A 1,121,222-nucleotide genomic window follows, 5' to 3' on the forward strand; every position below is an offset into this window, starting at 1 on the left:
TCTCTCCATTCTCCAAGTGGAATTATAGCAGAAACAAGGTGGAGGAAATTTTCCAATGTGACAGCGATCTGAATATATATATATATATATATTTTTTTTTTTCCCTGTGTCTGTGCTTCTCTGCAATTTAACTAACAAAATACTTGCAATGAAATATGCTTCTTCTCAACAATACCTCCCACCTCCCCGGATTTGCACATCGTTACTCAATTGAATCTTTCCCTTAAAAATAAAAAGGTTTCTTTTAAGAGGAAAAATTAATTTAAGTAAGGGTGGAATGCACAGAGGAGATGACCTCAGTGACCAAACACTCTGCTGTTCTATTAGCTAACTTCAGCAGAAAGTGCTTAGCAAAATGGCTGCCCATCCCATCAGATTTATTACGTTGCACATATGTTATTTTATTATCATTAGCTTAACTTTAAATGATCCTTTCCAACCTTTCCTGTCTCTTGATTTTGCTGTCCTCACTCCAGAATTAAGCAACATGGTTGCAAACAAACATTTTCCATGCCTTACCATACAAGGTTCCTTATGCTATTCCAGGACTGCTTCCTATAACTCCTCCCTGACATCCTGATTCTGCCATCAAGTCTGTGCACAGATCCCCTGAAATTAATGAGGCTCCAGCTACAACATCAAAGATCTGGTGACCTCTAAATTTAGCTCAGTAAACCTTTTTGTCCAACGTGGCTCAAAAAATGCTTGGTCTAATAGCCCAAGATTAGGATGAAGTTTTATAGAAACAAGAGCAATAATTGCTATGATTCAAACATATGGTTTCCTGCATTTGTATTTTTATTCAGTGGATGAGGATTTTCATTTAAATAAGCTCTGCAATGTTTCAATCTGGATACAAAAGCAACGAGCCAACATGAATCTTAAGATACCGCAATAAACGCCACAAGGACTGGGTGTCCTATTGTTACAGCTTTATTAGCCCTGCCTCTTTTCCCATAAATTTGACACTGTTGATCAGCAGATCCTTCCAGAAATCCCCCTTAGAACAAGGAGGGGGGGTGGGGTGGAGGGGGGAGATTTCTACATTGCAATGCCCTGAAATATCTCAGGATTTCTCCTGAGACCAAACACAGGAAGAATACAGAGGTCAAGGAGATTTCAGGGCTCAGTCCTTTGCTTTTTTCCTGATGCTGAAGGGCTACATCAGTGTCATTGCTGTAATAAGCTTCCTCAGTCTCATTAGTCCCCATTTACACAACCAACCTGTTAATCTTCAAGTACAACCAGGACCCTCTGTGAGACGGGGCTCTGCTCTCTATCAGAGGTTTCACTGTCATATGTGATGCTGCAAGACTTTAGAGCTTTTGCTCTGCTTGGACCACCAGCCTGGACTGTAAATCCTCCTGCAATGTGGCCTGCTGCCTCTCTTCCTACTCTAAAGGAGCTCTTTAATACTCCTGGAGTGTGTACAGGCGTTGTGTTTGTGTGTTTAATTGCAACCATGGCTATTTTATTGCTATTTTAGTGTGCTTTTTCCTTTTTGTCCCTTTGTAATCTTGTTGTGTGGCTAGGCTGGTCTTACTTGATGAGAGATGGTTTCATTAACGCTCTGCAGCTTCCCACTCTCCTCCCAACCTGTGTGCTTTTGCAGAAGGATAGCTATTTACAAAGAAAGTGGTGTACACCATTAATATAACTCCACACTTCTGCACTGATGTTGGAAGAGCCGGTGAGCTAGCACAGGCTGAAGCATCCACAGTATGGAGACCTCACCTGGTTCCATATCTCTTTGCTGATAAGACAAGATAAATGCATGGCAGTGGAAGGGGTGGGCTGCCACGGACCACAGGGGTTCTGTAGGTAGATTTATGCTGGGGCTGCAGAGAGCCTGGATCAAGCCTCTCTCCTGCATGTGGTTAAGAAAAAAGCAAGGGAAGGAGAGAGGAAATGAATACAATAGAGAACTTGAAATAAAAGCATTTTATATCATCTCCTATAAAACAACCCATAAATCCCTGCCCTCCTGCTCCACCCCTCACATGTTTTTCATTTTACTGGCTGGCTGAAAAGCAGAGAAGTGTAGGGTACAAAGCACATATTCTTGGTGGGAGAGGCTCCCCCCTTCCCTACACACTTCCCACTGACACCTTGTGCCTATGCCTACAGCACGGCATTCTCTTCTGGTGAGTAATCAAAACATAGAGGAATCCAACATCTCTCTGCCATCTGCATTTCTCTAATTCCTCCTGCTTGGGGACCTCTGTCCCTGCACCAGCATCCTCAGCAGCCTTTGCGCAGTGCAGGGGAAAGGCACTCGCTTGGGCAGAGCTGCTGGGACTTCTCAGCCACCAGGGTAAACCCCACGGGGCCAGCGGGAAGTCCCCAGGCACGCAGATCTGTCACTGCAGCGATGTTGTGCAAGGTTCCTACAGAACACAGAGGGGGTTAGCCAGGGTCTTCCACAAACCGCCCCTACGCTCAGGGTACTCACAGCGCTTTGCAGGCGTTCATCTCCCCAGGTGATGCAGCAGCCACTAAGGTTTTTGGCAGAGAGCAGCAGAGAATTTACTTCTTTCCTGGAATCTGCTGACTTATTTAAGTAGATATTCTGGGTAGGTCTCTAATGCCTGAACAGAACCTGAACATCCACAGTGCTGTATAAATGCTATTCATTACTTCCAGCGGAGTTGGATAAACAAAGATGCTGATAGTTTACATCCAGCATTTCTAGCTATGAGAATTCTGCTGTTAAAGAGAAATTAGAGAGGAACCCACTAGAGAAACGTGCAGCTCAAGATCCCCATGCTCCACAGGGTCCCAGAGCCCTGAAGCTCTCGAGGGGGTGCAATGCTGTCACTGCTAGCACGGTGGCTTGCAGGGAGGCTTTCCTTGCTAACAAGAGAAGTCACAGGCAAACAACTTCCAAGATCAGCCAGGTTTCGTTCCACTCTTCCCACCTCCACCCCAAGCACTCCTCACCAGAAACAATGATCCAGTGTAATTCCAGGAGCCATCCAAACAGAGAGGGAGTGAAAACACCTGCCTGATTTACACAGAAATGTAAGTTGCTGTTTTTTTTTAACATCTGGTAGGACAAGCTCCAGTGAGAACATCTTGTTCAGAGTCAGAAGTCTGGATCAGGTTTATCCCAGTGTCCTCCACCTCACTGGGTGGGGACCCACACCAGCTGATACCCATCTTCTCCAACCTGCTGGTGAGCTACACCATCAGCCCTGGACTGTGTCAGACCTCAGCTCCAGCCCTCCTGGGATGAGAGCTGGGGTTTGTTACCATGGCTGTTTGGCATGCAACAAACCTGGGGATGACTCTGTGTGTCTGTAAGAGCCACGCAGACGACTACAGTTCAGATCAAGGCTGGGTGCGGGTGGAGGGAATGTGCTTTAGCAGCTCACTATACAATGGCTGTTGCATTTTCCACTTCTCCCAGCACTGATGGGTGTCAGTCTGGCTTTGGCACGGGTATCCAGACCAAACCATCTGTCCACTACACTGTGCAAGCTACCACCCTAACACTCAGCTTTTCCTGGCCTAGCAGGTAGCAGTCTGTTGGTGTTTCCCCTCAGAACCACTTACACATTTTTTAACTTTAGACCTTGCCGCAAATGGATTCTGCACCTGGACCTGCTGGCAAACTGGGAAGTTCTCTAGGCTTTTCTTGAAACTCATGTCACTTCCAGACGTGGTCCTTCAGCCCATACTCTTTTTTTCTATTGTGCTGGTCAAGCCAATCCATAAGGGAAACGCTGGAGAGGCTCTAGATGCCACCACAGATGTCATAACTTTTTATCTGATCCTCAGGTTGCCACTGCAATTTTGATCCCGTGGTGCAGGGTACCCTTCTGGCACCCAGCCCATGACCTACATGGTTCACAGTCCAAGGGGATGAGGCAAGTAAAAGAAGGATAATTATTCCTGTTTTATAGCTGGGAAGAAGTGCCTGGAGGAGCTGGCAAGCTGCTGACTGCAGGGTGAGGCACTGCCTGATCTCATGGTGTGCTGGCTGCTGTGAGGAACATGCCCACTGGCAAACTGTGACCCCGTGCCAAACGTTATCATTTGATGTAGTTCGTGCTTTTCTTGTCTCTGACTGAAACCATGAGGAAAGGCAAAGGATGAGAATGAGTTAACAGGGAAGGGGCAGCAGCATAAGCAGATTTAAAAAAGAAATTAGTCACTGCGTTCAAGGCAAATGGCAGCCTGTTGATATATCCCACCCAAAGGGGACTGAAAGAAAGTGACCTCATGCTGCTTGTCAAACACAATCCCATCCCTCCCATGACTACCTAATGCTACAGCTCCATCTGTCTGGAAGCAAGTCCCCGCTGCACCAGGGCCAGCTTTACTGTAGAGAAAGAACAGTGCTGGTAATTTTTAATGACCATAATATTATACAATCTACCCTGGTCTAGGCATTTTCCAGTAAATCTAGGAACAGCAAACAAATACAAACGTCCTGTGCTGTAACATGTCTGTGATGCAGAATGGCTGAGTGCTTAGGAACAAGTTTGTGATGTGATTTCTATACACCCTGTGCAGAACAACTTATTTCATCAGGACATTGCTATTGCGCCTACAGACCTAGTCAGGGACCTGGATCCTCAGCGTATTATGTGCTACACAACCAGACAAACAGGACGATCTCTGCCTTGGATTTGCTGTTTGGCTTGTGTGTAATGCCTTCAGTGAGCACAGTCCAGACAGGCAGGGCAAATTGCAGCCGTGATCCCAGCAGTACCTGCTGCATCCTGTGCATCTGATGAACCCTACGAGAGCTCACCACAGATCATCACCTGGGCAAGGAAGGCAGAGCTGCAGAAAGTGTCAACCCCTCTTATCCAGGAGCACGGACACAGAAGAAAGGCTGCCACTTCTCCACAGCCTCCTGCTCTTCCCTTCTCCCTCCCATTTCTCCAGCATCTAAAAATCCAGGGGCTGCCTTCTGCTTCTCCTCTGAGCCAAACTTGTCACAGCAAAGCAAGACGCAAGCCATGGCTGAGCCATGCATGTCGTACCCAGGCTATTTTCACGCAGAAGGCCATCCTCTGTCCCCAGTTACTAGCATTCAGACCCACCTACCTGACCACAGTCCTGGACCAACGTGGCAGAGTTGCAGCTTGCCCTAGAGCTTTCCATTTCTTTTGCTGTTAGTTTCAAGGCAGAACTCAAAAAGTAACCTGTCATTGACTAAAGTCTAGCAAAGCTCTTGGATGCAAGGCACACAGATTACTGCTCAGAGACTGTAAGCAGCGTGCCAGGAGACTGTACCACCACCAGGACACTTGGGAAGCAGTCTGTGTGCAAACCTTTCCTCTTGTATATGTTTAACGGAGCCATCCAGAGCCTGGTTAAGGGCACAGATAACTCCGAGAGCTGGCCGGCAGTAGCAGGTGGCTGGGTGTGATGAAGCAGGAGGCCATCTGAAAGGCCCAGGGCACCACGGTGCCTCTGCCTGGGTGTAGTTTGTCAAGAGCTCTGAGCGCAGGTTGAGCTTCAGCCAATTTGGCTTGTACAAGTAGCTTTTCACTGAGGATTTTATGGGGCTCCCTGGGACAATGGGCAGTGGCAGCCCCCTTTCCCCCGCCTCATCTCCCTGACGCTAAGTTATTTTGCAATTATTATTTGAAGTCAATGTTTAGCTGTTGCCCAGGTAACAGCTCAAACATGCCTCACCTCATGGCCTCCCTGCAGCTTCGCGTGGCTGCTGGAGAGCTGGGAAGCAGACTTAGTGCCAGGCGCAGAGGAAATGAGCTCTGCAGCCTCCCCAGGACATCCCAAAACATTGGAGAGCTTGGAGGAGAAACATCCCCAGCCAGATTCCTGGGCAGGCACCTCATTCAGCGCACAGCGCCTGACACAAAGCCCACAGCACCCCCCACACCCTTCAGGATCTCCAAACACACGCAAGTCCACGAGGCAAACCCAGCCCAGCTCATGCCGCTCCCATTGCTACCTCTCTCCTACCTGCAAAGGCAGCCCCCACGACATATCCTCTAGAAAGTACACGTCCTTTGACATACGCTAGTATTACTTACAGCCAAGTGTGTAATCCTGCAGTACGTACTCTGTCCTCCTGAGCCACAGCCTGAATCGAGGTGGGTGAACTCAAACACACAGCCTTTCAGACCATGCGAGGGGTTAAGAAGCTGGAATGAAGACCGTGGCAGGCACTCAGCAATCCCGTACTGCTAACGCAGGCAGCTCACTCGCTGAAGCCACAAGGAACATCCTCTACGTAAAGTAGGTAACGCCAAGGCTGATGTCCCTTCTGCAGCCTTCGTATCAAATGTGCTCAGCTTCCCAGTCAAAACACAGCTCTTGTAGTGTCGCAAGCTCAACCTGCTATCAGGAAATGAAATAAACACATCCACATGTTGCTTTGAACATCATGAGCGAATGAGGGTGAACAGGACTTGAAGTGCTGGGGCCTTGCATGTGTTTCTAGCTGAGTGCACAAGGAAGCAAAGAGCAATCAGGTTACCAGCAACAGCATGCAGGAGGCTCTTAAGTGCTGTGCCCCTGGTGTTGCCAGTCCTTGCTGGAATGGGGGGCAGGGAACAGGCCAAACAGGGAAACCAAAGCCATTTTAGCAGTTTCAATTCCTCCATGCTCATAAATCCACAGAGGTATGTTTTTGTGTGTGTGTTATCTCCGTGGCAGCAGTTGCACTGTAGCTCACACTTTAGCTTGTGTCTGCAAACTGAGATGCTTCCTGCCCAAGCGTGTTGTTGCAGTTTAGTTAAGTGCTGGCTGTGCACTTCCAGCACCCCAAAGAACTTCTTTTCTTTCTTTTCCTATTCCTCCTCCCCTGTTCCCCAAATCAGTAAGTGCGGGATCAGTCCCTGAGAAACTCAGAACATTCCTTCTTGGCACCCTACAGACTCCAGTGCAGATGTACAAGATGAGGATTTACCACCCAGCCACACTGAGACCTGAGACTTTAAGTGTGGTAGCACTTCTGCACCAGATCACGTCTGATATGTGCCAGATCTCACGCCTTCTGGGCATCAAAAGCTCCCGTCAGCTATTTGGAAGAAAAGTACAAAGGAATCCAAGGTGAGGCCTCTTGTACTGAATAGATGGAAATCTTTCCCCACCAGAAATAATCGCTGCTTGGATGCTTGTTCCCAGTCAGGCACTGGCAAAGCAATCCCTGGGAATTCTTCGATAGTTTTAAATACCGTGAGATGATGGTGGGGTTCCAAAATATATTGTTTTTGAACTGTTATTCAATTCATTTTACTGTCCCCCTGCTGGGAGCCTTGCTATGAGGGAATGTTTAACTCCATGAATGGGAGCAGATTTCAGATTACTGAAGAGCTGAGTGATTTTTGCCAGCACAACTGCAACTTAAGTTTGCTTCAGATTTTTCTTTGCTTTTTAAGACTAATCTCAGAGTGGTCACGCAAGTTGTCTGGGCACTGTCACAGTTGGGGGAGCAAAGTACCAGCATCTACTGTGATTTTCCATGAAAGAGGAGATTTCTCATGCGTGTCTTTGCCTTTTCTTCCCCCTTGCAAGCAAGAGAAGCATTGCAAAAAGACTTCTGGAATATTTGCAGCTCAATAATACAAAAGGAGACAGCGTTGTCAGAAAACTCAATTGCTGGGGCCGAAAAGTAAATTAAGTCTCCCACAATCTTCTCTATGCATCATGGCAGGGAAGAATCTGCTCCTGTGTCCTTCTGACAATAACCAAAAGCCCATCTCTCATGGCTAAAACAACTCCATTGCCATCTCCTTGCAGCAGCATGGAGAACCCTCTGGTGTGGCAAGGTACAAGCTGATTTTGCTTGGATCCACATAAGAGGCCAGCTAGATGTGATATGGCATAAAAGCAAAGGAGCTGCAGTGCTCCCCTGGATGGGAACATGCTCACTTTATCTTCCTAAGGTTTGTAAAAGGTTCACTGTTTCCAATGCATTACCAGGGATTTTTCAGGGACTAATTGACAGTCCTGCTGTCCGTGCTGTTGGGAGCGCTGTTTGCCCACATGGCACACAGATTAAGGTGTAGCATGGGGCATCCAGGTGATGTTTGTCCCATGTGCTCAGTAGTAACCCACGAAGGGGGGCGAGCAACAGAAAGGAGAGTCTTTGGTTCTTTGCAGCTTGGGAGGGTGCAGCACACGAGCTGCCAGGAAGGGTGCTGATGTAGTTGTTCCTCTCTTCGTGCAGGAGAATAAACCAGGTGACCTCTCAAAGGCTTATTCTGGGATGCGATGATTCAGCACCCCCACGCTGACACTTCCCCCTCACAGCTGCATTTATGGCTCTCAGATGAGGGATTTGGCCCACTGAGATAATGCGTTGGCTCACTGCACTACCCACTTCTTTCTCTGTCTAAATGCGGTTCGGTTGCCTGGGATGACATTTCCCGCAGGTCAGATGGACAGGAGATAGGAACCCGTCTCTGCTGAGTCCCCCCTTCGCATTACAGAGAAAGCAGCAGACACTGAAAAGCAGAGGGCCCTGGCGTGTGTACCAGTGTGAAATGGGACTCAGCACAGGGAGATGGCATGTTCTTGCAACACAGAATTTTGTCTTGCTGAACCTCCTTCCACTGCACATAATGGAAGATGGTCTCTTGCTGTGGACCCTTGCAAAGTCACCAGACATAACTACAGCTGTAAGTAGGAGGTGTTTGCCCCCCACTTTACCTGTGTTGGACTGCAGAGAATCAGAGGCCCAAGTTTATAGCTAGAGAGAAACTGAGTAAGGCTAATCTCTTGGATTAGGAAAACAGCCTCCTTAAAAGCGTGCTGGGGAGAAGGGACATTCTCCTAGCAAAAGCACTAAGGATTCAGTCCTTTGACCTTTCTCTGACTTCTAGGTTGAGCTAACATTTGGGCAGTATACTTTCTGCTTGGATAATCCATCTCCACCTATGAGTGACAGTGACATCTCTGTGTCGAGGGCAGAGGTTTGTAGGACTCGACAGATGTTTGTCCGGTGCGTGGGATTCTCAGGGGAAAGTACTGTGTTTGTGCAAGCTATTATTAAAGCCAATTATGTCTGTAAAAGTTTCTTTCCGGGATGGAAGGTTGAGGTGTCTCATGACATGCAAGTCACACAAAGGACACAGATGGATATTTATTGCCACACGAGTCCAACCTCACTCTTCCCTTTCTGCTCCCCTACCGTCCCCTGCAGAACCGGTTCCCCCCACCTCGAGGCAGTAACCTAAAACCCTCTGTAACAAGATGAAGAAAGAAGAGGGAAGAACTGTCATGTCCAGCTCTTGATGCGACACTCCTTTCCCTGAAGGGCAGTACCCGAGGAAGACTTGACATGGAGACTTCCTTCACCCTGTTGTCATTGATCCTGTCACTTTGCCTGGCTCTCTCAGCCAGCCTGTCTCATGAGGTCTCCATGTTCTAAGAGGTTTGGGTCATGAAGAGCCACCAGACATGACTGGGCCACAGTACGGTAACATAAGAGAGCTGCTGTCTGGTGAAGTGTGTAAGAGTTAAACCCCTATCTGATTCCTGCATCACGGCCAAGCTGGAATCAAAATCATATTATGAACTTGCTGTAAGGGTACAGTTTTCAAAGGAAGCCAGAGAGCTGGCTGAAAGCTCAGACTTCCAGGCAAATAATAACACAACGTGCTACCATCCCATTTCAGACCAAGAGCTCAAAGAGGTCCATAGATATTAACCCTCCAGTCAATCAATTTTATACTTAAATAGACCAGAATTCTGGAACACATCATTCTGTCACTCTTCTGTCTCCTCAGTTAGATCTTTAGGTGACATTGTCAGCTCAGGGCAACGTCACTCAAACCTCGCTTAACAGTGGACTGGATCTATGAGGCATGAAATTGAAGTAATTGCAAGGGGCTGCTAAGGTTGTATGTTCATAATGACTTCCTCAAAACCTGACCAGCCTACAGGCTTTATGTTCTTCTGTTTTCCAGGTGCAATACAGATTCCGAGTTCTGATACTGTCATGAATTTGCCAGTTCTTAGGCTTGTGAGAGAGCTGCTGTCACTCAATTCACTGGACAGGGTCAAGCTATCAGTAGAGTATCCTTGTGAGTGTTACCTGCTGAATATGGACATTCTTGCTGTTGTGATTGAACGGATATTTGCCTAAATCTCAGGCTCTGGCTGAGCCATTCAGCTGTTCCTCATTCTTTTAATCTCTTACAGCAACAGGATTTATTCTTTAAGAAAAACCTACTGCAGCTCAAAGTTATCAGTGAGCTGTAGTCAGTCTGTGCCTTGCTAGAGTATATGTATGGGGTTAGACAGCAATCTCAACTCCTGTTATGTACCATTCCCAAAAACACTACTCCCACCGTTTGGATAACTTCTTCCTATCTCCAGTCAGTTGTGACCTCTGCCCTTGGGTCTGTGGTACCCTACATTCAGCACGCTGATGTATAAATAACTTCGCTTCTCATCGTGTCTGAATGCTGTTTATACCCCACTGCCTGCCACGTCATGTGCCAAGGTTATAAATACACCACTGCGTCTAGACTGTATCTAAACTTGGCATTGAGTACCCAAGTTCATGAGAGGAGCAGTTTCATCTGTTAGCACAAAGGGGTGCCCCAATGTGTTTGATCAGGGGTCCAGAGGGGACTTGGCAGGGGAACTCTCTCCTCCTGCCATGCCAGAGCAGCACTGGCCCTGCTTTCTGAAGGGGCCTTGGAAACTCTCTTCCTCTCCTGCTCCAAAGCTACCGGGCACCCAGCCCAAAGGAAATACCTGACCTTATCCTTTCCTGATGTGCTTCAATGCACCATTGAGTGCAAGAGGCCCGAAACATCACAGACTCACCTTCACTAGCACGGACAGATCCAAGCTGAGGCTGGACTTGGGCTGGCAAGGCAGACTGAGGCACGGGTGCAGGGAATGCTGTAAGACGCTGGAAAGGAAGAACAAACAGGCATTAGCTGCCTGTTAAAGCCAAGCTGATACAGCTGCAGCAGTAGCCTCTGTGACAAGACAGTGTCACAAGCAAAACCAATGTCTTTCACCATGCAATGTGTGAGTAGTAACATGTATTTTTGGCTAAAGGACAGTGAAACCTTACAGCCAGATTACCTGTACCTGTGCAAGGGACGCTGCATGAAATCCTTCCCACTTCTGTGTTTTATTTGGAGGATAGGAGTGCTCTTGGCATATTATGGAGCTGTTATGTGATGGTTGAATGACAGATGAAAGGATCACATATCACATCAGGGCACTGGCTGTAAATATATTTTGTGCCAACATTGGCCAGACCCATGTGAAAACTCACTGGACCATGACCTTAGGAAGTAGCAAGCTAAAGCCTGGTTGACTCCACAGGCTGGCTCTGTGCTGTACAGCCCAGCTCCTATCTAACTCACAAAGGCCACAGCAATCCCTGAAGGAAAAGGGAATCAGGACAGACTTTTGTTGCCTGACTGTGAACATGAAGCAACTCGTTGTGGTTAAATCTTTTATGATGGGACAGGTAGACTAACAAAGAGAGACATTTCTCCTAGTTATATTCAATCACTGGTGAAAGAAAGAAAAGGAAAGACAATCAGAAAGGAAGGATGGGAGACTTTTTTCTTACTTGCTTATTACAGAGCAGATGATTAAAATGAATACATCAATAAATAAACAGAAGATCAGTCATTTCAACTTTTTTTTTTTTGATTTAAGGATGCCCTAAAAATTTCCCAGTGGAAATGCTGTCTCCTGACAAGTGAAAAGTAATCCTTCTAACTGTTAACTTTTCTTCTTAGCTACTTTGGCAGATGCCTCAGAAGTAGATAGCAGATTTATGGGTTTCAGGCTAAAAAATACTGGCGTATGACTTAAATTCATCAGCTTGGATGACATTTTACATACTGTCTAAAACTAAAACCCCCATCTTACAGCTCCAGATCTTATTTCATCTGCATCTATGAGGCCAGATGTATTTGTGAATATTTCCCCCACTCTAAATCAGCAATTTGTTGTGTGTTTGTACAATACTATCATCAGGTAGGGGAGAGAATGAGCCCACTGTGTTCAATGTGTCCAGTTTCCAGCACCGCAAAGCTCTAAGCAGATGCAAACATCTCAGAGAAGCTACAACCCATCTGCACTTTTACATGTGAAGGCCAGAAAGTGCTGTTGCCTTTGTCTGGGCCAACCATCTGTGTGGCACAGATCATTGCTTTTTTGACTTCTAGCATAACATCAACCAAAGTGCTGAAACTTTGCAGGCATGAAAAATAGGAAAGAAAAAAATGGGTGAGAGAGACAGAGGTAGGGAGAAATAATAAAAGAGATCAATCTTCCTCATGCCCCCTCTTCTTCCTCCCCTTCCCCTTTTCTATCCTTGTCAAGCAGCTGCAGGGCATTACTTGGTTTGTGCTGGACTGAGAGGATGCTGCCAGGTCAGCAGGATATATTGTCCATTGAGACACAAGGAGTATTATTTAGTCTAGAGACTCTCAAAGGAAATATCCATTTGCACGTGAAAAATCTCTGGAATTCCGTTTGCTCTCTCCAGTGTCCCTGTATCTCTGCAACCTCCAAACGCAATTGCTGCTTTCTCCATCCTCTGCTGGTTCTGGGCTTCAGCAGCTCTTTGTTCAGCTGAACTAACAATGGGTTTTTGCCTGCACCAGGCATGTTAAATAGCAGGTTGAAATAGATTTTTCTATTTCTGTAATTTCTAAAACCTCTTTTTCCTGTTTCTTTTTGGATTCACTTCTGGGTTCAGCTAGAGCTGTACTCTAGTCCTGCTCTGTTTTCATTTCCTTCATTGCAAAAATAGCTTAAAACTGTCTAAGAAACTGGAGTGGCCTGCAATACCATAGCAGCTGAGTGTCCAAGTACTATAAGAGCATTATATTTGTAGTGCCTCTGCGAGGTGGGACACTGCATTGTCCCTTGGCATGTGTAGAGAGAAAGGGCGTTTGTCTAAGGTCAGACATAACATCTGTGAAGGTGAAAGGGGCTGAATATGCATCTCTCAAATTGCAGAGAAAAAACAACCAAGGAGGGGGCAGACGGGGAAATATTCCAACAAGCAAGGCACATTGCTCATTGTAATATCTCTAGGTGTCAGCTAGCTAAAAAAGCTAACCCACACTTTTGCTTTTATTTTTTAAGAGGACTAAACGGACTAAATTAGGACTAAAAGGACTGAAAACAAGCTATTTCTCAGAGTACCTGATTTTCAATCACCCCCAAAGATTCCATGTTCCAATCTCACCCTCACCCCTGCACCCACAGTAACCTGCTGGGTGATTGAGTGTAATGCCAAGGAAATGAACGTCATCCCACAGTGATCTTCCTCTACTCAGTTTTTCACCGTCAGGGTGGAGCTCAGTGGCACCCAGAAATACAAGGCAGTAGGGCTACGTGGATAGCCAGTGAAAGTTCCTGCTAAGGTTCTCTCCTTTGTGGTTTCCTTCCCTCACAGCAGTGAGGAGGGGAAGGTAGCTGTGTGAATGTTGTACTTTACTTCTAGAGGCTGCACATCTGGGAGAAGCAGGCAGTCCTGCTAGAAAGGTGATTTCCCTCTAGACCAGCCTGTAGCTTTGACTCCTCTCACAGCTCAGGGATAGAGGGTCCTCTGAAAGCCAGGAGGCAGACAGTTAAAGAACAGTGGCATAAAGGATATGAAGGCAAAGCTGCAGCAGCCTTCCTCCAGGTGTCCATTACACAAACTTTCCAGCCAGACAGCTGGCTCTGGTCTCTCCCTTTCTCTATAACTTGGGCATCCTTCGGCCCAAGTTTTCTCTGGAAACCCGGAGTAATGGACACCTGCTTCTATGCTGCTTCCACTCTGCCATCAATACCAAATGAACAGCTCAGTGCAAAAAGGTCTGGGAAGTCTGACAGCATGCTAAACAGATTTTCTCTGTCCAGCAAACCGGGCGAGTTGGTAAACAGGTAGAGCTGAGAGCACCTAAGCTCCTTGATGAATGCAGACCACAGCTATATGAACACAATTCAGGCCTCCACGGACTTGGATAAAGTGAGAGACGTATCATAGGAAATCAGGGGAAGAGAGAGGATCTTGGACACTAAAGCAGCCTTCAAAGGCTTCTTCCCCTTCCAACCAGGAAGGGAAGTGGGAAGGGCATCTTAAAAGAGCCAGTAACCTAGCAGCGATTGTGTAGAAAAAGAATGGCCGAAAGGCAGCCTCCCACTTTGATGTGCAGTTAGGGTGCAGCAGCAGTGTTCCCACGCTGCCCTGTACGACCAGCTGCAGTGCATCTGGCATGTCTGGGCCTTGTTTCTCTCTCTGTACGTCTCCTTTATTTCTGCAGAGAGGACCGGGTGGGGTGCCCTAAACCACTAACGTCTGGCTTCCTCCCCACAGCCCTTTCCTGCAGGCCTAAGAGACCTGCGAAACCCGAGCATGAGTACGTGGAAATGAGGAGGAGAAACGACAGGCACCCAGGACAAGCTGAGGAAGCCTGTATATGCAATGCCCAAGGCTTGTGTTCAGTACTCCCAATCCCCAAGACTCCTTCCTGGTGAGCAGAAGAGGCACTCATCAAAACCTGAAACTCTGAGGGCTGAGGTTTTCCCCCCACTGCTCCTTCCAGCTCCCTGAGCAGCAGGACGGCAGCTGGCCTCAAGGCTTTAAAGATGACAAAAGCACCCAGCCGCTTTGCAGGGAGGTGACAGTCCTAGCAGCTGCAGCAAGACCACGATGCCATGTTCAGCTAGATTTCAGAGAGCTCCGCACTGAACTCTCCAGGCTCCCCGCAGCTGTCCCTGCAGCTGTGCTCAGGTTTCCCTTATTCCCCTTCCAGGAATATCAGTGACACACCCGGCTCTTTCAAGGCTATATAATGCCCTTTCACCATCTCCTGCAGTGGCCCGCCCTTACCTGGAGAGGAATGAGATCTCCCTGCAGGGCCATCCATCCCTGGCACGAGTCCCTCAGCTCAGGTGAGGGAAATGCCGAAAGGTGTGGCCCACGCTTGCCCAAGGACACCAGAGCCAGAACCTCGCTGTACCCACGCACGCTTTCCCTTCATCCCTTCCCAAAGCCCTCGCGCTTCCCCAGGCTCGTTGCTGGAGATCTGTATCATTGTATTCCCTGTCTTATTATTAAGATTTATCTTTTAACGAGCCCACTGAGATCACTGCAGTGACGCACTTGCCCACTGATGTCATCACCCTCACCACAGCTTCCAAGGCATTTTTGAGTCATTCTCTTGCCATACAAGCAGAGCCGTGTGGCTTAATAATAAAAACACCTTCCCCTCCCACAGCAGCAGCCACTCAAGGACTGGGAGTGAGCAAGCTCACAGGCATGGAGCTGGTGCTGGGAAAGAGAGAGCCCAGAGAGGAGATTTGCAGCCATCTCTTACCCATTCTGGGCTGGCAAAGCTTGGCTGAGGCCTTTCCTTCAATTCTTTGCTGTAGGACTTCTCTCTTTTAACTCGTCATTTTCATTTCTTTTATTTTCCTTTCTTTTCAACTCCCTTTTTCATTCTTCCTTGAGAACAAACCCCGGTGAATCCAAATCCATCTTTTCAAACTGTGACAGAAGGAGACAGAGGTTAATCAAGAACACGAGCGCCCATCCCTACCTTCAACAGCCACCCTTAGCCATGAGCAAGAGGGGCACTCTGGATCCTGTGACAATTTAGATAAATAACACCTGCCAAGGCGTTATTTACACCAGAGCAGCTCCCCGAAGCAAGCTACAAATGGTTAAAGCAGCAGTGGGACACTGCAGGGCTGGGTGGCACCGCGGCCGGTCTGCCTGCTGTGCAGGATCTCAGCTCCTCTGCTACGGCTCCAGCCGAGCTGATGGGATCACATCAGCCATGAGGTAAATAGTGACGGACCAAACCCAACCTTTGTTCCTCTCGGGGTGGAAACAGCCCCGGCATTTCCAGTGCTGCAAAGCTGCCAACAGGATTTTGGCTGACCCAGAACCTTTGCCTCTTCTCAGAACCAACCAAGCAGAGGACATGAAGTTTTTTCCACTCAACCTCACTGGTCATTTAATGTAAAGACATCAGTTTCTTAGCGTGCCCATTTCATTAGTAGCGGAGCAGAGAAATAGAAATGACAAAAACAAAAAAATCTGCAATTCAAGCTTCGGATTTTTTTCTGACCCAAAAAACACAGCAAATTCAGAGTGATGCTGGGTGTTGTGATTCTCACTGCATTTCTCCCTTGCCTGCCAGAGAGCAGATTCCTCCCCTCTGCATGCTACTCTCCTGAGAGCTGGGCTAGGGAAGACTCTTGCTTAACTGTTGCCATCAGTAGATTTATTACACAGCAGATCAACAGCTCCAAATATATATGAGTTAGGAAGCAGCTAATCCTTTGCAGGAAACAATTAGCATGTTACATTGCGTGCCTTGCCCTGGTCTTTCTTTAGAAGATTGCTGTTGGTCACTACCTCTGAAGCTAGACTTCAATATCCACTGGATCTCAACACCTGTTACCACAACCCTTTTTTATGACCTTTCACACAACCTCACCACCACAGGTGGGTCCCGATCTCTATATAGATGTAAATAGCTAACAGCAAAGTAGAGCCTACATGGATAACTGCACAGCAGTTTTCAGGTTTCTAAGTACATTCCACTTGTTTCACAATCAGGAACTTCCAGGGCATTGTACTAACGTACATCGACCTCACAGCACCTTGGAGGAGTAACTCAGGTGTAAGGTGTACCTCAGGAACAAGGAGGAAACATCACGTTTACATAAGGCTGTCACGTAAAGCAGCAACACTTCAGCAGCATGCAAATATTGCTAGGAAATTCTTAGGACTGGATAGAAAGGAAATGATACAAAGCATCTAGATCCAACACACTTTCTGTTTTTAAAGATTCCTGAGAAGTTAATACTTGCACACAAGGAAGACAGGGCTAATTCTGCTTTACACAACCCCTTTTTTCTCCTGTAATCTTCCTAGGAATTTTACGTCAATGCTTTGTACATTGCTCATTTTCAGTGCTAAAGGTTATCTGATTCCGTAGATAGACAGTAAATGGCACTGTAAAGCAAGGACATCTTTCAACACTATGGATCATTTACCTATTTAGGGAGCCCTTGTGAACGTCAAACCATATACAACGGAACAGCAATGTCCTGTTGAGATATTCGCTGGCTACCTTATCACCTCATGCTCTGCTCCCGTAATTAGGGACAGCTTCCCAGAAGGTGCAGTCGTGGATCCATGTGCTTTGGTGAAGAGCCATGATAGCTTGCATTTCATTCCTTCGATCTGCACGCTATGTGGTTACCATGAGGGTCCTCTCAGTGATTCTGAGTGCATTTATTTGGCTGGACCACGGCCTCACTTGCAAAGGAGAAGAGAGGAGAGTTCTTGGCAATTTGCTTATTCTTGTTGCAAAAACACAACTTCTGACCTGGTTTCTCCCCCCGCTTGGTGTGCAGACACTGACCGTAGCCTCGTGATAAGGAAATCATTGTTGAGAAGTTATAAATAGCTATCAGACTGGGGTCACTGAGTCTGTGTTACTCACAGCAGATGTGTCAGCCAACATTCTTCCATCAGGAAACTGCATTTCCCACTCTTGGTCTGTCTCACTCTCTCCTCCCTTCCTAAAGGTGTCTGCACCACAGGGTATTAACACCTCTCTTTCCAAGTTCTCTTCCTTTCCTGTTCCCATTCTCTTTCTTTACCTCAGCGTGGCAGGGTGTGAGATGCACAGACACTCACTACAGGGATGACACCGCCCATCAGGATCCTCTCCTGTCCGGACACTATGGTTTGGAAAGTGCATTCTGCCATAAAACAGGGAGATTTCTAACCAGTGCTGCTCTCGTGACAGTAATTAAGGTAATTAAAGCACCGTGTTCAGTAAAGAATCTACAGTCAGGTCATAGCAGTGAGTCAGAGTAGAGAGAAATGAATAAGGGATGGCAAGTCACAAGGCTGAACTGCCCCCAGACAAACTCCCCCGGGCTGGGTAACATATATCAGAATTATCAGTGAATCCGTCGAGGAAAGGGCAGTGCTGCACGTGTCAAGTTGTCCCTTTGTCACAGCCCATGGGGCCAGGAAACTGAAATTGAGATTAGGTCATTCTAAGGAAGAAAAGAAAAAGCTGAGAGGGTAATGGTGCTGGTTCCAAGGACTCAGCTGATATTACAGGGAAATTAGCATTACATAATTGCATTTTATGGAGACCGAGGGGCAGACGGAAGGGAGGACAATGTGCTGTTTTCCCCTGAAGTATCTGTACCAGCTATTCTCAGAAGTCACTGAGCAGAAGATTCAATTGCAAGAGTTCCTAATATAGCAACTTATACGATCACGGGGCTATTTTATTTTTATTTTTTTAAATTTTGACTCACCCATTTGTACACTTCTAATGGTAAAGGTCCTTTCTCTGTGGAAACTCTTCCTACCAGAACTTGAACTGACTCAAGGGAACATTTATTTTGGGAGACTGTCGTTTAAAAAGAAAACAGAAAAATCAAACCCTGAGCACTTTTCACGTTTATTCATGACTTGAGTAAACTGCTTCCTGTGCAGACAGGGTAACATAAAATCTAGGCAACACCCAAACCCAGAAGCACCGTGTCCCTGTGAAGAGAGCTCTGGGCTGGAATTCAAGAGTCTGTGGCTCTGTTCCTAACTCCACGCTGTCCTTTTGGCTGCTGTTCAATGAGTCCGTTCACTGATCCGTGCCTCAGTTTCCCTACTTCTGTAGCAGGCAACGATACTGACACCCTTGGGTGTCTGCTCCCGAACTGTTCAGTAAGCGTTAAATGTTGCAGCTAGTGAGCCAGCCTAGTTCAGCCTCGGTGTGAGCTCTGTTCCTAATGTGCCTACTAGACTTCATTCTTTCTAAACGATCCTGTACTTCAAACACTTCTTCTTAGAATAAAAGGCAAAAAATATATACAAATAAGTAAACAAACCACAACTCCACCAGCCAGGAAGCCAAAACAAAACAAAATGCTTTTCAGACAGAGACTCATTTGGCTAGGTGACATCCTGCCCAGGCAAATTCCTAATTGCCCAAAAATCATGTTGTGAACGGAGCTGCTATTGTGTCAGTGAGAGCGTGTTCAATCTGGGGAGCAGAGGCTAATGGAAATGGCACAGAAATGAGCTCCTTTAGCTGGGGAGAAGGTGAAGCAGCATGTGAGGATGACCTTCACGAGGTCACGCCAGGAGTCAGCCCTCCCTTTCTCAATGACGGCTTCACGAAGGCGCAGCAGAAGCTGTGCTAACCCCAGCGTCTGTCTCCTCCGGCACCTCGAGGTATGTGGTTTCAAATCCTGTCTGCCTCCGGGTCCTACTGAACAGCAACGAAAGCCAACAGAGAGGGAGAAAAAAAAAGAAAACAACCTAAACCCAAATCTCTTTAAAGGAAGTCAAAGGCCAGATGTTCCTTGCTTCCTGTCCGCCGCTGCCACAGTTGCCACTGCCTGTGGTTGTGGTTAGTCTAGAGCTCATATGTGAGAGACTGAAACTGTGTTTACTGGAAACTGCCCCGACTCTGTGGCTGATCATCCACGGCATCACCTGACGGCAGATGGCCCGGCCAAACCCAAGGTTTATCGCAAAATGAGAGGTTTTGTTTCTGCCGGGCTCAGCTTGAGGATGCTAGCACTGAGAAAGCTGTTTCTCCCTCAAAATCTAGGATACTTGGGCATGGTGTTAGAAAAAAATGAAGGCGTATTTTGGACAAGTTTTAAAAAAAACCTATGGCAGAAAATAGTTTATATCTTTCTGCAGGAGCACAGTAAAGCAGTTGCTGTATTGCATTTGAGGTTGTAATATGGCAATTCCTTCTGTATGCACTGCGTGAGGAGCTGTGCACAGCAGCTTTCTGAAAGAGTGGGGATAAATGGGCTAGTACGGACATCACTGGGAACAAATGAGATCAGATAAACACTCTCTTGCAGGTGTATACCAGAGTAGTTCTGTAATGGACAGTAATAAGGTCATTCTACACTTTTTGCAAAAGCAAAGGTTGACCCCCTAATGAAAATTAACCATTTACAGCAGGAAAATATGAAGCAAAGTGTCTGCTATAGCTACAGTTAATTCCATCGGCTACTTTCTCCTTCTGAAATTACAGAAACTCTTCCTTGACATCAGTGGGAGTTTGGACTGGAAATTGTCTTTTGGATGGATTCCTTTAAAAACTACTATTTAAGTACAGCAAGGAGAAGAATAAAATACAGTCTATTTCCAACAAGTAAAGAGGACGGAACAAAGGGAGCTGTAGAAAAATTCCGCTTGTTAAGCACCACCTACCGCTCTTCCTAATCCTCCTAAGGAAGCATGGGCGAAGTAAGGCCAAGAGGGAACATTAATATAGGATCTGCACAGCCTTTTTATTCTTGTTCTTCAGTTTGTATGACCAGTCTGGACAGTGACAAATGGTGAGCCTATACCAGGTGATGGCATGGTGGAATCCGGAGGAAACATTTCTAATTTGCAAGCAAAGAGAGATCACGGATCACCGGATTTTTACAATGGCTACATGGAGGCTCACTGGGCTCAAAGAATCTGCCCGGGTGTTGTGGTGGGGGTAAAATCAGAGCCTGACAGTCTGGAGAGCCACACTTCTGGTCTGAGCGCTCCCTGCCTAGTTAGAGCAGAGCACAGAGAAGATTCAGATACCAGACATGCAGGATGCTATGAAATCACAAAAGGCAGCGCAGGGCTCTATCTGCATTTGTAGCAATTAACGAGCACATTCTTCCCTGACAGTAAGTTACGGAAAACTCTCCCACACAATCCAGGAAGTGCCAGGAATGGACACCAGCCCTGTTTGCTAGTATCCGCTGTGGGTGCCAACACTGCGTAATAGCTGCGGATATAATGTGTCTGGCAGCTCTACCAGCTGGCCAGCCCCACGCTCGCTGCTAGAGAACGCTAGCACAGAAGATGGTGATGGCAAGCCTCACATTGGCTCTTTACTCCGAGGAACTGGGAGGATTTAAAGACATTATGTAACAGAAAGGTGCCTTTTGGGCTTTGCCTTTGTGGGTGGCCAACGGATTTCACACAGAAGTGATACCCCCCCACACACAAATGAAATATTCCTGGCAGTACAAGAATTGAGATCACTCCTGCTCCCTCCCCAGCAAGCTCCTTTCTGTCTTGTTTTACTACACACAAATGTTTTTGCTCCCTTGTGTGATGCAGGTGAATGCAGGCACTATTTTCCAGTGACAGAAAATAGAAGTGCATCTGCTTTGGTGCAGTGTAGAGCAGTGAGGATGCGTTTCTTTAAACAGCTGGGAGGCTTTCTCCTGGCACTACATCCCGTGCTATGGAGCACTCCAGAAACTATCAGGATATACAGTGTCAGGCACAGCATGTTGGTGCGCTCAACAAACACCCTTATATTGGGTTACGTTTCTTCCCATTGCTTCTCTGTAACTGGCTGCACATGAACCAAACACAAAAAATAAATACAACTGTCTCTAATACTGAAAAGAAATTGTAAGCAGGCAGAGCACGGAAAGCAATGCAAACAAGCTACTTTGGGTATTTTGGCCACTACTGAGTAGGCAGAGTGTGTAAGATGGGCTTGAACGTATACAAACTGCTAAGAGAGAGCAGCAATAATGGTCTTACTGAAAATATGTGCAATGCCCGGGGGTAAAAGGCGCTGTAGAATATTATAACAGCATTTCTCCGTGCAGATTAGGGCCTCAGGGAGCTTGTGGCCATTTTTTCCCTTCCTTACACAGGACACTGTCTCCATCTCCTTGCCTTTTATTTAATTGTGGTGTAATGCTGATTAGTTAAAACGCATTTCTGGTGTCTCCACAAAGCCATGTGGGCTGCACCACTCGCACAATGCTGTCTGCTGAGCGCCAGGGCAGGACTGAAGCAGCGACCTGTCTGGCCCCTGCTGCTTCCAGCACAGACTGAGCCCTTCAAAGTGGCTGCAGGAGGATGTTGTCCTCCCTGTGTGCAATGGAAAAAAAAGAGGAGGCAGAGAGGAGGGCAGAGGGGAGACCTCCACTGGGAGGAGGAGGATGAAGTGGGAAATAGAGGCAAGGAAGAACAAAACCGAGGGTGCAGGGCAGTAAAAAATGAATCCAGCTGTTAGTATAAATCACTGCATAAATGAGCGTAAATCACTTCAGTGATGCTGAGATGAAGCTGTCCAAGGAGCTGGATCAGCTCCATCTGTGGTATTGATCCACCGATGTCAGCAGACAGACATGCCCTGCAGTTGGATTTGATCACACTTTATGCCCTCTCTTACACCAGGAACCATGGCTGCTTGTCCCTCTGGAAACATATTCTGCTCCAGAGCAATGTGTACGCCTAAGGGCAGAGACAACCTCATCTAAAAGAGAGCAAGGGATAGCTGTACCCCAGCCCGGCTATCACTTAGTTCAAGCATAGGAAGCCTGTCTACAAGAACAAATTCACAGTTCTAAGAATAATTTCTAGTACAAACCCTAGATTATCTCCAGTGGGGGACTGTCCCAAGAAGGGAGGATGTGGTCAGAGAAGGGTGGTGGATGTCTGTTCACTATAAATTTAGCCAGCTGGCTTTCCATAAGGACCCAGAGCTAGATAAATTCCTACAGACAAACCAGTTACGCTCCCCTGACATTTCCAGTGTCACCTCTACTCTTGCAAGTCTCTTTTCTGCCCAAATCTAGAGCACCAGCTGCTACAGGGCCCCTAAGACAACATAACTTCACTGAGGTTCCTGCACATCCAGCTTGGTTCCAGGAACCTTGACTTACACCTCTTGCTGTGGCCGTATGTTGTGTTTTATACCACTCTGTCTGTATGACTCTGAGAAAGTGATTTGCTAATTAAACGTGACATTTTCAACCTACGAAGTCTGCCTAACCAGTATAAACTGTTCTGCTTTCAAGTGGTTTTGGCTGCAATTTGCTATAATTAGGGGGATTTTCCATGCTCGTCCTTCTCTCTTGAAGCAGAGCTGATTTTTCTGCCTCTGATCTTTAGCTTGGGTGGCATTTGGCCACCAGCTATGTACAGGTATCATATGTACATCCAGCGGTCTTACCCTGGCAGAAAACAAGGAGCAGATGTAGGGGTTTGAACTCTGCTGATTCTCTCCATCACTCAGCTCACTTCCCTGGTGATTTATTCATACCCAAAAAAAGCCAGTTGTACTTCTGTAATTACCAGGAAGGAACCAGTAGCTTTATACCAGCATGCACAAGAGCAGCACTGCATTCAAAATATCCCTAGATAGTGCTTTGGGTCACAGTCCCCTAACACGTTGAATCATGTATCCTCATGGTCACAAGCAAAAGAGCACATTCTTTGGGGTCTGTGTCTTTTGGAAACCTCCCACTACTCTGGCTGACTTGTCACCTGACTTGTCTCACACATAGTAAACTGGCTATGTAGGGAAAAAAGCCCATAATAGACATTTCCTCCAGCAGCAGCAAATAAATCCTGCTCAAATTCCATGCCATTAGCAAGCAGGGGGTGATCCAATGAGACAAGGAGCCCCTCTATGCAAGTGGTATTGTCACTGTTCAGAAATTAGCCTGGGGCAGAGCTGAAAACCCTATCATTCAGGACATTTACAGATGAAAATGTTTTCTCTTGTCCAAAACCTTCTAATAAGCTAAGGAAAGAGCTCGTTCTACAGACAGCCCTCATCACCCTCATATCCTTTGTATCTAGGACTGAACAGGGCATCTCCAGGCCACATGTATTTATGCTGAGAAAGAGATTGCTATGTTGTAGCTTGGCCTTGAGTTTACTGATAATGGGACGTAGCTGTTGTTACAATCAGCCATCACCACTATCAATCAAGCCCTCCCCACCCTTGCCTGGATGTGTACATTGCGAATAAAGTCCTCACTACAAATAAAAGCTTGGTGGTACCCTTGGCAGAAGACACAAGCACTCAAGAGAGTTCTGATAACAACTTGTGTAAATCCCAGCCTGAGCTGGATAGGACTGAGCTGAGCCAGATGGTTTCATCTCAGAACAGATTTTCTTTCCATGAGCAGCCTGTTTCCACTTACAGCAAGGCACGGGCAATGCAGAGTTTCCCCTCATGAAGGGCAGGAAGGACAGAAGCTGATTTCTGTTTTTTTTTTTTTGTTTTTTTTTTTTCCTGCTCCAGGATTCATACAGACACAAAGAATGCCACGCTGAGACCTAACAGCCAACTGATATGTGTGTTAGCCTAGAAGTCAAATCTATTTCTCTATGTAATAAGCAGCAAGCAATTCCTTGTATTTACAGAAACCAGGCGTGAAAGATCCTGTACTACAGCTAGACATATCTGTACTAGCAGAGGAACTAATTGAAGCCTGGTTTCTTGTGGATGTCTTGTGATTGGATTCTCTCATGTCTACTGAAGTGCAGCTCTTCCTGTGTTGAGGTAAAATCTGAATCCTTGGGTTTCTGGTGAGAACCGAATTAACTTCTTCCCAGTAGAGAATTTCACAAAAGGGACCTCTGTCCTTGACCAGGACATTTCAATGAAACTTGCAAGAATTGGATGACTTAGCAACCTCTTACTCTCTGTTAGACTCATTTGCAATGGGCTAGTAGTTGCTTGGGCAAACAGATGGTCAAAGGGCCTAAATCATGGCTAAAACAAACAAGGTGGTAAAAGTTATGAAAATGACTCTCTCTGCAATCAACACAGTTCATCACTGCACTTCTGGGTCACACATAGTCTTTAGAGGGACATCCATATTTCACAGCTGATGCTATCAGCTCTTCATTCATAACCATGATTTGTGTTCTGCATCTGCATTTCTAATTGTCTGGAGCCAGTGCCCTATCTCCGTGTCTCATCTTTAATCAGGAATCCACCCCCTGGTCCATGCCTCTGGCTTTCTGCTCCCTTCTGCCATGAGTCATTATTTCAGTCTTCTGCAGCACCGTGGGTGGCAGCTGATCCAACAGGTCAAAAGCATTCCATGGAGAGGAAGTTGCACAGCAATTGCATTTCCTGTGCTGGGAATTTTCTCCTCTACGTTTTGCAAAAGAGTGAAGAATCTGGGAATTATCTGTGTTGTGAAGGCCCATGAATTGAGAGGAAGGACAGGAAAGGTTCTTACTCAAAAGTCTCTGCAATCTTTCAGTATGAGGTTTGGATTATGACCCAAAGCCCTCTAAAGCCCATGGAAACACTCACAGTTCTTTCATTTTTCTTTGGACTGAACTGCAGGTGAGCTGAAATGACTGAGCAGGTGATACTTCCAAAGCCAGGGGGAACAATTCAGTACTGCCCTTACACTGAACAGCTCTACCAGAACTGGTGCTAAGCGTGAGATCATCTGTCAATAAGTAGTTCTTCTGCATGGGCCTAGCAAGCAGAAAATAGGAGAGCAAAGGCGCTGTATGGAGAGTGGTGTGAAACATAAACATGCCAGAGGGCTCTTGTGATGCTCTGATGAAGATCTGAACTAATCTCTCAGGAAGTGGCAGTTACAAAGCTCCTTTCCATCAAAAAGGAAATAGTAAGGTAGTCCAGTGAGTAGGTCTCCCCAGGACTGGCTGGGATAGCAGAGAGGGGATGGGAAGATGTTATTTCTGCAATCACAACTTGTAAAGCCACCAGACTGAGTGACAGGAAGAGTTGCAGTCTGAGTGTAAGAGGGAAGGGTGGGCGTAAAAACAGAATGAATGTGAGCAGGTTAAAGCACCAGGAAGGGAGTCAGCCCATATCAGGGTAGAATTGAGTTGCTGTGTGCCCAGGCAAACGTTTTTGCTTCTCTGCACCTCAGTTTCCCCAGCTGTGAAACAGAGATGACAGCCCTTGCCTCCTACACAGGGACACTGTGAGGCTGAACTCATTAATGTTTGCCAAGCTGCTTAGAAATCCTCTGACGGAAGTTGCTGCACAGCATGAGCACACAGTTGTTTTGGTTTGGTGTTTTTTTTTTTGAAACACTGAAGAGATGAGCAAATGAAAGAGTAACCAGCATAGTTCGCTGCCTCTTTAGAAATTCCTGGTGAAATCCTAGCTAGCAAGGGAAGAGGGTTTGCAAGGGAGATGAGAAGAAAGCAGATGCCAAGTGAGAGAGTTCTGGCACAAGGAGGGTGAAAGCATCCATCCTCTCTCACACTTGCCTGGGGACAAAGAAAAAAAAAAAAAGAAAATGAAGGTGAAGGGGGGGAGAGGGAGAAGGAGGGAGGGAGGGAAGGAGCAGTAATTCCAATGCGGTTGGAATAACTCTGCTCACTGTAGCCTGTCCAACAACAGCCCTGGCGGATCATAAAACAGCCTCTCACATCCATGTGGTTTTTGCTGCTAGGAGACAAGGTGCAAAACACACAACCTCACGCCGGGCTCTGTAAAACCTTATATCCCCCTCAGACCCAGAGTTCATCTGAAGAATTTGCATCACCTAATTAGAACCAAGCCAAGTTTTACAAAAAAAAAAAAGAAAAGTAAAATATAGAAAAATGAAAAGCCCCTTTCCCTTCTTTGTGACTTCAGTTACCATAAAATTTGAAAGCTACCTTTCAGGCCTCTTCCCAGGAGAATTTCCACGAAGAGGCTGTGCTGGCAGGTCTCAGCCATGAAGAACAGTTGAAAGCTCAAGTCACTTCCTTGCAGCAGTGCCCAGAGGCAGGTGTACCCCGTTCTCCTGCCTCCGTGGTGGGAACTGCTGACAGACAACATCAGGAAGCACAACGGGACCGTGAAACAGCTCTCATTTTGGCTGCTGTTGGCATTCTCAGGGTTGTTTTTCTGCACAGAGAACGAGAAGAAAATCTTTGCTTTTATAGACATTGTGACGAGTCTTTTTTTTTTTTCCTCCTCCTCTCTGCATTTTCATTCTTTTTGTATCTTTAAAGCAGAATAAGGCATACTATGGTACAGGTGCTTAGGCTGGTGTTGCCCCTCCCTGTAACAAAGACCCTCACAACCTACCTGACAAACTTTACTACAGTGTGTAAAAGCACAATCTCTACCACCCATGATTTGCAAGGCAGCTTTATCTACATATCCTCCCAGTCACCCCACCTGGGGCCTCTCACGGCTGCAGGCCACCAGGTGTATGAAATTTCATGGCAATTGTGTGGAAGGTTTGGCAAGTGCCAGGTCGTGGTGGCCCTCAGCTCCCTCTGCTCCCAGCAGTGGCCAGTCCTGGGCTGGGAAGCCATGGCAGATACACTGCACAGAGCGGCCTGTCAGTCACAGTGTGAAAGCAAGGAGTTTTCGGGAGGAGGCTGATGATTTGTGAAGCCATGTCCAGGCACTTTAACCAGCAGGGACCATGGAGGTGTCTTGCCTGCCCTCACACAATGCGGGCTGAACCTGCACCTCTCCCTCAGACCTCTCTTTGAGGGGGCCACCAGGAAGCTGCTCCAGCGGTGATTTAGCCTCACAGCTAAACCCACACACCTTCTTTTTGAACATACCCATCTCCCATGCTATGGGAAAGGCGAGCACCGAGGTTTGCCCACCTTGTCTACAGCCCCTCACCCATCTGTGCTGGGCATGGCTCCCCCAGCACTCAGTGGCCAGGGTGGGCCTTTGAGGGGACCCAGCATGGCGGCAGCACCAGGCTGCAGCTGTGGGCGGGCAGGGAAATGTCCTTCTCCCTCAGGCAGCTGGCAGAGACGAGCAGGGCCTGCCAAGGAGGCTGTGAGGGCAGGAGGGAGCTACTCGGGTGATGGAGGATGTGAGGAGGCGAGTACCACATCAGCCCTTCCCTTGAGGGCATCCTGTCCACACAGCCGTGCTGTGGTGGCCGATGTCGCCAAGCTGTGAAGAGCAGCACTGAGACTCTGGACTTGGTCCCTTTGGCACATCTACGGGGTGTAACAACATCATGTTGATGTGGCAGTGGCTACTATGCTGGTAGGACTCATGAAATGGAGTGCTACTGCAGCTTTAATCCGACAGCCCAGGCTAGCAGCCAGCAGACTGGCCTGTAGGATCCCAACCTGACAGACTGAAATCCCACAGCAGTGATAGACTGCTGTTGTGTGCTCTGTGGGACCCAGCAGGCACATCCACGCTGTGAGGCTGGAGGCAGACGTGCGGTGGATGCCACAATGGTAGGCACAGCAACAGGACCTTTCTCAGAACCATATGTGCGAACAGCAGGGCCTGAGGCCTGTCCTTGTCATGCTCCCTTCCATCTACCCACGCTTTATTGCTTTGTCTGGGATTTCAGCGCAGGGGCTGTGGGTAGGGGACATGCTGTTACTGTGGGTTCAGATCATATTTTGATTACAGAGGCTGTGAGGAACATTCATTCCTAGTGGGTGTATCACAGCTACGGCTTCCGGAGAAAGCAGCCAGTGGAACAGCAACAGGTCCCTGACAGGGAGGGCCGTATCCGCTACAGCCTGTACACTCAAGAGGATGCAGCTGTATCCTCCCCGCCAGGCTTGCACTTGCATTTTCCTTCTCCACAACCCAAGCAAGTGTTGCACCTCCACTCCTTGCAGCAGCAGCAGCAGCGACAATTGACCTCCCAAGTGCGCATGCCCTGCAGAAAGTGCTCAGGAGGAATTTGTCTGCCCTCACATAGCCACTGTATCTGCCCAAAACCTTGAGTTGTCCGCAAGAGGAGGCAGCTGGAGCACTAGTTTTAAGAGAGAAGTTACTCTAACCTGGCCTATGCAACCAGAGTGCACCGTCACGGTCTTTCAACACCCAAAGAGACACCAGCAAGGACCTAGCCTAGAGGTGTTGACGTCAGGGAGACCTGATGAACACCGTGTGCGTCACTGCTTCGAGTGAGAGGAAAGAGTCCTCTCAGGGAGGGAGGGCAGACAGAAAACAAGGACCCCGAGGATCACTTGCTCAGAGGATGAGAGGGGAAAGAGGTCAGTTCCTGACAAGCAGCTCAAAACAAACTCATTGTTCTGAGTGAGACTCTGTCGTCCCTCTTTCACCAGGTGTTACCTGGAAAATCCATCTGCCCGTTCCCCCTCCCTTCCCCATTCCTCTGCCCTGGCTGCTCAGGGAATGGGGAAATTCCTGAGACAGCTGTAATGGCACCAGCTTCCTGGCCAGTCTCGCCTCACCTTCCTAGAGGAAAATCAGCAGATCTCATCCGATGCCTGGAGGAGGAAGCACCCGGCAGCCCTGAGACAGGCTATCTTTTTGGCAGAACCTTCACATCCCATGGTAGGACACGTATTTCATTACATATGCATTCTTTCCTGGCCTACAGAAATCTGCTTTGTGGGTTTACCAGCCAGATGTTGCCCTGTAGTAATGGTCTAAAAACCAGACCAGCTCACAGAAATACCCCTGTCTTCCTCACTACCATACCTTTTGCACTACCTTGCACTACCTACCGGCACCTTCTGGAAAGGCTGAGGGCCTGACAATTACCTACAAGAAAGCAAGAAATACCAAGGCCTTCCATGCCTTTTCTATAGGTGGAAAAAGAAGTCCAAATCTTTTCCCTGCCCCACCTCCAGCAACTCCAGTGTAAACATCCCTTCCAAGTCTTCTCACATAAATTCCAGGGTTTATCCATAGGACAGTCCAGTTCAGAGCAAAGCTCTAGACCTGGTTTTTGCATCCTAATAAAGGCCATCAGCAAAATGATGCTAAAAAGTAGTTCCCTGTCATGTCCATCACTGCCCTCACATCACAGCACCACTTCCCTAAGCAGAGCCAGAGCAGGCTCCATGGGTACACATGGAGTATGTAAGCCTTTTCCATAGAACGGTTGTTTAAAAAAACTCCTTGGGATCATAGCCCCGAAGAAAGGACCCTGCAGAGACCAGCAGTGTACATACAATGACAACATTATGCTCCCCAAAATGCTGTCATGGGCAAGAAACACAGAGGAGAAGGGAACTTCTTGTCATGGTTGATTGATGGTTGCTTTGGCCCACAGCCAGCTTGGAATACCCCACGCCTGTGGAGAACCTTTGGAAACGAAATGCTGAGGAAGTTGTAGATCCTCTTGAAGAGTCAACTAAAAACAGAGTGCAGGTTTTGTAAACATAGTGTGCATACACTATTAAAAGACACTCTTTCTGCTGGGTTTTGGCATTGTGTCTAATACTGCTGGCCAGAAAGGCTGGTCGGGAGCAGGAATTTGGGGATTTCTTAAAAACGGCAGTATTGGAAAAAATGTTGAAATGTTGACATTTCCCACAAAATGCAAGTTTTGAATTTGTTTTTGGCCAGGAACCATCAAACAGTATCACTTTGCTTCTTTTGAAATAATATCCATGTTCAATACAATTGTATGAGCATGATTCTTCAGATATAAACAGAAGAGAACATGGACATTTTAACCTTTATTTTTTTCCCTGTACTATATAACTGCCCATATGTTTGCCAAGAGAAAAGCAAACCACTGAAAGTTTTTTAAGCTTTGTGATTCTCCTCCTTTTTTTCTGCCCATACTCTCTCTTCAGGGACACTGGCTTGAAACTGGTGATAACAACAGACAAAGTTAACGCAGGTGTTCTTTAAAGAGGTCACTTATGTGAGTGTCTAAATCGAAGAATATAATAAATCCGAATGTACCGTGCTCTGGAGCTAAGGCCAAAGAAAGGTCAAGACCGGGATCGCTAAATCAAGCTTTGCCACTGACATCAAAAGGATTTAGCATAAACCCATTCCAAACTAAAATGGTCCTTACAGTTGAAAGGCAAGTCCTTGTTTTCCTGGTACCTAGGCCCGATTGTACATCATTCATCACTTGTTTATGTGAGTGCACAGGCCCTTGACCGTAGCTTTGTTCATCTGGTTTTTATAAAGGACAACTACTATTTCAGATCAGAGGAGAATGTGTGCTACGCACAAGTATCTTGTCTACTTCAGAGCACGGCAGTTTCCAAGCGGATGCCACTCTGGCTCCTAGCCTGGTCTCCCTTCAGTCGTCCGGTCTTCCAGAGTCAAGCAATAAATTCCATCCCTTCTGCACAGTTTAGCAAAGGCCATATGAGTCATTACTGGGTGTGAGGACAATGATGGATGTTCCCTTAAAATGGTTTCTGTTCTGCTGTTCCTGCTGCAAGAGGCCTTTTAGGAAGCTCTGGTCAGGTCCCTGGAAAAAAGTGCTGCTTGGGGTCCTGACGAGCTGTGTAATGCCTTCTGCTGTGAAAATCTGTAAAGATCCTTCTTCAGATAAAGATATTGTCCTGCTCCACAGGGGTATCTGCTCTTCACAGCCATTTTCTATGCTAGAAAGACTTCCTGCAGCTAGGCTGTTCGTTTTATGGGCTGCTTATGGCTCAGCTGTGACCGTGATAGTGTGAATCCAGTCGGACATCTGGCTGTTTCTGCCCCCATCAGTAAGACTGGGGTGCAAACAGCAAGATAATTCTCAGTGGATACAGCCATCACTGTCTTAGGAATGTTTGCTCTTTCAATTCATAAATGTTTCTATGAAACTTTTGGGTAGAAGGAGATACTACTGACAGTTTGGACATGATTGCTTTCTTTGTATTTTAATACAGAGGTTTGGGGGGAGCAAGTGAGCAGTTATTTTCAATGCCTATGTAATACCTACTTGCACAGTGTGTTTATCTGGAAGATGAGGGATTATTTTAGATATGACTGATAAGTCTGTTGACAATGATGAGAAAGATGTAGAAATATGTAGAATTCACAGCTAATTATACTTCTTTTGTGGCAATTGCACTTTTCTTCCCTTCCAATTCTACCCCCTTCACATGAAGTAAAGGTAATCGCTTAGGGCACAGAGCCCAGCACGGGGAGGTGCTGCAGGTGGTACTGAAACATGTCGAAGAAACATGCAATGTTGTGTTTTTCATTCCCTTAATCATACAGACAGAAGTGAAGCTCTCCTGTTTGAGCAGATGGAAAGGGAATCAGTTCTGTGCACCTCTCGTAGTGTGGTTTCAGGATTTGGGCTGGCGGTTAGACTGGTCTCTGCCACAAAGCTGGTAGGTGTGTGTCACTGCTGCTGCAGAGAGACCTTCATGAGGCATAAGCAGTGTCCAGGATTGTCAAGGAGAAATATAAGCAGGTGGGCAGGATCCTTCCAACTCTGAGAGAGCAGTTCTGAGTGGCATTAGAGCCGATACCTTCTGCAAGGAAGCGTGGGTGGTCACTACTGAGCCTTGTGTATAACTTCTAGAAAGTAGAGCCAAGTAAAGAAAAGATAAGGACCTTAATGGAGTGACCACTTCTCACCCATAGCCTTATGCATATCTCCACAGTTTGAAACAAAGAACATAAATCAGCTCTGTTGCCAAGCAGCTAGAGAATATAATTTCTTAATGTTGAACAGCTGAGAGTGAACACGTATGTATGCTTGTAAAAGATATGTCACATACATAGCTGTTTTCTTGCCAGGAATCTGGGTTTGCTACTTGAAACTTAGAGTTTTCACCTTGAATTTCCCATAATCAGGACATGTGTACTCCTAGTTTCTTTTTTCCTCGTTCTTTTTAAGTGCTGTCATTCTTAAATGTGCAGGCAGCGCTTCAGTGGGAGCTGTTACTGTAGATGACTGTTCTGTGATAATATTTATGTAGCATGTTCTCCTACAGGCTTAGCTCTTGCCAGCTCTGCATCTTTGTTCCAGGCAGCCCTCCTGTTGACTGTTAACACTGAACTCTCACATCAGATGTCCCGAGAACATGTTTTTTGCTGTGATCTGTTCCTAGCAGCACAAGAGTCATTGCTGTACCAAAGCCCTGCCTGATCCCTCCGGGAGACATTTACCAAGGCTTCCTAGCAGGTAACACGCAAAAAGTGGGACACATGGGGACAGCTCCAAATGTTTGCCTTTTCCTAAAAATAGAATCCCTACAATTAAGAGGAAAAAAACAGGATTTTCTTCTGCAACAAGATACTGGCAACACTGGCATGTGGCAGCAAGTGCAGTACAGGCTAACAGGCCATCAGGCAGTTCTGCTAGTGCATCTCCATTCTTAAAAGTCCCCTCCTTTCCCTCCTCCTTCCTTTCTTATGCATTTTGGTAATAAGAAGGTAGGCCAAGCACCTAAAAGCTGACTGGGCATGCGCATGTCCCCATCCATCCGTGACAGGCTGTGTGTGGCCCGCAGAGAAGCCATAGGCAGGCATCCTAGGAGCATGTGAAGGAATGTTATTAACAGCTGCAGCAGCGCTGCAGGGATAAATGATCTGTTTCTTCAGCCCAGGGTGCACTTTGGCAACAGCTCAGCCAGTAGAAAAAAGCTCAGTGCATGCTTAGGTAAGTGGGTGTCAACTCCTCCTTAAATAGTGTCAGAAGAGGAAATTTAACAAGACAACTATTGATGTCAGGGAGATCATCTCTGCAAAGGGAGAGCAGTCCAGAATTCCTTGGACATACTCATCTCTCCGTCACAGACTCTGAGATTTTGTTTAGATTAGTCAGTGAATTTGTTCTCTTCCACAGTTTTCCTGCTCCATGAAAGACAGATCTTAGTAACAATCTTGTGAGACTGGACAGTAAAACTGGAGAATAATTATTTACTGACCACAACCTGCTTTGAAAAACTCCATGAAAGAAGCTGCTGGCAATTAATACTGCTCAGTAGGATGAATAAAGGTCTGCAGGCACACGGAAAAGGCTGACAAAAAGGGAGAAATGCATCATTTCCCTTGATGATCTGAGCGACATGTCCACATGTTATAAAGGCTGTTGATTTTCACAATTAATAAATGTGGCTCTTAGCACACTGTTCTCTCTTGCATCCTCCCAAAGCTTGGGGCTGCTGGGCTCTGGAGCATGCTGCACAGGGGCTCTGCACAGCTGTAACGAACAGAAGCTGTAAGAAACCTTCCCCTTCCTGCAGGACAAGCCAACTGAGGACCTGTATAGGCATGAAAACATCTCCAGTGCTCCCCTGTGAAACCTGGGAGCTGTGCTGTGTGACTGTGAGCTCCAGCCCCTGCTTCCTTACGTGGAAACTATTTACATCTAGAGATACAGAACACTTCTGAGACGCCAGGCACCCCTTGGCATAGCCCCAGCCAACACCAGCCCCCTCCAAGAGATGGCCAGGGAGGTGAGAACAGTGCTGTGTCTGCCCTCACACAGCCAGCCTCTCCTTCCACGCCGTGTCTGCAAGCTAGTTTGTCAAGAGAAGGAAGAAAAAACCCCAAAGCCCCAAGACTATTTTTATTTATGATCATGTCCGTGGGCTGCTCTTTGTCTAGACAGCTGGTATTAGTATCTGAAGCTGTCCTGGAATTTGAAATACCATTTATTTACAGGGGAAATAAAAGCCATGAGATTAAACAGTTCGTAAAAATAATCTGGGAACTGACACGAGGCCCAAAGAGACCAAAGGTAACAAGATCTAGAGCAGGCATCTTCATTTGTCTTGGCTGTGGTGATGTTTTCTCAGAAAACAAAACAAAACAACTTCCCTCTCCCAGATGCACCCCCCTCCAAAAAAACAAAACAAAACAATTTGGTTTTAGGAAAGCATTTCCTTTTGTGTTTTTCTCCTCCCACCTTTGTTTGGTTGCTTTAAGCCTGCCCCCAACAAGGAACCTTCCAAGCACACCGGTCACCCAACTGAAAAGAGTGTTTGGACGGGCAGCTCTTACCCATCCAAGACAACCCTGGGACCTGGGCGCTGCTATATGTTCATGCAGAGAGACTCTTGGGGGGGGGGTCACAATTGCAGCAAAATGCCATGTGGACATCTCTGACAATGTTTTTGTTTCTGCTTGCAGCACAGAAGTAAAAGCAGGAGGGTGGATAGCTGTCCTTCTGCTGCTGGGGAGGCTGCGCCAGGTCGCGATCAGTGCCTACTGCGCTCGCCGTGGCTGCGTTGCAGACCACCTCATCTGTTTGGCCTTCACACCGCACTCATTTTTCACTGCCAGTTGACAGACTTTAGGAGGTTTCCAGACATGGAGCTGAGCAGGAAAAGAGCAAAACAAACTTCTGGGCTCCATCTGCTCCCTTCCCTTGAATGAGCAGTGCGCCATCACCCAGGGGAGTGTGTAAAGGAGTTTGAGCGAGTCACCCTGTAATTCTACACAGCAGCTGGTGAACTTTAAAGACCAACTGCACTAAGGTGCGGGACCTCCCCCTTTTACAAAGAGCCACTGGCTCCTTGTTGAGGCATAAAGTTCATATTAATTTAAGTGAGCCGTTAGACCTCGTGCATAACTGCTTGGCTAGAGAAGTGTGATATTGCTCATACTACGCGGGGACAGCTCAGTCAATAAGGCAGCAGCTGCAGGACAGCATAGCGGTACCAGGCTGGGCACGGGCTGTCTTTGTGCAGTGTTGGCAGGGGTAAGAGTTGGGCTAAGGAGGACTGGCAGAAGTTCTGAGCAGTTTGAAGGTATTTTGGCTCAGGGGTCTACGAGGGGAGAAGCAACTCTGGGTTCTGTGATCCTGAAGTTGAAAACAAGAGCTAAGACCTTTTAATTTGCTTCACTAGCGTCTCATGTGGTTTTTTCTCATGCAGCCATTCTGGCACAAATGCAGAGCAGGGGGCATTTTTAGCAAAACTACCAATTAATGTTGGTAGCCTCATTTTTAAATGCAATCCAAGGAAATCCTCCATTTTAATCCAATGCATGCAGTAAAGAGGGAAACAAAAAGCTTTAGGCTCAAGGCTTAAATCAAGACACAGCAAAAACATCACTCTATTCAGGTGCCAGGTTCTTGAAAAATCAGCCCCTTCAGGTATACGGCACAGCCTGCAAGGGAAGATGGTTACAGAGCACACCTGGGGCACGTGCTTGGTTTCCAGCTGTGACACAGAGCTCACGTGCTTGGAGTTATAAAATCCACCGATTAAACTAGTTAGTCATGAAACTAAACTACCCTGTAATATTGTTTACTCTGTGTAGAGGCAGAGACTGCGTTTTATAGTGCAAAGAAACAACTAGCACAAGAGCCCACGCATATTACAAAATACTCATCTGCTCCCTCTCTTTTTGCATGCCCCCTGCAGTCTTGAAGCATCTGCCACATGACCGAGAGGGCCACATTTGGTGGAGAACAGTTGAGTTTTGGCTACTGTTGCAGGACTCAATTTGCTGGACCATGGTCCTGGCCCAAGATGACCAAACTTGTCATAGTATGGAAACGCTGCTAATGAGATCAGAGTCTGAAGAGGCAAATTCCAAAGCACAGAGAGAAAAGGATGTTTTCTTTTCCGCTGGACAAAACACAACTTTTCTGGCAGGCACAAGTAGGACAGTCTGTCCACTTTGGCAATACCCTGCATGCCTGGACGTACACAAGTGTGTTTTTACATGCAACCCGCTTTGATTACACAATCTGCCTCCAAGAGAACTTGGCAAGGAAGATATCTGAGAGGCTTTAGAAACTCGGAGCAGTCTGCAGCATGCTGCATCTCTCACTCTATTTCTAGCACCGTGTGGAGCAGCTGCCCGCTGGGAAAACAACCAAAGAAAGCCACCATAACCGTTGATCAGGTACCCAGGCTGCCACTTCACAGATCCTACAAGGTCACAGGTTTAGTTCCAGTTGCCAGCTAACACCTACCAGCCCTCATCAAATAGCTGGGCTCATAAGCACTGAACTGGCCCTTAGGCCAAATATTTTCCCCTTCTTCATTTCCCCAAGGGTGAGCCTGAACCTTTGCCAAATGCATCTGGTAACAGGTTAACATGTCATAGGCTTTTCCTGACCAAGACTCTTCTTGCCTCGTTTTATTTTCTGAAGTTGGACCTGCTCTTTCAGTATTCACCTCCAGAAAGGACAATTTAACACTCATCTGGGGAGAGAGCATTTAATGCTGAAGCCTGATTCTCCTAGACTCAAGTTAAACTTTCTGGGGAATGTCCCATAGCTTGCCCAGGGATTCTCATGCTCATTTAGGTTGCAGGCATCCTATCTGTATGACCATAATATTACTTAATTTGCATTTATTCTGGGTAGAGAAGCATCCATGTCTTGTGCTTATTGAAATGCAATTGAGATCAGTGCTAGTGCCAGGCAACCTTAAAGAGCAAAACATTCTAGTTAAGGCCAGGGTCACAGTCTTGATTACAAGGTTTGAAACATATTTAGCAAACACAGGCATAAAAACAAGAAAAGGCAGACCTAGAGTGTGTGTTTCACGGGTCTCTTGCTCTGAACGTTAGGCATCCTCTAGGGCATTGCTTGCCTGTGGATCTGCACGCCCATCTCATGAAGTGTCCTAATTCCAGGATGCATCTGCTGAGAGTGGGTATCCCGAAATGTCTATCTCCCATTTAATCTCTAGATTTATTTGCTTTTTTTTCCTGACTATTTTTAACGCAAATAGAAGTGTCAGAGTGTGTATGAAGAGTCACCTTCTTTTCTTTCTGATAGAGGATCTTATCACACCGCACTTCACTTTGGAATAGATACTTGGCATTTGTGAGAACAGCTAAGAACAATTGAAAACCTATATTTATCTAAGAAGGATGCTTCATAAAGACTCAGAGTGCTCACCCTTCTAGCTTTTCTTTACTAAATCAATTAAAAACTTCATTTTTAGCATTCTCTAAATCTCATTTTCATTGCTGCAATTTCCTATTGTGCTGCACCATTTCATTCATCTTCTCATTTAACAGCATTTCACAGAGCCCACGTCATGCATCAATACGTCTTCCTGTTTTAAGGGTTTACTGTGTCAGAGTATCGTTATCAAACACGACAGCTAATAACTTCTGAAATCCTGAAATTTGGGCACTGTCTACACCAGGTGAGAATGAAGAATGTCAAAATCTCAGCCGTAGCGATCAGATTTCCCCACTTGTCTGCGGGAGTCACTGTCTTCCCCTGGGTTTCTCTATAGCTCATTAAACAAAACAAAACAAAAAAGGGCCTCTATAGACAGAAAAAGGTTGACATGATTAACTAGCTCTGCTGCTAATGTGTGCAACCCACCCAGGTGTCTAGACAGTTTGAAAAATACAGGTCGTATTCAGGAGGAACAGCTGCTACTCCTCAAGTCCCCCCTGTGCTGGACCTCAAATTAAGTAGGTACAGACCCTATCGATATTAGGTGGTCCTCTTCCAAAGGAAACATCCAGCATGTGGCAGGAAATTAAGTTATTGATTCAGTAGGTGGCACTTTACCTTTCGGGTCAGTGAATCGCTTGCTCAGCCTGCAAGGAAGTCCTGAGCTCCCAAAGGCGCCTGCTCTGGGAAAAGTATGCGAGCAAGGTTTTTCAGAGCCTGATGTGGGAAACCCACAGTATTTTGTCATAAATGGAAAGGGGGGAAAAAAAAAAGCAACACCTGTGTCCTGGCCAGATGCCAGTTTAGGCAGGTGTTTCTTGACTGCCTGTGTGCCCTGCAAAGTAATAAGCTGGGGAGTGTGTTTTCTTATGCAGGGTTCGGACAGTGAAATTCGGCTAGGCCCCTCGAAATAATGGTTAATGGCTTTGTAAGAGGTTGTGAGAGGGGAAATGGACAGATGCCTGTAAGAATAGGTGTGCTGGAACCCCCCAGGACAACCTAGGAGGTTATCCAGAATTAGCATCTATTTCTTGGCCTGTGGCCCCGAAGTACCACGCACCACAAGGCTTCCCTGGGCCGTAAGGGAAGACGGCAGAGCAACCATACAAGATGTTAGAGGAAAGCACAGGGCTAGTTGCCTAAGAAGCCCCCGACTCCTAAAAGCTGCAAGCCTGAGCAAAGTGAGAAACTGCAGGTTAAACCCATTTAACAAAGCCTTAAGATACCGTCCTCGTGCCTGTGAGGGTCTGGAGGAACACGTGCGTGGTGCAGAAGCACAGAGAGCCAGGAATGTGTGCTCCTAAACCTGCAGGCACTTGGGACTGCTCCCAGCTGAGCCACTTGACACGAACAGCACGCTGCTGGAGCAGGTTGAACACCAGGGAAATGTGAGGCATCCCTCCCGGGCTGGTGCATCCTTCACTTGACTCACATCTGTCACAGCCCTGAAAAAAACACAGAGGGCTTTGCCCTGCTTCGCCACGTTTGGGAATTGTTGTCCATTTTACTCATAGTGGAAAAAAACAGTTTATAGCTCAGCTAAGTTACAGCCAGTGAAAAAGGCCTCCCAAGCCGTGCAGCGTGGCTGGTTAGCGTTGGGTTATTTAGGATGCTGAAATTCAGAGGGCTGTTTGTGTGGCCATCGCTGCTTTTTTAGGAGCCTGCAAACCACCTTAACTTCTGTACGCTGCGGCAACATGTGAGCAGAGGAATGCGGCTGCTCCGTGCTAGTCCCAGAAAAGGTCCCAGATGAGGCCAGCAGATTGGGCAGCAGACGTGCAACACCGAGCCTTTGAATAAAACCCGCAGGCTTGCATCTCCCCTGCGCTACGTGCGTATGTGACCGGGGCGAAGGGCAGGAAACCGGCACGGAGATGCCACAGGAACAGAATGCACAAGGGCAGCTTGGACGCCCGGTGGGAAGAGCATTGCTAAGCAGTAAGCAAGTTGTAAAACACAAGTCAGACAAAACATCTGGCAGCTGCTTCAAATAGTTCTCTGTCTGAAGGGCAGACAAGCCTGCAACAGTCTCAAATCAAAACATGTGCAAGGACAGGATCAATGCTCCAATGTGCTTTGTGCAAGCGCTGAATGAATTTTGCTCCCTTCAGCACTGCTTTGTATGCCAAGAAAGGCTGTGCTTTGGGTTAGGTTTTTAATTTTAATAAACTTTGCTAAATAAATCACTATGTATTTCCCTCTCCAGTCAAATGCAACTTAGTCTTTGGCACGAGATCAACAGCATTAGCTCTGCATAGGAAGCATATGGGCGAGGAGGGGGGAGCACGCTAGCAAATGTTTTTCATGATTGTCTTAACTTAATCAGGCAAGAAAGCACAACTGCCAAAGTAGGTTCTTGAAAGTATAACACAAATCCTTCTAGTCTGTACATCTCAGGCACAGGGAACGGGATGACAGCCTTGAAAAATATGGGGTAAGAACAGGACAGGTACAGACCGATGGCTGCATCCAGTTGGGGAGGTTGCTTGCGCGGAGAGAAATCATTTCATCAGCAACGTGCCAGTGCTGCAGACAAAGGCGAGAATCAACAACTGTCCTCCCCCTCCTCAGGTTTTTCTGTCTCGTTGACGTTGTCATAGCTTTGGTCAAGACCCACAGCAGGAACGCCGGCACCGACGTGTTGCACGAGGGCGTAACCTGCACCCAAGACGGGCTTTCCTTTTGGAAGGTATTTCGACAAGACTGCTAAAGGAATGACAGACTTCCTAATCAGCTGCTAAAGGCATCCAGTGAAAGCTTCCCCTCTTCACACTTTCCTTTCGACTCAGAGCACTTTTACCAAAGCCTCAAATCTCAGGAAAACCCAAAAGCTATGCCCACGGAGCATCAGGACACCAGGTTCTCTGCAGGTTTGTCGCAGCACTTCTGTCCCACCAGCAAGGCAACAGCAAACTACAAAGGCCAGGAGCCTCCTGTAAAATGGGGCAGAGCAGTCCCACGTGCACGAACGTGCTGCGCCAGCAACAGCAGGAAGATGAGAGATGCCGGCCAGCCTAAGAGCGTTGGCTTTCAAGGCGGCCGTGGTACGAGCAGGGCTTGTAATTTTCAGCGCTGCTCGGAAAAAGGAGCCGGTCTGCCTGCCACATGCCTGTGCCTGAAAGCAGGCAAGAGCAGGGGAAGCAGCCACTGATTCATTAGGCCTTGCTAATCTGTGATATCATTTGTTGATTCCACCAGCTCCGATCCCCATCCCATGACTTCCTCCGCCGTCGCCATGGCGCCGTACATAAACACGGCGAACTCCCAGCCCCGAGCAGGTCATTTATTTCAAATATTCCATGCAGCTGGAACACAAGCCTGTTTGGGTGTCTGGAGCGGAGCATGAACTAATTTCTCAGTCTTCTGCACCCGCCCCACCTTGTGGGCCCTCCCCAGCCCGCTGTGCTCCCAGCACCCCTCCAGCCCCACTCCCAGCAAGGCAGGGGCAGCCTTCCCCCGAAGCTGGCAAGAAATAAGTTTCACCCCCAGCCCCGAAACCTGCTGCAGCAGAACACAGCCGTGCTGATAACTAAACACACCGACTGTTCAGCTTCAGATGTACAGAGTCGTCTTCTACATGTGGGAAAACAAACAGGATGAAGGCTTCCAAAACTCAAAAATCTTTGCTGTGATTGGAGAGGGAAAGAAAGCACTTGCCTTTTCTTTTTTTTTTTTTAAAGAAAAAAGTTCTCCTCACCCAGTACCCTTATAAGGTAGTTCATAAGCATACCTCTGAGCTTCGGTTGAGCCTCACATTTTGTAGTGTTTATGTGAACTGATGAAGTGATTTGCTTTTCACGCACAAGGCAGTAGCTGCAGGAAAGACAGAAGCATGTGGACAGGAGGCAGAAGTAAAACCTCTGTCATAACTGGCAAAAGCACCCGGTCGCTTTGGGGAACCTTAACCCACCTGCTGATAGCATTTGAGAGCACCGCTGTGTCACACAGGTGGGAAGCAGAGGAGACTGAAGGCACTACACCAGCAAGCAAGAAAGTCTGTACTCCACAAAAGACAATCGACATCTCTTGTGCAAATAGAGCTCTCAGAAGCAGACCAGGAGGTAGGGAGTGACTGAAAACCCACATTCAGTGACTTCAGCTAAATCAAGCTGGTGATGGAGTTGTTCAGAACACATGGAAATCAGATATTTTTCCAAGCACATGTGATACAGAAATGATTTCCACCACTCAGCTTGGCCTGCTACAGCCCCTTCTGTGCTTAGTGCACTGTGCTATGGCCAGGGGTTCCTTTAGCCCCTACCACTTTATTTTGCTTTCTTTAGCTCCTACCATTTTTTTTTGCTTTCTTCTGTCTGTCACCTCTCTGCCTAAGAAGGACAGAAAGTCAGGTGTCAACATGAAGTGGTAGGTTGGAGCCTTGTTTTCACAAGATGCTTTTCTGGAAGAACAAGAGGTTGTCTGCTGTAATCTAGGAGATGCTTGCAAACCCCCCCAACATATCAAGTTTCAAAAGATAGGTAAAGCCCTGGTCTATTGAATCTACTTGAAGAAAAAATAGTATAGTGTAATGAGTTGTGTAGAACAAGTTGTATGAGTTGTAAGTCAAGGCAGCTTTAGCTTCCTCCTTTGACTTCACAGATTTAATTCAGCTCTACCAGGAATAGCTATCTTTAGGTATGAATGGCAGATGTACAACATCACAGGTTCCAACAGCCTACCCATAGCTGAAGCTCGCCCTCCACCTACACACAGCTTTTAGGTGCCAGCTTTAAATTTTTATTCTTCAAAGCAAGGGCCCAACAGCCCTTGCTTTACCTACTTGGGTTGAGTTCCTGAAAGTATGCTCAGCCTTCACGCAGAAGCTAGATATGGAAAAGTCTGATCATCTCATGCAAATAAAACTCAGCATCAAGCAATATTTAATAAAGTTTATTAGGTTACCAAGTATTATCTACAGCCATAAAATAGGAAGTGAGAGTTTTAAAACTGTACAAAATGTACTGGGGAAGTGAGAAGAGATGGAGACAAGGGAGCATGAAGAGCGTTAGAAGTGAGGAGAACACAGGCTTCCCTGGAGTTAAGGAAGACACTGGTTCAAGTCGAAGGCAACCAAGTAGGGCTCCATACACACTATTTTTTGTGCAATTTGTGTCCCACCCTGTAACAGAAACTAGTACAAACCTCTATGTTAAAAAATCATACAATATTAGATTAAAAAAGAAAGGGGCACATCATACCCCACCCAGTCTTGGCACCAATTCTGTGCTTTAAAAAATATACTATGTAAGTAGTTTATTTTTAAAAAGGTACCCTACAGCAGCTGTTTAGAACATGTTCTTATACATACACCACAAATATATATATTAACATTTTCAACAACTAAACTCATTTGTACCTACACAGAACTGAAGGAATAACTCAAGAGCAAAAAAAAACCAACCACACAAACATTTTTTCAAGACAAAGAAATGTGCAAAATAACCCCAGAAAGGCAGCATAGTAACCTGTGGAGAGGTCAAGAGAGCAGCTCCTGCTAGTAAAGGAGTGTCATCCTCTTTACTTGGCTACTGAGGCAAGAATCTATTTGGGATGTGCTGATTTTGCCTGAATTGCTTGTCCTGTTTATTGCAGTTCTCCCCTGCCAACCCCCCAGCTCTGGAGAGGTTTATTTTCTTGCTGTGCTTGAAGATCAACCCCGTTGGGCTCCGGTAAAGTCTCTCAAGTTACATTCTGCAGCAACCACCTTCTGGATTTCTGGTCTGCTTATGGCACTTCCGCAGCTACACCGCCACCACCTTCCCTGGGACAGCTTCCCACCCTCAAGCAACAGACAGAACTATCCAGCTGCATAGCTAAACGGAGATTATGCTGATGGTCTATGGCAGAGCAAAGCCTGGTTTGGGTGACTAAGCAGCTTATTCAAGAAGAGAATTCCCTGCAATAGCCCTTAGAGAATTACCGTGTTTCTCTAAAACCTTAACGTGGAACAGGCTATACAGAAAGCAGACTTAAGATGGCAGGACCTACAGCTGAGTAACAAGTCTGAGGACATCCAGTCTGTCTCACCAGGGACCTGATTGCAGAAGTTTGTCCCTTCCCTGTCCCTAAATCAGCAAGAAACCCTTCAGTCCCAGACTAAAACCTACAGTTTTAAGTCAAGAGGAAGAGGGCAGATGAAGACATGGGGTGACTGTTCAACTAACTGAGTCACACCCACTAAGAGGAGGCAGGACAGAATGGAACAGGAGAACTGAGTGTGATGGTGATAAACAAGAAAGCAAGGTTTACTGTCTGTGAAACATTGTAAGGAGTCCTAGCAGAGAGACAGATATCAGCAACATAACCACCTCCTCCAATTTAAGTGTCCTGGTGGAAGGGTTCTTGGTTTTGGTGTTTCAGGGTTTGGGTTTTTTTGGTTTTCAAAACTCAGCAATGAATTCCTCTTGGTATTCCAGACTCTTCCCAACTCTGCTGGCCACCCCATGCCTTTCCATTCTTAGCACCTGGTCTTAAGATGACCACTCCTAGTGCCTTCCCTTCCCCTTAACTATGTTCTTCCCTTCAGCTGGTACAGGAGGGCTCACTCCCAGGCTCTACAACCCAAAGGATGCAGGACAGCCTTTTGTCAGGAGAAGCAGGGAGGAACAGAGCTTCTAAGTGTTCCTTTTTTTTTTTCTTGAAGTGTGCAGGGGAAGTGACTTCCAAAGAACAAAAACACTCGGTTCTGAAACAAGGACTACTTGAGAGCTTGCCAGTAAGGGCACATGGAGGCTGTATCAGTGACAGAAGTACTTTGGCCAAGGAGTTCCAACAGTAGCGATGACACAAGGGTGGCAAACCCATCTCCCAGGGGGTCAGCTCCAGATATTTTGCCTTGGTTCCAACTCTCAATCCCGGAACATGAAGGTCATTGGTAGAGCAGGTAGCTCTTGAGGGAGGCTGGCAGTGGCAGCGTAGGGATCTCATTCAGTCTTTCCTTGCCCAGAGCAAGCCTCACAGCTCGCCGACACAAGTCCATCAGAGGCAGTGGTTCAGCTGGAAAGAGAGAGACCCAAGACGTTAAACATCCCAAGCCACAAGCTACACATTCATCTTGTTTGTTCTAGAAATCCCCCAGAAAAAAGATTGAGCAAGAAAAGTGGATGCCTGGCTTGTTCACAAAACCCAAACCATTCAGCATCCACAAGTCAGCAGCTTCGGCTCAAACACACGGGCAGGGCACGACATTTCTGTGGAAGTTACTTAAGTTAATCAGTTGCGTGTGAAGGAAGAGAGAAACTAAAATCCCTAAAAGATGTTTCTTCTCTGCAACAACATTCAAGTAAGAACACGACTTCTAGCTTGTGCCTCTCGCTGCACTATCCAAAAACCTTTGGAAGAGATTTATTGAAGTAAGAGACAGCAGCAGACAGTTCGGTAGCATCATATGGTACGGGCACCCAGAAAGTACTCTGATTTGTTTTTATCCACTAGAAACAGAACAGTCACCCCTTTCATTTCTGCTGCTACTTCTCATGAAAAAAGCAAAGCCATCTGTCAAAGCTTCGTGTCACTACTCGTATTGTGACATTTCCCATCAGAGGATTTTTTCCTACATTACAAACCTGGGAAAAATACGCGTCTTCTGCTACTATTTTTGCACCTTGTACTTACAAACAAGGAACAAGATAATACTAGTTTTTTCAGGCAAGGCATATGGGGACCTTTGATGCTGAACAGTCATTGACAGCATACAGGGGACTGAGGTCAAAGCCAGAGCGAACACATCACAGCTGCACAGAAGGAACACAGATTAGTTTCTCACGGCTCCTGTTGCTGAGTCTGTCCAAGCTCACCTGCACAAGCCCAAGGGGTTCCTCTGCCCCAAAGAGACAGCTAAAACAAAGGCATCCCAAATTCAGTAGGTAACTGGACATCCTCCTAATAATCTGGATGCTCAGCACACACTGTTAGAAAGCTTTCTTTAGAGACATCTCAGGCTGAACACAGACACCTAAAAACAACCCCAAAAATAGAAGAGCTTGGCTGAGAAGCTGCAGTTTTCAGGAACTCTGACAGATGCCAACAGCTCTAGCTTCCACTGCTACAAGCCAAATTAATCTGATTGTTCATACAGCTGTTTTAAACAGCTGAGAGACTGGGAAAGCTTAATTTCTAAGCACGATCATGTTACTGTATTTCTTACCAGAAGCCTCTCCATCAATAGGTGGACACAAATCCCTTCCTTCCAAGTTCAAAGATAACAGCTAACATTGAAAAGCTCAGACAGAGGAGATCAGTCATCTCTGCTCAGGCCACTCCTGATTCTACTTTGGAAAAAGTAACAGTCCACGTAAAAAAACGTCTCTAATGAAAAGCAGAGAAAGCAGTTTATCTGTTTTTTGGCAAAAAGGCTGGGAAGGAGAGTTTGTTAGCTGAAGATACTTGGTAACAGTCAGAAATTGCATTCTAATTGGTCTGTCTCCTCCTTAAGTTAGTAGCCAGAGCTGAACTAATGCCTTATTTCCCCCCCCCAGTCAATCCCTGCTAAGCATCCCAAGCTATTACCTGCTGCAGGGGAATGTTTTCTAGCACCAGAACTTCGGAGAACTGCTTCGAGCATCGTTACTGAGATATCACACCTCTAAGTACACCTCTTCCGCGGGGAGAGATGGGTGGAGAACAACCAGACAGCTGTCAGGGCAGTGCTGTTCCTACCATCTGTCACCACGTCCTGTGCCAGAAAGCAGCCCCCGGGTTGCTCAGCCCCCCAGCACTGCCCGTCTTGCTGCTCACGACCTACTTCAGGATCCACGCCGCCTCTCCTGCAGGGACAGGTCTCTGTACAGCAGGACTGCACGTCTTGGCTCTGGCTGCGACACAACTGGAGAAACCTATTACTGGCAGCACTCCTCTGGCACTTCCCAACGTAGCTTAAACAAAAATTTGTACCCTCTCTGGGGTACAAGCATGCTGTATTCCAAGTCTGTCCCAACTCCTCTTGCTCCATATGGAAGTAGCTTGGGCAGAGGCCTTGTCTAGCCAGAGGACGAGGGGCCTGGGCTTCCAAAGCCTCTAGCATTAACATAATATATTCTGATTTAATGGCCTTAAAAGCAGAGAGGATCTTCTTCCCACAGAGCAGAACTTTGTCCTCAGCTATTCTGCCCTGATAACCCCCTCTTACTAAAGATAGACCAGAAGAGAAAGCACACACATCTGACCTCCTTCCATTCACAAGCACTACAATCACTGGACACAGTGCTGCTATTGAATGCTCAGAAGGGGTTAGAGCCAGACACCTTCTTTCTGTCCGTGCCAAAATAGCGTCCTGTCATTCCTGGCCTCGTGCCCATGATTCACTCCTATGCTGAGAGCACACTACAACCAAATCCAATACAGGAGGTGGCTGTTTCCCTGCTAAGAGCAGTTCTGTGCAGACAGCCCCACAGACTCGCTGGCTCTGAAGGGAGCTGCAAGCTTTGGCCTTGACCCTTCCAAAAACCTGGTTGCTGGAGCCGCTGCCATTCTATAAGCTGCTGTGGCAGGATAAGCTCGGTTCCTCTCTGTTGGTGAGAAAAGGCTTTGCCAAAAGCTCTCACTTCAAAAGATTTTGATTCTCCACGGTTATTCAGCCTTTCCTGCTCTGAGCTCATCTGCTAAAAAGCTGATGGGAAGAAGGCTGACTATAGGAAAAACCAGAATAGTTACAGGAATACACCTATGCTGAGCGCTGAGATCGTGCCTCAACAGCCACTGAAATGCTCGCCAGCTGCAAAGCAAATAGTGGCGCTACTGTCTGAGTAACACACCGCTTGAGGGACAGTCCCCAGTTTATTTTTTCTGAGCTAAGCCTTCCCTTGGAAAAGATCAATTATGTTGTGGCTCATGGTAGAAATAGGTTATGAGGCAACAGTCTCAGTGGATAGATCAGCTGCTTTGCAAAGAATTTAGTCCCGCTCCATGACAGAATAAGCTGAACGCCCAGACCATCCAACCAGCCTCGTTTCTAAACCAGTTTAAAGAATCAAGAGCTGAAGAATCCAGTAACTGTTTTTCAATAAGAGGCAGCAAGCAGTTGTTCTGCAGACTTTCACCTGGGTCCAGCGTGTCTCAGGCTTTATTATTACACTGGGAGGTCCCTGCCGTATGCAGGTGTTTGCTTCCAAAGTCAAGCAGGACTTCTCTAACCTAAAAGAGGCTTCCTTGGAAGTGTCATTGGTTACCTATGAACCCAGTGAATAAGAGAGGAGTTTACCAGAGGTGCTTAAGCAGCAGGAGATGCTATCTGGCCCTCTCTCTCTGCTCTGAGCAGCACGCCTTGCTTTCTGCCCGCACTAACACAAGGCATATCAGGTCTGCAAGCACTGGTATAGGCACCTGTCTTGCCAAATTGAGGCATATTTCTCAAAGCACTTGTGGATTTTACACCCATCCCCTCACAAGGCTCTCCTGGTTGTTCTGACAGCTCGGTTTTCAGGTGCCAGCGCTGCTTTCCATACCCCACGTCACCAGTGCCAGGGGTTTGACATGGCTGGCCCAGCGTCATAACAAACATGTTCTAAGCACAAATAAAAGTCTAGTATGCTACAGGCTTTGGGCAGACACCGTTCTGGAATGCAGGGGAAACACTACCCTTTTCATATCAATATTGCCAAATTTATTTCAGTAACAACATAAATCCAGATATTAATCCACTTCCTTCACCTCTCTCCTCCACCCTACCCAGAGGACTGAGTCACAGTCTGGCCCAGTGGGAACCTCTGACTACGAGAGATAAGACTTTAGCACATTTGGACAGCCAAATTTATTACTAAGCTTAGCTAGGGATTGAGGTCCCTATTAGTAAAAGGCCTGGCATGCAAGTTGGGCTGGCTGCAATATCCAGCCCCACACTGAAAATCAGCACAGCCTGCCCTGAAAGAAACAAAGCAAGCTACTTTCTTCACAGATGGGACATTCCCCTTTCCTCAGACAGGGACAGCTCTTCCCACTCCTTCCTGCAGGGGATTTTAATGAGTCCCTTCATCGGGCACTGCAGGAAGGTGATTGTCCCTCAGGGACCGTTCCCTGCAGAAGGCACCAGGATTACACTGCAAAGAACAACTGGCCAAAAAGGCCATTCCTGCTGAGACCTTGGTAGCAGTATAGGAAGGCTTGTCATCGCTCCAGACAAACTGGCACCTCCTTCTCCCACTATACCTCCCCAAACTTCACTTGCTCCCTGCAGCACCTTATTAACAACATGTTACCCAGCCAGACAAGCTGTTTTAATTGCCACTAAGGATTCAGAGATTTCTCTAAATCCCACTGCTGCCATGAAATCCTCACCTCTGCAGGAAAGTGAAAACCCTCCAGGATGGTGTACTAAGCCCGCACGTAAGCGGCACGCAGATTTTTATTTGTGCTGCTAAAACAAATAGAGCTATACTCACGGTCGAGTCCATTCAAGTAGCGCATCCGAATTTCACAGTGTCCCCACACTGCGCTCACCACGGGGTACAGCTTTTTCCCTTTGAGTCCCCGAAAGGCAACACCCATGTACTGCCCATCCACAATGAAGCTCAGCGTCCCATCGTCCATGTCCAGAACCACCAGGAAGGAATCCGGCACAATGAAAGTTTCATCTGGTTCTAGGAAGGCAGGGTAGGTTTTACTTGGCTGGTTCTTGCCGTCGTGGTACAATCTGTTGCGCCCGAGGTCCCATCCCCACGACTCATGGTTGTTTCCTACGAGCGTGGTGTACCCTACAGAGTGCAGAGGGGCGTCTGCTGTTGCCACCCCTACCACGGCATGCGTGCCTCGCTGCCGCATCGCCCACGTGATCTGCCACACGTGCAGTCCTCGCGTGTATCCCACTTTGCCTCTGATAGCGTCTGTGCTCTGAGCCACCGGATGCCGGTGAAATATCAGTTTGTCATCCTCCTTCACGAATACATTCAGCGAGCGATCGTCGTTGTTCCATGAATGCAGTAGCTGGACTTCGTACGACACCGGAGGCATGTCCAGTAGCAAGTCCAGACGTGTGGGTTTGCTGTAGTCAAGTCCCTGGAGCTCCTGTTTCAAAGGCCTGTATACCGGGTCCCTCATATCCACAGTCTTTATCCCACCTGTGACCTTCTGACCCATCGTGCGTTCGGGTTTTGCCTACTTGTAGGCTCCCAAAGCAAGCTCATCAATTTGCCCGGCTGCTTCTGCTGTCATTCAGCCCTGCAGGAAATGTTGCTTGGAGACCTTGTCGAGATGTACACTAGTCAGTATTGCCTAATGGATGGAAAGAAAAACAAGAGACAAGTTAAACATTACCACATACAGCCTTGTATGCAACATTTACAGAGCAGTTTCAATCCATTTATCTTGACAATTCATCCTTCCTTTCCACCAGCACGGGGAATGCATGCCACCTATGCAGCGTACCCTGCATAGCAGAGAGTATATAGATCAAACAGACAGGTACCGAGTCTGTCCTCTTCAGAGAGGCACTCAAATTCCTCCTCTTGTCTAAAGAAGGTGTGGGTTCAGCCACCAGAGCTCATCTCTTTACAACGTACCGTTCCTTATTCCTGCACTACTAAACCCTGAGAGCTGGCCTATGGTCAGACTGACTCCAGCTGTCCTTTGCCTTAAGTCATGGACAACATGCAAGTCAGGCTGGATAAATTGAGGAGAGAGTTTCTTTTACACAGAAGACTCAGTACACAGTAATAATGCCCGATATTTCAGTGCTCCAGGACTACCTTTGCCCAGCCTACCAGCTCTACGTGGTGCCACAAGACCAGGCTGAGCAGGACACCCACCCAGAGAAGGCCCAGGCTGATCACCGGTGTTCGTTACTCCAGCTCCTTCCACCCACCTTGGGGTTCTCCAGCCAAGGCCATCTGAACAGCTATCCGCAGAGGAGCCAGCCAAAACACACAAGGCATTTTTAATACCCAGAGAGAGTCCACACAGCTTCAGTGAATTTTAAAACACACCAAGATTAGCAGGTTTGGGCCCTGTAGCAGCCTGCTACAGCTGACCGGTAGCAAAGGCTTGGTTTGTACAGAGAGCTGCTGTGCAAAGCCCTAATCTGAGCTATCCCTACAGGAAAGGGCGGCACTGCTGAATTAACTTCTCCCTCTGCTGCTATAGAGGGATGCAAAGCATTCATAAGTACAGCTTCCATTCCAGGGAAAGGAAAGCAGGCTGCATTTCGGGAGGGCTACATTCGTGCTCCATTTCAGGGAGGGGATCACAGGCTGGCAAGCAGAGCAGGCACTGCAAGCAAGCCCGGTACCCGCAATATTTTTCCAGGGTCCAAAACAGCTTATTCACAAACACGCTAGGTGAACACTCGGTGTTCCTCTAGCTGGTACTTGAGTGCTTCCTCCACAGTGCTCCCAGAGCAGACCTAAGATGAGGAAGCCTGAACTGCAGCCTTTTTTTGGCAGACGGCTGTAGGAGTTCTTGGAGAACCCCCTTCAAGGCAACCATCCCCTGGAGTAAAGGCCGCATACCACAGAGACACGCACACCCAGGGATTGCCTGGTGGCATTACCCAGCCATAAATAGTTTGCTTCCCTCAACATTTCAACAGTTCCAAGAGAGAAATAGAAACAGCACTGAGCGCAAGCCATCTCCCCCCAGCAGCGATCAAGCAAGGTAGGAACCAGGCAGTAAGATGAAAGCTGCTCCATCTGGAGCCTTACAGACCTTCCCGGATCAGCTGGCAAGGCAGCCAGCAGCCATCGACACCGGTTTCAGGACACAGCTCAGCCCCTCTCCAGCTCTGGAAAGTACCTCGAAGGCCTGACTGTGCAAGCCCAGAACAGCAGATAAAGCAGCTGGGTCCAGCCTCAGGAGGCACCCGTTGGCACTACGGGCTGCAGGGGATCGCTGCCGTCAGGAGAGCAGCTACACCTCCCAGATGGCTCGGCTCAAGTGAGCAGCTTCAGCTGGGGCAGCTCCTCTTCTCCAGGAGGAAAAAAATTCCCAGCTTCAGATGCAGAGTCCAGGGGGAGGAGTGAGATCCTTCTCCGTTTAGCAGTTCTCCTTCCAAATTTCAGAGAACCCTCTAAAAAGCTGAAGCCAGCTTGCCTGAAGGGACGAGCTCGCTGTGCGCGCCTCTCCTCCAGCTCCGCATCCACCGAAGTGGCTCTGCTCTCGCTCAGCAACACAAACAGCCCTCTGTGAGGCAGCTGCCAAACTGGGGGCAGCTATTAGGAGAATTAAAAGTGGGAGGGGAGTGAACTGGCTTTCTAAGAAAAAAAGTGTTATTTTAACATTTCCTGAAGTGAGGCAATCAGTCGGGGCTCCTGCCAGCTACAGTCACAACACTTACTCACAAGCAGGACCTCATCTGGCATAGAAAATGAGCGTGAATCAGGTCTGGTTTAAAAATAAGGTTACTGGACATTAGCAGCAAGGCTTCAGCTAGAAGGTGACAGGGAAGGTTCGCATATGCCCTGGGTTACGGATCAATTCACCAGCTTCCCTACAACTTATTCCTACTCCATGGTATGCCATGGGAACACTCAGCTGAAATCTGGTAGTTCTTAAGAGATGACTCCTTTTCTTGCCCCTTCTTTTTATTTGTTAAGTGCAGAAGGGAAAAATCCTTGACATTCTTTAAGAGTCACATCCCAGTGCACATTACTAAGCAGCAGGATGGCTATTTCCTAACCATTTAGGGACCTCGGACGTATGGCACGGAAGGACAGAAGGCTCATTAAACAAATACCATTTAAATGAGATTCAATCACGTTACAAGCTGACAAGATGACTGAAAAGCGTATATGTTAAGCACATACCATCCACAGCATCAAAACAAGTCCTCTGTTATTGAAGCCAGTGAGTCAACAGCTGAGAAGCAGCAAGAAGCCACACAACAACTTGAGCAATGGCACAGTGACTGGGTGCCAGCACACCCCGGCACAATACCTGTGTTATTTATTTCTGCCCCAAAGCTCAGAGTGCCACCACCACCTAGCACAGGCACTTGGGACCAAGTGCCTCGGTGGCAGAGGCTCTCCCAGCCTCCGAAGGCAAAGCCTCTCTCACCCTGGGAGCCTGCAGCATCAAACCAAGGGACCCCAAGAGCAAGCTGCTACAGACACAAGCCAGGCTGCTGGTGTGAAAGCACCCGCATTGTCACAACATCACAAGTCATGCAAACTCACCCAGGGAGCTGCCTGGCAGTACTTAAACTCAGCACACGTATCCCATGGAGTTATTTGAGGATTTAACAGCAGTTTTTCCCAGTGGTCCCCACTCTCCCATCTTCAAACCCTCATGCCTGAGGTACAAAACGGAGGGCTTCAGCGCTCACAAAGCCGACACCAGCTCTGTTAAGATGAGATTTCTCAAGTTGCTCCAGCAGGAGCCTTCCCTTTCCTGGGAGATGCACATTAATGCTGGCTGGAAGGTAGGTTTAAGAAGCCTCAGTGCAAGCCACTTGCTCAGGCTGGGAGCAGGACCATCAGGCTGCTGAGGCTGAGCCGTGTTGCTCTGCAGAAAGCACCAGATGAGCTACCTGGCATTCCCAAGGCTTATGGCACATGGACAAGGGCTGTCAACGAGGCACTGGCTACAGCCCACTTGGAAGCCTCCAGGCGAGTTCAGCTGTTGGAACATTGATTAGGATAAAGGAACAAAACATTGGCAGGAGGGAGAGAGGCAGATTTCCTGAGAGCTGTACAGTACATGTGAGAACACTGCATAGGAAGCAACAACCAAAACAAAGCAGCCTGCCAGACTGCAGGAGTACCGATGCCGACTGTTCTGAAGTGCAATGCTTGAGAGAAGTAGGAACACAACTCTGCGCTCCCCATTAGCGAAACAACGCCTCGTTCGTTATAACTTTCCCTCCTGCCAACGTCAGCTTTTATCTAGAGGCTTTTTCTTCTCCCTCTCTTCACCAGAAAGGGGATCACCCCAGTTCAAGACAGGGACTTCTGAAATTTGATAGGATGTGGTAGGACACTGTCTCACTGCCTGCTCCACAAAGAAAGCAGCCTTTCCTCAACACAAGTGCCAGTCGCCACTTGCCTTAGTTGTGACTCTTTCCCCAGGCAGACTAACACCATAAGATGAAGGACTATAGCCAGAATAAACAGAAATAAAGGGGGAAAAGATCGCAACAAAAGGGTCAATTAGACTGAGAGCAGGTCAGACACTGAGCGCCATATGCCAAGATTCAAGCACAACATGGCTCGTTATTAGGGCAAGGCAGTGATTTCAGCTCAGAGCTGGCTCCACCGTCCCTTGCCTGGTCTAAAACTGCGGAGTAGCACCTCGCCCTACGATCAGGAGGTACAATTATGCCCCTTTTAAAAAAGCTTTGCCATGCACAAGACAATACAGGCACTTTCCCTTCAGCAGGACAGAGCGAGAAGCTTACTCTCCTAAACGAACAAATTAATGCTCTGGATAGCTTTATGAGATGCACACAGCCATAAATGAAAGGATATGCTAGGGAGCCAGCTACTCCAAAACCTTTGAGAAGTTAGAGGATTAAGTACAAGTGGTAGAAGTGCTTTTACCTATTGCATCAACAGCTCAGGCTTGCTGGAATACTGCTTTACTTTATCAACATAATGCTCCATTTTGCTCCCATGCTATTTTCTGTTTTTATTGGTAATCTTCTAGACTTAAAAGCTTCAGAACAAAGTTATAAGCGTGTCTCAGAGCAAAACGCTCACTGCCATTTTCAGGGAGTTAGACCTCTCCTTGGTTTAACTGTTCAGAGCAAGGAGATCTGCCATACTAGAAAGAAATGGCAGCCTTCAAAACTACTGCTGGATGGAAATAGATCAAGGTAGGAGATAGCAAAGACATTTCAATGGATGGTGTCAAAGTTCCAGCTGCTAACTGGAAAACAGCTTTTTTTTTCCTTTTTAAACAAGGCTTTGCAAAGAAAAGAATGCGTACAGCAGTCAGAGCAGAGTTGGTCTCCAACTTCTATTTAGGAAAATCATTTGCCTATCACAGGCCTCTCCCGAAGCAGTCACTATAATTTAGTTCACCACCATGCTGTGTACAACTGAGCAGGACCATCCTGTGCCCGTGGCGCCTCCAGCTCGTAGCCAGCCTGTCAGAACACAACCAAGAGCCCAAGCAGGCCCATGCCACGCAGACAGCAGCCTCGACTACCCCCAGCAGGATATTTTGTTTCCTGGTGTGAATCAAGTAACTAGAATTTGGTTTCAGTCACTTCCCTCCTGTCACCCAGAACATGGGGAACACCTTGCATGCATTAGGCTAAGCAGTGCCTTGGCACACACAGATCAGTTTAAAAAGTCACCCAAATCTAAAACGCTGTCTATCGTTCCAAGACAATTCGCCTCATTCTTATCCATGCCAGCATTCAAACCCATTCACCTCATCCGAGCACACAAATGCAATCCCAGCTATCAATGCAGCGCATGCGAGCCAAGGAACACTCACCCAAGAAGCCCTCATTGTTTCATCTGAAGCCAAAGAGCTGTTCCCATGCAAGTTTTTTCACACAGCGGGAGGTTGTGTCAGGTAGCTCCGTCTCAAAGTGACCCAGGAATTTTAACAGGCTCTGTACAGATTTTCAGCTCCATTTGGAAGCAGCTTGCACAGCAGTGAGAGCCCTCAAAGTCGCAATTATGCCTCCACACAAGGCAAAGCATTTGTAGCAGCCATGCAGAAAGTCACTGCTGGTTCCATTAACATTCCCCCGAGCCAGCTCCTGAGCTGCCAGAGCGCTGCCAAAGCCTCTGCACAGCACGGATGGCTCAGCCCAAAATGCAAAGGGCATCGAGTTCTAGGAGCAGCCTATCCAAAACAATGAAAAGCAAAGAACACTTACTGGAAAATGCATGCACCTGTGAGGCACTCAGCCACCAAAAACAGATGTTTGCATTAGGTCAAGTACTGGCAAGTCATTCTCCTTCAGTTACAAGCTTTACCAGAAGGAAGGACCAGAAGCACTTCAGTCAGTCACAGAAAGTTGTGTGAATCTGACTGCAAAAATCACTTAGATCCTCACGGGTCTTCCCTTGCTCTGCAGCTCAACAGCTCCAGAACACCTGTCTGGGACATCAGTTACACCATTACATGAAAGCCCTGAAACTCCTTGATCTCCCATCCAGTCTTACTTCAAGCCTATTTCTTCTAGTTTACTGTGGCTTATGTTTCCCCCCATATTTGTAAGACTACTTCTATAGGTAAGAGTCCAAGCCTTCAAACACACACAGCGTACTCTGCAGACAGTGAATCAAAGCCCTACCCCACAGATTTCCCGTCCGGAAAACCTCAGGGTAACGACAGAAAATATTCTACACACTTACTTGCTTACTCCTTTGGAAAGCTGAACTCAAGGACACAGCTCTAGTAAATGAGACCACAGAAAAAGCACATGTACTTTTGCTTAGGTTTCCATGATTTTAACAGAAGAACATTAAGTAAACTTGGTGCATTTTGGTAAAATCCTTAGGCTGAATGCTCATCCTACAAGCTAGTAGATAAAGCAGCTAAACTGACAGGAGCTGCACTATTGCTGCTTTTATTAGTTGGCTGTCAGCAGCTTACCTGGAGAACGTGCAAGGTGGTTCCAGGTATCTGACATGCTAGTTTTGTACACAACCCCCGAAGGCCCTTCACACAGAGCTACCCCCTTTCTTTGACGTGAACTCTAGAATCTGCTTCAACACCACAGTTTCTCCTCAGTTTTAAGAGCAGATCCCTTGACCACATAGGCCTTCTGTAAAACCAAGCGAAAAAGCAAAGAATGAACATTGATGCCACAAAGCCATCCTAAAAGCACGGGGAAAAAAGGAACTTGCAAGCCTCAAGTGTAAACAGCATCCAAGCCTTAGTCCTAGAGAATCAGGACCCCCTGTTTTATTTAGCCTTAATTCTTAGCATCAAGATTGTGGTGCTTCACTTGCAGCGTGCATTTCTGCCTCCTGCAGAAGGTGATCACAGCAAGGCTGTGACATCCCCTCATCCAGCCCTGGTGCAACCATTTCACCAGCACTCTAGCTTTAACACCCTTCCCACCCCATTAAATACTGAACAAAGCCTTGCAGGGGGAGTAAGCTTACCTACTCTGAAGTTCCCAAGCGCTGCATTAGCAGAGAACGAGCAGCTACGAAGCAGATGACAGGAACGATCGCACCAAACGTGGCTGGAGCTGGTTTCAGAGTGTTGCAATTGTGCAATTGTTCTTAGATCAGGGCTGGGCAGGCAACATTTATTAGCTAGCATTGGTTTTGGCAGCACTGGCGAGCCTCCTTGCTATCTCACTCTACATGCAGAAGGCTGCCGCAGTGCCACGGGGGCAGCTTCCCCAGCCCCACCTAGCGAGGAGCAGCAGCAGCAGCTTGGCTCAGCAGGTTTAGCTGCTGGCAGGGCTGCGTGGCCTCTGCAGAAAGTGAAACTGCAGTCACTGAGATCATCAGAGGTAGGGCAAGAACGTTTCAGATGGCACGTGTCCCAGCAACGAGCAGAAAGGAACATCCTTGAGCAGAATGAGGCCCCTGACATGAACTGCATAAGCACATCAGGGATGGGGAGAACAAGAAGTTTAGCGTTTGGCAGTGACCTCCCCAGGCCACAAAGCTAACGAACCACCTTGCTAAGCCAACAGCCTCGTTCTCCTAAGCAGCACGTTTCATGGTCTTAGATACCAAGAGCTTTGCTCTCCTGGACGTTAGGCAGCTGGCATAAGCACGTCCACCCTGAGACAACCCAGGAGAGGCTTCTGAGGAAGCCAAGAGCTTGCCACTGTACGATACTGCTGGGATTTGTAGCCACTGAACCAGCTTGTCCATATGAATACAATACTCTAACGAACCTCTCCTTGGGATAAGAAGGCTTCTGCAGAATTTTCTAGCTATTTTTGCAGTGTTGAAAGGCAGTGCGATGAGGACAGTATGCCTTCTTACACCCTGAATGGAGGGGCTGGTTCTCCAGCACAACACTGAAGTTACTCAGAAGTCAGCACATCCGAGTAAGCTAAATCTGGAACAACCCATCCTCAAGTAAGCCACTGACTAGAAACCGACATGAACAAGTCTCCTCTGTCCCCCTACCTAGCCTGCTCCCGCTAAGTGCAGTGCTGCATATCCTAGCAGAAAGGACTTCTGAGCAGCAGGAGAGGTAGCTCTGCAAAGTATTTGCAATAATGGAAGGAACTCGGGCAGAAAGAGTCCTGCAGCTCTTGCCAGAGACTTTCTGCTATTGAATACTGGTTACTTGGTTACAAATGGCAATTTTGGTTACACAAAAACTAAGATTTTCTTGAAATGAAAGAGTGAACTCAAGCAGATTTCCCTTGCAAAGGAAGTTCAGGGGATATGTCAGAAAGGTCGTTAGATTCTTTGCAGCTCTGTTTAAGGTAGTTCCCAGAGAATGCACAAATGCCAACTAATGCAAGTTAAAGAGCCTTGAAGAGATACCATGCTCGGTGTTTAAAAGAGCTTCTCAGAAGTAGGCTGCACCTATGTGCTCCGGCAATGCCATCTTTGGTGGGCATCAAGCCCTAAAACAGACGAGATTTGCAGTGCTAAGCTCTCCCTTGCACTCGAGCCCTGTGCTTAGGGACAGGCTCATCCTTAACGAGCCTTCAGAACCACAACAGCACATGTGTTCTTCCCCAGCCTCTCCCACTTATGACTAACGTGTGCTCACAGGCGCAGCACTAAGATCAGCGCGCCACACTGACATAAGGGCCCGTCCAGCAGCACAATCCATGACCTTTCATCCAGCCCACGTGCCTGAGCATACCCCACGGACTGCAGACAGCCTTGTTTCATAACACATTGGGCTGGAGACTTCCCTTCCCGAAAGGACAAGTGGTAGCAAGGCATCTCATCAGGGCCTCTGTTTCCCTGCCTCCCTCTCAAGTAGAGGAGGCCAGCCGGAGCACCGTAATCTGTATCCATAGAGGCTGGGATCAGCTCTAAGAGGCTCTCAGTCCCTGCAAGACGATACATTTTTGGCATGAGAGCTGTTAGCCCATCTTCCTATATAGAGTCTACTTACTCTAATACTCTCAAGCAATTCTTTCGTAGTTTTTCCTGAAGCTGCTTCAAGGATGCATTGCCCTCAGTATCCCAGCAGGATCAGAAGGACACATAGCTTAAACCAGTCCTACAGCTGGCTTCAGACCTCTGCCTTGCAGACAGCACTGCTTCTCATCTCCTTGCCCTGTGATGTGTCCATTTCCTTTCCACTCTTACTCACAGACCAGGGCTGTTACACAGCAAACGCTGCTGAACTCAGGACAGCGAGACTCTGGCTAGAAGTGGTTCATTTATTGGTGTTGTAACAGACAGATGCGAAAAGGAGTTGAGCAATTCGCTGTGGTTTCCCTGTGCATGCTCCTTGTACAACAGAAAGCCTGACTCCAACCAGATCCTTACCACTACGGAGCACCGCCACAGAGGCACATCGGTACCTGCACAGCAGGGCAGGCGGCATCGGATGGCACAAGGAGCATGGTTAAGTTCACCCTGGGGCCTGAGAGAAGCCACAGGGAGCGGGGGCTGAGCGAACAGGCCAGAGAGCTAGCGACTAAAGCTCTTTCCCCAAAGGCAGGATAGTCCCAAGTTTACCATCCCACACAACTGACAGCTCCGCATCTTAGCCAAGGGCTGAGAAACATAGCCAGCGTCCCTTCCCATGTCCCACATCTGCAGCTGCAGCAGTGACCTTCCTTACACCTCTCCCCTTTGCTCTTCTCCAACATCCTGCTGGTCTAGAATAGCACTTCGTAGCCAACTGGCAAAATGCTATTTTCCAGAAGCAACTGAACTATAGTTTCTAGCAAGTTATTTCCTGGCAACTGCTACAAGCCTAGGGAACTGATTTGATCAACTCCAGTGCCAGGTGGAACTCAGCATCTGCATCGTGCTTGGTGCCGCAGGACAGACTGCCGCATGCTCAGACACCAGCCCAGCTATGTTCTCCCCGTGGCTCAAGTTAGCAATACATACGAATGGATTGCAGACATTCCTTGATTTTCCAACACAGAGGCTGTGGACAGGCTGGAGTGGGGACATGCTGTAGCTGATGAAGATCAGATGCGGGGAGTTGAGCTTTGAGCCACAGCTCTGCGCTCCAGATAGATTCTTTCGGAGGAAATAGAAAGAAGCTGTGCCTTGGCAGTTGTGCCTGAGCCAAGACAGGACCTGTCTATGGTTTTATAGCAGTAGGAAGACCCAGACAACTCCCTTCTTCCTCTGAGGGAAGGGCAAGGAAACACTGCAGCAAGGTCACAAAGCAATGCAGCTACTGCAGATAGAAACCGAGTTAGTGCAGTTGCTATACTTTTATCTACAGCCCTACTCCTGCTCAAAGCGCTCTGCAGACGTTAGTCATCAGCAGGGCCATTCTGCAGAGCAAGCTGTTTCCAGCCGATGCACTGAGACACTTGTTTGAGCAACTTACGGGAGGCTACAGTGCTCCAGCTACAACACGCTCCGCCAGCGCAACAAGTCCTCCATGTGCTTCAGCACGCAGATACCCATTTAGAGGACACAGAAGCACTGGCTCAAATGCTTTACCAGACCAAGCGAGACATACTTGCTGCATACCAGGTTGCAGTCTCACTGGTCACATTTGGTAAAGTCACTTTTTTAAGCTCCTGGTACCATTTCCAATCTTGAAGCATCCGACAAGTGATTCTTTTCCTCATTGTTTGTGTCAATAACACACTTTCTGGGGATAGGGTTTGCTTATATTGAAATTAAGGCCATTTGGAAGCTGTTTCCAGGTTGATTGAACAAAGTCTCTGCCTTAAGAAAAAGGCACTGATGTCCTGGAGACTTGGGAGAGCTTATTTCAAGGAGAAAAACTACGCTAGCATAGATCCCAACAGAAGTCACCTGCAAGAGGCACAGGCTTTTCACCATTATGATTTCTTCGCATGGTCTCAAGGGACAGCTCTGCTCTGCCTGCAGACTACAGAAATAAGTCATACAGGGAGCAGGAAGGCAGGCCACATGCAACTTTTCCACCTTGCCCCATGTATCACCTTTTGTACACTTTTGAACCTGTCTGACCACCTCAATTGCCTTTTCCTTATGTTATTGAGATTTGGCATATCAACTAGCGGTGTTGCCAGAGAATGCCTCCCATCCCAGCAAGGCTGAAGTCTCCACTTGGCACGCTGCAAACACAGAACCCCCAGTTTAACAAACAAGCTGCACTTGAAAGACTAGTTTGTGGGACTAACCACCAAGCACACGAACAGTGCTTGCCTTACAGCTTCCCCGTCCTTTAGCAGCCACCTCCATGCTGCTTTTCTGCTGCCACACAAGTTAATCAGCCCAGTTTCTAAAAAGTTTTCTATAACCAAGGATTACATTGAGGCTTCTGCTCAGGTACCATATAGCACTACCCTCATAAGGGCTCCTTCAGGGCAAGGGGCTGACTTGAGCTCTGCAAAGATCTTAGAAACTCTAAGACAAGTGGAAGCTCCAAGTGCTAATGCAACCAGCAGGGAAGCATCTCTGATGAGCTCCTCAGGACCTGTAGGTTAGAAGGCTACACAGGAAGAAGTGCCAGTGTCTTCCAGAGCTCTTTGCAGTCCATCTTCACAGAAATTCACGAGAAGAGTAAGCCATTTAGACCACACCTCAAAATGTAAGTTAGAGTTATAGACAAAGGACAGCCGGAGCAGAGTCAGGGAAATGAACAGGAAGGGCAGAGGACTCGAAGGTACCTGCCCTGACAAGGCTGAGTTACAACACTGCAATGCTTCAGTTTCCCTTTCAAAAGGGTTTCAAACTGACTAGGCTGGTCGGCTACTCTGGAGCCTTTGTCGAAAGCCAGTCTGATTAAAAAAGGGAAGCAGGAACACACACATACCTTCACTGTAGTTACTAATGGACCAGAGGATTGCCGTCCAGTCACAGGTCATTCCAGTGCATTGAAAGCCACAACGAGCAGTGCTGCATTAGTCAGTTCCTCTCCTCCAGCCCTTCCCATCCCATTCCTCACCCTGCTTGCAAAAGCGTCAATGCAAGCACGCTAAGACTGAACTGGGAACCCATCCAGGAAGGTGCTGCTCCCCAGGCTGGTTCACGGCCTGGCACTGCAAGCCTTTGTCCCAGCTCAAAAGAGGGGACAAAGCAAGCAACAGTATTTTGGCTAGCACTACTCTCCAGAAGCCATTCCACAGATGGAGTAAAACTGTATAGTTTAATACCAGTGCTAAAAAGGAGTCAGCACCTGGCCAAGTTGCCACATCAGCCTCATGTTTCTCCCTCCTTCCCTCCAGCACTGAAGCTGGAACATCCTAAGACAGGCTGCATTTAGAAAGGCATTCCCTCCACAATTAGGCCACCAGAAGTTTTAAATGTCAGCGTTTATGCCCAAAGCTATTTGCATTAAATGCTACATAATCCATAATGAGCCACCCTCTTATACAAGAGCTCTATTCTTTCAGTTATTTCCTCATTTACTAATTTGCACTTTACCTAGCACACCGTCCAGCCCTCACATCCAAGTAGCTTTATTCATTAGTGTTGCCTTGTAATCAGTAGATGTGGAAGAAAGCAGTGAGCAGCAAGAATGAAGCTTGTTTCTACCTCTGTCCAGAGTTTCTGTTCCTGTATTGGAAGCTCTTTTTGGCTAAGACTGCAAGAGTGGACAAAACAAGCCATCAGGAAAAAGGTTTTGGTAACAAAGCACTCCTTCCCCTCTGAAGTGAGTTAACGATGAATCACTGTGGTTTAATGCTAGCAGCAGCAGCTGTGTTAGAAGAAATCCATGCTAAAGTTCTCAGCCATCACCTACCAGAGCTCCCCATCTGTCTCCTTCCTAGGTGACAGCTGGGAAGAACAAAGGCACTTCTCACAGCTGCATCTTGTGCTATCCACTCCCAGTCCAGAGTGGGAGCCTCCCATTTTAGCTATCCTCAGCCTGGACAGATTTTTAGAAAGCCTCTCTCAAATATGCTGTGTTTGTAGGAATGAAGGGAGCAACGTGATTGCTATCTTGCTTGGGCTTGTCAGTCAGGCTGAAGAGTAAACCCATGGTCTAGACCAGCGCTTCCTGCAGTTGGAAGAAGCCTTCTTCTCCAGGAGAGCTGCTGTGCAGCTTTCAGTGGGCAGCGCAAGGCAAAGCACAGCACCTCCCTATGCACAGGGAGCCCAGCAAGAGCTGATGGAAGTTGCCTAGTACTCACCAAGTACAATACCTGCACGAGGACAGGAACTGAGCTCTTACTGTATTAGCATTACATAGACTTAGGTATCCCATGCTCAAAAGCAGCATTTTCTCAAGGAAGTGACTTCAAAATGTAAGGTACGCAGAAGGTTATTAGGATATCAGCCCCTGCTCCTAAAAGCAATACCATTTATTCTGTCTGCAGACATACAGAATCCAGCAGGATCTCTTACCTCAGGAAAACCATTTGCAGTTTAAGCTACTTTAATGAGGGCTGCCCAGCTACAGCCTCCTCCTTCCTCTTTTCATTTAAAGATGTCACAAGCACTGCTAACAGCAAAGCGAAAATCCCCACAGCAGAGCAGCTGCCAAGCACTAGATTACTCAGCCTGCTGCCCTCAAATAGGTTTATTTTGTCTGAAGCTTCAGTACACATATCTACATCAAATACATCTATGCCAAAGGGGAAGTTGTGCAAGTGTCTGGTGCTGATGAGCAGCACTACAGAACAAGCTGAAATCTGGGCCACGCGCTGGTAACACAACCTCAGTCCATTACAAGAGTGGATCTCTGCTCCCTCTGAGCAAAGCACTGAGCTTCTGTGGCACCAAAACCAGAATGTTGTCCTCTGTAAAATTATGGGGACAGAGCAGCACATCCAGGAGCAGCAAAGCCAGCTCTTTCTGGTGAGGAACCGAAGTCACATTCCATCCCTGTGTCATTGCAGCACAGCCTGGGGAGCCTCAGCACAGCACTTCCTCACTTGCTTTTCTTCCCCTTGGATGGGCAGCGATGCTGCTACCAACCTACCAGGTAACCAGAAGGAGAAAGTGCTCTGAGTGAGCAGAAGGGCACACCTACTGCATGACAGGGAGAGAGCTAGGGCAAGAGGTGAAGGCAAACAGGAGCACAGAGGATGTCCCAAACTGAGTAAGCTACAGACATAACTCCAAGGCTCAGCACACGATACCCAGTAGGACAGCATTCTGCTCCTCCCCACCAAAACCTGCTTTATCCCTGACAACGAAGGCAGTTAGATTTTCCTTCTTTTCCAGTTTCAGTTTCTTTGCATTACCAACCTCATCAACACAGCTGGCATCTTTCTTCACATTCAGCAGCCTACTTCCAAGTTCATCCCTGTTTTCCTCCCTTTTCCAGTCTGCATTCAGTCTGTAGTGGGCTTTCTGACTGAGGATTTCACAAGTTTTTCAGAAGTTTCAGAGTTTTTCTAACCCTATCAGACACTATAACAATGAAAACGCAAGAATGAAGTTCTGTAACTGAGACTAACGTACACAATGAAGGATCTCTGCACAGCTGCTGCCTGCATCCTTTTACAAGTGACCAGCGCTACAGCACAACATCATCCAGAGAGCTTTAAGCAAAAGGAAGGCAGAGAGAGGATGCAGGGCAATGAGCACAACTTCTCCCCGAACTCCTTCCTTCAGCCAGCAGTGCATTGCCACCAGCAGCCTGCCTCAGCACGTGGAGCAGCTTCTCTTCCATCCTTTCACCAGCAGGTCAAGGGCCGAAGCTAGCCATGCTCCTCTGACCTATGATAGTCACAAGGTCACAGCCAAACCAAGTAACCAGCCAAGAAGCCCTGCAGTTTAGCAGCAGTCATTTCACATTATCTTAACGTCATGTAACAAACCTGCAAGGCAGACAGGACAGCTGTTAAGCCCTTGAGCAGGATTGCTTGGGAGAAGAAATGCCTTCCAAAGGTACACCTGACATTAATCTCTGCTGTATCCTGCAATTCAGATCTGTCATCCTCTGGATTCAAGAAACAGGAGCTTTTTCTACTATACTGAGTAGAAAGCATCTCCCTAAGGATCTGTTCTGCCTCTCGTACCATATTTTTCCAGCATTCCAGAGGTGACAGAACAGCTGGCAAGAGCTGGCTGCATTGTTCAGCCCACAGCACTGCAGTGAGCTTCTAAAGGAGTCTGAGACATGGCACTGTACCAACACTTGCAGTGACAATGCAAACCCTACATGATGGCTATAGAAATCCTCCTGACACTATGGATGGACTCAGAGGGAGAAACAGCAAGCTTGTGGCTGTTTTGAGAGCCTAGAAACACTGCTATCCTTCCAAGGACAGCCTGCTCCAAAGGGAACAACACTACTGTCAAGCAAAAAGGGCTCACCACTACTGTGTGTGCAGCAATACCAGTAGTTAAGAAGTGAAATCAGCAAGTTTTGTAGCTTACTTGTGACATTAAGAGAAGACTGGAAGAAAGCTTTTTACACATATTTTAAATCACAGTTTAGAAATGGTAGTGGCGATGCTGAGATTTGAAAAAAACTAACTTGTCTGTATCTCAGTGTGATTTATAGGACAGAAATGTATGGTAAGAGGTTCTCAGACCAACTTCCCCAGGAAATAAACAATCAAAACCCCCAGGTTACAGCCTGGCTGTACGTATAAGCCTTGTCTATCAACTAAGTAAAGAGCCTAAAGAGCCTACCCACTTCCAAAAGTTAACTTTCTTATAGTGGTATCACCCAGTGAGAGGACTCCGCAAACTCATTTCAGGACCTCAGGAGGTCTCCAGTCCCATCTCCTCCTCCAAGCAGGATCAGAGCTTTATCCAGTTGACTGTGGTCAGCCTTCAAAACTAGAGACTGCCCAGCCTCTGGGCAACCTGCTCCAATGTTTGACTCTCTTCATGATGAAGAAAACTCTTCCTTACACTTCGAGCTATACATCCTCTTCCCTGTCCAGGTCTTTCCAGTTCAATCAGCCAGTTTCATGCTGAACTTAGTGTTAATCCTCTGGTCGTGAACAAGTACATGTAGTACAGCCTTTAATTGACAGTGAATCATTAAGCAATTTAAACAGAGATTTGAAGAGTTCACAGATCATTGTCTTACCTTGCCACATGGAGAAAAATAACTCAGCCTTCCACAATATTTACCCAGATTCCTTTACCCTGGGCTTGTTCAGTGTTGAAAAAGAAGAAAGAAGGTACATCCTGATGTATGAAGACCCTGTAGATCTTTCACAGCTTACTCAAGCTATAAATTCAGGTCTTTCCTGTCCTGAGGTGTGTGGAGACTGAGGGTGTCACTGTTGAAGACAAACCTCACAAGAGGAGACAGTTGAGTCACTGAGGAAGTGATTTTTTTATACTGTTTAGAAAACTGTTCTGTTCACTTAGCAAAAGGATGTTTTCAGAAGTCAACACCCCTGCATGTGCATCCAAAACAAGAGTTCACACAATTTATCACAGGTTCTTTAAATCAAGTTGATGGGCTTTCAGGTTAGGAAGCCTCAAATTCTTCAATACCATCAGCACCTGTATCTGCAAAAAAGCTTTTTTGGTCCAGGCAGACAAAAAGCATAATCACTTTCAAAAAGTTAATTCTACAATTCCTCTCCAAAAATGCCTGGCTTCTGCTATTTTCTAGGAGGTATTTTCTCCAGCCTCTACTCTCAAATTCAGTCTTGAAACCACAACCTGTATATTAGATGTGCCTCTGCTGCATCAGATAGCTCTTATAACACGGTAAATGACATCAGAAGCATCGTTTCTTGCGTCCTGACTGCTAGCCAAGCCATCCAGGCTTAAATTTAGGAGTTCTCCATTTCCCAGAGTCACCGGCTCCATGAGCAATGCTGCGGCTCAGCCTTACCCACCAGCACCCTCCCTGTGCGGGGCCAAGGTGCCCCTTGGAAACAATGCTCCCAAAGCACACAGCTTAGCCACACCACCCTTTAGGAAGTGCTCCACCTTACAGGAACAGAGCTCATCTTTTTAAGTGGAAAAGATGAAAGCCCGAAGCTGGATGTTCACACAAACCTCACGCTCAATGCAAGTCTTTGAAGGCAGGAAGGCTAGGGAGGGCAGGGTGGACTGGGAAGAAGGCTGTCTGGCTAGAGGCTACGGATTGCTTCCCTGCCACAAGAAGTGTCTGCAGACTTGTGTTCTCCTCTGCTCCTTCCCCCTGCTGTGCTCTACCTTCAGCTACGTGGTCGGCAACCTTGTGACAGCATCAGCCACGCACTGCAGCTTGTGAATAGCCGGGAGGAAAACAATCTGGGGAAGAACCCTCCACATCCCATCAGCTCTTCCCCAGGCACAGCCTCATCCCGAGGAGCTCAGCTTCACCTGCACCTCCCTCCCCAGCAGGAGGGTCACTGGTGTTCCCAGGCAAGGAGGGATCCGCACGCTGAGCAAACTGGGTTCAGGAGCTTCCAGCTCCCAGATCTGTTTCAAAGGGACGCAGAATTACCTTCAAAATACAAACAGTTTTATTAAAGTTCACTAGGTACTTTGCTTTGAAATACAGTTTTTTTCCCCCTGCATCAGAGGGCTGTTAATTTCAGTCTTGTAGCAAGAAAGTCGAAGAAATGAAAGCAGCATCTGCTTGGAAGAGATGAATGCAAGATAAAAGGTGTCTGTGACAGAAAGCTGGCAGCAGCCTTATGTTTTCTATTCAAGTTTGATCTGGGAACAACAACAAGCCGTAAAACATAATAAAAGCTATGGAAAAACCCTTCCCAAATCCAGCAGCATAGCCGGAAGATGCAATTTTTTGTCTCCAACTGCTGCAACAGCCAGTTGATACAAAGAGCCCAGAGAAACCCAAACTCGCTACCCCGTGTAATCAAGCACCTTGGCTTGCTCAAGTCCACAACATCCCCGTCACAGCCTTCAATTCCCTCTTCCCCTCAAAGCCTCCAGAGGGAAAGCAGTTTCCTAGGGATCTCCCTCAGCAGAAAGGAAGCAGAGTCACACCATGGCAGAACGCCTCCCGAATGTTTTGGCATAAATGGTCTGCAAGCCAGCCAGTAAAGAAAGGAAAAAAGCCTTGGCATTTCTTGTCTGCCTAGAACGGTCTGTTCCTTGCAGAGAGTCAAGTCAGGATCGTCATGAGTTTGTTATATAATACGAATTTTTAGACATTGTGCTCAAGTCCAGTCCTGTACGGCAACACAGAGGCACTGAGGTTTGTCACAGAAGTGCATCAAGGGTATGTCAACCGTGCTCCGCATCTCCACAAGCTTTAATTGGATTTATTGGCACTTCATGCAGCAGGGCAGGGGATGGCAGCCTTTTCCTCCTCGTGTTTTTCCATGCTGTAAAGCCATGCTGTGTTGTATGGGCTTCCACTGGGAAGAAGCTTGACAGAGAGCACTTGGGTTCTGCTCACACCATCTAAACAGGGAGAGGAACATACAAGCATCTTGGCTCTTCTGTCGTCTTCTCAGTACCTCTGAGACAAGTCCCTCCAAACATCTTATGCAGACTCATCCTTTCTGAGAGCCACTTTGATCTGCCATCCTGAGGTTTTGGGTGGGAAAGGACTGTTTGCTGCCTTCTTCCTCTGCTGTTTTGTAGCAAAAGGCTTCACTTAAAGCTATCTATGAAATGCAGAGCCAACACACAAGCTGCAGAATCTAAGTGCTGCGTGTGTGCTTTGGCTACCTACACTGCCTACCACATGCACACAGTTGTGTTACTTCAGCTCAGGATTTCTGCAAGGAAAGGATGGATCTTTATCCATTCCCTGATCAGCTTACAGCTAACGTGGAAACCTTTAACCTAACCTTTAAATTGCTTGAAACTATCAGGCCAAGAGAAGCCAACACAGTGCACTCAGCCTGACCCAACTCACTGCCAGTCTCTAGAAAGATGCGTTCGCCTCGTTCCCGAAGCAGCTGCCAGGAGCTATGCAGCTCAAACAGGGGTTATGTGAGCAGAAATTCAAAGAGATAGCCAGATAAATATGCAACAAGCTAGTGCTGAGACATTTGTCAACATTTAGCAAACCACTCCAGCGGCACGCTCAGGAAGACAACCGTACACACAAGCAAAAGCCATCCCGCAGCAGCTCTCAGTAAAGTGCTGAACTAAGAGGATATTCCTGGCAGACGGATTACACAAGAGACAGCTCACACTGCCAGCTTTACTGGAACAGACACAGCAACTCCCCACAGCAGAGCACTCTGGGATGATGCCTCGCTAGATTTCTGCCTTGTCATTAGCCAAAAAAATTTAATGACATGGTTGGACTCTGTGTTTAAATATAATTGACCTGGGACATACCATAATTAGGAAGAGAGACACCGCACATCTGAATGAAGGCTGCAGCTGGGCACGGTCTCAACATGATGCAATGTTTTGCTTTCACCATTACCTGAAAGGGTCCTTGGAAATTGCTATGGGTGTTTTGAGATAAGCAGGGTTACCAAAAGCTTCATCTGGCGTTTTACATCACTCTGAATTGCGAAAGGCCTCACGTAACAGAGCAACTTTCGAAAGCTCTTCTAGCCTGGCTGCCTGAAGATTTGTCCCTGTGTGACTGGAACTAGACAAGTCTGATCTGAAAGCAGAGAACCAAAGCGAAACGGAATAAAGCACATTGTGAAAGCAGAGAACTAAACTGAAATGAAATAAAGCACATGGTGCAAACGGTGGCTGCAGGAACACAAATGCTGCCTTCAGAGGACATCTGCACCATAGGGTGGCCAGATATCCAAGAACAACTTTTTCCTGGAAATAACAGGCATGGTAATAAAGAACAAATTGCTTTTTTCTTTGGTCAAAACTAGCAACGTGTACCTACAACACCACACAGTTGCTTCTCTTTTGGTTAGCGTCCACAGTAGCCTGCAGTGGAATTTGTCCCTTAATTTGTCTTACTGGGCCACACTCCGAAACGCATTCCTAAACAGTTCGACTCGCTCAGGCTCCGTAAATCAAGTCATATTTTAAGTAGCTTCCTCATCACCTCCGTGCCAACATTAAGCTGCACCTTGATCATTTATATTGGAGCAGCGAAGCAAATCCATGGGAGCAGGTCCAACGCTGCTGGCTTACGCAGTGGTGGTACCTCTCCGTGGGTAAAAGCAGGCATGAACTAACAGTCCACACCAGTTGCTTCACCACATGCGACTGGAACAACTGGTTAAGCACTCATGCTCTGAGCCATACAGAGGATATATTACTACAGAGACAGATACATTGTCTGAAGAGAGATTTGGACAGGTTTTTTGATTATGAACAGCTTTAAATGTCACCCTTTAAGATAATATCTGAAAACAGATGAAATTTTTACTCTGGGCCATTTTAGTTTCGTCACCCAGACTCACAAGATTAAGTCCTGTACAGAGCAGCCCATCTTCAGCCCCAGCCACAAGAACAGATCTCCTAAATCATCTTTTTCCAAAAAAACCTCCTAGCTCAGCATCGTCGACGGTTACATCAAACATGACGCTGGAACACATAAAGGCTGCAATTAGCAGCCATGACAACTCTTAAAGTATCAGTTTCACAAAAGATACCATAAAGAAAGTTCATGTAAAGGGAATGTAATCTCCTCCTTCAGGCAGGAAGCAGCTACCCTGTTTTCATGGCCAAGCAACAACCCTGAGAAGATTCTGCCCACCACTGAGCTCAATTCCAGATATTAAAGCCATGCATCAAGCCTTGCTCTTCCTGCGGTTTAGGTACAAACATGAAGGTTTTTAAAGGTATTCTGCCCTCTGCAAAGGGAAGGGCAGAATTTGGGGAAGAAGGGGAAGTTTTCCACAAAGCCCATCTCAGAAGCACAGACTGGACTTGCTCATTCCACAGGGAGAAGTCTTGCAAAGCTGACTGATGGGCATGTTACAGGTTTTGTTTAGCTAGACGCTAAGACAATCTACTGCTAAGAAGGTAGCTACTAGCACATGACGTTTAAGGAAAGTTCCCTAACACCCCAAGCACCTCTGTGCTTCTTCCTAATCTAAAGGAAAGACCTTTACAATCTCCTCCAGGGAAGGACAGAGGTGGCCACTCTTCAGCATCTGAGGTCTGGTCACGGGGGGCGCTAAGACAGTATTTATCCTTTCTGTTCCCAGCTTCCAAGCACCCTGACCCCACCACAGAAGCCTGAGTAAGCAGCCTGAAGATCACACATGTTCACCATCTCTTCCTTCCCTCCCTAGGGCTTCTCAGCAGACTAAACTGTGGATTTCCTCTCAAAAACAGAAATTCCAGTACCTGTAATTAAGCTAGCTTTCTGCTCGGACTATTCCAGACATGGCTGTCTGAGCCCTTTCCATTAAGGTTAACCATTCAAAAAAAGCCTCTCCAGTGCCAGAGATAGGAAACAGCACAGGAGCCGGTGATGGGGCAGGTTGATTAGATGTAAGCACGCCTGAGTTGTCTTATCTGGGCATTAAACAGCTGCCAGAACTTTTATAGTTCAAAGGCAACACAAAAGCCTGCACAGTCAACCTATCCTTCCAACATACCAAAGTCATCATAGGTCCTCATAAATCAGCATGCCTTCTAAATAAGTGTTTAATATAAACATTTGTACAGTCACTTAATTCCTGGTGAACCGAACTATTTGATGTGGGCCACAGAAAGCTCCCATGACATCAATGGAAAGTTTCCAATTAGGAAACCAAGTTTGAAGCACATTAAAAGAGCTTAAGAAGTATATATAGAGAGGAAGAAACCTTACAGGAACAATCAAGAGATCTGTTCTCAAGATGCGGCATACCTAGGAACAAGCAGAAATGAAAAGCTGCCTTGCATTTTCAGAGTTCAGCAAGTAAGAACTCCAGAGACGAGCAGTTGTGTTAGCTGCTAGATCCCTTCAACATCTAAGCTTGTCTTTTGGCAGAGGCCGACCAGCCCTAGCAAGCACGTTCACCTGTTTTTCAGCTGCCACTGAAGTCCTTGCTCCTTTTAACGAGCCTGGATGGCTCCTACAGCTTCGCCTTGATCTGCTGTGCACAAGCACCAATTTAAGAGTAATAAGGTGGCCACTGCCACCCACTGTTCAGTGCACCACAGCCACCCAAACATGGAATAAATGCATGCTCTCTAGGATATCCAATGCTTAGAAATTCAACTGCAGCCACCACGCCCAGCGCTTTGCCTTAAAAGCCTCCCACCACGCCAAGCTCACCTTGCAGCTTCATTTCTACAATCGGTTTGTTACACTCACCACCACTTCCTATGCTCAGCGAGAACACGAGCTGACTTCACCTTCCAGCCACCCCCTGCAGATGACCCCACTGCTCTGGTGATACTGTCCTACAGCTCAAAATAGCTGGCTACAGAAACCCCAGCTAAATGCACGCGGGCATGTACGAATTAGACCGCCCAGCTGCTCTGTCAGGCTTGCAGACAAACAGGGCAACATTCAGCCACCTGCAAAGCCACCTCTTTCACCACTGCCACCTGCTGGGCCGCTTGCTTTGTCCACTCGGGGACAATGACAGCTTCCACTCGATGCCCATTCAGCAGCACAGCCGTGGGTCAGACAGGATTTCCAGGACCAGCTTGCTTTGTGGGTGGCTGAGAGATGCCGAAACGAGATTAACACGGTATGGAAAGCTTCATTAGCACAAAGGCTGTGTCAGTAAAGCCAGTGGTGGGCCTCCTGCTGTGCTGTTTGACACCTTGGCATGAGGATCCCCACGAGGCCAAGAGCTCTTTCAAGAGTGGTCCGGACCAGGAACTGGCTGGTTTTTTTTTTTGGTGAAGGTCTGAAGAGAGTCTAATGCCAGTAACGTTTGGAGCAATGCACTCATACATGTACTGGGGTACGAAACTATCCTTCCTGCACACCTTAATGACTGTTAGATTGACAGCAATTCTCCTACCTCAAACACACAGGGGGTATTTGCCATCTGTCTTAATAGATGGTCTACAGCACATCCAGTGCCCCCTGAGGTCTCACCTGCATCAAGAAGCCTCTTCCCACTCCCACTTAAAACTAAGAGCCCTTCAATTCTGTTTCTTCCCAGCAACAGCGAAACCATTGCCAGTCATCCTGCTCCCATTTCGCCGAAGAGTGCTGTAGCACTTATCCCACAAAAACACAGTTCAGCTGAGCTTAAGCCATGCACTCCGCTCTTGTGTGTTCCTTGACGCATACCAGAAGCCACGCCACCCCCCTGGCACAGAGCCCAAACCTGTTTCTACCTGCTGAGTTTAGTCGAGGGGCACTGCATGTGTCCCACCTGTCAACAGAAGTCCTGTTTACCCCCACTGGTAGCGTGCTGCCATACGATAGTGCCCACAGCAGCAAGCTGAGCTCTTCTACCCAGAGCCATCTGGCTGGGAAGGAAACACTGGATACTGACAACTGCATCCCTACAGCAAAGGGCAAAGGCTGAAGGCACATCACAAGTCACCACTAAATCAATCAAGAGCAGAAACCCCTTCTAGAAAGCACCACCAAGCGACTACACAAGTACACCTAGCAGCGAAATTCTCTTCTGAGACCAACCACCTTGCTAACCCTGCAGATTCACTCGAACTCCTTGCAGGTAAACATCTGGGCCTCTCTGCCACCCAGGAGAGGCACAGCACACTTGGCAAGCCTCCCCCCGTGGAGCAGCACTGCCCTGGCTGTGGAACAAGCACGAGGGGAGTTGCACAACCGCAGCCTGCTTGCAGATGTGGGTTACGGCCCCTTCCAGGCTCACTCTAGTCAGGTGTCCCCTCCCATTTAACGTGTTGACACAGAGCTGTGCCTCTTGCAGATCCAGTTCAGGGTCCACAAGCTGGGCACCAGCCCGATTACTCAGCTATCGGGCCTGGAGTTTTGATGTGATTCATGCCAGAAGTGCAGATCCAGGCCTGTGTGGGCACATACGACCTGCTCCTCCACAAGTCTCTCCGGAAGGCAACATCTTTCATCTTCTGATCCCCAGGGGACCAGAAGCACGTGAGGAACCCCAGTACCTCAGTAAGACCGGAGAGATTCGGCTGTGGAAGCATGCAGAATCAACCTTCCAGGGGAGCTCCGTTCCTCCGACATCTGCTTCTTGCAAACAGGTCAGGAAGTCTAACTATTTCGCAGCACGCTGGTCCTTGAGTGTATCTTGAAGCTGATAAACCGAGGCATATACGAAGAACACAGCGTCTCCAGATTCCAGGATGATCCTCGGCCACTGAAGTACGCTCATATTAATAAACGTAAGACACAAACTTTGTCCCTTTTTTTCTCCCAAACGCCAACATACAGCAAGTCAAGCCCACAGCCTGGACAACCAGTAGCACACCACGTTGTTGCTCTGCCTCTGCTCCCCTGGCTTTTCACCGTTCCCCACGCTCGCAGCCACTACCCAGCAGATTAACAGCCCCTTTTTAACTCGTACAAATGCAAGCAGCAGCTGAACATTGGCAAGACAGCGTGCCACATACCTAACCTTACAGCAATATCCTGCCGGAATCAGTGCCATGTGTGCAGCCCTTCTGCCCTTTTCCTCCTCGGCTGCAAGCTAAGCTATGCTAGCAAGATCTAAGAGATGCATGTGCCTGAATCAATCCCAGAGCCAAGTCTGAGGCTGAAACCACTTATAAATGTCTGTCTGATCCTTGTTGCAAGAGGGACACGGCACTCCAAGAAAGCTGCTATGTAGTAGGGAGGAAAGCAACGCGCTGGCTCACAGAAAAGAAACATTCATTAGGTTGATTCACTCCCACCCCCCAGCTCCATTTTGTTCCAGCTGGAAGCGCACAACACGCCGCGTGGAAAACCCCAGCCCATTGAGACTGCGTGGGACATCAGGAGAGGAAGCCAAGCCCTCAAGTCATGACCACGGAGCTGTGACAGCAAGCTGTCGGTAAGAGCAGCACACATCAACCTGCGGCAGCTCCTGCCCACCGCGTAACCCCAGAACAGATAGCTATGCTCCGTGCCCATACAAGCGAGCCTTACATTGATAAGCCAGGTGCTTTCTGTATTCATACAGACCCCAAACCTCCTTTCAGCTGAAATGCCAGCAGGCTTCTTCTAGGAACTGCCATACAGAGCTGGTGCATCAGTGCTAACTGTCGAAGTTCAGCTTAAGTTACAGGGAATTATTGACACGGGCACCACCCGAAACTTCAAGTCCCAAACGCACCAGTGCCCTGGCATTGAAATGGGACAAGGCAATCCCTCTCTTGACACCCAGGTTCAATAAGATGACATGTTTGGTCTTTAAATAGCTATGGAAAATTGGCCATCAAAGACAGCCCCAGGCAGAACTGCTGACAACACAGCACCAGCCCCTCCATACCACATACCCGGCGTCCCGATTCCTCTACGGACCAAGACTGGAAGCATTTCAGGGGTTATCATTGCCTTCACTAAGAAGCTTTGCTTGCTTCCCTGCAGCACAGCTCACCAGGCTACATCCCTACCAACCCGGGGCTCCCGAAGCCCAACACGACGATGAATTAGGGTGTCTAGGAAAGAACTGCGCTTGGGCAAACTCCAGGACTTCCTTCAAGCCTCAGGACACCATAGCTGGAATCCAGGCATTTTTCACATCCCTGCTTAATGTAGAGTTTAACTTCCAACAGGCCATTCAAACCAGAAGTTATCCACAGCGAAGTTGCCAAAAGCTTAAACTAAGGATTTCTAAACATCTGAGACCAATGTAGCCTGCTCATGTAGAGAACAGCTTGGCCTTAGCCCTTGCTTGCTTTTCTTGGCTGCTTACCATCAGTGGCTCACGTTCTTTAGAACTAAGTTGTTTCTGTAGTTTTTGTGCAACCGAGTGCCTTTGTACATTTATGGTGTCAAGGCCCCATCCGGGATCTCCTCAGGACAGATTCCTGACATGATAACATACCAGCTATCCAAAGAAAGCAGCTTGAAACTAACATCTACACAGCTGCTCCAACTTACAAGCTTCATCAAATTCCCCTCCCAGCCTAAAAGAAAAAAGCCCATGTTTGGTAACCCCATATTCAGACATTACCACCTTCCGCCCCCAAGCTCTCATGTCAAGAGTTGTTGCTCTCACTTTGAAATCAGGCAGATGTTTGTGTGTTTTCCTTTCTGTAAGAGTAAAAAGCTTCCAGCTCCCAGGGGAAGTTTTGCAGGTTAAGAGCTTTAGCGTTATACAGTAGTAGCACTGCTCTGGTTCGAAGTCTGTCTTCACATTTCCTAGCAGAGAAAAACCAGCGGAGCCAGAAGTAGACAAGCATTAGTGAAAAAGATTCCAGGGTTAAGGATAGGTAAGGCAAGGACAGGTGACTGTTCTAGTAAGGTCAGATGTTCATCCAAAAATCTTCCTTAAAGCTGAAGTTGAACCCTGCTTAAACACAACACAGAAAAACAGAAGGGAGGCAAGGCCCCGTCACCAGGGGACGAACAGAAAGCCTGCAGCATGCTAAGCACCCTGCTCCCAGCTGGGGCACTTCTGCACTGTGGATAAGGAAGACATTTCCCACCTTCCCCACCCCAGCACCGTAAATCCACCCAATACCAACCGCTTGCATAAGCCACGGGGCAGAAACCATTAAATAAAGCCTGGTATTAGCATCCATCCCTGCCAAAGGTAATCATGTAAGAAAAACGTTACTTTTTCTCCCTTTCTAAAGAACCCTCAAGCCGAACATTCAGTGACTGAAGCAAGGCCACACATCAAGCCAGATGTATAGAAAGGATTAGCCCACAGCTGTCCCTGGCTCGCAGCCCTGTGCTCATCCCTCTAAACCACACTCCCTGGGGCACCCGTAACCCTGTCAGACTGCTACGAGCACCAGCTGGAAAGCTCTGGATCCCAGGCAGGGCAGCACAGAACTGAGGACCATCCCCAGCAGTCATGGAACAGCACCAAGACCCATCTCACCAGCCTGCAGCTGCTCGTACCAGCAGTCCATGCCCAGAGCACAAACAACGAACAGGCTAAGAAACCGCTCCTCTCTCCATCCTCTGCCCAAAGAAGGGGCATCTGCAAAGGCTGCCCGCACTAGGACAGTTTTACTCAGTCACAACTCGAGAGCAGGATGTTATCCAGCTCAGCTGATGTCCTGCAGGATCCTTGTTCACCCCCCAAGGGGGGTGGACACCATGACAGCATCCAGCTCACACCACATCTATCTTATCAGGGAGAGTCTGCCTGCATTTCCATCCCTGAAACGCTACACAAAGAGTTGAGGCAGCTTGTGTCACCCACAGCTGCCAGAGAGTAGCTCCCATACCCAATTAAGGCCCAGAATTAAATTTTAAACCACAGTCTCAGTATAAAAAACATGCCTCAGCCATACGCTCTTTCCAGATGGGCAGCTCCGGAGCACCAGTCACTCCTGAGCCTCTCCGGGATCAAAGCTCTGCCCGCTTCCAGAGCTCAGAGCAGGTTTGTTTCAAGCTCCCGCTGCAGCCTTGTTTCAGGGGGATGGGGACGGATTGTTTAGCGACTAGCTAAGAAGCCAGGACTCAGAGTCGCTGGCTTTTAAATCCCTAATAATGGGATGCATCTGCAACAGATGCTTTGGTTGACATGAAGACGCCTTCGCATTTTAAGAAGGAAAAGCGGCATCCAGCTGGACTGACTGCAAGGGAGGGAAGTCGGGCCTTGCCTGTAAGGCACACAGGGATTTGTTGGCACTTCAGCACTCGGTCAGTTATTCCAATCACTGACCAGCAGCAAGGTTTCACTGCCCCCAAGAATATCAATGCCTTAAACTAAGCCAGGAAAGAATTGCTAAGCAAACACCTCACCAACACATGCATCAGTGTTTACTACAGCACTGCAAGTTTGTCAGGAAAGACAACCTGGACAGAGCAAGGTCAGTGAAACAGCGAGACTGACAGCCACCCATCCGCTCGCTCTCAAGCATCTTCCCTGAGACATTTATGCGAAGCTGTTTCTGCAGAGACACAGCAGAAGCTCAGTGCTGCAGCCTGTCCTTCGGGGGGAGGGCAGGACCAGAGCAGGTAACACTGTTCTTGACCTCCCAGCTATGAGGCCCGCAAAAGCAGCAGCAGACATGCAAGAACATGGGATGAGTTCCCCCCGTGGTACGCACCAAGCCAGACATCCTGCTTTCCAGCAGCACGCGTGCAGCCTTCGGACGGCTTGGTTTACACTCCTCCCAGGTGCAAAGCCATGTGTATATAACAAGGCTACATCTCCATCACACATCACTGCAAGCATCCCTGAGTTTCCCCTTGTTCTGCTGAGCTAGAAGGGTTTTCGCCGGGTGACTGGCCCCGTTTCCAGAAGCCACGCTCCATACAGACCTGCAGGCAAGAGCAGAGTCTAGACAATGGAGGGGATTTTTCCTAGCAGTAAGAAGGGAAACCTTAGCCTTTAATAAGATTTTAGATCAACTCTGAACTAGCTCAGAAGCCATATCACTAACCGTGTGTCTTTTCACAGCTGAGGTACTTTATCCACTTCAAATGTGGTTCTGTGAAGCTCAGAAACAGCAGACACAGATGGTTCATACCCATATCCCCAGACCAGCAAGAAGGGAAGAGTTATACTGTACCCAGGGAAGTAAGCAAGAACCCTTAGCTGGATTTCTCTCATCTTTTTTTAAAGCTATTCCCAACCCTCAATCCCACCCAAAACACAGCACTTGTGTACCAAGAGTTCAAATAAATCAACAGCATGCTGAGCAGACAGCACAAACCCATCCGAGCCAGGCACTTCTCACACTTCTCTAAGCAAAGTCTGGCAGTTGCCAAAGTGGAAGTCAGAAGAGCTCTGAAACTATCAGCTGCAGCCTGGGCAAAGCAGCCAGCATCTCCCCTGTCACTGGACATGTGTGCAAGTTTTAGTTCTGCAAAAAGTCTTTAAAAAGGTCTTTAAAAGACATTTAGATGTAGCCCTTAGTGATATGGTTTAGTGGAGGACTTGTTAGTGTTAGGACAGAGGTTGGACTAGATGATCTTGGAGGTCTCTTCCAACCTAGACGATTCTGTGATTCTGTGAAAAAGATCAGCAAGCCATTAGGATCTCATGTTTGAGAATCCATACGGACAAGGACTAAGTTCAGTGGGTGACTGAACAAGATCAGACTCCGCTTGATTTAGAGTTGATCCACACCCCCTTTGATCCCCTAGTCTAAGAAAAAGGCGTGCCTAGTCCGACACGCACAGCTGTCAATAACCTGAACAGCTTGAGTCAGAGGTAATTTCAGATGTCTCAATATCTGTGCTTGTTTTTAAAGCTTTTTCTTGGATGCTGCAGCAATACCAAGCAGTTCTGTTGCCTCCCAAATGTTACAACACTTTTTCCCCTGAGCCACAATAAACAGTCCACAGCACTAGACAGGTATGTGCATTTACTAAACAGAAAGTCAATAGCTCCCAGCCTGGGAGTGCCGAGAACAAATCAACAAGCTCAACTGCTGAAAGCCACCCTTTACCCATAAGCCAGAAACAGGTGTTCTTTTTTGGCCCAGCACAGCACTACGACAGACTGAAGCTCTGAAGATCACTGCTGCACCTCTCATCTAGACTTGACAGGACTTCACTTTATGTTCTTAAAAAAAAAAGCAAGCCCCCAAGCTTCCTGTCCTGTTTTGAGCTTTAATACAGTATACTTAAGTTTTACAGCTCACTAATTCCCTCACAAGGGCATCCCCTGGGAGGGAAATTCACAAGAGCAAATTTCCTTCAGTCTCCTATCATACTCAGCTGCCCAACAAGAGTGCTGGATAACCCCACCTCACCCAGAAGTATGATTGGGGGAAGAAAGTTTCCTGATCAACCCAGCAGGCTGACTTACTGTAGCTCAGGAGCTCCTAAACCTACAAGGTTCAAGTGGTGCAGAGCTGCTAGTGAATCTATGCCTCTTCCCCTTTTCTTTTTTAAAAAAAGGTGATGCTGCTTTAGTAGTCCATGAGGAAACCCTGTTAACTGTGGTCTCCCCAGCCTGCACCCGTGAGCTTGGAAACCAGAACTTTGAAGCTAGGCTTTCCTCAGCCTTGCACTTCACCAAGTGTTTGGCCATCTCCTGTAACACATACCCCATCTCTGCCAAGGACAACTGCACTCCCCTCCCCTCCACCCCAGCAGTTATTTATTGAAACAGAGGCAGCTGTAGCAATTACTCACATGGAAGAGTAACTCAAGGGAAGATCTTTGCTGCTCAGAGCTGTGTAGTGACTGGAAGTGAGTCAACACCTTGACATCAACCCAATCGATGGTGACCACCAGCAAAGCATCCAGCGACCACAGTTTGGTAACCTTGGTTCTCAGACACTTACTCACTTTTATTCTGCAGGCATTACACAGCTTTGCCTGGAAGCAACTGATGTCTAACTCCTATCTTGTACTAGCAGATGAGTTTGCTAGCTCGTGTCACATGCCCGCAAACGCAGAGGAGGAGGGCAGCAGGTTTCACAGCTAGCCACATATACCAGCCTTCAGCACGGTCAAGGTTCAGGCAACTCATACCACAACAGGCCTCGTTAGTATAATTCACTCAGGTCTATAAGATGTTTCTTTATTGCTATAATGCTACCATCACTCTACTAGTTAACAGAAGCCTCCCTGCATAGGACGGCAAGATAAGCTGTGCCAGTGGAGCATCACTGTACATCCCAGCTGATGTCATCTCATTGATGCTCCCTGCCAACACCAGTTAATCCTCACTCCCCTTGTCAGCACAAGCCCTGACTCCAGACTGAGTCAGAACATGTACATTTCCGCCCAAAACTGTAAGTACAACCTCACACTGGTGTATCAGAGCCAGCCAGTCTGTACTGGCTATCAGGTGCCAGTTCCAGTGTATTCAGTGGCACCAGCCACAAAATCTGACAGAGACAGACCTCAGCCACAGGGCATGCTCTCTTCCACATCTTACGATCTTCAGAAACACTGAAACGTGAAGACTAACCATCAGCAGTCTGCACTCAAATCACAAAGATTGGCATAGCATGCAGACTGGCTCACTATCTACAGATTTATAATTCAGGTGACTTCATGAATTTAATTATCCCTCACAAGAGGGACTCGAGGAGACAAGCAGCCCTTGCAGACTGCTTTCACTTTGAGGAAAGGAAATATAGGAGGCCAGGACGAGACAAGAGAGCAGCAAGCAGAGCACATTTTCCACATCCCGGACCCAGCTGCAGCGATCCGACTCCACACAGACACCGCACATCTCAGCTAGCCAGTTCCTGGAACACAAAACCACATCTCTAACGTAAGTTTACAAACAAACTTCAGTCACATTATAGTGCGATTCAGTAACCTCCCCAGCCGGAGAGCGGCTGCGAAAGCCTGCTGCTGATGTACTGCAACAACACAATGCCCCCCAGAGGACTGCTCAAGCTCATCCCTTGTCTTCAGCAAAACTAAGGGCGGGGGGGGGGAAGAATAAATTACAGCTTTACGAAACCATCATCACAACGCCCCAGAGCCATGACAGGGCCGGAGGCCAGGCACACTGACGGAGCAGGGAGGAGACGGGCGCACCAGCAGCCGGTTGGCCGGGGAGGGCTCCTCCAGAAGCCAGTGAAGTGCCTCTCAGCGCTGCCATTCACTTGGTAAACAGTAGCACAGCCCCACCACGCTCCCAGTAGCTTCCCTATCAACTCACCACAGAAATTGCCTTCTTCCTAGGCTGAGATAGGTACTTTGACCCCATCCAGGTCTCTTGCTGAGGAAAGATTGCTTCTGGGACAAAAGGGTCATAAACTCTTCCTGCATCGCTATCAGAAAAAGAAAGGCCAATCTATCTCCAAGGCAGCAACTTCCATCTTTATAATCATTTTGTAAACTTCCTTATCTTGAGCAATGGCTCACTTCATAGATTTCTGCCCAGGCATGGCCACCGCCGCTCACCAGCCGCACTGACTGCCCACGTCCATCCTGCAGCAGCGGGAGCAGACGGCGTGCTTCTGTTGTTCTTCGAGCAACGCTAGGCACTTCGGATGGAGGATTACACAGGCTCCTATCACACTGGCACGGGTTTATGTCGGAAAAAGGCCGATATCCATTAGGCCCGTGCTCCAGAGACCACCAAAGCAGCACCGCAACCCCCGAGCAAACAACCCGACCTCCTTACCGAGCTGAGCCTCGCTCACCACCTCCACCCCCGGCTGCACCTCCGGGTCACAAAGCCGGGCTTGAGCCCAGCGCTTGCTTTTTTTTTTTTTTTTTTTTAATTCTTATTTTATCTTTCGGGAAGCTGGCACCGGTTCCACGCAGCCCGCGCTGGCCGGGGAGCGGGGAGCAGCGCCCCGCTGCGAGGGATGGGAAGGGGAAGGAGGGGAAGGAAGCGGGGGAGAGGCCTCGGCAGCCCGGTGGCCGCCACCCCCAGGGAAGAAACACCCCCGCCGCCGCCGCCGGCTCCTACCGTCCGCAGGCCGCCCCATGGCAGCGGCCGCGCCGGGTCCCGCCGGAGCCTGCTCCCGGGGCCGCGCCGCGCAGCGCCCGTGGCTGGGCGGGCTGCGGGCAGGCTGCAGCCGCGGCTCCTCCCGCCGTCACATGGCACAAATAACGCCCGCAGCCCGCCCCGATCCGCCCCGAGACCGCCCCGGCCCCGGGACCGGCCCCCGGGGTCCGCTTGGGCCCGGCCCCGGGCCTGGCCCCGGCCGGCTGCGGGCCCGTGAGGAGCCCCCGGGCCTGGGCGCGGCGAGGCGGCGGCCTCTCGGCGGGCAGGAGGGGGACCGGCGGCTCTCTGAGGGGGGTTCGGCCCTCGGTTGACGCCGAGCTGTAATATTTGCATGGCAGAGGCTTCGGGCAACGCGTGTCTGCTGTGTGTGGTTTTTTTAAAAAAAACTGATCGATTTGTTTACAGAAGTAAATCAAGGAAGTACAACCCCGTTGGGTCTCTTCGCAACGCACAACTCCGTTCGTCGGAGACTTTGTGCACAAAGAGAGTTTGGGGACAAATTTGAGTCAGCGATGTCCCTTTGAGATGATTCATTTTCGGTATTCCCAGACAAAAAGAGTGTGTAGCAATACAGCTGGCAGCTACACGCTGGTGACTCGGTGCAAATTAGGCGAGAGCTCCAGGGACCACCCGAGAGCTGCAGGAAGCGGCGAGAATGATTTGGGGGGCGGCCTTGTGGCATCTGAGCCGGGACACACCGAGTGCCCCTGCCAGTGACCGAGGTTATTGTCTGGGGGATTGGACATGAACAACGGGCCTTGGCCACTTCTCATCACTAGTGGTCTTGGGGCACACCTGAAAAAGGGAGCGGGGTTCATTTGTGCGTCCTCATTTGTATGTCCCTGCTTCCAGAGGGCTTTGCTTTCATCTCTGCTGGAGCTCCGCTGCAGCACAGGGCCTTAATTCAAGGTTTAACTGTAAATGTGCAAGTGTGTCCTCCCTACCTACCTTCTAATTAGGATAATGAGCCACTCTTCCCCTTGCAGTGCTCCTTCTTAGGGGCTGCAGGAGGCGAGCAGTGAGGAAGGCGATTCCCAGGTATACAGAGGTGCTGGATCTCTGCGGAGGCTGCAGGCTTTTTGCCACAGCTCGGGGGCCATGCATCGATGAACAACTTGCAACATAACAGCAGTGCTTACAAGGAAGAGATCGAGTAGCTGCAGATGGGTGGAGATGAAATTGCATGGCCCCAGGGACTGTATGCTCCCCACTGCTAGCTTCCTTCTTCAGCAAGGTGCTCACAGCAGGGCATTCAGTGACCTATAATGGCGTCGGGAACGGTGCTGAACCCACCGAACTGTCAGGAGAAATAAGGCTGCATCTTCCCTAGGACCTTGCAATGCCAAGGCCGAGGTGTGGTAACTCGCTGAACAACCCCCTCCTCACCCCTTTCTGGCCATGCAGTCAAAAACACCCCTGCCGTTGCAAGGCAATAATCCCGTTGTGCTCCATGGGGCAATGCACGCAGGGGAAGTAGTTCATGTGTGCATTCGTGTCATTGCAGGATGGAGGCACTAATTTGTTAAGCATATTTTGAACTCCTTGGGGAATTGTCGCTCTGTGCCAGCTATTGTGGTTCATTAAATAACACATTCACATTGCATTAAATTTATTACTCCAGCTGACCAGAAACACCAGGGAGCTGGTAGATACAGCACAAATAGGTCCTTTCACACCCTGCAAGATAGAAATAGGAGAAGTTTCCTGGTAAACAGATAGGTGTTTGAGTAGCTTTTTCAAAACTGTTTTGCTTTGACGTATACCTGCTGCCATTTCAGTCAATTTTCTCCAATAAATTCAGCAGAAGTTACTGAGCAATGGTCCCCCAAGCGTATTGTGCAAATCTCCCCCTTTTCCTGCAGGTTACTGTCCTGATCTCTGGCAGTTGGGCCTGTACTCACCGCAGACCCTGTAAGTATTTTTTGGAGCGTGCGGAGGAAGGATTTTGACGCTGCAAACTGGCTCCGGTGGTTTCTGTGGGCACACCTGCAGCTTTCTTTGTACATCCATCCCCGTCTGTGGAGAGTTTTCCCAGTTATCACCACTGTTTAGAAGTCTCTCCTATCTCCCCTGGCTGTGCCAAAAATGTTAGAGGAATGTATCGCCTAGGCATAAAATGGAGAGCAAGACAAACTGGAGTGTTGTCTAGGGAAACTCCAAAGCTCCTCAGAATCAGAGCTCTGTGGGCCAGATTCTCCCCTAAGGTAAATCAATCTACTACACCTACTAAAGTACACCTACTTTGAAGGCTTTGTTTCCTTACTGCCAAGGTGGGAGGCTGCTGTAACGTGAGAACCTGACTGGTGGAAGTGGGGCAAAGGCTAAGGTGGATTCGTCATCTAGGAAGGCAGTTGCTAATTAGCCGGCTGACAGTAACTCTTGATGCCTAGACATGTGGATGGGGAAATTTCCTCTTGCCCCAAGACCTTTCCTGCCCATCTGCTGTGCTCCAGGGGATAACAGAGCAAAGGCCGGGGCCAAGGTCTTGAGGGCAGCCCAAGATCTCGCTCGTGGTGACTCTGAAAGCAGGTTCTCCTTGGCCCACCTCGCCGCAGCTCCCCAGGGCATATTAAATGGTCAGCACAGCATGAGCACCTTCAGCAGCAGCACAGACATGTCATCACTGAGTCCGAGAAAGATGTTAACGAGGTCTGAGAACTGTACAGGAAACTCGGCAGGCTGTAGTCTGCCTGTGAATTCAGCTGCTGCGCTGACTCCACCGCAGCGGTGCTAGCTGCCTCCCAGCACCGCGCGTATCGCTTTCTCGAGGCCCGAACGGTGAAAGCGAGGTAAGAAAGGTTAGGCCCCTGCCAAGACAGAAGGAAAAGCGGAGAGCGAGGACAAAAGCATTAGGTGTGACATGATTCCTTCAGCCTGGGTGTTGGCTCCCCTAACCTTTCCGTGTTCAGGGTGGAGAGAAAGAAGCCTGAAGGAGCTAAAATTTGGGCCAGCTTCTTGTGGTAGCTGAGGTGGGAACAATTATGTTCAGCTAAATCCATACAGGGCTACTCGGGACAAAAAGGAAGGATCTATGAGCTGTCATACGTTTCTTCTGCAGGAAGAGATCGGGATCAGATGAGCTGGAAAAGGCACAATGCGATTTCACTCCACCTCTTCCTCACAGACAGCGAGTTTTGTGTTTGAAATGTCAAAAAAAAACCCAACTAGTGATTTTGGGTGTCCAAGCGTCTTTCAAAGGGCAAAAGTATCTCAGTGTTGCACGAAAAGCAAGGTCTTCTAAGGCATCTAAGGCTTAAATTATTAAAGCTGCCCATAAAACATAGGCCAGTATCAACCAAAAAGGGACGGGCATGGCAGGGCCGGGCCTGTTCTGCTTAGTCCACTGGCTTTCAGTGACCTCCGACAATTGCTTTTTCCAACTGTGAGATTACAGTATGGCTCTGCACTCCATGTGAAACTTCTTTAAATATCTTCAGAAACAAAATGTGGTGCATTATGCACTCACTTATCTTGCCAAGAGCACATTACATCCCTCGCGAGTAGAGGAGTATTATTGTTTTCGAACTGAGAGGCCTGTGTCCAAGGTCACAGGCAGGGGACCTGTGACAGCCTAAGGAATGGGAGACAGCTCTCCCGGGACTCAGGCTGGTTTTGTAATACCCGTTAACCCATCCAGGCCTCGGCAGACAGCCTCCTCCAGACACCAGAGCGAGCCTGAAAAGGAAATATTGCAGCAATTTAGGCCCTTTTCCCAAGAGGAATGTTAAACCAAGGGGAGAAAAACTAAGCTGCCCTTCCAGGTGAGTCTGCAGCTCCTCTCCCACGAGAAGCAATCATCTTGTCACTTCCAAGGCGGTGAGTGCTGCTTTGCTCAGGATTATCTTATCCTCTTTTCTTTATGTGACTTCCAATTATGGACACAAGCGCATGAGAACAAACCCATGGCAACAGAGTATTTTGTTCCACAGCTAACACTGCTTAAGTTCATCTCCCGTTCATACTGAGGCAACCACATCGAAGCTTGGCAAAACAGCAGGTTTACAAGTGCCATATGGCTGCACGGATCCTTTATTGACCCATCCTGTAAATAGAAGCCAGTTTTAGTTTACCCAAAGCTGCTGTGTCCACTCCGCTGAATCACTGTGGAAGTACAGCCTGTTAGCACCAGCATCACGTAAATCCTGTGGACAAATCAAAGGAGAAGGTGGCTTTCCAAGAAATCTTGTTTGAAACACATCTCGGCACCAAAAAGAGTCAGATTTGACAGCCCACACTGCGGCTTTACCCTCAGCAAGTGAGGATGTCCCCTGACTGCTGGCAAGAAGATCGGACGTGGTATTTTAAGATGCGGGGGCAGATGACCCCAAAGGGGCATTACCCCACCCCGAGCACCTTGCCACTGCCAGCTTGATCTTTGGCTGAGGGCTATCTCGCACTCTTACATTTGCTTGTGCAAAGGTGTCCTCCCCTACCAGAGATCCCTGTCCTTTAAAGAAGGAAGGGTAGGTGGGGTGGTGAAGGGGGATAACGGCAGCAGGGAGGTCGGAGGAAACCAGATGTGACAAGTGCTGAAGCAGAACTTTTCAGCTATGTGGTGGCTCCTGGCCAGATGAGATCACAGCTCCTGCAGAATCTTGTCTCCCTTTATTTCCTTAATATTTGACTCCTGCTTCCTTAAGAAGCAGGAATTGCTAATCTTCGCGTGCTTGCTTTGAATACCCTCTACGTTTCAAACAGCAGTGCAAACAGTGGCGGAGTGGGGTAGCTGACAAACGCTGGTGTTTATGGCCTGCAAATGGAATCCCTCTAAGCCTGTTTGGAAAACTAACTGGGGATGAAGTCTGGATTAGAAGAGACTTTTCCAGCTCTCATCCCTGTGAATTTATGCTAAGATTATTTAAAGGGGAGGTGTGGGGAAGACATGACTTGGCGTGTCTCCTTTTTGGTGCTCAGCCTTCACTGTCGTAGGTTAGCCATGGGGTCTGGAAATGGGCGAGCACCCGCCTCCCAGTAAAGGGAACCCTTTGAAGGTCTGAAGTTAAGCATCAAAATCCTTCTTAAGAGCAGAGACCCGGGCTGGTGCAGGCTTTGTAGGCATGCTTTATGCCTGACTGATATTAACCTTGCAGCAGCAGGCTGGCAGACTGCATCAAAAAAAGGGGATCCAATTGCTTTGCATTTTGGGGTGAGTATAAAGACAGGCAGGCAGCAAACATGCAGCTTTCTGTGCCCTGGAGAGACAGAGAGAGACTAAACATTGCCCGGAAACATGTACGTGCTGCATGCAGGCTCTGCCTGTGGGAATTAAGGGAGACAATGCGACAGATAGGGAACAATGAGTGTCTGTAATGTAGAGCAACAAAGCCAAAGTAACCCAGTGTGCTGCAGAACAGAGGAGACTGTGAAAACAGCAACCCCATGAGGTAGAAATCCTGCCAAGCCTGCTGAGAGGACAATCAACGGGCCCTCCTCAGCTGGAAGATGGCTCAGTGCGGTGGAAAAAGGAGTAAAAGAGTGGGATGGAGGAGGGAAAAAGAGGCATCCCCAAGGGGCCCTTTTACAGAAGAAGAAAAAAAAAAGTTATCTTCCTTTTCATTAATCTCTTCTTGTGAGTGCATATCTCAGTCAACACAACACTTTGCCCACTATAACACAAGTAAATGAGGCTGTGGAAAGAAAGGAAACCCTTTCTCAAAAACAGACCAGAATCCAGGTATTTTGCAGAAAGCCTACAGAGTGTTTCACGTTCACCGGGTGAGCAGGGGCCTGCTGTGATGTCTCCTGTCACTGCCCCTCTGCCTTTCAGCTTCAGCACGGGGTGCTGGGTGCGAAGTGCCTGCCTTAAAGAACAGGATACGTACGGCTCTGGAGCACTTGGCTGCAGAAGATGCTCTGCAAACATCCCAGTTCTCCAAACCTCCAGTTTTATTTGGAGCAACCCTTACAACAGCAGCTGGCTGCCTGGCTCTGGGGTACCTGTCCTACAGACGTGGCTCTACCTCTTAATGAGAACACGTGCCCCGAGCTCACTCCCAAAATCGCAGGAACTTCATGGGCTGACACAACTGCTAGCAGTAAAAAGGGCACGGCATAGTGCTCCTTCTGCTTACTGCGCTGCAGCCTCCTGCATGTGGGAGGCTGTGCACAAGAAGCCAGTGGGAGCGGGGAAGCAGAAAAATGAGTGCCTGGCCAATTTGATGGGGAAAAGAAAGGGAGCCACAAACCAAAACTGGAAGCACCTGGGATAAGAGAGGAGCAGGAGCTGTGGAGCAGCTTGGGGGGGGTGAGCAGGCTGCCAGAGCTGGCTGTGCCCCAGCTCAGAGGTCTCCTCTGGGTGCTTGTGCCCTGCAGCAGCTCCAGGGCTGGAGCCCCAGTGCCTGCAGCTCCGCAGCCTGAGCGAGCAGCACCCTCTGCTGCTGGCACGCTTACCTCCAAACCACCCTTCTTTTTTTTTTTTATTTTTTTCCCGACACTTACTTGCTTCCAGAGGGGAGCTCAAGAAAAGCATCCACAGAAATATCCTCCTGCAAGTCAAAACACTGCAGCATGTGGGTGGTTTGTTTGTCAGACGCTTTGGTCATGCTGCTGTTGGGAAAGGCGATGCCAGGCAGCATCTGCTTGCAGCAGATAATAGCGATGAGGACAGGCCCTGGCTTCGTGCTGAAAAGATTTTGACTGCTGCTGCTCCCTGGCAAGTACTCTGCCTGATATTATTTGATGAACGTGACCCGACACGCACAACAGGGACCCTGTCAGCTCTCCGTTCCTCCAGTAGCCTTCCTCCAGCCTCTTCCAAACCTCTCGTATCCCCACGGGGCAGCTGATTTACTACTGCTGCACAGCGAGAGGGAAGGGGAACTCGGGCAAGCGAGGTGACTCACCCGCAGTGAGTCAGGGCAGAGTGCTGCCCGCGGCTCCCTGCTGCCAACCGTGGACCAGCGGGACCACGCAGGAGCCACGCAGTCACGAGAATCCTAGTCACCTACGGTTTTTCCTTCCTTTTTGCTTTTTGTTTTTCCCAGCTCAAGCTGCTTAACATCAGCTCCATTCCGCAGGCACGATCCCAGGTGGGATGCGCACGCCCCAGGCAGACTGAGAGCACTGGGGCTCGTCCTCGTATTTCCTCCCTCTCCCTGCATGCCTGCTGCCCTTTTCCCTAGCATCTGACCCCACATTTCCCTCCTTCAGGGAAGGTAAGCTGCGTGGTGCCAGCTGCAGCCCCAGTCCCCCATGTCCATGTCCCCTGGCTCAGCAAGGGACATAAATCTGACCTCCCACATCCCCTCCATCTCACAATCCTTTTCCTTTCTGCAGGCAGCAGGGGGGAGCTTCCCCAAATCTTCAAGCACACAGTACTGCGTCAGCTCGTAAAATCCGCCCGATGTAAGAAAAGCAATGTACAAAAAAAAATTGCCCGAACCCTGTTAAAAATAGGCTGGGATCCACCGAAGAGAACCTGCTCGACAGTTTGTCTCTGTGTGCGCAGGTCTCATTTCAGCAACACCGCTCAGAGCCAAACACCATTCACACAAGCCCCAGATTGTTTTGTGGATAAGGAGATGCCTATACAAAAAGGGAGCCCTGTTTAAGGAAAAAATGAGGCGATGTCTGCTCGGAGCGCCACCAGGACATAGTTTCTGCGGGAAATTCCTCTCGGTAGAGCAATTTGTCAAACAGAGCCAGCGTGTCCCACCGCAGGGAGCAGCGTGAGGGCACGGCCGGGCGCAGTCTGCAGCGATGCTCGCGGGAGAGCCCAGTGCTGCATTGCTACAGGACGGCGTGCCAGCCCTCTGCAGGGGAGCGGCTGGAGCGAGCTGCATCGATTCACATTACCCACAGACATCTCACGAGGCAGCTTGCCTCAGGATTGCTCTGCCTACTGAAATGTACTGGTTTTCACTCCCCGCCGTCTCCCTTACTGCCCCTTTTAAGGTCACCTGTTTGGTGTAAGGAAGGCAATAAAACAAGTCCCTGCTAAGGCAGGCACAAATCCTTCTAAGGGTTGCCCTTAACTGTGGCCAAAGGAGAAGTCAAGCACAGCACCGAAAATTTTGTTTTGAAAAGCATTAAAACCCCTGCCCGTACTTGCTGTGTCTGGGGAGGATTCAGTGATGCTGTAACTGCTCTGTGAGTCTCTCTCTTCAGTGACGTGCACGGATCTCTGAACTAGAACAAAACTCTCTCTAAACTAGAATTAAAACATTTCTGACCTGGGTAGGAAAACATTGTCACAGCCCTATGACATGACTGGTAAGCCTCCTCACCTGCACGTCATCTCCAGATGCATGGGCTGCTTAGGCAGTTCAGCATCACTCCCTAAGAACATCTCGCAGCACCATACATATGCCATAGCAATGCACCCAGATACCCCTGAGAGCACTGGAGAGGATTTGGACAATGAAAACACCGCCATGGCTTGGTGCTTCAGAAATCCTGCTACGTTAGCAGCCCAGAGACTCCACTGAAAACCCACAGGAGTCTGCAAACAGCAGCACATTTCAACTGCAGTCGGAGGAAGGAGCCTTTGTGCATCAGCAGGAAAACATCTCATTTAAATCCTCTTGTCAGGGAAGGGGAATGAGGCCTCACCTACTGCCCCAGGGCAGTGGGACAGAATTGCTAGCTTCCCTTGCCCAGGGCACACACCGTGCCTGCATGTTTCGTGTCGGGGTGGCGCCAGGTGAGATTTCCTTTCCCTGGGGAGTGGGATGGATCTGGCCAAACAGGAGACGTGGCCCCGCCTGTGACGCCAGCATCGTGCTGGAGTTCAGCAGCATCACTGCAGCTGCCAGATCTGGAGTCGATTAGTTCAAACTATGGCTTTACAAAGTTTATGTTATTAAGCAGCTCTGTACTACGGTGATAGTATCTACGGAAACGCAACGGAGACCTCCCCAAGGCGCCATCGGGGCGGCCATTCCAGCATCCAGCGTTGTGCTGGGCGATTCCACCTGGAAAGGGCTTTGGCTGCTCTGAAAAGCCCTGGTGTTCAGGTGACGCATACACCAAAAAGACTCAGTGACCAGTACAAATGAACATTTTAGGCTCCTGGTTTTAAACTACAGAAAATTCAACATGGTCATCTTTGTACCACTAGAGCTTCACTCACCCAAAGGAAGCGGGGGGGGAACGAACCCACAGAATAACCACCAATCTTTGAAAGAAATTAAAACACACTATTGTTAAAAAATATTTTTATAAATATAATTCTCTATTCATTACACAAAACAAAAGGAATCACAAAATTTACTCATGGAAAAATAAGATTTTACAGCTCGATTTATAAAAGTGAGAAAAAGTGAATTCCAGTGTTAGTTTTCTGTAAAACAGTAAATATCAAACCGTTGAATTACAGGAATGCAATGAAGAAATTATTTGCCATTTCAAAAAAAATAAAATAAATTTGTTATCAATAATCACTTATGGGAAACAAACAATAAGTAGTTACTCCATGGACCTGCTTCTGCAAAGAAAGGTTAATACTCAAGCTCTCAAGAAGGTGCACATCTCCTATTAATAGCTTTTAGAAAATAAAAATAGCACTGCTTCCCTGGCCTACAGCCCAGCGGATTTCTACCATTCTTCTCCAACAGATTTGTTAATAATTTCACCCTTCTTCCCATCCGCAGTCTCTCCCTGTACCAGTCACAATTTTTATACATTACAAAATAGTTATTTCTCATTTGGCAAGTGCTAAGTAATAAAGAGTTTAAAAGGAATGTCTGAGGAAAAAAAAATAAATATACAGTGCTAGAAAAACACAAACAACCCAGTCAGCTATGTTCACTGAGGAAAACATGTAAGTTTTAACTGGGTTTTCATAAAATCCAGGATGAATTTGGGGGTGATCTATTAGAGACTTCCCAAACGAACCCTATTTTTTCCTGTAAAGAACAGCTGCTCTCTGAGGAAAAAAGAAAAAGCTTATTTAAGAGTGCAAATAACCCCCTTCTAAAAAAAAAAAGTGTTTATTTCAAAAGGTGCTGGACAATTATTAAAAATAGTGTGCAGAAACAAGAAAAAACCAATGCCACAGTTATCTGTAAGGTAGGAACAAGCTGTCATGTGTAACAATAAGCTTATTCTCACGTAGGTCAGTTTTTCCTTAAAACTTGTTCCCTCACCCCAAACACCCAAGAACCAGATTAAAGTTTACATGGCTACTTTTGTTTAAAGAAGAAAAATGCTGTTTAAATTTATGGACATACCAGACCTAAAACATCTTCCTCTGCACAGCTGTTTCAGCCACTGTGGTATATTTTGGAGCCAGTGTCTGCTAGCACTCGTCTACAAAAAGAGTTATTCCAGAAGAGTTATTGCAGTTAACTCCTCAGGCGCGGGCTCTTATTCCAGACTCCACTTATCCAGCAAGTCCCGCACCAAGGAGCCTGCAGTGCTCGCCTTCCTCCTGCTTTTCCATGCCACCTTCTTCCCCTGCTATTTATTTTCACCCTTGGGTGTTTGTGCTGGTAATTAAGCCTGCCTGCAACTGAGAAACAGGCAGCAATGAACTTATCCATAAGCACACACGTAAAAATGGATAACCAACTGTCCCCGTCTGCCAGACCAGACCAGTTCAGGCACTCGTGTCTCCTCTCTATGTGAGCTTTTGCGGCAGCCACGCCACCACAAGTCCCATTTCTTCCCATGCAAAGCGATGTGCATCAGTGCAACTCAGCTCAGCTCAGTCAGATACAGCGTGCAAAATGCAGTTTTGCTAGACCATCTGAACCTTGTGGGGCTGGGGGCGGCCAGAAATCGCAGCTAGTCCCTGAGAACCTGGCCTTTTCCTGCTGCCCGTAGCTTCTGTCAGCTTGTATCTCCTTGGCCCTGCTTTCCTAGGGACTGCTGACAAGCAGCAGGCTCTCTGGGGCTTGCTCACTGCACTTTTATCTGCGCAATTAGTAGAGAATAAAAATTCTGAATTCTCTGCATTAAACAGAAAGGCAAGGACTCGAGAACCTGGGAGGAGCACAGGTTGGATGGACCTGTCCGCCTTGCTTCATGTGCTGCCAGGCCACAGCAGCTATTTGCACCTTGATTTGCATCCTCATCACTAGGATTCAGCAGATCCCCCGTGTGGGGGATTTGAGGCCAATGCCCAGCTGTCTAAAGCAAAGTCCCCTTCCTTCCCCATCCTGCAGACTTGCAGGTCCATGAAGGGTCACCAGGCCCGCAGGCCCAGCTCCTGAGGACCCTACTTTACCTCAGGGGCCTGGAAGGGCGGCCAGGCCTGGCACCAGCCCAGACCACACAGCTTACTGCTGCTCCTTGGGGTCGGGGCGCCATCTCGTGTCAGCATCCAAGTCCCTGAGTCACCCCCAACCCATCCAGCAGCTCCTTCTCTGTGGAAGCTGATCCAGCATTCACAGGAGGAAGGCAAAGATCCCTTTGGAAGTGGCCTCTGCTCCTATGCCGCATCCTCGCTGCTGGGAGCCAGGACCACATCCACGCTCCAGCTTCCTCCTGGGGCCACTCCGTGTGAGCAGGTTTGTCTCCAAGCCTCCACATGGATCATCAGCCCACGTCCTCCCATCTTGACTTCCTTTCTACAAGCTGCACTCGGGCATGCTGCAGCAACTTACCCATTAGAGAAGGTCACGGAGTACTTGGGGATATCATGAAAGCAGAGACAGCCTTTGTTTGTGGCAGCATTCTGGGAAAGTAAAAATTAGGACGAAAAGAGCAGGGTCTCTAGGTAGGACTGGATGTCTCCAACCCTCCTTCCCGTGAGCAGCTGCACTACACATTTCTATAATCACTTAACCTTGTCCTGTCTACACAGAGATGCAGCATGTTAGTTCTGTGTGCCCAAAATAGATGTTCGGAGAAAATTCCCTCTCCTTGTAAGTCAGCGTCCTTGAGCTGAAACCCCAAGACCACCATCCCCAAACACCATAACTACCTTAATGTGTGCTGTAATGAGGGACATATGGGTAGTTTTTAAAGCTGCCTCCCACAGAAATTTTATAAGCCTCTGAATGGCACTGCAAGCTTCAATTCTGTGGACAGAGAAAAATTGTTTCAGAGAATGAAACAACGACAGAGGACAATTAAGGAAAAGACCATTCCTTTGCTGGCTAAACACAAACAACTACCCTGAACAACAAGCTTTTCCCCCAGTAATTATTGCACTGCAGGCAACTAACAGCTTTGTGAACTGCCATGTTCCTCAGCCTGCCCCCATTATTCTAACAGCCTAAAAAGCAGTGTGGTTTCCTTCTCCATCCCCCACGATACCAGCTATCCACTTAAGGAAAGCAGCAAATTACTGTGTATAGACTCAGCCCCTGCTGCTTGGCAATTGGTGAAGACCCAGGACTACAGCGAGCTCACAAATCGGTGTCAGCATTTAGGGGCCACAAGCCACAAAAGCTCCAAAAAAGCCCAGCCAAGGCCAGTCAACACGACAGGCTGCATGGACAAGACTGCAGACCCACATTCACATGAGACTCATTTTGCCGAGGCCATGAGTGTCCCAGGCAGAGCCGGGCAGAGGACGGAGATGTCATTACTGTCTTCAAACCTGAGAATCAAAAAACAACAAAAAAAGAATTGGCAGGTACTTAATTTAACAAGTCTCCCATTGTGCCTGCGAGGTAGTTCAATGTTAATAACCATAAAGTCCTGAGAGGGGAAACTGAGGCACTTCAAGGTGAGGTAACGTGTCCAAAGTCACAGTCAGAGTCTGGCAGAGCCAGCAATGCTGCCTGGGCTCCTGCTTAGCTCTGCACACTGAGCCGAGCTCAAGTGTCAGAGGCACCACAGGCCACCCGTTTCCCAGAAGGTTACAGGAGCCCGTCAGAGATGAAGCTGCTGCTGGCAACAGGAAAACATGGACGTTGTGTAGGAAAATCCAGGCAGACGAGGGAGGAGGGACACGGAGGACATCACCCAAGCAGAGCTTCATAATCCACATACCACACCAGCTGGCCAGAGCTGGGGCTGACACCCGAGATAGGCCACTTCCTTGGCTGATGGCCCACCCTGCTGATCTGGGTGGTGATATCATGCTTGCCCTTCCCCACAACCAGCACGAACACCTGCCTGGCCTTGTTGATGAGGAATAGGCTGAAGCTCATCCTTTGGTGAGGTTTGACGGGGCTTTCGGTCAGCACCACGGCCCGAGTCCCTTCCAGGCCGTTTTCAGAGTCGGGGAAGAGCGAGGCAGTGTGCCCGTCAGTGCCCAGCCCCAGCAGCACCAGGTCAAAGCTGGAATTGGCCACCAGGGCCGCGATCTCCTTGGCATACAGCTCCGTGCCTCCGTCCTCTTCCACGCAGAGCCGCTGGTTCAGGTGCACGGACATGGGGTGGACGTTGAAGTAGGGCACCCTGATGCTCTGCAGGAGGTGGTTGTGCAGGCTGAAGAAGTTGGACTCCGGGTCAGTGAGCGGGACGCACCGCTCATCCACCAGCCAGACGTGGGTGTGCCTCCACGGGAAGGCATAATGGTGTCTTGCCAGCCGCTGGAATAGGGCCACGGGGCTTGAGCCACCGGACAGGGCCAGGTGGAACTGCCCAGAGCCTGCCACAGCCCTGTTTGCTGCCTTCTCAACATCAGAAGCCAGCTGGGAAATCAGGTCCTCGGACCACGCTGACACCAGGGGGCTTTGCCGAAATTTGGACTGGATTGTCTTGAAATCACTTGGCATCGACCTGTCGGGGTTCAGCAGTTCCACCGGCTCTGCCGCTGTGAACGCCAGCTCCCCGCTCACCATCTCAAAGTCCAAGAGGTTCTGGTTCTCCACCCCACCAGGGTAGAGGCGCGGGGGCTGGTGAGAAATGCTGTTGAGCAGCGGTGTCCAGAAGGCCCAGGAGGCCAGCAAGTTCTCAGTGGTGATGAAGAAGTCCTTCCTGCCATGGTATATGTTGGAAATGAGGACAGAATAAGCATCTCTCTCCTTCACAGGGCTGTACACGTAGTAATCAGACAGCGGTTGTCCAAAAACATGCAGGTCTGGCTGACCTACAACTTCTCTCCAACTGCTTTTTGGCATGACAGGCCTGAAAAGGTTCCTGCTCACAAGCACTGCAGGGGTGTTGAGTGCGCCATGTCCGATGTAGAAGATGATCTGCTTGGCTTTACACTGGCTGTGCCCTGCATCCCGCAGCGTCTCGCTCTGTGTGCAGTAGGCCCGGTTCTTGAAGAGAACACGGACGTAACCTACCCGTTCATCCAGGGCTTTTCCAGAAGTGAGGAGGAAAGGGACCCCTTCCCAACGCAGGCTGTCACTCTGAACGAGCACACCTGAAATGACAAAGTGATCTCGGCTACCAAATTCAACCTGGAGCCTGAACAGCAAGCAGATTTGAGGGGAACTGTCATCTAGCCATCACTCTCCTTCTTTAGAAATCTTGGCATTCGCTGTGTCTCTTGCTCCACATTTTGCTCTTTCATGACAGCACAGGACTAACTGCTCTTTAGCTACCCTGCTGTGCTTCCTCCCAGGTATCCTACTTGCTTAACCGCCTTTCGTCTCGCAAGAAACCAGTTTCTAAGCATGAATATCATTCAGACAAAACCTTTGATGTTCAGAAAACACAGCAGGGCCAGAGATCACCTTGTCATCTATCAACCACAGAGAGCTCCCCATGCTTTATTCTCCAGATACAGAGAGCAACTCAACTTTATGAAAAGGTGAAGGGGTTTACAGGCCACTCCTGAAAATAGTGCACAGGCCTTAGCAAGAATAATGGGGCTTAAATCTTATGCAATGCTCTACATCTATAGGATCATTAATTACCAGACATGACACCAGTATTATTTTGTTACAGCTCCCAGCTACCGTGCTGATGGACGCCTGGGAACATCCCTGTGTCAGCAGTGACGTCCAGCATCACGGCGTGAGGACTCCCATCTCCTGCTCTCCTTGGCTGTAGTCTACTCCCCCTCACCAGGGCCCAGACCCAAAATCTCACCTGCGAAGGTTGGTGTTGTGCTGACGTAGTCCTGTCCCTTCTTCAGTTCCTCCTGCACGTGGCTGGCATATGCCTGATACTGACCCAACACAGCACTGTGTTTCTCCAGGCCCCGCAAGGACCGGAGGGCCTGCAGCTTGCACCGCAAGACTTCTTCGGTCCTGCTCAGGTTGGCTGGGAGCTCCATGGTCAGGAACATCAGGGCCTCGGTGAGGTGGTTCTGCAGCACATCCCGGATGACTCCGTACTGCTCGTAGAAGCTGGTGCGGCCTGCAGACAAAGAGGAGGTGAGAGACTGATAAACTGATGCGGTGTCCTTGCAGCCCTCTCTTCTGCTTGTGTAATGCATGTGCCAAGAAGACCAAATTGGTTTGCACTGCTCTTCCCTTCTCCTGGCCCAACAGTTACTGTGAACCTATCAAGCCTCTCCCCGCCCTCCAGAAGGGCTTCTGAAATGTCTCTGCTCCTAAAATGAACACTTAGCCCCGGCAGCGAGCACTGCTCTTCTCTGCCTCTTTTCCCCCAGTTTTCTGTTCTTGGGAGGCTCTGGCTGGGCCATGCCCTTGAGAGACAAAATTTTGTGCACAGAGCCCTGCTGCTCTGCTTGCCTGACTTCTCACGCAGGGGTGTGTGTGTGGGAGGTGGACAATCCACTTATTAAGAAAGTGACTCAAACAGATGCCTTTCCGTAGTCCAGCAGCAGCAGGCTGCACACTGCAGACTACATCATGGCCGTAGGCTTCCCCTATCGATTGATACATTTATCTCCTTTGCTCTAATCCAAAGGCACATTCATTAGTGTAATCAATGCTGCAGACTTGCTGGGAGCCAGGCTGCAGCTGAAGCCGCACAGGGGAAGGAAGATGTCAAATGAAAAATGACAAAGTTTTTCAGAGAGGGAAGGGCACAGGGAGCGGCTGGGACTACGCACAGACAGCACCGTTCTCCCCAGACCTCTCTGCAGTAACTCCCTCTCCCAAAATCAGGTCCAGCTGAGGTCTGGGCTGCCAAACCAAGAATTACACAAAGCTTGGTAAAATTGCATTAATTGAGTTTGTGGTAGCTGGGGGCAGGAGTGGGAGGGAGGGAGAAGAGGAGGTTAAGGGAGTAGAGCAGCAGCCCTGATGTTGCAGAACTGAGGGCGCCTGACATCCCGAGAACTGCTGTGGGTGGCAGTCCAGCCCAAGTGCTTTATGCTGAGCACTGCAGAGCGGATGCTGCAGCATTGCAGGGAGAGATTGCAGCCGTGTCCTTCAGCAGGAGACCCATGCTAGCAACTCTGGGCTTGGGTTTTTCTCTCTGCAAGGCTTTTAGTACTGAGAGGAAGGGAATGAAACTGGCCAACACAGACTCACCTGGGTACCTGGACAGACACTGACTGGCCAGTTTGAGTCATGTCCAAGCAAAAGATACAAGAGCATCTTCCAAAGAATACCTCAAATGTATACTCATTGCAAGCTTGGTAGCTAACAGGACAGGAATAAAAAGGGGACTCCAATAAAATGGCCAGATTGTCACAGCACTGAAGCAAGGTGGCCTTAGATTGCATCAACTCCAAATGCAGTGTCTCTTACCAAGACCTGGCATCTCTGAACTCCAAAAAGCTTAACGAAATGCCTCCAAAGCTCTATAGCAGAAGAAGGTGGGGCTTCTACCCCCACTCCCTGTTGAATCCAACTGGAGTCTTTTCTTGGAAGCAGTAACACTACCTGGAAGGTAATTCAGTCCCCAGCATGGGAAGTATAAGACAGTCCCTCTCCATTTCCAGGGAGCAGCATACCATCCACCTGCACTTTTTTGTTTCCATACCAGCACCGGCTCAAGGGCCACTTTCTCATAATTACCAAGCCTGCCAGTTCTCCCTCTCACCTATTCACCCCAGTTCTGTACACTTGCTTCACCAACCTTTAGCATCCACAGTCTCCTTCAGGACAATCTCCACTCTTTCCACATGATGTCGGTTCCAGATTGGATCCAGAAACTGCTGGTTCTGGTCTCGAAAAGGCAGGATATGGGCTACAGCCTGTGAAGGGAAAGTTCAAAAGATCCAAGAAAAACCTCACCATATTTCTACCGTATCTTCTCCTCACTTCCCCACCCAGCACTGGGATGTGGCCAGTGAGTGGCCACACTGGAGTGCTAGCAGGCATGCCACATAGCAGAGAGCAGAGTAGGTAAGAGAAGAGAAAAAACTGCAGGAGCCCGTTATGATACACAGTGGAGTCTCCACTGACTGTACATTAAAGGCCTTGCTGAAGCACCTTGAGGTTTCATATGAAAAAGGCTGAAATGCAAACTACAAGGCACTCAGTTTATGTCCCTCAAAAGACAAAGGTCTGAGTCAGACCGTCCTGGGATTAACATACAGCTCTGAAGTGCTTAAACAGATCAGATCAGATGCTTACACTACTAAAGCCATCTGCTTTTGGGGAGGGAAAAAAGGCAAGGAAGAAATCCCCCCCTCTTGGCAGAGATGCTCTCCTTACAGCTGGACATGCACCTTTCTGAGTAAAACCTGGCCACGGTGCCATGGCTGGTACAGGCTGCTCTCAAAATGTGGTATTACATTGCTCTAAGGCAAGGATGGCACGTCCTTGAATGCATTCCCTCTGGGACAATGCAGCTGCTGCATGTCCCGAGCTGCCCCTGCAGCAGCCAGGCCCCACACCCTGCCTGCGGTGCAGGGCAGGAGGAAACCTTCTCCCCAGCATCCCACAAATCTAACTTCTCATCAGCTCTGTATCGTATCGCATTGAAAACCAGTTCTAGAAGCCACTGCTATCAGAAAGGCCTGCGTGTAATGAGAGGGGAGAACAGTGAGAGGGAAAGGGCATTGCTTACTCCGTGAAATCAGAGCCCTGACCTTGGCAGGAAGACCAGATGAATCTGCACCTCTCCCTTGTGCAAGCACACCACCCACCCCTACACCCTGGCTTCCCTCGAGAGAGGGGACCCTCGTCACCAGCAGAAGGTCCAGCTGCACATCTCCCCTGCTCTGCAAGAGGACGGACACCAGCACAGCACAGGGCATGAACAGCACAAGGGCCCCGTAAGCAAATGGAGGCTTGGGACACAACCAGGAGCACTGCCTGAATTTGGAAACAACACCCCCATCAGATGCAGGGCTGACACCCAGCGCTCTCCCAGCCACCGAGTCCCTCAACCTGGCAGGAGGCTGCGCACTGCAAGCTGCTCACCTGCTTGCCCAGGTAGTGGTCCACCCGGTACATCTCCTCTTCCCTGAAGAAGCTCGTCAGCTCTGCAGCCAGCTGCTGGGCCGACTCCAGGTCGTGGCCAAAAGGTTTCTCCAGCACCACACGCAGCCAGGCGCCCAGAGGGGGTCTGCAGCTGCTGTTGATGTGGCGGGCGATCTCTGTGTAGGCAAACGGTGGTACCGAGAAGTAGAAGATCCTTCCAGCCTCCTTCAGGCCCTCCTGGTGAAGCAGCGCCTCAATCTCCCTGTTGAGCACGGTGTAGTTCTCGGCGGTCTTCAGCTGGTGGTATTGGCTCAGCTTCAAGAATTGGTCCTTCAGCACAGCACACCTGTCTGGAGCCTCATCTGGGGGACAGGCCAGCTTCTTCAGCACGTCAAACATCAGCTTCTGCCCTGGTTCCAGAGCTGTCAGCGCAGCCCCGTGGAAAGTGAAGCTGTGGCCGCTGCTCACTTGGTCCATGTAGAGCTGGAATAGGCCCTGCCACAAATACTTCTTGGCCAAATCACCTGTGGCTCCCAGCAAGACCACGGAGATGTGGCCCTGGGACATCTCGGCTGGTGATGGGAAGGCTCCCATGAACAACATGGTACACAAGACTCTTCTCAGCATCTTGGGAGAGAGGAGGCAGACCCAGGAACACTTCAGAAGGCAGGATTAAGAAAGAAAATCTGTCAACCCATGTTGTAATACTGCAAAACACGGCCCAAGGTGCCTGCTCTGCCATGACTCAAACCTGAGATTTCTGCCTGGATCCTCCATCCAACCACGATCCCTCTCCCCTCCATGATTTGAGTCATGGTAGGAACTAGGGCTTCTCTTTCTGGAGAAGACTGCAGCTGCCTTGTGCAAACCAGGAACTGGAAGACAGCTCGCGTAAGGTCTTTCAGTAGCACAGGAATTGCTCCCAAGGCTGAGTTAATGAGTGGATGTCAATGTCTTTAGATTGTGAAACTGAAATCCATTTTAATGCAAATTTCAGAGCTGGCTACAATCGAACACGTGCTGGCAAATTCAGGCTGCTGCTTTCAGCAACCTCCCGTTTGGGACTTTGCTCAAGTGGTATTATGCTGTCTTGGCACCGCTTCATGTCAATATTGTCACAGCAGCTCAGAGACAAGCACGACCACTGGCAGTTCCAGCTCACAGGCTCTTCTTTAATACACTGCACTTTAATGACTCATGTGCACCACCACTCTCATGAACACAGCTGAATTAGGTTCTAACAAGCTACCGGGAGACAAATGGTCTGATAAAACAACACAGGGGAAGAAGTAGTTTAGTCCTTAAAATCAAGCCCAGACATAAGCCAGTCGAGATGCTGTCTCATGATGGTTGTGTACGCGGCCAGGAGACAATGCGGGGCTTGTGCTCTGCCGACTGCAGCTTTCCATCAGTGAGGAGAGCGTGTGGGCACCCACTCACTGCTGCAGCCAGCAACAGCTGGTCTCCTTAGCCAAAAAAACCCTCTCCTTGTTCTTATTTAGCCTTGTTTCGCTAATCTGAAAGAAGGCTGTTTTTAAGGGTAATAACACACCTGGTTCTTATATCTAGAAACAGGGCAAAGATCTTAGATCACGAAAAATAATCCAGAATCTCTAGAATGCAGAAAGGGTGCTGCCCGAGCTCTGACTGGTTCTCCCACTGGAAAGCTCCCAAAAAGTCACTACTCCATCATCAACACTGAATCTAAACCAGCTAAAGGATGAAGATAACTAAAAACAAGGAACTCCTGAACATCTCTCCCTACCTGCAGCTTGAACTGGTTGTAATAACTTGTACGTTTCTCTCCCCAGCACCCACCTGAGTAACACAGAAGCTTTACAAAGGCTGCAGAGGCAAAAGTAGCTGGAAAGTTGTCTTCTTCACAGCCCCCTGGGTTCAGATCTCTCTCCTCCTGTGACTGAGCACACTGCAGAGTCGCTGATCAATGGTCAGGTGAGCAAGATTTTGCAACCAAGATAAGGCAGGTTGTTCCCTTTCTGTAAATGAGAGGAAAGACCAAATAACAGCAGAGAAAAAATGACTGCCTGTGCCAGCAACATCCCGGCTCTCGGCCCATCCATACCGCCTGTGCTAAAAGTTCTGGCTGTTGTTTGCGAGCAGACAAAACGTGGGCGCTTTGTGGCAACTCCTGAGTCCTCTGCCACACACCCCAGCGCAGCTCCGTGATGGAGTTTGGCCACCAAGACCCTGGTGCACGTCCCTCGCAGCAGCCCGGACCCCAGTCCCCAGCTTCCCAAGCCTACAGCGAGCAGGGGGTGGTTTTAATGAGCCCCCTAGGGCAGCAGGATGGCACTCGCATGCTGCAGCTCTTGAAGGCTGGTTTGCACTGGTGCTCCCTGCCTTTTCCTTCCCCTTTTCCTGCATGGGGACAGGGATGATGCCACAACAGCTGAGCACACCTGCAGCTCGCCCTGCCCTGCTGTTGGGTGAGAGGGCCTGGGTGCTCCTACAGGGCACTTCACCCTCTCAGGAGAATCCAGGATCTACTGCTTCCTCTGCAAAGCTCCACATCGTAGCTTGTCAATCTAATGCTCATCTCTGCCCAGCCTTCCCTCCCTGCCTCTTTGCTTTATTTAACCTCCAAGCACCCACTTACCAAACCCAGAAAAAAGCACTGGCAATTGCACAGGAGCAGCAGCGGGGCTCCCAAGTTTTACCCGCACTAGAAATAATTATCATCTCAAGCACAGGTTTGATTTTCTTTCCCCCACTGTGGCACTATGGCGCAGATGACAGCTCCTCAGCATAATAAGGTAATATTTACACTTGCTTAAGCAACCTTTGTTCCAGGAACCCGGGAGGTTGGGCACGCTGCCCGCTGGGCACGGGGGGCTGCAGGTACCAAGATGCTGCAGAGAGCCCAGCTGAGAGCAGGAGTCTCCCAGGGCAGGGAAGGGTTTGGGCGGGCCGTTCTTTTCCACCTAACCAAGGAAATGAGCGAATTAGCCAAGCGGCTTGCTGGCGAATTCAGCTACAGTCACACGCATTTCCAAGCCAACTCGAAACTGGTTTCACAACGCCCCCAGTTGCAAAACAGAGTGCCCAGGAGAAGCACAGCAAAGCCAGGGCTGTTTGTTTGCTGCTCTTATAGCCCCTAATCACCAGGATTCCTGTTAAAAAGGATTATTCTTTACGAGTTTCCCAACCAAAGAGAACTCCATCAGCTTTCCCCGTTCCTACCAAACGCGGGGAGAGCTTCACCCAGGGCATCCCCTGCAGCTGGCCAGGAGCAACTTTCAGCCCCTGCTGCACGGAAAAGGGGAAAAAGTTCTTTTTTTGGTCCTGCTGCACCCCCCCCTTATAAAAAAAAACAACAACAAGAGATGCACAGCCAAACCTGGGGACCTCCTCGGCACCTTACCGGGGACCTGACGGTGGTAGCGGTGCTGGGGGCAGCACCGGGGTGCTCCCCCCGGGGATGTGAGACCCTGGGGTACGGGGGCACGGGCACCCCGAGCCCCACGGAGGGGGGGTCTCCAATCCACCCAGTGACCCTACAACCCCGCTGCCAGCCCCAGGCTCACCCCCCGCTGTCACCCCCGTGCTTTCTGGGGCACCCCACATCCACAACCCCGGATCCGGAGGGGTTACACGGGGGGGGGGGTCGGAGCCAGGCTCGCAGCCCCCCCCAGCCAGCGGAGGGCTCCCTCCGGTACCGGAGGGTGGATCCAACCCGGTACCAACACCGACGCCCCCCCGGTGCCCGGGGAAGCCCAGCAAGGGCCGCCTGTTGCCGCCCCCCCCCCCTCCCCGGGGCCGCCCCCCCGGGGCCGCCCCCCACTCACCTCCCGCCCCCCCCAACCCGGGCAGCGAACGGGGCGCGGCGGCGGCGGCGGCAAAGCGGCTGCGGGCGGGCCCGGCACAGCGCCCCGCCTCGGAGCCGCCCCCGGAGCTTGTGGTTGGCGGACGCTCTCGCCGCGTTGTATCGCGAGGGAGGGAGGGAAATCGTGGCGCTGAGAGCGGTCGGGGTGCGGGGGTGGCGGCCTAGAGAGGGTTTTGGGGGTGCAGGCGATCCTTGGGGAGATTCCTGATGTACCCTGAGACCAGGGCTTTTACTGAGGGCAGGAGCCTCAGGAACCAAAGGAAAACTCGTCTGTTTTCTCCAGTTGTGCTGGCCGGTCTAGTTACACGCGTACGCATACCTACGTGTATCTGGATTTCATACAATAGAATCCTAAAGTCATTAAGGTTAGAAAAGATCTCCAAGATCATCTGGTCCAACCATCACCCTACAACCCCTGTCACCCACTAAACCATATCCCCAAGCACCACATCCAGCCTCTCCTTGAACACCCCCAGGTTCGGTGACTCCACCACCTCCCTGGGCAACCCGTCCCAACGCCTGACTGCTCTTCCTGAGAAGAAATGTCTCCTCATTTCCAACCTGAACCTCCCCTGGCACAACTTGAGGACCCTCAAGTCCTATCATGGGTTACCTGTGAGAAGAGGCCGACCCCCAGCTCCCCACACCTCCCTTTCAGGCAGTTGCAGAGAGCAATGAGGTCTGCCCTGAGCCCCCTCTTCTCCAGACCAAACACCCCCGGTGCCCTCAGCCACTCCTCACAGGACTTGTGTCCCAGGCCCTTCACCAGCTCCGTAGCCCTTCTCTGGACATGCTCCAGGGCCTCGATGTCCTTCTTGTAGTGAGGGGCCCAAAGCTGAACACAGCACTCGAGGTGCAGCCTCACCAGAACTGAGTACAGGGGGACGATCACCTCCCTGCTCCTGTTGGCTGAACTATTCCTGATACCAGCCAGGGTGCCGTTGGCCTTCTTGGCCACCTGGACACACTGCCAGACACATGTTTACCTAAAGACTACATTACGTTTTGTCCTGAAACGCTCGTGACTGCAGTGTCCCTCCTTCTAACCACAAGTGCACCCACACCTCCAGTCCCGTGTTTTCTGAACAAAGTCTGTTGTGGACCTCCTGGGGTATATTGCAGCTCAGCTTGGCCGTGCTTTTGGACACATCAGGTTTTGGGAAGGAGGAGAGGCAAGCGAAGAGGAGCAAAACTCTGCAAACTCGATGCTCTTGGAGGTCTTTCCCAACCCTAATGATTCTATGATTAATGGTTCTGTGAAGTGCCCCACCCGACGGGTCACACAGCAGAGAGCTCTTACAAACTGTCCTGGTGCAATGCCAAGCTTGCACTGGAGCTCAGCTGTTGTCTTCAGATTCACGAGGGTGAACGATGTTCTAGGGATCATTTCCCTAGTTGGCTCCACTAAGCACACAATTTTTCCTATTGCCTTTTTCACTCAAAGGTCTCAAATTATGTTATGCAAGTAGACACACTTTACCACAACTAATTTACAGGTGGGGAAACATAGTCACATTGGCAGAACTGAGAACAGATCTTGGAGATGTTGCTGCTCAGGCCAACAATCTGGCAGTTGTGTTACATATAAGACAAACCTTGCTTTCTATTTGTGATACAACTCTGAATTATGCTTACATTATAACTTCTTGGTGCCATAGCCTGCTTTATCATCGTGTTCTGGAGGTTTGTCCATCCTTCTGCATGCCTGCCTGTTCCCATAAAGACCCTTTATAGTATTGCAAAGGTGTTGGAGTGACAGAGTTAGCACCTAGGTTTGTCTGGAAGATGCAGGTCCAAATTGTGGGTGAGGGAGACAGCAGTCTGCCCTGCTTCATGTTGCGTATTGCTTTATGATTCCCTCCACATCACTGATGCAGCTTTGGACTGGGTAGAGCCTGAACGCCTTTAGCAGTGGCCCTATTTCTGAAATCCAGCACAGGGTGGATCACAGGCATAACTCAAGTGGTGGAATTTCACAAATTAAACTTGGTGAGGGGGTAAATAACTCATCCAAAAGAGCCAGCTAGACAAAATAATCCAGCTCCAGAGATCTCCCCTTACCACTCTGTGCAATGTTACTACACGGAGCATTTAGCAAGAAGCTTGGGGGAATCAGTGCTATATCCCATAGCTGTGTGTTTAACCCATCGATGGCCTGACAACAAAGCTTGCTTAGCTTGCAGAAGCTAATCTGAACCTGGGTATAGCAGATGGTGGGAAGAGGCAAATGGGAGTCCCCTTTACAGTCTGCTCTCTGCCCTGGAAGAATAAAGAGGGGTTGCTACGTACTCTGGCAGAAATGATTGAAGTGCAAATCTCCCTGCTGCATGTTTCTGGCACACTGAATGAGATGAACAGCTGAGGCCTTGGTCACTTGAGCCTGTTATTATAGACAGAGCTGGAAGTTGGGAGTAGTGACAGTTGTTTAACATCCTCTGTTGAGAGACCCTGTCTCTAACTAGTTACATGATGCCAAACTTTAAGTATTGAAGCTGAAATTGTATGTGGGGGGTCTGCTTTATACAGCCACTTTTTTTTCTTTTTTTTTTAATCTGAAAAAAAAAATGGCGAAGCTATTTCTGAGCTGGAGGGCAAGATAAAATAGGTTTTTTGACCACGTTAAAAATATCTCAGCTGTTTCATTAAGGAGCTCTAACATCTCATAATTTGGGGCAAGGAAGATTTTATCAGGATGATGGTTTGGATCAGAATGTACTTTTGTCAGAAAAAGTGTGCTTTTGTCAGTGCCTTTTCAGATGTGCTCAGCTGCATGCTCCTTGAAGGGAAGTAGGTCCAGTGTGACAGCTGAGACATGTGATGCCAATAAAGAAATAAAAGGTTGTTAGCAAGGGATGAAGTATTAAGGAGCCGGATGTTGTACAAGCAAATAACAGTTCTGTAGGGAAGGAGGCGTTGTGGAGGAGGAACCATTAAGCTGAAAGGAGTGGCCTTTCAGTTGAGAAGGTCATACCTATGCGCTGTAGGTAAAGGCTGTGTTTTGGTATAGCATTTGAAAGTGCCTTTTATTTAGGAGCAGGGAAAATAATATAAAATGAGAGTTTGATATACTGGGACTTTGCCTTTTGGTGTTGTGTTCACAGGCCAGTTTCAAGATGCAGAGAAGCAAACCTGGTCTAGCGTGGTGTGGGTACTGCTTTGTAAAGCTAAGGCATGCTTCAGCACAACAAGCTTGTGGTGCTGTCGTCTGGAAATAGACTTGAAATTTGCCCCATTGATTAACTTCTGCAAAGATGCCTACTGCTACTGACCTACTGATGTGGCTATAAATGATTGAGTAATTTCTGTGGATGCTTTATCCTCCATCGGTTCTTCTTCCCAAGCCAGGAGCCCTGCTTGGTCATGCTGCTGCAGAGCCTGGTGCAGCCTCATCCCCCTTTGGGCTGGGGGTGCTAAGCTTCAGGAAAGCTCCAAAGTTCTGGACCATCGAGCTCCTATGATTTTAAGAAAGGCGGTTAGCTGCTGCTGTGAAGCAATAAAGAACAGCTGTATAGCAGCTGGGGTTCTTATTAGAAAATAAAATTAAACTGGCTTCTGGAAAACCAGATTTAAGGTAAAAATCATAACAGCAGTTCCCTAACTGGTGTGGGAAAGAGTAAGAAAAAAGAGGTTTGTTATGGCTACAGGGGCAGGTCAGTGACTTCCCTGCTTCACGAGTCCTGGCGCTGCACTTGCTCTTGGAGTCGGCATGTGATTAAACGTGCTGACTTAAAGCCTTGGATATCCCTGAGAAAGAGAAGTCCCCAAATTCTGCTTTAAGAAGAAGTTTGGATGGAAATGTTTGATATTAATCAAAGCTATGCTGAGAGGCTGGAGGGCTGCTCTAGCGATGCTCCCAGGAGCCCCGTTGCAGTGAGGGCAGGTGATGTTCCCAAAGGCCTCACTGCTCTGCTGTCCTGCCTGGAGAGCTTGGCTCCTAAAGAGCTTATAATCAAATAAAGCTGAGACACTCCAAGGTGAAAGAGCATTAGAGTAATACTGCCCCCTAAAAGCTCCTGTTTCTATTGCTTGTCTGCTTTCCTTTTTTAACTGTGGCTTTTAAGCCACAGAAATCATGTCCAGTGTATGGCTCACAGGTGTGCTGCTTGAGTGGGGCAGGGAAGTGCCTTAACACTGCTGACTTGCTGTGAGGCTTGAGTAAATGGCATTACTAGCTAATGCAATTACCTCGCTGCTGCTGTCCCCGAGCAGTCGTGGGGATAAAATACGATTTAATGCCCCTCTGTAAGCCTCTGTCACAGAGACTGGCGAGTCCTCCGGCAGCGATGCAGCACTGCTGCAGCGAAGATGCGGTCTGCATCCCTCAGCAGCCAGGATGTAACTGCAATAGGAGTGCTCCACAGTAGCCGAGGCAAGGGGAAAAGAGTCAGGGGTGGGGATGGGGAGAGCTCATCTCCACCAAATGCTCTAAGTGAGTTGGAACCGAGCTGATCGATCAGTCAAGCTGTGCCTACTTGCTGCCTTTTGTTCTGACAAAGTGATGCTCTCATCACCTTGGCCATCAGATGAAAAAGTGCTGGCAGCTTCCCCAGGAATCCCTGCGCTGGGACAAGCTGCCTTCAGTCCCCTGTTTGGTCTTGAGCTAAATGAGGAGGGAAATGGAGATCTGAATTTATAGCCTAAACTTTTTTTTTTTTTTCATTGTAACGTAGGCGGGTATTAACTTCCTCTTGTGCATGAGGACAGAGGAAGTGAGGCAGTTTCACTTAGAGCTTTCGGTAGTAGACAACTTCCTCCGTGGCTCCCAAGGATGTGTTTGTGCTTTAACTAAAGGACTACCTTTCAATCTGCTGTCTGAGTCCCAAAAAATATCTTACAATCACTACAGATTCCTATTGTTGCAGGCATCAGAGGGGAAGATGGACTAAAGTCTGTCTGCTAAAATGAACAAAGGAAGCTTACTGATGAAATGATTCCCTCCTTTCTGTGCTAGGTGGTGAGAGTAAACATCTTTCCTTGTGATTCAGAGCCCTAGTGGTTTTGGGTCTGTATCCTAATGGGTGAATGTACTTCAGAAAGAAGCACTGGGTGTCTGCTGTCCCTGAGAGATTCTGGGGTGCTTCCTGAAACTCCGAACATCTGAAGACCTGGCTGTGCTGTGGCAATGCTTTGTCCGCTGTCTGCTGGTGTTCTCCAGACTCGTCAGGGCTGAGTGGCAGAGAAATGACACTTTGTGGCTTGTGATGTAAAACACGGACAGATGAGAGCACTGTAATCGTTGGGCTGCCAAAGATCCCCAAAATGTACATGGTTAGGGTTTAATAGTTAATGTAACTGAAGTAAATATTGAATGGTTGATAAAGACTTAGACACTGACCTTCTGAAATCAGTAATGGATATAATTGTGCTGGTAATCAGTTTCCTGACTAATTAGTATTCAACATTGTGTCAGATTAAAAATAAAATAAAAATCGCAAAAGGAGTATTATAAAAGTAGCTCATCTCTTATGAGAAGAAACCTCTACCCGCATGGAGGCTTCCTAGTCTAGGCAGAGCTTAGCACAGCCCAACACTTACACCAGTGTCCCCTCTTGTATCGATTTCTTACTGAGTGACACAGGCCTAACCATAGCAGTAGGGATATTTCTCCCACCCAGGAGGCTTTGGAAGCAGTTTAATCAAGGCAAGAAAACCCTGCTATCTATGAACTACTTTTACAGTCTAATACGAGTAGTGGCCCAGGCAGCATCTGATAGCACAGTACAGCAGGGGAGCTGTGCTGCACTGCATGTCAAAATGCTGATCAGCCCAGCACTGCTGCACTCAGAACAGCTGAGCTGCAGGAATACGGCTGAGGAAAGCCAAAGGTTGTCTCTGAGTATCTGAAAGCTGCATGGGAAAGCAAAGTCTAAAAGATACCCCTATGCTCTTATCTGAATGCAACGTTACGAGTAGATTAGGATTGATAAAGTTTAACAGCGAAATCCTTCTTGATTATGACATCTTTGTCCTCCCGTACCGAAGTGAAATGCACCAAAATGCACAACCATGGTTCTATTAATGGGCTGTGTTGCAGCAGAAAATTGGTGCAGGGTTTGGGATGATGTATGCTGTTTGGTGCATTCCTTGGCATCTCGCAATTGGAGCTTTATTTCATTAGAGCTGTGCTTTCTCTCATCTTATCCACTACAGATTAACTATGTGTTTCTGGCTTGCAGAGTGAGTGGCCTTGAAGTATTGTGAAATGCTTCAGTAAATCAATACTTTCAAAGCCTTGGCAGTGCCATGTAAAATTTCAGTAAAAGAGTTGGACAGTCAGGGGAGGCTCTTGCTGCTGGTTTTAGCTTTCCCTTGGGTCTCTCTGAAGGCCTTCCTTGGGCTTCTTTACACTCAGGATCTCCTCCCTGTTAATGCCAACTCCGCCATGCAGTAGTAAATACTGATAGCAAGGCATGAGTAACTACGAATACCAGGCTGAGCAGCCAGCTTTGTCTCTTTGCCCTTCTGCTGTAAACCCAGGAGTACTGAGCATGTTGCTTTACGCTGGCGGTATAAGAAGTGGAATGGGACCCAGTCCCCTGAATCCTAGGGCTCAATGACTCTTAGCGTGCTGGATGCGAATCTCCATCTGCGTGCAGTACGTCTCACCTGGCAAAGCACAGGTACCCCTGTGCTTTTGGGTTATGCAACTGATAGGCAGGTGTAAGTGGCCCAGTCCAAAACTAATCTCCAAATGGAAGAGCAGTGATGGTGAAAGGGAAGGGAAAGGCTTTTCAGTCAGTGCCAGGACTCTTTTGGATGCAAATAATCAGCGTATCTGAAAACTTGATCCAAAAGCTTTCAAGGGTGGTATCAAAAGGCAACAATATATTTAGTTTGACCCTGATGTACACTTGGCATTCTGCTGTGGTACATTGGAGTATGTGGATGAAAAATTAACATGTTTCAAAACTATCAGTCTGCAACTGTTGGTTCCAGGGCCAGCTTGATGTAGGGCTCGTGCCCACGTATTACAAACGCCTCCTGGTTTAGTTGTGTCCCCCAGCAAAATCCTGCAATAACCTTGAGCTTGGATTTTCTCTGTCTCACCAAACACTGGAGCCTGGAATAGCAGAACCAGAAGTCACTATAACTGGTACCTCCAGGATGCAAAGTGAAGTCTCTTCTCTGGACGCTGTTTCTTTTGAGCTACAGGGCTGACTTTCCCATCCAAGCAACAGAGGAGAATGGAGCAGTGCGTCTTGTCTCTGCAATGAAAGCAGGGGGCTGGATCCGCTGTGAAGCAGGGGTCTGCGCAGCTCCATTGGATGTACCCCTCTGCTGGCTTCATCAGGGGAGTAGTTGAGGGAGGAACTGCAATCTGTCAAAGCAGTAAGAGGCAGGAATTAAATGCCCCTTGTACACAGGGCAAAAACCTTTCCTGGGCCTGAGCTGGCTGAAGGCAGCGTGGCTTTGCCGAAGTTAGCGGTAGGTCTTCGGATCAGGCTTTGCACTGTCCTGTGTCTCAGGAAGAAAATCAGACTAGTTTAATGTTTGTGTAAGGTGTGTGCTTTTTTCCAATGCAATACCATGGAGAGTGAGATTTCTCCCTGTGTTTTGACATCTCCTGTCCTTACTCATCCCAGTTCAGGTGTGTTCTCCCTGCATCTCTCCAGCTTGTGTTTGCCTGAGCAGGTGTGCTGACTTGTGAGCAAGTTCCAGCCTGCCCCCCAAATTTAGGCTGGCTTAGGTGGGAGCAGAGCCTGTTAGAGAGGCTTCTGCAGATGTCTGACTTGCTTTTCATTTCTTCCCTTGCTAAGAGCAACATCACCAGGTGAGAAAACCCAGCAGGCAATCAAACGGCTCAGCCTCCACCTTGTCGGGAAACAAGGCTGCGCCGAGAGCGAGCGCTTGCTTTTCAGACACGATCCTATAGGATCAGGGTTCTTGCAGTGTCAGGGATTTAAGATTTTTGAACTCCCCATCCCCCCCCCCTTTTTTTTCCCTGCCTGTCTGAGCAGCTCTGGGCTCCCCCCGGCATCACTTCAGCGCAAGGACCCGTCTGACACTACTTATGCCAGGTCCTGCCTCCCGCGCAGGAGAAGCAGTCTGCAACTTTTGCTGCTCCAGGCAGCACTTCATCTCTGAGCAAGCAGAGCTCTGCAGAGTGGATTTGGGGTAAGAGAGGCAACTTCTGAGGGAGGGAGGGTTTCCTAGCCTGCTTTAATGGAAGCTTGTTCTCTGCATGCTTTTTTTAGGAAGGAAGCATTTTAAAGGGAGGCTGTGGTCCTTCCCCCCACCCCCCCCCCGCAGGGCTGTCTTTTATAATTGATAAAAGATGAAAAGAAGTCCAACTTCTGGTGGGTGATTTGCTAATTAAACTTCATCCAGTTTGTGTCCTTTCTGCCTTTTTAATTCTCCCTGGGACCTGCATGAGGAGGGAGGCTGAATCAGAACCAAGTCTTTTTTGATCCGTTTTTTTAAATGATAACGAGAACGGGGGGGTGCAAAAAAGGCAAACAGACCCCCCTGAAATACCTCGCCGGGAGCTGCGTTTTTGCATCCTCTCTCCTGAAAGCTGTTCCAGGCAGGTGCTGGGCTCTCGTGCCGCCGGGCTGGTGCAGTTGTGCTGCAGTCCGAGCCCTGTGCTGAGCTGCAGAGCCTTTGCAGGAGCGCATCAGGACGCGCCGACCTGCTGCTGCTGGTGGTGCTGGTGCAGTGCCTCGGCAAGGGAAACTTCTGCAGCCCCCCTCCAGCACCCCCCACCCCTCTCAGCGCTCCCCAAACCACCCCAGCACCCCACCGCCACCCCCCTCCCCCCCAAGACCTTTGGGGGAGCCTCCCGGGGAGGCCGGCGGAGAAATGAAACCCTGCGGCTTTAAGGGCGCTGCGCTCTCCGCTTTTAGCCTCCTGCGGAGCCCGGCCTCGACCGCGGCCTCCCCCGGCCTCCTGGGGGGGGGTTTGGGGGTGTCCGAGCTCGGGCCTCGCCTCCCCGCAGCCTCCCCCCCTCCCCCCAGCTCCCCCTGCGCGCCCCCGGGATGCGCGCTCCCGAGCCCGCGGGCGCTATCGCCTTCCCACGGCCTCCCGGAGTCCGACGGGGGAGGCTCGGTGCAGCCTTTACTCTCCCTACCCGAGCACAACTTGTGTTTTTATTTTTTTGATTTTTATTTTTTGGAGGCCCCGACACCGCTCGTTAGCGGTGCGGGCTGTGATTGTGCAGCCGTGAGGCACGAAAATTCACCTGGATGCAAACGTTTGGTGGCAACTTGGCTTTTCCTTGTATGAAAACACACGTCTTTAACCGAAATGTGCCTTCCTGCCCACTCCGCAGGCTTGGTAACTGAATGAATGAATGGGGCAAGGGGGAAAGACTGCAGTTTGTGCAATTGCCGAATCTGTCGAAATAGCAGTGAAGTCAGCGGGGCTGAAGTCCCTGTAGGTCCGGATTTCAGCTCGTGCCCCGCACTGGGGGGAAGCTGCTCAGCCCGTGTCAGATCCTTCATGCTGCTGGATGACATTAGCTGGGTCTGGAATGGCCAAATATTTGACTTCCCCCTTTTTTTAGCGATGTCTCCTGACAACAGGAGGGGTGTTCTTGTCCCCACTGGGGCAGAGGCAATTACTGGTGTCTGCGGTTCTGTTTGAGTAGTCGTGTATGTTTATGTTGATTAGATCTATAACTGGGGTGGGTTTTTTATCTTGTGCTTGCACAAGGACTGGGAAAAGTCAGACAGGTCAGTAGGAAAGGTGAGCGTTGCCCTCGTCGCAGAGGAGGGAAGCTGGGACCAGAGCTCGATCTCTCAAGGTCACGCAACGCAAGGTGGTGGTAGAGGCGAGCCCCTCGCCACCCTCAGCTGCAGAGGCTTTTTTATATTCAATGAAACCTGCAGATCTTCTGTCAGAGCTCTCTGGCCTCGGTCCTGAAGACCCAAGAAGAGTCACAGATGACGTAAGGACCAAGCCTTTAACTTTGCATGATGTAAATCAAGCTCTAAAGTAACTGAAAGCCTCAAGTGGCTGCGATGCAGGGACTTTTTGCACCCTGCTAAGGCTGTTGCTTGTTTTCCTTATGTCATCACATTAATGAGCAAAGAGACTTCACTTCATTTTCAAAGTACTTATGCATAAGTTTGGCATTTATAAAGGACCACTCAAATTGGTAGAATGGGACCAAAACCAAAATAGCTGAGCTAACATCAGGCTTGGTGTAAATTGCCAAGGGATAATGAGTGATGGGGTGTTCCAAAATATGGGCACTGTGAGGGCAGATGGCAAAAAATCAAATCATTCTCTGCCTTTAAAACTGCTGCTTAAAAAACAGTCAAGTGCTCTGGAACTGAACAGGAGAACAGGCTTCACCAGGGCTGGTACAAGTGACAAAAGCATGAGAACTGCAGGCACGCACCTAAATTTTCTGGAGTTTGGCTTTCTGGAAGTCAAGAAAGACTGCCAGGCACAAGAGCCTATTGGAAGGGCTTGCATTGATTCCTTGCAAACTTAGCACGATAACTGTACCAGATATAGAAAATAAGAGTGATCATAGGGGACAAAAATGAGCCAAATTGAGGCTTGTGCCTTTCAAGTAGGAGTCCCTGTCCTGAAGTGCCATCCTACCGGTGCTTCTATTCAGGTGAAGTGTAACTGATTGCATGCTGCCAAAAGCAAGTTAAGGGCAAAGAACCTTCGGTGCTGAGCAATGGGAGGAGAAGTTGCAAAAGATGAACCAAGAGGAGGGGAAAGGAAGGGGGATGTGCTTGATGCTCTGTCCTACTACATCCTATGCTGCTCCAGCAGCTTTTGCTTTATGTGCCTGGGGAGGGATCCTCAGCACACAGTAAGTCTTGTCTGGAGCTCACAGCACCTCGAGCACCACCCTAGACTTATGCTGGGTTGCTATTGGCATAGCACAGGATAGATACCTAAAAAGAATGACTATAACAAGTCAATGTAGTGAAAAGCCTGACTCAGTGTCTAGATTGTGCTTCTGGAAATCTGAACTCAGCTGCAGCTAGTGAAAGACTGCCTTGGTTGCTTTCCTCCTTTAATGCTGGTCTCTCTTCTGGAAAGCAGCTCAATTTTTTTTGACTGCCATGTTGATGCTGGAATGGGTTTTCACATTTTGGGCTGCCTGGGGTATTTGCCACTGCTAGAGGTGTCTTTATAGTAGCATGAAGTGTTTTGAGAAAGTACTGGCATTATAAAATGTAAGGAAGATTATTCCCAGTGCTTGCTCTTAGGGCTCATGAGCTTGCATAAAGATCTGTCATACCAAATTCTTTGTGGTTAAGGGCAGCTTTGCTACTGGAGCATCGGATTGCTCTGCTCTACTACATGCTTAATGAGTGGGACTTAAATGATAGTTTGCTTGTGGATAGCAATTCCCCACTATCTATTTGCAGTGGCTGGTATCACAATAGTTAAAGGCTGAGTCAAATGACAGCAGGTATTTTTGGAGGAGATGGTCATGGGTTCTGAGTGGTGCCCCACTGCAGAAAGCACACATCATTTAAATAATTGGAAATGTCTACTTTTTAACTCTCGCTCTTGATGGTGCCTTAAGTTAAATGCAGTATAGTACAAATGTTGCTTATTTCCAAGCTGTATGTGCTTCTTCCCCCGGGCCCCCTAATTAATGATATACTTCCCGGGTATTGTGTGGCACTGCAGCAAACTTGCTGTAAATTATTGCCTTCCAAGAGGTCTGGGTTGGAGCGAAGAAACAGAAGTGTTGTGAGGAAGGGCCCGCTGTATTTTACTAAGGGGGATTTAATAATTGCTGCAGGACCCCAGCTGGAGAGCCACTGGTGATGCTGGTTTCGGTGAGGAATGTGGGAGATACACTTGCCCTTCCCAAATAACTGTGTCAAGCACTTCTGCCCATTTTCCCACTGACCTGAAAGGCTTGGAGTGGGGCAAGGGAGAGAGGCTGCTGCTTGCAAAACCTCTGCAGATTCTTCCAGTTGGCTCTTGCACTGCAGAACCCGGAGCGATGGGGAATGCAGGGGGCGGAGGGAAGTGTTGGCTGTCTCCGTTGTGCAATGTGATGCACCAGTGTATTAAAAAGCCTTACCAGCTGCTGTAAATTGCTTTCTGCCCATCCCCAGCTGACATGTGAACACAAGAATTCCCATGTGCCAGGAATCTTAATGGTTTTTCCTCTACTTCTGTGCCTGGGCATAAATGTCCTTAAGATGCAATTTTTCCAGCTAAACCCTTAGAATTTCTAATTATGCTACGAGATCAGAGCTGCAGCAGGCTTGCCATTCGGCTGCCCTCCTTGTGCCTTTCCCCTGCTTTTCAGACAACTGATCTTTTGAGAAGGAAGAGTCCCTGCTGCTGAGTGAGCAAGAACTGAAATTTGGCAAATCTAAATGGGTTTTAATTTGCATCAATATTCTGCTGCAAGTAACTGTTTATAAACTGAGGGCAAAGCTTACCTCATCTTAAAAGCTTACGTGTGATGAACAGAAAGTACTCTGTCCTTGTATTAAGATCAAAATCGAGAAAGGTTGTACTTATTGAAGATGCCCTTCATTTGGCTCAGCAGTGTTTGTATTGAATCCTGTGGAAAAAAATAAGGTCCCTGCCCCATAAAACTCAGTTGAGAGCATATTATATTCAAGAGAAGCATGGAATTGGCCTTGAATGAGCTGTTGACCTTGAATTGTTGGTGAAAAATTTGAGGCCTAAAATACATGGATTGTAATTTAGCACCAGTCATAACTTGTCAATACCTTTGTTAAAAGATGGGGAGTCAGCTGATTAAATACACTTTGATTAAAAGGGGGGGGAGTAAGTGGAGAGACATCTTCAGCTTTGAAGGTCACTGTCAGAACAGGGGGAAAGTTCCTGGCTGGGGTCGTCCCCAAAGTGCTGCTTTGGCTCCTGTGGAGCTCCCAGGCTCAGAAATGCTTCCTCACACATCCCTGCTCCCAGGGGATGCCCGGCTGCAACTTTACAGATAGTGATGAACACACTTTTTTTGGTAGAAGTCACTGCTGTGCTACTGCAGCAGTGCTGTCAGCGGCAGGGCATGCAGCATGAGCCTGTGTCTCCTTTGAGCAGTTTCTGGAGGAGCTTGAGAGTGCTTGCTGTGCTTCAGAGCAACGTTTGCGTGGCTCCAGGCAAAGAGGGGCTTGGAGCAAATGTCCTTGAGCTGGAGGGCAGGAGGAGGCTGGGCACTGAGACCTCTCTCTGGATTAACCTGGGCTGTGGACAAGCTTGTAAGTTAGAACAGCGGGTCACAGCCTTGAGGGGATGGACCTCGGGGTGCGTAACAGGACATGCTCCTAGCTTGAGGCCTTCTTACAGAGCCAGTAAGATCAGCATCCCTCAGGGCAAAAGTGCTCTGCAGAGAAGCTGCGTAAATGAGGTTACGGCATACCGAGGGTAAAACCGAGCAGGATCCTTGTGTACACCTGGTTTAAAGGAGGGGTGGTGCAAATGAGACCAGCTCCTCCTTGGAGGCTCGGTCCTATGGACAGGCGAGGCAGTCTGTCAGTCTCCAGTTACTGAGGATCAGCTCCAGGGCCCTGGGTAGCTGGGGGAGAAGCGGAGAGGAGGGAGCACTTGGTGGTTTGCTGGCAAGTCACCCGCTCTTTGATGCACTGCAGCAAAAGCCCTATCTGAAAACTCTTCAGCGAAGGACATTGCAGGGAAGGGGGGGTGGGAGGACTGAAAGATGCTGCTGCCAGCACTGTGACAGCCAACCCCTGTCCTCTGCTCCCCTCGCAGTCATTTAGCAATTGAGTTGGCCAAGTCCGTTGCCCTGTGTCTGAGCAGGATGCAGTGTCCTTTCCCTGGATGTCCTTCAATTGCAACGAGGGATGGTCCTGCCTGTAGGCATGTCCCGGGGCTTTTATTTTCACAATTCGGGTAACAGCCGGGATGAGGGAGCAGCAAGGCTCCAGTAGGTGAACTGAACTTGGGTGATGAGCCACCACTGCAGCATCTGCTCTGCGACTGCCTGAGCCAGGCTGTTACAAGGTTCTGGGGACCGAAGTGACGGATGTGGCGTGTTACGTAGCAGCAGTGCTGATGGAGAATGAGTGTGGAGCAGGGGAACGGATAACTGCTGATGCAGTGCAGGTGATATCTGGACTAGTGTTGCTGCAGCATGCGCAGGGTGTCTGGACTGCACCGAGACAAACAGCAAGATAAATGGCAATTCATGCGTCGTATCTGCTAGGGACTGAATCTCTTCAAGTGAATCTCTTCAATAGCTTTTTTCAGACCCACCCCACCCCACCCCAACAAATATATGGCTGCTGCAGGGGAGGTGGGAGCCTGCAGGCCATGCTACCAGATGATCTGTTCTGCCCCTCTTAGGAGAACTGCACCCGGAGCAGCAACCCAAGGGTGGAAGAAGACCCCAACGCTCTGTTGGCTGGCTGCTGTCTGACGAGGGCTCTGAAGTGCTCCCGAAGGAGATGTGAGATGTCCTACGGTGCTGCTTCCACGCTGGACCCCTCGGCAGCATAACCTGCTAGCTGAGCAGTGTTCGGCCACCTTGCTCTGGAAGGAGTTGCAAGAGAGTGCGGTAAGGGCTTAACTCCTTATACTATGCTCATAATACGGTAGAGGCGGGGGGACATTTGCTTAGATGACCTTGTGTGGAGTTTCTGGCAGTGCAAGTGAACTTTTTTATCATGGGAAAAGCAAAGCTTGGAGGGGACCCGAGCTGTGAGAAAACTTGCCGTGGTAAATTTTGCTAAATCTGATTGTTCCTGTACAACACCCGAGTTGAACACATCACAGGATGAATGTGTTTCTGCTAGTAGGTAGCATTCACGATATTAACGCTTAGCTGATGTTTATTTTCAGGCTCTTTATTTTAAGACACTTACTCAGCTTTACATGTGATGAGTGCTTCTGGTAACAAAGCTATTAATGCAGAGCCCGGTTACTGGCAGTGTTGGTGTGTTTGTTGTCTAAACAACTTGCGTGGCACGATATCTAAAAACAGCCACTTGAACTGTGAACATGGCAGTGGCATTCGTGTGCCTGTGCAGCTTGATTTAAAGCAGGGCTCTTTATGTCCTGAGGGGCTGCAGCAGCAGCCGGGAGGATGGGGAGACCTCTGCTTGCATGCTTTCCAAAGCTTTGCTGCAGTTCTGGTCTCGATGACTGCTGTGTGCAGTGCTGTCTGAATGGGTTCAGAGCTGCTTTTCACTCGGCAGGAATGGGAGGGGAATTTGGAGCAGGATTGATTAGGAAAAGCATTTCTTCTGTGGCAGTTGTGTCAAGAGGAATCACAGGGCTGCAGCAGCGATAGAGGAAGTGTGGCGAGGCTGAAGAGCTGTCTGTTTTCACTGTGCTGTTTGAACCTGTGCTGTTTGTTCCCTGTGTGCGAAGGCAGATCCTTGCTGCTGCTGCTGCATGGGCTTCCCTCCTTAGGCAGCTGTGTGTGCCAGGCACCTGAACTGGACCCTTCCTGGCTGGAAGCTTCATTGGCTCTACAGTTCTGAGGCATGCAAGAAAATAATGAATACCCGCGATCTGGTTATCTTAAAAAGGGGGAGAAAAGAAAAACTGATGGCAAAAAGCCCACTGTTGAACTGCTTGGGATAAGTGACCCATTGTCTCTACCTGTGTACTGATAGGAAAGAAGTGGTGAGCTTCTCCCCGCTGCCTCTGAAGGACTTTTGCATCTGCACCCATCCTGCTGCAGCCCTGTGCCCCTGGTGCCTGCAGGGACCCTGCTGGAGGACACTGCTGGAGGAGGGCAGGGCGCCCTGTCCCCAGGACGTGGTGACACCTCGGGGGCTGCTGGCTGCCTGTCCCCCGGCAGAGGGAGGCAGCAGCACACCGAGTCACAGGCATGCAGCCATCAGCTGCTCTGTGCTCAGTCAGCCTTCGTCTAATTAAAAAAGAAAAAAAAAATCACTCACTGAGAAAGGCATTTCTCTTGCTGCTTAACGATAAAGCCTTTGAATAGCAGGGATTTGCTACCTGTAATTGCTCCGGCTAATCCTACCAGCAAGCTCCGTCCTTCACCTCAGCTACTGCTCTTAATTCAGTCCCTGTAGGATGTTTGACAGAGCAAAAGCTCAGGCTTGGTCTGTGCCTTTGGAAAGATTAATTGAATGAGTGAATTTGGAAGCATCTTCCATCTCTTTAAGAGGCAAAGGCACGCAGGAGATTGATGGAGACCCTACTCTCCTCCTTTTCTGAGGGAGGTAAGTCAGATATCGATGTGTACGCTGAGAAAGTGGAGGAAATACTAATGAACTCAGCGGCCTGCAGTTAGCTCTAACCCTGTCCAAGGGAGCTGATCAAATAACTTAGGTTTCTTGCAACTCTGCTCTCATGACTTTAGGACAAAAGTCTGCCTTTTGGCATCCTGCATTTTTTTTATTCTATTGCTGCGACCCTGGCTTGCTGCTCTTCATGTGCTCCATCAGCTATCGTGCAGGATCCCTGAGCCATCCAGGCCCTGCCCTTGTGCGTGGGTGCAACACTGGGGAGGGGAGATGGTCCTGGAGGAGATTAGAGGCTGTTTGAAGAGGTGTCTGCTTCTCAGAGGAGTAACGTGGCTGCGTCCTCTGTAGCTTTCTCTTCTGAGTCTGCAGGGACAGGATTTTGCATTGCAGAAAAGTAGATTATGTCAAAGTGCTTCAACACTGGTCTTTTGCCTGGCTGGGAGCTTCAGCGTCTCAGTCCATCTGGTACAAGTCCTTTCTAACAGGGAAGATGCAAACCATGTCAGTGCGTTGAGGTGTACCTGCACCTGGCACTTATTTCTGCATGCCTTGCCATGTGCAGCATATGGCGAGCTGGTGTGTGCGTGTGTCCTTGCTTTAGTTCGGGAGGGAGAGAAAGAATCTTAGAGGAAAATGCTTATCTTGCAGCTGGTACATGTCTGAGCAAGGCCAATGAGACTGCCGGGGTGGATGGGGAGCTTGAGAGGTCAGATGCTTCAGTCGTCACTGGGAATGCTCAGTGGCCCGGAACTTCATCCCTTGCTCTGTGCTTGAATTAGTACAGTTCCTTCTGCTAATCGCTCTGCCTCCGTTTCCTGTTTCTGCCAAAAAAGGGAAATGTTCACAGGCTGTTGCGAGGCCTAATTACCCACAAAATGTGCTGGGGGAGAGTTTACCGGCATCCTTGGAGACCAGGAGCCTCTGGGAGATGATGCTCCTGGTGATGTCTAAATAGGTTTTTAGCTATATAATGAGACAGTGCATGGCTGGAATGGGCCTGAGCTGCTGCACACTGATGGGGAAGGCTAATTGGCACGTGGCTTGCAGTGGTGGTTGGTATTAGACTATCTGCGAGGTGTTTATTCAAAAAGAAATCTCAAATATTATCTTTCTCCCCTCTTAGGCAAAATATGCCTGCACAAATGAATGCTGAGATATCTGTAGATATATTTCTCTCCACCACCTTCATTGGCTGCTCGTCTCTTCAAACCCAGCGCCTCTGGCAATTGTGGAACCATGAGCACAGCCAGAGTGCTGCCAGCCAGGACACCCCGCCAGCCATGCAGGGCTTGGGAAGGCTCGCTGAGCTCTGCAGGCTCCTGCCTCCTCATGGCTTTTCTGTTCTTCTTGCCAGAGCTCCAGCAGCTTGTTTTGTTACTTTCTCCTTAAATGTGAGGCAAGAGAAAACCCAGAGTTAGCAGGTGTATTTGTTCTGTGTGACTTTTTTCCTCTGCTCTGAAGACTTAAGTTGTTTCACGATGGCTTTGTTCCAGGGCAGTAGCTGGAAGTTGTGTTCGTTTTCTGCATAACTTAGTCTTTTAAGAAAATACTTACTAGCCCTGAAAGTACTGAGAACTCGACAGTTGCTGGCATGTTTTTGTCTGTTGGTATACAGCTAAAACTTGCAGAGACCTGGAACGTGAACTTAAAACTTACAGCAAAACTGTGGCTGGACGTGATGCTCTCAGGGTGACAGAAAAGCAGGGATGGCCTGAGTGCTAGAAGGGGGAAAAGCAGAGCACTGACCTCTTTAGGGGCTGCCCTTCTCCACTCAGTAACCAGCTGACTGAGGTGTTTGCTTCTTATGTCAGACTCACTGTTAGCTCCCCAAGCTTTTCATCTGGTTTGTTTTCCACTCCATTCTTCAATGAATGGCAAATAAGAATGTGTTTTTGTGCACAGGACATGGGAATGTATCCAGTCTGTAGGTACATGTGATCCCCACTGGAGACTTCTAAGCGTTCCTTAAACTGCACCAAGTTCTCCCAGCCTTGCTTTATCTCCAAACCCTTGTAAAATGCAGTCTCTGGTCACCTACTTTATCCTCTTTTCTGTCTTTGCACCTGTAAGCAGTGATTGGGTTGCTAAACTATTGCTTTTTCCATGCAGTTATTCATATTGTAAATCTGAATTAGCAATTCTGCAGCCACAGGAAGGACCCAGGTCTTCCTAATCCTGAATGTAGCTTCTGTAGTGTTGTTTTGTTTTGTTTTGTTTTAGCTGTCATTCTGCAAGAAGGTATAAAGGTATGGGGATGGGAAGTATATGTGATGGCTTGTGGGAAAGGTTTCTTTAAGCCTGCAGGAAATGTGATGGTCTAAGTAGAACCGATCATTGTGCTACCCCCATGCTTTTTCTGCCATGCTAGCTTAGCTTTGTGCTGCAGTGTAGCAGACAGCTTCACTTTGAACAGACCTCTAACATCCCCAACAGATGCTCTTTGTAGATTGAAAGGGTTACTAAATGTTTCCTCAGCTTAAAGTAGACTTCACATTCGCAGTGTTTCAAGGGTAGTGGTGGGGGCTGTGCCTGCAGCACGCTTGCTGAGTGGCAGCATGCTCACTGATGCCACTCACTTCGCTCTGGATTTATGCCTATGCAACTGAAGGGACTTTGTCCCCATCTCATTAGCTATAATTAGCCTCTACAAAGTATGCATATACAGGCGTGTGCGTCTGTGGCAGCCTTACTAGAAGACAGCTTACGGAGAAGTTATCTGCAAAGGAGCTGAGGAGAGCTGGACTTCTGAGTTTTCAAGACAGTGAGTCCATGACAGCTTGCATTGCTCTGGCAGCCTGAGAACTGCTTTGGCTTGTGTTCAAGTTCCAGGTGGTTAATGTGTCTTAGTCTCCAGCCCTTATCCATCTAGCTGCCTAGGTAATAACTTTAGCAGTGAGATCACTGCAAGAGTGAAGTAATGACATGCTTAGACTCTAGTTGTCTCACTTCAAGTTCAGATGATAGACGAAAAGTGCCTTTGTACTTGCAGACTATGGCAAATAAGAGGCACCTGACTCAGGCTCGCACTCCCTCTCTGAGCTGCCACTCATTGGTAACTCCTGTGAACGCAGGCTTGGAGCCTGTGCACACAGGCAGCTAACGCAGCTCTGAAGCGTGGCGAGCTAAGCTGAGGGAACTTGTTCAAACATATGACTCTAGTTAGATGCCTTCCACACTTACTTGCTGCTGAAGGCTCCTGACTTAGACTCCAACCAAGCTATTTCCCCAAAGTAAGATGTAAAACAGGTTATTGAGGTTTGTCAGGTTTGTATGAAGACCTCTGGCTATGCTTAGCCATGTTTCACTTAGCCTCTGGGAAATGCTCATGAGATGAGGCCAAAGGGCTTGTTGAGTAGGCACAAACTCTTTATGTAACAAATACAGCTGTGAATACAATAAATGCTGCTTTATATAGACTATTTATGTCCATTCCCAGGCCTCTGCTGCAATTAAGGAAGCTGGTTTCTCTGCTTGGCACAAGTGGACAGCTGCACTCGCCCGCACTGCTCAGCTGCTCTTGCAAAGGAGACCTGGAAACACATAATCTGGGGAAAGTCTGGATTCTTTTATCTCTTTCTCAAGGAATTTGCCACCTATATGTTAGTGATGTTTATTTAAGGGGAAAGAAATCGCATATTAGTGACTTGTGACAGACAATTTGCGTCAGTGTCTGTGGATCTGTCTCCATAGTGGTACTGTTGGTGGGAATGGATGGGGAGTGGTTGGGACTTTAAAGGATACACTGAAATTGCTGTAATCCTCCACACTATCTGATGATATTGTTTTACCCTTGGTAGGTGAAGTGGTAATATGGTGCACTATGATGTCTCGGATGTAGGACGGAGATCAACAAGCTGGCACTCAGCAGAGAGGGTAAGTAACTTCCCTGTACATGTATATTTTTCTCACCTGGCGTTAAAACCTACTGCCAACGTCTGTACACAATACCAGTTTTTAATTAATGCATGATACTGTGATCAAGGATAACTGAAGGCAAAATATGAGTTTAAACAAATCCACGTTCAGATCATACTTCCCTGGAGTTTGAGGATGGAAGGGATCCACTCTCAACAAGAATAAGCAGGGCTGAAACTGCAGCAAGAATAGCTCAGCTGTTAGTTGCTTTTCCTGTGCTCTGGAGAGCTTTCATCAGCGAGACCCATCCTTAATGAACTTTAGGTGTAATCACGGTTCTGAAGTGGTGACGGCTCACGTGGTGTAGAGGCAGCAGTCGCCCCTTGTGTGGCAGGGTGCCAGTCTGTCTTCAAAAACTGTTCAGTCATGGTGCCAGCATGCCTGTGGGAAGCCTTGGATTGTTGGCTTCCAGATATGTGCCCTTTAATGAGGTTGTTCAGTTTAATTTTTCCATTCAACTATCAAGTCTCAACTGTCTGGGCAGTGCCCAGAATTCCCTTGTCCCTGCAGTAGTTGTGAATAGGTGTGTATTTACAGCCAGTAATCTCCTTGGGGTATGTCAGAGGAATACCCACCCGTGCTTGCCAAATCTTAAGCATTTGGCTCAAACCTCATGTTTAGAGAGAATTTCCAGGCCTGCCCTAACCTGTGGTGTTACCATAAGACCAACCCAAAGGAATTGATGTGCAGTGTGGAGCTGGCACAGCCACAGACGTGCACCTGGGGATGCTCCTCTCGAGCTGCAGCCTGCATGCTGGGGAGTGTCCCGAGTCAGGCGAGCAGCTGTGCGTTGTGCTGCAGGGGTGTACGGCTGCTCTGAAGGGATGGGGGTATCAGAATGAATGGGGAAAAGTCACTTCATGCACACAAGGGTAGAAATTCGTCCAGGCTGTCTCTGTGCAGCACGGCTCCCTCAGGCCACTTTTCATTTTCCTAGTTATTGCTCCCTTCTTTAAACCTTTGGTTGGTTGGGTTATCAAAACCAGCCCTGGCTGGACTCTCTTGCTGAGTGGGGGCCCTTGATATCTGGTGGAAGCTTAGGAGTTTGTAGTACTTCGTAAGTTGGGGATACAGTCAATTGCTGTTTGTGAATATGCCAGCAAGTAATGACAGACTTTTCATGCTTTGGCAAACCATAGCCTTGGTAAAAATGAGACACTGGTTGTTTCTGGTAATCCAGGCAGAAGCCTCCTTTTCCTTCTACATTCATCCTTTTTCCTGCACCCAGAACAGAAGTGTTTTCCCATCCTTGTCACTCCAGCTAAGAGGGCTCTGATGAATCTAAGGGACAGTAGTAAATGTCTAGGCTGCAGCCTGTTTTCTAAACTTTATTCCTGCTTCTGTTCTCAGAGTAAGCAACTTCCCATCTTTTTTCCTAACTTTCAGATACAGACAAGGAGGCTGGGCAGCATTGTATTCTCTAGTGTTGGGGAAGTAGTAGCTCAGTTAAGCTTGATGAAGTTTTAGTTTAGCTTGCTAAGGACACTGCACACTGTTTCTCTGAATGCTTCTGAGATCTCAAAGCCTTTGCATTTTTTTGAGCAACTACAATCATGTCTACAGCTTCTTCAAAACTACAGCAAATTTTGAATCTCCTGACAAAAGCTCAGACTTCAAATGGCTGCATGACACATCTCAGAGATAATTGCTCCATTTGTCATTAGATCTAATTACAATCAAATTTGCATCATGAGTGATCTCTGTAGGCATCACTTGGATATCAAAGTTATATCCCAGCTGGGTCAGACACTGAAATTCCCCTAGATCATCTTAAATCTAAAATAGTTCTATGTTTTTAGTGTTCAAAACACTTCTCCAAACCAAGAAGCTCCACTAATGTTATAGTGAGCACAGTAATTGTGTGGCCTTTTAAGACTTTCTTTTTTGTGGTCATGAAATGTTTTTTTCCCCCCTGCTCATCTCCCTTTCCAAGTCTGCCTTGTCACCCTAGTGCTTTGACTTATTAGATCTATTCTTTGTGGCCTGGCTTTTCTCTTTGAAAGCTGAACAATTCCCTTCTTCATCTTGGTAGCGTTTATAGACTCATAAAACATCCTTCTTGCTCCTGTCATTTTCTTTGACCTAGAATGTATGTTGAAGGTAAATTTCTCCAGACCCTCTAATTACAATTTCAAGTTATACCTATTTTTTATACTGTATATCATATTATAAACTGTATTTCTAGTGACTGAGCTCTTTCTAATTTGATTTTTGTTTCCAGTAGCTCTGTCTTAGTGAGTTACAGCTGAGGGAGTTGAACTATTTTTATAGGATGTGGCTGGGGGGGGAATCTTGGACTGGAGACTTGAAATATTGCTAAATTGTACTAAATGAGCCCACCTTTGTATCGCTCTGAATATCAGGAAGTGGGAGAATGTGAGTGCCTCTGAGCAGTGTTTAGCAGGATAAAATCAACAAGGTAGTGTTCTTTTCAATATATAGTTATATACATCTTGGTAAAGCTATTATGCGTTGCATGGAGATTTATTAGCCTCCCTGGAAAATCACGCTGAAGATCTCCCTCTGCAGAAGAATAAAGCTGTGGTTGTGAGGGGTGGTGGGTGGAAAAGCAATGTTATTTCCTGGGCTGAAAAGAGCTCTCCTCTCTCACCTTCTAAGGAAAAGAGGCTGTTCAGTTGTTTCTTATTTGAGAGTGCTCACCTTGGTAGTTTGAGTAAGGTGGGAATAAGTGACGGAGTCGCTCGCAGCAGCCCTGCTGCCTTCCTGGGCTTGTGCTGCCCTGAAATCAGGATCTGGCCCTGCAGCTTCACTAATACAGAAAAATAAATGTGATCACCCACTGATATGAAGGAGAGTTTAAAAAAAAAAAAATCTGCATTATGTGAGAGGGGAGGAGGCTGCTGCGGTTGTCTCTGAAGGGCTCGTTATTAATTAGGTGTGTGCACAGCACGGGCTTCTCTGGAGAGGGAGCGAGGTACCCGGGCCTCCTTCCACAGCCTCCCTGCTGGTGCCCAAATCGGTGCTGGGGGTGAGGGGACACATTTTGGGGTGGGCGGGCTGGCATGAGGAAAGCCTCCAGACCCCGACAGCTGGGTTTGCGTGCTTCAGACCTGACTTTCTGGTGTCGCTGCCGCAGCACGCATCTCAGTGTTTTTTCCCCAAATACTGGAGCCTCCGACGTGACTGAAGTTGTGGGTTACATTCCTTTGCCAGGGAGAATCCCGGAGAAATCCTGCGTTCTTCCTCCAGAGAGAGATGAAATGCAGCCCTCGCAGCGCTGCCGACGGGCGCGATTCGTGTTGGCGGCGATGGACGATGCTGCGATGGGGGATCCAGGCCCCACCTGGTCCCATGGAGCCCTGCCGCAGCGTGTGGGGCTGCTGAGGCTGGGCAGGCTCGGGGAGAGGCTTCCTTGGGGCTTGTCTGGGCTTGTCCAGGCCTGAGCCTGCCTCTAGCTGTGTGATCACAGGATCCCAGATCACGGATCTGCCCCCAAAGCTTGCAGCAGGCCCGGAGAGCAGTGCCCTGCTACATCTCGGCCCTCCTGGCCGTCTCCTTTCCTCAGGTGAGCGCAGCCCGATGTCTGTTTGTGCGTTGTGTCTGTCTGTCCTGCGGTGCTGGCTGCCTGCTGTTGTGTGCAGCCTGCCTGTGGCTGTGTGGGGTGGTGGGGAGGTGGTGGTGGTGGTCTGCGCAAAAATAATCTGAGTTTAGTGTCCAGAGGTCCTCGGGCTATGTGGGAGCACCTTCAGGAAATGCCCTCGCTGCTTTGTTATCGGGGTGTGGGGGTGTTTCCTTTAACTTCTCCCGTTTCCCCTTCCGTAGCCCCTTTCCTTCCTGCAGGCATGTAGGTTGGAGCTGGGGATGCTGGTGAGTGCCTGGGGTCTGAGGGATCCCACAGGAAGATCCAGCACCCCAAAAAGCAGCCGTGTGCTCGCGCTGCCTGCGTGCTGCGGCTGTGCAGGGGAAGCCGAGGATGCTTCATAGCAACCAGGGGACTGGACGTGAGGCATGAGCACGCAGGGGGTCTGGGAAGTTGCCTGGCCTCTGCATCCAGGTGGCAAGGTAGCTGAGTTTGTGGGGGACGAGCTGCTTGAGCTGCCTGTGGTTTGCCCAGCACTTACATGGGGGAACAAGGAAGCCGAGTGCTTTATGCAAGTGATTTTTGCTGTCTGCAAGGTGCTGGCAGCTGTGTCCCTTCCACTTAGCACAAACTGTCCTCTCCGTCCTATTTCCAGCGCTGTTACCTGGCTCAAAAGGTTGTCTCCATTCATTTTGTAACGGAAAGGATAAATATGTGGGGGAAGAAAGCTCCGTTCTGCTGTCTAATTTCGTTCCTCCCCGTTCATGCCTCCTGAACACTGACAAAGCGAAGCTGGGCTGTACCTGTGCCTGGGTGCCCTGTGCATCCCTCACCTGCTCACCGTGAGGTTTCAGGTGTCTGTGCGAACTGCCAGGGTGTTGTCCAGTATCCAGGTAGCGATTATGTTACACGGAAGGTGAATGTATGTCTGAAAGTGCTAGCTCAGGTAAGAGGTGAAGAAGACACGGAGTCATTTCAGATCAGAGGTAAGCCAGTACCGGTCCATTAGAGCTAATTCAAAGCACACCCGTCTGCACCAGCCCAGACCTGGGCTCCAGGGTTTGGTGTTTTCCCCTTCTGCCTGCCAGGGGCACCTTAGGTGGGGTGGATGGGTATGAAGTTTTCCTCTGTATTTTGAAGACAGGATCATGCTTTCCTTTTTCATCTATGATATAAAATTTATTAATTTGTAAATGACTTAGCCCCTCATACGTACTTACGGTCTGTTTTGATATTTTATGCTGTAAATGCCAGTGTTTTGGAGTTTCTACTTACTGAGGGAGAGTGTTACTGAGGGTGATTATTGACTTCAAAACTTTTATGTTAGGTGCTTTTTAATTTTTTTCCTAAGTAGACTAGAGATAAGGATTATTTTTCAGGACCTGAAAGTAAACACGCAATATTTGGTTATGATTGCCATTCTTTTCTAGTGACTGCTCTGCTTCTTACACTGGCAACCAGTAATGTTAAAGATGAATCATCCCAGCAAAGTTAGTTTGCGTGCAGACTAACATACGCAGGCAGGCAACTGCAGGGAGCTTCAGATTGGTCCCTGTAACCCCCTGACACTGGCAGTACTGGTGGGGATGTTGGTGAGACATAATCCATGCAGCTCTCCTGTTTCTTGAGGAGCTTGTGGTTGAGCAGTATAATATATCTCGGGAGGGGGGAATCTAGGGCTCTGCTTCAAGCCTAGCAAAGCCACATGCACTGTGAAACTGTGTTGGCTTTGTGAATTGACCTACTCAGCCTAAATCCCAAATGGGGCAGTGGCAAAGGACTCTTAAATAGTAGGAGGCTCCTTTTCTCTCGGCCACTTGCTGCCTCTGCACCTGACCCAAGGATGCTGAGTGCAGAGAGCTCTAGTGGCTACGCTTCACTCTAGTCATTTCAGTGGCTTGTCAGCAAGAGAAAGCTGGTTCACTTATTTCAAGTAGCTTCAGAAAGCTGAGGCACCAAGGAAAAGAACAATTGAGGGATGAATGATGTTGGAGCAGTAACATGAGGTTAAAAGCACTGCCTGGGAAACTGCACTGACTTCGATGGAGAAATGCGAGGGATGCTTATTGCTTTGTCCTTTTGACTTCAGATGGAGATTCTCTAGAACTAGTTTTGTGGGTTTGGGGACTCTTTACCATTCTTCACTTAGTCTGACAGAGATATCTGTGTAGACACAGAACTACAGATAGGCTTTAGGTAGGGAGTTTGAAACTATGAAAAATCTCTCCTTATCTATTCTGATAAAACTCATTTGGAAACAATAGCTTATGAATTGTCTATTGCTGCTAACTGACCAGTTGTGTTCTCCAGTACTCTGTTCTGTTTTGAACTCTTTTGTATCATGGAGGATGGACAAGCTTGTAATGCAAGTGACAGGATCATACTGTCAATGAGAAGAGAATGGGATGTCAACAGGCCAGGCCAGAAAAACAGCACATATTTTCTTGTTTTGAAGCATGGGGGAACTAGAGAATTTGCTTTTAGTATAGATTTTGAAAAATCTTTTCCTTGCACTCACTCTTGCATTGGTTAAATGAGAAATAAAACTGCTTTCTTGGTGAGATTTCAACCCTCCTTTGTATTAAAACAAAGTTATTTCTATCTGCTCTCTACAGCTGGATGGAGAAGACTTCTCAGCAGGATTCCTTGTGTGACTGGGGATCTTTTTGAGTATATGAAGAAACTTGCTAGTCCATTATATAGGCACATCACTGTTTTCTTGCGTTTGGAAGGTAGAATACCAGTAATCTTCCAGTGACTGGTACAGGCCATCTCTTACTGGAAACAAATTAATAACACACGAGCCATTGTCTGTTTCCAGAGAGACTCAGCTGAAGGGGCTTACACAACTGTGGGGCTCTAATCCCAGCCTTTAGTTTATGTGCTTTTTTTCTATTTGCGTTTGAATGTGTTGTAGGAGCAGTGACCAGACATCAAAACTAAACCCAGTCTATCTGAAGCCATTTTCTGCCTGAAACAAGATTCCTTTACCCAGATAACAAGACAAGGCTTTGGTAAGAATTACTGTACACAATTTTGCTGCTGAACAACAATAACGACAATATATTGCTGAAAAGTGAGTCTGAATCTTTCACTGGAGTCTTTCTGTAGGTGTTCTCTGTTAGTGATATGTGTCTGGTGTTATTTCCTTTACAAGGGAAGCAGCTGAGATGCAAGACTCATACCTTGCACAGAACATTGCAGTGCATTCATGATTGACATGCGTCTTACAAGGGATGATGGTCTTTAGTGCAACTGTGTTAATTCCAGATAGTCCATGCCAAGTGCTGCTAAATGCAGGCTATATTTATCTCAGAAGCCACCTGAGGATGAAGCTCGATGCAGGAGCAGTGTCTGGCACTGCTTCAGTGCCTTTAAGCCCTGGGTGGAGGAAATGTGGGGTGGGAGGATGTGCTGCTGGGGAGCATGCTGAGAGTAACTGCCCTTTCACCAGCCTTGGTGTCAGCATGCATCTCATCTGCTTGTGCAGATGGGAGGGCCAGAAAATGTGCTGAATATAATCCTGAAATTCACGTCTTCCTCCCCTCTGCCCCCCATGCTTTGGCGGTGCGTGGGGAACACCTCTCAGCACAGAGGATGATGGCAAAAGCAGCCAGTGCGTGGGACTCTTCTGGAGTCCTCTGGCTGTTGTGGTGAGAAGCTGACTGGCCATGCTCATCAAAATCTGAATTTCCCTAATGTGGCTGGGCAAGGTGAGAAGCAGTGCGGGCAGCAGACCTTGTTCTGACACTCAGCATCTTGCCCTGAGGCAAAGATACACAAATCCCTGCCTAGACCTGAAGAAAGTAAAAAGGCAAGTCCAGAAGGAGTTTCTTTAAAGATCCATCAAAATCCTGATAGAGGAGGAGCTTAACAAGCAAGAAAGGCAGAACTGCTGTGACAGTAAAATCTGCTATGAATCATGCTGGCAGTGTCCCCTCTGTCCCAGCAGATTGAATTGCAGAGGAGGGGCAGGTCAGGAAGTTCTTGGGTTCAATAACCTCGTCTTTCCCAGGCCCATCTGGGCTGTAAAGCCACAGGCTTTTTTGCGTGGCAGTGCTGGGGTAGACATGGGGCTGCAGATGGCTGTTGACTCCAGGTTTATGATCTATGGCTAATGTTTGTGCACTGCTTGGTTAATGACTCATACATACATGCTTAGGTGTGGCGTACAGTCCTGAGAGCTGCGGTGCACTGGACTCTGCCCAGGTTTCTCCTGCGGTACTGAATCAGCAAGACCCCTGAACAGCCTGCTATGCTTAGCTGCTGCAGAATGGAGCCAGTTAGGGAAAGGAATAACCTCGCTTCCAGGAGCTATGGCAGCGTTGGACAGAGCTATTTTGTCCAAGTCACCATCGAACACCTTCTGTGGCATGTCTCCACAGAGATTAATGCGGCTCATGTAGATGTGGGAGCTGACACAGCTGCTAGCAGAGCTGTGAACTGTTTGTGTAAGCTCCAGAATGACAACTTCTTAAAGCCCTTCTCGAAGATGCTAGACAGGGAGAACCGATGTTAATTGCATTTGACAAATGACTGCAGAGCAGGTTTAACAGAACACTTCTGCCGTTAACAGTGCTTCTGCTTAAGCCTTTGGGTGATGAGGTTCAATTTGTAAGGGTTTTGTTTAAGTTAGATAAGCTTTGGGGGGAGCATTGTTTAAAGGAAAGCAGTCAGATAATATGCAGAAAGTTTAATGAGTGAAACACGAAGGTGCATCTGCTCTTCTCGTAACAATTGCTAGCTGCTCTTCTGACCGGTGAGGCTGGACTGCCTTGAAGAGGTTGCAGTCAAAGCTAAGCTGTGGCTGTTGCTCATCTCTGAGCTTGTTTGGGAAAGAGGAGGTGGGGAAAAAAGGTAATGAAAGCTTCATTAAACATTATTTGCGGGGGGAAGAACAGGATATACTAGAAGGCAGAAATCAGTGAGCTTTTTTGCTTCATGTAAAGATTGAAATCAAAGGGAAGCTGTAATCAGTCACAGAGTGGTTTGGCTTGGAAGGAACCTTAAAGCCCATCCAGTCCCATGGGCAGGGACCCCTCCAACTAAACCAGGTTCCTCAAAGCACCGTCCAGCCTGGCCTTGGGCACTGCCAGGGACGGGGCACCCACAGCTTCTCTGGGTAACCTGTTCTAGTGCTTCACCACCCTCTGAGTGAATAATTTCTTCCTAATATTTAACCTAAATTTACCTGTTACGAGATTAAAACTGTTACCCTTTGCCCCATCACTACACTCCCTGATAAAGGGTCCCTCTCCAACTTCCTTGTAGGCCCCCTTTAGGTACCAGAAGGCTGCTATAAGGTCTGTCTTTAAGCAAAGAATGAATTGTTTGCCTCTGTTGTGAAGGAAGGCACAAGTCTACGGTATTGCGTGCGGATAGGGTGAGAGGGGTTCCACTGCACAGTATGTAGAAAAATTCAGTAAGTGAGGTATGTGTTAATTCCACGGCTTTATCTTGTTTTGATGTGAAGGTTTAATATTGCATGAGCCAGTGGGATTAGCCAGGCCCGGTGAGAACTGCAAATAAAGATTCATTTGGGTGAGATGTGGTAGATTTTAAATGTCATGTTTCTTAAGGTGTGGGAGGAGATGGTTACTACTAGATTTTCTTCAGTTAAGTATCCTTAACTGCACTGTGTTTTACAGCATTTGTGTCTGTATTTCTTGATGGATGAGGTGATTTTGGCCGACAGACACAGCTGTCCTGTAGGTCTTGGTAATGTAATAACCTGGACTGCTGCCTCAATTTTCCCTGCTATATGTGAGAGTTTTCGCACTTCTTGGAGTGCAGAGAGGTTTGTGGAAAGGAGATGCTGAGAGCAGATCTGGCTTCTGTCTGCAACGTGATCCCGGGGCTACAAAGCTACTGCTTTTCCACTTGTCATCTGCAGTAAGGCCAAGCCTGCAACCCTAAAAACTGTTCCTCTGAGCTGAAATTAGGAGGGTCAGGCATGCAGCAGGCTCGGACTACTTTATTCCTGTCACTTTATCTGCTGCTTACCTATCTTGTGCAATTTTTGCCCGTCCTATTGTGTTTTACAGAAGGGAGCTGGTAGTGTTTGCCTCTTCTTTTTCCCTTAGTTCTGCTTTCTTTCAGACAGCTCGTGACTCACTGCAGAGGTATTGTCCCATGTCTTTATTAGCAGCGAGGCTGGCCTGCAGGAGTGGTGGCAGGAGGTGGGGTGGAGTCGCAGCTATATCAGAGAGCCGGAACTGTCGGAGTTTGCAGCGAGTCGGAATTATGAAGCAGGTGCTTGCACCTCCCTGGGACCCGTGCTCACCATGCCTGCGGTGTACCAGCCCCGGCATCGGGAAGCTGGGGTCACTCGGGAGCTCGGATGGACTGTGGGTGCCACTGCCAGCTGGACCACCTACTGCAGCACTGCAAGGAGTCGGTAAATCTCTCTCCTACCTAGGGTCCTATCAGTGCATTTCATAAGGAAAGTTTTTGCTCTGTGTTGTTTTTTTTTTAAAGGCAAATGGTGGTTGTTAAGCAGTTTTTGTACTTGGGAGATTAGCTTCCTATGGGGTGTTTGAGGATGGGAGGAGAAGGAAGTGACAGGAAATGTATGATAATGCTGAATAAGCATTGTGCGGACTCCGTCTAGAACCCTTTTCTGGCCAACTTGTTGGCATACCCCAGGTGTTGCAGTAGGAGATAAGATAATCAACAGTAGTTTGGAAAATTTGACACTAACCCAAAAGCCAGGATCTGCATATTGTAGGACACAAATCAGACTGAATTTATCAAATGTGTTATCTTAAAAAGGGAAAACCTTTAGGTTACGAGTCAGGAAAGCTACTTGGAGAAGCAAGATACTTCCTCCCGTACCTGAAGATTCGTAGTAAGAAATCCAAACAGCTTTGGGAGAAAGGAGAGAAATTGTTTTTGTTCTGCAGCCACTGCTATAGTGCTTTATATATAGCTTTAAGATTTTTCTCTGGCATGCCAGTTCACCCGAGTAAGCAGAGCAGACTCAGCTAGACATAACTTATGATTCTGTGGTGTAGAAACGGGCAAGGTTGATTAGAAGAGCCTGCACAAAAGTGAGCATCCTGATCTAGTTTTAACTTAGCCTTTCTTTAAATAGGCAGCTGAACTGGCTGATATCCAGGAGTGTCTTCTAACCTAAATCTTTTTGAAGTTTGGAAACTGTCATTTAATCTTTATTTTTTTTTTCCTGTTGCTGGGTTTCACCCACCAATTTCGCAGACGAAGCTTCAGCTGTGCTTTGCCTTAAAACAAGAAGCACTTGAATCGCCCAGTGATAGGATCTGCTTGCATCAGGCTTCCAGCAGGAGAGGTTTCAAACTTCAGAGAAACCTTGTGTAATTCTTCACGTAGTAGCTCAAGGCTTGTGAGTGGGTCAGTTGCTGCTTAGAACTCCCCTTGACAAAAGGATGACAATGCTGGGAGTGAACGTGAAATAAATGTGCCTGGTGAAACGCAGCTTATGGTATCACATAGTTCAGTGATGACAATGATTTCTGCAGATCTTACCTGACAGGACTCTTTACCTTTCTTGGAATGCAGTATTTCCGTAACAGGAGAGAATTTCTGTCCTCCCCACCCATCAGCTTGTTTTTATAGCAGAGCTTTCTGTGTGGGCTAACTCCGTGTACTGTTATGTGATCCACCAAACTCATTTCCTGCTGCTTTGTCACCCGCATGGTGACAGTGAGATCACTGTGAACTGAAACAGGTCTTGTTTTATCTTCTCTAAAGGGAAAAACCGCTTAGGAGAAGCTGGAGATAGCAGGACAACCCCCGGCTGAGATCTCTGGGTGCAAGGAGCAGGACTCAGTGGGTTAGACCTGAGAAATTTGTGTCTAAGATGCTGGCCCCAAAGCGTCTTTCACTGGCCCTGTTGTGCTTAATTTTTAGCGGCTGAAAAGGGTTTTACAGTCCCCGGATCAGGTAATTCTGCAGTCTCATTTCTCCCTGGAGGAGGATGAGATGTGGTATCTTCCTCTTCTGTACCTGATTGCTTTGGTCTCCTGTAGCTGTGCTTGTCCCTGACCTGGTAATTGCCTTTGAGATAGTCTGGTTTGTTCTGATCCTGGTGGGAAATGTTGGAGGGACGATTAGGTTATTGTTTAAACAAGATAGCTAGTTCCAGAGTGGGACGGATGTGTTTTCAGGGCAAGAAGGTAGGGACTGCTGTCAACTCTTGATTTTGATGTTTTAGAATTGTTTGCTTTTTTCCTCAGGGTTAAAAGGTTTACAGTCAAGAAGTGATTTGTTAATTAATCGTTGCCATCTCCTGGGAAGCAGGGAACGGAGCCCTTGTTCTGTTATCACGATGCCTGGTGGGTATCTGTTCTCTGCCGTGGTGTTTGATTGGTGTGCAGTTACTGCACTTCATTTCACCTTTGTTGGTCATCTCTGATAGCATATAGAGGGCTTGAGCTCTCCGTTACCTCCACTGCTGTACTCTACAACAGAAGCCACTGAACTTCATCCAGCGACTCTTGCAATAAACCCAACTGGTCTGTCCTGAGTTACTGTATGCTTTCCTGGAAGACCATGTGCTGCAAATGCTGGCCATTCTGGAGACTCAGTAATAGCCAGGAGTTCAGGGTTTTAACGTCTGTTTCTCACTTGGAAGCATTTCTGATCCTTGCCTTTCAGCTGATGCTGCCTCCCTTTGCAAGATGGCAGCTTTGTGATAGCTGTTGGAAGATGAAATGAGAACAAGACAGAATTTAGTTTCTTGGTGCTCTATCTTGCTATCCAAACACAAACCTGTCCTGTTTGAATTTCTGGTGTTCCTAACCAGATACATTAGGAAGGAGGGAAGGCTTAGATGTCTTGGACCATGTTAGAGGCTGATGAAAGCCAGTGAGCTTCTAGTCATGCAGCATGCTTTACCTTTATATTGCAGTGTTGCACAAGAGACCCTAGGAGTAATAACGTGCTTTTGAGGCTATGATGCAAGAGTTGAGGAATTGCTTTGCCCTGAAGGCTGCCTTCCAACATGTTCACATGTTTCCAGGAACTGAGGACTGCAGGAATGCTAGATAACACCACGTCTGGTGCATCTCAGGCTGTTCCACATGTATAATAGGAAAGTCAAATGGCTTTAATACAAGTGAGTATTGGTTCCCTTTTTTCTTTTGTTTTGCAGATGGTTGTGTTTCCAGAGAATTCTTCCCCTAATACCATGCATGACCTAAGAGCAGAGCTGTGCATTCAGGTGAACCCACCTAGAGTTTAAGCAGTCCTGTGTCCCTAAACTATTAAGCATCTGGAAACACTCTAGTGGTCCATTGTCTTGCCTGAACAGTGTTGTGTCAAACTTGGGAATTATTTGAGATAAAGAGCGCAGACACGTAAGCTGGGTTTATCTTGTTAATATTTGTAATGCTCAGAGGTTTTAATCGAGACTGTGGTTAAAGAACAGGGTATCTGTCAATTCATGGTTTTGAGACTCTTCTCCCTGGAGAGCTGTTTCCTTTAGTACTGCTGCAGTTACCTCATTGACTCCTTGTTTGTCCCCAGACTCTTGCCTTCTGTGAATGAGAAGAAAGGAGGAGACGGAACAGCCCACCCTAACTTCTCTCCTTGTGTGATGCCAGCTGTGAGTGTTTCTTTGGCAGTGTCTTAGCTGGTTGTTGTGAGCAATAGTTAAGGAAGCAATCAGCAAGTATACTGCCCTAGAAGTGCTACACATTGTTGGGCCTGCTTCATATCTCCCTGGCTTGCGAGGTGGATGGGGATCCGGGCTGGGATGCTGCCCAGATGTACTGTGTTGCATTGGAGCTTGGGTTGCCTGATGGAGCAAAGAGCTAACATGAAAAACGCTGCGGGATGCTTAATGTGGTGACTGCATCAGAGATGAGATGAAGAAAAGAAGACGAACATGTTGCAAGTTGCTTTTTTCTTCCTTTGTCCTTTCCACATGTATTTTCTTTAAATAAAATTCCAACTGTCATTAGTAATGCTGCAGAAATACAACATTAGGTACTGGGAGAAGAGCCTGCTTATAGGAAGAACTCATCTGAGTAATGACAAGCTGGCTTTAAGCCCAGCTTGGGGAAAACTCACCTGTCGTCACTTTCTCCTGGCTGCTGGTCGGCAGCTGTGTTGCAAGTACATGCATTCAGGAGCCCAGAAATGTAGCTGATCTTTCTGGGGAAGAGTTAATTAGGTTTTAATGATGCAATGAGACATTTGATCTTGCATCCTCTGAGTAGGAGGGAGAGAAGGAGGATTTATGAGGGGAGGAAAAAGCGAATCTAGAATATCTGATCAGTTCTGTAGAAGGGAATGTAAGAGCACATCCACCTTGGAAGAGGGAAAGATCTCACCCAAACCTTGTTTTAAAATTCCAGTATTCATGTAGAGGATAAGCTTTCATTAGTTTTGATTAAATTAGGTTGGCTTTGTTTTATGCTCTGTGGCCCTCACTGACTTGCCTGAGTGTCGTGATCCAGGGGCATCGCAACTACAGCCCTTCTTAAAACACTAACTTTGCCCACGCTTCTGTATACCTTTTTTTTTTTTTCCAGACACAAACATAATTGCACCAGTTGCAGGGAGTTATGGAAATCTATGAACTGTCTGGCAAAGCTCTGCACTCAGAAGATAATGGATGGCCAGAAGGGAGCAGAGCATCCTTCTGTTGCAAGTCTTCTGAAACTTCATCTCAGGCCTTTGTAGGGTATTTGTCATGAGACAAATGTTTTGTGCAAGTACATCAGCTTTCCTGATTAAACTACTATTTTTGATGGCTTTTCACTTCTAGGTTTATTCTTCATAGAGCAAAGGTAGCCATCAGCCCTAGGATTTTTGGGAGAATAAGAGGGTTGTTTTGCTTTTTAACTTAACTCATTACAGGTAATAAGAGCAGCTTAAAAAAAATATTAAAAAAAAAATAAAAAAAAAAACAAGTACTGAAGGATTGCGATGAAGGTTGCTGCAAAGAGTTCCTCTCAGTACCCTGCTCAAGTGCCCTGTCCCAAAGTGTCACTGCTCCTTATTGTCTGAGCTGGGTGTTGGCTGGGTGGGAGTGATGCAATGAGTGGCTGGAATGTGGCTGGGTCAAATACATGGTCCTCGACCTGTCTCACCGTATAATTCCTGAGCAACTTCGCTCGTGTTAATAAAGTCAGCGGGCTTGAATTCCTGTCTATTGCAATGTTCTGTATATAACCTTGGTGTGCCAGGGCTAAAACCAGGATGGGTAGCAGTGATTGTCAGAAAATGTGGGCCTTGTATTTCAAATAGTTCTGTTAAATGTGCTCTTTGCTACCTGGGAAAGAACCATATGACGCAAACAACGCAACGCCAAGTGACACCAGCGGGGATGTGGCCCTGGCTGACCCCTTGGTTGGGCAAATTGTAGTAGCTGTGCACAAGTCTGCTGGGACCTGAGCAGTCAGCATCTGCACGTGGAGAGAGAATTCGTGAATTGTTTAAATGCAGACATTTTGTCTGTACTCACTGAGGGAGGGTGAAGTGTATGGCATGGTGTTTTACTGCACGTTTTCAGGGTGATCTTTGGTTTCTGGATATTAGGGGTTAAGTGTCCTCATATCAATGAAAGAATTAATCTCTTGGGCTCTGTTACACCCTTTCCAGGAAGGAGAATTGTCTCTGCTGCTTTGCACTTCATCTGTTTCAAATGACTTGTGTGAAAACGTGAGGTTTCTGGCTCAGTGACCAGGGAAGCCAGCAAACTTCATGACTTCTCCTGCTCGAGGGGTCTCATTATTAGCTTTTATGTTCCTGTCTCATCTGCGTTAAAACTGTGGGATGTAGGCAGAGCTTTCTGTTGCAAAGTACAGTGTAAAAGCTGCACCCCAAAATACAATTATTTGGCCTATTTTACTAACTGTAAGAGATGCAGTCCCTACATTTTTCTTAGACCAGATCTTAAATGTAGTATTGTTTGCAGCATACTGTTCAACTGTGAACGTATAATATTAATACCTTTATTTTAATCTGTGCAACCACAGCATGAAGGAACATCCCATATTAATCTCCTAATTTAAATTTGAAATGAAAAAAACTATCCCAACGCTGGGAACATAATTCATTGATTGTGCTGGCTGGATTCCAGCAGTGTAACTAATTACATTCTGTCTGCATTACATTCTCCTTGCTGCTGGTGGCTTTTTTTTTGTGGGTTGTTGGCTCGAATTCTTGTGCGGTCTCCGCAGCCTGACTACGCGTTTTTAATGCAAGTGGAAAACTGCTGGAAATGACTAAGCATCTCTCCCCGATGAAAGGAAAGCCGTGGGGTTGCTGGTTAGACCCAGTACAGCATGATGTGGGTGGGTAACAGGTGTGCCCTGGTTCAGCAGTTGTGTGCACGCTCCTTGCTATCTCCTCTCCCAGCTGCAGGGCTGTTTTTGGGGTGCGGGTGGCAGCCTGCTGGGGCTGGAGCCCCAGAGCTGCAGCCATGGGGGGAGCATCTGTTAGATGGTGGCGATAGGAAAACTTCTCTGCCTGGACCAGCAGTGACCTCTTGTGGGTGGCAGGGCTGCCTGGGTGTCAGCAGCCAGTTCTCTGTTGTAATGAATGCAAAGGTGAGGAAGGGAGTTTGGATTTTGTTGTCTGGGTGTTGGAAACGCACAGCTATACCTGGTGTCAGGCTCTTGCCGTGCTGAAGCTGTGATGTGGTGGTGTCCGAATGGTTGTGGAGCAATTCAGACTGTTCTCTCCCCTTGGTGAACCCACAGCTGGCTTCTGAACCCACCAGAGGAGCAGGAAGGAGTGAGAGCAGGACTTGTGCGCAGGTACCTTTTCCATGACAGCTCCTTGTTTCTGCCAAAAGCTGTCTCACTGCTCTGGCACAAAATTGAGAGTTATGAAGTACTATGCCAGCATCGTGGTTGTGGTATGCAAGAAGGGCTGGGGGGTCTCAGCCCCTAGTAATCACTTAAAAACCCTGAGGCATAAAACAGGTTCCCAGTTAATAGAGGACTATGCCTCAGCCCACCTTCCTGGCCAGCTGCAAAGGCAAAGTTAAAACAAAAACTAAAATCTTGTTGAAGCCTTTTTTGCAAATGTCAGTACACTACGTCTTGGTTAGTGGAAGTGAATTTGTCATTACAGCTCAACTGATGTTTTATAAGATGCAGGGGGCAGCCTGCGTGTCAGAAAGCTTTCTAAGTAGCTAAAAAAAAAAAAAAAGAAATTGCCCTTCCACCAAGTAGCAGATTACTTCACCACCCTGTGACTTTGACTTCTCCCTGCTCTGAGCTACACACAATACTTTCTTAGAATTGTCATGTATTTTTAGGCAGTTTGCAAATCTTTCTGTTCTCTGGACAGCTGCGGATTCCCTGAGACTGACAGGCAGACAGCTGCACCGCTGCCCTGCGATTAAAGGTAACGACACCAAGATTACAGGAATGCCACAGAGGTGCTGGCGGTGGATGGATGCCTTGCACATGCAGAAGTCAAAAAATAGAAGGTAGTCCAAGTCTTGAAGTTATCTGCCTTTTATTACTCAGTTTTGCAGCATTATCTCTGCATGACCTGCTGCTGAATGATGACTTGTGTGTGCAAATTAACCATATTCCTATTTTCAGGAAGCAGGAAGAGATCCTGTGCCTGTCCTATTAATTTCTGATTGCCAAGGGCAAAATACATCTCTGTAAAACTGGACAACACCAAAATTTGCAGCTCTGCTAACTTGTGGTTGCAAGTCAGGTATTCCCTGCTATCCAATTCTAAACGAGTTTAAGTCAGGCCGTAAGCTGTGGAAATAAATTGTCTTGCAAGGCTTCAGAATTGAGCTGTATTGTAGAGCTACATCAGTCACACACACACACCCTCCCTCCCTCCTTCCCTCCCAAAAAGCAACTTTCAGGATCCAGGGCTGGAGATGAAGTGGTTTGTCCGGATGTTTGTGCTAGGTGGGTGAGCCTGTCTCCTTTCTTTTGTGCTATAAAAGTGGGGGAAGGGAAACCAAGGAACAAGGAAGAAGCCAAGAGCAGAAGAGCGAGCACTGGGAATGCAGCCTTGACCCAAAAAAAAAAAAAATTTTTTTTTTTGGAAGGTCAGATGGTAGCTAAAGCAGGCCTGGAATAATGATTAGTTAGTGCTATTAGTGTCAGATTGTGTGCAGGGGAAACACAAGTTGCTGCAGCTTCCTTTTTCTATAAAGAACATACAGAAGGCATCAGGCGCCACAATAAACTTCTAAATGTACTTCTAAATGTAGAAGCCTGCTTGATGGAAGTTAACTGAGTGTTAAAGGTCAGAAAGGTACGTAGAAAGATCTTGTTTCTAAACAGTGACTTTTAACACAGAGCAAATGACAGATGCATCAAGGTGACCAAGAAGTATGCCAAGCCTGTATATTGCAGGAGAATCAGCAAATTGAATTTTAAAATGTGCTGAAGTTCCATCCAGTAACTCCTTGGAAAGTGCTGGTGTGGCTTGTACTTGGATGTGGATCTGGGGCAGAAGGGATGGGTTTGGACAGCACAGGAGAAGCAGCTCCGAGATGGTTTCCAGTAAAATGGTAATAGTGGAAAAAAACAGAGTTAAGTACTGGTTATCCTGAAAAACTTGGTTGTAAACTGGTGTGTTCTTAGAGTAAGGTGGCAAAAATACGTGATTTAAAATGTTGAGGACCCCCTTCTCCATTTGGAAGATGGGGATGTAAAACTGAAACAGCATCGTGGCAAAAAGCACTGTGTAAATAGAAGACGTTTGTTAGAAATGGGGTTTCTGGGGTGTTGGATGGCTTCAGGTTCCTAGGAGAAGGTAAGGTGTGGGATAAGGCACCTGGCTTTGTGGGTCAGATAAACCTTGCTAAAATCTGAGCTCAGCTGGGATCCTCTGTTGCTCCTGCTGGGGGAAGGATTAAGCTCTTTTAGGGTGAACAAGAAGGATTAAGCTGTTTTAGGGAATGAGACACCTGAACCAACAACAAACTCCACTGGAAACTGAGCACATCGGTACCGGAATCAAAGCTGAGAGATACGAGTTACCTGCGGGGAGGCCAAGGAAGTATCAGCAAAGCGAACAAGGACACCGTTCATTAACGACAGAAATACGAAATGTGCTTAACGTGGTAGTGAACCCCCTTTTAGTGCCTGCTTAGGGGTGTCTGCCTTGCAGATCCACAAGCTACGGTGTGAGTCGAGGGTGCTGTGGAGCGAGGAAAAGGTAAAGATGGGGAAAGCAAAAAGGGGTCGGGGGGCTCCCGCTGAGTTTGGGGGGCTCTGCCTGGGCTGCGGGCGAGCTGCGCGCTCTGCTTGCAGAGGAAAGGAAGCAAGCATGGCTTCGGGACGACGGTTTAAAATAAAAAAAAAAATAGAGAAAATAAATCGAAGGGCATCGAGCCGGCCCTTCCCCTTCCCTGCCGGCAGCTGTGCTCCTCTCCCTGCGAGCAGAGCCGGCTGCGGGCTGGGGGGGCGCCGCCGGGGTGTCCGGGGCGGGGCGGCGGCAGCGGGGCTGCGGAGGGAGCTCCGCCGCTCCCGGCCCTTCCCTTCCCTTCTTTTCCCGTCCCTTCCCTTCCCCTCCGACCCTTTGCCGGCTCGGTGCTCGCCTGGCTCCCCGCAATGCCCCGGCCGCTGCCCCCCACGGAGCTGTACGCGGCGGAGCGGGCGGTGGTGCTGGCCTCCTGCCTGCTGTCCTGCCTGGGCTCCAGCCTCCTGCTCTGCACCCATGCCCTGTGGCCGGAGCTGCGGACTCGTCCCAGGCAGCTCCTGCTCTACCTCTCCTTGGCCGACCTCCTCTCAGCCCTCTCCTACTTCTACGGGGTGCTGCAGGACTTCGACAGGACGTCGTGGGACTGCGTGCTGCAGGGTGCCCTGTCCACCTTCGCCAACACCAGCTCCTTCTTCTGGACCATGGCCATTGCCCTCTACCTCTACCTCACCATCGTGAGGGGCTCGCCCACGGGGGCCGGCTTGCTCTGCTGCTTCCACGCGGTGAGGTGGGTGCCGCCGGCCGCCCCGGCGAGGCGCGGAGCCCGTGGGTGCCCCCCGTGCGGCACGCTGCGCTCACGGTGCCCGCTCGCTCCTTGGGGATGCCGTGCCCTTCTCGAGTTGCTTGAGACCAGGGGTTTTGCTGCTTTGGGACTAACCAGCCCTGCTTGTTCCCCCCCCCCCCCCTCGCCGCGCCCTTGAGAAGAAATAGAGACGTGGAAAAGTTAAAACGGGTTGCTTAAGTTGCAAAAAAAAATGTGCCGGTGACTCAAAATCCTGCCTTCTCCCCCTCCGCAGCCTGCTCTGACATCCTAGCAATAATAACCCGAAAACTTGCGTTTGCACTCCCTGCCTGCTGCTGCCCAAGCTCCCGTGTTTGGGATCCGTTTCCCGGATTTCCCGTGTCAGCCGGGTCTGTTTGTCCTACCGTTTCTTAGCAGGTTGCTGTAACCCAGCGCTCCTAGGGGAACCCAGACCACAAGCGAGGAGGCTGCGAGAAAAGCGCTCTGAAGGTTGTTTTGGCATGTTTGACTGAAAGCGAGACAAAGCAGCCCACAGTGTAGCTCGATGTCTTGGTTGCTGCTGGTTAGTGAGCTGATTTTCCACATCATGTTTAGTAAAAGCCTTCATTATGCAATTTGAGCTTGTGTGATCATGTGCTACCTCCACGCCGAGCAAAACAGTGATCCCTTAGTGCTCTGGGCTGCCAGGCTTTTGTGCTAAATTATATGCGGAATGATTTCTTAAAAAAAAAAAAAAAAAAAAGCATTAGGGCAAGCAAAGGAATGGTTTTTATTCGGTCTCTTTCTCAGTGAAATATTTGTCACCTCTTATTGTCAACAGCGTGACTTGGGAGATGATTGAATTAGAGCTAAGTAAAGATTGGGGCAGTGAAAGACATTAAAGTTAAGAGGGAATCAGGGAGGACAGGAATCCTGCCCCACCTCTTTTAATTGCTGCTCGATGGCCAGGTCTGCCTGCGAGCAAGCCCGAGGTGCCTGCACATGTGGCTGGCTGCACCAGCACCGCGTGCGGGAGATGAAGTGAAATGCAATGAGACAGGAGGCAGCTTGTTTTCTTTTTTTTCCTTTCAGTTGAGGATGATGTTGCACTGGGTGACTTGTGAAGAGGAATCGCTGGTGAAGAGCTGCGTGGGGCTGAGGGAACAGAGACAAGGAGCCCGACTTCTTCACGGGCATGCTGTTTGCATCAGGCTGCATCAAAGAGCTGCTGCAAACCTGCCCCACTTGTAATTTCCCTGTCTGCTAATTGCTCTGAGCGTGAGCTGGGTCTGTACTTAAACATCTCTGCCTGGTTTAACGCTGCTCAGCCTCATCAGATACAGGGTGCAGAAGGAAGCTCGGGGAGGCTCAGCGAACTGCTGCTGGCCCTAATCTGTGCGCTCCTTCACAGCAGTCAAATCCCGAGAGCACCGTGGCGCTGCGAGAGAGGAAGGGAGTGTTCAAACTCAACTTCCTCCGGGTGAATTTGCTAGGTTTATTTGCAGGGCTCTGCAGTCAAAATCAAATGCCATCTTCTGCTCTAGGTGTTGCTCAGCTCTGCTTGCCCTGTTTAAAGGGCAGCGTAGATAGCTTTCATCCAAGTCCTGTTTCCAGGTTCTGCTTCATAAGTGGTGACTCCCATTCTGTGCTCAAAGCGTCTTCTTGCTTTACAACCTGTGTGCAAAGCAGGGAAAACAAGTGAGGACCTGTCCTCCGCCCAGCCCCTCCTGACACGTCCTCCTTCCCTGCATTTCTGTCGCTACCTGAGAACTCCATCATAAGCACAAGTTCTGGACCTTGTGCTTGGCAGGGGCTCCTCCCAACGCTTTTCAGTGCTTCAGAGTCCTTCTGGCTGTCTGCTGTGCTTTGGCCAGAAAAATCTTGTGCCATACATGTAGGAATTTTTGCAACTAGTATGGAAAGATCCCAGTGTGTGCGTTAACTGCAGGGGATGGGTGAAGGAGAGCAGCCGGGGCAAAATAAAAGGGGGCAAAAGACAGGTAATGCTCTAAGGATTTAGAGATAAGTTTACGTATTTTTGTCTAGGCAAGAACCTGGGGCTTCTTTTTTTTCCTTTTATCACTTCGCAGGTTGCTGACACGGTCATGCAGTGACCGCCATGCGAAGAGCTGTGCTGAGATGCGCGTCTGGCAGGGATGGAAGGCAGGACGGGGTTTGGTCGTGCACGAGTTTTCCAGCCCTCTCAAGCAGCTGCTCATCCGGGGCGAGTGTTTGTAGCAACGCATACTCCTTTAACATTGAGCATAACCAGAGACTCTGTTCCTTAGCTGAGCAGAGCTGGCTAAGCCCATGTTGCAAGTTACTACCTGGAATTTTGTTTTTAGGGAAATCAGGACGTTGCAGGGGATGAAACCTGATGAACGGGTTTGTTCCTCATCAAGTTGAGTCATGGTAACACATGCACCTCTTTTAGAGCTAGACTGGGCAACTGCGGGCCCTGGTTTGTTTCTAAATGTTTGTTGAGCTCAGATGTGCTTTGAAAAGAAGCTTGCAGCTAGCTTCGAAAATATTTGTAGTACTTGTAAGCTGCAAGTTCTGGCATGGGGAGTGTACGTTTCCAGGCTACCTCACTTGTTCTGGGTTTCTAAATGTCAAGCATCGTTTGGTCAGGCAATGGCTTCTTTGCTCTGAGAGCAGCTGATCCAAACTCAGGGCAAGAAGTGGGCCAGATCCCACCAAGGGGTTGCTTCTTGCTTTGTATTTGATAGTGGTTGATGTTGACCTCTGAAGCGTTTTCATTTCATGAAAGGGCTGTGCAGATGTTTATAAGCATATATACATATGTATATATATGGAATATAAGCATATATATATGGAATACTTGAGACCCTTTCATGTACTACTTATTGTATTGTGCATCTGAGACTGAAGTACATCTGTACTGTCACGACTGTGCCAGTGATGCACTTCAGAACTGGACAGTCGAAGTCCCTAAGCCTTGCCTGTGAGGTGCAGGGATCTCTTGGATGTTGCTGTGGCTTTACCTCTCTGTTCAGAAAAGGCTGTAGGTCAGGCCAAGCCAAGGGAAACTGCCTGGCTGCTGGCGTCTCAGCTTTTAAATTCTCTGGGAGGAATCTCTGTGTGGTACCAGCAGCTTGGTGCTTGGGTACTGCAGACTCGGTTAATGTTTGGGTAAGAAAATGCAGAAATTAAACTGGGAGTAGATTTGGTCTGGAGTTCTGCTTACGGCGTGTGCTTGAAACAAGTTGGCTTGGATCTCCAGAAGCCTGATATTTCTCTTGAAGAGTAAAAATTCCAGTTCCCATCAGGAAGCAGCCGCAGGTTGCTGTAGGATGGCTGCTTGTCTGACCTGCGCAGGCCAACAACTGCGAATCTTCCCTGCTCGCAGGAGCCAGTGGGGGAGGAAGCACCTGTCCAGAGTAAATCAAAGTGTGGTGGTAAGCAATCCGACCTCAGGCACACTGAGGACAAGAAAACCAGCACAGCATGAGTCCTCGCCTCACCTCATATAAATGCAGAACTTGTGTTAATCTGGAGCGATGTGCTGGATTGGATAAATTTGTATTAATGGATTGCTGGGTGCTCTATTAGGGAAATAAGTGCAGTTGTATCTGCCTGAGGGATGGGATTGCCTCCTTTTATCTCCTGCACTGATGGCATTTAGATCTGAGAGGCCCAACCTACATAATTACACTGTGGGGCTCAAAGGAGAATTTCTGCCTCTTCGTGCTATCTTGGATCCCTTTTATTCCAGTCTTCAAACTTGCTTTGGGTGTGTATAATGTATTATTTTCTGGCTCTTCTAGATAAGTATGAAGCATTGGTATTTTCCAGTCCTTGGTAATCTGTTCTCTAGGGGGTTCTTAAAAATAATTTAATCATAAGTCTCAGTTCTCCTTTCCCCTTTTCTAAAACATTTTCAAATAAGCTGGAACTGATGAAGTTCCTTGAAATGTCTGATTATTTTCTAGATTGTTTCCAATTTCACTTTGGTTTTGTAATCCTTTGTGCTTAACGTTAGTTGTGATAACCTTCTGATCGCAATACACTCTTTCTGTGAAAATTGAAGCATAAATTAGGCTCCTGATGAGTGGCAGTTTTCTTCCCCATTCTTTCTTTTATTGGTTAGGTACTGGAAGATTTCTTTTTTTTCTGTCCCTTGCTAGTGAGCTGTTAGTTCATACTGTAGCCTCTCCTTGTGTGTCTGTATGTCCTCACACTGTTCTTTTATATTTATAACTAGTAATTTGACCCAGTTTGATCTTCTCGTATCATTCTCTTTCAGTTTCAGGTCACCATGGAGATCATTATTTAGGCAAATTAGTTCCTTAATACACTTCCTTTGTCCTGCTGCTGGACTCATTTGTGCTTATGTCCTTTAATATGGTTTCTTAAGGAAGGGCCAGTTCTCTTGAGCGCTTATCCTTACCTTAGTGGTCAGTTCTTCCAGGCATTGAAATATGAACCTCTGAGCCTAAAATCCTTGTTCTTGGGCCACTTCGCCATTTTTACCAGAATGAGAAGGTTTTGAGAGGCGTAGTAGGAATGTTCATGGTGGCGGTGATGCCTGGTGTGTGTTCAGAAGGCTCTGATAACAGCACAAGGAGGACTCCCTGCAGCAGAACTGCCCTTAAACACCACCGCCAGCTTGGGTTAGCACCAGCCATTCTGAACACAAGAGGGCAACAGGATGTTCCAGGTGAAAAAGCTGGAAAAAAAAGCTGAAAATTTGACTCCGAATTTCTTATACCCTTCCATTTACATTCGTTTTGTGTATGTGTAACTGATGTTAGGAGCACGATCCTGTCCATGTTCCCTGCAGCTCCTCCAGGCCACCAGCAATATAAGTATGAACCAGGAAGGTGATGAGACCAATACAGTAGCAGCTTTGTTTTCTTCGCATCTGGAGAGAGCAGGGCGTTCATGCTGGAAGCTCAATCTCGGCTCCCTGAGGCATTTGTCATTTTTAGAGGAACTGTCCCTTGTAAGCTTCCTCAGAAACATTTTCTGAGGGTGGATGTGGGAAGGGCAGGTGATGTGTTTAGCTCCAGTGTTTCAGCCACGGAGTGACGTGTGAGCTGTACAGCGTGGGCTGGGGCAGCTCTGTGAAGTCCTGGGTATTCACAGCCAACGGGAAGGGGCTGGGTGTTTTTACATCTGGGTTGGGGGAATCTTTCGGTTCTTGCTCATGGCTTTTTGTGGGCAGCCCGAGCTGCTGAGTGACTTAGTCCATGTGTGTCACCGCAGTTATTTTTCTGCTAGGTGCTTCCCTATATCTGCCTCTGCTGCAGGACAGAAGCTGAAGTCAAAACGCAGCTCCAAATGATGTGAAACTGGCTCCTCTTTGCTTCCCCAGTTTTAATGCTGTTACCACCAGTGCTTTTCCTTGGGAAGAAACTTTCCCTTGGTCCTTGAGAAATGACTCTTGCTCCCCAAATATTGACTACATCTCCATCAAAACAACAAAAAAAGCAAACCACCACTACTACTAGCACCACCTTCAACTACAAAAACAGAAATGATGCAATGAAATTACGGATTTCTTTGTGTCACCTGTGCAAAGTGTCACGTAGGAATCAGTGTGAGGGTTTGGCTGCGTGTGTTTTGAAAGCTGTGAACGGGCCAGCCTGCTCTCGAATGGCTGGCTCCTGCAGGATGGGCACGTTGTACCCTGCTTTTCCTGCCAAATCCTGGACCTCTCCTGCTAGGTGTGCAGGCCAGGTTCCAGTTCTGTGCTCAGGCTGGCGCATCATTATGTGTCTGTCCTTTGTGTGTCCTCCAGGCCTGAGGTCCCAAGTTCCTAGAGTGGATCCCTGGGAATTGAAGCGGGGTCTGCCTGGGTTTGTGTTCCCCACGGGATGCTGTCAGAGGCCTGCCTGTCACAGCCGCTTCCCTTAGGGCTGGTACAGGAGTGCTGGCATCCTGCAGGAGGAATTGGCATCCTGTGTAATGAAGGATCCCTTCATCCGTCACACATTTCTCCCAGGGAGTTTGGAGGGACTAAACTGAGCGTGTTCTCAGCTTAAACTTGCTTCTTCCGTTCTTTCCTCAGCTGGGGAGTCCCCCTTTGCATTACGGTTGCGGCTGTTGCTCTGAAGAAGATTGGCTACGATGCCTCCAATGTTTCTGTGGGCTGGTGCTGGGTCAACTTGGATGCAGAGGATCGGCTCTTGTGGATGCTGCTAACGGGGAAAGTTTGGGAGATCCTGGCCTATGTGACTTTGCCGGTGCTCTACATCCTCATCAAGAAGCACATTAACAGAGCGGTGAGTACTTTGCTGCTTTCAGATCACATTACAGGCTTGCTGTGTGATTGTATCCTCCCACTCTCTGAAGATTTCGCTGTGTATTAGCAGCTACACAGGCAAGAATTGCTTCATAAACTGCTGAAATACATCCAACTGCTGGGAGAAGCAGTACCGCTGAGTCAGCAGCCCGTAGCATCATTGCACAATGACTTAGCACCAGAAGAATGTGAAAGCCTCTTGAAAACTTAAGGGGTTACGAGATGAAATGTGAGTCCTGCACTAGGAATTGAGACAGTGTGTGAAGGACAGAATTCAGCTTTTATTAGTCATCCATACAGTTCCACTTGTACCAAGCCTGAATTTGGCCTCTGGTCTGACTTACCTAACCACAGTCATTTTAGGATCGCTAATGACAGCTTGTGTCTGAGTCCCTATTTGTACTTGCAGGCTTCAGAGGTTTCTTTGCTGCTGTTTATGGTGAACACAAAGAATCCAGACGTATTGGACAATACTTGCATAATAGAAATGAAATCTAAGTTATGAGATTGGCAGAAAGAACAACACCTAGTTAAGTTGCATTAGAAAAAGAAATCCGGATAAATGTCCTTCTGGAAAGTGTTGCCGTGCACACCTGCTTGCTGTGGTGAAGCTATGGCAGTAGTAGTAGTGGATAAACACAACTCTGGTGAGGGCAAGGTTTCCCAGATGAGCTGGAAGAACAGCACAGTCCGTACAAGTCCCAAGGGACCTGGGGAAGGGAAGCTGGGAAGGGTTTGCTCGTGCCAGTCACCACTACGGACACAAGGCAGACAGGACTCAATGTTCCAGCAGCTGTTGAAGATAGCAACGTGACTGCCTGGAAAGCCGATCCCCCTCCTGCTCTGCCAGGGACACGTGGCTGCTCTGCTCTCCCGTCCTGCTGAGAGCCACTCGATGCTCGTAGCAGGGTCGGAGGAGCGGCATGTGGGGCTGGGTGCATGCGAGGGTCTTCCTAAATGAGAGCTGAGGAGTCAGGGCTGGGAGTACCGGAGCACAGGAGGACACTGCATGAAAGCTGTGTGTGCTCAGTAGCCCTGATGGCAGGAGAAATAGTTTTCAGCAGGTCAGCTGTCCTGAGTTTTAATCTCTTCACCTACATTGCCATCCTGGTATTCATGATCATGGGTCCCCGCAGGTGCTCCATGGGTTGTGGTGACCTGCTCTCCCCCATCCAGGCTGCTGCGTCCATCCAGCAGCTTCCAGCATGGAAAGGTCCCGGGGCCTTGTACCTCCAACCACCCTTATCCAGGGCATAGATCCCAGAAACTTTTTTCTGCCTGTAGTGTTACAGAGGCTCGCCGGCTTGTTAAACCTATGGAAGCCCATTGCTAACAGTATGCTGTCAGAACTCAAGCACCAGGTCCCTCACAGGGACTGCTGGAGGCTGGTGGGATTGCTGGATCTGTAAAAGTGCCCAGCCAGGCACCGGGAGAGCAGGTTCCTGCAGCAGTGATATGTTTGTCTGACCCAGCAATGTAGGGCATAATAAAGCTCTAAGAAGGGCTGGATCTCCTTTATTCGCAACTCCTTGGCTTTAGCAGGAATGTTTGCAATAGTGAGGGCAGAATGTGTCTCAAGACCAGCGCTGTGTAAGTGTGCCCATCAACTGCCCACAGGATGCAAAAACTGGGTTGGCTTTGGAAAGAATCCCCAGAGCTCAATGTCCGGAGTGTGTAGCCTTTTTGTTCACATTTTTGTCTCTCCTCCATCTCCATGGAAGCATGCAGCGCTCTCAGAGTATCGCCCCATTCTCTCAAGAACACCGCTTCAGCCCCGGACTTCCATAGCAGATAAAAAGCTGATTCTCATCCCTGTCATCTTCATCATCCTCCGCATCTGGAGCACTGTGCGATTCATTCTGACGCTCTGCAACTCCCCTGCAGTGCAAAACTCAGTCCTGGTTGTCCTGCATGTAAGTATTGGCCAGGCAGTGTGTTAGAAGGAAGGTCTGGAAGGGAGACGGAGCCTTGTTGCTCTCAACATCACTTTCTGTGCCAGGATGCAGCTCAGGCTGGCACAGTACATGCGCCTTGCAAGAGCATCGGCTCCCTGGGATGCTCAGCAGTGCTGTTCCAGCATCATCTAGCGGACACTGAGAATAACTGCAGTGGGAGTGCTGGCTACAGGCAAGCTGCTTGTAGGAGAAGCTGGGTGCCTGTCCTGGAGCAGGGTCAGCCTGCTGCACACCCAGACCAGGCTGCAGGAGTGGCACAACAGCAGCCTGTGCCGTTTTGGGGTGTGAGACTGGTTTTTCCTCTGTTTTCCTCACTTAGGTGGGAGCTGCTGACAGCACTCCCTGACTTGATGTGACTTGGTCTGACTTGATGTTTGCTGGTTTGGGTGTGGGGGGTGTCGGTACAAACAGCACTGGTTAATTCCTTTCTTGCCCCCTTGCAGGGAATCGGTAACACGTTCCAAGGAGGTGCCAACTGCATTATGTTTGTCCTCTGTACGCGCGTGGTCCGTGCTCGGCTGCTCTCCTCTCTGTGCTGTTACCGCTATGATGACTCGGGTTGGCCTTCACCAAGGTCGAGCAGCAACCGGCAGCGCCCAGACCCCGCTGAGAGCGAGAACGTGCCAGACCCCGAGCGGACGAAACCTCTGCTTTCCAGCACCTGAGCCTGCGCTGCCCACGGCTCTGCACTGACTTCATCTCTCTGGGTAAACTGCCTGGCTTCGTGACCCACTGCCAGAACTGGGGAGCTGCAGCTGGGGAGGACTGGGGGGGAAGGGCTCCCCTATGGGGTAGGGTTCTGCTCCTGCTGTGTGTGTTCCCTGCCTGACTGCAGGGATGACATGTACATCTCTTCGGTACTGCACAGTTCAGATGCATTTAGTGCCCAAAGTGTTCCTCGTATCGTAATGCAGCCCCTGCTGCCATTTGTCACAACAGGCGCCTGGGGGTTGGTGACTCCTGCAGGTTTATGTAGGAAATCTGCAGGAGGCCAAGCTTGGCATCAGCTCTTTGTGGCTTCAGGTACAAGGTTTGACACTGGATGATGTACTTGATTTCATCTGTGTAAGTGTCTTGATTCCTTGGGCTTGACCTAATGAGTGATAATTGCAGAACGTGCAGGAGTTTTGGATTTCATCCATGCAGGAGCCCCTGGGGCTGGGGCTCTGTGTGGGCTTCTGCCTGCAGATTCTGATAGCGCTCTTGTGTAGCTGAAGGTAGTCAAAGCCCAGCTGTCCTGGCAGCTTAGGTTAATGTAAATGTGCTGGGAACTGCAGCCTCTCCAGGAAGGGTATGAAGCCCTGTGTCCTCCCACAGTTGTGCTTAGCCTGCAGGCCATGCTGAGTGAAAGGGCCAAGCCTGGGAGGCAGCGAGCTGCTCTGGGGCGTGGGCTGCAGCAGGGGCTGAACAGCTTGGAGAGGAGGCTTAGGGGGATGTACTGCAGGTCTTTGTGCCTCTCTCACGTACTTCTGGTTTGGTCTTCCCAGATCACAAAGCCTGAAGGGGGAAAAAAAAAAAAGGCAGATTTTTTTTAAATCAATAAACAATTCTTTTTAATCTGTATAACAAGCTTTTGCAGAAAGAGCAGAAGGCTCAGGAATTGCTCGGGGAGAGAGGGCAGCTGTCAGGCTCCCACTGCTCCAGGCACCCAGCTGTTGCAAACCTGCTCGTACTACTTTAATTTTAGTCACCTTAACAACACGCAGAACAAACTGCATGGTACGGTGACCTCATGGGACTAGGCAGAGGCGAGTCCTCTTAATGCCAAGTCTTCACTTCAGGGAATAACTTTATTAGGATATTAATACATCTAAGCCCTCTTGTACAAGAGCTGTGTAGGCTTGGGAAGGTGGAGTCCTCAAGGGCTCATTAACCCGTTTCATGGGGCTGGAAAGGGGCTCAGTTCTTTAGCATCCCCAGAGCCTTTGAAGGATAGATGCAAGCATCTTTTATCTCTGGTATAGATGACTTCAAGAAGTTTTGCCTGCTTTCAGAAGTTGTTTTTTTTTCTCTTTTAAAACTTCTAACAGCTAAGTAGCAACCTTGGTAGCTCAACCTTGTGTTAACCCCACGTGGCTTTAAAAGAGGAGCTATATTAAAAACTGTTCTTGCAGAAAGGCAGGATAGTAAATCTTAAATGTTACAAGACTTAGAATTGTGCTGTGTTCATTTTTTTAGAGCCAGCCCTGAAGAGACAGTAGAATTGTCACCAACTTGGCTAAAGGAGCAGGGGAAAGCAAAGCAAACAAAATCAAAAAAGACTCCTTGTTCTCAATTTCCCTTTTTCCATAACAGCAGAGTGCTGAGAAATGCTTTTGGAACAATGTGCAGCTTGACAGAATAACATTCCCTGCTCCTCGGGGTTCAGGGAAGCATGCTGGTTCGTGAAGATCAGCTATTGGCAACAGCACCTGTGCTGATACAAGTGGAAAATCTCTGATGACAGAAGCCTTCATGCAGGCAAGGCCAGGGAAGTAAAAACGGCCAACAGAGAAGTCCCTAGAAGTGTCTTTAGTTTCTAACGCTGCAGCTGATCACAGCCTAAGCAGTCGCAGGGATGGGATAATGGGAGAGGAAGGGTCTGTGATGGGCTGCAGAAATGTGTGGCTGCTCCCGGCAGGTCCCCTTCAGTCTCTGGCACAAAGTGCAGGAGCACAGTGCTCCCTGCAGCATCAGCTGTCTGTGAAGATGTCTGAAGTCTTCCGTGTCAGGCACGGGCTGGAGCAGTTGGACTCTGAGCCTGTTTTCCCCCCCATGCCTCTTTCCAGCTTCTGCAGGGTGATGCCCCCTGCAGCTCAGGCTTCAGCAGGCCTCTTGTCCTGTCCCAGAGCAAACCGGGGCGCCCTGGTGCAGGAAGAGGGGACGGTTCGGGATTTTTAACTGTGCTTCATGTTGTGCAGGTGCAGGATCATCCCAGAGTCCCACAGAGGGAGCTAAAGGCCGGGGAGAAGCACCGCTGGAGTGGCCGAGGAAAATGAAGATGTCCCAGTCCTGGGCGTGCAGATCCCAGCTGCGGTGGTCATGAACTTTGCTCAGGACCTTCTGGAAGATACTGTTTGGCTGCGCTCCAGCCTCTTGGGTTTCTTCCCTCCTTCTCCTCTCCTTCCACCATAAATTTTAAAATTGTTTGGGGTTTTGCTTTTCTGTCTGACAGGGCAAAGATGTTGTTGTGAGTTCTGGGGTCAACAAATACGGGGATAGGGAAATTTTAGTAGCAGCTGGACAGGACTGTCCTGGGCATGGGTTTCAGTCCTGAGGTGTGAGGTCTCCCGGGGAGCTCTGGCCTGGCTCCCGTTCTTCACTGGAATACGGACAACAGTGTGCAGACACACTTGTTTGGTGGCGAGGGATGGTTCCTCTTCACGTTTTATTCCTCCTTGGTGGTCAGGGGTCATCATCATCCTCAGGGTGCGTGGTGGCTGCATGCTTATTGCCTCCTGGGGATATCTCAACTCCGCAGACTCCCGGTGCTGAGGGGCACCTGGGCTCACCAGCCCGGCCTTTAGCAAGGACAGCCCTTGCCGTCCGCAGGAGGATGCCTGGCACGTGCTGGCCTCGTGCTGGCCTCCAGCCAGCCTCTGCCAAAGCACAGCCCATGGCCTGCTCCTGTCCTGGGAGTGTTTGTCCCGGGAGTGTTGTATCAGGGCTGGGGAGGGGACAGTTTGTTGGCTGGAGATACTGTGTTAATTTATTTACAGCTCCTCACTTGCTTGTGTTTTTTTTTTAATATTTTCTCCAACTTCTACAAAATAAAGTTCCGTTTCTTTACCGAGATGTTGTTCAAGCATGTTGTGATGGACCCGTTGGCACCTTGAAGAATTTGGATGGGGAACTGTTGCGAGGTCAGTCTTCAGGTTTCTTGTGTGTCTGGCGTAAAGACTGGCCAAGGCATGTGCCAGAAGACAAATCTCTTCTACTGATACGTAGATGAATATCTCTTCCTATCATTTTATATATATAGAAATGTAAACTTTTGATGAGTTCGAGCAAATCTGTGCACCGGTTTGCGTTATTATGTCCAGTTCCCCTGGCCTATTGCTATGATCTGTGAAAAGAACAGTGTGTGGGGCTTGTTCCTCATAGGTTCTGTTGACCTTATGGACTGTGGTGCCTCAGCTGTGTGAGATTACAAATGTTGCCTAATCATGAGATTACCAATTGAATTTTCTCCAGATGAGGCCACGCTGTAAGGTAGGTGGGACTAATTCTGGGCAGAGCTGGAGCTTTCCCAGGGCTTGCCCAAATAGAGAAAATTCAAGTCTTTATGGAAAAAATGGGCAGGGTGACAACAGAGTAGTGCTGTGTAAGGTGCCGTGCATTCACAGTTGTGAATGAACTTTACTCAAATTAAAACTTTGGCCATTTTATAGGGCTAGAAGCAGCCGGGGCCCTGGAGCAAGAAGTGGTGCTGGCCTATGGTTATATTCAGAACTGATTGAGCAACAGTGTCTGTTACTGATTGCACAAGGCTTCCCATGTGAGATATCTGCTTTTCTGTGGCTTACAACTGTGCCCCATATTTAAGTGGTTGATCCTAAAATGTTCTCTGCTGGAGGCCAGCTGCACCGCAGGCGAGGAAATGAGCCTGGATGCTGCAGAGAGCAAGCAGAGGGAAAGGTGTTTGTTCTGCAGTGTTAGAAGTGACTGAAAGCCCCTTGAGGTATTTTGGCTGCTCTGTCAGGGGGGTTTGCATCAATGCCCTGCCTTGTGTCTGCATTACAAGCCTTTGAAAAAAAGTTATCTTGTATGTCAAGGGTTGTCTTTTAGTTTATCCTATATACTGCGATGTCTTTTTGCACCTTGGAGCTCCTGTGCTCAGTGTGCTCCCGTGCATGGACCTGGGGTTGTGGCAGAATGAAGGGCAGGAGCTGTGTGCTGGCTTCCAGCAACCATCCTGGGGGGTCTTTGAAGCTCACAGAGGTTCGAAGGATATCAAGATGGAAAGAGCTGTGCTCAAGATGGGTGCTGGCTGCCTGTTACGGACTGTAAGAGGGGAGCCAGAGGAGGGGAAGAAAGAAAAGTTGGGGCTGCAAAGAGCAGAGCTTGTTAGACCGACAGAGCTGAAGGGCAACCAGGCAGGAAAGATGAAAGTGACTTGAGGTGGTTGGAAGGGGAGGACAAAAAGCTCTTAACAAAACGTTAAGACTAACTGGTTAGAAAAGGACTAGCCTGCAATGAACCCTCAGTGTGGAGGAGAGTGGTCTGTGTGGAGGAGGCAGGCGTGGGATGCAGGGACAGATCGGGTGGAATGAGAGAGCAAGCTTTGAAATGAGGGCAATAAAGAGCAAAAGGCTGTAGTGGCTGCAGGGTGCTTGCCCACACTGTTTCCTGAGGCAGGAGTGAGTTAGAACTTGGTGAATTCACCCCTCACCGTTACATTCATCTGCTGATACTGGTTTGGTCATTGCAAAATACCATTCCTCCTTTTATTTTTCTTCTTTTCGCGAGACTTGAGTCTATCAGCGCAAGGTGATCCCTGGCTCCAGGAGTGACACAGGGCTCTGTAGTGTGGGAGGATTTAGGCAGTCTTTTACTTTGTGAAACGTGGAGCTTGTGGGTTTAACGAACCATCTGCTTGCAAGAAGAGGATGAATCCTCTTGTTGCCGAAAGCAGAAGAGCTTGGAAAACTAATTTCTGGCTGTGTCACTATTATCTCCTCTCCTCAAGAGGAAGAACTGTTCTGGAGATGAGACCAGAGTGCTCTAATGCTGCCAAACCGAACATTTGTATTGTACAAATCACTTCTGCTACTCAAAGCAGCAAGAATGTCTCTTGTGCTGTGCTGTATTCCCCAAGTCTTGTAGCCCGTGCAAACACAGAGGGAACCACAGAAAAGGATGCAGGGTGGCATGAGCTGGTAAAAGTCAGGTCTTGGCTGGCATAGTCAGTACTTCTGGATGGAAAAGTGAACCCAGTGAGGTCCAAGAGGGCAGTGTGGGTATTTTGAATGGTCGGGTGCTTCTGCTGAACAAAGTGCAGATGGAGCTTTAATGTCCGAGCATTCCAACGCTTCCCGAAGCACCTGCTGCATCACACAACCATGCCAATGGAGAAAGGACCGGACAGTTCCCGGCCCAACTTATCAGGGCGCGATATGGTAAGTTTACAGACCTGCCTGCTCCTCTGTGCTTATCTGGGGGATGTGTGTGTGACTGCAGCTTTTCTGGGATGGTCTTTGACAGTAGCTGTGGAAAAGGAAGAAGGATGCTACCCAGTATTGCCTTTGTGCAGCAAAACCAGGGTCTTGATGACCTCTGAGTAGCAGAGCTTCTTGTGTGTCCATGTTTATCTGCAAGATGTGCCTGTTTAATCCAGCACCCCCGTCTACTCTGGGTAGGCATTCAGGCTGCCATGTCTGCCTCTTGCTTAATTGCCTGGAAGCCACTGATGCAGCTAATAAAGCAGTGCCTGTATACATCTCGTTTGCAGGCAAATCACTTGTTACCTAAATTACGGTCTCACCAGTGGTAGCTCAGGGCTGCGTTTGGTATTGATTTAGCCTTGCTACACATGCAGTTCCTTCCCAAGTTGCAGGTGAAAAGGCTGCCAGTGTCAGTCCCTGGACGTGTTGTGCTGCGGGGTGTCTGCTAATGAGTCTCCTTACCGCAGGCATTGCCACCAGCATCACCGCCAGCCCCTAACCTAACCACAGCTTTTCCACTGCTCGCTGCTGATGATCTCAGCTGCATCTGTCTCCAGCAGATTTACTCTCCTGGAAACAAAGCCTCACCTCTAAATTATCCTTGCCCCCTCTTGCCAGAGATGGTAGGGCTCTGTAGGATCCAGGTTTGAGCACAGACAGTTGAGCTGGTCGTAAATACTTCTCTGCGTACTTGCATGGGAACTCATCATGCAGTGGACAAGTGCAGAGGAGAGAAGATAACAAAGCTGGGTTAATGCCTCCAGGCAAACACACTCCGTGCTCTAGCAGATGTAAGAAGCTTAATATGTGCTGCAGCTGAAATGAGAAAAGTGCCTGTAAAATTCCTGTGAAGTTGGCTCTGCTCTTTGCTCAAGTCCAACGGGATCTGAGCAATTGGAGGCAATAGTTATTCCCCTGCAATTACTGCGAAAGTTCAAGGAGAAGTTTGTTCACAGTCCTGTCATCCTTCATTGATATCTCCCAAGCTCAGGGCCAATTACCACCTTAGGGAGGTTGTTGCCAGACTCTTGCTGCGATTGGCAAATATTCAAAGTGTTCTACTGTCATAAGCAAATATTTGTTCTCTGATGAAGGATTTCTGATGGCAAATATGTGTCCTGTTTGATTTCTGTCTATAACAAGGTTATTTCTTCAAACTCAGGGAAAGAGTTTATAAACCGTGACAGATGTCTTCTTTCTTATGATTACTGAATATTGGAGTGGCTGCCTGCCTGCCAAGAGCTCCCGGAAGAATGACACTGGCTTCAAAAAGCAGGGATTTTTCATGAGAAGCTTGTCCTTTAGAATTCCCCACCTGTGGGGCAGAGCAAGTCACGTATGAAGCTTTTTCCCTCTTCTGACCCAAGATCTATGAGTGAGCTATAACCTGTCCCATTTATTTTGGGGTACTTTGAAGGGTTTTGAAGGCAACGTGAAAAGCTGAGTTAGCTCCAAGTGCCTCTGTTGGTGCCAGCTAGCTGCAATCCCTCAACGGGAATGCTGAGGTAGGGTGAGGGTTTTTGAGCTAATGAATATTCTGGTTTGCATCTCTGTTCAGTTAAGACCCCAAGGGATATGTAGGGCCATGATGCAGGAGCAACCTTTTGGGAGACACGGGATGTGAGCCACTGAAATAGTTTCCACGAGAAAACTACTGAGTGGGTTGTGTGAGTCCTGTAGGTTCCAATTCGTCACAATATCCAAGCAAACAGTGTCTTTGAGGTGGTTGGCTTACACCAAATCCAGGAAGGGACAAATGACGAGACTAGGGACCAAGTCGCACTGCCCTGAAGCAGCAGGGCTCTGTTCCCCTTCCTATTTTTAGGGCAGGCTCTCTTCCCATTTTGTCTTATGACAGGCTTTGCAAGCTGTGCTTGCAGTTTGAGCTGGCACCTAGTTAGTGTGTCCGCCCCTGCAAATGGCTGCACAGATCAATTCCTGCTGCCAACAGCATCGTAGCTTTCACATAAGTAGCTGTAGCAAGTAGCTGTGGAAGCCCGCAGTGGGAACCTGGCCAGCATCATCTGAGCAGCTGGACCATTCCTGACCAGCGCTTTCTGCTCTGATTCATCTCATCTTTTACAACACCTCATATAAAAAAAGTGAAAGACATTCAAGGACTTAAAAAAAAAAAAAACAACAAAATGCTGAGCGCAGGATGACTTCACCACACAGGAGGGAGGCTGCGGCCACTCGAGGCATGCATGCAGGTCGCGTGAACACCTCTGACTCAAGGGGTGCGTTTTTTAAGCTGGGTGCTGAAGACAGACCAATAACAATGCGGTTTCGTTCTAGTTGTTCCTGCTGCCAGAGGTATCTCTGAACTTTGCATTTTGCTGATAAACTCTAGGAATTGTAGTTAATTGTTAACTAAGTCCTGTGCTGTTCGAAGTAGCCTCCTCGTGTAGGTGGTTAATACTTAGCTGGCAGCACGGTACACCGTGTGTGGAAAGAAAACTAATATCATTTGCTGTAAAAATGACATGTTCTGTGCACTGTCAGAAATAAACCTGAGAAGGAAGAACCTGCAATCTGCTCTTTTGGCCATAGGGAGAGGGAAAAAAAAGAAGAAAAAGTATGTGTTTAGCTGCCTTTGATTTCTCTTGCCCCAGCAAAAAAAATATGAAATAATATATGTAAATAGCAGCCAGTACTATTCAGCCACTGTTCGGTGGTAATGGGTTGTTCTGTTTTTATAAGGGCTATGTGTGATTTTAACTGGAATCAGTCAAGGTTTGTGTAAAACTGAATGTTCCTGATGTCAGTGCCTGGCGGCGTCCTTAGCCCTCACTGAGCGGGCGTTGCCCTGGCTGCCTTGCTGGGTGCGGAGCTCCTGGAAGACAAAACTTTTGGGCTCGAGGCAGGGCAGTGGATGGCCTGGTGGCAGGCCACATAACTTGGTGTAACTGCAAAAACGGGACATCTGCGTGAGCCTGTCAGGGCAGACATCCTTCCCATAGGGACCTCCTGTGTAATCCAGTAGTGCGGAGAAGAAGCCCTTGTGCTCTCCTCTCATATACACGGTGCCCACAAATCCAGGTTTTAATGTGGAATTCTTCAATGTTTTCTCTCGTCTTGTTCTCTAATGAGCCAAAGCAATTACCAGCCCTGGCCAACCTCGATGTTATTCACCGGGGTGCTTTATTATGCTCACTCTGGCTCAGTGAGCAGTGTTTGCACTTTCAAAATCGCACGCTTAAAGGTGTTCCTTAAAGGTGTTCTGGTTTTGGTCCTGACCAGGATTCCTCTGGCGGAGGTGGATGTGAGCTGCAGGTTCTTGTGATGCTCAACGAGAACCTGCAGCATTTTTCTCTCTGAATCCATTCCTGCTCTCCACTCTGGTCTCTGCATTAATCAGTTGCTGAAGGTATCTTTTTCCATCTCTCCTTCAATCCTTGTTTCTCCCTGATTTATTTTTATTTTTTTTTAAATATTATTTGCATTGTGGCTCATAAATTGGATTACTTTACTGAATTTCACCTGTCAGTGTTATAGCTGATCAACACTAAAAGCATTTGATAGAACTGCTTGTGAAGCACTTGGCTTTTGGGTGTTAAGCTCTTACTGCATTTACTTGCTTTGAGGCCATGACTTAGATTAATTGGGAAGAATTTCGGAGTAAATAATAACAAAGGGATTTTGAAAGCAAAAGATGATCCCCTGAGGTTAGGGGGGGAGGATGTGGAACAAGCAAAATCTATCAGCAGCTGTCACCTTGCTGTTCTATTTCTATCGAATGGTCTTTGTCCTGCAAAACTTCTTCCTGGGTAAAATTACTAATGGGTGCAAAAAGACATTCAAGGACACACAAAAGAGGAAAAAAAATGCTGAGTGTAGGTTCTGTGTGTGATGACTTCACCGCACAGGAGGGAGGCTGCAGCCACACGAGGCATGCATGCAGGTCGCATGAACACCATGGACTCAAGAGATGCATTATTTTTTTTAAGCTGGGTGCTGAAGACAGCCAGGCCAATAACAGTGCAGTTTGGTTCCAGTTGCTCTGGCTGCCAGGGGTATCTGTGAACTTTGCATTTTGCTGATCAACTATAGAAACTGTAGTTAATCATTAATTAAGTCCTGTGCTGTTCGAAGTAGCCTCCTCGTGTAGGTGGTTAATACTAAGCCGGCAGCGTGTACACCTTGTGTTTAGAAAGAAAACTGATAGGCTTTGCTATACAAACAGCGTTTTCTGTACACAGTCAGAAATAAACCCAAGAAACAAGATCCTGCAACCTGCAGGAGTGCCCCGAGGGAGCTGGGCTGGGTGGGGTGGGACCAGGCGTGGTGTTTCTGCTCAGGGGTAGATGTGCAATTGTGGCTGCAGGAGGGCTCGTGCAGTCCAGGTTTATCACTGTCCTATGGCAAAAGCCCTCTCTGGGGGCCCTGCTCCCATGGAACACCGATTTTTTTTTATGGAACACACTGGTCACCAGGCAGTGGTGTGGCTACAACAGTGCTGGAGCTGTAGCGTGGAGCAGCAGTGGCTCTCCTGCCACAGCCCCATCTGTTCCACATACCTGCGCTGCAGCGAACAGCTCCTCTAGCAGCTTTGGCGATAAGCCTGCTCCTCCTCATTGGGCAGATGAGGATGTTTCCCCTGTAGCTGGGCTCTATTTTGAGTCTGGAGTTGGCACAGGAGCACCTGAGAGTGGTGACAGACTTGAACGAGGGAAGGGAGAGGAGACAGAAAGGAGACGCGCAGGATTGGAAACCCAGCAGTCAGCTCGGACTTGGGCTGGTGTTGCTGGCCGTGGATTGGATACTTCCTTGAAAGTCACGGGAGCGATTTTCTGTCCAGGCAGGGCGTTTCCATCCCGTGTCATCTGTTTTGACTATAAAAGTCCGTACTCAGCATCTGTGGTTCAAAGCCCAACATGGAGCCGAGCAAAGATAAGCAGGAGAGCTCCGACTCGGAGGGAGGCTCGAAGGGGGTAAGTGAGCGGACTCTGCTTCCACTGCTGCCTCCCCTGGAGATGCAGAGCGGGTTTGGAGAAGTGAGGGTTTGTGGTGGAAGGAGAAGATCGGGATCTGTTGGGCTACATATCCACAGCTGGTCTCAGAGGGAGAGCAGGGATGTTTGTGTTCCCGAACCCAGTTAGTCTGCAGCGTAGCACTGCTCCCCTGACTCGCTCCTTGCAGCTGACCTACTGTGCAACTTCGGGGTGAAATTCCCTTTCTGTGTGCAACTTTTCTATCCTACTTTTGCAAGTTTTCTATCCTACTTTCCGATCGCTTTCAGGCTGCGGATGTTTCTGCGTAGGGCTGCCTCCCGCAGCAGCGTGTCTGTGGGTTCTTGCACAACACGGTGCTCCTGCGTGCCAGGGGCTTTCCTAAAAGTGCTGCATGTGTATAATTAACACCAGTGGCTCTTCCAAGCTCTGGGGATTTGTTTAACGACAGCAAGGCAGTCTGCTTTTCATTGCTGTTGCAAGAGTGTCAACAGTCTGGTACTAGAAAGTGTTGCTGGAAGCCTCAGCTTTCTCCTGATCCTGACTTGAATTTCGGTCTCCTGCAGTCCCTTAACATGCAGATCTCTGCAGGGGAGCTGCTAGAGCTTCTGGAGAATTTGGGGGCTATAAGGAGTACCGGCAGCTATTTGGACATAGCTGTCATGGTTAGAGCCATGTCAGATCCCCCATGTCGGAGCCGGGCTGAGTGCTGGGACATTTAAAAACCTGCAAGTGTTGCCAGAAAATTGTATGCGTCTGAACGAAAAGCAGTTTTATTGCTGCAGCAGATATGAGACACATTAGTGAGCTATAAAACAAAAAAAACCAGCTTAGTCAATAAGGTAGGGCCAGCTCCAGCCCAAGGATGGAATTACAACTAAATTGCTGCAGAAAGCTCGCACGGCTTGTAACCCTGAGGACTGTGTGTCTACAGACGTGACTGGTGTGCAATTCTGCTCGGGGTGGCGATTTCGTCCTTCTGTTTGGCTGCCAAGCCCTCACCGAGCTACTTGGCCAAGTTGTCATTGGCTTCAGTGGCGGCTGGATAACCAGCTCGATCCTGACACATGGCAGGCAGAGCAATCCAGCGCGTGAAAGCAGAGCAAATGACCAGGAAAGGGATTTTTGCCACTCCATGCGAAACCCCACCTTTTTAAAGCTTTCCTGAGCCAGCATCCTGCTTTATGTCACTAACCAATTTGCATGTTGCAAACAAGAATAATTGCATGCAATTTCTTTTTTTTCCCTGCGGGGTGGTATTTTAAGCACGATAACGTCAAAATTATTTATCATCCAAATGATCCATCAATGCCGGGAAAGAGCGGTAGAATGAATTACTGTAATGACTATGTGCAAATCAAGCAGAACAAAGTGAGTTATAACAAAAACAACCCATTGGGCTTTCTTTGAATGGTAACACGAAGCCAAAAACACAGAAGGCGGGTCTGAAGGTATTGCTGTATGTTTACAGGGGGACATTTATGCCTGAAAGCCAAATCTGATTCTGAGGTGCTGTGCGTGCGTTCTCTTGTCTCTCTGCAGAAAATGACACTTTCACTTGCGCTGGTAACGCTGATCTCTGCCTTCGGATCATCTTTCCAGTACGGCTACAACGTGTCTGTGATCAATTCTCCAGCCCCGGTAGGTTGGACTGCGGACCATGGCCTAGGAGGTTTATAAACAGCGAAGTGGAAGAGGAACTAGATTACAGGTGTTTTGTGGGCAAATGCCCAATGTCTAAGGTGCTCACGCTTCTCCACATGTTGAACCACCTGGAGGTGGGTGTGTTAAGGCTGTAACGTGGCTGGTAGGGCTCCGTGCCCAGCAGTGATGGGGCATGAGGAGTGTCTTCCCTTCTAGGAAGCAGACAAATCCAATCAGGCAGGTTAATTTGTCTAAAATCTAATAAGGCAGGATAACTTGCGTTAACTTTTATCTAATCTAGGCTTCTCCGTTGCAACACTCTCTTGCATTTGTTTTCCAGCTCAGCCTTTCTGGTTTTATCAAGACATTTGTTTAAGGCTTTATGGCATTGATTGTTTGACATTGATTGATCTGTGCTTTTACAACACGGATGTTTTGCATACTGCTAAATATGCTCTGTATTTCGTTCCAGTACATGCAAGATTTCTACAACAAAACGTACACAGACAGGCATGGCGTCTTTATGGACAAGAACTTCCAGACGCTGCTCTGGTCTCTCACCGTGTCCATGTTCCCTCTGGGTGGCTTCTTCGGGTCCCTCATGGTGGGGCCTCTGGTCAACAACTGCGGCCGGTACGTGACGGAGCTGGGGAACGTCCTCCCCGGGCAGCACGCTGGGTTCAGATAAGGCTCGCCTCACCGGTCACTCCAGCTCGCTGAGCTCATCAGAAGCTCAGCTGCATCACGCCACTCCGGTCCTAAAGCAGATGGGCTGGTGATTAGCAGCTTGGGAACGTGCTGTCTCACGTGTAGAAGAACTGATATGGTTTGGGGATGGTCAAGGCCACGCTGGGACCTGAGCCAGGTGGACAGCCACAGGGAAAGCCCTGGGAGCTGGGTGCAGCTGGGTGCAAGTCCAGCCCCGGCTGCTCAGGTTTCCTGAGCTTGTTCTTCATTCCCTGCAGGGCAAATGAGACAATCCCCATTTTCCTCTTGCCTACTCTTTAGGATGGCAACGTAACCCAGGGGAGGGTCTATATGCTATTGGCCCGGCAGCTTCCATAGAAAAATAAACTGATTTCTGTCTCTGTCTCCATGACTTTGCAGAAAGGGCACCCTGCTGATAAACAACCTCTTCTCCATTGTCGCTGCAGTCCTTATGGGAACCTCAGAGATAGCGAAAACCTTTGAAGTAATCATCCTTTCACGTGTTATCATGGGGATTTATGCTGGTAAGTGAGAGGTTGGACAGTGAAAGGAGAGCAACAAGTATGATATTCTTGGCTATGTAAAGGGTTTTTTCCCAACAGATGGCTTCACAGGTAGCATATTTTAGCCATACAGTTGCATAGCAGTTCTGTACTTGCTTGAATAATGGTCCTCATCTGCGTGTTGCAGAAGTATCAGAGATCTCTAATAGGCAAGGGCAGTGGGACTGGGGTTTGGGCTGCACAGAGGAGGTGTCTGTAGCTGCAGCTGCCCTCCACAGTCAGCGTCTGCTTGGCTCCGGGGCACCATCAGCCAGGAAACCTGCTGCTGATAATCTGTTTTCCCAGACATCTTAAAGCAGATAGGCTGGCACTTTTTTTTCTTTTCAAACATAATAGAAAACAGAGTAATCCTTCCAAGCCCAAGTCATTGAAGACAATGCCAGATCCATTCCTGGAACTGGTTGTCCTTCCTGCAGGAGAAAAGAAATATTTGGGGGAGGGTAAAGGGTGCAGGGCCACAGGATTTACTGCAAGGCTCCTGGGGAGCCAAGAGGAGGGCTGTGAGGTGCTGGAGCTGCGGTAACGTGGACCAAAGAAGTGCCGAAGGCCTGGTGCCCCACACGCTGCTGTGCTGGGCTCCTGCCAAGGCAGGCTGATAAGTGTCCTGACAACATTCAGACCCGAGTAATTGGCTTTGGCTTAGCAAGACTGACGTGCTCCATGATTTATTAGTGAGTTCGGATATCCTGTGTGGATAAAGTGAGAAAACAAACTGGCACAGGAAAACAATGCTATCTATAACACGCGATTGCAACCGGTGAGGTAAGGCAGGAAATGTCTGGTCTGGTTGGTTTTGTTTTGACTTCTTGCTCTCGTAAGCCGGACAGCTGCTTTTAGCATTGCTTTTCCAAGTTGCTACAGAGGGATCTGCAAAGAGGGATCCCTCCTTTCAGCTATTTATTGCTGACAGAAGAGTTAGGACTGGCTGTCCTGATCTGGGCTTTGCAGCCTTGCACTGTGGAGGATGCACATGGAGAGGGAAGGGAAGCTGCTGGGCCAAGCCAGCTTCGGGCTCTGTCAGGATCCAGGCACGGTTCCTCCCAGCAAAAGGTGCAGCTCTGGTGCTGGGAGCACCACCGAGAGCCCCTCTGTGGCAGGGCTTGATCAGCATAGGTCTGAACACTTAGAAAGCCACCATTAATTGAATGCACCAGACTACAAGTCACTGCTAGCATGTTTTATTTTATTATTTTTTTTAGGGAATTTAAAAGGATGGTTGTAGTGCCAACATCAAACACTACACCTCGTGAAGTCAGTTTTACAATGTTTTCTACCTGCATTAATATTTCTTTCTATGACTTTTGGCCTTCAGATAACATCTTGATCTCCTTTATAACCCAAAGTGTGTGAATGCTAGGAACTTTGTTAGCAATGTAAGATAAGAGTGGTTTGGTCATTTGACTTCTGGAGTTTGGGGTTTGCATGCCAAGATTTACAGCCTAAGTATGGGAACTGGCAGCTTGCAGGGTTACTGCAGCTAACAGTGCTGTGTTCCATAAAACAACCGGTCCTCAGTGTGCTGGTAGACTAGAAATACTCCAACATGCTACCGGTAAGAGAAATCTCAGCCCATCAATGCTCTCTGCAAACTGATACAGAGCGATTAATGGAGTAGTGAATTTCTAGGAGCAAGTGAGAGTCCCATCCCTCTACGCTTGCATCAGCTTGTTTGAGTACTGATTTCTTACTGAAAGGAAGTAGAAATTCCTCCCTTAGCTTTTGACTTTGTTTCCAAATGGGAAGCAGCACACACAGTTTCTCTGCATGTCTTCTATGGAAGTCCTTTGCACCCCGTGTTGGGAGGGTGCTGCTTTGAGGAAGGTGAAGAATGGACACTGAGAGCCCACAAATTGTCTGCCAGCTCTGCAGGCGAGCTCCTGCCAGCCTTCTCAGGCTCCTAAAAACACTTTGCTCAGTGTGCTGAGGTCGGGCAGCTGCATGACTAACATTGCTCTCTAACTACCAGGTCTGGCCTCCAACGTGGTTCCCATGTTCCTGGGAGAAATGGCCCCCAAAAATCTGAGAGGTGCCATTGGGGTAGTGCCCCAGCTTTTCATCACCATTGGGATCCTCATAGCTCAGATCCTTGGTCTCAACAGCATCCTTGGGAATGTTGAAGGTAAAGCCCTGGCTTGGGAAGTTTTCTGTGGGCTCCGCTGGGGAAAGATTTCTCCCAGTCATCGTCATCTTGTCACCTTTGTTGCAGGCTGGCCTGTGCTACTGGGGCTCACTGGGATCCCATCAGTAATTCAGCTCCTCACATTGCCATTTTTCCCTGAAAGTCCCAGATATCTGCTGATACAGAAGGGCAATGAAGATCAAGCACGACAAGGTATAGCACCATCCTTTCCTGGAAGGGGAGGTGGAATGGGATAGGTCTGGCTGTGGGATGTGGCTGGCAGCAGCCAACAATGAAGCAAGAGAGTGTGAAATTATTCACTGACGTGTTGCTGGTGGATGGGATTCTTGCTCCTTTCTCTGCTTGTGTGAATCCCTGACTTCCTATCCTGGGAGCACTGCTACTGCCCATGGTTTGCATGGTAGTGTGTCTTGCTTGGAAGCAGGAGAGCTTTCTGGGGGTCCGTAACTCACCTTCCTCTCCCTACTAGCTCTGCAGAGACTGAGAGGCTGGGATGATGTGGATGATGAGATAGAAGAAATGCGCCTAGAAGACCAGTCAGAAAAGGAAGAAGGACAGCTGTCTGTACTCACCCTCTGCACCTTCAGGGGCTTGCGGTGGCAGCTCATCTCTATTGTCGTCATGATGATGGGCCAGCAGCTCTCGGGGGTTAATGCGGTGAGTGGGAAGGCAGTGGGGTGAGCAGTAACGGGATGGGGCATGGATGACGTGGGACAGCACTGACATGGGAGCTAGAACCTGGGAGACACGAGTCTCCCTTCATCAGGGACATTGGTTCTGTAAGATGTTACGGGAAGTTCACCCTGGCCAGTACCAAACCAAGTACACACATGGTCCAGAGTCCAGCATCCTGCAAGGATGGTTTGGACATTTTTGGAGTAAGATGCATGTGCCTGGATCTAAACACCAACATCTTCAGTACTGAAATAATGTGGAAGTTCCTGTGCACCAGTTCCAGGAGGTAGAAGCAGCCAAAATGGGGTTCCTGTGCTCTGCCTTTGGCCACATACAAACACAGCTGTGGTTTTGCTGCAGGTCTTCTACTACGCGGACAGGATCTTCCAGTCAGCAGGTGTGGAAACCAATAACGTGCAGTACGTCACCGTGTCGATAGGTGCCATCAACGTCGTCATGACTTGCCTCGCTGTAAGTTGCTGTTGGGGCTCTTTGAGTTCTCACTTGTCTGTTCTCACTACGTGTGACCCAGGTTGTCACTTACACCGCGAGATGCTTTGGGCAGTACATGTTCTGCACTGTCCCTTGCTAAATACCACCTTAATAGAATTTGCTGGAATGAAGTGCTGTGCCCCGGGGATCTGGTCTCTCACCCCCTTCTGTCTCTTTCAGGTTTTCATCGTGGAATCCTTAGGGAGGAGAATCCTGCTCCTCGCCGGCTTTGGCTTGTGCTGTGGTTCCTGTGCGGTGCTGACCTTGGCCCTCAACCTCCAGGTGTGTGGCTGGGTGTCTCGGTTGGCCTGGCCAGGGACTTTCTGGGGAACAGGCCCTTGGTGTGTTTTGAACTGGTTTCTGCACTCTGGGAGGGGGGCAGTACGGAAGATCTCAGTACTTGAAGATCTACCTAAAGTAAACCCAGCAAGAACTACAGTCCTGCTTGGCTGGATACCTCTCCCAGCACGTTGTGTTCGTACCTGTTGCACCCATTTGTTGGAAGCAAATATTCTACACAGACTATGTGCTATGTGGCTAGGTACGTCTGCCTGGACGTAGCTGGGAACAGAGGAGGACACTGCTTTAGAAAATCCCTCAAATCTTACTGTGAATAGTGCCTTGAGTGTGTTGCTGACTTCCAGGCAGGAACCAGTTCTAACCTGTGATTAAATTCTTTGCAGAACACCGTCTCCTGGATGTCTTACCTCAGCATAGTGTGTGTCATTCTTTACATCATCGGACATGCTATTGGAGCCAGTAAGTACACATAATTTTGTCCGGTCTCCTCCGCAAGTTGGGTAAAGCCAAGTATTATGCTGAACTTCTCATCAAAAGCTTTGTGGGGCTGATCCAAGGAGATTGCATTTCCCCTGTGCAGCCATGCACCTTCCTGTCAGCTAGGTTTATGCTCCAGTGGGCCCTGTCCATAGGCAGGGGAGCATCCAGCTTTCAAGAGGAAAAACCAAAAGCACGATTGTGCTCATCATACCTGGGATGCACCCGGTAAGACCTGGAGCAAAGCTGTGCTGAGATGCTGAGCCCTAGCGGCTGGGCAGAGATTCTGCATGCTTGCATTTATGGGCAACAAATCAAATTAGGAACGACTCGAAGTACATGTGTGGCACTACAGATCACTTTGCAGACAGGAGTTGGTATTGCAGATAGATGAGGATATTGGAAAGGCTGTTGCCTGACCCGGCAGCTTCTTAGAGCGATTGAATTGCCTGCTTAGTGTGGAAAGCCCAGCCAAACCCTTGGTGGATGCAGCAATGCAGTTTTGAGACTCCTGTCAAGGTTTCACTGGCAGATGGAATTACATTTAACCTCTTTTTTCTCCATGTATGCCGTCAGGCAGACTGAAGTGCCCACAGGAGGGATGTTGCTGGAGGGAGAACACCAGGCCAGCTGGAAATGTGGCCTGACCCCTGTTGTGATAACGTTTTCTGTATCTGCTTCATCACCCCACAGAGGGGGCAGTGCTGTGAAGGAGCCTGGTGGCTTGGTCCACCAGCACCTGTTTTCCCAGCACCTGCATATGTTGTATTTTTTTCTATTTTTAAGAAGCGATGCTTTGCTTAGATGCTGCTTGTAGGATGCTCTCTGGAGATGCATTTCACATTTATCAGTCTTGACAATCTTTTCGTGGTTAAAGTACAGCCATAGGAGAGGGAAGAGGCTGATTGCTGTGTGTGAGCTTAGGCAAGTCAGTCAGTTGCCCAGTTTTTTGTTTCATTTCCCTCTTGGATTTATCAGACGTTTCTAAACACAAGTTGTTTAATAAGCTACTGAAATAAGCGATGTAATCTAGGAATTCAGAGTGAGGGATTGCCTTTGGGGTTTACAAACGTGTGACTCTCTTCCAGGCCCGATCCCCTTTGTGATGATCACCGAGATGTTCCTGCAGTCGTCCCGGCCTGCTGCCTTCATGGTCGGTGGGTCCGTGCACTGGCTGTGCAACTTCGCCGTGGGGCTTCTGTTCCTCTACATGGAGGTAAGAGCAGGGGATGTGGCAGGCCTTCAGCTTAAAATCAGTATCTTCACCCCTGTGTTCCTACAGAGAGCCTTTTTAAGCCTGGTCACTGTACCTGCCCAGGTTGGTTGCCGGTACCTGCGAGCAGGATTACAGATATTACAGATAAAGGGCAACAAACTGATGTTAATCAGCAGTTCTCTGATCACATCTGTTGTGCAATAGTTTAAAATAGTTATTTTTCCATATGAACGTCTGATTCTCAATTCAGGGCCATAGCAAAGACAGCAAATTCCCCATCTTCCATAGTGGGGTGGATGTCTCAGGGAGCCAGCTTTAGCTTTTGACCGACAGGTCACCAGTTCAAACTGATCCCAAGTAGTAGTGACCCATAAATTGATAGAGTTTAGCCTGAGCAGGGGGAGCTGGTGAGTTTACTTTGACTCATGTAACAGACCCTCATGCACCTTTTCCATTAAATCCATGGTGGTGATATCAGAAGACAGAATCTAGAAGCACCCCTGGCTTCCAATTGCTCAACTTAAAGTACATGCACACCACTGTGGTCGCCTTTCATAGATGATATAGGGTTCAGCATGTCCAAATCATATAATGTATATATCTGGGGTATTGCCCTGGCCTTTGCTCACTCTTCTTTTCTTGCTCCAGGCTGGACTGGGAGCCTACAGCTTCCTCATTTTCTGTGCCATATGCCTCATCACCATGGTTTACATCTTCTTTGTTGTTCCTGAGACGAAGAACAAAACCTTCATGGAAATCAACAGGATCATGGCCAAGAGGAACAAGGTGGAGATTCAGACAGAGAAAGAAGAGCTCATGGATATCCACACTATCCCAGCTGGGCAGGCAGAGAAGAAGAAAGAAATCTCCAACAGCGATCTGTGAACACAAACTAACGTTTGGCCTGGCCCAGGCACTTTTCGGGATCTGCTCAGTGGGAGAACGTGGCTTGATACTGATCTTTCATCCAGACTTTCTGCACACTTCCCACAGCAAGAGTTTCTAAATAAGCCATTATTGTGTCTTAAGAGTGTTCTCATTGTGAGTGATTAGCAGGACCGCTCTGCTTCACGGCCCAGCACTGCTGAGGAAAATTCCCCATTCCTGGTTATTTGTCACAAGGAAAGGGCAATGCCCGCAGCCAGCTCAGTTCCTGCCATCAAGGAACTGATGTCACAGTGTGATGCATGTCCCTCACGTCCTGACACATCTCAGCTGACACAAACCAGCACCGGGGCTGGGTTTTGGTCAGTCACGTGCAAGGAGTGCGCCATATTCCTCCTTCACGTAGCCGAGGGTCCAGCATGAGTGATGGCAGCTCTTCGGTGCTTGGTGTTCTCTGAGTGGAGAGGAGCAGTTGTGCTGAGATGCCTTGTTAGATGGGTTGATAGCAGTGTTTATCCTGTCCCCTACTGTCCTTCTGTGTGCTTCAAAGGACCGTAAAAGTGGAAATACACATCACTCAATCTCACCCCTGCCCTGCTTACCAGACTCTCCCTTACATCTCAGCCCTCAGCTGTTGCTGATGAGTCCTTCCAGAGCCTTATTCTTGAGGTTAGGAGTCCTCCAGCGGTCTCGTGCTTATTCACGGATGGTTGATAACCATTTGTTCCAGCGGCACTCCAGTCTTTGGAAATAGCTCACTTCACTCTCTGGTGCTTACACTTCAGTTGCCCAAGGGTGGCAGTCTCTCTCTTAATCCTTTAATAATCCCCAGATCCATGCTGTGTATGCATGAGCCAGGTGAACCTTGTTTACTCCCCAGAGGTGGTCCTGAGCTCAGTGAGAACCTCGGTGCTGTGCTCCTGGGGTCAGACTCAGGCCGATGGATGCCTGCGCAATGACTGTAGGGCAGGGTCTGCTTCCAAGCACGGCCAAACCTGTCTTTAAGAAACTCAATGCGAGAAGCTAAAGTTAGTTTTCCAAAAAAATTCATCTCTCGGGTACCTGAACCTTCTTGAAGAAGTCTTCAAAGGGTTTAGAGCTTGGTCCTACTACTGGTTTCTTTCTGTTGTTTTCCCTAAGGGCACAGCTCCACCTGAAGGCTAAAATGGTTTGCAAAAAGCTGAGTCTGAAGGACTGGTGCTGGCCCACAGAAGAAAGCAAATTGCACGCTGATAAAAATGGAGGATTTCTTAAGGTGTTTATTTAAGGGGTTTAACGGTTAATTGCTGCATAACTTAACATGTGGAAATTCACACAATTGTTGTGCAAGGTTGCTGCCCTCCGTATGGAAAAAAACAGAATTGTTCAGCAGCCTGGCACGGACTTGGTGTTGATGCTGGCAATAGTCCTTCACGTGACGTACGTCTTTAACCCCAGGAGACGAGTGTCCTACATGCCCTCAGTCTTGTCTTGTGATGCATACGTGTCAAAAAAGAAGCTGCTTCCAAGCTCAGTCTCACCATCCATTTACAGAAAGGACACGTCACCGAGCAAAGCGCAACGACTGCGTAGGAGCCGCGCTGTCCTTTGTGTACCCTTTACTGTCTGATACATCTGCAGCGGAAGGGGTGGTGATTTGACGGTGAAAATAGGAATAAAGGATGCATGCAGGGAAGATGGCGAGACATGGAGGTGAGGTGAAGGATGTGAGAATAGTTTTACCTGAGAAAGGGGTTCTTTTCACCAAAGAGTGGCACTTTGGCATATGAGAAGAAAGTCTGTGTATGGGGACCTAAACCAAACTCCTAGGAGGGATGTGAAGATGCAAGGCATTGGACTGCCCTGAGTTGTTCTCTGGTTTTTTGCCTCTATCCGAGCGATTGATAGAGGCTTTGCCCCTATACGCCTACTTGGAAAAACTAAGCAAGGTGCCTAGTGAACCTATAGCAAGCAGGAGAAACAAGCAATCTAAAACAATAAATGGAGCAAACTTCCTTTCTCATTTTCCCCAGAAAGTGGTTTGGATTCTTTTGTTTGTTTGTTTTTTAAAAAGGGGGGGGGGTGTGGGGGGGTCACTGACAGCTGGTGTCAGACTCCAGAACCACCCCTCCCAAGAGGGTCATGGAGGTTTCTCCCCATGCTACGATATCTCCCTTGGGGTGCCCTGCTCTGCACAGCGCAAGTGCCCGAATGTCTGCGGGACTGAGGACTTGGCTCCACAGGTTCACGTGCGTCATCCACCCTGCAAATCCATTGGAGAAGGCCCCGAGAAGAGTGTCTCTGTCTTTCCCAAGGACAAGCGTCCCTCCAGCCTGGCTCACGTACCCTTTCTGGATGCTCTTTGCTTTACCGGCGGCTCCATTGAGCCATAAATTTGCCATTCCAGACTGGGAGGCCCACGTCATGCAGAAGTGCAGCCAGTCCTGTGCCTTGTGGTACAGGGGGAAGCTGATGAAGTGGCCTCCTATCCACAGCCCCACATCTGTGCCCACGGTCAGCACTAGCTCGTTATCCCTCTCCTGCGTGGAGTAGGAGAGAACGGTCTGACTGCCAGCGTGCTGGGCTTTTGTCCAGAAGCATAAGGTGAAGGCTTGGAGAGACATATCATGGAGGGGATGAACAGTCACAAAGCTCTCAATGTTTTCCACGGGGAAGTAGAAAGCTGGGAAAGAGCTGGATTTAATACCTGAAATAACCAAAAAGCCAGCTGTTACGTTTTTTACTTGTTTATAAATCAGCCCAAACCCTACAGAGTGCACCCATGGGAGCTGGCAGGGCTGTAGCAGCTTTGGCTGTCTCGAGCCACAGTTACTGGCACATTGTACCAACAGCAGAGGGGCTTGAACTGATGAAAAGCTCAGCTCCCACACCAAACTGTTTTGGGAAAACCACTTTTTCCCCCCTTTCTTTTTTCTCGTCTTTTGTAAAATGGAGACATTTATCCTGGGGGAACAGTGAGCTTGAAATCCTCCCTGTTTTTAAAAACGTGCTTACATGTTGCAGGACAAAAATGCGGTTGCTGTGAGAGTAAATAGATTTGGGCTGGATGTAATGATATTGTAGCTCATGGAACTTCTCCAGTTGGCCTTGATATGGAACAAAATTCTACTTTTATACATCAGCAGCAAACCTGTTAATGATTTAGGCCATGGAGAACAGCAGGCATGGGCTCTTCATCCTTGGAAGGTAAGCTGGACCTGGGAATAGACGTTTTTCTTACCCATGTGGCTCACTCCATTCAGCAACTCTTTCTTCATGTCCTGGAGCTGCGTCTGGATCTGTTCCAGTCTGAGGCTGAGCTCTTCTGGCTGGCATTGTTCTAGAGCAATCAGACAGCTGGACTTACCGAAGGCCAGGACCTGCACGTGGCAGCTCCCCTGCTTTCTGGTTTGTAGGAGGTTTGGGGAAAAGCATTGTTTTAAAACGTGGTGTATCTCAGTACACCAACACAGGGGGCTGGTGCATGACCTACAGCCACCGTGCTCCATGAGAAGCAGGATGTGTTGGCAGGATACGGATCTCCTGCCCCCTGGGGAAGGTTTTGGGGGTCCTGCCTGCTGACCCCCGTTACCTGGGGTGGGTTTGGCTCGGAAGGAGGCCTCCACCAGCCGGCCGTGCAGGGGCTGAGCGTGCCGGTAGTCGTTGCGCAGCGTCTGGTTGTGCCAGTCCAGCAAGGTGTTCTCCAGGAGGCTGATCTGCGAGCAACGCAGCCGTGTTAGGGAGGGCAGCAGGGTTAGCGCTTTGGCCTGGAAGTGCTCGGGCTTAAACCCAGCAGCTTGTGACAGGGGGACCCTGCAGGGTGTCTCGCTGAGCATTAGCAAGGGAAGGGAAGAGCCTGTCGAGGCTCTATCAGCTAAGTCATGGTGAAGATATTTTGCCTGAAGGAAGTTATTTTAACTCTGACCCCTTGGTATGCATAGATGTAAGTGTTCCGTGGCTTGCTGCTTTCTCACAAGCGCCCACTAGTGCCTTCCCCACCAAAAAGTATACTTTTTTTCCAATGCAAGCACAGTGATCCTGTACTGCTGTAATCTCCGCTTGACCGTGTTCTCATGGAAGGAAAGTTTGTGGTTCTTTTTGGTTATGGAAGATGAACTACTCTGCAAGATTCACCGGTAAGCTGATTTTACTAGTGTTATGGAGCATGGCTGAGCCCTCTGCCACGCAGCCAAACAGCAAAAAAAAACCCACCACAAACCACTTTTCTAAAAATCTGCCAAATATTCTGTAATGATTTTAACACTATGAATGGCTCTTTTATGTCTTTTTTTTTTTTTTTCTTCGTCTTCTTGACTCTCTCTTTGTGGTAGTTTTTGTGTTCTTGATTCTGGCTGGTCTCTTTTTCTTTATGTAGTGCTTCTGTATGGTTGAGTTTAACTGAGCAGAGAGCTTTGTTATTGCTTGCCAGAGCTCAGGTCCTACAGCCACCGGTAGCTGCTGTTGCTCTGGAGTCTGTTTGAGAAATGCCCCGGTGGCAGTTCTGCCGGGCTGTTCTCCAAATCACTGGAGAATGGAAAAGGAAACGGGTGTGGAAGGACAGCATGAAGGAAAGAAGCTGCTGTGGCTGGTGAAGAGCCACCACGTGCGTACCTGCGTGTGCGACAGGACAATGGGAGAGTCGAAGATGGTCCAGGTCACGCTCTCGGAGCAGGGTGGGGTGGTGAGTGAGCCCTGGTACCTGTAGAAATGCGAGAGGTTCTCTGGCAGCATGGCTTGGACGTCCAGAGAAGTGAGCTTTGTCGATTGACCTCAAAAAGAAACAGAGGCAGTGTTAACAGCTCACGGTGACCAAAGAGAAGGGGCGTCCTGCACCCCACCCTGCCCTGGGGGCTGCTGCTGTACGGGCAGGGACAGCATGATGCGAGTCGCTGAGGATGCCTGGCCACGTAGCTGCAAGCAAAGCAGTGGCAAAAAGGCTGAACCCAGACCCAGGACATGCGTACAGGCTTTGGGAAGATCAAGGGTGGAGAAAAGCATCCCCAGGACTTACCTGCAAACTTGATCTTTGCCAGTTTGGAAATGAATTCACTGTAGTACGTGTTTTCAAAGTGCCCCTCCTGAACACAGCACAGAGAGTAGAAAAAAGGTCGGTGACCTGCCTGTCCTTCTGCAGCACTGGTCAGCCTGGGGACTGACTGAGCCTCGTTACCCTGTAGGCTGGACGTGCAGCCCTAGACGGGACCAGAGTACGGCTGTGGGACAAACTGACCATGCACTGGCCTTGCTCGGAGGTAAAACCTACCGCATACAAGAATGCAAGCACAGCCAGTCCATTCGGCTTGTCTTTTGCATCTTCAAAGCTTGAGTACTCGGCAGAGTTGTAATGGACAATGTGCAGCTGCCGGGAGAGAGACAGGGCCATTGAGCGAGAGGTGACAAGTGCCTTCCTCACCCTCAGCACCCTAAAGGACTTAACTCCAGCTGAAGGCAGAGTCCCCCTTCCTCCCTCCAGCCCGCCTTTGCAGGTACCTCTGCGACGTATCTCATCCCGTCCAGTGTGTGCTCAGAGCCGCTGGTCTCCAGGTCCAGGCCCCCCCAGTGCAGATGCATCTGCACCGCCGTGTAGAGGCTTGGGAGCCCTCGGGCGATGCGCAGGGTGGGTGGCAAATCGATCTGGACTGAAAAAAAGCAGGATTGGAGACAGCAGTGAGTGCAGAGCTGATTGTGCTAGCACTGTCTGTAGCGTTTTTCCCAGCTGGGCAGCTCTGGCTTTTTCCTTAGGCACCAATAAAAATGGTTTAATGCTTGTGCCTGGCACCGCACATCACATCTTGCAGGGCTCTGCATGCATTTGTTCATCTCGTTATTTCCAGGGAGAAAAGGAGGGGGTCAGAAATAACAAAGTGGCTAGCCTCACCTAACTCTTCACCATTATTTTCCATGTTCTGGGCTCTGTGGCTGCGAGGGATGGGCGTGCTGGGCCAGAGCCCTGCAAATCTGAAATGGCTGCGTTTGTGCTGGGGGGGCTGAGAGACAGAGCCCTTTGTCTTGCTTTGCTGGTAGCATTCACACCAGGGCAATGAAACATGGGTCCTCCTGCTGGTGTACTGCCACAGATTATATATTAGGGTAGTAAATATGCTGAATTTAGGGCTTAAAATGGAGAATTGCTTCATCCTAGTGAAAGCCCAGAGCATGTTGTAAAATAAAATAGCAACTCTCATTGCTAAAGGTAGCACCGTGTGTGATTCATTAGTCAGAGCTTGGGTTAGAGGAGAGAGTTTCTTTTGTTTGTAAAGTGTTGACAGCCAGACAAGATGAGAACATGTTTCCTTGTGATATCCCAAAGCGTCTACAGTGGGAAATAAACACCTACCTTACTTTTTATGTAAGATCCCTGCTGACTGCCTTCCATAATTAGGATTATTTGCCTCAAGTACCTCATTATGGCCTCTACCTTCTGCAAAACACAGCCAGCGAGCTGTGTTCTGAGTCTAGGGGAAGGTTAAATCTTCCGAAAGGCATTTTGTGTAATTGCTTTGCTGCTAACAGCCCAGCTTCTTTCTGCTTCTTGCCCTGGATCTCCAGGTAAAGGGGGAGAGAGTTACTGCTCTGAGCTGGACCTGCCTTGTGGCCCCACAACATGGGTTCTGCAAGGGAACAACAGCACACGGGGCCGGGGTCTTCTCCTACCTCTGGCCTCCAAGGGGTTGAGGTAAGGAGTTAATGGAGGCTGCACATCAGGTGCCAAAAGCGCAGCTGGTTTCTTAGGTGAGAAACTTGTTCTTCAGCACCTGAGAGCCCGAGCAGAGATTCCTGTGGATTAATCCATTTGCTGTGCCTTTCACATAGGCTAACCTCCTTTAGATGTGGCGCAGTGGGAGATTTTCCTCGTGGGGTATTGGCACCCTGTGCCAGCCCCCTGAAATCAGTGGGAAAACTGCGCCTGTCTTCGCAGGAGCTGTGAATGCAGGCTGTCGTTTTGCCTTTGTGCTTTATTAAAATGCCCCGCGTTAGAGCATCGCTGTTTTGATGTTGACAAGAGAATAGGGAAAGGCACACGTGCAGAGATGTGAAAGCTAAACCTGCAGGAATTGGTGTGCAGGCTGTCGGGGTGGCAGCGCTGATATGACAGCTTCCAGCTGAACGTCAGGCTTACGTGGGGGACAAACAGGAGTGCTTATTCATGATGATTTTTAGAAATACAATCACAGCACTCTCTCTCTGAAGACAGCGTGTTTCTCATCGCTTCAGTTCCTTGTTCTTGCTCTATATTCTTTTCTCTCTGCTGCAGAGAGACGAAAGGACTGGTGTGGGGGATTAGAGAGCAACCAGGCTCTTCGTGTTCAAAATGCCTTGAAAATACTCATCCCCCTGCAGCAGTTATTGGGAAATTCTTCTCTTGCTGCTCATCTGTAGTCTACAAGCGTTATCCCAGCAGCACCAGCTGATGAATTATTTAGATAATGAATTACACTGCAGCAGGAGCATCCAGGACCTCCTAAAGGAGAAGCCTTGCTCTGAGGCTGTGCAGCCAAAGGCAAGGTGTTTAACTCAGGCTGTGCTTCAGCTTTCCTTCCTGAGGGCTGTAAGGAGGGCTCATCCTCTGCCTTGTGTGACTACGGCTAACCAACCATCGGCTGCCAGCTCACTGCTGAGCTACGGTTCTCCCATCCCATCACTTCTGGTTCTCGCTGCACAGGGTCAAAAGATGCATTTTGTGAATGCGGAGACGAGTCAGTATGCCTCAAACGTCACTTGCTCCTAAGGTCCTGCAGTTGTCAAGTACGCTGAAAAAGGAGCCAATCTGTCATGCTCCTGCTGCCTTTCATCCCTTTTCAATGTCTAACAGAGAAAATACCTTGCAGAAATGTAACTAATTCTTATTTTTCTGGTTTACATGTGGGTTTCTGAAAAGCCTTTCTGTGTGATTGGGGAAAACAGCACAACCAGGAGAGCAGAATGAAGTGAGATGGCAAAGCAAAGTGTGTCAAGTTAGGAAAATAAAAAGGACATTGTCTGTGAACAGCATTTCAATCAGCTAAACCCAATAATCTATTCCTGCCATGGCATGAGTTTGACATCCTCTCAGGGCAACTGCTCAGCCAGGGAAGAAGAAAACTTTCTATCCCTAAGGCAATGCTGGCTCATTCACCCCCACTGGTGGCACTGGCCTTGACTTGGTGGAGGGGTATGTGATAATGGCAGAGTGCAGAGGTGGACACGTGGGAGGCATTCCTGTACCCTGCGTGTGCTGGGAAAATACATACCTGAACTCATAAAGTCTCCTTTGTACTCCGGTAATGAGTGCATGCTGCGCTGCCCAGACAAACCCTCCAGAAGACAGACCACAGCCTGCTTTACAGCTTAAAAGCAGGATGCTCTCAGGTTTTTATTACTCCACTGAATGCACTGTGGGTTGGTGCAGGGTGCTAACAAAGAGGCATGGACAAAAGGCTGGGGTTTCAGGCCAGACCTACCATTACCAACATCTGCACTTCAAAAATGTGAGGCTTGGCTTTGCTGCCAGCATTGCCCGTGGTCATGGCAGCAGTGCGTGGGGTCCTGATGCTGCATGAGCAAGGATGGTGCATGCACCGTGCCGTGGGTCAGGGGCCACTGAAGCCTGCAAAATGGGGCTGAAGGGGGCTGTATGAGCTGTATGTCTGCTCCTTTGCCAGCAATGAGCTCTTCTTTTTAGGCAGGAGATGAGCAGGCTCCCCCCAGCCTTACCTGAATGGCCGTTGTTGGTCATCGTGAAGTCCCCCTGCAAGGGCTCGTCGTAGCCACTCAGCTCCAGCTGCAGCAGCTGGGGGTTGTGCACCACTTTTTTCCTCTGGATGTCAATGGGAGACTGGCGCTTGCCAGCGCAGGCAGCAAAGTGCTGCCCCCAGTGCTCTTCATCCAGCTCGCCCTCTGTGCGGAGGAGAAGCAAACCAGGTCATTAGGATGGGGCGGGAGCTGCTGCTAGCTCAGCAGCCAGAAAATATACATTATTTTGTTTGCAGGACAACTGTGCTGCAAAACATGAGACCTGCATTGCAGTAATAGCCCACTGCATTCACCTCCTGCGCCTGTCTGTGGAGGAAGCAAATGCAGAGGACAGCTGGCATGCTGGATGCTGTCCTTTTTCCAATGGCTTTAAACCACTTAACCCCAATTTGAATCTTTCCTGCAGAGGTCTGAGTGCTCCTGAAACTGCTAATTGCTGCTTGAACCCATCAAGGCTATTTGCACTCTCCCTAGTGCTATATTTACGACTTTAAGGCTAAGTAGAAATTTTGATGTCGTCTCTGTCATGGCTGTGACTGACAGTCTCCATGGAAACCTTTTCTTCTTTTTACATTCCCCTCAAACTGCAATATATTGATCAACGGAGACTTGTCTGCCTGAGACAAACAAAGCTGGAGCTGAGGAATAACCAGCACGTGACTGTTGCACTTGCTGAGTGCAAGCCCTGCGGAGATGGTTTGGAAGGAGAGGTGAGCGTTTTAAAAAGAAAGTAGATCAAAGCTATTTCATCAGCCCCCTAATTTTCTAATTACTATAATCACAGCCACAGCTGGGGATTTGTTACCATTTGCCAATTCTTTTTATTTTATTTAAGAAATGAAAGTTTGCAGGAATTTTGTTTCCTGACATTGATTAAATATGGAGGGCTTAGGCGAGGCAGAAGGAAATCCAGCAAGGAGTTCTGCAAACAGCTTGGTGGGCTAATTGCAGGATTGCATCCACTCAGCCACAGCCTTTCCTTCAGCCTGAGTCCCAGCCCACTGAAGAGTGTACAAGGACTGCCATTTACTTCAGCAAGTTCTGCAAACAAGCTCCTGAAACAATTACAAATCAAATAAAGTTTCATGGGATCTATAAATACATAGATGAGCACTTTTTTTCGTGACCTGTTCTGAATAGGATGCAACAATAAAGCAATGGACAAGCAGTATTTAAAGCTTTTCCTTTCAGGATCATCCAAAGGGCAGCTTTTATTCTAAGACATTGCAAAGATTTTCCCCATTGTTCAAACCTTTTGGGTCTGCCAGCCCTGACAATGCGTCCTCACTGCACAGGGGAGCACAAAGGGGTGGCATTGGGGAAAACCATTTCCAAGATACGCAGCCATTAATAAAGGGGAATAAATCAGCTGCTCGCTGGAGACCTCTCACTAACAAAAGCAGTGTCCAACTGAGTGTTGCCTCTGCAGCACAGAAAGAATGCGTCTCAGCAACTTGGCAGGCAGCAGTGATCCCAAAGCAGCCTCATTTTTGTTACCTTTGTATGTCCAGTGCACGGTGTGAGAGCAGCTCAGCTGCAGCAGCAGCAGCAGGCGCAGTGGGGCAGCCGGGACACGCATCTCTCGCTGCACCTGCAGGACCAAAGCAGGGAGCACATTTCTTTAAAAACCCTCAGGAGGCATGAATACCACTTTTCTCTTGGTCTGGTCTCTCCGGCACCCGTCCTGCCCTGCTCTTCACCCATCAAAACTATACCTAACAATGCCACAGGGATATTTTGTGTGGGCGCTCTGCTCTATGCACAAATGAGCCAAGGCACACAGTGTTTAGGGACCAGTTTTCCGAAGTGCTGAGCTTTCCCAGTCTTATTAGAAGTCAGAACTGTAGACACTTGGCTCCTTTGAAAGTCAGGCTTCTGAGGCCAGATTTCAAGAAGCTCCACACCCACTGGTCTAGGATTTCAAGGTGTTTTGCTTTCAACACCTTCCCTCATCTCTGAAAACCTGGGTTTGGGTGTGAGATTTGAAACCTCTGGAAAAATCAGAGCTCTGAAAAGCTATTTACTCTGCTGAAAGACGCAGGCAGGATGCAAGATCCTGAAGCCCTGATTTTTAGAAAACTTACAGGAATTCACTTCAGAGCTAAGAGGTGTCAGATGTCTGAAGGCTCTCGTGGGTTTCTGTAGCTGCTCTATACACCATCAGACACTTGATTTCCTTGAAAATGTGTCCCAACCTATGAATTGGCCAAGAAATACCAGCCTTAGAAGGCCTTTCCTGGTTTGTTGTTTTGTGCAGTGTGTGTTTAATGTTTGGGAACTGCTGTAATATGGAGTTAATTAAGCAAATGCATATTTCTCCTTCTCTCGCCCAAAGAAGTCATTTATCCTGACAGCTGCACTGAACTGTGGCAGGACTGAGCTAACCAAACATGCCCTGCAATGCACTCCATAATCCGTGTGGATCCAGTTGGGTAAATAAGCCTTGAAATTAGCTGAGGGAGAAATTTTGGGGGTTTAGAGCTGTTTGCACACCCGGATTCCAGACAGCAGCACACGAGGGTGTGAACAGGCGTCAGGAACCGATGGTGGCCCCTGCAGCCGCCTGTCACCCTGCCCGCATGGGTGGCATTGGGGACAGGCTTTGTCCCTTGCCTGCACTTCAATCGCATCAGCCTGTGCTAAGGGGTTGAAATAAAACCCTCCTGATAGCCTGCTGGTGCCAGCGAGATGGAGATGGCAATGAATTAATTTTTAATGGAGCCTTTGCGACACGCTGCAATTAGGGCATTTCACTTGACATCAGCAGGGGGCTGCGGGTGCTCAGCACATCCCCACACCACATCTCTGTTATCTCAGAGTAGGCATCACGGGAGTCGGAGGCAGAAAAGCCGGGATCCCTTTTCTCCACACGCTCCCTCGAGGCCTCGTTCCTCTCGTACAACATTTCGGTGTGCTTGGCGAAACCCGCCTTTCTCCAGCATCCATCCGGGCACGCTGGCTGCTTCTGCTGAAGCTCTGTGACAGAAACGGGCTTTGAGGTGGCCAGAGGTCCCCACCTGAGCTCCTCAAAGTGGGGTCTGTCACTTGAAGAGCAGACAGGGCTCCATTTCATGGCCTAACAGCTCTCGGCACTACCTGCAGTTCATTCAGCCTAAATTTTCTTTTGTTCACCAAATTACTCTTAGCTGTAGTCTTTGTGTTATCTTGAAATACTTTCTCCTTTTCAGTGTCCAGTGTTGGATCTTCCCTCTGCCTTTAGTGGGAGGCAGGCAGGGACATGACCTGGGCACAGGCCTGAAGGGTGCTAGCAGGAGCGTTTCCATCGCACCAGGGCCCATGGCACAGCCCGATGGAGTCAGCGTCAGGCCTCCAGCAAGGCACACAAAGGTGCTGTGGGTGGGATAAAGAAGGAACCATTGGGTGACAAGACAGCTTGGCAGTGTGTGCAAATGCCTGCTCATCTTCAGAGACGCTGCGTTATTAATATTTTATATGTATCTGCACCTCCTTCCTTAAAAACACTGGCTGTGCTCCTGATTTCCTGATGTTATACCATGCAGAGGAAGCACGTTTGCTGCTCGGTATCTCTGGTAATCAATATTAGTGTGGTGTAGACACTCGCAAAAACCCCGAGCGAGCCCTTAACAAAAAAGCACTCTCCATGGAGCAGCTCTGGCAAGGCGGCCGCTGCCCATCGCTGTGCAAGCACTTTTCCTTCCTCCTTTCCGCTGCATGGTGCGTTGAGCAGCTGTGACATCCAGCGGCCAAACACAATACGGTGGGGTTTGGTGCAGAGCCTATCCTGCACAGCAAGAAAAACAGAGCCCCTTCACGTCTTCAAAGGGCTGTGCAAACATTAATTCGTTAACCCTGCACGGCTCAGCGGGGCAGATGAATGTAGTGATGCCGACAGCACATGCGAGAAGGGGAAACATCACTCTATCCATAAGCAACAACGAAGCATGGAAATCAGCTGGCCAGCTCTCCAGGGAGGGGATGAGCCCACCCTAAGGCCTGAGTGCAGGACCCTCAGCACCAGCTGTGGTGGGGCCATCAGGAAGCTGCAGCTCACTCGGCCTCTGATGGTGAGGCCACAGCTGAGGGCTGTGCTCGTCCTCCCCAGGGCAGAATGGCTGTGGTCAGGGGCTGGGGAGCCGTATGGGAGGGCACAGCGGAACCAGAGCTGGTCTGGAGATGTTTCATCAGAGCCTGGCTAAAGGAAAAGGCTTCAGGGGGATTTTCTGAAGTTGCGGGAAGCCTTTGTTGGTAGATGTGAAAGGTAAGGAAGGCAGCATGGATGTGGATTTGGGTTATGAAGTACAGGGGTGAAATCAGAGAAACAGGACTGTAATGATGTCCTCTGAGTAAACGGACTCCAGCGGTTAACTGGGATTGCTGTTGCTCTCATAGGTGAACAGGGAGATAGAGGAAACTAGAGAACCAACGGGTGAGAACGGGGAGCTGGGGCTTCCCCGTGGAGCAGCACACGGAAGCTGGCAAACCTCTGTTCCAGGAGAAAAGAAAGAAACAGACCAAGAGAGGGGTTTTCCACAGCTTCACATTAACGGGGAGGAACTGGGGGCATGAAGTCTCCAACAGAGGCTTAGTCACAGCGGTGAGCGCATTTCAGGCTTGCTCAGCGTGCTGCCTGCACGGAGGCACAGGAGGGAGGGCAGAGTGCATCTGCCGAGGGACTCGGAGCTGCACGATTGCTGCTGTCCAAACTGCTCCATGTGAGCAACAACCAATGCTTCCAGCCCATGGGAGCTTGTTTTTGGTGGGAGTTATGGCTGCAGCTACTCCATATGCCATAGGGTATAGGATCCAGGAGGACAAGCTGTGTGTCTACGTGTGAATTCATCGCCTTAAGCTTCCTTTCCAGCCCCTGCAGAGAAGCAGCCTTGATGTAGCTGCTGCATGTTGTATGGGTATCGTTGAGATCAGTCGTGCAGGGATGCTCAGCAAGAGCAAGACCACATGCACCGCAGGGGGCAGGAGTAGGAGCTGAAAGTGTTTCCCACGAGAACAAAGTTGATTTTTAGGGCAGGAAGACAACAAGAAGGAAACATAAAACCCTGCTGTCTGTGCCGTACCTGTTCTGCGGCAAGAGAAGCCTGCTTGATAGCCCTCGTGCTTTGCATAAGTCTTATTCACTCGTTAAGAAAACAAACGAGTCATTATTTGTTTCACCCCTGTTTTTTGGTTTCTATTCTCAACCCCCCTAACTACCAAACGTAGTTTCTGGATGGCTGGCTGACCGCTCGCCCTGCTAGCAATGTGTCCAAGCGAGGGGGTGAGGCCTGCTCGGCACGGAGGCACCGCGAGGCCCACAGGCCTCCATGAAGGGGGGTTATTTCACGGTTTGGGCGAGCAGCGATGGCCACAGAGCTTGGCAATTAATATCCAGCTGCATTAAAAGCTTTCGGTTTCCCCTCGGATCACGGTAGCTGTTGCGAAAGGCGCTCTTTGGTAGCAGCAGCCTGCCTCGCGTGTTGGTCCACATCCAAATAAACCTCTACCACCACCTGGAAGTGGATGCGGTGGTTTGCAGGCAGGTTGGCATCTACAGTAGTTAAAAAATGGTATGTATTTTCCCTGTTTCAGTCCCTGTTTCAGCCATTCTATGTTTTTTTTTTTTGATGTTGTCATGGTTGTTGTAGAGTGATGTTGTATTTTAAATATAATCTGTTCAGAGCATTACGTGCCTGACACACTCCTGTGCGCTCCTGGGGGCTGATGATGGATCCACGCCACGTTACACAGCTCCACACAACCCAGTGCCCACAGCATCCCTCCCTCAGACACGGGCAGTCGGTCTAACACTACCCGTACCTTCAGCAGCCGTGACACCTCCTTGGGACTGCACAGTCGCCAAGCACCCTTCCAGAGACCACCAGGTACGCAGAACCATGCCTGAGACCCGCTGGGGTTGGAGAACGTCTAAAGGCGGATGGCTTAGATAGTTTCCAGGACACTAACCAGATGGGAGAATTAGGAGAAGAGGAGGAAGCTACAAGCTTTGAGAAAGCCATCAGGTCTGTCAACTCCAGTCATTTCATCATTCCCATGCCTAAAATCTGCGGTGTTCAATCACACAGAGGCCGCAAGACAAAAGGGGGCTGAGAAGCTTGGAAAATCAGAGGAAGTTTTGATTGCCTGGAAGAGAACATCCTACAAAGGCATGCAACAATTGTAATAGGTGCCCAGAGACAGCGTTAGTCAGGCTCTGCCGTTACCTTTCCAAGGACCGTTCCTCAAAGCCACCAGGACCTGCAGAGCCCACGGGGAGAAGTGGGAATGTCTCCTGCCTCCGACCTTCCCCGGAGCCCTCGCCGCGATCAGAAGCCTCCGTCACGAGGCCACTCGTGCCCAGGACTGCTTTTCGGAGGAAACCCGTGGAAATAAGGAACCCGTGGAAAAGGCTGGCTTGCAGGAGCTTCGGGACTGAGCAGAGGTGGGTGGTGCGCAGCCAGCACCAGACACTTGCTCTTCAGCTGTGCTCTGGGGAAGGAAGAGAAATCCCTGCAGCCTTAAGGAAATGCATGCACAGAGCAAAAGCGCACGCCCTGGAAGGCAGCCTGCTCTGCCCCGTGGTTTTTAGGTGTTTTAATGCCCTGGTGAACAAGTCCTGATCTGCAGAGGCTCTGCTCCCCTGGCATCCTTGGTGGTTTGAACCAGCAGCTTCACACCGCTCATGAGTTATTGCAAGCAATGAAACGAGCTGCATGGAGCACACTTTTAATTTTACCATGACCAGCAAAGCACAGGGCACGAGCAGGCCTTGCAATGGAAGGTGGGCTTTGCTTTCTGCTGCTGGCTGGGGGTGCCCGTAAGTCAGAGCCGTGTCCGTGTTTTTTTTTTTCTCCAGCTGCTCCATCAGCGTGCTGCACCGATGTGTTTGTGTGGCTCTCTGGGCTGTCAAACCGGATTACAGCTGCAGCGGCTTTATGCTTCCTGAAACTCTCTGTTCCCAGTGTCTGCCCCATTAGCCACATGCCCCCCTGCCAAAAATTATATTTGAGTATTTGATTAACTGGTAACAAGCCCAGACTCCCACAGGAACTCGTGCCAGCCAGATATCTCATAGCCTCAGGGATGCTCAACTTTTTCTTTAAAGAAAGAGAGGATGAAAAGACACACGAGTGAGCAGGGGCACTCTTCATACCAGCTCGGACTTCAGTTTGATTCCTTGTGGCACAGAACAACTTGAAAAAATCTGCTGACCCAGGGAAGGCTATACCAACACCTGAACGGTGCCAGGCCAGTGCCGCCTCCAGCTACTGCACAAAGGGGATGCTGTGCTAAGCTTGTTGCTTGCACGCTGCTGGGGTCAATTTGCCTGCTTTGCACGGGTTTTGCATTTGCAAGGAAAGAAGGGCCTGGCCACAGGACGAGTGGCAGAGCTCTGTCTTTTGGCAGGGTTTGGGTGCACAAGGGGTGCAGGAGGGTTTGCTTTTCTGCGTGCCCCAGGCTAATCACAACCTCTCCTGCTGTCTTTACTTCCAGAGAGCCCCTGCCATGCTCCACTGTCAGGCTCAGCTACTGCAATGCTGAATTTCCCTTGCTTTTAGGATTAGGATTCCCTGTGCTCCGGCTCTATTACAACACTCAGCATGATTTTTAAGGCACTTTTACAAAGTCACTCAGGAGCTTTTTTGCAAGGACTTCTACCCTCCTGCACCCAGCACCAGGCAGGATAAGGCCTCGGGGTGGTCAGTGGCTGCTGCCGTGACCCCCAACACAAGGGCAATAACACGCAGGTTTGGGGGATCGGCACCCCAAAGAAAGATTTACCTATAAAGCAAGTTAACACCTCACTGCAACGCAGCAGCCTAAATAATTATCAGTGACTAATCTGATGCTTTTTTCTTTGCAGATCACCCGTGGAAGGACTGGAGCTTTTCAGGAGCATGCATCGCAGCACCCATTTGGGAAAATAACGTTGTGGCCAGCTGCTGAGCTCCGATTTTTTTATTTATATATATTTTAGATGCAACGTGGTCTTCAAGCACGTGCCTTGGGGCACCAGTTCCCTTGTGCAGAGCCGGGCTGAAAAGCTTTTGTTCGGAGCTGGTACCCGAGGAGTGGTACCAGTGGCATCAGTGCTCCTGCCGCCGCTTCCCCCCGGAAATCTGAAGGGCCTTCACTTAAAAACCCAATAAAATTTTATTGTACGTGTGACTGATCGTACCCTAATAAAAATTCCCCTCTGCCCAGCCCTCCCCGTGTCCACCACGTGCTGCTGCTTGCTGCTTTTTGTTGCTGCTTGCTGCTTTATTTTTTTTTCTGCCTTTTTTTTTGCATTTTGCTGCTTTTGCCTTTTTTGCTTATTTTTTGCTTTTTGCTGCTTTTCTTTTTTTTTTCTGCTTTTTTTTACATTTTGCTGCTTTTGGGTTTTTTGCTGCTTTTTTGCTCTTTGCTGCTCTTTGCTGCAAAGCTGCAAAGAAAGGGAAGGAATCCCTTGCCTTGCACGCCCGCACAAGCAGAAAAGCCCTGTGGCTGACCTGCAAGGCTCTCCTACAGGAGGACACCAAAACCCCGGGGTCTCGCCCCAAAACTGGGGCTCGTTCCGTTCCCCCCCCGCAGCCCCGCGTGGTTTGCTCCGCGCTTCCCCCCTCCCCGCAGCCCTCAGTGGTTCGCTCCGCGCGGCCCCGCCCCCCTCGCCGCGGGATTTTCCATCCGTCCGCGGCACGTAGCGCACGCGCCCGGCGCCGCCGCTGGCGCGAGGCGGTGCCAGCCAATGGGCGAGCGGCTCGGCAGCGCGGCGGCCAATGGGAAGTGGGTGGGCGGCAAAACTGGCGAATGGGGGGCGAGGGGAGGGAGGAGCAGTGGCACGGAGGCTATATAAGGGGGCGGCGGAGCAACGGTCCCTTCCCAGTCAACGGCGGAGCGGAAAGGGTGCGGGGTGAGTGAGGCGGCGGCGGCAGTACCTCACGGGACCCCCCCCCCCTCCCCCCCCGCTCCCTCTAAGGGGGTCCCCGGTCTTGTGGGGGCTCGGGCAGCCGCGGCGGGGCCTGGGCAGGGTTTAACGTGGGTGTTTGTATCGTTACACAGCCGCCGGGCCGGGTTTGGGCCTTCCCCGCCGCGGCAGCGGGCGGCGTCCGTCAGGTTCGGGGGGAAATGTTGGGTGTTCGCGGTCAGCGCTGGGAGCTGGGTGCTCTCGGTCCCCCGGCGGGGTTGAATTGTGGCTTTATTGGGGGAGAGCGGGCGGGGAGCAGCCCCCCGTGGCTCAATGCGCACCTCGGGGGGGGTGAAGTGGGGGAAAAAATGGATTTTTAGGTGTCTGGCCTCGCGTGGGGCCGCGTGGAGGCTGTGGGTGCCCCGCCGTGCCGTTACACGCTGCTGAGTCACAGGGCTGGGGCTCGGGAGCCTGGCAGGAAGCGGCGGAGTTGGTCACCCGAGCCCCGGGCGGAGGCGAGGCGGTGCGAGGCCTCCTCCATCTTGCTGGAGGAGGAGAGGGAAAGCGGCGCAGCACGCCCCGGGCTTATTTCACACGCCGTGCTGCCCGTGCTGCGGGGCACGGGCGTGAGTTAACACCACGTGGAGCACCGAGGGGGAGAGCAGGAGGTGCCTCTGGTGGTCCACACGTGCCTGGTTTTTAGGTGTGCTTCCGCACTATGTTAGGAGCTGATGCAGTGAAGTCAAGGCACGAGACTTAGTCTTACAGCGTATCACTGCTAGCTGTATGAAAACCATGTGGCAGTTGGGTAATAAGACCTCTCAACTAACCGGGGTAGTTCTTTCTGGCCAAACTACTGCTGGTTTTTATTCTCTATTCCAACCCTCTTAACACATGGCTAAGAGAAGCGTGGCTGCAAAATACCTCCTTTGAGTTCAGCTTTTGCATTGCTAGTGCTGTGTTCCCTGCGCGGAGCACAGCATCAGGTAGGAGTGGATTTCTTGGGCCCGAGTTGATAGTGAAGGCAGTTCTCAGATTTGGGAGTGGTGCTGCAGGCTGTAGCTTAGCCTTGCAGTAGGTAACAGTGTGGGCGCCCTTGGGAAGGGCAGGGAGCTGGTGTGCGTGGCTCCTCACCCAAAAGGAGACACTGACCTTGCCAGCAGACTAGCACAAAACAGGGTTTGAGGCAGTACGTGCATAAAATACCCCGCTCGTATTTGCTTGTGTTTGGCTTGCTCCATCACAAAGTACAAAGGTCTGGGGCAGGCAGTGCTACTGATGAGCTCTTTTCAAGCTTGTGTACAGTTAGCACTTCCACAGCCAGACCTGTGCAGGGGCAGCTCTTGCTTTAGAGCTGAGCTGTCTGCAGAGAGGGAGGCAGAACACTCCTCGCTCAGCCTGTGAGGAGCTAAACGCCATCAGGTTTAGGAATTACTCAGTGGGAAAACTGTTTCTCGAACACAGAAGGGAGGGGGCTTGCAAAATGAGCCAAGAGAAGTGTGAGGAATTTCTGGAACAGTGTAGTGCTGTGAAATGCCTCCCCCTAAAGAAAAGGGGAGGGACTGTGGGGGAGGTCGTTTGTCAAGGACACTTGGGTAGTGTCAGACCTGGGGTACGGATGGAAGCTCCAGCAGTGTGTGCTGCTGGAGTGACCCCTGTATGAAGGTGAGGAAACATGACTGCATTGTGCTAAGCCTTCCTAGGGAGCTGCCTGTGCTCTCAGAGAGTAGTGCAGCTCATGCTTTGTAGCAAATCTGTGGCTCTGAAAAGGAAAGTGAGGCGTAAGTGCCAGCCTAAAAAGCTGTGAAAGCCCTCTTCAGATAAACTGAAGGCTGTTCATATTGGGCGTTGCTTGGAGCAAGTGCAGAGATGTCTGCGTGGATGGGACTGATAACGGGGGAGTTGCAGAGATTTATTGCGAGCTTGCGTATTCCCCAATTAAAGCAGCGGCAGCACGGAGGCCAGGTTGAACTGGCTTGCTCTGCTTCTTGTGGCAGTCATATCATCTGTCAGCACGTGGGTCTTACAGTAAAGCAGATGATACCTAAAATACATGAACTGCCTTGCGTGATCTGCTGCGAAGAGGCACGGTGGCTGGAAGAGGCCCTTTGAATCCAAGGGGGCGAACAAATGGCTGCCCGAGCCTTTAACGTGGGGAGAGGACTTTGCAGCGCAGCAGGAATGAGGGTAGGAAGCTGCCCCTGTGCAAGCAGCAGGCTTTCTGAGAGGCTCTCATCGGAACTTCTCAGTAATGAGTGATTCGTGGCCGTTCCTGTATGCAGGGTTTCCACCCACACGGGCTTGCCAGAAGCCGGCTTCCAGATGGTTCTGCTTCTGAGGCTGAGCTCGCTTCTCTGCGGATGAACTAGTTTGGTGCTAGTCCATGGCTTACAGGCATTTGTCTGACTTGATTTTTAAAATGTAGCTGAGCTTACATAAGGCGTTCCTTACTGCACTTTTATTAAGTAAAAATATATAGGTGGGGGGGAGGGAGGGTGGCATTCAAAGGACTGTGGTGACTTTTTCTTCTCTTTAAGAGGAAAGGCTATTCCTGTAGATGTTCTTCTCAAGAAAGGGCATAACTTGCTGCTTAGTTAGAGCTGTGGCCGTCTGTTGCTATTTCAAGATAGGTTACATTCGGCTCTGAACAGCTGCTGTGCATACTAAGAGCTGTTGCCCTCGAGTCTTTTATCAAAAAGAATTCTAACTAGCTGCAGAAATTTCCTGTGTTGGGATTACTTGGCTGCTTTTATATGGTAAGCGGTGGCATTTCTTTAAGACTCTGGAAACAAGGCTTCTGCTTTTTGATGGCTCTTCCTGCCCAGGTTGAGATTCCTGTCCTCCTAATGAGAGACTCCAATCAAGTATTCAAAGTTTTCCTATTTGAAATAGTGTGAAGTGAAATTTCTGACCTGTTCTCATAACTACAGATGATGCTGCAGAATATAAATTAATACTGCACTCTTTTTCAGGTGTTCAAGATGTCCATTCTCAAGATCCATGCCCGTGAAATCTTTGATTCCCGTGGGAATCCCACTGTTGAGGTAGACCTCTACACCAACAAAGGTGAGTCCTTAGCTCTAAATCGTTTTGGTTTCTGTTCCAGATAGAACTGGAGAGGCAGTTTCACAATGGAATGATTTTTAAGTGTGCTGCTTTTTGCAGTCTAAACTGTAAAGGTATTAATCCAAACAGTGCAACGTGCCTTCTTTCCCTTGTCCTGAGCTCAAACTGGGATAGCACTGGCATACTCGGGGTTAACAAGGCCTTGGTTCCTGTTCTTAAGTAACTGCTAATTGACTTAGTTTTTCTGTGATCACGAAACCCTGTATGACTGCACTTGAGGAAGTTGAATTTCTCAAGCGGTCGCTTTGTGTAATGAAACAGTCCTCTGCTGCAGAGCTGAATCCTGGGTAGGGGTTTCTTCTCTGCATAGGTAATCAGGCATGACTGAACAACTTGTCTAATTGGGTTTTCCCATATAACATCTTATATTTCTAATTTTTGTAGGACTTTCCTTTGGTTTTTGTTAGTTGTTCATCCCATATCTGATGGGATCTGACAAAGGCATTGTACAAACACATACCAGTGTGGTTTGGTGGAATGAGCACACACAATAGCTGTCATACACTAACTAAATAGCTGATCTTTCTGCCTCAGAAGATTAATGCAGTCATTTAATGAGATTGCCCCCACTAAGCTCTTTGCTGTCGTGAGATAAGGGAAAGGCTGGAGATTGAAGTTGGCATCTTGAACCACAGGCAGCGTACCAATTTGTTCTTAAAGTTCATCACCCTTGACTGGAAAAATGGGCTGTCCAAAGGGCTCAGAGCTCGGATGGACAAAACAGGCCTCTGAATTGTCCCTTGTGTGCCTTTACCTTACAAGAACGTAGAAGCTCACCTGCTAGATAAATGGGGCTGAAAAGCAGATGCACTGAATAAAGCTGCCTTTTAGGAAGGAGAATGGATGGCTTTCCAAGCTTACACTTGAAATATGGATTGGAAGAGAGGCATATTCCTGTGAGCGAGTCAAAACCTGCTGTAGGGAGATGCTGCTGTGTTGGTGACACTGTAATGGAGCAAACAGCTCACTCAGGGTCACTAAGTGACCAGAGGTTTGGTTTAGAGCTTACCTCTCCCATCTCTAGGGGTGGAAGTATGTGGTAGGCTGGGGTTGTGTGAGCGGGGAATGCTTTGCAGGTTAGAATGTGCTAAGAGAATTATTTTTCTGTTTAAACAGGTCTGTTCAGAGCTGCTGTTCCCAGCGGTGCCTCAACTGGAATTTATGAAGCTCTGGAACTTCGTGATAATGACAAGACACGCTACATGGGGAAAGGTAAACCTGAGATTCGGTGCCTGGCTTCTTAACAGTGGCTGTGTCTCTGCAGATGGCTATGCTAGTTAGCGTTAGAGGAGACATGGGCTTTTTTTTACTGCCTCCCGTAGTCTGTACAAGGCGTGGCAATTAAACAGAAGGGATGAAGGTGAACAGTGAAATGGTAGTGCCCTACCCACGTGTAAGCTGTGTGGTGGTAGAGGTGCGGCACACTGCTGGGTTTTACAAGGGACACTGAGGAGAGGGACTGCCTCCAGCATCGCATTGTGTGCGGGGCTCAGGCACGCCGGCTGGCTGACCCTGTCCTAGTGCAGTGTGCTGAAACACGCTTTGTTATTCCACTTCTGTTGCCCTGTACGTGGTGCATGTGAGAGTAGGGTGTCCAAAGAGCATCTGAACTACCTGTTCCAAAAGGCTTGGTGATGCTGCAGCTAGTCACAAGATCTCTCTTGTAGCCCAAATTTGTCCAAGAACTGTTAAGTGCATCTGCTGTGGCACTGTACGCTGCTCAGCTCACAGCATGTTAAGTCCTGAGCTTGAGGTTTATGCCAGCTGCTGACCACAGGTAACATGCAACTACACTAGTAGCAGTCACTGAAATGTTTTCATTTCAGGCTGCATTGTAGCTAAAGGCACTTGATCTTTGTCTTTCATTGCAGATGGTCCTAATACGTAAGTTTGTGTTAGTGGCATACTATCTTAATTGTCTGTGGACTGATTCTAAGTCCTGAAAGGCAACTTGGCAGTAGTCATGAGACTGGCTTGGAAACAAGCATGGAAGAAAATGAATAGCCGCATACAAGATGCCATTAACTAATAAACAACCTAATAGCAATTCTTAAAACTACTCTGGGAGCTTGGACAGTAGGTCCAAGAGCTTTTTAACTTGCTGCTGTAAAACCACTGGTGGCGCTTTCCAAGTACGCGCGATCAATTCACCTTTCAGCTGAGAGAAGCAATTTTGTCAGTACTCCAAACTTTTGTCAGTCAGATGAAAGGAAGCTGAAATATTTTGTGCCTATTGAGAAAGTGGTCAGAGTGGATAGCTGCTGAACTGAACTTGCAGAGAGAGCCATGTCTGAGAAAATTCACGGTGGTTATTACTTCGATACAAAATAAACCTCAGATTACTCAGTATCCCAAAGAACAGAAGATCTTAGGCTATCCACTTAGGGTGCTTTTCCTTGAGAAGAGTAAAAGTGTTCTTAGCTCTGTGTGCTAAATAGGTTTGTGTGCTTAGACCTGCAAAGTCTGATCCTGTAGATAGTTAACCGGACAGTAGCCTAAGCTTCTGCAACAGGCTATTACAGCTGAAGGTTTTTATCACCCAGCAAATAACATGAGTCAAAAAAATCACCGCATGGGATGAGTTGCAGATAGCTGGAAGGCCTTTTGTAATTTAAATCTGCTGACTTAGACTATTTGAAAGGCAATTAATGTGGTTCAGGGTGCACTTAATTAGCATTCACCAGGTTCTGAAGCCTAGGTCTTGGGAGACGTTTAAAAGCTCTGCAGGGATGACAGCATTCCTGAGGCTAATGGTGTAGCTGGCTAATGATGGCCTCTGCTGATGGGGAAGAAGCAAGTTCTTAGTGCAGCTCCTGGTTTACCTGGTGGTGGGCCACACAGATTAAACAGGGCGCTGTGTTCACACACATTTCCCTATGTGAGGCAACATTCAACTTGAACACATGCATCCAGGTACGGGGCAGTGTGTAGGCTTTTTGCACTGTATTGAGTGTCAAACATACTCTAAGGTGATGCTTTAGTAGTGTTACAGAATGACAGCGTAGTGAAATGCCGGAGCTGCTGCATGCTTAACTAGCAGGGAAGCCCTTTTCTTTCCCCCTACTCATCCATTCTATGAGCAGATAGGAGTAGCATATCCTAAAACCTTTACTCAGCCACTAAAGGTTTGGGTCCACAGTTTTGCAGCATGAAACCAGGGTGGAAAGAACAAACACAGCCTGGCTGGCAGCTGCACAATTTTTCTCTACCCTTTGAACCCTTTTGTTTCTGGTCTACAGCTCAGTATCAGACACTTGCTAACCCGTAGGTCTGTTGCCCTACTTGTGTCCTTTTCTTGTCCTTGCATGACTGATTTTGTCTTTGGCTGTGAGCCTTCATCTCTTCCTTGATTCTCTTGTCCATTTCGCTTCTGTCAGGTGTATCCAGAGCTGTTAAATATGTTAACGAGTTCCTGGCGACAGCATTGTGTACACAGGTAATGGATGTGCTTTCAGTGCAACCTTGTCACTTGGACAAACTTCTCCAGTGCATGGTCTTGCAAACTAACATTGCAGCAGGCATTCCTAGATGATGCTTATTTCATGCAACTTCCACTCAGCTGGGACAGGGTCTGTAAGTGTTCAGATCTAGCAGTAAGCTCAGGTTGGATTGGGGTTTGAGTAGCATGAGGTGGTATTTTTGAGGTTTAGTTGTTACTGAGATCATCTACTAATGCCTGCGTAACAAGTGTGGTTGACCAGTGTCTGATTTGCTTGTTCCTTCCAGGTGTCTCAAAAGCTGTTGAGCACGTCAATAAAACAATTGCACCCGCACTGATTAGCAAGGTAGGAGTGATCTGTCTTCTGCTAACATCAGCTAATGCCAGTCCAGTGCATCCTAGCTGATGTTTGTCTCTAGAGACAGTTACAGGAACCGTGTTACGTGGGGGATGCTAGCATGTGTACCGGAGTGCATGAGAACAAACTGACTTACAGTAATTGCTTCCCTTAATGACTGCGTATCTAACACTTAATCAAAACAGTCTCCAGCAGCCTTAAGCACCTGGGAACCTCAGTGGAGTGCAGCTAAGATTCAAGCTGCCTTATGGTTAAAAGGGTGGCTGAATGGTAGGGGGGGACTGGGTTTTTTCCAGGCTGGCTAAGATGGGGGGAATCTTAGGGGAACATAAGGTAAGTTGGCTTGAGTGAGATTCCTGTGCCATCCGTGGGCACTGAGCACTAGAAAGGATGGGGCAAGGCAGTGATAATACCTAAAGTGACAGCACATTCTTAGCCATGATTGCAAACATTGTGTGCTGAGCTATAAATGGGTTTGTGATCTGAGCATGCCGGTTGTCTTGAAGCTTGAAGTGAAGGAGCAGGAGGCGTAAATTGGAGCTTTCTTCCATGTCAGGCCGAGAGCAGCGTAACTGGCCCTGTAGTCAGGGAGCTAAAGGACGTGGCAGCCTTACAGCTCTGTCCGAATGTCTTCTGTCTGAAGAACAAAACAAGCTTTTGGTGTGCCCAACTTATGTCAGCCTTGGGGAAGTGACCAGAAGATGCTGCTGTTTGATAATGGCCAGAAGTAGTCGGCTCTGCTGTTGGGTAGTTGAGTTGCACTTAAGCAATTCCTGGTGCCTGCCAGCGAAATGCATGAAAGATGCAGTGGGTAGGTGAGAGTTCTTAGAGCCATGTTTTGCTTCATCAACGTTTTGCTTCTTTCTCTGCAGAATGTCAATGTAGTGGAGCAAGAAAAGATTGACAAACTGATGCTGGACATGGATGGATCGGAGAACAAATGTAAGTGGGCTCTGTTGTGGTAGGCACGAAGAGACAAAGGTTGTTTTTGCAGAAGTCTTGTTTACCTTATCAGAAACACTGTGTACTGCAAACAGTGTGCAGCGCACGGCTTAGGCTGTGCGCTTACATAACTGAGACCATAATAGTGCTGGTACTGCTGAATCTCTTCAGGAAAATTCAGCATTTCTGTAAACAACTTCTTCCTATTTCAGCTAAATTTGGTGCCAATGCCATCTTGGGTGTATCTCTGGCTGTATGCAAAGCTGGTGCTGCTGAGAAGGGTGTCCCCTTGTACCGTCACATTGCTGACCTCGCTGGAAACCCAGAAGTCATCCTGCCTGTTCCTGTAAGTCTCCTGATAAGGCTAGCTAAAGGCTTGATCTGGCCAGGTGCTTCACGATGTCTCCTGGTCTCGGATCAAGCTTTCTTGATAGCGGAGTGTCTCTTGCTGTTGTCCACCTACACTGAAACACTTCTCTTTCTGGTTACTCCAAGGCTTTCAACGTGATCAACGGCGGCTCCCATGCTGGCAATAAGCTGGCTATGCAGGAGTTCATGATCCTCCCTGTGGGTGCTGACAGTTTCAAGGAGGCGATGCGCATTGGTGCAGAGGTCTATCACAACCTAAAGAACGTCATCAAGGAGAAGTATGGGAAGGATGCAACCAACGTGGGTGATGAGGGTGGCTTTGCCCCCAACATCCTTGAAAACAAAGAAGGTAAAAATAAGCTTAGTGGGGTGGGAGATATAACTGATCACCTGTTTCTTTGCTGTCCTTCTGTCCTGACAAGCTTTCTAAGATCCTGTTGTGATGCGGTGCAGTGTAGAGCTTCTCTCCTCGAAATCAATTTATGTAGCTTGACGGGATAGCTTTCACTTCAGTGCCTCATCAGTACTTTGCTTCTGAACCGCTCTGAGGGAATCTTACCACCTGCCAGTTAAAGGGGTGGTCTGGGCACGTCTATGCATCTTGGGCTTCCTAGAAGTCAGCGGTCGAAGTTTAGTGGACTTATTTTTCTGCTGACAAAGGAGGAAAACAGTTTGAACTGTGCCTGCTGATGTGTGGGAGTGCGTGTGGGCCAGCCTGGGACACAGAGGCATTTGCTGTCTCCACAGCCCAACAGTTCTGTTCAGAAGGCTGCAGGGGAAGGGGGGCACAGTCTGTCTTGTGGAAAGTGAAATGCTTGTTCCTACAAAAATGATCTGTACCCAGAAGGGCTGTTTTATGGCCTTTTTGTGCAGAAATGGAGCTGGTAATAAGCCAGTACAGTGCTAAACTCAAGTTGCTTGCACCCTTGAAAGCAGCTAGTTACAGTATTGTTGAAGCTGGCCTCTGAACTGTAGCTGCCTTTTCTGATACTGAGGCTAGTATCTTTTCTGATAATGAGCCAGCAGTGGAAATCCACGTGTTCCCTGTATCCCACGGTTAAATGCAGATTTTGCTAGGTCTGTACCCCGAGACATCAACGGAGATGACCTTGGTTGACTATTACAGTCCGAGGAATCTGTGTTGCTGGTAGCAGCTGCTCTTGCAGTTTGTACAACATGAGCATCTTTAAAAAAACACTTTATGTAAGCTTCCTACTGTAAATAGCCTGGCTGACCTGGCTGGTTGGCTTGGAGTCAGGGATGCTTGAGGGAGTCTTCCTGGCTGTGAACGTACCGAGTTTCCTTGTTCGGACTCTGCCAAACAGTAGCATAGTGGGTAGTATCCCAAGACTCCTACTGAGCAGTTAAATTCTCTCTTCTCTAAATAAACGTGCAAGAGGAGAACAGGTAGATGGAAAGAGAGGGTGTCTTGTGCAGTAGCAGGTTGTGTATCATTGCATGTCAGGATTTTGGTGTTCACTTCTGTCATGGTCAGCACCTGATCTGGAGCTGAAAGGGATTGATGTGTGGTCACTTTCCTGCCCGTGTTCATAAAGCAGCAAGAAGTTGTAGTATCACCTTGGCTCAAGCTTGCTGGCTGACCTGTAGTCCTGCCTGAAGAGATCAGAAATGCCGTAGAGGTGTCTCAGGGGTATTACAATCCAAAAGCAGTATTGAAGTAGTGGACTGTTTAAATTAGTGTAGAAGCTGCAGCGTTAACATTTTGTGTGGCCTTTGGGCTTTCTATAGGGGGTAACGGAGATTCCTGGCCGAGTGAATATACTGTTGTTGGTAACTGATTAGCTTCGTGTTGAGGTGTTGAGCAGGAACTCACCGATGCCTAACTGTGTTTCAGCCCTGGAGCTGCTGAAGACTGCCATCGGTAAGGCTGGCTACTCTGACAAGGTTGTCATTGGCATGGATGTGGCTGCCTCAGAGTTCTACCGTGATGGAAAGTACGACCTGGACTTCAAATCCCCCGATGATCCCAGCAGATACATTTCTCCTGACCAGCTGGCTGACCTGTACAAGGGCTTTGTGAAGAACTACCCAGGTAAGTCCTTCAACAAGGAAGCAAAATAGCTGTGGAGAAATAGGGGTTGATTGCTGAAAAAAGTTAGAATGCAGCCTCCCTTGTCTGCAGACCACAAGCAGAACAAACCAGCTTTCTAGGAGTTGTAGCCATGTTTTTTGGGGTGGGTAATGCTTGTTTGAAAGCAGGGTTAGCAATGTGCTGCAGGCCTGACCTTTCATGGTGGTATTTTGTTAAATCTCCTTCTGTCTTCCTCCAGTGGTGTCCATCGAGGACCCATTTGACCAGGATGACTGGGCTGCCTGGAAGAAGTTCACTGGCAGCGTTGGCATCCAAGTGGTTGGTGACGATCTGACTGTGACCAACCCGAAGCGTATTGCCAAGGCAGTGGAGGAGAAATCCTGCAACTGCCTCCTCCTCAAGGTCAACCAGATCGGATCGGTGACAGAGTCCCTACAAGCGTAAGTTGTTCTCCCTTCTTAGCCATGTCACGGAGGGGGATCCTTGAGTGCATGAGAGGGGGACTGTGTAATTGAGGGGGATGAACGTAGAGAACAGTGCAATAGAAATCTGATCGGACATTAGTGAGGCGACTAAAAGGTAACTCATAGAGGCTATTGGCAAGCAAACCTGTACCTTCATGGCCTTGAAGTCATATGGGCGCATCGAACACTGCTTAAGCATGTGTAAAAGCAGCTTGTTATCACTGTTTTCACGTGATCCTAGCCCTGACATACCAAAGGGCAGTTCTGTCTTGCCAAAGCAGAGAATACCTGGTGCTTGGCAGCAGCATTAGAGCGAAGGTCGCTATGCAAATAGGGTGGTGTGACGCTTTGCCTGTCTCTCTTCCAGCTGCAAGCTTGCCCAGTCCAATGGCTGGGGCGTGATGGTTAGTCACCGCTCTGGAGAAACAGAAGATACCTTCATTGCTGACCTGGTGGTCGGCCTCTGCACTGGTCAGGTTGGTGTCTGTACCTGCTGTAGTTCGCTTCCTTGTCTGATTAGACAGTGCCATGGTGCATAGCAGGTGGGGTCTGCTGTGACTTAAGGCATGAAGACTTCCTGCTCCTATGTACAGGAAGCTGATCTGCCTAATGGGACTGTGACATGGGAGCATGTTATCTTGTGTAAACTCACCTTTAGCCATCAATTAAACTTCTGAAAGTGAACTCCATTGGGTGTGTCAGGATTTGATACGGAAGCTGTTCCAAAGTGAACATTCCTTATTGCTCCTGAGCACTATCGTGTTTGAGTGTACGGGTATTCAAAGCCTGGTGCTGAAATCAAGCTTGTAATTGCGCTTATTACTCTAAATAGAGTAGTTTTGTAATTGCATTCATGGCCTTACTTCTGCTATAGTTCCTGACCAACCTTCTGATTTCCCTTCCAGATCAAAACTGGTGCCCCCTGCCGATCTGAGCGCCTAGCCAAGTACAACCAGCTGCTGAGGTGAGACTTGAGATGGGCAAAGGGATAAGGGCTAGGCCTGACATAAAATGGATGCTCCACTAATGCATTCAGGGCACAGCTTGCTCTTCTGTGCAGCTTAAGGACAAACTGAGGCTCGTAGAAATGCTTTTGGGCTGGTGCCCTGCCTGCAGAACTGGCAGTGGGATGAATGATGAGTTGAATGGGTTATGGTCATAATGGAGACACAAAAGGGGAGCCTCGCACAGTGTTCAGTGACATTGTCTCTGAAGTTGTCCTTCTGACTGCATGATGCAGTTGCCTTGGGCAAGTGTTTCAAATGTCTGAGCAGAGTTGGGTAAGGTGAGGGTTACTGACCAGGGCAGCTAAATGTGTGATTGTTCAAGTTGCTTGGGGAAACTGACTGGTGACCCTGATGGTACCCTCAGTGCCTCCTAGATCAGGTGGTTTGGTGTAAGGTCAGCGGCTGTGCCAATGCAATTCTGCTCACTCAGCTTTTTCTTCCCTTGTCTTCAGAATTGAAGAGGAGCTTGGCAGCAAGGCCCGCTTTGCTGGAAGAAACTTCAGGAACCCTCGCATCAACTAAGCTGCGTGGATCAGACACCCCTGTTCTGGTTTAAAGCACTAGTCACCTACTTAGATCACAATTACCCGTATTAGAAAGATGAGGGCAGCTGAAGGAAAAAGACGGGTTTGCAGGTCCTCTCCCTCCCTAGATGACTCCTTCACCTAGTGTTTCCACCAGCTCTGATCTGTTACTTGTAACAATCTGCTTTTGTAGAACAATCCCAGTGAGGTTTTGTGTTAAACATGCTCCGGAACCATGACCCGTTGACGCTGGGCATAAGCAATTCCCTTCTCTGCCTGTCTGGTCTTTGATGTTTGGAGCTGTTTGACTTGCAGGACAGCAAGAGGTACCTACAAACAGAGATAGTAGTGTTTTTACATGTGATAAATAAAAAGCATCAAACAACCCAACAAAGTGTGGCTTTGAGTTGCTTTGGGGGGGGGGGTGAGGAAGAGGGGTACGTGTGTCTGCATAAGTGTCTCCTGTTTCAGGCTGCAGAGTGAGAGTTGGACTAATCACTGTGGTTTGGGGGTGGACTTAAATTGCTTTGTGACAAATACACAAATAATTAGCTGTAAGTATGTGCCTGCAATCAAAAAGTGGCCTTCAAGGATGTTTTGTGTGAAGGTGGGATGAGACATAGGTTTTGAACTATGAGATCAGTTACAATCCCTGAGGGAAAGAGAGAAGCTCATGGCCTCCTTAATTCAGCAAAGGTAAGCTGTGTCTGGGCGAGTGCTGTGATTGTTTATCGTAGACCATTGCAGATGTCTGCTCTGCCTTTTTATAGCATTACTGGGGGGGGGAAGCAGTGCTGGCCTTGGTGTATAGCAAGAAGCTGACAGTTAACCATCTTGAAGGTAATTTGCAGCCTCCCTCTTGATCTGCTGCTGCTATATGGTGTACTTCAACAGGACGTGAGCTGTGGGACAGTACTGCTCCCAAACCCTTCTGCTCGGAAGAGGAAACTCAGGGGAAGCCCCTGAAATCTGTTGTAACAGCGATTCTAGGAGGCTGTGATATTTTTCATAGAGACTTTTATGTAACGGCGCAGGGAGCCCGGTATGAGTGGGATGCCATGTTGAATTAAAACCAAAACCTTAATTAAAAACTGCTGTATTTGTTTTATCATCACTAATAGCACTCTTAATACAAGGTGTAATTGAAAGTTGCTCTGATAGCTGCACTTAATTTTTGCCCTATTAGTAACCAGGTACTGTATTTCACAGAGGGGGAAGAAGAGACTTCAGGGGCTTTCCAGCTGTGTGAGAACAGATGGCCATAAACAAAAGGCATATGAGCAAATATTAGTTTTTTTTTCCAAAAGCCTTTATTCTGTTCAGGTTGCAGCTCTGCTAGGAAGGGAAGGCGGTAAGCGCAAAGCGGCTCGTTCCTGGTCACTGCTGATGCTCTTGAAGGTGAGGAAAGAAGAACCCCTTGGCCTGGGGACCCGCAGGAGCCATGTTTGGGGTTCTGCCCCCAGCACCGTGGGGTTGCTGTCAGAGCAGCAGCATCTAAAGGGCAGCAGAGGTGTGATGTTAGATGCTTGCCAAGCAGGGAGAAACGAATTATTGCACAATTGAGGGAGGGGTTGTTTAAGCCAATTCCTACTGCTTATGGTTTTTTCCCCATAATGGCTGCTTTGTGAGAAAAAGATGAATTCCTGATTCACTTCAGTGGCTGTTCTGCTAGTCTTTCGATACCAGGAGATTAAAATATCCATGGCTGGAAATTTGTAGTGTGGGGAGCACAGCAGTGCCCCGCTGTGGCTGTTGCTTGTGTTGCAATGGTTCCTTGCATTGTAAATCGATTTTGTATTTGCTATGGTTTAAAATCAGTAAGCAGGAAATTAAGGCCAGTGATGCTGCAGAGTGTGCTTTAAGATTTTATTAAAATCAAATTTTTCAGTTTTAGACTGAAAAAACCCCCACAAACTTCAAAAGTCCCTATTTAAAAAATACAATGCTGTAACAGAGTAGTGTGAGGACTGAGTCATATCCCTAAATAAATCTGTGCATCAGAGGTTGAGGTGGGATCGTGCCCTGGGAGGAGTGAAGCCACAAGAGAGGCTGTGAGCCACTGGGAGGTGCTGGGGCTGCCTCATGCGAGCGTGAGCAATAGCTGTGAAAGGCTTCAGCACACAGGGCCCTGTTCACGGGGGCGCCTGGCTTCTGTGGTCTCCCTTGATGGATGTGTTTGAACTAGAAAGGCTCAGCTGCTGTTGGCATTTCTGAAATACCTCGTCTCATAAAACGACTGGGGAAAGTGCACCACCCAGACTGCCAAACACCCCTCACAGGGGCAGGGAGTTCTCGGCGTCTGTGCTCCAACACGGATCTACAGAGGGAGGAAAATAACAGGTCATATATGCCGCAGTGTATTTCTGATGCGAGTAGCCCCTGTACAAAAGGCTAAAGCCCATCTCAGGGACAGTGGCCACGGCCCTCTTCATGCACGGGCATTCAATGGAGTTACGCGGAGCTCCCCTGGCCCAGGCTGTGTTTGTTTGGAGCCAGCGCTGTGTTTTGCAGCATCCAAATGGCCCAGCACCCGTCGGGGTGAGGTGAATTCAGCCCCCAGCCGTGGCTTCGGCTCCTCGGCCCCGCAGCCAGCTCAGCAGATGGGGTCTGAAAGCAAATGCAGGCACAGCTGGCTGCTGGAACAAACCTCCCTGCAAAGACAATAACTGGTGCAATGAAACCATTCCTGCTTTGTTGGGCAGCTGGCAACTGCTTCTCCTTATGAGATTTATCTCCTCTGTCAAGCCCTTCTTAAGAAGAGCTTTGCTATAAATACCAAATTTACCAGCCCCAGCTCAGCCCGTGGTAAATGCTTCCTCTCGCACAAATTTGTCCTTTCATGAGGCATTGGCCTAAGCTGGTTGCACTCCGTGCAAATTTGAAACCTGGTGCACTTTTCACACATAGCTGATCTCTGAATTAGACCTGTTAAATGAATAAACCAGCTAATTACACACAAATCCTATCAAGGGATTTTTCTTCTGTCAAAGAGGCAGGCCTGTAATGTATGCAAAATGGTTTGGAAAGCTTTTTGTAGCAGAACTGTGTCAGGAAGCAAGAGCCACGGTTGGTTTTCACCTGGTGCTTCAGCAAGGGAAGGCTGGATTCTCAACCCACCTTACCTGGGTGGGTAAGGCTGTGTTCACACCTGGAGGTTTTCTTTTAGGAAGCAGAAGAAGGGCAGGAAGGAGCTGGAAAGCAGATCACCAGCCGCTCTAAGGTGACAAAGCCCTGCCTGGCTGTGACACGGGGACGTGCACCAGCAGGGGCTGGCACCAGGACCGGTGTCCTGGTGTGCGGTTACAAACTGGGGGGAGAAAGAGGGGGAGTTCACCGAGCTGGAGTCCTCTCTACGGGTGAATAGGTTGGTCCCAGCTCTGACAAAAAGCCTTCTGTTAGCAAAGCCCAGGTAATAATAATTCATTATCATTCACACCTTGTTGTCGGTGTGTGACGGAGAGCTGCCACGGGTACAGTTACAGACATGGTGTGTCTTACAAAAAATTGCACGTAAAATGGCAAGGTTAGAAGAAAATCAGTCGGGTTCTGAAGCCAGAAGCTGTTCAGTCAGATGCTGTCGGGTTGTACGTGCCTGCCTGCACCAGCGATACTGCCCCACGGTGTCAGGGGCTGTGCTCACCCCGTCCCATCAAACCAGAGCTATGTAAAGCTTTCAAGTGAAATCACAGAGAGTATTTGGGCCAGATCAGCGAGGTGCTTCCAGCTGCAGACAATTCAGGCTCCACCTAATGAGGCTGCAGTGTTGAAAGGAGTTCCTCGCAAAGGAAGAAAGGAGACTGGAATAGGTAAGTGCCGAAACGCGGGGCCCTGGTTTGTAGATAAGAATGTAAAGTGCGTTAGAGGAACGGGAACGATCAGTAATTTCGTGCGTGTGTTTGGAGTGAGGGGAATAAGCGAACAGGGAACACGATTTGATTGCAGAAAATCAAAACCTAAACCCGCGGCGCTGGAGAGGCGGAGAGCTGTGTCTGCTCCTTAATCAGGGCTCGAGTCCTGCTGCACGGCTCCTCACCTCTCTGCGCTGTCCCCACGGAGCTGCTGCTCGAAAGGCTGTGCTTTATACCGGAGTGCAAATGTAGCACAGCCAGTGTCTTTATTACTGTAATAATTTGCAGGGCTGGCACTCTTTGGAGTAGAAGGAGGTGTCAGCTTAGCAAACATGGATTGGGAGGCTATTCTGAGAATAGCAGGCAGCCTTAAAAGCAGAGCTGAAGCAAGAAGCAGGCAGAGGAGATGACTGATGAGCAGAGAGGAGAGGCAGGTGGCACTTCGGGGAGCTATTCAGGTAACAGGATACATAATGGAGTGATGCAAAGGACTGGAGAGGGAGAGCTCTCCCATTACCCGCTGGCTCTGTTTCCAGGTTCCTGGAGGTAGCTGCTTGGCCCTGTAGCCCAGCCCGCTCTTAGCATTCGTTTCCCACCAATATCTTGACTTTTGGCTCTTGTACTGGCCCCATCTCAAAGAGCCCGTTTGGGCAGGAGGGAACGGTGCCATCCTGCTCTAATTGTCGAGAGGCCAAACGCGTTAAGGGTTGGCTTTCTCCCTAGACATCAGCCCCTCTAGGGAGCCAGCACAACACTCAGAAATAGAAGCTGTTAGAGCCAGGCATGGCTTCTGCTCCTCTGGTTACTGATTTTCCAGTTTTGTGGCGTCAGAACGGGGCCCTAACTGCCAGCTGCAGCACCAGCGTCAGGCCCAGCAGCGCTGCTGTAACCTTCCTGCTCCTGCTCGGCATCTAAATTCATCCAGCAATCACGGCATCGCTTCTGGTGCGGCTGCTGCTGGGTGCTGACTGCCCGACCCCCTGCCTGGTGGGGACAGCAGGGGATGTCACTGGCTTTACGCATGTCCATGACACACAAAATCTCAGAATATGGAAGGGACGCACAAGGCTCATCGAGTCCAACTCCTGCGTCCCTAAAGCACCAGCCAAAAAATCAGACCATGTATCTGAGAGCATTGTACAAAGGCTTCTTGAACTCTGGCAGGCTCGGTGCTGTGCCCACCGCCCTGGGGAGCCAGTTCTGGTGCCCGACCACCCCCTGGGTGAGGAACCGTTCCCTAACACCCGGCCCGACCCTCTCCTGTCGCAGCTCCAAGCATTTCCTCGGGGCCCAAGGACACGGTGCTGGCCGGGGTGATGCTCTGGATTGCTCAGTGCCCCTGCTTCATCCCCGTCACTTTTACTCCCCAGTTTTTGTGCCATTCCAAAATGTCAGAGAGATTTTCCTCCCAGACAATTGATTTTAAAAAGAAACAAAACTGCAATTGAGCAGCGCATCGATCTCGCTCCCTGCAGGAGCTGCTTGGCTCAGTGAAATCCTGAGACTCACTCTGATTTTACCACCTCTAGCATGGGTGAATGTGTTTTTTTTGTTGTTGTTGTTTGTTTTTTTTTGCCTCCTGCTTGCACCTGGCGGGCCCTCACGCAATGCTGTCCCTGTCTCGTCCTGTACACCCAGCTGCAGCCCGAGCATCCCGGGGGAGCCTGTGGCAAGCGCTGCCTGTGCCGTGCCCTCCGGTGTCCCCATTAAGGGACCTCGGCCAGCCCTGCCACGTCTTTGTGGCTGCGTGCAGGAGCTGCAGGAGCTCGCAGACACAGAGACGTGTGTCAGCAGCCACGGAGACGCGTGTCAGCGTCCTCGCCAGCCGGCGGCTGCGGGAGAAGCCCCGCTGCAGCGCGAAGGAGCAGCAGGAGCAGGTGATGGGAGCACAGCGGCCACTTTTTCCCCATCAGGAGGGTGTTCAGCTCGCCCTGCACGCCGGTCAGGCTTCCCCAGGGCGGCTGGTGGATGCGGGGAGAGGATCCCAGCGGGCGGCCGGCCAGCCCTGCCAGCCCTGCAGCGGCAGCTCGGGCTGCAGCCTCGTGCTCCCTTTCACGGCGGGGTTTAAAGAACCGTGCCAGGCACCGGCTCGGTCCCACCGCTCCCTCCGAAGCGTTCGTCACTGCTCTCTTTGTATCGCTGGGCAGAATGATTTCCTTGTGGAGGCGAGCTGGGGGCGGCTGCGAGAACAAAATGCGAGGAGCCTTCCCGCCTGCGCTCCTCTCTGAGCAGGTGGGGACCGCAAGGCAGGAAAGCACCAGGTCCTGGCCACCTCCTCGTGCCGGCCTCATTTTTGTAGCGCGCCTGTGGGGAAAATCTCCCGCCTCTAATACAATGCACAGGTTCAGCTCTGTCTAGAAACACACACAGTCATCCGGGTTGGCATTTACAGGCTGAAGGTACGGGGGAGAAAACAAGACAGCCCTCGTTACACCCCAGCCACCCAAAGAGGCCGGGGAGTCCCACAGTGGGGGTGCAGCCCGCCCGCTGACAGCAGCCGCGGGAGCACCCGGGCTGGTGCCTTTCACGAGAAGACGAGGGCTCTGCGTGGTGTCTCTGCCCCACGAGGGCCGTGTCCCCTCATGTCACCCCGTGTCACCTCGTGCTGCCCAGAGAGGGGCTTTTGGGGACCAAGGGCTCAGCTCCTGCCGGCAGCGGCGGATGGCAGAGCTCCTCTCTGCCCACCTGGAACTGGTTACGAACTTGGCAAAAACGCTTTGAGCTCGAAATATTAGTTCCGTGCTGGTGTGTTTTGTTTCAGCCTTTAGAGAACAAAACGCTTGCCCTAACTTGGTTTGCTTTGAAGGGATGTTGCTTTTGAAAACTCCTTAATAAAGCTTTCAAAACAAACTAACAAGGAAACCAAACACTTCCTGCCAGACAAAACATTTTCTTTGCTGATGTTCCACATTGCTGCATGTCTTGGTTTCAGGGTGACCCAGCACAAGACGTGCATGGGCAGAGGGACAGGAACGGGGATTTTGTGTGCGTTTAAACTGCAGCACGGGAGTTGCCTGACGCCCTCAGCCCACAAAACCCACTCGCGCCCCTGTTGTTGGGTCTCTTTTCCATAGCGTGTGTTTTATGACGGGTTTTAAGCCTACAGCTCATCCAAACCCACCAGCTGACTCCTGCTTTGCTTACAACATGCCCATGAACAGCGTCGCTCAGCGAGGCGCCGAGGTCCTGCAGCAGCTAAATTACTCAAAGCAAAGGGCACGGAGAACTTCGTACGTCCAGGTGCCGATGTGCCTCGGCTGCTGGCCGTGGGCATCATCCGTGTCTCGTTGTACGTGCGTGTCCTATCTCCCTGAAATTTTGCAGAAGGGTCTTGAATAATATATATCGCATTAGGCAGGCGCTGAAAGATGAGGACTGACGCTGCTTATTCAGCTAGCTATGCGGGTATTAGACCAAGATGCAGCTGAGACATTTGTGTTGCCTTTCTCTTCCTTCTCACTGTGACCAGAGTCCTGGCGGTGTCTGAGGCGGTGCCTGGAGGATGTGCACACGCAGCCCTGCCTTGGTCCTGCACAATGTGCTGGGGATTTTTGTGTCAGAAGCCTACTGCACACGGGGCAAGGTTGGCATTATTGTGAGTTTTTGTGCAAAACCAAACAGATACCAAGCAAAAAGCAGTGCATGCCAAAGCTCCCAAGCCAGTGCCTTGGTGGGTAGGTGACAAATCCTGCTCACTGAGCAGAGCCTCTTGTGGAGGCAGGTTCCAGGCTGCGCTCCTGCCTCCACGCTATTTTAGTTTTTATTTGTCTCATTGTTGCGGGTCTGCGAACACCAGCTGGGGAAGAAAAGCTCCTAGGCTGCAAAGCCCGGTGCCTTTTGCTGCAGTTCCTCAGCTAAGTCCTTGCCTGGGGGGTTTGTGCTTTGCTGTCAGGTTCTGCTCCTGTCTGCTGCAATAAGCAGTGACTGGAAGATGCACGTGGCGGCTTCTCTTCGGGCTATAAAGCCACTGGCAGTGAGAACAGCTGAATTTGGGGCTAAAAAGTGCACTGTCGCATCAAAACCCAGAGAGCAGGTGGTGCGAGGTACCTGCAGCCTGAACCCATCTCCAGCCTGAGCAGGAGAGGTGCCTGTCCATAGGAAGGCGACTTCTTTATTAATTAACAAAACCTGGCAGCCTCTTGTCCGGTGGCACGGGGTAAAGGTGGGTGTTGAGAGCAGGGCTGCGGTCCCACGTGGGTGCTGATCCTCGCGGACCTGTGCTGGGACCTCGGGTTTGTCACCTCTCCATCGCTCACCTGTCCCGGGTGGGCACCACGGAGCAGGGAGCCGGGGCAGGATTTGTTCCTCCATTTTCTGCAGCGCTTTGAAGACATCGAACGCTGAGGGGAAAAGGGGGTGGAAGCAGGAACGGTGCTTGAAATGGAAATTTTCCCTTTTCCGTCACTATTTTTTTTTCTCTGCCTTTAGAAAAGCACATTGAAACGTGCCATCAAAGGTAACGGCCCCGCAACGCCAGGGAAGGAGCAGCCACAACGGGGAGGCGAGAGCCGGAGCCTCCTCCTGGAGGAGCGCGTCCGCAGAGGGAAGGGCAAAAATGCAAATCTGAAATCAATCCATCTCCCTCTGCCTCGCACGCTTTGGCCATCTATAACAGTTTAAAGTGAAGTCAGTGGCTGAGGACAAGAAGAGAAGCTTGTAAATCCATTTACTACTTTCTGCACTGAAGGAGAAGCAGCGAATTTATAGTGGAAACGCAGGGAGGGCACGGATGAGGTGTTCCACATCAGCGGTAGAGGATGGCTCCAAAATACCGGAGCAAACCTTTGAACAAACAGAAAGCCTCGGGATGCGGAGGCATCGAGCAGCTTTGTGGGCCCTTCCTCCCTCCCTGCCCTGGCTCCGAGGGTTTTTTTAGAGGCACAGAGGTGTCTGCACCACGGCTCCCCGGGGTTCCCCCTTTGCCTGTGGTCCCGTTGTGCTGACCTTGTGCCAAACGGGCACTTTCCTGGTGGAAAGAAGAGGGCGAGCATGCCTCTGTCCTTCCTGCCCGGGGCTGGAGAAGTGGATCTAAACATGCCCAAGCCTGATTTGTGGATCCTTTTTTGTGGATCCTATTTAGGATCCTTTTTGCAGCATTCTGCTTGAAAGGACCGCTTCCAGGGCGGGATGCTATTTAAAAGCTCTTTGGCGTGAAGAGTAAGTTTGTTATATTTCCTTTATTTACCAGGTTTTGTAAAAGCAGTAAATCATGGAACAGATTGCCCTGTAACTGTCCCCAGGTGTAAGGAGGACACAGCAACAAGCCCCGAGGGGCGACGCGATTAATCCCGCTCCGGAGGAAAGGCTGCCATTAGTCATCCGCAGCTCCGGCACCGGTGACTTTCAAGGTGTACAAATCTCTCGTTAGATACATCCCATGTTCTGCAGATGGCCATTTTGTCTTCTCGCTGCATGCACTGGAACATGCCCAAGTGTACAAAAATGAGAGGAGAGATTGTTAGGGCTGAATTTTTTTTTTGTTCGTTTTCAATGGGATTTTTTCCCCTTTGCATGGCGCACATCCTGGGCTTTGATAAATGAGTCTCACCAGACACTGTGGTAAGCCAACCTCTGCTAATATTCATTATGCAGAACCCACCAGGAAATGGTCTGAGTCAGGGAAATGGAAAAGCTTTAACAGATAAAAAGAAATATATATATATATTTTGTTCCCCGAGGAAACTAATTTATAACACTTAACATTTCTGGGATGTTTCAGAATATTTAAAACCAGGCGTTTCAGAGCCGTGTGTGCTATCAACGCTTCCAAAACTTCACAGCAAAGACACAGCGACTGAGCCACGTGCAGAGATACAGACAGGGTGCTTTTCGTCGATCACAGGAGAGGTGTTCAGGGGAGGCTTTGGAGCCCGGTGTTAAAGAATCGGAAGGAAGCCACCAAGGTGGATGCAGGCTGGGAACGTGCTGCGTGCCACCGCGGCCGTGATCTGCGGGGGGAACGATTTGCTCCTGTGATAACGGACTGGCAGCTTCCTTCTCTTCCAGCGTCCCTGAAGGCACCAAGAGCATCCTCCCCGTGGTCCCCAGCGGCGTGTGGCCACTCGCTTCTCCAGCCCTTCCGAACGCATCCCCTGGCTCAGGCATCCGTGCGGGTAGAGGCCCTTAGGAAACAGACCTGGGTTGGCCAGCAAGGAGTTGTGCGGAGCGCCGGCTTCAAAGGCACGCGAGGAGAGCTCAGTGGGAAGCACGGAGTTGGAGTGGTTTGTTTTCAACTCTTTATTTTTCTAACAGGCAAATATTTTGGAAACACTTTGTCAGTTGTTACAGTAGTAAGTGCTCCAACAAAGGCCGCGCAGGACACAGACCCCGATTCAGCAGTTCATCCATATTCAGCGGGTTTTTTTTTTCTCAATTGGAGCTATAGTTCCTGCCCCAAAGAGCTTGTACCCAGGGGACAGAAGATAGCTGGCACGGGCTGCGCACATATTGCTCCCTCCCACAAACAACTGCAAACACTGACAGTCACAACCCATTTCTGTAAAGTTTTATCAGATTAATGAATAAAATGATTCTTTTTAACAGATGTTGTCGAGCTGCTGGAATTTTATATGTGTTCAAACGTGTGGGAATGTGCTCAGATTGATTTAAATCTCATTTACTTTGCTTCTGCTTTCATTGCAACCCATGCAGGCAGTTTTAAGTAGAGGTGACTGCTTGGAAGGGGTTCCCACCCATCCACCCTTCGAGCACTACGAGGCTTCCTAAAAGTTCTCTGCTAATATAAATGAAAATGGGATCTGAAATTCCTGAGATTTCTACAGTAAACAAAACAAAACAGAAAAAGCCCCACAGCAAATAGTTTTCATTTAAAGGGCAGGTTTTCAGATATTACAAAAGGGAAAGAAAGAATCTAATCCTGTTTTGCGAGTGGAGTTAGGTCATCTGTGAAAGCCTCTCAGAATATTATCTTCCAAGCTAATCGCTGTATTGACATTTGCCTGTTTCATTAGAGCTGGGTTTTTACTGCATTGCTGAGGTTAGAACCTGACTCATCTGTCATGGTCAAGGACTGGTTTGTAATTTCATGACTGTGGAATTAAAAAAAAAATCTCCTCCTCTCTCGCTTGTTTTAACTGGCTGGGTTGAAAGGGTGGTGACAGATTTCTCAGGATTGGTATTTTTTTGACTCGATTGTTCCTAGTCAGAGTTTTTTTTTCTCATAGATTTTTGTTTCATTCAGTTGGCAAATAGTTTTTTTTTTTTTTTTAAAAAAAAGAGCCACGTTAGAACACACATGTAAAGAGATACTTTTAAAAAGTTAAATATATCACATATAACAGACGCAAGACTAACAAAGGGAGAAGGAAAGAAATGTTATCTAAACCTGCAAGGAAAAAACAATCCAGGCCAGAACTAAGTCAATTATCCATGTAATAAACCTCTGTGGCTACTGACTGAACAGATAAGTTCAGACTCTCTGTAATACGCTGACAGTAAACTTTGCAGCAAAAGGGAAGTGTCAGAAAAGTTTTATGCACACGCAGGAAACAGATCAGCATCTGAAAGGAGACAAAAGTGTCTGTGGAATCCTCCTTCACCCAGAGTAAGAGTTCTTCTTGCATCACCCTAATAAATCCAGAAATGCTTCGCATCATTATTATGTAAATGTATTTATTCCCTCCCAGAGTGTTTCTAAGGTTTGCTGGCTGCACTACAGATACTTCTCTCCACCCACATGAATGTTATCTGGATTTGGCAGCAAAGTTGTCATGAAACACTTTAACTCTTCACGCATTGATGACCTATTTTGTCTGAAAGTGATTTTCCTTTTGCATCAGTGCCTGCTTTCTGCCCCTTTGCGAAGAGGTATTTTGCCACTGGCTCTTTTTTATTTTTCTTTCCTAATGAAGAAGATGTTTGTTTAGGATCATGGAAAAGTAACAGACAAAGCAGAGCATGGTTTTTTCCATAACATAAGAATGACAATGCTAAACATCTGTAGTTTCCACCGTGCCTTTGCCTCAGTAGAAGCCGAAGGCACGACCGGCGGAGCACGACTCCGCATTGAGAGGCCCGAAGGGGAGCTGGCAGGATGGATTGGGACAGGTCTGTGGGAGCGTGGAAGATGGGAAAGCAGCAGATGAGGAAGGAGCAACACTATTTATTTTCTGCCAACCCCAAGGCACACTGCAGCCTTCTCCTGGCACACCTAGAAGCGTGCTTTTGGCTAAATGACCTCCACAACGCGGCGGCTGCGTGGATGGATCCCTGTGTGTGCAGCGGGGACACGTGGCCCTGCCATCGTTTTGGGAATAGCGATGGGGCTGTGGTGTGACCCTGCCTGTGGCCAAGACAGAAACATTTCCAGTTGGCTGCAGAAGCAGTGTTTCGCATCCAGAGTACTCAGCAGAAATGTTGCTGCATCAGATCTTTGGAAATGTCCAGGGGTAAGGAACAGGATTTTGAGGATTAACGTTTTCTGTGTAGGTACCTTCTGTAGCACGTTGGAATTTAAGTCTCTTTGTGGATTTAGCCAATTAGCCTTCCTCTGCGTCAGCACTCCTGTAACTCCCAGGAAGGCTGGGGGACAGACACAGGAAACATCACAAGGATGTCAGAAAATGCCTTGCTAAAGACCTGCTAGGATCTCACGTAGACAATCCATATGTATATAAAATATTTTACTTGTAGAACATGCCCAGTCATTTCACCATCCCTCTCCCTCCAGCAGGATGTGAACCGTGAATGTCTGCAGTCCCCAGATAGGGGGACAATGATCTCTCGCTGCAGCTTTTGGGTCTTCCTTGATCTCCCCTGTGTTGACTCAACCTCATGCTACTTTAGCTGGTAGAAGATTACAGGACAAGGTCTGTGGCTTTGTTTATTATTGTCCACAGGGAAGGCTGCCTCTCTGCCAAAGAAAACGCTTCAAGTGCTATTCCTGCAACAATCCTATGGTTAAGAAGCAAACTTATAATTGGATCACTTGTGCGTGGTATGAGGATGTGGGGCTGCCTGCTGTCACTGGCTGTGAGTAATCACCTGCTTCTGCACTTCAACCGGCTGTGCAGATTTCAGGAGGTACATAGATGTTAGTTATGCGGCGTAAGAGGAAATCCCCCACAAATGGACTTGTTTTTTGCTAATGACAAAATACAGCATCAAAACGTCGCGAATAAATGCTTCTAATGCTCGTGGGGTGACGTGGAGGTTAGCGGAAGGGGAGAGGGAGAGACAGAGGGGGGCTGCTGTGGAGAATTTTTGCCATCACAGGGATGGAGACTGGAGAAAGCTGAAGGCACGCCCGCGTTGTGGCAATTTGTACAGTTTTTAAGGCATACATCCAGAGACCGAGGAACGTGAAATTGTAATTAGCAGAGAAAATAGGAGAGATGGAATCAGACTCTATCAAGGACAGCTAAAGTATAGCCTCCAAAATGGCTGTGTCAGACATTTAACTGATGTGCATTTTTAGACGCTTATCTAAATTAGTTATTAGAACACAATCAACTCTGTGTCTCAACCTCTGGTGATAATGTCCCTGAAGTTATGCTAGGGATAAATTTGTCCTGCATGCTCAGGGTAAAGAACTAAATTCCTCTGATGTGCAGACCTCAAATCTCCTTGTGTGTGCCTTTCTCTTCAGTGAAAACAGTTCCCACTTCCCTCTGCTAAAGGCAATAATGTTAACAGCCTCAAATGTATCTCCTGCGATACCGCTGGAATCAGCCATGAAGGCAGTTTATAGAGACAGCAAACAGTTGGGGTTACACAAGTGTAATTGAGGGCAAAATCTGTCCTGACAGATCCTAGTGCTTTTTCAAAAAGGAGATGTAATTCCACACGAAATTTCTCAGATCCCCAGGAAGAATGTGTGACTTTCTTTACGGCCATGTGATTTATTTTGCTGGCCCGTGTTCTGCAGATGAAAGCTAAGGTTAAGGTTAAATAACAAGTTTGCTCTATTTATGGCGCAGGTACCTCCGTGCTATCTTTCGTAACTGCGTGATAGCTCAGGGCTGAAGGAGCTTGAAAAGCTCCTAAGTGACCCAGCGCTTTATTAATTGCCACCCAGTAATTGGGAATTCTGCTGTTGTGACAACATCCTCACCGCACCGAGCGATAAGCAGCAGCCTCAGCGTTTTATCTAGCCTTGCACTTACACATAATCCCAACTTTCTGCGCCAGCCCAGCGGCTCGACGTGAGCACCGTGGCCTGAGAGCTCTGAGGTGCCCGAGCCTCGGCGCAGACAAAGGCACAGCTGTAAAATTTTGCTCCGCTTCGCTTTAGCGCCTGCTGAGGAGACTCGAAACGCGTTCATGTGGTGACGCTGATAAACGTTTATTTATTGATGAGAACAAAACGCGGCGGAGGGGCTGTGGGAGGGCACCGTGGCCTGGGTGGCTGGGGGGCTCCGGGGGGGGTGGGTGGATTCAGAACGGGTGGGGGGCTCCAGGGTGGCTTGGGGGGGCTCCAGGACGGGTGGGGGGACGGAGGATGGGTAGGGACTCCCCCAAATCCTCTGCCCACCGCTGCCCCCCGAGGGGACACCCAATGGCAGCTCCCCCGTGGCATCATCTGGAGCCACCCCCGGGGCTGCTGCGGCGGGGCCGGGCCCCACACACCCCAGAGGGGCAGGGGAGAGCCCCCCCCAGGGCCGGGGGTCGCAGCGGGGCGCCCCGGGGCCGGGCGCTTTTTGTGGCAACCCCCCCGCCTCAGGCGGGCCGGGCCTTGCCCAGCCCTGCCCGTCCCCCCCGCTCCGCCTTCCCCTTCTTCTTTTAAATCACTTCCATCCGCTCCTCCCATTGGTCCCGGCCTCCTGCCGGGTCACGGGGCGCGGCTCCTCCTCCAATCGGCGCGCCGGATACTGGCAGGCGGCGGCTCCGGCCTGGCTGCGTTGCTGGGTGCCCGCTCGCTGCGTGCTCCGTGTGTGTGTGTGTGAGGGCAGGGAGGAGGCAGCGCCCGGCCGCTGCGCCCCACAGCCCCCGGCCCCGCTCCTTCCCCTCCCCGCCGCCGCCGCCGCCATGCCCCTGGGCCGCCGCTGAGGCACCGCGAGGGGATCTCCGCCGCCAGGCAGCCCGAGGGGAGCCGCTCCCCGCCGCCGCTTTGTCCCGGCTGCGAGAACGGAGCCGCCGCGGATGCTGTGAGCGCCGCCGAGGTACGGGGGGGAGCCCGGGGGAATGAGGGGGAGCGGGCGAGGCCCTTTCCGCCCTGCCTGGCCGCGATATGTCGCGACGAGCCGACAGGGGAGCCCCCCGGGGAGCGGGAGGGGGGAGCGGTGGGATGGTGGGGCTGTAAAGCCGGGGGTTGTGTGGGGGGGAGAGGCTCCGCTCGGCCGCTTTTTGTCCTTATTTTAATTATTATTTGCTCTCCGTCCGCACGCCGAGCCCGTATTTTGGTTTGCCAGCGAGTGGAGGAAGGGCGCTGAGAGAGCTGTGGCTGGAGAAGGAGGGCAGGGAGCGCTGAGCCCGCCCGGGTACACAAAGGAAACTGCCTCGGGGGGTAGGTGCGGAGCCACGGAGCGGGGGCACCGCGCACCCCGACCCCGTCACGACATCCCCAGTGCCGCGGGGAAGCCTTTTCTTCCCTTTATTTTTATTTTTATTGATTTTTTTTTCGTTTCTCAAGCGCGAAAGGAGACGCTCGCGATCGGAGAAGTGGTGGGAGGCAGGCAGCGGTCGAGGTGTCGCCGCCGAAACTGGCTGCTCAAGAAATCGCTGGGAAGAAAACAATGTGATTCATTGTTGGAGCGCCTTTCCCCTCAGACTTATTTTCGCACGCTGGCTGCAGTTATTTTTGATTTACTGACTTCTTATGCGGAGTTTTTCCTGGAAGCGGCAATGTTCTTGGGGGCGAGGAGCTCGGAATATTTTTATGCAGTCAGCGGGCTAAGGTCTGAGGTCTGTTTACTCCTGAGTTTCACTGACCAGTTACTGAAAGCAATGGTGTTATTTTGCGTGCGCAGGGGTGTAACTGAAACGAGAAGCCTCATCCAGCAGTCCTTAATGCTATAATTCGGTAAGAATGATGGCTCTCTCGGAACAAACCTGAAGTGACACAATTCCCGTAGCATGCCCCCTCTTAAATGCAAATTTTTAACCAGATAAAAACAAACGTTGTGTCAAAAGGAGTACGGATTGTAAAAGGCGTGTGCCAAATATTCAGATTAATGGGTGATGTACGGTGGTTTTTGTAGCCCTAGTATTACCAGGCAAACATTTGTTTTGTGTACGCTGCTCCCTTAGAACTGAGAAATCCATGGTGGCTGCGAGGGGTGGCAGCATCTCTGTGATAATAAAAGCACTTCTGGTAAACGCATCTTATCTTGCCTTTCCTCCCTGAGCTCGTCCTGTAAAATTAGGAACCTGGGCTGGATTCGGTGGCCTGGTTTGGATGAGTGGCGATTGGGGAGATTTGTCTGGTTGGTTGGTGAGGTCTGGAGGGGAGAGAGGGAGGTGGATGCACACAATGCCCAGGCTTGCGAGCTCATTGTTCTTTGCCGTATACTCTGCTGTGTTTGGGACTCTGCTCTCACGCAAACACGACCTCTTTTTCCTTGGGCAGTGAAAGGCAGGGAACGGGAGGCATTTTCTACCTTTCCTCCTTCTCCGGAGTGGCCTTTTGGTAACCTCGTGGAAAGCCAAAATAGTAAATTAGAAGCTAAAGGATGCCAAAACGTTCTGTACGTTCTTCCCTCCTCCCCTCCCAGCGCTGGCTCGGCTTCTTTCTCTGTAAGTGAATGTATAAAGAAAGAGGGAGCACATGAGGTGAGACTCTGAAGCACACTCTTTTGAACCCCTCTCAACTTTCTTTCATGTTCTGCCTTCTCCCCTCCACCCCCGGTGAAAAGCCTAGCTAGCCTGCAATAAAAATCCTTCCTCGTGAGGTCTGTGTGTTGGCTTTGGGATGTTTGGTCTGGGGGCACGTGTAAAGGGAGACCGCTGCCAAGGGAGAAGGCTTTAGAGAAATGTGTTGGGATGATGAAAGTAAAAGGAAGCGTACAGAGCCTGGAAGGTGATTTCAGTGTAGACATAGTTTCCTTTCTTGATGATCATTTAATGACTTTTGTTTTTACAGCAGCATCTGTAAAAACAAAAACAATTACGGTGTGTACTGAAGCTGTGAAAAGCGACTGCTGCGCGAGGGCTTGAGCTGCTCCACAGATCATGTTATCAAGCCTCATGTAAAGCCTCCCCCGGCTTCCCGATAACTTTAACTGGCTGATGATATCGAGGTATGCAGAAGAGGGAAAGAAATAGCATGTGGGTGTGAGGAATAGATGCCAGTGTGTTAGATCCCTTGGAAAAAGTGTACTGAGAGTAGGCAGCAGTGACTGTCATAGCTTAACGGAGCATTGACTGAACGGTGAAGCTTCTAAGTTGTTTCTGACTCTTTAGCAGGCTTTGTTGTTTGACTGGGGTAAACGGCTTCTTCCTTCTGCTTCCCTACCCAAATAAAGCGTGCTGATTGCCCCTGGGTTGAGGGCACTTCTTTTTATTGTTCTGCCACTCGCGTAGCTTTGGTTGTGGCTACAGCATGATTGTAGGTCATTGTCTGCGCCGATGCTATGGCTTGAGCTCAGGGAGAGGTCCAGTGGCATACTCCTGTTGCCTCTCCGGCTTTATGATTCCTTTGGCATGTGGATTTATGCTCTGGAGCGACCGAGAGGGGGATAACTCTCCGTCTGGACAAAGCCCTTGATAGCCCTGCGCGAAATGGCATGCGTTTCTCGGGCAGAAAAGGTGAGTGGAGCTGGGAGAGACAGACCTGCCTTAAGCAGTAATTATGTAGCTGGGTTAAAAAATGGTGATTTCATTGAATCTGGGAGTTCATTTAACTGTAGTGGGGTTTTTTGTATGCATGCAGAAGTCTGTCTGGTGGAGTTGTGGGTAGAGGCTCTGTGCTGCCGCAGCACAGGGCTAATAATCAACAACAGTCACGGTTGCGAAGAGCTGTGCTATGTTTAATTCTTGATGCTGATTACAGCTTAGGTGAGAAAAATGATATTCTGCCGTTGCTATTTTACTAATCGGTATTTTAAATAACGTGCTGTTTGTAAACTTACTGTCATAGCCACAAAATGCGTCTCTCTGTCCTAGCCATACTGGGTGGTTGGTGTGCCCATAAAGAAGTTATTTTACTTTTGGGAGTGGGAGGGGGAAAATTGTGCCATGAGCATACAGAATTTTGCAAGCCCGTGTTACTGGCTGTGTAATAGCACAGCAGAACCTGTGTTATCTTCTCAGCAGAGCTGTTCATACATTAAGATTGCCCGAGGGTAGCTTTGATTTCATTACCTGCCATATTTAAGGGCACTGTAAGCTTCAGTGACACGCTGTGCTCCGTGGTGTTGGCATGTGAACGCGGTGCTGGATTTGTAGTTAATTTCTGATTTATAAGAAATGAGGATGATTGGGAAACAGTTAGGATGTTATACTGACACGAGTGAGCATCTGCACACATCTAAAAAAATAAAAGACAGTTCCCTAACTTTGTGATGTCCATTTTTATTTATTTATTAAGCTGGTGGCCTGGTTAGGCTGGCTATTTTTAAGTTTCAGCTATTTTTCACTCTGGTTCTGCTATGGAAATGTATTGTAATTGGTTGAGTTGCGTGAAGTCCACACAAATCATCTTTCTTGACTTAAAAGGGGTAAGTGGTATCCGACGGCAGCTGAGATTTAAATCAATAGGCTCAAAAGAAGGCATGTATAAATCAAAACAAAACATCAACACCAAACTATCTTGTAACTCAGAGCACAAACAGTTCATCTGAGATCTGTTTGTTTAGTCTGTGTGTGTGTGTTCAGAGCTGCTTGAAACGAGCCTTGTGTCCCACTAACGTGGAGTTGGTCTGTTGCACCGGGGCAGTAGGAAAATACGTGAGGCTGGCACTGGTGCAGAAGGCATCACGAGGAGGTCTGCTTGTGGTTATGTGGGCTTTGGAGGTGATGTTGCTAGGAAGGAAACGGAGCCCCTTCGTGGGGCGATGGGAGGCGTTGGGGAGCAGGAGCCACAACGCGGTATTGTGCTCTTTCTGTTGGGCTGCCAGCAGCATTTTACACAAGCTTTTATAACGCTGGTAGCTGTGCCCAACTGCTCTTTTCAGAGGGCCTGATGTATGAACAAAGGAGCAAACAAGATATGAATACTGCGCTGGCTCCTTTTGATTTCAGAGTCTACTGAGGCAGAGAATTGCTGTAAGTGACTGAAAAAACAAACAGATTGAAATATTAGCTGACTATTCCCATTTCAGTAGGTTTTTTTAAAACAAATGTCTGTGCAGTTAGTTCACTGAGCATCCAGAATAGCGCGCTGACCTGGGGAAAAGTGAAACTAGCGTGGGTGCAAACATCAGTTTTCTCTCGGTGCCTAACGGGGACGGTGATGGCCCTTTTTTGGGGGGAATTCTTAGAAAAGTGTGCATGAAATGCACTGTATCAGAGCTGGTGGTGCTTCTCTGAAACGGATGCATGAAGGGTTGTATGCATAAAGGATTTTTGGCACCTTAATTCTGGTAAAAGTGCAGCTCTGAAAGTATAGAGCAACATAAGTAGTGCATGCATTTGTTAAATTCAAAAGTGAATTTTACAAGTGAGTTACTGAAAACCAGGTAATTCTTTGAACACATGCGTTGTCTTTTGTTCCTACAGAGCATGAATGAGAGGTTAGTTAACTGTTGGAAAACTGAAGGTAAATGGAAGAAAATGAGGGCTTGTTAATTCTGAGGTCTTAGTTACTTTAAGTATTCTACTTGAGTATATTTAAAAAAAAAAACTGTTACTGTGGTGTTATTTATCCCCGATACTGAGTCAGTTTTGGCCTGTTTCAGCTACGTAGCGAGATTTCCTTCACAATTGTGCCTGTGATGTGGTGTTTTCTAGCGCGTGCACTGAAGGTTGCAGTGTAAATTTATTTCCCTGACCGGCAGTACTAATGGTGCTCGTGTCCTAGTAATTCTTCTTAGGAGGCAGAGCTTGCAAGTCCTGAGGCTTGCCCCCTCCATCACCAGTTCCTTCTTCTCTCTCCCCGTCCTTCGTAACAGCTGAAGGGGCCAACGGCCTCGATGTGCCGTATACTGAGTAGTGAAGCTTAAAATGCCGGGTTCAGTCTGGGCCATGCCTTAGCGGGGATGTAATTAGAGATTTGTTTTCCCTATCAATTTGCTGGTTTGCACAAAACTTTGGGGAATGTCGGTTATTGCTGGGATGACTGTCATGGCAGGCTTGGTTGAAATTTATCGTGCACAAAAGTTACTTGCAAGGAATGGGAGGATAAGGGCTTGAGGAGGGGGAGGAAATGAGGGGATTATGGAGGTTTTTTTCCTCCAAGGGACCAGAAAGAAAGAGAAAGGAAGTTGTCTCACCTCATGCTCATAAATATTTCTGTCCATGGCAGTTTCTCATTTACGCTCATCTTTTCTGATAGTCAACCATTTTGGGGTGGAAACAGCCAATTTCTTGGGTACTTTGGCCCATCTTCCTGCAGATGGAAGTATTCTTAGTGAGCAGCTGGTCTGGGAGCAGGCATCTCATACAAATGATGATTGAGATACGTGGGGGGAACGTTCATGTTATATTACGCTAAAAAATAATGGAAATGATAGGGAGCAGAATTTCTTACTTGTGAGAAATCCCTGTTAAAATCTCAGAAAAGCAAGCTTTTGTTTGGTTTGACGTGGCTCTGGGTGTGTTTTTATACCAACTCTCCAACAAATGACTTATTGTGAGCCTGACGCAGCTGAGGGGACAGAAAAATGAAGAGCTGCTAGATCCTGTTTGATCTCGGTTGTCTTGTAAGTGATGTTTATTAAAATTCTTAAGCAGATATTATGCGTTGAGCTCTTGATCCTACAGACAGATCTCTGTACATGGAGTCCTGCCAGTCCGAATGTGTGTAGGGGAATGGATGGAGGGAATCTCTGCCTGGGGGGACTGATGATCATGCGTACTGTACGTTTAACCTGTATCTATTTGTGCCCAAGACCTGGTAAGGGCTCATTAAGGAGCTCGCGCAGAATAAGTTGCAGTGGAACTTAATGAATGTTCGCAGCTCTACAGCAAGCGCTGGCTCCTAATGGCAGCATCCGTGAGGTGCCATTTATCTTTCCCTGAAGGACAGGTAACTTCAGGCAGCCCTGTTTACTTCTTTCCTTCAGTAAATGGCTCTGGGCACTTAGCACAGAGTGGCTGTGACCCGTGGGACCTCGTCTGTGCCTTTATGCCTTGAGTCAGCAGTCTGTCATACTGCTCACACGTAACCACCTACGTGCTACGTGAATTGCCACATTATCTTGTTTTGGGTAGTATCCTGACAAAAGGTGATTGTCGTTTTGGCAACAGAAGCTCTAGAGGAGAGAAGTTTTAAGTTCCTTTAAGTGAGAAGCTGTTCAAAGTGTGTGTAGGCTGCGGGAGAGCTGCGATGTGTTGTGGCTGGTAACCTCGTGGTGTTCGAGCCGCTGCTGGAGGCGTTGAGGCAGACCTGTGATGCCAGAGATCGGTCACTTCAGTGCTGCCTGTGAAATCGCTGCGGTGTCTAGCAGGAGCTTGTAAGACTACATATACCCTGCTTTAAACCTCAGTACTTCTTATAGCTATGTGGCTGTGTCGCAATATAAAGTGGGATGAGCTAGGCTTAGGAATACCGGCGTGGTGGAATAGGCAATTGAACCAGTCTGATGGTCCCCGTAAGAAGCTCAGCGTTTTAGGCAACCAGTTTATTCCCTGGTTTGAAGAGGGATGGCAAGTTCAGTTAGTTATTAACTACGTGTTATAGTATATTGAGGTATCAGAAGGTTAGTGCTGGATGTCAACATTAGTAAATATTTAGGAATTTTGAATCTTCAAAAAAAAAAAAGTACGTGTGACATTAACCTGCGAACACCAGCAACCACGAGGGGCTGGAATACATGGTGTCATTGTGAAAACACCTCTTTATTTCTTCCTTGATTTAGGAGTCTTCATCCATTCACGCACGTTAACATGAAAAGTGGCATGAACGTGAAAGAAGAAAGCGACAGCACATCATAGAATTTAAAGTGCCATAAGGGCTGTGTTTCTTCAAGACACTCTGCCCCATGAAAAAGAAAATCCTGGAGCATAGGCAGCCAGGGCCTTTAGCTTTGCTTAGAATTCAGAATTCTGGGCATGTGAGAAGGTTCTGCAGAGCAAATGTTTCATGGTGATAGCGTGGACATGCACAGTTACGGCTTTTTCCCACACCTCTGACTAAAGAGTGGCTCAGAGCTTGGAGTTGAACTGAACTGCTTTTCTGTTAAGCTTTTCTGCTGTGTGTGGGGTTTTCTTGTTTGTTGGAAATAATGGTGCTCATCTGTTCTTTGGAAGGTTCTCACCCACGACGATGGCTTAACCTGTTTCTTGCAATTCTCCCCGTGTTGCTTTATAATTCTTCTGTTGATTTTCTGTCTACAGTAGCCTTAAAGCAGATACTTCACTCCTTGTTCAGGTGCATCAGCTTCACTGGGGTCATAATTTAATGTAATTTAGAACTTTAGCATGAACTTCTGCTTCATGGGAGAACTTAGATGGGTGAAGTTGCTTAAAATTTACCTGGTTAAAGCTCAACATCTGACAAGATTCTGCAAAAGAAAGCTTCGCCTCTCTCCTTATTGTTAGTTCATTTTAAAATGGGGGAAAGACGACAGGTTCTTAAGGGGAACAAAACACACCCGACAGTAGTTCAGCCACCAACTCTTCTGGTACGTGTCTCTGTGCCAGAATGATACATCTTACGTAAAAATGAATGCGGTGCCTCCATTAGAGATCTTCTAATGAGGTCGGTGCAGGAAACTTAAACACTTAATCCTCATTTTTACAAACTGGGAGAGAGATGCAGAAATCTAATTTATGTCTCCAAGGTCATTCATTTTCACTTCACAAAGCTTAATAGACCTGCCTTTGACCATTGAATTATGGTGCTTGCCCTCTAACACGAACCTTTAAGATGAGAAACTTTACTTGATAAAAGATGAACTTAAAGGTACCTGTACTCCTGAAGATTTCTGAGAGTCAAATGCCCAGCTAGTGAGTGCCATCAGGGGATAAAACGGCTTACCTTAGGGCTGTTTTGAGCTGTGCTTTTAATTTTTGATATATATTGTTTCTTGAGACTTCAGCTACAGACTTATTATCACACACAAGTTTATTTGATATTACTGGGAACAAAATCCAAATGGTCAAGTGTTTAGTGAAGTAAAACCCAATTTTTTTGATAACTTGCTGTGATTTGACCCTGGTGTCTGTGGTTAATCAAGGTAATCTTCTCCCTTCTTGTTCTTCAGAGCAGTTTCCATGGTAAATTTTATATTCCCTGATTGATTCAACTGAACCCTGTGCAGAAGCTCTGGAAGGCTTTCAGATGATGACAGTAGAGACACGGTTTATGGCTGATCTTGTGTTGGCTGGCCAAAGCTAGAGCAGGATATTGTTCCAGAGGTTAAGCTCTAAATCAAAGGGATTGAGAGAGAAGGACAAAATGTGGATAACCCACTGAAGGAAGAAATGTGGGTGGAGTGCGGTAATGCAAGCGGTTCTCCTAAGCCACAGAGGAAAATAAAACAGCATAACGTCTGAATAAAGGGAATATGGATTTAGGGCTTTTGTTCGTACACAGTGTCGTGGTGTAGAGGGGATTTTGCAACGCATGCTTCTGGATGATGGTCTGAATAATGTTGGGATTAGAAGAGGGCTAGTCAACTGCTACCATACGCTCTTGAAAGAGAAGTTAGGCCGCATCCAGGTCCTCTTCTGACCTGCTGAAATGCTTGTGGCTACTGTTCAAATGCTTTCATCAAAGCTTTGAGGCCCTGTAGGAGTACAAGCTGCTAGTAGTGGCAAATCAACTTTCTTAATGGTAGAAATGCATAGGGAGGAGCTAGAACCATCAGTGACACTTTGCTGGACACCAAATGCCCATTAGCAATTGGTATGGTTTGCAATATATTTGTTTTTATGGCTTTTATTCTTTCATAATTATGCCAATTTCCATGCTGTGGACTTTGGGATTCTAGCTGCTGTTAGTGTTTTTTGGCCGTTAGTGTGTTTGAGGACACGCTCCTTTTCCATCAGTCTGAGTCGCTGTTACTGCTGTTACTGCTACCTTCGGCGGCTGGCGTCGTTAGGTGCAGCTCTGTGAGCAGCGTATCTGCTCGTTTTTCTGCTCGGAAAAAGTCATTTGATTCTTATTTCCTGCTTCTCCTCGTGTTGAATAGACTTAGTCTTTTATTGTTGAATTTTATTGTCTAACGGCATGCCTCTCTTTCCACGTCTGTAATATACGAAACAAATGGAACTGGCTCCACTTGTACTCGCATTGTATGTCGCTGCTCTCCACGCAGGCTTACTGCAATTCATGAGAGCCCTGTTCTCTTTCCTAATTATTCATCAAATAACTACTTGCATAGCTTTTTGTCCCAAAGTACAAGTTTAGGAAGTATTATGTGGAAGGTAATTACTTTTGTGTATGTATAGTGAAGCCTTCTGAGTCCTGATAAATTATATTCACGTTTTTCCTTGCTGGGATTTTTCTGAGGCCCTAGTACACGTGTTGGAAATAGAAAGAAAGGCTGGGAGGGCTTGTTAATGAATGAGGCCTCTTGTTTGTAACATCCTGTTGGAAATTTAACGTGTTTCCTGTATTAAATTCCACAGATATTTTAATAAGGTCACATATTTAATTCCTGGAGATGGTAAAATGCCGTGCTGCAAGTCGACAGTGAGAGAGGCTGGGAAGATTGCACGTTGTTCATCCACAGCAAGGATTTAGATGGTGTTGGTATTGCAGTATTTGGGTTGTGCTCCTGGCACTTCGAATAACTTGTTGCATGACCTTGAGCTCAACTCACAGCGCTTGTTTTTATTTTCTGCTTCTGAAATAGGTGTGATGATACACGGTCAGTGTTACCAGGAGGTTTTAGAGATGCTGAGCAGTAGGAAAAGGCTTGGCTTGATATTTCAGAAACGAGCAAATCTGTGCTGTGGCAAACCTTTAGCTTTCTGCCTATGGTATATAGTTTTTTTTTTAGGACTAGAAAGCTTTGAAATGATGAAATATGCGGGGAGTTACCTTTTCTTGCATTTGTTGCATCTTGGTGCATCATTGTTACCTACTGATACTTGTCTGTTTCAAAGCAGTGGAGGATCTCCTGATAACAGGAGCTGAAGAAAACACCTGGTTCTCTCTTCTTGAAGGGAAGTTATTCTCCCTGGTTTATAAATGACTGTTCTGCTAGCTGCCAGATTTTAATTGTTTTAAAATTTCTAGCTGAGGCTCTCAGAAGTGTTTTAGACCACAAATCTTTTCCTGATAAAGTTGGCATTTAAAATAAGCTTTGTATGGATTACTGTAACTTCGTACTCCCTGGCTTATTTATTTGGTTTTTTAGCAGAAAATACAGGCCTTGATGCTTTGTAAGAGCAGGATGTCTCTCAGGTATTGCTAATGGGGAGCTCCTCTCCTTAGTCTCCCTCTTGTTGCTAATTGACTCTTTGCTCGTTCTGAATCAATACTGGAAATACGTTCTGAGTAACGTTCCCTCCACCTCCTTCAAGCATATGAAATAGGGATTTTGCTTTCAGGTGTACAGAGGTGGAGATATAAATGTTGGATGAGTTTTCTGAGATGGAAAGAGGTGAAGTCGCCCATTAGTAAGCTAAGGAAAGCCAGGAGGTTGTTCTCTACGTACGTTTGCTTTTGATGAAGGTGTTTTTTCGAAACGAGTTTAGTAGGAAGGCAAGCTCAATCTCATTTAAATGTGGTTCTTTAAAATCAGTATGTGGTTCAGTGGGTGTGTGGAAAAGCCTGAAATTCTCATTCTCTAGCCCTTTTTGATGGGGAAGGTGAAGAGGAGGGAAGGGCTCCAGAGAGGAGACTGAAGGAGGCGAGATGCTTGCAGTGCAGAAAACAGATCCTTCTGTGATCTGGGCAGCTTTCTGTCTGAGGTGCAGCCAGGCCTGTTCTCTGGCTGGGTGTGTGGCCTTGAGCTCACGGAGCCTTTCTCTCCAGTCTATGCTTAGGAGAAGAGGTGGTGGTGGTGATCAGCTGGTCACAACTAAACATGAAATACTCGTTAAAAGAAAACTCGATGCCATACAAGCAGTTATCATGGAGCATGTCTGAGGGATGGGGAGAGGGTTTCTTTCTCTTTCCCTCATTTTCTGACAGTATTAGGCATGCGTAGGCATGAGCTGTCGAATGTGGTTTTTCTCTGCTAGCGTCCACTGAAAGAAAAGGAAGATGATGTCCGTTGTGTTTGTGTTCCGTACTACAACAATGCAGAATGACACCAGACTTTACAAGATGCCTTAAAACTACCACTTGGCTGTGGCAGCAGAGCCCTTAGTTTCCTTTTGTACTTGGACTTGGTCTGATGCTTTCCTGTCTAAACTTTATGCTGTAACTAAAGAGCTGTTTGATTTCATTTAAACTTATTTTTTTCTGCACTCTGCTGTGCCTGGCTTCTACTATGTCTTAGCTGTATTTTTTTCTGTGCTTACTTTTCAGTGATTTTTTTTTGGGGTATGTGTGTGTGTTACTGGCTTTTATTTGCTTTCTCTCTGTTTGTTTTGTTCCAGAAGACTTTATGAAACTTGAGGGTTTTCCTGTAACTTGCAATTCCATTTAGGGTTGTTGCTTTGCAGCCGTTGTCGCCGTGTATTGCCCGTACAAGATCTGAAGACTCTGAGAGCTTCCTAGTTGTGTAATAGCGAGAGAAGGACCCCTGAAAGTCATCTTCGTTGATGCATTTCAGTACAGCTAGTTGCCCATTAAAATTATCTCCCTTGGAATCTTGTTTTTAGCTGCTCCATTCTTGACATGCTTTAAAAAAAAAAGGGGGAAGGATTTGAATGGCAGCAAGGGTTGAAGATAATTGGTAAGCCAGTGTGTTGCCTTTGTCCTCATTGTGTACCTTTGGTACTGGCTGCGGTCCATTTCAAATCTGTCTTTTAAGAAATCATCACAAAATCTTAATCTCAAATATATCAAATTATGTCATTGAGGGAAAAAAATATTTAACCGATCAGCTTGGCTGAGCCCCCTGATGTTTGATACTCTGCTCTTTGCTTTCTTCTCTACTGATGAAAATGTAGCAGTAGAAGGCTTTGGGTCTAGACTTTATTTTTAAAACCTTAACAGAAAGGTTTCCTTGAAAGCATCAGAATTTACCCTGAACGTGTGGTGGGGTCTGGACACATGAGGCTCTCTGTATCAGTAAAACCTTGTCCTACGCCCCCGACTACTGTATGTATTTTGCATCCAAAATGCTTTACTCTGTAAGAATGATGCGGGGCAAGGAGAGTCGATCAACAAACGTGGCACTGGGAAGAGCCCCAGGGCCGAGCTGAGGCACCTGAACAACTTACGGACCAGCTGTCGAGAGGCCTTGGGGGAAGGACTGCTTCCTCCCCTCCAGCGGTTGTGTTCAGGCAAACATCTTCGTATAAAAGGTATTTGAAATTGAGAAAGTAATGGGTTTCTGTGAGAAGACCTCTCTGGGTAGTGTCACTTACACGTCCCTTTGAGATCGTTGCCCGCTTAGTTCCTTGATGCTAACAATTCTCAGGATCATCAGTTCCTGCCTGCCGAAATGGGACTTCAGGGGCCAGTCATCCATAGCACAGTCTGATTCCTGGAGCCGTGGAAAAATGTCTTCTGTTTCAAAGGACTGCAGACGCTAAAAGTGTTTGTCAGAAAGAGCTTGCAGAGCGTGGCATGTGGCTGATATGCTTGCTCTACTGATTTGATTACCTATGAATTTGGACTGTAGATAAATTGGCTGTCAGGGTGGGCTGTAAGTGCTGTCTCTATAGCACAGTACAATTATATTCCTTTTTTTTTTTTAAACCACTGGTATCAAAACAAACCTCTGCTTCTCTGGGGACTGAACATTGCCGAAGCTTGTATTGGAGGTTTTCACATTAGTGCGAAACTGCTCAGAGATAAGGGTGTGCAAAATGTCTGACATTAGGGGGTAGCACTGGGCAATGAAATGGAGCAAATCATTTAAGAGGAGTGATAGCTGAGATGGGCTATTGCAGTGCAGCGTGTGGAGAACTTCCTACCAGCTACAGCGCCCCTCCCAAGCCCTTCAGGAGCTGTGTATCCATCCCAGTTACACTTGTCTGTTATCATTTGTTGACTATATTCCTGAAAAGGCAGAGCCTTTCAGTAAGGTTTGCTTTTTTTGACAGCGCTGGTGCCCACATTTCTCTGTATTGGTAACTTGTATCTGAAACTTGATGATCTCGTGTAGGAGGGGAAAAATATTTGCTATGCATTTAATTCTCAGTGAAATGTCACAGATGAAACACACTTGAAGAAGTCTGCGTTAGATCGCAAGGTTTAATTTTGCTAGCTTGTGTACATACACTTTTTTCTTCAGCATGGGATTTCTCGCTGTTTTCTCAGTGTGAAAAGAGCCCATGCAGTGCCTTTTGTCAGGGCACAGTCTAATCCAAAAGGAGGTTGTATGAAAAACTTGGTGGTTCAGGCAGCATGCTTCTCAACAAGAATGTCACCGCTCACCTACGTGAGATGTTATTCTCTGTGTTAGGTTTATTCAGTATAGATTTTTTTTACTTTTGTGTTCAAGAGCATTTCTGTTGTGATTTTGAATAACGAGGAAGCTAAGAATTAGCTAAAATCTTTGAGATGAGAAATTGTATCGGGTTTGGGATTCAGTTGGGTGCCCCTTGGGTACCAGTGAGAGGCTCGATTGCTAGCACCACGTAAGATGCTAGGCTGAAATCTTGGCTTTATTTTACCTTCTTCTAAACCCCGTTTGAACTGTGGTGATGATTACTAGGGGAGCGTTGTGTATTTATGGAAAAGAACCAACACTTCAACAAAACCGTATGGACCTGTCTTCTGATCAGGTTTTTAATGTGAAAAGAGCTCCCCTTGAATTACAGGGCTCTGGTTAAACGATCGCATGAGGTGTGTTTAAAAATAGCAAATGCATTTTATGTCTGGTCAAATAAGGTTCTTGGCATTCAAAACTCGAATGAAATCTATGCTGACTTGGGTCTGACAGCTCAAATTCTATGCTTCTTGGGAAGGAAAATTGCTTTCCCTCCTCCCCCCGTTAATTCCGTGGTGGCCTGTAACAATGAATAATCTGGTAGTGGATTTTCCTTAAAAGACTGGGATCTATAACTCCGTAAGCGTACTTCAGTTCAGCAATTTAAAAATAGTTTCTCTAGTGCTCAAGTTAAGGCAAATGATAATTTGTGGAAACTAATTTTTCAGTGTGAAATGGTCTGTTGAATGCTTCTTTGCCGCGTTTCTGTGCACTTCACTTTGCCAGATTAACAGAGCTATTAATAATAGCTGCTCTTGCCTTTTCAGCATGACAGAGTTGGTAAGCATGGAGCTATATGTAGTTTGTATTTTTAATTAAACTTGTACTGGGATTATCTTGTATTACCAGTTACCTTCGAGAAGATTATGTTCATAAAAGGTTCATCAGTGGTTAAGTGGAAGAGATTAAAGTGATTGTTGGCATGTTAGTTGAATTATTTGTTGCCTACGCAGCATTTGTTCTTAACTTTAATTTGCCAGTAATGGCAGACGAGTAAAATGCAAGCGTCTGAATTTTAAGTCTACTGTAGCTGAGAAAAGAGAGCTGTGTTTTTGGAGTGATCGTCTATTTCATTTTTTTATGTGATGTTTAGAAAAATTGAGGGGGAAAATATGCTTGTTTTTGGTGTTTCCATACAGTTGCTTTGCAGTGATAGTCTTAATGGCGTGATCAGGAAAGTATTTTATTAAAGAATAGGAAACCTTGCCCTGCTTAAAGCATGGAGGGCACAAACGGTCATAAAGAACTAATGAGCATGTTCTGGAGAAGATTGCTTCAATTATAGCGGGCTTGTAAATCCTTGCTGCTTGGGTCAGTCAATGTAGGGAAGGCAGAAGGAATCCTGTGCTTAGATAATGTGTTGAAATAGGATGCTTAGTATGATTGTACGCATCTAGATCTGTTTAGTATTAACTGTGAAATGTGTTGCGGCAGTAATAATGAATGCAGTGGGTGCCTCTGCTGTTATCAAAACGCATTAACAAGTTTTGCTGTGCTTGAATGCCTTTCATTGTTACGGTTTCTGGTTCATCCTAAAGCAGTAGAAGTAAAAGGCATCCATTCTGTGCCGATATAAACAGCTCCTAGATGCTAGACAAACAGGGACGTTAGTGTGAGTAAACATCTGTTTAGCTTTTAATAATGAATACCAGGCAGGTTGTAGAACTTCCAGCTACAGTCGCATGTTTTTAGCTACAACAAGGAAAAAAAAATAGGGGAGATGATCTAGCAAGGTTTTATAGCCTCTGATTGCACACACATAAAGGTAATGTGTGAGATGAATTTTGGTGTCGAGCAAGTTGTTAATGGCTATCTCAAAATCAGGTTCCTCTGTGTTCTGTGATGCTACAGAAATGCATTGCACTGTTCTGCTCTGTGTATCTTAAAACAAAAAACCTCCCATTTTGAGTTAGAACTTCCCTTGTAGCTCTTTGGGTTTGCGGGGGCGAAGGCAGGCCTAGCTGTGCATGGATAGATTGGAGTCAGTGCATCAGTGCTCACGCCAGCAGTGTGAGCTGCCAGCTGTAGGCCTGCTGCTTCAAAATGATGATGATTCTGAAACTGGACATCAGCACTAGCTCTTCCGTGTGCTAATACACTTATCTCAAATTTGGAGACATTTACGACGATCAGGAATTCTAATCTTAATCAATATTAGGTTGCCAAAAGTGTATTCTGTTAGCAGTACATCCAGTTCATCTTCATCTGATTTCCTGTTTGCCCCATGATGATGGCTGAAGTTTCTTATGTGCTGGGCTGACTGAATTTAGAGGCTGCTGGTTTGTGTTGTGGCCGTATTTAGAGGCCATGTATTGAGTGAGATGTGTGTGGCCTTACTTTGGAAACTTCATAAGGCACTGATCATTCGTAGTCTTCTGCTTTGAGCTGTGAAAACACAATTCCTGTTTAAAAAAACAAAACCCCTCCAAAACCAGGCTTTCGCTACAGAACTTCTGATGAATGTGTCACCGTGTTTAGAACCATAACTCTTTTCCCTTGTTCTTACAGCTGGGATATATATATACGTATACACATGCTAGCTAGTCACCACGTGGTGGCAATTTCCTCTGTACAGGAATTTGTGTGGATGGAAAATGTGAACTTTCTTTACTCAAACATGAAGACCGCAAGCGTGCTTTAACTTAGGCGTATCGATTGTATTGATCGTTCCGTTTTCCAAATGGAGCAAGTTTGAGAAGAGGCATATATCAGAAGGGAATATAAAAAATTAGCATCAGCTGTCTTTTGGCTTGAGTATATCGTGAATTTCCAGCCTGTAAAATGTTAAATGTGATTTTTCAATTACAAAGGTTTAGCAAGGCTTAGAGATTATTTTCTGAGATTCTGAAATACGTACTATATTCAATACATAATGCAAAAGGAAAATCTGTTTTCTTAATGTAGGGACATGAAAATGGAAGCGGCTGCAACATTATGCTGCCCTGATGCAGCGCTGATGCTAAACTTTTAGCAGCAGATTAAAAATTGATACCTCTTCCTATTCTTCATCCTCCAGTACACTCTTAAAACTTCTGCAGTTTTAAAAAAGTTTCTTATAGAACTGTTCAAGCTTCTATACGTATATATTTTTGTGTGTAGATTTTTATGGAATATTAAGAGTTTGTGGTTTAGGTAGGCGAAAAATGTGTGAGCAGTTTTCTTCTATAAATGGGTGAGTCTGTGAACAAGAGCACTGTGCAAGTTCAGAGGCTCAAATGAAATCTTTGATAAGGAGCGTGACGTCCCTTGGCTGCAGCAAAACCATACCTAGGATCAAGTAAACAATATATGAAATTAATCTAGTAAAATGGGAAGTAAATGTGTAATTATATCTCAAACGAAAGACAGATGTTGGGAACCCAGGGATTATCAGGGCTGGTATGAAAAGCATGTAACAGTCTGATGCTTGTTTGAACCATATGTTAGCTCTCAAATGTGAGTTATATACCACTGAAACGGTTCAGGATACTAAAAAAACATGTTCTTATACTTTCTCCTGAGGATTAGGAAAGTAGAGAGGTTAAGAGGAGATTTATAAGGCTGTCAGAATATCCTGCTAGGACTGGAAACATTTGAATTCAGTGGGACAATGAGCAGCTGACTACAGAAAATCCGTCTGCTCCGATGGCAGAGTGCAGGCAGCGCCTGGCCGTGGTGGCGAGGTGACAGAGGGTTCGTACTTCGTCACTGTTGGCTTCTGAGACTAAGCAGCTCTGTGCAGCTCTTGGAATGAGCTCAGCCATCCCCAAATATCTCGCACCTAGGCGCTAACGTGCATTTACGGAGTGCATTCAGTAAACGCTCTTGCCTCGTGATCCAAGAAGCTGAAATTTTAAATTCCTTAACAGAGGCTTTTCAGTGGGCTGAAGGTGGCCCTGTGCAGCACTCACCAAAGGGGGCAGTTGGAGCATCACTCACAGTGGGATTAGGTCCAGCCATAAACTCTAGTTTTTGTATATAAAATACTTTTTTCTGCTAAATTCTGAAGTTCTTGAGTTCTTCTTGCAGTAGAATTAAATCAGTAGGAAATGTGTTTTAGGACTGGTCCGTGCTGACCAAAAATAACCCCAGCAAACCGTTTTTTTGGTCTGAGTTATATTGCCTTGCTTTTTATTTTTGTAGAAAATGCTGTAGCAAACCTAATGCTTGAGTTGTCAACCCCAGGTTAAACAGACACGCTAAGATGACAACTGAAAGCTCAGCGCTTTCTCTTCTGGCGTGGTGTTTGCTCTCGGATGTATGCGTAGTTGTGTTTTTGCAGCTTTGTCTCTCAGCGAACAGTCAAGGTTCAAGGTTTGAGATGCACAGAAGGTTGCTCATTCTGTGCGCGTTGTAGCATATTGTAACTCAGAGACAGCAGTGAATTGAGTGATAGGAGATATTTGGTCTGTTGTGAAACATTTCTCCCTTTCTACCTTGTTGTTCTGCTCACTTTGTATCATGCGGTGGGGAAAGTGGGTATTGGAGAACTCAGCTGCAGTTAGGGTTTGCTCGAGTGCCTTTAAGCTTCGCTGGATAGATAGAGGCCATACCAAGAGCAATGCTGGAGAACATGGTTCTTTTTTTTTTTTAGAGTGGTTTATCTACCTGGCTAGATTGCACCAAGGAGAGGTGGGATGCAGATTTAAATACCTGCAGTAATAGTGACATTATTTCCATGTAAGGCCGTAGTTCCAAAACAAATTGCTCGCGTATTGCGGAACCTAGTAATAGTGCTTGAACTTCGGTGTCGAGCGCTGAAAAGCCGCTCAGCAGGGAGGGCTCTTCTGATTTGTGGCTGTTGATCTTTCTGCTTAGTTTGTTTGCTGTTCTGCAAGCAGCTTGTACAAAAAATATCAATAGTTTTTCTTGGGTTTGATTTGATGCAAGCTTCCCCATCTGTCTTCCTAGTTTTTTGTTAGTTTGTGGTATAGAAAGATGGGCAAATACTTCTGGGTGGTCAGCTATTGAGTAGAAACTGAGTTATATTTTTGTCATGTACTTTGGGATTTTGAGAACTTTAACTTTTTCACTGATGTAGCGTTGTTTGAGAGCAGAACTCAGTTGTGAAGGTCTATATTTAAGCCTGCTGGCAGAACTCAGAGCAGTTTAGGAGTTGTTCTGTGTTGTTGAAAGGTCAGGGCTTCTTGCGGTGTAATCCGTGCACCTTTGAAAATGTGATAGGTCCTGTTTCATGAATATGAATTGATCGAATGCCCTTTTTAATCCTGCACAAAGTTAGTTTGAGCAAATATCTTGATCATTAGGTGTGTAAAAGGTAGGGTTATATTAAACGTGAATAGATGAGTTGCCTGCTATTTGAATATTTGGTGAGTACATAAAAGATTGTTTGTATATACGCACGTGTGTGTGTAATCCCCAACCAGCCAAAGAAACTTCCTTATTAGAATAATTAGAGATCTGGAAAAAAGAGACAGTTTGCCTAAGGAAAATGAATTAAAAGATGTCTTTTTAAAGCGAAAGGACTGGCCTGATGACTGTGATTACAGATTGACTGTCTCTTAAAGCAAATTTTGAGATAGCTATGTTGCCTTAAAAGGTCTAATTACGTTAGTGGGCCTTGAAGACGGAACATTTATTTAAAAAAAAAAGGAAGGAAGAAAGAGTACCCATCTGGTCCTCTCTTCAGTTGTGTTTTGATACCATTATCTCGTGAATTGCACTGTAGGAAATGGCTGCAATGCAACCTAGTGTGTGTTGGCTGGCCTCCCACACACCCCTTTGAGGGATGCAAATGGAAGGCTTGTGAGCATTTTAACATTACTGTCTTGTGTCCCTGTGATAGGTTTGATTGGGGCTCGTGGTATAAAAGCAAGTGGCCTTACTCTGAACTGAAACTGGCTGCTTGTAAAAGCGTACTGAGAACTCCTGGTTGGAGGAGTTCTGTGGCTTTGTCCATTGGTTTTGGCCCAGTGGTGGGACACTGAAGTCAGTGATTCCTGTGGTGTGGTCATCTTGTGCACTGCTGTTAGTCCCTGTTAAAAACCGTGCACATGCTTTTTTTTCCCCTTCACCTAGGTCTAATCTTTGTTGAGACTGGGGATTGGTGCATAATTATTGCAGTTATAACGTGGTAACACAGCTAGCAGTTCTTAATGCAAGGAGCAACAACTTTTAAAGCTGTGGAGGTGTTGGAAGTACTGGGTAATTCCCGTAAAACTTAGCAGGTTTTGTAGTGTCAGCCAGACTTTGTGCCTGGAGACTTTCACGTTTACACAATTGCCAGCACTAAGTCTTCTGACCATCTTTTTCTAAAGGACCACAAACATCTGCGTGGTGCACAGGGCACTTCCTGTAAGGGTGGCTTGTTATCTCCAGCTGGCTTAAGGTTTCCTGGTTTCTCAGGTGCTCTTACTGGATAATGTGAAACCCCACGTGTGGTGGGGAAGAGTATCCCCCAGATTCGCTGGGATAGAGGAGGGTGGTGTGCTGTTGGAAGCGAACAAGTCTCTAAAGAAGCAGGGAAGGAAATAAATGCGAAGCCGCTGTGCGTGGTGCCAGCTCCATGATGGAATGCTCTGTTCTGGAGCATCGCGAGGAGAAAATGGTCACAGCCTGACAGCAGCATCAATGGGGCCTCAGTGGAAACGAATGAGGACTTGTATCTCTCGAGGCTATTGTTGAGGGCAGACTGAAGGAAATGTTTAATGGGTTCATGCTTTTGAAATAATTCTATAACTGTAAGGGAGAGGAACGCGCTTTTAAAAATGGAGTGAGCAATTATGAAAAGGAGGTTAGTCACCACTTCTGTAAGTGGTTCCTTTTGTCAGAGAGTTGAGTATGTAGCGTTTGAAGAAGCATTGGGGAGTCAGGAGTCACGGTAATCGTGGGATTCCTGTTCATTTATTTATTTTGTGATTTCAGATGTGGTGCGTCTCTGAACGGCTGTGAAATGTGGATATTTGCCCTGAAGAAAGCTTAACATACGCGTAGGGGTAGAATTTCTGGTTTTAAAGGGATTACCTCTGCAAAATTGAACTTCATACAGATATTGTGTACCGTCATCTCTCTTGTTCTTGGATTTTGGTGCTTGGGTTGGACAAGCGTGCAATTATCAATGTGTTCATCATAACGGCAGCTGTACTGGGCTGGCCCCCTGCAGTCTGGAACCCGTGGTCAACTGCAGAGGGGTCTGTAAATATTCAGGAAGAGAAATGGTAACTTGGATCACCTAAAACACAGTGGTGCATGGGACTAGCAAGAAAAGGGTTGCTCCAGGCCTTCCAAGTGCAGTACCTGGCGTCTCCTGGTGCAAAGCAGGTGAAACAAGAACAAATGATTGAGCAGAACAACATTCGCATGCATGAGACATTATTGTAAACAGGCTTTAAATATTGGAAAACTGTGATATTTCTGGCAGTTTATGAAGCTCTTGAGGGTTTTGTTTAGTACAGAAACTTGCGATGCGTGGATGTTCGGTTCTGTACTTTTGACAGAACAGTTCTGGATAAGATGGTTATACTGGTAGGCACGTGGCTCAAACTGTGGAAGAAGTGGGATTGTTTCTTGCTCATAAAATGTGTGTACACTGTCACCCCCCACCTTTCATATACGTGTGTGTTTTATGGAAAAAGGAAAAATGAGTACTCGCTGAACTACTAAGAATTGTGTGCTGTAGCAATGTATCCTAACCAACTAAAATTCTTGAGGTAAAGATGGGAAGTGTTTACTTACATCACTTGCCAAGTTTGGTACTGTTTTCTGCTCTTTTTAAAATGCTTTGAGTAGTAAAAGCCTTCGTTTCCTCCACACTCCCATTACCGTATTGGGAGCTGGGAAAAAAAAGCATTTTCTTAAATTAATAGAGTAGGTTGAGTTCCAGAAATACTAAGCTGAAGTGATTTTTTTTCCCCTTTTACCTTGTCAAATTAACATGATTGCATGTTTCACTTTTTATGCTAAAGAGATTCTGATCTTCAAAGACAACTTTCAAAAAGACATGCTGGTTCAGCCAAGCAGACTAATATTTTAGAAGGAATATTACCGGTAATAAAAAAGACAGAGTTATGATAGTTTGATGCATTAATTTTAATAACTTTTTGTACAGCTCTTGAGTCAAGATGTGTGAAATTGAAGGGAAACATGGCTCTTGGTTTGACTGCAGTGTATTTATACCTGATGTACAGCTTTGTCTTGCTGAGACGTAAAAAGGCTGGGTAAAGGCTGCTGTAACAGAGCTGGGAGGTCATTATCTAATCATTGTTTAGGAATTGCATGACCTTATATCAGTATTTCTCCTGTTTGTGAACTCTGCCCTTCAAACGGGGCAAATCACAATAAAAATTATCTTAAATTCCATTTTCTCAACTAACCCCAACGCTATTGTGATAGGACGGAGGAAGCCTGTGGTCTGTGGGGCTGTACTTGTCCTTGCCAGCAGAGGTTGGGAAAGGCTTCCCGGCCTCTTCCATAGTGAAATTAATACACCAGATAGGAATATCTGCCTTGTACTGTACAGGAGCGTGGCTGACATCAAATGCTTTCAGTTGTACATCAAATGCTGGTTGTACCAGCAGCTCGGTGGGAGCAGTCGGCTGAGCAAGGTCAGCTCCCTTGGCCGTAGGAGGGCAGGGACCATCCACAGCTTGTCCTCTGGTGGGCTGCTGCAGGAGCTGATGGGGTCTTGCTTCTGTTGGGATTCAGTGCAGGTGGGTATGAAAACTCGTGAGTCTTGATTTTTCTCAGGTTAAGATAATAATAAGTAAACGTCCTGGGCTCTGAGTTCTTCGGAGATTCCAGTTTTCCTCAGAATGGCTTAGGAGATGGTGAATGTAGCAGACCTAATCAGGTGCATACAAATGGTATTACTGAGTTAACCTCGAGTGAAAGCTTGTCTTGCTTCTGTCTTGGTAACCTAGCTTACAGGTTTTCTACAGTACTGCAAAGAGAAAGTAAAGGAGAAAAAAAGTCAGGACTTCAAAAAACAAATAAAAAAAATATATTTTCTTTTTCCTGAAGAGACTGTTACTGAAATTGAGTATGAGAAAGAAAGAAACGCATCTGTCTTGCCATCTAATCTCTCCCATAAGAGTTCCAGCTCTTTGATGAAATATCAGGGCGCCTCCATCCACCTTTTAGTGATGTGAGTGTAATGGCTTGTAGCTGGTGAGCAAGAGGGGAAGAAATGGAAAGCTGTCCCACTGCTTCCCTCTGCCCCATACGTAAAGCTGCATGGATTTCTTTTGTGTTCTGTTTAGCAGTGAGAGTTCCTGCTACGTGTTCCTGCCTCTTCTTCAACAGATCTCAGCCACCCAATGCACGTGTTCAAAAGAGATGTGAAAATCAGCAACAAATGCAGGTCTTCCGCTTTGTAAATATGGGGTATAAATAGGATATCTAACATGTTCCTGGGAAATGTCAAACTTCATTTATCATGATAACCATCAATAATGCACCAGATGTTTTGACTGCATTTAGGTTTATATTAAATTAAGCATAAGCAGGGGTGCATGAAGTCCATCTGTAATGCTGCCAAAGCTGGCACCATTGACAACTGCTTTTTGCGTTCTGTGGTTTTCATTTTTTTCAATTTTTTTTCTTGCATTGATTGTAACTGTGCTTGTGTGGCCTGTGTGTCCGTTCACGTGTATTTGTAGGAGGTGCCTTGCTTATAATAACAAGTTGTTCTAAAATTAGTTGGCTTCCTTCAGATAAGCTGATACTCTTAAGTTAATACTGCTTTGATCAAGAATTTTTGGTTCCTTCATGTCAATCAGTTCTTGTCTTAATAGTTTAATAAGTAATTACACTACCTCTGTCCATTTTATTTGGTGGAATGCAGCAAACTTAGAAATGGTAAGAATTAGATGTAATAATTCTGCTTATAAGAAGACTTGAGCTGGATTGTGTTTTGCAATTAATAATATCTTTGCCTTAAGTGTGGTCCGCAATGATTTGTTGGTGTGTAATACACAGACTCTGTAACTGCTGAACTCGTGCACATAGAGTTCGTACTCCTAGGAGCTGGTACCAACTATGCTGTGGCTGTTGAGCGAAGTGCATCTGCAGTGTGGTTCTTAGCTCCGTGTGGAAGCAGCAGGGTAATTAAGATGGAAAACCTTGGAGATCTAACATCCCCTCCCTCCTTCCTTAGAAAATCAGCTGCATCATTGAAAAAAAGGCTTAAAAAGCGTGCTCTAAAGCCAGAACAAACACCCTGAAATTTTTATCGTAATGTTGCTTTTAAAAGTCCTAAATGTCCTCTATTTAAAATGAAATTCTTTTGTATTAACCTGCTTTCATATGCTAGCTTTCACCAGACTGCAGAATTGCCTGATTTGACTTTCTAATGTAACTGTAATGAATCTTCTGGGAAATGGAGCGATTGAATGCATATACTCTGCAACTCCATTGTAAAATATTCTGTCAGAACTGGCTATATTTCTATTTTTTATTTATTTTTATTTTTTTAAGGGGAGGGGGTGTCCCTGTCAGGTATTAAAGCCTAAACCAAACGTCTTCTCCGGGGAACTTGAGGAGTGTAGGCGCTACAGTGTGTAATATCGCCTTGATTAAATATATTTCCAGCATCATATCCGTAAATATGCTGGGTGAGGGTAGCACAGTTATATTAAACTCAGATGTGCTTTTGGAGAGAGAAGAATAAAGACGAAAATTATTGGCCGATAGTCTTGTAATGGGCACAAACAGAGCCGCCGTGTGTTATGCATGAGCAGATAGCAAGGTGAAATATCTGTTAGCCAGATAAAGGCTGTATGCATCTGTGTATAATAGACCATAAGGACACTTCTTCTATAGCCATGATTGTAATGTAAGCATTATATTCTCTGCTTTACTGTAGCAGCTGGTGAGCTTTTTGAAGGGGATTTCTGCGACTGGAGTATTTTTGTAACTGGTCTATCCATAGTGTTTGTAATTGTTATAATGTAATGGTGTTTTATCCGTGCGAAGGAGGAAATTGAACACTGGAGTTTAATAATTTAAAAATTTATTAGTTAAAACCTCATGTTATAATTAGCCAGATGCTGCTATTTTGAAATGGTTAGCCGCAATTAGCGTTTTTAAATAGAAGGGTCTCGCATTTAATGCTGCCTGGCTTTGACTTTGAAGATCTCATTCTTTAGGACCTACTGAAGTCCAATGTTGAAGGTAGATTTTCTTTTTATTCTAAGCAAAGGCAGAAACCCTACTGAAATTTCAAGCTAGGTAAGTGAATTTGAACTATTTGATTTTTTTTTTTTTTTTAACCGGACTGAGGGTGTAGTGTGGCTGTGTGGTTTTGGGGTGTTTTTAATAATTTTTTTAAGCAAAATATGTTTCCTATATGCAATGTGTGTGTAGGGGCTTTTGTATTGCGGTGAGTTTTCTGTTTGTTTGGGTATTTCAAAGGTAGTAAAAGGAGAGCTGTGGCTGCATCGATTGTTCCTTTTCAACCACAGAACACAAGCAAATAGGCAGCCATCTGGTAATAGAGACGTGGGACATGTGTAGGTAACTGGCACTAAGAATGTGCGGGACAAGATTTAAAAAAAATTTATTAGTTTTTGTCACGGGCAAGCTTTTTTAATAATAGCAGCCTGAGTGGTGCGTTGAAGCATCTGATGGGCCCTCCCGAGAGAGGATGATTATACTGGAGAGATATCAAACTATGAATCATTTACACTAACCTCTTGTGAAGCACAGCTTGCATTTTTAATGAAGGATGATTGCATTTCATAAACAGACCTTTAAAAATTAAAATAATATTGATCTTCTTTCACTTAGCTCTATTAAAACAGTAAGCTATGCATCTCCTAATAGCTACAGGACAGATGATTTTTTAAAAAATAAAATATATTATACCAAAGTATGCCCAAGCCTCTACATAGAGGGTATGTTTTTGTGCTTAAATGCCGCCTTATCCTGCAGCTGTACTTGCACAGGGTCTGACCTGCGAACAAAAGGCCATTTGAGAAGTATTGCACACAATGTATGTGAAGGGGAGGGGGACTCCAAGTCCCTGGTACTCAGCTTGGCACCTCGCAGCCATTCCTTTCATACTTCATTTCAGGTCTGAAATGCCTTTTACTTGTGCTCCCAGGGATGGCCGTACCCACATACTATTGTGTATTGTCTGTGTTGATACCGTTAAAGGTGGTATGTGTAATCTTGATTTTTTGGGTCATAGCTGTAAAATACCCATCTTTGGGCTGCGTGCGTCTTCAGGACGGCTGTTGAGATAGGGGGAGACGGCCAGCTGTGTTCTCGGTCTGTTCTGAGCGCCACAATGTGCGGCTATCTCTTTGGGCTGTCACAATTTTGTTTAATTATGTACGTTTCTAGGTCAAAGTTATTTTAAAGCCGTAGACTGATCTGGTACTGTCTATAAAATCCAGGAGAAGCGCTAGCCAGCACCACGTTAGCTCTTCATAGTAAGTGACATCAATTTTAGCTGTCCACGAGCTTACGAAATAGTTCCATATCCAGTAAGTCTGCTTGTAGTTGTTTGGAAGAAAGGCTCTTTCTAAGAAAAACTCTGGCTTCCGGCTAACACAAGAGGGGAACTTGATTTAGCTGGAGCTCTCCGTTGTTGGCATTTCAGATCATCTTCTTCCCAAGCTTGGAAGTTTCCCATGTCGTTCTTCTAGGAACTGAGGCAGGCTGAATCCATCGATGGTGGCAGAAGTTTTTATTAACTGTGAAGTATTCTCCAAGTGGTAAAAGGTAGAGGTTAATTTCGGGCAGAGTTGAAGATGCAGATCTCTTGATTGCAGATATATTAGGAAGTTTAAACCGAGGAAGTGGAAATACTCCTCTCCCCTTCTGTAAGGTAACTGAAAGAGCAGCCTTGCATCAGAAGAAGCAAAAGCAATGATGCTAATCTGAATAAAATAGTGCTTTTTTGTTGGTGCACATGGAAAATCCTATATATCTCTTCATGCATATGTTACCATTTTCTGAATAGTACAAAGCTACCGAAACCAGAGCTAGTCTGTTCTGCTGCTCTGCTCTGTTTATAAACTGGGAAGTTCACTGGAAGTGTTGTAGAGATGTAAACTCTGATTGCTTCGAAGTCAGAGGTGGAATTTGTGAAATATTTTTGTTTGCTTTAAAATCCATGTTGTGTTTTCCAAGTTGAAGACAAATGAACACAAAGAAGGTTCTCAAGTCCTGGAAGATGCGGAGAAAATGGGCTGTAGGTCAGCTGGAGTCTTATTTTGGACTTCTGTTTTTCATGTAAATAACCCTTTTTTTCTGCTGTCAGTCAAGTTGGGCAATTGAAATAAAGGCTGATGCTGCACAGAGACGATGTTCTGTGGACTTATCCCCACATCGTGTCAGTGTTTTTTCTTCTTCCCCCTTTCTGGTTTCCTGCCATTCCTCGGTCCATTTCAGCAGACTGACGTGCACCTTCCTGTCTCTGAAACCAGTTAAAGCAAACCAGCCTTTTGTCAGGGCATTAGGGAAAAGCAGTCTTCGTTTTGAGTCAAAGGCTTTAAAACCTGCGTGTGTTACTGCTTCAGCATCTAGAATTTATTGCACATGTTCCTGTGTGGCGAGCGTACGTGCCGTGTTTATCTGGAAACGAAATTTTCCTGCCAGTTGTTGCCATTTTGCATTCTGCTTTTGTAATCGTCTTTTATAAAATGGCTTTATTGTTCACTGATCAGGTGCATCCTGACATAAATAAAACATTGGCAGTAATTGGCTGTGACAGATTTTCAGCACTCCCTCTTCTGCGGTGCGTGCAGCCTCTGACAGTTACAGAAGGCTGCTACAGAGCCCAGTCCTCACACAGGGAAGTCCCTGGGGTAATTGGCTTTGACGGGTACTGGTTGCTGCAATAATACTGATCCATGAGCTTGTGTGAGCTGCATAATGCCTGAAGGATTTTGTACCCATCAATACGTCCTCAGCTTGAATCATTTTTTTTCATACTCTTTCCGTGGCAGTTTATTAAAAGAAATACTTGCTACATTTACAGTGTATTTGGTATCTACACAACCTCAGCTGTCATGGTAGATGAAAACACTATCCTGCAATTCTGTGCATAACACCACTGTGTGTCTGCAGCTGATACAAAGAAAATTCTGCCTGCAATTGCTGGAAGAGGCTTGCAGTTCAAGCCTCTTATTTGCGTAGGTACCTCGATGTTTTAAAACAATCTGTGGCAATAAAACGTGATAGCAGTCGTGCTCTTGCCAGCGGACTTTTGTTTGCTAAACTGGAGCCGTGTGAGCAACCCCCAGAATATGAGAAGGCAGAGATGTAGATGTTAGAAACGTGAGGGCTGACGGTTTGCAGGTTACCACAGCTGAAGGCATGATAATCTATGGTTTTTAGGGAACCAGCTATAAAAGGTTCCAGTGGTATTTTGGGAAGCCCTGTGCAGCAGACCAAGGCTGCGATAGCTGAGCAGTACCTGTCCCTGAACTGGATCCTGCTGCTTGCCTAAAGTAAAATCCTGTTGGTGTGCACCAAACATCTCACCCATGCAATGGAATCCGCTTGAACAACGCATCTTTAAGAAGGGCAGAAATTCAGGGACTTCTGGCTCCGTTTTGTGCCAGGCTCTAACTCAGAAGAAGTAGTTGTTCAGATGTGACTGGGACAATTGTCCCTTTTGTGTAGGTTTGTAGTCGTGCAGTACCGGTGTGTTGATGACTCTCCTGGGGAAATGGCAGATAACTGATGGTAAGGGGATATTCTGCATCTCTATTTTTAGAAGGAAAACAGTGGAACGAACCCCCTGGCTTACTTGTCAGCATGGGGAGGTCTGGCAAATTTGAAGCTCCTTGCTTCATGGATCCAGCTCTGTCTTGTTACTGAAAATGAAGCTGTATATCTAATTACATATTATGGAGAAGCAGCTCGTAATCAGTGCCAGGCTGGGTGTTTGCCTTTGGTTCAGTTTTCCATGAGAACAACAAGTCCCATTTAGCACAGATTTTGAGGTGTGAGTGTGTGGTGTTTTTAAACCATCAATCTGTCCTGAGCCTGTTAGGCCAAAATCCTGAAGCAAGGTGTTCCTCACTGTATGGTCTTCCTCTTGGTGCTTTGAAGGAAAAAGCACCGAAATGTCATTCTTTTCACCAGATGAGCACAAAATGCAAATCGAAATTTCTGATACTGTATTTCCTGTGTTTTTTTTTGGTTTCTCTCTCCTGGAAATTACAGTAATTATTTGGGAAGAAACCTTTCAGAGGCGGAAAGCTCACTTTCCTTCAGAAGTGCTCTCAAACTAGTAGGATTTTATCCTTTTGCCCTTTCAAGCTGTTCACACCGTGGCCGGTCGCACAAATTCTGCCCCATTGTGATGGGTAAAGCATCCCACGCTGAAAGTCTCGTCCTGTGCTCAGCTCTCCTACTGGCCTCCCATTTTGAGGCCAACTTGCTGCTTCAGTGTCATGGCAGAATCACTTTCAGTTGCCTCATTGTGTTTTCCAGGTAGGCTTTAATTTGAAAACACATTGATATTTAAAATAATTCAGACTCTTTTGTAGTGCTATTGATTCTGATTTTTTTTCTCCTTCTAGGAACCAAAGCCAGGGAGTATCAGATTTTCAAATTTACGCAGCTAAGCCTTGCGAGTCAAAAATTAAATTGTGAAATGCAATTCCAGGGTAATTGATTAATGTAATTACATGTATATTTGACTAAAATTGGGTTCTGCAACATTAGCAATTTAATTACAAAATGCATTATGATTGTAAACCCAGCAAAAAGTATTCTGTTGATAAATGTAGCTGCTGGTTCATATCCTGTTGGTTAGGGCTGGTCAGTTGGATTTCAACATCAACTAGTTTCAGCAGTTAGTGTGTGAACAAGTGAAGTACTCAAATTTTGCATCAAAATGAAGCTTGCTCTGGAAATATGAGCACAGTGCAAAATTGCTTAAAATTAGACTCAAGCAAAGTAACTTTAATCCTCATGGCTTTAGACTCTTGCATGCAAATTAGATTTTAAACATTGTGTCTTGTGCCAGCTAGTGAGTTTTCTTTATCTTGGATGTCATTTGGGAATGTTGAAGCTATTTTGGAGGAAGCATTTTAGCCTGCTATGTTTTTTCTCTCTCTCTGCTTCCACATCTGGTTTAGGTCAGTCTTTCACGAGTGTAGAGTGAGAATCTCAGGGCAAGTCAGTTCAGCAGCTGACTCTGCCTCAGTAATTTTTTAAAGCTATTTCTGAACTTGCTTTTACAGGCAAAAACCCTTGACTTCCAACTAAAGCAACTAAAATTCTAGTAAGAGCATCAATTGCCTGTTGGCACAGCTGAAGACCTTTGTACGTCAGAAGGGAAGGGCTGCACGCAGGATGGAGAAGACCAGTTACCAGGCTGTGCTGGTTCTGACTTAGGTGGTTTTTCGTTTGGGGAGTTGGGTGGGGGATTTCAGAAGTGCAAACACTTCAGAGCAGAACAGTTGCCTAAAGATAGGTGTCTGAGATAGGGTGGGTTGGCTTTTAGGTCTTGGGAAGAGGCGTGGATGTATTTAGAGGCAGTTTCATTGACTAAAGCAGCCCGTTGACCACTGCCAGCTTTCGAGCTTCGTTTGGCTGCGTGATCAGGCCAGTGGGGTGCCTTGCCTTCCCTTTTCTTGCTCAAGCGGTTAAGAATTTGTTTCCTGGGAAAGCTCTAGTGAGGTAAACCCAAGGGGGGGGTTAGATTGCACTATTATGGTGTGTATTTTTATGAAGGGCGCTTCGTGTGCTGTTATCCCAATCCACCCAGAAGCAGATCAGGTTAACTGGGTATTCCTTCTTATTTCTTTTTAATCCCATGCTGCTGCAGTGTTATTCCAAATGATTTGTCCCTACAGATAAGCCAAACGTTTTAATCTGTTTTGGCTCCGTTCCTTTTTCTGCTTCCCTACATGAGAAAATTATCATTCTGCCTTCTGCCAGTCGCAGCGGCAATGAGGTGTGCTTCTAACTTTTAAAAAACCTCCTTCAAATTCCCAAAGCGAATGGCTTGTCTCCTCTGTCGTCTTACATCTGAGGGCTGACAAGTCCAAACCATATTTCCTAATGCCGAAGTTCTCGTAAATCAAGGTGTAAATCAAATTGACTTTGCATTCTGTACGTAAGTGCAGTTTTATTCCTGTTTGTGTGTGCGTGTGTGTGTATATATAGGTGTATGTATTTTTAGCTCTGAGTTCAAGAAGGGTAATGCTCTCATGCTCGTACCAGCCACCCACTGCTGAATTGTTTTAGCTAGAGGGAATTTCCTCCGCTATTGGTGTGTGTTTGAAGAGAAGTGATTTAATCAGAAGCGCTCACGTTCTGCTCAGAATTACAGCAAAGCCCCGTCAGTATCTTGAAGAAACTGCACAGTGACTCCAAAACCTTGTTTGCTCTGTCCTCTAAAGGAGGTGCAGCACAGCAGGACCCCTGAAGTAAGGGTTTGTTTGGTGAAGGCAGCTTTTGGTGTAATTTGCTGTTGTTGTACAGGCAATGTAAATAATTGCTGGGCTTGATTCGTGTACTTTTTGATGCAAGCAAGAAACGAGCAGTGACAGGCAGGGGAAGCTAATCTGCATGGTATCTGTACCGCAGAGCATAAATGTGGAGGATTGTTGCACTGGCCAACGCTCCAGCATTTAATATTAGTTATAATAACTGTCAGTAGAGGTCACAGTCTTGCTGATCCAATGTGAAAGCCACACAATCTTGTTAGCGGATACTGCAGCACAGGAAAGAGGATTACATAGCAGCTATAGTTCAGAGTGTATCTCTTCATTGCTCTCCGAAGATGGTTGATTTATTTTTCAGGTATATGAATGACAAAATATGGAACTTGAGTTAACTTAATTTCTTCATAATATGTACCATGTAATACTTCAAATGTGCTCTTCTAAATAACCTCATAATGATCCACAAGCTTGTCTTGACTTAAGAAGATTAAGGAATTAATGTCAAATTACAGACATAACTGCAAATAGTATTTACTGTGCAGCATGCGGGAGAGGTGGACAGTTGACAAACACTGAGTATTTTCCAGATCCTTTTTTCTCTTTAAAGGACGAAGCACAGCTGTCATGGCTTCGCGTTGGTATGCCCTGAGCGTGCATGGGAAAGAAGATTGTACTGGCCAGTGAGCCTGTGGTTCTGTTTTCTAGAAGGTTCGGCTGAAAATATGGGCAGATCTGCTTCGAAGGGGAGGTGTCGGTTTAGTTCTACACCAGACCTTTTTTTTTTGGTAGGTCAGCAAAGTCCAGAAAGGCAGCAGTTTTTACAGGCAGAGCGTACGTGTGCAGCGCGCTGGTTTTGGTGCGAGATAGTGATGAAATGCCTAAGGAGATTGTCTGTTACATAATGCTAATGGAATTATGGTTGGATAAACACTTTAATATGAAGGAGGGAGAAGATGCACAGACTTCAGCTGTGGGAGGCATAAATGTTGCTGCTGAAAGCTGTGGCGGAATTTCTGAATACATCTTTAATTTCAGTGTAGCTAGTTAAAAATAACATGTAATAAGTCTTAGTCTTCCTGGCTGTAAATGGCTTGCCTTAGCTGTTCACTTTTGGTCAGGTGAAAGGGAAAAACGAGGTCTGGGAAAGGCTCTCTAGCAAAAGAGGGGGAAGCTACCAGGGTTACGTTTGAATTGCAGGTACTGTGTGTTTATCTGTGTACTGGTTTGCTTATTTTCAGAACCAGAACAGTAGTGGCTCTATAGGAAAATAATAATAATAATAGAAAAAAGCTTTATGCTAAAAACTGTGGCCAGACTATTGATCCTTTTTGAGAAAGAAATCAGTACTGAGAGATGTAGTAAAGATTTGTAGTTATTTAAGACTCTAGATGTCTCTTTCAATAGATGCTATTGTTAGCCACTGGTCACAAGCTCTGAATCACTTCTTGTGCTAACGACTATTATAAAACTGCAAATCTTGTGTGTGTACAAGTTTGGAGCTGTGAACAGGAAGTCCAGTAGGTATGTTAGCTGTAAATGACATTTAATTTAGATCTTAAAGCTGGTTTTACAGTTGTCGTGGCTCAAAAGCCAGGTTCTTTAGAAATGAAATGATTAATCCGGAAATGTGTTAGGTAGTCTGGCACTTGTTTCCATCAGAATATTGGTAGAGATGGCATTCAGAATGATGGTATTAAATAATAAGCTTGGGAACTTAGCTTTAACCAGCGTAAAGAAACTGCTTTTGTTGTATATCATGGTTGCCCGCTGAGTAGTACGGTCCTGCTTTTAAGAAACATATCGGGCACTTGCTGTTTTGATTATCTTGATCAAAACCAAGAAAAAAGATGCGTGTAGAGTTTTGAAGGAAGACAGAGTCCTCTTCAGATTACACGAAACACCTTAGGGTGTTGGAGTGATGTGTCTTGCAGTCCAAGTAGCTTAGCCCAGTTTTGTTAGCGACGAGGTGGCTGTGAAGTTGATTTGCACTTGCATTTCTTAGGCAGTGGCAGGAGCAGCTGCTACTTTTGAACGCTTCTCTTCCAACTAGTATTTCTAGGGAAGATTACCTGTGATGGAAGTCTACTATATCCTTTCTGCAGGCTGCTTCTCTATGTTCCTGTTGGGGAAGGGAGAAAATCCCCCATTTGTTTTCCTAGCAATGACTGCTTGTGTGGGAGAGACAAACCATTTTCTTCTGTCTCTTTGGCTTTGTTGAGCTTGTTCAAAAAACCTTGTTTTAACTCCTCGTTTCTCTTGTGATTTGTTTTAAAGGAAATGGTTGTTTGAAGATAGCCTTGAATTCTTACAGCCCTTAGAGTTCTTACACTTACTGCCTGTGTCCAAAAGCAGGGTCTTCAAGAGATCTTTTTGAATCCCCTTAGATGAAGGATGAATATCCTCTTCAAAGAAAGATTAGAAGGATAATCATAGATTTTCTGAAACAGAAGATATGTCTGCTGTATGAGATATGTGAGTAAAGCTCAAGAGCATGACCTTGCGTGTTTACCTGCTTCTCTGTTGGAGAAAATGTGGTGCTCGGCCTGAAGAATGGAGTGGGGGGTTATGAACTGTGGTTATGAACTGAGATTACTTTTGGAGCTCCCTAGAAATTGCTTGCATTGTGTAGCTTGCTCGCTATCCTCAGTCATCAGTTGAGTGTCTAGCAGTAACAGCTTAATCTGTAGCATTAAAACTAAAAGGCATTATTAAATTCTGCAGCCTGTTTTGTTTTGTCGTGTCCCCCTGCTACCCTGGGCTCAGATTTGCATGCAATAAGACACTAATAATTGTGCATTGATTAATAGTTGCTTATTAGATGCTCTCTGCGTAGCTCCTTGCTTGTATCAGTGTTATCATTTGCATGTACCTGCTTTAAGCAAATCCTTAGAATCAATGAGCAAGGATTTAATGATGTATTTCACACAACAATAACTTATACTCATTTGAGATTCAATTGGGCTTTCTAATAGTAGTTTAATAACCAAGTGGATTTTTAATTAAGTAACTGACGTCCTACGCATTAGAATCTTTCACTTAAAAATAGTAATTAAAAACTCCAGCTCTTATGAGTGAGAGGTAATCTCGCAGATGTGACCAATGTTAAGCAGAGCAAGAATGGCTCCTTCATTCCACAGTCGGGCTGATGGAGTAAATCGGAGCAATAGCAGCTTCCCTGCTCACTTCATTAGGTCGCGACACATGAAGTCTTTGAAAACAAAATGTAATCTTTACTCAACGTGAGCTAGTTAGCTATCTTTCCGAGTGACAGAGAAGCAGCAGTTTTTTGAATAGCTTTGTATGGTAATTGGAGGTAGTATCTTACTTTGTCCTATCAGCGTGTTGATAGCAGATTTTTGGGGGGAGATTTTTTGCTGACATTTTAACGTTCTCCTGAATACCTAATAGCTTTATTCACTTCACGATGAAGGAGGCAGCCAGAGCTGCCAACAGTATGGGGCCAGTAATGAGAGGATCAATTTCTTGCTATTAATTGAGGGAATGGTAGCATATCTATTCAACTTTCCTATCTGAGAAAGAACTGTTCTGACATGGACGCCTGCATCACTTGATAAAATCAAAAGATTTAATGCTGCTTAGGTCTTTAAAGGGTAGGCAGGAGTCACCTGAGAGCCAGAAGAAACAACATCCAGAAGTACATGCAGAGTGTTCCTGCATGCCTTCTTTCAAAAGGGTTCATACCTAGGAAAAGAGATGGCGATGCTCATTTCCTTGAAGTTTCAGGTAAGAAACTCATGTTCGGAAGTATACACCCTTCTATGAATTCTTCAGTGCTTTGGGGCATCAAAATTAGTAGCTCCTGTCATTATGTATTTTTGGTAAAAGGCTTATCTGGATGGAAAAAGCCATGCCTCTTTAAGTGATGAAAAGTGAGTCCTAAAAACAGTTGTTCTCCAGGATTGATTTATGCTTAAGGTAATTCTAAGAGCTAACCACATCAAATAGTTGACTTATTGGAATTTGTACTGAAAGGGGCATGCGTTAGGCTGTGTTCCTTTGTAAGACACTTCTCTTTTTGTTAAGTTTTTTTGTGCCTGTCAGTAGATAAGATGTGTTTGTCTGCAAACATGAACAATTATTTAGATGAGCTATAGAAATGCAGGAAACAAATATGCAAGTGACATGAAAAATTCAACATTGTTTTAGTAAAGTATGTTGGTAGCTTTCATTAATATGAATTATGTTGTTGATAGGAATTTTGTTATGACATGAATATAGAATTTATTCTGGGCTGTGCATATGTGGATGGGGGAGACGTTTCTGTTGTTTTAAAAACACACAAAACCCCAAACCAACCCCCAACACACCACAACTTTGTTCCCACAACAGTGGGGCAGGAAATAAAAGAAGGGAGGTGCTAACTCCAACCTAAGAAAAAACCTTGGTTAAGCTTTTCCTGGTCTGTGACAGGCTTCCCAATGACGAAATTGACTTGAGTACAGCACAGTGCAGTTCTTAGCTTTGCCAGTCCTTTTCCCTATCCGTTGAATTTTCATGGTAGAAAAAATTGTCAGAAGTGGAAGTAGTCGCAAGCCCTCTGGTAGAGGAAGGCATCTCTGGGAGCTGGGCTGGGCAGGCTGTTGCGACGTGGTGGTCCTCTATACACTGAGTAGTTCAGAGGGGGAGTTTGAGAGGGGCATTTGGAAATGAGACGTGTCAGCTGGGATGATTTTGGAGTTTGGTTAGCACTAGAAGGCTTTGTAACACTGGTCTCTGCTTTATGCATCCCAAGCATTCTCCTGGGTGTTGGTATTCCAGAGGAAAAGTAACGGCTTTTGCTGGGGAGAAAAGGCTTAATCCAAACACCAGTAATGGGTGGAAGACGAGGTACAAGCGTATGTGCATACTGAGCGAGAAGCTTCGCTGCTCGGTGTCTGTTGTTGAGCAATATTTAGACCAGAAGCTCTTCTAAACGCTCGTTACAAGGAAAACTGTAAAATTTTACAGGCTGAGCGTCCTTCCAGTGGACATTGTACTCTTCAAAAAGATTTCCTGTGTGTTGTAAAAGCACCACTCTTTCATAACTGAACTTTCTCCGAGTTTAATTTATGTCTTATTGCCAAACGGCAGAAGGTGGTTGATAATTGTGTTAATGAGAAGTGTCAGTGTGCACAGCTCAGCCCAGTGATGGTTTGGGTTTCTGAGCGTCTTTCTGAGCTCTGTAAGAGGCATCCAGACCTCAGCATCCCTGCGCATCGCTGTGTTCGCTGCTGTCTGTATCCGCTGGTTAGATCGGGGCATGTTTCAAACCTATTGACGTTTGGCTCTGGCTTTCTAGTGAGCAGAAAGGAGTCTTTATTTCCTCTTCATCCAGTTTCATTTAAATTCTTTCTGCTTCAGACCCACCTCACAGTGCATACAGCTTGTGGGTATGTCAGATGTATTTTCATGGGAATGGGAAAACTTGTAAGTGAAGTTATGGCTTAAAAACAAAGCCACGTGCATGCCTGGTGACATAAAAACAATTGAAGGGATGTATTGCCTCTGGGAAAGGGGTGGAATTATTGTGGGGGTTAAACGACGGCACGGAGGTATAATATTGAACAAGAGCAGACTGAATAATGCCCACAGAACTACTAAAAACCTGCTCAAAGGTGACAAAACAATTTCAAAAGGTCGTTCAGAATTGCAAAAAGTGCTGGATGCAATGAGACACCCTCTGTCCGTGCTCCTTCGCTCACCTCCCTTCCACCTGGAGCGGTGGTGGATATCTAAGTGATGTATACACTTTAGGTAAGTTCAGTAAATAGTGCGTGTCCCATGACATCTGAAAAAATGGTTCTGTGTTTAATGGCTGTTATCAGCCGTTGTGTAAAAAAAAAAAAAAAAATTAAAAAAAGAAATCATACTAATTTTTAGAAACCCGTGGTTAGTCATTGGGGTGTGAATTCCGGGAGCTAATGAGGATGGTGTTGGTGACTTGCTGTCACTAAGGAGGAGCCGACTCCAGAGGGCGCTCGGAATCAGCAGTGCTCTCCGTCCTTCCAACGTGCCAAGACCACATTTCACTGAAAAAAGCAATAAAAGTCGCCGTGCTTCCCTTTTGTCTTTCTCCGCACCACCGCGTGACATCTCGGCGTGCTGGAAGCGTGAGTATTGGCTTGGGCTGGAGACTCAGAGAGGCCGATGCATCTGAATTGCTCAGCTCTGGGGGATTCCTCCTCGAGGCTTCCAAGGCACAGTGAGCTCCAGCATCCTGCCCATCGCTGTCGTGCTGGCTTAAATCATTGGGATGTTTGAAGTAGCTTTTCAGGCCTTTATAGAGCATAAATAAAAGGATGGATGGTTCCAACTTGACGGCGTTTTTTTCCCTGCCTTGGACAGGAGGTAAAATACTGCATTTTTGCCTCAAGATATTCAAAAAGCAAGAAGAGGTGGTTTGACCTGCTGTGATTTTTTAATACTCCTTTTTAACAACTAATAATAACTGGTAATAAAACATGTAATGTGCAAATCCCACACTGAGATATCATGTAGGGATTTTTTTCTGCTGTTTATAACTGCCCGTGTAATATTTTTTTTCTTTCCATAGTCCTGCAATCCTTCCCGAAACAATTCAGTAACTGTTCTTGGGAGGTTGCTTCCTACCTGAAGCTTGCAAAGCCTGAAGTTGTGAAAGTGAATGCCCTTAGTTGTAGGGCAGCAGCTTCCATCTCAATTTCCTTTCGGTTTTGGCAGTTGCTGAGGAATGTATATCCACGGGCCCGCTGTACGTGACTGAGGCCAAGTATTGGAAGCGCTGTGGCATTTCAGGGAGAATCTGTGTTGCTATTCTCAGTTACGGCTCTGACTTTTAGAGTAACTTCCTAAATTAAAAGCTGAGCTCCTGAGAAGTATTTTAAAAACTGAAAACATAATGTTGGCAATAATTACATAATACAGCATATACTTCCAAGTAGCAGGTAGCTTTTCAGCAGATCTTCTCTGAGCATTTTCCTCTAATAACTAAGTATATGTATGAATCACTCTAATTTCAGGTCTTATATCAGGTTGTAGTTCAGGTTCTTGGCTGGAGAATATTTACATTGCAAATGTGCTGTCTGTTCTGATTGTTTTCCCTTTGTTGCTGTGTGACAAGAACGATGTGTTTCTCTTGCTCCTTAACAGGAAGTCTTGATAGCTTGGAATTAGGGAGCGAGGTGGTTGGCCATCCTGTATTTTCACGTTCTGAGTGTGCTTCACCTGTTTCCTATGGAAAAGAAAAAATGGCTCCCCTGAATATACATTCAGGTATACAAAACTGGTAATTTTGCTTCCAACTTGTGTGGTTATGAGCATAGTAATTGTTTCAGGCTGATGGAAGATTAAAACTTGTCTCCCATGTCAGTTATTAAATGTGGGAATAGCTGCGGGCTGTGGAATAAAATATTTGATTTACAGTGCAACTCTGTGAAAGGCTGTAATGCAAGAACTGTTTAGGTTTGTTTGGTATAAAAGCTTCATTTAAGAGGAGAAGAAAAAGCAGCCTACTAGAGCGTTTCTGGTTGTGATTTCTATTTTAGTAGGCTGAAGCCCAACGTGGTGATTTGTGTGGTATAATGATGGTAATTCAGAACTGGAAGACGAGCCGTCTGTAATTTTGAGCCTTTCTAAGTGTTACAGCTCCTTATCAGCAGAGCTAACAGGAGCTGAAGAGTCTGTAATGCGGGGAGCTTTCCTTCCTTCTCAAGTGCTAAGGTTAAAGTTATTATAAGCATGTTTGTTAGCTTTTGTTGGTATAGAAGAGTGCTTTGGACACTTGCATGTTGTTGCCGGGGATGTATTTTTCTAGTTAACGTGGTGAGCAGTTGCTTAATTTGCAAAGCTGTTACTTCTCTTGATCCTGACTATAGTAAAAATCAATGTGCTCTCTGCAGTCTGAACTAATAGGAATCAAACTCATTGAAGCATGAAAATGGTTTAATCAACAGAGAGCAATCTTAAAGGTTACTTTAAAAAGAGAAAAAGGAAGAAAAAAGAAAAACCGCCACCACCCAAGCTCAGAAACTAAAGAGTAAAGCACGGCACGTCATGCCGTAAGGTAGATTAATGGAAGGAAGACTGAAAAAGGTTTAATTTGAAATAGTGATACTCTTAGGAGCTACTGGATTTCCAAGTCTTTTTAACAACCCCATCCAGCTGCTTATTATCTCTGGTCTTTGAATAAACTGACAAAACTGAGAAATAACTATCGGTTTCTTGGTGCCATGAAAGGCACTCGGTGAGTTCATTCCAGGGCCTGAGTCCAACAGGACACTCAGGCTTGCTCTTGACCTCATTTAAATAAGCAGGCATCAGTGAACAAAACCAATCTATGGCATATCTGGTTATTGGTATCCCAAAGTACAGATTTTATTGAGAAGGAAGAAGCAAGGGGGAAGAGGAACAGCGTTAAGTGACAACAGTGTTTTGTCGTCCACTCCTCCGGAAAAAAATCCGGATAGTGTTGGGGGTGGAATTTAAAATGTTCTGCTTTTGCTGTCTTGTGACCCTGTAAATCGGGTAATGGACGAAGCAGCTATTCCTACACACCTGTAAGGGGAGGCTAGGGAGTAAACTTGCATTTTGCTTTCTTGAAATTGCCTTCGCTGTTAATATTTAACCACTACTAACAACTGTGCTTTACCACTGAGACTGCAAATAGAGGCTCAGATTGTAGCATAGCTCTCTGGTTCCCTCTCCTCTAAACTTTACTTGATGGTTTTCTTCTCGCTTCTGACAATTCCCTGTTGAATACACTTTCCAGCCATGCCTCGTGCTGCTGTACACTGGCATCCTCGTGGAAATGAAACAGCAGCGTGACCCTTTTCACACGTGGCTTGAGCGCTTTCACGCTGGAACGATGACTGGAGGTTATAAAGAGGGAAGGGATGGATAACCGGGTGCGTGTTCTGCTTAATGATTCTTTAGGGAAACTGAAATAGCAAGTGTAACCTTTAAATTATGTTTTCACATCTTGATATGCCACCTTTGGCACATTCAGATCTTAAAGTAAAGAAATAAAGTTTATTTCATGAGGAAGTTGCCTGCCAAGCTTTAATGCCAGTTGTCTTAATGGATTATTAATGAACTCGTGAGGTGTACGTGTATCCTTGTTACTGATAAAACACTAGCATTAAAATTCAGCAGTCCCTATCGCTACCCTAATCAAAGGCTAGATATTATGTTCAGAAGAGAATGAAATTATAGCTCAGAGGCCAAAGAAAGAACACCTTTGACATGCGATACGTGATATGTTAGAGGACCTGCCTGTGCTCCTCTGGATTTTCGTGTGCTTTCACGCTTTTTTTGTTGCTCTTTAGTTCGTGTCGGGATGAATTGAGTTGTTAGCTGGAGTGGAAACCACGTATTTTAACTTCCAGTGGTGTTGCTTACATTCATGCCCTGTTTTTTCTTTGTGCTTGCAGTTGGGCTGCTGTCAGCACTCAAGGGGAAAACTGAAGGCTTAAAATTTACAACTGCAAAATCAAGTCTGGACGTGGTCTTTGTGGCTTACTTGAATTTGCAGCGTTTCGGTGTTTGGTTTCAAATACCATTTGTTTTAGGAGTCTGACACTAGGTGGCATGCTGCAGCTTGACCATGCTGGTGATGAGCTGATTAAAAAAAAAAATGGTCCTGGATTACTTCTGGGCCCTTTTTGTTGAAGGTTTCTTATGTTTCTATGCAGTGGCTCTAAAGCCGCTTATTTATTGTTACATGGGAAGCCCGCCTCGCATCACGTGAAACTCTTGCATTCCTTTTGTCCAGAAACATTAGCTGGTCATGTAAATTCAATGTAGAACATGTAAATATTTTCTTAAGTGAATGTTTGTTTTTTGGAAGTGTCCTTTGATAGGTACATATGCGTGTGTTTCAGTTAGGGTTTGATTTGCGATCTGCATGCAGTTGATTTCATCAAAGCTGTCATTTTTGGAACACAATTTGGAGGGGGAGGGAAGGGTACTTTGATGTTTGCAGTTTTCTGCAAGTACTTTGAAGAAATTATGTAGATAGCTCTCACTTACATCTGTCTTACCAACTTGCCTTGAAATTATTTGTTTGCCCAAGTCTCGGGATTACGTCTTCCAAGTTTTTTAGTCTTGGCTTCTGTGATGTCTTTCCATGCTGTATGAAGAGACCCCAAAATAGGAGACCTGGGATGCCTCTTCTGTTAAACTCTTTGTTAATTCTGGGCCATTGAAAGCACAGCAGCAGGGAAAAGCTGGCATGTTGCCTTGAGAGCCTTCCTTGAAATGAGGCTGATGTGGGTGTTTCTGGAGGAGCTGCCCTGCACAGGAAAAACCAAGGGTGCCAGGGGGGCCACGACCGGTGTGCTTTTGCTTGAAGGAAGTTCAAGTCAGAATCCAGTCATGTGAATGGGATTTTTTAAGCCCTTGTGTGATTTGTGTTAAATCCTGGTAGGAAAACGTGCCTTGTTTTGACAAGTAGCCCAGAACTGATTTACATTAAAATTTCCAGCAGGCTCTGTTATTTTCAGCGGAGGGTGTTTAACAAGTTAGTGTAAAGCGTGCTTAACTCGTTGCCACCTCTTCATCTATGGTATGGGAAATATTGTGAGAATAATTTTGAAAGGCCCTTTCGGCTGTTAATTGGCTGATAAAGGCTATCAAAAAATCTGCTGCTCCGCTTTGTTCGCTTGAAGCCTCTGTGTAGGTGGCTGAAGGCTGCTGCGGGAGAGGTGTTCCTCCTTCAGCTAATCCCGCTCTGTTTGAAAAACAAATCAAAACGAGCTGAGTGCGGCAAGCTGCTTATTGAATTTGCGTGCCGTAAGGCAGCTCATGTTCCTCTCTAAGCAGTACGGCTTTAAATTGGTCTTTATCAAGTCTTGCAAAGCGGAGGGAGACCTTTCTCAGTGGGACAAAAGGTCTCATTTCCTAGGATAGCAAACGGTCACGTGGAGAAGATGGACACGTGCTAACACTGGGTTGCAGTTCTTACCCCAGTAATAATTTTTTAATGCTCGTAGCAAGTGGATGGGCATGTGGTTGGGAAAAGAATTGATTTTCAACCAAAATAATATTGCTTCCTATGAGACAGAAGTTGTCTTCGTTTGCTCTTGTAAATGAGTACGTAAAGGAAATAGAAAAGGGGAATAAACTCAGTCCCTTCTCATCATTCTATGTTACGGGGGATTTTGGAGGGGCGCGGTGCCTGGATGAGTTCCCTACTTGGTATCTTCTCCCATAGGTTTGGGAAATCAAGTGTTTCTTCTCCATCTAATGGAGCTGGAGTCGTGTGGTTCCAAACTGCTAACATATTTTCAAGATTATAGTAGAAACTTCCTGTTTTTAGAGCTTATCTGACCGTCTGGAGGGAAAGATTATTATAGCTATGGTCACATCCTGTGGTTATTGTCACTTAGAGAGGGGGAAAAAAAGGCCTATTGAATTTTCTGAAGCTTTTGAATGTGAAAGTGATTATTATACAAAAAACGTTGAGAGCTGTAGTCACGTTTTCTATCTCCACTGTGACTTCAACAAAAGACCGTAAATCCACAGCAAACTTTACGTGTCGGTTAGCTCAGTGTCTGCTGTACTTGGGGTGTTGAGAAAATCTCTTGGTAAAGAATCTGTCTTATTCTGGAGAGATTGTAAAGGAAGCATTTGGCAGTCATTTCCTTTAGCTCGTGAGTATAAGCATGCTTTATATTATAATAGTTTAAACATACCACAGCCTGTTGATAGAGGTATCAAATTTTCCATTCCCAAAGTTACTTTTAGTTGAAACTGGAGGGAAGAACGGGCAAGCTTCCATTGTTTTACAACTGCTTTGATAGAGTTGAAAAAGATGTTTGCTTACTTCTTCCTTCCCTGCTTTTCTTTAGCCTCACAGCCCCCACCACGGGTTTTTGTATAAAAAACAGCACTACTTCTACCTACTGAGGGTTTTATTTTCTTTGGTTTTACATACAGCTGAGAATAAATGTTTTCCTGCTTTGTTGATCCATTTCTTAAATTTTCATATATGTTAATTTTTCCTTTTACATACGGCCCTTTCTTGACAAAAACCTTTTGTTCTCGTTATTTTAAGATATCCTCTAAACTACATTGTATATCACTTTGTAGTTAAATTCAAGGAGTTGCTGAACAGGTTGATGTATTGCTGTATGTGTACTGCAAGCTGGCAGATGCTATTGGCATTAGCTTTAATATTCTTGGTTTACCTTACGTTAGTCTGTAACTTGGAGTTTTTCAGGACAGGGATTTTCTGCACCCCTCCTCTCCCCTAACGAAAAAAAGAAAGAATTATTGGTTATAAAGAATAAGAGAAAACAGAGTAGAGAAAAAATACTGGAAAAAGTGATTTCTGTGATTAGCAGACACGCTCCTTTTCTGCTTAACTTTCTGCCTTGCCTGGTTTGTTTCGATTTCCTGATGTGAAAGCCGTAGCCGGGTTTCAAGTTACTTGTCTCGCTGCTCGCTCCTTAGTAGCGTGGTCGCAGTATCCCAGCTGAACTTATTACGTTTTGTACTTACATACTTATCTAAGTACATAAAAGCTTTTATTGTAAACATCCTGCCAAGTCGCTGGGTTCCTCAGCTTGTTCATCCATATGACCTTTTTTCATTTTTCACTCGGCTCTTCCCAAAGCAAGCATGCCGTCCTGCTGGAATTTCCTCCTCTCGGAGGTGCAGCTCCTTTGGAGCGCCGTCCTTGAGTTAAGCTTCAACTGTAAAGAGAAAACGCTGTCCCCCTCCTCTGCCTCGTCCTCGTCTTCGTTTTCTCTCTTCGTTAGGCACGTGGAAGCCACAGAATCAGGAGGGACAAGACTCCACAGCCCCTCTGGGGGCCTGTACAGTGAAGCAGTGTTCCCTGCTGTTTGGGGGGAGCCTCCTGTGCTCCAGCATGCGCCCGTTGCCTCTTTGTACCTTCCCTTCAGGTATTTATAGGCACTGATGACACTGCCCTGAGCCGTCTCCTCAGGCTCAGCAGCCCCCCATCTCTCTCTGATGGTCCTGAACCAGACCCAGCGCTCCAGGTGCGGACCCGGCGGTGCTGAGCCGAGGGAAGGATCCGCTCTCCACCTGCTGTCTGGCTTCCAGCGTTGATGTAGCTGGTGAACTGAGTCCTCAGCATTTGAAAGGGGAGAATAGGGAGGAGGGCACGGGCTGACACTGTTGTGATCACTCACTTAATTGTGTGGAGACTTGAGATCGCAAAGAGCTCCTAGTGGGCTCCACAACAACTGTTTATTTTTAGTTTTTTCCTCGACACTTCTTCAGCTAGGCCTTTCTGTAAAATGCTGAGATTTCCAGCATGTGAAATTGCTTTAGCAGTCTTCACAGCTCCCTGGGGGAGCAACTTTTGTTTTCTCTCTTCCCCACTGTGACAGAAATGCTGCATGCATCCAAGATGGTGTATAAAAATAACCGAGCAGATTTTTTTCAGGCGTGCAGAATGGAGTTATGCAGGACTTTCTGTATGTCCTTGAAGTCTCTATCACCATTCTGCTGCTGAGGTGATGCACTGACTGTACCAACAGTAATTTTTTGGCTGCCTCACAGATTCTGGATGTGCTGAGAAAGAACCCGAGGCGACTTGTGATTTTTGCCTAATAACAAGCAGTAAGTACTGCCAGTGCGCGGGTTTTGAGGGCTAATTTATTTCTTGTTCTTCAGAGGATTTTGTCTGCGCTTGTGCTTTGCTCTTGACATCAAGAGAATTGTGGCCCGAAGGTGTCACCTGGTTCCGGGCACCCTGTCTGGGGTGCAGAAGGGGACGGATGATGCGGTTGCTGGTGACAGTTACAGCAAGGGCAGTACTGGAATTCTGGGGGCCGGGCGTTGGGGTGGTTGGAGGGGTTGGAGTTGGGGTTGGGGTTCCTCAGCCCTCGCTGTGCTTGGGGGGTCCTCCTCCAGAGCGTTGAGGTCGGGTTGGATTTTGACACTGACTTGTAAGGGCTTGAGATGTGACTTGAGGTCATATGAAATATGAATCTGAATGCTACGTAAGTACGGAAAAGAAATCCTGATTGTTGAACCATAAAACACGTGATAGAGAAGCCGTTCGCTTCAGCGGGATCCAGGTTAGATGCTGCATACCTACAGGCTTAAAGCACAACCTACAAAAAAACCCTCCTGAACGCTCGGAAGTTCCATGGCCCATAAAGAGTACAGATTCCGTTTGGGGGATTTAGAAGAGGCAAAAAAAAGATTGATCCAAATTTCAGCAGTTACACAGCAAATTAAAATAATTCTTCATCTTCTGGTTTGTTAGGACTATCGCATGCTGTGTATGTAAACTTGTGGGAGAGGAAGTGGGCAAGACTCTAATTGTGTTTAACTCGGCTGAGTTTACATTCTCCTTAGGCTTGGATTACAGAATGAAATGCCCTTTTGATGATGTTGAAGCAATAGTAATATTACACTGAATTTCCTCTTAGAGATGGCTTTTCGGGAGTGCGGGAGAGTGCCCCCATCTAATTGAGGAACGAGCTGTAGCTGAATCAGAGCTGGGGCACGAAGGTGCTTAGGACTTGATCGATGTTTCCTGTGGGGTGTTCAGGTGTACTCACAGGCCTCGGGAGTTTAAATTGTCTGCTTCAGGCTGCTTATTTCCATGAGGTGCCATTGCTGTCTTGGCTGGGAATAAATGCACTGTCAGTGGCAGTCTGGAAACTTTTGATGAGGACTGGAATTAGTGACAGAAAAGCGAAGCGGAGCTGTGACGCTATGAAGCTGTTAGCTGGTTCTCCTTGAACCTATTCCCTTCCTCTTCTCCCCACCCCATTGCCAAATCCGGAGGGAGAGCCTGATTTCCATGAGAACAGTGTTAAATCCCCTTTTAAAAATAGGTTCGGCTTAGCAGGGGTTTAATGTGTTACACTTCCCAGCTTAGGCAGGCAATGCTATATTAGCTTTTAGAAAGCACTTGTCATAATCACGTCTGCATGTGTTCTTAAAAGTGAATTTAAGGCATTTTACGTCTTGGCTATGGTTTGTGCAAGGCGGGCAGTGTGCTTGAGTCTGCTTTGGCAGAAGTTAACCGGGTGGTAACTCTGAGCTGCTCTCAAGTGTTTGTGCGACGGGACCTCTTTGTCTTGGTTGTCTTAAAAAATAAGAAATAAATTGCCTGTTTAATCTGTCTAATCTCATTAAGTCTGTTTACAGTCAGCCTGTACTTCCAGTGTATACATATCTGGTAGACCTCGGTCTGCTCCTTCGTCGCAGTTTGTCTCGTGGGTGAAATATTTGTGTGCTTAATGGCTGATCCTGTTGGAGGAAGCGGAGAACGCTGCTGGTGGATAGATCTGTGGCTTGGAGGGAGTTATATCAGCGTACTAGTCTTCAGCTTAGTGTATCTGTGTGTGACAGTCTTCAGATTTGGTAGAACTTGTGAGAAGCTATGAGCGATTGCGCTGCGGGTGGCATGTCTAGAAAGCAGCACACTTTGCAGCCCTTTGAGGATGCGCTGTCACTTCTCGGTGCTCAATCTTTCTTAAGCTGACGTGCGTAGGTACGGTGTACAAAGCGTTAGGTTGTTCACGGGAAGCACTGAAACAGCAAACTGCAAGTTAATGGGTGCTTCCCAGCTCTTTGCGTAAGGAGAGGTGTGTGTGGGTGTGTGTGTGTGTACGTGCTTTTAAGCAGTGTCAAGAGTTACTGACAGCGAGTCAAAACCTTATTTTTTTCCACACTTTCAGCTTTTATCGTTGATTATCCTCACCTCCAGGTGCCCTGTGTAACTAGTGCCTGTAATGGACTTAATGGCAACTCCTGGGCCACATGTCGAGGCCCATGGCATACGGAGCTCCTCCGATTGCACATCGCCTGTCTCCTCTCATTACCTGCTCACCGTGGCAGTGAGAAACACGGGCTGGAGCTGCCATGCTCGGTGTGTGCCCCGATAACCAGCACAAGCCAAGCGCGATGTGCTGCTAGCACTTGTTCCAAAGCTGCCTTTGGGTGAAGCTCCGATCGAGCCCGCTCTAGGTCTTTGTGTGACTAGCTGGGATGGTTTTTGTGTGAGTAGTTGGGACGGGTTGTGTGCGCACCTAACTCGGGGCTCGTCCCTTTCTCAGACATGTGTGCTATTAGCGCTGATGATAAAAGAAATGCTTTTGTGAGTTTATAATGCTGTGACTAGCAAAGGTGTATTTAATGACCAAGAAAAGAGTTTCATCTTTTATAATCCATTTTCAAAAGGAAAGATGAAAAGTCTCTGTTGCAAAATGGAGCTGGAGGCTGCGCTCAGTGCATGGGTTTTTTTGAATTTAACTCTGTGAAACGGGGGCAGATCTACATATCTCACAGGAAAGCCAATTAGTGAACTTTGAGTTGCTTCTGATGTCAGTGATTGAATGCCGGAGCTGTTGTGTTCATTCAAGGATCTCAGATGTGCTGTACAAAACCAGGTGGGACCTCAGATAGCTGCACTGCCACCTACCACGCTGCCAAACCCTGACGTTGGTTTGCCCTGGCTTTGCGAGGCAGCGTCTGAGGCTCGAATCCAGTCCTGCTGTGCTCAGACTGCTGGATGTTATTGCACTTTGCACTGTTGAACAACTTTAATTGTAATGGGATATAAAAAAATTCTACAGATTCATATTTCTTTAATTTGAGTGCACTTTACCAAAATACACTGACTTCTAGGATTAGCAGTTCGAAGTGGCAGGGAACTCTGTCCTAAAGTGATAACGTGTTTTTGAACAAATCCCATCAAACGGTATTTTTTTTAAATACATGGAACTTGGCCTGAATGAACTTACTGCTGGAAAGCTCTTGGAAGTCATTGGAAGTAAATACTTCCTCAAATGCACACTGGAGCAGTAAGTTCCTTTCCATGGCTTGCCAGATGTCAGGCCATATTTGATTAGAAAATTGAAGTGAGGATAAATGCAGTGGTTGCTTTGTGCTGACTTGAGGATTGAATTTCAGCTCTGGCAGGTTTGGAGCTATCACACAGCTACTTGGTTATGAGGCTTATTTTGAAGCCGCTCGCCTTTCCAGCACAGGCTCCAGCTGAGAAGCTGTTGTACAATGGATATTGCGGGAGCAGAGCTCGTGCTGCACACCATTTTCAATTTGTATCGATCATAGCAGTCTTGCAAGGTGGCAAGGGCATTAGAATTAATCAGCTACTTGTGCTTCAGCTGTGTTAGTGGTTTTAGGTAGCAATTTCCAGAAAGTACAGCATAATTTTGAAGCTGGACCTTTGTCTCCTGAAGGACTCCTTGTACAAAACAGGAGGCATACCTATGGATAAAGGGAGGGGAAACACGCAGCTACAAATAACAAACAGCATCAGGAAAAAAATCACTTAGCAGACAGTACTTGAGGGTGTTGCTCAAATTAAGTGGTTCTGTGAACCTTGGTTCTCCCTTTCTGTAAGTTAAAATACTACTGCGGGACTGGGAAGTGGATGCGCTCGGCAGGGCAGCAGCGTGCCCTGGTTCATTCATTACCCTCAGGTAATAAATCACATCGATGGCTTGTTTTGCGTTTTACTCCGCGATGGAAATAGCAAAGCTTTGCTCTAAACCGGGGCTGGTGCTACCAGCCGAAAGGCTCCTTGGTGTCGTTCAGGCAGCCTCCACATCCGCGGGCAGACACGCGGCTAGAGGTAAATACCCGTTATTTAAAAAAAAAAATAATAAAATATGGCCGATTAAGTACAATTAAAAGGAAGAGGTTTTGCTGAGCAGACGAATTCCTCTTGCTGCTGGGGAGCGGGGAGGGCTGGAGGGAGGAAGGCTCCTCAGGAAAACGGCTCGCTGCTCCAGCAAACCTGTGTGAGGGGGGCCTGGGCGAGGCACCTCTGCTTGTTGGGGGACCCCTCTGGACACCCCCCCCAGACCCCCACTTTGTCCCCTCCCAGACCTCCACTACACTCTCCTACTCCCCCTTAGACCCCCGCTGTACCCCCTATGCCCCCCCAGACCCCTCCTACAACCTCCTAGGCCCCCCTAGCCCCCTCCAGACCCCCACTACAGCCTCTTATGCCCCCTAATTCCCCTTAGACCGTCACCTCAGGCTCCCCCCTGACCCTCTTAGGCTCCCTCCTGACACCCCTACACCTCCTTAGACCCCTACTACACCCCCTAGCTCCTCCTAGACCCCCCTTAGGCCTCCTCCTAGCCCCCCATTACCCCCCTCAGCCCCCTCTACCCCCCATCCCCTCGCTTCCCCCGGCTCCCTGCCGCCTCCTCCATCCCCGGGGCCCCGCCGGGTGGCCTCGGGCCGGGCTCCGCGCCGGGTTTTCCCCCGCTCCGCCTGCCGGGGCCGTGCCCGCCTCCTGCTGCCGCCGCCGAGCGGGGGCCGGGCCCGGTGGCGGCGGCGGCAGCGCCGTGAGGGGGCGGCTGAGGGAAGGAAGGGGGGGACCCGGCGGGGGGCCCGGGGGGCGCCGCTCCTCGCTCCGAGCCCCGGCCCCGCAGCTGGGCGGCGAGGAGGAGGGGGCCTCCTTTTGTTCGCCAGCTGCGGCTGCTCCTCGCTGCCTCCTCCTCCTCCTCCTCCTCTTCTTCGTCTCGACCCCGCCGCTGAGGTGAGTGAGGGACTGGGGGCGGCTGCTCCCCGAGTGCTGCTCGGGGGGGGTTCGCCCAGCTCACGTCCTCGCTGCCAGCACCTGGCGCGAGAGCTGGCCCCTGCTCCTGGTCTCCTTTCCCTCTTGGTAGTTCTCATGGGGGTTTCGGTGCTTTTGTTGTTACGGGTTTGGGATTTGGGGGTGTTTTCTTGCCTGCTCCAGAAAAAGTTGCACCAAGTCGGTAGGTGAGGCTGGCCTGAAGAGTTGGGGATGCGTTCGGACACAGGGCAGCTCTCCATAGCAAACACTTTGCTTCTGTGCCCTAAATATAAACAGGCTAAACAGCTGTACTGCGCTTAATTTTTACTTTGAGCAGACGCGGTAAGAAGATAAAGAATCACATTTGGCTCATCTGGACAGACAGCTCACCCCACGGAGTGCCTGCCCATCACCGAGGGCTTCAGCGCAGGCTGTGACTTCTCCACCGGCGCTTTGAGGTGCTGCGAGGCCACGGTGGGTACCCTGCGTGGCAGCGGCCGGTCCCGCTCTGCGTGGCTGGGTTCGGGCTCCTCTGGAGACCCATCGACCTCCTCCCGGCCTCCTTTACGTGTCTGGAAGCGCCGCCGGGCGAGGAGAAGCTCAAAATCAGTGTTCGGCGTGAAAAAGAGGAAAGTTGAGAAGAGAAAGGCGGCGTGGTGTAGCCTGAAACGTTCCGTGCTCCACCAGTATGGTTCTTCTGGGAACTCCAAGTTGAAAGTAAACAGGATTTAAAGCCCTACAGACAGAGGAACACTATTCCAATGTAAAGCCATTAATCTGCAGGCAATTAGTTCCAGACGCGCAACCAACTCTGCATTTTTGTCAGTTTTTGTTCTTACAGGCGATTGCATTTTTGAGTACTTATAGTGCCTAGTAAATATCACAAGACAGACATTTTAGATGCTTAACAGCAAGTTGAGAATTGTGTGGGAGCAGCGTTTAAATGCTTTTATTTGTTTTTCCAACCCAGTAATTTAGTAGTGTTTAAGCTATTTTTATAAAGATCTCTGGGAGCAGTGAAAGGTGGTTTTGAGTGTGGAGCACTTGAGCGCTTGTTGTGCTCTGGCAGGCTGGTGCTTGGCAGGCACTTCTCCAAGTGCTATTTTATCTGGCTGCAGGATAGAATGGACTAGGATTACACCATTTTTCCCCCCCTGTGGCTGTTTGAAAGTGATGCATCAGCGAGCGGTGGTCAATAGCGTATTTCAGGACTTAAACCGTGTGTATTCTCCCGAAGCAGGTTTCCAGAGAAAGGCAGTTAAGATTTTGTCTTGTTTTGCGGTCAGGATTTATGAATTGAGGCGAGGACTGACGTAATCTATCCTACCGCTTCCTTTGTGTGTTTTATAGTTGATAGTGCTTTGTTTTACTTAAAATAGCCCCGGCTGTTTCTCAAGTGCTTTCTATCTCCTTTGTGCTGTGGCCTTTGCTAGAAGCTGGCAACTTGTTCAAGTTGTGTGTGATTGTGCCTCCGTGAGGAAATGGTTCCTTCGCTTTGTCACTGAGGTTCAGGGAATTGCTTGTATGTTAAGTGGATGAGCCTTTAATTTTAATTACCATAATGCTGTACACAGCTGTTCTGTCAGAAAGCGGTGCCTGTCGGCAGTTTTACTACAGGTTGCAGAGTCTCTTGGTGCATCTCCCAACCCCTCTTTGGCTTTCTTTTATTTATGTAGCTGTGACGAGATGGGGCTTTTGTTTCCTGATGAGAGTGGGTAATAGCTCATCTGTGAGAGGGCTTTTGTTTTGATTTTGCATGTGAGGAAAGGAAAACAAGCTATTTATTATTAAACTGATGCTAAGCCTCCTTGTGGTTAGGTAGTGTGACCTTCCTCAGCCCATCGCGTGGCCAGGGGCAGTGCTGACGGTCATCTCGCAGGGCCAGCGTGGGCTTCTTGGGGTTTGTACTGTGAGTTGCTGCCATGGGGAGTGACCTCCACGGAGGTGAAGCACTTAAAGGGTTGCTGTGCTCTCCATCTGGAAAAAAAAACAGTAGAAACAAAGCCAGTCCCCTTTGGCACCTGAGATTAGTCTCCTACTGCTGCAGCTTAGACCTCTGCAGATTGTGGAGTTACCCTGGCTCTGACTGCAAATCCAGGCTGACGCACAGCCTGTAGTCCAGCCAGCCGGTGTTGATGGCCTAGATGAGCTGCTTAGGTTAGATGTGGTTGAGGTTTATGGGTACAAAAAGCCCTGTTCGAGTAACTTTGTTTCATCTTGGTCACAGGGTGCTGCAGCTTTTTAGGAGAGGTCTCTTTCAGAGATCTGATGTTTGGCTCAGTAAAAAGCAGGGAGCTTTATGGGTTTGCCCCTGGATGTTAGGTTAGAGTGTGTGAGCTGAGCAGTCCTGGTTCTGGGACTTTGAGCAGGTACAGAGAAGTTGTGCTAATGCTCTGTTTGCTGAATGAGGAGTAAAATCAGCCTGTAAAACACTGAAAACCAGTAGTTCTGATGTTTGTTGGTACACACTGCCACTGTACACCTGACATCCACTCGCTGGTTTCAAAACACCAAAACAATAATGAAGACAGAGGGTGCAGAAATAAATACCGTGTTGAGATGATCATCATGCATTCAGTGCTGTTTTCCCCTAAGGGGTTTTCAAATTAAGGATATTCCTTTGCAGCATAAGCCCAGCCTCTGACAGCCGAGTGGATTAAAACACGATGGCTGGAGTTGTTACAGTCCCAGCTGTTGGCCTTATTTCTCTGGTGGTCATCGTTATGCTCAGCCCCCCAGAAGGATTATCTAGATTGTAAGTGGGACGTGGTTTTGACCCACCATGGTTTGGTTAAGTAATAATTCTAGTTGAGTTGAATACACTCTGCAGAAAGCAGAAGCAGCTCAGGAGGGAAGGTACAAGTGCACCAGGCAATTCTCTTTTAGGTGTGTGAGGGTTGCAGGGACTTGGCTTCCTTGGCTCCTAGCGAGGAGCTCCAGAGGAGCAGGTAGAACTGGCACCGCCGCCTCTGCGTTAGGGAGCAGAAACTGCGTACAACCGGTGGGGTAAGGCTCAGATCGGTAAATGACTGTAGGAACATTGAATTGCCCTTTTTTTCATTTAAAGTGTAAATAAGAGATGCTATCATAATCACTGTTCCTAAATTAGAAGGCTTCCCGATAATGTGATGTGAATCTCTAATGTTCAGTTGCATGGATCTGCTTCATGTAGTCCATCTTTGCCTGCAGAGCATGGCGTGTGGCTCTGCAAGTGTTTGCTCCAAGGGGCAGCGAGAGCGGCTCTGGTGCATGAACAGAAGTTGTGTGGGTCCCTGATTCCACATCACACTGGGTTGCACACAGCACGTGGTGCAGTGAAGATGCCCAAACTGAGCTGGATAGGCCTCTTCTCAGGGTAATTTATCAGCCACTGCTAAAGAAAGCAACAGCCCACATCGGTGTAATACACTGAATTAGGTAATAGAGGAGTAGGACCCATGAAAAACTTCTTATAAGCTAGTTAGCTCTGTTTATGAAAAGTGTCGTGAAACATCTTGAAAAGGATCAAAGGGAAATGTGTTTTTTATACTTCAACTTTCCTAACAAAGGTGAAATCCTTTCCAGAAGAAAGGACAAAAATAATATTTATTCCAAAGTTAGCCTGGGGTGGTGGTTTGAGTTGTGACCTTTGGATGCAAAGTGAGAACAAATAGCGGTGAAAAATGTAAATGATTAAAACAAGCTGGCCTTCTTTAGGAAATGGTTTTGGTCAAGTTTTGCCAAGAAAAGGCTGTAGTGATAGGATAAACACTCGGCTACTGGAATAAATAATATTTGATTGCGATGTGTAAGTTTTCTTATAACCACGTGGTTTTTGTGTGGTGGTGGGTTTGCAGTTCTGGCTTTCCCTGATGTTAGCAAAAGCATGAAATTAACGGTGGCTGTGAAGGCAGTGCTGACAGCGGAGCTGTACGCTTGCTCTTGGGGAAGTAACAGCAAATTTTGAAAGAGAGTTGGCTTGATTGGGTAATAGCAAGTGTGGAATAGCAAACCTGGAATGCAGTAATATTTGTTCCTAGTTAAATATATGCAGGTTTTCTAGTTAGTCGTATTTTAAAATAACTTCACTGAAAAGCTGTTTGATAGGTAAACCTTTCATTAAACCCACCCAAACTTGGCATAGCTGCACTGTTGCATCTGTAGTACCAGTTCTGTACACGTAATGCGTTTTTTCTTAGGTGCTGATTTGAATTTTCTCAGAACATTCAAAACCGAAGATGCTTTGGTTTTGGCAATGTTTTCTTTGTGAACTTGCTTGTTTAGAGAGATCAAAATGATCTGCTTTTGAGATAAAGCTGAGATTCTGTTAATAGGCAGTAACTGTTTCTGCAGCCTCTGGGGTCTGACAAACTTCTGTTCTGTGTATACGGTTAAAATTTCAAGCCTTTCATGGTGGGAATGTCAGGTTTTGTGCATGTGCTAATCTTGTTTCAGGAGGTCAGGGCCTCTGTGTTTTGATAGTTGTTGGGAACTGGCGAAAGTGCAGAGTGTAGCCATTGCACTGGATGTTTTAATCCATAGTTCTGTCATTCCTCATCCATCTAGGTAGTAAAAAGCAGTAAAATGTTCAGAAATGTAACACTGGCAGTGTAGCTCTAGGTTCTCTCCTTCCTGACTGTGGACGTTTCAGTCTCCTAATCTTATCGTCTGCAAAATTAATCTATTTACCTCGGGCAGAGCCGATCTGTTACTTCCGCTGACCTTGGGAGGTTCACAGCCTTTTGCTCCTGCCAGCTTCCCTCCCTGGGGTGCGTGGCTTGGGAAGGCACCCGGCGGGGAGGAGGTGTTTAAACCCGAGCACGGGTTGGAGCCGGGAGCTCGGCTCATTGCATCTTTCCGTGTCGTGCAGTTTCTGGGGTTTAGTCAGTGGCTGGTGACTAAAAGTGGCCTCAGCAGGTGGTTCAATTGCAAGATGATATGGAAATGACTGAGCCAGAGCACGACTCGGTTCAGCTCGGGCAGTTGGAAGAAAAAAAAGCCTCCATCCTTATGGGATGTGGTAACAGCCCCCTGTAGAATTGGCTTTTCGCAGGCACTCAAAACATAGTGTATTTGCTCAGTTTCCTATTGAAATCTAACAAAGGAGCCAAAAATCAGATTTCCCTTTCCTGATAATAAAGCTATTCCTTCGAGATCAGAGCTGGGAATGGATTTTTTTGCTGCAGCAGTTGCTGCTTATTAACGGAATGCTCCCAGGTAATCTCGTATGCTGGCTTGGCGGAGCGGGTGTGAGGAGGAACACGTCGAACCCGCGTGCTTAATATTCGAGTATTGTAATTGACTTCAAGCTGGAGACCCAGCCTGTTTGTAGTTAAGACTGATATAAAAGAGTTAAGAGCAGCCCAAGGTTATTAGATCATTTGGAAACTGATTACCCTTTCACAGTGTAATAAAGTAATTATGAATAGTGTATGAAAATTGGTTGCAGTCTGTTTCAACATTATGACTGCCTGTCTTTAAAAGGAATTGCATTGTCCTCTTTTGTGTTGTTCTTATAATTTACATATTCAAAGCACGTTAGATATTTGTCACTTCCAGCTGTAAATGCTAAATAGCATTTAAAAAAACAAATTATGCCATCTGTTTGTGTAGGTTTCTGTGAGGTTTCTCAGTTCTTGATAATATTTCACCTTGGGTCTGTTCTCTTTACAGTAGTACGTGCCGCTGTTGCTAAGGGAATACGAAGCGCGTCCTGGTCGGAATTGAAAGAGGCCTTTCATGCATGGAGCTGGTGGGTGCGACCGAGCAGAGCTCCGGCAGCTGGTGGTGGGGCATTGCCCTGCAGCCCCGACCTAGGGAGAGGTGGGGGTTGGAAGGAAGCCTTTGTGATGCTCTGTTTTTGATTTAGATAGCCCGTGATCAAATGCTCCCATATCAAGCTGAATTTTTCAGATTTTTTAAAACGTAGCCTAATGTGATTTGTGTGCAAATGAAACTGGCAGCTTTGAGCAATAGAATTTATGACTAAAATATTGTTAATGTTGAAATAGGCAGAGCTGTGATCTCTAAGGCACAGCTAGGAATGACTTACCATGGGATTGCGTGTGTTGCCTGTGCACCTTTTACCAGTCCCCTCTTTGCCAGGGGGCCGGTTCAGCTCCTGGTGGGGCTGCTGCTGATTTCCTGGCATCTAACAGCACGCCCTGAGTACTGGCACCGCTTGGGGTTGTCTTCCCTGAGGGTGGTAACGAGGGTGGGCAGGTGCTAGTGGTAATCTGCACTGTGTCCCCCTGTCTGCTGATCCAGAGCCTGTGTCTGGGGGCCAGGAGGATGTGCAGTTTCCCCTAAAAAGATGTGTGACCTCTGCGGGGTTGGTAAAAGCAGTCCTGGTGGGTTTTAAAACATGGAGACAGCGCTGTAAATCGGAACAGTGCAGGGATGTATGTTTAGTTTACCGAGTTTGACTTTTTTTTTTCCAAATGCTGCTGTATAAAGTTATACTTTGTCATAATGTTTTATGGAATCCATGCTTAGGGCTGAGTGGTTTCCTTCTGAAGACATGCTGTGGTATCTGAGATGCCAGAGGTGAAGGAACAAGATAGTTATATTTATGCTCGTGTGGGAATTCAGCAGCGGATTAGAATTTCAAGAGCACTACAACACTTCTGACAGCAGAACCTTTGCTCGGTACTTATCTCTCTGCTCATTTCAATAGAGGGAGTTGTTGGGGACAACTTACAAACGCTGTCTGTCAGGTTAATGAAATCCTGAGGCCGTTTTCCTCTCCATGCGACCTGTGCAGCGCTGTGGGGCGATTTGGTGCTGACCTCAGGTTCCTGGGCACTGCGGTGGTCACGGGAGCATCCTGCTGGATCTCAGCATCATGCAGGTGCCGCAGCGTGTCCAAAACGGTGCACAAGGGCTCTCTGATAGCACAGCGCCATGGCTTTAAGCTAAATTGATATCTTAGGCTTCAGTTGCATGCTTTTATTGAAGTTGAAAAATGGAGTCCTTACCGGGCTGCTTCAGAACACTTCAGCTGGCAGCTGAATAACTGAAGAGCACGCCGGACACAAGGCTACCTTTTTGTGTGCTCTTACATCTTTATGAAGGTTCCTGAAGACTGCTGATGCGGCTGAAATACCCCTTGAAAATATTAAACGTGAGATTCTGCGATGTGGTTTGTGCATTGCTGTCACGGATATCTGAGTTCAAGGGGCCTCCAACCAGGCCAGGCATGCTTCATAACCACTGGTGTCATTTGCTTCAAAACCGAATTTGTAATGCACTCTGTGTGTTTGAAATGTGCCAGTAGCTCCAGATTGGTTTGAGTATCTTCCGTGGAAGTTCTGCAGTATGTTATCTGCTTTTCTTCAGTAGATAAACAAGCGATCGAGTCCTGTGTGGATAGATGATGGGTAAGAAGAACTTTCCCCATGGTTATCTTGTTTAAAACCTTTTCCTGTCTCTTACGGCCTAAATTGTGCATGTGATTTCTTCAGTTGATTTTTATATCGGAACATAGGTCTCAATATGCGAGGAAAACAGTTTTGTCTGGAATTTATAGTGTTTTTCCCTCTCTTAGTTCTTGCTTTGTTTTTTTTTGTTTTGTTTTGGGAGAGAGTACATGGTTTTGTTTTCCCCAAAAGGCCAGTCCTTTCTGGAGCTTTTAAAACTCTGAACAGCATGAATTAAGTTATACCTTAACAGTTACCTTAAGTTATACCATTAAGTTATACCCATCCAGGAAGTAAAGAAGAAAGAGAAGTATGCACGGCGCCACTGTAAAATCCTGAAAAGGTTTTCACTTCCCCCCTTGGGTGAGGGCTTGATGAACGTCCTTCTGTAGGAGTTTCTCTTGCTCTTTCTTGGCCTATCAGTGCATTCAATGCTAAAATGCTGTCCACAAAAACTCGTTTCAGATTCTTTATTCAGAATAGGTGCAGAAGAGCTCTTGAAATGCCTGCTAGTACCAGGACTCATTCTGATTCACGGGCCAGACGATAATTCAGTGCGTGTTGGGAGCTAGTTGGCAGGTAATAAATCTCACCTAAGCTGTATTTGTTATCCCCTGGGAGAGGCTGCAGGAGTGCTGGAGAAAACAGGCTGATCCCCGAGGTGCTGGATGGATTTAATTGGGTCCCAATTGCTGGCGCTTGGTGCGACTGCTTCTGCAGTGTTCTGTAAGTGTGGCTCTGAAGCCAGCTCCTGGCTAGGTCGGTGTTGCAGGAGAGCACTTTGGGATGTGGAAGATGGTTTCTGAGCTCCTGCTTGTCGGGCTGCTGGCTGCTCAACGGCACTGAGTGATGGAAGCTTCAGAGGTGCAAGTCCCCCATGGTCACAAATAAAACTTGGTTTTGTAACGTTTGTAATAAATACCGTGATTTGGGAACCAAGGACGGTACAGCAAAGCATCACCAAGTTTTTGTTTGGAAGAACAAGGAGAATATGGTGCTCCTGGTTTGTTACTGTGGAATAAAGAAGGTCTAAAAAAGCATGCCCTGGTCACAGATGGATTAAACACTGCTGTGAGCAGCTTAGGGCGCTCTGCACAGCCTAGCGTCCTGTCCAGCACAGGCTGCAGATGGACAGTTTGTAACCTGATGTTTTGGAGCTGTTAATGGCGTCTAACCTTAAAACTTCACCCTGAAAATAGAGTTGGGAATTTCATACCTCTTCGTTTGGAGGGGAAAAAAACAACCTCTATTTTGCAAGTGTTTTCGGTATGATGCATGGCTTGTGTGGTCTTAATTTACATGTCATGGGGTGTTAGCATATAATTATGGAGTTTTTTTAATTTTCACATCCTCGTTCTTCTCTTTCAGTGTTTCTGGACTCTTATTTTCGTGAGACTGTTGTTCAGTACGCGAAGGATGAGTACCTCCAGATTTAGGGAGGGTGTTATCTGCCGTCTCCCGACTGCTGGTGGTGGCAAATGATGAGATGTGGTGGTAATGTAATGTGAACGAGGCCAACAAATTCTTGTGTGGCTTAATAAGGGTTTGCTTCAGTTATTCTACACTTAATGGTTTATGGTCTAATTTTGCAAATCACTGTGCTCAGCAGCTTACAAGATCAGACCTAAATACATTAATCCAACTATATTGCCTCATCCTGTTACATTAGATGCCATCACTTCAGTCATACAATAGTTAAGAGTCTGCACTGAGAGTACTGGAAGTAGAAATTAATGTCTAAAGCATGACCAAAGTCAGAAGTTATTTCACGCAGCCTTAAAACACTTCCTCTTGTTTTAATTAGAAGCAGGCTAATCACTCGGAGTGTTTCTTAATATTTTCATCCTTTTCTCATGAAAGATGCAGCCAGTTATGAACTGCTTTTCAAGTGGATTTATTAGCGGTGGCCAGCAGACTGCTGATGCAATCCTTCGTGCAGCAAGGGGAGGCTGCTGTTAATTTGAACCATAATGCATCGCACTGAACGTGTGGTGCTTCGGATCTAAGGAGAAATCCAATTGCCCAGGAGCAGGAACAGGGTTACAGAGAAAGTGAATTTTTCTGTTGCGTTTGATGCTGTGTATACATAAAGGAGGAGGTTTGAAGGGGGGGGAAGCAGACAAGCTCGCTCACCGACTTCCAGAAATGCGAGTAAGACTTGAGGGAAAAACCACCTGCGAGCTTGCAGGGTGAGAAGTCGTATCGGATGCTGTTGAGTAAATAGAAACCTGGTAGTGGTGTGCAGTGCGAAACCGGCAGGAGCAGCGGTAGGTTGGAGCTCTCCGGGCTGCCGAACGCGGTCTGCAAGCAGCCTGGGTTTGCCTGTGTGGACGTGCCGAGAAGCGCGTGGCGGTGCAGGTGGTAGCTGCTGCTGCACCTGCACGTCGGGCTCAGCCTTGCCCAAGCTCACCAGAGACGGCGTGGGCATTGTGGGGTCCTGTGCACACCGGCGTTTTCACTGACTGCACCGCAGTGGGGTGATGCTGGTGAGAAATACTGAAAGAAGGAGCCTGCGACTGCAGGACTGCTGCTGTTCCCTTACTGTGGTTTTCGGGGGTGAAATGAGCTCGGTGGCTGTTTTAGCAGCCCCTTTGTTAAACTAAATGCAGATGAGAATGGCTGCTGCTCCGTAGCAATAAAGTTGCTGCTGGGAAGAAAATACCTAATAGAGAATTTGAAAGGTTTTAAAAAAAATTCAATAATTGACTCATAATCAGTTCATTTACTGCAGGTTATAGGTCTGTAAGGTACTGCTGCCTGCTGCTGTCTCTGGAGTATGCTGAATTCAGAGAACTAATCTCAAGGCTTTGAAATGCTTTGGAAAAGCAGGTTCAGAAGTTGGCTGACCTTTCGAATATCCTGCTTGTGTAATTTCTGGTATTTGGTGAATATAACTAAAAACAATCTTACTGTAGTCTGTCTGAAGAATACAAAAATAATGTGTAATTGTGGTGTCAGTAGTGGATTCTCCTTCTCTGTTGTGCTTGCATGTTGGTGGCTGGAGCTGCCGGCTGTGCGAGGGCAGTTGAAGCAGGAGCTGCCGGTGCTGGAGGAAGCACTGCTCCTTCCTAACTTACCATCCGAAAATGACTACAGGCAATGGGCTTTGTTTGCTGATCTGTTCTACCTGATGGCCCTGCGTTCAGGCAACCTACGTCTGCTAATTTTCCTTGCGGTTAGTCAAGATCCGTGGGATTTGTGCGGTTCCTGTCTTGCGTTAAAGCCTCGCGATGGACTGTTCCTTAATTAGCTGGTCACTGCCGTTACTATCCTACATGTTCAGCCTTGGCTGATGGCGGTGTGGGAGGAAGCTGGCCCTTTGATTAAAATGAAATCATTACAATTGTACATTACATGTTGAACAAGGGAATCGTGCCTTAATATTAAGGGGTGATTCGAGTTCTTACTATTTGAAGAGGCAAGAAGATAAAGGCAGGGACTTGGGATGCTGACAGTGTTTGCTGTGATAGGCCTGTAGGCACAGGCAGTGTAGGGTTTGTGTTTTAAAGGGTAGAGATGCAGTTGAGGGGAGGAGGTGGGTGTATGCTTTGTTTTTCTGGGTCTCCGGGGTATAGTCTGCACCAGAGGCTACTGCAGACCTGCCAGGGCCGGGTGTGAGCTGGGGCAAGCTCAGCTGGCCGTCTTTAGGGATGTCTACAAGGTTTTGGGGTGCAGCTGTGCTGGAAGTCAGACACCAACATGGCCAGCTTTGGTTCTTTATCGCTTAAAACTTTACCATACGACCTCTGAGACGCAGACCCCCTTGGCAAATAGCTTTTAACACGTGGTTTGAGATCTTTAGCGTGGGATATGGGAAGGTGATGAACTGTTGCACTGGCTTACTGCAGGTGAGCTTGTATTTAAACAGCCCACCTGTCTCCCAACTGTCTGTGCTTGCATTTGTTCGCACTTGCACGCCGCGCTGTGTTTGCTCTTGCGGTGCTGTTGCTGCTGCCTCGTAGCAGAACCTGCTGGTGGAGTCCACGAGCGGAGATCGAAGGTCACGCTTCCGCTAGGAAGGTTTTACTACTTTAAATACTAAGCGTTTGTTACCGTGTTCCGTAAATGCACTAAAGGAAGTGAGATGTAATTTAATACATTGCAGTTGTTAAGTATTACGAAATGATGAGGAATATGCTGACCGTTTGCTGGAGGCAGCCTCTAATACGAGGCAGAGATCAAGCCTGCATTTCACACACGAATAAGCACTCTTAAGCTCCTGATTACAACAGTGCTTCTGTGCTGGGAGGAGAGGCTTTGCCGGGAAGAAAATTCAGATGTCTGTGCTGTCATTAAGCAAAATAAGCTGCTGCTCAGCGAAAATGAGACTGTCTGAAATGAAAGACAGTTTCTCTTGACAGAAAGCTCATTTGTCTAGATGCCTACGTAAAAGTGTTTTAAAACAGTGGGCAGCCAAACACGTGGCCTGCTAATGCTTATTGCGCTTTGTGATAACTTTGTACAATTTCCCCCCTTGTTTTGAGACGGAAAGAGCAGAATATCCCTGCAATTCCAGTGTTGTGGAACTTGGTGGGGCTTTATTTAGTCCTATAGACGGTCTCCGCAGCTCTCAGGGTGCTGCTTTCTTTAGATGGAAATCGCTTTAATTACGGGCGCGATTCAGTGGAAACGTCTGGTCAGTCAGCCCACCCTGCAGTTACTCTTCCATTTTGAGTAATTCAGCTAAGCAGTTGTGTGGAGTGCAGTGAAACAGCTAATGTGGCCCGAGACCACAATTTTTGCCTTTGATCGCCACTCAGAGAAAGGTTTTTCCAAAAATAACCTGCTCTAGTTTTAGTTTGAGTGGTTTAAATGAAGATATTTTGGAGGCTTTTTAGAAGATGAAAGGCTTGGGGAAGGGCAGAGGTTTGGAGAGGGGAAAAGGATCCCATGGAGAAGAGGCAGGGCGGTGTATGGTGAGAATGCAACACTGGAACGAGTATCTACCAAATTGTCAGGGAGGAAGGTACCAAAATAAAAACCAGGATGGAAATTTAAGTTAATTAGTTTGGGGTATGTAGAGATCTACGTGCAGTTACCTTTGTTGTTATGGTCTCACTCAAATCTGTACACCCCAGTGAACGTTTTCAGTATCGTGCCATCGTATTTTTCTTAAAAGAAATGACTTTGCAGGAAGGCGGAGGTGTGTGATGCACTGGCAACTCCGACAGTCACGTGTTCCTTTTAAAATTAGAGCTATTGTAAAATGGGGGTGTGATTCCACTTCATGGAAGTGTTCTTCAGTGGTGCTGTTGTGTGCCAGGAATTTCTCTGTATGCTTTGATTTCTGTCTTGGTGCTTCCCTGCTCTGAATTTACAGCATTTGTAAGTGCTTGTATTTTACCTATTGTAGTAAACACACTAGAGATTTCTTTTTTTTTCCTGAGTTGCCTCACAAGGAATCCAAATGAATGGCATTCAAGTTCTGTCCTTCTTTTTCCTTCTGAGAATCTGTTGTCTTGTTCCAAAACCTCTCATCAATTTAATTTTCCTACAGTACGCAATGGTTTATCAGGAGGAGGTGTGGTGTACTTCTTGGTGCATGGCTCAATCCCATGGCTAGTGTGACGTGATGGCAGGTGCCTGCTGCTGCTTCTGGTCCAGGTTTGCCACCCTGGTCCCACTTTTTGTCTCGTTTAGTTTATATTTCGCTGGCTGGCTGGTTATTCTACAAACCCACTTCTGGCTTGGTTGCTGGAAGGCAAGTAGAGCAACTGTGGCTGATAAAACCAGTGTGTTCCCCCAAATCTGCTCTGTTTCCCAGCAAATTCTTTTCAACTTTTCTTTTTTAAATATTGTTAAGCAGCCTTACAATGCAGATGTTTTCTTGGCTCCAGACGACACTGCGTTCCCTGGATAATAGTTCTTGTTACAGCAGCAGCTCTTTACGGGTCCCCTGGGCCTTTTCTCCCCTGAACAGCCCTTTAAAGTGAGGGAGCACGTTGTATTGTAGGAACACTTCAAGAAGTCCTATTTTTTTAAATGATGTTATGGGACTCCTACTTTGCATTACTCAGACCTGTATTGTAATAATCATTTACATTAGCCTGAATGACTTTGGAGAAAGGGAAGCAATACATGGCTTTGTATTTACTGTCTGTTGATCATTGTTTATTCCCATGTATTACACCTGTAGAAGCCATTCCAGCACCTTTTTGAATTGCCAGAGGAGTTCTGAGCATCGCGGCTTGGTAGAGTGGATCAAAGCAGAGGGCTGGGACCTGGATTTTGGCACCCGAGGGTTCCCCGTCTGCTCAGCTCTGCTGCTGCTTGCTGTGGGTGTGAGGTGACCGGGGGTAGATGCTGGGGGGCTCACTTTAGCGGTTTGGACATCACAGGCTGAGCTTTTCACTGGTGGCAGCCTCACAGCGTGGGGTCTGCAGGCAGCTGAACGGCCCTAAATTAAAGAGGGTAGAAAGTTGAGCTCATTTATCTGAGCCTGGGAGATGTTACTGGGAGTACAGAAACTTTCTAACACTATCGATTTGAGGTTGCAGCTCTTAAAGAAATCGCATTTCTCCCCGGAATTATGTGGAATTGCATTACTTTCATGGAAGCCTGTGTGTAAAACTGTCGATGTTTTCAGAAGGCCTTTCTCAGTCCGCTGTTGCGAATATGGGGCAGCAGCTGGGGAGGTAGGAGCAGTGACTTACCCCCCAGGTATCATTATATTTCCCCCGGTCCTTCAGTCCGCCTCTGTGGTCAAAGCTGACTGTCTTATAAAAATGTTGCTCTTACTACTAACTGAATTCAGGACCTCTTGCAGGTAGATAATTGTTCTGCCTGTCCTGTGCCATTTAGAATCACAAAGTGAAATTTCCTTTTCCTCTCCTAAACCTTCACTGCTCCGGCCTTTAAAAAGCCTCACAGTTGCCAGGGGATGCTGGCCGTTTTCTGCAGGGGGGTTTTAAGGTACCTGAAATGTTCTTGACTTAAATGAAGTGAAATGTGTTCCTCCTCTGCAAGCGCGAGTCTGAAGCTATGTAGAGTAGACTATCACTTTCTGTTGCTAAATAGAGAACTAACGTGCTAGTCGCATGAAGTCTTGCTTTGTTTTTGGGAAGAATCTCCTTCACTCTTCCTTCTTTTTTCCTCCCATTCCTTTAAGTTTTGGAGCATCAGCAGTCGTGTTGAGAAGACAGGGACCTGGGCTCTTACCTAAGCTGTAACTCGCCCGCCACACAGCCCCTCGCCCTGGATCTCGGGACGATGCTGCAGAACCTCGGTCGTGTCGGTGTGAGGTGGGGTGTGCGGGGGGAGCGCTGCAGCGTGGCGCTGCACAGCCTCTGGTCTCAGAGCTGTGAGCACAGCCGACGGAAGGCACAGCTCAGAGACGCCTTCAGAGAGCTTTTGTTCTCCTTTTTCACAGGTCAAGTCTGGCAAACAGCGAGGGGGGAAATGAGGCCGTTGCCTGCGGTGAGGAGCACCTTGGGTTTCTGCCCTTCCTCCAGTGGCGACTGCTGCTCAGCCACGAGCTGCTGCTGAAGGCAGTGCCTGTTTGTTTCTCTGCACGCTGGCTTCCTCGGCCATTTGGGGATGATTAGTGGCGAGCAGTTCAAAGTGAACAAACACGCTTTTAATTGCATGCACTTACAAGAGCTCTGAACTGTAAATATGTAACTCATAATGACCATTCCTGGCCAAAGTGTTCCAGAGCTGTGTTTGTATTGTAAACTCAAAGCGCAGTGAAGGAGATAGGGAAGACAACTGATAAGAGGCATATCATTCATTGGAGAAGGACTCAGAAGAGCTCCTGAAAAGGCCTGTAGCAGGCTTGCTTCCAGGCAGGAGGGTGCAGGCTGGTCCCATGGGCATTCGGGAGCGGGCAGCGAACCCCTTGTCACCCACCCCGCTGTAAAGCTGGTAAGGCAGCGGCGTTGGCAGGGCCCTTGGAGGAGAGGGCCTTGGAGGACAAGGTATGTGGTGGGGGTACCAAAAACCTGACCATCCCTGTGGTTAGCAGTGTTGTGTGCTTTCTGTGTCCTTTCTGGCAGAGCAGGGTGACCTAAGGTTGTACCACTGACGTGTCGCACTTGGGGTGCTGGGGTGGAGAAACACGTTCCCTGTGGGCTAGGTACAGGCTGACTCCTCTGTATGGTCTGTAGCCGTGCTGAAATTATTACAGAAATTGGTAATGTGGAGGTTGTCAGAGGCATAGAAGAAGCCTGCGTAGCTGTACCCAAGAGATTTCTCATCGGGTTCACAGAATATAGATGACGAGTGCTCTGCCTTGCACGTTCTCCCACAGAAGGTAGGTCTGCTGCAGGTGCTGCTGCTGCTTGGGGTAGCCAGACAGATGTTAGCTATCTAAACATTGTTTTACTTTCAGTAACATCAGCCAGGAAGAGTTCTGCTGGTTCAGGGCTGCCTGAGTTGCTTGGATTTTTCTTTTTTGATTTGATGTTAGAATAGGACTCGAAGTGACACGGCTGTGTTTACTTTAATAACCGGGTCTTCCTTAACATCTTTTGAAACTGCTTCCAGATTGTTTTCTCAAACTACTGGTTTAAAAAAAAAAGTCACTGTGCTCCATGCCAGAATTTTTCGTGAAATAACCTTTTCTTAACTCGATCCCTGCCAAGCTTTCATGTTTCAATTTTTCAGGAGTAATTATCAGGAACAGAAGAAATGTTGAGCCTCAAAGTAAAGGGTTAACAGAGGAGCGGTATTACACCAGCACAACAGCTAGTGCAGCAGTAGTAAGGGCTGCTTGAATCTCCATTTTTTTGGCAGCCCATCTGTGTTTGGGCTCGGGATGTGGCAGCTGATGGGAAGTGCTGTAGGTAAACTCAGCGGGTTCTGCATTACAAGACTTGGGGCAAGTATCTTTGGGGAAAAGGTCTCCTCTGGAAAACCTCCATGAAATGCTGCGTGGTTATTATGGTAGAGAGCTCTTGCTGCATCTTTTTTTTTCCTTCTCTCCTTCCTATGCTGGCATCTCATTGAGTTTGACTTGAGTTTGCAACCCGTGCGGTGTTGTCGCAGGGCTGCTGGCTCTGGCTCTCCAACTTGAGCTTACAAAGGATCGTGAGGGTGGGGGAATGCTTGTTCTGAGGGGTATCTGGAATGAACTCTTAAAATACTTTGTCACCTCAGTGTCTGCAACTCCTATTTTCAACAGCAAATAGAAGATAAGGGAAGAATGCGGGAGAAAGTTGATAACAGATGTGCTTGGCCTTTTCTGGAGCTTAAAGGTTAAACTTGCATGCTTCCACGGGGAGGCTGAGCCCATGCAGTTAATTAGCTTTATCACCAAAGGTGGGATCTTGAAGTTTGAGCTGTATACAGGCGACTGTGGGTGCTTGGCTTGGCTGTTGCAGCTGAGATTTCCTTTTCCCAGTGCTGCCTCGTCAGGCTCCCTTTTCACAAATGATCCTGAACATTTTTCTTAAAGCAGTCTATCAAACCTACTGAATGTACGGGAGTGTCTTTGTGGGCTGATTCTTATTTATTTAGTCCTTTGCACCAAAAAAAGTGTATAAACTTGAAAAACTCTTCCTTGAAGAAAATCCGAACAAGTCCGTGGAAGGAACTCTTGTTCCAGCGATTGCAGCACATAGTTCCTTTAATCTGGCATTTGCTGAACACAGTGCCTTTTTATCTTGCAATACGAGACTGAAGGCTTCCAGAAGAATGGTCCTGTTGTGTTTGTTAAGACCGCCGACACATGACCAAACAAATCTTGTTAAAAGACTGGTCTGTCTGGCTGCCTTAAACAAGAGGAGCTCTCCTCCATGGTTTTCCTTCCCCTGTGTACTCCGTTGCCTTTTTATTTCACTCTCACAGCGTTTCTGTTGGACTTGCTTTCACGTTATCTTTAAAACCTGACTCTTTAAGTATTTAAACCTCTTAAGTGGTATTAATGTGCAAAGAGGTGCTATGTATGCCCGTTGCTCTGGCAGTGGTCTCCAGGTGTGTAGAGCTGCCTGTAGTGGGTGGCTGCAGATCTGGCTGGGATAATTCAATTCTTGGGGGCAGTGCTGTCCTGGCTCGGGTGGGAGGCCGTGGAGGCATTTGTGTCTTGACAGATAGTGGAGCTTGGATTAGAAAGATTTAAAATGCTGGAAAAACTTGACCAGGCGCTTTTGTGGTAGTGGTCACATGAAAATTAAGAACAACTGCACTTGAGATCTTTAAATGAAGGCTAAATCAGGCCTGCTTGACTTCCTGTAAGATTCTCTGGCAATAACTTTCATTCAGTTTGTGTGTTTGTATAGTGTGAGTGCACACCCACTGAGTTTGGTACTATTTATGTTGTGTCTTGGCTCTGTAGAGCCACAAGCTTGGCACGCTGGCCAGAGCAGGAAACGCTTCCATCCAGTTTGCTTCTGGATTCTGCTAGAGCTAAAGGAGACTTTCCGAGACACATCTGTCCTCCCTTGTCAAGTTCCAAATCTGTTAGTTTATGCTCAAGATAGGAATTCAAGCTCTTCCTCCTATGCTGGGAGTATTCAGGTCAGCCTTTAAATACATTCAAGTGACAACAACGGTGGTGCATTTCTCCCCACCTCTGCACTGCAGCCTTGCTCTTGAACTCGTGCAGGCAGAGGAGTCATCCTGGAGACTTGGAACAATTTTAACTGGTCTGAAAAACCAGCGTGGTGTTAAACACCTTTTCTATAGAAAAAGTGTTTGGGATACCAAACCAAGTAGCAAAATGCCGTAGGGGCAGCGCTGTGACTTGCTGAAGCAGCTGCTTTTGGACTTCTCTGGGCTTGGGGTGCTTACTGCCACCTTCCCTCATTGTGTCTGGCGCCCGTAAAGCTCCTGTCTCCTACCAGCATCCTGGTTTCTCTGTTAGTTTCTGGAGGACTGCACATTTTAACAGTCAGGGCACTTGGATGTGATCTGAAATTGTCGGTGTCTGCATTGCTGCTGGAGAGCAGAGAGCAGAAGTCTGCTGCCAACGGCTCTGCAAACACACTTCTGGCGTGTGTTTGACTTTTGAGCAGTTGAAGATAACAAGGACCTTTAATGTTTGAATTCAGGTGTAGGCTGGGTCAGGGTTGTGTTAAATGGAGCCCAGACACATTGTGGAGGAAGGAAGGCACTGCGCGTTGAAACAGCTTCTCTTTCTGGTGGAAGGAGTTCTTTCAGGACAAGGAGTTTTAAGACTTGCTGCACAGTAATGACTTGTGAGCTCTCAGAGTATTTCCCCCTCTTCATCTTATTAGTTTTTAGATTGGCCTGAATGCGTGCCTTCTGCTTGCATTTTGTTGTATTTTCCAAGTGTTTCTCGTGTGCTTTATGGTGCCTGAACCAAAGAGCAGTAAGGATTTAGGGGCATTGCTGCCAGAAGGAAACAAGGAAATAAAATTCTCCAGTAGTGCTTGAGTGCTTATCGTGGTTGTTCTTGCACAGATATTTTATGGAAATGACACTCTCTAAGCTGATGGTATCTTGAATGAGTTGTCAGTTGGACATTATTTAATAACTGGAATCAGAGAAACGAGCTGTTAGGAAGGGTTTCCTCTACTTCAGGACTTGCTTCTTATTTCTCTTGTCATTGCTCTTAAATGCTTACATGCTGTTGCTTGTCATGCGGCATCTTCTGTAAATGTAGAACAGATTAGGAGAGCTTTTTCTTCTGTGAAACAACTGGTGGCATACTAGATGGAGACGGTTATCCCATGGCATACATAATAAAGTTGGATAAATGGATGAATCTCAAGATTATTTAAAAAATATATTAAAGTACAGTGTGATTGCAGTGAGGCTAACATTATTTCCTGAGGTTTTACTGTATTAACTGAGGGGCCAGGGCTGTTCTGCCATTCCTTTGTATACCAGTCTCAGCCACTGAGAAGTGAATGTTTCTCTAAGCTAAATTATTTCTTTCCTTCAAAATTTATCTCTAAGAAATTCCCTATGGATGAAGCAGTAAACCAGTATCAAAGGCAGTTAATAATCTTCAACCTGTGGGGCTGTAATTTGATTTTTTTTCTGCAGCACGATGACAGCAGCAGCTACTTTGGTGGTTGTTTGGTACAGTGCGAACGAAGAGCTGCCAAGGAGTAAAATTACTGCAAAACCCAAGCTACCGAACTTGCCAAGAACCACTGAGATTCTCAATGTATTTCCTTCTAATGGCCTGATCCAGATTTAAACATCTGTGTAATTACTGTATTTGGCAGTATACATGATGTATTGTCCCAGTTTACTTTAGAAAACAAAAAGCAAGGCTCAAAATATTTTCCTAGTTTCTTGTAACAGCGTTAGTTTTATGGGCCCCATCTCATTCGTGTATAATTATGCGTAGAAGGATAAAAGTCCTTAACCCTCCCCAGCGTGTGTAATTTCTGAAGGATGCTGAGCCAGCAGGTAAGCGTGCACAGCATTTACAGTTTGGGTAGGGGTGATCAGGCAGCAGGATAGCTTTTAAATGTGGAGATCTTCTCCGTATTGATGCCTGCTTCTGTCCGCCGGGTTGGTGTTCTCAGGTCTGGGGTTAGTGGATAAAAAGTGGGCAGGTAGGAGTGGGAAATGATGCGTGTCACTGGGGAGGCAAAATATGTCCAGAAATCTTTAAAGCGTGTTTGGGTCATTGTTTAAATGATAAATTATTGAATGCTGGTGTGGTAACGATGTCTTAATTAGTGGTTGCTGCTAAAACAGTTTTTCTTTGCTCTTCTGGCAGTCCTGCTACGTGGTTGAGGTTTTCCTAGTGGTTGTGCAACTGCTCCTAGGGTTCGATGGCTGCTCTCTTCTTAGAGAGACAAAAATAGTCGCTGTTCCATGATGACGGTGGTTTAATCCTGTCATGTTTTTGAAAACGGAGGGTTTTTAATAAAGTATATCGCATTTCCTAGACTCTTTCTGTAGGGAAGTTGAGCCATGCTTGTGGTGTTAGGTCTGTGTATTCGGTGTCACTCTTCTGTGCAGAACTTGGTTGTGCAAAAAAAAAAACACCCGAAGCATAGTAATTGGACAAGTAATAAAAACACTGAAGTACTTAGAATTTAATCTGAGAGAAACAGCAAGGACTGAAGTCTACGTGGAGAGCTGTTAGCTGCTGCAGGTCGCTTTGTTCTTGCCTTTACTGGTGGGAGCTGGAAATTGTCCCCCTGCCGCCTCTGACCCCTGGCACTGGAGGCTTTTCCGTGGCACTTGGCCCGGCGCGTTGTGCAGGGCTGTTCCTCCTGCCAGCAGCTTGCCTTCGCCTATGCCCACAAAAAGCGATGCTGAAGATGGGGAGAAGAGCAAGGGGAAGTGCACTTGGTGTGCTATTTCTGGAAGTGATTTGCCTGCCAGCCAGACGCAGCTCAGGGTGCAGTTGGGGCGCGTTGGCCCACGGTCGGACTCTGCTCCTGTACAGAGGTTTGCTTAAAATTTTCTTCTAGAGCCAAGGCTGGCAGGGGCAGCTTGCAAGGAAGTTGTCTGCTTTTCCCAAATCCTTCACACAGCTACTTCTGGTTCCTCGAGACGTAAAGCAAGAAGGACCTCAGGATGTTCAAGATGCGGATAAAATTAACACGGGTGAATTGTCTGTCAGTTACCATCAGCTTTATTTTACTTTTGTTCTTGATTTCACTGAACACAAAACACAAGGACTAGCTCCTTGGCTTCTTTCTCTCAAGTTCTCCAAAATTACCAAAACTAGAATGTTACATCTTAAACAGGAGACAGCAGTGATATACTGCAAGAAAGATGAGAGGCGATGGGAACAGCTCTGCAAAGGAGAACTTCCTGTTAGGCTTCAGATTCTAGTTTTTCTGCCTAACTCACAAATGGAGTCTTTGGGAATTGGAGCAAGTATCTGAGAGTGGCTGTAAGTGCCTGCATCTTATCCATCCGTGGAGGTCACTGAAATAACCTAATAGGTGTATCCTGTAGCCTTCAGTTCCTAGGCTCTACAGACGGCACAAAGATCTCGTGTACATAGGTTGAGACACCACTACTTGTAATTTTAGATTGCCTCGGGGAAGTAATTAGCTTTCATTCACAATATTTATTTATTCTCTAAAGTGAATTTTGTTGTATCTACAACAGGGGAAAAAAATACGCTTGCTATTGGGGAATTTCGTAGCCTCTAGAAATTTAAGGCACTTCTTATTGCGTCCCTGTAGACCGGCGCTATCACTGTTATCTGCAGCTTCTCCGGCAATTGACAGGTTCATTGTGGGCTTCTCTCCTGGAGCCGCAGTGGGCTCCCCTTGTGTGTTACCGGGACGATGGCAGCTGCTATGAGGAGGAAAGAAAATAGAATCATTTCTTACCTGGATGATTGGTTCGTTCGGGAAATGCCTGAGAGATTTGAGCCCCGGCCCGAGCTGTGCCAGCAGAAGCAATTTGTCTCTCTGGCTATTGCCATTGCTGGAGGTAGGAGTCAGCAGGGACAGGAATATATCGTAGCCTGGGATTCGGGTAGCACCGAAGGAAATTTCAAATACACAGGTTCACTGACTTCTCGGCTGACTTATTAAAAATCAAAGTAGTCTTTTTCTTCTGGAATGTGGTTTCAAATACTTAATGGATGAGCATTCAACCTCCTTAGGTCCCTGACTTCTGCGCTGGGAAGTGCTCTAGCGTTCTGCCCAGTGGAGTAATTTCCAGTTACAAGAGCTCGTTCAGGTTCCTGCAAAGTTGCACGTTGGCAGTGAAATGGGGTTTGTACTTCTGTATGTGAATTCAGAGGCTGCCTATATAGTGGCTGTGCTTTTACTGATGGTATAGAATCCATGGTGTAAGATGGGGCTGAATTATCCTAATGATTCTGGTCTGTACTCCTCCGAGGATCTCATCAGTAAATAGTAAATGGGGTCTCTTGGAAAATATAGGTACAAGATAGAGCTTTGGTGCTCTATTCTAGAATATCGGGATATCCAACGTCTTTTCTGAAGGGGTGTGTGACCGGCTTCCTGCGAGCCCTGCCAGGGTTTTAGGATTTTTTAAAAAAAAAAAAAAGGAGGGGGTGGAAGTGAGGGGGGGAAAAATAACTATAGAGTACTTCTCTCTTTGGTCATACTTAATTTATTTTTTCTCCTGCTGAAAGCCGAGTGATGGGTTGCCCAGTTCTTACCCTGAATTGATTTAGGCCAAATCGATCTCTTACCTGTTAGAGACCTTGCTGGAAAAGGTTCCCAAAATGTTTGTGTTGCTGGCTGGCGTGCAAAGATGCAGCATGCAGCCTGTCAGTCCAGATCAGCTTGATCCGAGCACCAAAAGGACATTTTAAGGAAACTCCCTTTTGAGCCAAAAGAAAAATGGGGCTGGTACTTTTGAACCTTTTTGTTTGAACTCAACAGGGGGGTCTCCTGGGGGCTGGGTCCAGGGATCTGGGGCAGGGAGACGGGCAGGCAGCTGTTCTGGGCACTGGGCTGTGGTTCGGGGATCCCGGCCCACAAGTCTAAGCTTGCAAATGCTCTTGCAACAGCAAGTCCAATTTTTTAAAACTTGCATTGAAGGCAAAAATAATGCAGTTGATGTTATGAGTATTGATTAAACGATCAAGGAGGTAAAAGCACAGGATTATCTCTTCCCATTCTGTTCCCCAGCAGGAAACTGAATGTGCAAAGTTGATGGGTTATAAAATCCACCTCCGTGTGCTCTGTCATTGGTAAAGCAAGCATGAAAGTTGTCTTTGATATGCGGAAAAACAAATTTTGTGAGTGCATTTGTAACTGCTGGGTGATTTATTTCCATTTCATTCATTGCTGTAATCTCTGGATTACAGGTTAGCGCTGTTTTTGGAAAAGCATCTGGGGTCGAGGGAGGACTTCCTAGCTGCTTGTGCTGCCTCTGTAGGAAATGATTATCTTTCTGGAGGGAACAAAAGAATTTGTAAATTTCTAAGAAGCCGGGAGATCTTTTTGAGGATGGAGATAACTTGTGAAGTATCTGTAAATTATTTGGAGCTATCAAGCTATCATTTCTGCATATGCTTCAGAAGGGCTATCTTGTATTTTGCAGTCTGGTGTTTTCCCTGCTGAATTGCTTTAGGATGTGGGGTTTTCTGTGTTTTAATTTTTGTTTTCAGAAATTAAAAGTATGTTAAGTATTAACATGGGCTTTTTTCCCCTCTTTCCTCCCCCTTCCTCCTTCAAGAACCTTTTTAAAACGCTGGGGTTGTTGGAGTGGTTGAATTTTTCCTGGATTTGAGTGAGAAATTCAGAAGACTGAAGCCCAGGCTCACTGTCTACCTTTCACGGAGGCCCAGCCGTGAGAGGACAGAAGAAGGCACGTGGCGAATCATGACAGCGGACAAAGAAAAAGACAAAGACAAAGAGAAGGACAGGGATAGAGACCGGGACAAGGAGCGAGACAAGAGAGACAAGGTGAGGGAGAGTGAGAACTCGCGTCCTCGGCGGAGCTGTACGTTGGAAGGAGGTGCCAAGAATTATGCAGAGAGCGACCACAGCGAAGACGAGGACAACGACAACAACAGCGCCACCACGGAGGAGTCCACGAAGAAAAGCAAGAAGAAACCACCCAAGAAGAAGTCCCGATACGAGAGAACCGACAACGGTGAAATAACGTCTTTCATCACCGAGGATGACGTTGTATACAGGCCCGGAGGTAAGAAACTCCTACGTTATGTTTCATTTTGAAAGTAAGTGTGCACCTGAGCTACCAGTTAGCTGGCTTCAGCAGACAGTGCGATGTGCTAGCTGTTAATCTAAGTTGGGATCGTACTGGGGGCAGGCTGCCCCATTTCCGTCGGAGACAAATGTGGATACACATGCAAGACTTTGTGTGTGTAAAATCCCATTTATTGGAATGAATTTAGGTCCTCCTTTAAAAATGAGCTGCCCTTTTTTCTTTCTATTTGTTATCTGTGTGTTGTATGGGATCTGTGTCCAACAATTAATTCCAAAATGAAGCTGGACAAAGCTCTGAGAACCTCGGTCTGAATTTGAAGCTAGACCTGATCTCTGCTAGAGATTAGACTCGGTGACATATAGATTTATCTTTCCACCTTTCTGATCAGTTATTCTGTAAATCTGAGTTATTTGCAGAGCTCCTCTCCTGTCTTCTCCTTGTGCAATGTGAATCAGGTGACTTAAGATACCTGGTATCTCGTTAATCCCCCCTGGCCCCCAACAGCCAGCTAACGCCTGTGCCCAGCAGCTTATGTGTTGGTCAGAACCAGCAGGGTCGGTGTCAGCAAGTATCTGGGTCTTTTGAGGACAGGAGCAGAAGCTTGTGGTGTCCTCTGGGCGTCTCGGATGTGCCACTTAATTACTGCAAAGTTCACATAAGGTTTTTAGTCTTGTGTAAGGTTTCAAGGTCTGACCTGCAGCTGCTGCCAGCTAAGTCCTGCCTCAAAATGAAGCTGTACTTGAAAATTGCAGAGATGATTCAGCTGGCTGTAGTCTTTATTCTTGCGTAGAAATTTCTAGGTTTGTTTATGCCGTATCTTAACGGAGTTAATTGCAGTTGTTTGTTCCACCACAACACATAGTTTTCTTTGCCTTCACTGTTCAAAGCACTGGCTTAGGGACTGTGGTAGTTCTATATTACTTTGTAAATGATCACTGTGGTATAGTAACGTTGCTGAAGTGAAACAGAGATGAATTCCAAATAAAAACCATGGAAACTAAAGAGGTAAAATCTTGCCTGATTTTCTTTGAGATGCTGCATATCTCAAGTACTAAAATTTCATTGTGTTGGTACAGATGTAAATGTTTTAAGTGCTCTCTCCAGGTGTAGGTTCTCTAAAATGCTACTTGTACGTGTGGGCAGCTGCAGCTAGGTGGTATGTACCCAGGCTGGGCTGAAATAATGCTGCTCCATCCTTGTTCTCCTGGGCAGAAGGTGTAGTCTGCTTTCGCACAGAAGGACAGGCATTTGTCACAACAGCTCACCTATTGAAATGCTTCAGATGGATCTTTTGAACGGTTTGAAGCGGTATTTTCCTCGTGTTCAGGACTTGTAGCTAAGTAATATTAGTTGCTTGAGCAGCAGCAACAGGGAGCCTGCCTAAGGATCAGATTTGGAGCAATCTTACTGCCAGTGTCAGGAGATGAAAAATAGGATTATGTTAGGAACAGCTGTTGTGTGGGCCCAGCAGTACAATGCGATACGCTGGCTCCCACTGCAGAAAGACTTGGCTGAAAATTAAGATGGAAAATCACTGTGGTCTCAAGTTCCTTCTGGAGCAGAATGGGGAGGAATTGGCTTTTTTCTCCCGTAGCTGCGGTGCTTGGAGTAGCGGTGGCATAGCAGCACCTGGGTAGAGGTAGGTTTGCAGAGCAGCAGGAGTCACTCCTGCGGCTTTATCCAGAACCTGCACCTTTGCTAGAGAGTTGACAAAGGAGTTGATAAATGCTGCTAACATGGGGAGAGCTTCAGCAACTGTGATTTATCTCCCCGTGAGAGATTGCATTCAGGAGAGAAGGCTTTACGCACAGACGGTGGTGGCAGGAGCTCCAGCAGCGGCTCACAACTTCTGCTCACTAGCGATCCTGCTCCGGGGGGCTCCGTTTAAGCACTGCAGAGCAAGGTGAAACCTCACATCCTGCTGCAGCAGGAGCTGCTGAGCACTGGCCCAGCATCTCTGGGGCCTCCTTAGGCTGCGAGGAGCGCGTGTGGGTGATGCTGAGGGAGAGCAGCCTCCTCTCAAAGCTTTGTTGTGGCTGTGGCAGACCCAAAACTGAAGGAGCTAGCTGCTTGGGGAAGCACGTGTCCATATATCAGCGCTGCTTGGTGGGGTCAGGAGGGGGCTGTAGGGTCTGGGAACGAGTTTGGGAGCTGGGCTGCCCAGCCTCGACTGAGGGTGGTGCTGGCCACAGGCAGCTGCCTCTTCCTTGCCCATCTTCAGCTCTGGTTTTTCAAACGAAACAACAAAGGTGGTTGTATCTACGTCTGTGCATATCGAGTGAAGGGCGAGGAAAGCCACAGAAGCACTAATTGGAGAGGTTTTACACCTTTCTGTCACTTAAAAATCTGCTTACTGAATTTTATGGGTTTTGGTAGGAACTAGCATGAGATGTACCATTAAAATTTCACTTCTGCTTGCTTTTGGTGCTTTTAAAAAAAAAAATCCTTACACCTGTCTCTTGTCTTAAACTGCAGAGAGCAATGAGAACATGTATTCTTGGTTAGCTAATTGTTGGAGGGATGGGAGCCTAGATGAGAACTTAATTGACTGGCTTGATTTTTTTAGTACTTTGTTTTTAATTGAAAACGTTATTTCTTAACAGGAGTGAGCTCTCGAATTCACACTCCGGTGCATAATGTGTTCTCAAGGAATTACAGTACGTGTTGCAGAAGAAAATGTTAACTTCTGTCTTTTGGCTAGGTTAGATATAGGGAGATTTATTTGTAGCTAAGGGTATAAATTACAAAAATTTTAAGAGGGATTAAGAGTTTAAATTAATGAGACTTGCCCAGCAAGGATTAGGAAGATGAAAGTTGAAGGTGTGTGCAGAACGGATAGCTGTCTTCGGCTCACATCTCTTAGGCCTTAAGGAAAGGAAATCCTTTCCATTTGTCTGATTCTGTCTGTTAAATACTTTTATCTGATATGGATGGATGTTAAAGGTCTGCATTTCCTTTCTGTGAAGTTCTTGGTTAAAATCTTCCTCTGTCCTATTGCTGTGCAGCACTTAATCCAAGACTGGATTTTCTTTGTGCCGAGCTCAGCAGTTATTTGAGTAACAGTAACTGTAAATAAATAGATAAGCGAGATCCTTGGATTTCTCTCAAATGAAAGGTTATGCTGTATTGTTCCTGTATAAATACTGTTCCTATTAATTTACATAGATATAATGAATGTATGCGGAGCTTTAAACCATGCATTTAATTTAAATCTGAGTAGAGCTCCGAGACAACGCTATGCAATTAATCTTCTCGACTGCGTTGGAAAGCACACAGACCTAAAACCTCTTGGCCCACTTCCCCATCTGTCCTCTCCATTTTGACAGCCTCCCTTCCAGTTGCTTTCATGTCCATTCTGTTTTCAATTTTGTCTCACAGTTCTTATTATCAAAATGGTTATGATAAATGACTTCTTTGCACAATGTGCGTTCACATTTGCTTATAGGTTTCTTTAGCATGAGGTCATGATAGTATAGGATCGTTGCATCCAGGCAGATTTGTTTTTCCTCCTTTTAGATTACCTAATACTGACATTCCTTCTATTTCCAGTGCAGATTGACTCCCCCCGATGCTCCCAGCTTTCTCCAAACTACGGTGTGGTTAGAAAGGCTTGCTTTCCCATGCAGCTCGTATCCGCGCGCCGCGTGGGGAACACATGGCTGCTGGCTGTGTGGGTGTACTCCAGGGCTGGGTGGTTTTGTTGTGTAGGGTTTTCTGCAGTTCCCCCTACGTGATTGGCAGCCTGTAAGCAAATTTGAATACTTTGCTACTCTGCTGTGCAAATCAGACCTTATAACTGCATCTGTTGTTTGGGTTAGGCAGTTGGTCTCTGTAGGATTTGCTGTATAGAGGAACATATTGAAGTGCCTCTGACGGCTGTCAACCTATCACACTGGACTTCGGCGGCGGAGGAGCTCGTAGAACAACTGTCCAGGCTTTTTCCAGGAGCCCTGCTGCTCCAAACACATCTGAGAGTGGATTTCCTGGAGACCCTGCGTCTGATAGCTGGTCGAGGGACTGATTTGGCTGGCTGAAAGAGGGAGCTATGTGCTGGAAAACAAATAGCAGGGGCAGTAATTCTCGTGATGCTGCCCAGAAATGGAAAGACAAAAGCACAGAGATGCTGCTGGTCTTGGGAACCTTTTTTCCTCCTTATGCAAGGCAGCAGCATGCTTAGTCTTATAAGGACCCTGGTGTGCGGAGGTATTTTTATCAGTTATCTTCGGCTCGTTTTTAAACATAGGCGTCTTCAATTTCCAATAAATTGTCCTTATGAAGTAAATGGGTTAAGGTTTCAGAAAACAGACACAGCAAGAAAATCCGCATCAAAAGACCAGCTGGTTCTGTGGCTGCTTTCATTGCCCCCTTCCTTTTTGTTCTCCCATCTCTTGTGTGCCTTTCTGGGGGGAGGAAGCTATGTGGTCCCTGTCCCTGTTGAGTCAGGAAGGGGCCTGGCTGTGTCAGAGCCATGGAAGATCCTCAGAGCTCGGTTCTGGGGTCGTGGTGCTGCTGAGCACGCTGCTGTGATGGCCCCTGGACTGGAAAACTCAGCTGGGTGGAAGTTGAAGTTGATTTGGAAAAAAGCTGACTTGCTCTGTCACCTGGGGATGAGGACAGCGCTGTTTGCTCTGCCTACATAGAAATATTTAAAAGGATCTGCAGGGATTAAAAGGATTTCTGCAGCTCTGTTTCTACGATGACATCAGTAGCTATATAAACAGCACATCAGCAAGAGGAGTCAATGCCAGGTGAGGGGAGGTGAAATGCCTCTGCTGGGAGAGTGCACGAGAGGATTTTTTATCTTTTTCTAGCCCTCTGGCAAAGAGCTTTGCAAGGAGTTAGGCGAGAGCCTCTGCCCTAGGTGGTGAGAGGTGGACACAAAGCTGGGCTGGAGGTGCTGGGAATGGGACAGGCAGCGATGCTGTGCGGGGGCAGGCACACCAGGCACACCTCGCTGTCTTCATTAGCTTCCAAGAAGGATGAGAGACTTCTGTCTCAGGATATTATGCCTTCCTATCATCCATCTGGGGTTTGGCCATATGCTTCTCCACATGGGCTGGCTGTAGTCAGGCATCTGCTCTTAGGTCCAGTTCGAATATGCAGCTCGGCAGCTCAGCGTAGCCATAATGCAGTATCACGGGTTTCAGCATTCATTTAGTCTTTTAAATGGCTTCAGCAGTCAGGAGGTTTTTGATTTCCGTAAATCACAAAGGACAGCAGTATGTTGGCCTCTGTTAATGAGCAGAAAGTGTCTTAAAAACCTGCGAGTGTTGCTGTCGTGACAGCGCCTGGGTTCTGTGCTTTGGTTTTGGGAAGTGCCTGTCTAAACACCGAGCACTTCCTACCTTTGATGTGTGAAAACGAATTGAAGCAAAGGACCCTGAAGTGCTTCCTTTTGCCTGCTGAGGATGGTGGGTAGTTACCATATCCTTCTCAAATATCCTTTTGTATTTGGAAGGGTGAAGTAGAAGCAGGCTAGATATTCTCCTTTTGTCTGGGATAGCTTTTCTGAGCTTCTCTAAGGAGATGTCTGGGTGTTTCTAGGTGGGTACAGTCTAACGTTTGGGACAAGTCCTAGGACTGTTAGCAGTGATAATAGTTGTGCCATCTTTCTGCTCCTTACCTGGCTTGCCTTGTGCCCTGGTAGTGCAGGTGCTGCCAGAGGGAAGCCACAGGAGAGCAGGAAGACTGATTTAGACCTATTTCTTCTGATAATGATACTGAGATCTTCATCTTACGGTAACAAAACTGTGAGCTGTCTTTGAGATCTAAAAACCAGCTGCTGCTGCTGCTCTGGGTGGTGTGCAGTGCAGTGGCAGTGCAGCTCCTTCTCTCCCCTAAAGTAGCATTAAGTGGATCCTGGCACGCCTGGCCCAGCACACACACAAAGGGAACGTGTCTTGGAGATGGTGCGGACAATCCCCGGGAAAGCTATTGGACTATTTCTGTTTTGATTAAGGCATGCAAAATCACTGTTACTGGACTGAAAATGAGATATAGCTACCAGAAAATACAGCTTGAGTACCGACTGTTCTGGAGGTGTGGCTTGATGTCACCAGTTCTGTTGGATTTCTGTCCCCAGAGCTGTTCAGGAAGCACAACTGCAACCGAGCAAACTGCTGACACAGCTGTTTTCATCTGGAAAACCCCCAGCAGCTTTATAAAAACCAAACAAAAAAAGCTAACCAAGTAAACAGAGGGAGGAAGCACTTTTGTTTTAAGTGGTACGTTGGTATTTGGGTTGGAGAATGTCAGTGGAATTGCAGTGCAGGCGTTTGGCTCGCTCCCTGACAGTGATTGGCTTCTATTTGACATTGACTCATGTGTTTGTCAGCCTTCCAGATGCTGCCTTCTATTTATTCTGACAGCTTCAGCAGCTGAGAGAGGCGGGCACGCCAGAATTAAAATACACAAATACATGTATGAATTATGTATTTGCTATCAACCTTGAAGTTCTGGCCAGTTTTTTTAGATCTGCTAAAATGCTGGAAAAAAAAGTAATTCTGGGAAATTTTAAAAATCTGAGTTTTACACTAGGACAGAAGGAAGAAATAGAATGGAAGTACTTGGTTCAGCTGTGCGTTGTGATGTTGGGAGGTCTGTGAGCAGCCTGCTTTCCTGTCTGTTGTGTGGATTGGCCTGGTTTGCATGGAGGTGTGCTGCTGAACGCCTGCGTGCGTGCTCGGCGCCTTTGCCACCATCTGCTTGCCTCGGAAGCTTTGGAGCTGAAGTGAGCGCATATTTGGGCATGGTGCACGACATATTTCCCTCTTCGTTTGCAAATGTGTTACTGTGATGAAGCTAGAGCACCGAAATAACCAGGTATTTGGTGACAGACTTTGAGCTGCTGCGAGTAGGAATAACCTGAAGAGCTGCGCTGCTTAGCGTGCTTAGAAGAGTTCCCTTGTTTTGCACACTGGTGCCGCTGTGTTTGCAACCTTGCTGCATATGGGAACGGTGATGAAGAAAGCTCCTAACAACCTGCCAGAACAAGAGATTGTCTTTGACTGCTGTTTTAGTGGAAACAAATGCAGCAGTAGTTAAAAGACAGAAAAACTAGAGCAAAGACCTGGAGTAGTAGTTGGTCAGACATAAAACATCAGGAAGGTTAACAAAGTGTGTAAAAGCATCACAGGAACTTTTTCTTTTGAAGTTGAAATCCATAGAGAACAGTTTCCACGTGCAGCTGAAACTTGTGCTATTCTTGTTTTTCACTACTGGATTCTTTTATTTATAACAGCCGCTATAATTTGTTTTCATTCTCAAAATTCGAGATTTTATTTTCCAAAAAGAAGTTTTGTAAAGATAGAGTAGGTGAATAATAGTATTCCTAGAAAATAATTAGGCTTACGTGGCAAAATGTTTGCTACTTAATTGCTTTTAACTAATTCTTTTGTATACAGGCTGTTAGCAGAAAACAAGCCGAACTGAATAGTAAGACACTGTTATTGTGTTCTTGTCTGCTCCGGTATCATCACTGACTCCTCGAACAAAATACTATTCAAGGTAACACGTGAGCTCACTGCAATGTGTGCTGTGTGCAGTGATCTCCGTAACGTGCTCCCTGAGGAGCTTGTAATGAAAACCAAACCAGTTTGGTAAAGCAGGGGTGCTGCGGAGCTGTTGCGGAGTGGAGGAGGAACTTCCCTTGACGGTCTTGCTGGTAAGGTGGTTATTTGTGTCTGCCACTGCTGCTCTAATGAAAGCTTGAGCTTTAATTACCATAGGTAATTGTGGGACACGGATCCAAGAAGTTCTGCAGGCTGGCTTAGGGAATTATTTTTGCAGAGGGCGAATGTGGGAGGATGGCGACTGACCATAGAGGAACGCTGTAGGGGAAGGAAGGCAGCGTGCCGTTCCGAAGTTAGGCAAATGGCAATCGGGAAATAAAAACACGGCGTGGGAAGCAACAGGGGGAAGTGGGACTGAGGGAAGGGATTCCTTGAAGTCGTGGTTTTCAAGGAGGGAAAGTGAGTCTGTGGCTGCAGTAATTGCTCATGGCCTGTCCTCAATGTATTTCACTTAAGAGTTTGAACTTCTCCTGTATTAATTTACCAGCTGCATTTCCTACTTTTGCCCAGTGGAAGTTGCCACGTATTCTGTTGACCACCGGATAAATAGTAAGAGCGTGGCCAGCTCTGGTGGCAATACCTGTGCCAGGTGTGCTCCTAATGCTCCTCGTAACATCTGTGCTGGGAGCGATGCAGCTCGCCTCGTGCTCCAAGCAGAAGGTTGCTTAGACATTTTATTTGCATTGTTTGCTTAGGAAAGGAATATACCTAAATGTAGACATGATTTTCATTTTCTTTGGTTTAAAATGAAGTTATGCTTGTGTTTTTACTGTGGTAATTGTACTCTCCTTAATAGCAAGGAAATCTTTTTTTTCTCCCTGAAGTGGGCATTTCTTGTTGAAGCAGCTGTCTAGCATACTAGCTTAATTATTTTGCTTTAAAACGAAGGAAGAAAATGTAACATCACCACGTCGACACAACGTGAATACACTTCTGCTGTAGGATCGGCCTTACAGCTGCTGCACTAATTTATTCTGTTAAAGGCATCTCGGAGCGGTTCACAAATTTAAACAATAGGAGAATAATTTCAGAAAACGTGTTATTTGATTGTTTTTTAAATACAGATGTCTTCTTCAGTGTTGCCAGTCTTGATTTAAAAAAAAAAAAAAAGCAGGTAGCTGAGCATCAGTTTAGCAGCCAACAGGGAGCACATCACCGAAGCTTCCTCACCTGGCTGTCAGCGTGTGCATCGCAGCAGGCTCTGAGGCAAGGGACTGCGGGGCTTTGAACACAGAATGATGTGAAAATACCCGCACCCACATGGCACCTCTACTTGGCACAGGTGTTCCTGCTCAGGGCTGCACCAGCAGCTCATAAAATGGATTACTTTCTGCCCGTTTGTTTGGGAAGACAATTGGTTGGGCCAGTGCTAGGGAAATGATAAGGGCTGTATTTTTTTTTCCAGTTGAGGGTTGCACAAATAAAGCCCGTAGGTATCTTTGTGAGGTGGTGTAGTGTGTTGGGCTATAATTAGCAAAAGGGTGGCTAAGGGGGAGATGTTCAGCAACCAGTTAGTGTTCGTGGCAGGCATGGGAGTCGATGGGTTTTCTCTTCCAAGCCGTCTTGATGTGCTTGCTTAGCACGTAAGAGCAGGATTATAATTATGCAGGGTCCAGCAGAACAATTTCGTGAGCTCAGAGCCGTGTCAAGACGGCTTGGAAATGAGGGAGTGGAAGGGGCACGAGAGCATCCCAGCCCGCATCTGTGATACAGAGCCTCTGTCCCCAAACCTCTGGAGGTTTTTGTGCCCATCAGGCAGTTGCGTGCTGAGCCCTGGGATGTTGCGGACATTGGTCAGACGGTTTGGGGAGACCTTAACGTCTGTGTTGGTTTTGTGTTACTCAATGCTTGCATCTCAGGTGTCGGAGAGATCCTCCATGGCGATCATTCTTCCTTAGGAGTGTGGTGTATGTTGCACACTGAGGCTTTTAATTGGAAACAAATGAGGATATCTGAAAAAAATAGAAATAAAAACTGGAGTCACGTAGCTGTGTGGTACATTTGTGGTGCTGCTTGTGTTTTGTCTTGCACAGTGCTTTATAAATAGGTGGCTGTGAGGAGCTGTTGACATGCATCCAGTCGGGGCTGCGAGACAGGTGTGTGGCCAGGTAGGCATTTGGAAGACAGCAGCGAGAAGTGTTAGGAGCAAATGTGTCATTATCAAAAGTGCTCAGAGCAGAAGAGACTGTTTTAAATGGGATGTGAGCAGTAAACCTTATCTGCTGCTAAAGAAGCAGCTCTTAGGCTGGATGGCTGTTTTGGAAATTACTTTCCTTTTTTAGTGGCCTGCGCTATTAATGCCACCATTCTTTCTTTCAACGTATTTAATTGAAAAAGAAAACCTACTCTAAGACAGGAGCATCTCCTACAATGAATTAGTGGCCGAGCCCCTCCAACGAAGGGCTGAGCCCTTCTGTTGTGGCGTGTTTTGGCAGCAGCAGCACGCATCTTGCAGGAGGAGCTGTGCACGGTGTCGTGGGCGTGCGTGGCAAGTGTGGAAAAATAATTGGTGTGGGAAATGCTGGAGCTTGGTGCCTGAGCTGCAGAACAGTTGCTTTTGTAAAATTGGGAGCTGCAGACTACAATTAACTGTCATTAATTTTGTTGAATAGAAATATGTTCCATTTATTGTACAATCAGGAGCTAGGCTTGAATGAGTTTAAATAGATGAAATCTAAATTATACTGACAGTCCATTAAACAGCAGCAGAAACCCTTTAAAGAAAATGGATTCACTATGATACCAGTTTATAATAAAATCATTTGCCAAATAAGAACTACAGTCCAGGCATCGGGAATACTCCTGTGAGTTTCAAATGAACACAGTAAATTGCTTGAACCATTTATTGCAGAACAGGGCTCGAGCACATTGTTTCCTGACAAGGAGCCAGCAGCGTTGCTTGAAATCTGCTCAGCAGGCAGTGACACCGACAGATCAGCCCAGCAATTTGTTTGTTGTCAGCCGTGGAGGGGGAAGAGGTAACAGCACAGCTCCCTACCTGCCAGCAGGAATATTTTGCTAGGTAAATCCACGCATCTAGGGGTCCCGATGCGCTCCTCCTCGTGTTCAAGTGTGGTATTAAAGCACCGAGCCGGATGTGTTGCTGGGGTTAGAGGTCTGCTTCCAGCGCTCACCTGCCTTTGCAGGGGTTTGGGGTTTGGTTTCTGGAACACCGGCAAATTCAGATCTCAGCGCTTAGAGCTCACTGAATGGTGAGAATTGTTATTCTGAGCCCATCTAAGGTAGCACTTGGCTGTTAATGACCCGTGTCTGCTAATGTCCTTCTCTTAATTGTATTTATTCAACTTTCTGGGTGGCCGTGAAGGGTTGGGGCAGGTAAGTACTGTGACACTGAGTCTGGCTGCGGCAGAGAATTTGGGGGAACCATTGGGGTGGAACCACTCCTCACTAGTATTGAGGGCAGCTGAGCTCTTTGTTTCAGGCACCTCTATTATGGGATGTAAATACCTTTTACGTATTTGTCTCCCAAAGGGTTGGGGACCATCTCGATGATGGTTTTCCTTTTTCTATTTTTTTAACCCGGGGTGGTAGTGGTGGAGCAAGCACGGGGCTTGCCTGGACACTTCCCTTTAGTTTCTCAAATGCATCACAGGGATTTCTGCTGCGTGCACCTGAATCTGTAGATTTAGAGGAAGTGGGATAAGTGCTTGTTTGAAAAAAAAAAAAAAAAAAAAAAGGAGAAAAGAAAAAAAGAAAAAAGGCTATCCTGCCCATCTCTACATTAAGGTAGAAGCACTGGATGTGGAACAGGCAGGGTAAGCATTCACAGAGCATGGTTTGAGCACACCGGCCGAATAGGAGCCGGCGATAGTACTGGCTACATGAGCCTGCTTGGCTGCGACAGCGCAAGAATTGTGCGCGAGCTGTTTGAACTCGCCATCTGCTGAGCCTTGTCCTCATTTCACCGCTGTACCTGACTGGTTCAGAAGTGACCATTTGCATGTCCGGCAGGCGTACCATTTGTCAGGACATCTAACTCTGATGTAGAATATCCGAATAGAAAGAAAACAAGGGAGAGAATGTAAGGTACTGGGAAATGTGCTGAACCGCTGGTTGCTTGCAGCTGGGCCCTGAGGTCTGGCAGGGTTCAGGCAGCTCCTTGTCAGTGGCTTTCAAGGAACGTCTTGGAAGTGAGCGATGTGCAGAGCGCCCGAGGCCTTGTTGCTTGGGTGATGCAAGTGTTGACTCATTAGCTAAAACCCCAAAGGATTAATGGGGAAGATGGTTACCAAATAAACTGCTTTCTTTAAGCTGATGAAGGTTTGTGTGCTCGGTGAGGTCGTGGCTTGTTTTACCAAAAGATCTTTAAGCCCCTGTGTGTGTGAGCTCTAACTTTAAAAGCAGCTCTCCTTGTGGGCACGCTGATGTAACCCTTCAAACCAGGGCACTTGTGGTGAGCATTGAAGCCCAAAAGAACCATGGCTCCGTGCCACGTGCCCTAGAAATACTTGGACTCCAGGGGAACGTTTTACGTGAATAGGAAAGAAAGCGAATGTACTCAGGGTGGAGAGTGCAGTGAGTGTGTGTGGGGAACGTAGATTTCTTTATATTGCCATTAGAGCGGTGAAGGTTATGGGGAGCTGGGTTTTTCGTTGTTTTTTTCCACGTCGGAGAGTTTGGGTTATCAGCAAGCTCTGTGGTGCAACAGATTGGGGCTGAGGAGGCTTTGGAAGCTGTTACTTGCTGTGGAGGAAGGCAGTTTGTGGGTTTGTAGCACAGCCCATTCCCTGGGTGCTTGCTGGCCTCACGCTTCCCCTACTTGCTCATCAGCGCAGGATGCTGACAGTCCTTCAGCACAAGCAGGGAACCTGTCCTGCACCTGCTCTGCTGATGTTCAGAGCAACATTTTTTTGCTTTCCGTAGCTGATCATGTAGCTTACCTTGCAGCAATTTCCTTTTCGCACGGTGGTGCTGATGCAGGGTACGTAGAATCTGTTCCCCAGTCGCAGGGGACGCTGTCCCTAGTGGTGCCGAGTGGCTGTGGGTGCTGTTCCACTCGTGCCAGTGGTGTGAGTGCCTCGCTGGAGGGTCCTGAGCCATGCCCAGCAAGCGACATCCCCGTGTTCACTGCTGAAGGAGTCCTTGCAGAGGCGAAGCAGCCAGCACGGGCGGTGGCAGCGGTTGATGGAGCTGTAACGGGGTAGGAAAGAGCAAACGACTGGGAAGGGAAGGTCCACTTGCGTGGACGTGACACCAAACCGTGTTTAAGTAAGAAATGTACAGAAAAGCATTTCTAGTCAGTCTGGGTTTTGTTGGGCTTTTTGAAGTGGAGAGGATTGACCGGTGGATGAAGTGAGTATTAATATTGCAGGAGCAAGTAGATGGCTGAAACACACCTGTGCTGTGGTTCCCTTTCAAGAATAATAGATGTTGAAACAACTGCCCAGAATTTCATTGGGCTGTCTGAAGGGAGAGTGCATTTGGGTCCATCGTGTTTTAGGCTGACAAACAGCCTCGGGCTTCAGCCTTCCATTTAGCACATGGAGTACGTGTCACTCAAGCTACATAAAACTGCTGAGCAGTAAAAATTCAGAAGCAAGTGAACTTGTCTGTGTGAGGAGCATCTTTATTTTGGGACTTCTTTTTTTTAAGCTGTTTCTTTTTGAGGGATGGGGCATCTTCTGCAGTCAGCACGCAGTGGCGGTAGATGCTCAGAGACAGAGCAGCCCGCACAACAGCGCTGAGAATCGACTGAAGTTGTCCAAGTCTATGCAAAAGCTCTCTGCAGCCACATACAGCTGAAATGTTGCACAAGTATGTGATCGGGGAAAAAAAGGGTGCAACAGCACATTCCCGTCTCCAGTAGCCACTCCTGTAGACTCACCTTCCTTTTTTTTCGTGGGCATAAGCCTTATCAGTGTAGGTTTGCATTTGGAAAACAATGCACAGTTGTGTTTTGTCACCTGGGTCCACGTAGCTGTTCTTCAAGATGATGTATTTGCATTTAGGATCTCTGGTAAATGAAAGTAATTGCTTTTTATGGTGGGTTTTGAGCGGCTAATGTGGCTGCATCCATAACTGTTCCTCCTTCTGGCGGTTTTCCAGTTTCTATCTCTCTCGGCATTTCCTTGCACCCGAATTAACTTGTTTTCTTATCTCTTCGGCCTCCATTGCTTTGCAGTCGCCTTAACTGGATGTCATCTTTGTTTTTCGCGTTGGCAGGCAGCCAGGTGTGCCTTTCCCTGCTGCGACAAACCAGCGAGTCGACGTGTTTGCTATATCCATGGTAGCTGCCAGATTCCGTTTCTTTGCTTTTGTCTGCGCTGTTTCAGGCGGATGCTCAGCCATTTGTTCAGCGTGCTACCCGAGAGCACCCAGACAGGGAGGCTTGAGGAACTGAGGCATTAAGGGAAAAGAATTGCTAAAGTTGGTCCCTGTATCTGAAATCTCGTAGCTTTTTATCCAGACTCCCCAGCGCATCCTGAAAAATTTCTCCTGCGTGGGTGAGAACCCGTTCCAGCAGGTAACTGCACCAGCCAGGACCCTGAGCAGCTGGTTGGAGTGAGCAGAGGGCTGTCAAAATGGAAAGATTGGGCAAGGAAACCCAGGATAACAGGAAAAAAGGTCAGGAAAACATGGATTTCATGTGGCTCAGGTGCTGTGGCTGCTGAGTAACTACACTGAAGCACGCCCATCAAGGTGAAGAGGCGAGGAGGATGCGTTTGGTGCTTACCTCCCAAGGGAGTCACTGACAAATTCTGTAGGATTTTGAGGATTTGAGATGAAAAGTACTGTATGAGTTACAAGCCGAGTAGATTACAGTTCTTCTGGTGTTGATGGTTGATTACATATATGATATTTCAAGCTTTTAAAATGCACATATGCATGCTGTTGCGACAGCTGCTGCGATCCGAGCTAGGAAATATGGAATTTGAAATTGGTCATTTGGGAAAGGCAAATTGGGCTCAATCTGAATGGAAGTAATTCTGCGTAATTCTACGGAGATACCGGGGGTTGTTACATAGGAATGCTTGTAATAATTTTCTTATTAAAAAAGCAAAAACATCGTAGTGTGGTTCACATCCATCAGACTTCTTTTGAGCCTGTTGCTGCAAGGCATTTGGTTTGTCACATCACTGATAGGAAAAACAAGCAGCAGAAAACTTTAAACTGGTGCTGCTTCTGTGGGTACCTGCGTAGCCTTGCTGTCTAGCATAGTTTCCTGGGACCCCGAAATTAATGGAGGTTAATTTAGTAAATCCTTGGGTTGCTCTAGCATTGTGTTCTCCTGACTGTGTCTCCTCCTCTGCTCCAGTGGTGGTGGTGTAAAGGACTCACAGTAAATTCTGCATGAGTTAACTCTTCCCTGAACCCTTCCCTGCCATCTCCTTTTACTGCCAGAATTCTTTGCTCTAAAACTTAACTTTATTTAATACTTAAAATGCATTTTTTTTCCAAGCACCTGCCTTTCAGGTGCTGATTGTTTCACTCTGCAGTCGGTTGCGTTATCCTTCTGCCTGTCAGCATGGCCTCCAAACGTAGTTGGGGTTCAGTTCCCTTCGGGTTGCCACCTGGTAAGCAGGTGACAGCCACGTTGAAGCAAAATTCTTTGTTTTGTTGGCATTGTTGTGCCATGCAGAAGTTCCCAAAACAGGCCAGGCCCCATATGGACTGTAACCGACAGATTCTAATCCTGGGTCTTTGATTCCTGCAGTGAAATAAGCAATGTATTTCCAGCTCAAATCCATTTTGTCAGGCTTGTTGGACCTCACAAATGCTGTTGTGAAGCGATTAGCAGCGCATTTTGTGATGGCTGGGGGCTGTTTGGGTGGAGGAGCCTGTTTTATAACGAATGGCCTAAGTGGAAATCTGACCCTCGGCTTTTTGGGCATCGCTTGGGTGGTGGCTGCGGGACAAGCCGGCAGGAGGCAGCCACTTGGGCTGTGACAGCGCAGGGGCACGGAGGAGGAGGAAGGTGCTGTCCCTGGACAAGGCAGGGGTGATGATGAGGAGGAGGAGGAAGATGCTATCCCAGGAGCTCCCTGTGCTGTCACTTCACCCTCGGTTCACAACTCCTGCACACACTCATGAGACACCCCTTTGATCCGTCCCGTGAACCTGTGCTCCGTGGGTTTAGGTTCTTTAATTCAAGGAATTGCCCGATGTGTTCACCACGAAGTAGCAGCTGTGCTAAACGGATTTTCTTTTGAGGAGGAGGAGGGTCTGGGTAACCTTTTCCCGTTTCTCTTTTAAAAGCCCCTGCTACTTGAGCTCTCCTAGCAAGGCTCTGGTGACAGTTGAAGCGATTGCTTTTAGCTGTTTGCCAGCTCTCATGTTCTCTGGGGACGTGGGCCGCGGCGAGCTGTGCTTGTCAGCTGGAGAGCTCCTTTCTGCAGGAGTCAGGGTGACCTTCTGCCTGACTTTGATACTTACGTGCTCTGGCACCAACCTGATTTGTAACCTCCTGAAGACCAGCATCTTTTCCGGTCTAGATTGAAATGCTGGTCGGTAAAACTGAGAAATACCTTTGTCTTCGAATTGCTGCCACTGAGTGTGCAACTTCAGCTGGCCTCACCAGCAGACTCGAATTGAGGCTGTACGTACGGGTTATTTTCTGATCTACAGGGAAAAGAGGCGCTGCTGCTCTGATTGCATGGCTTTGCAATTAAAGGAAGTGTTAATTTGGTGGGTAGCGTCTATAATGATGATGGAAGTGAACAGTTTGGACGTGAAACACGGCATGCCTGGCTTCCAGGTGTAATGCTTCTGGGACTGCTCGTTTTTAGAGACCTGGGCTAAAATGCCTTGACGTGCTGCTGACACGGGGCAATCCAGGCAGCGCAGGCCGACTGGCAAATTCCTGGAGACGATCGGGAACAGTACTCAGGAAGGTAAAGGTATAGAAAATGAGGATGAAGGAAAAGAAGTGATTTCAGTTTGATTTTAAGTGATTGATGGGAAAGCTGGAATTATTGCCTGCTTTTCTCCTTCTGGTCTCACTACTGAGATGGGAACAAACATCTTCTGGTTATGGCGTGAGGTATTGGAGGGTAACTCCAAGCTTCATCTCCTTGCTTTGCCCCAAAAAAAAGTCAAAACCAACAACCAAACAACAACAAAAATGTCCCCGAAAACGGGGGGTGAAACACAAATGATGCTGCATCCTGAGGAGCGTAAGAACTAGAAACTGCTTGTTTTGAGTAGCTTCGGGGATTTCCAAGGCAGGAAGCAGGGCTTCAGTTGCGTTTTGAACGTGCCTTACAAAAATCTCTGACTTCATTTATTTTTTATTTTTTTAGAAATTGTGGGTAGGTTCATGGAGAATAGTGCACAGAATATCTGGTGTTCTTTGTGTCTTCTGTCTTTAAACAGCAGTTAGCTCTCCAAAAAACAGGAGAACACAATGATTGTCCCTTCAATACCTGCTTGGCTTTGGGAGCAGCCTCTCTGCCTTCTAGCAAGCTGTGTGTGGACGTGGTGATATCTAGGGGCATCATCATTAATCAGGCAGTTCCTCCCCATCTGTGCTGTAATTTTATTCCGAAGCACTGCTTTTGTTGCAATTATTGCCGAGACTGTTTTTAATACAACAAACCTTATTTTACAGCAACCTTGTAGAGTCCAGTTGTCAAAAGCAAACCAAAATAATCTCTGTCTCTGTCATGTCAAATGTAATTTGAGAAAGCACAGCTCTTCCCTGCGGTAAATCTAATTTAGTTTGCTGTATTTCATCTGTGATTGGTTGCCTTGGTTTTCTTTACAATTAGAAGAGAAAATATGTTAGTGCTAGGTTCCTAATACCAACTTAACCACAAAAGATTTGATTAGTTTCCTGTCTTATTTTGATCTGGTTCATAGGTTGTGACCTGGTCGTTCTATTAACTGCTTTCACAGTGGGCTGCTATGACTTCCTTTGTTTTTCTAGCAAAATGTCTATTCAAATCAAAATTATTTTATGCTGCTAATTCCCTTATTTATCATCATAAAGCATCTAGTTGCTATTTTTAGATCACACTTGGAATAAATTACATGGTATGCAAATGAAATGGTGGCTCTTTCTAAGCATAGGCTGTTTTTAATTTATCCTGTTTTTGTGGTCTTTCTTTGAGGCACAGAAGTTAATTTCCATTATTTTAAAATCTTGTTTTTTAAAGATTGCGTATATATTGAAAGTCGCCGGCCGAATACGCCGTATTTCATCTGCAGCATTCAAGACTTCAAACTGGTAAGAAAAATTTTCACATCTCCTCCTTCTCCTTTTCCCCGCCCCGTTCTCCAGTGAGATGGCAATGTTTGAGCCTGCATCTCGTCCCGTAGCTCCCGAGTAGTCCTCCTAGCTTCTGAAATAGCAGGAGTTTTGCTGCTAAGACCGAGATCTGTGCTTGTATAGATGAAGTTGATTGACTAGGCTGTAGAGTTGGAATTGCGGGCTGCTTTGTTATAAATCCCCAGGGGAATGAGCCTGGAGTTGGGCACGCTGGGGCTCCAAGCTCATGTTTTTTCCTGGGCAGTTTGCCCTGGCTGTGCCTCTGGCTGCAGGTCAGATAGCCCAGCTGGGGGAGCAAAGCTCGGGGGCTGGCTTCTGGTTCATCTCAGCTCATCGATGGACTGCGTGGAGACGCAAAGAGATGCTAGGCCAGTGTGACAGTGTCTGTTGATGAGAAATAACGTAACGTTTAAGAACCGTGTAGTGCTTTCTTCCTTTAAAAGCAGAAAGCTGGGGACCTGTGCCAGAACAAAGAGTTGGAGTTGCGGTTTGCCCCTTTCTATCCCAATCTGTACATTAAAACATGAAACATTTCCTTCTCTGTGTGCAGGAGCTGCACAGAGGAGCCCTTGCTTGGGGTGCCGAGCAGGAAGCCGCCACCTGTTGGACAGGCATGGCCCCTCTGCTTCCTTTGGCCTGTGCCCTGCTGGAGCAGGGTGTTTGATAAAAGCAACCTACTGCTCATCTTGTGGGGAGCCCGGAATATGTAGTAAGCTGTCGTGCCATCCATGTGTAGTTACAGGTGTAGGTCTACTATCTGTTGTCTTCAGAATTCAGCTTCTTCCAGGCTTTCTTACTCAGATTTTCCATTTCAATCCTTAGAAGTTGATTTTTTTGTGAGACCACAGTGGAGCAGAACATGCAGGCTTTCTTTGGTGTTGATGTCCTTGCTACTGGTTGGCACCTGGGGGCTCCCTCCTGTGCACGTCTCTCTGCTCTCCCTCCCTCTCGTTTTTTAAGGAGATGTTGGCTTTTTAGTTAATGTAGCCTCAATTGTTGGAACACTGTACTGCTCTTGCCCATCAGCTGGTGCTTTTGTGTTTGAAAGGAATTCCAAGGTGCTAGTTGCCATTCGGGGCAGAAGGTCCTGCTGAGCTGCAGTGCTTGCCCAGGGCGTTAACAGCACCAACAGCTGAAGCTTCTCTTGTCAGCATTGGTCTAATGCAATGTGTTAAAGCTTACTGCAAAACTCTGTGGGAAGGGCATCGCATGATGTTTTAGTGCCTTTAAAAAAAAAAAATAGCAGGGTTTCTCTTTTCTCATGTTTTCAATGTGCAAAGGATATGACATCAGTGTTGCTGGCAATTTTCTGTATTTTGAAATGGAAATAGTACCGTTGCTTTGTGTTTACTTTTGCCTGCTCTGAGGTCTTTATTTTTTTTTCTGCTGGATTTTTCTTGCTGACATAATGCATAAAAGAAACTTGTAGAGATGACAGAACCAAAAAAAAACACCAAAAAACCTTTGATGCTGATTATGCTTGCAAAGATGAATTTTCAGTGCATTTGTCACTGTTGATTTTTCTGCTGGGAAAAGGAAAGATGTACAGTGGAAAGGACACTTGATTTCTCCTCTCCTAGTGCCAGATACCAACAGGAAAACAGTCTTGTTTTGCCTTCAGCTGAACATGTCAAGTGAAGCAGGGAAGAAAAAGTCAACAGCTTTGAAATGTCGCCTACTAATTAAGTACATTATCATTTTGGTTATCATAAATACAAGGTTTGGGCTGCACGTATGAGTCTTAGCCTACACTTCCCAGTGCTCTAGGTGCAGTTCAGACACAAAAGTGGAGTTTTATTTTTATTTTTAACCGCTAAAAAGGTGCGGGGAGGAGTTGAGATGACAACTGCTGTCTGATATATACGCACAGTTTCTTGCAGGGTAAAAAGGGTCGGTCCTGAGAAGAGGCTCGAGTGCTGTTCAGTTGTGTTCTTCAAGTAAATCGGAGTTCAACTTGCTCTTTCCAGTAAGACCTTAAATCATAGTTGGATGAGTTTAAGTTTATTGCAGAGCTAGGAACTGGTTTTATGACGCCTACGTAGTGTTTATGCTTCCTACATTTGACGAACAGGTCGAAGGAGGCGAAGGAAGCAGAAGGAGATACTGAAATAATGCTATATTGCCTCTGAATGGGCTTGTTCCCTCTCACGTTATTAGTTGTATTAGAAAGCGCATCTCTTAAGAGCTGTTTTGCCTGCTTCACTTTTACAAATAGCAGAGTGATTTAGGAAAATGGGGGAGAAATTACTTGTGGAGCAGTACAACCTCAAGTTACAAGTGCAGGTGCTACAAATGTCGGAGCAGCTTGTATTCCAGTGGCTAGATCTGGTGGCACCGAGGAGCCAGTAAGTGGTTTTCTCATGTGCTCTGTGCAGTTCCAGCAGTTATTGCAGGTACAATGGCATACTTCCGTGCATTAGTTCATACTTCCATCCCTGGTTTCTCTTGACATTAAGATGAATCCAGCCTACTAAAACTGATACTAGAGGAGCAGCTCTTTTGCTTTCCTGAAGAACGATTGCGCTTCACCAGTGGCCATAAAATCCTCATGATGAAGCTTTACTTTTTACTTACTGCTATTTGTCAGCTGTCTCTACTGCCGTCCTGCTTTTTGTTGCTCCGTGCAGCTTCACGTGAAGCAGAGCTGTGATGCTGCCGAGGTTGGTCGTTCCCTTTGAGTTACCGGCTCTTGTTTTAGGATAAGCCAGGGCTGGGAGGAGGAGCAGCAGATTTGGTTCCCAAACTCGTTGGGGACAACCGGAGGACCGAAGCAAGTCTTGTAGGTCTGCCTCCTGAGTCAGGAAATCAAGTGGTTTGTGTGTGGGAAGAAGTTCAGTGATTTGATCAGCTCGGCTTAACCGGGTTAGGAGCTGTCAGGGGTAACATTTATCCTCCTTTGTCTTCCCCAGTTCTGTTCCTGGGCTCCTTCCAGCTTGCTGGGATTCGTATAAACAGCTGGGTGGAATTGAGAAGTAAAATACGATTAACTAGAAGTGTTGTCTTAGGGAAGCTGTCAGCAAAAGTGGCACTGTAAGTAATTGCTGTGTCCCTTCTGGGCTGCTAGTGCCGCAGGAGCTCCGTCAGGCAGGTTTCCGTGTGGGATGAACATCATCGCGAGCACTTGGACAACGCGTTCGTCGTCTCCTGTGTTCCTGGGGAGCTGCCTAACACCAGGTCTGATAGCAGAACTGCTCTGCTGGGAGAACTTCTTGGCACGCTTTTAAGGCGTGCCGTAAATACTCAGGTGTCACGCTGAAAAGGAGTTGATTTGAAGCCTGGGGAACCCCAGGGAGCGCTGCTGGGGAGCAAAGATGAAGGCAGGAGAGACATCGCCTGTTCCTTCACTTCCTTCCCCCTCTGATTTTGTAGTGCTTGCAGAGGCTTGGACCAGGCATGGACCTTGTGGCTCAGCGTGAACGCTCCCAGTAAGACGTTTCGTAAGGGTGGTTTGCAGACCCACTGGTTGCTCACAGCTTCCATGGAGCTCAGACATGGGGCAGGCGTCAGCAGCTGCAGGGACAGCTCCCGAGCACCCTGCCTGGGTGGGAGTCACGGGGCTGAGATTGAGAAATGCAGTTAATGCAAGCAGGAGGGCTTGTTACTGGTGGTGGTATGGTAAATAAGAGCGGAAAGTACTTCAGTAGCCGGTGGCAATTCCCTGATGTTTTGCTACAGCACTGTGTGCCACTTGTAGCATTGCCACGTACCTGGAACTCATTTTACTGGTGCATTTTAAAAAAACGAGTCAAATTTTCAGGTCCCTTTGTTGTTTAGAGTGGCATATGATATGAAAGATGCTGCAGGGTACAAACCGGTGTGTTTTTAGGGAAGCTTTCATTTGTGCCTTTTGCGGTGGAAGATGCCACGGCAAGTACAAATGCACTTGCACTTGGCCTGGCCACAAAACGACGATTGCTCTGAAAAGCTCCTCTTCTAAATAGACACAGTTCCTTTCTAGTGGGGTATTATTTTAGGATCCAAGCAAATGTAGTGCTTGTTTAGGACCCAAGCAAAGGGTTGGGAGTCACGAGTGAGGTAAGTGTTTTTAAGGCACGATGTCTTGGATCTCTCCTGTTATTTTTATCTGTCTGAGCGTTGCTTTAAAAAGCTGATGGCATGCAGGAGCCGGGAGGGAGTGAAAACTCACTTGCACGTTTCAGCTGCTGGCGGCATGCTGAGATCTGAGTGCTGGGTTCAAAAACCAGCTGCCCATTGTAGGAGCCTTGTAGCTTCAAAAGTTGGTAGGACGTCGGGATGGATGGGGGAAGGGATAGCAGGGAAAACATGCAGAGATTTGTCTCGCTCCATTTTTGACAAATTAGAAGAGTAGGATTGGTCTGGTTCCTATTGAACCCTGTGTGCTTCCTTACTCCATTCAATAAATAAAGTAAAATCTGTTTTCATAGCTCATATTTTCCTCCTTTTGTCTTCTAATCTGTTTTGTCTTCGCATAATTGAGATTTTTGCTCCAATTTCTCTGTCTTCAGTTGTCACTAGCTGGGGTCTGTTGAATTGATAGTGAATTTTAGTGACTGCATTAACTTTGACAAACTTTCTCGTTGCGTTCGTTCGGTGTGACAGCATCTCTGGGACTGATTACTGGTATCTGTCAGGTGCTGATGGAGGCACGGGGATGTAAACGTAAGGGTGATTGGTAGCCCTGTGACAAACCATCTCGGCTGTGCCTGAAAGGTATGCTATAGGAAGTCTGTAAATCTGGCAGGCAGCAGAACTTAGCATGAAGGTAATTTTATTGATTGCTCTTCAGAGGCGGAGAGCGCTGCCAAACCCACTGTAGCCTGATCTGAACCAGATCTAGTTGGCAAAGCTTCCTCTGTGCAGAGATCTATTAAATTCCAGAGACGCGCAGATCTAATACAGTGCAGTAATGGAGCTGCTGCAAGAAACAAAACAGCCACAGGTTTCCAGACAGTGCCATTACTTGAACTTCTTTTTAACTCTACCAGATGTCTTCACTAATAGCCTTTTTTTTTCCTTGCTAATACAGCTTTGATAAGGTAGCGCTGGTTACAATGTGATTTAAGTTTAATCCTGGAAATATTCAGGTGCGTGTTTGGCACGGGTGTTGTGCACCGATGACAACAGACCTCGTGTGCTAGGAACACGTGTGTTTTCACTTAAAAACCTGAGCGTAGCATCATGCTTTCAGTAGAAGGCTTGATTTCTGCAGTAGCATTCAGTAACCTGGTTGGTTAACCTTTTTGTTGAAGGGAAACAGCAGGAGGTGGTGGAAGAGCCTTGATAGAGGAGCAGAAAGTGTTTCCTGTGAGTCTCGTCTTGCTTGGACAAGGATGATTTTTTTCAGTACCTTACAGAGCCAAGTTGCTTAAATACAAATTACGCGGCACTGGAGCAGACACTCTCCAAAGCAAAAAGATGTGCGGTGCTTAGGGACAATGTGAGTTGTCTTTGTGACGGATGCTGCGCTGTGCCACAGCACCCGCGCCGCTCACCCAGGACTGTGCTGTGGATAAATGTTAGGAGGAGTAAGATCTTTGGAAATCTACTGGTGTATTTTTTCCCCCCCCTCAATTGCCCATTTACTATACTTGGAGGTACTGACTCTTAAAACACAGCTTTTGCCTCCTCCTTTCCTTGGAGAACGTGATGGGGTTCAGGTTATGCCAAAGGAGGCGATATGCTATAGATGCTTCCTGTTTGCTTTGGTTCATCCCTGTTGAGTGATTGAACTTAAGTTTTAAAATTGCCATTTTCTTAGTCCGTCAAAAAGTATGAGATGGTTGACTGTACTTAAACCAAAACAAGTCATCAGTGTTTTTCCCTCTCTACTGATTGGGTTATTTTGTGCAATTATTGATGTGAAACACCATCTTAACCTCTCTTAGCATTAATTCCTTCCTTGGGAAACACTCCCTTACCCTTTCACTGTTAAGCTTCTCTTGGCCATCTTATGGTGTCAGTTACTTTGCAGATACTTTTCATGAGAAACAGCAAAGTACAACTGGAAAGCTGGACTGCATGGATACAGCTTGGAAAAGGGCACGGGAGTGTGGCTTTAATGCATCACTGACGTAATTTGGACAGCTTTAAGGAGGAAAGTGGTGGAAGGTAGCACAGTATAAAAAAAGAAAAGGATCCATTAACATTTAATTCAGGGTTCATTTACCAATTTTTTGTTTTAGAACAGTCATACAGCTTGGAGCTTAAGTCACATGTGCAGGTCAATAAAATAGAAGCAATTAATGCTGAGGTGCGTGTTTTAAAACATCTTTCCCCCATGTTTTACTGATAAGTTTTTCCTTCTGTGTGAAAACCACAATCGAGGCTGTGTGCGTTGAGATGTCCCCTGTACGGCAGCCTGCTGCTTTTGACTGAACTCTGCAATAGTTCAGTTGAATTCTTAACGATGCAGCTGTTTCAAAAGCAGCCCATTGCTGTCATAAACACAGATTTTCTGGTCATCACAAAGTTATGAAAGGGCTTGGATAAGGGGAAGATGCTCTCTCTTCCAGCATACTTCTTGTTTGGTTTAATTTGGCTCAGGTCAAAAATGTTAAAAAAAAAAAAAAAAAAATAATAATAATCTACAGCCTTCTCAGACAACTTCTTAAACATGCTTCGGTTTTACAAATAGACAGCAGAATAACAACTGGATTGTGTTTTAGTTGGTAATGCAGAGTAAGTGAAGAGAGATGATTTGTCTTCAGACCCTAAGGTTTTGAACTTCAGTGGTTCTGAAATAAGTAGCTGGGAGTCAAATGTTGCTTCGTCCCACAAATGCTAATTTTCCAAAACTGATACAGTCTCTTCAGTCACTTCATGCAGTCCTTCAGATTTAAGCCTGATTTCAGTTACTTATCCTATAAAAGATCTTAATACTATTGTGGTCCAGGAATTGAAGTCTAAGCTCTGCCAAGCAAGTCAGACCTGGCCCAGATCCATTTGATCTCCTTGTTCTGAGTTTCTGGCAGAAGAACATTATCCTGAATTCCTTGTGCACATAGCTAAGGATCTGCTCAGGCACTCATGTTTCTCTTTCACGCACCAATATTTTTGGCTTCTTCACCCCCTACTCCCCCACCATGGCCTTTAAAGATGTTTTTCTTTTTTAATTAAAGGCTATGGTTTGAAAATAGACTTTCTCCCTGAATTCCCTTTGGATAAGGCCATTTGACGAAATGGGTTTGGCTTCTCGACAGATTGAGGATATAGCTTCATAGTTGTAGTTTTTAATGAAATAGTATTTAATGGTTTTCTTCTTTGTATTATAATCCTTCTAAAGTGAAGTTTCTCTTAATCTTTGTTAATGGTAACAAGTCCTAAAATTCAGTCCGTTCCCTTTATCTTAATTAAAATGTTGATTGTGATTACTTCCAGATGATACGAATACATGACTAAAACCTAGATGACTGACTTGTGGAAGAAAATCCAATTAATATGCAGGCACTCAATTAATATGCATGCACGGTGGTCATTGAGATGGCTTTTGATGCTCAGCACTAGGACCTCGGTGAGCTGGAAGGATGCTCCGTCCAACCCTGCCGACTGAAGGGAGGAGGCGATGCGTGGTGCTAGCCAGCAGCTTGTAACTGGTGCAGAATCTCCAGAAAAGCAAAGCTTTGTTTCGGCATGGATCAGTGGCTTACAGGAAAGGCAAAGGAAATCAGGAATTTGAGGTTGATGAAGGGTAAGAACCCAGCTCTGCTGCTGCTGAAAGGATTGCTTCCAGAAGTGAGTCTTGGTAAAGGCAGAAATCAATCCTGCGAGTATCAGTGGGCATGCAGATGGCTTGCCTTCAGCAGTACGAGCAGCAGCAGTTTCCTCTATTCTCTTAAGAGTTTAGGGGAAGTGGAGAGGTACTGGCTTTGTTTTCACCTTCCAGAAAGCGAGTGGCTTCCAGTAGCGAGGACGTCCGGGCTGGTTGTAGGACTGGTGTCCAGGATATGCTGGCAGGGCTGGCCAGCTGCAGTAATTTGCCCTTTGTGTCCAGTGGGTCTGCCAGAGAGGCAGGAGGAGGCATTTTAGAAATTCTCAAGCAGTTGTTTTACTTGAGGTGGAAACGTCTGCTGTTGTAGAGCCAAGGATCTTGTGCCCGGCTCTTCGTTAGGTAACCATGTCATAGCAAATGTCCCTCCCAGTTAGATGAACTCGCCTGCTTTAGGGAGAGCGCTGGGAGGTTACGAGAGTGAGAAATCCCACAGGAGTTTTGCTTTCGAGCCCAGCAGAACTTGCAAAGCAAACGTTTGGTGCTGTGTGTGGAGGAGCAGAGGTGCGGGTGGCTTGCACCAAGCTCTCGATCTGCCCAGTGGTGTGAGCCGCCTGCTCAGCGGGGCGTCAAAGCTGCTCCAGTGGGTTATGGCCAAAAGGCGAGGTGGTTCTGGGTTAGGAGGTGCCTTCGTTCCCAAATAACCAGCTGTTGGCTTAAATACGACACAACAGTGGTAGGTGCATTTAAAATATGAATGCTTTAATTATGTGATGCACCTAAAAGCGTGTGTACCCAGCTTTGATTACTACGTCTGTACTGAAATTGAGTCAGGCAAGGAGCGTTGGATGCTGGAAATGCTTTTCTATATGCCGAGACCACTGGTGAAATGAGATGACCGAATACTAGTATTTTGGGAGAAAGAAGCAAAACAGAATGAGGAACTGCCTCAATTTTAACTTCCAGCCCCAGTAAGAGCACTGGTGATCACAGGGTGTTATATTTACAAGTGTTCTGATTAAAATTTAATTAATTTACTGAAACAAAGGCAATTGCAGCTTACTTTCTAAGTTGAAAGGGAAGAAAGCCGCATCCAAAAAGAAGGGGAAAGTGGATCTGACAGGCGAGTAGTTTGTGCTTTTTCTCTGCAATAACAGTTGGAGGTGAGGCGAGAAGTTGGGTGAACAACCAGAAATACCAGAGCGTGGTCGCTGCCAGCCGGCACCGCCGCGTGGCTGTTGGTGTTCCCAGCGAGCTCGCTGCCCATGATCCACGCTAACGTGTGCAAATAAAACACACCTTGCCTCCAGTAGTGGTAATAAGAAATCTGCCTTCTAATCCTGTCCCATTTAAACCTTTATTGATATGAATTTCCAGCGTTTGATAAATGAGTCCAGATTTCCTTTTTAAGGTTTTTCCTTTTTTCCCTCAGAGGGAGAACCCAAGCAGCAAATGGATTCTAGCAGCATGCCTCTGATTTATCGTGTTTCGACTTAATTTGGTGTCACATTTAAAATGCTAATGGGCTACACTTTGAATCTGAGCATCAGAGAGAAACTTGCGGTGCTTTTAAAACAGAAAAACGGTGCATTTGCCCTATAAAAGAAAACATTATTAGTCGTGATGCAGTTGCCCTTTGTGCCTGTATGTTTACTTGATTGAAGCATCTTGACTGTGGTGCTTTCTCCTTGAAGCCTGATTTGAATGGAGTATACAGCTGGATTGCCCCAGGGCCTTGTAACAATTTATAGGCTGGATGGAAAGGCAGAAGTGCATAAAAAGACAGTTGTGAAATGCCGCTAGTGCCCTGTAATAGAAAATCTGTGTATGGTGACCTTGTCTGGGAGGGCCTGTGGGATCATTTTACTGTGATCCAAAGGGTTATAAAATGGAAAGCATTGCGTCTCCCTGGGAATTAGGAGGGAAAAATTAAGAGATCTGTTTTTCTAAATTATGCAGCGCATGCTTCCTCTCCTTTGTATTCTTCCCGCATGCAGCCTCGTGTTTTAGGAAACATGTTAAAACGAGGATCTGCTATTCCCTGCGCTTTCATAGGAGCTGATGCTTTTGAATGCAAATCTCTGGGTGAGGTTTCTGTAGCCACAAGCATTTATGTATTTAAAAGCCTCGTTCTGTTTGTAGATGAATTGATGTTCTGTTCCTGAACTGCAGCTGAATTAATTTGTGGCTAATTTTTCCTGGCCGGTTACGAGGCAGCTTGACCTTTCCATTTTGGTGTGGAAAAAACGCTGATTAATAGAGATCCTGGCTTCTCCAGCTTCGTCTCCCCTTTGCGGCCAAGAAAGGCTGAAAGATTTCCTTTCTGCTCCAACCCTTTGCTCGAGCCGCCGCCGTCCTGCGATCGCACAAGGCTGCCTTCAGCCCAGCTCCGCTGGCCATTAGGATCCCGAGCCGACTCGCTAATAAGAGGGAGACGAACGAGACGTTTGAAGGAGCGCTGAATTATTTAAAATCAAAAATTTAGCCTGCAAATGAGATTGGCTGTTAGGTCTAATGCGAAGCAGATTGAAATGCCGCCGTGATTACGGTGGGGCACGCGTGGGGCAGGGGATTAGTATGAAAATGTGGGCAGAGAGGGGTTTGGAGGGAAGTGGCAGGGATGATGAAGAATCAGAGGTGACAGTTTAAGGATTGCATGGCAGGAGCTGCACGGTGATTAAATTCACTGATGCTGTCATCGAGCTGTAAGGCTGAAGATAACATTCTCTCCCTGTGCTGAAAACAAGAATCAATACAAACTCCTTGACAGGGGCTAAATTATTAAATAGAGCCTCTCTTACAATGTTTCATTAGCTGGGATTTACCTCAGCTGGTGATTTGTCAGCAGCGCAGGGAGATTTGCCGGGCGCATTTTGTATTAAAATCATTCCAGATGCATATGAATCCATGTTGATAATTCCCTTCCCTTTCACAAGGCTCCTCGATAGATTTGTGATTTCCTTCTGCCCAGATGACACTTCGAGTTTTCACGCAGACGTGAAGCTGTGGTGCGCGGTGGGGTTAGGGCTTCGCACGTACGTGGAACAAAAAAAATCCTTCTGTGCTAACAGGCTGCTCTGCAAGCGCTGAATTGATTTGCTTGCCTTTGGTGTGTTAAATTAGCAAGCGATGTGGAATGTCTTTCAGATGAGAGATCACAGTTGCAGAGAGAGGACTGAGGCTGCTCTGGATTTCTGGGTTAACGTGGGTGTTGGAGTTTGGCTCAACTTGGTGTAAAATAAAGCAATATTCGTCTAATTTTGTCGTATTTCTTCTGAAGGCAGGGACAAAAAGCATCAAGCCTGAAGCAGCCAGCGCAGCGTATCTCACACACCCAGGGCTGCGTGGAGGTGCAGTCAGACCTGGCCGGCGCTGGCAGAGATCCGTAACTCCATCCGTGACATTATTTTGTCAAGTAAAGAGCGTTCAGGATTTCTGTGGGCTTTCTTCGGTTTGTTTTTTCTGAGTAGCTTTCACAGCGTAACGCAGCGGTGCGACCAGCCGAATCTGTACGGAGCTGAGGTGTCGCAATAGCGCCTCGCCTTTTGCAGACAGAGACAACGTTCGTATTTGGGGGTTTAAAACAGATGGCAGCATTGTTAAGAACAGGGATTAAACAGCTGGGAGTTAGGACGATATGTACATCATTTTAGGGCTCGAATCCAGCTCTTCCTCCATGTGCCCTAGATTTGTACAACCGAAGCCCAGACCGTACGATTTATGGGTTACATCTGGGGGAAAGAAGGGAGCAGACACCCCACAGAACACTCCACAATTTCATTTTTCCGTGCGATCGCCCCGTTTGTTTTTGCAGCGCTGGGCGTTTGGAGCGACCGGAGTTCGCAGGGCTGGCTTCCTGCCACCTGGGAAGCGGCCGCCTGTCCGCGGGCTGGCGGGGATTCACCCAGCGGAGGCTCTGGGAGCCCTTTGCTGCCTCCTGCATGAGGCTGCTGAAGCCCTTCCTGGAGCAGCAGAGCCCTTTGCTCGTCCTGCACCGCTGGCACCAGGCTGGTCTGCATGCGCACGCCTTACGTGCCCCCCAAAAGAGGCTATGGCAGGCAGTGCTTTCCAGGGAGCTGCTGATGCTTGTCAGCTTGATTTAGATTAGTGAATCGCTCCCTTTCCTTGTGAAGCTGTTTGCTTTTGAGAGCCAACTCGTGTGTAAAACAGGAAAGGGAATTCTGAGAATTGCGGGGACAAAAATAGGACGCTGTGAAATCCCAGGCTCGTTTTTTGCAGAATTGCTATTGTGTTATTTTTTCCTAATTTAAAAAAAAGAAAGGAGGAAGGAGCAATTGAAACAAATCCCATTAATGCTCTCCCCACCCCTGTTCCTGTCTGCAAGCCAAGGACAAAAGCAGATATTCTGCAAATGGGGAAAACAAGAATATACCACTCATGGTGGTATGTAATCAGGATTGCTTTTCACATTGTGCCTCACCAAGAGGGACATACGTGGCTGATAATTTGTACGCGGGAACTTCTGCGGACGTAGTACAATAGCAGGGGCTTGACTGGAGATACAGGAACCACTTGCATCCTTCTGTACGTTTGATTCACCCATATTTTTAGATTTTTAAGGCATTTGTCATGGCAGTGCGGTCTTTAGCACCTTTTGAATTTTTTTTTTGCTTTTGTATTGTCTTATTTCCTTTTAGCAAAGTAAACCTGGCTCTTTCCGGCACCTGGGGTTGAGATAATTGACTGCTAAATAAATCAGTAGCTGTCATCTTGGAAACAGAGAGAAGAAAAAATATTATTTCTAGTTTTTTTAAAATATGCATTAAATGGTACATTTGCTGCTTTACATGTAGCAAGAGAAAATGGAGCTGGAACAGATTTAGCCATGTCCTCCGGTGTTGAATAGTGAGGGCATCTGTCATGTTTAATAATGCTTCTGACCTTTAGGATTATTGAAGTTGAAATTTTCTCTCTGGTCATCTGGGGGTACTTGAGCACTGTCAGATTTCCTGCGTCTGTGCGAAGTCTCCGAAGATACATTGTTATGCTTCATAAGCCGGTGGAGATAATTCATTAAGGAAATTTGTTTTCCCACTTTCAAAATGGTTTTCCTTAAGGAAAGTGAGATGTCGTTACGATCACTAAGTCGTAGCGTGGCCCATCCCTCCCCATTTGCTTGCCTGCCTTTTGCTGGGGTAGGGCCACCTCTGGCCTGCTTCGCTCTGCTCCTGCAGGCAGCAGCGAGGCTCTGAACACGCTCGGCGTAGCCTGCAGGGACAGAGGATGTGAAGAAGGTCCCACCACCAGCTGCTGACCCTGACGTGGATGGGGAGGTACCACCCTGCTTGGTCTTGTCCCAGCTGTGAAAACCGTCCCCGTAGCTGTGGTTAGGAAGCACAGGGATCTTTCTAAGCTAAGAAGTCCTATAAGTATGCTTGGACGTAAGCCGTGGGCAGAAAAGAGTCATGCAAAATGTAAAATAAACATTTTCCTTTTTTTCCAGCTACTCTGGGGGAAGCACGATGGAGTTGCAGTGGGGTTCAGTCACAGAAACGTCACTGACGCTGCCTAATTAAAGGTTTTGTCCTAACTGCTCTAGATTTGCAGTTGTTTCCAGCAGTGCAAGGCTGACAGGGGGAGGTGGCAAGCGTCGGTGATCTTGGCGGAGAAATCTCTCCACCTGAACCCATGCAGAGACACGAGCGTTGTCAGAAGCCGCTGCTCGGCCTTCCCTGCTCCACATCAGCTTGGCTGGGCTCCTCCTTCCCTCTTCCATGGCCATTTCCTGATATTCAGGACTTGGGGACTGAAAGCCCCAAGGTTACTGGCACGCGTGCTCATCTCCAGTTCTGGGTGACCTCCCTTGCATGTGTGGTCTTGAAGGCGGAGATTATTTGGGCTCTCTCCTGTACATTTCAGGCTGGCCATGCTGTGTCACGGCGTGGTGATTTAGTGCAGAAAAAACAAATTTCCAGGGAAGATGGCTCTTCTAAAACCGGCCTGGCTGCGGGTGAGAGGTGCAGAAATAGTGGTATGTGGAAGGGAAATGCAGGAGATGCTCTGAGTGCCCCTGGGACGCGTGCTGTGCTCCAGCAGCAGGAGAGGCAGGATCGGTCCTGTAGGGCAGGGGCTGAGCCTGCAAGGGGGATGCTGAGCATCAGCTGCACCTGGTGACGGTCTGACGGAGCTTCAGGTCTTCTGCAAATCCTGCCCAGAAGGCAGGCGTGAGGTCTGCGTGCTGCTCAGGGCTTGTTCGGAGGCATAAATGGGGCTTGGGGGCTGGCCGCCTGCCTGGTGGCGCCAGCCTGAGACTCTGGTGTGTTGCATAAAGGAGATAACCCCGTTCTTCTCCCGGCTTGGGACTCGGAGCGAGGAGGGAGCAGGGATGTGATGGATGTGCGTTTTTGACTCTGTAGTCGCTGAACGCCAATCCATGGAGAATTTGAACTTGTAATTTTGATTAAAATGATTGATTTTAAATCAGCCTGCGTTCGTTTTGGGCCATTAGAGGGTATTTAAAAGGAAAATAACTCTTTAATTAAATTAGTAGTGCATAAGTATCCTCCTCGGCTTTCTAAGCAGAACTTCTGGTTGTTGGTAGGGTTTTTTTTTGGCTTATTCCTTTTAGGGCCTTGTTTCTTGGCACATCTTAAGGTTAAAAGCAACACAATTATTAAAAACAAGTTTTATGCTGAGCCAACTTTCAATTTTATTTGAGATCTTTTTCCTTTTGGAAAATCCATTACCTGTGGTGTTCTGTAAAACGTCTGATCCACGCACCTGTAGGTACTGTTGATACAACTCAGGGATGCTGTACAGAGCTGCACTTTCCTTTTATTTGTAAAACATCTTTTTTTTTTTATAGCAGTAAAATGCTGCTTGTAATTACAGCACCAAACATAAAGCAGAAATCCATCTAAATGCAAGGATCCCCAGAGGTAAGGTTCTGGCACCAGGAGCTCGAGGAGCGATGCTCTGAAAGTTGTTTTTCAGCAGTTGAAATTTTCCTGACGTGGAGGCAATGAGGGAGGACTTGGGAGCTCCTGCGGGCACTGGATCGGGCTTCCTGACGTGGTGTCTGCTCCTGCTGCTGTGATTTGCAGTGAGTTCCTTGAGATGGGAGCACTCCTTGGCTTTGTTACTGAATTAAACAATGGCAATGCCTTCACAGCAGTCTCTAGATAAGAGCACGTTAGGCGAGATATACAGCTCGTGTTTCTACTGAATTTCTATAATAAAATGATCTACTGAGTGACGCAATTAAACCATTACAAGAGAACGCCTTAAAAAGCATGCTGGGGTACAAAGCCTAATTACAGATGCCAAGATTGGAAGGATTCATCTTGTCTTTCCGAATGCTTTCTGTTGTCAAACCCACCTCCTTAGCAGCGTACTGCTTACACACAGCTGGGACGAGACGTTGGCGGTTTCTCTCTTGTTATCAGTACGTGTTCTGTGATTTTCTTAACCTGTCTTGCAGTTGTCTGAATATGTGAATCTTCCTGGCTCTGCGTAACTTTTCCTTCCTTAGGTCAGTGAACTTGTTCGAGGTGTCTGAAGGAGGGAGAGAGGTGAAAGAAGCACCCTAAGTTCAGCCGAATGTCCTGGAGGTCTTCAGAAACTCTTGGAGCTCTAAGGACAAGATGAGAGTTGGAGCTTCAGGGCAAAACCCTGGGTAGAGGAAATGTCCGAATCTTAGGGTGCACATGGGATCTTCGTGGGGACATACACTGTAAATGAGATTTGACTGGCTGTAAGGAAGGCTGTTCTGTTTACAAATCCCTTTCCTTTTCTATCAGGCCTATCCCCAGGGCTGATGAACGCTTGGGTCTTGCTCTTGCAAATTTCGTAGCTAATTATCTGCATGGTGCTGTTCTCTTTTAGAGTTAAGATGTGCGTGAAGTAGATTCATTACTAGTCACAGCCAGCGTGAGGGTTTTGGCAGGTCAAATAACAAATTTAGTTCCTTACAACGCTGAATTTTAAAGGTGCTGCTGCTGGCCATGTCTCATACTGATGATGACTGTGAGGGGAAAATGATTCATCCCTTCTGCAGTGGCTTGCAGCTGAGAATTCCAGTGGATGTGATTCGGACGGACTTGCGTCACACAGCTAACCCCACAGTGCCTGCACTTGGCCCTTTGTGCTCTGTATCCTCACTTCGCTGGGAAAGCTGGCTACTGCTTCGCAGTGAAATAGCCTGGGAGGCGTGCGTGTGCCCCGTGCGTATGAGGTAGTGTAATGTGCATCTTGGTGAAATGCTCGGAGTGTCTGAGAAGTGCCAGAGTAGCTCTGTCTGTTGCATAAAACATTTGCAACTTGATCTGTATCATCTGTACAGGCCATGCTTTCATGTATGGGAAGGATTCTTGATTAGAGGAAGGCCACTTGACACTTCACCAGGTTTTTTTTTTTACTGTGCAACAGGAGCAGCAGTGAAGGTGGCACTTGGGTGTTTGTCACTTTATCTATCCATAAAAGAAGATGGGAGGGAATGGTTAAGATGAGGCTTGCACAAAACCTTGCAGAAAGGAAGGGAGATGGAACATGAATGCTTTCAAGAAGGGAACCGCAGCTGTTTACACCCTACTGGCTGCAAACATGTCTGGAATATTTGATTTATAGAAAGAATCAAGTAATTAAGATAAAAGAATATACATGATTCACGACTGTGAAATATTAAGACATAATTTATGCTCTGTATCTGCTGTAGTTATGATTAGTGACCTAAGGCTGTTGAACTTCCTCTTTATGGATTGCCAAAATGCTGTGACAATTTTCAAGGGAATTACTCTCTTTGAGTTTAAAGAGATGAAAATGGGCCTGCTAACAAGGACCAGCTTCAGTATCTGCTTTCATATTCTTCATGTTTAAAGGAAAAAAAAAAAAGGAAGAAAAAAAGAAAAAAGAGGCAATTAGGTCCTTTAGGTGCTTTGATATGTTTGAACCTTAGGACCTGGTGAGACAGAAAGAAGGTGCATAATGTAGAATATGGCACAGCGAGAGCAATGCATAGCGAGAAACCTGCAGAAAGGCATTCCCTCGGATGCTTTTCAGAGCGTCTGTTGCTGAAAAGATTGAGAAATAGGCTTTCAAAAAAAGGAAGCTATTATTTCAAGGCGTTGGTTTTCTGGTCCCGATGTGTTGTGGTGTTTTGCATATTTGTATTGCAAAATTGCTCGTAAACATAAGAATTCTTGCTCCCCGCGCTGTGCTCATGATCAAAGGATATTATTATGGTCTGTGTAGACTGTGATTGAGTGCTTCCCTGCTTTAGTTAAAGCAAATTGTAAGGAAATCTGTGAAAATTGTATACCGATTTCAGACGTGGTTTGTGTGTGCTTGTCTGAGCCCACAGAGCATCTTTCCGGACGGGCGGTGGCGGACCAGGAAAATGAGCAGCTGAGGGAGTAGCTGGAGCATGCCTGCATTTGAAATATGCTAACGGCATCGTAAATATTTAAATTTGAGCTAATATTGCATCATATTAAAGATTCATTTATTACTGCACTCATCGGGAATCACTTGGAGGACAAGTGCTATAGCTCGCAGTAATGTAAGTGCTGGGAAATGGCTCGTCGCGGGGTAGCTGGTGCCAGGGCATGAATATTTGATTTCCCTTCGAAGGTAAGGAGTGCTCAGGTGGCTGCACACCTTTGGGGTCAGGCTCCCGGAGAGCCGGGGCTCTTCTTTCTTCTGTTCCCAGCAGCATTCCTACAGCTCTCCAAGTGTTAGAGCGTGCAACACGTGCCTTGTGTCAGCCTGGGCAGGCAAACGGCGAGGTGCTGCGGCCAAAACTGGAGGAAAGTGCCTGAGCTTCTCAAACATGTGCTTCAATATTGATTTTAAGTAGGCTCTACTCTCTAATGTATGCCTCAAAGAGGGGGAGAGCAGCAAGTTGTGCTATATAATCTCTTAAGGGATTGGGGATTTTTCATAACAATTTTGTAAGTCATGCTGAGAAAATTGTGTTTGATAAAAGGAAAGTCATCTAAATAACGAGAGTAATCTAAATAAGCTATCTCTAAAACAGTCAAATAAGGTTTTGCACAAATTTCCTTAAGTTTTAGTAACACTTGGTTAGGGTGTTTTGTTTTTATGTGATTTTTTTTCTTCTGGTAAGGTACTCTGCCAGGTTCTGCAGTTACAGGTAATGGTTGCATACAGAATCCGTTATCAGGTGGCCTGTTGTTTTCCATGTCTTTTAAAAGGAATTGGCTAGGATGACATGCTTCATATTAAGCCTTGTTCCCAGAAAAAATGAGGCAGGTGCAAACATCCAGTACCACCAGTACTCGCTGACTTGAGTTGAACGTTTGCATTTGGCAGAGATGGGCTCCTTCCAGTGCCTCCGGTAACGAAGTAAATTAATGGGAATTCTATAGGAGGACTGTATTTATGGAACTTGTTGCTCCCAAAGCATTTTCCTTCTGAAATAATGCCTGGACTGCTTGAAAAAGGCAGCTATTAGCAGCTTCATTTAGTCACGTTGTAGTGCTGTGAGCGGGGTACTGCCCAAGACAAACGATGAGCCCTAGATTTGCAGAGTGCCTGGCTGCGTTCACTCCAGTCGTAACTCAAATGGGGGTGCTGCTGGTGTCCCTGCTATGCGTACCGTATGTTTAAAAAGAATTGTGTGCTTTTGTTTCTGATGACTCCTGTCTTGTGCTTCATCTCGGTCCTCTGTCTGGTCGCCCATGACTTCCAGCACCTGCGGGAGGGTTTTCTCCTTTGTATCCCCCTCCTAAATTCTCCTTTGAGCCTTTTCCCTTTATAGCTGGTAAACACGTCCGTTTTGTTCTCCCGTGTAGTTATTTGTGACTTCAGCATTTTCAATATCGGGCTATTTCCAGATGAATGGAGGACATCTTTCCAATCTCTCGGTTTAGATGAGATTGCAGCCTGTGGGCCTGGGTTGGGGTATATTTATTTAGTGCTGATTTACATATAAATACAAAGAAAAAAAATCACGTCCTGTGTTGCTAATGCTAGGTACTGAGACGGTGGCAGACAGCAACTGTATTACAACCCCTGTGTAGTAAGCTACAGTGCTGTCTTCTACAACTTGCATATTTTTAAGGCTGCTCCTCTGTTGCCTTGACTTGCTGCTCTGCTTTCTTTCACGATAATTCCTGACAGCGTGGTTTTTAATAAGGCTGTGCCACGGCTGTGTTTAGCAGCCAATCCCTGAGCGCTGTTCTATGAGATGAGTGGAAAACGTTTTTTTTTTTTCTGTTTAAGATGTTAGCTTTTTCTCTAGCAGCACGTGCTGGCGGCGGTTTCCTAGAGGATGCAAATATTCCGGTTAGCGACGGTTTCGCAGGCAAATGTTACATCCTCTGAGAAGCTGCCCGAGGAAACATTTACCTTCCAGCTATTTATCTTCCAGGTACGCTTGGCTTTCTCACAGTAACAGCGTTTGATTGTGTGCTCAAGTAGTCAAGCCACAGTAATCAGGTGCTCAGTCTCTTCTGCTGTCTCTTCTATCCTTTTAAAACCCAGCCTGCAACCCAAGTGGGCCAGTTTGCGGGGGTGCTTTAATTTTTCCTCTGGCATAACGTTCCCCAGATGACGAGGTGATATTTTACCAGCCTGGTGACCCTTCCAGCCCCGTGCTGGGTTTGCAGAGTAAACTGTCTGCTGATTGTTTTATCCTCCCAGCTCTCGGTATCTCTTCGTTAAAGGCAGCCCCCTTAGTGAGATGTTCAAGAAAACGCGGCCCCTCGGTATTTAAAAGGTGAGAAATCTGTTTAAGCTGTGTATGATGACATCAAATGGCCCCACTGCTGCGTGCCGCTTGTTTTAGTAGAAGGGACGGATGCTGCTGCTGGTGGTGCTGAGCAGTTCCATGTGAGCTGGTTGCTATCAGTGACACTTCATGGCAAGTGTCAGGCGTGGTCTGAACGGTGGCTTCGTTTCACCATTGCTCCTCTTTAGGCTAATGCTCCAAAAAAAAACCACCAAACCTTAATGGAATTTAATTACCAGAGCATATATTCAATGATTAGCTAAATGCATCTGTAATACCATTAGTTGTTAGGGAGCTGTTGCCTTATTACGCTTGACACGGGGCGCGTTTGATGTACGACGTGTCTGCGTGGCGCAGCACCAGCCGTGCTGTCGGGCAGCCTGTTCAGGAGGGTTGCAGCCATCCTGCCAAATGTTTTATGCATGGGGCTGCCATGCTACCAGTAGAAATGGTGATGGAGAGGGGATATCTCCATCACTTTGGTGGTGGCTGGGTGCAGCCGTGCCGTGCCCTGGGCATCGCCGAGTCCTTCGGCGCAGCTCCTGCGCCCCAGGCAGGCTGGGACTCGCAGGAGCGGCACGGGTGGCTGCTTGTTTTCCCCAAAAAGGAGCATTTGGCATGGAGGGGAAGGTTTGTGAACCCAAGAGGGTTTTCTAAAGGGGGTGAGGTGGGTGGGCACGCCGCCTTCCAGCCCCAGCAGCTACGCTGAAGCAGGCTTGCTCGTGGGAGTTGTGCGCCGAGGCGCTGCGGTTACTCTGACACCGTGAACTGCAGATGGGATTCAAAGAACATAAAAGGGAAACGGAGCAGAAAGATACCACAGAGGGCTTAAATGAGACAGTAAGCAATGACCCAGAACCTTCGTCAAAGATCTTATGATAGTTTGATTTTAAGCAAGTCAGTTTTTAAGCATAACTGCTTTTTTTTTTCCATGAGATGAGATTATCTCGTGTCAGTTAGAATTGCAGAGGAGTTACAAGGGTGGTGGTGTGCTTAGGTGCATTTCGTTTATATGTAAACAGGGAACTTGCTGGGTCTTGCCACAGAAAGCAGCTTTGTTTCTAGTAAAGCTAAAAAGTTTATGGTAGAAATACTGCCGTTTGTTTTAAATGCACAAATCTCTTGTGGTCATTACCTAAAATAAGTCATGTCCTTTTTTTCTCCTTGAAAACCTGGATGAGGCTGGGTTCAGTGCAGCTTTCTGGGTTGTTCAACTGCTGAAGGCCTGTGACTGAATATGTTTAATCTCCGATATTTGATGTATTGTGAGGTTTAGGTGGCTCTGGTCCTCCGTTTCTGCCACCAGCTACAAGCAGGGAATGTGGGATTCTCTTTGAGTGTCGTAGGTGAGGAAGAAATTGGCTCAGGAATTTGGGTTGAAAACACAAATAACTTGGGGGAAGACTGCATGGAGTCATTTCTCTCTTGGTCCCAGCTGGCCTCGTATATAATCTCAGGGAGGATGGTGTTGGTTTGCTGGGGAGTGGGATCGCAAGGACATAGGGAACAAGGAGCTGTGGTTGTCTGTTCTTCAGGCTCAGCAGGCAGCAGGGGGCTTTGTGCTATGTTTTAATGGCCCTGTGCCATTAAGAAATATGGTACAAGGACAATACTTCAGATAGTTACCTGTTCTTTAAAAACATTTCAAATAAAACCTTAAAATGCCATTTCAGCCTATTATTTCTCAGTTGCTTTCTAGATTTTTTTTTCCCAGGTGCAAGCAGGCGTAACTTGGTGGCTTGTGGCAAGCGGCTTGTTACAGCTGTTCTCTGGGGCTGAGGTCCTGGCGAGGAAGGGCTCCTTGCCTCGTGGTATGTTCATTTGTTCCTCGTGTTTCCCTTTCATATGGTGCCTAACCCACAGATTGATAGCCTGTCACTGGCATTCAGCACGAGCATTGTTGGCCTCTGTGTGTCGGGGGGAGCTGCCGACACGCACCCCTCTGCGGCTCCCTTGGAAGCAGATGACGAGAGGATGTGGATCTCAAAAGAGTGAGAAAAGAATGAGCAGAAAGCGGGATGGAGGGACTGAAAGAGCATGGTCTGCAGGTCTGCAGCCAGCTCCTGGAGCCGGCGTGGTAGCGAGGGTTATCCTCTCTGAGGTCTGGCTATTGGAGAGCCCAGCCTGCCTCCTTCTTGACCCTTCTCCTCCCTTCTTGACCCTCTGCAGCGCTGTTTGGCCACGTAGAGCATCACCAATGTGCCCCATCTCCCAGCTAGGGTCATATCCAGGCTGTGAGTACGTAGCTGGTGCCTGCAGGAGGCGAGCCGACTGCACGGGGGGAGCCTCCTGATGCAGCCGGGCCCCGGGGTGGAGTGGTGCGGGTCGCCTTTTGGTTTGAATTAACGGCATATCGGCTCTGGGGTGACCGGGGTTGGTTTGGGCTGAATTATTTCCGGATGTTTTGGACATCTGGAAAGCAGAGTGTGGGGGGAGGGAAGACTTATGAGTGGCACTAAAAACAAAAAAGCACGAGTTGGTTGGTAACTCTTATTCTGTATTGATTTTTGTAGGATTTTTTTTTGGGAGGGGCAGGGCTGTGAGGAGCAGACAGGAGAGGGAAGAGGAAATGCATTCAGCTCAGTTTGTTGAGCTTTTGTCTTAAAAGCACATCTAGCTGGAGCACAACGAAATCCCGTGCTGACCTACATCCTTCCGAGGCAGCCTTAATTCGCTAAGGCCAATGCCAACCCCTAGCGCTGTTTGTGGGCTGTTTCTGGTGGATCTTCCTCATCTTGTTAGGCCATACGTGCCCTGGTGTTGCTGCCCTGTGACTGTAGAAGCTATCACACCAGAACCCATCGTGTCCCTAAGGTGGGTATTACAGCGGGATTCGATAGCGTGCCTCTTCTGATCTCAAGTCTAGGTTTTTTTCTAAGACCGTCTAGCAACTCTAATGCCAAACCGCCCACGCTAGGAGACAACATATGGCAGCTCCCGTGAATTAACATGCGGCTAAGTAACACATCACCTGGTGTTTTTAAAAAGGCTTCAGCCTCGGTAGCTGGATTTGGAGTTCCTGGCGACGCATCCATCTCCCCTCGGCGCACAAAACACAACCGTGCAGTAAGGAGTTGTGTTTTAGGGCCTTGCAGAGGAAGGTCTGTGCCAAACAAGTGCTAAAAGGTGCAGGCAGGCAGATGGCAGCTTCGTACTCGCACGTGGGTACGTGGGGCTGACTTACAGGTGTGTTTGTAGGGCTTTCTGCCTTTCCCTTCTCCTTCTGCAGGAAGCAACTGTCTGCAAATAACCTGGCCGTACCGCTTAGCGTGTTTGCAAACAGTTCTGCCTCAAATGTTGAAGAAGAAATAATGTTCTGGGGAAAGCAGAGCAGCTCGGAGCCCAGGCACCGCGCTCCTTGCAGAGTCCCTGGGAGTGGCGCGTCCCCGAAGGCGCAGGGGTGCGGGTGGGCAGTTCAGGGGAAGGCGAGCCAGAACCCTGTTCTACATCCCGGAGTTATTTGTACACGAGGCTGAATTAATTTCCAGCACACGGAGGTGACTTCGTGAATCCCAGAAGCTGTTTCATCCGTTCAACGTGTGAAGAAAAGGGGCACAAGAGAAATTCCTGCTGTAAACAATCGCAAAATGTCAAGAGCAAGACACGGTGAAAAAAAATCCTATATTGTTTTGTCAATAAATTATTCTTTCTCCTACATAGATCACAGAAATGGGACTTTACCCTGGAAACAGCAATATTTGATACCCCAGGCAGCTTATTCCCAGCTCAGCTCACACTTGACTGAATACACTGATCGATTATCCGCGGCTTAACCAAGCCTTCTCATTTCCTGCCTGCCATTACTGCGCTCAATCAAGCCGAGGGTGCTTTGTGGCCTGCCTTGTGCGCCGAGATAAGCCATCAAGGCATGTTTCTATTAGAAAAGCTCTTGTAGCTGGAACAGTCATTAGATAACGCTAACGGGTGGAAAGGTTGCGGGCTTTGTGTCGGTCCGGGTTAAGAGGGCAGGAGCCGAGCGGGGCTGCCTCCTCGGCTCCTTGTGTTGGAGGGGATTAGAGAGCACATCGCCCTGCTCTTGTGCCACGTTTGGGTTTCCTGCTGCACGTCGATGGCTCGCACTTTTGGACAGTGCTCCCCTTCGCAAGAAGTACTTCAGATAGCTGTTAATATGCATGCAGCTAAATGAAATAATCAGGCTGCAAAAATAACATTCGGTTGTAGTAATGACCTCTGCGTTTCCAAGCTGGATTTCCTTGGCTTCGGCAGCTGTTCAGATTTCTTCTTATTTAATTAGAAAGCAGCCCAGAAGAAGATATCCTGAGAGCATGAAATTACACGTGCTGCAGCGAAGTGGAAGAAGTGACCCTTGCTGTGTTGCTGGGGCTCCTGGTTTCCAAATGGTCTCACGGGTGTCCCCTCGCCTTTTATTTCCCGGGGGATCTTGTGTGGCTGCTCTTGATCCCCTCCCCGCCCCGATAATAAATGTCAGGAGTGAGTGAGTGGTAGAAATACAGGTAGCAATTCAGCAGGGAAGGCTGGGGGGATCGATAACCGGAGCGAGTCACATTACTGCTGGCATTGGAGGCAGGCTGCTGCAGTGTCACGGAGCGTCATTAGGGCTGTTTGCATGCAGGAAAATAATTTTTTGGGGAGGACAAATGCTGTCCCAAAGGAGTAGGTTAATTTGTAGCGTTAAAAATGAAATATCTCCATTTGAACTGGCTTTGTGGGGCTGGAGTTTCTGTGTGTGTGAGGCATTTATTTTGAGCAGTGGAGTCACTGTTAAAATATTTAACATCTATTAAAATAATGCAAAGAGCCCTGGTAGCTTAGAATTAATCACACCATATTTTTTTCCTGATAGGGAAAAAATGATTTTTTTCTGATTAAGAAAATTCATTGTTGAAAACACGTTTGAAAGGAAAGATGTTCTTTTCTGTGTTTCCATTTTGCTGTTTGTTTCTTTGAAGCAGCCACCGTTCGCCCACTCCAGCGTGCCCATCTGTCATCGGCAGCATTTGGTGCGTTGCTTCCCCAGCTAGCTGTGATTGAACAGGGGATCTAAATAGGGCGAGTAATGAAGGATGCTGCTGAAAGCCCTCTGCGAGAAGCTGCAGGACATCTGTGACCATGTGCACGATGTGGTTAGTCATAACCCTGGGAAGAGAACGGGCAAGCTCTTCAGAGGGGAATCGTAATGTGCTGTAGCTCTGTTTTCCGGTGCTTTAGAAGGAAATTGGCACCTTGGAGTTGTCAAAAACGCTGTACAGAGGTAGCTTGGAAGAGAACCCGCAGGCCTTCCCCCCCCCCCCCCCCCCCCTTTTAATTTTCCCCCCTTCCTTTTAAAGAAGTTCATTTTGAAATGGGTGGCCAGGTGTCGGCGGACTGGGATGCTTTAATCCATTTACAGGTTTTATCTAGTTGAATGTCCAAAACTGGTTCATGCTTTAAAAAAAATAAAAGTGTTGGGGGGGGAGCAAGAGCATCAACCACCCCTCCAAGTGCGTACTTTGTGAGCACTGCAGCGACAGACAGTGTTTTTATTTATGGGGAGAATGGAGTTTGTAGCACCAGGGATCTATTTAGAGCTGAAAGACACTTTAAAGCACTTGTCATTTCTGTGATTTCTGCAAGTCTGAATTTGACATGCGACTATCTGCAGTCTCCGCGTGTAATGGTGTTAAAAAAAAAATATAGTAACACTTTATAAACTAGAGGACACTTGCTCTTTTGTGTTCGTGTCGCTCTAAAATAACTAGTCTATCACAGAAGTTGGCGTCCTGACACCTCTGAGGGTAGTCTGCTCTGTAAATGACATACATATTTAGAGAGTTGGCTGACAAAATAGCATGTCTAGGAATGCAAGGAAGGATGTAAATGTGAAGCACAAGATTCTGACAGACGTTCTGCGTTTTTAGGGAAATTGAAAGTTTGGGTTAAAAACCCACTATTGTGCATGGCGGATAGTAGAGAAAATACTTTTCAAAATGAAGCTTTCAAATTAATTGGACAAAAAGCAGCAATCATGGTAAAAAGAGGTATTTAGGAAGGAGCTTTGATTGCGTAACGAACTGCCCCAAACAAATCAAATGAAAAACCCAACAAAAACCCTCACCACCCAGCTGCCCCAACTGATACCAGCAGAGCACAAAGAGCAGCGTGTTACTTTGGCAGCGTATTTTTAGTTCTGTCAGTCTAGAGATTTTTGTTTTTAAAAAAGCCAAAGGTTTCTTGCACACCTCAGTTGCAGGTGGTGTTTGTGCTGCTGCCGGGTGTGTGCCGTACACGTGCCATCGGTGATGGAGATGGTGAGAAGCAGCCAGCGCTGCGGGGCGTGCCGCCTTCTGTTTCGAAGGGTATTAATCTGATGGTTTTTAATCTGATAATTTAACACGTCCACATTTGGATGGGCCGTGTTCATCTTCCCTTGTAACTTTTAATTCATTTAAAACACCTGCTTCACAAACTTTATATTTGGTAAGTTACCAGCATAGGAGGTTGCTACATACAGTGACCAGTGTCTTCAGCAGCCACCAAACCCTTTTCTCTTTGTGTTGATGAAGAACTGGGAGGGTCTTGTGGGAAGAGGGGTGAGAACGAGGTGGGCCTTGTGGCAGCGAGAGGAGAAGCCTGCTTCAGCCAGGCGTTTCTTTTCTCTGAGTTTATCGGGATGCTTTGTAAGTGCGGGCCGTAGGCTCATCCCCGAGCTGCTCAGAGCCCTGTGCTCTTCTGTGACGTACCAAGAAACCAAGACGGGGAAGTCGAGTGATTGCAGCGCCATCTCCTTTACAGCCTTGGCCTAATCCAAACTAAAGCCGTGACCTCCCGTCTCGTAGCTGTGTACGGGATGTCAAGATGATGAAAGCCTCCAACAGTTTTGATCTCTCCCTCGCTCCTTCCCTTTGCTGTAACGTGTTCTCACATATTGTAAGTGAAGGATATGCCTTCACATGACATTGTCACTCTTCTGTTTTTTCCCCCAAACCGTTCTCTTGTAGCAGAATCACCGTAAGGGTACATCAGACGCTGAAGCCATTCATTCACCACTCTCTACCTTTTGTTCTCTTCATGACCAGCTCTTGTTGGCCAGGATGTGGTGGTGTCTTCTTTCCCTCAGCTCACATCTCTTGTTGCGTGCTGGTGGTTGCTCAGGCTTGTGGTGATTCAGTTTGTAGATAAGCATCAGTACGTGCTGTCCCTGCCAGAGTGCAGTGTAGAGCTCTGGTCCTTTTCTTCTCTCCTCTGAAGATTTCCCATTCAAAAACACCACTGCAAAAATGAAGTCATGTAATTTGTTGTCTTCCTTCTTCATGGCTGCTTACACATAGACGCTTAGTTCCCCTTTACCGAGCTCCTTGGAGTGTTGTGCTGTCCAAGAGGACCAAAGCTTTAGCTCTTGGTGCTTGTCGCAAGCTGTCCCCACGCACCCAACGGGCTGGTTTTAGAGCCCCGAAGTGATGGCTGGTGAGTGCTCCCGTGGCTTTGTGTAGCACGCTTTGGGTGCTCTTCCTCAGCTGGGAAACAAAGAGAATTTGCAGAGCAAAGCTAATGCTGAGATAATGCTTCCTGTCTTTGTAACATGCAGCCCTCGTTAGCACTAATGCAATTTATGAACTCTTAGCAAGAGGGTAACAAAACATCCACTTGGATTTTTTTTTTCCTGCCTTCAGAATTCGGAGGCTGTTCCTAGAGGTGGTGACGCACAGACCCTCGTTCAGCAGCCGCCTTCTCGTACAGCAGGCAGCACAAATCCTTGTTACCTCCCAGACTTGCCCATTTGATTTCTTCCGTGCATTAGACAAGTTTGTCATCTCTAACCGCAAATGTGTTGTTTAAAAAAACAAAAAAAGAAAATGGGGTTTCTTCCCTACGGTGCAAATATACTTAGTGTGGCCTGGAGTGGTTTTTGAGGCGTTCTCTGCACAGCACATGTGGTCGTGCTGGGTTAGTTAGGAAACTTTTTTCTGGCACAATGCTGCCACTAGCAGTTTTTTTGTGGTATTACGTGTGGTTTTAGTCAAAGGCTTCAAGAACTGCCTTTAATGGGAGGATTTTCATGTTTTCTACTGAGCATAAATGGTGGGAATTGTTGTAATAACCAGACTGATGTGGCCAGAAGAGACGATAAGAGCTCTCTGGTCCAATAACCTGTGATTTAACTGTTAAATGGGAGTGTTAAGGCTGGTCTTAGAAGGATGCAGAGAACCACGGCCCAGAAACCCAGCGGTGCTGGCAGTTGCATCACCCCGAAGGAATGCTCGTTTCCCTTTCGGCCTTCCTCCCATTCTTGGGGGAAGAATCAGAGGAACTCTGAGTGTTTGGGTAGGAGGAAGAGTCAGCTACCACAAGTTTCAAAGATAAACCGATGCAGATTCTGTAATAACTGGATCTAAAAATTATTTTCAAGTGGTATTTATGTTCTGGTTTCCTTCTAAGAACAACAAACTGGTAGCTGGGTTTTCAAATAGAGGAGGAGCCCTTGAGGGAGATAGCTTTGTGTAAATCTTGCTGTTGGCTTGGAGGGGTATGTAAGCAGTCAGAGCCTGTAATTATTGGGATTGAAGTGCAGCATCCTCCTCTTTTGTATAAGAGGGCGTAATAAGGAACTTTTACAATCGTGTCTGAAACCATCTGTCCTTGGTTTCTGCTGGTTACAACGGTTAAGAGTGATGACATTGAATTGTGTTGGTGTTCTTTTTCCTGTGTTTGGCACTAAATTAGTTGTATATGTAGAAATTAGACAAGATAATGCTGCATGAGGCCAAAAATTCCAGTCCTTTTCTGATCCCTTCCTCTTCTTTTCTTGGTTTGTTTTCTGTGAGTGAATCCCTTATATTTGCTGGTCAGGTACAGAGATAAAGCTGCACGAAAACGGAGTAGATCGCTGTTGTCTCTAAGGTTGAAAGTCAATTTGTCTCATTAGCACGCTGCCCTTGGTTCATTGCCACAGAAATCTGCTTTCCTCCCTTCTGGGTCTCACCTCAGATTTTCTTCTGTGATTTTGTTCTGTGGAAGATTGTGTCAGCTGTGGTCTGATTTCCTTTTTAGTAATGCCTTTAGACCTTCTTTTTCAGAGTAAACGGGACCATCTCCTTATGAATGTCAAATGGTACTATCGCCAGTCTGAAGTCCCAGATTCAGTCTATCAGCATTTGGTTCAGGACAGACACAATGAGAATGGTAAGTTAGGCTCTCTAGAGGAAGGCCTTCTTTACTTGTACTCTGAATCTTGAGTTTTAACAGCCCAGAAAGCAAAAACTCGCGCATAGGGTTGTGAAGCAAGGACTGTTGCTGAGAACAATGCATCAGAAGATGGATGATAGTGTTTGCTTTGTCCTAACCAGTCTTATTTCCTGTAACCATAGCTATTATCAGATGTTTCAGGTATGATTTAAATCTGTGTAGTATTATACTAATGTTTTAGAGAAAACAGAAAAGAAAAATAACGTTGAATGCTTTGTAGCCCTTCTGGACAGTGTACTAATACCTAACCGTCTGGAGACAAGTTGTCTAAAGAAATTGTGAATCTCTTCTCTTGATTCTGCTGTACTGTCATGAGAACTCCTTTTGAAGCTTTACCTTGCATGTATGAATGCTCATTTTCATTAATATTGCAGTAAGTGATGTAACTGAAGCACCTTAGCTGAGTTTCCCCCTTTTCTCTTTAAAAAAAAAAAACAAGCATAGTCTTGGGTTTAATAGCAGCAGAGGAGGAAACTTCAGTACATATTCCAGCGTCATTTATCTCCTGCCTCTAGGGGAGACATAACATTTCTTCTGTTATTGGGGAATTTCCTTGAGGCAACTGTTAAGATTCTGAAGATGCTCAAAGGTGAACTGCGGTGGCAAAAGTTGATGCTTAACATAGGCAACACAGCAGCTTTTTGGTACATGACAGTACAAAGCTGGGCATACCGTCTTGTTTTTGGAGACATGATGGGCGTTTTGCCTGTGTCTTTAGCAAAAGCTGCACAGAAATAACATTTTGCTAATTTATTTGAGAGTATTAACAAATATGTTATAGGCGCAATGTCAAAAAGTGCACATCTATTGATAATGTGGCTGCTTTTTTATGTGGTGCCCTTGTAGATGAGGAAAAATATTTCTGTGCCTTCGTCAACGGTATCATTAAGGAAGTAATGGAAAAAAGTTGTCTTCTAGTTTTTATTTAGTGCTGAGAACTAATTTTCTTTATTTGACCATGAATGCTAATATTTATCTGTCAGAGCGCTAAGCAGTGCCGTCAAGATTTAGTTGAAGATTGGAAATAAAATATGCAAACCAAAACCTTAACCCAGAAACCAAAAGTCAGTGGTAAATTTGCTAAGCTCTTCCCACGTAGGACTGGAAGTTTACTGGTCAGTGCATAAGGTGCTATCCAGTGCCCCTAAGGCACCTTGCCTTCAGATACGGCAGGCGAATTCCCATGTAAAAATTATGGGAAATAACCGCGTTGTTTCCGTACCCTACAGGCCACGTAAGCAGTTTGAGCGTTTGCCATTGTAACGCTGAGCAATGCGTGTTTGAGAAACATCCTCCCACTTCGACCTGTAAGAAATACCTGCAAGATGGCAAAGGAGGATGCTTTCAGACTGCAGCTAACATGTTGGTGGGGTTTTGTGTTTTTGCTTTCTGGCAGACTCTGGACGAGAGCTTGTTATTACAGACCCAGTTATCAAGAATCGAGAGCTCTTCATTTCAGATTATGTCGACACTTACCACGCTGCTGCCCTCAGGTAAGCTCCAGAGGATGTGGTGCAGCGTCTCTGAGATGGATGAGAACAGAGCGAGGTGCCTTTTCTCTGGTTTTGTTGGGGATCATTAGCATACTGCTCAGCTTTCTCCTCGCCTCCTGCAGTAATTAACTTGTGTTATCTGTTCTCGTTCAAAAAGGAGCTGTAATTCTGCAATCTCATTTTAATCTCAGTTAATCAATGTTGCTCAGAAGATATTGTTTCCCATCATTGCCAATTTAGATTATTGCTAGTTCCTGCAGAAATACTACCCTTCCCTCCTCTGTGTTTGATTTCGACATTAACAATAGCGTCTCTTTGCAAAGTGACTGTTAGTATGCAGCCCTGATAAATTGCATTAAAGACTTTGCTCTGAGGCACTTGTCATTGTTGAAGCTCAGCTGAGAGCTCCATTAAAAGCTGGCTGTGCAGACAGGAGGTAATGGGCTCCCCGTATTGTTCTCTGGACTGTCTGCCCTTCCCTGGGGGCTGCCGCTCTCTTTGCCCGCTAAGGTCCTAACTGAAGTTGCTAACCTTTGGCCAGGCAGAGGGGATGCACCGTGACTTCATGTTTTAAAATAGGCACAGTGAGGCATTATTTTTTAGCAGGTTTTCAACATGCCATACATGCGAGGAGATTGTCAAAATGCGAATTGAATAATCTCCCCGCTAATAATGCTCAGATGGTGTTTCGCCAGAACCATCTGGAGACGTTTTCTTTGTTCAGAGTCACTTTGCTGAAGCCACTCGAAGACAAACTAGCTGCCACTTCTGTTACAAGGGTGGGAGAAAAGTCTTTGATTTGCATATTAGAGGGTTTGTGATAAACTTGAAAAATTCCAGTGGTGTACTGTAATCCTGTGAAATTCCACAGCGCCCTTTTTTCTGTTGCAGAAGGTAGCCAGTGTTAAGGAACAAGCTAACGGAGGTGGGCTGGCCTGACGGAGCCGCTCTGAAATCAAATTGTCCTCTTAAACGGGGGGGATTTGAACTCTGGGTGTGGAATTTTCATGGGAATATTTTATGTTCTCTTTCTTAAAGAAAAGATTCAAATGGAAATTTGCATGTACCAAGCAGACTTGAAAAATAACATTCTCTTATTCCCTTCTAAAAGGAGTGGAGGCTGCTGACATCCTAACCTGGTCACCTTCTCAACCTTTCTTTGGTTTTATCTATCTTTTTTGTTTGGAAATGCATACCATAGGCACCTCTCAGATGACTCATTTTATTTTTCTTTTTTGACATAAGACAGTTTCACTGTTTTGGATTTTTCATACTTTCGATAATTCTTACAGGCTTGTATATGGTATCTAAAGATGCTGATAATTGGGAGGATGCACTTTTGCAGGATAAAGATTTGATTTCGCTGCATGTTTTTAGCAAATTGTGATTAATGCTACCAAGTAATTTTTAGTGTACAAGACATAAGGGTAACTGTACGTGGTGTTCTTCCAGTCTGAGAACACGCAGTAGGCAAAATACATTGTGATGCCTGAAAGAAAGGTTAACTTGAAATTCTAATTTCCTAGAAAATGAGATTATTTCTTTGCCCTCCGCAAACAAATGGCTCTGGTCACACAATGAGTTGATGACAAACTAGGAAATAAAACCAGTGACTGTAACTTCCAATCTTCTGCTCTAACCAGTGGAAAAATGTAACGTGAGGATACTTGTGGATTCCTGTGGAAACGTGTAATAAAAGTTACGGCCTTTTTACCTACATGGTGAAGCTTTGTAGTAATCTCTAGTGCTATTTTTCTGAAAAGCTGTGTATTGCTTTCATGAAAATAGCTAGTACAAGCTTACCTGGACAAGAGTTGTTATTGACTGTCAGATGAATTATTGGAAGGAAGCTAAATCTTTTTATCCCAGAATTCTTCTAAAATGAGAATTTCATGTGAACTGTCAAAACAAATATCCCTTTTCTTTCGAAGTGAGCAAACTAGGAAGCTAGGTTTAGGACACCAAGGGAAAATAACACTAGCAAATAAGTTTGTTTTTCAGGATTTCCCTGTGTGAGGTCTCAATTACAGACCTTGTTAATGTCCCATTCCAACCTGGTGTGACCTGTGCGCAATTCAGTGTTGCTCTTGTTTGCCAGGAAGGCAACTGGCTGGGAATTAGGCAATCACAGGGACGGTTATGTAGCCCTGGCTCTCAGGATAGCCAGATTGATTTGGTCTTAAAATGGGCAGCAATTTGCTCACCTTCCCTGTCCTCCTAGTGCCTTTCCCTCCCTTGCAGTAGGTGATGATGTGCACAAGGGCTCATGGTGTGGAGCCAAGCTGTCCTTAGCCACTGCTGATGGGAAGCTTTTCCAAAGGTTAGGAATGGAAGCAAGCTTAGCATCTTGACCAACCTTCTAGGGCAGGTTTTCACATATACAGTACTGAAATATGCTTCTCTGTTGAGAAGAGTAGGCAAACAGATCCACTGTTATTACAGGTAAAATAATTATTCACCTTGTGTTGGTGGCAGTAGCATTTTTCAGCTATAACCAAGAGAGGCAAACCTTTTTACAATGTTTAATAAGCCCCACAACAGCTTATGTATAATTGCAAACACTATCCAGTAAATGCAGGTGAAAAAGATGCTATCTGTATTAATACCAGAAAGCTTGACATGCTCAAACAGAACAAAATCTTGTACTTTATTGCACTGAATCAAGTTCAGATAAAAAGCACAAAGTCTTGGGCTTGTGCACATTTGTTTCTGCTCTCCTCTGATCTGGTTTACTTGGCTACAGTGAATTGCAGTGCGTTGGGTGACGGAACATGGGCAGCTGTTGCATCCCGACAGCCCAGCAAACCCTTGTGGAAGTCAGATGCAACTTCTTGCATCTAATATTCATGCTCAACCTCAAGGATAATGTCTCTATCATGCTATATTAAAAAAGAATTATTAGCGGTCTGTTACAGAACAAGCTAATAAATTCCTATTCTTTCTCTCTCTCTCTCTCTCTCTCATTTTGGAAGTGTTTCATGTATTATAGAAAACCAAGTAGAAGGAAAAAACTCATATTTGCTGTTCCGTGTTTGGAATTTCCATCATTAGGACTGTAGTCTAGCTTAATGCATAGCATGGCTTTGTTTTCTGTATTTGAAAGCATCAAAACTTTCTAAACTACAGTTTTGTATAGCTTTATAAATAAAAAGCTGGCTTCCCGAGTAAAATAAATAGGAGAATTTTTTGAAGTTTCCTTAAAGCTTTAATTGTAAAAAAGCTATAAATTGTATAAACCTTGAAAAAAAGGTATTTTCAGGATTCTAGGGCAGATACTGTTTGTTAGTCTACCTGATTAATTTGGGGCTCCTTAGGACTGTGTGCTGGCTGAATAAGAATTAATGAATGTCTGTAGAATATCATCTGAGACACTGTAACTATCTTCTTCCCTTGCTACCATGGGAAGAATCTATATGGATGTTTGTTAGAACAGGCTTGTATTTATGACATTTTATACATTTACAAGAACATAAGGATCTCTGTTTTATAAACAGATTGCAGTGGTGTTTAATTAAAATAGCTGTTATTCGGGATAGAATTCAAATAACCATTTTTCCTTTCTTTCAGAGGGAAGTGTAATATCTCCCATTTCTCTGACATATTTGCTGCTAGAGAGTTTAAAGCTCGAGTGGATTCATTTTTCTACATACTGGGCTATAATCCAGAGACAAGGTAAGCGAAGAGGCTTTTAAAGACAACCTTTATGACACATTTGAGCCTGTAGAAACAGAAAAACTTTGGAAGGGAAGAAAAGCTAAAATCAAGTATGATGCTGATAAGAAGGCAGGGTGGAAGGGAATCTGAAGGGGAAGCTGCCAGTTCCCACAAAGTGTATATACAGGAGAAAGAGATGACAATTCTGCAGCAGGTCATGATATTCAGTTGCATTTCTGGGTAAATAGCTTACTGTTTCCAAACAGATATTTCAAGATGTGATTTTTTTCTTTTGTTTTAGAAGTTACAGGCATTAGCAGGGATTCTTAGGGGTGTCATTGATTAAATGCATACCTTGGAAAATACTTTGTAAGATACATACACATCTTCTAGTAAATGATGTCGAAACTTTGACAGTTAAGAAATAGTATTGAAAACTTCTAAGTGTGGAAGTTCATCTTCTCATGTGTAAACGCCCATACCAGTCTTCAATCAGCTCTGCAGTGCAAACCCAGCTGATACTAGACTACCTTCATTATTTTTCAAGTCCACATGCCAACTTTTTCATTTATGTAGCTCTATAAACACAGAGAAGAAGCCTTACAAATACTGTCCTGAAGAGTTTGCAGTCTAGGGGCGTAGTTCTGTGAACACTCGAGTAAAAGCTGAGTAGGGCTCAGCAAGGACTGTGGCTGAATGCAGAATTGTTTCTTTCAATAGTGAAAACGTAATTAGCTTGTGGACCTTTGATTTTAGAGATACTGTTGAACTAGTGTTATTTTAAGTGGGGATTAGATAGGCATACAAATAATAACTATATTAATTGTTACATTGGAGATGAACAGTTTTTAATACAGATATAAATCTTCATGCTTCAGGGCGTAGGCAACCACTAACTGCTTGCAGTTACGAAGAAACTGTGTGGGCATATGTAATTGCTTGGTTCTCAGGTTTCCTGTACCTTATTCTGAAGTGTTTTACATGTCTGTATGTTTGAGACAGGATATTGGATTTAAGTAAACTCTTTTAATTGATTCAGACTACATCGATAGCAAGTTATGTCAGCATAGGTCCCTAGGATTGTCTAGGAGGCAATCTTGCTAGTGCATGCTGCTGAGCTCTGGGGGGGGAAAAAATACCACGAAATCCTATAATATTTGAAAATGCATTATGTTCAAGTGGTTTTTTTTGTAACAACATCTGTGTTTTCCTGGAGCAGTCCAACCAGGTGAGGCAAAGATGAAGTTTGGCTCTCTGATACTCAGCATCACACCTGACCCCTGTTTTAACTTTGTCACTTTTCTCTGATGCGTTTGGATTTTGAGAGAATGTTAAATGAACTCTTTGTACCGCTGTTCAAGTTGCTTTTTAATGAAGGACTTCTTTGTGAAATGCCATTTATGCTGGAGTTGTTGGCACTTTTAAACCAACATTTTGTGTAGAAGTAGCTGTTAATTCTCCTGTCTATTAGAAGGTGACTGAGCCTGAAAAGATCAATGAAATGACAAAGCACAGCACTGAGTGATCAGCTAATTGCTCAGAGTAGCCAGCTCTCAAAACGTAGGCTTTTCTTCAGTTGGTTACAGCCACTTTTTCTTGATTTTTAGCTCTTGTTTTGTCTTGAGTAGGGTAGGTTTTGAAAAAGGACCCGAGCTTAGGCTGCTTGATTAATGATGACCTGTGTGTTTGCTACTGCATTGCAATGCTTGCTTCCTTGACTCCCTACTTAAGATTTATTTGGCTTTTGGAAGTAAAAGTATTGTACCACGTTTCAGGATGACCTGCTAATGGCTTGCCTATAAAAACTAAAGTTTGTCTTGAACTTGATCTGACTTTGTAGTTTAGTGTTTTGTTTCACATAGAAAGGATGGAAAATGTTTAAGGTTTACAATCCTGTGTTATAGGTATTGCCTCGGACCCCTTCAGTTGGCCTGTAGAAGTGTGGGGTAGGATTTGTTCTTGGAGCAAACAGCCTTGAGCTGTGCATTGTGCCTACAAAGATGTATTTCTATTTGAGTGCTTTTAATTTGTGTTCACTGCAAGGTGCTCGTGTGCTTTGCCAGGACTCTCAAATGCAGCTTAGTGTGTTGGGAATCCAACCATTTTCATTTTTCCTGGGTTCTATTTAAACAAATAAAACCAAATCCCCAAACCCTGGTGTGCTGCAAGTGTAATGAAGGAGGTCCCTTTGTTCTGGATGCGTAAAGGAGAGCATGCTTTGTCCTTTATTTTCTGTTTGAAAGCTTGTTGACTGCGGGTTTAGCCCAGGAAATATCTGCCGTGATCCTGTTGGTGATGGTTCCGCGGTCCGGAGGCGTCTGTATGACCTGTGTGCTTTGGGATAACTTTGGTCTTCACAGTGTATGTGAAGCTGGTTTTGTTTTGCGGATTTTGGGGAAAGATTGCATGCTACATTTCAGTAATTCTTGCATCAGTGAGAAAAATCTGATAGATGAACATAAAAAACAATCTTCAAGCTAGACACTGAGCGTTGTCACCTTGAATTGAGTGTTACTCAAGCTAGTAAGCAGAATGGAAATAGTTCCTGGGTCTCCAGAATGTGGAATATATCCACCGAACACGTGTAGCCAGCTGAGAAAGAACACTCATTTTATGATGAGTACGTTAAAAATAATTAGTGTTTGCTGGGCGAGGGATATATTGGAGAAGGGAGCTGAGTGCGGGGACCTGTAAATCTGACAATGACTTATTCCACAAACAGGGAATCCCACAAAACTTCTGGTTCTCCAAATGGCAGGAGGAGACCAATACTTTGTCAGAGAAGAAATGGTTTCTTAGGTTCCTTAGCATTCTAATAATTATGTTCCATAATTGATGTGTTATTTTTAGTGTTGTTGGAGGTTATATTCGATTTGGCTGAGAAGTTTTTATTAATGTCTTACTTTTGGTTTCCCACCCTTGTACAAACGTACCTTGGAATATGGAGAGCAATAATGCAGTGTAGATACCTAAAGCTAGGTTGGGGGGGAATTAAAGTTATCGATAACTTAGCAAGAGGTACGTTTATGACAATACTCTTCTGTGTGTATTTTCCTTTTCTGGTTTTGAAAACAGGATGATGGATAAAAACGAACGCCAGCTGTTCTTTCTGAACCTCCCCTTTACTTGATCAGGACTTGGATGCTTGGCCTGCAGGCTGGGGAGGTAGCAGAGCTGGCCCTTTGTGTCGGGGAGCTCAGGTGGGTTTAGAAGCATTTTGAGGCATATAGCGTTGCCGTTGAGAGGCATTCATGGCTAAAAGACAACAGCCCTATGTATCACATCAGAAAACCAGTAACCACAGCAGCTTGCAAGCTGTTGGTTTTGGCTCCTGAGTCAGAAATGAGCTCTGCCTGTTGAAAGAGAGCAGCAAGGCTGTGGAGCACTGTCTCTGCCCTTCACCGGCTCACATCTTATCCCCCTCCTTCGCTACAGCCACGGGTTCTTGTCCTAGTGTAGTGCCAGAGGGTGCAGATGCTGGCAGGAACTTTTTCTCGTCTTCCTTTTGTGCTGTGACATCCCGCATGGACTGAGAGGAGCAGCTCTGAGCTTTCTGGCTCGCGGGTAGAGGCACGCCACCTGCCAGCATTCGTTCAGCTCTCGTGGCGTGCTGGCCTGTGGCAGGCCGTCAGCTGCATTCGGGAGTGAATGAACACGGTACGGGCTTCGTCTGACATGGGCATCCTTAAATAGGCATGGATTTTAATGCTCCTGAATTTTGCTTGGAACTAGAAGTAATCAGATATTTTTCTACAAACACCATTCCTGTAGGTCTAGGAACAGGTACGAACAGTGTATGTTAGCAAGTCAAGAAGCCAGGGTGGAGTTGTGTGTTAGTAGGGTTTGCAAAACTTCCTCCTGAAATTGTCTCTTTTAGAAAAATAAATGTAATTAAGAAATTGATACCTACAACCAAAATGTGAACAGAGTCTGGGCAGGACTGCAGAGCTCTATTTTTCCGCTGGATCCTTTTGCCTTGGTACTTTTCAGCAGTCAAAATATTCTGGTTCCGTGCACATTACAGCACCTAGGGCAGTGATAGAGGGGGGAAATAATCATTGAAATGTACCCTTATGTCTCAAAGCAGAGCCTTAAATGAGTTCCCATTATGCTTGGTAGGACATTATGGCAGTTTGGGTCGTGGTTTATTTAAGAAAGACAATTCCTGCAGCATATCGTAAGTCCCATTAAAAAAATGAAAGCGGTTAGCAATTTTAATTACTGTCAGGAAGATATATAAAATGGGGGGCTCTGTGTGCAGGGAGCAGATGCCTTCTATATGTCTTAAGAAATTAGGGCCAAGTTGTTTCATGCCAGCCTTGTGTAATAGACCCAGGACAGAATGAGGGAGGTGCTGAGCTCCCTTGCATCACGCTGGTGGGTGCAGTCAGCTGTAGAAGTGCCTGGTAGTGCCTCTTAAACAGACACAGGACCCTCAAAAACTGCGTTTAGGTAAATCACTGTGCGCCTTCCTTGGGTTGTGCTTGTGGCTGCTGTCACACGTACTGATGTCACTGGCAGGACGTGATTCCTGTACATCCATATTTCAACTTTCCCCTGAACTGGAGGGTAGCAAAAGCGGAGGTCTTCTTCTCAGGTGTGTGTTGTGACCTCACGAAAACAAAAAGTGGTCTGCAACAAGAAGAAATGAATCGCCAAGTGCATTTCAGCTGTAGTCAAAATGAAGGCCAAATACTTTTGTACAGATGAGCGTTCTTACTGAAAAGTGGTCAGCTGGTAAAGGCTGTGCAAAACCTCTTGGGTTTTTCCGAGGTGGTAATTGGGTAAAACTTGATCAGACAGTCTCATGAATTTGTTGCCCTCCTCTCTTGCCTCTAGAGTTTGGTAATATTTCTATAACAGAAGTGTGTTAATAGAATGTTGTGCTTTTTTTAAAGCAGCTTATGAAACCTAATTGTGTTTCCAGAAGTTAGAAATAAATGGTCTTGCTTAATATTAAAAACTACAGGAAATTTTAAATCTTTTTTTTGGCAGAAAAAAAAGTGAGCCAGGCCCCTCTTCCCTGTGTATCGGGGATCAGCTCCTTTAAAGGGCTGATAAATGAGCTTTGGTAGCATCAGACGGTTTCAGCAGAGCCTTGGTAGCTGAAACACTTGTGATGCTGATGTTTAAATTATGTTTGCAGGTCCCGGGAAGGAGCCTGACTGTCATCGAAGGCTCCCAGGAGGGGCTGGGGGCATGCGGTGGGCAATGGGAATCCTTGAGAGTGGCACTGGGATGGTTTGAAGGGTATCCGCCTGTGTTAGGGTAACGCTTTCTCACCAGATCGCTGCCTGAGAGAGAGAATTTGGGATTGTTCTGTGGCCTGGTCTGTTCTGCTTAGCCTTTGTTAGTTTTTTAAAATTCAAAATATAAGAAACTTTTTGGGCCTTTGTAGCCTCGCAGTGAATGCAGGAATCTGCTCCGAAATAGCAGCAGGGATCCTAAGGGAAGCGCTTTATGCTGCAAGGCACAGGGACGTTACTCAAGAACACTCAGCTACGAATTTGGCAGAAAGTGGCACTAATAAAGAGCAATGCCCAAGGTGCAGGATGTGACAAGCGAGGCGGGTTTGGCCTCCCCTGCCTTCACCGTGGCGGTGCCGCGGCGCTGCTCATCCGCACCCTCTCCGGCCGGGTGGAGGTGAGGAAAACCGCTGGGTGCTGCTCCCCTTCCCTGCGAACCCACCGGGACACCAAAACACCAAGCTCCCCGTCGCTTTGCACCTGCAAAACCCCCCCGAGCCTTGTGATCGGCGTTACTTCTCGAGAAGCCGATTGCAAACTCAGGGTTAAAAACCAGAAAGCTTTTGCAGGGTGCGTCTGCGGCTCGGAGGAGGGCTCGGAGGAGCGGCGGCGCGGCCGCGTTGGCTGTCCCAGAGCCCCTGGCGAAGGCCCCACTTCCCTGCACACTAGCTTGGCTGGCGGGAGCCGCGGCGGCGCCCGTCCCCGCGCCGTGTTTACGGAACCAGCGGGCTCGAGCCTGCTTGCGTGGGGAGGCGGCGTGCGGCCGAGGGAGGGTCACAGCACATGCTCAGTCCTGGCAGTCCGAGGGCGAAGTTTCTGCGTTCTGCGTGCGGGCTTAGGTCATAGCACAAGCTCAGTGAAAGCTCGCTGAGGTCTCTCAGCCTGCATGTGCCTCCATTTTGAGTTGGTAGAGTGGAAAAGGCAGAGTTTGAGCTCTTGACTAGGGGGTTCGGGAATACAGCTAAGCCCACCAGAGCCTGTCATAGTCATGGATGATCCATTCAGCCCCTGCAGGTAGGCTGCATCGCTCTGGCCTCCCCTAAGCAAACGATGATTTTTTTTGCTGTTGTTTGTGACTTCTGCGATGTTTATGAAATCATGTCATTGCTCGTGCATGTTCCCCAGGACCCTGTAATCCCACCGGCTTCGCCGCGCAGCTGTTCGTGCGGTGCATGAGGGCGCTGAGCAGGGGATCCGCTGGCTCAGGGGGTGCATGTAGCAAAACGCTGAAGCTCTCCGGGCTGACGGTTTTATTTTTATTTTTTTTTCCCCCCTCCCTTCGTGGTGCAGTTTTGATTTCGGTCGTGCTGTCTGCATGCCAACCTTGTGGCAGGGCTGGAGGGAGCTGCAGAAGCAGCCTGCAGGATGCAGCGTTACCGAAGCAGCTGCCGGGGAGCGCTTGGGCCCGCAGCAGCCGGTGCGGGGAACGTTTTGGGAGGCTCAGAGCCCGGCTGGTCATGGGTGTGTGGTTCTGGGCACGGGTGAGGGGCAGCAAACAGTCGGTTTTTCCTGAAGAATTAAAAATCCAGGTCGCCAGCATAGTTCTCCTTGCTTGTCAGTCGCATGCAAATAGGACTCGTGCATCTCCGCCTGGAGAGGCTTCTCGCAGGGCAGCTGGGGAAGCTGCAGCCACAGCTGCCTTACCAGGCCAGCGAAATGGCATGCTAAAATGTTTTTAGCCTGCTGCTGAGCGGGATGAGGACTCTGTTTTGTGTAATGATAGCACGGCTGCAGCTGGCCTGAGGTCCTTGTGGGCTAGCTACAGCCGGCAGTGACTTGTTGCTGCTGAGTGTCTTGGTTGGAGAGGGCTGGGCGCTGTTAATGAGCGGGAGCCAGATCAACTCCGCAGCGCGTTCCCCTGCCCCGACCTTGTGTGTGATGGGATGCTGTAACCTGCCCCACGGGGTGCTTGGGGCAGGGGCCTTGTTCTCCTGGCACGGGAGCGCATCCAGTACGGAGGCGTCAGGCTGGTCCCTGCTGAGCGCGGTGACATCTCCGGAACCAAGCAGCCACGGTGGACCTGTTGCTGCTTCACCCGCGCGGTGTGTGTCACCGGGCCGCCCCTCCTGCCCTCGTCAGAGCGGGTGATGAACCACGCTGCTTAATTGCACCCAGTTCAGTGCTGTGTTGGTACCTGAAATAGCGTTCCCTTTTCCATTTGTATGCAGAGAGCCTAAAGAGCCAGGACGCTTGTTCAGCGTGGGTCGCTGCTGAGTTTTGGCAGTGGTTGGAGCGAAGTGGTGCCCAGTGCCCCTAAACTTGTCTGGCTGAATTGCCTGGTAGTTAAGTGCTGTCTCCGTAGGCCGAGGCCGGGAAGCATTCTTATTCCTAATAAAGGAGCTGCTGGAGTGCCTACGGGAGCATGCTGCTGCTGTGCAGGAACACGGGGGTATGAGAACTGATGTCTTTAACATCTTATTCGTTCGCTTACAAGCAGGAGTGAATGCATACGGGGGGGCGTACAAAGCAGTCTGCGTAGTGCTGGTCCTCAGCTGTCATTTGTGCACACTTCTAAAAAGGATTTGAAGAAAAAACGCCCCTTGTAACTTGAAAAGAAAATTTGGTCACGCTTAGTTTTGAAGAGTATGAGGTGAAGTTAAATTGGCACAGGTGGGCAAAACTGGAAACACCTCCAGGTTGTTACGAAATGTGTTTGTCAAACCCAAGTAGTGCATTTGGCACAGCAAATCCTGCTGGAACGATAGGCCAAATGCGGCGTCCTTTGCTTAATCACTTGCACATGAGAGCTTGTGGATGCAGCCTTGGCTGTGTCAGCTCCCGGAGCTCCCCGCTGAACGGTGCCCCTGGTGCCAGCCCTGGGTTGGTGTGGAACTGGGAGGTCCCTGCCCCCAGTGGACGTATAGAGGTGTTTTTTCCTTGTGCTCTGCTTGCTGCAGATCATTGGCGTTTCTGAAATCTTGTTTTTTCCTTTCCCTTCCATGTGCTTCAACACAAATGTCTTCCACCAGTCGTGCCGCTCGTGGGGCTGGTCAGCCAGCGGAGAGTCAAAGCAGCTCCTTAGGTCTGTGCCTGCTGTGCGGGGCTGTACGAGGGCGTACTTGGGTTAAAAAAACACCACCACCAAAAACTAGCGGGCAGCCTACTTCTACCTAAGTTACCAGTGGTGCTGGCAAAGTGTTCAGTGTGCTGCAGAGACCCCTGTCCTTGCTCAGTGTGTGGGTTTGTCCTGCAGCTCCTGCTCACGGTGAATTTTCGGGCTGCGGGTGCCCAAAGGATTTTCTCCAGCTGGGAGCCTGGTGGTGGGAGCTGCTTGGAGCTGCAGCTCTTTCACCACACCCTGGTCGAAGATGTAAATTTATGAGGGGAAGTGCTTGTATTCTGTCCTTTGGATGAAGAAATGCTGGCCGAGTACTTGATAGCCTGAATTCTTTTTTTCTGGCTTCATTTTTGCTTCTTTCAAGGCTGTAGATCAGTAAGATGATCTCTCCCCCCTTCCTTCCAGTTCTCTAGGCTGTGATTTGTTTTAATTAGAGCTTTGTATTTCCAGGTCAGCAAGGCAGAATTAGAGCTATCTTCAAGCTTGCTTTGTGCTTTGCGTTCTTCATGCTCAGCACCTTTAACCTGTGCTGTTGCTTCCTTGTGTGACTGCTGTGCAAAGAAGCTGGACCTCGGTGTTGCCCAGCAAGCTGAGAGACTGAGCAGTAGGTCTGGCCTCGGCGAAGCTTCGTGGAAAGAAATAAAACTGGCAGATTGCTGCCTGGTCCCACTGTCCTGCATATACACTGCCTGTGCTGCAGGAGTGATGCTGATGCAGTATTTAGCATGATCCAATGGCAATTACTTGCTGTGGGAAGTGCAAAGGTATTGCCCTGCCATTTTAGAAACTGTTCAAGGTAAACACTGCAAGCAACGTGATTTCATGTTGAACTCATTTACATACTTATTTGTTCTGCGTAAGTGTTGCTTGTAAGCCAGTACCATTCTGGTGACTCAGAACTCTGCATGAGGCTTTAGAAATTATGAAAACAAACCAAAATGTTAGAAATGAAATTTTAAAAATCTCGTACAGACCAGCTAAAAGAGAACCTCAGATCCTGCAGGGGTTTCTACTAACTCATTCTTTTGGCTCTGTGCTCAAAGCACCATGTTACCCACGCAGGTAACCCCTCGATGGAGAGAATGCTCGTGTCCTTGCAAGAACCCATTGTCACTATGGCTCTGCCCCGACTGCTTCCATCGTGCCTTTTCAGCAGAGGAGAAGAGTTGGGAGGAGCGGGTAGTCTCACTTCTCAAATTGAAACCCATTGCAAAAATAACATTATCTTGAAAAAGCTTTCCCTGTCTGACTCAAACTTCTGCAAGTACTTCCTTCCTCAAACAGCAGCGTGGATGCAGAAAGCCCAGTCCTCCGCTTCCTTCAGGTCTGCCTCTGCAATCAGCCGGCAGGTTGGAGCTTGTGCTGGGGATGGAAGTGTTGGGACACGTTGATTCATTCCTGCTTTAGATTAAGCAATCTCGAGAGATGTTCCCACATGAGTTTATTTGGCAGAAATACAGGTTGAATTTTTTTTCACTCGGAACACAAAATTGCTTCTGCGTTTTTTTATTATAACCCATTACTGTACAATAGGTTATAAATGAAACATGCTTACTAGAGGCTGAGTGCTAACAAGAATATTTTCTGAGCACTAAGATGTCTAGAAAAGGGATTTTTAAATCTTGATAAAACTGTGTTAAGACACAGGTGCAAGCTGGGCACATGTTGTGTAACTTCAGGTGAGATTTCTGACGGTAGGAAGTAATTGTTGGGACAAGTTAGCGAGCTGTTTAATTTACAGGTTGAGATATTGTGTACCCGCGTAACGAGGGCAAAATCGTGTGCCTAATCTTTAAGCGGGAATTGCTGCTTGTTTAGAAGGAGGAAAGAAAAAGCCACCCCTGTTATTCTCAGGCATCCAACTTACAGGTTTGTGGCTCTTTGGTTAACGTTTGAATGTCGCGAACTTGGTTGTTCCATGTGTATTTTCACTGCGTGGCGTGAGCACGTAGCTGGCGGAGGAGCCCGCCTGGGTCGGAGCGAGGATCCGTGCGGCTCAGGGGCCGTGCGCAGGTGCCCAGGAAAGCAGGAAGAGGGCCGTGAGATGCTGCCCACAAACACGACGCAGCTCTAATTTCTGCTTTGCATCGCTGCGCTGAGGCGTTAGAGTGGTTCAGTGCTGCAGAGAAGCAAATGTTGGTGAGCTCTGTGTCTTTAAAGACAGAGCCTGCGTGCTGCCGTGTGAGGGAGGAGCGTGGCAAGGCGAGCTCAGTTTTGTCGTGGGGATGCACAGAATAAAATGAAACAACGTCCAGCCGAGTGAGCTCTTCAGTGGGATGCCAGGCAGCCTCGCAAGCCCCGCTAAGCTCTTTTATAACCAGCTGAAGTTGGCCTGCAGTAACTTCCTTCTCTCTGGTTTTGTCCCCCTAGAGATGGAGCAGAATGATCCTTGCCAGATGTTTTTAAAACTGCTTCTGAAGACTGTTTTTTTCATCTGGCGTGTAGGAGCATTTGCTTGAAAGGTTTTAAACAAACAAAGAAACAAACAAAAAACTTAAGACTTTCATAACGACTTCAAACTTTTACTTACTCTACAGAAACCACAAATATCCGGGAGTTGCCTTCTTGTGTCTAACTTGAGTTTATGTAACTGGTTATCTTGCCAGTGACTTTTTGGTTACATCAGTGTAAAGTGTGTGATTGCAATTTATAATTAATCTGTCTGAAATAGATGTAATCTAATCTGGCTCTGAATTTTAGTAATTTTTTTTTTTGCTGAGCTTAATAACTAAACCAAAATCTCCTAAGATTCAGTAGTTAGTGCTAAATATTTGTATTCCTTACCAAAAAAAAAAAAAAAGACCACACACAAGCCAACAAAAAAAATCTGCATATCCTACTTTTAAGCTGTTTTTCCTGCTGCAAAGAGGATGGGAAAAGCTTCTTGGGAGGTCATTTGTGGCTGAGCATTTCTGCTTGTTTATAAACAGCTTTCTGCTGAAGCATCCCGCTAGCTTAATTACAGATCACCTCGTATACAGAATCGGGAATGGTTATGCCAAGAGTGGTTGAAGAGGTAGCACAGAATGCTGTCCTACATGTGCAGTTCGGGCTGATTTTTACTTTATTTTTTTAAATAACAGTAATATCAAGCTGTTTTCACCTTCTCTGAGCTGTGGCCGGCTGGTGGCAGGTGTTTCAGAGAGGCAGTGGAAGCACAGTGCGTGGCGAGGAGCAGCGAGTGCGCGGTGGCCGCAGCAAAGTGCAGCTGAGCCATGGACCATGAGCGGGTGAAAGCAGCTGGGGAGGTCCTGGAGAGGTCCTGGGGAGGACTGCAGATGGTTTGGTGTGGCTCTGCGGCACTACCACCTCTCTCACCCCGTCTCGGGCCTGTTTCTCAGCATCAAAACCGTGCAATTACTGCACAGCTTGTGTCTTGCTGAACTTCGGTGGTTTAAAAAAAAGGGAAGCATGAAAGAAGCAGTAGCTCAATTTCGGAGGTTGCACCTTGTGCCCTTGATCCCTGACCTGGCAGGTCCACCTTCGGCACGCCCCCTGCCTGCTGCCTTTCAGAAGCATGCCTTCCCGACAGGAGCTGTCACCGAGCCTGCTGGCTTCAAGGGCTGCCCTGGAGCCACGTCAGGGGCAGCACAAAGGTAGGGCGGTGCAGAGGGGCACTGCTCGCAGGTCTGCAAACACATCGAAACCACCTCTGAACTCCGCAGAGCTTTGCTGGGAATTTCCAGCCTGGAATTCAGCACGGCTCTGGGGACAGCGTGAGAGCAGTTGGTGCTGCAGATCCTGATCCTGAGTCAAAGTCTCAAAGCCGACCTCAAGTGTTTCGTGGTAGCTCAGTCCCTCTCCCTTGCCCGTTGGGAGCAGGGGCTGAGCCAGCTCCGGTGCAAGCGATGCCTGGCACAGGCAGGAAGGCGGGTGACTAACGGGGGGGCTAAGCTTGTTTCTCTCCTGGAAGCTACACAGGCGCTGGTGTTGGCAGCCTCCTGTCCTCCTCCTTTCTGCAACCGGTAAATGAAAGCCCTGTGCTGCCTCCTGTTCCTTTCCCTTCCTCACCTCTGAACCACCATCTCTCAGCAGCGCTGCTTTTTGCCTCGAACTGCCATCCTCCCCCGATGCTTCGGATCAGGCTCAAGCATTCCTGAGCTCAGCATCCCTGAGCTTTGCCCCGCTGCTCTGCTCCGGAGGCTCCTCGCCTTCTTGATATGCAGTCGCAGGCTTCCATCTCCTCTCCGAGCAGCCCCTGTTTACTTTGCAGAGCACAACGTTGCCATGGCAGCGGGTTACTTTTCAAAGGGAACATCTTGTCATTATATTTAATCCACTGCAGCTGAAGAGGACTGAAATATTAAGTTGTTGTTGCCATGGATACTGCTTTGTTACATCCGTTCCTTTTGTGTCAGATTTCATACTCGGCGTTGGGTCCTCTTTTTTCTTCCCCGCCGAATAAACACGGGGCGCCTCTCCATTATTCTCGTAATTGCGCGCCAGCAAGATAATTTAGCTTCCAAGTCTACGGCGCGTTTTAGTTTCCAGAGGGAGAAATTTCTTTCCATTTGCAAACCCGTTCCTGGGGAGGTGGAAGCTGCCTGCACAGTGCTCTGCAGGTCGCGCGCCCTCGCCGAGCCATCGGCTCCGTGCCCTCGGGAAGCACGGGGCAGCGTGGTCCAAGCGAGCTCCCTGCACAGCAGCTCAGTCCATACCTCGGGGGGCAACTTTGGGGCAGGAATATAATCAGGAAATTTGAAACAAGCGATAAAAAGGCACGCCCAACTGTTTCTCTCCTGACACGTTACCCGCACTTGAAGAATCGCGGTCGGACAGCCGCGAGTTTTCCCAGCGAACTCCACATGAGCGCCGTTACGAGCACGGGTCCCATCCAAGGTTTTGCTTTTATCTTCGCAGCTACTAACAGGATGCTACAGCATGTGCGGTCTTGATTCTCAGATCCTTTATTATTCATATTCAGTGTGATGCAAATGAAGGAAATGGAAGTTAGGGAATATTTAGATTTTTTTTTTTTCCCTACCTACCCAGAAAGCGGCTTTACCTTTCTGGTAAAACGCCCAACCGATTCCAACCGATTTGTGCGGAGCTTGGCTCGTGCGAGGCACTGTAGCTGCACGGACATGTTTCAGGTTTGACTTGCACTGACTAGTAGAGAGGTGCACGGCTGTAAAATGGATTCTGGGAATCGAGGAAGAGCATCAGCATTTTCGTGGCAGCTTCCCCTTTGTTCCTTACAGGGACAAATCCTGACACCCTGTAGCTGTAAAAAAAAAAAAAAAAAAAAAAGTGCATCAGAGTATTTCATTTATAACTTAGTTGTAGGTACAAAATGGGGTTTCTGGGTGAGTCATTTCTCTGCATAACCTGGAAGCCGTAGGATGGTGTCAGCTCGACTTGCAGAAGCATCCATGGGAGGAAAGGACTTTGACACGTTCTCCCTTTTGGGAGAGTTTGGCACGTGCAGCTGCAGCGTAGATCGGCTTCCCAGGAAGGCGGCGTTGTGTAGGCATCGGGACATCAGCCCGGGTATCACAGAACCTGTTCAGAGTCCTGTCTGACAGGCCCCGCTGTCACCTTGCCTTGGCTAAGGTCCGTTCAGATCTGCTGCTGCAGTTTCCCCACTCGTGAATAAAATTTCACAGTGCTCAGCACGGTCAAGTTCAGTTTAATAAACATTTGCAACGTAGTTTGATGTGTTGAGATGAAAATGTTTGTAAAGATATGCAAACGGGCATGTCAGAAAATCTCTGGTTTTATCTTGTGATGATACTCGCTGCTTTGCTTGGTAGCTTGGCACAGGGCCGGCAGTTTCTGGTGGTGGTTCTAATTTCTGTTTTAAAGAAATGTGGTTTTCTTGATGGCTTGCAATCACCATGAGCGTAGCGGGGCGAATATGAAATCCTGCAGGGCAGCAGCTTGCTTGTCAAATGATGTCGTTATTCCTAAAACAGCAAATTGCAAGATGAACTCAAGTTTGCTGTGCCAGGTGAAGGATAGTTTTTAGGCTTCTGCATACCTTCTCCCTTGCCAGTGGGTTAAAACTTGTAAATGGAAGATGTCTGTTTAAATACACGCAACCTGAAGGCGAAGAACAATGTTGGTCTTGACACCGAATTTCTTCAGGTTTGGTTCTGGTCCTTAATACTTATTTTACAGGCATCTGGGAGGGTGACGGAGCTTTCTTGACGGTAGCTGTGTTCAGTACCCCGCGTGCTGGTGCTGAGGCACAGATGCCGTTGTGGACTGGTGAGGTGGCTCTTGCCAAGAGCTGGGTGAGGAAGGAGATGGCAGCAAACGAACGCCATGGCTTAATATAGCCACTGGGAAAGGAGTATGCCAGTAAATAATTTTGTTGGTGTGCCTTGCTGATTATATGGTAATTCTTTTTATAAAGAAAAAGGGTCAAAGGGCAGGCCTTAGTGATAAAGAAGCTTTATTTATCCTTGGTTAGTCAAAATCTCATAGGAAAGATAGCTTCAGCCATGTCAGATAGCCTGGAAGAAATGGCATTATTGCTGCAGATTCTGGTAACACGAGGCTTTCTGTTCAAACGTTAATAACACATATTTTTTCTTCAAAATATTTTCTTTTTCCAAATGAAAATGCCCATCAAGGTGTCCATAAGGAACATGTTATTTCCCTCGTATTTTTCTGTAGCTTAGTGCTTTGCGTGTTGCGTGCGTTATTTTAGATCTGGTGTTGAAATAAGCAATTAATGGATCATCGCCCTCGTAAAAGTCAGATGGATGCTCGCTGGAAGGCGATGCTCTGCAGAGCAGGCTTTCGAGCTGGCTGACTCAAGCACTGAGCAGTTCAGAGCTGTAGAGAACTGTAAAAGGGCTTTTAAAGGATCTCGATTAGAAGCCAGCATTATTTCTGTATTGCGTGGCATCTAAGCTTCAAAAGGAGCACGATGTGCATCCCTTCATCAGCTGCCTGGTGCTTCCTGCTGCTGTGACTTCAGACCACACCAGGGAATTACTCTTGGCTCCAACAGTGTGACTAAAACCTTCCAGACTTGTCCCATTGGTTTTTATCATTTGCAGTGTGGCCTGTAATATCCTGAGTGTTTCTTTTTTTTTAAAAAATAATTTTTGCTTCTCTTCCATTTGCATTGCAAATGCAATGACAAAAAACGCAGACCATAAGCCTGAGTTTCATTAATCATACTTCGTTCTCATTACTGGTTTTTCTTTTTATATTAGGAGGCTAAACAGTACCCAAGGTGAAATCAGAGTTGGACCCAGTCATCAGGTAAGGGATTCTGTTTGTACTTTAATAGCTAGAGGACGTGGTTCTCGGCATTTGATCTGTTCAGAGGACACTTATTTAAAATTGTATCAAATAGTGCTCAAATTGCTCAAATACTGTGAATTTCTGAGAGTAATCACGAGTTCCCTAGAACTCCTTAGCTTAGTTAATGAGATTAATCTGTCAAATGTTGATATTTGAATGATTTTTACTAGTGAAAGTGCTATGGGATCGATTCTAGAATTGGATGACTATATATATTCATATAGGAATATGAATAACTGCTGGAAATTAAGGAGGAAAAAAACCCAGCTGTTGTTGGGCACGTTCTGGAGTTAAAAATGAATGCATGCTTAGCTGATTTTTACCAAACAGTATGTTAATTGACTATATAAAAACACAAAGAAACAAAACACAACTTAGTTTGGTATTGTTTTCCAGTTATAGTCAAAGTAGATGTTTTAACTTCCCTTTTTATGGTAAAATTGTCAAGTTGGTAGTATGTTACCTATGGCATTTGAAGTCCTTTTCATTAATCAATGTTTGAACAAAATGAAGTTCTCTTAGGAGTAAAAAGGCAGCAGGTTTCCAAGAAAAAAAGATGGCAAACTTACAAGGTAGGGGAACTTTAAACCTGCAAAAGATTTTCCTGACCAGCAAGTATGTTGAGATACACCTGTATTTTTATGCACGTGCTCATCTCTCAATCCAGGACATGGTGCGTTTAAGTGCGCCCGTTGTTACGGCTGTCACCAATTCAGAATTTGCTGTGAATTTGTTTTCCCTCTTCCATTTGTGACTGTGCTCTTTCTGGTGTCACGTCTGTGGCTCTGCATTTCCTCCCTGACCCACGCTTTCATTTGCAGCCTGTACATGCTCTCTTCATATTTTTACATGTTAAACAGAGTTTGGGCAACGGTGGCACTTGAGCGTAAGAGTCAGTGGGGCCGTTGTGTATTTACTCTTTTGTCACTTGTCTTAAAATGAAAGCAGTGTTTGTAATTAGAGCAATTTTGGCAGCTGCTAGGGATAGACCTTTTTCTAAATGCCCTCTTTGTGCCCTGCCATGTTCTAACAGCACCATGACGTAGTCTCCTACTGTCAGGAAGAGGTTAGCTGGTCCTCGCCCTTTTGTCCTGCATAATTTTGACACAGAACAGCTTAAATTCTTTTTGAATGGGAGGCACGGTAATGCTGGAGGATTATTATTGAAATATTATTATTATTGAAATATATCTCTTACATCCATACACTATGGAAGTCATGGCATAGTATTTTATTTGTATTTCCCAGGAAGCTTTTAATGTAATTATAAAAAAACACTTTCTGATGCTGTAAAGAGAGGATAAACTTCAATTTTAAAGATGGGAGAGCTCAGCAATGTTTGTTTGTTTGTCTCTGAGAAGTAAAAAGAATTGCAAGGTCTTAAAACCAGTGCCTTAATTCATTTGGGCTGTTAAAATTTGAGAAATCATACCGAATGTGTTCGAGTAGTGGGAAATAGAAGATATTCCTTCTGTCTTTCATGAGTGTGGGAAATAATCTGCTCTTACAACATTAACAACTGTTCTGGTGGATCTTTGGTGGATAGCTGGCTTGTAAGGCCAGGGCTGGCACTGGGAACAGTCTCCTCTGCCTCTGGGGCTGCCTTTGTACCATCCCACCGCTGGATTTTTTTGCATCCCCGTGATAAATATTCATTCAGACTCCTTTTTCAGTCTTGTTTAACAACTGGTGATAGTCAACGTTTGTATAATTTAATCCTCGAGGTTGCTTAGTATTGAGAGGAAAAAGTTCTTGTCAATTAAACCTGTATTATTCTTTCTGTTAGTCATAATAAGAGTACTGTAAGTGATACTTCCAAAACAACCTTCATTTCAAATTGTCATGTAATGTTTTGGCAGGTAGTAATCAGCTGTGCTGGAAGATAAAATTGCCAGGTGCAAGTATGGATGGAGAAAAATAGAATGAAGGAAGGTCCACAGTTACCGAACACTGCTAATTTTTGCTGGCTCACTACTTCAGTGTTTTAAAGTTGCACAGTTCTTTTATTATATGCCGAGCATCTGTGGTTCTGGCTAGTGTCACCTCCGACAAGATGTGTTCTCATCCTGTTAATTAGTGTAAGGTTTAATCTCACGAGATACGAATGGTGGGTTGCAGGTTTTGGCTGAGGTAGGAAGTCACACTGGAGATTTTTGCCGCGTTGTGTTGCAGTCTCATTCATTCAATGGGAGGTGTGTGAACAGCCCCCTCTACGCACAGCTCTCTGTTAGCTCCGGGTATGGGCACGCTTCTGCCTTCCTGAGAATGAGTTATATGCACGAGAATCCAGAAACACACCCATAACTACCCTGAGGTCCCACTGGTGTTTTCTGATGATTTCTGCTGCCTTCCTTTTCCTTAAATTATTTGTTGCAGAGGGTACAGGACTGCTGTTTGTTTTGTGTGTATGCAGATGTCAAACTACTGCTTGTGTTTTAACAGGGAGTGGGGATGTGAGCGGAGCTAAATGCTTTGGAGAATTGCAGTTATCAAAGTTCATGTATGGAAGAGGAGAGGGATAGCAGGCCTCTACTAAATGTTCTCCTCTGGAAACTTCTGGCTAGCAGCTGACCAGAGGTGTTCAAGAGGAAGTTGCTCTTAGGAGGAACTCAAGTAATGCTGAGCTTGTTCCTGGGGCACGCAAGGCTGAGCATCAGTTTGTGAAAGCCCCTTGGCTGCTAGAAGGAGGTCGGTAGCATGCAGAGCTCGCACAGAAATCGATGTCCTCGTGGTGTGATGCTTGCTTATCCTTTTCCCAAAGAGAAGCTCAATGACAGAGCCGCTTTCCCAGGGAAGAAGTAAAATAAAGTACAGATTAAAGAGCAGAACATGAAAGACATCTGAACCTGCGACTTGTAATTACTGGTTATGTATAAACGTTGCCTCTCAAATATGTTTAGCGTTGTAAGTATAGGAGGTAATTATAGGGCTTAAAAGCTGTTTCCGAAGAGGCTCTCAGCTATCTCATCCCATTGCAGTAGATGACTAAAGATGCTAATTGAGTCTCTGGATACAGTGCAATGCTTCCTTAGAGGCAGGGTTCATTTCACTGAGCTATCTCACTTTCAGGAAATTTCTTTTTCTCTTTGGATTCTTAATAATTTACAGAGGATTTTGTTAAAACTTAATGTCAAATGTATATTTTTTTTACTGAGGTATCAAAATAAAACACATGCTACCCATATTCTTGCTGTCTTTTATCGTTATAGCAGTATGTTTTAGCCTGGCAAGCAGGAGTTGTAACAGCATCTTTTTGACAAATGAAATCTATCTTTCACAGTAGATTGTCCAGCAGTATTTGATTTTAGTATAGGTGAGGAGTATATGTGTGGTTCAAAATGGCTTAATTCCACACTGGCATTTCTGCAGGCAGGATTGCACATGGTATAAATATAGAAGGGCTTCACGCTGGTGGACTGGGAAGTGGTTTTAATCCCGCGTGACTGGCAGACAATGAACTGCCCTTTTAAAAGGACTGATGGATAAAGTGGATAGATCTTCATGACTCAGTTTCTCCATAAATTTCAAAAATGTGGATCTAATCTCTTCGTCATCTGTTGCGTGAACATCTTCCATCTATGAGTTGGGATTATTCCAGAGAGTTTACAGACTTTGGTACTAGTAACGCTTGTGCATCCTCCTAACATTGACAACTGCAATGTCCGTACGAACTCTTCTTTTTTTTTTTTTCTAGGCAAAGCTTCCTGATCTGCAGCCATTTCCTTCCCCAGATGGTGACACGGTGACACAGCATGAAGAGCTTGTGTGGATGCCGGGGGTCAACGACTGTGACTTACTCATGTACCTCCGGGCAGCAAGGTAATTACAGCCAGGCCACTCCCCACATCTTCAGAGTGCCCTAGCAGACATGTGGGCTTCCCCCTTGTGCAACAGTTGGCTATGGTCACTCCTTTAGTATTTTTTTGGTTTAACGTGGCAGTCAGCTGGGTAAACTGAACCGTTTAGTCCGATACACGGATGTGCTGGTTTGATGATGCTGGGTGAGCACAATCGCTTTTCAGTTATATACAGAATTTTAGTATGCTTGCTAGATTAATTAGATTAAGAAATATCAGGCTTTTACACTAGTGGGCCTCATAATTCAGAATGTGAGTAAATGAATTAATTCTAGCTTGCAACAATTCAGAGATGTTGGGAATCTGCAGTTTAAGCCAGCTTTGTAACGTAATTAAACTAAATTTGCAATAACAAGTTTGCTGTCTCTGGCAAGACTGTGCCCTCGTGCCTGTAGGTTACATCTCCCATAGTCCTAATCACGCTATGGTACTACCGCAGTGCAGATTTTTAATTAATACAATCCACTTTACATTGGAATTATTTCATATGTCGAGGTGACAGGTCTGTAGAAAATGGCAGCGTTCATGCGGTGCCTCATTTTACTTATTTCTGCAGTTTGCAAGGCCCTGAAATTCGTTATTTAAGGTGTAAATGTACTATTTCTGTATTGCATGATGTGTGCATCAAACAGAAGCTGAAGGATTTAAACTTTTTTCCCCTCAAACTCTGAAGGAGCATGGCAGCTTTTGCAGGCATGTGTGATGGAGGATCCACAGAAGACGGTTGTGTTGCAGCCTCCCGTGATGACACTACACTTAATGCACTCAATACAGTAAGTATACGGAGCTGCTGTACGGATGAACTTGTTACATTTAATTCTTGGCTGCTTTAAACCAGAAATGCATAAAATATTTAGGAGGTAAAACTGATTTTGGGATGACACCATGAGTAAGTCAGTAGCTTAGTCTATAACAACTTTGCTTCAAAGACCACCTAGGTTTCAAAGACCTAAACCTGTACTGTTCACTCTAAGTTCACTAAAAATTTAACAACAACACTTTTGGGTGATGCCTTTAAGATTTGAGCATGTGCGAACGTTCAGTGTAGCAAGCTGCTCAGGTCAAGCCCACCAGCTTAGAAGGGTTGCTCACCCAGCTGACACCTGCCCTGGCCACAGGTGCTTTCATTCAGTCCAGCTAGCTACTGTGTGTAGGAAAGCAATCTTTATTTCATCTCAGGGCACTGAGTTTTCCTTCTCTATATAGTGTTCTGTACGTGGTAATGACCATCTGAAGTTTTTCCCACGTGTAATTCAGTCTTCATTATTAGTACTTGGCTGCGTGTATGTGCAGTTCTCTTGCGTAAACATAATGTGTGTAAATAAAGTGTTACCGAGTGGTTATATAGGTGTGAGTGTATGTTCAGATGTTCACACGCTTGCAGCGCAGCCACAGTAACTCTTTTGGGAAGGGTGGGGGTCACTAACACCAGTAAATCATGATACATGGAATGGTAATTCAAGGCTCAAGCTGAAACAACCTGTCTGTCATCCCGTGTTTCTCAGTAGCAGAGTGAAATCTCTTGGCTTTGTATTCCCCGGAGCCCTGTGTGCAGGTTCTGGGGAGTTGTGGTGGTAGTGACTGTAAGCTGACCTTTGCATCTTCATTGTTTCCTTCCTGAAATATAATAAAAGGAATTAAGTATAAATGGTCATCTGCTACACTGAAAAAATACATGGACAGATCTGCTGACAGTACTAACAGTTTTTGTTCTGCCTCTTTTTAAGCCACCTTTTATGCACAAAACATATCTCAGGGGCTTGAACAGTTGAGTTCAGGAGCTAAGTGATGATTATCGCAACAAAGAGCGGGTCCTCTGTTTAGAGGTAGTACTGTAGGCACGTTGGTCTTTGGTTTTATTAAAGTGAGAGGAACTGACCTTATCAAATTAATCACATCTATTAAATATCCTTTACTGATTCTTTACTCTCAGTAAATCATCTCATTGCAGGGAACTTTTAAATGCTTCAGAACATTAAAAGAAGGTCTCTGTAAGCTATAGACCAGTTTGTAACGGGTCCAGTCTGTGATGAGGTATATATAACTCAATATCCACACTAAAGTTAAAATTCTTGTATTCTTAATGGGAAAATCGTTACTGATGTGAGATTAGTTTACCAAAAGCACTTGCCTTTTGTTTTTGCTTCCATTTCTGCCTGATTACACGCCTTCCAAGGAGCGCATCACTTTTTGTCTGGTTTCCTGCAGCACAGGAGTAGAATAGGATTAAGACCTAAAATATGCCCCTATAGTATTTATAAAATAAATGGCAATAGCACTTTCATTCTGCAAAATGATTGAGATATAGTCAATACACTCACATGTTTAACCAGCTGAAATCCAAGATGAAATTTTGTACCCAAATTAAATGCTTGTTCTCACTTCCAGATCTGCAAAGTCAAGTGTTATTTCTCAGTTAGCTTTGCAGCATACTTCAGAACCGAGATGAATACATAAATCTTACTCCTTTGCTCCCTTTACTTAAGACAAACCAGCGTGTTAAAGATTTTTATGCTGTTAAAGAATTGCAGTTAAGTCTGTATTGCACATCCGCTTCGGTTTCTCATCTGTTTTACATGTTATTTCCTTCCTTTCCCTTGGGATGAATGCCATCTGGTTCTGGTGTCTTACCACTCTGGAGTATTCTAAGTTGTTCCCTGACATCCTTCTTAGAGACTCAAATCTCTGCTAAGACCAATAATCATCAAAGAGGAGCTTTTGGAATTGGAATTTCTTTCCTCTTGTCATCTATAATAAAAGACTACTGCAGAAAATTCATTTAATTTCACTGCTTTGCTATCGACTTTAATTAGCCCCTTTAATCCCTTGGGAGTTTATGGAGCCTGTAGTTGCACTTGTAGGCTTCTTGCATCCAAGACTTTGCTTCATCCTGATATATTTTTTCTGTTCTTCCGTTTCTTTTTGTATTTCTGGTGCACATCTATTTTAGAAAATCGGCGCTGATTCATTTTCTGAATGGGGGAGGTTTTCACACTTGTGAAATAAAAGCACTATGCAAACTCTTAATGCAACCCATTGAAGAAGCTGGATTGTTTTTGTGTCAAAAATACTTCCGTTGTTGTCATGGCTCCCGCCACGTATCACATCTTAATGTGTAACAGCAACTGGTGTTCTTACAGTCAGCTCGTGTTAACCTTGCCGCCTTCTTCCAAGTTTCTCTTGGAAGTCTGGTGGTTCACGTCCTCTCTGTTCCCCTCTAGGCTACTTTTTCTCCCTGTATTGATACCGAGTAGTTCCCACTGAGCAGAGCTCCTGAATGTGGAGTGTTGGATGATCTTGGACGTACCATCTGGAAGGTTTGACCTGAACAGAAAAGTCCTTTAGACTTCTATGATGTTTATTTTATTCCTGCTGCAAAGCTCTCTGTGCGCTGCAATTGGGGATCTCAACTTTTCGAAAGCAGTGGAAATACTTGATTTGCTCACTTTGAATTTTTTCTAGAGAAGTGTTTTCTTACGACCAACAGTTCTCTCAGGCAGGATGTTTTAAGAAAGTTACTTATTTCTGAACCTACCCTTTTTGACTAATTTAACGGTTTAGATGGGTGATTTGTTGTCCTGACAAAAGGTGCTCTTCTAAATCTTTCTGTTCACAGTGTATTTAAAACAGCTATCAGGTTTATCTGATAAATAACTTCTGAGAACGTTACCCTGCCCTGAGTTGTGTTTTTGCTTAGAAATTATGGTATGTAACCCAGAAAATTAATGGAAGAGAATTGATACGGTATGATTTCTTATTATGGAAATCCAATAAACTTCAGAGCAGCACTTCATATAAATCAGTTTTGACAAGCTCCTTTGGTAGTGCTTTATTTATGTAATAACAGATGCTGCAGCCCCCAAATGATTTATTGTTAATTACAGCAGATAGAAATGAAGATCATGGAAGGCCCAATGCAACATATATATCAGCTCCTTGAGGTGATCGTTCACTTACTGTTACAGGTACACCTCAATTCCTGCTCCTTGGTTGGGCTCTTGAGATTTTGTGCCATGTTTGTAGTTGTAGCCCTTAAAATTGCATTAGACCTTAAAATACTGGTCAGGTGAAGTGAAAATATGCGTATTTCTGGGTCCCTTCCAACTCGGATATTCTATGATATTTAGTAGGCTTTTGGTTTACCGGTTTCAGAAGTGAACTAGAGTGTGTGAAGCCGTTTGACTGGTGAAATGGTAGGTGATGGAAACAATTTCTTTTATAGCTGCTCAGTTCCTCTTACCTTGTGAGCTGCAGAATCACATCTCTTCAAGTCAGAACCCTTCTAAGTGTAAAGGGAAATAGAAATGTTAATTTGAGTTAGTCCCAAACCTTGTTTTGGGTCACTGTGGACGACATTACTGCCTTTGGAGGGCCAACATGGTTAGCCCGCTTTTGTAATTAATCCTCTGTAGCAATGCACTTTGCCCTCTTTAGCCCTTCTGGGCTTTGAGCGTGGATAGGCTTCGCTTCTTAATAATCACAAAACCACCAAAAAGCCTCCAAAAAGACTATATGCACAGGATATCTGTGGAGATCCTTAGTTTGAAAATCGTGCAGGAGGGTCAGGACTTAATTAGCCAATATTTTTTTGCCTGTTCCAAGCTAATTGAAATTTGGAAATCCTTAGAAATCATTCCCTTTCCAAGTCAGGCCAGCTTAATTAACTGTCTTATTTTGCTCACCATTCTTTACTCGCAAGCTCATTGCCCACTCTAATGACATGTTCAGTGTGGGAAAGCATCTGACACGCTGCTTTCTTCTATTCCATAGAAGGAAGGAAAAAATCCCGTGGAATTATTTTTAAAAATGGCCAGTTGTGGTGCCAGTAAGTTTTACTTGTGGATAAATTTCTTTGTAACACGTGCATTGGTGTGTAGCCTGGCCCATCTGTAATACAGATGTGGAGCTGGGGGGGAAGAGTTCTGGTTTTCAGATGACAATAAATCCTGCACTGAAATGTGGCAGGGTCAAATTGGTGCGTGTTCAGACAAGCAGGTGAAACTGCATTTATATTCCTACGTGTGTGTCCTTGTCCTCCTGTATAGCTGTAGAGGTTCCAAATCTGTCATCACATTATGCAGAACTCCTCTTAGGAAACTCAGCACTTGGGTATTTCTTCACTGTGGGACTGAGAACTCTTCGGAGGCACGACCCTGTGTTTGGTTATGGAGAACGTCCTTTTTGTCCTCTCTTCAGCTAGCAAACAGCGTCAAAACATTTAAGCAGGTTATTGCACTGTGGCTTGCCATGTCAGACAACTCAGGGTAAGGTTTTCCCATGTGATTTTGTATTGCCATAAGAAAAAAAAGTAATAGAAGTTTAAATATTCCTATAAAAGGGCCTCAGAAGCAGAAATGACGTTGTGTTTTGCTTTTACAACTCTCACATCATGTGAGGCATTAAAGAACAGGTTAAAGAACATCATTAGAAGAATGTGTGAGAGTGGCTGGTGTCCCAGGGAGCTCTATGGGAAGTTTTGCAGAAGCTCATTGAGGCGGAGCTGTGTGTAGGAAGGAGGAGTTGCTAGGGATTTCTTCCCCTGTCCTCATCTCACCACAAGGGTGATGTCAGACCTGCACTGAAATCATGGCTTCATCTTCCCTAAATCATGGCTTCATCTTCCCTAAATCATGGCTTCATCTTCCCTAAATCATGGCTTCATCTTCCCTAAATCATGGCTTCATCTTCCCTAGATGAGTAAGCAAAAACTAGCAAGGCTGTTGGGTTGTCGTACTTAGGATGGAGGTATCCAAAGGCTGGAAGAAATGACTTTTAAATGTCTTAATGTGTTGAGGTGTTACAGGAATTGGAAGATCCTGCAGATCTGAACCATCAAAGGAAGCGTTTGATGCTACAACAGAAGATAATACCGCTTAAGCTAGCGTACTGCTGCACAGAAGGAAGAGGAAAAAGTCATATGCTAATACTGTACAAATCTCTCCTTACTAATAGCGTTGTTCTGACTTCTCGTAACACACTGTTACACGGGAGCACGTCATTATGAGTGACAAATGTGACAGCGTAATATCAGTTTAAGGAAATTCAGTTCGAAGTAACATGTCACCCAGACAAATTACTCCCTGTTTTAACTTGCCCTTGGACAAGATTTTCTTGTTCATTAACTACAGACAGGGTTGAAAGCATTAAAAATTATTTAAATATATGTTAGCATTTCTTATTATTACTAGTTTTCCTTTTGGATGAGTCTTCATTAACAGCTACTCTCATGGTTCAAATGAGGTAGCACAGCACTTCAGGGGCCATCGCCGTCTGCCTGGGCGTGTTGGAGAATGAAGCCACTTCAAGTCCATGAGACAGTTTTGCCACTTTCAATTTTCACTCGTCCTTATCCTTGCTCTTAGGGGGAAAAAAAACTTCCGTGCTCTATTTGTAAGATGAGTCAGGAGATCTTTCAAAAGAAACTACTGAAAGGGCTGTGAAAATGACTGCCACGGGTAATTCCAGAAATCATTCTGGAATATATAAAATATTCAACTTTTGGAAAGTATTTCTTTAAAATGCTCTTGCATTTAACGTTGCTACTTCTGTGGGTAACTTGCAGGGTCTTGCCCTTGTGCAGTGCTAGCAATGCTGTTGTGCTGACCCAGGAAGGAGCTGCCCCAAGGAGCTCCCTCTGCTGTTCTGCATTTCGTGTCTGTGCATTGAGCTGTTCGCAGTGGCCTGGCAGTACCCAGTGTGACGAGGGGATGCAACACAAGCATCTGGCTTTTTAATCTGCATCATTAGCATCTAGATCACTCTGTAGCAATTAGAGCTATATAGAGGCTTAAAATAGATGAGAACTAGGGGTAAGAGATGAAAGTTGCTGCATTTTTAATTTTTTTTCCAAAGTAGCGAGGGCTGATTTCTGTATTTTCCAAGCTGACAGATGCCACAAATCAGATATTTAAAAACCAGAGCTAGCAATAATTCTCTTCTGAAGCAGCTGTATTGATTTCTGTCACCTCCTGAACTTTTTTTGTTAGTTTCAAATTTTGTTGCAGGCCAAGCTGTTAGACAACTAGTTATAAATCAGCGCTTACCAGCGAGCTCGTTGGCGAAACAAGGCTGTCAGGCAGAGGCTTTTTGTTGGATAGCTTGGGTTCTTGATTGCTTCAAGATTTTGTTGTCCTTGGGCACCAGAGGGAGCCCAGCAAAATAGTTTCCTTGTCCAAAAAGGCAGTGTTTTTTTTTCTCTGATCCAGATTGTTCAGTGTGCGTGCAGCAGGTGGGGAGGAGTTAAAATTTAAAAAAAAACGGGGGTGGATCCATGGCATTAAGGAGCATTTGGGGCCAGCCTCTCGTTGGGCACTGGGCATGGCTGATAAAAATCAGACCTTGCCGTTTCGGAGGATGAGCATTTTAAAGAAGGCTACACATTTGGAAATAGGCTTTGGTCTTTCACCTAGTGCAGTGTTTGCTGGGGAGGACGTTCCACTTGCAGAGCAGCAGAGACAAGTCCCCCTGCTAGCGACCGGCCGGGGTTGCCAGGAGTGCTTGCTTCAAACTGAAACCGCTCGGCTGTGCTCCCAAAAGCAGCCGGCTGAATTACATTTCATATTAAATTAGCTATCTGGATTAGCGTAATTATGCCACCAGAACTAGCTACTCGAGCCACGTGGCAGTAATTCTCTCTCCTCTTTTCATTTTCCTTGTCTTCTTCTCCCTCCTCTCTATTTTCTACCTTGTTAAGCAGGCTGCAGTTTTACAGAGCCGCTGTCTATCTCGACCGTTGTTGGCTTCAGTGAGAGGAGCAAATCCCTTGCTAATAATCAGTGTTCTTAGGCCTGCGTAGATTACAATAAATAGAGCTTAAATGGGGGTGTTATGTAAACCTTTTCTGTGCGGTACCAGGCAAATTCCAGCCTCTTTTACAATTCACTGCAGCATCCCGTTTGACAGCAGTGAAAAATGTCTTTTGACTCTGCTGTATTACTCGAGGCTTAAAACGCTCTCGCAGTACCGGTGGTATTTACCTCGTGTTGGGCAGGGCAGGCTCTCTATCTCTGCGCCCTGACGAGTGACACGATGTGTTCGTGACCGACGGTGGTCCAGGGGAAGAGCCAGCACTTGACCTGGAGGGCTCCCGGCTCCCAGCTCTGTCCTACGGACGCCGGACACGTCTGTGTCCCCACGAAAGCACAGCCTGGCTGAAAATCCCTTCTGCTTTTATTGGCTTTTCTGGGTAGGTTTCAAAGCAGTTGAGCAATGCTCTATTACAGTGTGGTTGCAATTTTTCCTCGGAGAAAAGGACTCTGGAATCTAGCAGCGTTCTTAATGAACTGCAATTATTTAATACTGTAGCGTGAATGCAGCCTAACTCAGCCAGGCTTTTCAGCGGGGATCGTAATGACTGTAATTGCGAAAGGATACCTCGCTGAAGGAGAAGCTGCCAGATGCAATGCCGTTCTGATCGAAAAAGGTCACGGTAAAAGGGACATTTAAATTAAGTTATAAATTACAGTTGAAGAACAATATTTTGATGAGCGAGACCAGGGATGTCAGAGCTGCAAGATGTAATTCATGGGTTCATTACTGAGCAGAGGTGCCTGACAGCTGAGCCATGCCAAAAGGAGAATTTATTTGCAACATCACGCAGACAGAAAATGGCAGCTCGGCTGAGAAGCTGTGGTGGAAACTTGAAACCTTGTGGTAATGTGCAGACTTTATGCTAATAAGGCTTTCCTGTGATCTAGAGTTGTTTAATGACTGTTGTAATATAAATGAGCTTTTTGGATACGTGCATATTGAGAATTCTTCTTTAATCTAAAATCCGGCCCAGTGATGCACAAGTTGCTTTATTTTCTGATTCCAGGTTTGCAAACAACTGCAACAAACGTACTTACACGTTATGTCACAGCAGTTCAAAATTTAGATGCTAGAGTTAACGTTAAAAACAATAATTCTCTAGGTGACAGGACGGTAATCTGGTGTTTATAGCAATACCTTGAAAAGTTCAACCAGAAGTTAATTAAACCATAGGCAGTCATCATTAGCTATTATTTATATGTTCAAGTTGCTTGCCAATAAAGTGCTTATATATATTAAATGACCAAAAGCAATAAGCAGAGAATGATCCATCAGCCAGATTGAAAGAAGCAGATTGAACTCGGGCACTTACACACAAATACATTTTTCCTTTTGCTGCATTATCCTGCTCCTGGCACTTAGAAAAGCATTTTGTCCCTTGATCAAAGTCACGTTTTTCAGGAGGCTCCAAACCCGGGCAAGTTCTCTTGTTTTCACTTCTGTTTGTTTTCTCTTACATGACTTCTTCCTTCTGTCTGTGCTCATGGGTTTTGTGGTTTGAATGTAACCACTTGGTCAGAAGCTACTGCTCCTATCGTCTGGTGGTGGTTTGGGGCAGTTCTGGCAGCCTGGAAACATGGAAATTTTTCGGTAACCGGCGGAGTTGCCTGTTAGCCCAGTCCTTTCTTTCTCTGTCTGAGTATCTGCAGACCGAGAGGTTTGGGCAATAGGGCAGCCAGGGGAAAAAAACAACACTTGTTGTTCCTTGAGGCAAAATACAGGTTCCCTCGACCGTACAAAGGGGCTTTGGCATGGCTGCGTGTTTTGGGAGGGAGCAAGGAGGGAGAAGGAACAGAAGCTCTATTCTCTTCACGCTGTCAAATTTCCAAAATGAAAAATCTTTTAGGTGGTAGCACACACAGAAAAAAGCATTTGCAAGGTGAGCTGGCAAAACAAACAGTCCTTTTTACTTGAAGATGGATGTGTTCCCAGTTCTGGAGAGCAAACAAGGAGAAAAACCTCTGTGTGCCCAGTAGAAAAGACATCTTATTTTCCTGCCTTTAAGTAGGTATTGCATACCAGAGGAGGCTTAAAAAAACAAGTTACGAAAGCTGTTTAAAGGCAGTCGCGTTGTTTGAGTGTTGGCACTGAGCACTGGCACTGCAAGTCTGCCTTTCGGCTCTTATCGTTTGGCTTGTGGGAGGTGGGCTGAGAGCACTGCTCCTCCTGCGTGGAGCTGCGGTCCTGGGAGCTGGCACTGACGTGGGCAACAAGGCTGGTTTGTGAGCTGGTTTGTAAGCTGATGCTCTGCTCCACGTCAGGAAATTTCACCTGTGGCGAGGCGTTTGGAAGCAGTGAGTCCTATGAAGTCATCTCGGGCGATGCATCGCGCTGACTTAGAGCAGCGTGAGGTGCTGCGATGGCCCTGACGTGTTAGTGCGTCCTTTGCAGCAGCCTGCGGAGATGGGAGCTGGGACAGGGGATGGGGAGGAGATTACTTTTTGCAAGCTGGTTGCTCAGTGAAAGTCCAGATAGTTGTAGTTACTGCACACGGTCTCTGTAACTCTCTTGTAGGCGCCACGTAGAAAGCTGAATAGAAAACGATCCTGGCTTAGAGTTTTCTCTCTTGTTCCCATTATATTAGCCAAGCACTTGTTTTATTGCAGTAACACCCTGTACGCGATTGTTACTTCAGCTGGTGGTAAGGGAAAAAATGTTCAGGCATGCAATTAAGGCAACGCTGGTGATTGTTCTAAATCCCCATCCCAGGCTCTGATCAGAGGTCTTTGTTCAGCAGTGACCTTTTCTTCTTAGAAGTCCTTAACTTTCTCTAAAAGACGTCCCTCGAACACAAACAAATCCTGGATGCCCCAGTGACTTGGGGCAAGAGGTAGAAGAGCACCTTCATCAGTTCAAGGCCTGCTCGTACTGTTCCTGGAAGATTTGAGACAATTTGTACCAAGTGTTACCTGTAACGTGCTAATTTCTCCTCTAACACAGCCGATGACATCTCCATGCCCACCAGCAGGAGGTATGCAGCGCAGCTCTAGAGGGCTGTGCACTTGGGCTTTCACAGCTAACTTCAGTCCTCGGTGGTTTTGGACCTCCCAGGTGTTCAATAGCGATTGTTTATCAAATTGTTTTCTGGAAACTCAGCTATTCAGGTGTTACAAAGGAGGCTCCAAATTACTTGGAACTGAAATTTCACCAGTAAATAGAATAAATTAGCTGTTACTTTCAATACGTTTAGGGACGTCACTAAGGAAAGTAATTCCTAGCATGCTCTGCACTGCGGGTGGATGGGCTTTGCAGGCTGTCACAGTCTGTTCTGTGGCATCCATGACCAGAAAGATGCGATGTTAATAAAATAATTGGGAAGATCGCATGCTGTGATACATGGTACCCCAATTCCACCATTTTGTGAAGTGCCCCAGTATGATGGACAATGGTGCCTTGTGTGAGCTCAGCACTCTGTCCTGGGAAATTTCCTACCCACTTATGATATTATTGAAAAAGTGAGCCCTGTTTTATTTAAAAAAAAAAAAAAAAGGTAGTGTGTGTACAGATTCACCAGCTATTTAAAACCTGCAAAGGCCCGAGTCGACAAAAGCCAGGACGTAAAAGTGAGGGCCATACAGATGTGCGTTGTTCTCACAGCTGCATGAGCCCTGCTGGTGGTGCAGGGCTTTGCTTCCACCTTGCCAGCCTTCACCATGGTCTGCAGTGGCCCTTGCAGACCTGTTGAATGTTCTGCCCTATCGTTCACCGAAATAATTTCACTTTTGACATAAGAAAAATGAGATTTTTTTCCCATCCTCCTGTAATCAGGTTTGGTATAACCATATTAATAGAGACAAAGTAGTTAGTACCTTGTTGCTGTGCAGGAATTGTATCTTCATCCCTGTTCAGTTCAGCAGACTGGGACAAGTTCAAGAATTGGAGTACTCATTGAAATGTTTTTGGAGAGGGATAGGGCGTAGGGCTGGCAGCACAGATGCTTCTAGAGGGTAGGATGCAGAGAGCTTGGGAATACGTTCAGGGCAGGAAGGAAAAGCAGGAGATAACGTATGGAATTACAGTTTGGTTATTGCTATTATAAAGAAAATTTTTAGGATCTATAAAAATCTGTGATGTTAGTCAATAGCTGTGGTGTCCTTAGCACCTTGTTTAGCAAACTCGCTCTTGTCTGTGCAGGGAAGTCTGCATGCAAATCCTTCTCCCTTCTGGGTATGGGAAGATAATTCAGTTTCTGTCACCCCAGCAATATGTCTCTTTCTTTTAGATCACTTTCCGAAGATATAGAGCAGGCTCCTGACTAGTCCTCCAGTTCTTAAAATCCCACTGTACTTTGAAGATAGGACAGGCGATAAATCTACAGCGTGCTAAATGTTTTCTATCAAGAGTTAAGAGCTGGAGATTCTCCTGGGCTCGTTGCTGAATGTTTTTCTCAGTGTAGTTGTTTTTCTACCTCACCCTGATTCAAATGTCTACTTCAGACAGCTTTTGATCATATACTTACCTACTTTTATGGTAGAAAATAAGGTACGGTGTAGGCTGTGACCATCTGAAACAGTAATGTCAATGTAGACGTTCCTACTTGCCTTTATGTACTCCTCTTTGTGGAGTCTTTGTGTTTCTTTTCCGTATTTGTTTTTCAATAACACGTTGATCTTTGCAATGCAGTAAGAATCCTGTAAAAAGAAATTTCTGGGTGGTAAATCTGACATCCCGTAGCTTGTAATCGCTCCTGTATGTTAGGTTTTTCAGGTTGGCTATACTAATTGGAACAAAGTATTGCTGTGTAAAATACAACTTGTTTGAAAAATGCTTTGGAGCTTTTTACAAATTTCCTTGGAGTTTATAATGTAAAAGATGTATTTTTAAAATATAACCAAAAATATTCAGTGCTTTATGGCCTCAAACATCATCTGGGAGAAATCCAGGAAGGAGGGGGAAAACCATACTTGTTTTAATGCTGTCTCTGCTACTAATAAAATTCCAATTACCTTCAGGTTGTTTAAATTCCACTTCATATATCAAGAGTAGAAATAATTAGGTGTAGAGCATCTCATGTGGCCCCCTTTAGTTTTTTCTCCAATATCGGATCACTGCTAATTCCATTGAATGTTCTATTTGTCTTCTTTATTTTTTAGCTACACGAAAGTAACTATGATGCTGGAAAAGCCCTGCAGCGGTTGGTGAAGAAGCCCGTGCCCAAGCTGATTGAGAAGTGTTGGACTGAAGATGAAGTGGTAGGGAAATGAATTATTCCCTTGAGCCTTATAGTTCATGTTGCTTCTCTCATTCATTTTATTTTTTTCCTAAAGAGGTTATTTTTATGGGAAAGAAAAGACGCAAATAATTTATTGCACAGGATACATCTTTGCACACTCCTGAGTTAGTGGACTCTAATTCAGGGTACAGAACTTTATTAGGCTATTTTTCTAATAAAGAATGAGAGGAGAGGATCAAGTGACTGTTGTTGAGAGGACTCCGTAGAGCAGATGAACAGCTGGAAAACCTCTGGGCTCTAAATTTCACTTCTGCTTTCACCTCCAGGCAGGCTGGCCCCATCCATTAATTGGAGTAGGACAGGATGTAAAAAGGCACATGAAATATTGTCCTGGATTTGTACCTGCTGGTGTAGGAGGAGGCTCCCAGCGTCAGCACAAGTCGGCTAATGGGAAGCTAGATAGCAGTGTTTTCTCCTAAACCGAGTTTTAAGTCTCTTTTTCCCTTCATACGGGATATTAGAAATTGCTTGCTGGCATTGTTCTTGATGGATGAGTCTTTGACAAAGAGCAGACCAAAAGGAGATAATAGGGAAGCTGGGATTTAGCCACGCCATCTGCATGCACGCTCAAGTATGCAGGACTCGTCAGGCTCCAAAACCGTGCTGAAAACAGCGCATCCATCTTAAACAAAGCTCCCAAAATAATGTATGGACATGATGAATGTGGGGCGTACAGTAAATATACAGCACAGCATCATGTCCTCACTGTTATGGAACTTGGATTTGGGTCCATACAGTTTAACATTCTGGTATTCTGCAAGCCTCATCCACACGCACAGCCTAAGGAGGAACCGGCACGGTGATTTCTCTGGCGTGTGCAGGTAGTTACAGACCTCTAGGGTATCTGGTTGGGGCCGTAGTGCCAGAGGTGAAGGAACATGTCAGCATGTCATTCCTTCCTTCAGCCAGAGGTTGAGGTTTTTGGTCTATATGGCTTCAGATGGAAATTCCTGCTATTGATATTAGCCTACTAAAAGAGTAAGTAGTAGCCTATTAAAAGATTCTGCAGTCTGATGGGGGGGGGAACAACTTCTGACCTGAGAAAGACACCTTTTCAGAAAAGCTCTAATTGCCAGAGAAGGTGCTGGGAAAGCACTCCACACTCCCAGTCAAATGGACCACATTTTGTATTCCGGTGTCTTCTTGCAGGATTTGGGGGAGATGATATCTGTGCAAGAATTAAAAAGGCAAAGGTTTCTCCTTGTGGTTTGATTGTTCTGCAGTTTAATTGCTGCAATTGTGAGATTGCTGCTGGCTTAATTTTTATGTGTATGACATAATGCAACTGTGCTTATTAAAGTGTTTTGTAGGGTTATAAATCACACGAAGTTGGGAGCAAATTCTAGGTTCTTAATTTGCTGACAGCTAGTAAACAAGCAGATTCTTATTCTTTCTGAATAAATAGCAATATTTGTTGCATTCAGCACAAAAGTTGCATTTTCTGGCAGCGTGTGGAAACCAAATGCTGTTGTTACAACCCTTTGTTTGTCAGACCTTGCAGCTTGAGCTCACACAGAAGTACTTGACTGCAAACAGGGAGACACTTGTGCATTTTCACTATGTGGGAGAAGAGAAGTGCTGAACAAGTTCACTTGGATTAAGTCCTAAAAATATTTTGCATTTTAATGCTGCTGTTAAATGCACTTAACAAAATAGATTTATGTGAGATGTAATGTGTAAGAAGATGGTGCCTCCTTAGCAAGCTGACTAGGCATGTCTGGGTTGGTGAAAATGGAAAAAGGTTATTTCCTAGCTCAATAATTAGGTGGTGGTGCGCACTAAAATAGAAAATCAGATGGCTGAAATTTAGCTATGATAAAATATTTATCGAAGAAGAACCTCAGACTCGCTTGTGGTTTTTACCTTTCACTGTCCAAAAAGCTGCTTCTCTCATGTATGTTAATAAATATGGTCTAAAAGGAAGTAGAAATTCAACTCGTCACGTGTACCTACCAGGTGTCTAAATGAAAAATCTGATTCGGGGCAAGACAACATGGTTCACGTAAAAGAGATGAGCAAAGTTTTGTGGATTGCTGGTTTTTTTTTTTTTGGAATGAATGAACTTTTAAGGTAGCTAATTGGTAGAGTAGAAGTACATTTGGAAACGTAAACAAAAATACAATTTGTGTTCTTTTGTTAAGTAATTAAGCTGGCATTGGTGCTGTAAAATAGAGCTGGTAATAGGTGGTGTTTTTATGGGCTCTTAACACTTTTTAATTATTCACATGGTGGCTGGAGAGACTTTTTTTTTTAAGCTCTAGTTTATCTGAAAGCCTTTCAAGGATTTATTCCAATGAATTGCGTGTACTTGCTCTCTCCTCATCCATACCCTTGTGCAAGAGCTAGATTAGGGCAGGCCAGGCTGTGTAAACCTGTGTTCAGGTCGGCTTTATTCAGAAGCCCAACAAAGAACCTTTGTGGTAAGGAGGGTGCCTGAAGTGGTAGGGTGGAAGAAGATCATGTGCTAGCACGGCAGCAAGGCGAGCAGAGGGTGAGTAAAAAGCCTAGAACGTGCTTTCCTAATACGGTTTTCGGCGATCTCGTCACAAAAGGGCATTTTGTTTGGGGCGCTGGCTGTTGGAACAAATGCTTCAAGTGCCTCGTGCTCGCTGTGTTTGTCCTCGCGCTGTCATTACCTCCGTTTTCTCTGCCTACATTCTTTCTGTAGAATGGTTAAATTGAACGCTGCCAACTCCTCTTCTTCTGTGCTGAGGGTTTTTTTTTCATTCTCCTTGTTTTTTCCATCAGCTGCACTATGCTGAGAATGCCAGAGCTGCTGCAGCTCGGGGTTTTTGATCAGCAGTCCGTGTTAAATGGTAGAGAACAGAGCCTTGCGAGCAAGAAAAAGCAAAATTTACTGAAAAGTGAAACATTACTCCAAAAGTGCAGCCCCTGTGAGTGCAGACTAATGATCGTTAACTCTATAAATCATTGTCAGTCTCTGCTCGTTTTATCATATTTGTTCCTGTTCTGTTCCATCCAAGTTTCCAGAAACACTTGGCAGCCCTCCAGCCTCGGCAGAGCCAAAGATCAAACTGTGCTCTTATTTATAGACAGCTAAGCTCCACCTGCAGAACTTCATAGCTTGTTTGTCTCCGGCAGCTTGTAGAAAACTCCAGATTAAAGCAGCTGCACTGCACTCCTGAGCCTTTCTGGGGCTTGCAAGGCAAAGTTTCCTTCTCGTTGGCTCCGCAAACCTGCAGCAAACTCCTCCTGCGCCGTACGTAGGGTGCTGCAGCTGCACGGGAGCTCCACAACCACGTGTTTTTCAGAGGAAAAGACTGTGTCAAACCCCAAATCTGGCCAAAATAATTAAATTTCAGGGAGAACATTAGTGTTAAGTGTGTCCCCCCCCACGTCGTGATGGGAAGCAATGAGAAGGAGGGAGCCTCAGGTGATGTGGGGCTGGTGACCTGAGAGTGGCACTAGTGAGGGAGGTGGAAGACCTGGGTCCAAACCATGTCCCCGTTTGTGCTGGGCTTCATCTCCTCTTGCAGCCCAGCAAATACCTACCGAGTTATTTTTATAACTCGTATGAATAGGCAGGTGCCACACCAGGCACTAAGCTCTGCTTAGTTAACCCCCTGAACTGGGAAAGGCTCTGTAAATGACCAGCTCCATCCCAGAATGGCTGAGGCTGGAGGCACCTCTGGGACCACCTGGTCCAACCCCTGCCCAAGCAGGGCCACGTAGAGCAGGTTGGACAGGACCACAACCAGAAAATAATTAATAAAACTAAGTCACAGCTTCCCTTGTCTCGTTTTTTTCCGCTCCTGCGATTCTGATCCTATAATATTCTCCTTCCCCCTTGTAGACCCCACAACAACACGCTCCCCCTTTTGTTATTATGAGTTAATTTTCTGCCAGCCCTGTAAGGTCAGTGTCCGAAAAGCTTTGCTGTAAGAAGAGGTGAAGTTGTATGGCCGGGCAGAGGGAAAGGAGCACCGGGGCAATGTCAGGTCAGCAGGTGGCAAAAGCAACCGAAGGGGAAGTGTGGGCACACTGATGGAGGGAAACAACTGGCTCGGTCCAAAAGTCATCTTCAAATGCTGTGCTTCCTTAGGTCAAAAATCCTCCGAGTTGGTCGGTGTGTTACTTGCATGAGTGTTTTGAGTGAGTTTCTACTGTGCCGGGGTGGTTACCGTAGTTCCTTCCTCTGTGTCTATGACAGCCAGGCTTTGTCCAGCACAGGTCTCTGCAGCTTTCAGGAGGATTTGTGATCTGATGCTGTGTGAATAGCTCAAATTTATTGTAGTTAGCATTTAACTCTTTCTGCGGACTATCCGTTGCCCAAAGATTAAGCCTTTTTTGTTAATTAAAAGCACTTTGCTGCCTGTCACTGATCTATCCGGTAGGAGTTGCCTTGCAGTGATCAGAACTGATTAAAATAAAGGATGGAGGTTATTTTTACTACTGATGAAGTGGTTACAGAGGTTTAGATCAAATTAAATAGAGGATAAAATTTACCACTGATTGAATTAAACGGAAGGCTCTGTAAATATGAAGATGGAGGTTTGCTGTCTCCCTGGTGTTTCTAAACCCATGGCTATTTTTAAACCTTTCTCATTCCAGTACGTATATTCGGGGGCACACTGAAAACCACAGTCTTCCCTCCTGCCTAATAAAACCAGCTGAAGCAGCTCCTTCACTGATGCATCTAGAGGCAGCTCTAAGAGCAGCTGCTTCCTGTTTATAAAGGCTGCTGCTCCACCTGACAGCATCAATCTCCAGTGTGACTTGGTGAGCAGGGCTTGGTTTCTCTTGCCATGCTGACAAATTTACTCCTGCAGACAAATTCATCGAGCAGTTGTGGTGCAGAACGCCGCATCGAAGTGCTTTCCAAGCAAGCACCCCGCAGACCAACGTTGTGCAGCATCACCTGGTGGGATCCTGCTTCTTAGAGCTGGGCTGCAGCGCCAGCCAGAAAGCAGCAGTGAGGTTCCAGGTGGACGCTTGGTTTGGGAAGAAGCCACGCAGCGTGCTGTTAGGACAGAGCAGGCTGTTTTGACCACGAATGCCATGCCTGACGTGAATGGCATGATGCTGGGGCAGGGGGACCGACCTCACCCCTCGTGCACTTGACAGGCCGATGTCCTTCACCAATGCAAGGTTAGAGTAGCCCCATTTCCCTTCCTTTTCTTCAGCTGTCTTCTCTAGTCCCCAGGACCTGGTAGCACGTGGGCTCTGTGACGCTCCGGTCCGCTCATCCTGCGTGCAGCCATGGGCTGTGGCATGGGCAGGACGTAGTGCTTGCCTTTCAGTGCACTGAGACAACAAAAAAGCTTTGCTGGAGCTCAGCCAGGATTTTTGGAGGGGAAGAGAAGTAATCTGTTCTGCATCTCCTGGCCACCTCTAAAAGTGGCTTTGTGTCTCTGACAGTACGGGCAGTTTTGATGCAACAGTCAGTGATCCCTATTAGGGGTGTGGTGGTGCTGGTCAATTAACCTTCTCCAGATGGAATTATTTCAAAAATTACGTTGAAATTGTATTTTGAAACATACTGACTTAGAGCTTTTTGTCTATCGGGAACGACTGCAACTAACCCCATTTGTGAGCACCTGTATTTGAACTCTGGAGCCTGTCTTGAGGACGTGCCGCTTCGCTTTCCCCATTGCCAGACCCAGAGCAATGATCTTGAGCTGCTTTCAGTTTAGTTTGACTTGAAACACCCCCATTTTCTGCTGTGGTTTCAGTGGAAATATTTCCCAAGAAAAATTGTCCTAATGGGATTTCCATTCTCTTGGGACAAGACGTGCTCTGAAAGCAGCTTTTATAATTTCAGTGATGTTCAGAACAATTCCGAGCTTACGCTTGCTCCTGGTCCCAAAATGAGCTGTATCTGCACACTTCCATTTCAGATAAATAACCTATCAAATGACTGTCATTTACAACGGATACGATGTTCATCTGAAGTTTTAATTTAATGAAATAGTTTTCAATTCCGGTGTGCCCAATGTATTGGGAACAGTGAAGGAAATAGTCCAGTTCTAGTTGTTCTTCGCAGAACAGTTCTCTTTTTTTTTGTCTCTATTCAGTACATGCTTTTTTTCTGTCTTTTTATCAAAAGTACCACCAAAATCAATACAGCTTACAGGAGAGAGAAATACAAATCAGAACTAAAAGAGAACCTCTAGTTTATTAGGTTTTTAATTAAACATGATGAACACATTTTAAATAACACAAAGGCCTCAGGCAGAGCTGCATCTAATCGAAACAGATTAAGTCACCCGTCCACACTTGGGTAGTTATTAATTCTGTTTATTTATGCATGCTTGCTGAAGGCAGAGTTCACTGCTGCTGTGTTGCAGTTTATTGCACAGGGAGGCTTTTGCTGCATGGAATTGTGCTCCTAATTAGCATTCAGATGTTGATTATGAAGAACACTGGTGAGGCTAATTGAACCACCTCTAAAATTCAGGGCTGCCTTCCAAAGTTAAGAGAATCAGGGTGAAGCAGTAGTTTCCGCATTATTTCTTGGACTCTTCCTCCTTTTTCTCTTCCCATTTGTCCCATCTTTCAAGAGATGTTAAAATTCTCAAGAAGAAAATGTAAAATGTTCCTTAGGAAGGAGGTTTTACTCGTGCATCTCCGTGCAGAATTGCTGATGACACACTGTGACATCCTTGATAACTAGCTTTTATCATGAAATATGCTGCCCTTTAAATATTTTACATTGCTTTTGATGTAGAGTAGTTGAGGTAAACAACCTAGATTCAAACAACCTCTTAAATTTATGTGCAGGGATAGTTAATCCTTGCTGGCGATAAACCTTAATTGGCCATGTACATGGATTTACAAGTTCATAAATTTTAAAATATCCACACCTGGCTTCAGCTTAAAGCTCATTTGTCATAAAATACAAGTGGAGATCTGTCTGCCAAAAATGACAAGATACAGCAAACTAATTCCCTAACGTGTTTACGAGTGTTTGTAATCCAGTGTAGCTGGTCAAGAAATTACTTATGCAAAACACACGTACTTATTTGCCTGGCTTTTCTGCCTGGAATCATCTTCAAATGTCTCTCATCTGCCCTTTTTGGAATATCTGCTCATGAAAACATTGTTTTCATTGCTCATTCCTTTGAAGCCAGCCTTTTCAGTTATGCTGGAAGACAGAGCTGCTTACTGGGGCAAAAATACCATGAATTTTATTTACTGTTTATATGGCAGCTATAGAAAATGTGATTCATAGCAAAATTGAAACACAGCCTCTCGAACGGTGAGAAGGGAAAAAAAAAATCATCAAGGGATATTTGAAAAGGAGGCTGGCATTGCAAGGCTGCGTTTGAGTAATTGAGTGGGCTTAGAAGGTTAAGATATCACTTGCTGCTTGGTTTTAATTTTTTTATCCATAAAAAGTAAACATTACAGCTTCTTAGCAGAGTACCAGTTCCTGTTAATGTTTTCTGGACTTCAGGAATTAAGCCGTCCAATGCTGTTTGCAAGTGCGTTAGTCAAAAACAGCTGAAAATTAACTGAGGATTGAAAGAAAAACAAGCCACGGTCTAGTAAGTCCTCTATTTTAATAAGAATAAATCAAGTTTTAGTTTAAGAATAAAGGTGGGAATGTACAGTCCAGACTGTGGCATATTCTAAGAACTTAGGCTGTAAAAAAAAAAAACCATCAGTCCTCATGGTAAAAAGTAACTGATGACGGATGAGACTCGTCTGCTTGGGGGGAAAAAAAAACAAAAATCAATTATTTAATAGTTGCATAAAACTCCAGTTACTTAGCAGTTGACAGATACACGAAATTATGAGGTGTAATAAAGCCAGAAAATATAATGTATAATCTGGCTAGGAAAGGTGAATTTAGTTTAAATACAGCTTTTTAGACAAAAGATATCCATCTTTAGGGTTGTGATTAACTTGCATCAGTCTTTGATCCAAGCCCTTGTTTAAAGGGATCAATATTGCACATACAGCACTGAGTTTATTGTCAAGTCCTTTTGGAAATGAGACAGTGAATTAAAAATCAATTATACGTGCAGAAAAGTTTGTGTAGGGCAATCAATTTTGTCCTTTTAGTTTGCAGAAAGATTCCATTGTTTAACCAGCTGTGAAGAGGAATGAATTTTAAAAGCCTCCAGCAAATGAGATAGCCCAAATGGGGTGGGGGTAGATTCAAAAAAAATTATTTCAGCATTTCATGTTCAGCAAAGGCTGCCTTCAGGGATAAATCTATAAATCCTGTCAGTGACCTTGGCTTCAAAATGGGTGATTTCACTGCTTTCGTTAATCTTGATCTTTCCACAGCTGCCAGATAAGTTAGCCTTTTCTTAACAATATCATTATAGTTTTTGTTTGCTTTGTTTAACTGCCATATGTTTCTTGATTCATCGTCTTTTCTGCCTTCATGTGGAATATTTTTATCTATTAAGTACTTACCATATTGCTGATCCCCCAAAATAATACAACAAATATTTACACTGGCCAGTTGCCACGGCTCAGAGGGCTATTTCTGCGCGGGGCCGGGAAGCTAAACTCCGAGCTGAACTCCTCTATAAACTAAATAATTTGTAGGTGCTTTCACAAGTTGGGCTTTGGTTTTGTTTCCTAAAAAAAATAGCTTTGTAATAGGGAGACAGAAGCACAGTTCGCTGTTGCCAGAGGGAAGGAATCTGCTGCCTGGAAGATTAATAAATGCTCTAGCAGTTGATTGTTGAAACCATGTTTTTCATCTCATTTTCAAGGGCGTCTTAAAAATGGAGATCGCTTACACTTCGTAGCGTTCTCGATCATCTTTCCGTGTTCATTTCAAAATGAGAACAAGACACTGGGGGACTTGAGAGATTGCGTCTGTTCTCCCATCGGGCAGAGTGGTTATTTTATAAATGAAGAGGGCCAAAAAAGCTGTCCTTCGTAGTTTCTTAGCAACAGAGCCGGAGTCGGGTTTAACGTCCGCGCGTACCGTACAAGTGCTATGTATAGCAGCACGAGCTGTGCAGCTCGGCAGCGTGGCGGCTGAAACAAAGGGCACTCACCCAGCCCTTGGGCAGGGGAAGAAAATCAGCCCAGCGCACCCATACGATGCACGGGCTCGTCGTCTTCCTCTTCTCGCCGTCAGATGATGTTCTGGGCAGGGGCACAGTGCCTGTCTGCACTGCTCAGACAGCTAATTCAGATTTTTGTCTGCTAAGAGATCTGGAATCTGATTTAAATGTAATGCCTTCTGTCCCGTTCCTCTCCAAAAGGAAACTGAGTCACGGCATTAACAGTAGGAGCATCAGGCGAGCGCAGGGATTGTCCTAATTTCCTAATTATGGCAGCTTCCAGGGTTAATGCTTTTGCCACAGCGAGCAGAACCTAAGGAGCCATTGCAAGTGTTCGTGTTGTAATCACGGTAAAACTAACCCTCCCATCAGTTTCTTAATTTTTTAAATTTAATTTTGAAAGGATACCATGTATCAAAGCTGTCTTGCTTACATTCCACTGACCTATTTACTCTCCGTCTTTGTACATGTTTAATTCCCAAATTCAAAATTTTGTGAAGATCCATATTTGTTAATAGTATGATGGACTTCTGAGTCTGATAAATTTCATAGGGTACTTGTCATGGTTTGCTTCCCCTTCTGAACACGAATTTTGTAAATGGCCTTCCATAGGTTTTCTGGCTTGCATTCCTTGATGTACATGGACCCAAAGTCTAGGATTGCGTGAGGGTTTTCATGGTTTTGAAAACAGTTCTTAAATTTAAATACAATAGTGTTTAGCTCTCTGTTTTCAGAAGATCTTTGATTGTTTTGGAAATGCTCTAAAGAGTGTGATTTAAATTTTACCTTTCCTAATGGTCTAGAAGGGGGACATCCACATGGCCTGGGAGTGACATCCACAGTTCTTGGTTTGATTTCAGATGTTGTCAGTTGCCCCGGCATGTTTCAGTAGTTGGAGTTTATCTGTCTTGCAGGAATTAAGGAATTCGCATCAGTCTAAAGACCCTATCTCCATAATACCTAAAAGTGCAATTTTAATATAGTAATAAGTAATGGTGAAGTGCTGTGTTGTTTTCCGTGTCAAGTGTACAACAGAAATGCCCAGCATCTTTCCAAGTAATTTTGGCTTAGTCTAAGTTGATACAGGTGCAGAGTGCACAGTTACCCGTGTCAGAGTTGCTGCAGTCAACGCACGGAGCCCAGGAATGGGTTACTTGCTACAGCAAGCCCCTGCTTTGCGCTGGTTGCGACCTAAACCATGGGAAATTGTATTATTTTTTTCTGCTAGCCTTTTCCTGTTGAGACCTGGGAAGGTAGTCTTAGCCGTGACTCGCACCACATGAAAAGCTCTTCAGCTCGCTGTGTCCGGGGTGGTGCTTCTTGCTGTAAAGGGTGCAGAAGATTTCAGGCACAGTTCCTTTGTCTTTGCCATTGTACCTGAGGAATGCTATCCTTGCAGAAGGATATTCCATGCCCTCTTTGCATTTCTGGGAATATTTATTCCAGTTTGTCCGTGTTGTTTGTTTTCTCTAGTGAGGTAAGAGTCTCATGGTCTCAAGAAATTGCCAGGCTTTTACCGAACTCAGAGTTTCTTTTTGTAGAGGCACCTTGGTTGGGCCGTGCTGCCAGCGAGAGCCATCGTGAGCTACAGGCGTAGGAAATAAAAGCTATCTGTTTTGCTGCCTTGCAAGTGGTAATTCAATATTTTAGATTGTTTGGGCAGCGAAGGGTAGGGTAGCGCTGTTGAACTGCTTAAGCCTGATGGATGGAGAAGAAACACGTTTTCAGGATTGCAATCCATAACCCAGATGGAGCGGCGTGACGCCGGGGAGGCTGGCAGCTCCGGCTAAGGAACGGGAGTCTGAGGCTGAACCCTTACTGGTTTAGGCACCTGTAGATAAATAAACCATCTTCAGGAATTGTGGTGGGGGAACAGCAGAAGCACTGCCCGGGATGCTGGGGACTTGGCATCCAGGTGAAGCTCAGCGACAGCCAACTTGAGCTCCATGGCAGAGAGCTTCGCAGAAGGAGAGCGATACCGAACCAAACGATGGCGGCATCTGGAAAATGGGAGTTGTAGTATAAATATTTTTGAAATTTGAAATTTTTGAGGTTATTTTTGAAATACGGCACTCTTAAAGTTTTGATTTTAATGTCAGTAAATGCTCATTTTGAACGGGTATGTGATTTTTCTAATAGCTATGAGGAGAAAAACCAAGACAAAACAAAAGTAACTTTTTCAAATGCCACTGGATTTGCTGTGATCCTGCCTGACAGCTCATCTGAGACTTATTTACTATGGACCAGGGGATGTTACAGCAGAAAATGACAAAATTCCTCTTTGAATTGGTATAGTGACATAGTTCTTATTTAAGAAACTCTGATTACTGTCACAACATGGATGCTCTGTGTGCTTTAGCGCTCAGGACTTATCTTTCCTGCACAAGCGTAAGCAGTCTGAATGCCAAGCTACACCTCATTTGCAAGTTCTGTTTGCATGATAAATTTTATTTTTCTAATCTTCCCTATCAACAGCGCTGATTTTTTTTAATCTTTCAGATGACATAAAAATGCATTTTAATGAAGCAAATTATATAGCTTTGTCTCCTTTTGTGCACAAGCGGGGCGGCCATATTCAATTAGGCTGAAAAATGATCATTTGTTCTATTACAGGCTGTAACAGAGCGAGAGAGAAAACTGTGATCCATCACCAGTTGCTCAGCTTTATGTTACTTAAATCACTTGCCATTCTGTCAGCAGCTCCGAACCCTCTATGGGAGCCATTATTTAATTTAAGTTTGTGGAGGTGTCACTTGTTTGATAATAGGCTGCTTCTGTAGTAGACGCGGAGCGACTAAATATTAATCATTTTCTGCATCCATCCAAGATTCCTAATTAGTTAGAAGGGTAACAGCGCCAGTAAAGCTAATGATTATGCTGCCATAAAAAGAATGTGACAGCAAATAAGGACTCGATCCAGCGAGATGCTGAGTGCCTGCCAGTGCTGGGGAGCCTGCGGGAGCTGGGGACACCGAGCGGTGTGCGGGGCAAATTGGGGGGCTTGGGGCGACCGCCGGGGGGGGGATCCCATGGATTTGGGAGTGCAGATGCCACCTTGGAAGGATCCTGTTTCCTGTTTTGTAGCAGCCAAGCAGCTCGGCTTTCAATCTTTTTTGAAAAGTTCGTTGTCAGCACAGAGGAAGCTCCCCCGGACAGCCCGTAAATAAGCTGAGCCGCTGCAGAGCTCCGCTGGAAGGGGCGTGCGGTTAGGTCTGCTCTTCCTTCCTCCTCGCTCGGGGTTGTGTAAAGGCTCTGCCGTGCTGCTCAGGGTGCAATCAAAAACAACCACTTGGTGCTCCGTGTCTGATGCTGCTTTTGTGCTTTTGTGTGCTGTGGTTTTGAAGATACAAAGTGCACATCGCTCCTGGGTTTGTGGTTTCGCTTCAGCTTTTACTACCCTCTGATATCTCGCTCGCTCCCCTATCCACTTGTGCACGATCCACCACGTTTTCTTTCTTGTTTTTTTTCTTTGTGCCCTTCCTCTTCTCCCTTACCCCCCCCATTCATATTATCCTCTCAGATTTATACAGCTCATAGGCTATATGGGGAGATGGGTCAGACAGGGGCTTATGCATTTAGAGGACCCAAATAAGCATCCCAGCATATTTCTCTCGCCTGGATTGGAGTAATTTCAAGCACTCAGATCAACCATTCCAGTTCTTACAAATTGGAGAATGCAAAAGAAGGCACCTCTGGTTTATTAGGGTGCTTATTTTACAAAGGAGTTTACCTTCTACGGAGGACACTGTCTGGGTCTGTAGGTCTGGGGAGGCGATTTCAGAGTCTCAGCACCACTTCTTCCCCAAATACGCACCTTTCACATTCCCTTTGCCACCGCTCTCCTTTGTTATACGTGCATTTCTGGGCCTCCGTTTCCGATTCTTTTTTTCCCCTCTTCTATTCATGGCTCACTTTTTCATATTTGGCACCCTCTCCCCCCCCGCCCCTTGACTAGATGTTTTGATTCAGAGGCCCTTACACAAAAGAAAAGGGAACTTATGAATCATCTGCTTCTTTTTAAAGCTACTTTTATGCGTTGCTGCCAAGATCACCGTATGAGCCAGCGTCTTCCTCGGTAATTGGATGGCGGCATTGCGGAAGTGCATCAGTCACTCGCTGTGATCTTACGTTCGCGGGACAAAAAAGCAGCGGATAATTGAACAATGCAGGTTGTAGCGTGGGTCCCCGTGTCACGGGAGCTTGCAAGGAACCGAAACCTCGCGCAGTAGAAATTAGTTTTAAAGGGGGGGGGGGGGGGGGGGGGGGGGGATCAGAGCTGATAATTATCAGCCAGCTCAGCTGACGGCGTATCCACTCTGCTGTAAGCACTCCGCTTGCAGATTTTGGTGCTCGGGCACGAGCTGCACAGTGAGCAGCCCCGTTCCAGCTCTGCCAAGGGAGCCGAGGGGCTTGCTGACATGCCGTCTGCTGTCTCTTGGTGGGGACAGCTCAGGGATTTCTCATCGCTAACTTTTTTTTGACTGGCAGGGCTTTGATATAATAAAAGCACTGGTGATGGTCAGCAAACCCGGGTTCAAAAACGGGTGGCAACCTTGAGCAGTGTGGCACTGAAGATGGCTTTCTGAAGGGCTGTAGGAGATTCGGAGCGTTGTGAATGTGCTCGTGTCGGTCTCAAGTGTTGAAGGCTTTCTGATACTGTGTCATACTAGGTGGAAATGGAAGCTGTCTACTAAACTTTCATTTCTCTAACTGCAAGGTTAGAAATTCTCGAACCATCAGAACACCCCCTTTTTGTTGTGAACACTTCAGCAGGATGGAGAACTCCTGCCTTACAGGACAGAGCTTGCCTTCTGCTTGATACAGGTCTCACGCTGAGCCTAAGTCTCTTAGCTTGGGATTTATTTTGTCACCGATGTATTTCTTAAATCCAGATGTGCTGTCTCAGGTATCTCTTCACTGCGCTGCAGAGTGGCAGGTGAATCCTGAGACACGTTGAGGAAGCTTGTAGGGGTTGTTACATGCCTTTTTAGTAAGGGTCACAAACTAGGATTTTTATCTTGGTGCTTGAACTCAAACGTGGGCACTGTAACTGCAAACAGCCCCGCTGTTTAATTATTTACTCGGCGGAGTCACCTGCAGAAATATTTGCCTCTCTATATGGATAATTTCCTTGGGGATTCTTGCCACCATTTTGTCTCATTATTCTCGGATCTGTTCGTTGCTCTAAAGCATGGGAGCTCTTGAAGTGGTTTTGTTCATTTCCTTCTGTCATTTGCAGCAAGTCACTGTTTGACGGCAGAAATACAGCCTCCAGAATAATTGACAATAATGGCTGAAATCCCAGAGGAACAATATTTCCGCAATAGGGAACTTCCACTAGAAATACAGCGTTCGGGTCTTGAAAGGATTGTACAGTACATTTCAAGTAGTCTGAGTGCAGCTTTTTGTCTGCAGTGTTACAAATCGAGTGAAAGGACAAAAAGTGGCACTGAAAGAGGAGAACTTCGGGCCTGCATAATGGTGTTAAACTTGAGCAAATTGACATGTATTTTTGCAACTCTGTATGAGCCACGTAACACAAAGATAAGTCTTTTCTGGGGGGAAAAAAACAAAGGAAATGGAAATGTTTGGGTGTTTAAATAGAAAGCTCAAGTTGGAGGCTTATCTTAATGCTAAGCCTCAGGTTAGTTATTACCTGGTGGTCTGATCGTGCTGAGCTGCAGCTCCGGGCTGGGACGGGTGCGTGTCTGTGCTCACCCAGTGCCTACAGCCGGAGTTTTACTATTGATAACTTCATGGAGATCTGCTCTGTGGGAGCAGCGAGGTGTTCCCTACAGTGTTCCGAGCTCTGTAAACGTCACGGTAAGAAAAACACTAAGAGGAGAATGAAATTCAGAAGGAAGCTAATACACGGTGTTTTCCTCTGGGCTCGTTTCTGCCTAATAAAGGTGACGAAACGCAACGTCTTCAGCCCCGTGGATGGCGGTGCGCGTTCCGGTGTTGGCATTACTCAAGGAAATATTCACAACTTGAAGAACGTGCTGGCGTTGTGGGTTTTGGTATGGGTGTTTGAGGTGTGGAGAATGGCAGGCAGGGAAGGTTAATATTCTGAACCGATGCATGAGGAAATGTTGTGTAGTAGGGCACTTCATGTTCCACGTAAGGGCGGCTTTTGCATTTTGTTTCATGTTGCGCGTGTTGCTTATACGTATTATTTTGTGTATGCTTTTGGATTCTCCACTTCAACTATTTTCATCCTGTTAAAAATAATAATAATTGAACTGTTAATTTTAGATTTAAGTGTTTTTCACCAATTCTGGATGAGCATTAGTCTAAGAAACAAAAAGCAAATAGCTTTTTACTCCTGGAAGTTTGCAATTTAAGAGCTGAATTTCTGCTGCTTACCCATGTTAAAGGGAGATCCTTTCAGATGTCATAAGGGAAAGGAAGTGTGTCCTTGGAAAGAGATATTGTCCAACTTTTTTTTACTTGCTGTTTAGTTTTGATCTACCAGAAGGCTTTTCTTGTATGCTAACTTTTTAACAGCAGTTCAAAATAATCAGAAGTGAATCTGTGTATAGAAAAAGATAATCTGAAGTAGAATCAAAAGCTCGATGTTGTCTCTTGGCAGCAGCAAATTGTTTTGTTTTTCTGGGTCACAAATGTGCCAGACCTTTTTTCTCTTTTAACTCTGCAAATGCCTCTAAAAAAAAAATCACTTAGGTGAAAACGCACTGAAATCTTTCAGCTTTGTTTGCGGTGGTGAGAAACTGTTGATTGCAGGAGACGACAAAGTTCAGGTGCTGGGAATAGATAGCGAGCTTGGGTGGTTTGTTTTTTTTTTTTTTTTTTAAGCCCACAGAAAGGGCTGGGCTCAGAAGCCTGGTTCATGGACACGTGCAGAGAGAAATAGTTCGGTGGAGATGACGGAGGCTGCGGGAGGTTTTGTGGGTCCCGGAGAGCTGCACAGGTCTGGAGCCGGCGTCGTGCCGGGTAGGTGGGTGTCTGCCGGCAGAAGGCCTGCCACGGGCATTTAAATACAAATGTGGGCAAGCTGGCCTACCCAGTTCCTTGCGGATGGAAATGACTATGTTTAGTAGCATGGGGAAATGCCTGCAGTGTGTGTGTGTACCGTGGGCCTGGGTGCTCGCAGCTGTCGGGTGGCTCGGGCTCGCTGCGCTGGGGAAGCTCTGCCTGCAGCGGGACCCGGTGCTGCCAGGGTTCTGTGGCCTGCCCGGGGTATGGGGGACACCACATCTTGTCCCCTGGCTTTACTGGGGGTGAGCTGTGAAAGGAACAGCCCTCAACTCAGTTCTCGTGTGTGCCTGCAGCTCGCCTTGCTGTCGGACGTGTCGCAGGCACCGCCGTGGCATTACAATGGATCCTAACGCTTGAGATAATCCGGGAATTGCATTGCCAGCGAGGTGAAGCTGTTTATCAAATACCCTTTCTAGAGCTCGGGAAAAGTAAAGTCAGTTTTCATTTTTTCCTCCTCCTGCTGCTGCTTTAATATCCAGCCCTTTTTTGATCTGTGCACCAGCATCTGATGTGCCACTGCAGGCTGTCCTTAGATCAGGTTTCTTGGCGCGCTGTTGACTTTATCTCGTTTACCGGATCACATTTCTGTTGCCATACGCCGTGTGATTGCAGCCTCCCCGCAGCTCTTCAACAATTAGCGACCGAGCAGGAAGCGTGTGTTCATTACAATAGCCTTTTGATTCTGATTTTGCGATCCTGTGGCGGGGCGGCGGCACTGCTCAGCTCTAACAACCGACTTCCCCCGGCTCGGGCTGCAGTGATCCCGGTCGGATCTGGCCACGTTCTGGCATGGGGAGAGGTGTTGGTAGGGCCATGAGCTTCCAGCATCATGGGAGCGTCGTCTGGGGACGTGTGGTGAAACGCCCAGACCTGATAAACAAGGAGGCCGCGCTCAGAGCAAAACCGAATGCTCCTCATTTAGGGGTAATTGATTTTTATTTTCTGTCTGTTTTCTTTCCTCGCGTCTAGGCTCTCGCCCAGAAACAGGTACAACATTCACCAGCAAATAAAAGCCTTGTGAACTGCTTTGGGTGAATCTGAAATCTGTCTCTCTACAAAAATAGCTCTGTTGCAATACAGATGGTGAAAGAAAGCAGGGGTTAGAGCGTGAGGTTAGCAGCATCCTGACAGCTCGGAGCCCGGGGTGAAGGAATGGTTGATTTCTGCCCCGGCTCTGGAAACGCCTGGGAGCTGTTGTGTCACCTTCGATAGCGCGCTGCCTTTGATGCAGGTTTCTGCATTGATCCTTGGCATGAAGCTGAGAAAGGAAAGAAGAGATGGAGAAACTGACAATTGGGCTGTAGTTCGCACTGTGCTGCGATTTAGAACTCTTCCCCCCTTAAAGCATCATCCCCGATAAAATAAATAGAAATGAATTTGGGAAACCTTGAGGTGAGCACCCGGGCTGTTCCTGCAGCTAGCTTGGGAGCCCTTTTCCCAGACCAGGTGTGGTTCAGGGTCAGAGGCATGCGGCTGGTACCACGGCGAGAGCGTTTTTGCATTCTCGTAGGAAGGGAGAGAGGAGAGAAGGGATGATGAATCCACTCTGACCTCTGGAATGGCAGTATAAATACGTTATTGAAAATTCTAAATAAATGTGTTTGTAACCAGTAATCCTGCTCTGCATGCAGTCTCATTTAGCCAACTGTGTATGCAAATGTGCTATTAATGTGTTTGCATCCAGTATAAATATACAAATCTAATCTGTTTATATATGTAATTTACACACAGCTGTGCTCATGCTCACTTAACACCAGTATTTTCAGCGAGCGAGAGGTATCATGGGAGATCTATTGTTCAAAACAAAAGCTACCAGTGCAGCACCATGGCAGGGGGATCATTATCATTTCAGGATCTTTTGGCATTCCCTTGAGGGAGGCTGCTTAATGACTCTCCGTCTGTGTGCGCGGCTCTGGGTATCCGGAACGGGCTCCAGTGGTGCTGCGCGCCTCCGCATCGCTGCGAGGCTTCGGGGCTGAGCCCCTGGTGCTCAGGTTGAGATGTAGGGTGTAATTTTGCAGGAATACAAAGTGACCCCAAGGGGAGGGAGAGCTAATTGCTCAGCACCTTTTAGGCCTTGCCGCTGATACATTTCTTGTCTTTTTCAGTTCGTAAAGGACAGGTGATCTTACAGGCATATGGCCTGGGGGTGTATGGATTTATGGCATGTAGATGACCAGCAATGCACTCTGAAGAGCTGCATTGAAAATCCGATGAGAATGTTGGTTCCCTTAAATATAGATGGGTATTTAATGAACACCATTAAAATGTTGTTTGTGTTTTTTTTTTCCATATTATCTTTGAGTTAAAGGCCTTGGTGAAAAAAGAACTTGATTTTCAGAATATGAAACTCAAAGGAGAATTTTGCCTGGAGAAAAAAGAAAAAGATTAATTGTAAGAAATGCACATGAAAAATAAGCAGGCTGCTATCTGTTAAGGGTGAATTTGGTTTTAGTATGTGTTGTGAACTAGGGTCGCAATCTTGCATAATGAAGAAGAAAATCACGTATATTTTGGAGGTAAAGGATGCTTTTAACAACAACAAAAAGTACCCAAAGACATAGAAGATTCTCCTCTTCCAGCACTTCTGTGCAGAGCAATCACCTGCACGTGCCTTTCCTCTTGGCCTGGCAGTCTGGAAGCACATTGGTGTCCCAATTTACGAAGCATTTACCTGTTCAGAGTCACGGAAGGGGCACATTAAAAAAGCAAACAACACAACCCCCCAACAACAACCGCCACTTCTCCCAAAACGTGTCATTTCAAGGCGAGTGGCTGGTGATTGAGCAACAGCAGCTGGCGTTGAGGGGGTGACTGGCAGGTATGAGGGCTAGTGCTTCGCTGCCGCTGTGCGCTGCTGCTCAGAAGTAGGGTGAAGCATCGCTGCACCGCTGCTCCACGACCACCTGCGGGCCAGATGGATCCGGGAAGCGCTTGTGTGTACAGCAGTCATGGAGCACAGGCCATCTCACTACAGCACAGGGTTGCAGACCTCTTCAAGCAGTTGCTGGAACCACCCTGTGAGCAATTTCTCCTACCTTCGATTGTGTTAGGGAAGAGCAATGAGGCCCTGTAATCACGACCTCTGCCTTGGTGCAGTCTCCTCGGGAGAAGACTCAAACGTGCGGGTCAGTGACGGCCCTGCGTGCTGCAGGGGACAGAGAAGTGCTGTGAAGGAGGTGGGACAGAGCAGTCCCATCCCCAACCTGAGACATGCTGTAGGCTAAAGGCAGATGGCCCTAAGCAAGCAGCAGAGGCACAGATATTTCTCCAAAGATTTACTACAGCTTCCACTTACGGGCATGAGATGTGCTCGCACCTCTCCGATGCGGTGTCTCCAATGCTGAGGCCAGGGCAGCGGCACGCAGAGATGCTTAGGGAAGGCTTACGGGGCCTCCGCATTAAACAAGTTTGCCAGCTGGGTGATTTTTGCAAGCTTGCTGTTAACTGATGTAACGAGCGCTGGATACTCGTGCTGCTGCGAAGGGTAAAATTGCTGGCTACTTCAAAATTAAATTTAAAAAACATAAAGCAGAGTTACGGTAGTGACAGGAAACAATAAAACAAAGGAAGTTCAGATGAGGTTGAAGCATATCCTGTTCTCCCAGCAGCAGGCCATATTAAAGGAACATAGTAGAGGCCTGAATATAGATTTTTCTTGACAGTTCCTTTCCCAGCAGACTGATTTTAGAGGTTTCGGGTGAGCTTTGCTGGGTCACGATGCTCGTTCCGTACTCTACTGCTGTAACCTAGGATATCCTCTTACCTCGGGACCAGTCCCCTTCGTGGCCCAAGGATGGGCGTCCTGAGGCTGAGAAATTCCTCTGGAGTCTCCCTCCAGCCCTCTCCCGTGACGCTAGAAATTTTTTTTTTCTCCCTCTTTTCTTCTGTAGCTTTCTGTCCTCTTCGTGTGGTGGGATTTGAGTCTCTTAGTGTTGTGCTCTGGAAGCGTTTGACTCAGTGACCAGACAATGTCTGTCCATCTCTCCGTCTGCATCACCATCGTGCAGCTGCCAGGTGCCAGGCTGCGTTCCCTGTAACATAAAACACCTTTTTTGGTTCTTGCTGGAATCATTTGCTGAGCAGTACTTGGTCCTATCTGCTACTGGGCATACACAACTCCTCTGAGGTAATGATACAGTAAATATTAGCATCATTTTCTGCTATAGCCAGGTGTAATTTGGTGGGACAATAACTGTGAATAAGGGAAGTTATGTTCTGTAGGAGATACCTGGCGTCTTCAGGTTAACCTGTCTCCTTGTCTTAAGGCAACTGTCAGGATACTTCTGTTCCTGGAGGACAGTATGTATCATTTAACCTTATCAGCAAATGCCTTTATTTGCACTGTACACACATAAGCGAAATATAATGTTAAAAACCAGCCAAGCTTTTAATAAAATGTACTCTGCGTGCTGAAATCCAGCCAATGTGCGTATACTATGTCTGCATGCTAAAAATTGTTTGGGGCGATCTATAAATGTGCTGAACATTTAAGAGTTTTGCAGATACAACCAAATCTCATTTTCTTTCCAGAATAACTGCCATAATTTTTCATCCTGTGAAATTTAAGAAATAAAGATGCTTTTACGCATTTAGTGTTTATTTGCTGTTAACTATTAAAGCCCTGTAAATCTTCTTAGCACATTTACTATAAAACTTAATAAGGTGCATTAAACGTGGAAGATGGTGACAACTTCAGCTGGCATCTGCCTAGCAAATCTCAGGCCTTTCAAAACGTGCACTGTACCTATTGCTTTCATGATCATAAAATCTGTATTGGAAAAAAAATCATACGGTGTTTCCCACTCTAACTTCCCTTTTTTATACACTCATAATTTAAGGAAATGTTTGAGAGAAGAACTTGTTGTTCTTGGACATGGTCTAAAGAGGGGATTTTTTTTCTTTTAGAAAAATTGAGGAAAAATCCTTATTCGTTGGATTAAGAAGGAACAGAAAAGCCTCTGTATTTGTGTGTTTGCAAATGTATTGCATTACAACATGTTTTTCATTAATTAACCAGGTGGGAGTCGTGGGAAGGGAAAGAAATAACACATGGCTTCTCTTAAAGAAAATACATTTGATCTAAACCCGATTGAAGCATCACCTCAGAAGAGACATATTAGTAGGAGTTACAAATTTGCAGTTTTATCACTCGTCCTGCCTTTCTGAAGCCCATGAGGTTTCCGTTTGAAATTCTTAAATTGATTAAACAGGTTATTTTTTACTAGATGTTATTCTTGTGTGCTTTTAGAGTCAGCCGTATCTTCGATTTGTGCAGTAAACAAGATGAAAAGTGAACTGGGAGCCTCAGTTCCCAGTTAAAACCTGGGGTGCTGAATTTCAGCATGCAGCAGCAAATTTTTCCTGCCAAGCTGTAGTCTCTTGATAATAGAAACCCTGACGCATAACCTTAACTACAGCTTTGCAATGGCATTATCATCACATTGATAAACATGCCATCTGAGCTCTGTTAGTCAGAACATAATGGCTTTGTGTATCTTGTCATGATATTTGTTTCTCGGGATAAAATATGGGACCTGCAAGGAACACATATGCAAACATTAACATGCTTGTTCCTTGTTCTTCCTTGGTTATTTATAGCTCCCTGTTTACACATTGGAGCAGGATACTGTAGAACCTAATAAATTTTACTGGGGAAGCTCAAATTATAAAATGGCATTAGGAGATCTTGTGTTCTGGCTGGTCAATAGCCATGGTAACCACTTCATAAAATATCTCTGACTGTCAATATTGACTGACCTAGCAAGCCATGGGATTTCCTAATGCTGCTTCACAACAATAATTACCCGTAGTATTTTTGTCAGCTGTGTTACAGTTTGTCTTCGGTGACAGTACAAACAATAATGCTGACAGTCCTGTCATATGTCTAACTTAAAAACATTACTTAAGTGGTAAAATTGGAATGTTTATCTTAATTTTTCAAAATACAGAATTTGGATTTTCAAACCATTGTGCTCTAGAGCCACTTGGTTTTTTTTACCAGAGCTCCATTCTCATGCATCCATGGGTTTAAGGCTCGTTGTACTGCAAGGCTACTTTAATTCGTCGGCTGTCGTTTGCTGATACCTTCTGCGAGTGCCACGTCTCCTGCACTGTTAAAATGCAGCCGTAAAATTTGTTGCATGTCATTTGTGAGGAGAGAGAATTCAAACTGTGTTAGGCAGCCTGTTTTATGACAGACAGAAGAACAACAGGTCGCTTCTGATTTGGTGTGTGACTATTTGGTTCTCAATATTTAAATGCGTTTAGGAGAGGTCTCTTGTGCTGGACTTGGAGAAAAGCGGTAGCTGGTTTTGTTGCGGGCTGAGCGAGAGCTGAACGTAATGCCTGAATTAATGGAAGAACGGGAAGGAAAATGTGGAAGAGAAAACGTTTAAAAAAAAAAAAAAACAAAACCACAAAAACCCAAGCCTTAAGTTTCAGATTTTCTATCTAAGTTTATTGAACTGCTTTTTATGTGTGGTTGTTGAGAAGAGTGGCTGTCTCGTGCCTTTGAGTAGACACAACTATTTTATAGCTTCTTGCACTGCCTCAGTGGCCTGGTGCTCATTTTATACGACACTGATAAAGGTGGCAGTATAATTGCCCGGGGTTTCGGAGCGCCAGAAGGACGGCCTTCAGTCACGTTTGGAAACCTGGGGCGGCGTTTCAGGCTCCCTCAGACAGGCTCTGCTAGGCTGATGTTCCCGGTAGGGATTTTTGACGTCTCCTGAGTCAAATGGAAAACAGTTTGTCATAGCTGGTTGGTTGGTTTGGTTGGTTTTGTTTGCTTTAGTTTTTAATAGTTGAATAAGAATACGAAGCAAATGTAAAAGAGTTTGGTTAGAAACCTTCTGAAGAAGATGAATAGACTTCTCCCCTGAGAATTCAGGTACACCGTAGTAAGTGTTAGGTAAAATGAGGAATAGGAAACCAGGCCTTTCCTCTTTATGGGGACCACGTTGTGCTCTCCTGTTCCCCGTGCCTTTCACCCATGGCTGGAGCGTCACAGCTCTGATTTCTCCTCCTTCCCCCCAGCTTTTCATGTCAAGTTCTCCTATATGCTGTTAGCTGATGCCGCAGAAGTGCTGTACTGCTGATAGCGCCCAGGAGGCAGTGGTGTGAACAGTCCGAGCTCCCTTTGGATTGCCTGCTCTTAAATCCTCCTGCATGTAGTTGGTTTTCATTCTTTGCCATAAGCTGTAGACAGGACTGGCGCTGCTCTTTCGGGATGCCGGGCCTGGCTGGAGGAGGATGGTGCCACTGCCATCTTTTCTAGCCCAGAAACACAAGGTGGCAGAGGTGTGTACATGGTGTCCCCCCCCCTCGGTGTAATTAAAATTCCTCGCCATTCACATGGTAAACAGCCAGAGGTATGCATGCGGATCAGCGCACAGGCTGTGGGCAGCTTGGTATCTGGTGATCTTTGGGTGTGCAGGGCTGGGACCGTGCCACTAATCCAAGGGGCCCGGTGTGGGATCACGAGCGCCCCAGGTGCTGAACTCAACTCCTGTCGACTCCTGCGTGCTGGGTACCCTGATTTAGGGGGAGTGGGTGTAGGTTTGAACCCCACAGGGTTGAGATCTCAGAGCATGGACCAGGGGGTGTTTGTTTATGTCCCTGTGCCCCCGGCTGTCTCCATGGGAACCCTGGTGGTCTTATGGTTCGGAGGGTCGCGGTGAGGTGAGGAAATAGTTCTGTGATTCTATGAAAGATCCCCTCGGGTGGGAGCAGGTCTGCCCAGTGATCTGCCGGAGGCTCGGTGTTGTGGTGGGCACTTGTGGGGCGTGCAGAGTGCTGGTGTGGCAGAAAATTGATTGCCCTTCCTCAAATTCCCTGGCCACCACAGTGTGGAAGCCCCTAACTCTTGCCCACCTCCCTCACGTCGGTGTTTGCAAGAAGACTTAGCCCAGAAGGCATTAAGCCAGCCTGCTGGGTGCGTTTGTACTGGGGGAGCTGCTGCTGCTCCTCTCCTTCGTGCCCTGCTCCCCTTCCCTCACAGGCAGCGCTCGGTTCGTGCCCTGGGGGCTCGGGCCTTCGTCTCCCTGCCGCCGTACCGGGAAGGGGGGGGACAGCCGCGGGGGGCAGCCGGGGGCTCCGGGGGGGTTTTGTGGGGTTAGGTTTTGTGGGGTTGTGTGCGTGTGGGGCGATCCAGGCCGCCTTTTGCGGCGCGCCCGCGGCGCCCAGCCCCGCCGCCATCACACGCTGGGCGGCCGCCGCCTCCCGCCCGGCCCACGGCTCGCCTCAGCTCCCGGCGGCTGCTCCGCGCCGCTCCGCCCGGCCCCCGCCGCCCTTCTCCCCGCTGCCAGCGGCCCCCGGAGCCGGGGTCGAGTCCCGGGGGGACCCCGGAGCTTCCCCGCAGAGCCCCCCGGCCCCCCTCAGCGGCTGCGGAGCCGGCGGAGGGAAGCGGCCGAGCCGCCGGGGGGAGCTTCCCCGGGAGCGGGCGTCAGGAAGGGCGAAGCCGGGGGGAACGCGTTGAGCCCCCCGGCACCTCCTGCGGAGCCTCCTCCTCCTCTTCCTCCTCTTCCTCCTCCTCCTCCTCTCCGCCGCCTTCCTCCCGGTCGGGCAGCAGCGCTGAGGGACGCGCGGCGAAGATTGCGGCCGTGGCGGAGAAGGAGCGGCTGCGGTACTGACTTTCTTCTTCTAAAGCTTCAAACGCTGGAAGTTTGACATAGGAAGGGATCTGGCTTGATTTTTTTCTCTCTTTTTCGGGGGCTTTTCGAAGCCTTTTCTGCCTGCTCCGTCGCTGCGTACGTGTGCGTTTCCTTCCATCGGCAGTCCTTGTGCTCTGAACAGTTTGGCAGTTGTGCTGATTACCGAGATCTTTTTGTTTTCCCCTCTGCTGACATGCTATTTTTGTTATCTTTTATCGCAGAAACGTTTTATTAAGGGGTTGAGGCAGTACGGCAAGAACTTCTTCAGGATCCGAAAGGAGTTGCTTCCGAATAAGGAGACTGTGAGTACATTCGGACTTTATGTAATTTGCTTTTTCTCCTGCTGCTTCAGTGTTTGATCTCGCAGAACTGTTTCCTTTTCACCCCGAATCTGATCCCTTTCGGATTAATGCAAGAGAAAACGTACAGCCGGAAAAGGTGGCTGTAATTTTTAGTGCAGTTTTTAGGTCTTAGCGTGAAAGCTGTTACATAAAATCGGCGTCGTTGCTGGACCGAGTCATTAAGGTTGGATGAAGTGTATTTCTGGGGGGCTAAATCTAATTTTAAATTCTGACATTGCGATGGGATAATACATTTATGTCACCAAGTTGGGCTCGAATGGCAGCGGGTAATTAAAGAAAGCCGAAAACAAAACAGAATCTAATTGAACGTGGAAGGAGGAGGAGGTATGTGCCGCTGCTCTCCGACCTGCACCATCCGTGGTGGCGTTTTTAACTCCTCGCTTCCTGAAGCGTGCGGACAGCAGAGGTGGAACTTGAGTTTCTGAATCGATCTGAACTTCATCAGGCTGCCTAACTGTCAAATTCTATTAAAAACCCTGGCAAGTGCTTAGGAGGAGGGCGGGCAGGGAGGAGTGGTTGACTTCTTCAAAGGAAAGAAGGGTTGGGAAGCCTTGGGAATCTAGTTAGTTTTCCATTAGTCCTAATTGCCGAGCCTCTCTAGAAGCTTCGGTTTCCATTCTGCAGGTGTCATTTAACTGCTGGGAGGGCGGTTTTAGAAAGCAGCGTTCGTGTTTGTTCTGAATTTAGAAGGGGGGATAACTCCATGAAAAGTGAGGCGGAGTAACTGGTTTTTAGCATTTTCAGTGTGCTTGCATTAATGGTTCTGAAAATATTTATTTAAAGCATAACCAAGAAGAGGTCGTTTAGACTTTCTGTTTGTTTGTGTGGAACTTGGATGAAAGGAGGAGCACTGCTGTGAAAATATTTTACAACCTGTAAAACCTGCGTACTGTAAGATGCTTCCTTTCTCCCCTTCTGAGATGTTCTTGTGACGTGACCCTGTGATATCAGTCTTTCATCAGTAAATAGCTAATAAGTGTGTGAGTCAAATAGGAAGGGGGGGTGAAGCGATTCCTGGGGTGCCTCAGCCAGCGTCTCTGTTCACCGATTGCCTTGAGAACGACAGGAAAACTTAGTTACCGAGCAAGTGTAGGTAGACCTTGCTTTGGTATTTAGTTGGATTTTGAGGCACAATTTTGAGGCCCAATGTTGGAAAGATGGCAGCTTAGAAGGAATGCTGAAAGAGTGTGCTCCTAGCAGCACATAGTCAGCTTCAGCAGCCCTTTCGTCTCCGCTTTAGAGCAACTCCTAGCAATGCATTTAGGACAGATTTGGGTTTACTTTAGAATGCATTCTGGTGATAGTGAAGTTACCAAGCGGCAAAAGTACTCTTTTAAAGTTTGAATTACAGTGAGTATGAAATACAGCTTTAAATAAAACATGTCTCTTTGTGCTAGAGAAAAAGAGTTTGCAGGAGAAAAGAAAAACTAAAGACCTGAGAGCTGGGGGCATGTGCCTGACCCTGTTTCTGCTACTTGACTTAGGCTGTTTGCGTTTGGATATCAGGCCGAAGGCTCTGTAAAAGGTTTGCAAGTGGTGTGAAATTTGATACAGGCTATTATTGTGCAAGTGGTAGATTTTTGTTTCATTAGGTCTGAATTTTTACTGTCGGGAAGACTAACTACTAAGTTTGAGCAACTGGAAGCCGTGTGTTCGTGGTTTTGAGCAGGCTGTTTTAGCCTCTAGTGGTAACTGATCTACAAGTAACCTTTGACCGACAACAGATTGTTTAATCTCTGTTTCCTATTTTTGCCCACAGGTCTCCCTTCTGCTCTCTTTTAATTCCCACTCTGTTTTCAGACAAAATTTGCAGCAGTTTTGCTGTAGTAAGACCCACAGGATAAAGGCTGTAGTAAATAGTATCTGCCTATCCAGTTTTGCTTTTCCTCCTTAGAGTGGTATGAGGAATATTGCAAATTACAAGGTTCTGGAATTAATTTGTGTATTTTTAGGTCATCAGAATAATTTCAGAGACTTTGCTTGTCATTCTTCTATTGTGATGTGAAGTAACCCCCTAGCAATTCCAGAAATGCTAGAAAACAGGCCTTATTTTCCTGTTTAGCCACCATATTAACATGAGGTAGAATTCTAAAAGCCTTTATAGGCACACAAGGGAACTACAGCAACTCCCAAGTCCTGCAAAAGCTGCTTGAAAATGAGACAGGGACATTCTTGAAGTGACTTGCCCTAAATGGAAACCAGGTTATAGGTCAGTACAGCCTACACACTTCTTATTTATTAGGAGTTTACCTAACCAGTCGCTTAAGTCTGTGGCGAGGGGAGGCAGGCTTTTTTCTTCTCTGGAAAACCCACTTAAAGTTAAATCTCCTTATTTTCCTTGCTTTTTGTATAATACATGCCTTTTCTTAGATACTTAGGCTGCTTTCTCCGGGAAAGAACTCCTAATGCCTCCTTAAGCCCTGCAGTTGGAACATTGCAGCGGTGGAAGATAAGTAATACAATAGAAATACCAAATTACTGTGAAGACTAGGCCTATTTTATATTAAATCGAGCTGATGCTACTGTAAAGGAAGTCAGAAGTTAGAGGTTCATGTGACACTTTCTTTTATAATATTGGAAGGTGTACAGTGGCCATGGAGAGGTGAGAATTGAGCCATACTGTAGGAAGTTTTCACAAGCATGTTAAGAAATGCCCTATCTGAGTTGTGCCTTTGCTTTTTTTTCTCTCTCTGCAGTTCATGTGAGCTGTTAAGAAACCCCTGTGCTCCTCAGTGAATGTTTTAACTAATGTAACACGTTTTTTTCAACGTTTTTAACGTAGTTACTTCTGAATGAATAACCAGCCAGAAAAGATCTTTATGAAAGAAAACATTGACTTCATATCAAAGCAGTGTTTTTGTTTAGGTCTTCCCTCATCCAGTTTATTTCAAAGCAATTATGTCTAAGAGAGGTTCCCAGTGGGCACGAGCGTAAATAGCTGTAGCATTCTTTCTCTTCAGGCTTTTATGAGCAAGAGACACGGGAACTAAACCAGCTCTTATCTGAGCATGCCCCCTGCTGAAACGGGAGTGCTGAGGTTGATTAAGGAAAGCCAGTGGCTTTAAGGCTGGATCAGCGTTAACCGTGTGATGCTCTGGAGAAAAATTGCCTCCATGTAGATGGGCTTAAATAGAGCTTCTGAAACTTCCTTGGGTTTCTGCTCAACTGTATGTATCTGTCCCTCCGTTCTCTTGTGTCCTTCCTTTCCCCTTCCTCTTGAGTAGCTCTCTCTTGTCGCCCAGTTTGGGAAGTACTCTTGTGTCCTTTGGGTCATGCTTACATTTTGGATTCTTCCCCATGGTAAGCCACGAACTTTTAGAGACATCTTTGTGACACGACCAGTTTTCGTGAATAACTTCCATTTAAATTCCTGTGTTGTGAGATGCAAGATAAACAGCTAGCAGCAAGGTTTCGTAATTATCTGATTTGGCTTTGTCAGTGCTTTTTTCTTCCTGTTTTGGGTTAATTCGCTAAAACTTGGTGATATACAGGATTCTCAAAGCGTTAACGATTCCCACTCTGAATTCTTCAGGTGATTACGCTGAGCTACTTGAATTGGAGAGTTTCAGAAGTACCAGCATCGATGGGCACATGATAAATGGACTTAAATGCCTACAAGATCAGGGCATGTTTTTCTGTGTTCTTGTAAATAGCTTAGCTCTGTGTCGGTGATGTGCAAAAGGTAAATAGAAACACAGGTCCAGGAGGAGGACACCACATCACGGTGTCAGCTTGCTCGCATTCAGAGCTGGGTCTTCTTCCACTGGAGCTCCCGCAGCCCTCTTTGTATTAAATGTGTTGTCTGACCAGCAGAACTCCAACGTGTTGGCCACTAGAAGTGGAGGGGACGTTTGTGATTTTCCTGCTGGTAGGTCTGCTTAGACTTAAGCCTAATAACACGTGTTAGTCACTGGCCACCAGATTTGCTGCAGTTGAATTCAGGCTTTGGAAATACCTTCCATGGGAATAGGCCTAAGTACTTATTACCTCTTCTGCCTCTTTTTAAAAGTGGGGCTGACACCTCCCTGAACGCTTTGAGGTTCTCGAATGACTCCTCGTGCATTCATCAGAGGAGTTTATGGTGCAGGGATTGTGGCCGTGGTCTAATTGTCTGCTCGTCTCTTCCCCTGGTGAGCCTTGTGGAGCTGCTTGCTGAGGGAGAAGTCTAAAAACAGAACAGTGAACCTTTGTGGAGACTTGCAGGCTTTGGTCTAATTTTGTTTTGAATTTCTCCGTTAAGCACATAGGCATCTCTGCTGTGTATGATTTTTGGTTTGGCTGCTTGGCAAGAGACAGCAGAGTGTGATCTGAAGGTCTTACCCCTCTGGGTGGATGCTTCCGTATTTAGCTTTAAAACACAGTGTAAATAAAAGTAATGAATATCAACTGCCTCCCTTAGATCAAAATACCTGCAGGGTGCTTTCTCATGTGCCTGCAGACTAAACGTGCACCGATTTCTTCTTTAGGAAAAATATTCTCTGTTATGGTAGTAAAAATCCTGCCCAACTGAACGCTGTTTGGGATTTATCCCTGAGACTAAATAAGCTGTCCTCTGTTAATGTTAGGAGACAACACGAGCGCAATGTGAGCTTTCAGCATAAACTTCTGTTTAATTTTAGATTGGAGTTTAGATAAACAATTTTATTCTTGCCTCATTAATGCTTAATCTTGTGTTACATAATACACAATATTGGCTTCCTGAGTAGCTCTTAAATATAGCACAAATGTGCGGCGGCTGAAAGGTCACGGCGGTTGCCATATGTGGAGCCTGGCAAGGTGTTTGTCCTCCGACCGACGCGGCTCTGTGCTGTGCTGGTCGGGTCAGCAAACAGCCCGGCAGTGCTAGTGCAAAATGCCCCGGGGCACGCGGGTGGCAACCGTCCTCCTGCAGCATAATTGCTCAAATCGCAGCTTTCCTTTGATAAAGAGGGGGATAATTAGGTGAATATCTGTAGGTCCCTCACTAAAAAGTGATTAGTTAGCCCTACGTTGACTTTTTAATATTTACACGTAGTGGTGTAACTTACTTTTACCGGTAGCTGAATTGGATTGTGGCTGCAGCCCGGGCGTTATTGCTGCTCTCCCTTCCCAGAAGAACTAGGTTTTGTTTGATGGTGTATTTCCCTAATGAGAGCATATTAATGCGCTGCGTGGTCCAGCGCTATTATTTCCTGACTTGTCTTTGCTGCAGGAGCGTTCAGAAAGGGACGAGCTACGCAAGCCTTTTCTGTTTGAAAGCTGAACCTTTTTCCTTAATAACTTGCTGTAGCCTCGATGCAGGCAGAGCTGAAATTTTCCATTAGGGTTTGAAGTGACTGCCAACATAAACAGCCACTGCTTTTCATTTCAGCTCTGCTCGCTGCTGCTAGTGCTTCCATCGCACGGCTGTTACACTCGGAGGGTTTTGTTCTTGGTAAAACAGGGACTGGGCTTCACGTTTTAAGAACGATAGCCTAGGACTTTTTTTTTTTCTTTAGTCACAGCAGATATCCTACTGGGCCTCAGCCAGCTCTGAAAGCAGGCCGGGGCATCGGTTGGTTGCTTTTCCTGTCTTAAGTGAAACCATCGGGTCGTTTGCATAACAAACTTCTGTAGGGAACATGTTGCCATTTTTATTTTTTTGCCCTTTTTTTAATGAGTGACTAGCTGAGCTGATTGAGGGGGGGACTCTAAACGGGAATGTTTGGCTTTAAGATAAAGCAGGGTACCGAGGAGGCATACAGTAATCCAGTTCATGCTTCTCACCAGGAGCAGAATAAGCAAGCCAGAGAATTTTATGAAATGCTGAAAAAGCTGATTTTCTGAGAAGCTGAGCTCAGATGGAGGTATTCCTAGATTTAAGTGGCGCCGAGCCTAAAGCTGTTCACAATGACCAGATCATCTGAGGGGAGCTGGGGATGTGTGCTCAGTGCGATTCGGCTCGTTTCTGTGAGTTTAACTGTTAAACCTATTGCAAATGTCATCATTTTATTGGATAATAGAACTGAAGGTTTGTAAAGGTCCTAAAGAGACGTGAAAGTTGCGGTTTACCTCGGGTGTACACCGTGTTGTCTTCATCTCCAGAGCTGATCTCGGTCTCGGAGGTGAGTAGAGCTGCCAGCTGCGTGCTTTGGGCAGGCGGCGGTTCCTACCCCGTGGTTTACATGTTGCTGTCCCTTTTCTTTCCTCTTCACAAGTTTCTTCTTTAAACATAGCATATCCTGGAGTATCTCGCTTCTCTCTAAACCCTCGCACTGTGAGCTGCCTTCTTACATCGACTGCTGCCTGCTCACCCAGGGCCACTGATCACGGACTGGGGTTCCATCTTCCAAAGCCCCAAAACCCTTTTGCATACCTCTGTGGCTCTCAATTTCACAGCAAGGAAAGCCAGAGATAGAAAGTACCTGCTGTGCTTTGTTTTTATTTGGTTTAAATCTCTTAAGCTCGCTTTCTTCATTTTCTATTGCGTTTTACTTTTGTGCTGTGAAGGTAATTTACAGCGTCATCAGCTCAGAAACTGGGCTGCTTATTTGTGTTTCTCACTAAGAAACCTTTGTAGGTGAAGAGCATAAAAATAGAAGGTGCATTCACTGTGCCAACTGGACTCTAGAATTGCATTTAGTATGGATAATAAATCAACTCTGTTTGCACTCTGTTTTTTTTTATTTTACTTTACAAGATTGAAACCCATTGTTTATTTTTCTCTGAAGGTTTAGAGGTAGGTGGAGGTAAAATATTGTTGCAAGCAAAAGAAGGCCATTAGGCAATTGCATTGTGTTCTGTCAGAGAGCCAAAAAGGACAATTTCTGCTTTGTAGGGAAAAGTATGTATTTGAAGATCTAAACCAAGATTATTTGGGAAATTGATACAATATTGTCCGAGTCTTTCTCTCCACAAGTGAGAGAGAACAATGCTTCCGTGACTCCTCGTAATCCTGTTACACCGCATTTTCCTTACCTTTTGTTTATAATTCACCAAAGTAAGGCATTTTATTGTTTTGTTTATTTTCTTACTGTGAATTCTCTTTTTTTTTTTATCGACGCTGAAGGGAACGTTTCTGTTCATCACCAACTGTGTACTTTTTATTCTGCATTTTTCTTTCCCTGCGAGGAAAGGTGTTGGCTTTTCTTCTTTTTCAGCAGTTGTCAGATTGCATCAAATCTGCAGACATCAATCCTAAGGTCCTGTGAATCTCAGATACATAAAACAGGTATCTGTTTGAGAAATTGTACTGTTTATTTTCAGGATGGAGTCTTTTATCCTGGCAAGATTCTTTTCCACGGATGCTGTGCACCAAACAAACTCTTGTTTGTTTCCCATCCAGGCAGTGACTGAAGATACTAAAACTTCGAGATGGCTTTCAGAAGGGCAAAAATAGACGAGTCATTTGAAACAACAGTGATATTTGTGGAACATCCTGTCCTAGAACAGTGTTAGTGTTACAAAATTTGGGTAACTGCAGGAAGAGATTTGTATAATCCTGCCCAGTGTCTGATTTTTGAAATGGCTTGGTAGAGAAAGATTCTAGAAGTATCCTCTTGGGGTGCTAGCTTTATATACCCCCAAGTGACACCTAAGGATCTCAGGATCTTTAGTCTTGCACCTAAAAGGCAGCGCCGTTGGGTTTTTGCAGGTGAGGAGCTGAGGCAGAAGCCAACCTAGTGACCTGCTCAGGGAAACAGAACACATCTGTGGCAAAGCAGGAAGATATGCCCTGATGTCCTTAATGCTATTTATACCATTTATATTTATACTGTATTATTGGTATAAAAGTGTTGTTGAACAAATTGTGTCCTATAAGTACTTGATTTAGTCACTGGAAGATGTGTATGGCTCAGCGGCTTTGTTTTATGGCAAGTTAGATTTTTAAGCATTAATGTGGTATTCTAAGATGATGTTGTCCATTTTTTGGGGGAAAAAAAGCCCTGAAGGGGAGAACACAATGTAGGCCTCAAGTTGGAATAGCATCGTATTGGTGCTGCAGATGATATCTGCCTGGTGCTGGGTAGGCCCTTTGTCTTATCTAAGCTAACTTGTTAAAAAAAAAAAAATCTGTATGGAGCAGATGCAGGAATTTTTAGAAGGGGCTTCCAGATACGGAAGATGTGGAGTTGGGTTGAGAAACGGTAAGTTTTATGGTAATTACTCAGGTCTGGTTTGTTGACAAACTGCAATGAAACCCAAGCAGTTTTTGCAGCTCGCTCAACTTGTGTGTTTAAACTTAAAAGTTTATGGCCTTTGTGAAATCAGGGTTTGTGTATTTACGTATTTGGACCAAATTTTATCCTTATTTTCTGCTGGAGGCCAGTGCAGACTGCTCAGGACAATTTTTGCCAGAGTGGTGGCTTGCTTATGTTTGAGGAACAAGCTCTCTGTCTTGCAGCTTGAGTTTTTCCTCTGTGTCACCCTCATTGCTTTCTTATCCTAGTTAGGGATAACAAAGTTTAATTCCTAATATGCCATTGATGAACGAGGGAGCAGAAATCAGATTGTAGCTGACGTAACGGGATGACACCCACCTAGCTCAGGGTTTTTGGAAGAGCTACCCAGGTGTTGTCTCAAGTGTGTATTCACCATCTGAGGGACAGATTACCATTTCAAAAGGTATTGCAGCAGTTTTCTTTGAATGTTCCAGCTCAAGAAGTAAGTAAATGTGAGTAGTTTTGGCCTGCTGTGAGGTTCGTGCTTACAGGGGAGTTGAGGCAATGTGGAGCTGCTGGTGGTGCAACACAGCTGGTGGTTCCTTAACGTGGGCACCCAGAAAGTTGTGGACCAGGATGCTTGGCTCAACACAGCACACACACACCTTTGGGGGCAAACAATTGCCCCAGAAGAAGCCATCAGGTGTTGGCAGAGAGTAAACTCTACTTCTTAATGCGTCTTCCCTGTCCCGCTGGGCATGAAATTCGCTTTCCCCTTATACAACAGATCATCGGCCTTAATCGTTGCTTCCTGCCCCAGATGGCACTGTAAGAACTGTATGTATCTGGTGTTCTCTTGGCGTAAAATCAGCCCCCAAATACATTATTCAGTCGTAAATATCCTGTAATATGCTGCTATAACTGTACTGAGAGCAAGACAACAATAACTTGGGCAGACAGATGCACTCATTTTGTCAGTTTTGTTTCAAGCCAGCTGTAAAAAAGAAGCAGTGCTTGATTGCTGGATTGCTGGGGTTTGTTTTTTGTTTTTTTCCTTGCCAAGGAAAACTCCCTGGAATTATACAGATTGTGGAATAAACTGAGAACAGGGAGTTAAGAATAGTGGCTTTTGTTTCAAGGGGCTGTGGCGCAGGGGAAACCAAGGCGGTCTGGGGCGATAACAGGTCATTTAACATCAGAAGCTGAAATCCCATGTATTGCCATTTCCCCTTCATATTTCCGAAAGAAAAATGCTTATCAGGCCCCCAGACCACTACTGGTTTCTTAGGGGTGGTGGTGTTATTCTTTTGGGTAAACACCTGGTTTTGTCCCGGCAGCGTGTCCCTGAGGGAAGCAGTGTGTTCTGCCGGGTGGTCGGCTCGGTCTGCAGGGTGGGAGGAAGGCTGCAAATCCGACCCCAGCCACAGAGTGCCATCAGACATCGAGTAGCCAAAGCAGCTTCCACAGAAAGCCTTTTTCTTTTTACATCCTATATGTTAAAAAACCTTAGAATGTCGGAGGGAGTTCCTTCTGGGTTGTATCTGTCAAGATGAAAGTTTTCAATTCCTCTTTTCTTCGCAAACATGAAGTTAGAAACTTGCAGGAGATGTAAGTGGGCGAGGGGGTTCCCATGTAATCACGGGGTTTAAGAACTTGGGGTCTTCAGAAATGGACCAAGTGCCCTGAGATTAATGACGAAATCGAACATACTGATGGTTGGGAAGTCCTTACTGGTTCTGGTCACCCGATAAATCGAAAATTGGCAGGGAATGCTGTTTCTTTTTTACGCTCCCAAATTCCTGTGCAGCAGTAAGAGAAATCTGCCGTTCAGGAGGTGCTGAGAAGTACTCGGGCTGCCGTGACGAGCCGCATCGTTCTCGCTGGATGGAACAGTTTGTCTCAGTCCTCTCCTCCCTCCCCCAGACATCCTCTCTGCGCTCCTTTTTCCCTGCCTCCGAATTTGCCTGACACAGGCTGAATTATTTCGTACGATGTCTCTAGATCCTAACCTTTAAAGAAAGGGAGAGTGCATTCCAGGTTAGAAACCAGCTCATTCCTCATGCAATTTGAGAAGTCCTCCCTGTTGTTTAATTCTTGAGCCTGCTTTGTGCCTGGTGCCTCTTGTTGTGTAAGCACTAGCACGTCCCACAGGAACTCCTGATTTATTTTGCTAACTCTGCCCTTCTCTCTGTGGTTCAGAAACCTCTAATGATCTGTGAAGCTCCAAGATTTCTGAGTCGAACAGTAGTAGTTTTAAGAACCTCCTCTACTACATAAAAGTCTTAACACTTTCCACATGCTGCGTTTTTGACCTTCTGAAAAGCTGACCTCACACAAACCTAGTCTGTAGAGGAGCTGGGCGCCCCGGGCTGGGGCTTGTTAGTGCTATTGTGAAATTCGGGGGGGAATGAAAACTCTGGGCTTTTGGCCAGCAAGAAAGATGTGATACAGTCAACGTGTTTGTGTTGCCCTTTGTTACTGTTCGAGTTTGATTAGCTTTGTTTCCGGTAAGCTTAATTACGGTTCTTTTTTTCTTTTCTTTTTCTTTATGGCTCAGAAAGCGATCCTTGCCAAAGCCTGAATTTTTCATTACCTGAATTGCCCGTAGGAGGGAACTGCAGAAATACATCATGCCAACCCCCAAAAATACAAACCGCCAAACACAAAACAGAAAACCCATTAAACTGTAAAACCAACCCTTTTCTTTTTCTTGTTCCTGCAGCCCTACCGCTGCTGCTTTTCGTACGTTCCTTTTTCTTCCCTGAAGTCTCTTTTAGGCCTTTAGTGTTGATAATGAATTCAGAAAACGTGCGGGGCTAACTGCATTGCTTGGCTTTCCTAAGCCAGGGCATGCTTGGCTATCGTGATCTTGGAGTCACTGCAGCTGGACCGCGTAGCACAGGGAGCTGGGAACGACCTAGGGAGGACTGTGGGGCACTCAAGGAGAAAATACAGTGCAGATATTCCATACACCACCACCAATTAAATCTCGCATTCTGGAATCACTCCCAGCCCTGCCAGTGCTTTAATGCAAGACGAACTTGTGCTAATTTTAGTGCATTGCTTTCTTTGTGGTTGTCTTTGTACCTTAATGTTGGCCTGTCTTGTTACAGGTTTTGCTTACCAATAGTTTTGATGCTCGGGGGTGATACTTCTCAACTGAGCAGCCCAAGATAAGGAGAGGGAGGCTTTGCCATTATAAATGCGCGCTTATTAATTTTGAAAGCCCCAAATGCACAGCGTGTGTTGCCTCTGGAGGAGAGGGTGCGTCCTGTAAGCATCATTACCCCATCAGAGATTGTGCACTTGCTTGGGGTGCAGCTTTCTTGCCTGTACAGCATTCTTCGCATTCGATCGTTGTATTTCACTGGAGCTTGACTTCTCTGCAACCTGGATGTGAGCGAGGACTAGGCTTCCTGCTTAGGTTTCCTTTCGCCATCCTAGAGCAGAAAAGTTGCAGTGTATAATGTCTTAGATACTGGAAGAAGGTAATTTGCAAAAGTGAGTGTCTTTTGGTTTTGACCCTGGTTTTGTTCTGCAGAATTTAATAATTTGCAGGTTCAGGTGTGATTAAAAATGAGCCATAAACCGTGCACGCTCTGGATGCTCAAAGAGCATGTGGAAAAGCGCATTCATCCCAGTCCCCACTGTTGCATCAGATCCAGCAGGTAGAATAACTCTGTGGGTTGCGTATCTGGACTTTCACCTTGGTATGATGAAGTGACATGGACAAAGGCCTTCCACCTTCAATGCTGTGTTAAAGTTGTATTGATTTAACAATTCCAGCTCATGTTCTTATTCTGTGCTATTTGATGTGATGGATTTTTGTTGCCTGGCTTTAGAACAGTCTTTTGTTGTGAGCATAAGAGCTTCTAAAAAGAATTTGTCTGCTCACCGTGGGCACACAGGTCTCCTCTCTGTCCTTCCATTATTTATATTCTTGTAAGGTGAGTAATGTTTTTGTTTCTGAGAAATCTGTATGTTTCTTACACTTGTAAGCCTTTCAGAAATGCTACAAATGGTTTTCAGCTAAAGGATGAAAAGGAAGAAGCTGAAGCCTTGGTTAGGTTTGAACAACCAGAGAGTTTTAACCTGTAGCTGTCCAAAATATGTTTGGGAAAAATGCGTTTAATTTTGGCAAGTTTTATTTAATAGTTGTGTATCTACTGTAGGGAGATGGAGATTATTATAAGCTGCTGGTCATGGTCATTATGAACGACCCCACTTGCCCCACGGTGACTTCTGAATGTTTTTCCTTGGAGCATATCGATAGCGCTGCCGAAGACAAATGAACGGGGTTGTTAAGCATTTAAGTGAAAATTGCCCTACCATTTTCCCTCCTCCTCCATTTACTCTTTCCTAGTGCTTATCCCGTGTTTACACAATCTTGAGTCATCGCTCTTCAAAAAAAAACACACCATGCTGACATTTAGAAATTGTGCTTGTACAAGTTTTCATTGCTCCGGCAATTAAATAGTGTGCAACAAATTTACGTAAACTCCCACTGAATACTTCTTACATATTTATATATTTCCGTCTTTGCCAAGCCAGCGTTAACTTTTTGTTCTTTTGAGTTACTGAAGCACAGCTTTAACCTTTTCAAGTCACCTTACGTAGAAGAGAGAGGGAACTTTTCAAACTTTGGGCTTCACGTTGTGTTTGATTTCGCTAGTTGTCACCTCGCAGCTGAAGGTGGCTGTTATGCTGCAGGCTGTAGATAAACAGCCTTTCTGGTGTACTGCTCGGTCCTGCTTCGTCGTTCCATAAAGGTCACGTTAAAACAGGAGGAAAAACCAGGCTAGCTGGGACTTCTTATCTTAAGAGTAAGAAGTTCTTTGGACTGCTGATTTTTGGATATTCTTGCTTCATTCTCTCTCCAGGAATACATCATCTTTTCTCCCTCGCTGAAGAGAGCCCATTGTGTAACCTCCCTCCCAAACAGCCTGCTCATCACCCTCCAGCCTTTGCAACTTCCCTGTAGCTGTAGCCCTCCATTGGCAAAAGCAAGGCTAATGAGAAGAGGTAGTTCCTTTAGTTGGATGAACATCTGTCAGGGTCTTTACAGATGGAGCAGTGCAGGGGAAAAACAGTGAGGAGGAAGCTGGTGGCTGGATAGACGGCTCTTGGTGGGCGTGCTTTGCTCTGGCACTGCCGTGAGACCTGTCCAGGTCAGCAAGTGGAAGGACGGGGCTGAGTTCAGCTGGCCTTCGAGGTACCGACCATCCCGAGAGCCCCCATCTGCTTTTATTCCTCCTCTCCCTCACTCCCCAAGGTCGCTTTCATCTGCAATTCATAGTGGGGCTTTGCATTTTGTTTCATTAGAAGAGTTCTTGTTGAAGGGCAGCGGGAAAGTTAAGTTAGATGCTGCCAAGGCTTTCTTGCCTCTGCCTTATTTTGCCTCATCTCTGCCATAATTAAAGCTGACGTTGCCTGCTCGAAGGCTGCAGGGTTCCTGGCAGCTCTGCTGCCCGGCTCCACATGGGATCCGTTAGCCACGGGGTGCGCGCCCTCTGCGACGCAGACACCAAGAAAATCAGTTGCAGGTACCCACATCTTTTACAAACAGAACCAGCGCACGCCCATCCCTTAATTAAATCCTTAAAAGCTCTTTTGTAGGAAGCTTGTCCTTCTCTGCCCAGGCCCTCGGAAGGAGAGCAGCTCGGTGCAGGGTCCTTGCTGGCTGTGCACCTGCCCTGGGTCCCCGCGGGTGGCGCGGGTTTCTCTGAGCCTAGTGAGCGAGCAAACCCCGCTGAGAAGCGGCTGGGGAACCACAGAAAAGGCTTTGTTCGCGTATTTGACAATTGGAGTGGTTTCAGTGAGGAGACTGCTGCGCGGTAGCATGCGTGTGATGAGTTAGGGAAACGTGAGTCATGGAAAACCTGTCCTGCTGCTCGCTGCCTTGCAGCTCTGCTGGGAAGGGAGGCTGTCTGATGAGTAGCAGTAGCTTTCTTCTGCAGAGGGAATGCAAGTGAAGGCCTTTAGTGCTTTTGGGGAAGAGAATAACCCACATGAATACACACAGCCAGTATAAGAAGCCGTTGTTTGAATTTGGTGTTACACGACAAAGCCCTCAGATACTTCTTGGAAATCTGAATTTGAAAGTTTGCTGTGGGAATTTGTGCCTAGTCGAGCTCTCCCTATGGGTGTTCCTGCACTCAAGGTAATCTGCTCGGAGTGACTGTAAGGACGTAATCTGTGGTAATTGTGGGTTTGTTAGGCTTTGCTGCTGTTTTTTTTATTTCTAATTTCCAGAGCACTGGGTATAGAACAGGTGGGACTGTAACATCGATCATAACGAGTAACTCAGGCTGGATCTTGCAATGCTTTAGCCTTTTCCCACATTTAATCTATTCAATAATTCAAATACCCTCAGAAGTCTCTGTGCCTGTACAGCAGATAACTTTTTTTTTGAAGCTAGCACCTCCATCTAAAGCCGGAAAGGAAATTGACATTTTTCTGCATTGCTAGATACAATTCTTTGTTGTGTTGACTGTCTTCTTTCATGGTAAATGAAAATACGCAGACATCCATAAACACAGTACCTGGAGGATGTCCTAGTTCAGGCAGCAGCCTGGATGTTGTCCCTCCCGCGGCTGCACTCTTGTTTGCTGAGTCCTCGCAGGTAAGAGTCACACAAAATGATCGTATAAATGGACGTATTACTGATCAACGTAGTCCAGAAATATTGTAATAAAGCTTCCTCCCTCTTGGCTACTCAGGAGTCCAAGGCTAACTATTGTACTGAAAGCCCCCTGGCTCTTTCTGTTGCTGTGTCTTGTTCCACTAACTTAAGAAGAAGACGAGAAGGTCACTTGGTTTCCAAGATCTCTTGCTTTTTCCTCCCTAGACCACCAGCACTGGCTGCCACGTAGGATAGTTAGAGCTGGTGGGGCTCACGTATCTGATAATACAGTTGCTTACCCTTCAAAAACTCAATTAATGTTAACAAGCCCATCTCCTAGGATACAACACTACCATCCAGTTAATGACTTGGGGTTGGGGGAGAGGTCTGTGTTTCACGTTACTCCTAATTTCTGGCACTGCTCGTACCAGTGCGTGTCTATTCTCCAGTGGAAAGCAGTGATATGCATGGGTGTCTCTTTGCAGCGTTAAAATTGCAATGAATTGTGCTTTTAAGCAGTGTGGTCTCACTCTCAGCTTGTCCACATAGGAAAATTGGCTAGCACGCTTGTACAGCAACAGTGTAATTTTATTAGAAAGCATTAACCTCGTTCTAGGATAAAGTGACTGTACTTGGACGTGGCCGGTACATTATCGGTGTGTTCTCTGGTTCCCTCGCCCTGGGAGGCTACGAAGAGTTGATTGGAAGGAACAAGAGCAGTGCAAGAAAGCTGCCTTGGTGGTTTTAAACAACAACAAGCAAATCAAAACTCCCACAAAGCAAAATTATAACAACAGTCAAAACGCATGAAAATTCCATCGCTCCAAATCCATTGCCTGAGCCTCGTGAAACTACAAGCGGGCGTTGGGGTGGAGGTTCCAAACACAAAGGGTCTCGCAGCTTTGCAGCAGCTCTGCTGCTCCTGAAAGTTCGTTCTCAAAGGTAATTCACAGGTAATGTCAGCCTCTTTGGAGATTATACCCTAAATACCCTAATGCACTACGGGCAGCCCAGTTCCTTTTATCCTGAAGGGCGCTGCTTTTAATGCTGAAAGTACGGAGGCAATTATCTTGGGGTTATGCAGCAGTTGGGTTTGCTCTGGCTTGTGCCTTGAGAGTCCTGTGCTGTGATTGATTCTCCTTCTCTTTCTATCTCTTTATAGGCAAACCTGCCTTGGTTCAGATCCTTATTTGTGGTGTTGCTATTGAAGATAACAATTTGCTTAAGGGTATTGCCTGGTGAAGTGAGCAGTCCTTGAAAAGCTTGGCATGCTATTAAAACACAAAAAAGCTATTGTGATAATAGGGCAAAAGATGAATTACTAATGTGCATGGGCAGATATGTTGGGCTGTGGCAAAGTCTTGAAAACTTCCTTTGAGTGCAGAGCACCAGGTTAGTGTGTTTATCCAGTAGTGCCAAACAGAAAGGTGTTCCCTTTCTGAGAAGTTTCTCTGTATTGAACAATAAGTGAGGTCTTCCAAGCTCTCTCCACCCTGCACGGAAAAATTATTTAGGAAGGTTATCTAGGAAGGGATTTTTGTTTGTTTGTTTTTCAATTTTCACAGGTTGATGGTGCCTTTCTGAAGCACACGAAATGGAAAACAAAAACGGTGTGTTTATCAGACCCTGTGCAGTGCATACTTTCAGGCCACGCCAATTGGAAATTGTTGTGAGGGTCCTTGTGAAATAGAAATGCTGGAGGAGGCCAGTTGAAGTGCTGCATTATATTCATACCAGCAGCATTATTCTGTGTCACTCGCATCAGTCAGACGGCTGCTTTGCGAGTGGCTGAAACTTTAATAGCAAACATCCCTCCAGGGTTTGTAATTTCCCAGACAAGATGGCTGAGCTGATAGAAACATTTCCACCGCAGCCTTGCAGCAGATGTTTGCCCCGGTGCTGGCTGAACAAACGCCGAGCGTAATTCGTTCCTGCCTCCTCATCCTCCTTCGGAGGACCTCTTAGCTGGCACGGCGTATAAATCGATACGTGGTGCTGGGTGGAAACGAAAGCTCCTGAAAGGGAGGCTCGGTGGTTCCCACCGTGGCCTGCTGTGGGTGTGCAATTTCATAAGGAGCTCTGGACAGGCATTTAACAGGATGAATTGGTTATTTGTATCTTCAAATGTGGATATTTGTTAGCTTGCCTGGGCTTTTTGGGAGCATGGAATTGGCAGAGGATGTTTTTCTGCTCCTGCTCATATATTTTTTGTTATTTAGGACTTCTCTAGCTCCAAGTCTAGGTCGCAGCCACCCATTTCACAGGAGGCTGGAGCTTTGCTGTGTTGCTGCCCCTCATCGCCCTGCAGAGAGGGGAACCTGAAGCAGCTCGGAGCTTACACAAAGTCCAGATCAATCTCTGGTTATTTTTCTCTCGCAGTGTTTTCTGTGTCCTGCGTGCCAAAAGGCGGGGAGTAGATTCAGACTCCTTCAAATATTCTGATCCCTCAAGATGCTTGTTGGCTTCTTGGGAACGCTGCCGGGTGTTGGGTTACTGTCACCAGTGCTGCAGGTCGAATTTGAACCGGGGGGTTGGAAGAACTGCAAATCTTACTGCTGCTGAGCCCCTCGCCTGCTCTGGAGACGCGAGCGTGTAGCAGTCACCTGCTGCTTGCAGCTTGGCGTTCTCGGACGCTGAGCGCTTGCTGTTATTTTTACACGGTATAAAATAAGCAATGTAAAAATCCGTACACGCCTGAGTTAAATGTCAGGTGTTCGTTGGGCCTCTTGTGTGTGTTTGTGTATGAAAGATTCATGAAATGTTTTAAAGAGATGCTAATAGCACTGCTGTGAAACCGCCACAGAAAAATCCAGTAAGTGATTCCGTTTTTACAGGGCTTCGTTTTCTGTATTTTTTCTCCTTTTTATCGTTAGCACCATTTGCATGAAAACAACATCTGTATTCGTCTTAATTTGCTGCTTTTGTTTTATTCGCACCTGAAGACACCGCTTCTTGTCCTGCTGTTGGTAGCAGCGAGCTGCAGCAGCGTGGAGTCCTGGGGGATCCTCGCTGGGCTCACCCCTGCGGGAACGGCCCGAAGCCCAGGCAGGGACTTCAGCTGACACCTAGGCAATAGGAACGTACAGATAGGTGGAGAAATCATGCTGCTATTTTACAAGCAGTACCTGCAAGGATGGACCAAAAATAAACGATAAGACTTAGGGGTGTTACTGTGATTAGTTTAATGTGGGGGAGAAATGAGAGTTGGAGTGATGAGGGATGACTTACAAAATGATGCTCGAGAAACTCAAAACACGCTCTTAATGTATGTCATTAGATCCAGCATGGTAAAGTGGTTTTTAACTGAGAAAAGAGCGCTTGTGGTCTCCGTGATGTCTTTTCCAGAGTTGGATGATGTGTCAAATCTCAGTTATTGCAAGATTGCTGCGTTACTTGTGTCAGCTGGCTGGGTGGTTGAACACACTCATAATCAGAAAGGAGCTCGCACCTCAAGTGCGTGGTTTTCTGTTAGAATTGCCCCAAACCTGGTTGCAGTTGGTAGAGCAGGATGCTGCCAACCCCAGAACTGGACAAACAGGTAGGGAAGAGTTAAGCTGAACAGAAAGGCTGTTGGGAGGTAATAACGTTGCCGTTGAATAACTTGAGGTGATGAATTGTTTGAAGCAGCAGATGCATTTAAGAGCTGAGATGGCTGTCACTGCTGTGATTTGCTCCTAATTAATGGAGAACTGCACATAAAGCTGAGAGCATTCTTAGGCTATTGAATATTTCATATGGAAAACACGGGGATTCTGCATTTAGAGAGGCTGCGGAGATGTCAACCACCAAGAACCTTCCTCTAACACATCGCTTTGGAAAGTACTTCTCCTTCGTGCCTGCTGGACCAAAGCGACCGAGTGCGTCTCAGCGAAGCCTGTTTGTAACCTCTCCCGAAAGCAGCTACCTACTGCAGCAGGAAAACCCTCACACCTCACTGTTTTCTTTGACTGTCACTTACAGGTGAAGGAAGCTTGTTAAAAGGAGGTTTCTTTTTGAAGCTGGGAGATAAAACGCTGCGGTCGTGGTGGTCTGAAGAACGTGGAGGTCTAACGTGGGCATGTGTAAAATGTTTTTCTTTGCGTCCTTTGGCTGAAGTTCAGTTTTCTGTCTTAGGAAATCAGTATTAGTCTAAATTAAAGCAGGTTTTATGAGGGTAAGATCGGTGCTTTATCCCAGCTGCTTCACTCCCTTTGGACACCAGAGCACTCAGACCAGAAGAGTTCCCTGTGTCGAGCAGAGCTGTGCTTCTCCTTCCTAGCAAATACTGCCTGTCAACATTGCCCAGCGAGTAAATTCTGTTAGTGCCACGCCGGTGAGATTTCCTCTGACACGCCGCTATGATCTTGCGCTGCTGAGGAGTTGACAGGAGCAGCGTGTTACAGCAGTGGTACTTAAACAGCCTGGGTAGCATCTCTTCATCTCTTCATCTGTGTTCCCTCATCACCCAGACCCTGCCAAGGAGACCTGCAGGCTCCTCGTCGTGCAGCCGCTGCCCCTTGCAGGCATCCCTCCCCTTCTGATGCCAGAGGGATCGCAGGGAGGGACGAAAGGCAGAGCAGAAGGATGGTTTGACAAGCCGTGCGAAGGGAGGACTGACTTCATCTCGTCCTTCTGTGTGCCTTCTCTTCTGGGGTGACCAGGCTCTCCCCAGCTTCTGTAAAATGGGAGGTCTCAGCCTATCCCGTAACCGTGCTGTTGAAAATCAAGCACTCAAGATTTTGAGAGATTGTTCCAAAGTTTGGCTGCAGGAGAGGCTTTGTAAGCACCGGAGAGGCCAGGGAAAGAAAAAAAGAACAAGATAAGAGCCGGAGGGTTGCCAGGCTGCTTTGCCACGTGATGGCAGCGTGGCCTTCCCACCGCGGGCTGCATGCGAAGGGGCAGCATGCAGGGAAACCCTGTGCAGAAGTTGCAAGTGTTTGGTGTCTGCAGGAAGCGTTAGCTTGTGCGATACATGTGGTCGTTTGCTGAGCTTGGCCCCGAGCCCAAGCGCTGCTAAATACCAGCCTTGCTTCACAAAGGGAAATCGTCCCCAGCTGGAAGGAGAGATGGGAACGTGTCCCCAACATGGAGCCGCTCGGCTTTCCCCTCGTCCAGCTCGCACGTGCGGAGGAGTCAGCACGCTCAACATCCACCAGCAGCTTTTTTGGCACTGCGCTGTGTCGCTGGGTCTCTTCTCTTCCTGAAGGATTTTTTTATAGTGCAGTATTTGGCTGTCATAAACCCAATGCTCAACGCACATAAACCAAATGCAGAATGCAATGCAGCTCAGTCACGTAGGAGGTGACGTTGCTTTGAATGCTGTGTCTAGAGCCACGGGTTTGGTTTTGAGGGAAAAAGTCTGTTCTTCCATTCTTTTGGGGGAAACTAATTGTTAAGCTAGCCCAGCTACCACCAGGTTCAGCACAGCGGTTCTTGCTGCTGCCACCTTGGTAATTCTCTTCGGGTGTTTCTAAATTCTGTCTGTGACGCTTTTCAGACTGATGATGGAAATGCTAACAAACCTTTAAGTGGAGCCTCTTGTGTGGCACCCTGTAATTAAGGGTACGTGTACCAAGTGCCAGCGCTTGTTGGAAATGTAGAATGCTTCTGTAGTGTGTGGGGGTGTTGTTTGGTGGTGGTGTTTTTTTTTTTTTAATGGTATAGTGTATAGTTTGCCTTTCGATAAACTTACAACAATTCATATTCCAGCAATTTGGGAAACTTCGTGGCCAGAGCTTACCAGTTACCAGTTGAGTACCCTTTTAGAGTGTGCTTAAGAACCAATATATTCCAGTAGGCTTCATTTTCTCGAAGGAGGCCGGCAAGTATTGTTATAACCTCTTTGTTGCTGTTGTTCTTTTGAAGTTCTCAATTATAAGTGCTTCTCCTCTGGTTCCTGACACCTCGGTTGCTGTGCGAACACAAGCCGCTAATTAAACTGATCACTCACGCTGCCTAGTGGCGAGCATCGCCGCGCTGTGCCTGTTAGACACGTTAGCAGGGAACAAATGGCGAAACGCTCGGCGCGTTTGGGATGCCTGATCAGGGCCTCGTGGGGTGCCCGAGGTGTGTTGGCACAGCCCGAGTGCCGCAGCGGAGGATTCTTGGGGCCGCACCATCTCCCTGGGGGCCACCTGCGTGCGGAGCCGCAGTTCTCTGGAACAGGTCTTGTGCAGAGCCAGCGGCGTGAAGGTGCCTCTTCCAGCGCTGCAGCTGCTCTGTGGCAGCCACGGGGTTCATCAGAAGATGAGCCTGCCTGCCTGGTGGTGGGAATCTCGGCTCTTATTCCTGGTTCTGATGGCAGTTAATTCGGGGGTTGATGAAAATCGTTGCCTCAACTAACTTGTTCCGGTGTAATTCTTTTCTGTCCTGCACCCCCAGCTCTCTCAGAGGTGAGCATCCCTGCAGTGGAGATGGCAGCAACGTGAAAGGAGCCCGCTGTTTCACCACGACCGAGCTGAAAGGAGTGAGGTTTTGGGTCGGCACGCTCCGTGGAGTTGTGTGGGTGGGCTCTGGCCCTGCGCGGGGAGGACAGGACTGGCAGCAGCAGCCACATCTCAGCTCTGGACTCACTGTAGCGTGATTTGCAAGACCGCATGAGTCAGAGCCCTAAGTCGTACCACAAATTAATGGCTTTGGGGTTTTGGTCTTTTTTCTTATCCCTAGTTGTGAAGTCGGGATCAAATTCACTTTCCAAGGGCGCAGCAAGGCTTAATGCTCGCTGGAGACAGCGGGGCAGAGCAGAACTGTTAGGAATTAGCAATTTCTTTCACTTTTGAGCTCACTGCATAGGCATTATAGTAAGCTGCAGTGAATTGGTCTTTTTAATATTGCTTTACAGCTCTTACCATTGTCTTTTAGTTAAGTTTTGCTTGCTAAGGATTTTTTTTTCTTGAAAGAAAGAATTTGAGACTGGAAGGAGCAACAATAACTGAGAGATAAGCTGCTTATGTGGCAGCCCTTTTTGTGTGCGTGTGTTTGATGTCCTGCCTCAAGATTCATCTCCTCACATATCGCTCTGGTAAACAGGAAAACGCTTGGAGTGCCCCCCAGCCCTCCGCACTTAATCTAGAAAATCTACTGATTCAGAGAAACGTTCTTTGAGAGCAGTAAAAGGAAAACAGCTGTTCAGGGATCAGATCCAAGAGAAACCAAGTCTGCTTAAAATCACGGCTTAACGACAGGGATGTCTGTCTGAGAGAGCTTTTGTTTGCAAGACGTTTGGTACTTTTGTCCTGGCTCAGCCCGAAGAGGAGGGCAGGAACCTGCCCGTCTCACACCGCTGTGCTGGGATAAAGTTTTTGGTGATAGGTTTGGTGGTCGGGGACAGTTTATTCGATGCTTTCCAGGTGTAAAAGGGGTGGCTGTGTTCCTCCGCCTGGCTCGGTCAGGTGTCAGACATCCTGCAACAGAGGTTTTTATTAAGAGGTCAGATTTGGGCTGTCTGCAGCCTGGAATCGGGGCTCCGGCAGTTCTCCCCGTGGACTAGCCCGTCGTGAGGATAGCTGCAGGAAAAAAGGGCAGGCACATTCTTCTGTTCCCAGGTGATTGCGTATACACTTTCCTCATTAGCAGGCAGGATTATTTTGTGTAATTTGTTGCCTCCTGTGTCATTTTTTGGTGTTTTCTGAGTGCCGTCGGTTTAAATACGACTTCAATAAACCGTCCAAACTCAGCAGCTCCCCTATGGGTCACGAGCTGCAAAGGGAGGAAGCTGTATGTCAGTGGAGATAACGCTCACGTTTGACAAGCCAAGCCTTGTGTGATTCATCACAGATGTGTTTGGGAAACCTAAAACATCTGTTACACGGAGATGTGGAAAGCAGGTCAGCGTGCAGACACATCAGCCTCTGAAACCATGCTGCTGCGGCAGGGTTGCCTTGCTGGGGATCTTCAGAACCAAGCGGGCCTTTGGTTCTTATTTCTGTATTTAAACGAAAGCAGAATTACGGAGTGGGACATTCGAAACACAAGTGGCTCATGCTTGATTTACCGTTCAGCTCTTCTTGCACTATTAAAGCAGGAAAATCTCACCAAACGATCAGAATTCCTTTTTTTTTTTTTTTTTGCTTTGGATGGTTTTGTTTCCTTGCTTTTCTGGTTCACATCTTGTCAGTGACCGCTGCCTGCCCAGGGGAGCAGTGGGGCTGGCAGCGCAAGCGGTCTGTGATCTCTACCTGGAGGCAAAACACACGTTCTCTAGAGAAATAAGGGGAAAAACTGTCTGCATCATGGGGAAGCACCGCACCTGAGTGGTGTCGGAGTCTGGTCACGGAGCGCGGAATAGAGGCAGGCTGGTTTCTAAGCCTGGTAGTTGTGAATTAACCCAGGGAAGGCACAGGAGGCCTGGAGGTACCAGCTGTGACCAAGGGGCCAGTCCTTGGGGCCCATAAGAAGTCATCGGGCTCACCCGTCTTGACTCGTACGGAGAAGCTGCAGGGAACCCCCAGGGACCGAAGATTACTCTCCAGACCATCCAGGGTGCCCCGAAAGTGCTGAGCAACATCACCCATTCAGCCTGAAAAGCTCATGGACAAACTGGTGAGGACTGGCAGGCAGCTGGAGCTTCCCTGGGACATGGCCCGGGCTCCAGGGGCTCCTCAGGTGAGGCGAGCCAGGAACTTGCACCGAGATGTAAGCACTTCTCCATTTAAAGCCATCTTTTTAGATGAGTAAAATGACATCCCCCTTACCTCTGTGTAAATATCCAGCTGACCACGAGAGGAATGTGTTTGATTATGGAACACGTGTCTGCTGCAGCTAACGAGGGTGTGGGGTTTTAGTGCCCCTCCCCTGTATTCTAGTGAGAGAAAACCTTTCTTGTTCCAAGCAGCCCAAACCCAATATTTTCTGGTGGCCCTTGGGCTGTGGCAGCAGCGCTCGGGTGAGCCTGAGGCATCCAGTGGGGTGTTGCAGTAACGCAGGGTATTGATCGGAGGGGACAATTAGCTGGGAGTGGTTTGCTTTTAGACACACATTTGTGGTAGTCGCTGTGAAGTAGTCAACCACCAGAAGGAGTAGACCTAAAAATCATGGCAGGGCTTGGTTCTGTTGGTACAATCGTCATCATGCAATAATAATAATAAAAAAGACACAAAAATAGCACGTGAATACCTCTCTGAGATGCAGGAGGATTGAGTTCTCAGCTGAATATTAGAGTTATTTTTTTAATACTTTGCTAAAAGAAAATTAAGGAATTTCAAACTGCTGTCCCTTCATTTTGGCTGTCACTTTGCGCACGCCCATTTGCAAATTGATCTTTGGTTTGAATTAATGGAAGTTGACACGCGAACCACAACAGAAAGCAGCCTGGTTTGAGATAAAATTACCCACGTCTGTCTGTATTTTGGGGTTGCTTTGAATAGCTCGTTGTGCCTGATAATTTTCAGCCTGCACAGAAGCCATAAACCAGCAGCACCGCTGTGGTCGGAGGAACCTTTTTCATTCTCCGGCAGCCATTACGTGCTGCCAGTACAAAAACATTTTTTCTTAACAGTCTTTTTCCTAAGCTCAAAAATGGATTTCCCTCCAGCCACTGTCATTCAATTATCACCTCAGGAAATGCATAGATATAACTGATGATCCCTTTAAACCATCCTGCAGTATTCCTCCCCTCCCATCCTTCATTTCTCTCCTCGCTCCAGTCATTAAATGTAACATTGCCGATGTATATTTTATAGGGTGACCCTGACGGCTGTCGCTTTGAGGATGTGCAGAGATAATAAGATTGTGCATGTAATGAAGGGCAGATAAATAGAAAAATGTTTACGGGAGGGAGTGTGGCCGTTTTAACGGCTTTATGGCTTGCTTATGCACGCTTGTTCTCCCCCCTGTGCACAGCCACGTGAAGCACCACCGGTCCCTTTGCTTGAGACGGTGGAAATGTGAAGTGTTAGAGGCATCGAGGAGAGGTGGTTTTCTTCCAACACCTGAAGCCTGGCAGCACACAACCACGCAACGTAATTATTGAGCTGGTGGGAAAAGAAAGGCCAGGTAAAGGGTTGACGTATCGGTGCCTGGCACCTTCACCGAGGAAACCCATTCCTTGCATTGTACTGTCAGCTTTTCGAGGTCAGTAGGGCTGGAAAAGTGCGTGAAGGGGGAAATACAGGACCTAGGGTAAGCTCTGCTCCAAAAGCTTTTCCGAATACCCTGCGTTTAATTCATCTGGGCGTTTCTCCCACCCTCCTGATGGTGCAAGCAGTGATATTGAGGGCTTCTGGCTAAGCAGGGCAAGGTGCCGCTTGGGACAGCCCTGGGCTCTGGGCTTTGTGGGTTGGAAGATGGAAAGAAAACTGCTGGCTCAAGAAAACAGCAACTTCTCCCACCTTTGCTTTGCGAAAGCAACTCATCCCTGTTCCGTGGAACTGTGCTGGACATAGTTCACCTGGCCCGGGTGCAGTTGTTAGGGGTGGCGCTTTGAGCATCAGGGTAGGGAAAAAGGGAAAAAATAATAATATTTGCATTTGCTAGGGGAAAATGGGCTCTGCAGGATGGGACACCCTTGGTGCTGCGTGGGGAAACACGAGGGATGGGGTCGGTGAGGAGAGGAGGGGCAGAAATGGAATGGCTGGAGCTCAAAGGGGTCAAACCAACGAGGACTTCCAGAAGCTTTGGTGCTATGAACCGCAAAGGGGCGCTGAGTAGAAAGGAAATCCTTGACTGATGTGTATAAGGCAAGCAGGTGCTTAACTCTTTCACTGTTTTGATAACCTCTTAATTGATCAAGTTCCAGAGCATACCTGGTGATGCCGGCAGCAGCTACGCGGTCCTGGAGAGCTGTAGCTGACGCTATCGCGGAGAGGATCTAATAATTAGTAATGGATGCAGCCAGCAGCCTGCGAGCTCCTCTGGGGATTAGGGACTCTGTTGATTAACAAAGAGGAGTCTCTGGAGGAAGAAGCTGTAATTGCAAAAGCTTTCTTTTCATTCTGGTGTGATGTACAGCTGGAGAGGGTCAGCAGCTTTCGCCTGCAGCCGAGGTTTAAAACAATGCACCGGCTTGCTCTGCACTTGGTTTTGCAGAACTGCTAAAGCTGGTACTTAAAGCCCTAAAAAAAGAGAATTGGTCACCTAGAACAGGGAGCGAGGGTACGTTCCTTAATATGCTAATTATTGTATTTCCTGCTGGTGTGTACAACCTTAATTGCAAACACTGGGAAAAGTTAGCAAATGAGCTACGTGAAAACCGTGAGTTAGATGTGGCAGAGGTGTGGCACCGACGTTTTTTTCAGGCTTTGGACAGTAACATTTAGGTTTCTCTGGGGTTTGCCAAAACAACAATCAAGGGGTAGGAAATACCAGATGGAAAGAAAAGGCAGCTTGTAGTGAGGGCAGGAGGAAAGCTGAGCTCCGGAGGAGCAGCCTGCCAGGACTGTGCTTCTTAAGGATGAATTTAGCCCAATTAGCCTGGTTTTGGGTTTTGAAGGACTTTAGAGCCCGACGGTCACTGCTGGACTCTTCATGTGGCATGAGGCCCGATCGGTTGTACTTCCCACAAAGGATTGATCTTGGCCCGTTTATTAATCTTCTGTCTCTTTGTTTGCTTACCCTCTGTTACAAAAGGGTGTGCTTTGACGTAATTTGTAGGTACTTCGTTGGTTTGTCACCGAAGGGAGGATGCTCTACACTGCTGGAGTCTTGCTGTGTTACTGAAGATAAATGCTGTTTGTTTCTGTTTTCCAGTGAGAGATTATTTACATCCTACCAGGTGTATTTCTTTCCGTTGCTTTTCCCTAATTTGCAGTCCCTGTTCACTGCCTCCTTTCTACTTTCGCTTCAATTACTCTTTGTCCATTCCCGTGCATAATTTTATTGTAGGAGTTGGGTTTAGTTTGCCCTCTCCTGTTAGCCTGAGTTTTTTTTTTTTAATTATAATTTGTTAATGAGGGGAAGTATATTCTCTTGGGAGAATTTCTGTGTGTTTAGGTAAAGCGAAAAACGAAATTATTTTAGTCTCTTGGCTGTTTCGGGAACTCTGGAGCGAAATGTTGAGGTTGAAACATGTTTCAGCGCTACCAGGAGCGGCACAGTGCTGCAGTGCCCTGTTGTGTCGTAGGCCTGCGTCAGCTGCCTGAAGAAAAGCCAAATTTGTGGGAGATGGAAGCTCTTTCTGTGCCCGGTCTGTAGAGGACTAAGCAAGGTAGCGGTGCTCAGCTAGCAGGAACAATTGGAAAGCACAAAGCTGTATAGGATTGCAGGTTTTTTCCACAACAAAATGAAACCCAGAAGCTACAGATGGAGCCTCAGCTGGGTTCCCAAGGAAGTCTGTGGCTGTTCCTCTATTTGGGGTGAATTGACAGTTTGGCAAAAAATCCCAGAGACTTATCCTGGGTTTCTTACACACCGATATCCTCTGCTGCTTCCCACTTGGCCAGACAGTTTTTTCAGGAGTTTGAAATCCAAAAGGAACCAAAGGAGCTTATCTTGCTGTTCGCAGAACAAGAAGCAGATTATTAGGACAGCCGATCTTCTCCTAAAACTGTAGGTAGAGTTCTTAGCAGAGACCAGGCAGAGCCAGCTGCGTTGCCGTCCAAAAGATAAAACACCAAGCTGCAGATAAAATACCGACGCTTTCAAAATGTGCGAGAGAACCGAGACCTGCGGGATGTTCCTTCGAAAGCACCATGCGATTTTTAATACGTGCTTTGTAGCGTCGGTAAAATACTGCTTGGGTTTTAAAAGTCCCTCTTAAAATTCAGTAATGTTTCAGAGGATGCAGTGCTCCTGTGCACCGAAGGTGGGCATTAATCAGTGCTACTGAACAAGCTGCTGAGACTTATTGCTTAATTAGAACATATGCAAACCCATTTGTCACAGCTGACAGAGGCACCCAGACCGAGCGCACAGCTGTAAAAACGCCGAGGTTCGACCCTCCTGAACTGCACCTCGGCGGTGCGCTTCCTCGTCCCTGCTGCTGTTTTTCTGTACTCGAGCTCCTCTAATCCTCGCAGCTTTGGGGCACGGGGATGTGTGTGATGGTGGGACCGATCCCTCCTGGGCTGGGTCAGGGGTCAGGAAGCAGCAGGACGCTGGGCTGGGCTGCAGGTGCCTGCTAGGAAGCTGCCATTCAGCAGATTTGGGCATGGGTAGCCCCTTGTCTCGATTTGCCCCCCCATCTCGATTTGCCCCCTGGCACACAGACACTTGAGCAGATGCTCTCACCGGCGCTGGTCAAGCCCGGGGGCTCACTGCACGAGGAAGGTGCTGGAGACTCTTCTCACCACGGGGCCTGCGTTGAAGTGGCCTGAGTGAATAAAATCTCGCTGCATTCCGGGAAGATGGTGAATTCATTAAGACCACAGCTGGACAATCTGTTCCCCTCCGCTCTGCCTGCCTGCCGGTAGGGCCACTGAAAGGAGTTGTTGTTTACCTCTTCTGTTTAATTACAGGCAAGCTATCCCCCCCCCGATTTTTTTTTTACTCCTCCTGACAGTGCTAGGCTCTGGGGAAATTAACCAGCAATTATTATGTTTGCTCACTCCGTTCTACCAGAACAGATACTTGAAGGTAAGTTGATGCATTCGTGCGATCGCTCCGTAGGAGCAGGCTGCTGCAGCGGGGCTGCCGGGGCCTCTCACAGCAGCAGTGAGCACACAGTGTTAATCCTTTGTTTACCTAAGGCAAGACTAAACACAAACACAGGGCACAGCTTGTACTGTGTATTTTACATTTGAAAACTGCTGATAAGAAGTGAGAAAGCAGGGCAGGCCGCACTCTGCCTGCTGGCAGTTTGCGGAAGGTGGGGAAGAGTTAACAAGGGCTGCCCTGGTGTCCTGCAACGTGGCTGCAGAGCTGGGCTGAGCTGCTAAAAAATTTTAGCAAGGGTGAGGGCAGGGGATGAAACTGGTGGGAGAGGTCAGAAGGGTGCCCCTGTGCCAAGGAATTAACCCTGCCTCCAGTGCCGGACTGCAGAGGAAGCTGTGCCGCTGCCGGAGTGGATCTGAACCGTTCCTTTCTCTTTACAAATAATCCCCAGCACAGATGTAAAGGGAGATGAAGCATGACTTTCTTCTGTGTACCTACAACGTGGGGTGAAATGGCCTTGGCAGGAGAAGGCAAGAGATTTGAGGAGCTGTGAGCTCCCGATAGGTTTCAAAATTGGTGAAAGCTGAACCTGGCGAGGAGCATATCCCCTCTGTAGGGAGCCTCCGGGAGCTGGAGGGTGGCCATCCTGGAGGGAAGGTAGTGATAAAGTCCTGAGTGAGGCTTCCCACGTTGCTTTATGTGGGTTCGATAAACCACTTGGGACATTTAATCAGACCTCAAAGCCAAAAAATGGAGTTGCGTTGGCTGGAAAGATATGGAGTTGCTCGTCTGAGGAGTGGTGCTGAAGCAGGCTAACAGGGCACTCGGTGGTGGTTTTCCTTCTGGATACCGGCTCAGTACCTAGAAGGGATGCCGGGACACGGGACCCCTTCCTGCAGAGCCCTTGTGTCTCAGCACCAACACCGGGAGCGTTGCTGGAGGAAAGGTTTGGGGGTGCTTTGAGGGGCACTTCGGTGAGCGCTGGTGTTGCTCACTTACACCTGTGTTGAGGGTTGCTTTAGTGTGCTGTTGGTCCCAGAGCTTGATGCAGCAGGGGCATGTATTGGTTGCAGGCAGGAGAAGAGGGCACTGGAAGCAATCAGACAGTCCTTCTTGCAAAAGCGGTCTCCTCTGGCCAGTCTGCGCCCTTCAGGCTGCTGGAGTGGGCCGGGGGACAGCCCTCAGGGTCGCCGCTTTGAGCAGCGGGTGCAGCCCTCCCCAGCCTCCCGTGCAAGTCGTGTCCCTCCTCCTCCATCAGCCAAGAGATCTCACCACAGGTAGCAGTTTTGGTGGTCTCCTCCCTTCCTTAATCCTTCTCCAGAATTTGGAAACGGGGGGCAAGTCAAGCAGTCTACTGGTGCAGCGGAGGTGGTTTGGTGCACTTTAACCTCATGTGGTTTTAGCACGCTGCGAGGTGCTGAACGTATCGGCCGCGAGACCTCGCGGAGAGGTGAGGGGAGCTCGCCAGGAGCCAAATGATCATTACAGGCCATTCATGTCAGCAGCGTTTATGCTCCTCTGTTTGCTTGCAAGCAAAAACAGCAGCTAATTTGCAAGGCTGCCTTTTGTAAAAGGGCCTTTTGATCAATGCTCGCCTGTGTTAATGTTTCAGTAGGCTATTGATTTCTGCAGCAGCTTTTGTTCCCTGAATTTATGTGCAATGGGTTTCCGCGGCGCACGCTCTGCATGTTTGATTAACGTTCATTTGACTTCCCTTGCAGCGAAGCTGGAAGCTGTTTTCCTCCCTGTTTGGAGAACCAAAGCTCTCCCGACACAGCCCTTTGTGCTCGAGCTGCTGCCACCCATGCAGTCACCAGGACGCGTTTCTAATCCTTCCAGGCTCGCTCCACTCCAGCCTTTAATCCCGTAGGTAGACAATGTAGTACCAGATAGCCAGGCAGCTAAGAAGAGCTGGCGTGGAGTTTTTTCAGCGTAGCACGTCTGCCCTGTGTGTATCACTCCGCCATTTTCTCTCCGTGCTTCCTCTTCGGCTTCTCTTCCTCCGGCTTTGTCAGAAAGTTGAGTCATACACTGACTCACGTTGCTGCAGCAGTCTGATAATAAATTTAATATTCTGTGGTCATTTAGCGGGTCCAGATTTCGTAGATGTAGCAAAATTAATTGTTGAATTCAACTTTTGTTTCAGCTTTGTCGGCGTGGTTGTGAGTGCTGTTTTGAGAGGGTCTCGGGGGAGAAAAGTGTTGTGATGATGAAACTAGCATTTTTTATAAATATACACAATTTCTTTTTCTCTTTTTTAAAGCTTGTTTTATGATGTAGCGCATGCGTAAGTTGTTAAACTCCCCTTGGGACCTGATGGGTTTGCGATGTGTAAATAGAGCTCCAGTAGGTTCCCATTTCCTATTTTATGATGGGAAGAAAACAGATTGGCTTGCACTCTGCCGTTGCCGTATGTCAGAGGACACGTTAATTCACTGACATACAGACAGGGGATTTACTGACTTGTTCCTTGGTGCTGACACCTGAGATTTGATAGAAACGGACGGCTGGATAAACTGGCTGCTGTCGTTTCCAAGAGACTTTCTAGCACCGAAAATCACCGCGTGAGCTTTTCTGCAGAGCTCCGCCTGCCTCCCAGCACAGGTCGTCGCCTCAGTTTGACAAACAGTTGTGCTGGTGGACTTTGAGCCCACTCTTAATGAAGCAAAATGGCATTTCTAAAGCAAACACACGGGGCTGAGCACGCAGCAGCACAGCACGGTGCTGCGTGTCAGGACTCCGCGTTCCTCCTCGATCTGCCATGGCTTGAGTGCTCGTCGCCAGCCGGAGCCTTTGAACACCTGCAGCCTGTACCCGTTTCCCTCCTCGGTTTTAGAGTATCTTCAGAAAAAGATGGATTTTTTCGTTAGGGTTTTTGTCCTTCAGAGTGTAGAACTGGGTGTAACGATTCGTTTTCATCACTTATTCCTCCCTGCCAAGCACCACTCTGGGTAGGATTTGGTGTGAATATCACTCAGGGTCTGCGGTGGAGAGCAGCAGCATCAGTCCCGGTCTGGGGCAGAGCAGATTAAAAATGCATCTCTCTGCCTTTTGCCAGAAATCAGAACTGCGGTTGTGTTCTTTCCTGGTGCTTCTATTTTTAAATTAGGCATTGATAAAACTCTTTAAGTGTCTCAAATGTCAGCAGTTAACGTCTAGAACAACATCCTCCTTTTGTCTTACAAGTGTTTCGGTGTTACAGATGTTAGTTATGGCTGTAATTGCTTGTTTGAGGCCCTTGGGAGAGTTTGGATTAAGGGTGTGTCTTTATTAGAGTCAACTTGAGTGATCTGCCCAGAGTAAAGGCTGCAGGATTTCCCCACAGAGAGCGGGCTGAGGTTATGTTATTAGATCACATAAAATGCAGTTCAAAGGCACCCTTTTTGTGGGCAATTCAGGTATGTTTGTTCTGATGTTGATTTTCAAGGGGCTGGTTAGAACTTCTCCATTTCCTCTTGCGACTTGAAAGAAACAACACCTTTTTACCTTAGAGGCAGACAAGTCGCCAGGAAATGATGGGGTTTCAAAGTAAGAGAAAAGAGATTAAAACCACATGCTGTTCTTTAGTTCGGCGTCGCATCCGCTAGTTTGAATGGCAGCCGCTCCAGTTTTTGAATGTAAGCCAGGTTCATTATGCTATGGAATTATCGCTCATTTCTCTAGGTGAGCTCTTTTAACTGCTTAATTAATTTAGATGTGGGCATATATATTCAAATTAAAACACGATTTGCTGTGGTATGGTTGAGTGTTATGGTTATAGACTTCTGTTGAACGTGTTTTTATTCTAACTTTCAGCTCCTTAAGCAGCAATCTGTTAAAATACCTGTATGTAGGATGTAGGTTGGCAAAATGGCCGCGTCTGTTTGCATCAGTCCTTACTCTTTCTGTAAATACCAGAGAACTCATAGTAGTCATCAGGGTTTTGTTCTGACAGCTACTGAAGGATGGTACCGGTGTGGACGCAGAGCCTCCCGCGTGTGCAGGATGCTGCAGCAAAGCAAGGGCACCCCCTTCTGAACTGCTGAGCCCAGCAGTGCCAGCAGCATCCAGGGCAGGCTGGAGAGCTGGACCAGCACCCTGTCTTTTCTAGTAGAGGAGGAGGAGGTAGAGGGGGGTGAGGAGGTACTTGCTTACTTCTGTTCCTTCCCTGCCAAAAGCAAGCAAAAAACATTGAGAGGTTTTCTGTTGGATCTAAAGAATTCTTTTGTCTGGCTGAAATGCATCGTGAAATACAAAACTACACGTGCACGTCCATAGAGCGAAAGGAAGGAAAAAAGCTGACAAGTCAGGCTTGCATGCCCCTCTAACATATTCCTTCTGTATTTGCAGGGAGAACTAATCACCTTCTATTACTATTGGAAGAAAACCCCTGAAGCAGCAAGTTCTCGAGCCCACCGTAGGCATCGAAGACAGGCTGTGTTTCGGAGAATTAAAACTCGAACTGCTTCCACTCCAGTCAACACTCCCTCCAGGCCCCCCTCCAGCGAATTCTGTAAGTGGAAGCTAAAAGCAATGCATTTATCTTTGTTTAGATGCAGGGAGCAACAGCAATGTAATGGTGCTGTACCTTCGAGTGAACGCAGCAAGGAAATGGAGTTCAGGCAGCTGCTCTCTCCTGTTCCTATACGATTATGCTGGAATGTGGTAGGCGGCTTTGATCAGCAAGTGCTGTGTATTGAATTGTCTTGGCATTGTGTTGCACCTTCTCCAGGCCTATTACAGTAATGGGAATGAGAAAATGTGAAAAGAAGGAAGTCCTATCCCTTTCCATCCTTACTTGGTGACCCGTACCTTCTGCTTCATCGTGGTCTGTGCTGCAGTCAGCACTCCTGTATCGTAATGTCTGAGAAGTACTTCGGCCTTGATTGAAGCAGAAGGTTCTAAACAAAGAATAATTACCCAAACCGGTGAAATGTGCTGTGTTGCAGAGGATTATGATTAGTAATGTCCATATGGATATATCAACCTATACCCTTATGTAAAAGGGTGAGGTTAGCTCGTGATTTCTAAGGCTTTCTGTGAACTAAACCCAGCACCTTCTAAAGAAAAGGGACTATCTGGAAGTCTGGAGTTGGCCCAATCTTGTTAATAGGGGAGGCAGAGGATGTGGTGAGTAAGGCAGGACAGAGAATTGTGGGGAGGGTAGTAGTGAGGTAGTAAGAGACAGCTATTAGCTGCTCTGTGCTGAAGGTGATAGGATTTATTGCTGCTTTCTGTGCACACAAGTGCGGATCTTGACTCTTACCAGCTCGATCCAAGACACTCAGCACTTCATGTGGCTGAAAGGTCCCGTCCGTATGCAGCTGACTGCAGAATGAAAGTGAATTTAGTAAAAGAAACCAAGTTCCAGCCTGATGCTAATTTTGGAGTCAAGGTTTAAACACTTGTGAGAATGAATGTAGAAATTGTGGTAGTGCCAGCAGCTGCTGTTATTAAACGGACCTTGCGTTGATTAGAAGGGTAATGAGTTGATGACGAGCACTGGTGGCAAGTACTATAACTCCCTGTAATGTGCATGTATGACAAAATATCCTCTCAAAACCTTTGGAAAAACACTATTCTTGCATCAAGGACTTCATTCCTAATTAAAGATGCGAACAAAAGAAGCCACACATCAGAATGATATCCTAGACAGGGTGTTGTACTTGTGAGAAATTATAGATCCATTACATTGTGAATTTATAGCAAGTGGCTAGAAGAAGGCAGTACTCTCAGTAAGGAAGGATTTCGTTGTGAGTTGTTTTAGAAGATGAGGAAGGGTACAGTTTTTGTGGTGACTGCAGATTTTCAGTGGTTTAAGTGATGCTTTTTAGCTCACAGCATTGTAGTCAGATAATGTATTGTATGCTGCTTGCCACAAAGGAAGGTGGCCCTGGCCATATTCTCCACTTCTTCAAAACACAACATTCTTGAAATGTAATTTTGCCACTGGTTACAACTCTCAAGGAGGCTTGCAGTAAGAATTGGAAAGCTGGTAGTATCCTTATGGTACCTCTCATCCAAAGGAATCACAATATGTTTTGCAAACTGGTACGTTATATGCAAGCATCATCTCATCCACGCACTAAACACATCGAGTTCTTGGGTCAAATATAGTCGCTGTGTAAGAGAGTACAACAGCAGTCCCCATCTGATTTAGAAGATGAAGTTTAAAAACAAAATAAAAAACAGAAAGGCAGCCACAGTCTCTGTCCAAGAAATCTAATAAGCTATGAGTTAGATATAGAATATTGTGTGGTTGTAAATTTGACTGGTTTTAGGTGCAAACCTCCTTTCTCTCATAAACTGTGCTTTAAGAACACAGCTTCCCCCAGCAGCACGAACTGTATTTGAACAAGTAATTGGAAAAGTATCATATAGTGAATCAAAAGTTCTGTGAATTGTATCGTTTGGTGCGTTCCTGGAATGCCTTTTTAATCTGTAGGCTGACCAGCCCTGGCCTTGTTAGTTTGCAGAATCCGATAGGATGGTCATCCAAGGCAGGATGCTTGTAGGAAGTCACAGACTTTATGTAAGAACTGTCATTTTATTAATGGTTATTTCAGCCAGGTAGGCAGAAACAGAAGATCATGCTGGATTTTTTCCCTCTTCTCCCCTTTTTATTTACTTACTCAGTGGACTTGAGCTCGGCCAGCGAAGATGACTTCGACAGCGAGGACAGCGAGCAGGAGCTGAAGGGCTACGCCTGCCGCCACTGCTTCACAACCAGTACGTACCTGACTCATTGCTCTATTTCCCTCCCCTCTGCTACTGCCTATCTAACCCAGGTTCATCCAAGCCAGAGCCGTTCTTGTACGTGTACAGATGTTCAAAAAATGGAGTTGAATCAGCTAAAATAGGCAGCATTCATAGCAGAGTTAATCATGATTTACTATTGCAGTGACAGAGGAGAGTCTTGGGAAGTAGCCATTTTGACAGTAAAATCTACTACTATATAATCCGTTTGTGATATAGCAAATGGACATTGAACTGTGAGTGTCACATACAAAAGTTAATAACACTGCACCAGTGCTCCTCTGCAGTGGCTTCATTCCTGTAAGTATTCCTGATGTTTGGGCACATGCACGGCGTGGTGAAAGCCCCAATGTAAGGGAAGGAAACGAGAAGTTCACAGCTCAGTTCTCTTTCAGAAGCCACAGCTTTGGAGAATAGTAGCTGCCTGTTAGTTCCCAGGTAGAGCAGATGAGACTTCTCTTTGTTATTGTCAAAGTTGCAGTTGCCTAAGTAACCAAATAGTTTTTAAATGGAGCACTGAAGGAGATATGTGCTGGAAGACAGACTAAGCCTGCAACAGGACAAAGTTTACTGGAGGTTTCCAGGACATAGCTGCCTGTAGAAAAGCAGATACTTTTCTAGTTGTTGTGTGCCTTTTTTTCTTTTCTCTTTTTTTTCCTTCTAATAATGTAATTTGCTTGTGCTGAATATCTAGTAGATAGCGTATATCTAATCTGTCGCTTTTCCTGTCCCAAGCCTCCAAGGACTGGCACCACGGCGGTCGAGAAAACATCTTACTGTGCACCGATTGTCGCATTCACTTCAAAAAATACGGAGAGCTGCCACCTATTGAGAAACCCGTAGACCCTCCACCCTTTATGTTTAAGCCTGTCAAAGAGGAAGATGATGGACTTAGTGGAAAGCATAGCATGAGGACAAGGCGGAGTCGAGGCTCGGTAAGCTTAACACTCTTGGTTCCTTCGCATTTCAGCTTCTTCTGTAAAGAAGGGGTGTTGGCTGGAGGAAGGTGGTCTGAAATGACCCTTGTTTCCTCTTTTGTGCCTGTTTGCCATGGCACGTGCCTGCTGCTGGGTTTGTGTATGTGAGGGTGGGATTTGCTCACAGGATGAGGCCGAGGCTTTCGTTACAGATTTTGTACTAGTTTACCCTTCCAGCTGCGTCCTGTCAGAGGTAAACCCTTGGGCTTGTTTTAAAGGAAGAGCTTAAAAAACTTCAGTGCTATTCATGTGGTCCCGCTGGAGTTAGTCAGTTGCCTGCAAAAAGCTGACGTTGGCTCCTGTGGTTATTGTGCTCTCACAGCGGTTTTACTCGCTGTGAAATGCCAAGATCCTTCCTGTGTGCAAGTCATTTGTGAGAACTTGGATGGCAACTCTGGCTAATTTAATGTTTGCTTTGGGTTTGTGGTGATGGCTTTTGTTCCTTGCCCTCCCCTCTCCATTGTTCTGGTCTTGCTGATATGACCATTGCTTCTAAATACCTTGTGAGGCTACATGATCAGGTAAGGTTGGCTTCATTGGTTTTATGGTAGCCTGTCATCCAAAAAACTGCTACACTGGGAGGGAAACAGCATTAATTACTGGAACATACTCACCTGTGATTCCTATGGACCTGACAGATCCATTGCATAGCAGGGACAAAGTGAAACAAGTTGGTTTTAGCAACTGGTCTTGACTGTTTGAATGCCAACAGATGGACTTCTTTTATGGAACATTAGGGTCACCTCCCACCTCATCCTGGGTGTGTATGCACACTTACAAACTTGTGTGCGCATTTTATGAAGAAAATTCAGCATGCCAACAGCAGCATCTGTGGGAACATCCCTAGACTGTTCTCATTTCTAGCAGACACTACTAAATAAAATAACCAGCATTTAATGTCTTAGTGGAGGCATATTAAGGATTTGCCTCTTCTACTTTGAAGCCCAGATGAACTTTCAGCGAAAAACTGTAGAAAGGTTCACTGCTCTTGGTTTGTCATCTTTCAAGTTCTTACCAGGAGTGCTCTATCCATGTCCTTTCTGTAAGACAGGAGAAAATAAGAAGTTGGCAAGTGTTAACTTGGATAAACCTTTATTCTTGTTACACAAATAGATGTCTACACTACGTAGTGGTCGTAAAAAGCAGCCAGCCAGCCCTGATGGTAGAGCCTCACCTATTAATGAAGACATCCGCTCCAGTGGCCGCAACTCTCCTAGCGCTGCCAGCACCTCCAGTAATGACAGCAAAGCAGATTCGGTGAAGAAGTCCACCAAGGTAAAATTTCCCCCTTCTTTTGCGTTAGGACCGGACACCTGAGGCCCCTTCAACTGGCTAAATACGATGCAGATTCTAGGAGGCCAGGGAATCTGTCAGTGACCTAGAAATTCCTACTTCTGTACATAAGCAAAAGATGTAATGGTACATCTGACTGATGCTTTGTTCCCGTGCTTATGGATGTGTAGCGATAAAAGCTGTTGAAGTATCCCCACGTAACCTTACTGCTCTCATGATAAACTAATCCTTCATTTTCAGATGCAAATGCAAGCGTTAGGCTCATGGAGGTAATACAGATCAGAAGTGCTATATCTGAGACAAGTAGACAGTTTTGTGTTTTTTTTAAGCAGTACTTAATCTTTATTTATAAAGGAATATGAATATGTAGTAATTGAGACTACTTCTGGTACTGTTTTTCTGTATGCAATTTGCTTGATTTTCAGAGCAGGCTGACAGTTCAGCCTCTTTCAGTAAGTGCCTTTCCGAGAGAGTACTGAAGAAACGCGGCTAGATGAGGAGGGAAGCTTGCATTAAGCACTGTAAATTAAAAAGTAGCAAGTTAAATATTTGTTTAAAAAAAAAAAAAGGAGCGTGGGGCAAGTTGTCACTTGACAATACTGAGAACTTAGCAAATATGAAGGAAGGTTAGGTAATTGCAAGGTTTGTAAATGCATCCCAGGCCATTAAAGAAGGCAGGAATCTTGTAATAGATACTCCCTGGTAGCCCTGTGCTGGGGGGTTAAACCTCTCAGAGTATCAGGAGTAAAGACCCTCATTTAGTAGAAGGAGGCTTACCTGGTGCCTGTCTGCTGCAGAAATTCTTGCTCCATCCTCTGTTAACTGCTGGTGTTGGTCTCCTTTACAGTATACTGGGCTAGTTTATCTGATACAAGTTCTTGATGGACTCGATTCTGCAAAGCTAAAGGTGGAAAGACAACTGTTTTGTTTAAAAAAACACTCCCTCTCACTCGAAGCTTGAGACAGCAGCGGTGTGATGAGGGATGCTTTACAAGTTACTTGTTCCTGCTAGTTTGTGTCAGAAACGTCTGCAGCCCAAACTGTCCCTGGGTTTCTGCCTGCAGAAGTGAAATTGTAGCCTTGTTTTGAGTCCTGGCTTAAGTTTGACCTCCAGAGGGAGTGGTTAGAGCATAATGTAGGTGAAGGGCTTCTGGGAGCTGCTGCTGGCAGATGAGGGAAAGCAGCAGCAGCAGCTCCAGGACAGCTTCCCCTGCAGCCTGTAATTGGACAGAGCTTAGGTTGGTGTCACATACTGACAATCCCAACTTCTGATCAGTTCTGCTCCCTAGGAGCCCTTCTCATTTATTTGTACTAAACATGATAGCGCTGGCTTGCATTCAATTTACTTTTGCACTTCCATTACTGGTAACTGCTCTGTTCTGCTTCATTTGTGGCAGAAAATCAAGGAAGAGGTATCTTCTCCCCTCAAGAATTCCAAGAGGCAGCGGGAGAAGGCAGCGTCTGACACAGAGGAGCCGGACAGGTCCAGTGCCAAAAAATCCAAAACTCAAGTGAGTCCCACAGAAGAGTATTTTCACTTTGGGGAACAGTTTCAGAGTGGGAGGGAGTGCAAAGCCACCAACAAACCAAAAACAGAAAATCAATTTAAGCCACAGCAAATTTTAACTTAATCTGTGGCTGGAAAGCAACCCGTATTGTAACGTGTTCCTTCTGCTGGAAAACTGTGGAACAACACAGGGTAAGTTCAGGACTCTTTGTGCTCGTTTGTTTTAGGATCAGCCATATAGGCACATAGGTGATTTATTTCTACACACACACCCCTCAGTTGTTGTTTTTTTTAATTGGCATTTGTCTTTGCCTCTTCTGTGATGAGTTAGAAAAAAGAGCACTGGAGTTCTTTTAATTTAATGGTATCAGTGCTCAGCTGAATTACTTTTAGGTTGCCTTTTCAACACTTAGCTGACAAGGTTCACTCCATGGATAGGAGTATGTCCGCACGCTCCAGTCTGTCCATCTCTCTCCTGTGCTGGGGAGCCCAGAACTGACAGAGTACTGTAGTGGCATTGCCTCTGCTGCTTTAAGTCCTGTGAGATTCCAAGGGCGGTACTTGCTCTTTAGCATAGATCACAGGCTGGTCGTGCTCTGTGTGCAGCTTTCTCACGCGCGCTGGTCTCTCTTCCCTCTCTCCTGCAGGAGATCAGCCGGCCAAACTCTCCCTCGGAGGGCGAGGGCGAAGGCGAGAGCTCTGACAGCCGCAGCGTCAATGACGAGGGGAGCAGCGATCCCAAGGACATTGACCAGGACAACCGGAGCACGTCACCCAGCATCCCCAGCCCTCAAGACAATGAGAGTGACTCGGATTCATCCGCTCAGCAGCAAGTGCTGCAGGCGCAGCCCCAAGTGCTCCAGGCGCAGAGCAGCTCCGGCCAGGCTCCTCCTCCCACGCCACCGATATCAGCCCAGCTACCAGCAGCGCTGCCAGCAGCCTCGAGTGCTGCTGCAGCTCCGCCGCAGGTCTCGCCGTCGGCATCCCAGCCCCCCAGCCAGCCCCAGGCCCCCGCACCGCCACCTCCTCATTCTCACATCCAGCAAGCCCCAGCTTTGCACCCGCAGAGACTGCCGTCACCCCACCCGCCCCTGCAGCCTTTGAGCGTGTCTCAGAGCCAGCCTCCTCCTGCCTCCTCGCAGCCCCACTCGCAGCCGCCGCTCCACGGTCAGGCGCAGCCCACCCCTCACAGCCTGCAGGCCCAGCCCCTCCTGCCTCATCCCGTGCCTCCCCAGCCGTTTTCGCTCCCCACTCAGTCGTCGCAGTCTCAGGTTCCCCTCCAGACCCAAGCGCCGTCTCACTCGCACTCCGCTCTCCAGGTCCAGGTGGCGCAGCCCGCCCTGCCGGCCGCGACACCGCTGCAGCAGGCTCAGCCTCCGCGGGAGCAGCCGCTGCCCCCCGCCCCCATGGCCATGCCTCACATCAAACCTCCCCCTACCACCCCAATCCCTCAGCTTCCCACTCCTCCGTCCCACAAGCACCCGCCTCATCTCTCCGGCCCTTCTCCGTTCTCCATGAACTCCAACCTGCCTCCGCCACCTGCTCTGAAACCCCTCAGCTCCCTCTCAACTCATCACCCTCCATCCGCACACCCGCCGCCGTTGCAGCTGATGCCTCAGAGCCAGCCGCTGCAGTCGTCACAAGCCCAGCCTCCTGTCCTGACGCAGAGTCAGAGCCTTCCCCCATCTGCCAGCCACCCCCCCTCCGGACTCCACCAGGTATCTTCCCAGCCGCCCTTTTCTCAGCACCCGTTTGTCCCCGGGGGCCCGCCTTCCATCACCCCTCCTTCTTGCCCCTCCACCTCCACGCCGCCTGCTGTGCCCGGCATCCCGCTGCAGACTTCCATCTCCACGTCAGCAGCTTCTAGTGGAAACGTGCCAGTGGTGACATCCTGCACGCTGCCACCCATTCAGATCAAGGAAGAAGTCCCGGATGAGGCTGAGGAACCGGAGAGCCCTCCTCCTCCACCCCGCAGTCCATCACCGGAGCCTACCGTGGTGGATACGCCGAGTCACGCCAGTCAGTCGGCCAGGTATGGAGGTTGTCAGCAACCTTCTTAATTCCTTCCTTAATGCGCCGTCTTTCCTTGTACATACGCTTTTGGGTCCTTGTACGGCCATGTCTCTCTTGCTTGGTGTTCCAGTGAAGTTCAGGTATCACTAACCTTGACCTGGAAGCAGACCCCACATTTAATTGCCTTCCTTTTGGGCAAGAAAATAGGTTTTTAAAGGCTTCCTTCTACTGTACAGACTCTGCATTAAGCAGTGACTGTGCTCCCTGCCACCCTTCCCAAAGATAGCTAAGATCAGAGGATTCAGATACACCAACCTTCCTGCCTCCCATGCGTATTTTTTGCAATAACGCTTCCTGAGTTCCATGAGGGGAGATTTTGCATGGTTAAATTCTCCTTTGTCTACTAGTTGCCGTCCTTTGGTTTGCTGATCAGTTTTTTATTGCAAATCAACCAAAATCTTGGCTATTTACGCTGTGGGAGAAACATTTTAAATGCGTGTGAGAAATGAGCTTCTGTGAGAGTTGAGTGTATTTTACACGTGCATCTTGGTAGCCCTTGTTTTGAGCGTGATTTTGCTGTTTTTCTGGAAAGGTGCTGCTTCAGCCAGCATATTCAGACAGGGTAGCACAGGTTGTACTTGTGAGAGGGGCTTTATACTCTATGTAGTAATATAGTACAATTAATTTCTGTTGTGGGTTTCAGGTAGTGCCCTTGTAAGCATAGGGTGATAACTTTTTTCCCCTCTGTGACATAAAGCTCTTAAACCTGAGATTCTTCTACCCTTGCCAGAGTTAAACTCTTCCTGTTTTGTTTCTCTCAGGTTCTATAAGCACCTGGACCGTGGCTACAACTCATGCTCAAGAACAGATTTGTACTTCATGCCTCTGGCAGGATCCAAACTGGCCAAGAAGCGAGAAGAGGCCATTGAAAAGGCCAAAAGGGAAGCAGAGCAGAAAGCGAGAGAAGAACGGGAAAGAGAGAAAGAAAAGGAGAAGGAAAGAGAGAGAGAGCGGGAGCGAGAAAGAGAAGCGGAAAGAGCTGCGGTGAGTTTATTTGGTAGCTGTTGGAGGGGGTTGGCATGGTGGCATCTGATCTGGATGGTCACTTTCTTCTCTTTAAAGGAAACGGTGAGTTTCTACTCTGCATCCATTCTTGGCGTGCGGGAAGCCAGTGCAGCTGGTTGTAGCTGGGCCAAGCGTCTACATCACTTGCAGTGCGAGTTGGGATACGAAAAGCAAGCCCTCCGCATGTGCAGATCTAATGAATTCTTTTGTGTAACTTCCGCTACCTTTGCAGTGCAGGCACAAGATTGCTGTCTGCTGAAAAGGGATCTGAAAGCTTTTTAAATTTGAAGTAAACTTGATTAAAGGCACATCAGTTCTTTATCCTGGGAAGACCCAAACTCCAGTCTCAGTATAAAAAGCCAGTGCAGCTAATCCTTTTTTTTTTTTTTGTGGCCTGTTGGAAAGGAATGATTACATCTGGGCCCGCAGAATTGGGAGGTTGGTAATGCATTACTGATGCTGAAAAACAAGGTGCTGCAATCTTCCCAAGTGCTTTTCAGAGATCTGAATCATAGCTGTGTGTCTCTGTAGAATCGTAAAAGCGAGGATGTAGCATCTGTCCATTAAGGGATATGTCACGTATGGGAACCTGGCTTTATTTAGGGGATACAGATCCTTGGACGGCTGCAGGGGTAAACTGTGCTTATTGCCCTCCGCAGAAGCGCTGTGCTGCCCTTGTACATGTGGGGAGAGCAGGATGCAGAGGAATTCCCGTAGAAGGAGTGGAATTTGTTGTGCTGCACATCGTGGAGATAAGTTTCCTTGGGTTTAGTAAGTTTTGGGATACAAGCGGGTCTGGAGAGCAGAGGAAGAACACGCTGCAAACAAGACAGGCCGTGTGCAGTGCCACGTAGCAGGCAGCCTTTGCCCAAAGCTGTGACACGTACCGTCGAGCTGCTTCTCTGCTAACTGTAAGGCAGTTAGTGAGCTTTGAGGCTGCCACTCCAAAGTAGCTATCTTATGGCCTTACAGGCTAGACAGAATCCATTTCTTCTCCAAACCACAGGGGAGTGAGCACATGTAACAGGAGTCAGAAGGCTCAGCAGGCTGAACTTGGCCCCTCCTGGAGCTCGAAGCACAACAAGGGAAGTGCATGCTTGTGTTCTTAAGCCCGGTGTGTTGAACTAAAAATCTCTTTTTTTAAAAATCAGCAGAAGGTGTCCAGCTCTTCCCATGAAGGCCGTCTTGGGGAGTCTCAGCTCAGTGGGCCAGCACATATGAGACCTTCATTTGAACCTCCACCGACGACCATCGCTGCCGTGCCACCATACATCGGTCCAGATACACCTGCTTTACGAACACTGAGCGAATACGCCCGTCCTCACGTCATGTCACCAACAAACCGTAATCATCCCTTCTTTGTCCCCCTGAACCCCACCGATCCGCTTTTGGCCTACCACATGCCTGGCCTCTACAACGTGGACCCCACCATCCGGGAACGAGAGCTGCGAGAGCGGGAGATCCGGGAGCGAGAAATCCGGGAAAGGGAGTTGAGAGAGAGGATGAAACCTGGCTTTGAGGTGAAGCCCCCAGAGCTCGACGCGCTGCACCCAGCAACTAACCCCATGGAGCATTTTGCCAGGCATGGTGCACTGACTATTCCCCCAACGGCAGGACCTCACCCGTTTGCTTCCTTCCACCCGGGTTTGAACCCGCTGGAAAGAGAGAGACTTGCACTGGCAGGCCCGCAGTTACGGCCTGAAATGAGCTACCCTGACAGACTGGCAGCAGAGAGAATACACGCCGAGCGGATGGCATCGCTGACAAATGACCCATTGGCACGGCTCCAGATGTTCAACGTTACGCCTCACCATCACCAACACTCACACATACATTCGCATTTACACCTACATCAGCAGGATCCTTTACATCAAGGTGAGCCCCGGGACCTGGGCTGAGCAGGTTCCTAGGGAGCCTCTCTTGAGCAGTAGAATTGGAATTTCATGTAACAAAATCTCTTTTTATTTTTTGATACGATGTGACTTTTGAACAGTATAAGGTTGTGATACATGAAATGCAAACCATTGTTTTTTGGAAGGGTGCAGGGCAATAACACAGTGATGAAGTAACTGATGGTAACGGTACAATGGTCTTCATGGAGACTATATGGCCACTGTAAAAGGCTTGGTGTTTAGGAGCTTTTAAAAACACAGTGAGAAGAGACTTCATCTCTAGCCATTTGACATGCCAACCACGTAGCCTTAGTTAATTTGAAATTGCCTGTCACAATTTTCGGAACCATCTAAATTTATTGGTTGGCATCTTTTAGTTACAGTGCATACTTACGTGTAGAGAAGTTTTTCCCAAGGTATTTAGTGGTGTCAAAAATGAATTGGTGCCTTGTTCATTTCTAAAGTAAGCTACATGGTTATTCCTCTGAGCATGTCAAGAGTCTGGCACTAAGCAGAATTTTTCTGGTTTTCTGGTAGTAGACTGGAGAGAACATAGCAAGCAAGGCATCAGGTGCAGTAGCAGCCAAGTAAGAAAATGAAGGAAGTCCAAGTACTCAGAGTGCAGCTCCTGGTGCAGCTGGGTACAAACGTACTGTCTGTGCAATAAATATAGCATGCTTTGCCTTGGAGCATATGCATTGAACATGGCTGGGATGTCTGCTTTTTGGAGTAGGGAAGGAATTTGAGTGCTGGTGCAGAACCTGAGTTGTACAGCAAGGCCATCAGCGGTGTCTTGTGAGATGAAGTGGTGGGAGGGTTACAGGTGGGAGATGATAGCTGTGAGGATCAGCCTTCTTAAAGCCATCAGCTGTGGACTTTGGTTGGGCCTGTGCAAATTATGGACTGGCACGGTTTCAGGCAGGTTTCTGTACCCCCTTGGTAGCAGAAGAAATTTGTCATAGATCGTGTCTCTGGAAGGATCCTGTTGTTGGGTAAGTCATTTAACGCCGCTCTGCAGGTGGGTCTAGATATTGCTCAGTTATTTGTTCTGAAACAATCCAGTGGTAGGTAGAGAGAAAAACAAGGGGCTGAGAGGTAAAGACTGAAGAGCAGGTTGTTTTTTCAGCGACATAGTCAGCCTAAGGTGTTAGCCAAGGACCAGCACGCTCTAAACATATGGGGAAAATGTAATTATGGTAAGCAATTAAAAAAAAAATGTACAGGGGAGAGATCTTGCAAGACCAAATAAAGCAAGAGCAGACTTTTTTTTTTTATTTTATTTAAGTCTTCAGTATTAAACAGATTTCACTGCAACATCTCAATTTGCCTCTGCTAGTCAGAGCAGGTCTCATCACAACCACTGCTGCAGTGTTTATGGGGACAGCAGAAGCAATGTCTGAAAGTGAGAGCTTAGGTGGTTTTTCTGTTTGATTTTTCCCCGTCACTTGCTGGATTTCTTTTTGTTGTTGTTGAAATTGAAAGCCCTGTGTTGTTGCTTTGACAATTAAGACTGTTTGGCAAGCAGATGTCACTTCAAACACTTCAAGATAGAAAAGTGGGTTTCGAATTGGATGGAGCTAAGCTCCTGGTAATTACACGCCAATTAGGCCAAATGCTGATCCAGCTCAAGTGGTAACAGGGCTTTTGATCTCCCAACAGTGAGTGTTGCTTCCCCAAGCAGTTGATTGCTTTCTTTCTTTGCTTCTTCTAAAGGTTCAGCAGGACCTGTTCACCCGCTGGTGGATCCTTTAGCAGCTGGACCCCATTTGGCACGCTTTCCCTACCCACCTGGGACCATCCCCAACCCATTGCTAGGGCAGCCACCTCATGAGCATGAAATGCTCCGACATCCAGTCTTTGGTGAGAGCATTTTATGGTCCTTCTCGGAGGCTGCCCTTTGATCTGACCTGTCATCTTTTCCTCTGGGTCTTAGCGTTTCCTGGGAGGGGGAGTTGGTGGAGTTGAGCTGTAACCTCGGGTACAGCTGAAGTTGGGTTTTGTTTTGGTGTGTTGGTTTGGGGGGAGAGGGTGGCTTTGTGGGACAGGTCTGCAGACCTCATAGCAAAAAAACAAAAAAAAATGTTGGAAAGCACGCAGCTCTCTCTGTTTCAGGTACCCCTTACCCACGGGATCTGCCTGGTGCCATTCCACCTCCGATGTCAGCAGCCCACCAACTGCAGGCCATGCACGCCCAGTCAGCAGAGCTGCAAAGACTGGCAATGGAGCAGCAGTGGTTGCACGGGCATCCTCACATGCACGGTGGTCATCTACCAAGTCAGGAAGATTATTACAGGTGAGAGGTGCCACAAAGGCTTTTGGAGACTAAGAGGTGCTACGGCTTCCTTCACATTTCTCCACATTCCTTCTTTTTCTTTTTTTCCTGAATTACTTCTTTTCTTACTGTGTGCTGAGGTATTGTCCTGATGCATGCGGGGAGGATGGTGAAGCTGCAGTAAAACCTAATTTGGGCACAGATGACAGGGCAGATTGAAAGCTAGGCCCAAATTATTGGCACAGTACTTGAGCAGTTGAGTCGTTTATTGCAGGATTACCTCCGAGTGGTTTTACTATGGTTGCTGCCTCTACATTGCTGTCTCTTCTTGAGAGCAGTGCAGGAGGAAGGTGGGTAAAAGTTTTATGATTGAGAAGCAGTGAGGAATTTCTTAAATCTGTAAATTTTAAGAAACAACTAAAGGGAAAAGGAGATTGAAATCTGTGAATAAAATCCTGAATTAACAGCTGAGAATGCCTAGGTGAATCACGCGAGTACTTTCTACCTAGAATGCTACACAGTGTTGATAGCAGAGTGGTTCTCTTGGCCTGCCTTATCTGAGACCACCTTATTTCCTGGTGGGCAATGGCCGCTGAATGATACGTCAGCTAAGAAGAAAAAGCCTTCAGCACCTAGCAAAGGTCATTCCGCATGTCTGTGGGCTGTAAGGATATACAGGAAACAGCATATTAAATACCTGCCTTGCACTGCCTCGCTCTGATGTTTCCGTCCTTGCTTCTGCTCTCCAAAATTACCTGCTGGCCTTGCGCCGTGGGGGCAGCCAGCCTGCCTGAAGCTGACTGACATTTCGCTTGCAACTGCAGATAAAGCCAAAGCTTGATGAGCTGGCACTAGTGATCTGGCTCACATGTAAGGAGCGCTTCGGTAGCGAAAGGTCATCGCTTCCTCCCACAGCAGACAGTGTTATCGCTGCTGTTACAGCGGTTCTCATTTTGTGCTGAAAGCTCAGAAGTCCTCTTGCAACCTCTGTTCCCTTCAGGGCACCCAGGTGAGGTTAGCAGGAAGACGAGCTGTCACTGAAGTGTCATGACACCTCCTTCGTTTGTTAAAATGAGTTTTCTTTCTTTTTCAGTCGACTGAAGAAAGAAGGCGACAAACAGTTGTAATAAATTATTTATTTGTAATGCTGGCTATGGAAACCCCAGTCCTTGGGAAGGAGTGGAACATTTTTACATACAATAAGAGCTACAAAAGGAAAAGAATATCTTATAAAGATTTCTTTATATATTTAAAGCAGAAACAACCACCCAACAAGTAGAGACTTATCAGCATAGCATTCATTTGTAGAGAAGATTTCTCAAGACTGGTGTGGGTCTCCCTGCATGACAACGTATTCAGAAGCCTATTGAAAATACAGGACTGTGTGGAATATTCAGAGAACTTCCTGCAATCTTGGTTTTTTTTCTTACTAGTTTGTTTTGAGTAGGTGCTAGAATCAGGTTCACAACACAAGTCACTGTGCGTGAAGAGACACTCAATGCATCTATAGCTATTTTAAAAAAAAAACAAGGATTGCAAGTAGGTGACATAACAAGCTCTGAATCCAAGTGCTATAATAATAAAAATCTACTTTTATTTTAATACATTGTAGGAAATCTTCATAATTTTAAAGAGAGCTCAGTTCTGCAGCATGGCTTTTTAAGTCTGTAAATAACTTTTTTGGGTAGAGGGGAGAAACAAAACAAAACAAAACTCCAGAAACGTTTATCTTGATTTTCAGTAACATCACAAGTTGTGAATTCCTACCTGGTATTGACAGAATACAGAGTTGATTTTTTAATAAAAAAATATATATAGTTATCCCTTTAATTAAAGGGAGTGATGGGTATCAATAATTTCAAATGGGTAAAAGCTTGAAATTTGGTTTGCTATCAACAATAAGCATTAAAGGGAGTTGCAGGGATAATGTTGCAAATGACTGTTTCTGTTCTTGGTTTTTGTTTTTTGTTTTTGTTAGTGTTACATCTCTCTGTTTTGCAGATGATTTCTGTTGAGTTGGGTTTCTCAGCAGTACAGGTGTCCCTTGGAACCAGCTTACCCTTTCGATGCCTACTTCAAGGGTTCATTTTCAGTGTGGCCATAATAAACCTCTTTCCTATTACCTTTTTGACACGTAGTCTAACTACATTGGTTTTAGATTATCCCTTATAGGATAAGCAAAAGTTCAAAGAAATAATCTGTTCTAAAATCTTTTTTAAAATGCTCCATGGCACAAACTAGTACAGCCAGAATTTTGTATGCATGTGCATATTTTTGGAGGATTTGCTCTTTCTGGCCTCTTGTGTTTGATATACTCTTAAGAAAAGAGGACTAGGCAACTCAGTGTTCTTAAAGTTGTTTTGCAGAGACCAGTCTGCATTTCTCTGACTGTTGAAATTTTGTTTTTTTGTAAGCAAAAACTTTTTAACTGCCGCCAGTTTTCTGTATCTCAGGAACTTATTAATGAAAATTAATCAAAAACATGGACAGTAACATTTACTGACTCCCAACCCTACGGGTTCATGCAGAATAACTCCTGTTGGCTAGTTCCCATGTGGGTGGTGAAAGGAGAGGAGCACACAGAAGGCCAGTGAGCATTATTTTGGAAACAGCTCTGCTTACTGTCTAGGCAGAAAGGTTTTGTTTGGTTTTGTTTGGTTGGTTTTTACTGTTTTGCCACTCTTTTTTTTTTTTCTCCAGAGCAGAGGGTGATGCAACCAATGGACATCTGAATCTGTTGGCCATGTTTTCTGCTGGTGCATAACTTCCCCCATTCCCTCTCTCAACTCATGAGCACTCTATCTCTGCCGTCGTAGACTGTTAAATGTGATGGTTGTGTCATAGGACTGTACTGAGCCATGTTTGATAAAATTGTAGTTAATCATACGCTCTAATGGAAGGCATGGCACGCACAGTGCTTTGTCCACTGCATGGATCTCAATCCAGAGCTGGTGTTAGTGCCCAAAGGTTATTGTTGGGCATTACAGTAACATCAATTTACGAATTAAAACCTTGCATCAGGGTGTTCTAAGCCCATTTTAAATCGAGAGTATATGAGAGAGAGGGAGAGGAGGATTTTTTCCATTGATGCTGACCTTTGTTTTCTCCATTCCAGATTTCTCAGTGCTCAGGAACTGCAGTAGCATTTAATCAGTTCCACCTGCTGTGTGTGAACTCTCTGAAGGCGTTAGCAGGAACAGCTAGTATTTCTGACATTAGGAAGCCATGAGGTCAGTCTAGAGCCAAGGATGGTGAAGTTTTCTTCAGTCAATGCCTTTAGTTTGTGTCTGCAGTGATCAGGTGAATTAGGAACTAGTTTTCTTCTGAATAACGTTTTTGACTTTTGCTAAGGGGAGCAGCCAGTAAGATGGGTTTGCTCAGCAGACAGCAGCACGCCTTGGTTGATTTTAAAGGTCTAATTAGGCATATTTCAGATAGTTCTCCCCTCCCTGTTTTTACTGTGTGGAATTTGGGAGGTTGGGGGCATACAGCCATTTCTTCCGAATCTTTTCTTCTGCTGTTATTTTTAGCTACAGTTATTCTTAAGAAAAATTTGCTAATTCCTTCTACTGCTCCCTCCTCTCTCTGTATTTTTTTTTTTCCAAATGAAGCGTTGCTTTGCAATCTGAGTTCAAAAGCTATTCATCGATCTCGCTTATTTGTTTCCAGATAAATATTTTGATATTTTGGGGAATTTTTTTTGCGTCATTCAGCCAATAAGCACTGAAATTCTTCCATTTTAGACCTGTGATTAACTACAACTTTACTTGCAGTGGCTTTTGAAGCCATCTTGCTGTTCGATGCCCTGTTAAAAACAACCCAGACCTTTTGATTTTCTTTAAGAAATCTCTCTTGTTTTTCCTCAGTTTTAAAAGTTTATTTTTCAATTTTGCTTTAGTGTTTTTGAAACGTCTCTCTTGTTCTATGTCGTCATGGTTGAGCTTGTTTCACTGCACCGTTAAAGCAGAGTGTACATTCTGACTGCTACATTTATATATATCTTGAAGCTTAATGTATATATGAGTAGTTTGCCATGGGATAACACAGTGTAAACAGAGTAGAAACCCAGAAATCGTGACTTCTGTGTTCTCTCCATTTGAGTATTTTGTAATTTTTTTGAAATATTTGTGGACATAAATAAAACCAAGCTACACTACAGCAGCCAGGTTTTGCCTGCAAGCGAAATGTGTCTGTTGATTGTTGTTAGTGGGAAAAGAGTATTTTCATCTGGGGCAATATGGGATGCTGGCACGGCCATCTTCTCAGTTTCAAAGCTTGTCTTGTCTCTTTCTTGGCTTTACTTTTCCTTCTGTGAGGTTATTTCATTTTTAATATACAGTACACAGAACACCAACATCATGTCCACCTTTGGAGTGTATTTTGCCTACCCGAGGCTCATTTATGCTCTAGGGCCATACTGTGCAACTTCAGCATTTTTTTCCCTTAAGTTGAGAAGTCGAACTGAAAAGAATGAATTTGTAAGGATGTTTTGGTTGTCATGACTTCAGGGGGTTTCTGTGTACAATGGTAATGTGTTGTAGCCACTGATCTGTTTGAGCACAAACAAGTAGTTAAAATGAAGTGTGTGGAGAAGCTCTCACTGCATCAACCAGTGAAGAGTAGAAAAGCAGGACAGTTCCCTCAATTCTATTCTATTGAAACAGCGTAGATGCTGTCATTTTCCTTTATTTTTGCTTATGAACCAAAGGTGTTGGAAAAACATACAAGGGAAAATGAGTCTTGATGACTCACGAGGGTTAACCTTCAAATTAAATTAACAATATGCTATAGATGATCCAGTAGCTGAAATTTTTTGTGCCTCTTATTTTCTAAGAGATGTTACTTTGTGCCAGTGAAGTCTTCTTGAATACGGGGCTCGTGAGAGATGCATTCCAAAGCGATGATAATTGTGGAGAGGAGGGTGCACAATAACTCATTGTCTATTCATTGCTTGCTGAAAAGCTAAAATTTGCTTTCAAATTGCATACACTTCTGTGTTTGTGTACATTTGTAATGGCTCCTTGCCCTCTGTCTATCAAGGATTATAATGTGTTTGTATGAGCTAGCTGTTTGGGTGTTCCGTATTTGCAGTTCGTGATAATCGGTGTCTCCAAAGCTTAGGAAAACGTCGTGCTGCTGCAGAGAGAGGTGGTGAGTATCTTTACAGAATAAATGTTTGGTCGAAAGGGAGACAGTAAGGCTGCGTTCTGGATCTGTTCCTCCTTTGTGTTTGATAAATGATTTTTCAGAAATAGTGAGGTGTCCTGACTCCAGTTTAAGCTAATGAGTGTTCTCAGCATGGTAAGAAAAGAGAGCCCTGTTGTTTGAGCGCGCTTGGAGCAGACGGAGCAGTTGCAGACAAATTGCAAAGGAGTTTGGAGCTGCATATTTCAAGAGTCTGCTCTATTTATACCCTGTGGCATTTTGTAAGGGGAAGGTCAATTCTGTCTACTGGAAATAGCTTCTGAAAGTGCTTTCTCTAAGCCTGGCTTGAACATGTGCCATGGTATTTATTTTGATATATTTTATTTATTTCTTTTTTTAATTTCTTGTACTTAACATAGAACTTGAATGGGCTGAGGCTGCCCTCCCTTGCTATAGGTTGTTGAGTTTCCAGACTTGAAACGTTGAACCCTACAGGGACAAGGCCAAAGAGGATTTTTATTACTGCATAAATTGAATGATATAGTTCCTATTGCAGTGTTGGTCTTGTAATGCCAAGGCATCATTAACACAAGGCTGAAGGCTAGAGAGCCGTCCATCACGTGGCTGTGTTACAGGTACATTACCAGACTTCATTCTAATGGCATGTCAGCTGTAAAGTAACATGGGCAGCGAGGTTTCAGTCCTGTCTAGGCCGTGGGTAGCTTTTTATAACATATATTCGTTTAGGTCTGAGGAGAAAAGGTGAAGCCTGGTGTTTTGTTTGGGAATTTGATTGTTCTGTTCTTTGAACATGGGAAAAAAGGTAGCTTGTGTTGCCTGGCGTGAGATTTCTGTTCTTTGTAGGAGTTTCTGTGCATTGGGTTTGGTCCCTGAAGATGTTAAAGTGAATTTGTTTTAGGCAGGAGGCGGAAAGGAGAGCAAGGGGAGGGAAAGCAGAACAGCTCTTTACATGTGTATGCAGTATTAAATATTTGGTTTGCTATAATCACTCTAGTAAACAGCAGCAAAATCTGCACTCTAGGCAAGTGATTAAGTTCTCAGTTTTCCTTTACTTTTGATGATGGCGGAAATGAATGCATTGAATGTTTGAAAAAGTTTGTTTACAGTCATCAAAATGGCTGAGGAAGGCACACTCGCCTGTCCTGTGGCACGTCCTGCCCTCAGTGGTGGAGCAGTGAGCTTATTTGCCTTATTTATTCCTCTCAAAGCCTGAGACTAAGCCTGGTTTATGCTGAAATATTAAACTGAATTTGTTATTCCCAGCCTGGCACCTAGAAGGACTTTTGCCTGGGCCCTAAAGCTCTTTGTGCTTAGAGGTCTGAACTGAGGCGTAGCAAGAAACTGGTCCTAAAGCTCTTTGTGCTTAGGGGTCTGAACTGGGGCACGGCATGGGTGGCATAAAAGTGATATTTTGGGAGCTGTATCTACGCCAGGTGGGACACTTTGGGGCTGGGGAGGGGATTTTTCCTCACAGGGTGATGCCCTGCTCGCAGCTGGGGCCATGCAGGCTGTGAGGACCTGACGAGCCACACCTGGGCCTGGGCCCGGAAGGTTCCAGAAGGAGCTGCGAGCCCTCAGCATGGTGGTGTGCAGGTAGGAGCTGTGCCCCGCTGTGGCAGGGAGAAGGGTGACAGAAAGGTGGTGGAGGGAGCCTCAAGGCCCAGCCTCTTTCCTGAGGGCAGCGCTGGCTGGCTGCCTGTGGAGGGAAGTGAGAGCCTGAGGGAAATGTGTCGCCCTGTGACCCTCCGGGTGGTGCCCCTGTGCCCCCCGGCAGTGTCCCTCAGCCTGGAGCTGGGTCCCCCCACGCTCCCCCCCAGGCTCCCCAGGTAGTGTCCCCTTTTTCCCTGAGGCAGCAGCCCCTTGGCTTGTTCTGTGCGCTCAGTCCAGGCCGTGTTGCTGTGACAGGCACCTCCAGATGTCCCGGTCACCTCCGTCGCCATCTTGGACGTTTCTCCTGCCTTGCTGCCTTGCTCTCCACGTGTGTGAGGTAAGCTTGAGAAAGTTTTGCTGGTGGTTTTTTTTGTTTGTTTGTTTTGTCTTTTTTTTTATTTTATTTTATTTTTACAAATGACTGTTCTGTTGTTTCACCCTTCAATGAAAGATAATTATCCATGATTTTTCTTAAGGGTGTTGACTTTGCAAAAATCAAACTGGAGCAACAGGTAAAAACAAACGTAATGCAAACCGTACATCCCAAGTGGACAGCTTGCCTGGGCTATTTTTTGTTCTTTACAAATGCTCATCTCTGTAGAAGTAGTAACTTTCCCCTGCAAAATCAGCTATTTCTGTATATGTAAAAAAATGTCCTTCCTCCCTGCCCTGTTCCTAATCACCATCCTCTTTCCACAAGTTCCCTGCAAAAACTCTTAGCATAACTCAGAAGTACAGTTGTAAAAGTGAAAGACCCGGAAAAAGATTTATTTTTGCATCTTATTTCCATTCTTTTACTCTGAATGACTTTGTTGGGTCTTTCCAGCTTCTGAAATCCCATATTGCAGTTTTATCTCATTATTTGCTAGCTCTTTAAATATTTGTCCAGCGTTTTTACCTGTGGCAATGTCACCAGGAGGAGCCAGGCTCTGCAAAGAACTCACTTAGCTTATAAACGCTCTTGTCCCTTGCTATAGCTCCAAGGCTGAGTTCCTGCACCAGGGAACATGTGTACAGGAGAGAAATTACGGAGTAAATTGATGCACTGGCCTTGGAAAATAGCTGTGCATGATGTCAGTGGAGCTGCATTTCACTTTGCCTGGGGACTTGGTTTTCCTGGAACAGGCTATTAATCGGATCTGCTAGATGGATTTTTCTTCTGGTGTTGTAGCTTGTTTGAATGAACCCTAATTACAAAGTCTAGGCAATTACAAGTAAAGGAATCCAGTATTCACGGCCTAGTAACTTGGTTGAATGTACGCCTTCAAAACACGCAGCCACAGCTACATAAGGGGTTTTCCTCCCTCCGTGTTGGATTGTTTTATTGTCATTTAACCATCATTGTTTTATACTTCTTTTGGCTTCTCTCCAGTCTTCTTCACCACTTAATGCTTTTTCTGCAGTAGCAAATAAAATGGATATTAATAAAAATATTTTATGAAACGCAAGAGGATGCTCGGTAGCAAAGGAGTAAAAGAACATGCTACTTGGCTTCTCCCAGAAGCTCCAGTGAGCTTCAGCACTTCGTAATAGTGAGGTTTTTGTTTGTCACTGTGACAATTTATTGCAAGTGGGGGGAGAGGATTAACAAAGGGAATTTAACAGGCAAAGTGTCCATTTTGAAATACGGGAGTTCTCCAGGTGCTCTTATTTTAACCTGTGAAAGGGTCCACTCAGCCTTAAATCTTGTAGTGCGCAAAACGGCACCATGTCCAGTGCGTCTCCAGTGAGGCATTTTCACGTTGCAAATGTTCCTCCAGCCATTCCTTGAGGGAGTGGAAACATAAGGTGAAGTGAGGGTCACCGTTTGGATTTATTGACACTGCGTAGGTACGTGGCCACCAAAGATGTGTGCTGGGGGACAGGGAAATCTCCCTCCTAGCTGAGGTGTCAGGCAGGGCGATGAGCTTGAGGAGCATGTCAGAAGGAAGGCTGGAGAGTGGCAAGTGTTGTGACAGCCTGCGGAGCTACACCTTGGGTATTTTGAAGGGTTTCTCTGCAGCCCATATGCAGATCCCTGTAACGCACTGTGGTTTGGTGCCAGTACATTCCTCGCTTGGCACATCTTTAGTTCAGCTCCGAGCGCTACCATGTTAGTTCTCGAGAGGAGAAAACGAATATAGTGCTGATCTCGTAGGAGAAGCAGCTGCACGTTTGCGACTGCTGTCACAGTTTGAGGAGCGTGCAAGTGCCTTGTGCTACAAAACTGAAAAGGTTTGTAAAATGCTAGGGCTGACACAGGGCCACTGTGAAGTGTCTCCCCACTCGAAATGAAACAGCGTTTAATTAAATGTTCCATTACGTGCACGTTTGGTGCTGACGTGCGGGGACCCTCCAGGTGCAGGCACGCCGGCAGGAGAGCAGACAGGTTTGTCTGCAGCTACCTCAGCACATAGGGGAAGCTCTGTCTGCGTTTGTGTAGGCTGAAACTTGTTCTGAGTTGACCTCAGACTTGGAATCTGAGCAGAGGCTTCAGTCCCTAGGATGGCACCGAGCTGCAAGTACTGACTCATGCAGATGACAACACTTAAATAATCCTGACTATATCCTGTCTCAGAATCTGTGGCTTATCTCTTCATCACGTTGAAACTATTGGGTTTATTCAGTTTCTTGCCCCTTCCGATCTACTTTTTTTGGCACGTAGAGGGTTTGTAATCTTTGTCTGTCCTTCATCTGTCAAACTGCTGCATTAAAGCCTGGCCTGTGCTGGGTTTTACTGTAGGTGGTATTGATTAGGGAGGTGAAAATAATTCCTTTTCTTCCTTGGTGTAGTTCTAGCGGTTCAGTTTCCAACTGTGGAAATAGCTGTACTGGAATGAAGCTAGCTGATTGCAAAATATTTATTTCTTTCTGATAGGTAAGACAGTAAAGCATAATTTTATTGGTAATACCTGAATCCATTGCTTTTACTCTTTCAACTATTGTGTTACGAGACAAATTTCAATCATAAACAAGCCTCTCAGTGACAGCAGCAAAAAGACGCAGGTTGGTTATTGCGCACTGAGATTTCTCTAGTTGGGGATGCTGAGGGCAGTGAAAATCCTTGTGGGATCTGTGCTCCCTGGGGAAAAAAGCCCCTAAAAACAGGTACCTATGCAAAGCACTCCCTCGCCATCAGTATTGAAGCCACGTACCCTGCATTTCATTTGTCAAGTGTCTTGAAGACTTAGAGTGTAATGAACTGAGGAAGGGCTGGAGGTTAAGCCTACACGGTGTAAATTTGTGGTGGTGCTACGGTGTTTTACAGCAGCATTGAATCTAGTCCACTGCCAGCGGGTAAGGGGACGGTTCTGAGCCTGGTGAGAGCAGCCTCGCTAACTGCTCTGTACACCTAATGCAGGGCATTTTAACAGTTTGTGCTGGAAAAGTCAGTTTTGAGATGTAAGATCCTTGCTGTAAGATCCTTGCTGCTGCTCCCTGAAGTGATGATACCACTGTCCTTTCACCTATTGCCGTTGCTTTGCCACAGACGGTGGGACTACAGACACAGGGTGCATGCAGCGGGGCTGTAGCAATATTTTCTTTCCTTTTCCTTGGGTGTTGTTTAAAGCAGAGCTGCCTGGCTTTACTAATTTCTTGTGGAGACAATACCTGGGGCCAGGAGCTGTTGGGGGAGACACTGTGACAGAAACACCTTCATCTAAATGTAAATGCTGCTTCCCTGCCTCAGGCTGCCTTTAAGAGGCTTTTTCTGGGGGAAGTGGCTACAAGGTAATGGTCCCAATCAATTTATTCATGTCAAGAAATGGTCTTTTATATGCTTATTTGAAATGTATTGTTCTGGGGTGATAGGACCACATTTGTTTTTTAAGCAGGTGATTCAAATGGAATGAGAATCAGGGAGCATAAAGGAAAGGGAAAAGAAATCGTGTAAGGCTCCGTGCAGTTCGGGGAGGGCTCTGCTCGGACTCCTGAGTGCAAATGGTAGGAACTAACAGGACATGGGGCAACGGGTGCTGGGCATAACCAGGACACGACTGCCCCTGTGCTCCTCCGTGGGCACTGGGGCAGGGGCAGTCTTGTCTGCTTTGGGTTTTGGGTTGAGGAAGGGAGTTCAGCAGAGTCCCAGCATGGACGGGAGGATTTCCTGAGCCACTCAGTCTGACCGTGAAGCAGCATCTGCTTGTAGCTGACCGTCTTGGGCAAAGTCAGCTTGAAATTCTCCAGCATACCCACTCTTGTCCTGGCTTAAAGGGAAAGCAGGTAAAGAGGAGCCAGGCCAAAGAGGAAAACAAAACTCTTTCTTTATGTATTTCACATTCCACAGCAGAGTGTGAATTCTGTGTGTGTTACCTGCCAGCAGCCATACAAGCGGTGCCTTTTATGCGTGGCATTTCATTGTCCTTTGGCTTGGACTTCAGTTCGAGGTAACCTCACTGTGCTGTTCTGACAGCAGGAGGCTCACGGGCACAGGCAGGTGCTGACGGTGAGACAGCCTGCTCTGCCAGGGGCTCCCAGTCACTCCGGTCCCCTCTGCAACTCCAGGCTGCTATTTCTCAAACTGCATTTTGGCATTCGTGCCAAATTACTTAACAGCCCGTTGAAAGATGCATCTGCTCCGCAGGGCCTGGGTCCGCGGTTTGCCCGGTCTGTCCAGCTTCTGTTTGGCTCTGCCACACATCCCAGCGGTGGCACGCTGTGTCTCGGTGTCCCTCTGATAAAACGGAGAGGGAGATACTGACTTGCTACAAGTCGTGTTTTGCTCTTTCAAGAGTGGTGAGCAGGTGGATTTCTAATACTCATGCAACATGGATGCAAGTGGACTTAGCTTTGGAGACCTTTGAATCCTAATGGCTGCAGAAGAATTCATGATTGCAGTCAGAAAATATTACCAGATAGGGTTTGAGCATAGGTTGCTGGGGTTGCGTACATCTTCTAATCTGCTAATAAGTGCCTGTACTTACGTGGTGTGGATCTGGCCCCTGAGGCCCTGGAGCCGGCAGTAAAGTAAGGCTTCAGTCTTTGTTGGTCTTCCCTAGTGCTCCTGACGAGTCGTGGTTTGGAGCAGAGGCGGCTTTTTGAAGCGGTGCATCGAGAGCTGGTAGTTACAGCACCACACAGTAAGAGAGATGCTGTTGTTCGGCTAGATTTCCTTGGAGTAATTGTGAGCAGGGCTTGCGATATTCTGCCTACGTGTGTAATCCCTGTGGGACAGCTGCTGCTTGCCCAGTCGTGTGCTGCCGTGCCCAGTGGTGTGCTAGCTCTGAACACTGGGACGGGACGCTCCAGAGGATGAGCTTGCCTTGCTTCCCTTGCTGCAGCCTTTGGGAAGCGGAGATTTGGTTGTTCCTTGTGGTGTCGAAGCCGTTGCAGTGCATAAGGTCTGCCTCCTAAGCAGATGGCTGGCTCGTCTTACTGCCCGAGGAGCAGCAACTTCCAGGCCCCTGGCTCTGTCCCCTCGGAGCCTCTCGGTACGTGGCTGCTTCCTTTTTTACCACCAGCCTCGCGTGGCGCCGAGCAGCGTTCCTGCCCGCTGCAGGCCCTGTGCATTTCTGCGGGTGCCAGCCTCAGCTCGGAGTCATGCAGCACTCCCAGATGGTGGGGGGCCTCGGCTGTTTCTGCCCGGGCCCCCGGGGGCTCTTGGCTGGCTGATTTTTGTTTACAAGATGGCAAATAAGAAAACACGAGCAGTTGGCCGCTGTCCCTGGCATGCCTCGCTGTGCCCAGCTGGGCGGCGGGGATACGGGTGGCCGCTGGAGCGCTGGCCTGGGGTGGGGAAGCTCCCTGGGAGGGCGGCCTGAAGGACTGGGGGCGATGGATCTGGGGGCAAGTGCCTGCTTCGGGTTCTGGCTGGGCTCCCGTGGCCCTGGCCAGGCTGCAGGTTGCCACCGGGGGTGTTTCTCAGCCACGGGTGCCTTTGCAGCGCTTGCCACCGGATGGCAGCAGATGCTCGGGAAAAGGATTTCAGCCCTCGAGTGCTTCCAGGAAAACTTGAGGATCTCACAGCAGCTGCTGGACCAGAGTCCTGGGCAGCAAGCAAGCCCTCCACCAACACTGCGGCGTGCCCGTGAGGCCCAGCACCACCTGTGCCACGCAGCACTGCGTGCCCGTGGCTTTCATCGGGGTTCGTTGGCTTTGCGAAAACAAGTTTCTGCCACCCGAATTTCCCAGCTGCCGCTTTTACTCCCGTCCTTGTGCAAGCTGCTGTGCGCCTTTTGGCTTTGTCTGTGAAGAGCAGTTCTTTTGCTGTGCTTGTTACCCATCAGAGGCTGGGAGACACAGACCCACCTTTAAGCGAGTCGCTCTGCGTGTGTACGTATTTACAGCGTGGCAGAGGGCTGCCTCGGATTCCTCGTCCGGACTCTCGACCAGCTGTGTGGCCCCACACGCGTCCCACCACCTCCGGGTGCCCTGGTTTCCCTCCTCGCGAGCTGTGCTTTTGATGCCCTTGTAGGGAAACGGGGATGTAAACACGAGGCAGCTGCCCGGAGAGGATTTGTTTCTTTTAGGTGGCCTCTACTCTGGACTCACTCTTGAACTGGAAAAATACACAAGCCATGAAATAATATTTAATGTATCAACCCCAGCTAGCACCAGCCCTCTTCCACACCATGCAGCAGCTGGGAGGTGACACGAGGGGTTTTCTTATAGACTTTCTTTGGCTTCCTTGCTCTGAATGTCACAGCCTCGAGAGCTAGTGTTTGCCCGGAGGGCAGAGCGGCGTGCTGTCGGGTGCTGCCGAAGATAAATGCCAGTGAGGTGTGCTGCGGTGATCAATGGCTCCCGTCAGGCAGTACCGGTCTGGTAAGGACCGGCCTTTATTGTATCGGTAAAGGATGCCCTGCGTGAAATGCTCCTGACCTTATTGATTCCGCACGTGGCGCCTGCCCACCGCGGGGCTTGTCTGGAGCCGTCTCGGGGAGCGGGGCTGGCTGCAGGCGCTGCTCGCAGCGGTCCCGGCGCGGGCGGTGTGTGCGCTCCCTCCCCGGCCGTCTGCAGGGCGAAGAGGCAGTAAAGGAGGTCAGGGCGCCGAGGCTGTTTGATCAGACAGGGCGTTTGTTTGCTGGGCTGGCTGCTCCCGTCAGTGGCTCCGACGTTTTCTGCCGGGGTCGATGTCCACCTCCGCGGAAAGTCTCTGGGTGGCAGCTACCGCGGAGTGAAAGCAGAGGCCAGCGGGCTGCAGTGCGACGAGGTTGAAAAGCAGCCAGGCGGGCAGGCAGGAAGAGGACAGCAGATACTTAGTGAAAAATCAATTTTAAAAGACAGAAGATGATAGCAGGGGCCTGCTCGGACAGTTCCTGCCATCTCCCCCATTCCTTCCCTGCCCTCACGACGTTGCAGAGCTCCCCAAAAGCTGGCCGTCCCTCAAGGCTGGAAGCCGGGACACGGTCCTCTACCAGGATCAAGTGTTTCAGTTCGGGGTGTGGGCACCTGCTCTAACGTGAGCCGTGCTGCTCCTCATCCACAGTGGAGAATATCTGAGGGCACGACGTGGTCGCAGAAGCCACGGAGCTCTCCTGGGGCATTTTGTTGCAAATCGCAGCCCGAGGTCTTTGCTGCCTCCGCTCCGTGCGTGGTGCTGGGGTCGGGCCGTGGCGTCAGCTCGGCCTGCGCTGGTAACCGAATTTCCTGGCCACAGACGATGCCTGTGTGCCTGCACGCGAAATGGGCAGCGGTACCTCGTGTGGCTCTCCTTTGTGTACAGATTGCGAAGAGATTGCGGCGAGCTGACGATACCTAAGAATTATTTAAAGTAAATTAATTAAGGCGGTAATTAGTGATGTTAGGCAATAGCTCTAATTACTGGTGGCGAGCTCTTTGGGGGTAGGAGCGGTGTCTTGCCCGTGCTGAGAGCACCAGCAGCACTTCGTCAGCGTTCAGAAAACAATCGGGGATTGAGCAGGGGCTCGGAGCACCCAAGCGTTGCTGGAGGTCCCCGGGCGAGGCATGGGGAGCTGACGGCAGGCGCCCGGCTCCTGCCTCCCTCAGTGGCCTGTGTTTCTGTATCAATGTGGGGAGCGTGTGTGTATTTATGGGTGTGCTGAATTTGTGTGTGTGTGTGTGTTTGTGTGCCGCGCTGCTTGGGCACGCAAACCCGCCAGCAAAACGTGCATGGGATCTGCTCTGGGTGGTGGTTCCAAGCATGGAAATGCCTTTTGTTTTTGCCCCTTTTTATTGTCCTGCCTCTCAGCTTATTCGGACAGAGGGCTGTGCTGCTTTCGCCAGCCCCTGATGCTGGGTTTCCAAGGCGGGCAGGATCTGTCCCCCCGGGCGGGGGAGTGCTGTTGCAACCTGCTTGGCACCTTTCCCGGGGACCTGGGCGCTGACCCTCTGCAAGCAGTGTCGCAATTCTTTGAGGCTGATGGCTTTTTAATTTCTTCCAACTCATCTGTGTAGATGTCGTTCGCTGCGGTGTCTCCAGGCCTGGCTCTTCATATGGAAGTGTTTCGTGACGGTTCCCCGTGCACTTATTTCTGGGGGGTTTTTCCAGGTTCTTCTGCAGCGCGCTCTCCCAAGTGCTGTTTAATACTGACGGGCCTCATGAAGGCCAAGGCAAGCTCCAGCTGGTTTTTGTTTCAGCCACTGCTGGAGCTGTTGCTGGGGCTCCTGTGAGATGAAGGGCGCGGGGAAATCACATCCCAAACCTCCCTTCCAAGGGGAGAAAGGCAGCCTGTGCTGCCTCAGTGAAATACCCGTCAGCACCCCCTGAAGGGAGGGAGAAAAATGTTCCAAGCCCAAAGGCAAGGTGAAATGTTCTGCGGCTGAGCTGCACTCAAAGAAGCTGAGCCCAGTGAGCCTCTAACCTCGGCTGAAGCGCTCAGTGTCTGCTTTTGTAGCTGCTAAGGCCAGCTTTACAGCCAGTCTGGTCGTGCTCATACCTTGCATAGTGTAAGAGTGTAGAAGCATTTGGGTGTCTTAGGTGCTTAGAGATGCGAAATAACCCAGCTATCGAGTGCCAGAAGTGTCTCTTAGGTCTTAGAGCAACTTGCTGTGAGGTTTAGGGCTCCGCAGCAGGATCCGGAATTGGTCACCAGCTCTGGCTGCTTCTAGCCTGCTGTGGCTCAAAATCAAGGAGGCAGCCTCTGCCCCATTTCAAAGTACATTCCTGCTAAAAACAGCCCCTCTGGAGCAGTGGTCGGGGTGTTTTGCAGCAGTTTGGGAGGGGTGGACGTCTACACCTCCTCCGATTGAACCTGTATGTGGTTTGCGGCCAGCGGGCACTGACAGCCCTGGAGGTAGCTCTGGCGATGCTCATCAGCGTGGCGGAAGGAGAGGAAGGCGCAGACGGATGTGGAGAGGCCGAGACCATGTCACTCACCCCTTGTTTCTGTCGCTGCCTGGCCCAGACAGTCCCTGGCATGCACGTGATTTGCACCTGCTTGGCTTCTGGAATGCTCAAACCCGTGACTTATTCCGGCTGAATCGCGTGAGCACGGAATACCAGAACTTCAGCAGAAGGCATAAAAACGTATGTGCTGGGATGTGGGAAGAGATCTCGTGGACCTGCTTTGCAGTTGCAGAACCATCTGTGTGCAGGGTCCTTCTGCAAAGGTGTCCTCAGGCCTGGGGCAAGGAGTGGGAAGGCTGCAGGGCCACTGTGTGCGTTGGCGTGGCCTGTCTGACTGCCTGAGTCCCAGCCAGGTGTGAGCGGTGAAAAGTGGCCAAAAGTGAGCCACCTGATGGCCCCAGGGGCGAGCTTGGAATGGACCAGTGTGTTGCTGAGCGAGAGCCTTCTTTGGCTCGCTTGTCCTCCTCGCAGCCAGGTGTAAACCCTCTGCCCGTCAGCCCTCCCAAGTACGCGGGGCAGTTTAAGCCGTGCCCTTTGATATTTAGCATCTCCTGTGCCTGGGATCTATATTTGTCAAGTGAGAAAGAGCGAGGCCCTTGGCCTGCTGCCCAGCATGTGCCTGGCATCTAGCTGGTGACTTTTCAGCTTTTATTTTTAATACGATATTTGGTGAGGAGGGAAGTGACAGCACCCCATTCCGCCATGCACACAGGAGCACGTTTCCCTCTGTTTCTTCCCTTAACTAGCCATGGTTTTTTTGGTGGCAGAAGCAGATTTGACCGGAGGCAGACCCCCAGATGACTCACTTGTTGTTTCCAGCAAAGAACCGCTCCGTGGGGTCTGCTCAGGAGTCCCTCCCGCATCCCACCTGCCCAGCTCCTCGTCTTTTGCAGCATTGCTGGTGGGGAACAGCTCTTTCGTGTCACTCTGAATGCCTCTGGAGGAACGGCAAGATTAATGACCACCTCCCCTGCTCCCCATCCACCTCTACCGTTTTCCTTCCCCCCTCTGCCTTCCCGGAGCTGCTAGGTCAGAAGTTTAAATCCTGCTTTGAGCAACTCCTGACTTGCTACCGGCTCCTACACAGAACTTGTAGTGGTTGGATTTTAATAATTCCCCTGGAAACGAGCCTGCTTAACATCGCATTACTTTCTGGTGTATCCGTATATAAGAAAACATGCTTAGAAGGGCCTCCTTTGAGTTGCTCTTTCTATGTTGATCCATGGAGTTGTCCAAAATATTCTTGCCTTCTGCTGCAATGGATGAGAAATGGCTGCTGTTAATTCTGGGTAGTGACTGATTTCACTAGATTAAATATATAGCTCTTTATTAACTTTATTTTTCATTTGTCTAAGATCTGCTGTATCGTAAATACCTTTTTCAGTGTGAAAGTCCCTTCTGCTACCTCTGATGTCCCTGGTCCAATACTAATAGTGATTTCATATGTACAGGGAACAGGATTTGCAGTTTATTTTCTGGAGAGAACTCCTTGGACTGCAGTTCCATCTTTCTACCTTCCAGAAATGCTCTTTCATTTCGCTTTTGCTGCCAGGCCCCCAACCACTATCTAACACCTTGTAAGTCCCACCGAGTCCACATTCACAGCTTTATCTCATCTTCTCTTTTGTCTTGAAGACGCAAAAGGAGAGTGCCAACCATGGATTCGCTCTGAAAATGAAATTCCAAGTCTGCCTTTTTGGGTCGGAGGGCTTCTTGACTGCGTCTAAGGCAGAGGTGAGACCTTGAGATCAACAGGGTTCATCCCAGAGCCTGTGACCAGCTTTCTGGAACAGGCCAGAGAGGGGGGAAGAAAAGTAGCTACCTTTAGAAGGTCTCTCACTGGAGCTGCTTTTGCCTCATCAGTACCCAGGGCTCGCCAATCTTTTGTTACCCTCCCCTGATTTCAGTGAAATGCAATATTAGTTTTGCTTGCAGATGCCTGGACGTGCGGGGTGAAATATATCCAAGTGTTACAGTCCTTGGTCAATCTGTATGGCTGCTGAATGCTTCCTATGAATTGCAAAGCACATCTGTGTTCTGTCCGCATCCACGTGCACACCATCTCTGGAGAGCCACCCAATCTAATTAGTAGCCATTGGGGAAGAAGCTCACTTGTTAGGACCAAGATACAATAAATAAAATATTAGCTAGAGGAGGTGGTGAGCCAGGAGATACAAACAGGGCTCTGCAAAAGCTTTTTTTTTTAAAAAAAAAAAAAACACTGTGGGGAGCCCACAGTGAAAGGCGAGACTGTCAGAAATGCGCACGGTACGATGCTCGCTGCCTGCCCCTGCGGAATGCCTGGAAATATGCAGACACGGGCTTCTGGGAAATCAATCCCATGCACATGACTCTGCTGCTCTTTTCCCAATAGCAAAGAAGGATTTCAGCACATGCTAGGGAAAAGACAGGAGAATCTTTTCTCTCTGGCTTGTGTTTCGGTATTGGTGCCATTCATTAAGTTAGCCCTGTAAGGATACCTGTACGGGGTGTTAATGGTTCAATGAACAGCGTGCTTCTTCTGAGAAGGCTTTCCTACCATTGCCTGCTCAGTCTTTTTCAGTGTTTCACCTTCCTATTCTGTAGACTCGTGAATAGTATGAAGCTTGAATTGCTGCTTGTTAAATGCGCTGAGATACGGAGCAAAAATCTGCTGGCGGGGCTCGACATGACGTTGGGAAGCCACGGCGAGAACAGCCTGTCCGTCTGTCCTAAGTGAAAGATGTGCTGGATTTTGCTTTGCTTTCTAGCAGCTTGGGCAAGAGTAAATAAATGTTGAGGAGGCTCGGCCTAAAGAAAAGCTCATTAGTTAAAATGGGGCCTTGGAACCCACTCTCTCCACGTGTAAAACCTCAGTGGTTGGTTTTGCCTCCGAGTGGTGTGCGCTGGCAGCAGCACTACCGCTGGTGCGGCAGGTACCCCTCGTGCCTGTCGTGCTGAAAGCCGCCGCTGTGCTAGCGGGTTTGTTGTGGGCAGGCTGGCCACTGATGCAGGACCGTCAGAAAAAGCCCCGGTAAGGAATTCGTAGTAGAGGGTGAGAAGGGGGAAAGCTTTGTCTTGATTTTCAATCTGTAGGTTAAAAACACGCGGTTCAGGGGAAGGAAAAACTCTCCGTGGGAAGTGGAGACGTTGAGGTGGGACGGTGTCATAGCGCGCGGCCGTTTGGAGGTGTGGGGTCTCTTGTGCAGGCTGGTTGCATGGAGCTCCTAGGAGGAGAACCGCTAGGTGGGGCAAAGCAAGGTCAAACGAGTCCTTCTAGGGCAAAAGAGCAGTTAAAAAATCATTTTGGTTCTTAACAGGAAGGCAGCGAAGCGACTAAAAAGTGGGTGTGATATGTTGAGATAATCTAATATAAGAAAGTACCCTGGAGGCAGAAGAAGCCATGTTTAAAACCATCAGCAGCCACTGGAAAGCCTTATCAAGAACAGCAGGAAGATGGAATAATCAATCCTAGAAGGAACGCAGCTCATTGCTGCAGCAGGTAGTGCTATAAAATATTTCACAGCTTAGCAATGTGACTTGGATCGGCCAAAACCCAGCAGCTGGGTAAGGCGTGAAAAGGGAAATTTTGGCTTTCTGCTGTCAGGAAGGGTCGCGTGACACTTTTTGCAGGAGACCTCTGGTTCCAAGTGCTGGGAGGTGAAGACGCGTTCCTCTGCCAGGCAGGGAGCTTTGCAATTTAACTGGGTAGCGCGTCTTCCATGCATCATGTTAAACTGGCACAAAATGCCGAGCTTCTCTGTTAAAAACTGTCGTAGCTACTGCTGTAGCTGTGCAGTGGTCTTTTTCCTGTAGATTGCTTTGAGATGTATGAGGGTGGGCTCTTGTTAATTGGTTTGTTCAGACCCGAGACTGACAACTTCATGACGATTTCCCAGCTCCCTAGTGAAGTCTAGTCGGGGGCCGTTGAAGTCACAGAGGAACTTAATTTTCTGCTTCTGCCCTTACTGTTAATTTCAAGGATTAAAATGATTGAAAATAGCCATGGTATTTCTGGGGCAAAATCCAGCAGCTGGGGACTCCCTGACTTGGAATCTGAAGCAGAGCAAGTCAGAACAGGCCTGTGTCATTGCAGCTTGGACTTCCTGGGGCTCCTGAGGGTTTGTGCCTTAATCTGAATCTTTTTTTGTTCTAAGCTGACCTTCCTTCGAATGCTGTGTAATCTTTGGGGAGAGGATTCCTCTCTTGGTACTAAGAGCACCTGGCTTAGGCCTCTCGATACGTGCTGAAGTGAGGCGTGTTGGTGCGCTGCGTTGCTCTGGAGCACTTTTATCTGGTTGTGTTCCTTGGCACGTAAGCACTGCCCTTGTTCGTTTTCACAAGCCTCAGCCCTGTATGCATGTTTATATACATAGGTCCGTACATAAATACGGATACTTTATGTTGGTACCTATCTATCCTCACAACAAAAACACACAGAAGAGAGAGCTGCTCTCTCACTCAGCAGGTTTTTGAAGTCAGCCAAGGCAGGGAGGATCTGGCTGTGCAGCGCAGAGGCGAAAGGAGCCTTTCCAGGCATGCTAGAGGAAGCAGATAAGACAAACCACCAACTTTGGAGCCCGAAAAGGCAGCGAGCGCTGGCACATCTGAGCTTCCAGCCAGTGCTCTGATCGTGGCATGACGGAAATGGGACAGAAGTTCAGTATTACCACTGGCTGAGCACAGGATAATGAGGGCACAGACAACCATGGCTGGGCTCATTAGCCATTCTGCTGCCCAATTAGGCTAGGAGCTAATTGCTCATTAACGAGCCCGTACCTGCTGAGGCAGCTGGGCTTCCCTAGAATTCGCGGCTGGAGCCACAGCAGAGACCGGGGAGAACAGAGGCACGATTTGAAACCAAGGAAATGGAAAAACTCGGCTGCCACCGAGGAAGGGTTTTGCTGCCTCTGCCGCCGCTCCCCGGGGACGGCGGTTCGATTCCTGGCACCGCTGCTGCCTGAAAGGCATGTCAATTAGCCCCTGGCTCCCTCTGAAGCCTTCCTCTGCTCCTGGCATCCTACAGCCCCGCGGCTAACGACGTGGAAAAGGACCGGCGGAGGAGAAGATGCTGGGGAGCTTAAGGTGGAGGGTTGTTCTGACCTGTATGTCTCTCCTGAGCGTCCTCTGGAAAGAAGCCAAGGTCCTGACAGGGAGGAGGAGGGCGCGTGGTGGTTTGAAACACAACAATCGCAGACAAGGGGGTGGCAACAGGATCCTGGAGAAACCAAAGCGCAGCGCTCCTGCAGAGTATGGGCTGTGGCAGCCCCAGCTCCTGGAAAAGGGGAGGTGGAAGCACCCCTGTGCTTCACAGCACACGCCTCAGCTGTCCTGGGACACAGACTTGTTCTATTTAGCAGTGAAAGCACAGAGACCGTGTCGAGAATGAACTCCTGTGTGCGTCCCGAGGTTATCTACAGCACAGATAAGCGTGACAGTCTGTTGCCCACACCCTGCTCGGCAGACACGTGGGGTGAGGAGTTCCTGCCTAAGACTGGAGAAAAAGCTTGTATTGACACTGAGGAGTGTTCTGCACGTGCCCCGATGTCCCGTGTGGAGCTGTGGGTTGGGTTTAGTTACCAGTTTGCTGCTTTCCCTTTATTCCATTTCCCACTGTTCTGTATGGCTGCTTTGATAACTTAGGCTTTTTTTCTTGGCTTTTTTCCCCACAGTAAAACAAAATACGGGAGAATGGTTTGGTGTGGTTCCAGCTGTAGGTGATGGTGGAACCAATGCGAATTTCATTTTTACCTGGCCGTGACTGGCATGCAAATACTGAACAAGGACCCGTATTGCCTGCGTTAGCAGGCCTCTTCTGCGCTCTTCTCTAGTCTGGATCTTACTGGAAAGAGTGCGCTGGGCTCCAGTAGAATACTGGGCTAAGACTCTGCACTGGTTTCAGTGTATATGGGTCAAATCCAAAAGCAAACGCAGGTGGGTTTGTGCTGTGAATGTGTACGGGACGCTAGCTGGCCAGAGAGCGGAAGGTAAAATTCCCCGGGTGCAGGCGTATCAGGGCGGAGGCGTTCAGCAGTTCCCAAGCTTGGTGATTCCATTTTAAATCTCCAAGAACGATTCTCTTACTGCTCTTTTTACTAAGACAGAAAGTATTGCTGTCCCCTATCAGTAAATAGCTGAGGAGCTTGAGGCGTGGAGTCAGGAAAGCATCCTGCGCAGCGCTCGACGCAGCTCAGAGACCCAGGTGTCACAAAGACCCATCATATTGTAAAGACCCAGGCCTGCACTGTAAGCCGTAACTGAATAGCTTCCTTTTCTCCGTGGCTGGATTAAAACCAGACAGTTTTATTTAATCAAAATGAGCTGAATAGTGTCTGAGGCTTTTTTTTATTTACAGAGTATCTCTCCAAAAACCTCCATGCGGAGCCATCCACCGGGCAGCTCCATAGTGACACTGGCAAGGGACGGATGCTCTCGAGAGGCACGAGGAGGGAATGGTGTAAGAGCAAATTTGGGAAGGTGTTTTGGAGCTGCAGGGGAGAGTGCTTGTTTATTTATGGTAGTACGGTGTGCGGCTCTGAAGGTGGATGAATGAGCAGAGGTGAGACAGGGAGTGATTTTTTTCAGGTGGCTAAATTCCACTTTTGGAAGATTTTGCTTAAAAATCATCAGAAGTCAGTGCTGTTCAGTCCCTCAAGTGCCATGTTTCTTTGAGAAATGGGATTTCAGCCTCACAAACACTTCGCTGCCGTTGAATTATTACTTCAGGTCTATTAGGTCAGTGTACTGGAAGCCCGTGGAGTGGTTTCGAGAGCCAGGAGAGCAGTAATTGGGCTGGCTCCTGCAATAGCTGAGGAGCCAACGGCGCTGCTCAGGCGTCGGAAGGGGATGGGTGCCCAGCCCCTCCGTGCAGCCGTACGGCCCTTTGTCCATTCAGCACAATTTGGTATTTTCCATTCACCCCGAGCTGTGCCTGGTGGGGGCTGGAGGCCATCCGAGAGCAGCAGCGGGATTACTGCACAAACATCTTATTTTAGTTCGCAGACTCCGTGTCTCGCAGGGAAGCAGAGGAGCCCTGGATTAGGCTTCACACTCCCGCGTCTTTTGGAGCTGGCCCCATACGCCTTTTCTGTGACGAGGTGGCTGCAGGAGAGGGACCGGGGAGGGAAGGAATGCATTTCTCATTATGAGCTGCAGCCTCTCTGCTCTGGCAGCCTGGGAAGAGAAATTTTCCCTCCCTCCCCAGGCCCTCTGCCCCCTGCAGCTCGCTGATTATTTTTGGCTGAGGTGGAAAGCACAGCCCTAGCATTTTTCCCATAGGGGAGTGACCCGGGCGGGAGGGGAGCGAAGCCTGAGCCGTTCTCTTTGTGCTCTTTCAATTAAAAGCCACGCTTTGCATGTCTATAGCCCCTTTCCTCCCAGCACACCAAGGGGCTTGGAGAGCCTACAGGCTCCTGCCAGCCCCCTGCCTTCCCCTCACCCCTGCTGGGCGGAAGGGGGGGAAACTGAGGCACGGAGGAGGTCACGCAGGGAGGCTGCGACCTGCCTGCCGCTTGGCCTGGGCTTTTTTCCTGCGGCTCTTTGCTGCCGAAGGCCTTTACACCCCGCTCTGCCCTGCCCCGAGCTTCCCCCGGCTGTTGGAGCCGCAGCTCCTGGCTGGGTTGGCATCTCTGGGTCGCGCTCTCTCAAAATCCTTCTTGGAAAGCCGGCGCTGCCAGGCGGAGGGCTGGAGCTTTTGAGGAACGTGGGAGCCGGGCAGGCTGCGGGACATCCTCCGAAGGAGCATTTGGGACGCCGAGTGGAGGGACAGGCTGTGGGGCCGAGTGCCCCGTGCCTGGTGGCTGCTCCCGCTCGGGGAAAGCGGCGCCTGGTGCGTGGGGTTAACGCGCCGCCGGGTTTCCCAGGTTCCCCCCCCCCTCCTTGCACTCCCCCACGCTCGGCAGCAGCCCGGCTTGTTTTCTCAGCTAATAGAAAGCACATGAGCAGCGCAGCCAGGCACGGCGACAGCTGTTGGGAATGATTCGCTTGGGATGCAAACAGGAACCGAACGCTGGCTGATCCCTCGGCACAGCCCGGCCGCTGCTCCGGGCCTTTCCAGGGGGGCTGCGAGCCCCCCCCCGGCCCCGGCCGTGACTCACTTCCTCCGGCCTTGGCGGCAGCGCTGCGCAGGGAGGGCTGGCGGAGATGCTTTGGGGCATGAAACCTCCTCCCGGGCCTCTTCTTCCCTCTCCCCTGCCCCTTGTGAACCTGGCTCGCTCTGCTCCGAGGGCAGAGCCTGCCCGTGTTTGATCTGCGGGGCCAGGAGGGGAAGCCGCGCAGAGGTCTCCAGCCAGAAATAAGCAACACGTTGTAGGGCGCTCGAGCCGGCAGCGATGCAAACCGCATCGGAAAAGGGGGGAAGGAGTGCGCTGGCTGGGACATCGCTGAGCTCAGCGCCGTGTGTCGTGGGGAGATGGCTGCTGATCGTGCACCCTGCTTTAGGGGGGTGATTTACTGTTTGCTCATGTCCCTTGTTGGCCCCTGTTAATTTTCTGCTGCCACCCAGGGCTGATACCTAGCCGATGAGGGCTGTCTGCGGGATGGCTTGCGTTGGGCTTTACTTTTCCTTACGGTTTGTCTAACAGATTTAGAGCTTGTTTTGAGGTCTGATGTGCTGTGGTGGAGCAAAGTCGAGAAGGGCAAGGCTGGAGCGTCTCAGGGCATCGGGAGTCCTGGCTTTCCGTGGAAGGCAAACTGCCCTTCCTGCTGGAGACGCCGGATCCCGAGGTCCCGGGGCGTGGTTTGTGCGTGGCACAAGCTGTCTGCACCCTGCGCACGCAGAGCTGCTGGGTCTGACCTGGCCAGCCCTCTGCTGCTCCAGCCCTTGCTGCTCCCGGCGTGCGGGCAGGCGTGGGAATTACTGGAGCAGAAGAGACAGGCGGAGGTGCCACAGCTCTGGCAGCAGCAGACAGAGCGAGCGAGAAAGGAGCTGAGGAGAGAGAGCCTGATCCTCTCAGCCTCTCCGAAGGCTTGGCAGTAAAGCAGGCGTTTGGAAGGGCCCCTGGCTCCAGGCGCCGTGGCTTTTTCAAGCAGGAGGGCCCCGTTTTAGGACTACGGGCTGTGATTGCAGCAAACCCGGGGAGCGTGGGGGGAGCGCGGCGACACCTGCTCCGCTCTCGGGCCGCCCCAGCCGCCGTGGCTGCGCTCCAGAGCCGGGTGTCACCCAGGGGAATTTGGGCCGCGGGACGCCAAGCCGGGATGGCGCCGCCGCGGCCCCGGCCTGGGGACAAGCTCTGAAATCGGACCCGGCTCCCCCCGTGCTCCAGCAGGGCGTCCTGGCTGCGCCGCTGGGCCTCCACGTCTCTTCCCCTGCTCTCTGTACCCCCCCCCGCCGTCCTCCCCCTGCTCCTTCCCCCATCCTTGCCCTTTTGCACCGACGCTGCCCTTGGAAGCGGGCCTGGCAGGTGGGATGTTGTCACTGGGGCTGGCGCAATATGGCACGGTTGAAAAGCACTCGGCATCTTCCCTCCTTCCCTAAACCCCCCGCATTCCTCCCGCGGCCTCCGGGCTGCCTGGATACCACCCTCAGCTGTCACGGGATAATAGCCGCCGAGTCCTAATTACAAATCTCCCCGGCTCGATCAGAGGGCGGCTGGGCGGCTCCATCTGGATCGTCTCTCTGGGACTGCACCCGGGGGCGGGGGGGGGACCGAAAGGGGAGGGAGCGTCGGGGAAATGCTGCGCAAATGTCGTGGTGCTCAGAAGCCTCCAGGCCTCCGGCCCCAGCCAAAAATAATCAGCCAGCTCCGGGGGGCACGGGGCTGCGGGGAGGGCGGCTGGAGCAGAGGCTGTGCAGCAGAGCACAATGAGACGTGTGCGCGCCTCGCCCAGCCCAGCACGCTCCGCACGGGAGAGGGCAGATGGACCTGACCCCAAAGCATCTCCCGGGGTCCATCCATCAATCCCTCTCGTGCCCCCCCCTATCTTGGGCTGCCTGCGGTGAGGGGGAGAAGCTGAAGAGGTTTCATCAGCTGCAGCATTTCCAGCGGAGACGTTGGAGACCTGCAGAATTTCCATGACAAAGCACAGTCGTGCACAAAGGCACCTGCAGCCTCCCCGCTGCCTCCCCGCAGCCAGCTGACTCCTGAGGCCGCCAGGCCGTGCGCTGCCCGCCCTCCCCGCTGGCTGGGCTATGGCACACTGCTCAGGAAAGCCCCTGGAGGAAGGTGCCTCCCAAGTGCAGCATCCTGAAGCGCTGAGTTTGGTTTAGACCTCCCCGTCCCCAAGAGGAAGGAGCTCTCCTCTTAGAGGATGTGGAAGCACCGCAGGATCAGGCCTCCTGGTGTTTCTGCCGGATATCAGGAGATAACCGTGGGTGGGGAAGGAGGTAATAGAGCACGGATGGAAACAGGGACTGAGAATACAGCAGGGACAGGTACCCTGAGGGCTGAGCCTGGCCGCAGGGCACGCTGGAAAAGGGCGGAGGCGCAGCTTCGTGTGCCAGGGCCGAGGTGGACCCTTACTGCCAAAAGCTCGTGTTTAAGGAGCAGGGCCAGCACTGGGAGGAGTGCTCCGGTGCTACCCCACGAGATGCCATTTTCTCGCTGCTCAGACTCCCCTTTCAAACCCAGGCAAGAACATTATGTGCTGCTCCCAGGAGGCATCGGAGCGTCTGGAGCTAAAACCCGCCAGCGCTGGCAGGGAGCGCTCCGTCCCCCGGCAGTCCCCCCGCGGGGCAGCAGCCCCCCGCTCGCCTTCCCGCTCTGCGCCGCCTCTTCCCCGACTCCCTGCAGGGGCTCCTCTTCCCGGGAGTTATCTGAGGCCAGCAACGTGCCAGCCGCCGCCGCTCCTGCTCCTCTTCCGCCGGGTTTAACCCAAGGTCAGGCAGCATCGTGGCATTCGCAGCCCCGGGAGCTCTTGAGAGATTTAATTTTCAAAGCGCTCCCGACGTCCCCCGGGACGGACCTTGGCGGAGGTCCAAGGCCCGTGACCGCCAAAAAGCACCGCGCTCGGCCAGACCGGCAGTAACAGCTCGCCCGCTCCGTTCCAGCAAAGGAAAGCAGCAGCGTGGTGGGAAAGGGGAGGCGGGGGGGGACGGACCCGAGGCCCTTTTGGCCTTCAGCAGGCTCAGCGGTGCCTGCAGCAGCGCGTAACCTCCAGTTGACACGCTGATAAAGCACACGAGGCGGAGCTGCGTGTGTGCAGGGGCTTGTCCCCTGAAGGCAGCTGCTGGAAAGCTGCTGCCCGCCGCAGACAGAGGGGTCTGTGTGTGCCTCTGCAGGAGGAGAGGGTTTCCAGGGATCTTTTTTTTTTTTTCTCCTGGAAAACAGGGCAGGGGCTGCCTGGTGCCGAGGGAAGCGGGGGGCTCAGCAGCGCGGCTCTGGCCGCGGAGCTCGTAGAGGAGCACTGGAGACACTTTTATCCCCAGTCAGCCCGCGGGCTTTGCCAGCAACCTCAGTCCTGACCGTAACGGCGGCTGCTGTTCCAGCCGCCGGCTCCGCCAAACACAAACCTTTTGAAATGCTTCCAACCTGGTCTGCTCCCCCGGCTCCTCCAGGCCGACGAGACGGCTCGGCCCCGATGCGCGCTTCCTGCTGCTCCCACCCCGGCTTCCCCCCTCCTCTCCTGACGGACCCCCTGGGTTTCTTGCAGGGAATCCGCTTCGGTTTCTGGGTGTCTGTAACCTTCCCTCACTCATTCCTGGGTTCTCGCAGCCCTTCCTCGCTGCTGTTTCTTGGTCCAGGGCAGCATCAGCAGTGCAAAGGCGGCCAAGGGGTGTCAGCCCTACAGGTGTGCCTTTCTGGGGGGGGACTGTAGGGTTAGTAAGGACATACGAGGAAAGAGAGGGATGTTCTAGGATTTAGGATTACCTTTGTAGATCATCATGACTTCTGTAGAACCAAACCCTGTTGTGAATTCACTCTGGCCTGTCTGGGATGAGCTGGGCAGAGCCGTGTTTGCCTTTCTCATCACCGTCCTGGGCTGGACCGTGCTAGGCCAGCAGGGGACTGAGAACGGCCTTGGTCTACCCGCTTTTACTTCATTCTCTTAGCAGTTGTAGAAGCAAGACAGGAATCAGGGGAGGAGGAGAGGGTTATTTCAACGCTGCCGGTCACAAGCCAGCGAGCTGGGAAGGCAAGGGATGTGGGGTGTGTGCAGGGGGAAGCAGGGGGGTTGCGAAGTCTGAAATCCTCTCGTGTTTCTGTAGGCAGGAATGCAAAACCCAAACCAGAGGTGGTTTTGGTTTTGACCTTGTAAAACGAAAACATGACGGCTGAGCTGGTGCCAAACCCGCAGATGCGCTCTGGTCCTTCGCCCTGCTGCCCATACAGGGAGCAGGAGCCCTGCTCCTTCCTGGGTGGCTCCGACCATCGGGGGGCTCCGACATGCCAGAACCATCAATAAATCGCCGTGGATCGATAAATAGCACGGGCGTGCGGCCTAATTGCTAGGTGAACTGAATAGCCAGTTCCCAGCCGTGTAAGCGGAACGGAGAGGTGTCTGAAAGTCAGCGTGTGTGCCTGCGGGAGGCAGGGTGCTGTAGGGCAGGGCCAGGTAAGTGTCCTGTCCTTCCCCGGGTCCCCGCTGGGCAGCGGGGCAAGGTTTCCGGCCGCGGGGCTGGGGCCGTGCCCATGGTGCGGGAGGTCAGGGCCCGTCTTGCCCAGCTCTGCCCTCAGCCCTCGGGGTTTGCCTTTCACGGGGATGGAATTTCCCGCTGAACGCGTTAACGGCACGCTTGGGCAAGGCGACCGCTGGGTGTGACGCTAGAAACGCGTCTGTTCGGGATTTTTGGTGTCCGCACATAATGCCCCTTTTGCAGGCACGGGGAGGCCTGGGCTCTGCGCAGGGCTAAGAGCAGCCGTGAATAACTTGGTGGCGCAGCTACCATGTGCAGCCAGAGCGGCTGCTGGGTTTCCTGAGGGTTGCGGCGAGTGGTAGTTTAAAAAAAAAAAATCAGGGGAAGGGGGAATAGTCTTCCAAAATATGGAACACCTCATAAAGCTGGGGAGGTAGGAAGCAAGTCAGGCAGTCCCAGCCGTGGTTTAAGCTCACAGGAGGCATACTGTACAGTACATAAAGCCCAGGGAATCAGCTCAGGATGCCGACTAATGAGCTTTTTAATTAGCTGCAATTGCAGGCAAGGTTTAAAACCCAAATAAATAAGTAAATTAAAGATTTAAAAGGCTGAACGCAATCAATGAGGGGTCAGCGCTTAAAATATTAAAATGCTAAGGCAGTTAACTTTGCAGTAAGTTTGCAGCGCTGAAGCCGAGCTGCCCCTTTAAGGAAGCAGGAGGCGCTCATTTTTCTGGTCTGAAGCCCTCTGGCTGGAACATGCCATCTGCAAGGAGCCATAAATCATCCTGCGCTCGGCAGTCTGGAGTCCAGCAGGGTCTCCGTGTGTCCCGGCCCTTGCTTGGAACCTGCAGGGCGTTCGCTGCGAGCCCGGGGTCCTGGCCAGGCGCTGCTTTTGGCCGCCACCCAGGTGTGTTTCTCCCCGGCCGCGTCCCGCGATGGACGGGGAGCCACGGCCAGGAAACTTGCAGTCAGCTTGGACGCCTTCACCCCGCTGCTCTGCCGCCGCAAAGGGTCTGGGTGCAGCGGGACTCCCCGGCTGTGAGCGCTCAGGAGATCCCAACTGCGTTGTGGTGGGGCGGGCGGGTTGTCGCCCCCCTCCCCAGCTGCCTTCCCTCTTCCATCGGGGCACGGGACTCCTTCCGAGCTTGTCTTTCTGTTTCACTGCCAGCGTTCTGCCGTGGCAGCCCCTTGCCCCCAGCCTTTATCCTCGTGCAGTGCCCAGGTTCCTCCCGCTGTAGGTCTCAGCTGCAGTTCGACTGCTGGCACCTCCCCGGCCTTCCCCTGCTGGCAGCCAGACCTTCCTCGCTCCCAGCACCGGCAGGGAACTGCGAGGGGAGCGATCTGCAGAGCCCGAACTCGAACTGCCTCAACCCCCCAAATGTCTCCCAGCTCCCCTTCACGGCGGGGATCTGAGAATTTGAGCATCCGCACTTAGTGGCTCCTTCCTTGGTGTAACTGGGGTGCAAATAACGAGGATGTGATCCGTCGTCGGGGATGGTGAGAAACTGAAGGGCACAGCTCATCTGTGGCGTTAGGACCATGCAGTTGCTTTGCCAGCAGCCTCGCGCTTCGCTCATCAGAAACGCAGGGCATGATTTCTCTAATACCTTTAGCAATTTTGGTGTCTCGTGTCACGGTTCGGAGGGCAGCAAAATTTATTTAAAAGTAAAAAAAAAAGGCACTGAAAAATTCCAGTTTTTTTAAGGGCCACTTTGTTTTTAAGCTTGCGCAGCTCTGAGCGCGTAATTCACTTTGCTGGCTCGCGGGTGGAATTTAAAGCCGCTTTCGGGTGGCGGCAGCCTGTTGTTTTGGGGTGCCGGAGCAGCCCGCGGCGCACTACGTCGCGTGGCGTTCAGGAGTTTGTCACCGGGGATCTCGGTGCGGCTGCACACACCTTGTGGGGGGGCTGTGCAGGGACCCGGGCGCCTGCCTTCTCCACCACCACGGGGCACTGAGGTGCGTTGGAGGGGGCGCAGGGGAATGGGGCATTGCCGGCAGCACGCCGCCGCTTTTTTCATGTCCCGCGCGTAACGCGCGCGTCAGAAGCAATTCACAATCAACCGGGATGTCCCCTTGTGCCTTTGCGAGGAGGCAGAGCAGGAGGAGAAGCTGCTGTTCATTATGCTGACGCCCCCGGCTGCCCTCAGGAACGGAGAATGCTAAACAGGCTCAGACCCCCCAGGTACGAGGGGCTTTGGAGAGCCAGGCGAGCCCTGGAAGAGGAGGGCTGGCTCCGGCTCCCTCTCTAAGTAGCGCTGGCACAAGGACGACAATCACGTCCTAGCGTATGGGAGCAGCAGGAAAAACACTTGTCTGGGCGCACGGTGCTTCGCTGGGGCCTGTTGTTGGAGGATCTCCAACAGCCTTGTGCTTATCAATCGGTAAAGCCTCGCCTCGCGCTCCCAGGGAGATAAATGCTGTTGTCCTGGGGGGGGTGGAGGCACAAAGAGGTGAAGGGAGAGGTGGGCATCGGTTTGGGGGTGGCTGGCACCCTCTGCCCGGATGTCAGCTGGCAGAGAGCCCACCTGAAAGGAGTCTGATATTATTTTCAGAGGGCTGGGCAAGGTGGTTGGTGTGCAGTAAGCGCAGAATGGAGCACGTTTTGCCCTGCTTTGTCAGACGTGGTTTCGTTTGTCAGTGTCCTGCCTTACTGCATCCTCTGCGATTCCACTCTTGAGACTACCCCAGATAGGAAGCTGCTGTTTTGATGAGTGTGTTCCTCTGTGGTTCCTCTCAGTGCCATTATACACGCAAAATCCCTAGGGACACCACCTGAGCTTGCACCCAGGCTTTAGAGGTATCAGGAGGGCCAAAAGGGAACCTCTAGTGAGCCACTCTGGTGGAAGGCCTCGTTGTTTTTTGCAAGAGCAAGACAATAAAGCACAAATTCAGAGCTGTTGGCATTTGGATATGCAGTAGGGGCCAAATGGGTTTGTTCAAATGATGATTTACTGAGACTTGTGTAAAAGAGGGGGACAGAGGAACCAGAGAGGCGGGAGGCAAAGAAGAATCCAGCCCCCAGTGGCCTTGAAAGCGATCCGCAAGCGCCTGCTGTCTCCATGCTGATGGATTTGCTGTCACCTCTCCCTGGCATGAGGTGACAGATTTCTCTGTCGGATGAAGCCAGAACCAATAGCCATCCATCACCGTGAGGACGGACGGGAGCAGGAGGGAGGCATAGCGAGGGGGGAAGCAAGCCTTGGCAAAATGTTTCCCTGCCCTCCTTCCTTGTCAGCGCCGGGTCATGGGGAATAGGTCCTGTGCGTGCACACGTCGGTGTGGGAGTGCTGCTGCTTGTCACCCGAAGCACGGGGGGATCCGAGTCCGGGCACAGGAGTGCAGGGGCACGGGGGGAGCCGTCTTCGGAAGGGGATGATATCTACTTGGGAGACTTTCCTTGGGGTTTTTATTACCGTGTTATATCATACCGCGTTGTGCTATCCAGGCACGGGGGAACGGCTCCTGGAGCTGCCGGCGTTTTTGGCCTGTCCTTTGCAAACGCTCGCAGCGAGCAGATGGAAGGGCAGGTCGCTGCTGTGCTGCAGCTGGGCCAAGGCTCTGCCGGAAGGCTTGCCAGCTCTGCCTCCCTCCATGCACGAGCAGCGGAGCCAGAGCCCGGGAAGTCTCTGGGGCACCCTGCGTGCAGGAGACTTCTGCTCCTTCTGTCTCGGTGTGAGACAAAGCGCCGTGGTTAGAGCTCCCGGCCCTGCCTTTTTACTCCTCCGGAGCTGAACCCAAGACAAAGGCAATGCTCTGCCCACCCAGACCTGTGTTGTTGGGCAGAAAAATAATGCTCTCTCCGCTCCTGCAGGCTCCCCGCTGGCAGGCAGTCGCCTTGGTTGCTCCATCCCCGGGGCGTGACGCGTGCTGCATCAGAGCTCAGGTGGGTTATCCTGCAGGGTGCAGTGCTAGGCAGGACCTCGGGCTCGGTGGTTGCATCCCCAGCTGTGCTTAGTGCCTCCAGAGCCGCTCCAGCCTCTCCCTGGGCTCTCTCTGTGCTGTTTCCAGCCCCGGGCTGTGACAGCACCTGCTGCCCACCTTCATCTCGTGGTGTGTTGGTGCCTTTGCAGCCACGTTTTGTTTTGCATTAAAATCTTCCTGCCCTGTCCTGTTGATCAGTGCCTTCTGATGGGTGCCCTGCAATGAAATGATTTAGTTAGTTCTCACAGCTAGAATGGAAGAGCAAATGTAAGGAAACGACCCGTAGAGGCCGTGTTCATTTAGTGCATCCTTAAAAAATGTGTTTCTGGTGCAGGGAGAAAGGATGGCTGACCACCAGAGAGAGACCAGGTACATGGAAGTGTTTCTATACACCTAACCATCCCACAAAGCCACAAGGAGTTGGGCACTTCATTCGTTATAGATGTTCCTCTGAAATCCTTTGAAGCATGTTTCTCAGTCCTTTTGCCCTCTAAATAACTTTGTAAATCCGGACCAAAACTCTATCTACGCTGCTTATTTCTAAGTTGCTCCTCCAAGGAGCTGGGGGGGAGAAGCCCTACCTGTTTGCTGAAAAGCAAAGAGCCTGAGTGTTCCCCTAAACTGAATTAGCACGCAGAAAGCTTGGGCCGCTGCTGAAGCTTTGCTGCTCCCAGGCCTCAGACTTTGCATCTGGTTTTTCATTTGCAGTAGGCTAATATGCTTTGACACTGCACCCCTCTGGGAAGCTGTCGACGGGCAGTGTCAATATTTCCTTCTGAAAAAAAAAAAAAAAAGAAAAAAAACAACCCCCCATCCTCTAAAGCGTTGCTTTACAATGTGCTTTTCCGAATTAAATTACGGAGCGCGCAGGCTGGAAGTCTCCACCTGAAGAAAACGTTCCCAATACCTGTGCATTCCCTGCATCCCTGGAGTCCATTTGTTTTTTGTTGTCCTTTCTTTTCCATTCCCTCCTCTTTAGAAAAAGAAGGGAAATGTGAATATTTGCTGTCATTGTGGCAGCTTCTGGACTAGGTTCTGTCGGTGTCTAAGCCTGGATCTGTGCTGTCAACTGGAAGCGCTCCAGTTTTCAGGAGTCAGGCACCCAAAACTTGGAGATTAGCATGAAAGTCAGGAAAATCAAATACAGGTGTGTGGGGGCAGTATTTCCTCTTTGTTTTCTTACCTTGTTTTGTTGTTTTACTTCTTGGTTTTGATGCTCTAGCTTTTAGCCTTTCACATTTTTCTAAAAACTCACGAGGGCTAGAGGAATTCTCCTTTAAAGGTATGGGTCATGGGCATAAGCACTCGACTCTGGGACTGAAGGCTTCATAAAACCCACTAAATATCAGAAGACCTGTGGGATTAAATTGCAGGCGTTGACAGCAGCCGAGGTGTGTTCTCCCCGGGGCTCTGGCAGTGCTGCTGGGGAAGGTGAAACTCACACCGCTGTTTTCCTTTCCAGCTGGACAATTCTGTCCGTGGGAGGAAAGCAAGGAGGGATGCAAACCCGTCCTGACTGCCACCGGTGCCTGGCGTACACTGTTAGCATCGTCTGGGGGGCTGCTCCTTGCCAGCCCTGCTCCGATACCTGTCAGGTTCCTTGGCAGGCCTTTTCACTCCGTTCCTATAACCCCGATCTCGTAAGCTAACTGAAAACACACCCTTCCTATTCTCCCTTTTATTTTGGCTGCGTATGGAATTTGAATTCACCATTTTGTAAAGGGCCAAGGTGAAGTTCCTGAACTTATACAACTCCTAGAGAACTTTAAATAGTGCATTGTCTAGCTGTGAACCGTTTACCTTGAAGAAGTCTCGCTGAACTAGCAGCACTGCGTTATCCGACTGTTGTGCCGTTTTACCCTTAAACAGACTTCCAATAAGCCGACCGAAGTCAACCTTGCGAGGTTTAATGGCTGGTATTTGGGGACTATGCAGGGAGATTGTAAAGACCAGCACCACTTTGCTGACTTTATAGCCTCCAGCAGCAGTTACTGTGAAGCGGTGTCGCTAGTCCATCACCGGAGGCTTTATTCCCTTCTGAGCTTGCAGCTGAATACCATCTGGCCCCGGTGATTTAGTGCCCCTGAGTTCCCCCGCTCGGTCATAACTTCCTCCTCGGAGATTTTGGTGTCTGCTAAGGCCACGTCCTGATTTCCTGTGAGAAGGGCTCTCGGAATAGGAATCTCTCCATTGTCCTCTATGGGGAAGGAAAAGACAAGGTGTACAATTAACTTTCCTACTACTTTATTTTAAGTGGAATGAGGGCTTATAATCGTGCGTACATCCTTCTTGCTGCTTATTTATGTATCCTTCTGGCTGAAGAGAGTATTGTTAGATGTATTTCATAGAATCATTCAGGAATATTCTTCTAATATTTTCTTATTATTGACTCCGATTTCCTATTTGAGCTACTTGTGGTGTGGATTGAATTCTGTGGCCCGTATCTTAAGAGGGGCAATTGTCTTTCTCAAGGATGCTGAGGAAATTTTGTACTTGTTTTCTGAACTGTCCTGATTTTATTCTACCTGCCTTGAATCCCATTCACTCAAGCTCTGTCGCAGTGCCCAAAGTGGCTCGCCAATCAATGTGATGGTTTTGGATTTTCTTTCTTCCTTCCTTTTACTTTTAAGTAGTCGACTGAGGATCTAAAAGGACCTTAAATAAATAAAGAAACCCTGTGGCTGCTGCAGCTGTAAGTTGTTCCCTTCTAAACAATCCTGGCGTCTTATCTCCCCCTGTTTTTATTTATGTTGGCTGGGCTAAGTGTGCCCATCCAGTGCCTGCACCAAACAGAATAACAACAACCAGAAACAGAAAATAAAACCACGCGGATTTCTGTCTGTGAAGAGCAACCAAGGACCTTCTTGGTCACGCATGGCCCAGCGCTTCCATGGCAGCTCCTGCGGGAACACCTGAAAGGTCGGGTCTGGATGCGCCGTGCGATGGTCGCTGCTGTGCTGTGGGTGGGAGACCCACCTCTGAGTGAGCTAATCCTGACCTGGAAGAGAGAGGGAGCCCGCTAGAGAGAGTCTCCACCCCAGATAATTACCTAATTACCTGAAAAGTAGGGTTAATTAACCTGGGCGGATGGCCACAGTCATGACTGTGCAGCTTCTGGGCACGGAGCTGGGCTCCGGGTGTGCTTTGTGCCGTGCGGGCGGAGAGCTCGTGGGGCCAGCCCTGGGATTTCTATTCAGATGTGCTCTGCGATCCCCTTAATGTATCAGAACCTCATGAATGCTGAATTAATTAACTTTCACTGTGATTTCATGGCTATTTAATGATCTCTTTGTTACGGGTGGAGAACTGAGGCAGAGAGCAATTAGGGACTCTCTGAAGGTCACCCAGGAATTCTCTGGGAGAGCTGGAGACCGAAGCCAGCGTTTCCTGCCGGTGGTTCAGCCACACGCAGCACTGCTTTCTCTTCTGTGGACAGGTGCGTCGGCTCGGAAGCTGCATCCCCGGGATGACCGGCTGCAAGTTGTTGTGTGCACGGTATCGGGCGGTTAACTCTTGAGAACTGTGGGTTCATTCAAAGGTTTTTAGATAAACCCTCGCTGTGGCATCCCGGCTCTGTTCAAACGCGGGAAGGAGATTAAAGGTGAAGCTTCAGCGCAGAGCTCATCCTCAGGCAGGACAGAAAATAGAAGCGAGTGAGTTCTCTGGGCTTTTCCCCCAGCCTGGCGATGCTCCGCTGGCCAGAATGTCATTTCTGATTTCGTCTCTGCTGTTCTCTCGTCCGTTCTCATTAACCCCTTCCCCTGTGTGAACCCTGCAGCCTGCACGGCGCTCTGCCCTGCAGCCAACATGACTGCTGAGAGAATCTTTCTGCCTCTCTGAGCAGGACTCCCCAGTCTGTGGATTTCCTGCTCTTCTCTTGGGGCTCTCCTCTAGTCTTGCCTGCTTTATGTTCTTTGCATTTTAACTGTTTTGTGGCTCTCCTTTCTCCCTTGCCACGTCCAAGTCTATGCCACCTCTCCCTTTGCTAACAAAATATTCTTCTTCCCTACGAGACCTCCTTAACACCCAGGAGCTGGCAGAGCTGTGTGTCAGCTCAGTAGCTCTCGCTGTGTATTTTGACTAGGAGAGTTTTGTCTTCCTACCTGCCTCTTGCGAAGTCTGCCAAGGTGAAACTCCGAAAGCTGCTCATTGAGGATCCACCATTCAGCGTCTCACCACTGCTCACCGACTCCCATGCTTTCCCATGACTGCTCCGTAGCAGTGGCTGCCTGCCATGCTGTGTGGTCTTGTCAGATTTTTGGTAATGCCTCTCTCTGCCTCCGAGTAGGTTTTGGGTAAATCTTCTGTTTTATCTTCAAAGCACTTTGCAAATGTGAACCCATTTGCATGCCATCCCTCTAAGGCACATGGCATTGTAGGTCTTTAACAGAAAAGGAGAGGAAGCCATAGAGGAAGCTCATTAATTTACTCCTAATGTTACACCCTAACATCTGTTCTGAGAGCTACAAAGTGGACGTGTATTTGCCCAGAATTTGTCTTTATCTGCCATTTTATCTGGTAGCCAATTATTTAGAAAAAGGTTGCTGTCTAGATCTGCACTACACAAATGATGTCTCATTTTTTATGCATCGTATTATCAATAATATCTCATTTTATAAGACTTCCTCCTTCCTTTCCCCATTCTGTGCCAGGGATGTGTTCATTCAGTCACCAGATCCTAACGATTTTCAACACGCTCAGCTCCCCAGGTACCTTTCAGGAAACATCCCTAAGCCTCTTTGCACCTTGGATCCTCAACTGTGCAACCGCTAATCTGGGTCCCTTAACCCTGGAAGGTCTCCTGCTTTATTGGCTTAGTAGAGATCTGGTAAGTGTTCGGTTCTGGCGTTGGGAATCCAAGAATGGCACGCAATGAAACGTAAGGCTCCTGCAGAATTAGTGTTGTGTCGGTCAAGTGAAGTGTCTGAGGACTTCAGAGCTTGCCCTTCCCTGTAACTTTCATCTCAAGAGAGCTACCACGGAGTGTACTGATGGCTCTGCTGCTAGGCATCACCAGGGCTGGCAGCAAAAAGTGTGAGACACCGAGAATTACAATAGGTTTTAGTAAAGGCTAGCATATGCTTCAGTAGAAGAAAGGGAAAAGGGAAAGTATGCCGGAATATATTCATGAAGAGGGACTCATTCGTTCCCTGTGCTGTTTTATTAATTCAGTGGACCCGCTCCAGAAGGCTACACCCTGTCTTACCTTTCATTTCAGACCCAATTGGGTGAATCAGAGGCCTCCTCTGTGTGAGGGTTGCATGAAAAGCACGAGAGACGTTCTGTGAAAAATGTGTTTAACAGGAGCAGAGCCATTGCTCTTTCCCCACCTCTGGCGTGAAGCAGGTGCAATGGAAAAGGCACGTTGAAAGCTTTGTAAATGGGGTCTGGATGGTCACGAGGCGGAATTTGCTGCTGTCCAAACAGGAATTCCCAGTTTCAGACCTCACAAGATTATTAGTGAATAAACACTGGAATGCTTTGGAGCGAGGAAGTAGGCTAGTCTTATGTCCATGGAGGCAGAAATCCCATTGCCGTGGAGAAGGGGAGGCAGGAAACCTCCCGGTATCGGGATTTTGTTTAAGTATAAAGGGAGGGAGAGTCTCCTCTGTGAGATCTCTCATCTTGTAGTTCTCATTTGTGGTGGGAGGAATGGCGTTTTGGAGGTGTCTCCAACAAATAAGCTAGCCCAGGTTTGCTTGTGCAACTCTGACTTGTGACTACTCGTTCCCAAGGTGGCCATGAGGGGCACTGCAGGGTAAGGAATGGGGCCAGCCACACTGGTCCCAAAGTAAATTTGGTTTCAGAGGACACCACAGGGCATAACCAGTAATCCCCAGTGAGGCTGAAGGGCTGCCTGCATTTAGGGTTTACGTAGCGTGGCACAAACAGGGACGGTGCTCCCATCCGTGTCCATAAAGCCTTAAAGGTTGAACGCTGGGTGGGGGCAAAGGAAGAACATGGGTGCACACACTTCTAGAGTAAAGGTGTGAGGGTCTGGCTGCCTCTGAAAAACGCATGAAAATGATCAGTGGTGAACATGTGGCACTGTAGGTGGGAGAGGAGAGCCTACTGTGGGGTCAGAGGAGAGGGGTTTGGAGCTTAGGCTGTGGGTGACGTTGCTGTCTGTGCTACCGGTTCCCTGTCTGACCTTAGACGAGACCCTTTAAAAATTATTTGCAGCAGTTTCCTCACCTGTAAAATGGGGCAGCACTCGCCTGCCTGCGGGTGAGTTAGATAAATGTCTCACTGCCCATGCCTTGTGGATGTGAGGCGTGACATGAGCTGGGTTAGGACAGGTTTGTGTGCTGCGTTGGGTGCAGAGGGAATCTGAGAAGAGCTTTGCAACCGAGGCATGTCTCTGTCACTTACTCACTGCCATCATTCTTGTCTCCCGAACAGACTTTTGAGAGGCAGATGTCTGTCGGATGACAACGTACCGAGAATTCTGTGGCGTAAAAGCTGTGAAGCATAAAGCAAATGAGAGGATGTGGATGTCTAGATTAATGGGAATGGCTCTCTGAAGGTGTGGTGTGTATTTGTGTGTGCGTTACACACATCTGTATTGCCTTACCTCTGTGCGTCTGGCACAATCGCATGTAAGTGTGTGTACTCACCCCTGCGTGTATGATCGGGTGCCTAAGTACACGTAAGAGTGCCTCTGAACGTGTTTAGGGACCCCTACGTGCATTTTGGAGTGTCCGTGATCACTCTGGCGCAGATACCTCTGTGTGCAGTCAAACAAGACCTTTTAAATGTTAGGCAGTAGGGCAACCTCCTTTGGCAACCGTAACTGAAATGCATGGTCCAAGGCATGGCCTTAAAAGGGTTTTAAAAAAGCTGAATGCATCATTATTGACATTTTGATTCCAGAATACATAGGGTCTTGCTGCAGAGGCGATGTTTTCTCCTTGGAATATCATTCAGGTTGAAGAGGGCAGTCAGGTTGGTTAATTTGGTTTGAATGAGCACTCTCTAGAGACTACAGGACTAGCTGCTATTATAAGCACCTGCTACGGCTCACCTGCATGGGGTAGCGTACCGAGTGACTGCCTGAGATAACCGGTTGATGAATGGCATCTATACGTGGTATCAAACAGTACCAAACGCTTTCAGCACAGTCCTGGCTAAGTGCTCGTTGGATGCAGCATATCTCCTTAGAAGGAACGAGGTTAATTTTTTTTTTGTTGATGAGAACAGGTGGCGAGAAGCACAGAAAGCAACCTAAGGCCGCCTGAGCCAGGCTGTGCCCAAGCAGCGCTCTGGGATGAGATATCGATGAGCTAGGGTGCTGTGAGGATAACGCGCGGTGCTGGGGGGCGAGGAGGGCTTCCTTCCTGTGCCAGATCATTTTGAGCAGGCAGGGCCCGTGCCAACTCCAGTTTCATGTTGACTTCTCTCGAATACAATGCCTCATTGTTCAGGGGAGACCACTTCATCATTTTGTCAGTGCCATCGTTTACTATCTTAATTCTCTGGGGAGAAGGCGAGAGGAGGGAGCAAGGGGGTTGGTTACTGAATCTTAGAATTTCAGACCTGGTGTTCGCATTGTTCCTGCCCACACCAGCCTCTTGCTTCACGGCGAGCTTGGACGGAATTTTTTGCTTTGTTTGTGTTTTTTTTTTAATCGTTGCCTCCCATGTGCAATGAGAGATCAATGCTGCATTAATGGAGCAGCCTCACCGCTCTGTGCTGACGATGCACGGAGAGCAGGGGGTGTAGACAGCAGCATAGTTTTCATGCACAAACTTCTGTTTGTTTCTAATACCTTTCATAAATAGCCCCTTTAAAGTCAAACTATGGATATGCACTCACAAGCCTGAGTGCCTAGAGTTCAGGCTGCTTTCCTGTAGTTAAGCACGGGTGAACCAAAAGGCCCCACAAAACTAAGGTATGCTGACAGCTGTAAGGGCCTTTGGAAAGGCAATTCAAGCCACCTTGCTGCAGGCTGCAGAGGCTGAAGCAGCTCGTTTTTCCCCATTATCTGCTGCAGCGAGGGCACCTTTGGTTTGTGTGTGGGTAAGCTGGCCCTCTGGTAGTGTTGTTACCTGTTGGCTAGCGAGGTGGCAACTGAAATGGCTGCTCCATGGCTCCCCGCAGGGGAACCCCGCTTGAGAGCAGCAGCGGATCTCCTGGTGCAACCTGGCAGGCTGCACTTTGTCAGGAGGGGGAGCAAGGGGGGAAGTCAAGCCCGGGCTCTCACCTGCTCGTGCTCTCATCTATCACCTTGAATTGTGTTGCAGGATAAAATTACTCATCCAAACCTAATGATAAATTAAATCAAGCCCGGAGTAAAGAGGATTAATGGGCTGTGCACGCACGTGCACGCGCTTGGCAAAGCGGCCGTGACCCAAGCAAAATTTGAAATGCCTGCTGGAAACGATGAAGCCGGTCACAAGGTGGGCTAGGGAATGCTGTGAGGCTCCTGCGTCCCTTCACAGAAATACAGCAGGCTATGGGAACAGCTTCCACCCCGTGAAAGCGGAGAGGACTCCTGGAGGAGCCATCTGAGCTGTGTAAGGGTTTCTCCGTGCAGGAGGAGTCTCTTTCCTGCGATAAGGGCCTCGTGTAGGTGGGGCGAGCCATGGGAGAGGCAGGCTTTTAGCAAATGACTGTATAAGCCGTAAACATATTTGATGAAGGCCAACAGCACCTGTGTTGTTCCTGGAGAAACAGCGGGCTGTGTAAGAGCAGGGACTTGGGGTATGAACTGAGTGGGAACGTTTAGCTGCTGCACAAGGCTGCTGTCAAAGCCCGGGACAAAGCAACTCTCGAAGCTTCTGTTTGCATGCCTGCCGTAAAATGCAGCGTGCTTTTGGGGCTGGGAGCTGGGAAGTTTAGGTCCTCTTTCTTGCTCTGCTCACTTTGGGAGGAGCTCTGCGGGGTCAGTGTCGTCGCTCACGCTAAGCCCGCCTGGGAAAGCAGTCCTCGGGATGCCCTTCAGCCTTGCAATCCACGAGCGTTACTGGCCTGCACCACCGAGGAGCTGGGAGTCTTTGATTTCTGTGCCTGCTGATTAATTCAGGGTTGTGAGCACTACAAATCCTTAGCATCCCTTTGTGTGTGAAGCACCTTACAGAGGCCTGGCACGCCGCGGTGACAGGCACCAGCCGGCCCTTAGCAGGGGGCACCGAGGCACAGCGTGCTCCAAGTGACTGCGGGTGCCAGGTGCTCTGCCTGTGCCCTCGCCGGCCTCCCTCCCACTCAAACCGCCAGCTCACATTGCCTTATCATCACCTGACAATGTTTTTCAAAATCAACAGCCTCGTAAAGCTTTTCCTAATCTACAGCAGATGCCGTCAAGAGGCCAGTTATTAGCTTCACGGGGGGGGGGAAAAAAAGAATAACAAACCCCAAACCCAACCTTCCCCCGGCCCACCGCACAAAGCCTCCCTAACAAATAAAGTAAATACGTCGGGGGGGTGGGTGGTTCATCCCCAAAGCAAACAGGGTATTTCGCTCCCTCTCTCGGGTTTGGCTAAAAAAAGCAAATAAACCACAGAGGAAGCGCGTCATGGTGCAAACCGTAACCAGATGGCGCGGGTGCGAGCGTGGGAGGGGAGAGGGGGTTTCTCCGAACGGAACATGCGTGTCGAGGAGGAGAGCTCCGGGCAGGGGCAGGCAGCGGCAGGCTCCTGGTTGTGCGGGTCGCCCCCAGCCGCAGCTGGGACCCTGGGGTGGGCTGGGGAAAGGGGGAAAGCCTGTGACTGAAACCGAGACTGCTGGGGGCCGCGCGTGGAACATGAAATCGAGTAGGGCAGGACTCCCCGGTATCGGCAGCAGCCAGCACAACGTCTCGCTCAGCTCCTTTCTTTTTCTGTTTCGTTGCCGCGTGCTGCTGCCCTCCGTCAGGTGCTGCTGCCTCTTCTCTCCCACTTTCTGAGGGTCTCAGAAATCGGTGGTGGGCCTCCCCTTCTCCCTGGGCCTGTCCACCCCGGTGAAAGGGGCCTGGCTGGGGGCATCCCAGGAGCCAGCACGGCTCGTGCCTTCCACCTCTGCTTCTGCCTCCTGAGGCTGCCCAGAGACCGTTCCCCCTACAGCTGAGAGGCGGGCATGGGTGCTGGCTCCTCAGACGAGTCTTGAGCCTCTGATGCACGGAGATGAGCTGCGTCTGTGTGCCCTGTGCTTGGTTCCTCTCTCGTTAGCAGCACCCCTGCTTTGTGTTACGAGAACGTGGTTATGTGGGGTGGTTTGCAGTGGTGGGGCGAGCAAGAGCATTTGGGAGGGGGGCATTACTTCTGACTCTGTAAAATGTAAATCCCCTCTTGCAGAGGAGTCAGAGTGCTTGTTAGACCCCTTTCTGAAAGTCCCCCCCACTACCACAAAACCTCCAGCTGGGGTGGTGCTCGCCGTGTCCCTGGGTAGAAGGTCTCCTCCTCTTCCTCTGCTTTGGTTTGGTTCGGTCTCGTCAGTGTGCAAGTGAAGTTTTGGTTTAGGGGCTCAACCAACAGACAATTATGGAAGGCACTGGGGCGCAGCCTCGGAGACCCGGTTCAGCTGTGATGCTTTGTGCGTGTGCTGCCTGTTCTGGGTGTCAGTGGCAGTGCACGAGGGAGGTGCTCACACTCAAGGACTGTCACACAGAGGACAAGCCGAGCCGCAAGGATGCTGGTCTTAGTTCTTGAGAATATCCAGTTTCCATGTGCTACTTGGCCCTAATTTTCCCAAAAGGCATCAGGGCTAGAAACTGCAAATAATAGTTTGAAAAATGGCCTAGAGCACCTCCAAGTATTAACTTGTGTTCTGCCTTAGGCCGGAGTGATGATCGTTGGCATTTTCAATGGGGAAACCAGGGCACAAGGAAGAGATTTGCCTTGGCAGTGAGCTGATGTCAATACTGGGAGAAGAATCTGGGGGGTTCTGGTTCCCAGTCTGGGACCTGGCCTCAAGACAACTTCCTATTTTCCTTCCCACTTTTTTCTCCCTTCCCTTCCTCCCTCCCCTCTCCTCTCCTTACCCTCTCCAAATGCAGACTTCTGGTCTGAAGCTTGCTCCCATAGCGATAGCCTTTGGTGAATTTGGGAAGACGACTGACTTGTTTAGCTGTGATACGCTTTTTCTGCGAGTGATGCGGTACCCGGAGTTTGGATCAGTAGGGGCAGCGACGGCTTGGCCCCACAACCTGAGCCCTACACGTGGGAAGTTGTGTGGGTTTGTATAAGGCACATGCAGGGGAAGGCAGTCAGCTAGGGAGGGAAAAGAGGGAAGAAAAGGGAGAAGGCTTTTAATTAGGGTGATGGAATGAGCGTGGGCAGGAAGGGTCGTGGGTAAGGTATGGCGGGGCTGGTGGATACGAACCCGAGGAGGAGAGCGGTGTCTGAATGACATGTGGGGTGACAAGGTGCAAAGAAAGAGGTCTGTGGGACGTGGCGCATGGAAATAAAAGACGGAGAAAGGAGAACGGTGGTGGCGAGGCTGCAGAGTGGGGTCTGCCAGGAGCGACTGGGGTGCATTTGGAGAGAGCTGGGAAGAGCCCTGAACGTGGGGATGAAGGCAGGCCCGGGGGCAGCTTGTGCGAGGCGGGAGGCAGCTTTCCTTGAGGGCTGGAGAGGGAGAAGGTGAGCATGCAGGGTTTGGACGGGTTGGTGCTCGGAGGGTTTTGGCTCTCGCGGTGCATTAGCAGCAGAGAGCCCGCAGCGCTGTCCTGTCAGCACGGCTGCTGCGGCTCCAGACTGTGTGCTGCGAGCTGGGGGGCTTCGCCCGGGGGCAGAACCAAGTTATGCCTTTTCCACCCACGGAGTGTTTGAGGAAAGGGCTGCTGCTGCAGCTCCTCTGGCAAGAGGGAGGTTTGGGCAGATCAGCTTCGCCAGCCAGAATGAAAAGGGAAGGATAGAGGGGGAAAAAACCCGGCAGACAAATAAAAAGCCGTCTGTTTGCTCCCCCAAAGGAGAGGCAGGCGTTAGCACCACCCCCCAGTGACTCCTGGATAATTAGCATGTCTGTAGAGCAGAGCTTCTGGCTCTAGGCATGCAACAATATTTTTCAATGAAGCAAAATGCAGATTTTTCCCAGTAAATCCCGTGTTAGCTCCTGCCTCCCTTCCCGTTTCCCACCCCGGCAATGCACAAGCAGCTCCCGTCCCCTGAACGTTCAACCACTGCTGCTGCAGGCTCCGGGGAGTAGCTCAGGGGGCACGGCGAGAGCTGCGGGGGCAGGGGGGCACAGGAGGAGATGAACACCAGCGGCACAGTCAGGATCCGAGAGCCATGCTGCCGGAGCAGAGGGACTTCTCTCTGCCTTAACCATCTTCCCCTGGTGCCGCTGGGACGAGCTGGAGGCAGCCGTGGACGCGCTGGTAGCTGTAGGGCTCCGTGCGCCGCCCGCTAGGAGCAGCGAGGAGTGCCAGGAGGGTCTGCAGGTCCTGGGGGTGAGATGCGACCGCAGCAGGTAACAGAGGTAACCTCATGTTCCAGCTCTAAACGAGGGTACGGGCTGCGGCCAGGGCTGGGCTCTGGGATTTCAGGAGCCTGCGTGTGCTAGTGCAACAGGAGAACAGTTTGCCTTTGCCAGCTGAGGCGGTGATGGAAACACGTGGCGTGTGATGTTTTGTCCTTCGGGGCGAAGACAGGGTCTGAAAGGAGCCCGTTGAACTGAGACCTCAAAGGTGAAGGAACAGAAGTTTTCCAGGGAAACTGAGGCACGGGGAAATAAGAATGGTGCGGGTTCATGAAGAAAAATGGTGCCAGAGCTCTCGACTGAGCTCCCAAAGCAGCTCCTGCAGGTTAGGGCATCGAATTGCCATTGCTCGCACCCCAAATACACCCCTGCTCCGGCAGGTGAGGGTAGAAGCGAAGAGCTACGTTTCCACGTGAAGCCAGCTCCAGGGGTGGCGACGTGCTGCTGCTTCGCAGGTGACTGCGTTGTTCGTGAGCGCTCCGAGCAGGTAACCCCAGCGACAGACACCAGGCAGCTGATGGATTTAATGGCTCTGTTTCTGTGGACAGCTGCTTTTGCATGGCAAGCAGGGCGGTGTGCTGCCAGCCTCGGGATTATGGTGCCACGCTCCATGCAGCGGGCTCCTGATCTCCGCAAGCGTCCCTCCGACAGAGACAAGAAGCCAACTGCAGTGAAATGAATGCCACTCTGCTAGGAGCTCTGACCCCACGTCTTATGCAAACTTTTCCTCTGGCCTCTCTTAACTCCGCGTGTGTTGCTTAATCTCTAAAACGGGGACAAAGACCGCGATCCGCTTGCGGAGTTGATAGGAAGGAGGAACGTGGCCCTCAGCCTCTAATCCCGCAGAAATGCATCTCCTCAGGGGGCATTCATCTTCAAATCCAGCCTTTGTGGCTTGGGCTAATTGCTGGTCAGCGCTAGCAAAGAACACTGACGTGACACGGTGCTGACAGGCACTAAACCATAGCTGCGACATGAAGGGATGGGTCGGGGGGCTTTCCCCGCCCGGCCGAGGCTGTTAACTGCAGCTTGTTCTGCAGTCGTTTACCTCGGTGAACTTTCCATGTCTCTAATGGATAAGCGGGATTTTTCCGCATTTAAATGTTTGTTTGTGTTAGGAATCACTTCTTGATATCCACGTTAAATCTTCCTCATCCTGAATTTCCCCACCTTTGCCATGTCCCTGCGAGGTAGGGTGAGAGTTGGCTGCCGCGGTGAGTGCTGTTTCTCCTGCTCCGAGCAGGGCGTTTGTGTCTGAGCGCTGCTGGCACGCATCCGTTGGCTGGTACTAGAAAGCAGCAACATGGGGCTAGAATTAGAAATCACATTAGCCCTCCCATCCCTCCCTCTTGGCAAAGGGTGGGGCAGGAGAGAGGGTGGGAGTTTTAGACGGCGGTTCTGATGAAATCCATCTCCCTTTCCCGGCCCTCTGCATGGAAGCAATCCCAGCAAAACAGAGATGCAGATGGTCTCACCCCTGGAGCCAACGCCTGTGTCAAGAGCCTTGGAAATGTGAGACCATACCACCAATGAAGTTCAAACGGCATTGAATATCTGCTGTCAACGCTGAGTAGATTCCCCCACCCTTCTTTTCCTTTTTTTTTTTTTGTAGTTGCTGATGCCTTTCTTGTTCTGTTTCTTTTTATTTTTGTTTTTGTGTGTTTTGTTTTCTGTTTTTAAGCCTTCTTGGGGGCCTAAAGAAAGGCTGATGAAAAACAATCACCCCTGCTTGGACGGCTTGGCTAAGGGTTTGATATCCCACCGTGCGATCCCATCTGGAAGGGTATTTTCCAGGTATATCGCTGCGTCTCCTGCGTTCGTTCACCTCCCTCCAGCATTACCACACGTCAGAGTTTCAGTGGCAGCATTAATACCAGGTACGACGGGCCCACAGCCAGCCCCACGGGTCGCGGTCCAACGTCTGACTTGCACAAACGGAGGCGACCTTCAGGTCGTGGCCTCCTGTACCTGCAGGGACCGCCTGCCCTGCTCGCTGCTCTCTGCGGGGAGCGCAGCCTCGGTGCTTGTGGTCCTCCAGCACCCGCCTTGCCTTTTTGGCACGGCCACTGCTCCATCCCGCTGGGTCCTCAGCGCAAGCTCTCTTGCCGTGAGGATGCCATCCTCTGACTTAGTGTAGGTTTTGTTCTCGCTGAGCCTTCTGTTTTGGTAGAGTGGAAGCTAGACGGTCTGCGCACACTGATTGCATTTCAAGCCCTGTTGATTCATGAGGTACCACGCGTTACTTTTGCCGTTGGTCCCTCCAACAAAGTGAAAAGGCCAGGGCAGATGGGTCAGGATGCTTCCAGGGCTGGGGCTTGCCAAGCCTGCTGGACCAACATGCCTCGTCCTCATGGGTTTGGGCACAGGGTGGCCGTTTGGGCACCGTTATCGTGTGGGCTCTGTGGGATTAGGGAACTGCTGCTGACGTTCTGGGCTGTTCTTCACAAGTTAGATCACAAATCAGGTTTCATCAGAGTCTATGAGAAAAATTTGCATGCAAGCCTGGTTTGTGTCCCCCGTGGTACACGTTACAGGGCTGGGATAAACTTGTGTCTGTCTGTCCCAGGTAGGTGCAAGTCGTGGGCTTCTTGGGAGGATGCTGCAAAGAGCTATGAACTGAAGGACCAGCCCCTGACCTTCCTTTGAGAAAGTTAGTAACAGTACATGGAGCTACTCAAAGCAAGGCATAGCAGAGGAGAAAGTATTGAGAAGCTGTTTGGTACTGGCTGTTTCAGAATGAATTAGTTTGACGTTAAGAATTTCTTTCCAGGTGTCACTCTTATTGCATCTTTTCTCCGCTTTCAGTCTTTCATAACTTGCTGTTTTTTCCTTCTAGTCCTAATTTTTCAGGGGACTGACCCAGACAGCTGACTAGCCCTCTCACTTCTCCGAGCTTTTTCTTTCTGTAATAAGTGGCAGGGATCAAAATAAATCAGTACGTGTCTGCAAGAATCCAGAGCATGTGGACATGCAACAATTCACTGAATATTCAGAAAGAAAGGTAGAGAATTAATCAGATCTGCAAGGCAACTATGAATCTAAAGGAAATATAACCATGATAAAATTCCCGGTGCTGGAGCAGCGTGGAGTTTAATCACTGGAGACGGTGAAAAGCTTGTGAATGTTTTGAGGCATTTTTATTCTTTCAGTCATGTCTTTTGAGATAAAAAGTAATAAGCTAATTAAAATGTACCCAAGCGTGGCTATGAGTAATAAGGTGAGAGTATGGACATAAAATAAACAAAACCCAGCAAACACACAAACAAATATACATACAGTCCTTTTGTCTGGTGCAGGCTGTACGGTCGCGTTTCAGCTTTCTGAGCACAAGTGATATCAGAGGGCATACGGGCCGCGTTACGTGCTCGGGCAGCTCGTTCGTTAACGGGTCTGACGGGGGGTCGGAGCGGCCCTGTTTTGCCCTTGCACTGGTAAAAAGCTTGTTTGAGAAGCAGAGGAGAAACAGTGCTGTAAGGGATGAGGAAATGAAGTCCTGGTCAAGCCGAAGCTCCAAAATTACTTTTATCAGCGGTTGTTTCAGAAGAAGGCAGCAAGTCCGGAGGAGTGATGTTTGTGAACATGCACGGCACAGGCATTACGATAAAAAGGATGCCTCTACTTGCCAGAAGGGGCTGGATGCCACTTGTTTGTCTGTGCGTTCTGGTTTTGACTGAAGAAGGGAGTCTGAAAGGCATTTATTATTTAACTTGCTGATTTGGGAGAGGCGTGGAAGAAGCACCGCTACTGACCTTCAGGTGAGCTGTGGGCTGGAGCTTCTGGGCCATGTTCAGTGCTGCTGGGCCCACGGAGATGAAACTCAGGGCAGACCCGGACCTTTGTTGGAATGGTGGTGTAGTTTTGTGTGTTTTCTGTTGCTGCAGCTACAAATTTGGGAAAAGGACGGGAAGGCATTTGAGCGAAGGGCTTGAATGTGAGGAGGTAGCAGGGCTCTGTTTGATAGGCCTCTTCTTTGAATTCTGCTTCAAAAGTCTGAGGGAATGGTGGTGTGCGTCCATTACTTATTTATTTCTTCCTTCAGATTTCCAAGCAGGACTGTAGGTGTGCACCTCTCCCATAAATTAAACATCACAACGTAAACAAAGGGCTGCTCATAAATATCTCCACCTCAACCCGTCCTTATCAGAAGTCTTGGAGGGAAGGAGGTGGGCTCTGTACCATGAAGTAGAGACTTCCTCGCTCATCCTTTAGCCAGAGAAGGTGCAAACAGATCTCTGTTAAGGCCCTAGCTCATGTTTGTTTGTTTTTTCTGCTGGAATTACACCCTGCTTTTCTTTCACCTGTGCTGTTACCTCAAGCTCAATTCAAACCCACTGATTATTTTCTGGTGCAAAAATTCTTCTCCTTCAGCTGATGATGCTGACAGCGCACAGTATCTCTGCCCTAGCCTCGTGCCCTCTGCAAATGGATGTGTTTGCTGCGCCCAAGGTTAGTCCTAGCTTGTGCTGCTGTGAAGCCTTGTGTGCTGCCCCAATGGCTCTGCGGAAACGCAAGGCCCACTGGACCCACAGCACGAATGCTGAGCTGAAACCCGGTGAATCTGAGGTGAGATGTGACTTGCCCTTCAGCAACAACTTAGAATGTAAGCTGAGAAACCTGCCACCTGAATTTCTAGACCTTCTCCTGGTCTGCCTGCGGAGGAGCAGAGGCTTTGCAGGAGAGTGAAGTGGGTGCAGACCACCCTGGTGTGCTCTGCCCCAGGCTGTGGGCACAGCCAGAGAGCACTGCCAGCAGCGTGGTACCCCCTGGTGTGTGCCCAGCACCGCCTGCAGCAGCTCTGAGAGAACCCCTGGGCTCCATACCTCCAGGGCAGACGTCAGAGGCAGAGAAACCGCCCTTGCTGTAGCAGCACAAGGACTCTTGAGGAGGCCGGGGGGAGCTTTTTCACACTTGACTCTCCTGCTGCTGCAGGCTGGGTGCAGCCAGCAGCTCCATCGCTCTGGTTCTTCCTGCCCAGAAAGCGCTGTTTCCATTTCCTGCCGCAGTGGTGAGAAAAGCCTTCACGTTGCTGCCTTCTCCCTCGCCCTATCAACCCCCTCTCCCCAGTTGAGTCTGCTTTTTGACACGCAGCATGCACAAAGGGGTACTCCCCTTCCCACACACCGGCTCACCGGGCGGGCAGCCCTCGGTAATCTCCTATGTCTCATTCACAGAAGTGCTTGCTCTTGAAAAGAAATGTCTGGTGGTTAACGTGGTTCCAGTAAAATACCTAGTGAGTAGGTAGCTAATTTCCATAATACAGAGAAGCATCAAGAAAAGAAATCTCCTGGGCTTGGTCTGCAGCAGAGCAATTGCCTCTCGCTGACAGCAGGCGTGCGTGCTGTGCTCAGGACTGGCTCAGGCTTGCTAGTGCTAGCTTTCACCCTTGCCTACTTAGAGGCTACTGAATGCGGTTTAAACCACATGTGCTTGAACTGGTGTTGAACCTGTTAGGGAAAAAAAAAAAACAAAAAGGTGTTTTTCCAGTGTGGGATGGGGCCGAGTGGCCGTACAGAGAACTGCCGTCACTGCTGTGCTCAGCGAGGGAGCTGCACCCCACCAGCGCTGGTCCACCAGCCCTGGAGAACTCCGCTCCAGCTCAACATCTGGTTTTCTAAATGCCTCTGCAATGCTACTTTTTTTCTTTTTTTTCTCCTCCCCAAATGTTTCTCGAGCTCTGTTGGCCGACTTGCATCTGGAGGTCAAGTGCCTTGCCCCCGTAGGTCATGCAGCAAGCGAGCCCTTTGATCCTTGTCCCGACAGACGAGAGCAGTCTGAGGCACTGCTGCTGCCGGGGCTCAGGTCTGAGCTTCAGGCGTTGGAGGCAGGGCCCGTGGGGGCTGCGAGCTCTGTTGGCTACAGACAGCGAAAAGAGTAGCTGTTCGCTTCAGATTTGACCCGGTCTCAGGCCTGAAAGCAGGAAGGTTGTTCTGTAAATGGCCTGAAGGTGTGAACCGCTTGTGTTACCACCCTGTTCTTTCACCTCGGGGAAAGTGAGATGCAGCGTTGCATTTCAGCTGCGGTGGGCCACGCACCCCGAGGGGCCTGCTGGCTTTGATGGGGGTTGCCAAATGCTCCGCTCCTGGGATTTGCAGCCCCTGTTAATAAAGGTGTTTGGGCTCAAGCAGCACGCGAGCACAGCAAGAGGTCAGTCCCGGGGCCCTCAGGCAGCAGGGTGCAGCTTTTCTGGCTGCTCGCTCCCGCAGTGCATGCACAGCCGCATGCAAGCTCAGAGACGCGGTTGTATTTACATTGGGCAGGTTGGTTTTCTTCTCCTACCCTGATGCCTCCTCCGCTCTCTCGTGGAGGCCTCTGGTGCTCTGTGAGAGCCGGTCGGTGCAGGTGTCCTCTGTATCCATCATGTCCCAGCATCCCTGGAAACCTTGTCACTGTTATGAGGGCTGCATGAGAAGACAAAGCGCTGCCTGACCACCTGCCAGGAATATCTCAGTGCTTAAATCCTCCTTTTGTGAGTAGGCAGGCTCGCATGAAGCCGAAGGTATTCCAGCCTTCCTGTTCTCCCCCTTGCAGCCCTCTCCACCCTCCAGCAAGGGGAGCTGAGAACATGCTCCCTTCTCCTCCATCGCAGCTGCACCCAGGCTGTCCCCAGGTAAGGGAGGCAACATCTCTGCGTCTCTTTACAACCTGCGAGGGCTGACTCCCATCCCACGACGTTTGTCTCTGGCCGGACTGGGATTCTGACTGGAAGCTCTTGGACAGGAGCCTGCGCCCCGCCAGCTGATGTGCTGAACAGCTGCTGCAGGAACGCGTTTCACAGCCACGCTTCGCCCTCTGACCGCTTGCTCTCTTCCCTGGGTCTTGGGAAGACCGCACGGTCAGGCTCTGTGCTCCTTCCTCAGCCTCCCCCGAGCGTGGCCGAGGAAAAGCCTGACCTTCCTCTCCTTGCTCTGCGGGGAGCTCCAGGTCTGCTGCTCAGCGCAATACCACCTTTAGCACAGGTCTGCTAGTCGTTTCAACAGGCGTGGGGCTAGGTTTTGGGTTAACGTGTCTGGGAGCCTGTGAAGGGCTCTGCGGGAAGAATTCTTCCCTCTAAGCTGTGTTTCTCTGTACCCGTGGGCTCAAGTTTTGTGTTCCTCTCCCAAGGTTTGTATCGGGGAGGGGAGGGAATGTGATTGCGCACGGCGTTTCTGGCTCTCTGCATGGTATCAAAGCCATCTAAGTTGCCCCTGTGGTGCCCAGAAAGGAGGCAGATGCTGGTAAAGTCCTTTCTCAGTTTTTATTTGGGTTGGCTTCATTCTGGGGAAAGAGTTTCGTCCTTCTTCCTGCTTCCCCAGCCACCGTCAGGCAAAGGAGAGAGGCGTTGCGGATGTGAGGTCTGCCTAGCGGGTGATCCCAGAGTCACAGAGCACGGGGAGGAAGGCAATGAGGGGCTGTAAGCACATTAGTAGGAAATGCTTCTAAAACCATGTTAGAAAAGAACACGCAAAAAGGGAGCTAAAAATAGGCCCCATCTGACCAGCACCACTGCTCCCACCTTCCCTTGCTCTGGCTCCCCTTCGGACTGGGGAGACAAAAAAAACATTTCTGCCTGCTTTGTTCGGTGCTTGTGGTGCTCAGCTTGGCAAGAAGGGACCCCCAGACACTTGCCTCTGTGCTTGGCTTTTACATCCATTTTAATATGCTCATTCTGACTGCTCTTTTCCATGCGTGTATGTGTGTATGCACACAGATACGCACACGATATATATATATACCCCCCTTCCACGCAAGCAATCCAGACAATCTTTGCAAAAATGAGCCTTGAAACAATTTGAACTCTGTTGCATGCTTTGGGTCCCTCCTGGCAGCGTGAAGCCCGCAGCTCTCAGCTTCCCCTGATTTCTCTGGTAGGTGAGGGCTCTGGTGGTGTTTTGGACCACACAGACACCGTGGCACGGGGACTCTGCCCGGGAAGATGACGCTGTTGCTACACAGGCAGCTGGAGCATTGTTACAGTTTAATGCAATTTTGAATGGCCTTGAGTCTGCCTCTCGTGTTTCCCATTTACATATTCACTTGGCATCAGAGGCTTGCAAAAAGTGTGCTGCTCGGCCCTCGGCCACACTTGGAGACCTGCACCCAGTGGAAAATGTCAGCCTTAAAGAACGTGAAATATTCTGAATTGTCCCAGCGTTGCACTCCAAATCTTAGGTATCTACTACCCCCTCCTTGCACAGACGGTGCAGCAACATCTTTTTATTTATTTCTTTATTTTTAAGCTGGAGCATTCAAGCCTGGTGTCTCCGTTTAGCTCTGATTGGCCGTAGTGTAAAATACGACGGTTGTTGTAGAGTCCCAGCTGGCAAGGTCCTCGCTAAATATTTTGCAGATCGGGAGACTGTCGAGCAGAGCAGCGAAATGATTCACTCAAGGTTCACACAAAAGTTCGGTGACAGCTGGAAGAATCAACCCCCGGATCCCCAGCTCCCCTTCGCCTGGCCAGCGGCAGGTATGAGATGTCAGGAAGGAGCACTGATTTCCCTGGGGCCCCGTGCCTGGCGGATACTGCCCATCATTTTCACCGCAGCACGACAGCCACGTTGTCACCGCACGCGTCGAGCTCCGTGGCAGCTTGAAAAGAATGCCACTCATTCATAGGAAATCTCCTGAGTGCGATGACCGAAGCTGGGGAGAAAAAACTGTGGGGGCTTTGCACATGTTGTTGCTCCTTCCCTACCTCCATGCTTAAATTAAAAACAAAAACAACCTTCCCCCCTAAAAAATCCACCCAATTGAAAGCATTTGTTGCCCTTCGAAGCAGTCAAACATTGCAGAATGCAGAGGCATGAGTGTAGGCTTGCGCCTGTGAGCCTTTGCTGGCCAAGTTATGTGGCAGTGGGTGCTGGGGAGTCCACATGTGCAAGGAGAAGTGGGTCGAAAGGGGACAGAGCTGCTGCTATATAAGGCTTTTTTTCCCACTTCTTGCCAACATAATCAAAATAACTCACTTACACCTAATAAAATAAAATGCAGAATCCAAAAGCCTTCCTTCCCTCCAGCGGTTTGTCTGGATCCCATTCCTTGAAGCTGAGCTGAGAAAGCCACAGCGGGTTTTTATTATTATTATTTTCTGTTAATTTTTCTAGAATGAAAAATTCTAAGCGAGGCAGAAGGTGCGGCATATTTCTGGCACAGATGGAAGGCAAGTGCTCCTAAAGCTGATGGCATGATGGGGACCAAACTTCGCGGTAAGTTAATGTCTGTGTTTTTTTCTTTTTTCGTTTTTTTTTTCCCCTTTTTTCTCTCTCCCTCTCGGTTTAATTTAGTCCCTGCTTACCCACAGATAGGTGGGGTTTATCACCTCCTTGTCTGCTCGAAGCATATGTGTGTATGCTTTTTCAATTAGATCTGATATGCCCTTCCCTTCTGTCCGTTTCCATTTAGGATTGCTTTCCATCACAGCTGCAATTCTCCAAACTACCGGAGAATGAGTGTGGGAAGTATCAGCAGCCCTTTACAACGTGCCGGGAATGACCAGAGATGACAGTTGTAAAGGTGAAAGAGAAAGGTACTAAAACATAAAAGCAAGAAATTCCACATGGGTAGTGGCAATCTGACAAATTAATTAACTCTTCTGCATATGTAAATCATAACGGTGAAGGGGACTGCTCCTGTGGTGAACTCAAATGCAAAACTGATGGCCTAGTGGGTTAGAGATTTCTTGGAGGTTCTTGGAGGCTCTGAGTAAAGCTGATTGTGAAATGATCAACTGAAAGTGCAAGTCTGTCAAAAATTTTCTGAAAGAGTTTGCAGAAACATGTTGATTTTGATAAAAATTTTCAGGGGAAAGGCACCAAAAGAAATAGCCGTAGACTTCACCATTTCAGACCTCTCCTCTGACCCGGATGCGTCATCTTGAGTCAGGGTGTTGCAGGGGCAGATGCAGCGCAGCTGTGACCGCATCAGGGAGCGCGGGAGCACCCCCACCCACCCTGGTTGGCCGTGCCGTGGGGCACGTTGACCCCTCCAGCCTGACTCACGGGGTGGGCGAGGGACGGTGTCACCGGGCTGCAGCTGGGGGGTGCGCGTGGTCCTGCGAGCGTGTGGCCACCCCGCTCCAGGAGCCCCCCCGGGCAAGAGGCAGCACCCCAAGGCCAGTTGCCAGAGCCTGCACGTTGCCAGCGTGGTGGGACATCTGGGCTGAAGGAAGCACCAAAGCTCCTTCACCTCTTCCAGTAAATCTTCGTCGTCGTTCCCACAGTGGGAGAAAGCAAGGCGCAGAAGTATGAACGTGACTCAGCGAGTCGATGGTGGAGTCGGTGACCGAGCCTGTAGACGCTAATCTCAGTGCTTGTTCTTTAGCTACAAGACTGTCTAGCGTAGAAGAGGGATTTATATTCATGTTCAATGTTTTCTTTTTGCTGTCATGCATATTTAATATGCATCTAATAAATGATTGACTTCCACAGCTTGTGCTGCTGCAGCTATGAAAATATACAATAACCTGGTGCCTCTTATCTTTGTTTCAGTTTCGGTTAATGACTGAGATGAAGCCCGTCTTTCAAACACAGGTAAGTGGTCTCTGCTGAAGTCACTGGGATCTAGGCACATGCTCGTGAAGGTGGAGGTTGCCCATCTTTATTACTCGCTAAGTTATGTCTTAGAAACTACCATGTCATTTCCGCTTGCATCAGGACTTAGAGGTTGCTGCATATTTAAAAAAACCCAAAAACCAAAAAACAACTTAAATCTACCAGACAATGGTGACTAGTCACGAATAAAAAAGAAAAAAATGCTTTACAGTGATATGAAGGTAAAGAAATGAATTCCATATGGCTGTGTGTGTTTAAGAGCGCAGATTTAGTAGGGAGGCAATGGGGGCTGGGACCCTTTAATTTCTGCTACGCTCTGTGTCACAGTGACGAGGGAAAGTTATTGCTGTCACCAACGGGTTGCACCTAGCCCTGCTATGAGATATCCACTCTCCTGTGTCCTGCCTGTCCCATCACGTACCTGCTCCGTCTTTCTCAGCCTCAGTAAATCATTTTTCACTCAGCTACCAAAGCTCTTGGTTTTTATGCTCGTGGTTTCCCAGAGTCAAATCCTTGGTGTTGGTCAGAAGATGTCACATATGTGCATGTCATTTACCTTGTAAACCACAACTTTTTAAAGAAGCAGATGCAAAGTACGTAGGAAAACTAAGAGCACTGACCCAATCACAACAGCAATCTCTTTTTAGATCGTTACAGTATGTAACATCTCTGAGTGAAATGGAGTTAATCATCCAAACCTGTAATTTTCAAGTAATCTCCAGTCTGGATTGTTATGTTATTACCAGCAGTAGCCAGCATTTGAAAAGGAGGCAGCAGAGAGTTTCTGTTAAAATGAAATCAAAAATATTTTTTCAGTGGCATGTTTAAAAGCTGAAGCATCTGAATGCTTTTTTGCAATCTGTATCAGCGAGTCGTACCTGGTGAATCTCTGCCTAAATCAGTGGCGGCAGAGGGAGCGTGTAACAAAGAAGAGAAAAAATTGCACTGTGTAAGATTATGGAAATGCCATGCAAGAGGCATAACATGGTAATTTGCAGGTTGGGATGAAAAAACATTAATGCTCAATTTCTGCATATTGAGTTATTATGTGCAAGTTATTAACAGTGTAATTGTTCAGCTCAGATGCTGGTGGCAAGAGATTTCAGATGATAAATATGTCTCCGGCATAACTCAATTCTTTTCACTAGAGTTTGACTAAAGGACAAATTAGGTCCCTTATGTCCGGGAATGAATTTGGTGGAAGCAGCCTGTATCAAAGGGCCTGGGGATTTGAGATTGTAGGGTACAAGATGAACATAAATATTTCATAGTGGAGAATAGTCTTGACCCCTCACAGAAAACCTTCTGGTACAGGATTCAAATATGCAGCATCGCTGATTCTTTTTGCATGCACCATCCTCATGTAACATTGAAACTACCTGCTCTGTTTTCAGTTTTGAAAATAAGGAGTAATTGTCACTTCAAATTTGACCTGCTGGAGCAGACACAGTTCCATTAAGACACAATTCTTCAACCATTATCAACGCTCAGTACAAAAACTGTCCTCTTCCTCATTATTTCACAGTTAGATTGTTAAACATCTTAAGCCATTTTGGAGGAATAATAAAAACAAAAAGATATCAACAAATCAACTTTATCTCCCTAAAAAACAGGGAGGAATGAATTTCCCTAGTGCCTTCCACCATCATCTCTCTCTTATCACGAAGGAGGGACTGTGCTGGCTTGCTGAAAAGAAAAATGGGAGGGAGGAGAATGCAGCCACTGGGGAGGCTGGAGCTCCCTAAACGTAATTTCCATATCTTGTTATTTGCAGGCTGTGTCCTGATCGGGCCGAGTACCCTTTGGAGAAGTTTTGCTCCAGATGCATCAGCTCAGGGTGGCTGCTGCTAAGGAGTACCGAGATGCTCCGGCCTTATCCATGTACCACAGGGGACCTGCAGTGCACTCCAGGAGCAAAACGCGTGCCTCAGATCTCTGTTCCTCCAGCGGCTCGAACTGCACACTGCTGGTAGCTCTGCATAACCAAACCTGTGACGGACCCAGAAAATACTCTCCTGTTCAGTGGCGGAGGAAGCACAAGCATACGTAGCTCTGCACGGCTACCCCACAGGTACGGCTCTCCAGCGCCTGTCCCATCTCCCTGGTGGCTTTCTGGGCTGCTTTGGGTACACCTGAGGAGCTCTGCTCTCTGCTCAGGGTTGCCACCAGGGCAGGCAACAGAGACCCTGCCAAAAGGTGCTCGATCCCCTTAGGGAAAAACCAAGCCGACCTCCCCAGCTCAGCCTCCTCTGCCTCCTGTTTGAACCCCACAAGGTCCAGCCCTGCACAAGGGACAGCAGAGCCACCGGTAGGTCTCCCAGCCCCCCAGGGGGGCGGCGGCGGAGCCTCCCCACCACCCCTGGGGCTCTGGCCGCCGGCGGCCACCCGCCACCCAGCTGCTTCCAGGAAGCCAGCCCCGTCGCGCCGTCTGGGGCCGCCGGCGGCTCCGCGGCCGTGCCCTTGGCTGCCGGCCACGGTGGGAGGCCCCCGCGGTTCTCCCAGCTTTGGGCGGCCGCCCGGGGGGGTCCCCGACGCCTCCCCTGCACGCCGGGGGGAGAGCGAGGAGGGGCTGGGGTGAAACCTTGAATTCACCCCCCCTGCCAGCCCCAGCTTTGAGCCCAGCGGGAGGAAAGAGGGGAGGCAGAGGGCTTGTTCTGCTCCGGCAGCGTTTCTCTAATGCGGTTACATGGGCTTGAAATGAGCGAGTGTTTACCGCTGGAAAACACTGCTGCTGGTACCTCTGCTCCTCTAGAGCGCCAGATCTGTGTGTTTAAAATGGCCAGGCCGCTGGAGGAGCAAAGACTCAAAAAAAAAATAAAATCTAATTCTAAGAGCAAATCCTTTTATTGAGCATGTGTGTGGCTTTCTGTGGTGCTGGGAACCTACAGTTCCCATATAAAACTCGGCTCCTAATTCTTCCCTGTCTTTTCCCTTCCCCAGGCTCTGTCCATTGTTCTTGCTTGGCTCCGTCACTGAGTCCATGGCAAACTTTTGTCCATATGTCTCCCCAGGAGCCATCCGAGGTGTAGGTCGGGCTGTTATTATCCCTGCTTGGGAGAAAGGAAACTGAAACACGCCTCAGGTCACCCGAGGAAATCTGCGCTGGATTAGCACCTGAATCATTTGTTCTGGTCACAGAAATGCTAATTTCATTAGCATTTCAACATCTGAGCAGAGCCCCGAGTGATATGGCCGCGTGGAAGATGCAGGTATTTCCAGCACCAGCCCTACTCTACTAAGCTCAGCGGTGAATTTCTTTGGCAGTGGATTGAAATCTAACCAAATATTTTCTTTGGGCTTGGTTCTCCTTTCATAGCATTGTTTTATGCAGAACCAATGTAAGCAAGAGAAGAAATAATTATTTTTTTCTTTAATTCTTGTAGGAAATTTTTTTTGCTGTGGAATTATTCAACAAAAATCGTGATCGCTGGTAACACACTGGGATATCTCAAATGAATGTCATAAACTTTTTTTTTGGTGCAGTCCTTTATTTCTGCATTCTTTACAGCAGGAGTAGGAGATAATGGGGTTGGAATGTCCTTCTTGAATGTTCATTTTATTTTTTTTGTCAAGGAGGATAAAACTCCAGCTAATCCTGCCATAAATTTAGGTATTCCTAATGCTTCAGTATTCCCACTTTTCTTCAGGCATTAGGTATGTAATCAGTCCTGTGCCAAAAAGGAAAATAAAAGAAAAATTTGGGATTGTAAGCAGCTTAAAAAAAAAAAAAAAGAAGAATAAAAAAAGTACAAGCTGCCCAGTATTGCTCAAGTTCAGATGGTTTTAATAGCTTTCCACTGTAACCTGTCTGGCTCTGCTGTCCCTCCACAGGAAAATTGAGATTTGGGAGCGTGCAGAATCTGTCTTGTGGCGATTTACATGGCTCAGTACTCTTAGGACAGCAGCACAGCGGTGCTTTGCCCTCTTACAGTAGTGTCCCATTAAAGGTTTACATCTCTGCTCCTCACAAACCCAGCAGAACTGAGCAACACCCCCTGCTAATGCATGGGGCTGGTAAGAAAGGGGCTAGCTGTGATGTTTGGAGTGTGACACGTGGCTGAGCGTGTCGGGGTCCGAACAGAAAGGAGGAACAGGACCAGGGGGGCCCTGACCAGCAGCGCAGCCGCGCAGGCGATGGCCCAGTTTGAAGGTGGGCTGTGCTTGTGTAAAGGCTGTCCCTGCTCCCCGTGGGGCAAGATGGGCATCTGCCCCACCGTGCTCCTGTGGGGTTGGGATCTGCTTTATGGGACCCAGGGCATCAGGAGCATGGAGCAGGGCAATGGGCAGAAGGAAGCAGGGCTCAGAGCAGCTTCTCCAAAATAAAGGAGGAACTAAAGCTGCTTTGGGGAGGGAAAATGCATACGAGGTGTCTGCTATTTCTGAGCAGAAGCTGCGTTCCTGTCAACCAGCACGGTGGTATTTCCCTGTGGTCTGCTCCACGGCTGCTGCACCGCCTTCCTGATGCCTTATCGGTAATTGGCGTTATATGATCCCTTGCAAAGTAACAGTTCTGCCTCCTTCCCCCTTCTTCCTAGCTTCTGTTGACTTTCTTTCCTTTGCTGCTTAGCCCATGGCTTGTATTACAGATATATTTAAAGAAGTGGGTTCTTTTTTAACTCTTCTAGGCCTTGTTTATTTCTTTAGGAGATATCAGTTTGATGTATGTACATGTTAAGAGGTGCAAGAGGTGCTGTGCTTCTTGACCAGTTTTTTTTTTTTTTTTTTTGGTGGGGTTCTCTTTCTGTGGCTTGAAAAGGCTTTGGTGAGAGAAGAAAGATGATAGAAGGAAACCAACCTCAGCCTATGAAACTTTTCCAACACAGTGTACTTGTTGTTACGGCTAAATGGCCACTCTGCTCAATGATGGGCTGAGGATTGTCCAAGTCAGCAGTGGAAAACCAGGCTAGCTATCGGTATAGCAAACGGGTGGTTATTTTCATGACATCTACCCTTTCTCAGGTAGCTGGGTAAGAAGAGCATCCACATGGCTTCCATCAAAGCCTGTCCTGCTGGCCTGTTTGCAGGCAGCCCGGGGAAGCACCTCTGTGCACTGCAGGCACAAGGCCTTGGCCTGGCCTTCCCACCAAGGGGTGCTTTCTCCGTGAGCCATGCAGCTGGTGATCTGGTGTGCCTTGCTGGCTGCTGGGGGGCTTTACAAACAGGCCAGCTGCTGTGAGAAGGCCACAGCCGCGCAGCTCCCAACTTTGGTTTTTATAAGCACCAAAATAGACAATGGGGAAAAAATCAGAAATAAGCAAGCTGGCTGTTTTCGATTAGGAGCAGCCCGACTTCAGTCTGCGCCACAGGCGCTCGTGTTTGCTTAGCAGTACAAAGAATTATTCATACGAAAGTGCATTCCTGGAGCAGGATAAGATAGCAGGACCTTTTACTTGCTCCCGTGGGTCCATTTCTGGTGGGCTCCACTAGCATCTCGCTGGCATTTTGTGGGAGGTGAAGCCTGTGGAAATGCACAGGGGTCAGTGAAATGGTCCCTTTGTCACTAGGCAGCTCTGGATCAGGCCCGCTGTGTGAGTTTCCCTGTTGTCTCCAGCCTGTGGGGGTTTGCTCCCTTTTGTACTTGGGTGTTCCTAAACTAAGATTATGGGGCTGTCTGTAAAAGCATTGAACAAAACGACCGGCCTGACTGGCCTTGGGGCTGTGGTTTTAGGCCCTGATCTTATGGTTGATCCCTGGTTTTCACACCTGGCAGCAAAGCATCTCTTCTTGGCTTAGCAAACAGCGGTTATCTGGTGTAAAAAAAGTTATCTGCAGGTTGTATCGCGGACCTGTGAAGTCAGGGTTTCTTGACTGTATTCCCAGCTTCTCCACCAGCTCCCCATGGGCCTCAGTTTGTGCGCCTGCAGAGTGAGGATAACCATCCCTACCTGCCTTGCAGGAAGGAATATTTGATTGAGAGGTGCCTGCGCTATGAGATGCTCGGATGAAGGACGTAGCTGGGAACAGTTCTCACTGCTCTTATTAGGCCCTGCCAACAGAAGGGAGAAGAAGTTCTGTGCTGCCTTGCTTTAAATAGGGCACAGTGTGAGGCACAGATACAAATGAAAACCGTTCAGCTTGTTTCTTTTCTCTTCTCCCCCTGCAGAGAACCTGGCCCTGATTCTGCTGTCATGCTGGTGCAGAAGAGCAATTCAACTGGTGTCAGAGGATTTCCATTGACATAAATCTAGTGTAAGCAGGAGTATTGTGGGGCTCTATATTGGACATTTTCCACTTTCCAGGGTGAATGTGTGGACTTTCCCTCAAGCAGACCAACCTCAGTAGGCATATTTTTTCCTCTTTGTCCTTGCCCTTATTTTTTCTTCTATTTGCTTGCGTTACTTAACTCCATAAAAAGCATCTTCCATAAATGCAAGTGGAGGTGGGCATTAAAATAAGACATAGCTAAATGTTTTAGAGAGACTTCTCCACTTGCCCCTGATACTCCCTTCCAAAGTGGCAATCATGTATGGATTTTGCTATCCTTAGGCAGGCAGCTTTGCTGATATTTTTCATGTTTATTGATGATTATTATTGATAAAATTTTATTGAAGAATTTTATGTCTTGGCATTTTGAAGTGTTGCAAACTTCTTGCAGAACAAACAGGCCCCTATACTAAGGAACTTTTGAGGTAGCAAAAGGTATGTGTGATAAAGAGCGCCTGATCATTGAATCAGATTGAGATGTAAGTACGTAAGGTCAAGCTTGCTGTTCTGCTTTCATGCAACTTCTCCAGAAATTCCCCTGGTAATAAATAATAATGATTACCTGATTATCTGTGAGGCATAATAGCAGCTTTCATCCAAGATCTTAAAAACTCTTTGAAAGGTGGATTTTGCAAACGCAGAACTGCAGCGCAGGGGATGAACAGCTTGATTTTTATCAGACAGCATTGAACTTGCCATAGGGGTGCACAGGGGAGCGCGTAGCAAAAAGGGATTGAATTCATGCTTCTTGCAGCTCTGTCCAGTGCCTCATTTTTGTGGCTGGTTGTGCCACACAGTTCACGCAGTCTCAAAACATCCTTCTGACAGTGTGCTTTCTTTTTTGCCTTTTTTTTTATCGGACCCTGAGCCCTGTGTATGGTCTTCCAGGCTTATCTTTGAGACAGGTACTCCTAGAAACTTAGATCTGGTTGTAGAGATTGGATGCTTCTGAGCAAGAGGGTTGTGTTCGCAGCTCCTAGGGAGCAGCCTTGCAAGGTGACCTTACACCTGAAAACTGCAGGATTGGAAGGGTTCTGAGCATGATGGAAATCCACTGCTCACACCGGGTCATGCATGCATGCAGGCGGGCAATGACGTGTAGAGCATCTTCCAACATTTGGGAGATTACAAGAAAATCTTTACTGCTGGCCCTGTTCTAACCCATTCTGTTTTTTAGAAAGATGTGGAAACAACTTATCTAATGTAAATGTATTTGTTTTAGGTTTTTCCTCCCCCTCACGATTTCTGCCAAAAGCTCTGGATTGCTGTGGTCAATGGCATCTCTGAAGGACACATGGGTTGACAGACAGTAAGTTTGCTACAGCAAATATTGCAGTCTTTTCCAACAAAGGCAAAACAAATCACATGTTGTCAGTGGTATTGCAGGTCAAGCATGAAGTTGTGCCATCTCCCACAGTCTGAGCAGAAAAAGAAATCTAAGCAGTGAAGGCAGACAGAAAAGATGGCTGGCTGACCCCCTCAGAGCTGCCTGTTTATTTTACTTATCTTTTTATGTCTTTTTCTGTACTTTTTTTATTTCTTAACGCACTGAGCTCTCCAATTTTCTGTTATTATAATGAGGAGTTTAATTCATTGCCCAGCACCAAAGCTCTCCTCATGGTGGTACAGATTGGACACTTTTTTTCCTGTCCTTCTTACCAGTTTATCAGAGATAGCTCAGTGCAGATTTGCACCATTTACCGTATGCTCAATGACTTCACCCTGTCTGGGAGGAGGGAAGGAGCGGGGAGCACCCTTAATCTGTCTTTCCCTTGGCCAAAAAGGTGGCAGAGGAGGGGCAGTGTAAAGGAGAAAGCTGGTGTCAGCTGAGAACCTTTTTTCCTTGCTTCATCTCTTCTTCCAGTATCTCCTCTCCCTTCCCTTCTGCTCTCTGCCCTGTGCTGTAGCACTGCTGGTGACCTTGCTGTCTTCTCCCCTGCCACTCCTCTCCATCAGACAAGGTGCTTGAGAGATCGGGGCCCCATACAACTGAGGGAGAAGCCTTGTGGAGTCATTCCTCCTCCTTCCAGCTGTGAATATGGCCCAAGGGGCTTCTAATCACTTTCTTTCATTCTGCACACAATGAGTAGTGTAGCAAAAGCTCTCAACTGGGGAAAGAAAGGGAGAGAATTGCCAGAGGAAGAAAAGGATGGGAGGAGAGAGACGTTTCTCTCTTTATCCATAAAGCTGGAGACTTCCCTGTTCAGGAAATGAAGGTCCTCTGACCCCTGGAGTCTTTTTCCTACAGTTCAGACAATGTGCAGATGTTCTGCCAGGCCTTGCTGCACCCGTTTGATACCTATAAAGCTTTTACATTCAATTCTATCGGGTTGGCTCTTTCCCAAAGACATTAAATTCGCATAAGAAATAAAAGCATTTTGCAGCACTGGAGGTATTCATACCTTGGGAAGTCCTAGAGCTTCGTGGGTGGAACTCAGAGAGAACCTTCCCAGCAAGGTGTCCTTCAGCACTTCAGGACACCGTTTCCTATAGGAAAGCCATTTGTCACCAAAATATCTGGGGCAGGAAAATGGATAACGATGGTATAGAGATGGCTGGCTTTGCTCTATCAGTGAAGAGCTGAGAACACAACATCCAGTAAGTGTGTGCATCTAGCAATGATGGGGTAAGAAAAAGGCAAATATTTTGCTGGCCTTATCTGGGGAAATTACTAGGACTATCCATGGAGGAGAAGGGTGGGGAGCAGCTGTAGAATCAATAAAGTGTACCTGGAACCTCACCTCTCCATTTTACAAGGAAGCAGCCCCTCTTAGAGGGGCTGTGCAAATGCTCCCAGCTTCTTTTTTGAGACCTTTCTGGGGGTGAAATCTCACGGTTGTGTTGCTAGCACCTGTCAGAGCCTGTAAGAGCTGCATGTGTTAGATGTAAAGTTTTCAAAGTACAACAGGCCCAGAAACGCTTCCCTCCATGCATACATAAGATACTGTGATTAAAAATGCACCCACAGAGAGGAAAATAAAAACAACAGCCCAGAAACTCCTTGAAGAAAGATATTTATGTCCTAAGTTGTAAAACTAGCCAAGCTCCCCAAAGAAACAGCAGTAACAGAATTTAGCTGTTGGAACCCAGAGACGCATTGTTCTGATTTAATAATTAATGTGGAGTTAATTGAGGCTTTTACTGAACTGAAACAGGATAAAAGAAACCTGCCAGTCTGGACGCCGTGCTTCTCTGAGAACAAGTTCATTCTGTTCCCCTGTGACCCCCTCCCCAGTCCCTCTGCCACACGCCGCCCCCCTTTCGTTTCCCCCAAAGGGGTGTGGAGCGTGACCACTTCTGTTCGGCACACAAAACGAGAGGCAGGGAAGCAGGGAAGGTGACCACCGAGGCTGCTGGGTGTGGGGAAGGGGGAGCTGAGAGCAAGCCCAGTCTGGGGGTGAGCCGAGCTTTCCTCCTTCCCTCTCCTGGGCCATTGTTTGACAGCAATTTTCCACATATGCGCTGACTTGGGAATTACTGAGCCATGCAGCAGTCACAAAGGATGCCTCCGAAAGGCAGCAAAAACAGACAGAGAGAGACAGGGAGAAGCTGGCTCCGTGTTATCTTCAAGAAAGTAAATAATGACACGGGTTTATGGCTTAAAATGTAGTGCTTTAGAAATTAAGGGTTGCACAGAATGTATCCTGGACAAAGTGGCTTTTAACCCCTCGGAGCCTGTGCAATGTGAAGAAATACTTCTCAGGCTAGCTGGGAAAAATGGCCGAATTTTGGTGGCAGGGCTGTTGGTTACTAGAGAATGGGACGATAGGAGAACCTTTCAGAGTAGGGCATGGCTGCTGCACTAGATTTAGGTCCTCTGGAAGAGAGTTTAGAGTGGCCTTCATCTTGCGGTAGAAATCGTTATACCAGTTTCAAGGATCTTTGGATGAGAGTTTATCAGAATTTATCAATAATCATGAAGGAAAAGCTGTTTTTATAGAGTTTTTTTTTTTTTTCTGATCACAACAGTATCAGGGGAGCAGAAGGTGCTAAGATGTATGAGTCTTGGAGCAGCTCTGCCCTGAATTCTGGCCCCTGCAGTCTCCTGCCTTGGGTCTTTGTTTTTTTGGAAAAATGCAGCCCACTGATATATTGTGGTGTGTTAGTGCAGAGGTGAGGGAGTTTTCCTCATATGGAAAGGGTAGAAGAGTTTCTGGGAAGGAATGGCTCCTCGATCTCAATTCTCCTTTCCTTCCTTTCACCCCCTCCTGTCGGGGAGAGCCCTGCTACTTTCATTCTCCTACCTAGAAACTGGAGCAAGAGCAACAACTGTTGAAAGTCCGTGAGATTGTGACCACTTGCAGTTTGCAAGGAGGAAAGATCTCTGGACATCTTCCCATTTAGTAACTGCTCTTCAGCAACTGCCTCCAAAGAGGACCTTTTTATTTATGTTTTCCCTTTATTCTTCTAGGTTCACTGAACACAGTGAGAGGAAAACCCCAGCCGGGAGCACCAAAAACGTGCAAAGCAAAGCTCCTCTATGTTGCTGACAGTCACTAGGATCGTCAACAGAAGTGAGGTACACAACACTTCTTTCTCATTTGGGGTTCAGACTCTCTCTTTGGAAGCAGGAATGAACATTGGGGTTTCTTCCCTCCAAATAAATGGGGTGACAGAAGAGATTACTAGGCTTGTAGGAAGTGCTTTTTCACCACCTTTAAGTCCACAGACCTGTATGTGTAGCCCTGAAAACCACCTAGGATGTCATCTGCAACGTATACGCTGTCCTTTGAACACTTCTCTCCAGATCGCCCTAGAGTCTTCATGCTGGAGACAGTTTCTAGCCACATCTGCTACACGTGAATTGCAAGGAGTTAGGAAGTGCTGCCAGTGACAGCATTTACAGAGGGGCGTGCTGCTGCATGCACTGCAGGTGTTAGTTTGGGTTCTGGGAGACATACACATTCCGGATACGAGATGGGGGCTTTCTGGATAAAACTGCCCAGCTGGTCCGTGTACTCTCTAAAAACTACCTTTTATAACTTGAAGAGATCCGTGTCTGTCATTTGAGCTCTTACTTTAGAGTCTCATAGCTGGAGATTGAATCCCTTATTCCGAGAAATAATTATAGCTCATGTTAATGGGTTTGCCGGTGAGAGGGGGAGAGAGAGAGTTTTACCAATCTTAGTCTACAGTGATGTAAAATGAATGACGTAGTATTTTGCACGTATGGGAACAGTGGGGAGCATTATGCTTTTTCAGTGGTCATCTGTGAAACATTCAGGTTTGGGCGCTGACTGAGGGCATAGCCCTTCTGGGGTTCCATCTGCATGTGATATCTGCGTCTGTGCCAGCCCCTTGCCGACCATAGGTTGGATGGCAGGACACAGGGCCTGCTGAAACCAGTACTGTAAAGGGTGGGCCCAGTTTAGAGCTGGGATCTGTTTTCAGACTCCACGGGTGGTTGCTGCTAGCCCACCTGACAACGTTTTGGTCAAAGAGACCGGAGCAGTAGTTTTGCCCACTGAACAGAAATGTGTCAGGTTTCAAGTTCCTTCATTTTTATCTGCTAAATGTGTTAGACATGGATTTCTGTGGGTTAAAACAAGAGAGTTTTGCAGGAATTGATGATTTATTGTTCTTCATTGTGTACCAGCTGGGCCTGCAGGGGATCCTGCAGCACATATCTTATCTCTCAAAGGCCTTTCCTGCACTGGTGCTGGGTTGTTGCGGCATGCCAGGAAGTAGCTGTGCAGCAACAGACCTGTGATTTTTCCTTCCTCTCACCTGACCGTGGGCAAACCCCACTGGGTAAACTTTGCAGCACAGAGCGCATCTCTGAGGGTGGGAGAGGGGATGCTGGGCACTTGGAGAATGAGGAGAAAGAGGGAAAGCTCTGAGGAAGGTAATCACACACTTCTCGAGGGTCATGTGAACACGGTATATATGTACCTGTTGTGAGGTAGTGCTTTAGGTGCATCCCTGTTTATTAAAAAGGGATTTTTTTTTGCATCTGACTTTATTGATACACCGTGGTTCAAAGGAAATTAAGAAAAAAATACAGAATTGCAGCTGTGGAATATTATTATTTATGCGCAACCCCCTAGTAGTCAGAAGTTCCTCTGGAGATCTGTTGATTCTGCGTGTGGGTGAGTTTTTGAACTGCAGTTGGTGCTGCTCTAGCTTTGTTGCCACTTAAGATAATAAGCTGGTCTAATTCTGTGCACGGCATCCTGGCTTCCACAAGAATGGAGTTATGCCAATATTGGTAGTTTGGGAAAATCACTTCGCAAGTGTGTGCCAAATCCCTGGAGGGTTTGCCGTTCAGAAACACAGAAATTAGAAGAAAAGAATGACTCCATTGATCCGGTTCCTAAACTGTTCATTGTATGACCTTAGGCAACTCATTTAATTTCTGAGTGCCACAGTTTATCTATCAATAAAATAGGGATAATATCTATTTATTTCTTACAATAGGTTGGGAAATCTAATAAGAAAAAATGTTGGCAATAAGCTTTTGATCCTGTAAAAGTAAGAGAGGACAGCAAAGGACAGTATTATTTACAAATTCATGTTTCATTTTTTCATGTAGTTGACAATTTTATTGTGCTGTTTGGAATTAAGCTGATGCTAAACAATTATCTGAAACAGAATTCAACAGATTTTAGATCCTGGCTTGTGGGAGGTTCCGATGTGACTCTAAATTTAGAGTTTCTCTTTAATTTGCTCAGGCAGTTGAATTCATGTTGGGTATTCAGCCCCAGACAGGACATGTACGCTGGCTCGCACAGCTTCCATGGATCACACCGACCTGTTGTACACCGTGCCATCGGTCTTCTCTGGTTTAGGCACGATAGGTACAGCCCTGGGGGCACAGGTAGGCTGACCGGGTGGCTTTTGGCTGTGTCCTCTGCCTTTCTGTGGTTATTCTGTGGTTTTGGCTGAGTCAGTGTAAGAGAAGGGCATTGACTGTGCTCTGCTTTTGTATGAAATCGGTCCATAAACAAAATAAATTGCAGGCCCAGCTGGAGCTGTGAAAGCAAGCAGCACTGAAAAATGAGCCTCGGATAGGGAGATTTATTGAAATGAGCCATACACTCACACCAATATGTATGTATATGTGTGCGTGCTCATCTGTATCTGTACGCGTGTCTGTTGGAAAGGTAGAAATCTTATGACCGTACAGTAACCATATAACGTCCTAGTGAAGAAACGAACATAAATGACAACAGAGGTATTTCTTTACCTAATGAGAAAATTGAAGAAGAGAGGAAAAAAAAGAGGAAAACACACACCAACATATTCTAGGAGGGGTTTATCATCAGCCAGACCTGAGGTGCAAACAGAAGGCCAGGCTTTCCCAGGACTGTGGCCTGCCATTCGCCTGTAACGTTGACCTGGATGAGGGGAGCAGACCCCAGATGAAGGCTCCTTCTCAAGGTCCCGCAGACCTTATGAAGAGCCCAGAGGGCACGTGTGCGTCGAAGAGAACCAGGCAGAATCACACTATACAGTGTAGGAGAATTTTATTCAGGCTTTGAAACACCCAAAAGGGGATTAATAACCGTAATTAAAAAAAGGAAAATAAATCTCCTGTCCATTAGACAGGAAAAATCCTTTGCCTCCCTGCAGGAGAGAGGAGACTGGGAGCTGAACAGAATGTAGGATGCAAGAGCAAACTGTAACCCAGTGAATTAGTCTTAACTATAGCGAAAACAGCGCTTGTGTAAATGAGGCCCCTAAGGGCCGATAACCAAGCAGTAAAATGTTACAGGAGGGAAGTAAGTCAGGGCTATAAACCTGGGAAGTCAGGACTGGGTAGCCAGGATCTGGAGCATAAAACAGGCGAGATTAAAGGATGACAGATGAGGGCTGGGAAGGATGCATGAATCCTTACTGGCCTAAGGATTCTAATTCCTCTGAAGGCAGGCTGGTTCCTCCGAGTACTGCCAGGCACCAGAAAATGACGGAGATGCCCACTGAGAACTTGTGAGGAGAGTGGAAGAGTGAGCGATGGATGATAAATAAAATAAGGGAACATAATCAAATCAACATTGAGTGTATTTGATTTAGGAGGACACCAATGAATAGAGAAGGGGAAGAAGGCGGCAGGGTGGGAGTTACTGTTGGATGAGACTGTGGCTTGAGTGAGATATAGTGCAAGCCCTAAATTATCATCATCATTATTTTTTGGCTGGGCTGTGTTGTGACATCAATACCAATTTACACTCTGGGTGAATAGCACTTACTACCTTCTTGTCTTCATAAATTGTGCATTGTCCTTATTTATTTGCTTCCCTGTCCCCTTCCTCTCCTCCTGCATTGCCTCCCTCCTCCCTTATGCACTGACAGGGATGGCGAATCCTTGCTATGTCCTTGAGGAGCTTGACATTTAACCCCAGTTCTGAGTCCCCAGCTCCACGCTCCCTTCTTCTGTGACAGGTATAGCAATGTTCCATTTATATTCTTTGTTGTGGGGAGGATGGGGTGTGCAAAAGGAGGCAAGGCTGGCATTACTTTTGATAGACCTGTTAGCAAGTGCACCTCTTTTCAGGCAGCTGGTATTTCCGTGATACCTGTGGTCCTCTTGTCTAGCTGTAAGTTGACGTGTTGAGTGTTCTGAGTCAAAGCCTTCTTCCTGACATCATGTGTTACACGCTCAAAGGTTGTAATTTTCATACTCGCTTTCTGTCCAAATTTAGTAAGCCATCTCATGTTGTGAAGGCCCACAAAAGCACTGCTGTGGCATCACAAGACATCTTCAAAACTACCCTCAAGCATGTGAAAAGCAGGTCACGTCATGGCAACCCCAGCACTGCCTGGAAGCAGGTCAGCTATTTTTTATATGTCCGCAGGACGGAGCTGCTCCATCTCTCACTTGTGTGGACTAAGTTCTAATAAAAAAAATCATTCTGCAAGCCACTTGCCTTCCCAGGGCATCCATTTGATGCCTATTGTAATGTTAAAAAGGCACAGTCTATTGTTTTTCTTTGAGCGTAATATAGCAGCTGAGGGGAAAAAAACCATCGTAACAGTGACCACATTATCTTAGGTAACTGTGAGATCTCTCTCTCTGCTGCTCAGAAGGAACATAGCTAGAGAGACAGAACCCATTCCATTTCATTTAAGAAAATACTTTTTTTTTTTTCTGCAAATTTGTGTTGGCATTTTCATCCTGCAGAAAATGAGGCATTGAGAAAGGTAGTGTAGGAGAAGCATTAAAGGACAATAAAATCAAGTATATCCCAAATACAAGACCAGTCTTGAACTATACATTTTATGGAACTTCTGCAGAAGGATAGGGAAGTAATCTGAATGTAGACAAAGAAGTGGAGAGTTTGATTTTGGATCCTAAGTACAGTCTATCCCAGGTGAATGAACAGATCCCAGATACAGTAAGGTTTTCAGAGATTGGTTGTGCATCCAGCCTCCTGTCACTCACCTTCTCCTTTCTCATCTTCTTTGATTGATTAGAAGATTTTCTTGCTTGCTCTTTTGATGTGAACAATCAAGGCCACCTGTCCTGAGAAGGGGAAGAAGATGACATTCAGTTACTACATTTCCTTGGGGGAGGAGGACTTTCACTCAGCTGATTAACTTCTGGAGTAAAGATGGAGATGGGGCAGTCATCTTTTTTTTTTCTCTCTACTCCTATGTACTTTTTTTTTTTTCTGTTGGTGTAGCAAAAAAGAGGATGAAACATCTATATCAGACAGATGCCGTGTAATTTACAAACCTTTTTTTATCCCTCAGCAAGTGCTAGGGGCTAAAGGATTCCCAGGTTCAACCTCCCTGCCCAGATAGCTAGAAAGGAGCCTAGCAGAAGTTATAATGCTCTTTATAGCACTTTGCCTCTTTTTTTTTTTTTTAATATACTTTTTTTTTTTAATACCTTTGAATACATACAGTTAAAAGGAACAAAAAGCATGCCCAGGATAGTGGGGTACTTTATCTTACAGACTGTCAGGTGAAGCTTTTGCATACTGCTAATCATTGGTATAAAGGAGGATAGGACTGCGACTAGGGAAAAGAAAAACAACGTCCAGCTGGGTTGTGTTTCCAGTTCCTATTAGCCCTAGATCCAAAAGGGTACGAGGGGCTGAGCTGCACGTTGCTGGAGCACGTGGGTCTATAAATGGTTAGCCATTCTTGCTCTAGGCTGAGATCTCGCTGCAGGATTTTTAGCTGATGTGACTTTTGATTTTTGACATTAATTCCCGCTATGTGACTTCGTAGGAGAAAAGGTGTCTGTAACCATTAACAAGAATAATTATGGAAGGAGAAGAAATCTTGAATTGGAAAGATGATAAACTATCATCTTGTGTCAGTCGGCAGAGATACACTGGTTTTCGCTGATAGTTTATGCTAAACCACTGCCTTTTACACTGAAACAGCTGAGTTGTGCACATGCTCTACTGTCCTGCCTTTGCGATTGGGTCAGTGATTAAGTGAATTAGACAAAGTCCATTTGGAAACTGAGTGTGTGCCAGCTTCCTTTTTCAGTTCCATTTGAAATTCTGATATAAACTAAAATAATTCTGGCTCAAAACTGGCAAGCTTTTTCAGTGGCTTAAAATCACACCTTAAATTGATCTGATACCCATCAACGTATGGGATAACTGGTGGTCTCCTCATAAACTGGTTTGCCTGTTGGAAGGGCAGATGGCAAAGCTGAAACTAACAGTTCTCAGAATTACCTCTTGGTGATGTTGTAGTGGATAACTCTTGGCTGTGGCATTGTTATTGAGCATGATGTTGCCCTCAACCCGTCCACATTGCTTCTCCCACAGCAGAACCTGAGGAAGAGGGTGATGGCACAACCGCAGCATGCTGTGGGGCAATTGCTCTCACACGAAATCCCATTGACTTAAGAGGGAGCTTCTACCTGCGTGAGCACCACCATTGCATGTAAGGGTGCAGAAAACCCAAAACTAGGTGCTTGGTGAACTCAGAAGGTAGACAAACAGAGAGTGGGAAGGCCTCGGTTCATGTGTCGTTTCATTTGGCACACAGGTGCCAGGCGATGGGCAATGTCACTATTGGAAAAAGGGCAGAGACTTTTCCTGTGCTAAAGGATTACAGATTTAATCTACAATAAATCCTGTCTCCTGTTTTCTAGTGGTATCTCCAGCTCACAGTCTCTCCTGTCATATTCCACACCCAATTGAATGTTTATTACTATATATATGGAAACACTAGGCCTCTTCCTGATTCCTGCATCACGATCAGTTCATGCTCTGATCTTTGCAGCCAACAGAACAGAAAGCTGGGAATTTGCCTACTTTTGAGAGTCTGCTTTGCTGAAAAGAAAATAGATTCAGATAATGTATGAAGCAGCCTGGAGCTGGTGCCTGCCCAGAGGAAACAGGCAGAAGAGGGATAGACTACTGAAAAAAAAACCAACCTTATTTAGGGGTAGTAGATTTAATAATCTCTAATAGAATTACTAGTAAGGAATCTACATGCTCATCTCTTTCCTGTAAAGTTGTGGGTTTTTTCTTTTTTTTTTTCTTTTTTTTTTTCTCTCTCCCGTCTATAGCCTGCCTTCTTCATCTGTAGGGAATCAGTATGTAGACATTCTCCTAGGACAGCAGCTGATGATGGTACCCGAGCTGCAAGGTCATGTCCTTGCATAATACATTAGGAGACGGTGGGTTTGAATATGCTTAACCCCGTACAGGTGCACAGGGAAGAAGATGGATGCAAAGAACTTTTTTTTTCCTGCTGCTTCTGTGCAGGGGGCAGGGCAGAGGTACCATCTCTGAAACTCCTCTTCCACACGTATGGTGCCGTGGGAATCCAGCCCAGACTAGAGTGGAGCCTAGCCCCAGGCACAGGGCCTTGGGGAACAGCTGCCAGCGTCGAGTTCTCCTTTAGCTTCCCTCCCCGCCCCTCATCAGCAGAGACTTGCAGGTGGAGCTGAGCTTTTCCTACTACACCGAGTTGCAATAATGCAAACTAATTGCCAGGGTGCAGCAAAGAAAGCTGAAACACCTGCCAAAAAGATAGAGCAGTTCCTTTACTTCAATTTTCTGACTGTGTGAAAATAGAGTAAAAATTAAAATCCTGGGGAGCGCTCACACCCTCTCAGGCTGCAGCTGAATGATGGAAATATTTGGAACTTCACTGCTAGCCTCTGTGGTTTGTTTGATTTGGGGGATGCAGGAGATGTAGATGGCTCCCCAGTGTCCCATGCAGAATAACGTGCCTTCCCTTAGACACCACTTTAGTAAACATTCTGGGTAAATGTTGGGTAAGAACTGCCATGTTAGATTTTCTGCTTTTTTGTGCCTAGTCTTGGTGACAAGGGAATCTCCCTAAAGATAATGACTTGAGAGCAGTGTCATTTCAGTTTTTATTGATGCTGTGGTCTTGGACAAGTATGAAAGAATAACTTGGCAAGAGGTGGTGGTTTGGAGAGCAGTAGGTAACCCCCTCTAAAGAGAAAGGCATTAAAAAAAAAAAGGCAGCATTAACTTTTAAGTTTGGATTTTCCAAGAATGAATGCTGGACAGATGTAAGCCCTGAAATATGTGATTAGTTCACTGTGTTAAAGGAGTGCAGCTCCTCTGGTTTGCTGGTAGTCTGCATCAGGAACTTATAAGACAATCAGCAACTTTCTTTGGGAGCCCTGTTCCACAGACCCTGGCCTCAGTGAAAGTGCACATCAGGCGGTGTTTACAGGGTCAGGACCCAGGGGACCTGTGATTTGCTCCATCAGTGCCACGGAGCACTCTTGTGACCTAGTAACACATTTCTGAGGAAGAATATAACTCCATAAATCCCAAAGCCAAACTTTTAATGTGAACATCGCAAATTCTTTTGCCTGAACTTCAAACGTGATTAGATTCATTGTTTAATTTTAATCAGTATTACACAATAATCGCTCGCCCAATTTTATTTCCAAATCTCAATCCACCTAGCAGTTCTGTACACAAATGGCCCCTTTCTGTTCACGAGCATCAGTCGTTAGTAATTCTTAGCTGGATTAAATCATTAGGCCCTGATCCCGCAGACGGCGTTGGGTTATGGGTAATTGTACTTGGGGATTAGCTGGCTGAGTTTTCTGGTCTCATCTGGGTGGAGTTGTTTGTAAACCACAGGCGTTTGCGAGACTCAAGATATTAAAGAATTCTGTGGCATGGTTCATTTACTTTCATATTAAGCACGCCTATAATACCAAAAATTTTGGGCATTAAATGAGATAAGGAACATCTGAAAGGAGGAGATTTATTTGTACATATTTCATCATACAATTTTCTGTATGTGAAAGACGCCTAAAGCTACACTGTTTGAAGTCATTCTCTATGGCTAAAAGCATTTAAGGACATTTGTTCCCTGGCTTATATTTATAATATTGTATAGGCAAGATCTGGTATTCAACACAGAAAAAACTGTCTGAATTTTGAATGTAGGAATTTCAGGATGGGGCCCAAAATTGGATGAGCTTTAGGATGTTGCCCTCCTTTGGGAGCACCCAGCACCGGCTGCAGGATGAAAGCTGGACTCCTTGGAGCAGTGACGTGATCTAGGGGCAAGTCTTCATCCCTCCACGATAAGCAAAGCAGAACTTTTAGACAGATGATAAACACCCAATAATCCGTGCTACTAATGGAAACGCCAACGATCCGTTAGCTCCTTGGCATCGTGGCCAACCGGTTAGCAGCAGCCACCAGGCTCACCCAGTTCCCAGCCACCCGTCCTGGTTGGGATTTCTGTGGTGCAATCAGCCTGGATCAGGGCACAGGAATTCGGGCCATGTCCGCAGCTGACTTGCCCCAAGCAGTTCACCTGGGCTTCTCACGATCCTGCAGACACCGTTGCCTCACGCAGCACCCCTGGGCTCGATGGCTGAGATTACAGAGCTGTTACCTGGCTGGGCAGACGGGCCCGTGCCCCGAACACGCCACCGCTGTGCTCCGCAGGATGAGGCTTTCTGCTGCTCCCCAGCCGTGGTGGACAAACTTCTCCCTCCTGCCCTCCTCCTGACCTCAACCTGATCTGGAGGAGCCGCTCCTCCTGAAGGTCAGAGATAATTCACGTGGTGTCGTGCTGTGTCATTCACGATGAGTGACCGCACTGGTATGATGAATGGGGAAGGGTCAGGCGGAGCGCTAACCCTAGGAACAAATCCGTGGGGCCGCCACCGGCATTTTATTTAGCGTCTACGCAGCGCCTTCCAGGCTTTCTCCCTCAGGAATGAGCAGCTCGCCCCTGAAAGGAACTCAGCATTTTCCTCGTTTTTCCCCCCCTGACTCCAGGAGAAGGAGAGGGTGAGAAGCATTTGCAATTCTGTAAAACTTACGAGCACAATGGGTAGCCCATCTAATTGATAAGCAGCCTTAAATCTCGTTTTTCAAGGGTTTGTATCGTGGCACTGAAAATTGCTGAAACTTGGCATTCAAAGCTCATCTGGGGAACAACTCTTTTCTTCCCATCTCTTTTTTTTTTTTTAAGAGATTGCGTTCTCGCATTATCTTGGATCTTTTCTGCTCCGCAGCCTCCCCTCCGACCCCCCTCTCCCGCCCAAGTTACAATTTCTGGCAGAGTTTCTCAGTGAGCAATTGCTCACGAGGGCTCCGAGCTCTGCCATTTTTCTCCCAGTGGGAGCTTCATCCCTGCATTTTTCTGGAATTAAAAAAAAAAAAAAAGTCCATTTCTCAGGGTTTTGTTACCTGAAAGAAAGAACAAACGATGCAAAGGCCCGACCAGAAATTTCTGCAGTGCAATGCTCTTTGTACCTACGGCCTACGTGTTAGTTAAAATCACGTCTGCAGAGGGCCCACAAAAATGCCTTTAAGACAATTCATTTCCATTTTAGATCAGCAATGAACCCTGTTTACGCGAGGGTTTTACTCCACTGGCTATACCACTATAATTGAAGCCATATAATTTCTCTGAGCTGTGCTAAGATAAAGCACATATCACGACGGTGTAGAGCTGCATCCTTGTAAGGGTTGCACTCATAGAGCTTTTCTGATTAAGTCAAATTCTTCTCTCCCAAATACGATACCGGTATGCTGGAGAAAAGGCCATACCAGAGCTAAGAGATGAGCCTAGCCCTCACCTTCTGGTTTTCAGTGTTTCTGGACTACGGCAGCAAGGGAAAGGGTCGGATATAGGGGCTGATTTGCAACGAGCACGCTTGGTATGCAGCACAGGGCTGAATTTGGGGGAACACTTCACTGCCGTGTTATGGCCACCTCTGGAAAAGCCGTGGGATGGGCTGGGGAGCAGACTCCTGTGCGTTTGTTGTAGCATTATTTTCCTCTCCCGGTCAGCTTCTTGCCCCAGGAGCGTGCTAACAGCATGCTATCAGTGCCGAGAGGAGTCTCGGCTCCGATGTGACGGATGTGGCCCTTTGTACTGAGCAGGTGAGTTTCGTGATGAGGTGTGAGATTTGCCACCCCTCCTTAGGCAAGATTTTCATTGAAGTCGGCGAGACTTTTGCCAGATCTGCATTGTCAGGACTCCTTCCTGGCTCCTGCTTGCACAGCAGTATGACTAAAATGCTCCACTATCTCATTCCCACTTTTTTTTCATCACCTATTTTGGCAGGGCTAGCATCGTGTCCCTGGCCAACAGGTTCCTACACTGGGATGCACTCAGGTAAAATTACCACCGATTCTACTGGAAAGTTTGCCTGCCTCAGGTCTGCAGGCATGAACACAAAGCCTCTTTCTCCTGTTTCCATTATTCCAAAACAGCTTAAATTTTAGTAATAAAATATTGCAGGCATTTAGTCCATGATACGGATTAGGGACCCCTTGGCCACTTAGGAGTAGCAAACATAATTTAAATGGCAGATAGTTTTGTCATTTGAAAATTAGCTATTCTGTATCTGAAATAACCGTTTTTTGTGGTGGTTGGCATGGAAACAAGGAGAGCCTACAGGTCCTGCTCCAGACACCTTCGTAACCCCAGTAGAAGGCAATGGGAGCCTGTGGAAAGGCTCTGCAGCTCTGAAAATCTACATAAAATATCTCGCTTTTATCCTCCCAAAAGACCTGATTTTGAAAATTAGCTTTATTCTGAAGTCTTTGCTGAAGTGGCGACTTGCAGCGGTCTGAGCTCAGGTTGTGTATTTGGAGTTAAGGTTAAATATTTCACGTGTAAGAGCTCCTTCCACACCGGCTGGTTCCTGTGCTCTGCAGAACAAGGACACAACAGGCGAGGGCCCTCCTGTAGTTAAGAGGACACAGCCCTGCTCCTGTCGGTGTCCTGTCCCTCCGTGCTAGAGCTGAACATCGCTGGTGGCACGCTGCTACTGTCCTCAAGCCGTGTGGTATCAGGTAGAAAGGGTCTTTGGTAACTACGGCAAGTTTTGCCCCATTTTTGGATAGGTATTAGGCTGAGTCTTGTCGGTAATTTGTAGAGATCGCTATGCTTAATTTTCTCATCAATGCCATCTCAAGAGAGGAAAAAAAAGTCTTCGATATGACTTGATGAGATGGGGCAAAACATCACCGTTTAGTGATGAGAAGTGATGGCATTTCACTGAAATGTCATGGCTTCAGATACAATCTGTCTCTCCCATTCCAAAATGATTTCCAAGAAGGCAAAATTGAAAGTGGGACCATGATGATAAATGAGCGAGATTTTTAACTGTCTCGTTGAAATACAAAAAGGCCTTCGTCTTACATAGGAAGGTTTGGTTTTTTTTGGTGTTTGAAAATAAAGCCAGAAGGAGGACATCTCCTTCGGGACCTGTCGGGTCAGGCACGGTGGTGATTAAAACGCGGTCCTGGTCCTAACGCAGTTTTTAAAGTAGCTGCCTGGTGTGGGGTTGTGTCAGATCCCCTGGTTGAGGGAAATGCTGACGGAAGGAGAAAGAAACACGGGGAAACAACCTGCATCGTCTTCATCACTCTCCCAGAAACTAAATGCCTCTCCATGTGAGGGGGCAGGAGAACAAGGTGCTCACCCCAGTTTCTTCTCTTGTAGACCTCTTTCTCTTAAATATCCACCGTGCCGAGAGGGAGACGGGCAGGGGGTGCGAGGAGTTGGAGCTGTGCTGCGCTGTGTCTGGTGCTGCAAAGCTTCTGCAGGGTGGCGGTGAGGCCTGGGACGGGTGGCTGTAATTTACAGCTGAGAACATGCTTTGTAGGACCGACTGGGGGAAAGCTGAATCTCGAAATGATTCGCTTAGAGCCGAAGCCTGCCTCCGTGGAAAGTCTCGCTAGGTGTGGAGGATTTTCTGGCAGACACAGCCCCAAGGGATGGGGCCGGGGGCGCGACTTCGCCTCTTCCTTGCACCACTGCTGCTTGGAGACCACCTCCGCTGGAGCGTGGCACTCGCTAACTTAGACTTTTCCTGTCTAGCACCAGTGTCCAAGGGTCAAAACAGCCACAAAGACCTCAGCGTGGAAGCTGTTCATGGCTAAAACATCCCGAAAAGCACCGCAGCGGACGTGTAAAAGGCCAGTAGCGGTGCTCTGGTGTGCCTACGTTCGGTGGGCTGGTGCTGGCTGTATTTGCACGCGCGACTTCTGCGTTTTATTTTTGCTCTTTTAGGGGATTGTCGGTGAGCACTGCAGCAGGACATCCGTGCTGTGCCCCCCCGGAGCTCATCGTTCCCCCCCCCCCAGGGCGGGGACCCCCCGGGAGCCGCGGCTGTGCGGCTGCCTGGCTGCGTGCGGCCGCGCCTCCGCGTTCCTCTGCTATCAGCCCTGCTGGAAAAAAAAAAAAAGAGAAAGAAAACAAGAAACCCTCATCCCCGGCCGCCCGGGGAGCGCGTAGGCGGCTGCGGGGCGTGCCGAGCCGAGCCGAGCCGTGCCGAGCCGCAGCGCCCCGGGGGAGGCAGCGGCCGGGGCCGCCCGGTTAATTGGGACCTGGCGGCGCCAGCTGGGGCCGGCCCCGGGCAGGGCTCCCAGGGCACCGCTCGGCCCCGTCCTTGCGTGGGGTTTGGGGTTTTTTGTGGTTTTTTAATCTCGGTTTCCTCCCGCCCCCGCCCCGCGGATGCCGGAGGCTCCGAGCCGCGGCTGGGGGCGGCCGCCGGGGCTGTGGGGTGGGAGCTGCGGCCAAGGGGGGTGGAGGGGATGGGGAGGCGGAGAAGACCCCTCGTCCCCTTCCCTGTCCCTGACCCCGTCCCACCTCCTCGTCCCTGTCCCTCTTCACCGTTCCCGTTCCCATCCCTGTCCCTGTTCCCCTTCCCAGCCCCTTCCCTGTCCCTCTTCACTGTTCCCGTTCCTATCCCTGTCCCCATTCCCATCCCTGTCCCCGTCGGTGTGAACTGATCCTGGTGACGCCAGGGCTGGGGGAAAGCCTCTGTCCCTAGCTGTGCCCATTTCCCAGACACAGTTTATTCACCAGGTCCCTCTGATGCTGCCCATACTCACACAGTTTAATGAAGTTCTGTCTCCCTGTGCCTTCATGCACACTGCCGAACACCCGCCTTGACATGACACATCTATGGCATGGTTTTTGGTACATTTATTTTTCTTTTTTTGCAACCAAACCGATTAGAAGAAAGCCTTTTATGAGGGACTTACAGCTGCGTGGGCCTGCATGTAAAGGATTTCCTTGGAAGGTTTAGTTTTTATCCTTCACGTTGCGAGAGCAGTTAAACAGCCCGGTACGTTCTCAGAGATAGATGCAACAGCTCCTGGACCAGACGTGTGCATGAGTCTTGCTGGTTGCAGCGCTGAGCGTGTTCAAAGTGCTGTGGAGCCCAAGGAGGAAAATTGCAATGGGTTTTGTTTCCTCCTGCGGCATCGTACGGTGAAGGGGTTGCGGGGCGGTGGGTCCGTGTGGACCGTGGGCGTATCAGCAACTGGGGTTCGTGTTTGGCCTTTTCAGGCATACCCGTGAAGGTTTTGTTGCCAGTTGAGTTCAGCTACTGGGAGAACTGGGCGAATGGGTTGTACTGGGTTGGGAGATAAAGCTTGCGTCAGCTTTGGCTGTTAACGTAAGGGGGAGACGCGGGTTTGGGGCTAATGAAACGTGAAAGTGGAAGGGGAGAGAGAAGTACAAGGCTTCGGATGCTGTCATAATTATTGCTCTTTTTTAATAAGAGCCGCGGATGCTTATCACCTTGGTGAATCAGGTTGCGTTAGGTGCCAACATTGAGGCACCCACGTTTGAAAAGTGCCAGCTTGCTGGCAAGGTCACAACAACTTGGTGACAGATCTGGGAACAGCGGCCGGGTCCTCACCCCTCTGCCACCGCCTCGGGCAGGGCGGACGGAACCAGGGAGCTGTAACTTAGGGAGAAAGAAGTACCGTAATGAAGATCCTGCAGGAGCCAGCTCAGATGCCTGGAAGGGAGAGGCACAAAGCTAGAACTGAAAAGATGAAGGACCTCATTGAACCTGAAGTGCCTCATTAAGTGCAGTACAGCCTGAGCGTGCACAATGGCAGATTTTTCGGGAGATATGTAGAGAGCTCAAACTGGGAGGGGTGGGAGAAACGGAGAAAACAGTTCCCTTCCAAAAATACTGAAGTTGAGTAGTATTAGATATAAGGAAGAAAATTAATTATTGTATGCTTACAAGGTAGCAACACGCACCGTCCGTTTTAGCACAATCTGGTTATGTGGCACTGCCTGTGTACGAGGAAACAGAGTTGTCTGCTGTTCCTGGCTCCTGATTCTGAAACGCCAAATGCTTGCTCTGTGCCTCATTTTTTCCACAGATGAGCCCAGGGTAATAAGTTGATATCTCTGAGTCTTTCTGCACAGAACTGTAAGGCAGTAAATATCCATTGGGTCTGAAGCAAAAGCAAAGAATAGATATACTCATAGGAAATTGATGTGGAAATTCAACCAAGTATTGAAATATTCAGGAATATTGAACAGCAAGTTGTTTGCATGCAGTTCTTAGTACTTGGGGATGCTGCTTCTGAAGCGTGGTTTATTTGGCGTTGCTGCTACATCAGGAATTGAACTAATATTTGCCCATGTTTGGTGATTCCCTGGCAGCCCCTGGTGCTACCGGGAGGCTGCGAAAGGAATGTTTGCCAAGCGCGTTGTGAGCTTTGGGTGATGGCTGCTATGGCTGTGCAAAGAATCACCATGAAATAAATCAATGGCTTGCTGGAAAAAAAAAGAAGAGAAAGGGATCTGGAGAAGGACAGCTGCTTGAAGAGCTGACCTCTTAGGAAGAGGGTGACTGAGGAACTCCTGCCAGTGTTGCTCTAGCGCTAGGATTCCAAGATGTGAAAATAGGAAGTGCGCTGTTTCTTTTCAAGGGTCTCAGCCACGCGCACTGTTCAATTTATCTTCCTGGCTGGACCTACGCTGATAGCATTTAGCCTTCCAGGGGCCATTTCTCTGTTATTATTCTGATTAAGCTGGCGAAGTTTGAGCGAATGATGCAGTGACTTGCTGTGACTTCCAGTGGCTTGCTGGAGAAAGGTTTGCAACTCGACTGCTCAGCTGAGGAATTGTCAGCCTGGTTTTAACTGGGCACTGAAGTCAAATACCGCTTGAGGTATCTGTTGTATTTAAACCCAGGGAAACTTTGCTGGACAGGTTCCTTTGTAACCCCCTCTCAACATGTTGTCATTGCGTCACCAGAAATTTCACACGCTTCTGCAGTTTGGTTTCATCTTTTGCATGGGAGGTGGTAGGCAGCCAGCCGTCGCGGCGAGGGATGTGACCAGGGAATCGGGGAGTGTGGAAGTGTCGCCAGGTGTGGGTCCTCCACCAGGCAGCATGGAGACAGAGTTTTGATAAAGTCCTGCCTGCGGCAGGCTGCCAAAGTCTTTTACAGAAAGCATGGCTTTTGCAGGTGTTGATGGCAGCAAAACGGGTTTGGAATGGGTTGCGATAAAGGGAGTTCTCCTGGGAGGTGGAAAAAGGAGCGGTAAATATCTGAAAACCGCTTGGTCACAGAAGGAGTGAAATGTGCTTGTTGGAGCACTCAGGGACTGCTTTCTGTTGGACCAGACGAGGTAGACAATCTGGGGGCCTGGTCAAAGCCTGAGATTTCCATGAAGTACTTTCAATATTCTCTCCAAGGATAGGACTTTTCCTGACCCAAGGACTTAAATAAATTCCTCAGCATTTTGGTTCCCCAGGTCCCGAAGGGACAGTCGCCCTTTCTTCTAAATGCAATGAATCAGAAGCCCTTGTTTCAGGTGCCCTCTTGGCTGATCCTGCTTTGAACCCGGTGTCTCTCTTTCATCCTTATTTCTGGGTCTTTCTGCATCCAAGTAACCCTCTGCTCACTCATCTCTCCAGTACCTGCCTCCAGTCATGATCCCAATCTTTGATTTCAAAGGAACTAGATGGATTTTCTAGCCTAGTCTGCAGCTTTAAACTGGAAAACGCAAACCGGGAGCTAGGAAACAAAGCAGAGCAGTGATGGGATGTGTGAGTCTGGTGGGGAGAGAATCAGGGAGAAGCCCAGGATTTGTGTCCAGTAACCAGGAAATGTACACAGTACAAAATTATTGCTTCTACTGATGTAAAGATTATACTTTACGTCCGTTAGTGCATTTCTGTGATAGCCCTGAGAGGTTGCTGCCGTGATCTATAAATCTTTGTTCTGAAGGGGTTCTGTGTGCTGGTATCCCTGATGTAGAATTGTTTTAGGGACAGATCTGATAAGTGATAAAACATGCAATTACTTTGTGTACGTTCTCTTTTGTTTGTTTGTTTTAAATACGTGCATTACAGCCGTAACGTGACTGCAGCTATAGTCCCTCCCCGTTAACATTTTCAACGCAGGCTCACTTACCCTGGGTGGGGCTGAGCAGGAGTTTTCTAACCCAGGTACTCGGTGAGATAGCGCTGGTGGGCTGGGGTTTTGTGTCGGCAGCACCTCAGTTTGATAGTGGTCTACAGGATGTCCAGCAGCACACGGGCTTCCCAAACTACCATGCAGTGGGCATCCTGCTACGCTCGGTAAGGATGGTGTGCTCCTCTTTAGCTCTGTTACGCGCTGGTGGCAGGTGGGATCCTGGCTGTGCCGTGGAGGAAAGGCTGCTCTGGTTCCGACAGCGATTAACCCAGCGACACAGAGCCCTGCTGACGGCGCTTCGGCAACTCAAAGGGATTCAGGACGGAGGTTTGGAGCACGGCGTGAACTGTGGACATGTTGGATGTTACCCTGTAGACACAAACACGGTTGTGAAATGATCAGTGAGTCACCAATGCAGTATAATCACCGGAGACGTGCCAAGCACTGGGCTGTCAATCACTCTCGAATTGACAACGCACCCTTAAGTGTGTGCTACGCCTGCCCAAGGCCCCGATATAAATCCTCTTGCAATGGGGGAACACGTGTTCCTTGTAACACAGGTATGTACACAGGGGTGCCCTAAGCACGTCACATCATTCTGTTATTGATGGGCACCTCCAGGCCTCCACAGGGCGGCTTGTGCTTAGCCCTAGCAGCAGGGGAAAACGCTGTAGAGCTGAATAATGCTTCCCAACCTGCGGCTCCTGTTGCACGTGTGTGCTTTGTAACAGACATCTCCAGTGCATGTGGTCACCCCTGCCTCCCACAACCCAGTTGATGCAGCAGGGATTCGGCACTGCGAGTGTGCAGCCTGGAAGGACTCCGGGAGGGAGAGCGGAGGGCTCTGGCTGTGAGCAGTGGCCGGGTTTGCCAGTGGAGTGTTAAAGGAGAGGATGGAGCAATGTGGATACAAAGGTGACTCTAGAATGGGTGCTGCAGAGAAAAGCACTCCCCATCGGTGAGTGGCTGTCCTGCAGTGAAGACAAGGCAAAGCTAGCCCTGTGCCTCCTGACTGCGCTTATCTGTAGAGCTCTGGTGTGCGCAGCCCTTGGCAAGTAGGGTTGTAGATGCCAGACATGCTCCGTCGTCTGGATCTGTCAGCACTTCTTTTGAAGTTGTGCAGATGTTGGTGCGAACGTTCCTGACACGACTGAAAGAGACCCGTCGAATGGAGAAGACCATGAGGCTGACATATGGAAAGGTCCAAGAATTTTGGTGTGGTTTACAAGTGAGCTGCTTTATTGAACAAAACAATTAGCATCGCTGAAGAGCATTTCAGCACCGTGTCTGAGAAATGAGAAGGATGTTTTGATGTTTCCTCAGCTACATCCAAGGCAACTTCCTAGTCTGCAGCTGGAGATACGGCCATCGTGCACAGGATCCAGTTCTGTGCCAGTACTTTCCTCCTGTCCTTTCAAGGCTGGCGTCACTTCCACTCCTTTTATCCTCACCGTCTCTGTGCCGAGCAAGCACAGGGATAGCAGGATGGTTACACACACGACTTTCTTGCAGGTATTCCAGCCAGGTACCTGATAGACGCTGGCAGGGTGGTGCAAGCCTGGCGTTTCCTTGCTCTGGGTGTTGTCAAAAGCAAGTGCTTTCATTAGAAATGGAGCTGGCGAGTGGCAGAGTACCTGATATCTCGGCAGACTTTGGCATATGCGCAGACACAGTGTGGTGCACACACCTCCAGGATCCAGGTGCAGAGGGGGTTTGGGAGGAGAGGCAATACCAAGGCGAGTTTGTGTAATAAAAGATGGAATAACCATCTTTGCTGCCTTTCTCATGCAGCATAAAATAAGACTGAGACTGAGGGGCTGGCTTCTGGCGATCTAGCCGTGGCAGCATGAAAAATGAGGAGGAGTGTGATAAGAAACTAATAATTTATGTTCCAAGCACAGACTCACACCAGTGTGGAGGGAAATTTGTGCCAATAACTCCTACTAACTCAGAAAGGCACGCAATCTTTTATTGCACAAATTATTAACGACCAGAAAATAAATGACTCTGTAATCAGATTGGTGCTGCCGGCGCTTTTCGTTTCTCCTTTTATTTGTATAAATTCTGAAGCCAGTCCACCCCTGAAGCTGAGGCAACGGGAACTTTTCCTGGCCCGGCGCCATGCCTGACAACAGAACAGATTAAACGGCGAAACAGAAACGCCTCGCTATCTCATTGCCTATCAGAAATGGGCTTACCCGACAGATGTTTGCTGGCCTCTTCGGCACTAAGCAGCTTTGTAGGGATCCCTGGCTTGGGAGCGCATCGCGTGGTGACCGGGAGAGTCAAACAGCAGTGTATGGAAATGTAGGGGGAAATAACAGCTCTCCGTCGTCTCTTGGCCCTGTCCCTTTTCAGGCTGCTTTCTTCACATCCTCGCTCTGTCCTCGGGGCTGTTTGTGTTGTGCTCCATATGCTCCTGCTCTAGTTTTTCAGCGTTAGTGCTTAACATTCAGCAGTGCTGGGCACCGACAGCAATTGCCAAAATACACCGGAGCTGTGGGTCCTCGATCCTCCTAAAATCATAAAATCAAGTCTTTGGGCCTCGGACTTGCCTGGTAAAAGGAGCATGAGGAGTTGGGTTTATTCAGACAGAGTCCATATGGAAACAAAGCGTGGAATATTTTCCCCACCAGCAAATGATTACATCCTGTGATCTTTCTTGAATTAAAATCTTTATATGATGCTAATGAAGAAAAGAGGCACCGACGGAAGACGAAACCTCGTAAAGAGGAGAGATGATGGCTTTTGGATTGGCTGCAGGCTCCCTTCTGTGTGTCTCCCGAAGGAGGGGGCGCAGTGTTCCTGCGGGAGGAGCGAGGAGCTTGGGTGTGATGCCAAAGCGAGCTGAGGAATGTGATCTGGGCTCGAGCTAGTCGCTATTTGCAGGAGGCGCAGAGCGAACCGGAGTGGTAGAAGCAAACAACTTTGAGCCCACAGGTAGCTTTGGATCGAGATCTAAGCTTCGCTTGAAAGTTATCTCGATAACACACTGAACCCGTATCTCGGGCGGGGTTCCAACCCCGGGGGATATCTCAACCCGAACCTGACGTTTGCAGGACTCGCTGCGTCCCAGCCGTGGGCCAGAGCAGCCCTGCCCTGCCGCCCCGACCCCAGTGCCGACCCGCGGGGCTTTTTGGCCCCGGACCCAAGCCCAGCCACGGGGCCCAGCTCTGCAGCCAAGGCGGGTTTGCTCTGATTCAGATGACCCACAGCGGCCTGACCCGGCTGGGCCTCATTTAAACCCAATATTTAAGGTTTTTAGGGTGAGGTTTCTTTCATAAGCAGCGTCCCTTGAAGGCGAGGGAGTTGCTCCATATGCCGTTGGAGGCTGCTGGCCGTGTTAGGCCCGTGTATTTTTCGGTTGGTGGGGAACAGCCATCTGTACAGACTTACAATTACGGTGGTGCTCAGACATTCCTCTCCCCTCCCATTCCCCCTTCCCGTTTGGATTGTGTGAACCAGATGATAAGGAAGAAAAGTGTTTCTATTGTTAATCCAGCCCGTTCGTTATCAACGGCCCTATCTCCCCGATGGCTTCATCTGAATAGGGAGGAGGGGGAGAGTTGCTCTCCCTCTCTCTTTTTTTATATTGGCGAGGGGGTGTTGGTGAAGGTGACCACAGCCGGGCTGCAATAATGAATAATGTGCAGATTGTTCCCGGGGACTGCGAGTGTTTTATTAATGCAGGTTTTCTTAGACTGAATGCCCAATCACCACAGAACCATGAAACTCAAATTGCCTTACAGCTCTCTCATGAACATACTTTTAATCTCATTGACCTGTCGTTATACTGCAACACATAAATCCAGGTTTGGAGATCTTATGTCCAATCATAAATTGGGCTGGCAGACTTCCGATCAACAGAATAAAACTGTCTCCTGTGAGGTGGGTTTTTTATTTGTCAGCGCTGTTCCAGCAGACAGAGCGGAGGTGCAGTCAGCTTTTCTTAATAAAGTATTCTTTAAAAAAATGGGGGAAAATCGGAAACCCAGCATGGAATTCACAGGAGAGAGAGAGAAAAAAAATAAGGTGACTTTTAAATAACATTAATGTTGGACGTAAACATAGAATGTGGAAAATTGTGAATTAAGGGGTGTTAGCTTCCACCATCGTAGAGAAATGATAGGAAAATAGAAGAGTTTGTGCAGTGGCGTTCAAACACACAATTTTGGCCATAATTCTGTGTGTTTTCTGGGGGCAGGAGAGCACTTGTACCAACTTTATAGAATTCTTTCCTCTTTTCTTATGTCTTTTTCTCCTTTTACTTAAACGAGCAGTCTTGAGGAAATCTAATTTCCCCCTCCTTCTTGTCATACAGTGCTTTATTTGGATGCAGCAGAGAATGAGGGATTTGAATTTTCTTTGGGTCGGTGGGAAGTTGAATATGCAGGGAGACTTTGCTGTGCTGCTATCAGGCTGGGGGTAGTCATGCAGAAGAATTTCCTTGTGTGAAGAAAGATTACAAGAGGGAAATCCTGCTGGGCGCTGAGCGTGTTCGGGGTGGTGCAGCAGGCCCCTGTGCGAGTGCTGTGGACAACTTCTGTTCTCCTCAGTACAAACGTGCCCTCCAAAATGCTGCTTGAACAGGTTTGCGTGTGCATTTTCTCTTGATAGATCACCGTAGAAGAAAGCCCTGTGATGAACTTCTCCAGTAGATCACACAACGCTCATTCATCCTCAGGGTTTCATTTACACAGACACCACCTTTTTAATGCTCCCCTGCCGTATGTGTTGGTCCATAAGATAATACACATGTTGAAAATAATAATTTCATACTCTCGCACTTGCTGAACTGATCTTTTGTCTTCATCTCCCAAAGGGCTCTAGCAGACAGCAGCGCAGGCTTCCCCGAACAGAGCTACCTCCGTCGTACTTTGCATCCTACCCGCCAGAACCCGCTCTGCTGTGGAGCAGGTAAGTCAGTAACGTGCACCACCGTTACACGTGGCTCTGCCAACCCGTGCTGAAGCCGAGCCGGTGGTCTGGAGGCAATGTGTCCTCTCCTGTGTGCGGCTTCTCTGAGTGCTTGTTGCTGCCAAGAATTCTCCCTAAAGAGCAGCTGAAGTTCTGTATTCCTCAAAACGTGGAGACCTTCTCCCAGGCTTTCCAGGAGAGTCTGCGGTAGGAGTGGCTCAGTTAAAGGGTTTCCTGGGCTTTTCAGTGTTCTTGGAGTGTTGGCAGGTGAGAGCGCCACTAGAACCTGAAGAGCTCTTGCATTAACGTGTCCCAGGCACCTGCACCTCACTGCAGCCGCACGCTGGGCAGGCAGGCAGTGCCTCCAGGTAGCCCCACTGGTAGTTGTGTTGCTCTGAGGTAGCAAAGCTTTGGACAAAAGTGCAGTTTCTTGCAATTGCATCCCTCCGAGTGCTGTTCTGTGGCGTGGCAGCTGCCGCCAGCTCTGGCTCTGCTCCTCAGCATTCCAGCCTTGCCCCCATAACAATTCAGCAGCAGTCATCTGAGGAAACAAAGTACTTTGGACTCCCTCCTCTAGGGCTTTCTGTCCTCGTGGTATTTTGTTGAGGGCCTCTGTTTTCATAGCGCTGGGATAGATGGACTCCTAAAATATACAGCCAATTACACAGCAGAATTTATTAGACTTTATTCTGGTGCACGTTACGTGGTGGGGGTGGGGAGGAAAGCGCCAACTCTGGAAGGAAACCCATAGCAACTGAAACTGTAAGTGTGAGGATTAGAAGTCCCCATAAATATACCTGACTTTGCCATCACTGTTAATTAAATGCAAGTCATGAAACACGGGCCCAGAGCGCGTCGGTGACAGGGAGCAGCAGCGTTCAGAGGCAGGAAGGAAGAGTAAGCAGGGGAACGGCTCCATGGCCTGGGGCTGAGACGCAGAGCACAGCCAGGAGGGTTAAAGCCACGCAGGTGATTTAGAGTGAGCCCTCCCCAGCAAGGCAAAGGGGACTCTCCAATCAGTTATTAATGGTTCCTCTTTCATCTTCTCATCTTCGTGGGTTTAATTGTGAATTATCTGGCGTGCTGTGCTGCTCCGCTGTGTTTTCTTCTCCTGTCCCAGTGAGGTGATAGAGGAGGATGTGCTGATGCTAACAAGGAAGCCAGGCTCGGGGAAGGCCTGTCCCCTCTCAGCTTTGCCTCAGGGCTGTGCAGCTACGAACTGTGAAGCTCTCTGGGCCTCACGCTGTGATTTACTCAGCTTCTGAGGCCTTCTCCCCTCCAAATAATGTGCTAGGATTCGGCTTCTAGGAGCAGTGGTGCTTGGGTTCCCTCCAGATACGTGTGGCCCAGAGGGCCGTGTCTGAGAGACCAGGATGAGGTACTGTGTTAATTCAGCTCTCCTGTAAACAGCTTCCTCATTTTCTCCCTCTTGTCGTTATTCAAGCATTTTTCCTTTCCCAGCCCTGTTTCGCCTTTGGTAATCTCCCCAGCATGTACTCCATCAGCACTCCTGTGGGGCTTCTGTGACTAGGAAATAAAGCCCATAGTTCAGCACTATCCATCTAATATCTTCTGACTGGTTTTAATCATAGCATTTTCCATTTAATTGGGAAGGCAGGCACACTTTGCATATTAATACAGCACAGCCTGCACCTCCTGAGCATTAAAAGCGTAGATGTCTGGGATGTGCTATGCAGCGGCTGTGAACCTGCTGGGCGTCTTTTAGCATCTCTGTGAATGGGATATTTTCAGCAGGGCTGGTTTTTGTCCTCCTGGTGGAAGTCCATTTGAAAAAAAAAAAAAAGAAGAAGAAAAAAAAAGAATTATTCCCTCAAAAAATTATATGGATTTCAGCCATTTAAATAATTGGTCTGTAGACAGTGCAGCCGTTGCTCTGTCTGTTGTGTCCATTGTCTTTCTTAGATCACAACACTGCTGGTCCCATTGTCTATTGAGGACAGCCAAAGGGGAATATATCATCTTCCCTCCCTTCAGAACTGTTGGTCATGTAGCTCTTTCCCCTTCTGTGATCCATCTATTTTCATGAAAGACCCATTCTTTTTCTTCTTGGCTTCATACTGCCACCCATCACTGGAGCCTGTCTGTGCAAAACCAATAGTTTTGTCTTAATTTCGTTGTGGTTTTCATGACTCTTTCTTCTCCTTGGTCAAAACTTTCCTTAGGACAGGCATATTGGTTTGGATTTGGAGGTGGTCTCAGTAGGTCTTTTACTTTCATGGTGAAAAAGCTTTTCAAGAGCACGCTCACACGCACCTTGCCATGTGGAAGGCACGGAGGGCATTTCTTACTGTGATTTACTATCAGCATCAGCTGATGGTGTGTTAGATGCTGTCCAGAAACACAGCAAATGTGCAGTTCTGTTAGAAAGAAGAGGTGTCTTTTTAGACTCCAGATAGGTCCTGCTTACGGTTTTCATATTCTCTTGTAGTCTCTCTATCCCCAAAGTTTATGGCATATGTGGTATACATCTTTAAGGTTCCCGTTCAAAGTCAGGAGAGAAAGAAAACTGATGAGCTGAGTCTGTTCTGACATTTGCATTTATTTCCATTATTCACAAGAACACAGATCTAGAGCCCTGCCATCTCTGAGAACAGTTGCCCATGGTTTTGTACAGCGCGGTGTGAAAAGAGAGGTGTGCATCAGGCAGTAACTTGCAGGCTGTGTGTGGCAGGGATTTTATCTTCCTTTCTGGTTGAGGCACACTGGCCACAGTGCTGGGTCTGTGTAATTTGTGTTGATTAGATAAGCCTCCCTGCTTCTCCATTATTCCTGTTGAAGCCTTCAGGAAGCACCTGGGTTATTCGGCACCAAAGTGGCTTCCACTTCTCCTGGAAGAAGTCTGGAGTGCTCGGGTGCTGCTGTAAAGCTCGTTAGGCTCCCAAGCGCTGGCTCACAGCTCCGCAGAAGCGCATAATGATGGCCCTGGGGGAATGGCGTTCTTAACTGGGGATTATAGGGTACAATCTAACGCTTTGTCCTGTGTTGGTCATTGTGATCCCAGAGCGAGATCCACAGTACGCAGCAGGCACTTCTGTGGCTTCACCTCGTAGCTTGTGCTCAGGGCTGTGTCCCTGAGAAAGGGGTGAACCAGCGATGCTGTGCGGCCTCACCTGCTCTGATGCCCCACAGAAGCCTGTTGGGTGGGCACTGAGAAATGCTTGTGTATTTAGCTTCCAGGCTTGGGAGGATAACACAGATGAGGCCAGATGAAAAATAGGTAGATAGATTGGTTTGGGTTATAGATTGTAACCGCCGCCAAGGCAATGCAGCATTTCAGCTTTCAGGAATACCACAGTGTCTGAGCCAATTCTGTCCTGGTTATCAATAGATTCAAGAGATTATCAGCAACCACAAACACGTTCTTTTGCTCTTTGTGTTTTTGCCATTCTTCAGTGTGACAGCAACCCCAGAAAGTTTTCAGGCATCGTTGTACCTGGGACCTTCTGGTGGCTGGTCTCTTGTGAGCTGGCGTCGTGGGAGTTGTGACTGCTCCCGGCTCCAGTGTGTACCATGGAGAGGCGATCCAGCAGAGGCGCGCAGTTTAATTATAGAGGGAAGGCTAGGTCAGGAAATCTAGCTTTCCAGAAGTTGGTGGTATGATAGTAGAGGGTAAACAGAGCCAGATCTTGCATGCTGCATGTGTTTTCCTTGCTGATCTGTCATTGCTCCTGCAGCCTGTCAGTAGTCCTAGTCACTCCTGCTTTTCTGGTCTAGTAAGAGCTATGTCATTGCGTCTCTGTCTTGACCTACAGTTCCCTGTAGACTTCATAATTATGGCCTTCTTTAAAACAGACATCACTTACCATGCCAGAAATTGTCACGGCGTGGGGGAGTAGATCAAAATCCATTAGGGAACAAGAGGTGACTGGATTCATTTCCACCTGAAATTTCAATTAAGCATTTCAGCGTAAACCAAACCTAGACAGAATGACTCTGTTTTTTGGATTTCAGAATTGGTTTGTCAGGAAGAAGTAGATGGAGCTTTCCAGAGTTTAAAAGTGTACAGCAGCGCTACAGACAGCTAAGTAGAGCTATAGATAGCTGTAAGTATTTCAGATGTTGAAAGCCACAAATATGTAGAGGTTCTCCTCACGTTAATTTGTCTGCTGTGTCTGAAAGCTGGGTATCCCAATGGAAACAGTCAAAACAGATTCTTCTACTCATTGTTATTTCAACTAGAAACCCGGTCGTCTTTGCGTTTGTTGGAGCTTGCGCTAAGCTAGTTCCCAAGCTAATATTGTGGCACTTGTCTACTAGGTTCTGGTTCTCCAAAGCATCCAAGAGGATTAGTGTCTGTAACAGTGTGCTCAAGGAACATGCATATGCATCTCTGGACCCTTTATTGAATATCTGATTGATACTGAACACCACGCAGGGAGGCAATTCCTACGGAGGAACCATGGCTCACCCATTACTGCTGTTCACTCTGTGCTTTCTTTTATGGAGAGGGGCCGATAGCCAGCCCCATCATCCGTGTTGTTACAGACATTGTGCATAAGAGTTGTGCTGCGAAGCGCCTAACCCATTTCTGAACAGGGAGGCGGGCTCCTCCATGCTTTGCTGTTTCCGTGAGTTGTGTTATTTCTGAAGTAGCAGCTAGCAGTTCTCCGGTGCCGACGGCATGGCTGCATCCCAGCGCCTGTTGGGCTAGAAAACTGGAGGCTTGAGCTGAAACCTGCCAGCTGATTGCCAGTACCTTTGGGGAGACAGCTGGCTCTCTGCGTCTTAACAGCAGCAGGCGGAGTGTACGGATACCGCGCCTCCAACCCTGGAAAGCATCTGCTTGCAGCACCGCTGTGGAAACAGAGGAATAATACTGCTGGCATTCTGCACCAGGCAGGAGCATAGAAAAGAGGAAATTTTGAAATGGCAGTTGATCTTTTTGTAAAGGAGCTTTGGGTTTCACTGCCTTTTTAAAATTTCTCTTTTTCTTTTTCTCCCCCCAGATATTTCACAGGTCTGGGCTATTTAACACTGACCCGTAGTGAGTGAGCTTCTCAGAGTAGTTTGGAGGTTTCTTTTGTTAAGTGATGTTAGCCAGAGAGGCCTTGCATGGCCTTTAGCATGCACTAACACTGAAGACAAGATGTGACACCCACGTCCTTTTTTCTTATACACAACACCTCCAGCCTTCCCCTGTTTCTGCCACTTTCTTTTTCCATATCCCCAGGAGACTTATTTAAACAATTTTCTTCATCCGTCTGTAATAAAGCGCAATCACTGACCACCTATGTTGCATTGGAGTTGTGACACATAGTTATCAAGGACCTATATCAAGTTAGAGAAACATTACGTTTCTTATTCTCAATGGACAGAAAAGAAAGGAGGATCATAGAGGTTGTTTGTTTGTTTGTTTTTTATTTTTCTTATTTTCTATCTTATAGTGAGACCGTGAATTGCCCTGAAAGAGCACAAGAAGTTGTTCCTAAGGCTGGAAGGCATTAAAGAGTCGAGGGGGTTCTTGTCTTTAGCACAATATGGTTTTTGCAGTGGTTGTTGCTGCTTGAAAGAGGCCGGTAGGTACGAGGCGGTAGCAGACTGGCGTTTCTGGAAGGTCAGTGCTGGGAAGGGGGGCTACAGGCAGGATAGCAGAGATCTTGGCATTTCCTGGGCTATGAAAATAGTTCTGAGTTCTGTTCTTTCGACTGGCGACAGGTGTAAGGTGCCTTCTTATTTATTAGAGACTCGTGAAGATGGTTGGGGGGAGAAAGCAAGGAGAGAGAATGGCTAGAAAGCAACCGAATCAGCAGCTTAATCAGCAGCTTGTTGCTGCGAAACACAAAAAGGATATCCCAAAAATTTAGGGACTGAGAAGCCACTGGGCTGCTTTGAGTCCTGGTGTTCTTATTTGACTGGAAGTCCCACGCTCCTGGCCCCTGCCGCGCACATCTTCCTGAACACGTCCTTCCACAGAGTTGGTGTGTGTCTGTGAAATGAGATGTGTGCTGTGTGTGTATACATCCACACGCACAGAGCCGTGTACAGAAGCCATGCAGATCTGGGGGACAGCCTCGGGAGTCCCCGGAGACCAGGCTGTTATGGCACTTATTTTGTGTCACCCTCATTTCTAATCAGACACACACACATGCACACACCTCTCACTGGCTCTCTTCAGCCCTGTATCTATTTTCTTTTATTATCCTGGCAGGAGACGAGCTTCATTAGGGGAGTGGAGTCTCTAACAAGGATGGGGAATGGCAACAACAAAAGGATGTAGCAATATAAAGTTATGTCAAAAAACCTTTACAAGAAAAACGGCTGACATTAGAAACAGTGTGCATTAAAAATTCAAGACGGTTGGAAGCAGGGGCAGGACTGGAGAGAGAGAAACAAATAAATACCCAGGCTTTAAACTAATAAATCCTCGTATTTGGGAAATGCATCAAACCCTGCATGCTATTAAAACTGGCTTTATTTCTATTATTGTTAATAACAATGATAAATATATTTTTTTCTTGGATCTCAGTGTGGGCTATCTGCATTTTAAATACACACTTAACTGGCTAAGCAATCTTTTCCTTGTACTGTTTGCTGCTAATATTCAGTGGCTGGGAAGGCTGCTTCATTGTGCCTGAAATGCAACTGGCTAACTGGGCCCGGCAAATCATTTTGGCTGTTCCTTGACCAGCAGCCCCAACTCAGTCAGCTCCGAAAAGTTACGCCAACCCATCCACCCTGGTTCTTTTGGCTGATCAGATAACGCTGTCGATCCGGCTATCCCTGGTTTTGGGTTTGTTTCTTTTTCACCGTCAGGCTCTTTGCGGAGAATCCGTTGACCCAAACACAAAACAGCCGTAGGCTAACCTGTGGGTAATAGATTAATTTGTTTTTGCAGGGAACTGAGAAGTCCAAATCTATGTGCAAAGGGAGAAGGATTTGGAGAGGAAAAGTTAGACTGCTGTGCTCTTTAAGCATTAGAAAATTAGGATTTTATTCTTATCTTAGCATCCGGCCCTGAAGGTCTCTAACACATACTTGTTTCCCTCCTCCCCTGTGAACTGGCCAACACACCTGTACAGAATAAATCTGGGTCCTGAAGGTCCAGTCCTGCAATTAGCAGAGGCTGGAATCAGAACTGCCACTTGTGTCACCTGCCTCTAGAGAGCTGAAGACCTGGGTGATGGGCAGCAAGCTTCTTTCTCACCGTCTGGCCGAGCCGCACACCTTCGTGGTGACGCCCTGAAGGCAGGGGTAGGTTTGCCGTGTTGTTCCCCTAATTCCGAGAATTCAAAAGAGGCCCTGGATTCTCCAGCCTGACCAGTCTACTCCTTCCCACCTGCTCTAAATTCATGCCGAAATTGCGATTGCTCCCCCCCAGCTCCTGAGCCTGAACTTGCAGTGGCAGACGAGCGTGCCCGATGTTTTCCAGGCGGAGGCAGAACCTCTCGTGGTGCTGCTTTATCTGCTTCTCGGGGTGTGTTAGCAGACGCCGATGGGTTGCAGCACCGCGTCTGGATTTCCTGCGGTGTGGGGACCTGGCTTCCCAGCCTCTCCTTTGTGTCAGGTTTCTCCCACTTTTTACGAGGCTCATTCATGCTGTTGTAATTACAGACTTTTATAGACTTTCACCAAACCAGTTCTACCCACCTTTGGTTTTAAATGCAGTTAAACAAAGCACGGCGATGCACAGAGGTTACCGGTGGTTCTTGGGAGTGTCGGAGGTTGGGCAGGGTGTGGGGGCAAAGGGTTCCCCTCGTCTGAGAGGACAGCTTGCTTTTGTTATTTCTGTACAGCCAGCATGAAAAAAGGGTGAGAAGAAAACTCCCAAACTGGGTGGCAGACTGTCACCCTCTCCTAAAGTCTGACAGCTTTAGATTTAAAAATAAAAAAAGTCCCAGAGAACAAAGGAGATGAAACAAGGAACCTGTTTCTTTGACACTTTCAGCTTTATTGCTTTAGACGTGGGAGCAGTAGAGCCATGCTTAATAAATCCTGGGATTTGGGAAGTATATCAAACTCTGCGTGGTATTAAAACTAGTTTAATGCCTAGTGCTACTGTCTGCTCTTCTTGCCACTTTCCAAATGGCTCAAACAGTCTGCCAGGTGCTTTAGACAGGTCAGAAAAAGAGACTCCTACCCACAGCTCTCCCGGTAGCAGTCTCTGTCTGTCTTTACCTACTCGTCCTTCCTTGCTTCTAACCCAGCAGACAGACACGGGCTTGTCTTTCTGTCTCCATTATGTATAAATGTATTGGTTTTACATGAAGAATGGGATATTCTGCTGGACACGGAGGATTTTTTCCTGTTTTCTTGCTACAGATGTTACAGGTTCCTGGAGGTCTCTTTCTCCCCCTATTTGTGTCTCTTCTCCAGTTTTCTTTCCTCAGCAGCACAAGGTGGGATATTGCCGAGTTCCCTGTCTTGCTCTGCTTGGTCAAGCAACAGAAAATCTCCCCCAGTTTCTTCTAGCCTTCAGGGAGCCGTATCGTGCCTCGACAGCCAAGCAGCCCACCACCAGGTTGGGATCTGTCGCCCTTCAAAGCCTGCTCTCTGTCGTGGCGGCGTGGCGAGGGAGTTATCCTGTTGTTTGGAAGTGTCAGTGGCAAGGGACAGCTGTGTGTTGTGGTTTGCTTAACGCCTCCTCCTGGGTTTCTTCACGTGACATAATGCCACCCAAACCAGAGGGAAAAAAGCTTTGCGTGCAGGCAGACGGAGGAGCCTGGGAGCCGGGTATTTTTCAGCTCCCTCTGTGATGTTAGTTCATGACCCTCTGTGTCGTATAATACCTGCGCGTGTTTTTTCACTGCCCTTCCATGTGCAGCAGGGCAGGGAAGGGAGGGAAAGAAGGTGGTGAAAGGCAGCTGGGGTCAACCTGTTGACAGCAAAACATCCACTAAGAAAAAAATGTTCACTTTGAAATGCTGTAAAACAACCTTCGTTTCTGTATTTGTTTGTACAGTTGTGTGTACGTATGCATGCAGGCTCTCTGTCTCTCTCACAGCTCTCCTCTTAATATTATTCATCCTTATTACATATCATTATTCTTTATTATGATTTATCTGCCATGCCACGACTTTATTATGATTTATACCCCTGCCCCCAAAAGAGCTTACAGAAGGCATCACATGGCGAGAAGATAGGCATCCCTGCACAGGGGAAGAAACGTGGCTTTCTCCCTGAGCAGTGAGTCGAACTTTTCTTCTGAGCTATAATGAACCTCAGTTCTTGGCTTCAGCGAAAGGCTTTTGGTTTGCTCGTACCAAGGCTACAAATCTAGCTTTCACCCAAGGTTATGGTCCCCAGTTCCTTTGCTGCTGAGCATGAATAACTGCCAGCAGTGTCAATGGGAGCTGCTTGCTGCTGGAAATGGGGGAATAATGTCCCTACTTTCTCCTGCTGCTTCTTCTAGATCTTGATTTTCATCTTGCCTATTAGAGAGATTCATTTAACGACTGCCCTTGCAGCAGGCTGATCCTTGTTCCGGGTGGGGAGGAAATTCCCTGGACTGCTCTATAACAGCTTCACTCTGTGCTGTGCTTAAAATGATTCACAATTTAGGGACGTTTCCACAGATCAAACCGTCCCAGGAGGCGGCATTACCTCTTGGGTACATACGTGTAAGCAACAATGGCCCAGCAAATGATGCTTTCTGCGTGCCAGTAGCATTTCGGTGTTCACGTGAAGGAACCTTAACCTGTCAGCTGTTTGTGAGCAAAAAGGTGCCCTCTTTTGTCAGTTGTGCTGCTTTGTTGAAGGACCTGAAGGAGCGAATTGCCACGTCTCCGGAACCTGGAAATTTGCTCCTCTCTTTGGTAAGAGGATGACTTAGCTCCCCAAACCAGAACACTGAAGGAAGGAACCTGCTCTGCAGGCTAACGCGAGAATCTTCAAAGCAATGTAAAGGAGACCAGGGCTGTCTCCGAAGGAGACTTTCAGAACTAAGTGTTTGGGGAGCACAAGGACTTGTGCTCTCCACGCCCTCAGACCTTTTCACTGGGAAAAAAAAAGGTGTATTTTTGCAATACAGGGACCCCATTTTTTTTATGGCCAAGGCCTTACTGCTTCATACACATTAAAAATAAATTTGGGCCAGACCTTGAGCTCCTTTGGAAAGGCCAGTCAAGACAGCAGCAGGTAACAGGGAGAAAAAAGAGGGAAGATGCGAGATCATAGGAATAAGAGAACCCCGGACCTTTCCTTAAGAGAATATTGCTGTTCCTTTTGAAGCGACTCAATCCTCTTGTGTGCCCCTATGTTTGCCTTCAGCATCTTACCGCGTCCATTCCATGCTCGGTGTGCAGGCTCTGCCACCCATAGAGCCCATCCCCAGCCGTGGCTGCATTCCCCCTGTCCTGCTCTCATCCCTCCCTCATTACCGTGCTCCTGTGACTTTCCTCTGAATGCACACAGGAAGTGGCAGAGCTGTCAGAAAATCTGGATTTCCCGGAGATGATGTTTTTCGTGGCAAAGAAGGTCAGATTTTTTTTGTGTGTGTTACGGGAAACCCATGACAACGATAAAAACAAAAATGCCCCACCCTCGTGCTTCGTTAATGGCCGTGATTTAAATGGTCCTGATGAGAGGGATAATCGCAGCCGGGGAAATGGGTCAAAGGCAGAAAGAGGAAAAACTTCGGAGAGCCGCTTTGGGGATGGGAATACAGCAGTGAAGTGCTGTTTGATGGCATGGATGCTCGCTTTCGGTATGGGTCGTGCATTGTAACCTGGCGTAAATAATCTCTGAGGGCGGTCAGAGCTGTGTGCAGCCCGGCGTGCCTCGTGGAGCCCCCTTGGCGGTGGGATGCCTGTGCGGGGTAAAGGAGGAGTCAACCAAAACCTTCGAACGCAACCAGCTCCCCTGTGGCAGAGCCGAGCTTAGGTTTCTGCACAGTGTTTGGGTTTTTTGATCTGGCATCCAGTTCGGATGCCTGAAGTTTCTAAAGCTGGCCTGGCGTGACTCTGATCCTATTTGAAACGTTGGCAAAACTCATGTGGAATTCAGCAATGCGAGAAAGAGCCGGGTTTTGGAGCGCATCAGCGGCTGGGGACAGGGACTGTCATTTGCCCTTTGTCTGTACGGCACCTAGCACGACACGGTCCTGGCGACAGGAGGCTCTGAGACATAATGGCAATGCAAACAGCAAATAACAACGTTTTGTGAGGTGAGCAGGGCTTAGGGCAAGCATATATGTATGTCGCATGCATGCATGTGTACGGGTAAGTGCCAGAGGCAGGGACTCGCAAATATTTAACCACAATAAACAGAGACACATTTTCTTCCCTTTTCCTGAGGAGCCGGTCATCCATCCAGCTATTTTATTTATTTATTAAATATCACTGGAGATAGTTGAGCAGCAGGGGCGCGCTGCTCTGTCTGCCGGCCAATGATTGCCATCGGGCTGGAGAAATCAGTCATTTCTGGCACGAAAAAAACCGTTCGGTGGGTTAATGATGCAGGGTAAATACTGACAGTGGCCAGTGGTCTGAGCACACCAGACATGACCTAAGGGAATCATAGATTCTGAGGGGGCTGCTGCTGCTGCTGCTTCTCCGTAATGTGATTGCCTCTTTATAATGGCCTCAACTTTTTTTTTTTTTTTTTTTTTTTTCTCCTTCCCCTTTATCATTATTGACCAAGGAGCATCAGTGAGGCCGGAGAATAAATAGTTCCCTGATGGTTAACAACAGGCCCTCCGCCGCTTGCAAAGGCGAGCCGGGCTCCCCGCTCCCTTTCTCCCCCATCACGACAGAGCTCGACAGGAGGCTGCCCTGCGGCTGCGGGGCCAGGTGAGCGCGGGCTCCTGCCCCACCGCTCCCCCCTCTCCATCCCCATCCCCGTCCCCGTCTCGGCGCTGCTGGCCGGGGCTGTTTGCACAGCCTCCCCCGGCTGGGGCTGGCTCCAGGCTCCCGGGGGCGGGAGGTGCCGCTTTTCCAGCGGGTATTTGTCGGGTCAGAGGCTGCGCCGCCCGCCGGGCTCCGCGCCTCGCTCCCCGGGTTATTTATTGCCTCGCTCCCCGGCGGCAGCGCTGCGGCTCCGGGGCTGCTGCCAGCAACCCGCGGCGGCGGCGGGGAACCCGTCGGGGGGGTTCCCGAGAAGCGACGGGGCCGTTTGTGCGCGTGTTTGTCCCCGAGCCCGGTCCCCGTCCCGCTGCCCCCCCGCTCCCGGAGCCGGAGGCTCGGCGCTCCCCCGGGGGCTGGTGCCGCCGGGGGGCGTTTGGTGGTCGTTGGGGGGGGGGAAGGAGGGGAAAAAGGGGGGTGGGAGGCTTTTGTGGGGGTTGGTTGATTAAAAGCAGGCTGGAGCTGAGTTGGAGGGAAAGGAATCTAATCTATTTCTAATCGGGGTTTGATTTGGCGGAGCTGCAGGCAGGGTTAGGGCACAGCATCCCAACCTCCAGCGTGGTCCTTTGGCTGAAACTCCAGGCACGCCAACGGGCTCGTCCTCTCCTCCCTCCAGCACTAGGAAGTCCCAGCGGGGAAAATTTTGTCTTTCAGGCTTCTCAGTGCTTGCAGCCTTCACCAGGAGGTCGGGGAGGATGTGCAGCCACTGAGTGCTGCGACCCCGTGGGCTCTGGGGCTGGGCACAGCTGAGCTGGAAGGGGGACTGCCAAAGGACAGGGCTGTAGCTCACCTCAGCACTCGAACCCGAAGGTCAAAGGATGGGAGAGAAGGTGCAAATGTGCCCGTGATAGCCTTTGGAGAGCTGCAGGCGGTGTGCTTGGGCAGATAAGCTCAAGTAGTGGGCAGCCCGGCCTGGAGGACGGGGTTGGAGCTGTGTCAGCCGGGCATATATGCGTGCAACCACGCACCGTGCTGCCTCTGAAACAGAATTACTCAAATTCCACATGACGACACTGTTAGGTGATTTCCATTGATATTTCTGTTGAGTCACTCTATGTAAAGTTGGAGTTTTAAGGTAAAAATGAACGCAGTCCCTAGGCTGACCTTATCTGCTCTTACTGGCTGGGCTATGTTCCGTGGGTACCTGTCATCTAACGATCTCCCAGTGCTATCCAGATCTTCATTAACATTTCGCCCTTATTTCAGCTTGTTTATTTCTTTGCATGCAGATTTCTTGTGCGCCGGATCGGTTTGTTTCCCTTGCCAGCAGGCTGCGTGCGTGGGGTCCCTCCACGGCTTTCATCTTTGGGGTTGTGACGTGAGCCTGCTCTGAGCGGTGCGCTGGGAACACCACAGCATCGGGGAGAGGCCCGACTTTGGTTGGCTTGCTGGAAGGAAATGCCCCTGCCTTGGGGAGGATTGCCATGGCTTATGGGGAAATGGTCTTGCTTCTAAGTTTGTGATGGGGATTCCAGTCTGAGCTTTACCATCCGTACCTTCTGCAGCAGTTGTCCCTCGGGTAGAGGAGGCGTGCTGGAAACTCTTCAGGAAAGGGCAGGCAACTCTAGGGTCCCCGCATGGGGCGGCCACGCAGCGTGCATTTCCCTTGCTAGGGCAAGCAGCTCACAATTCACTCTTGCTCCCGACAGCTTGACTCGTTAAGGTGCCTTTCAGACCTGAAACTTCTGTCCCTGCTTGCAGTGTATCAGCCCGCTCAAAACATGTGGGAACTAGCGAGCAAATATTTCTCTCTCACGGTGAGCTCCATCTCTCTCATCCTGATACAAGTCCTTGGGCACAGGGGAATACAAGAAGCCAAGTAAGTATCATTTTGTTATAGTTCAGCTGCATTTCTCTCCTGGTGTTACCTGCTTGTCTGCAGATGCACCAGGGTCCCCAGGGCTCCTGAACACTTCTTTTTATTTTTATTTTTATTTTTATTTATTTTTATTTCCCCATCTGCTGCCCTCACATTCACTCCTGGGCAGTGGAAATGTACCCCAAAAACCTTTGTCTCTGGTTAATGGGGAGAGGAGAAAAGAGACTGTTAGAAACTTCTGGGACGTGCCAGGACAGCTGTTGATACGGGCAGGTCAAAAGAGACATGCACGTGGAGGGAACTTTTTACTCTGGAGGCAAAGGGGACTGCCCATGCAGGTGAGAAGGCCAAGGAAAAATGCTAACGAGTGCGAGGTGGTTAGCAGCAGTCAGAAGCTGCTAATTATCCCACGCTCCGGCTTGTTCTCATGGGAGCTGGGAAACTCGCTCTTTGATCCGCCTGTAGTTCATTTTATAATTGGATGGGGGTTCCAGATGTTACCGCCGAGGGTTTTAGGGAGCTGGTGGGAAGAGAGAGTTGAATCAAGGGCCTCAGACGGTCACCAAGGTGTTCTCAGTGTTTTGCTAAACAAGAACTTTGAACATCTTTCACCTTCTTGTCCTTACGGAGTTACTGATGGGGCTCTTTTGTATCACCTCTTGAACGCTCTTTTCTTTACCATAGTCACCCTTAAGGTTCCACCCTTTTTCACTCCAGTTTCATGGAGAAGAGAGCTGAGTGTTTACTTCCTACTGCTTCGAAGAGGTTTGAATTGCATTAAGTTTGTACCACATTGCTGCAGTTCTCTCTGACTAGTCCAATAAATAGATTTACTGATTTAGTGGCATTTAGTGGTAGCTACTGCAGCAGCAAGGCTGGAGAGGACTCCAAGAACATGAGTGGAAAGGGAATTTTTAATTTGTCATTGCAGATGACAAATTTTGAAAGCCTAATTCTGGCAGTTAGATCATTTCATGAGCAGTGCATCCAACCTAAGCAAAACAACTGGAGATGTAAAGATGTAATTTTTGCACTAAGTTGCTCATGAATGGGCTACGGCTCAAGATATTAGCAGAAATCAGCAGGAGAGGAAGAGTCACGCTTCCTGTCTGCTCCACGAGGAGACGAGTCCGCTCCCAAAACGCCTGGTCTCCCAGGAGCTCTGATTACAGACTCTCACTGCACTGCGGGTTCCTGCGCTGTTTGCAGAAGAATTTCTCCTGTGGCAGACTGGAGACTGATAGGAACCGAGAAAGAAGGTCGGCCAGCTATAAAAGAAGTTGCAGAAGCACCGGTATAGTTAAAGTACCGTGGATATAACAGTGCGATCTCTGTTATTATTCCAAATAATGCCTTCTCTCATTGAGTAATACAAATAGGGTCAGAAAACTACCTCTCAGAACAGCTTCCAAAGCGGGAATTATGCAGTAAGCAACGGCTCGGTAATTGTATTGGTAAACTGCTGAGTGCAGGCAAACCCTGGCTCCTGTAGCAGTCCCAGGAAACATCACAGAGGAGGGCATCAGTGCTGCTAAAGGGCCAGTGGTTTTCTAAAGAAATGTTTTCCATAGCCAACTATATAATCTGAAATTAGGCAATAGTGCCTAGAGACCACAGTGGCATACATGGATGGGAAGTAGGAACAACCTCTTGAGGACCTCCTTATGACTTAAGACGCCCAGCCACATGCACGCTGTGAGCGCTTACAGCTCCAGGTTGGACAAAAAGCTGCATTCACCCAGCACACACACTTGTCAGTCGTGCTTTGCTGTTGACCATGAGCCCTGCATGGAGTTGTGTCCCCTGCCAGCTGATAGAGAGGGGCATGGGACACGCAATCCCCATCCTCGATGGAGCCTAAAGGCTGGCTTATGGGACGATTATGGGAAGTGTGCGTGTTTCCGCCACCAAAAGAGGAAGGTACTGCACAGCTTCCTCGTCGTTTGTGTGATGAGAAAAGCTTGATCGAGGTCTGGCCATCCAAATGAAAGATGTCAGCCCTCCCAGAAGGACTCCAAGTTGCTGTTCCAGAGGTGGCCTGGAACCTTCTGGTATCTGGAGCCTCCTCCTGTTGTACCACACCACTTGTACACTACGTCCTGAGAGTGGAGTATTTCTTCTGTGAGGGTGGAAGTAAATGGCAGGGGCGTATGCAAACTGTGAGCAGCAGCCCTGGGGAATGGGAAACAGGAGATGGAGAAATGGGGAGGAAGAATGGGTGGTTCAGCCCAGAGTAATGCGGGTACAGCATCCCCAAGCACGTCCATTTATTGAGGTTTGCACCATGTCCCGGACTTCTCAAGGCTGACACTAAGAGGCTTGTATTTGTTTTATAAAGAGAGAAGTGAATGGCTTAGATTGCACTGCTGTCTTTCAGGAAGCAAACTACAAGTCTGATCAGAGTGGGGTATAGCATTGTCCAGGTGTATATGGCCGATGTGTGTGTATCTTCATGTGCGCATGTGTACAAACACACAGGTTACTTCTAGGAAGCACAACATGTTGTAGTCTGAAGATTAATCCAGATTAGGATTTGGTTTCCATATTCATTCAGTGAGAACATTATAATTTTGTAGTTCTAATGAAAATACTGCCTATGTTGGAACAATGACCATTCTTGCAGCCAAACACAGCAGTCCCTGGTGAGTTATACTAGCTCTACTCTCTCAGGTATTAGCAGGGGGAGGGGGGAGAATCTTGCACTCAATAATATATGGATCCTTAAAGATTTTTTTTGAGCAAGTAATAATTCTTTAGAAATTAAGGCTAATTAAAAGCAATACCTTACCTATAAATGCATTCAGTTACTTTGTCAAGATAATTTTATTTTTGTTTCCTGTGATGTTGCCTTGTGCATCCTAATCAGCGTTTTGCTGTAATTGTGATGACCACCGAGACAGGCTCCTTTAAAAACTGGAAGGAAGTAGCAAGCGGTTGGACGGTAATAGACTTGAGTGTCTTCTGGATATTTACAATGGATTAGGCTTTTTATTTTAGGGTCAGTGCAGCCTTAACCTGAATGCAGTGGTTTATGGCCAATGCCAGCATCGCTTCTGGGTGCAAAGCACATGTGAGAAATGCCTGCGTGCTTGATGTGCTTGAAAGGGGAAAGGGGAACTTAGAAAGATCTCTTCCCTCCACTGCTCACCCTCAGTCATTGATCCCAGCTTCCTCCTAAGTCTTTCCTGGGTAGTGAAAAATGAAATGTGTGATGGAACCCAGCTTTTTGCCCCTTCAGCTGTTGGCACATCTGTTATTCTGCTGAGGATGAGATGCAAGTTACCATACGGCTGAAATGTTAGTGACTGAAATTCTGGCGACTGCTCCCGAAAAGCCAAGCTAATATTTCAGCAGCTTGTCTCTTCCCGGTCGGTATGCAGAGAACCTCAGGTTTGATATTTTAGCCCTTCTTGTCTTTCTCGGAGCACAAAGCAAAGCAAAATTAACCCTCCTGCTTACCCAGAGTCTATTCTCTGCGTGCACACGCCTGTGCGTCGTAGCTGGTGCCCCTTGGTACCAGGCTGTCCCAGCTCCCTTGGGCTGGTTGCTGCAGGACTGTACCTGCTCCCATCCTGTCCGAAACCGTTGCTAACTCCGTGCTGCAGACAGCCGAGGAGAACAATAGCGTTTGTGAACGACACAGCGTTCAGAATGCCTTTTTATACTTTCCTACCAAAGCAAAACTTGAAACGTTGTGCCAGTGTACCGAGTAGTTTTTCAAGTGCGTGCTGACAATGTTATCTATTTGCATGTGTGTCTTCTGAATGCGAAGAGTGAGTGAGAATGGTTTGTGCCATGTGTGGATACAGATTAGTTTTGGCTAAGGCAAGGAAGATGTATGACAAACAAAATCCTTTTCTCCTGCTGTGAACAAAATAGTTATTTGTAAGTATTTGCCAAACAGTTTGGATGAGCAATTTTAAGCGTCAGGCATCAAAATTACTTGCAAACTGTTTGCTTTCTGCATGTGCCACTTGTGTTGTGTTGTGGTTCGTAATTACTTGTTTTTGCTCAGTGACTGAGTTATTGAACTTGAGAAAAAACAGAGATATAGAAATATATAGTATGGGATAGGGATGAATGAGGAGTGCAAACACCCGGTGAGTTGTGCTTCCCAGCTCTGCTTTATGGAGATGTTTTCTCTGTTTTACGAGCAGAGAACCTGAGCTTGGATTTGCTAGGTGAATTGCTGCAGTCACAAAGTGAGGCAAAATAGGCAGAAATAGAAGCTGGAATGCCTGACTCCACATGTAGAAAAGTTCAAGTTTGGAAGTCTGACAAACAAATAAAACTCGGTGCTAACTAGTTGCAGCAGGCAGCTTCTCTTGTCCACAAGCATGCTGCATTTGCTATGAAGCAAGGCAAGAAGAGCAGAAGAGTTGCCCTTCTTCCAAATCACCATAAAGAGATTCAAATGTACAAATGCTTGTTTACATATTTTTTGAAATTCCCTTTGTTTTGTTTTTGTTATTTTTTTTATATCTTATCTAAGTTTTTGTTTGATTAAAGCACTCTGTTGCAGTGTAGTCATGGCAACAAGTTTACTTGAATGAGTCTCTTTTTCTAGGAATGTAAGATATAAAAGAAAAGAAAAACAAACCCAAACAAGACAGGCCTTCATGTGGTCCTGACCCAGCCTTTATTCATAATGATGGAGGCGAAGGGAGTAGTGAGTGAGGAGCGAGCACGGAGTTGTTTATGCGCATTTGACTCTGTGAGTTTGCTGGAGACTCTGCTTATGTCTGCGACTGTTCATACGAATGCCTTTGCATATCTTTTATTCAAATACAGCGTGCTTGTGCATGACCACATAAGAGCTTTGGTCGCAGTGACGACAAAGTCCTGACTGCCTCCCTGTACTGAGCTGGATTGTTCTGGTTACAATTTCAGAGAAAGCACAGCGGCACAGACTTTGGTGAGAATTCCCCGGAGAAGCGCCGGTCCACGTTGGTGCACCTCCTCTGTGATGTCTGCTTGGAATACCCTGTTAATTCATTAACATTTAGCTACAGCAGATGGATGGTTGCAGTCATATCTGGAACTGCAATACAGACATCACCCAGACTAGGACCTATGCGTACGTAAAGTTTTACGGTGCTGTAACAATAATTGTTCAGAAATGTTCCCGGTGGAAGTTGCACAGCTGTCTGGTGGGGTGCGGCTGTGCTAGCGGAGAGGTGATGTATGCTAATCCCATAATTACTAGGGCATTGACTACACAACACCGATTTCTAGAAAGGAGGAGAATTAGAACAATACAAAACCTGTCTGCAGAGATGCCCGGTGATTTAAAGGCTTTCGAACATGTTAGCCCTAATTAATGTGAAAGCTGTAAGCCGGCTCAGGTAGTGTGTACTTCAGCACCTCCTAAATTGGTTAAGGCAGGTTCTACCTAGCCTTTAATTTGACCTCTCTAGCATGCATTAAAAGTAGTTACACCTTGATTACACTAGACTCTTGTGACACTTCACTTCCAAAGGATTAGCTAACAAAGTTCATCCGCCTAGTCTAAACAGCTGTGCTTTGTGCACACGTGTTTGTATACACTTGTGAATGAGGGGACAGGCCCTTGGCTGCTGCTTTTATAGCACTGTTTGATGCTGGGGTGGCACGCCAAATGTTATCTTCTTCTTGGTGGCCGCTGATTTTTTATTGTTTTAACCCAGCAACAGATTCCAGCCGTGCCCGGCTTCTTGGATAGCCAGTTTTTCAGTGTTTCTTTTTGTTACTATGATTGTAGGCGGGAGGGAAGGCAGGAAGTTGGAGAGTGGAGTAGCGCAGAGTGATCTACAAGTGCTGGGACACAGCCAAGCTTTAGATTAATACATCATGACCATCATTTCACCATCTTTTGATACAGTGAGTTTTTCTTAGCAATGGAGCAGATTAGAGTAGAAAAAAAAAACAAAACTAAAAACAAACTTTAAGGAAAAAGAGAATCTGGTGATGGCTTTCTTCTGCATTACAGCTTTGATATCTCAAGTCTTTCACAACAGCTACAAATTAGCAGTAAATAACATCCCAGGAGAGAGGAATAGGCGAGAGAGAAAGATGCGTTTTTAATTGCAATATGGGCAAAAAAAAAAAAAAGTATAGTTAATACAGAGAGAAACACGGGGAGGCTGTCCAACGGCTGGAACTGCAAAGAAGAAGGCACTTGCCTTAAAAGTAAAGGGTCAGAGAGAATTGTTAATATAACAGCAGCTTTGATACTTAAAGCCTTATTCCACTGGTGATTTCTGTAAGTGCTCTTTTTACATCACACAGGCACCAGTTGAGTGTAGCTAAATTTGTTGTTTTCCAAAACCTTTGTAGGGAAGGGCAATCTCCTGTGGGCCTTGAACACTGAAGTGTGAAGTCAGTAAAAAAAATTTCCATTGGTTTTAATGGAAATAGGAATCTGCCCTTTTAATTGAAACTTCTTGTTGCAGAGATCTCAAAGCTGATTCTGATCCGAATTTCCAGCATACCTGAACTCCAACCACTGAGGAAGGGAGATGAATCAGTACTTTTATCCTGTTAGGTTTTCCAGTGCCGTATCCTCTGTATTGAACTACGTAGATTGGTCTCACTGGTGCTCTGCTATATGGGGTACTTGTAGGGAAGGTGATTTGGAAGAGGTATTTCATGAAAATACTTGGATGAGAAGAGTTTTTTAACCCACACTGACTGTCCCGGGCCATTCTCTTGGAAGCAGACAAAGGTAGGAGGTAGGGATGTATGCAATTGACAGCTCTGGTTTGTTGTGTAACCTCATACTACCCTAACCCTACTTCCAACAAAGAAACAAAATACCTCTTAGTGAGTTCTAGGGGGCTCCTTTTTCTCCCCAATAATTCAGTGTAAGTGGCAGTCTTCTGTATCAATGGGATTAAAAAGGGTACAGCCCAGCAGTTCCCGAGGAAGCCCTTTTTGAGAAGCAAACCCCTTTCCAGTGTCCTCCTTGCCAACCCTCCGCCCCTGAAGACCCTCGTGTGCCCTCTCTGCTGCTGCTCTTGCTGCTGGGCTGTCAAAATGTCTCTCGTAATGAAGCAGTCTGGCCTGAGGCTAGTATTACCTCCAGTACTGATCCTGCTGAGCGTGACTCTGGCAGCGTGGCTGGGCTGCTCACGTGCTGCAGCGAGCACAGAGCCCGGCCACACCTGGCAAGGAATAAAAGACAGAAAGCCGTGAATCCTGCCTGTTAGACAGCCTTGATGTCCTCCGAGGCTCTAAAAGGGACTGGAGAAGGCATGAATTTGGCTGGCTCGGGAAGTGGTGGTGTGGCTGCTTGGTCTCCTGCCTTGTCTTTCGGTCAGCTTAGGGTGACTTGGTAGGGTCAGAGCTGTTGCTTTCCATCACGGGTGTGATCATGTCAGGCCAATTCTGGGGGAAAGATCGAGGAGAGGAGTGGGGAGAGGAGCTGTTAACTTGCAGTCATAAAGGGCTAAGCACCCCAGCTTCATTCGGGGAAATGACAGGGCCCAGGGAGTACTGCCCCATTCGTTGAAGGACCTGCTTAATTACCTGAGCTCTCCTGGTGTGCAGGACACAACTTTGCTGGCATCGTTACTTTGGGGCTGTGAGAAACCCCTGGTACGGCACGGCCAGCCAGGGCTGTGCTCTAGGAGCACTCTGTGGACTCGGTCTGGCCATTTTACTTGTGCCTGGGTGCCTCTTTCCTCCCAGCCTCAACCTGCCTTTCCTGTCAAGGGGCAGAGCCTGCACCTACAATGAGTTTTTAAAACACTCAGCACCAGGGACCTTTGATCTCAGTTAGAAACCCAGGTTTACTGTCACACGTAAATAACAAATTACATATAGGATGTTCCCTCTCCTTTTACGGGTAGAATAATGGAGGCCTCTCCAGGATAAGTAATTTGTCCACGAAACTGATGACAGAATAAGGAGGAAAATCCTTATCAGTTAACTTTCAGACCTGTGCTTGAAGCACCATCTCTTCTTGTAATACGCTTTACAGGACAGCTAGCTCTTGGCTGCTGTTGACACATTTGATCAGGGAGAAACAAAAGGTCCTGGTTTTGCTTCAATCCAAGATGATGTATTCCAGAAGTGAGGAACTAAACGTTAGAAAACGATCACTATTTATTACGCTTAGTGCGGTAGTGCCTCTCTGAGCAGATTAAGAATCATGCTTTCACTTCGCTAGGTGCGCTGGAAACACGCTAAAAAAAGACGGTGATTTGCACCCCCAGACTTTAGCACACTCCAATTCCTTAGTCTGGCATTTGCAAAGCATACCTGGTTCTCTCTTCAACCACGTGTGCGTGGATTTGCTTAGATCTCTCTGATCTGCTCGCCAATGGTGAATCTGTTTACACTAATCCTGAGAGCTCGACTCTTAAGAGACTGGAGCTGAACAACTTGAGGCTCCTGCTGTTGGACTCAGACTTCCAGACAGAGCTCTTATGCTTTATTACAGTGAGGAGGGGTAGGGAGGACTTGGTAGTAAATTTTAGTACTTGTAAGAGACTGATGGCCTTGAATCTGTGCCTCTTGAATCCCTCCAAACTTTGCTGAGGTCTTCTGGAAAGCCTCGTGTGTGTGCAGGAAACGCAGCCTGGCCCAAGACCTGCACCTCGTGTTGAGCCACCATCAGGAAGCCTCCCTCTGCCAGTGCTTGGCCAATGCACCTATGTCTTGACTGGCATCAAATACCCATTTTGGGGGGACCGAAGCGCAGCCAACTAGATGCTGCCCTTCCAGAATGAAGTCAAAGCATATTCGCTTATGAGTAGGTTCAGATCTGAGCCCAGTTTCTTTAGAGATTGAAAGCAACTGAGCTGACATGCAGTGGGAAAACCCCACGGCAAGTCAGCTTTTCCTCTGAAAAGAGAAGGTAAATACAAGTCCTCTGGGTTAGGAAAGGTTTCATCACAGGTGGCTGATAGGGGCAGAGCGGACGCTAGGTGCTGTTAGGGGAGCTGAGGGAGCAGCCAACCCACGGGATCCGAGGGGCCTGGAAGTGCCACAGGAGGACGTGTTCCTACAGGGTGAAGGCCGTTCCTGCTCCTGTGAGCCCTCCTGGAGGAAGCCTTGAGACCCACCTTTGAAGACGGCCAAGCTGTCTGCACTTGGAGGTGAAGTTGCCATTGCGGATGGAGGTGGCAGAAGAACAGCAATCACTACGACTGTAAAAGAAAGCAAGCTTTGAGAGAAAATACTCATTCCCCTCTAAAAAATGAAAAGCAATCAGCCCCGTGAAGCCAAGTCACAAAGAAAATGGAGTCAAATGAAGTCTGAAGCAGCTCTGCGAGCCCTGCAGAGAGCTCAGGGCAGTTGTAGGTTTGCCAGGCGAGGAGGTTTTCTAGGAGGACAAGAGCAGTTCTGCTCACCCTACGGCCTCCTCACCTGAGCTCCATCCAGAATCATCGCACGCTTTCGCAGAGAATGCCTGTGTCTCCCAGAGCCTCTTCCAAGCATTGTTCTTGGTTCATTAGGTGATAATAGAAAGTAATTTTTCCCCTGTCATCTTGAGCAATCAGAGGCATTAAGAATAAGAGCCTAAGCCTGAAAGCCTAAATGAGAGGGCTTGATGGGTATGTATATCTGCCTCCTTCATTAGAGCAAGAAGTGAGAGGATTGCTCCCAGAGCTTGCATTCCTTGCGAATAAATAGGCGAGGAAGAGTCATGGTCAAACAGGGCCAGGAGATGAGATTTGGGGCTTCAGGTTCCATTCCCCGACCTGCAGAACCCCGGAGAGCCGTTTTCCTCCCCCTTTGCTGGTGTGAACCAACAGCCTGTCCCACAAGGGGCCCATCAGAGGACACGGTGGAGAGAGGGGTTCCCATCAGCTGGGGGCTGCGGGGGGCAGAGAGCACCCGTGAGATCTCAGGCAAATCACTTGGTGCCCGAATGTGAGCTCCTCACCCCTATTAGCCTGTGTTCACTCATGGTGGGACTGAGTAGCTGCACGAGTAACTGCGTAAACCCAGCGTGCGTACGGCATTCACGCTCTGGATCTCAGCCTCTTTACCGCTAAAATGAAGCTTTTTAGCTTCCTCGTAAAGGTGCTGGGAGGTGGTGGGCTTTCTCATCTCTGCCCCAAGAGCATCAGAGAGAGGGCGCTGAAGGGGCAGGGGCTGGTTGGAAACTGCCCCGCTACCTCTGTCAGTGGCTACCAGAGCAGACGGGAGAGATGCAAGCGAATCCATTTCTCTCTGTCCAGAAGGCAAGTTTAACTTGCCACCACCTCCCCTGTAAGAAAATATGTACTAAAGTGTGCACCTTGGAACAAAATCAAGAATTGTTGTTGTTTGGGATGGGATACCAATGCCACCTTGTAAGACCTGTGGAGCATATTTCTTGTACTGTGTTTCAGGGGATAATTTCTTTTTATTTCCCTTCCAGGTAGGATTCTTCCCACTCAGCCGATCCCAAGCAGCATTAAAGGTAGGGACCTCTCATCACCATCACAAATCTCCGTAACAACCACACAACTTAATTTTGGGCCGCGCCGTCCTCCTGGGTCTGCTCCGCGTGGCCGTCCACTGCGGCTCCTGACACAAAACCAAATTACAGCACACCCCCTACTTCTTCCTCCATCCCTAGGGGGGCAAAAGAGAAGGATCGAGCCCTCCTTCTCCGGGCTTTTCCCACCGGGAGCCTGCCAGGCAGAGCAGCGCATGCAGCCAGGCGTGCGGAGGGAGGCGAGCCCGGCTGGCAGGGGGCAAGCCCAGCCGCGCCAGCCGCCGGAGCCGGGCTGGCGGCTCCCCTGCGGCTCCGGAGTTGGCTCCGGAGCCGGATCCGGAGCTGGCCCCGGAGCTGGCCCCGCCGGCCGTCGCTCACCCCCTGTCTCCCCGCCGCCGCCGCCGCCGGCGCGGCGCTTGCAAGCGCCTCCGCTCTTTAAATGGGCCAAGTTAAGAGAAGCGGCGGCGGCGGAGGGAAAGCTTGTTTGGTCGGAGTCTGGGAAGTGCGCTGCGACTTCGGAGCGCAGATCAATATATGTCTGTCCCGGCTCGGGGGAGGGCCGGGGGGGCGAGCCGGCAGCCCGGCAGAGAGCGGCGTTCAGGGGCTGGGGGCGCCTGCGTGGGGAGCGCCCGGCGTGCAGGAAAGCACGAGCTGGCGGGGCTGTGCATGCGTGTGTATATATATATATAAATATGTAGATAAATATATATATGCACACACATATCTCTGTAACATAATACCGTGTTTGGTTTGTTTTTTTTTTTTTTTTCCTTAAATTCCGCGCAGGAGTGGGAATTAAATATACCAACCGGCGGGGCTCCGGTGGGAGCGGGGCGAGGGCGCAGGGGTGCAGGTGGAGGGGGGGGGAGGCCCCCGGGAAACTTCTCCGCCCGGCCGGCCGGCTGCAGCCCCCGGGCGCTGCGGGGCAGGGCAGGGGCGGCCGGCACCGGGCGGCCCCCGGGGGCCGGATCCTGCCCGCGCCCGGCGGGCGCCGGCGGCGGCGGCGGAGGGGAGGGAGGCGGGTGGCGGGGTGGCGGCGGCGGGGGCGCAGCGTTTCATTTTAATTATCGCCTAGAAATAAATAAACCAGGTGTCAGTTTAAAGGAAGGAGGGGAGGAAGAAGGGGGGGGGGGGGAGGGAGGGCGAAAGGGGGCCGGGTGGGCGGCGGGGAACCCTCCAGCCTGGTGAGAAGGTGGGTCGATCTGGGGGAATCAATAAGCGCTTTTTTTTTTTTTTTTTTTTTTTTTTTTAAACCAAAATAATGTCTACGGCAGCGGAGACCTCTCCGAGATGTCAGGTATTAGTCCGGAGGGGCAGATCTGCGAGCCACACGGCAGCTCCCGGGGCTACGGTACATTAGGCTCTCCGTGGGAGAGGGATCCCAGGGAGCTCCGCTGGGGAGCCAGCCCAGGAGATTTGTTCGCGGGCTGCTCCGGGGGATACCAGCCACCTCCGGCACCCGAGCGCCAAAGGTGCTCGTGTTCCTGCTGCTGCTGCTGCTGCTGCTGCTGGCGCATTTCATCCAAACTCCAGCCAGAGCGGGGGCAAGTTGAGCCGGAGACATCAGAGCCGCTGCGCTTCGGAGAGGCGAGGGCGCCCGGGGAGCGCAGCAGCACCATGCCTGCTATCAAGAAGGAGCGACTTGACAGGGAAGAGCTGGCCCTGGCAGCCTTCAACCAGCCCATGGAAACCCTACCTGACTATCTCGCCCCTCTGGCCGCCGCTGCCATGCCGGTGGTAGCCCCCCACCCGCCGGCGTACGAGCAGATCTTTGCCCACCGCGCGTACCTGGGCTTCCACGAGAGCCCCCACCCCTCCCACCCCCACCACCACCTCCCCGAGGACCTGATGCTGGAGAGGTTTTCCTCCATCCCGGATTTCCAGCCCTTCTTTGACAACGGCGAGCCTTGCATCGAGGTGGAGTGCGGGGAGAACAAGGCGCTGCTCTACATCAATAAGTTGTGCCAGGGGAGCAAGGGACCCTCTATCCGGTACCGGGGCGAGTGGCTCACCCCCAACGAGTTCCAGTTTGTCAGCGGCAGGGAGACGGCCAAGGACTGGAAGCGCAGCATCAGGCACAAAGGTAGGGGCGCTGCCCCCCCCTCCCTCCGCGCCCCAACAATTTTTGGGGGTCCCCAAAATTCTCCGCTCTTCCTCAGCATCCTCCTCCTCGCCCCCCCCCCCCCAACGCTTCGGCGGCCGGATCCGGGTGGGGGGGGGGGCTGTGTGTGTGGGGGTGTTGGGGGAAGCGGGGGGGCTCCCCGTTACCGGGGGGGGAGCTCGGGACCTCGTTTTGCTTCCCCCCCCACCCCGGGGCTCTCCCCGCCGCCCCCCAGCCGGGCACCCCGGGAGCACGCAGCGCGGCTGGAAGTTTTCCCAGCGATTTGGCAGCGCCGCCGGGGGGAGGAAGAAGAGGAGGAGGAGGAGGAAGAGAGGAGGTGGTGGTGGGGGGGGGGGACACGAGTTGTGTTGGGGGGGGGGGAGGCGTCTCCTCGTTGGGGGGGGGGGGGAGAAGTTTCGCTCCGTGCGGGCACACGGCGGGGGGCACCCCGGGGGCGGCGGTGGCGGCGGCTTGGAGGGGGGGGGGACACAGACAAACCTCGGGGGGGGGGGGCACAGGACGGGGGGGGGGGGCAGGGACTCGGCGCCACGGGGAGCGGCGGCTCCGTCGCGCCGGGGTGAGGACGAGGCAGCTCCGGGGCGGCGGGCGGGGCGCCGGGGGGGTGTTCCCCCGGCTGCTGGGTGGTGCGGGACCTCCGCCGTGCCGCCGGGGGGGGGAGCCGGTCCTCCCCCCCCCTCCCTTCCCTCCATCCCTCCCTCCCTCCCTCCCTCCCTCCTTCCTTCCCTCCCTCCTTCTCTCCCTCCCCGCCGCAGTCCCGGCGCCGGGGCCGGCGCGGCGGAGCTGCTGGTGCGGGCGGCAGGTGGAGGCAGAGCGGGGAGCCGCAGCCGGCCGGGGGGGGGCCGAGGGGGGGGGATGGGGAGGGGAAGGGGTACGGGGGGGGGGTCAGGGGGCGAGGAGCGGAGCCACGCAATTAGCGAGAGCCGGGGGGGAAAGGGGGGGGGGGCTGGGGGGGCGGCTGACACCTCGCCCCGGTTATTGATCGCCGGGGGGGGGGGGGGGGGAAGGGGGGAGCAGCTTCGGGGGCTGCTCCGGTTGGCAGTGCCGCACGCCTTTCCAAGCGAAAAACCAACAGAACGGTTAAAAATCTTTTTTTTAAAAAAAACCCGTATTTTTAAAAAATTCTTAATTAAAAAATCTTAATTAAAAAATATTTATTAAAAATATTTAAAACTCCTTATTTAAAAATCTTAATTTAAAAAAAAAACTTATTTTTTTAAAATCTTAATTTTTTTAAACCTTTTTAAAAATCTTAATTTTTATTATTATTTTTTTAATTCTTAATTTTTTATTTTTTTATTTTTATTTTCTCCCTGGCTGCCTTCAGGAAACCTCGGTTCCTCCGGGGTGAGTCAGGAGAGGCCCGAGGCTGAACCGGAGGAGCTGGAGGGGGGGGGGGGGAAGGCTCCGGGCAGCTCGGGGAAGGAGCAGGCAGCAGCCGAGGCGGGTGGGTGCTGGTAGGCAGGGGAGGGTAGCGCCTGTCTCCCTGAATCCTGTCCTCCTGTGAAGGTGCTGATCTTTCTTTTTTTTTTTTCTGCTTCTCCTCCTTGTTTCCTTCTCCTCTGCATCCAGGGAAAAGTTTGAAGACTCTTATGTCCAAAGGAATCTTACAGGTACATCCTCCAATCTGTGATTGCCCTGGGTGTCGAATTTCGTCTCCAGTGGTAAGATTACTGTTAAAATATGTGCTTTAGTTAAGACATCTCCCCTCTCCTCCGCCTCCTCCCCTTAAAAAAAAAAAAAAAAAAAAAGAGCAAACCAAAAAAAAACCCACCAGCCCTTTGCTTCTGTGCTCAGCAGGGGTGGGAGCTGCCAGTCCCTGGGGCTGCCAGCGCTGCCTGCGGACAGAGCAGGTGGGGAGAGAGGTGTTTAACCCAAAGGCTGCGGCGCGATTGCGTGGCTTTTGGGGGGAGTCGGCTCCGTGCAAAGGGCCAGCCGCTCGGCAGCTTTGTCCTTATCCTCACTCTTTGATTTCTGTGTGTTTTGCAGAGGTGTAAAATGGATAAATAAAGCAGAAGGGAATTGCGAGTGCACCCGCGTGCTAGAGTCAGAACAGCCGCGGTTTACAAACCATTAATGATTTTTTTTTTAAGCTAAACTGAAGGAGGAACGGGCTCGTCTTAAACATTCACAAGTTTTACAACGTTCATCGCGTAGGTCGCTGCTTTTGTAGATCTTTACAGCACAACTTTTGGGTTCCTCTCTGCCTTTATCTTGAGAACTTTCAAAATCTCTATACGACATCAGCATTTTCATCCAAAAGATGCTGGTGCTGTAAATAAAAAAAAAACTACGGAAATCATGCTCAACTGAGGCATTAAAACCAGTTCTTCGTGTGCAGGAGTAACCATAAAATACAGAAATATCAAAAGGCGATGGCAAAGCTGTTGGTTCATGGAACTGAACCAGGTCTTGTTCTGAAAAGCCATCCGAGACTTAGAACATTGCTGTCAGTAGCACTGTGGGAGCAGCTGCCACTTGCGATTTGCTTCCTTTAATCCACTAAAATTAACCAGTTTTTTTTTCTTTTATTGTCTCTATGAGATCCGAGGGACGTTCTCGTTCCGCCCGCAGCACCTTGGTGATGCGGCACGATGGACTTGAGAACTGAAATGCTTTCTGCATGGCGTGTGTATGTGCATGCGGTGTACGTCTGCAGGCAGACACGGTAACAGCTCGGGGATCTGGGTCTGTGGGGTCAGGTTGGTGGAGCAGCCGTCCGGCCCCACCGGGCTCCCAGGTACAGCTACGCTGCCTGACGTGGTGTCCTAAACCCAGCAGGGCGGACGGACCAAAACCTGGCGTTTCCGAGGGACTGCTGTCGTTCCTCTGAGTTTGGGGCAAAGTGGGATGCTGTGTGATAAGCTTGCTGCCGTGTTGAGCTCTGTGCATGCTTTAGCTACTAATCTGTACGGACTGGAGGCCAACGAGCAGTGATCTGAAGACCAAAGGGATTTGCAGCACTTGCTGCTGGGGCCGAGAAGTGTCTGGCCAGGTGATGCTGGCTGCTTGTCGTTTTCTGCGTAGCGAGTTGCGGGGAGTGGTGGCCAAAAGGCCACCTCGTACTTCCCTAGCAGCAGCATTTTTTAATAGATGTGCGGGGATGCTGTGCGTTTACAAAGGGAGGCAGCTGGGCATGGAACAAAGGCTATATTAAAGCGGCTTTTAAAATAGAACTGAATTTGAGAAGTTCAGACGGGAAAAGAAGGGTTCGTGTAGTTTTGGGAGAGGAGAAATGAATCCCCCCGGACTCGGCTCCTACTGCTTCCCCGCTTGTGTGAGCTGCTTGCAGGGGGTTTGATGTCAGAAAGCGCACAGCAGGGCCAAACCCCAGCGAGAGCTTTCATCCAAGCTGTGTTTCTCAGCGCGTACTGCATTTTCTGGGCTGTGATTAGGCCGTAGTCCTGACCGAGCGACAATTTCACGTTTGGAACCTGAAAGCTTTCGGTAGTGCCTGGTAGCAGCTGCGTGTGCTACACATTCAGAACAGTGACACAAGAAAGGGGGTGCCCACCCCTCTCCACGTAGCGATCCCAGACGTAGGTACCACTGCCACCAAGGGCTGCTTCTCCCCAGGCGTGGAACCGCCTTGTGTTTTGTAGCGTGGATGAGTAGGGACGTTCAGGGCACCCTGGGTGCTTGCGTTCAGACGGGGGCACGGCGGTGGGCAGCCAGCTCCATCCTCTTCCTCCCAGAGCGAGGTCGGTCCCAGGAGAGCAGGACCCCCAGCCCCTGCGTCGCCTTGGCGTGGGGCTGGCTGGCTGTTGGCGGCTCTCCGCATCCTGCCCTTCTCGCTGCCGACGCCAGCAAGAAGAGGCAGCGCTGCAGGGCTCGGGTCGAAGCCCCCCGAGCTCGGGTCGGAGCCCCCAGCCCTGTCTGGCGCCACGCTGCTCCCCCCCCGCCCCTCCGCCTTTGGGGCCAGCCCTGCCGGGGGCTCCCCCACCGTGGCTGGGGAAAAAAAAAGTGGCGCCCGGCCCCCGTCGCGCCCGGCTCCGTCGCCCCCCGCCGCCCCGTCGCAGCTCGTTTGCTGCAGCTGCAGACAGCGGCCGGCGCCGGGGCCAGCTCCGCCACCGACCGCTGGTTTCCTGCGAGGCGGAGGGGGAGCAGCCGCGTCGCGCCGGCTGCACTGGCGCCTTCTCCCCCCGGGCAGCAGCTGCCCCCGTGCCGGCATCCATCCATCCATCCGTCTGTCCATCCGTCCGTCCATCCATCCATCCACCCACACATCCATCAGCGGGGGCCAGGGGGAGCCACTGCCGCCCGGGAAGGCTGCGCGGAGGGGCTTGGGGGGCCCTCGGGTGGAAGACGTTGGGGGGGGACAGGGGGGACCCCCGGGATGGGGGGAGAAAGGAGGGTGCCGAGGGGAGGGCAGGGATGCTCGGGGGGGACAGCGCGGCGTGTTCTTCCCCACAGCCCTGCCGAGAAGGGGAGTGGGGTGCTGCACGTCCCCCCACTGTGCCCTCCTGGAGGGCGGCGGTGCCCCCCGTCTTCCCGTCCTGCTTTCCCCGTACCCAGCCTTTGCACCGGAGCTTTCCCAGATCGGGAGGGGAGACGCCGTGCAGGTCTCGGCCCCCGCAGTGTTTTTGGAGGCACGGGATGCCAAGCGTCCCTACGAGAGGTTTTGAGGAGGGGCCTGCCCCCACGCGCGCACACGTCAGTTCTGGGCAGACACGGCTCGTCTCGCTTGGAGCCCTGGATGCCTTCCAGGCCATTCTGGTGAAACCCGTTCCCTGCAGGGTTCCCCCCCGTCCCCTGCGCGCCTCGCAGCGCTCCCCAGCACAACGTCTCCGCTTTCAGACCCCCGGCAGGGGCCGGGCTGGACGCTCCCTCTTGAACGTGACCTGTGGCTCGCTGGCGGCGGTCTGTGCGGCCGGGCGGAGGGGGGAGCCGAACGATTTTTGTCGAGAGCAGCACTAAAATCTTTACCGCTAAAACAAAGCGTCTTGGGTTTGCAAAGTCTGGCATCGCGTGTCCAGTGTAGCGGAGGGCGGGCGTTTCTTACGAGACTTTTACTTGGGTTGTTTCCCTTGTCAGCGCGACCCTTACTGCGTGCTTGGTGCCAGCCGGGCTGCCTCTGAAGGTGTGCTAGGGCTGGATGTCAAGGACTCCTCATCCTCTTTTCCCATGGAAAGAGAGGCTGAAAGGCTGCCCGCGGTGGGCTTTGAGGTTCAGGCCGCAGGTACAGAGGGCAGGCAGGCGTCTAAAAAGTCTTATTTATTTATTTTTAAATGTGCCGTAGCTGCATTCAAGCCAAACAGAAAGCACGATAGAATGTGTGTTTTTTTGTTTTTTTTTTTTTCCACTCTATTTCCTTCGTTGCATGTCAGGACACATGGTAATTGTGCATAACTTGGCCGATGACGACGGTAATTTGTTTGGTTACTGGGGTGGTGTTTTGCTCTTGATTTGATTTATACGTGCTTCTTTTTGTTTGCTGCTGCTTTGCTTTCTTGTTGTTGCTTTCTTTCGATGCCCCCGAAGATAAAGCATTAGTCCAAGACTTTGCCAAGGACAGGAGGAGTAAATATCTGCTTATTTAAAACCGAGATGACAGCAATCAGCCAAGGCCCTGTAATTTAGCCCTAAGACCGCCGAGCGCCCTGCTGCCTGCCCGTTCGGAGGGGCTCTGCGCCTCCCTCCAGCGTGGCCGTGCCTGACTTCTCCTGGGGTCTGGCTGCAGCTGCAGGCGCTGCCCTGCCCCGGGGGTGTCCTCCTGCCACCGCTGCTCTGCGGCTTGCCAGAGAGCCAGGAGCAGATCTGCGTGGGGTAGGGACAGCGGTGCCACCGAGACCCCTGCACGCTGGGACCCCAATTCAGAGGCTGCCCCCAAACGGGGACCGTGCCACGCTGGGCGTGAGTCTTGCGAGAGGACTTTGCTGCAGAAAGAGGACTTCGCCCGCTGCTGGAAAATTTAGTTGGCTGCCTGTAGAGGCAGGATTAAGTCTGAAAATTTACTTTTAACTGAATAGATTAGATTTAGGTTCCTTTCCGAGCTGCCGTGGCCTGAAGGATTGGAGCTGGAGAATCTCGGGGTTTATGTGAAGGGGGCTGTTCATAACTTTGCCTTCGCGTCTCTGGGGGCTGCCTTATGAACGTGCAAAAAGCCCCTCTGTAAAGCAGACTTATAAACCTTTTTATCCCCCCAAGGTCTTTGGCACAGTCTGTTGATTTTTATTTGTGGTTTCATGCTGATTTGGATTGTTGCTTTTAATCCAGCACATTTTAGTTTAGGTTAGCATTTGTTGGAGGCTTTTTTTTTTTCTTTTTTTTTTAAACAGACTTCACTCAGGTGATTTTTAGGGCATGTGTGCTGTACTGGAAACTTCTACCATAAATCCGAGCTCAAAAGTTTATCCAAAATCCATCAGGCACCACCTTCAGAGAGAGACTGGGGATACGGCACGCTGTGCTTCTGAGTGGAGAGCCCGCAGCTCCCGTCCTTACTGGGAGAGGTGAGAGGCTGAGCGCACGGCCTCAGCTTGCAAGGTTTCCAAATCCAAAGGCAGCAGGAGCACGTTTGTGTGCTGCTCTCACAGGAGGGTCCCCAAAACCAGCCGTTCTTGGGCCATTCAGCACTGTGCAGGGGAGAACTGGCAGCTGGAACCGGGGATGGGTGCGGGTGAGAGGTGCTGCTGAAGGCATTCTGCGCTGGAAGTTATTCCTGCTGGTCCTCAGGCTCAGCTCGGGGACAGGGCACGCTGCCACTGCCTGGTGCTGTCCGGCGTCAGAGGTTTGGAGGGGGGGGTTGCTGAGAACAGCTAGTTATTATTTTACGCAGGGGCAGAACAAAACCAGATCAATGGGACTAAGAGTGCCAGCACAATACTGAAGGATTTAATTTTGTGGATTATTAAATACCCTCTGGAAAGGAAAATATTAATTGGATTGCAGTCTTGTGAGTGAACAGCAGAGACGTATAAGCAGCTATGGCTTAGGAAAATAATTTTATCTTCCTGTGGATTTTAAAGAGGTCCAAGTGGGGGAGGTCTGCCGTAGTGCAAAAACAGCGGTGAAGATTTCTGCTTTTTGGTGAGCAACGAGGAGAAACTGGGTGCAAGAGGTCTCGTGTGATGGAAGGAGCGAGGAAGCTCCATCTGTGAGCTCAGGTTAGTGTCTGTGAAGTGTGTGAGCAATGGGCTGGGCTGACCCACCGACTTTTGGGGTGGTGTTGGTTCCTTGGGAGAGCCAAGGCAGAGCATCACTGCTGCCGCCGCCTGTTGTGCCCTGCTCAGAGTTTTATGCACGAAGGCAACGGAGGCAGGATGGGCTTTGCAGCCAGCACTGCTTGCCTGGCGAGCTGTTGGGTTTGTGTTCCACCAGGCCTGGAGAATCTACTGCAAGAAAGTTGCACCTGGGAAGAAAGAAGGATAAATAAATATATAAAGCAGTGAAAGCAGCAGCATCTTGTTAGCGGTGTGTCAAGGGCAGTGTAAAGGTGAGATAGGATAAGTAATTTTGCTGTCAAAATTATTTAGAGATGTCATTAAACTGCTTAGGGCTGTCTCTGCTGCTTCAGGGCACAGACACCTGGTTTTAATTTGCAGTGGTCTATGTCCAAACCTGCTGGCCTTATTCAAAGGGATCAGTGCTAATTTGGAGCCTGGTGGCAAATGCCTTTCGTGAACACGGGATCTAAATGGCAGAGGTGACTAAAGGACCAGAATTAACTCCCTCATAAACTCTGTTCATTTTTCTTTTCCTGGGGTTGTAAAACTATAACGTAGTTAAGTTTGCAGAGCTGATGAACTTTTCAGATTGCTTGTTCTGGTTCAGCTCTGGGGAAAGGAGAACAGAGAAGCAGTCTGGTATTGGCCGCCCCAGACGTTGGCAAAGAGACCCACGCTGTTCCTAATGAAGTAATGCTTGGTCAGAATTTTGCACTTGCAGAATTACTTTGTTTTGTCTATAATTCTTTTTCCTCCCCCCCTTTCTCTCCCTCTCTCTCCTTCCCTCCTTTCTGGATTGTCTTGTTCTGTTCCTTATGCACAGTCTGTTTCCTTTCTCCGGAAAACTTCTTGCCACACAGCAGACACCGGTGCTGACTCTTGCTTAGCACCTCTGCCCTCTTCGCTCCCTTCTTCCTCCTCCAGATTGAAGTTCACCATCTTCACCAAGTCAGCAGCTGGAGAAACACCTTTCTCAGCATTTCGGGGCTCCTTTCTGCTTGGAGCTATTCAGCTTCCTCGCTTCTGGTAGTGAAAAACTCATTATCAGTCTCTGTGTCCCAAATTTGTGTTAAGGGTGATGAAAAGATATCTGAAGAGTTATTTATTGTTGCAGGGTTGTAAGTAAAACGGAGAGCATCCTCTTTAGCTTCCTTGCTTTGCTCTTATTCTGCTCCTGTCTGAAGGTAAATCTGTGTGTGCCACCTCCACTGCTGGAGTAACAGTGCATTTCCTTTCTTTTACTTTTGCCTGTTATTTAAAACAAACAAACAAAAAACAGAACAGAGAGGAAATTACACGTTCCCCTGGGTCATAAATATAATCTGATGTGGGATTTTGTTGTAACAAGTCGGAGGAGGAGGAGGGATGGATGAAGGGAATTCCCAGGCTAGGAAGGTTCTTGTTCATTTATTGTAGCTCCACTCAGTGTGGAGCTTGTCCCTTCTCCTGATTTCGCTTTATTTTGCACAAGCACACAGAACTGCAAAATCCAGGAAAACCTTCAAGCCAAAATTTGCGCTTTTGACTTTCTGTATGAAAATCTTCCTGCACGCCAAATCCCTCTGTTTTAAAGTGTCGAGATCGCTTCAATCAGCGTGCAAAGTAGACTTTTTCAGTCTCCTGTATCTCCAGCGAGGCGGACACCCGCGCCTGCATCCTCCAGCACGCCGCTCGCTGGAGGCAGCCTCCCTTGGTGCAACGCGTGCCGACGGCAGCGAGCGCTGACTGCCGTCCCCAGGGCTGCTCTGCTGCAGCATCAGAGCAGGGGCTTGTCCAAACCGCCGGGCTTTTTCCAGTGGGGCTCTTGCCAGAGAAAGGTGAACAGGATTTGACCCCAAGTTGCAGCTGGGAAAGGGAACGGTGAGATAAACGGGCGAGCAGCGGGCAGGGATGGAGGCTAAGTGTCCTGCCGCTCCTTGAGGGACTGAAGAGCTGAAAGCTCCCATTATTTTGCACACTAATTGTTCATCCGCATTTGTGCTGCCGCAGCAGCTCTTGCTAGTGGAGATCTCCCATATATTTGGCCAAAGGCGCTGTATTTATACTGGCACACGTCCGCTGCTCAGCTCTGCCGAAGTGGTGCCGGGGCAGTGACGTGGAGCAAGAGGCCTTGCCACGGCTCGGTTGTCTGAGAGCATCTTGGTGCTGCCTTGTGTTTTATCGTCTTGAAAACTGGGAGAAAAATGACTTTGGAATAAGGTTTCATTAGTACTTTGAAAAGTAACAGCATTTTCTGTCTTTAGATGTAAGTCGGTGGGCAGTACCCGTGATTTTTGCATTGTGCTGGTCAGTTGGGGAGGTAGAACCTTTCTTGAGTAGCTTCCAGATCATTAAGAAGCAGGAAAACTTCAGAGCTTTTGATGATAGAAGAGATACTTGTCAGCCCTTTGGTCCAGGAAATACATCTGCTTCTAAACTATTTCTGATGATGGCACTGCAACAAAGTCGTGTGTTGGCTCGTAGCTGATTCCCGGTGTGGTGTCGGGAGGTGCGATCGCTTCGGATCGTGTAAGAAGCAGCTCGGGGATTTTAAACAGCTTCAGTGAACTTGGGCATCTTAATCACCGCAGCTTCTTCGTATGAAACTTTTCTCTTGACAGAAAGCAGACCACTCCGCCCCAGCCCGAGTGTCTCACCCCTAGGAGCTCGTGTTTATCGCCGCGTCCCTGGGGCCTCGCAAATTCAGCGTTACGAGTAGGTTCCTCTCCAACGGTAGCTACTGCTCTGCCTATCTCTGCCCATCAAATTGCAAAAACTCCCCCGTAACCCCATCCTTTCTTTTTATCAGGCGATGAATGCGATAGGTGGTACTCAGCTCGGCTGGAGCTGCTTTTGCCGTGTTGCTAGGGCAACCGGAGATAGCCCCCGAAGACAGGAAAGGGCAAGCATTCCTTTCTGCCACCGGCTGGAGCATCAGTGATTGAATGAGATTAGATGGAATTAGATAATCCTGAAATTCACAGTGATTTGACGCCAGGCCTTTATTAAATAAGTAAAAGTACCAGCCCTTATAGGAAAAACGAATTCTCGCAGATCAATAACTTTTCCCACCATTTGTCACAGCTGTGATTCTGAAGATCTCTGTTTCTGTGATATGGGGTGAACCACACAAACAACCCTTTTTTTTTTTCTCTCTCCCAGAGGGAACTATGATATCAATTCCTCGTTTATATCCCCCTTGTGATTCACCCACTTAACCATAAAGTACACTTAGAAAGGAAAGCACTACAAGATTCTGTAGTGATGGTTCAATGAACTACGGCTTACAGGAGTTACTTAAAAATTGTACACTGGTACTCTTAACTATAACTGTGTTTTAGGGTCTTTTTTTTTTTTTTTTTTTTTTAAAGCTGTGTGTTTTGAACGGCAGCGTAGCTTTTTGTTCTTGTGTGTTCAGTGCCTAAAACTGCTGGGACCTCATCTGTGCTTGGCATGTGCCTCGCTCAGCTGCAGTAGAGTTGATAACACTGTATTTTGATCGAAAGTAGATCTGGGTAAAGTGAGCATGGCCGTGTGAATGCAGGATTGGACTTTGATCACAATCAGTCTAGATTTACATCAGTTTGACTCTGTTGACTTCTTTTTCATCTTCGGACTGGCATGGCTTGCATCAAAACTTAGCCTGCATCAGAGGATACCCAGCAGAGCACGGAAAATTTGGTGCCTTCTGTCCCTCAAGCAGTTTTGTTTCTTGTCAAGCTAAATTGGCTCTTTCTGAGCAGAGGGCTGATTTATTTATTTTTGCAGAGGGGGTGCTGTCTCTCGGGTGCAGCTCTGAACACCTCTGCAGGCATAGGGGACAGAACGTGGTCTCAAAGCCATCAGGAAGGAGCATATCCACAATGAGAAGGGCAGCCTGCCTACTCTCTATAAGGATGCTTTTCATTCTGAACAAAAATATATAATAAACTAGGCCTGTTTTTTTTTGTTTTTCTTTTTTTTTTTAAATAACAATATGATTCCTTAAAACATTTTCGGCTAGAAATTCTTGAGCGGGTAAATCAGGGCTGTAAATCTGTGTAAGTCTATCTGCACTTGTTTGCATCAGCACCGTGGATCTGGTTTTCTGAAGTCTCACCTTACGTTGCTCTGCTGTATTTCTCAGAAATAAGTTCAATAAAAGTAAATCAGTGAGGCTGATAAGCATTGCTGTCCCCTTATGGGTGCAGAGGGCAAAAATCTTCCTCGCTTTGGGAGGATTTAGTTTCATTGACGTCTCTGCTATTGTCTTTAAAACATTATAGAATTTTTAAAAAGTATCTTAAAAGGATATTTGAAATTATATACTCTACAAGATACTGTGCTTTTCCTCTAGCAGTGCCGAAAAGCTAACTTACTGAGAAAAATCTCATTGTTTTGGTGGGACTCCTAATACCCTGGACTGTCTGTCACATCAAGGTCTAGAACTAAGGATACACAAGGATACAGGCAGTCTGAATTGTCGCCCCTGCCTTTATTCAGGATTCAAATGCACTGAAGAGGGCTGAGTGATGAGCTGTCACGTCCCACTAGGAAGCAAAGCCAGGGCTCCTCCAAAATACAGAAAAATCTGGGGTTTGGGTCTTTACCCCGTGACAGAAGGTGATTCCTGCTGGTGATCAGGTTTCCCACCTCTCCTGCTGGCTGTTGGCTCTGGCTGCTTTGGGAAACGAAGCCCCACTGTGCGAGGCAGAGGAGCTGCTGCCGCATCCATCCAGGGCAGAGTACCGCTGGAACTACCGGTACGTCCTACGGGAAGAGTAGGAAGCAGTAGGAAAGGAAATGAGCCAGCTGTTCATGTTTTCTTCAGGTGGCAGCTTCACCTGGGATAATCGTGCCCTGTTGCCTAGAGGTTTGCCCACAGGACCCCCAACCCACTTTGGGGGAACCAGAATCCTTCCTGGGAAGAATCTGGCTTTGTAAGTGTAATAGCGGCGCAGTATAAAGACCACACATGTGTTCAGTACATAATAAAGTCTAGGTATCGGTTGCTTCAGTGATTTCCCATGTTTGGAGACCAGCCTCCACCTGGGGAGGTCTCCCCGAGCTGACAAAGGAAAATCAATTGGAAACACACATGGTGCAGAATTCCTTGTGGTGAGGATTGCACTCCAGCTTGAAGTTGCTTGCATGTTTTAAATTGTACCCTGGAGAAGCTGCCCTTAATTTGTTGGAACTGTACTTTTCCTCTTATTTTTCAATGCCATCTCAGTGCATGATACTTTTTCTTAAATGCTGCGTTATGCGAAGGCTTCTTCTCTGTCTGGAGGGAGCTAGCTGACACCAAAGAACACAACAAACTTGTCTGTTCGAGGCTCTTCTGTGGGTTGGCGTTGGGGAGACGCCTGGTAACCATGCAAAGCACGGGGCATTTGGAGAGAAAGACTTTGCTTTGGCTGGTTGCTATTTATTACCACTGAATCCCAAAATAATAGACATCAGATTTTGAGATGTCAGTTGGCAGCGATCCTGCTGCGTGTTCCCATGGACAGACAGGCATGGAAAGCCAAAACAAAGCTACTCAGACTCGGTATTTGATGAAGAAAACCTGATCTGTAATGGCAGAATGAAACCCACAGCCTGCACCGCGGGACGGGCGTCCTACGAGTGCTGGCGCTGGCGGAGGGGAGCGGTGGGCGCTGTGGGCCGGCAGTCAGGTGTCTGCTGGGGATAACCCACCGTGCTTTCTCAAGCCTCTGTTTCCAAAAGCAGCTTTTTATCTGGGTTGTTGGACTTGGCTTACCAAGAAACATGCTTTTCTCAGGGCCTAAATACCTTTTATCCCCTTTCACATCACAGGGCTGTGCCGTGTTTCGTACCTTTGCATGGCCTTCGGAAATGTGGGCACTTTCCGTGATTCAGCTTCCCCATGTGCAGGCTGGGGAGAGCACCGCCAGTGCTGCTTATGGAAATCAAATATTTAGAAATATGGGTTAAAAGGACAAGAGACCACTGTTACCATCAAGTTTAAGGTCTGGTGCTATAATAAGAAATAGGACTTCCCCAAACCGGTTCCTCTTTATGGTGGCTTGTCTTTGCAGTTTTCTTTTTAAGGAAAGCATGCAGTTGTGATTAAAGGTCCGTTTGTGTATTTATCCTAATAAATAGTTTCAGTGGGTAGCTACTCGCACTATTTAGGAAACATTGATGATATTGCTAGTTCGGGTTTGTTCCGTGTCACATTCCTGCCACCTGGTCCCCTTACAGCTTTGTATGTCCTTCAGAACTCCTTTTAGTACCCATCATGAAGCCACCTCTCAACCTTCTCCTTGGTGAGTTACATGGAGCGAGGTTCTTCAGGCTGTCCGTGTAAGGAGGCGACACCAGACCTTTTGTCTGCATTACCGCTCTGTGAAACCTCGCACTGTACCAGCATCCGCCTTGAACTGCTGGCACTGAATTCAAGTGGTGTCAAGCACACGTGTGTGTGTATGCATGTGTCTGAGTGTATACATCCACATACACACACGTATACGTGCACACGTGTCTGTGCACACTATTAGCTTCCTGCTCTGGCATTTATACGTTCATGTCATTGATACTGCTAGGGCGTAGCCCGTGGTAAACCTCTTCACCTGAGTTCCACCCTGACCTTGCACCTTGTTCAGAGTCCCTTTTTCCTGGGTAATGTTCCCAGGTGTTTAAATGCCAGCTTCTCCCTCTGTTGTGTGTCTGTGACCCTGGGATTTCGATACTCGCCATTAACTCACACATTCGTGATAACCACCAAACACCAGTGATGACTCTCTTTTCTTCCTGTTTATCGATAAAAATATTAGAGAGAATTGGTTACGTGCTTATATTCTGGGATCTTTTTATCACCTTTTAATCCAGTTAACTTGGGCTGTGTTGGCTTTTAGTGCTCTCATTTCTCATTCAAAAAGTTGTATGGTGTAAGATCAAATAACTTGCAGAAATCTAAGCACATTACACAAGTACAATTGTCTCAGCGAAGAAGGATACCGTATCAGTTTATCATCTTTTCCATGAACAAACTTTAATTTGCATAAATTATATCGCCCTCCTTTAATTTATTACCGCTTGTCCAGTTTCCTCTATTTCATTATTTCTCCTGGGGGTTATAAAATTACTTGGATTATCCTGTTTATGCTTTTTAAAACACAGGCCCAGTGCTATGTTTTCCCGTTTACCTTGGATTTCCTCATTGTTCTGAGACTCATTAAAGATCAAAGTCAAGTATATAAAGAACTTCCCTGGCTAAGTCCTGAAACTCTCCGAGTGCAAGTGATCCAAGTCTGCTGATTTAAAACTATATAACTTCAGAAGTTTCAGCTTGGAAGCCTCCTAATGTATTGCTGGAATGAAAAGTATTTCATTTTCGTACCAAGTTAGAGCTAGCTTTTACTCCCAGTGCAGAAATGAAATATTTATTGAACATTCTGATTTTTTCAGCGGTTCTGACAGTTCTACCATTCCCATCCAGTTACAGGCTGAAACCATTATTACCTCCTCTGCTTAATAAACCAGTGTTTACAAACCAGTTTGGAATTCTCCAACGAAAGAAGGAATTATTAAAATTACAAGTGCAATTATTCAAGATTAGGATCTTTATAATGGGCGAGGAAGCAGAGGCCTTCCCCATTACAAAGGGCCCTTTACTGCGCGTTACGCTGATGAGATGTCCAACTGTCTTAACGTCTGTTACTCCTTAGTTTTTGGTTTATGTCTCCGGTGGGATTGCTGCCTTCTTTGCTTCCTGTTGTTCGGTGCTGGTTTAATCGGAAGCCTGGCGCGTGGCTCAGCTGGTGGAGCCTTAGGCTTCTGCGGAGGGCAGGATGCTTTCCCTTCCTCGGCTCAGCGCCGCTTGCCAGGCTGAGTGTTTACAGCCTGCGGGTTCGGATAATGAATAGATGTGCCGGGCTTCAAAAACCCGACCTCTGTGGCTTTCTGATGAAAGCCAAGCCGTTCCCCCCACCTGGATGCTGCTCTAGCTCACGCTCCTTTTCTGGCTGCTTCTGTTTTCTCCCGATCTTCCAATCAAGCCTTCCCGCTTGGTCGCCAGCTTACGAAGCAAGGCGGCGTTTGAATTATCCAAAGAAGCTCGCACCGTGTGTTTTGTCAGAGCTCGCTCCTCTTCAAACAAGCAGATCTGCCTTCCCTCGGTGTTTGCTTTAAATGCTCTCGGAAAGGTCTCGGCGCGGGGCTGTACGTGCAAGAGAAGAGGTGGGGATGTGATGAAGCCACAGCACAAAACTCCTCTGCTCCCGGGAGCACCCAGCGGGAGACGCCTCGCCGTGCACCTCCCTCTGCTCCAGGCCCGTGTTCTCCCAGCTCTGGCTGGCGGAGATGCTGTGCTGTTAGCCCGGGCTGGCGCAAAGCATCTTGATGCCCTGCGAGCTGTGAAACTCGACATATGCCGAGGCAGCAATAGGAGGAGGATCTCTCCTTAAAGCTTCCTGGGAATGTTCTGACAGTATTTCATCTGCCGGGGGCTGCGGTGTCACTCAGGCTGATCCCAGTAGGCCAAGGGCTTAGAATCAATAACGCCCTTGATCAGCAAATAATTCTACCTTGATCAGAGAATCCTGGTAATTAGAGCTAGAAAGGATGTATGGCATCACGCAGCCTGCTCCAGAGAGCCCCGTAGCACTCTGGCATCTGCGTGCGTGCTTCTTGGGGTTTTTTGGGCCGTTCTTGTAACATAGCGTTAGCCAGGCTGTGCATTGTTATTTTCAGGAAGTACCGTTACGGGATGCTCCGCTATTTTTCCTTGATATGAAAATATGAAAAAGCCTGTTTTAAAAATGGAAAAGATGAGGGAGAAGTGGGGCGCGAGGAGAGGAAATGACCCCTTCTGATCACCCGTGAGCAGAGCTGGAAATGGAGTTCAGTCCCTCAGCTCCCGTTCCCTCTCTGTGGACGCTCTGTTCAGCCTCAGACCTCGCTTGGGTCAGCCCCCAGCCTGGCTCCTCCGCTTCCCTGACCAGAAGGCATTGTTCCTGGGGGTGCTCGCTTTCCGTGGCTTGCTCCATCTTTGCCTGTTGGCTAAGACTGACCAAAAAGAGAGGCCCTGCAGCATTTTGGTGTGGTTCGACAGCCTGGCCCAAAGGATCACAACCAAGCCACGGCAACAAGCAGGCAGCTACCTGGCAGTGCCACCCACGGCTGGGGATGCCGAGGTAGGTGGAAGTGGTTTCCCTTTCTCTTCCTTCACTGGTGTCTTCGTCTCTCCTTGGGTTGAAACTTTGTGTATTTGGGACAACCTTTTTGGGGCGAAATCGCGTCCGTGGGATTCAACTCGGGGCAGAGCTCAGTGGAAGGCAAAAAACGTGTTGGGTGGTGGCAAAGGACGGCGCTTTGTTTTACGCAGCTCTTTGGTGGGAGCTGCGAGCAGGTTTTCGGTGGCATGAAGCAGAGCAGCTGGGGGCTGGGTAAAGGCTTAAAAGGTTTATAAGTGAGCGTGTGGGAAATTGGTTGGAGTGTGCTGTGCCAGGGCCAAGTCTGCCCCGGAAGAGTTTAGTCATCGGCATGCAAAGCACCGAAAGGCAGGGTGTCACACGCCGCCGGGGCTGATGCGGAGGGAAGGAGCTGTCACAGCAGTAGCTGCTCATTACAGAGCTCCGAAAATGAGGAAATAAAGATAGCTTTTCATTTTTTTGTGTGTGGCTGTCTGTGTGAGCCCATCAAACAGGAATATGGCCGCTTGCCTACAAACAGATTAGCTTTTTATTGCTTTTGCCACCTCTGTGATGCTGTAAGGCCTAGCTAGACCAGAGATAGCACGATAAATCTGGTTTATATCAACGTGAACTTTGATATATCTTATTAATATCACACTCATGATTTGAATATTTAAACGTGGATGGCACACATGAAGACGTCATTTAGCTTATGCTTGCTTTATTTAATTATTTTAGATTTATACAACACCTGTCATTGGCTCGCAAGTGCCATGCAATTAATTAAACCTACCAGTCACTCCAGGTGGAAAATGGGCTAGGAAAAAACCTCAGGAGCCTCGGCTGAAGCCATATAGGATGCCTCCGAGGGAAGCCTGCGTGGGTTAGCGAGGGCAGGGATTGCACCGAAGTTTGCCTGGGCAGAAGGAGGAAGGGAAACGGGGGGGCTCACACAGCCACAGCAAAACATCTCGACCCAGAGGAAATGGGGGGGATGTTCAGAAACCCGCGTGGCCCAGAGCTTTGCTTACAGTCGGGCCTCTTTGCGAGCTGCTGTTTCAGCACCTCTTGCAGGGAGCCCGACAGAGCCACACCAGGCGGGGGGAGCAGTTCCTGCTGCCTCAGCTCCCACTGGGATGCCCGCAAGGTTTGGAAGTGGTTTTGCATTCAGTGTCTCAATTTTCCCCAGTTTCAGCCTTACTTTAACAAAAAAACTGTCAAGAAACGGGCTGAGGGGCTGCTGGGGGCTTTCACGGCAGGGCTGGCTGGCTGCAGAGTCTGTGCTGGCTCCTCACTTCTCCTGCCCCTGCCTAGCCCCCAGACCACAGTTTTCATCAGAATTACACAAACAACGTTATATTGATGATTATTTTGGGCTCATCTTGCCCACATACCCCATAGGAATTTGCAGCCCTTCTCAACGTTTTGCATATGCAAAATTTCTAAGAAAGGAAGAAGTTAATGAAAGGCAAGTTCTCGTAGGTGGGAGTCAGAAAGCACAGGGAGAGCCTTTCCCCAACTTGGATGAAGCACTCTTGACCAGAGCAGCCTGAAACGTGTTTGAGAGGATTCTCTTTCCCTTGGTACTGCTGAATTACCTCTTAATAGGCTGCAGAGAGCTGCAGCAGTGCAGCGTGAGCTCCCTTCCTGCGCACTAAAGGTCAAGCGTAGCCCCTTGCTGTTGCAGGAGGTGACACGGCTGTTCTGAGTAATTAGTTTAAAAAAATGCATATGTATCTTTGTGGTACCAGAAATGCTGACTAAAATCCAGAAGGAAATAACAAAGCAGTTGCCCATATGCATCAGATAAAAATTGTTTGACTCTATGAAATATCTGCCGTGCCTTTGTAATAAAATTAGCAAGAAGGGAAAATGCCTGGTGAATACAAGGCTAAGAGGCTGTCACATGTTTTTTCCAAGTGTTGTCTTTAAACAGCAGCGATCTTGGGGGTCAGGATTGTTCCTTTGTTCTGTTTCTCCAGCCCCGAGCACGGTGGAGTCGTGCCTGGGGACTCGTAGCTGCTGCTGCAGCCCAGTATTTGGGGATACAGCGATTGGGATGCCGCGGTGCTCTCGTGCTGGGATGTGGGTACCTGCAGTGATAAGGATCGCGTGGACCCGTGTAAAAGGGGCTGAAAAAATCCCACGTCTGGCAACGCCGAAGACAGAAACCAGGAGATGAGCTAATGGGCAAGAGAGATGGAGGACGCTTTGTAGAGGACTGGGAGACATCGTCTGAGCGCTAATGAGGTGTTTGAGTTTTGGCCAGGATTAGATGGGGGCATTCTGCGTTTGGCTTGACAAGTTCAGCTGGAGAAGGGCCAGAAGACTCAGAGCTTAGGTCCTGGAGACTCCAAGGGTGTGTAACAAAGAGGAGAGCTACCTGCTGTCTCCTTGCTGTTCCCCTGTCTCGTGTGCACAATTTCCCTGCCAGCGGAAGGCCAGCAGCCCACAGGACCAGACAGAGCAACTCTTTAGACTTGTGCTTTGCTTCCTTGCAGATAAGATAGCAGATAACTTTATTTTCAGGAGAAAAACGAGGTGTGCTCCAAGCACGGATCGGCAGGTGAGGAAAGACAGGAATTTAAAGTAAGTAGAGGGTGGCTCTGAGGAGGAAATAGCAGGTGAGAGGCAATTGCTCAGGAGCTCACGCTACACGCTCCTGATTTAAAAAGCATATTTACTGCTTGCCTGGTTGCTCCAAGGTCAGGAAGGCGGCAAGAGTGGTGCCAGCACAACAGGTCTGCAGGAAAATAAGGCGCCCTTGTGTGGTATCCCCCCTCCAGGGGAGGTGGAGCTCCTCTAATCTCCTTCCCCTTATCCCTCTTCCAGCTGACCTCCTGGGCTCGGTAAATAACGTTTCAGGAGCCGCAGGAACCGGTGAACAATGAGCGGCCTCCCAGGGAGCCAGAAATTCCTTCCACCTAAATAGCAAACTTTGCAGTCTTTGCTAAAGAATCCACAGTTATTATTCATTTAAGTGGTGGTTTGTGGTTTTTTTTCCCCCCGATATGTATATATATGCCATGCCTTGTCTGTCGTTTACCCTCCCACTTTAAATGTGATTCCAGAGGGGGTTTTTCTGGACCTCCAGCTGGCACCCAGTGGCTGAACAGACCCAGCCTTCTGCCCGTTGGAGTGCCTGGTATTGGGTATTGCTTTCCTCTTCTCTTGTTGTTGTTGTTTAGGGATGGCTCACCTGCCTGATTACAGCGCAGAGGGAGATGGAGGGAGATTCGACTGAGCCTTTGGAAATGTCTGGAGGGATTTGTCCATCTGATCCCTATTTATTTTAATAGAGCATTCAGACCTCGAGAGCTGCCTGTCAGACCTGATTTTGTGTCTCCAGAACCAACGGGTGTAAGGTTTTGCTCACTTGATTAGCCCTTATCTTGGGTTTCTCCTTGTATCCATCAGCGTTTGGGTTTGTGTTGGTGTTTTGTGTGTTTTTTTTTTTTCCCCTGTGCAAAGACTGCATCCTAGAGTTGAAGTGATGCTGTTCTGGACCTCGGTATTTGTATTCTGCTTTTGTTTTGAGCTGGAGCAAAGGAAATCCAGAGGAACTGTTTATACCCATGTGAAAGAGACAGCATTCCCCTCCTGCACGTGGGGCTCCCCGGCCGGGCTCGGTGGCTGAGGTTTGCAGCAGGGATCCCTGCGCCAGTAGCCCTGCATCCCTGCTCCCCTCCTCTTCCCTCCATCTCTGCCCCCTTGTTTCTCTCCTTTCCCTTGGCGAGTGCTGCCGCTTGCATCTTCTGCGTCTCCTCCACTGGCTGCTTCTCGCAGGGTGGGGTGAGGAAAGGGGGGGGTGGTGGAAATTCCTGCAGTGAGCCCCAACCCTTCCACCCCCACGCACTACCCTGGGAGAGACCCAGACAGGCGAGGTGACTCAGCTGGGGCTGGCTGCGGCCTGGGGCTGCCGGTGGGGAAATGAAAGGCCCCCAGGCAAGGCAGCCAGGCAGCTGGGGGTGGTGGCTGCCGCTTGCTTTGCTTCTCTCTTTTTTTTTTTTTAAGCCCAGGGACCTCGCAGGGCGCAGGGGAGACGGCTGCTGCACGGGCTCCAAGAGCCTGTGGGAAGCAAAAAGGGAAAGCAAACCTGTTACCAGCAGGCTTCAGGTCAGTCTGCAAGGGTCCAGTCTTTCACCGAAAATCTTTAAGATTCAGCAAATCAGAAGCGATTGAAAAGCAGTGGCTGAACCTCCCAGGTTTTTTGCATCACGTAGGTGACTCTGGGGCAAGGTCCACCCGAGCAGAGGACCGGGAGCAAGATTCGGGCTGAATCTCTGCCTGGGGTGGTCTCCAGACGGGGATGGCATTGGCCTGCCTGCCTCTGGAGGTGGTGACCGTGGAGGGCAAAAGCCAGGTCTGCTGTCAGGAGTTACGGGGCTCTGAGCTGGGGTGGGATGAGCAGGATGAGTGCTGTAACGCCCCTCGTTTCCTACCCTTTCCCTGGGAAACGTGGGGAATTACTGGCTTTGAGCTGCTCCCCCTCCCGTGCCTTCTGGACATGCGGGCGCACAGGTGTGCCTGCAGAAATGTGTGAAGACATGTGCGTGCTAATGGCACCCAAATATAGCAGCTGCTCCTCGCTCCTGTTAACCTGTCAAGTGACTCCTCATTCTCCTCGGCTTTGTCAAGCCGTAGGTATTACTCACTTCCATGACTAATTCCCTACAGAGGGCCCCTAAAGAGGGTTAGAAAATGAGGCCTCCGTCGCTCTGGGGCACAAAACATCACGTCTTTTTTTTTTTTTTTTCCTCTGAATTTGGCTAATGAGAGGAGAAACTCCCATAGATAGACTCGAACTGCAGACAGGGAGTCCTCAGACAGGTTTTCTTCTCCATGGCAGCCGTCCTGGCACCCTTCCGAGGAGGCGTGCACACCGCTTCTTGCAACACCCTGAAACCGGCCCTGGGTGTCTGCAGGAAAGCCCAAAGCTGCTAATTGGGGCCGGTGCTTTCTGCAGGAGGAAGACGTGATGGAAACGTGCTTAGGGTGGGATTTCACTTTCGCTTTCAGGGACTTCCTTTTCTCAAACGCAGACGCTCGCCGAGTAAAACCGAGCTGCTTAACAGCACACAAGAGGATCATGCGACCGCAGAGAAGTCTGTGTCTTCTTGGAGCGGCGGGGGGGGAATTAGGATTGGCAGAGTGTAATTGGTAAAGCTTGTATTTGGCTGGGGTTTTGGTTTTAACAGGCCCAGAAAAGCGCCAAGCAAATAATAAAAAGTTGGGACCTTAAATTTGCTCTCCAGCACCTCTGACGGCAAAGTATACCCGAGTACACTTATTCAAGAAGGAAGAGTGCCACCTATTGAGTCCCACATTTCCCCTTCTCGAGAAGGCCGAGTGTGAGCATCCCATCCAGGTACTTTCCAGGCACGGCTCCACACCACTGACGTGGTGGGAAGGAGCCACAGCCTGCGGTGCTGTACTCCTGCAAGGGGAAGCAAAGCGAGCCCATTAAAAGCTGGGTATTTTACGTTACTGCAGCTGTGCCGTGTGCTATAGAAGCAGATGTCAGTTGTTAGAAGTTGCCATCAGCAATCTTCCAAGCAGAGACCATTTCGTGGAGCAGGGTCTGTGTTTAACATGAAGAAAACCCACAAGGCTTCCAAACGGTTCTGGGCGAGTTACGTTGGTGCTGCTTGACGTGCATCGGGCTCTTTGAGGAGCTGGGGAAAGACACGAGGGGACGTGGGTCCGGTAAGCGCTGGCTGCGTGGGCAGGGTTTGGTTCTCCACGTGGCTGTCGTGGAGCCTCTGCCCGTGGCCGAGGGGTCACCGGGAGCCACACAGGGCAGCCTAGCAGCAGACTTCAGTTCCCACCTCAGGGAAATGCTTAAATGCCTAAGAAGGGAGATAACGGGTACCCAGACAAAACGTTTCACCTTTAAAAACAAAAACACCCTCCTCCCCCCAGATTTCGTTCCTTTAATTTGGGTTCTGGTTTTCGCTCCCATGGGAAATGAAGGTTTTTTCCCCTGCTCAGAAAACTCTTCCCTTTGGTATTTTTTTTTCCCTTTGAGCTTCTTGGTTTTATTCTTTTGATGAATTATTTACCTCTCTTGGGTTTGGGGTTTTTTGTATTCTCTTTGTGTTTATCTTCAAAACATACAACTCCCAACACTCCCTAATAACATACCACCTCCTCACAGTCCCCACTTCCATTCAGCACACATCGCAAAGCCACTGTATTTGTTGGTCATTTGTCTCCCAGTGTTTCATTTATATATACGGGTGTGCTGTAAATCATGCGGTATCGCCTCATGGCGTTCCAGATGTGCTGGGCCACCTGGTAGCGTATTTCTGTGAGTAGTTTTGGTTTATCCGTGGCTTTTGTTGGTGCACGCCGCCTGAGCAGAAGCTGTAGGGCTGGTGCTGAGTGACCCCTGTGGATGCTGAGCGTTGCCCCAGTGCTTGCAGAGCTCACCTGGGAGGGAATCATGCAGAGTGCAGGTAATTCCCAGCTAGGTTTCTTTCTCGGGGGCACACTGGGGTCTGAGTGGTGGGAGCACCAGCCGTGGGGACAGGACCTTTCTGTCCCAGTCTTGCGTCTTCCACCAGTCCGCAGTGTGACAGCGAGCGAGTTGCCCCACCATACTTTTCCTTTGGTCTCACTTGTTTAAAAAATGGTATAAAAGTACTTTCAGGGACATAAAGCGAGAACTGCGTGCCCTCGTTGCAAAAGCTGCTGGCCTAGAAATGAAAGGCCACGGCGAGCTGGAGTGCTGTTACCGACACAATAGGGCTGGACTTCAATGCTTGCACATCTTGGCTGTTGAGTGAGAAGGACAGGATCCACGTCGTGCTTCCAGGAACTGCTCGTGGTGGAGCTGCTGCTCGGCTCCTTTCTGTCGCCATCGTCAGACCCACAGCGTTGCTGTCTGGCACCCCATTTTTCATACGAAGCAGCAGCGCCAGGGTGGGTTGTAGGAGATGCCTCTTTGCCTTGGCTAGCTCGTGTTAATCTGTGTGTCGTCCTCAGTAGTGACAAGCCTCCTCCTGCTGCTCCCGACCACGCTGCATTTTGATGGGATGAGGGCATGTCAGTCCTTAGCAAGGCCGAGGAGGAGGGAGGGAGTCCCTGGAGTGGCAGCAGCCACGCAGGAATTTGGCACGCTTTTTGCCTCATGCCTGCTGCTCTCCGACTCTTTCATTAATTCCACTCTGTGCCGCAGCTGAAGAGCACGTATTCAGACTCTAAGGAGGCATGTCTAGTAGTTGTTCAAAATCAGTTAATTTTTTATTGGATTTGAAGTCGGACTTCATGGGCCAAATCCACCCCTGGAGGGCCGAGGGTGGGGAACAGGAGGCAGCCTGGGCTTTCTCTGGGTAATTGACTTGCTCGATGGTGTCCACCCTCTCTCTCAGATTTGCACAAGAAACCTCCCCGCCTTTGCTTCTCCGCAGTGCTAGGGCTGAGAGGCCTTTGTCCCTGGCAGCCTCCGCCATCAAGATGCATTAAATTAAGCATACACACACACCGCAGCCCTGAGGCTATTAACCCCCCGTGCACACAAATAATCCGTCGTGGGCTAAGCAGAATAACTTATGTTTGGACCCTGCTCTCGTCCAATTCATTTCCACACCTGCGGGAGTGACCTTCAAAACTTGCTGGAGGCTCTGTCTCCAAAGTCGTTTTCTCATTAGTGGGAATGAAATGTACTGTGGGGCTGCTGCCGCGTCTCCGCATCTCCGGAGAGCCGAGCGCTGAGCGAGGCTTCCAGTCCCTGCCCTCGGATCATGCCAGGCCCTGTCAATCCCTGTCAGCTTTCCAGGCGCCCTGCTTCCCTGCCTGCTCCTCCTTTTCTCTCCGCAATAATGTAATTAAGATTAATGCGAGGTCCTTGCGGCACTGCCACAAAGGTTTGGGTGCGCGGGGGCTGCTGTTTCAGGTGCCTGGATGGATGTGCCGGAGAGCGGCGTCTGTGGTGCTGGCAGTTATTTGGTGCTCCCTGCCACCCCTGCTCGGAGGAATGTCTCTGCTCGCTCCCTCTGTCCTCCTGATGGCTGCACCTGGGGCTTTCGACCAGGACTGAGTGCCGGAGCCGCTGGTGAGACCTTGTGCAACGCAACCATTGTGCCTGGCATTGGCATTGATGTGAGTCATGCTTGGAGACCTTGGCTTGGACTCCTGGTTCAGGTGTTTTGTGGCTGACAGTCGCTGTTTTACACCATGAATACAGCCAGACCCTGCCCCAGAAGCATCCAAAATACAGAGGGGGCCAAGGCAGAATCAGCCCCTGGCCTTACCCGCGAGTAAGGAGACTGGAGGAGACCTCCCCTTGCTGAGCGGTGTCCTCATGATGGACACAGCAAATGTAGGGAATATCACTTGATATCTTCATCACTTGATCAAGTGATCACTTGATCACTTGAGGGACTCTTTTAAAACAATACGATTTATTTCCATAGTGAACGTGGTCTGGTGGCAGTGTTTCCTTCATCTCGGGCGTGCCATGGGCAGGTCTGTAGTGCTCTTAGAGAGTAAGGGGAGAAAAAGCCCAGACCCTCCCGTTGTGCTTCGGGTCCTTGCCATCCATCAACCAGGGGTCACAGCAACTGCAGATCATATGCTCGGGTCTCAAAACCTGCAGGAAATCAGTCTTTGTTACATGGAAAATAAAGCAGTCTATGGGGAAAATAACCATAAATGTTCATTATTTGTACAGGAAAATCAATTTGTAGGCCAATTGACCAAATAAAGTAATACAATTTGCTGGGAAATTCCCTAGGTGTGGCAGGCAAATCACGGAGTGGAAATGGCAGCGGTGGCTTTAGAGGTTGTCTGGTGGTTTGGGGGTGGGAGGGATCAGGGGAAGGGAGGTAAACCAGGGAAAATTAAGAAAAGACAACAGAAAAGACTGCTTTCTGCCCTTCTGCTGTGCAGCCAGCTGAAGGGAAGGTCCTAATGAAAGGAGAAGCGGAAACTGTTGGTTTTTTGTTTTTGATTTTGGTTTTGGTTTGTGTTTTTTTTGTGTTTTTTTTTTTTAATATCACAGAGGGTGTTGGAAAAAAGGTAGCAGTGTCACCACGAGTGTGGCAGCACGGAGGGAGCTGTGAGAGGTGGCGCGGCCGTGGTGTGCAGGGGGTGACAGGGACACGACCTCCCTCGCTTCTCCCTCGTTTCGTGCCCAGCCCACCTTGGGCAAGTCAGTTGCAGCCTGGGTGCGTGGAGTAAAATCAACTAATCACCCTGCAAGGGCTTTACGGTGGTCCCGGGAGTCTCGTGGCAGCGGTAAATGCCGTTTGCAGCCTTCAGTGCCGGGCTGAGCGTTTCTGAACGACGGCACCGGGGGTGGGCACCCTGCGGCTGGACAGCGATTTGTCCCAGGGGCGCGCTGACACCGGTCAGGTTTGAAACGGTGAGGATCGATTTGTCAGTCGGGCTCCTCCAATTATCCCAACCTGGATCCTTTGTGCTCCCTGAACTGGGAGGCTGCGTGGGCGTGCGCGTGTGAAGGCAATGAGACTGGGAGGGAAAAGGACATCTTCATCCGCGTTTGGCTTTAAGGGATGCTTTTTTGACCACAGCACTAGGAGGCATTGCTAAGGCGGTGCAGTCCAGCTCCTGTGACAGCTGAAAAGGCTCCCCCAGAGCTTCTGGTCAGCACTGGATGGGAATGTGTTGTCCTGGCTTTGGAAGAGCAGCAGAGCGCTCTCGGTTCGTTGCCTTGCATGCCTCCATCACGCTCTGCACCGCTGTGAAACGCACCCACCGCTCCTCGCCTGCCCCTTAACCACCAAAAGCTCCGTTGTGCTTTCCAAATGGTATCGCCTAACGGCAGCGTCACCACAGCAGGTAACAGGCAGTTTATTTGCTCAGATTTCACTTGCTTTTGGCTCTCCGTGATGGGGAAGGGGCTCGGGGGAGGCCATGGCTTCGCGCCTGTGCAGGTCTGTAACAACAGGCTCCTTCCCAAGCCCCGAGTGGCACTGCAGAGCTTACCCTGCTTCGACAAACTCTGCCAGTCCCACCACGCCTGTACCTTTCTCTGCTCTGTTTTGGTATTGATAGTGTGAGAGTGAGATGTTTGCATAAACACCAGCCTTTTTTTTTTTTTTTCCAAACGTGAAAGCAACACCCTAATGAATATTTGGAGTTTTCGTGTTTGCTTTGGATTTCCCAAGTTTGCTTGGCCGTCGGGAGGGTCGAGTCGATCTGAGGAAGCTTTGTGGGCAGACCTGGCTGCTGCTCGCTCACTAAGTGGCCGCCGTCTCCTCAGATTTCTCTGCTCCCTCCTTAGTGCTGGGGGAAGGCTCGAAACGCTAAGGTTTGGGTGGCTTTCAGTGCCTTTGCCGGCCTGGGGGATCTCTGGGCAGGTGCTACGTGCACTCGGATGCAACGCAGAGCTCTGGTTGTGCTGGGCGAAGCTGCTGCTGCTTCTCTGCTCTCAGCTGGGCTGCTTCAGTGCTGAGGGAAACTGCTTAGAAATCTTTTTTTTTTTTTTTTAAGCTGGGAAAAAAATGCCCTCTTGTTCATTTCCATTTGGTTCTGGCCAGGACGTGAGTGGCGGAAAAGTCAGGAGGCTTTTCGGGTCGGTCTGACACCAGGGTGCGTGAGGGGAGGATGCCTCGGGTCGGGGACCCGCAGTGCAGGAGCTCTCGCTTTTGTTCTTCCTCTCATGGCCCTGGTACATTATGTTTTCGGTCACCAGTGATTACGAGGCTCTTCTGTGTTTTGGAAGGCCAGCTTTTAAGATGTTTTTAGACCTGATTTTCCAAAGGAACCAGCTGTAGCTCTCAACAGGGAACAGCTCTCAATAGGTGCAGCAGCAGCAGCAGAATCTTCTTCCATGTGGACAGCAGAGCAGGCTGTAAGCCACGCTTGGAAATCTCAGGGATCTCAAAGAAATGCTTTAAGCACATGTCTCCAGAGCAGAATATAAGGATAAACCCCAGCTGAATTTCCCTCGCTGAATTATTTCAACTTTGCAGGGAAAGGCTGTGTTCTCTTGGACCTGATGAAATGAAACTTTGGAGTGAAGCGTTAATTCCTTGGGGGAATGATGGACAGTTATTTTGTTCTCTTGTCTTTCTCCTACCTGAAAGGTAGAGCAGTGAGGTGCGTGAGGAGAAGAGGAAATGTCTGAAAGCATCCTTGCCCTTTTGCTCCTTGTCTCTTCACCAGAGTGGAGGAGCAGGAAAGGAAAGAAAAAAGAGAAAAATGCGTGAGTTTTGCTTTTATTTACGAGATAGCATCAGTGTACCACATCCTCAGTTGGTGTAAGTTGACTTTTACTCCATTAATGCTGACTTACATTGCCTGAGGACCTGGCTTCAAATCTCTGCTTCCTTCTTTTCAACCTCAGACTGAAATGGACAAAGTTATTTGATGTGGGACAGACACAGAAAACAAAGACCACACCACACCTCGGCCTTCTTCCAAGGAGTTTTTGAAAGCAGGTAGCTCCAAAAGACTGATAGATTTTCTATCCTGGGGTATTTCCCTTCAAAGACTGGAAATTCCACTTGGCTTTTCCAGAAGAGCATAGCTCTGACTCTATTAACAAATTATCCTTTAGGCTTTATAATTCACTCAGAGGTAATAAATGGGAAGCGTTTCCTTCTGTTCACAGGTCTTGTTCATCTGTTTCTTTAGGGCTCCAGAAAATAATGTTGTTAACATTGATGGGAAGAGCTTCCCTCCTGTGTAACTTTTTTTTTTGGGTTTATAACATATATAATTTCTCCAATTATAACAGTACCTACAGTCATGTTGGTACTCTTCATCAGCGCGTCCTTCTCTGCTCCAAAATGCTTACAGTATAAATAAAGTAGAGAAACAAGGACGAGGGAAAGTGTTACTACTGGCTTTCTATAGCAGGGAGACCGAGCACAATGGGGTCAAGTGAGTTGCCTGAGATCACACAAGGAAGTTGTGGTTAAGAGCAGTCTTCTTCTTTGACTTCTTTACTCTCTCTCTTTCAAGAAAAGAATGAGATCCCCTAAAAAGGGGCCTGGACTGTCTGTACTGGAATTGATGGCTTAGTATAAAGAAATTGGTGCAAGCAGCCCTGGATGGTTAAAGGGTTTAAGCAAAAAGACTCACAGCGTGCCTGATCATTTGTGTGTCTCTCATGTAACACAGCTGGGCTAGGCTGCAGGTCTAGTGTGAGGAAGATTAACATCATTTTTTTTCCTGCCACATGTCTGGAACTACTTCTACTACACAGCAGCTGAGAAGAGATGTGGGGGAATCACTCTTGGTAGCACCTCAAGCTGTGGAAGACAGTGAGATATTTGTACTGGGGTACCCTGCAGAACAGCTGGTACCTTTGCACCTGGGAGTGCAGAAATCTTCCCTCCCTTTCAGTTAAGTTTCAGTGTCACTCCTCCAGCTCCAGGACGTGGAAGTGCAGCCTGGAGCATCAAAAACCCCTGATGTTAGAAGAAGCAACCTGCATCTCTCTGAGGACCAAGCAGTCCAGTTAATGGACCTCAAGAAAACACATGGATATTGACTAACGCTTGACCTTTCTTCTAAAGTGCTATTTAAACAGAAGGAGCCAATGCATGAAGTATATCCCCAGCTCAGAAGATGGAGTAACACTGGTTGTTTCCCTCTCCCATTTGCTCTCAGAAGAATAATTGCAATTTGCCGTCTAAGCATTTGCTTCGTCAGTTTTGCTGCAGCAAAGCCCAGTTGTCCACCTAGGACTGTGCCGTCTGACTTGGAGGTTTGCACCCTGAGATTTCTGGTGCCCTAAGGAAAACTTTGAGATTTCAGGGTTTTCATTATTCAGATAACTCTTTTTGGTAAAGGAGCCCTTTATCACAAAGCACACCCTTACCAGAGCCCTCCAGGTGTTCAGCCATCCTGGGTTCGTTGTCAGTCTCCAGGAAAGGTTTTTGGTATGAATCTTGGGAGTACCTTCCCCCTCTCGGGAGGAAGATTCCTCACACTTGGCAATCTCAAAATTCTTCCCACACACAGCGAGGGAAAGCCCTGCTGCAGGACTTAGTAACAGCTTCTTAGACCTGCTGTAGTCACCGCCTGGCTCTGAGTGCCCCATGGATAATGGGATCCTATAAGGTAATGAGGTAATGGGAGTTCTTTAACTCAGACTGTTACGAGCTCTCCTCTTAGGCTAGAGAGGACAATTTGAGAGCAATCTCTGCAAGTACTTAAATTGCTGCATGGAAACCGATTATTCTGACCTCTTCTCCGATTGGGGTTTAAGAGATCCTGGCTTGTTTGAGAAGAACATTGGATGCGAGTCTTCCCGGACAAGGAACCAGAAGAGAGAGGTTCATTGACAAAGAAGGGTGGTTGAACAGATTTGACACCTTGCAGCATCAACTGGTGTGCAGTGAGGGCTGCCAGCAGAGATTTCAAAGCATTTTGCTCCCTCCCAAACATCAACGATCTGTCAGGTATCCTGCTAGAAATCAACACAAAGGCTGCTGCGACCTGCGTAACGTAACAATGGGTACACACAGGCTGGCATCAGCCCAGTTTGTTGTTGTGGGCAGGTAGGAGGAAGACGACAGTAAAACCCACTGACATCCACATCTAAATCACTTATTAGACTGGTAAAACACCCAGGGCTTATCTTCTGGGAGGATGCACGCTGTGCCATCAAGGTGGGTTTTTTTTCTCCCATTGACCTAGGCCTCAGTAACTGTAGGGAAGCCAGTTTTGTTTCTACAGATCCAGCTACTCCAGGCATCACAACCCCAGAAAATGGATCCCAGTTTGGGATCCCACTGCAGGAATGCCGGTGCGGTGGTGGCGTCTTTGTGTTGAGCCACCCCTGTCTGCAGGAGGAAGCGTTCAGTTGTTGGGGCAGCGAGTGTTGTTTGGGCACCCATCCTGCACCTTTTCCAGAGAAACCGGATCAAGGACCTGGAAAAAATCCAGTGCATGGCAGGACCCTGGGAAGAAAGTCTTCCCTTGCAGCAGGATTTATCGGTGCCAGCTGGGACTCTTGCTCTGTTCCTTCCTAACACTCTCCAGTGAATGGCCTTTGGGATTTTTTGCTGAATCAGGTTTTGCAGAACACGTCAGTGAGCGGTTGGTGCTGGATCAGGCCTTGCCAGAATATGTCATTTCTCTTTCCTAGCTGCTTCATTGCCTTTATTGCTTTATTTGTATACAACCTTAAGGGGGCAGGGACAGAACTGAGAAGCTCCTGCGTCAATGCTCTTCAGAGCCTCATATGAAGCAAACTTGTCCGAGCAGGCCAGCTTGCTCACATGATGGAAGAAAATATTCCAGGAAGAAAAGGGGAGTTTACTTTGACCTATTATAAACAATGGTGTAAAAAGAAATATTTTGCCCAAATTGAGATGTGTCTGTTTGAACAAAATATCCCTTTTTTGCAGAGTTGCTGGGCAGGATTGGCTGTTTGGGAATGATGGCTTGGCAATTACTTGTGAGTTCGGCTGCTTAACTGTAAATATTGCACTGAAAACGGTGGCCTAGGATGAATGAAAAAGAGAGGAAGAATAAGCTCGGTGGGATGCATTTGTCCTTGTTTTAATGCGTTCTACCTGTAAATGTCAGTGTTCTTTATCAAAGTGAGGAAGTGGCACTCTTGCAGGAAGGGTAGCGGCGGTGTGCCGAGATGTGACTACCTGCGATCGGGCAGTAATCTGTGGGCAAAGCTGGGGCAGAAACAAGGTTTTCAGATGTCATCTTCTTGAGGAGATTCAAAAACCAGGGGTGGGCTGCACCTTGGTCCTCTTCGTGTTTGGGGACTGTGAAACGGGGAACAGCAAAGGGACACACTGCTGATGGCTGTCACAAGACAGAAAGTAGAGGCAACCAACTTGTTTTCAGTAAAGGAAGAATTGATGACAACTCAGGACTTCTGGTGAGGAGACATCAGGTGTAGACACAGAGGGCTTGTTGGGGTGCCCAGGTGGATCCCCAGAATCTCTTGTCCCCTTGGCTCCAGCTCTTAGAGCCGGCCATGCCAAGCTGCCTCTTCAGCGGGCCTCTGCTCGCTGCCAGGGCTTGTAAACTGCATTCGTGAGACCCTACTGAAGAAAGTGACACGGTCCCCAGTCCTGGAAGAGCCTTTGTGGTCTGCACTGCCTTCGTTTCTGCGTGTCCCTTGCTGTCTGTACCTCGAGCCATCCCTCCTTTCCGTGCTGGACCAGCGTCCCGTCGGCGCTGCTGGAAAGGGATGCCGAACACCAAACCCCTCAGCCACCAGGTGAGGAGCTGCACCGCAGCTGGCGGGGAGGCAGGAAAACTGCTGCAGAGGAAGGCTGCTGGCTGTTGGTTTATTCATTCGTTCATTACCAAACAGGAGACGAGGGCCCGGGCGGCTCGTTGGGTCCGTGACCCCCCTTTTGGCGGAGGTGCAGGCGCTCCCGATTCCATCGGCCTGGTACGATGCTGGCCTCGGGCGCCTAATGAAGGCCCAGGGGAAGGCGGGGGATTAGCTGGGCAGGCACCTGGCCCTTTCCTGGGTGTTTAATCACGGCCGAAGGTAAACGCCAAGCCTGTCATTTAGCCAGCAAGGGGGTGTGTGGGCTCCACGGGTGTGTAATTTCCCTAATGAAAGCCATTTGACTGGGTTTATTATTTGAAAAAGAAAAAAAAAAAGATTCCAGGCTCTCAGAACCTCCCCCTTTCCTTTTCCATATCTTTATTATCAATAAAAAGGGAGAGAAAATGCTGTCTGGACTCGAGGATTTCCTTCACATATGGAACAGATTTAGCATTCCTCAGCTCCCAGCGTTGGCAACGCACCAAGCTCCCCTCTTGCCTCCCCCCAGCATCCCCTGCCTGCTCCCCGTGTTTCCCAGACCTACGTATGCAGAAGGAATGCATATGCTGTTGTTTCTGCAGTTGTTGGTTTTCATTTTATTTTTTTCTATCCGATAGAAATCGTATTTGCAGAGGGTTGAATCGCAGGCACGTGAATCGTCTCGCAGACAGCTCTGATGTTTTTATCGGTGCGCAAACTCTTGGGGCGTTTGCGTCTCTGCGCCTTTTTCTGGTGCTGATGTGGGTGCTGAGGGAGCGGTGTCCGTAGGGACTGCACCTGCTCGTCGGCTCGGGTCAGTTCCCAACGGGATCAGACATCCGGCGTTTGGCGGGCGGTTCCTGTGGACTGGCGAAAGCTTTGATTTCATGTGCATTTTTTTCCATGGCGTTTTTTTTGCCTTGCAGCTCTCCTCGCCGAGGCCTTTCCATTGCTGGGATCAATTAAATGCTCACCAGGGACTCTCGCTGCGAGGAATCTTTCCTTTTCTGGCTGCCTTTGAATGTCACACCAGGGCGTTCAGCTGTTTTGACCTTGTTGCAGTAGCTCCCAGGGCAGAAAACCTTTCCTAAATCCTCCCTTCCCTCCTCTCCCCCAAGCCCTGTGCTCTCCGCCCGCCGCTCCATCTGCGAGCTCTCCCAGGGCTCTTGTGCAACAGCTCGCTCGTGGTATTCTTGGCTGGGAGCGCGTGGCTCCAGGGGAGAGCTGCGAGGGGGTTGGATGGCTGGGTGGGGGGAGAAAGATTGCATTTTGTAACTCCTGACCTCTCCTAGCCACACAGGGCGGAATTTTCCCCTGCTCTCTGAAAGGGAAGAAATTCCACTACCTTTTTTTTTTTTTCCCCCCCATCTTTCTGATGGTCCCTTGCTTTCATGGCAGAACGAGCGGGCTTCTGGGCTTCACTCAGGTAACTTTCCACCGTTCCAGCATCATTGTTTTGTTGTTTTTTTTAATTGTAGCTGCATCTCTATTTGACTGATCCGTAATTTTAAATTGTGTGTTGGTACCCCTCTGATTTTTTCCCGGGGAAAGGAAATATTCTTGCCTGTGATTTTTCAAAACCAAGCCAACCCCCCGCCCGGACAGTACTGTAAGAGAGGCAGTGAGAGCAGTCAGTGGTGTCAGAAGACCCCAGGAGGGTGAAGTGGTGAGTGACGGAGGGCTGGGCTGACGCAGGACCGGCTGGGGGGGCGCAGGGGAGAGAGGGTCACGGGCTCCAGCTCCAGCTGTGTTGCGTTAGCTGGTATCATAACCCACGGAATTAATTGTGTGAAGGGGAGGGAATCCTAACGTGGGAGGCAGCTCTGCTCTGCCCCCAGCACTCACCCTTGCAAGAGCTTTGGAGAACTGCAGGAGTGTTTCACTCTCTGGCTAGGCTAATTAAGGCGAGGATAAACGATGTTCGTTCTGTTCTGTGCCCCCACTGCGTCCAAGGGGCAGGGGAAATCCCTGGGTTACGAAGGGAGGGTGCCAGCCCTGAAGGGGCAGAGCACAACTTTACCTTTCCCTCGTGTGGGTGAAAATGGAGTTATTTAACGGGGGAGCTTCGAGTGCCAGCTGGGAGGCTCACTTACTAGTCACCTGCCCCTGCTAAAGGGGGCTCCAAGGAACTCCGCATTGTTCCGTGGTTTTTAGTTAAATCCTGCCTTGATTATTGGGCTCACGGAGGTGGTTTTTTTTCGTAACTGCTGAAAGTTTTTTTTCCTTTGCCTCACGTGCAAGCTCCCAAGGGGCTGGGAGCTTTTCACGTGGTGCAGGGGTCAGTGTGTAGCAGGAAGGCTGGAAAGAGAGAAATTCTGGCAAATGTAATGCCTTGCTTTTCAACTTTGGGAGGCCCCCAGTGAGCTCTTAAATTTATGTTCATAACTGATAGTTTATTAGGGATCATTAAATAGGGTTAGTTTGGTAAGATCCAGCACAGGCCAAACCACGCAGTGCTTACAGTACAGGTTTTATCTTCTGCTGAGTGACATGGGTTAAAAAGATCATACTTTCACGAATTTTAACTGATTTTAAGTTCTTTTGCTTTTGAGATTAAAAGGTAGACAAAATTATTCCAATGGAAAGATGCACGTGTGAAATAGTTCAGGTTCAGCTGTGCTTGCGGGTGCCTTTCAGGGCAATCAGGTGCTTTCTCAGTTAATCCAGGCTGCTAGCTTCATCTTTGTTGGGGCCGTGAATTAAAAACAATCCAGCCTTTCAGAGGACACGGACAGGGTTTTCTCTCAAGTGTCCGACCTCCATGTGAATACCAACAAATTGGGAGGCGGTTTTCTCTTTAAAATACTCAAACTTTATTAAAGGGTCATGGCTCAACACCAGCGTTCCTGTAACGTATGAGAGCCCTCTGTAATGACACTCACACAAACGCGAGCTTTTTTAATGCCAGATGATGGGGCTTACATCAAATACTATAAATCCCGACGTACCTCCCCATATACAGTGACCCCACTGCAGTCCCTGCCTGGATTCTTGCACGTCACGCTGCTCAATGTGCGTTTTGCTACCTGCCACCACGAGCAAAGTGACATTTGATAACTGAAGCAGTATGACCGCAGGTATCTCAATATCTTCACCTCTGCAGGTGGGTTCCTGTCCTGTCGTCTGTCTGCACGTGGCAGAGGACTTCAGCAAAAGCCAGAGTCGTAGGAACGGCTCCTTGGTGGATTGCTGCTCACAAACGAGTGTTTTTTATTTACGGCTTGGACCTCTGCCTTCCCAAGTCAATGGAAAGACAATTGATTGTAGCAGGTTCTGGACCAGGCTTCTGGCTACCTTTGTGCTTAATTTAAAAGTAATGTGTATCTACTGGTGAATGCCTCTAAACAGATTAAGAAAGTGCAATTGATTCAAAACTGACTATAGATGAGCATAAAAGGCAAAATTGATTGTCTCGGTCTATTTTAATTTTCTGGGAATGCAGAAATGTTAACAAAAAAATGCCCCAAACCTAGTGGCATAAATACAAAGTACAAAATAAACACAGTTAAAAAAAATACATTCCCAGGGCTGGACTGCAGGTGTTTGCAAGGGCGCTGGAACTGCTGTGGCCCTGTTCCCAGTGCTGTCCATTCGTGTTCATTCGTTTGTTTTTAGGGGAACAAGCTGGGTGATACCCACACAGATATGTATATATATTTGTATACTATACGTACAAATTTGTACCTTATACATACAAATATATATGTGTATATATACGTATGTATGTATATTTATATATTTCAACTTTAGGTGTAAGGATATGATTTTTAGGAAGGCAAAGGACAAGCATTTTAAGGAGCAGGAGGAAGTGGGAACTGGTGCTCCGGGTCCGGTGGGCTGTTTCTGTAGGTTTAGTGCCTCCCTTTTTGCTGCACTCTCGCTCTTGTTAGGGCTGATGAGTCCCTGGGTAGTCACTGAGACCCGGTAACTGCTTGAAGGTACCATAATGGCCATAAAATGATTTTTAGTATCTGATCAGCGCTATTCTCTTTAGCCTGCAAAGTCACAGCAGAGAGCGAATTGCAATTATTTTGAAGCGGAAATTTGCACACCCTCCCTCCCCTCCCCCTTTAATTGTTATGATAAATTGCAACTTCAGGAAAATATATAAAGCTCTGGCGTGATAAAGCTCATGCTGATATCGAGTCCTGGCTTTTTGGCGTGACACAACTGTGGTGCAAATCCTGCCCTCTCTTTGCATTTCCCTTCCTCCCCTCCTGTTCTCCCTTTCTCTACTTTTCTCCCCGCTGTCCTTTAGCCACCGTGCAGCCCAGAGCTGCTTTAGGCAGAGGATGAGCTCTGTGCACGTTCCCCATTTGCACTGGAGCAGGAAAAGGGGGCAGGGGCAGAGATGCCCACGTATGCAAAAAGTGTTTAGGGGCATGAGACACAATTTATATCATGTCCCCCAGGCTGCAGGCAGCAAGAAATCTCTGCGAAGGGCCAGGTGAGTGGGGCTCTACTGCTGTCCAAGGGAGCCCGCAGGAGAAGGAGAGCATTGCAGGTTGTCACGTACGTGCGTTGGCCCCTGGCACCATCAGGATTCACCTGCTGCAGCTGGGTCTTGGAGAGCCACCAGCAGAAGTCACAGGAATGATTTCCCCGTGTCCAAGTCTGGGCATTTTCCCTCTTGCTCTTTTCCCAAGGATGCCCTTTTCTTCTTCACACTGCAAGAGCAAAGTGCACAAAACCTCATGAACAACAAATCCGGCTCAGAGGGTGTACATGATGCTTTTCCTTGTGTACATGACTTTTCCCATTTTGAAGCCAGCTTGGCCCACTGCTCCTCTCTCGCTGGCTGTCCGCAGTTCACAGGCAGCTGAGTTCTTGGCTTGGAAGTGCATCGGAATGGAAAAGCTAATGTGCCTCCTTGGGGCGATGCCTTCCAGATGGATTTAGCTAATTATCACAACGATTAGGGCTCCCCTTAATGACCACAACTGGAAATTTATTGACAGAGGTAAACAAGAAGTTTTCGTTTTGTCTTGGTGGAAAGTTCTTAATTTGTTTAATTAAAAAAACATGGGCTCTTCTGTCACTTAGGCTTGCTCCGCTCTCCCCTGCAGAGAGCCTGACTGGCTCTCCCACGACATTTCCATTTTGCCAGGTTTATTTGGAAAGTTGGAGTTGCTGTTGCAGAGAAAATGTTAGTTAAGCATTGCCCTGCACTTACTTGACCTGTTTCACACACCTTTCTTCGTTTTGTTCCAGTCCTTGCTAAAACCATAGTTCTTCTGTATCACTCATCTTATTGAAGGAAGTATACACAAACAGTATGCAAAACTGTTTTACCTCCCCTCACTGGTTCTCTGCCCAGTTTCATGCTCTTGTTTGTGATATTTTAAGTTCTGTGGGGCAGTGACATTGCAGGCTCTTTTCCTGGGTTTCTAATGTAGCGTCTTCCACTGCAAATGCTCCTGTTGTGGCTCCCTGGCTTGGTCGATCACAGATTAATACCTGGGGTGTTCAGCTCAGAAATGTGCTATCACAGCGAGAGCTAAAAACCCAACGAGCTCCAATTTAGACTGCACCAGGCTCGTATCCTCTTGTGGATCAGGCACAGAGGGTCCAGGGACAGGGTCATTTATCATGCGTTCTCCCTGCTGGCAGAAGATAGGAGGTTGGGACCAGGGTCATGCTGTGCTAGATTCTGTACACAAACACAGAGGCAGCGAAAAAGCAGCTTTTGCCCCCTGGGTGTTTTCCTCTGGTTTATTTGCGTCTTGTCAGAAGTGAATTGTTGGGGGCCATACACTGCCAGGACCTCCCAGGGGAAGTCAGGACAAGGCAAGACCCGCCAGATTCCTCTGGACATGCAAACGAATAGTGAAAAGTAGCCTCAATAATTCAGGTTTAGATGGATGTGGACTATTCACTGGTATGGGAGACAAACCTGCTGGCTGGCAAAGGGAGAAGTGTTCTGGATTATCTGGGTCATGTCTTTGCTGCGCTACTGCCAAAGGTTGCATTTCACTTATTCTGCTGTGTTAATATGTGACATTTGGTGGGAAGTATTCAGGAGAGAGAGTCTGGAGCCTAACTGTGCTCCATCTTCCTTTCCTGTCGGCGTGAACGAGAGCCAAAGTAGGAATGGAGAGGTGGGGAGAGGCTGGAAGTGCATGGCTTGAGTGTTAGAACTGGAAGAGCTCGACAGAGACGTGCCTCTACTGAAAAGTCCTTTGCCAAGTGAGCATGGCCTTTGCCCACCCACCATGCCTGTGTGAACCTGTGTTTTTGAGACCTGGGCAACATTGCTGTCCAGAGCTACCATTTGAGAGGAGCTTCTTGGTTCTGGATTGCCTAACGAAATTCTTGTTTTCTTCTTTTCCCCTTCTGCCCTTTCCTGTTGCAACTGATTCCACCCTGTGCCAGAACCGGGGTCGCCTGGCAGAGAAGAGGACGATCCCCCTGCCTCCAACCAGGATCCCGAAGAAAGAGCTGACCTCAATTTTCTCGCATAGTGACGACAGTGAAGAGAGTGACAAGGGCAATGGTCAACACCCCGAAGTAAAGCAGGAGGAGGATCTCCATATCAGTATCATGAAAAGAAGGTACTTTCCTGCCAGGGAGTGCTGGCATTGCAAGAGCAAAGACAGAGAAAACTGGGCAGCAGGTGACCACCCTTTCTGGGTCAATACTGCCCGGGCTGCCCGATGGAGTCACCTCCAGGGCCTGAAATTCAAGTGCAAACGACCCATTATAGTTCAGGAAGAGCAGTTGGATACTCTCCTGTGCTTACTCACTCCTGTTTGGGGCGAGCAGGGCTCTAAGAGGCCTTGTATCATGGGTCTTGTGTTTGCACTAAAGGCATCTGCGTTTGCAGACGGTGATTTTTGTTCCATCCTCTGCCCAGCATTCTGCGTCTTTGTGCCTGGGGAGCCAATGAATTGCATGACCAAGAATCTATGGGCCTTTTACACAGCCATCTGAGAATCCACAGAAATGTATGGGTCAGAAGGCCTGTCTTTTGCTCTCGTTTGCCCAGAAGTTCTGATGTAATAGAAACTGGATAATTTAATGTTGGTGAGCAAAGTTTGGGGTGGAGATAGCAATGATGGTGGTAGTGACGTGTTCCTGATTGCATGTCAAAGAGCATAGCCACGTCTCCCTGGTCCTCTGTAGTACAAAAGGAGACGTAATGGAGTTGCAGGAGGCAGAGTCACTCAGGGTTACCTCAGCACTTAATATTTTGGTTACGTCTTGCTCAGTACCATAGACGTTCACACAGGAGCTCACGCAGGGTTAAAGGAGGAGGAGGAGGGATTGCTTTGAGTTACGTTCAAGTAACTGTCAGCTGGGCTCTCATGTAAGGCCTTACTGCCAATAATATTCAGCTGCAAAATTTTGGGTTCTCTTATCCTTCACAAGAAATACGGTGTTTAGAAGACCTGTAACTACAGGAGAATAAATACCTAAAGGTGATGTGTCTCAGCCTCCCATGCATATCATTGCAACTCATCTTGATTGTCATCTCTCTCTGATGCATAAAATCACTCAGATCCTAAGACAAGCCCTATAAAAACAGAGGAGTGGAAACCGAAGGCATGTAATTGCTTTTCTTATGTTTTATGTGTTTCTCGCTCCTGAGTAGATGAGCTATTTCCCCTCTTGCCTTCCAGCGGACGCTGGTACATTCAGCAACAGAGAGCTCGAAAGTCGGGAGACAGAACAGTAGCCAGCTCTTCTCATAAAACCCACCTGTAATTAAAGTCAGGGTTTATCATTGCAGCTGTCCGATGGCTGTGGCCGAGGGTTATCGCTCGGAAATGAAAAGGTGGTCGGGGAAAGCATCTGCCCTGTCTGTGCAGGCAGGAGCCGCGGAGGGGAGGGAACCCTCCTCATCAGTTTGGGGAAAGTGCCCTTCTTCTCCACCCCCCTTTAATTATGCTCTTAATTCTGCAAAATTACAGCGCTAGATTGTTCTCATTAGGAGGGAGAACGTAACGAATGTTTAATTGATACGCTGGGCCCCCAAAATATAAAGTGCTCTTATCCTAAATCTTTAATTACTGTAATTGCTCTGCCTTGTTTATTAGGAAGTGAAGAAAAAAAATACTCGGTAGTTATTAGCCAGTGGTCCCCCAGCTTATCGTGTCTGTGTTCTGCACTGCTTTGAGTCCGCTTCTCTGAAGGTCTCTTGCCTGAGCGTTGTCTCGATTCCTTAGAGCAGTGCGTGAGTCTAGCCAGGGAGGTTAGAGTCTCGTTGGTTTTGCACGGTTGTTCTCCTTTTCATTTTCCTGGGAGCTCAGATAAAGCATGGGGGGAAAAGCTAGAGCAGCCGAGGCCAACAGGGGCCAGGCACCACTCCGCCGGGTGCAGTAATAGCAGAAAAAAAGAGCGCGCGGCTTCAGCGCTTGCTGCCCTGGCAGGGAACATCTACCGCTCCCATCCCTCGGCGTTTCCAAGTGCTCTGACCCCTGCAAATAGACGGTCCCACAAAATCATCATCCTCTTGTCCCGGATGGGGGAGGACCGGCCGTTCCCACCTGTTTAAGGGTGAGGAATGGGAAGCAGCCTGACCCCGCTCCCCCGGGGGGGATGAAGGTGTGGTGGGGCTGGCTCTGGAGGCAGCAGCGTGACGGCCAGACAGCTCGCAGACATGACAGCTGGGGCCCGCCAGAGCCAGCGCCCCATCTGCCTTCTGCCTTTAATTCACCTGTTGTATCCTCCCCGCCTGGTGCTGGATTGGGCTGAGGTTTTATCGCCTCCCACTGAGAGGAAAAAATAGGTTAAACTGCGATAGCAGGAAAACAAGGTCAGGGCCTGAGCAAACCTGTGGTTTCCTCTCGTACCCCTGGATGGCCCTCACGCACATTTATTTTACAATTATAGACAGCGGCATTATTGCTTTGGAGGTTGTTGCCTTTTTTTTTCCCCATTCTCTATTTCCTTAATATTGACTGTTTCCTTCCATCGTTGGCACAAGGGGATGCTTCCTGCTGCTTTGAGGTCTAGGCATCGGTAAAGAAAAGACCCAAAGGATTAGAACAGGAGCCAGAAGCTTAGTTTCTTGGTTAGTCTCTCATTCTAGCCTTTGACACTTACTTCATCCGTGACCTTAGGCATCTGCCTGTGGTGATGGCCTTCAGAGGAGGTCTGAGGACTAAAAGCCTGCCTCGTGGTGTTCTTGCAGCGTTGAAGTCGGTGCTTTTCATTGCGTGCCAACTTATTTCACTACCAAGCCCTTGCAAAACCGTGTCACTTTGTGGTCCTGCACGTGCGTAACGAGTTTTGCACTCTAGTGAGCTTGGCTCATCTGCTTTGAAATCCAGGTGACCCAGGCTTAGAGGTGAATGTTTCTCAGCTCGTAGTGAGACCCCTTGAGTCCTCTTTAGCCTGCTTTGCAGGGTGTGCTAAGTAGCCTTTGTGTTATGCCTCCTGTCTGGAAAACAGGGGGCTTAAAATCTTGTCTCATATAACCAGAGGCGTCTGCTGAGCTTGATACCGTAGCTTGATACCCAGACTGTAAGCACTTAGGGAACAAGCTCTGGAGATTATTGGGACACTGCTGCAGAAGAGTAATAGCCTTTCCTTTTGATCAGAACTCGGGTTCCAGAAATCTTGCTCTTCTACAACCTTCCTTAGTGCAACACTTGCATTGCCTTAATCGCTGCGGGTAGGTTCAGCTGTGCTGGCACCTGCTGAGGACGCTTGGCTGGCTATGAAGACAGTTCTTCCTTTATGGTGAAAGGAATGATAACAATAGGGCTTTTCTGTACTGATTGATGCACCTAGGTCACCGGTGTAGTTACTAACTAGAAGTTATCCCAGTCTGTGGCTTAGTTCTCCCCTCTCTGCTTTATCCGAGACACAAAACGAAGCAACGTAGAGAGATTTGAGACTACAAATTCCATATTAACTTCCTTCGACTCATTGGGAAACTCTGACTGGTATTACTGGGAAACACATTACCTCTGCAAAAGCCTGGGAGCTTTTCATGTTGAGGTTGAAGCTGCCTTAAAGGAGTTCCATTACATTGTCCCAGGAAATCTCCAAACAGAGGAAGCTCAGAGTAGCTGAAGAATAAGGCTCAGCTTTAACAGCAAGATGCTGACATGCTGTTGGATTTAAGCCCAGCGTTGTCTTGTAGGTGCAAGAACATAATTTTTGCTGTTAAGACTGGCCTTTTTCATTAGTATGGGAGAGGAGGAAAAGAGGGAGGAGGGATGTAATGGTGGCATCTGAAATTTGCCACGATAGGTTGGGAACTGCTCATGAAACAGCTTTGGCTAACTCCCCAGCAAAATGCGACGGCGTGGCTAGCAGTAAGAGGCAGTAATGCTTAAGCACCTGTTAGAAATGGTGAAAGTTTTTGATCTGACCGACCATGAAGGCATCGAAGGAACCCTTATGGGATATTAAGTAAATATGTACATTGGACTAAGTAATGGGCAGGATAAGTACAAAAGGACCTGTATGGTGAAAATGCCTTTAAAGTTATTTTATTTAAAAAAAAGTGGATTGGGAGAAAAAGTAGGAGCAGATTGTACAATGAGAGCACACAAGGGGCTGGGTTCCTTGCCAAATATTGCTCTGAAATTAAAGCAATTTTGAGGAGGAATAAGAGGATAACAGAAGTTGTCCTGCAACAGCATGCTTGTGTGTGCACTGGGGAGGTTTCTGGAGAACCTCACACTGCCCTTAAGTCTTCCCTTAAGTCCCCGCGTGTTCTCCGGCTGGGGCAGCAGCGTGACCCCAATGCCCAGCACCTGCCGTGGGACTTGCGGTGCTTTTTCAAACCAGCACTTGAAGCGAAGGTGCTTATTCAGGGACTGGTGGGACGCTGCCGTGCATCACATACAGAGCCCAGAGGGGCAGGGTGCCTTCCCCTGCCCCCAGCATCCCCCACCTCTCAGCGTTCTCGCTGCGCATCCATTTTCTGATGGCAAAATTACTGACCTCCGCTCAGCCCTAATGGCTAGCGGCTGTCAGCCTTTCCACTGCCTGCCTTCCTAAGTGGAAAGCTATTTCTGATATCCCATAAGGCTGCTGCTCTTTGACTCCCTAATTGATTGAAGATCAAATCCAAGCACCCCCCGTTGTATTTGTCACACGCACCTGCTTGTAATTCAGGGCCGCGAGGTCCCAGCGCCTTCCCCATTGATGTGCAGGGTACACGGCACCGCCTCTGCCATCCTCGTCCTTCCCAAAACGCTCCCAGGCACTCCCCCCTGGCGCTGCCCTGGGGGGAGACCCTTGAGACGCCCCCCTCCCGGAGGAGCTCGGTGGATGGCGTGATGCTCACAGCGCTGATGATTTACCTGCTGCCAAAATCCCTGGGGTCTGGGCTGGGTGGGCAAGGCTCGTCCAGGCGGCGTAGGACTGAAGGGAGAGCGGACACGGGGCAGAGCAGGATGCTCTCTGGGCTCCAGCCATGAATCAGGCTCTTAGATTAGACTCAATAGCCCTCCTCCTAATTGCCATGACTCAAAAGGAGGGAGCCAGGGCCCCTCTTAGAGCTGGAGAGAGATTTTAATGCTTCAGGACACTTTTCTTTCACAGCCTCCGCTGGCTATTTTCTGTTAATTGGCAGGTCAAAGTCAATCCCTTCTTCCTTCCTCTGCAGCCCTTTATTTTCTCTTCTTCCTCTTTCCTCCCCCTTTCTCTCTTTTTCTCTGAACCATGCACCACTTAATAACAGCCCCCGTATTCAATAAATATATTAAAGATCCATCTGGGAAGCGAAGGCTGGACTTGGTCCAGAGTGCCAGGAAGCATGTCGTTGACCTAATGAGGACATATATTTGAGGTGGGGGGGGAGAGAAGGACAATGGCTGCTTGTCAGGGGTGTTGCAGGATAAAATACAAGATACAGCAAGAAATCCCTTCTTGCCCAAGATAGAGATAGGAGGCTGGAAAGAAAGGCGAAGCATGAGAACGAAATCCAGTGAGTGCTCTTGGCTGCCTGCGGCTCCTTGTAGCTGACCCTTACAGCATCGCTTCCATGGCAGGGAATGACCAAGACACCCCAAGTCCAGGTCTCAGTCTTGCTGTAATCTTTAGGCCATTCTTCCAGCCGTCGTGTGTGGGCTTCCCTGGAAGAACTGCCCTGTTCAGTGCCTGCACGAGCTTCGCAGCGTTGGCTGCAGGTAGCGTGATGGGGCTGCAGGCAGGCTGTGGAAGCTGAGACCCTGTTAGGAGAACAACGAGCAGGTAGGAGGAAGGAGAAAAGAGCAGGTAGGAGGAAGGAGCTCGCTCTGACCACCCAGCCAAGCAGCCTGGGCAACGCCACCTGCAAGCATAGATCCTCCCAAACTGCTCACTGCGACGTGCATCGTGCCTACGCTCTGCGTCCCCATGCACGGTGCTGGCACCTAGAGCCTGCCCCAGGCACGCTGAATTCCCTCTGCCCGTGGTGGTGCTGGGCTGTGCCAGCTGGACACACGTCCGTAGTTCCCCCTTTCTCCAGCACTCTCCCTTCAGTGCACTCTCCTGCACCGGAGGACGTGGGGAAGCCTTGTCAGTGTTTTTCTCTCCCTGGCAGCTGGGACCCGTCGCTGTAGCTGGACGCTGCCCGGTGTTTTCCGCGCTTCCATGGCATGCGGAGAGCCAAAAGGCGCAGCACAAAGCGAGCTGGCCGCGGTGCAGGGGCTCAGCTGCAGGACGGGGCTGCTGCTGCTGCCCCTGGCGTGGCCGGGGACGCCTGGCTCCCTCCCTTGGCCTCTTCCGTGGTTGCCACTCCGGTGTTGGAAGCCCGCAGGGGCCTCTAGAGTAAAAAGAAATGACAGGGAAGGAAAAAAAACAACTTAAAAATTAAAAACTATCCCAGCTGCTCTCCCTTATTTTGCCAGCTCTGTCGCTTTCTTTTCTGGGCTGGCTTCTCATTCCAGTGCAGGCTCCAGAGATGACTCGAGCAGCCTCAGCCCTTCCTGTTAAATCCCTTTTTTTGGTTTCACGTACGTTTTTAAGTGATTTCACTCTTGGTACAGACCGAGCCCTGACACTCGGGTCCCTCCTTGCTGGGGTGCCTGACCCAGAGGTTTGTGAACCCCCTGCTTACATCCTCCGAGTGCCTTGGCCCTGCCTTTGTTGGGATCCTGCCCCTGCCTGCTGCCACGGGACCCAGCGGGGCATTTTTGTACTGGGCTCTTTTACCTGACCACACTACACCTGAAATCGTGGCTGGGTGAGAAGGTGGGAGAGATGGAAGTGGCCGTCCTGCCTGCCTGTTTTTAATTCCCCCCCCCCCTCCTTTTCTGTTATTAATTTGTAAGGAACCGTCTCCCGCTCACCATTCTGTATACGACCCAAGGACGGGCTTGTGTAGCTGATAGCTTGCAAATTATTAGTAATTTGATTTCAATTGGATGAATAACCCGTTAAAGCAAAATGTACATTAGCCTCAGAAATCTAATTGGTGATAACGGCATAGAGACGTGGAAGGAGCGCTTGGTTCTGCTCCCCATCCCTCCCCCCGCCCCCCCCAAAAAGATAATTAGGATTTAATTTCATTCTCACCTATTCATTTGTCTAAATATGGGTGTTTAATTATCCATCTCGGCAGATAGCTGTCTCTGCCTCTGCGTGGATCTGAGCTGTGCCTTTCCTACCAGCCCGGCCCTCCCTGCTACTCACAGCTCTCTGAAGCGGTGTCCTTACACTTTGAAGCTGAGCTGGGCTAAGCCTCATTAGGAGCCCTGCCTTCCCCTGGCGCTCAGCACCGCTGGGCTCCATCCGGCCTGCCACGGACCACGAGGAGCCGCGTTTTGTGGAGGGCTGCGAGCATCACTGCAGGGCCGGCCCCAGGATGAGAGCCCCGAGCCCGGGCGAGCTCCTGGTGGGCCTGAGCAGCTCGCTGGTGGCCCAGCACCCCCGAGCACTCCGTGGCCCACTGCTGGACCCCGAGCGGGGCTTGCAGGAGCGCTGCTGCCTTCAGAGCCCCGTGGGGCAGCTCACCGTAAAGCTGCCTTTCCGAAACGTCATTTTTTTCATCAGGAAAGGGACCATGGAGTTTTAGCTAGACAAACACGGTGTTTAATCTACCTATAGCTCAGGGACAAACCCTCCGGCGGGATGATTGTTCCTTTTCTCTTGCCTTTTTTTTTTTTCTTTTTTGAGGGCACCGAGGAATGTTTTATAGACAGAAACGGGAGAAGCACGAGGTCCCTTGTCAGGCTCGTGGTTCGATTTCCAGCAGTTCGTGGCTGGGTGGCGTTTGGAGCTCTCCCCACTTCCACTGTGCAGCTGCCAGGGTCTGCCTGGCACCGTGCAAGGTGCTGAGCTGGAATTAAAGGGGTCTCCTGGAGGTCTGTGTGTGCAAGAAGTCAGGGATTTTATGGAGCAGTGCAAAATCAGGCTTTCCATCCCCACCAACAGCACTCTCTTCTGGGCCAGAAGGACCAGGAGGGCTTGGGCTGGCTTCAGTTTGCTTTGGATTCACATCAGCTTACCTGGAAAGCCCAAATGTGTCCCGGTTTGACCAAGCCTCTGCTTATGGAGATGTTACTCAATGCCCCAATTTGGCCTGTGCTTTCCCAGAAGTTCTCAAACGTTGGCCGAATTTTAACTTTGAAGAGCTACTGTTACCTGCTGTAGGCTCAGTAGCTGGGATTCACCTCTTGCCACTTCTGTTTGCAAACAAAAAGCTGGGAAGGTGGAAAGCTGGGGTAGGTTTTCTAAACCATTGCATATGAGGAGAAGGTAGCATAGGAAAAACGAGGTACATGTGGAACTAATAAGTACAGTTCTGAGCACAGCTTTATTGGTGGAACTTAATATCTAATAAAATCTAACAACCCCCTAAAAGAAGTACTCACCCCTGAAAGAACCACTCGGAGAGCAGCCGGCCTCCCTTACTGAGCCAGTCCTGCAGGGAGAGCACAGAAGATAGGTATCGCATTAGTAAAACCTGCAGAAGCCTCGTGTCTCGGATGTGGAATTATTTCCGTGCTGAGCATTGCTTGCAGCTGATTTCTGAACCAGGCTGCAGCAGGGGCACCCGTTCAGGAAAGCACTCGAGCAGCCACTCAGACCTGGGTTATGTCCCATTGACTTCCCCGCTCATGCTTAAGTGCTTTCTGGCCCAATTCAGGGCACATTCAAACCAGAACAGGTCCCTTTTGCTTCAGCAGCCTTTGGATTAGGCTTTTTCTGCACTCTTCAGCTGCACGCTGCTGCTTTCCCTAGCTGGGGACAGGGGCAGGAGCACCGTGGGGACGCCCAAAATGCGCAAAAACGCATTTGGCCTCGCCGCGTGTGATGTTTGCAGGCGCTTCTGTTCAATGCTTTCGGGAACCCCGGGCTGCAGGAGCCGGTTTGTGCGCACAGCCAGGCGTGCTCGCAGGCAGGCGCCGCGATGAGAGCGGCGTCGTGCGAGGAGCTGGGCTCGCGTGCCGGTTTGGTCTCAGCTGGCTGGGCTCCTCATCAATCACGCTGACGCGGAGAGCCACGGGCGGTCACAGCCCTCCCCTGGGTGCCAGGGGAGATCGCTGCCCCTGCTATCAAGTGGAGACGCCGGACCACAGAAGGTCGGCGTCTGCCTTAGCCCTCCGGGCGGGTGCAGATGCTGTCCTGTTGAAAAGGGTAGCAAAGAGGGGAAAAAAAAATCAAAAAAAAAGAACAAAACCAAACAACAAAACCCAGCCCCCTTGGCCGCCCTGTCTTAATTTAGGATGTTGTTCATCTCGGATCTGCTTTTCCTGCTTGTCAGCAGGCAGAGTGACAGAGTATGTGAAATTAATTTCCGAGGTGGGAAATTGCTAATAATTTATTTACAGCTGGGGCGGGCGTGGAGGAGGGAACGCAGCGCAGCCGTATTTGGGTTTTCTTCATAAAATGTCACTGCTTAGCCCTTTCTGCTCCCTGTGAACGTGCCCCATTAGTTGAGACAGCGTCTTGCCCCTGTGCCTGGTAGGGAGCTCACCTGTGGGTCTCATTTACAGTGCTGTGAGACCCCCTGGGGGTGCTCAGCCCCTCGCAGCACCCCGCAGAGGCTGTGGCGGAGGGGTTGGGAGCCCGAGAGGAGCGCGGGTGGGTTGTCGTGATGGAGCTGCTCTTGTAAATGGCGAGCGATGCAGCATTCAGCCTGTGCCATTGACCTCTCTGTTTGTTTGTCAACAGGATACACACCCACTGGGATTTAAACATCTCCTTCCGAGAGACCTCTTGCAGGTACCATTTTGGGGCACCCTCTTTGTATGGTAGGCCAAGAGTTTCTGCTATGTTACTGGCGTGTGGATGCTGTTAGATGTAAATGAACATTTCTGATTGTTGGTGCTGGGGGGTTTTCCTCTTCCTTCTTTCTTCCTTTTTCTCCCCTTCCCAAATATCCTTCCTTTTGTTCTTTTATTTGGGGGAAAGTTGTCTTTGGGGGGAAACACTCATTTTTGTGTTGGAAGGGAGGATTGATTAGCCTTGTAAAGAAAGCCCATTACTGTTTTTGTAATATATAATATATGCATATAATATATGCTTACTCTAGTCCCTTTTGGAAGAATGTGGGATTGGGGTGGCCCTAGATGTATGTATTTCCTAGCTGACATGAGAGGCTGCATCTCATTTGCAAAAGTGATCCTTTGCACAAAAGGCTCATTGAAGGCCAAAGATGCTCCCGAGTCGCTCGGAAACTTAGCTTAAAGCATTGCAGCCTTAAAAGGTGGGCCTGTGACTGCAAGGAGCAAAATCACTGGATGGCAGTGCTTGGGTAACAATATGATAACGCTGAGACGCCCTGCTCCTGAAAATCTTATATATGTAGGCATCCAGCTGCCATGCGTAGAGGTCATACTCCAGTAGGAGCTTCTGGAGCCATCGGGGCTCTGCTTTTTGCAGGGTGAAGTCTGAGCTGGGTGAGCTGCAGCTGCAAAACGCAGTGCAAGAATATTTACGTGTTAGCTTGGGAGAAAGTGGACATTCAAAAAAATGACCAGTATTTTACAAAGCATAAATAATAGAGATGATACTGAATTCTGAATTGTAAGAACAGAAGGATCGCCAAACCAATCTGGTCTGTTGGTTTTAAAGTCTGATTTCCTGCAGTAGCAGATGCCCCAACAAGGTAGGAGTTCCTGAATCAAAGATATCCAGTTACGAACATGAATATTCCTTTGTCACCTCTGATGTGGTCAGTTGATGCTCTGGGCGTAGTGTTCAATAGTGCATTTTCTCTGTGTTGCTAGTAGTCATCAACTTTCCTAATGCTTTGAAAATCTATCTTAAGATACTTGTCTCTTCATTCGAAAAAGAAAACTGGAATTTCGAAATTCCCTTTCTAATCTCGGTTGCCCCATTTGGGTGAAAAGGTTGAGCCTGGCAGGTGCTGCTTGTTTTCCAAAACAACAAAAAATGATCTGTGCAGCTGTGAAGCTTCTGGGGGCACAGCAGGAGGTAGGTAGGGCCCAGAGCAGCCCAGACTCTGGTTCTGGATGCGCTAGAAATCAGAATGCTGGTCCGTTGGGTCTGCCTGCAAACAGCAGTTCGCTGATGACTTTTCTGTTGTGCTAGTAGTTTCTGATGCTTCGTGTAAACTTCCTGTTCAGTTACAGATTAAAAAGCAGTAGGAAAATATTACTGGTACTACTACTGCTGCTGGTACTACTTGTGGAAGCACTCACTGCGTGCTAGGTATCTCACACGTGTAGGACTTGGTGCAGTAAATGCAGTGTTTGCTCAAGGGAACGTTGTTTGAGAGCTTCAGAACGACATCCATCCCCCTCGGTGTTGTGGCTGACGTGGGCATTTCTCTGTTTTACCTGCAAGCCTCAGAACATTTTGCAAATACAAGTACCAGAGGCAGGAGGAGAGTATCAGAGATGATTTCCAGCTCCATCACCTGCCCTTCAAACGCAGTGCTAACAGCTTCTACCTCTGTTCTGTGCGCTCCCAGCAAAAACTGCAGTACCACGGTGAAAGTGGGCAGCAAAGAAGTGAAGGACAGACGTTCTCTGTCATTTTAACCCATCAGCAGGTGCCCACACCCCAAAGTGAGGACAGTTTGGACTGTTCTGTTGACAGCACTCGTGTGTGAAGGTGATACCTGTGCACCTGGAGGGACAGGTCCATCCTATCTGAGTGCTGGGCGTGAATTACGTCCTGGCGCTCCCCTGAGGCTCGGTGGGGGTAGCAGGGAGTGAAGGATGGGAAACGTGAACTGATTCATGTGCCAGTGGGGAATGGGCGAGGGCAGAGGGGTGGATTTGCTGGTATTTAAGTAAGCGCAGACTTTGTCCCTTAAGCACAAGAAACCATAATTCCTAAATTCTCAATGTTCAGCATATAAAAACCCCACCCTGATCAGTAAGCATCAAGGAGCCAGTCTAGAAGGCACATCTCACCCAGCACCCTATAAAAAACAGCTGAAAGGTTTTTTGTTGTGCTTTTTTTTTTTTGTATTGCTGACTTTAGAATAAAATTCCTGTTTTGTTGCTGTAAGCTTTTGGGACTCTAAAATACAAAAGAATGGATTCCTTCCAGGCAGACCCTTTCATGATAAATTTCAGCCTGGAGCAAAGTTTTATGGCTGAGTTATAAACTCCTAAAAGGCAGAGGTTTGTAATGGAAGTGCTGCCACAAGCCTTAATTAATAGCCATATGAACAACGATCCTGCAGGTTAATACAGCTGCAGCTAAGGGTGCAAACACCTTTGGAAATTAGACTCCCCATCTTAAAAGAAAATATTTCTGAACCTGCGATGCACAGAATAAAATAACGATCTGTCTTTTATGAAAGCAAATACACTTCTTGGGCTCCCCCAGCCTGTTTGCTCCCTGCGGCTTAGCTCTGGCCTGGTGGGAACATCGGTGGTTCCCCCTGGGAACACAAGTTTTGCCACTATGTATGGTTAGTCCGGCTATCAGAAGCTGTGCCCATCTAGCTATTTCAGAAGAAAACAACCCGTGTTCTGCTATGAAGCAAAGGAAATAATTTGTGGGTTCTGTGTGTCAGTCCAGAAAAAAAAAAGTTGTATATGTTTAAGTGACCTAAGTTGCCATCACACCTCTGTAAAACATCTGGCATATCTGAAATACATCGTGGGGCGGCAAAAAGGCTTGGCTGACCTTCCTTCTCGGTGACCTGCATAATTCAGTGCCTGGCAGCTGCACAGGTCACCCCAAACCCATGCCAGGGAATCATAATGATGCACCAGACCTGTATGAACCCCCCCTTGGCCACACTATGTTAAATGAAGAAGGTCCAAGAGCTGCCATCTTAATTTACCTGCCTCTTTGTCGTGCCTTTGATCTTCCTTTCCAAGCTGTCAGAGGGTACGCGGGTTATTGGGTTCAGCCACCGTGGAATTGCCGTCTGTGTTGCCCTGGATGAAGACACGTAATTGGGTGTAATTGGGTACAAGGCATTCGGTGCAGAGAACCAAAAGCTCGAGATAGGAGCATTGTCCTCAAAGGGGAGATTAGGATCTCTCCTTGTCTTGCCAGCCGCTTTGCTCCCTTCCCTTTCAAGCTTTGAAGATAACACTGGGTTTGAGGTTTTGTTTACAGATACCCTTCCTTTAAAATTGCCCGTTCGAGGTAGAGTTCCCTTGCGTGGACATACTGTTCATTGAATAATTTGCTGAAATGTGTTAAAGTTGTTCAAGACGAGCCTGTCAAGTTCTAAAACAGCGAGCACGAGGTTAAAGCCTGCTCTTTGCTCTCCCGTGGATTTCAGTGAGCCCCAGTTGCTCAGCACCACGGGCAGGATTACCTTGCTGAGGTTGGGGCATAGCACGGAAATAAATTGTAGAATAAAAAGGAGTTCCAGGGAGGAAAAGGATTTTCCTTCCATTTGTTGCCACTCGATATCTTGAGGGAGCTGCAGGGAGGTGAGTGAGAAATAGATAAGAGGCCGTGGGTGTTAACAGCACGCTGTGATGCAGCTCAGGATGGAGAAACTTGGTGCCCATCCGAGAATGTCAAGCTGCTGTCAGTGCAATTAAGCCAGCCCTGCTTGCAAGGACGTTGAGAGGTTGTTTAGTGTTGACCATGTTAAAGAACGGTAGGAAAGAAGACGCTAATTAATTTGGTGAAAGCTGCACGAACAGGCACGGAGCATAGCTGGGCATGGGGCTAGGCAGCGCGACGTTCAGCCACATGCTCTCCTCTGGCTGCAAGGTGAGCAAACTCTGAAAGAAAACCCAAGGCAGCATTTAAGTCTTTAGAAACAAAGAACTTGTTGGACAGGTATAAAGCAGTGACAAAGAGGCAGGAGGAAGCAAGAAGAGTCTCTTGACTGCTGCATGAAGACAAAGCCACTTGGGGGGACACTCCAGGCTTTCTGCGCCTCCCAGGGGATAATTTCTTCCAGGTATACGCTGCATGAGGGCTGCATAAGGACATGGAAGGAAAACAAAGGCATCGTGTGCCCAGAGCAAATAAACTGCATGTAACAAGCACAGTTTAAACAAAGATTACAGTGGTATGCAGCCAGCCTTTCTGGATGGGCACGGACCAGATTAGAATATGTTTCAGGCAGGCAGACGTTTGGCCAAGAGCCTGTGCATCTCGTGTGTGTGTGTTTAAATCTGCCTGGAACGTACTTAGTGGGCCTTGCCACGTGAATTTCACCCTGCCATAAACCCTTACAGCCAGGGCTGAGTTGAAACAGCAGTGCTGTAACTGGATTGCCCCAGGTACATGTTTGGTCTGTGGGGTGCAGCTGTGTCCCGTTTAGAAAAGGGTATTTAAGGAGGAACGAAAGACGTTAGTCAAGAAGGAAGAGAGCAGCAAACAAATCAGGCCAGGTGGATGGAGCAGATGAAAAATATCTGGGAAATGGATCAGGAGAAAAGGAGATCCACTGATTTAGCTCATTCCTTTGGAAGATACTCCGGGAGAGAAAAGGAAAGCAGGGGAGAACAGAAATGCAGATGGTTCTGCCCACGTCAAGGCTGGTCCTGACTCAGCAGAAGGCATTGCTGAGCGATGCAGGTAATGGTATCAGGTGCCCGAGCATCCTGCTGCACTGCCCTCTAAGGACTGATACAAGCTGGCTTCTGGGCTGCCTGTTTATTTATTTATTTGCTTTTTTATGTTTCCTCATAAGCTTTTGCCTTCTAATCTGGAAGACCTGAAGTAGGGACTGAAAGGTCACAAGAAGCTTTTAGCAGCTGGGAGGTAGATGTGAGCCTTTAGTGCCCTGCAGTCTGTAGCATATGCTGCCAGAAGAGCTGATACTGGTCAGAAATGTTTATTCGTAAATGAAGTTACAGCAGAAAAAACAAGCAGCTTCAGAGGAACAGGAGTGCCTTCAAATGGGGACCTGCCTGCACCTTCCTTGGTGGTCCCTGATTTCTTCCACAGCACGTACGGAGCTGCTTCCACAACTCGCGCTGACTTTGGAGGACAGCTGTGGAGCTGACTCTTGACTGCATGCTGCAGAAAGCTTAAAAAGATCCCAGAGAAAGACCACTGAAGGCATTAACCGTGGCTTCTGGGTCGGTGTGGGGAGGACGTTTATGCATCACGATGCTGAATTTGGCCCTCGCAGCTTAGTTCTGCTGCGTCTGTGGGACGTAGACTGCCTCCGGAAATGTTTTAATCCTCATCCTGGCGGAATATACAAAGAGCTCTCACCTTTGTGGCTGTTTAAGTTAAAGCTCTGCACCAGGACGTGCTTTCTGAAGGCAAAGCCAATAAATACAAGGAAGCTCCTGGCTAATGCTGCTGCTGGCAGGCAAGGCCTGGCTGTGTGGACACAATATGTTGGAAGGAAAAGGCTTTCCAGGTGGGTGAGCGCGGTTTGTTCATCAAACAGGGACATACCTGTTTGGTTTTAGACAATAGCTGCCCAAGTAAATGGACGCGCTCTTTTGTTTAACTAGAAGACAAGAAATCAAGTAAATCCCTACCAAATCCGTGTAACTGACGGACGTTAACAGAACATGCCGCGTCAGAATGAAGAGCACGTGGGAAGGTTCGGCCAAGGAGCTAAGCCTCCAGGTCTGTAGGAAGGTACGAGCAACTTTTGCTTTGCTTGCCTGAGCCCCCACAAAGTGTCCGTGTGAGCACTGAGATACTGAGACAAAATGGGAGGAGCTGCCAAGTTTTTATTTGGAGCCTGATCCTCCATCGGCTGCTTCGTGAGGGCTTCAGACGGCAACGTTGCAGACTTCAGGCTGTGTGCTATAAGATATTGGCTTTCCCTTTTTTGCGAACCTAAAACCCGCAAAAGGCTGGCAGGGAACAAAGCCATTCCTGGACACCACCTCGCTGGAAGGCACTGGTGAAAATCAGCTCTGGAATTGGTTTGTGGTGGTGTGCCCTGCACTCCACGGAGGCTGCTGGCAGGATGCTCCCCAGGGCCCACGTGCGCGGTGAGTTAGGTCTGGGATTTCCAAGGAGCTGTGCAGAGCAGAATTACCCGGGTGGCTTTTGTTTCTCCCTTTCCTGTAGGTCTGGAGTTATCCGTGGCCTTCTTCGTGCAGGTTCTGGGATGAACGTACTTGTAGGGAAGAATGGATGAGCTGGGAGGAGAAAATTAGTATATTGGCTTGCTGAAAAGCATTATTTCATTTGAAATAATTATTTCATTAGTGCTACTCTTTGCCCTTATATTCAGTCACAGAATGCTTCATTTGGTGTTGGGGAAAGGAGACCATTTAGGTACTGGCAGAGATACAGAGAAATGGTAAAGGTGGAGAGGTCTCTGATAAACCAGCTTTAGCCTTCATTTTGAAGCTGGAAGGATACGATTATATTTCACATAAGGTAGGTGAGAAAAGCTCTTAGATACCTGCAAAGCAAGGGAAAGAATCCTGGATAAACCAAACCTGTGAAGACATCCTAAGGCCTTGGGATAGTGTTGAGGTGTTGTACCCTTGGCTGCAGCTTTTGGGGTGCGTTCTTGGCGCATTTCAGCAGCGTACAGCAGTGCCCTCCTGCTTTTGCATTGCCTGTTGGATCAAAACTCCAAGGGCGTGTTTCTGGAATAGGAGGTTTTCTGACTGCCCTCCTCACACCCTACTGGGAAATTGAAAGGATTCCTATTTAAGTCTGCCTTGCCCTTAATACATTGGATATGTGAGTGATTCCTGTGGATCATCAGCTCCCACTGCTTATCGCCTAAACCTGTACCTTATCACCCGTTTAAAATCACTCATCTGAGTATTTTAATATTTCATCAGTTCAAAGCAAGCGGCTTAATGAATTGAGAGAATGAGTAGAATTTGGGATATTTAAGGGACCTTATATCCATTAGGCACACCAGCTGCATGTCAGTGACACGTTCTTTTTATTGGCTGAGCACAACATTTCTGTTTGTCCATTACTCAGTAACTTTGGAACGCGGCATCCAGACAAGTCCAAGGCTTTAGGGAATGCTCCGCATGTCAGCGGGACGAGCCCATTGATTTCGGTGCTAATCAGACCGGCCAAAAAAACCTGTCAGGAGAAAAATCAGGACCTCCAGGCTATCTGGTGCTGCAGGCAAAGGAATCTTTTAGCCCTTCGCTGCACTTGCATGCAGGCAGCAGGAGCTGCTGCGTGGCTCAGAGGGTGAGGCTGGGTGAGACTGGGATCTGACAAGGAACTGGGATTTCAGAAGTGCTGCTTACGGGACACGTTTGGAGATCCTGCATGGGAGGCGTAGGATCTCAGGGAAATTTGGGGCAGATTTTGGGATGATCAGGTTGGCGCTAATGACGAACTGTGGGACTGAGCGAAGGATTTATAAATTAAATAAACAAAACACAGCAAGCCCCTGGGAAATGAGGAGATGGTGTGGTTCTGGGAGGAGGGAGGGATCCCATGCGAGGCAGGGAGTGATGGAGGTTGTCTCGCAAGTTCTGTGTAGTGGAGAGGCAGGGAAGAGCAACACGGAGAGAGATTTTAGCATGTGTGAAATGCAGTTGACTCAGAATACTTGGGAAGTGTGTGACCCGGCCCCCCAGAGCTGCTTTTCTGATTGCTGTGGTTGCCTTCCTTCTCCTAGTGGAACTTCTTTTACTAGTGGCCAAGGTGAGCTGCAGGCTGTGGTCAGGAGGGATCAATAGCATGGCCTTGATGGATGCTCAGAGGAAAGATGTACAGATGCCTGCACGCTCGTGGCAGGGCCGACGAAGATGGACGTTACGGAAAGTCCTGAGCTCTGGGGAGGCCGTGACGGGTGCTGTGCTGCCCAGCGGCTGTGTGCACTGCAGGCAGAGGTCAAAGATGTTTTTAAGGGACAAGTCGTGTGTTTGAGTGCCCAGAGATCTCATTATTTCTGATAGGCTTTGTGGCCCTCTCCCTTTCCCAGAAGTCACCGTGCCCCTTTGTCCCGCGGCACAGTAAGCTTTTTGGCCCCAAGGTTGCAGCTCTGGTGGAAATACAGGACTCAAGACGCCTTAGGTCTGTCGGATAGTTTCTCAAACTCGGGAGCCCTATCTGCGTTACTGCAGGCAGGAAGGGAAATCCAAGGCTAAAATGCTGGGTGGGAATTCCCCTTGCCAAATGCTTTTGTGGCACCTTCACAGACGGGCACAAGTCAAACCGTCTGTCAGAGTCAGGTGCCATTAGCGACTGCCTTTGTGTCTCATCTCGGTGCTTTATCTCTTCACCATCTCCAGTCCAGCATCAGCGTGTAGTTCCATCTTCCTTTTATTTATGGGCTTGCGGAGAGCTGAATGACGAAGCAGGATTACAATAAAAACATCTTTAAACTTATTTCCACCTCATTTTGGAGTTGCCAGCTCTACTGATCATTTTTATGAACTGTCATGAACATTAATGAAATTTTATGAGCATTTTGCTCAGGACATTGCAAGATGATTTTTTTTTCCTGAGATAAGTCTGCAGGGAGAGTTAGGCCTGTGTCGCTTGGGGCTGGGGCTTTCAGGTGTCTCAGCTCCCTTTAGTTTGTAAAACTTGCTCACTTTCTTCTTGCCTCTTCCCCTTTCCTTCCCTTCTTGCCCATGCCCGATGGGTGGCATCTCACCAGAAGGAGGTGTGCGAGAAGCTGGGTGCTGGTAAATGTGTGAAGGTCCATGAAGACTGATGTCTAAGAAGGACAGAGAGTGACTGAGAGGTTTTTTTTTAAAATGGTGAAGTGTTAGAAGGCAACCAGAAGAGTGAGCAATAAAGATATAACCCAGGAGCCCATGGAAAGAAAGGCAACCGTGCCCTGAGCTTTGCTTGTTGGAAATCGTGCCTCTGTCTTCAGCCTAGGGTGCAGAATTCTCCCCGGGTATGCCGTGCTCTTGGGGCCGTGGAGGCAGGGCGAGACTTTCTGTTCGCTTCAGCAGGCACCAGGCTGGGTTCGTGGACAGCCCAGTTGGGTTCTGCACGCGCAGGTGTCCTTGGACACGTCGCTGGCCACCGACGTGTCGCCAGGTCTGGGCTTTGGCAGCAAATGGAGAAGGTGGAGATGAACGCGAGAATTAAGGAGAGGGAAGCAGGAAGCACATCACAAGCTCGCCTCCCAGCCGCTTGGCGCCTTGCACAGGGGCAGGGGTGGCACGGGGGGGGCGTGCAGGAGGCAGGCAGCCCCTCTGCTCCTCGGGGCCGCCCGTACAACGCTCGCTTGCCTCCAGCTTCCCCGCCTGGGGCTTATCTGCCTATCTCTGATGGAAAAGTGACAACGCGGGCTGCCAGCGGGTCATGCTGCCTATTGTTCAACCGAGAAACAAACTCCGCTGCTCCCCCCCTCCCCGCCCCAGCCACTTCTTTATTAGTCGCCTGATCGCAGCCTTCAAATCCTTGACCCAAATCCTCCTGTGCCCAGCTTTTAGGTCTTATCCTGCTCTGGCTGCCGTGTCCGCCGTCGACCCGCGAGGGAAGGTATTGGCTGCGCGCCGCGCGATTAGGGGGCTGCTGCCGGGTGTTTTGTGCTGCGCACAAGGTGATAAGCGGGGAGAGGGGAGGGGAAGAGCCCCCGGTCGGTCTGAGCCGCCAGCTTTCCCCGATCCCCAGCCCTCCCCTGCTCCTGCTGACTCAGGCACCCTGGGCTTAGCGCCCGGCGCTGTCGGAGGCGCTGACCTTGCCTGGCCGCGCGCGGCCCGCTGGCACTCAAAGGCCATGCCGGGGCACGGCGAGGGATGCCGAGGAGAAAGTCAGCGCGCTGGATTTCACAGCCCGAGGCGACTCCCAGCTCTGCTGGGTGGGAGGACGGTGACGCCTGCACTGCCCTGGTGCTGTGCGGGTGGCAGGGAGTCACAGCAGTCATCCTGCGAAACGCCCTTTATTTTTTTTCCCCCCCCTCGCTAGGGAAGTGGACACGCTGGTGAGGAAGAAGCTGCAAGGATTCATTTTATCTTGTGAATCCGGAGTCTGCCTGGGGTTTGGAGGTGGAGGCTCTCTCTTTGCTTCCCGAGGGGCAGAGATTTTTTATTACCTCTTACCTGGGCACCTGACTTTTTATTGCCCTCTTACGGGGTGGGCCTTCCTGGCAGGGTCTGTGCAGGAGGTTGGATGTGCCAGATATAACAGTCCCTTCCGGGGCTTAAACTCAATGAATCTGTGCTGAAACGGCCCTCAGAGGCTGGATGTTAAGGGGAAGGGAGTGATGCTGGTGGCGTTTTACGGGGGAGCTGCAGTCAGGTATTTCTCCAGCAGCAGTGCGGTGCGGGCAGTCCCCGGTCACCTCTGTGCTTCCAGCGAGCCCCAGGTCCACCTGCACGTGGTAGGGAGGTAGAAGGTGATTTATTTATTTATTTATTTATTTTTGGAGTGTATTTGTTGCTTTGGAAATCAGAAATCAGTTTTGTTTTGGGTTTAAGAAAATACTAACCAAAAAAAGCAGGAGCCTCTGCGTGGTAATTTCCCACCAGCCCTGACATTGCATAGCCGTGCTGTTACATAAGGTTGTTTCTCGCTGCTGTAATGATGCAACAGTATTTATAGACCAATCTGGGTTTTCCTTTTAATGGCTTCCATAAAAAGCTCATTATTCCCCTCGCGCAGGCACGGGCTCATTTACATGCTCGTCCCGTCGTGGGCTGTGCTTCGGGCCACCCCTGCGGCTCGGCTGGTTGCTGACCGCCTCTGGCAGCGGTCCTGTCCCATCCCCGAACCAGGGTCTTGTCTTCTGGGGGGACGGAGAGTGGGGGGGAGGTTGGTGGGGAAGGAGAAAAATCACTTCGGTTGCTGCACGGTCTGGCAATATTGTTTTTTCCTCGGAGCTGCAAACTCGCGTCGCGCTGGCGAGGGACTTGGCCTGGCTCGAGCGGGTTTATGTGATACAGGGAGGGTGTCAGTGCAGAGCAAGCAGCGTGTGGCTCCGGTACCCGAGCCAGGGGGACCTCTGAAATAGGTCCCTGAACCGGACACAAATCCGGACGAGGATGGGGAAGGAACACCGTGCGTGCCCCCGCTGAGCCAGGAGGGCTGCGCGGAGGTGCTCGGCTCGTCCACCCCGGCTCCCCCTGCCTCAATCAATGTCCTCGCGTCTCTCCCTCTGCAGGCCCTGACATCCCTCCTTTTGCATATTGGATTTTTTTTTTCTTTATTGGAGGGAGGGGCAGAGGGTCGGGACAGTTTTATGGCAACGGTATCGATCAGTAAAATTTAATATAATCCCTGCAGTTACTGAGTGATCGTTAAGGGGATGGAGAGCCGGTGAAACATATTTAAAAAGAAATATTTTTCAGTTTTATTTCCTCCCGTGCTACTTTTCTGAGCCTCTCTTCTCTTCCAAACCTGGCATCAATCTCCTACTTTGCATCCCTTCAAACCCACCCATACATTTCTGACCGGGTTTTCACAGCTTGCCTTTGGGTTGATTAAATATTAGCAAAAGACTGATCCAGGCTGATCCCGGGCGACGTTCGTTTGCCATTTCCTCAGCAAAGCGCCTTGCCGCTTTTGGATCTAGGAAATTTTGTGTCTGCCGAGAGCATCACTCCCTCTTTTTATCTCAGCTCTATCTGCAGCTCCTGTTGCTGTAGTGCCAGGTTGCCTCTTGGTGTCTGATGCCTCCCACTCTCTCCGTGCCCACGTGCGTCCCTGTGCGGATGGGGAGCGGCGGCGCGAGGTGGCGAAGCGACGTGCCCAGCAGCAAATTGGAGCAGAAGAGAAACGACAGCTTGGGCTTCGAATGTGTGCTAAATACCCTAACCGCCGGAGCAGCCTCTTTGGGGCAGGGCTGAGCGGTGCTGAACCGAAATTCCCTCCCTGCAGTCACCGGTGCTTTTCTCTTGCCTGCCACCCAGCCCAGAAAGGCTGCTGTCAGCGATCGGAGCCCGACATACACCAGGCTGCTGGTGGGCGATCTCCAAAAGGCTCACGGGGCTTATCCTGGCCCACCCTGCGAGGAGAACGGGGCACGGCATTGGTAGTGAGGTTCCTGCTGCCTCCTTAGTTTGGAGAGAGGGCTGCAGCAAACCAGGAGGCAGCCGTTATTGGAAACGATCTGAATTTCGACCAGATTTTCCTCTTCCCCTCGCCCTCCCCCTCTGTGCAGTCACTCTTTGCAGTCACTTGGAGCAGCGTGTTGCGAGAATCGCCAGACCCTGCGGGCGCCTGGCTGCCTCTGCTAGCTGCAGAGACTCTGACACTGATTTATATTTTGGTTAATTGTCTCCATCCATTAGTCTCCTCATCCTTCTCCTTGTTAAAGATGCAGTCGCTGCTAATGTCTGTAAATGAAACACATTTAAAAGGCATTGCTCCCAGCCTGAATCCGGCTTGGGTTAATGATCAGCGGAAGCTGCCACCACCCTCGTGAGCATCTTGGGGTGGTGGTGTCTCCGTTCGGGTGCCCCCTGGGGCTGGGCAGCCCGGGCGTCCGTCAGCAGCTCTCTGCTTAGCCTGACTCGAGAGGACAAGAGATCGAGGGGCCTGCTCCATCCTTGTCTGCCTCCCTCCTTGACTCACTCCCCAGTGAACGTGCTGCCAGGGCTGGCTCCAGAAGATGCAAGGGGTCATTGGGCAGCGGGGAGAGGTGGCTGGGGTGAGGGTGCAAGGCAGGGTCCAAACGCTGCTCCGAATGGGGACCAGGGGACGAGGCAGGACCTGGAGGGGTCTCGGAGCAAGAGCTGCAGATGCTGCAGGTCAGGGCCTTCTGCTGTAGACGCTGCTCAGAAGAAGCCCAGTCGTTCCCAGAAGTCAGCCACACGGGGTGGCTGCTTGTTTGGCCACCACAGCCTCCTCCTAATTCATCCGGGTGTCCCAAGGGACAGCCACACTCAGCAAATTTGCCAGTTCGGTGGCAGTCCCGGTGATGGACTCCTCCTCGGGCAGGCACTAGGGCTCATTACCCAGACGGGGTGATGCTGCCAAAAATGCAGATGAGTCCGCAGGTTTCGGTGGCAGCCTCTCCCAAACAGACAGCTCCTGTCGGGGTGCCATTTCCCCCAGCTGATGTGGCTCTCTGTCCCCTAGGGTGCCTTTTTCCTGCAAGCAGCGCAGCGATCGCATGGCTTTGGTGCACCATTATGCTGCCAGTACAGAAAGGCTCATCAGAGCAACCAGCGCTGGGGAGACAGAGGAGCAGCCGGTGCCATTAAACACAGACAGTGCAGCAGTCAGAGCGTTCGGAGAGACCATTAGCAACGCGGCTTTTTTTTTCCTCCAGTGGTAATTTTTGCAGCCATTAGTTATTAGTACGTCTCTCTGCTGCTTTGCAGAGGGGGCTTCTTGTGTCAGAGCACCGGGGAGTGACAGGAATTTTAGATTGTCAGCCCTGATGTGTGTCTGGGTGGTACAGTTATCCTTGTTGTCCTGACTTTACTGCGACACTGCTCACTGGATTTGGTGAGAGGTCTGGGGAGAGGAAGATTTTTGTTGCTGTTTCCCATGCCTAGCATGGAACCTGCAGCACACAGCCCTTGCTGCACGTGTGCTCCCCTGCCCTTCTCTCGTTTTGTGCAACAGGTCATAGGTATAATGTTTTTAGAAACACCTTTAGAAGTCAGGTGGCCACTTTCTTAGAGAGCAGCTTTCATCTCATGCCATATCCAGGTAAAATCCAGGAGCCATTTGGTCTCGGCCTTTTAAGCTGCGTGGCGGCTGCTTGCACCACGCACAACGTGGGTTGCAGTGCGCTGGGGAGCTGCTCAGCTGCTTGTGGCTTAGGCACAACCTTTCTCACAGCTTTCCCGTGTTCCCGGTAAGTGGATCTGTTGCTCCTGTGCCTTGGCTTCATTACGACTTGAAAATTGCCCAAGCCATAATAATATCCAGCCACTTCTCCAACTGTTGCTTTTGGCAGCGAGGCAGAGCCCGGTGGCAGAGCGGGGATCCTGTTGGACGGCAAGCAGCCTGCAGAAGCCTCAGATATTCTTTTCAGGGGAGGGCTGGGCAGGGCAGAGGCAGGACAGACATATGGCACGGTGGTGGGATGGTTACCTCTCCGAGGCTTCTTGGAGCACGGTAATAAAGAAGCACTCAACACATTGCCACTGCCAGCTTTGCGCCTGTGAGGCCAGGTTCATCACAGGGTCTGTGCCACTTGCAGCACTTCTCAGAGCTTCAGAGTTACCCCTGAGGGAAGTCCACGGTGCTGTTAGGTAGCTGCTGCCTTTCCTTTATTTATCAGGAGGGACATCTTTGTGAAGGTAGGCTCTCACTCCTTCATCAGCACCCACCTCTCGTTCGCCACACAAAATGCTCATCCTTTCTGAACGTTTACTGCTCTCCGCTGCTGCCAAGTTTGATGTCACAAAACCAGGCTGGTGGATTCAGGGAACGAGCAGCAGCACGTCAGCTGTAATTGTAAGCGACAAAAGGAGTTCAGCTTTACCGGGCACGTTTAGATGCCCTGTTCAGACACAGGTCTGGCCGAGGCTTGGTGTTCTGGATCGAGGTGCACGGGATTCGAAGTTGCCACTCAAGTCTGCTTGTGCTGCAAGTTCTCTGTAAAACTTGGCCCACCAAAATAGCAGAAATACCTGAGAAGCACGTCTTCTGACCAGAGCTCCGGTCATTCTGGGCCAGATACCAGAAGAAAGATCTTAAGGAAGGTTGTGTCCATAACACTGACCTGCTTCCCGGTCAGAAACAAACCTGGAGCCTGCTGGAATCCCTGGCACTAAGTGCTTGGTTTTCCACCCTTCGTTTCACTGTAAGAGCACAACTTGCTTCTGGGAGGTGGAACTGCCCAAGCAGCCATCCCTCAGCGCATGTGAAACACACCTGAATTACTGGGGGCCCCCCAACCATTAATTACCAAACCCCATGCAAACTGAGCATTGCCATGGCAACCTGCAGCCCTACAGAAGGCTATTTGTCTCCTCCTTGACCTTTCAGGAGATCTGTATCTTGCTCAAGCCCCCTTCCCTAATCCGGTTTTTAAAATATAATATTATGCTACTGGAAGGGATCAGACCTTTAATCTGATTGTGTGTGCATGTGTGTTTGTGCGTGTGGGGGGTGCCTGCATTAACAGGCACCCGGCAGCAACGGGGAGACGAGACAAAGGAAAAGCAGAGCGTGCCTGTGCCCTGCTGGGGCTGCAAGTGAGCACCTGGGAGGAATTTCTGCCTTCGGCACACCAAGGGGGAAATCCTCCGCATGGGCAGGACCTGCCCTCCCCAGTCCCCCTGGTGCAGGCTCCTTCCCTCTGGGGTCAGGCAAGAGTTGTGCTCTTGCTGCTGAGGACTGCGGATGCTCTCGCACCCCTGTTGGTTTTTCCTTCCGGGAAGCTTCCATCCTTGTCTTCAGCTGCATTAATTTGTGGTGCAAGCACCCAGGTTTCTATGTGTCTGTTGGTATTCCTGAAGCATCTTAATTCTGCATCTTAATATCCCCCAAGCCAGACACTCTTTTTCCTCTTGCGTTCCCTCCGGGGGAGCGCTCTTCAGTCCCATGTTGGCTCTGCCTGCTGGAGCCCTGAGCCCAAGAGTTTGTTTCCCATTCTGTGTACGCTGGGATTAATGTGAGCAATATAGGGGGTGCATAAAGACAGAGGAACAGCCAGCCTTTTCCCCAAGGGACTTTTGAAAACACCGTTCTTGTGCCTTGAGAGCAAACTGAACACCAGAGAGCACCCTGCGTCCTGGGTGAGGGAGGGGGCATCAGTTCTGTGCCGTGCCAGCTGTTGAGGCAGCCCCAAAACCTGGGCACGTCCATGAGATGGGCTCAGACTGGGGGGCTTTTTTGCATGGGATGGGGGCACAAAAATCCAACAGGAGTGGGGGTGAGGAATTGGGATCCAGGTGGTCGAAGGGAATTGGTGCAGGGCCATCATCGGCCACCTGGGAGCCAACGACTGCCCAGGTGCCCCTCGTTTTGCAGCGGTGCGGTGCTCGCTGGGGCAGCACGCTGCACAGGGCACGGTTTGCCTTCAGGAAAGGTAGGTGCTGGCTTGAATTTTTCCAGAAACTGTTTTCTGTCGAGAAACACACTAGGCTGTTTCTAGGAGTTGTATGGCAGACGGACAAGGCAGGGGGTGAGGCAGTGTGACCTCAGGGAAGGTGCAAAGGCAGTTGCAATCTTGGAGTCCAAGGTGGCGAGCGTGCAAAAGCAGGGTGACTTCTGAAACTGGCTGGTGGCTGGGCAGAGCCCTGCCTCCCGGCTAAGGGGGAGACCTGAGATTCTGTTAAAAAATTAAACTTTGACTAGTTGTTGTTTTTTTTTTTAATGGTATTGGGATGAAAAGCAGTCAGTTGGGCTTCACTCTTTGGAGGCTCAGGAGGGTCTCTGGTAAAAACGAGGCTGGTTTGCTGTCTTGAGCAGGCACGGGTAAGGTGGAGGTGGCGGAGCTGTCTGCAGAGCTAAAGCTGGCTTGATTCTGTGCCCCCAGCATGGTGGTAGAGCCCCATGGGGTCCAAGCAGAGCCTTCCACAAGTACGTCCCTTGTTGGAGAGCCCACGCGGTCACTGGTGTCTGACTGCAGCTGCGTGGGGCTGTATTTGCAGGAGCCAGCTGGGCCTACAGGATTAAAAAAAATGCTTAAAATCTTGACCTAAGCAGCAAGGTATTTCAATTTTTCATGAGCTGATCTAGCCACCCCTCAGTGTTTCTTTTTTCCTGCTAAGACTGAGCCCCAGCTCCAAGCTGCCTCCCGTTGTTCCGGCTGTGGAAGAAGCCCAGAACAAAAAGGCAGCCTCTGCTTCAAGCCTCCCGCGCAGCGAGGCAGCAGAACAGCTCCTGGGAACAGGCTGATGTGTTAAAAGCTGCCCGAGCTGCAGTCCTTCTCCCCTTTCCTCTCAATGTCACCTTGGTGTTCGCTTTGCCTTCTGCAAAGGTGTTCCAGCAAAGTTGTGATTTCTGGGATCCTGTGTGGTTGTGTGGGGGGGCTGAGCCGGGTTCAAAGCCCGCTTGGGTTCCTGGTCCTGCGCGGAGTTAGGACTTGCAAATGCACCTTTTGATATTGTGACGATTTTAAATTTAAGGTCATGGAAAATCTAAAAACGTCCGTTTCTTTTTGGAAGAACAATACCCGTTCTGGGGTCTGTCTGCTGGTTCTGGTTTCCAGCGGCTGCATCGCGTCTTGGAGGGTCGAGCCATGTTCAGGAGTTGCTGTGCCCTTTTCCAGAAAGAGAGGCAGCTGCGTTTTAGTGGTGGATACAAACCCAATTCCTTTTCATAGCTCTCTTAACGTGTTTACGTATGAGAGGGGCTTTGGGCTCGTTTGGGATGCAAGACACTCTGCAAATGCAAAGATGTAATTATCCCATTTTTCTCTTCCTACTCCCTGCCTTCTCCCTCTGCACTTCTGGCTCATCTCCTCCGCCCTTTCCCAAGCGTTGTGCTGATGGCAGCGTTTATCTGCATTTGTCCTCTGTCCCTGACATCCAGTTATTGATTGGCATGATTAAAAAGAACTGATAATCACTTCACATTAATCCCATAAATGACTTAAGACACCCAAATATTTGCATAATGCATCTTAAAGGTGGCAGCTAAAAGAGGATAAGACCCAAAACTGCTTGGCGCAGGAGAAACGGGCTTCCCACTCACCTGTGGGCTTGCTTAAGTAATTAGCCTTCTGCTTGCATAAGGAGGAATCTGAACTGGTTTAGCGGAGGAAGATGCAGTGGGTGCTCAAAGGCTTTGGGATTTGAGCATCCAGCCCCGGCGCTGGGGCCGCGGGGGGAGCAGCAGGGAGCGGGGCAGCGGCTGCTGGAGCGGGAGCCCGGTCGCGTCTGCCGCATCTCGTGAAAATCTGGAGCCAGACGCCCGCTGAAAGTACCTCTGTCTAAAGACTTTCTGTCATAAACTTATCTGATTAGCGGGGAGCTAGACGACAGATTAGCCCCTGCTTCTGCACCGGGGCTGGGCTCCCCGGAGCATCTGAGCAGATCCGGGGCTGGTGCCCAGAGCCGCTGGCTCGGGGGGGGCAGCAGGTGGGGAGGAGGTGGGGGGAGAGGAGGGGGATATTTAAGGGAAGACGATCGCGAGGTGGCTCCGCAGATAATGCACCCTCCGTGCTGTCCCGCGGGTCCCAGGTGAGGACGCTTTCTGCGGCCATGTGCTGCCTGTGGCAGCGGCACCAGGCGGGCGCGCTCCTCGTGTGAGTAGGGGCCGGGAGGGCAGCGGGGGCAAGGCTCCGCTCCCGGCGCGCGGGGTTTTGTAAGCGTCTCTGCTTCCTCTGCCCGTCGTCTTCCTTTTAGGAAGGGGAGAGGAAGGAAAAGAGCCACGTCTAGCTCGGAGCAAGCACCTCGTGCTGGAAGGTCGGGTGGTTTAACGTAGACGCAACCCAAAAGAGAAGGGAGACGATCCAGCGTTTCCATTTAGTATCACGTATAGGGTTGTTGGTTTTTTTTTCTGCTTGTTCTTCCTCTTCAGTGTTTGTGTATCGTTTATTGAGAAATATTTTGCAAGAGCTTTGCAAGCCAAAGCATTTGCCAGCTGAACTGCAGTATCTGCTACAGCGACTGTCTTTTCGTGTTTGTGCTCTCCCTCTCCATAGAAGGAGAAAAGAAAAAAGGCTGAAGTAGCCTACTTGACAGCAGCCTGATGCGAGGATAGCAGGCACAGTAATGCTGAACCACTCTAATGGGTGCTCTCGTCCCAGAAGGAAGGGAGCATTATTTCAGGAGTGAAGAGTTGAAAATTAGTTTCGTAAATAAGTCTGAGCCGTGGGCTCGGAGTGATGCAGATGTCCAGGTTCACGGTGGGTTTCTCTCCAAGAAGAAAAACAATTCTTCAAGTAAATAAAGTAGGCTTGTGTTCCAGCAGTGACGGAATGGAAAAACTTACTTTTTTTTGAGAATAGAAGGGTGGCAGCTGATAGAAGACTATCAGTTATTTCAGTTCAAGTTTCCTATTAATTCGGGAACAGATCTGCCAATTCGTGCGCTTTCAGTTTTTCCATCTGAGATGTAAGTTCTGGCCCACGCAAGTTATATCTGGCAGCACTGAAATCAGGAGCTCTGGCAGCTGCCGAGTACTTTATGGGAAATGAGAGGGCTGCTTGGGAAGTGCTTCGTGCTCGCTCTCCGCTCCCCAAAAGTAGAGGAGGTTACCTTGGAGCCTGGCGGCTGGGGGGGGAGAACCTTTCCTGCAAGGCGGCGATGTCAGGGGCAAACAAAAGCAGCTTGCGCACGCGTACGCACATACACACAGAAATCAATTACGTGGTGGCAAATAGGATTTCCTTAACTTGGTGCTTTTCTGCTCTGTTGCAGCCGTGATAACGACCTCTCCACTATCATCTCCAACCTGCATCAGAGCCGTCAGCTCGTTATGCCAGAGACCCAGAGCCGCTGTGAATTCAAGAGGAACAGCATCGACGTTGGCTTGGGAGCAGCAGGTAAGGGGCTGGAGCAGGTCCTGCTGGCTGGGGCTCAGTGACTTCCCTCCTCTCTCTTTCACCCCTCCATTTGTGCATTTTTTCAGCAGCTCCTTTCTTTTTTTTTCTTTTTTTTTTCCCGTGGCTCTTCGTGTTACACTTCAGAGTGAGCTACGTGAAGTCTCTTAATATTCTGGCCAGAGATTAACATGGGAAGGATTTCTTGGTGTTAAAGCGGTGCGGTCTTTTGAGATCTCAGCCCTGCTTTATTCTCAAATCTAGTGGTCTGTGTTAAACTACTGGCAAAGGAGCTTGCGCCAGCAAAGAAGTGAAATGTCCCCAGGGTTAGTGTCAAGTGAAGCAGAAAGGCCTTGCAGAGAGCACGGTTTGATTTGTAATTTCATTAATCAGAGGTTCCCCATGCTGCCTCTGTGCCTGCCAACTCCTTTGTGAGCGTGTGTTTGTTTGGTTTTGGACTGCTACCTGGCTTTTTTTCTTTCTCTTTTTTCTTTTCTTTTTTTTTTTTTTTGGAAGTTGAACTTCCTTGACGTGGTGAAAGCAGGAGTGCTGTGCCTGTCTGGATGTCAGAAAGGGAGCTCTGGGCAAGGGTGCTTTGGTGGTGGATGTGCGTCAGCCAACAAGTGAGGCACTGGTAATAAACCAGAGCTCTGCTTGCTGCTCGCAGAGCCTACGGTTTGCTTTTGAGAATAATTAAAACTTGAGGAAAAAGTGGGAGTAATGCTGGTTTTTCTATTCTCTGTAGGGAAAACAGCAATCTTTGGTCTTCCAAATCAGACCCGGATCTCTCTGTGCATGTTAATGTAGGCCTTCCCTGAAAATCTGTGTGCGTGTGGTTTTGTTCATACTTGCCTGTAAGTCATTCTGTTGACCACGTAACTTAACCTGGGATCCGAAGGGAAGAACACCACATCTAATGCTCTTTGGGAATGCCTTTGGAGGCACCTGGTTCGCCTTTTGCTGAGGCTTGACCCCTTTCCTCCTGCCTGCAGGGGCACCTGAGCTGGTGCAACCGCTTCTGCAGGGAGCGTTGGGTTCCACGTGTGTGTAGGGCTGAACTGGGGGATTTGGGCTGTCTGTAGGGCAGCCACGAGGAGCTCCCCCTCCTCGCTTGCACAGCTGAATGTCCTTTTTCTCTTCGTTACACAGCTCCAAGAGACAAACTGGCCAGAGAGATAAGTTGTTCTGTACGACGTTACTCGTGTCTGGATGTCTCAGCTGACCTCGCGTGTTACAATGGGTTTTAATAATGTTTGCTTCACAGGGAGGCTGCTGGGCTTTATCAGTGCTGCTGAAATTCTCCGAGATCCTTAACATTCCAGAAATGCAAAGTGCACTTTTCATTCCCGTCAGTGTTAAACAGGAGCAAAGATTAGATGGCGAGGTCCTCGTTTGTGCTTGCTAGAATTCGTGCTCGAGGTTCTCCGGTTAGCTTCTGAACCATAAGAAACGGCGAGAAATATAAAACACAGGCACCACACAGGGGTTGTAGCAGTGGGGACGGCAGCGCTTGGCTCTGATCCCAAGGAAAGGCTGAGCAATGAAAAAGAAGAGGGCTCGTTCACACGAGAGGCCACCAAGCAAGTGACAGAGCCTTTCAGGACGTGATAGATCTGGTGTGTCTAAAGAGAGCCGACCAGCAAAAGAGCAGCTGGGGGCATGGTGGGGATGTTGGGTATCTGAAGGGAGAGGGGCTTTGTCACATCTCCACGGGGATGGTTCAGCTCTTGCTTTGTCCCTGCTGCCAGGCAATAGCTCGCTCTCCATGGCTATTTGATCCAAGGAAGGCTCGTTTGCCAAAACCTCCCCAGAACCTGCCAGCTCTGGGTCTAGGTGTGCTGGTCTGGTACCTGCACCACCACCGCTGGAAGCCAAGGGAACAGAAACAAAATGTGCTGGGGTTTGTAGCTGCTGCCGATTACTGGATTTATGCCTTGTTTCTGTTTGTTTTTACTGGCATGAGTGGGAGGGGAGAACGCTAGAACTAATTGCTGCGTATATAATTTTAAGAGACTTAATGTTGGGTTAGTCTCAAAGACTGGCTGTTGTTTAAACCTCTTAGTAAGGGGAAAAGAAACGTGCCCGCAGCTGCCTGCCGTTTGCGCTGTATGCCTCTGAGAACAAGCACTGCGTGTTTGGGTTATGAGAATATCACAGAGCGGCGTTTGGAGATGGACGGCGCTGAATAAACGATGCTAATGCAGACCTCTGAAAAACTCCCGCGTCACCCGTGACCGTAAGCTGCGCTGCTCTAAAAGTAAGTCGGAATCCGATGCTCGAGTGTTCGCTGCTGCTGGGTTAGCATTTATGGTGTGCAGCGAGCGCACGGTCCCAGCCAGCAGGGGCCGAGCGCTCTGGAGGCTGAGCTGCAGCTCGGACCGAGGGTTGTGCACGCTCAGGACGAGGGGTGAGTGTCTGTGGATTTTTTGGCTATGGCTGTAAGCGGGGGAGTGAGAAACGGGGATAGCACGACTGGAAGAGATTTGTTTATTGCAGGGCCCCCGGGGCTAAGAGGGCTGAAGTTGGCAGGGTTGGTTGGTTTATGATTAATTCTGCGAGAGTCGCTTGATTTATAGTTAAGGCTAAGATTAGAGGCAGTGCGATAGTTTTGAACATGGACTGGAAAATTGGAATAATTACTGGATCTTGAGTGGTCTTTGAAATGATGGAAGGGGCTGGAACTACTGGAAACGGATGGCATGTAGGGCTCGGATGAGTTCTGGGGGGTAGGTGAGTCTGGAGTCAGGGTTCAAACCAGAGCTGGGCTGATGGTCAGGTCGAAAGGGACTGAGGAGAACATTGCTGGAACATAAAAGGCCCGTGGTTGGAAGAGCAGCACTGATATTAATGTCCTTGGAAGGTCTGTGAATAATTTTTAAGTGAAACCAGGTCACTGTATATCAATGGTGATGGTTAAATTTGGGAACAGAGACTGAACAGCTCAGTTTGGGAAAGCAGAAGCACTTCCAAAATAATTGTGTCCTGAAAGACTCGGATGGGGTTTGGCCCTGGCCAGAAGAGGGGCTGATAACCCCTCGTGGTGGGTGCCGACTGGTTGGAGCAAGGAGCCTGGAGGAGGCGCAGTCTTAGGCCAGGGGCAGCTGGGACAAAAGAAGTCACTGCGTTTTGGGTCATGAGAGGCCCAAAGAGCTACAACGACTGTGGAGTCAGCACAGACAAATGGCTGAGCTCCCCATTGCATCGCTTACATGCGACTGGGACAAGTGTAGTGACTGTCACATGCTGGCAAGTTTAGCACCTACAGAAACCTGGGCTACCAAATCTGAGAGCTCCAGTGCTTTGAAAATAGATTGACCATCAAAAATGATAAGACCGTTACTGCTAATCTACAGAGATAATGGCAAAGGAGGGTAGTTGTGTTACCAGAGAGTGAAATTTTTTTGGACAAGATGCATAACGCCTTCCACCAGTCTCAGAGTACGTTGTAGGGATGCACGGGTCAACCAAGGCATGGAGAGGCAAATCTGCCCAAGGTGATAAAGCCAACAGCAGAGCTCTGTTTCCTGGCTTGTCCTCCCTGGCTTCTTTGCTAGACCTTTCTATCGTTATTCCACTGTGACAACACGATAATTTGGATTAAAGCGTGCTCCTAGAGATTCCCCATGTGAGAGATTTTGGGTGCGGGGGGTGTTCCCCCTTGCTAGGATGTGTGCTGGAGGAAGAGCTCTGGATAGGAATGGCTGGCAGCCTCACTCATGTTCAAAGCATCCCCTGATACCGGGCCTTCAAAAGAAATAAAGAATGCCAAGAGCAAAAACCTACAGAAACAAACAAAAAAACCCAAACCCCCTGAATCCATGCTCCAGCCAGTGCTTCTCGGTACGGCGCCCGGAGAGCCGGCACCGGCAGGGGTAAGCGAGGCTTTTGCAAGGACAGCAGAAGTAGGTGGCCGAGAGGCGTGTCCCGATAAAATCTAATTGCCCTATCGATCGGCTCCGGAGCCGCGCTCGGCTGCGGGAATGATTGAGATATTCTTACGTGTTTGATGCATGGGAGCCGTATCTCACCGCCCGGGGCCCACTGGGGACCCGGGGGTGTTGCAGCGATCTCTTAATCACGGAGCAAACCCGCGCGTGTTGGGCCTGCTCTGCGGCACTGCAGATTTATTACAATTATTATCACTGATGCACTTGGATTTCCTTAGGTCCCAGGGGGTGCTGGGTTTCGGGGAAGAGCTGCCCTGCTCATAACTCTGAATTTTTAACTGGCTGAGGAAAACCATCTCAGTCCTAGGTTAGGAATTCACACATCTGCACCGTCGTATCCTTTGCTTTTCATGCCATCCTTCCTTCCGTCTCATCTGGGTTGGCTGTTGGCAGTGTCAGGTTCTCACGCTTTTAAGAACAGTAAATTTTCTGCTGCTTCTGCTTTCTCTTCCTCTCTTTGTGGCTGGGAGTGGAAGAGCTCATGCTCGCAGGTTGAGAGCACTGGTTCGTACGGTCTCTGGGTAACGGCTGCTCACCAAACGGTTGTGCAAGTTTCAAGCGTGCAAATATTCATTGCTTCCAGCACAGACTGTGAATGTTCGTGGAGGATTGGGGAATGTGGTGCAAGGGAAGGGTGTTGGCCCCTCTGCCAGCTCCAATGCTCCCCATTGATCGCAGTGATATCCAGCTCCTCTTCTGAAGCCTAGGTTATATCTGCGCTGGGCTTCCACCCAGCTGCTGGGTTTAATCTCCTCCTCCTCTGAGCTGAACCTGACTTCGTAAAGGTCAGTATTATTATTTAAAATTGGAGCCGGCTGATGCAGCTGCTGAGAGGGGAGGGCGGCGAGGTGCCCCCCTGTGCGGAGAGGAGAGGCGAGCTGCTCCCCTGGGGCTGGCAGTCTGCGGGAGGGCAGGGGAACACGCAGGGAGCCTGCCTGGAAAAATGGGCTTTGGCCATGCCCAGAGCTCCCGGGGCTGTTTACCTGCGCGAGGTCGCTGCTCACTCCTCCCTTGGCCCCACAGACCCGATTTTCCGTTCGGTCCTTCTCTCACAGTGGTGCTCTGCAGCGGGAAGTGCCGGAGGATGCTTTCCTTGGTGCTAATTAAATTGCAGTCACGATGGGGATATAATATGCCAAATGGAGGAAGAAAGGAAAAGTACCTATAATGGGGGCTGTACTTCCTTGGGAACACACGGAGACAGCCTGCGTTGGTGAGATTCAGTAAGAGGCTTAGCAACATCTGCAAAGGTAGAGCAAGTGTGCTGAAATGCCTCCGGGGGAGCGCGCGTGGGAGGGGAGGGCAGGCGGCGAGCCTAATGAGAATATAAAAGTCGTTTCCAAATGGATCAGATAAAGGCGAGGCAGCAGACAGGGTACAGCGGTGGCACTACAGAGGGGCTTACCTTGAGAGCGGATGATGGCACAAGGCACTTTTAATCTTAATTGAGAGAGGGAGGCACACACGGGGATGAGCAGAGCCGGGGCTGCTTGACAAAGGCGCGGCGGCAAAGCTGGCGGTTTGCACATCAAACACGGATTTAGAGCCCCTTTAAGCAGCTAGCGGTGTGCCTGTAAACAAGTCCAATCCCCTCTATCCCGTTTGGCTAATGCAGCCTGCCAGGGGAGGGCAGAGGAGCCCTCGTGGAGCTCCTGGGGCAGGCACCCTTGGCTCTCCCTTGCGTGGGCACACGCTGCTCGAGGAGGTGCACACGCGTTTTGCAGTCCTAGTCCCATGGCCCTGCCTCATTTCCCTCCTGCAGAACTCCTCTTTCTCCTCCTCTCCTAATTCCTCCTCTTTCTCACCAAACCCCTTCAGTTCTGCAGATTTCATGGCTTTTCATTTCCAGGAGGACTTTTGCACGGGTAGAAGCGGAGGCAGCAGGCTCGCTGGTGCTGGAGGAGGCGGTTGGATCTTCCCTCTCCTCCTGCCCCTCGTGGGGTCGGCTTGATGTCTGAACATGGTCTGAGAGGGCACTTCATGGGCACAGCAAGTCCTGGTGCTTTTTCTCTTGTGTCTCAAAAACATCCTGAAAGAGATCTCTCTCCCTCTCCAGGGTTGTTTGTTCTTCTGTATTAAGGCTCCCGTCTCATCTTTCCGCTTGATGCTCTGTTGACTAAGAGAAGGAGAAGGAGAAATTTCAGCAGTGAACTGCAGACAGCTTCCCATGTCCAAAATCAGTCTTGGGACTTTCCTCTGCTAGGGAGGAGTTAATGTGGGGGCTGAGAAGGAACTGGGATCAGGGATGTCGTAGCTAATGATTAGAGACAGAGGCACAGCGAACGGCTGTTTTCTGAGCGTGTGATAATGAGGTAGGATGCAGGCATGTTTTCATTTAACAAAGCAAAACAATAACAAAAAAAAAAGCAGCAGCCTTTATTGAATTGCTGCCTTAAATTGAGCAGAAAATCAGCACCAAGAGGGCATCTGGGAGCTGTAAGCCCAGCCACCCTTGTTCGCATGTTTTTCCACGAAGGACAGTTGTTCGCCTAGGCAACGTGAGGGTCTAGGCTCTGTCGGTGCCGTTTGTCCACTTGGCTCGGATCTGGAGAATTGTCCTTTCTTTGTGCTCCATTTAAGTTAATTTTTATTTTTTTCTGAAGCCTGGCTGGAGGCAGCCAGCATCCTTCTGTAATCCAGATGGAGGTCTTGGGAGGTGAAGGAAAAATGGGAAAGCCAGACATGGAAGCACTCAGCATTCCCTTTTGCCGTGTCCTGCATAGGTCAGTGCAGTGCCTTTTGCTGGTGTCATCGTGAAGGTTCTGGCTTTGTCACTGCAGGAGGAGAAGGAAATAAGGTAGTTCAGTGCCCTGTGCTTGGAGCAAGCGGCTTGGCCTCCCCTGTGGCCAGTGTGCTCCGTGCAGCCCAGCACAGCAAGGACACAGCATCCGTGGCCCCGTCCGCTGGCTCAGCCTCCAGACTTAGGTTGGCACGCGTGGTGGCTTTGAAACGGAAATCAGCGGCGATTTTCTTCCTTTCCTTGCAGCTCTAGGAGGAGCAGGATTATCCTGCTTCCAAAAATAACCTCCTCCCTGCTCCCACCTCCTTTCCCAGGTGTCTCACAGGTGGCTCGCAAAGCGCTGAAAACGAATCGTCGGCACGGTGACACCTCCCTGATGTTAAATACAGAAATCCAGTACGGATCGTGGTCGGTACCTGACATGTCCCCTTCTGTGAGCCCCTGCCACGAGTCCGGGTGATGCTTCAGAGGCAGGGCTTTGGCAGTGCTCCTGCTCCGGCACACGAATTTGTCGTCAGGTTTGGATGCTGCGGGTTTGGTCCCGCAAACCTGAGCCTCCTGCTCTTGCTGCACGGCAGGTGTGACCCTGTACCCCCAGCCTGCTTGCCTGGAAAGCTTGCCCTGGGATTTGGTGCTCGGGTAGCAGGCATGGAGCTGCTGCCCCGCTCCTTGTTTCCTTGAAGCCGAAGCCCTGCCGGGTCAGGTCCTGCCTTCCAGCACTGCTCCAGCACACGCACCCTTTGGCAAAGCATGCCCGAGGGCTTCTGGTGGAGGTGAGCCTCCCCGGTGCGAATCAAGAGCAGGAGATGGGAGGGGGTTCTCAAGGATGTGAGTGCGAGGAACCAGCTCCTAAATGAAATGAGATGATGCGCTCTCCCCGGGTGCAAGCTTGTGGCATCAGACCTGGTCAGAGCAGCCAGCGGTGCCACGTGGTTGGAAAGATTTTATTAACCCTTTGCCATGAGCAAGAGGAGGGTCGCCTGCCTATCTCATTAATTTTTCAGCTCTGCACAAGCCTTTTGTTCCAATTCCTTTTCTTCTCTTTGCTCCTCTCCCATTTCCTGCTCTTTTCCCTCCTCCTTGCCTTTCCTTGGTTCTCAGACCCTTTTTTCCCTCCTTTTGCCTCCATCCTTACTCCTCATCCCACACGCGCGCCCTTCCTCCCTCCCATTCCTCTTCCTCCCTTCGGTTCCCGGGTCCTCCTCCCCGTTGGCCCTTCCCCACCCTCCCTCCATCGCCGAGCTCCTGGGGAAGAAGACAATTCGAAGGCTTTCCTCTGCTCTCAGCTGAGAGGCTCCTTCCCTCAAGCCAATCAATGGCAGCCTTTCAGCCCCAGTGGGGCTTGGCAAACATTAGATCAATAAGTTATTAGCACCATTCTGTCAGCTGTAATGTGGAGATTGATCGGGGCCGGGGCTCCTGCATGCTGCCTGGCACTTCCCCAGCCTGATAAAGATGACAGATTAAGGGAATAAGAAAAAGGAATTAAGGAGTCTGGCTGTCAAAGCTGTCACGGGTTGGAGGAGCGCTGTTTTTTTCCAGGGGCTGAATGAGTGCAATCGGACATTTAAATGGTGCGAAGGGCACAGCACCACCAGCAGCTCTGTTGGAAACTGTGATCTTGGGCGTTCGCTTTCATAAAGAGCTGCTGGGGGTGGAGGCAGCACCAGGGAGCTGGCGGGGACCATGCGCGGCAGAGCCAGGAGCCCCTGGGGAAACGCCAGCCCTGGCCCTGCCACACCGCCCCGTCTGCCCTTTGGGGTTGTGTCGTATTCCCCAGGACCCAGAGAGGTATCTGTGGCAGAGGACCGGTGCCAGGTTTCATAGCTTTTTATCACGGGTAGATAAATGGAGGCCAGACGACCGCTGCCTGGGAGGTTTGTGGTCCCTCAAGGAGACGCGGCGTGATCCTTATTGGAGCTGGGCTTAAGCCTTTTGATTTAACAAGCTTCCCCCTCCTCCCGTCCTGCCCACGAGAGCAGCTCCTTCCTAGAGCTGGCAGGATCCTGGACTTCCAGCCCAGCCTCCCTCCTTCAATCTTTTCTGAAACAGAGTGGGGATTCACAAGTTTGCAATCGCTAAAAAGCCTCTCTGCAGCATATAAAATGAATGCAGATCTCTCTCTTAAGTGCAGTATATCCTCTCCATGAGTGTTTTTCATACTATGAATATTTACCACCTTTTTATGGCTCGGCGCATGCTGTAAAAATGAATTTTGTAGGAAACTGGGCGACGAGGGGACGTTGGAGCACCTTCCCTAATAAACAGCCTCGTTACAGCCGGGTAGGAGGACGGCTCCAGCACGACCTGCACCTCGTTCCTGGGGAACTGAAATATTGGGCTGGCCTTTTAGGAGCTTGGCTCCAGCTAGCGAGCACGAGGAGGTGGGAAGAAGCAGGATACTGTTTGCCTGGTAGGAGGAAAGGCAGATGGCCCAGCGGTTGGAGCTGAGAAGGGGGATGCGGGCTCCTTCCCAAGGCTAGGAAAGGCTGGTTGATGTGTTGTACGTCGGGAATCCTTCTACGAGACTCTTCTTGTGTGCTCCTGCAGCCTGTTAGCTGGCATTTAGGGAGGAGTGGGTGACACCGGGGCTATTCTCTGTATTTCACCAAGATCCGTGAGTGACAGCCGCTGACCCTGGGCTGTTGGAGCCCTGCTCTGCTCCCGAGAGCGACCGGACACCTCTCTGCCAAAATTAAGTTCTCTCAAAGTGAGCAGGAGAGGAAAAAAACACCCTTTGGTTACTTGCTATTGCATCCTCCTTGCTCTGTAGTAAGGGACCGTTAGTGTGCCCCATTCCTCCCTCCATTTGGTTGCTTTTTTCTTCCTGTTTCCAAGAGCTTTTGCCCCGGGGATCTTGACGTGTGATGCTCAGGGGAAGTTTGCAGATACCTTGGTCTGGGTTCGGGACTGTCCTGAGCCAGGAGCGTGCTACTTGCCCTGCTCTTTCAAACCTTTGTGCGGTCGAGACTGGTACAGCAGCCAGCAAAAGGACGCTCTCTGCCCCGGAGGGCTTGTGATCTAAACCTGAATGACAACCAACAAATAGGTGCAGATGTGGAGAGATGAAGGAGCAAGGAGAGAACCTGATGCGATAGCTGAGGCTTGAAGCCTGCCGCCTGCCGTGTCCCTAAAGCCACCGAGCTGACCTGCTGGGCGGAGGCTGCTGCCTTTATTTTGCTGCTGCTCTGACATCCCCTTTGCAGTGACATCTTCCCCTTCCTTGATCGACCCACCGCTGCCCCGTGAGCTGGCACGCGGCCGCATCGTCCGAGCATCCCAACTTGCAGAAACCCACTGCCTCCCTTCCCCCAGCTCCCCCAATATTTCCCCCCTCCCTGTTCTCGTTGCCCTCAGTTAAATTATGGCCCGTTATTCCCATGACCTTGCGCTTCGCTCTGCCTTTGTTCCATTGATTCCTGCTGGCAAGGGACGGGGCCGATGTGCCGCCAGGCTCCACGCTGCTCCGCGCAGCCTCCTGCCTGGCCCTTCGTCCTCCAGCCTTTGTTGTCAGCAGCCCTGCGACTCGGCGAGCCGGTGCTGCTTCTCGCCGGCAGGGCGCAAGCCCATCGAGGGGGGGAAAAAAGTCTCTGGGGTCCCTGCAAACCTGTCACGTCGGGCACGGGAACAGGCTGAGCAGCGGGACTGGAGCACCAGAGCTGCCTGAGCGGAGCAGCTCTGCCGGTGCCAAAGGAGAGGGGAGAGCTGCGTGGAGTGGGATGCTGCCAAGGCATTTCAGGCCGGGCAGTGGGAATTGTCATCCCTGGGGTTTAAGGTCAACGGGGGGCTTAAAAGCAAGGGAAGATGTTTTCCTCCTCTAAAAACAGCGTGGAAGGGGGTGGATGAAAAGGGCTCTCTTCCCTTGTTAGATGTTGGCTATCAGAGCCTGGGTGGATTCCCACGTAGCCTGGCTCGCTTCTCTGTTTACTCAGGGCTTCTGGGGCCAAAAAGCTTTCACAGCAAACCCAGCGATATGGATGGGGAGCGTGAGATAGGGCTTGATCTCCTCCCGCGGCGTCTGTAGCACAACACAGGGCAGCAGCGCTGGGTGCAGCGCATCTTCCTCTGTAGTCCATCCATTTCACAGTGTTGGGAGGGCAAAAATTTTGGGACCACCTCGAAGTTGTTCGTTTGGCCTTCTCCAGGTGAAACCTGTGGTCAGCTATGGGGACAGGTTGGGTCCTCACCTTGCTTTGATGCAGTGTGCCCTCGGTGCGTCCTCTCTGCTGCAGACCCACTTGTAAAGGGTGGAGATAACGCCCCCCCCCAACACACACACACTTTGGGGAAACCTAGAGATAAGTTTTCTAATCTGCCCAGCTGACTTAGGCTCCCGAGTCCTCTCCTCAAAGCTGATAATGAGGCTGGGGATCCTCAGACGTGTTGGTGAGCGTGGCCGTTAAGTCACCCAGCTCCACGGAGGGCCGGGAGCCCGGGGATCAGTGGGACCCTGCCAGGTGACGTTCCCACCCGTGGCCTCTAATCGGCGGCCTCTAATTCCCTTCCCACAATGGGAAACAAAAAAATAATCCATTTTGATTTCTAGATCTTGAGGGAAAATACCAGACTTGGTTTCCAAAAGCTCCCTGGATCGCCCTCTGTGCTGCCTCGTTGGGCCAGGAGCAGCTCCGAAGGCGGTGCAGGGTGTGGGGCCCGTGGGGTGCTGTTGGGTGCTCGTGGTCGGGGCTGTGCGGGCGATCAGTATGCCTGGGGCTTCCTCTGGCACTCCCCGCTTGTCATATCGCCTGGCCGAGCTTCATAACGGCGCCGTTCTGCTGATAATGTCTTTCATTTTCAGCCGGAATATTAAAAAACTGCCCTGATTTGGCCGCCTTGCTATTGAAATGCTTTGCGGAAGGCAGGGGAGCGGAGGCAAAAGCAGGGATTGGGAAAAACAACAGAAAATAAAAGCCCACGCGACTTTTGTCTGCCTCCCCATCTTCACCCAAGGGTGGTGTTCCCTTTTGCAGGGGCACGGCCTGGGCCGTGGAGTCGTGGAGAGGGCTAGGATTGGTGCTGTGCTATGATACATTGCCATTGAGGCTGTACCCCAGAACTGGTAACCTAAGTGGGCACCTGCCTCGTCCCTGCTCTGCAGATAAGGAGGATGAGGAGGGTCTGACCTCTGTAACGCTGGGCTGGGATGCAAAAGGCTAATCCTGTGGTCTCCTACTGATGCAGGAGGTCTGGGGCAGGTTGTTGGATCTTTGTGCTTCAATATTGGCTGCAAACGATCCCCTCTTCTTCGCTTAGCATGTGTCTTGTTGGGTTAGTTCCACTTCTGGGGGCAGAGGCATCTCTGGCACATCCCAGGACTTTGCCTTAAATGGAAAAAAAAAGGAAAATTTTCGTTCTGCGATGTGACTGCCATCAAAAGTGCTGGGGAGGAACCCAAATACAGCCTGGGTGCTTTGGTGCAAGGTGAACCTGAGGTGCAGATCATCTAAGAAGGTAATACATGAACATGGGGATGCCTCAAAATCGGGCTCAGATCCTTGGTAGTTGTGAATTCAAAGCATCTTCGCTGCTCTTGTTATAACTGCTCCACCACATAACTGGTGCTTCCATCTCCTCTTCCATGGAGCCTCCCCTGCCCGAGGTGCGCCAGAACAAGCCCTGCTGGGTGTTGCTGCCCCCTGGCCAGGCTGGGAACGGTGAATTGTGAGCGGGGCACTGGGACTCGGTTCTTCCAGAGCCACAGGTCCCAGATGAGCACGCTCCTGGGGAGGACATGCTGCAAAATCTCCGGCACTGAGGGGCTGCAGCGTCAGGGTGGCATCTCCAGGAAAATCACCACGAAGAAGGAAGAAATCCTTGTGGCCGCCTCTGTGCCCTGTGGCCGGGCGCTTCCTAGCTCTGACGCTGCCTTGGCAAGCTGCTGCAGCTTTGGGGAAGTTACTGGAAGGGGAAACTGAGGCAGGAGGAGGGCTGAAACGCACATCGTGCCGACAGGCTGACTCAACACCTGGAAAGGGAAGCGCCTGGGAAACTTGAGCGCTGCCACTGGCTGCCTCCATCCCTGCCCATCTGTTTTCCAGTCGCTGCTGTTTTGTTGCATTTACTTGGGGCTTCGGTTCCGGCTGGCTGCGAGCCTCCGCAATTGTCTCTGAGTGCCAGCTTTGTCACCGGGCTGGGAGACAGGGTCGGGCGAGATCAGATCGGCGGCAGCCCGTGCTGCGTAAAGCCGTGCAGTGCCACTTGTGGCTGTGCCGAGTGCCAGGAGTGCTCCCGGGATAAAGGGTGCAGATCCGCGCTCGGGCTCTCCCGGTAAATGCAGCGCCGAGGCAGGACCCCGGGCTTGCAGAGCCGGACCCGAAGTGGTGTGCAGTGATTCTGAGTACGAGGGGCGGTCGCTCGGCTCAAAATGTCACCTGCAACCGAAATCATTTCGCTGCTCTTATAAATAGCACCGAGGGGTTTTGTAACCTTTCTTAACTCAGACGCGCCGGGCAAATTGCAGAAGCTCTGCACGCGTGTTGACTCACGGGCAGGTGCAGCGTGTGCTCACTCAGATACGGTGCTTGTTTGCGAGGTTTATTTATTATTATTTTTTAAGATGCTGCATCTTTAACAAGCCCTTGATAGATGAGAATTTGATGCGTGCAGTGACAAACAGTCTCTTCCTTCCTGCCCATATGCAACATCATGCTTTCAGTTTTCCCCAGCATTATTATGGGAGGATATTGATTTTAAATCTGTTCGGGGACGCTGTAATTGTATATTAGATATTTTGTGTTGGTTTGTAGGGCTGCACTAATGCAAAAGGCTTGAGCGTTTCCGTACAATCTAGAGGGGGAAGATTGCTAAGGACCTTGAGGTTTTGAAGAGGAGAGAGGGAGGGAGGGACGGGGGGAGAGAGAGAGAGAGATACTGTGGTAGGAAGATTCAGAGATCTGTTGTGCTTTTTTTGTTGTTGTTGTTTTTTTCCTCCCCTTTCTCTCCCCCAGTTGCTTTGCATCAGGGCATGAAAGGAGTGGAAACACCAGGGGGACAAAAGGCAACAGAACAAATGATGAAACTCAGTAAGGAAATCAACTGGATTCAGAATTTATAGCTCGAAAACGTTGCATTGATCAGAGTGCGAATAGTCATTATGTGCTTTCGGACTGCGTGATTAGGAAAGCAGATCAAGGCTCTCAAGATGATGATTTTTCTTACTTTCATTTTTTTTTTTTCCTCTGCCTGTAATGCGTGTGTGTGTGTTTGTGTGTGCGAGAGGAGGAAAATACCAAAGTCTCGCTGGCTGATTCTGCAAAGAGGAAAGTACAGCCTTATCTGATGCTCAGGTCTCTCCTCTCTCTCCTAGATGAGATTTTAGGCAAGAGAAGAGTATGTTCTCCCAACAGCAGCAGTGAGTGTCCTTTAGAAAGCAAGAAAGCCCGAAGTGAGTCCCCAAAGGGTAAGTGCCGCTTCTCCCTCCCCCCATCCCCTTCCCCTTTCTTCTCCTTGCTTAAATGTGGAACTTAATTGAAATTAGGGAGGGAGGGAGGGCTGGAGAGGCTGCGGCGGGGTGCTGGAAGTCGCCAGCGCCGAGGGTGCCCGGGAAAGGCTAGCAGCGCTCTCTGCTTTCTTTATCTAATCGCAGGGAAGCTTGCGGCGCGAGAAGGGAATTGCCTCTTAATTAGAATAATTATTTTAGGGCTTAAAAAGCAAGCTGCAGCTTCTGCAGCGGATTTTAGGGGTGTTCCTACTTTTCAGGCGGCGTGCCTTGATTATGCGTTTAATATAAAAGATACGGAGAGGCTTATCGTGCTGGCATCTGCTCCTTTAAAGGGAAAAAAGAGGAGCTAGCAGGGAGGATAGGGCTGCCTGCTTGTTTCGTATGCATTTATGGCACTGTTCCTATAGAGATGGAATCCGCGGAAGGTTTGTCTTTTTTAGGGATTTTTTTAATCTCCCTATTTGTTTTAGGGCTCCTTTCTCTAAACGTGATTTTCAAACTTTCTTTACAAGCGGCGAAGCGGGGTGGGTAATGGAGCCTGCAGTTAATGAGTTTGTCTCCAGGTTGCGTAAATGAGGGCTTGCAGGCCGTTCACTTGAAGGCTTTGTTGTTAAGTTCAGACTAATTAGCTGTCAGTAATGCCCACCTCCATCACCATGCCTAACCTGCACTCTTCTGGCTATTTAAAAAAGAAAAAGGCAGGCTGGCTGGCTGAAGCTAGGTCCTGTTTTGTGGGTTTGGAGGCCAGCAGCTGAGCCTCCTCAAGGTGTCCATCCTGAGTAACGAGTCCAGGGAATCTCAAGGGGGACTCGTACGCAGCAGTTTGTCCTGAAGCCTTCTGAAACCGAGTACTGTGTATGATGAGATGTAAAGATATATCACAGAGACTTGTACCACATCCTGATCTTGCATAACGTTCCCATATATTGTCTCTGCCTGATTCCTTGTCCCCAAATTATGATCCGAGAGGCAGCATATTTTGAGAGGATGCTGAACGCTGGCGTCGCTTCGTACAATAAAGCTAGCATTACCTAAGAACATCCTAAATCTCTTCTTTCACATAAGCATCTCCTGTCTGCTAAGTCCTCATTCCAATTAAAGGCACCTTAGCTTTTTCCTGGGCTTTTCTGAAAGACAGAAAGATACACTGCTGCTCTTTGCTTGGTTTCCCTGATTGGTTCGTCTGCCCTGCTCCTGTTATCCCAGGAGTTTCTGGCCGCTGTGCAGGTAAGTTCCAGCAGGATGCTGCTGTGGATTCTGAAATGCGTTTGTTACATGGGAGCGTGGGCTTCTGTGCCACAGCCGACAGACCTGCTGTCTGCTTTGCTCGTCTGCTGAGGCTGTGTCCTTCCCAATTCCAGGACCACGAGGCTTAGAAAATGAGCCCAGGTAACAGCAGCCTCTGTGGCCTGGCTGAGAACGGGCTAAACTCCAATCAAGCCATCTGAAACCGAGCTGCTGCATTTGGATTCACCCTAGGAAAGCGCCTGAACCTGCAGAGATGGAGGTTTTGGCCTTCGGAGCAGCCTGGTCAGGCCATCCCATGCTGTTCCCTTCCTCTGCCTTCCTCTTCGCCTGTGTGGGCTGAGCGTGCACTAAGCTAAATCCCGCTCCCTAACTCGGGGTGACTCAGTTTGGGATTCCCCCCGTCGCTCAGAGCGGGGTGCCCAGGAAGCCCCGCACACCAGCAAATTTTGAGTTTCCACTCCCACTTTTTTCTCAGAAAGCCTTCCCCGCCCTTTACAGCGGTGCAAGGCGGAGTGGAAACTCTGAGCTGGGCCTTTTGCTAATCCCCCACATTACCTGTTTTTTATTGCGTCCGATCACAGGGGACTCCCCTGCTCTCTCCAGCACCTCGCAGGCATTTTAAGCCTAGGCTGTGCTGATGCTAGCACACCGTTAGAATAGCTGGGGGGAATAGGAACAGAGTCTTTGGTGCTTTTAGGGCCTTTATTTGCCCACTCCCTGCAAGGCAGAGGGAATAAAGGCGGGGTAGAGCTGGTGTTTCTGTTTCCTGTGCCCCAGACAGTGAGAGCAGCTTGCAGCTGGGAGCTTCCAGACTTGCCGTGCCACTGGCAGTCAGAAGGATGCGTGCTGTGTGTGGGCCCCAGGGGCTGGTTATTTGGGATTTGGGACCCACTGCTGCAGAGTGGATCCCAGCTGTGCTTGGTGGGGACAAGAAGTGAATTCAGCCTGAGATTTAGGGGTGGGAGATGGGGGTGACCAGCGGGATTTTGCAGCATCCTCGCCAGGTCTGCACCGCGCTCCGGTCTGCGCCCATCCTTTCCCCTTGTGCCCCATGCGGGTGCTGCAATCCTGGGGGTGCACAGTGCTTGGTGCCCCTTGCCTTACGGCCCTGATGCAGCCCTGGCACTGCTGCCCCATCTCCCAGCCAGCTTTTTGGAAAGAAGTGACCCCATGCCTGCCACACATCTTGGGGACAAGGCCAGGAGAACAGGGGCAGGCGGGGAAATCACCGCCTCTCCCTCCCTGAGCGAAAAACCACCTGTGGGGCTGGAAGCCCTTCCAGCAGGGCAGCAGCAGCCCTCCCTTCCCCCTCGGCGATGCTCGCCGCCGCGCGCACGCCAGAGATCAAAAGCGAGCCCTATCTCGGTGGAAACGGGGCCGCGGCGGCGCGGCTGTCAAACAGAGCAGAACGTTCTCGCGTCTCGTATGGAAATGCGAGCGGATCAGAGGCTCGGCGCGAGGGCTGCGCTGGCAGGTCACGGAGGAAGCTTTCTCCCCGGGAGACAATTCCCCAAGCGAAGCCCTGGCTCCCGAGGCAACGGCGTGGCTGGAGATGTGCTTCCCCCGCGCCTCGAGACGTGCGGTGAAACGGGGCGATGGCAGGAAAGGGGGGGGGAAATGGGGAGGAACGTTTCGGTTCCCCTTCGGGCTGCTGTGAAATAAATCTGGTGTGAGTCTCGTCATTTGGGAGGGTTTCAAACCAGGCTGGACCAAGTGCTGGAAAATCCAGCAGGAGGAATGTTGTGCTCACCCCCCGGGGCGGGCTGGTGGCCTCACGCGCTGCTCTTTCTGCCACTCTCTTTCCTTTGCTCTTGGAGGTGATTCAAAGCAAAACAAAACCTTACTGCATCCTTGGTTAAGGAAGTAGACAGGAGCTGGATCACAGCTGCGCAGTTCAGATCCAGCTCTGACAATTTGTTCCTTTATTTCTTATTTTTTTCTGCGGGGGGGGAAATCCACACATTGTCTGATCTGGCTCCAGCCTTGCCCGGTTGTCGTAGCACAGGAGGGGCAGGCTGGGTGCTCCTGGCCACCCCTGGGGCTGTGACGAGGTGGTGCAGCACCTCCACATCCACCACACCAGCCCACATCGTCCAGGAGCTGGTTTTTGGGGGGAGCTGGCGGTGGGGAGAGGGGGTCCCCGTGGCTAGGGTGCAGGGGGGGATGCTCGGGAGGCGCTGCCTGGCTCTGCCTGCCCGGCATCAGTGCCAGAGTCCGTTTCACACCTGGCAGCTGGAGGAGATTTGGCGAGATCAGTCTCTCCCGCATTACCCCCCGGTAATGACAAAAGCAGACAGCAAAGCTTCAGCAGGGCTGGAATTATCGCTGGCTGAGTCATGTGAAATCTTGGAGTTTTCAGCGTGGAAAGCTCAGCCTTTCCCTGGGCTCCTCCTTCCTCCTCGCCGCCCCCCCTTGCACCTGAAATCTGCTCTGGGGCTGATCGGATGGAGTTTATGGTAATTAAGTGCTATTAACTCCCCTTCTCCCTCCTTTTTTTTCTCTAATGACACAGCTGTGTAAAAAAAAAAAAAATCAGTGATTTCCCTAAAGCAGGTCTGCGGCACACGGCTTTGCTCCTTAGACCTTTGCTTAAGAGTATCAGAAGGGAGCAGGAAGAGTTTGGTGCACTTGTGTGTCCCCAGGGAGGTGGCAGGGGAGATGGGGATGGGAATTGGGTCCCTGTCCCCATCCCTGTGCTCCTTCCACAGGCAAGTTTGGGTACCTGCAGGTGCGGATGTCTCTTCTTTTGGGGCAGGGTTTTGCGTGTGGTGCAGGGTGGGGATGAACTCCTGGTACCCGCCAGCTCGAAGAGGGTCCCGGACCCACGCTTTGCGCAGGAAGCCTGTGGTCCCCGAGGTGCAGGTACCTCTGCTGGGGGGGGAGATGGGTGGTTGCAGGTTTGGCCCCAAGTTGCAACGCTGGGTGAGAACCCGTGCTGAGCGGGGCGCTGACCTGAGCCAGAGCGGGCTGGAGATTGACCTTTTTGAAGAGTGGTTTGGGAGCTGGGGATGCAACAACCCCTTTAAATTGAAATTGTGTGCAGATTGATTTTTTTTTCTTTATTATTTGTTTATTTTTATGTATATATTTCCCCTTCCGTGCCGTGGCGGGGCAGGAGGTGGTCGCATTGCTACCTGAAAGCTGCACCCCCGGGTGCGAGCCCCTGCACGCTCGGCCGTGCAGTGGTTTGGTGGCAGGCAGCACGTACTGCCCGGTTTGTGGTGCTGAGCGCCCCAGGCGCGAGTGAACCAGCCCCCCCGCTGCCGCGGCAGGGTCCCTTTTTGGAAGCATCTCTTCCCTCGGGCTGCACCGGGTTGCCCCAGGCTTTCTCATCAGAGAGCAGCCTTAGGAGCCTTTCTCTCACCTGATGGACATCCACAGCTCTTTTCCCAGCAAGGTGCCCGGTGCCTGCATGGCTGTTACAGCACCGCCACCGGCGTAAAATAAGCATCCTGCTCTCAGAGCCACCACCCTGAAGGGGATCTGGAAGCACGGCCGCCTGCCACGGGCCCTGGGGGACCCGGTGTGGGATGCAGGAGGCAGGAGCTGGGGCAGGCAGTAGGGTGGTCTCATCATTCACCCAGCGCAGTGGGGGTCCTGCCCGCGCCCCCGTCCCTCCTGCCTCTTCCCCTCGCTGCTGGGAGTTCCTGGGTGAGTAATGAAAAGGTTTTGCCCCTGGGGAAGATCCGAGATAAAACAGCCTGAGAGCAGCCACCGCCAAGGCAGAGAACGGTAATTACTCGGAGCTGTGCTTACAGTAAACACAAAGCCTCTGCGGTTTCAGCTCCCCGGCTGTCAGGCTGGGATCCCTGCTGCCCAGGGAGCAGGCAGGGCCCTCCTCAAAGCTCGCAGGCGTTTCGGGCAGGGGCAGAGGTAGGCGTGCTGCGCCACGTGTAGGCTTTTCTGACTGTGAGGCTGAGCAAGCCGTAGTGACTGCACGTGGTGCTACGTCTCGGGGCGCGAGGACAGCTTGCGAGGTTGAGTTTGGTGTGTGCTAGGGTCGTGGAAATTGTCCTAACACCCCCCCACCCACCTTGCTCTTTCCTTTGCCCCATCCCTGTACTCAACGTGGTTTTTCCACCGTGTTTTAGTATGGAAAAAAAAAAAAAAAGCCCAAATCTCTCTGCTCTTCAGAAAACTCCCACACGCCTCTGCTGGAGGACGCGGTGACTCAGATGACCCCGGAGGAGCACTACAGGCGCATGATGTCAGCGCTGAATGAACACGGCACGTTCGAGGAGCAGCAGCAGCAGCGGCTCTACCAGCTGGCCAACAGCATGGCAGTGCCCAGCCACGGAGGTACGGGCACGGCGGGGACACCGGGGCTTGGGTTTGCCAACGGTTATGGCTCGTAAGACGTTACGGTACGTGGCTATCATGCAATGAATACAGGCGGTGCTAAAGAGGATCCTCTGGACCCTTTTTCCCCCATCTCTCTGGAGGTGGCTACTCTCAGCCATCTGTAAGTGCTAACACCTTCTGGAGCGACCTGTATCTGGAGGAGATGAGCCACCACATCGCTGCCGTGTATTTTGCAGGGCGGTGAGGGGTTTCCTTCTGTTCCTTTGTTTCAAGAGCTTGTGTCAAGCCGTATATTCAGAATCCATGGTGCAAGTCTTACGTGGTCATGGTGCAGAGCAAGGGGGACGAGTGCTGGGGTGAGGCAGGGGGCTGTGGCAGCTCCAGATGCCCCTGGCATTTCGTGATGGGGTCTGAAGCAGCAAGATGATGTCGCAGGATTTAGCTAAGCGTTGATAATGCCAGGCTTAGAAAGTTTGTGGAGTAGTTGCTGCCCACAGACGTAGCATAAATTGGTGTTAATGACCTTTTGCCTTAATGAGAATTAGATATCCTATGATTTTATGGACAATTAAAATATGCAGATGAAGCTACGTCGCAGTGAAGGCAGCTCAGCAGGCAAACGCTGAAGTCAGGGGGACAGGTTCAGCCATGGTGTCATCTTTTGAAAGCAATCGTGTTTGCATCACCAAGGATTATTGTGGTCCTTCGCTAGCCGAAACCAGATCTGCTGTGAAGTGAGGGGGTGCTGTAGGGACAGAACCTCCCCTATACCCCACCTGCTGAGGGCTTCATCAGGGCATGGCTGTAAGGACCACGTAGCCTGAAGCTTCCAGCACGAAGGAATTGTCCCCAGACCTTCCCAGGTCCCCTGAGGTTGAGCTGGGAACGGCTGAGGGACCCCCCCAGCCCCTCTTTATTTGCTGCCTGCCGTGTGCTGCTCGTTGTGCTGCTCTACGATGCCCACCTGGCTGCTGGCTCGAGGCTGGAGCAGTACAGGAGTATTTCTGCACCAATATTAGTGTTGAAGAGAAGATGCTGCCGCTCTGCTCTTCAAAACAAGCTGGTGCTTGTAGTTACGGGAGGGGAAATCCAAAGCCTGGCTCCAAAACGCATCAACAGGTACCGCCGTGTGCTGCCGCCCTGCCCTGGGCAGGTGCCAGCACCTAACGGGGGCTGCGGGAAGGGAAGGGAAAGGAAAGGGTCTCTGGAGGCTTTGGCCTTCAGCTGGGGAAGAAGCCGCCCGACTGCAGCTGGGCTGCGGGATGCCGAGCTGTGCCTAAAGGGGGCACCAGGCGGTTGCAGGTTGCGCCCTGGGAAGCGCTCGGCAGAGCGCGGGGGCGCAACGTCCCCGCACCGCTGCAGGGTGCTGGGCCCGCGGGGCGCCTCGGCCGCCTCCTTGGCCCAGGGGGAGGCTGTGCGGGGTCCCGGCGGGGTGAGCCAGCTCTCTGCATCCCTCGGCACGGGGGAGGGGGGAGAGATGCCTCCGCTCCAGCGCGGGGAGCAGAGCTGAGGAGTGGTGCTGTGCGAGGAGCCAGGGCGCGGGGGCTGGCACGCGCTGCCGGGGGGGTCCGGGGGAGCGCGAGCAGCGTCCGTGAAGCATCCAGCAGGAGCTGGAGGAGAATCTCCAGTCTGGAGTGCAAATCCCCAGGGCTCCTTGTTAGGTTAATGAAGAGGCTGTCTTCTTTTCCACTCTGTTTGATTTGATTGGCTTCTCTGGGGGCAGGAAGGCGATTCCTTTTGCTGCGGAGTAAGAATTTGCTCATCAGCAAAGGCAGGGGCACAAGGCTGTGCTCAGACGAACGGTGGCGAACACGGCACGTGCCTCGGTGTTCGGCTGTCCCCTGGGTTTACAGGAGGCGCAGGGCTCCTGCGAGCACAATAGTTTTGGGGCAAAACCATGCACTGTGGGGCTGGAGTGGTCGCCCTGTGAACACAAGCGTGCGAAAGCACCGGAGGTCGTGCACAAAGGGACAGCACGTCCAGATGCTCAGGTCTGCCTTGACCGTGCTGAATACATGCTCCGTAATATTCGGCACCAAACGGGGTGCGTGCACACCTGTATCTAACAGGAGAGCCCCTTTGCCCTGGGCACCTGCTGGTGCTGGACACAGACCACACGCAGCGGGTGCCACCCCCCTTCTCCCCCCACGTCACGAGGAAAGCAGCTCATTCCGTTAAAAGCCTGACGCTTTATTTATTATTTTTTTATGATTACGATTAAATCGTCTCCTCAGCCTTTGCGGGACGAGGGGTCACCCTGAGGTTTTGGGGTGGGCAGGGGAGAAGAGGAGCCGGCAGCGAGGGGCTCTCCGGTACCGCTGCCGAGACAAAACTTGGTGAATTTTGGATCGGCTCTGCGCCACGGGGCTCTGGTCGGGCCATAAATTATTCGTGCCACTACAAAGCGCAGTTTATCTGCGGGCTCGCACGGAGGCACCAATAACATTAATAATTTAAAAAATGTTAATAATTTAGAGATCTTTTTTTTTTTTTTTTAATTGCTTTTCTCCCCCCCACCCCCCTCCCCCTCCGCCCCCGTTCTCCCAGCGGCATTCATCCGGCATTCTGAATTCAGGCTGTCTCCGTGCCTGGCTCCTCCATCCGCCGGCGTCCCCCTGTCAATCACTCTGATTTCCCAACTGTCAGAGTGCAGGATTGTAAATAACAGATCCTCGGGGGGGCCGGGAGAGGGGCAGGGGCATCGGGGGGGGGGTGGAGAAGGAAAGGAGGGAGAGCAAGAGGAGAAGGGAGGGCGGGCGTGCGGGGGGTTGCTGCGGTCATTCGGGATCAATGCGGCTCCTGGAGCTGGCCGCGCACCAGCCTTCTAAATTACAGGCGCTGTGGCAATCAGGAGCGACCTGGGCTTTGCAGATAATTAATTTATAAACATTGGAGGTGCGCCGTCCCTGGCTCGGAGAATTCTCTCGGCTTTTTTTTTTTTTTTTAAACGCCATCCGATGGGGTTTTTGGTGCTCCGCTCTTCCCTTAGGTGTTTCTGCAGCTGGAAATTTGTAGGGCGTTTGAGTGTCTGTCCCCTCGTTTGGGGAGGGCTGTGAGTGCATGAACGTGGCTGGAACCGGCCAGGTACCCGTGTGCTGCTTGTTCCCAGCCCCAGCTTGCACACGTTTTGAGCCCTGACCATGGCAAAAATACTCGATGGGGCTCGGGCACAGGACGCGTGGATGCTGCAACCCCCAAGACCAAAAAAAAAAAACACAACGTGCTGGTGGAGGAGAGCAAGGAGAGGGAAAGGGTAGCGTGGCCAAGGTTGCGCAGCACGCTCGCGTTAACTTTGTTTTATTAATCGGTTGTGGGAAGAGGGCTGATGCACGCTGCTTTGTGGGGAGGGCTTGGAAATCGCAGGCTGCTCCCGAGCAGGGTGTGTTCATTAAGATAAATTCTCCTCTCCTCCTCTCCCCAGCTGTGTTTTGGTTTCCTTTCGCAGAGTGGCACGCCTGAGTGTGCGAAGGAGGTTTCCTGTAAGCGTGCATCCGTGTGCGCGCGTTTCCTGCGTGTCATGTGAATGGCAGCAGAGGGTTTTGTTGTGGGTTAGAAGCGAGCCGCGTGTAGGAACGAGGCGCTCCTGGTGCCGAGCTGTGAGAGCAGCTGCACAAAAAGCCTCGGTCGGTGCAGCTGGTGCCCGCGTCCCTTGCCCTTCTCGGAGGTTTGTCCACCTGTGGCGGTCCCCGAGGAGGAAAGCAGGGCGGAAAGCTGTTGCCCGGGCATCTCCTGGTGCTCCCCAGCAGCCCGTGGCCCCCCGCTAGCCGTGGCCGTGTTGCCCATCGCGTGGCACTTGGGTGTGCGGCCGGGCCACCCGCGCTGGGGGTGACAGCGTGCGACGTGCCACCGCCTGGGCGATGGGGAGAGGCTCCCGGGCTGGGGGGGAGCTTGAACGAGGGGTGCATTTTTGCATTTCTCTCGGGCTGATGAAGGCGCCGAGCCCAGGGCTGGAAGTTGGGGGGGGGGGGGGGGCCCTCGCCGTGCCCCAGCCCTCTCCCTGCAGCAAAACCGCGCCGGGCGCGCCCCAACCTGCGCGAGGGGCCCCGCAGCGCTTTGGGGGGGGGGCTCCGGGTGCTGCTGGGGCTACGCCCGGAGCTTTTTTTTTTTTTTTTTTTTTTGGGGGGGGGTGGATTTTGGGGAAGCGGCCCCCCCTCCCCGGCCCGGGTCCGAACAGCTCCCGCTCCCTGGTGCCCCCTCCCCGCCTGCCTCCTCCCCTCCCTCCGCCAGGCAGGCAATTAAGCAGCAATCCGCCCCCCTCCCTCCCTCCCTCCCCTCCCGGAGTTGCACAATTTCCTCCGCTGCCCAACTCCCTCGGCGGCGGAGGCGGCTCCGGCTCCGAGCCCCCCGCTCTGCAGGGTGAGCACCCGGGGGGGGCCGGGGGCTGCGGGAGGGATGGAGGGAGCGGGGGGGGACCCGCTGTCCCCAGCTGGGGAGCCGGCAGCAGCCGGGTTGGGAGCTGGGGGGGGGGGCCTCCGGGCAAAAGGAGGGTGGCGTGGTGGTGTTTGTTTTTTTTTTTTTGGGGTGGGGGGGTCGCGGCTGATCCCTTCCCTCTCCCCAGATCTGCTCCGGGCTCGGCAAGAGGTGGCGGCGGCGGCGCGCAACCCCGGCGCGATGGAAGCGCACATCCCCTCGGGCAGCAACTCGTCCAGCCAGCGGAGGAAGCAGGGGCTGCCCCAGCACAGGGACACCCACTTCCCCGAGAGGTACCCGCGGGGGGGGGACACGGCTCTGCCAGGCCGGTGGGGAGGGCTGGCCGCGGTTCCCCCCCCCCTCCTCTCCGCCCCCGGGGCGGGGTTAGCTCCGGGCACGGCTTGGGACAGGGGCTGCGCTTTTTTGGGGAAGGGCTTTGGGGGTTGGGGGGGGGGGCTCCAAGAGGCCCTGGGGGACCCAAGGGGCAGCGCACCCCTGGATGAGAGGGCACGGAGGGTGGGCTGCCCCTGTGTCGCCTCCTGCGGGTGTGGGAGGTTTGGGGGTGGGAGAGGGAGGGGGCGATGGGGGCTCGCGCACTGCCTGCCTGCTGGGAGCCGTCCCAGCCCTGCCTGGGATCCCTTACCCTAGCCCGTCCTTCGGCACGGAGCAAGTTCAGGTGTTGAAGGTGGGGTTTTAGAGCTCCCCCAGATAACGAGAGAGAAGGAATGCACTGGGGTGGAATAAAAAGAGAAGAAATTTCCCTTCCTTCTAGAGGAAGAAGGAGGCGAGGCTTCCTTTTTCCACTGACAGGAGTGCTGGAAAGCTGATTTCCCTCCCTCCCAAGAAATTCTAGCTCATTTATCTTGCTCTGTGCCACAAGCCATTCCCTCCGCAATCAGGAACTTCAGAGGGAAATTAAATTAAAGCTGCGTGAGCTCCTGACAAGGATCGCAGAGGTGGGGATGCAAAGACTTTGGGTATCACGGGACAAGCAGTGGAAAGCTCCAGCATCTAGCCTCGTCTGGCTTTCATCTCGGGGTGGGGGCGGCTGGATCTACGGATTATATAGTGTGTGTATTAACCCACTGCGTTTAGAGACCCCCCCTTCGTTAGGGCCTCGGGGATCCCGTCTGTTTTTCCATCTCTCTGAGCAAGGAGGCTGGGCGCAGACCTTCCTCCTGCAGGGTGCACTTTGGCTAACCCGCCCCACGAAACCCCAACCCAGGCCACGTGGATCGTAGGCAGACCTGCGAGGAATGCGGGGATAGAGGAGCTTCAGCGCAGCCAGGCATGGGGGAAATTTTCTCCAGCTATGTGTGGCCTGGAGAAGCGCCAGGCCAGCCGGAGGGCTGGCTGGAAGAGCCCCCGCGGAAGGGTGGAGGCGGCGTGCGGGGAGGCGCTGCACGCAGGAGGGGCAAACTGCAAAGGAGGGAGATGCGTATCGTGCCCGGAGGTGCTCTGCTGCCGGGCAGGTGTTGTGACGGAGCTGGGCAGGGCCAGGAAGCGTTAAATCGGTTGGGAAGAGGGCAGGGAGGCAGCCAGTAGCCTCGGCAGGGGCTGGAGCTAGGAGCTGTGTTCTTCCCCCCACTGCTTCTATTCGTGATCCCGTAGCCCTACAAGTTGGCACACGTGAGACGGAGATCCCGGCAAGGTGAGGAGGGGAGAAGAGCACGCAGGGCCCCAACCTGGCGTGGATATTGAGAGAAGTACCTGCAGGCCCTGGGGTTCAGTTTGCAGGGGTCACCCCGTGCCTCAGTTTCCCTTCATTCGCTGTGTTGGGGCCCTGGTTTTAGGGATTTTCCTGGGGTTTTAGGGATGCCAGGAGAAGCCACGGCCATGCGTTGCAAGGCAGAAAAGCACCATGTGGGTTAAATCCTGCCTTCTGTTCTCCCTGTTGATCTTAGCTTTGGGTTTTGCTCTTGGCTGCCGTGGTCTCTGTCAACCAGGTATATCACAGCAGCCTTTCTGCACCTTATTGTGCAGGTGTAGACGTTGTAAAGGGTTCAGGTAGGCACTGACAAAGGAGGCGGCGATGGAGGAAGCGGGCTCACGTGCGTAGGCAAACCGTAGGTAGATTTATGGCATCTCCTTTCCCAGGAGCAGAAGTAATAATGCATGATGCGGGGGGATGCGAGCTGTTTGGCGCGGCGTTAAAATTCCATTTCAGCTTCCTATCGGGAGATCTGCGGGGATCAGGTCAGCTCTCGAGCGTGGCAGCAGCGTGGGCAGGAATAATTAGCCACTCCAGGCGTTAACGTCTGGCAAAGCGAGGGGGGGAAAACCCACGCAGGTGACCCGGTTCTGCTTAGCAGGGCAGCGCTGCGGCTCTCGCGGAGGCAGCGGTGCGGGGACCTTTGCTAGCAGGAGCTACCTACTCAGTGCTCCGCTTCCCGGGTGTGAGGAGGGTGGGAGGCGAGGAGTCTGAGCCGGGGAACGTCTGTGAAGGGAGGTGTGTGTCCGTCTTTTTGGGTAGGTGTAACGAAGCACACGGTAGGAAGATGGGTGCTGGCTCTGCAGAGGATGATACGCCCGTGTGCGCTCCTAAAAACACTAAATGGGCATTTTTTGGGACCAGATCCGAGGTCCTTTTAGCAGAGCGGTGTTCCCTTCACCTCTCCAGCTTTCCCAGCTGTCGGAGGCAGTTCGTAAAAGCTGTGCCTCTCACAGTGTCCGTGGCCAGACCTGGAGCTGGGCTGCTGCTTGAGAACCCATTTGGTTTCGGTTTCCTAAATCCTTCTCGAGATCGGTTCAGCCTCGGCTTACGGAGCGCCAAGACCCGGTGGTTTGTTTGAAAGGGCTGTTGAGTTAGCTCGGAGTTATAAAAAGACTTGGAAGAGGAAAGGGTACAGCTCGAAGGTGTCACTGTAACTGCTCCAGCCTGGAGAACTTCCCATCTCCAAGCTGCTCCGGCTCCTGCAGAACCGGCAGGTGGCTGCGCCCCGCAGGGACTGGGCTGCTGGGATCCCGCTACCTCCCGAACTTTTTGGCAGCGTGCTGGCTTTGCTGCCTTGTTTGGCCTGGCAGGTTCTTAGCCAGGGTGCTCGGCTCCGGGTATGTGGTGCAGGACCTGCTCCTGGGCTGTGCTCCGGCCCTGGAGCTGGGCAGACCCCGCTTCTCACCAGGGCAGGGTGCTGAGCACCAGCACTCACCTCCTCGAGGGGAAAACTCCTGGGCCCTGCAGGCGCTCAGGCTGGGCTGGGCCAGCTGTGGTCACCGTGGTGGGACTCGGCTCAACACGACGTGGCAGGAGGGCATTTGGAGATGCCAGGAGCCTGTTCGTGTGCCCACGGTGGGTGTCCGGGGGAGCCAGCCCTGCTCAGGACAGGAGAGGGCAGGCAGGGATGGGGCAGGTGTTGGGGCAGATACTTGTAAGAGCATCTAGCTGCCTCTGGTCCCATCCACGTGAAGTGTTAGGGACACAATTCGGGCAGGAGGAGTGCCAAGGAGCGAGAAATGCTGCCTGCATGAGATGCCATCAGCGTCCTGATCTGCCAGGGCTGGGTGCTGAGCCCTTCGGCTGGAGCTTGGTGGGTGCGGGAGCCCCAGGGCTGGGGGACCTGCCCCGTGCCCTTCCCTTACAAACACTCTGCATCCTTCAGAGGCCTTCCCCCGTGCCCGAAATACCCAGCGAGGATGGGGTTCTTTCCTGCTGATTCTTTCACCACCTGCGTCCTTCCCCCTGCACCGGGGGGTTTCCCTTTCCCCCCCGTGCTCCCTGCTGCCCTCCTGCTCTCACTTTGGCCTGCCCTGCATCCCCCTCTCCACTCCGAACGCTGCATGTGCCTTCCTCCCACTTCTGCACCTCCTCGCCTGGGCGAGGGGCAGCGCCGAAAGGCCACGGAGCTCGACCTGCCGTAGGGAATTTGGCTTTAGCACCGCTTTGCATTTTGAGAGCATGATTCCCCCAGCCAGCCCCTCCACGCCTAGGACAGCAGAGGTACGTGTCCCTTTCTGCCTGGAAAACCCAAGCACCATTTTTTTAGAAGCCTTTTCGTTTCATTCAGTTTCCCTTCCTGGCACTGGCAGCGTCTGTGGATGGCGAACGAGCCAGGAGCTGCGCGCTGCCTGCCTATTACCTCAGGTTTAAAGTGTCTCTCCCCATCAAATGCAAAGCAGAAGCAAGCAGGGCTCTCATGCATTCTTTTTTTTTTCCCTCCTTCTTCCATCCGTTCTAAATTTATTTCCATGCCTTGCCGGTTTCAATCTGCATTTCCTGACCCCCTCACGTCTCCAGCCGCAGCCTCTGCTCAGAGCCTGCCGGGGGGAGCAGGAGAGCTCAGGAGGCTGCGAGGGGGTTAAGGCGAGAGGCTTGGCTTTACCAGTATAATGTGTAACCCCGTAATGACTTTAAATATTGATTATTTGAAGGCCATTAGTGCTTATTGTTAAAGAAAAGTCAATACTTTTTAAGCCTCGCGAACCATTTGTCTCCTGTTAAAGGACATATCAAATTTAGCAGCATGCAGTGCAAATCCCCTAATACCCTGCTCCCAAGCCTCCAGCTGGCATATTAGGGGAAAAAAAGGGGCTGGGGGGAGGACTGGGCAGCACCAAGGAACCGCTCTCCGCAAGGCAGGGACCAGGCTCATCGGGTGGAATTGCCAAGGGCTAAATTCACGTCCTCGGGGCCCGGGGCTGTAACTCAGCCCTCGCTCTGGGAGGAGGAAGAAGAGGAGGAAGGAAACGAACGGGGCTGGTACCTGCGTGGGAAAGGATGCGAGGATTTGCATTTCGGTCTGCCTGAAAGCACGCGGCAGCCGTGGCTCAGGTCTTGGGGGCCTTTTTCTCAGGGGCTGCCTTTTTCTCAGGGGTTGGCTGTTTCCAGGCTTGCCGGGAAGCAGTCGGCCGTACCCGTGCAGGAAGGAATCGGGCTCCCCAGCTCCGCACCGGGGCCCTGCTCCCTCCTCCTGCCCCCGTCCCCGTGCCAAGGGCCAGGTTCGGGGGGCAGCAGCATCTTCCCCGTCTGCATGGCCCCAGGCTGGGTGGGAGGCAGGCAGGCCTTGTCCTTGCGGTGGGGAGCATCAGTCTGCCAGCAGGGAGCAGGTCCCTCGTCCCCTGGGGATTTCTGGGGTTGCCTTCTTGTCCCACGTGCGTTTGGGGAGAGCTCCAGTCCTGCCGAGCAGACAGCCCGGGGGGCTTGGGGTGACCCCCGTCGGGCAGCTGCAGATGCATCCCCCTGAATTTTCCAAACCCAGCTCATCCCCAGCACGGGCAGTGCGTGTGCAGCGTAGGGACTGATACGTTCCCCGCAGCCCCACCAGAACCAGCGTGGGCTGCCGGTGCTGGCCGTGTGCGTGGCAGCAGGATCAGGCCCCCATCTCCCTCCCTCCCCAGCTGGAGCATCGCTCGCTCTCCGGTCCGTGCCGTGCCGCGAGCTGATCCCTGCTGTGCTGGGGAGCTGCGGGGCTCTGCTGGGAGCCGGAGGGACTGGCCGTGAGCAGCCGTGAATTCCTTCGGGATCGTGGCGAGCGCAGCATTAAGGTGTAAGAACAACCTCTGATTAACGCTGTGCTGCCACCAAAGGGGGAAATGTCCTTTTTTCCCCTGCCCAGCCCCGATCCCCATCACACAGCGTTGCTTCCTGGGTCTCCCCGCGGCTAAAACCCAGAGCCTCCCCTCATTTTTTAGCATCTCCCTATAGGTCCTGTGCCTGGGGCCGCTGCGCACCGCTCCCAGCACCAAATCCCCTTCCCTGCGTTTGCAGAGGCAGGGAGGACGCATCCACCGCTTGCCTGGCCGTGGAACAGTTAAAAGCGACTTGATTTCCTAAATTGCTTCTTATAAAACGACCAGCACGTCTGCCAGCCTCGTCTCCCCATGATTACAGCTAATTACGATCGAGCGGACACCTCCTAGCCCCCGTCATGCCGCTTTAATTGTCCGTTATTCATCTGCAGGCTGTCCGGGGTGGCAAAGCACTTGGCAGCCCAGCGACCGAGGCCTCGGCTAATTGTGAGGCCTCGGGGATTAGGGCAGGTGATTACACACTTCATGGTGTAATTACATAAGCATCGCTTGGCTGCTGCCCCGGCTCGGAGCCGAAGGTCACGCGCTGCGTTACCTGAGATTAATTGGAGCTGCCACCGGAGTGCGAGGTGCTGGCGGAGCGGTTATACGATTAGCATTAACATTTCAGCAGCGACGGATCGATCCGTGGCTCTCCTCCAGACACAGCGAGCTGTGCAATTAGTTTAGAGGAGAGCTAGGGGAGGAAGGAGGAGGAAAGGAGAGACGGGGAGACAGGCGGAGGAGAAGGGGGGGAGGCAGGGAGGAGGAGGAGGAATTTCAGAGGGGGCTTGCAGCCCGCCCGGTGCTGCCCATCAGCCTCTTGCAGCGTTTCGTGGTGATTTTCAGCGATTGCTGCACGGAACGAGGAGGAAACAACAACGGGAAGACCTAGGGAAAGGGCAGGCAGCGTTTCCTTGCGGTGCTCATTGGAAAGCTGGTGCTGCAGGGAGCCATCTGCCCGCCTCACCCCCAGGTCTCACCCCCAAATTCTTCTCGGCTGGCTTTTCACGAGCCCTGGGGGCAATCCGTCCTGAGCTGGGACGCTCACCTTAGCACCCCTCAGCCCCACGGAAAGGGGGAGCGCTCCTTGCCGTGAAGTCGCCCGCGCCACCCCACTCCCTTTCTCTCGCCCTCCGGTCTCTCCCGAAGCAGACTTTATAGGGAGACGTTGTAAAATGAAAATAAACGGCGCAGCACTTGGCTTTGCCTCTAGATGCCCTGGTGAAGGTAATAATGTTGTAAGTGGCCATCAAAAGGAATTAAGAGACATGCAGCCGGAAAGCAGAGATTTGCTTGCAGGCTCCCAGGACAGATTTGACTAATGGAAGAGACCTTGGCTCCTATTCCCTTCCTGCGTATTCTTTTTTTTTTTTTTTCCCCTCCTATTTTTTTCTGCAACAAGCAAGCAGGCTCTACCTGCCTTGCTTCTGGGCATTGTCCTCTTCCCCACCCTCAAACCTGCCTCTTCCAGCTTGCCAGTCACTTTCCACCTTCTCCAGCTCCCAAAATACTCCTTCCCACAGACCCCATGGCACTTTGAGCTCACGTCCCTCTCCCCAGCTCCCCTCTCTCCGCCTCACATCCCGCTTTTCTCGCCAGAACCGGGGATCATCCCTCATCCCAGCCAGGACAGAGATATCTGCGAGGCATCCCCGTGATGCCTTCAGATCTTCACAGCCCCAGCTCCTCAGATCTAGAAGGACTTTTTGGTTGTAAGGGAACTGAGACAGAAACCCAAGCTTGATGGGAGGCTTGATGAAAGGCAAGCGCAGCATCCTCAGCGTTGCGTTTGCCAGCTCTGGGCAGCCAGGGATGCTTTGAGCACCCAGCTGAGAGGAAATGTACTGGAGCAGGAGGGTGGGAGGCAGGTAGGACCTATGGCGTTTTGGCTGATTTCTGCCCCATCTGGTTCTGCTTTTCTTTATTTACTATTTTCTCCCTCTTTTCAAGTTTTACGTGTGGGAAATGGGCACCTTTCTTCTCTCAGCCCAGCCCCAAAAAAAGGGATGCTCTTCCTGAGCCAGGGTCCTCCTGTCGCTGCCGATGGAGCCTCCAGCTTTTCAACGTGGATTTCTTTTCTGATCCCCGCAGGGAGATATCCCACCCGCCGCCGCTGCTGTCGCCCCAGAACGCGCCCCATATCGCCCTGGGGCCCCACTTGAGACCTCCTTTCCTCGGGGTGCCTTCGGCCCTGTGCCAGACACCAGGTGAGTGCAGGAGGTGCCTGCGGTCAGCCAGGGAGGTGGGCAGGGTGACGGTGCTGGCTGTGGCAAGCTGTCCCTTAGCACAGGCACGTTTTCTGTGTTTCCCTGCTCTGTTCTGGCTGCCGTGCACTGGTGGGAGCAGGTTGCCTTCCCTTTTACTGTCCCCCCACCCTCCCTGGCCCCGTGTTTCAGCACAGGGTTGGGAATGAGTTGTGTTTTGGAAGCTCTCCTGCTCAGCCCTTTGGAGAGCTCGCCCCGAGTGAGCAGGGAGTCATTGCTGGGCTGAATAACCCCGTATCGTTGCCCTCCCTGTCCCCAGGTTACGGGTTCCTACAGCCGGCACAAGCAGAGATGTTTGCACGGCAGCAAGAGATGCTACGAAAGCAAAACCTGGCAAGGTAAAGAGCGCGGAGGGCGAGCCCTGCCCTTCTTTCCCTGCTAGCAGGCAGAGGGCTGCGGGGTGCTGGGCTGGGGGAGCTGTGCACAAGCAGCAGAGCGACATCCAGACGATCCCAATGGATCTGAGGGTGTGGGGACCGCTCTTGGAGATCCCCCGGGCTCTGCTTCAGCCGGGCTGCGGGTTAGCAAGTTCCTCCTGGAGCCCCCCCCCCCAGCGACCGTCCCCCTCTGCCTCTCCCCGCGCAGGTTGGAGATGTCGGCCGAGATCATCCGCCAGAAGGAGCTGGAGAACCTCCACAGGCAGCGGCTGCTGGCCGGCGACCCTCTGAGCCTCCACCCGGGCTTGCCCCCGGACCACCCGGCCCTGCGCAACGTGCACGACATCCCCGAGGGCCACCCGCTGCGGGAGGAGCTGTCCCGGCGCAACGCCATGCTGGTGCTGCGGCACAACAACGCGCCCCTGCTGTCCCTCAACCCCGGCGTCCCCAGCAGCGCCACGCCGCCCAAGGAGCAGCCGCGGCGGGGCAGCAGGAAGGCGGCTCAGCACCGCGCCGAGCCGCAGGGGCCGAGCGAGGCCAAGGAGCCGGCGGAGCCCCGCGGGGCGCGGGACGGGGCGCCGGACTGTAACGACGAGGAGATGAAGGACTCGGAGAGCGACGCGGACGTGAGCGACGAGAAGCCGGAGAGCCTGAAGGCGGAGAGCAGCGGCTCGGCCGCGGAGCTGAAGGAGTGCAAGGAGACGGGCAAGGGCTGCGAAGGGGCCAAGGAGCTGGGGGAAGGGGCCGCCGGCCCAACCGCGCCCTGCAGCTCGTCGAGCGCCGAATCCCCCAGCCACTTGCTTGGGCCGGGCATCAAAAAAAGCGAGGTGAAATACCTGCCGCCAGCCTCCATCCCGCCGCCCCAGCCGCTGCCCTTCGGGTTTCCCTACACGATGAGTCCGTACTTCCACGCAGGTGGGTGTGCCGAGCGGCCGCGGGGCTCGCTGAACGCGGGGCTCATCCCCTTGCCGTCCTGCAGCGTGCTCGTGGTGGCTCTTCTGCACCTTTTAATTAGAGGAAAGGCCCCCCCCCCCCCTTTGCACCAGAGCAAGTCAAGGGTGACAACGAGCACCAGCAGGGATGAAGCAAGGCCCAAGCACGTGAAAAAGGCGAGGGCGATGTGATGGGTTAAGGTGCCTTGCAATTTCAGGGACCTTCTCCAGGAGCCATGGTTAGGAGAGATGTAAAGGCAGCTTCAGGGAGAGGTGACACAGATGACTGTCGGCAAGGTGCTGCCCTACAAAGGGACGGGTCAGAGGTTTTGTGCCTGGAAGGGAGGCCGGAAAATCAGGAAAGGCTGTTGGGCTGCGCTCGTCTGGTGTTTAGCCAAAATCGTTCCTTCCCCTGCAGCGACTTGCCCATCGGATGGGACAGGCAGGCAGGGAAGCCGCGACCAGCTCTCCATCATCCCCAGCCAAAAGCCAAAGCCCGCTTCGGCTAATAATAATTAGCGGAGCAATTAGCAGGAGGCAGGAGCACGCGGAGGAGGGAGACCGGGGGGCACGGCACGCGGGGCGCCGAGCCTGCCTCCTCTCCATGCAGAGAGCCGCGGCGGCGGGGAGCGCGGCTGCCCGGCGCTCATTAGAGCTGCCTTCCAGCCAGGAAGGAGGAAGCGATTTTTCGATGACAGGCAGGTGGCCGGCGTGATAAATATTCCTGCTGCCGGGGGCTGCCGAGGCGTCCTCGCAGGAGCCCTTCTCTCCCGGCCATTAAGGGAAGAAGCACGGCTCCGGCGCGCGTCACCCACGCGAGGCTCTGCGGGGAGGCCGGGCTGTGCGCGGGCTCGCTCCCTCCCCCAGCAAGGCACGGGTTCCTGTAATAGCCCATTTATTATTATCACTTCGACTTTATATCACGAGCGTGTCTGGAGGCCTTGGCAGAGATGAGCGTTTCTGATTTTGCTCCTGATTTGTGGAGCCCGCTCCAGGTCTCTTCCTGAGGGCGGTTTTGCTTTTGGCGAGCTTCGCTCGCGGTCGTGGCTGCTAAAATCCTGCCTGCTTGCAGGAGGGCAGCACCGGGCTCGGGCTCCCGTGTGCCAGGTGCCGTGTGGTGCCAGGAAAAGCTCCTGGTTTGGGATGAGGGCGCATCCCCTGCAGGTGGGGGAGCCGGGAGGAGAGCTCAGCCGCTGAAATACCGAGGGCTGCATTGATCCAAGCGCTGCAGGGACCCTGGGCCGTGCCAGGGTAGTGTGCAGCAACAACAAAAAAAAACAACAAAAAAAAAAGGGTTTTGGCCCTTGAGGAGCGGCTCTTGGAGACAGGCAGGCAGGCAGAGCTGCACCAACCTCCCCCCTTGTGCCAAATAAATCCCCAAATACTTTGGAGGGCTGCTCTGCTCCTTTGGCCTGGCTGGTCCCGGCGCTGCGCCGCTGGTGTCGGAGAGTGCCGGCTTTGTGGCGTGAGACAGGTAACGCGGCCGTGGGCTGGGAGGCAGAGCGGGGAGAGCAGCAGCTGGCTGGAAATGACGGCCGAGCCACGGCGGCTCCTCCAGGCCTGCAGCAAGGGAGCTCCTGCTGCGGAGGCAGGGAGCCGCTCGGCGTCCCCGCCGGGAGGAATATTGACGGCAGGCAGAGCCGGGTCGATTCCCGCAGCCGCCTTCTGGGGACCTGGCGGCTGCCGCCTGACCTCATCTCGCCAAGGTTTCAGCAGCCCTGCTCCCCTCCTCCTCCTCCTCCTCCTCCTCCTCCTCCCGACGTCGACGAGGTGAAGGATGGAGCGTGCAGGAGGCTAAAATCCTCGCATCGATCCGGAGGCTGGAGAGCAATTAACGGGAGGCTGCCGGTGCTGCTCTGTGACCCGCACCCAGGGTGTGCAGGAAGGGGGTGCAGGGGTGGGTTTGGAGGGGGAGCAGTACAGATCGAACAGCACAACCCCCCCCCCAAAGGGGGCTGCCCCCCCAGCGGGTCAGCTTTGCGCACCGGTCCCCCGCTGGCACCCGAATCACCTCCTGCAGCGCCGGGGGCAAAAACTTGTCCCCGCAGCTCTCCCTCACCCGTTCTGCCTTCGGCTTCCCTTCCAAAGCAGCTGGACGTCAGGAGGAGGGAGAAAAATTATAAATGGATTGCGGCCGAGGCGGCGAGGGCTTGTACGTGGACACCTGCCCACGAGCCCAGGCCGATGAATCCTTCCCGCTGCCTCCACGCCGGGCCCCATCTGGAGAGCTGCTCTGCAATCCATTAGCAGCCTCCCAGCCCGTCATTTATCACGGGGCGAGGCGGGGGGGGCCTGGCAGGGAGTAGCTGCTGCCCTTTCTGCGTGCTGGCGGGCCGGCAGGCCCTGGTGACATGTCATTATGGCACCAGACGGCGCGTCCCCTCGAGCCGCTGGGCACCCATTTGTTCTCGTTCTCCGAGCTGCCGGAGCGGGGGGCAGCCCTCGGTGGGGGCAGGATGGGACCCCCCCGAGCAGCGAGCTCCAGAGCCCCGGCTTGGGGTGCTGAGTACCTGGGGTGCGATGGAGCCTGCTGCAGCCACGGGGAGCCTCGGGGCTTTCCTGCAGGGAGCGGGGCTGGTTTCCCACTGGTTTCACTGGGAAGAGGCGTCCTCCGTCCGGCTTTTAGGTTCCACACTGCAGGAATTGCTCGCAGGGCAGAGCCCGAAGCGTGGCTCTTTGCCTTCCCCTCCCACCAATATTTCCATCAGTCGGTGCCTGTGTTTTCCCGGTATAAACGGGAAGGGAAAACAAACTGAGATAAATCGTATTTCTCCGCGTGGGTACGTGGAAAATCTTTCTTATTCCCACCCATTCCCTGTCTTGCCCTCGCTCTGTCGCTGTGCCTTATGCCTGCATGCATCTCGACCTCTCCCTTGCTTTCATCTGGGGGGAAACGGGGGCAAAGGAAGGAAAACCAGAGAGGAGAGGGCTCGTGGGGGGGCTGCACTTGCACCAACCCAGCCCTGCGGGTGACAGCGGTGGCCCTGCACAGCACCCTGCCCCGGTGCGCGCTCAGCGCCGTGGGTACATGGCTGCGTCCCTGGGGGGCTCCCGGCCGGGGGGCACTGCCAGGCCCCCTCCCCGGCTGCCTGCAGGGCTTGTTCCCGAGCACCGGGCGGCTGCGCTGCGATCCCTGGCTGGCTTTTGGAGCGCGGAAGTGCCTCGTTTTGGAGGAGCTGGCTGTTACGGGCAGGTCCCCTCGGAGACGCTCGCTCTGGCTGCGGCCGGAGGCGTCTCGCCCCAGCGCTGCCCGTGCCTGGAACAACTGAGTGCGGCTGTGCTGCTGTGAGTGCGGCTCCAGTTCCTGCCCTCACCAAGCCGCGGCCGCCCTTCCAAAAAGCAGAAAGAGGATTGCCTTGCCCTGGGAAAGAGCAGCCCAAAACGGCAAAAGAAGCGGCGGGGGGAAAGCCCTCAGCCCTGTGGGTGTTTTGTGAATTTTAACAATGCTCGTCTCCCAGTCCGAGGAGCACCCGGAGCTGCCTGGACACCGGCGGGGTCCCGGACGAGCCGTGGGTGCAGCGGGATCGAGCACCTTCCACGCTCGGGGTGGGGACAGGAGAGGGGCCGAGGGGTGCTGGTGCCCCCCGTGCGCCGGAGGCGATGCCGGCAGCGGGAAGCTCGGGGCAGAAAGGCGCTGGAAGCGGTGAGGTGGCGACTGCCGGCGCCTTGTGCGGGCTGCTGCTGGGTGGAAAGCATCGTCCTGGCACGGGAGCGCGCTCTGCGAGTCCTCTCCTTTCCAAGGTCCACCCTGGACCTCGGTGGCTTTGCCAGGCAGCTGCTGGAGCCCCCGTTTGGGGTTCCCCGGTTTGTGGCTCTGCCGTTTGCGCTCCCCACCAGGACTTTCTGGGTGCCGCTGTGCCCTCGGGCTGCGGCCGGAGGTGCCGACGGGCGCCGAGGAGCCGCAGCGCGGGGCCGTGTTCCTGGTGCTGCTCCAGAGCCTGGGGGACAAAACACAAACCTACAAAAAGGATGATTTTGTCAGGATAAACCCCTGGGAGAAGTATTTTTGGGGGTAATTTGTTGCTTCGTGCCCTGACGTGTAGCATTTATGTCCCTTGTAAACTTTCACCCTGCCCAGCACAGCTCAGGTCCTTGTCAATGACCCAGCTGACGCCGTGCAGTGGCGAGTTCCTCACGTTAATAACGCTTTATTTTTTTCCCCCCAAAGTGGCATTTTCTGGAAATGGGTTTCTTCAGTGCTTGTGTGCGTGTCCTTCCGTGTGCTGTGGGAGACGGGAGGAACCTGGCTGGCTCTTCCCTCCCTCCCTCCTTATTCCTGTGCCTCTCTCTCGGCTCTGTTGCGATGCCCCTGGGGGTGTCAGGAGCCGGGGGCACCCGCAGCGCTTCTCCCGTTGCCCCCGTGCCGCTGACACGGCTGGGACCCAAACACGCTTCGCAGCGCTGCCGTCTCGGCCAGCCAGGGCCGGTGGGACGGACGGACGGACGGACAGACGGACACACAGGCGGCGTGTCGGGCTGGGGACGTCTCCGTGCCGTGGGGCCGGGGCCGGTTGGCATTCGGAGCACGTAGGCAGGAGCGGGGCTGGGGGAGAGAAGCCCCCGGGGCAGGCGGTGTTCCGCTTTGCGGCGTGTGCAGAAACGCTCCTCGGGGGTTTGGTTTTTTTTTGTTTTTTTTTTTTCCTTCCTTCTTTTCGCCGCCCTCCCCCCCCCATCTCTTCCCTGCAGCTGAAGAGCATTAAGCACATGAAATGCATTAGCTGGGATTTTTCCTTCCCCCTTGCCCCCCCCCCCCCCTTTCCAAGCTGGGGACCTCCAGGAGGAAGAGGCCTATGAATTGACCCTGCCCAGCGCTTTAATTGACAGGTCATTAAAGATGAATGTGCGGCTAGAGAAAAATATTCAGATTGCAGGCTAGTTGTTGTCCGTGTGGGATTTTAATGATTTATGTTTCTTTCTCCTCCCCTCCTTCCCCCCCCCCGACTCCGAACGCTGCAGGCACCATGGGAGGTCTGTTTCTGGATGGCGAGGAGAGCCCCGCGCTGGAAGACATCAGCAAATGGACAGTGGAGGACGTGTGCAGCTTCGTGTCCAACTTGTCCGGCTGCACCGAGTACACTCAGGTAAAGCACCCTCCAGCCCCAGCAGCCTCCCGGCCGTGCCTCTTTCTCCTCGCGCTGCCCGTCCCCATGGGTGTACGTCCCGGAGCCCCGCGCTCCCCGTAGCTCGTGTTTCTGGCGGATCGCTAAATAACTCCTTGCTGCCGGTGCCGGCCCCAGAAGCAGCGGTGGGCGTTGGGGGTGGACAGCGGGGGGACACTGAGGAGGGAGAGGGTGGGAGCAGGGTAAAGCTGGGAGCTTTGAGCTCTCCTCCCGCGCCCAGAGCGCCGTGGGGCAGAGCAGGGACAGGCCCTGGTGTCACAAGCATCCCCGTAACCTCCGTGCGCACGCTTTGGAGTGATGCTGATGGTGATTTTTTTAAGCTCATCCTAGAATTGCTGTTGCTATTCCATCAGCGCTGGGGGGGGCTTCGTGAAGCCCGCTCGGTGTGAGGTCGCGAGGTGCAGTACAAAAACCAGCCCCGTGTTTTTGGCTTCCGCATCTGCTGGAGCCCATTATCAATGCCCCATTGAGAGCGCACCGACGGCGAGGGCGCAGATTCCTGAGCTGTCTGGGACAGCCTCGTAAAGGGGGTCCAGTGTGCTTGGAGGGGGGGGGAGAGAAAGCAGCAGATAGAGAGGCAAAGGGCCAGCGCCGAGGACAATCCTGCCTTTCAGCAGAGACGCATCCGAGGCTGAGAACGGATCTCAGCAGGGAGGAAGGAGCAGGATTGGGCTTTCCGGACACGCAGCTCCAAGAGGAGCTTCCCCGACTGGCAGCAAGGGAGGGCAAGGCTCTCCTTGGGCATCCTGGCTGGTTGGAAGTTGGTTGCCAAAAAAACCCATCCTCCAAAAAAAAACCCTTGCCTCTTCAGTGCGTTAGGAAGAAGTTGTGCCCCCCACGAGCCCTTCTGAGAAGGGTAAGGCTCAGCACCCAGCTCCTGCTAGGGCTGTGGCGTGCGTATGGGGCTCTACACGAGAGATTCCCTTTAGGTCCTCCTGGTGTTGGCGTGTGCCCTGCGGAGAGGTGCATGCACCTCGCCCCGAGGGGATGGGGAAGCTGGGACACGGCCTTTTATTTTCCATATGGAAACCTGGAATTGCCCCACAGCTCCCTTTAACTCCCAGGTGATGGGATAACGTGCTTTCACTCCCCAATCTCTTTCCTCGCCCCCTAAACCCTGACGTTAATCCCATCACAACGTGCTTTGTTACCACCACCTGTAAACCAGGGCTGCTTCGGAGCAAACACCTGTGCGTGCATGCAGAGGCAGGAGTTAGGAAGGGGAACGCTTCTCATGGAGGTGCAGTACACACAGTGTTCCCTAGGAGGAAGGAGAGGGGTTTGGGCTCCCCGTGGCTCAAGGTGTCTGGCTCAAGGTTTTGGCTGGCTGGGGACCTGCAGGGGGAGAGGCAGTGGGTCTGTGCGTGGAGGGGAGCTCGGGGGCTGCTGCTGGTGGGGACGGCGAGGGATGGGGTCAGCACGTACCCGTGTGCTGATTGTTTGCGGGGCAGGGACGCGAGCCCAGAGGAAGGCTCCCGACCCAGGCACGCAGCTGCCCACGCCAAGAGAGCGCCCTCGGCGCGGCGGCACTGCGCCCTGCCCGCGTTCCCACAACAGGGATGGGAATAGGGGATGGGAAGTGAAGTCGCCTGGGAGCCGGTGGGAGGCGTGCAGGAATCCTTCACGCAGCCGCCTCGCAGGAGGCTCATCCATCCAGTTCCTCCTTGCGTGCCAGCCCCTGGTGCACCGGCGGGGAGAAATCAATTGCTCGCCGAGACAAAGGTTCGGCGAGCTCGGCGCGCCGCGAAAATGTTTCACGATAACAGGGGTGGCTCTAAACAGCCTCGTGTCGTGCCCTCGCTACGTTGCGTTTTGCTGGGGGTGCGTGGTTTAAAGGGGTTTTTATGTGCCGCGGTTATACGCTCAGCAGGTTTTTTACTCTGTGAAAACGCCGGCGTTTGGGGGGACCCAGCTCCGGGGCTGCGCGTTGCAGAGCCGCTTGTTCCCGTCTCCAAAGCCACAGCTGCCGGGGAGGTCTGGCACCGGCCCGCAGGCTGCTCCTGCCAGGAAAAGCCAGCGAGAGCGTGGTGGTATGCGGTGCGCGTAGAGCCGCGGCGCAGGCAAACAGGAAAACTTGAGCAGAAAAAAACAAAAGTCGCCGTTTCTGCTCCCGGCCCCCGCCGATCTTCGGCTTTGTCCCCGCCGCGGGTCGGGACCTGCGGGGCACCCGAGGGCGACGCTGTTCTCAAGCCCAGGCTTTTCGTGCCGGGTTTTAGCGCCGAGCGGAGGGAGGCAGTTGGCTCCCAGCCACGCTGGCTTCGCAGGAAGGAGAAGAAATGGGTATATTAAGTTTCGTGAGGTCAAGGAGCAGAAACATGCGCTGCAGTCAGGAGCGGCTTTGCTGGTGGAGTCCAGCAATAAAAAAAAAATAAAAGGTTCGCAGCAGCTCAGCTGCCGCTCTGAAGGGATGGCTCTGGGCTAGGGGCTGCTGAGAATGAAGCCGTTAGAGGAAGATGAAAATTCCCCTCGCCACTGTGCTCAGTGAGGGCACGGCTGTGCAAAACCACCACGCGGCGAGGCGGCAGGATCGGGCCCCGCAGGCGGCTCGTTTGGGCAAGCCTCCAGCGCGAGCCGGGCTGTGAGAAACGCTGCGGAGCGGAGGTGGGGTTGGGTTAAAAAAAACCTAAAAGCACAACAAAACAGGCCCTGAGCTGACATCCCCCGAATGCTGGCAGCTTCTGCTCGCACCGTGGAGCCCGGGCGTCCGGAACAAGCCCCGGGGGAGCCGGGTGCAAGCACAGCCCTGCTCTGCCTACAAGGACCGGGGCAGTACGCTCACGTAGCCAGCCCTTAACCTTTACAGCACCTACTAGGTGGGAAACTCCAGCACGACCCTGTCAGTTGAGATAGATGGAGGCAAAATAGGACTTTTTTTTCCTCCCCCCGGCTGTAAGACTGCGTTCAAATGGTGCGGTTTTGCATCGCCGGGTGCGTTGGGATGCCTTGCTATGAAATTGCCCTTTTTATGGAGTAGCCTGGCTGCCGTGGCTGTGAGGTGTGTGGCTGCCCTGCACCCGCTCTGCTTCGCTCAGCTGCCGCGGCGCTGCAGGGGGGATCTAACCCTAACTGCAGGGGGTAACCAGCAGCGTGTGCCCCACAGCGCTGGTGGCGTTTTGTCTGGTGATTTTTTTTGGAAAACGAGCAGCTTTGAGCAGGAAATGCGTGACCAAGAAGTTTCTCCTCCTCACCTGCATAGACCTCACTGCAATGCTGTTGGGCTGCTGGGGCAGCTTTTTCCAAACAGCCACGAAAAAAAAGGTGTGTGATGTAGGATGTGTCAAAAATTTAGCTTCGTATGGTGTCGTCTGTCCTTCTTCTGGAGTTGGGATAGGGCCTGGGACGTGTCTCATCTGTTTCTCACCCAGGATCATACGCGGTCAGCTGGGCTTACTCATCGAGGTGCTCTTACACATGGCTGGGTGCTGACCTGGGGGAATGCTCCTGAGCGAAAAGGGGAAAAAAAATATCACCTCCCAGCCCAATATTTGAAAAAAAATGTTATTGGTTTATTAAAACTAGCCCACCCAACAACCTTCATGCACCTTGCCACGTCTCCATTTATGCGTTGGCTCCGGGCTGTGGATTCAGGATGTTTAATACGGGTGTGGTGAGGGATCTTCTGTCCCAGCCGTGGTGCAGCAGGCGGGGGGGAGCCCCTCGGCCAGCTCCCTGCCACTGCTGAGCCTGGCCCCTGGTTTCCCGCAGGTATTCCGCGAGCAAGCGATCGACGGCGAGACCCTGCCCCTCCTGACGGAAGAGCACTTGCTGAACAACATGGGGCTGAAGCTCGGCCCTGCGCTGAAGATCCGCTCACAGGTAGGACCGGTCCCACCGCCGGGCGGTACCAGGTGGCACAATTTAAGGTCGTCCCCAGCTGGAGCAGCGCCGTCGGGGGCCCTGGTTTAGTGACTCCCATTTTCCAAGCAATAATTGTTTAGTTATTTCATTTGGGTTTCGGGAGCGCTTGCGCTGGCCTCCAGAAATGGTGCATGTGCTCATCAGTCACGCAGCGCTTCCGAGGCAGACAGCACGGGCAGCGTGCTGCAAATAGCTCGGGACGGGGATGCAGAGGGAGCCTAAATCGGCCCCGCTGCGGCGAGGCGAGGTGCTTGTGGCTGGCCCCACAGCCGCGGCCCGGAGGGAGAGCAGCTGCAGCCAGACAGGGGAGGCAGGGGATGCCAAATCAGCTCCACCTGAAAATAGCCTGCAGGGACTTAACCGGGTGAAGCCATTTCGGGAAACGTGTTTTTGTTCTAGACTGACTGCAGGGCCTTTTGCTGCTTGTCTCCCTTGTGTCCAAGTGGCTCTGGGCAGCTCCCTTTTTGGGAGCTGGAGGCACCAAGGCATTTAGCAGGCTCAGCATCAGCTGGTGAGCGCTTTCCCTCCCCGGTGAGTAACGAACAGCCAGCTCTGCCCCTCCTCAGCCAGCTCTGCCCCTCCTCGGCTGCGCTAGCAAGCGCCTGCTGAACGTTTCTGTCCCGGGCTAGGCAGAGCTCACCGGGCTCGCTGCTGGCCGGGGCCCGTGCTTGTGGTGTTCACTTGCGCTGTGACACATGGGCAGTAGGAGCTGCGTTTGCCTCTGTTGCTTTAACCAAGTTCTAGGGGAACTGTATTTCCTTCCCAACAGACCAGTTTGCTCCTGTAGCACTATTACTTTAAAGAAATGCCAATCCTCCCCAAAACACCTTTATTTATTTATTTATTTTTTCCTGACTTGGCTCCCAGCTGACCGTGGAGGTTTGCTTTCCGTAGGTCGGGTCACCGCGACCCAGTACAGTTGTCTCCAACTGGAGCGTCTTTTGGCCACAAAGCTGGCCAAGCAGCTCTGCTACAGCTGCTTTTTGTTTTTTCCCCATCCATCCAACAAGCGGCAAACAGCTTCTGACACCCGGCAGGACCGGGCTGGGCTGTGGGGTGCCAGCATGCAGCTGGTTGTGCCAGCGCCACGCGTGTGCACGTCCCTGGGCTGCACGTGGAGCGTCACTGCCCTGGCGTAGCTGCCCTGATCCACGAGCTGCGCGTTTGTTAGATTATGTTAAAAACAATAAGAGAACCTTTACTGCTTTCCCTACAGCCCTCACTGTTTATGAGGGGGCTAATAAAAAGGTTCTGTGGGCAATTGTTCCCCGTGGGTCAATTCAGTAGGAAATAAAACTCTTATGTTTCTTAAAAACCAGAGAATGCCAAATAGCTCACAGACATACTTAGATTGGCTTTGCTGGGGGGGGGGGGGGGGGGGGGATATGAGATATGGGCTGAAGCTCGAAAAAGCCTGCTTCGATTTAATCAATAGTGTTTAAAGGTCTCTAATAAGGCAGGGGCTGGGGGGGGGGCAGTAAGTGGGGGAGCAGAGTCCTGATGTTGCTAACTGAATAATGCCCCAGTTGTCTGGTTTGAGCACAAGCCTGTGTTTTTGTTTAAGCCTAAATGTGAACCAGCTGTGTAGGTGCTGGAAAGTTGTGAGGCCTTTGGCCCTTGCTGGGAGGCAAGAACTGCTGCAGGAGAGCTTTCTCCGGAGCTGCAGAAGGGAGAGGCTGCAGGCTTACAGCTTCCTGCGCTGCTAACAGAAGCCACCCTGTAGCCAGATTTTTTTTTTTTTTTTTCCCCTCTCCCCCTCTTCCCAGTAGAGCAATTCCTGCTCTTCAGAAGTGGGCACCATGTGCTGGCCTGCAGACAGCTTACTGGTGGTGTGGGGCTAGCAGAAGCGTTGTGTTCGCTCAGTGGTGCCTGCTAATGGGATCACCGACGAGGCAGGTAGTGGCAGCTGGCCTCACCCCGTACTCGAGGCAGCTGCCCACGGGCTGCCCCCAAAGCCTGGTGCCGCAGGGCGCACAGGGACGGATGCTTCCCACCGCTGCGTTTCAGCTGGGGGCCACGCAGAGCACCGTCACTTGGCCCTGCAGCCTTACCTAGGTACGGGCTCCAAGCGCTCCAGGTTTCCACAGCCCCTTTCTGAGACCCCGAGCATTTCAGGGGCTGGATTGGGGTCAGCAGTGGGGGTTCAGGCTTGCTTGCAGCCTGGAACTCAGCAAGGCCTCCGGCGTTGGACACACGCAAACCACACCGCAGGGGAAGGTCCTGCGCTGCCCATCCCAGCACGTCTTTAGCCTGTGAGAGGTGAGCAGGGCTCCAGCTGCATGTTGGTGCTCTTTATGAGCCACACACCAAAGCGCCCAGCACAACACGGAGCACGCCGGCACAACAGAGCCCTTTAGAAAAAGGGAGGGGGGAAGAAATCTTCCCTGGTCTTCTCCAGTATTTCACCAAGGGGGTTTTGGTGCATCAGGAGTAGCAGCTCTTCGTTCAGATGGTGTAACCTAGCCTTTCTTTTTGGATTACAGCCCCTGGGACGCGGCAGGACAGCGCAGCCCCTGCGGCTTCCTGAAGCCGGGTTGCACGCACTCAGCCCTTTAACCCCTGCGTTTACTTTCTGTTTTTTTTCGCTAGGTCGCCAAGAGAGTGGGCAGAGTGCTGTACATGGCAGGCTTCCCCATGGCTTTCCCTCTGCAACCCCCCGGTTTGAGGCCTCCGGAGCGGGACCTGCCCCCCGCCGACCTGCGGCCGTCCTCCACGGGCAGCGTGGCCTCGCCCTTCAGCAGCGGGCTGCCCTCCGCCAGCCGCATCTCACCAAAGCAGGAGAACGGCAACCCCGCCATCCTCGCCGGGCTCAACGACACCACGAAACCTCCCTCCTAACTGCAGGCCGGCTCGGGGCTGCTGCTGGAACTGAGCTTCAGTGGGGGAAAGCGAAGGGACCGCGGTGCGAGAGCAGGAGAGCCTCCCTCAGTGCGCGACGCGGGAGCGAGGAAGGGAGGTTTTTACTTTTTTTTTTTTTGGATGCATTTGCTTTTTTGTTTAAAAAAAAAAAACAACAAACACGGACGTTTTAAAAACTGTAAAAAAGGGAAGGAAAGAAAACTATCCAAAGACGTATCGAGACGACACGAGTGAAGAGGAAGACTATGCTGGAGGCCAGCAGCGGTTCCCCTTCCCTCCACACCCCTTCGCGCTCACCGGGCTGATGGGGAGCTGGGGCCGTGGAGGAGCGCTCCTCTTCGCCTTCCGAGCCACACGGCTTTCAGGAACTCCTGGCAGTGACTCCGAGCAGGGCCAGGGACCGGGCACTGCTCCTCCCAAAGGTACTCTGCGCCCCCGAGCAAAAAGCAACCCACGGAAACGGCAAGCACCCGCCTTCCCGAGCAGCTCCTCCTCCCTGGAAACTGTACTCAGTTCCTCATTCAGGTGTCTATGCATCTCTAGCGACTTTTAAAACAATACCAAAGACAGACAAAAAAAGAAAAAAAAATAGAAAAAAAAAACTAAAAGGCAAGTTCCGGTCCATGTTTACTTCAGTGTGGATGGTACGGCACAGGCGGCTCGCTGCCGTCCCTCGGCTGGGGGCTGCCCTCTCCCCGGCGCCTTTTCCTTGCAGCACACACCCGGGAGGACTCTGCCCGCGCTCCAGCCCCGCAGAGCTGCTTTTTTTTTTCCTTCGTTTTGTTTTAAATAAGAAAAAAAAAGTGTGTGTGTGCTTAGGTGGGACGAAGGGTCACAGGCCTCACTCCAGCGTGGCCCTCTCCCTCTGTCGCGTGTACTACGGACTCGTTTCTACATTTGGTTTATTTTTTTTTTGTTTGTTTGTAGGGTTGGTTTTGTTCCTTTTAAAGCCTTGTTACAGAGGTGGATGTAGTTGCACATTCTGGCCTGCTGTGGACCATGAGACGGATACCTGTGCGTTCCCAGAGGAGGGGGAGGGATGCTGGGGGTGGGGGGGGGGTCAGGCTAAAAACCAAGGGGCAGAGTTTTTACTACTGTGAATGAGATGGTAACTCCTGGGGGTGACCCCCTGTGACTTGTACAGTTGTGAGCAACAATCACATGTGGTACTTTTCTCTCTCTCTCTCCTCTTTTTTTTGTTTAAACGTTGCACGTGCTGCCGTTTTTTTCTTACAAAATAGCTTGGTGGTACATTAGCTTCTTTATATTGTAAAAAAAAAAAAAATTGTCATTATCCATCACATCACGATAAAAATGCTTTCCAGCAATCAGTTTAAATAAAAAAGAAAAACACTTAATTTACAAATGGTACCTGGCTTCATGAGCCCCTCGTGGATGGCTGCTTTACCCAAGAAGCCTCCTTTGTTGTGTGCACGCTTACCTGAGCCGTACGCATCACTGCCGGGGGTGGGAACTCGGTGTTAAATGGCAAAAAACTCCTTGCCCAGCTAAGTTAAGGGAAATGAGGAAGAAACAACCTCTTTCTTTTGGAGGAGAAGGTAAGCTAAACCTTTTTCTTGTAGTTCGGGCCCTACAAGCCTCATCCCCGCAGCCACATCGCGGGCTCCCAGCTGTCAGTGCCCGGGGACACCGGCTGCGTTACCAGGTAGGGAACCTCACTCTGGAGCAATCCTGCCCCCTGCTAAAGCAGCAGGTGCTCAGCCCCCCCCTCAGGGCGCTCTAAATAATAAATAAATAATAATAAATTATTAATTTCTGAAGATCCTTCCTCCTCCTTACGGGACAAAGGGTATCCGGGTACATGTTTAGGGAGGACAGGACTAATAATTATTGTAACTACAGCTGGGGGAAGAAAGAAACCACACCGCCCTTTCTACCCCTAAGCTCCAAAAACCATAATGAACTGTGAAGGAAACAGAACCAGTTCCCCCACAAGGCTACTACAGCAGTGATTTACCTGTTTACCTGCATAGCAGTGACGTTTGAAAGCAGAACAGGAGCAGCACTGGGTGCAGGGCAGGAAGAGCGTAATTACAGCTTCACGTACACCGAGCTGTTATCACTTACGGGTGGGGTGAACGGGAGAACACCAGCCAGGCTACAAGACACGTGGCTTGACTGCTCCTTTTTATCTGCAATAAGGGAACGCTTCTGAGCTGTGGTTAGTCCTGCGCCATGAAAATAGAACTTTAAAAAAAATATATTTTAAATGTTTTAAAAAAAAAAAACAAAACGTCTTCTTGTGGTGTGCCTGGAGGGGAACACGTAGGCAGTGCAGCAGGCAGCGATGAACAGGCCCGTGCAGGCAGCTTGGCCACCCCAGCGCTGACAGCTAGCTAGTGGCCTCACAGAATGGGGACAGAGGAATACAGATAGCATTTAGTCCTGCCCCCCCATCTTCCTTTCAAAAAAAAATAATAATCTGCATTAAGGAAAAAATGCTCTTGAAAGGCACGGTTAATTTTCAGGAGTGATTTTGTCAGATACACTGAGAACACTTAAACTTCTACCGCTCAGCAAATCCCCCTATTTCCAGTTTACCTGCCAAAGAAACGTTTCCGAGCTGCCAGTCCTGCAAACTCCGGCCTCGAGAGAGCTGTTTGCGTTTTCCCAGCAGAACACGACCTGGAGCTGCGCGGTGCCCTCCCGCGAGCACCCCTCCTGCAGGAAGACCCAGACCGAGCTGCTCCCCGCTGCCGTGGGCGGCCGGTTTGGAGGGCGGGAGCGAGGCAGGCTGCCCGAGGCGTGCTGCGGTCCGACCGCTGTTTGCAGGGCTCACAGCCAGCAGCCGGGCGCGTTCCCCGTGCCACCGCGGGACTGTCACAAAGCACAGGAGCAGCCTGGGTGCCCCTTGGCTCACCAAGCACGCGGATCCTGGGTATATCCAACAAATCCTGGGCAAATCCTACATTTTTTCTGATGTGAAAAGCCTATTTCCTACGTTATTAGCTTCGCCTCTTCTTGCTCCACGCTGCTCGCGCACCCTCCCTTCTCCGCCCACATCCCAAGGCTTATTATTTCAGGTTACCGCACACGCGGTATCCTTACAGCCTGCGCGTCTGCCTGATCTGACCGAGCTGCCTCTGACGTTGCCGGTAAAGGCTTTCCGCTTGCAGCGAGGACACAAAGCCCTAAACGCTCTGCGCACTCCTTGAGGACCCTTGGCTAAAGAGAGGGTTTGGGGCAAGGGCCCGGAGCAAAACGGGGGGGCTGAACAGGCAGGAGGCCCCTCAGACACAGGGTCTGCTCCTTCCCCTGGCCAGCAGAAGCTGAAATGGGACCCTACATTATTTAAAGCAGGAGATTTAAATGAGGGCTTTTTATTACCTACGCCGAGAAGTTTTACTGGCTTTGAAGTGCCCAAAAACGTTACCAAAAATATATAGTCGGTAGAAAAAGCTTGAAAAGTCCAAGCAGCTGCTTTGCCGTGTCACCGTTAACAGTCCTTGGTGGCACCTGGGGCTGGGTCCCCCCCTTACCACCTCCTGGAGACCAGCTGGGGGGGGTCCGGCGGGGCTGTAAGGGCCAAGAGGTGCTCAGTCCTCATCGGAGAACGCCAGGTCCTCCACAACGTCCTCGTCGCCTTGGGCCAGCTGCTGGAGGTCAGCCCGCGACAGCCCCCGGGGGCCGGGCCTCTGCTTCTGCTTGCCCTCCGTGCTGTCGTCCTCTGCGGGTGGAAAGAGAGAGAGAGAGCGAGGTGTAAATCCTGCTTTACTGGGGGGCAGGTGGAGGCAACTCATCGCTAATTAAGCCCAGACACTCGTTAATTTACTGGCAGCGCTGCAGCTCCCCGATAGCGGTAGGTGAGCGCTGCAGGGCGCAGCACCGGCTCTGGGGAGCTCGGGGAGGGAGGAGGGAGGGGACGAGGCAGGCAGTGCCCCCAGCCGTCTGAGCAGCCTTCCCCCTTCGGAGATCCCCCTGGGGGGCGAGGAGCTGACAGAAAGGAGCTGTCGCAGGTACCTGCAAGGCTCCCAGACGTGAACCTGGCCCCGAGCTCCCTCCTTTTGGAGCGGTGTTTTTAATAAACGCAGCGGAGAGCTGGTTTCTGGGGGCTGTGCAGGACTCTACACGTTCCCCTTCCCGGGGCAACCTCCCAGAAGCGGGGCTGGAGCTCCCCTGGCCCTGCGGACCATCCCGCTGAGCCCCTGCCGGCACCGTGCTGGCTCAGCGCCGCTCCCTCGGAGCCTCTGGCTCTCCCAAAAGGACAAAAAGCCACCTCCGGCTACCCGGACCGGGCTGGGTGCTCAGGACAGCTCACGGTGAAAACCCCACCGGTGGCACCGAAGCACCAGGTCTCCCAGCCCCCAAGGGAGGCTGCTTTTCCCCAAGCGTGCCTGCGTGCAGCGGTGGGCAGGGAGGAGCAGCGCTCCCTCGTTCTCCTTGCCAGCGCTGTCGGAACTCGCGCCGAGCCCCCATCTATTCCGGGCGACGCGGCTGGGCTGTGCGTGCCAAGCCACAGCCATCTGCCACGCTAAATCAGGCAGGTTTTGCTCTCACTTGGCCTCTTTCCCCCTTCCTGCTCTCGTCGTTCCCCAAACTGGTTAAAAACAACAAAAAAAAAACCAGGCTGCACAGGGGAGCTTTTTGCGGCTGTTCCCCGCAACCGCGCATCACACCCAAAGGCAGGCAGGGGCGCAGAGGCTTGGTCCTATAAATCCCAGGCCTAGGCAATGGCAAAAAAAAGAAAAATAAAAGGAAAAAAAAAACGGCAAAGGAACAGCAGAGCAGGCAGAGGAGCCCTGGCAGGCCCAGCTCCCGTCTGCTCGCGTGGCAGCGCCTTGGCAGAGGCAGGCAGGAGCGAGCCCAGCACGGGCCCTGCGCCCTGCCGGGGTGCAGGCGGGCTCACGAGCCGGCTGCGGCTCTGTGCGAGGGACAGGAGGGGCTGACACAGCTGCAGCAAAGCCTCCAGCCCTCCTGGTGACACAGCTGCCGCTCGGTAGCCTTTAAAAATACCACCCTGGGCTGGCGGCCTCACGCTGACACCCACCCCTGCTGCTTCTCTGGGTAGAAGCGGCCAGGCAAGGAGCAAAGCCAGCGGATCGAGCAGAATGCGTAGTGTACGCTGGGAATAGCACTCACCTTCAGCACAAAAACCCCAGGTGAATGCAGGATTTGGGATGGGAGCCCCTACCTGTCCTGTCCCGGGAGGAGCTGCTGAGAGGCAGCAAGCACCGCGTTAGCCCTGCGCAGAGCCCCGCAGCCCCGAGGAGGAGCGCGCCCTCCGCACCCCGGTGCCTGCGGAGAGCCTTGAAGCGAGGTTTCTGCGCCCCGTGGGGCTGCGCTGTACTTGCCGAGTCTGTTTGAGCCTCTCCGCAGGAGGCCCCTGCGAGGAGATGAAAGGGGCTGGTGGCTTGTGAGAGCAAGGGCTGCGCAGCCCTTAACCCCTTCGCTCTCCGCGCGCTCAGAGCTGGCGGGTCTCCCCGCGCGCGTGCCGAAATCCCTCCTGCCACCCCGCAGCTCGCGAGGGCAGCACAGCGAGGGCAGGGGAGGGAGCTCCTTCGTAGGAGAGCCCCCGCGATGCAAAGGAGCCTGCGGCTGCCAGCGCTGTCAGCAACGCCCTTCCCCTTTTCCTAGGAGCACCACTCACCATCGGAGTCGCCGTCGTCTTCCAAATCTTCCTCGTCCTCCTCGACTTCATACTCGCCCTCGTCATCATCATCATCCTCACCGAAGTCCTCCTTGCTGCTTGCTTCGGAGCTGTCATCTGAGGCCGCTTTGGCTTTGGATTTCCCTGCAGGTATTTTTACAGGGTAAACGGAAAATCGAGGGCAGCACAGGGCTCTGTGCAGGCAGGGCAAAGCACCACCACCCCGACACGTGCTAAAGGGGAAGTTCACCACTCGATTTCTCCTGCCACATCTCCCCAAAAGCCTTTTTGGCTTACACCGGAGCCCAGAGGAGGATGCACAGCACTTCAGAGGCCCCTGCTAGAGGTCAGGATGGCCGGGACACAAAAAGGCAGAGAAATCACCCCGGAAGCCCCAGGCTCTGCGGCTCCCTCCTATTTATTGAGCACCGCGGGCGCAGCACCCAGCGCTGGTCATGAAAACGCCTTTCTGCCCTGCTGGGGGGGGGGGCGTGAAAGGCAGGAGAGGAAGACGGACAGAAAAACATGAAGAGAGAAGTGGGCCTACTGAAGAGACTTGAAAAAGAAGAAATAAGCGACGAAGAAGGTCTGGTTCCTTCACCTGCACCCCTCAGTGGTTATTTGCCACTGCAAATGGGCAGACCCCGATTCAGGGCATCCTTTTACACCCCTTTTAGCCCTGTTCCCCCTGACAGTCACAAGGAAAAGGTGCAGGACCGGACGCCCCTGCAAACCCCCTCTGCAGGTGGCTGGGAGGGAGCACGCAGAGCCTCGGGGCCTCGGGAACCGGGCTGCTTTCCTCCCTCTCTCTCCCTCCCCTGGACAGGGATTTCACCACGCATTTCAGTGCCAGCAGACACCGACATGTGTCCCCAGGGAGCAGAACCTCCAGCCGCCGCCGAGCTAAGCCCTGCTCGCCTGCCTGCATCCCAACCCGCCCGGGGCAGCCGCTTGCTCCCATTTCAGCCCCTCCGCCAGGCAGGCGGCGCGCATCCTTCTCCCGCTGCGCTGCTCGGCGTCTGGTTTTTTGCCCCGTCCTCCCTCCTCCAGCAGCTGACCCGTGCCGCTCGCTGAGCCGGGTACGGAGCCATCAATAAGCTCCCTGCCATCGCCGCGCTGCCACCCATCCGTCAGCCCTGCCGGCGGCCCCCCGGCCCCCCCCCGGGAGCTGGACAGCAGCGCTGCTTGCCGCGCCACGGCTTATCGATGGGCTCCTGAGCGGCTCCGGCGAGGGGAGCACGCTCATCCATCACCCGGAGCCTGCGACGGCACCGCCGGCTCGGCTGGGAGCACGGAGAGAAACCAGGGGCGGGCAGGAATCGGTGTCGGGCTGTTCCTGAAGGCTGGGACGCAGGCAGAGGTCGCTACGAGGGGATTTACTGAGCTGCAGCCTCCTGCGCCCCTCCAGCGAGCTGGGATCCTGCTGCCCTTTCCACCAAGGTGCACAGGTCCCAGGGTAGAAGTCAAGAGTTGGGTTGGTGGAGGCAGGAGCACACCAAGGAGACGCTCTCACGCGATGTTTAGGGCGCTGCAGGGCTCCCCTCTTCCTCCAGATCCTCCAGCTGAGGGCACGAAGCAGGAATTTTGCCACCGAGTGGTTCTCCTGCCGGCAGATGGGAACGCCTGGCCTCTCCCTGCACACCCCCGGCCCCCAGCAGCCCGGCGTGAAATCGATGTAACGTGATTACGTGCGGAATAAACGAAGAAACCCGCCCCAGTTCATTAGAGGCACGCCGACACCTAACGCGGGCAGGTCCCGGGGAGACGCCGCGGCCACGCCGCCTCCTCGCCTTTAATTGCCTCGTGCCGAGGCCGCCCAGTGCCTCTGCCCAAGCCGTTAGGAATTTCCAGGAGCCTTTCCTCCCGGAGAGCCATCAGCTGGTAACTGAGAGCAACGCAGGAACCCCCCCGCCCCCGGCACGCCGCGCAGATGGAGCAAACCCACGCTCCTTCCTCCCCGCCGCCTGCCTCGTCCCACCCTTGCACGCTCGGAGGGCCCTAAAAACGTGCACACCCGTTTCTCTCCCATCCTTGGACCTTGCAGAGACCCAAGCCAAGGGTTTTTCTCCTGCCTGCCAGATGCTTTCTCCCTCCCGAAGGGCAGCTTGTCTTGGTTTTGTGTTCGCCACCACCCTGCCCCCTCGGGGGGGGTGCTGGGGGTGTCCTTCAGCTCCGCCTGCACAGAGCGCGAGGCGAGAGCGGGGGGAATCTCCCCTCAGCCCCGCCAGATTTAAAACACGATTGCGAATTCATTGCTCTCCTTCCTTCCCCGCCGCGCGGCCGTGCCCGCTGCACGCACCAGTTCGCTGCCTGCCGTTTATTCCCACCCGGTTCCCAGCCCGGTGCGGAGCGAAAGAAAGCAGCCGGAAGCCCCTGAAATAAGCAGGAGTGCTGGCACTGATGGAGCAGGAGCTCAAACCGCGATGAAAACCATTAAAAATGCTCCGTACACTTCTTAGCAGGGACCCACAGATCCCCGAGGCTCTGGAACTGGCTCCTTCCAGCAAGGACTCCGACCAGAGCCTCGCGTGCTGCTGCCAAGCCTCGCTAACAACGAGCGCGGACACGGCTGGGGATGTTTGACCTGTCAAGGGAGACCCCCGTTCTTCTCCCCATCAGCCCTGGGACCCCCGAGGCGTGCCCTTGCTCCCATCCCCGGGGCAGGGAGGCTGCGGCTCACCAGCCCCGTCTCTTCCTGCCCCCGGCTGGAAGCGGCGCTGCCTCAGGAGGGCTGGTCTGCTCCCACCGCTTCCCAGATGTCCCCCAGCGCACCAGTGTCACGGTTTCACAGCCCCGGCATCTCTCCCTCTCGCTTCTCAAGGCCGGCATGGCCGGCAGCCCCAGCTACGTTCCTTGTTTCCTCCCCCTGAAGACCCATCCAGGGCAGCCTTCTCTTCCTGCTGCTCGACGTGTCTCTCTTGGGAACAGCTGGAAGCCGATTCAAGGCGACCCCAAGTCCCTCTCCACGACTTTCCCTTCGCCTCGTTTGAGGCTCGGAGGCTGTTCCGCACCCCACGCGGGGCAGGAACGAGAGCTCATTGCGCGCTTCTCCCCAGACGCGGGTGCTTTTCCCCACCTCTCCGTCCTCTGCCCCCTTCCCGGCGAGGAGGCACGCCGCTGCCCGGAGGGGACGGGGACGTCGCCCTGCGCCGCAGCACAGCCCCGCTGCTCCGCTCTTTCTCCACCCAGCGCCTCCGGACTCGTGGCGGGGACCCCGGCACGGTGGCTCCTTGAGATGGAAGATGCCCCCCCGGGGGCCCGTTCCCTCCCGGCAGAAAACTCCCCGCTACGAGCAAAGACTGCGGGGAGGCGGCTGGGCCAGGAACGCTGGGCACTGCTGGCACTGCCGCGCTGCCACACGAGGTGTCACAGCGGTGCACTGCCTTTTTAGAAGCCACTGGGGCTTCTCCAGATTCTTCGGAGGCACCCATTTGTTTGGCAGGCAGGACAATGCCAGATCTCAAGGATGTATCTCAGCAAACTGCCCTGATGTCAACCGATCCCTTAGACTTGCCCATTCTTTGCTGGGGCACCGACAAAAATCCACCGACTTCAACCTCAGCGCGAGTTTTCTGACCGTTTCTTCCTCGTGTATCACAGAAAGCTGCGAGGTGGTCACTGGTCCTGTGCTAAGGCTCAAGACTTGTGCTCACGCCTCACAACACGTGCCACGGACTAGGACTTTGTCTGCAGATCCCATCTCCGAACAAGAAAGCCCCGCGTTCCTGCGAGCCTCCCTGCTGTCCAAATGGCAATGCATTTCGAAAACCTGCGCTATCCCAAACTTCCCAAATTGCAAACGGGACGTCCAAGTTTTCCTCAAGCCATGTGGGCAACTTTTTAGGCAGGTTCCACAATTTGCTACGGCCCCCTCGTGGTCAGAGCCAGTGAGTGGCACCGCTCCATTTTCTCCAGAGGCTCCAGACTTTCTTGGCTCACCAAGAATACTTTGCAATGTCACCTGCTGGAAAATAAACTCACCCAAAGCGCGTGCAAAGAGAGGATAACCGCTCTTCCATCAAAGGTTCTCGTTCCGGTAACCACCCCCTGGGATAGCTGCTGTTTGCAGTCATGTATACAGTGAAAATCAAGCACGCTGCCAGGTAGGACCATGTCCTTACTCCTCTTTTACATGTGGGGAACAACAGATGGATTTCTGCACCTCCGCCCACCGTGCAAAAAAGGCAGCAAACACTCCGATGTTCTCCAAGGTTTTGGGTCAGGTATGGAAAAAAAAGGACTAATGTAGAACCCATGGGTTTAAAATGAGCTGGAGTGACAAAGTGGGAGAGAAAAGCCTCCCAGCTGCCTTTTGTCACTGAAAAGCCACCATCGTGCTGTGCTCCCTCTCCACGTCAGCCTACCTTTCGAACTGAACATGGCTAGCACGCGTCTCCCCTAGGGCAGAGCTGTACTGCCCCACGTCACAGAGAAACCCGGACAGGAGAGGCGTGCCCAGCCCTGGAGCCGTACCTTTGACAGCAATCCCAGTGTTCTCCTCATCAGAGTCAGTGTCCAGCTCAAACAGCTCCTTGAATTCCTTCTTATCTTCCTCCTTCCTTTCCTCTTGCTTCTTGCGTTTAATTTGTGGGAAGTTCAAGTCTTCAAGCTGGAAAAAAAATAAAAGAAAACATAAAACCAACAGTAAGAACGACCTTAATTTGCCTTAATTTGTACTTTTAAACACAAAACGCTGAGCGCAAAGGCAGGAACTTGGCCTTGCCCTGTCTGTGGAAGCCACGCAGCCAAGAGCAGTTGGGTCTGCCTGCTGCCAGCCAGGAGGCAGGTCTGTGAGTCCATCACAAAGCCGAGCGCAAAGCACCGCTGCTCCCTTGATCTTTACCCAACAAACCACTCGTGCTACGGGCCGCTGGTACCTCGGCACGGCTCACGATGCACGGCACCCCTGCCAAGCTGCCCGTCCTGGGGCTCAGCACGGAAAGCCCGGAGGGATACAGGAAGGGATACCTCCGAAGAAGCAGTTTTCCACCGGTGCTGAAAGCCGTGGCAGCTCTAGCAGGCTGTCTTCTTGGCTCTAGACTTCAGCCCGGCTGAATAGCAAGGTGCTGAAGGTGCTCAAGGTCTGCCTCCGCCACGGCTTGCCCTGTTGCTAGCCCTTCTGGAGATCAACGGGCCAAGCCTTGCTGCTGCAGCCACGGCCAATATCAATGCCATTAAGTACTTGCAATTGACACCACCTCGCTGCTCTTTACACCTCTCCGGAGGGGGATTAGGGGGAGGATTTACTCGCCAGGGCTCAGGCCAGCAGGGCGAAGATAATCAGAATGCAAATTCGATCCCGAGTGCTCTCTGAACATCAGCTGCCCGCTGCCTGTGCCTAGCTGCACACCTCCTGGGGAGCACTCATGCATTAGCACACATTAGCTTGCTTGGAAACATTCGCCCTGCGAGTAATAACTCATTTGCTCTCTCCCACCCGTCCCTCCACCCCTCGACGCTCTCCTCCCCGGCCACAGCCGCTTCTCCACCCCTCCCAGGAGCTTCCCCTGGCGGGAGAGGCATGGAGCGAGCTCCGCGCAGCTCTCGGGAGGGCGAAGGAGGCAGGCGTTTGTTCCTGCAGACAATCCCAGCAATTTCTCCCAACCCGTTTCATGGTTACGGTCCCCAGCTGGGCAGTATCGGATGCCGGGAGCCGAGCGCTTACAAGCAGTAACCTGCAGCACCAGGATGGAGACTCAGAGGCTGCCCGGAGAAGGGGAGAGGGGAGCAAAGCAGGCTCCTAATTTTCAATCATCTTCCCACCCGCTCTTTTCCGCTACCAGAGACTTCTCCTTCCACTGGCCCTGCACAGACCTCGGTGCTGGGAGGACACGTGGAGGAAGAGCACAACCCGAGGGTGCTGGGGGCTGCACCCCGTGGCACACGGTCACCACGCTGCCCTGACGCTGGCAGCCACAGGCAGCACCTTGGGGCTCTCCCTGCCACGAGCCACGCTCGCTGCAGTCCTTGTCTGGCAGCTATCACTCCTCAGCAGCTCCTGTTTTTAATAGCAGGAGCCACCCAGCAGACAGTTGAGGCTGAAAGTGTCACCATCCCGTTAAACATCAAACAAACAGGAGGAGGAACCCTACAACAAACCGCTTGCATCGACCGCCCGGGTCCCTGTTCCTCAGTCCTGTTCTCCACGAGCCTGGTCACTGCTGCTCCCCCGGCAGTAAATGAAATGCAAAAACCTTGCAGGGTCTCATTCTCCCCCTGCAATGCCTTCTGAGGGTTTCCCCGCAGCACGTCACGCAGGTTTCGAAGTGGGGCTGGAGCTGTGTAACAAGCCAAACGTTTCGTGCACGTGATGGGGAAGTCTCCTCCGGTTCTCCGAGCTCCTCCAGTTCAAGGCGGCAAAGGGGAGAGATTTCTGTCCCCACTGAGAAAGGCTTCTCCAGCACCCCGTGCAGGGCACGCACAGCAAGCAGCAGAGACTCTCAGGTGGGACTTCCCAGGCAGCACGAAAATGCAACCAAGGGCCCCCATTTCCGAAGGCAGACTGGTTTTGGGTGGCATGCACACCGGCTGAACTCCATCGGAGCGTATTACAAAGGACCTGGGGCTGGATCACGCCAAGCTGTACCACCTCTGACTGTCCCAAGCTCCACGGGAGTGCCTTCAGGTCCGACACCTCAAAACGAAGGCACCAGAGCTCCCTGCTGGCTGCACAGCGACCACAAAGCAAGGGAACGAGGACCTGCACGGAGCCACCCCTCGCAGATACAGCCCGCGTTCATCACACAGGGGCAGTAATTAGGTAATTTGGGGGCCAGTCTTTTAATCCCCAGCTGGAAGGTCACTACAGACCGAGCCTCACGAAGCCGATTAGTCTGCATCCCATTAAAAACCTTTGGGAAAAGCAAAGGGAACGGGCAGACGGGGTCAGCGTTGTTATATAAGGCGAGCTGCAGCTCGGAGCAGCTGAGAGCCGGGCTGATTTTTTTTCTCTGTTATTATTTTTCCCCCCAATGGCTGCTAATGGGACATGGATTTTCCCAGCCCTAATGGGCCTCATGGCGTTCACTCTCCTGCTGGGGCTCACAATGCCGCATCATTAAGCTAGCGGTCCCCACCGAGAGAGACAACAGCCCCATTCACCAAGCAGAGATGTCAGGCAGCCTCAGAGCCTTCTGAAAGCTAACTCCGAAATCTCTCTCCACCGTTTATCTGCTCAGCCCGCTTCCTCCAGCGGGGAACAAGACCCTGGCCCTGCCCTCAAACTTCCCCTGGTTTCCGAAGTCATCCTCCCGAGCCTCGCTCTGCCAAAGCAACCCCCCTCCAAAGGCAGCTCCTCTCCCTTTCAGCTGTGGCCACCCCACACTGCTCCGGCTCACCTCCAGCCTTTCCCATGAGACGGGGGCCTGCCTACCCACAGCTTATCTCCTGTCCCCTTGCGACAGCTGCTTCGGTACCAGGAAAAGTCGTGGCTCGCACCAGCAGGGCCAGTTTGGGGCCAGGTTAGCCCCGCTCCCAGCCGTCACTTCTTGCTGTCTCTCAGCCCCACACACACAGTTTCATTTCTGCAAGGGCCACCTCCTCCCGCTGGGCTTGCACGGAAAACAAGAGGTTCTTTTTGTTCCCTCTGCACGGCTGCCCCGGGGGAATTTCTTATTCCCCCTGTCCTTATCTCGGGGCTGGTGCACGGTGCTGAGCATTTCTAGGGTCTCGCAGGTCTCGTAGCACGCTCTGGGGCTTGGCTCAGAGCCAGCCATGCTCCTGTCCCATCGATTATTTTAATTGTTCCCCACCATACGCTGGAGACACCAATTATATCTATTTCCTGCTCCCTGGCCAAGCAGCCTAGCTCAGCCACTTTCATTGCATTAGCATCGAGACTGCTTTCCTTTAGGCTCCTGATGTGAGCACAGCTCCCTCCCCCTGCTGCATCCCGGAGCGCGGCGCCCCGAGGAGCGGCCGGGGAGCCTTCCCTTGGGCAGCAGATGTGGGAAACGGCAGGCTGAGCTCTTCTGTCCAGACAGCAAGTCCCACCTCGCAGCCAGCCACCCGCGTGGGAGAAATAAAATGCAAACCAGAACTCATCTCTGATATTCCCCTTGCGAAGACGAGAGTCGTCTTCCCCTCCCTGATTTCTCGCAAGGCTGGGCTCCAGCGATCCAGCCACGCTCCGCAGGGCTGGACAAAGAGCACAACCCTTTGTTTTCCTGTTAGGAGAGCACCCTGAAACGATGCGGGCTGCCCAGAGCAACGTGAGAAGTGGGGACGAACACGCAGAACGGGCATCGTGTGTGTGTGTGCCCCGAGCGCTCCAGCACAATGGGATCTGTTACCCAACCCACCTCTGTGGTACGCTATTTCTGCAGACAACTGCTCTATTGTTACTGTCTTCAGCTCCCCGTCCTCAAATTACAAAGGCTACCGGGCCAATCCATCCTGAACAGCATGAGCCTGAACAGGGACAGAGAGAAATCTACCCTGGCACTACTTCACCCGTCTCACCTAGGGCTCCATCGGGCAAACAGGGTACAGGCAGGGGACACAGACTCCTAGAGAACCCAGCGAGACAAATCCCCAGGGGGCTGAAGACACTGCTGTCCAGCCACAGCCACGCTCCTCCCCAGAGTGCCCGGTCCTCACAGCCAGAAAGCTCAAGCCCCTTTCTTTCAGCCTGAGCTGGCTTTCATCAGCCATCCTCCTGCTGCCAGGACAGGGCTCTCCCTTCCTGCCCCGGCACAGGTGATGTGCACTGAGTCAGGCGTTTCTTACCCTTTCTTTGCCGGTGATTTCCAGCTGAATCTCCTTCTCTCTCAGCTTCTTCCACTGAGCGTAGTACTTGGTCAGAGGCGTCCCCTCCTCTTTGACCTGCTTCTCCCACTGCTCCTGTGGACAGAGAGAGGGGTGCAAATTTAAGGGAGGTTTGCAAAGCAGTTCTGCAACAGTACCCTGGCAAGTGCAGAGAGTTAGGAGCAGAGTGAAACCGTTAGGAGCAGAGTGAAACCACCTTTCTGCAGCTTCTGGGTAGGAAGCTGGCAAACACGACGACGAATGCGAGCAGGATGGATGTGAACGCAGGCACAGGCACTCAAGCAACCACCGAGTGAGGAGCGGTGCGAGTGATGACTCTCGTGAGGTCGAGCAGTGCCTGGGCACTGCAGGGAGATTAAAGAAACCCAAGGATGAAATCGGAGGGCTAGCCAACGCAACAGCTCACTCAGTAGCCCAGGACACCCATGGCACAGGTTTCTAACCACCACGGAGACGCAGCTGACAGAGAGCAGGGCGTGAAGTCCTCCGAAGGGAGGTGGCGCGTGAGACGCTTTAGCTCCCGGAGGACCACCAAGGTTTCCAAGCATGCTGGCCTGAAATGTGGGTTCCCAGATCCCTGCTCTTCCCTTGGGGCAGAGGCCTGGTTCTCAGAAGTGCTGAGAACTCGCAACAGCTCTTCTAGATCAGCTCCATGCCTTCTGGGACCCACTGGTACTATCCTGGCCTCGGATGCTCGCTTCTCTCTAGCTGTAGGGAGAAGACACCGGTACAGCAGTCAGGGCAGACAACGCAGCCTGCTGTGGAGGTAAAGGAATTACTTCAGCTCAAAGCTGAAGGCAGGAATCACAGGGATACATCAGAGGATCTATCAGGGCAAAATCCGCCCCCTGCTCTTGCAACGGAGACATTTGATCGCCTGCTAAGTTCTTTTTTTAATTCAGGAAAACCTCATGCAAGCATTTACAAGACCTAAACACAAAAGGAGTTTGATTGCCTCTTCCCCCTGTTCTGTGGCCAAGTGTTTATTTTTGCAACAAACATTCCCCCGCGGGGGCTTGGCCTCATCCCAGCCTTGGGAGAGCAGAGCACGAAGAAACGCCGCGCCTGCTTCCGCTGTCCAAGCAGGGGGAGTAAGGAGGTGTAAGCGCTGGGAATAGTGGGAAGCAAACGAGATGGTTACAAGGGGTTTTTTGGGGCATGTTAGTGCTGAAGGGGGTGGGGGGCAGCACGCCAAATTAAAGCACACTCTTTTTAACCTGCCAGGGTCCCTTAAATTCAAACCCGCAGAGAATTGTACCTGGTAGCTGGATTGCCACTGTGCCCAGAGGCGTTGTGCTATCCCACAGGAAAAAGTCAATTTTATATTTTATATAAGCACGGCCATGACGCACAAGTAGGAATTTAACAGGCAAAGGAGCAAGGGAACGAGCAGCAGGAGGGGTTAGTTTAGATACACTCGTAGGCTAGCACAGGTCCAAAAAGATTATCCCGAATCCAGGGCTGAGAACAAACCCAGAGCTCTGCGTCGGTACCTGGGGGTACACGGTGCTGCTGCTGGGGGGGGAACAAGCGGCCAGACCATCTCCGTAGCACAAAGCACAGCAGCAGCTCTAACACTCTTACCCTGAGCCCGAATGGGCTCTGCTTCTGGGGAGCTGAGCCTCAAAACTCAGGGGTTACGGCGTGTTCACTGCAGCCTGTGAGCCGAGGCGCGGGGAAGAGCGTAAAGAGGAACAAGACGGAGAGAGCGGACCTGCGACGGGCAGAGCGAGGCAAACAAGCAGCGCAGACGGTGAAATACATCAGCCTCCGCCAGCTCCTGATCTGGCCCGTCACCGGGAGGGAAGTGGAGACGATCTGCGGCCTCTGCGGCCGGCACCAGGCGCTGACCCTGGGCAATTAGGGGGCGAGCAGCCTCCGTCACCCGCCCTCTAACGGCGCAGCCTGCCCGCGCACCCCGCACCAGGCGCGTAGCGATACCGCAGCCAGCCGAACGGCCCCTTGCTGGTAATCCCGGGTCCCAGGCTCACGGCTCCCGCGGGACCCTTTGTAACACGGCTCCAGCTCTGCACCGGAGCCCGTGGCTGCTCCCCAGCCTCCTCCCGGCGGGCTGGCAGCAGGGCTGATGGACCTCTGGCTCCGGCAGCGCTGGCTGGAGGAGACGCCAGCCGGCAGACGGCACGGCTCTCCTGGCGGTCTGGCCCACCGCTGCGGCACGAGGAGTAATTCCTGAGGAGCACAGAGTCACCCCCTTTATGGACCAGGCTCCCATCAGGCTGCCAGCTGCAGGCAGGCAATTTGTTGATGCTGCTCGGTGCGGAGAGCTTCTGAGAAGGGCTCTTCTTAGGGAAGGCAAACGTCTGTTTGCTCTGACGCGGCTCTTTTAAAGTGTGCTGGATCCAGAGATTAAAAAATAAAAATAAAACAATCCCATCTTTCTAGTCAGCATGCCTCAATGGGAATTTTGAGAGCGGATGCTACCGTACCCACCTCAACCGTTTGCAATTCTCCTTTTTATTACTGCCTCTGCATCACTGCGCTGCCAGGGGACAGCCAGCACGGATCAGCCCCCGGTGCCAGGGCTGTATGAACCTAACAGAGATCGCTGAGATGGGGATAGAGGCAAATCTGGAAATCCCACGGAAACGAGGCAATGCCTTCCGTCATCTCCTTCCCTCCCTGGGCTGGGCTGGTCTCGAATGCAGGACCCCCAGAGCCCTGCGTGGAGCCCCCGAGCTGTGCCACGGCACGTGCTGCAGGTCCTGGCAAGCTCTTCTCCTCCCCTGCATTGTCCCCTGCCAGGCCAGGGCCCGGGTGGGTGCTGAAGAACCTCAAGTCAGAGGTGCCCATCGCACATCTGGACCCAACAAACAAATCAAGGAAAGGAAATTCAAGTTCTCAGCCTGAAAATGCTGTGGGAGCATCAGGCTGAACGCAGCTGGTGTGCCCAGCCCTCTGCTCCGCAGTGCCTGGGATGCCCGAGGGCTCCCCTCCACCTTAAGTCAAACGATGTAGAAAAAAAAATAACATAGACCCTTAGGTAAAACAGCGAGCTTTCTGAAGTCCTCCCACTACTCAGGAGTGCAGAACCGATGGCACTCATACCGTTTATTCCCCTCCCTTAAACCTATTGCTCTGCAACTCCCCGCGATGAACGCTGCATTTCAGCACGCTGCGTGCAAGAACGGGCTCCGAACCTGGGCTCCGCTCCTTGGAGTGGGGCAGGCACAAACGCAGGGATGCGAATACCAGAGAGCATTTGCTTTCAATTGCTCTTGCTGGCAAGGGGGACACGCAAATACTTTTGGCCTCTCTTCTTTCCCTCCCTTCCCTTTTCTGGCAGTGTTTGCTTTCGCACAAGTGCCAATGCCCCGCGTACGTTGGAGACAGCCTGGCAAACTCAACCCAGACTTCGAGGGACACTCCAAGCCGTTCTGGGAAGCCCGGTCTCTGTGGGAGCTTTGGCCCTTTTTGGAAATCTACACCATCTGTTTGCACAGGAGCAGGGGGAAAGCGCAGGGTCACCAGCCACCAAACTCGTCCCAAGGCACGGAAGATAAGCCAGGATCTTCCACGCCACAGAAGCACCGAGCTGGCTGCTTCCCTCGCTCCCGGGAGCACTGGGAGCCCGTTAACCCTTGGAAGAGAAGGGCTCCCTTCTCTCACAGGGCAGCAAAGTGCAAAAATACAGATGGCACTGGCAATCTAGGCATCCCCTCCGAGCAGCACGCCACGCTGCTGCTGGATCCCCTTAAAGGGCAGGAGGAGAACCCGTCCCCAAACAGGCTGGGCAAAACAGAGCTTGTTTCCCCAGACCAGCCCCAACGTTACCTGCAGCAGGCTGCCCCTTGGGAGCCAGCCCCGTCTGCCCCACGCTATGCAGCCACCCGGGTGCGATGCTCCTAAGAAAGCAGGTGCACCAGCATCAGCTAGGAGCTGTGCAGGCAGCAAGATGTTAAAAAAAAATCACTTAGTTCTTAAAAAAAAAAGGGGCTGCTGCCAGGGTTGCTGGGAAAAGCAGACAGCGGCAGAGTTGTTGGAAACCCGTTTTTTCTTTTCAGCCAACGATCTTCCCCAGCCCATCATTCCACGGAGCCCTAGGGGCTGAAATCTCTACCTCTGCGGAGTGGGTGGGTGGTCACAGCGCTGTCTGTCCGCAAAAGCTACAGAACAACAAAACCCTAACCACTGCGCTCCAGACGGGAAGCGCAATTCCTCTGGCAAAGCAGTCCGAGCCAGAACGGCGTTTACAGAACCCAGGACTACTCAGTCTCTTCAAAACCAGCTCCCTCAACCCCTTAATCCCGGAACGGCAGTGCCGTGTCCAGGCACTGACATGCCAGGATTTCAAAGGGTAATTTTCCTGCAGTTCCTGCCCCTCGGTATCTGAAGATGAATTAGTCTGCGCTGCAACCCCTGCTCCATGCCCAGCTCCTCGCTAACACGTGGAGCTTTCGGTGGTGCAGACCTCCAGCCCTCCCAACGATACCATGTGGCCACAGAGCCATCACTTTGATCCCATCAATTACCTCCCAGACACAGATATTTTCTCCTCTCTCCTGCCAGGCAAGGAATTATCGGACTCACCGCCGACTCTCACGCAGAGGCGTGCACGCACAGTCCACCTGCAGAGGTTGCTGCGCCGGATAAATGCAAAGCTCCCCGTCCCAAAGGAAAAAGCAAACAAAGCTTCATTAACAAGGCTTCCCTTCGGCTTCGTTTACATAGGGCCTGCGTTTCAAATACCTCGGAGCTGAGCAGGTCAGCAGGTCCCAAATAAGGAGGAAGCAAAGCAAAGGAAACAAAGCTTCAAGCGGGGACGGTGAATGGGCTCTCCATCCCTGGGAGGGCGTAGCTCAGAGCAAGCAGACTCCTGGAGTAGGGGAAGTGATGAGAGAGGCGGCCTCTCCAGCTGCGCACAAGCCAAGTGGCTTCCTAACAAGGGTGAGGAATCAATGGTGTGTCTTGTAAGACAGGAAGGTAACGGTACAGGAGTACAGTCCCCTTGGAGGCAAGGAAACGAGCACGAGCAGGTTACCCTCCTACCCCAGGCCTGTAGAGAACAGCACAACAGAATTAAGACCAGACAGTTGCTTCTGGAGCGTTTTAACAGCTCCCTGCTTCGAGCTGAAACCAGCAGCTTCCAGCACCTCCATCTGAATCCAGCTGGCTGCGGCAGCTTCCTTACGGAGAGGCCCTGGAGACCAGCACCTCTTGGCACGCCTCCACAGGCAGCTCGTCTCCGCCTGCTCCTGTCACGGTGCCTTACCTCCGGACCCTTCCCAGCCAGGGGAACACCCGTAGCCACGACAGGGTTTTTCCAGGAAGACAGCATCTCAGTCTGTTAGTCAGATGCACCCTTTAAACATACTGTTTTCTACCTGTGCTACAGTTCAGTTCCTAATATAAAAGGAAAGGATCTTTACCCTAGCTGCTCTCCACCTCATCAGCGAGGCAGAACTGCCCTGAGATTCAGCTCAACACCACTACGGGCCCTACGAGCCGCCCAGGGCCACTGCAAATTTTCTAGGCATTGAATGTGCTCAGCATTTCCTCAGCAGGACGGATGGTTACTTAGGCTGCAGACAGAAGAACACGCCAGCATCTCTCCTGAGGAGCAGCTACAGTGCCCAGGATACCTGCTCACAGTTCTCAGGGCTCGTAACTTTAGTTGTCCTACAGTTCTGTCTACACAGGAGAGCAGGAAAACGGGGAAAGGTTTGGCTCAGGATTCTGAACGGTCCCGTAGCAGTCAGCTGGTGGCTTGGTTCTACGCTGCTGGAGAGGTGTCTCCACAGACCAGGAGGAAACAACGTGGTTACAGGGGAGGCAGAATCCCCCCCTTCTCCTTAGGCACGAACTGGCACTGGTGTATCGGCAGTGGGATGATGAAAAGCAAGAAATTTCCCAGCAGGGGATATGCCCCAGCAAGGCGAGGCGCTTCCATACATGTGTGCGTGTTATAAATAAGAGAAGGGTGTAATTTATGGCCTGCGTTTTCCATGAGGCTCTTGGCTGCAGAGCCCTGCCAGCTACAGCATCAGAGCCCTGCCGAGCCCGGTTGTTTGTGAGCGTCTGCCGCACCCCACAGCCCCGTTTCCATGAGCTCGTCCTCCCTCCTCCCCCTGCCACCCGCTCGGCCCCGGCAGCCGGAGCCTGACTGTCTTTCCAGGAAGCCCAAATCGAAGCAGCAGACTCACCACAGACTCCCTGCTGGCCACACCGAAGGTAGCTTTCTGACGCCTGCTGGCGATGTAGGCAGAATTTTCCTGCAGTTTCTCCAGGAGCTGCCGGATAGGCTTGCAGTAGTTGGCAATCTTGCATTCCTTCAGGAAAGATTTTAGCTGGGAGGAGGGAAAGAAGAAGAATGAAAGCCACGTAAGAGTTTCCACAAACAGACCCCATCGGCAAAAAAACCATCTCCCCGCCCTCGGTGAGGGACAGCACGGGGCGCCTGCTCCCTTCGGTTCATACCCCGGACCAGCATCCTGCCACCCTGGGCTGGGAGGATGCAAAGAGATACAAATATCTGCACGCAATCCGGCTGTGGGGCTCGCTCAGGAACAGCTCTCCGCACCCTTTAACTCGAGCTCTTTCTGAAAGGACGTATCGCTGGGGTTCGAGCAGCACAGCGACGGATATTGGGATGGGAATCCCAGAGAGGCGAGGCTGTGGATTGAGACCAGAGGCTGGGGTTGAAGGCAGAGATTGAGAAAAGACTGCACGTGGGGGTGAAAGGGTCTGTGGACCGGGACTGAAGGTCTTCGCGTGGCTCAGTGGGAAAACTCGGGGCTGTCGGAGCTGCAGGGCCGTGGGTCAGGCCAGCCGGCCACGTGCAGGGTCATACGGGGTGAAGTTTGCTTCCCGTCTGACTCCCAGCCCAGCTCCAACGGGAACCTCCTGTTTTTCAAGGGCACAAACCCACGCAGGCACCACACAAAAATGCACAGAGCAACCCTCGCTGCGGACAACCCCCACGAGCATGTGCCTAGATAATTCGGTCTTTTAAGACCCAAGGGCTTAGGTGGGACGGCTGGGACGAGAGCCAGTCTGCCAGGAAACCACAAACCCTGCTGCTGCCCAAAAGGGCCCGGTCCATCCTACCCGCAGGGAACCGGCCCCTGCCCTCCCTCTGCGCAGGAAACGCACTTCAGTGCCCCCAGACAATGAGACCGTCTCACTGCAAACACCACGTTTTTGTGGGGTTTTCTTTTTTTTTTTTCTATCTCAGCAGCGGTGTCCTCAAGCAAACCCCCTCTCCTCCCCAGCAAAGATTTCCCCTACCAGTCCAAACTACCACGCGCGGCTCTGACACAGCGGTGAGGCAGCCAAGGATGCTCTCGACAGGGGGAGAGGTGGGAGCGTCCGGATTGACCCAGGGCTTCAATTTCCATTTCGGCACACTGCCTGCTAAGTTTTCACCAGCCCCAAGACAGCTCTCCGAGTTCAACCTTCTCGCTAGAGCCGTGCACACACCAGCCAGACACTTCGATTTAGGGAAAGGGACCCAACGGGGCAGAAGAAAATGGTTAACCACGAGGGAGCCTCCATCTCAGCTGGGACCTGCAGATGCTATCACGATGGAGATAACGGGCTTCAAGTCAGCAAATGCGGTAGTGCCTCCTCCTCCCCTTACAGCTTCAAAAGTTCTGCCTCAAAAGAGAGAGATGGGTAAAGGAGGAGGACGTCTCCCGCCTGTCAAGCCTGCGGCTTGGCTTGATCTTACACGCCGAGCGGGGAGGAATTAAACGTTAACCGAGGGACGACGGTCCCACCCAGCCCCTCTCCGTCAGCACACCGCTCTCCTGGCGGGGCCTGCCCCACGCAGGGGGAACGTGCCCCGTTAGCTAGCGGCAGGGGCTGCTCTCGCCCCTTTATCCACCTGTCTGCACTCGGCCAACTCGAAAAACGGGAGTTAAAGGCAACACCTCGCCCCCTTTCCGCCGAGCAAACAGCCCGTCCAACACGTACGAAGAAACCGTCACCAAGCGCTGCTGCTGCTGGCCAGGCCCGTCCTATAATCACCCTTCCTTTCTAAAATATTTATTTTTCATGGGCGCTGCATATTTATCTCCGCTGAGAGATGCATTTGTCATCCCATTTATCTCCCTTGATCCCCCCGGCTGCAGCCCCAGATCCATTTCATCCGCTGCCACATACATTATCATTTTTCTTCTGCTGCAGAGGTGTCACCTGAAATCCTGCAAGATCTCGGGCTCTATCTGTGCGGTTTGGCGGCGTGTGCTCACGCTCGGGGCCGTACGCTTCGTTTCTCCTTCGCCCCTCCTCTCCCCGACCCAGGCAATCCCTCACAGCCCCACTGCTACCTGCCACGGATATTAACGGAAGGTAATGAGATCTCAGCCCTGCGTTAGGAGGCAGGGAACAGCCACGGCAGTGAAAGATAGAGGGGAGAGAGAGAGAGAGAGAGACAGGAACTCTCTGCGTGCCTTTTTCCCCTCTGCCAAGCACAACAACCACAGCTTTCCAGAATAAAAGCGAGCGGAACATGTGTTTGTGTGTGCGTGCACGTCGTTAACATCTCTTCCCAGCTAAGCAGCTCTGTGATTAGCGGGGTTGATCCTGTCCCACTGCCAGCCTCAAACACCGAGGGTTTATACCAGCGGAGACCGCAGCAAAAGCCCGGCTCCTCTTACAGTAAACGACACAGGCGACTATAAATGATCTGCTGCAGCTGGGCTCGCGTGTTCCAGGGGAACCCAAAGCAACCCCGATCCCCGGCTCTCGGACAGCAGAGGCAACATCCAGCCGGGAGCAGAGCGAGCAGGAGGAAGGGCCCTGCCCAGACCGTGCCACCTCCTGCCCCCTCCCAGCAGCACCACCCCCTATCCAAACCCCTCCGGTTTTCCCCTTTCACCTCCCGCCTCCGCTCCGTGCTGCCCCGAAGGACCCTACAGAAGAGGGATTCTCTTCCAGGCCCCCAGACGCACGCCCTGAGCTCCTCACCAGCCTGCGGAAGCGGCAACGGACCCGGGGGTCGTCCCAGCGGCCGGGCAGCAGGGAAGCCTTTGAACCGCCTCCCTCCCCTGCTGGCTCTGCTTTCCTTTGATCCGCCCGGCTGCTTCCTGCCTTCCAGGCAAGGAGGCTTCCCGCGTGCGGCCTTCAGGCCGTTCAGCCCAGCTTCTCCCAAAGCCGCTGACCAGAAGCTGAGCGCGCGGCGCAGCCCCCGCCAGCTGGAAGCCAGCCCCCGCGACGCGGCACCGAGCGCAGCGTGAGCTCGTCGGGAGAGAGAGAGGAAGGATCGGGGCAGATGGATTTTTATAGTTAACTGGAAGGGTGCCAAGGGAAAAGCCTTCCCCCCCCACGCGCTTTCCCGAAGACTCCGAGATTTTGGGAAGCTAACCTCAGCATCCCGGGCCCAGCAGACGCCACGAGGCTGCGGTTAGCGGCAGCCGAACAGGAATCCGATAGCACGAATTCTCTGCAGAAAGCCGGGCTGGTCCCGGGGTGCGTTTGGAAGCCACGGGGCGCTCGGTGCCGGAGGGCCGTCAGCCGCTCCTCCTTCCAGCTACAACACCGGCTCCGACAGCTTCGCTGCTCCCAACAGCCGCTGGCTGAGACCAAGGGGCTTTGTTCGCCGCCGATAAGCGAGAAGCAAAAGGAGAGCAGGCACGGGAGCCACTCTGCGAGCGGGGAGGCTGCCTGTCAGCTCACATTAACCAGGGCAGCCGGCTGGCAGCTAGACAATGCCTCTGCCAGGCTGCAGGGGCACAGCCAAGAGGCACGTGCCCGGCAGCTGCCAGCCCGCCACGGACAGCAGAAGGAGCAAGATTTGCCTCCCGAGCAGCCTGTGGGACCCGGCGAGACGTTGCTGCCGCATCGACCAGAGGCAGGGCAGCAGCAACGCGGGCAGGCACGCCGGCTCGTGGCATCGGAGCAGAAGCGTGTCCCCCCAACGGAGGATTCAAGAGCAGCCCTCTGCCAAACTCGTACGGCACCTGCCGCCTGTGAGTTAAAAATCGAGAGGAATGGGAGGATGCGAAGGAACAAGCTCCAGCTTGTTTGCACTGAGCAATCCTCCTGTGCAAAGCAGAGAGGTCGCTGCTCATTCGAAACAAGCCACCCAGCTTCAGCTCCCAGCATTAGGGGAGGATTACACTCCATACACCCAGACACAGCCCCGTCAGGCTGCCTTATTGCAGAGAAAGAAGTACGTAAACATGAAGTGGCGAGGAAGAACTGCCTGCCACGGAGTGCCAGGGCAGAGGGAAAGGAAAGCTCTTTGCAGCAATGCTGTGAGGTGCGTGGAGGAAGATGGACAGAGACGGGAATTGGTCTTAGGGAGAAAGTGCCCCAGCTGGGGGGGACACAGGCTGGGAGGGAGGATCGCCGTCTTGTGGAGAGCACGCGAGAAAGGCCCTAAGGCAAGGAGAAACACGAGCTCTGAGAGCACAGGTACTGCGGTGAGGTAGCACAGCAAATCTGGACAACTCTGAATCGCCAAGAACTGCATACACTGGTCAAAAACCCATCTCTACAGCCCTTCATTCCACTTCGTCTCCCAAAAGAGTGGCTCACACTAAAGCCACTTTCACCTACCTTCAGCCTCCTGTTTAGATGTGATGCCTCCGTTCCTCCCTAAGAATCCCTTAAACACAAACTGTGACTAGGAAAAGGTGAACAGCTCTCCCCTCACACTATCAGGACCATCTAAAGTTCCCTGCTAAGTTAAAGGACCTTATCCCACTCTGGGGGCATTCCACGGGGTGTCCTATACCTTACCTGGATGACAGTGGGGAGAACCAACTCTGGGAACCCAATGCTGTGGGCTTGGCAGTGGAGATACTCAAGGATCAGGTCATAGAGCTGTTCAATGAGTCCATCCTGGGCAGAGGAAGCAGAAACAGAGGTATCAGATAGGAACTAAGCTCCTCAGCTCCCAGACTGGGAAATGAGCCTCTAACCTACAGGACAGGATCGCACAACGCACGGCTAGGGCAAGTCCTGTTTACAGAGCAGCTGTGTTTCCACGGATGTGCGCTGTTGGCAGCTGGGTTCCACTTACTCGGAAGGCTTTCTCCTGCAGGTTGGCGTTGGAAAGCTTCAGGATCACTGCGAAGTTTATAGGCTTAGCGCTCATGCGTCCTGGCCTCTTGTTGAAATCCACTTGCTGGAAAATCTGCAAGAGAAGAAACTGAGTGTAAAGACGATCACACCACGAAACAAACACGCACCAAATGACTCAACCAAGACCACGCAGTTGATGACAGAGCTGAGAAGACAATCCCAAAATCCTTGCTCCTGCCTGCTTGTTCTGATCACCGTCCAACAGCTCTTTTTAATGCCCTAGCAAAGGACAGCTTGGGAGCAAACACCAAGCATAGTCGAGGCTTTAGGGACCTGAGCATGAAAGATACCACGGAAGCGTGATGTAAAAGGGAACCAACACCAGCAACAGCACAAGGAGCTTGAGGTTTGCTCCTTGGACCTTGGTCAGAAGGGCAGCACTGCAAAGCTCGAGTGTACTTCGGAGCTGTCCCTGAAGACGAGATGCTTTTCAACAGCAAGACTAAATGCTGCTTACACCAAACTATCACCCTTTTATTGTCATTGAAGTAACTGCCTGAAGTGTCCTAGGAAGCAGATGGAGCAGTAAGTCCTTTTCGCAAACACCCCTTGCCAGGCAAGGTTTCTGGTCTAATGCCTTTCCCACCAGTGTCCCTTGTACCAATTATAACTGAACAGACTTCGAATAAGCGCATATTATTCTCCACGGACACATTTCGCTTTATAGCAAGGGACATGGGGAAAAAACTGGCCCCCTTCCAGAGTCTGAGCAGAGACTACACACGTAGCTCCTCAAAAAGAACCACAACGGGCACATACAACACCCAGGGTAAAGCTGGATGCCAAACACAACGGCGTATGTCAGATGGCAGACCTGCCCCTTCGCTGTTACATTCTTCCAGAAATGGAAAACGATAACGCTTAATGATAACGCTTAGGGAAAAGAATATTCCTTTCCCACAAAAGCCACCTTCAGCTGAAATCAGCTGCAGCCAGGATCTGCCTTCGTCCCTACCCTGGGTAGATATCAGAGAAGAGGGTAGGCTATCCAAAAAGACCCATGCACTGTGCTGCTTGTCTCTGAAGCTGTGACACACGGAGGAGGACAAGGTTTCTGGAATGACCAGCAGCACAAACCTGCCCTTTCCCAGCCTGGCAGAGGCAGACCTCGGCAGAAAGCTGAGAAGAGCTGCACAGACCACCCGAACCAGGGCACGTTCCCAGAGACTCCCATCGGGGGGTAACAAGGGGCGATCAAGGGAGGCGTTCACTAGTAACGGAGCTTCATTCCTAAAAGCCAGCCCCAAATTACCAACCGGTAACCGTTTGCACGTCCGATGACAACCTTTGAGGGGACTGACAGGGAACGCATCCTGCCCGCCCATGCCTCTGAGCATCCACGAGCAGCCTGAGGTCCCTGCCTCCAAGGCGCTCAGACCCTAGAACCCGCAACGCTTCTAAATATCACTTTCGAGCAGGAAATAATTTCTATTCCCTCTACGCAGCGACGCATCCATCATCAGACCCCAAGCGGCCCGGCGATGCAGCACGCTGATTGCTAGAGGGTGACGGGGGGGAAAGGGAGGGCGCTCGGGTCACATTGGTGCCCCCGGGCCAGAAAAGCATGGAGACGACTATTGATTTTTTTTTTTACATTTTATTTGTCAATCCAGGTTATTTGGAAGGGAGGGACAAGCTTGGTGGCTTGTGAAAACAAAGAGCCCTAGCCTAGGGAATCGATGCTATAAACCTCGTTATGCACGGTTATTTCTTTGGCCAAAACAGCAGTATTGATCCCTGAGGTCAGACGCATTAAAGAAAAAGGCATCAGGCTCTGTGGGATCCTAACATGCCACTAGGCAAATGGGAAAATACAAGCAGAGGTTTTGAAACCCTCCCAGATGTGCTGGGGAAGCTGTCGGGACACGTGGAAAGGGGAAAAATGTGGTTCCCAGCCCCAGATTGTGCAGGACGGCTCAGACAGCAGCCAGGCTGAGAGAGAGGATGACTACGTCTAGGAATTCTGTGGCAAGGCAGAAAGGTGATAATGAGGGACTAGAGGGCCAGAGAATGTCCAAAGCCAATGACTTGGCTCAAGTGATAACCACCAGCAGACAGAAAAAAGGACCGGAAAAAAAGGGATTTCCAGCAAGCTCTAGCTCACCGTTCTTACACTGGTAGGGTGAAGGGTGCTCAGGTGTACAGCCTGCACCAGCAAAAAAACAAGTCCACAGCCCCAGCACCCTTACTTTATTACCCCCACCCCATCCCCACTTCTCTCTCAGGCTCCAGCAAAGCCTCCTGGCAGCTGCTTTGATCAGCCCGAGGCTGGCTGCCCCAGGCCAGCCCCCAGCAAGGAGGCAGAGCTCTGCAGGACCTGCCCGCAGCTTCCCCGCGGCTGCTCCAGCACCCTCCACCTCACCCAGGGCCCCCAGCTTATTATGGGGTTATTCCTCCCCCCATACAGGACAGTTCATCTCCCTTGGTTGAACTATGTGAGGTTTCTTGAACCTGCCAAGGTCCCTCTGAAGAGCAGGACGCTGGTGGTATATTAACTCTTCCCAGCTTTGCATCTTCTGCACACTTCTTGATGTCCTTGTCCCTCCATTCAAACCATCAATGATAACATCTCAGGCCGCTGACGAGCACGAGCCCAGCACCGCACCCCACAGCCTGCTTCTCTAGCCCCCAATTCATCAGCTTGCCTGTGAAGAACGTGTGGGAGATGGCATCCAAAGCCTTGATAAAGGGAAGATGAACACACTTGGCTCTCCCCTCATCCACCGAGCCAACTGTCTCTGTGTAGGAGTCTATTAGAGTGGTCAAGCGTCATTTCACTCAGACAAATCCTGGCACACGCAGGGTTGTGCAACTTAAAAGCTGCAGCGTAGTATTTGGAGGGAGGGGAATGACCAGGGTAAGGGACACATCTTCAGTTGGTGCAGAGGTTCAGCTTAGCGAGCCTAAAGTTGTAGTTCTTCCTCTGCATAACAATACAAAGAACCCACAGCTTGTAGAAAACTAACTCCAGACCCATGCTTAAATGCATGACAAGGTCCAGCATTATCAGTCCCCAACCTTTGCAGCAGGTGATTTCCTCAAACAAGCCACCACCCACGTACGTTGCTGGGCTTCAGACCCCCTGGGGACCTTCTCCAAAGCAAGCTGCACATCCAAAACAAAAACTCAAGCCATTTAAGTGTCAAAGCGAAAAACTCGCACCTGCCTAAGCACGTCAGGGTTAACCTCTTTCCCCGGTCCTCCACAGGGAAGCTAGTTTTAAATTGGCATGCCAAGCCTGCCTGGGGGGAGATTTCCACCGTGTTTATCCACACCTGCCTTCCAGCAGATGAGCCACCAATTCGCCTGCTGCAGAAACTAGTGCCTGTCACAAAATAATTGAAGTGCTGGAAGAAAAAAATAGAAAGCCTGGGATCTCACAGGCCCTCCAAGGGTGGGAACAACACAAAAATAAAAGCCTGCCTGCTTTACGCTTTCTCTCAAGCCATCTCCTCTCATCGGAGAGGTAATTTTAGCAAGCTTCTTTCACTCCACCCTGAAAAAGCAGAGTCAAAAGAGGAGAGAGCCCTGGGTGCCCGTGCTGGGGAGCATCAGCCCCTGTCAGGCTGCATCAGGCAGCCAGCTCTCACTTCGACTGGCAGGGGCTTGGGGAATTCCCGTGCCTGTGGGAATTGCACAAACACTCAATCTGCTGTCTCCTGAAAGCACGGCAGCGACAGGGCTGAGACAAGAGGTAGCCAGGGCTGGTCTTCTTGATGGCGAGGGGGAAGGGAAACAATCGTGGTCCCTTCTTACAGAAGAGTTTTCAAAAATCAACACCGAGGCTATACAAAGCCCTCAAAAAAAAATGTGGCTGAGCTTTGTGCACATCTGGTGTCGCTAATTCCAGAGCCTTACTTCAGCTGCATCAGTGACTGACGGGGCAGCCTGCCGTCCTTCACGGCAAATGGAGCATGGGAAGGTTTCGATCTGCTCCCTGACCCCAGCCGTGCCCCTTAAACCTAGCGCTTAGTCCCAGCGCACTGCTCAGACCCTTCTACCCCACGACGGTTTGGATACCGGGTTTAAGATGTATTATTTTGTGACACAGGCCTGCTGTCCACTGGCAGAGCCACTGCCAGATTTGTGAGCTGGTAGGACAGGCTCGTTGTTAGAGCACCAGGCTGTCAGAACACGTCTCCTCCTCCCAGCAGCACCAGACACCTTGGGACTTCAGGCAGGTGAGCTGTCCTCCGCGCACTGGGGCTTCCTGCCACCTCACCTGCTGCACACATCCTGGCCTGAAGACAGCTCGTGGTGCTGCACCAAGCTGTAGGAGCATTCAGAGACTTCTGAGAGAGCAGGAGGGAGCTCGGAAGAGATGGACAGGCAGAGGGAACGGCTCCTGGGAACTCCAGAGGGATCCCCTGCAGGAGGTGGGAAGGACGAAGCGAAACACTGGCAGCTGCTTGGAGATTTGAGTTTATCCCTGCCACCTTGGGTTAAAATTGGAAATTAAAGGAGTGTGGAAGCATGGGAGCAACATGCGTGCAGGCATTTACTCTGCCTCCGTCTCTCCTTTGTCACCAACACCTGGACAAGGCAGGCCGAGCAGCGCCTCGCACGCAGCGGGCTCGGATGTGGTCAGGGGCGCGCGGAAGCCGGGAGGAAGCTCAGCGTGCGGTGCAGTAACGTCTGGCTGGGGCCCGACACACGGATTGCAGCCGAGGTGTCGGGGCCAGAACGCGACGAGGGGGAGGCAGCCCCGCGGGGAGGGAAGGTTCTCTCCCAGAGTTATTAAAAATAAAAAGCAGAGGAACCGTCCTCCCCCCAGGCTCCGCTACCGCGGAGCGGAGATGCCTCTATCGCTAAATCTGGCTGGCAGAATTTCAAGTGTGTGTGAACAAGAGGAAGGAAGCAGGCAAATGGCAAAGCCGCACAGGCCAGGGCCAGGGCGCAGCGGAGGGGGGCGGGAGAGCAGGAGATTTATAAACATCGCTGGCTTCCACAGGCTCAGAGGATGTGGTTTGCAGAGGACGTTTACAACAACACAAAACCACAAAAGCCTTTGCTGCAACAGAACTTGATTAGGAACGAGCCCAGCTGACTCAGGTCATTTGTTACAGAAGCCTCCCTCATTCTTCTCCAACATCCAGCCTCACGCTGACCTTCGGGGGCTTTGCATTCCTCACCTTGCCCCATTCTCCCACAGCAGTGCTTCTGCAAAGAAACAGGGCTCTACCACTTCTGTACTACCCTCTCACAGCAGCAAGGCTACGAAGCCCTACGTGGAGAGACATCAGGAATCTGATGTATGGAAAGCTGGATGGTCTCTGAGCCTTATCCTAAGGAAAACACAAGGCACCAGTATCTCAAACACACCGCGTTTCGCCAGGCTGCCTTCATGAGGATCTTTTGACCAAATTAATTCTTATTTCCTGAAGCGCCTTTTTCCTTCCATCTCCCTTTGTCTGCGGTTATGACAAACTCTTCCATTTGCTAAGACACAAACACATCAACGGGATTGAGTAACAGCGTGAGGACTTACTGCAGCCACTTGAGTCAAAGCTCTTCTTTGGAAATCCTTCGCCTATTCCAGTTGCATCAGCCAAACCACCTAGGAATGCCTTTTTGCACCCAGCTGATCTCAGACACCGGAGAATATAAATCTAATCCTATTTGCTAACCGCACAATACATAGTCTGATGGCGTTTGCCAGGGAGTTTAGGGTGTAAACAGGTCCCAGGGGGAGCTGTTGGTGGGTTACGGTAAATATGAACCTGTTCATTAGGTAGCAGGCATCAGCCATCCCTAAATCAGCAGGACCCAACTAACCTCCAGGATAAATGGCAGCACTGGGATGAAGGTCCTGGTGCTCTCGGACAGCAGCGTAAGGGCACGGATGCAGTGCATGCGCAGCGGGTAGAACCGAGCCGTGGGTACCAGCCTAGGGAGGAAAAAAGAAAGGGTATTAGGCCAGGTTAATGCAGGAGCTGCACTCGCAGCTTCCAGCAACGTTTTAGAGCCCTTCCTACTCTGCAAAAGGAAGGGAGCTTTAGTATTGCACAGCAAACTGAGCTGCTGAAGCTATCCCATAGCGGGGAAAACTTCACGTGTGCTTAAAGCTGTAACACCAACAAGCAGGTTCCTGCAACCGGAGCACCAGGTTCTTCTGGGACAGAGGAGGGAAAGTGCTACAAGCCAGGAGCTTTGCAGACGAAGCTCATCACTGATGCTCTTTCATCACGTTCAACACTTTCAGCTCTCGTGCCGCCAACACAGGGAGGTATACGAGGAGAAGTGGCAGGAACCAGCAGTGAAATGCTCAGCTGGAGCAGGAAATTTGACAGAGACGGGCTCCCCCAGCATACGAGAGGGACTACAAGGAGAAGGTGTTAACTAATTTCAGGCTACATACCCTGTGTGCCCCCAGAGCTCATGCCGTCACCTCAACAGCAACGCTTGTCACCTGGAATGTCACCAAGGCAGAAGGAGCTGGGCTAGCAGCGACCAGCGTGCCAGAAAGGACAGAGCAGGAACGAGAGGGGCCTCAGCAGATCTGCTCAGCCCTCTCCAACAGAGGGAGGAATCGCTCAGGTGCTCCTCTTTCAGAGAGGAAACACAATTGAACTGCCAGTGATGAGCAGGGAGGGAAAGAGGCCACCTTTGACCACGCTTGAAGCTATTATGCCCTTGGATATTAAAGGGAACTGAGTACAGTCGGCTGCCTTTGTAAGGTGGGGCACAGCAGGGTCAGCTCCCCCCGTGCCACCTCAGCCAGCAGCAGAGAACACAGAGCCCATCATCAATCCCACGGCCACCCCTAAAAGACACCAAAGCTCGTTACCTTGCCACTCTACAGACCTCTTGCTATGCACGACTGTACTTGAAGACAGATGCCTCCAGCATTAACAAGGCATTTTTCCATGGAATTCTCAGACAACAGCCCCACACCCAATAACTACCTCCCTCCCCACCCAAAGAGAGATTGCTGAGCGATCCGGGGGAGAACACACCTGACCTGGCACCGTAAATCACCTCCACCTTCCCCACACACTAAATAGTGAAATAATTATCACTGGATCCATTATAGGAATAAATCTACTTCACGCTCCTGATCTGGCAGCGCTAGAGATGACGAAAGCCATTCTCAGGAATTAATTGATCGAGGGATAAACCTGTTAAATGTATAGATTTACTGTAAACCAAGACCATTAATTTTAGAGGGCTCTGCGATGCAACAATCTGTTTAACTTCCCGATGGCTGGATGCACAGGGAATACAAAACACAGCTGGGCCTTGGCTCTGCTGAGGAAGATCTGACCAGAGGTCACACCAGCAAGTTCAAATCCGCTTGCTTTGGTTTACAGCTCAGGCATTTCACCTCAGAGGAGAGTGCTCTCTGTTGTCTTACCGTCACCATCTCCTAGAACACCTGCCCTGCTTCTCCTGTGCAGCAGGCTGCGGTGCAGGGAACAGCCCCAAGACATTTTGAGGCTTATTTTTACTAGATACAGTTCCTTCTGTTCTACTCCTGTCTGGCCACAGTCTTTTTCTGACTGGGGAGAACAGAGAAAGCTTCTTACAGCACCAGTCTCTGCCCCACCAAGAGGGGGCAGCCAAGGGAAGGAGTGCAAGGACGCCAAAGCTGTGCTTGCATCTGTACCTGCCTTCTCCCTGTACGTGCTGGGAGGCTCGAGACCAACCCTTACAGGGCATCACAAATCCTCATGTAACTACAAGCCAGGGAAGAACCTCATATTTACAGCCTGGAGTAAGAGCAAGGTAGGAAGCCAAGCAGACAAGGTCAGAAAAGCACTTCCCTTCATCCTGGAAAAAGGGACAACAGGAGCTCCTGCAACAACTCTGCCACAAAAAAAAAAAGCATGAAAGAGAAACGCAAGCATGCGGACCAGACTGAGAACTTTATGGACCACAGAAGCAGAGAAAGAAAAGCCGATAACATCTCCTCCGTGTTCTGTCTCTGGAATACCTACAGCAACAACCCAGCAGTCAAAGCAACTGCAACCTTTCAGCTGTTTGCAAGATCAACACCGCTGATTTTTACAAAGCAATGCCATTAGCAAACTCAGCAACGAGGCTTTTTCCAGCAGCACTGAAGTCAGAAGCGATCAATTCCAACATTTTTTCCATTCAGCAGTCTGCCTTCCCCAGATCACATCTGGGCGTGCGCAGCTTGGACACGTTTCAGGAACGGACCCCATGTATTATTAAAAGTAGTTTCAGTGTGTTTTATATGCTGGAGAGCAGGGAGAGGGAGCAAGAAAACGAGGGAGCTGATTTTAATTTTAGCAGCAGCCCTCTGCTCCGAGTTACCGTATTTAATCACGTTTCCAATTCTGCCTCGGTCCCTGCCTAGAGCAAAAACAAACCGACGAGTGGCGGTTTCTCTGCAATCCCCTCCCGCAAGCCACCAGGGTGGCACAAGGAGCTGGTCCTGCAGACAGACAGACACCCTGCTCGCCGCCCTTTCGCTGGAGCAAGGCGCCACCTCCTGGTGCTGAAGGCACTTGGGGAAGGAGGATCTCCTCCAAGGGCTATTTGTCCCCCTCCGGATGCTCCCAGGAGGGCAAGTGAAAGGCTCTGCAGATGGAAAGGCTGCACGGCATCCTTCCCTACCACCCCATCGCACGCACCTGGGATCTATTTCTATCTTCCCCGTGCTAAAATTCATCTCTCAGGCTCCCAAACCTTTGACACCTTGTCAGATGGTGGCTGTACTCTGTGCCAAGTACCTCTGCGCAGCATCGCGGATGCGAACAAGTTTTATTTGCTGCTCTTGCTGAGACTCACCCAGTTCACCTTTCCTTGGCCCCAGCTCGCTGATTTATCTGCCTGGACAGGTAGAAAACTGCCTCGACTTGTCTGCAGGACACCTGGAGCTCTGCAACAGCAGCGGGAAGCAGCCTGTGCACATGGGGGATGGGGAGAAGGATGTATGCACACTAACAATCGTTTAAATCTGCTTATCTTCATCACCACTTGGGAGTTTTTCAAGACTAGGCGGGAGGGGTTTTAAAGCTGAGAATCTGGTTACAGAGCTAACAGGATTTCAGAGATCACCAGAGATTCAGAAATTCCCTCAACGCCCATTAACAACAGCTTCAAAGCAGAAAAAATTCAAACAGACTGATAGGGAAAAAAGAAATTCTTAGCCGAGGCATATGAGGAACAGTGAAGCTGCCCTTAGTCCTTCAAATTGTAACAAATACACAAAAAACACATCTCCTAACTGTATTTACAGAGCAGGAGATGAGCACTTGACTCCGTACTTTGGCACTGGTCTCCTGTCAGGCCCTGATGCAAGTCAGTACATTCTTTCCCTTGCCACTTTGTACAACTGGAAGGATAATCTGCCCAGGTTATTCACATTGCAACTCCTGCCGAGCAGAGCCATCATCTACCCTGCACACCACCTCAAAGAAGAGCCTTACTGCTGCACCAGTACTGACTGGTGTTAGGAGCTCATCTCCCTTGATTTCCCCATCACACACAACACTGGCACCCCACGATAACCCCTGGCAGAAACTCCAACGCAGTTCAGCTTCGCTAATGGAGCTAGAAGAACCTTCAGCTCAGACCACTAAACCTGGCTAATACCCTGGAAGTAAAAAAACAACGAGAGAAGCTTTCATATTGCTCAAAATAAGCAAGCAGGCTTTTGTATTGGGGTGCACAATTAAAAAAAAATAGGAGACTTAAGCACACTTGTGATTCCAAAGCCAAGTCCTCATCTCCTCCCTTCTTTCCACCCCCCCTAAGTAGCTCAGCTCCGAGACTATCAGAAACTGCTGAGCGCGGCATGCTTGCACTTGGACAGCTCCACAGAAATACCCAGACAGATATAACTTCTTGGAAAGAGCTCTCAAGAACGGAATTCTGCCTGGTGCTGCCACTGCTCTACTTGTGACAACATTCCAACAGATATTAAAAAGGCAAAACTGTCCCATCTGGGTTAGTACTTCACAGGAATAGTTGCACCTACTTGGTTATTTTAAGCTTACCTTTCAGATAGCGGCCTCTTTCTTAAGGAATTCTCAGGGATATAATGCTCCAGCAGTTAAGGTATCACACTTCTTAGCAAAGCAGAATTGGACCAGGCACCAAAACTAATGGCACTGCTCTGGGTCTCCCCAGATCCTCACCAGATGATAGCAAAAAGGGGTTCAAGTTGTTCAGAAATGTGCCCGGACTGCACAAACTCCACAAATACTCTGGAGCACGGGGAAAAGGAAGCTCATACTATTTTCTGTCCTCACTGCTGTGCATCACATAGCTACTTTTGAGTTTAGTGGAGAAGTGGCTGCGTTTTGACAGTAAGCCACCAACTCTGGGGCCTTCTTTAAAGATGGGAGCTCATGAAAGGACCCGAGCTGGACACCAAGTCAGACAGAAGAACTCGGAGCCCTTATGCACTGAAGTTGGTTGTGGTGCAGGTTATTCTCCCCTAGGCTCTCTCATCAGCTGAACACACGGGGGCCAAACTCGGGCCCAATCCTTCGTGCACAGCATCTGATTTCACGCCCACTGAGCCCATGATCTCAGCTGGTGAAGCGGAGGTGCTGACTTCCTCCCGAGCAATCCTTTAATTCCTTCACACAACGTGCTCGCAACACGCCTGCGGCTGGAATACCTCAATCAAAAGCAGCTCTCAGGTTAAATCCAAATCACACAACACTAACACCCCTTAGTAATTGTTTTACCACATCCAACAAGAGAAGTAGTGCCAGAAAGAGACAAAAACTACTTACTTTATACAGCCAATGATGACCTGGGTCAGAGGATAGATCAAGGGCTCCATCACCTCGCTGGGGTAGATCGTGCTGAGAACCCGACACCAGAAATAGAGGCAGTGGACGTACTGCCAGTTGTAGACAGACTGGAAGTTCTCCTGCAGAAAAGGGATGAACACAAAGACATGAAAACAGGGCACCTGAGAGGGGCTCGCTCTAATTTCTCTCCACAATTCATTTTATTTCTTTCTCCTACAGGACACCGTGCGCTGCCCAGAGGATAACTCACATTCTAGCTGTGGCTTCGACGCCGGTGGCTCATCCACCACCCAGCAGATTCAGATGCCTCACACCGTAATTTAGTACTGGTTAGTGCCTTGGAGGAAATAACGCGCAGCACAGCCTGCTTTTCTTCACAAGTACGGCTCATTTGAGAGGGATGATTTAATGACTCAGCTCACAGCAGATGGCGGGACGCGGCCAAGCATTAGGAAGCCTTTAACCGTTCCCTTCGCTCACAGTCCCGGGGACAGCCCCCAGGAACCCACAGGTAGGGAGGCTGGAAAGCAGTACTGCTCTGACAGCCTTGTGAGTTGCCTTCTGGCCTCTGCAGACCAGAAAGAGGAAAAAAAAGCACATAAACTGCTATAGTAGGAAATTCCTCTGGATTTCCCCTCTTTGTACGCAGACTCCCCTGGCTGTGATGTAGCAGCTTACCCTTCCCACTCAAGGCCTCCCTTCCCTCAGCTGGGTTAACTAAACCCCCCTACCCCCCACCCCACCATCTCTGAAGCATAACACCAGTGATGATTTTAAAGACATTTCTACGAGCATTCACTGTCAGAGCAAGCACCGAGTCACCAACCCAGCACCACTTGCAGAACTCGGCACTCCTCCCTGCTTTTGGAGAAGACGCAGTCCAGGCCAGTTGAAGTTTTCGACTGCAGAGTAAAAACGACAGAGCTGGGAACAAACTTTTCAGCTCTGTTTCTAAGCCAGCCTTTACGGTTACCAGCAAAAACAATGCAAGAGGCCAGTGTGTCTGACAGGCCGTGACACCGAACCGGTGGTTTCAGGCTGGCTCAGACCAAGTCTTGCACAAATCCAAGACGCGTGGTTTTCCAAGAATGTTTGGGCAAGCCCCTACTCTTTCCTGCCATGTGCTGGAGCAGCCCCTAATGCCAGAGTAAACAGAAGCCCAGAAAGAGCGCAGAAGTCCCTTAAGGACACTCTTTCCAATGAGTTCTGCAGGCCCACGTACTCCCCAGAACGCGCAGCATTGCGCCAAGATCTTCGGAGATAACATTTAAAATGTTCCTCAGCTCCAACCTGCTTCACACAGACTTTCAAGGCTCAGGTCACCTCTTTTGTACGGTGAAAGCAAGACGTGCAAAGTCCCAGAAAAAGGACAGAAGCCCTGAACTGCAACCACTGGCCCAAACCTTGTGACAGGAACTTCAGCTGGAAATGGCAGAGCTCTCACCAGCTCAGAGAGGTACCAAGGTCTGTTCTCAGCTTCTCCTGTAAACAGCGACCTGCTCCCGTAACCACCTTCCACAGCCACCCACTGCTCAATTTAAGTTAATTGGCTTACTGCTAGGATTTATACCTTTTGGCTGTGCTGATGTCATTTAAAGTTCCCGCAACCCTCCCCAGCTGTGAAAACAAGTGGATTTAGGTCTTGTCTGGGCCAGACTCAGTCTTACACTGAGTGTGTAAGAAGCCAACACAATCCAATTAGGGCATGCGTATACATCCCAGACTTCGTTTATCCCCATGTCTGAACAGCCAGGAGATTTAACCAGTCACCAATCCTGCAATGTTTGGGAGCAGCTCAAGCATTAATCTACAGGGATCCGTTTTGCTAACCGTGAACAAAGCCAGGATTAACAAGCTGACTCAGATTTGCTAGGTCAGACTGAAGGTGGCCCAAATCAGGGCTGTTCCCAAAAGGTCTGAGCTGCTTTGTTCAATGAAGCCTATATTGGATGGGCAGCACCAGCTGCTGATAAATTGGGCAGATGCACACACCAGGGTCACTCCTGGTCTTCTTTACCCTGGGCTTTTGCAACAGAGGCTGCAAACTGTAAATGCAGAAGAGGGAGAGTGCAAATTCTTGCAAGGTGAGGAGAGAGAAGTGACTCCCACCCTGCAGTGGCCTGTTCTCTCCTTCATTGCTAAAAACTAACACAGAAAAGAAGAATTCACAGACAGCTACTAATATTTCAAGCTCCCAGCCCCAGCAAATAATTCCTTGGCACATTATGAAACGGATCTGACAATTACTGACATTTCAGAGACATCACCAAAAGCCTGAAGTGGCTACAGGACCTCTCCCTCCCCACAGGAGGGTTCTCCTCCCATGCCGAGGGGCACCTACCTTCTTCTTTATGGTCATAGCACTGCGCAAGTGAATGGCGAGCTGCCGGATATAGATGAAGGCATGCTGGTAGGAGATCTGGGTGTCCAGGGCGTACATCTCCGTCAGCGTCCGCTGCATGAAGTTGATCATGGGCAGCACGTTGGGAGAAGTAAATCTCGAGTTCTTCACAAAGGAGATGTACATTTGCTGTTGGGGAAAGAGGACAACATACTGGTTGTCAGAACAAAACCAGTGTTTTACTAACCTTCCCCACCCAGGTGTTGCCAACCACCTGTGAAGTGTTCCTTTAAGGACAGCCACTTCAAAAAAATATTTGAAAAGGTAATTCAGCCTACTCCTTCTCCAAGAGTCAAAAATCTTCTCTCACCCATACATTGTTCAGCACAGAGCTTAGAAACGTCCCTGCCATGGCTCCTCCACAGGAGGAGGAAGGAGCTGCGGGATGGCTTTAAGCCATACAAGCTTAAGGCTGGTCACAGTGGTTAATGCAGCTCTCTGGTAACAAACAGTGGTAACAAAGCAAACTGCACTTGGGAGCCTCAGCTATTAGCTGAGAGCAGCACCGAATAGTGTGTCAGCGCTTGAAGAAAGCCCTTGAGAGGCTGGAGGATGAGTGTTCATCCAGCAGGCAGACAAGTACCAGAGGCATTCTCTGCTAAGACCAGGCCCACGTGCCTCTAGCAGGAACAGTAACAGCGAGCAGGACACCACTCTTTGACCTGCAGAATTTCTCCCATTTAATGTTGATGGGGAGCCAGCACCTTGCCCCGCCTCTGAGGCTGCAGTGTACGCCCTATGTTCTTTGCATTTGACTTCAGAAAAGCTACAAAGTAGAGGAACCACCAGGCTTACCTTCAGCAAGGTATGCAGGTACACGTCTTTCTTCTGGCGGCAGATCTTGTTCAGCACGAGGAAGGCCAGTACTCTCACGGTTTCCTCGCCCGTGCTCCACAAATGAACTGCTCGCTGGGAAGGAAAACACACAGATAAGCATCCCAGCCTCACCCTGCTACAGCTTTTCATTTAAAAATCACCCTATTGCCCTCTTTCGCTCTTTTCCGCCTCCATTGTTGTTCTTAAGCACTCAGCAGTTGTGACTAAGTTTCTGCAAAAATATTCCACCCACAGCTCTGGAGTGAAAAGCTATCGCAGACACACACAGACTCGGCACACAGGCAGCAAGCACTCCATCTGCAGCAGGGAAACAGCTTCCCCAGAACACCCCCACGTCACTTCGCATAGGGACTCACGCTAAGCACACACACAGCATTGTGCTCACTCATCTTTCCCTGAAAGAGCTTCACGGCACTCACAAAGCCTGGAGGAGAGGCACGAGTCCCCTCCGGGACCAGACGAAAAGCAAGGAAGAGTCCAAGAGACCGGACTATCATGGGATCCAGTCCAAATACCATGAGAGCCTCATTTGGAGGGGTAAAGAAAGTACTTGAGAGCTGAATGAAGCACCACAGCACACGGCCTTACCTTGAGAAGCATACGGCACTGCTTCGGGAAGGTCAGATAATAAGGCACTATGGCACTGACATGCTGAAGGACTGCTGCTCCAACAGAGGCTTCTGTTAAACAAGACAGAAGCTACAGGAAAAAAAAAATCCTAGTTAGTACACAGTCCTCATCACCTCTTCCTTTACCATTTAGCATTTGTATTTCGCTGTTCCCAAGTAATTCTGTGTTCCAAAGGACTGGAAGAACAGCCTAGCAGGAAGCCCAAAAAACCCAAGCTGTATTAGGAATGGAGCAGGTCCACGGCAGGTTAAATAATTCCCCTGAAAGAACATCATCTTAGCAAACAGGAGCTCAGGCTACCGGCACCTGCCTTCATCACTTAAAAGCCTCACTCGGATATATTGCAACAACTCCATCTACATGAAGCTTACAACTTCCTACAGACAGCACGACACCGATGCCATTGTCATCTCACCACAGATGGCCGAGGCGTGATGAAGATGCTCTCAGTCTACACACAGCTTGCTTGGGAACAGACCATCTGAGCTGCCTGATGACTTACAGTGCTTCACCAGATTTTTTTTTTTAAATGGGAAGTAGGAATGCTACCGGGTATTTAGAGGTTAACTCGAGCTCAAGAAATAGGTTAGAACATCATCCTGGTATTTCTGGGTTGTTCAGCTCAGTTCACCTGCAGCCAAACCCCAGTACAGAATTTTGTACTTTCTAATTTGTTAAGCTCGAAGTCATTTCAATTTCAAAGAAGTTCTGCACGATGCAATATCCACTGTTGCCTGAAATTCCAATTGCTGTAAGCAGAGACGTTTTTCTAACTTCGTTTTCTTTCTCATTCTCCTCCTTGCACTGCAAGGACTCTGCAGCGAACAAGTCTCCTGCAAAGTCCCTCACACAACAAAAAGAAAACACTTTTCAGAAACTATTATGCTGGAAAAACCCTGTCATGAAGCATGAGGACACTCAGAAGCAAGCACAGGACCAGGAATTACTTCCATGACTGGACTGCCAGCTCTTCCTTTTCTTCTGCAGTCTTTAGTTCTGCTGCTGGTGAGAAGCACCACAGCTTCAGGAAAAAGCTCTACTGATCAAAATGCTGTTTCTGCTAAGTCATTCTGCCATCATCACCTCACAGCAAAAAGGCATCAGCACCTTATGTTCCCTTCCCTCAGCTTCTGAAAAATATTTCAGTGACACTGTTAGTTTTGTATTTTTATGTTCCATACTTGGGGATGTCGTATGTGCCGAGCAGAGCTTTTCACCCTCATATTTACTACAAGAAATGGCATGATCATAATACCAAAAAAAATGCATTAGAAATTCAGAACAGCGCTGCAAACTACACAGACGTTAATTATTTTGGCAGACAAATTAAAGCAAAGAATGGCCAGAATGTTTAACTAGCCCTTCTTTACAGGCTACCTATTTTCAACCAGTTATTCTATGGAGCTCCATGCTATTTGTTAGACCAAAAACTTCCAAAAAAAAAGAGACACGTGCAGACTCACAGGTCACAAGTGCCCAAAGCTCCAAGACCCACTGAGACTGCAGTGGGCAGAAATAATCTCAGCAAATAAATTAATAAATAAGCTCACTGATGCACAGATCAACCCTGAGAACACAAACATGCTGGAATTTCTTACTTGGATTGTACAGGTCAGGTACATTCTTATGTCCAGTCGCAGCTTGCTCCAGATTGGGCTGCTGGAAGGGAGGACCATTCTGGAAGTGAAGAAGAGTTGAGTTTAGCTTTAAAAAAAACACAAATTAATGCTTCAGTAGCAGAACAGTGAGTTCACTTTCTTAGTATTGCCAATGAGTAAAAGCAACTGCTTGTAAAGCAAAAATAAAAAGTAATGATTTCGTCACAGACACAGAGAAGTACTTCTCACGCCATTACAAAATTTGATTCAAGGCAGAGTTCAGCTTCCCAGCCAGGTACCCAGGTCTCAAACTGATTCAGGGAAACTAATGATAGCCAGGAAATCTGGTGAAGTCTCCCTGAATCCCTCACAATGTCATCTTCTGATCATTCTGCAGCCACTGCCTGAAACACGGAGTAGGCTGTCTTGTAGCAAGAAAGGTTATTTCTGGGATCAGTCTCTTCCAAGCTTTTGGCATCACACTTATGAAGTAGCAGCCTTAAGCCACCCCAAAATTCAAACACAGCCTACACCAGTCAGGCTTGTGCAGTAGAAATAAAGAACTAGAGTTTACTTCTCAGACTGGGCACTACTGACAGGAGGGAATACAGATTTTTAGCTCACCATTCCCATCATCCACAACATGGAAGGGAAAGTGACTGCCACATAAATTACCCTGGAGCTGAAACATTTCTGACAGATTCAATTCTCACTCTGCTCAACACTGGGAAAACGGAAGGGCTCAGGTTATGAAACCAGTAATAGAAGTGTCCAGATAAAACTGCAGCTGGGAGTCACAGCTCAGTAAGGCTGCTCCAGCTTGAAGTTCCATACTGGGACTTAGCTGGGACATGTACTTATATCAAGTATGACAGAGGCATGGAACATACATTGCCATACTGGAAAAATGGATGAATTGTACAACTCTTCGTCCCACTGTGTGCTCTTTTCCATTCTATGTTCTAACAGTGAACAATCCAACTCTCAAGCCACCAGACTCCAGGGTTAATACAACTGCAAGCACTGGATTAAGTCACATACCTGCAATACTCTGCCTACACTGAATGTAGAAGGGTTGGCTCCTTTCTCATTAAAATGCCTTCTTGAATACAGCACATGCAATTCCAGATACCTTTCTGTTAAACCCTGTGCTCTCTGTAAACAGCTGGAATCTAATGTTAGAGAGGACACTTCCTGGTGAAGAAAGGAAGAACCTGGCTAAGAAGTCTCTGAATACACTCAGGCAACTTTAAAATTGTTTGGAAAGAATTACCATCTTTTTCCAGCCTCAAAGCCAGGATGCAGTTCAGAAAAAGCCCTGCCAGCTTTCTCTCACCTGCAGTTCTCAGATCTCCTCAGACTTACTTTTGTTTGTTCTTCGGGGCTTTTATAAGCAGCAGCTCTTGCAGGCAGTTGAAGAGGTCCCGGACACAGAAGGACACAAGGGCATTGAACACTGTTTAGAAAAAAGTCAAAAAAGCATTTGTAAGTGACTTTCCACATATTCCTAGATTCTCAGCTAATCTGAGAAGAGCTCTCTAAGGAGCTGAAGCCAACAGAACAGCAGAACTACAGTTTCCACAAGCCTCTAGAAAACATCAGTTTGCCTTGTCCTAGAATTCCTACTCAAATAGCAAGGCTGTAACTGACAGCCTTACGGCACAGGAGCCTTCTCTGCTCTCCACATGAGGAGCACCAAGCACAAAAGCAGCCTGACCCACCACTAGTGGTCTATACTACCACCACTCTGCCCCCAAACATAACAGGGATTCAAAGATACTTTTTAAAGGGTCGCATTACAGAATGCTATGGGGTAAAAAGACAAAAACAGCTCAGTAAAATTAGTTCTAAGAGGCAACAGCAAGAAGCAGCAGCAAAAGTTGTCCAAAGAACTTCAGTGCGAGGATTTAAACAGTACTTTGCTCGAACTTCTAAGAAGTCTGACGAACAATAGGCAGTTCAGTGCCCCAGCTTTCTATGGAATACAGCAGTAACACTGACAAGTCTGGCAGCCAAAGAATTCTGTCCAATGTTACTACACGAAAATATACAAGTAGTTTCCTCAGCAGTCTGCAAGCCCCGGTGTTTCATGCTGACCAGAACACTTACAGGCTGGGACACCAGAAGAGACATCACTCCACACTCACTAACATGAAGATAAGCTATTTAAGTGAAACTTACCCTTCCACAGGCTTCGTTAACTCCTGCCAGTACTTATTCTTTTCTAATAGCTAAACTTTCCCTCCCAGAATGAGGTATGGGTATGCTTGGCACAGAAGTATGGCAATCAACTCACCTGCACCATCAATGACTTGATACTTGCTAGGGTCAGCCCCACCATTATCTCCTTTGGTAGTTGCTACAGCTGCTTTGAATGCCTGAGTGATTTCATGGAAGAGTCTTGGTGTTAGCCGTCTCTGGGGAAAGGACAAAAGACAAGCAATAGTCAAACTCTGAAGCACTCTACTGGGACAGGAGTATTGGAATTACTGTAAGTTTGGTTGCAAAAATAGCTCCATCCTTTCACATGAAGAAAAGCATGAAGACAGTTAACAAATGCTAGTGGCCTTCACTTGCTCTAAAATAGGTTTCTAGGACATTTAATTGGTTGGGGGTTGAGGAACAGAGACTTAGCTGCAAGCAATTATCCAGTCTGACCTTTCCCTCCCCCTCTTGGAGGCAGCAAGCTATTTTATCACTGCTCAAAATGGGACTTCAAAAAAGTTCTTGGAACTGTCACAGACACAATGGTTAGCAAGGCAACGAACAAGAATTAATCATTCTACCTATTTCTGAAGCATTCCAGTTTCTCTAGCTTCCCCCCCCCATGAAGGAGTCAGAGTAATCTTGCAGCCCAAGCAAAAATTGCGAAGACAAATCGTATTGAAATAAGAAATCTATGAGTAGGACTGTCACCATCTTCTCCGTACTTGTGAAAAACAAACAAAAGGTGGTCTTTTAGAGGTGGTGACATGTGGAAGAATATTAAAGGAGAACACTCCAGTGCCTTGCATTCTAACTCCCTGCTCACCTCTGCAGCTTTCTTCCATTCTTCAACCATCTTCAAGCTCACAGGAATGATATCAGCTTTCTTACGTTTGGCTGTTTTACGTTCTTCTTCATCTTCGTCGTCGTCATCATCATCTTCATCACTTGCTTCCTGGAAAAGTTTTTATGAAGACCAAGTAAATGCTTACAAACTTATTTTCTGGCCCTGCCTCTTTCGCTGAGCATCTGCTGAAGAGGAAAGCAGGCAGCAGCAACTGTTATTAATGCTGTTATCAGCACTTTGTGTAAAGCAGTAACAAAATCAAGGTTACTACAAATTCCAAAAAAAGCTACTTAACCCAAAAAAAGCTACTGAAGTTTTACAGCTTTGCTACACAAGTACAATGTGCAGTAATTAAAGTCATCAGGAGAAAGCATGTTGCTTGCAGTAAAACAAATTCCCAGTTGGAAAGCAAACAAATCCAAAGCCACGGGAAGATACGCTTTAAGGCTCTGCTTTCACAAACTCCTCATGCTCAGTTCAAACCCACAGCTGACTTCTGATTACAAACCCGTACAGCTGCAGCTGATCTTTGGGGAACCTCCTCCCTGGCCACCTGTGCCACCACAGGCCCCACTATACTTTGCCCCCGCACTGAAAGTCAAACACTTAACATGTACTTGATTGATTTCAGCTGGAATAACTGATTCCAGCCATCCAAATTAACGCCTGGTACCTCCAGTGTATGAGGGGGTACGTGCAACCTCTCGTCCTCCTCATCAGAGCTGTCTGAAGCATCGAAGTTCAGCAGAGTGCGGTCGTTTTCTTCCAAAAACTTGTAAAATTCAGGATCCTTTTCCTTCAGCCGGGAGAGCTGGTCTTTGTGCTCAGACGCCTTCCCCTTCTTTCTGTTAGGAGGGGATTAACAGGCGTTAATTCACCGCTCCAGCTCCTGCTGGGGCTGGAAGGAAAGCAGGCAGCCTGGGGGCAACGAGGTGCACCTGGGACTAATGGGAACAGTGAGGGGTTTATCGGGGCTGGGCTCCCCTCCTGGAACCCTTTTAATACCCGTCCTGGAGGGCTTGCCAGAGAGTGTTTTAATGGGGGATTAAAGAAAGTTGAAGTTTAATGGAGGACTAAGAACAGCTGAACCTCGTGGCAGACCGTGAAGTTGTGCTGGGCATATAGAGGTACTGGCCAGAGGTTCTGAAGAGCAGCCTATGAAGGAAAAAGTCAGGTTTGTTTTTTTTGTTTTTTTTTTAAGTTTCTCAGGTTTATTTTTGCAAACTTTTTAAGTAAAAAGCATTGAAACGTTGACATTTAATACTGAAGAACGCAGAAACCTATCCCACGTGAGAAACCCGATGACAGACACTCAGTAAAGCCCCACCTGACACAAAATCCCTCATTTTCCACTTATTTCAGCTTCTGGGCCAACAAGGCCCGAGCTGGGCCCCGCAGCCCGGCCCTCACCTGGCAGCCGCCTGGGGCCGGGGCCGGGGCCGCTCCCGCTGCTTCGGCTTCGGCCTCGGCCTCGCCTCCTCCTCCTGCTCCTCCTCGTCGCCGTCGGGCTCCGACTCGAAGCCGGCCGTGAGGAACTCGTCCACGCTCAGCTCCGCCAGGCTCCTGCGGGCCGGGAAGGAAGGGGTTAAAGGGGGGGGGGAGGCCCCGGGCCGGGCCTGGGCCCCTCCCGGTTCCCGCCCCCCCCCGCCGCTCACCTCCGCCCGGTGCCCGCCATGCTGCCGCCCGCGCCGCTTCCGCTCCCACAATGCCGCGGGGCGGGGAGGGGCGGGGCTAAGCCCTGCCGGGGGGCGGAGCCACCCTGATGAAGGCGGAGCCACGCCCACTGAGCGCGAAGCCACGCCCACTATAAACGTAGCCACGCCCACTAATATCCTAACCACGCCCACTGATGCCTTGGCCACGCCCACCAGCGTCTTAGCCACGCCCACCGAAACGGAGCCCCGCCCCCCCGCGGGCGGAGCCCCCTCCCGGTCCCTCCGCAGCCCGGCGCCGAGCCCCGCCCCCAGCCCCGCCCCCAGCCCCGCCCCGGCGCGGGGCCGGCGCGGGCAGAGCGGAGCCCGCAGCACCGGGCACCGGCACCGGGAGCGCGGCGGGGCCGGACCGGGAGCCGTGAGTAGCACCGGGGGCCGCGGGGAGCGCCGGGACCGGCCCTGCTCCCCCGCACCGGGACCGGGAGGGGTATGGGGGGAGCCCCCCCCCCGGGGCCTGGCGGCGGCGGCTCTGTGCCCAGCCCGCAGCGGCCCCGGGGAACCGGCGGTGGCGGCGGGGCTGGGAGCTGGGGGTAATCCGGTGTGCCCCCGCCGTGTGCAGCCATCCCGGCTGTGCTCCCGGTAACCCACCGGCCTCTCATCACCGGGGGGGGGGGGTGAAGGGCACCGGGAGAAGCCCGGTACCTCGGGGGAACGGGGGGGGGGGGGAGGCGTCGGGTTTGGGGATTTATTTATTTATTTTTTTCCCTCTTGGCCTCTGCGGTGAGCGGCGGGAGCCGTCCTCCCTGCTACGGCATCCCCGGGCCTGGGGCAACCGCCGCTCGGTGCCGGGGAGGGGGGTGGGATTCGGCAGCCCCCCGGTAGTGTTCGGGGGCTGCCCCGCTCCCCGCATGGCCACGGTGCCGTGCGGGGTCAGGAAGGGGCACAAACGGTGGCCCGGCTTTTGGGGGGGGTCTCGGTGTCCCGGGGGAGTCCCCGAGAGGAGGCAGGGTGCTGCCGGGGTGATTCAGCACCGCGGGCATCCCGGGAGCACCGGGAGGGTGCCGGCGGCTGGCGGAGGTGAGCAGAACCATCGGCTGGAGGGAGCCTGGGGCGGGGGGGGGGGGGAAGGGAGGAAGGATGGGGACCCCCCGACAGGTTTGTGGCAGCGTTCGGGTCCGTTACGATCCCGATTAGAAGGGGCTCGGGCCCCAGCGGGTATCGCGGCGCTGGTTTTAGGAACGATGGCTGTAAGGAAGGCGAGATGTTGTAGGCAACCTCACGTGCCTTCGGACTCTGGTTCCTCCGTGCTGCACGGACCCCACGTGGGAAGGTTATCCGCTATCTTAATTTTTTTGAGCTCAGGCAGGGTTTTCTTAAAAGTAACCCCGGCCGTCGCTTCTGCTGGCGGACAAGAAGGATGTTCGGAGGAGAACTTGCGCTGCTGGACAAGGACGGGGACATGGAGGTGCTGCAGGCACCCCGGCCCCGGTGTGCTGCCGTGGCACGAAGGCCTGGTGGTTAGGGGCGCTGCAGCCGAGCGATCACCTCCGTGGAAGTTTCCCTCCTGATCTGGGAGCATCTGGTGGAGATGTCTTCAACGAGGCAGTGTCCTGGGTGTCTTGGGTGTAAAGATGTGGATTTCCTTCCTGAGAGCTCACCAGGCAAGCAGCATCCAAATCAGAGCAGAGCGGGAGCCGGCAGGGGTGGCAGTAGCCCAACCTCTCGGCTTGGTAGTCCAGGATCCGAATGGAGTCGCTCCTTCGTGCCTGGGGTTACCAGGAAGGTCCCTGGTCGTCCCTTCTGTCGGCCGAGGGCAGCTTGGTGGGCAAAGAAACCTCTCTTCCCAGCCCGCCTCGTGCCCTCCGTCCTTGCTGTCCTCAGCACCAGCCTGGGGCTCGAGGAGGCGTGCCCTGAAGGCCGCAGGTCCGCCGAGGGGCCTCTTCTGGTCTTGCTTCGGCGCACTGCAGGCCCAGCAGCCCAAAAATCACACAGCCTGGCTCAAGTCTGAGCTCTTGCTCCTGTATTTGCTCGGGTCCCGTCGCTTTGTCTCCGGCCCCAGAGGCAGGGGAGGCCTCCCCCTTTGTGTCCGGCCCGCAGGCCCCGCTGCCTACCGTGCAGGATGCGACCCCTCACGGGCAGGAATTTGAGCTTCTTCGGCTCCAGCTCCCAGCATCTGGGACCCTGCGTGATGGCCGGTCCTTCACAGCTTCCCCAGCGAGTGGTTTTGGGGAGTTTTCCCTGGTCTCTACCTCAGACCTGACCTGGTTCGGTCAGAGATGGCTCCTCACCCGTGATGGCCGGTCTCCTGGCCTCTCCTGCATCCCCACCTTGCTTCCATCTCTCCCCGGCCCCGCTTTAGGCCGAACGTCCTCTGTCCCCCAAACGCCTGCCCAGGAGGAAGCATTTTGCGGCCCTCTCCCACAAGTGGCAAGGACACGAGGGCTCCAGAGGGCTGCCTCCGGGTGCCCCGAGCTCCGGTCTCGTCTCTGCTCACCTGCCTGAAAAGCGAGGTGGGGACGGAGATGTGCCTCATGGGGGAGGTCAGCAGCGCCACACTGATGGGCAGTGCTTAAGCAGCTGTTAATTAGTGCTCTTTGCTGCCTGGAGACTTGCTCCATGCCCACGTGAGGAGGTGTGACACTGCTTGGGCCGTGAACTAGCACCTGGTCCGACAGCGGCTTCTCTCCCTTTTCTGCTGCGGGGTGCTAGGAATGGGCAATTAGGACGTTTCCAGCCCTTGGTGGAAGCTGAGGGCTTAGATTTTGTTTGGATTTTGGGATACTTTGCGCTGGGCTGTAGGAACTGCCGCCCGGCCTTGCTGCAGCTGGAGACCTGCGCATTTTGCTGAGCACCTCGAGGCATCTTTACAGTTGACTTTCCGTTTCTTGTTTCTTCCCAGTATGGGAAGCCAAAACTCTTCGGGTCCTGCCCCTCACACCCGATCGCTTGGTGTGACCCAAATGTCAGCACAGACGCCCCTACGTCCCTCAACCGCGCGGTCCTGCTTGGAGCTGCTGCCGTCCCCTCTCTGCAAGACGCCGAAGGCGAAGGCTGCAGTGGGAGCTGTCTGCGGGAGGAGTTGAAGAGGGTGCAGGAGAAGGGCGTTTGCCCAGGTAGGCACTAGGCGAGCTGGGCTAAAAACCTTCCTCTTTTAGTTATGGGAATATCCTGGTGCTGAGGTTCTGCCTTGCACCCCCTTCTCTGAGCAGATTTGCTTCTGATGATGAACTGGGATAAACTGGGAGCAACTTGGTGCTGGGTTCCCGGACAAAACACCCCCGGAGAAATGGGAAGAGAAGCTTCAGTGAGAGGAGACCTCCAGCCTTCCGCGTGCACCAGAACCTATTGATTACAGCCCGCTGAGCTGCTGAAAGGCACCGACTAGGTCAATGTGCTGAATGCCCTTCTTTGCCTGAAGCCAGCGCTCTGCCTGTGCTGGAGAGCTGGCAATCGTGCGCGCTTCTCCCCTGCCCTCCCCGCCCCCTTGCCAAGGCTCCACATCCTCTCTGGCAGCTTGTTACTTCTCTGCAGATGTCTAGACAGGAGGATTCAGTGCGTGTCAGTTATGCCTAATTCATTAAAAAAAAAAAAGAAAAAAAAAAAACACCCTACCGAGAGCTGGGGATTCTCAGCCCTGCAGACTCAGCGCTGCCTGTGGTGCCCCTGCAGGCCGGCTCTCGGCAGATTTATTCCACCGGTCGCGGGATCCACGGCGTGAGGGTTTGGGGGGACAGGAGGTGGACACGTGTGTGTGTGCCGACAGCGGGTGCCACAGCCAGCCCCGGAGGGAGAGGAGGGGAGGGTGAAGGGATTGGGATTGATGTGCATGCTCATAGCTGCTGTCTGTCCTTGCGGTTTATCACAGCCCTGCGTTCTGGCCGTGCTCCTGCCCTCCACGGCGCTCATCGGGAGCCGGGAGAGGGGCACGAGGCATCCGAGCCCTCGGTCTGGCTGCCCGAACCCGCCAGCTTCCCCATCGCTGGTCCCTCCCGAGGCAGAGCTGGTGCCAGGAAGGCCAGCTCCTTGCCCCGTTAGGCCGTATTTCCGTCGGTAGTTGCAGTCCTGACCTCTGTGCGGGTTTATTTTGTAGGTATTTACTGCCGTAAATCAATCGCGGCGGCTGGATCCGCAGCTCGGAGCAGCTGGTGCTGAGCCGCCAGGGCCCTCTGCTTCCTCACCATCGTAACGTGGGCTCTGCTGGGCTGAGCACCCGGTTAACCTTGGGTAAAAGGACCGAGCACGAGCTGCTGCGTGCTCGCGGTGTCCGCTCAGGCTCCCGGGACGCAGGCGGAGGGAGGGAGGGAGGACGGAGTGAATTTCTAACCGAGGGCACGGGGGGTTCTGTCTGTGATGGGACGGCCCTTTTTGGGGACAAGCGCCCAGGTTTAGTGCCTGCTTTGCCTCTCAGCCCCGGGTGTTTGACGACTGGAGGATTTCCAACCCGCTTCGGTTGTGTTTGTTGCAGAGAAGGGAGCGGGGGAGGTGGGTGTGCAGTTATATTCTGTAATCAGCCGCGCCAGGACCTCGGAAAGGAGCAGGAAATTTGGGATACCCGAGTTGGGGCAGGAAGGGCAGGGGGAGTCCGTCTGCTGTAGCTTGTGAAAACAGCCCCGGCGTCTCCGAGGTGCCTGCTGCAAGAGGATTACTGACGCAAAAAATACTGCTAGTCATCCTAAAGCTTCTCTTCAGAGGCTTCAGAGCCACGGAGGGGATTCTCCAAAAGGGCCGGCTCAGCGCGGAGGAGCCCTGCGCCTAACGGGACCTCCACAAAGCCCCGAGGAAGGGGAAAATTTGCCGGCGGGCCGGCAGCGTTCCCAGCTGGATGCCTGGGTGCTGGTCCGTGCCCCCGCGGTGCTCTCACTTTGCGGCAGCACAACGGCAGCTATTGTTACTGCCGGCTCAGCTGGTCGTGTCTTATGACTGCTGAAGGCAAGGAGCAGTCCCCGGGAGCACAGGAGCACATCCTCTCCCTGCTCCGGGAGGGGGGAAGAAGAAGCTGCTTGCGATGCTGTGCACACCCAGGGGTTCCCCGTGCCCCCTTTTTGGGGGTCCCTGATCCCTTTCCCCGAGTTTTACCACGTGCTGGGTGTCCGGGCTCCTTGCTGAGTGCTGCGTGCAGGAGGCTGCTGCTGGGAACAGCCTGGGAGCCCTCTCGGAGGGGCTACAAATAAAAATGCCGGGGGATGGTGTAGGGGAGAGGAGAGTGCACTCGGAAGCACCAATTCTTTCCTTTTTGACCCCGCCGCCAGCTCCTTCCTCCCCAGGGTCCGTGCCCTTGCTCTGGCCCAGGGCGAGCCTTGCTGCGCGTGCCCCAAAGCAGGGCTGTGGGGCTGGTTTCCCAGAAAAGGGGCACGGGGATATCAGGGACAGGGCACCCGTGGGAGGGATGGGTTTGGGCATAAAGTGCGTCAGGCCTTGGGGAATATCACGCCTTAGGGGAGGGTACGGCACCTTGTCCCCAGCACCCGGCCAGCTGCACAGGATGTCTCCTCGCTGGCCCGGCGCGCATAAAATCCCCATCCAGGGCCGCCAACAAAAAGCCTTTCTGCAGGGCCTTCCTGGGGAAAGGGCAGCCTCCGAGCCTCTCCCGGGAGGATGCTCTGTTCCCTGTTTATCGCTCAGCACGCTTCTTTTCACTCTCGGCAAAATATGTTTTTTGTTTTTTTGGGTTTTTTTGTGCGAAGAGAACAGGCCTCCCTTTGGGCAGGGATCATTTGCATTAATTAACGGAGCCGTTATGCACGGCCACGCTCTGTCGCATAGGAGCCAAACAAACGCCTTCTTTTTTTTTTTATTTTTTATTTTTTTTAATTCTGTCATAACCTAGGAGTTATTACAAGTCAGCCACCGCATCCGTTACAGCCGCTGCGGAACACGTGCGCCCAGGCCGCCGCGTGCTCCACAAAAGTGGGCTTGTGTTTCCTTCCCCCCGCCGGAGCCCTGGACACTGCCTCGCTGTCTCTCGCGGTCCAGGCGCCGTTCCCCGTTAATTATATCTTCGCCGGGCTCGCAGCCCTTCATTTCCTGGGAACGAGGCTTCACGAGGAAATGAGGAATAGTTAGCGCTGCCGGCGAGGCTGGGAGCTCGGCGAGCAGCGGGAGCAGCGGTGGGGCGTCCTCTCCCTTTTTCCCCCCACCGATTTTTATCCTGGCTGGTTAAAGCAGAGGAGCTCTGACGGGAACGAGTCGTTTCAGAGCAGAAGGAGGACAGGGGCCCTGTGCCCACTGCAAGCCTTAAGCCAGACCCATGGCGGTGGCGTCCACGTTTTGGGATGGGGACCCTTCCCCACGGTGCCTGCGGGGCACAACCCGTGGAGCAGGGCATCAGCTGCCAGCCTGCCTGCTTCAATAACCCTGCAGAGCTCGGCGTTTTTATCATGTAAGGTGGTCCTGGCTGGTGATTTTCTGGCATTTTAAATGCGAGTGTGAGCCTGTGCGGTGCTCCTAGGCACAGCACCTTGCTCGAGGGCCCCCCTGGCACAGCAAATCAGCCTCCTAGGGTTTGCCGTGATTCACCTCTGCGTGCGCTGATGCACGCAGCCGGGAGGCGGGGAGGCTCTGCAGGAGCTGTTTCCCTGTGCAAACGCTAAGGGAGGGACTGTCCCGTGGGCTGGGGATGCTCTTGGGATCCCGGTGGCACTGGGGTGGCTGGGATGGGGTCTCCCTCGGGCGCTGCTCCCTGCTCGGCGCTGCATGGGGCAGCAGGGGCGAGGGGGGCACCGGTGGGGCTTCGCTGAGCCCTTCGGAGGCTCACTGCAGGGAAAGATAACGTCCCCCTTGTCACGGCCTGCGTTTGTACTTGCCCAAAGTCACGCAATGACTCAGTGGCAGGGCTGGGAAGAGAGCCCAGGACTTCCGACCCTCCTTGGAAATGCATCTGATGGCTGGAGCTGGAGATGCAGCGGCATCGCGGTGACCTTCAGCCCGCCGTGCCCTCTCTCCCCGCTGCTGGAGCCGCCTCGTGCGCTGCCCTCCAGCCTGCCTAGGGAGGCACAGCGTCCTCGCGAGCCTGCCAGCACGCCGAGCAGCAATCCCAGCTCCCTGCTCGCCTCTCCTCCCCTGCCCTGTGCCCTAGCGGTGCTCGGGGGGGGGGGCTCTCGGTTACAGCCGGGGCACCGCTGCCGTAGCGATGGGGAGCAGTGTGCTCGGTGGGGCGTCATCGCACAGAGAATCAGGCTTGCGGCTAGGAAGGGGATTAAAGCAGAAGCGGTGTCTGTTCTCTGCCACTAAACCAGGTCTGGGAAGGGAGCTGCTGAGCCCGGAGAGATGCTGAAGTGCCTTCGTGCAGGCACCTCTCCCCGCGGTGCCCGCGCGCGTTACCCGGCGCAAATGGGGCGCCCCGGGGACGTCGCAGCTTTCTGAAAGCTCAGCTGAGGGGCTCGGGAGGGGAAGGCCAGTTAACGCTTGGGATCTTCTTCCCTTCCAAGGGCACAGCAGCATCCTGCTCTCACTGCTGGGAAGCATTCGCCGTGTGCCCGTGAGTCCTCCTCACTGTCACTGCGATGGGGAATCTCATATCGCACCGATGATGCGCGGAGAAGAGGGCATCGCAGGCCTCCCTCCTGCTCAGAAAAGCTGTTTATTCATCTTTTTCCCTCCCCCAGACTCTAGTACGTGATACAACTGCTATTTAAAAATGAATAGATGGCTGCTTTCGTGGCTGAGCAGGCACAGCGTGGTGGGCTTCTATTTTTAGGCCGAGCGCGGCTGGCGACGTGGAGGTGTCGCGAGGAGCAGGGAGGCGGAGGGGATTCTCTCGCCGCAGGGATGCGGGGGCAGGCGATGAGCGCAGCACGCTGGCTTTCTTCCTCCCAGCTGCCTTTTTTCTCCTGCTGCCTCCCCCGGCTCCCTCCTGCTGCTCTCTTCTTCCCTCCCCGCTCCCCCAGCTCGCCTTTGGGTGCTGCTGGCAGGGAGGCAGCCAAATGCCTTTCGAAACGCAGGCAGGAGCCTAGATGCTCACGGCAGGGAAAGGAGGAAAAAAAAAAAGAAACATCTTTGCACAAATAAATGCCCTTGTTTAGGCATTTTTTTGTTTTCTGAGAGCTCAGCAAGCTCACGCTGCTGCTCCCCGCGTGCCCAGAGGCATGCGCACAGGCTGAGCTCTGCATCGGGTCCTGGCCGCTCGGTCGGTGTCTCTGTCCTTTGCTGTCTGTCCGTCCCATCCTCCTCGTCAAACAAGCACTGCCTGAAGCCCAGGGCCAGCTGCTGGAAGGACAACATCAGCCGGGGATGGTGCAGGGGGGCTCAGGGCTCTGCTTTGCCCCCGCTGCCCATTGGGACCGGAGCTGCGGCAGGATGGTCCGGGGTAGCCTTGGGGTTGGATGTGCCTGGTTAGAGGACACGTGGGGGCAGTGAGACCAGCATTTTAAAGCATGTGTCCCCTGTTCCCGTAAAGGAAAGCTCAGTCTTTGTCCCAAAAGAAGCTTGAAATATAAAAAAGAGAGAACTGAACCCCAAATCTGCAGGGCTATGTGCTGAGGCTGTGCCGCTCTGTGCTGCGATTGCCTTTGCCCTCTGCCTCGTCCTCCTGAATTGTTTTTGGGCAGCTCTTTGGGCTTACCTTCTGAAGGCAGGTGCATTGCAAACCTCCTGGCGCCTTCTGGAAGCAGGAAGAGATCAAGCACCGCTCAGAGGGCTGTGGTCCGTAACGCCCCCCTTGCATCTGGGACCGCGGCGTTCCCTGGTTGTTGCTTGTTCAGTCTGACCCAGGTTGTCGTGTTCGCTGTCTCGAGTGGCTTATTTAAAATGCGCTTGATCAACGCAAGGCTGGCAAGCCCTGGTGGCACTTCTGAGATCAGTGCTGCTGATGGGACGGAGATGCACATGGTCAGGCTGATTTGGAGGCGGTGTAGCTTCGTGGTAACCCAGCGGGATCACATACACAGAGCAGTGCCCTCCTGAAGGCGGGGAGGAGGATATTGATCCAGAGATGAGCCCAGCAGGGAAGCGGTGGGTGTCAGCACTGCCACAGAGCAGCGAAGAGCCTCAGCGTCACCTTGCACGACTCGTGTCCCTCCAGGGACCGTCCCCTCCCCATTGCTCAGGAGCAGGGTGCTGTTTCCCTGCCAGGAGCTGGTCTTGCTTGGGGTCTTTGAGGAGGGAGCCATGGGAATCGTCGGGGTCTAGAGCTGTTCTGGGTAATGCTTTGTTTCTCCCCCCATCAGCGACACCGAGAAGGGAGATCCCACCACCCGCAGCCATGGAAGGCGGCGTGCAGCTCCTCAACCGCGACGGCCACAGCATCTCGCACAACTCCAAGCGGCACTACCACGACGCCTTCGTGTGCATGAACCGCATGCGGCAGCGCGGGCTGCTCTGCGACATCGTGCTCCACGTGGGCACCAAGGAGATCAAGGCCCACAAGGTGGTGCTGGCGTCCTGCAGCCCGTACTTCCACGCCATGTTCACAAGCAAGTAGTCTTCCTCTCTTCTCCGTGGCACGGTATCCCAGCTCTTCAAACCATCTGTTTTCCACAATCCCCTTCCCTTTCTGCCCTGCTCCTGCCTTGTGGAAGGATGATGCCTGTGTATCATCTCGGTGAGCTAGTGCATTCCTCATTTGGCTCCCTTCCGTGCAGCGGTTTGCCCGTAATCCCCTTCCCAGGTACCTTGATGCCCATCCTGCAGACGTGGACCCCGTTCCCTGCTGCTTCTCCCCGCGGAGAAGTGGGCAGGAGACCTTCCGTGGCCGTGATGCCGGGCTGTGGATGTGGCTTGTTCCATATACAGCCAAGTCCGCTCCCTCCCGCTGAGGGACTTTGTTCGTGTGTTGCCCCAGATGAGATGAGTGAGAGCCGCCAGACCCACGTCACGCTGCACGACATCGACCCGCAGGCCCTGGAGCAGCTGGTGCAGTACGCTTACACGGCTGAGATCGTGGTGGGCGAGGGCAACGTGCAGGTAGGAGCCTCCCCAAATCCACCCTCTCCACAAAGCTTGTTTGAGGCTTACCTCTTGGGGATCTTCTCGCCCTCTGCTCGGGACTTTCAGCTGTCGTTCTGTGATGCCACCCGCGTTCAGCAGTGGTCAGGGAGTTCCTCTGCCCTCCTGAGCCCAGAGATGGGGTTTCTGCAACTGCTTCCTTAAAGCAATATGGCAACGGGCAGCTCTAGCCCCGAGCATCTGCCATTCTCCTGCCATTTCCTAGCCCTCTGGGGTATCGTGGGTGTCCTTCTTGGCTCTTCTTAAACTCAGTCCTGTTGGAAACAGAGAATACTCTGTCCTCTATGTGCTTGTGTGCATGCTCAGTAAACCTGTTCTGCCATTGACCTGCAGTGGGACAAGGGTGAAAATGGTGTTTCCTTGCCCTGGAAACTCCCTTTTTCCCCATTCTTTTCCACTGCCAGACACTTCTTCCCGCTGCCAGCCTGCTTCAGCTCAATGGTGTGCGGGATGCTTGCTGCAAGTTCCTCCTGAGCCAGCTCGACCCATCCAACTGCCTGGGGATCCGGGGCTTTGCCGACACGCACTCCTGCAGCGACCTCCTCAAGTCTGCCCACAAGTACGTCCTCCAGCACTTCGTGGAGGTGTCCAAGACAGAGGAGTTCATGTTGCTGCCCCTCAAACAGGTGAGGTCCTGCTGGAGACGTGAAGGTGCGGGCCTGGCGAGGCTTTTCTTGCTCTGTCCTGGAAGGCACAGCCAGGAGCCCGAGGGGCCCACAGAGAGGGGACAGGGGTTTGGCGGGGAAATGTAGCCAGAATCCGTGCTTTGGTCCTTTCTGTTTGATGGGGAAACGATACGTGGAGGAGTGCTGTCAGAGAGCGAGCTTAATCCCCTGTGAAATAGGGACGGGAGGCTAGCAGGGAGGATAATTGCTGGTGCTGCTGCTCGCCACGTGAGCTCTGGGTGCGCTGCCCTCTGCCCGGGAGCACAAGGGGCACATCTCCCTCTGTCCGTCCTCGGGGCAGAGGGGAGGGAGCATTTCTCCACCTGCTCCAGCTCTGTCATCCTTTGGCAGGCGAAGCGAGCCTGCTGGGAACAGCCAGGGCACCTGGCTCCCTCCCATGAAATATTGAAGGGCCGCGTGCGGGCAGAGTCGTCTGCCTGAGCTCGCTGATGCTTATTGGAAGTGTCAGGCACTGCAGCAGCTTCAGACACAGGAACGGGGGGGGAACGAGCCAAGGAGGGTGGCCGAGGGCAGAGCTGGCTCCGCACCCGTGCTGCAAGGAGGGGGAGCTGCACCCGCCTGCCAGCGGGGACCCAGCTGCCCTGCGGATCCTTCCTCCAGTGGCCGTGCACCCCTCAGCCACCAGCACCTGCGGGAGGCTGCTCTCTGCCCCTGCCAGCGCTGTTCCGCTGGCCGCTCACCTGCCTGTGGGGATAAATCCCTTGCTCCGGCGCTGCGCCAGCTGACACCTGCCTTTTCCGTCCCTCTCTGCAGGTGCTGGACCTCATTTCCAGTGACAGCCTCAACGTGCCGTCGGAGGAGGAGGTGTACCGGGCTGTGCTCAGCTGGGTCAAGCACGATGTGGACAGCAGAAGGCAGCACGTCCCCAGGGTGAGGGAGTCTGCTGGGTTCAACCCGCCAGCTCCCAGCGTCTGTCGGGGTGGGAACGCGGCTGGAGGACGCTGCGGGGTGGCCGGAGGGCAGGGTGGCCCCGGCACCGGGCAGGGTGTGGGCAGCAGAGGGGGGTCAGCCCCGCCTGCAGACTTTGTGAGCTTTCCCACGCGTTCTCAAACAAGAATCTCAGGCAAACGTAACCAGAGACTTCTTTCAACTCGTGCCTGTGTCTCTGCACCTTGGAGCCTCCTGCCATGGGCACGCTGGGTGCGGGAGGGCTCCGCAGCCCCGTGGCGAGGATCACTGCTCACAGGATGAGTGCTGGAAGAGGATGAGGGACGTGTCCCGCTGGGCTGAGGGCTCCTAGCCCTGCAGGGGCATGAAGGCAGAATTGCTGGCTTTGTCACCAGCTGCCTGTTCTGCCAAGCGAGCAGGATGCCAGGGTTTTGTAGGGGTGGCATGGGGGCTACAGTAGCCAAATCCTTCCCGCCCCGCTGATGGGATGTGACCCCTCTCCCTTCAGCTCATGAAGTGCGTGCGGCTGCCCTTGCTGAGCCGCGACTTCCTGATGAGCAACGTGGACACGGAGCTGCTGGTGCGGCACCACTCGGAGTGCAAGGACCTGCTGATCGAAGCCCTCAAGTACCACCTCATGCCGGAGCAGCGAGGGGTCCTCAGCAACAGCAGGACGAGGCCACGGCGCTGCGAGGGGGCCAGCACCGTGCTGTTCGCTGTGGGTAAGGCACCACTGGGGAGGGGATCGCCCCTTCCGCGCGCGGATAGCCGTGCAAACCCGCTTCCCAGGGCCTTGGGACTGTTGTGTGCTCTGCTTTGCCGTCCCGTGCGCAGGTGGGGGGAGCCTGTTCGCCATCCACGGGGACTGCGAGGCCTACGACACGCGGACGGACCGGTGGCACATGGTGGCCTCCATGTCGACGCGCAGGGCCAGGGTCGGCGTGGCTGCCATCGGGAACAAGCTGTACGCCGTGGGCGGGTAAGGAGGGCGGGGGGACAAGGAGGGGGCTGTCACCACCTCTGCACAGAGCCGTCTGTGCTCTCAGCTTTGGAGGAAGCTGGGGTGGTGACGGGGATCCAGGCCCTGGGTTTCTCCAGCGCACACCCAGGCTTCCCAGCCTCTCACACGTCCTCTGTTTTTTTTTTTCCCCTCCAGTTACGACGGGACCTCTGATCTGGCCACGGTGGAGTCCTACGACCCCGTCACCAATTCCTGGCAGCCCGAGGTGTCCATGGGCACCAGGAGGAGCTGCCTGGGCGTAGCGGCGCTTCACGGGCTTCTCTATGCTGCTGGGGGGTACGACGGGGCCTCGTGCCTGAACAGGTAGGGGATCGCCCTGCTGCGGGCTCCTCCGTTGCTCTTGCATGCACTGTCCGTGGCGCTGGGTGCCTGGGGAGCCCCCATTGTCTGCTCCTGACAGAAAGCCCGGCCCTGACGTAGATTTCTTGCAATCCAGCTCTGCCTTCCAGTGTCTTTGGCCCAGGGGAAAAGCACCCCGTAGCCCTCTGCCACCACAGCCCGTGACCTTTGTTAGTTCTCCCCTCCGTTTTCCCCCTCCCTTTTTCCCAAGCTTTCTGGGGAGCTGCCCACGAGGCTGTGTCAAGGGGCTTTGACCCGGGCTTTGCCAGCGTCACACCTTGTGTTCCTGTGTCCCTGCCTGCTGCAGCGCAGAGCGGTACGACCCTCTGACAGGCACCTGGACATCCATCGCTGCCATGAGCACCAGGAGACGCTACGTCCGGGTGGCGACGCTAGGTGGGTGACGGCACGAGGACCTGGCTTCTGTGCAGACCGTCTCTTGCGTTTCTGGGTGGTTCCTTCTGATGTTCTTCTGTTCTAGTCGCTGCCTCGCCTTCCGCAGGTTCCCTGGCTGCGGGTGCGGGTAACCCAGCCATCCCTCTGCTATGTCCTGACGCGCTCCCTGCCTTTGCCTTCCTCCTCAGCCTCCCTCGTAGCTGGGTTCCAGCACGTTCTGGCAGCTCCCCAGGGGACCCAGTGCCCCCACGACTTGTTCCTCGGCTCCTTTGTGCTCACTTCTGGCTTGGAGCACGAGGGCTGGCTGCGGACGATCCCCCATCCCTCGAAGGGAAGAGGACACCTTATGGGTTTTCCCTTTTGACAAGGGGGCAGTTCCCTTACTGACGATGCAAGCAGTAGCGCGGGGTCAAACCTGTCTCTGCTGGGGGTGCCATGCCACGATGTCTCATGACTCGGCCGAGTGACTTCTGTCCTTAGGGAGGATGTAGTGGGAGAAGCGGCCACCTCATTACTTCGTGCAGCTCTGGGGTTAATGCAAATATGACTCCCCCCCTGAGCTGGACCCCCCGTGGGGATGCCAGGGCAGCACTCTGCTCCCCTTTATCCCAGCATCTGCTGCGAGGCGTCCCCTGGCACCTCTCCCCTGACTCGTTCCCTGCTTCCAGCTCTCGGTGCTGACTCAGAGGTTCCCTCCCCTCCATCACCGGCTCGCACGCCGCCGGCCACGGCCTTTATTGGCTTTCCCCTGCTCCAGCCTCCGCTGCTAAAAATATCCCGTGGCTCTGGCGGGGAGCGCTCGCAGCTCCCGTAACGAGGAGCTCGGGATGCAGCAGGCGGACGAGCTCTTTGGGAAACTTGAGGCGGGGCTGAGAGATTGCCCGATGAATATTTCACAGGGCTCCGTGCCGCAGGGCAGGGGGGAGCCGTGCGAGCCCCCTGGGGAGCGGGGGGCACCCATGGGGGCACCCCACGCGGCGTTTGTGGGGGATTATGCGGGGACCGGGGGGCTTCAGCTGATTCCTGCGTGTGTCTGACTGTCTTTGCAGAAGGCAACCTCTATGCTGTTGGGGGATATGACAGCTCGTCCCACTTAGCCACGGTAGAAAAGTATGAGCCCCAGGTAAATCCGAGAGAAAGCGTGCCTGGCAACCTCTTTTCTTTCTCCCCTCGTGGTGGGTGTCTGACGGGGCCCCGCAGAAAGAGAAGGGCCACACGGGCTGCTGGAGGATGTAGTAGAAGGCGAGAGATCTGCCGCGCGTGGTTTTGGAGCAGATAGTTGCTGTAGTTTAAGATGTGACCACGTCCTGGCGAAGTATTGCAGCGAGAGGGGAGCAGAAGGGGTGCCCAGCTGAACCCGGGCAGCACAGACCTGCCCGCCTCCTTGGCGGCACGTCCCCGTGCGCAGCCGTGAAATGGGGCAGTAGCAACCCCTCGTCCAGCTCTTCCGCAGGGGCAGAGCATCCGTGGGGGCAGCCCAGAGCAAATGAGCCTGCACCCACCTCTGAGATCTCTCTTTGAGGTTTTTAACCACCAGATCCCTCCATATCCTCGGTGCCTGTAGGCCAGCTCGAATTCTCTAGGAAGAACGGTTCCCGTTCACATCTCCCAGCTTCCAGCCCGAGGTGTTTGCTGCGTGCTCACCCAGGGCACGTAGCAGGGATCGCAGTCGGCTGGGGACACGTGCTGGGTCTGGGGGCTCACAGCTCCGTTACAGCAGGCTGCAGAGCTGCAAAAAGATCAAAGGGAAGGTCCTGGAGGTTTTCTGTGAGCCGTAAAGCCACAGCCGCGCCTCGTAGAGGTTTGAAATAGCCACAGCTCCGTCCCCACGCCTGGGTCGGCTGTGACATGCCTGGTGGCCTGGCACAGGGCTCTGCTCGGGGGGTGGCAGGGCTCCTGCCGGCTGGGGCTGTGCTTTCCCGAGCCTGTCGGCAGAGGTCTCTCCTGGGGCCTCGCTCTTCTTCCTGCTGGAGATTTGTTTCATTTGCAAACTCTGGGTTTGTTTGATAGCTCCTCTGGAGCCGCAGGAATGTCCCAGAACCCTGCGCTCACAGTCCTCCCAGGTGCTTAGCTGGGAGAGGGGGAGAAAAACCTTCCCCCTGGGAGCTGTGAATAGCGATTAATTTGCCTCCCTCCTTCAGCAGGAGCAAACCAAACCCGTGCAGCGGAGATCTCCACCCTCCATCGTCCCATGGCATCTCTGCGATGCCCCCAGAATGGTTTTTGCAAGGGGGGAGGCTCACGGTTAGCTTGCAGCTCGTGCGGGCGGCGTGCTCTTGTCTGCCCGCAGCCGAGCTGGAGAGCCGGCTTGGCCCCGTGGGGCTGGGGCTGAGACGGCAGCCAGCGGTGCTGCAATCCAGTGCTGCTGCCGGGGCTGTGCGAGCAGCTCGTGGCCTCTGCTCCAAATAGCAGTGCTGGGAGGGCTGCTCCTCGCTCGCCCGTTGCCCTGACCTCTTTGGATGAAGGGGAAAGAGCTGGGGTCCTGCCAAAAGCGTTTTCTGCGGGGAGGGCTGTTAGCTCAGCGTGGGTAGAGCAGGGGTGAGGGGAAGATGAGTCGTACTGGTGCACGAGCAAACATTTCCCCCTCCCAGATCAACACCTGGACGCCCATTGCCAACATGCTGAGCCGCCGGAGCAGCGCAGGGGTGGCCGTGCTGGAGGGGATGCTCTACGTGGCCGGCGGCAACGACGGGACCAGCTGCCTGAACTCCGTGGAGCGCTACAACCCCAAAACCAACACGTGGGAGAGCGTGGCGCCCATGAACATCCGCAGGTAAGGAGCTCGGGGCCAGGAGCTCGTCCCTCCGAGAGCTTTGCCGCACTTGGCACGGCGAGCGGCGCGCCGCAGAGCGTGCCCCAGGGGCTGGCCGGCCCTGCAGCTGGCTGGCTCCGTGCTTGCTGCACAAAGGCAACCCGCACGTCCTGCTGCTCTGCGGGGGATTTAGGGGTGTGCGTGTGTGCCAGGAGGGACATTCTGCAGCGGGCATTGTCTGCTGAGGGATTTATTCCCGGCTCTCTGCATGGCTGTACAGATTCAGGTGGTGCAGCTGGCTGAGGCCACGTAGATGTCGCTTGGCTGCGGGAGGATTTTAGGCTTGGAGGTCCAAGAATTTTAGGCTCCTGTTATTTAGAAATGGCACTTCTGCAGTGGGAATTGGATATGGGAGTGAGGGGAAAGACTCAAAGCTCTGCACTTCTCTCTGCCATGAACGCACAGTTTCTTTTCATGGGGCGTTTGTGAGGCCGGGCACCCCCTTTTGTGGGGTGGCAGAGCTCCCCCGCACCCCGCGTGTGCTGCGCTGGAGCCTCACACCCCTGTGGTCTCTGCACGGTCCTTCCAGGAGCACCCACGACCTGGTGGCCATGGACGGCTGGCTGTACGCCGTGGGTGGCAACGACGGGAGCTCCAGCCTGAACTCCATCGAGAAGTACAACCCGCGCACCAACAAGTGGGTGGCAGCCTCCTGCATGTTCACCCGCCGGAGCAGCGTGGGGGTGGCGGTGCTGGAACTGCTCAACTTCCCACCCCCTTCCTCGCCCACCCTCTCGGTGTCTTCGACGAGCCTTTGACAAAGGATCAGGACCTGCCCTACCTCAAGGGGACAGGGGCGCCTGGCGGAGCACCCGGCCGCCGTGGCCCGCCCCGCGGGGCAGCCGGTCGTTATAGGAGGAGAGCGAAGGCACCGGGTGCCACCTCCAGCCCCGGCACCCCCAGGGACCCCGGAGCCAGCCCCGCTCTCGGTGCACGCACGGGACCCCCACGGCGCTCAGAAATGTGCTTTCCGGGGGGCGAGGAGAGGGGGTGCTCTCCGCCCCGTCCACAGACTCATCTCACCGCCCTCCCGAGGGGTGTGTATTTTCCTTTGGGGAGGGGAATCTCGAAACCATTGCTGCTTCTCGGATTCAGACGATCCGGCCGGTGCCGCACGGGCGAGCACAGCCAGCCATGGAGGCTCCCCGGAGTCCCGTGGGGTGCCAGAGGCGGGCGGCGCTCCTCCCAGGGCCACGGCCGGGTGTGCAAGCGCTCCTCTGAATGTCACTGTAGCCAAACTCTTTACCAAGCCTATCATGCACTGTTAAAGACTCTGAGGCCACCGCATGGTTCTCAATGGTGTCTAATTGATGCCTTAAAATAAACGACTGAAGCCCAGCTGAGGGACAGGGCCCGGAGGAGGCGAAGTTTGGAGACAAAGCTGGATGCAGCATCCAGATCCCTCGGTGTTTCCAGGCTCAGCTGGCCCAACCTCATTCCCAAGGATCCCAACTGCCCGTCCCTTTGGGGCGGCCCCAGACGGGTGGATTGGACTTGTTTGCATCGTGCCCAGGTCGATGGCCCGGGTTCAAGCGGCCGCGTGGCTGCCTGCTCCCCGCACGTGCTCCTGGTGCACGGTCTGGTGGGAACAGATCGGCCTGGCTGCTGCTCCCCTCTCTGCAAAGCAGGTTCCGGGTTCGTGGGGAGGGTCTCGGTTCTTGAAGGAGAACGGTCCGGCCTTCTGAACGAGGAGGGTTGCCTGGTGTTACTTTTTTTGGGTGTTAATTTTTCACCTTTTTTTAATTTGAGTGCCAGTATTTTAATTTTAATTACTTCATATCCTTTTATTTTTACGCTCTCCCGGTATTCCCCATCCCATCTGCTTTTAAGGCAGCAGAAGGGATGCAATTACTTTTCTTAATTGTTGATGAGATGATGACTGTGTCCTGGAAGACGTTCTCTAAAGACGTGTGGGTGTGTGTGCATGTGTGAGATACCATATGTACAGCGAAAGCAGCATGGAAGGGACCATGTGCAATTAGCAACTCCCTGGCAATTAAGCAGCCACTTTAACTAAAGGTTGAATAAATTAGCCCTGCAAATCACAAGCCTGTCCTTCCAGACCCGCCTGTGCCATGGGACCTCCTGGGTGGTTGCTTAGGGTGCGATTTCGACGCGTGTGCTGCAGGGTGTGCGCGTTACGGGGGAGAGACTCAACCCCTGGTACCTCAGCGGTGTTCGCATGGGGCACTGGAACATGCTCCGGCTGTTTGTTTGTTTTAGACTTAATGCCTTTACCCGCGTGCCCCCGCTCCTTCTTGTTCCCCGTTTACAGAACTCACAGCTCACTTGTGGTGGTGTCTGGCCTAAGTTTTCAAGCGGCGTGGGATTTCCTGCTTTCTCTTCTCCTTGGGGTGGAAAGAGAGCTTGAGACTCCCCAACTTAAGGCGATTTGTCCCGCGATCTGATTTCTCCTGGACAGGTGCCTGCATGTTTTACAAGCCCATTTACAGTGCCTAAAGTTGGACACCTGAAATTACCAGCTGCTCCTGAAAATCCAGACTGCTTCTCCCCCTGGCCTCTCCCCCAAGACAGTCTGGGCTTCTCGGGCTGAGGAGGACGTTTTGTTTCTCAGAACAGACTCGAAATCCGCCTTTTGTTCCCCTGCCACTTCCCAAGACTCTGCTGGAGCCAGCCCCAGCTCAGCAGCTCTCCCCTTCCTGGAGATTTGCACCCTGCAAGTGGCCAGGAGGCTCTCGCAGGTTGCCTCTTGGGCAGCACGGCGGTAGGGCTGCCAAAAGTGGTGGCATTAATCTGCTTTGTGTGCAGTGACGATGAACTAGTGAAATCCGCATTGGTGTGCGTGCGAGTGTGCGTGAGAGAGGCCTCGATCCTTTTCTTCCCGTTCCTGTAAGCAACATCAGGATTTTAGTCTTTTGCTGGGCTCGTTTCAGCCAGCGCATTCGAGGTGCCCTGGGCTTTAGGGTCCCCTGTACAGGAGGGTCAGCCTGAAAGCCTCACGGTAGTCTCAGAAAGGGGCTGGTGCTGGGATGCTGAGGCCAGCGTAAGGAATGGGATAAGGAGAGCTGCAATCCCTTGCAATTTACGCTAGAAAAGGTGTGCAATGCTGCCCTGCCTCCTGAGGGTCAGGGAAAGGGGCAGCGTGACTCCCGTCACCCTCCGGTTGGGTCCTGAGCAATACCACCCCGGAGCCTGCTGCGCCGGACCCTGGGGAGGAGGGAGCCTTTTGTGTCTGACGTCCTAACTATGCAGGTGCTCACGGCTTTCCCCTAACGGGAAACGGAGGAAGGAAAGGGCGAAATCGTTCCCCAGCAGCTTGCGGGGGTCCAGAGCACCCCAACCCACACTGTGTGGACACGAGGTGTCAGCATCTGCCCCGGGGCGATCCCGGGGCTGGAATTGGTGCTGCACACCCCTTGCCTCGGCGGGGATGTGCGTCTGTGTGTGTGTGTGTCCGTCTGTGCGTAGTACCCTGTCCGAGCCGGGAGGAGAACCGTCCCGACCCTCTGCCGGTTTTACTTCAGTGGTGTCTCGCCCCAAACGTCCCTCGTGCCGTTTCCCACGTGAGTTTCCCCCGGCTGAGGGGCGGCTCCGGGCTGGGTGTGTTGATGTGCTTCGCCCACCGACCCCCCCTCGGGTGTTGCAGGGGGATGGCCGGGGTGGTCGGAGCCCCGACCCTACACGGGGCAGGGGTTTGCTCGGCCACCCCGGTGGGCAGACCCCGTCTAGCCATGTCAACCCGTCGTCACTTTGATTTCTCTGTAAGTTATCTGACTTATTTATGTGGAACTCTGTTTCTCTGAATTTTTTGCACTACGTGGGACTGGGGAGGGGATACAAGCAATACGAGCCAACATGTACAATAAAGATGTTTTCTTGAATACAGGATCCTGTCTTCTGCATCCTTTCTTCTCCCTTCCCTGGCCCCGCGAGCACGGAGACAGGTAGCATTGCCCCGTGCAGAGGGTGCAGGGCTGGGACTGTCCTCCCCCCAGCAAAACCAAGGCAAAGATGCTGGCGGTGCTGGAGCCCGCTGGGAAAAGCCCGGCCCGAGGCATGGGGGCTTTAAAAGACAGACTGATTTACACCCCTCTCTGCCTTTAAATTCCACTTGGGGCTCCCCAGGAGTCCCGATCTCCAGCGCTGCTGACAGCTTTCCCCTGCGGTGGAAATGAAAACCGGCCGAGAGCCACCCTCCCTTACCTCCAGCTGTCTCACGCCGCCTGCCCGGGGGGCAGGAGCTGCTGCCTGGCCCCATGCGGGCGGCGGGGAAGGCTCAGATCTGCCTCCACGAGCTGCTGCCACTCACTGCTGGCTAGGGGGGGGAAAATGCCAAACCCATTTCATGGCAGCCTGAGGAGTTGGGGGGGTGAAAAGGGCAAGGAGAAGCTGCGTGGCAAGGGGTAACCACATCCCGTGGGGGCCCGGAGGGGAATTTTCCCATGCGCGCGTGAGCCTACCCCTGCAGCAAAGCCCCGACGGTGCACAGCGGCCGCGGCACGCCTGGCTGCTGCCCTGCCCTCCTCCCCACCGCTCTCTAGGCTCAGTCCTGGGCTTCTATAAATAACTGCGGTGCTGCAAAAGGCTGGAGCCCGGCTGCTTCTGCCCCTCCTGGGAGCAGAGCCCCGGGGGTTCGGGGAGCCGCCGGCCCCGTGCGCCCAGCGGGACTGGTGGCAGCAGGAGGGGGGCAGCTGTAGGGTTTAGAGCTGTAAGGTTTGGAGCTGTAAGGTTTGGAGCTGTAAGGTTTGGAGCTGTAAGGTTTAGAGCTGTAGGGTTTAGAGCTGTAGGGTTTAGAGCTGTAAGGTTTTGAGCCGTAAGGTTTAGAGCTGTAAGGTTTGGAGCTGTAAGGTTTTCTTTAGAGCAAACACGCCAGGGGGGAACGGCACGTTGCTGGTCACAGCGCCGATCGCGTTAGGCACGGCTCTTAGGAGGAATCCTAGTTTTCCCTGAAAAAAACACCAGTTGTTGCTGCTGGCTGTGATTCTGGGGGGCTGCCAGCAGGCTCCGGGATGTGGCTTTGCTGTTGGAGAGGGAAGGGAACTTGCAGAAGTGCCCCCGCATAAAACGTTGGGGTTTTCTGGCAGGGGTCCCCAGAGGGATGCCCGGCTGCTTTGCCCAGCCGTGAAGGGTTAATGAACTCTGCAAGGAAGAGGCTGTTTTGAAAGTCAGCCGTGTGGAGGCCTTTGACAGGTTTTATGGCATGTCTGTTATCAGCGCCTGGCTGTACGACCGGCTCCGTGGGGCTGCGCTGCGTTTGTCCCCGCGGGGCTCCTCCGGCTCCCAGACGGGGCAGATGCAGAGCCCAACAAGCCCGGTGTGTCTGCAAGGTTTCACCTAGCAAACCCCACAGGACTCAGGCAGGTCTAGGAAAACATCCTCGGCCAGTTTTTGAAACCCCTTGTCCGAGGATCTCCCAGTCTGGGAGCTGCCCCAGCGAGAAATGACCTTTCCTGTTTAAAATACGCACGCTTCGGGTTAACCTTGTCCAGCTCCTCTGTCCCAGCATCGTTTCTTTTCGCCTCCTTGCCAGCTGCTTGCTGCGGGGCTGCTCCCCACAACAAGACGGAGCTGCTGGGCTGTCCCTCGGAGCAGCGGGGTGACAAATCTGCCCCCTGACAAACCCGTAATTACGGGATCGGGCACCTTTACCCCCTGAGACGTTGCTGTCCCCATCGGCTTCTTCCACTCCTGGCCGATGCCGTGGTCCTGCGAGACTCCCTGCAAGCAGACAGCGGCGATCCCAAACCTTTCCTGCTCAGGGCTTGCAAAACTCACATGTGAATTCCCTGCGTGTTTTGTGCTTGCCTTTTTCACACCCACCTGCAGCACCAGGGGAGGAAAAAAGTTTCGTCGCTTGCTCTGACTGCGCTGCCTGGCTTTCCTCAATCCCTAAAACAGAAATATTTATTCTGCAGCTACCTTCTGCATTCCCATTGACGGCTCGCTATTAGCGTGACCACTTCCACGCAGCAAGGGGCTCACACCACAGTCAGGAAGCTCTGTCTGGATCCTTTTGAAGTGTTTCTTCTAAAAGTAACCCTGTAGTTTTGCTTATCATACACGTCTCCGTTTGGGATTCGCTTCCTTTGCCAATTTTCCATAATTCCTAGATTTTAATGTGTGTGTAACTTCAATATATATATTAGCTTTCCCACATTTATTTATTTTTCTGCTGTTAGTTATACTTCGAATCTATTACCGTATTTTTCTACCATGTGTTTCACTTCAAATCTAATCCAGGCTGCTCCTTTCCAGCTCATACAACCGTCCCGAGCTGCAGCCTCCTGAACACCCTAAGCAATAATCGTCGATATTTTCTTCCTGCTCCTTTTTTCCTTTTTTTTTTTCCCAGCCGAACCAAGCGGTGATTTATTCCCTTTAGGAAAAACGCTCCCGAGGAGCTCCTTAGGGGCTCCAGCCTCGTCCCGTCTGCCGAGCTTTGGTCTCCCCATGCCTCCTGGGAGCAGTGCCCGTGCGTGCCAGGGCATCCATCCCTGCGGGTGCCGCGGTGCGCACGGGGCCGTGGCGCTGGAGCCGGCACCCAGCCCCTCCCCGCGGCACGCAGCGCGTCCCGGCCCCACGCGGGGAGGGAGGAGAAGCGGAGCAGCTGAGAAACCTCGGCCAAAAGTCTGTTTGCTCGCTGCTCACACCCACAAGAGTCACTGCAGACGGAAGCGGGGAATGGCTGCGTGACACACCGACCGCCCCGGCTCCGCGCGCCCGCTCGCTGCTCCCAGCTGCTCCCGCTGCCACCGGGATGGGGAACATAACTTGTGTTCCCCAGGCACCTGGGAGGTTCAGGCACTCGTTCAGAAGGAAACCTTCGCTGAAGAAAGGGTGAGTACGCTCGTTTTTACTCGGGACGGTTTTTCCAGCTGCCTTTGCTGACTGTCTCCACGCGGGACGGGGCTGAGCCCCGCTTGGGGAGCCCAGGAGTTGTTGGCAGGCTCGGCGAAGGAGGGCTCCTGGGGGGTTTTGGGTGGTGCTGGCAGTGCCAAACGTGATCGACTGGCTGCCAGCACCTGGGAGGTTATTGCGGGGCTGGGCTGGGGTATCCCAGCGAGGCTGCCCTGAGGAAAAACCTGATTTAGGTCATTTTGGGTTGAAAAATGGAAACTCCCCCCCCCGTGGGGCAGATGGGGCGCAGGGCGAAATGCCTGACGTTCCTCCTCTACACCCACAGCCTTTTATACGTGACGCCCAGAGCTGTGGTGCCGTGGGGTGGAAAAGCAACCTTCACATCCCTTTAATTTCAGGTGGCCCCGAATCCCAGCACCCTGCCCCTTCAGGCCGATCCCTGCTTGTACCCCCGGAGGAAGAAAATACCTGCGAAATCCTCTCGGGGCTTTGGTGTCGGGTGCCCGGGACAGCACTCGGGTACCACAGTCCCAAAATAGAGCCTGGGAGGAGACGCTGCCACCGGTCCCGGGTCTCGGGGCTGCCCTAAACCAGGAGCAAGGCAGCAGGAGTCCGTGGGAGAAGGGTCGGGGGATTGGGACCCCGAGGGCTGATACCGGTCCCGGCTCCCCGGGGAGATGAGAGGCGAGGAAAGGTGCTGGGAAATCCCAGCGAAGCAGTCCCGGTGCTTCCAAACCGGTGCCTGCTCCTTACCGGTGTGCGCATCAGGAGGAGCTGGGGGCTCTGCTGGGAGCGGGAGGAAAGGGAGAGGAAAACCACAGAGCTCCCAATAAAACCTGGCCGTGTGCATATGTGTGTGTGTAAGTGCCCACATCTCCGCGCCGGGGGGCTGACAGCAGCCGTCGGGGCTGGATGGGGCCTCTGCCTTCTGAGCAGAACATCCTTCCCTACTCCTTTGGAGGCTCGGCTGAGCCTGGCTGATCGTCTGGCTATGGGAAGAAATGATAAAAACAAAACAACAAACCGAAACAAAACCCAAACACCGACAGGTGCAGCACAAAACCCATTACAACCGTCCCAGGCTGTTTATCAGCCCATTAAAGGGCTGGGATGATTAGAAAGCCCATGACAAATTGCTTACTTAGCGTTCCGACTTCCTTATTTCTGGGAAGAAATGAGAATTCACTACGCATCAGCCTAGCTCTGTGTTTACATGCGTGTTTTGTTTCAGTTTTTCTTTTTTTTTTTCCCTCCCCTCTGTAGGCAAAATGGCAAGAAAAAACTGCCCAGCTTTTTCGGCATAGACGGAGGTGGGGAGAGAGATACAACCACAGACAAAATCCTGCAGTACATCCCGGGAAAGGCAAGTACCAACGCATCCTGCCCCCCTCCCCAGCCTTCCCAGGGTTTCTTCCCACCCATCCCAGGGCCAGATGTGTGCAAAAAGGGCCCCGAATGGGGTGGCGGCAGGTTTGTCTCCCACCCACCACCCAGGGGCTGAGCCCCCTGCCTCTCCTGGCAGCATCACCGACAGCTCGAGGTCCCTAAAGAGGGGTTGAGGGGACCTGCCGCGTCCCAAAATTCGTCTGATGGTTGTGGGGTGCTGAGGGCAAGGCAGGCAGCACGGTGGGAACATCCCCCCCCCACACACACACACCCCGTTCCTCTGCTCGTGGTTCTTTGTTTCTGGGTCGCCCCGTTGGAGGAAGGGAAAATGAGAGCGAGCGCTCCAAGGTGATTCATTCCCACGCTGGAATGAGACGGAGCAGGCGGCACGCTCGCGGGGAGCCTTGGGAAGATAATCAGGAAGGGCAGGTCTGCCCCGGGCACGTAGCAGCCCTGCGGCCGTATGGCCCGCTTCCCAGCCCCGCTCGGGGCACGCTGGGGCGCACCGACGAGCCCCGATGCGTTTGCCTGGCTTTTGGGGTTGCCCAGGGCCGCGGATGGAGCAGTCCCGGGCATGTGCCCCCCTCCCGTGTGGGTTTGGGGAAGGGGAAACTGAGGCAGGGGTCGCAGGACGCTGGCGGGACTTTGCCCCTTGGGTTTCTCAGCTGGTGCCGAGATGCTTTGTCGAGGGCTCGGTGTCCAGGCTCTAGGCAGTCCTCCAGCTCGGAGGGGTGGGTGCTGTCCCCTCTGTTTGGGGGCACCCTGGTCGGTGCAGGGGGAAGCTGTTTGGCTGCCCGTGACTTCTGGCTGAGGGCAGTTGGGGTGGGCACGGCTCCCTGCCTGCCCCCAGCGGGGCCGTGCAGCACCTCGGGGGGACCAGACGCCGCCTACGTCCCCCGGGAGAGCTGCGGTGGCAGCAGGTCCTGCAAAAGGAAGCCCGCGAGCTGCCGGGAGAGAGGTGGCCGAGGATGATTCGCAGGGGAGCAGAAGTGCGGGATCCCCTCGGGGCAGGAAGGAGGGAGGAGCAGCGGGGTGGATGTTACCCCCGCCGGGGGCGGCTGGGATCCACGCTCCCTGCCCAGCCGCAAGCATCTTGTGCGGCCGGGAGAAAGCCACGGTTTAGTCCTTTTCCCAACCCTCGTTTTTTTCAAGGAAAAAAAAAACCAGCAGGAGGTGACCGGGTGCTGCGGGGCTTTGGAGGAACTCGGACATCCCCATCTCAGAGGCGATGGGGTCACCCGCGCTGTGCCCATGGCAAACAGCTTGGGATGAGGGCAAGAAACATCCCTGAAAACCTGTCCCCATGACCCCACAGTGGATATTGTCCCTGGCACGCCAAGCCAGCCCCCCCGCTCCCACCCAGCGCCTTTATTCCCACTTTCCCACACCTAAAATTTGGGGGGGGGGGGAGGACGAGGCAGAAGAGCAGCGCTTCTCCTCTGCCTGTTTTATCATCCGGCGGCAGCTTTCGTCGCCCCGGGGCAGCAGCAGCAGCAACCCTGCGAGGCTGAGCCCTTCCTGGGCCGGTGATTCAGCGGGGAGTCACCGGGGGCTGCAGGGGCTGGGGCAGGTTAATCAGCAACCGGCTCTACCTGCGGGATGAAGCAGCGGGGACGGAGGCGGGGAGCGAGGATGTGTTGGGGTGGTCACGCTGCTGCTCACCCGCTGCGTCGCCAAACCCCGAGAAAAATAAGATTTCCAGGGGTCCGTGCTGCCCGCGGCGCAAGGGGACAGCTGAGATGCCCCAAAAATGCGCTCCTTGGGCAGGGAGAGGGTTCGCCCCCAGCACGACCCAGCCAGGGGAGGGCTTCCAATCGCTGATTTCCTTTATTTTTGGCTGCGCGAGGTCGTTGTGGGGTTGCCGGTGCTGCTTTTTGGGGGGTGGCTGGGTGCGGGCTGTAAACCTGTCCCCCAGTGGGCTGCCCCGGGGACGTCCGAGGTGTCTGCCTTCTGCAGGGCTTGGGTTCACGCAGCCTGGAAACTGCCTTTGTACCCGGGCAGAGCATCAGGAGCTTGTGGGGAAGGGCATCGAGCAGGGGCTGAGCCCAGCCCAGGTGCTGGCCAAGCCACGGGTCCCTGGCAGGAGCAGCAGAGCCCATGCTTGGGACGCCTTGTTCGCATGGCCAACGCACCCGGAGCGCTGCGGGTCACCGCTGCGCCTGGTGGGGACCTGTTCTCCAGGGATCTTGGCGGAGGACCTGGTCCAGCTGCTGGGTTTGGAGGTGCCCAGCTCCCAGCGCCGCCTGTGAGAAACACTCCGTAGCCAATAACTTAGGCTCAGGCGAGGATCTCAGTGAAGTAGTAATTTATTCGCGATTGCAATGGCGGGCGCCCCACAAGCAGGAGAGCGCACCCACTAGTTCCAAAACACAGTTTATATACTTTTTGATGACAGGACCCTCCCCTGTTTCCCCATTGACTGGGTAATCCAGGTTCACAATCTATCTGATGCTTCACAGACAATGCCTGGCCTTCAGTTGCTGGCCTGTTAAATTTCAAGCTTCTTTTGACTTTTTTACTGTTTGAAGTGGTAATGTTTCATCACTTATCTGATTTGACTTGACACAGTGATCTTCACCTAATTGCTCTAAGGAGTCCGGCTGTCTGCATTTTACAAGGTTTTCTGTTAAGCTTTCTTATCACTGTAAGCATATTTCAATACCACATTCCTTCCTTCTATACAATGTAACACTGCAAAAACAACATTTCCATTCCCACAATTCCCCCCTTTTCTCTTTTTATAATTTGTTGATTTTTGCAAAATTTTGCTCTAAGGTGTAATTTGGTAGATGTCTTCCTCTTCTTCACTTTCTTTGCTTTCCATTTCCTCTAATATCATCATCTTATCTGAGTAGGGTGGTGTATCCATGGTCATTTGTTTCGAAAGTGCAGTTTCAATTAACCGTTGGACAAGTCCCCTTACACAGGGGATAATGCAACAACCAATGGCTGTCAAAACTCCTGCTACTACAATCAAGGATGTAAATATGGACACTACCATTCCTTTCCATTTACCAAACCAAGATTCCCACCATCCTGTGATGGAAGTGTCTGCTCCTGAGTTTTCTGCCAATTCATTGGCAAGGGTGGTAAGCCCTTGCAATGCTCTAGTTACTGTGCCATCCGGGGCAGTATTGTTAGGGATAAAAGTACAACAATGGTTGCCCAGCATCACGCACACACCACCTTTCTCCGCAAGAATCATATCTAATGCTATTCTGTTTTCCCAAGCCATTTTGCTGGTGACATCTAGTTGTTCAGCGATTCCTCTTATCGCATCTCTTGTATAGTTTATGAATCTCTGCTGATTATAATAGATATAATTAATCCAATCCACATTTTTATTAATTGTTACCCACCAGAACAGTGACTCAAACCCTGCAGCAATTTGATTCCTGGCTTTATGTTCATCAGGAACTCCTCTAGGCACCCCTATAGAATCTATGTATACTCTATCATCAAATGATATTCCTAAGCCTCTTTTACTTCTTCTGGGTATTTGTGATGTTTCGCTTTCAAATGCCAGGGTGAAGGGTATAGCTAATTGAACAAGTGCACAAGTGCCTCCCCAGTTAGATGGTAGGGTGGACCGTAAGATCTTCCCTCCATAGTACCACCAGAGATCTGCCCTGGGGATCTCAAGTCTGGAGCAGTTTCCCATCAAGTCCTCAGTAGCATTCAAGGTCCTCGTGCACAAGGCAAATTCTCCCAGATGCCAGGTAGCACTCACACCCTGCCGTGAGAGGCAAGCTGTATGGTTACCTATAGCTGTGGAGAATACAGGGGGAACCCTGATATTGCTATCATGCGAGGAAGGGAATAGTAAAGAGAGAGACTTACAGGCCTCATTTCCCCAGGCAGTCTTTTCTTGGTACAATGCAATCATACATCGCATCCCTCGGGAGTCCTCGGTCCACCCCAGTGGGCAGGGCACTATCTGGGCAATCAGTCATCCCGAGGCACAAGCATAGCAATTGCTATGGTTGAGACTCTGGACAGTATATTTGACCCATTCTATCCAGGCATTCACATCCCCATACCCTGTTTCAATCTCAAATGTTTGAACTGCCGCATTTCAAAGAAGGCCTCCTGTTTTCTCTCCTGTTTTCTCCTTGAGTTTCTCCCTTTCTCTGATGGCAATAGAGGATCGTTTCCATACAGCTATTCTCAATCTGGCTGTTGGGTCTCTACCAGTTATTTGTTCCCTCTGCTCAATTGTCGTTGGGCATTTAAATCTCCACAAGCTAACACCTCACAAGCATCAAACATGGCAGATTGTGGTACATAACCCTCTGTCACATTCACCCATATTTTTATGGGGTATCCCATCTTACTATTATCTGGTCATGCCTTTTCCAAGTTGCCAATTGACCAAGGCTTTCTCTGAGGCCTATAATCACTAAAAACAAAATTAATAATTGATTTTTCCCTGTCATTATTTTTAAACCTTAGGTTTCCAAATAATTATCAATACAAAGAATAAGATATACACTACTACCATAACAAACCCCCCTTGGGAACACTTCAATTCACTATAGGCCAGTCCTTTCTCTCAATCACAAGTCACACTCATTAGTTACCTGTGAAAATAAAAGGTTAGTTTACAATCGCAAGCTCTTATCCCGCTCAGAGTCCGCTATGAGATTTTTCTCTTCGATTTCAGCTTCCAACAAGTCTTCTGTAGGAACAGCTTCCCAGGTACTAGGGTCGACGGATGCCTTCACTCGAGTATAGTGAGTCCAACCTTTTTCCGCAGTTCCTATGGCTGTTTCAGTGGTTAGTAGTACTTGGAAGTGTCCTTCCCATTCGGGCCGGAGTTGATCCTTTCCAGGTCTGAATCAGGACCCAATTTCCCACGGGTCCTGAGAAATGACAAAGAAGAGGACAACCCCAGAACACAGTTCTTAAGAAAACTCTCTTGTTTCGAATTGTGGTATCTCATCCCTTCTGCCCAGACAGGGTAATCCGAACAGCATCTCATACGGTGAAATTCCTATATTGTTTCTTGGTGCTGTTTGAACCTGGAGGAGTGCTAAAAGTAAACATTTTACCCAAGGAAGTTGGGTTTTTAACACTAATTTAGTTAATTGCTTCTTTAATGTCTGGTTCATTCGCTTTGCCTTCCCAGAAGAGGAGGGGTGCCAGGGGGTGTGAAAAGCCCACTCAATCTCTAAGGCCTGCATTAACCCTTGCAGTACTTGTGAAGTGAAATTATTTCCTTGATCTGAATCAATGTTTTCAGCTATCCCATATCTAGGGACTATTTGCTCCGGTGATACCTTAGCCACCGTGTTTGCAGTGGCAGATAAGAGGGGAAAGCTTACACCCATCCAGTCACGTGGCCAATTAGGACAAACAAGTACTTAAATCTCCCTCCTTTACGTAACTCAGTAAAGTCTACCTGTATACTTGGTAAAGGTCGAATCCCTGGCTCCCGTCCCCCTCTAGGTTAGTTACAAATGACCTTTTTATTTGCTTTTTGACATATGGTACATCCTCTGCATATTTGCTTCACTAAAGTGTATATTCCTACACAGACATACTTTCTTAGCACAACATCACACATTGCTTGCATCTCCCAATGACTCTCTTGATGTAAAACATCATATTTGCCTCATTGGTGCTTTATTCAGCATTTCTCTCCCATCAGGGAGTATCCATTTTCCCTCAGGCTTCGTGGCTCCTGATTCCTTACAGAAATCTCTCTTAAAAACTTTTTAGTTCTTTCTTAGTTTTCAACAATTCCCTGAATCCTCTCTGGATTTATTCTCAGTTTTCCCTCAGACATTAGATGCCTTAAATACCTGACTTCTCTTTCTACGTATTGTAATTTATTTTTCAATACTCCCAAGCCCTGCTTTCCCAGAAAGTTGAATAGCTTGTTAGTAGCTTCCTTCACAACTGTTTTCTCCTGTCCTGACAATAAACAATCATACACATTTTGTAACAGAAATTCCTCCTTGGGAGGTTGGAATTGCTCCAAAATCTGTTCTAGAACTTTGCCCAAATTAATCAGAGGCCCTGTAAACCCCTGAGATAAAACTGTCCATATGTATTGTTGCTTCCGCCCCCACTTCAGAGTCTTTCCAGTCAGAGGTGAATATATCTTTGCTCTCAGGGCCTGAGAGCACTCCATTAATACCACTGTTATTCCAGTCTAACAATTTACTATTTGAATGCCCAATTTCATCATCAAATCCCTTCCCAACAAGTTAGTCCCTGCCTTGGGTACATACAATAATTGCCCAGAGATCATTTTATCCCCTAGTCTCAGCTTGGTACCCCCCAAAGGTGGCACTGTTACCCCAGCCCCTTCTACCCCCATCACTTGTTAGGGTTTCATTAGTTAATTTAATCCCTGATACTTTACAGGCCAGTAATGACCTAGCTGCCCCTGTGTATTGTGTTTGATGGCAAGGTTCGGGAGGGGGCTGCAGTGGCAGCCCCCACGAGGAGAATCCAGAAACCACCCCGTAGCAGATAAGGGACAATTTCATCCGGCCCCAGAGGGGCCCACCGCTGCCCAGAGCCAAGCCATGAGCAACACAGTCCGTGCCTTTGTGAGAGCACATCCACGAAAACAAACAAACAAACAAACAAAAACCTGCTGCTCAACAGCAGCTGGGAGAGCGAGGAGTGAGAAACCTCCCCGCAGACACCAAAGTCAGCACAGAAGGAGGGGGTGGAGGCGCTCCAGGCGCCGGAGCCGAAGCCCCCTGCGGCCTGTGGAGAGGCCCCTGGTGGAGCAGGCTGCCCCCCCTGCCCCCCCCCTTCTCGATACTTGGGAACCTGACCAAACACCACAGCAAATATACCAAAACTTCTAGACGGTTACTTAGATAATGCCTACATCCTCTTTCCCTGCTCATTCCACTTTCCCAACTCATTCAAAAAACAGCTCTGTCAAACATTACATACCACACCTTTAACACCTTTAATAACCCTTTTTAACACTTCTTCCTATCTTTCTCCAGCCTGTACTTTCTCCAAAGTCTCAGTCATTAGCCAACTTAATTCCATACCTTTCTCCCTCATCCCATTTTCCTTCTCTCCTCCTTCTTCCACTCCGGATATTCCTACCTGAAGTGGCCAGCCTGCCCACACTTAAAACATCCTATCAAAGCCTGTCCCTGCTAAGATTCAGGTCACAACACGGGTAGCTTTCCTTGCCTGCCATTCCTTCATCTCTCTTCCCCTCTTTTCCATCCTGGCCCTGACTCCCCCTGAAGATTTTCTTCCTCTTTCTCCAACCCTCTGCCTCACTACCTGCTACACTGTCAATACCATTAGTTTCACTCTCTGCTTTTCCTTCTCATCTCCCCTCTTGACACACACGTTCAGGGCCTCCCACAGGAGGGCCCCCCAGTGACTGTTCACTACATCCCCCCCACCTTCTGGAGCATTTTCTGTGCATCTTGCCAGGCTTCAATCACAAAATGAACTTTCAAGAGCCCTTGGGATACCGGGTCCTCAGGATTCATCCCCAAGTACTTTCTCATTCTGACCCCAAGTCTCTCATATGATTTCTGTGTTGCACACTATTATTCTTCCAGCCAGGATCGGCAAGTGGTTATTTCTGCCCTGCCGGTATTACCCCTGGTCCTGGAGGATGAGTTCTTTCCCATTTTTGTATTGCAGCTCTCCTCCTGATCATTCCCATTTCTTTCCCTGTAAACAACATATTTATATACATAATTCCCCCTCCCCAAGAGTATAAGTTAGGTCCTAGGAAACTCCTAACCTCTCTGCTGGTAAGGAGGGGGGGAAGTTCACTTAAGAGGATACACAGTTAGTGTTAGTGCTGTTAGTATCAGGGAAGGCAAAATTTTCAGTACCTCTTCTACCTTGTTCTAATTCTTTTACCAGTTTGGGGTACCTCCTGTTCCCAGAGCTAATGTTATCTATAGTTCCTGTCTCTTCTTTCGGAGGAACTGCTACAGCAGTCGCTGCTGCTGCAGCAACTTGGGGGTTATAAGGAGGAGGTAAGTTATCCAGAAGGTCCCATTTATCACTTGTCTCTTCCTTTTTCTTTCCCTCTTTATTCTGATTTTGCTCAAAACCAAATTTATTCCTTGTATCTAACAAGCTGCATACTCAGATTCTTCTTCCGAAAATGGAAATTTGTTATTAACATAAAAATTTAAGGCCTGACATACCCAATCTTTGTCAGACCCGTATTTTGGCCAAAATACTGCAGTTCCTTTAATTGGTTCTTTCGTCCAGACTGATACACAATATTTAACCATTTTCTTCCTATCTTTTTCCTTAGTTTTGGGGTTATTCTTCCAATTTCTCAACATCCTTCCTAAAGGACAGTCGGGAGGCACTCCCCCAGGGATATCTCCCTGTCCCTTGGAACTCATATTTCCCATTTTTCCTATCCTGGAAAATGGGGGTGTACTGCCAAGCACTACCCCGTGCAAGGATTACCGCACACCAAATTTCCCTGGTGTACTCCGAGCACTACCCCGTGCAAGGATTACCGCACACCAAATTTCCCTGGTGTACTGCCAAGCACTACCCCGTGCAAGGCTTACCGCACACCAAATTTCCCTGGTGTACTCCAAGCACTACCCCGTGCAAGGATTACCGCACACCAAATTTCCCTGGTGTACTCCAAGCACTACCCCGTGCAAGGATTACCGCACACCAAATTTCCCTGGTGTACTCCAAGCACTGCCCCGTGCAAGGATTACCGCACACCAAATTTCCCTGGTGTACTCCAAGCACTACCCCGTGCAAGGATTACCGCACACCAAATTTCCCTGGTGTACTCCAAGCACTACCCCGTGCAAGGATTACCGCACACCAAATTTCCCTGGTGTACTCCAAGCACTACCCCGTGCAAGGATTACCGCACACCAAATTTCCCTGGTGTACTGCCAAGCACTACCCCGTGCAAGGCTTACCGCACACCAAATTTCCCTGGTGTACTCCAAGCACTACCCCGTGCAAGGATTACCGCACACCAAATTTCCCTGGTGTACTCCAAGCACTACCCCGTGCAAGGATTACCGCACACCAAATTTCCCTGGTGTACTCCAAGCACTACCCCGTGCAAGGATTACCGCACACCAAATTTCCCTGGTGTACTCCAAGCACTACCCCGTGCAAGGATTACCGCACACCAAATTTCCCTGGTGTACTCCGAGCACTACCCCGTGCAAGGATTACCGCACACCAAATTTCCCTGGTGTACTGCCAAGCACTACCCCGTGCAAGGCTTACCGCACACCAAATTTCCCTGGTGTACTCCAAGCACTACCCCGTGCAAGGATTACCGCACACCAAATTTCCCTGGTGTACTCCAAGCACTACCCCGTGCAAGGATTACCGCACACCAAATTTCCCTGGTGTACTCCAAGCACTACCCCGTGCAAGGATTACCGCACACCAAATTTCCCTGGTGTACTGCCAAGCACTACCCCGTGCAAGGCTTACCGCACACCAAATTTCCCTGGTGTACTCCAAGCACTACCCCGTGCAAGGATTACCGCACACCAAATTTCCCTGGTGTACTCCAAGCACTACCCCGTGCAAGGATTACCGCACACCAAATTTCCCTGGTGTACTCCAAGCACTACCCCGTGCAAGGATTACCGCACACCAAATTTCCCTGGTGTACTCCAAGCACTACCCCGTGCAAGGATTACCGCACACCAAATTTCCCTGGTGTACTCCGAGCACTACCCCGTGCAAGGATTACCGCACACCAAATTTCCCTGGTGTACTGCCAAGCACTACCCCGTGCAAGGCTTACCGCACACCAAATTTCCCTGGTGTACTCCAAGCACTACCCCGTGCAAGGATTACCGCACACCAAATTTCCCTGGTGTACTCCAAGCACTACCCCGTGCAAGGATTACCGCACACCAAATTTCCCTGGTGTACTCCAAGCACTACCCCGTGCAAGGATTACCGCACACCAAATTTCCCTGGTGTACTCCAAGCACTACCCCGTGCAAGGATTACCGCACACCAAATTTCCCTGGTGTACTCCAAGCACTACCCCGTGCAAGGATTACCGCACACCAAATTTCCCTGGTGTACTGCCAAGCACTACCCCGTGCAAGGCTTACCGCACACCAAATTTCCCTGGTGTACTCCAAGCACTACCCCGTGCAAGGATTACCGCACACCAAATTTCCCGAGACTCTTCCTTTCTCTCCCTTATCTCACGCTTCGTCCGTCTCCGGCCGCGCCCCTCGCGGAGCTACGGAACCGCGGATCAGGACTCCACACTCGCTTCGTACAAAAGTACGTCTCAATCACACATCACACAGAGTCTCACCCGACCCCCAAGGCAATACTTAAGATTTCTTACCTTGGTCTGTGCACAGAGTTACCGGATCAATTCTTAAAACCCTGAGTGCCTACCTTCTTCCTTTTCCCCACTACTTCACGGATCCTGCCTCTTTAATCAGTCTCGGGCCCTCTGTCAGCTCTCCGCAGAACCGCCACCATCGATGCACAGGACCGCTGAAATCAGCGGGGCATGCCTTCCTGCTGCTGCGGCGGTGGGGCTCCCCGGTAGGTGACTGGATCCCGGACGAGCCCCCAAATTGTGAGAAACACTCCGTAGCCAATAACTTAGGCTCAGGCGAGGATCTCAGTGAAGTAGTAATTTATTCGCGATTGCAATGGCGGGCGCCCCACAAGCAGGAGAGCGCACCCACTAGTTCCAAAACACAGTTTATATACTTTTTGATGACAGGACCCTCCCCTGTTTCCCCATTGACTGGGTAATCCAGGTTCACAATCTATCTGATGCTTCACAGACAATGCCTGGCCTTCAGTTGCTGGCCTGTTAAATTTCAAGCTTCTTTTGACTTTTTTACTGTTTGAAGTGGTAATGTTTCATCACTTATCTGATTTGACTTGACACAGTGATCTTCACCTAATTGCTCTAAGGAGTCCGGCTGTCTGCATTTTACAAGGTTTTCTGTTAAGCTTTCTTATCACTGTAAGCATATTTCAATACCACATTCCTTCCTTCTATACAATGTAACACTGCAAAAACAACATTTCCATTCCCACACGCCCTCCTGAGATGCGGGCAGGGACCTGTGGAAAGCTGGGGGCAGCTCCCCGGTGCCTACTCAAAGGCTGTGTGCGGTTTGGGTTTAACAGTGAAAAACAAACGGGTTGGAAATGTCCAGGAGAGCCCTGCCAGGTAAAAAATTGACCAGAGCAGTCCCACTTCTTCCTGCAATTCCTGATGAGGAACGATAAGACGGCTGGCGCTTGAAAGGCTTCTCAATTACATCTTTCTCAAGAGAGAAAAATCCTGCCCCCCCCCCCCCCTCTTTGACCCTGGCCGGGCGAGCAGCTGGGCTGTGCCCAAACTGCGCCGTCTGCCTCGCTGCAGCTCCGCAGCTGAGAGCTGGAGAGCTGAAGCTGGCCCCAAACTCCTCAGCAGACTGTTTTTGTTAATGTTTCACTGTCTGTGCCCTGGTGTGGTGGCCTCGTCCCCATCGGTGCATCGCATCCCCCCTAAAGGTGGGATCTGGAGATGCTGCTGCCCTGCCCTGGGCTTGAAGGAAGGGACGGGGGTGTCGGGGGCACCTCACCCCTGCGGGGCTCTTTGCCAAAATCACTGCTGGCTTCCCGGCGTCCAGGCTGCTTTTGCATCCCGGGGCCTCACTTATTAGAGGGCAATTTCAGGCCGAGATCCGGCCAGCAGCATTGCTGGGGCAGCCTCGCTGCTCCTCTCTGTGTCCCTGCTCTCATTCCTGCGCCCCGCCTCACCCCGCTGCCAGGCTTTGTCATCGGTGCCCCCGCCGCCAGCCGATCGGCTGCTCCGTGTTCTGGCAGCAGCTTGCAGCACCAACGCAATCCTTTCCTATGCTTAATTGCCTCTCGGTGAGAGCGTTAATTGGCAGCCGGCGGGTTCCTACCTCCAGGGGAGGATCCGGGTGCATGTGCACGGGTACCCGCGTGGAACCGGCTGGAGGGAGACGTGGAGCAGAGAAAGGCTCAGCCCGCACCCCAAAAAGCCGCCTAAATCCACGAGGGTGCGGCGGGAGCTCCAGCCCTCGCGGGTGGAAGGCTCCTGGGAGGGGATGGGGGCCGGAGATGGGCAGGGTGATGGGTGAGGAGAGGGGTTAATGCCATTCCGCAGGGCTGAGTCACGGGGGCCCCAGCACGGATCTGGTGCGCGCTGCTGGCTCGCCATCCATCACGGGGCGCAGGCAGCTGTCTCGCTGGCCGGCGGCGGCGGGGGAGCGAGGGCTGCGCGGGGCGAGAGCTGTCACCCCATCCCCGTGCACCCTGGCTCCCTGCTAGTTCCTGGAAATGCTGCTGCGACGAGCGGGGAGCCGCATGCCACCGCCAAGCCCTCTGGCGCGGGACAAAACCCAGCCTGCAACGGGCAGAGCGGGGTCCCCCCAGGGTGGCTTCGCAGCCAGGGAAAGCTTGCATCTCCCACCTGCCTTTCTCTTTTTCTCTGGAATTAATATCCCGGAGTCCGTGGCGTGCCTAAGACTGATATTTAGGTCTCGGATGTGCACGCAGGGTGTGGGCCTGGGGGGATTCTGTGGTCTTGCTGGGATACAGCCCCTCCTTCACCCCAAAGAGTCAACCAGCCTCCAGGAAAAACCAAGACCGAAAAGAACATTCTCCCCAGAGAAACTGCAGGGAGAGCTTTTCACCCCCGGGCTTGGCGCAATACCCCACGGGCTTTCGGCAGCGCAGTGCAATAGGGGTGTGGGTTGGTGTCATTGCACAAGGGAGGGATTTCCATATAACCAGGGCTCAGGAAATAAGAGACTCCCTGCCTGGAAGGCAGACTGTGTTTGCTGAGCCTGGGTTGATCCTTGCTCCAGTGAATTTAATTAGGACGGCAGGGGGTCAGCTGTGGAGCTGGGCGACCCTAAATGTAGGATGTGCTTCTGCGCCCCCTCTTTCCCACCCCATAAAGCCTCCTTTTAGCTCCCTATCTCCCCAGGCCCGCCAGCAGCACCCGAAGACAGCACGCTGGCATGGAGACCCAGCAACAAACAGCAGGGGCTGGGCACCCTCCCAGGGCACCCTTTGGAGGACGGGTCACGCTGGGAACATCTCCTCCATCCAGCCCTCCCACCTCTGATTTGTTTCTCCTGAACCCTTTGTACAGCACATTCAGAACCAAGAAAACCAGAAAGAAAACCTGGACCAGAGGTTCCCCAGCCTATTCAAGAGGGGAAGGAGGAAAACGGTTGTCAGGAACCTGGGGAAAATCATCTATTACTCCAAGGTCAAGCTAAAGCTTCAGCACTGCCAGGTAAGTCACGGCACGGGCCTGCGGGCTCGGAGGGGCCCTGCAGGGCTGGGAAGTGACGAGCACTTTTGGGCAACGGGACCCATGGGGACCTCCTCCAGCTATGGCTGGTGTCCGTCAGAGCCCCCCAAAAATGTATTTTTATTTTTTTTTTATTTTCTGCAGGAGGTGAATGACTGCTACCTGGAGCTGTTCCAGTCTTACCTGTACTTCCAGTCCATGGGCTTCAACGGGCTCGCCTACCAGGTAGGGCATCTCCTGGGCAGCACGGCCAAACTGGGGGCACTGGGAGGACAGAACGGGACGGGACAGGACAGGCAAACCCCGCTCCTGGGGCTGTGCTGGCCGCCGCTGAGCAATCTTTTAACCTGGTGGTGCTGGTTAATTACAGGCAAAGGCTGTTTTGCCAAAAAAATCACAGCCGAGCAAAGCCTCAATGCACTCTTCCTCCACGGGAGTGAGTATCTGCAGCTGAGCGTTGCTGTTTTGGGGATGTTCGGAAAATTCGTCCCTTTTAGAAATGATTTATTGTCTTCTAGGTCACTTGAGGTTAATGCGATGTGACAATGCAGTCTCTTGAGTCAGCCAGCAAGCCAGCCTTCAGCCGAAAAGACACATGTCAGAATATAAACAATATCACAAAATCCCCTGTCTGCCTTATAAACAGCCCCTCAGATTATTAATTCTAAAGGAATTAAAAAGAAATTAATGTGCCGGCAGTGGCCCCTGGACATTACGGCAATTTGCATCCTTTACAGCCCTTGTTCAGAGAGCCCACGACAGGGAGCACAAACTTGTCATCTGTCCCCGTGCCTCGTTGCAGGAACCCGGCAGCCCAGTTTTGCTTTATGGGCATTTCCATCTGGTTTTCTTCGCTAAATCAGCATTGTTTTGTTGAGCTTTCTCTTAAAACCAAAAGATTTGAAGCGTACGGAGAGCATTCTGGCCAGCAGGGCTGTGGGCATCCCGAATATTTCCAGTTTTCTGCAGTCCAACCTGCTGGGGCCGGGGCTGGGCTCCCAGTCCCCCACGATACAGGGGTGCTCGTCGCCCGTCCCCCGAGATAACGGTGCATCCTTCTCGCGCAGGGACTGCTGCCTCTGAAAGAGCTGAACGTGTGTGAAATCGAGACTGGGAAGAGCCCGGGGCAGGAGGATCACGCCTTCCGCATCACAGGTCGGTGCCTCCGCGCTCGCTTCGGGAATGGGGAGCAAAGGGTGCGTTAGTCACAGCTGCCTGCTCTTTGTCCCCCTCGGACCTAGTCCCAGAGGAAAACACACTGAGAGAGGAGACAGGGAGGTGATGCTCGTCCTCCCACCGTTTGCATCCTTCCCTCCGAGGCTCCGAAATCCCTGGCCACGGATGCCCAGGGCTGCAGGCAGGGAAGGGGCTGGGGGGGGAGCGCAGAGGATGGGCCGATGGGGCACCTGGTGGTGGTTCCTGCAGGAGCTGTGCATGCTGATGTAGATTTGAATGCAAACTGCAGCAGTGCTGAGAGGTGAACGGCCCCACCAGTAACACCAGCTGGGTGCCATCGTAGCACAGCATCACTTCTTTGACTCTCCCCCAGCAGCACTCCTGCCTCCATGAGCCTTTTAGACTTTTCTCGGCGAGATCTTCCTTTATAAAACGTTTCCCGGGATCACAACCTGCTGCAGCATGGCCGGAGGCTTCTTTGGGCAAAGTCATTTCAGAGCTGCAGCAGCCCCAAGAGGGGCAGTTACAGCTTGAAGTGCACAGAAATAAGCGGTTAACCCTGTAAAGACAGAGCCAAGGAAGCTCATTCGTGTCCTGTGCCCACTGCTAGAAAGCCGTGCAATGGCCACTGAAACAAAAAAAAATAACCTATAAAAAGGAGCTGGGAAAAATGACCCACTAATTTTAAGGACTGCTGGGTTGTTACATCATTGAGCTGCGTGGGGCAGGGCTCTCGAACCCTTTTTGGCAGCCGAAAAGACGAAGGAAATCTCCGCGCAGGGCTGGGCAGACGCGCTCTGATCGCGCTGAAACGCGGGCAAGCGCGGCTGGGTGGAAAATCGCCCCGAGCTGTGCTGGGTTTGGGTCCTGCTCAGGGGAAGAACAAACCGAGGCTCTTCTGGCAGAGGGAGGTGGTTAGGAAATAGTGACAAGGAGAGGCCGGGGAGACAGAGGTGTTTAGGAATCCCGTGAGATCAGCGGAGCAGTTTTATTTCTCCGCTGGAGAGGGAGAAACCGAGGCGCAGCAGGAGCAGAGCCTGGTGTGTGGCCTCAGGGTGGGAGTCTTTTGTCTCATGACTTGGAGACAGAAGACACGAGCCCATCCTCTTGTGAAATCCTGCGGATTTTCCCCAGGAACTGTGCTTTCTGGGCAGCTCGGTGCCTTGGAAGGTGCCAGCACCGTCGCTGCTGATGCTGGCACCTTGGCTGCTCCAGGCTCCGGAGCATCCTGGTGCCCCTGCCCCAGCTGGGGGTGCTGCAGCAGCTTTTTGCTGGCTCCAGGCAGAGCTCTGGGTGGGAACGGGCTGCAGCCGCGCAGGGAAGTGGCTTCGTTGACCCCGACCTTCCCCTGGGAGCCTTCCCACGGAAAGGGGAAGCGCGGGGCAGACGAAGGGCGCACGAGGGCCGGCACAGGTTGCTCAGCCCCGCTGCGTCACGGCGCTGCCGCAGGCTGTGCTGCTGGAGTTCCTCTTCTCCTTTTTCCCCCCCTTAGCACCCCGTCGGATGTGGCGGCGAGGGGTGGCAGGGCACGCAGTGCCGTGCTGGGAAAGATTCCCGCTGCCTCTGCGATGGTCTGGGTGTTCCGAAAGGGCTCGGAGCTTCCCGAACATCTGGATAACGTTGTCACGTATGCACCCTCCCGGCTGCCCTGCACAGGGCAGGGAATCTCTTTATCTCCGCTGCAAGGGCAGGGAAATCAAGGCAGGGGAAGAGGCGAGAGCTCGGAGCCACGCGGGTTGATGGGCACACGGGTGCCCAGGGCTGCGTGCCACCGAAGTGCTGCGACGGGTCTGAGCGCCGTGACTCACGGGCTGCCACTCAGCTGCCTCGGTTTCCCCACCTCTGTGTTTGTGTTAGTGCATTTCTGGACAGACGGAGGTGTCTCAGAGTCTTAATTAAGCGATAGTCGCAGATAATGCGGGAATTACGAGATGACAGGCGCTCCACAGGAGGGCAAAGTACCGTGTTTATGCCGTGCGCTCGTTATCTGAGTACCTCCAAGTCCCATGAATCCAGGCCTTATGAAGCATGCACCAAATATGGCTTTAATTGTGAGATCACGGGTAAATTATTAATCACAACGTCCATTCTGCAGCGTGCCAGAAATGATTATTAACGTCATTAGGTTGTCTCCGCAGTGAGTAGCAGGGGGTGTGTGAGACTGGGGCTTGTGCTACGAAGGGAACGATAGCCGGAGACGCTAAACCCAACGAGATGTAGGGCTGTTCCTCCCTCCCGGGCCACGTCTGAGAGCAGCTTCAGCTCGTCTGGCACAGGCCCTATCTGGTGAGGCAATAAATAGGCAGTATTGGGAAGTTGCTGCTGCTCCGTGTGTTTGCAGCCGAAGCGAAACCAAGAGCACCACGATGGTTTGGCGAGGCGTCATGGATGCTTTCCGCAAGCCGACGGGGGCTTGCGGAGTTAAAAGCTGCCTGCTGTTCTCAGGCGTGACTTTTGGACTCTTGGACTTTTGCTCCTGACTTGGTTTTGGACAGAAAAAGGGCGGTCAGAGCTAGAGGTGACCGCAGGAGCTGAAGGTGCCGGCGAGGTTGCCTCCCGAGAGCTTCCCAGCAGCCTGTCCCATGCCAGGAAACGTGACGGAGGTGGTGGCGGCGTGGGCTGGAGCTCGGTGGCCGGAGAGCAATGTCCCAGGCAGCCCGGGGTGCGATGTGCTGAGCCAGGACAGCCCCGGCCAGCTGATTGCCCTGCGATGCTCGTGCCCTTATCTGCTCGTCTCATCTCGTTTCTCCCAGGTCCTTTGCTGAATCCCCTTATCGTGTTCTGCCCGACTGAGTCAGAGCTCAAGCAGTGGCTTTACCACCTGGAGAAACAGATCCACCTGAACGGAGGGAGCCTGGGCCTGCCCTTCCTCTCTCAGGTGAGCGTCTTGGGCCGGTGAAGCTGTGTTAGAGGGGGACAACCCCTCCAGCCAGCCGCTCTCAGCATTTTCCAGCACCTTTTTCCGTCCTCCTTTGGGGCTCGGGGCTCCTCCAGCCTGCAGAGCGTGAGCAGAGGGCAGGGGGTGGAAAGGCAGCGGAGCTCTGGGTCCGCTTCCAAGCGCTCCCTGCTGTGCTCGCTGCTATTTCCAAATGCTGGGCGGAGACGTGGGGTTTAATCCGGGCCCGATCCCCTCTTCTCCAGGCTGGCTGCTTCCCTGCAGCAGCCAGGAGCCGCCCCTCTGGTTGGCGGGCAGGGGTCCGGCAGGGTGTGGGTGCCAAAAGGGAGCCCCGCCACCCAGGGGTGCCGCACCACGAGGTTTGGGGCTGCTTCGGAGAAATTCTCACCCAGCTGGCTGCTGCTGCAAATGTCCTGAGCTTGCAAAACATTTCGGAGGAGGAGGCTGGGAGCGGGGTCTAGCAAACAGGACCAGATTCAAGAGGCCTGGCTTCTCTTCCAAGCTTTAGGGGGTGTTCTCCTCCCCTCCTGCCTCTGTCTGCCCACGTGTAAAACGTGGATATTCCCCTCTGAATTCCCAAAACGTGCAGATGATGCTAGGCTGGAAAGCTGGCTCCTGCACAGGTTTATTTGCTCTTTCCTGCCTCTGCCCCGCTTGCAAAGTGTCTTGCCGTGGGCCCTGTGCTGGCTTAGCGCTCAGGGGAGGACACAGCTTCCCTGCTCCTCAGCCCTGCTCCTGTCCCCAGGATGACTGGCAGCAGAGCTCCATGGGGAAGGAGGAGCTGCGGTGGTCCGTGCAGAACATGCCCGTCCAGGAGTGGAGAGGGACCCAGCGGGAATCCCTCGGCAACGTCCTCTGTGCTTCCAAAGTGAAGCTTCAGCACTTGCCTTTCCAGGTAGGACGCAGCCTCGGGTCGGCCAGGCCGATGGTGCAGAGCCCTGCCCAAGTGCTGCCAACCATCCAGGGGGTCCCCGAGGGCTCCTTTAACCCGCGCCCCTGTAAATGGGACAAGGTTTGTCACCGTTCCTCCAGCCCAGCTGCGGTGCCAGGGGACGGCACGTGTGCGCAACGAGCATTTGGAGGTCGGGGCTGGCAGCTGGAGCTGCAGGAGCCTCGCCGGGAGGCTGTGCTCCGGCAGCAGCTGGGCTCTGTCCCCGGGGCTGAGCCTTCCTCCTCTTTGCTTTTCCAAGGAACAGCACGACCGGCTGCTGGTGCTTTACCCTTCCACCCTGGTGATAGTGTCTGAAGAGCACAACGCTTTCTACTTCAAGGTAAGTTCATTTGCAAGCCTCTTCTCCCTCCCTCCCCAACCCACCGCGGCGATTTCAGCGCGGCCCCAGCTCTTTGTTCCCCTCCACCCGGCTTTCCCTGCGCTCCCCGTCTTGGCAAGGGCTCTCCCTCCACGCTGCTCCCTTGCCAGCTGGCAGGCGAGCAGGCAGAGGGATGTTGCGAGCCATCTTCCCATGAGAAACACCTTGCCCTCCTACAAAAGCCCCGGGGGGAAGGAGGTGGCTGCCAAGGCTCTGGGAGGAGGAGGTTGGCGTGCTCCTGGGCGGCCGTGCCGGCGGCTTCCCGAGCCCCTTTCTGCGGCACTGCTTGGGAGCGAGGAGCACGGGAGCTGCATCTGCATGGCCTGCGGTGTGAGCCCTTAAGCCCCCTTGCCAGCATCCGTCCTAGACACGGCTGTGATGGCTGTTAACCAGCCCGGTGCTCCCCGACCCTGTTTTCTCGTGCTGCAACGAGTGTGCCGAGACAAGCCGCGCACTGCCCAGCCGGCAGGTGCAGCGGCACCGGGACGTGGCGGTGCTGAGCTCGGCGGTGTCCTTGTTAGCTGCTGAGACAGGAGCCAGGGACCAGGGACGAGGAAGCCCTGTGGAGGTGGAGGGCTTGTGAATTTCAGCGTGAACCCGCCGGGGTCCTTCGTGCTATTTCCCCATGCCCATGTCACCGCCCTGAGCGCTGCAGGCTGCTTGTAATTCAAGTGGGAAGACCTGCACGGAGCATCTCACTGGCTGCAGGAGGCCGTGCCCGCAGTGGGAAGGGGCACGAGGAGGGATGCACACCATTAAAAGCTCTCCTCTCTCAGCCACCCGGGTGTTTTCCAGCAGCTGGTGGCTCCTGCGACACGCCTCCGACTGCGCCTGCTTTCGGGAACGCGTACTTTGCAGCTCCTGGGAACGGGGCACCGCGCAAGGGGGGCCCTGGGCTGGGCTCCCGGATTAACTCATCCCTTTTGAAACCTTAAACCAGATTTGTCTTCCCCGGCCACGCAACGCTGCCTTCCCACGGTGCCGGAGCGTGGGTCCGCAGGCGCCTCGCTAGCGGTGCCGAGGGCAGGGCTGCGCGGCTGACTCACGGCCGGCTCCCTGCAGCACCAACCGGCTTTTCCACGGGCGTGCCGGGGCACAGCAGCCTTCTCCCAGGGCTTCTGCCAGCCGGCTTCCCTTCCTTCCCCGCGAGCAGACGCCGAGCCCTGCCTCTGGTGTGCGAGGGAAGAGCCTGGCCCTTTTGTTCTCCGGTTTTGGGCAGGAGCTGGTGCGCACGGGGCTGACCCGAAGCAGCCGGTTCTGGCGAACCGCTGGTGGGAAAATGCCCCCAGGCGAGGTGTCGAGGGGGCGCAGGGGGGCTTCTAGGAGGGGGGCCGTGCCCCAAAAAGGCTGGAGGGGCTGCACGGGCAGCGTGCATGCTGTTTGCAAGGGATGCTCCGCACCTACCCCGCACCAGCCCCCACCCACGCGCGGCACCCGTGTGAGCCGAAGCATCAAAGTCCACCTCTGACAGCAGCAGGGGAAACTGAGTCACGGCGTGGAGCTTTCCCTCCCACATTCATCCTCCTGGCGCTGCTCGGCCAGCAAATTCCTTGGCTGTGCGGGAGAAACACTGTTTTTTTAGAAAAAAATGTGTTTCGTTTTTTTTAAAAGGGAGCTGTGTGTGCCCCTGGGGGACTGCGGCGAGGCAGCCTCCCGCACAGGTCCCCGACACCTGCAGCCTGTGCGGCGGGGACAGCGAGGGCGTGATGAGTTTGTTTGTTTTTTTTTTTGCCAGAAACATGATTTTTGCAGCTGGAGAACTCAGGGAAATGGATCCCAAGCGACTGCACCTTGTGCAAGGAGCTTAGGATCGGTGACAGGGCTTTGCTCCTGCTTTCGGTGCTCGGTGGGGGGCACGGTGAGGTGGGCGCTCAGGTTTTGGGCACTGCGCAGGTCCCGCGTGTGCCATCCCGGCCAAAATTGTCCCGGGGCCACTGCCAGCAGCAGGGGTACGGTGACCAAGGGAGGGGAGCAGGGGCTGCAGGGACCAAGGGACGATGTCCCGCTCAGCTCACAGAAAGGGAGAGAAATTAAAAATAAAGCAGGGAGCTCATCGGCAAGTGGTGTCCAGCGCAAAATCTGCTTCAGCTGCTCGCCCAGGGTGCTTCTTGCTCATCTGGGGAGCCCCAAAAAAAGAGATCCCGATGCTAATTCAGCGCTGCCAAGCCCTGGGCCCTTCTGCCAGGCTGCACAGGGAACCAAACTGTCACCGGTGGCACTTGGAGCAGTGAAACCCCAACAGGCCACCGGAGTGGCATCCACATCTGAGCCCCATGGCCCCGGAGCTCACGTTTCCCCCGCTGGCATTTACAGGGCTCAGCCCTGCCTTTGTGAGGCTTCGCAGGGTGCGGGTGCTGGGGATTCCTGGCTGCGAGGCTGGAAATCCCAGCCCGGCACGTCCAACCTCCTTCAGGACCACGTTTGCACAATTTTCTGGAGAAGTCAGCTGTTAAAGCGTGGGAAATGAAAGCAGGGAAAGGCATTTTTTCTGAGCTCACTTCTCAGGGAGGGCTTTGTAAGGACACCCACGGCTCGTGCAGCCCCGCTGCCTTCCCAGGCTTCTCCCCATACCCCGTGAAGATCCCCCAGCTCCCTCCAGCTCAGCCCGGTCCTCGCTGCCAGCACTGCTTCACGGCTCTTCTCCTGCTCCCAGCTGTGCTGGCAGAACCTCGCCGTCAGCTCCTGAAGCCTCTTGGCTTCCCTGGGGGGCAAAAATCTGGTGCAAGGGAGCGGAGCCAGCGGTGCCTGCTCGGGCGGGCGCACAGCCCCCGGCGCAGCCCGCGTGCGCTCAGCCTGCTTCTCTCTCCGCCAGGGCGAGCTGCCGCTCAACGCCATCCAGGTGTTTTTTGAAGAGAACGAGAAAACCTCCTTTTTGATAGAAGGTGCGTGTCCGCCGTGCCGAGGGCTGTGCCGGCAGCGGCTGCGGAGCTCGGGCTGGTTTCGCTGGGCTGCTGCGAGCATCCTGGCACCCAGACCTGGTGAACCGAGCCACGTGGGTGCCATCCTTTGGATCTGGGCCGCCTTTGTCCCCGTCCCACGAAGGCAGAGCATCCTCCCGTGGCTCCCGTGCTGCTCTGGATGCCCGCAGGACATGGGGAGGGACGGAGCAGGAGGGGTGCCCACGGGTTTTTGGAGGAATCGCCGCGGGCTTCGCTCGCCCCCAGTGCCAGCGGGACACGGTGCTGTTTTACAGGCCGGCTGATCAATTCGATCCGGGTGATCTGCCGCAGCTATGACGATTACCGGGAGTGGCTCGACTGCCTGAAAACAGCCCAGTTTCGAAACGCCGACTCCTCCCTGTCCGGATCAGAGAGCTTCTCGGGATCAAAGCAGCCACACCTCGGCCAGGTAACAGGCGCTGCGGGTTCGCGTGGCCCCCGATGGATGTCTCCGGGGGCTCTGCCTGTCCTGCCTTTGGCCAAGTGTGAACAGAATACTCTTGTGACACAGCAGGCTTTGCTTCAGGTGCCCCACTTGAAGGCTCGAGGTGTGCCAGGGGAGGTTTTGTGAAGGATTTCTTGCTGGAGAGGGCAGTTGGGCACTGGGACAGGCTGGTGTTGGAGCTCCCAGCCCTTGGGAGCATTTCAGAGAGGTGGGGACGCGGCACTAAGGGACGTGGCTCGGTGATGGGACACCGTAGGTCAGGCTGATGGCTGGACTTGGTGGTCTTGAAGGTCTTCTCCAGCCTCAATGGCTCCATGATTCTATGCCTCTAAGACTGTCATGAAGTTGCCGATCCCTGCAAACTAGCTTTGAAGCCCTACTTTGTACCATATAGGCTGATATTACACCGAATTCCCCCAAAAGCAGATCCCTGGCTGCAGCTCACAGCAGTGCCACGCAGTGAGGAGCTCCCAGCAGGACACCACCAGGGTCCTACAAGGAAAATCCCCCTGCTGGCATTGCAGGGGGATGGGGTCGGGGTGCCCGGGCACCCACCTCCCTGCTGCAAGCACCCCTGGGTGGGCTGGACCACGGAGCCGCGGCTCCATCCTGCCCAGGCTCAGCCCCAGGGAGCAGCACAGAGGGCAGGGTGTGGGGATGCTCGGGGTGCTCTCACACACCCCCCTTCTCTCCCCTAACAGCTTGGTGGCAGCGGGAGAGGCTCGCTGGCCTCCGATGGCCGCACAAACTCCTGGGCATCAGGAGGGAAAGGGGCCACCTTGACGCACCTCTCCCAGAACAGCGGCTCCTTCCACGACGCACAGTCCTTCGTGCTGCTGTCGGAGGGCAGGGTGCTGGAGGACTCGTTCAGCTCCAGCTACTCCCAGCCTCTCCACGTAAGTGAACCCCCAAAACCCGGGACATTTGTGGGGTCAGAGCGATCCATCCGGGTGCCCGGGTGGGCTGAGCTCGCACGGTCTGTATTCGCGGCACGGCGTTGCAAATCCGTGCTCGGAGCTTGTGTTTGTCCTGGCTCAGCTCTGTCACTGCTGATAAGGGAAAGGCTGATAAACACCCCCAGTTCTTAGATTTTTTTTGCATAAGGGTTGTAGGTACGGGTTGCAAAAGGCTGGAGGCGGCCACACGACCGTGGGGGTGTCCCAGCACGGAGTGGTGCCCGTGGCACCCCGAGCAGGGCAGCGATGGTGCATCGGCTGCGTGCATGCATGCCCAGGCTGTTGGAAAGAGCCCATTTCACCTTCTCCTCGCAGTGCCTGCCCCACGCCAACTGGCCGAGCACCGGGCTGCCCGCGCAGGAGCTGCGGAGGGGCGGCAGCGCCAGGAAATCCAAAGGCAGAAGCGGCCAGGATGCGGAGAGGACGGCGCGCGGCCTCATCCCCGAGCACACCGGCGGCGAGCTCGTGCCCGCGGCGTACAGCGAGCCCTACTCAGCAATTAACTCATGGCATCGCCCCGCGGCCCCCCCGTCCCACCCGGAGCTGAGCAATGTAAGGGGCTGTGGGGTCTGGGGGCTGCCCTCCTGCCTGGGGTGGGTGTAACTGCAGGGATCTGGTGCCCGTTTCTCTCCGGTGCCTTGTGCTTTCCTCACCGGTGCTGTAAGGCAGCGGGGAAATCATTTCCACAGGGGCCAGCCCCCATCCCCTTTGTCTGAGAAACATTTGGGGTCATCACCCGGTTCCTGCCTCGGTTTCCCCACCTGGATGGAGCCTGGCGGGTGCTGCCCCCCCTGCACACCCGGCTCCCTCGGCACACGCAGCGCGGCCGGATCCATCTGCCTGCGAGAGGCACCCCGTGCTGCTGCAGGTCGCCTCCCTGCCTCGGCACACAGCTTTTGGGCTCCCGAAATCGTGCCCCCGGCCATTTCTTTTCCTGCTGTCTGCCTGAGCCCGAGCAGATGTGGCACTGCAGGACCGGCAGGGCGGCGGGCTGGGGCAGGGCACGGCACGGCTCGGTTCTCCTCCAGCCGGGACAGAGGCAGAGGGAACAGGTTTCCCCTAGCCTTATCGCACCATGCCGGTATCACAACAGCCCCGGGAAAAGCCAGAAGCCACGAAACAAAGGCCCAGGCTGAGATGTCGCCCAGCCTCCAGAAACCGGAGATGAGTCAGAGGCAGAGAGCGCCTGATCCACACCCCCCCGAATAACCGGGGACCTGCTAGAGGCGATATTTCTAGTTTTGTGCATCCCTTAGCAGCCTTGGCTGGTGCCCCCCGTATCGCTGAGCCCCCTCTCCCCCTGGAGGGCTCCTCCTGACCCTGACCCTGAGCCGCCCGTGGGTTTCGCCCTCCTCCCTTCACACCTGGCCACCCTCCGTCACCCCTAGCGGGGTGCTGTGCGCGACCTGCACCCGTTCTTTCTTTCGCGGCGAGGGCTTTTGGCACTGGAATGTAGCAGAACTTGCAAGGCGGAGAGAAAAACCTTGTTTTGCCTAAGTCTGCAGCAACAATCTGCTCGCAGCAGGGCTGGTTCACAGTGTGGGGGAGCAGCCGGTCTCCACGGCAGGCATCAGCTCTGCAATTTGTTCTCTTCAAGGTCCTGCAGTGCCCGAAGACCTCCCAGCCCCTGCCCAGCAGGCACTGGAGGGAGATGCCCGGGGCGCAGAGACCTCCCCAGCCTCCTGCTGATGCTTCTTACCTTTCCAGCGTGAGTTGTGCGAGCAGCCCTGGCTCAGCCCGGTGCTGGGGTGCAGGGGTGGTGTGAAGCGCTCCGGGACTGCGTGGCTACGCCGTCCCCATCAGCACATTTTTTTCCTTTCCAGGTCTCATCCCTGCCAGAGGAACATCTGGGCCCCTTGCTGCAGCCACCAGGTGAGACCCTCGGGAGCTGCTGGGGTGCCGCAGCCCCCTCTGCTCCCCCAGCATCGCTCGGAGCAGGGCTGGGAGGGCACGTGGGGGGACTCGTGCACGTCCTCCCTCTTTTCTAACCCTGCCGGTGACGGAGCAGGCAGCCACGGGGCGCTCAGCAGCTCTCCGAGCTCCTCTTTTGCTTTCCTGCAGGTGACAGCAGTGGCGCTTACGACCTGCCCGAGGGCTGCTCGCGCCGCGGCTCCGCGGCCTACCACGACTACGCCGAGCTGCAGAGCTTCCAGAGCGACTTCAGCTACGACAACCTGTGGGAGGCCGAGGGGAGGGCGCCCAGCACCCCGCGGGGCTCCCCAACGCCCAGCCCGCAGTTCTACCAGGCCTGAGGAGGGGTCCCACGGCCAGGCACACAAAAGCCCCCGGGGCTCTTTTCCCCCCTGGGCTTCCCATCCCGGCGGGGTGCAGGGAGCAAAGGGAGGGGATCTGTGATGAATCCTACGAATTGCCGTTAAGCCAAACCTTCCCCCTTGAGCTCTGAGGTCTGGGAAGATGTAGGGGACGTGCCCGGCACAGCGCGTGGGGTCGGTAGCGATAGCTGTGCTCGTAGGGTTGTCCTCCTGCAAGATCGGAGCTGTCTGGCAGAGACGGAGAAAGAAAGCCAGGGTCTTTGGGGAAGTTCTTTCCATTTTATGCAAAAAAAAAATCCTTTCCTGACGGTGCTGGCTCCAAACCATAGCGCGACCTGCAATACTGAGAGCCTGACACCTCGGAGGTGGAATAAAGCAAGGTGCTGCCACAAAATAAGCCACAAAATAAGGCTCGTGTTTACCCAGGACTTCCCAGAAAGGATGCCCTAGGTTCCCCCTACGGGACCGCGTCCTCCCCTCCCACCTCTCCGCACATCGCTGGGCCCACACCAGAAGCTGCCTGGGGTTACTTGGGCAGGGAGGGAAGGAAAAAAAATCCTCTGCAGAGACCTGCGGCTCGCTCTGCCCCCCGCCACAGCAGCAGCAGGATTCAGGACACAAACAACAGGGGACAGAGTCTCGGTGCTATCTCTTTGCAGCCTCTTCAGCCAGATCCTTTAGCACATACAGGGCGGCAGCAAACCCGAATGTTTTTTTTTACCTGAGGCTCCAAATTCTTAACCTTTGTTCCCTAAGGAGGCTGCAAGCCGAGCATAGTAGCAAAAAATCTCGATTTTCATTCTTTCACTGGTGCAAACAAAACAATCCAGGAGCTCTTTGTACTTGAATATCTATGCATTGTATCGTAGTGTTTTGTTACGGTTTGTTTTTCGGAAGGCAACCAGCCAAGTTTACATGTAAGGTTTGATTGTATTTTATGTATTTAATGTGTAAATGTGTCTGAGTTGTAGATCTATTTAATTTTGTAGCTGAGTTGTAGGCCTATTTAATTTTGTAGCCGTGGATGACCTTCAGTACTGTAGAACGGGCAGCTCTGTGCTCCTCCGTGTGTGTATGTGTCGGTTTGGGTCTTCTAGCTGTTATTGTTCTGTTTCAGGTTCACTTTCATGTTAGGAAGATTTGTCCCTAATAACTTAACCCCCAAGGACCTATTTATTCAGGACGGGATCTCAGCAGGGAGCGGCAAAGGCACGTGCTGTCCTGGCGGGGGCCGTGCTCGTGGGCTTTTAATGCACGTTGGCGTTAAAGCTGTCACCACGATCCTTTTAATTGTGTTTTTAACGGCGATGTCTGCGTTGTACCAAAGGGGGAAAAGCCCTTCCCTGTTACTGTAAAAGTTCCCCGGTGGATCACTGTGAGCCCGTGCAAATACAACAAACCTTCTTCTGGAAGACTTCTGTTCTCTCTTTTTCCACCACCTGGCTTGGTGGCGGTGAATTTTCGCCCCTTGCTGCTGTAACAGACCCCTTCCTGCCCTGAGGACCTTGTGTCCCCGGGTCGGGGAGGATCCCCGGCGTGCTGACTCCCTGGGTCAGGGCAGGCACGTGCAAGCACCTAATCCCAGAGCAAAGTCTCCACCGCATGGCGGATTAATGCCAAAGCTCACCGGCCTCTGCTTTCCCCCGGAGTCCTGGGGGTCTCGGAAAGGAGCTCTCCAAGCTGCCTCCTGCACCCCTATCGATCAGCAATGGGTGGACACAGACGCAAGGGGCCCCCGACAGCAGGATCCTGACCCAAAGCGCCTGCCAGAGCTCGCAGAGCTCCCCCCAGCTACGTCGGGGCTAAATTTGTCCCTTCCAAGCGCTGCCCTTTGGACGTGCAGGCTGCTAATTTCTCACGCCTCCAGCGCCGCCCCCGTGCGCGGCCGCCGGGGTGTGCGCGGCTCCTATTTCGGGTCCTGGACTGTGTTCATGCCTCGGCACCTGAGGTATGGCCTGGCCCTGTCCCCGCCGTGCTGCCGGGCAGCGTTTTGGGGTGACAGGCGAGCCTGCCCTTAGCACACGGGCGCCGTCGGGGTTCGCACCGATGGAGAGCTGGGCTGGGGGTGTGGGCACGACCCAAGCGTCCCACCTTTGCCCAGCTGCTCAGGAAGACCTGCTCTCTGCTCTTTCTTCCCTGCTACCCCATAGCAACTAAGGATTATGATGGCAAACTGCCACTGAAATGCTTGTACAGCCCCTGCCTACAAGCAGCTAAAGGAGTTTGGCTTATTCCCCTTCCCAGCTGGGGTTGGGTCCCCTGTAAGCAGCCCTTCTCCCTGGTCTCCCTCTATTTATCCCTGCTCGGAAGGTTGTACGGTTTTCCCAGGCTGGCACCATTAATACACAACAATTTATGTGCATATACAAGCCCTGAAGTGTTTCCAAACCAGCCCCCACGAGCATCAGACCGGTCAGGCCTCCCACCTGAGCTCCACAGCCCGCCTTCCCTGTCGAGTCATTGGGTTTGGTGGCCTTGGGTTTTCCTGAAGGTTTCCCATCGGGATGCTGACCCAGTGAACGCGCGAAATACCTCCCTTTTCCTGGAAAATGCCTTCATCCACCCCAGCAGCAGCAGCACAGCCTGAGTGAGGCTGGGGGGCGCATCCCGCGGCTCCGCGCGGTCACAGGACACCCGCCTCTATTCGCAGAGCAGGTGCACGGCACAAGGTGACATTCACTGCCAACAGTTCCCCCTGTGACAGATAATCTCGACTCCTTCGTTGGTGCTAAAAGCCGTGAATTGGGTGTTGTGCCCCCTCGAGGTGTGGGAACCCCCGGGAAGAGCGCGCTGCCCCCGAGCAGGGACCTGGCGATGCGCAGGACGCAGCGGCTCGGCGATGCGCAGCTCCCTCGGGGATCCTCGCTGGGAGCCCACCCCGGTGCCTCGTCCTGGCCTTGCTGCCCCTGCGAGCAAGGAGGGGGCAAAAGGCAACGCCAGCCCCGCTGCAGCCATCCAGGGCTGGCACCAGCAGCCCTCAGACATCCCTCTGATGTCCCGCGAGAAGACGGCGATGACGCAGAAATGACCCAGCAGAAATGCCCGCAGGAAGCTTTGCTCTGATTTCATTACTGAGAAGGTGAAGCAAAAAAAAAAAAAAAAAATAAAATAAATAAATAACAGGAGCTGCTCTGGCGAAGCGGATTGCTGCAGGAGAGGGGGAGAGGCACAGAGCCGTGCCCGCCCCGGCTCCGGCGCGCATGGCAGGGCAGCGCGTGGTATGCCCCGGCGGCCCAGGAGCGTGCACCTGCCTGACTTTTTCATCTGCTTGGCACGACGAGGTGTCAGATGTGGGAGCTACGTGCGAGGCGAGGAAGCGGGGCGGGATGGCACGGCTCCCGCTGCCGGCCCTGACGTTTTCTTCAGCGAAGTGCAAACAGCCTCGCCGCCGCCGCGAGGATGCTCCGAAAAGGTCGTTTCTATTGTGGTGGCCGGGGCTGTTGCAAAAGACGGTGAGCTTCTGGCTGCTCCCTCCGGGGACAGATACAAGCAGGCTGACCTGGCCGTGGAGAGAGGCGAGAGCTTAAAAGGTCAGAGAACAAACCAAGCGTTAAAACTGCAGGCAAGCCCGTGCTGGTTTCCTTGAAGGACACCGGAGACGCCGCTGCTTGAACGAGCACAGCAGACGCTCCCGGAGCTGCTACCAACAAGCTTCTTGCAGTATTTCCCGTTGCATCTGCAGTGGACTGAAAACATCCATCTTCTGAAATATTTATTTCATCTGCTTCTGCCAGCGGAGAACAAAAGGAGTGTGAAATGCACCTGTGACCTGGTGGATAATCTGGCGTCTTCGGTGACTTGTGCAGGGGGAGGTGCCAAAGCACATTTGTTTCTCCAAGCCCAAGCTCTGAAGGACCAGATCCCGACGGTCCCAGGCAGGCAAAATGCTCTCACCGCAAAGCAGATGGGCGCCTCACGCTGCCCGTGGTGTAACGTGGTCCTGAGCTCTTCTGGGAAGAAAGCTGGCGCAGGTTTCACACTCTGGGATGGAGACATTGAGGCAGAGAGATGGACTCCTGGAATCAGAGTGGTTAGGGTTGGCAGGAGTTGGGGTGGGAGTTCAGGAAGACACAAACCAAGGGTGTTAGAAAGGATCAGGTGCGTGCCCCCATCCCAGAGCTCCTGGAGGAGCTGATGTCCTCAAAGGTGTCCTCAACACCGTGGCTTCTGGCCAGGAAGGCTCCCAGATCCACCGAGATCTCCAGGCCAACTTTGCACCACTGAGACAAACCAGGGCAGCTTTCCCAGCCATTTTGCCCGGGATTAAATTTGGTGATTTCTGGCACGAGCCTTTATTAGCTGCCAGCACTGCACCTGGGAGCGCTGCACAAGCTGGGAGGGAAACTAACTGTTCCTGCACCTGCAAAGCGAAGGGAAAAGGTTATTTCTTCCAGGCTTGTGTGGCAAGGCTAGAAAACACAAAAATCTGAAAAATTCAAAGCGAGGAAGAAGCCAGCAATGCTTGTTTGTGGTTCAGCTTCCGCTGGGATCTTCAGTCTGCAGGAGGAGCTGTGCAGGATGAGAGGAGGGCTGGCGGTCCCAGGGCCCCCTTCCTTTCAGCAAGCCTGTCTGCTGCCCTCCTCTGCCCTTTTTCTGCTTTGCTCAGCTCCGTGTCACTTGGTCTCCCAGGAAAGCCCTGCAGAATGAAATCGCCCGCTTCCTCCAGCTGTTCCCCCATTACCCACCCGCCACGCCGAGGCTGCCGCATTTCCACCTGCCGCTGAGCTCGTGGGGAGCGCTTAATGGATTATGGCTGGATAAACAGTAAAACTGAGCATATGTGAGCCTTTCCACCTCCCCTCTGCCTGCCGTGCTCCTGCGAGCGAGGTCTGCTCGGCAGGACTTCCAGGGCTGCAGTGCCAGGCTGTGCAGGGAAGGACGGAGCAGACCTGGGGGCTGCTTCCCTGCGCCACCCCCGTGCTCACCGCTGGGCTCGTGGGCACGGTGCGTGCTCAGGGACAGGCCCTGGGGATGCAGCCAAAGGGGAGGAGAAGCAGCCCAACACCCTGGGTGCTCCGTCCTCCAGGGCTCCCCATCCTCTTCTATGCTTTTATACCGGCAGACCCAGTATAAATTGATTTCTCATCCTTTAAAACCCAACACTCGTTCAACAGCTCCACGCGTGGACGATGCAGACAGAGGAAGGCACGCAGAGGTGTTAAATGGGATAGATCTTTATTAGAAGCTTTCAGCATATTAAATATGTTCTCTTCCTCCACAAAACTCTTCCTACTGAACATACAGCTACTATAGTCCATACAGAGCCTGCACATCCCTCTTACCACCTACTGCTACGTGTCTCACTGTGCAACCACAGTGTGCTCTCTTATCTGCAATAATACACGGTCTTAAGTGCAACCCCACACACATTAAAATTACATGGCACTCTGCATTTCAAGGAAAGAGCCGAACCTCTCCTTCTGTTCCAGAAGACAAACCCTTACTGCTCCTACAAAGCTCATAGGCAGACCCACACAGGCATTTGGGGCACATTTCCCCCCCGGTACCTTTGTGGATCTGGTCCCTAAGTGCTTAACAAATCTCACGTTTGTGCTGTCGCCAGACTTGGGAGTGCAGAAAACCCTCATGAATAATGCCCTTGGGTCCCAGGACGACACTCGAGACAGGGAAGAAACCGAACCACCTCCTTGGTGTTTTCCACCCCCTTTCCGTGCCGCGTCTCACCCCCTGCCCCACAAAGCCCCACGCTCACCCTCCATCCCCTCCTATTTCATGTTCCTAGGACGGGAGGCAGCAGAGGCCCCAAGTGGAACACCTAGACCCTTGGCTGGCCAAGTGCCTGCGCCCCGTGTCCTCTCCAACAAGCTCCTGTCCTTGCCAGGGCTCTTCCCTGAGCTCAGCCCCTCTCCCTGCTTTCCTCCGTCCCCTTGCTGTGGCATCTTCTTAGCAAAGCGCCATGCTGGGCAGAGACAGCTCTTCCCCAGCTCTCTCTTCTCTTCCCCCCAACCCTTTAGTAGGACACGAAGCCCTTTTCCTGGCTTCTTTGGCTCCCTCCTCCCTCTGCTGCTCCCTCCAGCGCCTTCCTTTGCCCCCAGCTGAGCTCAGCAGGGAGGATGGGCGAGCAGCGCCCTGGGTCAGACACCGTGACTACTCCTAGCAGATGGCACGAGGATGCAAGAAGTGTGCAAAGAAAGAACCGAGCCAGCCCACGCCGGGCTCCTCTTGTGTCCAGTACAGGTACAAACCGCCTACCGTATTGCCAACGACCGCCACGGGAAGGATCCTGCTTCCTGTGACACCCTGTCCCTTTTGGGGATGGGTCCAGAGAAGTCTCGGTGCTGGGATCCAGGCTTCCCACGCTGCCCAAGGACGAGGTGCCCGGCCCCTGCCTCCTCCGTCCTCGCCCGTCCCGGGGGAGCACCTCCTGCGTGCGCCGGGGCTAGGTCCGCGGGCGTCCTTCTCTGGCCTGCCGTCGGAAGTAGCGGATGGCGGACAGCGTGCCAAAGCTCGCCAGGAACACTGCAAAAAAAAACCCATCGTGGTCCCACGGTGAGCCTTCTTCCCAACCCAAAATATCCTTCTCTCAACGTGAGGGTCACAAGCCACTGACCATGCACCAAGACCCTCCTGCCCTCACTCCTTGTCCCCACCACGCTGAGTTGTTCCCAGCACATTCAGCCCCACACTGCCCACAGCTCGGCAGACCACATTTATTCCTGCAGTTTGGGCACACCGTTTTCCCCCAAAAATAGCTGGTTTGGAGGGAAAGAGCACACAGACTTCACGGGCTGGCTGAGACGTGTGGGGAGTGAGCGCTAGGGAATCACACGAGGCATGGATCCAGTGCTGGTGGTTGCGTCTGGAGTGGCTTGTGGCCATTTATGGATGGGATTATCAATAAAAAAGCACTTTTGGAAGAAAATCCCATCTCCTGGGGCCTGCTCTGCCGAGGTGTTCAAGGTGGCAGCCTTACCTTGGTGTCTGCACGGTGCTGGTCCTGCTGTGGGAGTTGTTGCTCACGCAGGACTCCCATCCCTCCCGAGCAGCTTTGCGTGCCCCGAGAGAGGCCAGCTGCCGGGTCGCTGGAGGGAAGGACCCTTTGGGAAGGGAGGACATTTTGGGAAGGGAAGGACCTTTTGGGAAGGGAAGGACCTTTTGGGAAGGGAGGACCTTCTGGGAAGTGAAGGACGTTTTGGGAAGGAAGGACCTTTTGGAAAGGAAGGAGATTTGGGGAAAGACCAGTGGAAATGGTGATGAAACATCTACGCTTGCCTGGCTGGGCGGTGGTCTACAGGCTATCGTGGAGATGTCTGATCTCGGATGAGAAGGTCACAGTAGGGAACCTGACCAGAGCTTCAGGACATTCCCTTCCTTTTCTACTGTTCAGACCAGGAAGATGCCAAGAAATCTTTTTTTCTTGTGGGCTGTCTGCTGATATTCTGATCCCAGCCCAAAGCAGAAAACACCCCAAACTCTGAATCAGAAAATGCAGAGCTACAAACAAGACCTCGGGGAGAATGCACACAGAACGAGGCCCTTCTCTGAGCCTCTGGTGCGGGTTTTCAGCTTGGTTCATAGGAGAGGTCAGCCTGCCCAGCTCTCTGCCCAGGCAAAGCCCCTTGCACGCTGCCTTACGCAACCCCATGGCACGAGGCCGCGTCCTGCTTCCCGCACCCCCTCCGCCGCCTCTGCCTCGTACTAAGAAGGCAACGAAGAGCAGGCCAAGAGCTCCTTGTGATTGCTGCGCGGAGCAACCTTAGCTAACGGGCTATTCTCAGCCCCGGGGTGTCAGCTTCCTGCGTGACCTTCGTGGGGAACATTCCTCCCCGGAGAGCCCATGGGCGGCGCTGGCCCCGTGCCCTGCTCCTCGGTGCCACGTCCCGTGTGCTCCCCCTTCTTGCCTTGCCACCAGCTTGGCTGTGGCTGGAGAGGGGGACCGAGGGTTGTGCTTTGTGCAGGCTGTGTTTTGGGGCACGCGTGGGGATGATGGAGGAGCTGGCAGGGTCAATGCGCCACCGGGGTGGTATTTAGGAAAAAGATTATCCCTTTGTGGCACATTATAAAAATGCATGTACTTGTTCCATCTGAGCTGAGGGAGGGTAAATGTGCACACTTGAAGTCGTGGTGATGCTCCTTGAAAGCAGGGACCTTAAAAAAGCCTCTCCTAACCCCAAAACCCCATACTGGTCCCTAACTGAGGCTGGATGGAGCAGGGATAAAGCCAGGCTCAGCTGAAGGCAGTAGACACCGTGCAAAGAGAAAGACCCTAAGCAAGCAGGACTCAGGACTGACACTCCTACGGGACATGTTAAAAAGCAGCAGGACTCTACAAAAACAGGAAAGTGTCTGCATTTCCCTGCCGGCACCATGGGGTCCGTTAGCATCCCTGCCTCCCTCCCCGCCGGGTCCTCCCCCAGCCCCTGCCCGCCCCTCTCCCCCAGCCCCGCGCCGCACGCACTGGTTTTCCAGGCATCCGGAGCCTGCAGGTCGGAGGTTTTCACCGCCCAGGAGGCGAAGGCGCAGAAGACGAGACACATGTCCTTGTGGGTCAGCGGCAGCGGGGCCTCGGGTATCCCTGTGGGGACGAGAGCAAGCTTCAGGACGCCTCGTAGAAGTAGGTTATTTTTGCTCCCGCGTTTATTTGATCAGGCGTTTAATTAAAGCCGGATTATTAATTAGCTACCACCGTGGCAAAGGTTTTTTTTGTGTTTTTTTTTTTTTTTCTCTGTGCAAACAGACTGGGAGCTCTGTTTTGAGGCGCCCCTTGGGATGAGTCACTCGGTGTTTGGTTTTAATATTAACGGGAGGCACTGCGGCTCTAAGCCCCGCGTAAGCTCTAAGACAAATACGCCGGCTGTCCTGGCGGTCAGACCCGCTCTGCCTTTTCCCCCCATCCCTCTGACCTGCCCCCGCGCTCAGGAAACCTTTGGGGTCTCTGGATGGGGCTTTGCAAATCTCAACCTGTGTTTTTAAGCCCCCCCTCACCTTCAGCTGGATGTGTTCCCCCCCGATGCACACTTTTTTCCCCCACCAATTCAAGATCAATCAGCAACCCAACCTCATCAGCCTGCGGCTCGGCAGCCACTGCCTTATCTCAGGGGCCTGAGGGCTTTGATTTTGCTCTTTACCCTCCCATCCCCTCGCCAGAAACACAAGTACATGGTTCGGTGGGATGGCACGACTGCAGGGACAGCCACACCGGGTAGGACAGGGACTTGTGGCCAGCCCGTCACCCCACTGAAAGCACGCTCAGAGCAAAGCCGGCCATGCCCAGACCTCCCCCGGGTCCCCGTCCTTCCCGCGGGGCCAGCAGCACCATGAGCATCGCGAGCAGAGCCAGGGGTGCTGGGCACGGGGTCGCGGTGCTTTACCTCTCAGGGCAAGGGCCATGTCCAAAGCTTGGGGCTGCGCCTGGCCTCTTCCCAGCGGCACGAGGGCGAGCGGCTCTCCGGATCCTCTCCGCGCCAGAGCCGGCGGCACTGGCACCTGGCCTCTGCCAAGGTGCATCGGCCTCTGCAGGAAGGACCTCAAAGCCCCCACGGCTTTCTTCACCTCGGAGGCTGGCGTGGTGAAGAAAAGCCCCCGCCAGCCCCCCCTGTTCCAAGGCCCGTCGGGAAAGAAGTGTTCGTACAGCTCCGGGACCGTGGCAGCCTGGGGCTCTTTGACCAGCGCCAGGTCGGGTTCCTCTTTCTGCTGATCGCGGTCCAAGCTGCTCAACTTCTTTCGCTTCCTCTCTTTGCCCTTGACTTTTTTCCTGTTTCCTTCAGGTTCATTGAAAAAGTATTCATACAGTTCAGGCAAGGATATTTCCCTTTCCAAGGGTGTTTTCTCGCCCTCCACCGAGTTCACCATTGCTTCTTCTTCCCCTTGGGAGTCACAGAACAAATAGTCGTACATCTCGGGCCAAGTCACATCCAGCGAGTTTGCCCTTGCGCAGCCCCCGGCTGCAGAGCCTGGGGGGCTCACCTCCACGGGGGGCTCAGCTGCAGGCTCCCCAGGGCCCCCCCTGGCAGCATCCCCTGCAGGGACAGCCACGCTTTGGGGACGGAGAGCCTTCCCCTCCCGGCACGCCTCTCCCGGAGGGTCTGGGGCTGTGGTGGTAAGAATCACCGGCACATCGTCGCGCATGCCCGATCCCCCTGCCTGTCCTGCTCTGGGGAGCTTGGGGGCCCTCGTCTTCCCGGGGGATTGTGCCCCTGGCTCCTTCACCTTCTGCTTCGGGGGGATGCTCGTGGGCACATCTCCCTCATCTGTTCCAGGGCTGGCTGCCGGCCGTTTGCTCTCCGCTGCCTCCTCGCTCCCCAGCCGCACGGGAGCCGGCTTGGCCGCCTTCTCCTTCCCTTTGCTCTTCCTCGAGGTCAGCGGGGAGGATGATGGTGCCCTGGTGGGCGCCCCGCTGCCCTGTGCCGGGGTCCCCGCTGGCTCCCTGTCCACCGGGGTCACCTCGGCAGCACCGGCTCCGCGCTGCTTACGGCTCTTCCTCATCTGCGCTGGCACCTTGGGTCTCACCACCTCTGGGGAGCTGGGCTCCGGCCCCGCTTTCTGCCCAGGGTCTGGGGGCCGAGCCGGGCAGCTGGGAGCAGCCTCCGGGGCAGGGCTGGGGGGAAGGTTGGGAGGGGGTCCCTGCACCCCAGGCTCCACGCAGGCAGCTGCGCTAAGACTTTTCCTCGCCGAAACATCCGGGGCACCCATTTGTGCCGCCACCGGGCTTCCATGGGGCTGCTCCCCCCCGGCATCCCCTCCGTGCGCAGGGGCACGGGGTGCAGCGGGGTGGCCAGCAGGCTCCATGGCCCCACTGCTGCTGCTGCTGCTGGTCGTGGCTCCTTCCCCCGATGCCGTCTGCGGCGCTGCCACCTCGCATGCCGCGTCCTGCCCTGGGATGCTCTCGGCCGCGGGGGGACGGGGCGGCTGCGTCCCCTGCGCGCTGGGCATGGGAGCAGGCAGCGGGCAGCCGGGCTGGTCGCTCCCACGCAGAAAGCTGCTGGCCGAGCACGGGTCCGCTTCGTCCTCGTCCGCCCCGGGCACCCCACGTGGGGAGCAGCTCGCCCTGCCAGCCCCTGGCCCGCTGCCCGGCCTCGCTGCCAGCTCCCCGTCCGCGCTGGCGCTGCGCGGAGCGGGCACGCCGTCCCCTTGCTCAATGTCACTGAGACACTGCTCCTCCGCCGTGGCCAGGGAGGCCGGCGCTAGGTCGCATTCCTCGGCCGCCTGCAAGAATTCAGCCCAGTCCCTGTCGTTCAGCTGGATGCTGTACTCGAAGTTATCCATGCCTGCAGCGGCAAAGCAAGGGGAGGGGGCCGGAGAGAGCGGGGCGTGAGGAGGGGGCACCAGCATCCGTGGTGGTGCATGCCCCCTGCCCCTTGCCCCTGCCATCCATGGTTTTTTGGGTGAAATCGGTTGAAGGCGAGGGTGGCTCACGGCAGACCCAGTGGGACAGGTACTGCTGGGCTGGGTATTGCCATGACCACCCCACCCAGAGCTGTTTTGGGGATTGCCTCTGCTCAGCGCCACAGCAGCGTTGCATCTCGCACACCCTTTTTCCTGTAACCCAGGTGAAAAGTGGAGGATTTGTTCTCCTTCCTGCTGACCCGGTGACATGCACGAAGGTGGCAGGCAGCGCAGCCCACGCAAGATTTCAGCAAGCCCTTCCTTACCCCTGGGTTTTGGGGAGGGAGCTGCAGCAGAGCCCAAAGCCAGCAGGGGGGGACCCAGCAGCAGGAGGAGAAGCAGAAAGCCCCCAAAGCCGCATCCTACCTGTGCCACAACCTCAGCCGGTGGCGGAGCCATTCAAAGAGCCGTGCTGGAACCTCCTCCCGGCACAACATGATGCTGTACCCTTGACGGGGGCAGAGAGCTGGGCTTCAGCACAGCTCCATTCACCCGCTAAAAATAGCCCCGAGTGTCACCTGAGCCCCGAGTGTGATGGGTTCGGGGAGGGCAGACCCATATTTAGAAGCTGATGGGGCAGAGGCGAGGGTGGCAGCGGGCTCATTTCCACCCTGCACCCCCTGAGGTCCCCAGGACCACTCCTGATACCCGCACTGCATCTTCCTGGGGGTGCTCCGTGGGCTGGGCATCCCAGCAGGGGCACGGGAGCCTCGGTGGGATCCTGGGGGCGAGCACAGCAAAGGGGGAAAAACCACCCGTGGGTCAGCAACCGGAGCCAGAAATAGCTCCCGGAGCCAGAAATAACCCCCAGCTCCTGGTCCCAGGGGGCCAGAAATATCTGCCCTGCCCCAGCTGTCCGTCCCACGGGGAGGAAGCTCCCCTTCGTGGCTGCCGTCACGCACTGCACGGCCCCGCGGCGTGCCGGCGGCGCGCAGCCCTGCGGCGTTCCCAGCTGGAGCGCGCCGGGGGAGCCTCGACCGGGCCACGCTTCCTCTCCTTATCCTGCGGGCTGACGCACGCGGGGAGCTTGTCAAGCCGAGAAAATATGGAAGGGAAGAGCTCTGCTGTCTTCCCGTCCTATCTCGTTTCGGATCTGGCTACACCCTGCTCCCGCTCCCCCTCACACGCGCTCGCAGACGCAGGAGGGAAACCAACTGGCTTCCTTTTCTTGGCTGCAGCCGCTTCCTTCCCTTTGAGCCCAGCAGCCGGGGGTTAGTCAGAGAAACCTTTAAACTCTGCCTCGCAAACCGCAGCAGCGAACATGAAAGCGGCAGACGCAGCGAGACGGAACTGGAAGCCAGCAGCGGGCTGGCGGCCCGCGTTATCGGTGTCACATTGAAACCCAGCACCGGGGCGGCCGCACACCAAACCCAACAGGAACTGCACACACCCCGCCACATGTTCCGCCCCGGCCTGGGAGACACAAACAAGCCTCCGCGCGAGAGGCATCCAAGTATTTATTTAGCTGGCCGGGCGAAGCCCACACACCGTCCTTAGGGGAATTGCACATCTGCTAGCACTTCCCCGCCTTCCTCTGGGGCGACCCTAAAGGCGCAGCGGGGACCTCAAGGGCAAGGCAGGGGCCGTGCACGAAGGACGTCCAGCGGGACCGTCTCCAATTTCCTCCCGGCGCCGCGTGCCCGGCCCCGTGCCGCTCGGGGACGCCTGGCTCCGGGTCTCCATGGGACGCGGGGATGCTGCAGGGGATGCTTGCACCTCCGGAGCAAGGCGCGCGGCGGATGCCACCTGCCGAGCCGCGGGCACGGCTGCCCCGGCGCTCCCAGCCTGCTTGGGCACTGAGGACGTTATATAAATAACTAATGTCAACTTGTAATTAGAGACGGGACTGAAATAAAGCAGCAGATGAGGCCCCTCTCTGCCTGGCGGCACAGGACGTAGCATAGGAGAAGGAGCCAGGATCAAGGGCACGGAAAAGTGGGAGCATATAAAGCCCCCCTTTATGGCCCCCACGTTCGTTATTCCCAGCACAAAGGGAAAACTGGCAGGGGGAAAGGAGATATCGGAGCTGTACAGAATAATAGTCAAAGATAAGCAATTTCCTATCCAGCAAACTCCACTTGGGAAAATTCTACCTTCACAGGGCTCTTAAAATCAGCACTAACAAGTCACGAGTATCAGGTTTTTGGCAGAACGCGTTTCAGAGACAATGCAGCTGAGAAATGTGGGTTTGATTACAAACAAGCCCTCCCTGCCCTGATCGAGACCCATCACATGGTGTCTGCACGGGGAGGAAGAGAGCGATGAGTTTGCAGGAAGAGGGCTGGGGAATAAAAAAAAGCACAGTGGAAAGAGAAATACATTTACAGCTTCAGGGGCAAGGCTGCGTCGTCCCGTGCTGCCTCCCACTGCCTGGGGCAGACTCGTGCCCACTTGGTCATGCCTTCTGCTTTAGCTGGATCAGCATCCTTCAGCCTCGGCCACTGCTCGTGGCTTTCTCTGCCCATCTCCAGCTGATCCCTGCGCCCTGGTCTTCTGCCCTGGCAGCGGCAGCCTTTCCATCTTGTGATGCCCACCCCTCGATGCGTTTCTCCCCTTCCAGGAGCTCCCTGTGGGCCGTGCAGATGGTGGCGGGGAGCGGGGAGCGCCGTGAGCCCTCCCTTGGGATGGGGAGCGGGCAAACCCTGAATTCAGCCCCCCCCAGAAAGCCCGGAGCTTGCAGCCACTCGCGCCGAGGAAGGGGTTAAGCCTGCACTGAAACTTGGAGCGCAGCGGAGCTGCAACCACCAGGCTGGTTTTGCTGGTTTGGGGACAGGTGAACGCTAGGAATGATCACCCCCGAACCATAGGAGGTCTGCATTGTTTTTGCCTAAGCCCTTTAACGGTGTTATTTTTATTTTATTTATTTTTATTATTTTATTATTATTATTTTTTGCCTGAAACTCTGTCCCCAGGCTCTCTTAAAATTCAAGCCCATGCTTCCCGGGAAGCCAGCAGTGGGCTCACTCAAAGGTCAGCCTCCGCTGCCTTGAAACTCAGCCCGCGCTTGCCTGAAACCCTGCCAAGCTCTTCCGAAAGGCTTGTATCCTGGCCTGAGTTTCGGGTTGCTAATCCAAGTCTCGCTGGGTTTCAGGTTTCCTTGCAAGCCTTGGCTCTGCTCGCCACCGGAGCAGCCTCAGGACACAGCTCGCGGCTGGCCGGGGCAGGGGGGGCAGCAGGAGGACGGGTCCCCACGCCAAAACCAGGAGGGGACGAGCACGAAACCGCAGCAGCAGTCGGAGGGCAGCGAGCCCTGGACGGCCACAAAGCTTACTGAGCCCATTGCAGCACTTAAATCCGAATTACGGCGTGGTAAAGCCAGACCCGTGCGTGGGTTGTGGTGCTCGCAGGGTTTTTGGCTCGGGACCAGCAGCCACAAGCCAGGTGGCCACCGGCACGGCACGGCCACCCCGTAACTCACGGGGTGGTGCTGAGCTGAACCACGCTCCCTGTCACACCCAGACAGACACAGCCCCTGTGTCCTGCTGCACGAGAAGCTGCGGGGCTGAAGCTGCAGCCCTCGGGAATCCGAGTCTCATTGCTGAACCCGCCAGGAGCTGCATTTCACCTGGGGAGCATTTTTTTTTTTTTTTTCCCTTCCGTTTCCACTAGATGTCACTTACAGCCAGAAAGTTACGGGTTTCCCTAGGTTTTTAAGCTCCTGATGCACAGGTTTCTGCTAATCCCAAAATGGGGGCTTCGATGCCCAGGGCATTGGGATCGGGATGGCGTTAGGGCAGGCGGGTAAGGAAGGGGAGGTGTGTGGGGGCAGCCAACATCTCCTTTTGGGATCAGGCTCCCTGCGAGACGTCACTGTGTCAGCTGCTTCCAGCGTGCCCCTAAAAGATTAACCAGTTATTTTGTCTGCGCTCAGCAAAAAAAAAAAATAAAAGATATTTTGGGGAATCCCAGCTGGGGGTGAGGTGGTCCTCGGACCTGCGTGGTTTTTCTTCCATCGTGGTGTGAGGGAAAGGGCAACGGTAGCTGGAACTGCAGCCGCAGCTCCCTTTCTGTCCGAGCCGCTGATTAATTACGTTTGGGGTTGAAAGGGCCTCCCCTCCCACCCTCCCCTCCCACCCCAGCCCCAAATGCAAGCTGCTCCGCATCCGCGGGGCTCCCTCGAGGCCCCGCTGCCTCCAGCCCCGCGCTGGCCACCCCCTGGCCAGGAGCTCCGGCGAGGGCAGGGCGGCCGAGTTATCCCAGCTCCCAGCAGGTTCCAGTTACTCCAGCTCCCAGCAGACTCCAGTTACCCCAGTTCCCAGCGGATCGGCAGCACCACTGACCCCAGCCCACCCACTGGCAGCAGCTCCAAAGGGCGAAGGAGAGGTCGGCTGCAGACACCGGTAGCTCCTTGCACGGGGCTGCTCCGCCAGGGCAGAGCAGGGGAGGCTGCCTCGGTGCAGCCTGGCTTGAATTAAATCAGCCTGGTGGCATTAACCCGCTGACGGCTGCAGGATGGGAATCCCCAGAGCCTCCTTTGCTACGGGGAGCTGTGCTCGGGGTGCCTGCAAAGCCGCTGCTGCTCCCTGACACGGCACTGGGGCCGGCTGGTGGGCGGTGGCGGACACGCATTGCTCTGCACAAGCTGATCCCCGAAACCTGAGAGTCTAAATATCAAAACAGGTAAAGCTCTCCGCGAGCTGAAGGCTCCCAGGGACCTGAGCACATCCTCCACCCGTGTTTTAAATACGCTGCCTCCGGTCCCCAGCGAAATAAACCCCCCCCCTCCTCTGACCAGCTCCTCGCAGGGAGTTCATTTGTTTCCCCGTTTCGAATACAAAAGCCCCACGGAGAATCGTGGCCAGGAGGCTGACAACCGGCGGTCCTCATCTCCTCGGCTTGAAGACTGTTAGAGAGGTTTCCGAGACAAAATCGGGATTAGAGCTGGGCCAACAACAGCCCTCGATTATTGACTCAGTGCCTCGGGCGCTGTGCGTGCTCGGAGGGAGGGCAGCAAGAGCAGAGCCTGAGCTGGGACAAAGCACGGGGCGGCGCTGCCATCCCAGTACCTCCCAGTGCCGCCCAGTACCACCCAGTGAGCCTGCCTGCCAGCATCTCTGGGGGAGAGGGCAGGCGAAGAGGAGATGCAAAAGGACGGGGCTGGGATGCGATGTTCCAGCATCACTCGTGCCCTGGCTTTGGTGGAGAAATCAGAAATCAGGGTCCCTCGGTGCGCACACAGTGCTCTCAGCAGGACCCAACAAACCCACCTCTTCTACAAAAAAAAAAAATAAATAAATAAAGAGAGAAGTCTTTTGAGGAAATGGTGTTGTTCCTGTCTTTGGAATAACTCTTCAGCAAAGCCCTTCCACCGCAGTGATTTCTTCCCATCTTCCTGTCTCCCTGCGCCACATCTGGGAATCCTATTTGAAGTGCACATTTTTTCCTCCCTTCCTTAACGAAAGTAAAATATTTCTTCCCCCTTTTCCTCGTGAGGAGGGGGGGGTGGATGTGTGGCTTGCATTTGTATTTGCATACCAGCTATTTGGGTTATTTCTGAGTGATTGCGTTCCTTTGCATGCTGCAAAAAAAAATTCTTGAGCTCCTTTTGAAAAGAACTCGAGGCAGCAAATCCTGGCCCGGGGTGGTAAGGACGGCTCGGTTTTTCAGCTCCAGTCGGGCTTTTTCCTGGCAAGGGCACGGAGAAGGCTGCGGGGTTGCACACCGATAGGGTCTGGGATGTGTTTTAGGTCACCCCAGCCCCGTGGTGTCACCGCGTTTGGGGCTCTCCTCGTGTTTCAGCGCCCTGGCCGTACACCAGGACGCAAGAGCTCAGCACAGCAGCTCCTGCTCTCCTCCTGTGCCAAGCACAGCCCCGTGCCACCCCGCGCTGGAGCCTCCAGGCGCTGCTGCAATAACGCTGCTAATAATAACGACGACAGCCCAGATGCTGACGGAAACCTCCGCGCTACCTGGCGCTGCCGGTGACTGATCTCTGCCCATTGATTTAAGCAGCTGAGGCCAAGCCGGAGAGACGACAGCAGCGGCAAAAAGGGCAGGAGCAGAGCAGGAGCAGACAGCAGAGCTGCAGCTGGAAGGAGATGAAAGGCTGGGGAGGAGCGCGGTCTCTCCCTCCTCCCTTACCGCAGCGCGCGGGGGCTCCTCCGGGCTGCCGAGGCGATTGTGGGATCGCCTTCCCCCTGCGATGAGCAGCACCGAGGGGATGGGGTGGGCGAGGGGCCGCTGACCCCAGGGGCTGGGATGAGCCAGCAGCAGCCGACTGCTCGTGCACCTTCTCATTTCTCTCCCCCCACGGGGTGGGGGGGGGCTCGGCATGGGAGCAGGGCTCCCTTTGCTCCGGCATCTTAACAAGAAGCAGCTGCTGGAGGCAGAGCGAGGAATGGCCCAAGGAAAAGGCCCCGCTGCATTAATTAAAGGTCACGGGGCCATTCCAGAGGCTTCCCAATTACCTCTGGAAGAGTGTCGCTAATGTGAGATAATGATGTCATACGGCCACTAATGAGGCGGGTTAACCAAACCCCACCGCCCCCTCCCCAGAGGATGTGCCGGCACCAGCGGGGCGAACACGGCCACTCATCCCCCCCACCCCGTACCCCTCCACGTCCCCCTTAATAAGGTGCCTCCCGGCGCCCCTTTGCCCATAAAGGAGCCAGGGGAGAAAGGAGGAGAGGCCAAGCCCCTCTTTGAGGTTTTTGTGCCCAGGAGAAGTCCCGGCGAGGCCCTTTCTCCCCTGCGCCCGTGAATTGCTCCTCGGGAGTGATGTCAACAGGATATTGTTCGGCCCTGACCCTGCTCCCTGCCTCGCTCAGACCAAATCCAGCCCCATTAGCGCTCCTTAATTGAGCGTAATTTGAAGCGAAAAATCTGCCTCCCAACGTGCCGGGGGGAGACGGAGCTCCCCGGGGCGGGGGGACGTGGTCCCGTCCTGGGGACAACCCCCAGGTCCCGGGGTAAAACCCTGACTGGTGGAGGGGTCCTGGGTCAGCGTGGGTTTGGGGACAGGCAGAAATCGGTGTTAAAATGTTAATTTCCATCCACCCTCTGCTGTTTGTCTCCAGTCCCAACGCCTGGGCAGGCCCACGGTGTAAACACCTCTTGGTCTTAGGGCTCGGGCACCGGGCAGGAGGGAAGGGGACAAAACGCTGTAACAGGGATTAAAGTAAGCCCCAAAATGATAAAAAATAAAAATAAAAATAAATAAATAAAAATAAAAATAAAAATAAAAATAAAAATAAATATAAATATAAATATAAAATAAAATAAAAGCCACGGGGTCCTGAGTTCCCTGATTTGGAGGAGGGAAGGGGAGAGAGGGAGCGAAGAAGCACCAAAAATAAAGCAATGCTCACATCTGAAGCTGGTCGTTTTCCACCCAGCGCTTCAAAACTGATGGAGCAGGGGAACTGGGGAGACCTCAGGGTCGTGCCCCTGCGGTGCTGTGCCCCGAGCAGGGCTTGGCAGGTCCCAGCCGAGCAGGATGGGTGCGGAGCCAGCCCTGCAGCATCCCTGGGGGCTGCTGCTGCTCGCGGTGCTTTGCCCCTTCCCCTGTGCGGGTGGCCAGGCTGCTGCGGGGGGGGCGATGCCTGGGACTAATCCTGCTCCTGCTGGGTGCCAGCACGCCTGGACACCCGCTGCCTCGCCAGCGCAAGAGGACAGAGCTGGAGCCACCGCGCAGCCCCCGAGAGGCGACCCGGGGTTATCAGCAGCTTCTCCTTGGCCTCTCCCTGTTGTGTCTCCTGCTGGTTATTTGCTCAGGCAGCCGCTGCAGCAGCTCTGATTTGTGCCCTGCCTGAAGCACGTCCCGAGCCTCTTCCTTTAGGCCCTGCCTTTTGCCTTCCCAATCTCTCTTTCAAGGCACTTATTTCCAGTTTCCAGCAGGAAAGGCCAGGAGCTAGCTGTAGGAAAAAAGGGTCGATCTTGCCCTAAGCATGAAGGAGCCGCGGAGCTGCTGGGCACCACCTGGAAGGGGAGAGGAGAGGGAGGAGGAGAGGCTGCGGCCACCCTTAGGGCTGGCTCCGTGGGATGTCGGCTGTTTCACCGTGCCCTGCACGGCAAATCGCAGCCCGACCCACACCGAGGAGCTCGAAACGAGGGCTTGCTGCTGAGAAACCGTGACAACAGCCACCTCCAGCGGGGCTGACATCCATCCCCTGTCCCCGGCTCCAGCCGGATCCTTACCCGCATGCACACACGCACGAAACAAGCCAAGCCTGCTGGGGTGGGAGCTGCCAGCTGCAATTTATCAGGCGATGGGAAGAGACAGCACATGACTGGAAGTGAGGGAGCGTTTGCAGGGGGAGGCAGAGGTGGAGGGAGCAGGGATCTCTGAGTTCTCCCAGGAAGGCAGAGCTGAAAAGTGCTGGGGTTATTAATTATCTGCAGCTTTCATCCCTCCCACATTCTGCAAGGAGGAGGAAAAAAAAAAAAAAAAAGTTGTCAGGGCAAAATGGAAATGGGCGGGCGAGGGAAAAGAGATGAAAAGACTAACGGCAGAGAAAGGAGGAGCAGGGGGTAGGCTGGGACCGAGGCTTGCTGCAGAGAGGGTGCCAGGGCCGAGAAAACACGGCGCTCGCTGATAAGGAGCTTCCTCGCCCATAGGGATCCCATTAATTCCCCCAGCTCGCTGCGGTGGCCAAGGGGTGGGGTATTTTCCGCTCGCCAGCACGATTACATCTGCTCCAGGAATTCTGCTCCCATGGCTCCCCCAGGCTGGGTGGGATTTTTCCATGCGCTCGCAGATCGGGCTAAATCAACACAATTTTTTTTTCTAGCGTGGCCCTAACCTGCGGCAGAGGAAGAGGCTGGGAAGGGCTGGAGCAGTAATCCCTGACCTTTGCTAATCCACAGGCAATAACTCCGAGCAAGAGGCATGCTGCAGGCGACGGCAGACTTTGCTCTCCCCGTGGGCAACGTTTTTAACCTCAGCGGCAGACGGGTTTTGCTGGCAGCTCGTGGGTCAGGGAGCTGCAGGGGAGCCGTGAAGTTGTCAGGAGCCCCGGCTCGCTCCCGGGGTGGATCCTGAGGGCTCTGGTGGGAAGGCCACGGGGCTGGGAGCTTCGGGAAGGCTGAGATGTGCTGCTGGCCTCCCCGGAGACCTTATTCAAAACACAGCACCTCCCTTTGCTTACTTCTTCATTTCTAAAATGAGGATAATGAGCCTGAGACCTTGGAGATGGAGCTATAAAAAAAACAACCGCCGGGTAGCAACCGAGGGTGTTGCAGCCGGCTGGGAAGACGCTCCTGGTTCCAACCAAAATATAGATGTTCTGAGCAAATTCCTTTAACCATCCGTTAGCATCGGGATCCCGACCAGTGACCCGCGGCCCCATTTTTGGTTCAGGTCTTCTGGCCTCACGCATCCCTCCTCGGCCCTAATGCAAATAGAGGCTGCCACCAAGCACCACTTTTATGCAAAAAAAACCAGCCCTTCGCGGCACACAAAATATTTCCCAGCTATAAAAAAAAAAAAGCACATAGATAGCTGTGAAGATGAGCACCACCTGCATGCAAATCCATCCTCAGCCCCCTCTTTTGGCTACCACGGGGCTTTCTGCTGTCCTCGGGGAACATTGCCCAGCTCCATCGGGCTTGTTTTAACCATGCCTTGTGACTGCCACCTTGCAACCGGCACTGCTGCTCTTCACCCCCAGCTCCTGCCCCATCCAGGGCGAAGAAAATATCTCAAGCACAAGGAGCTGCTTCTCTGATGTCACTTTGTGCATGCCAGGAGCCGGCCTCCAGCTTTTAAAGCCTCCTGGCTCCTTTGTCCCGGCCATAAATCAGGGTGTCTTCCTTTGGAGCCTCGGCCCGACTTCTCCTGAAGCAGAAAATAAACAGCCAGGCTGTCGCCGCTGAGTTATGAGGGGAGTTTAGAGGCTGCGAGTGTGAAGAAGTTAATTGCCTGACACTCGAGTTAATCACCCTGAGACCGCAGCAGCAAGGCGCTGAGGTTCGGTGGCAGGGCTCAGCCACCCCAGGGCGGTGGCACTGTCCCCTGTCCCCATGGCACGGTGGGTGCTGATCCCAGGAGGCACCCCTGGGTGCTGCTGACCCCCCCCCCCCCATGCCCGCTCTCGCTGGTGCAACCGCCCGGATTTTGCAATCCTGCTCCTCGCAGCTCAGCTGTGGGAGCTCGGAGGCGTTTGTGCTCACCTGGATGTGCGCGAGGAGGGGTGTGCTGGGGCGAAGCAGCACCCGGTGCCTTGCCCGGTGCTCCTTTGGGTGTTAGCACAACCACGGGAGCACTGCCAATGACCCCGGGGGCTGGCGTGGTGCCCCGAGCACAGGGACCTTCAGCCCAGGCAGCAAAAATCCAGCACTTGACAGCAGCGAGCAGCCCCGGGTGGATTTCCCCACCCCACACAACATTTTCCACGTGCCCCCATCCCCGTGCCCTCCTGGGACAGGCTCTGCAGGCAGGCACAGAGCGCTCTGGCCTCATTTATGAAGGCATTTTTGGCCTCTGACAGTGCCAGGGCCGTGCTTGGTCCTGTTTCACGCTAGGCTAATGGGATCCATGTGCCTCCGGGGGAGGAGAGCGTCTGCCCCGGGCTCGTCTCCACAAAGCGCCTTTGTGCGCTGCTGCTGTGGAGGGAAGGGGCTGAGCACCACGCTTCTTCCCAGCACGCGAGCAGGAGCAGGTCCTCTGTGGACGTCAATAACCTCAAAGCAACGAGGTGGAGGCGGGAGAAATGCAAGGATCGAGGAGCATCGTTCCCACCAGGCTGCCAGCATCACCTGTGCACACAGTGGTGGTGGCACGCGGCGTTATCCTGCGCCCTCCTCTCCTCCCTGTCTGGCACTCCCGGCCCTGCGCTGCTGGGGCCTCTCAGGCAGGGTGTGAAACCCTAATTGCTGTTGACAGCCGCCCGGCCGGGGTATTTACACCCGAACACCCAGGTGTTGGGTGCTGGGTGCTCCCTGCTGAGCTCAGGGCAGAGCCTGCCCTCCTGGACCCCCTCGCACCTCCTGGATCTTTTCCTCTGCACAGCACGTGGAGCTTCGGCCGGGCTTTTCCCTGCCCAAACATCTCCCAGGCTTGAGCCTTCCCCGGGGAGATTCCTCCTCCTCTGGCAGCATGGAGTGCCCCACAGTCCCCAGACAAAAAAGCCTTCCCCAGCCCTTTAAAGAGCCGCCAAGGGTGTCTGGAGGCAGCAACCGCAGCGCGAGGGTGGCCGTGCTCATTGTCTCCTTCCCAGACATTGTCCCCTCCTGCGGTCCCGGGAGGGAACATCGGGGCGGCCCCGAGGGATGCGTGCCCTCCTCGTCTGCCGGGCACGGAGGTGCCTTGAGGCCGTGGTCCCCGGGGGCTGGTGGTGGGCAAGGGGCAGCGCGGAGGGGAGAGGCAGCGGGGTCGGGCGAGCGGAGCATCCTCGGGGACCACCACCACCATCCTGGTCCACCCGTGCCATGAACAAGGGGCGATTTCTCTGCCTATCCCCCCCCCCAAGATCCTGCCCTCTGCCCGTCCCCGAAACGGTTAAGCCCCCGCAGATGAAAGGCGTCCTGGGGATAGGCGAAGTGTTATAAACAAATAAATAAAATGTGTGCGCGCGCGGGGGGAAAGGGGAGGGGAAGGGGGCTCCCGGGGAACGAGGCAGGCTCGTAAAGCGATGACGCACGCACCGCCAGCCGTGGAAGGATGCCAGGGGATCTGGAAAACAGGTTCGAGGGAATTGCAGGCTCCTGCCCGTTCCCCCTGCCCTGGGCGAGGAGCAGGAGTTGGAGGGGCACCGGCTGCCGTGCGCAGCCCCCCGGTGATCCCCAGCCCTCCTCGGCTGCAATCTCCATCCCTCACCCACACAGCACCCAGAAAGTCCTCTTATAGGACCCGTCCTTTCTCCACGGGATGGGCCGAGCCCTTTTTCCACCCAGCTGTGCCCTCGGTGCTGAGGTGCTAATCCCCAAGCGCCCGATTAAACCTTGAGACAATGACGGTAATGGCTGCGACTTCCTTCCCACCATTGTCTCCCCGCCTGGGTATGGGGAAATCTTTGCTGGAATGCCTCTATAGGAGGTTTTTTTCTTTATGGGGCTGCTGCTTTGTTTGGTGGTGGTGGTGGTGGTGGGGGTCTTCCAGCACGTTGAGCATCCCCAGGTCTGGGAGGGAGCAAAAAGCAGAGCAGGGAGGGTGCAAGGCCATGGGTCCGCCACCGCTGACCCCGCCTGGGACACAGCGAGGTGTCTGGCAGGAGAAATTTGATTTGGATGTGACCTGCGTGTGCAGAGCTGCGCACAGACGAGCCTGGCGCGTCCATCTCCCAGCCAAAATTAACAGAGCGAACGTCTGGTAGCTGGGTAATTGCTTCCATCGGAGCGGAGGAGGGAGAGAGGTCAGGGAATTGTCATGACACGCACGAAACTCGGTCACTCCTGGCGTGGCTGCTTTTCTCCTGGGTATAACAGCCCCGCGGCTCAGCTGGCGCAGGACCCAGCCGCCACGAGCAGGATCAGGCTGCAAGAAGGGTGCAGGCAAACCTCTGCCAGCAGCTACTGCGGGGAGAGGTTTCTTCCCGAGCCTCCCGAATGACTCCAGGGCTATCCATCAGCTCTGGCCCGGCACAGCGAGCCTGCCTGAAGGGCTGCAAGGCTCCAGCAAGCTCCTGATTCTCTGTGTTAGCACAGCCGAGCCTTGCCAGCTGCCTGCCCCGAGCTCAGCCCCGTCAGCCCGCCTTGGGTGCCGAGGAGGAGCACACACACGCCGGGTACGGGGCTCTGCTGAGCAGGACTCCAAAATCGAGGTGCCGATGACATGCACAAGGCTTTCCTCTTCCAGGATCCCAGGCTACGCAGAGGGAAGCACGCGGGCATCGCTCCAACCCTCATAGAAATGCAGGCTTCGGGGCTGGGATGCACCAATTTCATCAGTTTGGGCTCAGAGCAGGAGCTGGCTGGAGACGGAGCTGCCGGAGCGCCCGCGGTGGTCCCTGGTGCAAACCCCATCCTGGGGGCAGAGCCGGTTTTGTATGCAGCCCCCCCAGAGGCCTGGGTTTAATTCCCAGCCCTGATGCTGACTCACTGCACGCCCCCGGGCGAGTCCCTCAGCACCTCACAATAAAATGAAAAAAAAAAAATGATCATTTGTGTGTCTGCATTGTCCGAGCTCCTCGGGACGGGGACGGGCAGAGCCAGGCACGACGGTGTTGGGTGGGTGCCTGTCATCCAAATAAATGCTGGGACGAGCTCCCAAAGCTCTGTCCCTGTGGCCCTGAGCTTCCAAGAGGCTGCGGCACTCCGAAATAGGATGACATTGATGGGGGGGTGTTATTCATTGTTATTTAATGAGGACATTAAACCGTGGTGTTCGGCCCTGCTCTGTGCATTGGATGAGTCTTTGGGGAGTAATTGTGCTGAGAAATGCCTGCTCCTAGGGACGGACGTTTGATGAATTAACTTTGGCAATACTTGCAAACCGTGTCATGCCAATAAGGCTATTGAGATTGAAAAAGAGCTGAACTGGAAAGGTGGGCGAGAGTGGCAAGTCCTGGAGAGAATTGACAGAGACAGGGCAGGGGCGAAGGTAGGGGCGATCCCTCACTCCTTCCAGCCGACACCACTTTAGGGCTTAAGGAAAGCTGACAGCCAGAAAAAAAAAAAAAGAAAAAGAAAAAAAAAAACCACTCTTCCCCATCTTCAAACACCAGTGCCCTGAGAAATCCTGCAGAAAACCACACGGGCTGTAAAAGGCCCTCGTGCCAGCAGGGTCGGGCATCGGCAGCTCGGGTTTGGGGCCCAGCTGCCTGCCAGCGGTGGGGACAGGCAGGGGACAGCCCCATGGGGACGCTCCGGGGAACAGAAACCAGCTGCCGTTTCACCCCTTATTTTAACCCCTATTTAAGCCAGCGCTTCCAAGCTTTCCAGTTTTCCCTGCAGGAGCCCAGCTGCTGGACACCCTCCCGGCGAGCCACCCCGGTGGGCAGGCACCGGTCCGCCCTGCCTCTCTGATTATTTTCATCACAAATTAGAAGTGGGTTAGCAAAACCCAGCCGTGCCCCCCTCGGAGAGCAGCAGCCTGTCCTCGCTGTTGATCTTGGCTGCCGCGGGGGCTGACGGTGTTTTTCCAGCTGCAGGGTTCGGGGTTTGCTCTTTCTTCCTTTCTTCCCTTTTTTTTTTTTTTTTTTTCAAAAAAGGGTCCAGATCGAGTTGTGTTATTCTGCATGTGAAGTGTAAACACCGGCCCCGGGTGCCAGAGGCAACAGCGCACAGGCACGCACACGAGGAAATAGGGCAGAGCTGGCATGCACAGGAATGTGCGCCCCGGCTTCCCTCTGCTCCGGACATGAACTCCCCGACACGGAAACCCTGTCCTGCAGCTCTCCTCTTCCCTGCCCACTTCCCCATCCCCTGCGGATCACGGGGCGGTGAGGCACCGAGCTGCTCCGGGCGGCACGAGTGCACCGGGGTTGTTGGCTCTGAAGCCTAAGGAGGGAGGCTGTGGGGCAGCTGGGATTAACCAGCGTGTTCCTGGGTGGGTGAGACATCAGCCCCCATGGTCACAGCGTTAATCTGGACCTCAAGGAAAGAGCTAAGGGCTGGGCTACATGCTCGGGTTCCACTTTTATAAAAGAATGAAGGAAAGACGCCGATATTTTGCATCCCTTCTTGAGCATCCCTGGCCACAGCTTGACATCACAGCAGCAAAGCGAAAAGAAAAAGAAAAGAAAAGAAAAGAAAAGAAAAGAAAAGAAAAGAAAAGAAAAGAAAAGAAAAGAAAAGAAAAGAAAAGAAAAGAAAAGAAAAGAAAAGAAAAGAAAAGAAAAGAAAAGAAAAGAAAAGAAAAGAAAAGAAAAGAAAAGAAAAGAAAAGAAAAGAAAAGAAAAGAAAAGAAAAGAAAAGAAAAGAAAAGAAAAGAAAAGAAAAGAAAAGAAAAGAAAAGAAAAGAAAAGAAAAGAAAAGAAAAGAAAAGAAAAGAAAAGAAAAGAAAAAAGAAAACTGCAGCAATGCAGTGCAACGCAACACAACACAAAGTGAAGCAAAACAAAGCAGGGAGCAGCCCGGAGCTGCAGCTCCCACGGCCGCCTCGCTGCCTGCCCCGCGCCCTGGCTGCTCCGCTTGCCTTCCTCCCACTAATCCCCCGCCGACCTGCCTCGTGGCACGCCAATTACAATAAATTAGCAACACCCGGCGCTGCGCACAGGGTGGAGCGTCCAGCCCTTGGGTGGATGCCTCGGAGACATCTCACCTCTCTTACTCCATCCTCCCCTCCTTCCCCTGGGACTCGGGGCAGGCCCCGATGAGCCACACTCATTTTTTTTTCGAGCAGCTGCGTGGTTCAGAGACGTCTGGAGCCTGGACTTTGCCCAGAGCCCATTGAAGCCTCTCCACCGCCACCAGCGGCCCCGGGACCAGGGCCACGGGGCACGAGGCAGGAACCGTGCCTCATTTTCAGATCCCTGCTGACTCACCCCCTGAGAAGGCTGCCGGCTGTGCAGACAGGGCGATCCTGTTCTTTTCTGGCTGATTCAGACCGGGGCCGCAAGTGGGGCCGAGTGGAAAAGCTGCACCTGAGCGACTCGAAGCGCACGGCCACTTCTGAGGTCTCGCACGGGCAATTCCGGTGTCTCCCCTCGCCGCGTGGCGTGGAGCTTTGCAGGCAGACGCTGCCCGTTTCGGTTCACAGGGCACCTGAAGAAGGTGCAGGAGGGGAAAAGGGAGGCGCAGGGAGAAGGGTGGCTGCAGGACTGACCTGGCTTTCAGCTCAGGGTGGGTCATTTTTGGTTTCGGGTAGAGCTTCACTGCAGCATTTGGAAGCCTGAACCTTGGAGGAATTTTTGTTTGTTTCAGGTGGATTTACACAGTGATCAAAGGGTTCCAAAACCCTGTGGTTTTGGACGGAGCAGGTTCACATGAGCACCTTCTGCTCTGCACGAGTGCATCTTTGCCACGAGAAAAAGACCCGGGCACCCCGAATTCCCACTGCTGTGACAGAGCATCCGTGTGCAGCTCGGGGCTGTCGCTGCCCCTTCTCCACGCCTGGCTGTGAGCCTTCCTCCTGCCCCTTCCTCGTTTCGGGTCAAACCCCCCAGGGGCTGGGGTTCGAGGGTGGATTTCCCTCCCTCTCCTCCCACGGTGCCAAGAACGGGGTTAGGCAACGCCTGCTCAGGGCCGGGCTGCTGATAAGAGCCAGCCCATAAAATGCGTGTGAGGGCTTCCCACACTCACCTCCCCAGCCCAGGCCCTTCCTTCCCCTCCCTGCCCCGTGCATAACTCATTAACCTTGCTGCCAGGGCTCGACACGGGGCCACGCCAACGCCTGGCGCTGGGCGAGGCTGGAGGCTTCCCACGGGTGGGGGGTCCAAGGCGGTGGAGCCCCACATCCATCCCCTTATCCATCCCCATATCCATCCCCACATCTATCTGGGGCATCCATCCCCACATCCATCTCTGTACCCATCCCCATGTCCATCCCAACATCCATCCCCACATCCCTACATCCATACCCTCGTCCATCCCTGCATCCCCACGTCCCCACATCCATCCCCAAATTCCCACATCCATCCCTACATCCCCACATCCATCTCCACATCCCTACATCCATCCCCACATCCCTGCATCCATCCCCACTTCCATCCCTGCATCCCTGTATCCATCCCCTCATCTATCCTCCATCCCCACATCCCTGCATCCATCCCCAAATCCCCACACCCATCCCTACATCCATCTTCACATCCCCACATCCATCCCTACATCCCCACATCCATCTCCAAATCCCCACATCCATCCTGTGTCAGTTTCTGCCCCTCTCCAGTGGCACAGCCCCCTCTTTCACAGCCGGAGGACAATTGTTGTTGGGGCACCCCATCAGCCCGGCAGAAAGGCGCACTGTTCTGCACATCCTAGCCAAAACCCCCAGAAAACCAAGCAGTTTCCTCTCAAAAGCAGCACCCAGGGTCCTGCGTGAGCCGACGAGGCACGGTCCCGCACCCCTGCTCGGCAGCACGTACTGCAGGGGAAGGCTCGCCTCTTGCAGGAGTTAATTACTGTCACAACTAATAACCCCCACGGCTGCTGTTTCAGCTTTTCACCGCGTGGACCTGCTCGGCAGGGCCAAGCACCGGACGCAGGGCAGCAGCCGATGTGCTCCTGGTTTCCTCCCAGCCCACAGCCACGCATCCCCGGTGGCTGCTGCAGGTTGCCGGCCCATTAGCAATCTCTCTAATTACTCGGTGACCTGCTCCAGAGTGCTCCAGCAGCCGGACTGCCAAGACCTGGAATATCAACGGTGGTTTTGGCAGCCAGGTAGGCTTTAAAGGAGAGAGCAGCACGTGGGAAACCCAGCGCCGTCACCTCCCATGGGGCCTTCCAGCACCCGGGGTGTTTGCAGTCATTATCAGCGTTGTTCTGAAAGAGGGCACTTCCACCTCGGTGCCTCTTATTTGTTTATATCCAGATAAACGCCTCCACACGGATGCATGCAAACAGGCACGCCGCGCACTGCTTTTGCACGCCGCCGGGGCTGTGCACGCCGGTGGTGCGCACACCTGCAGGCACACTGCCCCTTGGGTGAATGCGTGCCGGAGAGGCAGGAATGCAGAATGGCCCCGGTTCAAGAAAGCACTTAAACAGGTGCCTAGCTTAAAACACGGTCTTAAGTGCTTTGTTGAATCTAAAAGCACTTAGGAAAATACTTAAATGCCATCTTAAAAGGAGGCTGCCTTCCAGAGCTGCAGACAAATGGCAGAGCCAGCAGAGAGGAAACTGGTGTGTTAATGTAGGAGCTGAATTATTTATTTTGTCTGACTTCAAATGCTTTCCTCTGCTCTAACATCTGAGGTACTGAGAGCAAAGATACTCTGACTTCCTGAGGATGCCAAACCCTTTTCTGTTTCTATCTGAAAAAAGCTAAGCTCCCATCCTCACCCCAGTCAATGGCATCTACAGAAAGGTCCATTGTTTGGTGCTGCACCTAAGTAATGGGGGGAAAATGAAGACTTTGGCACTTTCTGCTCATTTCAGAGCTCTGTCTTGCAGTCCCGTGCTCCAGCACGGTGCTTGCAGAGGTTGATGCCACCCAGGTACTGCAAAGGGCTGCCCAGTGGTTTCCCTGCTTTGATTTATGTTGTCCCTAACTTGAGACAGATTGGTTTGGCTTGGTTTGGTTTGGTTTGGTTTGGTTTGGTGTGGTGTGGTGTGGTGTGGTTTGCTTTGGTTTGGTTTGGTTTGGTTTGGTTTGGCTTGGTTTGGTTTGGTTTGGTTTGGTTTGGTTTGGTTTGGTTTGGTTTGGTTTGGTTTGGTTTGTCCAGCCCACGAGGGCTTTTTTTTTTTGGTTTGTCCAACCCACAAGGAGACCCCAGTGACAGGAGTTGTAGCCTTTGGTGCAGAAGTTTCCATTCGTGGGTTGAGACCCTCAGGGAAAAAAAGAAAATGTAAGCATGAGGGATTTGGTGGTGATTTTCCTAACCTCAAGTGAGCTCTCAGGGTCTCCTGGGGTGCTGAGCAAGGAGTTAAATTGCCCAGAAGCCATCAGCAAACAAGCGGATAATGGTGGGCTTGGTTGGTGCGTCTCCCCTCCTTCCTCTCCGCCGCGAAGTGCTCCACCTGCTCGCTCCAGCCATAAAGTCATTCCCGGGGCCGCGAGGAGCACTTGTAAAATCAACAGGCCTTATCGGACCTAAACTTGGGTAAATACTCGGACAATCGCTCCCCTTGTGCTTTCATCCTGGGAGTGTGTTAGGAGCCGATAATGTGCCCGCGGAGATGGAGTCTCCCAGCGGCAGGATCCGTGTTCCCGAGGTCTCTGCTGCCTGCACCTCCCTGCTTTCAGCCTGGTGCCAATGCTGCTGCTTCGGGCAGACCCACAGCGGATGTGTCCCATGCCCCTTGGGGAATGGAGCGGGGTTGGGAAGGGGAAAGGTGCTGCTGGGTGCCCCCAGGACAGGATTGGGTGTGGGTGACGCGGGGCCGGCTGTGCCTGTGCCCCAGATTCCAGTGGGGCTCAGCTGCTTTGGCTGGGGGGGTGATGGGACCTGTACGGACCTCTCGCAGAGGTGACAGGGAGGGGATGTGGCCGTATGCTGCTCCTCTGGGAGCTGCTGCCTCTCAGCACAGCCCCGAATCCAGCCCCTGCACGCAGCCCGTGCGCTCGGCTGCCCAGCTTTCCGCACCTCCCGTGCCAGAGCTCGCGGCAGGACCCAAACATCTGCACTCGCTCGGCGAGTTATTCATGCCATGAGGGGATGCAGAGGATGGAAACATCTGGGGGGAGGATGGAGCGAGTCCACGGAGCCTGGAAAACGAGGAAGATGATGTGGAACAGATGCAGGGGATCCAGCAGAGCCTCTGGAAGGGCCGGGCGAGGGCTGCGTGCGTGCGCGCACATGTGCGCCACGGCTCTGCGGCCTCTCCCGCGGCACTGCCGGGAGGAAAAAGCCTTGTCTGATACCTGCCACCCAGCGAGGGAGCTGCCCCGCTGCCGAGAGCCGTGCCAGGCACTTATCCAGGAGCGGGGGCTCCTGGTTTTGCCAAGAGGGCACACGTTTCTCAGAGCAACTCGTGCCGCTGCTGGAGAAGGCGCACAGCTCGTGGATGAGCAGATGCCGCGCGCGCCCGCCCCTGGAAAGCTGCAGGAGGACAGCTCTCCCCGGTCAAATCCAAGCTGCTGAAGGGAGGAGCTGCCTCCTGGCCACGGTTCCCTGGGCCTGAGGACGCTCTTCGCAGCTGGACGGCATGCTCTGATGCCGGGCAGCAGTCATCTGATCCCTGACTCAACCGCAGCGGCGTCAGCGGGCGGAGAGCCGCACGCCCTGCGGCAGCCGGCGGCTGGGTTTGCACAACGCCACCAGCTCTGGCTGGGGCTCCGGGAAGGAAGAGAGAGGGACAAAGGGAAGGACAAGGTGCCTCCCGCCCCGGTGGGATGCTCGCGGGGTTGGGGCATGCTTTTCTTGCAGGTCCCACCTGCGTTTCTGACTCTAACTAAAGGTTTTTAATCCTCCGTGCAATGCCTGTGCCTCCTGCATGGGTACGCATGGGTTTGCAATGCACCCAGTGCAGCTCTGCAGCCTCCTGGGGCATTCACCGCGGTCCCTGGGTGTATTTCCCATCAGCGCCACCCCCAGTAATTCCCCGTTCCCCTGAGGTTTGCCATGATAGGAGCTGCAGTGCAGCTCGGGTTCCCAGAGGGTTTCTGCAGGCTGCCCTTTCCTGGGGGTGCTCGGCAGTGTGGAGACGTGTCCGAAGGACACTACGAGAAGAAGCACGTGCAGAGCAGCAGCACCCTTAGGTCCCTCGGGGCAGGCTGGTGAGGGACACGGCCATCACCAGGTCAAGCAGGACCACCTCAGGACAAAACCACGTTCCTCGACTCGCAGGTGAAACTGCAGCTGTGGCAAAGGATCGACGTTGGGGTCAAAGAATATGGGTGAAGGCTCAGAGCTAAGGCTGTTCCAGGCTAAAAAAGCCAGCTTTCCTTCCCCAGCCAGGACACCACCTGCAATTGCCATCCTGAAGGCAGCAACCAGCCGGCCCACGAAGCTCTGACACACCAGGGTCACATTTTCAGAGGAACATCTTCCTCCCTCTCCACCCAACCCAAGGCCAAACGCCAGAGCCAAGCGCGAGAGCGGCAGCCACCCAGCCCCGCGAATTTGCTCTCTGTTACAAATTACACACGCCCGAGCGAGGCAGGGCCTCCGCTCTTTGAAAACCTATCCCCGAGTGTTTATTATAGAAACCAGTCGCCCTCTTTGTTGACAGCCAAATTGCAAAGGCCCTGCTGGAACCGCAGCGCCCGCGCCGAGCCGCAGCCCCCCGGCACCCGGGGTTGCGCGGCGCTGCCTCGGTCCTGCTGGGATTTGGACCCCGAGCTTGGGAAAGCCACACCGCGGCCAGCGTGGGGCTGCCCCAGCCCCTCTCACTCTCACTGGGGGAAAAAAAAAAAAAAAAAAGCTTTGTGTTCGCGTGTTCCCAACCGCTTGCAGTGCCAGAAAGAGCACAGACGGTAATAATTAAATAAGGGAGGCGATGCGCGGTCCCGTTTTATCCCAGTGCTAGCGAGACGCATTTTTCTCTGCCTCTGCTGCCTTCAGGTAGCTGGCTGCCAAGGCTAGGAGATGCGTGGCTCTGCACAAGCCCGGAGGTTATCTCGGGAAAGGCTTTTTTGTTTTTTTTTTGGCTAAAAGAGCAACCCGAGCCCTGGGCCGTGTGGTGAAGTGGCTCTGCAGCCAGGGCTTGCAGCAGGGAATGCCCCGTGTGCTGCTGGCTGGGCCGAGCCATAAAACCCCGGTTATCGCAGCCAGGCTCGGTTCCCGGCTGCGCGGCTGCCTCCGGGTGAGTCACTTCCCTTCTATCTCCTGCGTTTCCCATGGGTAAAGCAGGCCTGATAACCACAGGTGTGTTTAAGGGATTTAACCCCGGAGTGGCCACCCAGCGCAAAGCACAGCCCTGACGCTGCCCTGGGGTTCCTCCTTGCCTTTATATCGCAGGGTTTTGGTAAGGAAAGCAGCAAGGGGCGCCGAGGAGGGGGGGTCACTGGCCCCAAAACGGCACCGCTGGTGGTACAGGGATTCACTGCACGGCCCAGCCCCGCAGCAATGCCCTCGGGCAAGCCCTCCTGGGGCTTCCTCCCCCAGGAGCCGCGCTTTTCCCAGCACAGGCATTAAAAAACCACCCCAGAGCAACCCCGGCATCACGCTTCCTTTCTCGGCTTGGCCAGGGAATTCCCCCGAGCCTCCCAGTCCCAGGGCGGTGGCAGACGGGGAGGTGAAGCCTCCAGCAAGCCAGGGGCCGAGCCCCAGGGGTACCAGGCTGCTGCCCCCCCCCCCCAGGGACCCTTCCCTCAGCCCCATCCCTCATCCCACCAGGAATTGTGCAAGGGGACGAAGTCAGCACGGTGCACACCTACAAAGAAACACCCTCACCCCACTACGGCCCCCCTGGGGGGAGCGGGTACCCCCCTACCACGGGGCTGCCCGGGCCAGGCACCGGGATTTCTTTTCCCTTTTTTTTATGTATTATATATATATATTTTTTTTTTTTTTTGACTCGGGAGCCTCTCTCCCCCGGCTTTGCTGGTGTCTGCCTGCTGACTGAAGCTGTCATTATCAGCTCAATAAATCTCTGGCGCGGGTTTTATTGAATCGCTGCCTGAGGGGGAACAAGCCTGTAAAGGTTGAGGAGAGCAGAGCTTTCCCACGCCTAAGACACGCTGCCGGAGCTCTTGCACACATTCCGGGCCTGCCAGCACTCCGCAAATGTTTGGACAGCCTTGAACAAATAACACACCTTTAAAGAGGCCAGCATGAAATTTTTCCTCACCCTCTGGCCACCCTCCCACCGCCGCGTCCCCCTCCGCCCTGCTTTTCCCCCCCTCCTCCTCCTCCAAAAAAAAAAAACACCGCAGCGCCGCGTGTGCGCGCGCGGGTTTATTTTCGGCTCGCCTCCCCCTCAGCGTTCAGGGCTGGTGGCTGAGCTCCAAGGAGCGATTTTGGGGAGGAATCCTGGCGGTGGGGAGGCAGGGCTGGGGCAGAGCGTGGGGACGGGAGGAGGAGGTTTGGCTTTGCCTCCTGCCCCCGCTTCCCTCCGGCAGGTAGGAACCGGCCAGCGGGGATTTTCTGCTGACGCCGCGCCAGGCTTCGGTGGTAATCTGGGGATGCCAAGGCTTTTCCAGAGCGGCCCTGCTGCTTTTCACGGCATTTGGAAAGCTCCCTTGGCCCGCAGAGCGGGGCTGCTGGTGCTGCTGGTGCTTCCCTGTGGTGGCGTCAAAGGGATGGAGCCGGGATGGGACCCGGGACCGTGCCTCCCGTGTGCCACCGGCGCAGCGGGAACGCGGCGGTGGGGCTGGAGAGAAACTTGGGAAGGATTAATAGAGCAGACAGCTGCCTGCCTGCTGAGTTCTGGGAATGTCAAACACTGCAGCCATCTCAACAGCTCCTAAAATTCCCCCTGCCTCGTTTCCTGTTGCTGCTTTCCCATTGCTGAAAGGCTCGGGCTCCCGTGGATAAAAAAAAAAAAAAAAAAAAAAAATTGGAGAGGTTCCAGAATTTAGGTTTCTGCCTACTCCATCTTCCCTGTCAGCGGATCGTTAAATAAGAAGCAGAAATGTTGTATTCGCCATACGCTCCTCACCAAGGAGCTAAGCGAAAATCCTGCTTTAGGAAGCAAGTGACAATTAGGCTGATGGTTCCCCGCTCCTCAGGTTCTGTCGGCCGCCTGCACGGAGCCGTTGCGCACCCTGGGGCGGCTCAGCGCCCCTGCCATGCCCGAGCAGTGGGTGCAAGGAGCTGCGCAGGCAGAGATTTAGCTCCCGCTGGGGAAACAAAGGCACGCCTGGGACAAGGATGCTGCAAGCCCAAGTGGCAAGCAGCAAGCTGCTGCACGCACCAGCTGGCAACCCCACCTTGGGCAAGCTGGCGGAGGACCTGAAAGGCAGCAGGATAAACACAGGAGTGCAGAAAGTGCTTTAGGACGAGGAGAGCCAGGGCTGGAGGCAGGGGGTGAGATAATAGAGGCTGATCTGATGAGGACAGAGCCATGCAGGACATGCGGACGGGGCGATGTTCCACGGGGCTGGCCAGGAGCTGCAGGGCAGGGGCAGAAGCAGGCGGGAGCGAAGGTTGAGGTGTGCCGGCACAGCGCGGCGCAGGGCTCGGTGCAAGGTTCATTGCCACCAGGCTCATAAAGCGCGGATAAGGAAGTCATTCCCGGCTGAGAAAAACCTCTCACGTTGATTTAGGGGCCACCCGAATGGCCTCAGGTTGGTCATGGGTTGCGCGGGCTTTCCCAACCCACATGCTGGGGACAAACCCAGGTGGATCAGAGCAAAGAGGAGGCTGTCCTCTGCTCCTCCCTGCCCTATAAATCTGGTGGGCGCTGGCCTTATGGCCCTGCACCGATGTTCTACCACTGCTTGGGTTTCTCCTCCGTAGAGGACAAGGCACACGCCATGCTGGGGTGAAGGGATTAACTCTTCCTTCATCATCACCAATTTTAAGTCGCTTTTGAGCGATGCCAGGCAGAGCTTGGGTTGCTCTCTTCCCTCTAAGCAACCCTCTGGGGGTTTGGAGCATCCCAAAAACCACCGTGGGCTCCAGCGTGCCCGGTTCAGACAAGGTCTCAGTCTGGCTAACCGGTGCAGCTGCCCCCAAAAAAAGCACAGGAACCACTGATTTACGGCAGGAGGCGGATAAAATCGCCTGTTTACTTTCAAGCCTTAAATTGTCTGTTGGCGAAGCGCAGACCACAAAATGGGTGGCCCCTTTCCTGGAGAAACTGTGAAAACCTGCTTAGTTCCTGCTCTCGCAAAGCAAACAAACAAACATGACCCGGAGTTGGGTTTCAGCGCGCCTTGTCGCTCACCGGCACATCAGAGCATCAGAAAACAAACCCAGAAAACCCTGCCTGGCTGATAAGAACCAGCCCCGGCAGCCACGGAGGGGACAACCCAGAGATGTAATTAGAAATGCGAAATGTTTGAAACAAAGGGCAAAAGCAATCAGCAAAAGGTAATTAAAACGGATTAAATGGAGCAAAAAACCATCTGAGCGAAACGCCGGGAAGTGGCCCAGCCGAGCAGGAGAGATAACCGCGAACCGCGGGCTCTGGGTCTGTGCATTAATGTTGCTTTGCACTCCTGCAAGTCTTTGAGGAGCTCGGCACGCTCTGCAAGCAATTAAACCTCACGGCACCCCGGGGAGGCAGAGGTTACGGCGCACACTTCCAAGGTGGCCGCGCCGAGGGTCAGCGGTGATTTATGCAGGACCCACGCGGCAGGCTGGAGGCAGGAGGTCGCTGCTTTACCAGCGAGGCCGGGGCTGGTGCCACCCGAAGGGAGTCGTTTGGCTTCCACGGTAGTGAGAGCTCGTTCCTCTAAGCCGCCTTGTTTATTTTTAGCACCTAAGTTTATATCAGGAATGACAAATTTGGCGCTCGTGCTCGGATGTGGCCGGGACAGGAGCAGCTTGCAACAATAAAATCCTAAACACAGCGGGACTGCCTCTTCCTCTCGGCGCATCGCGCGCTCCTGGAACAGGGCTGGCGTGGCCGTGGGAGTGCTGGGGAGCTGTGGGAAGCCCACCGGGGACACTTGCACGGGAAGCTTCTGCGTTCAACAATAACAGGCAGATATAAGTCAGGAGAGACACGTTTCACTTGTCCTTGGGCAAGAAAAATAAGCGTGCCTTGTATCTGTATTTAAAAAGCAAACTCACGGCGTTGGAAAACGAATCAGGTCTCTGGGATACTGGTGAATGCGATTGCTCCGAGCTTAAGTTAGAAAATAAAAGAAGGGATAGAAAAAGGAAAAAAAAATATAATAGCCCTCAAGGCTTCCCTTCTCCCATGGGACAGCACTGAGCAAAGCACAAAGAGCTCTGCCTGCCGAGGTTCCTGGTTCTGCGTGGTCGTCCAGGGGCAGTGCTGGGAACCTCTCCTTTCCTGCAGGCCAGCTCGCCGGCTGCTTTTAAAAAGCCATTTCCTTCCCTGGTTGCGTTTTTATTTTAGCACCCTGCTGGTGCGGCGGGCTGGGCAGCGTCCTTTTAGCTGGGCAGGGTTTGTGCAGCTGCCCGGGCGCGAGGAGCTCCTGGCGCCGGGTCAGGGCTGGCGAGTTTCAGTTCCCCTTTCTCTGAGTACCCCGAGGGACGCCGAGATGCGAATCTCCCCTCCCTTTGAAGATAGCTGCTGCTATTTGCATCCAGCTCTTCCAAGAATCGCCCTCCCCTTGCCTGGACCTAGCGCGCCTTCGTGTTCTCCGTGCAAATTGTGCATTTGGCCCCTGTTTCTTGCTCTCCAAGGCACAGCACACGAGCAGAGCAGTGCTGGATGGTGACCACCCTCACGCTGCACCCCACGTGTTCCCGGGTGCCTCCACGAGCCCACAGGGGCTCAGTTACACAGATCCGTACAGCGTTCCCATGAGCTGACCCTTGGAGCATCCCAGAAACCACCGTGGGCTCCAGCTTGCGCGGTTCAGGCAAGGGTCTCAGTTTGGGAAGATATCATCCAAAATCCAGGAATGGGTGCACGACTTTAGGATGAATTTCCTTAACCCCCAGGGGATTCTCTGGCTGGGATTTCCACTTGGGATGCTCTCTGGCATGAGGCAGGCAGGCAGCGAGCAGCTGGGATCAGAGAGAGGCTCGGGTGCCCACATGCAATCAGCAGGATGAGGCATTTGCCTGGATAACGAGGTAACCGCCGGCAGAGCATCACGCCTGGAGCACAAGCTAATCCCCGGCCGCCTGCGTGTGGGAAGGCTCTGCGTGGGGGCGGCAGGTTATCCCGAAGAAGGCTGGCGTTACGGAGGGGTGTTTTAGGGGCACGCCGCCCTCGGAGGCGACTTGGGCTGCTCACTGCCGGAGATAGGAGGCTGCTCTGAGCAGACCATTAGCCTTATCCAGCCCGCCAGCCTCCCCGTGTTTTGGCTGGAGCACGCAGATAGGAATTAGCGGCCGCGCGATGCTTGCTGCCGCGGAGCAGGAGGGGAGGCTGACAGCGAGCGAAACGCAGAGCGAAAATAACAAGGCAGGGAAGGAAGGAAGAGGAGGGGACGTGCGCGGGCATATAAACACACAGCCTGCTTTTGCACGACGGAGAAGTCCACCCCCCCCCCCCCAGTCCCCGCCGTTTTGGGGAGGAAGCAGCCCCGTGCCCCGGCGCGTGCTGCGGGCGCTGGCGAGGGCGCAGAGCAGGAGGGGGAGCGGGCGGCGGGCGAAGGCGCGCCTCCGACACACGACAGCGGCTCCGGCTGCGTGGGTGGCAGCACGGCTGCGTGCCTGGCTTGCCTTTCCCAGGCACGAAGCAGACAGCCTGGCGTGCAAAAGCCTGCGGTCGGTCCGGGGCCGGCACACGCAGCGCCCCGCCGAGCCGGCGCAGGCACCTCGCGGCGTGAGTTCAAAGCAGCGCAGGCTCCCCGGGTGCTCGCTGCAGGACGGGGCGGTGGATGGGCAGCCAGAGAAGTAAAGCAACAAAATTAATTCCCAGCGTGCTGTCGGGAGGCAGGCCAGCTCAGGGGAGAGGCATCGGGGCAGAACGCACGTTGCTCAGAGCGTCGGGGCTTTGCTTTGCTGCTTTCCCGCAGAGCGCAAACCGGTGTCACCTCGGCACCGTGGCACGAAGGTGAGGACAAGAAGTCCGAGCCAGGGGTAAACAGCGCGTCTGGCTGCCGGGACACTGCAGACAAATGTTTTCGGGACGGCGGGGTGAGCCTGTGTTAGTGCAGCGTGTGGGTTTTAAATAAACTTTGCCCTCCAGATTGCAGCCTGTCCATAACCGCCCAGCGTGGGTTCACCCTGGGTGAGGCGTTTCTCTTTTCTGCCCCGAAGTCACCTGCTGGCCACACGCACGGCATCGGGAGTGGGGTGCCCGGTGGCACGGTGGCTCTGAAAGTCTTGGATGTCTTTGCCAGCCTGGGGGAGAGCCCGCTGGAGGTATTGATCTGATAATATAGGTCAGCTCCAGTCATTATGCAGAGCTCTAAAAACAGGGGATCAATCACAGCAGCCAGGCTCAGCGAGACTTTAATCACTGTGACAAAATCAGGGGCGAGGGGGAGCTGGAGGTTGGTTTTGCCCTAGATTTTTATTATTATTATTATTATTTTATTTCCAACTCTGCTCCTGCCAGCTGGTGCACAGGATAGCAACATGCTTTGGGTTTCTAAATGACGTAGCACTGGGTGGACAGGGAAGGTCAAAAGATTCCTCCACAGCCTCTAAAACAACTCCCAGCCACTGCACGAGGATGCCCCGATTTTAAAAGAAAGGGATCACTCGAATTCCCTTATCTGTGCTGCTGCAGGGTGGCGATGCCACCTCCTTGTGCCCTGCAGGACGTGAGGACTTGGGGCTTGGGGAGGGCACTGTGCACATTGCGCCCCGGGTCCCCAGGGCTGCTCCTTTCATCACGCACTCCCCTTTGGTGAATTCAGAAGGTTGGTTTTTTGTTTTTTTTTTTCCAAACCCTGAGTCCTGGAGACTCAGCTGTGGGGTCTTTCCCCCGTCCCCTGCCCCGGTGAGCTCTGCCCCGAGGAGGAGGACGGGTGGAGGCCGGCACGTTTCCTTTCCACGGGGCTTATCATCCCCGCTGCCGGCCTGCCCCTCCCCGTCTGTCTGGCAGGCTACCTGGGCTGCGAGCAGAGATGCTATCAAAGAGGCAGCACTGATAAGGGCACCGGGGATGTGGCAAGCGCTGGGCAGAAACCTCGCCTCTAATGGGCTCCGGCAGGGCTGCCCGTGGCAAACAGACGGACGTGTTTCGCAGGCTCCCCCGCGCCCTCCTTCTGTCCCCGTTCGAGCCATCTCCTTTGGCAAGCCCCACGCGGGTGACTCACGCCATGTACCTTGGCTCCTCTTTCTGAACTGCCAGCACCGATGCTCTCTTTTTTTTTTATTTATTCCCCCCCCCCCCTTTTTTTTTTCTCTTTTATGGCTGGAATTTGCCCCCTTGGCTTCGACCCTGGCGCCGACAAACAGCACCCCCGTGCCCCTGGCTTGCTGGTGATTTTTATGTGAGGTCGATACCTTTCTGCGTGCTTGGTGCACGGGTGAGGGGTGTGAACGTGGCTCCCAGGGGAAGCAGGCGGGCAGCAGCACCACGGCAGGACCAGGGCTTGCCCACGGCTCCTGCTCGCCCCAGGCGCGCACGGGATGGGGACGGGCACCTTGCAGCCCCTCTCCTGGTGGGCACCTGGTTTTCCGATTGGAAATGGGGAGCTCAGCGAGAGGTCCGGCCGAGGAGCCAAAGGCAAGGTTGTCGTCCCTGGAGGCGGCAGGTTTTGAGCTGGAAAAGCTTCTCCTCTGCCTTCATGGCTTGTTCTGGGCACAAAGGGACAGCCTGGCTGCGTGGCACGGCTGCTCCAACACACCTCCCCGCTCCTCAGACAACGCTGCTCACAGCTCTTTTTTTTTCTTTCTTCTTCTTTTTACACTTTCACAAATAATACATCTCCCTATTTTAGATCTGGCAGACAATTTGATGCCTGAATCTCCACTACCACCACTTTTGCCAGGCTCCTTTCACCGTATTTAACGTCCATTCACCGAGGGATCCCGGTAGACAGAGGGGCAAAACGCAGCTCCAACGAGCCACCGACTACTCCTGAGGCACCCCGCTTTCAGCAGCAGCTTGCTGATGGCCGCGGTTGTCGTGGGGCTCGCTTAGGAACTCTGAGAAATGAGCTCGATATTAATTGAAAGAACACATGCAGACCTAAAAACCGCTGCAATGCGAGCCTGCCTAGATTTATGGTCCCTCTTGCATTAGCTAGTTAAAAAAAAAAATAGTACAAACATTTAAACACCAGTGGCAGTAAAGATAAAAATGTAAGTTTGATTAGATAAAGAATAAAGATACGTATTTTATATTTACACCTGGACCATAACCTTTGTTTGCTTCAAGTTAAGGCTACTCAAGTGCACGAGCTTTAGGCAGAGATTTCCTGGGGGCCCAAACACCTCCCGGCAAAAACGAGGTTTTGGGGTGTGGGTGCACGAGCACTTTGAAAAAAAAAAGTGTGGATTTGTGGCTCCTGCAGGGGCAGAGGGGCAGGAGGGGGTTGAGGGCTCTCCTTTGGGACAGATCAAAAATCTGGGTTTACCCAGAACCATTGGGTTTTTGGTGAAATCTGGGTTTACCCCAAATCAATGGGTTTTTGGTGAAATCTGGGTTTACCCCAAATCAATGGGTTTTCGGTGAAAACTGCGGGGTTTTGGCGAAATCTGCGGGGTTTTGGCTGGGAACTGCTGGGGAAGCAGCGAGGTGCATGGTGCTGGCTCTGGTGCCACGGCTGCATGGCCCTGGTGGGGGCAGGACGCGCAGGACCCCCCCCCTTGACAAGGGACACGTGTGTGCCACTTGTGCCGCTTGCGCCGCACAACTCTCGGGCCCTGCCCTGTGCTGGCACCGGGGTTACAACAGTGCAGCTCCGCGGACTCGGTGGCACTGCCCGCCTATGCGACACGTGTCAAGGGCACAGAGAAGCAGGCCGTGGGGACACAGTGGCACATGCCTCCCTCCTTTTTTTTTTTTTTTCTCTTTTTTTCCTTTTTTTTTTTTTTTTTTTTTTTTTCTTTGCGCACGTCAACCGAGCAGATTCCATTTTAATGTCACGTCTGTGCGGTGGTGGTGCATTCCTTTGAGCGTTGCCATGTGAGGCCAGGATGGCGTTTGGCTGCGGTTAAAGAGCTTTATCAGTTTCTGAAGTCACTTTGTAAATAGCGGCAGCCAAGAAGCCGGAGCAGGGAAGGGGGGGGGGGGGGGGGGGGTTGGAGAGAAGAGAGAAAAAAAAATAAAAGCAGGAAGAAAAAGGGCTTTGTTAATTTTAATAGGGTGTGTTATGTTCCTCCTTCATCTCCCAGATATGCCACACTCGGCGATGACAACCCTGCTTTATGGAGACCTCGGTCTCCCCGAGCCCCCCCAGCCTAGTTAAAAATCCCCCACTGCACGGCAGAGAATAACTCGCATTGCGCTGCTGGCAGGCGAGCCTAAAACGCGGCTCTGTTTTCATCACGGAAAAGCCTCCGGGCGCATATTTTTGTAATTAGGCTTTTCTGCTCAGCAGTTTTTGCAGCTGTGATGACACTTGGGTGTCGCCCCCTGGTTTCTCACGCTCTCCCTGCCAAGGCGCCGAGCGCCTGGGCTGCCGCCAGCCCCCGGCCGGCCCCCGCTGCCTGCGCTCAGCCTGCCTGGGGGGCACCGGCCACGGCCCCCGCTCGGGGTCACGGTCTCCTTGTGCTGATGCCAGGGCCCGCCTGCAAGCAGGGAACGGGCAGAGAAACGCAGAATTACTAGGGCTCGAAGCCCCCTCTGGGATCATCCTGCCCAACCGCCCACCCCGGCCACCAACGTCACCCATCGACCCACGTCCCCCCCCCCAAGCACCACGTCCGCGGTTTTTGCCGCCCGCTCTGCTTCTCCTCTCCCTCCCGGCCAAAAAAACAAAAAAACCCTTCCCTTGGCTTTTCAGCAGCCTTGTCTGCGAGCCCCCTGGGGCTGCAGGAGGAGGAGGAGGAGGCGCAGCAGCCGCCGGGTTGCCCGCCCCAGGCGCACGCTGCACCCCAGGGCTCCGCGCGCCCCCGCAGCTGCCGGCCTCGAGCCCTCGCTCCAGCTGTGCCTTGTTAGAGCCGGAATGTCTCTGCGGGCCGCCGAGAGCCGCCAGGGTCATTAATAACAGCTAACGACGTTGCCTCGCGTGCCAGCCCGGGCCTGATGCCGCAGCTCCCACGCAGGAGGCGAGAAAAGCGTGCCCCCCCCCCCGCCCCTCGCAGCGGCTGCACGCTGCGCCCGGGCACCCCCTTTTTGCCATTTTTCTCCCCTTCAGCACCCCATTTCTCCCCCTTCGAGGGGAAGACGGTGGACGTGGCACCCTCATTTGGGGTCCCCACGCTGCGTGTGTGCAGCTGTAGGGTGGGGGGTGACAAGCCGCGGCAGCCTGGCCCCCCCCTGCAATGCCCTGCCGTGGCGATGCTGGGCTGCGGGGCCGCAGGCGTTGTCACCAGATGTATTTTTTTTAACCTCAGAGCTGGGGCTCTGCGCTCGGATCTTCACCGACCAAAGGACAACAGGCGAGGGAATTCGCTCCTGGCCTCATTTTTTCCTCCACTGTTTATTTACTGATGCATCACTTGGAGGAGGGGGGGGGCGTCTGTCCGCATGCGGGGGCCCCGACGGCTCTCCTGTTCTTGGCCTCCATCAGAATTAACGTTTGGTGGTCGTAAATTTGGTAAATTTGTGCTTTTTTTTTTTTTTTTTTCTCCTCTCTGCGAGCTGGAAGTAGATCCTCGCTTCTCTGACTGCAGGCCCTGGCCCGCAGCCAGTTCTCATGGAGGTGGAGGGAGGATGTCGTCCCGCCGAGGCCACTCAGCCCCACATTTCAGCACAAAAAACGGGCTGTCTGCCTGTAATTTGGTGTGCTGCTGGGCTGTCCCATTTCGGAAAAAAAAAGAAAAAAAGAAAAAAATGCAATGTGACATGTCGCCCGATGCTTCGCCACGTCCCTCGTCCTACAGTTGCCGCCGCCCCATCCAGCGCCGGTGGCAGCAGCGAAGGCTCGGATGGCAGAAGGGGCTTTGGGGACCGGGGTGATGTCTCCTCTTCCCACAGAGCTTTCATCCCTGAGAACTTTCCTCGTGGTCCGTCTGCTGTAGCAATGCCCATCTGTCACGTAGGAAAATGCAGGTTTTCATTTTACGCGGGACTTCAGTTCCAATGTCTCTTGCACAGCCAGATGCACCAGGAAAGCACCTCAAAACCGCAGCATTTATAACAGGTCATCTCCCGAGCCCGGGCTATTTGTCCTAACAATGCAGGCTCCAGACATGCTTTATTTTTTATTTCCAATGAAAGCTGATTTCTTCTGCTGAGGTCACTTGACTCCAGGAGCTGCAACTGGGCGTAAAACCCCACTGCAGACTGCAAAACGCTCTGTGAACCAAGAGGACGCAGCAGGAGCGTGCTGCCCCCGAAAACCCAGGCTTCTGGTCATCAGGGAGAGGAAAGAAGCCAGCAGCTCTGACAGAGCTTGCTAAAAGTGCTCCCGTTTATTCTTACTCCCAAGCCTTTTGCATGCCGGCTTCCTTGTAAAACTCCTCTGTAAAAAGCATCTAGAAGGAAATCAGATTTTTTAAAAAAGAGAAAACCCAGCCCTTTCGTACCAACGCACAAATCGGCTTGTTCCGAACCAGAGCAATGAGATGAGTCTCTGGCCTCGGTTCTGTGAAGTGACAGGGCGGCTTTATTTGGGGCAGAACAAATGGCAGAGCCTGCCCCTGGGGTGGAATTTGCGCTTGAGCTGTTGCTGGTGGCTGGATCTCGTGCTGTCCCTCGGCACGAGGGATTTCATCCCCCCGCTGCTTCCCCACGTGCTTTGGCACGTTGCTCAACCCCGTACCCGTCGCATCCCCCGGGGCTGCTCCCGCACCCCAGAGACCTGCAGCAGAAGGGCCTTCGGCTGGGCTCTCCGTCGCTATTTCGGTCGACTGGCTGCGGCTGTGGGAGGAAATACTGCGTTGATTCAGCTGAAGGTTGCTTACGGTGGTTTGCGACAAAGCCACGAGCGTCTTCGGGCCCCGGCAGACCCCAAAGTGACAGCTCCCAGCCCCGACACAACCATGGAAAACCGCGCTCCTAATAAATTGCGGTGGGCGAGGATGGGGGATCAAGGAAGAGGAGATTTGGGGAAAGCCTGTATAATTGGCCTGGGCCTTTTGACCCCGTCTATTATGGAGGATCTGAGGCTCCTTCATTACCCGGCTCCACGTGCATTGTAAGTGTCAGCTCGCTCCGCGAGCAAGCCTTCGGAGGCATTTGGAATCAGACAAGTGTAGAAAATCCCCCAGGCTCTCCCAGCTGAAATCCCGGGGGGCTTCAGGTCCTGCTCGTCCCGTTTGGCCTTTTTCTTTGGGCACACCAACCTCCCGGCAGCCGCTGACCCTTCACTAAAGCCTCGTCAGAGTTCACTGGAGGCGAAGGACGTGGCACGGCCGGCTTGCTGCTGCCGCCAGGGGAGGAGGGGAGACACCGGGGATTGTCCCTGGACAAAAGGAATAGTCGGCTGGTGCCGTTTATGTGAAATTCCTTTGCGTTTTGGGGGAGGCAGAGGGCAGCTTTTGGGGGCAGGGTGGTGCGGGGAGAGGTGGGGGCACGGAGCGGGGTCTGCTCCTGAGAAACACTCGTGGGGTTTGCAGGTGAGCCTGTCCCTAGGAGAGGATCACATCCAAGCACATCCCTTTGCCTATTTTGAAACATCCCCTGCCCATAAATTAATGGAAGTTACGGGTGTTTGGGGCGACCACGGGGCCACTCGATGATCCCTGTGGGTCCCTCCTGGCTCGGGATGTTCTGTGATTTTGTGATAACGTGACCAAAACGGAATAATATCACAGGATTCATTATGAAGCAAGAACCAGAAAGACCACCAATTTATTTCTTTATGAGCCCATTTCTTTAGATACTCTAGGATGCATTAAATCCATGCAGTGCAACAGACTCCTTGGGACGGTCTGCAATAAGAAGCAGGTACAAGAGGTAACAGCAAGGATCAAACTTAAACAGTTTGCTCGGGGTCCTTGCCCCGGGGTTTAGCATCCCTCCTGGCTTTCTGGTACCCAGGGGCACCCTCGTGCTCTGCTGGCAGGTGGGAGCTGACGTTTGGGAGCAGTGTTTAATTTCCTTCAGGCTTCTTCCCCTCTCTTGCAAAAACATTTCCAAGTGGTTTTTACAACCAACTGTCTGGTGCCATTTTTTTAAAAAAATACCCTTTTTGTGCATCTAATCCTGCCTACTTTTGAGGCAATAAGTGACACAGACCTGTCTGCTCCCAGCTTGGAGTGTTTCTCCGAATTTCTAATAAATCAGCAATCCTGCTGCAGCTGACACAGTTTTAGCTCATTGCCAATTGGGGATGAATTATGATATATCCACTTTTAGAAAGAACTTTGAGATCTTCCAGTTACAAATAGCTCCCAGAGAAGGAAAAGGATTCGGTGAACCTGACAGGCGCTATTTATGAAGGTTACAGGAAAGTGCTATGGACTGATCTGGGCCATTTTTATCGTGGCTTATGTTTCCAGGGTCTCTGCTTTGCTCTTGCCAGCAATTGTTTAGGGGTTCCTTCTTTTGGTTTATTTTGATTTTTTTTTCTTCTGCCTTTGCACTGTGCCTCCCTGCCCTCGCTAGCTGCTGTGTTTATTCCTCATGGCTGAATTCTGCTTCAAACCGGGAACAGGATGACCAGAACGCCGCCGAAAGTTTCTTTGGATGCTGTGTATTGGAAAACATCTGTCTCGAGTACAATTGTGGAAAATCCCTTGCTTGAATCGTTTAAAACTGGCGTGAAAAGAGGAGAAAATGTGGTACGGGCTAATCCCCCGAGCTCTGCGGTGGCGGACGGGGCGATCTCGCGGGAGCTCTCCATGCGCCGGCCCTGGGGGCACTGGAGAAGAATGGCACTGGTGTCCCCAGACACGCAGACAGTCACGAGCCAGCCCAAGGCGTGCACGAAGATCAGGAAATGAAATCTAAAATCGTGGCGACGAGGAAGAGGGAGAGAGGTGGGGTTCAGATGGCCTTGCAGCCTTTTAGCCTCCGGTGTTTCCTCAAATTGCATTGCGGAGCTTTCCTTCCTCTGTGACCGCAGGGGCTGCATTTTGATCGTTTTAACCAAAAAGCGAGATTCTCACGCCATCACGTGACCGCTGAAACCGTGTCTTTGCACAGAACAGAGCAAGAACTGGAGTGAAATGCGGGTTTCCATACCACGAGAGCTGCGGATTGTCGAGCGCTGAGCAGTAAGGACTGACTTAAATGTCTTGGAGGGATACTAGCAAGGCAGCTGAATGTGTCCTGGGAAATTTCGAATGCATTTCATTAAAATCCGAGCATGTGCTTGCAGCTGAACCTGCTGCAAAGTCACGACGGTCTGTGCCAGGGCCTGTTTAATCCCACAGGGGGGTCTTTCCATGTCAGACATGGGACCCACTGTCAGCGTGGCAGTCCCCAAGGAGGAAAGCAGACAGCCCTTGTCCTTGGCTTCTAGGGGACCTGGGGAGTTTTAATCTTGCTCCCAAAGCCAGCTGTGAAGGGACAGCTTGGGAGTCGCACAAATCCCCATGTCCCCACCTCTGCAAGGTCCCCCGCCACCTGCGGAGGCTGCCGGGAGGCAGTGCCAGCTGCAGGACGAGGGCAGAGCCACCAAGTCCACTTTTGACGGCGAGCCCTTGGTTGCCCGTGGGTTTATTTGGTGATGCTTTGAGAACGTGCACGTGGAGGCCCGTCACCACCAGACGCTCGATACCGCCCGCCGTGGGTCCCTTTCCCAAGGTGAAACGCGACACGGCCTCGAAGGGTCAAGGCGGCGGGGGGACCCCGCGGGAAAGCACGGGTCAGAGGCCACGGCCATCCATATATTATGCAAATAAAGAGCAAACAGCCTGGGTTTTGGTGGGAGACCCAGCCCCAGCCCCACAACCCTCCCCACTGCTGATCCTCGGGGCTTGGAGGAGCGTTCCCCGTGCGATGTCCCGGGGGGCCCATGGATATCCCCGATGGGAAGGATGGGAGCTGGGGTGCTGGTGCTGCAGGACATGGGTGCCCTCCTCGCCCCATCCGCTCGCACCAGGGATGCTCGGGGTCCCCGCCTGCACCACGCCTGCATCCCAGGGAGACGGGGAATGGGGGGGGGGACAGCTAAATGTGTTTCTTCTGCAGCTCAGTTTCAAGGAAAATTTGCCCTTTCACAGTTGCTTAAGCAAAATGTCAGCGAATGCCAAATGCCCGGAGCCACATATGCTCTACACAAGAGAGGCTCCATAAATCAGGGAGCAGTTAGTGGGAAAAAATCAGGTTCCAAGGAGGAAAGCAGTGGGATACGCTTTTTTTTTTTCTTTTTTTCTTTTTTCTTTTTTTTTTTTTTTTCCCCTCCTCAAGCTAGGGCAGCAGTGTTTCGGTTTATTATGCTGCCCAGCAGTGAAGGAATCCATCACATTGTCACCCCCCCTTCTTTTTTTTTTTAACCGGGAAGGGAACACGAGGAGGGTTTGTGTGTGCGCGCGTCCGTGTGCGAGGCAGGGGGGGGGAACAAAGCTGCCGGGGGATGGACTGGGTATAAAATCGGCGCCGCGTCCCGCTCACAATGCGGGACAAAGGCTGGGGGGCTGGTGGCTCAGCTGGGAGCCCGGGCAGCACAGCTGTGACCAATGCCAACACAGTTCCCCTCAATATGGAGTGACCCCGGCCCTTTCTGCAACCTGCTTCCAGGCTCATCTCCAATAATTCTCACAAAGGACGGGAACAAACAAAACCTTTTGTCAGCACTTCCAAGACTTTCCCCTGGAAAATCTTAAATATTTCATTAGGCTCTTCTCGCCTCTTTCTTTCTCTTTCACCTGAGCCGGGCTTAAAAAAGCAAATGTGGACACTAAAACTCTGGGTCAACAAATGATTAAAGGACGGGCTTGAAAGGAGGAGGGCTGGGGTGAGTGGTGGGGGAAGCTGCTCCTACCGCTGTCCAGTGTGAAACAGCACAAAGGCAAGAAAGGAAAGAAAGAAACTCCCGTTTGTTAGTTAACACTCCAGGCAAGGACAGTATTATTATTTTTTTTTTCAACCTGTTTGCTTAGGGAGGCCAGGATTTGAATACTGTAGCCAGGGGCGAGGGGCTGGGGCTGGCTGGGATGGAGCACGGTTGGGGAAACTCGTCTCACGTTGCACCAGGGGAGGTTCAGAGCGGATATCAGGAAGGGTTTATTCCCAGAGAGGGTGGCTGGGGACTGGGACCAGGCAGTGGTGGAGCCCCCAGCCCTGAGGAGCATTTCAGAGAGGTGGGGACGTGCCACTGAGGGACGCGGCTCGGTGATGGGGCACCGTAGGTCAGGCTGATGGATGGACTTGGTGGTCTTGAAGGTCTTCTCCAGCCTCAATGGTCCTTGGGTTCTGTAAAACCAGAATTTGGTTTGTCATTGTCATGTGTCCTCTCAGACCTGCTTGCTTGCTGACACCAACCCAGGACATAACCAGCGAAACCGTGCACCTGCAAACCATCCATAGCACGTAGGGAGATGAACCCAAATTCTGGAAAATGTGAATATTTTTATTGCTTCTCTCCTCTGCGCTGAAGTCATCTGGGATGAGAGCGTGGGTCCAGACCAAGGCTCTGCTTGCAAATATTAAACACTTCTTAATAACTCTGATATAACTCAGTGCGTCCGTTCGGGTCCACTCGGTGACTCTGACCCGACTTTCTTCCTCCCCTGCTTCCCTCCTCCTGGTTTCCACCAGGCCCCGAGTGGTAGGAGCAGCACAATGGCATGGCTCTGCCTTTGTTTCAGCCTTGATTTAGCCACCCTTTTAAGGACCCTACTGAATAATTCAGTGTTATCATTCAGGATGACTCTGGATTATTACAAGGGTTTCTTCCCCCCCGCACACACCCCTCCCCATAACCTTTAAATTCTTTTCACACGTGAATGGGTTCAAAGGAAGTCGTGTAAGGAAAACACACAACGAGGAGGTTGCTGCTCTCCCCCTCCGCTGTCAGTTTGATAAATATAATGTGTCACCAATTAAAAACTCATTGCCATTCTCCTGCCGCAGCCACGGCCTCGTTAAGGTCCTCCTCCCGGGGTGGCTCCCAGGATCCGCTGCTATCATTGTCGATAACAGAGGGCCTGTTTTTTTTCCCATCCTGGGCCATTTCAGGGCTCCACATTGGCATGTAAATAAGTTATTCACTCGACATCACTTTCTGATAGAAAAATGACCATGAAACTCTTTGATTTTGGGTTTGCTCTTGTCGCGAGTGCACAATGAAATCAAGAGTTTCAGTTTTGTGTGTGTGGCTTGTGGAGGGCTTTTTTTTTTTTTTTTTTTTTAATTTGCCTTTTCTCTATTGCAGCAAATGCCCCTTCGCAGCATTTGTATGGAAATTGTCCCATCACACAATTTAATGCGGGCATGGATTGACCTGGTTGGTGTCCCGACTTCTACACAGCAGATTGTTGTTTATTTTTGCCCTCCCCAGGAACATTAAAAAACAATCTGGGTCATCAATAAAGACTTGTTTTCTTTCTTTTTCCTTTTCTTTCCTCTTTGCACCACTAATGCCTTTGAAGAAGAGCGGGGAGGCTGGCACCAGAGACCCCCCCGACTCTTTCCCATGGGGGACACATGGAAGGGACCCGGCTGGGGCTGTCCCACAGGGGAGCAAACTCCAGGGCAGGCTGGTGGTTATGGAGGGCAACAACCTCTCCTTGGACCATTAATACCTCCCTGCCTCTCTCCAGATGTTTTTTCCATAGATATCTGAAACCACATCTCCAGTCCTGTCCTTTTGGGATCCCGGCGTGCTCACCAAGCCTTATGTACAGCAGCTGGGCGAAGAGGATGGAGGCAATTTCTCAGGAGGCATTGAAACTCAGTCCTTCAAACGTCTCAGTCTGGCTGAAAAGTTTCCAAGCTTCTCTGTGGCAGAAGTTGGTGCTGCCACCAATATCCATCCCCGTGAGGCTGTGTTTGTGCTTGCTTCGAGGTCACCTCGACGTCTTTGCTCTTTTCTCATCCGGAAAGCTCTGCTGCCTGGTGTTCATGGCCATGCCTCTCATTGTTTTTCCATTGCCTTGCCAAATTTTTGGCAAAAAGCTATTGATTTATTATTGGAAAACTGTCCACGAGAGTGGTAAATAACAAGGTCTGGGTCCTTGGCTGTTATTTCAGGCTGAGTGCTAGGGCTTTGGGGTGTTCAGCTGCTGAAACAAGGGCGTCTACGCAGCTCAGCTGTGGTCAGGGCTCCTCTTTTCATCACCTTGAGAGCTCCCGTGCTTTGCTCACACATCACACTAACCTGGGATGGAACATTTCCAGGCAGGGAACACCATGACTAAGCTTTGGGGCTTCCTTTTTTGCTCTCTCTCAAGCTTCAGCAGAGATTCTGGAGAGAGATTTGAGAAGCTTTTATGCTGGGGAGCTGGGACACCAATTTTAGTAATAAGGATAATTCTGCGCCGCGTTTGAAGTGGAAATGCATGCAGATTTGAAGCGTGTACGCTCCCAGCAACGTTCTGCAAAGCCTTGGCTGCTCACACAATTTAATAAAGCGAAAAGAAAGCCATGACTCTCCCCCACGCCCCACGCCCCCACTTGCCTGTTCTCTCTCCTGTGTCAGCCTGCAATCTCTGCTGTGAATTCCCCCCTCATCTGCCAAGCACCACCTTCAAGTCGGGGAGTTCCCTGGAGCCCAAAGACAAAAGGGTTTGCAATCAAAGCCTAGGAATAGAAAAACAAACAACCAACAACAACAGCAACAAAGAAAACACTGCAAAAAGTTTTTTTTTTTTTTTTTTTTTTTTTTTTCCGTGTACAACCATGCTCTCTGGGTATCATGGGGCAGATCTGTGGGTTCTTCTCCCCGGTTGCAGTGGGGATCTGCAGGCACAGCCACGGGGCACCGCTGTCTCCCGTGACCAACAGAGCTACTAAGGCACACGAGAGCTGCCTGCCCACGTCTCTTATCTCTTTTTGTGGCCCAGTGATGGAAAGAGGGCGATAAGGTTTCATCCTGTGGGGCATGAACTTGCCTTTCCATGCGCTGCTGTGCCTGATTGACTGCCAGGAGAACTTGCTCTCCGCAGTGCTGCAAAAGAAATAAGGGTCAGGCTCTGGGATGGAAGTGGAAAGGAGGGGACAAGGTGTAGGTACGGGGTGGGCTGCTCCTCTGGGACATATCTCTGTAATCTCTGTACGAAATTTTTCTATTAAAGAGTGGTCTTCAATGAGCTACGGGAGCTGGGTGCTGCTCAGCCTCCTTTCATCTCCCGTACAGCCAACTAATATTTTAGGGTCTTAGCCCCTTTGGAAAACTGGCCTGGGGTGACTGAGATGCCAAAGGCTCCTTGGAATTAAGTGCCAATAGCATACATACACTTTGGAAATCATATCCTATATGCCCAATCTAATTCTCCTTCCTAAATAAAATGATTTTTGAGAGTGCTGAGAAGTAAAAGCTCAATGGCAAAAGTCTGCCACCAAAGTAAATTGTCCTAAAAGCGAGGGGGGTGGTAACTATAGCTATAGGGGAAAGAGGAGAGAGGATGTAATGTGAGCAAAACAATTTGGAGATGAGTGGAGAGAGCAGGACAAGACTCGATTCCAACAGAGCAGCGTTGTGGTGGTGGGTCCATCCCCATCACCTTGCTGGGGAAGACCACGAAGCTCGGGGCCCTCACAGAACTGCTCGTGGGGGTGTCTCACAAAAGCACAGCCCTCCTGGCATCGCTAAAAACCCTTTACGAGGTTTTTCTCCGGGCGTGAAAGGAAGCGCTGATTGCTGACACAGCCGACCGGCCACCTCTGTCAGCAGCGCGCTGACTTTTGCCTTTTCTCCCTTCTGATATTATTTACCTCGCTCTTGGCTGGAAGCCCCCAGCGCCGGGACGAAGCCCCGGGCGTCCCCCCCCCTACCCCTCCTCCTCCCTCGTTATTCTTTAACTTTCTAAGGCGACTGTCCTCTCTGTTTGCCCGGCTGCCCTGCCGAAGGCGCGGGTGCGCGGGGGCTGTTTGTCCGCTGTCACTCCGGCACGCAGCATCCCTCGCCCCCGAGGTCACCCAAGGGATTGACACCTTCACCCGGGGGCCTGGATCCCCCCCCTGCCCTCCTTAGAGATGCACCAGGCTGTCAGTAACGAGGCCGCAGGTTTATTCAGCGGAGATCCCCGGATCTCAAAAGATAATCTGGGAATAATTGGGATTTAAGGAACTTGTGGGAATCTGATTTTTCCGCGGCGCTGCCATTCACGAAACAGATGGACATCTTACTTCTCCCTAATTTGATGGGCTTTCTTGACAAAATGGCAGAGGTTGCACTTTGCTACAATAATAACCTGCCACTCAGACTTTGTGAGGGGTTTGTGTAGATTTCTTCTTAATTAGACCGTGTCTCGCTATCAGCGAGGGGATGCGTGCGTGTGCGCAGAGCGGGATGTTCGGAGCAGCCTCTCCGCATGACAGAGCCTAGGAAATAGCGGGGGAAAAATCAGGGGGCTTTCATGTTTGTGTCACTTTTTTTTTTTTAGTCTCATTTGAAAAATAAAGATTGGGATGCGAGCTCATTGTCTAGATGATAATGTATTCATGGATTTGCTCCTGCTCGCCCTGCAACTAAACAACAGTGAAGGACAGCTTTCCCTGGGCTGGAGGGCGAGCCTGAAAGCACTGCAAACCTTGGGGATTACTCTCAGGTTTGCAAAACCCACTTTTCACTTGCAAAAAACTTCCCCATCCTGCCATTTAACCCCTGACCTTCTCTTCTGCTTCCCTTTCCCTCCTGGCCCCTGCCAAAGCGGATCCCCTGGCCAAGGGCTCTTCTCGAGCCCCCGGGTACGAGCCAGCGGCACGCTCGTCTTGCTATCCACCGTGCAAGTGAAAAGCAATTAGGAACTTTTTAATTACTCAGATGTTCTTGCCCCTTAATCAAGCTCCGAGCAGTGACGACGGGTTAAAGAACAAACCAGAACCACAAGGAGCCTGCAGCTTGTCGCTGCGGCCAGCTGACTGAGCAATTTACCTGCTGAAAGCATCCCCTGTGCGTGCGGCGGGACGTGGGAGGGATGCCCGTCACCGTGAGATGGTTCTGCTGCAAACCACGACCCGCTCTGCACATGAGGGAGGGCAGCAGCTTCGTGCTCTGGGCTGGGGCGAGTGGAGCAGCTTGACAGCTTCATTAGCATCCCCCTGCCCTGGCGCACCGCGCGGCAGCAGAACGTGGCATTTACAGCACGCACCAGTCCCCGGGGAAGGAGGAGTCGATGCAGGGGACAGGTGGGTCTGACCGCACGCTCTGTTGGTAAAGCTGTGGCCTCTTTGCTCATTTTTCCCTTTATTTTGTCTCCTGCCTGCTTTTCCACCTGTCAGCACACCAGGCCCCATGCCCAGCAGGGTGGCTCCGTGCTTCTGCCTCCACAGCAAGGGTGGAGGGTTTTTGGAAGGCTGTGCATGCCCTGCGTGCTTTGCACTGATTTTTCAGAGAAGATGGCTCAGGCTGACTTCGGGAGACTCTGTCAGCCCCTGCTTCGAGGGAGCCGGTCCAGCAGGAGCTGCTGCTCACCGAAGGCTCATCCTCTCCCTCATTAGCAGCCATCAGGAATCAGCCCCCAGGCAGACCTTTGTGCAGGCTGTCCCTGCTCCAGCAGGAACTTTAACTCGGTGAGGGTAGCCGGGGCTGGGATAGGGCCCTTCTTCCCTTCCTCGGTGCATCTGTGCAGCAGACAGCGCGGGGCTGGGAGCTGTGGCCAGCACTTGTGGCTTGCTTTCGTGACTGCCTGGCCCCCGGGCTCCTTCCCACGTGAGTTCCCCTCCCTAGCGGAGGGCGACGGAGGAAAGCTCGTAACGCTGAGCTGAGTCACCCTGTCTTCAGCTGCGTCTCCTACTGTCTGTCGCCAGGGCCCTGCTCATTTTTCTTCTTCCCAGAGCTTCTTCTGGCCGGGAGCTTCACCTGGGGGCATTCCTGGGGGGGCTCCGTGGATGGTGTGTCCCTCACCTGCTCGTGGCACAGCGTGCCAAGGATGCTGAGCCTGCAGGTTCACGGCCACGCCAGCAGACTCTGAGCCTGTAGGCAACTTGAATCAAGGCCAAATTCCCCACAAAAGCTATCCGAGGCAACAACCCCACTCCCTCTATTTGGATCGTTTCACTCAAATACATTTTTTCCCCTACTTTCCACCCACTTGGGCTCAAGACGCTTCTTCCTCTGACCCTTAGCCCTCTGCAAGCTGTGCTCAAACAAACCCAGGGCTCCTCCGCGGAGCCGAGGAGCAGAAGTCTGAGAGGAGGTCAGGGTCACCGTGGCACCCTCTGCAAACACCCCTGGGACGTGCAGGAGTGGGGCAGAGCTGCCAGGAGCTCCCCGAGCCCTGCCAGGGCCTTTCCCCCGTGCGGGCACGGCCGCGAGTACCCGGCCCTGATTTATCCCTCCCCAGCGATGAGGTGGCACGAAGGGTTTCGAGAAGCCCATCTAATGGAGTGCTGGAAATTATAAATCAGCGGGGCTTTGTCGGGGTTATTACTTTAAACAAAGAGGGGGCTGAATGGAGCCAATTAAACGGCACCTGAATTGATAAACAAACTGGTTATTGTCGGGGGCTATTCTGCAGCTCCGGCGGTCCCCCCCTCGCTCGGAGATGAATGCGGAGCAAGGCCTGGGGAGAAATTTACATCTGATTGGAGTTTAATGGGCCGCAACAGGCCTCCCTTCCCATCGCCATGGAAACCGGCCCTTTCTCAAGATTTTAAACAGTCTGAAATGTCCTTTTATTGTCTGCTTAAAATGTGTCATGTGAGCCCCGACGGGGTGGGCGCTTGTATGTATCAATTTGTTTCTGTCGGCCCCGCATGGCACTGGCGAGGCCATGAATATATCTGGGGGGACGCGGGGACAAAAGGGGCGGCCGATGGGGCTCCATGGAGACCCCAGCGCCCCGCGCGCAGGAATGGTGACATATGGTCCCTCCTGACCCCGACAGCCCCACAATGGGCAACCACGCCGCCCCGCAACGCCGCGCCGTCCCCCCTTTCTTGCTGCCTATTCATCCCGCGGCCAAGTCAACTCGCCGGTCCCTCTGCGCCGTTTGTTGTTTTTTCTCGCTTTCCTCTTTTTTTTTGGGGGGAAAAAAAAAAATCTCGGCCGTTGATCACTAGAGTCTGGCAAAAGAAAGAGGGAGAGGGAGAAAAGGACTAAAGAAGGGAAGAAAAGGCTCTCCATGTCCCAGAGATGTTTGCTTTCCACTTGATTGGGAATTGAATGGAGGTGAATATCGGAGCGGCACGGCCACGGGGCAGGAGCAGCGCCTGTGCTGGAGCAGCTGAGCTGTGCGCGACCGATGGGATCCTGTCCGGACTGTTCCTCTTGTGGACGTACCAAAACATCCACCAAAGACAAGGAACCTTAAGGAATATTCACCCGCACACCCAGATTTGATTATCTCCAGGTGGCCTGTGCGTCTAACCAGGACGTTTTGCTTTTCCTTGAAAAAAAAAATAAATAGAGAACGGCTTGTCTTGGAAGGGACCTCAGAGATCACCTAGCTCCAAACACAAGCCCTGTACCTCTGGAGCCTGTTTTCCCCCAAGCATCCCCCGCGAGCACTGCTCAGCTCCCGGTCCCACGAGCATTGTGCGACTCCCCACGCAAGCACCACTCGCAGGCAGGCACGAACCCAGCTCCCCCGTGCGATCCTCCCCCAGGAGCAGAGCATCGGGCCGGGCAAAGTCCACGGGCAGGGATAATTTCTAAACGTCTCCCTGAGCCAGGCGCACAGAGCTCGTCAGGGACAGGCGGCCACATCCCCGTCGTGTGTGTGCCAGCCGGGGAGCTGGCCGGGGACCAGGCGAGCGGCCGTGCCAAGCGCAGCCCGCCCATCAGCTCCGGCAGAAACACATGGGAACAAACAGGAGCTGGCAAAACGGGGGAGAAATACTTGCAAAATAATGAATCTACTGAAGAAAATCTTCCACCAGCAGGGAAAAGGGAAAAAAAAAATCTGTTCAGCCATTCACGGCAACGGGGTTGCCAAACCCGACGTAATGCTCGCAGTATAACGTGGTTACTGTTTGTTTCTCGAGAAAAGAATTTTTTCCAAATGTGACGACGAGACAGGATGCTGTCTGTGATATTAAAAGATCAGTCGGCTCTTCGCCGCTTTCCACCCCTCGCCTTTTTCTGCTTTCATAGCCATCCAGCGTTCTGCTGCGGCCGTGAGGCTGGTGCTGGAGGCGGGCAGGGAAGAGCTGCATTCCTCCTTTCATCGCCGGGTGCGAGCCTGTCTACCACTGCACGGCGAGAGGAAGTGATTTCCAGCCTGCATGCACCAAGCCCATCCGATCAGAGAGCAAAAATCCCGCCGTACCTCTTGCCTGGGAAATCTTACAGCAGCCTGAGCATCAGCCCCGAGATGTCAGCCCAAGGGGCAGTGGGACGCATCCCCCCCCCCCCAGAACAGCAGGGCTTTTTCAGGGTCTGCTCCAAGCTATGCCGTAGGGGAGAGAGATTAATATCCTATAAGGAAAATTCCCATGGCACTACCCTTAATGCCACCTGATAATCGCTGTAGGACATAGCATCTCCTGCGCGAGGTGCTGCACAAAGCGTGCCGGGGAGGGGATGCTCCTGTCCCAGTTTGCCCACTGGGGACAGAATGGGGGCTTTTTCCTCAAAATCACAGGTACTGTATTACTCCATCAAGGAGGAGAGAAAGTGGCTGGTCTTCCATACCAGATGCTCTCCCACAAATGGGCCTGTCAGCCTAATAAATTATTAGCAGGAGGTAATGTTGTAGCGAAAGGAAATGTAGTTATTTCTATCGATTATTAGAGTTCAATAGCTCCTCATTTCTAGTTTCTTTTGTCAGTGTGTTTTTCAACCTCTGTAACACGTAATGCTCTTAATTGTAATAGGAATGCTTTTAAAATGTAATACGTGCTGTATGTGAGAGGAGCCACACGCAGGCTGCGGCAGCGTTCGGCTGTATGTGACATGGGATTTAACTCCTTGGTGCTGGGAGGAAAAGGGCTCCCAGCTCTCGTTGCCAGTATTTCACCTCCTGGGTCCTGGTATTTGACACTTGTTTTCTCTCTCCGCACATAGCATCACCTATTGTCACCGCTCTGCCCCCAGAAATAGGACTTGAATCAGGGGGAAGCAGCACCCGGAGCAGTTACAGGTTTGCTGCTATTTTCAGCTGCGACTGACCTGCAAAACGTGTGTCGGGAGGCCAAAATGAAATGTTTAAAGGCTTTGACAGCAAACGCTGGCAGCTAGACAGGTCGCTGTCCCCGCGGCTGCTCTCGAGCCTGCACCTCTTGCAGCCATCATTGCCCCCACCAGCGACGAGGCTTTGAGCTAAATTGCTCATTTTTTGTGCTGGTAACGGCTGTGATGAAGACACATCCCCAGTTCGGGGGAAGACGTGGTGAACTCAGCTTTAATGAGCGTGGGAGAGGCGCGTGCGATACCCAGGGGAATAACAGTGAGGATTAAAAGCCCCTGGGACTTGGGGAGGAGATGGGGAAGACCCCATAAAGGGGCTGTGGCACCAGGCTGTTATCCACGCCGGACACTTCCCTTGCAACCTGCTCTTTTTTTCTCACTCCAGCTGCTGCACCGTAGGGTCAGCTGCAGTAGGATGCTCCCAGCCTGAAACCTGAGGGTATGGGCCGACAACAAACCCGCTGATCACAGCTGGACCGAGCCATCCCGGCACCTCATAAGCATGCATACAGCTAATTCACAGGGCTTAGCTCCCAAAAGTGGTAGCTCAGTAAGTTGCTCTGCCCTATTCCTTGCAGCCGTGCACGTCTGAGATGCCGGTACATGGCTTTGCATCGGTGTAACCAGATGGTTTTAGAACTGGTGGAAATTGAGCCGTTGCAATCCCTTTAGTTTGAAAAATAAAGTAATAATAAAAAGGATTCTTCGGTCTCGCTTTTCATTAACGTGTTCCAGAGTTGAGCTTAGCGTGAGATTTAATGCCTTAGTTTGAAGGCTATCAGCTCCTCCTGGGGAAATCAGTTCTTATCCTTAGAAGACCTTCCTGAAAAGTCTTTATTCATGAAATCTATTAGCCCATTTTGATTTGACTTGATTTTTTTTTTTTTAAAAATCCCTTTTTAAAGGATTCAGATCCTGCTCTTAATCCTGGATCCACGGAGGTCAGGCTGCCAGATACATCTGCCCACGCCAGCCAGGCACCTGCTCTTTTGCATGTACCGGGCTCACCATTTGCCTAGGAGTGATTTTCCTGCCAAGTTTATTGCCATTCCTTGCATTTGAAAGAAAATTGCTGTTATTTAGCTGGTGGCGTCCGCGCGGGAGAATAACATTAAGCAAAAGGGAAGGTTCAAATCTCGCAAGAGGCATTCACCTGTAAGATGAAACCGCAGCGTGATGGATTTATTTTCACATCCCAGCCCGCCAGTCCAAGGAGCTTCATTTTTAAACTGGATCTGGGTAATGCACCATGTCACCAGCCCTCTGCAGAATGATTTAATTGTGGGCTAAGGAGGAAAGGAAGGTTGCAAGGTGAGACTGGAAGAGGGGAAGTGACGCCAATACAACATCACATCCTGACCTTTAGCACGCCGCGCTGCTTCAAAGTTCAGAAATGGATCCTTCCCTCTTGCTAGCTAATTACCCAGGCTATTTCCAACATCCCCTCTTGCTAATCAGGAATAGTGCATGCTATAAATGTAGAAGGAGGAAACGGCTCGCATGCAACGTGCGGGAATTGCATAGTCTGGGCTTTCTTTGGTCTCTGGGATTGCTGCCTGAACGTGCAGAGGCGACAGCAGCCGGCTGGGCACGCTTCTTAAGGGATGGATGAGAGGAGATCTGATGGAAAAGGGGTGGAAATTTGCACGGTGAGGACGCTGTCATAAGAAACTCCTTCCTTGTGAAGCCTGATTTGCAAAGCCTCTGGAGAACGCTAAGCCTCAGTTCTTCCTTTGCAGGCTGGGTTACTGCTCAGTACCCTGGAGTTATAATCAAAGGAACAGGAATAAAACAGAAAAAAATGATCCTGCTTTACGGCATCCATTTGGCCCTTAATGGATTAATGTTCCCTGTGTTTCTCGCCGGCTTTAACATTTGTGCCCGTCGTAAACCGCATTTTTCCCTCTCCTGCTCTTGTTCGCCCTCCAAATGGCTGCTCCCAGCCTCCCACCCCGGGTCGCGGCCCCTCCAGAAGCCTCTTAGCAGAGCTGCTGCCCTGCGGACACCGAGCCTCGGCAGTGGCAGCAACGTTCAAACGCTGCCAAGGGGACGGAGAGGGGCTGCAGGACGTCCTCCCCACGGCCGGGCAGACAGAGCCTGACACTGATGCTGCCGAGGCTCACGGCTCAGGGATCAGGACGTGTTTATTTTACAGTCCGTGGGCAGCACCATGCCCCTGGGGGGCCGCAGGCTGCTGAACACATCTCCCCTCGTGGTGGGGAAAGTCGTCCTGCGCAGGGGTGACAACGCGGCCACACAGATGCTGTTCCCTCTGGGAGGTCCGCGTGCAGCCGGGCTCGGCTGAAAGCTGAAATCCATGCGGGGCTGCTGGCTTTTAAACACAGCCCTGGCCAGCTTTCCCTTCGTTTTGACATTGCAGCCCTCACCTGGGGCAGAAATGAAGCTTGGGTGCCTCCGTGGGGATCTCCCAAAGCCGCCTGGATGTGGTGCTGGGCACCCTTGCTCTACGCGGCTCTGCTGGGGCAGGGGTTGCACCGGGTGGACCCGGAGGCGCCTCCAACCCCAGCTGTTCTGAGATTCGGGGATCCTGGGATCCTGAAGTGCCCTTGAATGCCAGAGCAGCCCCAATCCTCCCACAATATTGGGTCAAAAGCTTTTGCCACGAGTGAACTCGTTGTTAAGCCTTGGTGGCTGTGGATTGCTGCTCACAGCAGTGACTCCACGGGGAGGACGGGCTGCTCCTGGTGCTTCTTCGGAGGGGTTTGCATGGCCGGGAGCATTGCAGCCCCTCTCCCCAACCCACAGCCCCATGCACCACAGCCTGGTGGAGCACGAATCGGGCCAGCTTGCTGTAAGTAGTGCCCGGGATGCTGCTCTGGGCACGGAGCCCTGTGCCGCACCGCGAGGATGCGAGGCGGAGGCAGATACGCAGACACATGTCAGATGGTGGAGAGCCTTTCCAGACCTCAGCTGGGGTGACGGGGTTCATTGCTATAAGGAGCGGGCCAATAAAAGTCGGATTCAAGCTTTTACAGCCAGCAGCGATGGTGACTGTGCTGGCAAAGAGCTTAAAACGCACGCCAGGAAGCGGCCTCAGCCCCGAAGGATGGACACGCAGGAGGAGAAGAAAGGGCTATTGAGAGAGAGAGCAGGATTCCTCTAAAGCAAACAGCGTGCACCTCCCCTCGCCAGCCCCGTTTTATGGCTTGGTGCTTCTGGTGGAAAGTCTTGCAAGTGAGAAACCAGCTGGGCTGGAGGCAGGAGGGCGTCCTGCCGGGTTCTGCAGGGAGAGGGCGAAGGCGCAGGAGGGTCGGGGCACCACGGCCCTGGGTTCGTGCCCTGCTCCCAGCTCCCTGCAGGGCTGGGTGATGGGCTTGGGGTATAAAATGCAGGAAAAAAAAAAAAAAAGAGGTTCCTCTGGCTCAGCTCGCCACTCTGTGCTGAAGCCTGCGGCTGGTTCGTGAGCGATCAGCAGACTTTATTTTCCAGATCTCCGTCGCGCTGCTGATCCCCACCACGGTGTCACGTCGAGCCATTTCTTCCCTCAGCTGCCTGCCTAAACGCCCTTGGAGAGCCGCAGCGAGCTGGCTCGTGCACCAAGGATGAGCGGCAGGAAAATGTTGTTTCACTGAGCCTAAATCCTGAGTTTTATCCCCAGGAGCATCCTCCTCCTTGGAGCTTCAGCACAAAAAGTCGGCTATCTGCAGCAAACTTTAGGCACATCCCCATCGCTCGTGCACCCCTCTAGTTTGAAAACACTGGGGAATCAAAAACGCAGAGCGAGTTTTTTGTGAAGTTTGAAGTAACCAGCAAGGCACAAACACTCTTTTGTTTCCCCAGAGGATGGCATGGTGCGGGGTTATTTTTTCCCCGGCGGCATGCGTAGGGGAGGTCCCAGCCCTTCTCGTTTGTCACGAGAAGGGGAGACGAAACAGGAAAACGGGGAAGAAAGCACACCCCGCGCCCTGGCATGTTTCCTTTAGGAAGATCTGAGCTGCCCTGGGAACGAAAAGCAGAGCCAGGCATCCCAGGCACCTCCCAGCGCCCACCGCATGGCTGCTCCCATTCAGGGACCCGTCCCTGCTCTTCACAGAGAGGCTCCCACCGTGTCGGATTCGGCCCCCAAGGTGGGCACAGGAAATTGGGGATGAGGCCAGGCAAGGCCTTGTCTGGAAAACTCATTTGTCTGGAAAACTCCCTAGCGGCTGCTGGACACGCTCCCGTAGCCTTCACCCACACCCCTGGTTTGCGGGATTATGAACCTATGGATCCCACGGAAAATGCTTGGGTGTCTGGTTTGGGCTCTGAGAGAAGCAGAAATAATTTATTTCCCGGTGAAAATCAGCTCGATGCTGTTAAGAATATTGGCTTTTGCCTCTGAATCTCAGAGCTGTATTTTTTTTTTTAGGAATCTCCACCCTGCCTGCATGGAAAACGATTCTGCCTCGCGCTTTCTTTCTCGGACACACGCTGCTATCTCCACACCCATGTCGGAGCTTTACAGCCCAAGTATTTTTTATGTATACAGTGGGACAATTCCTATAGCGAGACGCTCTCTCCAATGAAAATATTTCCAGGATTCGGCCGTGAGATCACTGCGTGTGTGTCTGCTACAGGAAAAAGCAAATCCACATTTGTAAACAGATTGGCTTCCTAGCCTCTTCTGAGCACGCAGTAGTTGGGACCCAAAGTTACTCTCACTCCTAGAAAAATCCTTGTTAACTTAACGTATTTTAAACACAGGGAAAATACCAGCTTGCTTTTTCGGGGGGCTTGAGTGCCCCAGGAGGCTTTCCCAGGCTGGCCCCACGGTGTCCTGCCTTCGAGTTGCCTTTGCCTCGGAGAGGCAGAGCAAACTCCTCCAGGGGAGTTTCAGCTTCGATACCAGGAAGGATTTCTTCCCATACAGGGCACTGGGACGGGGCAGTGGTGGAGCTCCCAGCCCTGGAGGCATCTCAGAGAGGTGGGGAGGTGGCACTGAGGGACGTGGCCGCTGGGCAGTGATGGCACTGTCCTTGCCGCTGGCTGGGGGTCGGCTCGAGGCTCACCCCATCGGATGCACGGCATCAAGCATGAGCGCAGGACGAGCCCCAGACTGCAAAACACAGATGTTCTCTGATGGCTCTGTTTTGTTTTGAGGCTTAGCCTGTGTTTATGTGGAATATAAGGTTTGGAAAAGCCATTTTTTTTTAGCTCGGTGCTCCCTCCTGTCCCCATTTCCAACGAGACGGAGCCAGTTTTGAGTTAATACCTCTGGTGTTGTTCAAGTCCCATCCTTCCTCCCCAGTTTTCTCCTTCCCAACTCCAACCTCAGCTGCACGTCCACAGAGGGAAGCAGAAGGCACAAACCCGGAGCCTGCAGGCACCTGGGCTGTGCTCCGAGCAGGAGCTCAGCTTGCTCCATCCTCGGGCAGCAGCAAGCAGCTCCCCTTGGGGCTGTCCCTGACCAGAAAACGCCGTGCCAGGAGCGCAGAGCCACACGCGCGGTGCTCCCGACGACGGCTTTGTTTCAGCGCTCCCTGAGCAAATAAATGCGGCCACACCTGAGCTGGGACTGGATGGGCGAGAGGAACAGGGCTGGGCACGAGTGAGTCAGGTCGGAGGGGTCGGGGTTTGGGCACCGGCGTCTCACCTCCGTGGTGGGAGCAGGGCTGCAGGGAGCGACCCCGAAACACGACGGACCCAATCCCACCAGGGGAACCTCGCGGTTCCCAATTCTGCCCCGTACTTCTGCCCTCGGGTCCATCTGCAGGCTTCTGTGGTTTCACAAGTCAGCACGGAGCCTGCTCCAGCAGGAGCACAGCCCAAAAAACCCCTGGGGCCATGCAGCGATGCCCCGGGGAGGAAAAGGGCTGGGGATCAGGCGCGAGGTCTGCATCGTTAATGGGATGCAACCTTTCTGCAGGAGGACGGCTGCTGCACAGCAGCATCTCTTCCCAACAGGCTGAAACCGTCCTTTCCCTCCTGCCGCCCTTCAAACAAGCCCCGTAGCTGCTTTGGGCGTTCTGTCTCAATGGCTCACACCAAGCGGGGAGGAAAACAAACCAGCGACAAGGGGAAAAGAAAGCCCTGGAAGGAGAACGGGGCGGCGTGTCGAGGAGACAGCGCAAGGGCAGCTGGCGACGGGCAGGAGAGCTCCTGCCACTTCCACTCATGTCGAGGCAGAGGAAAGCCGTGCAGGCAGGGCGCTGCTCGTCCTTAAAGTGCTCAGGTTAGGGATTACAGCTGGGCTGCGATCGTGGGAGCGTGGGCAGGGAGCTGAAGGGCCTGGCACGGCAGGCACGGCGCGCACGCCTCCTGTGCCAAGGGCTCCAAGTCCCCTCCTTCACCACGCGAGGCTGAAGACCCCTGCGTTGCAATGGGAAAACCACTTATTCCCTGCAAATTAAGGGCTGGTTCCTGATTTTTGTTTTATTTTATTTTTGAAGGGCTGGTTCCTGATTTTTTTTTTATTTATTTATTTGGAAGGGCTGGTTCCTGATTTTTATTCTTTTTTTTTTTTTTTTTCTCAAAGGGCTGGTTTCCTGATTTTTATTTATTTATTTAGTGGAGAGAAAAAGAATAAAACGCCTTCTGAGTCACTCCTGGGAGAGGCACGAGCAAGGACTTGGTCCCGTGCCACCAGGCAGCAGGGAGCCGAGGTGCCCCCGCCGGCCCCGAGGTGGGACGGGGACCGGAGGAGACGTGGCTGGGGCAGGGCTGGAGCAGGGGGGGCCCTGCAGGGACGGCACCGAAGCACCGGGGACTGCTGCGAGAGCCCAGGGTCCGACCTGGGGGAGAGCCTCGGCCATCACATGCAAGCAATTTAGCTGGGGAAACGTGGTTTTATTGCCTGCCGAGTGCTTTTCCAAACGGGACCTGGAGCTTTCACACACTTCTCTGCCTCTTCTGCATTCTGTTATTCCTCAGAGGCATAAGGATTTTTATCTTCATCCAGCATTAAAAAAAATCCATAAAACCAGCTGCCTTAAAAAATAAAACCTCTTTCCGAGCCTATGCTAATAATTTACTATTATTCCAGGTTTTATTACAGGCTCTTTCAAGGGCTGCCCAGAGCCCCATCCGTAAATAGCACATAACTCAGGCCATGAGGATTTCCTCCCCGGTGGGACTTTTAATGTCTAAACCAGAGGTGTCAAACAAGCAGCTCAAAGACCAGTTGTGGCCCTGGAGAGCTCCACATCTGGACTATATCTCAGCGCTTAACACATTAGCTTTTGCCCCAAGCAGCTCCGGATTTCCCTCGTCGGTTTGCGCCGAACCTGAGTTAGGTTTGATTTAGGGGGGTAAGCGTTCAAAGGAAAAGCGAAGGAACCTGCTCGAGCGTTCAGAGTGCTGCCCCGAAGGCTGGCGGGGTTTTAGGGGCAGGGTGCAGGCGCGCCTCTCCCCCTGGAGCCACGCGCACCGCAGCTCTCGGGGTGCAGGAGGGCGGCAGGGCGCCCACGCACCCGCCGCTCTCTGCTTCTCCTCGCAAGCTGGAGGGGAGCTGCACTGGAAAATGGGGTCTGCCCCCATCCCGGCCCCAATTTCCCTGGGAGACTGTGGTCAGTGTGGCCAGAAAGCAAAGCGGGTCGGGGAGAGAAGCGCTGCCGCCTGTGTCCTGGCACGGGTAGGGGCGCACGGCTGGCTCGGAGCCCTCTTTTCGTACGAGATGCAGCCTCGTGCCCCAGAGGGGGAATCTGGGAGGCTCCCTTCCTGCCTCCCCTGTCACCTCCGTGGGTGGCACGGAGCCATTTCCTCTTCTGCTTTCTCTCTCTTGCTGCGTCTCTGCCTTTTCCAAGGGGAGCGTGTTGGGGCCGGGACCGTCCCCTGCCTCTCCTCTCCTGCTGCAGCAGGGCTCTGAGCCCAGCCGGGACACTGGGGCGAAGCAGCGTGAGCCAGCACCACGTCCATGCACCACCTTGCTCCTCCTGCAGCAGCGTCTGTCCCCGATAAAAAGGCTATTGAGGCATTTTGGGACAAATTCCCTCCTGCAGAGCACCGCAGCTCCAGTCCCAAACTGGTCCGGATGATGACCAAAAGGGTGCTGGGGGGGGGAGAGGTGGGTGCTGGCCATACAGCTCAAGAAATGGCCATTTCGGGGGGGGGGCTCAGCCTAGGGTTTTGTCCCGTGCTGAGCTCTGGACGTGCAAGGGCCGTGCACAGGACCAGGCTCGGTGCACGCAGCGCCTGCTGCCATCCCCGTGGGGTCGGGGCCGATCCTGCTCACCCAGCCTGCAGGAGGCAGGGAGCTCTGCAAGCTCCCGGCGTCTCGCCGCCGCCTTTCCCTCGCCGCTCCTCTTTTCCTGCAGCAGGTTGATAGGTGAAACCTGCTGCTGGAAGTGTCGTAACGCCATTAACAACCCGCCACCGGCAAGTTTCCAGCGCGAGGCGCGCGGCCTCCGCTCCGAGCGTGCAATCTTGGCAGGCTGACACTTTCCCATGCCTTCTGCCCTCTGTCAGCGGGGAGGTGGGCCACTCCCAGCCTGACAGCTCCGGCAGGATACCTCCACAATGACTGCAATAATAGACCCAGCGATGGGAAAATGAGGCCAAGAAAACCCAAGGGTGAATTGCGAGATGAATAACTTCCCTGAAGCCACGTCCCAGAGCGTGCCTTGGCCTGCCGTTGATTCACCAGCTGACTTCCCCTCCTCTGCCTGCTCCGCCGCCCTGGGAGACAGACCTGTCTGGATTCCTGCGCTCGCCTAAAATAGCTGAGAGGGTTCAGGGAGGAGAGGAAAAGGGAGCGGGGAGGACAGGCAGGGAAAAGCAGAGGGCAAGCCCTGCCAAGCGGCACCTGCGTGCTGCAAGGGACGCCTCCCCGGGGGGCTAGCGAGCGGCTGGGGGTCCCCAGCAAAACTTGCAGGTGTTGCTTTCCCGTGCACACCACCTCCACCTTCCTCCAGATTTAGGCTCCCCAAAAATTGGGCTGGAGATCCTGAGCTTTGCTCCCTCGTGCAGCGCTGTCAGCTTCGGGATTGAGGTGCTCTCCAGTTTGGGAACCCCTGTGCAGCGACCTCGGACCCGTTGCCTAAATGCATCCACGTGCGAAACGCGTGGCCACGTGCAGGAGGAAGTGTGGCAGCAGACCCCAGAGGGGTGCCCGGCTCCCTGCCGTGCAGACAGCCGGCTGCTGCCGTTTTCTTGGGAGCTGCTGGTCCTGGAGCTCGGCACCGGGAGCAGGAGGCGGCTCAGTATCGGGGGATCGGCACCTGCAGACCCGCCTGCACACCCGCAGCATCCCCTCCGCCAGGGTGCAGTTAGCCACGCCGAGGAAACGGCCCTAAAAAAGCGAGGAGCTGAGCGTTCCCCAGCAGGCAATCAAAGCGGACGCCAGCCCAGCGTCGTGGCGAGGCGATGCTTTCAAACCTGCTTGCTTTTTGCCCCGGGTTTTAAAATGCACAAGGGCCCTGTCCAGTTGGAGGCGAGTCCTGCTTCCCTTCACATTCCATATTCTGCAATTCGTAGCCGCGTCAATCAGAGGTGTTGTTAGCCACAGCTGTCACGTCAAGTCCACGTCTCACAACACGGGTGATTGACAGCAAAGTTTGTTATCTGCGAATGTGTCATCCCACCCGGCACCCAGCGCCGGAGCGCTGCCTGACAGGTCATCAGTGGGAGCCTTCCATCATCCATATATTATGAGGCGGTTCGAGGAAATCATTTTTTCAGCCAGTCGCAGGCGCAGGCACTCTCCTGCGTCCCCGCTAACCTGAGATATAGGATTTGACAGGGGAAGGGGGCGGAGAACGGTGGGCCTTGGCCGGGCGAATCCTGAAGGGTCAGCAAATAAACACGGGCTCCATCCAGCCCGGTCCCTGCTCTTCTCCAGGAATTTGAGGCAGCAAAAAGGAGCGGAGGATGGGGAGCACAGCACAGCACGGAAGCAGACCTCCGGAGGCTTTTCATCAGAAAGCCCCAAGAAATGGTGATTTAGCCAATTTTTACAGACTCTGAGAGCTCGGAAAAAGCTTTCTCCTTTAGCTTCTTGCTTTCTTATTTTCCACAAGAACCAGCCCAAGTCCTCCTTTGCAAAAAATAAAATAAAAAGTAATATTCCGTGTGAACGCTTTAACGTTGAGAGGTAGCACAATGAGAGATCTTAGACAAAAAGATTGCATCCAAAGCAATATTTTTCACAAGTTTTTCTTGCCAAGGCCCTTTGGAAGTCCAGCCTTGTTCAGATTTGGAATTAAAATTACACCTAAAGTGTGGTAGAGGAGCTGCACGTCCCCCAGGATACGCACTGCATCCCCCAGGGAAGCACAGCCACCGCACATTCACGGCCTGGACCCAGTCTGGCTGAGGAAGAGCTGGATCCAAGGCCCCCTGCAATCTTTCCTATCCTATTTCGAGTCTTGCTAACGCCAGTGAAGTGTTTGGACAGAGGTTTCCCAGCCTCTTGCACAGTACCTGGGAGGTATCTCTGTCTGCACCCCTGCAGAGAAGCGACGCACACACCTGGACTCCTTTGTGACCTGGGAATGGGATGGGGCCACGGAGATACCTTGGGAAGCCAAGCGTGTGTTATAATGCTGTAACAAGGAGAGATTAAAAGCAAATCACAGGAACAGCTTCCCTCATCCCACGCAACCCTCATGCTTTGATTCCCTGACCCAAAGGTTGGTTTGACTGTAATTAGTGAGGTTTGCACTCGTAGCTCCGTCACGGCACCTTCGTCTGGCTCGGGAGGAGTTTAAATGCAGCAAAAGCAGAATTAAATCCAGCGTTGGCTTCAGAACTCCCCTTGCAAATAACATTTGCAAGCCCTTTGTTACCTTTTCAAAGGTCCCAAATTTGGATATGTGGATTTCCAGCGAGGTGGAAGGGAGGAAAAAGCTCGTTTTTCCAACCACTGCAGTCAAGCCCCACGGAGGAGCGAATAGGGGGAGTTTTTATGAAAACCCATGTGCATTTGTATCCATACACAGTACCTAAATGCAGGTGGATGGGCGGCTGGCCAGCTGAGGAGACAAAGGCAGACAGGAGCTGGGAAGGAGCAGCAAAGGGAATGAATCCTGAAGCCCCCCCCTTGCATTTCTGGTCCCCGAGGGTGATGTGAGGGGGGCTCTCGGTGCCCCTGCGTTGCACCCCATGCCCAACGTCTGCACAAACCAGGCCTGCTCTGACATCCCCCTGCTCGTGCCCCGAGCGCTGGCTTAGCCTGGGGGGAACCTGCGCCTTTTACATTGCTGCAGGAGCATGAAAAGGCTCCCGAATCCACAGCCGTGTGGGGCTGGCAGACATCCCTTGTCACCTCCCTGCGGAGCCGTTTGCATGCCCTTGCCGACACCTCTGGCAAAGCACGCGTCCCCCCTCTTTGGTCTCCGAGCGGGGGGCACCGGGCTGCTGCATTGATTTCGGCTCTCGCCGCTGCCAGCCTTACCCTTTCCCCGCAAATTAAAACACCTTTGGTGAGAGGCAGCCCCCCCGGGACGCAGAAGGAGGCAGGCGGCCTTGCGGTGCAGGAGGCGAGGCGCTCAGCAGCTCAGCCTTTTGTGCAGGGCTCCACGTCCCGCCTGGCAAAGGGGCTGGAGCGGCAAGGGTGCAGAAGGCTCAAATCCAGACCAGATGTGGGTGGGCTCACGCTGCTGCTCTCGTGAAAAATGCCTCGATGCAGAGCGCATCACCTGGGTCAGGGCTGTGTGAGTCACGAGGAGAAGGTGGAAATCTGGTTGTTATCCTCCGTTTCCACCCTATAGGAGGGTATAGGTTTTAAAGACAATTCTATCAGCCCCAAGATCAAACTCAAGTACATCAACCCAAGCTCAGATCTCACTCTCCCCAGGCTGCTGTGGCTTTGTCCCCCCGGAAAAACCCTTTAGCAATTGCCCCCGTGGTAGCAAAATGCTTCATGCTTGTTTTATCTGCTCCAGCTCCGGGGGTAGAAGAAAATCTCCAGACACGTAAACAGCCTTAATGAGAAAACTAGAAGCCGGGATCTGCCTGCTTGCAGAAGCGGAGTTAAATATAGCTCCTAAATGCTGCTAATTGATTTGAGATGTCTCGGGGAAGCTCTTGCCTTCACGCCATCCCACCCACGCCGCCCGACAATTCCTCACCTGCCCCTGTCGCTCCAGAAGGCCCGGGGAGCTGGTGGCAGAGCCCCTGCACGCGGTTTTTGTCGGCTGTTTTAACACCCAGAGGCTGTCAAAAAAAAAACCACGGGCTGCTCAGAGACCCTGACTTTAAACCCTGGGCGGAACCGCCGCATCTTCCCATGCCTTCCTTCCATCTGCCGCGGTCTGCTTTTTTACAGTTTGGCCTCAAAACTGTTCCCTTCCTCGTAGGGAACTGTTCACAAATATTTTAAAAAAAAATATATATATATAAAAGTTACAAAACTGTTTGCAAATATTTGCCTCCCCGAGGTTCCAAGCAGGCAGCAAGGAGAGGCGCCCACCTCCGTGGGGACAGCCCAAAGGCATGCGTCGGGTGCTGGTGCTCTGCTAGCTAGGATGAATTTTTTTCTGGACAAGGACACGAGCCCCTCATCGAGGGGTGACACTTCTCATGTCGCCATTCCGTTTAAGATGCCTTAAAGAGGCTGATTTTTACGGAGCAATCCTCGGCTGCTGTTGAACCCCAGACTTCCTTAAAGTGCCTCTTGGTTTTGGGGAGCCTGGCGGCAGCTGATAAACATCCCCATCTCCCCCTTGGCTGCTCCACACACGGCCCCTTGGGGCTGATCTCTGGGACTTTATGAATTTGAGACCAATTTGTAAATGGGAAAGGCCTGGGGGGGGGGGGTCAGCCCCCAGTAGAACCAAAGCCTGGGGGTTTCTTGCATGGCTTTGCCTGGAGATGCCACGGATGTAACTCGTGGCGCTGATCCAAGGATAAAAATCTTGGTGTGCAGCAAAATGAGACGCTGGCCTCACACATCTGGCAGAGTAAAGAAATGGGAAGAATTGCATTATTTGTGCACAGACAGAGGACATATCCTGCTTGCAGGACCGGAGGAGGAACGGGAGCAGTGCACGGATCGTGGGTGCTAATGGGGCGTGCTAACTGCTGGGCATCGCTCCTGGCACGTCCCTTTGGGGTGCGTGGGATCAGCCTTAGAGCCACCCCATAACAAAGCCAGAGTGATTTATCTGCGTAATACTCCTGAATCGCAATGAAAAAAACAACTTTATTTAACAACAGTTTGGGGTAACCTTATAATAACCTCCCCCGCCTTCCCCAGAGAAATGCTTCTGCCAGATAAAGGAATTTGTTATCCGAGGACCGCCTTGGCGTGGCGGCCACCCTTCCCTCCCCACGCTTGGCACAACAGCAGCAGCATCGAGCTGGGGCTGAGTTATTATCATTATTATTATTTTTCCTAGTGGGCTGAGTTATCATCATCGTCATTATTTATTTTTTTCTCTAGCGGTTTCGGTCGCAGGAAGCCCACCTGAGCTGGCGGTGCGGGTTTTGTCGCAGGGTGATGGATGTGCTGCTTGAGCGCGGTGGAAGGGGCGAGATAGCGGAGCAGAAATTCGGCGCCGAGGCCCCGCTCCGAGGGGCTAAACGCCGAGATCTGATTAAGCGGCTCAGTGCCGTGACCCCGACCCCGACGAGCACGCCGGTTCTCCGGAGGGACTTCATTTCAATTAATCACCTTAACAGCCCGAGCGGCTCGCCGCCGGGTCCCGCACCCCGCCACCGCCGTGGGAAGCGGGCGGCCACGCGCGGCTGGGGGGCACAGGGGGACACGGGGGGACATGGGGGTCATAGGGGGACGCAGGGGGACATGTGGGGACACCGTGCCGGGCCTGCTGCCGAGCAGCTGCCTTCCCCCTGATGGGCTGGGGGGGGCTGGGGGCTGGGTTTGCTTTGGTTTGTTCTGGTTCGGTTCATTTTGGGTGGGTTGGGTTGGGTTGGTTCCTATATTTTATATTTTATTTTATTTTATTTTATTTTATTTTATTTTATTTTATTTTATTTTATTTTATATTTTATTTTATTTTATTTTATTTTATTTTATTTTATTTTATTTTATTTTATTTTATTTTATTTATATTTCATTTTATAGGTTATTTTACTCTATTTTATAGTTCATTTTATTCTATTTTATTGTATTTTGTTTTATTTTATATTTTATTTTTAATATAGTATAGTATGTCATTTATCTTATGTATCTCTTCTCCTCTCCTCTCCTCTCCTCTCCTCTCCTCTCCTCTCCTCTCCTCTCCTCTCCTCTCCTCTCCTCTCCTCTCCTCTCCTCTCCTCCCTTCCCTTCCCTTCCCTTCCCTTCCCTTCCCTTCCCTTCCCTTCCCTTCCCTTCCCTTCCCTTCCCTTCCCTTCCCTTCCCTTCCCTTCCCTTCCCTTCCCTTCCCTTCCCTTCCCTTCCCTTCCCTTCCCTTCCCTTCCCTTCCCTTCCCTTCCCTTCCCAGACCCCACGGCCGTGCCCTGGCTTGGTTTCGCTGCCTCCCGTCGCGCCCGGCCCGTGGCTGGGTGCCCGCGGCTCCCGGCCGCCCCTTTGGACTTTCACCCGCCAGCAGCAGCAGCACACTTTGCTCTTTTATTGCCGCTCTAAAGGGATAAGGCCAGGTTCAGCACCCGAAAAAACAAAATAAAAATAAAATAATTACAAAGAGCTACGTAGGGAGGCTTGACGAAGCACGGCATCCCCCCCGTTGGGGACAGGTAGAGTGGCGGAGCCCAAGGGGGTTGCAGAAATGTAGGGTCTGGGTGCACCTAAATTGTAAGTTTTCTGCCCAGTTTGGTGCTACGGGCAAACAAAACCCCTCGCTGCAGGATTTTGAGCTTCTGGCATGCGTTTTTATTGGTGTCATTCACCTCGTGTCCACCTCCTGCACCGCAGAAGCCAGGCACGGAGAGGTCCGTGACATGCCCAAGGCCAAAGAAAAAAAAAAAAGAAAAGAAAAAAGGTTAAAAAATGGCATGTGGCAGCTCCGGGCATAAAATCAGAGCTCTGACCACAGGGTCCCTGCTCCCGGGGCATCATTTCGGAGCAGCGCCGTGTCCCCGAGGCACGTGTCACATTTGTAGGGCTGCAGTAATCCACAGAAAATAGGGTTTTATTTATTTTTTTATATATTTTTTTCCAATGCAGGAGCTCGGCAGCTCGGCCTCAAAGACATTTTCAGGGTGGATCCGGAGGGGAGCGGGCGTCGAGGGCTGGGTCCAGAGCCCCGGGGAGGTTTTTGGTTACGGGCAGGCGGCAGGCGGGCTTTCATCTGCTCCTCCGAGCCTTCCTCCGGCAGAAGAGGAGGGGTGGTAAAGGGCCGAGGGGGATAACGTGATTTTGTGCCGGGGATTGCATAATAAAACCTCCCGGGAACCTCCGGGTTCGGACGGGTTCCTCCTCGTGACGGCGAGATGGAGGCAGGTCAGCGCGCGGCGATCGATGGCCCACGCGTAGGTGCACGGGGGTGGCCGGGTCGCGTCGGCACAAGGTTAATTGCAACCCGTGCTCCTGCACCAAACCCTTGCCAAAACCTCGTGCAAGGTGCACAGAAGTCCAGAGAGGGGGGGCGGTCTGCCCTACAGACCCCAAATCCCACCCCGAATAAACCACAGCCCGATCGCCGCCAGCCCCAGACCTCGAAACACCAGCTATCATTGGCATCCTGAAAAAAAATAAAACTAAAAAAAATAAAATAGGTTTGAACCCTAGGTTTGTGCAAATATTGGCTGCTGTGCAAGCATCGAGGCATTCCCTGAGAGCCAAGCAAAGCCCAAGGGGGGGGTCCCAAGCATTGCCCCCCACCTGTGGGGTTCCAGGGGACGGAGGGAAGCCAGGCACGGGGGGCTCCGTGCATGTCACGTGCTGACTTTGCTCTGCGAAATTACACGGTATCCTCGTCAATCCGGAGCAAAGCACACCAAAAAAATAAATTAAATTAGGTGCTTTCTCCGCACCTTATTAATTGGTGCCAATTGGAAGCGGTTAATTCCCCGCGCGCGAGGCTGCAATTGCTTCCACTTGGCCGGGATTCAAGTGCCGGGGGTGAGTCAGAATGGGTGGCAAAACTGTCTTTTCCTCGGTTCCCTTGCTTACTGGAAAAAAAAAAAAAAAAGAGAGAGAAAAAAGCCACAACCCCGAGTTATTCTCTTTTATGAGGTGGGCATTGTGAGGCCAGGCAATTGAATTTACAACAGCATTGAGTATCAGAGTCTATCTGGCCCTGTCAATGAGAGTGGAGAGAAAAAAAAAAGACACACATTAACCCTCAGCTCCGAGTTCCCAGGCGTTTCAATAGGGTTCCCAACTTCCCAAAGAGCCCGCTGCATACTCGATGAGACCCTTTATACCTTCTAATTACCCTCCTCACAATGGGGACAGACTCTCCTGCCTCTTTTGTGGGCGAGATAGTAACTTTTGCGCACCCCCCCCCCCCCCAATCCCTAAAAAGAGGTAACAGGAGCGAAGCCCTAAAAGCAGCAGCAAATCCTAAAAGCAGAGTTATTTCAGTAAGCGGTATTGGGGTCGTGCATTGCTCAGGTTCCAGGGGCAAATTTTTAGGAATTGTTTTTGGTTTTTTTTTTGAGCGGGAACAGGGCACTGCAAAGATCTCAGTGCTATTTCAGCAGGGCCAGACCCCCACCCCCCCTTGCCTCCCCTCTATCTGTTGCAGGAATCCCTTCCAACAGCCTTACTTAAGGCCATAAAGTTTGCCCCTACTTTTTTTCCCCCCCCTCCTGAGGATTAGCTTTGTCCCTGCTAAATGAAAAGAAGAAAAAAATCTATTTCAAAGAGTTTATTTAAACACCTGCATTTTTTTTTTGGAAGTCTCCAACACAGGCACGCAACACACACACAGACAAACGGGATACAAACAACTTTGGCATTATACTTTTTGAATATTTGTTACAAAACTATTTCTCATTTATTTCTTTTTCTTAAAAAAAGTATCTCAAATAAAGGCATTTCAAAGGAGTAAAAATACAAGTCGAGATCCCAACCTCTGAAAATAATAAATAGCACGTTCATATCGAGGTCCTTTTTTTTTTCCTTTTAAATCCTCCATTCTGCGTTTTTTTTTTTTTAAAAAAAAAAAAAAGAAAAACCCGACCATAACAGGGCTCCTTACAACGGAGCCAAGCAGAGTTTCGTGCCTTTTTGCTCTGGGCAAGTCACCAAGGCCTCCAGACGGATTCGCTGCGCTCTGCGACGGGGCTCCCCGCCTGGGACGCCGGCACAATGCTGCCCCCAAATGATGTCAAGCCCTGCACCGGGGACGCCGACGGGGTGGCGGATGCGTTCCCCGATCCTCCTCCTCCTCCTGCAGACACAGGGACGTTGGCGTTGGCGTAGAGGGGGATCACCGGTCCGGAGCCGGGCGGGAAGGCTGGGTTGGGGATGAGGAAGGCGAATTGGCCATCGCTGGCCGGGACGAGCTGGAAACCCCCATAAACCTTGGGGGACAAGGCTTCGGCGGGGTTCATCTTGCAGGGCACGGGCACGGCTCCGGCGGCGGGCGGCAGCTGGACGTGCAGCGGCTGTGCCAGATGCGCCGGCTGCCCGGCGGGCGGCGGAGGAGGAGGCGGCGGCGGGTAGTTCATGGCCACGATCTGCCCCAAGCAAGCCGAGAGGTGGCCGAGCAGGCGGGTGCGGACGTCGGCGTTGACCCCCTCGCAGGTGGAGAGGAACCTGGTCACCTCGTTCATGCACTCGTTGAAACCAGCCCGGTATTTGCCCAGCACCGTGGGGTCGGCGCTGAGGGCGGCTGCAAAGCGAAGGGCGGCGGGTGAGCGGCTGCGGGGTGGCATGCAAGCGGCCACCCAGCCCCCCCCGAAAAAAACCCTAAAAGGGATTTTTTTTATTTTTTTCTTAAAGAGGATGATGAGAGGGATGCCGGGTTTCGTCCTTACCCGTCATCTGCGCCCGCTGCAGGTTCCGCAGGTGCTTCACCGTCATCTCCAGGATGTCCGCCTTCTCCAGCTTGGAGTGCCGCGAGCTCTGCGGGACGACAGCGGCCGTCAGCCTCCCCCCCACCTTCTTCCTCACCCCCCAGACCCCCCTCCGTTTCCCCTTCCCACCCCCAAAAACACCCCAACTCACGTCTTTTTTCAGCGCGTCCAGGATGAGCGTCTTCAGCTGCCCCAGGCTCTCGTTGATGCGCGCCCGGCGCCGCTTCTCCATGATGGGCTTGGAGGACTGCGGGGAGAGCCTCGGTTGGTCGCCGATCGCTTCCACACCCCCCCCAAATTAATTTTTGATTTAATTTCCCCCCTCCCCATGCACCGACCTCAGCACGGCCGCCGGCTCGCCGCCATCCACCTCCGCCGCGCGCCGGCCGGGCCCCGCCATTTACCTTGCGGTGCTCGCTGGCGCTCCGGGGCTTGTCCGGCGTGTGGCTGGCGGTGGCCGGCGCCCCGGCGATGGGCGAGGCGGTGGGCTTCTCCGGGCCCGCGTCTGCGGGCATGGCGCTGCGAGCGGCGGCGGCGGCACCGCGGAGCTCCGGCGGCGGCGGCGTCGGGGCCGGGAGTGGCGGCGGCCGGCTCCCCCCCTGCCTTTTATACCCGCCGCCCGCTCCCCATTCGTGGGAAACCGCCGCCGCGGCCGTTCCCACAGCGCCGCCGGCCAATGGCAGCGCGGATCGCCCCCCCCCCCCCCCCGCCGCCCCGCAGCCCGCGCCGCGATTGGCGGGCCGGGGCGTCACGCGCGCGGGCGCGCGCGCGCGGCCCGCCCCCTCGCTCGCGCGCCCCGCGCCTCACCCCGCCCGTCGGCGGGAGGCCGCCCGGCGCGCGCGGGGCCACGCGGGGACGGCGGCGGCGGGCGGCGGGCGGCCAATCGGCGGAGGGCGGGCGGCGGCGCCGGCGCCGATTGGCTGGCGGGGAGCCCGGCCGTCAATCAAGCGGGCGGCGCTCGGCCCCGCCCTCGGCCGCCCGGCGCCTGGAGCACGTGCCGCCGCGCGCCCGGCGGCCCGCGGGGGGAGGCCGCGCCCACTGGGGCGCGCGCCGGGCGCCGTGCGGAGAGCGGCGGGAGGCGTGCGGCGTGCAAGGGGCGCCGCGGGAGGGGCAGCGAGCAGCGTGCAAGGGTAACGGGCACCGTGCAATGGGTAACGAGCTATGTGCAAGGGTAACGGGCACCGTGCAATGGGTAATGGGCACTGTGCAAGGGTAACGAGCACCGTGCAATGGGTAACGAGCTATGTGCAAGGGTAACAGGCACCGTGCAATGGGTAATTGGCACTGTGCAAGGGTAACAAGCACCGTGCAATGGGTAACGAGCAATGTGCAAGGGTAACGGGCACCGTGCAAGGGTAACGGGCACCGTGCAATGGGTAACGGGCACCGTGCAAGGGTAACGAGCACCGTGCAAGGGGTAACGGGCACCGTGCAAGGGTAACGAGCACCGTGCAATGGGTAATGGGCACTGTGCAAGGGTAACGAGCAACGTGCAGGGGTAACGAGCAACGTGCAAGGGTAACGGGCACCGTGCAATGGGTAATGGGCACTGTGCAAGGGTAACGAGCAACGTGCAATGGGTAACGGGCACCGTGCAATGGGTAATGAGCACCGTGCAAGGGTAACGAGCAACGTGCAATGGGTAATGGGCACTGTGCAAGGGTAATGAGCACCGTGCACTGTGCAATAGGTAAAGAGCACCATGGAAGGGGTAACGAGCACTGTGCAATGGGTAATGGGCACTGTGCAATAGGTAAAGAGCACCATGCAATGTGCAATGGGCAACGAGCTCCGTAAAATGGGTAAAGAGCACCATGCACCATGCAAGGGGTAACGAGCACTGGGCATTGGGGACCCGCAGGTGCTTTTACTGCCACTTGCATAATTTTTTATGCCAGTTCCGTATTTTTTTATACCAGTTTCATGCTTTTCTTATGCAGTTTCCACCCCTTTTTATACCATTTTCATCCATTTTTATGTCAGTTCCATCCCTTTTCTATGCCCTTTCCATCCCGTTTTTATGCCATTTCCATCCCTTTTTTTGCCAGTTCCATCCTTTTTCCTGCCACTTCCATCCTTTTTTATACCAATTCCATCCTTTTTTATGCCAGTTCCGTCCCTTCTTTACACTGTTTCTGTCCCTTTTTATACCATTTCCATCCCTTTTTTATGCCTCTTCCATCCCTTTTTACACCATTTCCATCCCCCTTTTATAGCACTTCCACCCCCTGTTTATACCACTTCCATCCTTTCTCCTACCACTTCCGTCCTTTTTATACCAGTTCTATCCCTTTTTTATGCCAGTTCCATCCCTTTTTATACCATTTCCATCCATTTTTTACGCCAGTTCCACCTCCCTTTTTATACCAGTCCCATCCTTTTTATGCCACTTCCATCCCATTTTATACCAATTCCATCCCTTTTTACACCATTTCCGTCCCTTTTAATACCATCCCCTTTTATGCCAGTTCCGTCCCTTTTTATACCGTTTCCATCCCTTTTTTATGCCACTTCCATCCCTTTTCCTACCACTTCCATCCCTTTCCTACCAGCCCCATCCTTTTTTGCACCAGCTCCATCCCCTTTCCCACCTGTTCCACGCAGGGGCAGCAGCATCGCCTGCTCTCACGTGAAACCACGCAAAAACTCCTGGAAACATTTCGCTTCTCGCTGCCCATCCTCCCGCAGACAGCAAAGCTGCAGGGGGACCCATTTATTTCGGGCTTCTCCATCCAAGGTGCGTGCAACCACAGCTCCTGGCTGAGTTTTGGGGTTGGGTTTGTGGAGGGATGGGTTTTTGGGGGGGGGGTTGTGACCCCAGCACTATTTATCTTAGTGTCCACAAATTGCAGCCTGCTCCTTTGCAAAACCAGCGCACCGAGGCGCGTGTTGGCTTGCAGAAGCAGCCTTGCAAGTCGCATTGGAAAAGCTCGGGGATCTGCTTCCTTACGAGAGCAACAAAATAGAGCACAGCCCTCTGTGCAACCTCCCTTGCTCGTGTAGGAATAGCGTGAGGAAATAACCGGTAATAAGAATAGTGCCCCTCCTTGGGCGGTTAATTCAGGGTGCATTAATGGCATGATTGCAGTGAAAAAAACAACACGAAACGAGTGGTTTTCCAGCAGAATCCACACCCAGTGCTGCAACCCCCAGGCCGGGAGTGGTGAATCCTTCGTGCGACACCTTAGGAGCATTTTTGTCTGCCCTGCCACCACGCCTTGCCTTTCTCCTCAGATTTCCAAAGTCTGGTATTTTGGAGGTATTTTCTTGCTTTGCACCACCTTTTGTTCCTACCGAAGTCAGCCTGTAGATAAAGTCGCGGTTACAAATTGGAGCCAAAGGTTGATTGCAAAAGCCTCCCGGAACGGGGAGGAAGCCGTTTGGGAGCTGGGTTCATCATCCCCTGACTATTGGGGGCAATAACGTGACCCGGCGCTGGGAGCAGCTGGGGCTGCTCCTTAATTAGGGTCCGGGGGGGGAAAGCGAGCCCCCGTCCCGTCCCTTTGCACGCCGTGCAGCGTGGTGCATGCTCCGGTGGCTTGCAGAGGGCAGGGAGCTGGGTTTTTTTTTTCCCTGCAGGTCCCATTCTGCAGCATTTTACATCCCTCTAGCGGGAGCTCAGCCTGCGTGGGGTCGGGAGCAGGCGGCTGGGGGCCAGCCCTGGCCGTATCCTGCCCGGGCGGCTGCATCCAGCTGCTCAGCACCTCCCCGAAGCCAGCCCCGGGTGGGCGCAGAGCACTTGGAGGTGTTGTTTGCAGCCAGTTCGCTGCTCCCTGCTGCTCGGGGGTTGGAGCAATGCGGAGGGGAGGGCACGGAGACCCCTCCTCGTAAAGCCTCTCGCCTCCCCAGCGCCTCTGCTCCGGCTCAGGCCTTGCACACCTTGCTTGTGCAAAACTCGTGTGCAAGGTCCGTAGGAGGTGCTGGAGAAGCAGAAAGCACGGCTGGGGATTGCAGAAATGGGAAATAAGGCAGAGGTGGTGCGTATCGTGCTCAGCACCGCTCTGGCTTGCTGCGGTTTTGCTTTCCCAGTCTGCAGCACTGGCAGCCGGCCTCGAGCGCGCACTGGGAAAGCGAAAGCCTCGAAATCATCTCGGGACGGAGAACGGGGATTTTCCTTCCTAAAGCTGGGGCGAAAAGTCCGCGGGATCCCTCCCTGGGCACGGCCTGTAGGTTTAGCCTTGATCCCTCCAAAATCCGTACACGTTGTATTAGAAAAAAAAATTAAAAAGCAGCTCAGAGGCTCTTTCCGCCCTACACACCGGCATCGTGGGGCGGGTTATTAGCCCCGATCTTCGTGTTTGGCCGGGGCAGAGGGGGACACGCCGCTCGCACCTCCCCGCTCGCTCGCAGCCCGGATGCGCGCGGGATCTCCGGCCCCCTTTGATCCCTAAACCCGACTTTATTGCAGCCCGGCTCCTCGGATCTGGAAGCACGGCTCAAAAGCTTGCAGCTGTGGGGTGGGGGGGGGGAGAAAAAGGAAAAAAAAAACCAAAGCTCATAAAAAGGCCCCCGGATGGCGGGGGGCTGAATGCAGGTTTTGTCTCCCGCTTGCAGCCCCGGCCCCGTTTGCTCGGGGCATTGTCGGGGCGGCCAGCTGGGGCTGGGGTCGGCCCCTCCGGCTCCTGTTTGCCCAGGGATCGGGCTCTAATCCTGCTGGATTTCCCCTCGATTTATCCCCGTGTGATCGTCCCCCTGTTGTACACGGCTTTGGGTAGCGGGGCGAAGGAGAAATGAAGACGTTAAGGGCTGGCGGGGCGCGAGGGGGTCCTTTGGCAGCCCCTAATGTGTAACAAATTGCAGCCTTCTGCCCCAAGCAGCCTTTTCAAACCTCGCCCGGCCTCTTTTGTCCCTCCGCAGCTCAGCCGAAATTAATTACCGGGCCTCGTAGGACTCGCCAAATCCCCCCAAACAGCCCCAAAAAAGGGAGCGGGGGGAAACCTCTGATTTGTGCCCGCCGCTCGCCGTGCGCAGCTCCCGCGCCGAGGAAAAGCTGGGGCTCTTCCAGCTCCAAGCAAGGATATTTCTAAGAAAATTAACGATTATTTTAACCATCGAGCACCGTGCATGCTGCTGTTGAGGACATCCTTTTGGGGGAAGGCAGCGGCGGGGATTTTTGCAGCCTTAGAAATGGAGATTTTTTTTCCCCGGGCCCTCTTTCACCACCAGGCAAAAATGGGTTTTAATTTCTTTTCTCGCCTCCCTTCCTCCTTCCCCGCCCTTGGAAATTTTAGCAAAAGGAAATTGCAAGCGTGCTCACAAAAACAAAAATCCTTTCTGGAGCCTTCGCCCCGGTTGCGGGAGCGCAGCGGCAGCGACACAACAGCCCAGCTGATGGAGACAGATGTTCCCTTCTCCAGCAAGTGCCAACGCTCCGCCCGAGCACGGAGATTTGCTGACTTACCCTCCGCTGGAAAACATCTTGAAAAGGCGGCGGAGATGAAAAGGGAGGGAGCGGAGCCGCGTTGTGTCCAGATTTAACACAGCCCGGCGCTCCATTCTCTGAGCCCGGCGCGGGCTGAAGAGGTCCCTTTCACCGGGTCCTGTTCATTTGTCGGCGGATAATAGGGGCTGAGCTGCGGCAATCCATGTGCAGAAAGCAGAAAATAGAGTCAATTACATCTGTATTAGGTGGCCTTGGGGAGAAAATCTCCTTACATGCCTTCCGCTGATACTGTTCTTAATTATACGGGCTGAGGAGCTGCCGACGGTAAACCCGAGCACAACACGAGCTGCTCCAAATATAGAGCCTCAAACATCTCCTGGGAAGGTAATGATGGTGACGTAGCTCTCCGACGGGACATTTAATTAGGGTTTTTGCTTTGCCCACAGTAAATATGTCAAAGCGAGGTGCTGCCTGGCCCTGCACAGCCCCAGGTGAAGCCAGGTCCGTGGGGCCGAGCCCTGTGGTGTGGCCAGGCAGGTGCAGCAGGACCGAAGGCTTGTGGGTTGGTCACATAGCCCGATGCTTTCCCAGGTCAAAAATTCAAGACTGAAGTCGCGGAGAAGTCTGGAGAGGAGGGGAAGGCAGGAAACCCTGGCAGGCAGGGGTTTCTTGGCTGCATCATGCAAGTGCGTCGTGCAAGAGACTCATGGAAATGCATTGTACAAGAGCATTGCGCAAGAGCATCGTGCAAGAGAATCATCCAAGTGCATTGTACAAGAGCATCGTGCAAGAGCATCGTGCAAGAGAATCATCCAAGTGCATTGTACAAGAGCATCGTGCAAGCGCATTGTGCAAATGCATCGTGCAAGCACATCTTGCAAGTGCATCGTGCAAGAGCATCGTGCAAGTGTGTTGACTTCCATGCATCAGTGCACCATTGCTTAGGGCTGGTGGTTTTATGGCTCTGAGCCGCGTCAGAAGCTGGGTTTGTAAGGAGGTCGCTGCAAAACCTCGGTGCCTCTGCGTCGCCTGGTCCCCGAGGGGCAGCTCGGAGCGGGTGGCGATGGAGCACGGACACGGGGCCTGCGCCGCTTCCCACCAGAGCTACCCTAAGGGACCTAGGAACATAAATGATATGCGTTAGGGCTTCCTATTCCTCCACATTTTATGCAGAGAAGGTGAATTTCCTGGGCCTGTGCCATCCCACCAGCCAGGACAATTACCCATGCTATTCCGTGGCCCCTCTCATTTTGGTTTCCCTTAATCTCATTAAGTGTCTGTTCCCATACCTGGGGAAACAACGACACCGCCACCAACAAAAAGCCATCGATTACATTGGCTTTGCCTTTGCAAAGATTTGTCATTTTGCCATCTGTAGGCAAGCGTGCCCGGCGACAATGGGTTTTGTTTGACTTCGCTGGTAAAAAGGTGCCCGGTTTTCCTCCGGGGCTGTCCCCGGCCTGCTCTCCCCCCGCCTCGCTCCTTTCAGCGGGGCTGTTGATGAGCTTGGCCTAATCAGATTAACTCGGCCCAGACACAGCAGTGGCAGTTTATTCTCTTTTAAAAGGACTCCACGGTTTCCTACAAACTTTTTTGTAAACTCTTCATCTCCGGCTAAACTCTTTTGTAAGCTGTATCCAATGGACTCTTTGAGAGACCCACGCTCCCGGTCAATGAAGACCTGTTAGAATGGGTCACTAATCCAAAAGAGCGCAGAAATGCCTTTAAAGCCGTGCGCTGAGGCATTGGGAGCCCTGACCAGCACCCGCGGGAAGGGCGGGTCGAATTCCCGAAGAGCCGGAACGTTTCATTCGATTGCTAAAATCAATATTTGGGGGGAAAAAATAATAATAAAAAAAAATCTAGTTTGTTTACAAGGCTGACGAAATAAGGTGGGTGGGAAATAATAGGGCTCCGGGTGCCGGGACACGCTTTGGGGGCTGCTCCGAGCCCAGCCCACCCTCACCCTCCAACAAACCCACCAGGAGCTCGGGGCTGGCAGGAATCAAAGCGGCGTTCCCGTGATGGGTTTTTGTGGTGCTGGGCAGCATTTGGGCTGCTTCTCTTTTGGGGGAAAAAAAAAAAATCCCCTTGGGACCTTCACGTGGTGCTCCTCTGGTCTGGGTGGGATGCTCCCCTGCCCCTCCGTGGGGCTCGTTATTATGTAAAGCTTTCCGATGCACCGTGGCTGGGAAAAAAATAATTTCTCTGCTTGTTTCTTACGCACTGCATAGGAATTTCAAATTTCTGTTAATGCAGAAGTAGCATTGCTTGCTTTTCGGTGAGGATTTTGTCAACCTGCCCATCTTCCCAGGTGTCCCGACAAGCGCAGGAGCGCAGCATCCTGCAAGGAGAGGAAGAGGAGGTGGAGGAGGGAGCCCTGGATCGGGCTCAGCAGGGTCTGGGTTGGCAGGGAGCTTGGTGGGAAGCCCTGCAGGAGGGGACAGAAGGGGAAAAGCAGCCTGTGCCCAGACCCAAGCACTCCTACTCCCAAAATCGAGCCGCGGAGGCACGATTTTGGCTCCCAGCGAGCCTCCCTGCGGCCCCGCACCACCAGCTAAAGCAGCTCCCAAAAAACGCCCCGTTGTCTTCCAGCAGTAAGACTGTGATTTTTTGCGGTAGCAGCTTTATAGCAAAAATTGCATGGGATGGCAAAAAAAAACAGTCTTAATCAGATAGGAGGGACAGGACCCCCGTCCTGGCACACCTCGGGGCACGTTTCCTAAAATCCCAGCACCACCCAGGCTGGAAGGGACCTTCAGGATCATCAGGCGCAGCGATTGCTTCCCTAGGAGCTGCAGAGGGGACGTCCCATCTCCAGACATTTTGCATGAAGCTTTTTCTCCCCGTACTTTGAACCGGGAGGCTCCAAACTCCCTCGGAGCAGGCGAGCCGCGAGCCCTCGCTCTGGTTCCCACCAGTTGTTCTTGCTGAAGATGTTATCGCTGGATGAAAGGCTGCTTGAAAAGGAGATGAGAAAAAAAAATGATGCTAGGACTTCGATTTCTGAAGGAAGGAGAACTCCAGTGAATGATTCTCGTGCCTGCACCTGAATGAACTGGTTGAGGTGGGAGGAAGGAAAATGGACGGGCAGCCCAGGTCCTGGGGAGGCTTTCCCAAGGACAATTTTTTTCCAGCTTGCATGGACAACGCGGAACCATCTCTGAGCTGGTGATGGGGCGGGAAAGAGCACGGTGCTCCAGTGCCGACCCATGAAAGCCAGTCTGAGTGCTTGTAGGAGAACACTGACCCCTGAAAGCTGGTCTGAGGTTTGCCAAGTGCCCGTAGGAGAAGATTTTCAGCAGGAAGCATCCATGGCCACTTCTTGCCCCCAGACCCTACGTGCGTGGCGCGGGGCTGCCGTGCCCCCTGCTCCCCGTGCCTTCGTGCCACCAGCTCCTCCGTCGGCTCCTGCAGAGCACGCCGAGGTTTTCCTGCTTGCCCGCGCCGCCTGCCCCGAGCGATCCGTCCGTGCGGGTTCCTCTGCCCTTCTCGTGCCGCGTCCCCGCCGGCGTGCCCGCGCTGGGTGAGCGGGGAGGCGGCTCCCGGATTTGCATCCCCGAGATGAAAGGGCTGGCAGAGCGGCTGCCCGGCCTGTTCGCTCTCCTTTATCACCCTTTATGACAATCGGGTGCAAGTGATGAAAGGGGAACTGCTTAGCCCGATGGGGGCCCTTAAATGACCTTCTTCATCCTCCCCAACCCCCGGAGCTGTGCCCAGCACCGTGGGCTCAGGACAGGGGCAAACCCCTCAACGGGGGCTGTATCCATAGGGCAGGGGTCCCACCGGCACCCCTCATCCTTCTGCTCCATCCATCCCTCCTCTGCCCCCTCTCCGCTCACCTGAGCTGCTTCTTACCCCGCAGTTTTTTCAGGGATCATTTTATTTAACAAGGGGTGTGTGGGGGGGGGAAGGAAATGAAAGGAGAGCGGGTGCCAGGCTGGCTCGGGAGAATCCGGTTTGGTGCCGACCTTATTATCTGCTAATTGGGATCTTAACAAAGATTGTCCTGTCACATGCAGGTGGCCGGTGACAACGTGTCTGTGACTGAAGAGCAAGTCCTGACATAAGGAGAGTCAGGGCGCTTGCTGGGAGCCAGCAATCCCTGTCTGATCTCCCGTGCGCCCGTCTGGCGCTCCGTGAATAATTAATAAATTAATGATACACCTCAGTGCTGCACGCGAAACGCGGCGGCAGCTTGAGCTGAAACCTGCTGCCTTGCAGAAACCTCCCCGTGCGCTCGGCTGTGGGCAAATCCCTTGGGTTTTTTTGGGGGGGAGAAGCTGTCCGCGGAGCTGCGGCGTGGCACCAGGGCGCACGGGACCCTGCCCGAGGATGGGCTTTGCAGGGGAAATGCCTGGCTTTGCAGTCCGATGGGAATGCTGGTCTAACAGCGGCCAAATCTGCGCTGGAGCCTTTCTAGCAGGGGGTTAGGAACTGTACTGGAAAATTATTGCGTGGCAAAGAGGGAGCCCTCGGTTAGGGCTCACGTGGCAGGAGGGAGATGCTGCGCTCAGCCCGCGTGGGCAGCCCCGTCCCAGCAATTTTGGGGATGCTGAAATCCGGGACGGCCCCCGTGCCCGGTGGATGTTTGCAGAGCGCCCGCTGGGCAAACCACAGGAGCTGGACGGAAAACACAAGCTGGGCACGTGGGGAGAAGGCGGCCGACCTCCCGAAGGCAGCTCCGTGCCCTCCGGGTTCGCTCCGGGCATCGCCTTCCCCGCGGGAGCGGGCACCCGGCACGGAAAATTGCAGCTTGGGAGCTTCAAGTCTGGCAGAGCTGCAAGCAGAAAAACCTGAGGTCTGGTAGCAGGACGCTTCCAGCCAGCCCTACAGCAGGCAGCATGCCCGGGACCCTGCGGGGATGCTCGTCCTTGGAAACCCACCCCGAGCAAAGGGAGCCCCCAGGGCTCGCTCCCACCAGGCAGCCCTGCTGCAGCCAGGCACGGGGCGCGTGTGCCCGGAGGTCTTCGCCCAGGAGAAATCCTCCTTCCCTTCCCGACGTGCCAGGCATGCAAACACGCCGTTCCCCCCCCCCCCGCCCCGGTTCCCCGCAGCAGCCTGCTGCATCGCAGGGGGAAAAAGGTTTAATGAAAAATTTAAAGGCCGGCGTCTTAAAATAAATTCCAATCCTGGCTGAAATTTCACAGCGGCTGCTAAATGTCTCTCGCTCTAGGACTTGTGTGCGGGAAGCGAAACAATTGCTGAATCCGAGAGGAAAACAAAAAATTATAAAAAAAAAAAAAGAAAAAAAAGAAGGGGGGGGCCTTGTTCCCTTGCTGGGCTGGTGAGACAGGCAGCCAGCTCCACCGGAGGGGTGGGAGGTGATGGATGTAATTAAAAGCCCAGGGGGAGGGAGGAGGGCGAGAGGGAAGAACAATAAATGGAGGCAGCTTATCTCGCGGCTGAAAGCTGATCTTCCCGGACACGTAGCATATGGTATTTTCAATAATGGATAAACAGTTTAAAGGGGGGGACCTGCAAACGCCGGCTTTTAATGAGCTAGCAGCGGGGCTGTGCGCTGGGTGCCCCCAGCTCACCTTTTATCTTGCTCCGGGGGTCCCCCCCCCGAGCGGCGGCCGGCCGGGCTCCCGCGGGGCTGCGTGGCCCCGGCGCGCACCGCGTCGTGTCCCAGCTGCCACGGCCGTGGGGTCGAGGGGCTGAAAATAATTCCCCGGGGCTGGAGGGCGGCCAGGAGACTTGCCTTGCTTTCTCTCAAACTGCTGCGGGGTTTTTAATTACCAGCACGGGTCGGGACCCTTGGGTTTAGCAGCGTTTCGTCTCCGGGACAGCCTCGCTGGCTCTGAGCTGTGCCCGTCCCGCAGGTGCCGCCTCGAGCAAACACGCGGAGGCTGCAAATCCCGCGAGCAGGCTCGAGGCTTCGGCTCGAGGCTCGGGGTTTGGGGTTTTTTTTTGCTTTTTGGGTACCCGGAGGAGATGCTCGGGTGCTCCGAGGCTGCCCCTGGAAGCTGCACGATGCGCTCCGGTTGTCACCGTGGCCAAAGACGCGTGGGTGCAAGGAAGCTCTCGTCCCCGAAAATAAGTTGCACGTGGAAATCAAGTCCTAGAACCCGGTGCCTGGGCCTCGGGGGATGCTGGGTGGCTGTACCTGCACCTCCGGCGCTGGCGGCACTTTTCGGGAGGGTTAAAGTGACTCCAGTTCTGTGGCTAAGCCCGCAGCTGGCGTTAATCTGTGCACATCCTTCGAAGCTCTGGCACTTTACATCGGCTCAGGCCGCACGCAGCCCCGCTCCCCTTTCACACTGTAATCCCTGCACGTGCTTAGTCCTGGAATTACCTTAATCCTTTGGCTGCCTCCAGTGCCCACCACCAGCCCCTCTCTCATCCACGTCGGCCTAAACCTCATGTTTCTGCTGGCCCGTGGCTGAGCTGAGAGGAGCCAAAGCATTTTAAAAGTCTCCTGCCCCATTTCCCCAAGCTGCTGAGCTTTTCCCACAGCATTTCCCAGAGCCTGCAGAGCCTCCGAGCCCCAAATTTCTCCTGGCACGCTTTCCTCGCCTTGGCTTCAGACCCTTCCCATCTCCCAGCCCTGGGAGCCGGGGGCATTTTTTTTTTTTTTTAAATTCGCCGAAAATATACATGTGTTTTGGGAGCCATCTCCTTTTGTACCAGCTCATTAGGGGAAATAAATGGCCCCTGACCATCTGTCATCTCCGGGCAGGTACCTGGCAGAGAGGGGTGGGAAACGGCGCGGAGGATCCTTAATCCGCTCAGGCTGCGGCGAAGTGAGCGGTGCTTCCCACAGCATAATTACAGCAGTCCTGCTGCAAAGTGACAGACCTAGTGAGCGGAAATAGATGAATGTAATTAAAAGCCCAGGGAGAGAGCGACGGAGACGGGGGGCGCGCAGAAGAGCAGCGGAGGGAGGGAGCGGGGCGGCGGGCGAGGAACCGAGCCCAGGAGGCGGCTTGTCCTCGGGATAGGGACCATATGCTGGTTTCATTAGCCAAGAAAAAGGGTAAAAGTTTATTAGTGATTAATTCCCGTCCTTTCCTTCCGTCTAATTGCATTTTTTTTTCCCTGTTTAATTTAATGGATTTAAAGCCTGAAGGACAAGTGCATCCCTCCAGCCCGCCCTGGCATGCAGCCCCTGCGGGATTTGCACCCGGACCTGGGGCTTTGCTTCTCCCCCTGCACTGCCCCACATCATTCCTCTCCTCCGACAGCCCCGGCAGCAGCAAGCCCAGCTCTCGAGGGCTCTTCCAAAGCCAAAATTCGCTTTTGCCATCAAAACCCTGCAGGGACACCAAAGGAGGGGAGCTGGTGGCGACTGCTGGCTGCAAATCCAAGGCAAGATCGAAAAAGTCGTCTCATTTTGCTGGGTGCTGGAGAGACAAAACCCAAGCATCCCCCGTGCTGGGGTCCTGCCCAAGCTCCTGGGGCTGGCACACAAAGCCCCGGGGTGCTGAGCGCCCCCGGAGGCTTGGTTTGTGCTGAGCTGGGACGCGCTCGGTGCTTGCACGGTGCTCGCACGCCCGTGCTCTAAAGCAGCCGGCTGAAGCACCGTAGTTGTATCGATCAGGAACGTTTTCCCTCTCCTTCCCTCTTTCAAACGCCCTTTTTTTCTTCCTGCCCTCCCTTTGATGTCTTTTAATTACCTTCCCCCTCCTCCGCACCCCCCTTTTAAAGGACTGGGAGAGGTGGGCGAGGTTCATTTATTGGCCTGGCCAGGGACCGAGGCTGGGCCTTGAGCAGGCTCGGGGTGAGCTGCCTGCAATAACCGGGGCTGGGGGCGGCTCTCGGGGGGGGCTGAGAACCCCCCAATTGCTCCGAGCATCCCTTGTGCCCGCTGGGGCTCCCCAGAGGAGGATGCCCTGCGCCATAAACCCGCTGCCACCGAGGGCACGGCTCCCACACCACCCCTTAATCCCCCCCCCGGGCACATTTCGTGCTGGGGGAAGGATGCTCGCGGGGAGGGAGCCGATGGATCCCCTCCTTGAGGCCGTCCCCACCTCCAGGTGCTCGGGGACGGGGGCCAGGAGCAGCAGTTTTGTCCCTCCCCGAGCATCGCCCTCTCTGCGGAGAGCCGCTGGCTCCCCATCCCCCCTTCGCCCACCCTCCCCTCGCCCCGGGACGGATGGGAAATTTGAGGAATGCTCAGATTTTACTCATTAGCCCAACCTCCCGCTGGCCCCGGTTTAAAACAACCTGCGGGGGCTTCCCTTGATCGGTGATGTATGAGTGGCAGCCGCGGGGTAAGGCAGACATCGAGCCTGGCTGGAGTCGGCCTGCCTCCCGTTCCGCCGTTAACTCGTCTGCTGTGACTGGACATAATTTAGCCTAATTGCCTTCATGTGGCTTGCTTTCATCGTGGCCACAGCCCGCTCTAGCCGGCGGCTAACGAGGACGTTTCGATGGCTCTCGGTCGAGCCCGTCCCTGCTTCTTCCTCCCTTCGTTTCCCAGGGCAGGGCTGGCGGCGGCTCCGAAGGGGAAGGGGGGATGCTCGGGGGCGAGCTGGGCTGAGAGGGGCACGGGGGTGGTGGTTGCCTCTGGTGGAGACCCCACAGCCGACCCCAAAGACCCCCCCCCCGGGGGCCAGGAGGATCCCGGGGAGCGGGTCCTGGCTCGCTGAGACCCTCCGGGACCCGCAGCCTTCACGCCCCTCCGCACCCCACATCATTCCCCATCCTACCCCAGCCCCCAAAATGCCAAGCACGAGGCACGCAGCTCCCATACGACCCGTCCCCAAAGCCGAAACGGGGCTGCCCTCGGGTAAAAAACCATTTTAGCCCCAACCTAACGGAAGCACGGAGAGCAGAGCTGGGTGGCTGGGGGCGACGTGAGCCGCCCCCCCTGCCCCTGGGGACCCTCACAGGCGCTCCTGCAGGGTCCCGGCGGTGGCGGCAGTGTCCCCGAGCATCCCTGGCTGCATGCACGTCCCCGGCCGTACGGGGTGACCCGGGGGATGAAGCAGGCTGGGGAAAAGCGCCACGTGCTCGGGGTGCAGGCTCCTTTCTGAGCTCCTCGAGGGCTCGTGCAGCCACCCAGCCTTCGAGCCCTCACCCTTTTGTGGGGGATATTCGGGTTTGGGGCTTTCCGTTGTCGTTGGAGGGGGGGGAAGCCGTCGCGTTGGTTTTCTTGGAAGCCCGTCCCCGGCTTTTTTTTTTGACGGGAAGAAGCTGGCGTTTCATGAAAGCCTCTCCCTCGTTATTTAATGCGAAAGCACTTCAATTAGTTTCATTTGATTTACTTTGATGCTTTTGTTCCCCGAGGTTTCCAGCGCGCGGGGCTGCTCCGTCTCTCCGGGGCAGCCCCACTTTGATCTCGGCCCCCCCCCCCGGCCGCCCCCCAACCACCCCATGGGGACGGGGGCATCGGCCCCTCGTCCCCCCCCCGCATCTGCTCCAAAACCAATATTGACTCGGGAGCCGGGCAGCCCCCCGCCAGGCTGCTTTAATCAAAGCTTTCCCCCAGCAAATGAAGTTTTTACAAGAAGGGTCTCCAGGTGCTCCGTCCGGGGAGGGGGGGGGACACAATGGTTGTCCCCGGCGGGGGCTCGCTGCTATGGCAAAGGGGGGAAGCGGAGGGGCCGGGAGCCCCAGAGCTCCCCCAGGGTTCTGCTGTAGCTACAGGAGCCAGACAGGGGTTTGGACGGCGAGCCAAAACATTTAACATTGGCCAAGTAATTAAGCAGGGGAGAGAGGCGGGGAGGGCAGGGGGAGGCTTCGGGAATCGGTTCTCGTGGGAATGCTGCGGCGGGGCCCCCCCCGTGGGGCAGGTACCCTCGGTCATCTCCATGAACCCTTCCCTCTCCGACTGGAAACGGCTCTCCAGAGCTGCCTGGCTTCTTCTGAACCCCCCCCCGGGGGGACATCCCAGATGGGTTTGGGGCCGTAGGGGCTCGCCAAAGGGATCTACAGGGGGGAGGTGGGCAATGCGCCCTCAGCGGTGCCCACGCACCCGAAGCTGTGCGAAGCAGGGCAGTGAGAGCACCTTGGGGGGGGGTCGCATCCCACTTAGCCCTCTGCCCTGCTCCTATGGGGGGTGGCACAGCCTAAAAAATCCACGGCAGGGTGCATCATCACCGCTGGGTGCATCGCCGCCGGGTGCATCGCCGCCGGGTGCATCACCACCTTGTTCCGTGACCCAGGGCGCCGCGGTGAGGTGGGATCAGACGTCCCCCAGGGCACCGAAGGGAAAGCTCAGGGCTTGCTGGAAAGGAAAAAAAAACACCAAAAAAATAAAAATCAAAACCCTACTAGCAATCTGTTCCAAACGCATCTATTCCAAACAAACAAACAGCTGGGAACAATGGGGGAGGGCAGGGAGAGGGGTTGGCTCAGGAGCCCCAGACGGAGCCGGGGGAGTGAAGGATTGTGCGCTGAAAGGCAGCATTTAGGAACAAAGCACGGCCTTCCACCACATTTCAGCTGCTTGCAGTGGGTCCCCTGCCACCGAGGTCGCTGCCCGAAGGCGGCTTTAGGTAGGGGCTGCGTGAGCAGGGGGTTGTGGTTAAAAGCTCAGCGCCTTGGTGGCAATTGGAAAACGCTACCAGGCTTCCCAGCCAGCCAAGCGCCTTTTATTCCCCCCCACCCCTTGCTCTAAAGGGAATGTAATTAGTTTAAAACCAGCAGCAGGGAGGCACGACGGCTCCTTTGCCAGGGACAAAGGCAAAATAAGTGTATCAACGCCCCGGCCAGCATATTTCGGTGTCCTGATGAGCCCAGCCGTGGGCTGGAGCCTCTCTTTTCCCCTGAGAACCGCCCCGGGCTGCGGCGCATTGTGCGCGTTTATTAACAGGCTGCCCGGTGGGGAAGGCTCGCGGGCAGCAGCACGCTCATTTTGTTCCCCGTGGTGTGCCCCGTGCTGCCCTCCGACCATCACCGGGACCCGCAGGGACCTGGGGAAGGGCCCACAGATGGGGCACGGCCGTCCCAGCGCCCCGCGGTCACCGCCTCTGCAATAACTTACAGGGATTTTGCGGCGCTGTGCCACGTTGGTTTGGCTGCGGGATGGGCTCGGGGGTAAGGATGCTGGAGGGCAGCTTTGGAGCAGGGCCGGCGGCTTCGTGTGTGGCTGCGCGAAGGTGCCGGAGCTGCTGCAGGCTTTGCAGCCTCCTGCCCTGGGCTTCTCCTGGCCAGGCTGCGCTCCCAACAGGGGCTCTCCGTAGGGTGGTGCGGGGAAAACGCAGCGCAAATAAAACCCGGAGGCGTGGGATGCTCTGTGTCGTGCTGGCAGTGGTGAAATCAGTGAGCCACTGGGTTTTTGCTGAGAAAGGAGCACATCCCGCATGCCACAGATGCAGCAGGTTCCCTGTCCCCCTCTACCCTCCCCTTGTCCTCCCCGGGTCTCCAGGAGAGCTGCGCGGGCTCCAAACCTGCAGGAGGACCTAGACGTTTGGCCACCTTGCAGCCACCTTTCGGCACGCCTGCGTGGCTGGGTTTGGGAGCGAAACCGAAAGGCTTTCCACCCCAAACCTTCATCCCTGGGATAAAACCAAGGTTTCCATCCCGCCAGCGGGGCAGGGCGCAGCCGGGGCCGTGCCTCCATCGCAGGCAGCTGGGCTCGGGATTATTTCCCCGTGGATAGGGTTCAGTGGGGCTGAAAGAGCCGCACGCCCTCCGGTAATTTGCAGCCTGGGGATGCCGGGCTGACATTTCACTGAACCCAGGGCAGCAGCAGGCAGCGCCGAGCGAGGCATCTCTCCCCTATTGTGGCTGCGGGGACGCTCGGGGCTTGGCTAATAGGGGACATTCTTTCCTCCCAGGGCTTCCTCCACCACTTTAATGCATTCAGGACCAGCCTGGGCTATTTAGACTCGTTAATGGCAGCGTTCGGGTGACCGTCTTCCCCATTTCCCCTAGCATGAATATTATCCCTATTTTGTTCTGCATTGTTCATAACCAGGGGGGACGATTAATCAGAGCAGAAAGGACTTTATTCAGCCGAAATTCCTTCTGTGGCTGCACCACTGAGAACAAATTAGCCGCTCGCACGTCGCAATTGGCCTTTTCCGTGGGCACCAGGCTTTGGGCTGAAGTCACCTTGTGGGTTCCCTGGGTGCTTAAACGCAAGTCTGCCCCCAGGTTGCAATCCCTGTCCTCGTCGCCTTGTCCTAACTGCTTTTTTTTGGTGGTAAATGGGCTCTGAGCCTGCTCCTCGCTGGTCTGCGGCGGTGCTTGTTCCTGCAAACGGCTGGGATAACGCCACGGGACTGGTGGCCCGCGTGCAGCGAAGATCTCCTGCAGGCTCCTGCGCCGGGTCCCCAGTGATTAAAAGTGGGTGCCTTGTCCCTGCGGATGCCTCGGTGATGCTGAAAGCTGTGAATGTCCTAACCATGCTCCTCCCCACGAAACAGTGACCCACAGCCACCGCTTCCCACCAGCTCCCCGCTGCAAACCACCTCCCAGCTGGAGGAGATGCTCCAAAGCCTCCTCGCTTTATTCTGCAGCCCACCTGCAACCTGCAGACCCTGCAGCACGGTTATAAAGTAAAACACAGCCATAAAATAAATCCAGAAAGCCTGTGAGGTCTGGGCACGTCCGAAGAGCCTGCTGCTGCTGAGGAGCGTGGCTGTCCCTCCCTGCTGACGGGCTTTGGGAAGCCTCTGCAAGCGTGCAGGAGACGTCTTGAAACAAAACCAGAATATTTTAGGGAGGATCAGGCAGAAAGCTGAGCGATGCCCGGGGGTGCTGAGCCACCATGGGAGGGGCAGGAGTGGTAGAAGGGCAGGGGCAGCCCTCGCTGGGTCCGTGCTGCTCCCGGGGCAGCTGCACGAGGTCTGGGGAGGTTTTGCATCGCGTCCCTCTGCTTGCTGGCGGCAGGACTGGGGCTGTGCGGGAGCACGGCGCTCCCAGCCCGCGGTGGCCGGATCAGCCGAGGTCACCAGAAGCAGCTGCTGCCGCCGCCTGACATCTGGTTTCAGGGTGCTCACACGGAGAGACCTCGCCTTGTGCTGGTCAGGCAGAATAAATGCAGCCTGCAGCCCGCTTGGCTTTGTCAGCAGGGCTGGAAAGGAGCCCGGGGACTGGACGTGGCCTCGAGGACGGGGTCCTGGGAGGTGCTCCCGCGGCGGAGCAGCAGCGCTTCATTGGGAACGGGTCTGTGACGAGTTCATTCCCCTTCCCCTTCCCTTTCCCGTCCCCTTCCCCTCCCCTTCGCAGCCGTGTTGCTCACCACGAGCTCCCTGCAGACCGGCAGTCCCCAGCTGCCGTCCCCGCTCCTGCACATCTGCGCCGCACTCCCCGCTCCCGACGCCTGCCCCGGGCCGCCAGATGCAGAACCGAGCCCTCCCCAATCTGCTTCGCGTTTCCCCGGTTTTTATCAGGCACGGACGCTTTGAGGTTTTTACAGACTCCTTTCCTGATGGCATCCGTGGCGGTTCGGGGCCGCAGAGCTTCTTTCCCCCCCCTGGCAGTGGGGGCTTTTTCCAGCCGTGTTTTCCCAGAAGGCGGCCCAGGACCCACCACGGCCCCATCCTGCTGGTGCAGCATCTCCTCTGTCGGCGCGGCCGCTCGGCGGCTCCGGGAGGACCATTTCTGCTGCCTGCAGCAGGATCCGGCCCCACGCCGGAGCCGTCTAGCCCCGTGCCCTGTCTCTGGCTATCGATGAGGCTGCCGAGACGTCTCAGCGGAGCAGTAAATGAGCTGCTTGTGCTCAACGGGGGGGAGCTGAGCTCTGCCCTTCGGGCTCTGCGCCCTCCACGCCGATGCAGTGCCCCCAGGCTGCACATCCCGAGGTCCCCGGGGACACCGAGCTCCCGGGGACACCGTGCCCTGCCCGCGGCGCTGATTTGGCCGCTGGGGCTGAGGATGAGGGCAGCGGTCACCTCCAGGTTCATTTTCCCCGAGGACAATGAGCTCGGGATGCTCCGCCAGGCTCCATCCCCGTGCCGCGGATGCGCTGCGGCAGGCACGAAGCAAGGAAGGAGTGATTCAGGTGCTGAGCCACGAGGGCTCGGCAGGTTTTGGTGGCGAGCAGGATGTGTCCCTGCCTGCCAGCTGCCGTGTCGGTGAGCCCTGGCAAGCCCCAGCTGACCCAGCCGGGACGAGGAGCTGCGCCCTTCCTGCTGGAGACCCAAGGGGTCCCATGGGAGAACCTCACGGGGTTTGGCTTCCACAGCAGCATCTCGCAGAGGGTGCTTCAGGAGGGATGGACGGGGCAAGGGCGATCCCAACACGGCAGCCTGGGGCATGCAGAGTGTGGGGCTGGGGGTGCAGAGCAGGGCCATGGGGCCGGGCTCCACGCCTGGGCTCCCGCAAGGACGCTTCTCTCCACCAGAAATGCATTAGGAAGGAATTGAGTTTGGCTGGCAGCCGTTCCCCAGATCGATGAGATGAAATTTGATAAGGGGAAGAGCAGGAACGTGCTCAGCACATGTGAAAATAAATAAATAAATAACTAAATAAAAATATCCTCAGATCTCGCCCTGTGGGAAACGGGGCAGGAGGGCTGGGGCTGTGAGCACCAGCCTTCCTGGAAGGCTTTTCTTGCTGATGTCTGCCCGGGGAATCCCAGGGGGGGGGGGGGACGCATCTCAGGAGCCAGGCAGATGGACAGAAGGGCAGCGGAGGCTGGTGCCGGCACTGCCCCTTTGTGAGCAGGTGCAGGAAAACCCCGTTTCCCAGAAAATCTGGCCCTGCACCCGGCCTGGCCCGCTTCCAGGCTGCTTGGCTCGTTGTAGGTGGCGGTGCCCGGGAGGGGGATCCCAGCCGGGGGGCTCCGTGCTGTCCCCGGAGCAGGGATCTCTGCGTGCCCCGAGCACACAAACCCAGCCTGGGAGGCAGGCGAAGGGCAGCCACGGGTCAAACGCATCGACCCCTTCAAACGGCGGCACCGGGGTGTTGGAAATGACGCGTAGGAGAGGCGCTGAGACCCTCCGAGACGCCCCGGGGGGCTGTGAATGCGTTGCGGAGCTGTTCAGCCTTCCCCGGGTGACAAATGTCACGCGGGGACACGCGCAGCCTCCCCGCCTCTGCTGCACGAGCGGAAAGAGGGAGGCGGCCGTGCGATCCCCGCGGCGCCTGCACTGCGGTCTGAAGGACGGGAGCGTGTCGGCAGCGATTGCCAAACGCCTCCGTCAGGCAGCCGCGCTCCCCTCGGCGGCGCACGGCGGCCGCGATAAATAAATGACATCGCCTCGTTTCCTGAAACGGGGGCAACCAGGGCCGGAACGCGCGGCAGGGAGCGTGCCCTCCTCCCGACGCGCCCCGTGAGTCACCGCGGCTCCCCCGGGGTATCAAGATCTGGAAGGCACCCAAGGCTGCAATCGAGCGCATCGGGGCCCGGCGGAGATAACGCGGCGCTATCGGGCTCCATCCAGCTGCTGAGTCAGCCCAGCGCGCCCTCCCCGCCTGGCAGGCAACCAGGGATGGAGCTGCTGGTGGTGAGACTGGGTTCAGGGCTCTTTGCAGAGCTGTGCAGGAGCCCCGGGGGCTGAGCATCCCCAGGATCTGAGCATCCCTCGGGGCTGAGCATCCCCAGGGTCTCAGCATCCCTGGGGGCTGAGCGTCACCGGGATCTGAGCAGCCCTGGGGGCTGAGCATCTCCAGCATCGCAGCAGCCCTGGGGGCTGAGCATCCCCGGGGGCTGAGCATCGCCAGCATCTCAGCAGCCCTGCAGGATGAGCATCCTCAGCATCTCAGAGCATCCCCAGCATCTGAGCATCCCTGGCATCTGAGCATCCCCATCTGTTCCGCAAAGCCACGCCGAGCACCCGCATGGAGCACAGCATCCAGGAGAATCCTGCTTAATTTCCAGGAGCATCCTGCTTAAATTCCAGAAGCATTGGGCTTAAAATTTCCAGGAGCATCCTGCTTAATTTCCAGGAGCGTCCTGCTTAAATTCCAGAAGCATTGGGCTTAAAATTTCCAGGAGCATCCTGCTCAGTTTCCCCGCAGAGGTGCAGAGGGGCCGTGGCCGTGCAGCCCTGTGAAGGGTGAGGGTGGACGGGTTGCTTTGGCCGCCAGCCGCGGGCTGTGAGGCAGAGCTGCAAATTCAGGGGCGGGTCCCAAGGGGCTGTGCCGTGGCGTCACCCTGCAGAGGCACCCTTGGGTGGTCACAGCTTCTCCAAGGAGCTCCCAGATCAATGCAGGATCTCCTGCCCTGGGCAGCTCCATGCTCCATCACCCCTGCGTCAATCAGGCGCGGCTCCATCCCAGCCGGCCCTTTCAGCTAGCCAACCTCTAATAAAAACCACCAGGGGAGCGTTTCCCTCTCCCTCTCTTCTCTCCAAAGGCCAGCCATGGCCCTGGCACCGTCTCCTGGCTGCTGCACCCCAGTTCCTCGGCTACTGGCAGGGATCACCCCGGGAATATCCCAGAGAGGGAGAAGGGAGAGCTCGGCGTGGTGATAACACAGGTGGGAGAGCTCTGAAAAAGCTGCTGGAGCCTCTGGGTGCTTTCCCATGGTTCGTGTCTCCATCTACATTACCGCCCTGTTTGTGTTACAGTTTATTATCGGGGACGTGCTCGCATGTTCCCATGTCCTAGAGTTTCAAAATCTCTCTTTGACTGTAATTTAGGGACCGCAACCAGCTGTGGTTTGGAGCTGAGGCAGGTCTGGGAGAGGCAGGATTTTTGCAGAGCCCAAACTTAGCTTTACAGCTCCGCTTGCTTCCTACTCAGCTTTCAAACCTCCGCAGGTTCTTCCCCACCAAGCTTTGCTCCGCGTCTCGCTTGTAGAGCTGTCACATTTCACTCGCTTTAGCAACGAAACGAGAGACAGACCTGAGCGAGCAAACCCTGGGCCAGCATCTTTGCAGCATCTCTGCAGCTGGATCCATTAACTCGGGACTGGAGGGTGGAAATTCCCAGCATGTTCAGTGCACATGAGCCACACACTTCAGTGGAGAGGGGGGAAAAAAAATAAAAAAAAATAAAAAATCCCAGCCAAAGAAACCAGTGGGAAAAGCACACGGGATGGTGAGAGGAGCCGGGGACTTAGGGCTGCTCATTCCAGGGGATCCCAGCCAGCACCTGCACGTCGTTCGTCTTCTTTTATTGCCCTTTCTCAGCTTCTTGCAGGGTTTTAGTGCAAAGCCTGATACCCCCTTTGGATAAAAAGACATTCTCCAGGCCTTCCCATGTGCTCGGGAATGCGGGGCTGCAGCCAGAGGAATCGGCAGAGCAAGAATTTGGGAGCAGGGCTGGGATGGAAGCGTTTTTTTTTTGGTATTTTTTTGCCATCAGAAGCAAAACCTGGGCCACCAGGTCCTGACCCAGCTTTTCCAGCAGCTGTGCCTGTGGTGCCATTCGGGGCAGTTTAGGTTAAAATCCCAGATGTTTCGGTCCTTCCAGGCCTCACCGTGAGTTTGGGAAAGGTTGGTGCCGGGATAGCCTGGCCCAAAACCTCTTTTCCCATCGCCCAGCGTGGCCACCCTGGCACCCGGTGCCCTGTGCCACCAACCCCGTGGCGTTGCCCTGTGCTGTGCAGGATGGTGCTCAGCAAAACCTGCGGCTGGGGGAGGCAGGAGGAGGGGGACAGCACAACGGGGACCCTGCTCCTCGCCCCGGGCTGCCCGCAGCAGCAGGTGTGGCGGGACGTGTTCGCTCCAGGGCTAATCCCTTGTCCCTATTCTCCTCTCAGCATGGGAAGGCGAAACACCACATTTAATCCCATTTTCCAGCTCCCACCCCAGAGGGGGCCCAGGCCCAGGTGAGATTCCCCTGTGGGTTTTACCCCCTGTCCTGCTGGCGGGGGTTTTCCCGTGCACGGGACAGGAGGAACCTTCGGGGCCATGCCTGCACGGGCGCTGGGGGAGCGAGGGCGATGGCACGGCAGGGAGCACAGGGGGGAAAGGGAGATGCACAGGGGGCTCTGGGCATGCCACGTCTGTCTGTGACCTGGGCTTTCCCTCGCTGCCGTAGACCTCCAGGTGCTAAACCAGTCCCTTTGCCCTGACCAAACCCTATGGCTCGCCCTCCGTCTGGCCCTGCTCCCCAGCCCAGCAGGATGGCCGAGCCAGGAGATGGAGGAGAGAAAAAAGATGAGACCCCGTCCAGCTTCCCGAGCTCTCCCCCTCCCTGGTACCCCCCCGGAGACCCCCGAGCATCTCCCTCCAGCTCCTCCCGGTGATGTCTCAGGGAGTCTGCCCACCGACTGCTTAACATCATCCTTCAAAACGTCCCTTATCATATCCCTTATCACATCCCTCGCCACATCCCTTATCACATCCCTCGCCATCCCGGCCCCGGGGGGGCTGCAGGGGGAGCAGGGGGGGGGGGTTAACAAGCAGCCAGGCTTTTCCCGCTGAGCCCCAGCCCGCAGAGCCCCACACGGCTGTGCCGGAGGCTGAAACGTGACTCGGAGCTGGTTTGTGGTAAGTGGGTGGGATGCGAGTTTCACGACCTGGATCCAGCAGAGGCGTGGGCAGCATCGCTAGCGTGATTAATGCTTGGGGGGGAGGCAGAGAGAGCCCTAGCAATGCGCTGATAAGCGAGGGCTGGCAGAGACAAACGACGCAAACAGAAAGGACCCAACTTGTCAGTCACCACCAGAAATCCCCCCCACACACACACACACACCTCCAGGAAATGATAAATCGTGCGTGCCGCCTGCTCCCACCTCTGCCGGCTCGACCCGTGGGGTACCTGGGAGGCCGGCGTTCGCGCCGCCTGAGATTCCCAGCCTTATTTATTGCGGCTCGTAACTCAGATGAGAAAATGGAAAATATCAGGCGTCTCTCAGCCCAGCTGCCTCCCAGGCTGCCCTGCTTGCTGCTTTCGGCTCCCTCCCTCCCAGCTCCTGGCAGCCGAGAGGTGAAGTGCACGAGAATCCGGATGATCTCCAAAGCCTCACTCCCCGCGGCTCCGGAGGGCTGGGTCCTCCCAAATCCTCTCCACAGCTGCCAGCGAGAGGGTGGAGGGCAGGAAAAGGGGCCATGGATGTGCGAGGAGGGATGAGGAACATGCAGAAAGAGGAAGGGGTCTGGTTTGGAGAGGTACTGGGTTTGGAGAGGTACTCAGTGCTCAGTGCTGGCACTCAGGATTCTGCTGGGAGCTGCGCGGGTCCATCCCGAAAGCGTCTGGCAGCAGAATTAAGTGGTGTATTAGCAAGAAGTGGCCCTGCCCTTCCTATTACTGTTCATTACGGTGATGACTAGATGGCATTGCCTGCTGCAAGCCACCAACTGCTCCCAGCCCGAGCAGACCGGGACTCAGGAGCTCAGGTTCCCCCCGGGGTTTTACAGACCCGTCGGAGCCCTGCAGCGCGCGAGCGGCCCCGGTTCTGGGGTCGCCTTCCCACTCCAGGCTGCGTGTGGGAGCAGGGGACGCAACCAGCTTCTCCAGACCACAGCAGGCAGCAGTAGCAGGGGGGGGCTAGGATTAAAACCAGAGCTGCCCCAGGCCCTGGAATCGCCGCGCTGAGCTCCGTGCATGCCGGCCCACGGTCACGAAACCTTCGGGCTCTGGGTCGAGCCTCGCCGGCTCCAGGCTCTCCTCCATCCCCCGGTGGTGGGGGGGGTTTGCAGCCCCCGGGACCCGGTTCCTGCAGCTTCCCCGACCCCCCAGGCCCGGTTCCCGCAGCTTTCCCGAGCTCCGAGGCTTTTCCGCAGGGGCTGAGGCGGTGCCGAGCCTGGGCGCGCTCTGCCCTCTGCTGGCACCGCGCTGCGCCGGGCGCGCCGGGGGGACACCGGGGGGACACGGGGGGGACACCCCGGGAACAGGCGTCACTGGGGCAGAGCCACCCCACAGACCAGTCACCGGGGGCAGAGACACCCCAGGGACTGGAGGCACTGGGGGCAGAGCCACCCCAAGGACCGGGGTCACCCAGTTAGAGCCACCCCAGGGACATGGGGCACCGGGACAGAGCCACCCTAGGGACCAGGGGCACCGCGGGGCAGATGCCGCAGCTCAGGGGCAGATGTCTCCATGCCGTGCACCCCAAGCATTTGACAGATTTTTAACATTTGGGGGATAATTTGGGCTGGGCTGGGCTGGGCTGGGATGGGGATGGGGATGGGGATGGGGATGGGGATGGGGATGGGGATGGGGATGGGGATGGGGATGGGGATGGGGATGGGGATGGGAGGGGAGGGGAGGGAAGGAGAGGGGAGGGGAGGGGAGGGGATGGGGATGGGATGGGGATGGAGATGGGGATGGGGATGGGGATGGGGATGGGGATGGGAATGGGGATGGGGATGGGGATGGGGATGGGAATGGGGATGGGGATGGGGATGGGAGGGGAGGGGAGGGGAGGGGATGGGAATGGGGATGGGGATGGGGATGGGATGGGGATGGGATGGGATGGGATGGGATGGGATGGGATGGGATGGGATGGGGATGGGGATGGGGTTGGGGATGGGGATGGGATAGGATGGGATGGGATGGGATGGGATGGGATAATCCATTTGGAAGGGACCAACAAAGACCATTAAGTCCAACTGGCCCTGCAGCCAAGGATTCCCGGTGCACTTTGCCTCAAAATAAGGGGGCAAACGCCCCGTTTGGGAGGGCTGGTGGCTTCCATCGCGCCAGGCCGGCCGGCTGAGCCGCTAAAAGGCTTGCGCGGCGTGGCCCTGGCGGTGGTACAGCCCGGGAGGGTAATGGGTATTGGATTGCTCCCTTAGGTCTGTTCTTGAACCTAATCCTCATTAGACTGAAACCCATTTCAATTAAGACAGGCCGGGCTCCTCCTTTGTCTTTCTTTTAATTGGACCGTTCCTGCTGCTAAATGGGCAGCTTAAGCATCCCAAAGACCCTGAGAAAAGCCCGGCATGTCCCCTAATGGGGTTTGAAAGTGGAGAAATAACAGCATAATCAGTCTCTTCCTCTTTGTGTCAGCCCCCGATTCACACCGCCGCCCCCCTCCCCTGCGCACCCTTTCACTGAGGGGCTGCTGACAGATGGGAACAGGACCGCCGCTTCAATGGGGTCTGTCGGGGGCTTTCACGGGCCCTGTCGCCATTCTCCGGCCCTCTTCTTCTCCTGCTCTTGGCCTTTGTGCCAAGACTGGGAACAAGCTGGGAAAGCTGAGCCCGTCCTGTAAATACCTGCCTGCGCTGGATCAGCTCAGGGCTTAAAGGACACGGTGGGGAGCGTTTGGCACAGCTCTTCTTCCTTCCCTCTGCTGGCTCTCCTTGCCCTCCTCCTCCTCTCTTGCTCCTTTCCTATTATTTATTCCCATTTTCCTCCAAACTAAGGCACGAGCGGCTGGAGACGCACATGCTTGGGGTGAACTAGCCCAAAAAGAGGCTTGGCATGGCCAGTCCGAGGGCGAGCTGCTCACGTCTGCCCTCGCTGTGCAGCCCAGCTCTGCTCTAGGACCGGGGCAAGGCTGCTGAGGTCTGGCTGGATTCCTGCAGGAGATGGGGCACGGTGCTGGCTGCAGAGCTGCCTGGAAGAGGCTGTGATCAGCAGAAGGGCCAGCTCCCAGCCTCCTTGAAAACTGCCCCTGCTCACGTGGGAGCCAAATGGGTGCTCGGGTGCGCCCTAACCCAGCACTCGTGCGCCCGGTCATGCAGGCACGAGCCGGGTGCTCCTGCAAGAGCTGCTTGGGTGCTCATGCGGGGCGTAACAGGCGTGCCGTGAGCTCATGCGTGGCTGAATTGCTGCTGCGAGCTCGTGCAGGGCTGAACTGGGTGCTCAGCTGTGCTGCAAAGCCGCACGCGTGCGCGCTCTGCTTGGAGCCGAGGTGCGAGCTCGCCGCTCGGATGGGAACCTGCTGGCTGCTCATGCGTGGCGCGAGCGAGCAAGCCAAGAGAAATTAATCGGGTGCTCATGCACGGACTAATCTGGTGCTTATGCGTGTGCTAATTGGGCCCTCATGCATAAATTAGCAGGGCGCTCATGCATGAGCTGATGGGGCTCTCATGCACGCACAGATGGGCGTGGGATGGGGTGGGGGGGACACGGGGCACGGCAGGTGCTGGGGGGGCCTGCAGGTGCCCCCCATGGGTTCCCCTCCGTGGTGTCCAGGCATGGGGATGCCCAGCTCTTAGGTGATGCAGAGAAAACCCGGTAAATAGCTCCTAATTTATGTATAATTAATGCACTTCCTGGATTTCTCTGTTTCCAGGCAGGGCCCTGGGTCTGGCTGCGTGCTTCCCGAAGACCCAGGGCTCGAACGTCGCGGGCAGGGAGGGGAAATGCCTTCACATCGCTGCTCCCTCGCCCAGCAGCTCTGTGCAGCCCTGGGGAAAAGTCCCTCGGAGCCACCAAGGGGGAGTTTGGGGTCAGGAGGGGATTTGTGCCAGCACTCCCGGGCATCAGGCATTACACGGTTCTGGGGATACTTTGCGATGCATTTATTTTGTAAAGCAAAACTTTTCTGGAAGCGCTTTGCCTGTCTCTCTCACAGGGTGGGATCTGGTTTGCGGGGCGTTTTAATGACTTCACATCGCAGCCGTGTGGCCCAGCCTTGGAAAAATGAAGGAATTATCAGGAAAAAAAAAAAAAAAAAGCATGGCCCCAGCTGATTGGCACGGAACTCCACCCGCTCCTGGCGCGGCACGAAGCCCACCTCCCCTTCCTTCCCCCCGCCGAACATTTCGCGGGCGCCGGGGGGGCTCTTTTCTCTCCCATATGGTGCCAAGCCCACCTTGGACCGGATCCCCTGGGAGAGCGCCTGGGGGACAGCTGGGAACAGAGGGAAAACAGCCGCCGCCGCTACGGCCACTTGCAAAGGGCCGCAGCGGGATGGGAGAGGGATGCGGCGGCGGAGCAGTCGTCCTGGAGACCGCCGTGCCGGAGACATAATGAGCAGCGTCCCTTCCCTTCCCTCCCACCGCTTTTTAATTCCTTCCTCGTCTTCTTTTTTTTTTTTTTTTTCGCCGCCTGGGAGCGGGGAGGTGAGGGCATCCCCCTCGGCCCAGGCTTTTGTGGGTTTGTGGCAGCTCGGCTCGGGCGAGGAGGGTTTTAGGGCAGGTGCTGCTATGGGGTATCGGCACGTCTCCGCGGGGCTGGGGGGGTGCGGTGTGTCCCAGGAGGGACCTCAAAAAAACGTCAGAGGGGGGAAAAATGGGGGTTCCCCTCTCGTTTTGCTATTTTGCATGGCGTTGGTGTGATGTATTGAAGGCTGGGGCATCCTAATGTCCTCTGAGAGAGGGCAGGGAGGTGGATTTGTATGTGCTGCCCCAAATCCCGCGCGTTTGTGCGCTCTGAAGGCAGGTTGGGAAGGGGGTGACGGCTGGGACAGCCCCACGGCATCACCCCGAGGAGCTCAGCCCTCCTGGCAACACGGGGCCGCAGGGCACCGCTCCCCATCCCTCCCCACCTCCCTTTTACCTCCCCTCCTTTCTCGCTATGTGAGAAACGAATTTATTATTGCGACGTTTATTTTACACGGAATCGGTTTTCCCTTTTCGGGGGGGGGGGGATTAAAGCCGTGGGCATTCAGGCTCGGGGCGCAGGAAACGGCGGCTTTTCTTCTGGTGCCGCTCGGGAAGACACGGCCCCTGTGTTCTGCTGAAAGGCCCCGGCGCTGAATGACCCGCGGGCCCTGAATGAAGTGCCTCTCAATTAAAAGTTTCCCATTGACGCTGCCTGAATGAGACCTTGCTGGGGAATTCACCCCGGCTGAATGGCCCGGGCCTTCATCAAATATTAAGGGGCCAATGGATTTCCCACAATATTTGTACACCTTCCTTTGTGGGGATTTCTCCCTCCGGTGAACCAGAAACCCTTAACACATCCGCTCCCGATGCGCCCCCTTCTGCTGCTCATTAGGGGCCGTGGTGGGGGGCGGCTGGGGGGCTCCGTGACACCCCCTGCAAGCGTAGGGACAGCCACCTGCTTGTGGCGGTCCTCTGCCCAAAATCCCACGGAAAAATGCAGGATGGGGGCACCCGAAACCCCCCCAGACCCCTGCTGCCGCTGCTCCGTCACCTGTCCAGAGGGGCCCTGGTGGCATCACCTCTCCTGGTGGTCCCAGGAATAATTTAGGGGGCTGAGGAGGGAAAGGAGAGCCTCCCCTCCTCTTCCCCTTGCCCGACACAAAAGGAAAGCGGTCTTAAGCCCCGGGCTCCCTTCTGCCCGGGGACAAAAGCCCCGGGCTACTTTCAGAGGAGCGAGGGGGCCTCGCTGACAGCTCCGATTGTTGCAGCCCCGCGGCAGCACGGCCGCCCCCACCCCTATTAATGATGCTAATTAGAAACCACGCAGGGCAGCCTCCCTGGGGGGGGGGGGAGTGAGGAGAGAGGGGTGGGCTCTGCATAATTTATTCTCCCTTAATCTCATTAAAGAGGGGAGAGAGAGCGTCAGGGAGAGTGTGGGAATGTGGTGTAGGGGGGATGCTGCCTGGTCCTTGCTCAGCACCCCTTGGGGGTCCAGGACCCCGCAGGGCTGAGGGTGCTCAGCCCTGCAGGTAGGGGCAGGGAGGAGCTGGGAGCTGAGCCCTGAGCCCTGAGCCCTCCTTGCAGCTTCTCCTTATCCTACTCGCCTTGGAGGTGGGGATTGAAGAGGTAAAAGTGCCCCGGCCCCATGGATACGGGTGTGGGGCAGGGGAATGGGCTCTGACCCGGTGCCAGCAGCAGCAATTTCTATCTCGGGCATTTCAGAAAGTGCCTGGTGCAACGTTACCAGCAGGTGCTCTGAGGAGAGTCAGGGTAAGAGCAGAGAGAAATGAGGAAAACGCATAATTCTTATTTTCGTCTTCGCTTTATACCTTTTCTAAGAAAATTCCTTCTGCTCCTCAGCCCTGGCTGCCCGCTGTTCTGGGACAAGGGAATGTGATGCCCCTGTGTCCCATCCCCATGGCAGCTGGGGGCAAGGGGTGCTGGGCTGGGCTGTCTTTTTGCATTGCACCCACGTTTCATCCGCCCTGACCCATGCAGCAGGGCTGCTGGTGCGGGGCACAGGGCAGGGGCAGGGACGTGGGGGGCTCCGGCCTCGCCGGCAGGGATATTACGGTGCTGTGAATCCCCCTCCTGGCCCTTGGAGGGGGCTGTGAGAACCGTATCCTCTGGAGCAGAAAAAAAAAAATCGCCATTCCTCCCTTCCGCTGACCTGGAAATTGTGAACATGTTCCTGGGGCCCGTGGGTCGGCAGCAGCGCCGCCTGGGTCGCCGTGCTGCGTTGTGCCAGAGGGGAATTAACCACCTGCTCCCAGCCCCGACCCCAAATGGGGGTGAGGGTGGCTCCTCTCCTCTCCCCGTGCCCCTGCTCCATGGGCAGGTAGCTGGGGACCGTGTGCATGGTGCTGGGGCATGCTCCTCGTCTTGCTTTGCATCCTTTCCTTGCGCTGCTCGGTGTTTGCACCGAGGTATTTAGGAGAAGCATGGATGTGGCACTAAGGGACGTGGCTTAGTGATGGGACCTGGTGATGGCTGGACATGGTGATCCTGAAGGTTTTTTCCAGGTGGTTCAATCGGCAGGTCCAAAGCCTTTCTCTGTAAGAGAGGATGCTGCAAACCGGCTCCAGGTCCAGGCAAGGACACCTCTGATTTCTCTTAGCCTGCTGCATGGCTTTCCCTGCTCTGGAGCCGCATGCCTGCGTGGCCACGGGGCTGAGCATCCTCCGAGCCCGAGGTCTGAAAGGGCTTCGGCAGGACAAAGCGCACAGCGAGGCGGATGGCTGAGTGGGAATCGGGCAGCTCCTTTGTGCGATAAAAACGAGCTGCGAGCTCCCTGCAGCCTCTGATGCTGAGCAGGGAGGCGTGGAGAGCCAGTGGCCTTGGCTCAGCTCTGCAGGTCCCGCAGCAGCCCTGGCAGCGCTCCCTGGAGCTGGAGCCGTCCGTGGGGCAGCGTGTGCCACTTCCCCAGCTCCGCGTGCATCCGGAGCATGTGGAGGGGATGGCTCCGAAGCCAAGGGACGCCCCCGCAGCCCCCCAAAAGCAAGCAAAAATAATATGTGTGCTGAAAAGCTTTAATCAGACCCCGTGCTTGCACGCTCAGGATAACCTCAGGCTATTTGATGCGGATGGGCTGGAACTTCGAGGGATCAGAGCTGCAGCTTCTCAGGAAGGCTCGAGGTTTTCCTTGGTGGGTTTGTGTGTGCCACACATGCTGCCACCCTCAGCTGGAGATCTGCAGGGGAGATGCAGTGCCCGCTCATGTCCAAGAGGTTTGGAGGCTCTCAGAAGCATCTCTTGCACCTCCCAAGCTAGCACAGAGGCCAGCATGCACGGCTGGGGTGTCCGTCCGTTGCGTGGAGTGTCCGTGTGTCCCCAACAATTTGGTGTGCTCAGCCCAGCGGGGGGCACGCAGGTTCCTGCTGCCTGGCACCAGCTCTGCAGCAGGGAGGCAGGCGAGGCCAGGAGCCCTCAGCTCTGGAAGGATTTGTGCACCGAACCCTTGAGCAGCTGCTGAAAACCACCCAGTGGGTTTGGGACAAACGGGACTCTGGAGGAAGCTTGTGTGCCTGGGCACAGGGAAAGGGAGAGCCGCTGGGACAGCCAAGGCAGGAGTAGGGGACAACATCTGTGCGCGAGGGGCTGCCGCAGCTGCTGCCTCGCCCGTGAAAGAGCCCCGTGGCTCCATCTGGTTCGGGGACAAGCCCTGGTCTTATGGAAACACATGGCCGACATCTGGGGAAACAGGAAACGGCGGCGAGCGGTGTCCCAGCAACGCCGCGTCCCGCTGCCCGGTCCCCCACCGGCACGGCCATGGGATCGGCAGCTCGGGGAATTCAAAGCACAAGGCCAAGGCGACTGATGGATGGCTCGGGTTCAGTGGGGAGGGATATGATTAATAAGTGTTATGGCCCCTTTGTTCCCGCTGCGCGGCTGTCAGCGCGGGTTAGCTCTGACGGGCGCTTTGATGACTCTATGCCCATGAGCGAGCCACCGCCGTGATGAATCTCAGCCAGCAGAATAATATCTGCTCCGGACCCGTTCTTGTCTCCCGGGGACAATAGCGGGGCCAGGCTGCTTTGTGAGGGGTGTGGGATTTGGGGTTGGTAGCAGAGGGCTGATTTTCTCCTGCACGGGCAGCTCCGTGCTGCTCGCCTACGTCTCGGGCATCGCCCCCCTCGCGGGACGGCCGAGTGTGCCAGGGAGGGGAGAAGGGTAAAGAATTGTGGCTTTTTCTTAGAAACGTGAACACGGGGGCTTTCAGGCTGGCACGTCACCACGGTCTGGAACTGACAGCGGAGCACTTTGTGCCAAATGCTGGCGTTTTGCAACCCAAAGCGCTCTCTTTGGGCACCGCGCACCCTGGCAAGGGGCAGGCACGCGCCGTGACGGTGCCTGGTGAGCTCTGCTGCTGGTTCCTTGGGGCTCTGCGGGGTAGATGTGTACCTTCCCTGTGCCTCAGGGTGTTTGGAGGTACTGGGCAGTTTTCGGGACAGGGCAATGCTGCTGGGGGTACTTTGGCTCCCCTCCGGGGGCTGCTACAACCTGCAGCAACCTTGCCAAAGCTGCGCCGTGACGAGCGCTTACCGCACCAGCAGGAACCTTCTTCCCAGAGCTCTGTCCCGCTGTTCAGGACAAAACGACTTCTGAAAGCGGAGCTCGGCTGCATTTTCCTTCTGCGCTGACCTGGATAAAGCAGGCTCCCTCCCTCCACAAAGCGGCGAGCAGCTCCGGCAGCGCAGAGGGAGGGGAGGCTCAGCCGGAGCTGTCCTAGCAGCATGGCTCATTGCCTCCGCCAGGTTGCCTCCTGCTGCCTGTCTGTCTGTCTGTCCTTCCTGATGTTTTAATAACTCACCTCCGGAGCTTCCTCCGTGCACCAAGCCACCAAGTTCATTTCAGCAGAACCGCTTTGTATTGCCTTAAGGGGAGGAAAAAAAAAATAATAATCAACGCGCGCTCTGCCCGGAGGGATGCTCCAGGTGTCTACAGCCGATTCAAGGAAGGGCAGCTTCCAACCCAGCCCGGCTTTTAGCCCAGGGGAGGGCTGGGGGATGCAGCCCCCCTGCCCGGAGGGGGCTCTGCAGCCCACGCGTGCCCTCTGCCGGGGCTGCTGCGGGCGCCGCAGGTCGCTGCACCGCGCCTCTCCTCCGCCAGGGGCCACTTTGCGCTACCGATTGGGGCTGCAGGGGATGGGAGCACTTGGGTGGGTGCGCTGGGGTGCCCGTCCCACGCGTGGACGTCCTGCTGCGGGGCTGGATTTGCTTTTCTGCCTGCCCCCAGCTCCTTCCCCACGCCTTGGCGCAAGCCAGCGAGCGATGGGGAAGGCGCCGTGCCACCTCCGGCGCGGGCAGTGCCTCTGCACCCCGGCAGCAGCACGGTTCCCTGCGGCATAAATCCACCTGGGGATGCTCGGACGTGTGCCAACCCCCACCTAGGAACACTTGGACACCTCTCCAAGCCCATCACCAATTTGGTTTTGAGCTTAGTGGGTGTCAAAGGGTGCACAGAGAACCGAAAATTGGAGATGGGCCCCCAGCAGCTCTGGCTCTGCTACGGCTCTTGTCCAGCCTGATGTGAGCCCCAAAGGCTCACCCTATAACAGGCCAAAGGAGCTGGAAAAGCCCCCTCCTGCCTCATCTCTTTGGGAACCACAATCTGTGAGCAGAAGGCAGCTGGGCTGAGGTTTGCTTTGTGGCAGAGAGCCGTGCCCCAGCCCTCCCGGCTCCTAATTTCTCCTCCATCCTTTCCCCGTGCCACCGAACAGCCCCGTTAATTACTCAGGACCCGATCGCCTCGGTCCTGCCACTACGGCCGCACTGCAATAGCCACTCAATAACTCAATCCGGGTGAGTAATATCTAAGTGCTGCGTCTTGGCACCGTTATGGTTCCCCACTTGGTCGAGGTTTATGGCATTTCATTTCATAGAAGCTTTCCCGCTGCCAGAGCCTCCAGCCAGCCTTTTACTTTAACTGTATTAATTCTCCCGGGCCGGCCCCGCTCATATTGTGTTTTTAATTGAACATTCTTTTCTTGTCTCACTTTTGCAAATTCAGCCTTGATTTCCTTCCAGGGTTGCGAGGAAGGAAAAGAACGAACGCGGCGGTGGCTGACCCAGGGCCGGCACCGGGCGAGGGTTTGGGGGAATGAACTGGAAGGTCCTGATGAGCACGAGTGGGAGGGAAATGTGGGGACTTTGCTTGCTGAGAGCTTTGTCTCCTCTTGTCCAGACAGAGGCAGGCTCGTGCCAAGTGCCCTGGGAGCCCAGCGCGATGGAGTTGCAGCTGCTTTTGGTTACAGCAGCTCCTTCTGGCTGGCCGCTGCGGGCAAAAACACGTACTCCTCCTGACCCAGCACCAGGACTGGGGTTGGTTTCCCTCCGAAGCATCTCCCCTGGCTTTGCCAGCTTGTCCCCCCTGCTGCTGGGAGGTGAGGGGTGGCAGACGTCACCTCCAGCCCCCGCGGCTCCTGGTCTTTCCTCTGAGCTGGGAGAGAAACGCAGCTCAGGATGCAAAATCAGTTTGGGTTAAAGCTCTTTGTGAACCGAAGTGCTGCGGTTTGAGGTCCTGTAACCGTGGTGGATCAGTGATGGGAGAGGATTTCTAAGACTTATAAGCCCTTTTCTCTCTGGTGGCTGGCTCCAGCGGGCCTGATTCGGATGTGCTTGCTATAATTAGCATAAACGCTATTAATACTAGGGCCTTGCCAGGGGGAAGTGGACGGGCCATGCCAGCCTTCCTCAGGCTGAGGTCAGCCCTGCCATTGCTTCTCCTGCATCCGTCAGCATCCACGACGGAGACGTTTCCTGCCTGCTGCAGGGAGATCCAGGGCACTGCTGGTTTCCAAAAGTGGATCTGACCAACTGAATTCAAAAGCCAAAACAGAAGAAATTGCTCGCAGCAAACCCTGCTCGAGGAGACGAGAAGCAAGCCCGGGGGTAAATCCTTGGTCCCGGGTCTGAACTTTGAATTAAATGGCTAAATCATGAGCAACAAGGCCAGTTAGCTTCCCTCACCTCCCCGCGCCGAGCCTCTGGTCTTAAAACATCTGGCTCTGCTCCATTTCGGCCCCATTTTGGCAAGTTTAACTTTAATTGTGCCTTGTTTACCGCCCAGTAAATCAGCCGGGGTTAACCCCGGGTCTAACAGCACCTTGTTCCCAAGCCTCCTTATGGCTCTGGCAGGGGGCGGTGGGAGCCAGCAGCCCTCCCCTGCCCAGCCTGCCTCCCGTTTGGCAGTGCCCGCATCGATGGAGCCAGGACACGAGGAGCTGCTCAGCGCCGAGATCCTCACGCAGATCCGCTCGCCCTTGTGAACGGCCTGGCTCCTCAGCCAGGATTATGTGTCTGAACAAGCCCTCAGCTCTGGGAGCAGCTGTTTTCCAGCTATTGCCTAACAAAGAAAACTTTTATGACTGCAGGAAAAAAAAAAAAAAAGGGAAAAAAAAAAAAAAAAAGCAGGACTCGGTTTCTCCGGAGCAGCCGTCTGGTTCGAGGGCGGCGGGGCTCAGCACCAGCGCCTCCGCAGCGCCCACCGCGGGGCTGGGCTGCTCCTCCCGGGGGGGGTCCTCTGCACGGTGGAGGAAATGATAATGTCTGCAAAGAGGGGACGGACAGCATCGCGGAGAGGGGCTGAGCTGGCTCCTGGGGGAGCCCCTCGGTGCCATGAATTTCCTGAAGGCATCCCCCTGTTTTCCCACCGCCTCGAGCACTGCACCCACCTGCCCCAAGCCGCCTCTGCTGTCAGAGTGCTAAAACCACCTGCAAGGTTTGGTTCGTCACCGTGGGGTCATTGCTCTCCCCTTGCACAAACTTCAGCCTTTCCTCTCCCTTCCTGCTTTTTTTTTTTTTTTTTTAAAAGAATCTAATTTCCCAAATGAAGTGCAGCAGAGAGCAGACAGTGCCTGAGTCAGATGAGCCTAATGGATGAGGCAGCAATTCACCCAGGCACTTTCTTTAATTGAAAGGCTCTGCCTGCGGCTGCCAAGGGGAGCAGGAATGTGGTTCCCCTGACGGGCCCTGGGTAGATGACACGGTGTGTGGCGGCTCCGTCCCCAGCCCTGCTCTGCTCGCTCCTTGGCTCGCCTCCTGAGCCCTGCAGCAAGCTGAGTGGCTCGGCAGGAAGGGAGTAGTCACCCCCAGCCTTTTGCTGCAGTGGCCTCAGGGCTGTGCATCCCCCTGTGCACCTCCATGTGCATCCACTTGTGCATCTCCATGTGCATCTCCCTGTGCATCCCCCTGTGCATCTCCCTGTGCATCCCCTTGTGCATCCCTTCGTGCATCCTCCGTGCTCTTGCTTTGCTGGTGAAGGGAGCTCAGCTCTCAAGTCTTGCAGTGCTGCAGGACCAGCGATTGCCCCGGCCAGGCTGGAGTACAAAAGCACCACGACAAGGCGTGCACAGGGGCCAGTCTCTGCTGCAGGTGGTGCTGGGGAGAGGAAGCTCGCTGCCGTGCCCATCCCTTGCTCCTGCTCCAGCCTGGTGCATCGCACGATGCTGCCTATCCCGTTTTGCTCAGGCTAATTTTTCCACCCTCCCCTTATCACTTTTGGATGCCTCCCAGCCTCTCCATTTTCGCCCTGGGGAAGCATTAACGAGAAGGGCCGTGCCTTGCCTATGACCCAGGGGACGGGAGGCCAGGGAATCCTGTTTATTGCGGTGGGGGGGTCCTGCTCTGCCCCGCCAACATCCCCTCGCTTTGCCGTGGAAGAGCAGGAAGAGGTTAACTCAGCCTGAATCCCTGCTCCCCGTGCGTGTGCGCAGAATACCGAATGCAGAGGCGAGCGGCTGGGAGATGCAGCAGGGCAGCAGTGCCCTGTGCTGGCACCGACAGGCTGAAATATCTCCCCGGTATTCCATGGGTGTGCGCTCAGGAACTGATTTTGAGATAGAAAAAGAAATCTTTTAAGAGCTGATAATTTTAATGTCTTTTTTTTTTTTGCCTTTTTTTTTGTCTCTTTTTTTTTTTTTTCTTTCTTTCTTTCTTTTGCCCACGCTAATGGCAAGAGCAGCAGCTGCATTAACTGTTTTGGATAAAATTCAACACAAAAGCCTCTATCTCCCGGAGTGTCTGGTCCAATAAATCCCGCCTCGAGCTATGAAATTGTTTTAGGGGAGTGGGAAACCGCAAGGCAGGAGGGCTCAGTCCCCCTCGCAGGTCCGTCAGCCCTCAGCCTTGCTGGGCACGATGCAGACGTGGGTGCTGGGTGCCCAGCACCCAGGGGACCGGAGCAGAAAACCCATCTGCCAGCAGCCCTGGAAAGGCTGCCAAGTGCCCTCCGACGGAGCTCTAAAACCTCGCTCCTTGAAAAAAAAAGAGGGGAAAAAAGGAAAAAAAGCCCCATATCCTGCATGCCCGGAATCTTAATCTCTTCTCTTTCAGCCCCGGTCCTGCTTCCCAGAGCCGTAATGGCTTTTTGGTGAAGGAGGGCTCCCCAAAGCTGCGTGGCTTTGTGGTGTCCCCGGGTTTTTCAGTGGCACGGGGAGGGCAGCGGGGTTACGGAGAGCAGCAGATGGGGTAGGAAATGGGAACGTCCTGGCTGCGGGAGGTGCCCGGTGCTTTTTGTTGGCAGGAGCCTGTTGCAGAAGGAAAAGGGGATATTTCCCTCGGACAGCATTTTGGGCACGTCATGGCTGGGTTATTAGCAAATATTTCTTGCACGAGGGGCTGAGCCAAACCTCACAGGGTCCCAAGGACCTGACCACCCCCCCAGGCACCCTGATATAGGGCAGCGGATCTGGACTGCAAAGCTGCTACCTGCAGCCCTGGAGAGGGGAAACTTGTGCTTTATAGGAACGGGGAAAAAAAAATGCTTGGGTTGCACTTTCTCTCCAGCTAATCCAATTTGTCTCCTTACTGCTTTCAAATGCCTTTTAAAGATTCCTAGCAATGTATTATAGGAATCCATTTGCCGAGATGCAGCGGAGAGGGGCATTTTTATTTTACAGTTATTAGCGAGTGACAAGGTAAGTAACTCGGAGGAGATTGATCACCCAACTAAGCATTTTTACTTTCCCAATTAATCCTGGCATGATCGTAATAAATCCGGGAGTGGGAGTAATTAGATGTGAGCGGACCTCGCTTCCTTTCGCTGCTGCGTGTCGGGGGTAATGGATAGAGACATCTTTCTCTGGGAAGTGGCCTAGGGAGACGTCCAGTTAGATGGGATTTCTGGAAAGAAAGATAGATGTCAGGGGCCAGCGTTCACTTTTTTTCCTCAATGGAGCACAGATTTATGCCATCAATCCACATTAAGAGGCCTTCATGGCTACACAGAAATCCAGCGAGCGTAATTCAATTAGCCCCGTGCACTTTTTAAAGATGGGATTTGATAATGGAGGATCATTTGCCCCGAAGTTCACACCGGATTTTCTTTCTGCTGCGTGTTTTTTCCCCCTTTTCGATTAAAAGAGTCGCTGTGGTTCACTGGATGCTTTCACCGCCCGGCTCAGAGCTTGCTGGGTGAAGCCCCCGAAATCGCGGCCACCGAAAAACTGGCTGCGATGCCACCTGCGTGCTCCTGCACGATGCTCGCTGGTTTTCCAACCCATCCTTGTGAGCACGGGGAAGCACAGAGCCAGCAGGCTGCTCCGGCATCCCCTTGACCAAAAAATGAGCGGCAGGGACCGGGGCTCTCCTCGCCCTGCTCTCAGTCCCCAGCTCCAGCACCTTTGATGTATTTTCCCGGCTCGCAGCAGTGCCGAGCTCGCTGCAGATCCTGCAGGGCACAGCACGGCCCTGCACCTAAGGGTCAGCCTGGAGCAGCAGCTGCTTTTGGAGGGCATTGCGGTGTTGCAGGAGCGACGAGCTGCTGCTCTCAGCCGCTTTGCATGGGCACCAAGGGACGGATCCTGCGCGGCCGCAGCACCTCGTAAAGCAGGGTGCGGGCACCGCGTGTGCCGAGGCTGGCTTCCTCGGAACCTGTGATTACACCACAGCACCCATAGCATGCAGTGCTTTGGGTTTCGTGCTGTCTCCTGCAGTCATGTGAACTCACGCAAATCTCAGCATACCGCCCCGTGTCTAACATCAAAGATTTAGGGTCGTGTTGTTGAGAAAAGCGTGGATCCCAGTAGCTCCTAAGCCCTGGGACAAACCCAAAGGGTAGCTATGGAATAAATGACGTCCTGATGTGGCGAGGAGGGGACTGGCTTCTTGGATTCCCTCCTTGAAGAGGAAATCTTGGATCTGTCCCTTCCTAGCACAAGGGACAGATCCAAGTGTGCTCCCTCCCTTTCCCCTATAATGAAGGGGGAAGGACTGTGTGGGTCACTGCTGTGTATCCGTGCTGCACCCAGCGCTGCCACCGATCCGAGCAGCTCCTGTGCCCCACTGCCACCTGGGGACAGCAGCTCTGAGCCTCCCCGGTGATGCTGCAGCACCCACGGCACCCAAATCTCACCGGGCCAGGGGTGTCCGACACTGCTCCGCTCCCCCCCCAGCCCTCATTAATAGATTTACTTATTTGGAAATCATTATCCAGGCAGACAGCCTCGTGGATGTGGGATCCCAGGGGCAACTTGTTAGCAGCTGCTCCGTAGCTACATCAAGAGGTTTTCTGACAGTACACAAAAGCCATTTGACAATGTCAGGAACCACCGAGAGGGATTAACTTGAAAGAGAAAAGGGAAAAAAAAAAAAAACAACAAAAAAAAAACACACATTAAAACATGTCTTAAAGCTTATCAGAGACGGAGAGCTTCAGAGCAGAAAAACCAGCTGGTGGGGGAGAAGAGCAGGGAAATCGGGGGGGAGCCCCAACAGGATCAGGGCCACTCGCTCCCCTTGTTTAATGTCGGGGCTCTGTTTTGCTCAGCCAGGGTGTTCACGCAGCAATTTTATTTGCTTTTTGAAGGCTTGGCCTGAGATCTCGAGGGTTTCCTGCTCGGGTGAGCGTGCCCCACCGGTGAGAGGTAGAGACGTGAGCTGCTGATGCGTTTCCCCTGGGATTTTGGGTACCCGGGCTGCTGCAGCGTGCGCGCCCCGGCGCACCTCGGAGCACCTGCAGCAGACACCGGGGCCCCGCCAAAGAATAAAGTCTTGGCTGAGAGCTGTGATAAAGAATATCTGGGAAGGGAAATGCTCCGGGGTCAACCAGCAGAGAGATGCCGGCGTAAAAGTGCTGAGCGCAGCAGGAGCGTCTGTACAGTCATCCCGGGGAGGCAATAACTTGCAATAAATGAGAGACCTTTGCGGAATTACTCAGCCCAGCCAAAAAGCAGCTCGTTTGCCTGCGCCGTGAGTTGTTAAAATTGGAAAAATCTTCAAAGGACACTGAAAAATTACAGTCCTGTCTCCGATGTGACAGCTGCTGCTGCTGGAGGGAGAAGCCCTGATCAGGCAGAGCCGTACCCAGGCACTTAACTTCAAATGCCTGAGAAAAATCCGGGGACATCACCAGGGCTGGAAGCTATACAGGTGAATAAAGGTCAGAGTTTGTACGTTCATCTGGTGCTAGCAATGGTCTCGGAACACCAGGGGCTTTTACAAAACTGCCGGCCTCCGTAACCACTGGACTGGGAGCATCACAGCGCTTTGCTTTGCTTTGTTCTCCTCTCCCTCGCTGCTCCAGGCCCCTCCTGCAAGAAAACCGGGGAAATACAATGCAAATGCACGCCGAGGTGTCAGGCAGCAAACATGGCATTGAGTCCCTGCCAGTTTTCCAAGATCCCTTGCTATTTCGGAGGCTGAATGTGATACCTCAGTCGTAAGATCGGCTCAATGAAGTTTTTGCAAGCCCCAGGTTTACAATAGCTGTCTTGTAAAGAGCCCGGACAAACCCCAGTGATTTATTTACTTTTGTCAGTCGCACGGTTTATTTATCTTGTGCATTGATTTGCCAAATATTTTGTTTCAGTTTTCCCACAGTTGCTCGGCCGATCTCTCCTCTCGGCCGTGCGAGGCTTCGGCGCCCGGGGGGGAGCAGAAAAAGAGGGGAGCAGAGGGGCTGGAAGGGGTGCTCCCACCACGGGTGCTCTTCCCCTGGGATCCTGGAGCTGTCCTTCAAAAAGACGAGCTCACTTCTACCTATGGACCTCATTAAAACTGTGTATTTACAGGACAGAGGAGGTCCCGGGGTGGCTTGCGTGGCAACTCCACCCGAAAGCCCACGAGCTCGAGGAGATCCTCTTGAAAGAGCTGACCGCAGAGGGGCAAACGCACCAGAAAAGCTTGTTAAATCCATTTTTCTCTTCACAGCTCTGAAAGCAGATGGCGGGGTGGGGCTAGGAGGGAGCTAGCAAACAGCAAATAATACAAACAAAGCGTAAATAATTCTTCCCCTCTCTCCCCGCTCGGCGAAGTGTGGGAGCGCGGTGCCGCGGCTGGTTTCTTCCACCTGGAGCTGGGGTGGTTTCTGCGATTTACTGCCGAGCGGCGCTCGAGGAAGACAATAAAAATTAATAATTAAAATAGCAAAAATAATCTGCCAGGCAGGGAAATATTTCTAGCTGGTTGCTTGTCGAGTTCAGAGCAGCAGCAGCGCAGTCACGGAGTCGTTTGGCCTCCGTGCTGCTTTTGGCTTACGGTGGGGTCTCGGTGCTGAGCACTGGTGCTGAGCCCCTCAGAAAATAACCACACGTTTCCTGAAAAGCGCGTTTCCTGAAGACCTACATACGTTGTAGGCCGCTTTCTTCCAAAAATCATGGCTCTGAAGTCCTTGCCGAAGCGATAAAGCACGGCACGCTCCTGCACACGTGGCCTTCCTTAGGTGTCGAAGCGTCGGCTCAGTTTTATGGGACAGAAATTGAGGTTTTGGGCAAAAGGAACCCGGGAGGGGTTCGGGAGGACAGCCCGCGTGCTGGGACTGAAGGCAGAGCTGAGATGGGAAGTGCGTGGTTTGAGGCAGAGGATATACGGTATGCCTCCCGTGTAAAAGCGCGGCACTTGTGCTACCTCCAGACAGATTTATGGGAGCTCTGGTGTTTTGTTCTCTCCAGGGGAGAAGGTAGGCTTGGACAGCATTTTGAGCACTCAATATGATTCATTTGTTCCTATCTTCGAATTAATTTGTGTTTATGTTCCAGAGGAGAGAAGAAAAAGGATTGGCACGTACCCGGCCACGGGGGCAACCAGCACGAGGAGCCATCCCCAAAGCTCGGAGGGTGCTGTGCGCGGAGAAAGGTGCCCACCCACGAGGGACATCGGGGCACACACCGTGTCCTGCACCGGCTTCGTGGCCCTAGCGTGGCCAAACTCCACCTGCTCGGCCCCAGGTCACAAACGCGCCTTGTTTGGGGCCGCCGAGGAAAACAGCCTTGTAAAAACGCCTCCGGGGGCCGGCTAATTTATAGAGGGGCGAAACAATATCCCTCCCCTGGTGCCACTTAACTTTTCATTTCGCAGCGGCGGTAATCGCCCGCGACATCTGGAAAAATTGCCCTCCGCTCCCTATGGGGGAGGCCGGGGGCAGAAGGTCAGGGTGCTTTGGGGGCAGCCCCGGGCTGCTGCCCCCCCCCCCAACAAGGGGACCAAACCCCAGGATCCGGCACCGCCCGCGTCCGGTGGCAGCGGCACCTCCGGGGGTCCCCGGGGGATAGCAGCCTAGCCTCAGTTTCCCCACGGGGAAAAGCGTCGGGGGGGGCACCCCGGGAGCGAGCCCCCCGCGGTGCCCGAGGTGCGGGAGGGTTGGAAGCGGGGTCCCCCCCCGCAGCTCTCCAGCCCTGCGCGCCCCAGCGCGGCCGCCCGGAGGAGGGGGACGCCGCCGGGGGGGCCCTGCCGGGGGGGCGGCAGGCTGTGTGCCGGGCTCCCTGCACCTTTAAAAGTCTCCTCACGTCGCCGTGCCGATTAGCCATTAACCTGCCGGCAGCTCCCTTGCCTGGGGGTGGCGCGCTCCCGGCGGCTCCGCGCTCCCGGCGGCTCCCTCCTCCCTCCCCCCCCCCCCCCCCCCCTTCCCTCTCCCCCCTTATCAGCAATTCAGATTGCATGCAAATCTCCAGGCTTTCTTACAGGGGCAAGGCAGGGGACAGAGCATTTCTCCCCGGCCTCGGCTTCGGGGGAAGAGAGAGAGAGAAGAGATATCTCCTCCTCCTTCTCCTCCTCCTCCTCCTCCTCTCGGGATTTTCCTCCTTCCCCCTCCCCGCCTCCCTCCCTCTCTTTCTTTCCTCCTTTTCGCCTCCTGGAACAAAAGTAACCCCCTTTTTCTCGCTCCAGCCCTGCCTGCGAGCGGCCCCCGCTTTGTCTGGCCGTGCCGGGGGGCTAGGGGGCTTTGGGGGGGGGTGGGTGGGGGGCGGCGGCGGCGATGGGGGGGCGAGGGGCGGCCGGAGCCCTGGCGCTGCTGGCGCTGGGGCTGGCGCTGGGCGGCGGCGGGGGGAGCTGCCCCGAGCGGGAGCTGGAGCGCAGGGAGGAGGAGGCCAACGTGGTGCTCACGGGCACGGTGGAGGAGATCATGAACGTGGACCCGGTGCACCACACCTATTCCTGCAAGGTGAGGGGGGCCGGGGGTGGGGGGGGTGCTCCTACGGGCTCGGGGGGCGCGCCCCCCAGCTTGGGCGCAGGGGGAAACTTCGCGCCCCGCCGGCGCGCGTGTGGGTTTTTTGGTTTTTATTTATTTTTATTGTCGAAACGGGAGGGCTTCGGTGGGTAATTAGGGTATTTTTAGACTGCGGAGGCTCGCCCCGTCGCTGCTCCGCCGCCTGGTTCGAGGGGGAACCTCTGGAGGTTGCTTTTTATGGGCATTTCCCCGCTTTGCGCCGCGCCGAGCCGATTCCCAACTTTGCGCTTCGGGAGGGCTCCGGGTGCTGCGGAAGGTGCTCGGAGCCGCTCGCTGGCTGCAGCCGCAGCTCCCTGTTTGCTTTAACAGCATCTTGAGTTCCTCTAGCTCGAGCTATTGTTTAACTACGAATCTGGCCTCTGGCTACGGTTTTTCCCCCCCACCGCCTTAAGCTGCGAGACGGTGAAGTACCGAGCAACCTGAAATACCATCCGCCTGGTTGTCAGAAAACGTGCTGGCTGCCTTAACCCTTCCCAGGGCAGGAATCCTGCCTGCGAGGACTTGCTGCTGCCTCGCTCGCCTCTTCTCCCCATCCCCTTTTTCCCCCTCCTAAAGCACGCCGAGGTCCCCGACGGGTGCTGGTGCTGCAGGGGGCCTTTGGTGATGCCCAGCAGCGTGCTGGTGGGAAAGGTCTGCCCGGCCTTAATTTGAACCGTGGGGTTGTCCTCGCTTCTGGAGGACCTCTCGGCCCTAGAAACTAGTGGAAAAGCTCCCGTCTAGTCCAGCTGGTGCCTGCTGCTCCACGCCTGCTTCCCCTGCTCTGCCCCCCGCGCTACCGGAGGGTACAATCTGTACCCTGCTCGCGTAAATTAGATCGCGGCCCCTCCGGGCTGGTGCAGGGACCGTATGTTTGCGGCGTGTCTGGCACATCCTGGGTGCTACGTGGAAAACTAATAAGCCGCTGTGAGCAGCCGGTGTCGTCCTGTGGCAGCTTGGGGCACATATGGCTGGGCGCGGGCCGCCTGATGCTGGGGCAGGGCTGTAGTGCGAGGCGGGAGGTGTTCGTCTGAAAAAAAAAGTGGTCCTTTCCTCCTAGCTGGTGTAAAAATCCGTGCTTCATCCACGCAGGCTTTGGGTCGGGAAAAATGTTTTGTCCGTGCTCCTGTGGTGGTAAAGCTGCTTGCTCAGCAGCCCTGCCTCTGGGAGGGTGCCATCAAATACAAGTGGGAGCACCGCGGGGCGAGGAACCTGGTGTGGGGAAGCTTTATTTGAAACCCAGGTGGCATTGCTCAGCTCATGAAGGTATTTTCCTGCTCCTCTTTCCTAAAGCTGTCCCAAGTGATGCTGCGGAGGTTTGTGCCACTTACTCCAGGGTTAACTGTAGGGCCCTTCTTCTTCTGAATTGGGTTGTGGCAGCTCCTGAAGGCCAGAACCTTCCCCTAGGGTTTCTTTCCAGTCCTTAAAAAGAAACTGAAAGGAGGAGAGCCTTATCTCCTGTCATCCGTGGCAGCGCCCATCCCATCCCGGTGGCATTTACTGCAACTTCCGTAACGCCTGGCTGCGGTGCTCCTCTCCAGGGACCTTTACGTGGTGTGCATAGAGGGTTTGGAAAGAAACGGGGTTTGAGGTGTCGTAAGGACCTGAAAAGGGATAAATCAAAATCTCTGCTAGCTGCGTGACGCCCGTGACTGGTGAAGGAGTAGTTCTGCAGCAGCAAAACCCTGTTTTTACTCTAAGATCTCCCCGAGCATTGGGAATTGCTGTGGATTCGAGGGCTGACAGCTGGCTCTGCTTCTTGCACAGCACCTTGACCCCAAAAGGGGCGCTTTTGGCATTAAACCTGGCCGCTGGCTCCTGCCCTGACCCCGGTGCTTTGCTGAGCCGGAATGAGTCAAGGCGCAGAAGCGATCCTGCTGGCGAGAAGACACGTGTGTGCTTCCCCCTCCAGCCCCCTGCTCGCTGCTCCTTACACCCCGAGGTTGCCTCCGAATGCCGCGCTTATCTCCCGACGGGTTCCTTATCTGCACGGGAAGCGCGAGGGCCAAGTGTGCGGGAGGAGTTGCCCCGAGCCCACCCCCAGAAGCGTTGCTGGTGCTGGGTGGTCCGCGGGTGGCTGCGTGCTGCAGCCCTGCATTGTTCTCCCCAGCTAAACCCGAAACCCTCCCCGCCGGGGCCTTTGATATCTGAAGAGGGAGCGCGATGGAAATGGGAGGCTGATGGGAGAGGAACACCCTGAAATAGCTACCAGCCGCTCGGTGCTACTGGAGGGGTTCATAATTAGGAGTTTTCTCGGTCTCCTCTTCCTCGAAGTGATGCTGATGTGCCCCTTCGCCCAGGGATGGACTTGGCTTGGGAACGAGGGCTTTGCTCCTTGCTGGGGCCCTGGACTTTTTGTTTTTTTTTTTTCGCTCTGCTCAGCCTATTTGCAGCCTGCTGCCGGCATTGTCCTTCCCTGCTCCTGAGCCCTGTGCCGTGCCTTGTTCTGCTCTGACCTGATATTTCTGGAGGGAGCTCCTATTTATAGGACAGATGCAGGTTCTATACGCGCTATAGGAAGCGTTGGGAAGGATGTGGATCCTGTTCCGAACAATGGAGCCCACGTTTTGGGGGAGAGCGGTGGAAAGGGCTGGGGGAGGCAGGCTTGGTGCTTTACTAACTCCTGCAGAAAGGGCTGCCGAGGTCTCCTGGCGACCTTTCCTACTCTGACCCAAGTGTCTGCCCTCTTCTGAGGGCTCTGCTCACCTTCCTGGGTACCCCACGAGCCCAAGGTTTGTGTCCCTAAAGCATCTTCCCAGCGCCGCCCATGCAGGTGGTCCCGTTCCCCGCTGCGCCGGACCCCCGAAGTGTGCTGGAAAATGCTTTTACTCTCCGGGTTTGCACCGCACTTAAAAGCTACTTCTGCGAGGTTCTGCCTAAATAAAGTCCTCACTGTTCTCGCTGCACCTTCCCGCAGCTGCCAGGAGCCTTGTAAAACAGCCTTAATCCAGTGTTTTATGTGCTCCGTGGTGAAAGAGTGAGCGAGGCTGCCATGGGGAAGGGACCTTCGGCAACCAGGCTCCTGATTTTTATTTTTATTTTTATTTTTTTTCTTTTTCTCTCTCCCTTTTCTTCCCCCATCCGTGCTGTAGCCAGTGAGTCACCAGTAACAAGGTCTTAATTGTGCGTGGTGATGAATGGGATGCCCTACAGGTAATCGCTCGGGCTTTGGTGCCTTCCCGGCCATTCATTATAGAGGATGAGGGTGGGGAGAAAGCTGGTGGACTCTGATGTTGCTTGTGAATGCTGTGGCCTGGCTCGGCGAGCTATGACTACAACAGCCCTGCTAATTAACTCAAATTACCATCTGCTTCAGGAGAGGGGCTAGGCTTCAGCCATTCTTCCCCCGAAGACCTAACTGTGAAAATGCCCCGAGTGCTACCTTCCAGCAGGACCCTCGGGGTGCTCTCCCCGCCTGCCTCTCTTGATTATTATTATTTTTTCCCCCCCCCAACCCTTTTGTTCCCTTTGTGTTCTGGGTTCTGCTCCCGCACCTCACCTTGTTGCAGCCTGAGCGCTCGCCCTGCGGGGCCGCTGCCGAAGGAAGAGGAGGTGGGGCCGGTGCAGCCGAAGGAAGGTGTCTTGACTTGACTGCGGGGAGAAGCAGCACCCCGGGGAGCTGCCGGCAGTGCCGGCGAGGCAGGAGGCTCGCAACGGAGCCGTGCGGGATGGGGTTCGTGGCGCTCGGCACCCCGGGGCGCCCTGCAGGCGGGTGTCCCCAAAGGGGCTCCTCGGTGCCGCGGGGAGCGGATGTCTCGGTGTGAGCGCTGGGGTTCCCAGGAGATAGGAGGGAGGGAAGTTGCCTGTCGCAGCCCCCCTCCCTCGCCAGCTGAAGCTCCCTCTGGTTGCTGCTCGGCTGCCGGCGCCGAGACCAGAGCCATGGGTGCCGGGGCTGTGCATGGCTGTCGGGCGGGTAGCTTCAGGAGGCGTCGCTTCCCCGGCTCGTCTCACCCCAAGTTTGGGCTCTGTGGGGCAGGATGACAGCCTGACCATGAGTTATTCCTCGTCCTTTGGTTTCTCAGGGCATCCCCTTAGGTCTGAGGGGAGCTGGTTCCCTTCTTCCTTGGAGGCAGCTGTGCATGAGCGCATGGGTACAGCACCTCCTGAGATCCTCACCGTGTGCCTCCTGGTCCCGTGGGGGCAGATTTTGATGTCCACGGCCCCTGAAGCCTCCTGCTTGGGACTGAGGTAGCGCTGAGCTTGTACCCCTGAAATTCTGGACTTACATCTTCAGAAAGTTGCGAGATCCGTTAAAGCTCATGAGACTCACGTTCCCCCAAGCCCCCAACGCTTTTTTTTGTAACCCTCATGTCTGAACCCTGCAGCGTCGGATTTTTGTGTGCATGTTCTGTAGTCACTGAGTAATGGGATGGAGGCATCTGGCAGGGAGTGAGAGTCTTTTTTTTTTTTTTTTTTTTTTCCCTCTGAACAGCCCCAAAGAAGTCTGTAGGGGAGCACAATGCGCGCGAAGGGCCGCGCGGGGCAGGGGCCAGCGAGCTGCGGTCGCGGAGAGCTGCAAGAATGGCTCATTCTGGAGGGGGATAATGTCTGCTCTGTGCTCTCCTCCTCATCTGCAGCAAGCCACAGAACTAAAATATGGCAAGAATAGGGTCTGCAGCGTGAACAACTGACTGCTGCTGCCCTGGTGTCCCCTGGGGTGGGAGAGACCTGCCCGCAACATCGCCTCTGCTCCCTGCGTTCCCTTTGTGGTTGCGCTCCTAGGGTGCACACCTGCGTGCTTCTTCCAGAGGGAGGCTCGAGAGCCTCCTTATCGCCGATCCTCCGCTTCCCCGGCCTCCTCGGTGCTTGGCACGGGGTGCTGAAGTGCTCTCTGGGCAGCAGAGACGGCTGGAGAATGCAGGGGACGAGGCCCTGGAGCTGGTGGAGGTGCCGGTGGAGGGGGAGATAAAGCACGCCCTGAGCACGTCGAGGCTTTCTGGCCCATCAGGGGTGGCTGGGGATGTGTCTCTTATCACGTGAGCAATAAATCATTCATTTTAGGGCTGCTGCTTTCATCCTCTGTGGGTGTTTTTGGGGGCAGCGTGGTGCCGGAGCGGGGCTGGCCAGCAGATTTTTGCGCAGCTCCCTTTTGGGGCAATGGGGAGGTCTGTGCCTGGTGGAGGTCCAGGGAGGCTGGCCTGGGAGCTGAGGAGAGGGAGGGAGGGACCGACTCTTGTGGCCAGGACCGATTTTTTTTTTTTTTTTTTCCTTCTTCCAGAAATTTGGATGATTTAGGGGAAGCCGGCTCCTGCTGCCAATTCCTCTGTGTATTTTAGCAATTCCGGTCTGCTAATGCGCAGGTTGTCTGCAGTCATTTATAACAAAATAAATCTCCTTTGCCATTTCTGCGTGGAGTGCTATCCCCTCTGCCTTCTGTCTTCCCAAGCCACCGGTGCCTTGCCAGAGCCAGAAGATCCCCTGGGAGTGGAGGGGGATCCCTCTGGCTGAGACCTGCGTGCTGCCTGGGGACCTGCCTCGGGGTCCCTGGGGACAGAGGCGATGCACGGGGGCGGGCGAGCTGGGTCTGCAAGCACCCAGCCCAGGAGAGAGGCTCCTGCTAGGGATTTGGGTTCCTTACCAGCAATGGGCAGCAGTTCTCATTGATTATTAGTATTTTGCCCACCCTGGCTGCATGCAGTGCCCGCTGCTGGAGAGCAGCGTCGCTGCCCTAGCTGGTTGTGCAGCAGCCGAGATGGTTATTGTGGGTGTAAAGGCTAAAATAACAGTGGAGGGGAAGAAGTTGCTTAGAACATCTTTATTTTGGTAGTTTTCTGCAGCAGGTTTTTGCTCCAGCACAGGAAACCTTCCTGCCTGTCCCTGGGCACGAGGGCTTTCCCTGTACCAGCAGGGGGGGAGAGGCAGGAACAAAATGTGAATTTGGGGGCTTGAGAGGCAGTGATGTGTCCTGATGTGAATAGGGGAGCGAGTCCCTTGCTGGGAAAAACCCATGTGGCTGAGGGTGTTCCTCGCCCCTGCCATCTCCCGAGGGCTCCCAAGTGCCCGTGTTGGGGCGCTGGCTGCGATTCTGGCAGAAACGGTGCTTGCTGTAGCTTTGCCCACGCGTTTTGTGCTGTTAGAGGGCTGCCTAATGAAACAAGCTCTGCGGGGAGGCTCTGCCAGCCCGAGCTGCGCCCGAGCATCGTGTGACAGCACGGCTAGAAGCAAACGGGGCTGGAAGGCGCCGGCCTCCCCGGGTCGTGGCTGCGCGGAGCTCTCACCCTCTCCTTGTCCTTCTTGTCCCAGGTGCGAGTGTGGCGCTACCTGAAAGGCAAAGACATCGTCACCCACGAGATCCTCTTGGACGGCGGCAACAAGGTGGTCATTGGCGGCTTCGGGGACCCCCTGATCTGCGACAACCAAGTCTCGACGGGGGACACGCGGATTTTCTTCGTCAACCCGGCCCCGCAGTACATGTGGCCGGCCCACCGCAACGAGCTGATGCTCAACTCCAGCCTCATGCGGATAACGCTGCGCAACCTGGAGGACGTGGAGCACTGCGTGGAAGGTGAGCGGGGCGTGCTCGGGGCTTGCCATCGAGTTTTTGGCACGCGGTGCCGCTGGCCACGGGGCGGGCGCGCTTGTCCTGGCTGTGCTGGGGGCAGGGCCTGGCTGCTCTGTGGATTTGCTTATCGAAGGGATGGTGCCTGGCATTGACCTTGTTAGAGGTGGTGATTGCAGCCAGGTGATGTTGGTTTGTGTTATTTTTTTGGTCCGGATTTATGCAGGCTCTCAGCCCCCTCTGCAAAGCATCTGATGGGGCTGGAGAGGTCCCGCTGCAAAGCCCTGTCCTGGCACTCCTGGGGAGTTCAGGCTCCTCACACCTGAGTTCCCTTTTTTTTTTTTTTTTAGGTTTATTGCTGAAAAGTTAACGAGTTAACCCAGTGGTGAAGGCCTGTCCTTCATCACAGCGACTCCCAGCTCCTGCGCCTGCTAAGTCAGCCTTGCGGACTCGTGCAGGGATGCGAGAAGCCGGCTGAGCTCCCCTTGGGGGCAAAGCTTGCTTCCCCGGGGTGTAACCAGGTCGCAACCAAGCCGAGCGATTTAGGAATTTGGGGGGGATGAGCAGTGCTTTTGTGTCGTTGTGGTGAGCCTCGGTGTCCCTTGTGTGCGTCATCTTTTCCTCAGTGCCTTTGTGCCCATACCCAAAAGTGTCGTGCAGGGAGGGTGGTCACGGTGTGCTGAGCTCGTGGAAGAAATGCACGCAGAGTTGGCTCGTGGTGCTCTTCTAGCTCCGCGGGACGGCTCCCGTGCCGAGGAGGTGGCTGAGATCCTGGCACCGTGGGTGCAACAACACAGCTGCTGGGAAATGGCGAGTGGGGGACAGCCCGTGCGCCCTCTTTAATGGGGTCCTGGACCTCCAGGCACGGAATAATGCCTCCGCGGAGAGCAGATCTGCAGAGGGTTGAGCTGGTTGCCCAACCACCGCGAAAACATACTTCTGCAATCCCTCACTCGCTGGCTTCTTGCTTCCTCCCTCTGCTCGTCCTGTTCCAGCAAGAGCTCCGGGCTCGTGGGGGAATGCGGTGCCCCAAAAGCCCTCTGTGGGGTCTGAGCACGTCCCGAGAGCAGATGAGTAAACAAGGGCAGGAATGCAGGAATTCTGCACAGGCAACAAACAAACACGCAGCGCGGCTCCCTCCTCCCCGCTGGATGTGCAGAGCAGAGGCCGTAACCCCGTTCTCCAGCTGTGAAGGCTGCCGGAGGTAAACGACCGAGCTCCAAGTCCTCCGGGGCTGGGAAAGTGCCAGCTCAGCACAGCGGCACCCGTCTCGAGTGGCTTTTGCAAGAGGGAGAGACACCGGAGGTTTCCTAGCAGATACGCACCCATTTTGTACTGCGATCCAAAGGCATCGGCCCTATCGGAGGGGGGTGGGAGAAGGAGGAGGAGGAGCGCAGTGTGGGTTTTTTGTTAAACCTGAGCAAACACTCGGAGGGATTCTGTCTTCGCCCAGCTTTGTGTTCCTTGGCACGCTCGCGTCGCGCGCGCTGGGCTGGCTGAGCTGGGTGGTTCCCACTTGTGGTGAGGGAGGCTGTCCCTGGAGGCCCAGAGGAGATGGCGAGGGATCTGATTTTCGTCCTGTACCATAGATTTGACTCCGAATTTATGTGGGACCCGCGCCTGCTCCCCTATTCCACGGGGGAAATTCAAAACTGGTTTCTTTAGTGCGATGCTGATTAAAACCCCCGTGTGCAGCATTTGGCCGTGTTGGCCAGCTGGGCTGGGACAAGGAGCACCGAGCCCTGTCCCCACGGTGGGGACACATCCTGCAGCTCTTCCTACAGAGCATAACAGGGCTGTGGGGCTGTGCCCCGCGGCCCTACAGGCGTGCTGGTGCCAGGAGAGGTGCGTGGGGCTTGCGTGCTCTGGGCTGCAAGCAGCGTGTCCTCCCATAAGCACGTCCTGCTGCGAAGGTTTTGCTCTGTGACCTCTCGTGCAAGGGAGCTGGAGGTGCCAGAGCTGGGCCTGTTTGCAATTTCTCTTTGCCCTGTGATTAAATCGCAGGTCCGTGGGTTTATTTTCCCTCCCTGCTATGCTGACGCCCTCTCTTGATGTCAGGTAGCAGGCGATTCTTTGCGTCTCTCTCCTTTTTTCCAGTCGCTTTGCTCCTTTTAATTAAGGCCCTCATCCCGAGGGCTCCGCGGGACGCTGCGGGCACGCGGAGAGATGCCCAGGGCTTGGGGACAGCAGTGGGGACATGCGAGGGCTGGAAAACAGCCTGGGGGGAGCTGGCCGTGCGTGGTGGACCTGCCTTCTCCAGGCTGGTGACACCTGCCCGGACCCCTGCGGAGGAAAAAACAAAAACCAGGGAGCCCCGAGCTGCCAATATCTCATCTCCAAGCGCTGCGCAGGGGAGGTGCAGCAGTTCTGTGCTGTTTCAGGCTGGTTTGGCAGCTCTTCCAGTGCCTTGATAAAGCCGCCTTCCTTGTCACATCCCCTGGACTTGTTTTCCCTTTTTATCCCTGTCTTGGAAGCCTGGTTGTTGTGTGCGCATCCTGCATGCTGGCTGCACCCCGGGACAGATCGACCCTTCCAAAAATGAGGTTTCCTTCAGCTGTACCCAAACCTCACGCCTCTCCCGAGGTGTGCGTGAGCTCCGCTCGACTTGCCCAGCGTAGCTGAGGAGCTGGGCTCTGGGAGGCCGTGAAAAACCGGCCATGAGAACCTGCTCCTGCCGCCCTGGGAATCCTTTCTGAGCTCTGAGTCTGAGAATTTAGCTCCAGGACTTGTTTCCCATCAGCTCCCCACAGGAGGGTTCAAAGCGAAGCTGCCCAGGACGCTGCGCTCCGAGGTTAAAAACAAACCTTGGAGAGCTTTTGCAGAAGGAATTGGAAGAATGGTGGCAGCTGGATGGAAAAAACACGGATGTTTTGAGAATCTTCATCTCCCGTCGCTGCGGCTTGGAAAAATCCTAGAGACCAAAAACCTTTCCTGCCCTAAAAAGGGGAGGGGGGTTCAAACCAGGGCGAGTCTGTGAAACAGCTCAGGTTGGGGGTTGGAGCAGCGATCGGTTTGGTGATGTTTAATTGTGTTAAAAGAGCTCCGGCTGGCTGCAGCCGAAATGTAGGGCTTGAGCTAAGCCTGCGAGGGGGCTGCAGGAGCCCCCCGGGGACTGCAGGAGCCCCCCCGGGGCTGGGACGATGCTCGAAGGGGGATGCTCGCTCCTGCCTCTGCGGGAAGGCGCACGAGGGCTACCCTCGTGCAGGTTTCCCCTTGCTCTTTGGGACATCTGGATGAGGTTTTCTGGGAGAAGATTTACCCGGTGAAGCACAGCCTTGCTGGTTTGGTGCCTTTTAACCCTCGGTATTGCAAAAAGGGGGTTGGAGTCGCAGTGCTTCGGGTGTTTGAGGCTCCATCCCCTGACAGCGCCATGGAGCACCCGCTTCTGGAGCCCGGGAGATGTTCCCCGGGTGTGCCTGGCTCGTGTTTCCCTTTGATCGCGGCTCCACTCGGAGAAAATTGAGATTTTTGTGTGCGGTGTGGGAGGGGCAGGCGCTGACTCCAGCGTGAGCTGGCTGGGTGGAAGGAAGTTCAGCCGAAAGCCACGGCGGAGCCCTGGTTAATGAGAAGCCAGGGCTCCTTCCAGGCATGATTTGCATGAACCCGGGTGCAACAGCCCCGGCTGAGATTGTTGTGCGGGCTTTGGGGATCGGGCTGGACTTTGAACCCCCTGGGAAAAGCCGTGCGTGAGCGCAGTGCGTGGGGAAACCCGACAGCCTCGGGCACGGGGTGCTGTGACTGCAGGCCCTGCCGGTGGCTCGAAGCCCCCATCCCAGGGCAGGACGCCTGCAAGAAGCTCCTTGCCTCGTGCTTTTTCACCTCAACTTCTCGGATGAGGTGGGAAACGGCGCAAAAAGTGGGGTTTTCTCTGAGCCTTTTGGCTGGGATGGGTGCATCCTTCGTGGTGGGGCAGCCCGGGGGTGATGCTCTGCACCCCCACAGGGGTCTGTCCGGCGCTGGGAGAGGCATCCCTCGGTGTGCCCAGCCCTTCCCGAGCTTTTTGGGGCTCCTGGCCACGGGGCAGAGCTGCTGGGGTGCCTGCAGGTGCTGCCATGAGGACGCCAGCAGCCCTCGGGGACGCTTTCCCCCCGATAGATGCCCGGACTGAAGCTCTCGGCTCTGGCTGGCGTTCAAGATGCGCTGTGCTGCAGATGCTCCATATGTTTAAAAATGTCACTTAGCTCTCATTAAAATCCTTATTATAGCCAGTCCAGAACCCTCCTGACTCTTCATCTCTGTGGCAACCCTATTAATTACTCCCGTGGAAGAACCGCATCCAGCCTCGGCTCTCCCGTGTTTTCACCCAGGCAGATGGCACCCCCCTCTCCTCCAGCTCCCTCCTCTATAGGGTGAGCCCGATGGTTGCTGAAAAATCCCTCTTTCACCCCGTGCCCAAAGTTTTTTGGTGGACTTGGGAGCGGGATGGCTTTGAAAGCACCTCCAAGTGACGTTGCCCGCCCCGTTTCATCGTCTCCCTCTTCACTTTTATTCCCTCCTCCCTTTCCTTCGAGGTCCGTGCCTCTGCAGGACCGAGATGTTTTGTTCCTGTAAGCCAGCCCATGCAAAATTTCCTTTTCAGGCCCCTTCCAGGGGCTGTAGGAAATGCACAGTAGGCTCCTCTCAGCAAGGAAATCGCTGGCACGGGCTCGTGTTAGGTGATGCGGGCCGCGGTCACTTCCCATGGCCGGGTCTCTGCAGCCCTTCACCCCATAACGATTTCTTTTGAATCCATCCCTGGCAATTCTTTGTCTCTCCAAACAGGCAAGGGAGGGGGCTGGAAGGGTTGGTGTGTGGGTTTCTGCTTAAAGAAGGATTTTTTTTTTCCATTTCTTTTTTTTTTTTCCCCTCTCTTTTTTTCTTCTTCCTCTTCTTGGCTCTGTTTTGAATTGAAGATAATGAGAACAGCATCAACACCTCCGGCTCGGGAGGGCGAGAAAACCAGCCGGCAGCTGTAAAAATGTAGTAAACCCAGAGGGGGGAGCCCAGAGCTGCGAAATCCTGGGGGCCCCCTTCCTGCCCCCCAACCCTGGGGGGGGCAACTGAGTGCTGGGGCAGCCGGAGCTGGATGAGGCCCCGGTGCTGGGGATGCTGCAGGAGCCTCCCTGTCCCCGTTTTAGCCCCGACTGGGGCAGGGGGGAGCCCTGATTTTTGGGGACCAGGCACAGGGGTCTGCTGCCCCCCCTTCCCCTTTCCCTCGCGTGGTGGTAATGGAAAACATCCCTCGGGTGTCGGGCAGTAGCTGAGGGAGTCGGCTTGTTTAGCAAATTCCTACGGAATTTTAATCTGGTGGGGGAGGCTGCTGCTCCGGGAAGGCTCCTTCGGCCCCGCGCCCAGCACGTCCCGCCGCGTTTCCCTGCGGGATCAGCTGGGGCTTCCCGGCCAGCATCCCCCTCCGTGGTGCTGGCTGCGCTCCTCTGGCGAGTGCTGGTCCCTGCCCGGGTGCTCGTGGCGCTGCTTTTCCCTTGTCCATCCCGTAGCGAGCCACGGTCCTGCTCCAAGCGGTGCCAGCAGCCCCCACCTGCAGGCTCTGCGCTGCTGCCGCCTCCGGTGGGCTTTTATCCCTCCCTTCCTTAGGGACGTGGGGTGGGAAGGACAAGTGGAGAGGCAGGTATTACGAATTCCCATATGGGACCAGGCTGAAACGTGTCCCTGTCCCGCTCTTGGTCCCCGCAGCATCCTCTCTTTCTGCTCTGCGATGTTTGGGGCTCGGTAATATTGGCATGAGGGTATCTCAGGCTGCTGCAGGGAGCTACCCCGTGGGCACGTGGAGCCTTTGGTGGCACGGGGGGCTGCAGGATTAAAGGGATCCCCCTTCCTGAGGGGCTGCAGGCAGCGGGTGCTAGTGGTGGGATGCTTCCCGCGGGCTGTTCCCACCAAGGCTGGCTTCTCCTTCCCTCCGAGCGTCTCCAGCTGAGCGCCAGCGGGCTGGGGGCTGGCAGCAGCATCCCCTGCATCACCTGGCTCTGCAGAAGCGTTCGTCTCCTCGAGGTCCTGTAGCCAGGTGGGATTTTTTCCGCCTCATTGCGGTGTAAAATGGGGAGCTGTGTCCCCCCTCCAGCTGGGTCAGGGCTGGGGGCCTGCCCTACACCTCGTGTGCTCGGGGTCAGCGCTGCTGGTGCTGCAGGCGGTGCACCGAGCCCTTCTGCCCCGACCATTGCTTTTCGTTCCTGAATTTTGGCTCCGTGTCACCAGCTCAGGGTGACTGTAGCTTAACAGGAGGTTAAACCTGCCCAAACCTTCCCTGCCCCTCCTTTCCCTGCCTGCTGCCTCTTTGCACAGCCCCGAACGCGCCCTGCTCCTGTCGCTTCCCGACCTGCTGCGAGCCCCAGTTTAACCGTGCAGGTTGGGCTGAGCCCAGCTACAAATCCGTCTCCTTTTACCTCCGCGACCAATTTGCAGCAGCCAAGCCCCGAGCAGCCCCATCCTTCTGGCAGGGGCAGAGCTCGGGTCTGGTTTTTCTCAGCCGCAACCCGCCGCCGCCCGCCCCAGGAGCCGCGCTCCCTTCGTGTCCCGGGCTTGCTGCCGTGCGTGGGCACCGGGAACAGCCAGGACACCCGCGGAAGGGATGCGTGGGGGCTTCCTCGGTTTCCAAAGGGGACACACGGAGCCATGCTGGGGCTCTGCCCCTCGGCCGGGGGCCGTCTGCTTCTCAGAGCCGCCGGCCGCACGCCCCTGCGCCCGCCCGGGCTTGCTGCTCGCTAATCCTCGCCCCGCAGCACGGCTCTGCGCTGTTCGTCTTGCTGAGCGCTCCCCAGAGGTCCCACATTCCTTCGGGGTGACTTCCAGCGGCCGGGGAGCTCTTTGATGGGGTGGGTGGGGGCGCTGGGGGGGCTCCTCTCCCCTCGGGGAGCGGGGGCTGCGCTCCGCGAGGGGCTCGAGCTGCTCCTTCCCCACAGAGGCTGTTCCAGCCGCGCGTTTTTCTTGGGGCAGCTGCTTCTGTCCTGCACTTCCAGCTCCCCGGGATCCTTTTCTTTGGTTGGTAAAGGAAACGGGACCCCAGTGCTTTCAGCAATTGACTCCCGATTTGGCTAATTTCAGTCTGGCTGCAGCACCGACTGCAAAACGAAGGAGAGGATGTGAGGCTTCGGACCACTCGTCCTTATTCACTTTGAATTTTTCCTCAATTTTTCCTCCCTTGGCTCTTCCCATGTCCCGTAGCCACTCGGAGCTCTGTCCGTCTGCCTCCCAAATCATGGCAAGCTTTAATGGCGTGGGGTGGCACAGGCTGGGTCCCTCCCTGGTCCTCCCCAAAGCCCATGCGCATCATTTTTTAAAATTTTTTACTCCAGGATCTCACTTCAGGAGAAGGGAAGCAGGCTAAAATGGCTCGGCAGGCCTCTCTTGCGTGACCGACGTCCCCTTCCCACCTCGTTTTTTGTTCCCTGCCCTGGCAGTGGAGGCTGGGAGGGAGCTCCGTGCTCCCGGAGGGCGCCGTGTCATCCTGACGGGCTCTAAGTGCGTTTTCTGGCTGATATCAGGAAATATTGCTGGCTGTGCTCTCCGTCTTGCGGGGATGCTAATCAGCTGCAGGGAGCTGCAGGCCTGGCTGCGCCCCTGCAGCTTCGATTTGGGGGTGATACCCACGTAAAACAAGGGGAGCAGAGGCTGAGGAGCTCTGCATCTCTGCAGTTGTGTGCCCCAGTCCTGGTCCTTGGTTCCCCGTTTGAGGCCCCTGCCTCTTTGGGTTGGACCCAGGGGCTTTGGGTTGGCCCTGGCCTCATCCAAACCGCTCGGGGCGAGCGCTTGGCACGGCAGCAGGAACACCAGAGCCCTGCTCCCAGCCGGGCTGCTGGCACCCGACGTGGGAGCAGAGCCGATGACAGCGAAATCTTCCTCCGGGGGCCGGCCGGCATCGCTGCTGCCACCTCCTCGAGCCACCCTCGATGCTTTTGTGTCACCTCTGGGTGCCCCGGGCACTGCTCCCCGCCAAGACCCAGCCCCGGGTGCCCTGGCAGCGGGGACGTGCTTTGGGCTCCTTCCTGCAGCCCGTTCCCGACTCCGGCGCCAGCAGCGGGGAGCCCGGAGCACGCTGATGGTGTGTGTGTGGTGCCGAGGGTGTGCTGCCAAGCGTGCTCGTGGCCTGTAAGCCTCGGGCTGCTCCTTTCCCAGCCCTGTGAACTGCTGGCATCCCAGCCGGCTGCGGGAGTAGGCGAAGAAAAGACGCGGTGGAATCGGGCTCCGTGATCTCCTTCACAACAGAGCAGGGCTGGAGCTGGTTTATGTGTATTCCAGCGTAAATCCTACAAATGCAACTCATCCGTTCCTACAAAACGGAGGTGCTGCAGCTCCCCCTTCTTATTGCTCCCTGTCTTCAGAGCAGGCTCCAGTCCTCTGCAGCAAGCGCCTACGGAAGGTGTGAGTAGCCCTCGGAAGGTGTGAGTAGCACGAGAAGGTGTGAGTAGCACAGGAAGGTGTGAGTAGCACAGGAAGGTGTGAGTAGCACCACCAGGCAGCGTAACACGGTGGGACAGGTCCGTGCTGGTGGAAATAAAAAGGGGGCTGTGGGCTCTGCGGGGACCAGAGGTGTGCTTTCAGCGTGGGATGCTCCAGCTGGGTCTGGTTGTGGGGTCAGGGACCGGGAGGGATGCTCGGAGCCCCTTTGGCCTCGTGTGGGTGCTGCCTGGTGCCCAACGCAAGCACCCACCTGGGGCAAACGGGCCTTGGGGTTTCTTCCCAGCCTTTCGTGCTGGGGGTGTTTGTGGCAGGAGGAGGATCCCAGCCCAGATTTCAGCCTGGCTGGGTGTACGCGTGCTCCTACCAGGCCAGCCAGCTCCCCTAAGCAAAGGGTCGCCCGAGCTCAGGGTCCCCCTGAAGCCCCCAAGCAGCAGGAGGGGGGCCGGGGGGCGGTGTGGGATCGAGCAGGGCGCCGCTCCTCGCCAGCTCCCGCCCGGCTGCCAAGCTCTGATTGTCTTGGCTCTGGCACGGTTCTCCCCAGCCAAAAAGCACCGTATCTTGCTCGGTTTCTGGGGGAAAAAAAACAATACTCCGGGGCCTCGAGTCAGCTCAGGCCTTCAAGCGCCTCTGTAACGTGAAGGAGGAGTTGCTGTACGAAGGCAGTGTCGGTCCCAAAGCGGTGGTGGGGTGGCGTAGAAGAGGGTGGGACATCTCTGTCCCGGGGCCCTTCCCCTGCACCCTCCTGCTCAATAAACCTTAATCCGCTCCCGTGCTGGCAGGCGGGCGGCCAGGGCTGGCATTCCTCTCATAGCTCAGCCAGGTACGGCGCGGATAAGCCCCGCCGGGGCGAGATCTGCTGCCGGGGGAGCAAGCGGGGTCACCCCCGTGGCGCTGGCGGCGGTGCCGGGGCGCTGCTGACCCTCTTCTGGCTCTTTGAAAAGCGAGAGGTGCCTCGTTCTGCCCCTTGGTGGCTGTCCCGGGAGGGGAAGGCACGGCTGGTGCTGGGATGCTCGTGCGGCTGGGGGACGTCTGGTGCCTGGCATCGTGTGGCATCGTTTTGGGACACACGAGCTCTCCAGTTTCCCAAAGGGAATTTTGTTTTCCGTGCGGCTCCGCTGTGAGCGGTGGTGGGAGGCATCTGGAGGAGACACGGAGATCCCAAAGGAGGTACCGGTGCCACGGGCTCAGACTGGATGAGTTCTCAACCCGAGCAGATGGTTGCAGCAGAGTTTTGGGACCGATCTGTGGGCTCTGGGCTTGGCGAGGGGCTGTGGCTGCGTTCGGGACAGCCGTGCTCCGTCCTGGGGAGCCAGCCTTAGAGAAAACAGGATCTGGCTGTGTTTGATGAGCCCAGCTCCTGCACGCAGCCGGCTTCCCTCGGCTCTGCTTGCTGCGCCGTGCTGCCTGTTCAGGCAGCGGTGAAATCCCTGAGCAAATTGTTCCAACTGATGCTGTTTATCCAAGAGATAAAGCAGGATCAGCGCCTGGCAGGGCCGGGGGGAAGCTCGGTGGCGGCGATCTGCGCGAACCCCATCGGGGTGAGCATCTCCGCTGCTTCCCAGCACCGTTCCCTTCCAGTAAAAACCAGTCCCGGCGAGGAGAGGGGCACGGAGCAAGGCTCGGGCTGGGTGCTGGGGCTGCTTTCTGCCCCTGCTGCGCTCCGGGAGCAGCCGGGTCTGTTGTGGGTTTGTTTACCGGGAGCAGCTCTCTGCCCCAAGTGCTTCCCCCCAGCCCCCTGCTGCATTCCTGGGCAGTGAGGCTGCCTGCAAACGGCGGCACGGGGACGCTCGGGTGGCCCCGCCGGGGCTGGCACCTCTTCTCCGTAGGTTGCGTTGGTCACCGGGGCGTGTTCGTGTGGCCTTTGGGTAAGTCCCTGGCCCGGGTGCCAAATTCCTGCGGCCCACAAGCTTGGGAAGGGGGAGGGAAATTTCAGCTCGCCCCACAGCCAGCTCTGGGGACGCCTCTGGGGACATCGCTGTCCCCCGTGCGCACGGGGATGGCTTTGGCCACCGGCTCTGCTGCCTCGCTGAGAGGTCTCGTGTTTGGTGGCCTTGGGCACGAGGAAACGGGGAGGGAAGGTCCCCGTGGAGGCTGGGTGCTGTAAGAGCTGGACGAGATAAGGGGCTGGAAAGGGGTTAGGCGAAATCAGGAGGGGTGGCTCCATCACTTGTTGGGCGGCTGTGTAAATGAAGCCCTTTCTGGCTGAGGAAGTCCTGAAGAGCGATGCCCAGGCCAGGGGGAGGTGTTCCTGGGGGCAAGCCCGCTCATTTCGGGCACTCTTCATTTAAGCATCCGCTGACGGCAGCAGCCGGGGGGCTGTGAACCGCGGTGTCCTCTTGGGCTGCTCCTGCAGCACCCCCCGAGGCGAGCTGGGCGCCCCTCGCACCCTGCTTTTGGGCTGTCCCCCAGGCCAAGGAGGTGGGTGCTGAGCCAGGAGGTGGGTGCTGAGCCAGGCTCCCGTCCCGGAGCTGCAGGGCTCCCCGTGCCGCCGGGATGGCCTCGTGTGCCCCGTGAGCCCGCGGAGGCTGCACGCCTGCTGCATGCTCGGGCGCTGGCTTTTTGCAGGGCGGGCACGTGGCTCCCCCAGCACAAGGCTGGGCAGGTCGCTGGGCTGCAGAAACATGCCTAATAACTGCTTTTTTTTTTTTTTTTTTTTTTTGGGGGGGGGGGGGGAGCTGCTGGTGGGGTGGAGGGGACAGCGAGACCCTTCCCTAAAGCACTGGGGGGAGATGAGGAGGTGGAGAGGGGCTTTGTAGGCACAGGGGGGTGATGGGGAGACCCGGGGGGAGGTAAGGACCAAACACCGGCAGTGCCTGACCTCTCCTGCCTGCAGCTTTCCCTGCTGCACCGTGCCAGCCCTGTGGGCACCTGCCTTCTCCCCTGAATTTACCCAAAAACGTGGGCTCGACCTCAAACAACCGGCGGGTTGCAGCGCTCCTTTTTGGCCGAGACAGGAGCCACCAATGCGTGGTGCCACAGCTGGGAAGCCAAAACCCTAGGTGCCAGGTGAACCTCCTCCTGGGGGCTTGCCCTCTGCCCTTTATCTCCTGTGGGAAGGAGGAGAGCCCTGCTGGGGACAGGGCCTCTCGGTCGCCTGCTGCGCCCGGGAGCAGGGGAAAGGCAGCAGGGGAGGAGAAAGCTGCGGGAGGCTGAGTGGCACAGATTGCCTCGCCTCCAGAAAAACCTCTCTTATCTACACAGCCAGGGCTATTTCGCAGCGTGTCAGTGAGTCTCCCTGGGCAGGAGCAGTGGGTAGTGCTCCATCCTCCATCCTCGGTGCGCTTTCCCTGCCCTGCTCCGTGCTGAGTCCCCCCGTGAGCGCGCATCCCAGCTCGTGGTGCCCAAAGTGGGGTGTTAATTGCTGGCAGACCCCCATCTGGGGTCGAGAGGTGAGGCTGGGTGAACCTCTTCCCTCCCTCTGCGCTGCTAGGACTGTTTTTTGGCAGAAGGGGGAAACCTTTTCGCTCGTCAGCGCTGAGCTGAAGAGGCTCGGAGCCCGCAGCAGGAGCCGCGAGGCCCCTTAAACGCGCAGGGGGAGGCGCAGCAGCCTCCTGCCCCGTGCTGCGCCCCGACGAAGCTCTGCGTGCTCCCCTTCGCAACCTGCCGTGGCATGCACACCCTGGTCAGGTGGATGGCGTGTGGCAGAGAGCTCTGCCAGCCTGGAATGCCAGCTATGCACCCCCCCGAGACGCAGGCGCCTGCGTGCGGAGGTGCTGGCGGCTTCCCCGCAGCGCTGGCGCCGCGCCGGGAGGGTTCGGACACCGCCGGAGCTTGTCGGAGGGTGTGGATGGGGAGGGCTCCGGAGGCGGCACCCCTGGTAGGGAGTGGGGAAGGCTGGTGCGAGGGCTGGGGCTGGTGGTTAGGGCGGGAGGCTGCCACGGAGAGCAGCTGGCATCCCTGCTTGGCTTCTTGTGGGGACTTGTGCAGGGAGCCTGGGCTGGGTGAACCCTCCCCGGGGAGGCTGCCGCGGTGCTGGGGTTTGCAGAGGGTTTGCCAGCAAGGAAAAGCAGCGCTGCCTGCCCGTGATCGCCACTGCAATGGGATGCTCAGTGCTGGGGAGAATGGGGTTCTGCCGTCCCGATGCCCCTGGCTTGGCAGCTCGTGCCTGGCGAGCCCAAGTGGGATGTCCCGTGCGCGCACGCTCCCCGCAGCATCCCCGTTCCCTCCTCCTGCAGCTCCTTGTAAATATAAAAAGGTTTTAATCTCTTTGCGGGGAGAAGCGCTGGTTATTTTCCGATGGCACCAGGCACGGCGCTGCGCTGTTCTCTGCAGGAAGCTGGGGATGAAACTCCTAATCTTTATATTTAAAAAAAAAAAAAAGGCGATTTTTCCATTTGAGGCAATGCTCTGCAATCCCCTGCTCGTCCTGTGCCCGCTCCGGAGCAGCAGGTTCCCAGCTCCTGGGGGTACCAGGGCTGTGGTGGGCAGGAGGAAGCGAATTCCTGCGATGCGCTCATAGGCAGAGCAGTTATTCTTAGAGGGCTGGGCAAACCCCGTGATATTACCAGGGCTCCTGCAGCCCTATTGCCAGGGTTTGTCGGCATCCCGTAGGGACTGAGGCGTATACTTAGCTCTCGAGCAAGCCCCGTTCTGCTTGGTGGAAGTAGGATGGCTGGAGATGCTTCCCTTGGAGGACGGTTTTGGAGGATGCTCTGGAGGCGCTTCCCATGGAAAGCAGGTTTCTGCGTGGCTTTGCCAGCTCTGCTCCCAGCCCTGGCTCACCCCTTGGACCGAGTCCTTGAGGTTTGGCAGCCCAGGAGCTCACCCTGGGATAAGAGGGGTGCCAGCGGCACGAGTCCTGCTGCTTCTGGTAGCAGAGGCTTTTGTCCTTCCGTAATGCTTGTGGGAACCGTGGCCAAGTAAACACCCTGCCCACCTCGCGTGGCCATCTAAAAAGCCAGGGGACAGCAGGTTCTTGGGGAGGTTCAGGTGTGGATCGTGGAGAGATTTGCACCCGCTGGTCCCTCCCGTGTCTTGCTAAGCTGCTGTGCTCTTCTGGCACCGACCCTGCCTCCCAGAACCCACGTTAGCGATGGGTAAGGACTGGTTTTCAGACCGAATTTTTCCAGCCGCTCACTTGTGCTCGCTGCCTGTTGACCGTGCGAGCGAGCAGCTGGATGACGTCCAGCTGTGGACACCTGGGAAGGGCTCCGGCTGCCTGGGCAGCCTGAGATAAGGCCGTGGGGAAGCCGCCTCGCCCAGAAGCTGGGCGTGCTGGTAGGGAACAGCTTTATCAGGATGCTCTAATGCAGTTTTTGGGCAGCCCGTACCACCCAGCCTGCTGTGATGCCTGCGAAGGGCAGCGTGCGCCGGGCGTGGAAAACATCTGCCGTCGGTTATTCCACGGAGCGCGTGCAGCTCGTTCCATGGAAATGAAATTTTCCCGCTGTATCTGCCGGATGTGGCCCGTTGTGCAGCTTGTTTGTCATCTTTTTTTTTTTTTTTTTTTATCTCCTGTAGTCCTTCTGTGTTTTGGAGCCGCTCGGTGGAACATCAAAGGCTGGGTGTTCCCACCCCCTTTACCCGGGGAAGTACGCGGCTGGCTGAGCCCAGAGTTTCGTGGCAGAAGGAGAGCCGGCACCCGCTGTCTGTGTGCTGCAGGAGAACCTGTGCGTGCCAAATCCCTCTTCCCATGCCTCCTGAGATGCCTCTGGGCAAAATCGATGGCAAAACCTTGGAGGGCTTTAAGGTCCCGGGTTGGTCCCTGCAGCTTCCCCGTCTCCGGAGAGAAACCGGGGCTCGGTTTTGGTGGAGCTGCTCGGAGCCAGGAGGCTCCGGGGTGCTGAGCTGCGGCTGGCTCGTTCAGCTGGGGGCTTCCAAAGCAGCAGGGAGCGTTACCTGGGGGCCTCCCCTGCCCTCCTCGGGTCCCGTGGATGCTGTCCCCGTGCGATGGGGATGTGCCAGGGAGCGCGGGGGCGTCTCTGGGACAGGTGGAAGCTGCGTTCCTGCTCAAAACGGCATCCCGCTGCCTGTCCCTGCTCGCTGGCCACCCTGGGTGCTGGGAGCTGGAAAAGCCTGAATGTTTTTTTGGCGAGGAAGGGCGCCGCGAAGGTCAGTGCTGTGAGATCAGGCTGGGAGGCCAAGCCAGGCTGCCTCGGACGGACACAGCTTGCTTTCCTCAAGCGCATCCCTGGGCCTGGAAGCCAGCCGCCGCAATGCTCGCACCGTGGGGTTTTTCTTTTCAGAAGAACTCGATTTTTATTTTTATTTTTTCCCCTCCTCAAGCATGCTGCATCTCTGTTCCTGGGGGGGGAAAGGAGCTGCCTTCCTCCCTCGTCCCTCCCTGCTGCGTCCTGCCACGAGTCCCCATCTCTGTCTGCAGGGTGTTTGGCCCCTCGGCAGGCTCGGATCTCTGGTGCTTGCTCGTGCTGCTGCACCCTGCTGGGAAATACCCAGACAGGTGGGGTCGGGCAGGATGAGACCCTTCCCTTCCCAGGCAGGAGCGATGCTGGGTATGGCTAGGAGCAGCTCAGATGTGCCAGCAGATGCAACCTTTGCCCAGCACCATCTCTGCTTTGGAGCCCGGCTGGGATTGCTCACACCAGCCCAGCGCCCTTGGGATGTCCTCAGGGTGGTGCTGAGCCCTGCTGGGATGGGGCTGGCTGTGGGGCCAGGGCTGTGCGTGTCCCTCATCCTCCAACCTCAGCAGCTGAAGCCGTGCGGGTACCTCTCGGGTAGCCATCACCTTTCCAGCAGCGCAGCGGGGAGCTCAGCCCCTCTGCCAGGGCTGCATCTCACCCCCTCCAGCACCATCCTGCTCCCCTGCCTGCCTCTGCACTTGCCTGGCACCGGCTTCATTCTGTCTCACAGCTTTAGGGTTAAAAGGACGGGGGGGGGTTTGAGCTGGAATCGCTGCCTACGTGCAGCACGGTTCGGGAACCGAAGGATAACCGCTTTCCTTGGGAGGTCTGGCGAGGCTCAGAGCAGCTGCCCCGGCGCTGTGACGTGGTGCAGAGCTGCCGGGGCTGCAGCCTGTCTGCTGCGCTCCCCCGAAAGCCTGCCTTGGTCCCGAGCTGCCCGCCCGCACCAGCTGATGTGCTTCATGCTCTTCTGGCTCCTGAGAAACCTCGCCTGCTGAGCGCGGAGCTGCTGGCTGGGACCCAGTTCCCAAGCACTGAAACGGGAGGGGATCTAAAGAAACCCGGGCTGGAATTGTTTTTCTAGACTGATAATTTCTCCCAGACAGCTCCGGGAGGCTCCTGGCCAGCTGGACTTGCACTTTCTTTGCCCGAGGGAGTCTCTCCTGAACTCCACGAGGGCCTGGTGGAAGGGCAGCCGGGCTCCCCCCCCCGGGGCTTTTGGTGGCATCCCCCGGCTCTGTGTGTGCTGGGACAGGGCTGGGAGCAGAATCTGCCTGTGCCGAGGTGATGGATGGCATCAGGAGCTCCACGGGCCGCGTGTCGGCATCACCCATCCCAGCACCGTCCCCTCGCTGGGGCTGGGCACCACCCCTGGGTGTTTGCGCCTTGCTGCTCGCGCGTCTCACGCGTCTTGCTCTTGGTTCGTTAGTTAAGCCTCGGTAGGAGTGTGACGAGCTCTTCCCCCCCCGAGCCGGATGTTTGATGTCCCAGCAGAAGCGTGGGAACCCTTGGAAAAGTCCCCAGAAGTCCCCAGCTTTGTGCTGGCAGATGAAGGGAAGCGGCAGCGGGGGCTGGAGCCTCCGCCCCGTGACCCCGAGCAGCGCGAGCCCGGCCCCTGGGGACCCTGCATCCACCCCGACAGGAGCAGATACAGCAGCTCCTGCTTCCCTAGCAGGGTCCGGTGGCTGCCTGGCTCCTTCGCACATATCCAGGGCCTTTTTGCCCTGCTTTCCTGGGGGCCTTTCCCTCCAGCAGCCGTCGTGGCTGGGAACGTGCGCTGTGATGCTTTGCCCTCGCTCCTCCCCAGGGACAGCCCGGCCCCGAGCAGCGCCGCGATATTTGTATGGGACCAGGGTTGAAAGGAGCTGGCGCTCGCTCGAAGCCTGCCCGAGATTAAAGGCTTTCCCTTGGCAGTAAATCTCGCATGGCTTACATTTTAACACGGTGCATTTCTGCTCCGGAGCGGGGCTGGAAGCTGGCTGCTGTAAGGCTGAGCTCTTCGAGGGCTCGTGGGCGTTGTGCTGGATTGCTGCTCCTGTTCGGGGCGGGAATCGATTTGTTCCACGGCGTGGGGTTTGGGTCAGAGGGACAGGCTCAGGATTCGACCCCTGTGTGCCCTGAGGGGGCTCGGGGATGGCTTCAGGCTGCTCCTGGTGCCAGCTCTGCAGCCCCAGCTAACGGCGGCTCCGCGGCAGCCCTGCCGTTCAGACAGATGGTCGGACCGCGCTCCGGGGGTGTCAAAACACAGGAAGAATTGTTTACAGGCAGAACGCTGCCTACATGGGAATCAACACTCGAAATCCGCTGGAAGTTTGCTCAGACGGGGCGTGTGACATCAGGCAGCAAAGCAAGGATGTGCGCGGGGGCTGCCTCCCCCCACAAGGGGCTGTCGGGGCGGCTTAAAAAGAGAGGAGGCTGGAGAGGGGGGGAGAAATGAGGAAATTACCTGGTGCTGAGCAAGCCGTGGAGTCCTGCCAGCCCGCTGGGCAGCGTCCTCCAGCTCCCAAGAGCTGTTTCAGGGTGGCAAGAGCCCCGATTTGCGACGCTTTGGGGCGGCAGCTTGCTGCTCCTGGCGTGCCCCGTGCGGACCCCGGCTCCTGACCCCCTCGGGGACTCAGCGGTGGCAGCGTGCCCTGCCCTGGCGGGGCGGCACGGGGGCACATTCCTCTGCCCTGACTTCAAAGCTTGTTGCTGCATATACAGAGCCAGCCGCCTTGGCAACCCTGGCGGGCTGGAGCGGTGGCAGCAGCTGCCTTGCTCCCCGGCTCTGCCGGGCTCTCGCTGCCCTTTGGGCCGGGAGAAGTGCCCGTGTCCTCCATGGAGGAGCCAGGGTATGCGCTGGGGGCATGGGCTCCTCTTTCTGCTCGCCTGCTGCTCCTAAAGCCCTTCGTTCCTGCTTGTGCTCTGTGTCCATGCTGTGCTCTGCTCTGAAATTCGGTGCCCAGCTGTCCCCGTGGTGAGACACCTCGGAGCATCCTCAGATGAGACCCTTTGGTTCATCGCTGGGGTTTCTGCCCTGGTTTAAGCCGAGCAGTCTCTGGGGAGCATGAGAGCGAAGGTTGGGCCACCCTGAGCGCTGGTGGAGCTTTTGGGGCTTTTCCAGCCCTGGCTGCTCGCCCAGCTCCCTCTGAGCCATCCAGGTGACTTCAGCTGCACAGCCCCATCCCCACGCCGGGCGCATTGCTGCAGCCCAATTAGGAGATTAAAGCATGCCATTAGGAAATGAGACTGCTGCGGCATGGGCCAGCGCTGATTTCTGGCTTCCAGCTCCTCCAGCTGGTTGTGGGGCTGAGCCTCCCGCAGATCCCCCGAGCTTTGTGCACCCGAGCCCGGTTGCAATAGTTGCGCTTTCCCCTCGGAGAATTTTGGGGCACGTCATTTAGGGCAGAGAATAGGAGGGAGCTGACCGTGCCGAGCAGAACAGATGTTGTGGGGAGGTTTGTGGAGGAAAAAGGAGGATGGGACAGCAGGCAAGAGCCTTTGGAGGTCCTGCTGGCGTTTGCCGTATGAGCTAGATGTCTGGTGCCCCTGGTGACGCGAGCCAGATGGGCCTGGGAAAGGCAGGGCAGGGGAGGCCGCCTCTTTGCTCGTTTCTTCCTCCTGCCTGCCAAGTCCCCGTGTCGGGCCCTGCCTGCTGAACTGCAGGGCGCCTGGCTCCAGCACGGAGCTCCGGGGCTTGTGGAAATCTGGCGCGAGGGGAGCCACCAGTACAGAGAAGTTGGAGGAGGAGGATGGCGAGCACCTCCTCGCCTTGTGCGCCCTCTTGGCGCTGCGTCCTGTGCCCTTGGCAATGCTCCTCCGTCCTGGAGAGCCCCAGATAAATGTCATTTGGATGTTTTTTGGGCAGATAGGTCCTTTTCCCTGGAGGTGCGTGGCCCTTTTCCACGCTGCAGGGCCACCATGCCTCCTCCTGCCACCAGATCCGTTATTTTCATGGGTTTTCTGCGCATCCCTTTCCTGGTGTGCTTGGCTCCAGCCCTGCCCAGGCATCTCCCCTCCCCAGGGAAAGGCAGGCGCTCAAACCCTTGCCAGCAGCCTGGCGAGGAGCAGGATCAGCCCAGCAATGGGTTTGGCTGCTGCTCTGTGGGGCTGGGGGCTCTGGGGGTGAGGAGGGAGCCAGAACCAGCCCTCGCCCCCAGGGAGGAGCGGAGCAGCCCGGCGCCGCGCGGCGATCCTACGGGGGGCTTTGCTGGGGTCTCACCAACTCCTTTTGCTCTGTTTTCTTTTGCATGTGCTGTCCTCTCCCCCTGCGGCTTCTGGATTGTTCATTTCTAGGTAAGAGCAGCATTTATCTCCGTTCTTGAGCCGCGAGCTGGGCTGGGTGGATGGGGGGGGGGCGGGACATACAAGGATGCCTTGTGTGATGGGAACGTGCGCTCCGAGCGCGGGTGCGTGGGAGGTTTGTTCCTCGGAGCAGCCTGTTCTGGGCAGCAGCTCGCCCGGCCAGCGGTGGGCGTTTGCCCCCAGGGTTTTCCCGGCGTGGAAAGCTCTCCTGTGCAGGTGGCGGGCTGAGCAGCGAGGGGAGGGCTTGTCCCCTGCCCCTAAAAAAAAAATACAACCCCCTTTGTCCCGTTCTCCTTGCGCTGGAGGAGCGTGGATGGGAAATTTCAGGCGTGCGGAGGTGGGGTGGGGCGCGTCCATCAGTGCCTGGGGGGGTGCAGATAAGGATAGCCGGGATGCTCTGAGCTGGGGGCTGCCTTCTTCTCCTGCACCAGTCGGTGGCGATGCTTTCCGTCCCTGTAGGGCGACAGGGCTGGCTCCTTTTGATGCTCCCGCGTTCCCACTGCATGGCTGGGACCCACACCGGGCATGCCGTGTGGATGCACCGAAGCTTTCTTCTCTATTCAGTTTTCTTAAGAAGATGCAGTTTTTATTTTTTATAGCTGTGTATGTATGCTGGCCTTCCCAGAAGAAGACCCCAGCTGGTCTTCCTTGGCCCTCTTGCAGGCAGAAATGATGCGGAGCCCTCCGGGCTTTGCAGAGGTCTGCAGAGGAGCTCACTGGGAAGGGAAGAGGAGCTGCTGGGGGCACTGGGTCCGTGCTCACCTCCATCCCCTGCAGGCAGTGGGGGGCTGGGAGCGGGGATGGGTGCCGAGGGGAGGAAGGGGTCGGCTCAGGCCTGGAGGAAAGCACGAGGTTAATGGCCAATTCCCTCCCAGAAGCCAAACCCACGTGGGTTCGGAAAAAAAAAAATCAATGGGATTTACAGAGAATGCTGGAAATCCTCAGGGTCAGGTGGGGTAAACCGGGAGAGCGCCGGCGGTCGTAACCCCAAATTGGGAGCAGCGCCTGCTTACGGCAGAAAACAGCAAAAAAAAATCCAGCAGAAAAGCCCTACAGGTGGAATAGCCTCGGCACGGCTTTAAGAGCACCAGCACCAGCTTGAGCCTCTTTATTTTGATTTTATCTCGTCTCTGCTGCTTTCCTCGGGTGTGTTTTAGGCTGTCCGATGGCCTACCCCTCCTGCAGCGCTCTCGGGAGGCGCCTTTTTGCCTTTTGCAGAGAAAACGGCACTCTTGCCATTTGAAAATACGTATTTCTACAAGTGCTGCTCCTTGTCTCGGGCTCTGGGGATGCTTTCTCCGTGGCTAACTCGACGTGACAGTCCCTGCTACGAAGGAGCCGGGCTGAGGTTAATGGTTCGAGCTGGTCCTGCTCTGCTCCTGTGGGGTGCTGGGCTGGGAGCAGAAGAATTGAGCCTACAGCAGCTGGAGCAGAGAGGGTTAATGCAGGATTTGTGCCCGAAATCGGGAGGGAGCAGTGAAGGATGTTATTTCGGGGTCTCTATTAAACGATTAGGAGTGAGTTTTCTTTAGCCAGGGAGAGCAGAGTTAACTGCTGTGAATGGAGGCAGCTGCCTCTGCTGTCAGCCCTACGCGGGGCTCTGGCAATGACAATTCTCCGAAGGGAAAGGGAATGAATTTTAATGAAATCTTGAAAGACTTTAAATTTTCATGTTAACTTCAATTATTCAGGACAGCCGAAAAGCAACTTTAAAGCTTCAGGAAGGAGGAAAAAAAAAAAAAAGGAGAGGAAAATAAGAGGCCAGTTTGATATATATTTTTTCAGATTAATTGATTTGCGTTTTGTTCCACCGCGGTGAGACGCGGATGTTTGAAAGCCGCTGCCGTCGCTTATTGCACCTGACAGCAGTGCAGAGGAGCAGGGATGAATTATGTACTGCCTAGGGCTTGGCGGAGCCGTAAAAACCCCGGTGGGGCACGGTGCTGGGCTGTCAGGGCCGCGGCGGGCATCGCACCCTCTGGGGAGCTTGTGGGGCGGAGGGCTGACGGCTGCGCTGCTGCTCCAGCCAAAAAACTGCCCACTCCGTGCCATGCCTCTGCTAGCAGCAAGCAGGAGAGGGGGGCTTTTTTCCCCCCTATCCAGCCAAAATCCTTCTGCACGGATGGCCCCGTGCAGCCATCCCCGTCCCCAAGGGGTCCCGGCTCCCCGTCCCCAAGGGGTCCCGGCTCCCCGTCCCCAAGGGGTCCCGGCTCCCCGTCCCCAAGGGGTCCTGGCACCCCGTCCCCAAGGGGTCCTGGTGGTGCACAGCACGCTCTGGTGGGCACGGTGCTTTGTGTGCCCCGATGCCCAGAGCATCCTCGGCGCCCCGTGCGCTGCTCTCGTGGCGCAGGGGACGCCGAGCATCTGTGCCCGGGGTGCCGCCGGCGCTTTGAACAAGCGGCTTTTTTCTTCCATCCCCGTCCTTACGCCTTTCTCCCTCTCTCCTCTCGCACGGCCCAGGGCGTCTGTCTGCGTTTCTGTTTCCGATCCCCAGCAGGCTGATGCCTTGCCTCCCTCTGAGGGTGCCCCACTGGTGCGCAGGGGCCACGCGGCACAAATGGGGCTTTTATTCCCCGCTGCTGAGAGCTGCCAGGCCTGGCTCCCTTCCCAGAAAGCAGCCCTGCTTCAGAACATAAGCAGCTATTGTCTTAGCCGATGCGAGCTCTGCTGGAGCCGGGAAGGGGAGAGGGGCTAGGGCAGGCTGAGGGGGCTGCAGAAAGGAGCCCGAGGACGCAGGGAGATTTACAGCCTCCTCGCCGCGCTCGTCTCACCCGAAATCCGGGGCGCCCGCTGTTCCTTTGGCACTCGAGCACCCGAGGGATGTTGCCTTCGCTTTCTCTCCAGCAAAGAGCAGGTCCTTTGTCTTGCACGGGCTGGAAAAGGAGGAAGAGGAGTCCCGCAGCAAGGCGCTCCCACCGAGCCCCCCCTGCTTGGGGCTGTAGGGCCAAGGTGCTGGGACGGGGCAGGTGCCCCCCATCCGTCCCCAAAATGCCTCGCTGCTGGTGTGTTGGGTGTGTGTGACATCCTCTGTGCAGCTTCGTGTCCTCATGGCTTGCTCTCACTGGGATGCAGCTGGCGGGGTGGTTTTGTTGGGGGGTGATTTTGTCGTGGGGCTAGGGAGGGAAGGGGCTGGGAGCGGGGTGCCTCGCCCCCCGGGTCTCCTGCCCCGCCGTGGGGAGCAGGAGCAGCTCTGCGGTCCGGTGCGAGGTCCTGATGGAGCTGCTCTGCTTTGCCTTTGGTTTGCTGTGTGTTCGGCCCTGTAATCCAGGGAAAATCGCTCCACGGGTAGATTTAGGAATGGGGATGGTAGGGCAAGGGATGAATAAAGCCCTGGCCGGCTCCTCATCAGGAGGCTGCCGCAGGAAGCCTTGGCTGTGCCGAGCAGGGTTTGGGATGCTCAGTTTTTTCAGCCTAATCCGCTGCAGCAGCGATCCTCTGCAGCCAGCCTGGTCTGAGTAAACTTTCCCTGGCTTCAATAAAAACGTTAGTGTAATCGAGGCTCTGCCCTCGGGTTTTTTTTTGTTTTTTTTTTTTTATTCCCTTTCCTTTCCTCCCCCCACCAGCGCGTCCCAGTGCCCGGCGCGCGGCAGCTCCTTAAAAGTGTGTTTGGTGGCGGCACGGAGGGGAAACCTCAAATCCTCGCAAAGCAATTACTGCTAATGAGACACTTCCTTCACATCTGGTTTCAATTCTGGCTCCGTTTTGGGGACTGTTCTTCCAGCTCGGCAGCGGAGGAAGGTGGGAAAATCCCCGCCGCCTCCCCTCCCCGCAGCACCCTCCTCCCAAGGTGCCACTTGGGCACCTCGTTAGTCCCCATCCGAGGGGAGACAATTAACCGAGGGGAGACAATTAACCGAGGCAATTAACACACGATCCCACCTCTCTGGGGAGGCTGAATAGCAGCAGCAGTTATTGGGCTGCTGATCGCATGCCAATTGATTGATATGTTGGGGTTTTTTTTTGAGAGGGAGAGCGTAATGTGTTTAACTAGTGTGTAACTTCTGAGAGCAAGGAGAGCTGGATGCCCCAGACTTAGGAAAATCCTGCATTAACCAAAAAAAAATGCAAAGATAAATTTTATTTATTTATTTTGGAGCGTGAGATTGCTTGGGTTTCGTTTCTTTGTGTAGGGATTTGATGTGCGATGGATGGAAACTGTCCCCGGTGTTTGCTCCGCCGGTGGCACCTCTCCTGCCGTGTCCCTGCCCCGGGGCTGCTGCCGCCTCTCCGTGGGACCTGGGCACCAGGAGCTCCCCCAGAAGCTCCCACGCCGGCCTTACGGGGATGGGGAAAACCCAAGTGAAAGGGCTTCATCTCCACTTACTGACCATTCAAATCGGGTCTTTGTTCGCATGCAGATTTGTGTGGATCCTGGGCCCCTCTGGCTGCTGGTTTTGGCAGCCAAGTGCCTTGTTATCTCGGCGCAGAGCGCGGCCTTGGAGCAGGATACAGAGGAACAGTAGGGAGGGTCAGGGAGAGAGGGATTTCAGGAAGTCTGTGTTGCTTTTATGCGCTGAACAGCGGGAAGGTGGCGTGGGAACCCTTGGCTGGTTTCCTTGGGAATGAGGCGGCGCGACGCGGGGCTCCCCCGGCGGCCTTATCGGGGGGCAAAGCAAACATCACCTCCTTGGTTTCTTGGGATCTGCAGGTCCCTCCTGGCTGGGAGGATCCCTCCAGCCCCGCTCCCTGTCACCTGCAGGTGGTGGGACCTGGGTCTCCCCAGCAATATCCGTGCCCCCCTCGCCATTCCCTGGCATGCAGGGCGCTTACGGTGAAGGAAGGGGCACCCAAGAACCCCTCTGCTATGGACAGAGCCCCGGGGTTGAGTCCTTATTCACCTGGGGGTCCTCCTGCAGGGTCAGCTGCACTTCAGGTGGCAGGGTTTTCCCAGAGGACATCCCCTCGGTGAGCCCATGCTGGCACCCCCGAGCATCTCCCCGTGCGCTCAGCTGAAGGGCGGAGCGGTCTGGCTGCACGTGGGGGTGCAACGGTGCCAAAACCCCTTGGTGGGTCCTGTGTGGAGCCAGGACAAGAGCTGCTGACCCTTATCCTTGGTGGCCCTTGGTCCTGGGGCAGGATCCGGGCTCAGACATTGCATCTGCTCCTGGCTGGGTGCATGGGGTGAGGGACACCAGCACCATCCTGCCCTTGCCAAGCCCCATCTGGGGGCTCGTGGGGCCCATCCACGTGTTTGGGACTTGTCCTGGAGAGGTGCCTCTGCTTGGTGCCAAGCCGTGGTTGCACGGCTGGCCGCGCTCCCCAGACGTGACGTTCCCCCTCGGTGGTGCTTCTCTGCAGGACTCGGCTGTGTGCCCCTGCTCCGAGCGCCTTCCTGGCCGGGAAAACCTTCCAGAGGCAAGTGCCTGACCTTGGCGCAGAGCCTGCCGCCCTCCCGTCCTTTTGGGGTCATTTAATATATAGTAAAATAAACTCGCCTTCCCCTTCCCGATGCTGGCAGCCGCTTTGCGTAGCCGCAGCGTGACGAAGGGGGAAATGGAAGCCCAGTGAGATTTGCTGAGTTAAAAGGCTGGGCAGGCGCTGGGGTCCCTCGTCTCAGTTTTTGCTCTAAGGAAGGGGCAAGGTGCGCGCCCTGGGGTGGGATTTGGACCCGGAGCAGCCCCTGTGCCTCTGGTCCTGGTGCCCCAAAGCTTCCCTGCTCAACAGAAGAGCTCCCCAGGATGTTTAACACTCTTCCCTGCAGTAGCTGCACATCTTTCACACCAGGCATCCCCCTCCTTCCCCATGGGCAAGGCTGATCCATGGTCAGGCTGGATCCCCTAAAACGCAGCAGGCAGAGAGCTCGGCAGCATCCCCTGCCAGGCACAGCCCGTCCCCATCCGCACCAGAGCTGGCCGTGGGGCCTTGGCTCTCATTTCTGCCTTTTTTTTTTTTTTAAATAATAAATGAAAATCCCAAAATAACCGCGCTGCTCTGGGATATTTTTAAGCTGTTTTTTTTTCCCCTCTTCCTTTCTTCCCCGCATCTCCCAGCGGCTGGGAGCCGAGCGGGCTCCCCCGTTGCCAGCGGAGAGGGCTGCACGTCACTTCCTTGGCACGGGGCCGTCCCCGGCCCTCAATGCTCACTTTGTTTTACCCTTCATCGCCTCGGCGAGCTGTCAGGGCTCCTCGCAGGGTCACGTTACCCGTGTCCCACAGCCCATTGTGGGAGCTGCTGCTGCCGGCGGAGCTTTGGGGAGGTCCCCTCGCCCCTCGGGTCGGGTATCAGGCGGTGGGTGAGGCTCTGCTCCAGCTCCATCCTCGCTATATTTGCTCTGGGCCCCAATATTTTCCTTTTTTTCCCCTCCTCTGGGAGGATGCCACCTCCATCCCCTGCATCCCAGCCGTGCTTCTCCTGGGGCTCTGCATCCTCAGCAGGTGAGAGCCCGGGCTGAGCAAAGCACCACGGCCTCCAAACCTCGCCCCGCTCTCGGCTCTCCGGCGGACAGTTGGGTGTTTAAAGACGTGTAAATCGATGCTGGAAATGGTTATGGGGCTTCTCTACTGCTTTAGGTTGCTTGCAAAATAATCTGTGCTCAATAACAATTGCTGAAATGCTCGGCTGTTTAACTGCTCGCTTTTTGGACTGTGCCCGCAGTCTGAGTTCTGAGTTTTGGGTAGACCTGCGTGGAGCCCGGAGCTGGGCTCGATGATCCTTGTGGGTCCCTTCCAGCTCGGGATATTTTATGATTTTTTTTTTCTTCCACCGTGTGTGTTGGGGACCTTGTTTCATCTTGTGCTTTGGTTTCCTGGACTTCGAAGGCTAATTCGGGCTCAGGTGTGATGCGTTTGGACAGAAGGCATCAAGCTACTAAAGGACGTGCTCCTTCCAGCCGAGTAAGAAGCAGCTGATCCTTGGTAGGGTCTGGTATGGGGAGGTTGATGTGGCTGTGGCTCGCCCCAGGCTGAACATTTCCAAAGCAGGACCCTGGTTTCAGAAAAATCTTCCATTGACAGGGCACACGGGTTGATGCTCCTTGGCTTTTGGGGCTCGCTACCTTCTGCAGGGCTTCCTTTAGCTGCCTTTGTAACGTTCTCCGTGGATCAAGGGACTGTCGAACCTCGTCCTGCGTGGCCGAGAGCCACCATCGGCCAGGGCTGAGGGTTTTCTTGTCGTTTGCATGTGGTCGGTGCTGGGGACGGGGACCCCCTGGCAGGGGTTTGCGGGACGGGGCTGGAGGAGGGGACCCGGTGGGGGGGCCGGAGAGCATTGGGTGGCTGCCTGTTGTCCTGTTCTAACTGTTTTGTTCTCTCCTTTTTCTCCTCCCCCCGCTTACTAAAGAACATAGGAAGCTTCTCGCTGGTAAGTGGTGGTGTGTCACGTAAAAAAAAAAAAATACCATTTATTATTTCCATCCACCATCAAACTCACCGGCTAGTGCCTCTCATGTTTCCATCCCCGCGGGACGTGCCGGAGCAATAGGACCCTTCGGGGGCTGTGGGTGCAGGGACGCCCATCCCCGTGCGCTCGCCCCGGGGGGAGCTATTGCTTTTAGATCACAGTTTGAGGAGCTGCCTCCCGCCCAAAGCTCTCCCTTCCTACTCCCTGCCCAGCCCGATGTTGTTCCCTGGGCTCGATTGGCTTGCCACCGACCTTGCCAAAAGCAAACGCTGCCTGCCGCGTCCCCAAGGGCTGCGAAACTGTGATCTAAGCACGGCCGCCTCTCACCTAGCGCTTGTCTCATGCCCCGCTTCATCTTTTCACTGTCACCACCTTCCCGGGCTGGCTGGGGGAAAGCCGCGGTGCCCAGCAGCTCTGCCTCGAGCTGCTCCTTTGGGTCCTGCTCATTAACACAACCCCTGCCCGTGCCCCGGGCTGGGAGCGGAGCGAAGGGCGTGCGGCGCGGCCGCGTGCCGCTGGCTGGGTGCCCGCTTCCTGGGGATCCCCGGGGCTGGGAATGCCACCCTCCTCGTGGCCTGGAGGCCGGCTGCTTTGTTGGGGGGCTGAGAGGGTGGGAGGAAGGTGCTGGGCACGTGGCTGGGGCCGGCAGACTGCCTGGCATCCCACTGCCGCGTGCCCGAGCCTGACGGGCGCACGGAGCTGCGGGGCGCCGGCATTGGGGTGGGATGTGGGGTGGCACGGAGGCGAGCAGCTCGGCCTTGGGGGGGGCGCTGAGGAAGTGTTTAAAGGCGGTTTTGCTCCTCTTCCTCCCCGTTCCCTGCCCCGCGTTAACGTGCGACGCGTAGGCTGTGTCGTGCAGATCCGGAGGCATGCGTTGGAAACGCGCCCTTGTTGTGAAAGGCACCGAAGGGTGAGCGGGGGGACGTAAAAGTTTTCTTGCGAGCCGCCTGCACCCAGCCTGCACCCTGCGCCTCTCTGGGCGCGGAGCAGTGAGGAGAGATGCTATCCGAGCCGACAGCATCCCCTGCTGGTTATCGCTCCCCCGGCCTCGCAGCCGTGGGATGCTCGCACCCGGTGCTGCACGCTGCTGCTCATCCTATATCGCTGCTCATCCCATAGCTGGGACCCGCTCCCCACGGTGGGCTGGGTGCTACTCGCTGCTTGCAACCCGGTGTAAATTACTCAGAGCTGCGTGCGGCTGACAGCACGAGGGCTGGGTGCTGCTGGCTTTCGTCCCTGCCAGACAGAGGGGAAGAGGGTTCCTGGGGTCCCCCTCGGTGTGTGCCCACCAAAAACCCAAGCCCCCGAGCAGGACCTGTGCTGCTCAGAGGACAAGGGGCTGTTCCCTTGTGGGGTTTTGGGGCTCCCCGTGCCTTCCCAATCCTCTTGGAGGCTCCTGAGGGCATGTGTGAGCCAACACGCAGCTGGGCACGCATCCTTCCTCCTTTCCAGGGGTGTGCTCAACGCTTTCTTCTTTTCCCCTTGCTCTAACACCGCGTAGCTGGAGGGGGCTTTGCTCGCCCCGAGGAAACATCCTGCTCTGGGTTTGGCTGAGCACCACCACCAGGAACCTGGGCTCCATCCTCCCCCGCTGCCGCAGCTGGGCTTTGCTCCTGCGGTCTCAGGACCCTGAGCCCTCAGCGAGGTCGGCGCCGTACCCAAAATCCAGCCAGCGCTGCTCTTTTGGGTGAAATGTGCCCGAAGCGTGCCCCCGGCCGTGCTGCCGAGGGATGTCCCCCGCTGTCTGGAAGCACTCGGGTGGCAGCTGCTTCCTCTGCGGGGAGGTAGCCGGGGTGCCAGCAGTACCCACTAATTTTAGCCTCCCGGCTGTTCGCTCCAGAAAGCTGCTGGAGGTTTCTTTCTCCGTTTCGCTTTTTTTTTTTTTTTGCTGGTTATTTTCCCGTTTGTCCCCCACCCCGCGTCGTGTTGCATCCCGGAGGACTTCAGCTTGACCAGTTCCTTCCCAGCCGCTCCGGCAGCCGGGCAGGGCTCTCCCACCGGGGAGGGAGCTGATGCTGTCCCGGGAAAGCAGCAGCAGCTTCTGGATGATGGGTATTCGGGGCAGGATGATGCTTCCAGAAGTGTTTGAACGCCCTGTTTGCCCCCCCAGCAAGGGGCAGGCTTCCTTTTCCTCACCTCCTCGTGCTGCTGTGAGATCACCCCCTGCATCCTGCCCCCTTGCCACATGGATCCGGGTGCAGCGAGCAGCCCCGGAGTGCTGTACCCGGCTTGGCCAGGGCTCCTTGCCTCCACGCACATCCCGAATTTGTGCGGCGAGAGCGGCAGGTGGCACTGTGAGACTGCGAGAGGAGCTGCCTGCTCTCGGGCTGGTGGTGCCTGGGGCGTGCTGGGGCTGGGTGCAGCTCGGGGAGGGGGGCTCCCAGACCCTTGGCCTCAATTAGGGTCAGGGCAGGCCCCCGTCCTCAATTAGGGTCAGGGGGCCGCGGCTCGTCAGCCGGCCTCAGACCCCACTGTCAAGCCCAGGGGCTGATCTCGTGCGGGTCCCGCAGCAGGGAGCTGTCCCCGGGCAGAGCAGCGGGTGGATGCGGGGCTGTAGCACCGAGCCGCATCGCCTCCCTCCCCAGGACCATCCTGCTCTGCTCCGCACCCGCTCCGGGGCAGCAGCATCGGTGCTGTAGCCGCCCTCGGGTTTCTGCGCGCGCGCCTCGTTTTATTGCATCTTTCTCTTTTGTTTTTAATTGTTGAGAGAGGTCGCGGGGACTCCATAAAACCCATTCCCTGTTGCGTACTGGGGCGAAGTGGAGGAGAGGTGGGCTCCCTGCTTTTTGGGGGGGGAGCACCGGTTAACGGAGGGGTGTGCAAGGATGGATGCTCGGAGCGTGGCCGGCGGGGCTGTGACCCGCTCCCCCCCCCCCTTCTCCCCTTGACAGGGTTTAAAAGCTCTTTATTTCCAAGCGCTGCTCAGCAGGAGCCGAGCCGGGTCCTGCCAAGTGTTAAATGAAATAATTAAAATCCCCACTTTCTCCCCCTCCCTCTCCCGTCTCGCCGTAATGCCGGTAATTAGCCTCTAAAACTGCAGGAGGGGATGGGGAAGGGAGGAAAGCGAGCGCCTTCCGCGGGCTCCCTCCTCCTCCTCCTCCCCAGGAGGGAGCGCGAAATGGCTCTCGAGGCGCTGGGTGCTGTCAGATAAATCCCAATTAGCTCGCTGCCAAACGGGATTAGCCAGAAGGGAGCCAGGTGGGGAATCAGCCTGGCAGGAGCCGGGGGCTTCGGCACGGGCTCCCTGCTTCGCTGGGGAGGGACGGACTGACAGCTGTCAGCCCGAGCCCCAAACTGCGCCGGGTTTGGGGATTTCGGGTCGGGAGCTGGCTTTCGGGATGGAGAAGGAGGGAGGTGAAGGGATTGAAACAGGTCCTGGTGGTCTCTCTTCCCAAGGAACCGCAGGGTTGTGTCCCACCAGATGCAGGTGAGCATCCTCCGGACGTGCAGGACAACCCGCGGGGGCCAGGACTGTCGCCCCGAGCCCTGTGCTGCCCCAAAAATTGGGTTCGGAGCAGCAGGACCCTGCCGTCCCCACCCGGCGGCCGCCCCCTCCCAGCCCCCTCCTGCCCGCCTGCAGCATTTTTGGCAGCAGCTGTGACATCCTCGCTGTGAGAGCCCAGAAATAACCCCATTAGCGGCAGCAGCCTTTCAAGAGGCCGGTGGCCACGCGGAGGCCTTCGTGTGCCGAACGCTTTCATTTAGAGGGCTGGGCAAAGGGGGGGGACAGGGATGAGCGCCGAGATGACGTTTTCTCCCCCGTAACAGAGGGAGAACGGCTGTGCCCGAGGGGGGGCTGGCCAGGCGGCTCTTCTGGGACAAGCCAAGGGACCCCAGAGGGGCTTTGTCACCCTTTTAGCTGTTTTCGTGTCTGCTCCTTGTCTTGGCTGATCTGCATGGGTAAAAACGCAGGGGGATGCAAAGGCAGGAGATTTTGGCACCTGCGCGCACGGGAAGAGCAGAAGGATGCTGAGAGCGGGGCCAGGCTGCAGGGAGGTGACCCAGGGGAGAGAGCCAGGGCGCTCTGCCCCTTTTCGGGAAGGGCTCAGCCCCTTGTGTGCTGCCCCAGAAATTCCCAGAGGGGGATTTCTCTGTGATATCCAGAGCTGCTCCGTCGTGCGGGGGAGCTCAGCACCTTTGCTAAGGAGCACGGAGCCCTCGGCAGGTCGCGGCGCTCTGGGTGTGTGGTGCTGGGGGCTGTCCTGCCCTGCTTTTGCTTTTATTCCACTGCTGGACTCCAGAAACTCATCTCTTGGCCGTGCCCCCTGGCTCCCAGCCCTGTTTTTGTCCTCTGCGTCCCCTTGCTGGCTGCATCCTGCCCAGGGCAGGCGGTGACCGCGCGTCCCCGTCCCAGCACCTCCTTTTTCTCGTGCACCCTCTCCTCCACCCCACCCAGCTGGTGGACCCCGAGCGTGCACCAGGTCCCAGCTCCTGCCGGGTCCTTGCAGCCTTGGTGCTGTTCCCAAAAAACCCTGGGTGGTCACAGCAGGGCTGATCCCACAGGGGCAGCATTTTGGCCACGTGTGGTCCCCCTCGTCCTTCCCTCCCCGTCTCGGAGCATTCCAGCGCGTATAATTCCACCTCTCTGGAATACACATCTTAAAAATGCCTGATTTTTTTTTTTTTTTCAATCACTGTTTTTTATTCTCTGCTCCTTTGGCCACTTCGCCCAAGTCCTGCTGCCGTCCTGGGGGTCGGGCGGAGCGGGGAGGGGGCGCGGGGCAGAGGCGCTGCCGGGGGAGGCATAATGAGTTTTGACAGCGCAGTCCCCGCCTCTCCCAACATCTTTAGTTCACGAATGAAAAGGCGAAGGGGGTGGGGGGAAAGAGGCGGAGGAGAGGGATTTTTTTTTATTATTTTTTTTCCCCTTCCCGTGCTCTCCCCGGGGAGCAGGGCGAGGAAGACCCCGCTCCATCTCCTGGGGGCGAGCAGCGGGATGCTCACAGGTGGCCGCGGAGCGGTGGCGGGGGGTGAGGACCCGAGCTGAGGTCCCCCGCGTCCTCCCCGCCGCCTTTGTGCTCCTGCCCACCGAGGAACCGCCGGGGCAGAACGCTGCCCGCAGCCTTTGTTCGAGCCTCCTGCTCTCAACCGCGGGCACGGGCGAGGCGAGCAGCCCGGCGTCCTTCCTCCTCGCCCTCCTCCTCTTCTTCCTCATCCCCCTTTGTCGGCGGCGCGACGCCGGGGAGGGACGGCTGCTCCTCTCCGGAGGGACTTGGGCTCGCAGGAGCGGAGCGAGGCGGAGAAACTTCAGGGCGTGGGGCAGGCGGGGACGCAGACTTGGCTTTTTTTTTTTTTTTTTTTTTTATTCCCCTTGCTGTTTTATTGTCTGGCTCCGTGGATCGGGACCCCGAGCTGTCACAGCGCACACCGGGCACAGGCAGCCGCTGCTCGCCCCGGCAGCGCTCGGTGCTCTCTTGATGCCCGGCTCGGCGAGGGACGGGGACCTCTCCGCGACGGACTGGCATGTCACAGCGGCGTGAGCAGGGGAGCTGGCTCGCCCCGGCCACCTGGGAGGTGACAGCAGGCAGCGTGCTCCTTGCCAGCGAGGTGACAGCCCTCGGAGGGGGACCAGTGAGGCGGTGGCCCCTTCCTGCTCGCCGGAGGGCTGGGAGGGTGCCGGAGAGCTGGCGAGGCGGCGGGGGAGAGCTGAGCGCCGGCTGCTCCGTGAGAAAGCAGAGCCCAGCGGGGATGGATTTGCAGTCGCCGTGAAAGGAGCCGCAGCCTGCCGGGGTCCCCCCGAAACCCTCCCCGCGGGGTCGGGGATCGCGGGTGCGCCCGCCCCGAGGAGCTGCGGCTGCAGGAGGCGCCCGGACCGCGCACGGAGGAGCGGCGGCATCCCCGGAGCAAGCCCGGAGGCTGAGCCTCCCGTCGGGAGGACACGGAGGCTGAGAGGGGGGTCCCGTGCTGGTCCCCCCCCCGCTGCTCCTTTCCCAGCCCTGCTCACAGGCACCGGTGTGAGGGGGTGCCGCGGCGTGGCCCCCCGGTTCCCTCGTACCACCCCGTCCCGGCAGGCTCAGCAGCACAAGTTGAGCTCTTGGCGCTTCGTCTCCGAGCCGCTCAGCCTGCTGCTGCCCGTCGGCACCCATGGATTGACGCCCCCCCGGCTGGAGGGGGGAGGATTGCTGAGCAGGGGGGCACAGGGCTCCCTCGGGAGCGCCCTCGGAGCCGTGATGGCCGGCGCGGGGCCAAACGCTCGCTGCTGAAGGTGCCGCCAAGCCTCTTCGTCCTCCTGCTCCTGGAGGATGGGAACCTCTGGGGAAGCCTGGGGCTTGCAGCTGTCAAAGAATCAGGGCCGGAGGGCGTCCGCGTGAGCCTTGTGGCTGCTCTGCCTTGGATGGGTCGCCGGCGGGTCGAGCTTTGGCCCGCGGCGTGACGGCCCAGCATGACGGCTTGCCAGTACCCCATGGCACCGGGGGCCTTGGAGCGGGACCGGCTGTACCAGCACAAGGTCTCCCTGGTGGTGCGGTACTTCATGATCCCCTGCAACATCTGCCTCATCCTCCTGGCCACCTCCACGCTGGGATTTGCCGTGCTGCTCTTCCTCAATAACTGTAGGTGCCCCCCCCCACCCCCGGCCGCGAGGGAGGGCAGGGCGAGGGAGGGCAGGGTGAGGGAGGGCAGGAAGGATCAGCAGGAGGTTGGGGGCGAGATGGGGGGGGCTTTTTTTTCCCCGTGGTTAGGCTCTTGGTTTGCTCCCTGGCGTGGCCGAGCGCGTCGTGCACGCCCACGTGTTGCTGGCAGCTCCTGGTGCCGCACTGTGGCCTCGTCCTGGTGCAGGTGGGTGCTTGCCCTCGGCGCCTTCGACCTCCCCGGTGCTGGAAAGCCCCCAGCACCCAGCTGGGATCTTCCAGCTTCGGGGCGCGCTGCTTCCCGGCGTGTGCGTGATGGAAAAGTGGCAAAACGGATGGGTTTAAAAAGACCTGCCCGGAGCGGGGCGCAGGAGGTAGGAGGGAAACAGGGCGGTGAGGAGCCGTGCACCCTCTGCCACCGCCCGGCTTTGGCACCGTGAGCACAGCGCTTCCTACACGGCGCTTCGGCACGGGGTGGCAGGGTCTGTGGAGCCAGCTGCCCAAGAGAAACCCCTCTGGTTTCCCAAAAGCAGAGGGCTGGCCGACGGCGAGGCTGTGCCGCCTTGCTCCAGCCCCATCCTTGGGCTATTTCACCTGCTGCTGCCCCTTTCTCCCCGCCCTCGCTCCCCCGCTGCTGTCCTTGCTCGACCCCGGCGCTGGACCGGTGCTCGGGCGGCACGGCCCAGCGGGGTTTGCGCTGCAGCCCTGGGCAAATGGCACCGAGGAGCGCTGCTGCCAGAGATGCTCCGCCGACGGCAGCGGGAGGGACGGGGCTCCTGGGGCTGCTCCTGCTGCTCCCTCCTTGCTGCAGGTGCTCCCTGCACGGGAGGGGTGTTGGAGGGATGAAACCCCAGCCCCGAACCCACGAACAGAGGCTGGGGGGAGGAGGGCACTGCGTGCGCTAACCCCGCTGATAGCCCCCTGTTTTTTTTTTTCTTTGCAGACAAGCCCAATAGCTATTTTACCCAGACCCCGCCGACCCCACGAGATGGTAAGTACCCCTTCAGCTCCCTGGAGCTTGCTTCCCCTGGAAGCCAACGGAGCCTCTCGTGCTCAGCTGCCGCGGAGGCTCCGTGACCCAGTGATCTATTTTGCAGCCTCTGTGCCCGGAGCAGAGCAGCTGACGATGCCGTGCTCCCTGCCCTCGCCCTCCCCGGGGATGTTTTTCCCCCTCGGGCCAGGAGGGATGGCAGATCCTCACTCCTTGCGCTGCTGCTTGCGCGACGCAGCAGCCCGTCCTGGAGGTGGGGAAGGGCTGGAGGAGGAGATGGGGTGGTCCGGGTGCTCCCAGCAGCTCTGCTGGTTTGTCTGCTGGGGCCGTGGGGACTGGGGAAAGGGACCTTCACCTTGCCAAGCAGCGGCGCTGAGCTCTGGGGTTGCGCCACGCTCGTCCCCTCGGTGTCTTACTGGGTTTTATGCATGTGGCCAGGCAGCCACATCCTTCCCTGCCCCGAGACCCCTGCAGGACACGTGGGAAGGGATGCCCACCACATGGGCAATGGGGACGTGGTGTTTCCCTGCGCACGGCCGCTGCTGGGCAGGTCCTGGTCTGGCTGGGAAGGGGTTGGGGTGGGTTGTGCAGGCTCGTGGCGGCAGGAGGTTACGCCTGAGCAGGCAGAAGTCACCCTGCACCGCGGGCTGTGGGTTGGGGAGCAGGGATTTCGGCGGTGCCAGCTTTTCCAGCACCAGGAGCAGAATGCAAAGCGGTGCTCAGCTGGACACCCGCTACCTCCGCTGCCCTGGCCAGAAATGGTGAGGGCGTGCAAATTTTGGGGGACCGTAACACAGCTCCCCAGCCTTCCCATCCCCTCTTACCAGCACCGGGCAATCCTCCAGGTGCCGACCTTGCCCGGTGCGGTACGGCTTGCCAAAGCCCCCCAGATCCCCACACTCGTGGAGCTTTGCTCTCCAAGGCCACGCTGCCAGCATGTGCTCAGCTGATGGCACCGTACGAGCTGTGTTTTCTTTGAAAATCCGGCTTAAAGTGCCCTGCTTTCTGCTGGCAGGCTCCTCAGCCACCTCTTCCCCACCCTCCCTCATTTCATGTGCCCAGATAAGAGCCCGGCAGAGAACTGCAGCCAATTAATAACCCGTTTGTTTCTCTCTTTTCCTTCGCCGATGGGGGCGGGGAAGGAGGCGGGGGAGAAACGGATGCGAGATAAAATGTGATTAATCTATAATTGGACCGGTGGAGACATCTAAAGCGAAAAATAAAAACGCACGTAGGTGTAACTCCTAGCTCGGGGCTCCAAAATATGAGCAGCCCGGCCCAGGCAGATGCCACGCTCCCAAAAATCTCTGGTCCCCAGTGGAGATGGGAAAGTGCTGCCTGGCCAGGTGAGGCGCATCCTTGTGCACCTCGTGGTCCTGGGGGGGCTTTTTTTTTTGGGTAGGGGAGGCAAAGAGGTGACCTGGTAAGGTGCTGGTGGCTGACTTGGGTGCTGGTCGGAGCAGCCCGTGCTGGTTGATGCTCCTCCGTTCCCTGCACCAGGGGGAGCGGGGGCGGTGTTGGCTCAGCCGCAGCCCCCCCGGGGCTGGCTGTGTTTTTTTGGGGTTGAGGCAGGTGCAGTGCGGGGTGGCTGCGCCCTCCTGCACCCCCTGGGGCGAGGATCCGGAGGGTGCCACCCCTGCTCCTCGTTCCTCCGGCATCCGCGAGGAGAGGCTGGAGCCCTCTTTGCGGCATCCCTTTGGTGGGGTCGCTTGCAGGAGATGAAATCGTTTGGGGGATTTGCTCAGGGAGAGCAAATTCAGCTCCCACCGTGCCCTTGCACGGTCCCGTTCTTGGTGAGGATAAGCCAGAGCTTTCCTCTGGCTGGCATCCCTGGTGGATGGCTCGCTTGGGGGGTGCCACCTTCTGCTGGCATCCCCGCACCTCTGCAGGTGCCAGGCAGCTGTGGGAAAGGCTCAGGTCCCGTCTCAGTGGGTTTGGAAACATCGGAGAGGGCCGGACACCCATTTTTCTTCTGAGTGTGGACGGAGCGACGCCAGCCCAACGTGCTGTGCCAGGCCAGGGGCGCAGCGCTCGACGTGCTTACGGGGGCACGAGGTGGGGACATCTGACGGGGACGCCAGCACCGTGGTGACCCGAAACATTTGGCGTGTCCCCCCTGCGCACCCCAAATGCGGCCGGGGCTCCTGCTTCAGCCCAGCCAGGTCGGAGCAGCGCAGGTTTGCCCTGGGGAGAGGAGAGCCGGTAAACACAGCTCTTCAAACAGCTGAGCGGTAGGTGAGGCAGCAGCAGTTAAGGCACCACTTTTGATCTCTCGAGAGCGTTTTCTTCGCCATTTGCAGCAAAGTTTGAGCTTTCTCTTGGGGATCAATTTATGTGCTTTCACACTGGGTGGCTTAAGCGCTGGAGGGGGAGCAGATGGGGGCACCGTAGCAGGTGCTGCCACTTCTCCCTAGGATTGTGATCCCTCAAACTTACATTGCTGTCCCCTTATCTCTGCCTCGCGTCTCCCAAGACGTGCCGTTTAGTCTCAGAGCCTCGCGACCAAGAAACAACACCAAGAAGAGCTCTGTCTTCTCTTCCCCTCGGTCTCCTTGTGCTGAGGTTGTTGCCGGCAGCTTGCCTCGCTGCCAGCTCCCGAGTTAGCGCGCGCGGCCGGGCTCTGCGCTCTGCGAGAGGGCGCCCTGACCAGCGAGCACTGCTTTTTTTTTTTTTTTTTTGCAGGAGCATGTCCCCGGGTTGCGGTGACACAAACCTGTTTTGGTGAGGGGGAGACGTTGGCCGAGAGCAGGGGCTGTAGTTACACGTGGCCACGCGTTTTTGGGGTGCTGGGGGTGCCCGGTGCTGGGCTGGGGGGGAAAGGGGCAGCAGCCTGGGTGCAGCAAGCTGCGTGCAGACCTTGCGCAAGGGCTGGCCAGAGCCTGCAGCCTTGGGAAAGGGCAGCAAAGGGCAGCAAAGGGCAGCGTGCTGCGCTGGCCCGGTGGCACAGATGGGGACAGGCTTTGGACCTGCTGCGGCTGGGGAGGAGCCGTCCTCCCTGCAGGCACCCAGCCGGCTGCAGCCCTCCTTGCCTCTCAGCTCCCTGCTTTGTAAACACCCGGTTCTGCTCGAGCGGGAGGGTGGGAGCACCTTGTAAACACCCCGTTCTGCCGGAGCAGGAGGGTGGGAGCAGCTTGGAGCCATCCCCGGGTGTTTTCCCCTCGCCTCCCCCGTGCGTCCCACCGGGGTGCACACCCGGTGCGCGGTGGGCTCTGAGTTTTGGTGCTGTGCAGCTCCCCGGGGGGGTTCCGTGTGCTGGGACGGGCAGGGCCCCGCCGCGGGGGCTCCTCCCAAACCTCCCCCCTCTGTGCTGATGAATCCTTCCAGCTGATTTGGAGCCGCTCTCGCAGCAGGGCTCGTGACAGATTAATGAGGGAGCCTTTTAAGATGGTGTTGGATTCGCGAGAGCGGCTTTGATGTTTCAGATCCCGAGGAGGCGAGGCTTTAACCTCCTCCCTGCCCTGCCCGCCCCCGGCACCACCTTCACCTTCCTCGCCGCCACCTCGCTGCCTCCAGCACGAAATTTCGCTTTCAGATCTCCCAAAAGCTCGTCGTCTCGCCACCCCCTCCTCTCTTAATTCCAGGAGCGTGCGGTCGGCTCTCCCCACCCCTCCTCTGCCCCGGGGGCCGGGCTGTTTGCTCCAGGTGGGGAGCTGGGGCTGCAGCGCTCAGCGCACGTTTTGGTGGCTCTCGGGAAGGGGAATTTCAGGTGCTGGGCTCCGAAAGGTTGGGGCTGGTGGGCACCAAGCTCCTGGGGTCCTGCTCAGGAGCGTGTTTGGAGGTGCTGAGCCCCCTGGCTGTGGTCCTGGAGGAGATGCTTGGCTTCCCTGAGCTCTGTTATGTCTGGAGCTGTGCAAGCACGCTCCTCGCGGAGCTGAGAGCATCGCAGGGCTTCCCAAACGGGATGCCTGCCGCTCTCCCTGCTTCTTTAGGACCTTCCCTTCTCAAAACACACCGGCTGGGAAACTTCGGGTGCTTCGGGGGGACTCGTTCTGGCGGCCGGGAGGGGACCACGGTATGGCAGCGGTGGCGTGGCCACGAAGACGTGCCCAGCGCCGCGAGCGCAGGGGAGCGCAGTCCTCCCCGTGCCGCCTCCCGGGGCCGTAATTAATATTGCTGGCGGGGAGGGGGGGCCCGGCGAGCAGTCGATGCGCACCAGATGAGCGGCGCGGCGGGAGCGCCAGCCTCGCCGATCTCCATGGCAACGTGCACGGGGCTCATGCAGAATTAATGCCGGCCCTCGCTGCCCCGACACGCGCGCACCGCTCCGGCCCAGGCCTCCCTTCCCATCCCAGCGCCAGCTCTGTCCCGCTTTGGGCTCGCTCCCCCCCGTCCTGTGTTTTATTTTGTGCCGGTGATGTCCCCGTGCTGGACCACAGCGGGTTTTTGCTCGCTGAAATCGCCTGGCGGAGCGTCCTCCCCTCTCCAAACAGAAGCCCCCGGGGATTTACGGCGCATCTGCTCTCGCCCTTTGCTGTTGCGCCTGCTGCCGCCGTGCTCGCGTTGGCAGCCCCTTCAAAGCAGATCCTCAACACACTGAAAGAATCACAGAGGCTGGAAAGGACCTTCCAGACCACCAAGCCCAGCCATCAGCCTGACCTGCGGTGGCCCATCACCGAGCCACGTCCCTTAGTGCCGTGTCCCCGCCTCCCTGAAATGCCCCCGGGGCTGGGGGCTCCACCATCCCAGTGCCCGACCGCCCTCCCCAGGAGGAGATTCGCTCCAGGAGCGCTGTGAGCACTTCTCGCCTGCCCCATGAAGGCAGCTTCACCTCTGCCACGTAGGTATTTGGCAATGACAGCTGGTTTTGGGATGTGGCACGTCACCAGGGTGTCCCCACGATGGTGCTCGGTGGGGTGCAGCCTCCTGCACCTTTGCAGGCATCGCCCCGGGGATGTGGGGGGGACCCGGGTGTGCAGGAAACAATCCCCACATGCTGCTGCTGTGGTGTTGGTTTCTTTTTCTTCTCTACTCGGTGGAAAAGAGCAATTTTGACATTAAAATGTTTCTCCACTTTAATAACAATAATCATAAACGTAATGCGAATGCTTGGGGCTTATTAGGTAGAGCTCTTCACCTCGAGATCTCAAAGCACTCGACAAAGGCAGCTTGCTATTTATCCCCACTACTGGTAGCGAGTTATTTACCTACTGACATCAGGGACTCGATGATTATTATTATCCACGTCTCTTTTTTTTTTTGCAAATAGGAGAACCGAGGCGTTTCCACAGGCAGCTCTGTGTGTGTGCCCCCATCCTCCCTCGCCCCGGACCCCCCCGGGTGCCACCCCCTGCTCTGCACTGCTCGGAGCAAAGGGTAGATGCTTTGGCCCCGCTCCCCTTCCCCAATTAGCCAGCGGATGGAAAAACCCTCATTTTCCTCCGTGTGTCCGAGCGGAGCTCTGATCTCCTACAAACCCTTCCTGCTTTGCGCCCTGTCCTCCCGCGGGCACCACGCTGGTTGGGCCGGGCGCGCTTCGGCCTGCCTTATTTGTACCAAACACCTTCTGCTCTCCCACTCCTCTTCAGCAGGTGCACCTCTTATTATTGTTATTACGGTTATTGTTGTTATTGCTTATTATCCTATTTCTGCTCCGGTGCTGCTAAGAGACGGAGAGGGGCTTGGCTGCCGTTCGGTGCGGTTGCAGCGAGCCAAGCCCTGCCTTTTGTTCCGCACGGCTGAGCGGTGCAAAGACACCTCGCCGGGGCTGCTCCTCGCCCTCCTCGAGAGCTTCGAAGTGCTTGGGAAGGAGGAAAACCCCTCTGAATCCCAACCTGCCGCCCCACGGAAGGGGAATTGAGGCGTTTGGGTTTATTCGGGCCGGTTCTGAGCTCGCGCCACCCGAGCGCATCGCTGTGTCGGGTGGGTGAGCTTTAAAAATCTCCTGCTGGGAATGACCAGGCTCCCTCACCAGAGGCACTGGTGATGATTAGAAGTGAAAGAAACCCAAACAGCCAATTTGCCCATCACAATTTGTTTCTGGTTTGAAGCATTTGTGCGTGTCTTGCTTTGTTTCTTGGCCCGAACACAGAAAATCAGCGATGCGGGGTCCCCGTCCGCAGCGTGCCCTGGTGCTTGGCCCTGCTGCGCCCCACCGCCCCGTGCTGCCCTGGTGGCTTTGGGGACACCCAGGGCTTTGTCCCCCAGCGGTGAGTGCCTGGCAGCCTGGGGTGTGCGGTGATGGAGCTCACAGGAATGGGAATTACCTCCCTCTTAGGGCCAGGAGGTAAATAAATGCCCTTTATCACCTCTTTAGTTTGTATGTTGGGAACATGGTTCCAGGTGGAGGAATAGACAGAGACCTCGGTTCTGATAAACCATCCGCTTTCCTTCTGTGACCTGACCCGATTAACTTTGTGGCCTTTTTTGTCTTTTACCACTGCTTTTATCACTTCAAACCGAGACCTTAAATACCCGTGGGCGACCCATGTACAAAGTGGATCGCTCAGAGAGCTTGGCTCCAAATCCGAATTAACGACCCCTGAAGTTCCTTCGGAGAAGGGTCGAGGCCACTGGCGGTGGTTTAACCCTTCCAGAAGTCGCATCTGACGGGGACACCTTGCTGCTGGCACGGTGGGGACGGGGGGAGAGGCGGGAGGGATGTGCGAGCTGCGGGGAGAGGCAGCACCTGAAAACAGCACCAAGCCTGGTAGCACCGGGCTTCGGAAACGCTTGGGGATGCCTTAAATTGGGCTCCGCCGAAACTTCCTCCGATTCAGCGGGAGCAGAAGTAGGGCAGCTTTGGAAACCCTTCCTTCTTTGGAAGCCCTTCCCTCTCCTTTTTTAATGATCCGAGGTGAAAGGCAGGAGCAGAAGAGGTCAAGAAATTAGAGAGCTGCCGCTGCCACCTCCTTTAAGATTTTGGGCACCCTTCCCTTCTTGCTTTCTTGGTCTGTCTGTGTGATGCTGGAGCTGGTGCATCCCGAAAAGCCAGGCAGAGCATCCGTGGGCTCCTGCTATGTTTTTAATCCTGCTCCATCCCTCCGGAACAGCACCGCGGTGCAAAGCACGTGGGGTTTTGCCCCGTGGGTTTAGCTATGAGGAGGCTCAGGGTTGGTTTGCCTTGTGTGGGGAGTTCTTTTAGTTGATGTAAGTGAAGGCTGCGTGACGCGTGTGTGTTTTAATGATTCCTTTATTGAGGATAAATGATGCTGGCGGGCACTGCGCCTTTGGGGCAGAAATCGAGGTACGGTGCGGGAAGGAGCCCTGCCCCTCCTGGGTCCCCAGCCTGTGCTGCCCGTGGGGTGGTTTGATGTCCCTGGGGCACATCTCCAAGCCCTCCAGCTGCCCTCCAGCTCCTCATATGGGCACAGCAAAGCTTGGTCACGCTCCTGCTCCGTGCCCCTGGTGCCGTGGGGAAGGGGACAGGATGGGTCCCCGCGTGTCCTGCCGCTCGCATCCCTCCCGGTCCTCCCCTGCACCTCCAGAGCTCAGAGCTCAACAGGCTTATCTGTATTTAAAAGAAAAAACAGAAGGGAGAGAGAAAGAGCAGCAATGGCAGGAGCGGGAGAGACTATCCAGAGCGCTTCATAAAAATGATAAATTGCTTTTAGATATTGGGCAAGAGAGAAAGAGAGTTCTTCTTTATTTGATGATATTAGTCTCTTAGTGGCGCATTGTTGCTGTGCATATGAGCTCAAAATCTCAAGGCGGTTGAAGGCAAATGCCCGGGAATTGAAGTGTAAATGAGCCACTGTCGAGCTCATTTTATTTTGCCTTTTACGACTCCTTGTTCTGCCATTATGTAGGTCAGGCTCCATCTCCAACGCAGGCTGTGCGCGAGGTGCGCGGCGCCGGCACCAGGCTCGGGTGTCCCTGGCTCCCTGTCTCACCTGCACCAGCTGGGTTTGGGGACACCCGTCCTCTCCCTGCCTTCCTCCCCCGAGCGTAAAAACGCCATTCCCTGCTGCATTTGCAATTCAGATGCTGAACTGGTCTGCGCTGCCTGCTCTGATTAGCGGAGGTGATAAGAAATTCGTGCCGCTCCTCTCGGAGAGACTCCAGCCACCGGCTTGAGCTGCTTTGCATGAGCGGCACCGAATAAAGCAGCGTGTGCGGGGCGGTGCGTCCCACGCGAGGATATTTTCCTTTCCATCCCTTGACGTTCCTTTTCCCCCTGGCTGTCGACGAGGTGACATTTGGAGATGGCACCCTCCTCCTCGCCCCGCGCCCAGAGCATCCTCTGCCATCCCCAACCCGGTCCCTGGTGGGCTGCAGCCCCCCCGAGCCGGGCTCTGCCCCACGTCTCGGGTGTGCTGTGCCTCAGGTGTCCCCCGTCTGTGTCCCCAGCCTGCCGAGGGATGCTGTGCGGGTTCGGGGCGGTGTGCGAGAGGAGCCCCGCCGACCCCTCCCAGGCCTCCTGCGTCTGCAAGAAGACCGCGTGCCCCGTGGTGGTGGCTCCCGTCTGTGGCTCCGACTACTCCACCTACAGCAACGAGTGCGAGCTGGAGAAAGCCCAGTGCAACCAGCAGAGGCGCATCAAGGTCATCAGCAAGGGACCCTGCGGTGAGCACCGCGTCGGGGCTGGGGCCGGGAGGTGAAGGGTGTGCAGGGCCGGCGATGCTTCCGACCCCATGGCCGTGCTCGGGTGCTGGGGATGCTCTTGGGTGGCTGGGCACGGACCCGCAGGGAAAAGACGAGGCGAGAAACACCAACAGGGTGTAAGAAGCAGGCATGCTGATGTCCCAGGGGCGTTCCGGAGATGCGGACCCGCTGGGAGCAGCCCCCTCGCAGCCGGCTCAGTCTCCCCGCCGCGCCTCACCCCTGCGGCGGCGTGCGCACAGGCTGGGTGGGCTGATGAAAGCCCTTCCCCTGGCTGGCATTCACCAGCTGGGAGCAGAGAGCTGTGTAAATGAGACCCCAGCCTCCTCGTCTGTGAGTAAATTAACTTGACCTTTCTCGCACGCGGCGCGCTTGGCTTGCAATAAATCCGCACCCGGCTCCCCTGCTGGGGCGCTCGGTAGAGGAGGGGAGAGCACCGGGTGATTTATTTAAAATCATCATCATAAAAAAAGTGATGAATTTAAAAAAAAAAAAGAGCTGGCAAACAAACTCTGGCAATCCCCTGGCGGGGAGGAAATTGCTCCTTAAGCTCTTCCTCTAATTACGGCTCACGGGAGGCACCTCAAGGACCCTCGTGCTGGAGCAGGAGGCTCTCGGGGCTCGTGGAGGGCGAGGGGCTGGCGGTGAGGGGGCTGGGGGTGCGGCGAGCAGGGGCTGAGCTCCCTGTCCCTGCTTGCTGTGGGTCAGGACCAGTTCCCCAGCCTCAGCACCGGGGTGGATGCCGCAGCTCCAGGGACGGACGCCGGCTCCAGCATCCCCCGGATCCAAGCGAAGGATGCTGGGTCCGAGCTTTAATGCTCGGGGTTATCGAGGCAGGCGTGGGGGAAACGTTGGCAATGCTCACGCCCCGTCCTCCCCCCAGGCTCCAAGGACCCCTGCGCCGAGGTGACGTGCAGCTTCGGCAGCACGTGCGTGCGCTCGGCCGACGGCCAGGGGGCCAAGTGCGTGTGCCCCGCGTCCTGCAGCGGCGTGGCCGAGAGCGTCGTCTGCGGCAGCGACGGCAAGGACTACCGCAGCGAGTGCGACCTCAACAAGCACGCCTGCGACAAGCAGGAGAACGTCTTCAAGAAGTTTGACGGAGCCTGCGGTGAGTCCCCAGCCCTTGGTGGGCATCGCGTGAAATTTTTTGGGTGTGCCAGGAGAAGTAGAGGCATGGTCGGGGGGGGGGCAGAAATTCAGCGGTCCTGCCACTCCAAGGATGCTTCTTCCTCTTAGTCTAGCGATGGGTGCTCCTAATTAAAAGCAACTGTGCTCGTTAGGAAAGCCGTGAGATCACCAGGCCACGTGCCAGGCCCCGTTTGTCCCCCGGGGGAAGGTGTGGGAGTGTGTTGGGGCAGGCTGCAGACCTGAAATTCGCATCGATTGCTCAGCCCCAAGTAGGGCGACCGGGTGCGAGTGGGAGGCGCGACGGGGCTGGTGTCACCCTGGGTGCGCCCGGTTTCTGGGGCAGAGGGGAGGCTCGGAGCATCGCGGCTCCTTTCAGCTCCTCCTCGATTTTGTTGGCAGTCAGCAGAAATTCAGGTGGCCTGGGCTGGGCTGGAGGTCCTGCAGGTGTTTGGAGGAGCTTGGGGACGGGATGGGATGGGATGGGATGGGATGGGATGGGATGGGATGGGATGGGATGGGATGGGATGGGATGGGATGGGATGGGATGGGACGGGACGGGACGGGACGGGATGGGATGAGCTGTGTGGCACGAGGGTGCCCCACAAGGTGGGGGAGAGAGTGGATAGGGCAGGTGATAAATTCGGGGCTTTCATAGAATAGGATTAAAAGGTGGAAACACTCAAAAATTAAAAAGCTCATCCCATCCATGGTCACCTTGGGTAGGGTGCGTGTCCCCAGTGAGCAGCTCTGAGCGACACGAGCCCCCATAGACGTGGGTCCTGGGGGGGGGGAGACCAGCACCCTGAACCCCAACGGGGACACCCAGGGGTGCGTGGGGATGGGGGGGCACTTCGGAAGCACCCCCCTGGGCAGGATTCGAGCGTGCCTGACCGCCTGCTCTCCTCCTCCTCCTCCCCATCTCCGTGCAGACCCCTGCAAGGGCATCCTCAACGACATGAACCGCGTGTGCCGGGTGAACCCCCGCACCCGGAGGGCCGACCTGCTCCCCCGCCCCGAGAACTGCCCCCCGAAACGGGAGCCCGTGTGCGGGGACGACGGGGTGACGTACGACAACGAGTGCGTGATGGGGCGCTCGGGGGCCCTGCGGGGGCTGGACATCCAGAAGGTGCGATCGGGGCAGTGCCAGCACCAGGGTGAGTACCCCAGCCCCCTGGGGAACGGGAGCGCTCGTCCTCCTTCCTCTCCCCGTGCTCTCCGCCCTCGAGGCGAGCCCTGCAGCCCAATTCCCTTCTTGCAGACAAATGCAAGGACGAGTGCAAGTTCAACGGGGTCTGCCTGAACCGCCGCGGTGCCGCCCGCTGCTCCTGCGAGCGCCTCTCGTGCGACGGCGCCTACCGGCCGCTCTGCGCCCGCGACGGCCGCACCTACGGCAACGAGTGCGAGCGGCAGAAAGCCGAGTGCCAGCAGAAGGCCGCCATCCCCGTCAAGCACAGCGGACCCTGTGGTAAGCACCGGTGCCGCCGGGCCGCCCGCCCGCACCTCTCGTTCCCGTCCCAGCAGCCCCGTCCCGGGGCTGGTGCTGGGGCGCAGCAGGTAAGTGGTGTGGCTGGGTGCCCACCTCGGAGCGATGCCCTCGGTTTTACGGCCGGCCGGCGCCCAGTTATCGGCTCCTCGTGCTCTTTTTGCCTTCCAGCAGCCAAGTGTCCCGTGTCTGTGTGTGTTTCTGTGTTCCTCCTTGCTCTGTCTCTCTCCGCTGTGCTCGCTAGCGCGGGAGCACCCGAGCGATGTCCACCAGCTCCTCTCATCCGCCGCCTCCACCACCCACGGCCCCATCACCGGGCGGGTCCCGTGCAGCCCACCCCGCTCATTCCTCCCCCCCAGGGTAGTGCCAGACCCCGAGCTCCTGCCATGCTTCCCCTCCATGCCCACCTCTCTCGGCTCCAGGTCCTCTCCCGCAGGATCCGGCCCCAGCGCTCCCGCTCTCCGGAGGTCTCAGCGTGGCTCTGTCACATCTCTGGGAGAAGCTTTTGACCTTTCCAATGGAAACATTATCTTAGAGGAGGGGGTTTCAGGGCCCTAGGATGTTGGGAACATCGGATTTTAAAATTTTTGCATGGGAAAATGAAGAAGGTCAAACACCGGATTGGTTTGCATGAGTTCGAAGGACCGGTCGTTTCAGCCTGGCTTTGATTTTACCAGAGGTTCAGCACGTCGTTCTAAGCTGATGTTTTATAAGGGATCAGGCGCTTCAAACCTCCTGAAGCACTTGGAAATTCCGCCCGGTGTTTTGGGTCTGTTCTGCTGGCTTTGCGCTCCCGCGCTAGGTTTTAATCCTGCCAGGCCCAGCTGCTGCAAAATTGCTCGTCAGGCTCCCAAAATCCCGCTCAATGTAATGACGGCTGTTATTTTTAATCACCCATTTCAGCGTGTTTCTGGCTTTCGGATGCTTCTGAGTCAGGTCCCCGGGTCCTGTGTATGGGGAGGGCAGCAAGGGCGCTTTTCTGCCTCCCCGTGTCCCTGGTGTGGGAGGAGGAGGAGGAGGAGGATGGGGACAAAGCAGGGTGCGAGGTGCCCACGGCCGGCGTTGGAGGAGCTGTTGTGTTCAGCTGGGCTTGCAAGGCACCCCATATTTCGGGGAAAAGCAGAGGGGGGATTGCTGGGAGTTGCCCTGCTCCCCGTCTGGCATCCTTTGCGCCACGTCTGCGGAGTGAGGCCAGCAGACAGCGGGATGCGGTCCCTGCGCATCCGTTTTTCCCCTCTCAGTTGTGTTCTCAGTTATTTAAGCCCTCCTCCCAGGTGCACACATCTGGCAGCAGCTGTGTGCCGGTGGGGTGGGAGCCCTTGGTCCTTGGGATGCGGGGTCCTTGGGATTCAGGATCCTTGGGATGCGCGGTCCTTGGGATGCGGGGTCCTTGGGATGCGGGGTCCTTGGGATTCAGGGTCCTTGGGATGCCAGGGCAGGGCAGGACTCGAGGAAACTCGAGTCCTCGAGTTTCTCAGCGAGCAGGGCAGGCTGAGGATGCTGCCACCTCTGCCTTCATCCAGCACCCACAGAGGTGAACCCAGCCCAGGCGTCCTCAGCTCCTTTCTTTGAGGATGCAGGGGGCTGCCAGAGGGAATCGAAGCGCAGACCATTCATACGGCAGCAGTGTTTGAATCTCTCCCACACACCTCGTACACTCTGAGCCCAGCCGTTGTCTTTTCCAGCAGCAAGGCAAAGAGGCAAAGCCAAGCACAACAGCCCGGGCCCTGCTTTGGATCCTTCCCTGCTTTCACCCCGTGACGGGGCAGCTGGGGAAGGAGGGCTGGGACGAGGCCGGTGTGGACAGGAGGTGGAGGGAAGGTGTCTGGAGTTGCATCTGTCTTTTCCTCCCTGCCTCTTTTTGCTCTCTTTCCCCTCCGCTCTCTCTCTTTCCTCTTTCGTCTGTGTCTTGTGTTTTACAGCGTTGCCTGTTTGGAGGAAGGAACTGTGTCCTCGCAGCACCCTTCTGCTCCCTACCCGGACATCTCTGCTAGGAGGTCGGCTTTCTCCCCTTCTCCGTAGCCAGTGGCAGCCCTGGCCTCTCCCCGCTGCTCCCTTCCTCTCCAGTTTTGCTTAAGAGCCCCTGGGACGGAGAGGTTCCCCCGGTTTCGCCCCCATCCCCATGCCCCGCACACCTCTCACCGGGACGGAGACGCCCAGCGGGGGCTCGGCTGCTGCTGGCGGTGCCTTGACCCTTAGGGGCAAATGAGAGTGGGTTTGGCAAGACCCCCCCTCCTCTGCAAGCCCCGCTCTGGCCGATCCATCCCTCTGGACTGCTCCTGGTTGATTTTCCCTCTCCTTTTGCCCCCCTTTTCCCTCCTGCTCCTTCCTGCGCTCGTCCCCTTGCTCCCCGCAGTGATTTGCGCTCGCCGGGGCGGCCCCGGGGCAGGGGCTGCGGCCCCCCAGCACCCAGCAAAGCACCGCGGGCCCCTTTTTGGCAGCACCGAGGAGCTGGCTGCGCTCACGTGTGGTTCTTCCCCAGGAAAACCCCGTTACGGCCCCATAAAGCTGGTGATGGAGCCCGTTGGGTGTGACGCCAGGGGTTGTGCACAGCTTTGGAGCTGCTTACCTCTTCCCAGCCCCAGGCTCGCAGGGGGGCTCGGGGTCCCCAGCTACGGGGGCTTGGTTAGGGCTCTGCAAAGCTCGCCAGCAGCTATGGGGTCGTGCCCTTGGGTGTGGAACTTGTGCTTTTGGGCTCTTTCTCCATACAAGCACGCTGCCTCTTGGGTGTTTGGGGGCTCTGCTTACGGTACGGGTGCTTTGTTTTGCTTTTAAACGGACCACAAGCAGGAGATGTGAGCAGCATCACAGCTCGTAAACCCCTCAGCCACAGGGAAATGGAGGACAGGTGGAAAGGCAGGGTCCGAGCAGTGACCCCCCATGCCCGAATCATCCCCCTGCTCCTTTGCTCTAAGCTCTGACTCGGCAGGGACTGCCCAAAGAGAAAAAATTCAAGATCCCACATTGGGACTGACCGGTGCCCCCGTTCCGTTCAGCACCGTTCTGACAGCACGCAGCCAAGCTCCAGAGGGCTCAAACCTTGGTCCTGCCCTGCAGCTGCATCCCCTTGTGCCCAGCAGGGGAGGAAAACCAGCACCCCCGGGCCCTGCCGGCAGCTGGGGGGGCTCTGCCTGGCCCCCCACCCCCTGCCTGCCCCGCTGCTCCTCGCCACGGGGGCCGCGCCGCGTCTGCGCCTGCATCCATCTCACCCCTGTCTGTCCCCACATCCTTCCTCTCGCTGTGTCCTCGTTCAGTCCACGTCCTTTCCTCGCCCCGTGTCCTCGGGGATTTTCTCTTGGGTGCCGGGAAGGGGTCCCCAAGCAGCGCCGGCTCAGCCCTGGCACCGTCTCCAAACCTCCCCCGCTGCGCGGGGCGAGGGGTGCTGGCTGCTGGCAAAGGGGAGCCTGCAGCCTGTGCTGCCCCCCCCCCCCCCGCAGAACGATGCCTCCCGATGCCAGGGAGACCCCAACATCGGGGGGGGGGGGCTCAGAAAGCCATAAAAAATCTGTGGGGCTGATCAGAGCCTGGCTTCCTCCTTGAGGGATGTGGGACGGAGGAGAGCAGCCGGGCGCGCGGGGGGAAGACCTCGTGCCTGCTTCCCACCCCAAACCTCCGCCGAGCATGGGGGGGATGCTGAGCCGGGCATGTGGGGGGGCACGGGAGGAGCGGGGGCTGCTGCGAGGCCAGGAGCTCTGCGCGATTGCCACGGCTTTTTGGGGAGGCGGGGGGGGTGCTGGAGGTGCTGGCATGCCTCGCCGTGCACCGTGCCCGGGGACGCTCGGCACGCAGCGGGCTGACCCCGGCGCCCCGTCTCTCCCGTCCCCTCTGCAGACCTGGGCACCCCCAGCCCCTGCGTGAGCGTGGAGTGCACCTTCGGGGCCACGTGCGTGGTGAAGAACCAGGAGCCCGTGTGCGAGTGCCAGCAGGTGTGCCAGGGCCGCTACGACCCCGTCTGCGGCAGCGACAACCGCACCTACGGCAACCCCTGCGAGCTCGACTCCATGGCCTGCGTCCTCAGGAGGGAGATCAGGGTGAAGCACAAGGGGCCCTGCGGTAAGGAGCCAGCCTCTTGGTGCTCCCGGCGGGGCTGCTTGGGTGCATCTGTGCTTTGGGTGCTGCTGTGCACGGGGAAAGGAGGGGAGGGTGGCATCAGTGTGCGTCCTCGCCCCTGGAGGACGCTGCTGGACGGTTCGGGGTGCAGTGAGCTCGCCCCTGGAGGGTGCAGGATCCGTCCTCTTTCGTAGCAAGAGCTCTCCTTGCACGTGCAATCGAGACCCACGTGCAGCTCTTCCATCTGCGAGCTCTCTGCTCGTGCCAGCGCAGCTTTGCCAGGCAGAAAGTGTTTGCACACAGGCCCAGCGCTCAGCCCATCGCGCAATCTGCCGGGGGGCGCGGGCAGGGCTGGGCTCCTGCGCTTTTGTCAAAATACTGCTGTTTTGCCCTCAATCTGCAGGGTGGGGGTCGGGAGCCCGGTCTTTGTGCCTGCAGCTCGGTGTGGCACAGCCGTGGCCCTGCCTTGGTGCCTTCAAGTCGTTTCCCCTTCCTGCTGGGTGAAAGGAAAATGAGAAAAAAAAAAAGAATCTGCAGGATCTCAGACCTGCACACGGGGAGCCTGCGGTGGATTTTGGAGCCCAGCCTGGTCCTGGGCTGGGGCTGTTCCCTTCCCTGCGTGAAACCAGCCTCTGGATTTCCCCCCGTGGGGGTAGCAGGCGGTGGTGTCACCTTTGTGTCACGTCCCCAGGAGTGCAGGGAGGTCCCGCAGGGCGGGCGGGCGCACAGCTGCCCCAGGGTGCTGGGCGGGGAGGCAGCGGTGCCCCTGGGGAGCACCTGCACCCCGTTTTGGGAAGCAAATTGGCTTCGGGGCTTGCAGCCAAACCTCCCACCCTGCTGCCTTCCCATGCTCGAGTCCTGCCCCCTGGGAGCCCGGGGGCTGCGCCCCGCACCCCACAGCCACTGCTAATTTATCAATCCCCTAATTGCGCTCGGCCCCGCGCCCTCTCCCGCCTCCTATTTAGCTGTAACAGCTTCCAGCGCTGGGGACGTTTCATCACGATTACTCCTGGCCCTGATGGCTTTTACCAGCAGTCCCCCCGCTCCCTGCCTCCCCCAGCCTCACCTCCTGGCCCAGCGAGGACCTGCGCGGGCGAGGGGGCTGCAGCGGGGAGTTTATTTCAGCTCGGAGCTTCACCGGAGAGCGATGCCCTTGCCCTCCCCGCTGCTCTAACCTGCTTTTTGGTGTTTTTTTTTTTTTTTCGCTCCTCGCCCGTGCAGACCGCTGTGGCAAGTGCCAGTTCGGGGCCATCTGCGAGGCGGAGACGGGGAGGTGCGTGTGCCCCACGGAGTGCGTGCCCTCCTCGCAGCCTGTCTGCGGCACGGACGGCAACACCTACGGCAGCGAGTGCGAGCTCCACGTCCGGGCGTGCACGCAGCAGAAGAACATCTTGGTGGCCGCCCAAGGCGACTGCAGTGAGTCTGGCAAGGTCCCCTTCGTCCCTCTTCTCGCTCCTTTCGGTGGCGTTTTGGGGAGAGGATGGTCAGACCCCCCCCCTCCCCTTCCCTGCCCACCCGGGGTGCCTGGGCACGGCCATGCGAGGCTCCCCAGGGTGTTTGTGGCCCTGCGGGGAGGCACCAGAGACGCCCCGGGTTGGGGACGGGTGGCTTTCTGCTTTGTCTGAGCCAAGCGAGGAAATTGGGCTAAAAACACATTAATATGGGAAACCGAAATGGGAAGCACCAAGGGGCTGTTTGGTGGCACAGATTCCGGCAGCTTTCCCTTCCCTCCGTCCCTGGGGGTTAATTCCTCTCTGCCTGCGTGTTCCCTCCCTACTCCCCATCCCGGGGAGCCGCCTGTGCTAATTTCTTAATGAATTAAAAGCCTTGACTCGCTTCTTCGTTAGAACAACGCGACACTTTGCTGAAAGCAGCGCTCCGAGCCCCATAAAACCCGCCCAGCCTGGCGCTGCGGGGCTGAGCGCGCGGACCCTCTCCAAATCCCAGCGAGGAGACCGGCGGAGCCCGACCCCCCCTCAAGCAGGGAATTAACCGGGATTTCTCACCCGTGTCCCCACAGAGTCCTGCGGCAGCACGGTGTGCTCCTTCGGCAGCACGTGCGTGGGGGGGCAGTGCGTGTGCCCCCGCTGCGAGGGGCAGCCCCTGGGCCAGGTGTGCGGCACCGACGGGCTCACCTACGGCAACCGCTGCGAGCTGCGGGCGGCCGCCTGCCAGCGCCAGCAGAGCATCGAGGTGGCCAGGACGGGGCCGTGCGAGGACGGTAGGTTGCTGCCCTGCCCCGGGGCACCGCCGCGGAGATGCGTGGCGGCTTTCATTTCGTGCTACCCTGGGTTTATTTTGGAGGAGAGGCAGCGTTTTGGGTGGTGGGGGCGCTGGGCTGCTGGCTCTGCACGGGGTTGCTCCGGGTGGGGACCCTCCTGCGGGGTGCTCGAGGTCGTTCCGCAATGCTCGTCACCCCCCTTGGGGGGATGATTTGTGCTCCCTGACGGTCCCAAATCCATTCCTCCACTGGGACCATCCCAGCTGGGTTTGGGCAGCTGGGGAAAATCCACCCCCAGGCTGCTTTTTCCGAGTCCTTCCCAAAAAAAAAAGCAGGGCAGAGCTGGGGAGGAGATCTGCTGTGGCATCCCCCATCGCTAGCCGTGATCCCACTCCTTCAGCCCCGTCCTTTACCCATCTCTGGGTGCTTTGGGAAAAGCACAGCAGCACCCTGTAAAAGGAAGCTGGGAGCCCTCCGACTTGCTTTGCTGGCGCTCAGGACCTCCCGAGCGCCCCGTGGGGGTTAACGCCGGCTGAGAGCTTAAACCTCTCCTAAAGCTGGCTGCTGGGACGTGCCAGCCCGGCCAGCGGAGCTTCCCCAGCTCGTTGCGCTGGAAAAAAAATCCTCAGAGCACGGCAGGGCTCGGGGAGACGGCGAGGCAGAGCACGGTGTTTGATCACGGCCCTCCTTCGGGAGCTGCAGGTTGATGTCCCCCTGGGAGAAGATCTTAAATAATTCTCTGTGTAATGCCAGCTCCCAGCCTTTGATCGCTCAATAAAAAGGGGCAGGTTTTCCCTTTTCGCTTTTTCGCTTCACTTTTTTTCCCCCCTCCTTTTCTTTTTTTTTTTTCCTCCTTTTAATTAAAGAAACCTTTGAAATCAGCAACATCTCTATTCCCGCTGCCGGAGCTCTGAGCATCTTTCAGAGAGGCAGCCAGGCCAGGGACAGGGTTTTTATGTTGTTTGCCTGCTGAGCCAGGAATTTGTGCCTGACTGGCCGTCGGAGCCAGCCCAGACCCCATCCCTCCCTCTGCCCTGCGTGTTTGCGGTGGCGGCAGCAGTCTCCCTACTGAGCTGAGGGAACGAGATGATCTCCAAAGGTCCCTTCCAAACCGAACTCTTCTGTAATTCTGTGCCTTTGAGGAGGTTAAACCTGCTGTGATGGGGATGGAGGGGGCTTTGAGGGGACGTCTTTTTCCCCCCAGCCCTGCCCTGGTGGCCGGGACCCCCCTCTCACCCCGAATTTCTTCCGCTCCAGAGTGCGGCTCGGGGGGCTCGGGCTCCGGCGACGGGAGCGAGTGCGAGCAGGAGCGGTGCCGGCAGTATGGGGGCTGGTGGGACGAGGACGCGGAGGACGACCGCTGCGTGTGCGACTTCACCTGCCTGGCGGTGCCGCGCAGCCCGGTGAGCGCGCCGGGCATTTTGGGGCTCTCTCCAACCCGGTGGCCTCTCTCCACGTGCTTCTTGGGGCAGGAGAGGGGATCCTATGGACGGGGAACCTGCCCTGAGCAGCTCCCCGCTCTGTCCTGGCAGGTCTGTGGTTCTGACGGCGTGACCTATGCCAACGAGTGCGAGCTGAAGAAGACGCGGTGCGAAAAGCGCCAGGACCTCTACGTCACCAGCCAAGGAGCCTGCCGCGGTGAGACCCTGCAGCGGTGCCCTGGTGTCCCTGTTTTGTGCCCCCGTCCTTCCCCTGGCCAAAGCCAGGACCTCCCATCACCCCTTCCCCAGCATCCCCGCGAGGACCCCGTGGCTTTGCAGGGATGCTGCCGGCTGCTCGACGCGTGCGCTGGCTGCGCTGCCCCGGAGGCAGCCAAAATAACCCGCGTGCCTCTCTGCTTTCCTCCGCAGCCCTGGCCACCACCCCGCCGCCTCTCCTGGTGGTGCACTGCAGCCAGACCATCTACGGGTGCTGCCCGGACAACACCACCTTGGCGCTCGGCGTGGGCGCAGCGGGGTGCCCGAGTAAGTGACGGTCATTTTTGGGGGCACAGGGGGCCCTCAAGGGTGGTTGGAAAGCAGGAGGGATGGCAGGGAGGGGGACCCTGGGGTCCCATCCCAGGGAAAATGAAGAAAGGTTGGCCCACCCCGTTCCTCAGCTAGCGAGGGACTTCCAAAGGCCCATAAAGCCTCCGTTTGTCCCCAGCTCCCCAGGCAGCGTGTGCGCATGGAGGTGCGCGCGCACCCTTCGCCATCTCCTGGCGGTGACCTTCCAGGTCTAAGCCCCCTGTAATTCAGGAAGGTTGCTGAGGACTTGCCTGGTGCCGAGCCCGTGCTGGACGCAGCAGAAGGTGCCCCTGGGGCCAGGCCGTGCCCTTTTGTGCCTTCATCCCATCGCTGGAAGCTCGGGCTGAGCGGCACGAGCGATGCTGGGCTCCGCGCGCTGCAGCCTGAGCTGGGGCAGCGCCCTTAGGTTCCCCCGCGGACCTTCACCCCGGGACCTGTGGCTACTTGGTGACACCGTGCAGGGAGCTGAGCTGGCAAATGTTTCATTAATATTTATTAAATAATTACCGGAGTCAGGGCTTGAGCAGAAGGCCCGTTTTGAGAGGCATTAGCAAGCTGTTAACAGCTGAGGCTGCGACCGCCTGTCAGGGAAACCCATCACCCCGCGGAGACGTGACTCAAGCCATGCCTGGGCCTGGCTAATGCCTGCCCGACGAGGATGTAGCGCTGCTTAATGTACCAGATAATTTAAAAAGCAGCAGCGTTCAGCCGCTGTCTCTTCCTGGGGCCAGCCCAGACAGCGGGAGCAGGTCGGGAAGGAGACGGAGCGTCTCGCCTTCGGCATCGCCCTGGTGGCTCATAGTGATGCTCCTGTGCGTCCCTGGACGTCCTGTCCCCTGCCCTTCCACCCATGGGGACGGCTTCCCACCTCCCTTTCCACCCATACGGGATCCCACTGGTTTCTGCCCCACCTGTGTTGCTCTCCAGCTCTGTCCCATGCCCCCTTTCCACCTCTCCCTGGGGATTAAGGGGGCGCCTCTCCGTCCATCTTCGGATCGCTTCCCTCCACCGAGTTCCCAATTAATGAATTAATAATAAACCCCTAAGAGCTTCCTCTCCCTTTGATGTCGAAGCGAGAGGAGCCGTAGATGAGAGCAAAGCAAGCGGGTCCCTCCCTGGAGGTCCTGCCCCTCGCAGCTGGAGCAGGAGGAGGCTTTCAGCAGCGCGGGTGGCTCCGTGCTCCCCGCGGTGGCTCCCGTCCTTGGCCGGGATTTATCCTCACGCCCTCTCTTTTGCTCGCAGGCACCTGCCAGTGCAACCCCTACGGCTCCTACGGGGGGGCCTGCGACCCCGCCACGGGGCAGTGCTCCTGCAAGCCGGGCGTGGGGGGCCTCAAGTGCGACCGCTGCGAGCCTGGCTTCTGGAATTTCCGCGGCATCGTCACCGACAGCAAGAGCGGCTGCACGCGTGAGTACCGGCACACCTTGCCCTGGGTCTCCTGCTCTTGGCAAGGCTCTGGGCACTGTGGGGTCGTTGCGCCATTTAAAACTGGGAACCCTAACGCTGGTGCTGTGGAGCCGGCTGTTTCTGCAAAGAAACTCTCCGCAGGGACCGTGGTTTTGCCCATTTCTTGCTGAAATCGCGGGGAGCTGGGTGATGGACACGGTGCCGCCGTAGGGTAGGGAGGATGCTCAGGGCTCCAGGCAAGCTCCTGGCTTCCTCCCCAGCCCCAGGAGCACCGGCGCGCCAGGATTCAGTAGGTGATCGATGCCAGAAAGCTAAAGCTAGAAACAAGCAGGCTGCTTTGTACCTGCACTGCTGAAACGGCTCCCCGAGCGCGTACCTCGTTCGCTCTTGCCTGGAGCCTTTATATCCAAGCCTTTGGGTCAGTGAGCACAGGGTAGCAGCTGGCGTCGTGGTCGTCCCCACATCCTTCTCATTTTTTGGAGGATTGACTGCTGCCAGCCCCCCAGCCCCACCAGAACAACCTTTTCTTTTTCCCCTCCCCGCCCAGCCTGTAACTGCGACCCGGTGGGCTCAGTGCGCGACGACTGTGAGCAGATGACGGGGCTGTGCTCCTGCAGGACGGGAATCACCGGCATGAAGTGCAACCAGTGCCCCAACGGCAGCAAGCTGGGCATGACCGGCTGCGAGAAAGGTGCGGGAGCCACGGGCCAGAGGGACACGTGGGGACAGAAGCGCTGCTCTGGCGAGTCCCTGGGAGGAGAGAGGGGGTTGGATCCAGCATAGCCTCTTGGCTTTGATTATTGGCTTGTTTTAAGATGGGCACACACTTTTTATCGTCCTTTCCTCCTTCTCTCCCTACCCCAGACCCATCGGCCCCCAAATCCTGCGAGGAAATGAGCTGCGAGTTCGGCGCCTCCTGCGTGGAGGTGAACGGCTTTGCGCACTGCGAGTGCCCGTCCCCGCTCTGCTCCGAGGCCAACATGACCAAGGTTGGGGGCATCGCCGAGGGGCTCAGCTGGGCTGTGGGCGCAGGGACGCGTGGCTGGGTTGGTGGCGCCAGGCTCGGGACTTCGAGGTCTCCCCCTGCCCACCAGGAGCGGGCACCGTCCTCGCCGCGTGGTTTGGGGACGTGCCGGTCGTGGGCGTCCCCAGCACCAGGCGTCGGTAGCACCCCTGAGCTGCTCTGCTCCAGGGAATTCGGGGACGGGTTTATTTTGCCCAGGGTTTAGCAGAGAACAGACGCAGCTCACGCCTCGCTCCGTTGCCCTGCTAGGTGTGTGGCTCCGATGGTGTCACCTACGGGGACCAGTGCCAGCTGCAGACCATCGCGTGCCGGCAGGGGCAGCTCATCACGGTGAAGCACGTGGGGCAGTGCCACGGTGAGTGCCTGCTGTCCCCAGCGCCGGGACAGGGCCACCTCTGTGCCCTGAGGCTGCTCCCAGCCCCGGGGCTGCTTCCTCCTGCGCTGCCCCTGCTTTGCACCGTGCATCCCAGCGTCACGGACAGCATTTCCCAAACCTGCCCTTCCTCACCTCGTTCTCTCGCTGCTCCTCGCAGAGTCCATCACCCACACGAGCCACTCGGCGCCTCCCACGCCGCTGCCCACCGTGCCCTTGGACAAACTCATCCTTCCTCCGCCGCTGCAGCTGAGCACCCGGGCTCCAGAGCCCACCGAGCTGGCCAGCAGCCCCCCGCTGACGGAAGAAGCCAAGCCCACCCCAAGAGCTCACCCTACGACGAGGCGCATCACCACGGCCAGGCCGGCCACCACGCCCTGGATGACCCACGGGGCGGCGAAGACCACCGTCCGCCCTCTGGCCACTTCTCCGGTGGTCCTGGCCACCACCCAGCCTGCCTACGTGGAATCGGGCAGCGCCGAGGGCAGCGGGGACCAAGAGATGGGCACCAGCGGAGACCAGGAGGCCAGCGGGGCCGGCTCCGCTGGTGAGCGGGCGCTTTGGGGCTCGGGAGCTCAGCGTCCCCGTGGTTTAACAGATTTGAGGTCCTTAAGGTTCTCCTTCATGCCCTGCAGGGGAAGAGGAGGTGGAAGAAAGCCAGGTAACCCCCACGCCGGCCATCGAGAGGGCAACGTGCTACAACACCCCGCTCGGGTGCTGCTCCGACGGCAAGACGGCCGCCGCAGATGCAGAGGGGAGCAACTGTCCGGGTGAGTCGGTCCTCGGGGCTGGGCGCCCTTTGTGGGGCTTTGAGTCAGGCTGAGCTCTTCCAGGTCCCGAGCTGGTGCCAGCGGGGTTGTCCATGTGGATGTGCTGGAGCTGTGGTGGCCAGCAGGCGTTGTGTGCCCTGCCACGGTCCCCAGCGGCCAGCCACGTGTGCGCTCGGTGGTTTTCTTCGTTTACATGAACACTTTTTCCCTCGAATATTACAGCCTTCAAACTTTCACCAGGTTTTTTTTTTTTCTAGCCCAGGCTTCTGCGCGTTCCTGGTGCGCAGGGGGATGAGGGAATTGGTTGGATTCCCGTTTTACCTGGTGTGAGGGCTGCAGAGGGAGCTGGGCTTAGCAGGAGCAGCCCAGTGCCAGGCCAGGAGGGAGAGCCGCTGGGGTGCTGGTGACTGGTGCTGGGCTCCCCAGGGGTGTGCGCTGCTGCTCCACGGTGTCCATGGCAAGGAGACACAGAGACACCTGTGCTCCTATGGAGTATTGGCCCCCATGTTCATACATTTGCCCTAAAAATGCTGCACTGGGGCAATTTCCCAGGCGTCTCCTCTCTGAGGTCCTCCTAACTGGCCCTATACCCTTGGGCATCATCCCCTTTTCCTCTGGACCTTGCAGAAGAAGCTCTGAAACTCTTTATCCACTTACCCCCCCCCCCGGGCAGGGATCTCCTTGAGGCAGCTCCGCCAGCTTCCCAGGAAGGCGCCCACACCTCGGGGAGCTTTTGAGGTGTCTCCAGGCTGGCCACAGCCTGCTGGCGGGGTCTCCCCGCGCCTCTCCCGGCCCAGAGCCCGCGTTTCGCCCCGCGTTGCATGCGCGCGTCCGATCCCGCCGCGTTGACCTGTGTGCTGCTCTGGCTAACGTCTTTCTCTTGTTACTCAGCCAGTGCAGGGGGGCTGCTGCTCTCTCCGGGCCGGAGCTCAGAGGAAACCGTATGGTAAAAGCTGCCATCTCCAGCCTGGTCTTTGCCATCCGCTCCAGCACCCTCTGATACTAATCCTCCATGGCGCTCTCCCAGACCCATCCAGACTAACCCCGACACTGGCACTACCCGCACACTGCCATCCCCTGTGCCCCCACCCGCCCCCAGGGACTCGAAACGCTCCTCGCGGCTCTCAGCCCCACGCCTGCCCCCTCCCCGCGAGCCGGCTAAAGGGCTTTGTCTTGTCTGCCCTCCCTCCCCTTAGCTACCAAAGTCTTCCAAGGAGTGCTCATCTTGGAGGAGGTGGAAGGCCAGGAGCTCTTCTACACCCCCGAGATGGCTGACCCCAAGTCGGAGCTCTTCGGGGAGACGGCCAGGAGCATCGAGAGCGCGGTGAGTCCTCGGCGCAGGGTCAGAAGGCTGCCGAGGGCCTTTCTGGGCTTGGCAAGAGAAAAGAGGGCCCCGCAATTCGGGGCAGCCACCCCACGAAGGCAGGGGCCAGGCACTGCGCCCTGGGTGCGCCAGCATCACCCCCTGCTGCCCCGAGCGCAAAAACTGCTCCCCAGCTTCTCCTTTCCGTGCTCAGTGACCTCTTCGTTGCTCTCCGTCACGCGAGAGCACAGAAACCTGTTTGCAGAAGGCTCCTTGGAGGAGCACCACCCCGTGTGCTTTTATTTTTATTTTTTTTTTAGATGAATTTAGCCTGCAGAGGCTGGGGGCGAGCACGGCTCCTCTCCAGGGTGTGCGCTTTCGTGGGGTGGGCACGTAAGAGTGTAAGGAGCTTTTACACAGCCCGGTTGTGCCCAGCAGGTACCCTCGGGGAATTTTATTATTAGCCTACGTGCATTATAGGCTCTACCACATGCCGTGTTGGTGGGTTGCATCCTTCATCATGTGCTGGGTCCGAACTGCTCCTTTTTCAACTTGATCTTGGTGGCGGGCTGTCCAAAAAAAAAGAGGTTCTGCCTAACACCCTGGATTTTCCAAAGCTTCTGTAACTCCACGAAAAGCCTGTAGACAAAAACACGTCCCCCGTCCCTTTGCCCTTCTGGTTCAGCTACGCAGCTTGGGATAAAAAAAAAAAAATCCAGTCTCCCACCTTTATAGAGCAGCCCCCCGCGTCTCCAGCTCCTGGAGCAGGGGGCTCGGAGCTCCGTGTGTGTCTGGGCACGCCGAGGAAGCCCTGGCTGGGGTAACAACATCACAGTGTAGCTTGCAGTGTGGTTCAGCAAATAATAAGCATCTCTGCGAGGAGATTTACATTTTTGGAGCTGCTTCCGTGCTGCACTGGAAGCTGGCAAGCCCCCAGCACAGCCATATAGGCAGATGTGCGCCTGGCGTACGGACCATATGGTTCGTTCAGTTCTCTGTCACAAAATCAGCATTGCCCAACACAACGGCACCTTTTATCCGAGGACCCAAACCCGCTCACAAAAGGCTTCGTTCCCCGGTTCATCCCCTTTCCCCTCCGAGGCCAGGGGAAGGCAGGGGGAAGGCCTCCAGCTGCGACGGGTGCCGGTGCCGCGCAGGGCTGGCAGGATTGCCCCAGGGGTGCTGGAGCCCTGACCTGCTGGGTGCTGTGACCTGCTGTCGCTGTCACCGCGTGCCTTCGGACAAACCCCGCAGCCTCTGAGAGCGGAGCCTTTTAGCAGGCGGGTGCTCAAAGATGCAGCAGGGCGCCCGAAGGGATTTTCCAGAGCGTCTAAGCAGGTTTACCCGGCTTTGGGAGAGCTCGGGAAGGCTCAGATGCCACGCAGCAGAAAATCCCTGCACGAACTGCGAGGTGTCTCTGCTCCCACCTCCCCTGTGGGGTGCAGCTCGCTTTCCCCGTGCCGTGTCCTGGTCCTGTGCTAACCCTTTGACTCCGGGCCATAATGAACGGAGACCATCCCAAATCCCTCTTGCAACGGATTTAATGCGACCCCAGCTGGGCTGAGGCCAAGAGGACTTGCTGAGACCCCAAATCTTTTGCTGGAGGAGCCTAAGCCCATGCCCTGGGTCTCCCCGTTGATCAGTCTGTCTCTCCTCCCTCCCCTCGCCTCCGTCAGCTGGATGAGCTGTTCCGCAGCTCCGACATCAAGAAGGATTTCAAGAGCATCCGTGTGCGGGACCTGGGGCAGAGCAGCGCTGTCCGTGTCATCGTGGAGTCCCACTTTGACCCAGGTAGGACCCTTCCCGGCAATGATTCCCCATCAGCCTGGGGATGGGACGTCACTCCCAGTGCCAGAAACCAGCCTGAGCACCAAAAAGCCCCATAAAAATTAGCCGGGGATGTGCCTTTTGTCCAGAAAATGAAGAGATGCTGGGAGGAGATGCACCCCAAGCGGGTGCCTGGAAGGCTGGAAGCATTTTTTTTAGGGCAAGGAACGGTTCAGGCACATCACGGGGAGGTCAGGAAGGGGAAGATGCTCTGGGTGGGCTCGCATCCTCATGCTTGTCCTCCTCTTTTCTCCTCCTGGCTGTGAGCAGCCACTTCCTACACGGCAGCGGACGTCCAGGCGGCCCTGCTGAAGCAGATCCGAGCTTCCAAGAAGAAAACCATCCTGGTGAAGAGGCCCCAGCAGGAGCACATCAAATTCATGGATTTCGGTGAGCCCCCAGCCCTCAGGTCGGGCACAGTGGGCCCCCCCCCCCCCCCCTGCCGCCGGGCAGAGCCCAGCCTCGCTGCGGGGTCTGGAGGGCAGAGGCCGGGGGCTCCCCTCCTTTGGTGCACACCGCGGCCGGCAGAACCTCCAGCCAGCCTCCCCTCTGCCTCCTGCACCCCAAACCCGCCCTCCTTTCCCCCCTCCGGAGCATCTTGCAAAGCCCCAACCCCTTCCTTGCTCTTTGCTGCCTTCCAGACTGGATCCCCAGGCTCTTCACCACCACCGTCACCACCACCACGGCCACCACCATGGCCCCGGCCACCACCCGCAGGTACACCACGGCCTCCGCGGCCACCACGGCCCACGGCTTGCGCCAGGACGCCGCGGCTCGAGCCAGCACCAAGCTGCCCGGCCCCCTGAGCACCAGGAGACCCAGCTCCACGCTGCCCGCCGCCCCCCGCCGCAAGCCCCCCGGCACCAAGAAGCCGCCGCGCCCCTGCGACTCCCACCCCTGCCTGCACGGGGGCACCTGCGAGGACGACGGGCAGGACTTCACCTGCAGCTGCCCGGCGGGCAAAGGGGGGGCCGTCTGCGAGAAAAGTAGGTGAAAAGTAGGAGAAACGGGCAACAGCATCTTTTTTTTTTTTTTTTTTTTTCTGGCAGAGCAGCCTTCGGGGTGTCAGCAGCGGGCGCGTGGCCGTGGGATGGCAAGGGACCGAAGTGGGGACAGCGAAGTCCCCCCCCTTAAAAAAGCAGGGGAGGGCTTCTCTTAGGGCTTTTTGTTCCAGAATTTGGGCTCCAAGGATGCAGAGAGGATACAGCTGGGAAAGTGCAGCTGTATGGTTGCCTGTTTCCTGGCATGCTCCCCCCAAGCATTTTGGGGCTGGTGCAGGGATGCTGCTCCAGCCTGCGCTGGCTGCTTGGGCATGGAGAGATGTGGGGCACCATCAAACCCAGCCCGTAATGAGTGCTGGTGCTTAAACCAGCTTTACCCCTACCCAAAGCAGGCTGCGCGAGCTGTAAGAGGCAAGGTTTTAAGGGGAGAAGGTGCCAGGAGCAATTACTCTCTGGCTGTGCCAACGCAGTGCCCTGAGCACGGGGATGGTGAGCTCCGTGCCGGTCCTGTTAATTTTAACAGGGCTCGTCCTTCCAGATCCCTTTGAAAATCTCAGCTGCAATAAATAAAATCCCGGGGCACTGAGCATAAACCTGCCACGTGGGGTCCTGGGCGGGCAGAGAGAAGTGGTTGGGGAGCAGGGAAGGGGAGCCGCAAGGAGCAGCGGTGTGGAGCACGGCGATGTCCAGCAGGACGCCGGGCGCTTGGAGCTGGCGGGGGGACACCGCTGAAATATGGGGGAGGCAGTCCCATGAAGCCTGGGGGTGATCTTCTTGGGGATTTGCCATCACGAGAGGTGTTGGGGACCACCAGTCCCAGTGTCTGGGAGGCTTTATCCTCTCTCCATCCTCATTTTCATCCTCTGCTTCTTCCCCTTTTCCTTCCCCCCAACCCCCGGCAGCGATCCGGTACTTCATCCCCAGCTTTGGCGGCAAGTCCTACCTGGCCTTCAAGACGATGAAGGCGTACCACACCGTGCGCATCGCCGTCGAGTTCAGGACCGTGGAGCTCAGCGGGCTGCTGCTCTACAACGGGCAGAGCCGCGGCAAGGACTTCATCTCCCTGGCGCTGGTCGGCGGCTTCGTGGAGCTCCGGTGCGTGCCCTTGTCCCCCCGTCCCGGTGGCACAGGCTGCCAGGTTAAGGGAGGGTAGCATTAAATGGTCAGGAGGATGAACGTTTTCTTTTTTTTTCCCAGCGTATTAGGAATATTTAAGGGGATTCGTCGCCTTCTGGCGCTTTTCAAGAGAATTAATTTGCTTGTTTCGGTTTGAATTTTGAAAAGCTGAAAGGCGTGGGAGGGTGGTTTCTGGGCAAGCGAGAGCTCTTTTTTTGGCACCCTTCTGGCACCAGGAGAAGAAATTCAGGGGGAAAAAAAAGGGGGGGAGAAAAGCCCCAGGAATCCGAGCTGAATTTACATTTCCAGTTCCCAAAAGGCACGGATTTGAGGCGAGGTGAGGTGGAGGGAAGAGCTCTGGAGACCCCAAAATCCAGACAGGATTTTGGCAGATTTCTGGGGAGGAGGCTGCGTGCTCCCAGCACCTCCGGGCTGCGGCCACGAGCCTCCCCGTCCTCCCCTCCAGGTTTAACACCGGCTCCGGCACCGGCGTGGTGACCAGCAAGGTCCGCGTGGAGCCCGGCAAGTGGCACCAGCTCGTGGTGAACCGCAACCGGCGCAGCGGCGTGCTGGCCGTGGACGGCGAGCCCCACGTCAGCGGGGAGAGCCCGCCGGGCACCGACGGCCTCAACCTCGACACCGACCTCTTCGTCGGGGGAGCGCCCGAGGACCAAATGGCAGCGTGAGCAGGGGGACCGCTGCGGGGTGGGGGGCGTCCCTGGGGAGCATCCCTGGTGTGGGGTGCAGCATCCCTGGTGGGGTACAGTGTCCTCCAAGAGGGGTTTCTCCGCTTATTCCCCTGGAAGCATCACCCAAGTGCATGCGGGGTCCCCCCCATATTTCCCCCCCAAGCCCCAGCCCACCGTGCGCTCTGTCCCCCTCAGGGTGGCGGAGCGCACGGCAGCTACGAGCGGCCTGAAGGGCTGCATCCGCCTCCTGGACGTGAACAACCAGCTGTACGACCTGCGGGAGAAAGGCAGCGACGTGCTCTACGGCAGCGGGGTGGGCGAGTGCGGCAATGACCCCTGCCACCCCAACCCCTGCCACCACGGCGGCGTCTGCCACGTCAAGGAGGCCGAGATGTTCCACTGCGAGTGTCTGCACACCTACACCGGTACAGGAAGGGGGGTTGCTGGGGGGTCCTGGTGCTGCTGGGTGGTCCTGAGGGGTCCCAGAGGTTTTGGGGTCACGGGGAGCAGCAGGGGGAGGAGGAGGATGTGGCGAAGTCTTGGCAGTGATTCCCAAAAGTGTAGGATAAAGTCATGTCCAACGGAGATGGAATCAGTTTTGGGCATAGAGCTATCCAGATGTGGAGGAGACAAGGGTCAGGATCTGTCCCCCAAAATTCCCCTGGTGTTTTAAGGCAGTGAAGTGCACTGTGGCATGGGCCATACACCTCCCCTTTTGCGGGGTCATCTGCGGGGGGCTTCTTGGGCTGTGTGAACCCAACCTGGGATGGGACAAAAAGTTTGGCAGGGCCGCCAGGAGACCTCCCATCCTGTGCCCGCCCCAGAATTAGGGCTGTCTCTGGCCATATTGTGCCCGCCGGCCGTTCGGGGTGCCGACGTGAGCCCTTGTGCCGCAGGTCCGACGTGTGCCGACGAGCGGAACCCGTGCGAGCCTTCGCCGTGCCACGTCTCCGCCACCTGCCTGGTGCTGCCGGAGGGGGGATCCATGTGCGCCTGTCCCATGGGGCGCGAAGGGGACTTCTGCGAGCGAGGTGGGCCGGGGCCGGCGGGGCTGGGGCTCTGATTTTCCCCAAGCCGGGAGCCTTTGCTCGCTGGCTGAGGCTGCTCTGCCTCCTCTTCCTCACCGTCCCCTCGCTTGTGCCCAGTGACGGAGCAGGACCTCACCATGCCCTTCCTCCCGGAGTTCAACGGCTTCTCCTACCTGGAGCTGAGCGGGCTGCAGACCTTCGTTCCCGACCTGCAGTAAGTGCTCAGCCACGTGCCGACGGTGATGAAACCATCGGGGTTTTGTCCGCAGGACCCCCACATTGCCAGAATTGCTGTGCCAAGGTGTGGCGGGCTGGAGGAGCCAGCACTGCTGGCTGCCATCCTGAAGGTGGCAGAGGCACCTCCTGCACGGCAGATCCTCCCGCGGGCTCGGACGGGTGGCAGAAGCCTTTGGGGTGGAGGAAGGGAGCGCGTGGGCGGCTGGTTCGGAGGGTATCCGTCATCCTCCTGCCCCCAGGGACAAAATGTCCATGGAAGTGGTGTTCCTGGCCAAGAGCCCCAGCGGCATGATCTTCTACAACGGGCAGAAGACCGACGGCAAGGGGGACTTTGTGTCCCTGGCCTTACACGACGGCTACCTGGAGTACAGATACGACCTGGGCAAAGGGGCGGCCGTGCTCAGGTAAGGGGGGGCTGGGGGCAGCAGGCAGGAGAAGGGCCAGTGGGGGCTTCCCATGGCCAGCACTGGCCCCGAGGGCTGAGCCCATCCCTGCATGGATGGGATCTGGTGTTGGCTCACGGCAGAGCTCTCACCCACATCGTTTCCTCCCTTCTCCCCACCAGGAGCAAGGAGCCAGTTCCCCTCAACACCTGGATAAGCGTTTTGTTGGAGAGGAACGGGCGCAAGGGGGTGATGAGGATCAACAACGGCGAGAGGGTGATGGGAGAGTCACCGGTACGTCCACGGGGCAGGGGGAGACGGTCGGAGCTCTCTGGGCTTCTAACCCAGCTCTGCACCCGCGTGAAACGAGCTGGGAAGTTCTCAGAGCCGTGGGCTTTTATCCCCGGAGGCGTGAGAAGGGCGGAGGAAGAGTTTGTGGAGGGGGAACTGGGGACCTGGGAGAGAAGGATGCTGTGGGACAGCAGCCGTGCGCCTTTCCAGCGCCTCGTCCCTCCTTGTCCAGCCTCCACGCAGAGCTTTGCAGGGGACACGGCCGACACGGCTCTCAGAGCCCCTTTTTACGACTCTTTGAGCCCTTTTTAATGACTCTCAGAGCCCCCTTTTCATGACTCTCAGCCCCTTTTCACGACCCTTGGAGCCCCTTTGCACCGCTCTCGGAGCCCCTTTGCGTGCACGCAGGAAGAAGTCACCGAGCAGCGAAAACCCGACCACTCTCCTGCTGCCGAATCCCTCCTTCCCTGCTCTGTTCCCAAATCAGCAGCTCGCCTCTGACCTCTCGCCATGCCCTGTCCCCTCCGTGCTCCTGTCCGTGCTCCCAACCCTCTGGGGATGCCGGCCCCGGCCACCCGCTGCCCCCCGCAGCCCCCTGCCCCCCGCCGGCGGCAGCCCTGCATGTTACGACGTTACCCACTGACCTCCCGTTTCTCTCTCTTTCTCTCTCTCCCTCTGATTTGTATTTTTCCCTCCCCTGCTGTCTGGATCCCAGAAATCCCGTAAGGTACAGATAAGTATCACCCGCCACCTCCATCCCATCTGCCATCGGCACGTCGCTCTCTTTCTGTTTTCCATCCAGACCCGTACCCCTGCTCCCTTCCCCTCGGACCGAGCATCTTTAGGACCCCCCGTAGCTTAGAGACACCCGTTCCCTCTCCCTTCATCCATTTCCAGCCAGTCGTTGCATTTCGTTGTTGTTATTTCGGAAGCATTTCAATTAATCCGGTCATGTTCCTCGCGTTAACTCCACGAAGCATTAGCTAGCGACTCACGTAACCGCATCCCCGGACCCCTCCGGAGGGCACAGGAGGGGACGCGGCTCCTTCTGTGGGGCTGCAGGGTCTCTGTCCCCAAATCCAGGGGGGTCTCTGTCCCCAAATCCAGGGGGGTCTCTGTCCCCAGATCCAGGGGTCTCTGTCCCCAGATCCCAGCCGTTCGCCTCAGGGGACCTGCGGCACGCGGGTCAATCCAAGCTGGATCCCTTTGGTACGAGTTTGGGTCCAAGCAGCAGCCCCGGTGAGACAGGAGCAATATTTCTTCACCTGTCACACAAATCCCGAGACCTCCACGCCCGAGAGCATTCGAGCATCACCTCCCCGAATTAAATTCACAGGAAAATCTTTCCCTGGCTCTCCTGCTGCCAGGCGAGACCTCGCAGCTGGAGGTTTTTTGGAGCTCCTCAGCCCCTTGGCAGCCTCCCCTGGTGCCAGATGCGCGGCGCTTGCCCGCTCCCCATGGTCTGTGGTGGCCCTTAGGAGGCCCACGGCTACTGGTGGCCAGCTGGGACGGGGCAGGGGCTGCACCTGAGAGCCCAGGGGCTTGGAGGTGGCTGCGGTGCTCTGGCCAGATGTGCCCGGGGATGCACCCTGGAGGGTGGAGGCCGTAGCGAGGCCGTCCCCCCGGTCTCGCATCTCCTCCCATCTCGCCGTGTCTCCTCGCCAGGTGCCCCACACCTTCCTGAACCTGAAGGAGCCGTTCTACGTGGGGGGAGCCCCCGATTTCAGCAAGCTGGCTCGAGCGGCCGCCATCTCCTCGGGCTTCAGCGGAGCCGTGCAGAGGGTAGGGCCCTGCCGGGCAGCTTGGTGCGGGTGTCTGGGTGCCGGGGGTGCCGTCCACGCAGGGGATTTGCGGGTCCCAGCGAGCACACCGGACTGGGAACGGCAGGAGGAGAGGCAGGGACGGGACGTGGGGACGCGGGGGCGAGGGCTGACCCTGTGCTTCCCCTTGGCAGATCTCCGTCAAGGGGGTGCCCGTGCTGAAGGAGCCCAACATCCGCAGCGCCATCGAGATCTCCCCCTTCCGAGCCCACCCCTGCACCCAGAAGCCCAACCCCTGCCAGAATGGGGGCACCTGCAGCCCCCGGCTGGAGAGCTACGAGTGTGCCTGCCAGAGGGGCTTCTCCGGGGCTCACTGCGAGAAAGGTGAGGCCGGAGGGGCTGAGACCCCCCCCACGACCCCAAGGCTCCAGCGTGCTCCTGGGGGGTGCTGGTGGCAGCAGGATGCTAACCCCAGCTCCTGCTCCGTGCTCAGAGATTTGTGTTACGCAGGAGCGATGGCTCCTGGCCACAGGGGTCCCTTTTCCCTTCCCTCCCCGAGTCGTGCCCACCACCAAGCCCCCAGGTTCCTCCCCGATTTTAGCCAGGAAGCCACCAAAGCTGTGGTTTCGGGTCAGTTGGCTGCAAAAACAGGAACCTGCTGCGAGCTCGCCGGCTCTAAAGCCCCGATAAAACTTCTCCAGGGGCTGGCTAGGTGCTGGCACGTCCCTGGGGACAGCAGGTCTGTGCCTGCCCTGGATAAAGGGGGGTTTTCCTGGCCTGGCCACGCTCTGTTCCATGACAGCTCCGCTTTTTCCCACCTCCAGTGCTCATCGAGAAGGCAGCTGGAGACGCCGAGGCCATCGCTTTTGACGGCAGGACGTACGTGGAGTACCACAACGCCGTGACCAAGAGGTAACGCTGAGCCGAGCCACGGCCAGGCTGAGGAGTCGGGGTTTTGGCAGGAGCAACAACGGGGCTGAAGGATGCCCAAAAGCAGCGCCCAAAGCGGGGCGAGCCAAGCCGGGGCTGGGACCCCCCCCCCCCCCCCCCAATTCCAGCTGGTAAAAAGCTGCCCCGATGCCAGAGCAGCGCCTGGCCAACGTCAGGTCTGGGTGCTCTCCCTCCTTCTGGGGGGCACGCTCTGGTTTGGGGTGGGATGAGGCTGGACGTGGCCGATGCCCAGCCCCATGGTGCTGAGCGGGGGGGGGCGGCTGCGCTCCCTCCCTCGCCCCCCTGCGACCCTCCCCGCTCCGGCGCCGTGCCCGAGGGCAGCGTCTGCGTCCCGTCTGTCGCTCTGTCTGTCTGTCTGTCTCTTCTCAGTGTCCCTGTCTCTTTCATTTCCAAGCCACCTGACCAATGAGATCCCCGCGTAAGTACAGCCCGCGCCCCCCCCCAGGCCCCCCGCCAGCACCCTGACCCCAGCCCACCCATGGGGCAGGCGTGGGGACACTCGCCGGGGGCTGCCGTGGGTGGGATCCCCGCTTCGGGGCAAGGACCTCGCAGCTCTGCTGGCTCTGCAGGGGCTGCAGGAGCTGTGTGATTCCCCTTTGCTGCGGGGAGATGTTGTCCCAGCTGCAATTCGGCCTTCAGACGGGTGAGCACGGAGGAGGAAAGGTCCCAGGGTGAACCTCTCCCATCAGCAGCAAAGCGCTGGAGAGGGAAATGAGGGGGGCTAGTCCTGCCTTGGCTTCCCAGCATGAATTTTGATTATTATAGATGTTATATATTATTATAAAATCGATGCATCCAGCCTGGCCGTGCTGGGAAAACCTTCCTGAGTCCTTGGACGCGTGGTCCATGCCACCCCTCGTGATGTGCAGCACAGCACAGGGGGCAGCAGGAGGGCTCGGGCAGGCAGACAGGGGGTTAGAGGGGCAGCACCGAGGAGCCACGAGCCTGCAGCCCAGCAGAAAGCCGCTGCCTTTGCGTCCTGCTCCCCATGGGGAAGGTCGCCCTTCCCAGCCGCTCCCCACCTGAGCCAGCCTGTGCCCGTTTCGGCCGTGCATGCCCCGTCCTGCAAAGGGAGCTCAGCGCTTCTCCCCGGGTCCCTCAGCCGGGATTTTGGCAGCTGGGGCCCTGAAGGGCTCCTCTTGGGCTGCCCATAAAAAGTTATCCCTTCTTCCCGGGGACAGCCAGCGGGAGTGCCCGGGGCAGGATTAAGGCTCCAGTTGCTCCCCTGGGCGCTGCCGGCCGCGACATGCCCGTACATTTTGTCTCGAACACACATTTTTATCCACACGGATGGCTGGAGCTGGCTGCGGCGCTGGAGCCCCAAACGCCCGCGGGCAGTGCCAGCAGGACAGCTGTGGCTCCGGGTTTCCCCTTCTCCACGCACTGACTCAGAGCAGCCTTACGTGACCGTTCCTGTCCCGAAGAGCCAGCCGGGGGCTGCCCTTTTAGGGTGGTGGTCGCTCAGGACCCAGGGGTCCCTTCCCCAGCACCGCTTCCCGTCCCCTGCCCCATCCCTGGCCGCGCACCCCAGCGGCGCAGCGCGGGCGAGCTGGGCGACCCGGGGGGGGGCGTTTGCTTGGTGACATGATGGTGACATGCTAGCGCCCACCCCGGCTAAAGCAGCGACTTGCAAACCCCCCCGGCTGGCTTAAAGCTCAGCCCCGAGGACCGCGGGGGTCCGGGCTCCCCGCTGGTCGGTGCTGGGTGGGAGGGCAGGGTTCCCCCGCGCCGCCCCGCGCTTATGGCACGCTCCCCTTTCTTCCCGCATCTAAGTCCCGACGAGGACTACCCCGCCGAGCCCAGGTGAGTCCGTGCCAGGCTTCCAGCTCGTTCCCCGTGCTCCGCTGTCACCCTGCGTGTCTGTGTGTCCGTGCGTGCTCCGTGTGTCCCTGCTCCAGGCTTTTTATCCCTAAGGGATCCGGCTCCGAATACGAACACGGAGGGAGCTCCAGCAGAGGAGCAGCAGCTCCAGCTCTGCCCCTTGCTCATGGGGGGAGGTAGGAAGGCAAAAATGGGTGAGGGGGAGGCTGGGGCATGTGGTGCCCTTGTCCAGAAGTGTCCCTTAGGAATAAAAAGCCACCCGTGTTGCCTGTGTTGTCCTGTCCATGTGCACGTGTCGGCGGCGTGGCGGAGCAGCCCCCAGGGGCAGATGGTGACTCCGTATGGCCACGTGGCCAGTGGCCAAAAGCCTTTTTTTGGCCGGTTCCAGAAGGGACTGAGCAAAGACGGGGAGGCCAGCGTGGGGAAAATCCTGTCCTTCATTCCTCCCTTGGAAAAAGGTGCTGTGTCCAGGAGGGGGAAGGCTTTGCTGCCTCTGGACACTCTCCATCCCCTTGGGTTCCCGTTGGGTTTTGGTCAAGCCAGCCTGGGGTGCCGCAGCTTCAGGGCTCGGTGCCTCCACAGAGGGCAAAATGGGGGCAGTAACCCCAGGCTGTGACTTGGGGGGTTCAATTTGGATTTTTTTGGGGGGAAAAAAAAAACTCTCAAGGGAACTGGGCAGCTCCTGCTCTGGTCTCTGCATCCCTGGTGCCTCCAGGCTCAGGAGGGCAGAGCCCAGGTGCCCCCACCTGTCTCTGGCACCAATTTTATGGGTGGGAGCTGGGTTGGGGACCTCCAGGGGACCCTTTCTTGGACCCCACAGGCTCGTGCTCTGCCTCGTGCTTTTGCAGCCGTGTTTTAACCCTTCTCCCTGTTCTCCCGGCGCAGCGAGAAGGCCCTGCAGTCCAACCGCTTCGAGCTGAGCATCAAGACGGAGGCCACGCAGGGCCTGATCCTGTGGAGCGGGAAGGGGCTGGAGCGCTCCGACTACATCGCCCTCGCCATCGTCGACGGCTACGTGCAGATGACCTACGACCTGGGCTCCAAGCCCGTCGTCCTACGCTCCACGGTCCCCGTCAACACCAACCGCTGGGTTCACATCAAAGCCTCCAGGTGGGAAGGGCGACGGGGCCACCACAGGTGGCTCCGGGACGGGCCAGCGGTGATTTAGGGTCAAGAGCCTGAGTCACGGCTCTGGCCCCGCTCCCGGGGGTCCCCGGGGGTCACTGCTCTCCTGGGATAAGAATAGAGGAGAGGCATGTGGGCAATGGGGCGCGTGCTGCGACACGCCTGCCCGAAATTCTGGGAAGTGCCAATGGGACGGGCTCGGGGGGGTGAGGAGGGTTCGTGCCTTCTCTTTGGGTTGGCGGAGGATCCGGCACGCTGCTCGGCCCCGCGCTCGGGTGGCATGGGGAGTGGTGGCTGGCTGGCGTGGTTGGCGTGCCGGAGATTTCTGCCCCTAGGGAGTGGTTTTCTGCCCCTCAGGGGGGATTTCTGCCTCTTGGGGGGGGATTTGGGGGGGATTTTGGGGGTGCGTGGGGTGGCCGGGGTGCGCCGGAGCATCCTGTTGGGGTGCAGCAGCCCACGGAGATTTGCTCAGGGGTGGTGGCGGATCTTGCAGAAAGCCCACGGGTGTTTTATTTTCTAGGGGTAATTTTTTTCCTCTGGGGTGGTTAATCTGTGTCTCTCCTTCCCTCCCCGCCGGAGCAGGGTGCAGAGGGAAGGTTCCCTGCAAGTCGGCAACGAAGCCCCCGTCTCTGGCTCCTCTCCGCTCGGCGCCACGCAGCTGGACACGGACGGGGCCCTGTGGCTGGGTACGTGGCGGGCACGCAGGGGGAGCCCCTTTGGCTGGGATTTGAGGCTCCCCGGCTTGTTCCGACGGGATCCTTGCCCCCCCCCGGGTCGCTTTGCCACGTTTGACCTTCCAGAAGCGTCTCTTCTCCCAGTCTAAATTTGGAGCTTCAGGTCTAACGTGGCTTACAGAGAGTCCATACCCAAAAACGCAGCCTCGCCCCTGAGTAGGCAGCATCCCAGATGCTATTCCTAGTGCTGAAACCAGCCTAGAAGTCATGGGGAAAGCGTTTTTTTTTTCCATGAGAAGCTTTGGCTTGGCTTCCCCACTGGCTCTACCGGAAAGCTTGGTGTTTTGTCAACCTCGACGTGAAGTCTTTTAGGTTGACCTGATATTTGAAAACGCACGTTACCATTTTGAGCGTCTTTAGGAAACCTGCATGTATTGGGTGGAACTGGCATTTACCCAATTAAAATAATAATAGTAACGATGATAATGATAAAGATGATGATGATAGTAATATATAATATAATAATTCCGGCCAGTTTTTTGAGGCCAGTTCCCAGGTGCGTGCTGCTGGCTGGGCAGGGTGCTGGGGCGCGGCGGCGTGCCCGCTGTCCTCACACCCCCCAGCTCTGCTTTCTCTCTCTTGCAGGGGGGATGGAGAAGCTCAGCGTGGCCCACAAGCTGCCCAAGGCTTACAGCACCGGCTTTGTTGGCTGTATACGGGACGTGGTTGTCGACCGCCAGGAACTGCATCTGGTGGAGGACGCTTTAAACAACCCCACGATATTACACTGCTCAGCCAAATAGACCCCCAGGGACCCTTCCTTCTCCTTCCCTCCCTCCTGCCTATTGCTGTAATTATTTTCTATTTTTGTAAACTTATTGCTTTTTATATTTTGGGGGGGGAGGGGGGGAAAAGGGGGGGGAGGAAACACCTTTTTTTTGGGTTATTTGTTCGGTTGCAGTCTATCCAGGTCGGTCAGACTCTAAGCAAGCAGCAGCAACAAAGAACAAACCTTGAACCAAGTCTCCAAGAAGTGACAGAAGAACTTCCCCATTGCACCCGCATTGTAAATCTCATCCATACTTGAAGCTTCTTCTTTTTATTTTATTTTTTTTTCCCCTCCTTACTTGCGTTCTTGGGTCGTTGTTCACGCTGCGGGGGGGGAAAGGATGCTGGTGCTGGCAAGCCCTTGGTGGCTTGGCCACTTGCCTTTCTCAGGCCTGGCCCCAAAGCCCCTTTTTGTGTGCTGGCTGAGCTGGGACACGGCCATCAGGTGGGGATGGCCCCACTGCTCCGGGGTCTGGCTCTGGCGAGCCTTCTCCCGGCCCCGTGTTCGCCCCATCTCCCTCCTCCCCCCTTCCTCTCACTCTAATTTATGTGTGTAAGGATCTCAAGTGCTTTTCTCCTTTATGCTCTGTTCAAATCAGGGATGCCATGCACTGGAAGAGAGACCAAGGTCTGCTCTGAGCAGGCAGGAAAGCATTGCTCTTTGGTTGTCTTATGACTGTGTGCTGGACTGAGAAGGGGCTGCGAGAAATTCGGGTTTCTCTGTTGGCTCTCCTCCTCCTCCTCCTCTTCCTCTTGGACACGTGCAGAAGCAGCTGTGAAACCTCATTTCCACGCTTTGCCTTGATCCAGCCACGTCCTAACCTCCTGCTTGCCCTGGCTGCTCTTCCCAGAGCTGCCCTGTACCCAACGCTGCCCTCCCGTGCGCCGCTGAGCGCTTGCAGCACCTCTCCAGGAGCCAGGAGCGCTCTCCCTGCATCACAAACGGGCTGCGAGGGGATGGGATCTGGTCCCTTTCCACTAAAAAAAAATTTCTTGGACCTGTCCTTCCCTGGCCCCCGTCCTTTTTGCATCTTGACCTGAAGCTTTTGCAACACCCGGTGCTATGCGGGGGCTTCCGCGCCGCGACTGAAGCCCCTCTGGATGCCACCAAACCAGCAGCAGCAGCTCTGATGGAAATGGGCACGGCAAGCGGCTGGGCGGGAGAGTTTGGGAGGTTTTAAACTCTTGTCTTCCCCCATGAAAGTCCTAAAAGTGATGCCACGATACCAGCTGCACAGCCAGCGTGTGTGCTTGTGTGTGGATGGATGTTGTGAGTGCCTGTGAGCCTGCACACACGTGAGTGCAAACACCGGGTCTCCTCCGAGTGGGAGGAAAGCAAAGGGGTGGCAGATATGAAAGAAAAGCCCCCCTGCTCTCAGGTTCCTTCTCCATGGGAAGAAGTTCCTGCTGCTGCCTCGCCTCTGTGTCCCCTTGCCACCACGGTGTCCCCTTGCCACCACGGTGTCCCCATCCCTGGCGTTGCTTTGTGCCCATCCTACTTCGTGGAGCGCACAGGATTAGGACCCTGTCGGCGATCGCGTGGCGCTGGGTGCCCCGGGGGTGATGGTTTTGCCGTTTTCCCACAAATTCCCAGCTCACCTTCTGGTTTCCCTTCCCTCTCCAAGCGTTGTTTCCGAGCACTGACCTTCGAGCCGTGAGAAGTCAGATTGCTTTTCTCAGGGCGAGCTCTGAACATGGACGTAATGAAGGGGAACAGCACGGCAGCGAACCACTCAGCCTGCTTTTTCTTTTTAATTTAAAGGCTGCCTGGGCTCCCTTTCAGAAGTCAGAACCATTCACCTGCAGGACATGTGCAAAAGATGTGCCCGGTGCCTCAACCAGCCCTGTTCTGCAGTTCCCTTTCCAGGGGGCAGGATGATGCTTAGCGAGGCAGGGCTGCTGGTGGTCCTTGCCAGAGTTTCTTCTCTTCCTTCCTTCTTCCCAATTTTTTTTCCTTTATCTCCTCAGTTATCAATCAAAATCCTCACTTTCCTCGATCAATTCCTCTTGAAATTTTCCTGCCGCCCAAGAAAACTAAACCATAGCACCACCTGCCCCCATCCCAGCGAAACGTGGGTGAAATCTGCTTTAAGCTATTGTCATTCCTCTAAAACGGTGATTAAATGTTAGAAAGGGGATATGTTAGAGGGGATATCGTGCCTTTGGTGAGAAGAGGGCACCCGAATTTGTGTGTGTATCTGTGTGTGTGTGGCAATCCCACATTTTAAGTGGCTGCTGTATATAGACAGCGTGGGATGTATATAGGCAGGCCAGGATGGGGGGGGAACATTTTGATCGGGATGTACAGAAAGCCAGGGGCTAACCGGGGGTGTCGGATGGGGCGGGAGGACTTGTGAGACCCTTGCGTGGTGTTTGGAGCACGGGGCTTGAGCTGGGAGATGCGACCGTGCCGGCTGGAGCTGGGGGCGCAGAGGGAGGGGAGCACGCACGGAGGAAGCTGCTAATTTTCCACAATGCCACTGAAATGAAGCCAGGGTCACTGCAAAAAAAAAAAAAAAATCGAAATGAAAATCAAAAAAAAAAAAAAGCCAACACAAACTCTGTCTGCTTTTGCTGGGGCTTGGAAATGCCTTAAAACAGGACGTCGCGTCCTCGTGGTCGAGCATCTTGAACCAAGGTCAGATTCAGCAGTGCTCCCTAGGGGCCATGCACTTAACTTGGGCTTTATTTTTAATAGCATTTATATCATGTATGTACATAAAAAAAAAAAAAAGACATTGAAGTTTGTTTTTTTTCCTTTTTTTTTTTTTTTTTATTTCGATGTCCACGTGGCTTCATTTATAGGGTAAATTAATGACCGTTGTGAACTGCTGTATGAATTCTGAAGGGCAATGCACAGTAGAGGAGCAGCATGATATAACCATTACTAACTTGTGTCTTTCGTCAATCACCATGAAATAAAGTTTGAGAACTATTAAAGATGTTTTTAAGGGGCCTGGTGCTTTTTTATTCTTCTCCGTGCGCCCCGCTTGCTCCCTGTCCGTGCAGGTACCTGCTGCGTTTGCTCCATCCTGTCTCTCTGTGGATGCCACCCAGTGCTCGTAGCCAGAGGTTTTGGGGCTTTGTCCTCCTCTCCAGCCACCTGATTTCACTCTGAATGTGTCCACCTGTCCAAATACACCCCAGCTTTTCCTTGCCGTGCATGCTTTTATTACCTCCTGGGCTGCAATTTCAGCAGAGGTTTGGCACGGCACCGTGCCCGCGCGACCCAAGCGCTGCTCCCGCAGCCTGCCCCTCTCCACCAGCCATCTCCCCTGGGGTTTTGCCCTCTGCAAGCCAAGGAGCCCTGGAAACGCAGCCGCCAGCATACATATATATATATATATATATATATGCAAGCAGGATGTGGTTTGAGACGTCCCAGCACCCAGGTTCCTGCTCCCAACGGGTCTTGGCGGGGCCTCTCCCGCCCTCGCTCTGTCCCCGGCGCTTCGCCGCGCTGCAGGGCCAGGAGCTCCGAGGAGCTTCGGCCCGCCGAGGGCTCGTGCAAGGCGATGGGACGTGGGTGTCCTGCCGTGTGGGAGGCAGCTAATTTGGCACAGCGAGTCCTGGTATCCACCGACGATGCACATTTGATCGCCGTCTGCAGCGGCTCCGCAGGAACCGGCTTGTCGGCTCCCGACGGCAAACAATGGGGCCAGTGTTGGCGCAGCCACGGGGCTTGCACAACTCACCACCGGGGCCGCGTTTCGCTCCAGATCAGCCTCCCGGTGCCGCGTCTTCTCGACAATGACCTTATTATGCTCCAGCAGGCACGGGCTTGCAAAGTCAGTGCCTCTTTCCCAGGCTCGCCGCCAGCTCGCCGCGGAGCGGGAGGAGAAAAAGCTGGCGTTGTCTCGGCCAGAATGAAAAGCCGAGCTCCGACAGCTGGATGCGTGGCTTCTTTTTTTTTTTTAACTACACGCTGGAAAAAACCTTTGTGAGGGGAAAGAGGAAGGAAAGAAGGGGAAGAGCCACACTGGGGGCACGCTTGGGCAGGCAGCAGGCGTGACTCAGGGGAATGGTGCGGCCAGGCTTGCTGGCAGCCCTGGGCAGCCTGCTCAGCGCCCTCAGGAGTGTGCATGGCAGGCCTGGCAGCCCGGGTCTGCTCTCCCTGGGGGCAAGGGGGCTTCAGGGATGAGAGGGCAGTTGGGTTTGGATGGTCCTGTCCACCCTGAGGGATGTATTTCCCTGCTCTGCTGCAACACAGCCTGGGCTGGCAGCTTCCCCCCTCGCGCTGCGTGCTGCCCACCTGCTGAAGCAGCCCAAAAAAACCTCGCAGCGACGCACCTCCACGTCTCCGACCGGGGAAACGGGATAAATCGGAGAGAAAAGGGGCTGCAGTGTTTGCAGGTGGACAACTTGAACCGTGAACAGGAGGTCCCTGCGATGCGCGGGTGCCCAGCCGGCCCTGCAGATGAGCAAACAAGGGGGGGTCATCCTGTGCCTGCGTCGGGGTTCAGGAGGGAGTTACAAATGATTTTCGGCAGCACTGGGCACTCTGGGTGACTGCCACAGCTTAAACAGGATCTACAGGAGCTGTCCTCACCGCAGGCACTGAAGGCACTCCCCCAGCCCAGGTGCACGCTCTGTAATTGCAAGACAACCACCGTGCCTCCCAAGGAGCAGGTGCCCCCAGTGACCACCTGGCAGCCAGAAATGGGGCAGAAAACCCCTTTTTTGGGGGACGCAGAGCAGGGCGAGAGCCCGACTGGCCCCGAAGCCTCTCCCAGCCAGACACTGACCGAGACAGAGCCGGGGATGGAGCAGAGGGGTCACGCAGACAGAGCCGCAGTGTGGCCGCTCACAATGAGCTCTCAGTGCTGCGAAAGGAGCCCCCGGTCAGACAGAGAGGGGGGGGAAATGGGGAAGGGGAGGGCGGGGGTCCTTGGTATCGGGGTCTCTATTTGCCCCCTGTGCTCCTCGCTGCCCCAGGAGCCATCTGGAGGCACGCAGGGCAGGGATGCAGCCCGGCAGCCCGCTGCCAGCTCCCCGGGTATTCCCCGAATAGCCGCGGAATTCGCTGAGTCTTATTATAGTTAGAAATTGCTATTTTTGCCGCTACGGCCGGGCCGGGGGGGAGGTAGCTGCCCGTGCGCTGGCTTTTTTCTCCCTCTCGGACAGCTGGCTTTGTTTTCTCACCCGGCATTCGTGAAAGGCGCCAGATTCAGGGCATGCGTTTGGGGCAATTTCTGCCTTTTCCGCCGATTTGACGCGAGTTGGTTAAAAACGGCTGGATTTGCGTTTCCGATGGCAAAACGAGCCCTGTTTGCACAAACCCTCCCGCACGCCCAGCACCCTTGCCCCAAGAGCAGCTTGGGGTCACCACCTCCACCACCACCCCCCACCTTTGGGACCCCTCCTGGGACCACCGGGACACCAGGGCAGCCCCTGAGCTCTGGCGGGGGGAGCGATGGGGGTAACAGCGAACGGCTCCGGGGCTCACCGGACGGTGCCCGGTGCCATTTTTTTGGCGCTTTTTCTTTTTTTTTTTTTTTTTCTTGGTTTCGTATTATTTTTTTTCAGAGCCAAAACCAGGCTGCGGGGCGGAGGCCGGGGGCTGGCCGGGAGGAGGCTGCGCCCCCCCGACGGGACACCTTGGGGGTGCCCAAATTACCCCCCGGGGGTGCCCAAATTATCCCCCGGCGGTGCCCAAATTACCCCTCGGGGGTGCCCAAATTGCCCCCCGGGGGTGCCCAAATTGCCCCGGGGGTGCCCAAACTGCCCCCGGGGGGTGTCTCTCCGTGTGTCCCCCCCCCCCTCCTCCCGGGCAGGGGCGGGGCAGAGGGCGGGGATTCCCCCACGTCACAGGGAGGGGTTTCCCCGGAGCCCGGCTGCCCCGCCGGGGTGCGGCGGCGGCGGCAGCAGCGCGGTGCGGAGCGGTGCGGAGCGGTGCGGAGCCGTGCTGAGCCGTGCTGAGCCATGACCTCCCGCAGGTAAGGGGCTGGGGGCTGCCTCCACGCCTCCCCCCGGCTCCCCCCACCCCGTACCTCTCCGGCTTCCCACGCGTGGGTCCCCTCCGAGCGTGGCTCCCCACGCGTGGGGGGGGGGGGCAAGGGAAATTTGGGGAGGGGGGGGGGGCGGAGGCGAAGCTGGGTCCCCTGCCCCAAAATCCTTACCTCCCCCCCCGCCCCATTTCTGCTTCCCCCAGCCCCGCGCCTGCTTTGCGGAAGAGCTCCGTGAGCCTGCCCCCAAGCATCTCGTGATGCTCTACCTGCCCCTGTCCCCCCCCCCCCAAAAAAAAAAACAAACCACAGAGCAGGGGGTCCCCAGGGGGCCTCAGCTCGCTCGGAGCAGCTTTGTGGGGTGCGGGAGCGGGATGAGGCGCTTCGGTGCTCTCTGGCGTGGTGCTGGTGCCTGCCCCAGCTTCTGTTTGGTGGCTTCAGTGTCCTTCTCGTGGGGTGGCAGCCGGAGCCCGTGGGATTTGGGGACGCCTTCCCTTCCCTGTCCTTCCTCCCCTGCGACGGTTTCGGGAGGGGAAGGCAGCTACCCGGTGGTTTCTCTTTTCGTGTCGGTTTTCGTCGAGGGCAGTAGGACAAACGCGCGCAGAGCTCCCCCGGGCCGTGTGGCGTCCCCAGAGCGGGTTTGGGGTTTGGGGTTTTTTCTCCGGCCTTCCTCCCGCCCAGCCTTGGGGTGACCTGCAAACGCCGCTGTTACTAGTAGAGGTCGGAAAGTGTTTTGAAAAACCCCCGGGGAGCTGACGGATGGGTGCTTCAGGCTGAGAAACGGGGTTGCATACAGGGCAGAGGGCTCCTTTGGTGCTGGTACACGATGGGACGTGGGGCATGGGCCCCCTGGAGCACACGGTACCTCCAGATCCTCCTCACGGGCATTCCTGCAATGCCACCATTGAGGGTTTGTGGGGTTTTGGGGTCTCTCTGCCATCCAGCACTCGCTGTGTCCCCTGTACAACAGGTGCCGAGTGGTGTTTTGTGAGCATCTGTGGTTCAAAGCACCCAGAAGTTTAGGAAGAGGCCGGGCTCTTCTATTTCTCCCCTATAAAAAATGCGTGCTGATGGGTGATGGAGTATAAAGCTGGGGCTTGGGGCCCCTGGGTTTCGTTCTGGTAGCGCTCTCCGTGCCCGCAGGCAAGTCAATATTTGCCTGCGGTGCCTCTACCCTGCTCACTCCACCCTCCAGGGCAGCAGGCTGCTGGAGACAGCAGGATGGATGTAAGGTGCCACCAGCTCAGCCCTTACAGGAGTCCCAAAAAACCTGGCACTTTAGTGGGGTTGGTGCGGAGAGGCTTTGTGCTGGCCTTTTCTCCTAAAATGTAGGGTGTCCACTTGGTCGGGATGGCATCTTCCCCTTCTGCCTGCGTCCTGGGCGATGCTGCGCTCCCCCTGGTCGAGCCCAGGTGCACCCGCTGAGCTCAGCACCTGCCCCAAACGTCCCCCTGGCCGTGCCCGCGAGGTCGATGCTCTGGGGTGCTCAGCCAGGCTTTGGAGAGGGTCTGCTGGGACCGGTAACACCGGTGCTGAGCACTGGGTGCTGCTTCCCACCTCCCCTCCTTGCATGGGAGCGCATCCAGGGGGGTCCGGGCAGAGATGCAGTGCCTCCCAAGCTAAAGGAACAGCTTTACCCCAGGATGGTGCCCACGAGTGCCAAATCTTTCCAACGAGGCCACGTGGAGGGAGAAACAAACCCATTTCTGGGTGCTCAGCCCGTCCGGGAAGCTGCCCTGGCAGCCGTGCCAAGGGCTGGGAGCCGCTGCTCGCGCTCCCCGTGCCCCGTGCTGGTGAGCGCAGGGCCTGGCCGGGGAGGCAGTGATGAAACGTCGGTGCACGTGGGTGACACGAGGGAGAACCGAGCCCTGCTGCGGGCAGAACGAGCTGGTTGCTGTCCGCCTAAACCACAGAGATGTTGCAAACCCCACTCCGAGCTGCTGCCAGGGCCTGGCTGCGTTGGTTTTCAAAGCCTGAGGAAAGGACAACCATTTCTGTCCCCTCCCTGGCTTTGCTGGCACCACGCGCAGGGGGGTTTGGAGGTCAGGAGCCCCGCTGGGACCCCCGGCATCACCAGAGGTCCTGGTTCCCCTGGAGCACTGGGAACCTGGGAATCGTGCCGTGACTGCCCGCAGCCCTCTGTGCTTGTGCTTGTGTCCTCTCGGGCACGACGAGAGGCTTTCTGTCGTGACGTGGAGATCCTGGTGGATGAACCTCACCTCTCCCCTGCTTGCAGACCCCAGGTGTCGTGCTGCTTTCCCCAGGAGGAAGCTGCGTGCTGGCTGGGATGTGTGCATGGTGGGCCACAGCTGCCTTGCGCCTTGCCCTGGCCTTCAGGGCTGGCTTTTTCTTCCCAGCCAGGTTCCCTGGGATGCTGTGGCATCTGCACAGCGATGTTACAGCATGTCGCAGGTCGTTCTGACATCTCAGGTTGCTCGTAGCTATTAACAAAGCAGGGCTGGCCGGTCAGGGTTGGCCACGATGTGGTCCTGTGCGCATCCTCCAGGGTGCCGCTGTGCGGTCCCCGTGCTCGTGGTGGCCGCGTTTCTGAGCACCCGAGGCACCGAACGCAGCTCAGCTGCGCCCCGAAACCTTTCTTGCTGCCTTGCCTCGGTGATCCGCCACAGCAGCAGGAAGCACAGCGCCAGTCCCCTGAGCGCCCGGCAGCCTCCAGTCTGCCGCTGCCTGGGCAGTGGGAAAACACGAGCTTCCTGCGCCGCATCCCAACGTAAACACTGGCCGGGAGGTTTGCAGGAGCTGCTCGCTTTGGCATCTTGGGCGCGGAGGTGGGGGGGAGGCGGTGATTTCTGGTGCGGGGAGCGAAAGCAGGGCGGTGTTTTGGCATTTTGGATATTCATTATCAGCGCATCGCGGGCAGAGCTTGGGGCCACGGTGGCTGGGACCAGGTGATCTCCTCCTGGAGAGGGAGAATCAAAGTGGGTGACTCGATGGGTGACCTCGGCTGTGTCCCCTCGCAGTTCTCCTTGCGTGCCATCCGCCTGCATCCCGCCGGGCTGTGCCAGCAGCAGCATCCCCCTGCAACCCCGAGATGCCTCAGCTGAGCTCGGGGGCTTTCGTGCAAGGGAACTTGCGCAAATATGCACGAAGCCTGCCTGGAAGGGAAGGTGAGGGGTGGGAGATGCTGGGCTAGCAGAAGCAGCAGCTGTGCTGTTTCTTTTTTCCCTGGGCTTTGCTCTGGTAAATGAGGATGGGAGCGCTGGCAGCTACTTGAGTTGCATTTCAGCTACGAGCTCCCAGTCCACTGTTTATTTCCAGATAGGGCGAGTGCATTACTGCGGGTCACGAAATGCATAAATACACCACTTCTGCCCTTCTCCAGGGAGGGAATGAGAACGGTTAATGGCCCAGCTCGGAGCAGGAAAGCTAACCTTGCCAAGGAGAGGGGTTTGGACCAGGCCCTCGGTGATTTTTCCAGTATCCTATGGTTTCCCCCAAGGCAGCGAGCTGCTCTTGTTATGGTCCCAAGACAAATGAAGCGCTCTCAGCCCTGGAACACGTTTCTGGGATGCAGCTGTATCTCTTTTGAGGGCTGCCAAGCAGAATTCCTCGCCGTCTGCAGCGGCAGTTGAAGGCAAGGCGCACCGGAGGGGAAGCCAGCCTCCCAGCGCCGCGCGCAGGGCGAGTTTCCTTTGTGGCTGGGTGGTGCCGGAGCTGCTCGCCGCTTCTTCCAGCAGGGTTTGCTTTATTCGGGTTTCTAGGAGATGGTTCTGCTCGGGAATTGAATGAATCAGAGCTCCGCAGAGCCGCGAGGGATCCCAGGTGTGCAGCGTGGGCCTGCGGAAAGGGAACCGCTCGGTGCCGCTGGCACTGCCGGGACCAGCTGGAGATGCTCCTTGGTGCACAAAACCCACTGAAAACCCATCCGAAAAGCACCAGGGCTGGCCAAAGGGCTCCTCCATCTCTGGTGCCGATCGCCTTTTGCCTCCCCGTGAGCAACCCACCAGCCCGGCCCCTCTTCGGGAGGGTCCCATGGGTGCAGAGCCGCAGCCGAGGTGCTCCTGCTCCCCGCCAGGTCACCGGTGTGGGACCCATCCCCTGCTCACCCCCTGCCTCCACGGTGCCTTTGTGGTGCTCACCCTCCTGCCTGTGCCCTGTAGGTGCCCTTCGACTCCCAAAAGGCTTGCTAAAAGCTGATTTCCCAAAAAATCTGACTTCCCAAATTTGGATTCCCTCCTCCCCCGGGATGCTAACAGAGCCAAAACCTATTTACAGTCTCCAAACAGCCCCACACCCTCTGGGCTGCATGTGGGGAGAAGCGCTCTTACGGCTGCAGTTCTTTAAGCATCGCTTAAATCCTTTCATTTTATTTTTCCCTGCAGTAGGAATTGCTTTATTCTGTTGTTTTTTCGCTGCCCGTGACCGAAGGCGGAGGCTCGGGCAGGGCTGCACTTGCTGCCTCGCGGGATGCGCGCCGGGGAGGGATGGAAAGTGGCTCCCGCAGCCCCGCGCTGTTCCAGGAAACGTGCGTAGGACGGGGCTTAATCAGATTACGGGGCTGCTGTGTTTGCAGGCTTCCTGCGTGAGTCTGAAGGGAAGAAGGAAATTCTTCGCATTAAACCGAGCTGGAAATCGGGAACCGTGCGTTTCCTGTATATGCAATATTTTATTTATTTATTTATTTTTAAATTTTGCGCAAACAGCTCACGCCGCTGCTTGTAGCGGTGGTGCTCTGCAAAGACCTCTGCTTGTTTTCGGTGGCCGAGGGGGACGTTTGGAGGAGAGGTGTGTGCTTTGGGGTCTCCTCCTGGCCTTTCGCAGCTGCTGCTCCCCTGCAGCAGGAGCTGTCGCAGGTGTCCTGTGCAGCCCCCGCGTGCGAAGGGCACTGCTGGGGGCCAGCTGCAGGAGCAGCAACCCCCGGGGGGGCACAAGTGTCGGGCTCTGGTTGCAGGGGATTTCCTGCATCCACCCGCTGATGTTTGGGTAAGCTGTGGATGAGTCTCGTCTCCTGCTGCGTCGCCTTCAAAATGCCCTCGTGGTTGTTAGGATGGGGCAGGGTTCGGTGCGTCCGTGCTGCAGCCCAGCCCTGCTGCTCTGTCCGTCCGTCTGTCCCTGCAGGACAGGCTGTGGGGCTCCGGGGGGGCTGTGTCCGTGGGGCTCTGTTCCTCCCTGTCCCTGGGGGCAGCGAGTGGGAGCCCTGGGCAGTGACAGTCCCCCCCGTCCATCCGTGGCCGTGGCAGGAGCGTGCGTGCCCAGGGCGAATCACAGCAGCTCCCCATGCAAGATCTTGGGGCTGGGGCAGCCTCAGGGCGAGCAGAAATTACATTTATCTCGCTCGTTGCAGCGATGGGGGGGGGGGAAAGGGTGAGCTGAGCTTGCTCGCGGGGCTGGGGCTCGCTGCGACTGCCCTGATTGTGTTATCAGGTGAGGAGCTGGCCTCTCTGCAAGTATCTGCTGGAGGCTTTCTGTGCCCCACGCTGGGGTGGTGCCCGGCCCCTGGTGGCTCTTATCTTCCCGAGGGAGAAGCAGGCTCGTCTCTGGGCTGCTTGGTGGCCTGGGAGAAAAGGCACCAAGGCGGGGAGCGGGGAGAGGTGTCCCCCTCGGTGTGCGCCTCCATCCGTGCGGTCCCTCTCCCGCACAGAGAGGGGTTTGTGCAGCTTCCCAGCATCTCTGGAGGTAAGCCGTGCTGCAGCAGGCATGGTTGTGGCTTCCCCCTGCGCTCCAGGCACCTCCGTGCCTCCCGTTGTGTCATCTGGGGGAGAAGATATCGGTCCCGTTGGTGCGTGAGGGCCCTTCGTGCAACCCAATCCGTTCCTCCTTCCTATCGGGCTCACCCGGATCCTGCCTTGTGACCTTGGGGTGTAAGGTCTGGAAATTGCTTACATTCCCAGTGCACGGTCATCGTACCGCTAGCACAGCGCTGTGACTCCTATCAGCAGCCCACCCACCTCCCGAGGCTGCTCCAGCAGAAGTTTTTCTCTTAAATAAATTTCAACCTCGCCATAACCCCCGCCGGAACGGGCGGATAGGAAGAAGGTCTCCCCGCCAGCAGCTGCAGCAAGCACATGCTAAACAAGCGATTTACCCATCCGTGCTGGAGCAGGGGGCTGTGAGGGCACAGGACCAGCTGCCTGCCGCTGCAGGGGGCTCCCCCAAAGCCCCTCTGGTCCTGGCTCCGCTGCCCACGGGCTCCCCTTTGGTGCCCGACCCGGGAGCCCGGCCGCGAGCTGCAGTTCGCATCTGCGGTGCCAAAGCAAATGTGGCTTTTTTTTTTGTCTTTTTTTTTTCCTTCCTCTCTCCAAAACAATGTGCTTGGAAGTTCCCTTTTCGGTGGGGTTGAGGCTCCAGTTGGCTTTCAAGGGAACTGCCGTGCCCCGGATGCTTTAACCCAGCTCGCCAGGGTGGCGGTTCCCTTCCCCTCCAGGGGCACACGGCTTCGGTCCCCTGTCCCCTCCCGAGTCCTTCCAGCTCTCTTCCTCATCCTCACTGGTGGGGAAGGCTGTGAGCCGGCAGGGATTGAGGAGCTGGGGCTCTTTGGGCACCCGGGTGGCTTGGAGGAGCTGGGCGCTGTGGGTGCTAAGAGGTGGTGGTTGGGTAGACGAAGCGTTGGAAAAGATGTGCCTTAATAAAAAATGTTTGATATTTTTATTATTATTTTTATTTTTTTATGGACATGGGCAAGAAAATGGGAACGTGCAGCTCCCCTCTGCTCCGACAAGCTTTTAAGTATTTTAAAAAGTATTTATTTTACAAAGTGGATGGCTTCTAGCTGGGGAAACGTCGGGAGGAGTGCGCGTGGTGACACGAGGCGCTGGGCAGTGCCACCTCTGCCAGCCGCCACCTCCGAGGGACCCGTGGCCCTGCAACCCCCGTGGCCTCCTCCAGCTTGTTTTTTTTTGTGTCCCCGCCAGAGCTGTCACACCGGGCGCATGTGACAAAGGGAAGCGGGGACAGCTGGGGCAGCCTGGGGGAGCTGTGGGTGCTTGGCACGGGCAGGGGACAGCCCTTCCCTCGGGACGTGCCGCCTGGCTGCGGGGATGTCAGGAGGGGTGGGACGCCCGACAGCGCAAGATTTGGTTTCACAACAACCGAAAATTCCCCTTCACGCCCTCGAGCAGCATCCCTTCCATGTAAGGGAGATGCCGGGGCTATCTTTGGCCTTGAATTTTTTTATTATTATTATTACAGATTTTATTTTTGTCTTTATTTCTCTTCCCCCCCACACACACCTCCTTCCTCCCACCCTCCTGAAATATTTCCATCAGTCTCCTCTCTAAGAAGTGTAACAAGCCCTGCCACTGATTAAATTCTAAATATAGCCCTGGTATTTTTTTTTCTCCCTCCAATTCTTCGTGATGTATCTAGGTAAAAAATAGCCTTGGCGACTCTTCAAAGGGGACGTGGGCCTGTTACGGGCTATATTTTTGTCTTGTCACCCTGCCCGGGTCCAAAATAGCCCCCCTCGGTTTTAATTAGCTCGCCGGGTTATATAATCCTGAAAGCTGAGGATTTCTGGGCTCAGCAGGCCCACACGTGATGCCCTGGGCTCCGGCAGCCGGTGGCAGGCAGGGCGGTGGGGACGGCGCCGCGGGACCCTCCTGGTGCCACCTGGGGCAGCCACGGTGCCGTAGGTCACCCCGTCCCTGTCCCCCTAGGCTCTGCTCTTCCCTGTTTTGTTTTTCTCTTCCTTATTGCCTTTATCTCTTTGTTTTGTCCTGCGAGGAACCAGCTGAGTGGGGAAGGGGCCTGGAGAACTGAACCCCACGCCGAGATCCTTGGCTGGCTGCGTTGCCTTGGGGCTGGTTTTGGTTTCCTTCTGCTCCTGGGGGGGAAAGGCTCAGGTTGTTTCTGCCCTTGGCAGCACCCTGACAGTAAGTCTTGTGTTCCTGGCGGAATGGAGGACATTTGTCTTCCCGTAGCCCAGGTCTGAGGGATTTAGCTTAGGAAAACATCCTAATTTCATTGCCTGCCAGGGGAGGTGGCTCCAGTTGGTGCCGCGGGGCTCTGCGCTGTGCCCAGCCTCTGGCCCTGCCACCGTGGCTTTGCTCGGTCTCAAAATTCATGTGCTTTGAGGATGGCCACGCTTGGGCTTTGTGTGAGGAACCCCAGATGCATCCAGGTTCACAAGAACCCTGTTGATCCAGCGTGGGGCAATCCAGTGGCCACCAGCTCCTCGGAGGAGGGGGCTCGCCCAGCTCTCCTGCCTGGTGCAGCGTGGCTCATCCCAGGCTTCTCTTCACCCACTCTGTTTGGACAGACCACGAGCAGGTCACACAAGGGAGCAAAGCTTTTAAAAGCTTTGCAGCCACCAGATGGAGCAAAGGAACTTAAAACAGCCCCGGCTGAGGTTTTGGCCGGGGTCTGCCACTGGGCAGGGAGGTGTCCCCAGCACCACGCGGACAGTGGTGGCACCCAGCGCCTGGTTCCTCCAGTGCTGGTTCCTCCCCTCCAAACCCCTCCTGGGAAGCAGGGCTTGGGATGATCCTGGCGAGAGGGCAGGATTTTGGAGCCGTGCGGGTGTTGCAAGCCCGTTCCCTGCCCGCTGGCCGTGCGGATGGCAGCTCCTTGCGCCCTGGTGCGTTTTTGTCAGGGCTTTGTGCAGCCTGTGTGAGGGGAGCTGTGCTGCGGCAGCGATGCCAGCTCGCACCAACCCACCTCCTGCCGTCACCTGCGGCTCGGACTGGGGTTTCGGTCCTGTTCTTGTGGGGGCTGGCGTCAGAATTTAATGCTGCTGCAGCAGCGGAAACTTTGGGTGCTGTCGTTTCGATGCTCAAAGCGGGCAGGAACTGGCGTGCTTCGAGAAGGGCAGTTAGGGAGGGAGGCGTAGTTTTGGAGGGGTTGGTTAGATTTTGGTGTCCCTCCTGATCTCTGGAAGGAGGATTAAATGGGTCTGGGATTTGAACAGGTTGGACTTGGATGCGAGGTTGGGTGAGGACAGGGAGAAGAGCCCTGCTGGTGGTCTATCCAACCACGTTTGGACAAGACCTACTGTGGAAAAGGACTTCCACGGAGGGCTAATACAACATAACCTGTTTTTTCCCTCCTTTCCACAGCTTTTATCTCCAGCATCTCCGATTCCTGCCCATCACTGGGGGCAGGGTTGTGGAAGGAGGGGAGTGCCGTGCGCTATAAAGCACCGGCTGGCCTGGGGGCGCAGGGGAGGGTCCTGATCTAGTGTCGCATTGCCGATGCCCTGGGCTGTAAGGTTGTGCTGTCCACCTCCTGCCGGGCCCAGCTGGGTGCTTTGGGTGCGATCCCGCCCAGCTGGGTGCGATCCCAGCCCTGCCTGGCATTTCCTCCCTGCCACCACCACCAGGGCTGGGCTGGAGCGCTGCGGTTGGGGCTGTTGTCATCTCCGTCTCCTCCGTGTGCCCCAGCTGCTCTGCTGGCACATTAAGGGCTAGCCACAAAGCAGCCCTAATTGCGCTGAGCGGCTGTGGGATAATGGGCTCAATGCTCAGGCAGAGGCAGCCGCACTCCCGGCCGTTTAATGCCTCGATGGATGTGTGTTTAGTTGTTTGCCAGCCCGCAGGACAGCCGAGGTCTCATTTCTCCTGCCCTAGGAAGCTGGTGATGCAAGGATGCTGAGGACGTGGGCAGGGGGAGGGTTTTGTCCTGCCATGCAGTTTGTAGGGCTGTCGTGTTCCCAGGTTTTCTGGGGCTGGGCTTGTGGTTCTCATCCTGCAGGACTGAGGACACAAATCCCTTCTGCCCAGGGCTGGCCCGAGACAAGGTCTGCGAGTCCCACTTAAATCATCTCAGCTAATAAAAGGCATCACTTCTCCCTTTAAAAACTCACCGTCTCCTTAAGTTACACCCAGGACTGGCCGTGTTGGGGTGCTCGGGCTGTAACTGTGGGTACACACAGGAATAGGAGGCGCCTGTTTCTCTCCGGGGCTAAACGCAGGGCTCCAGCCCAGGTGCCTCGGGGTCAATCCCACCTTGTGAATCCCACCTCGGAACTGAGTCAGGGATGGCTTCTTTAGCTTAAATTAGAAATCCCGCAAAGCAAAAGATTTTGGGGGAGCATCTGAACATCCTGAGACCCTTGTTCCTCCTGAGAGTGCGTGGCAGCCCTGTCCCTGGCAGGATCAGCCCCCGTCTGGGAGTCGTGCGGAGCCGCTCGGTGCCAGGGCAGAAATCCCTCCTGCGGCTTTACCAGGAGGACCGAGATGTAACGGGGAGTGCTATCCAGATACAGGAGCTCCCAGGGATGCCACTTTGCCCATTAGCCTCCCTTTTTGCTCACTGTTCCTGCCATTCAGGCTGCCCCCGAGCCGACACACCCCAGGCGCGCGGCGCTTGCCCTCCCGGTCCCCACCAAACACCCGGCTCGCAGCTGCCGGGCTGGTGCCGATAAGAGGAGGAGATGACTTCCTTTTCTTCTCTCCTCCCCCTCTCCCGTCCAGAACAAGCTTTTTTTTTTTTTTTTTTTTTGGGTAAATAACTCGCTGTCACTTCTTCGCTCCACCACCTCGGCCAGCCCTGCTGAGGATGCTGGAGGCTGGGACGTCCTAACCAAGCTGTCCCCACCTCCCGCGTCCCGCGACCCTTTCGGCCTCTTCGAGCTCTCCTGTGGCTTCCGTGGACTAAGGAAATCTCTCCACGGGGCCAGGAGCCTTGCCCAGTGATGGTGAGGTAGGATGTCTGCTCTGTGTGCTTCTGTTGCTGGCGGAGATGGGAGACCTGAGCGGGAGCAGGGCGATGGGGACAAGGCGCGGAGGTCATCCGCGGAGTTTAGGTCGCAAGAAAACTCTTCCACTGGTGCTGCGTGAAGACGTGAGCTACTGACAGAGTGTCTACAAAAGCGTGGGCACGGTGATTAACAGTGCTCATTAGCTGGCAAGGTCTCTGCAGCTGCGTAAGATTCTCCAGTGGAAATTACCCCTCGTCACTCGGGTGCTGGTGGCTTTCTCCTCGTGCTGGCTCCAGCGCCGTGCGAGCGGTTTCATTAACGTGATCACCCCGATTATTAATACGGCTTGCTGATAAGGCTGCCGGCTGCAGCCCGGCAGAGGTTACCCCCGCAGCGAGCAGCGGCTTATTTATGGGTTGTTATTAGATCTGTATCTTGCATTGCATTGTTAGCAAGGCTGCCCGAATGCTCGCTTGCTTATCTCTTGGTTTGCCGTGCCTGCAGCTGAGCGTGCCTTTGTGTGCTGATGACTACCTTGTCTGCACGGGAGCACCGTCCTTCCAGGGGGCTGGACTCCTCTAGCTGAATTTCGTGGTTATAAAATGACCAGAATTTAGAGAGAAGGGCGTTTTGTGAAGCAGGGAGGGTTGTTCAGGGCATAAGAGGTGTAGAAGGCTCTGCTGGGGCAGGGGTGTGAACTGATTTCTTGGCCGGAGCATCCCGAGGCTTTCCTCCAGCCCCCTCGCCGTGCAGTCCTCTCCCACCTCGTACCAGTCACTGATTTCTCAGCTTCTCCTCTCTGCTCTGGGTGTGTTCTGCTTCGCTGGGTCATAGCGAAGAGCTAAACAAACTCTTTCCTGCTCCGGGAGGAAGGCTGTCACTCAGACAGCAGCTGGGCTGGTTTCGTTGCTGGCTGGTGAGATAGAGATGTGTATTTTTAATGCCCCAACAGTCTGGCAGGTGGGCCTGCAATTTAATTTTAGCTTGCTTTGTGAGAACAAAAACATCTGCAATAGGCAGGCCAGTAAACTTCCATGAACGGGGGAGCTCAAACAATATTTCTCCTCCTATCAGACCTTTTTAGACCAGCAGGTAACGCCTGGCTGAGGTTAAAGCATGTCACGTTTTTATGGTGGTCCTAACGCTGAGCCTGATACCAACACAGTCTGAACTTCAATTTAGTTTTAATTTGGGGAGCTGATTCAGAAAATGTGGAAGCTGCAGCTGAAAAGAATCACCTCCCACACCCCTGGGGCTGGTGCATCCAAAGCAGCTCGAGGAACAGAGCTACACCTTTTTTAATTAAGGGAGCCTGGGTGTAAATCCTCTGGGCGCCTTGGAGGAGCCCCAGCTCTCGGTTTGCTGCGGGTGCAGGTGGGTACAGCTGGGTGTGGAGGTGCACGGCGGCCAGATAGAGCTGGATCTGCCTCTCCCATCCCGTGGAAATGGAGAAGAGGCACGGTTTGTACCTTTTTCCCCAAAGCGGTTTCGGTCTCGTGTCGCCATCCCTCTCCTCTCCATCCGCACAGCGTGTGCCGAGCCCGGGGCGTGGAAAGCTTTGCGGTACCTGGCCCGAGTGCATCGGCTGGCAAGGCTTTACGTCAGCAGGGATAAAATGCATGGCAGATTTCAAACCAGCAGCCTTTCCCTGCCACGGAAAGCCTCCAAACATTTGGGATTGCCTTTTCTGTTCAGCACCAGCCTGCTCAGGCTGATGCAGCCCTTGCTGGTAAGAGGCAGGGAAGGACCAAAGGATTTGTCCCTCTGCGAGCGGAGGCAGCAGGGATGGAGTTAGCAGACCCGTGGCCGTGCACAGAGCTTGGCTGGGTTGCAGAGCTGGGCAGAAGGATCATTTTTGAGGAAACAGCCGGCTGAATGTCCGTGTTATTTCTGAGGTGAGCAAATATTTGGACTCCGAAGGGGGAAATTAGCACTGTGAGTATCCTGTGAGGGATTTTTCTGCTTTCTTTCAAAACAAACCCAAACTGTCTCAAGAAGAGACCGTGCCCTTGGGGCATTAGGCCCTCATCCCGCAGCTCGGTCGGCGGTGAGTTGTGCCAGCTGGAGCTGGGGAGAGGAGGATTGTGCTGCCCAAAGCACCCGCTGGTGCCTGCCCTGTGCAGGCAGCGGGGGGCTGCCAGAACAGCGGGTCCGTGGTGGGGGCAGCGCTAACGGGACCCCAATGTCCTCCTGCAGAGCTGCCAGGCGGCTGGGTGCCAGCATCCGTGGTGCTTGGTCTGGTCTGAAGTCGGTTCTTCACTGCAGGTGATGTAGAGATGTGCAGTTTTATCTCCCCGGCTATTTCAGACCTGGACTTAACCAGCTGTAAATTTCAGCCATGGGCTGAGAGCCAAATCCTTTCTGGTCCAAGTGATCCGAAGGAGGAGGTGGCAAGGGGACAAATTGTAAGATTTATCCTTTGTCACAGACCATCCTCTGAGGAGATGTGGGCAGGAGGCTTCCCCTGCAGCCTCTGCCCTGAGCCTCAGTTACACAGGTCAAACAATTTGAGTTAATTTAAGGTTTGCATGATGCCCTTCCACCCAAACGATGCGTGTCCTGCAAGCCTGACACACATCCTTGGAGCAAAGAGGGGCTGCGTTTGTGTGCGTGGCAATTTTTCCGAGCAGCCCAACTAATTTTGGAGTTGCCCGTTTGCTTATAGCCAATTTCTATTGCATCTAACTTCGTGCTCAGGAAGGGGAAACGTCGCTGACAGATATACTCATGGAGGTGGCTGTTAACGTGCCACATCTGCTGCATCCCGAGATGCTCGGGTGCTTTTTCTCCAGCCAGGTTATGAATTTTGTGTTGCCGCGTCGGGGAAGCACGGGGGGTACGATGTAGTGCCCTACAGCAACGGGGGGTAAGGCTTTCCCTTCTGATCTGACGCCCTGAGGAAGAACAGGGGCTTGCTGTCTCCTCGAGGCGTCTCTCCCTGCAGCTACAGAGGGGACCCGCCTTCAGCAAGGCTTGAGCCATGTCTGAGCCCTCGAGTCTTTGCGAGCTGTTGTGCTCAGGACCCAAGCTGCTAGACCAAACGTCTGCAGAACTTTGGACCGCGGGCGATGGCAGACGCGGCCGTAACGCCTCTCGTTTCTTGTCCACGTGCACGAGGGCGCACAGCCCTTGTCTTCTGGGAGGAGATGACCCAGCGGGGCCAGGGCAGGTGCAGTGATGCTGCCGAAAGCCGCTCGCTGGAGCAGGACGAGGGGAAGACAGCAGGCAGGTGCCGTCTCTCTCACATCCTTTATGCAGCCGTGCAAGAGCATGTCGCAGCTCAGCGTATCGTGGCAGAGGAAGGCCAGCTCGCATGCTCCAGCGCCTTGCTGTTCGCTCTGGTCCTGGGGAGCAAACTGTCATCCTCGTCCGCAAAGATGTATTTTTGTCCCTCCCTGATCTTAATTTTGCCAGTGGCTTTCCTCTCCTTGCCGCTGTCGGGCCTTTATCTGCGGGGCGCAAGACGTGATGGTGGACGAGGTTTTCCATATCGGCGCTGTGGGATGGGCTGCGAGGAAGCCTCAGAGATAGGCAGAGCCTTCAAACGCCTTGTTCCTGCGTGTGCTGGTGTGGCTGCAGGCAGCCTGGCTGCCTTTGGGTATGGTCCAGCCTGGCTTTTGGTATGGCCCAGCCTGGATTTGGCTGCTGGAGGCAGCGATGCTCTGAAATCAGCCTCTCCTCCGAGCCACCCTCCAGGCGTGCGGCTGAACGGACATCAGAAATGGGGTGGTTTGTGTGCCAGAGACCCACGGCACAAAATCCTCCTAGCTGCTCCACCATGGCCCTGCTCTGGTGCAGTGGGGCAGCTGCAGGTGTCCGTGTCCATGGCTGGTTGGGATGAGGAGCATCCGTGTGCCTCAGGAGCTTGCCATCAGCAGGAGGCTGCTGGTGGAGGTGTCTCAGCTCCGCCCGGCGAGTGCTGGCTTGGTCAAAGGGAAAAATATCAATATGACTGTTTTTTCCCCTTGTTTTCTGTCCCCATAGCAAGGCTGGCATAGTGACTATCTAGAAAGAAGCACGAGAACGTGACCTTTTGTCTGTAAAGTTCACCCCGGCTTCTTCAGCATACAGGACGAAAATGATGTGCCCTGCGCTGTGGACAGAAGCGCTCACCAGAAAGGGACTGCCTGCATTTGCAGGCTTTTTTACATTCTTCTGGCTTTTCTTCTGGAAATGGCTATTTCTGAGCCGATGACCTGGGTAATAGCCTTGGATTTCTCCTGAGAGCTGACAGGTGACCGTGTGATTGCATTTTGCCTCTTCGCATCACAGATCACAGCCCTGTAGAGGAGCCAGCTGGTGCTCACAGACTTAGCTTCTCCCCAAGCAGGCAGGCAGGCAGGGATGGAGGCCAGGCGTGGACGTTGTCACTATGTCAGCCTGCAAGTTTTGAGTCTTTGTAGGTTCCTTGAACCGTGTATTGTCCTTCCAGCCCTAATAGTCTGGCTTGGAGGTGGCGTTTAATAGGAGCATGAAGCACTGGGTGGGCTTCAGGCCATGCTATCCCCGGTCCTCTCCCACGTTCTTCTTTCCAGACTTGGTGTTGTAAGATCTGGTTGCAGAGACCACCCTCCAAGGCCTTTCTGCAATATCTGTGCCTTGGCTAAGTGGTGGTGAAAGGGGAGGTTGTTCCTGCACGCAGCTGGAGTAACGCTGTCCTCAGACAGCTGCTGGATCTCGGGGGTTTTGTGGCCAGCTGCTGGCTCCTGGTTTGGATGAGGGCACGTTATGGCTGTGAGCTTTGGTTCACGTTAGTGAGATATGGAAAATGCGGCTCTATTTCTGAAGTGGGGAGCTCATCAGTCAGTTGCTTCACGTTAAAGCAGGGGAGCAGAGTGAGCCCTTGCAGCCTTCAGAAACCAGCAGGCCTCGGACCACGGAGATGTTTAAGGCTGGACTGGCTGATCTCAGAGGTCTTTTCCAACCTAAATGATTTGACTCTATGTGCCAGGTCCTCTGGAGGCTGAGTTTGCAGCTGCATCCATCCCAGGCAGAGGAACTGATGCGTACCTTTGACAGGCTGCTGGTTATGAGACAGGATTTTGTCTTGGCGTTTGTCCTTGGGGGGGATTTCTCTGCTCTGATGTCAGCCAGATCTAACGAGCTGCTTTTTCTTTGGAAAAACCATTGCTTTAGATGCCTAATTGCCTTGAAACCCTTTGCTGAGAGACTGTTGCAGATGGTGAGCGTGTTGCTGCTTTTAGGAGGTGGGGTGGATGGATCGGCAGGAGGAAGAATGGGACAGCGCATAAGAAGAGGAAGATGTGCCAGTGGCAAGCAGGGACTGGAATAATGTAGATAAAGGGGCTGAATCAGAGGGAGAAGATGAGCGCAGACTCCTGCGTGTGTCACGGAGATGGGACCGATGTGAATTTATATTAATTAACAGTGAATGCCAGCTGGGTTTCCGGAGCCGGTAAATCAACCTGTCTGCACCAGCTCGCTGCCAGGAGGGAGCCGCCTGCTGCTACACCTCCGCGAGGGCCCGGAGGAGAGAGCTCGTGCCTGCTCCTGCTGCTGGGTCTGGGCTTTGCACGTGCGCTCTCCTGCAACCAGGACAACCAGGGAGCAGCTGCGATCTGTGCCCAGGTGCCCTCGTGCAGATACCCAGGACTGAAAGTGGATTGCACGACAAATTCCTGAAGCTGGTCCCGTGCCAAGGTGCCGCGACTCTCCAGCTAAACCCAGTCCCTGTGCCTGAAGGCGCTGTGCCTTGTGCGCTGCCTTGCAGGTGATGTTTGTGGCAAAGCTCTGAGGAGCTGCGTGTGGAAACCGTTCCTGGCTGTGCCGTTTGAGTTTCCAGCCGAAACGCGTGGGGTCGAGTTAAAAACCCTCTGAGCGTGCCGTGGAGGAGCTTTGCTTTTTCGTGGAGATCAGCTCGGAGCAGGCAGGGATGCGCCTGGGGTTTGCATCGCTGCAGGCCAGGGACGTGCCCTGCCCCGTGGGGCGTCCTGCAGCAGGGCTGGAGGTGCTCTCAAGAGGGTCCAGCCCCGTCTAGAGGCTGCTGAGTGCATTGGGGAAGCTGCTTGTGCCTTGGTGTTGAGTCCTGACACGGTCACTGGCTGGAGAAGCCACCCAAAGGTGCTAGGAGGGGAAGGGCAGCCTGGCTGCTTGTCCTTCAGGGCTGCTGAAACCAGCACCAGCAGCTTCACCGGGGCTGTGGTGCCCAAAACCAAGGCTTTGGGGTCATTTCCCTGGCTCTTCTGCTGCTTTGGAGCAGGGCGAGACCTCCTCTGACCCGAGCCACGTAATGAAGGTGGTTAGGCTAATTAGCATCCTCACGGTGCCAAGCTGGCCGTGCCCACCGCTGCCAGTCCCTCCTCTCCGACACGGTGTCTGCGTTGTTCTGCTGCTGTTTTCTCTGGGGAAGTCCCTCCGTTCACACACTCTCACTAACCATATGCCTTGAAATTGAACGGAAAGAAATTTAAAAAAAAAAAAGATGCTTAAGCCAGCCTTAAGTCTTTAAACATTGGGGTAATCCGTGCTGCTTGGAGAGGCGTGCTGGACCTGCTGCACAAATACACGGTTTGCTTTCAGCTGGTGCTGAGAACTTGGTTTGCACACAAGTTGGACTCCAATGAGCTCAAGGGATGTTAGGCATCTAGATTCTAGTGAAAATTGGTGAAAATTGAGTGTTATACCCTCTCGGAGAAATTATTCTCACCTGAGCCTGGGATCCATTAGGAAATGCTCTGGAAAAGACACGGGGAAGGCAGCAAGCAGCTTGCTGCTGCTGCACCCCAGAGAACGCAAGACCCTCGTGCACCTGCTTCGGAAACGGATGCGCCGATTTGGAAACGCAACGAGAATTTTTGGGGGTGGTTTTAAAGCTGTTCCCAGAAGTCTTGGGGGGATTTCAGGTGTTGCGCGGTGGCGTGATTAGCTGTCACGATGCTAATTGCTTTAGGAAAACGAAAATATTTACCTGTACGTGGAAGGGAGGGGATGCGTGCGGGGTGTATTTTTTTAGCACGCTCCCCTGGGGCTCCGCTCGGCGTAACGAGGCTCCTGATGGGGTTTGAATTGAACCAGGCCGGAGACAACAAAGGAGGCTGCTGCGGCGCTGCTGGGTTTGCGAGATGCTTTGTATGCAGGCGTGCCCGTGGAGAGCAGCTTTCAATGAAGACGTGAACGCTAATAATTCGGTACGGAAACATCAGGAAAACAGCAGCATCAGTACCGCACGCCTCACTAAATTGAGCCATAATGGAGCAGGACGAGTACGACCTCTCCCAGCTAACGTGGAGCTGCTTGTTTTCATCTCTTTAGGAAGGGCTGTCATTTTTATTTTTATTTTTTAATTTTTTTCCAGACATCTGGGATGTGCCACGTCACCTTGCTGTAGGTTTTTGCCATGGCCAATACTTTAGCATCTCACTCGGTGACTCCTCGCAGGGGAGCCAGCGTCAGCATCACCCTGTGGTGCTGGAGCTGCTGCAGAATGAGTCCCTGTCTGTCAAGCAAGTATTGGGATGTCTGTATTTCAGGCAGAGGAAACTTCCAGCCCTGGTGGATCCAGAGAAAAACTTGGGCAAGGTGACCATGAGCATCGTCTATGCGAGTGCAGCCTTGGCTTTGCTGTGGGTTTTACGCATCGGTCCCAAACTCAGATCCCACTGCCTTGATGCTGGAAGTCAGTACTGCTGATGCCCTCAATCCTTTCCATTTTGCATGGATCCCAGGTGGTTTCTAGGTGGCCTGCTCCTCCTCTTGCAACCTGGGGGCTCTGTAAACCAAAAACCTGCTGGCAGCATGAGGTCTGCTGGCCGTTTCTCACCCTACAAGCCTCCTTGTCCAGCTGGTGAAGGAGCAGCCCTGCTTGACCTCGGGTAATACGTGAGCTCCCCAAAGCCAAGCGAATTTCTGCTGCTCTTTGGGGAGCTGCAAAGCCATAGAGAGCAAACTGCTGTGCTGAGCCTCGCTGCTCCCAGAGGCAGCAGGGCCTGGGGCAAGCCTCTGCAGATCTCCCTAAAAAAAAGAGTTATTGCTTGGTTCTCCAAGCCAGGGGAGTTCCTCGCCCTCCGTAGGGCTCTTGCAGGCACAGGACAGCGCCATTCGCTCTGCCCAGACGTTTGCACCCCTTAGGACCATTGCAAGGATTAAAAACCTTGCAGAGAGTGAATTACTTCTGTGCCGGTCTCAGTTGCTCTGCTGCTTAAACCGCGTGTTGAGAGCTCGCGCTGCGCGTCCCCTTCGTGTTTGGCACCGAAGGGAGCATCTCAGCTGCGCACAAACAGAAACCGACGGCTCTTTCTACTCCCTTTAAGCAGAAAATCAGCGCTGGGATCCTTTAAGCAGCTCTGAAGTTTCCTTCCTAGCCGCTAAATAGGCAGCGGAGTCGATGCCCTCAGTTACGCCAGCTCTCCCCAGCCCGTCTCCCTGTTTCTCTGCTGGAAGGAGCACCGGTCCTTCATCTGCTTGGCTGCTGGGTCCGCATCCTGCCCTGCCTTCTCCCGGGGGAACGGGGCCACCAGCAGCTGCTGGGGGGCAACCTGAGGGCTTTGGTCCCCTCGTCCCCCTCTGCCAGCCCCTCGGCCGGCCGGGTCCCCGTTGCGTTCAGCCACAGGGTGCTAACCGCACGCAGCGTGTAGGCGGCGTCTCTTGAGCCACGTTTGCTTTGATCCTCTCCAAGCCTAGCAAAGAATGTGTTTAGAATACAGGGGTTCCCGGCAAGGCTTTTGAAAATGCCTCATTTTGTACATTTCTGAGGGCCTGACAGCGTTGTCAACTATCTGTTCCGCTTTATCCCGAGGCAGAGGCACCAGGATGCGCTCGCAGCAGAAAAAGCATGATGTATGCGGTCGGGAGGAAGTGAGTAACGCTGCATGGAACTCGTCAATAATGAAAGAGAAATTACGGGGGAATTTTAATGCGCAGGAAGGTTTCCTTCTCCACAGCCTCTGCTGGAGCCCTGCTCCCACCCCAGGGACTGCTGTGCCCCTCACCTCGGTGCCGTCGCATCAGTTGGTGTTGATTTACAATAAGTAATGCCTGGGTGGGGGGCAGTTACCCATCGAGGGCTTGCCCTCTTGTTCTGGGGATAAACCCCAGCTGAAGAAGCTGTCCTGAGCCTACGCTTGCTCGTGTCGGTCTGAAATGGGAGCGCTTTGGGGGTGCTGGGCAGCCGTTACGAGCTGGAGCTGTGCTCTGGGGGCTCCCAGCAGGGGAGGGATGCTCCGAGCACGTCCCACCAGTGACCGGCACCCCTGCGGCACCCGTACTCACGCCGGGCTTTTCATGTGGGCTTTGCTAGCATGCTCGTGGTTATCAGAGCGTGCTTTCTGCTTCTGAACGCGCCGTGTGGCCTGCTGTTAGGCAGCCCGGGCTGATGTCTGAGCTCCCACCACGCGCTGGCAATTCCCGTCTGAATCCCAGCCCCCGGGCAGCCTGGGCGATGTCCCTGCAGGCAGTCCTGGGCACCTAATGCTGTGTGCAAGCCTGCTTTCTGTCTTTATTTTAATACATTTTTTTATGTAGCTTTGGTTCCTGACAGGCACTTGATATATCTATATTTTTAATTCTAATTTTATTCTAGACGGCTTGGGGGATGGAAGGGAAATTCATTCCTCTGCTAGAAGGCAGCGCTGCCTGAAGTGGGCAGTGGGCATGTTGACTTGTAGCGGGAGGCATGAAAAGTTGTGAGATCCCCGTTTTTATTTAAAGCAATTCTCTCGGCGTGACTCAGCTCCACAAAACGGCTCACAAGCGAACGGCTGCCGGTACCCAACTGCACGATAACGCCTGTCATTAGCTGACATTGGTATTAATAATAAACCTTTTGCTCTCCTAGGCAGCTGGGGATCTGGTTTGGATCCTCTTTGTTGGCTTTCCTTCCCAAAAATATTGCAGCTCTGCCTGTAAATACAAGTGCAAGAGGTCAGACTGAAAGCCCAGTGCTTGCTCTGTGCAGCGGGGGCTTTCGGGGGGGGGCTGTCTGCAGGTTTTGGTGCCCTCCCTCCTTGAGGGGCTTGTGGGTTGGTGCTTTCTTCTCCCCTGCTGCACTGGGACTTGGTTTTGCTTACCAACAAATGTACTTCGGTTAAAAAATAAAAATAAATCATGAAAAACAGCTGTAAAGATGCTTTGTGCTGCGAGCACAGCTTGCTCCGGGTCAGGAGTAAAAAGGAGCTGTGCTGATGAGAGCGCCTCGGGCTATCTGGTGGCACTTGTGACACCCCTCCTAGGATGAAGAGCAGAGAGCTGCTGAGCTCCTGGTGTGCAGGGAGTGCAGGACACAGCAGCCTTTGCAAGGCAAAGAGCCTCAAATCCTGTTTTAGCTGGTCTTGCTCTCGGTTTTTAATCCGCTGTTTACAGGAGCAGGGCTGACAGCTGGGAATAGGTGTGCCAGAAGATCCTGGGAGGGGGAGAGGTGGATTTAAGTCATCTGTAGCTGCAGCAGGGGCGAGGATTTGCACTGGGGCAAACCTCGTGGTTTTTGCTAATTTCCATGTAATCTGGGCAGAAAAGCCTCCAGGGAGAAAGTGATGGCTTTCAGAGCTGGGATTCCCAAGCAGAGATGACCCTGAGTTTGAAACCATCCCTTTCCCCAGGTTTTCTTTCTTCTGCAGAGCCAGGGGAGAGGTACAAACCTATGTTTACAGAGATTTTTTTTTTTTTTCCCCCAGTTTTTTGTTCCTCCTCCTTTCCGTTTTGCTTCGGGATTTGGAAGCTGCCTGTCTGCCTTCTCCTGCTTGCGAGGGCTGCGCAGATTTTCTCCCCAGCTCATTGTTTGTGCTTCTTGCGAGCTAAATAACAAGCGGCCTGTGTGTGCTTGTATGCTTTGGTTCCTGTCCAAGCAGTGGGAGTGATTAAGAGAAAAGGCGTTTAGCATTTAGGTTTCTGTTCGGTGGCACCCAGAGCACATCAAAGCCGACAGGCCCCCAAATCTGACCCCAAAGGCTCTCGTTGGGCAGTGCTGTCCTGCCCCTCGGTGTGCGCAGGGGGTCTGCGAGTCCCCTGCTATTCCCCTGCCATATTTCATTGAGAAAAAGACGCTGAACAAGTCGATTTTGTAGTTCTAGTCCGAGCTGCCGTGATGGGGAAGGAAGAAGGTTGTGGGCGACTTTTCTTCCTCCCCAAACACCCATCCTTCTGTTTGGAGAGACGGACACGAGGTCCTGGTGCCCTCGGTGGGATCCGTGAGTGATACGGGGATGGGGACGGTGCGTGTAGGTGTGCGTGGTTCCCGTGGTGGCAACCCTTGAGCGCTGAGCACCCCTCCAGCACTCTGCTGTCACACCAACGGAGATATTTTCAGCCCTAGTGCATGCTTGCGGCTGCCGGTACGTGCCTGCCAGGGCTCTCCTCCTACGGCTTTACCCAAGATGTTGTCTTGGCTTTTTCCTGCCACGCTGCGCTGTTATTTTTGCCGTTCTGCATTGCCTTTGGCAACTCCGCCGTGTCCCCGAGCTCCATTAGAGGCTCCGTTCCCGTGCCAGCAGCAGTTTTTGCAGAGCGGTTAAGTGCTGGCCCTGTGCAGGGTGGGTTTATAAAAGGGTGTCGCTGGTGATGTCGGGAACACGAGGCTCGGAAGCGCCGGGATCCCTGTTTGCCATCTGTTTGCGTGGCCCTTTCCGAACGGCGCCGCCTTCCTCCAGAACTCAAGGATCTTTAATCAAAACTGTTTGGGTTGTGGTGTGAGGGAGGAAATCCCAAACTGTGGAGGAGACCGTGACATTTCTTGACCTTTTCTCTGTGTATCTCGGAGACAAACACACTCTAATGAGTGTGCTTATGTTTGTAGATCCAGTCTTGGGGTGTATTTCCCAAGGCAGGCGCTCGGCAAGATGCTAGGCTGCGCATTTCCCTGCAGCAATCGAGATAAACTCACAAACCCGTTGTGGGGACGGTGTGTCAGCTGCTCCGAGCCCCGGGACAGCTGTATACAAGAAGCTGGCTTACTCACTATTTCCAGAGATGCTTCTCTCGAGGGCCACGTTTCGCTTTGCTTGGAAAATTCAGCGCTGCGGTTTCGAGCCGCTGGGTTGAGAGGTGGTGCCGCAGACCTGTCCGCCTGTGCAGGAACTCGTACGATCTCATCCTGTGCTCTGAAGAGAGCCGAGAGTGACTGCAGCTTATTCTCCTGCAGCTGGTGCTGCCCAGAAGGGCTCGGAAAGCTCCTCTGCCGTAGCAGCGTCAGCTGGGGCTCATCTCCTCCTCTTTGCTCAGGAGAAATATCGCAGCGGTGCCACGCAGAAACGGCTGCCGGTGCATGAGCTAAAGCGGGAGAGAGTTTCAGAGTTGAGTGGCTATCAGCCCTTGTGTGAGATTCGTGAGATTACTCAAAAGAGCCTGGCATTTAGAAAGTGGATTTTCGGTGGTTTCTGAAAAATCGAGCCACGAAGCTGGTGCCACATGGGAAATCATTAACCCGCTATGCATATTTATCACGCATTAAAGCCTTGGGGAAACACCAGTTCATGTGATTCCATCAAGAGAACTCGATCGAGGGTGATAGCATCACAAGTGAGGTCAGTAGATGGTTTGATGACACTGAAAACACAAAGATTGCATTCAAGCAGCGTGCAATATAATGAAACATCTTTTCCCTGCGGGTCAGCTGCCTCTTTCCTTTCCTAGGACATCCCATTACGTACGTACACTAATGCTTTCCAGCCCCATGCAAAAACCCTGCTTCCCTGGGCTGTGCACGGGTCCCTTGCAGAGAATTGTGCTTTTTTGGCACAGCGGCTGCACGGTTTGGGTCATTTTTTCTCTGTGCTCATGGGAAAGGTGACTGCGTCACCACAGCCTGAACTACAGATATTTAGTGGTTGAGGAGCAGCTGCTTCATCTTGAGCTGAAGAGGCAAAGCTGCCTTGGATGAGATGCTGCAACCAACTCGCTGGGTTTGCTCCAGCAATTAAAATCCCTCTTGTAGCGTCAGGACTCGTCCCTGCCTCGTGTTGCGGTCCAGAGCACGGCTTTCTGTCTTGATGGGGTCTCAGTGGAGCCCCTTTCTTCTCCCCAGCTAGGGCATCCCCTCTTTGTAAGAGGATTTTAGTGGGGACACCGAAGGGCGGAGGCTTGGGTTCTTGCTTGGGAGACTGAGAGGCTCAGCGCTCTTGATGGTGAAGCTTTTTTTTGCAGATCCTCTGCTGTAAAACACATGCAGCAGCCCTTAAAGAAATGCGAGTGCCCTCGGGGAGATGCAGGACTTTTCTTGGGGTCAGTCCATCTGCCAGCAAATTGATTCGAGCCTGGGTGGGACGCGGCCAGCTGGGATCAGATCTGGACCCAAAAAATCAAAACCATCTGGTGACTTCCTATCGCGGGGTGCTGCAGAAAGCTTGCGGGGCTCCCGCTCTGAGGAAGAGGAGGGCAGAGCAAAGAGGTCTCTCCTAGTAGATATCTGAGGTTTTCTGCACTCTGACGCATGAGTGGGGGGCAGCTGCCACTGGGCTCTGGTGGGTGGAGGGACGGTGCCAGCCCCGCGGGCAGGAGGATGGCATCTGCCCCACGGGCAGATACTCACGTATCTCATGTCACGTTGTCGCTTTGCAGGTGGTTTCATCCCAACATCAGCGGCATCGAGGCAGAGAAGCTGCTCCTGACCAGGGGCGTCCATGGCAGCTTTCTGGCTCGGCCCAGCAAGAGCAACCCCGGAGATTTCACCCTCTCCGTCAGGTAAGCAGCCGGCAGCAGATGAAGGTGGGAGGAAGGGGCTTCGGGAGCTTCCTGCATGCTCCACGAGTGTGCATACAGGGGGAGGCACAGCTTGGAGGGGGCCTCTCCACGGTGCCGGTTGTGGCATGTGCTTTTGGGGCCATCGGTGCCGGAGGAGGGAAGGTAACGTGCTGAAATTTTTGAGGAGAGCATCTTCGGTCCCAGCAGGAATGAATCATCTCGCTCCAACTTCAGGGGAGCTTCGCATAGGTGCCGTTGGGAGAGAGCTGATTTCTGTCCCCAAGGGGGCTCCCGTGCAGGCCCCCGTAAGGGAGCAGGACCGCACGGTGCGGTGTTCCCAGGGCTGTGCACGTCGCCTTGGAAGTGCTCAGATGTCCCGTGGGAGCAAGGCACTTGCCAAAGGAGAGCTGCAGCTCTGCTGGTGGCCTTTGTGCAGGCGACGAGCAGGTAGAGCTGGCGGGGGGGACTGAAGGCAAAGAGCAGCACTGACCCAGCAAGTCCCCGAGACGGGAGGAGGAGGTTGTGGCCTGAGCTCTTTCCATCCAGCTGGGGCCTCGCAGGCAAATAGCTCTGCAGAGGTTCCTCCAGGCACTCATATCTCTTTTTTTTGGTGGCTTCTGTTTAATTTAAACAACCCTCGTTTTGTTTAGCAAACTGCAGTGAGTTTATGCATCCTTCTACCACGCTGTGTGCAGAGGCTGTGCAAATGACAAAAGGGACGGAGCATTTCTTTCTTTTATTTCTTTCCCCTTCAAGTTATTTCCCCCTCTTCAAGTTTATTTCCCCCCTCGCAGTCATCTCTGGACTAGAACCTGCCCTGTCTGCTCGGTGCAGTTATTTCTTAGCTCGGTGCGAGTTTGCAGCTGCCTTATTTTTTCCATGCTGCCTTTTTTTTTTATTTTTTAAGTCAGGGGAACGCACCCAGCCACTTCTCTCCTCTCCGGCCATCGGGGTACGGAGCATCACAGCGGGAAGGACCCAGCCCAGCTATTGTGGTCTGCTGCCAGGGGTGGGATCCGACCCCGCTGGCTCGCCCCCGAGCTTGCAATCAGAGGCGGCTGAGAGCTAATGAGAGAGACAGGAAACTGCGTAATTAGTATGGGAAATAAACTCGGTCACGGAGAGCAGCCTCGAGCCAGCAGGGGCAGTGAGGGAATACGTGTGAAGCAGGGGGTTGGCTTCACGTGAGCTCTTCTCTTGTAATTTTATGAGTCAGGGTGATGCCTGGCCATACAGTGAGTCCCGACAGCGCCCGCTCAGCCGGGCGATGTGCAAGCAGACGCAGGTTTTGCCCTGTGCAGCAGTGTCGTGATGTGGCAAGATACCCAACCAGCAGCCTAATTACCCCAAATTAGCAGAGTAAATTGCTCTGCTGGGAGAGTCGTGCCCGTGCCTGCGTTACTGCGCCGGGGCCTTCTGCCGGGGAGTCACGCTACGGCTTGGCGGAGTTTCTGTCCCTGAGCTCCGTCCCGTGACTCAGGCGAAGACCACGCGCCTTGCTGCTGCTGTGGTTTGTCACCTTCCCCCTGTCCCAGCCCGCTGCCTCCCCCGGGGAGCCCCAGAGCAGTTTTATTGGTGCTTTTATCTCTTTTAACCCCTCTCTGCAGCAGGTTACTGGGGGGTGGGGGGGGGGCTGGACCACTTCCTACCACCGGGTGATCCTTGTGTTGCAGCACATATTTAATGACAGTGTCATTTTGATCGTAAAATCTGCAGAGCTAATGCCCTTCGATCGTGAATAGCACGGGGCAGAGCAGCACGGCGTGCCCTAACGCCGTGCCACCGAACCGTAGCGCCCCAACCCACTCACGCTGTACCCCGGTGGAAAGTCTGACCGATTCTCACAGTTCTCGGTAAACCAAAGCCGTGACACGTACCGTGTTTCCAGGAAGGCACGTGAAACGTGACACAAAGCTTAGAGACATCGTGAATTGAAGACGAGGAAAGAATTTATTTTCATCGACTGCTTTTACCTACGAGTAAACCCCTCCCTGGCTCGTGCCATCTCTCTGTCCTGACACTTGAGGCAAGGGTTGTCCCACAGTCCTGGTTAGGGAGAGTGATTTTGCTTATACCTCATCTGAGCAACATGCTCTTGTCTCACTGAAATTGATGGTCCCAAGACATGTGCGTAGGTGTTGCAGCTCTAATTCCTAAAAGCATCTGATAGAGTACACAGCAAGTAGGTTTGTTGAGCTCAGAAAGCTGAAGACCCCTTCCCTGCACACAGACAGATGGGACAACGTGGTGGTATTCTCACCTAGAATTGCATCTGAACACGGCTATATATATATTCTTTTCAAAAAATGAAAGGTTTACCAAGGAACAATACAAATACCTTTGAAACGGCATCCAAAATAAAGCGTTGGTGGGTGAGAGTGCTTTTAGGAGAGCAAGCAAAACCTCTTCCTCTTCTCTCGCCCTCCTTCCAGCTTCTTCAAGGGTTTCTGAGAGGCAGTGAGGGGAAAGGCAGCTTAATTAGAGAGGACGTGGGCTGCAAAGAAAGCAGGCGCTGGAGTGTTGGCTGACCAGACCACCCACCAGCTGACCCGCGTGCTGGTGCGTATCCAGATACACGTCCCCGAAGAGGAGCTAGGGAATAACATTGCAGAAGTTGCGAGGAGGTTTCCGTGAAGTTCTGTGTCTCATTCTCCTTCCTTTCTTTACCCCTTTGTACCCTTTCAGCCTTTTCCATTACAGCAGCTGGTGCTCCCAAGGCTTTGTTTTTTTTTTTTTTTCCTTGCAAACATGTGGAGCACATCAATAGGGAGGGAAGTGCTCTGGCAGCTTGGGCTGGAGGTGGAGATGATGGAGAAGTCATTCTGAGTACGGCAGCAGTAATAAGCACTGTGCCTACATGCAAGCTGTCTCGTTTTGTTCCGTGCAGCCACTGCAGCACTGCTCTCTGGAGGTATTTTGATGCTGCCTCAGCCCAGAAAATCAGACAGCTCTGTATCACTGCGTCGCTGGCTGGGGGGGATGCTCCTCACGGCAGGGGTTGGCTCCTGCAGAGGTTGCCAGCACCCCAACGCTTCGTGCTTTCCCTTCGTGGCTCACAAAACCTGTGCTGAGTGAGGATGTGGGCAGCAATGCCAGGAAAGCCTGAGATCCTGAGCCTGCACTGGAGCTGGGCCTCTGAATTTGTATCCTGATTTTTGTGATTTTTTTCCTGATTTTGAAAGTGGGGTCCATTGGAGGAGAAATGGGGGAGGCCACACAGGGAATGCCCCATGTCTCCAGCACTGCAGCACATGCCTGGATCTGCCAGGGCATGTTTGCAGAAGCCCAAATATTTAAACTGCTCCTGCAGAAAGTGAGCAGCTTCTTACAGACCTGGCCAGGGCTGGGTAAGGAACTCGAACAAAAGGAAAAGGCGTCCTGAAATTTTGCCTGAGTGGTGCTTGGCCCGTGGCCACGCCAGTGATGAGGATGCCAGGACATTTAGGAACCGTCTAGAGGAGACACTGCTCACTTGGTCACTGGGTTGTGTTTTATGGGAACAGTTCTCATCCTTGCTCATGGGATGCAGTGCAAAGTGCTTCTGGTAACAAAATCTTGTTAGAGCTGTGCTCTCCCAGAGCAGCTTCCCTATTAACACTTCCATTGAGCATTCTGACATTTAAATTGACTGGGTTTTGTTCTTTTTTTTTTCTTTTCTTTTTTCTTTCTTTTTTTTTTTCTCAAAGGCATGTACAAACGCACTGTGGGTACAGGTTAAGACATGCAATCAAGGAAGATTTTTTGTCCTATTGAATATGTACTCCACAAAAAGGACTAAATCAATACCACAGGTGCGTTGCTTGGTTGAGTCGCTGCCTGCAGACAATCCAGATGCAGCACAGGAAGAAGGCTGGGTCTGGAGAAAAATGGAAGGAGGCTTGCAAGAGGCTCTCTTCTAAAACACTTGTCCTTATGTCTCATCCTAACAGCACCGACCAACCCAATTAAGGCCCTGTAAGGCTGTACAAATATTTAGTGAGCGATAGGACCGATTCTGCTTTTTCCAGGCTAGGCCAGCCAGTGAAAGGAAGCGCTGGTCTTTGTGTTACAGCTGGGAAAGAGGTGATGGATCCTGACTCGCTTTGAAAGTCCTTGCTCAGGAGGTACTCGACAGCACCAGATCATTGCGTCTTAGCTGAGTGCTTTCATCACAAGGCCTCTCTTGTCTTAAGAAAGCATCTTCTCCTCTGACAGCTACACTGAGACTTTGTCTTGGAGTGGCTTGAATTTACCTGGAAGCAGATAGTTCAGTCTGGGCTTTTTTTGGGTTGCTTTTTGCATCTTGTCAGAGGGGTCATACCTGTGTGCTGTGAAGCTCTAGGTTTTCTCTGTCTGACGCAGGCAGGAAAAGCACATGACTGAAAAAGACTCTTTGGGATGCAGAGAAATGTATTTCTGACGTTTGAGGTGGTTCTGCCTCCAGTGACAAAAAGGGTCTGTTTGGTAGGGTTGGTTTGTTTTTGTTTTTGCAAGTCCTTTTTTTTTTATTGACTGTACTTTATTGTAAAGAAGAGCAGAGTGCATCTGCGCTGGTGGTCAGTGCAGTGTGGGCTGAAAACGTTAGACTCAGATTCACAAGTTGGAATATTTTGGATCAGGAAACTCCTGCATATCTAGGGAGGAGTTGTGCTGTTTGTGAAAAACTGGTCTTATTTGCACTGTGACAGGAATAACCACTCCACTGCTTATTGTAAACTAAAGGCAGCAATTCAACAAATGTTCTCATTTTGTATTTAAATTGCACATTGGATGGGTTTGGGAAACAGTTTTCATTTTAGAGCTCATAGCGTTGAGTGGCAGTGAATTATTTTTTCCAAATTATCCCGCATGTGGTGCCAACTCGCTCCTGAATACTAACAGACACTTGAGTTCCCGCATTGAAGATGGCATAGAGTAGAGCTGGGGTGGAGGTGGCACACATTTCTTGTGCTGAGGGCCTGCCAGAGGGGTGAAGCAAGGCTGCAGGAAGATGCTGAAGCAAGGATGATCATCTTGTGGGCTGTGTGGGACTGGCAGGGGAATCTCAGCTTCTAGTTTTTCTATAACTTGCTGGGAGATTATGCACGAGCTCCTCTCTGGGTCACAGATTGCCTTTTGCATAGCAAAGGTGAAGATGCAACTGCTCAATTCCCTGCTCCTCTAGCACTAACACGGCTCTCTGCTGAAAGCCTGGAGAGGATGGCAATCCACTCTGATAGCATACAGAAGCTTCGCTGAGGACAGAGGCAGCTCTTGCTTGCCTCTGAAGCTGCCCAAGACGCTGGTGGCTGTGACCAAACAGCGCTGCATCCTTGTACAAAGCTGTTTGGAGCAGCCGAGCCCTCCAGCACAAGGCAGCCGGGTGCTCGGGTGTCTTTTTGTGCTTGCTTTCACCAGCCAGCACACTGAGGGCACAGCATCGTGGATGCTGCTGGTGTGGAGCTCAGTGCTGCCCCGTTTGGCGCTGCAGAGGTGACGTGAGGTCTACGAGAAGAAAAGGGGGGAGAGGGGAGTCGATGAATGCCCTTTGTGCTTAGCCTGACCTTGGGGGCTCATGGGATGAATGACCCTGATTATTTCCCTGCTTTTCATCCCCCAAATGCTCGAAGGCCGTGGGGGTGGCTCTGTGAACCGAGCCTTTGTAGGTCTGCGATGGGGCTGGGACACGGGGAACTGTGGAGCCTCAGGCCAAGAGGCACAAGCACAGCTTCGTCCAGGCCCCGCTGCTGACCGAAGCCGTGTGCCAGCTCCTCCTGCGGCCTCTGAATTTCACTGCCAGTTCTCGTTTCCATCTGGTAAGCTCTGCTTGTGCCCTAGATGCAAACGCTGCCAAGCTTTGGAGCCTACGACGGTGCAGCAGCTGGAAGCGAGGTAGTAGGCCGAGCTCGGGGCCGAGCTCAGCAGATGGGCCAGGACGAGATAACCATGTCTCACACGGCGCTTCCTGTCCTGCACGTGGCTTGGGCCTGTCTCCAAAGCTTTGCCACCAGGGGTGGAGTGCCTTTTTGAGACCCAGATGCCGATTTTTCACAGCTCAGGCCCCGTTCGTCAGCCCCTTGCTGGGTTTGCCCCGCGGCTGCTACGGGGTGATGGTAGCGCTGTGGAGGCGGTCTGTGCTCACGCTCGGCTGGTCATTTCCCCTGGGTTGGTGCTAATTGGAAATCACCTCGATGCCCAACCCGAGCCAAACGAAGCATCCAAGAAGAGCTGTGTGAGCACAAAGTGCAATTAGGGGGTTGCATGCTGACGAGGTCCTCTCTAGCAGCTGGGGCGGAGCACATGGGGTTGGGGCCATCTGTCAGGGCGGCGTTTCGGGAGGGACCTTGTGACACTGTGCCTCGAACGTGGCTGGAGTGCTGCTGGCCTGAGGCCATGTCTCTGCAAAAGGCAGGCCCGGAAGATGGCACAAGGGGCTGCCAGCGCTTCTGTGGGCTCTGGGAGGCTCTGCATGCAGAGACCCCATTGCCGAGCTCCACCTTGGCCTCTTCTTGTCTCGTCTGCTGCAGACTGGTAAGTTTGCTCTAAGACATCTCAGTGGACAGTCAGAGTTTAATCTGCTTGGCCCCACAACAAATAAGCCCCTCAAAAGGCGAAAGTGGTGGCTATTAAAATCCTCAAGGCAGGTGGAAGTTGCAGAATCCCTGGCAGGAGGTACCTAAAGGCAGCCGCAGCTCTGGGTGACATGAGTACATCCCAGGGATGCGCTGACCTTCTCGTCACTGTCAGGGCTGCTGTACCTTCACAAGTGTGCCCTTCACCAGCCGTCCCACCATCCTGCAGACCCATGCCTCGCTGAGCCTGTTGTCCTCTGCTGCCTGGCCTTTTGGGAGAGGGAGCTAATTGCAAAGCCCTCTCAGCGTGGGCTCTCGCTTTGCAGGGATCAAGGTGGTATTCAAGAGGAGGTATCGAGGGGAAGGTCGTTCCTCACCTTACCTGAGGACCAAACCTCCCTCTGAAACCAAGTGGTCCGGGCTCCGAGCTGGATGGTGCCTGCAGACCGAGGAAACGGAGCAGGAGGTGGTTTTGTGGAGCTGGGGCTAGCGTCCAGAAACCTGGGCTGCTGCTGCGCTGCCTGTCCTGCGTGGGGCTGTACCCTGCTGCAAAAACGGGGAGCGGTACCACAACTGGGAGCTCGTTCTTCGATTTAACCTTGTGCACAGACCACCGTAGCATTTCTAATTTCACACTTCATGAAATGGCTTTTCTGGCCGACCTAATAGGCTGCTCACACCACCTCGGGTCTCCTGCATCTCGCCGTCGTGGTTGCTTTGGCAACAAATTGAGAGAGGCTGGGAGCAGCTCGGCACAGTAAAGAAAATGAGAAATTTGCCCAGATTTGCAAATCTCCCTGACTTGCCTCGTCCATCAAGCCACGGGCTTCCAGCTCTGGCTGCTGGGCTGGGGGGGGCTGCTGCTGATTGCATTTAAAATGCAATTGCCCTGCTTCTCGGGAAGGTTGGGGTGGCCTTCTGAGGGGGGGAGGCTGGGCTTCGCTGGGGGAGGCTGATAAAGGCACCCCCCAGACCTCCCCATATTCCCTGAGGGGCATCACTGGAGAGAGGAAACATTAACCCTTTCTGTAGCTTGTAGGGTTTGTGAATACCAGGCCAAGCATGGGTGATTTTTTTTTCTGCCTTTTATTTTCTTTAGAGCTAATTAGATGACAGCAAGTGCTCCCTTATGTGGAATATGGTTTGTCGTAATCAGAGCGAGGTGGCAGCCTCATCTGGCCAAGAGAATAAGTGGTGCAGGAAGCGGAGGGGAAGGCAGAGAATGAATTTTTCACCTCTTCTCTACAGGCTGGCTGGGAAGCAGATCAGGCTGGGAGTTTTGGAGGTGCTGAGTCCATCCTTGATTGAAAACCTTGGCTGAATATGAGGCCAAGGTGCTCCCGTACCTGTAGCAGCCGTGAGCAGGGAGCGCGTGGTGCAGCTGGAAGCCAGGCATTTCTCCTGGTTTCCATTCTGCCCCCCTTACAGACTTGTTTGCCTCCCTTCCTCAGGAGGAACGACGAGGTGACGCACATTAAGATCCAGAACACGGGGGATTACTATGACCTGTACGGAGGGGAGAAGTTTGCCACCCTTGCGGAGCTGGTGCAGTACTACACCGAGCAGCAGGGGCTGCTGCGGGAGAAGAACAGCAACGTCATCGAGCTGAAATACCCCCTGAACTGCCAGGACCCCACCTCGGAGAGGTAAGCTATGCTCTCTGACGAGAGCTGGGTCACTGGGAATCCCCTCCAGCTCATGGGGTTTTGCCACTAGTCCCAAATCCCGGTGGGCAGCGGCCGGGCAGCCGCTCGCATTAGCAGAAGCTGCGGAGAAGTGGAAAGCCCCTTCGGCTGGGTTTCCCCCTGCTCTGCCGCCAAGAAGAGGCTGGCTTGGCAAAGGAGCTCCAGAAAGGTCTGTGCTCCAGACCACACATCCAGCAGCACCGGGGAGAGGAGAGGGAAAAGGCTCCAAGCCCTATAAATATAAGAAATGACGGTGGTGTCAGAATATAGCGGGATGCGTCAGGATCGTAGCATTTCCGAGACGTGGCCCTGAACAGCAGCAGTGCCATAAGCGGTACTGAGCTACCTCAGCGCTGCTCCGTCCTGCCCTCGTGCAGACCTCAAGCCTGCAGGAAGGGATTTTGCTCTTTAAAGGTCTTCCCAGCCAGGCTTGGCATGGCTGGGAGGGGGATTTGAAAGGCTCAGCATCGCTGACTGCCGTTCTGTAAACTTCATCCTGCGGGACAAAGTGGCCGAGACATCGCCTGATGCTATTGCATCCCTTGGAAGAGTTTTTGGAGCCTCTCTGAGTTCCTGGCAGCTTGGCTGGCAGGCCGGCAGCCAGCATCTTCAAAGGTAGCCTACGTGTCACTTTGGCTGTGGTGTAAGTGTGTCAGCAGAGCAAGAGAGAGGATTAGGAGCGCTCAGAAGGAGGCCAGGGGCACGTGCACGCAAGATGTGCGCAACCAGGAGGGTGAAGCAGCTCACTCCTGCTCACAGCAAGGTTCAGAGGAGCTGAGCACAGCCCCCTGCTCCCTCCTGGTGAGCTGGGAGGCAATGGCACTGACTGCAGCAAGGAAAACCCATGCAAAAATTGTTCCCAAACTGCATCAAAGTCTCTTGCTCCTGGTCAGCATTGGCTGTGCTGTCTGATACTGTTTGGTGTGGCCTATTGGCTCCAAGAATTCTGTTTTTATTCAATATTTAAAAAAAAAAATAAAGGAAAATTTAGCCACCTTCCAGTAAGAACTGCCAGAATCGCATTTCTTACTGCTCCGCTGCAAATCCTTACGTGACCTAGGTGAGGATGGATCCCTAGATCCCCAGTGCTCACTGTACATCATGCGGTGGTTCAACCCGCTGATGCCATTTCACGTTTGGCTGGAGGGCTGAGCAAAGTCCTGCCTCTTCCAGCCTCAGGCCAAGGTACTGATGTGACATTGCAAAATGTCAGAGGGACGTCACTTCTAAAATCGCTCCATCTGGTGTCATGCCAGGGGGGAGAGCGGTCGGACCAGGAGCACAGAGGTGGTGTCCCACGAGCATCTTCCCAAGCAGCTGGTGCAGTTCGTGCCTAGAGGCGAGGTTCTGCACCTTCCCAGGCTGACCTTCCTCCCCACCGCTGCTCTCCAGGTGGTACCACGGGCACCTCACCGGCAAGGAGGCAGAGAAACTTCTGACGGAGAAAGGGAAGCCAGGCAGCTTTCTGGTGCGGGAGAGCCAGAGCAAACCGGGAGACTTTGTGCTGTCGGTGCTGACAAACGAGGATAAGATGGAGACGGGGGACAGGAAACCCCACGTCACCCACGTGATGATCCACTACCAGGTGGGTGATGTGCTGTCCTCCCCGGGTGGGTGACCCAGCTGGGGGCTGCACCTTCAAGTCTCACCGCGCTTCTGTCGCCCTCCTGCAGCCAGATGGGAAGTACGACGTGGGAGGAGGAGAGAGGTTTGACACGCTCACAGACCTGGTGGAGCACTATAAGAAGAACCCCATGGTGGAGAAATCTGGAGCTGTGGTTCATCTGAAGCAGGTAACAGCTGCTGTAGCACGTAGCTGTTGGTTTGGAGCTTGTGCAAGCTCCTGGGTGAGTGCATGTGTCTGCCCCAGCACCTTCTGCTGGCCACTTGTCCCTCTTGTCCAGGCTCACCACTGCCACAAAGGCCTTGGGGATGGACCCATCTCCTGCCTGAATCCTCTGGGATTCAGGAACTGATTTTTCAAGGGACAAGATCTGTCCTTCTGTTCTTGAAAGTGATTTCTCTTCTGTCTCCATCTGTCTTTCAGCCATTCAATGCCACACGCATCAATGCGGCCAACATTGAAAACAGAGTGAAGGAGCTGAACAAAATGGCAGATCACAGCGAGAAGGCCAAGCAGGGGTTCTGGGAAGAGTTTGAGGTATGGGATGCTGCTGTGCTCTGTCCCACTTGTGCCTGCGAGTGAAGAATATCATCCCTGCATGGCAGTGCTGTGGTTCCCCAGCACTGAAGACCTCTTTGTGGTGCTGTTGCTCCTTTCCCTGTTTTCTGTGCTTAACTGAGTTGCTTCTTGGTCCTTTTTTTCCTTGCCTTTTCGATGTCTGAGGCAGTTTCTCCTTCCTCATCCTCCAGCTGTGTGCCTTTTGTTCCCTGCAGAGGTCTGTGCCTTCTCCCCCCCGTTAGCTCCCCCAGCAGGCTGCATCCTGGCTCCCTGCCCTCTCCTGCCAGCACTCTGCTCTTTGTAGCATTGGGAAGCCAAGCAGTTAGCTGAGATCCTCCGAGCCCCTTTTCTACCCAGAACAGTTTGTTCTGTGTGCTTTGCCCCACAGATGCTGCAGCAACAGGAGTGCAAGCTCCTCTACCCCAGGAAGGAGGGACAGCGACCCGAGAACAAGGCGAAGAATCGCTACAAGAACATCCTTCCCTGTAAGGAGACGCTGAATATTGGTTTCGTTTTTTCTCACTGCAGCCTTCTCTGGGGCTAGTTAACCCTGCAGAGCTTTCTGATCGTGGCTGAGCTGGAAAGAGGTGGGCTCTGTCCCGTGGGAGTGATCTGGGTAGCTCGTGGCCTTCTCCATCCCCTCTGTTACCTGGTCCTCCCCTTTTGCTTGGGAAATCGGTGCATCTCTATCCAATTTGTGCTGTGAGTCTAAGCTTGCTTCAGAGCTCAAGTGTAGCTCAAAAGTCACACGGAGCCAGACCCAGAGCCTCCAAAGTCGATGCTGGGGAACTTGAGCTCAGGTCAGCCAGCAGCACCGCCTGCCGCTAACACCCACCCAAATCACGGGACTGGCACCGTAGCTGTGAACCAGGCAGTGTGGGCTGATGCCGAGCGTCGTTAGGAGAGCATCGTGCGCCCTCTTTTGCAGTAGCTCCCACGTTACTTCATGGCAAGAGCCTGGTGGGAGCCACCCCGGGTGCCCTGGGAGGCTGCTGCGCTCCCTGCTCACTCTGGGCTCTTCTCCTTCAGTCGACACCACGCGGGTGGCGCTCCGAGACGTGGACGAGAGCGTGCCTGGGTCAGACTACATCAATGCCAACTACATCAAGGTACCCGGGGAGGGGAGGGCAGCACGGGCGGGCTTTCTGCAACCCACCGCTGGGTTGCTGGTGGGGGGATGCAGTAATGGTGTAAAGCTGGAGGGAACAGCTTGTCAGGAGCCATCTGCATCCCCAGGGTCGGGGTTTTTCTGCCACGTCCCCAAGGGATCTCACCGTTCTACCATGTCTTACTTGCCCTGATCTAAGAGTTGATCTCGATCCCCTCCTTTCCTTACCTGCTCAGGAGGTCCTAGGGGACTGACCCAGACTCTGTCGCTGGCCATTATCTCTGAGGTCAAATTATAATTGTCAGCTGGAAGCTAAGAGCTGCCCAGAGGTGTATTTCCAGCAGCGCTGCTCTGGCATTTTAACACCAGCTTTAGGGAAACCTTTGTGGTCGCTTCATCCCAGCCAGCTTTTGCAGCTGCCAGGTGGTTTGAGTCCGTGCTCAGAAGCGTGTGTTACAGCTCAGTACCAGGCCCTGGTGGTGAGCTGACCGCTTTGTTGGTGACATCAGCTTCTGTCAAAGCTGGCGATGGGAGCGGTTCCTGTCCACGAGGGCAGTGAGTGGAGGAGAATCATCTAGCTCAGAAATCCTGCCCAGCAAGGTGTGCTGACTTTGCCGCTAAACAATTCTCAATCCCTCACTCCGGTTTCGTTGGCTTTCCCTCCCCCCCCTCCCCCCGCCCCCTTTGCTCCTCAGAGCATCCCTGAGGACGGAAGGAACTCGGAGCACTGCAAGATCTACATAGCCACCCAGGGCTGCCTGCAGACAACCGTGAACGACTTCTGGACCATGGTGTACCAAGAGAACAGCCACGTCATCGTGATGACAACGAAGGAAGTGGAGCGGGGCAGGGTGAGCACGGTCACCAAGCCTGAATGTCACCTACATTGCGTGCCAGCCTGTGAGGTTGAATGCAGGGAGTAGTCCCAAAGGCAGGCCTTCAGAGCCGAAAGGGTGGTGCAGAGCCAGGCTGGGTGGTTAGCAGGGGCTTGTGTTAACACGTGAAGTGGAATCGGTAACAAAATAATCCGGGGCGGTCAACCTGACTGTGTTATCCTGCCTGGACAGCTGCAGGTCCCTGCCTGTAATGATGGGGACCTCTTGCAGGGGAGGGTGTCACAGGCTGTGTGAGGGAGGAAAGTAGTTGTAGGACTGATTTGGGCGGCCCCTGTGCATTCTTCGAGGCGAGTGGGTTGGTAGGGGCCCTTCCCTGGTGAAGAGCAGGGCTAACTGTGAGCAGGACCAGCAGTTTGGCTCAGAAACGAGGGCAGGCTGTGCTCTCAGCCGCCTAGTCCAGAAGTGAGCTCAAGACGTTGCCTCTCAAGCCCCGCTGGGATAGCTCCTCTCTTGCAAGCAGGGGAGAGGAATTCCATGAAGCACCACTTCTAGGACTGGCTCTTCCCAGCTCAGCTTGAGGAAATGCTCGGCGTGCGTGGTTCTCCTTAAAACCTTCACCCCGGGGCTGCTCGCCCTTGGAGCACAGCAGCATCCCCGGCGAGGCGTTCAGGGGTCCATCCCCAGCTCCCCACTAACGAACATCTCTCCCGTGTTGCTGCAGAACAAATGTTTCCGCTACTGGCCAGATAAGGGCTGCGCCAAGGAGTACGGGTGCATCTGCGTGCGCAACGTGAGCGAGCGCGAGGCCCAGGGCTACTACCTGCGGGAGCTGGAGATCGTGCGCACGGACAGGGTGAGTCCGCTGCTGCTGCCTGCACGCTGTGGGAAAGGGCTGGAGCTGAGACCCTGGGGATTTTTATCCAGTGGTCCCACTGCTGAAGTTCTGGGCCGTTTTGCCCCGGTTTCGTTAACCAGAAAGGAAGGAGGGGTGTCCTGACCAGGCGGTGGGTCTCTGCTCCCCGCAGGATGAGCGTCCCCGGGTGGTGAAGCACTATCAGTATTTCAGCTGGCCAGACCACGGGGTGCCCAACGAGCCGGGAGGGGTTCTCAGCTTTCTGGACCAAGTGAACCGGGCACAGCGAAGCATTCCTGACACGGGGCCGATCATAGTGCACTGCAGGTACGAGCCAGCGGGGCAGCGCCGTGGGGATGGGGAACAGCAATGTGTCTCTTCCTTTTGTTACCTGCAGCTGAGTTATCACACAAACTTGTGGTGGGTTCATGTGGGGAACAGCAGCCCTGATCTGGAATTGCTAGTTCCGATGCAGCCTGCTAGACCCTTGTTTCCTGAAAAGCTCAGCTTTTGCCCAGGCTTGTTTTCTAGCAGCTATTCCAAATCCATCCGGGATGGACCAGGCATGCAGCTGAGTGTGGGAGCCGGGCTGATCAACAGGGCAAAGACTCCTCCTGCAGTGATTTTTTCCTTTTCTCTCTCCAGTGCTGGAATAGGACGCACAGGCACCATCATCGTGATAGACATTCTGGTGGATATTATCCACAGGCAAGGTACGGCCCCGTGCACACCTCGTGGCTTTCACTGTTTGCCTGACCCTGCCCGCTTATGGGATAACCCTGCTCTTGTGCAAGCAGTGGGTCCATGATCTCCCAGCAGTGGGTTTGACTTGTTTAGGACACAGGCTTGGTCTGCATGTGGGATGAGAGAGGCTTTTGTAGCCTGTCCAGTCCCTCGCTTCTGTGCTTGCCAACAAATGTTGCTCCATCCCTGCAGTGATGAGCTGTGCCCCAGCCCCCAGTGGGTGCGCACATGGGCCATTCTTTTGGGAGAGTTTTCTTTTTGACATCAATGGGGCCAGCATTTCAAGGTTTCCTGGACAGCCCTCTCTTATTGGTGTGTAACTCCAGAAACCCTTTTGGAAAGGAGTCCCCTAAACCCTTCTGGGGGGAGGGCTGCCACCCTTACCTGAAGCTCCAGAGCTATTGCAGCACTCTGTGGTCAGCTCTGGGTCTGCTCCAGGGGCCATTAGGAGCCTATTTCTTAAACCACACAAGCATGAATAATTTTTCAACCCCATTGCCACTCCATCAAATCTCCCCCTCTCACCTCGAGCAGGCTTGGACTGCGATATCGACATCCCCAAAACTATCCAGATGGTACGCAGGCAGCGCTCGGGCATGGTGCAGACGGAGGCACAGTACAAGTTTGTTTACATGGCTGTCCAGCAGTTCATTGAGGCTGAGCAGAAGCGGTTGGAAGAAGAACAGGTGAGTCCTGTTCAGCTTGGTTGGAAATCCAGGGGCAGACCGTGGTGCGCACCAGGCACCGCGACCACTTCCCCTGCCACCTTCGGACTGGGACAAAAATACTGCTCTGAGCACGTGGAAATAAACCCACGCCCACTGCTCCCTGCTGGCTTTGGGCTGCTGCAGGGCTTTCTTCTGCGTCAGCTCTGACTGGGATTTTAATGTCTCTGCTTTCTCTTACAGAGGAATAAAAGGAAAGAGCGAGACTACTTGAATATCGGATACTCTCCTATGGAAAAAGGCCGAGCCAAAGGGCAGCCTCCTTCGCCACGGGCCCAGTCTGTGTAAGCTGGATGTCTGTGCCGGGACTAAAAATTCCTGTAGCAGCAGGAGAATAGCTGCAGCGTAGTCCCCAGTATCCACCCCTTGCCAGCCTGTTCCTGGCTGGCAGATGGCAATGCCTCAAAATAAGCAGGTGATCCCACCGCGCTGTCAGCATGCTGATAGCAGCCCACCCGCCTCATGTGTTGGAGTTTTGCAGAGGCTTTGGAAAGGAAAGGGGGAAATAAACCCCAGCCTTCGATGCCTGGAGCCCCACAGCCTTGGCTCTGGGCTGCCAGGGAGTGGAATAGCATCGCAGCCACAGGGGGAGTTTTACAGCAAAACCCGAAGGAAGAATAGAGGAGTCCTCTGTGTCCGGCTTCAAGTGTTTGGCTTTGAAACTGGAGCTCTGCATAAATGATGGCAGGGAGGAGTGTGAGGGATGGAGTTAACAAGCTCCAAACGGCCGGTCCTGCCAGCTCCAGACATCCCCTGAGTTGGGTGCTGGGTGTCAGATCAGCTCTAGAGGTGCTCAGATCTGCCCTTTGTAGTGTACCTTTCAGAGGATAACGGAATATCCTGAGCTGGAAGAGAGCCACAAGGATCATCAGATCCACCTCCTGGCTCCACGCAGGACCACGCAAAAATCAGACCGTGTGTCTGAGAGCATTGCCCAAACGCTTCTCAAACTCTGAAGGGCTCGGGGCCGTGACCACGTCCCTGTGCCAGTGCTCTCGGTGAAGAACCTTTTCCTAACATCTGGCCTGACACTTCCCTTCCGTTAGATTTCGGAAAATCTAAAGAAACGGGGTATGTAGAAAAAAAAAAGAATAGGGAAAAAACAGGAACTGTATGCACTGATCCTGCAGGAAGGTTGCATCCCTGAAAGGCTGGCACGCAGGGGAAGGCTCAAGGCTCTGTTCCCCAGATGGATTCACACCCCGGAGGGACAGCTCAGCTGGAGGGCGAGAGAACAGGGCCTGAGACCAGTGTCAGGGCCAGGGAGGGAGAAAGGGAGCTTGGCTGGGCCATTCCCCGCTTCCGACCGACCGGCTGCTTGCCCCTGGGCAAAGATCCAGAGCCCAGGCCGTGCATAACAAGGCTTTGTGTCCTGACAGGGTGGATGATGAGTCAGCTTCCGTCTACGAGAACCTCAACATCAAAAGCCCAAAGGTTTCAGGGATGAGTAACACGGGGCGATAAAGAGTCGGAGGTGAGCTGTATGGAGGCTGTACAGGTAGGAATGCTTCCCTTGATTAACCGAGTGTCACCGCCGTCTGTTTACCTCGCCTCTGACCCCAGTCTTCAGCTCAGCACACGCACAGCTCCCTGTTCACATCAGGGAAGCCAAATGTGCTTTGATGAAACTTGACAGAGCCTAAAGATGCGGCTGTGGCCAGGGAGAAATGGGGTGATGAGCTCTCAATAGGGAAACATGCTCGTTTTAATAAAAAATACTGCCTGTACTGCAAGGGAGAGGTCTGCTTTTCAGACTCAGGGAGCTGGCAGGCACTGAAAACAAGTCGGAGAGACTTTGCATGCCGAGAGTGTCTCAGCTCTGTGCCATACCCATCCACTTCCCTTGGTTATAAACCCTGCCCTCTTTCTTCCTTCTTGTCTTGGCCTGCAGGATTTACAGTGTTTACGTCCACCCTTTCCACGTGCTGCAACTGCGGACAATGGTTTTTTGCCCTTTTTGCCTTCCCCTAGCACCTTGGATTCAGCAAGGAGTTAAGAAGCTGGCTGTAAGAAGCAAGCAGAGTCTGCGCCTTAAGGACATGCCTTGACCTAACTTATTCTCGAGAAGGATCTTCTCCCGGTCTCCCGTGTATCAGTAGGTTGATATTTATGTGGAAGTGCCTCTGGACATTCATTGGGCGTCAAGGCTCAGTTTTAATTTTTTTTTTTTTTTAATTTAAGATTCTTATTTTTTACATGCAAATTGTTAAAGGAATGGAAATGACTGTTTGCTTAGGAGCTTTCCCAGGGTTGCCCATGTAGGGCGTTAGAAAAGTATTAGTGCACTCGGATGTTTTCATTTAGGTCGATCATTTCCAAGCTAGAAGTGGTTTCTAGACTAATTCCCGGAGTAACTTCGCTGCCTGTGAAGGTGAGGAAGAGAGAGCACGGCCTGGCCCCGGGTGTACGTGCCTCTGATTCTCCTCCTCACGCTTCCTTTGGGTTGTCCCAGTTCTAGCTTTCTATGCAAGCCTGCCAACGCACACCGGGCAGTCCCTGCTGCCACCGTGCAGCAGGAGGGTGTGCGCGTGCCTGAGAGCCCGCAGAGCTCGGGGTCGGAGCAGAACTGGGGCCGGAGGGGGGCATCTCCACCCTGGTGCGGGTCTGAACGTTGAGCTACGGGAGATCCCACCTAGCTGAAGGGTGCTGAAGAGTAGGAAAGCAGCTTTGACTGTGCACTGTGCTTTTAGCCACCCCGAGCGAGTAACACGGCGTAGGATGCTAGACTTGAGCTGAACTTGTGGAGCTGGGCCCCTCTAAGCTTGACGCAGCTCTGCCGTTACCTTGCTGTATGAGCTCTTTTTTTCCCCCCTCGCAACTGTATGACGAGGCAAGTGCTGTGTCTGCTGAGTAGGGGTGCTGTAGGAGCGCTTGTGACTTGACCAGTGCCATGAAGACGTGTGTTATTGAGTGGAATATTCCAGCTCTGTTGATTAAGTCTTGACTTGTGACTCCCAGGGCCTCCTGCCGTTCCAGCCCTGAGGCCTGCAACTAGCCCTGCCAAAGAACCCCTTTTTGCGGGATACACCAGGGACTGAAAGTGCTCTCTCTGGGGAGTTTTGGGCCTGAGTGCCAGCGCCTGAAGCTCTGGAGCATGCGTGGGGATGATGCTGATGTCCTCCTAGGTGCCTGGACGAGGGCAGACGTGCAGCCCCCTGCGTGCTGGGGCACTGGTGCCCAGGGTGCTGGCTCCCAGCGCTGAGCAGAAGGGGTTGAACAAAAGCACAATGACATACCGTGGCTGTATTTTCCTGGCTGGTCTTCCTGGTCCCTCGTCACAGGGACGGGAGAACTGTTTATTTTTATTGCACTTTTAATAAATGTTGAATATTCTCAAGGCTTTTTATTTTTGATTTCTTTCTAAGTGGCTTGCTCTTTGGGAAAGTGATGGCGTGGCAATTAGTGTGGACGGTGGGGATGTCTCCTAACCCCAATGTTACTGCTTGGGGCCCTGTTTCCACTTGCTTTGATTCTTCCTTTTGACTATGCATGAGTGTGAGGTTCAGCTGCGTGTTAGCTAGACCTTCAGCCTTTCTTCCTCAGTAGGCGGTGCGAAGGGGAAGTGCAGAGGGACAGTCCCCGGAAGGATGCTGTGACAGACCGCTAGGAATAGCTGGAGCTGAGAGAACATCTCTGTGCTCAGTTTGCCACCACAACAGATTTTATGAGGCTGTTGAGCTGAAGATATTATTTCCCTCTCACCTGCCCTCAGGTCTCATCAGCGGGACTGCGCGCTAACCAAGATGTGCATGGCAAAGCACTTCTGCTACTTAGCATCAATTTGCTGGGCTTTCAAATGCACCTTGTGTGAAATGGAAGTGCCCTCTCTGCCTTAAGTCTGCTTTTTCCAGGAACACGTTTAAGATGGTGCTGTGAAGATAGCCTTACAGTAGCAAGCACTGGGGAACGGGCAGGGAGAAGCCCTCTCAAGCCCAGTGCCTCTGGTGGCTGCTACAGTGCCTGGGGGGGGTTCTGCAGTGTGGCTGGCACAGATAATGCCACCTGCAGCCCAACAGCACCGCTGCTGCAGATACAGCACCCCCAGCAGAAGTTTTGCATAGCAACAGACTTGGTTACTTCTGCTGTTGCTTTGGCCTTTTTTTTTTTATTTCAAACCAGATTTGCTGCAAAGTGAGACTGGAAACATCTTTCATCCAGCTGGGAAGAAGCAAAAGATGAGCAGCCTTGGCAGCGTCTCCTTTTTCAGGTTAAATCAGGGAAATACAGGGGCAGCCGCATCTGGGACAACACCGCCTTGATGGCAGTAAGTATGAACTTCCAGAGGTGCCAGACCCGGCACTGCTGAGTGGGCACCTCCAACTGCAAGTAAGAGGGGAAAATGTGGAGTAAATGCTACAAGTTGACACCTCGCATCGTAGAAAACAATTTAATACATACACGTATGGTACTTGCATACAATCCTGTCTTACATCCATGTGTTTGAATAAACAAGATTTAATTGTAAGCCGCCTTCTTCATGAAGACTTTTGTTAATCACTGTCGGAAAATCACCGCATTAAATAAAAATATCGTGTAAGCAACTGGCCCGTGTCTTAATACTGACACCTTTTGAGATTAGGAGGGTAAAGCTGTCAAAAGCTGGACCTTCTGTCATTTTGGCAATGATTTGCCTGGGAGAAGTGTGAGTGAAGCTCACCGAGGGGCAGCATCATGCTGGTGTGCCTAGCAGAGCTCACCCTGGGTGCACTCATCCTTCCAGGCAAGGGATGAGTGATTTTTAAGCACCTTCTTGGAGGAAAAAAATAAATAAATAAATGCTACTCTCTTCTGTTCACAATTTCAGCAGTGCCTCAGCTCGTCACGGTGGTAACAGCTCTGGTGAGCAGCAGGGATGGATCTATGTTTTGTCAGCAGGAGGCAGCATTTAACACCTCCAGCACCGAATACACAACTGAAATGTTTCAAGCATGTGGGATACGGCTGCTTTTCACCTGCCTGTACAACTCTGACATGTCTTTACTCTCCCAAACCCAGCTCCTCGCAGGAATAACCATGTAGATCCTTCGGTTTGCAAAAAGAAACAGCCCTTTATTCCCCAAGGGAGGTGGAAGGAACTACACCCACTGTCATCTGGTATCCAGCCAAGGCCCGTGCGCCACTCCGGGCGAGCAGTCCTAGAAGTGAATCTGTCGCCCACCGCACCTTTGCAACAGCTTTCGAGGCTCTGGTTCCCATGGAGAGTTGGCAGAAGGATGCTGACAGCTCCTGGGAGCATTTCTGGGCTGGAGACAGCTTGGCAGGCACGGGTTTCAGCAGAGCTCCTGGAATCGGGTGCCCGCACCCAAGCGTGGCCGCAGAACGAGCGTGGGGACCTCGGGGTGTGCAGGCACGGCGAGGGATGCTGTCGGGCAGCGAGCCCTGCTCCTGCCTCCCCAAAGTGCCTCCTCCATGGGCTGCTACTGGAAAGGGATCTGCGTGACAGCTGGGGCTGCCGTGGTGTGTTTCGGGGGGAGGTATTCCGGCCTGCTCATTGCCACAGTCCTGGTGAAGCAGCGGAGGTTCCCCGTCTTCAGGGCGCACTGCACCGGCCACAGGATGATGCAGAAGAGGATGATGATGAGCGCCGAGAGGAGGACGATGCGCTTCCAGTCGTCGCACATGTCGCAGCGGGACAGCCTCCCCGCCAGCCCCGTCGGGGGAGCCTCCGGGCTTTCCGGCTTGCTCATGGCAACGTCGATGGAGATGCACGAGTCTGGGTTCTCGGGGTCGTCGGACGACCGGCGGCAGCAGAGCTTGGTCCCTTCCATCCAGAGCACCTTCTCCTGCTGGAGCTCAGGGGGCAGCGTGGCAAGGAGCTCCTTGCTGGTCTCGAGAGCTGGGACGCCTTCCAGAGGGATGCTGGTCAGCTGGCGGCAGAAGGGGCAGGGGAGCTGGTCCTCGGGGTGGTTTGGGGGCAGCCCTTTGCTCAGGCGAGCCACGCACTCCAGGCAGAAAACGTGGGAGCATTGGAGCAGTTTGGGAGTCTTAAAGGTATTGTCGTAGGTGTTGAAGCAAATGGAACATTCAACGGGGGAGGTCGGCTTCGGGGAGGTTGGGTTTGGAGAGCCTGGCTTGTCGGTGGGGGACCTCGCTTTCCTCTTGCTGTCCCCTGGGGAGGTGATAACGATGGGGCTGATGGGGATGGGGGCTTCATTTGGAGACGCAGGGACGGGGCTGGTGGGCGAGTCCGGGGTGCTCGAGTGCCACAGCTGGGTGAAACACGACATGACGGAGCCCGGGGAGATAACGAGAGCCCTGGGAGACTCTGGAAGAGAAGGAAAAACACCATTTTAATTTTAAACAATGCGAAGACACCCATCACCAGCCCTATCCTTAACCCCGTAAGAGGACCGAAGAGCAAGTTCACGGCTTCTGCTGCATCCTGAGCCTGGAAGAGACCCCTGCTAGAGGCGAGAACAACACGCAGCCTGTTGGAAGCTGCATGCCCAAGGCGAACAACCTGCCAAGAAGCAAGCAAGCAGCAGAGCTCCACCGTCCAGCCAAAGCCTTTCCACCAGAATCCCCCTGGCAGTAGAGACGGCTGCAGTCCTTCCCCAAAGGTGCCTCGCTCTGGGCAGAGAAAACGCACAAAAACCTACCCCAGCCGGTGCTCCCCGACACCTGGGCAGGGAGGAGAGCAGAGGACTCCATGAGGTCGAGCAGGGACCTCACGATAGCAGTCTACTAGGCTGGGAGGCACTCAGATATTATGGTGGCAGCATGAGCAAGGCCTAAGAGACAGATAACACTATTCAGTTGGGGGGGCAGCGGAGGGGTGATGCTCTCAGTGCGCTCAGACGGAGCTTTGGGTGCTGGATTGTGGCTCTCTGAGCAAGGCACCACCCAGCGATGCTGTGCTGGCGATGCACAGCGGGATCTGAAGTCTTCCAGGCAGCAGCAGGACCGAAGGGAAGGGAAGAAATGTAATTTTGCAAGATTTGTCCCATCCTCTGTCACCGTGACGCAGCAAGAAAGGAACCGTTGGAGGAAATGGCCTCTGTGCCAGAGCGGGGGGAATTCTCTGGTGTTTCCTTGTTGCTCTATTTTCCCTAGGAAAGCGAATTTCTTCCCTGTCCTCAGCCCTGGGGGAGTGCCAGCACAGCCCAAGCCCTGCCGTGTGCTGCCATCTGCTTTCTGCTCTCCGGTGGTGTGCAAGCAGGGGCGCTGAGCCGAGCGGCTCACACGCCAGTTGCAGCAAATTGATTTACAACCGAGTTACTCCAGCCCTTGCAGCGACCTAAGTACTGCCTTGGATTCCAGTTATCTCCGACCAGAAACGCAGCGTTGCCTACGTTCTGCTATCAGATACGTGGCCTTTCAGATACCGAGCCTGAAAGCAAGTGTTTTCGCTGGAGGAAATTCGCAGCGAGGGCCGTGGTGCTGCCTGCCTGCCTGCCCGGGGAGCATTTTCTGGGGCTGTGTCACTGAACTGGCTGGGCTTGATTCTTTGTCACTGGTAAATCTCCCAAGACAAGTCAGAGACGTTCAGATTGCTGCTGTAATTACAGCTCTCCGGTCGATCCAGCCAAGGCTTAGCGACACAAGGCTGCACGCTGTGTCTTGAGCGAAAAAAAAAAAAAAAAAAAAGGCTAATTCAAGGCATCAGCAAGACTGCATATTCCTACCACGGCACAGAAATATCTCCGTTATGTAAGAAAGGAGGATTCTCACCTCTCCCATCACAGCTAGCGCTGCCAGAGCCAAACCAACTCTGTGTACCCAGACTACACCTATGGAAGAAAACTTTGCTTTAAGTTAAAGCCACTCTTCCCTTTTTTCCTTTTTCTCCTCTTCTAAATGAAGCCTCTCCTCAAGTTAAGTTTTAAGAATATTTGTGTTTTTCAACAGGTTGTAACATTTGTCCTAAATGTTTGGTTTTTGTTTTGTATTTTTGCCTTTTTTTTCCTTGCTGTGGCTCACCATGCATTATTTTTTTTCAGCCCAATCTGCCAGATTCTGATGAATCACAAATCCAAACCCTGGCTGGTGCGGAGACCCAGGAAAGCCTCTGCTTTGTTTGTTGTTGCTGTCTGGGTTTTTACTAAAATCTTCTGTTGTGCAGCACTCCATCCCCTGTGCCCGGGTCTGTGCAGGCCCTCGGCGTGGAGAAATTACGAGCAGCAAGCCTGAGAGCAGAAGGTAACCTCACAAAAAGGGAGCCTTTGCTTACACACACTGCAATTTCATACCCTAGTCGAAAAAGGTGCTCAGAGGGGATTTTTGCTAAGGCAGCATCCTGGCAGTAAACTTGGGGACGTTTGCTCCCCAGAGGCGCTCTTAAATGAAGACAGAAGCTTTTGCCCCTGCTTTTCCTTTGCTCAAGACGATCACGACACCACAAATATGTGCTGGTTTTGATAAATTTAGAACCTGCTCGTGTTTATCTTGGTGTTGTGAGTCAACTTGATGAGACACGGCACAGGCAGTTGGCTTAAACTGGGGAAAAACGAAGAGCAGGGGACAGCAGAGAGAGGGGAAGGCAGTGCAAAGCCATCCCTGGGAAGCCTGCCTCTTTTGTCTGTCGGTGTGGTGCTGTAGCACCGACGCTCAGAAAATTAACTTGGGTTTGGGCAGCAGCTAGCACAGGAGCCACGATTTCTCCTGGACACCACTTCTGTGCTACTAAATCCTGGTTTTCTTTTCAGCTGGGCTTATTTATTTTTTTTTTTTTTTAACTAGACGATCACATGAATATTTTAACACAAGGCAATATCTTTAACTGCTCAGGCTTCCATGTCACGCTGCTCTTCCTCAGCTGTTTACACCGCTGACAACCTGGGCTTGCCAGAAACTTTGGGAACACCACCCAAAAAAACCTAAACCATTCAGGACAGCCACGCTTGCTCAGCTTCAGACCCGAGTAAAGTACTTTCCACCTCTCAGCAAGTTCGAGAAAAACTTCTTCCCGTGCCATAAAACCAGACAAAAGAGACCACGCGGCTCGGAGCGTGGCCAGCCCCGTCCTGTAACGTAAACCCCGATGGTATCTCCAATTCAGAGCTACCGAGCAGACAGCAAGCCGAGAGGCGTACAGCGGATTAAAGGCTATAAATACCTGGTCGGAGGGCAGTTCAGAAGGAGAAAAGCATGTTCTGGGCTCTTGATTTCTACCCCTGAAGAGTCTTCTTTCCAGAGGACAGGCTTAGGCTCGGAGTCTTTTTATTTACAAGCCTTCTTCTGGCATTTGAGCTCCTGGCAGTTTTCCGATTTCTCTCCGAGCAGGGCAGGTCGGGCGAGAGCAGCGACCAACCCAGCTCCCTGCGCCCGAGTGGCCGCGCCGCTGCGATCCAAGTATCTTTTATACCTTCCTGCCTAGGGGTGACTTTACCTGCTCCACCTGCCTTTCCCAATTACCCCGAACCCGTCATTGGCTGCCAGGGCACTTCCACTCCGGGCCGGTTCCTGTGACAAACAGGGCAGGCAGGAATGCTCTCGATAAGGCGCCGCGGAGAGCGCGCTGGTGGCCAATGCCCCCGGGAAGTGCCGGGGAGAAATCTTTGTTTGTTCATCCTCTGTGCGCTGGGAAAGACCCTTCTTGCAAGTTCTTACAGCTCTTTGCCCGGTTCGGATGGTTTTTTTTTTTAGTTAATCTCTCCAGTTTTCAATGCCTTGGGATCCTGGACATGTTTTTCGTGGGGCAGCAAATCACCTGAAGAAAAGCTTCGGGACACCTAAAATCAGCAGTTATTTTCCTTGTGTTTCTTTACAAAGGACAAATAATTTGGAAATGCCTTAGATTAATAGCAGAAACACGATTCTGACAGTCAAATTTCTTGTGATTGGTAGGAAAAAAAAAAGGTTGCAATAGAAAAATCCAGTAGAAATTTAAATGCACAAAAGCTGTTTATAAACTAATTGAAGCACTCTGTACAGTTCCACGTCTGCTTTCAAGCTCCTATAGAATCGTTCAAAATAACACTCTGTGGATTCTGGCAGAGAAGGAATTTTATTCTTTGCAGCTTTTGGCAGTTATTGACAGAGAAATATTATTCAACGTGCAAAGCTTTTGTAGTTCAAAGGGCATCAGTTCACGATCCAGATAAATGAACCAACAAATTTATACCCGCGTGCAGATAAGGAAACAGATGTGGGGGCGAGGAGGAATGGACAAACCTTCAAAATTTAGCCTAGTTCCCATTTGTTGCAAATAATTCTTTGCTTTGTTCAATTTCTCAAAAAGCAATACAAGATTGTGTGTGGTTTTGGTTTTTTAAAATGTTGTCAGGAAGCCCTTTATGGATGAGAAACTTTGCTGTAAAATGCATGGAACTGTGTTTGTTTTTTGGGACAGAAACTGTCTAAATCCCTCAGTTTTTAGTGACGGTCAGAGACAACTCGCTTTGGCTTCTGAATTCCTCTACTCCAGGTCACACAGCTCAGCTCTAGCAAGCTGAAACCCTAAAGGAGGCCTTCAGGAATAAGAGAATGGTGAAAAGACTCGAGGTTTAAGCAAGCTTTAGGATTAAATCGAAGGTTACCTGATCCTCCCACAGCTGGAAGGACCTGGCCTAGGGCACGGTCCCTGCCGTGAGCTCCCACCGAGCTCCACGTGCAGACAAGTGCCTCAATGGAGAGGACAAATTAGGAGCAGCTTTCCCAGAACTGCATCAGTGGGGAACATCCCTCAGCAGGCTGTTTTGATAGCAGGGGAGATAGCAACAGCCCCCACAACTCAGCTGAGCGATGCTTCCCAGCGCCCCATCTATTTATACGGCTGCGCGGGGACGAGCGAGGCTGGGAGCAAACGGTGCGCGTGGCTGACAAAGCAGGATGTTGGATGAGTGGCTGCAAGGCAGGATTTAAGCGTCTTGCCCACTTAGTCACTTGCATGAGCACTTTGGTAAATTGAGCTCAAAATGAGCGATGTTTGGGTAACGTTGCCGCGCGCCTGGGGATGCTGCTTTGGGTAGCACGCTTTGGGCACGGCTGAGATCCTCTCCCCGTGCAGTCAGTGGAGCAACACCGATCTTTTTATGATCGGCAGAAAGATGAGCCACGCTCTGAAGTCAGCCACAAGCACACTTTAAGCCTTTCATCCGTTTAGTCAGCCCAGAAGATGGGGAACTGGGGCAGACGCTTGCCCTCAGCCTCCTCCCCCCCGTGTGGAGGCTCCGGCTGTGCAAGCGCTGCGTGCACCCAGGTTTAGCACCGCGCTGGGAGGATGATGATGATGATTAAGGGGTTGGCTTCCAAAAGCGAGTGGGAGGCTGTCCCGCTGTTATTTCTGTCTTCTGCTTGGAGGAAGATGCTGAGTGTGTCAGGAGCTGCAGCTGGGCTGGGGGGGGATCCAGGAGGACTGGGAGCAGCCAGCTGTGGGGGCACATCCCCGCACCTTGGCACTTCGAGATCCTATGGTGCTAAGCAGAAACAATTACTCTACACAGACCTCTATTCATTATTTCCAAAAATAAATTTAAAAACAGGGCTATAAGCCTTTTTTCATCATAATCTTTGCATTGTGTATTTGGGTGGGAACTGGCTCGCACAGGGCTGGTGGCAGTGGCCCCAGCCAGAGCCGTAACCATGCAGGACCCCACCTGCAGCAAATAACCCAGATTGAAACACTGAAGCCTTCAATTATTGCAGGCTGTCCACCATCACCTCTCATTTCCCCAGCATCAGCAGCCCTTGTCATCTCATCTAGGACTGCGGGTGAAGTGATGAGATCTTCTAAAGGGTATGTGCTTTTTTTTTTCCAGGGGCTTTAGGAAGGTTTGTAATGGAAAAGATTATTTCTAACAGCAGCTACCGGTTGGCTGGGGACGTGGCCATTTAAAAACCTGCAGGCTGGTCTCCTTAGTGTAAAAAGAAGTACGTATAGTACAGAGTAGTGAGAAGAGACTGCTGAGTGTGGTTTGAGCCAATTTTCTTGGCTTGTCTTTACCCCTGCTGCTGTTGCTCAAACATGAAACCCTTCATTCTCTGTGTAGTCCATCTCAGTAGATAAACTAAAGCCACTAAATAAAGACAGCTGGCAAAACAAAGAAAATAAATGAAAAAGCACCAAGCTGCCTCCAACCTCTCTCTCCCTCCCTCTAAGGCTAGCTAGTTTCTCAGTATCGTGTGCCACACGCCTGGGGATGCTTCCTTTTGCTTAGGTTTCAGATACTGCCTACAGCTCCTTCCCTTCATTAGGATACAGCCTAGGGCTGTATAGAGCCTGGAAGGGCTCTGGAAGGTCTTGCATGAGGAGAGGAGCCTGAAGGAGCAGCTGATGAAGAAGCACAAAAGCATCACGAGCCGGCCTGCTTGGCCTCAGCTTTCGCAGGACAAAACCAGGCGAGAACAAGCCCATCTAAAACAAACCCCCTTGTGCAGCGTGGAACAGGGTCCTGCACGGGGTTAAACACTTGCAGCAGGGCGATGCTGCTTCGGGTGTGTTTTCTATTAGCTCACGCACTTCTGTGCCTGCTCCCACGCTTCTGGAAGGCAGTGAAAACATTCCCCCCCCCCCCCCCCCAGCCTCTGAGGGTTTGGGCACGGGCCCAGCCCAGTAGCTGTGCTCTCCACCTTACGCTTTCATCTTAATCGGGGGGGTGAAGAAATGGTGAGAGCCAGTAGTGGGCTTTCCTGGCAATTTTTCGGCCTCAGGCTAGCATCTGTTTTTGATCCTCCAGTGTTTCTGAGAGTCAGAAGGCCTGACACTCCTGCAATTAATGCTCTGGAGCGGTAAACAGCATTACCAAGTGATGTTTCCCATGCTAACTCATGGGGCTCTTGTATTTGTCGGGCTCCACGTGCAGCTAGCTGCCGAGCCAGGTGTTGGCTGTGAAGCCTTATCATCCTCGCAGCAGTTTGTACCTGCGGCGAGACTGGGCTATTTAAATTCCAAAGCAGATATTGCGTACCGTCAGGAAAGAGCCTCCGTGAGTCATCAGCTAAGCTAGACGGGAACTCACCCTGGGACACTTCTAATATGATTATATTTTGCCCTGCCGTAGCTGTTTGTATCAGACAATCTCCAGACACTTTACAGACATAATGAGCTATGTAACTTCCACTAACTATGGTTATCGAGGACGTTATCTGACTTTATAGGAGGGGAAGTTTTGTGCTGCACAGGGAGGCAATGTTGAGAAATGCTCCGTGCAAGGAGCAAGGCCTGGGAAAGCTGTGCCCTGTAGCATGGCAGTGACCCCCAGAGCAGAGGGAGAAGGTTTTAAACAGGATTTGGAATGGGAAACACCACCAGAGTCATGCACTGCTGATAAACGTCCACTAAGGTAGCTTGACATGGATTTGGGGAGAAACTGTTCCTGTTAGAGCCATGGACTGAGCCCCTCAGGTGCCTCCTGCCCTATAAGCAATGCCCATCTTGTCTGACCCATCCAAACCCGAGTCCTGGGTCCTCAACACTTTACCTCATTCAAACTCCAGATCCACCTGGCGCCTACCTTAGCGCTGCCCTCCATTTCCTGTAGTCACCAGGAAAGCAGCACGATTAGATAATCATTACAAGGCACAGAGGCGATGCCGTAATTTTCCTGATACTCTGGAACTCGTGAGCGTGACTCTTCAGCAGCTTGAGGCTGCATGATTCAGCCACTCATGGCTGGCTTCTCAAATAGCAGGAATAGCATCCATTCCCTGCACATAAGGTCAGGTCTTTTTTTTTTTTTCCTAGTTCATTATTTCAGGAGTAAGTGACTTGGACCAATGGATACACCGTGGTTTATAAATCACTGGTGAGCTGTGATACCGAGCCTAGCAGACTGCTGGCTTCCCAAATTGTGCTGCTTCTACAGTGGTTTGCAAGGAAAGTTTGATATCACAGGCAGAGCTGCTCCAGATTTCACCAGTGTCTCCTGTTACATGCTACCATGGGCAGAAAACTGTATGCCCAGCTTACAAACACTGAGATTTCAACCTCTACAATTTTTACTTTTTTCTACAGCCACAAACCTGTGCAGCCCGTCTTGTACAGCAGAGAGGAATCACCTTACAATTTAGCAAAGTCTCCAGTATTTGCAAGAAGTGAGAGCTTCGTGGAACACTGCTGTGCATAAGCAGGCATAACAAATCTCAAAAGAACCATTAAAAAATAAAAAATAAAAATTAAACACAGCTGCATACACAAGTCCCTTTCCACAGAGAGTGTGTTGAGCCGCTTCTGAGGCTCTGCTAAGAAATACTGAATGATGGTATAGGATTGAGAACCACCATGGTATAGAGTTGAGTACCTAAAGAGGTGAATATACAAGGTTGTAGCTCAAGCTTTTCTTTTTTCTACCAGGACTTTTCCAGCCTAGAGCCTCAAACTGTTGTCTTTAAATTTGCTTATTAAATTTAATCAAATAGAGATATTTGATTAAAATACCTTCTTTTCGAAAGGATTATATTCATCAGCCTGGCAGATCTAACACGGCTCTTTGTGGAGCTTCTCACCTTTCTAGCAGGGCAGGTGGCTTTTCCAGGATGCCTGCTAATCAGGGACTGGCTCCGTGGACATCCTAACCCTGTGGCCACATTCATTAGCAAGAGGGGAAGGTCCTTGGCACTTCCAAAATCATGGACTAGAAGACCTTAGTGTTCCCAAGAACTGGAGTGCCAGCTCCCTTTGATGCTGTAAGTGGGTTTCAGATGGAGTACATGGCATCTGCGAGGGAACCACGGTAATCATCCTCCTGAAACAAAATGAGATGCTCTTCCCACGACCCAGCAAGGCGGCTGATGCTGTTGCAAGCATGAGCGCAGAGGCAGCTGCAGCTCCAACACGTTGCTGGTGAGGGAGACCATCGGCAGGACTAGAGGGGTGGCAGGAGCAGCATTAACAGGCTCTCCCCAACAAGTTATTAATTGCTCTCATGATCGTCTCACAGAGGTCATGTTCCTGCGGTTACTCACTTCCCGGCCCTGTGCAGTGACATGATGAATTTGGGAAATGGGGTGTGATGTCAGTGAGGAGGCGATGTCTGCAGGGACATCTTGCTTCCCCAGCAACTTTTCTTATGTAATGAGCTGCCTGTCCTCCACTGCCTAAATCCTCCCCGTCCATGTTGCCTAAATCCTCCCATTCTCCACTTAAACTCTGCTCGGCTTGACTTGCATCTATACGGCAGAACAGATGCTTCACCCCACAGTGGGTTTGTGTTCGCTCATCAGAGCACGTCCTACCAGGACGGAGGTGTTGGGCTGCTAATATATCTGACCAGCGATGTTTTCTGGTATGCCAGCCCTGAATTCCAGCACGTTGCTCCCCGTCAGACCACTACAGAAAGGATCTGATGGTGATGAGGGCCAGGCTCCTCCGCGGTGGCTGTGGTAAGCGCTCACACCCTGAGAGCTCTGTGCTAACACTGATGTTTTGGGTTTACAAACAGCACCGTATGGGTTGATCCCTTTTGCCTTCTTCAACCTGAAAGAGTCCACCAGCTTGAGGAGAGTCAAACATGCATCTTCCCAGCAATCTCCAACGACAAACATGAATCTAAGCCCTCTATTTCTCTGTCGTGTTCTCCCACTTCAGGATGAAGCAGCGATCTTCTTGCTCTCACCCCCACAGATGTAACCCCCAGTCCCTGTGTATGACCTGAGATGTCCACAGAGCTATCAAAGCGGGCAGAGTGGTGGACGTGGTAACCCCTAACTTCCAGCTGGGGGACAGACCGTCACACTTCGGTCCCAATGACACCACATTTCTGAGCAAGCACAGGACTCCACCTACTGTTTCCTTCCCTTTCCCATCCCAGAAGCTTAATGATAGCTCCCTGAGACGTATCATGGTCATAAAGCTCTGCAGGAGTGAAACGCCTCTAAAACCCCAGAGAGAAATTGTTCCTTCTCTGCCCTCTACCCACCCAACGCAGAAATGATGGGATGTGTCATCGCACACATCACTTCTGTATAAGGTGTCTGTGTTTGATTTGCACTCCTTCGGTATCTCAGCCATTGAAGGAGCTGATCTCCAAATGGTGGCTGAGTGTTTTTATGTGTGTGACACATCCGTAAGGGCCAGTACTTAACTCGGAAGGATTCACAGGCTTAGTTCTTGTAATTGTATTTGCAGTTGGATATTCGTTTGTGTTACTATCGTATGCAGTTAATCATTCAACTGCTTAAGGAAGTACAGGAGGAGTAGAGGATGATCTCCCAGGTACAAGATTGGTTCGAAGTACAGTAAGCAAAATATCTCAGTGCTTTTTCCATGCTGCAGAGAGCAGTTTGTACTTTGATCCCAAAGAATGCGGCGGGACAAGAATGCAAAACATGTCCTCATATGAATTTGTAAATCTAATAGTAGATGCGGAGATATATCCCAAGTCCCTGCGAGATAAGGCAAAGTGAACCGCAGTCTGCGTCGGCACAAGGGTAAAACGCCCTTCTAGTGCATCACAAATTGTCACTATTACGTGTATATAGAGACATAAACAAAAAATGTGGGGGTGTTCTTTGTGTCTTCACTAAAGTTTAATTTATACTTTTATCCCTGGGTCTGATTCTGCCCCCAAACTCTTTGTGACATCTGGATCTGGGCCGGCAAGGTACCCTTATGCTTTGCATTCCAGTGAGAGGTGCCAGCTCAGTTAAGGATCCAAAGGGAAAGAGCAATCGGGAGCGATGTCCTTTTAATACCTCTCCACCATGTTCCACATGCATATTTATTGTGCTATTTTGGCAAACTAGGACACCAGAGCGCTTTGCAGCTCTCTCCTCGGGCTCTTGATGTTCACCCTAGGGACTGGCAGAGAGCTGGTGTTTCACACTGTGACTAGGAGAACAAAACCAGGCGATATCTCACCAGATCCTCAGTGGATTCAAGTGGGTTTCACTCTGGAGCTCTCCAGTGTGCTCCTGGATGCTGAGGATCCAGGCCCGAGAGGAAGTAGGTTGGTACCTGAGCAGCCTTGGTGTCTCCTGCCCCCGGTGTGGCTGCACCTGCATGCACAGAGCAGCACAGATAAACGCTGCTCTCCTCCTGCTTACACCATCCTGCCTTGTTCTTTATTCGCCGTATGCTCTAAGCCATATGCCCCAAATCTCTCCTTTGCTCAGCACTTTGTACAGCATAGGGCATCGTCACCTTGCATTGCCAGCGTAACAACAATATTCCAATAATATTACAATATTACTGGGCAGGAACTCTGCCCAGCCATGGGCTCTGCCCCAGCACAGCACAAGCAGGGACTCAGAAAAGCACGGTGGGACTCAGCACCCTACAAACAATGGAAATGCAGAGTCCCTTGTGCAGGTGATAAAACACGGAGTACGTTGCAGTATTTGTATTCACAATGCAACCCATTTTCCGTCTGTCAGTGCAGATACTGACTCGACTTTACATATAAAATGTAAAGTATTTTTTTACGCTCACTTTCAAGCGTAACCCAGTGCCACACAACTGCTTACACCAACTTCGGCAGAAAATGAGGGTGCTCATCAGCTTCCAGGAACAGACCTTGGGCTCTAAGGAAAATTCAGCATATCGTGCCCTGCCTCTCATTCCGAGGAGAAAACTACCCGCAAACAGAGGAATGAAATCTTTTAAAGTTATAAAGAACTATAATTGCTGCGTATTCTCCAAAGAATACCCCCAGCTAGTTAGCAGGATGAAAGATTAAGTTCTAGATCGTGGGTCTGAGGGAGCAGTCCCCAGAGGCCTAGTTCTGAATTCACAGGCAGCGCTCAATTTTCAAGGCTGCCGTGTGGACACACGTTTCTTCAGATACTAAATGAACTGTATGCCCTAGAGATCCTTCCTATCGCTGCTCCATCTCTGTGAAAGACATCGGTGGAGCTATTTGAGCTCTCCTGCCTTGGTGAAGGGGAAATATCAGAATAGGGATGCTGAATGCTCTTAGGCCAGGGCAGGACCGGCCTCCAGCCTTCCCCACCTAATTCGTGCTGCAGGCTCCCGACCCCTCTGTCTGGGAATCCTTCCAGACCTAGAATTGGCCCCAAAAGGTGAGCACGAGGAGCCCCAACACCCCCACCTCCCCTTGGAGACACCAGGCCTTCCTTTTAACTGCATTGCCCTCGCCCTGCAGAAGGGAAGTTAAATACTGAAAAGTCTGGCACCTCCAAAAGGAGGTGAGAAGCTGGGGGCTTTAGTCGCTCAAAAATAAGATTTGTCTCCCCGAGTCTGGCTTTATTGCTATTTTCTGTAATCAAGAATTCCACAACAAAATATATCGCATCAAATTTTTGCAAATATTTTTATTTCGTGCATCATTTACGTTTATTTTAAGAGTCTGTGAAACAAATGACATCCACCTGCCTTCCTCACCCCACACCACCTACTCCTTTGTGTTTCTCCCTGAGCTGAGGGGTGAATTACTGTCCTGGAAACAGACCGAAATGCCATGAAAATAAGGTCTTGTTGCCCGATCAGTGAGATAGCTGGTGCTGCACCGCTTACAGGCTGAACCACTTTAGAGCTTTTGCAGAAGAGACAGGTCATCTCCATGGTTTTTCTTTAAACTACAGAACATCCTACTTTGTCTTATTATTAGTAACGGAGAGAAAGTGCTGGAGTTCTGGTTTTGTAACTGTAGTGCTCAGAGGTGACGAGCTATAAGACATACAAGGAGCCTCGGCTCGTCCTTGTGGCATTCACAGTGAAGGAGAAAGGAAAAGAAAAGCTACTCTGTGTATAATCTGAGCGATCAAACGTGGCAGCTCCGCACATCTTTTATTTAGGGAATTCCTTTTCGTCTGAGCACGTGGATTCAGAGATTTTGATCCCCAAACCACCCACCCCGGGGAACAAAAAGCCAGCTGGCTCCATCCTGCTTATTTGTTTATAACAAATACGAGTTTTAAGAGGTATCTTTATGCCAACGCAGCACGCCGAGGCAGTTTATGGCTGTCCGAAACGTGTCGCTGCGAGCGTGGTAGCCTCCAGCAGGTGAGAAATGACAAGTACCATATCCTAATGCTGTATAATAGAGATTTTACGGCCATGAGTGGATGTCAGGAAAATTGCTGGTTCCTCTGCTGGCTTCCTGCCCCTGCGAGGAGGTACATTACGTGCCGGCCTTGAAGCCCTGGCCAAACGTGCGCTGCCTCACCGCCGCCGTGCCCCCAGGTGGTGATGGAGGAACATCGTGTTGGGGAGCTAGGAGCACATCATTTAGGGCGCTCAGCACCCAGAAAGGCTAAAGAGGCACACCGGAGGGATGAGAACGAGCTGGCGGAAAGCCCACAAAGTGCTGAGGCCATGGCTGGACCTGGTGGCCTTGGGCACAGGAGAGCCGGTCACCGCCGAGATGAGAGTGTGCATTCCTCATCACTCATCCCCTGCTGAGGTCTAGAGGCAAAGTGCTCACAATTACGCGACGGTGAGCATGCTGTTTCATTGTCTGAAGGGTTAAAACGTATGTTTTCGTAAACATGCAGGTGAATTCCTTAAATTTTTATTGCTTTGCAATATGCTATGCTCTTGTCTAAGCTTTTTCCTGGGTCTAGTTGTTTACTTTTAATTGTATAATCATTATGAACATTCAAAAATTGATAGAACACCTTTTAAAATTATTTCCCTTATTTATTTGCATTTACTGAGACCTACATAATATTTATAAAAATTCTGCATGTGAGGATGACACATTGCTTCTGGACCCAGAAAACTGGAGGTCTGGAATGACAGATTAATTAGCTGTTAAATAAAAGTGAAGGGGGAACAGGGAGAGAAATTGCCTTATCTTTTGCTTAACGTAAAGGCAAGCATGGGGTTAAAATCACTCCAAGCCAGAGATCTGATCAGCCAACTCCTGGAGGTGTGCCCGCTGAGGAGGTGTTAATTTGGGAGGACTGGAGCATAAATAGGCAAGCCCAAGCCTAGGAAGGTTGGTTTTTTTCCTCCTTTTGTTGTGCCTTTTTCTTGGTGAGCTGAAGATAGAAAACTGCGAGTCGAGTCTTGGAGGATAAACTTGAAGAAAGTGAGCTATGATTACAAATTCGATGCCCACTGATGTCTCACCTGCGTGGCAGGTGGCAGTGATTTCCATTTTATGGAAGCTCTTTCACTTGGCGAGGCCTTCTGGAAGATAGTGCCGTGCTGTCGGGCCTGGCTCTTCAAAACGTGTTTCCTACCCTCTGTGTGTAGCGGGCAGCTCAACCTAGCGAGCAGGTTATTTTCTGTAAGCCTCTCTTGCCATAAGCTGAACTAATTCAAATCAAAATATAAGTTTTAAAGCTAGCAATGGATTTCCTCTGTTATTCGAGATGACAGCTCAAAGCTGAATTTGTGGGCAAGTCTGGGAACACAAAAGCAAGGGTTTGTACAAAGAGGTAATAGCTTTTAGTAGACGAATCTGTTAAGCTTTCAGCTGTGAGAATGGCTGAAAGAAAATTGCCCTGAGCTTTAATGGAGAGATCCAGAGATAGGGATGTGAGGCTGGGGATCATGTGCTGCCAGCCTCCAAAACTATGGGAGCTATTTACCTTCATAAAAGCAATTTAAAAAAAAAAAAAAAAGACGCCAGGCTCCTTCCTCTTTCAGCAGCTACATGCGTGCCTTTTGAAGTATGCTGTGAATTTCCTGGATGTGAGAAAGGTATTTACAAAATTATCAACCTCTTGCTCAGGAACAGCAAACGTAAGCCCCCAGGGACAGCTTAATAAATGGCAGAAACCTCATTCTCGGTGCTGCTGTGAGCAGGAGAGCCATCAAACCTCCCAGTTTCGGGGGCTACAACAGAAGCCTCCTGGCAGGAAATCCTGTTGCGCAAATCTGTTTCCTTCTTGCTTCCTCTGCTGCAAAGTTTTTATTTTATTTTTTTTTTCCAGAAACAATCCATCTCCTGAATGTCGTGGAGGGCTGAGGAAACTGATTTTGTTGTTTCTTGATTTATCCTTTGCTTGACTTTTCTCTTAGGTCCCTTTGATAAATGCTAGAGCCAGGCTTGCTCTCTCCAAGATGCTCTCGTGCTCTTTTCTTTTCACTTGGGGAAATCTGTAAGTGCTGAGCTGTGAGCTGGTTTTTCTGAGGCTCGGTGAGCCTCCTGTGAGCAGAGCACAGACATGAAAGAGGCCCTGACAAAAGAGGAACGCAGCGAACACTGACAGTGGGTAAGGCAGTGAGAAAATGCAGCAGTTCTCTCCAGTCCAGATAAAGAAGCTTTTCAGCGGAGGAAAGCAAATTTCCCTCGCCGCTTCATAAATTGTGCTGCTCTGACAGTTGCTCAGGTGTGCCTGGCATGGCAGGGACTTCATTTTTGGTGCAAAAAGAAAGATGAGTTTTGGTCTCCGTATGTGACCATATACTTCACACATTGAAACGATTGTGGCCTTTGGTTTTGATATTTAATAGAGGGGCTGCAGAAATTATGGCACTATGTTTTGAAAATGCAGTTAACGATTCTGACTGCTCAAGAACATGATGCTCCTGCTCCTGCCCTCAACTTGGTACCAGCAGCCTTGCTCAGATATTGCTCCTTCCTTCCCAAACACATTCGAGTTGATTTTGTAGCAGGACTCGTGCCAGCATGTGTTGTGTTTGGGGACACCTGGGCAACACACTCATCTCTTCAGACTGAGATGTGCCTTCGCTGACACCAATTTTTGTGCTTATCAAGACAAATGAAAAAAATCCTACCAAAGCAGAATGCAATTTAGTTTTTAATAAAACTTAAATGGAAGTCAATATGTCACTGGGAATCTCTTTTCAATGTGATAGTAATTAAAGCTATATATAACTGGGATCATTAAAACTTTAATATACTCTCATGTTTATTTATATAGCTCATATTTAATCTTTGTACTCACACCGAGAGCCTCAGGAGTGATTTTGTTCCTCCTCACCTCTTTGCCCTCCCTTCCCTTCTCCCTGGTTGTGAAATGCATAGATAATGTTTACAAAGCCAAGGAAATTGGACAAGATTTAAACCTTATTAGGTGTAATTCATTTAATTATGCATATTTGGTAAATTTACCCTCAACTAAGCATGCGGAAATAAATGGTTCATTAAGAATGATGAATATTTATGCTTTTCCACTTCCTACCTTTGCGTGCTTGGCAAATATTTGCATGTGAAGACACTGCTTTGTTATATCACAAAGAAAGAACACCCAAGGAGAGAAGAAAACGTATAACACCACTACTACAATTTGCAGAGTGCTGTTTCTAGCGCTAGAAAGTTTAGCTAATAGAAACATAAATCACCCTGGTGCTCTTCCATGCCCGTATAGAAATCGTTTAAATTGAGTAGAGTGGAAGATTCTCCCAATGCTGGAAATCAGCAGATAGTTGGGCAAAAAGTATATGATTTTGTTTAAACAGTGGGATCTAGAGAATTTTCAATCAGTGGTGTATTTATCTATTCAAATTGCTTAGTTGCACAGACTGTTGTGTACTTGGACAGTCCTTTTCAATACACTTTTCCAGGCAAGCTTTGCCTGTAATATTTAGCATCGGACAATCTGCTTTGGAGGTTGTAGTCCTCGCTTAGGTTACACATAGGTGCTTACGCTGATTAAACTGAATAATAGTTGTGGTCTTAAATTTCTAAGCTGAAATTAGTTCCTTACTAAAGGAAATATAAAAGTGTGCACCTGCCATGTGTTGCCTTACAATTATCAGGGTTTTTTTTAATGCATATAAAAGCTGCGTTTTGCAGTTCTCATTTATACAGCATCAACATTTCTGACCAAATGCTGATAAGCAAGCACATAAATCATTGTCTCGCAATGGGGAAGAAAGCATTTAAGAAAACTGCTAGAAATCTGTTCTAACATCTACGGTTCTGGCACAAACATCACCAAAGCTAACAAATAACGTTCTGGTTTGGAAAGGAGTGGCCCGTGACACTCGGGTTCCTCCCAGCACGGGTCCTGCTGCCAGGGCTGGATGCTGGGGGGAATTTGCAGCCTGACAGCCCTGCTCTGAGAGGGGGACGAGGCATGGGCCAGCGGTTGCAAAGGCATCTGTGCAAACAGCTGCCCTTGGCTCTCGCTAGCTCGCTGCAGGCACAGGGCGAAGGCGAGATAAAGATGATGAGCAATTTCAGCACGTCTGGCTTCCCGATGGAGCCGAGGAGGTTTCTAGTTTGCATGCCGTAACTCCGCCGACCTGCAACCGTCGCTTCGTGGCAGAACACCTGATGCGACCGAGGAGGAGTTGACTCAGAAATGTCATCTTTAAAAATAGAAGGCTCCGAAAGTCGTAGGACAGCCCTGCGGCTCGGGGAGGTCGGTCGTCGTCCTACACATGCAAAACTGCAACAGAATAAAGGGTGGGGAGCGGGCTGGGATGGAACAAAACCTGAGCCGTAATGACAAATGTCCCTTGCGGACTGAATTTGCTGTTGTTCCTATGGTTCCTAATCCCCGCTTTGCAGATATCTAGGAATGCGTAGATTACTTCAGAGAGATTTACATATTGGTGTTTAGCTAAGAAAAATAGCACTGTTTCCTCCTGCGCAGGAATCCTTCACAAAGGGCTCCACAGCTCCATTAAAAGAGAAAAAAAAAGAAAGAAAGAAAGAAAACCAGAAATGGTTGAAAAGCACCATACAAAAGAGAAGTTTTCAAGCTTCTGTTCTTTATTGTATGCTACAGTAGGAGCAGTGTAATTACGTAGGCAAAACGATTTTGTTCTCTGGTAAGCAGAACGCTTACAATGACTCCGAGCTTTTCACCGCTGTCTACAAAACCACAAGCGTGGTAGCAGATTGCCAGTGACAGCGTGGCAATATTCTTTATGGTAAACATAGTTACAGAGCATTGGTTTTCATGTTTTGAAGAGAAAGGAGGTTTATCATCAGGGACAAAATTTTATGCTTCTGAACTTACTGTTTTTTTGCTTTTCTAAACAGGAACAAGTCCAGTTTCAAAGCAATATTCTTATTAACACTTGATTGCATTTCCTTTAACTGCTTGTTTTTATGATGTGTTTTTATCTCCAGTCCTTTCTAGCTGGGTTTCCCGGGATAAAACTTGAATTTCAGCTGATATTTTAAATGTGGACTCCCAAAATATTTTAAACGGTAAGGTATTTCTAAGTTTGCAGAGGTAGGAAGGTAACACAGGGTGATTCTAGCCTGAAGAGAAAAGGGCTTGAGTTCTTCTATGATAATTTGTAGCAAGCTTGGACGTAAGAATCATCCCATTGTTTTTAAATGTCTTTTGTTCACTATCAGACTACATGTTGTCTGTGGAGTCCTTATCTCATAGCCTGCTATAAAACAAACAGCTATTATGCCCATCTGTTTTGTTCTTTTGAACTCTAGAAATATCTCCTGTGTGGATCAAGCCTGTGACTGCTTTTCTTTTATCTTCTATGCTAAAACTTGCAGGGTTTACCATAAAAAGCACTTGCAATTTAATTTTCCTTTCTAGAGCATTGCCTTAAGGGAAAAAAAATGTGTAAAGGAAACTTGTAATTAAAATAAAGTCAAGTGATATGCATGTTCTTTCTGGTGCTATTAAAAATCCCAGCTCAAAAGAAATAGTAGAACAAGTTGTTTTAGTGGTAGTACATTAGTTTTAAACTGTCCATGAAAATTGTTCTGGAATAGTCCCCTTCCCACCAGCACCCCTGGGCTTCTGCTTGATAGGAGCAGCACACGCGGCAGCAGACAGACCCATATGTTTTATTTCAAATGCCTAATATTTGGAATACCTTTTGGCTTTTTTCTGGTGTTTCTCAAGAAGGTCTTTCATTCCCATAACCCAGATAATGAGAAGCAAGGGAATCATCTTCATATTTCTCAATTAACAGTTAGGTATTCCCAGGATGCTAACTGTACAACCGCCTCAATCTATCCAATTACGCTGGTAATATAGTTCTCCTGAATGGTTGCTATATGTGTCACGAATATATCAGGATGTTTCCCCAGTCAACAGAAATATTGCCACTGGATTAGCAGACCATAAAACGATGTCAGTGCTAGCAGTGATTCTCTTGACAAGACAACTAATGTTTTTACTTCTGTTATGTAGGTCATATCTGCTTAAGAGCAATAACTTTCTGCTTGACTGCCTTGCTGTGTGTCATCCAGGTAATCTTCCAGGAAGAGTACAGGATGAGCAAATGTATTTGCGAAATGGAGTATCATTTACCATCTGGTATGCATTGAGTCTTGTTACAAATTTTACAAATATCTTGTATATTCTTCTTAAAAGCAGAAAGCTTTCAAGCTTAGACTTCTACCATTTAAAGCTGATATGGAAAAGAAAAGGCTTAAGCCTTCCTATTACTGCTTTGATCCAAACCAGACCTTCACAACTGTCAATATGAAATGAGCACTGCCTACTGGAGAGAAACCCTGGATATTTGAGATGGGGTCATTTGGAGGCACTGGCTGGCAGGACAGACAGTCTAACAGAATTTCTGAGCAGGAGATTAAAGATCATGACTAATTTGGGGCAGTTTGAATAGGAGTGAGTACATATAAGAAGTAATGCTTTAATTAAGTAGAAGTATAGTACATTGGATCTGGGAAAACTTGTTAGCATGGATACAGATTGTGTTATGCTCTGCAAATCAATTTTCCAAGTTTTTTCCTTAAGGATATGGCATTCACTGAAAATTGTCACTGGTCAAAGAAATAAGGAATAGACTATGCTCTGGGGATTCCAGCTTTCTACAATAACCTTTAGTCTCATCCCCATTACCAAATCTATCAAAGCATCCTCTCAGAGAGCAGCATCAGCAAGCAGTTGGGAATTTTCTGTGCCTTGGATGACAGCAATCAGGTTACACACGTGCGTGCCTTTAGCAGCCTTACAGAACATCTTTCTGGCAGATTTCTGCAAGAGCAGTTGTGGCGTAGAACAGAAATCTCTGAAGAAAATCATTGCCCGGGTAACTGTGCACTGTATTTTCTGCTTTGATTCTGAGCTGCTATGTAATGTGCACGGTGACCAGCGCGTTTGCTTTGTTTGTTAGAGGAAATCTTGGTAACTGCCTCAACCGATAGCTGAAAGCCACAAATCAGGAAGCCATAAGTGACAGAAAGCATTAGGGGCAGTTGTGCGCCGAGAGAGATGAGTCGGGAAGCCGAATACAGAAATCTAATGTAAGTGATACAGAAGTAAGGCTAGACTAAACTTGTGGGATGCTGAAGTATCCCTAAAGACAGCAGAGATGGGGCAGCTTCCTCGCAGCTATACGGATGTCTGGGGATGCCCACATGTCACGCAGATGTACTGGGGTAACCTGCAGAGAAAATAGATAACATGATCTGTAAGGGCTTTTTGTTTTCCTTTCTCACAGCCTCACAACAGAGTCGTGAGATCTAGCAGTTAAGCAACATGCAATAATGGTCTTGTTTATATTAAAGCAATTTATAACTCTCAGTCTACTGAAGAAATGCAGTTTTGACACATTTTCTACCAAGCACTCAAAAGAATACGCAACAGTTAAAAACACTGCAAAGTGATGTCTGCCAACATCATATGTTATGTGAGGAAAGCTTAATAAACAGAGCTGAACGGGATAAAATAATTCTTACTGTATTGAATTAAAAAGAGTATTGAGGAATAGTAGTCAGCCTTTGAAAAGACTTTATGAATCATGTATCTGGATGTAATTAATTGTCATAGTAGCTTGCATTTTTTTGCACAAACAATGAAACTTTCCATAATATCCCAATTTTTCCCCACGCTCAGATTGAAAGGTCACTGCAAAAAGCTGCTTGAACCTTATGTCCCATTTACTTACTCATTTGTGCTGGTGAAATGTGTGTTCATGAGCAGGAACGTACTTTTGAAGAACTGCACTTTAGTTTTACTGCTGCAGTGGCAATAACTATGGGACTACCCAGAAAGACAAATATTTAGTGTATTCATTTGTTTTGTCAACGTCTGCATTTTTTCCAGCAATTTTATTTCACAGCAGTGCTGCCCTCTGAATTATGGAAAAGTAATAATAATAATAAAGAACTAGCCATGCCTGTCAGAGTGCAAAATTTTCTCCTGACTTATAAATTAAAGTGTTTGTTGACCCTAAATTCAAAATTCACAATTTCTACCTTTCCTGTCTCCATCCATAAGCTTTGAAGTAGCAAATCTTCCCCTGCACAGGCATATGTTGTACAGATACTGAGTTTTATGAAGTAACTCGTTATTCTAGTTATTGAGAAATGTAGTAAGTTTGGGTGTTAACTACTAAACTATTCATCAGATTTAAATCACAGCCTCTTACATGTATTGAATCTGTTAAGCAAAAAATAAAAATTAAAAAAAAAAAAATCCAATCTCACTGTCACACTATTTGTTCAGCCAAGTGTCCTATTTTGTGAAATGTTGATAGAAGGCTGGAGAGAGAAGGGATTGCAAAAAGATTATGAAGCTTCAGAACAAATTCCTAGCGACATATTTACAAAGTAATGCAAACCACAATACGCAGCTAAGAAAGCAAGAAATACTTCTCCTGGCTGTGAAGTCATCGCAAGTTTTAGAACTAGCGAACAAAACAAAAAGCAGAAGGCTTAATTGTTGAAGAGAGAAGGATAAATCTGATATTGAGATGAAGAAGTGCTTTTAAGTCAAAATACTTTGTCCTACTATTTTACGTTTTCCCATCAAATAACTCACAGAATCCAAAGGTATTTGAGAACCTTTTTAACCGTTCCGCTAATGTGCAAATTACGCATCTCTGCAAGTTCTGTCTAACCACAAGTGAAACCAGTGATAATTTGTTTGCAGTTTCAGCCCTTCAGCTACCCTGTGTATTTCTTTATCAGAAGCTGAACTTCATGTGTCACGGGATGCTGTACACAGAAGACCAGAGAGCAAACAAGTCTGTCTCCCCACTGTCCTCTTCATCTCTCTCAAGCAAGATGTACTACTTTATTATATAATAAGTTCACACTTTTGTGGCAGAAACACTAGAACCGTTGTATCAAAAGTCAAGTGGAGGAGTTTTCCTACTCATTCATTTGACCTTACTCTCAAGTAGTGCACTTCAGCCTTTCTTGGAGATACTAGGTTCTGATCTGACTCATTGTACCTACTTTAAACAAATAAATAAAAAACAGTAAGTCATGGTTCTTCTAAACTATCCAGATTACAGAATTTGTAAAGAGTGTCATTCGGTTTTCATGTTTCAGCAGTTATATAAATATTCAGTAAAACTGAATATGAACGTAATTGGTAAATATTTTTATTCTTTATTACACTCAAATAGGTAGCTTCTTAATGGAAAAATATTTTTTATACTGTCCAGAAATTTTCAAAGAGTTTAAATATTTTTGAATCTTTTATTAAAAAAATAAAGCGATAGAATGATTTCTGTCCCCATTTGGCATCGCCTATAAGCTTTATAATTCAACCTTGTAACAGAATGTACTGTCCTATCAAACTTGGAACAACTTTTAGTTCACTCTTCAAGAGCTCGGTAACTTTCTCTGCAGGAAGCCTTAGATCAGAAGTACGGCTTTTATCTTGCCAGCTGTTTCAAGTCTGGGTTTTGCCAGGAGGCTCTGCCCTTTCCGCCACATTTCAGCGGTAATTAGTCAGGGCGAGACAGGACGATAGCAGCGTGCTGAGGTGGGCAGCGGGTGTCATCCTGGAAAATGAGCGTTGCCCTGCGTTTCTCAAGGCTTCCTTTACTTCCTTGCAAGCCCAGCGCTTATCAGGAGGGTGTTATCAGGATGATGCAAGGAGATGACATCAAGTTACTGGTGTGAGGTGGAGAGGCTGGGTTTGGCCACGCTGTAGCCTCTTTTTGTTCCTATTCTGATAAGTGTTTAATACAATATGTAATCATTTTGTTACGATAACCCCTACTTAGTATAAGGCTCGTGGGACGAGTGGACTCGCCCTTGCCTCTCACTTCAGCGCCTTTTCCCCCCAAATTGACGCTTTTCGCCTCTGCTCAGCTCCTGAGCTACCTGCAGCCCCCCCCCAACATCCCTCTGGGGCGTCTGCGTCGCCCAGCAACCCTCAAAATGGCCGCGGCCGCGCGGTGCACGCCGGGAGTTGTAGTGCCAGAACCCTCCCATTCCTTTGCCTGTCTCCAGGCACGGGACTCGCTTTCCCATGAGGCATCGCGCGCAAGGGGAGCGGCGCCGGCGGAGGCGCTGAGGGAGAGGGCTGAAGGAGGGGATTTACCTGCGGGGAGGCGGACACAGGTAGGGCGCGGCGCGGGGCCTGCTGGGATTTGTAGTTCAGCGCGGTGAGCCGCTCGCTGGACAACGGGGCAGCTGGCCGGCGGAGAAACTACAACTCCCAGCGCGCCGCGAGAAGGAGCGGGCAGGGCGCCGCCTGAGGGCGGGGGGTACGAAAGGGAACCTGCCGCCAGTGCTCCCGGGGGTCGCCCCCTGAGGTGAGGGGACAGCGGGGGGGCGAGGGGACGGGGGGCTTGGGGGCGAGCCCCGGGGCTCTGCTCACGCTGTTGGGGGCCGGGGACGGGCAGGTGGGGGGCGAGGAGGCGGGGGGAGGCCGCAGGCCCGCTGCCGGTACCGGGCGCCCCCCTCAGGGCCGCTGTGCGCCTCCTGCCCCCGGCGTCGCCTCCTCCCCGCCGTGCCGGGGAAGTTAATTGGGGTGTGTTGTAATTAACTAGCGCGGCGGGTCGCGCTGCTGGCGGTCTGAGGCTGTCTGGGGTTCTGGGTGGGTTTTCGGTGTTTTGTTTTCATGGATAAACCTCGAGCACGTCTGGGCATCTCTAAGATATATATTTATTGGGCTGGTTTGCAGAGGGGAGCCAGCAAATTGGGCTGTGTGCACGTTGAGGTGGTGGCGTGCCCAAGGAGGCCAGCGGCACCCTGGTTGTGTCAGGAACAGCGCAGCCAGCAGGGCCAGAGAGGTGATCGTCCCCCTGGGCTCTGCTCTGGTGGGGCCGCACCTTGAGTGCTGGGTTCAGCTTTGGGACCCTCACTTTGGCATTGAGGCCCTGGAGTGTGCCCAGAGAAGGGCTACGAGGCTGGGGAAGGGCCTGGGACACAAGTCCTGTGAGGAGCGGCTGAGGGAACTGGGGGTGTTTGGTCTGGGGAAGAGGAGGCTCAGGGGAGACCTCATTGCTCTCTACAACTGCCTGAAAGGGAGGTGTGGGGAGCTGGGGGTCGGCCTCTTCTCACAGGTAACCCATGATAGGACTAGAGGGAATGGCCTCGAGTTGTGCCAGGGGAGATTCATGTAGGAAATGAGGAGACATTTCTTCTCAGAAAGAGCAGTCAGGCATTGGGACGGGGTGCCCAGGGAGGTGGTGGAGTCACCGTCCCTGGGGGTGTTCAAGGCAAGGTTGGACGTGGTGCTTAGGGACGTGGTTTAGTGGGTGACATTGGTTAGTAGGATGATGGTTGGACCAGATGATCTTGAAGGTCTTTTCCACCCTTAATGATTCCATGATTCACGTTTCCAGAAGATCGTCCCCTGCAGTGTATGGCTACGCTATGGGCAACCAAATTACACCAGTGTTCATCTCTGCTCACAGTTCCAAAGACTGTTGTAACAGCAGGAGGTGTTACTGTGTGTTGACAGAGCAGCACATGTTGGTATTAACTACTGTCTCCTCTAGGCGCGTTCCAGGCACGTAACTGCTTTTGAAGCAAAGCCTAGCTCAGAGCAGATAACTTCATTGTCTTGTGCAGGTGTGTCGTCTTAATTGTTGGTTGCTGGCGCATTATACAAACATTTGGATGTGAGGGCAGGGATAGTAGGTCTTTTCACAGGTGCATGGTAAGGAAGCTGGAAAAACAAGTCCTGCTTCAGCTTTAATTTAGGAAGGATTGTTGTAAGCACAACCCACATCTGTTCTTCTACTGTGCAGGTTTATTGTGAAACACTTGCAGTGTCAATGAGAAATTAGCAGTCAGCCACATATTATCAGCCTTCAGCATTACCTGAGGAAGATGCAGTGTTCTAGAGCATGCCTCTGAAGGAGCTGGTAAGTGAGAGCTTAGGTTGGTTTGTGAGTCTGCATTTTGACTTTTCTAATACTCTGCTGTTTTATCACGGCTAATTCAAGGTCACATCAGAATTAAGAAGCACCGTGGCAGCACAATGAGGGTGATACTGTTTTAAACTCTGATTTGCTAAATGAATTGTAAAGCCACCTGAAATTTAGGCAATGTTTCTTTCTACTGCTGTTTTTTTCCCTGTACTTGAAAAAATTGCCTTGCTCATACAAAGCTCCTGCAGCACTTGAAGCAAGAGAGATACTGACAGTACAACAGAGATAATGGATGCACAGCTGTATGTATACAAGGTATAGACTTAAAGTTTAATTAAAGGACATTTGATTCCAGGAGTGGGAGGAAAAAGACTTTGAGTGCTTAGTATTCATCATGAATCGCTTCCATTTTTTAAAAGGCAACAAGAGGAAGAGTTTACTTAGTGAATCTTGACATACTTAGCTTATGTGTATTGTGGCACTTGAGATGCAAGTTGACAGTGATTTGAGATTTCTTTCTAATGTGGAACTCTGGTGTGAAATACTAGTTTTAATTAAAATGTCTCTGTTCTCATAACTGTTGGCATCTCAAGCATAAATAGGTTCTAATTTGGGCTCCAGTTTGTGCATGACATTATCTTTTTTTTTCCTTACTCCAAAGAGAAAACACTACCAAACATGAAACATTCTTAGAGCTTGAAAATTGTTTTCCTGCAAGTGTCAGATCCCGATCAAACTCTCGTGCTTAATTTAAATACTCAAACCTCATCTATCTCGTTTGAGGTGTAGTTAGTCTTCAGTGTGTACTGAACATCTTAGAGGCTCTAGGGTTTTTCACTTGCTAAAGTTAAAATTACGGTGAAAAACATCGTTCAGGTTGGCAATAGAGTGGTTCTGATTGACTTGTGGCTGGAAAGCAGTAAAATGGGCTATTATTTCTGTGGTTTTGCAAGGCGAGACCAATTAACAGTACAAATCCCTACCTGAAGTTGTCTTGTTTCAAAGTTCTGTGCTTGATTTATTCTTTGACGTGCAAGTCAGAAGCACTTTGCAGCCTTGCCAAGGTGCGGCACAACCATACTTTAGGAACACTGTATGTGTTTTTCATATTATTGCAAATAAAGAATATGGATGCTTAGTGCTGTCTGACACCTTTCACGGGCATTACCCTAAATGAAAAAGTAGCTGTCTAGTGCTGCCTTCATGGCCTGAATTCTCCCTCATTCAGACAGATGTTATTTATATATTATCTTAAGGGCTCGTAATTTTTCCTGGCAGAAAGCGAATCCAGCAGGATGTGAAGAAGTGGTTCTGGGACCTGGAGTAAAATGTAAATTGAGTAAACCCAACATAAGTTTAATATGTTTGGGAGTTCTAAAGCAGTTTGTTCACGCCTGTCTTCCTTTTCCTGCATTCAAAGCTGGTTCAACAAACAATGTATATATAAAGCTTAAATATTCTGTCTCTCACAGGGGAAAAAAATTTGATTTGAGAGCAAATAGATCTCATGTCCTATTTCTACTGGAACAGCTGCAGGACATGTGTTCTAGTTTGTTACAATCAGTAGTGGCTGTGAACAAATATCTGCCTATAAATGCAGCAGGATTGTTGATTAGTATCTTAATTTATTTTCGGAGTGGAAGTGTAACCAATATTGAACTCCTGCTGTGCAGCTATTTTAATTTACAAACAGGAGGATAGGGCGCTTCGCAGTGGCTAGTTTCCCAAATGTTTTCTTGTTTTGCATGACTTGCTCCTGAAAATAAGTGGTTTTACTAGGTAACAAGAATATACTTGTTTAAACAAATGTCTTTTTCATATTTGATTCTCTAGTATTTACAGATATTATAATAGTAATTGGGTATTGACAAAAATCTGTGCGTAGCTTCCAAAACAACAATTTATCAGTAAATGTCTTTACCAACTGTAGCTATTTACCCCAGAGGAAGTCTTTCTCAACCAAGAAGCGGTATCTCACTTTGAAGGTGAGTTGTAGTGAACTGATAGGTAATCAGGCAAGCTTTAAAATCCATCCATCCGTATGCAAATCCTCAAGATTGTTTTAATGTTAATCTGCTGGAATGCCTTGAAAAAACCCTGAAGTTGTGTTACTTAACTTTTACTGCAGCAGAAGGGCATAAAAAAAAATCACCACATTTTTTAAAAGGTTAAATGCACGAGTTAAGGTTGCACCCATGTAATCTAAAACAGATTTATTCAGAGCATTTATATAAGTACTCTTATACTGCCGTGCACAAGGAAAGCTCTCTGTCAAACTCGATGAGTGCAGCGCGCCTGCATCAGCAGTCATTTACTGAGTCATAAGTAGCTTCTGTTCTGCCGAAATGTGCTCAAGAAGAAAGTGTTGCCTTCAAAGCTCTCAGCTAGGCGTTCGCGGCTTCTGGAGGTGTGCGCTGCGCTCCAGAGAGGTTGTCTCCTTTCATCTGCTGAGATGAGTTCACCTTTTTGTTAAAACAGATGTTTGCATTTGAGGTATCTTGTCACCTCGGGTATTCCTTTTAAAAATTGCTTTTAAAAATATATATTTTCAGGCAGCGTTTTGTGAACCTAACTGTAGAATAGGTATGTGTATCACCATCCTTGCTATGTTTAAATCGAAAGGTATCGTGTCAGCGCAAGCCTTTCCTGCTCTCTTCAAATCCTCATTAGCTGTAGAAGTTACTTGTAGCAGTAAAACTGGAGTGTGGCTTTCGGGATTTTCAGTCCTTGATCATGAAGCTTTTAGCTGATTGCAGGGGATAATAAGGAGTTTTCCCACTGAGCTGGGCTAATCTTATTTTGAAGTTTAGGCACTGTGTGTTATACTTTAAGTGATTTTAAAAAAGCTGAATGGAAATTAATCATAGAAACTGTTCAATGACTTCTTCAGCTAAACAGCTTGCCAAGGGTTACGATGCATATTTGAGAGTAATTTGAAATTCATCCACTGGATTTTTATCTGACAAAAATAGTGACAAATGTCAGTCTGTGAAATGACTCACTAAAGAGCTTTTCCCCACAGCTGAAGGCTGGCTTTCCTCTTATTAAGCTCCAGTTAGAGGAAGTTGCCTGTCCCGTGTTTTCTTTACAACAGGAAAGCCTTTTTCGGGAGCTGCCAGGTATGCTAGCTGCGAGCGCTGGGTGTGGCATCCAGCAGTGCATTCACCAGAGGCTGGGCAGGTACTGCGGTACTCCAGGAAGTGTCTGAACAATGCAGACCACGCGTGACGTAGCACTTCTTAGTTTAGGAGAACAATTTAACAAGTGTGGGCCTTCTCCAGGTTGTGTGGAGTTGTGTGTGAGAAGTGGAGGTGGGGAGCAAGGCTTCTAGCAGACAGTGTTCTCTTCCGCATTAAGGAGGTCTGCGTTCAGGCAGTTGAGAAATACTGCTTATTAGCAGACAGACTTCATTAATGCTTCATGGCTGTGCTGTCATGGGAAAAATTAATTGCGGTATTGCCTTTTCAAAGTGGCATGTGCTCTCTGTCCTGATACAAATCCATCACAGTTCAATGCTGCAGCCAGAGGAGTCTGTATCTGCGGGGAGGCTTATCAGTGGTGGTGCCAGGCAGTAACTGTTCTATTGCAATCACATTGATTTTCAGATCCTGGGTGTGGAACAGTCTCTGCGTGGCCCAGTTTGGAGCAGACTGATAAGGCTCCTTGTTTCTTAGCAACCGCAGTCTGCCATAGCCAGAAATCTGCCCTTCTGCAGCTGGAGGGAAAACTCTGAATGTCTCAAATCTGTGTCTTGAACCAAGGTAAGTCATCCCCCCCAGCATATTTAATTTAAAGGCCTTTGCAATCAAATAAAAGGAATGTGTTGGCAAAAGTTCCTTCGCAAAGGGAAAGCGTAACTTCTGTCATTAATAATTCATTCCAATTTCTTTCCTTGTTCTTGTGCAGACCTCTGTCTTTCCGGGGCATGGAGGTGCCATATGTCCTTCTCTTAACTAGACTTGTAGCAGAAGTTGCCAGCAAATCTACTGAAAGTTCGGTAGGTACTTGATGTTTTTGTCGTGCTGGGAGCTATACGAACAGAGGGATCAGATTGCTTTCTCCTCACGTTGCAGCTTATGGAGACTTTCTGATTAAACAGAAATGAACTATACTAGCAGTCATTAACCGAAGCGTTTACACTGGGTGAATTTGCTATGAGGGCTGATTGCCTGCTAAAGCACTGAATTCATCCTAGTCATATGCTTGTAGGCTAACAGGGATGCAACTGGCAACACTTCACACCATGAAGAAAAAACAGCCTCGTGATCGAGTAAACACTTGTCAAGCTGCTTGGTAATTTTACTACAAACACTTAAAAGCACAGATACCAAAAAGTTAACTTTTCAATTGACTGAGGAGCTCTGAAGCTGATTTTGCTTCAAGTCACAGAAAAAGGTCAAATATAAAAATTCTGCTTTCAGGAGAATCTGACCAGCAAATTCTTAAGGTTTTAAGACTGTTATCTATAGGTCTTCCAGTTCTTTGCACTAGTCTACCTCCCCATGATGTGCTAACAGTGTGAAATCAGCCTTCTAATTTCAGTTTTGACTGTTCCAACTGTTTCTCCTGGTAGCTTTGATCTTCGTCACCGCTGGATTTGATGGATTTGGCTGATTAGCAGAATAATTCTGGCTGTTACATGTTGGGTACATCTAGGCTATGTATATGGCAGAATATAGATAAGTTCTTGCTACTTTTGTCTGAGAATACTTACTCCCTTTTTAAAACAGATTTGACTTAATATATTCTTTAGTGGAATGTACCTACAAAACTTAAAAAGACATAGTTTTGTAGTTTGTTTTGTACAAATTCAGAGGGAGGATATACCCAAGTCTATACAGGATGGTAGTGCTATCTGTCAGAAGAGCTACTCTGTTCGTAACAACCATTTATCTCAAAGCTTATGTCACAGCTTGTTGTAATTTGTAAATCATTTTGAAATTGGCTTTTATGTAAAGAAACAACAGAAGTAAGCTCTACGTGCCTTCAGGTTATGTGAAGTTACTCTTTTATGTTAAATGTTGAAGGAAGAAGCTTTTGCATCTCTGCTGGATTGCTTTGCCTTATGTAGATGTTATCATCAGTTGCAATATGGGTGTTCAATAAAAAGCGTTGTTTTTTTTTTTGCCAGTCATTTTGCTAATAGTGTGTCCCTCTTTTGAGTTCACTTCTAAGTACTTAACACGTGAAATTTCAACTACTGCTTTCTGAATAGTATTGGCATCCTAAGATTAATACAGTGTATTACCTATGTAAATCTACTGTAGTTTAAAATCCTTGTAATGCTCTAAAGAAGTTTTGTGAAAAGAGGCTTCAGTATAAAAGGAAAACTCTTCAAGATTAAGTGAGAGGAGACACAGTGTAGTTGCTAAGGGACATTGTGCAAGTCTGGTCAACAAAGGGGAATGGGAGGACTTGAAAACTGTCAATCGAAATAATACCTGTCATCTCAATTTTTAGCATCATCGTCCCCTTTGTCTTCAGCACAAGGGCATCTTATTGGGTTATTGTGACCTGGGAAATATCTAAAAGTATCTTCAACTCTTATACGTTACCAGAAGGTACAATGGTCTCATGTGATTAGCTATGATGGAAATACTTCACTATGAGTATTCCTCTTGTTCTGCTGATTCCTACCAACCCTGTGTCCTAGTGACTGTTTCAGGGCTTGTTTCATCAGTGTAGCAACCACAGTGTCTGCAGAGAAATGATTTCTGAGCACATCTGCTAGGGCATCTGGTGCTGTGAGAAGGATAACTCCATGTCTGAACTGTGCTTCACTGAAGAATTTAGCAAATATATTTCTAAAGCAGTTTTTTGAGGCTTTGTCCAAAGACAACAGTAGTCCACACACTTGTTTTTGAAGCGTTAGTTTGGGCAGCAGCTGCTGTGTCAAAATCAGCTTAATGGTGCATCTAGCTTGTTTTCTCATAATGCTGCTTAATGCAAAAGGAAAAATGCTTAGTTCCCTATGTTCTCTGTAGATGTTCACTGAATAATTTTTGAGAAGTTGAGAACTGTGCGAAATGCATTGTGATCTTTTTTCCTTAGGTTCCAGAAGCAGAATGTTGTGTGGATACGTTGGATTCAAACAGTTCCTGTCCAGTAACCAATCAGTGCAGTCCAGGTATAGTGTGTCATTGCTTAATTAAATTTCAGATTGTTTTTCACAGTTAAGACCAAAATAAAGCACCTGACTTTGTTGGGAGAAGAAAGAGAATAGCTAGTTGAAGTTTCTGTTCTACTATATGTACAAGGTAATGCTGCTTATGACACTCAAATGTTGTTCTCCTATGGTAAGGAGAATAGGTGGCTATTAATAAAGTTATATGCTTCATCTCTTTTTATTTAGCATGCAGTTGGATTATGTTAGAGCTATTGTAAGTACTTAAAAGTCCATAAAATGGGCATAAAGAGCAAAAATGCTGTAATGTATGTAAGAGAGCGGTAAGAATAGTTTCAATGTTGTCTTGTTAGCAGAGAATGCCTCATTCTTCCTTGTGTAATTGAAGTAGAGGCTTTTTTTTCCTAAATGGAATTTAAAACTTTTTGTCATTCTTCAGCAATAGCAGAAGGATGATCTTTTTTTAATACTACTTTGTTTAAAATTGGAGTGTAAAAGCAGGAAAATGGCTTCAGAGCCCACAGTAACAAGAGTTAGTGGTTTAAAAACTGGGGCACGTTTCTGGGTTCAGTCGTTTCCTTGTGAAGGTTGTTAAAGCATTTTAAGCCTGTCTAATTTTGCTGCCTTGTTAGCTTTAACTGTTGCTTCATTACTGCATTCATTTCTGTTCCTAAATGATTTTAGACATGGTAAAAACAATTGCCTCCAAGTTACAGGAATGCATTCTCTTAAGTCTTACTGTAAACTGATAACCTACCAAAATCTTTGGTGTCAGACAAGGGCCTTGGTGCTTCCTTCCTATTACCGTAGAAAGTCTTTGCCCTTATACCGGGTCTGTTTGTGTTTAGATTAAATGTCAGATGTAATTTATTACTGTGGGCATCAAATGTACCGCTTTCCTCTAAGGAAAATGTAGTAGCAGAGCTGTTTTCAAATCAGCACCTTACTAATGGTTTGCTTTATGGGATAATTGATACCAGTGTGGCTCAAGGCTCTAGAGAACTGGATTTTAGCCAGCACAGTAAGTTTTTTGCTTTAAAATGTTAGACTGTAATATGATCTAGTTGGAATATCTTTCTAATCTTCATGTCTTGAGTCTAAGCCTCAAGTGAAACCACCAAAGCTTTATTTTATTAAATGAAGTTGTTATTGAAGATGTGCCCTAACTTTTTTCTTATCAAAGAGGTAGCAGTATGTGCATTTAAACAGAAATTGAGACACTGGAACATGGAAGGCACTGAAGATGAAACTTTAATCAGTTTCCAGCCTATGTGGTAGGGTGACTGATATAAAACACTCGCCATCTGTCACAGAATAGTTTAAACAGGCTTGGGTTCTTCTTAAAGTAAAACAACTAGTACAATACTAGAGATCACTGAGGCACGGAAGAGTTTGCATCACGTGTCTTTAGTCTGCCACTTTTGAGTTGATTGACTGTGGGGACAGCAGCATCTTCTTTCATCCAGGTGTATGTTCCTTAGCATCTTTGTCCCTGCCTACTTCAGTTTTCACTCCTGTATATGACTGTTGAAACAGAACTTAATGCTACTGTGTATAACCTCTGAAAATAAACATCAAAGTGATGCTTTTTTAATGTTGTTGAAGGTAGTTGCAGATTGTTAGACACATCGCATCTTTCTCAAAACTAACGTGCATGAAGCAGTGAATGGAGCTATGTTAAAACTGCCTTCTGGGAAGTTTTTTTGCTTGTAACTTTCTCCATTTTGCCCCTTAAGTGGTTATATCTTTTCTGGAATAAACACTTTAAAATGAAACCTCTGAACTTGTGTAGCTGGAGATGTTTGTAACTGGTAGACCAAACTGATGGAATTTCTGTCACTTGCACCTCTCTCTAAAGATCAGGAAATATCTCTGCTGCTTTTGTTGTTTTCAAGCATCTGTACGTTTTATTCTTATGCAGGTTGTTACAGACGGTGGAACGAGGATGGGAGTAGCAGCTGCATTAAGTGCAAAAATGAATCTCTTCCTGTTGCATCTGCTCACAATCTGACTGATTGCAGAAATGGTGAGTCACTTACCTCGTTATTTTAATGGGTGTCTTTTGGTACTGAGGTCTCTTCTTGCATGTGTGGTCCAGCAAAGACTGTTCAAGAAGACATCAAGTGTTGCAAAGTCTTCCCCCCCACCTCCCCTCTTGGAAAAGGAAGAATTTTCACAAAGTACTAATGTACATTGGAGGCTTTGAACATGCAGTAAAGCCTATAGAAGCTTTGGAATTTAACTGTCAGAAACCGTTCACTCTGGTGGAACCATTCCAGAATCTAGAAGGGAAGAGAATTCAAAAATGTTGTATATTAGGCTACCTCATCTGTGAAATTGAATGCAACATCTTAAGAAAAAGAAAAGATAATTAGGCCCAATGTAAGTTCTTAAAATAAAGTCCAGAACATCAAAATGATTAAAGTTACAAGCTAGGACCTGTATCAAATAAATACAGTGAACACTGAATTCTGTGCATGCTTTCATCTCTGCTGTCAGAAAAAGGCATTTGCTGTAGGCGTTTGCTAGGGACTTTTCCAGAGAACAAAATAGCTCAGGCAGTACTTTAGCTCCTTGAAAAATCTATATTGAGAAGGCCAGATTCGTTCTGTACGTGTGGTTTTTGAGAGGTGAGATCCATTCAGTTCCTTCTAAATTTTTTTAGTGCAAGAGATAAACTCGATCTAAGCCTCTGAGAAATGCACCAGTGAATTATTCTCTTTGGACAAATGGTGAATATGATGATGCCCATTTACTTTCTTGGAATTCTTAAAGGTGATGTTAAGAATGTTTGTGTTTTTAATGGGAGAAATCAGGATTCTTGTACAATTTCAAATAATTACTAAGAAATATAGCAGCCTTTCACTAAGTTTTTCAACAAATACGTAGCTTTTATCAGATTTTACTGTAAGAATTTTTTATTACAGCTGGTATCAGAGGGATGAATTTCCAAATGAATATAAGCACCGTAACTCCTTTCATACAGACCATAGGTGAGTGGCTAGAAATAATGATCAGATGCAGGCTTCGTAATTATTCACTTCATACCAGCAGTTTCATGACATGGCTTTTGGAACAAGTTGTAAAATATTTATTTCTGTAGGACAGGTTTTATTCCAAAGGTGGCAGCCAATCTTGCTTGTTCTGCCTTGCTTTCAACAGGAATCTTTTATTAAGTTTTAAAGCTCGATTTTGAAGTAACTGTATTTTACTGAATGTTTCTTTCATCCTGTCCTAGTGATTTTCAAGAGGCTTTCTGGTACAGATTGAGATGGTTATTTATGAAACCCTGTGACTTGAATTTTGAAGCTTATGCAGCAAGAGTTTTGTTTCTTTTAGGGATTAGACAACATGTAACACCTGCTAAGTGTCTTAAAAAAAAAAAAAAGACTAGCCTTTCTCTAGATTGATTTTTGTGTTTTTAAACTATTGCTGACCAGTCACTTCTATTTAATCTCCTAAAAATATTTCAACACTGGTAAGAATAATGCAAGTTAGGAATACTTTAGATATCCTATTGAAGTATGCAATGCTGCTATGTGATGCCAAATGATTTGCTATTACAGGGTGGGTGCTTACCACCAGCACTCTTAGAAAGGAAAGCTTAACAGCCATGTCAAACTCAGGTGCTGCTGATCCCTTTCAAATATTTGTCTTGTCATGTGCGTATACGTGACTTGAAGCATCTATTGCTGCTCAGACTGGACTTCTCAAGCAGAACTTGTCCAAGATCTGTTTACTCAGTTTGCCTGCAACAAGATCATTAGCAACTTTTTTCCTAAAATACCTGCTCTTTTGGATAATAACCTCAAATAAACCAGCAGAAAAATACACGGCATTTTTTGAGGTAGGGAAGGGGGAATAGAGATAGAGGGGAGCACCTCTTGCTACCGTCTGCCTCCTTGGGATGGTTTCTATATCAGTCATTTGTGGAATACACAATGCCGTGTGTACTGTACTGGTTGTGTAATGTCTATTGACAAGTTCTGTCTTTATTCCTTAAGTGAAGTCCCCTAAAATAATAATAGTAATGTTGACTGCCTGCCAGCAGTGCTTGTGGAAGTTACATAAAAGAAAGGGAATAATGGATTAAAAATATGTGGCTATCTTAAGGAAAGTAAAGACTAGGACACTTGTGGGGTTGGAATGAGGTTGGGGAAATTGTTCATATAATGAAATTAGCATTGGATATTTCAGTGAGATCTGTTTTTATTTAAAGAAAAAAACACACCACCTCTTCTGTAAATGTGAAGAAGTTGATCTGTATCTTCTGCTTAACTCTATTGTTAGAACAGATTTCTAGTGAGTAACTAGAACTTTCCTCTAACTTTTTTTCAGGGGGCCCAGAAGTGGCAGCCTCTCTCATCTTAGGGACATTTTTCATCAGTTTATTCCTGATTCTGTCTGTTGCTTCTTTCTTCTACCTCAAACGTGCCAATAAACTTCCTAATGTTTTCTACAGAAGAAACAAAGGTAAAATACCTCTAAGTAGTTGTGTATTTCATCTCAACAGTTCTGACCTTTGCTTAGTTTCTTAAAGCACTGACATGAAGTTTAAGGACCTTTTAATGTATGTAGCTACTATCATCTCTTGTTCATCTAAGACAATGTTAATTAATGAAACATTTTCCTTGCTATGTGCTTACAGGAATGCTATGTTTTCGTTGCAGTGCGGAGGATGTCTGTTCTCAGTCTAAGCGTGCTTAGGTGCATATTAGACACTATCTCTCACTAACCTAGCTGTCTTTTTGTAGCTTTCAAAGATTTGCTGGAGTACTATACTTGACATTAGTTGTCACTGAATGCTATCTGATTTTAAAAAAAGATATCTAGGCTTCTTGCTTACAGGGCATTTTCAGACAACTTGTGCATTTCAAGACACAAAGTGTCAGACACGTATAAGGCCTCACAAAAAGCTGTTTCTTGATTTAGAGCAAAGGAAACCGTAGCACTGAAGGGTATCATATTTACCAGAGATGTGTCAGCAGCAGGAGAAAGGGATCGGAGTTTGAGGTTCCTTATTATTGCACTACTCAGTCATCTGTGTTTGCCCTCTCAATGCAGGATCTTCTGGGACTTGGAAGAGGCAACTGCCTGACGTGGTGTTTTTTGTCTTTATTCTTCATTTCTTTTGTTCCTGTAACTGAGAAATGAAGCTATGTAACTAAAATGCAGAGAGCTGACTTCTTCATGCCAAAGTGATTTCAGAATAGATAGGAAAAGAACACCTGGGGTGTTCTTAGCCATAGGGCAGTAAGATTTTTATGCAGACAATTGGCTTTTTCAGATGCTTCAGTTTTAGTGAAGTGGTTCTGTGTGTCCACACTCATTTGGTCTTCAGTTTCTGGTAGCTGGTGAGCAAATCATGCAGAAGGTGATGTCTGCGTTTTGCCTGGTGTTTTGAATGAAACTGAGGCTCGTTTGAGTGTCCAATCTCACCCCTTCTACTCAATTTCTTTGAATCATTCCTATGACAACCTCCAGCACCGCATTTGCTGTGTTAGAGCTCCTTCTGTTGAACAGAAAGCTGTTCACTGGTTAGGCATACTAAACACAGACCTCCTGTTATTTTCATTGATGTCTTGCATGACAAGTCCAAGCTTGGCTATTCAAACGAAATCTTTTTTAAAAGAGGGGAAAAAAGCTGGGTGGAGCAATCAATTCTGTTGTTTGGCTAAGAATGTTGCATCTAGCCCTAGCAACCTAGTGGCATGCCACTGTGGTATCGCTTCATGTAGAAGTATGCAACAGTAGATACCTAACGTCTAAATTGATCAGGAGCTTTACAGGAGCTGCCAGTATCCTACTGACTGCCAAATCGAAAACTCTAGGTTGCTTTTGCATGTGTCTTCAAGTAAACTTAGCTGGGACAAGATTCTCCATCAGTTTTTAAGTGTGACACCAGAACTCTGAGGCTTCAGTGAAACTAATCTGACTTCCTCGTTTTGTATTGATAGTTCACTTTGGTCCAGCAAGCCAAAGCATTCACATCCTTCTTTGAAGGAGAAGCATTAGAAGTATTTCTCTGGCTTGTTAACACATTAGCTTTTAATTCTGTCTAGGTGATTATTACCCTTGCCCCATAAAGGCAGCAACCTCATGTAGAAAAGGGTTGCATCTTTCACTGCTCAATCACTTTTAAAATTCTTTTTTCTGGTAGCTCTCTTTTATTCCTACTTTCATTCCTACTGAAGCTTCTTCGTATTGAAGAGGTACTGCTGTGGTTACTTTCTTAAAAAGCAAAATAATTCGTTCTTGGAGACCTTTGCAGCCCTTTATTTCTAATCTTGAAAAGAGTCCTACAGACAGTGTATCATACTAATGGGATTTCTGAGTGTTCTGATCTGTTTTGGTGGTCTTTTAAAAAAAAAAAAAAGTTTTGTCACAATAGAACTATTCTGTTGCACATATGTATTTTTTAAAAAAACTAGCAAGTCTAGCCTTCTAGATTAATGATGGTTATCTCTCTCTCTTTCAGCATCTGTTCTCCAGCCTAGTGAAACAGTAAGTAAAATCTCTCCTTCCAATAAGAACAAGCAAGCATAAAACATCAAGTAAACAGTAATGTGAGGTTGGAACAATTCATTAAGGAGCTACTTAATCTGATGTATGAGAAACAAGTGAAAATGAGATGTTTGGGGTAACTGGGAAAAAGCGTGAAAGATGAATACTCACCATATGGATTCTATTGAGTTACTTTCTCCAAGGAAGACCATGTAAACAGTAAATATCATTGGAGCCCTAAAATGTTCCTGTATATTTTTTGAATAAAAGAGTGAATAATAAGGTGCTTTCTTTGACATGATCATTCTTCTGTTATGCAGGCATCCATGATACCTCCCCCTGCTTCTTCAGGTGAGGAATTGTTCTCTGGGGCATGCTGCTATAAATATTTTACCTTTTAGCTTCCCTTTTGTGCATTTCATTACTGAAAAGCAGGCAAACTGTGTCAAAATAATATGCTAAGAATGATATGCTTTCTACAGCAAGTGAAAGCGATTACTTGTAAGGCCTGGTATAGAGCTGTGTGGACTCTGTTGGGAGCACAGAAACCAAATGAAGTATGTCCAGTAGATCTTTTTGATGGGATTTATTGCTTTAATTAATGTAGGCATACAGTATTGATGGAGTACTTTACTTTAAAATAGAACTTCAACTTCTCTAGTCTAATAAAAGAAGTCTAACAAGTAGATGAAAAAATACTTTTTGAAAAGTATTGCAGTCTGGGACTTATTTTCAGGATTGGAATCTTCTTCACAATGCCAGGCTGGTACATTTTCAGGCTCACTGATTTGAAGCACCTCAATTTCTTGAAACAAGTGACACTTGAAATATACCGTTTTTTGTGTTTGTGGCACATGGGTTGTTTGTAGGTTGCTCTCTTTGAGAAGGTAAGTTTCTAATAAGCATGGAACTCTGTAAGAAATATATTTCTGCCTGAAAACTTAATCAGCAGCTTGTCTCAATTTTCTTCCCAAGTCTTCATAATTTCAACCGATAAATATTACTGGGAAGCTTGTACTCTAATGTACTGTTTCAGACCAGATCTTCGTAATCCAAAAGCAAAAAAACTTGCTTTTTGGTGGGCTTTTGTGTGTGTTACTTCTAGGTTGTCTTTTGTTTTTCTTTTTAAAGTGCAGAATGACTTTAGTCATTCAGGAATTGTTGGATGGCATGTGGTGGTATGAATTAATGATAAAGGCATGTTTTTGCAGCAGGTGCTAATGATGTTTCTGTGCCCACTGTTTTAGTTCGGAAGCCACGATATGTCAGACGAGAGCGGTCGCTAGTGACGTCTGCATCTGCTGCTATCATCTCTTCTGAAACCAGGGTCAGCAATGTGTAGCATTCATTCTTGACTGTGGACTCTATAACTGCTCGCAGTGTCGAGAAGAAACCACTGAATCTACTGAAGTGCCAGGAAAATATCGCAAGCAGCTGACCTAAATGGAAGCCAAAATACTGTGTCGAAGGGTTTGTGCCAAATGTTAACAGAGAAATGAACTAATGCAAAGATACCGAAGGCAGGATACATCCAGTTCTATGAACTGCTTTGGTGATCTTGAAATGCACTATTCCAGCTCTGTGGTTTCATTTGTCTCCCACAGATGCTATGTTTAATCTTTAAAGAATCTGTCTGTCTTTGGTACGCTTTCAGTTTTGGCAAGTTCTTCCTGTGTTGTGATGTGTTCTGTGTCCCCAGAGCTGAGTGTCTCAGTGCTGCAGGCCAACACAAAATACTGGGAGTATTCAAGGATGTGGAGTTGTTTGAAGGACCTACTTGTAACAGTTAACACTAAGTGCCACTGCTTTCATGTTTTAGGACAATATAACAATACTTAACATGTAGGATCCTTTAGAAGCAAAAAAAAAAAAAAAAAAGCCTTCTGGAGCATCTTCTTCAGCCTATGACGTAGCTGACCCTGGTTTTTAACTGGGTTTTTAACCTGGTTTTTAACTGTGACTATAGACCTGCTATCCAGATACTGTTGTCCTTGGTATTTCTGAAAGCTGTAGTTGATATGGGCCTGTCGCAGCAAATTCTCACACTTTGGAGGCTTTTCAGATGACTTCAGCTAAAATTAAGCCTAATAGGATAAAGAATCATTTGCTACGGCTTTGTAATTGATAGGCTGCTGTGCCTGTCCCGCAAAGACAGTCTCCACTAATTTATTTCCTTCAACACAGCAGTCAAAGGGAAACCAAAATTCCTGCAGGGTATCTGTGTAGCTATTAGACGCGTCACTGAGTATCAAGATGAACTGGAGAAGTCAGGTGAATTTCTCCCGATGCAATAAGGGGTTTCTTTTGTCAAGCCCTACATTAACTTGCCTGACATCTGCAGGCCAGCACCTTATGGCAGAGTCCTTGTTGAAAGTGCCAGCCTAAATAGCCCCAGGTCTCAGGTGCTTGTTCTTGCCCATCTTATGCCAGCTGAGTAGTCATTTGAGCAGGAAATTGAAGTAGCTGTAAAATAACTTTCTTGGCTAGGTTCTCTCACCAAATTGGTTCCTGGCATGGTTGAATCTGTTGGAATCTGTTGCCATGTGAACGCTTATATCAGCACAATGGGCACAGTAGTATGGGCATGAGAGTGGGTGACTGGGGAATGACTGAAAAACCTGAGGTTGCTAAATTGGTTGAAGCATCGCTGTTGCCATATGGGAAATGATTTCTAAGCAGCTTGTGCATTCCCACCTACCTGTGTTGCTGTTGCCTGTCTTGGTGTAGCAGGAGCTCTGTTATGGGTCTGTACTCCTAAAATAAATTATTTTGAAGCCTTTCATCATCAGCCACTGGCATGAACATAATGGTCAGAAACTGGAACAGTCAGTTCTCTTCAGAAAATGCGAACAGAACTGTCTTAAGCTGATGTGATACCCATATGGAGAGTGCAAACCTTGTGATCCAGTTCCTTCTATCTGAGGTTGAAAGCTTATTCAAAGACATAGGAACAGAACTGGGATGGGCAGGGATATGTTTCGTACTAGATAGACCCGTTTTTGTACAAATTTCTGTGCAGTTGTATGTACTTGCAGCTCTGCCCGTACAAGGCAACGAGAGCTCTTGTAGCATTAAACAAGCTAGGGCAAAGACTGGGGATAAAGAACAAGCCGTGAAGAGGCACCCCACCCCCAAGGAAGCAAGGGGTGAACAAACAAAATACCAACCAGCCCTGAATTGCTGTATGGAGAAACTGAAGATCACCTTTCTATCACAATGATGTTATCAAGGTTTTTGTTCTACTGGGCAAAACTAAAGACAGCAGACAATGCCATTTGAGACACTTGGCTTTCAATACGAAATGTGCTTAGAGTTCCTACGTTCCCAGTTCAGGAAGTGGCAGTTTTGTCTCTGTAATTTTGATGTCTTTTTATCTTCGTGCTGCTGAGATTTTCCACAGGTAGAAATTGTTTGGAGGTCGTAGGTTTTTTCTTGAACTTAGTTGCTGAATATTTTCTTAACCTTTAAGGAAAAGGAGTAACTATGCAAATAATACAATGCCAAGAAACTGCACCTTTTGAAAGCAGGGAGGTTCTGCTTGCAAATCTGTCAATGATCGTGCATCCTTGTATTGCTCAGTTGCTAATGTATTCTTTCTCCACATAAATTATTGAAGAATCATTCATGTCATTGTACTGTCTGAGCTCTGTCTTATCATCAAGTGCGTATTGTAACTTAGTTTAAGGTCAAGTGTCTAATGCTCTAACTTCTGTGTGGTCAAGTCTTTCCTTAACGATAGCATCTCTTCCCCTTTTTGTATTCCTTCCTCCAGCAACCTCCTTAAATGCAGCAGATACACTTTACTGTTTTTTGTTTTTGTTTCAGGAACTTTTCAGATTTTGTTCTTGCTGTCTGACACAGTGGACTTGCGATCTAAACAGTTTTTTACTCATTTGCACTGTCAATTTAAATATATGATGTGTTTTGGTTTCCATCTCCCTCCAAAATAACATATATAAAAATAACATATATAAAATTGGCTTTAATGAACCCTGATATTTAATGTATTTGTGTATTTTTAAATTGTGCCAAAATAAACATCTTTGAGCTTTTGTAATGACTGTGAAGGTCACTTGCGTTTCCTTTTCAAGCACAGAATGAAGGGAGCAAAATTTGCACCCAAAGCAGATCACTGTTTCAGCTCATATGGCATGTTACCTCCACCAGAAATGAAATTTCAAATACCAAAAAAGGGAGAGATGAGTCTGGATGATCCTGCCCAGTTCTACAGTAGGATAACCAGGCTGTTCATCTGCAGCTTGTCTCTTTGCACCTTGAAGTAATATTTTGAACAAGTATTTGTAATGGTATATGACAACATGACAAAAGCAACTCATAATTACCTGTAGTATGTCAAAGTAACTCTTCAGCAGAGAAGGCAGCTTTAGTAAATTACTGATTTTTTTTGATGTTGAATATTTAAGAACACTGACAGATAGCAGGTGCAGCAAGAAAAGTCTAAAAGAGGAGGCTACTGAACAGTGCCAAATGTACCAGAAGTTGAGATCTTCAAGATAATAATGTATGAATTGAAGGGAAGGTTAGGGGGTTGGGAATTTTTGATTTTTTCCACATCTGTTCTCTGATTGCTTTGGAAAAAAAGTGTTCTTTCTTCCTGCCCCTTCCCTATATGGGTACTTGGTACTGTTGTTGGACTTCTTTTACTTCCTTGCTTTTCATACTAATGTATCTTGTGTTCTTAACTGCAGTTGCCAAAACAATCTGCAATAACAAGAGCTGAGCCAAAGGAAACCGGGATGCTGAGCCATACAGTCTGAAACACGGGTAGTTAAATCTGGCAATACTCTTCCCTCGCAAAACTAGTTGAGTAGCCTCACGCGTGAGAAAGATGCTGCTTTTAGTGAGGCATGCTGATGGGGAAGGCTAAGCCAAGTGCTTTAATGACTACTGTGCATGCACTATGAAAAGTCTAATAAGCTTGGTTGTCAAAGCCAAGGTGACAGTGTAACACATGAGGAGAAATTGACCTGGAAAATTATCCCAGTGGGAGAAGACGACTTGAAAGTGGATTTGTCAGTTAAATGGACTCTGACCACCATGCACACCAAAATATAGCAGCCTTTGGGAAGAGGAAGTACTGAGTGTCCTTGCCTCCTTGCCATTAGTCACCTGACTGCATTCGATAGATGAAATTGGCAGCAAGTGAACTGGGGAGAACCGTAAGTGGCTGTACAGCACCAGGGAACAATTTGAGGCACATTTTGCACACCTGAGAGGAGCTGTCTCTCAGATATGACACTGTCTGAAGGTGAGTGCGCCATAGATGGAAGGCTGTGGCACTCATTTCTCAAAATCAGAAGTCTAAAACCTCGTGTTTCATTAAAGTCTGATATCCAGTTATAAACCCTCCAGCAGGCTGGCGTCACGTGCACAAAGAACAAAACAGGATGACATTGTATACAGATACTCTTAAGTATTTTGTCATACAGCTGATATGTACAAACTGTGTGAAGTATGCTAAATTAAGCGATAACACTATGTACAAATATAATAACTTAGGTCCAATCCACATTCATTTAGGTATTAACCAGATCTCATGGAATTTGTCCTGAGGTTTCTTCTTGTATCTTCCCATGCCTTTTTTTCTCTTCTCCTGCCCCCTGCTTCTGCCTCCATCCAAAGCTTATTGGGAGCATTGCATGGAAATACACCTGGGACTATGGGTTCAAGCCGGTAACTTTGTGTGAATAAGTTTTGAAGGCTGAAAGCTTTTAAACTACATAAGAAATTGAAGGGGAGCGGGGGAAAAAAGCGTGGGTGGGTGGTGAGATGGGGCTTAGGTGCTAATTGGGGGAAAAAGGAAGAAGATTTTTGCACTCTTTGTCCCTCTACGGTTACACAGGATGTGGTCTGACTTGCGTGGGCAAAGAGGATGTAAGAGTGAGAAAGAATACTTAAATTGCCACAAAAACTTGAGCCTCTTCACTTGAGATCTGTAGATATCTGGGTGGTGAGATCCAGCTGTGTGTGACTGTGTGGAAATGCTGTCTGCTACAAATGGCTGAGCTTAGCAGGAAAGCGTAGCTCTGCTGTGGCAAGCTAGTGCCTGCAATGATGTGATAGTAGCTTCAATTAAAAAAAAAAAAATCTGGTCCAAGTACAACTTTTTAATTTGGTTCTGTTATTTTACGTTGTTTGAAGGAACGCTCTTAAGATATAGTCAGTAGCTGAAGTGTGCTTGTGCTGCTCTTGCCACCAGCACGATGAGGTCCGCTGACGTGTCTAAAAGCTGCTTTGCATTTTAGTCATTTATTTTTAATGTTTCCTGGTGAGGAAAAAAGGTGAAATGATATAGCATTTGTTATTTTAATAGCCTTGCCATGTTTTTATTGTGAACAGTATTCACATAATTGCATTTTTTTTTTTCAGGTGATTTCTGTTCCTTTAGCAAAGTGTTAAAAGCATTTTAAAAGCACGATTTCAATAAGAAGTGATGCAGCTCTGAGGTATTTGCTGCAAATGATTAGGTCTTTATCATTTAGGTGACTGTAGCAGGACTAATACAGACGGGTTTAGGCTTTAGATCTGTCATACTCATTTTAGGATGGCTGTCGTTTATAAATAAGTCATCTGTTTTGTTGCAATTTGACATCCATCGAAATAGAATATTCTCTTCTGCTTCACAATCCCCGTCCCCGCAGCAGTCAATTGGAGCACTCAGCTTCCTAAAACACTCGTGCTCTTCCAAAATGTTGCGGTATAGTTCATCAGCTTGTCAAGTTACTGTGACTTGATGTCAGTGCTCGTAAGACTTTGTCTCTGAATTTCTGATGGCAATTACTCCCCTTCAAACGCCAATACGGGACTGTTCTTTCCTAGAGCACGATCCCTTCTTACAAACTTAAGCCTCATTCTGCTACTTTTTGTTTGCAATCTCCAGTGTGTTCACGCTGCAGACTCCCAACATACAGCCTACTATGGACAGGAGGTAGCACCAACGTTTGCGTCCACTCCTTATGATACGAAGACTTCTTAAGCCTAAGTGAAATCTGAGCCTTTTATTTGAGATAAGGGAAAGGGAGACCCGCAAAGAGTTCATCTGAAATACATGTGCGTGTGTGTAAACTGGTGCTAACTTTAAATGGTGCTTAAACAATTTTTGGCACAGCTTAAAAAAAACCTGCAGAAATGTTTTCAGTAGTAATTATGCTGAAGGTAACAATTTGGGAATAGGTTAACTGTGGAGATACATCTTGTTTGCATACAACTTTACGAATTACTTAATGAACAGCTACTGTATAACATATTGAGAAATGAGCCATGAGAGTCACGTTCGGGACCTTAGCTGGCTGAGGGCACTTGCCATTAGATATTCGGGAAATTTTTAGGGAAAAAAAAAAAGCTTTTCATCAGCACCTGCTGCTGATACGCGCGATGCCCAAATTACCGCTGATCCCAAGCTTGTGCTGTCTGATGTCTGGTGTGAAAGGAGCGTGCCAGTCCCCTTCCCAGCGTGACCGTGTCTCAGGCCTCCAGATCTGGGATGTTTGCTAATTTGGTTGCTGTTACCACCGTGGGCCAAACTGCGGATGCTTATGTTGAACCTTTCCGGCTTGACCTCCTCTCCCGTGCCACAGGCTACCTGTTCATTGCCATAACTGCAGCAATCCTTGCCAAAGGGCAACGATGCTGAAATACACCTTGAGGTTATTCCATCCTCAGAAACGGGAGCTATGTTATTTGGCAGCAGCTGTTTGCTTCCTGTTCTGCTCGCAATAATTTGTCCAAAAGGAGGACAGCAGTTTTTTTCAGCAGGCCAGGCCCCGTTTGGGTGAAACAGATGGAAGTCTAAAACAACTTGTAGACAAATGAATCACGCGGCGCAGCAAAGGGCTGCCTCGGATTTTGGAAGCATGGCTAACGGATGAGATAATGCTCGTAAACATGTAGTAGTCGATGTAAGGTATATATCCTCAGTAGTAAAGCCATCAGTTTTGTGTGCTAGGCTTACAGAAAAATGGGGTGTGTTTAAGTGCTCCTGCCTCGGAGCCAATGTGATATTACAGGGCTATGTCAGTTGAGAATTTCGTGTAGTGGCTCCATCACACAGTGAATCTGTGCTCTATCAGGTAGGGCTTTTTTTTCCTTTGGCTTTCTGAATTTTTATCCTGGCTTCTTCCATTTGTGCTGCAGCTAATAAACAGCACAGGTAAATGAGAATTAACATCTCCCGAAACACATAAAATAGTTCCTGTGAAGTGGGAAAGACTAGCTTGTGTTGTAGCACGCTTCCCTACCCCACCCAAGCCAAAAATCCTTTCCCTGTGTTGCATCCTAACACTGTCTTTATCCGAAGTCACCCCCAACAGTATTTTACAAGTACAGTTGGCATCGCAGCAGCTCTAGAGGCAGATGCTCTCAGCTAGCAGGGCTGGTGCTCAGCAGGAGCAGCCATTTCCTCTTCTGTGCCTGAGCTGATCTTAGGATGAGTATTTTCTGGAGATAATGCTCACTTCTGGTCCCACTCCTTAGGGTAAGGAGCATAAAGGAGGTAGAAGATGAGGAAAAATAAAGATAAAAGATAAGATCCCCCCTCAACAGCTTTTTTTTTGTTTTTTTTTCAGAGAAAGAGAAAAGCAAGTACGGATTTCCTGTCACTATTATCACAGGCTAGGTTGGCGGGTACATAGTTACTTGCAAAAATAATCACTAGAAGGTAACAGCAGTATGTGAATGCTCTGTGTTGTTGACCGTGATGCATATTCTTTGATTTTAAAGGGAAATAAAACCCCTGAGCTTCTCTTTTTAGGTCTTAGCTGATGGGGTGGGTGTTTTTTTTTCCTTTAGTTTGAATTTGGAAACAAATAAGTCTTGTCCAGGAAGGCGTTTTTACGTATTTTTCAATTTGTGCCAGATATTAGCCTGCTGTAGACTAATACAGTCCCACCGAGAGAGACTTGGGAAAACAGATGCTTGTAATCCGCCCGTTCTGCTCTCTGTAGCACGCTGCTGCCCTGCTAGGAGGATTGTATCGTGTCTCTTGCATTCAAGAAAAAAAGGCGTGATTTGTGTTCCCCATCACCACCCCCCGTTTCTGTGTGAAAACTGAGCATACATCACAGCAGGCAAACAAGGAAAAAAAAACGTCGGAGAGACAAAAATGGCTGTTAGTCATATTTCAGTGGTGTTGGCTGGACCATGACCTTTAAAATTAGAACCAAAGCACGAATCAGGCACGGCAGCTCAGAAATTATGGATGAGACAAAAGATTCCCCAGGTCCTGGGACCCCCATCACCGCAGAATTATTTCTAGCACAACCTTCTCTGATAAGGGCAAGTTCACCCAGGTGCCACCAGGCCTTCAGCAGCCTTGCTGCCGTCCTTGCTCTAAGTCAGCAGGATTTGAAGAAAGCCTCCTTGAAAAACCCTGCACTATCCTCTCTCCGAGCCTTTAGCATCGCGCTGCCTTAGCTTGCTCCGTTGCTTGTGCCGCCAGACGAAGGAGATGGAAGCTGGGCGACAGCTGATGGGCCGGCTGATGCAAACCGGGACAATTTGTGTGCGTCTGCCATCAGCTGGGTGAAGCTAAACACTTTCTCTTCGTTTTCAGGAGAATAGCTAGAGCCTGCAGCTCTAGTGGTTGAATAACCGACAAAAAGCCCAGAGCACCAGAGGTTAAGCATTACTTGAACCACAATGCCTGTTTGATGGGAGTTTAGGGTCTGTATCTTAATTAAGGAAGAGCTAAAGCAGGGAAGGATGGGGTTTTACTCGGGCCACAGGGTTACATTTCTACTGCTGCAGTGATAAAGGCAATTACCTACATGGAGGGTGGTGCTGCACGCTGCAGGTCAGGAGGAGATTAAACCTCCTATCTTGACTTCGATTGTGCCCTGATTTCTCGGTCTGGTCCGTGTTCCTTACTGCCAGAGGCTGGTTCAGGTAAAACTGCTCTGGGTGTCCCCATGTCATCCTAGTGCTGGCGCAGGCTGTGGGCTCTGCTGGCGGTCCTGTGCGGCTCTGCATCACCTCCGATGAGTGGTGGTGGTACCTCCAGGGGCTGTGAACCTTTGTGCTCGTCCGTTTTCTTGTGTTAGCTCAATTTGTCAGCTTCTGCCCTGTGGGCCGAGCCTGCCTGTCTGCATTCCCTTGGTCTGGGCTTGCCTGGAGCCTTCCTTGGGCTCCTGCACAAACTGTTGTAGGTCATGGGGTGCTCTGAAGTCCGGGCAGACCTCGGTGTGGTGGGCAGCTCCGGGTGTAGCATGCTTCGATTTCCCTGGAGGCTTGCCGTGGGTGTCTTCGTGTTTTTTATGGCTTGTCTTGAAGCAAAGCAAGGCTGCCTGCTGGCTGCAGTGAGCTGTAAGGCAGGTGCTAAATCAATCCAGATAAAAATGCCTTTGAAAGTTAAGCGCTTCACCCATCCTTTCATATTTTTTTCTACCCAAAATAATTCAAACCCCCATTTTTCTTGCACTGAGCTTTGCTTCCAACCCCCTGTGCCTGCCCTTCCATCTCGTAGGGTGAGGGGGTGCGGAGCAAATGGTGAATGCCCAGCCCCGAGTAGTGCCGACGGGTGGCATCGGGCGAATTACTGCCGGGTGATGCCAGCCGAACACTCCGCTTTTCCTCTTGGCTGTGGATCTGTCTCCAGTTGGGTGGCGTCTTTGTGTGGGCCTGGCTTTATGAAGCACGGTTACTCCCGAGCAAAACGGCTCAGGGCTTTTTTCCAGCCTCAGGAGAGCACACCTTGCTGACTGCGGACCCTCTTCAACCTTATTTACTTTGGCAGACCCGAAGCTGAGAGGGTCGCTGTTTTGCAGTCAGGCTTCCTTTCTGGTTCACTTAATTAGGGAAACCAGTTTTATCGAAATAAAATAGGGTGATAGCTTCTTAAAGCTTTCTGGGAAGTTCGGTCAACTCAGTGCCAATGATTGTTTCGTGCTCCTGGTGGAAGTTTGCCCGACGCACCGAAAGTAATGGTGCAATCCCGTGTCCAGGTTTAACGTCCTCAGTTTGGGAGGCAGGAAGCGAAAAAAGAGCACAAAGACTTAATGGGGAAGTATTTCCTCCTGCAGATATATAACTGCAGGAGAGCTTGCTTTTCATTTTCGCTGCCGAACTGCATTTTGGTCAGGCAGAAAACAGCTAAAGCCCCCGGTGCCAGGAGTTGTATCAGTCAGTTCTTCAGCCATCGATACTCCAGCTCTTCCAATTACACGAAGCTGAGGCCGTTAGTTAAGGGGAGTTAATTTAACGCTGTCTAATTCCAAAAGGGGGAGGAAAAAAAAAAAAAAAAGAGCTGATACCTGATGTGGGCGTCCTGGATTCAGCCCACAGCCAGGCAGTGCTGTCGTGACGTGTCGGGCAGGTTCTGCTAGTAATTTCTCCCTCTCCCAGGGGCATTTCATTGACAGTGTTGAAATCTCTGCCTTGCCCTTCTCCTTCTCTGGAGTTGGTGATGAAGGTGCTGCTGGTGGTTCTGCCTGCCCAGCTGTACAGAAAGGAGCATCCACTGTGTTTTTTTTTTTTTTTATTAATTTATTTCCTGCAAATCACTGGCAGTGCTGGTTGGATTGAATTGCCAGCCCAAACCTTCCATTCTTTGCAGGCTGTCAATCATTCTGGCAGCTTTTAGCAGCTGTAAGTGAGCATCCGTTGTTAATTACTTTTTCATCAATTTCCAAGGAGGATGGCAAAGATCCTAACTAAGTTAATTGCATGATAGATTAGGGCGAGCTCTGAACCACACAGAGTATTTCACTGCTGACACCATTGGGAGCATTAGCTTTTTTTTTTTTTTTAATGAAGTAAATTCAACTTCAATACAATCCAAGAGAGGCACTGTCCTTTAAAAAACAATAAAAAATATTAGCTACCCAGACAAACCAGGACTTTCCAAATGGAAGCTGATGTTCCCGTCTCAGTGTACTGTTGCAGTGCTCCTTTCACAACGCGGGAGAGGTTTTGTTATCTCTTGAAAGGCACCAGCTGAAATCTGCTCGAAACAATACTTTGTTGTTACCGTTATCAGTTAATTGTTATCATTTCAACATCCTATTGCAGCATAGGGCAGGGGTTTAGGCTAAGCAAGAGACGTGGAAATACAGATCTACATCAGGCTTTCTGTACTCTCAGTGGCCTCGATACGAGCTTGCAGCAGCTTTCATCAGCTGGCGAATCTGGAGAGCGTTTACGAGCCTGCCGATACGAATATTGTCTCGAAACTATTGTTTGTGTCGTAACTGATGCCTGCAGGTCAGGGTTGGGAAACGCAGCCTGAAATTGTCACCCCTCGTTTCTCTTCTCCCTCCCGTTGTGCTCCAGAATTAGAATTTCCCCGTTATGCTCAGGGTGCCCAGAATGGAAGAGGCACGGCGAGCCGAGGGGTCGTGCTGCCACCGGGATGCGAGCGGCTTTCCTTTAGGCTTTGCTCGTTGACCTCGCGCGAGTTACTCGAGAACAAAAAGGCAGCATTATTTTCAGGCTTACTGGAGAGCACACGAAGGGCTGGAAATGCCCGTGTGCTAAGTGCGTGACATGATCTCCAGGCTTTCTAGCTATACGGTGCTAGAAAGCGCGATGCAAATGGGGAATTCAAGCACCACTTGAGAACTCGAGGAGTGAGAAGTAAATGGGAACAGCTTCAGACGTATACGCTTACGAGCCTCGTCTCACAATAGCCCCGTTTGTGAGCCCGTGCCCCTGCCCTCCTCGACATATCCGAGTGCTGCTGTAACTGCAAAGGAATGCCGAAGGACTGGCGAGGAAAGAGAGCCAACAGGAAGATCTGCTGACACAAAGCCTGCTGAACCCAGGGCTAGGGCAACAGCAGAAGTCAGGGGAGCGGGATAGAAAAGCAATAGTTAAATACATCCACGGGGAGCCAGGTCACAAAGCTAACACCTATGGGAGACAGCATTTTCTGGGGGAGTTGTGGTTATGTATTACTCTCCGGCAGCTCTGCTTTGTGTCAGATTCTAGCTGGGTGGATGGACTCTGATGCTGATCTGAAAAATAGGTGAGGGAGCTGGGGAACGATACGGGGACTGCCTGGTGTACATCAGGCTCCTCAGACCCATGGGCTGCAGGTTTCAACCAGGACTTAGCCCGTGGTTATTTTGAGATACAAAGCAGATTTTTACTCTCCCACATGCTTTCACTTTCCCATTGTGTCTAAGGGGCAGAAAGCTGTATCCCCCTCTTAACAGACGCCCTAGCCCAAATTCTCAGTAGATCCTATGTGAGGGGACTGGGTGGCTTAGCACAGGGCTCAGCTTGGATGTGCCGGTTTTATCCTATGCCTTCAGCTCTCTGTGGACCTCCAAAACGAGAGGGATTGTTGCAGCACCTTTATAATATTGCTCTTTGTAGATTGCTTTGTTTGTTGCATTTCAAGCACCACCTGCATTCCCCTGGCTGCCTGTTCAAAGTTAGAACAAAGCACTTTTGTTGCTCTTGGCATTTAAAGCTTCTATCACTATAAATTAAGCACAACTACGCGATCTAGATTTATCAGCAGCCCTTAAAATCTCCTCTCATATCGCACCAAACAAGTGCTAATTAGTTTTTAAGGCTCACCACAAAGCAGGCTGCTGAACAGCACCTCCAGATTCATCTGATGTGACCCAGCTTCAGACACGGGGGTAGGGGATCAGGAGCAGACCCAGCCTTGTGAGGACAGTGTGATTTGGTGTATTTTAAAGCACAGCACACACAGAGAGGATTTCTCTAGCTCTCTATCGGATTTATGTGACTGAACTAAGACCTGGCCTTTAATGGCAGAAATGCCCTTGTGCATTTATCTATTTTATTGAGGCCAGGCGAGCTCAAGGAGAGAAGGGGATTTGTCCTTTCTATCCGTCCTTCTGGGCAAAGATTCTGCCTATTGGTGTCTGGAAATAACCCGGTACCTCTGCTGATCTTCCCAGAATTTGGCAAGGAAAGCTGAAGAGTCCAAGCTGCTCTGTGCTGCTGGTTCCTGTAAGTGCGTATAATGACTCCAGAATAACAAGGAAAATGATGAAATAGGTTTATGTTTATGGTCTAGCTACAACCTGGGAGTCTTGCATGCCACTTATCAGCTTTCTAGCATTACACATCGCTGTCTGTCACTACGTATTAGGGTTATGACCAGCTGGTGCCTACACACCCCAAAGGTCAGGTGTACGGAGGCCGCCGCTGGCTTTTCAGCCTTGCTGCTAACAAGGAGCTCTTTAATCTGCCGTGCCTTGCCCCGCCGCCCCTTTCTCGTACAATGCGGTTCCCGCTGCCTCGGGCACTATCTGTGAGGCCCGTCTGATTATTCGTGCTTTTACCAGCATCCCAGTAAATACTGCTCGAAGACAAGGCACATATATCGATGTGCTGGTTTACAGCACGCCACAAAGCTCTTTATTGCTGGGTGACACAAAGTCCAGGACCGTGACCTTTGGAAAGCTCTCACTCTCCCCTAAGGAATTTCATCAGTAAATCACTGCCTCTTTTCTTGCTGATAATTGTGGCTGAGCAGTGGGAATCAGGTCCCCTACCTTATTTGCTTTTTTTATAGCGCTCTATACAGTGAAGCATCAAAAGAAGGGGCTAAAAAAGAAGGGGCTGTTACTTGATATGTGTCTCTAAAGTTTGATTTAAATATATATATATATCTTGATATCAGAGGCTTCCGTTTCCTTCAAAATACTTGGAGCAAGCGTCCAACTGTTTTAAGCTTGATTTGTGAAAAATCACGATTCCTGCCAGCTACAAGACTGCCTTTATGCCTTGCGTACTTTCCATGTTTTAGCCATGCTTTGCTAAAAACGCACCTTGGGGAGACAAGGAGGGGAATGAGAATTCTGCCTCGCCACAACAAAACTTGGTTTTAAGTGTTATTGTGCAGGAGCAAATTGAAAACACTTAACTGAATGCTTGCTGGAAGCCAGTTTCTGTCCCTCCTAGAGGTAAGACTCTGCTCTGCTGTCACAATATCTAACTAGATATAGCTCAAAGCAAACGCTTGTCTTGCCTACAAGTGCTCTCACTCATGACCTGTTTCTAAGAATGCTCCTCTTGTTAAAAAAAAAAAGCTAGATCGGTCTGCAAACAAGTTTTACAGCTAAATCCCAGGGAAGAGATGGCTGGAGATACTTGTTCTTGTTTACATTTCGAAGGCTGCAACTGCGTCAGTTCTTGAATGAATCTTCTTTGACAATGATGGCTTGAAGAGATAAGGGCCTTCTTTATAACCCATGATTTATACAAGTAAACAAGAAGCTGGTCATGACCAGTATGGAAACAGGACCCGTCCTGTCACGGCAAAAGCGAGTTCCATCTAGCTCTGCAGTTCTTGGGCTCTAGGAACAGCTTGCCCAAAAGGGAGGCTGGGCAGACACAGGGATTTTGTGTCTCTTTGTTCCCACCCACCCAAGGAGCAAGGGTTCTCAGGAGTTTCTGGTGCCGATGTTTACTGTAACTAAAAAGAAAAGGATCTTTTGTTATGTCCACATTACACGAAAAGCGTTGCAGGGCGGTGATGTTGGGTGGAAAAGCTGGGATGTGTGCAAGAAATTCGTTCCGGTGGGTTGCCGTTTGCACCACTTAATACTTGTATTTGTGTATAAATTTTTGTTGGGCCTGTCTTTTAAAGTAAGAGCTGGAGGCTGATGGGGATAGCCACTTCTGTCTGTCTGTACAAACCTGCATTTCCGTGGGAGGCAGCACATCAGGTACCGAGGGCTTCGTGCAGCATATTTTGCTCCTTCAGCTCCAGGCGCCTTTCGCCAGGCCGTGAGCACGAGCTAGTGCCCATTTTTACAGAGCAGGGGACCTTTTATTCTGCACAAGCTGCCTGGGTTAGACCCTGGCAGTTTTGATTTCCAGCGTCTGTCCAGCAGAAGATGGGACGTGTGTTTGACACGCGAAGAGCTCGGGGCTCCATCCTGCACCCCTTCCCAATTCAGTGGGAGCTGGGAGAGCTCGGGAGCGTTGCTTTCACCTCACAGGGCTCGAGTGTCTGGCATCAGTGCAGCAGGAGGTGGGGAGCATTGTGGAGGAGAGCTTGCTCCTTGCTCGATGCTCACATGGCTGCTGCTCCACCCCTTCCCCTTTGTTCCGCGGCGCATAAGAGGCCTTTTCTGGTTCTCAGCTCCAGCCCCGGCTCGGAGGCCTCTGCTTTTCCTGGGAGGTGCAGAGTCCTGCCGTGGTATTTATAGGCAGGAAGAAAGGCAGGCCTGTGCGGTCGGACAAAGCTGGCATTGTGCTGTGCGCTCAAACAGAGGCTTCTCAAAGGCTTCGTGCACTAAACATCCCCGGGGCAGCGCTTGCTCGAAAACCCCAGGCTGAGCGGAGTGAGTGCCGCTTACGTGAGGATGCTTTGTGTGCAGGGGAAGGAGAAGGGCAGCCCCAAATCAGAGCTCAGTGCAACCTACAACCTGCTGGAGTTGGCATCTAAGGTGTCTAAAGGGTGCCTCAAGAACACAAAGGAGGCTGTGATAGGAAGGAAATTGCACAGAAGCAGAGAAGGCAAGAGGGTGCTGCTCTGCTCCCACCGCTGGAGGCTCTGGGCAAGGGTTGGCAGGGGGTCCTGAGGCCCCCTCATGCCTCGAGCTGAAAGGGATTTTTTCCTTTTCCCAGCTTCTTGCCTGGGTGATTGCCCAATGTATCTTGCTTAAAAAATACCTTCCGGGTAATCTTCTGCAGGAGTCTCTTGTAATTGGCATAGATTAGCTGTCAGAGGGCTTTCCTCTCAAAGAACCAGGCAGCTTCACCAGTTTTCACCCATTAGTGCAAACTGTACAATCTTAATGTATCCTTCTTTGGAGGAACAAATCAAACTTTCCTAGCAGAGGCTACTTGAGAGGAAGCAGTGCAGCATAGCGCCTTCCTTCTATGCTCCTTTATGTTTATTTGCATTGTAACATTTGTTGGATATGTGAAACTTCGAAGCTTTTTCTGGAAGCTCAGGTTTCCATGTTTCTATAATGTCATTTTTCTTCTTTTTAATAAATAATACTACCGAAAACTTCCAATATTGTGGTTTTTTCTTTTTTTCTTTTTTCTTTTTTTTTCTTTTTTTTCTTTTTTTTTCTTTTTTTTCCTTTTTTCTTTTTTTTTTTTTTTTTTTGGTGGGGATATGACAAAGTTTAACGTACTTCTGATAGCAGTCAAAAATTTCATGCCACACTTGGTTCAGAAAGCATTGGCGAATCAATCATCCAGTAAAACTATGACCCTTTACTTCATGTTCCGGACCACCATTCCCCAAAAAGCAGCTCGTCATCCAAATTTTGATCACCTTCCCTAAGAGGTGACTCCTGCAGCAGCACCCCGGGACAGTAAGTGGGATGGGAGTGACACCTTGTGGTGCCCGGCATAATCTCACGAAATGACACATTTGCGGGATGGATGCTGAACCCGTCTGCACGCTGTCCTTTTGTGGTTATGGCCAAAATTTCATTGCTTGTTTTCTCCTGTAAGGTCGAAGGAGTTGATGGAGTTTTGCCAGTGAAGAAGGAGTTTCCAAGAAAAAAAGGAGAGAGGGAACCAAGCTTTTGGTTTGGAAGGTGCCAGCTGCCACTCCAGAGCTGAAGAGCTGATTCTTTGCATGTTGTAGCACCTCACAGCAGTGAAATGGCAAGGCACACGCTATTAAACATCAAAAAGAACCCAATCTTCCCGAGAAGCTGTCTCCGAGCTGCATTTTTTATTGAAGATCGGGAATCAGTACAGTGCAAGTATTTGACATTTTAATTGGCTTGGTTGTGAATAATTTTGAATATGTACACCACCTAAAATAATGGTGGCTGCCTTATTTTTTCATTAGAGATTATTTCCTCATTCTCTAATACAATTTCAGTGAGGAAATTTATTTCTGATTAAGAGGGAGAGTGAAAAATAGAATCTCATTATCTGTTGTGATGATAGGAGAAGGGCTTTATGTTGAATGAGGAAAGAAAAAGCCCTACCATCACATTTAATTTTAGTTTGCAACCTGCCAAAAATCTCCTGCTTCATGAAAAATTCTGAATCGGAAAACATAACAAAGAGGACAAGTGGGGAGATAATATTTGAAAATCTAATTCAAAGCATATGCTGCCCTCAGATAACGCAGCAAGAGGTAATCTGGTTCTCCAGGTAAATATCCCTTCAAGAGACTCAGAGCTGAACAGTGATTAAGATGAACAGAGCATGTAATTTCATGAATTATCTACATTCCCACTTCAGATTCAGTAGGGAGAGTGCTTTATCTCATCCCCCAACCAAAAGGGAGACGAGTGGTCTGAGCTGCTCTCCGAGGGATCCTTCATTATTTCCAATGTTGATTTTGTTTTTAAACAAATTTCAACTCTCAGTAACGGCGTTGGCTTGAAGGCTTCTGAATTTTGGCAGAGCCCTGAAAGTATGGTTGGTAACAGTGTAAGCATACCCATATGAATGTGTGTTTTAGCTTATGAGCCTGCGTTTTCATGTGGTTAGAGCATCTGCCCACCAGGACAAGAGGTCAATCAAACACAGCGAACACAAGCAAGTCACGGAGGAGTTGCTAGAACCGACTTTTTATCCAGCACAGAATGGGGATGAAAACAAATCACCCTAAGTGACATGAAATGCACCGAATTAAACTGCAAACAAAACAAAAAAGTGCATTTGGAAGAAAAAATATATATATTTTCTGAGCATGCTTTGCTGTGGAAAATGGGATTTTTCTAAACAAAAGGGGAGTTTCTCACTACCCAGCCTTTAAAATGACTGCTACCTATTCAACACCAACACAAAGCAGAAACCGCCCAGTGAAGTTTAGAGTCCAGTTCTAATACTGATGAGGATAGCAGTTAGAGCTGAACGAGAACGAAAAAGCTGATGTGGATGCAGGGCATCCCTAGAAGGAGCACTAATGAGCAGGTGAGGGATTAACACCTCTCCCCAAGTAAACTCCAGCGACTGTCAGGAGGCTGCAGTAATGTAGGGCTTGTAGTTCTTGTGGCGTGTGGGGTGGTTCAATTATGCAGTATACAGTACAATTAACTGCCTGCAATTAGAATGAGTGCCTTAATTACTATGTTTACATCTTGCAACCTCTCTGCTCTGATCAAAAAAAGCCTTCTCTGCATATAAAGCTGGGCATAAACATTTTGCTTTTCACTCTTGTTTCCCCACCATATGCTAATTTAAAGAGCCAAGATTGAGTTTCAGCAGATGATTAGCTCCAATAACATAAAGGAGCAAAGGGAGCAGTTTTTACAGTTATTTTGGTCTGGATTTTTTGCCTTTATGCTTAATAGATATGGATGTTTACTAATCACTTCACATGCATTCATAATGAGTCCTCCCATTTGTAAGCAGACATAAAATGGACTTTAAAGCCTCTTAAAAGATGTTTTGTCTGGAGTTGTCTCTATTTCCCTAAGCACTTTGGTTAAACATGCGTCTTTGTCTGCTGTTGCAGGCAGAGGAGGATATTTTTCCCCTGTCCCAAGTGGCTTCTGTGTAAGGTTTGTTCCTGAGGTGTCAGAGAAGTTAACAACACAGTGTCTTCAGCTCCTTCACGGTGTCAGGTTTGACTTTTGAAAGTCCTGCACTCCTACGCTCTGTAAATTTGGCCAATTGGCTTGCATCGTAACTTCACCACCTAAACACGTACCATTTCTAATGTGAGATGCTGAGATATCTGTGCATCCACTGAAAGGACCCGAGTGCCCCAGGTTGCTGTATTGTAAAACAAATTGCTTATGTTGACTTCACCTGTGGAGCTGAGACAAACTCAGCTTACATAGTAAATCCAAAGCAACTGATAAAGCAGTCGGGGAGATCACAATACCTCTCCACTGCAAACACAGTAATGGAAAGGGCCACACTGGAGTTCAACATGACTCCTAAAGCACTCATAATTATTTAAATCTGCAGTATTTTCTGGTAACAGATCTGTATCCCACCAGTCCGCAGATGTTTTTTATAAGAACCTCTAAAGATGCTTCCATTTTCCATTAAATTCTGCTGCCTACAGGTGAGGAAATGAGGAACAGACCCAGAAGAAGGCTGGGCTAGGTGGTGTCTTGCTGGCTTGCAAACCTGAGGCTTGTAAACCTCACCACCAGGTGTCAGCAACTATTAATAATGCTGAAGCTGGAGGGGCTGGCCCTGGGCAGGGTGTTTAGCACCCAGGCCATCTCCTACTAGCCCAACGAGAAAGCCCAGGGTCTCGCAAAGTCCGTGGAGAACAGTGAGTGGAAAATGGGTCTTCAGGTAGCTATTCTCTTGTCTTTTGTATGGAGCACTACTTTCTCTTTCTGACCCCAAAATTGCACCCTTAGGGATGGTTTTGGCCATAGGAGTGCCATTTGCTTTAAAAAATCACCTGTGTGTTGTTTCTTTTCAAAAGGAACCATGTTTTTAAATGGCTATAATAAAAGAAGGTAGTTCTTGGTCTTCTTCCTGTCCTCCATAAGCCTCTGAAGGATTTTGTTCAGCACACACTGGGAAGAAGGGGAAAAGTTGGTCTCTGCCAACCAGTTCACCTGTGAACATGCTGAAGTGCTAAGCTAACATATTGGGGTCATTTATCTTAGTAAAAAGATTGAAGCCTACTATTTTAGCTTTCATATCTGCTCAGCCTGTCTCATTTATAAGAAATGCTGATTCTTTGCTACTTGTAATTAACTCATTTTCTGTCTTCAACTTTCTCATGTGAACTTTCTGGAAAGTAACGGATATTAAAGTTGTGTGGTTGAGTTCAAGTCTGTGTTTGAATGAGAACTCTCATGCATTTTTTTTTCCTCTGGTTCCCCCTACTCCTGTGATAGAACATGCTCCAAAAATGTTTTAGCGCCATGGATGTTGCTGTTCTGAGAAGCAGGAAGCCAATAATTGCAAATCGGTAGGTGTTATTGACTGTGCTTTGACCTGGAGAGCAGATGTGCAAGCTGGTATTGAAAAGCAGTGGAGGAGAGGCAGGCTCCAAGCCCAGCTCTTTGGCCTTGTGTTAATGACACTGGGATGGGTGGGCCAGCAGAGAGTGCCATCATCATCAGGAATGGGCTGCTCTTTGCTAAGATGTTCTGCTCCAAACATGAAATCACTTAAAGCTCAGGGGTATTTATGTCTAGGATTATTTTCAGGTTTGTGTCTGCTGTAGTTTTTAATTTTTTTTTTTAATATTGCTTCTCTGTGTTCATTATTGTGAAAGCTCCGCTGGCAACAGTGGTCTCTCTTGCCGTTCTTTCATCTTCAGCAGATAAATATACATATGTGAGAGGCTGATAGGCAGGATGTACTGCAGCAGTTTCAGGATTTCAGGATTTTGGGAAGGAGAGGGAGAGCAGCCTGTGTAAAATGCATTTTACGGTCAAAGTATTAGGAACTAAATATTGGTACTGTTCTCATCAAAATGCAACAGGTGACAACCTGTGTCCCCTGACATACCAAAATTTCTATATGTACTTTGTCATCTTACCAAAAAAAAAAAGAGCTTTTATTGGGATGTGTCTTCTTAGAAGACACCTGGCCTTGATTCTTAAGATTTCCCATGGGGGAATTCCCAATATCCTTAGGTAAGCTGCTCCTGTGCTTTAATTTCTCTTGTGATAACTTCTGCAATGCTTTTACGTCTGCAGACCACCCTCAGATTAAAGCAAGATGAAGAACGATCTGTTTTCTGGTGTCTTTTGTGTGCCATCCCTATGGTCTGGGCAATGGGAGCTACCACCGGGCAAATATTTACTTTACAAATTGGGTTAAACAGGATGGAGAGACCGAAGTATTTTGTGCTCTAATTGGAGTAAATTATCAGATTATGCAAGTAAACCTGTGTGGGAGAGGTGACTTATCTGTTTGCCTTATCTTAATGCACGCTCAAAAATAGGAAGGCAATGATAAGGACGGCTCGTGAAGGGAGGGAAAAGGCTGAAGGGGCAGAAGTCAGAGGGCAAAGGGATGAAAGTGAAGCAATTTACAAGTGAATGTCCCAAACCTCAAGGATTTAACTCCATGTTTTGTTGGTGGTGATAGAGGGGGCTCTGAGGCTGAGGGCTCGCATGCTTGAGGGTAGGTGGAGCTGAAGGCTTGAGGTCACCTACCCCTGAGGGGTATGAGGCTCCATGCTCCAAAATAGTTAAAATTCTCTTCAGATCAAGTTCTTTTTTTTTAACGGTATTTCATATTTGGCAAGTTAATTGACGTGGTCTAATAATTCTGAAAATATAGGCCTGGATTTCCTCTCCTATAATAGCATCAAAGACAGCAGAAAATGTGTTACCTTCCCCATACTGTTCTCTTTGGTGATGTTATCTGTTCCAAAGATGCTTTTATTTCACTGGATATTAATGAGTCTTGAGAGGGAATGCAAAAATAGAAGCTGGTAGAGAGACGTGTGAGCAGATTGCAGGAGCTGCATTATTTGATCAGCTAGTACGGCGTGCATTCCTTCTGCTTTGCTGGTAAAGGACAAATATTTTGGGCAAACACACTGAGTGTGGCTAGGTAGTAAAGTTAGAAGGAGACTAGTCTTGTTATTCTCTTCAGATAAAGGTCTGTGATTCCTGCAGCAGTTGCATGGTCTTTATGCTTACGTGGGGGCAGTTTGGGGGGATTTGGATGGGACGAGGGTCTCTGCCTGCTTCCTGCTGGATGTGTCCCTAGCTGAGTGCTGATGGAGCTGGAGAAGGCAAAATATTTTTAAGCCATAGGTTCGCTCTTCATGTATTTTTCACACCAGACAGGTATTTACATGTATAGTTGCTGATAAAAATGGGTGATAAATAGATGGATGCAGCAATACTCGTGTGTTCAGTGAGAAATACAGCACCCTCATCCATGAGGAACTGACCTTGTGGGATTCAGATTTGGGGGCTATTTGTTTAAATTAGGTCTCCCAGAGAAATGCATGGGAGACATGAGCTGTTTCCCTTCCTTGCTCCTCTCCCCATCAATTTTGGGGAATGTTTTAGCAGTTAATTACTATTTTTTTCCCGATTCACATGGAATATCACATTGCTTTTGGAGTAAATTGACGTGGAGCTGCAGCTGTATTTACCTTCGCTGACTGCTTACAGTAATCCTTCACGTAGCTGTAGGTGGAACTGGACTAAATGTGGGGCTGCTGCTTTGCAGAGCTCCAAGTCCTGTGTTGTTTGCAGCCTAAAAGTGTCTTTGGCACATCGTGATGGCGAGCAGGCTCTGTGGGTTTCAGATGTCTCTGGTGAAACAGTCTGAGCTGTAATGCACACGACTGTCAGCCTTGACAAGCACTTTTGCTACGAAATCTAGTGTGCAGCTGAAGAGGAAACAAGAAGTAGCAGTCTGTTAAAATGGAGGTGGCTACGAAAAGTGGTGACCTCTTTGGAGAAGACTAAGCTGTGCTGGATGCATCTTCCTAGCCAGATGTCTGTGCTTCCCTTTGTTCTGCTCCGGAACAAACCTTGGTGGCTCCATCTTCCCCTCTCTTCCTTTTTTCCTTTTCCTTTTGCAGCCACAGCGTGCTCTGCTGCAAAAGAGAATCATCTCAGCAAGAGAAATCAAACGTTTCTCCTGCTGCAAGGCTGGCTCTTTAAGCTCTGGCTTGCAGCATTAACTAGTGTTGGGGTAAGAAAAAAAGGACTCCTCCACCTGGGCTGCAGCCAAGGCAATCCCTCCTCTTACTGGTGTCACGCCTGCCCCTGTCACTGGTCAGTGCTGTATGTGTGTCCCAGTGACTCCCAGTGCTGGCCAGTTCTCCGGGGACCTGCCGCCTTTCAGCTGGCTGTTTGGTCCCACTGCCTTCTCTTCTGCAGGCTGAAAATACCCAATTAACTTGGGTGCTGCTTCCATACCGTGTTCGTGCCCTCCTGAGAGACACAGGTACTACTTCAGGGCACTTCTACAGGAAAAAATAAACAAACAAAATCTGTCTCTGAAATAACTCCCATCAAACTTTGAACTAGAAATAGATATGGCTGGGTGGAGCCCAATGAGCTCTGCATCCTCATAGGAGCTTTTGAATATTTGAGGGTCATAAAAGAAGTGGACTCCTTGAACACAGAAGTTATGTTGTAACCAACACTTCCATATAATCGCCATCCGCAGGTTAATCCTCCTCTCCCAACGCACACCTACTCCTGCAAGCTGTTCGTTTATACGGTTGCCTCTTTGCTAATAAGCTTTGAAAAGCAAGTTCGTTAATGTGCTGGCTGCCAGGCTGTGCTTTAATGAGCCTTTCTCAATGCCTCCTATCTTATCTTGAGCATGATAAGTACAAAACGTTCCTGTGACATTGCTATAAATCACATTTTATTGATGCATCTCAATACGGGCTGGCTGCTGCAGTTCGGTGGTGTCTGTTTGCCTTGGAAGCAGCAGTGCTGTACAAATACAGCGCTGTGAGGCTCTCTGGTGACACGGGGAAAGATTTTTCTTGAGGTACTCGGGAGGCTTTAGCATGCACTTGGAGGAGGAGGACGTTGCCAGCTGCCTTCCACATCAATCGTTTCTTGAAGCCTGCAAGGTTATTGTTAATTCCGGGCATTAATTTTGTGTGAAGTGAGGACTTCCTCCCCTCGTCCTGCACTACACAAAAACTCCTGGGCTGCCTACAACAGGTAGGCCTGTGATTCAGCCTGCCCATGGCTAAGTTAGGCATTTCTCCTCTGCTTTGCTGGCACGTGAAAGCATTTAAGGCGAAGGCAGAAACCGAGGAAGTACACATAACGAATAAGCTATGCTGCACAAAGCCAGTGGTTAATGGGAACTCGGCTCAGCGTGAGGAACCTACAGGCTTAAGCAACCTGTGCTGGGGCTGTTTGTTCCCCCTGGGGTTTCCAGCAGCCCCAGGACTGCCAGGACTCATGGCTGAGCCCTGCAGGAGGAGGTGGTGGCCAAGCATTGCCCCCGGGCTGCGCCTCTTGCCCCGCTGCGGGCCGGGAGGTGGAAGCTGCCTGCAGAAAAACCTGATTTAGCTGCTTTTTCCAGAGTAAACATCCCTTTTCTGCCAGTGTTCTGGGGCAAGAGAGTAAAAGAGAGTAAGCTCCTCTAACTAACCCTGTAAGCACAATTTGAAATACCTCCGTGTCTTCTGCATCCACAAAGGACAAACACCTTGTGCTTCCTACATCCCCAGCCAGGGTGGGAAACAAACCACGGCTTTGAACCCTGGCGATGGATGATGCTCAGCGATAGTTCCCCATTGCTATGGGCAGCATCTGCTGGAGAAACACCTGTGTGCGTGCCACCGAGGTGTCCCGAGCTGGGCGTGAGTGGGTTTGCTTTCAGCAGCGTCAGTCCCGGCTGTCCTGGAGGTTTTTTGTTTCAGCTGATGCACGGCGTTATTCACGCTGCTGTTTGTCTGCCTGAAAAACAGGCCAGCCGGTCTTTCAGCCCTTCCCCAGCAGGCTTTTTATTTCCAGTTGATGCAAATTTTTAATGGCTATCAGGAAGTTGAATTTGGGGAAGTTTATTGTTTCAGGATTTAAACAGTAAATCGTCGCAGTTTTCATTCAGCGTAACTGTGAGCATTTGCCTGTGCTTGCAGGTGAGAGTGTCTTTGAAGTCACGCTTCAATACTAACATAAAAAAAAATAAACGGTGTGAAAACTCTCTATAGGCTCACGTTTTGATGCTTCTGCTGTATTTGAAATGGAAAACATTTTTTTAAACTTTTCTGTTTTCTTTGTGCCTTGGTCAAATCCAATTTCTGCATGTTATTTATCTGTAACGGTGGTGCCAAGTGGCTTGAAAACAATACTACCAATATCTTTGTGAGCCTCAAGGAGTCTTCTGAGGCGTTTGAGAGTTGCATGACGCCTCCTGTTGCTTCCACTCTTTGCTGGAAAAGGTAAGCCCATGCCTGGGTTCAGAAGCCAGCCCTTCCACCACCCCTGCAAACACAAGAGCTGCAAGCTGCATCAGCTGCAGCACATCCAATATCCACGTGTCTCCAACCATCCCTTTTCCAGACCTGCTTCGTCATCCACCTGGAAGGTTCCACATTTTTTTCATCCATGTTCTTGCTTTGTTTTTTTGCTTGTGGTGCAGGTAAACAAGGAAACGCATCGGTCTGTTATAACTGCACGCACGGCTGTTTGTACACCCCAGACAGGTGTTTGCTCAACTGTGTTGTGCAATAAATGATGTGTGTGACAATAGGCTACAGAAACGGTGCTGTGAGTTGAGTGTTGACAATTTCTTTTAAGAGAATGTGTTTCCCTCTTCTCTGAAATGTGTCTGGCTATGCTATATCTGGCTCCTTCCTGCTCGTGGATGAGGACAGACCCTTCAACGTACTGAATTAGACACGTTTGGAACAGAAAGCAAGGTGGGAACAAACCAGGGAATTCTGTTTCTCTGCTTCCCGACCAGCCCAGAGCCTTTGACTGATTTTTCTGGTCCAACAACATGTAATCAACAGAGACAGCAACTTTAAATGTCTGTTTTAATGGAGCTGTAATTGTGCAGGTGCTCAGCAGCGCTATTACTAATTCCACAGCTTGCAGGGTGGAAGAGGGCAGCTGCTACCCTGTGCTGAAGAAAAACGATCAAACCTGCGTATAACAATATATAACTGGGTATAATGCGGTGCCTTATGCAAGGGCAGAGGAATTTAGAGTGGGACGTTTCCAGGTCTAAGGTTTAGTGTGTCTGTGTGTGCGTCCTCCTGCAGGAGAGGAGGCGGCTTCTGTACTGGGCTTTGTTGTGAGAATTGATGTCTGTTAACCCAAGGAAATGCCATCGATTCATGGCCTGGAACCTCAGCAGCTACACAGGGTTTTGAAGAACACATCCCGCAGGGGGTTTTGCATGTGGGTCCACTTGCAAACCCGATCTTTAAATGTCTTGCTATTCAGGGAACCAGGCCTACTTCCAGTTCTCCCACTGGTTTGATGTATAACTTCTGGCAGAGCTGAGGTGACTTGTTTCTTTGTTTCTTGCCCCAGACTTTTGAATATTTATTCCGTGACTTAAGGTAGACCCTCCTAGTTCGTCCTGATAACACGCCTGGCACGGCGGGGCCTGAATCTCAGCAGGCCCTCTGCGGAGGTAAAGCAAGACAAATAGCAAATCTAATCAACGATATTGCTAACTGCTGTTGTTTTAGCAGTTCTGAGTGGATTAGGTGGTATTAGCTACAGATCAGTAAAATTATTTTTGAGGGAAAAAAAGAAGTGAATTGGGAAATCATAGTCTGCAGTTCTTGAAGGAAACAGCCTCTCAACCGTGTGTCTCTCTTTGTTTTCCCAGAAAAGTTCACCAACTTTGCCCTAACCTCGTCCCCCTTCGCCCCCCACGACGGGGTAGTCCAGGGGTTGGTGCGTGTCCCCGTTCCCTACCTCCCCTGAAAATTAGGAGCTCTTGTTCCTGCTAAATAAATAAATAAAGCCCGAGCGAGCAGACAGAATGTACGAGACCCTGTTTTGCCTCCCCGAGCTGAAGTTAAAAATTATTCAATGTAAAATTCCTGGCCTGTGAAACAGAGGCTCCGTACTGTACCAGGCAAAGATTTTCACCAGCATTCTCTTGCTTAGCCAAGGCGGAGATAACAGGCACTGCAAAGCACTGGGAATAAATCTGCTCCTCCGAGAGCCCGCTGGGGTGTTCATCTCCCACCTTGTTTTTCCTTTGCTTAATAAGGTACTGTGTGAACCTAGAGTTGAGATTTGACTTGACTTTTTTTTTCTTGATGTGACCCAGGCTGAATGAAGTTTGCTGGTGGTTTTTTTTTTTTTTTTGCATTTAAATGACAAGAACAACAGGAGAGAGCAAGTAAGTGATAGACTTTATCAAGTTTTCTCAAGGGATTATTATGATTGTGGGTTGCAGTCTTCTGAGGGAGTTTTGAAAGTGGGTTAGGAACAAAAGGGTAAAAATAACTGAACTTTCAGGCACTGGGGTCGACTGAAATGACGCTGAATGGCAGCAGTTCCTCCGGTCCAAGGTGACTTCTGGAGGCTGTGATTAGTAGCGGGGTGATTCTTGTTGCTGACCTTTGTGTGTTAAAAGATCCAGCTGCAAGTTACTTCCTAGCTTTCTGATCACTTCTGAAAATGCTCAGACACGGTTGCTTGAGAAACAGGAGAGAAATTACCAGTGCAATAAAAAAAAAAGGCTTGGTTTCTAATTTTTTTTTTAAACGTGGGGATCTGGGCTGTTTACTTGGTGAGGTGAACTTCCAGTGCTGGCTTATTGCTGCGGTCACCGGCCACCCTGTGAAACCTGCCTCCTTTCCAGGGGGATCTGGGACCTGTTGTACCAGTGCTAGCGGTGGTACAACATTTCCACTGCTGGGCAGTTCTGGTGCAAAGAGATTTGCAGAGAATCTTTTGCCAAAAGTACGTCTAATATCAAATTTGTGTTTTCTGATGAATGCTCAGCAAAGAAAAAGGCTACATGGAGGGGTACTGTTTCTGGGCAAAAAATTAAAATGCATGCAAAGGTTAAGCTGCAGGAGTATTTCCAGCCTGCTGTCTGAAAACTAAGTAACTAGGTACGCTTCTCATATTTTTTTGGAAGCTTTCTTATCTCTATGAATGTCCAACATCCATAGGGGAAGGAAATTATTCTTTTATAGAAAGGAAAGAAAATCTGAGCAAAACTAGATACTGTGAGTTGCAAATTCAGATTAATACTATAGCAGAGTGCAGGAGACAATGTGTGATTAGGCTTAAAATGAGACTACCTAAAGGAACGTAGCAAGAATAATTTGCAGCCCCTGCTGACACGGTGCCAAGCATTCAGGGTGACTTGAAAAAAAACAAAGCCCTAAGGTCACCTCCAGGTGGCCTGGAGAATGCTGCAGGAGCAGCTGCCACCTATTTCAGTGGGGGATTTTCAGGCAACCAAGTGTCTGTCCCCTCCACTTTGGGATCTGTGCACACCTGTAAAAATTGTATGGACTCTTCTGAGACTTATTGAATAGGCTGATAGCACCCTTCTTATGGCGGTGCCTTTTACTTACGCTGGCAGGGAAGCTTCCTTTTGTCCCACGACAGGGAACAGGCACCGTGGAAGCATCAACAGGGCCAGGGCTCCTGAACAACCGTCTGCTTATTGCTAGTGATTGCATGCCTTTATCCTGAAAAGGAGGACATGTAAAAACGGTGTGCAGGACTTGTAGGATTTTCTTCATTTTCATTCTTTCCTAATGCTCCTGTGCGTCTGGCCCTGTGCTGCTGCTTCCTAATTCCTAACATCATTGCTAGGCAGGCTGTGCCCCAAGCTGCCCTCGAGCGTGGTGACCTTTTTCTCAGTGCCATGGCCTTCCGCTGAACTGGGGTGGCAGTGATGAAAGCCACACATCAGGGATGCGCTGTGACACCGGGTGCCTTTGGATGTCTGGGGCCAGAGCCAGATGCAGGGGATAAAGCTTCACTTTGCCCTAATGAGGTTATCACCTCTCGAGATAAAATCACCCCCTAGGATTCTAGGCTATATGTAAATGTGTGTGTATGTATGTTTATGGATGTGTATGTATAGCAGTCTAGGCTATATGTAATTAAAATTTCCTAAAAGCACATAGAGGACAACAGGAAATCTCTTATCAGCTTCCCTGGAATTTAGATCAGGATTTTGATGAATATCTGCTATCTCTTTTCTAACAAAAAATGCTTTTTGTGTTTTTTTTTCATTTTGGCTCAAGCAAAGAGGATAACTTTTGCTAATGATTTATAGAGCAGAGACAGGTGAAATGAGAACGCATTTCAAAAGAATGGCAAAATGTTTTCTTGGGAGAAACCACACTTCAGTAGCTTTCTGACCTCGCTGAGCAGCTGCTGGGGGGTGCACGGGGGGCTCCTTTTCCCTTCCTGTTGGACTGGCACGGGACTGAATTCAGGCAGTTAAACACTCAACCTGAAACAGTGCTGATAATATCGTGTCATTCCCCGTGATGGAATCTCAGTGCTATAAATCCCCAAGACACATCTGTTTCCTGTTGCTGGGGAGCAGAATTTGGGATACATGAATATAAACCGACTTTTGGCAGCGTGTGCCTTGTGAGCTGCGTGTCTCCAGGTCTGCCGACACAGGCAGCAATTTATTGCTCCTCTCTGCGTTCAGGTGAGCATGCTGCCTTGTCCACAGGGATCCTTGCTGCGATATGATCTACATCGTAATATTGCATATTCTGCAAAGGCGTTGTGAGACTCAGTGGTTTTGGAGATGTTTGTGTAGCTCAGAATGAGATCTGTGCTATGCTACTTTATATACTGCCTCCTACCAGCATATAACAAGATGATTTGGTATACTGATTGAACAATAACAGGAGAATTAATGTATGCTGATAGGGACTGGAACCACAGCACTGCCTCCTGCATCAACGCCCGTACAAAAATAGAAAATCTTGTTATTCGTGTTGTAATTATACCCAACCTGAGCATAACGCAGCCTCAGCCTCACTTAGCACCCTCGGAGCTCGCTGACAGCCTTTCTGCTGACTTTGGGCTCCGATCTGGGTGCTCGATGGATACCTAAAAGTAATCAAAAGTAGGGCCTGAGGGGGAACAAGAAGCTCAGACGGAGCACAAAGCACTGCTGAGCCTTTGCAAGGCTGACACTTCCTGCCAGAATTGAGGAAGGGAGATCAGCTTTCCTGAGGGTTAATCCTGCCGGGGAAGCAAAATGGTACGTCGAATGGATCCAGAAGAGTGTAACGTCAACACCTAAAGCTGTGTCTAAGCTTAAAGGCAACAAACGTGGTTCTGGGACCATGGAGGCCAGCATCAGGGACCACAGTTAAGCAGCCAGCCTGGGGCTGGGGACAGGATCTCCTGATCCTCAACTGCTAGCTGGAGCACAGTCTGTAGGTCACAAAAGGCTCCTGCTATGGCTACTGCCAGCTGATGTTGACAAGCCGAGGGGCGGTGGGAGAGACTTGACATGCTACAAAACATCCTGACCCGTAAAACACCCTGACCCGTCCTTGTGCTGCGGTGGCAGGGTATGCAGACGCATCCTTGCCACTTGTCCTGCAGGGGTTAATGAAACTAGGCAGGAAACCGCCTTAAAAACCTCCTCTGCTGTCTGTCAGACATTCCTCCGCCCTAGTTGATAACTCACTGGTGTCTTTGCTATTTCCAGTGGGCAGCCAATAGCCCGGGCGTGTGTGTGTGCTGTGAGTCAGCAGCCCCTGTGCGAAACCTGCCCCTGGCCTCCTGCCCTGCTGCTTTCCCTGTTTGCAACCCGGAGAGTTTCTCCAGTTGCACCTAAAGCAGGTGGAATAGTTGTAACTTCGCTTCTTGGCCAATGCAAATCCATGTACAAAGCCCCTCTGCCTTTAATTACGTGTAACAGCTACCCATTAAAGCTGCTACCAGCAGTCTCTCTGCCTTCCCAAGGAAAATGTTCCTATGCATTCCCTCCTATGCCTGGACTGTATTTTGGTTCCTTATTTTGGGAAACACCACCCAGCAGGTAGAAACAAGGCTTCAGAACAGAGGAACCGTGCTTGGAAAGAGCGTGTGTGGTTATTTTAAGCTGATACCGGCCTCTTCCAGGCAACACAACTGTGACAGAGGCTCTGTGAAAAGAGAGGGGAATGTATCTTATGAAAGGTAACGCTGTGAAACTCCTCATCAGCTTAATCTAACCATCAAAAAAAAAAAAAAAGGCAAATAGAAATCAAATGAAAGTGAATGTCCAGAAAGAAAAGCATTAGAAGTTCCACTATGGAGCACTTTATCCACTTAGAAGTGCCTATTTTGTAAAATACTGCAACAGCATACAAAATGACTCTGGTCTGCACCCTAGTAATTAAAAGCAAATATTACTTTGAGCTTATAAAACCAAAGACTACAGTAAGGAGTGAGATGTAAGGGCATTTTTGCTTCTGAGATGTGATTAGATATAATAGGACGGTGTTTGCACTTACAAATAAATTCCACATCCTTCCCTATCTACGAGCACCTGTCTGCCAGCATATTATCCATTTTTTTCCAAGATCTCATCAGCCTTTTAAAGGAATTTTGAATTCGAAACACCAACAAATAAGTTCATCTTCTTATGCTCTGTCCTTGAAAGACAAGGACACTGCAAAGGACAAGAATGATAAAAGCTGTAATATAAGGGGCAAGCCTGGAGCATATATAGGGGCTTCCCATTAATGTAAGACCTGGGATACAGAAAAATATAAATAGCATGCATGTTGCGTGCTTCCTGTTTCACAAACAAGTGTGGTATTATGAAGCTAAGTAGTTATATAGTTTTTTTTTCTGGAGTTAAGTTTGCATGCGCTGCCAGTTGGGCCTAACTTCCTTTTCCCAGGAATTGTAGGTGGCATCAGAAGCTTTAAGCTCAGTTTTCTATCTATTGATCTGACCTTCGAGCAGCCCGCCTATGATACGAGTGCGGTGCTCTGTTGATGTGATAGCTCCTTACAGTAAATTCTTCCCAGTTTTCAAGTCATGTGGGTTGAGGGGGTGCTCTGTTTTCTAGACGAGGGACGATCAGAACTAGGGAGAAGTGGGACTGTGGGAATCGCTGATCTCGATCTCCGATGATTCATGGCAGGGATGTGCAATCCAAAGCATTAGCTCACCCGAATTCTTCCTCCTGGTGGCACAGACCTGCAGCCTGTCTGAGCTTACAGCATCGAGGTGGCTCTTGCATCATCCCGGTGGGACTAACCCTCCCGATAGATTGCAGTGACTCGCCTGAACTCTGCAGTGTTTGCATTTAGGGAACTGCGCAAATAAATGGTCTAAAGGCATCTTTTCCCCACCTTAGTGCCTGTTTTTAGGTTTGGACCTAGCAGCAGGACTGGGTTATGCAAGGACTTCGTCATGTAATTACTCCTCTACCTTTGGGATTGCTTTTTGGTGCAGCTTTCGGTGGAAGGAGCAAAACCACCTTAAGGGAAAATACACCGTAGGTTTGTTACAACATCCGATGGTGTTGAAAAGCCCCCAGACAACTGCTTTGTCTCTTGTCAGGCTGTTTTGAACCAGGTGTGTTTGTTAGTTGGAAAAAAAAAAAAGTTCAGCTAAACAAGGTAGTAGAAGCACTTTATTGATGCCTTGCAACCCGTGATAATAATAGGGATGATCTTTGTCCTTTCTCATCAGCATACAGGGAAATCAGGTTTGGCTCAAACCTATGAGTACAGCATATATTTTTTTTTTTTAGATTTATAGCTGAAATGGGAAAATATGCATTTTCCTTTTTTTTTCTTTTTTTGCTAGCTGCTCTAATGGGGAGAGGTGTTCTGCACGCCTTGTGGAGACAGTCCGATGAGGAAGGCTTCTTCGCAGCTAATCTGTAAAGAAATCAGTGCTTAACCTCCTTGCCCTGCCCAGGATGGGCTGTTCGTTAATACCGATTCACTACTTAACGTGAAGTGCTGTCGAATGTGCAAATGAGCAGCACGAACAGAGTTCAAAAATGATGATAATGAAGTCCTTCAGACGAAACCTTTTGATTTTGCTACCATTATAATTCCCTAGATTTCTGTAAATATTCTAACTCATTAGGTGCATGTTTGATTTTTCCAGGCAATTGTTTTGCTTTGAATGTATGCGCTAATGATCTTAGTGGGTTAGGCTTTCAGAGGAGTTAATCATGTCAGACTTATTCACTCATTGGCCACCTACCTCAGCTCTTGTAGCATTGCTTTTTTTTTTGTGCAACGGATGCTGTAATCAGCCTCAGGTTGAACGTTTGGATCCATTAGCTGGGAAAGCTATATGCAATAAAAAGGCAAAAGCACAGAAGGAAAGGCTGAAGAGTGCCTTTCCAGTCTTTGTCACACTGTGCTTCCCTGCTGGAGCTGAGGCTGAAGCCGTCCTTACAAAACACGTAAGGAAAGTTTAGCAGAATGGGAGTTGTTGTACTACAAGCCACACGTTTGGTAATGACAGGAAACAGTTTTTTTCAGTGGTCATCATTGTGTGAATGCCCCTGTGATGTCTTTTTTCTAAGTTTTGTCCCAGAGTCTTCAAATACTAAAGAGGCAGTCTCTTTCTGTGCTTACCGAATATGATCTCCAGCCAGTTCTGTTTTAAAACAATCTCTCTTCCTGCTCCTGCCTCTCCAGATCTACTAATTCATCGCTGCTCTGATCAGTCACGCCAGGAAATTTAACATCCAGTTTTCCACCTGGCTACAGGTTTGCTGGGGTGTCTTCATCATGTTAGCATTACTTCTGCTGTCCTTAATAAAACACATCTGCCCTCTTCTTCCCGTGTCTTAGTTGAGCTCTGTGAAAGGGCTCTGCTGCGTGTCCGAAGTAGCTCTGCCTCCTCCTGCTGAACTTCAGGCACGTCCCTGAGTCTGAGGAACAGATGTTGCGTTTATCGTGTGCTATTCCTCAGTTTCTCCTTGACAGACACGGCCATCTTGTCAAAAGACTGGTGAAAATTGCAATATAAAAAATTTGAAATCCCACACATAGCAGGTGAATGGCCAAAACTTTTGCAATACTGATTCAGGAAGGGCGGCGAAACATTTGAATGCAAACCTCGTATCAAGCAATGAAAGGTATCCAGTACAGATGGGAAACAGAGGAGTGTAAATCATCCTTTAGTAATTCATGTATCCCTTTTCTGCTCGGGCTTCAGCTTTCATAAGGCTGTCTTTTGAATCATTAGTGAAATAGTTCATAGAGCCCAGGTGAGATGTCAGCTGCTTTAGCATCAGGTGAGAAAGGTTCCTGGGATTATCCAGACTGACTCTGGATGCAAGCCTAACCCTTGGTCCTTGTTATTATTTATCCAGTACAGCAAGCTGTAAACAATTAAGATAGTAAATGCTTTCAGTGGAGACGTGGCCAGTGGATATCATTTGGTAATTGTAGGACAAATGCTTCAAAAGGGGTGAAACAGCAAAGTGAGGGGTTAATGTGCTGTAGGTCAATTTTTTTTTCCAGTTCAACCCAAACTGCCAGTGGATCCGGTTCCAAAGCTTGGTTAAGTTCCTGCACAACCCCTGATTAAACAGGAAAAACCTGTGAATTGTTGGCTTTGAATCCTGGACTAGGGACAGGGTGCACTTGAGTAACATGCATGCTTCAGTGTTTCATTTAAATTTGTAAAGCCTCAGAGGAAAGGGAAAAAAAATCAAGGTCTTTCTATAAGAGGGGGAGAAAAAGATCTAATCTGTTTACACCCTGCATTCCTTGCGTTCCTTTGATAGTCTGCTACTATAAAAGCCCTCAGTCCCACCTACAGCATGAGCTTAATGGAGCTGCAGCAAAGCTAAATCTCTATAAAGGCAGACGTGACATAATGTACCTGGAGGTCCTGGCTTATTTGGACCCCAGAGCATCTGAGCTGGGTGTAGTGCTCTGAACAGATCCTGGTTTTCCTTCGGAGGAGGAGACATGCTTACACCCACCTTATTTCAAAAAGGCTCCTTTTCCTGGTAACAACTGAAGTGTCCTGGTATGGGAATGCCCTTTTTGGAATATGAAATGCACTTTTCTTTTTTTTTTCCCTCCTCCCCTGTGTTTGAACGTGATGACTCAAACTTGATGCAAATCCAAGGCAAATAAAAGGTGCAGGCGCCTACAGTTGGTTAACTCCTGAGCTGCTGGGAGCAGGTCGTGAAGCAGACCCAAACCGCTTCCCATGGCGTGGGCTCCAGTGGGCTCCAGCCTTCTCCTCCCAGCCCCCTTCAGGATGCGGTGCTCTGGGCATTTCCCTGGTCGTGATGCTGAAGGAGTAAGTGGGAGCTGAAGATTTTTTTGGTTAGTAAATCACTCCCTTTGCTGCAATTTGTTGCAGCAGCGGGGTTAACAGCACCTGGCTTACCGAGGTTTACTTTCCCATGTGCAGGTAGAGAGTGGGGCCAGGTGCTTGGCTACTTTTGCTCTCGTAGTGCCGTTGTGTAGGGCCATCGGAATCCACCAGCAGTGGTATGCCAACAGGAGAGGGGTCAGGACCTGTAAAGCATGAGCACGGAGCAATTTACTGGATCAGGAAGCCAGAGTCCTTGGGGTGAAGGGTCTGGCTGAGGAGGGTGCTTGGCATGCTTTGGACCAGTTGGGGTAACAATGTTGAATTTCCCCAGCTGCAGTGGATGCTGGAGCACTGGTTCCTGAGATGGATTAGCTTCTTCCCCTCTTGGACCCAAGAGCACTAACAGCAAAAGGCTTTCCTTCAGGAGGGAAAGAATACTCTAAAACCTTAATACCAATGCCATAAGTGCAGAGCTGAATGTCTCCAGGGGGTATAGCATAGCCCCAGCTTTCAGGTTCTGCAATATTTAACTCCTTGCTTTAAAAGTCATTTATTACATTTGGTCAGTCTTGAACTCACAGGGCAAAGAGATTAACTTTTACCTTCAATGAAAGGACTGGAATTCAATGCGTTTTAGTTATCTTCCTGTGAACATATTTCTCTAGCTTTGCTTTGAGAAGTCATTGAAGAAATCAGTGACTCTAATGCTGAGCATTGGAAATAAGGGCACGCTTTGCATAACTAAACAGTAATATCCTGTCAGGTGTCCCTGAAACAAAGACAGTGTGTGGAAAAAATGCCAACAGAATATCAACAGCTTCCATCAGAACTAATCTAGGCTCAGTGATCAGCATTTCATAACCAAAATGGGATTTGAATAGTGTAGCCTTGACTTGAATCACAGCTTCCTGCCTTGAATTACTGTCATTTTGATTTTTATTTGCAAATGAAGGTGTAAACAGCAATATTTGTTTAAATATTTAAATATTTCTGGAAAATAGTCTGAACGTAGTGGCACAAATCCTCAGGGTGTTCCAAACAAACAAAAGCAGCACAAACTATTTGATGTAAGATTGAGCCACAGAGAATTCAATTACAAGTCACGCATCTTTCTTCCTGTTACCTTTCCCTCTCCTCCTGCTGTCCCCCTTAAAAATAAAGATAGCATGCAGCCTTGCGTGGTCTGACATAGAAACTCTTGCTCTTTTTGTCCAAATCCTCACCAAAATCCAGCTGGGCCCCAGCATTGCTTTCAGTCCTACCAGAGCAGGGGGAAGACCACTAACTGGTGTCCTGTTGCAAGAGTTTTGTCTTCTGCTTCAGAAAGAAACCGAGCAAATCATTTTGAGCTATTACTGCAAGCAGAAGAATCAATCTCTGTTTCTATCTTGCTCTCCAGAATCTGGGAATTGGCTGTTCTGGAGGGCTGTGCAGCTTTCCACGAGAGTGGGTGCAGAAGTGATTTCCTTTTGGAAGCTCTTCAGCAAGCTCTGGGAGCAGGTCAGTCCTACAAAGAAGCATTTTAAGAACTCCTTTGCACACCACTAGTTTAGGAAGCACCTTGTCTATGGGGCTAAGTTTTGCACACAGGGCCACCGAGCGGAGCCCCAGAGTTGCTGGTGGGATGCTTCGGGCCAGGACCACCGCTGGCTTCCTGCAGCCTGGTGGGTGCTGCGGGAGAGCATGCTGCCTGGCGTTAGGGCAGCACGATAAGCTGCGTGTTAATGAATTACAGAGGCACTCAGGGTGATGCAACCAACCCTGCACAACTCCGCTTTGCTTCAGGAAATCTGGTTTTGGGTAGCCCTCAATAAAGCGATGCTCCCCAGAGCTCTTCATGTGCTCAAACCTCTCAAACTCATTGCATGTTGTTGGGGGACTTCCTATTTAATTTTTTTTTTGCCAGGGATCTACATTTTTTGTAGGTGATTCACAATATTGTCACCTGATACTTCCTCCTGTGGCTGAGGGCTTGCTGTTAACTGCCCATCCCTCCCACCATTTTAATTGGCCCTGGGCCTTTTCCATCCTGCGAGGACTTAATGCCCCAACAGAGCACTGGAGCAGCAAATGATGGCAGTGTCGAGGCTGCCGGGGCCCCTTTCTGGTGACAGCATCCCCATTGGATATAGTCATCTGTAAAAAGGGAAATAGAGAGAACATCAAGCACCATACAAAGGTAAAAGCTAAGTGTACATTCTTGAAGCAGGTAAAAACATTTATTTCCAGTATGAATGCTTAGAAGGACTTCTCTACCAGGCTAGCTCTGCACAGAGAAGTAGATAAGGGCTGGGGTTTTGTTTTGTACATTAAATACTGCCTAACTTTTTTACAGCATTCTTTTTCGTTTCATCATTTGCATCCCTTGGCTTCCATTTGTCATTTGTTTTGCTGCTTCTGTTTCCCCCAAGGTACCTCATCTCTAAGGAATGAAATGTTTTGAGCCAATGCCTGGAGGCCCCGTGTTAATTTGTTTTATGGCCCTTTTCTCCAAGCTCTTCCCTCCTATTTTCTGCAAGCAGAAATTCCTTTTTCATCTAGAGTAGCCATTTGAATCAGCAAGTTGAAAACATCGTCATCAATCAAGTTCATGTTCCAGTCTAATTTTCAAGTGTCCAGGTGATTTAGAAACTAGATTTCTATTTGTAGAAGTGATCAAAGCCCATATGCCAAATTTGAAGGCATTTCAGTGTTTACATCCATTTATTTGAAGGAGAGCTCAGTTCCTAAACATGTGCCATAATGATTTTATGCCTTAGGGCAGCCGTCCTCAAAGGTATGTAGCTTTCTAGCATCTACTGAAATCATAGATGCTATAAGAAAAGAATTTAGGTGTTCCAAGGTACATTTTTCAATATTATGGTCTGAATTCAGAGACTGAGTCTTTTTTAATCCCAAGATCTACAGCTAAAAGACAAGCATTAGTGCAGACAAAGTCTGCATATCTTTCTCTGCTTTCAGTCTTTCTCCCCTCCTTCTCCCCCAGCTTTCCTTGTTTTGGAAGGATTCAGATCTTGGGGTACATGGGGAAATACTGTCTCCTATGCTCCAACTTCAGGCATTAACTTGAATGGGCTTGTCTTTCCTGCTTGAGGCATGTGGACTCTGACAATCCAAGTCAACATCTGACCTCAAATCCTTCCAGAAATATATATATAAAATTGTCTTCAGCCATTCCTAGCGAACAAGGACAGCTCTATAGGTCTGATGCTGTGAGCCTCTTGGAACAGTTTCCTGCACAGCTTCCTTATGGCTTGTTGAGAGATGTTTTCTGCCTTCCAGATACAGATTTAATTAAGGGACAAGTTCATCTTGGTACAAATGGCTCAGCTGAATGATTTTCTTACAGTACACAGCACCGATTTTGGCTATAGTGCAACATGGGAACAAATCAAAGTCAATTGCTGTTGCAACACACTGATTTCTTATGCTGAAGCAAACATCTCTTCCCCTCGCTAGTGGGAGCGTAATGAAGGTCCAAATGAGGCTAGCATATTCAAAGTAATTCAAGGCCACTGGAGAAGCAGCTGTTCCAAAATTACAGTAAGTTAAATGATGTGGATTCCAATGACTTCACACCATCTGACCTCGGACCGCTGTGATAAGGAAAGCCTTAAATAATACTAAAACAGGCTTACGTACTTGGTGATGGCAGCTGCACTGAAGGCAGGAGAGGGAGCTCTGTTGGAACACCATTTTATATGTTATGTGCTGATGTCTTTCTGCAGCTTTTATCTGATAAGTGTAGTAGGATATTTAGTCATGTGCTTGCTTCCTCTTCTCCACAAATGTTAGTGCCAGGTGGGAGTCCAGCTGCAGGAGAATGGCAGCTACATGCCAATCTTCCTCTCCTTTAACAGAAGCTGTCTCTTATACTCAAAGACAAACAACTTTCTCATCTCGTATTATATTCCTTCTGCCCGTCCTTCCAGAAGACTCAGATCAGCTCTGCCATGGGGCAGATGAAAGTCCCAGCCTACATTTGTTTTTAGCAAACTTAGCTGTTAACAAACTGTTTACTGTGCTGCTTCTCCAGAGCAAAAGAAACAGCATCACCTATAGGCAGACATCAGCTGAATAGGCTTAGGGCCGCCATAGGGAATATGCCAAGCTGCTGACCTGGCTGTCTTGGCTATAGTCACATCAAGTTTGAATATCTGATCCATTAAAAAAAGATAGTGAATTCAACCGCAGTGAGCTGTAATCAGTCATGCCTCAAATGATTAATAGAATAAAGTACTCTCCTGCAGCTCTGAACTGCAGATTAGCTCATCTGTCACTCGAAGCTTCATTTTGTTTTTGTCAATAAGCTTTGGGTTAGAAGGAGGTTTTGAACCTAGCAAAACCCTTCTATCTGGTATAAATAAGTCTTTAGCCCTTCCGGCAGAATGCAAATAAAGTGAAGAATAAATTGTTTTAAGAACTAATTTTCATTTTTCTTAAGCACTTAAAAAAAAAAAGTGGTGTAACATTATTGGGATAACAGATTTCTTTAAAGAAGCATACGCCAGCTTTTTCAATGGATATACAATTTTAAGAATAAGGAACATGAGAATACATCTTGTCTTCTAAAAAAAATACACTGAAACTGTGTTATGGGGATCATTTTCCTCTTAGTGAAAACTATTAGCAATTCTTTAAAAAGAAAGAACAGAATGAGTTATGTTTTATTGATCCTTCTTCCTTTTGTTTCTTCTAAGATGACAAAGAATCAGGTGAGGCGGTGAAAGAGAAAATTATGTATTCCGTGCTGTTTTAATAATCTTGCAGCACGACCCTTAAGGAAAGGATTGCTTTACAAATAAAACATAATAATCCCAGTGCATTACAAATGAAACAGCCAGAGAAAGATGCGGTCCCCTTGGCGACCCCATTTACAGCTTCTGTTACAGTGGGAATTCTGCATGCTGCACAACGTTGAATTGCATTTGGTTTTTTTCGTGGCATGTTGCTGTAAGCAGCAAAAGAATTGTGGGGTAGTAAGTGGCATGATGAGTGATAGCTCTTGGCAAATTCATTCAACAGCAGCATTATTTCTCATTTATACGTTGCCATCAGCTAACACAGCAAAATACAGCAAGCAAAACGCCCCTTACAAATGATAGATTCTTTTCTTGAAAGGGTCAAGTCCACTGCTGCACTAAGCTCTTGCAAGCAGTTGGGGAAAATGATCGGAAGGCCATGGGTTCGGTGATGAAAAGGACAGAAGGACCTTGAGAGGCCACCTAGCCCCTTATCCTGGATGGGATGAACTCAAATCACCACCCCAGCAGCCTGTTGAAGCCATTAAAGCCTTTCACTGTCAGGCATTTTGCAAGATCCTTTATGACCAGTGGAGTCGAGGCGTTTCCAGGGCAGGTGAGGTGTGAGGAATGCACAAAGGAATACTTGTACATCATCTGCAAGGCCGCTCCAGGTGTCCTGGAGGCCACTGGTCCTGAGGAATTCCAGGGAAAAGAAAAAGAAAATCTTTAGGCCAACACCTGGGGTTTTGTTCATGTTGGCACTGGATCTTCCTGGAGGATTTTTCCTATATCTTACTACCGTTTTTTAAGATGCACAATGATTAATTTTGAGAAAGCCAGTTTAAAAGTTCCTTGGCTTTGTCAAACAGCTTGTCAAAGCTAGCAAAAGTTTAATAACACACTAGTCACATTTTCCATTTGATAGTTGGTAATTAACAATTATCAAGGCCAAGACATCTCAGATTAAGCAATGAAGAGGCCATAGAGAGAGATCTAGTTTCAGTCATTAACGCTCTAGCTAATTTACTCACAAGTGAGAGAGCACTATTCCAAGTAATCCTAATCTGATACACAGACAGGAGGAGTGTTTGTAAGCACCATTCACATCAGTGTTAAGCAAATCAATGAATAAAACCGCTGTCATCCAGGGCTTAAATACTGCAAGCAAGAGAAGACACATATCCTAGACTTTTGAGGTTTTGAGCTTGAAGAAACTTGACGTAGTGGTGGAAGAACATCACCTATGGAATTTTTTCTTCCCTTAAATCTTTCTGTGCCCTCAAAATGTGGCAATTTTCATTCTAGACTGCTCTTTATCTCCGAGTTCAATTAAGATACTTCCTCAGAGATCCCTGCGCTGCAGACAGCAGGGTATAACTACGTATATCAGCAGAAAAACCAGAATCTTTCCTTTGGGTTTAGCCTACTTATGCAAACACGCATCTGCTGAGGTTTTACGTAGAAGTGTTACTCAGTGGGCGGTTGCCTGTTTCCACCAATGCAGACAATTTTGGGCTACGCTAAATCTGAAAGTTGTCCATCAGCACCCGTGCCAGGGAAAGCTTATCTCCAAACTTGTGGGCTGGAGGTGACTTTACATCAATTCTGCAGTAAATCCCAAATGCTTGATTAGCAGGTGCTTCAGGGGTGGGGCTTTCTCCTGTATTTAGGTGTCACGTAGCATAAGAGCATCTGGTTCTGTAATCTGGAGATCCTTGAATAGTGGTTGGCTATATATTTATATGTATATACACACATATATATAGGAAAATAAACTAATAAGAAATCTTGTCCACAACCCCCAGTTATGTTTGAGTTTTATGGCTGAGTTTCATTGGATCTACTTACTGTGCTGATGTGTTCATATCAGTTCTTAAGATATGAAGACACATGTTCACGTTTAGCCTGCAAATGCCAGGGCCCAGAGCATTAAGGCTAAGTGCCCCATGTTTGTAATGCTTGGTCTGCTTTGACATTGGCCTTGTGCCAGAGCAGGTGTGAAGTATGGTGACCTAAGTACGGTGACCTAAGACGAAGAGACGTTCATAGTAATCTCCAGCATTGTTTGGAGGAACTTTTCATCACCTGCTGTGTCCAAATTGCGATGGCTGAGATCGTTATCCTTAATCGGTGCTGCACGTTTCCACGTCTGCACAGCATGGGATGGAAGTGAGGGAGGCAGGTGGGTAATGCTAGTAGGAGGCGTTCTGTGTAAGCTAGGCTGCCAAAAAAAAAAGGTAAGCAGATGCTTGCATGATCCTGAAAATGTAGGAGAAAAATTGTAGCGTGGGAAGTCACGGGGAAATTGGAAACTAAGTTAGTTTCTTACACCAATGTCCCATCAGGTCTACAAGGGCTGTGCCAGTGCGTCCAGGTTTAAAACTGGAAGTAGTTATGCTGGAAATCATAAAATATGTGGGGAAAACTGACTGATTTTGTCCACCTGGGTGGAAAAAGTTGGTTTTGCTTATAGCCTTCATTCTTTTTATTGCAACACTTTTCATCGTAATGCTCCCTCTACTCTCTGAATGCAAGTAGCTGTCTCTTGGTGCTCAGCTTTAAAATCTCCGCCTTCGATTCGCTCAATAGCTCCTGCCGTTAACAAACAGTTTTCGGCTAGCAGTAGGACGGGAGGAGGAACAGCACAGGCACGGAGCTAAGCGAGGCCACGCCAAGTTTCTCTAGGTACGGCCGCGTTTGGCAGTGCCTCACCCAGGGAGCTTCCTGGCCGCCAACACCCTTCCTGCTCGCTGTAGGGGTGACTCAGAGCACCCAGCGGCGCGGCTGGGAACGGTGCTCCCGTGCCCTTTCCATAGGGGTACCTCGGAGGGTGCCAAGAGGGAAAAAAGGCATGTTCTAACTGGCTGCTTCCCCGTGCATGAGGCAACTTTTACATAGAGGTTGCTTTGTTCGGTGTTGGAAAGGAAAGCAGGAAATTCAGAGTTAAGGACTGCGCTTGAGCTGTAGCTCCTAAATATCTGCTGGATGGCACCAAAACATTACCATTCCCGCTAGGTCCAGTGAAAATCTCTCCCATTTGCACAGCGTAGGTTGTCTTGGGTGGTTAGCTAGGCGATCCTAACTGGTCAAAGGAAGGAATGGGAAGTTTTTTTCCCCTCTCACTTCCCTTGGGTTCACACCGAACAGGCTCAGTGGCGCAGGGTCTGTCTGGACTTGCAGAGGGCAAACCTCACCTCAACCACTTCAAGTCTGTCCGTCTGACAGATACGGTGTAATTTAAGGGCAGGAGCACCTGACCTTTCGTCCAGAGGAGTCATTTCCTGCAGGAAAAATAGCAGTTTTAAGGCAAGCCTTTTTCATCCCAAGTAAACCTGAATGATGTTGTAAGGACGTAACGGTTGAGCACCATGGATGTCACCAAATTAAAGAAGAAACACAGGAAATGAACAGAATAGAAAATTATCTAGAAATACATCAGTGTTGGATTTTTTTTTTCATTTTTTTTTTTTCAGAACTGGACTGAAATGTCCCTTGGTCTACTGGCCCCAAATTCTTGGCTTCAGGAAATCAAATGAAGTATTTTTAGAAATCACTGGCCTTAACCATGGTGTTTTAAACCACAAAATCTGGACACAAACCTTCTTCCCTTCGGTTAACTGCCAATGGCTTTTCTCCCTTACATTTTTTTCCTGTTCGGTCATCTGTCAGATGTTTCAGGATTTAATTTCCTCGCACCTTTAGAAGACTAGAAGACTCACAATGTTTGCTGTGAGCATGTTTGCTGTGGCATTTGCTCATGCTACCTGCTTTACCAACTTGGCAACTAATGAAAATGTAGATTAAAAACTGAATATGTATCTTCACCTGGCCTGTGAACTGATTGATCCTATTCTACGTGCCTGAATTTATTTATTTATTTTTTCCTGGCTAGGGAATGTCTAGAGTTTCAGTACCATTGCAGTACTAATAATAATGTGTTTTGGATACCATTGCTATCCCTGGTTTTGTGCCTGCTCTGATCTAATTAAGACAGAAGGGAAAATGCACTCAATGGATGCACTTGTATTCTGGGAAATATGATAATGTTTATAAGAAATGACAAAAACTATTAACCTTAAATACTCCGCTTTTGTGAACAGACCTTTCATTACGTGTAGAAATAAGAAGTTGCCCTGAACAGTGAGACTACTGGCATAGTTTATTTAATTGATACTTGCATGGGCTGAACTCTAAGTACAGAGTAAAAGCCTACAGGCTATGAAACACCAGCTTCAACCAGAGGCTGATGTTTGCACATGTTCATGCACTGGCAGTGGTTTGGGTATAATGTGTGAATGAAATGGCAGGAAACAAAGTCTTGAATCGAGTCCTCTTGCAAGCAAGGGCAGGACGGACCATGAAGGGTTTGGGAGCAGTTTTGGTGAGTGGTTCACAAGAAAGACAACATTCATGAAATTAATCCCTTCCCCTTTTTTTTCCCTCCAGGAAATAGTAATCTAAACACTTGCGTTTAGAGGGTTTTGCATCTCTGTGTTCTGGCTTGCTCCCTGTGGAGTATCTACGGGATCACTAGAAAATGGGGAGTTTCCAAGCAGCGCTTGCTATCTCTCTGTTTGCTATCAGCTGACTTTGGTTGCTCTTACTATAAAAGATTTTCCCCCAAAAAAAACTTCTCAGGATGGAAATGCCCTGTCCGCTGCTGTACTTACTGGTATAGGGATACTAAAGACAAGTTAAGGCAACGAGTCTAGCTGCTTCTGAAAGCTTGATGGGGTTCTGTAGCTACACCAGGTAGCAAAGCTGGTCCCATACAGTTGTGTGCCTGCTGCAGCTTGTTGTCAGGAAAATAAGAGGCTGCATCGATAACCCTGGCTTCTCAAGTGGTTCTCGTAAGAAAAGCTCAGCTCTGAGCAAGCAGCAGCATAAGGAAGGTTGTTTGTACCTCAATCAATGAGACTCAAAATGAGGTGGAAGCGGTAATTATTTGACAGGTGGAAAAAAAGATGCGTTGTGACTGATTGCTTCGGTTCTGCTGTTTTATTGACCTGTGCAGCTAATGTCCAGAACATCCTGTTTCAGCACGCTGGCATCATTTGGGGTTATACCACTGCCTACTTTTTGCCTATATTTTTTGTTGTTGTTTTTACACGAGAGTGCTGATGACTTAAGAAACACTGTATTTACCTCTTTTATTGGCAGAAGCTGCTGTGATATATGTTTGCGTGGGGCAGGCTGTGAAAGTAATGGTCGCCCCATCTGCTTGCTTTAAAAGAAAAAAAAAAGATTAAACCCCATCTGACAGCTGATGTAAGGCTCAGCCCTTCTCCCCTCCTCCTCTCCCTCCCCAGTAATCACGTTATTCACTGGGATGGAAAAAAGAGTTGGTGTTAATTTCCTCCATTCCCACACCTTGCAACCCAGCACAAGTCGCTGCCATTTCTTGTCCTTCAGAGACCAATTATTGCAGGTGAAGTCAGGCACAGGAGCAGTGTTGCTAGGAGTGGGAAATGGGGACTGGGGCTTTACACAACGTTTTGAGCCCAGCAAGATGCAGAAATCTGGATGGGTCATGGGAAGGGAAGCCTTGTAGAATGGATATCTGGGGGCAATTTGAAAATGACCTGTATGGTGGCCACTGGGAAACATCCTGAGTCAGGTCTCATGTCTGTGATTCCCATGCTGAGTCAGGTTTCATGTATATGATGTCCTGTAGATGTAAATTTGGAAGGACTGTGAGGGGTGATGTCTGGATGGGGTGCTCTGTGTTCTGTAATATGGCTTTGAGGAAGGATGCTGCGAAGGATTTGTGCAGCACCAAGGTCCTCTGTGCTTTATTCCTGTGGGCGTTCAGTATTCTTTCATGTCCGTAATGTGAAACCTGTCCGAATCCTACCCGTCATTGGAGTTAGACATAATAAAAGGTGTGCTTAAATACATGCATCAACCTCAGTGTGTTTAGACTTCAGCTGGCGCAAGAAGACGTGCTTAAGCAGTGATGGAGTGGCTTGTATTCTCCTTCTCATGCCTCTGTCCCTTCTGTTCCCTCCGACTTAGAGAGAAAAATGAGCTATGTACAGTTTAAAAATGTCCAAAAAAAGCAAAAACAGCTACCATGGAGAAAGAGACACAGGATGTCACTGTATCTTTCCTGCTTCTTCATTTGTCTGGTTTTGTCTCTCTTCTCTCAGCTTCGATTGTGTGGGCACAGCTCCCACCGTCTGTAAACACATTTTGGATTTTGCTCGTGTGTCTGTATCACAACTTCTTCCTTGAGAAACAGCCCCCTTTGCAGCTTTGTTCCTGTAATTACAGTGCAGCACAGGATAGACTGGGAGAGAAGAGCCGTAATTAGGATTTTTTCAAAAAAACATTTCCTGTGCTGACTACTGATCTCCTGCCAGTCCTGCACTGCTGTCTCTTGAATAATACCTGCCTCCTTTCTGAATGTAATGCCGCTGATGAGGCCAGCTGTCACAAAGGCACAGTTTGCCTCCTTTTTCCTTTGTGGAAAGCTTCTTTTTTTTCTTTTTTCCCCTGCCCCTTCCCCCGATGGTGTTGTCAAATGAAGCTCCCTGTAAAATGACAGTGCTCTGTGCTGCTGCAGCATTTTTCATCTCAAGCTTTCATGTTCCCTGCCAACAATCACATGAACTAGCTAGATTTTAATTTTTATTCATTTTATGGGTGGGCAGACTCATTTTTCTTAGATTTAAATTAGGGCTACGGATAATTTTGTCACTTTTATTTTTTTTTTTCCTTTAGCTACAGATTTGGAGACTTTCGATGCATTTCTTTTTCTAAATAGCTACCACTTGGAGGAGGTTGGTGTAGAGAAATGTGATGTTTAGACCTTTTTGGAGTGTCCCAGTGCTAAAGAATTGTGGCAGCGCTACCTACCAGGAGATACTCCTTCCTGAAGGGATTTTCCGTGTTGGCAGACAGACAATCATTCTAGTTCCTGCAGCGATTTCCACGACAGTACAGAAGGCTTCCAGTGGAGTCTAGAACCAAGGCTACTATGTAGGTCTAAAGACAGCTCCTCTTCCAAATAGCCATGTTCCAGAGTCCTAGAATGACAAGTCCAAGTCATAAGAAAAGTAGGTCAGGTTTTCCTTAAGTGCAATGTCTTTGGGGCAAGCTGACGTTTTGAGGTTTATAGAACTGAGATACCATTTCCCTTACAATAATAAATTGTTTTAATGGGAAAGAAAAATCAGCACCGGTCTCCTATTGTGCAGCTTTTGCTAAGCACATCTCTGGTACTGAACATGCAATTTGTAAAATTAACTAGACCTCCAGCTTGTTGGAGCTTCATTTTAGATGCTTATTGCTCTTATTAACCTAACATAAAAAATAATCCTTGTTGTTTACTTTAATAGGCACTTTGGCTCTAGCCATACATAGACCACCAGGTCGGACGGTTCTTATTTCTTCATGATTCCTTGTACCGAGTGTTTGATTTTTCCCTGACCAGATTTTTTTTTTTTTTTCCAGGAAGATACAGCCAAGATACTGGAGTTGCCCGTGGCTTTCCAGGAAGACCAGAAGGACTCGAGCTCTCCATCTAGATGGATTCCCGAGCTATCAGGAGGAGAGGTGCGCGGGGAGCAGCCGGGAGCGCAGCGTGCCCAGCTCCATGTGCCTCCCACCAGCAGCTCTCGCCTGCCCGGGCACGCATGGAGCACGCCGTGCTGCCTGATGGCATACGAAACCACCAGGTGTGTGCTCAGGACAACGTCTCCTGGTATCCCGGGTGCATTTTGGCTATGCCAGAAGCCCTACTTAGGGAATTACTGCCTTGTCTGGACAGTAAATATGGTCTTCAGCATGGCAGCGTGCGTTTCGCAAAGGTCTGCAGAGATGTAGCTGCAGCCTCCTCTTTGCTAATAATTTTCCTAGGTCTTATCAAGTTCTCGATGACCAGAGAAATGATGGGATATTAAGTCTCAGTGGGTAGATAGAGACCCTACAGTTAGGTACAAGCACATATTCCCCACTTGGAGCAGGAAAGAGAACCATCACTTCTGAAGCACAGAATTTGATTAAACACAAAGAAACCTTTTTTTCTAACCAACTTCACCATTAAACACTCAAGTAAGACCCTGTAGAAGGGTCACTGTGCATCAGGGTCCTATTGCTGAGTCTCTGGTGATGACCTGCAGTATTTTTTCCTTTATAATTTCCCAGGATCTACCAGGTTAGGCTGGTTAGTTTGTGTTTTTATTGTCCTATTATTTGGCATTCAAATGCGTGCAGTCAGCGAAGCGCTGGTTGGTTTCCTCATTTGAATTATCCATGCAAAGTTGATCTCTGGTTTTTCAAACACCAGTTTGCTCAGATGTTGGCTGCTAAGTTTCCAGAAGTTCGCATGGATCTGCAGTGCTGGGGAAGCTGTACCATGTGCTTTTTTCTTAGGCATCCTCCCCTCTTCACGCGGGGAGACAAAGCAGGAGGAGCTGCTCACCAAGTATAAACGTCTGTAGAGCAAGAACTGCTATTAGCGTGTCAGTTTTTGAAGTCTTGCTTTAATCAGTGTGCTTTTGTAAGGGCCTCAGAAACTGCTCATAGTCTTGGCATCTTCTGTTTTCCCTGCATAGCATGTTTGTATCTACAATTGTGGTTTTCTTTCTAGTCCTTTTTTTTTTTTAACCATCCCTCTGAGGACAACCCTTGGTACTTCTTGCCCTGATGATGCACTCATCATCTTAAAGCTGTGTAAAACAGATCTAAAAGGCACCGTATCAGGTCGTGTGTTTGTCCTGTCGTGTCGCTGCCTTGCTAACACTGCTCGAAGTCAGCAGGCAGGTTGGTGTCAAGGATAAATTCTTAAGATAATTGACCACGCATTCAATTTTTTTGGCGTTACTCCACATTTTAGGGTGGGCATTTGATCAGATCGGTTATTGTAGTTTGGATTATGTATTTTACTCTCCCTAATACTACTTTACATGCATCTAAGTCTGATCAGATTACGCTGATGTAAATTGCTTGAGTTGGGTGAATTTACTTCAGTTCTGCATGACAAATCAGAATGAGAATGGTATCCTCACTATTTTTAAAATATCTGGGGTAGGAAGAAATAACTGGCAGCCCTTCCATGTGTCTCCTTAAACTTTCTCTTTGCTGCCATCTCTTCCCTCTAAGACCTAACAAAGCACCACATTCACGTCATCTTTCAGCCCCTTTTTCTCTCAGGTATGTGACTGTTCTGTCTGCTGTTTGTGAAATGGTTTGAGCTCGTCTAGGGAAGCCAAAGTATTTTTATTACAAATGTAGATGTCTGAGTTCCAGCAAGGGCCTCAGCGCTTTCCAGTACACTTGCAAAAAAAGGGATGGGATGGCAGGAAGGAAGCTCCATCACGGCCACCTTCCTTTTGTATCTGCTCACATCACCCTATAGTCACTCAGGCCCCGGCACCAACCTTTCCAACAGCTCCCATGTGTTGCTGCAAACGATGTGAGTGCTTGCAGGCACCGTGGCGTGCTTGGATACCTGTTCCCTGTCCTGTCCCATCCCTGGGGGATGCATCCAGTGAACAGTGTTCCTCTCTTGCAGTATTCCAAAATCAGCCGGACTTACCTAAGCCCACTGTATCTGCTGAAACAGGTGCGGTTGCCAGCAATGTGGACAGCGGCAGGTAAACAGGTGCAAGTATCACAGATTATAGGAAAGCTGCTTTAAATTTAATAGCTGAACAGTTGGTTAGGGTTGAAACAATCCCAACGGAAATAATCCTCCTACATGTAAACCAAGTCTACAAAGGAAAGCGTGATGTCGCTGCCGGCGGCCCCGGCAAGGCAGGGCGATGCTGAGGGTTTCTGGCCGAGCACTGGTTTGCCATGGAGGCTGCACGTCTGCAGCCGTGGCTGGGTCAGCCCCCCTGAGCCCTGCTGGTGGGAGACCTCTGCCCGTGCCAGCAGCAAAGCCGAGACGCCGAGAACTTTTATTCCCTGGAGCTCCCGAGAACCCAAGACGCTTTGCATTTCATAAGAGCAAGGGTGTTAATTGCCGGATGCGTGCACGTGTCGCTCCTATCAGCAAGGGTCAGCCGCCCGTACCGTGGGCTTGTGCACCTAAAGGCATCCGATGCTTTGCTGTCACCCCCTGAAAATAAAAAAAAAAAAAAATAAAAGCGGAGCTCAAAGCTTTGCTAGCTGTGGTTGGGGTGCCCCAGTTTGTTGGCATGAGGTAATGCTGACACCTTGTCATTTGCATGCATGTTGTACTTTATGAGGTGGTAATGAGGCTTTGTACAGGCCTGGTGGCTCCTCTGCAGTTGTGTGCTTACCGTCACCCACATCCTTGCTGCTTGTGATTTGAATGAGTAATCCCTGACGTTTGTTTCCAAGCAGGTGGCTCCAGCACACCCTGACTCCTGCATTCAAATACAAGAGAGAGGTGCAGGAAGGGGTGCCGTGACCTCATTTCATGGAGCAGGATGGGACCATCGCTCCACCAGGTAAAGGCACAAGTGGCACCACATGAGCGTGTCTCTGGTTGCTGTAGATGGAAGGGATGCATTGAACTGAAAAGATGGATTGCTGTGGGGAGATTAGGTGCTCCCTGAACTTCATTTTCGTATTAAAGACAGGTTCAGACTGAAATTCACATCAGATTCTTGACAAACTGTTGGAAGTTTAGTCACCTGCCACAAAACAGCTTGATGTTCCCAAATATTCACGCCGTAAAACCTATTCCTTTGTCACACGAATGTAAAAGCTATGCGGCAACTTCAGGCTGGAGTTGTGTGCGACCTTCGGAACAATTCGGGCCCAAACTCTGCTGGGTCTCCTGAGCCCACAAGCAGGTGACTGCGTGCTGCGAAGCTGAGCCGAGCTGCCCTGAGCAGGAGCAGGGCTGTGGGATGCTCTCGGGTCTAACAGACGCGCGTTCCTCCGAGCAAAATGCTGCTCAGAGTACGGCGACCCATGGCTGACCCTTCCAGACATTGTCTCTGTGCTGCATATTCATAGACTAATGTTGTTTAGAGATTGGCAAAGCTCATTAAGTAACCTAATTTTTACAGATGCTTTTGGGCTGCTGCGGGTGGTACTAGTCGGTTGTTTTTTTATGAATCGCTGCGTTACATCCTCCCGTCTCTGCCATGAAGCCTCCGTTTCAAAGGCCAGGCTCTCTGCACTGCTCCGGGGGTTCCCTTTCTGCCTGGGAGAGGTGGCGACTCGGCAGCTTTTTATCTGCTCTTTCAGCTGAGAAAATGAACGTGGACCTGCCACGGACACGCGCTGGATTTTTCGTGGGGGGACGCTGTACCTGAGCCACAAGGCAGGTGAGTGCTGCAGCTCCTGGCCCAGCCCGAAGATGAGGAGGGACGCTGGTGCTAGGAAAACTCTGTCCTGGCTCAACAAAAGTCTGGTGGCTCGAATTAGGCCTGTTTTTACAGACTGGAGGACTCAGCCAAAGCTAACTTAGGCAGAGAGCCTTTCCGCCCGCAGCATACAACCCCCAGCTCAGCACGGAGGCACCTGTCTTCACCCAAGGCTGGTAATCAAATAATCGATGTGCATATTCAGCCCAACCCAGAGCAATAATTTGCACAAAATAAAACAGCACCATTGCATGTCCAATAAGGTAAAGCAGGTTGTTTGTTTCTTTTTTTTCCAAATTCTGAAGCGCTTCTTAGCAGTCAGTGCTAAACGCAGCTGATCTTTGCTGCTCAAAACAAGAGGTTAATCAGGGTGTTAGATCTGTTTTTGCTACACGGCGGTCTGTTGCTTTAAACAACAGGCCGTTGTATCAGACTCGTGTGAAAAAAAAAAATACCAGGAAACAAGATTTTTAAAGCTGCTCATGAAGGCAGTATGTTTGCTCAGCACCGCATGGATTTGTATGTCAGAGGCGATGGTTGCATGCAGTGAGCCAGAAATCAGAGCAGTTTTCATTTCTTTTGCCTCATCATTTTATCATCGGTAAAACTTCAGAGCTTTGAAATCATTTTAGTTGCTTCTTTTTTGCAAGCACAGAAAGGAGGTGTGTGTCTGCCAGGTAATGCGACTGGTTTCTGCCTCTTCTAGCTGCGGCACTGGAAAATAAACGGCCAGCCTGGCAGGCACGGCCAGCAGTGTTTGCCGGCGTGTGCTTTCCATGGTGCACGGCCACCCCGTGCAAAAGCAGCGCAGCCAAAATCTGCCGTTCTGGCAACACAGAGCAGCAGCTTTGAGATAATCCTTAAGGACCTGATCCGTCAATTTTTACTCCCAGTTTGCTTCTAAATATTTACAAGAAGAAAATACATCAGGAAGTGCTTATTTCCAATTTCAGTTGTCTCTGTTGTGGGTGTGAACCAAGGCTTAACTGTATCCGGGACATTTGCTTATCCAGGACTATCTGAATTGGGAAAAGAGCTCAGAATCAAGCTTGATAGATCTTCAAGTACCTGTCTCAGTTGTTCCAACAGTATGCTTATAGCTCAGTAGAGCTTTTGATGCTGAGATACGGCTCGTCTGAGTATTTGTCCTACCCCAGTTTCCAAACCAATAGGCTATATCAACATCAGCAAAAAGTGAATGGAAGGAGTAGAAAAGCTCAAGTTGCTTATATATGTGTGTGTGTATAATTATGGTCATATATCAATATCAGAATGGGCGGGTGACCTCCTCTGTGCACCCTGCTGCTTTTGTTACGATACAGCTGAACTTACACGGGAATGATGGATGTGAGGTGGGCAATGTCTTATGGATAACCTTGGAAGGAGAAAAGCACCACATGCTAAGGAAATATGAATAACTGTAGACAAAATGAGTTATTTCTGTGAGCGGATTGAACAAAGGTGGGCCTGTCCGTGGAGCAGAATGTGGTAGACTATATTCTTTGTCCTAAGGAAAGGAGGTGAGCAAGGCTGAAGTCAGTCTCGGCATGGATATGCTGCATCAGTCCAAATGGTGTCTCTTCCTCTAAGAAGGCACAGGCTTTGAAAGTTTCATGGTGCAATATCTAGGAAAACAACGCAATCCCAGAGGCAGAAGTGGTCGGCTGCCAGGGTACTGCGCTTACAGATCTACCTTGCTCCAAACCGAGGGGAGAGAGCTGCTGTGTGTGGTGCTAGGAATTCTAGGAAGGCTCAACGAGGCTTTTAACTCTGTGGGAAAGATTAAAAAAAAAAAAAAAGGCTATGAAGGATTAAGCAATGCCATGGCTGCGTACCAAAGTTAAGTTTACTGGGACGAAAGCGGCCAGCCCAAGTTGTACCGAAGTTGGCTAACCCAGATGGCCTAAAGGTGCTTTCCTGAAGCTGATGGCAAAATTCCTGCTGGTCCTCAATGCGAGCAGGGTTTGAATGTAGTAATATAGCCAACATGGTCTGAAGTAAGCAAGCTTTCAGATGGGTGGATTTTTTTCCTCTGATCTAAACAGTGTATTGCTTTTTAGGGTCTTTTATGGTATGTTCTGGGTCTTGTAAGTTGTCTCTGAGTTATAAGATTCTGTTCCCTCTGCTTGCTGTGTACCTGCTTTTGCTATAATCTGGAGCTTGCATGCTCTGGGGAGTGAAAATTATGCCCATTGTTCTAGTTTTTGTGGGTATTTGTGCTGCAATTCACTGACTTGATCTGCAGCAAACCTGTTTTTAACTACAGATCTCATGTGGAAGATTGTTCAAAAGGCAAGGTGTGTCTCCCTGATTAGCCGAGTTGAAGTCACCTGACCCTGAACAAATAGTTCCTGACCCGAATTTTATGTTAACTTTATTTACTTAATATAGAAACGTTAAAATTGGGCTGCAGCGAACTGTGCCATTAACCGTTTCCTTTCTTTCATGTCATTTGTAGGTTTACGGAGGATCACATTTAAGGATCATCACGAAGCTTGGCATCGTGCTGTGGATTTGGCGATTATGCTGCTGGGTCGTTTTTCCTCCGTGGCTTCGTCAGCTTGCCAAGTGCAGGGTTTCGAGAAAGCAGGTAGATGCAAAGCTGTTACAACACGCCGTGGAAGTGCGATGGGAGGGAGACGCTTACTCACGGAGCCGTGCCGTGGGCTGGTGATTCAGATGCCTGCATGCCATCGGCCCCACACCACGGGCTGTGCTGGGGAGGCACGAGCAGGAGGAGGGTGCTGCCGCTCCTGGTAGCGCTCACCCCTGGCACGAGGCAGTGGTGAAGTCAGGGCTGTATTTGCACTGTCACGCGATGCAATTAGGAAAGAGCTGCTCCGTTGGTGACTGCCGTCTGAACCGGCAAGCCTACATCAGAATTGAAACCATCTGTGCCTGGGCAGAGATGTTGACAGTGCCACTCGGTTGCCCAATAGGTTCCTGATTACAGATTAAGCTGGTCTGAAGGGAAAAGGAATACTGCTTGCCCTAATGAAAAGATACGGTTTGTGGGCGAGGAGAAGAAAACTAGATCAATGTTCAGAGGTTCTTTGCTGGACTGTGTCAGCTGGGAAAGCTTAGCTGCTGCTGCTAATTCTTGACGGGCACGTGGAGATAAATGTATGTAAGCCATTCTTCTTCCTTGTGTGATCTTAGCTAATTGGCTTTTCCCTCAGCCTGCCTTTCTTTACCTATAATAGATGCTATAGCGGTTGAAGAAGTTGGTCAATCATTCCAGCAAAATAGTGTGGGATTCTCAGCTATTGCCTGTGTTTAGGCTGTGGTACGGGGGTTATGTCTGCATGACCTCTTGCAGGTTCATGACAGCCTTGACCCTGCTAACCCAGCAGCCCTGTTACAGCTCTGTTTCATGGTGACTTGGCCAGCCTGTGGTCTGGTACCAGCCTAACTGCCCTTACCACCAGCTGTGCTCATCTTCCAGCAGCTCTGAGCACAAGGATTTGGTTCACGCCAGACACCAAAGCATGTTGGGCCCTTAAAATCCAACACCCAGCATGAATCATGCCCACACGCTAAAGCTGCACAGCTCTGAAAGAAGCAGTGCTTCTGCTCAGCTGTGAGCACGGGCTTTGTGCTCGTGGTCGTTCCACGGATTGATTAACTATCAGAGCTTTCCAAAGCAGCTCAACATCTCACTTGGTTTTAGAAATCCACATTTGAAGAACAAAGGTCTGTATAGAGATGAAGTGCGATGAGGGAGAGAATGTGAAATGAAACTGCATGCAAAGGGGAGAACATTTGTCAGGGCTGCTCTGCGGAGCCATTAACGCGACCACCAAGCTCCATTTACCTGTCTGGGACACGGGAGCAGTTGCTGGGCCTGTCTGAATGTACTAGAGATTAGCAGGGCAGGAAAACACCTGCTTCCACTTAACTGATCCGAGAGGAAACAAAGGGCAAGAAAAGCTACGGCCTGAACAACGCAGGATTGGATGAAAGCTAATATGCAGCTTCAGATTGGCAGTTGGCAGCCATAACCCTCAATTTAAAGCAGCTGAGAGCCCCAGCTCTTTAGATCTGAAATCTTGCTGCTATGAAGATGAAAGACTTTGTTTTCACTCCTTTTTTTTTTCTTTCTTTCTTTCTTTTTCTTTTCATTCAACTGTGGCCAAATGGGGAGCAGGCAGATGGGAGTCCAGGCAAACCCAGGTGCTGAGTTGCTGCACTTGATAATAGGCAGCGAGGAGTGGCAGGCAACCCTGCCAGAAGGAAAGGCAGAAATGTTCAGATCCTTGTGCAGGAGCTCAGGGGCTCCCTTCAGTTTCCCTGGGGGAAAGATGAGGTTGATTGGGACTCACTGATGAGTACAGTATAGACTTTAGCGTAGATATGGGATTGACGTTCTGGTGGTGAAGAAGGGAATCCGGGGCTTCTCATTGACTTGGGTGGGTTTTGCTGCTTGGCGTCTCTGCAAGCCAGGCTTTGAGGAAGTTTTTATAAGTTGGATTCTCAAAAATAATGTATTGGATCAAAGAGCATTGAAAAAGTGAACAAAAAGGCTAGACACTTCTTATTCGAGGCTCAGCTCCACGGCCTGGCTCTGTGAGCTGCATTTCATTCACAACTTGGGCTCTGCATCGTTTGAAGTGTTCTGTCATTAGGCTCGTGTTTTAGCTCTGTTTGCTTTGATTGCAGCAGGAACGCTTCTGCTGGCTGTTAACAAACTGGTTATACCAGGGATACCCACCACAACGCCGCAGACGAGGCCCCTTGAAGGCTGCTGTGCAGTGATTAAAGGAAGGGCCCCTGGCCTCTCCTGGGGCTCTCTTCAGTGCCAGGTTAAAGGGTTTTTGTATGTGTGTGCAAGGTAGGGTAGGGAGGGTACCGTACCTATCCCTTGTTCACCAGCTTGTGCCCTATGGAAGCGTAATTTAAGTCTGTCAGATTGGATGTTTGGCTCTAAGTTAGTATGTTTGCAAAAAAGGGAAAAACAGAAGGCAAGGCTTGTAGGATCATAAAACTTTCTTTCCCTGTTCAAATAAACACGCGTTAGCCTGACTTGCCTGCCTACCACTTCTGTCATCTTCAGAGCAGTAAAGAAACAGTGAAACGTACCCGTGACCTTACACAGCACCACTGGCAAAACGTGTTTTAGCTGCAGAGTGTTTGATTGCATGCAAGCTGTCCCTCCAGGTTATTGTACCTCTCCGAAGGCTGTAAAGAGCAATACGCTACTCCCCTCCTCCTTTGCTTGCTTAACTTGTTAAGACATGGAAGGTTACTCCTGCTATGACTCCTATTCCTGACCTGACAGGTGGTGCCTTGCACTGAACTTTGCTCTCACAAACGCAGTTGGGTTTCACGTATCAGCCTCCCGTTTAGTGGACTCGCCCATCTGCACAGAACTCGGTAATTCTAGCAAGGTGTGCTGCTGCAGTCGTCCCTGGCGCTGGGCTGGGGAGCGCTGCTGAGCGCTTGCTGCACAAACAAACACGGGTTGGGGATGCCACGCATTTAATCTCACGCCTGTAGCTCTGTACATTGTGCAATGGGCTGCTGAGCGCAGGTACGAAGATGAAAGAGGTGGAGGTGATGCAGGAAGCGATACTGCTGTCTGCAGCCCGCAGATGAAAGGAGTGAGCACCTTTATGGATCTGCCCCAGCGTGACCCCTCGGTGCAGAGCTGTGCTAGGAACAAAAGAGCTGTAATATTGGATCAGAAGTCCAACGTGCTTGGCAGCCTGATTTCCAGAACTACATAATAGGAACTTACTGAAAAAAGATACACGAACTGCTAAGAGGAATGGCTGTGAGATAGTTTGGTGATGGGAGATGTTTATTTTTGACACAATAAATGCTACGTTTGAACTGTGTGGCAAGGAGCATTTGCCTCCTTTCTTTCTTTATCCCATCTAAAACCATGGGCGTGCTTCTATAGGCAGTGTTGGTGTGTTTTCATCTATCTGAGCATTTGCTTCCTACCAAACTTTTGGTGTCAGTGACATCCTGTGGTGTAGAATTACACGTAGTTGGGGTGGTTTTTTGGGGCAAGATTCCTGTGTGCTTCAGCTTATCTGCATTTACCTGAGGAGGAATTACTAATGTGAGGATTTGGTTTGCTGTCAAGTGCTCGTGGCCCAGATGTAGCCCATTTGTTCTGATAACAACAGAAATGGATGTTGCAGTAGTAGGTGTAATAAGCTGCACGTCAATCTTGTTAAAGATGAAAAATATGTAATAAGGTCTTCTCTGGTGTACTTCATGGAGATTTATAAAGTACAGAACCAACACCTTCAGCATAAATACATCATTGCAGTGTGCCAGGAATTAAATCTTATTTCAAGGATAGTTTATATCTCTTGTTACAAATAAATAAAGTGGGCAAGTGTTTGTCCAGTCCAGTGTTGTTATCTGGCGTGTTGGTTATTACTGGTGTGATAGGGTCAAGCTTATAAGAGCAGGAGGAGCATTTGCATCCCTGGAGCACAAAGAAGGGGTTTTGCACGTATGGACTGGAGACTTGGGGAAAATGCTATTTGCACAAGCTCCAAATTAGTTAATTTATCTGTGTAGAAGTTTTGGACCTGCATTTGAATCTGTCGGAGTCTGACACGGGGTACCTGCTGCCGAGCTAGTTTCCTGGCCCATGGAATGATGGAAATCTCTCAGCAGCTTGGCTTTCAAAGATCATAAAGCCCTTGAGAAGCCTCACCTCAGCGTACAGGGGAAAAGACTCGTTTACTATTGCTGCATTAGAAGAGAATATGAGAGGCTCATTATAAAGCACCAGTAGGTCCTGTATGGCTTAGTCCTTTGCTGCATTATATGTATGCCATGAAATGCTGGTTCTGCTTAATGCGATAAATCATGTATTGAGAACTTGGGCACTTCTGAGTCCAGCTGACACAGGACTATCTCTGATCTAAACAGGCTGTTAAACAACTTTTGAAGAATATAAGTGAAAATTGTTTTTAATTTCACAGTCTTATGTGGCAGCATAGTCCACTGGCTGTCTATAGTTGTACCGGCTGAAATAGAAAGGTATGAGAAATCAAAGCAGTGGGCTGGAACATAACAGCTTGGATGTTCTGGCTCTACAACACATTTTTCTCTGTTATCTCAAGCAAGTCACTTCAGTTTTCTTAGTCTCTCTGGTTCAATTCCTCCGATATAAAACAGCATCCTTTACAGATATGTTGAAGCTAACATCATGACTTTTGTAAGGTGTGCAGACAGCGCAGATGGGCTGAAAGATATCCAAGACACTAAGCCCAGACTCGTTCCACAGATGGATCAGTGGTCAGTTGCATTACCATATGTGGGGTTTTCAAGGGGGATCTTTTAGAGATGTCAAAGAATTTTGTAAACAAAATTAGCATAACTCTCTCGTTACAGATGCTGGATAAATCTCCCTGATCTGAAGCTTCTAGTGTGCTTGCAACAAGGTACAACAGCCACGTACAGCTAGGACTGAGATGACAGAGACGTGTTTAGCGTTACCATCAAGCAAGTATGTCATATGTAAATAGTCTTCGTTTGCAAACAAATGGCCCTTGTGTACTAACCAAGGCCAGAGTGCAGTTTATTGCAGATAATAAGTAATTTCTTGTTGTGATAACAGAGAGGTTCATTTGCAGTCATTTCTTGTCTTTTTCTGCGGAAAGATATGGGTGCATTATTCCATCACAAAACTCAGTTCTCTGTTGCCTGGTCAAGGCCAGCTAGAAGCCAGCTACAAGCGAACAGGGGGCAGAAAAGAGCAGTTGTGGGGAGTTCCTAAGGATCCAGTCTCTTGGACTGGTGCTACGTGGAGAATAAAGACCATTGCTCAAACCTAGGGGTGGCTCAGATAGGTCATTGGAAAAAAAAAAATCAGAATGGGGGTGGGACCTGGGCTGTAACTCCGTCAGGATGGAGATGTTGATGCTGTTTACAAAAGGAGGGGGAGGCTTGTGCAGTAAGGGGGGTAATTCATATATACTGATATAATTCATGTACCTAAGTCACGTACTGGCCATTTCCTGATGCTGGAGAAAATATGTCTGCTTGTGTGCCAGCTAAGATAATAATCTAAAACTCTGATGCTCACATAGGTTAAAATCTCAAATAAAGGTTTAAGTGTCCAGATGGCCCAACGTGGAAGTAGGCTATATCTATATCGCCATACAGGATGGTGTTGCAGCATATGCTGACAGATTTGTGCTAGTTTTATTAATTTGGGTGTTGAATCGCTGTCAAGACAACTGAAAAGATCAAAGTGAACAAATCTTTTGAGACATGTAGGGCTCTGGCACCAGGATTTTACCACCTGTGTCGTGGCCAATGTCACTCCAGCATCACGCGTGTTAACAAGCACTGAGACGTGCCTCCACACACCCCTGCCCCACGTCATGGAGCATGTATCCCGTTGGGATATGTTTTTAGGAGGTTGGTAGCTTCCTATGGATTATAGATGCTATCTGTGCTAACTGCCGGCCAAAGAATTGGACACTGAAATCCTGTATTTGGAAAGCTATTTATTAACTTTGACTTTTAAATTCCTTTGAGGGTACACAAATGCAGATTGGGATGCTGCAGGCATAAGTTTCTTCTCCAAAATGCTGTGGGCTAGATTTGTCCCAGTCAAAAACATGGGTCTTGAAGCGACAGCTCCAGCAAGTGGGAGAAGAAAAGGAGAAAGCCAGCTTGCTCTGAAGCACAGCCGAGAGTATAATCAAACTGCAAATCGTATAACACCTTGCAGGAGAAATCAGTCTTTTGCAACTAAAGGTTTCCAAGGTTTCTCTGGAGTTAGCTGTGGGGATAAGTTGTGTCTTAGGGGAATTCTTCTGCCAGTTGGGCTAATTAACATGATAATTTGTTGTTTCATTAGCTACATCTTTCATGGGAAATGTGAGTGCATTTCCTTCATAACAAGAAGAAAACATTTCACTTGTTTTTCTTTTTTCCTGATACTGCTGAGAATTCGCTGAAAACTTCCTTGAAAAGGGCTGAAATTGGTGTAAAGAAAGCCACAGTCTGGCTTTGTTTTAAGTGCATTTATTAATCATAGTGAGGAGTGAACAGTGGTTCTGTATCAACCCCTTTCCTACATCCTTCAACACTTTCAAAACAAGGTTATCATGGAAGAGATTCCACTTGTCAGCATCCCAGAAGCATTTTGTACAGGGAAAGGAAAGTATGGCTCTGTTGATTGTAGCCTAAACAGGGCCTTTTGTCAGCATTGAGAATGGAATTTCTACCTGGCTAAACTAGGAGTAAATACCACAGAGGTCTGAGCTGACGTGTGCTGTGGTTTTTGTAATTTCAGTCACGGTGCCTGTGACTGGATGTAGGAATCCAGTCGTAGGCCTCTGCTCTTACTAGCTTGTGTATCAGCAGACGTGAGTTGTGGTTGGACTTTTTATCAGTTTCTGAAATTATTTTGGATGTCAAGACTAGATGGTGATGGGATTCAAGCTGCTCTTAAGATTTCAAAAAAATAAAATTATCAACTCTTGTGAATTTACCAGCAAAATTACGTGCGTGTCCTTCAGCAAGTCCTCGCATCTGTGCTTAGGTTGCCCTTGTTTGGGAAAGCGATCATCAGCCCATCCATGTAATCGCTATTCCATTGCAAATTGGGTGACCTAGGAGGGTTCCAGCTGAATAATCTGATTTCTAATTCAATGGGTGTCATATTCTGATCGACTGAAAATTAGTTGGTTTCTAAAGCATTTGAGCCGTCTCAGCAATATTGAATGCCACTTCCTCCTGAACCCTTGGGTGCCGGTAGACCTCTGTTCTTCTCCCACACATCTTAGGGGTGTCTAGAAGGGGTGCGAGACGTACTTTGGAGCAGCACCGCCAAATCCAAGCGTGAACTCGATAAATAGTTGAATCTTTGTTCACGGCAGCAGTGTGGAGACCCGCGTGCCCCCGGAGAGGCCAGTGTGTGCAAAGCAGGGCTGCAGCACGCCAGTCGGCCCGGCTCGGCCGCTCCCCGAGCGGAGGACACACCTGTTAATAGCTAGAGGCCATGAGATTGGTTGGACGCGAGGAATGCACCTGCGCAGGGAGGGGTGAAGGACTACATGTAAGACGAGCCCGTAGACACTCGCCGTCTCTTCTCAATTCCAGCTTAAACAAGCAACAGCGCTCTGGGCTGCGAAGAAAGCCATGCGTGGTTTCATCCTTTGCTTTCTTTTTTTTATTTTATTTTTTATTTTTAAATTTTATTTCAATAGTCTGATACGATTTAGAAGTGTTGTTTTTTTCAGGTACGGTTGTATTTTATTTTTAAAATTATTTTTTTTTTGTCTTCCTTCGTTTCGTGTGAATCTCGCTGCGAATGCCTCTCGCTCCGAGTTCGTCTTTTCCAGGACACGGAAAGATCAGGCGATGGAAACCCTGGCGTGCGCTCTCCTGACGGTCATTGCGTCCTTTTTGTTACCTCTCGAAGGCTGATGAGCTTGGTTTGGGAAAAGGTGGTTGTGCTTCCACGCTGAAGTTACTTGAATGTGTGTGTGTTCATGGTCCTGGTAAGCCTTAGAGTCCAGGTGCTGTGGTAAAAATGATCTGCCTAGCATGCAGCATGACTTCTTTGATGCCTTTCATGCCTACGTTCATCGAAATTCTCCTTTCAACTTCACTTTTTTTTTAGGGCTCTGTCCTCTTTTCTCTTCCTCCTTTTCTCCCCAGGTAGATTAAAGAGGGTTTTGTTGTAGGGATCAGGTTTTGTCTGCTCAGTTCTGGGGGAGGGGGAAGCGGCGCATGAATTCGAACGTTCATTTTCCAACCAGCAAAACCAGTCAGGGCAGGTAGGAGCAGAACCAAGAAACTGAATAGGAGGGAGCCATGGGGGAAAGCCAGTTTCACTGAGGTGTCGTGGAGAGCTTGGAAAAAAAGACACCTTCGGAGAAGTTTTATGGCGACTGAAACGAGATTAGTGTAAATTTTAAGAGATCTATGCAAAGAGAATTGTTGCATTTCAACAAGCACCTAGTTGGGTACTGCTAACAGTGACCCTTCAAAATGCAACATGCTATAGGTTCCTTTTCAATTTCTTTGTTGCGATTGCCACTTTTCAGTTAGTTTTTAAATTAACTGGCATTTTAATGTATTTTATTACATTTGCAAAATGCCCAACCCTCTAGTTTTAGACATACGCTCATTACTTCTGCTACTTTGGAGCCAGAATTAATTCCTCAGCCGCTGTGCTGGAAGTGAAGGAAATTGATTGGGAACTTTTCAGCCGCCGATGTTGTTCAGGTGGAAGGGGAGATCTCGTTCTGCTTCAGTCATCGGTTTCCGCTCATGGCACGGAGGAGCCATTTTGGGTTCGTTTTGTTTATTCTTTTCTTACCTGAGGCTTTTGTGTGTGTGTGTGCCTGACAAAACGAGCATAATTAAGTCTTCTCCCCGTTCTCGCGCTAGTTCGCTCTCGTTGCGGAGGGAGCAGTGCCAGCTGCGACTAGCCTTTACTTGCGCTGCCTGCTTGGACACCAAAGAGGCAGAAGACAAAACAAAGTGGTTTGCTGCGTTTTTGAAGTGTTGAAGTCTAGCAGCGGGCTGGAGGCAGTCGCTGCGCCGTTTTCTCAGATGGGCAGATCGAGTCGAGGTACCCAAAAAGCCCCTTCTCGGCTTCTCCGCTCGGGTCGGCAGCTGGAGGGTGATGCTGTTGACGTGGTAAATTTGGATGGAGGAGTAAGAGGTGTTTTGTAAGCAAGCAGGCTTCTTGTATAATGCATCTGCCCGGATTCAGGAAGAGGCTCTGGGCTGGCTTTGCAGACACTTTGCAGTCAGCAGAAAATGTTTGCTCACTCGTTCCCTCCACCCCTTTGGTAAAACAGCCTTCGAGAAAGTTCTGCGAGGCACCGAGCTGGGCCGAAATAACGCCAGGGGATCTGGCTTCTCAGAACCAGGGAGCTCGAGCTTGCCCTGATTTAAATGCTGTGTGATCTAGCTGATTTCAGGAAGAGCTTTAATGGCTTGTTTCTGAAAAATTTTGTCAGGATCGCGTGAAATACTGCTAAATTATGTACCCCTCTTTTCGAGTGCAGTTAATTCTTCATTTTTATTTTTACGTATATTTTCTCCCTGTAATTGCAGGTATTTAAATTCAGATGACTTAACTTTTTCCTTGAAAGAATTATGATTTAAAGACGCTTTTGCTTTGTTTTACACTCCTCTGTAACAGAAGATTACTTTGCACTTGCGTGAATCTTAGAGAACAGCATTACTGTTGAAAAATGGCGTGCTGTTCCGTCGGTACACAAATAGCTAGCTAGGAGGTTTTATCCATTTAATTTTTACTTTGCAAATTTTGTACTGGCCTCAGTCTTTTTAATTGGCTTTGATCCCTTTTTTAATTTAACTTGCATTGCAGCTTGCAGATGTGGGTGTCTGAAGTTCGGTGCTTACACAGAGCTGGAGGTGTTACATGGAAGACTTTTGCACGCACCTTTGCTTGTGGGTGTCTAAAGGGCTCTCAAAATCAATGATTTTAATTATTGAATCATTGGTTATTACTAAGTGAGAAATTGAGCTGTTTAAAGACACTGTTTGGCATATGGGCAACTGAAGTTAAACAACCAAAATGTTACAGACTTGTAGGAAACCATAGGAATGCCAGGGTTTTGGAAACTGTTAACTAAATACCAAATTCTGTCTCCTCTTCCCATTCTGCCCAGCAAGCAGTGATCGTGGTGAAGATTTCTCAGAAAAATTAAATTACTAGCCGTGGTGTAATCATGAACCCAATCCTGGTTATTTTAGTACATTTCAGGAAAGCTAAAAATTACAGCTTCCAAGTCTGGCATCTTATAAAAGTTGCTGAGATCTGGCGATGACCAGCATCAAGCACCAGATGCCTGATACAGTGATGCTATTTGGTGTTCCCAACAGAGCAGGGGTTCAGTTCTTTTGGTCTGGAGCCTGCCCGTTAGCACCAAGGGCAATGTTGGTCCGTGCAGGGAATGAGTTCAGAGGAGTGTGGGTCCTGAAGCTGACCCACTGACACAGTTTTACTGATAAAAATGGAGTAAAACTTCTTTATTCTAGAAAGGAAAAAAAAAAAATCCTCCGTGGAACAAAGATTTTAATTTAATCAGAATTGAAATGAATGAAAGGGCATATTAAAATATACTTCAGTTACGATATACCAGTTAATGATAGTGTTTGAAAATTGCTTCAATATGACATTCATTAAACTTTAAAAACCCTCCTAGGCTTCCCCTTTTGTGTGAATGCTTTCTCGTCTAAGAAATAGGGTTTTCTTAGTGTACTTAGTTGGAGGGAAAAAAAAGGGAGAAAAGCTGAAGTGCTTATTTTCTACGTTCCTAATTAAAAAAAAAAAAAAGGCATGTAATGAGATTTCAAATTACAAAAATGTAAATTGGACATAAAATATGAGTGCAATCAGATGTTAATTTGTTAGACATTTTGTTTGCAAAACAAGTTAATTAGAATGTTCTTACCATATTTTGGGCAGGGGAAAGTGGCCCGAGGAAATCACATTTCACAGTCGGGATGCACATTTCACTTTAATTAGTTTTGTTTTTTTTTTTAATGGCTCTGTCATTAGAGTCAGATAAGTCTGTTTTAGGGGCTTACTTTTTTTTTTTTCCAGTCTTCGGTGGTGGCAGAAGTAATCCCGATCAATAAGCCATCCGAACTCCAGAAACAGGACTTGGTTTGCACTGATGCTTTTAAGCTTGCAGCTAAGCCTGGCTGTCCTTTCCAACTCCAGGTACAGCTTTTATCTGATGGAGCTCCGAGATATAAAGGCTTAAGTTTCACATGCTTTGTTCTTTTCATCGGGCCGTGCCTATTGATTAAGGCTCACCCTGCAGGTTAACCAACAAGTTATTTTTCCCCCCACTGGAGCTGCATTCCTTTCCAGACCTGCAGCTGCCTGGGCAAAGCCGGGCACCTCCGTGTCCCCCCTGGCATATCTGATACCCCATTAATTGATACCCGATTGTTTTAAGGCTGGGGGAACTTTGCCTACTTGAGAAGCGGGTGGGGGAGGCGGTAAGAAGTAGAAGAGGGGAGGAGAAAGAAAGGTAATATAGGTACAGAGCTCATTACTCACCATGTTTAAAGAAAAAAAAAAAAAGGGGGTGGAGTTCATTTGAGTTCCTTGTTTTCCACTCCTCTTCAGTCATTCTTTCCTTTTTTCTCAAGGCCTGAACATTGGTAATAGTGGTGATGATTAACTAAATGAAGTTGGTAACCTGGGTGACCATTAGGGTGGTTTTATATTTCATGGGTACCGCATAGGCAGAGAAAGCACACCATTGAGGACTCGGAAAAATGAGATGGGGCGCTTGGGGTTTTTGGTGGTGGCTTGTTTTTTTGTTCTTTTTGGTTGTTGTTATTTATTAATTTATTTATTTTGTTGTTGTTGTTTTGGTGGTGTTTTTTGCTTTTTTTTTTTAATTGTGTTTCTTTACTTTGTGTTTTGCGCCTGGGTGTTTCACAACGGTAAGGCTACAAGCACCTTCTTCCATGTTTCCCTTCTGCTCCAGTCTTTTTCGTTCCTTCTCTCCTTGATCTTTTGAAAGATCCTGTGTCTGACTGAATTGCAGTTTCCCCTTGTTTGCAGGCCCACCTGGAAAACACTATCTTGGGGAGTAGGAGGAAGGTGAAAAGGATTTATTTCTCAATTTATTAGATATATGCTAGATTAATTGGCTTGGAGATCTATCTTTTATGATGCATCTTAGATTTGTCCAGCTTTTGACATAATAACATAGTGCTATTCTCTCGAGACAAAGCATTTAATTTCGTGCTGTCACCACGCTTGTGTTGAGTGTACTAAAAGCAGGTGCAGGCTTCTGTGGAACAAGAAATTCTCGAAACTCTCAGGCCTCTGGTGGGCATGAATTGTTTGTTTCACTGGCAGCGGGAATGTAAGCAGCAAGCTGGTGCCATAGCTTACAACCTTTTTTTTTTGGGGGGGGGAGAGGGGGATAAATATTAATAATTTTTGTGCTTGGTAGATAATAAAAGTCTCACTCCAAACAGACAAGAAAAATAGAAGCTGAAAATTGTTAGTTTATTAGTCAAGTGAGGAATAAGCAGGCTATCGGTTTCTAACAAACTATTTTTATTCGGTGAACCAGACTGAAATAAACATGTTGGACTTAGTATTAAAAAAGAGAAAGATCCAGGGTTATGATTTGGTGTGAAATGAGGGTTCATCTGGGAAATGTGGGCTTTAGAAGTGAATGCTTCCATTTGACTCGTCTTCGTGCAGACCATGCCGGTTAGTGAGATCCATAACTCGTTTGCAAGGTGGCCCATGCCTTTTGGGGGGCTTCTGTGTCTGAGAATTTGTCGTTGCAAGCATTGTGTTGGCTAGAGCAGGTGGCTGGGTGTGCTGATTGTACAGCATTGCCTGTGTATCCAAGTAACCTTCTTAGGGAGGAACGCTCAGCAAAACATTCAAACCATGGCCAATTTTTGGTAGCTCTTGCAGTAAAAAGAAAGAATTATGAAGGTTCTTTCCATCCTGTGCACAGGGTTGCACATGATGAAGTGAAGATCAAAATATCACACAAAATTGCATGTAAACATTTAAGCTACTTTTTATAAAAATCATTTTCTGAACTCATACTAATTGATGTTAGGTTTGGTGTTGGCCCTTTGGCTGCCAATAGAAAAAAAAAATCACCTCATTTTTTACAAAGTATAAATTTCCTTTGATATTTTTTTCTATTATTCACTTCTGAAATTTGTTTTGTATATGAAGCATCGCCTATGGTACTAAGGAGGAAAAGTTAAACAGATGTAGTGTTGTGCAGAAGATAACACAAAGGCTCTTTCTATTTTCTGTATTCCATTATTGACAGCAGTTAGGCAAACCAAACAGATTATTATTCATTCAGTGGATTAGCTCTAAAACAGTTCCAGAAAGCACACTGTAAGATTTTATGTCTTCCTGGAAACCGTTTCGCCGTTTTTGTTTGCTACAATGATAGATTTTTTTCTTCTTCTTTTTTTTTCTTTCTTTTTTTTTCCTCCCCGCAGAAAACGCCATTTTCATTGCACAGTGCTGAGGGGTAGGCCACAAATGATATGAAATTTTGAACAGAAAAATCACCAGCCATTGTCTGGTTGAATAATGATTAACACAGGAGCAAGGAATGAGGGTTGTGTGTTAGAACTACATTATGCAGCTAAGAAATACGTGCCTTTGTAGTAGTCATCTTAGCGTGTTACCATGTACCAGCTTATACAGGAAACCCGTGCGGAGCTGCAGAATTTTTGTTTGTTTAACTACATTCTCCTCCTTGGTTTAATCTTCAGGTGTTTCTTTCTGGTGTAAGTCAATATAGGACAAGGCCCTAGGAGGAGTCTGATGAGGAAGTCGGTGTAGCACTGATGTATGGTTCTGATACTCCTTTGAGAAGGAGTTTCAACTCCTTTGCAAGTGCTGGGTTGACTTGGTGTGCCAACAACATACTCTCTTGGTACAATCTGCGCCAACAGAGTCCCTGTTTTCACTCAAAACTGATTTGGAGGACATTGCAAAACACCCGTTTAATGCAAGGTCTTTCAGAAGCCCAATCTAGGGCCTCACCCAAGCACAGGACTCTCTTGAGAGCAGTTCTGTCAGAGACCAGAAGCGAAGGAAGCGTGCAGGAAGGGCTGGATGACTTGGCAGGTCTGCTCCAACCTCTGGTTGTATAATATTATACTATTGTCCCTTCATAATAATACACTGAGAGTCGAATCCTGCTCCAGGCTGCCATTCCTGACGTGCTGTGAATGGTTAGTAAAACGTGTTAGCAGAGGGCCTGGTATGTCAAAAGGATTTTAATTAAAAACATCTTTTTTCCATTGCTAAAAGGAGAAATAGGACTGAGGCCTTTCGCCCTTCCATGGTGAATTTAATCAAGACTGGTACTTTTTTTTTTATGTCTTTCAGCATGTATGAAGGGAATTGGTCGATCCAATTTCATTTCTTTAGGAACAGGCAGACTGTAGCAGCACACCCCGTCATGGATTTCTTAGCCTTTTGTTCGCAATTGCAGAAGGGAGGGTGAGAAATGGCAGAGCTTTAAAGGCAGGTGGGCACCCGTGTTTCTCTTTGGGTCCTCAGAAAAGTGCCTGGACACCTGGGCTGAGGGTTGCCACATCCGACTGCTGTTTTGTGCTGGTTCAGCATGGTCATTGCACCCTTCCCGTGCCTTGGTTCTTCTGCACTGAAGACATCCAAGGTATTTTTCTATCAGGAAATATGTCAAAGTCAGGAGGGTGAAAGAGTCTTTAAAGGAAAAAGCCCTGAAAAAAAAACTTATTTACTTTCCCTTCTGCCTTTTCCCTTTGTGTACACCTATTGCGGAAAGAAGCAAGGCTTTCCTATGCCACTGAAATATCTTCATTTTAGATGTTCTCCACCTCTTCTGGGTGGGAGAGATGTGAGAGCTGATATAATGCCACTGGCACTGATTTGTACATTCTGGATACAGAAAGATGTGTACCGTTGAATCTCTTGGCAAGATTTGGATTTTATACCTCTGAAGCATTAGTTCATGACATTATGTATATGCTTTCTGGCTTGAACATGTGTCTTGGTCCATATAACATCTCTGAGATTGTTGAATGGTTTCAGTAGTAAGAAATGGGCTTTGAGAAAGATCCACTGAGCCCAGGAGCAGTGAATTGTTAGCTTAGGGTATATTTCTCGTGCAGTTTTGCTCTTGTGCTCATGAAAGCAGGAGATGCTACCTTCTAGCTGGGCCACAGATGAAAGTGTTTTGGATCAGGCTGAAATATTCCTGCACCATCAGAAAACAGCAGGATCATGCCGTCTTTTCCTGCTGGGTTGATTCCCAGAGCATCGTAAATGAAATGGTGATTGCCTTGAACTCTCCTTATGGCGTCTTTGAGATGGCATCCGAAATGCTAGGTGGG

At 51.0% G+C, this 1,121,222-nt stretch overlaps 17 protein-coding genes and 8 long non-coding RNA genes across 97 annotated transcripts; 14 read left to right on the plus strand and 11 right to left on the minus strand.

Moving 5' to 3' along the window:
* Positions 1 to 42,119: 42,119 nt before the first annotated feature.
* On the minus strand, positions 42,120 to 81,522 carry SPSB1 (splA/ryanodine receptor domain and SOCS box containing 1). 5 transcript variants are annotated; one of them, XM_080563699.1, is made up of 3 exons: positions 81,365 to 81,522; positions 48,621 to 49,449; positions 42,120 to 44,241 (listed from the first exon to the last, which is right to left on the minus strand). In XM_080563699.1, the coding sequence occupies exons 2-3, from the start codon at positions 49,312 to 49,314 to the stop codon at positions 44,114 to 44,116; spliced, it is 822 nt and encodes a 273-aa protein (XP_080419825.1). In that variant the 5' UTR covers positions 49,315 to 49,449; positions 81,365 to 81,522; the 3' UTR covers positions 42,120 to 44,113. The 5 variants fall into 5 exon arrangements, with proteins under 5 accessions (XP_080419825.1, XP_080419829.1, XP_080419826.1 ...); XM_080563703.1 differs by lacking the exon at positions 81,365 to 81,522 and adding an exon at positions 81,074 to 81,317; XM_080563700.1 differs by lacking the exon at positions 81,365 to 81,522 and adding an exon at positions 80,606 to 81,037.
* Positions 81,523 to 90,543: 9,021 nt separating this feature from the next.
* Positions 90,544 to 103,406, minus strand: H6PD (hexose-6-phosphate dehydrogenase/glucose 1-dehydrogenase). 11 transcript variants are annotated; one of them, XM_080563734.1, is made up of 7 exons: positions 103,287 to 103,406; positions 102,281 to 102,422; positions 101,299 to 101,477; positions 99,481 to 100,137; positions 98,189 to 98,306; positions 96,284 to 96,553; positions 90,544 to 95,612 (listed from the first exon to the last, which is right to left on the minus strand). In XM_080563734.1, the coding sequence occupies exons 4-7, from the start codon at positions 100,105 to 100,107 to the stop codon at positions 94,255 to 94,257; spliced, it is 2,373 nt and encodes a 790-aa protein (XP_080419860.1). In that variant the 5' UTR covers positions 100,108 to 100,137; positions 101,299 to 101,477; positions 102,281 to 102,422; positions 103,287 to 103,406; the 3' UTR covers positions 90,544 to 94,254. The 11 variants fall into 11 exon arrangements, with proteins under 11 accessions (XP_080419860.1, XP_080419862.1, XP_080419857.1 ...); XM_080563736.1 differs by having other exon boundaries at positions 102,272 to 102,422; XM_080563731.1 differs by having other exon boundaries at positions 99,481 to 100,107; positions 102,266 to 102,422.
* A 696-nt stretch (positions 103,407 to 104,102) lies between these two features.
* On the plus strand, positions 104,103 to 129,528 carry LOC308181095. Its single transcript, XR_013941324.1, has 5 exons — positions 104,103 to 111,439; positions 117,590 to 117,800; positions 122,900 to 123,336; positions 126,553 to 126,904; positions 127,575 to 129,528. It is a non-coding gene; the product is annotated as an uncharacterized lncRNA (long non-coding RNA).
* Positions 129,529 to 142,087: 12,559 nt separating this feature from the next.
* Positions 142,088 to 154,809, plus strand: GPR157 (G protein-coupled receptor 157). 3 transcript variants are annotated; one of them, XM_080563748.1, is made up of 5 exons: positions 142,104 to 142,823; positions 148,852 to 149,065; positions 150,807 to 150,998; positions 151,484 to 151,747; positions 153,941 to 154,809. In XM_080563748.1, exons 1-4 carry the CDS (start codon positions 142,447 to 142,449, stop codon positions 151,703 to 151,705), a joined length of 1,005 nt encoding a protein of 334 aa, XP_080419874.1. In that variant the 5' UTR covers positions 142,104 to 142,446; the 3' UTR covers positions 151,706 to 151,747; positions 153,941 to 154,809. The 3 variants fall into 3 exon arrangements, with proteins under 3 accessions (XP_080419876.1, XP_080419874.1, XP_080419875.1); XM_080563749.1 differs by lacking the exon at positions 142,104 to 142,823 and adding an exon at positions 143,444 to 144,064; XM_080563750.1 differs by lacking the exon at positions 150,807 to 150,998 and having other exon boundaries at positions 142,088 to 142,823.
* Positions 154,810 to 155,676: 867 nt separating this feature from the next.
* On the plus strand, positions 155,677 to 173,237 carry LOC308181091 (solute carrier family 2, facilitated glucose transporter member 5-like). Of its 2 annotated transcripts, none has more exons than XM_080563744.1 (12): positions 155,677 to 155,700; positions 163,675 to 163,773; positions 164,249 to 164,409; positions 164,884 to 165,008; positions 167,014 to 167,166; positions 167,254 to 167,379; positions 167,657 to 167,844; positions 168,223 to 168,333; positions 168,535 to 168,636; positions 169,038 to 169,113; positions 170,220 to 170,347; positions 170,996 to 173,237. In XM_080563744.1, the coding sequence occupies exons 2-12, from the start codon at positions 163,678 to 163,680 to the stop codon at positions 171,230 to 171,232; spliced, it is 1,503 nt and encodes a 500-aa protein (XP_080419870.1). In that variant the 5' UTR covers positions 155,677 to 155,700; positions 163,675 to 163,677; the 3' UTR covers positions 171,233 to 173,237. The 2 variants fall into 2 exon arrangements, with proteins under 2 accessions (XP_080419870.1, XP_080419869.1); XM_080563743.1 differs by lacking the exon at positions 155,677 to 155,700 and adding an exon at positions 161,819 to 162,114.
* Positions 173,238 to 173,261: 24 nt separating this feature from the next.
* On the minus strand, positions 173,262 to 187,769 carry CA6 (carbonic anhydrase 6). 3 transcript variants are annotated; one of them, XM_080563742.1, is made up of 10 exons: positions 186,142 to 187,769; positions 181,442 to 181,535; positions 179,906 to 180,088; positions 176,702 to 176,850; positions 176,475 to 176,570; positions 176,223 to 176,289; positions 175,823 to 175,980; positions 174,804 to 174,927; positions 174,453 to 174,551; positions 173,262 to 173,918 (listed from the first exon to the last, which is right to left on the minus strand). In XM_080563742.1, the coding sequence occupies exons 2-10, from the start codon at positions 181,521 to 181,523 to the stop codon at positions 173,305 to 173,307; spliced, it is 1,572 nt and encodes a 523-aa protein (XP_080419868.1). In that variant the 5' UTR covers positions 181,524 to 181,535; positions 186,142 to 187,769; the 3' UTR covers positions 173,262 to 173,304. The 3 variants fall into 3 exon arrangements, with proteins under 3 accessions (XP_080419868.1, XP_080419866.1, XP_080419867.1); XM_080563740.1 differs by having other exon boundaries at positions 174,453 to 174,927; XM_080563741.1 differs by lacking the exon at positions 186,142 to 187,769 and having other exon boundaries at positions 174,453 to 174,927; positions 179,906 to 181,526.
* Positions 187,770 to 188,575: 806 nt separating this feature from the next.
* On the plus strand, positions 188,576 to 201,480 carry ENO1 (enolase 1). Of its 3 annotated transcripts, none has more exons than XM_080563746.1 (12): positions 188,576 to 188,810; positions 191,777 to 191,870; positions 193,047 to 193,142; positions 195,657 to 195,715; positions 196,600 to 196,669; positions 196,882 to 197,015; positions 197,165 to 197,387; positions 198,894 to 199,091; positions 199,330 to 199,531; positions 199,923 to 200,031; positions 200,461 to 200,519; positions 201,015 to 201,480. In XM_080563746.1, exons 2-12 carry the CDS (start codon positions 191,786 to 191,788, stop codon positions 201,082 to 201,084), a joined length of 1,305 nt encoding a protein of 434 aa, XP_080419872.1. In that variant the 5' UTR covers positions 188,576 to 188,810; positions 191,777 to 191,785; the 3' UTR covers positions 201,085 to 201,480. The 3 variants fall into 3 exon arrangements, with proteins under 3 accessions (XP_080419872.1, XP_080419871.1, XP_080419873.1); XM_080563745.1 differs by having other exon boundaries at positions 188,754 to 188,803; XM_080563747.1 differs by lacking the exon at positions 188,576 to 188,810 and adding an exon at positions 188,989 to 189,013.
* Positions 201,481 to 204,036: 2,556 nt separating this feature from the next.
* Positions 204,037 to 212,764, plus strand: LOC308181088. The gene is made up of 3 exons (XR_013941322.1): positions 204,037 to 204,892; positions 208,404 to 208,517; positions 209,363 to 212,764. It is a non-coding gene; the product is annotated as an uncharacterized lncRNA (long non-coding RNA).
* Positions 212,765 to 215,679: 2,915 nt separating this feature from the next.
* Positions 215,680 to 448,485, plus strand: RERE (arginine-glutamic acid dipeptide repeats). Of its 11 annotated transcripts, none has more exons than XM_080563755.1 (23): positions 215,680 to 216,054; positions 265,682 to 265,818; positions 288,786 to 289,256; positions 306,967 to 307,037; positions 335,512 to 335,617; positions 337,077 to 337,173; positions 340,741 to 340,845; positions 356,301 to 356,349; positions 360,086 to 360,210; positions 360,922 to 361,021; positions 373,151 to 373,249; positions 398,158 to 398,238; positions 430,876 to 431,038; positions 433,162 to 433,254; positions 434,017 to 434,216; positions 435,372 to 435,533; positions 436,949 to 437,062; positions 437,706 to 439,090; positions 439,893 to 440,115; positions 441,288 to 442,011; positions 443,742 to 443,888; positions 444,141 to 444,321; positions 445,394 to 448,485. In XM_080563755.1, the coding sequence occupies exons 3-23, from the start codon at positions 288,932 to 288,934 to the stop codon at positions 445,425 to 445,427; spliced, it is 4,584 nt and encodes a 1,527-aa protein (XP_080419881.1). In that variant the 5' UTR covers positions 215,680 to 216,054; positions 265,682 to 265,818; positions 288,786 to 288,931; the 3' UTR covers positions 445,428 to 448,485. The 11 variants fall into 11 exon arrangements, with proteins under 11 accessions (XP_080419881.1, XP_080419877.1, XP_080419880.1 ...); XM_080563754.1 differs by lacking the exon at positions 215,680 to 216,054 and adding an exon at positions 265,136 to 265,326; XM_080563751.1 differs by lacking the exon at positions 265,682 to 265,818.
* LOC308181105 lies at positions 446,913 to 497,347 on the minus strand. Its single transcript, XR_013941326.1, has 2 exons — positions 479,841 to 497,347; positions 446,913 to 479,759 (listed from the first exon to the last, which is right to left on the minus strand). It is a non-coding gene; the product is annotated as an uncharacterized lncRNA (long non-coding RNA).
* A 136-nt stretch (positions 497,348 to 497,483) lies between these two features.
* SAMD11 (sterile alpha motif domain containing 11) lies at positions 497,484 to 670,776 on the plus strand. Of its 12 annotated transcripts, XM_080563770.1 has the most exons (26): positions 497,484 to 497,603; positions 498,241 to 498,342; positions 498,539 to 498,662; positions 499,624 to 499,665; positions 501,461 to 501,757; positions 502,698 to 502,895; positions 505,790 to 505,875; positions 507,113 to 507,199; positions 510,302 to 510,409; positions 532,335 to 532,429; positions 550,937 to 551,123; positions 556,398 to 556,439; positions 557,732 to 558,540; positions 560,149 to 560,240; positions 596,439 to 596,617; positions 606,126 to 606,176; positions 625,490 to 625,614; positions 639,605 to 639,697; positions 645,122 to 645,286; positions 649,848 to 649,992; positions 657,299 to 657,414; positions 657,731 to 657,809; positions 658,057 to 658,763; positions 663,737 to 663,861; positions 667,606 to 667,716; positions 670,348 to 670,776. In XM_080563770.1, the coding sequence occupies exons 13-26, from the start codon at positions 557,748 to 557,750 to the stop codon at positions 670,594 to 670,596; spliced, it is 3,030 nt and encodes a 1,009-aa protein (XP_080419896.1). In that variant the 5' UTR covers positions 497,484 to 497,603; positions 498,241 to 498,342; positions 498,539 to 498,662; positions 499,624 to 499,665; positions 501,461 to 501,757; positions 502,698 to 502,895; positions 505,790 to 505,875; positions 507,113 to 507,199; positions 510,302 to 510,409; positions 532,335 to 532,429; positions 550,937 to 551,123; positions 556,398 to 556,439; positions 557,732 to 557,747; the 3' UTR covers positions 670,597 to 670,776. The 12 variants fall into 12 exon arrangements, with proteins under 12 accessions (XP_080419896.1, XP_080419895.1, XP_080419897.1 ...); XM_080563769.1 differs by lacking the exon at positions 550,937 to 551,123; XM_080563771.1 differs by lacking the exons at positions 497,484 to 497,603; positions 498,241 to 498,342; positions 498,539 to 498,662; ... (5 more) ...; positions 510,302 to 510,409; positions 532,335 to 532,429 and having other exon boundaries at positions 550,673 to 551,123.
* LOC308181104 lies at positions 552,082 to 558,804 on the minus strand. The gene is made up of 3 exons (XR_013941325.1): positions 558,303 to 558,804; positions 555,094 to 555,177; positions 552,082 to 553,411 (listed from the first exon to the last, which is right to left on the minus strand). It is a non-coding gene; the product is annotated as an uncharacterized lncRNA (long non-coding RNA).
* A 3,166-nt stretch (positions 670,777 to 673,942) lies between the features above and the next one.
* NOC2L (NOC2 like nucleolar associated transcriptional repressor) lies at positions 673,943 to 717,062 on the minus strand. The gene is made up of 19 exons (XM_080563795.1): positions 716,947 to 717,062; positions 716,702 to 716,854; positions 715,965 to 716,136; positions 715,271 to 715,399; positions 714,536 to 714,656; positions 713,605 to 713,695; positions 712,240 to 712,318; positions 710,600 to 710,710; positions 709,970 to 710,083; positions 709,115 to 709,303; positions 706,753 to 706,892; positions 701,816 to 701,927; positions 695,979 to 696,092; positions 695,696 to 695,797; positions 691,153 to 691,296; positions 684,953 to 685,066; positions 680,699 to 680,834; positions 676,226 to 676,369; positions 673,943 to 674,305 (listed from the first exon to the last, which is right to left on the minus strand). The coding sequence occupies exons 1-19, from the start codon at positions 716,964 to 716,966 to the stop codon at positions 674,175 to 674,177; spliced, it is 2,316 nt and encodes a 771-aa protein (XP_080419921.1). The 5' UTR covers positions 716,967 to 717,062; the 3' UTR covers positions 673,943 to 674,174.
* Positions 717,063 to 717,208: 146 nt separating this feature from the next.
* KLHL17 (kelch like family member 17) lies at positions 717,209 to 736,874 on the plus strand. 10 transcript variants are annotated; one of them, XM_080563784.1, is made up of 14 exons: positions 717,209 to 717,361; positions 719,843 to 720,056; positions 720,153 to 726,353; positions 726,722 to 726,843; positions 727,290 to 727,511; positions 728,325 to 728,441; positions 728,968 to 729,181; positions 729,249 to 729,438; positions 729,616 to 729,783; positions 730,127 to 730,215; positions 731,265 to 731,338; positions 732,357 to 732,459; positions 732,807 to 732,988; positions 733,557 to 736,874. In XM_080563784.1, exons 3-14 carry the CDS (start codon positions 725,873 to 725,875, stop codon positions 734,349 to 734,351), a joined length of 2,757 nt encoding a protein of 918 aa, XP_080419910.1. In that variant the 5' UTR covers positions 717,209 to 717,361; positions 719,843 to 720,056; positions 720,153 to 725,872; the 3' UTR covers positions 734,352 to 736,874. The 10 variants fall into 10 exon arrangements, with proteins under 10 accessions (XP_080419910.1, XP_080419914.1, XP_080419916.1 ...); XM_080563788.1 differs by having other exon boundaries at positions 726,108 to 726,353; XM_080563786.1 differs by lacking the exon at positions 717,209 to 717,361 and having other exon boundaries at positions 717,674 to 720,056; positions 720,153 to 724,553; positions 726,108 to 726,353.
* Positions 736,875 to 737,100: 226 nt separating this feature from the next.
* On the plus strand, positions 737,101 to 767,913 carry PLEKHN1 (pleckstrin homology domain containing N1). Of its 2 annotated transcripts, none has more exons than XM_080563796.1 (15): positions 737,101 to 739,825; positions 741,110 to 741,209; positions 754,347 to 754,493; positions 754,656 to 754,736; positions 755,579 to 755,666; positions 758,441 to 758,565; positions 759,311 to 759,478; positions 759,774 to 759,854; positions 762,706 to 762,775; positions 763,087 to 763,241; positions 763,979 to 764,173; positions 764,549 to 764,785; positions 765,831 to 765,941; positions 766,057 to 766,105; positions 766,295 to 767,913. In XM_080563796.1, exons 1-15 carry the CDS (start codon positions 739,746 to 739,748, stop codon positions 766,483 to 766,485), a joined length of 1,878 nt encoding a protein of 625 aa, XP_080419922.1. In that variant the 5' UTR covers positions 737,101 to 739,745; the 3' UTR covers positions 766,486 to 767,913. The 2 variants fall into 2 exon arrangements, with proteins under 2 accessions (XP_080419922.1, XP_080419923.1); XM_080563797.1 differs by having other exon boundaries at positions 737,107 to 739,825; positions 759,329 to 759,478.
* A 3,751-nt stretch (positions 767,914 to 771,664) lies between these two features.
* Positions 771,665 to 787,270, minus strand: PERM1 (PPARGC1 and ESRR induced regulator, muscle 1). Of its 3 annotated transcripts, none has more exons than XM_080563794.1 (4): positions 785,989 to 787,270; positions 775,839 to 777,734; positions 774,926 to 775,042; positions 771,665 to 772,986 (listed from the first exon to the last, which is right to left on the minus strand). In XM_080563794.1, exons 2-4 carry the CDS (start codon positions 777,730 to 777,732, stop codon positions 772,907 to 772,909), a joined length of 2,091 nt encoding a protein of 696 aa, XP_080419920.1. In that variant the 5' UTR covers positions 777,733 to 777,734; positions 785,989 to 787,270; the 3' UTR covers positions 771,665 to 772,906. The 3 variants fall into 3 exon arrangements, with proteins under 3 accessions (XP_080419920.1, XP_080419919.1, XP_080419918.1); XM_080563793.1 differs by lacking the exon at positions 785,989 to 787,270 and adding an exon at positions 778,219 to 784,404; XM_080563792.1 differs by lacking the exon at positions 785,989 to 787,270 and having other exon boundaries at positions 775,839 to 784,404.
* Positions 787,271 to 840,941: 53,671 nt separating this feature from the next.
* HES4 (hes family bHLH transcription factor 4) lies at positions 840,942 to 842,389 on the minus strand. 2 transcript variants are annotated; one of them, XM_080564161.1, is made up of 4 exons: positions 842,206 to 842,389; positions 841,953 to 842,048; positions 841,763 to 841,850; positions 840,942 to 841,617 (listed from the first exon to the last, which is right to left on the minus strand). In XM_080564161.1, the coding sequence occupies exons 1-4, from the start codon at positions 842,314 to 842,316 to the stop codon at positions 841,025 to 841,027; spliced, it is 888 nt and encodes a 295-aa protein (XP_080420287.1). In that variant the 5' UTR covers positions 842,317 to 842,389; the 3' UTR covers positions 840,942 to 841,024. The 2 variants fall into 2 exon arrangements, with proteins under 2 accessions (XP_080420287.1, XP_080420286.1); XM_080564160.1 differs by having other exon boundaries at positions 842,140 to 842,389.
* A 448-nt stretch (positions 842,390 to 842,837) lies between these two features.
* Positions 842,838 to 852,326, plus strand: LOC308181315. The gene is made up of 2 exons (XR_013941412.1): positions 842,838 to 843,422; positions 843,463 to 852,326. It is a non-coding gene; the product is annotated as an uncharacterized lncRNA (long non-coding RNA).
* Positions 844,251 to 867,041, minus strand: LOC308181316. Its single transcript, XR_013941413.1, has 2 exons — positions 865,671 to 867,041; positions 844,251 to 857,358 (listed from the first exon to the last, which is right to left on the minus strand). It is a non-coding gene; the product is annotated as an uncharacterized lncRNA (long non-coding RNA).
* A 409-nt stretch (positions 867,042 to 867,450) lies between these two features.
* LOC308181372 lies at positions 867,451 to 875,625 on the plus strand. Its single transcript, XR_013941438.1, has 4 exons — positions 867,451 to 868,176; positions 869,164 to 871,546; positions 871,643 to 871,690; positions 872,443 to 875,625. It is a non-coding gene; the product is annotated as an uncharacterized lncRNA (long non-coding RNA).
* Positions 875,626 to 885,093: 9,468 nt separating this feature from the next.
* AGRN (agrin) lies at positions 885,094 to 966,477 on the plus strand. Of its 6 annotated transcripts, XM_080564591.1 has the most exons (38): positions 885,094 to 885,295; positions 891,581 to 891,842; positions 917,873 to 917,893; positions 925,445 to 925,492; positions 933,779 to 933,994; positions 934,914 to 935,138; positions 936,088 to 936,312; positions 936,417 to 936,623; positions 940,473 to 940,694; positions 941,913 to 942,107; positions 942,712 to 942,912; positions 944,170 to 944,315; positions 944,445 to 944,550; positions 944,763 to 944,876; positions 946,161 to 946,325; positions 946,873 to 947,016; positions 947,190 to 947,314; positions 947,599 to 947,704; positions 947,883 to 948,269; positions 948,358 to 948,492; positions 949,689 to 949,816; positions 951,472 to 951,586; positions 951,893 to 952,012; positions 952,264 to 952,608; positions 953,526 to 953,718; positions 954,206 to 954,421; positions 954,624 to 954,853; positions 955,325 to 955,459; positions 955,574 to 955,670; positions 955,933 to 956,097; positions 956,259 to 956,370; positions 958,033 to 958,149; positions 958,322 to 958,511; positions 958,952 to 959,039; positions 961,785 to 962,009; positions 962,607 to 962,710; positions 963,344 to 963,548; positions 964,126 to 966,477. In XM_080564591.1, exons 1-37 carry the CDS (start codon positions 885,110 to 885,112, stop codon positions 963,499 to 963,501), a joined length of 6,174 nt encoding a protein of 2,057 aa, XP_080420717.1. In that variant the 5' UTR covers positions 885,094 to 885,109; the 3' UTR covers positions 963,502 to 963,548; positions 964,126 to 966,477. The 6 variants fall into 6 exon arrangements, with proteins under 6 accessions (XP_080420717.1, XP_080420716.1, XP_080420719.1 ...); XM_080564590.1 differs by having other exon boundaries at positions 963,344 to 966,477; XM_080564592.1 differs by lacking the exon at positions 917,873 to 917,893 and having other exon boundaries at positions 885,095 to 885,295; positions 963,344 to 966,477.
* Positions 963,550 to 973,183, minus strand: LOC308181373. Its single transcript, XR_013941439.1, has 2 exons — positions 969,517 to 973,183; positions 963,550 to 967,937 (listed from the first exon to the last, which is right to left on the minus strand). It is a non-coding gene; the product is annotated as an uncharacterized lncRNA (long non-coding RNA).
* Positions 969,303 to 1,011,694, plus strand: LOC308181369 (tyrosine-protein phosphatase non-receptor type 11-like). Of its 10 annotated transcripts, none has more exons than XM_080564602.1 (16): positions 969,303 to 969,462; positions 993,572 to 993,694; positions 1,001,676 to 1,001,870; positions 1,003,302 to 1,003,494; positions 1,003,583 to 1,003,702; positions 1,003,957 to 1,004,070; positions 1,004,480 to 1,004,576; positions 1,005,121 to 1,005,200; positions 1,005,895 to 1,006,050; positions 1,006,757 to 1,006,888; positions 1,007,061 to 1,007,215; positions 1,007,534 to 1,007,601; positions 1,008,167 to 1,008,318; positions 1,008,541 to 1,008,641; positions 1,009,737 to 1,009,855; positions 1,010,249 to 1,011,694. In XM_080564602.1, exons 1-15 carry the CDS (start codon positions 969,449 to 969,451, stop codon positions 1,009,819 to 1,009,821), a joined length of 1,785 nt encoding a protein of 594 aa, XP_080420728.1. In that variant the 5' UTR covers positions 969,303 to 969,448; the 3' UTR covers positions 1,009,822 to 1,009,855; positions 1,010,249 to 1,011,694. The 10 variants fall into 10 exon arrangements, with proteins under 10 accessions (XP_080420728.1, XP_080420730.1, XP_080420729.1 ...); XM_080564604.1 differs by having other exon boundaries at positions 1,010,329 to 1,011,694; XM_080564603.1 differs by having other exon boundaries at positions 1,009,737 to 1,009,831.
* A 1,038-nt stretch (positions 1,011,695 to 1,012,732) lies between these two features.
* Positions 1,012,733 to 1,025,333, minus strand: RNF223 (ring finger protein 223). 2 transcript variants are annotated; one of them, XM_080564606.1, is made up of 3 exons: positions 1,017,413 to 1,025,333; positions 1,014,957 to 1,015,088; positions 1,012,733 to 1,014,622 (listed from the first exon to the last, which is right to left on the minus strand). In XM_080564606.1, the coding sequence occupies exons 2-3, from the start codon at positions 1,015,006 to 1,015,008 to the stop codon at positions 1,013,775 to 1,013,777; spliced, it is 900 nt and encodes a 299-aa protein (XP_080420732.1). In that variant the 5' UTR covers positions 1,015,009 to 1,015,088; positions 1,017,413 to 1,025,333; the 3' UTR covers positions 1,012,733 to 1,013,774. The 2 variants fall into 2 exon arrangements, with proteins under 2 accessions (XP_080420732.1, XP_080420733.1); XM_080564607.1 differs by lacking the exon at positions 1,014,957 to 1,015,088 and having other exon boundaries at positions 1,017,413 to 1,025,326.
* Positions 1,025,334 to 1,037,277: 11,944 nt separating this feature from the next.
* On the plus strand, positions 1,037,278 to 1,055,815 carry LOC308181371 (uncharacterized protein C1orf159). Of its 3 annotated transcripts, none has more exons than XM_080564609.1 (11): positions 1,037,278 to 1,037,366; positions 1,039,004 to 1,039,120; positions 1,042,732 to 1,042,887; positions 1,043,033 to 1,043,123; positions 1,045,178 to 1,045,253; positions 1,047,172 to 1,047,276; positions 1,048,178 to 1,048,243; positions 1,049,589 to 1,049,723; positions 1,051,729 to 1,051,754; positions 1,052,075 to 1,052,105; positions 1,053,002 to 1,055,815. In XM_080564609.1, the coding sequence occupies exons 4-11, from the start codon at positions 1,043,052 to 1,043,054 to the stop codon at positions 1,053,094 to 1,053,096; spliced, it is 606 nt and encodes a 201-aa protein (XP_080420735.1). In that variant the 5' UTR covers positions 1,037,278 to 1,037,366; positions 1,039,004 to 1,039,120; positions 1,042,732 to 1,042,887; positions 1,043,033 to 1,043,051; the 3' UTR covers positions 1,053,097 to 1,055,815. The 3 variants fall into 3 exon arrangements, with proteins under 3 accessions (XP_080420735.1, XP_080420734.1, XP_080420736.1); XM_080564608.1 differs by lacking the exon at positions 1,037,278 to 1,037,366 and adding an exon at positions 1,037,409 to 1,037,560; XM_080564610.1 differs by lacking the exons at positions 1,037,278 to 1,037,366; positions 1,039,004 to 1,039,120 and adding an exon at positions 1,037,415 to 1,037,560.
* Positions 1,055,816 to 1,121,222: the final 65,407 nt, after the last annotated feature.

The sequence above is a fragment of the Anser brachyrhynchus genome (assembly GCF_964034855.1).
Source record: "Anser brachyrhynchus genome assembly, chromosome: 21".
Lineage (NCBI taxonomy): Eukaryota > Metazoa > Chordata > Aves > Anseriformes > Anatidae > Anser > Anser brachyrhynchus.

Excerpts from the sequence above, each read along its gene's own strand:
- SPSB1 (XM_080563699.1), bottom strand. The coding sequence starts at position 49,314 with ATGGGTCAGAAGGTCACAGGTGGGATAAAGACTGTGGATATGAGGGAC. Across the intron at positions 44,242-48,620 it reads CTACTTGAATGGACTCGACC|CTGAACCACTGCCTCTGATG; the intron begins GTGAGTATAGCT and ends CTCTCTTTCCAG.
- H6PD (XM_080563734.1), bottom strand. The coding sequence starts at position 100,107 with ATGCTGAGAAGAGTCTTGTGTACCATGTTGTTCATGGGAGCCTTCCCA. Across the intron at positions 96,554-98,188 it reads GGAGACTGTGGATGCTAAAG|GCCGCACCAGCTTCTACGAG; the intron begins GTTGGTGAAGCA and ends CTTTGTCTGCAG. Across the intron at positions 95,613-96,283 it reads CACAACACCAACCTTCGCAG|GTGTGCTCGTTCAGAGTGAC; the intron begins GTGAGATTTTGG and ends TTGTCATTTCAG.
- GPR157 (XM_080563748.1), top strand. The coding sequence starts at position 142,447 with ATGCCCCGGCCGCTGCCCCCCACGGAGCTGTACGCGGCGGAGCGGGCG. Across the intron at positions 149,066-150,806 it reads AGAAGCACATTAACAGAGCG|CATGCAGCGCTCTCAGAGTA; the intron begins GTGAGTACTTTG and ends TCTCCATGGAAG. Across the intron at positions 150,999-151,483 it reads CAGTCCTGGTTGTCCTGCAT|GGAATCGGTAACACGTTCCA; the intron begins GTAAGTATTGGC and ends GCCCCCTTGCAG.
- LOC308181091 (XM_080563743.1), top strand. The coding sequence starts at position 162,058 with ATGGAGCCGAGCAAAGATAAGCAGGAGAGCTCCGACTCGGAGGGAGGC. Across the intron at positions 162,115-163,674 it reads CGGAGGGAGGCTCGAAGGGG|AAAATGACACTTTCACTTGC; the intron begins GTAAGTGAGCGG and ends GTCTCTCTGCAG. Across the intron at positions 169,114-170,219 it reads CGGACATGCTATTGGAGCCA|GCCCGATCCCCTTTGTGATG; the intron begins GTAAGTACACAT and ends ACTCTCTTCCAG.
- CA6 (XM_080563740.1), bottom strand. The coding sequence starts at position 181,523 with ATGCGTGTCCCGGCTGCCCCACTGCGCCTGCTGCTGCTGCTGCAGCTG. Across the intron at positions 180,089-181,441 it reads CGTGCACTGGACATACAAAG|AGGGCGAGCTGGATGAAGAG; the intron begins GTAACAAAAATG and ends TCCTCCGCACAG. Across the intron at positions 176,851-179,905 it reads GACCAACAACGGCCATTCAG|TCCAGATCGATTTGCCACCC; the intron begins GTAAGGCTGGGG and ends GCTTTTTTTCAG.
- ENO1 (XM_080563746.1), top strand. The coding sequence starts at position 191,786 with ATGTCCATTCTCAAGATCCATGCCCGTGAAATCTTTGATTCCCGTGGG. Across the intron at positions 199,092-199,329 it reads CTTTGTGAAGAACTACCCAG|TGGTGTCCATCGAGGACCCA; the intron begins GTAAGTCCTTCA and ends GTCTTCCTCCAG. Across the intron at positions 200,520-201,014 it reads AAGTACAACCAGCTGCTGAG|AATTGAAGAGGAGCTTGGCA; the intron begins GTGAGACTTGAG and ends CCTTGTCTTCAG.
- RERE (XM_080563755.1), top strand. The coding sequence starts at position 288,932 with ATGACAGCGGACAAAGAAAAAGACAAAGACAAAGAGAAGGACAGGGAT. Across the intron at positions 356,350-360,085 it reads GAGTTGGACCCAGTCATCAG|GCAAAGCTTCCTGATCTGCA; the intron begins GTAAGGGATTCT and ends TTTTTTTTCTAG. Across the intron at positions 360,211-360,921 it reads ATGTACCTCCGGGCAGCAAG|GAGCATGGCAGCTTTTGCAG; the intron begins GTAATTACAGCC and ends CAAACTCTGAAG.
- SAMD11 (XM_080563770.1), top strand. The coding sequence starts at position 557,748 with ATGTCAGGTATTAGTCCGGAGGGGCAGATCTGCGAGCCACACGGCAGC. Across the intron at positions 645,287-649,847 it reads GGCAGTGCCCAGCCACGGAG|ATCTGCTCCGGGCTCGGCAA; the intron begins GTACGGGCACGG and ends CCCTCTCCCCAG. Across the intron at positions 667,717-670,347 it reads CGCTGAAGATCCGCTCACAG|GTCGCCAAGAGAGTGGGCAG; the intron begins GTAGGACCGGTC and ends TTTTTTCGCTAG.
- NOC2L (XM_080563795.1), bottom strand. The coding sequence starts at position 716,966 with ATGGCGGGCACCGGGCGGAG. Across the intron at positions 712,319-713,604 it reads GCCCCGAAGAACAAACAAAA|AATGGTCCTCCCTTCCAGCA; the intron begins GTAAGTCTGAGG and ends CTTCACTTCCAG. Across the intron at positions 696,093-701,815 it reads TGCTGCCATTTATCCTGGAG|ATTTTCCAGCAAGTGGATTT; the intron begins GTTAGTTGGGTC and ends CTTCTCTTGCAG.
- KLHL17 (XM_080563782.1), top strand. The coding sequence starts at position 718,575 with ATGTGGATTTCCTTCCTGAGAGCTCACCAG. Across the intron at positions 726,844-727,289 it reads TGGGCGAGGGCAACGTGCAG|ACACTTCTTCCCGCTGCCAG; the intron begins GTAGGAGCCTCC and ends TTCCACTGCCAG. Across the intron at positions 732,989-733,556 it reads GCGCCCATGAACATCCGCAG|GAGCACCCACGACCTGGTGG; the intron begins GTAAGGAGCTCG and ends CGGTCCTTCCAG.
- PLEKHN1 (XM_080563796.1), top strand. The coding sequence starts at position 739,746 with ATGGGGAACATAACTTGTGTTCCCCAGGCACCTGGGAGGTTCAGGCAC. Across the intron at positions 759,855-762,705 it reads ACAACGCTTTCTACTTCAAG|GGCGAGCTGCCGCTCAACGC; the intron begins GTAAGTTCATTT and ends TCTCTCCGCCAG. Across the intron at positions 762,776-763,086 it reads AACCTCCTTTTTGATAGAAG|GCCGGCTGATCAATTCGATC; the intron begins GTGCGTGTCCGC and ends GCTGTTTTACAG.
- PERM1 (XM_080563792.1), bottom strand. The coding sequence starts at position 778,251 with ATGGCTCCGCCACCGGCTGAGGTTGTGGCACAGGTAGGATGCGGCTTT. Across the intron at positions 775,043-775,838 it reads CATGGCCCTTGCCCTGAGAG|GGATACCCGAGGCCCCGCTG; the intron begins GTAAAGCACCGC and ends TCGTCCCCACAG. Across the intron at positions 772,987-774,925 it reads TCCGGATGCCTGGAAAACCA|TGTTCCTGGCGAGCTTTGGC; the intron begins GTGCGTGCGGCG and ends TTTTTTTTGCAG.
- HES4 (XM_080564160.1), bottom strand. The coding sequence starts at position 842,316 with ATGCCCGCAGACGCGGGCCCGGAGAAGCCCACCGCCTCGCCCATCGCC. Across the intron at positions 842,049-842,139 it reads GAGCCGGCGGCCGTGCTGAG|TCCTCCAAGCCCATCATGGA; the intron begins GTCGGTGCATGG and ends CTCTCCCCGCAG. Across the intron at positions 841,618-841,762 it reads GCAGCGGGCGCAGATGACGG|CCGCCCTCAGCGCCGACCCC; the intron begins GTAAGGACGAAA and ends TTCGCTTTGCAG.
- AGRN (XM_080564590.1), top strand. The coding sequence starts at position 885,110 with ATGGGGGGGCGAGGGGCGGCCGGAGCCCTGGCGCTGCTGGCGCTGGGG. Across the intron at positions 948,270-948,357 it reads CAGCGGGGCCGGCTCCGCTG|GGGAAGAGGAGGTGGAAGAA; the intron begins GTGAGCGGGCGC and ends CATGCCCTGCAG. Across the intron at positions 954,422-954,623 it reads CCCGAGGACCAAATGGCAGC|GGTGGCGGAGCGCACGGCAG; the intron begins GTGAGCAGGGGG and ends TGTCCCCCTCAG.
- LOC308181369 (XM_080564600.1), top strand. The coding sequence starts at position 973,319 with ATGCTCCTTGGTGCACAAAACCCACTGAAAACCCATCCGAAAAGCACC. Across the intron at positions 1,004,071-1,004,479 it reads GGTTCTGGGAAGAGTTTGAG|ATGCTGCAGCAACAGGAGTG; the intron begins GTATGGGATGCT and ends TTTGCCCCACAG. Across the intron at positions 1,008,642-1,009,736 it reads TCGCCACGGGCCCAGTCTGT|GGTGGATGATGAGTCAGCTT; the intron begins GTAAGCTGGATG and ends GTGTCCTGACAG.
- RNF223 (XM_080564606.1), bottom strand. The coding sequence starts at position 1,015,008 with ATGGAGTCCTCTGCTCTCCTCCCTGCCCAGGTGTCGGGGAGCACCGGC. Across the intron at positions 1,014,623-1,014,956 it reads GTCGGGGAGCACCGGCTGGG|AGTCTCCCAGGGCTCTCGTT; the intron begins GTAGGTTTTTGT and ends CTTCTCTTCCAG.
- LOC308181371 (XM_080564609.1), top strand. The coding sequence starts at position 1,043,052 with ATGGAGGTGCCATATGTCCTTCTCTTAACTAGACTTGTAGCAGAAGTT. Across the intron at positions 1,048,244-1,049,588 it reads TCCTTTCATACAGACCATAG|GGGGCCCAGAAGTGGCAGCC; the intron begins GTGAGTGGCTAG and ends ACTTTTTTTCAG. Across the intron at positions 1,049,724-1,051,728 it reads TTTCTACAGAAGAAACAAAG|CATCTGTTCTCCAGCCTAGT; the intron begins GTAAAATACCTC and ends TCTCTCTTTCAG.